At 37.2% G+C, this 1,152,051-nt stretch overlaps 5 protein-coding genes, 5 long non-coding RNA genes and 2 other non-coding genes across 38 annotated transcripts; 8 read left to right on the top strand and 4 right to left on the bottom strand.

Moving 5' to 3' along the window:
• Nucleotides 1-14,952: 14,952 nt before the first annotated feature.
• On the bottom strand, nucleotides 14,953-16,973 carry LOC104004009 (uncharacterized). The gene is made up of 3 exons (XR_008541060.2): nucleotides 16,885-16,973; nucleotides 16,190-16,311; nucleotides 14,953-15,221 (listed from the first exon to the last, which is right to left on the bottom strand). It is a non-coding gene; the product is annotated as an uncharacterized LOC104004009 (long non-coding RNA).
• Nucleotides 16,974-17,035: 62 nt separating this feature from the next.
• Nucleotides 17,036-59,315, top strand: LOC129138100 (uncharacterized). Of its 4 annotated transcripts, none has more exons than XR_008541062.2 (6): nucleotides 17,036-17,179; nucleotides 40,249-40,428; nucleotides 50,282-50,336; nucleotides 52,645-52,770; nucleotides 55,586-55,696; nucleotides 56,380-59,315. It is a non-coding gene; the product is annotated as an uncharacterized LOC129138100 (long non-coding RNA). The 4 variants fall into 4 exon arrangements; XR_008541064.2 differs by lacking the exon at nucleotides 40,249-40,428 and adding an exon at nucleotides 48,376-48,487 and having other exon boundaries at nucleotides 17,050-17,179; nucleotides 52,649-52,770; XR_008541061.2 differs by having other exon boundaries at nucleotides 17,057-17,179; nucleotides 52,649-52,770.
• Nucleotides 59,316-68,282: 8,967 nt separating this feature from the next.
• Nucleotides 68,283-72,818, top strand: LOC129138101 (uncharacterized). Its single transcript, XR_008541066.1, has 3 exons — nucleotides 68,283-68,453; nucleotides 69,663-69,791; nucleotides 72,074-72,818. It is a non-coding gene; the product is annotated as an uncharacterized LOC129138101 (long non-coding RNA).
• Nucleotides 72,819-115,557: 42,739 nt separating this feature from the next.
• Nucleotides 115,558-115,619, top strand: LOC112207117 (U7 small nuclear RNA). Its single transcript, XR_002941592.1, has one exon. It is a non-coding gene; the product is annotated as a U7 small nuclear RNA (small nuclear RNA).
• Nucleotides 115,620-326,715: 211,096 nt separating this feature from the next.
• On the top strand, nucleotides 326,716-337,328 carry LOC134807710 (uncharacterized). Of its 2 annotated transcripts, none has more exons than XR_010148822.1 (3): nucleotides 326,716-327,005; nucleotides 335,230-335,437; nucleotides 336,640-337,328. It is a non-coding gene; the product is annotated as an uncharacterized LOC134807710 (long non-coding RNA). The 2 variants fall into 2 exon arrangements; XR_010148823.1 differs by lacking the exon at nucleotides 326,716-327,005 and adding an exon at nucleotides 327,976-328,206.
• Nucleotides 337,329-358,593: 21,265 nt separating this feature from the next.
• HMCN1 (hemicentin 1) lies at nucleotides 358,594-872,701 on the top strand. Of its 9 annotated transcripts, XM_063794515.1 has the most exons (108): nucleotides 358,594-358,641; nucleotides 359,838-359,944; nucleotides 525,989-526,059; nucleotides 544,355-544,513; nucleotides 545,595-545,717; nucleotides 589,193-589,364; nucleotides 591,535-591,641; nucleotides 602,245-602,365; nucleotides 603,265-603,528; nucleotides 604,932-605,076; nucleotides 608,425-608,546; nucleotides 613,459-613,734; nucleotides 642,423-642,564; nucleotides 643,675-643,802; nucleotides 646,029-646,142; nucleotides 650,571-650,729; nucleotides 658,035-658,229; nucleotides 661,224-661,319; nucleotides 662,508-662,635; nucleotides 664,409-664,553; nucleotides 667,678-667,790; nucleotides 669,734-669,893; nucleotides 670,516-670,684; nucleotides 673,420-673,547; nucleotides 675,057-675,329; nucleotides 677,667-677,762; nucleotides 680,298-680,492; nucleotides 681,570-681,700; nucleotides 681,866-682,013; nucleotides 684,283-684,409; nucleotides 687,346-687,500; nucleotides 695,409-695,687; nucleotides 696,208-696,489; nucleotides 697,213-697,321; nucleotides 698,429-698,598; nucleotides 699,788-699,942; nucleotides 703,281-703,404; nucleotides 718,193-718,294; nucleotides 719,088-719,264; nucleotides 719,982-720,133; nucleotides 721,267-721,390; nucleotides 725,926-726,101; nucleotides 728,983-729,079; nucleotides 733,194-733,316; nucleotides 734,062-734,223; nucleotides 735,629-735,910; nucleotides 737,486-737,653; nucleotides 742,104-742,217; nucleotides 742,764-742,850; nucleotides 745,415-745,606; nucleotides 748,002-748,175; nucleotides 749,830-749,943; nucleotides 750,780-750,925; nucleotides 754,907-755,057; nucleotides 756,594-756,788; nucleotides 759,570-759,683; nucleotides 762,636-762,823; nucleotides 764,302-764,398; nucleotides 767,692-767,853; nucleotides 768,629-768,742; nucleotides 768,855-769,057; nucleotides 769,344-769,425; nucleotides 769,557-769,688; nucleotides 770,023-770,172; nucleotides 772,187-772,346; nucleotides 774,561-774,685; nucleotides 774,913-775,096; nucleotides 775,703-775,800; nucleotides 776,673-776,951; nucleotides 784,915-785,111; nucleotides 788,254-788,335; nucleotides 789,820-789,956; nucleotides 794,284-794,425; nucleotides 795,447-795,591; nucleotides 796,286-796,413; nucleotides 796,725-796,881; nucleotides 798,470-798,591; nucleotides 798,938-799,102; nucleotides 800,667-800,774; nucleotides 801,220-801,357; nucleotides 801,491-801,625; nucleotides 804,433-804,702; nucleotides 807,574-807,764; nucleotides 810,041-810,254; nucleotides 811,904-812,038; nucleotides 812,436-812,626; nucleotides 814,264-814,345; nucleotides 818,583-818,852; nucleotides 819,413-819,583; nucleotides 819,717-819,887; nucleotides 826,075-826,245; nucleotides 826,435-826,605; nucleotides 827,296-827,466; nucleotides 827,646-827,816; nucleotides 833,130-833,279; nucleotides 833,536-833,673; nucleotides 834,680-834,801; nucleotides 835,680-835,917; nucleotides 847,067-847,129; nucleotides 848,140-848,259; nucleotides 848,764-848,898; nucleotides 853,293-853,406; nucleotides 853,964-854,089; nucleotides 856,466-856,594; nucleotides 860,174-860,524; nucleotides 863,933-864,052; nucleotides 869,635-869,761; nucleotides 871,264-872,701. In XM_063794515.1, exons 4-108 carry the CDS (start codon nucleotides 544,376-544,378, stop codon nucleotides 871,628-871,630), a joined length of 16,548 nt encoding a protein of 5,515 aa, XP_063650585.1. In that variant the 5' UTR covers nucleotides 358,594-358,641; nucleotides 359,838-359,944; nucleotides 525,989-526,059; nucleotides 544,355-544,375; the 3' UTR covers nucleotides 871,631-872,701. The 9 variants fall into 9 exon arrangements, with proteins under 9 accessions (XP_063650585.1, XP_054529705.1, XP_054529709.1 ...); XM_514061.8 differs by lacking the exons at nucleotides 358,594-358,641; nucleotides 359,838-359,944 and adding an exon at nucleotides 414,672-415,350; XM_054673722.2 differs by lacking the exons at nucleotides 358,594-358,641; nucleotides 359,838-359,944; nucleotides 860,174-860,524 and adding an exon at nucleotides 414,672-415,350.
• Nucleotides 872,702-979,439: 106,738 nt separating this feature from the next.
• PRG4 (proteoglycan 4) lies at nucleotides 979,440-996,712 on the top strand. Of its 5 annotated transcripts, XM_054656709.2 has the most exons (12): nucleotides 979,440-979,562; nucleotides 982,701-982,823; nucleotides 984,203-984,322; nucleotides 986,720-986,869; nucleotides 987,406-987,534; nucleotides 988,919-991,981; nucleotides 992,646-992,723; nucleotides 993,871-994,007; nucleotides 994,277-994,433; nucleotides 995,014-995,211; nucleotides 995,608-995,733; nucleotides 996,520-996,712. In XM_054656709.2, the coding sequence occupies exons 1-12, from the start codon at nucleotides 979,487-979,489 to the stop codon at nucleotides 996,615-996,617; spliced, it is 4,455 nt and encodes a 1,484-aa protein (XP_054512684.1). In that variant the 5' UTR covers nucleotides 979,440-979,486; the 3' UTR covers nucleotides 996,618-996,712. The 5 variants fall into 5 exon arrangements, with proteins under 5 accessions (XP_054512684.1, XP_054512686.1, XP_054512690.1 ...); XM_054656711.2 differs by lacking the exon at nucleotides 982,701-982,823; XM_054656715.2 differs by lacking the exon at nucleotides 987,406-987,534.
• Nucleotides 994,662-994,765, bottom strand: LOC112207034 (U6 spliceosomal RNA). Its single transcript, XR_002941514.1, has one exon. It is a non-coding gene; the product is annotated as a U6 spliceosomal RNA (small nuclear RNA).
• Nucleotides 996,665-1,058,397, bottom strand: TPR (translocated promoter region, nuclear basket protein). 5 transcript variants are annotated; one of them, XM_009439730.5, is made up of 52 exons: nucleotides 1,058,010-1,058,397; nucleotides 1,057,329-1,057,637; nucleotides 1,055,810-1,055,914; nucleotides 1,053,420-1,053,493; nucleotides 1,050,341-1,050,437; nucleotides 1,045,785-1,045,888; nucleotides 1,045,280-1,045,444; nucleotides 1,044,731-1,044,823; nucleotides 1,044,233-1,044,313; nucleotides 1,044,066-1,044,153; nucleotides 1,043,212-1,043,352; nucleotides 1,042,724-1,042,815; nucleotides 1,042,250-1,042,447; nucleotides 1,040,980-1,041,087; nucleotides 1,039,830-1,040,056; nucleotides 1,038,738-1,038,901; nucleotides 1,038,092-1,038,225; nucleotides 1,037,867-1,038,015; nucleotides 1,036,141-1,036,303; nucleotides 1,034,436-1,034,570; nucleotides 1,033,790-1,033,930; nucleotides 1,032,683-1,032,848; nucleotides 1,029,758-1,029,924; nucleotides 1,028,599-1,028,751; nucleotides 1,028,042-1,028,158; nucleotides 1,026,844-1,027,047; nucleotides 1,026,376-1,026,560; nucleotides 1,025,796-1,025,943; nucleotides 1,023,716-1,023,853; nucleotides 1,023,492-1,023,623; nucleotides 1,022,105-1,022,235; nucleotides 1,020,494-1,020,704; nucleotides 1,019,486-1,019,629; nucleotides 1,018,969-1,019,167; nucleotides 1,017,814-1,018,019; nucleotides 1,017,544-1,017,605; nucleotides 1,016,801-1,017,009; nucleotides 1,015,594-1,015,866; nucleotides 1,014,678-1,014,844; nucleotides 1,013,982-1,014,065; nucleotides 1,009,934-1,010,134; nucleotides 1,008,945-1,009,076; nucleotides 1,008,605-1,008,695; nucleotides 1,006,524-1,006,708; nucleotides 1,005,356-1,005,424; nucleotides 1,005,152-1,005,246; nucleotides 1,003,152-1,003,258; nucleotides 1,001,573-1,001,668; nucleotides 1,001,287-1,001,443; nucleotides 1,000,312-1,000,430; nucleotides 997,467-997,562; nucleotides 996,665-996,865 (listed from the first exon to the last, which is right to left on the bottom strand). In XM_009439730.5, exons 1-52 carry the CDS (start codon nucleotides 1,058,077-1,058,079, stop codon nucleotides 996,810-996,812), a joined length of 7,338 nt encoding a protein of 2,445 aa, XP_009438005.3. In that variant the 5' UTR covers nucleotides 1,058,080-1,058,397; the 3' UTR covers nucleotides 996,665-996,809. The 5 variants fall into 5 exon arrangements, with proteins under 5 accessions (XP_009438005.3, XP_003308687.4, XP_009438013.3 ...); XM_003308639.6 differs by having other exon boundaries at nucleotides 1,014,678-1,014,826; XM_009439738.5 differs by lacking the exon at nucleotides 997,467-997,562.
• ODR4 (odr-4 GPCR localization factor homolog) lies at nucleotides 1,058,285-1,118,190 on the top strand. Of its 7 annotated transcripts, XR_010151566.1 has the most exons (16): nucleotides 1,058,285-1,058,423; nucleotides 1,062,230-1,062,347; nucleotides 1,065,178-1,065,312; nucleotides 1,068,159-1,068,254; nucleotides 1,070,607-1,070,713; nucleotides 1,071,753-1,071,789; nucleotides 1,072,875-1,073,015; nucleotides 1,073,859-1,073,954; nucleotides 1,076,108-1,076,176; nucleotides 1,080,475-1,080,603; nucleotides 1,081,116-1,081,206; nucleotides 1,087,917-1,088,102; nucleotides 1,099,388-1,099,498; nucleotides 1,106,754-1,106,928; nucleotides 1,116,836-1,116,900; nucleotides 1,117,973-1,118,190. XR_010151566.1 is itself a non-coding variant. In XM_063794440.1 (14 exons), the coding sequence occupies exons 2-14, from the start codon at nucleotides 1,062,249-1,062,251 to the stop codon at nucleotides 1,100,709-1,100,711; spliced, it is 1,365 nt and encodes a 454-aa protein (XP_063650510.1). In that variant the 5' UTR covers nucleotides 1,058,285-1,058,423; nucleotides 1,062,230-1,062,248; the 3' UTR covers nucleotides 1,100,712-1,101,218. The 7 variants fall into 7 exon arrangements, 5 of the variants coding, with proteins under 5 accessions (XP_063650510.1, XP_063650520.1, XP_063650530.1 ...); XR_010151568.1 differs by lacking the exons at nucleotides 1,106,754-1,106,928; nucleotides 1,116,836-1,116,900; nucleotides 1,117,973-1,118,190 and adding exons at nucleotides 1,093,659-1,093,741; nucleotides 1,100,644-1,100,872; XM_063794440.1 differs by lacking the exons at nucleotides 1,106,754-1,106,928; nucleotides 1,116,836-1,116,900; nucleotides 1,117,973-1,118,190 and adding an exon at nucleotides 1,100,644-1,101,218.
• A 6,988-nt stretch (nucleotides 1,118,191-1,125,178) lies between these two features.
• Nucleotides 1,125,179-1,131,110, bottom strand: PDC (phosducin). Its single transcript, XM_016934324.3, has 3 exons — nucleotides 1,131,032-1,131,110; nucleotides 1,128,039-1,128,190; nucleotides 1,125,179-1,126,119 (listed from the first exon to the last, which is right to left on the bottom strand). Exons 1-3 carry the CDS (start codon nucleotides 1,131,090-1,131,092, stop codon nucleotides 1,125,592-1,125,594), a joined length of 741 nt encoding a protein of 246 aa, XP_016789813.1. The 5' UTR covers nucleotides 1,131,093-1,131,110; the 3' UTR covers nucleotides 1,125,179-1,125,591.
• A 15,308-nt stretch (nucleotides 1,131,111-1,146,418) lies between these two features.
• On the top strand, nucleotides 1,146,419-1,150,747 carry LOC134808500 (uncharacterized). The gene is made up of 2 exons (XR_010151569.1): nucleotides 1,146,419-1,146,723; nucleotides 1,150,623-1,150,747. It is a non-coding gene; the product is annotated as an uncharacterized LOC134808500 (long non-coding RNA).
• Nucleotides 1,150,748-1,152,051: the final 1,304 nt, after the last annotated feature.

The raw sequence follows: 1,152,051 nt of genomic DNA, 5'->3' as shown, positions 1-1,152,051 counted from the left end.
GGTAGTTCCTATCCTAACCTACTGGGGCCCTTTAGACCAGGTGCCAAACTTCATTATCCACCCCACCACCTTGCCCGGGAGGGAGATCTGTGAAAGCGAAACGTGATTTAAGCTGGGATCTGGCAGCAACTTCGTGGACTCTGAAGGGCACGTGGGAAAGGTGTTTTGATTGAAGGTGAGGGATTTAGTGAGGTAAAATTATATCCAAATTAGAGTTTGGTAAAGGCTTCCAGGTTAATGTCCTGTTAAGGCTTATCCTGATTTGTGGAGGACACTTAAGCTGTCTAGACCTAACCTTGTGTTTGATCACTCACCTTAATTTGTAGACATTCTAGGAGCTCTTTGTCAATGCCTCTTACCATTTTTATCATTAACTATTTATGCTTATAGAAGCAGGAAAAATAAATTGTGGGAGCCTTCATCTGCAATAGGTTTACAACTTTTTTTCTAAAATCTTGAGGCAAGGAGACTTATTCCCCCGCCCCTTTTTTTCTCACAGATTTCTTGTATGTCTCCCTCGCCCCGCCCGCACCCCGCACCCCCGCCCCCGGACAATTAATTGTAGGAGGAAACAAGAACTAAGATGTCTATTCGAGTGATTTTTTATATCTTTCTTAAGGAGAAAAAGACTGACATTTGACACTGTGCTCTTGTTTTGTCTTGCTGATAATAACTGACAGCAATGTTTACTTTTCTTACAAATGAAACTATCAGGGTACGTACTTTTAAGCTCTTTTAATACAATGGGTTTCATCCTTCCAGTGGGAGAGTATGAATTGCCCACTCTGGGTAGACACATGACTGCTGGCCTGTTGGACACATGGTCACACTTGCTATACTCTAAATAGTGTCTTTGTGACCTGAAACAGTCAACACTTTTCTTAAAGCTACAGTGTGCCCAAACTCATTGTATTTTTGCTTTGTATGGAATTTCAAATTTACTTATTACCTTCTCTATGAATAACAGCATAACTTATGCATTCCATTTATGCCTTTCAGGGAACCTGATGGTTAATTTCTACCTCTTAAAGTAACACATTATGTTGTAAGATTTTGCTCTTAATATAGCAGTCCCCCTTATCCTTGGTTTCACTTTCCAAGATTTTGTCAACCATGGCCCAAAAATGTTACATCACTACTCTTGCATTTGGGGGGTATTATTACATAAAACGATAGTTATATGAACACAAGCACTGTCACACTGCAACAGTCTGACAACCCAGACAGCAACTGGCTAATGGCAATCTGGGCAGGGACAGAGCAGACTGTGCTCCTCAGAATGGTGCACAATTTAAAACTTATGAATCGTTTATTTCTGGAATTCGCTATTTATGTCACAATACTTATGTCATTCACCTCACTTCATCTCATCATGTAGGTATTTTATCATCTCACATCACAAGAAGGAGAAGGGTGAGTTCAGTACACTAAGATGCTTTGAGAGGGAGACCATACATAACTTTTATTACAGTACACTCTTAAAATTGTTCTATTTTATTTTATTATTATTATTTTTTGAGACAGAGCTTCTTGTCTCCCAACCAGGACTATAATGGCACAATCTCAGTTCACTGCAACCTCCGCCTCCAGGTTTCAAGCGATTCTTCTGCCTCAGCCTCCCGAGTAGCTGGGATTACAGGTGCCCGCCACCACGCCTGGCTAATTTTTGTATTTTTAGTAGAGGTAGGGTTTTGCCGTGTTGGCCAGGCTGGTCTCGAACTCCTGACCCCAGGTGATCTGCCCACCTCGGCCTCCCAAAGTGCTGGGATTACAGGCATGAGCCATGGCGCCCAGCCTGTTCTATTTTATTATTGTTGTTGTTAATATCTTACTGTGCCTAATTTATAAGTGAAACTTTATCATAGGTATGTATGTATAGGAAAAAACATAGTGCATTTAGAATTCAATACTAAGGTTTCAGGCATCCACTGAGTGTCTTGGAACACATCCACCAGGCATAAGGGGGTGGGGGTGACTACTATACTTAGGTAAGATTTATTTGGAGAGTGCTTAATAAAAATAAAAATTATGAATTTCTTGCATACCTATTTTGTGTCAGGTCCTGAGAAAGATAATCAGGAATTGGTGTCAATCTGCCATCTTTTCTTTATTCACCCTGATCCTGCTTCAGATGTTGTCTCCATCCTTAACTGACTTGTGTTTTGTTTATTCTTGATGTATTAGTTTGCTAGGGCTGCCATAACAGACTGAATGGCTTAAACAACAGAAAGTTGTCAAGCATGATGCCTTGCACCTATAAGCCCAGCTACTGGTGGTGGGGAGAGGATCACTTGAGCCCAGGAGTTCAAGACTGCAGTGAGCTATGATCGTGCCACTGCATTCAGACAACAGAGTAAGACCTTGTTTCTAAAAAAACAAAAACAAAAACCCTCCAGAAATTTGTCTTATAGTTCCGAAGGCTAGAAGTCTGAGATCAAGGTATTGTCAAGGCCCTATTCCCTCTGAAGGCTCTAGGCCACTCTCCTAACTTCTGGTAGTTCCTTGGCTTGTCAACATAACTCCAGTTTTCACATGTTCTCCCTGTCTGGGTAGCTGTTGTTTAGATTTCCCCTTTTTCTGTGGACACCAGGGTTAATTGAATTAGGGGCCCACCCTACTCCAGTATGACATCATTTTAACTAAACCTGCAACTACTGTGTTTCCAAATAAGGTCATATTTTGAGATACTGGGGATTAGGACTTTAACATACAAATGTTGAGGGAACACAGCTCAACTCATAAAACCTTAGTTCATTTCTTAAGTGTGGTCCACTGAACACATTCGTTGGAATCACCTGTGTATTCTTCCTAGAAATGCAGGTCCTTATGTGTCCACAATTCGGGGGTTCTTGGTCTCACTGACTTCAAGAATGAAGCCATGGACCCTAGCGGTGAGTGTTACAGTTCTTAAAGGCAGCATGTCCGGAGTTTGTTCCTTCTGACGTTCAGACTTGTTCGGAGTTTCTTCCTTCTGGTGCATTCATGGTCTCATTGGCTTCAGGAGTGAAGCTGCAGACCTTCGCGGTGAGTGTTACAGCTCTTAAAGGCAGTGTGGACCCAAAGAGTGAGCAGCAGCAAGATTTATTGCAATGAGTGAAAGAACAAAACCTCCACAGCATCAAAGGGGACCCCAGCGAGTTGCCACTGCTGGCTGGGCAGCCTGCTTTTATTCTCTTTTCTGGCCCCACCCACATCCTGCTGATTGGTCCATTTTACAGAGAGCCGATTGGTCCATTTTACAAAGAGCTGATTGGTCCGTTTTGACAGGATGCTGATTGGTGCGTTTACAATCCCTGATCTAGACACAAAAGTTCTCCACGTCACCACTAGATTAGCTAGATACAGAGTGTCCACACAAAGGTTCTCCAAGTCCCCACCAGAGTAGCCAGATACAGAGTGTCCATTGGTGCATTCACAAACCCTGAGCTAGACACAGGGTACTGATTGGTGTATTTACAAACCTTGAGCTAGATACAGAGTGCCCATTGGTGTATTTACAATCCCTTAGCTAGACATAAAGGTTCTCTAAGTCCCCACCAGACTCCGGAGCCCAGCTGGCTTCACCCAGTGGATCCTGAACAGGGGCACAGGTGGAGCTGCTTGTCAGTCCCGCCCCATTCACCCGCACTCCTCAGCCCTTGGGTGGTCGATGGGACTGGGCGCCGTGGAGCAGGGGGCGGCGCTCGTGGGGGAGGCTCGGGCTGCGCAGGAGCCCACGGTTGGGCGGCGGAGGCTCAGGCATGGCGGGCTGCAGTTCCCGAGCCCTGCCCCGCGGGGATGCAGCTAAGGCCCAGCGAGAAGTCGAGCACAGCAGCTGCTGGCCCAGGTGCTAAGCCCCTCACTGCCCAGGGCCGGCAGGGATGGCGGGGCGGCTGGCTGCTCCGAGTGCGGGACACGCTGAGCCCATGCCCACCCGGAACTCGCGCTGGCCCTCAAGCGCCATGGGCAGCCCCGGTTCCCGCCCGCGTCTCTCCCTCCACACCTCCCCGCAAGCTGAGGGAGCTGGCTCTGGCCTTGGCCAGCCCAGAAAGAGGCTCCCACAGTGCAGCCGCGGGCTGAAGGGCTCCTCAAGTGCTGCCAAAGTGGGAGCCCAGGCAGAGGAGGCACTGAGAGCGAGCGAGGGCTGTGAGGACTGCCAGCATGCTGTCACCTCTCACTTAGGCTTTACCTTAGACTAATGATTTTCAAAGGAAGAGAGTGGTTTTCCCCTGGGGAATATTTGGCAATCCCTGGAAACATGACTGGGGGAGACGTACTACAGGTATCTAGTGGACCTGGAATGCTGTTGAACATCCTACAAAGCACAGGACACTGTCCCACAGCAAAAAATAATTCCACCTGAAATGTCAGTCGTGCCAAGATTGAGAAACCCTGTCCTAAAATTGGTAAGTCTAGTCTCTAGGAAAGTGGCCTGGAAACCTACATTCTGACAAACACCATAGCATCTTATACCTCTACTAAAGCCTGAAAACCACTGCAAACACAAAAGCATTTTCTAGGCGTATGAACATGCTCCATTTCTCCTCAGATATTAGTCATCTCTCTTATTTATTAACCATGCTAATTATGATAAGCTGATTTTATTCAATACTGCTACTTAGCAATTCAGTTTACCAGTCATAGTCTTAATTTAAGTTGGAATCTTATTTACATTTTAAAACTTCTATGCCACATTACATTATTTTTGATCAACTGTCTGCATTTTCTGGGTGTCATTTGCCTAATGAAAAGCTGTTGCCAATTTGTGACTTGGCAAAAAAGCAATGCTTTGCCTGCCTCCTCCAGTCTGCTAGCTTCTCCTGTACTCTAAGTGACTGACTCTTCTGTCGTATATTTCTTTCATCCCTTGCAGTCAGTGCTACTGTTCTCAATTTCTTTCTCTTCTTTCCTTTTGGCACTTGAAAATATTGTTCGGGTATATTAATGGTGTCTTAAGAGCCAAAACAAGAAAATGGTAGTGTCATAAAAGTCACAAGAAGCCTAGGGAAAAATCTTGAAACGTCCATACTTACTTCCACTAAAGTAGGTCATTGGAAACTGTGTTACAATGTATAATAAATTGAGAACTTGATGCCTCTGTAAAAAAAAAAAAAAAAAAAAAAAAAAAAAAGGCTTTTAAAATTAGTATTCCCTTTCAGAGAAAATCTTCCATTTTCCAGATAAGGCTTCCATAAATACCTCATCAGAATAAGGCAAACTGTGATTATTACCAAAAAAAAAAAAAAAAAAAATTCAAGGATTTGGGCAAGGTGGTGCCTGCCTGTGTAACCCCAGCTACTAGGGATGCTGAGGCGGGAGGATCTCTTGAGCCCAGGAATTCAAGACCAGCCTGGGCAACATAGTGAGTGAGACCCCCTTTCTAAAAAATAAAAAATCCAAGGGTTATAATTCTCCAAATACATGCCTCAGAATACTTCGGTCTTGAATTATTCCTGTCGGCTATTACATTATCCAAGCAAACTTTTACTAATAACTTTTTGCTAGTTTTCTAAAGTAATTACTGTTAAAGTTTTTGAGAACAATTTTAGCCTCCTCATCCAACAACCGGGATTCCCTAATAGTTGCTCTTTCTTTCAACAGTTTCTTAGGAATTAAAACTTCTTATGTCATTCAAGCATGTATCCTGTAACACTGTATAACCTTCAAGCCTGCTCCATCTTTGGAAATGTCATATTCAGCTGTGAACTCTGATGTATAGCCTAGGCTTCAATCAAAAAACCTTATTTTTTAATCAACTTGATTGCTGAGAATGAGCAAGGCATGGAATAAGCAGCCTTTATACTAAGCTGAGTTTTTAATGTAATCACTAAATTAAATGTATAAACAAAAGTGTGGTAACATATAGCACAATCTATACAGTTCAGAAAGAGATCTTTTGTTGTGATCGCATTCAAAACTGGATACCTGGTGAATGAAAGTTACCCAATATAATTCAGTTGGACTATTCAGGAAGTAGTGCTGCAGGAAATAAAAACAAAAAGAATAATAATTCAATTGGACTAGCTAGCCAACTGTTGCCTGTGTAAACTGATCACTCAATATGAAGTCAAGAGACTACTTCAATGAAAAAAAACAGAAAGAACAGAGCGGTTGGGTTGTAAACATGAGTTCTCCTTTCTTGTATTCTTATTGTCTAAAGACGAGCAGAGTAAAGTACAAGGAGAAAATGATGTTTTGCAAGAGTTGAGTGAACTGGACTTTTTTTTTTTTTTTGAGACACGGTCTCATTCCAGTCACCTAGGCTAGAGTGCAGTGGCACAATCACAGTTCACTGCAGCCTTGACTTCCCTGTAGCTGGGACTACAGGTGCGTGCCACCATCCCCTGCTAAGTTTTGTATTTTTTCTAGAGACAGGGTTCTGCCATGTTGCCCTTGAACTCCTGAGCTCAAGCAATCTACACACCTTGGCCTCTCAAAGTGCCTGGATTATAGGGGTGAGCCAGGGCACCCGGCCTGAATTAGACTTTCTAACTATGAAAGAAAGTCACAAAGCTGTTAGCTAGAGGTTCCTGCCCCTTGAAAATAATTCCTCCCTGCTGTACTACTCCAAAATCGGTGCCATTGGGGAAAGAATTATTGAATGAAATGTTTTCTTTCTCAACCATCTCCAATATCTTACTAAAAAGAAAAATGTAAAAGGAAAACTATTGTGGCAAGATATTCTACCAACAGGCCTTATTGGGTCACTATGCCTGAGTCACCCTTGTCCCACAATAGCACTTCTCTGTTCTCAATACCTTGCTCCTGTCCTTTTAGACCCAGTTAGTACCTTTTCATTTCCAAGAAGTGGGCTGGTATAATGGAAAGAATGCTAGACTTGAGGCCTAGTCTCAAATCTTGGCTCTGTTACTCAACTACCTAAGTCAGATCTCTGGTCTTCTTGGTGATTGTTTTCTAATATTTAAAATGGGAGCAATAAAACTTATCTCACAGAAATAAAGTTGGTGCAAATGTTTACTTCTAATGGCCAAAACTGCAATTACTTTTGCACCAACCTATATATGTACTTGACATATAGTGTTATGAGTATTTGTTTACTTATTTATTTTAAGGCTTCCTCCAATTACTCCAGCATATATAGCTTTTCTTCCAAATCTATGAACCCTGACATATCATTAGTAACATTTATTTGATACTTAATCCAACGCAGGGTACTTTTATACTTACAAATTTAAGAATTAAGTGAGGCTGGGTGCAGTGGTGCACGCCTGTAATCCCAGCATTTTGGGAGGCCAAGATGGGAGGATCATGAGGTCAGGAGATCGAGACCATCCTGGCTAACACGGTGAAACCCCGTCTCTACCAAAAATACAAAAATTAGCTGGGCATGGTGGCACATGCTTATAGTCCCAGCTACTTGGGAGGCTGAGGCAGGAGAATCATTTGAACCCGGGAAGCAGAGGTTGCAGTGAGCCGAGATCATGCCACTGCACTCCAGCCTGGGCTACAGAGGGGAAAAAAAAAAAAAGAATTAAGTGATTACGATCTTTGAGTACATGGAAGCAGTCCAGACTCCTAAGTGGGCTGTGCCTCTGACCTCAGAAGTGTTGAATGAATTCATGTCCTAATCATCTGTGCCTCTTGTAGCTCTCTCTGTTGATAGGAAACTATTGTGGGAATGGAAAGGGAAACGTATTTTGCTTTGTGGTCTGTGGGGATAAAGACCATGGTTCATTTTGCATCTAGCTGTAATTTCTATCCCAGTGTTTTTGCACATAATTTTTGTCTTCTAAAAAAATAGATGAATTGAACTTTTAGAAGTGATTTTCTTTTTAATTTTTTTTTTTTTTTTTTTTGAGACAGAGTCTCGCTCTTTCACCATGCTGGAGTGCAGTGGCGTGATCTCGGCTCACTGCAACCTCTGCCTCCCAGGTTCAAGCTATTCTCCTGCCTCAACCTCCTGAGTAGCTGGGACTACAGGCACCTGCCACCACGCCCAGCTAATTTTTGTATTTTTAGTAGAGACAGGGTTTCCCCATGTTGGCCAGGATGGTCTCGATCCCCTGACCTCGTGATCCACCCGCTTTGGCCTCCCAAAGTGCTGGGATTATAGGCGTCCACCACCGTGCCCAGCCTAGAAGTGATTTTCTTTATGTCAATTGAATAGGAAATTTCCTTTTCTGCAAAGATCTAATATTTTCTTTGCTTTTAAGAGGATCCTGTAAATTTTAAAATGCTTTCTTCAAGAACTTATAGTGTCTTAAATGATTTAAGATCTACTGAATCATACAACTTTTATTAGTTTTACTCTATCTGGAATGAATTTATGGATGTCCAATTTTCATGTTAAATATAAATGAAAGAGAAATATCTTTTAGTTTATATACATTTTTTAAAGGTACCAGATTGTCTATTGGGAAATTGGCTTCATTAATTCACCACATTGTCACTACTGTATATAGAAATTTCTAGATAATCTCTTATTGGTCTCACCAAGTTTAAAGCATGATGCCCCCTCACCCAATGGAATAGTAATGTAGACATGCCTTAGGGTCTATATCAGAAAAGCCAGTTACATATAGGTTAAGAAAATCTTCAAAGATATCAAAGAACCATGGTCATTTCTTTGCCATACTATACCACTTTATACTTAAAGTGGTATAAAGAATGAAATTCAAGTTATTGAAAGGTTAGGCAAGTCAGAATGAATTGAAAGCTTTTTAGAATATTTGTTTTACAAACAAAAGGGTATAGTGCTACCTATGTTACTTCCAAATGAGCTGATAGGCTTAGAAAAAGTGTCTTGAATTCAAGTTACCATTTTAGACCATGAGGTGACACACCAAGGATGATCTGAGAAGTGCCATGGAACAAATCTAGCTCCCATTGACCTTTAAGCTGCCATACATGCTCTGGACTCCCAAACTCTAGACTTCCTCTATGTGAAAAGGAAACAAACTTTGATTTGTTTAAGTCAAAAATGGAAATGGAAATAGCCAATTTAGTGATCTCTGTCACTTTTTAAAAGTATCCTTTTTGTATCCTATTCTTTCTGTTCAATTTATTTCATTTTATAATACAGTAGCTGTTTGTATTTCCTTGAGTCCACACTGTGCATTTGAAACTAGCAAATTGCAAACATAGGTTCAGTGCTAAAGACTGGTTACTCATTCTATCAAGTTTGCAGTAAGTTGTTTGTAGGTGACTCTGATTAAAAGTCAAGACCACATGCAAAGTCTACAATCTCAAATTTTGAACTTTGCAATTTAGAAGGTTAAGCCCTACCCCACCTCTCTCTTATCTGACCGTTAATCTAGTGCCACATCATTTTTACTCTCCCAAATGGCATATTGGCCTACTTGATGGGCTATAGCAAATATTTACTGAGTGTCTGTTTTGTGTAAAGCATTGTGCTGAATACCGTGAAGTTTACAGATGTGTTGTGAAGTTTTGGATTTTTTAGAAAGTAACCAGTTTATCGAATAGGGTAGAATCTGTGGGGTACAAATGGGGAATGGGTTTATTTTTTTCTGATCTTCAAACATTCGCTGATAACTCTTTCATTCTTGACTTTTAGATAAACCTTAAGATCCCAAAAACTTTTAGTCCTTTTGGATATTTAAGGTTTATTTTCAGATAGTAAAAGAAAAACAAATACAGTTAGGTCTAAATCAAGACTTTAATCTCACATCTAATTCAAAGTTTTCCCTGGCTTCCCTTACTTCCCAAGGCTCAGGAACCCACAGTGGGCATGGGGAGTGTGATCTTTTTCTGACTTTTACTTTACTCTTTACCACATGGTAGTAAATGGCAACTCCATTTTAATCTGTCTTCTTAATTCCTGCCACTTTCTTTGCTGCTCATTTCTTTCCAGTTCCAGTGTCTTTCTTTCCATCCCAGAATATATTAAGCATTTTCCAAGAACCTTTGGATTTACTCTTCTTTCTGCTTAAAGCTTTTCCCTCCAGCTAGCGTGGCTTGCTCCCTCACTTTTAAGCCTCTGCTCAAATGTCACTTTATCAGCAAGCCCTTCCCTAACTACCCCGTCTCAGGTGGCACATGCCCACAACCATCATTTCCTTATTCTGCTTTATTTTTCTCATCTCACCATCTGATAAATTATACTTCTGTTGGGAAGCTAGGTGTCTGTTTCACCTTCTGCAGGTGCCTTCCGTCTTTATGAGGGAGGTTGGGAGATAACAAACTGTATTAGTCTGTTTTCATATAGCCATAAAGAACTGCCCAAGTCTGGGTAATTTATAAAGGAAAGAGGTTTCATTGGCTCATGGTTCAGCATGGCTCGGGAGGCCTCAGGAAGCTTTTGATCATGGGAGAAGGTGAAGAAGAAGCAAGGCACTTTCTTCACAAGGTGGCAGGAAGGAGAAGTGCCGAGTGAATCAGGAAGAGCCCCTTACGAAACCATCAGATCTTGTGAGAACTCACTATCACAAGAACAGCATGGGGGAAACCGCCCCCATGATTCTGTTGCCCCAACCTAGTCTCTCCCTTGACATGTGGGGATTATGGGAATTACAAGTCAAGATGAGATTTGGTTGGGGACAAAAAGCCTAATCATATCTCCCTTCTCCCCTCTATGAGAAGGGGTGAAAAAAGGCCAACACATTCTTTACGCTTTTGAATTCCTGTTCTCATTGACTTTGGCATATAGAATCTGGAGGTAAGAGTTTTATAAATACTAGACTGATCTGGCTTTTTATACTAAGTGGCATGGATGTGTCAGACACTTCTCTTTAAAATATGGGGATAATTGTCTCTTATTTTCAGCTTTGAGACTTAGGCTAAAATATAAACAAAACAAAACTTCATACAGCATGCTGTTAAATAAGAACCTTCTCACAAATAAAGCTAGCATGCTTTAATTGTCACAAAGAGAACACTTGAATTTGAGATAACCATGATGATGTGACAGATGGCTCCATGAATTCAGGATGTCTAATTTTTAAGAACTAGGATCTGAGGTATTTACACATCTGAAAAGCAATATAAAATTTGTTATGCAGTTACCATGGTGGAAATTTATTGTTTCTGGCTGTCTAGCATTCACTTCTCCTTCTGGGACTACAACCCTTTAGCCACAGTGAATGTTCGTTAATGGATATGTGACCAAAATTGATCCAAGTAGAATGAATCCTTGCATATTGACTGGACAGGAATCTGGGAGATATATGCCTGGTGTTGCTGGGGCCGTCACTTGGAGAGAAGCTGCCTTTGAGTAAAGAGGAAAGGGGTTGTAAGATGAAGAGAGGCCAAGGCCAAGGTACGGTGACATTGGGCCTGGATCCAGTCATGAAGTCAATGCTTAGACTTATACTTACATACGTCAATTAACTTCCTTTTTTTTTTTTAAGCCAGGTGACTTGGCTTTTCATCACTTGTAACCCAATAGTCCTGGCTTTTGTAATGCATCCCACTTCTCAACTTAAACCGTTGCCTGTGGTGCATTGTCGTCAGAACTGCTATGTTCTTGGCATATTTTCTCAAGATGGATTTATTCCAGTGAGTGCTGATAACTGAAAGAATTTATTAATGTCCCATTCTGGGATCCTCCTGGCTACTGAGAACAATAAAAAATATAGTTAATTGTTTTGACAAATTCACCAATGTTATGTTTGGATGCATAGTTATGTTTGTGATTCTGAATTTTACTGTTCTATAGATGTGGCTAAAGAAATCTTCTTATTCCTTTTCCATAGCAATCCAAAATAGCAGGTTTGGCTAGGCACAGTGGCTCACACCTATAATACTAGCACTTTGGGAGGCTGAGGTTGGTGGATCATTTGAGGTCAGGAGTTTGAGACCAGCCTGACCAACATAGTGAAACCCCGTCTCCACTAAAAATATTTTAAAAATTAGCTGGGCATGGTGACACATGCCTGTAGTCCCAGCTACTCGGGAGGCAGAGGCAGAAGAATCACTTGAACCCGGGAGATGGAGGTTGGAGTGAGCCAAGATCACGCAACTGCACTTCAGCCCGGGCAACAGAACGAGACTCTGTCTCAAAAAAAAAGCAGGTTTGCATTATTTATTTATTTATTTATTTAGAGACAGGGCCTGGCTCTGTTACCCAGGCTGGGGTGCAGTGGCAGAATCTTGGCTCACTGCATCCTCTACCACCCGGGCTCAAACCATCTTCCACCTCAGCCTCCTGAGTAGCTGGGATCACAGGTGCACACCACCATGCCCAGCTAATTTTTGTATTTTTTTTAGAGATGGGGTTTCAGCATGTTGCCCAGGCTGGTTTCCAACTCATGAACTCAAGTGATCCACCTGCCTTGGCCTCCCAAACTGCTGGGATTATGTGCCTAAGCCACTGTGCCCAGCCTACATATTTTTAGTAATCATTTTCACTAGTCTTTATAAAGTATGTGACTATCTTTATTAATGTTTTATGTTCTGATATATGTTATATACCTAACTATAAAGGTAATAAAAATGTTTTCTTCTACAGAACCCAAAGTCCTTCAACATTAAAAAGAATGTGTTCCTCCTAGTGCCTGAAACATAGTTCTCTAATAAAAAGAGTTCTAAAGTAATAGCCCAGTCAAAAGTGGTTTACGTCTTTAAGAATTCTTAGCAATGCTACTATTGGGAGAATTTTCTGGAAGAAGTCTGAAATTATCACTAATACTGTGACTTTATACATCCACCAAAGTTCTGACATTTTTTTTTGACAGTGTGCCTTTAGTCACTCTATTTCATTAAAAATATACTTGTTTTAAAGATCCTATAAATGACTATCTGCTTATGTGGGTTATAGGTCACCTCTCAACGTAGTATTTTTTTTTCAAGCAGTATTTCTTATAGGAGTCTTATTGATCACATAGTAGTTACAAGAATGTCAGATGTGATGACATATACAATCTAAACCAGACAGGCTGATTAAGAATTTACATAATGTCGGCTGGGCGCAGTGGCTCATACCTGTAATCCCAGCACTTTGGGAGGCCGACGTGGGCAGATCACCTAAGGTAGGGAGTTTGAGACCCGCCTGACTAACACAGAGAAACCTTGTCTCTACTGAAAATACAAAATTAGCCGGGTGTGGTGGTGCATGCCCGTAATCCCAGCTACTCGGGTGGCTGAGGCAGGAGAATTGCTTGAACCCGGAGGCAGAGGTTGCGGTGAGCCGAGACTGCGCCATTGCACTCAAGCCTGGGCAACAAGAGCGAAACGCCATCTCAAAACAACAATAACAAAAACAACAACAAAAAACTTACATAATGTAAAAGTATAGTCCATTTCAAAAGTGAGACATGTGGACAGACACCTGCAGCGGGGAGAGTAGGTGATGGGAATCCCTTTAATGATCAGTTGAGGGTTCATGTACAGTTATGTTGCTTTTCCCTGTTCCATTAAAGAAAATAACTTTCACTAACAGATACAGGTATTCCATACATATTCAGTAGACAGAGTAAATTATGACCTGCTACATGTATAACCTAAAGTGGTATAACTGCGATCTTTCTGTGATACTCCCATGAAAATAGTAAATAGCGAACCCCATGTAGGCAGTGGGAAGCACTGGTAGCTTATTCTAGTTTGAGCCTGGAAGATGTTTAACTCTTGACATTAATATTTGTAAAGAGCATGTTTCCTTTTGCTATGTTTTCCTCACAACTGACCTGCACTTAGAGTGGGGGATTTAAAAAAAAAATTTATTTCCATAGGTTTTTGGGGAAACAGATGATATTTGGTTACATGAGTAAGTTTTCAGTGGTGATTTGTGAGATTCTAGTGCACCCATCACCCAAGCAGTACACATCGAACCCAATTTGTAGTCTTTTATCAGAGTGGGATAATTTTGATAGTTGTTTGACCTAACAGTCATGACTGAACTACTTTTTACTAATACATTTTAGTCACATACTTAACACAAAACGTGGGTCATCTATAACTGTGATAAGAGGTAGAAAGGAATGCATCTAAATTTTAATGATTTTAATTTTTATTTTCTATAGTTTCTAATATTATCCTAAAGAATGAAAGAGATACAACTGCTTCTTCATTTACCAAAGCAGGCAGTAGTTTGAGCTCTTAGATTAGAGAAAATACAAAACAAGAAATGCCCCTCTTTTTCTGTAGGGCCTTTAAAGAAACTAGACCAAATTTATAAATTATTCAAAGTTCCTATACAGTAGTGGTGTTTTTCTGTGTAACTAATTGTCTAAAGAACAAACCAAATAAGAACTTTCTAACACTGCAAGAGCATTGCCTTTTGGTATATATTAGGAATTAGGAATCTTTAACAGCAGTTCACAGTCAGTCTCATTTTCTTATATGCCCCCATTTTCCCTGCTTTGTGCCAAGTCTTATGGCAAATGTATTTTGGAGGGGGTTGCTGGACTATTTATGCTTAGAGATCTTCTTAAGCAGATTTCTCTAGTTAGGTAAGAACCCTTCTGATAAAACGTGGCAGGTTCTATGAACCTAAAGAGAAGATTCATTGCCTCTCTGAATGCCTTTAAGTTACAGCTCCAATTGCATTTGCCTATTTGGGGGGCAGGGGGCTGGGGAAAGGAGCATTAAAAGAACTTGAAGAATTATTTCACTGGCAACATCAAATGCAAAGTATTTTATTTTTGAACTTCTAAAATTTGAAAACAAGATAGCCTAGGATAAATAATATAGTTTTCTAAAATTGAATTTGCTCATTCAGAGCTCAGTTTTTCTGCTTTAAATGCAAACGCAACTTTCTAAACTCCTAGGTGGGAACACTGCTGTTTTGATGATCTGTGATTAGATGAACTGATCAATCTCAATTGGTAACATCCCCTTTTTATCCTTCCCTCCCTCCCCCCGACTCTGGGAATGATTTAAACATTCTGGAATAGATGCATTTTGTGTGTGTGTGTTTCTAGTCTTATAATGACAGCTTCACTCCAGATGTCTCCCTAGAGGTATATACTATCACATACAGGAATTCGTCTTCATCCTTCTCACTTTCATACACTTCATAAATCAGCATGGAAATACTCACCAAGCTGTCTCTGCTCACCACTAGGAAGAGGGCTTTATTACTATCGAGCTTTAAGGGCCTTCTAATTATCTTGACGAGTTTACTCATGTTGACCTGATCAGGTACAAAATTACTTGGTTTTTCCAGGACAGGAAGCTGCTTTTCACCCCTGTGTCATTCTTTTGTCACTGGGATTTTGGTAGGATGCTGCTGTCAGATAAGTGGGACCTCCACTCTTTGTTCGAAGGAGTGACACTGCTTGAAGGTCTTCTCCAATCTCATGCCACGCAAGGCTGGACAAGGGCTATGGCCAAGCAGAGGGTCCTGTTTAATTCCTTAAGCAAATATTGATTACATGCTTATCATACACCAGGTACTGTGGTAAGGTTTTGTCCTATGGGGTCGAAGTTAGATATTGAAATATATGTCTATAATCACTGTGATATGCTGAGGGAAGATAGATTCCAAATGCTATTGGAGCCTGGAAGAAGGGCAGGTGAGCCAGTGATCAGGGAAGATTCCAGAGAAGGTGGGATTTGACCTGAGACTGAAAGATGGGTATGAGTTTACCTGGTGGATAGGGGAAGGCATTTTAGAAAGCATGTGCAAAATAGAAACAGTATATTTGAGGACTCCTAAATAGAGTATGATGGACAGGGGGTAAGAAGAAAGCAGGTTGGATGCCAAAGAAAGAGAGGTGAAGCTGGCACAGTAGTGCATGCCTGTAATCCCAGCTACTCAGGAGGCTGAGACAGGAAAATTGCTTGAGCCCAGGAGTTCCAGATCAGCCTGGGAGACATAGCAAGACCCTGTCTCTTAAAAAAAAAAAAAAAAAAAAAAAAAAAAGAAAGAAAGAAAGAAAGAAGAAGATGAACAGGGAAAAGGGTGCCTTGCTTGCAACTGTTATTCCTTAGAATTTGGATTGTCTTTTTATTATTATTAGTTTTATTTTTTAGAATCAGGCAACAACCCATTCTATGAAATAGAAAGGGCAGTCCCAGCATTTGGATTGTCTTAAAGGCAATGAGAAACTCATTAATCTAGGGAGGAATATTCTCATATTTGCTTTTTTTTTTTTTTAAGCCTTTGTGGATGGTTTTCTTAAAGAGAAGGCTGTTGACTTCTCCATATCCACAAGGGAGAGAGTAAGAGGGAAAAGATAACATGCAGGGAATGAATTGTTGCAAGAGAGAGTTCGATTAGACAAAGTAAGAACTTGACCCTGTGGGGATTAGACAGAGGTCATGAAGGGAATTGGTAGCCTTTTCAGACCTGAGGATGTTTTATAAAGGGTGGTCATCGTCTTTCACATTGTAAGTTTCGTTTCTGGTTGAGGCAAGAGGTTGGATATATTCAGACTTCCTACAGCGTGTTCTTTAGAAGAGTCATTCCATCTGTTAACAGATAACAGAAAACAAAGTTTCAGTGCTCCCCAGAAGTTTGGCTTAGGCACAACTGAATAGGCCTATCTATTTACTGCAGTATTTTTTAAAACAACATTTAATATGATAATGTAAACTATGAATATTTCAGTGAAACATTGGATTCAGGGTCCCCAAACTTGACTACAGGATCCCTTTTATATAGGGAACTTGTGGTCTTCTGTTCTAAGGAGCACTCTTGGTAAAATACTGAACCAGATACATTTGATTCTGTTACAAACTCTAAGAATCTTCCTTAGGTTCTGAAATCCTAAAAAAAATAAGATTTGGACTTACTTTTCCATAATGCTTATTCATCATGGAATTATGCTCATTCATTCAATATCTGCCTATCTGGGGCATATATAAGCTCTCAAGTCTGTTGATATTTAATAATAACTATGCAGTGACTATTTTTCAGAGTTCTGAAGGGTGGATAAGTCAGATAAAATATGAACAGATATAATGTCCACCTTAAACTCAAATCAAACTAAAATCCTAAGGGCCAACTTAGTAGAAATTTTGGGAAATAGCAGGTCTACTCACTCCAAAGAATGAAAGGAAAAGAGGGAATAGATAAACCGTCCCTTATCTCCACACCTGAAGATATTTCTTGGTACATGTCAAAACTCAGGAGGTTAGAATTCTAACGTGTATTCAAAGAGAGATGGAACTTTGGAGTCATCTAAAGAATGTTGCCATTGGGAATGTAACATTTAAGTGCCAGGAATAAGATTTGGGATCCTCAACAAACTCTAAGGCCAGTGCAGTGGCACACGCCTGTAATCCCAACTATTTGGGATGCTGAGGCAGGAGGATCGCTTGAGCCCAGGAGTTCAAGGTAAAATAGTGAGCCCTCATCTTCAAAAAAAAAAAAAAAAAAAAAACCCAAATACAAAAAACTCTCAAGAACTAGATTTTTTAGTGATTAAATCTAATCCTGGGGTTGAAAAGAGATTTTTTCTTTCTTTTCTTCTGTGCATATGCTTACCCAAGCAAATAGATTTTAATTGAGATATTTAGATGTCAATTCTAATTAGTTGTCAGTGTTGCCTGGAGTATTAGGACGAGAAGAGTTGAGACTGAACCTCAACTGAATCCATGAAACAAATGTGGCAATTGATGAGCAATATCTGCCTTATCTGGGGGAAATGTGTGAAGCTCCCCATCCTTGTAGTTTCCATCCCTTTTCTAAGTTATACTTGGAAGTATGTTAAGTTGTAAAGGGTGCTGTGAGCTGGATTGGATCAGAAACAAAAATTTGAGAAATAGAATGATTCACAAGATTTTGTCAAATCGTGCAGAATGTATATAACCCTATAGGTCTAGAAGAAACTGGTGTACAAGGGAGCCAAGTAACGTTGATTTAGATTAGAAGTGTGAACTTTGCAGAAATGTGGTACAACCCGGGACCCCATAGAAAGGAGTCCTTGACAAAGAAGTCTACAAATATCTTTTAGCACATGAAGTGTACGTCTTCAAATTTTGTATAGTGTCTGTATGAGAATTTCTGCTGGAGATTGTATAGTTGGTCTTTCTTATTCATGTTAATAACATGAATTAATTAACAAATTCTTGTTAATTAATCTGTACTTTGCCAAGCAGTACTGAAAATTCTTGATGAAGTTCTCAATATAAATAATTTTCTTTCCTTTTACAAATGGGGCCTCTGTTACCCATAGGGATCTCCCAGAGTCCCTACAACAGGTGACACTATCAAGAGGAGGTATACTAGACTGGGAATGAAGGAAGAAAACCAGTACTTGTTGTGTCGTTGTTGATCACACAGCATCCAGACAAATCCCTGCCACCATCTCCTAGTAGGGCTTGTCCTGTTGATGGGTGAGCTGCTGCCCAAGTGGAGTGGTGCACCTGGTGAGTCAGGAAGAGTTACAACTTCACACCCAGCTTGTTGTCCACATCCAATTCTGTGTCTTAGCCAAATGACATAAAAATCAACTTGAAAAAAATACAAAGTAATGTCCTTCTGGGAGTTTATTTGCAGTAGTGTCTGGTTTGTGGCTAAAATTCTGGACTTGAAATTAGGAGAGCTGAGTAGAAACAGAAATGGAAATGTCTGTGTTCCTTTCTCATTTTGACCAGGCACTGCCTCAGAACTTTTGACAGTTCAACTTTTTTGGGCCTCAGTTTCCTCATATTTGATTGGGAAGAGAGGGAGGCTGGAGGTGGAGACAATGAAGAAAGGGATTGACTATTCAATGACTTCTAGACATTTTATCTAAAGTGTTACCTGCATTTCCCCAGGCCATGCCCAATGAGCTATCAAGAACAGCAATGAGATGCTAATCCTACAGATTGGATGAAATAGAGGGAGCTAGAACCACATGCATCCTGCTCCCCACAACTTCTCCCAACTAATGCAGAAGGTTCCCAAGGTTTGTCAGACAGCGATTTGAATTTCTGTGGTCTCTCTGGCTACCTTGTGGTATTTCTGGTGCCCTGTGGCTCTTGGCATAAGCACTATAATGATGCTAGTCCTTCACCCCTCATTTGTCTGTCTGAAAACTGTGCTGGTTTGAGATGTTTCCCACAGATATCTGGGTGATGTGGCTCCATGTTTTTTACCAGCACTATTTGTAAGCCATTTCTCCCCTGACAGGGACACAGCTTCCTGAAGATTGGGCTGGGAACAATCTAACTCCATTCAAAATCACCTTTTCCTTAAGAAGACCTGTGCTTGTCATTAAATCATGTGTATAAGCTGGTGTAGACCTTTCAGTTAAGTTCCTTAGACCAATAGTCTTCAAAGTTTTTGCTCTCAAAAGCTTTAAAAGACTTGTAAAACTTAGTATCTCTTTGCAGATTTTCAAGTCAACATGAACATATTGTGTAAAGGATCTATTTTATGTTGTCAACAGACAAAATTACAACAAACAGTTTAAATAGCTCAGTTGGCTGTATTGTGGTTCTAGAATTGGGCAACACTTCATTCCATAAAATATAATAAGTGTTCTGATGAGCTGAGCAGAAGGAGTTAGCTTTGTAGGCAGAGGACGGCTGAAGAAAGCAGAAACGAAGAGAGCAAAGAGGATATTAGTCATTCCACAGCTACTTTTCTGTAAGGCAGGACAGGGAAGCAGAATAATAGAAAAAAATGTGGCTCCCATCTGTAATCCCAGCTACCCAGGAGGTTGAGGTGGGAGGATCACTTGAAGCCAAGAGTTCTAGGCTACAGCAAGCTACGATCATGCCACTGCACTCCAGCCTGCGTGACAGAGCAAGAACCCCTGTTAAAAAAAAAAAGAAAAAAGAAAAAAAGAGACAGAGAACTGATTAGTTAACATCAGGCTACTTCTTTTGTGTGTGTGTGTGTTTTTTCAAATTTACTAAGTAATGAAACAAAAGATCCAACAGTTCTTACATAGCCTTTATTTAAAAAAAGAAAAAAAGATAAATTGTCTTGAAACTACTCCTAAGTATTTTGAAAAACATTTCCTTTTAAAAGTAGCTGGCCAAGAATCCAGAAAACCTTTTCATTTTAGAGAATCTTCCTCTCTCTCTTGCTTTTCTGTTCTCTTACCTGATGTCAGTCATTTTGTTTTTCCTGGGCAGTCAGAAATCAGTTTTTACTTTGAAACTAAGACACTCATTTTTGGCTTTAAAAATTGTTAATTATATTGTTTGGTTTTGGGTACTATCTTTGGGTAAGTTGACAATTTCTAGGTTTTTTGTTAATTAAAAATTTTTAGTTTTACTACCTCTGTATCTACTTGCGTAAAAAAGGATAGTATCTAATTATATTTTAACTTACCACTTTTTAAAACTTTTAACTGTTGACATGTGTAAGGATTTAAGTAGAAGTTTTTCGTACTGATTGAAGATTTAAACTGGCTTGTTTGGAAAATCAGCTGTTACCTCTTTCTCCTGATTTCTCAGAAGGTCAAATAAATACTTAGTTTGAGTTTGGTAGAAGTGAACTTTAGTATGAGTGATCCCATTCTGATTTTTTATCTGGTCTGTTGAGGCCTGGTGCAGAAACTTAGTCCAAAACAATGGTCTCTTGTGATTTTTATTTAACAGTATTATCTTCGTGCTTTAAATACCCTTTCCTTAAAATCACAGAGTTTCAGATTTGTCTCAGGTCAGAAATTGTTCGTAGAGCAAATTATCTGCATCAAATTACACTGGCTGTTTCTGTCAGGAAAAAGTTGACTTTATTTATTTTTTTTTACTGAAAATAAATGTGATTACATGCATGTCTGTGCAACCTCACTTCTGAATGTAAGAGACACAATGTTGGGGAGGGTGGGAGAGAAAATCAGGGTAAAGGCATGGAGCCTTGCTTTGGCTTTCTTCACCTTGCCCTACCTCTCCCGAAATCTCCATTCCCTGGTCCCTCTGCTTGGTGGCCCAGAGGTGTTTACCCCTGGAGCATGCACACAGGAAGCTTAGGTCCCAGTGGGGCTTTGCCTTCCCTTTCTTTTACAAAATGGTTGCAGGGCCTTTGGTTGCGAGAAAGGATGTGGGAAAGGGAACCACAGGCCGCTGCAGACTTCTCTTCTGTAGAGCAGTGTTATGAGAGGACACGTGGGAGCTGGGGATTTGAACATTGCTTCTGTTTAAGCTACCCATGCCTGTGAACCCTTGGAAGGTCTTTATATCCCCAGAGTTATGAGTACCCCAGTTTGAAGACCACTTCTTTAGACCCCTCCACTTACTCCAGTTGAGTCTGGGATGTGCCCACGCAGATCTGATTGCAGCTCTTAGATTAGGCCTTCATGTTTGTTGAATATTTACAATGTACCAAGTGGCTTACCTTTATAAGTTTGTCTTCCTGAAGACCTTGTTACAGATAACTCAGGTAGCAGAAGACTCAGGAGCCAGAGTGGGATACTCCTAATCCCTAAATTAACTTTTGTTCCTGCCACAAAAACTTTCTTAGTTGCATAAGACATGGTCAGCTGAGCTCGTGGATTGAAAGGAGGATCTGAAAGGAAACCTCAGCGTTTGTAGACCATTTCCTGCTTGTGGTTTCCAACTTAATGAGAGAAACAGTGCCTTTTTACAGCCATATCTGTAATAGTGCCTTTTTAGGGCTGTATCTGTGCTACTGAGTCTCCCCTTGACGAAACCTTAGTCAGGCTTCTGTGACCTTGGGCAAGTCCCCCAAGTGTCCAATTTTAGCAAGAATCCTGCTGAATCAGTTTAGCCAGAATCTCCCACCTTAATATCTGATCATCCTCAAAATCTGATCAACATTCTCATCCTCCACCATCCACTACGTAACATCAGATCACCCTGACCTGCCTTCAGCAAGAATCCCATTATGTTTGTTTAACTAGAGAATCCCCTTACCCTTGATGCTTTCTCTTGGCAATTTTCCATCCACCTACTCCTGCACTGTGCTCCCTGTCTATAAATTCCCCCTTTTTCTTGTTGTACTTGGAGTTGAACCTAATCTCGTTCCCCTGATAACAAAAACCTCATTGTAATAGCGCCCGCCATCCTGCCCCGCTTGAATAGTCTTCCTTACCATCTTTAATAAGTGTCATGAATTTTTTTTTCTTTAACACTCTTGTAGGGCTTTAGATAACCTTGGAGGCAATTTCATTTACTTAGATCTGCATATTATTTTGATGTGGTAATTTATAAAACACAGACTTGGTATCTTTGTGTTGCTGTAAAGCAATACCTAAGGCAAGGTAACGTATAAAGAGGTTTATGTGGCTCACGGTGCTGCAGACAATACAAGAAGCATGGCGGCAACATTTGCTTCTGATTAGGGCCTCAAGAAACTTCCACTCATGGTGCAAGGTGAAGGGGAGCCACCATGTAGAGATAACATGGTGAGGAGGAAGCAAGAGAGAGGGAGAAGGTGCCGGGTCCTTTTCTAACAATTAGCTCTCAGGGGAACTCTTGCTGGAATTCTTGTAGTAACTGATAGAATAACTCACTACTGTGAGGATGACACCAAGCCATTTGTGAGGGATCCATCTCCATGATCCAAATACCTCCCATTAGGCCCCACTCTGACGGGGGGGATCAATTTCAGTATGAGGTTTCGAGGGTCAAACATTCAAACAATAGCACTTGGTAATTCATAAAACAATTTTCTAGTTTTTTTAATTTACTAAGTAATGGAACAAAAGAACCAGCAGTTCTTTCATAGCCTTTATTTAAAAAATTGTCTTAAAATTACTCCTAAGGATTTTGAAAATCATTTCCCTTTAAAAATAGCTGGCCAAGAATCCAGAAAAACTTTTCATTTTAGAGACTCTCCCCCCGTCTTGCTTTTCTGTTCTCTTACTTGATGTCAGTCATTTTATTTGTTTTTCCTGGGCAGTCAGAAATCAGTTTTTACTTTGAAATTAAGACATTCATTCTTTTGTCTTTAAAAAAAACGTTAATTATATTGTTTGGTTTTGGGTAATATCTTAGGTTAACTTGAAAATTTCTAGGTTTTTTTGTTAATTAAAAAGTATTAATTTTACTGCCTCTATCCACTTGCATAAAAAAGGATAGTATCTAATTACATTTTAGCTTCCCACTTTTTAAGACTTTTAACTGTTATTTTATTTTACTTTTAAAGGTGGAGTCTGTGTTGTGCGGGCTAAAGTGCAGTGGCTATTCACGGTGTGATCATAGTGCTCTATAGGTTCAAATTCCTAGGCTCAATTGATCCTCCTGCCTCAGCCTCCTGAGAAGGTGGGACTACAGACACATACTGCCATGCCTATATTTATTTTTTAACCACTTTTTAAAAATTGAAATATAACTCACATAGGATTAAACCTTTTAAAATGTACAATTTGGTGGTTTTAGTATACTGACTTTCTTTTAAGATAGCATTGTCAAAGACAAAATTTCAACAAATTTAAATGATTGAACTGGCTTTTATTGCAATTCTTGAATCAGGTGTTATCTAATCTAAAAATAGATGCTAAGCTGGGCAAGGCAGAAAAATCTGTTTTTATAAAGGTAGTTTGATCAGGAACAAGGAAACAGCATAATAAAACTCAGACTCATAGGTTAACACCAGATTACTTCAGGTTACTTTCTTTGTAAGAGTTAAAAACAGGGAATTTCCTTATGCTGGCTAAAACTGGCCTGTTTGGGAATTTGGCTATTCTCTCTCTCTCTCTCCTGATTTCTCTGAAGGTCAGATAAGCAACTTAGTTTTGATTTGGTGGCATGGAACTTTAGCATGAGTGACTCCATTTTGGTTTGGTCTGTTGGGGCCTAGTGCAGGAACTAAGCTCAAAACAATGGTCTTCCATGAATTTTGTTTAACAGCACCTAGGACTAGTGTTTAAAAGTGTGGATTTCTGCAGTAAAGTTCTTTACATATTGTAGGGGCAGAGAGAAAGCTTCCTCTTCACCCACTGAAAGTTTTCTGAAAATGAACTGACAAAAGTCAGAATAGGAGAAAAAGGCATACAAAATTCATTTGATGTGCATAGACATGGAAGCCAAACACACAGTATGAGACTCAAAGAGGGGCCAGATGGTTGAGGCTTAAATACTCTCTTCATAGGGGAGTGATGTATGAACCCAGGAGGCAGACATTATTTTGTAAATGATTCTCTCTGGAAGCTAGATGGGACAAGTTATGGGAAAGTGAGGGAAGAACTGCACAGGAACAAAGTTTGTCTTATGCAGGTAAAGTCCCCCAGGTAATTGCTAGGAACTGCCTCAGAAGAATAGATTAAAAGTCTGTCTGGGCATGGTGACAACTCCCACTGTTTTCTTTTCTCTTTGGTGGTTGAGGTTGATTTTTCCTGGTTGTTTAATGAGATTCCTAGGGAGGAGGTCTTAAGACAATTTTTGGAAAGCTGTTGGAAAGAAGCTTTCTTAGATAAGAAAATTCCTCTGGGAGTACCTCCTGGTGCTTTGGGCGGGAAGATCAGAAAGATTCAGAGGTGGGAATGTCTGACAGAGACCTCGGTTCTGAGGCTACTTCTGAGGCTTATTTCTGAGGCCTTTCCATTTTCAAAGCACTCAGCATGTCGAAGCACTATGTTTTGGGGAATCATTTTCTGTGCCCCAACAGAATGGCCTTTTCTATTCTTGAAGCACAGGTCCCATCACAGTGCCTACGGTCCTATCGTAGGTATTACTTTCCTTCAGGAAAATGTTTAAACCACACACATTCTCAATACGTAGACCCATGATTTTAGTTATTTGTTTTTTTTTTTAAAAAAAAAGCCATGGAAAAACAAAATAAAAATAAATGCCACATATCAAAACTTGGCTCTCGGTAGGTATTTACTGAATGAATGAAAGAATTGAAATGGCCACTTTTGGTTACTGAGTTGCTCTTGACAGCTTAAAGATGAAAAGCTTGAATACTTTCAGCATCCCCTTGAACATGCTGACTGGCTACCTTGGACTCTTCACCTCGTCTCCTTTGTGAAGAGAAAACAGAGCCCAGATTAGCATTACTGCCCTTACTGAAATTGCATTTGAATCTGAGTGTTGAAGATGTCATGTGATTAAATGACAGATGTCACTCATGTTTTTTTAGTCATGTTTCTATTCCACATCTATTTACAAGTTTTTAAAAATTCTTTTGCCATTGTAGACATTTCTGTTCATGGAACTTAGGCCTGCAAAAACCAAGATACTGTCATTGTGGGACCTGCCAATCCACTTTGAGAATGTGTACATGTGTATGCAATTGTTTGCTCTTTTTTTTTTTTTCCCAGGAGCCCTCTGGAGACAGAGCCCAGGGACAGTGAGGTCTTTAGTGTTTGCTGATAGATCAAGGCCATGGAATTCCATTTATAGTGTGTATTATAAGAAACTTCAGGGCAGTAGGAGCACAGCTGCCCTGAAAGAAGAAAATATTATGTATTTTGAAATAGTTTTGATATGTAGCATTTATTTTTATTTTGTTTTTCCATGGCTTTTTTTTTTAACCAAATAACTAAAATCATGGGTTTACATATTGAGAATGTGTGTGGTTTAAACATTTTCCTGAAGGAAAGTTATATCTACAATAGGACCATTCAGTTTTTGTTTTTATGTCAAGTTCAACACTGTAAACAAGTTCTATTGAAGTGAAAAACACAAACGGATCTTTCTTCCCACAGTTAAGTCCCTTTAGGACAGCCCAACCAGCTCTCAATTCCCTCTCTAGGGTGACGTGTTCTGTGAGAATCTGCAATAGCAGACAGCAGTGCCCATCATGCATCTGAGCCCCATAGCTGGAGCCAGCCACACACTCCAAGACACCAGGTATACATCCCGACCCTGACAGAGAAGTAGTCTGTAGGATGGCATTGTGCTTATAATTAATTTAAAAGTTAATAATTTAAATTTACATTTGAGAATCTGCATTTTTACTAAGCAAGCAGGCCAGGCACAGAGGCTTACACCTGTAATCTAGGAAATTTGAGAGGCTGAGGCGGGAGAATCGCTTGAGGCCACGAGTTTGTGATCAGCCCAGGTAGTATAGTAAGGCCGTGTCACTACCAAAAAAAAAAAAAAAAAAGGCCAGGTGTGGTGGCATGTGCCTATAGTGCTAGTAAATCAGAAAGCTGAGGCAGGAGAATGACTTGAGCCCAGGAGCTCACGGATGCAGTGAGCTGTGATCCCCTACTGCACTCCAGCCTTGGTGACAGAGCAAGACCCAGTCTCTTAAAAAATGTCAAGCAAAGAATTCCTATGAAACACTAGTTTTAGTGTTTTCTTCCCTCTTGCCTGGATTGTGGTCATTCTGTCCTAACTGGTGTGTCTGCCTCTGTTCTCAGGGGACTTGAACTCTAAGATTGCCAGATAAAATACAGGATGCTCTATTAAATATGAATTCGGATATACCACCAATTTTTTTAAGTATAAATTTCTCCCAAAGTATTACATGGGATGGCTACAACATTATATGAAATAAATTGTCACGAAATCCTTAAAAAATTTGTTTCACAATTAATGCTGACCACTTCCAAATCTCAGTATCCAGCCTCATCATGTGTTTTAAACTGAAAATCTCCATTGTGAAGTCTTGCAGGCAACATGTTGAAAATTTAACTCATAATTTGCCCCGCCTGTCTTCTCACTTTCAGTGATGTTGCCCCCATCCATCCAGTTCTTGAAACTGCCCTTGACCATTCCCTTTGCCCCACATCCATTAGGTGGGCCCTTTTGCTTCTCTCCCTAGTTAGTCTCAGCAGCCAGCAATACCTTTACTAAAGTTACAGCACAGTCTCTACTGCTTTCCTCTTCTGTAGGTCCTTCCTTCTAACCGAAGTGACTTCAAACTTCAGACATATGTGCATATACAGAATCAAGTTCCCTGCAAACTATACTTACCCTCACAACTTGCAGGATATTCTGATGTTGTCTAATGTTTCTTTTTTTTTTTTTTTTTAAAAAAAAAAGCTAGTTGGTAACCTCTTGCATTGATGAGGGATGGCCTGCAATTTAAAAACACTGCCTATTCCATTTTATAAAAAACAACCAGGATAGTGTCTATAAACCCTGGGCAGACCATGTCACTCTCTTGCTTAAAACCTTCAATAATTTCATACTCATTACTCTTAGCAGATGAAGTATGAGATGCTTATCATGACTTTAAAAGCCTCCCACTTGCTCTGTTCTCCCTTCCATTAGGTAGTCCTCTTAGCCAGAGAGTGCTTCTCCCTTTTCCTTAGAATTGATCTCCCACAGAGAACAAGTTCTTCAGGTCTCAATGGCATTTCTTCAGGGAGGCCTTCACGGACCTCTTAGTGGAGGGAAATCGCTTTACTGGATGTTCTTCCACACTTAGTGCTTTCATGGCAAAAAGAAAGTTCTAAAGTATTAGTGAACTGCTCAACTGCTCAAAATCCTCCCAAGGCTCTCCATTTCATTCAGACTAAAATCCAGTCTTGACGGTGGCCTACATGGTCCTACATGAGCTACTCCCATTTCTTTGACCTTGTCTTCTACTAATTTTTCTCTTTGTTTACTCTTCTGCAGCCACTGTGTCCTCCTTGTTATTCCTCAAAGGTGGCAGCACTCTCCCCTACCTCAGGACCTTGGCACCTGTTAATTCTCTGACTGGAGCCCCCGCCCCCCAATATCCATGGCAGTCTCTCATTTCTGTCACTTTCCTAAAATGTCTTCTTGTCAGTGAGGCCTTCTTTGATCCCCCTATTTAAAATAGCATCCCCCAGTCTGGCACTCCCCATTTTCTGCTCTGCTTTGTATTTATTTATTTTACTTATTTTTTTATTTTGCTTATTATCTATCTCTCTCTATTAGGATGTAGAATTTGTGATTTTTCTCTACCTTATCAATAGCCAAATCCCTAGCACCTAGAATAGTGCTTGGTTTGTAGAAGGCATTCCATAAATGTATTTGTTGTGTAAATGAATGAGTAACTACATGAATCTTGTTAGTTTTCTTATGAGAGAAAATGCCTGTTCTGTTTACAATGTATCTACCTTAGTGCCTGGCACATAAGAAGGTCTCAAAAAATAATTTTTTGATTTAAATTCATTTAAATTGCAAGTGGTAACAATGGAGAGGGAAGAGTGTGTATAACCTTAAAAATACTTCTGTTTATATTCATAGTGTTTGTAACCCTGATGTTACTACTGTGTACACAATCCTTCTTAAAAGAGAAACCTATTAGTATGATGCATTCACTTGTTTACTGGAATTAATGTTAGGCTTTTAGTGTTTGCAAACACTAAAAAACTGAAGGTGGGGGGTTATCATGTGGGAGTGTCATGGAAAAAATAATTCACCCATTTCAAAGTGGTGGCGCCTGCATAGTTCCTGTTTTGCTGTAACCATAATCAAATGGAACATGGGTTTATAGTTCCTTATTGAAAACCTTTGGGACCAGCTGTGTTCAGAATTCAGATTTCTTTTCTTCAGGTTTTAGAAGGCAGTGCATGAACTCCAATTTGTTACACACTCAGCAGACTTTAGGGTAGGGCCCTGTACTCAAACATGCCAACACTTCTGCAGCGAAAGTGTGAACAGCCACCCTAGGTGGGTAAAGGCAACAAATCGCCCACATCAGTTGCATTCAGGTTTTTCCACAACAGTGAGTTTTAGAGACAAAAGCATGGAAAACTCTCAGTTTTCAGAACTTCTGAGTTGTTTTTCTGGCTGGGAGTGTTACTGCTGAGTGGCAGTTCTCGGGGCTGCATGACCCAGAGGACTGCTGGCTTTAGGAAAGTTCCTGTTCCTGTTCTCAGTTCCAGTCCCAGTGATAGGACAGATGACACATGATTCTGATTGAATGACAACTCTGTGCCACAAAACCAATTATTTCATCTATAATAATTCAAACAAATAGATGCAAGAAGAACAAATGTCCTTTTCTAGTCAATATCTCAGACCTATAACTAGAATTTGTTCACATCATTCATTATGCAGGAACCAATGATTCTATTTGATTTGCTTACAGAGTTTGAAATTCTTAAAGCAGGGGCTCTCAAAGTTTAGTGTTTAGGCTCTAAAGCATGGGTTGACAAACTTTTTCTGTCAAGGGCCAGAAAGAAAATGTTTTAGGCTTTGTGGGCTACATATTATTGGTATATATGTGTCTTCTCAATACCTCTTCCACTGGACCACCTCCCCTCCCTGCCCGGAGGAGATTGTCTGATGGTGGAATTGTCAACATGCTCAGATAGAAACGTCAAAGGAAAATCATGTTGACATTTGGATTTATAAAGTGTTTTGTAGGAGTTACCCTTGATCACTAAGCACTCTTCTCATCCCAACAGACAATAACAATCATTTCTTGCTAGTGAGAAAATAGTTTCTCAATGAAAAGGAGATGGTTCCTGATGAAGATGGCCAGTGAGGGGCTGGGTGATGTTATAACTTCCTCTGTGGCTTCTAGATTGTTACCATTTAGATTTCCTTTGTTAGATCCATAGTAGGTAACTAAGCACAATTCTGTGTTTTTTTTCCACGTATTAAAAGTTAACTGCCAGCCTAGGATATTTGCATTAAAAGGTACTTTTTAAAATAGAAAATATTTCTGTTAAAACAACTAAATAAAGTTTACTTAGAGCAAAAGCTAACATTGTGCTATTCACTATGCTAAGCACTTTATATCCATTATTCTATTTACCCCCCACCACAACTCTGTGAAACAGGTGCTTTTAGGAAACCAAGACTTAGATCAAATAACTGGTCTGAGGTCACCTAGCTGGTGTCAAAGCTGAGCTTTCAACTCAGGTCTTGCAGAGTCAGCCCTCAGACTCTTGAATATTATAGAATATAGCCTCATAAATATATATATATGTTTTTACATGCGAAGAGGAAGGGCTTATTGGTCATGTCAGGTTTTATGTAGATGATCCTACCATGAGAAGCATTAAAAAATTGTTTTGCCTTGAGTGTAATCGATGTCATTCTTTTTGTCTCAGAATGATGGCATGAATCTTTTCTTTTTGGGGATGTTGGCTCTTTGCTTTTTAGCAAAATCTTCCAACAGATTGTTGTTGATTTCTTTAAACTGTATTTAAAAAAAGTTAGCTTGAATTTTGTCACTAGAGAAAGATATTATTTCCAAGGGAAAGTTAAAACTCCCATGACATTTTTTCATTCTAACTCATTAAGACTGTGTTAAATAAGATTTGAATCATCCCTAATATACATACAAAATTATGAAGAAATAAAAAACAATAAAGTTAAGTTAGCATCTACATTATAATTTATGATTAAAGGCTTTACATTTCTTGTTCCTTAGGTTTTCTATATCTAAAGTAGAGAAATGACACCAGTACTAATTATTTAAGTTTATTGAAGTCTTCAGGAGTCTATATTTTACCATGAGTGCATGGGTTAAAGACAATCTTTCTCATTATATCAGTGAAGGCTGTTTATTACTGGAAGAGTAATAAACATCTCTTCGGAGACCTACTCCTAAGAGAGGAGGTGAGAGATTGAATTTTAAAGATTGTACAGTGATAAATAATGCTGTTGGAGAAAGTGATGAAAGAAAAAGAAAAGACATCTGTGCCCCTTTTGCCTTTTGCACCAGATATAGGGAAAGAATTCCAGGTATCAAAACCAACAGAAAGTACTTTCAATTTTTGTTGTTGTTGTTTTTTTAGATAGTATCTTGCTCTCTGTCGCCCAGGCTGGAGTACAGTGACACAATCACCACTCACTGCAGCCTTGACCTCCTAGTTTCAAACAATTCTTCCACCTCAGCCTCCTGAGTAGCTGGGAGTACAGGCATGTGCCACTATGCCCAGCTAATTAAAAAAGATTTATTTTAGAGATGGGGGCCTCACTGTGTTGCTGAGGCTGGTCTTGAATTCCTGGGCTGAAGCCATTCTCCAACCTTGGCCTCCCAAAGAGTTGGGTTTACTGGTGTGAGTGAGCCACTGTGTCCAGCAGAAAGCACTTTGTTATAGGATATTGGGGATGATCTTTTTTAGAATAATATTCTTTTCAATAAAGGTGATTTATTCAAGTTAACTTTTTTTAACATTATACTTCTAACACATATTTTCTATAATACATTCACAGCTCCTAAAAAACTCATTGTCCGATTTCACATCTCAGTTTATGGTTGTAAAAATATGGTACTTATATATTTTATGTGATATGTTAAGCAATTTTACTTGTGAAGCTGGGAGCTAAAATGTAACTTTGGTAACTCTATTACTTCTGTTTCAAAAATGTCAGAGCTACTTAATGTTTTATATTTGGTGTCATCTTAATTTGTAGAGTACATTCTACATATATTTCCTTTTAGACTAGTTCCTATTTGTTTTTAATCAAAGACCTAGTTAAACTGTGAATAATAACTCAAGATAAAAGGCCTGGGTAAATGTTTGATGAGACTGCTCTAGGAAGGGGGATGGGTAGGAGCTGTATATCTACCTTGTCTGACCAATGCCAGGCAGATTTCTACCTAGTGGTAGCCTTTTTCCAATTTCTCTCTTTCTCTCTCCTCACTCTTTTGTTTCCTCTCTCTCCTCTTCCCTTTTCCCTCCCCATTTCTCTCCTTCAAGCATAAATTTTTTTTTTTTTTTTTTTGAGACAAGGTGTCACTCTGTCGCCCAGGTTGGAGTGCAGTGGCGTGATATTGGCTCACTGCCCAGGTTCAAGCTATTCTCCTGCCTCAGCCTCCCAAGTAGCTGGGATTACAGGTGCATACCACCATGCCCAGCTAATTTTTGTATCTTTAGTAGAGATGGGGTTTTGCCATGTTGACCAGGCTGGTGTGTCTGCCTAGTCAAGTTATCTGCCCATCTCAGCCTCTCAAAGTGCTAGGATTACAGGTGGGAGCTACAAGCATAGAAGAAAACATCATCATTCAAACTATGTAAAAGCATAGCCAATGAAAATAAACATCTCATTCCCCAGGCACTCCTTCTAACCAAGTGTTCTTTTGCAGAGGCAGCGATTTTAAGTTCTGCCAATTTCTCATTCATGATTTATCACCTCGGGGCAATATCTCCTGACTCTTTGCTGTAAAGAATGGGAAGCATTCTCATAGAACCCTGTACCTAAATTACTGTCTTTTACCTTCTTATATTTGTCAGGTCTAGCTTATTCACTTTGTCTACTGGTTGTCTCTTATGACTTTGCATAATACAGATGGCCTCTATTTTCTAACTGATTTTTAGATATAGCTATTGACTCCTTGCTATGAAAACTGAGTACATTAGCACACGTATCCATTGTTTCACTCTTTTCTAATTTTTTTAAGTTATGTTTTTATTTGTATGTTGCCATGACTTATAACATTCACATTTATAACATGCTTCATTGTCTTCTGGCATCTCTGTCAGTTACTACTTGCCCTCAGGATAAAGTCCACATTTTCTACATAGTAAATAAAATCCCAGCTACCCAGCCCCATCCTGTCTCCCCGGCCTAATATGCAGTACAAAGAGTTCTCGCTGACCTCATATATGTGTTTTCCTGGGACTTTGCACATGTTTTTAACTCTCTAGCAAATTTGTTCTCATGCTTCAAGGCCTAGATCTCATTTTCCTATGTGGTCAATCCATCCCCACATGTTCCCACTACCCTCTTTCTACCTCCATTAGGAGGCTTTACATTAAGCTGCAATTTCATGTTTATATATCTGCTGCTGCTTCTCCAGTGTGAGTATAGGAGTGTGCATTTCATTTCTGTGTCTCCAGTGTCCAAGGAAGTGTCCTCACACAGAATGAATGACTGAATGAACACAAAAATATTCTAACAAAGAGATTAACCAGCATATTTGGCGTTTTACATCTTTCGTAAATTGATTTTAATCAGCAAAATTTTCAGTGGTCTTTTTCCAGTCTGGTTTATATTTTTCTTTACTTGAATACCTTATCTACCTCCGTGGGGGAATAATTTAAGGAGAAAATAATTTCTGCCTGTATTGCTGTTAAACACTCATCTTTTCTACATTGATCCCAAAAGTGAGAAAGAAGAAGAGAAACTTATATACCAGGACATGGCTTTTTATTAATTTGTATCACTTCAGAAATTTAAATAACAATATAAAGGGAGGGTAAAGTTACTTTAAAGGATATTTGTTATCAAGTACTCTAAATGAAAACAATGTTTATTTAGAAATATGGAAATTTTTTATGAATTTATACAGGAATCTATGTCACTCAAAACATTTCACCTCCAAATACCCACTGGACATCTCTTCTCTCCTGTCAGTTACCCTGTCTCCTTTTCTTTCAATCTTCTTCCAAACTTAAAAAATATCTACATTTTATCCAACATTCTCGTGTGTGTAGCTAGACCACAGGTGTGCAAATCCTTGTCAGCCTAGACTGTAAGCAAAGTAAAACACTTTCTGAACAAATGATTGGCTCTCATTAAGATGGTATCTCACTCTAGCTGCTAAGAATAATAATGTTTGTCTTTTATTCTTTTTTGTATATTAAGTACATTTTGAAAAGAAATCACTAAATATACCTTTAAGAAGGAAATCAATTCCCAGAAATGGTATTTATTTAAAGAGATTCCTTAGAAACTTCTGTAGCTGCATGATCTATTTTGAGTAAGCATAGCATGTGGCCACAGGTTCCATTGATTTGGCACAATTTTAGTTCTCTGTTGACTGAATCAATCCACATGTTGATCTTCATCACTCCTCCCATTTCCGTTATGCTCTTAATTCCTGCTGGTGTAAAACTGATTAAAGCCAGTGGTGAAAAGCTGCCAATGAATTGAGCACCCAGAGATAACTACAATTCTGTATGTCCTGGGGCAGTATAATTTTTTAAGAAAGTATTTAGGCAATATGGGAACCACCTTGTAAAAGGCAGAATAGTGAAGTGGTGAAGACCTGGAGGCTCACTGCTTGACTTCAGATACTGGCTCTGCTGCTTCTTAGATTCATGACTGTGAGCAAGTTATATAATCTCTCTGAGCCTTTGTCCTCATCTGCCAAATGGGGAATATTAATGCAAGTTAATATGTATATTGAGCTTAGAACAGTGCCTAGTACTTTGTAAACACACAATCATTACTAGCAATTATTATTTTCTTTGTAAAGAATACATAGATATGAAAGTGAATGGTCATTTGCCTGTGGTAGTCACTATTAACCACCCAGACTATATCTTTCCAGAGCATTAAATATGTATGTAGTTTTAACAGAGTGAGCAGCAGTGCAACAGGAATGTTAATGCTACTTTAAGAATGACTTGGTTCAACCAAACCTAACTGTACAATTTACAAACAGTTTTTCAAAAGAGATTTGCTTTAAAATCCTGATTTCCGTGTTACTTCATAGTTTTTCAGTAGTGAGGAACATACTAGAAGAAAATACAAAATGATATAGTTACCCAAGGATTCATACATCAAATGTATCCAGAATTCACAAACTATCATCATGAATTCAATATTCATGACAAGAATTCTGGGCAAATAGCCAAACTATGGGGCATGTGCCCTCTTTAACTTCATATATGTGTATATTATATATTTTTAAATTGACCTTCTATGTATTCTATTTCTGGTTGTTGAGGGAAAAGCTGTTGCTTAGCAACCAGTTGTTTCCGCTTGGCTGATGTGTAAAATGGAAAACTGTGCAAATCAGAGGCAAATAATTTTGTGCATTAGGAGTGCTAAGTTACTTGTTTTAACTACTAAATTGTTTCCCAATTTGGTTTAGGGTTCCTAGTGTGGAAAAGATAAAATCCGAAGCTGTATCATGATATTTACTAATTATTTTAAAGAATACAGATTAATTAAGAATATGTAAATTAGTATATAAAAAAAGAATAATTCAGGGACTTAAAAAAGTTACTTAAGTGTTAAAGTACAAGTTAAAAGTTTCAGACAGGCCAGACATGGTAGCTCATGCCTGTAATCCCAGCACTTTGGGAGGCCAAGGCAGGTGGATCACCTGGGGTCAGGAGTTCAAGACCAGCCTGGCCAACATGGTGAAGCCCTGTCTCTACTAAAAATATAAAATTAACTGGGCATGGTGGCACATGCCTGTAGTCCTGGCTACTTGGGAGGGTGAGGCAGGAGAATTGCTTGAACCCACAAGGTGGAGGTTGCAGTGAGCCAAGATCATGCCACTACACTCCAGTCTGGGCCACAGAGCAAGACTTTGTCTCAAAAAAAAAAAAAAAAAAAAGTTTCAGGCAGAAAATATTTTTATCTTAAAGGGGAAAAAACTAAAATACACATAACAAATTCTTGAATTGTATCCAACAAAACATAGACATACACCCTATAAAACTTTTTAACATAATTTTATATATATTCATTTATTTATGTTTTTAACAAAGAGTACTTGCTAGAGAATGAGAAGTTGTATAATGATGAGAGTCTCTTGGATGTTGCTAACAAAAACTGACTAACTGAAGCTAAATAATATTTATAGGCATGAAAGATTTGGTGCCGGTGGTGGTGTGCTTAGAATTGATGGGATATTGCAGAGCCAGGTTTGGAAACAGGCTAGAACCTTGGGCGCTCAAAAATACTGCTTGAGGCCAGAGCCACAGCTGTTTCCTTGTGTCTCTCTCAAGTTTCAAAAGGCCAGGGGAGAGCATTGCCTGGCTGATTCCTCATTGCCTGCTCCTTGGCCGAGGTGAGTCAGGGGCCAGGGAGGATATGGTCCCTTCCATTTCCACGGAGACATGCATCCGTATTTACAGGACAGAACACTGCATAGGGGGTTTCCTTTCTCCAAAAGGAATTCCGGGTGCTATTAGAAAGAAAGAAATGGATGCTAGAGATGTATAGCTGGAGAGATAGATATACAGTATGGAGATATTATGTACAGTTGACCCTTGAGCATTGTAAGGGTTAGGGATGTCGATGCCCCTGCAGTCAAAAATTCTCCTATAAGTTTTGACTCCCCAAAAACTTGACTACTGCTAGCCTACCGTGGGCCTTACCAATAACAAAAACAATTGCTTAACACATTTTGTATGTTATATTATATGCTGTCATCTTACAATAAAGTAAGCTAGAGAAAAGGTTATTAAGAAAATCATAAGGAAGATAAATGTTTATGGTACCATTCTGTGTTTATTAAGTTTATGTCATCAGTTTCCAAGATGAATCCTCTGTCTGAAATGGCAGCCACTGCAGCTGCAGATTTCAAGTTACGGTACACATCAAGCAATTCAACTTCTTGTCATGTCACGACTTTCTGTTTTTTTGTTTTTTTGTTTTTTTTTTTTTTGTTTTTTTGGGACGGAGTCTTGCTCTGTCGCCCATGCTGGAGTGCAGTCATGTGATCTTGGCTCATGGCAAGCTGCACTTCCCGGCTTCATGGCGTTCTCCTGCCTCAGCCTCCCGAGTAGCTGGGACTACAGGTGCCTGCCACCACACCCGGCTAATTTTTTTTGAATCTTCAGTAGAGACGGGGTTTCACCGTGTTAGCCAGGATGGTCTTGATCTCCTGACCTCGTGATCTGCCCGCCTCGGCCTCCCAAAGTGCTGGGATTACAGGCGTGAGCCTCCGCGCCCGGCCATGTCATGACTTTCTCCGATTCTTGGGAGCACTTCCAGCATCATTGGTGGCATTTGTATGGGTCCCTTGGTGTTATTCAAGTTTGAGATATTTCACTAAGCATGGTGAAAAATAGGCAAGAACTGTGAGAGATACTTTTTACTTCAGTTCTACTGGAAAGACAAATGGCTCACGTGGAGATAATTAGCATCACACAGTGTTTTAAGCAGATACTCACAACACTTGAACTCATCGCAATAGCAACAGGAGGTGGCCACAAAATTATTACAGCAGTATAGTATTTGCTGCAGTTAATTTTGTGTAGTTATAATTGAATACTGCATTTCTATGTTTGTTTACATTTCTCTCAACTGCAAATGAGACCATGAATGGTCTGTGTGCATAAGTTTTGATAAATTTTAACTTTTCATAATACATTTTTATATATTTTGTGATGGTAGATAATCAAATAGACTAGTATCTACGTACATTTTATGCATGTATGACCTATCTAATTTTTTTCTTAATTTTTTGATATTTCTAGGCTGCACATTTTGTCTGCAAGTTTTTTCAAATTGTCGCAAATCTCCAAAAAATGTTCCAATATATTTATTGAAAAATATCTGTTGGCTGGGCACGGTGGCTCACGCCTATAATCACAGCACTTTGGGAGGCCGAGGTGAGCAGACACTTGAGTCCAGGAGTTTGAAACCAGCCTGGGCAACATAGTGAAACCCTGTCTCTACAAAAATAAAACAAAACACGAATTAGGCAGCTATGGTGGCACATACCTGTAGTCCCAGTTACTCAGGAGGCTGAGGTGGGAGGATCACTTCAGCCTGGGAGGCTGAGGCTGCAGTGAGCTGTGATCATGCCACTGCTCTCCAGCCTGGGCGACAGGGTGAGACCCTGTCTCAAAAAAAAAAAAAAAAAAAAATCTGTGTATAAGTGGACCCATGCTGTTCAAACCTGTATTGTTCAGTGGCCAACTGTATATAAAAATCTCCATTTTGGTAAATCTGTAGTGTCTACAAATCAACTCATTTGTGGCCTAATTGCTTTTTTTCTTCTCATGTTCCTCACCTCTAACATGTATATAAAAATCATCAACTTCATGTATTTACTAAATACTATAAAAATTATCATTTAGTCAGTGGTATCTAGATCTTTTTAGCCTGTGAGGTAATATGTAAGTATGGTTAGAATTTATAAAACAGTGATGTTTGCATGTTTTCATATGCAATTTGAGTTGATTTTTATGATTTGAAGCTTTATCTTTATAAGATCCCTGAATATCAAAGACATTGGGGAAATCTATAGAATCACCAAGAATTATATCAAAAATAGACCAAAGCCATGGAGTCTAACTTTTCACTCACCACAGAGCAAGCCAAAAAGTCAGTGAACCAAATCATTCCTTTTATATACTGTAAGTGGATTTTAGTTTCAAAGGAAAAAACTCATTAAATAGTGAAAGAATTTGTACCTATTTCTTATTAAAATATTTTGGCTTTCACTTACTTGGCTGTCAATGATAGTCCTTGTCATTTAACCTAAAAAAATCTTTGTCACAATTTGAATCTGCCACATGGAATATTCTGGTAGTGGCCGGTGAAAATAAATGACCAAACACCCCAAATCTTCTGTGTTAGGATACCAGGTCAGCTCCTGAAACAAAGGCCAACATAACAGTGTCAGACAAGATGGAAATTTCTTTCTTTCTCACAAAATAGTCAAGCTTAAATAGACTAGAGCTGATATGGCCATTTCATAGTGCAAGGGATCAGGCTCTTTCCATCTGGGTGCTCTGCCATTCTCAACATGAAGTTTCCATCTTGTGGTCTAATGTAGCTGCTCCTGCAACTGCCACCATCTGCATTCCAACCAGCAGGAAGAGGAGAAGGGCCAAGGGGAGGGCTCATATCCTTGCAGCTTGCATAACATGTGCCAAGTCACATGGCCACCCCTAGTTGTAACCAAAATGGAAAGTATAGCTCTTAGCTGTTGTAGACTGGTAGAGTGGAAGTTTTCTGGCATACCATTACATTACAAACTTACTACTATCTTATCGTGCTAAACCAGAAAATGTCTACTTATTAAAACACAGCAATAGCAACCCAAATGTCAATCCAAAGAAACAAACCCTAAATCAAATTAACTAACATTAGAAAATAGTGAGAAAATTCTTGTAGTGTGTATTCTGTACATATAAACTAAACTGTTGTCTTTCAGACTATCAAGGTAATACATAATATACTAAGGAAGTAATCAGGGCCAGGCGCAGTGGCTCACATCTATAATCCCAGCACTCTGGGAGGCTGAGGTGGGAGGATTACTTGAGCCCAGGAGTTCAAGACCAGCCTGGGCAGCATAGGGAGACCCTGTCTCTACAAGAAAATAAGACAATTAGCCAGGCATGGTGGCATGTGCCTGTAGTCCCAGCTACTCAGGAGGCTGAGATAAAAGGGTCACTTGAGCCCAAGAGGTCAAGGTTGCAGTGAGCCATGACTGCACCACTGCACTCCAGCCTTGGTGACAGAACAAGGCCCCGTCAAAAAAAAAGAAAAAATTAATTGACCTGCTGGCACCTCAGAGTTATCCTCTGAAAGTGGATGATTAAGGGCATCTTTAGGTGTAGTTCTGCCACTTTCAGACTCTATGTTTCACTGTCATGTTGCTGAAATTCTAGACAAGTGTTTCAAAGGGTCCTCAGAAAAACATAGGGTCTTATATCAAAAGCTTTACCAATGTACACTCCCTTTGACCCCAAAATACTATAAAAACACTACTTTTAGGAGTTTGTCCTAAGGAAAACATTGGGGATGAAGGAAATGATTCATAAAGATATTTATTGCAAAGTAGTTTGTTGCAATGAAAGATTAAAAATAATCTATATATCCTGTAAAAGGAAACTGTACATAAGTTATATCAACACAATAGAATGTCTCACTGCCATTAAAAATGATAGGTAGGCCAGATGTGGTGGTTCACGCCTGTAATCCCACCACTTTGGGAGGCTGAGGTGAGTGGATCACTTGTGATTAGGAGTTCGAGACAAGCCTGGGCAATATGACAAAACCCCATCTCTACAGAAAGATACAAAAATTAGCCTGGCATGGTGGTGTGCACCTGTAGTTGCAGCTACTTGTGGGGCAGAGGCAGGAGGATTGCTTGAGCCTGGGAGATTGAGGCTGCAGTGAGCCATGATCGCACCACTGCACTCCAGCCTGGGTGACAAAGTGAGACCCTGTCTCAAAAACAAAAAACAAAAAACAAAAACAGGTACAGAAATATTCGCTATTGACATGGAAAGATGCTCAAAATACATCATTACGTGAAATATATATATTTGAAAATAATATGATAGTATGATTCAAAGTTTATAAATTAACGCGGTGAATATTCTTTTATTTTGTTTATAATTGACGCATAATAATTGTACATGTTTATGGGGTACAATGTGATGTTTCAATACATGTATATATTGTATAATGATTAAATCAGTATTAGTTAGCATGTAGCATGTCCATCACCTCAAACCTTTATCATTTCTTTGTGGTGAAAACTTTCAAGATCCTCTTTTCCAGCTATCTTGAAATGTACAATACACTGTTTTTTTTTTGTTTTTGTTTTTGTTTTTGTTTTTGAGATGGAGTCTTGCTCAGTTGCTCAGGCTGGAGTGCAGTGGCCTGATCTTGGCTCACTGCAAGCTCTGCCTCCCGGGTTCACGCCATTCTCCTGCCTCAGCCTCCCGAGTAGCTGGGACTACAGGCGCCCGCCACCACGCCTGGCTAATTTTTTTTTTTTTTTTTTTTAGTAGAGACGGGGTTTCACCGTGTTAGCCAGGATGGTCTTGATCTCCTGACCTTGTGATCCACCCACCTCAGCCTCTCAAAGTGCTGGGATTACAGGCGTGAGCTACTGCGCCCAGCCGTACAATACACTGTTATTAGCTATGGCCACTCTACTATGTAATAGAAGATAGAACTTATTCTGCCTAACTCTAACTTTGTACCCCTTGGATGACCCCTCCTGATCTTCCCCGTCCTTCTCCCACCAAGAGAGGCAAGACCATCAAGTAGACCAGCACACTCCAAACAGATCTTTGGAAAGAAGGCATTGAGAGTGGACAGAGGGAGGATGCAGACCCTGGGGCTGAAAGGAGAGAAAGTTGGGAATCCTGCACAGGGTTGCCAAGCACTGGAACTCAACCCTGACCACAGGTGGCTCTTAGGGAAGCGGTAAGTTGAATAGGCATGGAGCAGCCCACTCTCACCATGGACCTCCAGGATCCTAGCTGTGGGAGACCCCACGACCCCGATGGATGGATATTTGAGTTGTCAGGGAGAACTGCCCAGAGAATTGGCAGAGACAGAGCTCTAGCTTGCACAAAGCCCAGAGGGTTTGGTGTGAGAACGTCTGCTCTGGAACATAGCCTTGGAGTACTCATCCCCCAAGGCTTGCCATACTCCTCTAGGTGGCTGTAAACTTTGTTAGCTGCCAGATTTGGAGACAGCAGGGCAGTCATGCCTGTGGGATAGGGTCAGTATGATCTGAACACCTTCCTGTCTGCTGGCCTCTCCTAGGGTCCAGGCCTGGACACATCCACTTGCAGCAGGCCTCAGCTGCCCTGCTGGAATGCTTGGCAGCAGCCATGTTCCCACTGGAGCACTTTTGCAGACACACCCTAGCTGGCAGACACCTACCTGCAGCCTCCCCCAGCTGCCCTACCAGTGCGCAGTCCCATTGAGACCACCACCATCCTGGCAGTGTGCATGTGTGTGGACTGCTGCCACCTCACCACTGTGCCCATGCCCATACCCTCCCTCTGTCACACCGTCCTGCTGCTGCTTACTCCCCCATGGCCTCTGCACTGCAGCACACTCTTCTGGACTCCCCCACCCCCTGCTGCCCCATCAGAGGCTTTTGCTGGCAGTCCTTGTGGGCCTATTGTTGCCAGTGGACTGGAACACTTTGGCCCTTCCAGCACAGCAATGCTTAATCTCAAGAAGCCGGAGAACAAAGCCACGGGCCGAGTCTCAGCCCCACAGGGTTAGAACATGCAGCCCAGGAGTGTTGAGCTGACCCCTGGGCCCCTAAAAGTATCCAGAAAGGAAGCCAATTGAGTAAACCCAACTTATACCAAAGTCAAACCCTCAAGGGCATCAAAAAATATCAAAGCAAAAAGCCACATTCAAGGACAGCAACTTCAAAGATTAAAAGAACATCAGCCCACACAGATGAGAAAGAACCAGCACAAGAGTTCTGGCAACTGTAACAGTCAGAGTGTCTTCTTACCTCCAAATGACCACACTAACTACCCAGATATGGTTCTTAACAAGATTGAAATGGCTGAAATGACAGACATAGAATTCAGAATCTGCATGGCAAGGAAGCTCAACAAGATACAGGAGAAAGTTGAAACCCAATCCAAGGAAACCAGTAAAATGATCCAACAGTTGAAAGATGAAACCATTTAAAAACTAAAAAATTTTTTTTAACTTTTGACTTTTTGTGGGTACATAGTAGCTATATATAATTCTGGAGTACATGAGATATTTTGATACAGGCATGCAATGCATAATAACCACATCATGGAAAATTGGGTATCTATCCGCTCAAGCATTTATCCTTTCTGTTACAAACAATCCAGTTATACTCTTAGTTATTTTTAAAATGTACAATTAAATTATTATTGACTATAGTCCCCCTGTTGTGCTATCAAATACTAGGTCTTATTCATACTGTCTATTTTTTTGTACCCATTAACCATCCCTACCTCCTCCCAGCCCTGCACTACCTCTCCCAGCCTCTGGTAACCATCCTTGTATCTTCTCTCTTCAGAAGTTCAATCATTTTGATTTTTAGATCCTGTAAATGAGAATGTGTGATGTTTGTCTTTCTGTGCCTGACTTATTTCATTAGCATAACGATCTCCAGTTCCAACCATGTTGTTGCAAATGACAGAATCTCATTCTTTTTATGACTGAATAGTACTCCATTGTGTATAAGTACCACATTTTCTTTATCCATTCATCTGTTGATGAACACCTAGGCTGCTTCCAAATGTAGCCATTTTAAGAAAGAACCAAACTGGGCTGGGCATGGTGGCTCATGCCTGTAATCCCAGCAATTTGGGAGGCTGAGGTGGGTGGAGCACCTGAGGTCAGGAGTTTGAGACCAGCCTGGCCAACATGGTAAAATCTCACCTCTGTTAAAAATACAAAAAATTAGCCAGACATGGTGGCCGGTGCCTATAATCCCAGCTGCTTGGGAGGCTGAGGCAGGAGAATTGCTTGAGCCTGGGAGTCAGAGGTTGCAGTGAGCTGAGATCATGCCATTGCACTCCAGCCTGGGCAACAAGAGCAAAACTCCGTCTAAAAAAAGAGAAAGAACCAAACTGAAGTTCTGGAAATGAAAAATTTACTACAGGAGTTTCATAATGCAATTGGAAGCATTAATAACAGACTAGACCAAGCTGAGGAAAGAATCTCAGAGTTTAAAGACCACTCTCTCAAATCAGTGCAGACAGACAAAAATAAAGAAAAAATAATTTAAAAAATGAACAAAACCTCTGAGAAATATGGGATTATGTAAAGAGGCCAAACCTATGACTCATTGGCATTCCTGAAAAGGATGGAGAGCAAGTAAGCAACTTGGAAAACATATTTGAGGATATTGTCCATGAAAATTTCCCCAATCTTGCTAGAGAGGTTGACATGCAAATTCAGGAAGTTCAGAGAACCCCTGTAAGATACTATACAAGATGACCATCTCCGAGATACATAGTCATCACATTCTGCAAGGTCAGTATGAAATAAAAAAATCTTAAAGGCAGCCAGAGAGAAGGGGCAGGTCATATACAAAGAGAACCCCATCAGATTAACAGTGGATCTTTCAGCAGAAACCTTACAAGCCAGAAGAGATTAGGGGCCTACATAGAGCATCACTAAAGCACAGAAATTCCAACCAAGAATTTCATAGCCAGCCAAACTAAGCTTAATAAGCAAAGGAGAAATGAAATCCTTTTTAGACAAACAAATGCTAAGGGAATTCATTACCATGAGACCTGCCTTACAAGAGTTTGTTAAGGGAGTGCTAAACATGGAAAGGAAAGGCTGATACCTACCACACATAAACACACTTAGGTACACAGCCCACTGACACTATAAAACAGCTATGCAATCAAGTCTACATAACAACAAGCTAACAACAAGATGATAGGATCAAATTCTTACATATCAATATTGACCTTGATTGTAAATGGACTAAACACCCAACTTAAAAGGCACAGAGTGGCAACTTGGATAAAGAAGGAAGATCTGACTGTATGCTGTCTTCAAGAGACCCATCTCATATCTGATGACTCCTATAGGTTCAAAATAAAAGGATGGAGAAAGATCTATCAAGTAAATGAAAAACAAAAAAGAGCAGGGTTGCTGTTCTTATTTCAGACAAAGCAGACTTAACCAACAATGATTAAAAAGGACAAAGAAGGGCATTACATACTGATAAAGGGTTTAATTCAACAAGAAGACTTAACTATCCTAAATATGTATGCACTCAACATTGGAGCACCCAGATTCATAAAAACAAGTTCTTAGAGACCTCTGAAGAAACTTAGATAGCCACACAATAACAGTGGGAGACTTCAACACCCCACTGACAGTGTTAGATCATTGAGGTAGAAAACTAACAAAGATATTCAGGAGCAAAACTTGACACTTGACCAACAGACCTAACAGACATCTACAGAACACTCCACCCAACAATAAGAATATACATTCTTCTCATCAGCACATACTTTAAGATGGACAATATGCTCGGCCATAAAGCAATTCCAAACAAATTTTAAAAAACCAAAATCATATCAACCACACTCTTGGGCTACAGAGCAATAAAAATAGAAATCAATACAAAGATCTCTCAAAAACCATAAATTACATGGAAATTAAACAACGTGGTCCTGAATGATTTTGAATAAAGAATGAAATTAAGACAGACATCAAAAAATTCTTTGAAACTAATGAAAACAAAGATACAGTATTACTAGAATCTTCATTTACTCAGAGATTCTAATGTAATGTTAAGAGGAAAGTTTATAGTGCTAAATTCCTATATCAAGATGTTAAAAAGATCCTCAAATTAACAAACTAACATCACACTTAGAGAGACTAGAAGAGCAAGAGCAAACCAGTCCCAAAACTAGTAGAAGAAAAGGAATAACCAAAATCAGAGCTGAACTGATTGAAATTGAGACATGAACTTGGTTTTTTGAAACAATAAACAAGATTGATAGAATACTAGCTAGATTAATAAAGAAAAAAGAGAGAAGATCCAAATAAACACAATCAGAAATAATAAAGGTGACATTACCACTGACCCCACAGAAATACAAAAAACTCTCAGAGTCTATTATGAACACCTCTATGCACACAAACTAGGAAACCTACAAGAAATGGATAAATTCCTAGAACATAAAACCTCCCAAGATTGAACCGGGAAGAAATTGAAATCCCGAACAGACAAATAATGAGTTCTGAAACTGAGTCAGTAATTAAAAACTTAACCAACCAGAACAAGCTCTAGACCAGAAGGATTCACAGCCAAATTCTACCAGATGTACAAAGAAGAGCTAGTACCAATCCTACTGAAACTACTCCAAAAAATTGAGGAGGAAGGATTCCTCCGTAACTTATTCTATGAGGCCAACATCATTCTGGCACTGAAGCCTGGCAGAGACACAATGAAAAAAGGAAACTTCAGGCCAAAATACCTTATAAATATAGATGCAAAAATCTTCAACAAAATACTAGCAAACCAAATCTAGCAGCACATCAAAAAGCTAATCCACTATGATCATGTAGGCTTTATCCCTGGGATGCAAGGTTGGTTCAACATATGCCAATCACTTTTATGTAATAAAAGTAATTCATCTCATAAACAAAACTAAAAACAAAAACCACATGATAATCTCAATAGATACGGAAAAGACTTTTTTAAAAATAAAATTCAACATACATTCATGTTAAAAACCCTCAACAAACTAGATATTGAAGGAACAATCCTCAAAATAATAAGAGCCATCTATGACAAACCCACAACCAACATCATGCTGAACAGGCAAAAGCTAGAAGTATTTCCTTTGAGAACTGAAACAAGACAAAGAATGCTGACTCTCACCACTCCTATTCAACATAGTACTGGAAGTCCTAGCCAAAGCAGTCAGGCAAGAGAAAAAAATAAAAAGCACCCAAATAGGAAGAGAGGAAGCCAAACTATCTCCTTCCACAGATGATATGATTCTATACCTAGAAAACCCCCATAGTTTCTGCCCAAAGACTCCTAGAACTAATAAACAACTTCAGTAACATTTCAGGATAGAAAATTAATGTACAGAAATCAGTAGCATTTCTTTATGCCAATAATGTCAAGCTAAGAGCCAAATCAAGAATGCAGTCCCATTCACAATAGCCACAGAAAAAAGAAAATACCTAGGAATGCAGCTAACCAGGCAGATGAAAGATCTCTACAATTAGAATCACAAAACACTCCTGAAAGAAATAAGAGATAACACAAATGGAAAAACATCGCATGCTCATGGACAGGAAGAATCAATATTGTTAAAAAGGCCACAGTGCCAGAAGCAGTGTACAGACTCAATACTATTCCTGTCAAACTACCAACATCATTTTTCATAGAATTAGAAAAAACTTCAAAAATTCACATGGAACAAAAAATGAGCCCAAATAGCCACAGCAATCCTAAGCAAAAAGAACAAAGCCAGAGAACAAAACCAAAACAGCATGGTAGTTGTACAAAAACAGACACATAAACCTATAGAACAGGTTAGAGAACCCAGAAACCAAGCTGCACAGCTACGACCATCTGATCTTCAACAAGATGACAATAACAAGCAACAGGGAAAGGACTCCCTATTCAATAAATCGTGTTGGGATAACTGGCTGGTCATATGCAGAAGATTGAATCTGGACCTATTCCTTTCACTATATGCAAAAATCAACTCCAAATGGATTAAAGACTTAAATATAAGACCTAAAACTAAAAACACTAGAAGAAAACCTAGGAAATATCATTCTGGACCTAGACCTTGGCAAAGATTTCATGATAAAGACTCTAAAAGCAATTGCAACAAAAATAAAAATTGACAAGTAGGACCTAATTAATGACCTTTTGCACAGCAAAAGAAACTATCAATACAGTAAACAGACAACCTACAGCATGGGAGAAAATATTCTCAAACTTTACATGTAACAAAGGTCAAATATCCAGAATTTATAAGGAACTTAAGCAAATCAGCAGGTAAAAAACAAACAATCCCATTTCAAAAATAGGAAAAGGACATAAACAGACACTTCTCAAAAGAAGACACACATGCAGCCAACGAACATGAAAAAATGCTCAACATCACTAATCATTGGAGAAAATGCAAATCAAAACCACAATGAAATACCATCTCATACCGGTGAAAGCTATTATTAAGCCAGAATGGCTATTATTAAAAAGTAAAAAAACAAAAAGCATGTTGATGAGGTTGCAGGAATGTAAATTAGTTTAACCACTGCGGAAAGCAGTTTGGAGATTTCTCAAAGAACTTAAAACAGAACTACCATTTGACCCAGCAATTCCATTACTGGGTATATATCCAAAAGAAAACACATTGTTCTACCAAAAAACAAAAACAAACAAACAAAAAAACAAAAACATCTAGCAACTGAAAAAATAAAGACTTTTGGAAAATTGCGATTTTTCTGGTCAAACTTCTTTGGTATGTGCCTTTCTGATCTTCTAAATGTATTTATCTACCTACCATTCTTGGTTCTTTATTACCACTCTTTTAAGAGGAATCATTTCTTTTGTTATCTTTACATTGCGTAATTAAAACCGATTGACTTATCTGGGCTTTACCTGTTTAAGCTATCAAAAGTAATAATATTTGCCTTCCTTACCAAGATTCCTGGGGATATTTCCCCTGAAAAAAAAAAAGTGTTGGATTCTTCTGTTTTTATTTTTCTGTTGTCATAGCTTCATAACAATTAATTATGTGTAAGTTTCCATTATACCTAATATAATCACAAACAGTGCATTATCTATATACACAGAGGGTTAGAAGCTCTCTATTGTGGTGTTTAGCCTCACGCTCATCCAGACAATCTAAAAGGATAACAAGGATAATGAGTTCCTCTACGCTTCACATGGATTATTAGATAGAACTTTTGACTGAAAGTGGCAGAATCTAACTTGAACTAGAGTAGGCAAAATGGCAAACATATTAGCCCATAAAATGAAACTGCTGGAGATGTGATGGTGTAAGGACTCACATCTCCCTTCTTCTCATTCTTCTCTTTATATGTTAGTCTCATTATCTGAAGACTGTTTTCCCCAAAAGGCCAACTTATTCCCAGCTGCTTCCATGAGAGGAAAGGGCTCATTTTCTCTAGAAGCCAAGGCAAAAAATCTAGGAAAGGGGCTCACCTCTGTAGGAGAGATAGGGAGGAATATGGGTTATATGCGGGTTATTGTGATTAACAGCCATCATCAGAACCACATTGCTGGAATGAGGTGTGAGGAGTTCCCCCAAAGTCGTGTGCTACAGGGTCACCAAAGAGACAACCATGACATCTCTGTGCCTTTTAACTGCAAGGAGGTTGGAGAAGATATGAAGTGCTAAACAACAGACAAAATTCTTTTGCCAATTTTACAAACATTTATCACTGCCACTCAAGAAACGAACATATAAACAAGGAATAATCTTTATCCTAAAGAATTTTATAATCCATGGAGGGATTAGAAAGTGCACAGGCAATTATGATTCAAGAGAGACTATACTAATTATCACAAAAAGCTTACAAAGGGCTCTAGAGAGTTCAGTGCCAAGGGAGAGACCTTATTAATTTGAATGGAAAAGGCTAGGCAGATGATTTGGGCTTTGGGACATTGGGATTTTGATGGGCAGAGCTGGCACTTTGAACAGTGATGAAAGGATACTCTATCTAGCTGAAACTACATGAGGAAGTCTTCTACTTGGGAGAGGTGTGCAGAGGGCATTTGGGGAGCTGCAAAGAATCTAGCTGCAAACCGAAGGTGGGGATTAAAGTTATATTATGGAGGATCTTGAATGTCAGGCTAAGGAATGTGTACTAATTATCCGGTGGTTTCTCTCACAGAAACCAATGGCTGCATTAAATGAGTCTATGGAAGATTTTTCATCTCTGGACATGTCTAATTGCAGAGCTCTAATTGGAGGAACGTGTGGCAGTATCTGAAAGGAGAAAATAGGTGCTTGCTGCTTTGTTTCTGTCAAAACCTCTGATGTTAGAATATGTACAAAAAATGGGCACAAAAAGTTGGTTACATATAGCTTAAAGTGGGAAAAATAAGCAAGAAGATAATTCTTACAGGTTCGCCAAGTGTGGCCTCAAGACCAGCAGCATTTGTCACCTGGAAGTTTGTTAATAATTCAAAATCTTGAGCCCCACCCCAGACTTACTGAGTCAGAGGCTCTGGGAGTGGAGCCCAGCAACCAGTGTTTTAACAAGCCCTTCAGACAATGTTTTTTTTTTTTTTTTTTTTTTTTTTTTTGAGACGAAGTCTTGCTCTGTCGCCCAGGCTGGAGTGCAGTGGCACAATCTCGGCTCACTGCAAGCTCCGCCTCCCGAGTTCACGCCATTCTCCTGCCTCAGCCTCCCGAGTAGCTGGGACTATAGGCGCCCACCACCACGGCCGGCTAATTTTTTTTATTTTTAATAGAGACGGGGTTTCACTGTGTTAGCCAGGATGGTCTCTATCACCTGACCTCGTGATCCGCCCACCTCGGCCCCCCAAAGTGCTGGGATTACAGGCGTGAGCCACCGCGCCAGGCCCAGAGAAGGTTAATGAATGCTAAAGTTTGCGAACCACCGTTTGATAGGCTGAAAATGGCACCTCAAAAGACAGTGCATCTGAATCCCTGGAACTTATAAAATATTATCTTATTTGGCAATAGGGTCTTTGCAGATCTGATTAAAGATCTTAAGACAAGAAATTATCCTAGATTATCTGGATGAATCCTAAATACCGGCACAAGGACCCTTTTAAGAGAGAGACAGAGGGAGATTACACACATGGAAGAGGAGGAGGCACTGTGATCACAGAGGCAGAGCCTGGAGTGACGCAGTAACAACCAAGGGATGAGGGCAGCCACCGGAAACTGGAAAAGGAAATGAATGGATTCTCCCCTACAGCATGTGGAAGGAACACAGGCGGCTTTGCTGACCTCTTGATTTCAGCCCAGTGAAACTGACTTCAAATTTCCGAATCATAGTTCTGAATTAGAACTGTGAGAAAGTGAATTTCCGTTGTTTTAAGCTATCAAGTTTGTGGCAATTTGTTACAGAAGCCACAGGAAAGGAATACACCCCTCATAAGGAATGAGGAGATATATGCTAAACTACTTAAAAATTTATTAGAGTCTTATAAGAAAATATACTTGTTATTATTTTCTAAATATCTAAAATTAGTGATCCTTTTGTAAAATTTGCCACTTCTTAAACATTTTTCCCAACACAGCTTGCCATCAAATGTTAAAGTGTAATAATTTTCATAATATTGGCATCAAACATGGCCTTTATATATCTTAATTTTCATATGACAGCACATCCCACAGGAAAGAAAATAAATTCTCTTGACAAGAGGGAAAAAAAAACAGGACATATTTTGCTTATAGGTGAGATTTGCATAGGTTAGAAAGCTGTCATAAAGCTTTTTTATGGTTAAGGAAATGTTTTGTGGGAAATAATATTGGCATTTATTTATAGGAAAATGTTTCACAATAAATATTAGAAGATAGTCTATGTATAATCTATGCTACTTGATAAAATAGTCGAGCTTTTAAAAAGAGATCTGGAACACCTGGAACTTGTAATAATTTGTCTTCTGCACAATGCTTCTCAGATCATTGTTACATATATATAGATAGCTCTATATATGAATATATAAAAGAATATGTATATAAATATGTACCCATTTAATTCTTACAACTGCATACTATATGAGATGAGCAGGTCAAGTATTTTTATTTTTCTTATATTACAGATTAAAAAATGATGCTCAAAGAAGTTAAATAACCGGCCCAAATTCACAAAAAAAGGTAGATACCAGATTTTGTATTAGAAACTACCTAAATCTCCTGACAATGCTATTTCCAGGGTTTCAGGTTTCTTCAGCTGACCTCAACTGGGCAAATTAATATTTGTGGTTAATTACACTCGGGTTTAGAGACACTGTGATCTGTTTCAACCAATTCAATAGGCATTGCTGAGCATCTATTGTGTGTCTGAAACTGTGCTAGTTCATCTAGGGGAACACAGAGAAAGTGCCAGACATATTACTGGTAGGGAGGAAATGCCTATGTAAATGAAACAAATAAGAAGGAGAAAGAATAAAACCAAATGCCTCAATCTGGGAGATTTCATGCAGAAAAACCTTGAAGAATGGATGTGATTCAGGAGGTGAAAGTTAGAAAAGCATTGCAGGAGGCAAAAGAGTGTGTTGGGGAGTGGCGGGAGTGAAACAGCATGAACAAAAGCGTAGAGATTGAAATAACAGGTGGTACCCAGAGAAAGTGAAGTGACAGCCTGAGGTGCCAGGAGCACCATGTATATGTTGGTGAGTAGGGGGAGCTGGCTTCTCAGGGCCCACCTGGCCTCAGACAGTCTCACAGCAACCAAGAATCTTTAGTATTTCCAGTGAATACACACCCTAGGAAAGTAAGGGAAAAGTAGTACTCACATGTAAAAATTAAAATGCATTTTAAAAACCTCACCTTTTGCCCAGCCCTACCATTCTTGTCCTATGGGTCCACCCTCTGGAAGCTTGTACCTCTGCTCCTGTGTTTTCTGATGGTAATAAACAGGTACAGGTGTATGTGTTTGTAAATGTATTTGAACCATGAGCCGTACATTTCCTGTTTGCAAAAGAGCTGTCTTTCTTTATGAAAATGTTTTAAGAGTTCAAGGTGAGGACACAGTCTGCAAGGAGATGGGAAATCAAAATTACGTTTACATAAAGTGACATGAATTAGGGAGAGAGGCTTAACTGGAGATAGAGGGAAGGGGAGGAAGCAGGAAGTGAAGAAGTGGGCAGAGCAGGAGGCCAGAGCCTGAGGAGAAAGGACAACTGGTCAGAAACTTCTGGGGCCAGAGTGGTAGAAAGGCTTTAGAGAACAATGATATTTTAAATTATTTTTGGTGTTTCCATGTAAAACTTCTCCATTGCTCTGAATCTTCCATAAAAGTTAGTTACACCCAGAACCTGGAATGGGTGGTATTTTGGGGAAGTACCTAAAGTGAGGTGCAGATGTGTAGGACTCAGGGCCATGTCCAGCATGGACAACAGAGTAGCAATATTTATGCAAAGGCAACATTACCCACAGACCAGATGAAGTTCTCCCTTGATGACAAAGAGAAACCCAGGCACATTGTCTTCTTTCCCCAGAGTTGCTGGAGAAAATGGGAAGCTTGTTGAGTTTTCCATTTCATATAGGATAGGGTTTCAACTAATTTCATTTGATCCATATAGGCCGTGGTGATCCCTGCATAGATCTGGGTTACCGCAGCTCATGGTCATCACTGGCAGCCATGCTTTGGTCTCCGCTTCACTGTGCTAGTCTGCCACCATGGAAAGGCCTTTCTGTTTGCTGAAAGTCACCAGGCAAGTGAGCCAGCTCCTGGAGGAGGAAGTAGAGCTAGATCAGCCAAATGTAGTCTCCAGAGAGTGACTCAAATTTGGCTTCTCTTGGCTCCAGAGTCTATTTTCTGTTTACTAAGGAATTAATCATGGTTTTCAAATTGGTCTGCCAGGACACCGGCAAGGCTGGTTAAAGCAGAGGTGCCGGGTTTGGGATTTTTCCATGCCCTGGTTGGTGATTTTCAGCAGGAAAATGAAGGGATGTGCTTCCTCCTTTATAGCTGCCCGAAAAATTATTGAAAGTCCCATAACTTATCTGATTCTGGTCACTTGTGTCAGCATAAACGCACCAGGTTTATAGCAACTGAGGTGAGATGCCTCACTTCTTTAGCATCTGAAGTGAGATGTGTCAATTCTTTTTCTTTTTTTTGTCAGCATAAAGTGAGGTGTGGATGTGAAGAACTCAGGGCCATGTCCAGCATGGGCAACAGCAATAGTAGCACTTATGCAATGGAAAGATGATCCACAGCCCAGATGAAATTAAAGCCTTTGGTGAAAAAGATAAATCCAAGTACATTGTCCTCCTTCCCCCCAACTGCTGGTTTGAGTAACACAATTTGGTGGCTATTTGAATTAATTTAATAATTGTTTCATAAATAACCAACATGTGCTAGGCTACAGAATCCCATGTTTGATTTAGCATCTAGGGAAGTCAATCAGGGTTTGGAGATACTGTGAACATATCTTTCTTTACTTTTTCTTTTTTCGAGACAGGGTCTTGTTCTGTCACCCAGGCTGGAGTGGCATGATCATGGCTCACTGCAACTTCTGCCTCCCTGGCTCCCAGCCTCAAGTGATCCTCCCACTCCAGTCCCCTGAAGCAACTGGGACCACAGGTGAGTGCCACCATGCCTGGCTAATTTTTCTTTTCTTTCTTTCTTTTTTTTTGAGATGGAGTCTTGCTCTGTTGCCAGGCTGGAGTGCAGTGGCGCTATCTCGGCTCACTGCAACCTCTGCCTCCTGGGCTCAAGTGATTCTCCTGCCTCAGCCTCCCAAGTAGCTGGGACTATAGGCGTGCACCACCACGCCCAGCTAATTTTTGTATTTTTAGTAGAGATGGGGTTTCACCATGTTGGCCAGGATGGTCTCAGTTTCTTGACCTCATGATCCACCTGCCTCAGCCTTCCAGAGTGCAATTTTTGTATTCTTTGTAGAGATGGGGTTTCACTATGTTGCCCAGGCTGGTCTCAAACTCCTAGGCCCAAGGGATATGTCTGTCTTGGCCTCCCAAAGCGCTGGGATTACAGACATGAGCCACCATGCCTAGACATATCTTTCATTCTTATAAAAGGGGCTTGAGCCTGTCTTTTTGCTAGATTCATGATAATCCTATTAGGATATGTCTTTTCAGTGTATTCATACATGAGCAATGAATCAACACAATGTCTTCTTGAGCCTGGTCTAATATCATGGGAGAAGACTTTTTAAAAGTTGAAGCATGGCTAACATGGTGAAACCCTGTCTCTACTAAAAAATACAACAAAAATTAGCCGGGTGTGGTGGCTTGCACCCGTAGTCCCAGCTACTTGGGAGGCTGAGGCAGGAGAATGGCGTGAACCCAGGAGGCGGAGCTTGTAGTGAGCTGAGATGGCACCACTGCACTCCAGCCTGGGTGATGGAGCGAGACTCCATCTCAAAAAAAAAAAAAAAAAAGAAAAAAAAGTTGAAGCAATAATTGATTTTGCTCTCATTTGTTGGATTGTTTAACGTAAGAGGTAGCTTGATTATTTTGCACTGTAACTACTTCCACAGATGTCCACACTGATCATATTTTCCCAAGGATAATTAAGAGGCTCTTGAAAATATAATAAATAATTTTTAAATGGAGAGCATGTTTTTCAATTAGCTGGAATTACTTTAAGTAATTTGTGATTTAAGTAATTTGTGATCACTATACTTTAGAATTTAATATATAGGGTGTTTAGCTTTATGGTAATAAAAACAATCTCTAGCTGGAGAAATCTGCATTAATCTCACAAAAACACTTATATTGTGAAGTAGATTCATGGAAAGAAACATGTGACGGGTCTGTCACTTCTGTTTTTAGCTTTATCAGTCTTTCAAAATAGTAAAAACAATTAGAATAATGAAACAGATTATCATATTATAACATATTGCTATTTGAGTCCTGATTAATTTTGACACCTTCAACTGCTTGTTCTATACAAATCTGCATACACAGCACTTAGGGACTAGCATTACTATGGTCTGGGTTGTGATTAGAACAGAAATAGATAGACAGACAACAATGAAACACTCTTAACTTAGTCCCCAAATCCCACTGATGCCTGAAATCCCACTGTTAATGCATGCCTCCATAGTGTTAGGCGTAGTCCTCCTCAGTAGTGTTTTGGGCATGTCCTTCAGAGAGTGAGGATGTTACCTTAAGGAACACCAACAATCAAGAAGTATGGCATACTCAATGGGCATGTTTTCAACTCTTCTGCTACTTTTTCCTTTGTGCCACTAATCTGACGCATACAATTATTGAGAAAGGGCGAAGCTAGTCAAAGTCCCTGCAGTATTTCCCACTGATGAGATATAGAAAAAAGCAACAATGGCAAATATTAGGAAAATGATTCTCAGACTCTCTATTGTATCTGGCTTATTCTAGGAGAGACCAAGACCACAGAGCAAGTGAGCGCAAAATTGACCCAGAACTTAAATTTCTGTATCTGGGATTGAGAGTTGAAGAGTTCAGGTGCCAACTACTTTGTGGTCTTTCTGAATCATGACCTTTTGTGATGACCAAGTAAAGTGAAGGTAGAATAATGTCAAAGTGAGAAGGTTCTAGGATGCATTCCTTAGAAGCTGTAAGCTGGGGTGTTTCGATCAGACTGTTTGGAAAAGCTCTTAGAGTTTCCTGCTAGAGTGGCAGTGTCCACAGAGACAATAGCAAAACAGGGTTATCCAGCTAACCAATCTTTCTAAAAATCATTTTGAAACTTAGAGTTGGAAAGGGCCAAGAGGTCATCTGCTCTACCTTCCCAGCTGCTGTCTAACATCTCATAAGTGATTATCCACTTTCTATTTGAACACCTTCCATGATACGTAGTACATTTAAATGCCCCATTTTGGTAGTAGCCTTTCTAGATATAATTACTTATGCCCCAAAGATATCTATAATCTTCTAAGAATGTACCCTTCAGTCTGGTAACCAAGTAACCTTCTCTTTCTAGCTATTAATATATGGGATTCCTCTGTTTTTATACAAAAGCACCATGTTAGATACTATAAGGAGAGAATAGGATTCAATAATATATACTAGACTTTTGACTTGAAGGACATTTCAGCCTAGTAGAGAAATTTAGACACACATACACGTTGGCTGAGAGGAATAATCAGGGAAGTTTCAGGAAAGAGATAGTATGCGGACTTAGCCTTGAAGTGTGGGTAGAATTTGGAAAGACTTTTCCAAGAGTGGCCTAGAAAATAAGCAAAGTTGTATTACCTGGGAAAATATTTCAATAAGATTCAGGTCACTTGCTTAAGAACACCATTTCCCAGAAGACAACAGTGGGGAGTTTACCATTCAAAGACCTGCTTTGGAGATGTAGATTACTGTACCCTTTGATTTTCAGAAGATGCAGTTAGTATTTCTCTTTTTCAACAAATACTGTTTTCTTACTAAACCATATTTCCTGTTCCCAGAGTAATTTTATGCTGATTGAAGAAAAGAAGTAAACAGAGTTCCAGAAAGCAACTGCAAATACTCATTTTGGAAAAGAAAACAAAACAAAAACAAGGGAGACATTTTAAAAGGTATTTTTATTCAGAAATTTTTAAAAAAGAAATAAGGAAAAAGGTGAACAACCCACAATTCGTCCTGTAGTATACAAATGGCATCTAAGAGTGAGAACCTTGGCATCCTTGAAAGCAGAGGTTTGAGGTCTGAGATGTTTTGGTTCACGTTGTACCATATGGGCTACTCACTGTGTGAATGTACACTCTTGTTCATCTCCCCCTATGCTGAGCTAGTCCAGACCTAGGTCTGCTCTGCCTCTCTGGGTTTGCTTGCTGGGCACAGACAGCAAATACATGGTCAGTGGCTAAGCTGTGGATAGAATACTGTCTCTTCACCACTGACTCACAGGATGGCAGGGCCAGCTCACTTCCCCTTCTGACGTTTTTGTTCCTTAGTGTACGGTGGGACCATAGCAGTCCTCACCGTCTTTCTTCATTCCATGGAAATAAATGTGTATATTTGTGAGTGTGCTTTGAGACAAGGATGAAAAGGAGATTAGTTTTTGTCCTCTTCAGGGAAAGCACAGAATCACTGTCCCTCCTATTACTGTTAGCACCAGCAACATTCACGGGTAATTCTATCAGGGACACACAGCAGCCTTCTGAATTAATGTTGGCTTGTTTATTGCAGAGTACAGATGAAATCCTGGGCTAACCAAGTTACGTCCCCATGTTGACTCACTTCCTTACTTTCCTCCTAGGTGCTAAAGCAACAGGACCAGTTGCCAGAGAGCTTATTTTACCTCCCCAAAACAAGGTTGGTGTTTCATCCTTGAGTTTAGTACACAGGATTGTTCTTATTCTTCTGCAGATAGAGAGGTGCACTGCTTTATGCTGCAAGTTGTCTATAAGACAAGTTTTGTGAGTATCAAATATTTGTAAGCAAATCAAATTTCTCCCCCAGTTGAAATGATTATTTCAGAAGAATTTCTTCTTTGTTTTGAATTGGACTTCTGAGTTGGACTTCTTAGCATGATAAAGAAGAAAGAGCATTAGAATAAGAAAGAAGATTAAGCTTCTTGTTTTGATTATGCCCATAATCAGCTGTGGGACCCCGGGCTAATGCATTCCAAAATCCCACTGTTCTGTGACCTTGCTATGTGGGGCATCAGCCTCCTCATCTCTAATATTTTGGATTTAAGTTAGTTGATTTTTATGGTCCCGCAATGGAATTCTTTAAACAACTCCACTAATCCATGATACTGTTGCTTTAAAAATCTTGGTTTTAGCTTTCCTCTAAGGAATTTATAGTGACAATTATCTACTTTTTTTTTCTTAAATAAAAATAGAGGTGGGGTTTTGCCATGTTGCCCAGGCTGGTCTCAAACTCTTGGGCTCAAGTGATCTGCCCACCTTGGCCTCCTAAAGTGCTGGGATGACAGGTGTGAGCCACTGTACCCGGCCAGACCATATGTCTCTAGCATTTTGATAACATTCTCTACAATCTGGGCCCTGTATAACTCCCCAGTCTTCAGACTACTACTCTCTATGCTCACTTCTTTGGCGATTTTATACTCTTTGCCAATTTAGATGCCATTTGTTTTTTCGTTTCCAGTAGATTAGTATGTCCAACCCAGATTTTGGTAAACCCTAGACTCATTCTACAGTCTGTGACATCTCCATTTGGATTTCTTCTCGGCATCTCAGACTCCATATGTCTAACCTGGAATGCCTGATCTCCATTGCCTGCTAAACCGGCTTCTCTCACGGCTCTCCCATCTCGGGGCCCAGCATCTCAGACCTTTCCCTTGCTTACACCAGACATTTTGCTGTTATCTGTACCACCTCCTTCTCGTGCAGTCTACTTGATGCCACCTAATTGGTATCCCTGGCTTCTGCCCTTGTTCTCTTAACGAATCATTTTCCAAACAGCAGCCAGAGTGATCCTTTCAAAAATGGATTCAGAAATCATGTCACTGCTCTGCCCAAAGTTCCCGAATGACTTCCCAATCACTCAGAGCACAAGCTGACGCTCGACACATCTGGGCCCCGTAAGCTTTTCATTTCTGCTCCTCCTCCTTTTGCTCACTCTGCCCCTGCCACATTGGTCTCCTGCTTTCCCGGAACTTGCCCAACATGTTCCTCCCTCAGGGCCTTCACATTTGTCATTTCCTGTCCTATGATGCTCTTCCTGCAGATATCTACAGCAGCTCCCCGCTGCTCCTTTTGCAGGTTTTTGTTCAGATGTCATCTTCCTGGTGAGCTCTTCCCTGAACAGCTTCTCACCCTCTCCACCTTGCCCCCGGGACTCCCTTTGACCTTTCTCGGATTGTTTTCCCTGTAACTCTTGCCACCACCTCATACAGGGCTTCTCAAGCTTGGCATGATTGGCATTTTGGGACAGTTCTTTGTTGCGGGCTATTATCCTGTGCCTTGCAGGATGTTTAGCAGCATCACCACCCTCGACCCACTCAATACCTGCAACTTTCCTCCCTAGGTTGTGACAGCCAGAAATGTCTCCAGACACTGCCAAATGTCTCCTGGGGGACAAAACCACCCCTGGTTGAGAATCTTTGATATAATGTAAATATGCATTTTACCTATGTATTTGTTTATTGTTTCTCCCTTCCCCACCAATAAAATATAATCTCCATGAGAACAGGAATTTTTGTGTCTATTTTCCACTGATGTAATGCAGGCACTCTGAATAGGGTATGATGCATAGTAGGTGCTCAAACAGATATTTCACTGGTGAATAAATGAAATGTGCTCTGACCTTGTTCCTCTGTGCTCATTAAGCTCTAGCCACACTGACCTTTCTTCCACCTCTCAGACATCTGAAGCTCCTTCTCACCTTTCAGTCTTTTTCTTTCAGATCTCACTCCTGGAAAGCTCTATTCGCAGGTCTCTGTTTACTTGTTACTCAGGTCCAATAACACCTGCTTAGAGAGGCTTCCCTGATCACCGTATCCTACATGACCCTCCCTGCCAGCCAGAGTCACTCTCTATATTGTTACTGTGTTTTAGTTTCTGCATTACATTTGTCTTGGAAATTATCTTGTTTACGTGGCAGGTGTGCATCTTGCTCCCTTAAATGAATGCTCCTTGACCACTCCACATTATCTGCTTTGTTTATTAACGGCAGTAATCTGAAACAGTAGTCTAAAACAGTGCAAGGTCCATCGTTGATGGGCTGATTAAATAAGTATGCCTGTCTTTTAATCAATTCAGGGTGGAAGAGAGTCTCTATAGAAAGGGTTTAAGGGCTGTGTCTGTCAAGGTCCAGTAGCAAAAAAAAAAGAAAAAAGAAAAAAAAAAGAGTCTGCTCTAGCTAATTTGAACAGAAAGGGATTAATTAGAGAATGTGGTTCACCGTCGAGAAGGCTGCAGCAACATCCTCCACAGTGAGCTTTCAGGAACCACCTTGGAAACCACACACTGACTGGGCCACCAAAGTACAGACTGCTCTTCTTTGATTGGGAGAACTACAGCCAAGCTGGGACACTGAGGGGTCAGCTGCTGGGTCTGGGACCAAATGACCACTTCTGGGAAGATCACACCTGCATGAAAAGGAGGTCAGCACTACTGGGAACTGACAAGATCAAGAGACTGGGGTAATGACTCAGTGTGGTTCTCCCCGTGTACATGTTAATAAAATGTATATCCCTTTTCTCCAATTAAAAAAAAATTCCCTAGCAAGTTGACTCAGAAGAAATAAATGAATACTCTCAAAAAACTGCGTCAGAAAAACCAGACACTTCCACTCTAGTGTTGGCTAACAGGAAGCGACAAAGCAGCGGAAGCTTATTTGTCTTATCTTCTAGCTCTCATGCCAGTACGCATGATTGGTGGAACAAAACCTCGGCTACTAGGAAGTCTGGGAGATGTGGCTTTTAGCTTTCCAGTCTCTGTAGCATGGAGGGCACATTGGGAACAGGTTAGAATGGCTGTGAGGGCTGCTAATCCACCATACATAGGATGGACAGATGATTGATTATTAGAAAGTTAATGAATCTTCAAGTTTATATTTGCCAGGCAAGAAGGTCTCAGTAAAACCAAACCAAAGAGGGCCAGGCACTATTACGAGGCTCATACCTGTAATCCCAGCACTTTGGGAGGCCGAGGTGGGCAGATCACCTGAGGTCAGGAGTTCAAGACCAGCCTGGCCAACATGGCAAAACCCTGTATCTACTAAAAATACAAAAAAAAAAAAAAAAAAAGCCAGGCATAGTGGTGGGTGCCTGTAATCCCAGCTACTCAGGAGGCTGAGGCAGGCGAATTGCTTGAATCAGGGAGCAGGAGGTTGCAGTGAGCCGAGATTGTGCCACTGCATTCCAGCGTGGATGACAGAGCGAGATTCAGTCTTAAAAAAAAAAAAAACAAATAGTCAAGAGATTCTTCACTTGATACTGATGGACAGTGTACATACAATTTCAGGAATGATTACTTTTCCCCTAAGATGCAATAGCATAAGTTTGTGACCATGAATGGCATCACCATTTCTAAAGTATCAGTCTCTGACAAACTAAACTCAATAAAGCCATGATCTGAGATCTCCTGGAGAGTGAAACTGTTTACATCTTCTATCTCTCCCAGAAAAGTACGAAATCAATCAGCCTGGGCACTGTTTTTCATAGCTGGTCATGTACATTTTTTTCCAACATAACGCAGTGGTTAAATTTAAGTCTTAAGGAGGGCTTTAATTGCACAGAAGCTGAGATTGGGAATTTTTGTATTGGCAAAAAAGAAATCCATTACTTGATTTTGTTTTTATTATTTGATATTCCTAAATGTTTACTTGTATGAATCTATTTATTATTTATTTTCATTTTTACTGGATCACATAATATAGAGTGTGTATACATATATTAGAGGGATGAAAATCTACAAGTTATTTTCATTCTTTTTTATTATTTTATTTTATTATTATTATACTTTAAGTTTTAGGGTACATGTGCACAATGTGCAGGTTTGTTACATATGTATACGTGTGCCATGTTGGTGTGCTGCACCCATTAACTCGTCATTTAGCATTAGGTATATCTCCTAATGCTATCTCTCCCCCCTCCCCCCACCCCACAACTGTCCCCGGAGTGTGATGTTCCCCTTCCTGTGTCCATGTGTTCTCATTGTTCAGTTCCCACCTATGAGTGAGAACATGCGGTGTATGGTTTTTTGTCCTTGCGATAGTTTGCTGAGAATGATGGTTTCCAGTTTCATCCATGTCCCTACAAAGGACATGAACTCTTCATTTTTTATGGCTGCATAGTATTCCATGGTGTATATGTGCCACATTTTCTTAATCCAGTCTATCATTGTTGGACATTTGGGTTGATTCCAAGTCTTTGCTATTGTGAATAGTGCCGCAGTAAACATAAGTGTGCATGTGTCTTTATAGCAGCATGATTTATAATCCTTTGGGTATATACCCAGTAATGGGATGGCTGGGTCAAATGGTATTTCTAGTTCTAGATGCCTGAGGAATCACCACACTGACTTCCACAATGGTTGAACTAGTTTACAGTCCCACCAACAGTGTGAAAGTGTTCCTATTTCTCCACATCCTCACCAGCACCTGTTGTTTCCTGACTTTTTAATGATTGCCATTCTAACTGGTGTGAGATGGTATCTCATTGTGGTTTTGATTTGCATTTCTCTGATGGCCAGTGATGGTGAGCATTTTTTCATGTGTTTTTTGGCTGCATAAATGTCTTCTTTTGAGAAGTGTCTGTTCATGTCCTTCACCCACTTTTTGATGGGGTTGTTTGTTTTTTTCTTGTAAATTTGCTTGAGTTCATTGTAGATTCTGGATATTAGCCCTTTGTCAGATGAGTAGGTTGTGAAAATTTTCTCCCATTTTGTAGGTTGCCTGTTCACTGTGATGGTAGTTTCTTTTGCTGTGCAGAAGCTCTTTAGTTTAATTAGATCCCATTTGTCAATTTTGGCTTTTGTTGCCGTTGCTTTTGGTGTTTTAGACATGAAGTCCTTGCCCATGCCTATGTCCTGAATGGTATTGCCTAGTTTTTCTTCTAGGGTTTTTATGGTTTTAGCTCTAACATGTAAGTCTTTAATCCATCTTGAATTAATTTTTGTATAAGGTGTAAGGAAGGGATCCAGTTTCAGCTTTCTACATATGGTTAGCCATTTTTCCCAGCACCATTTATTAAATAGGGAATCCTTTCCCCATTGCTTGTTTTTGTGAGGTTTGTCAAAGATCAGATAGTTGTAGATATGTGGCATTATTTCTGAGGGCTCTGTTCTGTTCCATTGATCTATATCTCTGTTTTGGTACCAGTACCAGGCTGTTTTGGTTACTGTAGCCTTGTAGTATAGTTCGAAGTCAGGTAGCGTGATGCTTCCGGCTTTGTTCTTTTGGCTCAGGATTGACTTGGCGATGAGGGCTCTTTTTTGGTTCCATATGAACTTTAAAGTAGTTTTTTCCAATTCTGTGAAGAAAGTCATTGGTAGCTTGATGGGGATGGCATTGAATCTGTAAATTACCTTGGGCAATATGGCCATTTTCACGATATTGATTCTTCCTACCCATCAGCATGGAATGTTCTTCCATTTCTTTGTATCCTCTTTTATTTCCTTGAGCAGTGGTTTGTAGTTCTCCTTGAAGAGGTCCTTCACATCCCTTGTAAGTTGGATTCCTAGGTATTTTATTCTCTTTGAAGCAACTGTGAATGGGAGTTCACTCACGATTTGGCTCTCTGTTTGTCTGTTATTGGTGTATAAGAATGCTTGTGATTTTTGTACATTGATTTTGTATCCTGAGACTTTGCTGAAGTTGCTTATCAGCTTAAGGAGATTTTGGGCTGAGACAATGGGGTTTTCTAGATATACAATCATGTCATCTGCAAAGAGGGACAATTTGACTTCCTCTTTTCCTAATTGAATACCCTTTATTTCCTTCTCCTGCCTAATTGCCCTGGCCAGAACTTCCAACACTATGTTGAATAGGAGTGGTGAGAGAGGGCATCCCTGTCTTGTGCCAGTCTTCAAGGGGAATGCTTCCAGTTTTTGCCCATTCAGTATGATATTGGCTGTGGGTTTGTCATAGATAGCTCTTATTATTTTGAAATACGTCCCATCAATACCAAATTTATTGAGAGTTTTTAGCATGAAGGGTTGTTGAATTTTGTCAAAGGCTTTTTCTGCATCTATTGAGATAATCATGTGGTTTTTGTCTTTGGCGCTGTTTATATGCTGGATTACATTTATTGATTTGCGTATATTGAACCAGCCTTGCATCCCAGGGATGAAGCCCACTTGATCATGGTGGATAAGCTTTTTGATGTGCTGCTGGATTTGGTTTGCCAGTATTTTATTGAGGATTTTTGCATCAATGTTCATCAAGGATATTGGTCTAAAATTCTCTTTTTTGGTTGTGTCTCTGCCAGGCTTTGGTATCAGGATGATGCTGGTCTCATAAAATGAGTTAGGGAGGATTCCCTCTTTTTCTATTGATTGGAATAGTTTCAGAAGGAATGGTACCAGCTCCTCCTTGTACCTCTGGTAGAATTTGGCTGTGAATCCATCTGGTCCTGGACTTTTTTCGGTTGGTAAGCTATTGATTATTGCCACAATTTCAGATCCTGTTATTGGTCTATTCAGAGATTCAACTTTTTCCTGGTTTAGTCTTGGGAGATTGTATGTGTCGAGGAATTTATCCATTTCTTCTAGATTTTCTAGTTTATTTGAGTAGAGTTGTTTGTAGTATTCTCTGATGGTAGTTTGTATTTCTGTGGGATCGGAGGTGATATCCCCTTTTTCATTTTTTATTGCGTCTATTTGATTCTTCTCTCTTTTCTTCTTTATTATTCTTGCTGGCAGTCTATCGATTTTGTTGATCTTTTCAAAAAACCAGCTGCTGGATTCATTAATTTTTTGAAGGGTTTTTTGTGTCTCTATTTCCTTCAGTTCTGCTCTGATTTTAGTTATTTCTTGCCTTCTGCTAGCTTTTGAATGTGTTTGCTCTTGCTTTTCTAGTTCTTTTAATTGTGACGTTAGGGTGTCAATTTTGGATCTTTCCTGCTTTCTCTTGTGGGCATTTAGTGCTATAAATTTCCCTCTACACACTGCTTTGAATGTGTCCCAGAGATTCTGGTATGTTGTGTCTGTTCTCGTTGGTTTCAAAGAACATCTTTATTTCTGCCTTCATTTCGTTATGTACCCAGTAGTCATTCAGGAGCAGGTTGTTCAGTTTCCATGTTGAGGGGTTTTGAGTGAGTTTTTTAATCCTGAGTTCTAGTTTGATTGCACTGTGGTCTGAGAGATAGTTTGTTATAATTTCTGTTCTTTTACATTTGCTGAGGGGTGCTTTACTTCCAACTATGTGGTCAATTTTGGAATAGGTGTAGTGTGGTGCTGAAAAAAATGTATATTCTGTTGATTTGGGGTGGAGAGTTCTGTAGATGTCTATTAGGTCCACTTGGTGCAGAGGTGAGTTCAATTCCTGGGTATCCTTGTTAACTTTGTGTCTCATTGATCTGTCTAATGTTCACAGTGGAGTGTTAAAGTCTCCCATTATTATTGTGTGGGAGTCTAAGTCTCTTTGTCGGTCACTCAGGACTTGCTTTATGAATCTGGGTGCTCCTGTATTGGGTGCATATATATTTAGGATAGTTAGCTCCTCTTGTTGAATTGATCCCTTTACCATTATGTAATGGCCTTTTTTGTCTCTTTTGATCTTTGTTGGTTTAAAGTCTGTTTTATCAGAGACTAGGATTGCAACCCCTCCCTTTTTTTGTTTTCCATTTGCTTGGTAGATCTTCCCCCACCCCTTTATTTTGAGCCTATGTGTGTCTCTGCATATGAGATGGGTTTCCTGGATACAGCACACTGATGGGTCTTGACTCTTTATCCAATTTGCCAGTCTGTGTCTTTTAATTGGAGCATTTAGCCCATTTACATTTAAAGTTAATATTGTTATGTGTGTATTTGGTCCTGTCATTATGATGTTAGCTGGTTATTTTGCTCGTTAGTTGATGCAGTTTCTTCCTAGCCTTGATGGTCTTTACACTTTGGCATGTTTTTGTAGTGGCTGGTACCGGTTGTTCCTTTCCATGTTTGGTGCTTCCTTCAGGAGCTCTTTTAGGGCAGGGCTGGTGGTGACAAAATCTCTCAGCATTTGCTTGTCTGTAAAGTATTTTATTTCTCCTTCACTTATGAAGCTTAGTTTGGCTGGATATGAAATTCTGGGTTGAAAATTCTTTTCTTTAAGAATGTTGAATATTGGCCCCCAGTCTCTTCTGGCTTGTAGAGTTTCTGCCGAGAGATCCGCTGTTAGTCTGATGGGCTTCCCTTTGTGGGTAACCCGACCTTTCTGTCTGGCTACCCTTAACATTTTTTCCTTCATTTCAAGTTTGGTGAATCTGACAATTATGTGTCTTGGAGTTGCTCTTCTTGAGGAGTATCTTTGTGGCACTCTCTGTATTTCCTGAATCTGAATGTTGGCCTGCCTTGCTAGATTGGGGAATTTCTCCTGGATAATATCCTGCAGAGTGTTTTTCAACTTGGTTCCATTCTCCCTGTCACTTTCAGGTACACCAATCAGTTGTAGATTTGGTCTTTTCACATAATCCCATATTTCTTGGAGGCTTTGTTCATTTCTTTTAATTCGTTTTTCTCTAAACTTCCCTTCTCACTTCATTTCACTCATTTCGTCTTCCATCGCTGATACCCTTTCTTCCAGTTGATTGCATCGGCTCCTGAGGCTTCTGCATTCTTCACATAGTTCTCAAGCCTTGGCTTTCAGCTCCGTCAGCTCCTTTAAGGACTTCTCTGTATTGGTTATTCTAGTTATCCATTCGTCTAATTTTTTTTCAAAGTTTTTAACTTCTTTGCCATTGGTTTGAATTTCCTCCTGTAGCTTGGAGTCGTTTGATCGTCTGAAGCCCTCTTCTCTCAGCTCATCAAAGTCATTCTCCGTCCAGCTTTGTTCCGTTGCTGGTGAGGAGCTGTGTTCCTTTAGAGGAGGAGAGGCACTCTGCTTTTTAGAGTTTCCAGTTTTTCTGCTCTGTTTTTTCCCCATCTTTGTGGTTTTATCTACTTTTGGTCTTTGATGATGGTGATGTACAGAAGGGTTTTTGGTGTGGATATCCTTTCTGTTTGTTAGTTTTCCTTCTAACAGACAGGACCCTCAGCTGCAGGTCTGTTGGAGTTTGCTAGAGGTCCACTCCAGACCCTGTTTGCCTGGGTATCAACAGCGGTGGCTGCAGAACCGTGGTGGCTGCAGAACCGTGGTGGCTGTAGGACAGCAGATCTTGGTGAACCGCAAATGCTGCTGCCTGATCATTCCTCTGGAGGTTTTGTCTCAGAGGAGTACCTAGCCGTGTGAGGTGTCAGTCTGCCCCTACTGGGGGGTGCCTCCCAGTTAGGCTGCTTGGGGGTCAAGGACGCACTTGAGGAGGCAGTCTGCCTGTTCTCAGATCTCCAGCTGTGTGCTGGGAGAACCACTGCTCTCTTCAAAGCTGTCAGACAGGGACATTTAAGTCTGCAGAGGTTACTGCTGTCTTTTTGTTTGTCTGTGCCCTGCCCCCAGAGGTGGAGCCTACAGAGGCAGGCAGGCCTCCTTGAGCTGTGGTGGGCTCCACCCAGTTTGAGCTTCCTGGCTGCTTTGTTTACCTAATCAAGCCTGGGCAATGGCAGGTGCCCCTCCCCCAGCCTTGCTGCTGCCTTGCAGTTTGATCTCAGACTGCTGTGCTAGCAATCAGTGAGACTCTGTGGGCGTAGGACCCTCTGAGCCATGTGCGGGATATAATCTCCTGGTGTGCCGTTTTTTTAAGCCCTTTGGAAAAGTGCAGTATTAGGGTGGGAGTGACCCGATTTTCCAGGTGCCGTCTGTCACCCCTTTCTTTGACTAGGAAAGGGAACTCCCTGACCCCTTGCACTTCCCAAGTGAGGCAATGCCTCACCGTGCTTCAGCTCGTGCACAGTGTGCTGCACCCACTGTCCTGCACCCACTGTCTGGCACTCCCTAGTGAGATGAACCCGGTACCTCAGATGGAAATGCAGAAATCACCCATCTTCTGCGTCACTCACGCTGAGAGCTGTAGACCGGAGCTGTTCCTATTGAGCCATCTTGGCTCCACCTCCCATTCTTTTTCATTTTTTAAGAGATGGGGTCTTGTTTTTGCCCAGGCTGGTCTTGACCTCCTGAGCTCAAACAATCCCTGCTCCTCAGCCTCCCAAGTAAAATTCGTTTTATTCTTAACCATGCATCTGTGGGCTTTTTATTTAAAAAGCCCATTGCAATTATAGATATTGTTGGTTTATCTGTTTTACATATTTAAAACCTAACTTTAAATAGAATCAATATGAAATAATAATTGGGGAGCCCCAGCTTATCAAAAAGTATAGCAATATAGAAGAACCTAAACAAAATTTTGGAATGTGCTTTTTAAGAATGTGATTTTATCAAAGTTAGGAAACTTAAAACTCTAAAACTTTTGCATTCTCCATTTTAAGCAGTTCACACTTAGAGGTAGCTTAAGGACTTCTTTCTTTCATTTTTTTTTGTTGTTGTTGTTACAGGGTCTCACTCTGTCACTCAGGCTGGAGTGCAGTGGCTCTCACTGCACTGTACACTCTCAGCTCACTGCAACCTCTGTCCCCTGGGCTCAAGTGATCCTCCAACCTCAGCCTCCCCAGTAGCTGGGAGAAACAGGTGCATGCCAACACACCTGGCTATTTTTTTGTGTGTTTTTAGTAGAGACGGGGTTTTGCCATGTTGCCCAGGTTGGTCTCGAACTCCTGAGCTGAAGCAATCTGCTCACCTTGGTCTCACAGAGTGCTGAGATTACAGGCATGAGCCACTGTGTCCGACTTCCCTTGTGAATGACTTTTTAATTAGCTACTCTTTATTGGGTACCTCCTTTGTATGAGGCCTTGAACATTTTCTCATATAATCTTCACAGCTTCCCTATGAGGCATAGATAGTATTATTTCTGTTAGGCCAACGTGGATACCAAAGCTCAGAGGAACTGCTTGTTCAAAGACATCTGGCAAGGGAAGGCAGAGCTGGGATTAAAAACTAGGGTTTGAACTCATATCTTCCCAACCTCAAAGCCTACACCTTCTTCAGCAGCCATCATAGCCCTAATGAAAAAAAAAAAAGGCCACCACCTTTTGCACCATTTATTTATTCATTTGAGCATTAATTCATTTATTCATTCATTCAGTTAGTCAGTCAGTGCTACTTGAATGCTTATTATGGGCCAGGCATGTGCCAATATTAAAATGATGAGCCATGAAAAGGGCATCATCTCAGCTTCCACAAAGTTGAGAACCTTGTTCCCTCCAGGTTAGATGCTTTTTCAGTATTTACAGATGAGGATTAGCTCCCTGCAAACACAGATAAGAATGTAGAGTGAGGGGAAAAAATGTTTTTAATATAGGAGATGAACATTTTATGAATATTTCCATGTGAAAGAACATTAAAATTGATTACTAGGCATAGGTTATGTGTTTGACTAGATTCCTTAATGACTTCAAGATGAATGAAGCACAGAAATTAATTAGTGGCTGAAACTCATGAAATCCCTGGTGGGGAAGATATAGCTGATCAGATTTTTACATGGAGTAGAAGCGAATGATAGAAATTGAGTTCCTGTTAGGAAGGACCAAGCATTTAAGACCTTGCTTAATGATATTTCTGCAGTGCTAGCAGCCTGTACGCTCTGGGCAACACTGCCAGATTCCTGAGTAAAGGTACCAACCGCAGAAGCTATCAACTACAAATGACAGAACCCATGATGTATGTCAGGACTTCAGTGCCCAGAGGGGCCAGTAGGCTGCATACCCAGTTACAGAGGGCCAGGACTATTAACAGGTAAGAATAGTCTTCATTGCTACATACACACAGTGTATTTTCTCCTATTGTTAGATCTTTCATTTTCCCCCTTGTGATAGAAACATAGATATACGGAACTTCACTTTCACCTTTACCATAAGAAAAACAATAGCCAGAGAGCAATAATGAATGGCCGATGTTCCACCTCAGTCTGGGGGGGCAGTATAAAGTGGCAGGGCCTGTGGGACCCTGGAAATAACATGACTTACCTAATGGGGCAGCTGCGACTCAGTTCCCACTTATAGTTGCCATGCAAGAGGGTCCAGTTGTGTCAGATATTTCTATTTTTAAAGAGAAGCCAGAAATCTGGATGTTTCTGTAAAATCATCAGATATTTACATATTGACAACCAATTTAAAATTAAAACAACAACAAAAGTCTTGGGCCAACCTTTTAAATAGGTGACCAACCATTCAGGTTTTCCTGGGACTGAGGGGTTACCTGGGACATGGGTCTTTCAGTGCTAAAACAAGGAGAGTCCAGGCCAAACTGGAATGGTTGGTCCTCCTAGAATGTGGAGGACAAACAAAACATCTATATGGGCCAAATAAAGTCTGCAGGTGGTCAGCCTGTGACCTCTGAGGAATAGGACAGCAAACCAGAATAGGATTGACATAGACATATTTTCTTTTCTTTATTTCATTTTATTTTTTTTGAGTTGGAGTTTCACTCTTGTCGCTCAGGCTGGAGTGCAATGGTGCAATCTCGGCTCACCGTAACCTCCTCCTCCCGGGTTCAAGTGATTCTCCTGTCTCAGCCTCCCGAGTAGCTGGGATTACAAGGGTGTGCCACCACACCTGGCTAATTTTTGTATTTTTAGTAGAGATAGGGTTTCACCATGTTGGCCAGGCTGGTCTCGAACTCCTGACCTCAGGTGATCCATCTGCCTTGGCCTCCCAAAGTGTTGGGATTACAGGTGCGAGCCACCGTGCCTGGCCACACCGACATACTTTCTTTCTTTTTTTTTTTTTTTTTTGAGATGGAGTCTTGCTCCCACATAGACATATTTTCAAAGGAATGGAAAGATATTTGATTATGAGAGACTACATATACATGGACAAAAGCACTACCAATGTACTCACTTCCACTGTCCCCATAGTCCATATCTGATAGCCACAGCTAGATTACAAACAATTGGAATGAACTGGTAACAATGCTATAAGGTTGGCTTTTTTTTTTTTTTTTCAGCTGGACTTCGACCAAGGAACACACAGGGGAGAGAGCCTTTCTTTGAAGAGTGGGAGGTAAACAGAAGCAGAGGCTAAAAAGAACAGGCCGAGTGCTCTTAAAGGTTGCACACAATCTAAGGAAATGTTGGTAAGTTATATGGAATTGTCTTGAACCAGAATTTTTTAATGTACTTAAGTTTTGTAGCTGAGGTTAAGGGTTAATTTTTCACCAGCTTTGCTTTAAAAACACAAAAAACAAAACCCAGATTTTGTGTCCATAGAATATTACTATGAGAAGGGACCTTAATCACTGTGGCAGAAGAGTTCAAACTGGCCTGTTCAGAATTGTGTAGGAGGGCACCAATAGAGTGATAAGGGAAGGTGACAGCATCTTTAAGATGCATTTCCAGCAAAAAAATGTTTCATGGGACAAAGAAAAATGATCACTAAAATCTAAATCCAACAGAAGTTATTTCATACTCTGCTTTTTGTTTATGAAATCAAATGATAATAAACTACTGAATGCTCACATTGCTGAAACTCGATGCAAATTATGTCCTTTCACTGAAGGACAGTGGAATTGAAAAAGGAAAATTCATTATCAAAAAGGCTACTAGATAGTATCTGAGCCATTTCATTTTGTCGATGCACATTTAAAAAATACCTATTACTTGCAAAACATAGCCAAAATGTTAAAAACAACCTTTCCAACCATAGTTATCCATTGACACATACTTGGCTTTATTCTTCAGTTTCAACAGCATCACTTTTTCATAACAGAATTCTCCTTGAAGTTAGAGAATAAATTCTGTAGTGAGGCTATGCTCCAGGCACATAAGGAGCAAGTAAATGCAAGGCTGACTCTTATCTTATTACACCAGCATGCTGCACCAGCCAGAGAACTTACTGGTCATATTAACAGTCACAAAGAGGTATTATTAAAGTCCAAAGACTCACCAGTTTCTTGTCTGAATAATGAGAATCTTCTTTCATTTACCTTGCTTTCTTTGGGGCCAAACATGGTTCATCTTTGACACCTGTTTGTGTAAATTCCTAGGAATCTCAACAGAGTAGGATAGAGGCAATGGCCCAATAGTGTAAATAGCATGAATGTCATACTCACAAACCACAGAGGCCAACCCAGGTTCCTTGCAAACTCTGAGAGGCTCCTAGAGACTGGAGATCAATGGAAGCTGTCTTTATTATGGGTAGAAAGCATGTAGGTGTAAGGCACTTAAATACAAGCTTGGTGAATAGCTCAGGATCAGAATGATCTGATATGAGGTACCAGCACCTAACAATGAGTTTATGGTTAAAAAAGCACACCCACACTGCCCCAGCACTTGCCATTCCCCTTCTGATTAGATCCAGGAAGGCTGCAGGATGGGAGGGATGTGTTAATTCTTTTTTTGAGACATGATCTCACTATGTTGCCCAGGCTGGAGTGCAGTGGCTATTCACAGGCATGATCATTGCACACTACAGCCCAGAACTCTTAGGCTCAAGCAGTCCTTCTGCCTCAGCCTCCTGAGTAGCTGGGACTGCAGGGTGCATACCAGTGAACCTAGCTCTAAGGGTGTGTTAATTCTTGAACCCATTTTGGGGGTTGCTGACACTGGAAAATGAGCCAACAAAACATGATTATAAAACATTGTTTTGGTGTTCAGACTAGACTCCCTGCTAGGACAAATCTCTGAGGGGCTGTTTTGGGCCCTTTATCTCAGAAATTAGTCTTAGGAATTTTGTTATTGTGTATGTGAATATGTGTGTTTAAAGTTAAAGCTCCAAACATTTATGATCTCATAAGTTCTGAGGGTCAGGAATCTGGGGGCAGCTTAGCTGGGTGGTTTTGGCCCAGGGTCTTTCATGAGGTTGCAGTCAAAGTGTCAGTCGGTGCTTCATTGTCTGAAAGCTTGACAGGGGCTCTAGGGTCCACTCTAAGACAGTGCATCTTTGGCTCAAGCTGGCTCATTCATATGGCTATTGGCTGGAGGCCTCAGCTTCTTCCATCTTGCCATCAACCTATCTGTGTGGTTGCTTGAGTGTCTTCATGGCAAGGCAACTAGCTTCCCTCAAAGTGAACAACCTAAGAGAGAAGGGAGGACTGCAATTAACATGGCTTTTTAAATTGCATTTTTGAGATTTACAGCGTCTTGGTATCACTAAGTTGCTTCATGGCTTCATGCCCCTGGCAGCCAATATAGTATTGGGGGTGATGTGGACTTTCCAAGGGTTACTCACTTGCTTTCAAAGGAAGCAAATGAGTCTGCATTGGAAGATGTGAAAGGTGGGTGATGATGTGGGCACCGCAACTAGGAGAAGCCTCCTAAATAAATGACCGTCATTCATTGCCTAATAAAGTTATAATTGTCTAACTTCTGGAAGAGAAGGATTTGACCAAATATTTAGTCCAAACCTCCCATTTTACAGATACCAGTTGAAGACATGAGAGATGAAATTCTACATAAATACCTTGGAGTATTTGTATTTAAAAGAGTCATCCTCTTTAATTAACGTCTCTTTGTAGGTAGGTTGTTATAGCACAGTATAGATAAGCAATCTCTGGACTTTCCAAGGTCATTATGAACAAAGACAAGATAGTGGCTGGCCATGAAGAAACTGGATATCTGATTCTCAGCCACCTTTGAATCATGTGAATCTGAATGCAGAAAAAGAATCAAGATCATAACACTAAGTCTCCCACACATTATTGGGATAATAAGTAGTTGGAAAGTTGTAAAGAAAGTTTCTTCTTCTAGGCCTCAAAGCTTTTAGAAAAAATGCAGGTTGAGTACTCCTTATTCTAAATGCTTGAGACCAGAAGTGTTTTGAATTCCTGATTTTTTTCAGATTTTAGGATATTTGCATTATACCAATTGAACATCCAAAATCTGAAAATCTGGAATCTGAAATGCTCCAAGGCTCCAAGGAGCATTTCCTTTGAGCATTATGTTGGCACTCAATAAGTTTTGGATTTTGGAGCATTTCAGATTTTGGATTTTCAGATTTAGGATGCTCAACTTGTAATTGAAAATATTGGGTAACTTGCTTAACCTTGCTAAGACCCATTTCTTTTTCTGTAAAATCAGGCTGATGATGGAAACCTTATTGAATTCTGATAATCAGAAATAAGCTATCCTATGTAGGTGTCCAATAAATGGTGGCTGATTTTATTATTACTATTTCAATTATATTTTTTATTCAAGGCTTTAGGCTCATAAGCAATATGTGGTTATTCCTACCTAAGAGAACATTTATCCCTTTAGTTCTCAAAACTACATTGGGGTATCTGATCTGTGTTGGTAGCAGGAGTAGGAGATTCTCCAGGTCACTGTAGCCTTGTGAGGTTGTGTTTCTCCTGAGACCACCTGGAGCAGAATTACCTAGTTATTGGTTAAAAATGCAAAGTCTTAGATCCTGCCACAGATCAACTGAGTGTATAAAAAATCGAAGTCTGAATCTATATTTTTAACAAACTATCCAAATGATTCTTATGCCCACTAAAGTTTGAAAACCTCTACATAAGGTGTTTTGGAGCCCTTATGAGTCTCACAGAGGACAAGCTAGATAAATTGATCTTAACCAGAAGTTTCTATATTTTAAAAACTTATGCATCCCCATCAATAAAATATTTTGTGTAATGTAATCCTAATGTTTATATATTTCCTTATACATTTATTTTAAAATTACATAGAAGTACCACTATGCTAATATATACATTATAAAACAAAATAGAAATTTTAAAAAGATGAGATAAAAATTCAATGTAGAAATTTTAATATTTTCTTTCCACGTTCCAGTGGATCGTATGATATATCCCTTGGAATTTGTACTCCCTACACCAGAGACCACTGGTCTAAATCAGAAGTGGGCACTATGGTTGTGTTCATTCAATCACTTATTAAGCAAACATTATAGAATTCCTTCCAAATGCTGGGCTTGTCCTAGGCTCCAAGGCCTCACTGTGGTGATCATCTCCTTCCATCATGCTGAAGTGCTGATAGCATCATCATATCATCAGGTGTAAACCCTTTGTTCTTTCTAAGTTCTGTTGGTAGGAAGGTTCAGGTTGCCTCCTCCAGGCAGTAGGAGCAGTGCTGCATCTAGTTCAAGGCTATATTCAAGGTCCAACTATAACTTAACAGAATATTTGGGTTGGGGGGAAAGTCCAAGACAGTCTTGGTATGTCACTAAGGACCTACACAATGAGGTTACAATAGATAAGTGGCCCTCACTGAACGGCCCAGAGCACCATCTTTGGGAAGGTTATGTGGCCCTGTGGAAAGAATGCTGGACTTGGTCTTGGAGGATCTGCATGTGGGTCTGGCTTCATTTCTTACTCTGTGAACTTCTGTAAATTGCTTACCCTCATTGAGTGTCTGTTTGCTGTTTTGTAGAACAAGAATGATAACATCTTTTTGCTATCATAATCAAACTCTCCTCATCTTTGATAATCACATTGAATTCCAGGTTTAATCAATCAATGAGTTTGATTATAATAGCAAACATCTTTTTGCTATCATAGTCAAACTCTCCTCATCTTTGATAATGATAGCATTGAATTCCAGGTTTAATCAATCAGCTGTCAATCACTATGGATTTATTGAATGCCTGATGGATGTTCCAAAGCATCATCAGGTAAGTACAATTCCACTTTTCCTGATTTTGCTAGAAATCAAGTTCTTATTATCCTGAAATCAACTGCTCACCTTCCATCTGTCACCTCTCCACTGCCACAAAGGTTAAGGGATGTACTTCAAAGCCTGGCTTTGCCATTTTGTCATTTAATTTCCTTAAGCCTTTGTTACCTTATCTGTAAAATGAGGATAATGATATTTACCCCTGAAATTAGTGAGAATTAAATGAGATAAATCATGTAAAATGCTTGGTACAATTGAAGCATAGTAAAAATTGAATATATTATTACTTAAATGGAAAATATGGTGAGGTTCTTTTTCGACATTTTGGCAAATACGAACTGAAACTTGATACATCTGTTTAGACCTAGATCTCACTTGGGAATTCTAAAGAACCAAGTGATTTGACCTTATATCTATTCTTTTTTAAATTTTTTTGAGACAGGGTCTTGCTCTGTTGCCCAGGCTGGAGTACAGTGGTGCGAACGTGGCTCACTGCAGCATTGATCTCCCAGGCTCAGGTGATTCTCCTGCCTCAGCCTCCTGAGTCCCTGGGATTACAGGGGCGTGCCACCACACCCGGCTACTTTTTTGTATTTTTTGTAGAGACAGGGTTTTGCCATGTTACCCAGGCTGGTCTCGAACTCCTAGGCTCAAGCAATCCACCCACCTTGGCCTTCCAAAGTAATGAGAGTACAGGCGTGAGACCTTTTATCTTTTATCTGACTAACTTTCTTATATTGGTCATTAAGAATAAAGTTCAAAGATAGGTTTTCTTAAAAAAAATTTAGTTAGGGAATTAATAATGACTTGCTTGGCAGAATGAAGTTTTTGGCTGTGTTTGAGATTGGTCTATATTTAAGAACTGCCCCCCAAATTAAGACTAAATATTTACTAGACATAAGAATAAATGGAAAAGATCTTGCTAATGTAATAAAATGTGATCATGAAGCCATGAGTTGGTAGTTTATATGTGCCACAACAAAGCTTTGATCCTGACTTTTAAATTATATAACACGAATCTTACCCTAATATTTAATAACAATGGATTTATTCTTGTTACACAAGCTATTGACATAGCTTAAATTACTCACTTAGTGATGCGTGATGTAATATACTGGCATTTCCTTCATCCTGACTTTTACAAGGAGGATTTGATTATATAGGCACATTTTAGCTGATCATAACTTACCTTCATAATAGGTCCACAGCTAAAAAAAAAAAAAAAAGACCAAAAGGCTGACCAGTATTTGTTTCGGAGTGAATTTGCATGCCATTTTCCTTAAATATCCTAAGTACAAACCTAATCTTTAAAACAAGGGCTCTCTTCTGTTGCCTGAGTTTGAAGCTAATCTTTGTTCTAATTTCTCTTTGTATCTTGCTGTGCTTTCCTAGCATTGTAGACTCATAGTGGCATACAGCATTAGAACGGGAAAGAAACTTAGAGATCTAATTCACCTCTATGACCCAGGCATGTTAGTTGATCATTTTCATCAACCTCGGGGGGAGAATACACTCAAGGTCATGATTTGCTGCTCTGCTTATGGTTTATTTCTCCCAGCAAATAATATTTGTTCAATTTCTCTGACTCCCGATTTAATTTTTTTTGTTCAGATGTATAAAAGTGTGGTAAAATCAGATTAACCTGAAACACTGTGTGCAGTTCTTTCCCTAGAACAAGACTTGATACGTGAGTGGAAACTGGTATTTCCAGTTCTCATCAATGAGGTGTGGCAAATTGTGCCATGATCTGCTATTGGAACTGGTTATATTCACCCCATGGTTGTATATTTTTAGTATTATGACTCTTCAAAATTGAGTATAAAATTGTCTACAATTTTAGTGAATATTCACATTCAGAAATCTTTTTTTTTTTGTTTTTAGATGGAGTTTAGCTCTTGTTGCCCAGGCTGGAGTGCAGTGGCACGATCTCGGCTCACTGCAACCTCCGCCTCCCAGGTTCAAATGATTCTTCTGCCTCAGCCTTCTGAGTAGCTGGGACTACAGGTGCGTGCCACCACACATAGCTAATTTTTTATTTTTAGTAGAGACGGGGTTTCATCATGTTGGCCAGGATGGTCTTGATCTCTTGACCTCATGATCCACCTGCCTCGGCCTCCCAAAGTGCTGGGATTACAGGCGTGAGCCACCACACCTGGCCTAGAAATCATATTTAAGGCACATACTATTTCTCCTTTTTTCCACAGTATGATTTAGATTAAATGTTTCTTACTGAATTAATTACACTAGAGAACCCTAACCAAATTGAGGATTTTTTATATTGTAAAAGGATTTTTGAAAGTCTAAGATCTTGATTAATAAATTAGATTCTGAGACTCAGAACTCATTATTGAACTTTAATTGAGGAAGGCCTTTAGAAATGCTAATCTGATATCCTGGGAGTTGTAAATATTGTATAGCAATAGCATATTTCATATTATTAAACAGACGACGCTATTTAGCAAAAATAAAAGTCAATAATTTAGCAAATAAAAGGCAAAGTAGATGTATGAGTGTAGCATCAGAATAATGTAAAATGGACTCCCAGAACTATCTGTGTTTACAGAGAAAAATTGTATAATGGGGATATGGATGTACCAGAAGAATGCAGCCTAGATGTTGCAATTTCAGGGTACATAATTGTGAACAAATAAATAAGCCCAGGCCGGTGCGGGGGCTCACGCCTGTAATCCCAGCACTTTGGGAGGTCGAGGCGGGCGGATCACCTGAGGTCAGGAGTTTGAGACCAGCCTGATTAATATGGTGGAACCCCGTCTTCACTAAAAATGCCAAAAAAAAAAAAAAATTAGCCGTGTGTAGTGGTGGGCGCCTGTAATCCCAGCTACTTGGGAGGCTGAGGCAGGAGAATCGCTTGAACCCGGGAGGCGGAGGTTGCAGTGAGCCGAGATCATGCCATTGCACTCCAAACTGGGCAACAAAGCGAGACTCTGTCTCAAAAAAACAAACAAACAAAAAAACAAACAAACAAAAAACCACAGAAATAAGTCCAGACCCAATGCATTATTATATATTATTAAGCAGTAGGAAGTGTGAAGAATCTTTGATTTCTAGAACTATGTAGTTTGTACCTACTTTCTTACTTCCTTAGTCACTATACTTGTTTCAACTACCAATCAACTGAAACTGCTTTCAGAGAGGTCACCAATGAATTACAATTTGCCGAACTTTCTTCTGCAAGGAAAAAATTTGACATTGAGTACTTCCTCCTGAAAATTCACTTCTTATAAATTCATATAATTTGTACTGTACTTTATAATCTCTAGCTTCCATGGTGTTGCCACTGAATAGTTTTCTGCTATTCTTATTCTTCCTTCACCCATACCATAATTAATTATTGATATCCAATATTCCATACTTGGTCCTTTTTTCTATTAATGCTACCAGAAGTTATGAACATACAATATGCATCAAATCACACATGCCCACAGCAGACGTTGTTAATTGATTTTGGCAATTTTCTCTCAATCCTGATTCTATCCTAGAATTCTAAAACATGCTTCAGGCAGCCATCAAATGATCAGAGTTTGCACATGAAAAGAAACATTTTCTCTACTCCTGTTTTACATAACTATCTTGGAAGATCTCATCTGTACTCTTGACTTTAAATTCCAAAAAGCCTACGGCTTATTTATTAGTGTATCCAACTCCTCTCATAGAGCCTGGAGAACATGGTTTGCATTGGATAAATATTTGCAGAATGAAAGCTAAAATGTTAGATTAGCTAACAATATCTAAGTGTATTTTGACTTACCTTAATAACTGAGTGCAATAAAAATTGAAATATAATGTTCACAGAGAATATAGAAAATAGCGATGTTACGATCAGTTATGTACATTTTGAAAAATGTTGTTTCTGAACAAAAATTGCTTTCTTGACAATACTTCAAAATTATTGTCGAATAAATAAACTTATGTTCTGTTCAATAATAAGAAACATCCAAGGGAGCTGTGGAGCTTGGATTAGGGATTTGAGGACTTGTTATCAGACTAGTCCAATGGGTTATTGCCTCAAAGTAGTAAATTCCAATCCAATGACCAGTGAAAATAAAATGTGCTGTTTATTCCTAGCCAAGGTTAAAGTAGTAACATATAATTTGCACTGTACTTTGTAAACTTTTGAAAGAATTATAAATCTTTCATAACTGAAGTTACAGCCTAATACTTTCCTCTGAAAATTAATAAAGTAAATAAGTCTCTAAAATGTTTACTACAATGATACTTCCAGTAAAACATGTTTATATACATAAAGTGTTACAAAATTTGAGCCTGGTTTTTATCCTTTATTGTCTCATTTTTTAGGTTATTATGCAATAGGAAAGTATTTTCCACTTTGGTAATATTGCCTAAACTTTATTTATATAGCACCTTTACCATTTTTTCCTATATTCTTAAAAATGCACAATATTACCCAGCATATAGCACCAAATAAATGTTTGTTGGCTCTTATTTCCCCCCAAAATAATAAAATAAATGCTACCTATTATAATTATATGTTATCAAAGATACTTGGCTTAAGCTGAGGGTGAGAAGTCTATGTATTTCAAGGCATCTAATAATGTGGTAGTTCCCAAGGGCCTGGTTTGAAGTTCCAGAGGTCCAAAGTGTGACCAACCAACTCATACTGCATTTAAAACTAGTGAGCATTCAATTCCAGAGTGTAACAAGAAAGTATTAATAGCAGCACAGAAATGGGGTAGAAGAGCCAAGGACAGGAAGGCCCAGGTCATTTGTAATATATTAATACTTTAGGCAAACTTTTTTTTTTTTGGTAGAAATGGGGTCTAGCTATGTTTCCCAGGCTGGTCTTGAGCCTGTCCTCAAGTGATCCTCCCACCTTAGCTTCCCAAAGTGCTGGGATTTAGTCATGAGCCACAGCGCCCAGCCAGGCAAATTTTTTCTGTAAAAGATTACTTGGTAAATATTTTGGGTTTTGTGGACTATCAAGTTTCCATTGCAACTACTCAGCTCTGCTGTTGTAGTGCAAAAGCAGCCATAGACAATACATAAATAAATGGATGTGGCTGTGTTCCAATAAAACTTTATTTATAAAAATAAGCAGTAGCCTGGATTTGTCTCAGGGGCCATAGTTTTCAGATCCCTACTCCAGTGGTGTAGTTTTGGTGCTCAATTAGTTTTCGTAACTCTACAGACTGTCTTTTCATCTTATTTTATTGTTTTATTCTCCAGTTTTATTGATTGATTGAGATGGTGTTTCACTGAATTTATGTTCTTTTAATGTTTTATGATAAAACACACACACAGGGAATTTTTCTCAGGTTGTGATTTCTTCCAGATTGGGTTTTTAATTTGCTTTTTTGTATGTCATATTCCTTTCTTATGTGCTTGTGTGTGTAGTGTTTGCCACTGTTGTATCATTAACTTTTGTCATGCTCATTTTTTTTGGTCTTTTTTTTAGAAACAAAGTCTCAAGGCTGGAGTGCAGTGGCATGATCATAGCTCACTGCAGCCTCGAACTCTTGGGCTTAAGCAATCCCCCCACCTTAGCCTCCCGAGTACATCATGGTCATTTTTTTTTCTTCTTGAGACAGGGTCTCAGTCTATCGCCTAGGCTGGAGTGCAGTGGTGCCATTAACACTCACTGCAGCCTCCACCTCCTGGGTTCAAGCAATCCGCTCAGCTCAGCCTCTTGAGTAGCTGGGACTACAGGTGTGTGCCACCATGCCTGAATAATTTTTGTATTTTTTGTAGAGATGGGGTCTCCATTTGTCACCCAGGCTGGTCTTGAACTCCTGAGTCCAAGCAATCCACCTGCCTCAGCCTCTGAAAGTACTGAGAAAACAGGTGTGAGCAGCCGCGCCCACCTCATGCTCATTTTGAATGTGCTTATTTAAATTTTCTCTGATGTAGGTGCATTCTTTTGGATGCTTTCCAACTTATATGAGATTTGTTTCTCTTCCATTTGGGGCATGGTTTGTAGGCTGCATATTGAGATTGGAACTACATGCAGTCTTTGTTGGAAGGCTCGTTTTTTATCTGAGATACTGCTAAATATTCTATACCAAAGATCCATCAAACTAGTTTGGGGTGTATTTTATTCTTGGACTGATTCTCCCAGGCCTTAGATCATTTTTCTAATTCTTCATGGAGCTCTGGAAAATGATAAGGCCTGGAGTATTTAACTCCTGATGTTGCCTATTCACTCCACTGTTTTACCTCTCCCCAAATTACTTATTTTGGGTGAGGGGAGGTATATTAGTGAGAATTTTTTGGATTTGTTTCATTCAAAATATTAATACAATATTGCTTCTGGTAATTGGGAACAGGATTAGTATACCTTCTCAATCCCTTTTATTTCTTTTGTTTGTTTGTTTGTTTGTTTAGGCATAAGTTTTGGTCCTTTCCTTGTTTGGTAATGGTGGTTTTTTTTTCTTGCTTTTCACTTATTTGCCTATTTTGTCTATCTGAGAGCAGTATAGTGTGGTGGTTAAAAACACAAGCTCTGAATTGAGACTGCTGGGAATCAAATTTCAGGCCTGCCGCTTACTAGCTATAATTTGTGTTTCAGTTTCCACATCTGTAAAATGAGGATATAATACTGTTTTTCATAAAGATATGCTATTATTAAATGAGTTAAAATGTACAAAGTCCCTAGAATAATGCCTGGCACATACTAAGTACTATTTATATTTTACTGTTTTTGTTATAGATTTTTGATTTGTCTTCTCAAATATTGGGATAAGTGATTTTGCAATTTGGTTCACCCTGCTATCCTGACCTTCTGCTATACTAATTTTTAAAACTTTACAGATATTCTTTGTTAGAAATTAAAACCTAAAAAGCTGATTAACAGACTGTATTGTAATCACTTATGAATGGTAGAAGCAGCAGAAAGGAAAAAAGGCCATATATATATATATATATATATATAATTAATAAGTAAATTGGAGAGAGTTAGCCTTGCACCTCTGTTTATAAATCAAATTAATTTATTTTCAGTTATGTGTAGCCTTGACTTATTCTGCTGCCTAGGCTTGTATGTGATGTGACTTGCTTCAGAACATGTACTTTCTACTTCGTTTTGTCTGTCTCACACCAGCCTTTTCCAAGTCCCTGTTTGTCTCACATCAACATCTCCCAAGTCCCAGAAGACCTTGTCTTTTAGCCACAAATGCCTTTTCTTATCTCCTACCACCTGGAATGATGTTGGCTTTAGAACTTTCCATTCCTTTCCATGTAAAAGAAGTGTTTGTAGTACTGGCTCTAGACGGCAGAGAGATTGATTACTGCCTGTCTATGTTTTCACTCAAAGTTTTAGGTAAAAATTTGGTCCTTCATTTAATTTGTTTGTGGGGCTTAGGGTAAAAAGATCCTATCAAAATCAGGGACATTGACCCCTTAGAAATATCTTGCCTTGTAAAGATTAATGGAACTTTTTCAATAGGTTTCACTGGGGACTTGAAATTTATGGACAGGCCTCATTTTGCATAAATTATTTGCAGTTCCTACACCTACATCCTCTCACAGGGTGAGTGTTTTTTTTTTTTAATCGTGGAATTACATTGAAATAAAATTGAAATAATTCTATTTCAATAAAATCAGCATTGTTGTATGTGATACACAATTAATTTTTTGGTAAAGTGAAGATCAAATAGAAAACTCATTTTATTTCAGTCTTTGATGAAAATATTTTTCGGCAGCATGCCACACTCCTACCTTAATATTGAACATGAGAAAATTGCCTTGAATCAACATTGACGCCAGGACTTAATCTGAAAACTAAAGAATACCTTTGATACCAGTTTGTTTTGCCCTAAAAATATCTTTTTTCCCATCAAAGAATATTTGTTTCTTGAATGTAATTAATTGAGAGTTTGATATTTTTCTCTTAGCTCATGTTTATATTCTACCACAAAATGGGGTGTGACCAAAATATTTGGTCAGTCTGAGTCACTGTGGCTCATGAGGTCAGTTACATAAGTCAAGGTCTAATATTTCCAAGTTTCTGTGTAGCCAGTCTACATGAGAATCAAATGTTGAACCAGACCTCTCAGCCCTTTCTACTTCTACCATATTTATATGAACATGACAAAAATATAAAGAATGGCGACATGCTTCTTTAAACAATTAGGCAGCATTTCAAGTGTTCAGAAATAATCCCGAAAATAATAGAACAGACTCCCCGGTTGCTACTACCCAGATGTAACACAGGATTTGAGGACTTTTAAATTCTCAAAAAATTAAGTGTAGGCCGGGAGTGGCAGCTTACACCTGTAATCCCAGCACTTTGGGAGGCCAAAGTGGGAGGATCACTTGAGCTCACAGGTTTGAGACCAGCCTGGGCAAGCTACAAAACCCCATCTCTATAAAAAAATACAAAAATTAGCTGGGTGTGGTGGTGTGTGCCTGTAGTCCCAGCTACTCTGGAGGCTGAGGTGGGAGGATTACTTGAGCCTGGGAAGCAGAGTTGCAGTGAGTCGAGATGGAGCCACTGCACTCCAGCCTGGGTGACAGAGTGAGACTGTCTTAAAAAAAAATAATAAATAAATATAAAAGGTGAAAGGTGAAGGTGCTCACTCCCCATGTTATTCTTCCCTTCTTTCTTTCCTTAGAGATCATTGTTCCGAAGATAGCACATGTATCATGTGTCCATTGTTGTGTCAAAAAGTATGGCCCCTAAAACTCAGTGACTTAAAACAACAACCGCTTATTATTGCTTATAGTCCATAGGTCAGCTGGGTGGTTCTATCGACATGAGCTAGCCTAGGCTGATCTGAGCTGTGCTTGCCCCTTTGTCTGTGGTCAATTGGCAGGTCAACTGGGTGCTGGCTTGTCTTGGTATGGCCTTAATCATATGTCTGGCGGTTAGCTGATTGCAGACTGGGCAATGGGGTTGTCTGGGCCATGCATTGCTCATCATTCAGCAGGCTAGCCCAGGCTTATTTACAAGGTAGCAGCAGCGTTCCTTGGAGGGAAAGTAGCATGGAGGAATGCAAGGCCTCTGGCAAAACATTCCATCTCCTGTGTTCTGTTGGTGAAAGCAAATCACAAAGACACCAGATTCAAGGAATGGGAAAATACACTTTGCTTTTTGATGTAAGGAGTAGTAAAGTCATATTGTAAGTGGGAGTAGGTTTCCAGGAGGGGTGGAAAATTGTGACCATTTTGTGATCTGCTGCAAAGCATATATATTTTTTCCATGTATGTGTTTTACATTTTTAGTAGATGTGTTTATGTTTATAAATAATATTTTGTATTATTATAAAATTAGCATAATTTAATACCCTATTCAATATATGCTTTTGCACATTGTTTTAAAATTCACAATTACGTTTTTGAAATGTACTGTTTTGATGAAATTCATCTCATGTAATATCTATACATTCTGTTGTTGATGAACATTTAAATTATTTCCCATTATTTTTTGCAATCACCAGCAAGTTTGCAGTGAGTATGCTTGTACACTATTTCATATGCATATATGACAGTTTCTCTAGATACACTACTTAAAATGGACCTATTGTTCTAGGATACATACATTTTCAACTTTATTGGATATTAATTGCCAAATTATTCTCCAAAGTAGTTTAGATGAGTTCACACACCCCTCCAGGGTGTATAACAGCTTAATTTCCTCTATATCTTTATGAAGTACGCTTCACATTATCAGTCTTATTTTTATTTTTTGTAGAGCCAATTGGAGAGTATCATCATTTCAATTTCATGTTAATTGAATGAGATTGAACGTATTTTCATTTGTATACTGGCCTGATAAATTTCCTCTACTGTGAATTAATTGCTTGTTCATATATTTCAACATTTAAATTTTATCTTGAATATTAAAAATATTTTCACTGAATTATCTTTATAAATTGCTAGTGGTTTAAAAATACATAAATACTAGAAATGAGGCATTATTGTGTACCATCTTTTAGATTGTGGTATATCTTTTAATTTGGTTTATTGTACTTTCTGTTATACACATACTTTAAAATATTAATATAGCAAAATATGTCAGTATTTTTCTTTATAGTTTGTGCATTTTTGTCTTGTTTTTGAAAACATTCATAGCTGGATGTCATAAATATATTCCTATATTTTCTGCTAAAGGTTGAAAGTTTTTCTTTTTATGTTTAGTTCTTCAATCTCTCTAGACTTTATCTTGTATATGAAGTAAAATAGGGATCTAATTTTATCTTTTTATCTTTTTTCAAATAGAAAGCCAGTTGTCCTGGCACAAGTTTTCAAATAGTTTTCCTTTCTCAATGATTTGTGATGCCAACATGCCATATCCCAAGTTTCTGTGTAGACATGAGTTTGTTTCTGGGCTCTTTGTTCCATTGGTCTATTTTTCCATCTCTGCACCATTGCTCTACCCATTTAATGGCTGTGGCTTTATAATAGGTTTTCTATCTGGTAGGGATAATATTCTTCTTTATTCTCCTTCAAAATTTTATCGGCTTTTTCTGGCCCTTTGCTCTTTCACATTAAATTTAGAAGTAGTTTGTCAAGTTAAAGCATGAAAAATTCCATACAAAAAGAAAAAAATAGAACAAGGTAAAGGGGATTGAGAGGGAAGGGCGTCAGGTTATGGTATTAAATAGGGTAGTGTGGATAGGTTTCATTGAAAAGTTAAGATCTGAGCAAAGACTTGTAGGAGATAAAGAAATCAGCCAGTTTTCTGGTGACATGTTTTACAGGCAGAGGGAACAATCAGTATCAAGATTCTGAGGCAGATGGGATTGAGGAAGAGCAAGTAGGCCAGAGAGACTGAAGCAGCATGAACAAGGGGAGAGGCCAAGGAGCTGAGGTCAGAGTGCTTGTGGTCAGAGTCCAGTAAGCCATGGTAGGGATGTTGGCTTTTGTTCTGTGTGAGATGGGAAGTCATTGCAGGGTTTTGAATAAAGTTGTGCTGTGGTCTGACTCAAGTTTTAAAAGAATCACTCTGGCTCCCATGTTAAGAATTGAGTGTAGGGAGTAAGAAGAAGACCAGTAATGTGGCTATTGCAATAAACCAGGGGAGGGAAGTGGTGGCTTGACCTGGGTGGCAGCAGTGTAGATGTGAAAAGTGGCTGGATTCTGGATATATTTCACAAGTTGAGTCAATAGGATTTCTGATGGATTGTTGTAGGAGTGGGGAGGAGAGCGGAGTCAAGGATTACTCCAAGGGTTTTATGAGCAACTGGAATATAGTGTTGCTATTAGCTGGTTTAGGGAAGACTGTGGGAGGAACAGTTTTAGGTAAAGATCAAAACTTGGTTTTGAGCATGCTAAGTTTGAAATACCTATCAGACATCTAAGAGATGAATCTGGAGTTTAGGGGAGAGGGGCAGGTTGGGGCTATAGATTTGGGAGTCATTAGCTTATATACCTGGTATTTAAAATGTGGAGACCAGATGAGATAATCTAGGGAGTGAGTTTAAAGAAAAGTGGTCCAAAGACTAAGCTCCTTGGTAATGATACAGAAGCGGGGAAGGGAAGTGCTGGCAAGGGAAGGGCATCGTCCCTTTAAATGATATGGAATGGGGGAAGGGCGTGGTCCCTGGCTAGGGCTCTATCCCCTGGCCTGTGCCTGTGGACCTCGGTGAGGACAGGCATTTTTGTTTTCCTGCCCAAATGTTGCATTTCCCAAGACCACCCTGGCCTGCCATGCCCCCATTCTGTGCCTATAAAAACCCCAAGATTCTAGCAGGCAAACAGACAAGCGGCTGGAAGTCGAGAGGACGCCGGGAGCACACCGCAGGCACTGGCACGCCAGCAGGCTATCGACCAGCAGAATGATGTGGAGTTTGGCAGGGCAGTCGGAGGAGAGCCTGGGCTGCTAAGCAGACCCAGGGCTTTCTGGAAATGTTATAAAACAAGTGAAGTTTGTGGTATATAAATTATCCCTCAAGTTAACAGCCTCGGCCGTTTACCAAAAAACCACACACACAACACACACACACACACACACACACACACACACACACACACACACACGACAGAAAAAGGAGGCAAAGAGATGGGGAGTAACTAGTGAAGGATCTGTGAGAAGGAGTGGCCAGAGTAAAAGGAATAAAACAGGAAATTGTGGGGTCCTGGCAAACAACTCAGTATAATTCTCATTTTTTGTTTGTCCTTCATTGTATTATTTCTCTACTATATTTTTCCCAGCTAGAAGTTGGATTGAAGAAATTAAAAAGTGTGTTACTTTCATTTTCTTGAATATGTTCTTAATCCTGGTTAACATCCTTGTTCAGACTGCTTTTCTTTTCTCTCTTTATTTAGCGAGCAAATAACTTTGAAGTTTTATGAGACAGGATTATCTCAGTCTAAACAAAACTGGTTAGTATTGGAGAAAAGAAGGAGTAATGAGAAGGGGGAAAAGGTGACTTTGAATGAAGAATCTTTGCTAAGATGAGCTCTGCAGGTACAGAAACAATAGAGGATGGAGTCATTGTGCATCTCTTCGCTCTCCTACACACCCATTCGTGATGTGTGCCCTTGTAAGCAGAGAAGCAAAATATTGCAATAGTTTACAATGACATTCAGCAAGTGCAGCAAATCCTGTGGCAATGGATTTTCCTGCTTATATGAAGCCTGAGACATGGAGGTCATGCTTTGTGAGTTTAGGAATGGGCAGAGTACAAGTCCCTGGAAGATGCCTATCTTTTAATATAAGGGCTCTGGTAGCGTTATGCAAAACAACACAGAGGTGTAGTCCCTGCCCCATGGAAGCCTTCACTTTAAAGGGTGTAGCGTGTTGCAAAATGCATGAAGTCACTACTTAGAGGTATACTTAATAAGGGAGGATGAAAGTGACGCAAATGCAGTTCTCAGGATCAGAAGAGTAACTTGCCAGCAAGCATGTATTTTAATTGTCCTTTTTTTCTTCATGCTGAGAAATTATGTAAAACTTTGAGATTCAAATACGGAAATTTGAAAATGATCTCACAATACTGAAACATAAAATTTAATAGGCGAGGAAGCAACATATCCTAGGTGGCAAAGTTAGAACAGATTCCTTCCAGTCTTCTACATCTTTGAAAAGACAATGTGAATTGGTGTTTCTTGAGGATGAAAATCAATGGATTAAAGATCTAGACCAGGAACTGGGTAAAATACCCACCTTTTGATAGATTGGAATTCAGAGCATAATTCACTTTCACTGCTACAGTAGCATGAAAGGTAATGTTTGTTTTAGTATATCTCATCCAAGAAGCTCAAAACTATCTAAAACATGTGGATTATTTGGTTACAAAAAGCATTTATTAGCTAATTCACAAATCACAGGAATGTTTTAAAAGCAATTTGATTTTATCCAGTGATCGAGTGTCACAAGTTACTTTACGGCTTTAAAGAGGACCCCTCATCAGCGAGGAGTCTGAGAGCTGGTCTCCCAGCCCCTCAGGCATGGGTCTGTCTGAGCTGGGGATGGGTTGGAAGGACTACAGGGGTTTAAAATGTTCCAAGATGTTTCTGTTGAAATGATGGTAGTTGAATAGAGTGGGTCCCTTTTGAAACATGGCGATTCCATTCTCTTCCTGTAGCTGTGGGAGGGATAATTGCAGAGTGGCAGCATGGGAACTAGCCCAGAGATAGGGCTCCTTTGTCTCCGTAAGTGAATTTCTCCTCGTGGCAAACCTAAAGGTCAAATCCTCCTCTTGTGCAGGCTGCATCTGACCACAGGTGGGTTGTCTGAGATAGTCAATAGGGTCAAGCTGCATGGAGTGGCCTGGTGGATGGATTTATTCATCCATCTATTTAAAATGTTTTAATGATTGCCATCTGTGTGCCAAGAACAGTCCTAAGAACTAAAATACAATGAGGAAAAAAACTAGATGAGGATCCTGTCCCTATTAGTAAACTCATGTAAAATTAGGACTTGTGCTAAGGACTAGAAAGCTATAAGATTCTGTGTTAGAGCAAAATGGGGTGGGGTAGAGTAGGGCATGAGCCTGTGGAATAGGCTGGCCAGTGACATAAGGGGGAAGAGACGGAGCAGAGAAGTGGCCTGTGGCCCAGCAGTTGGGTTGGCCTTGCTTAATTTTCCAGGACACATGAGGCCAGTCCTGAAGGAGAAAGAGTACAAGAAGAAGGATCACCTTTGAGAGTGGACGCTCACCCAGGGCAGCAGCAAAAGGAGCATGGGGCACAAGAAAACCAAGGTCCATACAACACAGCTAAATGCATAAATGGACAGGGGAGAAGGGAGTGCCATCATCCATGCAACCTAGCTTACAAATCCCCTAGTGGCAAAGGGGGATTTGTACAAATTTCCCCTAGTGTCAAAGGGGGATTTGTACAAATTTCCCCTAGTGTCAAAATCCCCTGGGAAGGGCAAGATTTTTTTTTTAAACATTACAAATGTTATTACATGTATATTTGAAAAAAAAAAACCCTTTAAACAATACATAGAAGTGTATGAAGCAAGGAATGGGTTTTTTTGAATACTCATTAATATTGTTTCAAGATATTAATACCATTTCAAGGATCAACAAGTCTTAACCCATTTGATACTTACAAAATGCCATATATATTTGTATTCATCCATTTTGCATTGCTGTAAAGGAATAACTGAGACTGGGCAGTTTTTAAAGAAGTAAGGAAGTTTAATTGGCTCACGGTTCTGCAGGCTGTACAGGAAGTATGGTGCCAGCATCTGCTCAGCCTCTAGTGAGTCCTCAGGAAGCTTACAATCACAGTGGAAGGCAAATGTGGAGCCAACCTATCAAATGTTGAGAGCAGAAATAAGAGAGAGGGAGGAGGCACCAGGCTCTTTTAAGCAACCAGATCTCGTGGGAACTCATAGATTGAGCACTCATTACAATGAGGACAGCACCAAGCCATTCATGAGAGATCCACCCCCATAACCCAAACACTTCACACAAGACCCACCTCCAACATTGGAGGTCACATTTCAACATTTGGAGGGGACAAAACATCCAAACCATATCAATACAACTACCCTCCCATCTCTAAATGGGCATACAAAGCAGAGAGGGATAAAGTCACTTGCCCAAGTGCACACAGAGAGTAAAAGTGGGAGTTGATATTTAAGTTCAGGCACTTTGTATTTGTAACAATTACACCATGTTGCCAATCCCCTTGTCCATTTTTGTACTCCTTGTAGGAAATATGTTAAACATACAGGTTTCTGGGTCTTACTTCTGAATCTGCATCTTTGGAGATGGGCCCCAGAAATCTATGTTTTGAACTTGATCTCCAGTAGTTTTTTTCTGTATATTCTACAGACTGGCATTGGGAAATAGAAGATAGTAAGGACAGCTTAAAAACTTTTTCAGTTAGCATGGTAAAGCCTTATTTAATGCCTGGCCATTAAGTAAATTCAGAGGTTATCTGGAAGGACATATGTCTGTGTTGTATGTGAATATACCTGTGAAAAATGCTCAGAATCAGACAACAGATAAAGACTCTGAAGACAGACATAGAGATGAAATGCCAACTTAGCCACCTGGGGCCAGAGAGATTGGTGGTCAGAACTAAAATAACACTTATATGTATATGGCATATCCTTAATTAGTTGAGATATTTGCAGCTAATTGTAGAATAAAATTGGTCTAGTAGTCTGCCTAGGGTGTAACAATAAAAAACCTCGGAATTTATTTGTTTCTCTTAACGTCACAATCGAAGAACACTGCTCAGGAATGGAAGAAATTATTGACCCATTTGGGGTCTGTAATAAGGCCTGGCTAGAAATCACTGCACAATGACACCTGGAAGGCATGGTGATAGAACTGCACAGGGCTGGTTACAACACGGCATAGAGAGATCCAAATGTTACTTCAATTTGTTCGCTCATAGTGGGTCCATGATCTGGTACTCAATTTTACCCATTTAAAAAAATCCAATTCATTGATTCACCTTGAGGTGAGCCCCTAAGGCAACAACGTAAAGTCCAAATAAAAATGTGTCCCAGAGTCTCTCTCCCTGCACAGCACTGAGTAAACACTGACACATTCTTATTTGTGAGCTATCAGTTTCTTTGGCTCCTCAAGAACCACCACCCTTCAGTTAGCCGTTTTACATTTACCATTAAAAATATTTGGTCAGTCTGAGTCACTGTGTCTGTGGTTCTGTAAGGCAATTTTTAAAAGTCAGAAGAAATGGGCAATACCTGAAATCATTTATTTAAGGAAAAGGAGTGAAAAGTTAGTGAAAGAGAAAGATGCCAAAGAGACATCCTCCATATTCATGACTGTTTTACTTTCTGTTCCTCATTTAATTCTGCATCTTTTTTATTCTTGAAATAAGCATCTAAGATTTCCTTTACATTGTCTTTTACTGTAATCCTCCCCCCACCTCCGTTTTAACTTCCAATTTTTAATTGGCTGTTATTTTTATTTATGCCTTTGGCTTGCAAAACTCTGTAACAATCAGTGCTAAACGTTGTGCTGCTTGATGACTGTTATTATTATATCCTTATCATATACTAGAAAGTGAGGCAGTTTCTTTATTTTTATTTTGGATATTATTTATTATTATTTGGATATTGTACTGTGCTTTCATCTGTGTCTTATATTTGCTTTGTCTTTTATTTTTTATCATTTGTCTCAAATTCCTTTGATGTTTCAGGCCATTCATATTCTCATCCACTCTTCTCACTTCAGTTACTTTTTGAATTACTGCGTGAGATTTCACAACCTACTCATTTTCCCTCCTCCACCGGCAGGTGTGGTAGCAGAGCAGAATTTTTCATGACAGGCTTGGTGGAATTCAGTGGAGCTTGAGTGGTGGCTCTCCTGATGGGCAGCAGCCATCTTGTGTGGTTCTTATATTCTTAGGATGTAGGCTGAGGCTATTATCTTCCCCACAGTTTACTGATGGATGCATTTGAGTGATAGAGATTAAATAGCTTTCCCAGGAATAAAACAATGAGTCAGTGATAAATGTAAGAACCAAAGGCAGAATGCTTGGCTTCTTAGCTATCCATAAATAACTTAGATGTTGGTGCACTGGCAATATTCTTCTTCTATAATAAATCTCAGATAAACATAACAAACACTCTTCTAAGCACAAATGGCAACCTTGTGATGATTCTAACACGGACTCTTGGGAGTGTTCCCTTTCTCTTCCCTCTTGCCCCCTGAAGCATACTCTTTCTCAATAGGCTCAGATGTTCAGCCCAACTGCTCTTCAGTCCAAACTCCTTTCTAAGCCAAGACCCTATGACTTTCTTTCTCTTCCCTGGTAATAAAGCAAGTCTTGGGCATCAGAGTTTCCTAAAGATTACTAAGCACTTAATGTGTTCCTGTACACTTTTTGAAGGTCTCTCTTATTACCTCTAACTTCCACATGTTTAATATCAAGTGCCTGGGGCCAGTATCAAGCCCTGGAACAATATCTCTTTGTTCTCCCTGTTTAAGCTTTCAAAATCCCACAAACTATGCCTTTCAGTTAATGTGTGTCCTAGTCAGATGCCTTGTCTCTCTCCTGGTGTAATCAGTTTGGTTATATCTGGACACTGGGTAATTCTGTGTGACAAGACAGGGGTGTTGCCTAAGGACTGGACAAGGCTTTCTCTTTAGCCATCTCACATGTGGTCTGAGAGGTTCAGTGGGAAGACCTTGGTGCTGTAAACAAAACCATCTACAACGAATGCCTAAAATCTGTGCAGTCTGATGTCATGTTGCACAATAAATGTAAACACAACACAGAAATGACTCTAATTAATATCAGCCTTCTGCAGTGAAACCATTGTGTGACTGTTTCCTCATTTTGTTAGTTTTCAAATATTCCTTTCTTCCATTTTTTTAACAATTTAACTCAATTTTAATAAAATGTTTCCCAAGCATTATTTTGACCACATACCCAAATTTAAGTTGTGAACATTGACAGTGTCCATTATATAAACACACTTGAAGTTAAGGACTTAACAATTTTCTAACATTAGCCTCTTTTCTATACTGCTTTTCACATATGTGCCCATTAACAAATGGAATGTCTGTTACATGTATTGGTTTGTGAGTGTTTCTGGAAAACCACGGTGTGTGAAGACCAATTTCCACGCCAGCATTGCATGCATCCAAATATTAATAATGCACAGAGGCACAGAATTAAAGCAGTTAAGAGAGCAGATGCAAATGCTAACATGTCTCATTTCCCTTTTTATTGGTTGTTTTGCTTGGTACTTCTTAAAACAAAAATAAGAATCTAGTTTTCAAGTATTTCTTGCCACTGTTGAGTGAACACTTTCCCCTGCTGCCCAGAAGGTCATTTCTTGTCTCCCATACAAGACTCACGTGGTAACAGGGTTAAAAGCACTCTACATTTAGGAGGCCTTGGGTATTACCAGGGAGTTCCCAGTTCATTCTTTTTAAGGTCAAACTGTAAATAAATATCATCCTAAATCCAAATATATTCAAGGTTTTTCATGCTACCAGATTCTTCTAGTGCAGTGGCTCAGAGGCTGAGCTTTGGAATTTCTCTTATGCGTTGTTTGCATTCCCTCTCTGCCACTTTCTAGTTCTCTGACCTTGACTATGTGACAGAACTTGGCTCTATGACTTACTGGCTATATATCTAAGTTTTAGCTTCCCCATCTATAAAGCGGGGATAATAATAGTACTCAGTAGGGTTACTGTGATTAAATGAGCTAAAACTGAAAAGGACTAAGTATAATCCATAATATAGTAAGTGCTCAATAAATGTTAGTGATTACTGGTAAGAATAAAACGCTAATTTCATGCTTTTCTTTATTATATGATGAGAGAAGGTGAGAAATGGCTGAATGAATTATCTGAATTGTGTGATATTTAGTTTTTTTTCCTGCAGAGGTAGCATTATGTTCTATAAATCCTCTAATGTAGTAGGTAGTATCTACTCTGAACAGGTCTCTCTGAATTAGGAGATTGGAAATGTCAGCAAATGATGTTCAAGTAGATTCAATTCTTTTTTGTGAGGGGGGTAGGGTTGGGGCAAGCATTTTCATGTGGATATAAGAGGACTTCAAACCAAAATTTAAAATCTGGCCAACCACTGCTGTTTCCCCCAGAGGTTGTGGGAGAGAAATTTTATTAGAAATTCTATTCTCTATTGTAAATATTTTTTGAGGGGCTGGCTGGGGGGAGGGGAAATTCTTCCCAGAGGTGTTTCTTTGTTTTAGAACCAGCCATGTATGTGTTGTCTTGATACCTTGTGTATATCACCTCCCAGGCCACTTCCAAAACAGGAACCAGTGGAATTTTTGATGAACAGCTAAGCTCGGGTTATTTCTGAGAGGCATGTGGAGATAGACACGAAGCTTTCTTGATGCTGCAGGAGGAACTTAAAACAAAAGTCTTGGATGCCTCGCAGAAGGCTGTGCCCTAAGCAGAGAAAGGAAATCTTTCTTCTAAATTGCACCAATTGTTTTCAATCTTCTTTTACTTTTACCTTCCCACACACTAAGTCTATCAGTTCTGCCAGTCTGATGTCTAAAAATAGTTGCTATAGGGATATTTGCGTTTGATAAAATGCCACGGGGTCCTTGAGGCTAATTGGCAGGGGGAATTATTTCATGATCAATCCTTTAGATATTTGTTCTCAATTAAATTGACCATCTTAAAGTTTTTTTAAGGGAGCATGAGCAAATGTCAAGTTCAAAGTGCTGTATAAAAGCAATAAACAGATCTGAGGTGAAGAATCTGTAGGGTTAGTGTGGTCAGAGGGACACATTCATCACCTGCCTGTGGCTATGTCTACAGACAAAGAGAGGAGAATAGCAAGGTTGCTTGGGCAGAAATGAGAGCACTGAGGGAGGTGGGGTTAACCCAGGGTCACAGAGAGCCCACGGTCAGTAGTGGAGTTGGCGTGGAACCCAGCCCCATAGGCTTAACATGGTTATGTTATTTCTGTCTCCGCTAAACTCCAGGAACTTACTAGAAGAACACAAGACATGCATACGTTAAGAACCAGAGAGCACAGTCAGTGGGTGTCACTGTGTTGCATGTGGGACACGGAAATGCAAAGCAAGGCATTGAGGAGCATGGGAGTGGCAGGGCTCATCCCAGCCAGACAAGGAAGAAGTCAGGATTGTTCTGGCCTGTCATGCTGGCACTTGTCCTGGTGTCTTTCTTGATCCACCCTTCAGGCCCCAGGTGTCCCTGTACTCTTTCCCTCCCATCCAAACCTGCTCTCAGAGAAAAGTCTCTAATTCAGGAAGCCTTCAGTTGTTGCACAACCAAGGTGTGGCCTGGCTGGTTTCCACACAGCAGAGGTACTCTGTTCTGGGAATTTAGATGGGGAAAGATTCTTAAAAGTTTCTTCTTACAAATATTTTCAAAATTAAGTCTTAATATTTTAAAAAGAAGCAATTAACAAGCAAACAAGAAGTCCCCAAATCCTCAAATGTTTACTCCATGAAATTTCCTCGGACCACTCCCCTGAGCTGTCAACCTTCTCTCTTTTTGTTGCCAGAGCTTTTTGTGTATACAGCTTTTGATATACATTATCATGTAATGACAGGGATATGTTCGGGAGATGCATCATTAGGCAATTTTGTTGTTGTGAGAACATCATAGAGTGTTCTTACACTCTATGGTAAGGACACTCTCTGGTGGAATTTGTGTGTCTAACCATAGAAAAGATTACAGTCTTATGGGACCACTGATGTATATGCAGTCCATTGTTGACCAAAACGTTGTGTGGCATGTGACCATACCTTTTTTCAAGTTCTCATCATATTTCATGCATTTATTCATTTATTTATTTATTCGAAATGGAGTTTCACTCTTGTTGCCCAGGCTGGAGTGCAATGGCACAATCTTGGCTCACTGCAACCTCCGCCTCCTGGGTTCAAGCAATTTTCCTGTCTCAGTCTCCCAAGTAGCTGGGATTACAGGCGCCCACCACCATGCCCAGCTAATTTTTGTATTTTTTTTAGTAGAGATGGGGTTTTACCATGTTGGCCAGGCTGGTCCTAAACTTCTGACCTCAGGTAATCCACCTGCTTCAGCCTCCCAACTTGCTGGGATTACAGGCGTGAGCCACCATGCCCGGCGCAATTAATTATTGATAGCTCTGTCTGTTTTGAGACAGGGACTTCCCTTTATTCATGTTTGGTATATTTTTACTTGGGTAGATGCTCAATAAACTAAAAAAGGGAAAAAAGAATCTAAAACCATTAATGCTAAGGTGCAAGCCTGGCCAACATGGTGAAACCCCCTCTCTACTAAAAATACAAAAACTTAGACAGGTGTGGTGGTGCGTGCCTTGAGATATTGCAATTTCCCCAGATAACCTAAATCTACCACAATAGGAGGGAGTTTGAGTGAATAATGGCATATCTTTATACAAAGAATTTCTAATAAGGGAAATGCATATGTTATAGTAATAAGTAGAAACAGCTGATTGAGTTTAACATAATATGTAATAATGCATAGAAAGAAGGTCTAGAAGGAAATAAACTAAACTGTTGAAATCATGATTTCTAATTGTGAGCGTTATGAATGATTTTTATTTTCACCTCCTTAATTTTCTGTATTGTTCAAAGTTTCTAGAATGAACATGTATTCATATATAACACATAAGAAAATTTGGTTTCCCCCTCAAACAGTATCTCTCAGAAAAGGAGTTGCGTTTGAGTTCTTCCAAAGTCCTTTGCACTATGGTGTGGTCGCCGACTTTTCTTGAAACACAAAGTGCTAGGTGGGTGGGGAGGACACATTAGCTTGAATTGACCCTAACAAATCATAAACTTTTAGATAATTATGTTTGTTTGCTTAAAAAAAAAGGACCATGGAGGGAGGAGGAAGAAAAGGAAAAAAAATTAAAAATAAAAATAAAGGACCAGAAAGCATTAACATAAGTTTAATGAATCCTTTATTTGGGAACAGGCCTCCAAATTAATTTGCAAGTTCTAGATGTCATTGTAAACCAGCTTTCTGAAGGTCCCTTTACCAAGCAATGCTATAAGTGATTACATTGTGACAACCATAAATATACATTTGTAGGATGAATAGAACAAAAAATTATTTTAGTGTTTTGTAAATAGTACTTGTGGCTTGGGATAAAAATGGCAATGGCAGCATCATGGTTTAAAATAAAACAAATTAGATGGAAGAGAAGATTATGTCTGGAAAACTATCAGATGCCTAAAAACATGTCTCATGAAATGGAAGACACTTGTCACTAGACACACAGATGGCAACTTTAAATCAGACACCTTCATGGGATGGAAAAGTGGAAGAATATTTCTAAATTGAATTATTTTATACAATGTGACTTTAAATATGTATACTTAATTAAATTAATAAATTAAACATTGAAATTAGATACATAACTATTTCATCTATCTTCCTAAAGGCTTATATTTGAGTTGGTCCACATTATTAAAAAAATTTTTTTCTCTTTGGGAAAGTAACCTTATGTTAGTGTTACTTTTTATTCCTGTATGATTTTATAACAAGAGCAAAATCAAAAGCACAAACTTGCTATGCCTTCCAGGGAATCTTAAAATTTAATAGGCATTATGCTTTTATGTAAGCCATTAAACTGTAATGATGAAATCCCAGGCATCAGCTAGTGGATGGGGAAGGTATTTAGGGAGACAGTCTGTTCTCCGTGCCCTTAGAATCACTAACTTAGACAAGGCCATCTGCTTAGCCCTGAGTGAGGCTGGCTTTGTCGGGGAAGATTCCATCCAGGAACATTTCTTGGAGAAGTGACTTTGGAGCTCAATTTGCAAGTAGGAAGTGGACATATTAGAAAAGAAGGAATAAAAAGACATGTGAGTGACCTACTGCTGCTTTACAAACCACCCCAAAGCTTAAAAGCTTAAAACCATAGTCATTTATTCGTTACCATTCTTTGGCTTGGCAATTTGGGCAGAGCACAGCTAGGATGGCTCATTTCTACTCTGTATCTGTTTGTAGTTGTTGATGGGTTGGCCCATCATAGATGGCCTCTGTCCGCCTGGGACCTGGGAAGAGAGTCCTGTAATGGCTGGATGGCTGGGTCTCTTTCTCCATGTGGTACCTCTCATCCTTAACAAAGGACTTGTTCACAGACAGCATTATTCAAAGAAGGCGAAAGTGGAAGCTACAGGGCCTCTGGAAGCCAAACCTTGGTAGTCATATGATGTTGCTTCTGCCATATCCTATTGCTCAAAACAAGTCACAAAATCAGCCCAGATCCCAGGGAGTGGGGAAACAGATTCTGCCTTTTGATGGGAAGAGCTTTAAATAATTCGTGGTCAGATTTATCTCAACATAGGGCATTTCCAATGGGGAGAACAACTTCTGGAAGGGAATAGAGGTAGGAATACATGAAAGTTGTAGTAGGAATTTTAGAGTCTAGCCTGATTTAAATAGAGGAGGCTTGTTGATGAGCAGCTTGAAATGAAACTGGGTATGCAGCCTAAGAGGCCCAAACACTGTAAACTTGGGACCAGGACTTTGAAGTAAGGGTTAGCAAAGCTCATTTTGGTCCCAGATCACAGCCTCAGAGTTCCTTTTAATTCATCTTCTGTATTGTACTGTATTGTATTGTATTGTATTGTATTGTAATTGTATTGTATTATTTATTGAGACGGAGTCTCACTCTGTTGCCCAGGCTGGAGTGCAGTGGTGCGATCTCGGCTAACTGCAACTTTTGCCTCCTGGGTTCAAGTGATTCTCCTGCCTCAGCCTCTCATGTAGCTGAGATTACAGGCATGCACCACCATGCCTAGCTAATTTTTTGTAGTTTTAGTAGAGACGGGGTCTCACCATGTTGCCAGCCTGGTCTCAAACTCCTGATCTCAGGTGATCTGCCTGCCTCGGCTTCCCAAAGTGCTGGGATTACAGGTGTGAGCCACGGCACCCCGCCTGTTTTTATTTTTTAAACAATTTTTGCTTTGACATCTTGGAAGACTCTGTTTCAGTAAAGTATACCATATCCAGGAATGGATTTTATCAATGCCTTTGTGGACTTTCAGAAGACAGAAGAGCACAGAGGCAGGAAAGGACAGTGGTTACGTGCCTGAACTCTGGAGCCAGACAGACCTTGGTTCAAATCCTGTCTTCGCCACTATAAAGCCACATAACATTTGGCAAGTCACATAACCTCTTTAAGCTTTGGTTTTCTCCAATGTAACATGGGACTAAAATTATACCTACTTCACAGGAATGGTTGTGAGGATAGATAGTACACTTAGAGATTTGTAAGCATTGAACATATAAGTAAGTGCTCAGTTAGTGTCACCTGTGATTATTACCTTTGGATTTTCCTTTTTCATCTGTAAAATGGGTTACTGCTGCTGGAATTCCTGGGTCTTATTCTTAAAATGGCTAATGAAATTCTACATCAAGGAATTTGAAAAGATTAAGGACTATGTCCCCTTTTGTTCTTATTGTTCCCTTAGTGTTCTTATGATCTGTATACAAAAAAGTCTGTTCCAAAGCTAATTGCTACTCTCTACTGAGAGAAGACCAACCTCACAGCAAGTTGCAGTGTTGATGTGTTAAAGAAAAAATACATTTATTATCTAATTGAATATATTATATAAGATGAATTAGGATGCTGGAATGTGCTTAGTTTTAAGCATGCACCTTTTCCCTATTTAACAAATATTTTGAAATCTCCCACTGTGTTATATGCCCTATGCCAGGTATTAGAGATATAATGATAAATGAAATCAACATTGTTGCTCTCAAGAGCTGCTTTTAATACTCTGCATTAAATAAGGTCTCAGTAAAAATATACATGATTTTTCACCCCAGGGAATATTCATGAATAGATCACTTAAGTTTTTGTTCTCAATCCTGGGCCATTGTTCATATTAACTTAATGGAAGTAATTTGATATGTTTTGGGGAATAATCACAATTATTTTATAGACAATTCTAGAGCCAATCCTAAGTCTGGTCCACCTGTCTGGCAAGTAAAGTGAAAACTCTATTGTGGTGGTGTAGAGCTTCCCTAAGTCCCTCACCTGGGGAAAAAGCCTTTTCCAAGGCTATTTACACCTCTCATAGTTTTGATAGCACAAAAACATCAAGTAAGGAAGACTTTTAACCATAGGTACATTCTTTAAAAAAATTAATATACAATAATCCACATAAAACCAATGCCTCACACACCATGTTAATTGGAACTGACATCCTCTTTTGTAGTCAGGGTTTTCACATCTCTACAAAATAAATAACTATTTACTCAATAAATAGAAAGCTTATAAGGGGGCCCAGTTTAGGTATGAGGAGACCGCAAACTTAAGCTAAGTGATAATGAAACATAAACCATTTGGTAGACTATGGAACTAGGTTCAGGAGAAACACATGCTGTGTTCCGGCTTCAGTTCTGTTGCAGGCAAGTGGCTGATACCTGACTGAGGATGCATCTTGGCCCCAGAGTGGAGGTCACGACCAGACCAAAGTGCTCTCCATCTTCATTATTCCATTCAGAGCGTCTGGACAATGCCAAGGAAGCTCCTGGCCTCTTTGCTGTCTCCAGCTATGCTAACTTCCTAAGGTTCTACTCAGAAGCATACATTTTCTCTTCCTCTCCCCTGCTCTCAATTTTCCTCTGTAACTCTCCCTTTAACCATTTCCCAAAAAAATCAATGAAGCAGTCATGTTGTCTTATGTTATATGTGTTAATTACAATCCCTAAAGAAGGAAACAAAAAGTATTGACACATAACTCATTTTGGGGCAGAAAAAAAGCAATGTTGTTTTTTTTTTTTCCGGGTATAGTGAACAGGGTAGCATCTAATCTACTGTCAATTAACTATAAACATGCTCATTCCAGCACTTTAAAACAGAATCCCTCCAGAAAACAGAAATACATTTTTAATGGAGCCACCTGTGCCTCAAGGCCCCTGAGAACTTTAACAAGGATCAGCCCATGAAAATAGTTGCCATAAGCATGTATAATAAATTAAACATGAATTTTAAATTATTCATTACCTTCCTGAGGGATTGTGATGCTGTAGGGATAATGAAAATGCAATGTTAATAAGCAATCAGTTGTAATTTTAAAAAGGAGGTGAAAAAGAAGGGTCCATCTACATTTCACTTTTGCTGAAGAATGAGTTAAAAGGACAGCTTTAAATTAGCACTAATTAATGTAAACTTGCAACGAAAGCTATTACTTTATTTTATTTTATGATTTTTATTTTTTATTTTTTGAGACAGAGTCTCACTCTGTTGCCCAGGCTGGAGTGCACTGGTGTGATCATGGCTCACTGCAACCTCAACCTCCTGGGCTCAAGGAGTTCTCCTGCCTCAGTCTCCCAGATAGCTGGGACCATAAGCACGCACCACCATGTCCAGCTAATTTTTTTATTTTTGGTAGAGATCGGGTCCATCTACATTGACCAGGCTGGTCTTGAAGTTTTGATCATCATGCCTCAGGCTTTCAAACTGTTGGGATTACAGGGATAAGCTACCATGCCCAGCCTACTTTATTTTATATTTCACTGAAATGTTATTCGTCTATATTGTCACAAATTTAATCATAAAACAGAGCTAGGAGAGAAAAATAATGATAGATACTATTTATGAGTTACTTTGATTGCACTTTTCATAAATTATCCTCACTTCAAATAGGAGGCAACCAAGTGTAGACAGGTGAACTTGCCCTTGGTCATAGGGCTAGGATTTGAACAATAGTCTGTGAGGCTAAAGCTTATGTTTTTCTCACTACATTGCTCTAGTCAAACCATATTGCCTCCTGAGGGTAGAATGATGAAGAGAAGTAGCTAAGCACTCTGTAGTCAATGTTGCTGGTTTAAATACTGGCTCTTATTCTTACTAGCTGTGTGACCTTGGATAACTAATCTAACTTCTCTCTGCTTCAATTTCTTCCTATATAAAATAGAGATAATGTGAGAATTAAATGGGACAAAGTATACACAGCAATTAAACCAATGCTTGCTATACAGCAAGTGTTCAATATGTGGTACAATTTTTGTTACTACTATTATTGTTATTACTACTGAAAGTAAACAAAAATAAAAAAGAGTGGCTTGGCTGCTTTAAATGAGAAACAGCCCTAAAGTAATGCCAGATGCTCTTGCTGGGTCTGGGAGAACAGCAGATTACTCACTCTGTTGAGTTGTCAAGCCTGGGTGATCCCTGCCTGCCGCACTCACAGTCTGCTGTTTACAGTCCCGAATGCATCCAGTGGAATGGTCCTCCCCATCTGCAGCATCTGGTGCAATGTAGGAGACCCTTCAGCTTCCTCTGGACTGTTTTTCTTTTCTGTTTATGTCCATCTTCCTTGATCAAACTCCAGAAGGCATATCCCCAATAGGTTTCTCCATTATGGAGGACCTCTTCCATATTTTATGTGCTAGGATTGTGATATTCTGTTATGGCAGCCCTAGCAGATGAATAATACAGGTAGAATGGTCCTCAGGTGGTCTGAAGCAGGAGATACGGCACTTATGGTGCTCTCTGATGAAGCCTGAGTCAATGGAGGAGCCCACAGCTGCCGGGTCACTTGGTTTCAGGTTTGTGAGAGTCAGCTGAGGGACAAGAGCTCTGGGAACTTTGAAGGCACCCTCTCGAGAAAGCGTTTTCTGTCTTAAATATTTTCCTCCACAGGTCTGAAATTGTATCAGTAGAAATTCATATGGGGGTCTTGATGCCTTCTTTAGTTTTCAGCAATCTCATGATAGAATGAGAATGTACCTGGTCACCAGGACACTGTTGATAGGCTGAGAATGTGGGGTGTGGTTTCTGGAAAAGGACTGCAGGGAAGCGGCAGTGAAGGACAGATGGGCCAGATCTTTAGGTTCTCTCCCTTCCAGCTTTGCCCAGGACCAGCCTGGATGAGCTTCTCATGGGGCTTACAGAAAGAAGGGTGTTTTGGTTCTTCCTTGAAGGTATTAATACTTACTTCTCTGAATGTGAGGCTCTGGGCTGGGGGCACAAGGCTACAGTGATTGCTTCATTGTTTGGTGGTGGAGTCTTTGAGATCCTTCTTTTGACCTTTCAGGCTCTACAACATTTTGATCAGAAGTTTTTGCTTTTTGTGTAAGGGATGTGGTGCAATTGGGGAAGGTGCTATTGGGGTTTTTAGTGTAAGGGATGTGGTGCAATTGGGGAAGGTGCTATTGGGGTTTTTAGTATAAGGGATGTGGTGCAATTGGGGAAGGTGCTATTGGGGTTTTTAGTGTAAGGGATGTGGTGCAATTGGGGAAGGAAGTGTGGAGAACAAACAAAGGAAAGCACACTGGCCGGCCATACATAATTCAGTAAAACAACACACTTCTGTCCCTGCTACTACTAAAGTACTTAAGCTCCCCAACCTTTTTTCTTTTACCTTATCTCTTTTTTGGGCCTCTAGAAGGAAAATATCCCTCTTTTTTTCTTACTACTGACTCCAGTGTGTTTATAACTTTGGTATTTTTGTTTGTCATTGTTTTGGCTTAAATGTGAATGTAAAGGAGAGTTCAACAGCAGTAAATAAAGTGCTGAGTAGCCTGTAGAAATGCTTTTGTATTTGAAGTCAGATTAAATTTGTCCTCCAGTAAGATTTCTGTCACTGCCCTCTCTCCTCTGCCTTCCTTCCACTGGATTCCTTCCCCTAGCATGGCAGGCTATCTCCACACTCTCAGGGTGCTAGCAGCTTCTTGGATTTACTCTTGACTTTTCATGAGATTGTTGGAGACTGAAAACAAAAAAAAGCCTTTAAGATCCTAAAACAAATTATAACTAAGGATATAATTTCAGACCACTGGGACACATATGGTGAGGAAGGGGACCCTCCCAATGTTTCCAATAGGTCAGTCTATAATCAACAAGAGTTCTGCACAGGAATGAAACAGAGGATGCTGAGATGGAGAAGAATCAGCATGATTGTATACGAATGAGTGGCAATAGAGATAGCTTCCTCAAAAGGAAGAAATATGCATCACACTCTGTTCTGGGTCAAATAGAATGTTACAAATTATAGGAAAGAAATGATCTAGGTAATTATTTTTATACCATTTCACTTAAAACCCTTCATTTTCTTTGAATGGTAGTCATTTGTTTTCTTTCTAGGTGGGGTGATGGAATAACCATCTGCCAATGTATGGCCCCAATGTGTAGGGAGTGGTCACACACCAGGGTGTGAAAAATGCGTATTTTTCTCAGTGTGTGGGCTCATGGATGAGAGAGAAATAGCCACTGACAACGTGGGGGAAAAGAAATACCTTGACTAAATTATATGGCATTCTTTATGATGTTGCAGTTCTTTTAAAATAACCTCAAAACTTTCCTAAAAGAAACTGAATGTATATCTGTGAAGGCTAATTAAGAATGTGAATAAACACAAAAATGACAATTTTGAAGAAAATCTTTTTGGAATCTGTACCATACTTCTTTTAGTCTCTGGCCCAAATGACAAAGATGAACTCTGTTAATACATTATGTGGGTCTATCTATTGGCAGTCAACTTGTTGGAGAGGCTGCCTGACTTGGACATAAATAATAATAGAATTGCATAAATAAGAGAATTTGCACTCTTTACATAGGAGTGCAAAGCCAAGTCTATCTTTAGGGGGATTCTAGCTAAGTAGAGTCCATTCCATATTTTTATTTAGATAATTTCCTATGTAGCTCGTCTTGGACACCATCATCAAATAAATCAGTACAGAGTAGATTGTATTTTCTCTAGAGAAACAATGTTAGAATGGAACTTTGAAACAAGTAAGTCATTGTTATGGCCAATAGTATGTTATAAAAGCAAACAAGTAGCATCCAAATAAGTAAATGTATTTTCTAAATCTTAATAAATTACATATATATAGATATATAAATATACCATATGTGGACTGTGGAAAGGATATAGATCTAAAGATACATATCAGCTGTATCTTACCAAAAATGTATTTGTTAACTAGAATTAAGCATTTTATTAAGAACTGAATTTGTTGTCCAGAAATGTAGAAAGTCCCGTTGGATGTCTTGGATCTCTTAAAAAATAACTCCAAGCAATTTTCTGCAGAAAATGACTTTTCCCCCTGTTTAATATACTCCCTGTAGCAAGCAAAAGCATTTAGATCATTTCACTGACCTCAGCACTACCCTACAGTGATACTCAGAACATGCTTGTTGTTAGGAAGATTGGTAGCAGTGTTTTGTCTACCAAAAGGGTTTATTTTAATGACATGTTACAAGATGAGTAAATGTTCATAGTACACAAAATGTGCAAATAAACAGAAGGAAGAAAAGTAATATTTCATAATTTTACATCTTCAGAGATAATTACTGGTTTTTAACATGTATGTTTCCATTTAACCCTGTAGCAACAAGTAGTTTATCTCATCGAGTATTTGTAGCATCATTTAAAATGGATGACTATTATTTCTATATAGCATACTTTATTTAACCAACCTCTGTTTCTGGACATTTCAGTTGCTTCTGTTGTTTTTGCCATTATGCCTGTAGCACCCACACCTGTGGCTTCATGGGGAGTTTGCTTCATTTAGGTACAGGGTTACAGATGGCTCTGCTGATAGCAGTTGGACTTGGGCTGCTGAGGTACCCTGGAGTTTAGATGAGAAGGAAAATCCCTCCAGCACTTTGAGAAGTACACCTTGGGGTCCATTTTGCCTGAAAGGAGGGAAGACTTGAAGGTTGATGGCAAGGAGTTTTCGGAAGTCAAGTGGGTGATGCTCTTTGAGTGGGCCCCAGGGCATGTTCCTCATGAGTGAAGACCAAAGAGCTTCTGCTGCAGAGGAGACTCAGGGGAAAGGTACACATGTTGAGCTGTCCTGTGGATGTCACTCAGCCTCCTCTGTGGCCACCCCAGTGCTTGCTCAGTGTTCTGTGAACACGGTAGGAGTCAGGGCTAGAGGCTGTGCATGTCTTCAACAACAAAATTTCCCCTTACAATGGCTGACCTGGTCATTGGCCCCACTGAACGCCAAATTTGCTGAGCAATGTCCAGTCTTGAACATTTCACATGGTACCACATACCAAATGAGGGGCAGATGGGTTAGCCACCTTTTTGGACCCCTTCTGACCAAGCAGCACCAACAATGGAATGCTGAACTGCTAGGATCCATACCACCTGTTGGAAACAACAGTAGGACTCAGTGAATGAGGGGGTCTGGCTCTCTAGAGGGAGTTATCTGTTACTCCAGAGAGCCATTCACAAAGAACTAGAGCACTGTGAAGAATCCATGGTGGGTTCCAATATTGTTTCTAGGTCTTTTGCACTAAGTGAACTGGTGAAAACTCTTGACTGGTAGGACTAAGGGAAGAGTGTTCACCATCATCTCCTGTGACTCTCCAGTCTGTCCACCTGAGTAGGAAAACCGTGTCTTGCTTTAGACCCTGGGTAACTAATTGTAGAGATGCCTCAGCCTATGCCTATGCTCTTCCTCAAAGAATGAGCTTGAAGGCTGAGAACAAGTTGGTTCCTATGGAAGGCTTTGCTTTTTTTTCCAATAAGCCCTGCATGATGCTGGCTCACTTGCACAATATTGAACTGTTCATCCAGGGAGTAGGTACAGATTCTGTGGCTTAATTTTTTTTTAAATTTTGGTAAATATATATATAACATAAAATTTATTATTTTAGCGATTTTTAAGTGTAGAGCTCTGTGGCATGAAACTGTGGGCTTCTTGCCTCTAAACTTAAGTCCATGCCTCTTCTCTACTGAAACTCCAATCTCTCCAGTGGAAGGATCATATTTCCTCCATGCGAAGATGCCATTAATTGTATAACAAAGCATATTCATAGCAATATTTTATTAAAAAAGACATTCTTGGCAAGTTTGTTTGGATGTCAGTTATAAGCCACACTCCTATTTCAGAAGTGAAAATTATGCATCATAGAATGGAGGAAATATGTGGCTTCTTTCTGTTCCATGGCAATGGCAGGAGTTTCAAAAACTGTTTCTGAGGGGAGAGTCACTTTCTGCATGGTGTACATGATGATCAAGCTGGAATCCTACACTTGGCTGGGCAGTCATAGGAGCACCACGATACTATCCAGGCAACCCCATTAGCCATCTTCCGGCTGAGGGGAGTCAAGTACTCTACCGTCTAATCTTCATTGCCTTGGTGGCTTCACATGCCTTATTCCCTTTCCATATGGTGTTGACAGAAACTGCAGAATGTGTAGACAAAGGGTAGCATAGGTGTGAGGCTGCATGAAATGAATGTTGATATTTTGAAACGAGAAAGATGGGTTCTTCCTATTAGGTGAAATTCACATTAAAGAGAAGAGCACAGGCAAGCTTGGAACTGAAAGGGAGAAGTCAGCCTGAGAGTAGGGTAGGGGAAGAGTGAAGAGCGGAGGGCCAGCTCTGTCGCCTGGCTTGGTTATGGTGGAAAAGACTGCATTTGGCAGAACACATCATCAATGACGGATTTTTCATTTTTATTTAAACTTTGGCTTATAGAAGCGATTTCCTTTTTCTTCCTCACTGGTTTCCAGCCCTGAGCCTCTACCCAGCTATCAGCAGGAGGGAGTCCCCGCACAAATGCCTGGTATTGGTGATAGATCTGTGTTAATTGTATCCATACTGTCCTACCCAGTCTTTCTTGTAATTATGGGCAAGAAATTCTAAGACAGATGGTTAGCTTTCTCCATGTGCTGTGTGACAATGGAAATGAGCAAAGCTCATGAACTGACAGGAGGCCTGAGAGGGGGCTATTGTCTCATTAGCACTCAGTTCTATCTGATTGGGTTGATGCTGCAAAGGTAATTTAATGTGTCAGAGCAAACATGTGGCAAGACCAGTACCTATGAGAGAAGCATTGCATTTTTAAAAGTCTGAAGTATGAAAGAGATTTTTTAAGTGTCTAGAAGTCAGGAAAAACTTTAGTCTCTTACACTAGATAGCACCTTGGTGACTTTACTCTCAGCTTAAGGTGCATAGACAAATTTAAACAGGACTCTCCATGTTTCCTGGAACCTAAAATTCACCAGGAAGTAATGAGCATTTACAGACAAATAATGCTTCAAGAGACCTGTGAGATAAAATACATGTTTGGATTTATGGAAAATAACAAAATATCACAACACTCTCAGAAAAAAAATTGTATTGAAGACTTAATAACCACAGAAAGAAAAACAACTAGTATTATTGAGCATCTACAATCTGCTGAAACCTTTATATACATTTCTCACTTTAACCTCAGTACAACCTTGGAGGTAGGCTTGATCTATATTTTGTAGAGTAAAATAATCAGGCTCAGAGTGTTTAAGTAACTGTCAAGGTCTGAAGCCTGGCGAGTTGTGGAACTGATGTCTGACACTTCCCATCACACCAGATACCTACTGCCTTTAGCCACACTGAGATAAAATAGAAGCAACTGAAATTCTCTAGGTTCCATCTAGCCTTGCTGCTCTAACCTCTTTCTCTCTTAAACTCCCACACTGGCCCTTTCCTATGGAATCATATGTTGACTGAACACATACTGCTTTGTGATGGGTTTCTATTTTTTAACCCATATTTGAAACTTTGTTTTTTAATGTTTTGCATGTGTATTGCTTTTCTCTTTAGTGGATGATAAGCCCCATGAGGGCACTGACTTTGATTGTTGTAGTTCCCACACCATTTTGTGAATAACTGATGCTCGATTACTACCTATTGATTTGATTTTAATTAGTGTGAAGGAGATTGTTTCTAAGCTATAGTTGATCTGATATAAAAGTCATAGTCAAGATTGTTTTGAGGTATTTAAGATACTTTTCATGGGACTTCTGATAATTGTTACACCCACAGTGTTAGTAATTCAGAGAGATTGGTGAAGAAATAAATGGATTTTTAAATTTTGAGATTAGCTATATCATTAAGGATTTCAGTGAGATATTTCATTACTTTAGCGCTTTACTGTTAAAAATCCCCATAGATATCCATCAACTTCCTTGTTATGTTTTCGTTTTTCCTTTAATCAGATCACAGTCCACCTCTACCAGGGAAACTTAGTAACTACGGAGACAACCTTATTGCTTATACCTCTGAGCTTTACCTTTCCAAATATTTCAGAAGGCTAAGACTTAACATTTTTTTATGTAGAAATATCCATCCAGGTCAAAAGGTGGCAGGCAAACAAAAGCTAATTTCATTCAGAAGATTCTGTTTTCTCTTGGCCTTGGCGCTTGTTTCCCGCTTGAGTCACTTCCCCCGAGAGGGTAACCCTGGACAGCAGACACGAGAGCCCGTGAGAATTGTCTTAATGAACAACAGAAGACATACACAAACTTTCTTTCAATTTGTGGTAGTCCTTATTTTGCATTGGAAAATATGTGTAATTCACACCACTATATTTCCCATTCTTATGCCAAATGCAATCCTGGAGGAGGCTATTGCTGGCACAAGGTCTGGAGTTTGTACTGCATTAAAGCCAGTAGCTTGTTTTTCCATCTGGGCTAGGCACAGAGTTTGCAAACTTTTTTTCTGAGTTATTCATTCCCTGGTAAATTCCAGTCTTGGGCTGCTGTAGGACATAGGCAAAGCTTTATCCCAAAAGTTGCAAATGGAATATGGCCCTTGTATAAAAGTGTTTTGCTACTGGAAGTACAACTAGTTCCACTGAGGTTTGTGTTGGCCACCTCAGGCTTGTGGGCTCAGTTCAAAGTTTTAGTTTAGTTCTGCAAGGTTTATGACTTGGCTACCTGAGGGACTGGCCCTCACGCTGTTCCTTCCTCCCAGCTGGGAAGATCTGCTAGAGCACTTGGCTAAAACTTTCCAGATATTACTTTGGAATAGTCATGATGATGGCTCAAGTGTTCTTGGAGGATGTTCACATTTGGAACTTCCTTATGTGGTCTGACGTGGCTCCAGCTGTTTTCTTTTCCTGTTAGCGGAGGTGTTTAATTACTCTGCCTTGTTTGTTGCACTAAACTGATTTAATCAAAGACCTCCCTAAGTTTGGAGACTGTATGTTAGTTTCCTGTTGCTGGTGCAACAAATCCCACAATTAAAACAACACAAATTTATTTTCTTACTGTTCAGAACGCCAAATGAATCATAAAAGGCTAAAATCAAGGAAGGTGTCAGCAAGGCTGGATCTTTCTGGAAGCTACCTGGCAGAATCTATTCCTTACCTTGGCCACTTCTGGAGGCCACCAGCAGTCCTTGGCTGCTCGCTGCTTTACTCCAATCTCTGCTTTCATGCTCACACTGCTTTCTCTTCTGCTGTAATCAAATTCCCTCTGCCTCTCTCTTAGGTCCCTGTGATTATACTTAGGGTCCTCCGAGGCAATCCAGTATAATCTTTCCATCTCAGGATCGTTAATCATATCTGCAACATCACTTTTGCCATATAAGGTAACATTTACAAGCTTCAGGGATTGGGATGTGGACATCTTGTGGGACCACTCTTCAGCCTAGTACATAGCTTGATGCATCTGAATTTGAATCCTGGCTCTAGCAATGTTTTATTCTTTCTAAGCCTTAGGTTTATCTAAATGGTGTTAATAATGTTTATCTCTCATTAGGTTGATGTAAGATTTTGATGAGTTAAGTATGTTAAGTGCTACCACCAACCAAGTACCCCCATAGGTGTTCTGTTAACTTTAATTTCCTTTTTGCTCATCTCCTTTGATAATATCTGAAAAATTAAATATTTTAGTTCGAAGGCGGTGGGTCTTTGAACTTTATAAATGGTGTAGCACAAATACAAAATACTAAAAATATGTCCAAAATGATTATCACATAGACAAAATGCTGCTTAATATCCAGTTAAGTTTCCAATGAAGTATGAAACTATAACATAATGCAACAGATAATGTATCATTGTGCTTAAAGTCATGGGTATTATAGTATGAATGTTATTAGAAGCTTATCACCTTAAATAAGGTACTGAAGATTTTCTGCTTTCAACATCTCTGATTTGTTAAAATACATCAGACCACTATATGTGTGGGGCAAAGAGTATGAAAGAGGGGGGCATATCATTCTTTAAGACATTTGTATGGTTTTTAGGTAGGTATAGAATAGATTAAAACAATGATAATTTTTTTAACAAATATTAATTGAGCCTTTTTGATATGTCATACAGTGGCCAAGATTTTGCCAATATAAATATGAAAAGCCATGGTTCCTACCCTTATCTAATGGACAGGCAGAAAATAAATGTGTAATTACTATAAATTAAGATAAGAATAGTAATGGTCTTGGTGGAAGCACAGGGGAAGGGGTGCTTAAGTCTGCTGGGAGAATTGGGTAAGTGGTGTGGAAGGGAAGTGGTGGTTCTTGAGCCAACTCTTCAGGAAGGAGAAAGCCTTTTCCAGGTGAATGTGGGGTAGGGCAACCCAGGCAAAGGAGACTGTACCTGGAAATGAATGAAGTACCAAAATATTGCATTCTCACAGAAACTTGAGTAGCTTAGCATTGCAGGAGCAGACAGGCATAGAAGAAATTTATCTTGAGAAACAACATCCCCAGCATTGAATTCAAGTTGGGTTCAAGTTCATTTTGTATAAAGAACCCCGGATAGAGTGAACAAACATCCTACAGAATGGGAGAAAAGTTTTGCAAACTATGCATCTAACAAAGGTCTAATATCCAGCATCTATAAGGAACTTAAACAAATTTACAAGAGAAAAACAAACCACTAAAAAGTTTGCAAGGGGCATGAACAGACGTTTTACAAAAGAAGACATACATTTGGCCAACACTCATATGGGAAAAAGTTCAACATCACTGATCATTAGAGAAATGCAAATCAAAACCACAATGAGATACCATCTCACACTAGTCAGAATGGCTATTATTAAAAAGTCAAAACATAACAGATGCTGGTGAGGTTGTGGAAAAAAAGGAACACTTATACACTGTTGTTGGGAGTATAAATCAATTCAACTATTGTGGAAGACAGTGTGGCGATTCCTGAAAGAGCTAAAAACAGAAATACCATTCACCCCAGCAATTCCATTACTGGGTATATACCCAATGGAATATAAATTGTTCTATTATGAACACACATGCACATGTATGTTCATTGCAGCACTATTCACAATGGCAAAGACATGGAATCAACCTAAATGCCCATCAATGGTGGGGACAGGATAAAGAAAATGTGCTACATATACACCATGGAATACTATGCAGCCATAAAAAGGAATGAGATCATATCTTTTGCAGGAACAGGGATGGAGCTGGAGGCCATTATCCTCAGCAAACTAATGCAGGAACAGAAAAGCAAATACTGCATATTCCATTTATAAGTGGGAGCTAAATGGTGACAACACATGACACATAAAGGGGAACAAAACACACTGGGGCCTATCGAAGGGTGGAGGGTGGGAGGAGGGAGATGATAAGGAAAAATAACTAATTGGCACTAGGCTTGATACCTGGAGTGATGAAATGATGTGTACAACAAACTCTAATGATGCAAGTTTACCTGTATAACAAACCTGCACATGTACCTGTATAGCAAACTTGCACATGTACCCCTGAACTTAGAAGTTAACAAATAGGGCACGGGGGCTCACGCTTGTAATCCCAGCACTTTGGGAGGCCGAGGTGGGTGGATCAGTTGAGACCAGGAGTTTGAGACCAGCCTGGCCAACATGGTGAAACCACATCTCTACTAAAAATATAAAAATTAGCTGGGCATGGTGGCATGCGCCTGTAATCCCAGCTACTCGGGAGGCTGAGGCAGGAGAATTGGTTGAACCTGGGAGGCAGAGGTTGCAGTGAGCTGAGATCACCCTACTGCACTCCAGCCTGGGCCTCAGAGCAAGACTCCATCTCAATAATAATAATAAAAAAAATTTTAAAAATCTCAGTGATCTTGCCTTTTAAAAAAAGTTAAAAAATAAGTAAATAAATATAAAAATAAAAAGCAGACTAACTTAAAAAAAAAAAAAGAATCTGGGATAGGATAACCTAACGCCCAGTTTATTTACTCAGCAAATGTTCCGTGGGCAGCTACTGTATGTGGGAAGCTCTGGGCATACAAAGCTTGAAGGAGTCAATTCTTGCCCTCAAAGTCCTTAGGGTCTGGTATAAGAGCTTCTGATTAATATCTCCAACTAGAAATGTGAAGAGTTTGCAGTTAAATTGATACTTTTAAGTGGATTGTTTTGTTTGTTTGTTTTGTTTTGTTTTTGTTTTTTACTGAACCTTGGCGAAAGTTGAAACGTGAACATTGGAGTTAAAACAGAACTTAGAACCCATTTATTTTATTACAAATGGCAGTAGAGATGGTTGTCTGCCCACTAAACATTTATACTCCCCTTCTGCAGTGAGGAATAGTTACTGGGCCGTGGCTTTCCAGCCAAGGACTGCATTTCCCAATTCACCTTACGTCAAGACAGGGACGTATGACTAGGTCTCACTAATGGAATCTGACATGCATAACTTGCTGGCTGAGGTGGTTAAAAAAATGGGTACCTTTTCTAGTTTGCCTTCTCTTGCCTTCTAGGTGGACTAAATAAAAAATAAAATGCTCCATGTTTTCAAAGGATGGTGGAGCCACAAGACAAAAGGAACTGGGTCCTTGGGTCACCACATTCAGGAAAGCCGTCAGGCAACTAGAAATACTCTCATTGGATTGATACAGGAGTGAGACATAATATCATATTGTTTTAAGCTACTAAAATTTGGGGGGTTTTGTTTGTTTCAGTACCTTATCTTATCCAAGTTATCACATGAGGAAGATTCCCTTATGCAACATACCATGCTTCCTGGGTTTGGGTCTTTATTGTCTTTATTTGTCAAGTGCTTTTACTTGACAAATGTCATTGGTAGGTACATCTCCCTTTTATTAAGCTAAAATCTGATGAAGTCCTGTTAGTTTTAGCCACTGATCTCTGGAGCAAGACCAGGAAAGAAAATGTGAGTGTGTTTGTGATATGGAGGCTTCTTTTTGTGGTGGAAGAGGCCAATTTCGGAGGCCAAGTCTAGCTCGGAACAGTGTTGCCTGGAAAGGAATTTGAGAAAACGTCACACTGAATACAGTTGTGGTTAGATGCAGAGATGGACTTGAGACAGGCTGTCTAGAAGCTCAAAGTGAGTCTATAAGGGTTGAGTAGACCCTTATGTGATGAATACCAGGAAGACTGAGGTTAACATCTAAACCCAGTAATCATCATGAGGGGTTAGATGTGTCTTTTCATGAGTTGTAGGGAGCTGTTGCTTGAAGGAATCGGAGTAGATGAGACAGGAGCAACAGAAAAAAATCTGCTCCTCTATTTATGTCCTCCATGAGCTTTATCTTCTCCAACCTAAGCAGACCTTTCTTTTTATTTCTTTTTCTAAATTTTTTATTATTATTATTTTTGAGACAGGGTCTCGCGGTATCACCCAGGCTGAAGTACAGTGGCATAATCATAGCTCACAGCAGCCTCCACTTCCTGGGCTCAGGCAATCCTCCCACCTCAGCTTCCGGAGTAGCTGGGACTACAGGTGTGCACCACCGTGCTTGGCTAATTTTTTTATTTATTGTAGAGATGGAGTCTCACTACTTTGCCTAGGTGTGTCTCAAACTCCTGGCCCCAAGCAGTCCTCCCATCTCGGCCTCCCAAAGTACTGGGATTACAGGCATGAGCTTCTGTACTCAGCCAGCAAACCTTTCTCTTGTTTTTTGTTTTTTTGTTTTAGTTTATAGACATCATAAAATTCTTTGTATTTTCTTCTGGATTCATGTTAGGTTGTATAGAATTAAATATAGCACTTCATATATGGCCAGTCTAGTATAGAGCTCAGTGAGATGATTATTCTAACATCTGAATATTATGTGCTTTGAAATAAAAGAGACTGGGGCTGACTTCTGCCACTTACAAACTGGGTGATTTTGGGTAAAATACTTCTCTGAGCCTCAATTTCTACACTTAGAAGAGAAAAAATTATGCTGAATCATATGGCGATTGCTGTGTAACAAAGCACCCTAAAATGTAATGATTTAAAAAGACATCTGTATATTACTTCCCAAGAGACTATGGGAGAGTTGGTTGATCTTGGCTGGACTCTTTTTTTTTTTTGGAGACAGCATCTCACTCTATTGCCCAGGCTGGAGTACAGTGGTGTGATCATGGCTCACTGCAGCCTCAACCTCCTGGGCTCAGGAGATCCTCCTGGATAGGTAGTATGTACCACCACACCCAATTAAGTTTTTGTAATTTTGGTAGAGACAGGGTTTCACCATGTTGGCCAGGCTGGTCTCAAATTCCTGGGCTCAAGCGATCTGTCCCCCTCAGACTCCCAAAGTTCTGGGATTACAGGTGTGAGCCACTGTGCCCAACCTGGACTTATGTATCTAAAGTCAGTAGGTTGGTGGGGGCTGGTCTGGTCTAGGATGACCTCAGCTGTCATGACTTAAGTGGTTTCTCATCTCCTCACAGGCTACTCTGGGCTTGTTTCTATGGAGATGAGCAGGGTTCCAAGAAAGGGAGGGTGGAAGCATAGGCGGCTTTGTGAGACTCATGCTCAGAAGTGGCACAACATCACTTTGGTTGCATTTTTTTTGGCCAAAGCAAATCTAGCCTAGATTGAAAAGGTGAAGATTTCATCTCTTGATGGGGGTGGAGTAGTTAAAAAATCATGTTATAATGGATGTGAATAGAGGGAGGCCATTGAAGCCGATAATGCATTTAATCTACCACAATTACCTACTTCCAAGAATTTTAATGAAAAATAAATATTATGTATAAATGATCTGATACACAGTAGGCAATCAATAAACCTAGTTTTTTCTTCCATTGCTCTCTCTTACTTCTTCTCTATTAATGAAGTCTGAAAATTTATTAATTAGTTTTCTTAGCTACTACATTATTATTATTTTGGACCTGAAATAAATCCAAATTTTTTTAATATAAATCTGTCTCTCTCATTCTATATTTATATAACATGTTATATTTTCTGTAAATTTAAGATTTAAAATTTGCTTTGTAAAATTTATTAAGTGCATAATCATGGCCCATATACTGTGAAGATGTTGTTCATGATAGTGTGGTGGTTAGGGGCACCCTCTCTGAAAACAGGCTGCCTGGGCTTTAATCCCGGCTGTGCCCTTCGCTAGCCCTCTGACCTTGGTCAAGTTACCTAACCTGCCCTCTGTAGAAAGGAAGTTATAATAGGGTTTTGTCATCTCCTATCTCCTATGACTGTTGTGAGAATGAAGTAATTTAATATTTCTGAAGCCTCTAATATTTCTGAAGCAGTGTCTGGCATGTAGGAAACTCTATGTGAGCAGTTGTTAAATATATAAGTGTTTGAATCTCCTGAGTGTTTCAATTGTTCAGCAAATTTATAATCCACTTACGTTTACTTTCACCATCTTCTGCAATGAATATTATGAGAAACTCCACATGCTTTGCAGAAATCTATTTACATGGTGTCTGGCGTTTTTGATCAACATAGCAGTCACTTAATAAAGGCAGTGAAGTTAGTTTGAAATCACTTTATGAACAGTAAAATATTTGTTATTAATATTATTATAATAATGTTACAGCTGTTTTAGAATTTATATACTAGATTTTCTGGTTTTCACTGGAAAACCCCACATGCAAAAAATTATATTATTATGTAATTATTATTAACTAATGTCCAATTTTCACAAAACATGTTTAAAAATTTTCTCTAGACATTTGTCAGGGAGTAGTCTATATTTTACAGGTTCTCATCTTTCCTCCCCTTCTGTTATTCTTTTTTTTTTGAGACAGAGTCTTACTCTGTTACCCAGGCTGGAGTGCAGTGGTGTGAACATGGCTCACTGTGGCCTCCAGCTCCCTGACTCAAGCCATCCTCTTGCCTCAGCCTCCTAAGGAATAGCTGGGACTACAGCCACACACCACCCCGCCTGGCTAATTTTTAAATTTTTTTGTAGAGATGAGGTCTCACTGTGTTGCCTAGGCTGGTCTTGAACTCCTGAGCTCAAGTGATCCTCCCACCTCGGCTTTCCAAAGTGTTGGGATTACAGGTGTGAACAACTCGCCTGGCCTGTTATTCTTTTTCTCCATGATGTTTTAACTGATTGGGATATTTGGACAATTTATTTCTTTAAAACTAGCTCAAAATTACCATACTTATGCATAATTGAATACATAATTACAATACATTGTAAGAAACAGATAAGTATAAAAAGAAAAGCAAATTAAAAGCAAACACCCAAATTTCTACTGTCCAGAGTAAACTACTATTAATATTGTTTTTTTTCTTCCCCCTCTTCCCTCTCTTCCCTCTCCCTCCCTCCCTCCCTTCCTTCCTTCTCTTCCTTCTCCCTCCCTCCCTCCCTTCCTTCCTTCTCTTCCTTCTGTTTCTTTATGGAAGAATGCTATTCATAGCATTTTATAGCTTGTTTTCACTGAACTAACTATTACCGTATTTCCACAATATCTATTCTACAACAATATTCTATAACACTCTGCCAGTATTCTACAACATCATTTTGATGGCTGTGTACAGCTCTGTTGTATGGATATAACATAATTTAATTAGCAATCCTCTATTTTGGAGCACTAGTTTTCAGTTTTTTATTATTATTACAAATGTAGCATTTTGAACACTTTTATAGGTAAAATTTTGTGCACAACCATGATTATTTCATTGGAATATATTATTTGTTGAGTCTAAAGCATAGAGCACTTTTAACCTTTTAATAAATTTGACAAACTTCAGCCCCCACAGAAATATTGTTTTGTGTGTACTCTTAGTCTTGTCTATTCTGCATTAATAATAATAAAAAAAATCCCCTGCCTTTGTTCTGGAGCATATGCATTAGTGAACTCAATGAGTGTTAGAAATCTATGTCTAATTAAAAAAATGTAGCTGGGCCCACAGGCATTACTTTGTTATAGAAAGGCTTTAATATTTTTATTATCTTAGTTAACAAAACCATTTGTGAGCCATGAGTTCTATCTGTGAAATGGATCATTAGATGGAGATTGGCTTATCATTGAGTTCTAAAGCCCTAGAAATCTTTTTGTCTCTAAAGAGGCAAAAAATAGGCTAATACTCTACTGAATACCTAAGAGACTCAGTGAGCAGTTGTGATATGATGGTATCTACCACTGATTCCTGATGTAAAATTGTTCAAGGGAAGGGAACTAACTCTTGTTAGAAGCCAGGCACTATACCCATGGGGAGAATGTTCACTGGGTGTCTGAAGCCTGGCAGCAGGTGGAACTGCAGCCAGATGGTGGCCCAGCCAGGAGAGTGAGCCAAGGCCTATGCAGTGCATGGAGAAGAACCCTAGCCCCTGCTGCACAGATTTGTGCCCATTGGCCTGGATGGAGTGGTGGGTGCAGCAGTTCCTGGCTAGAATCATCAAATGGTCATAGCAGCTGCCTGAGAAGAAACACTACCATGGTGAACCCTTCACCAAAAGAGAACCATGGTGCCCCATCCACCTGCTGCAGCCTGGCTGAGCACTGGCCATACCTGAAGTGAGAGCATTTGGACTTTTGTACCTGCTGTTCCCTTGGGCCCAATCGCCAGAGGTCAAAGGCTGAACCTGTATGACCTCAATTCTGCTTACTGTACCCAGGGACCCACCCTTAGGACTGGCAGGAAGGAGCTCCAGGCTAAAAAAGAAAAAAAAGAGAGAAACCAGGCACTGTACATACATTTACATCATGAAATCCAAACTACAGGTTTACTGAGGTTATGTATTAGCCTTTTGATTTTCAGAAAGAGAAATTGAAGCTAAGAGATTATTCCATTTGTCCGAAGTCACGTAAGGTCTAAGATGGAGTTGAGATTAAAATATAGGTCTACCTGACTCCAAACGTGTATGCCACCCAAGCTCGTTCCTGCCCTTATCATAGTGCACTATCTGATTGAACCATTAGCTCAAGAGTATTCCTTGAACACAAAGATTAAATAGGAAATGGATACGGTATTTAATAATACATGTCTACCTCTCCTGAGCTCTTAAGGCACTCAAGGTTGGAACACAGCTGTTTTGTGGCCCCTTCCTATGTTCCTAATTTAATGATGGTCAGTAAGACTCAGGAATCTGACTGCTCCAGTACTTCTTTCTTATATAGTCTCCAAATTTCTAATAACATGAATCGGCACCTACTAACCATAAATTTATAGTCCTAGAAACATTGACCTGAACAGATCACCTAATCATATCACTTCTAATTTTTAAAATGCATACCACTCTAATGGGGGAAAAATAGATATTGCCAGAATTCATTGCAAGACAAATTCTTGGATGGGACAGTAATGAGGCAGTGTCTGGTTTTCATTAAAGGTAATAAATAAATAATTCATAACCCAAACAAAAGTAGTATAGACTTTGTCATAAACATTATTACTATCCAATGCACTAATTGCCAGTGGAATATGCTTTGAGGAACGTGAAATGAGACCTTTCTTCCTACCCTATTTTAGTTTAGTTATCACTTGACTCCTTGAGAGCTTCAAATCTAATCTATTTTAAAATGGCTAGAGAAAAAAGTACATTACTCAAATGTGAAAAGTGTTGCAAGAGAAATTCATCCTGAGTTCAATCAGGAAGGGATCACTGTTTTGCTTGTTTCGTTTATGGATAATATAGTTTTATCTCCATAGAAGTTTAAATTTCATGCTCAGGATTAAAGATAGTAAAGTGCCAGCCAAACTGGTATTTTTCGAAAAGTTACATAAGATTTCACATTCAAACCTTAAACACATTATTCCTTTCTTCATTGTATTACTTAATCTGTTTTTCCTTCCTATGGAAGCTAGCTTTTGTTTTGAAATATGACATAGTAATGGACTATTGCAAAGGAAAACAAGAATAAAGAAATATGATTTTTTGGTGTTGTTTGTATGCATAAGTATAAAGTACTTATTATTGTTAAACCAAGCTTTTTGTTTTACCTGTTTGGAAAAATAAATTTCTCTGTGCCACATGGCATTCCCTGCTAGCATTTTATGGGGCCACATAGGAATGAATGGTCAATTATTTTTTGGAAGGTGGTTTGTTGTAGAGGATAAGAATTTCATGCAAACAACGTATATACAGGGTAGCATAAAATGGAATTTAATGTATAAGCAAGGATCTGACAGTGTAAAAAAATCTTGGATGCATAACCAGGAGGTCTGTGTAAACAAGAGGTGGTTGTGGGGACCGCGCTCTGAAAGGAGTTCAATCATTCTGTGACAGGAAGCAGACTTGGGAGAGGAAGAAGGAGGGATTTCACAGCTTCAGAGTGGGGACCATGGAAGTTCAACACAAAGGATGGCTCTGGATAAGTCTGTGTGATGCCCTGTCCTGGGAAAAAACCGCTGCATAGGGAGAAGCGAGTATGTGAATGAGCCTCAGGATGTGACTTTGGGAACCCCGTTAATTTTGGTGGGGAGTACACTTGGTTGAGTGCAGCCTAATTTCCATCTGGGCTCATCCTTGCTTGTCCCTTTAAGCACTATGAGGCCCAGCCAAGGATCTGTACTCTGATGGTGGAAGTGACTGGAACCAGAGACTCAGATGAGGCCACCTGGGAAACAAATGTAAGTAGAGAAATAGAAGAGAATCCAAGACTGTTCCAAAGTTCAGAGGTAGGTAGTAAAGGAGGAGTTGAAGAGGAAAAGACCAGTGAGGTAAGAGGAAAATTAGGACAGTGGGGCGACACTCTTCTGGGGAGAGAAAAGTGTTTCAGAAAGTTAAGGAGTGGTCAGTAACACTAAATGTTGCTAAGAAGTTCAGCATGACGAAGGCACAGGATGTGTCCATTGAATTTGGTAGCATGGAGGTCATTGGCGAACTCAACAAGAACATGGAAGCTTGATTGGAGTGGTTGAGATGAGACTGGGAGGTATGAAAGTGGAGACAGGAGATAGAGTTATTCTTTTGAGGTGTTTGCTATAAAGAGAAGGAAAGAAATGGGGTAATAACTAGATAGCATATTGGGTCAAGGGAGGGTGATTTTTCTAAATAGAGAAACTAGATCTGATGCAACTGATTCAGAAGCATGGGAGAAATACAGTGATATAGGACAGAGAGGATATAATTGCAAAGTAGTGGGAGAACATGGATTCAGAGATCTAAGTAGAGTAGGTGGGCTTTTTTGGAAGAAAGGACACATCTACCTTAGTAACTTCAGGAAAGAAGGTAGAAAGCAGACGCACAGAAGAAAGGAGATATATAGATTTGGTGATGAGAAGATAAGGTAACTCCATTTAAATTGCTTCTAATTTCTCAGGAAAATAGGAGGTAAGTTCAACAGCTGGGATAAGACAGAGATGTCTGAGGAAGAGAAAGAATAAAATAGCTGTCTATGAGAGCTGGAAAACAAGCACGCTGGGGAAGTGTCAGGTATCCATTTATGACTCTGAGTCATGAATTTATGGTGGAACTATTTAGTGGCATTGAGTGGTTTTCTTTAGCAAAATTCAGTTACAAGAATTTGGCCAGAGTTAAATTTAATCAGGTTTGAAGGTTTTCTGGGGAAGTCAGAAGGAGGGAAGGGGCAGAAAGTAATTAAAGGAGTTTGCATGCAAGCAGGTGTCTGGGCACAGATGGCAGTGAGGACATGAAGGTAATGGACTGGAAAAAAATGTCACCAGTGAGTGGAGAAGTGGTCAGGAGGTTGATATATACCATCCACAAGGAGGGAGATGTGAGTGAATTGTGGTCTAATGATATGAGCTGGATATTTTAAAGAAGGAGAGGCAAAAGAAAGCTTTGAAAATGGTACTAGGAGCTAGGAAGACATCAACCAGGCTCTAGGTTCATGGGTTATAAAGAAAAAAGCAACCCTTGCTTGTGGTTATAGGAAGGAAAAGGTTTCAGTTATGAAAAGAGGATGAGCACCAACTGGGAGTCCCCAGTAGCCCAGTAAAGGAGAGGATAGAGAAGGTGGGGGGAATGAATGGAGGAGTATGGGATCCAGACCGGAGGGAGATGGGTGGATGAATGATAGGGTCTTAGACTTCTGAGAGTGGTTGAGTTAAAAGGGAATAAAGCATGAGAAATTCATTTTGATGGCCTCTTCATGGAAGGCCCAGAAGTTCAGGTCTCTGTCCCATACTATAACTAGAAGGAGTGGAGAAGCTACAGATGAAAGGTGTTATATGAGCTTCCTTGGGGTTTCTGGCCTCAGCTAGAGGTCCACCAGCTAGAGGTTCTTATTGTGACTGACTAGCTGCATGCCCTTGGGCCAATTCTTGTCTGCTTTCCTCATGTATAAAATGAGTCATTTTCAGTGCTCATGTGCTATTCTCATTCTCGGAAATGGTTCTTACTTCCTTGTTAGCCTGTTGAAATCCTAGACATTCTAAGAATTATCTCAGAAGCTGTCATTAGGCTATTCTCAATGTAATCACCCAATCAACCAGAAGTGACATTTCACTTCTCAGAATCACTGTTACATTGTCTGAACCACCCTCATGACAGTTATCAACATCTTCTAACTAATAGAGTTATTTGTGTTTATCTCTCATATATGTTGAAAACACCATGAGAATAGGAGAGGTGACACATTCTTTTTGCTCATAGCAGGTGCTTGATAAGTGTCTGTCAAATGAACCAGTAAAGCATACTTCTGGATGACAAAGTAGTCATGAAGTAATGGAGACTTATTAGAAAAAAAAAGTGAAAACAATCTTGTATTTCAAATTTGCATGAGACATTTAGGTCAGTGGAAAATGTGATGTCATCAGGTCTAAGAGTTGCTTGTGTGGCTGTTGCCACAAACTTGTGTCAGTTACAGATAGAATAAATCTATTAGCAGAGAATTAATTGCTGTATGCAGATAGCTTCATGGAGTTGAAATAATTCTGCCATGTTAAGTGGAAAATAGCAGAGGAAGAAAGGAAGAGGTGAAAATTAATGTATTTGAAAGAATGTTGAAAATACAAGAACAAGTGGAAGGAAATAATATAATTCTTAGGCTTTAAAAAAAAAACATAAACGTAAATGTAGAGGCCAGGCGCAGTGGCTCACACCTGTAATCCCAGCACTTTGGGAGGCTGAGGCAGGCGGATCACCAGGTCAAGAGACTGAGACCATCCTGGCCAACATGGTGAAACCCCGTCTCTACTAAAAATACAAAAATTAGCTGGTCATGGTGGTGTGCACCTGTAGTCCCAGCTACTCAGGAGGCTGACGCAGGAGAATCGCTTGAACCTGGGAGATGGAGGTTGCAGTGAGCTGAGATGGCGCCACTGCATTCCAGCCTGGCTACAGAGTGAGACTCCACCTCAAAAAAAAAAAAAAAAAAAAAAAGTAAATGTAGAATTTGTTCTAATACTCAAGGGATGAAAAATTTCTCCAAGCTAATGATTGTCTAAAGCACATATTTCTACTGGGACATGTTTTAATTATCGGGCTGTGGAAATCATATGACATGGGTTGGAATGTGAGTTGTTCTGTCTGTTAAGTGAAGAATTTTTAGTGGCTGCATTTTTTTGAATGAAACATTGAGTCACATGATCTGACAAGAAAGAATGTACTTATGGGGTCAATGGGACAGAATACTGGACATTGGAAAATTTCCAATAGGAATAGGAAAACTCCAGTTTATGTTATATAACACCACCATCACTATTACCACTACCACCGCCATCACCTACAAAAATAGGAGCAAAAGCCTTCTGAGCACTGTGTCAGTGTCTGTTCTGCATATTTTATGTCTTGCATTAGTCAAGGTTCAACCAGAGACACAAGACCAGCAGGACATATATAAAGACATTTATTGAGAGGAATTGGCTTATGTGATTGTGGGGGCTCTGTAGGCAAGGCTGTTAGGAAGGGCAGGCTGGAACCCCGGGGCACGAGCTGAGGCTACCAGCCACAGACAGAATTTCTTCTTCCTCTGGGAAACTGCAATTTGGTTTTTAAGGGCCTTTCACCGATTGAATCAGACCTACTCAGATTATTGAGGATAACCTCTCTTACTTATAGTCAGGTTTATGTACTTTAAGCACATCTACAAAATACTCTCGCAGGAGCACTGTGATTAATGTTTGGTTGAATAACTGGAGACTGTAGCCTTGCCAAATTGACACATAAAACATGTGTTATCTCATTGAATCCTCAAAGCAACCTCTGTGAAGCAATTCACAAGAATGATGCGTGTTGGAGCAGGGGTTTGAACCTAGGTGATCTGATATGGAACCCAGGGATTGTGCACGACGCTGGAATGCACCGTGGGCAAGAAGCCAAAGCCACACATAAGTTCTCCTCTGAAACATCTCCTGGAACAGGCCCTTTGTATTTCCTAGAGAGCAATAAGTCCCTTATAACTAGGATTGGTGGCTGTTCTCAGGCTGTCATGTGGAGGATATTATCTAGCATCCTAGTTATAGTAAAAAGAACTTAAAATCATAAGTCCCTCGAAAAATTGCTAAGTGTCCTTAGTTTCATTCAAAGGGTATAAAGAAAACATGCAGTTTGTCATCCCATTCACTCCTGTCACCCCCAAGACATTGTACTAAGACCATAAATAGAAAAATTGGTATTGAGACAAGCATTGGGCTTAAATTAACACTTAGGTGATGACTATAGAGGATTTATTTTAATCTGGCTGAATTCTTTTCAGCTATAATAAGAATAAGCAGACCATCTGGTGGAAAGAGTAGAATGAAATGGAATGCAGACAGAGTTGTGAAAGGAGACGGCCATCCAGTAAGGAGCACTGGGGGTGGGCGAGGGTGGGGGTGTTGCTGTGGCTGTCTCTGGAGTATGTGTGAGTCCTGGGGGTGCTGGTGGGAGGTTAAGATGGTCTGGTGTCAGGGTAGACCCTAGGAAAGTAACAAGTCGGTGAAAGTACTGTTGGTTCTCAGCCCACAGTCTTGATGAGTCTGGGATCTGTGATCTCTGGGCTTTGGTGACCACACCTTTCTCCAGAACCCCTGATAAAATTAAATTTTATCTCAATCAGTACTTTCTCCTTCAAGGCTTCAGCTAGATACTCTGATAAACAACAAAAGCAACACAAAGTCAAACTCTTTATTCCTGTGTTGGTGAGAACCTCTACTTCCCCTACTTTGTTTTTTGTTCATTTGTTCGTTTCTGAGATGAAGCCCCGCTCTGACGCCCAGGCTGGAATCCAGTGGCGTGATCTCGGCTCACTGCAGCCTCTGCTTCCCAGTTCAAGAGATCCTCCCGCCTCAGCCTCCTGAGCAGCTGGGATTACAGGTGCCTGCCATCACGCCTGGCTAATTTTTGTATTTTTAGTAGAGACGGGGTTTCACCATGTTGGCCAGGCTGGTCTCGAACTCCTGACCTCAGGTGATCCACCCACCTCTGCCTCCCAAAGTGTTAGGATTATAGGCGTGAGCCACTGCACCAGCTGACTTCCCTTACTTTGACTTCAAGCTTCCTAGAACACTGCTCCCCACAAAAGGGAAGGAACTCTGGAGTAGGTTGAATAATAGTCCCCAAAGATATCAGATCCTAATCTCTGGGACCTGTCATTGTTACCACAAATGGAAGAAAGGTCTTTGCAGATGTGATTTAGTAAGAGATTTTTAAGATGGGGAGATTTTTCCAGATTAGGTGGGTGGGCCCCAAATCCAGTCACAAGTGTCCTTATAAGAGAGAGACAAAAGAAGATTTGACACAAACAGAAGAGAAGTCAGTGTGAACACGGAGGCAGATATTGGCTTGCAGCCACAAACCAAGGAAAGCTGGCAGCTATCAGATGCTAGAAGAGGCAGGAACAGATTCTCCCCTAGAGCCTCTGGGATGCCATAAAGGAGATTTGGGTCTAGTGATACTGATTTTGGACTTCTGGTTTCAAGAGAATAAATTACCATTGTTTTCAAGCCACCAAATTATTATTATTTGTAATACTTTGTTACAACAGCCAGAGGAAATTAATACAGCTTCCTAACTTTTTCCTCAAATGACTCCTAATATCTTGAAATTTCCATGAAGACCTTCCTGAAAAAGTAAAGGACCCCTAATAACAGTCCTTCACCTCATTCAGTGCTCTATTTACTTGACCTTCAGCAGAAAACCCACATGTTTATTGGTTTGCTATATTATATTTGCTCTTGGTTTGTTGTTATAAACTAAAAAGTGGGTGGGAAGTGTTCATTACCTTTGTGAAATACCCAGCATAGTGCTTGATAGATGCTGTTTCAATGATTAAAAAAACATGTGGAAGACTTTAAAAGGGAAAGAACAAGTTCAAAATATCTCTCCTCTTTCCTTAAGCATGAACTTGGGATCAGAATGCCTTGTTTGACCACTTGCTGAAGTAAGTTAAGGTGGTAAATGGAGAGTAAGCAAGGTTATGTTTACAGTACAGAGAGAAGAGGGATAATGTGTTCAGAGTTTTCTGATTATTGATACAATATTTCTTGTAGATAAGTGCATTTTAGCATTTTATTGCAGTATTTAGGGTTTATTTATATCTTTTTACCTATTAAGTTTATCTTTTTTTTTTTTTTTGAGACAGAGTCTCACTCTGTCTCGCAGACTGGAGTGCAGTGGTGCGATCTTGGCTCTCTGCAGCCAATGCCTCCCAGATTCAAGCGATTCTCCCACCTCAGCCTCCCAAGTAGCTGGGACTATAGGTGCATGCCACCATGCCTGGCTGATTTTTTGCATTTCTAGTAGAGACAGGGTTTCACTGTGTTGGCCAGGGTGGTGTGTTGGCCAGGGTGGTCTTGAACTCCTGACCTCAGGTGATCTGCCTGCCTTGGCCTCCCAAAGTGCTGGAATTACAGGGATGAGCCACTGAACCTGGCCTATTAAGTTTATCTTAAACTTTTGCACATGCCTTAGGATTCAGATCATTAAAACAGCTGATTTGCACACTAAAGATTTGATTAGAGTCTTAATTACCAGAGAAGGCAGGTACATTAGAATTTTAAATTTAGGATTAATTTCATCTATTTTTTAAAAAAATGCTCTAACTAGTAACATTTGTGATAATTTCGCTTTTTCTACCCTGAAATTAAATAATTTAGAAGAGAAGTAAAAAGCCAAGGAATATATGTTCAGTGGGTAAGACAATCTTAAAAACTGGTTCATTTTAACCACATCATCAAGAATTTATAATATTAAAAAATAAATCATGTATTATTTTTATCAAATCTGGCTTTGATAAAGAGCTTGGCCACATGTGTTATTCTGTCCTGAACACTTGCTTGGCACAAATTCTAAGTCTTACAGCAGGGGTCCCCAAACCCCAGGCCGCAGGCAGATACTGGTTTGTGGCCTGTTAGGAACCAGGCTGCACAGTAGGAGGTGAGCAGCCGGCAAGCAGGCATTACCGCCTGAGCTCTGCCTCCTGTCATATCAGCTGTGGCATTAGATTGTCATAGGCGCGTGACCCCTATTGTAAGGGATCTCGATTGTGCATGTGAGGGATCTAGGTTGGGAGCTCCTTATGAAAATCTAATGCTTGGTTGGAACAGTTTCATCCCAAAACCATTCCCCAGTTACCCCCATCTGTGAAAAAATTGTCTTCCACAAAACTGGTCCCTGGTGCCAAAAAGGTTGGGGAACCTCTTTCCTAAAGGAAGAGAAACACTGGTTTATTGTGCATTTAGAGTGGCTTTACCATGTTCACAAAAAGTCTTATTGAAAAGAATGTTAACTGCAACACTGTAATAGCAAAAGCTAGGAAATAGATCAAAGTATTCATTAACAGGGAACTGATGAAAGACATAAATCCATACAGTGGAACATTTCATATTCATTAAAAATGCAGTATCTATACTGATATGGGAATGATGCTTATGACATAGTTTAGAGGAGAAATGAAAGATGGAAAAAAGTATACACAGAACACAACCACTTGTGTTTTTAATTTTTAAAATTTACTTTTCTTTTTAAAATAACTTTATACTTATAAAAAGTTACATAACTAGGAAATTAACATTGATGAAATCACAAGAACTAATCCACAGACCTTTTTAGATTTTTTTTCAAAATTTTTTTCAATTGCACCACTAATGCCCTTCAGTGTACTTTAATCAGGATAGCTCCTCCAGTTCATCATCTTGCTTCTCCTTTCATGATCTTGACACGTTTGAAGACTATGCATCAGCTATTTTGTAAAATGGGACTGTCTAAGGTTTCCTCATGATTAGATACAGGTTTTGATTTTTTTTTTGGCAAGAATACCACAGAAGTGATGTTAGCTCTTCACAGTGCACATCAGGAGGCACATGATGTTGATGTGCCTTGTTGCTGGAGAGTTAACTTGATCACTTGGTTAAGGTGGTATCTGCCAGCTTTCTCTACTGTCAAGTTATTTTATTTTTCTTTTGTAATTAGCCAGCTTGGGCTGCCATATCAAAATACCATAAATTAGGTGGCTTAAACAACAAAAATCTGTTTTCTGGAGGCTGGAAGTCCAATACCAAGATCCAGCAGGGTCCAGCAGGATATCCAGAAGGGTTTGATTTCTGGTGAGGGCTCTCTTCCTGGCTTGCAGATAGCAGCCTTCTTGCTCTGTCCTCACATGGTGGAGAGAGAAGGAAAGCAAGCTCTCTGCTGTCTCTTCTTATCAGGATATTCACCCCATCATAAGGGCCTCACCTTTATAAACTCATCCAAACTTAATTACTTCCCAAAGGCCCTACCTCCAAATATCATCACACTGGGGGTTAGAGCTTTACTGTATGAATTTTGGAAGGACACAATGCTGTACATAGCAAGTGTCTTGTGGGGAGTTAACTTGAGACTATGCAAATGTCCTGTTACTCATTGTACTTTCTTATCCACTAATTTGAGCATCCATTGATGATTTTTGCCTGAAACTATTATTAATATTACTGTAGTGTTTCCATTTGTGTTTTAAAAAGTGATACACACATTTATGCCTGTATATGCATAGAATATCTTGAGAATGATACAAAGAAACTGGAAAAAGTGATTACTCTAGGGAAGGCTGTCAGTGAAGAGGGTGGCTGGATAGCCAGGGCAGGGAGACCTTTCACCCTGTGACCTCTTCATGCTGTGTGACTTTGATTATATTATTTCATTATATTACCCGAAAGCACAACTACTTGGGTTTGTGATCCAGAACTGAAGCTAGCTGGTTAATTTTATCTTTAAAATATAAATGGATTAAAATTTTACTTTTTTTACTTTTTGAAACTTGCAATAGATTTTTTTTTTTTTTTTTGAGATGGAGTCTTGCTCTGTCACCCAGGGTGGAGTGCAATGGTGTGATCGCAGCTCACTGCAAACTCTGCCTCCCGGGTTCAAGTGATTCTTGTGGCTCAGCCTCCCAAAGAGCTGGAATTACAGGTGCCAGCCACCAGGCCTGGCTAATTTTTTATTTTTAGTAGAGATGGGGTTTCACCATGTTGGCCAGGCTGGTCTGGAACTCCTGGAGTCAAGCGATCTGCCTGCCTTAGCCTCCCAAAATGCTGGGATTACAGGTGTGAGCCACTGTGCTTAGCCTTGTGATAGATTTTTTTAAGTAAGATCTGGATTGTATAATTTGTCTTTTAGCATAACCCGTCCAGGCATCACTTTGGGTAATCCCTATGAATTTCAATAAAGAGAACCTGGGTCCCAGGCTTTTTCTCCCATGTGATTTCTCATCCCTATAAAATTTAGAGCAAGATGGCTAAGAGCAAAGAGGGACAACACCCAACTCCACCTGGTAGCATCTGAGGTCCACATGCAAAGGGCTGTCCTGGGGAGAGATGGAGAGACTTAGACCCTCACGACCCTCATGGGACCTTTCTTAACTTAGTCCCTGAAAATTCTAACCCCATTCTTTCATGATTCCTTTCATAAGCAATTAACTTTCCTAAACAATCACCAAAGTAGAGAGTATTGAGCTTACAGTAAACCCCTCTTTTCTTAAAGTTTTGTTAATATCTGAAGAAACTTCAAGGTACTCCTAGAGGGCATATTTGTTTTGCAGGACAATTGTGAAAGATTAAATATGAACTCACTGTGCTAATAAGTGGAATTCTGTCTGTTCAGAAGAGAGAGGTGTACATGTTTCAGTCTATTTTTTAGAAGGTGGTGGTGGATGTGTTCCTATATATTGTTTTTTGAGGCCTTCTCTTCCAAACGCTTACAGAACAAAGGAGGAATCAGTTCTTATTTTGTATAGAGGGACACAATTCAATCCTCATGATACACCAGAGAGAGAAGCATCCTGAAACTACACATATTTTTAACATAATAAATATGTAAGTATCAGTCACCGAATTTAAGCCTATGGGTTATGTGTGGATGCTTTAAATATCACTTCAACAATAACACAAGAGATTACAGAAAATTATGCTTGTAAAAGATCCATAACAATATGAAAGCAAAGTACTAAAGGAAAGATAATATAAAACATCTTTTTACAACTCGTTTGCTTTGTAATTTCTAGTTAATGATGTCCTAGTTTTTGGCTTGACTTTCTTTTGAAATTTCCTTTATGTATTTTGTTATTTTAATTTCACGTGTACTATTCTCAGTTCTTGGGTTCATGGGAAGAAGCGAAGATTTTATGAATAAAAGTTAATATTACTGCTTCAAGTGAGCGAGCCATTATGAAAATGTTAAAATATTGTTTAACCAGAAAGTTCCTTGAATTGTAGAGGAATATATGGCCAAAGCCAGAATGTGGGTGGTAGAATATTTCCTACTATAAACCCAATGAAACCTGGAGATTAATTGTAAGTAGGTGACATAATATTCAGAAAACCTCAGCCCCTGATGTGTGATAACACTGTATTCATTGTACAGCAAAGACACTGTTTGTCTTCATTGTTATAGTTGTCAAGCAGCCTCAAAAGCAAAATTATTCATATCAATTTTGCTCATTATTTTAATAGAATGTATTATTTCATGTGAGTGAGTTTTCTAGATGAATGAAATCCACCACTTCAAGCACTGATATTTTCAGTAAGATTGTAAGTGTCTTGAGGACAGTGACCAAGAGTTATTTACTTAAAGTATGTTTCCTAGTGGAGTTTCTACAGTATTAGACACAGGTACTTAAAATATACCTTTTGACTTGGTGACATACTTTTACATACTTGATCTTTCACAGTCTCATTAAAAGCAGCAGATGTGGTTGGAAGGAATCTTAAATGCATACTTGCATATCATTATTTGTTTATATGTTTCCTTTTCTTGATAGTAAGAGTTCTGTTTAGTTTATCTCATATCCTTGACTACAATCATAATGCCAGCTCAGTGGCTCTCACTAAATGTTGAATGGCTTAGTTTGAACTGTGTGTTTTCACTTTGTCAATTATTAGTTGAATAACTTTCTGCCAGTTACTTTACTTGAGTCTCAGTTTCCTCATCTGTATAGCTGGAAAACAAACACAAAGTTATTACGAGAGTCACATGAGATGATTCCTGTGTGTACACCTAACTCAGTGTCTGGCATATAATAAGCACCCAGTAAATGTCTCCTCCCTTCCCCTCCCTTGTTTCTTTGGAGGGCAGATATTATTTTTCCTACTTTTATAGATAAAGAAATCAAGGTGTAGAAAAGTTATGTGACTTACCAAGGTTCACTTTTACATTTAGAAAAAGTACCATAATTACGCTTTGTGTTTTCTGACCTCCTCTACCCAGTGTTTTCACTATTAGGCCATGCTGTCTGGTGCTTGTTTAACAAAGTCTACATAGAGTTATTGGATTTGGGGGCTCAAGCCCAAATGAAAAAAATAGATAAGAGAACAAATTTCAGACTAAAAGATAATACAAATTTTATTAATTTATGCAACAAATATTTCTTTATTGTAGACTCAGTAAAAAGCACTAGGTTTGGTCTTATGTAAGTTTCAGAGTTAAATGTGGAAAAGTCCTTGCCTTGAAGAATCTACAAATGGTAGAAATAAAAAGACACAGACACAGAGGATTATAATCCAATGCAGTGCTTAATAGGAGCCTCATGAGCTGTGTGCTGAGGGAATTTAAGTAGTGGGAGGCGTTACTTCTAGAAGGCAGCATGTTTGGGCAGGTGTAAAGATCCCTTCTATCATAGTGGTGTAGGATCTAAGGGGACTTGAGAACTGCTCATTCTCAAGTTCTTCTGCCAGTGTTACTTATTTCTTGTTTTAGGTATTGCCATTATAGGAAAATACCTGGATTTAGATTCAAAGACAAATCTCTTTATAAAAGCAGTTGTGCAATTATTTCTGCTGCCTTATCCCTTTGTATAACAGCTGTCCTGGAAAATATTGCATTTGTTTCCCACATTTCATTACTCACTAATGACCAATAAAAGCTATAAAAGAGTTTATTGCTTTATTGATGATGATTCAGGTCAAACATGGCAGATGCTTCCTTATGCTGAATCCTCCAACAAGTATCTATTATAGGAAGATGGATGCATCAAGTTCAGTAGAATAGCGAAGAGCAGTTTGCAGCTGGCCAGGTTCCTAGCATGGAGATACTTTGCTACAGGATACTTTGCTGCAAAGTTCAGCCTTCCTTTTGAAGCAGATCTTCCTTTCTGCTCTCTTTTTACTTCTTCCTTCTTTCTTGTCCCCTTCCTTCTTCCTTCTTGCTCCTTTTTTTCTTTTTATTTCTTGTGTTCCTACTCAAGGGGAGCATACCAAAGAAACAAATAATTATTTCTTCCCTGCTGGAATTGACAATTAACTTAGGGAGCTAAAACCTGAAACAGAATGACAAGTGAACATAGGTAAGTGTAGGGTGAGGCAGCCCAACCTCTGTACTTAAGGGTGGAGAGAATTCACAGTAAGTAAATGATCCATCTAAGGTGGGGATTGCCAGTAAAGTTTCTTGAAGCCAGCTTGCTTGTTTGCTTTCCTGTCTGCTCCAAAACAAGTTACTTCAGGTTATAGTCATTGATTCCATATGCATTTTGTTTTTTATTGATATTGCATATCTGTGTTTTGGGAGGTTTGTTTTTTATTATCCAATCCAAGCTGAGTGATGCCTAGTTTTCTTATCTCATTGCCCGATGTTTATTCAGTGTTCAAACCTAAGCCCCATTGGTGATGGGCATGGCCTTTTTATCCTCCACAGCTCCTTACAACTGTGTGACCATAGCTTCCAGTGGATTACAACAGTGATGTACAGGTGATGGTGATAATAAGAGGACTTCTTTTGACTATATTCTAAATTTGACCGTATTCCAAATTAAAACTTGTTATTGGTCAAACATTACCAGGGAAGTCTTTGGGAGTGCAAAGTTATGGAACCAATATTTTCTGAGCACATGCTGTGCTGGGGATCATGCTATGCATGTTAGACAAATCTACTTGGTTGTTGCCCATGGTGACTTCAGCTTACAGATGAAGAAACTGAGGTTCACAGAGGTAAGTTAAATTACTTACAGCCATACAATTGGCACATGTTGGAGCCAGGGTTCAAACCTAGGTTGCCCGTATTTCCACATCCTTTTCCACTATACCAAAAAGCTTCCCTAAGATAGGGGCTGTGAAGGATTCCCAGATGCTGGGGATGCGACAGAATCCCAGGCATGCTGCCGCCACCAAAACCACTACCACTGCCCCTTGGGGGAAGAACTGGATTCACGGGGTCATGGATGCTCCAGGAAATGCTACACAAAAAGAGTGATATCTGTGAAGGGAGAGGCTAGGGGGAAGGGGAAGGCAAATGTGTAAAATATGTGTCTCTATCATCAGTTTTATGTTCAGCTATGAACATTCTGTTCTAAAGAAGGTTTGTGTTCCCAAAGTTACAGCTCCGTAGTAACAGTGGTCTCCCAGCCTGTCCACTTGTTTGTAGCTACTTTGGAAGGGTACTAGGTTCAGTGTGATCTCCATGAAGTTTAGGTGAATCCAGCACCAAGGTCCCTTCTGACCATCTTAGAGCAAGGACCCACTGTCTGTTTTTATCTCCTTCAACTCTTAAAGACTCTTTTTCCCTTAAGAGTCCCATTGCCTTTTCTGACGTTCAGACTTGGACAAAGCCTATTTGGTCTATCACATCTGCTTTCATAACTTTGAATATCTGTGGAAATGCACAGTAATATTGATTCCTTTCCCTAAGAATAAGAAGGCTTTAGACTCTTTATGTAAATTGTACACTACATTTCAAACCTCCACACTCAGCTTCTCAATTGTATATGAGAGGGTTAGCTTGTCTTTATATGCTAAGTCCTGGAGACTTGTCTCTAATTCACTAAAAACGTGACCTCTGTTTAACCTCAGAAGCAGAGGTATCCAAATACATTTCCCTTTCTAAATAAGATGACAATACACTCTGAGGCTTGGGTGTTTCTCAAGCGCAGCCCTAGTCTTGAATCTCCTAACTTGCCCATCCTGTACCTACCTATGAATCCAAACTGATTGGGGGACAAAGAAAGGCAATTGTAATAGAGACCATTTAGAGCAAGATACAGACATACAGGAGCTAAAGGAGGCGAGTGTGTGTGAATAGGGGATGGGGGTGAGGGAATGAACCCTCTTTACAGAAGAGTTTTGATTTTGAGGCAGCTTTTTTCTTGGGGCAGGACCAGATGTACCAGGCTGAGGCTAATGAAACTTAAGCTTTAGGCCTCTCACTTGCATGGAACTCTTCCAAGGCCCTGGGAGAGGCTCTAGAAATTCTAATCTATAATTTTTCACTTTTTTCATTAAAGGAGATTTTCTTCCTCCAAATTGTATGCTTCAGTCTCCACAAAAACCAGATCTACCCCTGCCCGGACCAACATTTTTAGAATGGTTCTCATAAACAAAGAGACCAATACCAGCTTAGCCAGTCAAGAATTAAGACTGAATTGGTTTGGTAATCCCAGCTGAAGGGTCTGCTTATGGAAAGAGGCTTCAGGCAGCCTACTTTGTTTGGACCAAAGATGCTAAATAAATTTTACGTTATGCGTCAACCCCAACCGATTGGTAGTGGCTGTGTTGAGAAAGATTCTGAAGTCAGGTCCAGGCTCATGAGAGTCATAAATAATTAGTGATGGCCACCATGAATATCTGTCTGATGTTAGACCTGATTTGAATTTGGACTCCATATCTATGGCCCAAGATGGAAGCTGCAGTGTTAGTGGAAAAAAAATAAAGCTCAAAGGGATGTCTCTTTCTGTGGTAAGTGTCTTTCAGAAAACACAAGGCAATTCTTTCTACCTGGCTTCCTGAATTATGCAAAATGTTGGGACACTTGGTTAAGAAACATTCTTCATAAGGCACATACTGAGGCTGACTAGTGACTGCTCCTTGAAGGCAGAGCTGAACAGAGAGTGTGCTAGATTTCAGGGCCTTCAGCCACTTTCTGTTTCTACCATGGGTTTGGTGGGTCACACAAAGACTTGGTGGTCACTCTTCACATATAGAGTAAGTATGTCAAATGCTATATTCTGGGATTAGCATATTTTTGGTATTCAAACAATCAAAAATCATAGTTTATTAAACAGCTAACAGGTGACAATGGGTGTATTCTCTATACTTTTCCTAAATGATGTGTGTTATGAGCTGAATTTTATGGCCCTTCAATTCACACATTGAAGTCCTGACTCCCAGTATCTTGGAATGTGACTATATTTAGAGATAGAGGCTTTAAAGAGTTAAAATGAGGTCATCAGGGTGGGCCCTAATTCAGTATGATTGGAGTCCTTATAAAAAGGGGAAATTTAGAGACAGATGCACATACACAGAGCACTCCATGTGAAGAGACGCAAGGAGAAGACGGCCAACTATAAGCCAAGGAAAGGAAGAAATGTAGACGCAGACACACATTGCGGGGAATGCTGTGTGAACATGAAGACAACTGTCTACAAATCAAGGAGCGAGGCCTTGGGAGAAAGCAATCCTGTTGACACCTAGGTCTCAGATGTCTGACCTCTAGTACTGTGAGAAAATGAATTACTATTGTTTAAGCCAGGGATCTACAGCCCCCAGGTTATGGACTGATAGTAGTCCGTGGCCTGTGAGGAACTGGGCCACACAGCAGGAGGTTAGTGGTGGGAGAGCTTCAACTGTAGTTATAGCCACTTCCCATTGTTTGCATTATTTCCTGAGCTCCGCTTCCTGTCAGATCAGCGGTGGCATTAGATTCTCATAGGAAAGCAAACCCTATTGTGAACTGCGCAGGAGAAGGATCTAGGTTGCGTGTTCCTTATGAGAATCTAATACTTGATGATCTGTTACTGTCTCCCATCACCCCCATATGGGACCATCTAGTTGCAGGAAAACAGGCTCAGGGCTCCCACTGATTCTACATTATGGTGAGTTGTATAGTTATTTCATTACATATTGCAGTGTCACAATGCAAATAAAGTGCACAATAAATGTAATGTGTCTGAATCATCCCCAAACCATCCCCATACCCCTGGGATGTGGAAAAATTGTCTTCCACGAAACCAGTCCCTGGTGCCAAAAAGCTTGGGGACTGCTGGTTTAAACCACCCAGTCTGCGGTATTTTGTTATGGTAGCCCTAGAAAACTAATACACTATGTTTGCACCATTCCTTTGGAATTTTTTTCTTATGTATACACTGTGAAGCTTTGCATATTTTCTGTTGTGTCTCATGTTTATCAAAAAGTTCTTGCCTCATATTTTCCAGTCTCTTTTTTCTTTTACCACTTAATCTCTGGGCTTAACAATGGTAATTTTTGCCACATTCCAGCCTGACTTGATGATATTTCTATTTAAACTACCAGCAAGATTTATTGAGAAGCCAATGAAAAAGAAAGACAACTCAAATTAGTTTCACTGAAGTGCACAGGAGGATATAAATAATTCTTGGTTGGAAAATCTGGTTAATGGTCCTGTCAGTCCAGAAAAACGTTGCTGGAGTGAGAACAGCAGGGGAGGCTATAGAAGTACAGGCTCATCAGGAAAGGAAGTGTTTTGATCCATATTTTGAATAACATGATTGAGTTTAGTAATACAGTATGGTTTTTTTTTCTTTCTTTCTTTTTTTTTTTTTGAGACGGAGTCTCGCTCTGTCACCCAGGCTGGAGTGCAGTGGCGCAATCTTGGCTCACTGTGCAAGCTCCACCTCCTGGGTTCACGCCATTCTCCTGCCTCAGCCTCCCGAGTAGCTGGGATTACAGGCGCCCGCCACCATGCCCGGCTAATTTTTTGTATATTTAGTAGAGATGGGGTTTCACCGTGTTAGCCAGGATGGTCTCAATCTCCTGACCTCGTGATCCACCCACGTCAGCCTCCCAAAGTGCTGGGATTACAGGCATGAGCCACCACGCCCGGCCGTAATACAGTATGTTTATTTCAGAAACAAGATGATAAATTTCAGTACTTATTTGATATGTGCTATAATCTTCTGTAGAGTTGGCAAGTGATGTGCACTGTGGCCCTCAAATGCTGGGAATCAAAAGGGAAAAAACCACATTTTGATTCTCTATAATTCCATTAACTAGAGTTCATTTGTAATCTACTCTTAGAAGAAAAATTTGCAATAACGAGAAACCAAACATATAAGGTATTTTAAAGAAATAATCAAATATCTAAGGTACGTTCTGTGATTCAGTACAAATTCAGGCCTATCTCATGTATCTTTTACATCTTTATCCAAACATCTGTTTAGTATGAATTATTGGCGAGAAGTAGGATTCTGAGGTAATGCAAAACTTCTATCATCAAAGATTGAATTAATTTGATTTTGCTCACTATATAACATTTACAAAGGTAGGGAAGTGAGCCAATTATGTGTAAGAAAGAGTTTCCACAGTAAGGGTACAAGTAAATGAAAATTCTTATTTAATTGTTGCCTAAATAGAAACTCCAATGAATAAACCTCGGCCCTTAAAAATAGAGGTATTGCTGTGGTTCTGATTTCATTAACAATAACCCTTTGATACCATTTTCCCATTTGTAAATGTTGACTTTTTGGCTTTCAAAAAATTTCTATACTTTTATTAAAGACAAAACTAGGCCGGGTGCAGTTGCTCACGCCTGTAATCCCAGTATTTTGGGAGGCCGAGGCGGGTGGATCACGAGTTCGGGAGTTCAACACCAGGCTAGCCAAGATGGTGAAACCCCATCTCTACTAAAAATACAAAAATTAGCCAGGTGTGGTGGCGGGCACCTGTAATCTCAGCTACTCGGGAGGCTGAGGCAGAGGATTGCTTGAACCTGGGAGGCGGAGGTTGCAGTGAGCCAAGGTCGCGCCACTGCACTCCAGCCTGAGCGACAGAGTGAGACTCCATCTCAAAAAAACAAAAAACAAAAAGCAAACAAACCCAAAAAAACACAATGACTATTTTTTTTTTTTTTGTCAGATGGAGCCTCCCTCTGTCTCCTAGGCTGGAGTACAGTGGTGCGATCTTGGCTCACTGCAACCTCTGCCTCCCGGGTTTGGGCAATTCTCTGTCTCAGCCTCCTGAGTAGCTGAGATTACAGGCGCCCACCACCACACCCGGCTAATTTTTGTATTTTTAAGTAGAGACAGGGTTTCACCATCTTAGCCAGGCTCGTCTTGAACTCCTAACTTCAGGTGATTCATCCACCTCAGCCTCCTAAAGTGCTGGGATTACAAGTGTGAGTCACTGTGCCTGTCTGACAATGACTTTTTTTTTTTTTTTTTTTTTTGAGACGGAGTCTTACTCTGTCTCCCAGGCTGGAGTGCAATAGCACCATGTCGGCTCACTGCAACCTCCATCTCCTGGGTGCAAGCAATTCTCCTGCCTCAGCCTCCCGAGGAGCTGAGATTACAGGCGGCCGCCACCACACCTGGCTAATTTTTATATTTTTAGTAGATACAGGGTTTCACCATGTTGGCCAGGCTGGTCTCGAACTCCTGACCTCAGGTAATCTGCCCGCCTTGGTCTCCCAAAGTGTTGGGATTACAGGCGTGAGCCACTGCACCCTGTTGACTATTTTTTAAGAAAAACTTTTCCAAAAAAATATGACTTAACCTGTGGCATCTCTTAGTCCCATGAACAGCTGGGTGGGAAGTCATCTGCAGGGGGTCTTTTCACCATGGATGCTGCAACCCCCTGGTCTGAGCCCCCATCCTCTCTTGCTTGGATAACTGCAACAGCTTCCTGCAGAGCCTCCTGTTTCTCCCCTTGATCCTCTATAGTCTGTGCTCAACACAATGGCTATACAATAATTTAAAATATATGTGCCATTTTATGCTTCTCCTTAGTTCAACCCCTGTGTGACTTCCCATCTGTCTCAGAGTGAAAGCCAAAGTCTTAACAATGGCCCACAGTGCCCTCCACAATCTGCCCTGCCCTTCTGTCCCTCACCTCCCTGGCTCAGCTCATCGCTCTCATCCCCTAGACTGCTCTACTCTGCTGCACTGACCTCCTTGCCATTCCTCAATCCTGCCAGCCCTGCTCCCTCTGCCTGGAAGGCTCTTTCTACAGTTATTTCCATGCCTCCCTCCCTCATACCTTTTGGATCTTTGCTCGAATGTCATAAGCCATCCTCTCATGGAGACCTTTTCACACCCTTTAAAATTGCTACCACCTCCCTAGCGCCCTCTCCCCAACCCCATTCCTCTTCCATTCTCATTACCGTATGACTTAACTCTCTATTTGCTTGTTTTATTGTCCTTCCTCCACTGGGATGTAAACTCCATGAAGGCAGGGATTTTAGTCTGTTTCGTTCACCTAATAGAATCTTGTCTGCTCATAGTAGGGTCAATAAATATTGGTTTAATAAACAAATGACTGATGAGGACTTTTTCCAGCAATTTATTTACCTATTTGCCAAAGGACCAGCAAAATAACTCAGAAATCTAATAATGGGTTAAGTCTCTTAATGAAACAGAATGGAACATAGTATTCCAGTGCCATCTTGCATTCTGCAGGACTTGACAGTAATGTGTAAGAGAAAAAAAGAGATAGACTGATATTTCCTTAGTCACATATCTTTCAATATATTGAGGCCATAAAAGAAATAAGTAAGCTACAAAACATTCTCTTCTAATGTAATTATATTTATTCCTTCCTTCCTTTTTTGTTTGTTTGCCTAATCACATATATTATACAAATTAATGATAGTCCGTTTAGAGATAGAACACTTTCCAGGAGTCGAAAGTAAAAATCCACTGATGTCTTTTTTGCTTTTGCTGTTGAATAATAGATTTTTAAATGAGAAAGAAGTTTAATTACTTGAGTTTTGTCATCTCCATCATCTGCTGATTACAGCTGTTCCTAGGAAGTGGATTAGAATATATTATTTTTCCTTTCTCCTAAAATCAAAATCTGACATAAAAATAGCCATTGCTAATTTGCAGACGATGATTTCAGCATTCCACCATTTTGGCTTCTAATTATTTATAGTTTTGCAGAAGAGCACTTGCTTATCTGCTCATTGACAAAGGTAAATAAAGCATTTAACTGGTGTAAAATGATGGAGTAAGGATTTACGTATGCTCTGAAAGGGGTAACCTACTTCCTCTTTTTGGATACCAAAATGTGTGATTCCTCCTTCAGATGGTGACATAGAACACCTGAGTTTCCTCACTGTGTATATTCTTTTTTTGTTGTTGTTGTTGAGATGGAGTCTCACTCTATTGCCCAGGCTGGAGTGCAGTGGCATGATCTTGGCATCCTGGCTCACTGCAACCTCCGCCTCCCATGTTTGAACTATCTTCCTGCCTCAGCCCCCCTAGTAGCTGGGATTACAGGCATGCGCCACCATGCCTGGCTAATTTTTGTATTTTTAGTGGAGATGGGGTTTTGCCATGTTGGCCAGGCTGGTCTCGAACTTCTCACCTCAGGTGATCCACCCACCTCAGCCTCCCAAAAGCTGGGATTACAGGCGTGAGCCACTGCACCCGGCCATCATTGTGTATATTCTTGATCCCTCCTCCACAACCCCAGGGTCTATCAAAAGCCTGGGTGGGAGAAGTAAGATTTAAAGACATCTAGGGAAAGGGTAGAGGAAGGCAGGGAGTATTTGTGCATTAATAATTTTTTCTCCCTAACACAAAGCATAATTTCTTACAAACTGTATTTCCCCTTTGTCTACAGCTGCCAGGAAGCTCCAAGCCATGTTTATTAATGATTATAGTAAGTAAGTTAGCACTTAAGGCTAACATATTTATTTAATTCCTCTAGATATTCATGGCTTTGCTTTCCATTTACATTTTAATTGCATTATTGTGTGTGTCTTGCTGAGCACCTTCACATTCTTTTGTAAAAGGCACAGATTATTAAAAAGATAGAATTTTATTTCTGTCCCAATGGCTTATTTGGCCCCATTCTACTTTCTTCCTACCCCAGTTCCAGCAGCCTGATAAAAATTTGTGGTAGATCCTTTCTTCCTTCCCTGCATTCCTCAGAAGAAACCGACCCTGCCAACAACTAGACCTTGAACTTTTGGAAACCAGAGTTATGCCACAATAAATGTCACCCAGTTTGTGGTACATTGTTAGAGCAGCCCTAGCAAACTAATCTACCTGGTAAGTTTTCGTTGGATGCAGAAATGATGAGTTTTTACCTTGTTGGGAACTGGATATTTTTGTATTTCTATAAATATTTTTGAGATTTGTTCTAGGGCACAGTTAAATTACTTGGAAATAGGTTGATTCTTTCCATTTTGCTTTTAAGTTTTGTTAGGTGAGAGCAGAGCAGTATTTTGTCCAGAGTTGATTTTGCCCCATTACACAGGCCGTGCCCTTCCAATCACGCTGTCTGATGCCTCATGAATTATGAAGTTTTCACTTTAGCTAGTGGGAACAAGAACTGTTTCTGGCTCTGTGTGAGCTCTAGAGATTATATTTTCTAATCGTTTTGGGGCATGGTTGTTTCCCAAACCGTAGGTAGTTTCCTGACACACATGTGCTGATCATTACTTGTTATGTGCTGCACAGACTTGAGAGGGGCTCTGCGGATTTGCAGCGTTCTCTCTTTGGTATTTTGCCTTGCAAATTCTAGCTGCTTTAGCCTTCCTGGACTCCCGGCTACATTTTCTTAACTCGTAGAAACTGCTGGTCCCCGCCGGAATGGCTTGGTTTTCTTCCAGGTGTCTCTCACATTCACTCCTCAGGTTGAGATGGGCATGTCCTCATGGTTATGACAAAGTAGCCTGATTGGAAAGAGAGGAAGCTCATTGGCCAAAGGAAGTTACATGGGTGAACCAGGAAGAATCAATATCGTGAAAATGGCCATACTGCTCAAAGTAATTTATAGATTCACTGCTATTCCCATGAAGCTACCATTGACTTTCTTCACAGAACTAGAAAAAAAACTGCTTTAAATTTCATATGGAACCAAAAAAGAGCCCATATAGCCAAGACAATCCTAAGCAAAAAGAACAAAGCTAGAGGCATCACGCTACTTGACTTCAAACTATACTACAAGGCTACAGTAACCAAAACAGCCTGGTACTGTTACCAAAACAGATATATAGACCAATGGAACAGAACAGAGACCTCAGAAATAACGCCACACATCCACAACCATCTGATCTTCGACAAACCTGACCAAAACAAGCAATGGGGAAAGGATTCCCTATTTAACAAATGGTGCTGGGAAAACTGGCTAGCCATATGCAGAAAGCTGAAACTGGACCCCTTCCTTACACCTTATACAGAAATTAACTTGAGATGGATTAAGACTTAAACATAAAACCTAAAACCATAAAAATCCTAGAAGAAAACCTAAGTAATACCATTCAGGACATAGGCATGGGCAAAGACTTCATGACTAAAACACCAAAAGCAATGGCAACAAAAGCCAAAATTGACAAATGGGACATAATTAAACTAAAGAGCTTCTGCACAGCAAAAGAAACCATCATCAGAGTGAACAGGCAACCCTCAGAATGGGAGAAAATTTTTGCAGTCTATCCATCTGACAAAGATCTAATATTCAGAATCTACAAGGAACTTAAACAAATTTATAAGAAAAACAAACAACCCCATCAAAAAGTGGGCAAAGGATATGAACAGACACTTCTCAAAAGAAGACATTTATGTGGCCAACAAACATGAAAAGAAGCTCATCATCACTGGTCATTAGAGAAATGCACATCAAAACCACAATGAGATACCATCTCACGCCAGTAGGAGTAGCAATTATTAAAAAGTCAGGAAACAACAGATGCTGGCGAGGATGCGGAGGAATAGGAACACTTTGACACTATTGGTGGGAGTGTAAATTAGTTCAACCATTATGGAAGGCAGTGTGGCTATTCCTCAAGGATCTAGAACCAGAAATACCATTTGACCCAGCAGTCCCATTACTGGGTATATACCCAAAGGATTATAAATCATTCTACTATAAAGACACATGCACACGTATGTTTATTGCAGCACTATTCACAATAGCAAAGACTTGGAATCAACCCAAGTGTCCATTAATGATAGACTGGATTAAGAAAATGTGGCACATATACACCATGGAATACTATGCAGCCATAAAAAAGAATGTCTTTTGGAAGGACATGGATGAAGCTGGAAACCATTATCCTCAGCAAACTCACACAGGAACAGAAAACCAAACATGCATGTTCTCACTCATAAGTGGGAGTTGAACAATGAGAACACATGGACACAGGGAGGGCAACATCACACACTGGGGCCTGTCAGGGGGTGGGGGCAAGCGAGGGAAAGCATTAGGACAAATACGTAATGCATGTGGGGCTTAAGACCTAGATGATGGGTTGATAGGTGCAGCAAACCACCATGGCACATGCATACCTATGTAACAAACCTGCACGTTCAGCACATGTATCCCAGAACTTAAACTAAAATTAAAAAAAAAAAGAAAATGTATTACACCATGACCAAAAAAAAAAAAAAAAGATATGGTGAAATGAAGAATTAAGATTATTATTGTAATTAATCTACACAACAAGTCTTATGATCTTTGTTACATATTGTTAAATTAGTCTTGAGAAAGAATATACAATATGACCAGCAAAATATATCTATTTTTATATACTTCTCTTTTTGCTTAGGGAAACTGGTTCTGAGACATTTGTAACATATTATTGTTTTCTAACTCTTGTGAATATATATACAGTGGAGCCTTCCATATCCTCAGAGAATTGGTTCCAGGACCGCCTATTGCCGGGATATCAAAATCCCAGGATATCAAAATCCCAGGATGTACAAGTTTCTTAGTTGGCCCTCCAGATCCACAGATGTAGAACTTGTGAATATGGATGGCTGCTGAGTGTGTGTATGTGTGTGTGTATGTATGTACATATATATAAAGTATGATTTCTTCATTGGTCATTCTTGCAAATATTCATCTGAATTCCAGAAATATTGTTACATATTTTGCTCCCAACCAGTGAAATTATATTAATGCTTTAGGAGAAATAACCAGTACTGACCTTTATTTTAATGGGAAATTTCTATGAGACAAACTCAGTTTACTTTGAAACAAGTATGATTCAGAAACAATATGGAGATTAGAATTGGACTTAGAAGTAAAGGTATTTAAAACTGCAAAAGACCTTAGAGATTATCTTGTAAATGACCTTTTATAGAACTATGTACAGGTAAGAAAGCTGGGGGATAAAGCAATTTAGTTACTTACCCAAAGTGAAAAAAACCTATCAGTGGTGCAAAGTCTGATGCATAGTATATATATATAATAAGTGCTTGTTGAGTGAAGAAATGAATCTAGGACTGGAATTAGGTCTCTTGACTATGTTTGGCACTTAATTATGTCATCATAAAAGTAAAATGTCTCCAGGACTGAACACTAGCTTAGGCTTCAGGACAGAAAGGAGTAGATTGCATCAATTTAGGGCAGCACAGACTTTCAGGGTAAAAGATTTCTTCAGTAAGAGGCTATGATAGCTTTCTGTAAACATATAAGTAAAAGAGACCTTATCATTCTCCAGAGGTATGTGGACCAATGAGTGAAGGTGTGAATGGAAGAAAATATCACACTCTAGTGTTAGCAAGGGTGATACCACTGAGGCAGCTCCCATAACCTTGGGAATGTGGCAGTTTATACTGGATTAGGGAAAAAAGTCTAAGACACTGGTGTATTTCAGGCCTGATGAATTCATCTGTGTGAATAATGAATGAATTGAATGTAAAGAAAACATATCCATTCTTAATGTGAGGAGGTAATATCACTAATATGGAATATGATGTACTTTTGTTTTATGGTTATTTTTCCTTTTATTGATATACAATAATTTACATATTTATGGGATACTGTGAGTGTTTTCTACATGCAAAGAGTGTGTAACAATCAAATCAAGGTAATTGGGGTATCCATTACCTTGAGTGAGTATCATTTTTATGTACCGGTATCATTTCCAGTCCTCTCTTCTAGTTACTTTGAAATATACATAACATTGTGGCTAAGTATAGTCACACTATCTGTTGTCAAACAGAACTTATTTCTTTATCTAACCGTATGTTTGTACTCATAACTGTTTCCAATGCTTTGTAAGCCTAGAGTACAGCCTCATCAGGAATATCAAAGCTTATCTTTTTGTAAATTATCTCCTTATCAGGTTAAGTTTTAGAGCTTTTCCTAAATGACATCTGAGAGTCTTAGGTGTATTTCAACATAAAGCAATGTGAAAGACAATCCTCAGTTGTTAATTATTGACTTCCCACAGATTAAGAAAGGTTATTACTCAGCACAGCTATTATGTTCCTGGGGACGGGTGAGATGGGGTGAGGGATTGGGTAAGGTAATAGTTATACAGAAATGAATGGCCCAGCTACCTAAGGATTGTGCTAAATCTCCTGCAGCCTTCCTTAGAATTTTATGGCTGATCAACCAGCAAAATCTGTTTTTCATCATCTGTGGGTGTTAATCATCAACAAGTATTCCTGGACGTCTGCAGCTCGCCCTGGTAGGAGTGCACCAGAAAGAACCAAGAGGGCTAGAAACTCATAGATGTGATTTGCATTATTTTGTCCACAAAGATTAAGGTTAACAGGATTTATGTCTAAAGTTTATAAAGTCATGAAGAAGCACACATGACAGTGAGCTCTCCCAGGGGCAGGAGTTTCTTGGTCTTGTTCCTACCTGAAGACTTCCCATTCACTATTTCCTCTCTGGAATATGCATGCTTGCTTCTCACTATTCAGGTCTCAGCTAAATGTCACCTCTTCAGAGAGGCCTTCCTTGATGACCTCATCTGTACTAAGTATACCCACTTCACACTCTCTCTCACACACACATCATCCTGCCTAATTTTCTTCACAGCACTTATCATTATCTGCAATTAAGTGCTTATAGCCATCCCTCAGTATCCTAGTATCTGCGGGAGATTGGTTCCGGGATCCCCCTAGGATACCAAAATCCACGATACTCAAGTCCCTCATATAAACTGGTGGAGTGCTGGCACATAACCTACACACATCCTCTGGCACACTTGCAATTATCTCTAGATTACTTATCACACCTAATACGATGTAAATATTGTGTAAATAATTGTTATACTCCATTGTTTGGGAAATAATGACAAAAAAGTCTGTGCATGATCGTTATAGATGAAACCATCCATTTTTTTTCTGAATATTTTTGATCTGAGCTTGGTTAAATCCAAGGATAAGGAACCCATAGAATTGGAGGGCTAACTGTACTTCTTTGTTGTCCATGTCTTACCCTAACATTTAAGCACAATGAGAAAAAAGACATTGTCTATCTTGCTCACTGCAGTATCTTAGAACTCAATAAGTGTTTGTTGAATGATTCAGAAGAAGAGGATAAATCTTGACATGAAAAGTTACTTTTTGTGTTCATTGGAGAAAGTACAGAAAAATCTATAGAAATTTCTGCCTGGATAGCATGAACTGGTCCACAAGCATGTGAAACATTAGTGAACGATGGTCCCATATAAGTTCACTAAAAGGCAGTAAGGATTGTAGTGGGCAGCTGTAGATGCCTTTTACAAAATGGTCTTTGTTGTTCTCTGTCAGAAAGCAGAATACTGCACAGAGTAGTTAATGCTTCGATCCAGAATTGTATTTTTAAAATTCTTTTGTATCACATTTTTATTGGTGTCCTCAGAAAGTGGACCATGTCTCTCAGTGAAAGATCGGTTAAGGGAGAGGAGACTTTAGGGTACCTGGAAGCACTTCTCTCCTCTAGTGATTCCACCCAATTGCGGTAACTCTTGTGGGGCCTCAATCAAACGACATTAATTTGACATCAGACAGTGTAAAGAAGAAGGAAAAAACAAAAAGCATGATTTCACAAGGACTAGTGTTTTTGTCCATGAAGCTGGAAGAAGTTGATAAAGGAGGCTGAAAAAAGTTCAATTTTCAGGCTGCAGCCTTGGGCATTGGAGGTCAGGAATCTTAAAGCCTGGGGTTATCGTGGACTAAAGAAAACTGCATCATCCTAAGCACTGAGAAGTGGGGGTTTGTACACTGCTCATTAGCAACATACAGTGCTTTATTAGAGCCTATTTAAAGCTGTTTTTCCTCTTAAGCCCTATGTGCTTCCTCGTTTTGGAGACCATGTTGGAACTTGAGACGCAGGAGTTGATAATGGGAGCCATAAAATCAGATAGGCATCGGACATTTGGCTGTAGATAAAACACAGCTTCTGGCAGTATGTGGATTATTTACCTCAAACTGAAATTAATTTACAAGCAGCTTTATAAATTACAAAGCAAGGAACTCTTTAGAAATCTTCTAATGAGCAGGGAGTGGTAAATGAAAAATAATACTACAGTAGGCATAATTGCTCATTTAAGATCCATAAATATCATTGATAGTGTTTTTATTTAGCAAGTTGGGTTATGGTTTTATTTTACCGAAATTAAAACAGTTCAGGCTTAACAATGCCCTCAGTTTCCTATCCTGTTTTCTCTATAATGTCTAAAGTTTCTCAACTGTAGATTTGTTTCCCCATGGAGGCATTCAGAGACTGGGGAAGTGCTCCCATGCTACAGTAGAGATAAATTCTAAGTGGGTAAACAGACAGGCTTCTCAGAAGAGCAGGAATTTAAGTTGGGTCCTGAGAAAAGGAAAGAAATTAGCATTGATTGCACACTGAGTAGGGGCTTGACACAAAAGCATAGCATGAACTTTAGACATATCTGTTTTCTCTCACAACAATACTATATGTTAGGGGGCATTATTCTGATTTTACAGGTGGAGAACTGGGAGTCATAGATGTTGAGTGACTTGATAAGGTAATATTTTCAGGGTTTGAATCAGAGATGTCTAATTGCAGAATCCTTGTTCTTCCTATTATGCCATCTCCCTTCAAATATTGCTTAACAGATAATATAAAGGAGGGGGGCAGGGATTTATAGTGGGAGAGGAAGGAGAGGGAGACATGGAAATACCATTTGACATAGAGAGAAAAGCCTGATAAAGTGGATAAAAGTAGAAAAACTCATTCATTCATTTATTGTACAAGTGTAAGTGAGCTCTCATTATATGCAATATTCTGTGCATAAGAGATACATGGTTAGGAGTTTTGAGCACATTTGGGGAATGTTAACTTTATGGCTAGAGGGCCATCAATGAGAGGATGGGAGACTGTTTAGGCAATTATGCCCTGGAAAGGTAAGAAGGTAAATTTGGGTGGCCTTGGGAGTGCAGAGAATTCCAGCTGTGTTTTAGGTTGCTTTTGGAGTTGACAAGGTCTTCTCTTGCTTTTCTGATTAAAGGTGACCAGTGGTCACCTGGGCATCTCTGGGGTATTTTGAGTGACCTTGATGCCTCTGAGTCAAACTGGGGTTGAACCACATTTTGAATTGTAGGTGGATGGGTTACCTGGGGGTGGTGAAGTTTGTCCTACTCTATTAAAAAAATCTTTTTAGGTCTTATGACTGATCAAGGGCTTAATCACTAAGTAAAGTTGCTGATAGAAAGATAAGTGTTTATCAAGAAAGCAATTGAAGAATGTTTGCAATAACATCAGTTGCTGATATCCGTTTTAGTAGTCTAACATTTCCCAGAATGATTAATAATCTTCTTTGCTTCTCTCGAACCCACTGTATTCTCTCCCTACTTCTATTATGGCACTTACCACTATTTAGCAAAATTATCTGTTTTACATGTTTGCCTCCACCACTGGATTGTTAGATCCTGAATGGCAAGGCCAGAATGGAATCACCTTTGCCACAGCTCAGCACTTGGAACATGATAGGTGCTTAATAAATATTTGTTGAGTTAGTAAAAAAATTACAAGCCTCTCAGAGACAATATATTAAGAATAGTGAATACTGCAAGAGAGTCTAAGCTTCCTTTATAACACAGTCTGCAAAGCCCTAAATGGCAAAATACATACCTTGTCTTATCAGGCAAATGCCAATGATCATCTGTAGGAGCTGATCCTGCTAGATAGTCCCCAAATGTGGAAACGCATTTGAAGCCTATCACTTAATCAGCACTGGTATGCTGGTATTGAAACGGAGAGTTCCCTGATTCCCCTTGCCGGACGTGCTACAGGGGTGTGTCATCTGCTTGGTTGCCCCACAGCTCAAACTCCTAGGGGGAGCACGCAGACAGGCAGGTACAGAGGCCGGTATGAGCGCTTTTGGGCTCCAGCCCCACAGCAGCATCTATGGGTGGATGTCTGCGAATCCTGAAGCCCAGGTGAGCATGTGTTAACAAGCTCTTTTAGATTTGCCACCTGCAGATGGCTTGTGTGTTCATCAGCTCAATGGACCCGCTACCTTATAGCAAGGACAGAGGGCCAGTGTGACAGCCTTCTGTATCCCAAGTTCTTGCCCAGTGTACCAGAAGAATTGGGTTACACGTGGGCTCAAAGGATGAGTGCAAGGTTTTATTGAGTGATAGAGGTGGCTCTCAGTGAGATGGATGGGGAACTGGAAGGCGGGGATGGAGTGGGAGGGTTGTCTTCCCCTGGAGTTGGGCCACCCAGTGGCCAGACTCTTCTCTGACCACCCCCAGCTGAACTTCCCTCAGCGTTCAGACATCCCTCCTCTTCTCTCTTTCTCTGCCACGTAGTTCCGCTGCCACTGGTCTGCTGGTCCTGACGTTCAGCTGCTTGTGTCTCGGGTTTATATAGGGGCAGGATGGGGGACATGATGGGCCAAAAGGCAACTTTTTGGGCCTGAAAACAGAAATGCCTGTCCTCACTTAGGGTCGCAGGTCTTCAGGCTTGAGGATAGGGCCTTTGCTGGGGAACTACCTTCTTCTACCCAGTATTTCCGTCTCCTGTCCGTATAAGTATGATAATATAATTTTTACTTTAAGTGGAAATTTCTGTTTCATAAAAGGATACCTATGAGCCATGGAATGGGTATTTTGGCCATTGAGCATTTCTTACAGAACACTGGAACTTCTTTTGAACTACATGCATCCACAACTTTGTAAACCAGTGAACTGAAGAAATGTACAAAGTCCTCTGATGCTGCCTCAAGAAAAATAATCTTTCTCAAAGTTCCATCCTAATTTCGTTTTTGACTCAAAAACTTATCTAAGAGAGCGGGCTACATGTATCATTTTATTATGACTAGAAATTTTGCTTGCAATTTCTGGGCATCAATCTTTTGAAAATTTACTGCCACATGTCCCAAGTATATCTCTCTCTTCAACTGGTCACAGAAGAGAATCCTCCTTTCCTCTGGAATTTGCAGGTGTACTGGAGATTTAGGTGTCACCAGCATCTCAACAAAGAAGATAAACACTTGACCCCAACCCCGAATTATTCTTAAGTAAAAATGGTTTTAGTGTCATACTAATCTAACAATGTGGACCCCTAGTCCAAATGTGTATTGTTTATGGAACAGAACCACCTGTTTACTTTCTCATCACAGTGAATCCCTACATAGATCCACTGGAAGTGACACCAAGAAAAATTAGTTTTTTCCATTTCTCCCCTGAGAATAGTCCAGAACCTGGATGACTAGGTAGTTTTGGGTAGTAATTTTGTTATTTTTTCTTACCTAAACTGTGTTACTAAACAATTAATAAATAGTAAGTATTTGCTCTTGGAAAGTACTGTACCAGGAACAAAGACAAAGACAATTCTATGTCAATCAGGTTGTTTTAAGATAATCCTCTTCTTAAGGAACTACTTACAATCTATTAGTGGAGGAGAAGGGTCATTTGAAACAGTACAGATATCACAAGCATTGACAAAGCACATATGTGAACCCTAAAAAGAGCCATAGAAATGTAAGGTTTAAGACAGGACATGATGAATTGCAAAGTTATGCCTTAAAGGAAGCGTGGGATGGGGGAAAGATGGGAAGGATATTCCCATGTGGCCATTGGTGAGGAGACAGAGAAACACAGTGGGAATGTGCTTAACAAAGTGGTGAGTTTGCTTTGTTTGATGTAAAGCACAGGCATTATCCAGACAGATTCCCTCAAAATACTAATCCGTCAGCTCCGGTCCTTCACATGCAGATTTAGTTCTATTTACTCTTCCTACATTTCCCTTATCTTTCCCCTATATTCCCACCTGGCTAATGCTTTCTCATCTCCAGATTCCATCTTAGATCTTACCTCCTTTTGCCAATATCCCTCTAACCACTAATATATAGTGGTTCTCTTGAACCATTAACCAACACTCATTTCCTTTACATTTCAAATGTCCTTCCTCCGCAACTAGATTATAAATTCTAACATTAGGCTGTGTTTTCCCAGAGTTCCAAATATACCTCTATTTGTAATGTAATTGGTCCTTTACTCATCTATGTCCCCGCAAAGACTCTAAGCAGCCTAAGGGTAGGGACCAAGTATGTTTTTTGGTTGTTTTTGACCCTAGCCCAAGAACAGTACTTGAGTCCCAGCTCAGTCACTTGCTGTTGAGCCAACTAAACAATGAATGAACAATTGAACAGACGCATCCAGCTTAAGGTGTGAGTGTTGCTAGCAGAAAGGGAATAAAGAGTCTTTACCTCTTTGGACACTTTAAAAGAAATACTGGGGACCAGAGATTATAGAAGTGAGATTGGAGAAGCGGGGAAAAAAACAATTAGAAGGTAAGAGTATGAAGATAAGGAAGAAGGAAGACTTGTGTGCTACAACCTGGTTTCCAGTCACTTGCTTTCTTAATAGTCTCATTCAGTTGATAGCTCATTTTATATCAGGCATCTCTCGTCAGTTACTTGGATACTGATAGGGATGTAAACCGTATTTAATGTCTAATACTCAAAGCATATTTATACATCGCTAATTCTTGTAGCTGAATTTCCTTCCCTCCTTCATTTTTATTCATTGATTCTCATTCACTAGTTAACTCATTAAACAAATATTTGGGGACTTACTCTATGCAAGGCTCATAAAAACTTTAGTAACTGGATATATCTTGTGAAACTAAGTAATCCCAATTTAGATGTTTAAATTTTCTCTCTTTGCAAATTCAGCCTGTGTAATTGATTTCATCCCTTACATTGACTTAGCAGGGTCTAAGGATTTTGACAGAAGGCTTGGCTGCTGTGAATATTTTAGTAATGGTAATTTCAGAAAGGCTCTTTAAAGTTTTCAATATTAGGTTACAGGGGGATTTTTACAAATCTTGATAAAATTCCTCCCCTCCCCCACCTCTTTGGCTATTACCAGGGAGTAAATGGCTGAGAACCCAAAGTACCAAAAGTTGCTTTCATATTGCACTAATCACTAACAATTTTTTGAACAGGATGAGTAAACACGAGGTGGAAAAGGAAATTTTTCTTATGCTTGTCATTTTTTGGTTCTATATTAGAGACAAAGATTTTTACTCTTAAATCCAGGCTATTTTGGATGCTTTCCTTGGCATTATACAGTGAGTATATGGGGGCTGCCACCAAACCCTGTTGTGTTCTGATTTGGTGATGTGTGAAAGGCTGCACATCAATATCCAAATAAATGACTAGAATGATTTCAGAGTTTTCTCTTTGCGGGGTTCACTGGTATTCTTCAGTAAAACATACTAAATATTATGATAGTAACATGTTACTATCATATGTTACTATAACAGTTCCCAGACCCTTGCTTTGGGAACTGGGGTATTAGCTGGGACCTAGGTACCCACTGGTAAAATCCAGTTAATGACTTTGGATGATGGGCAGTGTTTCAAATTACCAGACAAACCAAATCAGCGTAACTCAAAATAGTAGGTTACCTGTTAAGTTCAAGCACAAGGATGGAAAGGAACCTTGAGAGAGATGTTTAAGATGATTAAGTCATGCTTCATGTACTTTCCGTGGTCCTTCCTGGCCCAGCCTGGAGCATTTCCTCACATTCTTTTCTGGTTAATTCTGCTGTCTGTAGATCTCAGTTTATGAGCAACTTCTGCTGAGAAGTCTTCCCTTGCTGTCTTCTAGCGTGTCCACTGTCTATTGTAACACAAATGGCATTGTGTCGCTCCCTCTAGATCTCCTCACTTTCTTCTTTCCTTCCTTCTCTCCCCTCACCCCCTCTTCTTCCTTCTTTTCTCCTTCTCTTTTATAGACTCTTTCATTGCCGTTGAGAATCTATTAGTCTGGTTGTAGTCAGGGGGATACTGGTGACAGCAGTCATACCAATTGATTTTGCCTCCTCCTTCTAGAGGTTAACTCAGGTTCCACAGGTCTTCTTTGCCATGATAGCTAGTACATGATTCTCCTGCCATTTAAGTAATGCTAAGCAAAGAAGTTTTAAGAATATACAGATTTAATAGTCAATAAAACATATAAATCTCTCTAAATAGAATAATGGAAATATGTTAATCTCCTTTTCTTCTTTTTCACTCCTGTTGGAACTGACATCTAACTGCCAAGTAAAATCACTTTTTATTATGTTCTCATTTTGTTTGACCACATGGTGGTGGTCCCTTGGTCTCAAGTTGACCTTCCTATCTAATCTGCTTCCCTGTTCCTCTTACTACCTTTGAAAGCCCTTTTAAAATGTGTTTTCTTCCTTGCCTCTCTTCTGTCTACCCTTTGAATGATATATCAGTTAGGATTGTGTCTAGCACAATACATACTTAATAGGAAACCTTACACCAGTGCCTAATTGGTATATATTTGCATCAGGTGATCAGAAGTCGTGGGGTAATTATTTTCCACCTATCAAGGGTAGGAATGATTTGAAGCAAGAAGCAGGTGAATAGTTGCAGAAAAAGTTCTGTCTTGGCCATGTCAAATTTGAGAATCCTGTTAGATATTTCAAGGAAGCATTTAGATATATGAATTTGGAGCTTGGAGGGATATACTCTACAGACTGTGAGCAACTCTTTACATCCCTGGGCCTATCACCCAGCCTGACACAGCATAGGCACTCAATATGTATTTGATGAATGAATTTATTCAACTAATATTTATGGAGTTCTTACCTTGTGCCAGGTACTGTTCCAGGAGCTAGGGATGCAGCAGTGAACAAAACAGCAAAAATTCCTACCTTTCTGGAACTTAAAATGAATGAATAAATGAAAAATGTACCCAAAAGTGGATATTCAGAAAAAGTGTTATTTTCTCTGTCTTAAAAAGTCTTCGATAATATTAATTAAAAATGGAATTCCCCAGTTGGCTTTATTTTAAGATTAGCATCTACAGAGAAAGAGCACTTCATTATAACTCATTTTACTTCCTTTTTCCTTTTTCTAAACACATTTAAAAATTTTATTTTTTATTACAGACAAGGTCTTGCTATGCTGCTCAGGCTGGTCTCACACTCCTGGGCGTAGGTGATTCTCTCACCTCAGCCTTCCAAAGTGTTGGGATTAGAGGTGTGAGCCACCACACCTGGCCCCTCTTTCCTTTTTTAAGTTTATTTTTGTTACCTTTATGTGCCTGAGAACTATGTGTCGGTTGGAGGCACAGTAATTGTGGTAGACGGGTACTATTTACGGTTGCTTTGGAGTTGATTTCTAATTTTTCCTTGAAAAATGTTGTTAACAGGCACACTGTTTTCTCCAGCCAGTGTGAAATGGCTCAATGCCACAGGGAGAAGGTGCAAAATGTCACTTCTGAGGCTTGTCGTAAAATTTCTTGATGGATTCTTCAGGTGAAGCAAGAGGCCTTTCTCGCTGCTGTAACACTCTGTGCTGCCAAGGCTGAGAAGCTGAAAGGAAAATTCATATGCTTTGCTGGTTGGTGCCTGTGGTCTCACTACTGTACTAAATATAGTTCCAAACAAGTTTAGTGTTAGCTAATATTCAGTAAATGAAATTAGCATCTTCTGAGTTTTCAGGGAGTTTGTAACTTAGAACAACCTGGAGTGACTCTTTTTGCCCAGGAAGGTATCTATCAAATAATACAAATAAGTTTCCATGAATCATTGTTATATATTAAATATTAATGTTAACTCCCAGAACTGTTTTTGCACTAAGCCCTATGTTGGTTTTTGTTTTGTTTTGTTTTTTTTCTGGACCCAGGTTCCCAGTGATAATGAAGCCCACTAGTAGGTTAGTCATCTTTTGCCCCACCAACAATGTAGACATTTCTTGGTTCATTTTCAATTGAGATTTTCCTTTTTGATTGCCTTAGTCTAGGAAAAGACAGCTGTTCTAAATGAGATTAGCCCCCACCACTGCTGAGTTCACCAGAATTCAAAAAGGCGAATACTTAGAATTAAATTTTAAAAGGCCTGAACTTAAAAAAAAGGGGAGTTAATGTTTACTTTTTACATCTTCACATTTGAAAAAGATGTGTACCCTAATGTCTAATAAATGACTGTAAGGGAGTTTATAGATTCTGACTTGGGAAAGCTTTAGGACAACTTTCGCAAATGTGTGTTTTATGATTTAATACATACTCTCTGCTTTTTTTCCCCCTGCCCAGTGAATCCCCATTGGAATCTTTTGAGCCCCTCTACAAAAGCCTCCATAAATTAAGACTAGGAAGCTGGTTAACAGACATCATAATATGCAAAGAATTTTGCTGATGCAGCGAGCATGCCTTTCCATCTTCCAGACCACCACACAGCACCCGGCACCAGGGATGGGAAAGATGAGCTTTCCACGGGGGTTTGCTTAGGGACGACATTGTTGTCCATGGTGAAGATTTTGACTCATTTCCCATAGTTGATAGCAAATCTTTGAAAGATTTTTGGCAATAGAGGAAGAGAATCAGATTTGTCTTTTAGAAATATGACTGGAGGTTTTGGGGAGGATGATTGTGGATGGGCATGAATCTAGGAGCAGGTGAATAGTTGGGAAGCTATGGTAGAAGTGAATATTTCCCACTCCCATCCCAGCTGCCATAGCTGTTGGTGCTTTTATGTAAGGCTCCCTAGGGAGGGTCTCGAGGGGGTGTGGCCTGATCCCATGGGGTTGAGTGTTCCCTGGGGTCAGCTGGCTCTTCTCTAGGGATGAAAATTAAATTGGGAATTTGTCTTCCTATTTTAAGATTAAGTCTAATTTCGCGAAGAAAGTTAGGCTGTGATATGGTTAGGCTTTGTGTCTCCACCCAAATCTCATCTTGAATTATAATCCCCACAATCCCCACGTATCACAGGAGAGACCAGGTGGAAATAATTGAATCATGGGGGCAATTTCCCTATTCTCGTGACAGTGAGTGAGTTCTTACAGGATCTGACGGTTTTATAAGTGTTGGTAGTTCCTCCTATGTCCACTCTCCTTCCTGCCGCCATACTGAACAGTGAGTCAATTAAACCTCTTTCCTTTATAAACTACCCAGACTCCAGCAGTTCTTTATAGCAGTATGAAATCGGACTAATATAGGCTGCAAAGCTAGAAAACTAGGTTTTGCATGTACTCCATCACTATTTAAAAAATAATTAAATACAATTTTATAGTAAGTTTTATACTAATTTTTGCAACAATTAATAATTTTACTTATTTGATTCCTCCAGGAAATCCTCTCGTCAACCTATCCATCTCAACCTGTTTTTCTCTCCCCACAATGTCTCCAGTTTGGATGCTCTCAAGTCATCTGGCTTTATTTGACCATTCTTTAAAAAATGGCTTGAACTCTCATTTCTCACACTGAAAAAAACCCAGAGCTGTTTCTATCTCTGACGGAATAGGGGGTGAGTGTGTCAGTGAGTCTACCTTGCAGCCAATAGTCTACATTAATGATGTGGTTCAGACCCAGACACTGGAGCCAGATTGTCTGTGATTAAATCCTGATTCTACCACTTCCTGTGTGACTCCAGTCAGGTTATTTAACCTCTCTGTTCTTCTGTTTTCTCATCTGAAAAATAGAATAATTACTGTGTCTGCCTCTTAGGCTTGTTTCAAGGATTAAATGAGTCAAAACCTTAAGAGATTGTTAGGAGAATTGAATAAGTTAATATATATAAGATACTTAGCAGTGCCTGCCACATAATGAACATTATACAGGTGTTTATTACCATTCTTTCCATAGCTCATTTTTCCATTGTTTGCTGGCTCCTCCCTCCTGCAGCATAATCTGCTGTTGCTGCCACACCTTTTCTGCAGTTTTGCCTCATGGCAGAAACCAGCCTTCTTTCTTCATTCTCTTTTAGGTACTGCACATACAAGGCTATTGTGAGTAACAATAATAGTTAACAATAATAGCTAACGTTGACTACCAGTGTTGACCTTGTACTAAGCACTGTCGTAAGGATGTATTTTACATCTATTGGCTCATTTAGTTCTCATACAAACTCTATGAGATAAACATAGTTCTTATCTCCATTTTACAGAAGAAGAAACTGAGGTACAAAGAGGTTAAATAACTTGCCAAAAGTTTCCCAACTAGTACATGAGATAAAGCCAGGTTTTAAACCATCATTTACTTACCATTTTCCTGGCATTTGTATGTACAGAGAAGTAACTATTTTTTTCTTCTGGTGAGTGATATCGTTATATTATTCTGCTCACTTGGTGGGTCACATTTTTTGTCAATGCTGAAGAGGATGGGGCACAGAAAGAGGGAGATGGATTCTTAGTATATCATGATGAGCAGAAAGAAATGGCTTAAATATGCTGAACGCCAACTGTGTGCTTGGCATTGTGTGATGCCCTCCATTTATGTTCTCTTAGGGAATTCTCACAACCACACTCATTTATTATTATTGTTACTTTATAGGGGAGGAAACTGAATCTCAGGGAGGTAAGGACTTGCCTCTGGTTAAGATGCTCATGAGTTGTGAGGACAACCTAGAGTATGCACCTAGAGTATCACCCCTAGAGTTTGCATCTCTAGGGCATACTCTTTTCACCATATCATCTTGTATCCCTCGAAGTTAACCCCAAAGCCTTTCTGTTTTCCATGAAAACTCCATGCCCTCAATTAGTTCAAATCAGTAACTTTTTCTTTTGGTAGTCCTTTCCCCACTCTTTTAACCTCTCTGATTTAGCTCTTCTTTAAAACCACTTTAACTGACATCCACAAGTATTAAAGTGTCTACAATGTTAAACTTAGGTGGAAGTCGCTACATAGATTAAGGATGTTTATAGAAATTTTTGACTTTATTATTCAAAGGGCCATAAACATGAAGGTAGTAAGTGCCATTAAACTTTATTAATATCCATAACACTTGGTATGATAATATTACAAGATGTTAAGGCACAGTCTCTGCCCTTGAGGTGGTCACCTTGGGTAGGAGGAGTGTGTGTGTGTGTGTGTGTGTGTGTGTGTGTCTGTGTGTCTGTGTCTGTGTTGGGGGTTGGTACCATTTCTCAGGAAGTTCTCCATGAAGCATGACTATCAGGACCCTTTCTAAGTCAACTCAGAGCAGCCACCTTGTTGAGCTGCTTTGTTTGCTGTTGCAGATTGTTTTGGAAATGTGTTTTAAGTATTTCTGTCAGACAATAAAGACAGTCTGTAGGCTTGAATTGTTTTTGCAAGGCTGATTAGCTTAACTGCTCAACAATTATTATATTCATGTTAATGTCATTGGTGATGGGATGTTACTGGAGAACTCTGGATTGCCTGTCTTTAAGCCATGTACACTCCCCCACTGGGTTTTTAGAACTTGCTGGTTAGCAATGGTGAGTTTGCCAGAAGCTGATGAATTGAAGTCATTACTTTTACGTTAATGTGCTCTCAAGGTGACTTTCTTTAAGCATTTTGATTACTATGTGGAAAAAAAAGGAGTGTTGAGACAAACTGCTGTGTAACAAATTACTACAAATTTATTGGCTTAAAACCACACCCATTCATTCTCTCATAGTCCTGGAGTTCAGAAGTCTGAGCCCACTTGACTAGGCTGTCTGCTCAGGGTCTCACAAGGCCAGAATCAAAGTGTCATGAGAGATATTGCACATGAGAACTGTTTTGTCCTCTCAGATGTAGATTATATGACTGTTTTAAGGAAAATCAATATCACATGACTTGATACTCACAGCTGACCATTTAGCTGTAGAGGTTTAAGAGGATGAACATTTTGGTATTCCATCTAATTTGATGCAACTGAGTCTTAGTATTTATTCAGACAACATAATTTCTTCTCTTAACCAGCAGACCATTTTTTTCCTCTGACATTTTAGACATAGAATGGATACATTTAAGTTTGGCTTCAAGCACTGTATTGAGAGTCAGCATATCCAAAATGGACTTTCAGCTCTGCAACTTGTGCAAATGATTTCTCTTTGCCTCCATTTTTTCCCATAAAGATATCAATACTATTTTTTACTCTTTAAGTGTATTTTATTTTGCAAAATGCATGTTCAGAAGACTAGCGAGTAGTCTATAGCTTCTTGATCTTACTCTCTTTCTTCCTAAGCCCATGTTCATTTTAGATCATCACACTGGGAGAAGTATCCTCTTTGTCAGGTGGCTCTGCATGCACTATCCCTTCCTTCCATCAGTCCCTTGGTCACCTGGTGCAATAATGGCATGTAACATTTGTATTGTACTTTACAATTTGTAAAGGGAACACAACCTATTCACCATCATATTTAATTATTTCCAAAATTCTGTGAGGTAGGCATTATTTGTATTTTACAAATGGGATGAATAAGATCCAGAAAATTAAGTGACTTGTTTAAGATCACATAAGAAACAGAGCCAGGCCTGGAACTCAAGTCTTCTGCGTTTCAATCCAGTGTTGTTTCTACTATACCCCAGATAAGCCATAGGACAAGCTTGTCCAGCCCGTGGCCCACGGGCCTCAGGCAGCCCAGGACAGCTTTCATTGAGGCCCAACACAAATTCGTAAACTTTCCTAAAACGTTTTGAGATTTTTGTTGCAATTTTTATTTTTTAGTTCATCAGCTATCATTAGTGTATTTTATGTTTGGCCCAAGACAATTCTTCTTCTATTGTGGCCCAGGGAAGCCAAAAGACTGGACACCCCTGCAATAGACAACAGGACTCACAGAAAGAGACAGCAGCACGTAAAATAAATTTCAGGCTTGAGAAATGACTTCAGTTTTTGGTGATTCTCCTTTCTTGCGTTTGTTTTGGGTCAATTTTTGACCCTTTTAATTTTTCTTCTTGTTTTCCTAGAATCCAAATTAGCATATTGGCTTTGTTCTCATGACTGTCAATATTTGTCCTGGGCCACGGCCAAGGAGGAAAGTGACAGAGGGCAGAGACTATCTAGTGTCAAAAGCAGTTGCAACAGTTCCACGTTGGTCTCAGATGTTTGCAATTCTGTGTTTAGTGTTGTTGCTCACTAACAGCTGAAGTCTGAAAAGGGAAGGCATTTTATTGGAGGAATTTCTCAGGTATAGGCACTTCTCTAAGACCTAGGCCTTTGAGATTCTGCAGATTCCCTTCACAATTAGCATAAAATTTATGCACAAAATTTTCCATACAAATTAAGGAATTTACTCATCCTTAGCACTGTCTCCAAGTCCCATACCAAATTCAATTATTCATGTATTCAATAATTCCAGAAACAGGTAATTGAATAGCAATGTACAATGGTGGATAAGAGGTAAGGCTCTGAAGCCAGCCTGCCTGAGTCGAAATCCAGGCCCTGCCATATACTGGCTGGGAGACCTTGGCAAGTAAGGTCTCTCTGTGCTTCATCTATAAAATGGGGAAGATAATAGAGCCTACCTCACAGGGTTGTTATGAGGATTGATGGATTATTAAATGTGAAACACTTGGAACAGTGTCTGCCACTGTAGTATGCAAGATTCCTTAAATGCCCCTCAAAGATGTTCTCCCCTAATCCCCAGAACCTGGGAATATGATGAAACATCACGCCCCCTTGTTATGCAGGCACAATTGAGTTAAAATAGGAGATTCTCTGGGTGGGCCCAATCTAATCATACGAGCCCCTTTAAAAGCAGAGTGCTTTCTTCAGGGGCTGGTGGAGGAGGAAGTCCGGGAGTTTCCAAGTGTGAGAAGGACTTGGTGTGCCATTGCTGGCTTTGAGGAGAGGGCACCAAGTGAGAAGGAATAGACACCTTCGGAGCTGATAGACACCCCGGCTGACAGCCAGCAAGGAAATGGAGACTCAGTTCTACAGCCTCAAAGAAGTAAATTCAGCTAACAATGTGAATGAGCTTAGAAGTCGATTCTTCTCAGAACCTCCCAATAAGAGCCCAGCTGGCTGACACATTGACTTCAGCCTTGTGAGATTCTGAGCAGAAAATCCAGTCAAGTCTTCTTGGACTTCAGAACTACAGAATGGTGAGATATGACTGTGTGTTGTTTTGAGTCACTAGGCTTGTGGTAATTGGTTATACAGCAATAGAAAAGTAATAAAAAGGCCAGGCACAGCAGCTCACGCCTATAATCCTAGCATTTTGGGAGGCTGAGGAGGGCAGAATGCTTCAAGCCAGGAGTTTGAGACCAGCCTGAACAACATAGTGAGCCCTTGTCTCTAATAAAAAATAAATTAGCCCGATGTAGTGGCACACACCTGCAGTTTCAGCCACTCGGGAAGCTGAGGCAGGAGGATGGCCTGAGCCCAGGAGTTTGGGGTTACAGTGAGCTATATGATCCCCAGGAGTTTGGGGTTACAGTGAGCTATGATTGGACCACTGAACCCTAGATTGGGCAATAGAGCAAGACCCCATCTCAAAAACACAACAATAACAAAAGAAAACTAATATAGTCAGAAATAACGATTCTAATAAACATTAGCTATCATTGTTCCATTTATTATTAGACCTCTTCAGCAAATATGTCCTGCATGAGGGACTGGGGAGACAATGCTGACCCAGCGTGGTGCCAGTCCCACAAGGAGTTTCTGGTTAAGATGAGAAATCATCTCATTTTTCCTGACATCCAGGTTCTATGAAGATCAACTGTTGCTACATCTTGGACACATTTCACTTCTTTCATTGTAAATGCTCATTTTTCAGTTTCTTTCATTTTTAGCCAGTGGCTAGACCATGTTTAGCCACCAGCAGCCCCCATTTGCCTTGCGTGAGTGGGGAATAGGATTTATTGATTGTCTCCTGTGCATAACCGTTAGGCAGTCTGGGAAGCTCCTGGCATTTGTGCTGAAATATTGTAAGCCAGACAATAGAGACGTCTGTTTCTAACAAAGGATCTATATAATCCTTTATCTCTAGAATCCACCACCTGGTGTTCTCAACAGCAGTGAGCACAGAACAATTCCCAGTTTAATCAAACTGGAATACAAAACGGGCGAGGAGGGCTGCAGTGTGCCATCTCCTTGAAGTTGTTCCAAGAGAAAGGGACCCTTTGTTACAGAGACAGCTCATTTTAGAGTTCAGTGGCCCTGTGACACTTGCCCAGCTGGCAGCCCAGCAGGGACCTTCTGATACTTTCCTACACTTGAAAGCCATTTTTGGTGTGAAAAACAGTGAAACTGTCATTAAGGGCTACTTGTTGGGAGGGTCATGGGGGAAGGAGAAGAATATGGAAACAGTGCTTTAAAGAACGTGCCTGCAGCAATTCATGATTTTTATTCAAATAGCAGCTGTCTTCACTTTGTGTCTTTGTTTTCTGATAAAATTGAGGATGTTTGTCTTTGCTTTCTGATAAAATTGAGGATGTTTGTATATGTTTACTGGAGGTAGTGGTAATAACATCATTGGATTTTTTTTTAACATATAATCCATAGGTTTACCACTGAATTTTTTTTTTTAAATTTATTTTAAAGGCCCATGGATTGGAGCTGGGTTGGGAAGGGAAATTGTCCATTGCTCTAATCATTTTGAAGTACTTACTCCCTTTCTTGAACTGGAAACTGGTTCCTTCCTATAGAGATTTTTCAGGGGGAAAAAGAAGACATAAAACATTTCAAAACGTATTCTCACTTTAAAACAGATTTTATAGAAACCCAGAATTGTAGAGCCGGGAAGCTTCTCAGAGTCATCTGGTCTAACCCAGCCAAACTGCCCATGTGAACAAGAGTCTTCATGACCACATTCCCAAGGGAGACTGTCCAGCAGTTGAACAGCAAGGCATTCTACAGGACAGGAACTTGGGGTAGACAGAATTGTTTTTAAATAATCATTCTATTACTTCCTGGCTATGTGATCTTGAGAAAATTATTTGTCTTCCCTAAGCCTTGGTTTCCTTACCTTAATGGGATAATAGTGTCTAACCTTTGGCCAAATGGTGAGGATTAAAAGGAATAATCAATGTAAAGTGACTCCTAGTGATTTCCATCTAGCAATAGTTTTAAGATTTTCCATGGTATAAGTAATTACAAGAAATAACTTGGGCAGATCTAGGTCTGGTCTGAAGAGGCTGGAGGATCGGGAAGAAGGAAGGGTGTTGGAATAAGTTCCTGAACTCCAGACCCTTATGTCCAACTATCTACTTGTTATCTCCTCTCAGGTGTCTAATATGCATTTCAGACTTTACATATTCAGATCCAAGTTCCTTATCTTTCTCCCCATACCTGCTCCAAGTCTTTCCATCTCGACAGTAACTTTATCCATCCTTCCAGTTGCAATGGCCAAAATGTTGATGTTGTCGTCGCTTTTTTTTCCGTCGCTTACCTGTTCAACCTGTCAGGATATTCTATTGACTCTAGCTTCAAAATATTTCTAGAATCCAACCACCTCACACCATCTCCACTGTATCCAACTGTAGTCCAAGTCATCAACTCATCAGCGTTTTTCTTTTTTTGTTTTTGTTTTTATACGCCTGCCACTTCAGGAGCATCAGCGTTTTTCAAAGTAGGAGTTAGAATGATTCTGTTAAAATATAAGTCAGATCAAATTATATTTTGGTTCAAAACTCTCCAATAGACTCCCTATCCCACTACATACAAGTCAAAGCCCTTATAATGGTCTACAACGGTGCTACTCAAGTATGGTCTATGGACCTGTGACTGTCTGCAAGCTGTTACTAGTCTATGAGGAGATTAGAAGTTTGTGTCAAAATGTAAATCAACTAGGTCACTAGACATGCTGTTTAATTTGCCTGATGTTTTGTTCATACAAGACTTTCTCAATGAAGGAAGCAGTGCATTGATTTATTTTCTGTTGTGAACTCCTTATTTCCTTGAAATTTTATTTAGTTGAATATGTTGGTCTTTTACATTTTTAATATCTTCTGCCACTTTTAATTTTAGGATTCAACCTTCCTTCAAAAAAAATTTTTTTTTTTTTGAGATGGAGTCTTGCACTCTCGCCAAGGCTGGAGTGCAGTGGTGAGATCTCAGCTCACTGCAAGCTTCGCCTCCTGGGTTCACGCCATTCTCCTGCCTCAGCCTCCTGAGTAGCTGGGACTACAGGCGCCCACCACCACGCCTGGCTAATTTTTTGTACTTTTAGTAGAGATGGGGTTTCACCGTGTTAGCCAGGATGGTCTCGATCTCCTGATCTCGTGATCCACCTGCCTCGGCCTCCCAAAGTGCTGAGATTACAGGCGTGAGCCACCGCGCCCGGCCTCTTCAAATTTTTAATTTCCATTTTTAAACTTTTTAATTGGAATGATTTTTGATTTGCATAAAAGTTGCTGATATATCGAGTTCCTGTATACTCTTCACCCAGATTCTCTGTTACTATCCTAGAAAACCATAGTACAATTTTCAATGCTAAAAAATTAATATCAATACAATAATATCAGCTAAGCTACTGACTCTTTGGATTTCACCAGTTTTCCACCAGTGCTCTGTTTCTGTTCTATGATCCAGTTCAGGAGCCCACGTCTTGTTTACTTGTCATCTCCTTAATCTCCTGTGATGCATGACAGCTCCTCAGTCCTTCCTTGTCTTTCATGACCTTGACACTTCTGAAAAGTACTGGTCAAATATTTTGTAGAATGTCCCTCTATTTGGTTTGTCTGATGTTTTCTTGTGAGTAGATTGAGGTTCCGTATTTTTGGTAAAAAAAATTACATTGTAGCTGAAGTAATGTCAGTGATCTCAGTGCATCTAATGTGAGATTCTTGATGTCAGCATATCTTTTTTTTTTTTTTTTTTGAGATGGAGTCTTGCTCTGTCACCAGGCTGGAGTGCAATGGCGCAATCTTGGCTCACCGCAATCTCCACCTACTGAGTTCAAGAGATTCCCCTGCCTCAGCCTCCCCAGTAGCTGGGACTACAGGCACTCACCACCACACCTGGCTAATTTTTTGTATTTTAGTAGAGACAGGGTTTCACCATGCTGGCCAGGATGGTCTCGATCTCCTGAACTCGTGATCTGCCCACCTCAGTCTCCCAAAGTGCTGGGATTACAGGCTGAGCCACTGTGCCTGGCCGTCAGTGTATCTTATTACTGGTGCTGTTAGCCATGATCTCTTGGTTAGGGTGGTATCTCTTGAGTTTCTCTAGGTTACTATTTTCCCTTTTAAAATTTATAAATATCTTGGGAGAGATATTTTGAGACTTTAAAAATATCTGTTCCTCCTCAACCTTCTGCCCATTAATTTTAGCATCTAACTGTGGATCTTGCCTGCAGTAATTATTATTGCGGTATTCTAATTGCTGTTTTCTATTTCCCTATTTCTTCTATTTTCATTAACTGAAATTTTTCTGTAAGGAAAAGCTGTCTCTTCTCCCTAATTTATTTATTCACTCATTTACTTATTCAGTGTGGACTTATGGGTATTTATTTTAGTCTATGGGTTAAAATCCAATACTACTATTTGTTTTGTTGCTCAACCTGTTCCTGCTTAGGGCCTTTGACTCGTGTACCCTTTTTACATGTCCCTATCTTTAAAAAAATAAACATAAACAAAAAAAAAAACCTGAGTTTTTTTTCCTTTCTCTAATTTTACTCTAAAATATTTGAATCCTTATTGGGTAAGTGGGGAAAGATAGATGTAGGGTTGGTGAGATCTCATGGACATGAAGGCATCCTGTTGGATCTTGTGTTCCTCCAAGACTTTCTTGTAACAAAAGGAGCCTCAGCCACAGGGAAGCTGAGTATCCTGTCGTATGGCTGTTGCTGTTTAAGTCATTTGCTGTGAGCAGAGTCACAAGGCAACACTGGGAACAACAGGCCTAATGCATGTCAACTCAGTGATTTTCAAACTAATACCTAATAGGAGGGATAGGAATCCCAAATTCTCATTTCTAGCCCAGTACTATTTCTGTGTTCTTGAGAAAGCTTAAGGCTGACTGTGACACTTCTGAGGATATACCATCTGGTTGTCTCTCAGCTCTGTGGATTTTGAAACATGAGGAAAGAAAGAGGGAGTGGTAGCTTTCTCTGCCTCTGTAAACCTCATTAAAGTGATGGTTTTTGTTCCTATTGTCATTGGGGAAGGCAGTGATACTGCCAAGTAAGGAGTGGTTGATGCTTCAGACGAAATGGATGTTTGTGTTAAGAGTCTTTGTGTTAGATTGCCTTCTCGGCATCCCAGCTCTCAGCAACTCTCTTCCAGTTGTCACCTGATACATCTGGTTGAACAGCTTCTATTCCCTGTGCTCTTGTCTGTGACTAACCAGTGCTTCTCTTGTGGGATTAGTCTTCAGGATCACAGGACAGCTTGGCTTCTTCCTTCCTCAAGCAATGTGCTATTAATGCCAACCATGGGAACTTGGTGTAATGCAATACAGATACTTGAAATTGCTGAGTCACTTCACAGTGATGGTCATGTCTGTGAATGTGAGTGAGCCAAATAATGTGGAAGAAGAATGGTCTTTCAGGACATCACTAGACTTCTTAGACACTCTATTCTTTCCCACATTTAAATGTTTTCCCACATGTTAAATGTTTTGCCTTATGATGAATTCAGGTTAGGAATTTTCTGATACTAAGGGTTGAGAAAAGCAAATGAGCTATTACTCATGAGATCATATTTGTGAAAATGACTTAGATCAAATGAATTGCCCTTAAATCCTTTCTTGCTATGTAGATTCTTTTATTATTTTCTGTTCCAGCATTGTCCATAATTTGAAAGGTAAACCTAGTTGTTGAGTACTTTCAGATGGATGTGCTATCAATGTAAGCCAGTGACAAACTGTCTGAGCCTGTTTAGACCTTGTCCCACAACGAAGTCTCCCAGGCTGAGAGAAGCTCCGATGCCCATGGCAAGCAGACAGCACGAACTGCTGGAGAGGGGAGCTGCTGACTCCCTCATCTTAATGGTTTATCCTTGGTTACTCTTTTTCTAAAAAGTAGAATCCTAGACTTATTTATTCATTTACTTTTACTTTTTTGAGACAGGGTCTCGCTGTTGCCCAGGCTGGAGAGCAGTGGTGTGATCTTGGCTTACCGTAACCTCCGCCTCCTAGGCTCAAGTCATACTCCCACCTCAGCCTCCCAAGTAGCTGGGACTACAGATGTGTACCACCATGCCTGGCTAATTTTTTAATTTTTTGTAGAGATAGGGTTTTGCCATGTTGTCCAGGCTGGTCTCAAACTCCCGGGCCTCACAAAGTGCTGGGGTTACAGGTGTTCGCCACCATCCCTGGCCTGAGAATCCTAGATTTAAATCCCAGGTGTCTAGAAAAACTTATTCTTTCAAAATATAGTCCCCAATCCAGTTACTATGTGCCAGGCCCTGTGCTAATGTAGCTGTGATTACAGTCATGAACAAAATGGCTTTGTCCTCATGGGGCTTAAGGTCTACAACAGCCCTGTCCAGTAGAAATATAATGGGAGTGCATATTATAACTTAAAATGTTCTAAAAATACATTTTTAAAAGCGAAAAGAAGCAGGTAAAATTAATTTTAATAACATATTTTATTTAACAATATAGCTAAAGTATTATGACATGTAATCAGTGTAAAAGTTATTGAGATAGTTTACATTCTTTTTATTGTACTAAGTCTTCAAAATTTTGTGTGTGTTTTGCACTTATAATACATCTCAGTTTGGATTCGCTACATGTTAAGTGCTCAACAGTGTCATGTGGCTCGTGCCTACTGTACTGGGAGGTGTGGTTTACCAACATCCTACATGTAATTCCACAAGTCAATATTTAGATCCGGATGTTCAATCTTTTGGCTTCCCTGGGCCACACTGGGAGAAGAAGAATTGTCTTGGGCCATACATAAAATACACTAATGATAGCTAGTGAGCAAAAAAACAAAAAAAAGAAAAAAAACCACCTCATAATGTTTAAACAAAGTTCACAAATTTGTGTTAGGCCGCATTCAAAGCCATCCTGGGCCGTGGGTTGGACAAGCTTGATTTAGGTTATAATGGTAATACGTGCTATCAGAGAAATGGAAACTGGCGTAATAAGCAATTAGGAAGGGTTTTGGGGATACTGACAGTGAAACTTGAGGGATGAGTTGGAGTGAGGCAGGAATGAAGGAAAGTAAGAACTGTCCAGGCAAAGGGAACAGCTTTTGTGAAGTCCTTGGGTTGAAAACGAGTGAAAAGGAGGCTGGTATGCTGACCTTTGTGAGAATGGATGAACAGCTCACATTCTTCTGTGAGCAGAAGAATGATGGTACTAAGAACAGAAAGAGAGAAATCATCCAGAATAAATCTGGTTTCAGAGGAAAGATAACTTTGATTTTAATATGGCTTTCAGGCACAAAAGATATAGGAAAATGGGAGGGAGGAAGGGCTGGAGATATAGCTTTCAGGGTTGATGGAGCTGGCAAGTTAAATCTTTTAACATCTTTATGTCTGAATTCATCTTCAAGGGTCACTCATTAGGTGGGCTGGAAACCACTATGGGAAAGAGACGGGAGAGTTGGTCAAATAGATCAGGAGAGGAGGAGAGAGATGGAGAACATAAACCGTGTGCTAGAGAAGGTGACAGGTCATGAGGAAGAGATTAAACTCAGTGATGAAATCTTGGGGCCAACAGGAAAAGGAAGGGAAGTTTAAGACTAAGTGGTCAGAGCCTGGAGAAGTGGAATGGAGCGGGGATCAAGGCCAGCAGGTCAAAGGTGATTGGTGAACAGTGGCTTCCTTTAGTCGACTGCTGGCCGCATGGTGGGTGGTCGGTGGTAGGTGAGCCAGGTTTAAAGTAAAAGCAAAGAGTCTAGTAGACACTTTAAACAACTCATTTTATCAGCCTCCTCTACACACTGGCAGTTTCAGAGGAAACAACCCAGGGACTGAAGAGAGAGAGGCCATGGAAAATGGGCTGATATCTCGAAGAACAACAGAATGCCTCTAAGGCTGGAGAGAAAGCCGACTTGTCTGGGCCCTGAGAACAGCCTGCCCAGGCTGTTACCTCTCATGCTCTTACATTCTGGCAAACAAGGTGTCTGCTGCCCTTAGCAAATCCTAAAGAGACGGTGGTGATAACTGAAGTTCACTTTTCAAATGGTGAAGTGTCTCCTCTACCTACCACCAGGAGAAGCATAGGCATCCCTAGTTCACCAGGCCTCTGGCCACCAACCAGAAATTTTAAAGCTTGAACTCCATTGTGAGGCATTTAAAGCTTGCTGTGTCCATACTGAGAGCATGTGAAGAAGCCTGACTTATAAGGCCCTGGAGTTTGTGTTTTCTGCACGCTCTCCTGGAATGCTGAAACAGCAAAATGTTCTTCTCTTGGCAGCCATGAGAGAATGCAGCAGTTGGTGAGATGGGCAGTGAGCCTGCTTGAAGACCCAGTTGTGAGCTGGGCACCAACTGCAAATATTGCAATTCAAAACCAAACCAAACCAATCCATCCTACAGACCAAATGCATTTTAGCAAGGAAAAGCTGTGCTGTGTTAGAATAATGAGATGATGTTCTGTTGTGGGGTGATCCTGGTTTTTAAGGGCAGACATTTGCTCAGTGATATTTGTGGAATTGTTGATGTCTACTCTGTAAGTCTTAGCTCTGACCATCTCCGCCCCTGTGATCATTAGGAACTGAGAATGATAGGTGCATGGATAATAAGGGGGAGTGATGTAAGTGACAGAGTAATGATAAACCAAGACTGGAAGCATAACTTTTCATCCAGGCTTGTCAAAATAACTGCATGTCTACGTTTTGTTATGTTCATTACACAGTGATTGAGAGCTGTGTTAAAAGTTTTTGAAACAATGAAAACTTTTTAAAAAATTACTAAAATAAGAGAAAATATGATAAGGTCTTTTGTTGTAGGCCATTCTCCTGGATGACAGCATATTTAAGCTTGTTTGGATGGGGAGGGAGAGAGAAAAGAGAGGTGGAAACAGAGGTTGGAAAGGTGGATGGGACTAGATCGTTTAAGGCTTTGGAGGTCATGACAAGGAATTTGAATTTTATTCTAAGCATGATAAGAACCTGGGGAAATGTTTTATACAGTGAAGTGTTACAAGATCTGATTTGTGTTTTTGTAATCTTCCTTTTGCTGTTGTGGGGTATAGCAATAGCAGGTCTACAGAGAGAGTGAACTTCCCATTCTAATTCTGGCCACGTAGCTGGTGCAAGGCTTGATTCCCAAGTGACAGTGCACAGAAACAACTCACAGAGACATGAAAGGAGCCAGATAGCACTATAGTCAGGAGTTTTCACTGCCCACGTTTCTTGCTGGCTTGCTAATGCAGGCAGAATCAAAGAAAATATGTAATATAAAGGGTTCTTTGTAGTTTTGTTTAAAGGGAAGCCATGTTTAGGAGCAGGTTTGCAAAACTTGAAAATGTGATGATAAATGTCAAGTCTGACATGTTTAGGGGACTAGTGCATGTCAGCTGTGGGCTGAATAGACTCACCAAAGCAGAAGATTGATGGAAACAGAAGGCTGTCTTGCAGGTTTCCCAATACTGCTTCTTTAGGGTAACGCTTACCCTTAACAGGCATTGAAGGGGATTTGCCTCCAGAAAAACTACCTGGGATTTGAAGTCTACCCCTTTCACTCCCTACTGAGACTGACTTACTCCACCCCTGGGTCCCTCTCCCTTCATTCAGTGGATCAGCATCTACTCTCCTGTTGGCCAGGGGCTCTGTGAGGCATGGGTGCACTGTGCCCTCATGCAGTTTACCCTGCAGAGGAGAAACAGACAAATAGTCTTCCTAATAAAGGAATTTTTAGTGCAAAAATTCCTTTATTACTGAAAGGAAATTTCAGGGAACAGATTACATGCACTCCTTCTTATCTTCCTTAGTTTGGAGTCAGTTAATGATTAAGAAGCCCCTGCTTTTTCCCCTCTGCCTCGCTGAGGGAAGCCAGGATGTACTCTGGTAACCCCAAGCCTCTGCATACCCCAGCTCTTCCTCTCTGTTTCCTCCTGACTCCCACTCTCCAGAGCTGGACTACACTGGTTCTGCTAACCTGTTTCTTTCCTTCTGCTCTAGAGATTTCTGGAGAAGCAAAGTCTATTGAGGTGTGGGCCCAGATGTGTCCTTTTAGCAGCTGGGGTGGTTTTCCTTGAAGCTGCCCTAAAACCAGCCAGTTAGCAATCTCCAGCTTTTGCCCTTGGACTTTGCTGGCTCACTTTGTCTTTGCCGCAGGCACAGGCGCCCTGCCCTGCTGTGCTCAGCAGAGACCTTGGCTCTGCCTTCACATTTCTCTCCTCTAGCAAAGCTCTGAATTTCTAGTCCATTCTAGTCTGCTGGTTCTCTGTTGAACCTTGTCTCTTTGTTTTTATTGTTTCTGAGACAGAGTCTCACTCTGACACCCAGGCTGGAGTGTAGTGGCATGATCTTGGCTCACTGCAGCCTCCACCTCCTGGGTTCAAGCGATTCTCCCACCTCAGCCTCCTGAGTAGCTGGCATGATAGGTATGCACCACCACGCCCAGCTAATTTTTGTATTTTTAGTAGAGATGGAGTTTCCCCACATTGGCCAGGCTGGTCTTGAACTCCTTGAACTCCTGACTTTAGGTGATCCACTCGCCTCCACCTCCCAGAGTGCTGGGATTATAGGTGTGAGCCACAGCACCTGGCCTGAACCTCATCTCTCTTTATAAGACTTCACCACCTAACCTTCCAGACACAGGTTGGCACACTTTCCTTTTTTCATTTTTTACATCTTGAGCCTTGGGACCTGATGAATGTCTCACATGATGTCCCAAAGCATCTATATGATAAGCTTTACAACTTGAATAGATTTTGAAAATGCATCTCAATTGAAGGTCATCTTTGTGGAATTTTATTAATTAGGTTTCTTTTAAAGTTTTTCTAAGAGGTATTTTTGTTTTCAAATTTTCTCCCTCTGTGTATAATCTTCTAAGTGGTACCTGAAGCCCCCTGATTTCATTAGTCTATGTTTCCAATATCTACTGTTTTCCTTAAAGAGTATTTTGTGCTACATTTAAGGTTAAATGGCTTTATAAAAAGCACTGTGAATATTTTTAAATGTACATTTTGAACTTTGAATTGAGGTGTCAGATTTTTTACTGAAGTAATTACAGTTAAAAGTAATTTTAGCTCTATTTTTTAAAAGAGGTACACCCTAATAATTATGCCCTTGTGTGCATTAGTAAAAAAAATGATATTTCTGCTATTATAGAACAAAAGTTCATTGGAATTACCCCCTCACCCAGCATTCTGGCTTGGTTGCAAGTACATGAGGAAGGATTAAGGAAGTGGGGAAGGGTCTGTACCATGTGTGTTTCACAAGGGGAAGCACACGTATTCCTTGGATCTTGCTGGGGCTTTGGGAGCTATAATGCCTTGTCAAAACTTAGGGAGGATAACCCACTGACCATTTTTGGATTTTTTTTTCCAGTTATAGCTTCCCTTGAAGCTTAATTATATATGAACATGTAAATAGAGAAAGATTATTAAGTGGCCTACAATGAGGTCAAAGTGCTCATGGTTCTCCGCCTGCTTTTTGTCCCAGTACATGTGAATATTTCCTGGTAACAGACAATGAACCTGGTGTTCAAGCCTTTCAGGACAGAAATAGAAAAATGTTTGCGTAAAATCCAATATTCATTGGCTTTGAAGTGGTTTATTACAGATACGTCTTCTCCTTCTCTTCCCTACTCCTGCCTGAGAAAAGCAGGTGCCTTTACAGTAATACAACCCAAAGTCTTTGTGGAACTCCACTTCCGCACTTTTTGTGTCACCTTGATCTATGGCTTGTAACAGTTTATGCATCAATGGAGCCTATTATGGGAATTGTTTCTTTCCTTTAAAAAAACAACAAAGGGAATATAGTTTAAAGATAAAATCTTTTTTCTCTTTTTTCTATTTATATTCCTCCCACTTGTCACTGTTCCCATCAGAGAACTTAAACAAATTTGTACAAGTACTCCATGTTCACTGTTGAAAAATTAGAAAATACAGACTAACAAAAGAAAAAAGTTACCCCCAATCCTATCAATGGACGTGACCACTGTTAATAATTTGGTTTGTAGCAATGTTCTCTTTGGTATGCTTTGGCACACCAGCATTCTCTGAAGTCTTTATGGGAGTGCTGTCCACTGTGGACCTATGTAATGAAATTTGCTGTTACTATAACCATGGATGGAAAAAATGGTCCTGCGACAAAGTACAGAGGCATAATGAGGAAGCGGTAAGACCACAGTATCATGTTCACCTAATGTCAAGGAAAGATGGTTTCCCATCCTGTAGAACCACTTGGCTTGTGAGGACAGAGGAAATCCCTGTCCCAGCAGTAAACAATTTGGCTCAAACAGATGCGATCTGTGCAATGAAAAATGAACATTATGGGATTACTATGGGATTGCTTATTGTATTTTTTCCAGTTTTTCAATACTTTCAAGTGCGTGGCCTCACTAATAATTAAATAAATGTTAGTTGAAACAACTCAGAGCTCTACTATTGCTTATTAAATTAGAAAAAAAATAATGACAATGACAAAACCCAATGTTAATGGAGGTATGAGAAAAATACATATATTTATATGTTGCTAGTGACATTTAAATTGTTCCAATGATTCTGGAGTACAGTCTTCCCAATTATGATGAGAGCAATAAAACATTTCTTGCCCTTTCAGTTAGAATCTACATTATGGTATATAGATCGAGGAAATAAACCAAAAAAGAAAACAATTTATATAAAGATAGTTATAGTTTAAATTATGGGCAGTCAGGTAAATCATTGTCAAGAGACTCCCCTTCTATTTTATCATCCTCAGAAATGTGCTTTATCTACTTTGGAAAGCTCTTCTAAGTAATGAAGGCTTTGAATGGTGATTAAGTCTATAGCCGTAGGACAGAGGCCTCTCTTGTTTGAGTGGAAAGATATGATCAGTGACTTTCTGCACAGAATAAGCTGCTTGTGGATTTCCTTTATTCCTGCCAAATGTTCCTGTTACACAAACTGATGTTGACTGGGAAAATAATGGAATAACAGAATTAAGAGGAATATTAGAGGGCTTCTTATTTAACCGACTAGCTGAGAAAGGTACCTTCTCAAAATACATAGGCATATGTCTGGTCATTGTCTGATCAACTTATTACCTCTTGCAGCAATTTGATGGAAGCTTTATAATTTAGAAATTTCCTCCTTATAGTAAAACAAAATCAACCTGCTTGTAACTTCTACTTATTAATTCTACTTCAGCCTTCTGAGTATATATAGAATAAATCTGGTTCCCCTCTGAATATTTTTTTTCCTCCCCAGGCTGAAAAGCCTTAGTTAGCTCTTTCAGACTTGCCTCAGATGTTCAACATATGGTTATTTTTCTCTAGAAGCATACCAATTTGTGATGTTAAAGCTTTGCAGAAAGAAATAACCATAATACCCAAGGTGTGGTCTAAATACTACAGAGAAGGCCCAATAGAGTTGTCCTTGACACCACATTTTTATGAATACTAAGATCTTATTAGCTAATTATCCTTGCCATTTACTCATATCATATATGTAGACAACTGAAACCCATTAATATTTTCATTTGTATAGCAGTTTAGGTTCTTCTCTCTCCAATAGAATTGCCTATTTGAATGTAAATGCAGTTTTTAACTTATTCATATATACATATATGCATATTTACATACATACATATGTGTATATATAATCTCCTTGATGAGGAATAATTTACATAGAGTAACAGGCAGTAATCTAAAGTGCACTGCTCAGAGAATTTCTACATATGTAAACATCCATTTGACCACCACCCAGATCAATATAGAGAATTTTTCTACTACCCTAAAAGGTGGTTTCAAGTTCCTTCATAGCCAGTATCCCACGAATGTAACCACTGTTCTGATCTCTATCACTGCAGATTAATTTTGCCTGTTTTGAACTTCATATAAATAAAATTGTGCAATTCCAATTCTCATGTGTGCGTCTGTGACATTTGTTCATATAGCTAAGTGAGGCTGAAACTCACTTTTTTATTACTAAGTAGCATTCCATAGTATGAATTATACCACAATTTATTTATTCATTCAACTCTTTGACTTTTAAAAATAAAGCTACCAAGACTATTCTAGTACATGTCTTTTGGAAACAGGCACTCATATCTGGTGGTTGTATACTCAGGAGTGGAATTCCTCGGTCATGGGGTAACTATATGTTTTGCTTAGACCATACTGCCAAATAATTTTTCAAAGTGGTTGTACCATTTATATGCTTACTAGTAATGTATAGAGTTCTATTTTTCCATATCTCTAGTACTAGTTAAGTCCTTTCAATTTTAGACATTTTAAAGATGTGTATAGTGTTATTATCTCATTGCTTCAATTTGCAGTTTTCTGATGACTGGTTACTCACATAATTTTCATGTAAAATTAACTGCCTTGTTTGGCTCTATTGAATTCATTTTGGATAGTTACTTCATTATCTTATGACTTTGCTATTCCACATAGCTTCTTGTTACACACTCATTTCTTTATATGTCATTTATCCCCAAGCCCCCATAATACAAGGATAAAGACAGAACATGGTATCAAGCCCCTTTAAATTGGCATCAGTGTATTGATTGGCATTTTTGGCATTCAGCGCTGAAGTCAGCTAACTGTATGATTATCAGCTCACATTTCACTATGCTTTCAGTAAGGTTATCCGGAAATACTGAAATTTAGATCCTTCCATGACTATAGTATTCTTTTAATCTTTCAGTTTAGTTGATACTCCTATCAAAAAAATGAATAGGTTTAAGTTGGCATTCTTTGTGAAGCCAGACGGCTCCTGTTAATCATTTATTCCTTCTGTATGAGCTCAAAAATCACCCTTTTGACAACTTGTTCTTACATTTTTCCTAATGATATATCATCCATTTTATAAATGTGGGACAGCATTTGCAGCTTCTTGCTTGGAACAAAAGTATGGTTAGATTGGTTTTTTCATTTCATTGAATTGCTATGTTTAAAATTGATTATCTTTTTTATAAATGGAATTCTTCTAAAGATTTTAAGATAGCTTGCTAGTTAGCTGAATTTTACAAGTACTTTTCTTGGAGGAGGGGAATTATGAAGTCTTTTACAATGCAAATAATCATTTATTATCTCTAACTTTAAAGTTTTACTTTTGCAAATGGGAAGAATGATTGAAAATTGGATGGTAAGAAGGATTTTATAAAAGGAGATAATTCAAAACTACAAACTACTGTAGACCATTTAATAAAATTACCTTGGTCTGTTAAATAAGACCTCAATGAACTTGAAGAGGTAGAAAATAACTTTTTTTTTTTTTAAAAGAGATAGGATCTTATTAAGTGTCCAGGCTGGAGTGCAGTGGCTTTTCACAGGTACAATCATAGCAAACTGTGGCCTCAAACTCCTGGCCTCAGGGGATCCTCCCACCTCAGCCTCCTGAGTAGCTGAGACTTTTAAAGTATCTTAGGCATTAAAAGAATCTGGTCTATCCTTGAGAAGTCTAGAAGTAATAACGTAAATAGCTAAATATGGCTAAGGTTGCTTGGTTATATTGCTTTGTGATTTAAGCATGAAAATTAAAGATTTCTTGGAATATAACCAATTAACTAGAACAGCTGCTGCCCTAATTGACTGAGGATATTTTTGGTTACTATGAACCCCAAATTAGCCTTCTTTTTTTTTTTTTTTTTTTTTTTGAGACAGGGTCTCACTCTCTTGCCCAGACTGGAGTGCCGCGGCCCTATCTTGGCTCACTGAAACCTCTGCCTCCCAGGGTCAAGCGATTCTCCTGCCTCAGCCTCCTGAGTAGCTGGGATTACAGGTGCACACCACTACCGCCTGGCTAATTTTTGTGTTTTTGGTAGAGATGGGGTTTTACCATGTTGGCCAGGCTGGTCTCAAATTCTTGACCTCAAATGATCCACCCACCTTGGCCTGCAAAGTGCTGGGATTGATTACAGGCATGAGCCACTGCCTAACCTCCTTTTTTATGCTTCTTATTAAATTACCTAAATAATAGGATTTTTGAATCTAAGAGAAAACTTGGAGTTCATTAATGTTTTAAATTTACTGGTGAGGAAACCAATACCCAGTGAAACTAAATGAATTTCACCACCCAAGCACCAAGCATTGTTGTTGAAGAAGCAGATAGGCAATATTCCTGCTCTCATGAAGATCACATTTTAGTTTGAAGGGGACATGGAAAAAGCAAAACACAAATGCTTGAAGGACAAAAGTATTATATTTAGACGGTGCTAAGTGTTAGAGAGACTGGAATACATTATATTCAGTGACCAGTTCTCTTCCTGCTTTACCAAAAACTTCCTGAATGACTGTTTCAAAATAATAGAGGAACTGAATAACATAGTATTCATGGATATATTGAATGTCAAAAATGTTAATTTCTTTTCTTTCAGGCAACTTATACCCATTTGTCCTTTAAAAATTACAAATTCAGATAATATTTCCAGAATGAAGACGTATTTAAATAAAAAATATACTCCAGAAGATCAAAAAGTCTAGCCGTGTTGCCTAGGGCAAATGAATCACTTTTTTTCATCTTTGAAACTATTTGTTCCGACGTATTGATTACAGAGAATCTTTTCTTCACAGAGGGGCTTAATGAAATTAATTAGAGTATGTGACTAACCTAGTGAATATTTCTACAGCTTTTATAAGGAAGATTGAAGAGGTGTTCTCAGAGGCCTGCATTTTGATCCTAGTTTTGTAATTGAAGCTCCCTCAGTGGACACATCATCTAATTTGGTTGTGCTTCAGCTTACGCCACCAAACAGGGAAAGCATGTAACATCAAGCTCTGTATGAGACTTGAAGGAGATTTAAAAAAATACCTGAGATAGGACCCTAGCCCTCAGAAATTCCATACTCTAACTAAGAGAAGAGACAACAGTAGGCTGTGATAAAAATGCTGAACTCATGCTACAGATAAGAGGTTTGATGGCTATCCAGAGGAGAGAAGAATGCCTTTCTGCTAGAGTTGGGAAGGCTTTTTTGAGGAGGTGTGAGTTGGGCTGGACTCTAGAGGATGCACGTGCTGGAAAGGGAGTGGTGTAATTATAGCAGTACTTGTAGAAGATTTTCCAAATAAAGCTTCTGCAGGGACCAGGGGCAGAGGTCTCTAGAGTCTCCCAGTCACATAGATCTGAAGTTGGTTGGTGACTGACACACCTGAGCAGCTGGCTGAGATGAAGGTGGTGGGGTGAACCACAGAGGAGGTGGAAGATGACTCTGCAGCCTGGGTCTGGGTGACAGATGGCTTCATTCATAGGATGGAGGAAATCTGAGGAGAGAGCTGGTTTGGAGGCAAGGTGATAATTGATTTTAGATATATCAAGATGTTGCAGCAAATCGGACTCAAAATATCCATCAGTGGAAGTGAAGGTCTGGGGGCTAAAAGCGAGGTAATGGTGGAGATGGGGAATCATCTTTGTGAGCCCTGGATAGTGAGAGGAGAGGGTGTGAGAACTCTAAGGTGAAACATGGACCATGAGCTACTGGCTCCTTCCACTGGGGCATTTTTTAGTTCATCTCCCAGAGTTAAAATGATTCCTTGGCAGCTGAAGGGAGCTGACAGTTATTGACACAGTGCTCATCGCATTCAGGACTTGGTGCTGACCGTGAGCAGGATGACCTGTCTCAGGACCCACCTGTCCCCGCTACTGCTTATTGATAGATTAAAATATATAAGATATATACCTATAAATCACATGTGCTTTGTGATCCAGACCAGGGAGTATTTGAGCACAAAATGAGGGTACCATTGATAATTATGCCAGGGCAACGTGTTAACCAGGACTGCCCAGGAACTTGGGCAGTTCATCTGTAGTAACAGGAGCATATGTCAGTAAGTAGATATAGGGGCTGATGAGAAGAGAAGCTGGAGTCCCCACTTTGTTCTGAGCATGAGCGTGGTTATTCCTCCAGTGAGTTAATGTCTGCCTAGTGGTGTTGAGCTGCATGTCCTGTATAGAATTTTCAAGAAGACTTGCTGAAATCTAGTATATTAACATGAGTTTGGTACTTTCAGTGTGTCAGACATTGGAAGTCTGGGGTCTTATCTAGTTCCATGAGAATTTCCCACAAGTTACTTTTCTGAACTTTAGTTTCTTCAGATTGAGAGAGAGAGAGATAAGCTTTTCTTTTTCCTTTTTTTTTTTTTTTTTTGGTGAGGGGAGTTTACTTCTTCCCAATTTTATGCTTCCCTCATCCTGCTTCTTTAAATTCTCTGCTCCCTCACTTTTTGAATTTCCCTTGTTCAGAAGGTAAAGTTAAACAACTTTTGAAAAGTGTCCTTTCTGTTCAGTGGCAGTGCATTTTTGTTACTGCCAAATGACACCTTGCATTGGGGGAGCATTTTTACAGCTCACAAGCATTCCTATAAATTATAAGAATTATCAGAATCATCTTGACGGGCAGAAAAATATCAATTTAATGTTTTACATATGACAGTTTTGGGGCACAGAGAGGTTAAGTTACTAGCCCAAGGTCACACAGTTAGTAAGTGGTAGACCTGGGCTAAAAATCAAGGTTTGTCTCTAATACTAAGGTGACTGCTTTTCACTATAATAAATCTAATGTTATAATGGAGCCTTACACTTGAATATTAAATATGAAGGAACAGAATAAAGAAAATATCCAAAATATAATCCACAATTCTCCTTGTTAAAAAATAAATGATTTTCATTATATAAATAATAGATGAGTATATTCTTGCTTTAAAGTATTCTGATAGTACAGACAAAGCAAGTTCCCTGTCTTGCCACCCTTCATAGAGGTAACTACTGTGATCAAACTACCGTTTGATATATAATTCTCTCTTTAAAAAAGTAGTCTGTGGTGGTGGTTTTTCTCTGGTTAGAAAAGTAATATGTGGTTATTATAACAGTAAAAGGCAGAAAACAAAATCAAACACTTATTATCATCCCACACAAAGATAAAGTTAATATTTTAGTGTGTTTTCTACAATCTGTAGTCCTTTACATACACATATATTTATAATTGTATGTATTTTATGCAATTGAGATTGTAATGCATACACATTTGGCTTTTTTAAACAAAATTAACATGTCATGAACATTTTCCCATGTTAACAATTTTACAGAAAAATAGTGTTTTAATAGCAGCATATATCTTTAGTTAGAGGTAGTCCCATAATTTAGTTAATCATTTACTATATTATTAGAAATTTCCAATGTTTTTGTAACTGTAAATAATGCTGAGGTAAGTTATCCCTTTAATAAGGTGAGAATGTTTCTTATTCTAATTTTATGCATTTTCCTTTATTGACCCTATTGAGTGTTTCTGTAGGAAAAGAGACCAGGTACCATGTTAATTATTGAATCTCATCATCTGGGTAAGCGTCTCACATCTACTGAGCCATTTATGTCAAAGGAACAATGACGGGGACAATAATAATGAGCATGCATCTTTGGCTACTCATTAATGCCATCTGCTCAGTAAAACGTTAATGAGCTTACACTTTTGACCTGTGAAAGTGCTTTTAATTACAGTTCTTTTCTTTGCCTCTTTGCTTTTTGATTCTACCAAACTGCTGGATCCTTTGAACATACTGTCCATTCTTTGTAGTAGCAAATGAGCTCTCTGGCTTTGAGCTGTTTTAAACATGACAGTAGAAAAGGGGTGATTAAAAACCAAATATCTCTCTAAGCTTTGGATGTAGTGCTGAATATAAGATGAATATTGTAGAGGTTAAAAGTTCCCATTATCTACTTGATTAAGAGACAATTCACAAAATATTTGAACAATAGAATTGCTTAAGGACTACAAATGAAAACAAAAACACAAATATGATAAACTTCAATGGTAGTCGAAGAAATCAAAGTAACAACTAATATAAGATAGCTTCTTTAAAACCTATGAAATTAAGAAATTTTTTTAAGTGTATTATCCAGTTGAGTCAGAGATATAAAGAAATAAGCATTCATGAAAAGCTTATTAGCTAATGAAGATGTAAATTGATTGCATTTGGTCAATTTGGAAGTAAACATTAATGCCTTAAAATCTGCCTTCTCTTTGAGCCAGTATTTATGCTTACCAAAATGTATCCTAAAGAAATGATGACTACTATAGAACTCTGATAAAGATTTGTACAAAAATATCTATTTATGTTCTTATACTAAGAAATAGAAACAGCTTCAATATTAATTTATTCTGTTAATTATTTATTGAATGTTGCTATATGTCAAATTCCATCATACCTCAGACTTTGGGTATAACAGTCAACAAGGCATGGTTTGTCCTACCAAATACATACAGTCCAGCAGAGTACATCCATTAATGGAATTCTAGGCACCCATTAAAAATGAAGCTGCACCCTTCTTCCAGCCAAGATGGAGTAACAGAGTTTGGATTTACCATTCTTCCTGAAACAACAAAGCACCAGAGAAATGATACAAATTAATGGTTTCAGGTGTTGGACAACAGACAGTGCAGGACTGTGATCTTTGAGAGAAAGAAAATAAGACAAGTGCTAAGATTGTATTAGATTCCTATCTGCAAGAGGTTTGATAGTGAGGGTAGGGATGGTCTCTGGTCATCTTGCTGAGTGTAAGAGATGGAGACCGGAGTTTGGGGGAAGTCATGGCTTCTAAAATTTTCAGAGTGGAGTACTAAAGAAGAAGGACTCCACAAAGAGAGCACTTCGGAGATCTCTAGAGGGATCCCCTTGAGTAATGATCAGTACACATGTGAGAGGCAACCATCTAGCGTTAGGAAATAACTGCAAGAAGAAGGCAAGACAATACGTGGGTCACACAGGGTTGGGGAATATCCTTGTTTCTTAGGTCTTTCAGTGAGTACTCCTGTAGGCGATAGGTTCCTCACAACCTGGGTCCATTTGGAGAGTTATATACATTTCTCCAAACCTTATCTCCAATCCTTCAATCTCATTCCTTCCAAATATCTGAATATCTGACCAAACCGTTAGCACATTCCTGTGAACCTGTATAGATTTAACTTCAAGCCATTGATAATTACAAGCAAATTTGACAAAAGAGCTCTCAAGTTTCTACTCACAGGGAGGTTTCTCTTTCTCATAGTCCCTCAGAAGCATGCCTAAATGGGTGCTAAACATTTCAGCAAATCTTTCGGATGGTGCCAGAATATCACACAGAGCCTTCTCTAGATGCTGTTCAAAACCTTTCCATTGTAGTCCATGACTCATAGACCACTTTCCTGAAGTTGTAAGTGTGGGCTGAGGAGGTGTGGTATTAGGTCAGAAGCAGACATGCCAGAAGTATGAACCACTTGTTCGTGAAACTTATGCTTTCAGAATAAGCAAAAGTTTGTGTTTGTGCTTTGGCCCGTAGAAAAACACCTCCACTTGATAATCATATGCTACAGGGTGTACTCAGTTAATGGTGAGGCATCTGAGATAACCCATTCATGATGGTCAGCTGGTGTCCCATGACCTGGTTTTTAGTCTCTGTCAGAGTCCAGTAGCAAGGTGTTACTCACAAGAAGAATAATTACTTGCTGAAAAGGGCATGGCTTCTATGCAAAGCCCTAGGGGCTTTCACATGACCTGCTATGAGCTCTATTTAGCATCCTTATTGTTTCATTTTATATTTTAAGCACTATCTCTCCTGATGGGTCATAAAGGTTAAGTAGCAGAGCTGCTTGAGCTACGGTTCAAACCAGACAGAAAGCCCTTGATTGATTAGGGGTAGCTCTATTCAAAGTTAGCCATTTTTTAGGTCATCCAGTAAATGGACCAGAGCAGCCAGCACATACATAGGAATGTTGCCTCCCAAATCCAAATAGATCCATAAAATTGTTGGCTTCTTTTTCAGTGAGAAAAGGTTCAAAGTTAGCAACTCTACCCTCACTTTGGGGATGCTACCTCAACTTGTCCCAGATCATTAAGCTCCCAGAAACTGAAGTTACAAATCATGATATTATCTTACAATTCTTGTTCTTCTTCTTATATACATTGTATTACCAAAGAATATAGAATAATACACTTCTTTTTGTCATACAGGGGGTCAGTCAGATATGAATGGTCATCAAGGGATGCATGGACTAAATTTTAGCACAGAGCCAGGAGGTTGGCATAAGCGAGAAAGATGATGAAGATGTATTGATACCCCTCCCAGAAGGGATTTTGGTATCTGCATACTGATAAAAAGAAAAACGCATTTTCCTGATGAGTAGCTACATATCAGGAACTAGGGACTATTTTGGTTTACTTAAGCAAAGTGACTACATCTAGAATAGCAGGTACAATCAGAGTCGCCGCTTGATTAAATTTATAATCATCTACTTGTATTCTGTAAGTTCCATCTGCCTGCTGCACTGATCAAAGAGGTAAAGGAAATGAGGATGACAGATGCACCACCCCTGCATTTACAAGTCTTTGATGGTGGAAGTAGTGTTTGTCTTAACAGTAGGAGTTCAAAGAATTTTTACTTGTCCACCACAGTCCAGGGAACTAATGTGCAGATTCTGAGAAATTCTGGGCATACCTATTTCAACTATATACTCAGACCTGGTGATATAAAGATATGATAGGTTTAGGGTGACCCTAGGCATATGAGTAGGTGAACTTATCTGATACTGTAATCCTTAACTGTGAATGGTGTACCACAGGATGGGTCTCCAGGAATTAGCATGGTGTAGAGCCAATGTCAATAAAGACTCAAAGGACTGAATATTCCCATTTCTCCAATGCATAGTTGTCTTGGCAAATGGCTATAGTTCCCAAAGTTTCCATAGGAAAAGCTAGCAGGAGGATGTACAGTACTTGCTTTCATGTCATTGCAGGTTTCTTCCTCAAAGGTGCCGTTCCTTTATTTCCTATGAAGTGATTCAGATCAGAGAAGTGGATAAGGAGACTGGCTTCCTATCATAGTGGCTCAAATCAGCCCTTTGTTTCCCAGACCTAGAGTTTTTTAGTCACAGAAATCAAATATGACCTTAGTGGATGATCACTATTTCAATCTTAGGGGCCTCCTGACTCCCAAAGTGCTAGGAGTATAGGCATGAACCACCACACCAGGCCAAGAGCTCCTAAAAGTAGAAGAGGAAGGTGGAAGTCAGAGGAAGATGTGACAGTGGAAGAATGGTCAGAGATGCAACATTACTGGTTTTAAATATGGAGAAAAGAGAACTCTAACATATGGAAAAGGCAAGGAAATGAATTATTCTCTAGATCCTCCAGAAAGAAACACAGCCCTACTGACACCTTGATTTTAGGACTCTGACTCCTAGAACTGTGAGGGAATATTTGTGTTCTTTAAAATAATTTTTTTAATTTTATTTTTTGTAGAGATGGAGTCTCACTATCTTGCCCAGTCTGATTTCAAACTCCTGAGCTAAAATGATCCTCTGATCTTGGCCTCCCAAAGTGCTAGGATTACAGGTGTGAACCACCACGCCCAGCTGAATTCTTTATAGCCACAAACTTTGTGTTAATTTGTCACCACAGCATCAACAAAAAACTAAAACAGGTTCCTACTTGCAAGTACAAGAACTAAATGACTATTTTAAGTAGAAACAGTGTCTGATGCTCAGTGTCTGGTGTTGGTATCAGCAGGGTAAGCTGCACCACCATCTTCTGCAATCACTGGCCTACTGCAGCCTTCTTGTGGCTTGCCCTGCTGCTGCCAACTCGGGACACTGGGCATCAAACACTGTTGCTAGAAGTGCATCTTCTCTCGGTTCTTTCTGGAAAATGGATGTAGATGCTATCATATATCACCGTCTCCAAAAACTGATTTTGTGCAGTCTCCACTTCTATCAAAATCTAGAGTCTGTATATCTGATTGCATTGGCTTGGGTTTTATGCTTGTAAAATAGCCACAAGGGAGATTGAAAAGGTGAATATCTGGCACATTTGGCTTCTTTAATGGGACTCATTCTCTGCCTTTAAGGTGGTGAATTCCTGAAACCTGATGGTGGTTTAGATTCTGGGTTACTGAGAATAACTGTCTACCACAATGCTTACAGTCCCAGAAGAGGAGAGATTCTTTCTTTCTCCCAGGATTGGTCTGTTTCAATCTCTGAAAAGGACTCTGATTGGTCTTGCTTGGATCCTTTGCTGGCCCTGTAACAATTAATGCTTAAGGTTAGTAGGGTTCACTGACTGGCTGGTTTGGGTGGGGATCCTCGATTGATAGCCCTTTTTGGAAAGGTGTAGGTACCAAAACAAAAGTGGTTCTGTTATCAGAAGCATTAGACTGTGGATCTTACTGCAGCTAGACCCATGGATGTATAGTCAGGTGTCACTTAACAATGGGAATATGTTCTGAGAAACGTGTCATTAGGTGATTTTGTCATTACGTTAACATCATAGAATGTCCTTACACAAACCTAGATGGTGTACTAGATGCCCTACTATACACCTAGGGCATATGGTGTGGCCTACTGGTGGTAGGGTGCAAACCTGTACAGCATGTTACAGTACTGAGTTCTGTAGGCAGTTGTAACACTATGGTAAATACTTGTGTACCTAAACTATCTAAACATCGAACAGGTAATGCTATGAAAAGGAGGTTACCATGGCTACAATGTCACTAGGCCTTAAGAATTTTTCAGTTCCATTATAATTTTATGAGACCACAGTCATATGTATAGCCCATCATTGACTGAAATGGTGTTATGCAGCACATGACTGTATTAAATCCCAGATAGGCTCTTTCCTAGTTTGCAAAGTTAATTTTATTCAAATACAGCTTTAGGCCAGGTGCAGTGGCTCATGCCTATAATCCCAGAACTTTGGGAGGCTAAGGTGGGAGGATTGCTTGAGCTCAGGAATTCGAGACCAGCCTGGGCAACATGGTGAAACCCCATCTCTACAAAATATAATAATAATAATAAATAATTTAAAAATTAGCCTGGCATAGTGGCATGCTCCAATGGTCTCACCTACTTGGGAGGCTGAGGTGGGAGAATCTCCTGAGCCCAGGAAGTTGAGGTTGTAGTGAGCCATGATCACGCCACTGCACTCCAACCTGGGCGACAGAGACCCTGTCTCAAAAAAACAAGAAACAAAACAAACAAAACCAAAACAAAAGCAAGAAAACAAATACAGCTTTAGTTTACCAGAGGAGTTAAGAGTACTGGCTCTGGTGCCAGATTGCCTAGTGTATGTCCAGGTTCTGTCACTTCCTAGCTGTGAGATTTTCCTCATTTGTAAAATGGGTATGAAAACAGTACCTATTGCCCATCAATGGTGGATTAGATAAAGAAAATGCGGAACATACACATCATAGAATACGCAACCATAAAAAAGAATGAAATCATGTCCTTTCAGCAATATGGATGGAGGGGGAAGCAAACTAACACAAGAATGGAAAACCAAATACTATAAGTTGTTACTTATAAGTGGTCTACTAGAGGGGGCACATGAATTGAAAAACTACCTATTGGGTATTATGCTCACTGCCTGGTTGCAATATACCCTTGTAATAAAACTGCAGAGGTACCCCCCATATCTAAAATAAAATTTGACATTCCAAAAAAGGAAATGTAGGTTAAAAAATAGTATCTGCTTCGTAGAATAGTTGTGATTAATACATGAATTAATAACTGTAATGAGTTTAGTATATTGTCTGGTATATAATACATCATTATTTTTCCATTTATTTAATTTTTATTGTTTTAGCCCTTTCCATATATCAGTTTGATAAAATTTTAATTTAAAAGGTGAGAAATTAGACCTATTAAATGTATATTGCTTTTTCCAGACTCTAGCTGGAATAGGGTATGGGTTATAAGAGCTGTAGTTTATTTGTTTTTTTGTTTGTTTTCATTTCAGTGGGTTTTTGGGGAACAGGTGGTATTTGGTTACATGAATAAGTTCTTTAGCAGTGATTTCTGAGATTTTGTTGCACCCACTGCCCGAGCAGTGTAAACTGTACCCAATGTGTAGTCTTTTATCCTGCAGCCCTGCCCCCACCCTTTTCCCCCAAGTCCCCAAAGTCCATTTTATCATTCTTATGCCTTTGGATCCTCATAGCTTAGCTCCCACTTATGAGTGAGAACATACGATGTTTGGTTTTTGATTCCTGAGCTATGTCACTTAGAATAATGATCTCCAATTCCATCCAGGTTGCTGCAAATGCCATTATTTCATTCCTTTTTATGCTTGAGTAGTATTCCATGGTGTGTGTGTGTGTGTGTGTGTGTGTGTATATATATATATATATACATTTTCTTTATCCACTTGTTGACTGATGGGCATTCAGGCTGGTTCCGTAGTTTTGCATTTGTGAATTGTGCTGCTAAAAACATGCGTGTACAAGTATCTTTTTTGTATAATGACTTCTTTTCCTCTGGGTAGTTACCCAGTAGTGGGATTGCTGGATCAAATGGTAGTTCTACTTTTAGTTCTTTAAGAAATCCCCACACTGTTTTCCACAGTAGTTGTACTAGTCTACATTCCCACCAGCAGTGTAAAAGTGTTCCTTTTAAACCACATCCACACCAGCATCTATTATTCTTTTATTTTTCGATTATGGTCATTCTTACAGGAGTAAGGTGGTATCACATTGTGGTTTTGATTTGCACTTCACTGATCAGTAGTGATATTGGCATTTTTTCATGTTTGTTGGCCATTTGTATATCTTCTTTTGAGAATTATCTATTCATGTCCTTAGTCCACTTTTTGATGGGATTGTTTGTTATTACTAATTTTTTTGAGTTCCTTGTAGATTCTGGATATTAGTCCTTTGTCAGATGTATAGATTGTGAAGATATCCTCCTACTCTGTGGGTTGTCTGTTTACTCTGCTGATTATTTCTTTGGCTGTGCAGAAGCTTTTCAGTTTAATTAAGTCGCATATATTTATCTTTGGTTTTGTTGTGTTTGCTTTTGGGCTCGTAGTCATGAAGTCTTTGCCTAAGCCAGTGTCTAGGAGGGTTTTTCTGATGTTATCTTCTAGAATTTTAATGGTTTCAGGTCTTAGATTTAAGTCCTTTGTCCATCTGGAGTTGATTTTTTTATAAGGTGAGAGATGAGGATCCAGTTTCACTCTTCTTCTACATGTGGCTTGACGTGGCTTGCCAATTATCCCAGAACCATTTGTTGAATAGGGTGTCCTTTCCCCACTTTGTTTTTGTTTACTGTGTTGAAGACAGTTGGCAGTAAGTACTTGGCCTTATTTCTGTGTTATCTATTCTATTCCATTGGTCTATGTACCTATTTTTATACTAGTACCATGCTGTTTTGGTGACTATAGCCTTATAGTATAGTTTGAAGTCAGGTAATGTGATCCCTCCAGATTTGTTCTTTTTGCTTAGTCTTGCTTTGGCTATGCGGGCTCTTTTTTGGTTCCATATGAGTTATAGGATTGTTTTTTCTAGTTCTGTGAAGAAGGACGGTGGTATTCTGATGGGAATTGCATTGAATTTGTAGAGCACTTTGGGCAGTATGCTCGTTTTCAAAATATTGATTCTGCCCATTCATGAGCATGGATGTATTTCCATTTGTTTGTGTTGTCTATGATTTCTTTCAGCAGTGTTTTATAGTGTTCCTTGTAGACGTCTTTTGCCTCCTTGGTTAGGTATATTCCTAAGTGTTTCATTTATTTATTTATTTTGGCAGCTATTGTAAAAGGGGTTGAGTTCTTGATTTGATTCTCAGCTTGATCACTGTTTGAATATAGCAGGGCTACTGATTTGTGTACATTAATTTTGTATCCTGAAATATTGCTGAATTCATCTATCAGTTCTAGGAGCTTTCTGGAGGAGTTTGTAGGGTTTTCTAGATATATGATTATATCATTGGCAAGCAACGACGGTTTGACTTCCTCTTTACCAATTCGAATGCCCTTCATTTCTTTCTCTTGTCTGATTGCTCTGGCTAGGACTTCCAGTACCATGTTAAATAGAAGTAGTGAGAGTGGGCATCCTTGTCTTGTTCCAGTTCTCAGTGGAAATGCTTTCAACTTTTCCCCATTCAGTATTATGTTGGCTGTGGATTTGTCATAGATGGCTTTTATTACATTAAGTTATGTCCCTTCTATGCCGATTTTGCTAAGGGTTTTAATCATAAAGCAATGCTGAATTTTGTCAAATGTTTTTTTCTGCATCTATTGAGATTATCATATGATTTTTGTTTTTAATTCTGTTTATGTGGTGTATCACATTTATTGAGTTGCATATGTTAAACTAGCCCCACATCTCCAGTATGAAACTCACTTGATCATGGTGGATTATATTTTTGATATGCAGTTGGATTCCATTAGCTAGTATTTTGTTAAGGATTTTTACATCTATATTCATCAGGGATATTGGTCTGTAGTTGTCTTTTTTTGTTATGTCCTTTCATGGTTTTGGTATTAGGGTGATACTGGCTTCAAAGAGTGATTTAGGGAGGAGTCCCTCTTTCTCTATCTTTTGGAATAGTGTCAATAGAATTGGTACCAATTCTTCTTTGAATGTCTGGTAGAATTCAGTTGTGAATCCATCTGGTCCTGGACTTTTTTCGTTGGCATTTTTTTAAATTACCATTTCAGTCTCGCTGCTTGTTATTGGTCTGTTCAGAGTTTCTATTTCTTCATAGTTTAATCTTGGAGGGTTGCATATTTCCGGGAATTTATCCATCTCCTCTAGGTTTTCTAGTTGATGCATGCAAAGGTGTTCATAGTAGCCTTGAGTAATCTTTTGTATTTCTGTGAAATCAGTTGTAATATCTCCTGTTTTGTTTTTAATTGAACTTATTTGGATCTTCTCTTTTCTTCTCTTGGTTAATCTTGCTAATTGTCTATCAATTTTGTTTATCTTTTCAAAGAGCCAGCTTTTTACATTTTTTTTAAAGCTTTTGTATTTTTTATTTGTTTCCATTTCATTTAGTTCTGCTCTGATCTTTGTTATTTCTTTTCCTCTACTGAGTTTGGGTTTCGTTTATTCTTGTTTCTCTAGCTCCTTGAGGTGTGACCTTAGATTGTGTATTTGTGCTCTTTCAGACTATTTGATATAGGTATTTAAGGCTATGAACTTTCCTCTTAGCACCACCTTTGCTGTATCCCAGAAGTTTTGATTGGTTGTGTCACTATTGCCATTCAGTTCAAGGAATTTCTTAATTTCCGTCTTGATTTCATTGCTGACCCAATAGTTGTTCAGGAGCAGGTTATTTAATTTCCATGTGTTTGCATGGTTTTGAGGTGTCCTTTTGTAGTTGATTTCCAATTTTATTCCACTGTTGTCTGAGTGAATACTTGATATAATTTCAATTTTCTTAAATTTATTGAGACTTGTTTTGTGGCCTATAATGTGGCCTATCTTGGAGAATGTTCCATGTGCTGATGAATAGAATGTATATTCTGCAGTTGTTGGGTTGAATGTTGTGTAAATATCTGTTAAGTCAATTTTTTCTAGGGTATAGTTTAGTATTGTTTCTTTGTTGACTTTCTGTCTTGATGCCCTCTCTTGTGCTGTCCATGGAATATTGAGGTCCCCCACTATTATTGTGTTGCCATCTTTCTCATTTCTTAGGTCTAGTAGTAATTGTTTTATGAATTTGGAAGCTCCAGTGTTAGGTGTATATATATTTAGGATTGTGATATTTTCCTATTGAACTAGCCCTTTTATCATTACATAATGTCCCTCTTTGACTTTCTAAACTGCTGTTGCCTTCAAGTTTGTTTTGTCTGACATAAGAATAGCTACTCCTGCTCACTTTTGGTGTCCATTTGCATGAACATATACACTGCACTTTCTGACTTTATTTCCCTGATTTTCTTTTCAGGCTCTTGTTCTTAGTTTTCAAGAGAAGCCTTTTGAGTTTGGAAATTTCCATCCCCTCTCAACAAAATCTGGTTGTCAAAACTAAAAGTGGGACTAGCAAATATAATATGCAAGTTAAAACTGAATGGTAACTTCATTTTTCTTTATCTGTTCCCTGAAAGTGTTAAAAGCTCTTGTTTTTACTGGATGGGGAGTAGAAAGGCATATCTACCAGCTTAATATTTTCAGAATATTATCTCTTTTCCTTCAGCTATGCAGCAGGTAGTTGATAAATGGTAGCTAGTATTGTTATTTTATCTATATATACTTGTTCAAGTGAAACCAATAAATTATGCTTAACTTTATGTGTAAGTATTAAAGCTTCCTAATAATGTACTACAGCCTTGTTTTATTCATTCATTCATTTATCCATTCATTCACTCAACAAATATATATCGATAGCCTACTATATGCTAGGAATTACTCTAGTGTTCCATAACTCCTTCTTTAGAGTTGGGCCAAATAGGTGACACTGCTTTTCACAGTGACATTTTCTACAAAGCACCCCAGGTTCTTCAGTAACTAAATTGGATACAGCCCAAGATGGGTCAGATGCACACCAAATCCTTCTGTTAACAAATAGTTTTCAATGTAGTGTCTCAGTTCAATAAGTTAAACTGCTTCTTCTGTCCCCCACCCAGTATTAGCTAAGAAAGGAAGTGAATAATCAAGTTGTTGGGTGTAGCACTGCACCACATCTTTTTCTTTGACCAAATCTAGGCCAGCACTATTGGCAGGTTCATGGATCTCCTGTTAAGTTTCCTTCTATTTCTTTCCCAACAGTGGCCATGAACTCTGACATTGGCAATGGCAGCAGAGTTAGGGCCAATGGCAGTGACTAGTTACAATGAATCCCAGGAGAGGTGCCACTTACCTCACCGATTTATGGAATTGGATGTCATTGGTAGTATTAGTGTCTGTCTGTTACTGGGGAGAAAAGGCATTGTTCTAAGTAGCAGAATCCTGATTATATATTTTCAATCCTTTGTTTTCAATCTTTATGTAAATCATGATATGACTAGACTTTAAAGAGTTAGTGATTAGGACACTGAGAAAACAGGCAATTAGAAACACCTTTGATAACAAAGGTATATATATTATATGTAGATCATATCTACCCCAGCTAGTTAGTAATATGTAAGCTTCACATAAACTTATGTAACTTACGTAATTTAATTTTATCAGTTCTCAGTAATGATAAAAATATAACCAATTTTTCAGAGATTACATGACTTTTTTTATATGTGTGAAGGAGATTTAAAGTATTTCGCTATGTGTGAAGTGACAATTTTTCATGTGCAAAAGCAGCTTTTAGAAAGATGGCAATAGATATGTCAAGATAAAACTGAAGATGCTTGCCCATGCAGAAAAATGTCATATATGCCGAAGTTTCTTCCTATAGCTCTTTTGATCCTATTGAATCACATTTTTTTTTCTACGTGCTAAGAAAAACTGACATACGTAGCTCATCAGTTGTGACATGTCTACCATGAGGAATGTTTTCTTGGAACATGATCTCAAGTTATCTACTTCTGGGACTGTTAAGTTAAACACCTGAGAGATTCTTTGTAACCAAGAACTAAGATATTTTTGAGCTGATTCTTTATGCAGGATTTATGTTCCTAAAAAGCTGTTTTAAACTATATACTTGAAAATCTAATCATATTTTCAGTGTACTAAAGGATCATCTTGTTGAGAGGAACTCCCAAGCAAGTATCTAAAGTAAAAATCTTCTTGCTAATAACAACCCAATGTAGCTATTTTATTTTATTTTTTTTCTTAAAAGCAACACATGGCTGGGCACATTGGCTCATGCCTGTAATCCCAGCACTTTGGGAGACTGAGGCGGGTGGATCACCTGAGGTCAGGAGTTTGACACCATCCTGGCCAACATGGTGAAACCCTATCTCTATTACAAATACAAAAATTAGCTGGGTATGATGGCAGGCACCTGTAGTCCCAGCTGCTCAGGAGGCTGAGGCAGGCGAATCACTTGAACCCAGGAGGCAGAGGTTGCAGTGAGCCGAGATTGTGCCATTGCACTCCAGCCTGGGTGACAAGAGCGAAAATCCGTCTCAAAAAAAAAAAAAAAAGTGACACATATCTGCTTTATATTTCACATCAGATAAGGTATTTGAAATGCTAGTTTTTTATTTATTAATGTACAAAGTGCACAGATCTTAACTGTACAGTTTGATGGGTCTTGACAAATGTATGCGCCTATGTGATCAACATCCCAATAAAGATGTAGAATATTCCCATCAATCTGTAAAATTTCCTTATGTGCCTTTTCAGTCAATTCCTTCCCCATCTCCCAACTAATATTCTTATTTATTTTACTATAGTTTAATTTATGCTATTCTTGAACTGGCTATAAATGGCATATCTTTTACACCTGGATTCTTTTGCTCAACAGAGTGTTTTTGAAATCTTTGAGGTTCATTTAGATTTTTGTGGGTATCATTATTTCATTCTTTCTTGTTACTGCACAGTATCTCATTATATGATTATATCACTATTTAACCATTTTCCTATTAATGGACATTTTGATTATTTTCAGTTTTTAGCTATTATAAATAAAGCTGCTATGAACATTCTTATAAAAATTTTTGTGTTTTCATTTGTCCTGGGTAAATTCCTAGGAGTAGAAATATTAAATGAGTAGGTATATATGTGTGTGTGTGTGTGTGTGTGTATGTATGTGTGTGTATATACACATATATGTATGTGTATATATACGTATATATGTATGTGTGTATATATACATATATATGTATGTGTATATATACATATATGTATGTGTGTATATATACATATATATGTATGTGTATATACATATATGTGTGTGTATATATACGTATATATGTATGTATATATATGTATGTGTATATATATACGTATATATATTAGTTTATAAAGAACCAAAAAATGGTTTTCCAAAGTGGTTGCTGCATTTTCCTCACCTACCAGTGATGTATGAGTGTTCCAGTGGTTTCACATCCTTGCCAATATTCCTATTATTACTTTTAATATCTTAACCATTTGACAGGGTGTGTAGTAATTTCTCAATGTACTTCTCATTTGCATTTCACTGATGACTGATGATGTTGAGCACCTCTTCATGTGCTTCTTGGCCGTTTGTCTTGTGTATTCTCTTTTTCCTCCAGTATATCTTCAAGTTTTTCCCATTAAAAAAATAGAGTTATCTTTTTATTATTGGTTTGTGATATGTAGTTCTTTACATATTCTGGATATAAGTCTTTCATCAGATAAAGATGTCACAAATATTTTCTGTTTGTGGATTATTTATTTATGTTCTTAATGTGTTTTTGATGAACAATAGTTTTTAATTTTATTGGTTTCATTTATGCTTAGACATTTTAATCTTGTCTACAATATCTTTACTTATCCCAAGAACATAAAGATAGTATCATACATTTTCTTCTAGAAGCTTTATAGTTTTCACTTTTATGATCAATCTCTAACTTGCTTTTGATTTTACAGGCTCATAGATAGAAGGGACTTGCCTTGTCCCAGATGAGACTTTGGACTTGGACTTTAGGGTTAATTCTAGAATGAGTGAAGACTTTGGGGGACTGTAGGAAGGGCATGATTGTGTTTTGAAATGTGAGGCCATAAGATTTGGGAGGGGCCTGGGGTGGAATGGTATGGTTTGGCTGTGTCCCACCCAGTGGGAAGGAATGGAATCATGGGGTCAGTTTCTCCCATGCTATTCTTGTGATAGTAAGTTCTCGTGAGAACTGATGGTTTTATGAGGGGCTTCCCCCTTTGCTCGGCTCTCATTCTTCTCCTTCCTTCCACTGTGTGTGGTTCTGGGGATGTGTTTGCTTCCTCTTCTGCCATGATTATAGGTTTCCTGAGGCCTCCCTAGCCATGTGGAACTGTGAGTCAATTAAACCTTTTTCCTTTATAGATGGCACAGGCTCAGGTATGTTCTCATAGCAGCATGAGAATGCACTAAGATACACGATGATGCTGGCCTCATAGAATGATTTAGAGAGGAGTCCCTCTGACTCAATTTTTTGGAATAGTTTCAGTAGGAATGGTATCAGCTCTTCTTTATATCTGGTAGAATTCAGCTGTCTGGTTCAGGGCTTTTCCTGGTTGGTAGACTTTTTATTACTGATTCAATTTTGGAACTTGTTATTAATCTAGTCAGGGTTTTATTTTCTTCCTGGTTCAATCTTGGAGGGTTGTATGTTTCTAGGAATTTAATCATTTCTGGTAGGTTTTCTGGTTTGTGTGCATAGAGGTGTCCATAATAAGTCTCTGAAAGTCTTCTGTATTTTTATGGGGTCAATGATAATGTCCCCTTTGCATTTCTGATTGTGTTTATTCAGATATTCTCTTTTTTCTTTATTAATCTAGTTAGCGGTCTATCAATCTTATTTTTTCTTTCAAAGAAACAACTTCTGGTTTTGTTAATCTTTCTTTATGGTTTTTCACTACTCAATTTCATTCAGTTCAGCTCTGACTTTCATTGTTTCTTGTCTTCTCCTAGTTTTGGGATTGGTTTGCTCTTGTTTTTCTAGTTCCTCTAGGTGTGATGTTAGGTTGTTAACTTGAGATCTTTCTAACTTCTTGATGTGGGAATTTAGTGCTATAAATGTTCATCTAAACACTGCTTAGCTCTGTTCCAAAGATTCAGGTATGTTGTATCTTTGTTTTCATTAGCTTTGAAGAATTTCCTGATTCTGCTTTAATTTCATTGTTTACCAAAAAGTCATTCATGAGCAGGTTGTTTAATTTCCATATAATTATATGGTTTTGGGTAATCCTCTTAGTCTTGATTTCTGTTTTTATTGTGCTATGGTCCAAGAGTGTGGTTGGTATGGTTTTGGTTTCTTTGAATTTGCTAAGAATTGTTTTATGGCTTATTAGATTCTTTATGGATCCTTGGGATTTTGGTTGAATAAAATCATGTCATTGACAAAGACAATGTTAATTTTTTTTCTAATCTTTGTTTTTAAATTTTCTTTCCTTGCTTTATTATTAAGACTTCCAGTTCAAAGATAAAGAAAAGAGCCATTCTTACCTGATCTTTGGAGAAATGTGTCAGTCTTTCACCACTAAGTATAATGTTAGCTATGTTTTTTTTTGTTTCTGTTTTTTTTGTTTTTTTGAGACAGAGGTTCACTCTGTTGCCCAGGCTGGAGTGCAGTGGCATGATCTCGGCTCACTGCAAGTTCCACCCCCCTGGTTCACGCCATTCTCCTGCCTCAGCCTCTCAAGTAGCTGGTACTACAGGTGCCTGCCACCATGCCCGGCTAATTTTTTGTATTTTTAGTAGAGAAAGCTTTCACCGTGTTAGCCAGGATGGTCTCGATCTCCTGACCTCGTGATCTGCCAGCCTTGGCCTCCCAAAGTGGTGGGATTATAGGTGTAAGCCACCGCGCCCGGCCAGGTATGTATTTTTTTTTTTAGCTGTGTATGTCTTTCATTCATATTGAAGATATTCCCTTTCTATTTCTGGTTTTCTGAATTAATTGATTTGAATTTTGTCATTTTCTAATGCTTTTAATATGATACAGTTATTGTGAATTACATTTGATGACCTATAGTTCACATTTGACAGTTTTCTTTAAGAGAAAACAGGCTTCCAAATTGAGTTGCCTTGATAAGGTCTTGTGATTCATGGCAACGTACTGTCTCTAAGTTAAAAAAAAAAAATCTTATCATGAGTTCCTCAAATTGTTGATGTACTGATTAATGTATAACCTACTGACACTACAAAGGGTGCTGATTTATTTCTGTATTATAAAGTTTTATTGATTGTCTTGCATGCAGATATTTTAGCGTGTATATTGCATCCTGTGTCCAATGATTGTAACCTCTGTATTGTACTCTCCAGTGAAAAATAACAGTTTGATATGAGGAGTTCTCATCCTTTCTAAAGTCTCCTATAAAAGTTTTCCAATTTGTAGCAGACTTTGGAATGCTCCCAACTTTGTTGGTGTGTCTTCTCAGATCAATCCTCACATTTGGCTTCCAATAAAACTTTATCAAATTATTTCTGGCTCAACAAACTTAATTTAGGTCAACATTTTGGCATAGCTGGTGGGATTTCACAGTGACCTCCCTAGATCACCCAGCATGGCTTCCAGCATTTGTGCCGATACTAGCAATGGACCCATTGTATTCCTGAACTCAGATACCCTTGCTGGGTACTACAGATGAGCTCCTCCCAGAATCAGTAAACCTCTCGTCTTGGTGAAAGTTCTAGTTTACTGAAGCTGTTTTTTTCCTTGGCTAAGAGGTCAAAGACTCTCTCAAAATTAGAGTTACTCCCATGAATTCAAGGTAAGGGTTTTTTTTTTTTTTTTTTTTTTTTTTAGTTCTAGGCCATGGTAAAATAGGAGCTCTGTGAATTGTTTCCCTGCAGGTTTGAAGCAAGACAATCTTAGCTTTTTTTTTTTTTTTTTTTTTTTTTTTTTTTTTTTTTTTTTTTTAGCATTCTCTCTTTCTTTCTTTCTTTTTTTTGATTTCATGAGGACACTCTTGCTCTGAAGGTAAAAGACACTTCCTCTGGTTGAATGACTCTTGGGAAACAAAAAGTAACATAGGTGTCTGATGAACTGTCCATGATATATAGTAGTCTCATAGGAAAACCCCTACACTGTTAAGTTTTTGCACAGCTGGTGGGATTTGTAAAGAATGATCATAACTTTTTGCTCCGCTGGTGGGATTTATAAAGACTAATCATCTGTTTCCCATGAGCACCCTGCCACTTCTTTGGAGGTGATTTGGGAATCTGAGACACCTAAGAGACTCTATTAGGCCCATTGCATGAAACCTCTGGGAAGAACGATTCGTAACTAGCACACTTGATCCACTACATAGCTTGTCTTACTCAAAACAAATTGGAAAAAGCTGGTTTTAGAATCAGACAAGTTGAATGGGAGACTTACTTTCAGTAGCACCTAGAAGCTTCTAAAACAAATTCTGAAAAAAATGTTTTCCCCATTCAAGAAGTAAACAAAGGATATTTGAAACTATTTCTAAATTAGACAAGACTTCAGAGGCTTTCTCCTTGTTGCCTCTGAACGCTCTTCCCCATTCTATCCTGTGCCTTCATATTCTCCCTTATCTGAAATCATTCCTTTCAGCTTGTTCCTTCAACTCTCATACGTCTCAGGCAGAGATTTTTTGGAATTTCACAATGCACACATTTCCTTCTCTCAAAAGGGGAAAATGTATTTAAATTTGAAACAGAAGGAGCAAATGCAATAATTCAGAATAATAAAACCACTGAGATTATAAAAATACAGATCCAACAAATTTTCCTAAACCAGAACTAATGAGTGATATTGATAATTTATTGCAAGCTGTGCTGGATCACTTATGGTCCCAATTTTCACTCATGTTGGTGAAATATATTCAGCCATCCCCATTAAAGTGGAAGTAAAATTGATTAAACCTTTTACCCAATATCAGATAATGTTCTTTAAATGCCCTGTTGGACTTTGCAGTCATTTGGAGACGTAAAACTTCACGTCCTTTTGGAAAGCTTAAATTCTTTCTCCATGCTTTGAGATATAAATTTGCTACACTGTTTTCCCTAACACGTGGTAAGGGCTTTGGCCATGCAGGACAGATAAACTTTAACTTGTTCTGTTCTCAGAGGCAAAATTTAACTAAACTCTTCATTTAAACTAGTGAGTTTTCTCTGACTCATGACTAAAATTTTAAATTCAAAGCCAGAAAATATTTATCTGTATTTTTATGTTTACATACCTGTATTTGTATGTTGTCTGCATGGTACTAAATTGACTTATAAATAAATGAGTGCTCATAAATTAGTAAGCCCAAATATTTTCCAAGTTCACAGGACTTGAATAAATCTTTTGGTAAATAAGATTAATTTAATATTGTTGATTTAATGAAAATAGCTGTATTTTCTGAGTTATTGGCAAAACACCCAAATATTTAACTTTAATAGTCTTTCTTGAGTGAGCAGCTGATATTCACAGGCTATAAAAATGGTTAACAGGATAATAACTTGAAATGATGACTACCTTTGTCTAATATGTTAGTTCTCATAAGTAAACTAGGTAAATTGTTAAAAACAAATAAGTAAATGTAAATGGGATAAACTTCTATAAATGAATTTTTTGTGTTATTTGAAATCTCAAAAGTATGTTAAATTCAATAATAGATAATCACTAAACGTCTGGGTCATTTCCACTTAAGGTAAAAAATTGTGTTATAAGAAAACATGTTTCTAGAAATTATAAAATGCTTCTTATCTATAAAAAACTGATATGTGACAGATAATTCTAGATTTCTTGCTTCTTAGGTTCTCACTAAAATTTAAGATTACTAAGATTTAAAATTCTAATTAATATATACAACTCTTTATATAAAAAGGACCAAAAAAGTAAGATGTGTTTTTGATGAGAACATATTATCAGAAGGTATAAAAATGTGTTCTTTATTGAGAAAAGAATAATTTTGTACAATTTCGATGTTACCTAAAAATTACTTCAAAATATAGATTTAGGAAGGATACAAACAAGATTAAAAGGAACCAGTAAATAGGAGAGAGAAAAAAATATAAAGAAAGTTGTGGATATGAATCATGCTACTATAAAGACACATGCACACGTATGTTTATTGCAGCACTATTCACAATAGCAAAGACTTGGAACCAGCCCAAATGTCCACCAATGATAGACTGGATTAAGAAAATGTGGCACATATACACCACAGAATACTATGCAGCCATAAAAAATGATGAGTTCATGTCCTTTGTAGGGACATGGATGAAGCTGGAAACCATCATTCTTAGCAAACTATCACAAGGACAGAAAACCAAACATTGCATGTTCTCACTCATAGGTGGGAACTGAACAATGAGAACATTTGGACACAGGGTGGGAAACATCACACACCAGGGCCTGTCGTGGGGTTGAGGGAGGGGGAAGGAATAGCATTAGAAGAAATGTCTAATGTAAATGACGAGGTAATGGGTGCAGCACACCAACGTGTATACATATGTAACAAACCTGCACATTATGCACATGTACCCTAGAACTTAAAGTATAATAAAAAAACAAAAACAAAAAAACAAAACCAAAACAAAACAAAACAAAAAACAAAAAAACAAAAAAAAAAGTATGGATATGAAGATGACTTTTTGGTACGGAAGGTTAAAAAGTAAGGAGAATAATTTTGTATGAGAAAGAATCTTGTAAATGTTTTTCCTAAAGTAAAATGACTAGCTATTTAAGAAAGAGGAGATGTAGGATAAATTAAAAAGTCCAAGCATATTGTCAATGGTCTGAGTAAATCATGATAAGGTTTATGAAAAGAAAATTTATGAAAGAAATTTCGTGTGTGATCAAGTTGGCTATAATTATATGAAAATTATGGATGTCTTTTTGAAGATGAAGCTTTAACATTAAAAATACACAAACATAAAACTTAACGAATTTTATTCCCTATGTTATAATAACAAAGCTTTCTTGAAGTATTAATTTGCTCTTAATACAATTGCAAGAGATTTCAATTTTTAATTCTGTAATCTTTCTTTTCAAAACTTCTTTTTATCAAGATAATTTCTACATTGTCTTTATTAGGACTTTGATTACTTAGAAAAACTGAGTTTTAAAAGGATTAATGTTTTTACATTCATGTAACTTCCTGTATTGCTTTTGAAGTCGACTTGACTCTGGTTAAATGAATACCTGTTACTTTACAATGACCTGTGATTATGCTTTGATCACATGTTTTGAAACTTTGATATCATGAAGGTTTCCTCAGGATCAAAATCATTTATATTTATGGGTATGTTATTGATATAAATGTTCCAAAAATTATACAAATTCATACAAATCTGTTGTTTATAATTTTGATTGTTAAATTTTTTCTAAAATTATATTTGTATGAATATGTTATTAATGTGAATATTCTAAAGATTCTAAAGAGCATGTGAAATTTACAAAACTCTAAAGGTCCTCGTTTGATGCTGTTAGTCATGATTCTGGTTGTTTTCTTAAAATGCCGCATGTAATAGAAATAACTACATTAGTTTATCAATTAGAAACTTTCATCAGATTTTAACCATGGCTATTCTAACTTTTTGTCACCTACAGTTAATATTTTCAATTCTTCCCTAAAAATATTTGTAATCAACTAAGGTTCAAAAATGCTTTTTATTGAAAAAACTGACAAGTGCTCTTGAACACAGACTTCTGATAACTTTAAGATCAATGGACTAGAACTTTCAGAACTCTAATGAAAAACTGATGTATTCATGAAAATTGCTAACCCAAAACCAAGCAGAACAAAAATTATATAGAACTAAACTGATGGAGGACTAAAGTGATTTTTTATGATTTTTTGTTTGAAACAGGGCTGATTCTTTTTATATTTCGTTTTCCAGCATCAAAAAAAGTTTTTTTCTTTTGAGCTATTTATATTTTACAGTAATTGGGTAAAATATACTTCTATAAGCAAAACTGAAACATTTACCTTTCTCTCTCTACTTGAATTATCCAGAATCTGGAAATTATTCCTAAGCATTCTTGTTTTATGACAATGTAGTTATTTGTATAAGTTCAATAAGAATTTTTTTTTGGTAACAGGATACAGTGGAAACACTGGTTATTTTTCCAAAGCTTTAACTAGAATGTCATATTTTCAAGTAGGACAAAATTGCTTTGAGGAATTGAGATTGAAGCTAATAGACTTGGAAAAATATGGGCCTAATACTTTGTCTACACAATTTCCTTACAAGGTTTCTGACCTTGTGATAAGTAAAGAATGTTACTTTTGGACAGGTTTAGGAACCTCAAGATATGCTGGAGACCTCAAGAAGAGGGGAAGTCACCTAATCTGTGCTGGTATTACAAGCACAGTCTGATAGTGAATCCTTGGGTTGGCTACTTAGGCTCAAGAGGCTTTTAAAAGTCCAACCCAAAATCCGTTATAAAAAAAGTTACAGCAAAGCTAATTTAAAAGGAGTCTCTATGGCCAATCACTATTCTTGCTGTACTTTACACGAATAACCAAGGCAAATACAATCTGACTAAAACTTATATGGCGAACAAATTGGTCTCACTGTGATTTTTCTTTGGTAGAAAAAGGGACTGGAGAGAGAACTATCATGTTTCAGAAGAGAACTATAGTATACCTGTTATTAGACTCTAGCCCTGACTGTTGTTTTTGAGTTTTAAAAATTTGACCTTTTTTTGGACTGAATACTGGATTATCTCCTGGTTATAACATGTCTCTAAAGAAGAACCTGAAGTTGATTTTCTTCTTGGTGATTTTAGTTGGCTCCCTAATGGTATAGGCTTTCTTTTTTCCATTCTGGCATACAAATTCTCTTTTTAATTCTAATCCTTATGTGAATTTTTTGCACTATGTAAATTATTAATACTATGTATGTCTCATTGTTTTACTTCTTCCAAGAAAACAAAAATCATGAAATTCTAAAGATTAGAGATGATTCAACAAGTGAGAGCAGCTATAAATTGATATCTTATTTAGTTGGTTACACTCAGGACTAACTCCTTTATTTCGTGCTGGTCTTCAAGTTGTTATTATTATAACCATAACCATAAATATAAACATAGTTGTTATTTTCCTGGCTATTAAGTTACTCATTATTTTCATTTCTGCTTGCTTTAGATCAATGTCTAAAGCCAAAATCATGGTCACCCAGCAACTGGCAATGATTCATTATTCAGGAGAATAGCATGTAGTCTTGTGTCCATGACCTACCTTCCTAGCAATCTGCCTTACCTGCAGTAACAAGGTTCTTTGCCCCCACTGAAGGATATGACTTTCTGAGAATGAGCTTTCCTAGCACCAAAGAATGAAGCAAGTCTATCACTGTAACCTAAGCAGAGATTGATCATCAATGCTTCTATGGGAAGATTTTGGATCAAAAACGGGAAATAAAAAACAGAGGTCACTTTGACAGTTTAAAAGAAAACAGGCTTTCAAATTAATCTGCCTTGGGAAAGTCTTGTGATTCATGATGACACCTTCTTCTTGAGTAAAGAGTCTTGTCATGAGTTCCTCAAATTGTTGATGTACTGATTAATGCATAGCCTACTGACACTGAAAAGGATGCTGACTCATTTTTGAATTATACAGTTTTACTAATTGTTTTGCATGCAGACATTTTAGCCTGTACATTGCAATCTGTATCCAATGATTGTAAACCTCTATATTGCACCCTCCAATGAAAAGAAAATCCAGTATGAGGCGTCCCCCTCCCTTCTCCTAATCTCTCCTATAAAAGTCTTCCAACAGACTTCTAAACACTCTTAACTTTGATGGTGTGTTTTCTCAAGTTTATCCTCACATTTGGCTTTGAAGGAACCTGAATTAAATTATTTTTATCTGAACAGCCTTAATTTTAATTGACACATTGACTGGATATTTTTTATTTTTTATTTATTTTATTTTTTTGAGATTGGCTCTCACTCTGTCACCTGGGCTGGAGTGCAGTGGTGCAATCATGGCTCACTGCACCCTTGACCTTCCCAGGCTCAGGTGAACCTCCTACCTCAGCCTCCCAAGTAGCTTGATTACAGGCACATGCCACTACACCTGGATAATTTTTGTATTTTTTGTAGATACAGGGTTTCTCCATGTTTCCCAGACTGGTCTCAAACTCCTGGGTTTAAGCAATCTGCCTTCACTGCCTCCCGAAGTACCACGATTACAGGTGTGAGCCACCACACCTGGCCTATACACATTGATTGAGTTTTGATTGTTAAACTAATCTTGCCTTCAGAGGAAAGAGCCTACTTGTCATGATGCACTATACTCTCTATATGCTAGATTTGATTTACTAGTATTATGTTAAAGAGTTTTGTATTTTTATTCAAGAGAGTCATTTTTATATACTTTTCTTGTAATGTCCTTGTCCGGTTTTAACACCAGGTTTATCTTGTTCCCATAAAATGCACTGGGAAAGTTCCTCCTACTTTATTTTCTCAAAGAGTTTGTATAAAATTGGTATTTATTCTTCTTTAAATGTTTGATAGAAGTCATGAATGGGACCATCTTAGCCTTGATGTTTCTTTGTGGAAAAATTTAAATAAGTTAAACATCCTTAACAGTTATAGGGCTATTCATATGTTCTATTACTTCTTCACAATTTATATTATTAGTGGATTTTCTCTATTTTATTGAAATTGGCAACTTAATCAGCATAAAGTTTTTCATGATATTCCCTTATTAGTCTTTTGAGGTCTATAGGGTCTGTCGTAATGTCCCTATTCTATTCATCATATTGGTAATTTGTGAGGGTTTTTTCTCTCTTTTTTTACTTGATCAGTCTTCACAGGGTTTATCACCTTAACATTTTTTTTCAAAATCTATTTTTTAGCTCTTTTATTTTGTCCATTGCCTGTTTCTCATTTTATTGTTTTCCATTCTTTAATGTTTTCTTTTTTCTAATTAATTTAAATTAATTAGCTTTTCTTTTCCCAGCTTCTTTATTTAGAGGCTTAGATTGTTATTTATAAATCTTTCTTATTTTCTAATATAAGCATTTAAAGCTAGAAATTGCCCTCTAAGTGCAATTTTGACTGCATTCTACAAAGTTTGATTTCATTCGCATTTTGCTTGAATTATATTCTTTTGAATATATTCATTTTGCTTTGAATTATATATATAATTCAAGTGAAGCAATTTGCTTGAATTATATAGATTGCTTGTTTGACTAATAGATTATTTAGAAGTAGGTTTTTTAATTTCCGGATTCTGAGGTTTTCCATGTATCTTTTGGTAACTGATTTGTATCTTAATTCTGTTATAGTCATGGTAATATTCTGTATGATTAAGTTCTTTGAAATTCTTGAGATTTGATTTATATCTCATCACATGATCCTGCTAGATAATTGTTCCATATGCCTTTGAAAAAAGTATTTTATTCAGGGTGTTGGTTGTTCTGTTATATAAATATCAAATAGATAAAGTTGGTTGATAGCATTAAGCAAATCTTCAATATCCTTATTGATTTTCTCTATTGTATTAATGACTGAAAGAAGGATGGTTAAAAATCTCAAACTCTATGGATTTGTCTCTTTTTCTCTTTAGTTCTGTGAATTTTTGCTTCATGCAGTTTAAAGATCTGTTATTAGGTGCAAATATATTTAAGATTGCCATATATTCTTAATAAATTGACCCCTTTATCATCATGGGATGTCCCTCTTTATCTCTGTTAATATTCCTTGTCTAGAAGTCTACTTTGTCTGATATTAATATAACCACTAAGGAAATAATTGACTTTAATATACTTTCTGTTTATTTTTCTCATTTGCCAATATACTGTCTGTATTAGTTTGTTCTCACGCTGCTAATAAAAACATACCTGAGAGTGGGTAATTTATATAGGAAACAGTTTTAATTGATTCACAGTTCCATATGGCTGGGGAGGCCTCACAATCATGACTGAAGGCAAATGAAGAGCAAAGTCACATCTTACATGGCAGCAGGCAAGAGAATATGTGCAGGGGAATACCCATTTATAAAACCATCAGATCTTGTGAGACTTATCCACTACCACAAGAAGAGCATGGGAAATACCTGCCCCCATGATTTAATTACCTCCCACTGGATCCCTGCCACAACACTTGGGAATTATGGGAGCTGCAATTGAAGATGAGATTTGGGTGGGAACACAGCCAAACCATATCATTCTGCCCCGGCCCCTCCCAAATCTCATGTCCTCACATTCCAAAACCAATTATGCCTTCTCAACGGCCCCCCAAAGTCTTAACTCATTTCAGCGTTAACTCAGAAGTCCACAGTCCAAAGTCTTCTCTGAGACAAGGCAAGTCTCTTCCACCTATTAGCCTGTAAAATAAAAAGCAAGTTAGTTACTTCCTAGATACAATGGGGGTACAGGCAATGGGTAAATACATCCATTAAAATTGGAGAAATTGGCCAAAATGAAGGGACTGCAGGTGCCATGCAAGTCTGAAATCCAACAGGGCAGTCAAATCTTAAAGCTCCGAATGATCTCCTTTGACTCCACATCTCACATCTGGGTTTATGCAAGAGGTAGGTTCCCATAGTCCTGGGCAGCTCCACCTCTGTGACTTTGCAGGGTACAGCCTCCCTCCTGGCTACTTTCATGGGCTGGCATTGAATGTGTGCGGCTTTTCCAGACATAAGGTGTAAGCTGTTGGTGGATCCACCATTCTGGGGTCTGGAGGACAGTGGCCCTCTTCACTCCACCAGGCAGTGCCCCAGTGGGGACTCTGTGTGGGGGCTCCAACCCCACATTTCCCTTCTGCACTGCTGTGGCAGAGCTTCTCCCTGAGGACCCCACCTCTGCAGCAAATTTTAGCCTGGACATCCAGGCATTTCCATATACCCTCTGAAATCTAGGCAGAGGTCCCCACACTTTAATTCTTGTCTTCTGTGCATTTGCAGACTCAACACCATGTGGAAGCTGCCAAGGCTTGGGGCTTGCATACTCTGAAGCAACAGCCCAAGCTGTACCTTGGCCCATTTTTGCCAAAGCTGGAGTGGCTGGGATGCAGGGCACCAAGTACCTAGGCTGCACAGAGCAGGGGAGCCCTGGGCCTGGCCCATGAAACCATTTTTTCCTTCTAGGCCTCCGGGTCTGTGATGGGAGGGGCTGCCGTGAAGACCTCTGACATGCCCTGGAGACATTTTCCCCATTGTCTTGGCAATTAACATTTGGCTCCCTGTTATTTATGCAGGTTTCTGCTGGTGGCTAGAATTTCTCCCCAGAAAATGGGTTTTTCTTTTCTACAGTGTCATCAGGCTGCAAATTTTCCAAACTTTTATGCTCTGCTTCCTCTTGAACCCTTTGCTGCTTAGAAATTTCTTCCTCCAGATACCCTAAATCAACTCTCTCAAGTTCAAAGTTCCACAGATCTCTAGTGCAAGGACAAAATGCCACCAGTCTGTTTGCATAGCAAGAGTGACCTTTACTCTATTTCCCAAGAAGTTCCTCATCTCCATCTGAGACCACCTCAGCTTGGACTTCCATGGTCCATATCACATCAGCATTTTGGTCATAGCCATTCAATAAGTCTCTAGGAAGTTCCAAACTTTCCCACCCACATTTTCTTATCTTCTTCTGATCCCTCCAAACTGTTCCAACCTCTGCCTGTTACCCAGTTCCAAAGTCACTTTCACATTTTCGGGTATCTTTACAGCAGCACCCACTTCTGGTATCAATTTACTGTACTAGTCTGTTCTCATGCTGCTAATAAAGACATACCCAAGAGTGGGTAATTTATAAAGGAAGGAGGTTTAATTGACTCACAGTTCCACATTGCTGGGGAGGACTCACAGTCATGGCGGAAGGCAGATGAAGAGCAAAGTCATGTCTTACGTGGCGGCAGGCAGGTGTGTGCAGGGGAACTCCCCTTTATAAAACCATCAGATCTCGTGAGACCTATTCACCATCATGAGAACAGCATGGGAAATACCACCCCTCTCCCCGCCCCTGTGATTCAATGACCTCCTAGCAGGGCCCTCCGATGACACGTAGGAAATATGGGAGGTATAACCGAAGATGAGATTTGGGTGAGGACACAGCCAAACCATGTCACTGTCCCTCCTGCTGACTTTTGTCAGGTAGTGTTAAATATATTGGTGAGGCACAGGTGGAGTGACGTACTGTTGGCCATTGCAGTTTTCTTAAAATCTGGCAGTGTTGAGACCAATGCAGGCTAGCAGCAAAATTAGTTTGTTGGTTTCAGGCTATATGAATAGGATGAGTTGGCTTTGTCTACCTTTGGAAATTTTTTTGACCTTGCTTCTGCCAGGCTAGTAGAGGTATCCTTTTGCCGGAGAAAGATTAAAACAGAAGTGTTTTTCAGGTGGTGTCAGCTTGCTAAGAATTGTGAGTTTATATTTCTTCAATTGTCTTTATTTTCAATATTTTTACATAGTAAAGTTCTATGGCATCTTGATTTCAAAAGTTGGAGATTCAGTGAACTGAAAGTTCCAGTGTGGGAGCCAGGAGAATGGCGTTTGCTGTTTGTTTGAAATTTGAAATGTCTGACTTCAGGCAAGTCTTTTAAAATGTATCCTAAAGAAAACAAAGATAATGATGTTTGCCCTAACTTACAACTCATGGAATCTTATAATTGCATGTGGCCTTACAGATTATCTGCTCCCACCTGGAAATTTTATGTATAAGGAGACTGTGGTTTTGAGAGGCCAAATAACTTGCCTAAAGACATTCAGTTTGTTTATGGCAGGGCTAGAATTTGAACCTAAAGTCTTGTTACCAGTCTAATGTGATTTTTATCCAAATATGGTGAATTTAGAGAGCATTTAGAAAGACTCCAAGACTCCAAAATAATGAGTCTATACCTATACATTGGCCAATGTAAGATATTAAATGATTTAAACATTTAAAAATTGCGTACGTGAATTTCAAAAAGTAGTGTTTATCTTTTATAGCTGAGTTTAAATTCAAGAAAATATGTCAAAAGAGCCTCATAAATATTTGTCAAGTATAAAATAATCTGTTTTAAAGAAGATATCATTCCCTTTATTACTGATGTAACAATGTCAATTTTATAGCTTTCAGAAATTATAAATGTTTCATTGGATCCTCACAAACAACACTATAAAAATAATAGCTAGTATTTATTGTCTACTATGTGCCAGACATTTTTCTAAGTATTTTATGTCTATTAACCTTGTCCTTCAAACCACCTTAGTTCCTATTATCATCCTCATAAATGAGGAAACCAAGGCCCAGAGAGTTAAAGTAACTTGCTTGAGGTCACACAGCCTTCCAGAAGCAGAACTGATATCATCCCTAGAGTGGATACCTTAGTCATAGCCACTTTGCTATAGTGCCTCTCAGGTGAGCAGGGCAAAGTTTGTATAGATTGTTCTTTATCTTTCTTTTCTTCCTGCTGGAAGGTAGAGGACTGAAGACAGTCATTTTGTGCCTGGGTGGGGTCTTCAGTGGGGCCTTCTGAAGATTTTCCTTTGATCCTATGTTTTACACACTTTCTTTGCTCTCCATTGCAACCCTGTCTAAGCCACCTTGTTTGAGGTTGTGCTCTACTACGTATGCCATTTGCATATTTCTCTCAAGTTCCCCTTTCTGTTTCTTCTGTGTGTGTCCAGAAACTGGGTAGTACATGGGTTCATCTCACAATCTTTGCCTGCTAAAGTACTTCTTGCAGAATAGGGATTTTTAGCCATTTTTGTACTAGGATACCCATCTGGTTGACATTCTAATGCTTGATATACTTTCTTGGAAGCAGAGGTAAGATGCATGTGGATTACAGGCAATTCTCAGCACCTTAGGCTTTATTGACCCTCCTTTCTCTCCAACAGAAGAAATACAAGTGAGTGTGAGTGAGGGAGTTATGGGCACAGCTGTTCATCTATCCTTGTGCATAGTGAAAGTGAATCATCCTCACTACTTAGTGTTTTTAAAAAATAATCATTTACTTGTCTCAACCCTTACAATAGATTGTGTACCCTGTGTCTCAATAGTGTGCTTGGTTACAAACTGCTGCTTTGGAAAGATCTCTTAATTATGAAGTAAGATGGTTAGGTTTGGTGATTGCTAAGATTGCTTTTAGCTGTAACATTCTATGGTTTCCTCACATTGTGCCAGAAGGTCCCACATCATTGTGGTAGTGGACAACTAGGTTGCTTCTGAGAGACCTAGTGTTGTGGGTTGAATTGTGTCCCCCCACCCCAACAAAATATGTTCAAATCCTTACCACTGGTACCTGTGAATGTAATCTTACTTAGAAATAGTGTTTTACAGATGTAATCAAGTTAAGATGTGGTCATACTGGATTATGGCAGACCTTAATTCAATGACCAGTATCCTTATAAAAAGAGGGAAATTTGGACAGACACAAAGAGGGCACCATGTGACAATGGGGGCAGAGATTACAGTGATGCACCTGCAAGTCAAGGAACACCAAGAATTGCCAGCAACCACTAGAAGCTAGGAGAGAGGCATAGAGCAGATTCTCTCTCAGAACTTCTAGGAGGAGCCTCTTGATCTGCTGACCTCTTGATTTTGGACTTCCAGCTTCCAGAACTTCAAGACAATAGATTTCTGTTGTTTTAAGCCACCCAGTGTGTGGTCATTTGTTATGGCAGCCCCAGGAAACTAATACACCTTGCAAACTTCGGGTTAGTTGATCCTCACCCATGTTTAAAGTTCTGTGTTCAGACACCCCTTTCATGTGCTCTGTAACAGGACGTGGCTCTCTAGCAGGCGTGTGCATGAAAATTCGAGCTCTGGAGCATCTTCTCCTGACTTCTCCCCATGGGAAGCCTCCAGTCTTTCTGGTCTTTCTGAGGCACTTGCTTTTCAGTTTTCCTCATAGTTGATTCCCATAGATTCTTGTGACCAGCTCCTACTGTGGTCCTTCTGTGGGAATTATTTCAAACCTAGACTGGAACTGAGGAGATATTTAGGAAACAATTCCTGACTCCCTTTAGCTGATGTAATTTTAATTTATAATTTTCATGTCAGAGTGATTACCATGAAATTATTTAAAAGAAAGACATTATCCAACAGTCTCATGACAGTGTCATTTTATGCTGATGGGGTAATTTGTCCCTTTAGAAACAATTATTTCTTGAATAATTACTTTGGGTACCAAGTGACAGGCTCAGACTATTTTGGGACTCTGTGGCCTTGTCTCATGACATGCATTTACCTTGAGGATAAGGCGTGTGGCAGGTATTGCCTGTGACTCATTGCTCTTCTGCAGTTTGCTGCACTGTTCCTGTCTTTAGCAGATAGCAGCATTTGACGATGATGGCTTGGAAGAATTGCTGCCAATATGATTCTTATGTAAGACTGGCATAGAGGAATGTCCTCGTTCCTTACTAAGCGTCTTTTTGCTCAAACCAGGTTTTTTTTTTTTTTTTTTTTTGGTTGACAGCCCAGGAAATTCACTAGATGTGGGGAAATATGAGTTAGCCAAGTATTACATTTGATCATTTTATGTAAGGCTTCCAACTTGAAGCTGCCTCACTTAAATTAATAAGGGTTAAAATAAAGTTATTTTATTTATGATTCTGAAGATACAACTTTAACAAACTATATATTGATTTGTACTAAAAGGAGTAAAGAGACATGGATTATTTAAATCTATGTTAAAATATTTATGAAAACTTTCAAAATCTACAAAACCCAGTGCATTTTCAGGGTGACAACAAGTGCGCTAAAATAACATTCAATCTTCTTGATTCCACATTCCATCTTGTCCCCACCTTCTCCCAGACAAACCTACATTAAGAGTCTATTGTGTATCCCATCTCGCTTTTGGTGGCCTCTGTTCTAATGCCAAATTTTCCACAGATTCTCTGTTTCAAAACCCATAGCTAATCTCTGAGAGCCAGGTTTTCAATGTTTAAGAGCTGGAAATACTATTTTAGTAATATTGCATTTTGAATATCCAAAGTTCTATGAAGACAAGGATGATATGCCCAATGCTTACTGTGCTGAACGAAGGTGCAAATGTTCCTCTTTACCAAAGCAGTCATTTGGCTGCATAGTGACATTTCGGTCAACAACAGACTGCATATAAGGTGGTGGTCCTATAAGATTATAGTAGAGCTGAAAAATTTTTCTCACCGAGTGACATCTTGATGATCCCAATACTGTGTAAGCCTAGGCTAACGTACGTGTCTGTGTCTTAGTTTTTAACAAAAAAAGTTTTAAAAGTAATAAATAAAAATTAAAAAGTCCTAAATATGGAAAAAAAATGTATAGAGTGAGAATATAAAGAAAATATTTTTGTACCACTGACAATGGGTTTGTGTTTTAAACTAAGTGTTATTAAAACAGAGTCAAAAAGTTAAAAAATTTTAAATGTTTATAAAATAAAGTTATAGTAAGCTAAGTTTAATTTATTATTGAAGAAAGATTTTTTTTAATAAATTGAGTGTAGGCTAAGTATACCTTTTCATAAAGTCTACAATAGTATACAGTAATGTCCTAGGCCTTCACATTCACTCGCTACTCACTCACTTACCCAGAGCAACTTCCTGCAAGCTCCATTCACAGTCAGTGCCCTATACAGGTGTGCCACTTTTAATCTTTTACACTGTATTTTATTATACCTTTTATATGTTTAGATATGTTTAGGTACACAAATACTTATCATTGTGTTACAGTTGCCTGCAGTAACTGTATGGTAACAGACCATCTAGACTAGGTGTGTAGTGGGCTATATATACCCTTTGGGCTTGTGAAAATGCACTCTATGATGTTCACACAATGATGAAATGGCCTAACAATGCATTTCTCAGAACATATCCTTGTCGTTAAGTGGCACATGACTATAATTCTTATCTCCAGTTTATATGAAAAGATTAACATTCAGGTAGGTTAAATTAATTGCTCTCAAATATATAAAATAGCAGAAAAACAGGAAGATTGTTCTGTTCCAAAGGCCCCTGATTTCATATCAAGAGTTGATAGTTTGAGAACCTACTCTTAAAAGAAAAAAATTTTGGCCAAAATATTAGAATGTAATGCAAGCCTACTAATTAATAAGTTTTATTTATTTTGGCAAATACACAATTTAATTACTTTACTAGCTGTTAGCTGCAAACTGCTTAGCTCCTTTGGAGTTTTTCAAATGTGCAGAAAACCTCAGGTGGAAGAGCCCAAAGCAAAACACACCGCTTTTTCTTGATAACGGCATTTTCCAGACGTCATTTTCCCAGCTGTCAGAGTGTGATAAAAGGCTTGGGTTTAAAAACTTGACCTAAGACTTACCTGGGTGTTGCCCAGCAGAAATATGGGTTTCATTAAATTAGCAACAGATCTGAAAGCCAGAATGAAAAAGCAAGCTAATTCCCAAAGTCAGTGTTTTGTCCCCATAACCTGCAGGTGTCTGAGGACCATAGAAATCAGCTTAATGTAATTTTTCCATTTTTCTCTGCTCAGGTTCTGAGATGGCAACTGCTGGTTTCATTTGTCTGGAGATTTCATCTTTCAGAGCTGTCAAGGATTTTAGTGGCTATAAGGAGAGAACTCTGATGATAAAGTTTATTGATTCATGACTGCATTCATATAAAACACTAAATGGAATTTTGAATGGCAAGAAACATGTTTTGTACATTCAATAAATGAGAATCTGTGTATCATGAAAATGATAACACTTAGTATGATAATTTTCAGTTTATAAAGTGTTTTATTTAATTCTGACAATAATCCTGTAAGGTAGCTGAGTTGTTGAGTTATAGTAGCACTCAACGTATACCCTTCAACCCCTGCCACAAACACACAAATGTATGTTCAGTTTTCTTTCATATACAAAATATCCCATCTCCCCAAACCGTTACCCCATCTCATACTTTGTTCACTTCTAAAATTCCTGGAAAGGTGAAATGTTCCCATAACTGTCTTCAACTCATCACTACCACTCCGTGAAATCTGGTCTAATCTTTGCCATTATAGAAAATCTCACTTAGTTACTAATAACTTCCTTGTTGCTAAATCTAGTGAAGTTTCCTCTATATGTATCATTCAAAGTTCTTGGTAGTTTTGCATTCAATTGATCAGCTCCTTCTTTTCCCTATTTTTCTTTTAAGTGTTCCTTACTATGGCTTCCGTGACAATGCAGCTTTCTTCCCAGTACCGTGGCCATTCTCTCTCCAATATCTTTGTTAGCTCCTCCTTCCTTTCTTCTGGAAAATATATACAGGGCCTTGGGGGTGGGGTGAGGGGCTGGAGCAATAATTTTAGCTCTTTCTCTTCATCTTCCTCTCCCACGTTCTACAACAGCTATTCATTTTCTACCCTGTCCTCTTCCCACTCAGTTGATGACTTTTTTCAGGTCTACAGGATCTGAATCTCATGGCTTTCTATCCACAAGAAATTGCACTCCAAATACATACCCTCTTATCTCCTCTCTTCCAGTTTATGAGGAAGAGGTGTGTCTTTTCCTGTTCAAGACCAAACCTTGTTCATGATCCTATCCCCTTCTGCCCTTTCTGGGAATAGAACCTTGTTCCATTGGGTATTTCCTCTCTATAAGATATTTTTAACCTATCCTTGTTAGTTTGTTGTTTGTTTGGAGCCTCTGTACATACTCAGGTCTCTCCAATTCTTAAAAGTGATTGCCTTCACTTAGTGTTCTCTGTAAACACTATCCTATCTTTTTCTCTTTCAGCAAGGCCAAGCTTCGGCAAGGAAGAGTCTACAGATGCTCTATTTCCCCTTCTTTTAACTCTTTCTTCGATTCAGGCTTTAACGCCTGCCTAGGGGCATCTAATTGCCTCACATCAACAAGGTTGCTTAATTTCTCAGCAGGAATTGATGCTGCCCTCTACACCCTTTTTTGTTTTAGAGATTTTCACCTGTGGTTTCCATTAGCCACTCTCTCCTGGTTTCCGATTCTTTTTGCTTTGTTTCCATTTGGGCTCTCCTCCTTTCTCATTCACCAAATTGTGTTCTTTTCCTGCTTCTTCACCCCCTCGTCTTCTGTCTTCCCCTCCTCCACCATTTTTCTCTTTCCCCATTGATTCTTTCCATTCGGCTGCAAGTTTGAACCTCATTTGTATACCATGATATAAATGACAGATATTGTTCACATGCCAGACACTTCTGTAGGAGTATCGTTGGCCTTAACATCGTTGGCCTTAACTTCTTCTTTCTTGCTCATTCAGTAACATGTATTAGAAGGCAAGTGAGTGAGAATGGTTATTACAGGGGTCGCCTTGAATCAGTTTTCATTTCTGAAAATAGTAAATAACTTGGAAACTTCAGTACTTTTGCCTTTATTAGAGACAGATTACTGGAGACACATCACACAATTGATTGGAGTACCTTACTGTTTTATGACAACATGGTTGGAAAAGGCTGATATCTTAGGTCCAAAGAAATTATTAAGTTGATTTGGATTTAATGGTGATTTTATAGTTATTTTTCCTGGAGAATTTTCAACCAAAAAATTTAATTCTTTTGATCCCCCTAGACTCATTCATTTATCTGTTTACTTTTTATCTTACCAATAGGTAAAATTCTTATTCTATAAATATTCTGGTTTGGAGGTTGCTGTTCTCAAATTTCTAGAATTAAGCAATGAGAAAAATCATTTGGGTCTTTATGGTTATATACAAGAGTCTTATATTACAAAAAATAGCTTCTTCATAATATAAGAATTATAATGAGAACAAAGATATTGTCACTCATGTATTAAAGAGACCCATCCAAGGATAAAGTCCCTGGGAAAGTAAGTTTCTGGAAGCTGGAGAGAATGAACTGAAAAGAATGCCACACATACCTTGAGATACTCTGTTAAGCTATGATATCTTGAAACATGGACAGGAAAAGATTAGAGATTTATGTGAATCAGGACAGCTTAAGTCTTGTAATATTTCCTATCTAGAAGACATCTTCTCACAGTGGTTTTTAGAGTAACTTTGAATTTCATGACCTCAGTGAGTATAAAATTTGAATGGAGAGAAAATACTGTTCTCTAGAGGTTGAAAACACACATATTCTTTCTTATTATTTTTATAATCATTTGAAACAAATACTTCAGTCATGATGAACTATTAAATCTGATTTTCCTTTATTTTAAGGCTCAGAAGGCCAAAGTTTAAACTAGAAGTTGACATTGAACTGGCTCATATTTACAATTACTATCTATTTTCCCCTCTAGTGGTCCCTGTCTACTTCTATTTTTAGTTTACTTCAGCAAAACTGCTGCAACTCTGATAGCAAACATACCGCTTTATCCCAGCAACATGGATTAGAAGCTTTTTTAAAAGCAGGAACCATGGTGTATACTTCTATCCTTCAAGTGCTTTGCATACGATTGATGTGTAACAAATAATTTTGAGTTTTTGTCTCATCAATAAGTAAAACATTTATAGAAAATAGAGATGTTATTTTTTGTAAAGAAAAATAATTTATTTTCTTATTAACTAGAAACAATTTCTATCAACAGCCTAGTATAAACCAGAGATTGGCAAGCGTTTTCTTTCAATGGACAAAAATAATAAATATTTGAGGCTGTGTGGACACTGAGGTCTCTGTCGCAACCACTCAAGTCAGCTGTTGGGGCATGGAAGCAGCCACAGAAGACAGGAGATGATTAGAAACTGTGTGTGTGGCTGTGTGTCACCAATAAAGCTGTGTTTACAAAATGGTCAGGTTAGAGTCTGCCTGTAAGCTGTGGTTTGCTGATTCCTGCAATACACTTTAACACCCACCCCCGACACACATATATGTGGTGGTTTTAAAGAATGATATCATTGTATTATATTGTAAAGGTAATTTAAAACTTTGAAACAGGCTACAGAGATTACTAGATATTCCTTCCAATAGACTCTGGGGATTGTCTGTCCTAAACAACATGGATTTTCAATTGCCCCAAAGGGGACAAAAATTCGATCTGAGGGGCAGAAAAGAATCATAGCAATTATAATGGTTTGTAGCCCTCCAAAGTTCAACTCTATCCAACAAAATCCTTATATCTTAGTGTTTAATTTTGAGGGCACCAAGTAGGGGAGATTAGGTTAAGATATCCGAAAAAAATCTTCTTAGGAAGGCAATAATGAAAGAAACATTGAGAATCACTGCTATAGGGATGTGGACTTTGTCTTTCATTGGGTTATTTTTCAATTCTGTAATTTATGAATTACTGACAAATTATTGAAAATGCAAGTACTTCTTGTTTCTAGACTTTCAAATGACTTCTGTCTGTTGGAAAGACAATCTCCCTCTTCATCCCCAGGAAAAAGCCAGTTTTGTGTTCATTTGTAAATTTATTTCAACATTCATTTGCTCCATGTAAATTTCCAGTTCATTTATTTCTCCTTTGAATTGGTTGTAACATCTGCTTGTTTCCCTCATTTAATAACTAATAATGAGTTACATAGAAATTTTGACATATGTTTATTTTCTATCTCTATGAGCCTCATGGTTTTACCCACTTTAAAAATATAACAATTTCCACTGGTTTATAACAGTTCTTTTTTTACTTGAAAATACATCAAAAATCTTCCCATGTCATTATGGATTTTAAAGACTATAAATATTCCATTAAATGAATATACCACATTTTTAAAAATTTATCTTTTGTTGTTGGAAAACAATGAATCATTTTTTAATGAGCAAGAGTAAATCGCTCTCTTAACACACAAAATACGGGAAGTCATAAAATGTGCCAAAAGCCTGTTACTTAATTTTTTTTGGCATAGTGCTTGTTTGCTTTCAGTTCCACGTTGACTTTTTCGAGAACATGGGCCAGTGGACATAAAGGCCAATGCTATTTTCATGGCTCTGTTTGTTGACAGAAGGTTACAGGTGTTGCTTCTGTGAATCTACAGATCATTTTGGGAAAGCACTAAGCCCTGGCCTCACCAGAGGTACACAGGAGGTTTAGGACATTGAGTACGCTTTGTTACTTTACTTGGCTCCAGGTTCCTGGTTGAGATTCTGGTTGGCTTGCAATTAATTGCAGGAACATGGAATGTCTACCGTTTGTCTAAGCCTTCCATTTTCCTTGACAGCTCCCCCTTTCTCTTTACCTGCTCAAGTGCACTGCTGATTACTTCCAGCCCTTAATATCAATGTTTCATATTCTTTAAGCCAAAATTTTAGAAATGAATATTCTCACCTTTCATATGTCCTGATAATTCTGTGTAACTCTGTTGGTAAGCCCGCCTCTCTCTAATCCTTTCTCTCAGCATTTCCTGTTCTTTACGATTGCCAAGTGAGTGACTTTGGGTGGCAAGTGCCCATTCTTAGAATAATTTTTTAAAGTGTTTTTTTTTTTTTTTTTAGGAAACCATATAAGTAAACATTTTATGCATGGAGAGGAAGGCAAAAGATACAATAAAATAAATGCTTCAAAGTGAATATTAGTTATAAGACCAGAGTAATGAGATGTAAATGGCTTCACCCAATCTCCTGTAAGACAAGCCCGTTGTTACAAATCTGCAATGGTGGTGCTTCCAGTATATTATTCTTTCTCCTTCTGTTACCAAAAATAACAAATATAACACTTTCAAGATCAACCAGTACTTTATTAAATGATCCTAAATTAAATGCAGAAGCAAGAAAACTGATTCAGATCTTCTGGTTTTTGAAAGAGCATTACAAATTTTAACTTTTGGTAAAATCTATTTAACATTTAGGGAAGTAATCCTTTGGTAAGTGTCTGCAATTCCTTTAGTACTCTCTCTGCCTACAACAGCATTTAAATTATATATATAAATTGTATAGAGAATGAAAAAAATTCATACCCAATTCAATTATACATAAGAATCAAAGAAAGCTAAATTAAAGTAAAAAATGAGTTAATTGATAAAAAATAATTTTAAAATGCCAATGTTTAATTTTGATGAGTCCAGTAAAATCAAACCTTTTTGTGTAAATTGGTAAAAATTCATTCTGAAAGATATTTAGGAACACAGATCAGGAACCATTAAAGTGTTTATACCCTTTCTGGTTAATCCACTTCTGGACACTTAGCCTAAAACAATATTCTAAATATTGAAAAATTGTGTAAAGGTATTACTAGCAGCAGTGTTACTTGAAAACAGGAAAGAATTAGAAACAACCTAAATATCCAATTTATTATCCAGGTAATACATTGGTAACAACTAGGTAAAACAGTTTGGTCAGTCTGTGGAATCTGTGGAATATTATGCAACCATTCAAATAATGATTATAAAGATGATGTAACATCATCATATGCTTATCGAATAATAAATTTACATTTGAGTATATAATAAAATGAAATACTTATGATTTATATTATAAGATAAATATAGCATAAAGATGAAGAAAACACATAAAATCCAGATGTATTTTGGTGGTGGAATAGTTTTAAAAATTGCTTCTTTTTTTTCAAAGTTTTCTATTAGTCTCCGTGTATTAATTGTATAATGAGGGGAAAAAATCTCCAAGCTTTCCTAGTAGTTTTTGCTGCTACAAGACCTGTCACTTTCTTTTTCTTCCCCCTTCCTTTCTCCCTTCCTTTCCTCTTTTCTTTTTCTTTTTTAAGCTTATACTTTTACTTTCAGTAGAACTAAGTTTTCAGAAACTAATTTTGTTTCTGGTGTAAATTTTAATCAACTCTATCACTTCAATCCTCAATAGTTCTCAGTGAGAGAAATATAACACATTTATTTGACATTTAAGTATAACGCCATAGCCTCTCCATTCATTGTGAACCTGTACAGTTAAAAATTTGAAGACATTATGGCTTTTAAGGTTAGTGATTAAGATTGCGGGTGCATGGCCAGCCTTGATTTCCAAGAGAAACACTTCCTTTCTCTGGGTGTGAACAATATGGGATGGAGAACAGAGATTTAGAGAGCTTGCCACAGAGATGGGAATTATCTTTGACTCTGGCAAGGCTATTGGGACTCTCTTATGTATTTGGTAAGAATTTTGGAAGAGGAATGGTTCCTTGGCTCTGCTGGGGCCTCACCTTGAGACTCGGCAGCCCTCTGGCTTTCACATAGCTGGGTGAGGAGCTGAGCCAGCTCCAGTTGAACAGGAGCTAGGAGCTCACATCAGATGTGGGCAGGCATGAGCCCAAGTCCTGGGGAAGGGATAAGGGAGATGTGAGGTTGATGGAAGGTGGGCATACTGGAGAGGGTGGCATGCTAGGAGGGTATAGAGCAGAGCTGAGAACAAAGGCAAGGCCAGGGTAGAACCAAAATCCAGGGATGGAGCTTGCTCATGGAACTGAAGGTTGGACACAGACTTGAGCATAAAGCCTCATTAAAGAAAGCAAAGGCAAGAAACAGGAGCCAGGGAATGAAGCTGGGCTGAAGTTAATGGGAAGTCCGGTTTTGTAAACAGGAAAAAGGGAAGGGCAGTGCCCAGGTGGAATTGTGGGGGATGTTCTTTTCAACTCTAGCCACCTGTTGTTACTGCTCACACTCTCCAGGTGCAGAGGAGTCCATATCCAGAGTACCCTAAAGGAATTCAGTAGCTTCTGACCAAATGTCAGATGGATTCCTGGATAAACATCCTTGTCGAGACAGCACTACTGCTCTAGTATTTGTAGCCTGGACCAAGGAGTCTCCTGACTGCCATGAGGCCCTTCTCCCAAGAATTCTGGCTTACTGAGATCACAAGTTCTCTGATGTAGCTGCCCAGATAAGTGGTACAAAGTTCAAGTGCTTCTAATGCTATCATTTGTCATGTCTAACATGGATAGATTATCTAATCTTGACAGGTGGTTTTTAATTTGGGGGGGATATATGTACATATGTTGCGGGAAGTCAGGGACCCCAAAAGGAGGAACCGGCTGAAGCCATGACAGAAGAATGTGGATTGTGAAGATTTTATGGACATTTATTTGTTCCCCAAATTAATACTTTTGTAATTTCTTATGCCTGTCTTTACTGCAATCTCTAAACATAAATTGTAAAGATTTCGTGGACACTTATCACTTCCCCAATCAATATCCTTGTGATTTCCTATGCCTGTCTGCTTTAATCTCTTAATCCTGTCAGTTGAGGAGGATGTATATCGTTCCAGGACCCTGTAATAATTGCGTTAACTACAAAATTGTACAGCATGTGTAGTTGAGCAATATGAAATGTGGGCACCCTGAAAAAAGAACAGGATAACAGCAATTGTTCAGGGAATAAGAGAGATAACCTTAAACTCTGACCGCCGGTGAGCCGGGCGAAACAGAGCCATATTTCTCTTCTTTCAAAAGGAAATGGGAGAAATATCGCTGAATTCCTTTTCTCAGCACGCAAAGTCCCTGAGAAAGAGAATGCGCACCTAGGGGTAGGTCTCTGAACTGGCCCCCCTGGGGCTTACCTGTCTCTTATGGTCGAGATTGCAGAGGTGAAATAAACTCCAGTCTCCCATAGCGCTCCCAGGCTTATTAGGAAGAGGAAATTACCACCTAATAAACTTTGGTCAGACCGGTTGATCTCAAAACCCTGTCTCCTGATAAGATGTTATCAATGACAATGGTGCCCAAAACTTCATTAGCAATTTTAATTTCGCCTCCATCCTGTGGTCCTGTGATCTCCGCCCTGCCTCCACTTGCCCTTTGATATTCTATTACCCTGTTAAGTACTTGATGTCTGTCACCCACACCTATTTGTATATTCCCTCCCCTTTTGAAACTCCCTAATAAAAACTTGCTGGTTTTTGTGGCTTGTGGGGCATCACGGATCCTACCAACGTGTGATGTCTCCCCCGGATGCCCAGCTTTAAAATTTCTCTCTTTTGTACTCTGTCCCTTTATTTCTCAAGCCAGCTGATGCTTAGGAAAATAGAAAAGAACCTACGTGATTATTGGGGCAGGTCCCCCGATATACATATATGTATACACATGTATATTCCTCATTTGTAAATTTTTATAGTGTATAATTTATATCTATATAAATACTATCTATCCACATACACACATGTACATATATATATTACCTATCATTTTCTTTTAAAATTTTTCCTTTAAAATGTTACAGCCTCTGAGTTAAAATCATTTTGATAATATTTGTATTTTATACATGTTTTTTCAGCTTGTGACTAAATTTACCACATACTACAACATGCCTTGTCTCATGGAAAGTTTTCAAGGATTCTGCCATTCTGTGGGTCTTCCTAATACTGGGCTGACTTGTCAGTGAGAGAACAAGTAAGGGCTCTAACAATGCGGGAAGCCAAACAGCTGTGTTTCTCCTGCAGCCCGTGGGCCTTGGTGAGTGTGTCCCCTACACATAACTCACTTCCTTGGGCTTTTGCTGTACACCCTGCCTGCCACCAAACAGCTACTGAGTTTCTGAGTCATAGGCTAAAACTTTCTGCCATAGTTGCCTTTTGATGTGGTTTGGCTCTGTGTCCCCACCCAAATCTCATGTTGAATTGTAATCCCCAATGTTGGGGAAGGGCCTGATGGTAGGTGATTGTATCATGAGGGCAGATTTCCCCCTTGCTGTTCTTGTGATAGTGAGTTCTCATGAGATCTGATGGTTTAAAAGTGCGTGGCATTTCCGCCTTCACTCTCTGTCTCTCTTGCTTCACCATGTAAGATGTGCTTACTATCCTTTTGCCTTCCACCATGACTGTACGTTTCCTGAGACCTCGCAGCCATGCTTCCTGTACAGCTTGTGGAACTGTGAGTCAATTAAACCTATTTTCTTCATAAATTACTCAGTCTCAGCTAGTTCTTTATAGTAGTGTGAGAACGGACTAATACACATTTTAAGCCATTGGCTTATATTTCATTTATGGAGAATTCTGTAAATTAAGATGATGTAGGCATGAGTTGTAGAATTGTTACCAAAAAAGGGTCCTGATCCAGACCCCAAGAGAGGGTTCTTGGATCTCATGCAAGCAAGAATTCAGGGTGAGTCTATAGAGTAAAGTGAAAGCAAGTTTATGAAGAAAGTGGAGGAATAAAAGAATGGCTAGTCCATAGACAGGGTAGCGCTGAGGGCTGCTGGGCCCATTTTTATGGTTATTTCTTGATGATATGCTAAACAAGGAGTGGATTATTCATGCCTCCCCTTTTTAGGCCATATACTGTAACTTCCAGACTTTGCCATGGCATTTGTAAACTGTCATGGCACTGGTGGGAGTGTAGCTGTGAGGAGGACCAGAGGTCACTGTCATCACCATCTTGATTTTGGTAGGTTTTAGCCAGCTTCTTTACTGCAACTGTTGTATTAGCAAGGTCTTCTGACCTGTATCTTGTGCCGACCTCCTATCTCATCCTGTGACTTAGAATGCCGAACCATCTGGGAATGCGGCTACCCAGTAAGTCTTAGTCTTAATTTACCGAGCTCCTATTCAAGATGGTGTTGCTCTGGTTCAAATGCCTCTGACATTTCCATATAGATTTGTTTTGAATCCTGGCTCCATTGTCTGCTAGCTGAGTGACATTTTGCCGATGACATTACCCCATTGTACCTCAGTTTCCTTATTTGAAAAATAGGAATAACCATGCTGATCTATTAAAATTAAGATTATTTGAGGAATAAACAAAGTAACACTTGAAAAAATGCTTAGGACATAATAGTAACATAATAAATGATATTATCATTTTAATGGGGTTGGTTGCCCAATAAGAAGAAATGTGGGAACACTCATAGAAAAAATAACTGCTATTTAAAAGTGTGTTTCTGGTGCTGGAGATATCAGATCAGCTTGACTCAGATACTTTTCTGGGGAGAATATTCGGCTCTTTTCAGAAATGTGAATGTATATTAACAGGCATGCCTATTTATGTAGCAATATAAAAATACTTATGTAAACAAATGCTTAACAAACAAAAAGAATGTGTGATTGAATATGAAAGAATCAAATACGATCCATGCTATAGGAAAATATGGCATAAAGGTGAAGAAAGTACACGAAATAAAGATGAATTATGGCAGCAGAATAAGATTTTATTTGTCCAGACAATGGCAGCCCCTCTATGCCCTTGGTATATGAGGTTGCTGGTTGGTGCGTGTAGGGTGGGGAGAGTGAAAGCATATTTCCACAAGGTGCTAAGAAGCTTATGGGAATAAAAGTGATTGAGATCCTAATTTCTTCCCTTTTGAGGTTTAATGTTGTTAGAACATCTCTGATGGTCTGAGGCAGTCCTAGCTGAAGTCATTAGTTAGGAAAGAAGATCAGATCTCTCCCAACCAGGAAGAAACTCACTGTGGGAAATGGGACAACTAGGCTGTGCCACATGTCACAAACAAGGGTCTATGTGGTTATAGCGGAAGGCTGGTTCAGGGTTGCTCACTCACCCTTTCAAAAATTCTATAATGTAGGACTTAGTATTGACCTCATTTTTCCAGCTGTAAAACTTAGGCTTAGAGGGGTTAAGAAACCTGCCCAAAGTAAGGGTTAGGAGGCAGCTAAGAGCTAGAACTCCAGCCCCGCCTCTCCCCAGAATCCTTGTATGTCACTTCTATACTACACATGCTGTCTGAGATCATTCTCTGGTCTTTCTCTCCTCAACATTCAGTTGACAAAAATAAATAAATGCATGGGGTGGGGAGAGGGGCAGGGATAGCATTAGGAGATATACCTAATGTAAATGACGAGTTAATGGGTGCAGCACACCAACATGGCACATGCATTCATATGTAACAAACCTGCACGTTGTGCACATGTACCCTAAAACTTAAAGTATAATAAAAAAAAGAAATGCAAATTGGGGCTAAGGATTAGGACACATACTTCAGTGGGAAGGGGACTGGCAATTAGAGGAAGAGAACTTCAAGAGTTTTGAGGTTTCCCAGCCTCCTCCAGGAGGGTGATGGTTATGTGATGTAATCCACATTCTTGCCTGACTTCTGGAAATACAAAACAGGCATTTTCAAGATGATTGCCTAAGATTTAAAAATCATTCTGTGGCCATGTATACATTCTTTTTTTTTTTTTTCCTTCAATGCAAACTTGATCTTTCCGGGCCTTAATAGTCTCCTCTGTAAAATAAGAGCGTTGTGCTAAATCATTGTTAGAATTCTTTTCATGCTCTAAGGTTTGTGAGTTCAGGAATTTATAAGCTTTTTCTGGTATTTAACCTTTGGCCTTAGTTTCTTTAGTACTATGATCAAAACTAATCTCCCCAACTTAAATTTTCTGTGACAGGTAAGGAAGCCAGGACAAAGGACTTAATGAAGGTTTTGAAGCAGGAAGTATAGCAGCAAAAGGTTTTACAGCTGTGTATGAAATGGAGTTGAAAGGAAAGAACTCAGGATCTCAGAATCCAGTGGGTATAGCCAAAAAGGTTGAAGCTCAGAAATGACTTTCAGAGGGATTACATAGAAAAATAGATAAGATTTGGTCGTGCCCTTCATGTAAGCAGGCTGTAATTAGATTGGCTGGTGTGAGTTAGTGGGAAGGATTAGCCATCACAGAGGGACATTTAATGGGATGGCTGTCTGGTTCCCCCATCTCGCTGTCCCAGCCCACCCTTGGGAACTGATGTAGCTGCCGTCACCGTCCAATAACTCTACTTCCAATACTTCCAACTATGTAAAGCTTTCTTGGTCTTAGTTTTGTTGAACCAAAGAACTGTTACCAATTAAATGAGAAAAAAGTTTTTAAAAATTCACAAAAACATAGATGTGAGCAACGTTTATAGAGTAGAAGTTTCTGGTTCCCATTTGAGAGAGTAACCAATTTCTTACCTCTTCTTGCTTCTCATCTGCCCACTTCTTTCGTCTGCCTTTCTCTCCAGCTTCTCTTCCTTACCTTTTCATTCTTTCTTCCCACTCATCTGACACTTTACTGAGCACCGTGTGTAAAGGTCTGTGTTAGGTACTGTGGCCAACAGAAGATAAAGAAGGCACAGTCCCAGCATCTTATGTTGCTCTCGAGCTAGCAGCAGAGACAGACACAGACAAGTCAGTGTGGTAGCCCAGTTCACAAGACAGTCCACGCTCAGGTTTCTTTTCTTTACCTTCTCTGTGCAGCCCCATCCCCAAACCTGCTGATATTCTCTCCTCCTCCTACCTTCTAATGCCCTCTCTAAGGATTAGATGCCTAAATGGCTAATTATTTTTCCCTAAACTATGGGGGCAAGTCTCTTAACGTTCACTGTGTCATATCAAACAAGTTCCATATATATGATCACTGACCAGCCGGGACTTCCTTCTCTTTGTATTAAGACAGATTCACAGAGGGTTTAGAAAATATGAGGTTTAGCGTTTGCCTTTTAAATCGAATAATGATGGTGCTTCCAGGACTTTGTCAAGTGTGAACTGTGTGCTAGGCACATATATATTGTCTCTACTCCTTGTATTATCACTCTGCTCACCATCAATTCATAGATAATTCAGAGAGGCTAAGTAACTAGTCCAAAATAAAACACTTAGAGGTGGAATTTGAACACAAATCTAACCCTTTTTACTACATCTGTGTTTTAATGACAAAGGGCAGGTTCCATATAGTCTTTCTACTCCTCTCCAAAGAAATTCTACTTCCATGTGTGTCTGTGTTTGTGTGTGTAATCTACTCATAAGATAAAGCATATAGCACATGATAAAACTTTTAAATTTTTATTTATTTTTATTTATTTTTTTGAAACAGAGTTTCACTCTGTTGTTCAGGCTGGAGTGCGGTGACACAATCTCGGCTTACTGCAACCTCCGCCTCCTGGGTTCAATCTCTCCTGTTTCAGCCTCCCGAGTAGCTGGGATTATAGGCACCTGCCACCATGCCTGGCTAATTTTTGTATACTTAGTAGAGGTGGGGTTTCACCATCTTGGCCAGGCTGGTCTTGAATTCCTGACCTTAGGTGATCTGCCTGCCCAACCCTCCCAAAGTGCTGGGATTACAGGTGTGAGCCACCGCGCCCGGCCAACATATGATAAAACTTTCAGATACAGTTGGGTCTCTTCTAGATTAAACAATGAGTATCTGATCTGTTTTGCTATCAATTACACAAACTTTACTATGATATTCAATTAAAAGTTTAACAACTAGAAAAATTTCCTAAGTGGCATAATTTTTAAAAGTTAAAACTTTTTCCTCTTAAAAGTCAACAAATAATTGTAAAAACACATGTAGTCTCTGTGCATTAATGTTCATTGTGCAAAACATATGTGGATATACAGGCATTAACAAGAGCCAAAGGAGGCAGTTGTAAGAGCTCTTGCTGGTTGGTATTATATATAAATTCAATGTATATTCACTAGAATTATAGAAGCTCCTAGAAAAAAAATCTCACTTTAAAATTGTAAAGCTTGTGAATTTTATAGCCAATTTAGTTCAAAATATGTTAAAAAATACTAATGGAATATTAATTTGTTGTATCTTGGTATTTACTATATAATCCTTGGTGCATTAATATTTGTTATGAGAATAGTATATCAATATTGTTTCTGTTGTTACAACATAATAATCAATAGGGGGAAATTCAGTAGCAAACTGAGATGAATTTTAATAGGGTATAAGATTAATTTGTGCTTGTTCTTTCATAAAATAATTTGCATTGAATTGTTGAACCAATGCAGGCAATGTCCATATTACAACAGTACTCCCCTGGCATGAATACATGGTACATAGATATTGGTGGTGGTATTTAAACAGTGTTTTCTTTAACCTTCCTGGATGTCAACTCTTTCATCTGTCAGTACAGATTTTTTTGGGGGTCACAATAATGCCTGGCACATAGTTAACATTTACTGTGGGTTTACTATTACCATTTATTAACCCTATTTTAAGAACAGATATGGTTACTAATGTTGTCTGTTGCAATTGTGAATGAAGCTAAACCCACTACTGGTGAGAAGTATTAAACCTGTTTAAGTGTGTAGCTTCAGCTTCTTACCTAATAAAGCTTCCACCCATGAGGGAAGTTTGGGGGTGACTTTGATAACATCTGAGGAATGGAATCTTCTGACAGGAAAGAGCTGAGAGCAACATTCAGTTGTCAGTTTTCAGTTAAGCTCTTAATTTTCAACAGTTTTGCCAAACTGTGATTTCAGGGAATGTTCCTGGAGAAGAAGCATCAGTCATTCAACCAAATAAGATTTAAAAAACGCTGCAGAACACAATCTCCTTTTAGAGATTCACAATACTTATTTACATAGCAAAGGCTTAGGTGACCCAGCAGCAGGTACACTGCTGTTAGTACAGCAGGTACACTGCTGAAAAAAGGCTTAGAGATGTTGTGCAAAAAATAAGCCTATTTTAATTTAATTTCACCTAGCTTTTAACAAACTTATTTGACAATGGAACCTTTAAAATATATATATATACCACCCCTAAATAGCTTGTATATTTAGAGAAATGCCAATTTAGAGAAAAATTCAAAACTCAGCTACTTTTCTCCTTTTTCAATTCAAGGGTTTAAAACAAATGGTGCTGATGAATGGCTTTCCAAATTTACTTTCCCATACATATTTAAGTATGACAAATGCTCATCCACCATGTGGTAGGTAGTGAATTCATAAAACCTAAGAAAGGAGATCAGAAGCTATGTAAATGCCAGATATATTTCTACTTAATGCTTTTTAAAAACATTTTAATACTCTATAGCTGTGTTTATATTCCCTTGCACAATTATTATGAATTATGAAGACAACAAAGATGAATCTGGGAAAACTTATCACAGAGAAAATTCACATGTCAAGATAAATTTGCATCCCATAATCTATGCTTTGGTGTTACTAGGTCTTGGTCAAATATTGTTTAGTGCTTTGTGTTAACAGTGCTGAACATGCTCTAGAAACACTTGACTGTAGTGCACTTTACAATTTATGTTTTATAGCTAATTCTTTTCCCACAGTATATTACTTATAGGTTGCTGTGTAATAAATTACCCCCAAATGTAGCAGCTTAAACAACAAACATTTACTATCTCAGTTTTTTGTGGGTCAGAAACTGGGTGCGGCCTAGCTGGGTCCTGTGGCTCAGGGTTTCCCATAAGCCTACACCCAAGGTGCTGACCAGGGCAGTGGTTCCCTCAAAGCCCAATCAGGGGAAGATCCTCTTCTAAGCTCACTCATGTGGTTGTTGGCAGGATTTAGTTCCTTGTGACTGTTGGGCTGAGGGCCTCAGTAGCTCAGTGGCTGTTGGCTGCAGGTCTCCCTTGGTTCATTGGCACATGGGCCTCTTCACAGGGCAGCTCACAACACGGCATCTGGCTGTCATCAGTATTAACACGGTAGAAGCCCGAGTCTTTTTGTAATCTCATCTCAGAAGTGGCATCCCATCACATTCACCACAGTCTGTGTGTTAGAAGTAAGTTCCTAGGCCCAGCCCACATTTAAAGGGAGGAAATTGTACAGGGACATGAATACCAGGAACTGGGAATCGGGGGAGCTGTCCTAGAAGCTGCTCATCACACATGTTAACAATTGGTGGCACAGGGTGTTGTTCCACTAAATGGGTCTGGTACTTTGGGATATGTTGATAGTAGTCTGATTCAGAGGTTATAAATCTATGCATTGCAATCCAATAAGATATTGAACAATGAGATGGAGACAGTTGTACTTACCTCAGTTCCTACGAAGGAGAACATTGTATTTATTTGCAAATAATCTCTGGTTAGGTGGAAACAGAAGTCTAGAAGACAGGGAAGTACTTTGTATTCAGGATGATGCCACAGGATAGAGTTCACAATTCACAGCTGTGGAGCTGGTTAAGCTCTGAGTAGAGACAATTATGTCAAGATGTCCTAAAGACAGGAGCTGCTGCTGACACCTGGACCACACTGTTTTGCAATATGGAAGGTTTAAAATAACTTTGGAAGATTAGGTTTCTATTTAGACCATGGTGATCAAACTACACACTTATATTAGTTACCCATTGCTGAGAAACAAATTACTCCAAATTTAGCAGCTTAAGACAACAGACATTTTTAGCTCATGTTTTCTAGGGGTCTGAATCTGGGAGTGGCTTAGCTAGGGGATTCTGGCTCAGGGTGTCTCATGAGATTTGACTGAAGATGTTAGCCCAGGCTGCTGTCATCTGAAGGCTTGACTGGGACTGGAGGACCTGCCTCCAAGGTGGCTCGTATTGGCAGGTGGCCTCAGTTCCTCACCATGTGGGGCTCTCCATAGGACTGCTAGAGCATCCTCATGACATGTCATCTGGCTTCCTCCAGAGTGACTGATCCAAGACAAAGAAGCAAGGAGGAAGCCACAAAGTTTTCAAATCAGCATTTATAAAGTACTTCACTCTTTCCAGTCATTAATACATAAATGAGCAGATAAGTTCAGGATATTTCAGATCCAACAGGGGCATGAATTGTGTGTATACCTGATTTAAAAAAAAAAACAACAAAAACAATGGGGACAGTTTTGAAAGTGCCATCCTTCCTAAGATAATTGTTGTAGAAGAAAAAAGAAAGTGCCATCCACTAGCCAAAGTGAAGCATGTGCTAGTTTTTCTATGTTAGATTTAGTGGTAAATGTAAAAAAAAAAATCTATTTTCTTCAGTCAAATGCCTAATCAAGAATAGTTCACCATTTAATATGCTTTGTAACACTGAAGGAACCTCAAAATCAGCCAGTGTCTTTGGTTCAGAAGGTCACTGAGCTTGCCAAATTCTTTTTATTCACTGAATAAGAGTGTTTTTGAAAGCAAGCATTACACTGTGTGTGAAGAGGCAGAAGTCATACATGATTGAATAATTTGGCAGAAGAGATTTCTTGTATTTTTCACCTCTATGATCTTTGAAACAATTGCTGCGCTTGTATTTGGAGAGTGGTTGTGGCCTACAAATTTTGTTAAGTACATGCTGTCCATCAGAAACTATGGTTATTGCTTGACCATTGGAATTAAGCCATTTTCTGCTTTCAAAACACCCATAACAATTAGCTTTTAAACTTTTATCTTTTACCATTAAGTAGCCTCATATAATTATCACAGCTTTTTTTTTTTCCAAGGGAACAATTTCACAGATCTCTACCATTGTGTTATAAGGAATATAGTAAGAAGGAAAGATATTTAGTTTCCCCAACACCAAATCGGTATTAGTTAGGATTCTCTAAACAGACAGAACTAATAGCGTATGTATATAGATATACTAGAGGATATTTATTAGGAGAATTGGTTCATGCAATTATGAAAGGTGAAGAATGCCATGACAGGCCATCTGCAAGCTGGAGACCCTTGGATGCTGGTAGCATGGCTCAGTCTAAGTCCAAGGGCCTCAGAATCAGGGAAGCCGATGGTGTGACTCTCAGTCTGAAGCTAACAGACTCAGAACCCGGGCGCCACTGGTGTTAGTCCTGGAATTCAAAGGCCAGGGAGTCTGGAGTTCTGATGTCCAAGGTAGCAGAAGAAAAGTCTGTGCCAGCTCTCAGAGAGACACTAATTCACCTTCTGTTTTCTCTCCAGGCCCTCAGCCTATTGGATGATACCCACCAACACTGAGGGCCAATCTTCCCTACTTTATTCACTAGACTCACATTCTAGTCTGTGCTGGAAACACCCTCCTAGACATACCCAAAATAATGCTTTACCAGGTTTCTAAGTATTCTTGAATCCAGTCAAATTGACAAGCTAAAATTAAATCCACAAACCCACCCCTTGTCAACTTGGCGCCCATACACATCTCCTTAAACCATACTTAATTTCTAAAAGAGATAATAACGAGATAATAGTTCCACCTAACATGACGCAATATGATGTGATTGTGATTTTTAGGATTTTAGACTTTAGACTTTGGGGGGGGTGTGTGTGTGTGTGTGTGTATGTATGTGTGTGTTGAGATAGGGTCTCTGTCACCCAGGCTGGAGTGCAGTGGTGCAATCTTGGCTCACTGCAGCCTCGACTTCCTGGGCTCAAGTGATCCTCCCACCTTAGCTTCCCAAGTAGCTGGGACTACAGGCACACACCACCATGCCTGGCTAATTTTTGTATTTTTTGTAGAGATGCGGTTTTGCCATGTTGCCCAGGCTGGTCTCAAACTCCTGGACTCAAATAATCCACTGCTTCAGCCTCCCAAAGTGGTGGAATTACAGGCATGAGCCACCGCACCCAGCCAGCTTGAGAGATTTTGATCATCAAGGATTTTGATCTCAAATGCCAATAGTGTTTCCAACTAGGAAACATTTCTCCCCTTTCTCTGCAGTCCTGCCTCTAGTTTAGGTTGTAAACTCTGGGAGAAAAGGGACATGTAGATTTTCTTTGCTGCCCTAATCTTAGTGCCTAGAAGAGCACCTTACAACCTTACATGTAGTGAGTGCTCAGTAAATATTCGTTGAATTAACAAAGTGCCATTTATAGAGACAGACTGATGGATAATTAGATAAATATAACAAAAAGCTGCTGACCACAGTTTGATTTCCTTAGGCCTTTAATTACCTTGTGTTGGGATCCTGGATATATTGCTGTTGTGTCCTAGAGTCTGTTTTCAGTTGGTAAAGTGGGATATTCCAGGTTAAAAGGGGGAAAAAAACAAGTTGTGAGACTTTGGGTGGATGTGATTCTTCTTTTGGAAAGTCAGACTTTCCCAAATGCAAATTGGCTATCAGTATGTTAATATGTTCTCTAAACGTACCTATGATTTTATCAGTGATGGAAAATATTGTTAAAATATATTTGTGTTTTACAGAAACTACATTAAAAGACTTTTCCCTCAATATTTCAAGGAAAACTTTTCATCTTTATTTTGTCCTTTCTCTTCTTCTCAATGTTAGTTTTTGTATTATATGGAAATTGCTTTCTTGATTAACATTTAAAACGTCTGTCCTCTGGGGATGTCTTTATTTTGTGTTCTAGTTATTTATACCACCAAGGAACAACTTTATTTAAAAAAAGCATTTAGCTTTATCAAAAAGCAAATATTTACAAATTATTTTTCTGATGGCGTCTAGTGTTCATTTCACTTTCTTGCCTCCTTCTGTATTACAGTATACGCACACATTGAGTATTTAAAATTCCTTTATGAATTTGCAACAGAATCCCCCTGCAGCCCCCTCACTCCAGACATCTAATTAGTGTTTCCTGTCACAACAGCATATTTTTTGTTGCATAAAATTGCACACTTTTTTTTTTCTTTTTGGTACTGGAAATGGTGTTTTAACAGGGGGAAGTGCTGGATTCCAAGGACCTGTCTTCAAGGCTGGGTTCAGAGCAGCTATTCCCATAATGGTCCCTGATCAATCTTCCTTCTCATTTCTTTTTTAAGTACCAAGTCTCTTGGTAAATAATGATAGTAAAAAAAAAAAAAAAAAGGAAAAAGAAAACCACTTCTTCTACAGGAACACCACTTTCCTGGGAGTAACTGCCATGATTTATAGACTGGTGTTTGTCTGGTTAAGTTGTTTTTGCCAGTGCACACAGCAGCAAATCTTATCAGAATCTGCTTTCCTAGGCATTTCTTCCACCTCTTGATATGCAGTCATTTTCTTTCAGTAAATATTTGGACGTTCCCAAGTGAGCTCCGTCAATGATGCTTTATTTCTCAGATGGGATAACTGAGAAGCATTGTGTTCATGTGTGTGGATAGGTTGTTCTTCCCTTTTCTTTCCTCTGAAACACTTTTTAAGACATAAATCTTAAATACGGATAGGACTTGGAGGTGGTGGAGGAGGGGTGGGGGCTTCAGTCTGTCATTATGGTTTTAACCAGAGAAAAATAGTTAAGGCAGAACCTGTAGTGGAAAACCAGAGGCTGATCCAAGAAATGGCCACAGGAAAGCCTTGAGTTGGAACAGTCTCTTGCTGAGATGGCTAGTGGTATATCCGTGCAACTCTTTTTATCAGCTTTATTGAGGTACAATTGTATGCCTAAAAAATTGCACATATTTAATGTATATAATTTGTCTTGAATAAAGATTTTTATAATTTTATAGGAAAGAAGCAGCAATGACCAAAATTAAATAGACTCCTGTCCCTTTATGTCACAGAGATCTGAGAAATGAGAAAAACAGGATTGTTCTGATTTTTTTTCTCAGCTAAATTTATCTCAGAAACACAGATTAGAGTGGAACCTTTTCTAGCATGCTCTGAGGGGCTGTGGATGATCCCTGGTATGGAAGGAGTCACCGGTGTGTCTGCTGAATTGCTTCCTCGTGACCCTCTGCCTCCAGCTGTTTCCCCTTGCTCTGGTTCTCATTGCATCAGGGCCAGCATGTGCCCTCAGAGGTGGGTGGGGCGTGCTCATGGCAAGAGAAGCAAGAGCCCTTGGCTCCCAGTGGTTGATCTAAAGGACAAAACTTCTTCATTAGAAAGAACAAAATAAATGCTTCTTGGCTGAAATCTACCAGCCTAGGAGTGAAGGAAGCAAGTCAAGGGGCTAGGAAGAAGTTGGTAAAACCTAAAAGCATTAAGACATGAAAGGTCTGTAATCTGACCTCGACTTACCTGTTCAGTTGGATTTCTTGATACTCCAACAGGACTGAGATGTGAAGTTTCTGCAACAGTCCTGTGGTCTTTCACCTTTGTGCCTTTGCTTATGCTAACCCAGGTCATGCCCTCCAGGGAGCCTGCTGTGATCTGGATGTTTGCATCTCCCCCAAATTCACACACCTCTAAGATTATTGTATTAGGAGATTGGGACTTTGGGAGATGAGGGAGGGTGGAGCCCTCATGAATGAGATTAGCGCCCTTACAAATGAGGTCCAAGAGAGACCACTTGCCCTCTATCTTGTGAGGACAGCCAGAAGGTACCATCTATGAACCAGAAAGCCTTTACCAATTGCTGAATCTGCTGATGCCTTGTTCTTGGACTTTCTAGCCCACAGAGTATGAGAAATAAATTTCTGTTGTTTATAAGGTATCCAGTTTATGGCATTTTGTGATAGCAGCCCAAATGGACGGAACCTGCTCTGAATCTCCTTTGTTAGGTGTGTCCAGATTTTCTTCTTTCTTCTTCCATTAATATCCAGAGCATAACTCTATACTGTGCTGTTACATTGTCATATCATCTTTCAATGCCTGCCTCTTACTCACACAGCTCCTTGAGGGCAGGGGCTATCTGTTATTTGTGTATTCCCAGGGCTTAGGCAGCGCTGTATAGGCACTTAATGTTTGTTAAGTAAATGAATAAGACAGATCAAGAGTATGTAAACAGAAATGACCCACAAAGTAGTTGCATCTTTTGACTTTAGAGTTAGGACAAGGGCTATTATCAAGGGTGTTCTAGTGTAACCCATCCTGGGCCTAAGAATTTAAAAGAAAGTTGTCTCAGGTCTTACCATTGCCTATATCTTGTGGACTTCCAATCAGATTGAACTGAGCAAATTGTCGTACTAAGCTAATTAAGTACCAAGTTAATTGTTGTTATTTTATTTTTTCATAGCTTTTGAGTGCAATTATTTAATGTTCAGAGTGCAAATGCCAAGACCTTTGCTTCAGCAGATAAGACACTATTTACCTACTTACATAATTACATAATTTACATAATTGTTTTATTTCCACGTTGTTTGATCTATCTTCTCTCCACTCCTTTTTTTTGTTGTTTTTTTTGTTCTTTGTTTTTTGTTTTTTTGAGATGGAATCTCACTCTGCCACCATGCTGGAGTGGCACGATCTCGGCTCACTGCAGCCTCTGCCTCCTGGGTTCAAGCGATTCTCCCACTTCAGCCTCCCCAGTAGCTGGGACTACAAGTGTGCACCACCATGCCTAGCTAATTTTTTGTGTGTTTTTAATAGAGACGGGGTTTCACCATGTTGGCCAGGATGGTCTCGATCTCTTGACCTCGTGATCCACCTGCCTCAGCCTCCCAGAGTGCTGGGATTACAGGCATGAGCCACTGCGCCTGGCCTACCACCCCTTCTTTTTGCTTATGTTAGGGACTTTTCTTTAGTTCTCTTCTTACTACCTTTGTATTCTGTTTTAGAGAGTTCAAGCTATGTCTGTGGATACTAATGTTAAACTCATTTTTTCCTTTATTTTTCATAGTTCCTATGATTTTAAGATTTGATTTTGATGTAACTTTCTCTCTCTACTCTTCAATAAATCAAGTCTTCTTATCAGGCAAGAACAATGCCCCTCTTGCAGTTTCAAGTACAATATCAATATTGTATTTGAATTACATGTAATAGTAATATTGATAATTAAGTTTTGTTGAGCATTTCCTGTACACTGTCCAACTGTGTAAATAATTTACAGGTTTTAGCTCATCTAAACCCTCCTCATTAGGCTAGATGTGGTGGCTCACACCTATAATCCTAACACTTTGGGAGGCCAAGGTGGCAGGATCACTTAAGGCTAGGAGTTTGTGACCAGCCTGGGCAACCTAGTGAGACCCCCATCTCAAATAAATAAATAAATAAATAAATAAATAAAGCCTCTTCACTATGAGAGACACCAGTAAGTCTGAAACTTAGATCTACTTTTCTATACTTTTAGCAGCCTCAGTGTGGACACCTCTCAGTGCTTCCACCCCCACACCCCGAGGTGCACAGGCTCTGGGGCAGGATGGCTGAAGCACAAATCTCAGCTCTGTCAACAGCTAGCTGTGTGATCTTGGGGAAAGTTTCTCAAATTTTTGGTGTCTCGTTGCCTTCATCTATAAGATGAGATAATAACAGGACCTTGACAATTGTAATGTGTGAAAAAGTTCATATGTATGGATCAGTATATTTGTGTTCTGTGGTTGCCATAATACATTAACACAAACTGAGTGGCCTAAAACAAGAGAAATTCATTCTCTCACAGTTCTGGAGGCCAGAAGTTCTAAGCCAAGGTGTTGGCAGGGCTGCACTCTCTTCAAAGGCTCTAGAGGAAGATTCTTCCTAGCCTTATCCAGAGATGGTTCCAGATGTTCCTTGGCTTGTAGCAGCACAGGCACAATCTCTGTCTCTGTCTTCCTGTGGCCTTCTCTTCCTTCCCCACTTCTCTCTGGGTCAAATCTTCTGCCTTTCGTTTAAAAGGACATTTGTCATTAGATTTAGAGCCCACGTGGATCCACCAGAATGATCTCATCTTAAATTCCTTAATTTTTTTTTTTTTTTGAGACAGGGTCTCACTCTGTTGTCCAGGATACAGTACAGTGGTGAGATCTCAGCTTACTGCAGTGGCTGAAGTGATTCTCCAACCTCAGCCTCCCAAGTAGCTGAGACTATAGGTGTGTACCACCACATCTGCGGGGTTTCACTATGTTGCCCAAGCTAGTCTCAAACTCCTGGACTCAAGCAATCTGCCTGCCTTGGCCTCTCGAAGTGCTGGGATTACAGGTGTGAGCCACCATGCTTGGCAAAATCCTTAATGTAACAACATCTGCAAAGCCTTTTTTTTTTGTTTTCAAATAAGGTCACATTCACAGGGTCTGCTCTTCTGTAACTGCCTCATCTATAATATCTCTATGCTCATAAGCTTGGAAGTCTCAGTTAATCCTTGACTGTGTTCCTCACTGCTCTCAAGTACTTGTCTGGCAAATCTGTTGATTCTACTTTCAGACAGCTCTCTTTTCTGTGCCTACTCCTGTTAGTTCTTAGTTCAAATTCTCATTAGGATAAGAGTTATTCTTTCCTACAGTTGTTTGCATTTCCAATTTATGCTCTGCATTGCCTCTAGATATGTTTTTCTAATGTACACCCCCTGCCTAAAAATTCCAAAGGTTTTCTGTTGCACACAATTATAGTAATAATAGCCAAAACTAGCATGGGTATCTCTCCCATTTCACTAGTAGGGAAACTAAAGTTCAGAAAAGATCAAATGAGGAGCTGGGAATGGTGGCTTACGCCTGTAATCCCAGCACTTTGGGAGGCCGAGGCAGGGGGATCACTTGAAACCAGGAGTTCAAGACCAGCCTGACCAACATGGTGAAACCTGTCTCTACTAAAAATACAAAAAATTAGCCTGTCATGGTGGCGGACACCTGTAATCCCAGCCACTCAGGAGGCTGAGGCAGGAGAATTGCTTGAACCTGGCAGGCAGAGGTTGCAGTGAGCCGAGATTGCGCCACTGTACTTCAGCCTGGGCGATAGAGTGAAACTCTGTCTTGGAAAAAAAAAAAAGATTAAATGATATGTCCTCAAGATCATGTAGCTTTGTAATTAGCAGAGACTGAAATTGAGCCTAAGTCTTCTAAATTTATGCTTTGATGTCCAGGGCTTAGTTTATTACTTGAAGTATTCACACAATACTTCAAAGTCAACCTTTTCCCTTTATATTCCTGACATTCCTTGACATTGATCTGTCATTCTACCCATAACTTCCATTGTTCTACGATGATTTTATGCCTTTACATTTTGATTGTTTCTACCAGGAGGGCTGGCTCACCTCTTCATTTTTTCCTGACCCATTTTTCTGTATTTTTTTTCATGACTATGCAAGGAAAGTTCACTTACTCTGCGAAGCCTTGTCCAGGTTAGATGCTTACTCCCTCAAAGCTCTGGTGGCAACTTACACATATTCCCATTATAGCACTTCCATATCATCTTTTCATTGTTCACATGTCTTTCTACACAAACATCTCACTGATTTATATAGCCCCAGTGCTCAGCTCATCAGAGATGATCAATAAATATTTGCTGAAATATTTCAGCTAAAATTGCAGAACTAAAAGAAATTGTTCTTTTAGCTCACTAAAAATCAACTTATCAGCCATTTGAAAAAATAAGAAATGTAATTACTAAGTTAAGAGGCAGAGCTCTGAGTGGGAATATGGGAATATTGAAATCTCTGTAATAGCTCTTTTATTATAGTCAAATTAGCTTCTCACCCCTTGAACAGGTGGTGACTATTTCTAACTCTGTGCCTTTACTGAAGCCATTCTCCTCCCACAAATGTCCTCCCCACTATTCTGCAGTTTTCTAAATTCTACCCATCATCAAGGCCAAGTCCTATCTACTCCATAAAGGAGCCCTCTCTAACCTACCCGTCCCATCTCTAACTCTACTGTGCTAAGCCTCACAGTGGCAGTTTTCTGACTTTATTGGTATTGCCTGTACACCCTGTCTGTGAAGGAATAAAAGCATAGTTAAATGTTTACCTAGTAATAAAGCAAAAGTCTATATACATTATTCCATTTTTAATCTTCAAAAAGTCAAGTGCTTTGATAAGTGAACTGTGTTTTGGAGAAGTAGTACACTGATTTTTACAAAATGAAACTTTTGATAAGAGGTATATGCTATAGTTTGAATAGATATGTTCTTCCAAAATTCATGCGTTAGGACCTAATATCCAATGTGATAGTATTAAGAGGTAGGGCCCGTGGGGAAGCGATTAAGTCATGAGTGCTCCCAGTCTGTGGTGTTTTGTCATAATAGCAAGAATGGACTAAGACAGACTGTATTAGAATCTAACAGTTGTTCTGCAACATTGAGTCCTTCCTACTTCCACAGTCATGGAACTTTTAGGTGAGCATGCCACTACCTGAAATAATGACTCCATTTTCCATGCTCCATTGCAACTAGGCATGGCCATGTAACTAAGCTCTGGACCTTGAGATGCATATAGAATTGTAGTGTGGTAGCTCTGGGGGAGCCGTGATTAAAAGCTAGTGCTTATGTATACTTTGTTTTTCTCTTCATTTTTTCCTCTTGGAATATGAATGCTACCATCTTGGAAAGTGAATGAATAAATTAAAAGAAGAAGCCTGGCTGGTCTATAGTTGCCAGATTTAGCAAATAAAAACACAAGATGACCAATAAATACTTCATGGGACATACTGGTGTTGAAATGTTACTCAATGTTTATGTGGAATTCAGATCTTACTGAGTATTCTGTGTTTTATCTGGCAGCCCTAACTGGAACCCCACTATGGAATGCTATACCCACCCTAAGAAGTCTCCCAGGACTTTATACATGAGAGAACTAAACCACCATCATATTTTTCTGTTGCTTACAACCAAATAGAGTTCAACAACTTCAAAGCAGAAAAAGAGGCCAACCTATGTCTTCTCATACTAAATCTCATGAGTGTAACATGTTATCACAATGCCTCTTTGGTGAAATGACTATAGATCTGCCAAGTTCTTCAGGGTCACCAGTAATTGCAATATTTTGTATTTCATATACTCTTTCATTTTTTAAAGAACTTTCATATGTTTGAGTTTCTTTACTATTTTCAATGATCTCATTTCTTAATTTTGCAGATGAAGTTTAGAGATTTGCCTAAGTTTATTTAACTAGTAAGCAGTTGGTGTGGGGCTTGAATTTGGAACTTCTAACTCTGAGTTTGCTGGTCTTCCTGCTAGTCCACAGCTTCCCCTCTTAAATTGGTAAATTCACTAGGAATAAAATGGCAGAGAAGGTGCCTCCTGTTGTAGGGATTTATTGGAAGAAAAGAAAGGCCATGCTCTGTCTCATACCTTCAGGTACCACAGGTGCAGCATCTGAGTCCCCTAAGGCTCATGGAGAATGAGTGTGCCAGGGAAATAATGGCTTTAGCTGGGAGGGACCAGCACCTTAATTCTCTCACACTACTGCATAAAAATAGAAGTTATCGGCTGGGAGCAGTGCCTCACACCTGTAATCCCAGCACTTTGGGAGGCTGAGGTGGGCGGATCGCCTGAGGTCAGGAGTTTGAGACTAGCTTGGCCAATGTGGTGAAACCCTGTCTCTACTAAAAATGCAAAAATTAGCTGGGTGTGGTGGTGGATGCCTGTAATCCCAGCTACTCGGGAGGCTGAGGTAGGAGAATTGTTTGAACCCAGGAGATGGAGGTTGCAGTGAGCTGAGATCACACCACTGCACTCCAGCCTGGGCGACAGAGCGAGACTCCGTCTCAAAACAAAAAAAAAAAACAAAAAAAACCAAAAAAAAAAACAAAACAGAAGTTATCTTGATCATATTATTCTTACTACTTGCTGAAAGCCCTACTAACTTTTTGGTGGCTTTGAGTAAGAGTTCACTTTACCCTCCAGCAAGGAAGTCATGCGTCTATATAGAAGTTTGGATCAAAACTCTGGTTTTTCCGCCGGGCGCAGTGGCTCATGCCTGTAATCCCAGCACTATGGGAGGCCAAGGTGGGCAGATCACCTGAGTTTAGGACTTCTAGACCAGCCTGGCCAACATGGCGAAACCCCATCTCTACTAAAAATACAAAAAAGTAGCCAGGCATGGTGGTGCACACCTGTAATCCCAGCTACTTGGGAGGCTGAGACAGGAGAATTGCTTGAACTCAGGAGGTGGAGGTTGCAGTGAGCTGAGATTGCGCCACTGCATCCCAGCCTGGGCGACGGAGCGAGACTCTGTCTCAAACAAACAAAAACAAACAAAACTCTGTTTTTACAAACTGTGGTTTCTGGATAGGTGCTTTAGGGGTTCAGCAAACATTTGATTGAAATGTTGTTTTCATATTTATCTTAACCATGATATCTATGATATTAATTAGTAGGGGTAAATAATGCTAGCTGTTGTAACAAAGACCCCAAAATTAGTTGTTTAATACAAGACCAGTTTATTTCTTGCTATTCCAAACCTATTAAAGATGTTCCCGCCCTGCAGGTGGCCTGCTACATGGTCCTTCAGAAACCAAACTCCTTCCATATTACAGCCCTGTCCTCCTCTAGATCCTCAGTCCTTTCCAGCGTGGTCCAGTTGTTGAGGAAAGGGTTGGAGGGTTGCCATGGGGGGTTTGCCGGTGCCAGGTCTGGAAGTGGTGCATGTCCGTTCTACTCATACTTCACTAGCTGGAGCTCAGACAAATGACCACAGGAAGGCTGGTAAATATGGTTGAGCTGTGAACCCAGAGAGAAAAGGAGCTGATTTTTGTTAAGGACACAGCTATCTGTCTCTACTACAATTTTTAAAAATATCTTTTAACTTTTGGGGCACTACAGCTTACTACTATGTTGCCAATGTTAATAACTTGTTTCGGTGCAGATTTTGGAATTAAGCTTCTTGTTTTATTTAGTTAAAGAATATCCTAAGGTTGAAAGAAAGGCTATTACAAAAACATCTGTTACCATTTACAGTGATTTATCTGTGGCAATCACTGTCATCCTTGACAAAAGTCATTGCAAAGACAACACCAAAATAAATTATATTCTAAAACTGATGTATGTTTATAAGTCATCCATAAACTCAGATCTCATTCATCTAAAAACACTTCCGTGCTCTCAGTGACTGACTTTATAATATTTAACAGAAATGTGAACTTATAAAATAAACTTATATTAATAGAATATTTTTATCTGTTCTGGATATATTGAGGTTGCCTATAAGGTTTATCTTGAAAAGGGTTCCACTGCTTAACAAATTTAAAACAGTGATACTAAAGTCTCTTCTAGCTCTAACATTTATAATGCTTTCTATTTTTATATGCCATTGAAAGAAAGACTAACTCCTGATTGCATATAAATGGTGCAATGCAAGTTAAGTTATTTTCCTTAGTAGAAAAGTTAAGTTGCACTGGGAAAACTGTTGCATAATGTGCTTCCCCAACTTGTAACTTAAATCACTTAAATACATTATTTTAGAAATTCTCAGAGACTTGAAATCTTCTGAGGTGTCTACCAACTGATAATCCATGCAAATAATTTCCACAGCTTGTTTGATATTTGCAAGTGAAACACACTTTTGCTTGTTCGTAACTAAGCTCATCTCTCCTGCATTAACTATAATGTCAAGTTGGGGGGGGTCTCTTTAATTAAAGAGCCCCAGACCTTTCAAGGATCAGCATTGATTGTCTTCTGCTTCAGATCCCTTCTTGATTAGGTTTAAATGTCCTTTTTGGGAACTGTGGGCTCCTTTGTTGCTCCTTTAAAGGAGTAGCCCCCTGCCTACCTCACTCAGAGGCTGGTTTGGGCCTGAAATATATAACCAGACAATCGTGCTATGTATCTGATATTGCGGAGGCTAGAGGTGCTGTGGCTTTTGTTTTCAAGGTTGCAGATGGAGTTGAAAGTCATAATGCCTTTTCCCATGACTGCTGGCAGCAGCTGCAGGGTTACTAAGGGAATAGCCACAGACCACAGTGTGATGAGAGAAATAAACTCAGGTGACTCTGCCTGTCTGGCTTGTATAAAGCCTTACAGTCCTGCCTTCATTGGGGAGTCCTTGCATAGGGCCAGCCAGGCTCCTGGAACCATCACTGCCCTCTACTGGATCAGCATAGGAGTCCTTGAAGCCCAGTGGGTCCTTCTGATGAACTGGGTGTTAGCCTTTGAGCTCTGAGGAAGTGGCGACCACAGAATTTATCCTCAGTTCACCTCATGCACTTAGCCAGTGACAATGGTTTGCTTGGTTTGACATCTGCTTGTACTGAAACTAGTCATATCTGTGAGATCTGTCAGATGCGGGTTCTATTCAATTTGGTACACTTGTACAGAAAATACCATTTTGGGTTTGAAAGCAGATACATTTAGATCAGAGACATGAAAAGACAAAATGGCTTTAGAATGCTGAAAAAGGCCTTGGCAACTCTGAAATGGTGTTTTCATTTAAGGCTAATTTGTATGTCAAAGCAGATTCAGGAAAGTCCATTTGAGAAAATCCCCTTAGAAGTGACTATTATTTCTATTATGGTTCGTCTTTAATGTGCAGAACACTGTGGAGCTGGGACAGTGAGACTTGGCGGCCCATTTACTTTAGCCACCAAATGTGACTTTTTTTGTCCCCAGAATCACTTCTGTTACTTTTTCCAGAATTTCTCATCCCCTTCTACTTATTTTCAGTCTTTTTTTTGACCCACGCCTCTGTTTTATTTTTCATCCAACCCTCTGCAATGAATGACAAAAATGGAATACTGAAGGAGAAAATAACTTAAAGCTATGAAATACATGTTTGATCTACATGTTCCTTGGAGAAAGTGTGGAACATTCAGACAAGAATAAAGAGGAAGGTTAGATCACCCCGATTGCTCTCTGCACCCATCCTTCTCCACCTTGCTGAGTGCCTGGGGAAGCTGAGCTGCATCCAAAGGCCCCCTTGCCTTCGGACTTCTGCTGGAGTTTTGCCTGTGTGAGTGAAGTTGGGCCTGACTTCCTTCCTGTGGGGTTGCAGCTGGCTGTCTGTGTGCCTTGACTGAAGGGCACAGCTCTGTCCAGCAGCCCTCTCTCTAAAGGTTCAGGAAACCCTCCTTCCTCCAACCCCTTCTGGCCTAGGCTGCTAATGGGGCTGACCCTAGGAACCCGTACCATTCTTCACTCGTACCTCACATATAGTCCCTTAAGACACTCTCCTCAAATTACCCAGTATACGAGTTTTATCAGTTTTCTGCTGAAACCCAGGATGGTACAATCATAATCCCTACTTAGAGATAAATATGGGTAATCATGTTGGAGTATCTCCTTAGCTACCTTTATTTATTATCCTGTGGGATCAGATTAAATCATGAGTTACAGATGTAGCCTAATTCTGTGTGTACATCTTTATATCTTACCTTATATCTTACCCCTCCCACGTGTAATTACTTATGAGAGTGACCCCCTATTGTTAAAATCTTCCCTATCTCAAATAATGAACTTTATTGACTACATTTTGTTTCACTGTATGGATAGAACTGAATTTATTTTGGGACTCAAGAGCAACTCTGTGATCTACCTTCTGAATCCCCTCAAACTTAGTGGCTTATGTATTTATCTGCTGGTTCAACTTTGTAAGACAGAGGGTTTGACTGGCTCAGTGTGTCACACACCCCCTCTGGGGTACCCCTACTGGACAAAAGCTCAAGCTGGGTTACCTCGTGGACAATTGAGCCTCTTTATGTTCAACCTTCACTAACCTCCGTGGTTAAGTGACTTCTCCTAGTTCCCATCCTAGTAAATTGCAGAGCTGGAACTTGAACTCATGACTGCTGTCTCTAAACCCAGGGCTTATCTACTCCAAAATGTATTTGCCAACATGTAAAACTCAATCTCTACATCTAACCACAGAAACCGCAGTTGTAAGTCGCAGAAGAATGTCAATTTTTTAAAAACGTGTGTGGTTCCAAAGAAATGGGCTATCAAGCCACGAAAAGACCTGGAGAAAACGTCAGTGCATATCACCAAAAAGAACTCCACTTGCGAAGTCTACACTCTGTAGGTTTCCAACTATATGACATTCCAGAAATGGCCAAACTATGGAGACAGTAAAATGATCAGTGGTTGCCAGGGGGAGGAAGAAGAGATGAATAGGTGGAGCACAGAGGATTTTTAGGATGGTGAAACTACTCTGTATGATACTGTAATGGTGCATACATGTCATTATACATTAGCAAAAATTCACAGAATGTGCACCTCTAAGAGTGAACCCTAATATAAACTATAGTCTTTTGGTGATAATGATGTGTCAATGTAGGTTCATAATTGTCACAACTGTACCACTCTGGTGGGGGATATTGACAATGGGGAGGCTGTGCATATGTGGGGAAGGGGGTACCTCTGTACCTTCTGGGAATCTCTGTACCTTCTGCTCAGTTTTGCTGTCAACCTAAAACTGCTCTGAAAACTAAGATTTCTTCCTTTTAAAAAAATGTGTGGTTCCTTTTAAATTGGTATCCTATTAATTTCCATTGCCAACAGATTTACTGTGTTTAACTCTAGTTTTCATTTAAGAAAAAAGACTGACTTTTTTATCACAAATGTCTGCAATAAATTGACATTCCTATCACAGGGGCTTTCTCACTGGAAACCTATTTTCCTATTGTTATTTTAAAGCAGTGTCAGCATCCATCTCCTACATTCAGATAATGTGGACACATAATCAATTACCAAACATATTTAATTCAGAGGCCTACTGAAGGGTTTCACACTTGAATCTTGTAGTGAAGATATTTACGAGATTGTTTTTATTTAAAGCCCTAGAGATTTAGAGGAATAAACTAGAAGCTTAACTTGAGACTTTCAAAATCCTGAGATCTATCCAGGCATCCATCATACATGACAGAATGATTATACCACCCCCAGAACTAGGTGCTCGATGACGCACTGAGTTAATCTCTTTCTATTCCAATGTATACTACATATATCTTTTATTCAATATATTGAGTACAGAAACTTAAAGCTCAGAACTTTGACATTCTCAAGCATTAATTTCTTTTTGTTTAAACAACATAAAGAGAGAGTCTTCATTAGAGAGGATCATAATGGACATATGTGGATAGGTTTTCCTGTTGGTTGCTCAAAAAGTAAATAGCAAAAATATGTGTCTCTATGTAAACATATTTTCTGAAATTGGGTCAAAGGGATCAATGACTCGTTTGTGGTGTGTGAGTCCTGTGGATGATGTGTGTACTGACCATTCATGCTTCCAGAGCTTCCTTTCTGTTGATCAGGGATTACGGGAATGATGTTTTAGAAATTTGGTCACCCGGTTTGTAAAGTAAGGTCTTCCTGGGCAGAGTTTTGCTTTTCCCTTTGTCTTCGGAGGTAGATTTATAGGCAGCTCTTGTTATTTACACTAAAGGAAGGAGGAGAGAGAGAGATTTTATAAAATTGGATAATCCTAAAATCATTTGGGGGGTGTTAGAATTCATAGTTTATTTTTTAGATAACAGATATGTTTCCTTAATCTCATTTTCTATGGACTAATTTTAGACATGTATTCCTATTACTTGAATACACAGTGGTAAAAGGCAGCAGAGGCATTTCTGAAGCATGAAGGATCATGGGGGAAAAGAATGAGATTAAAATTTTGCTATGGATATTGCCATGTTGTTCTTACACAGTTAAATAACTTAATTCTGTGAAATTTGCTTACAGTGTTGTCTTTTAAGAAGTTATGTACTGCAAAATATATATGCATATGTAAACTTTGTTTATGTATATTTCTGTAAACATATTTTTATTCCTTTATATATAATATACTTATCTATTATATTCCTGTATATTTTATTATATGCATATCAAAATATATAATTAATAATACGTTATATATAATTAATAATATGTTATATAACATATAATTGTTATAGTCCTTCATATGTTATTATTATATGAGCTTTATAATAATATATAAAGGAATAAAATAAATAAGGTTCTGGTTCTGCCATTGATTTACTGCATGATCAGTGTGGGCTGGGAGTAGGGTGACCAACCATCCCTCCTTTGCCTAGGACTGAGAAGTTTCCAGGGATGTGGGACTTCCAGTTTTAAAGCCAGGGTGAGCTGTTCAGCTGAGCTCAAGGGAGTAGCCATGGACCAGGCAGGGGTGAGTTTTTTTGGTGGCCCAAGCCAAGTGTATATTGCAAAAATATAGTGAGCAAAATAGTGGGTCAAGAAAAGGGTCAGAGGAGAGTTAAGGGGAAAAGCTGAAGTTCACAGCCACCCAAAGTTTTAGACAATGAAGAGTGTTTCTGCATGGAGCCAAATGAAATTAGAACAAGCTGGGCCCATTCTAGGTGAATAATGAGGTATGGTTCTCCCAGGAGTTCTAGAATAGTCAGTTGGCTACTGTAAGGGTCTTCTCATTCAGTTCCCTCTGCTGCAGGGACCACCTGCTCCAGGACTTACAGAGCCAATAGAGAAAGTCAGCACTTTCCTTCAAGGGAGTAGATTATTTTCATCATATGCAAGGGATAAAGTAAACATTGGGGTTTAATAATGAACTTTTGTTTCTTATTTTCATTTTTGAAAAGTACTGAGTATTTAATCTTATGAGTCTATAGGAAAATTGGGTGGTATTACATGACACTCCAAAATGCTTTCCCTAAAAGTTACCCTCCCATGGATGAGAGTGGTCTGATGGATAGTGGTGGTCTGTGATTTTACCCTACTCTTTCTCCATGAGAAGAGAGGCTCGAGTTTCCTTCTGGATCTAAATGGGTAGAATATGTGTCCAGCCCCTACGGGGTATATTGCTTCTCTCCATCCTCTGGCAGGAGGGGTGCTACTCTGCACCATGGTATATTTACTTAGTGTACTATATACGTTAACAAATTTAAAAATGTATAAAGTGGAGATTTATGAATACAGAGAAAATAGGGGTAGGGAAAGAATGGTAAATCTAGAAGTGAATCCACAAAATGCATGCTGAAAGGTTCTGTATGGTGGATGGGCAAGGGCCCCAAGTTGGCTTTGTGCCTAGAGAAAAACATGGTCCAATAAGTGAATCAGTGTCCGTAAGATACAACAAGCCATTGCCAGAAGACAAGCTCAATGCTTCTTTGTATGAAGGCAAGAGGGAAGTTTTTCCAGTGGGTTTTCCTAAGGAGGATACTTCGAAATGTAATGAGCCACATTCTCAATAGTATCTTGACAGGCATTTCATAGAAGTGCTTCCTATAATGTTCCTCAGATAAAGGCTGATGGCATAAATTCACAGCTCAATTCAATAAAAATTCCTATCTTAAATTCTTTACAGAACAAAGTAAGGTATGAATATACACATTTTAAAAAGTCATCAAAAGATGGCAAGAACTAAATGAGACAGTCTAGGTATGAAAATCTCTGCTGGCCTGGAACCACCCAAAGACAGATTTTAGAGTATGCAGTGGAATGTCTGGATTTTCAATCCTTCAGGCAATTCTCCGTAATGGTGTTTCTAAAACAAGCTTTTGAAGTATTGAAAGCAATGAGTTTGATGGGATCCTGCCTGACACATACCTCCTGGAATTCACTCTGCTGTGTGGCTGATTATGTCCGGAACCCATTGATAATTCCTCATGTGAACGTTGGGAATGCAAGCACAGACAACACCTAAACAGAGGCCAGCCTGCCTTTTCTTGGAGGTGGGCCAAGGAATGGTTATGGGAGCGTGAAAGCTCTTCTCACAATTCTAGTTCTTCCCCAGTGCATGGAGTAATGGAAGGGCCCCAGCATTCTATACCTGTAGAACATTATGGTAAGAATTGAAGTATGCGACAAAAGTTAAATTCTTTTTGAGTTCTCTTGGTCCATGGGGAGCTGAGGTTCTTTTCTGACCGGGGCTCAGATACATCTCTTTGGCTTCATTTTAACACTGTTCTCAAAATCACCTCAGAATGGTACCTGGAACCTCCGTTTAACTCACTCCTTGGTTCTACTTTGGTTGCTCTATGACTGCCCCCACCTCCCTCACCCCCCTCCCCCACCCCCGATGCTCTGAGCAGCTTGGCCTATGTTTTCCCTTTATCTCTCTCTTTGTTTTCTTTCTTTTGGCCCACCCTCCCTCCTCCCCTCTCTTCTTTCCTTCCTTCCTTCTTATGCCTGCCTTTCCCCTGCCATAATTCATACCTAACCTCACAGGCTCTTTCAGAGCTGTTAAGTAAAATTCTATAAGTAAAAACGCTCTGTATAATTTTTTTTCACCTGCTGCTCAACCTACCTGGTGACCCAGAGCTCCAATTTCTCATAAGAATTGCCACTACCTCTCTTGATTAAATTTTCAGGTTCATATTTTTGCACAATTGTTTTTTATAAACATGCATGAACACAAATAGGATTATTTATGTGATTTATTTCAGTCAAATTACTCTGATTCCAACCAATCTGAAGACATCTCCAACTTAACCATGGTTTTGGACAAGATGCGGTGGGGTGGACAGTAAACGATGTTTTTTATTATATCCTGTCTTTGACAGATATTAGGAGACTAGACCAGTATGGAGTGAGAGGACATTGTTAGTGATTTTTTTCTTGGGATGCTTATCACATTGTACAGAATCTCATGTTGATCTTTCTAATTTTTTTTGTAATCCATGCAAGCTGTATATTTCCTTGTAAAAAATTGATATTTGGGAAAATATTTTTACCCTGAGAAGTTCCCAGAAATAGAGATTTTCTGAATCTTATGAGGTATGAGACATTTAACCAAAGAAAATTTTCAAAAACTATTTTAAATGGATGCTCCATATATATATTGTGCTTAATTTTGTCAAGAGACATAGTCTTAGGAGCACTTTTGACCAAATATCTGCTGTTCTGTTGATAACCTTGAAGCTGACCTCTTTCCTGTTAAAGAATTAACATTTGGAATTTTTATATGAATGAATAAAACTGCAATGTCACCTTCCATTTAAGCAATATTTTTCACTTCTTTGGCATTTCTAGCCAGTCTTTTTTTTTTTAATTTGTGTCCTTGAGGTAGTCATTCATTTTGGATCTTAAATATCAAGCTTTCAGCATTTGTCCTTTTAGAGACTGTGTCATGAGGCTGAACTCTAATACTTGAAAATGATTAGAGTTTGTCACTTTACAACCGTTCTGATAGTTCATCACCTGCTTGGATTTCAGCTTACTCTGTAAATTCAGGTACTTAATACCTGACTCTGAATAAAAATATTTTGAAGTGTTTTAGCAACCAAACAAATCATGCAATGAGAAAGAGGTGCAGACGACTCGCTTGTGGTTATGGTTGTCAAGGAAACCATTTCCGTATATAGTGTTTGATAACAGCCATGTTTTTTTAAAGGCCATAAAAACAAAGCTTGTCCAGAAGTATGAAGAAGAAAGCATACAATGAAATAAGCCACAGCCAACTAGAAGTTATGAGAATGCATTAGATGCAAAATGCTAGATATCAATTGATGAGATGTTTTACAACATAGAAATTAAACTCAAGAGGGATAACATGTTGAAAAGTGTGGCAGAATGGGGGTGGCAGCAAAATGCCCTTGTTGAAGCAAGGTCAAAGTCTCACTATGTTCTCAAAATATACTGTGTGCATTTTTAGAGAAATTGTTTAATTAAGCAAACAGCTTCATCTTTGCCATACACAAACTCATGGAATGGAATTTAAACAGCTTTGATAACATAATCAGTGAGAGGTTTGAATATATTGCCCAGCAATAGACTAGACTGCTAGAGCTACACAAGCTGCAGGAAATGGAGAGCTTATTTGGGGGTTTTGTCTAGTTTATACTACGTTTTGCTTTAAAAGAGAAATGAACTGTAGTGCATAGTGATGCTGAAGATCTTTATGGAGGAAAAAAGATCCTAAGATGTTGATTATGGATAAAGTCTATTTTGAAAGCTCTTTCTCAAGGTCTATACATATAGAGCAAAACCCCAAGGAGGAAAAGATGGCTGGGCATGGTGACTTATGCCTGTAATCTCATCACTTGGGGAGGCTGAGGCAGCAGATCACTTGAGGTCAGGAGCTCAAGACCAGCCTGGACAACATGTGAAACCCTGTCTCTACTAAAAAAAAAAAAAAATAGCTGGGCATGATGGTGCATGCCTATAATCCTAGCTATTCAGGAGACTGAGGCAGGAGAATCACTTGAACCTAGGAGGCGGAGTTTTCAGTGAGCGGAGACCATGCCATTGCACTCCAGCACTCCAGCCTGGGCAACAGAGTGAGACTCGGCCTCAAAAAAAAAAAAAAAAAGAAAAGAAAAGAAAAGAAAAAAGAAAAAATGATGTTGGTTTGACATTGCAGATTTTTATTCTAAAATATGGATTCCCATTCATAAAATGTGAAACATAAAGTATGAAAGATGTGGCAAAAGTGGAACTGTAAGGTGCATGATTCTATAGAGAAAAGGGGTAAATTGAGCCTACTCTGAAACTATCCAACCTACAAAAAAAGAACATGTGGTTTAAAAGATACATGATTTGACGTGTTGGAAGCCAGATGAAAGTCCAATGAAAAGACATAATTTCTGAATAGATTCTAATGTCTAAAAGAAATGATTTCATTCTTGCTTGAGCAATTTTTTCTTATTTCATAAACTATTAGGGTAATTATTTATGTAAGCAGAAAAATTGATTTTGTACTTCTCCCTTCCTTTTTCTTTGATATGTACACATAATTGCAGCATATGACATAGTAAAATTTTCACATTTGTTTCTTTACAATTTACCACAAAGGAAATGTTGTTTGGGCAGCTTATGATGTGCAAAGATAGAGCCAACTCACTACTGCCTGTTGCCTCACACTTAAGTATCATTTATTTCCAAAGATCATGAAATACTTATTTCATCCTAATGCCTCTTTCACATTATTCCATCAGTATTTTAATAGAGAATAAGAAAAGCAAAACAGAATTAATATATTTTAAGGGTAAGATGACTGACCTCAGGATGACTGATTCTCTTTTATGAGAATGCGGTAAGAAAGTAAGTGTGAAATGAATCAGAGGAGGAGAACAAGACATCACAGAATGTCCTCAGATCCCTGTGGCATTTTAGCCTGTACAAAAAAGACCTAACCCAGTGCTTCACATGTAGGTGTTTAATTTTTCCCCTTCCATTACCTCCCAGACCTTGCAACCATAATTTTCAGATTTTTTACTTTCTATCTCTTAAAGCTTCCATTTTCTAATTAGTCAATCTAAAAGCATGAGAATGACCAAAATGGTGAAAAGTCTGGAAATCATATTATATGAAAAGGGGAGCATGCATTTGAAGAACTGTCACATAGAAAAGGAATTTCACTTTTTCCGTGTGACTTTCATAGAACCAACTATGACCAGTGGGCAGTAGGTGTATCATAGTAGATATTCAAGTCCTCAGAGTTGCTAAAAATAGACTCAGCTGCTTTAAGACATAGAAAACTAGCCATTTTTTGAGGGGGCCCTTTAGGATTTTCACTGCATCAACTATCTCCAATGGCACTTTCCCTTAGGCTGGACATTCTCATGTCTCTTCCTTTAATCCAAGCTCTTCTCCTAATCTCCTTACTACCTAAGTGTGAAATAGGCACAAAGTCCTATGGATTTGATCCCCTTACTGTCTCTTGAGCCTGTCCTCTTCCTTCCATCCTACTGCCACTCCATCATAGTTCCTGTCTCCTTGAAATGTGAGCTTCCTGAGGGCATGAGTTATCTTATTTTTTATACCTAGTTAGCTAGCACGATAGCTGGTTACTCAGTAAATACATACTGAATATGTGACTTTCAACGATTTACTTTGAAATCATTTGGTTTGAGTGGCAGCCTGGTCTATTCATTCAATAAACATTTTTTGAGCATCTACTACGTGCAGTGGAGGATATCTGGATGAATAAGACAAAGAGATTTCCCCCTCAAGCTCATAGTCTAGTTGGAAGAAAAATATGTAAACGAAAATGGATTTGGCTCAGGCAATGTTATGAAAATAAATAAATACCTGATCGACTTAATTGAAGTTACAGCCTATCAGATTTCTACCATTTGGCAGGAGTTCTGCAGCCAGATCCACCAGGTGTTCTTTGAGAGGCCAAGGAGAGGGCTGGGTATCATAGGGCTAAAGGGATTGCCTTCTGGAGATGTGAGAGGACGTCCATACCTGAATGAGTGAGCCAGGCAAGATCATGAGGAAAAGCCACAGTTCTGGTTCTCACTACCAGCCTTTCGTTGCTGGGGGCCATCTTTACTTAGTTTAGAGATTCTCATGGTTTTATTTTTCTCCTCGGGCCTCATCTCTTTCCACATCAAACTCTGTTTCATATTGGTTTGCTGTCAAACTGGTTTCTTCTTAAATTTGCAGTGCATATGTAGTTTCAGAGCTTTTGATTTTTCAGTCTCCAGTTGTTTAAAGTTCAGACTTTCTGCTTGGCTTCACAAATATAGTTAGCTATTATATGATTACTTAGTTACTTATTTTCCTATTTCCAATTTTATGAATCCAGGCAAATGCATGAAATGTTAGAGATGAGAGGCTCCTCCAATGTTATATTTTCTGTTAACCAGTTCATTGAATGCCTATTCCCTCCCTGCACCAAATGTTCTAGTCAAAGTGTTCTCTGCAGCTTCAGTGAGGGTGGTTTTATGGACCACTTTGGATTTAAGAAGGGGGAAAATACATTCTTGGCTGAGTATGGCCTGTAAGACTTTTCTCTCATTACCGTAATGCTCTTCTCCCTCTAGTTATTTCTGGTTTCCAACTAATAAATGTCCCTGAGCTATAGTCCTCCTGCAACAAAATGTGATTTTATTATTCTATCTTTTTCAGCCTCCTCCTACATAAGCAGGCTTTGTATGACTATTTTAATAGAGGAAGAACATTGGGGAATTGATCTAGTGTATATGTGCATGAGACACAGAAGAATCATGGGAGAGAGATCAAGATGAAGGAATAAGAGATGTACATGAAATAAAACTTGGTCTTCTACATTTGTGACCACAAGTTTTATTTTCCTTTATTTTTGGCCTCAAATTTCCTTCCATTTAATCTCTAATTGTTCTGACATTCAGAACACCAGACATTGAAGTGAGCTTTGTCTCATGAACCTTGACTCCCGGCTCTGAGGTCTGAGTGTCTGACTCCACGTACACAGCAGGCAACCTGTGACACACCTAAGCCACATGATGCTATCACATCGCATCACAGTCAAGTGAAAAACAGGTAAAGCCTAAAGTCTGTCAGTGGAATAAAAAAATAGCCTCAGGTCACTTTCCAAAAGCATTTGACTTAAGAGGGGAAAAAAAGGCTGTATTCTGATTTTATAATCTAGCCAGTTATTCATTCACCAGAAATGTGTTCTTTTCCAGTGATGCAAGGCTTGCTTACTTTATCAAGTTATTCCATTACTGCCTTGGAATGACTGGAGGTGGGATGGAGTACTATGGAAAACAAAGCAAAAAAACATGTTTTCAGACTCTCTCCAACTCATTTAAACGTTCCATTTAGTCGAACAGGCATTTGTTTGGATATTCCTTTCCAAGTCTTGAGATCATTTAAGTGCCTATACTCTTTGGAAATTCTCCTCCATCTTTTCCTTTTCATTTAGAATTAAGTTAAATTCTACTGTCATTTATTGTTCACCCTCTGCATACCAAACTTGGCATCTCTGCTGATTTTCTGTTTCCGTAGGAATGAAACTGCCCTTGAGAAAATATCACCTTCAAACCTTATGTTCATGGAAGGCTTAGATCCCATACTTACTTAGACCTCTTGGGCTCAAGATCACATAGATTTTTTTTTTCCTCAGTAAGTAGTTCATTCTAGAGGTGGATAATATAGAATTGCATGTTTTAAATGATGAAATGTGACCAACTCCAGACTTATTAAGAAAAAATTTTGACATGGATAATCTCAAACTCAAACTGTATAATGAAAATTATGCAGAAAATTGAAGTCAGACATGAACTAATCATCTTTCTAAACTTATCCAACGCTTTCTGCTAACTCCTGATTATGTGGGAGTTGCTGATCTGTTTTTCAGATTCTCCGGGAGTCTCCTAAGGTCATGTTCTGTCCTCATGTTCATATTTCTGGGCTTAAACAGAAACTCAGGTTCCAGGCTTCTAGAACTTCCAAAGGGAGTAGGAAAAAATCCCCTGAGACCCTTGAATCACGAGACCGTGGTGAAAGCCAGCTCTACCCTGGGTCAGATTAAGTGGCAGCTAAACTGCCTGACTTTGTAAATCTTCCTGAAATCACTACTTTAACTTGGTCTGAAAATCCCCTCTAGCGTATTCTACCTGCACACGATTGTCTCTAGAATACCATTGTTAAAACAGTGAGGCAGGGCCGGGACGGCTCATCTTTATGTGGTCTACACAGAGCACCTGGCTCAGGCCTTGTATGTGTTTGTCAAATGGATGGATATTTCTTGTAGAAGAGAGGTCCTGACTTAGTTTGCCTAATTAGCTAATTAATATGAAAAGACATCACAACCGGAGAGAGTGAGGCTTGAGGAAGACATTCATGATAGGCAAATGGTAATGAAATGGAAGGAATTGTGCTGTACATTTGAATATGAGTGCAAAGAACCCCACTAGAAATACCAAATCAGGATCTTTGGAGAGTTGGGCCCAAGAATATGCATTTTCTTCAAACGCCACAGGAAATTTTGAAACACAGCTATGGCTGGAAATTATTCCAATAAAAGGAAGTTTCCTTGAGTTTAGTGCTTTCTGGATAAGTGGGAAGACAGTAGGTACTTATGAAATGCCTTCTTGATTGGATGAATAAATAAATCAGGGTCCAGGTAGAAGCTGAGTCCTTAATTACAGTTATGTCCCTGCTGCCCTCATTCTATCCAGGCCCAAACCTCTTTAGCAGCACTACCTATTCCTCAGCTATAATCTTGAGGATAAAGGGGAACCTGGGAAGAGCAATGAGAAGACAAATAAAAGCTGATGATTAAAAATAGAATCTCAGGATGCTTTGGGTTACATCTGGTCTCCCCATGCTCCCCCAAAAAAGAGGCAGATTGGCATCCCATCTCCTCCAGCCAGCTTACAGCATATGCATGATCAAAAGTAATTTATGGCTCCTTTTCAGGCTCAGCTCTGAAGCAGAGAAGCTGACATTAAAATGGTGCATGTAACAGAAATGTGGCCTTGGAGAACCCCCAGAGGAGTTCCAAATCAGATCAGCTGTCTTTCATTAATCAAAAATGGGCTGTAGTTCACTCCTCTATTTGGAACATGTCTAGCCTTCCATCAAAATGGCAGAATGGTGAGTTCATGGATAAGGGTTTAGCATAAAACTTGGTACACACTTGTTATTGCAATCTCAGACTGTAAAATGAAATGTCTTAAAGGCCCGATCAACCTCATCATTTGCAGTACCACATTTAGCATAGCTTTGTGAATTTTCTTTTATTCTTGATTGCTCCCCTCCTTCTTCCAATGCAAATGAGTGCCTGGTGCTCAGTGAGTTGTGTCCTTATGCATTTAGCTGAAATCTCCAATTATAGTCAGGACTGGGGACAGTCTTCAAGAAAAAAAAAAAACACTGGCAGAGGGGAAAACTTGACAATCACGCCATTGAGCTAAGCACCGTGGTAAGTACTCTGTAGCATAGAAATCCATTGAGATAGCCACTATTATCTCCATTTTGTAGATGAAGAAAGTGAGGTTCCAAGATGCCAAGAGATTTTCCTAAATGTATGTGTGCAATAATATAGAGTCATAGAAGGTAAAGAGGTGGAGGGGAAGGAAGGCAAAGTGGGAGGAAGTCAGCCAAAGAAGCTAGTGGAGTAGTGTTCTGGGCAGAAGAAATACTTTAGAGGGAGACAGCATTTGGGGAAATGAAATGTTGAAATTCAGGGAGAGGAGTAACAGGAGATGGGCTTCCAGACGGAAGGAGGCATTGAGAGGAAGGTGCCTCCCAAGGATCCTTGAGAGATATGTTAATGAGACTGGACTGCATTCTAGGGAAGTTATATGGTTTGGAGTGGGGAAATGACATAGCAAGATTTGTGTTTCACAAGGATTACATCGAATGCAGCGTAGAGAATAGAGGCAACATGGAGGAAAGGTGACCACTGGTTGTGGTAGCCTTGACAAATGGCAAAGCCTGGTATGGTACAGTAGTAGTGCAGAACAGAGATACACATAGGAAGTAGAATAACACAGGGTTTAGTGACAGACTCTGTGTGGGAGATAAGAAGACATGATAAGTCGTAACTGATGATGAGCATGGATCCTCAAGGAAAGACATGGTGGGAGAATGAAGTGTTGGGGTTTTCTGGAGCTTGGAACCAGTTCTTACTCTGGTTCCGTATTCTAACTTTTCTAGACTAAAAACTCCAGAAGGGTAGAAATCTTGCAGTCTAATTTCTCCCTACTCATTTGGTATGTGAAAGAACCCACAGAACAGTTGAGTTTGAAGGTCAGCTCTGTAATTTATTAACTTTGATACAGTATGAAGAAGATACTTAATGTCTATTCAGGGCCCACTACATTTTGGGCTCTAGGAAGACAACAGTGATCGAGAATGAAAAATCTTTACCTTTACAAAACTCTAGTTCGGAAGAGAGACAATAAAGAAATACAGAAACACTGGATAATTACAAACTGTGATAAATGCCATGAAAGAAATAAAAAAAAGGATGATGAGATAGAGCTAAAGAATGGTAATTAGTCAGCCACTAAGAAGCTGGGGGAAGAACATTCCAGGCAAGTGCAAAGCCTGCAAGTGTGAAAGGGTGTGGTGGGCCAAGTAACAGGAACCCCAGGCTGTGAAGAGATTAAGTTTTATTCTAAGAGCAAGAGAAGCCATTCGTGCATTTTAAGCAAAGGAAACAACAGATCCAGATTTACATTTTCATAATATCATTCTAGCTGTTGAATGGAGATCATGAATTAGAGAGAAAGTGACAAGAGAGAGACTAGCTAGGAGACTATTGCAGTTGTCCAACAAAAATTAAAGTGTCTTAAATAATAATAGTTAATGCATAGAAACTTTTTTTTATTTTGAGATGGAACCTCGCTTTGTCACCTAGGCTGGAGTGCAGTGGTGTGATCTCGGCTCACTGCAACCCCCACCTCCTGGGTTCAAGTGATTCTCCTGCCTCAGCCTCCCAAGTAGCTGGGACTGCAGGTGCCTGCTATCCTGCCCGGCTGATTTTTGTATTTTTCTAGAGACAGGGTTTTGCCATGTTGGCCAGGCTGGTCTTGAACTCCTGACCTCAGGTGATCCACCCACCTCGGCCTCCCAAAGTGCTGGGATTACAGCCGTAAACCACCACGCCCAGCCTTATAGAAACTCTTTATAGACTTGTAAGCAAATTTTCATGGATTATTTATTTGAGGCAAGTTTTGGACAAAAAACACTACAAATGTATTACCCAATTTACAATTTTCCATCATGATATTTTTAAATTTTTCATGATATAGAAATATTGAAATAATCATAGTATTAGACCATGTACCTACCACCAAAATTCTGCCATCAACCTTTTATTATTCTTGCTTTGCCACAAATGTATCCCTCTACTTATCTCTCTATCAATCCACCTTATTTTTTAATGAATTTCAAAGTAAATGCAGGCATCAATACACTTCACTTCTAAACACTTCAACATGAGTACAATTTACTAGGGTTCCATGTTTTTTATGATTTCTCTTTTTTTCTTCTGTCATCAAACATACATATTGTGTTTTTCTTTTCTTTTTTAATTATTATTATACTTTAAGTTTTAGGGTACATGTGCATAATGTGCAGGTTAGTTACATATGTATACATGTGCCATGCTGGTGTGCTGCACCAATTAACTCGTCATTTAGCATTAGGTATATCTCCTAATGCTATCCCTCCCCCCTCCTCCCACCCCACAACAGTCCCCAGAGTGTGATGTTCCCCTTCCTGTGTCCATGTGTTCTCATTGTTCAATTCCCATCTATGAGTGAGAACATGCGGTGTTTGGTTTTTTGTCCTTGCCATAGTTTACTGAGAATGATGATTGTAAATGCACAGATTTACATATACCATTCAGTGAGTTTGACAAATACATACACTCAGGTATGATCCAGTCTGTTTTACTCCTCTCCTTTGGGAACTCCAGTGACACTTTGTGAGAATTTTTCATATTGTCCCACAGGTCCCTAAGGCTCTGTCATTTTGTTGAATCTTTTTTCTCTCTGTTCTTCAGTTTGGATAATCTATTAATCTACCTTCAAATTCACATTCTTCTATCATCTCCAATCTGCTGTTAATCTCACCAAGGGATATATATATTTTTTTAATTTCAGTTTTGTGTTTTAGCTCTAGAATTTATTTTTGTTCTTTGTTATAGTTTATGTTACTCTGTCAAATTTTCCTGGTCTTTTATTTATAATAAAGATATTTTCCTTTGCTATATTGTGCATAGTTATAATAGTGACTTTAAAATCCTTGTCTGCTAATTTTAACATCTGGATCTGTAGTCTCCGTTGATTGCCTTTTCTTTCAAATATGGTTCACATTTTTCTGTTTCTTTGTACCCATGTGTATCCATTGTTTAGTTTCCACTTATAAGTAAGAACATGTGGTATCTGATTTTCTGTTTGAGTTATTTCACTTAGGATAATGGCCTCCAGCTCCAACCGTGTTGCTGCAAAAAACCATTTTATTCTTTTCTATGGCTGAGTAGTATTCCATGACGTATATGTATCACATTTTCTTTTTTTTTCTTCAACTTTTAAGTTCTGGGGTACATGTGCAGGATGTGCAGGTTTGTTACACAGGTAAACATGTGCCATGTGGTTTGCTGCACAAATAAACCCATTACCTAGGTATTAAGCCCAGCATCCATTAGCTATTCTTGCTGATGTTCTCCCTCCCCCTGCACCCCCACCAACAGGCCCCAGTGTGTGTTGTTCACCACCATGTGTCCACGTGTTCTCATCATTCAGCTCCCACGTATAAGTAAGAACATTCAGTGTTTCATTTTCTGTTCCTGTGTTAGTTTGCTAAGGATAGCAGCTTCCAGCTCCATCCATGTCCCTGCAAAGAACATGATTTTATTCCTTCTGATGGCTGCATCATATCCCATGGTGTATGTACTACATTTTCTTTATCCAATCTATCATTGATGGGCATTTGGGTTGACTCCATGTCTTTGCTATTGTGAATAGTGCTGCAATGAACATGTGCATGCATATGTCTTTATAGTAGAATGATTTATATTCCTTTGGGTATATACCCAGTAATGAGATTGCTGGGTCAAACAGTATTGTTGCCTCTAGATCTTTGAGGAATTGCCACACTGTCTTCCACAATGATTAACCTAATTTACACTCCCACCAACAGTGTAAAAGCATTCCTTTTTCTCCACAACCTCACCAGCATCTGTTGTTTCTTGACTTTTTAATAATCGCCATTCTGACTGGTGTGAGATGGTATCTCATTGCAGTTTTGATTTGCATTTATCTAATAATCAGTGATGTTGAGCTTTTTTCATGCATTTCTTGGCCACATGAATTTATTCTTTTGAGAATTGTCTGTTCATGTCCTTTGCCCACTTTTTAATGGGGTTGTTCATTTGTTTCTTGTAAATTTGTTTAAGTTCCTTGTAGACTCTGGATATCAGACCTTTGTCAGATAGATAGATTGCAAAAATTTTCTCCCATTCTGTAGGTGGTCTGTTCACTCTGATGATAGTTTCTTTTGCTGTGCAGAAGCTCTTTTGTTTAATTAGATCTCGTTTGTCAATTTTTGCTTTTGTTGCAATTGCTTTGGGCATTTTTGTCATGCAGTCTTTGCCCATGCCTATGTCCTGAATGGAATTGCCTTGATTTTCTTCTGGGATTTTATACTTTTGGGTTTTAGATTTAAGTCTTTAATCTGTCTTGAGTTATGTTGCAGGAAGTCAGGGACCCTGAACGGAGGGACCGGTTGGAGCCGCGGCAGAGGAACATAAATTGTGAAGATTTCATTTTAAAATGGACATATATCAGTTCCCAAATAATACTTTTATAATTTCTTACACCTGTCTTTATTTCAATCTCTGAACATAAATTGTGAAGATTTCATGGACATTTACCAGTTCCCAAATAATACTTTCATAATTTCTTATGCCTGTTTTTACTTCAATCTCTGAACATAAATTGTGAAGATTTCATTTTAATATGGACATTTATCAATTCCAAAATTAATACTTTTATAAGTTCTTATGCCTGTCTTTAATCTCTTATTCCTGTTATCTTCGTAAACTGAGAATGTACATCACCTCAGGACCACTCTTGTGTTAAATGTACAAATTGATTGTAAAACGTGTATTTGAACAATATGAAATCAGTGCACCTTGAAAAAGAACAGAATAACAGTGCTTTTCAGGGAACAAGGGAAGACAACCATAAGGTCTGACTGCCTGTGGGGTGAGGCAGAATAGAGCCATGTTTTTCTTCTTGCAGAGAGCGTACAAATGATGTGCAAATAGGGAAGATATTGCTACATTCTTTTCCTAGCAAGGAATATTAATAATTAAGACCCTGGGAAAGGAATGCATTCCTCAGGGGAGGTCTATAAATAGCTGCTCTGGAAGTGTCTGTCTTATGTGGTTGAGATAAGGACTGAAATACGCCCTAGTCTTCTGCAGTACCCTCAGGCTTATTAGGGTGGGGAAAATACCCCACCCTAGTAAATTTGAGGTCAGACCAGCTCTCTACTCTCGAACCCTGTTTTCTGTTGTTTAAGTTGTTTATCAAGATGATATGTGCACATCTGAACATAGACCCTTATCAGCAGTTCTGGATTTGCCCTTGTCCTGTTTCCTCAGAAGCATGTGATCTTTGTTCTCCTTTTTGCCCTTTGAAGCATGTGATCTTGTGACCTACTCCTTGTTCTTGCACCCCCTCCCCTTTCGAAATCCTTAATAAAACTTGCTGGCTTTAAGGTCAGGTGGGCATCACGGTCCTACTGATATGTGATGTTACCCCTGGAGGCCCAGCTGTAAAATTCCTCTTTTTGTATTCTTTCTCTTTATTTCTCAGCTGGCCAACACTTAAGGAAAATAGAAAGAACCTATGATGAAATATTGGGGGTGGGTTCCCCCGATAGAGTTAATCTTTGTATAAAATGTAAGGAAGGGGTCTAGTTTTAATTTTCTGTATGTGGCTAGCCAGCTCTCCTAGCACCATTTATTAAATAGGGAATCCTTTCCTCATTGCTTGTTTTTGTCAGATTTGTCAAAGATCATATGGTTGTAGGTGTGCAGTCTTATTTCTGAGTTCTCTATTCTGTTCCATTGGTCTATGTGTCTGTTTTTGTACCAGCACCTTCTGTTTTGGTTACTGAAGCCTTATAGTACAGTTTGAAGTCAGGTGGATGATGCCTTCAGCTTTGTTCTTTTTGCTTGGGATTTTCTTGGCTATTCAGGCTTTTTTTGGTTTCAGATGAATTTTAAAATAGTTTTCTCTAATTCTGTGAAGGACATCAATGGCAGTTTAATGGGAATATGATTGAATCTATTAATTACTTTGGGCAGTGTGGCCATTTTCATGATATTGATTCTTCCTATCCATGAGCATGGAATGTTTTTCCATTTGTTTGTGTCCTCTCTGATTTCCTTGAACAGTGGTTTGTAGTTCTCCTTGAAGAGGTTCTTCACTTCCCTTGTTAGTTGTATTCCTAGGCATTTTATTGTCTTTGTAGCAATTGTGAATGGGAATTCATTCATGATTTGGCTCTCTGCTTGCCTGTTGTTGGTGGATAGGAATACTAGCAATTTTTGCACATTAATTTTGTATCCTGAGACTTTGCTGAAGTTGCTTATTAGCTTAAGAGGCTTTTGGGCTGAGATTATGGGGTTTTCTAGATATAGGATCATGTCATCTGCAAACAAAGGTAATTTGACTTCCTATCTTCCTATTTGAATACCCTTTATTTCTTTCTCTTGTCTTATTGTCCTGGCCAGAACTTCCAATACTATGTTGAATAGGAGTGGTTGAAAGAGGGCATCCTTGTCTTGTGCCAGGCTTCAAGAGGACTGAGTCCAGATTTTGCCTATTCAGTATGATATTGGCTGTGGGTGTGTCATACATGGCTTTTATTATTTTCAGGTATGTTCCTTCAATACCTAGTTTATTGAGAATTTTTAACAAGAAAGGAAGTTGAAGTTTATTGAAGGCTTTTCTGTGTCTGTTGAGATAATCATGTGGTTTTTGTCTTTAGTTCTATTTATGTGATGAATCACATTTATTAATTTGTGTATGTTGAACCAACCTTGCATCCTGGGGATGAAGCCAACTTGATTGTGGTGGATAAGCTTTTCAATGTGCTGCTGGATTTGGTTTGCCAGTATTTTATTGAGGATTTTTGCATTGATGTTCATCAGGGATATTGGTCTGAAGTGTTTTTGTCATTGCTGTATCTCTGCCAGGTTTTGGTATCAGGATGATGCTTTTCTCATAGAATGAGGTAGGGAGGAGTCCCTCCTTTTCAATTGTTTGGAATAGTTTCTGTAGAAATGGTAGCAACTCTTCTTTGCACCTCTGGTAGAATTCAACTGTAAATCCATCTGGTCCTGAGCTTTTCTTGGTTGGTAAGCTATTTATTACTGCTTCAATTTTAGAACTTGTTATCGGTCCATTCAGGAATTCAGTTTCTCCCTGTTTCAGGCTTGGGAGGGTGTATGCATCCAGGAATTTATACATTTCTTCTAAATTTTCTAGTTTATGTGCATAGAAGTATTCTCTAATTGTTGTTTTTGTTTTTGTGGGGTCAGTGGTGATATCCCCCTTATCATTTCTGATTGTGTCATTTGATTCTTCTCTTTTCTTCTTTATTAGTCTAGCTAGCAATTTATCTATTTTATTAATTTTTTTTTCAAAAAAACAGTTCCTGGATTCATTGATTTTTGAAGGACTTTTGGTCTCTGTCTCCTACACTTCTGCTCTGACCTTGGTTATTCCTTGTCTTCTGCTAGCTTTGGAGTTTGTGCTTGGTTCTCTAGTTCTTTTGGTTGTAATGTTAGTTTGTTGATTTGAGATCTTTCTAGCTTTTCGATGTGGGCATTTGGTGCTATAAATTTCCCTCTTAACACTGCTTTAGCTGTATCCTACAGATTCTGGTACATTGTCTCTTTGTTCTTATTAGTTTCAAATAACCTCTTTTTTTTTCATCATGTTATTCATCATAATGGATGAATAACATACTCAGACACTGATATTCAGTGAAAGAGCATCTAGGGAGCCTGGCCGTGCACAGAAAGATTTGTGGCAGCCATGCGCCCTGACTAGCTGGCCCTGCGGGCATTTATTCAGCACAGATTTAATGACAAAGGCTTTGAGTCAACACACTTGTGGGTAATTAATCTGGTCGCCTTCCCCCAGAGAGAGCAGTCATGCACCTGTGGAAGATCAAAGGTCAGTCTTAGGACCACATAAGTAAACAAGCTATTTAGATAAACTCCCCACATTCCCTTGTTATTTGCTCTTCTGCTATCAGCTCAAGGTAAAGAGGATTAGGCTGCCTTCAGCCATATCTTTTACTGAAGCTATGCAAACCTCCCGGCCTTCTAAGAAGGTTTGTGTCTATTTCCTATAACTTTATAATTTTTCCCACCACCTTGACTTGACTGATCCCCTACATCTCCCTCTTTTCTGTATTTTTTTTTTTTTCGCATCAGGACTGGTTGTTTGAATAGTACAGTTGTGTGCAGCAACAGGTCTGTTAGGTGAGGTGGTCATTGCTCTTATTTGGGCTTTGCATTCTAGAATTAGCAAATAACATAAGACAAACATGAGTATAATTAGCAACATTCTTTTCCAACCAAGGAGTGACCCCCAGGAGTGGGGGTCTATCCAGGAGAGATGTTTTTGCATATCTTTTCACATGGTTGTTACTGAGGAACCCCACTAGGGGTATATTAATTCCTCTTGGCCAAGCAGTCATGTTGTTAGAAGCTGGGAAGGGGGTGTTCGCCTAAGTAACTGGGCTGAGAAAAGGTGGATTTAGAAGATGGGCTTAATAGAGTGTTGTAGGTACAGGTAGCAGGCAAAGTGAGAGAATAAAAATGTTAATAAAGTATAGAAGGGAACAAATTATCTGGAGTGAATGGTGTTTGTGTCTGGAGCAGGATTCGCTCAGTCTGAGTTGTCTTCTTCAGGATTCTGTCTGGGGCTTGTGCCACCCAAGGAAGCTGCATCATCTGGAGCTCTAGGTCCTGCAGGGACATTTTCTTTATTTTTGGTACTGGGTTGGGTCCTAGCCACACTATGGTAAAGTTTGATGTGTCATGCTGGAATCCAAAGAGGATGTGAGGGGGTGTGAACACAAGCATATCCTCTTTCCCACATTAGCAATTCTTTTGGATCACACCATGCATAACTGTTTACATCTTTCCATAAAACTGAGGGTTTTATGTCTTGAGAGGTTTTAGCAAAGTGCTTTTCTATAGATGATTGAAAGTTATCTTCTAAATTTTAAAAATTAAGGGTAAATAAGGCTTGTGCTAATAGTATTGCAGGGTCCTTACTCATACTCCCCATTTTTTGTTTTTTGAGCATATTTTTAAGGGTGGAGTGGGTACATTCTACTATGGCCTGCCTTTGGGGGTTATATGGGGTGCCTGTGGAATGTTGGACATTCCACATGTGACAAAATTGTTGAAATTGTGAGCTGGCATAAGCTGGACTATTATTAGTTTTAATTTTTGTGGGCCACCCCATAAATGCAAAAGTGAAAAGAATATGTTTAATGACATATGGGTGGACTCTCCAGGAAGGGCATATGCACTAATTAAGTGAGAATTGGTATCAACGGATACATGTACGTATCTAAGTTTTCCAAATTCAGGGATGTGTGTAACATCTGTTTGCCATAACTGATTAGGTTCTAGTCCTCTAGGGCTAACATCTGTAGAAGGAGGGGATGTGCCTGTGAGCTGGCAATTTGGGCATTGCAGGATAATTTATTTAGCTAGTCTCTGGTAAGTGAAAATTGTTCAGATAAGTTTCTCCAATTTTGGTGGAAGAATTGATGTGATTGGGTGGCTTGGTCAATCAGTGATGTCATAACCTGAAGATCTGCTTGATCATTGCCATAAGCTAATGGGCCAGACAGTGAGCTGAGGGGTTGAATATGTGTGATAAAAATAGGATGTGAACATTGATCTAGCAATTGCTGAAGCTGGAGAAAAAGAGCACACAGGGTGGGCTCCAGAGTGGACTTAATTAGTGCTGTTTCAAGGTTTTGGAATAAATAAACAGAGTAAGCAGAGTCACTCACAATATTGATGCACTGAGTGGAAAAAGTCTCCAAAGCCAATATTAATTAAGGCTCCACCTTAGCTCTTTGAGTGCTAGTAAACCCAGATCGAGTGAGGGAATTATGTGGTCTCCACCAGACAGCTGCTTTTCCATGTTTACCTGAACCATTAGTAAACAGCATTAAAGCATTAGGTATGGGGTAGTGAACTATTTTTGTAGGTAAACTCACAGGAGTATGAGACAAGAACTGAAGGAGTTTATCAGCAGGAAGGGTATTCTCTATTTGGCCTGTGTAATCAGAGATGTCTATTTGCAAGTCCATCAATAAGGGCAATACTGCTTTGAATTGCTTCTTACTTAAAGGAATCCTGATGCTACCAGGATCATAACCTAGCAACTGATTGCATTGTCTGTGGCCTGAATAGATTACTTTACTGATTAACTGGATGTAGGGAGAAAGTGTTTTAGTTCCAGTATGCGAGCAAAAAAAACCCATTTTAGAAAGCGCAGTCCTGGAGTCATCTGTCCTATTAACCCTGTAGGAGAGTGTTTAGTGGGAAAAATTAACAATTGAATTGAATACCATGGATCAATGCGATCTAGTTGCCTTTGAGAGATAGCTTGTTCTGTTTTTTCAATTTCCCTTTTTGCTGCAGGGGTTAAATACCTGGGAGAATCCAGGGCTGTATTGCCCTTTAAGATAGAAAACAGGCCGGGCGCGGTGGCTCACGCCTGTAATCCCAGCACTTTGGGAGGCCGAGGCGGGCGGATCACAAGGTCAGGAGATCGAGACCATCCTGGCTAACACGGTGAAACCCCGTCTCTACTAAAAATACAAAAAATTAGCTGGGCGTGGTAGCGGGCGCCTGTAGTCCCAGCTACTCGGGAGGCTGAGGCAGGAGAATGGCGTGAACCCGGGAGGCGGAGCTTGCAGTGAGCCGAGATCGCGCCACTGCACTCCAGCCTGGGCGACTGAGCGAGACTCCGTCTCAAAAAAAAAAAAAAAAAAAAAAAAAAAAAGATAGAAAACAGGTTTTGCAACTTATCTGTAGACATGTCCAAGGTGGGGTGAAGCCAGTTAATATCGCCTAGCAATTTCTGATAATCATTTAAGGTGTATAAGTTGCTAGTATTTAATTTAACCTTTTGAGGTCTTACTGACCAGAAAGTTAGTATGTATCCAAGAAATTTCCAAGGAGAAGACATCTGTACTTTTTCAGGTGCTATGATGAAACATCTTAACTGTGTATTTTTTACGACAGAGGTATATAGACTTAAAAACATTTGCTCTGTTGGGGCTGGTAGTAAAATATCATCTATGAAATGAATAACCTTGCAATCAGGAAATTCTTTTCTACTGGGGAGCAAAGCTTGATTTACATGATACTGACACATGGTAGGACTATTCAGCATTCCTTGAGGAAGCACTTGCTAATGAAATTGGCAAGCTGGCGTTTCATTATTGATAGCTGGTATTGTAAATGCAAATTTTTCTCTGTCCTGCTTTGCAAGTGGAATAGTATAAAAGCAGTCTTTTAAATTAATAACAATTATAGGCCAATCTTGAGGAATTGCTGCGGAGGCAGGAAGGCCCTGTTGAAGGGGCCCCATAGGTTGTAAATTAGCATTAATAGCATGTAAGTCATGCAAAAGTCTCCGTATACCAGACTTTTTGGGAATGACGAAAATGGGCAAATTCCAAGGGCTGTTTGATGATTCTATATGACCTGTTTTTAATTGCTCCTCAACTAAGTCATGGCCTCCTTGTAATTTCTTCCCCTTTAAAGGTTACTGTTCTACTTAAATTGGATTTTGAGAGAGCCACGTTAGGGGTAGGAGATACATAACAGTGGCCATTATTAGAAAGAGGTCTTTTAAATTCTTAAGTTTTACTTATATTTTAGCAGAGAATTATAATCTGGGATGTTGCTTGTATACAAGGAACACATGAATTTTGCTGTGGGATGCCCACGGAGCCAAAGAGCAGTGGCATGGATCCTAGGGCAGTGGTCACATTGCATTTTCCTAGGCACCGCTTTTTGTCTGTGCCACTTTTTGTCTGTGCTGCTCCCTTCCCCCACCGCTGCGTGGCTGCTGCCGGCCAGGCGGACCCTGTCGGCCTGGGGCACCACAAGCTTCCCAGCTGCTGAGCCTTTACTTCCACCCATCGCCCACTTGGCCATGCAGCTCCAGCCTCTAATGCCTTTTCTTATCTTTTTATAAACGTTAAAAGAAATGTGTTTATATACCTGATTGCCTTGTTGATCTTGCATTACTGGACAGGCTAAGAGCTCCCCTTCTAATGCTGCTTTCCTAAGATGGGGTCCCATAGCTGTAGCATATCCCTTGTCTTTTTTCCTATCAATTAGAGGAGGAGGCTCAGGCAAGACCTCCATTTCCTCTTTGTTATTTTGGCCCCAGTGATAGTGGGGCTGAGGGACAAAGAGGCGGTAAGGTAAGTGACGGTTCCTCCTCCTTCCCCATTTTAGGCTCTTCTGTGTATAATGAGACCACAGCCACCCTAACTAAAGCCCATAGCATTAAAGCTGTTACTGGGACCTGTTCCCCTTGCACATGGTGTTGTTTAAGATTTCTCCCCACTTGTTCCCAGAGCTCTACATCTAGTGTACCTTTTTCCAGGAACCATGGGTTATGGAATACAACAGTTTGCATTACATCCCTTAATTGAGCCTGAGAAACCGAGACTCCACTAGCTTTTAAGAAGTTCTTTCAATACTTTTATATACTGTTTCTGTTGAGCTGATAACTGTTGTCCCATGGTGAAACCCTAGCCTGAACAATGCCCCCACAACTTGGAAATCCCAAGCGGGCACCAATGACTTACTGACTCACTGACTGTGCCGTCCTTTTCACCCCTATTTTTGAGGGTTCCATTATGATCCTTTGTAGTTTTCCTCACATGGGGCACCACCTGCCAGGGTCTGACCCGCAGACGTAGGCTGCACGACGGAAGAATAACATACTCAGACACTGATATTCAGTGAAAGAGCGGCTGGGGGCTGGGCTGTACACAGAAAAAAGTTGTAGCAGCCGTGTGCCCCAACTAGCTGGCCCTGTGGGCATTTGTTCAGCACAGATTTGATGACAAAGACTTTGAGTCAACACACCTGTGGGTAATTAATCTGGTCACGCTCCCCGAGAGAGAGCAGTCATGCACCCGTGGAAGATCAAAGGTCAGTCTTAGAACCATATAAGTAAACAAGCTATTTAGGTAAGCTCCCCCACATTCCTTTGTTATTTGCTCTTCTGCTATCAACTCAAGATAAAGAGGATTAGGCTGCCTTCAGCCAAATCTTTTACTGAAGCTATGCAAACCTCCTGGCCTTCCAAGAAGGTTTGTGTCTATTTCTTATAACTTTATAATTTTTCCCACCACCTTGACTGATCCCCTACACAGAAGCAGGAGGACAGATGTGAAAACTGGAAGAAATTACAATTTCTCCAAGACATGGAGAGATTAGGTATGAGGGAGTGATGGAAAGGGGAGAATATAAGTGCTTTCTAGGTTTGGGGTTTGAGCAGCGGAACAAATGGTGATAAAATGTGTTGATGAAAGAGAATCTGTTCCAAGATGGCTGAATAGAAACAGCTCCAGTCTGCAGCTCCCAGCATGATCGATGCAGAGGATGGGTGATTTCTGCATTTCCAACTGAGGTACTTGGTTCATCTCATTGGGACTGGTTGGACAGTGAGTGGAGCCCACAGAGGGTGAGCCAAAGCAGAGTGGGGCATCGCCTCACCTGGGAAGCACAATGGGTCGGGGGATTTCCCTTTCCTGGCAAAGGGAAGCCGTGACAGACTGCACCTGGAAAATCGGTATACTCTGGCTCAAATACTGTGCTTTTCCCACAGTCTTAGCAACGAGCAGACTAGGAGATTCTCTCCCATGCCAGACTTGGCAGGTCCCACACCCACAGAGTCTTGCTCACTGCTAGCGCAGCAGTCTGAGATCAACCTACGAGGGTGCAGCCCTGCGAGGGGCGTCCACCATTGCTGAGGCTTGAGTAGGTAAACAAAGTGGCTGGGAAGCTTGAACTGGATGGAACCCACCACAGCTCAGCAAGGCCTACAGCCTCTATAGACTCCACCTCTGTGGGCAGGGCATAGCTGAACGAAAGGCAGCAGACAACTTCTGCAGACTTAAATGTCCCTGTCTGACAGCTCTGAAGAGAGCAGTGGTTCTCCCAGCATGGTTTGAGCTCTGATAACGGACAGACTGCCTCCTCAAGTGGGTCCCTGACTCCCATGTAGCCTAACTGGGAGACACCTCTCAGTAGGAGCCAAAAGACACCTCATACAGGCAGATGCCCCTCTGGGACGAAGCTTCCAGAGGAAGGATCAGGCAGCAATATTTGCTGTTCTGTAATATTGCTGTTCTGCAGCCTCTGCTGGTGATACCCAGGACAACAGGGTCTGGAGTGGACCTCCAGCAAACTCCAACAGACCTGAAGCTGAGGTTCCTGACTGTTAGAAGGAAAACTAACAAACAGAAAGGAATAGCATCAACACCAACAAAAAGGACATCCACATGAAAACCCCATCTGTAGGTCACCAACATCAAAGACCAAAGGTAGATAAAACCACAAAGATGGGTAGAAACCAGAGCAGAAAAGGTGAAAATTCTAAAAACCAGAGTAGCTCTTCTCCTACAAAGGATTGCAGCTCCTCGCCAGCAAAGGAACAAAGCTGGATGGAGAATGACTTTGACGAGTTGACAGAAGTAGGCTTCCGAAGGTTAGTAATAACAAACTTCTCTGAGCTAAAGGAGCACGTTCTAACCCATTGAAGCTAAAAACCTTGAAAAATGGTTAGATGAATGGCTAACTAGAATAAATGTGTATAGAAGACCTTAAATGACCTGACGGAGTTGAAAACCATGGCACGAGAACTTCGTGAGGCACACGCAAGCTTCAATAGCCAATTTGATCAAGTGAAAGAAAGGATATCAGTAATTGAAGATCAAATTAATGAAATAAAGCAAGAAGACAAGATTAGAGAAAAAAGAGTAAAAAAGAATGAAAAAAGCCTCCAAGAAATATGGGACTATGAGAAAAGACCAAATCTACATTTGATTGGTGTACCTGAAAGTGACGGAGAGAATGGAACCAAGTTGAAAAACACTCTTTAGGATATTATCCAGGAGAACTTCCCCAACCTAGCAAGGCAGGCCAACATTGAAATTCAGGAAATAGAGAGAACACCACAAAGGGACTCCTCGAGAAGAGCAACCCCAAGACACATAATTGTCAGATTCACCAAGGTTGAAATGAAGGAAAAAATGTTAAGGGCAGTCAGAAAGAAAGGTTGGGTTACCCACACAGGGAAGCCCATCAGACTAACGGCAGATCTCTCAGCAGAAACCCTACATGGCAGAAGAGATTGGGAACCAATATTCAACATTCTTAAAGAAAAGAATTTTCAACCCAGAATTTCATATCCAGCCAAACTAAGCTTCATAAGTGAAGGAGAAATAAAATCCTTTACAGACAAGCAAATGTTGAGAGATTTTGTCACCACCAGGCCTGCCTTACAAGAGATCCTGAAGGAAGCACTAAACATGGAAAGGAACAACTGGTACCAACCACTGCAAAAACATACCAAATTGTAAAGACCATTGATGCTAGGAAGCAACTGCATCAATTATGGGCAAAATAACCAGCTAACATCATAATGACAGGATCAAATTCACACATAACAATATTAACCTTAAATGTAAATGGGCTAAATGCTCCAATTAAAAGACACAGACTGGCAAATTGGATAAAGAGTCAAGACCCATCAGTGTGCTGTATTCAGGAGACCCATCTCATGTGCAGAGACACACATAGGCTCAAAATAAAGGGATGGAGGAAGATCTCCCAAGCAAATGGAAGGCAAAAAAAAGCAGGGGTTGCAATCCTAGTATCTGATAAAACAGACTTTAATCCAACAAAGATCAAAAGAAACAAAGAAGGCCATTACATAATGGTAAAGGGATCAACTCAACGAGAAGAACTAACTATCCTAAATATATATGCAACCAATACACGAGCACCCAGATTCATAAAACAAGTCTTTAGAGACCTACAAAGAGACTTAGACTCCCGCACAATAATAATGGGAGACTTTAACATCCCACTGTCAATATTAGATCAATGAGAGGGTTAACAAGGATATCCAGGACTTGAACTCAGCTCTGCACCAAGTGGACCTAATAGACATCTAGAGAACACTCCACCCCAAATCAACAAAATATACATTCTTATCAGCACCACATCGCACTTATTCTAAAATTGACCACATAGTTGGAAGTGAAGCACTCCTCGGCAAAAGTAAAAGAAATCACCACAAACTATCTCTCAGAACACAGTGCAATCAAATTAGAACTCAGGGTAAAGAAACTCACTGAAAACCACACAACTACATAGAAACTGAACAACCTACTCCTGAATGATTACTGGGTAAATAACGAAATGAAGGCAGAAATAAAGATGATCTTTGAAACCAATGAGAACAAAGACACAATGTACGAGAATCTCTGGGACACATTTAAAGCCGTGGGTAAAGGGAAATTTACAGCACTAAATGCCCACAAGAGAAAGCAGGAAAGATCTAAAATCTACACCCTAACATCACAATTAAAAGAACTAGAGAAGAAAGAGCAAACAAATTCAAAAGCTAGCAGAAAGCAAGAAATAACTAAGATCAGAGCAGAACTGAACGAGATAGAGACACGAAAAACCCTTCACAAAAATCAATGAATCCAGGAGCTGGTTTTTTGAAAAGATCAACAAAATCGATAGATCTCCAGCAAGACTAATAAAGAACAAAAGAGAGAAGAATCAAATAGATGCAATAAAAAATGATAAAGGGGATATCACCACCAATCCCACAGAAATACAAACTACAATCAGAGAATATTATAAACACCTCTATGCAAATAAACTAGAAAATCTAGAAGAAATGGATAAATTCCTGGAGACATACATCCTCCGGAGACTAAACCAGGAAGAAGTTGAATCTCTGAATAGACCAATAACAGGTTCTGAAATTGAGGCAATAATTAATAGCCTACCAACCAAAAAAAGTCCAGAACCAGATGGATTCACAGCCGAATTCTACCAGAGGTACAAAGAGGAGCTGGTACCATTCTTTCTGAAACTATTCCAATCAATAGAAAAAGAGGGAATCCTCCCTAACTCATTTTATGAGGCCAGCATCATCCTGATACCAAAGCCAGGCAGAGACACAACTAAAAAAGAGAATTTTAGACCAATATCCCTAATGAACATCAATGGGAAAATCCTCAATAAAATACGGGCAAACCAAATCCAGCAGTACATCAAAAAGCTTATCCATTACGATCAAGTCAGCTTCATCCCTGGGATGCAAGGCTGGTTCAACATATGCAAATCAATAAACATAATCCATCACATAAATAGAACCAATGACAAAAACCACATGATAATGGGTGCGGAAAAGGCCTTCAACAAAATTCTACAGCCCTTCATGCTAAAAACTCCCAATAAACTAGGTATACATGGAACATATCTCAAAATAATAAGAGCTATTTATGACAGACCCACAGCCAATATCATACTGAATGAGCAACAACTGGAAGCATTCCCTTTGAAAACTGGCACAAGACAGGGATGCCCTCTCTCACCACTCCTATTCAACATAGTGTTGGAAGTTCTGGCCAGGGCAATTAGGCAAGAGAAGGAAATAAAGGGTATTCAATTAGGAAAAGAGGAAGTCAAATTGTCCCTGTTTGCAGATGACATGATTGTATATCTAGAAAACCCCACTGTCTCAGCCCAAAATCTCCTTAAGCTGATAAGCAACTTCAGCAAAGTCTCAGGATACAAAATCAATGTACAAAAATCACAAGCATTCTTATAACAACAGACAAACAGAGAGCCAAATCATGAGTGAAGTCCCATTCACAATTGCTTCAAAGAGAATAAAATGCCTAGGAATCCAACTTACAAGGGATGTGAAGGACCTCTTCAAGGAGAACTACAAACCACTGCTCAAGGAAATAAAAGAGGATACAAAGAAATGGAAAAACATTCCATGCTCATGGGTAGGAAGAATCAATATCGTGAAAATGGCCATACTGCCCAAGGTAATTTACAGATTCAATGCCATCCCCATCAAGCTACCAATGCCTTTCTTCACAGAATTGGAAAAAACTACTTTAAAGTTCATATGGAACCAAAAAAGTGCCCGCATAGCCAAGACCATCCTAAGGCAAAAGAACAAAGCTGGAGGCATCACGCTACCTGACTTGGCTACAGTAGCTAAAACAGCATGGTGCTGGTACCAAAACAGCGATATAGACAATGGAACAGAACAGAGGCCTCAGAAATAATACCACACATCTACAACCATCTGATCTTTGACAAACTTGACAGAAATAAGAAATGGGAAAAGGATTCCATATTTAATAAATGGTGCTGGGAAAACTGGCTAGCCATATGTAGAAAGCTGAAACTGGATTCCTTCTTTACATCTTATACAAAAATTAATTCAAGATGGATTAAAGACTTAAATTTTAGACCTAAAACCATAAAAACCCTAGAAGAAAACCTAGGCAATACCATTCAGGACATAGGCATGGGCAAAGACTTCATAACTAAAACACCAAAAGCAAGGGCAACAAAAGCCAAAATAGACAAATTGGATCTAAGTAAACTAAAGAGCTTCTGCACAGCAAAAGAAACTACCATCAGAGTGAACAGGCAACCTACAGAATGGGAGAAAATTTTTGCACTCTGCCTATCTGACAAAGGACTAACATCCAGAATCTACAAAGAACTTAAGAACTTAAATTTAAAAGACAAAACCGCATCAAAAAGTGGGCAAAGATATGAACAGATACTTCTTAAAAGAAGACATTTATGCAGCCAACAGAAACATGAAAAAATGCTCATCATCACTGGTCATGAGAGAAATGCAAAACAACGAGATACCATCTCACACCAGTTAGAATGGAGATCATTAAAAAGTCAGAAACAACAGATGCTGGAGAGGATGTGGAGAAATAGGAACACTTTTACACTGTTGGTGGGAGTGTAAACTAGCTCAACCATTGTGGGAGACAGTGTGGCGATTTCTCAAGGATCTAGAACTAGAAATACCATTTGACCCAGTGATCCCATTACTGAGTTTATACCCAAAGGATTATAAATCATGCTACTATAAAGACACATGCACACGTATGATTATTGCAGCACTATTCACAATAGCAAAGATTTGGAACCAACCCAAATATCCATCAATGATAGACTGGATTAAGAAAATGTGGCACATATATACCATTGAATACTATGCAGCCATAAAAAAGGATTAGTTCATGTCCTTTGCAGGGACATGGATGAAGCTGGAAACCATCATTCTCAGCAAACTATCACAAGGACAGAAAACCGAACACCGCATGTTCACACTCATATGTGGGAATTGAACAATAGAACCCTTGGACACAGGGTGGGAAACATCAGTAGGGGACTGGGGGAAGGATAGTATCAGGAGAAGTACCTGATGTAAATGACGAGTTGATGGGTGCAGCAAACCAACATGGCGCATGTACACATATGTAACAAACCTCCACATTGTACACATGTACCCTAGAACTTAAAGTATAATAAAAAAAATTTTTTTTAATGTGTTGATGAAAACTAGAGGAACACAGATTTTATTGTTGGAGAGGATATTTTAGATCTGGTAAATTTGAGATTCTATTAGATATTCAAATGGAGTTGTTCAGTCAGCTGTCAGAAATATGAGTCTGGGGCTTGGGTTGTAGATTGGTTAGAGCTAGATACACAACGTTGGTAGTCACCAGCATATGGGTGTCCTTTAAAGCCATTGGATTGGAGGAGATAACTAGACAAAAGTACAGATAACGAAAAGCAGAAAAAATTCCGGAGGCACTCAAACACTGAGAGATTGGGTAGAATTTAGAAAAAGAAAGTAAGAAAAAGCAGCTGGTAATTCTGAAGATAAACCAGGAGAAAGTAGTGTCATGGACAACAAGAGAAGAAAGAGAAAGATTTCAGAAGAAGGTGATAATGCACCCTGCTGAAAGGTTTAGAAAGATAAGGACAGAAAAGTCTAATTTGCTATTGGATTTAGCTAAGTGGAAGTCAGTCAAGTGATAAGGTTGGAATCCAGATTGGGGTAGGTTGGAGGATGAATATTTGAATAAGGAAGTAGAAATAGCATGTTTTGAATAATTACTTAATAAGGTTTGTTGTGAGTGGGGAGCAGAGGAATGAGGAATTTTTATAAGTAGAAATTATATAATAGACAGGAAGACACTTATCAATGTTATTTATTAATAAAAACAGATTTAGCTAATTCACTGGATTGTTTTGAAAAATCAAATGATTTCTCCAAAACTGCTCTATAAACCAGAAACCTCTTTAAGAGTATTTTTAGGTATCTGATTTTTCTAGGCTTTATAATTTTTGTGGGTCTTTCTGTGTTTATCTTATACAGTAAATACATGCTGATTAAGGTCTACATGGGTTTTAACTTTTTTTGTGTAGTGTTACATAAAAATGGATGTTTAATGAATGCTTTTTCTAAATGATTTCCTTTGGAGCTTTGATTAGTCATTTTAGTCCCCTGGGCTTCAATTTTCCCATTCTGAAAATAGATGGTAAGTGATGAAGAAATGTGTTTACTGTCATAGAGAGAGGTCCAAACATATTGCTGAGTGGAAAAAGGAGTTTAAAAAACAACATATAATGTATAATTTCATTTTTATAGAACTATGTACATACATCATATTTCATATACCAATGTCTGGGAGAATTTTTTAACAAAATATCAAAATGAAATTATGTTTCTTTAAACTTAATATAAAATAGTAAAACTAAATTAAAAAAATTTAAAACCATGCAAAAATAGATAATGAGTTTTCCTCCAAGGTAGGACAAATTTTATCATTTGTAAAGGAATAAATATCAAAATCAAGGTGGCTTACTAGAAGAAAACCCTAGGTTGGTTTATTCGAGCCTGGACCCATAAAGGACCATGCTAATGAGGAAATTTCTACTATTCCTAAGTGAAGGTGGAAATCAGGCTGGATCCAGGTGTCTTTTGGTCCTGCCTTAAACTTTGTCACTTTCTATAAGCCCATCCTTCAACATAATCTATTTCCATCTATGCTTTGTTAATAGTAACAACTCTACTTCCTAACCCATTTCTATAAGCAAGTTATTTTGGCTCTGCCTTTGAATAATTTTGTCAGTTAAATCCTGATTCCTTCTTTTTATTCAGGGCTTTATCCTAAGAATGCTCAGGAATCCTGAGTCCCAGCCCAGTGTCAGTTTTGGAAGACAAATTTCCTGCCTAGCTCTGCAGCACAAATGCTGCTCTGCCAGTTTTTCTGTGGCTTTGTTCCACCTTATCTGCAGTGGCCAATGGTAGCTATCATGTCCTGGTGCCCTCTGATGCAGCCTGCCACTTGCTCAGCTGTACCTTGGCATATATCCCTCTGTTTTGCGGTTCTTTGTGATTGTCCCTTTCAGATTAGAAGTGCTTTATAATAAATTGGTAACTGTGCTTATTTGGCTGTTGAAAAGGGAGTGCTTTTAAAGAGGAAACTTAGCCCTTAAAACACATACACACACACACACACACACACACACACACACACACACACACACACACATTTAAATATTTTCCAGATTGCTTTCTTTGCTTTTAAAGGTCACCTGAAGGTGAAGTGGTTGAAGGACATTTTATTGGGCTGTTTACTCTGCATTAAATGTCCTTCCTTCTTTCTCCTTATCTAGTACAGTCCTACCTTCAAGGTCCAGCTGAAATTCCAGCCACTCTGTGAAACTTTTCTTATCACCCTGGCCTTGGAGATTTGCCCTTTCTCTGTGCTCTGGTAACACAGAATGTCTGCATTAGCTTTTTCAAACTTAGCCTATGCTGCCTGTCTGTGAAGTATAAGCTTTGTTTTCCCAATGAGACTATCAGCTTTGTTTTCCCAATGAGACCGTCACTCGTTTATAGGCTTGGAGTAAGAGTGGCTGAAATCCTATCTCCATCACTTGTGAGCTGTACGACCTTGTTCAAGCCACTTCCCATCGCTGTGCCTTAGGCTCCTTCTCTGTTCAGTGTAGTCATAGTACCTATCTTTTAGAGTTGTTGGGAAGATTAAATGAAATAATACATGCAGTGTGTTTAGTACAATGCCTGGCACATAGTTAGTGTTCAATAATTAATATATTTTATACACTTGTAATTTAACTACTATGTAGTTAAAGGAACTGGTGAAACAGTTATGAAACAGCTAATAGTCTACAGAAATAGTTTCTGCTCTGCCAAATCCAGCAGGGAGCCAGAGGGCAAGGGAGTCAATTAAAGCATAGCAAGAAATTGTTTTTGCCCCAGGGGAATTTACATTCTAGGATTTAATAACTAATTAGCCAATTATTTATTTAAATACTAATCTTTTCAGAAGTACAGGGTGCCATAAAAATGTCTGTGTCTCCCTGAAAGTCTTGGGGAGGTTCCCCCGAGGAAGTGGTAAATGAATTTAGATCTTAAAAAGGAATAGGTGTGAACAAGTTGAATGTCAGGAAGTGTATTCTTGGCAAAGAGAAGACCATGTGTGCGGACTTTGAGCTGGAGGGAAGTGTGGATAATCTGAGGACCTCAGAGACAGCCAGTGTGGCTGGAGCATGATGGCTAAATGAGAAGAGAGAGAGCTCCAAAGGAGCCAGGTTGGATTTTAGGTCTGTCATTTTCCCAGTATCTTGTAACTATACATTAAGGAGCTTATTTATACTCATTAATGATTTAGTCTATGAGGATGCTGGTTCATCTGATTCTTTTAAACAATAAAAGAAAGTTGTTTTCTGGGTATATGGTATATCGATAAGAGTCTGGTCAGGAAAACAGAAACTGCATTGGGCATTTCAACAGTGAGAATTTAATATGAGAAGTTGGTTAAACAGGACTGGAGAAATAAAAACCCAAAGAAGGGATGCTGAGGTCACAAAGAGAGAGTGACTATAAGAAGCTGCTGCCTCTCCAGATCAGAATCTTAAGCTTTGTCTGCATTGCCTCTCTCTCACACTTCCAGTCTCTCACAAAGTCCTATCTTCACAGCTCAGAGAGCTATAATGCAGAACCTTATGTGTCAGGGAGTGGAGGACAGGAGGTGCAGGCCTGGTTGCTGCCCAGCATGTGCTGGTACCTCAGGAGCTCAGAAGAGCTGGGAAGACTTCCCAGCTAGTGCTGGTACCTGTACCTCTAAGAGGGCACATTCAGGTTAGTTCTTAGAATACTAAAATAAAAGAGGAGACTGAAGCCAACTGCCCATCCCAGGATGCAGAGCTATTGCTCAGGTGATGATAGGAAGAGGAAGAAAGCAAAGAGTCTGCCATTTAACCTCCCTCTAGCGGCCACTATTGGTAGAAGCTGACAGGGAGTCAGCAGGTTAAGCTGATTTGCAGAGTCCTAGACCCAGTATCACGTAATAAAGATAGGAGGGGTAAAAAATAAGAACAATGGAGAAGGTGGATATTGATAGCTGGATATGAAGGATGACATGGTCTTGCTTTGGGTAGCATTTGACTCTCTCATTTCTGCCTTTCAACATGCAATACGTTACTTTCAAAGTCTTTGCAGAAAAAATTATTTTATTAACTCATTAACTCTTTTGAGAGTAATGAAAATGAATTATTTTGCTAAAGCAGAAACATGGAAGAAACCTTTTTGTAAGTTTTATGCCATGCCAGTCTCTGATTGGAGATATATTTATATCTATCTCTATATAGAGATAGATATTTTCACACATACAGACATATACACATATATATTTTATTTAATTTAAAAATTGTTGAAAAAGAACAAAAATTTGTAAGATCTCACTGTTGGGCTTCAAGCTGTTGGAAACTATGATACACATTCATGAAAAGGAGACTGAGGGTCATTATACAGGTTGGTTTCAGCTCCTAAGGGGTCCTGCCATCCCAGATCTGTGAACTCCAGGGAAAAGCTCTACTTTTCTACCATTTCCTTGGTGATTGATTGCAAATCCCCTGGGGTTTGGAGAATCACATATATCTTTCCTCCCAGCTTCTGCTATAGGTTTTCATTTGCTGTTGAAGTTGAGCAGGAACCACCCAGAGCTCTACCCAGAGACCTTTTTATTTTCCCCTACCCCATAGCGTGAAATATTTTTGTTGCTTAAACCACAAACAATATGTTATAAATCATTTCTCAGTATTTATAAATAAAAATATTCTTAAAAGTTACACATTGTTTAAGCACCAAGCTGACTGAATTCCAACCACAAGCAACAGATGTTTTAGTCATCCCAAGCAATTCTAACGAAGATAAAACTATGATTTTCATTTGATATTTTGGAATATTAAAAATAATTGTTGGAGTCCCCAATACTACTTTTAAGTGCCTCAGGAGACACAGACTTGGGTATAATTTTTTTCATGTGTACTATATGTGTACTAAAAGATAAATTTGCTTGGAAGACCTGTTTAGTGCAAAAGTGTGACTTTCGGCCAATTCCTCTTAATTAATGACAATGCTTCAGTTAAGTACTTTAGTTCCTTTGTATCAACTCCCATATTTCTCCAGAGAATTTGTGAAATAAGCACCTTGACTGGTGTGGAAGGAGCTTTTACTACAAATTTTTCATAAAAAAGGAACATTGAAATGCTACTTATCAAATTGGCTCATCTGTCTCAAATATTCATTTCCTAGAAATAATCCTTTGTTATTATCCGTAATAACTGAAACCTTATCGTTTTATTTCACCTGCTTTCTTTGTTTTGGTTTTCAGCATTAAAAAGCAATAATAACTTTGGCAAAAAATAATTCCTGTAGATCATTATTTTGAGGGTAGTCCTACTTGGCCTATTAGTTCCGCTGTAGTGCAATGTGTTTTGATATTGTTACTTAAATCAACACAAACCAGAATTACTGGCAGTCACAAACAAAAGTCTAATAATTCAGTGTTGAATTGTAAAGCAAAATGCATTTAAAAAATTAAGACTGCAAAGAAAGATGGAAATAACTGTATGATAAACATATAAACATGTTTATTTCTCAAAAATATGAGTTTGTTATAGATTCCTTAAAAAATTGCCTGGTTATCAATTTTTAAAAATAAATTACGCATTATTTATGTGTTTGCTTTTCTGCTGGTAACAATATTTATGTAACAAACAAAAAAATAAAAAACAAAAAAAAGAAAAACCCACAGTGCAAACATAAACCTTTGATGAGGCTTGGAATTCTTTCTACTTTTAATCTGCATAACATTTGCCTCCCCTTCATTGGCTCAATTATGGATTTGAAAGACTGATTCTCAAAAGGTAATCCTGTATGCTTTGCCTCCCAGTAGAAATTTTGCCAAACAGTGCTGGATTATGCCTTATGTTATAGAGTTGCATACTTTAACATTAATGTATAAAAAGGTAATTTTTATTAACTTAGCAAAGTAGAAACATTGACCATTGATTATGAAACATGGTTACTATTTTTAAATTAACAAACTTAAGAAAACATTAAAAGATGTTAATAAAAACCTAAGTAGCGTTTTGTACCTTCCTTGATGATCCTTAGCTGTTGTCAATCAAACTGCATCTCTAGTCTATTTTTAGTCTGGAAAGAAACTGCTTATCTTTAACTTGCCCAAAGACTCTTCTGGGGCTTTTCCACTATGCTGAAATTTTAATAACATCTCTAGATAGTTCTTCATTTCTGTTACAAGATTTAACTTCCTTATTGAGGCAATCTTTTGACTGTCTTCAGCTTCCTCAGTTATCAGTACTTAGTTCTCTTGTTAACCTAAGTTCCATGTACCTAGTCTCTTACTTTCTCCTAAATGGGGTAAAAATTCATTTTTATTCACAAAGCTACTGCTGATGGAGAGAAATTACAGGTGTGATGTACTTCTCCTCAGTAGTAGCATACCAACTTAGCAATCACATTTTCCCCCCTCAACTATGCATAAACTTACTAGCTTCATTTGCCCCTTCTTTAAAAAACAAACAAACAAAAAAACAAAACAAAACAAAACAAAACAATTTTGAGTTACTTTTCTTTTTCCTTGGCAAACTGCTCAGCTGGGTGCCTGTAAAATGAAGTGTACATCAAATACATTCCATAGCGACCCTCACATTCATGATCTAATATGGTTTATTGCTAGTGTTACCTAGACCATATACTCTAAGTTAAACATCTAAGTAATATTGAAATGTAACTTTCAAAAACACGTTAAAATTCTCTAGGGAGTCAACAAAAATGCAAAGTAATTTTAAAACAAATTCTAATATTAGAGAAAATAATAACTATGTGTAAGGGTGCTTTCTATGGCTAGCAAAAGGAAGCCCCTTATAATAGCCCTTGGTAGGCAGAGCTGTTTTGGCGGGGAGGACATAGGAAACATGGCATAAGGGCCAAGGAGACTCCTAGGACTGAAGAATCAGGAAACTGACCTCATCCCTTTTGAGTTTAACATTATTAGAACATCACTGGTAGACAGAGTTCAACTAACTTCAGCTAACTGAAGTTCGCTCCTAAGAAATGTGTAGAAGTAGTGTCCCAATCTTAACACCAGGGTTGGCGTGTTGATGGCACATATCCACAATATGTGGATATGGTAGAAGGTATTCTTTACTAAGCCAGACATATGCTTGGGATCATGTTTTAGCTGCAATGACTGAATATGTGATTATGACTTAAAACAACTGCAGCAAGGATCAGCAAGGCAATCACTGCAGCTGGACAAGCAACCATTGGGCATCTAGTGTTCAGTAACTATGTAAATGTGGTTGCTACTGAGGAATTATGCTAGCGGTCTCATTAGACCCTCTGGTTCTCTCCAGTTGGTCGTTTGGAAGTAGAAACGATCACTTGGGGCTGAATAAGCATTAAGATACTTGTTAATTAAGATAATTAACAGCAAGCAGTGGTTTCTAAAGGAAAATACTGGACTTGCTAATAAGTAATTAGTAGTATAATGGCAGTATAATCACCTTTGTATTTTGAGCTGATAAAGAAGGTCATATCGGTAACATATGTTTGAAAATGTTAATATAGTCATAATTTTCTCTGAACTTCCATAGTTAGGGCATTTATCATTTTTATTATATTAAAACTATTTTTTCAAACATCTTATCTCTCCAAATTTTGATCATTGAAGGCCATGACTTATCTTTATATCAACCCTGGCTTTCCCTCCCATTGTAGTACAGCAGAATCCCTCATGCAAAATAGAAACTAAATTAACTAAATAAGTATTAAATGATGAAATAAGATAATAAATTACAAACACTGAAAATATTTCAAAATCTGAAAATTCATTTTTTTCATAAATAGTATTTATTTTTTTCAAGAAAAAAATTTTTTTGCAGCTAAGGTTTGAGATAATTGCTATGGTGGTAAGATGCACAGAGAAATGGTTTGAGGAGACAGGTCTAGGTACAAAAGAAAAATAATATCTCAGCTGTGCATATAGAAATTCTGATTTATATTTTGAGCTTACTGTCATATCTTTTTGGAAGTCTTTTGTTCTCAGTTCTTTGATTTCCTTTTTGGTTTTGTTTGTCTTTAAATATTTTATTTTATATTATGTTAAAGTGCACCCCTATGGATTTATTGTCAATATTTAGTTTTTAAAAGTTTATATTCTACTCTTTAAAAATTCATATTCTGTTAATGAAACAAACTATGGTGTAGCAGAATTTTCATATAGTTCCATTGCAGAAATAAATTATCTTCTATTCTTTTCAATTTTGAAGAATTGTAGAGTATAAGAATAAATTCAGTAATTGATAGATATGGAGAAGAGAGTAAGGCATTTGAATGTAGCATTGCTATTAATTGTCCTCCAATATTTATTCTCCTTCTCTTAGCAATAGAACCTCTTATTTTTAGATGAGCACATTATGCTAAGAATTAACATTGTACTTCTTACCCTCATTTGCAGCCACGTGTGGCCATATGCCCAGCTTCTGGTCAGTGGAATGTAAATGAAAGTATGTAGCTTCCAGCAAGTATACCTAAAGTGTGTATGGGGTGGGTGGGGGAGGTCATGTCCTTGTTCCTCTCTTTGTCTAACAAAGGTTGGAGACATCTTGGGCAAGGAGGTGAATATGCGAATGGAAACCTAGTCTTATGCACTGTGGCACTCCAAACTAGCCCTGGACAATCTAATTCTAGGTTTTCATATGAGGAAAAACAAACTCTTAATTTGATTAGGCCATTATTTATTCTATTTCTTGCAAAAAAAAAATCCCAACTGAACTCAATTATTAGAAATTTGGAGGCTGATGTTAGTATTCTGCTCTTAAAGTGATGTTATACTTAATTCTGTAAATTGAGACTCCTTCTTGAAGATCTAAGCCTCTTGATTATCCTAGCAGATTGAGTGTTGAAGTGAAAGTCAGTGTGTAGCACTGGGTAAATTTCTAATGCTGTTATTTAAGTTTCTATATCCACAATGTAAGAAAAGAAAAACAAATGTGAAAGTGATGGTAATTATTTGACTTTTCATCTCTAAACAGAAGTGGGTTTCCTTTCAAATTATATCTGTCCCTATAATGATTCATTTGGGGTGTCAACTTGTCTGGGTTAAGGACCACTTAGAGAATTGGTAAAGCATTATTTCTGGTACATCTGTGAGAGTGTTTATGAAGGAGATTAATCTGTGTGTCAGCAGACTGAGAGGGGAAGATTTGTCCTCAGTGTGGGCGGGCACCATTCAATCAACTGGGGGCCTGAATGGAACAAAAAAGGCAGAGGAAGGGCGATTTCCTCTCTCTCTTTCCTGGAGATGGGACACTCTTCTTTGACTGTCTTTGGACATCAGAACTTCAGGTTCTCTAGCCTTTGGGCTTCAGGCCTCACACCAAAAGCTCCCCAGGTTCTTGGGTCTTCTGAGAGTCACACCATCAGCTTCCCTGGTCTGAGGCTTTCGAACTTAGACTGAGCCACTCAACTGGCACCCTGTGGTCTTTGGCTTGTAGACAGCCTGTCATGGAACTTAGACTCCATAATCATGGAAGCCAATTCGCTAATAAATCTCTCCACTCATAAATCTATCTATGTATCTATGTATCTATGTATCTATCTATCTGTCTGTCTATCTATCTATCTATCTATCTATCTATCTATCTATCCATCCTATTGATCCTGTCTCTCTGGAGATCCCTGACTAATGTAGTCCTCGGCCTCACACCACTTCAGTTGGGAGTGGTTCTTGAAGTAATCTAGGCTTTAAAATTTTCTCTGTCCTAGGGAGATATGACATTGCTTTTACTGGGATTCTCTTATAATTTAATTTAAATTCACTCACCTCAAAGCTTTCTCCAGGACTGCCATTTATTTCCTATGATCTCTGCCTCAAATAGCCATAAGCCTGGTAACCAACTAAAAAAAAGCCAGCTGTGGATGCCCCAGAGTTGCTTGAGCCAGTTTCTTCAGACTCTCTCTCCTTGTTCCCAGCATGCTCTGACTGACTGGCCTCAAGTGCTGTCTTTATAGCTGTAACATCAACTTCAGGGCTGCCACTGGCCCTTTGAATTGAATGTTCATAATTACTTTTTGTGGCTTCTTACTCTTGGCTTACCCTAAGTGATATTTACCTTGTTTTTACTTTTTACCATTCACATTATGAGTTGGCTTGAGCAAAGCTTCTCCCTCAATGTCCTGGTTATGGAAGAGACACAACAGCCATTCTGGGAAGCTGGGGATAGTAGCTGAAAGTATGGGGAATGTTTGCTATTTTGTCACAGTCTCACTTTTTCCTTTGAGAGAAGAAGACACAGCTTTCATCAGAAGGGGGGCAGTGAAATATTTTAGATAGGGGAGTGAGCTGACTTTGGGGGCCATGTGAAGGATGGAATTGAGGAGGAGGTATTTAAGAGAGTAATAACAATTAGGTGGTCTGGATGCAAGATGATAAAAACCTAAATTAAGGCACTTAGCAGTGATGACAGAGAGAATAGGAGAAATTTAAAGGGCCATTTAGAAGGTATCAGTGAAAGGACAGAGAGATTAGATGTATTGTGAAAGGAAAGGCAAAGGATCTAGAATGACCCCCAGTTTATGGTATGAGAAACCACTGTGAGCTGGTCCATTCCCTAAAATAGCAAGAGAGATAAACTAGAGTAAAATTTAGGAGGAGACAGTAGATTCAGCTTGTGATTGCCTAGTTCTAGAGCCTCTGGCCAGGCACGGTGGCTCACATCTGTAATCCCAGAACTTTTGGGAGGCTGAGGCGGTGGATCACTTGAGCTCAGGAGTTCAAAACCAGCCTGGGCAACATGGTAAAACCCCATCTTTACAAAAATACAAAAATTAGCCAGGTGTGGTGGTGCATGCCGTAGTCCCAGCTACTCTGTAGGCTGAGGTGGGAGGATCGCTTGAGCCCAAAAGGCTGCATTGCAGTGAGCAGAGATGGCATTAGTGCATTGTAGCCTGAGCAGCAGAGTGAGACCTTGTCTCAAAAAAAAAAAAAAAAAAAGAAAAAGAAAAAAAGAGCCTCTGAGCCATCTGGGTGGATATGCCTGTTAGGCACTTGAAAATACAAATCAGCAGGGAAATGAAAGTAGAAATCACCAGCAGATGGGTAGTAGTTGAAGCCAGGGAAATGAACAAGATCACTGAGGGAGAACAGAGAGGCTGAGAAGAGATGAGTTCTTGCACAAGGATAGAATCACAGAAAACATCAAATCATGAGGCAGAAGAAGAGAATCAGGGGTGGGGAGGAAGAAAGGAAAATGGTAAGAGAGGATGGAAATGCTATGAAGGGAAACAAGAGAACTGTTAGGATCTATTTTCCTTTTAGGAAAATAATTTAAGCAGCTGTGGCAGACATAATGTTGTGTTTAATAGTCTGTTTTGTTCTTTCTTCTCTCCTGGACACCAGGAGGACATTTTCCAGTCTTCCACTGCATCTAGATGGGGCCATGGGACTAAGCACTGGGCAACAGAAAGGAGGTAGAGGTGGAAGTAATGTTGTCTACTTCCAAGCAAGCCCCTACAGCGTTGTGGGTGATGTGTGTACATGTTCTCTCCTTCCCACCATGTGACTATATGGAGCCATACGGAGTCTCACTCTTGTCACCCAGGATGGAGTACAGTGGCGTGATCTCAGCTCACTTCAACCTCCATCTCCTGGGTTCAAGCAATTCTCCTGCCTCAGCCTCCCGAGTAGCTAGGACTACAGGTGCCTGCCACCACACCCGGCTAATGTTTGTATTTTTAGTAGAGACAGGGTTTCACCATATTGGCCAGGCTGTTGTCGAACTCCTGACCTCATGATCTGCCTGCCTCGGCCTCCCAAAGTGCTGGGATTACACGCGTGAGCCACCGCGCCCGGCCAGGAGAACTTTCTGTCTGGTAATATCCACATCAGACTTTACTTGAGGGAGAAGTAGGCTTGTATTGTGTTAATCTACTGAGATGTTAAGATTATTTATTATAGAAATTAACATATTTTGATTGATATAACATTGAAAAAATATTTTTAAATGGGGATTTTAAGTTGTTCTTTTGGCATTGTGGACACACTTTAAAAATGCAGCCATCCTAACAGTATGCATCTTTTAAGATATTTTATTTGCTGTTTTTTGAACCAAAGATATAAGTTTCAGGATCATTGGAATGGCATCCAAATCTTAAATTTATGTGTAAAACAGACTAATAATAGATAATGGAACAAAAGGTTAGTACATGCATACACTTAGTGCTCTTGTCCTGATTCTGTTACAGCCCGTCAAGGAGACTCACATGCCTTTTCCCGACTGGCCTTCTTGCTGCCATGAAACCCTACAGGGTAGGGCCTATAGTAAAAATCCCTAGCATCAAGGACTCTTGACATTTGTATGTGATTTCTCTGGATAGAATGTCTAAGCAGTGGCTTACTATGACAGTTGATGCTTCCTGGTCTCAGAATTATGATCCAAATATAATGTATGTACCTAGCACTAGGTGTGGTGGCTCACACTGTTCACTGCACTTTGGGAGGCCGAGGTGGAAGAATTGCTTGAGCCCAGGAGTTCAAGACCAGCCTGGGCAACATAGCAAGTGTCTTGTCTCTACTAAAAATTTAAAAATTAGCTGAGCATGGTGGCACACACTTGTGGTCTCAGCCACTTGGTAGCTGAGGCAAGAGGATTGTTTGAGCCTAGGAGGTCAAGGCTGCAGTGAGCCGTGATTGCACCACTGCACTTCAGCCTGGGTGACAGAAGTGAGACCCTCAAAACAAATGAACAAACAAAAATGTACCTGAGTATAGAAAGTAACAAGAACACACAAGGAACTTCCTCCAAGTCAGTCTCCTGGGCTACTAGAAAAGGCCCCAAAGGCAGCCTGAGGAATTCTGAGCTTCTCAGGAGGTTCTGTTCAAGAAAATACATTCAACCAAAAAAAGGAAATTAGACAACAAAATAAGTGACTGTGGGATTTTAACCCAAAGTATTAAATGGGTCCATACTAATCTAAATAAATGAATAGGATAGAAGAGAGAAACCTCCCATACAAAAGAACAAAAAACAAAAAACTCTGAATAGTTTATATAGATACTGCCTCCTCAAGGAGGTGGCACATAACTCTCCACCTCTCAAATGTGGACTATGCTTAGTGTCTTGATTCTATACAACACAGAAAGGAAAGGGAAAAATAACTTTATAACAGAGAAACCCGGCAAACACTGCCTCAGCCAGGTGTTCAAAGTTAATACCATCAGTGATAAGTCTCATACATAACATGCACCCTTGATGTGATATACCCTTATCAAAGAATGGCACTTCACCTCTGTTATCTTCCTCTCCAAAGCCATCGCCCCAGCCAAATCATAATAAAAAAAATTAGACAAAACTAATGTGAGGGGTATTCTATAAAACCTGAGCAATGCTTCTTTTTATGGTTTGCATGTTTGTGTCCCTCCAAAATTCATGTAGAAACTTAATCCCCAATGCAATAATATTAAGAAGTAGGGACTTTATGGGGACTCTGCCATCATGGAAGGAATTTGTGCCCCTACAAAAAGGATCAGGCAAGTGAGTTAGGCCCTTTTGCCCCTTCTACCATGTAGAGACACAGCAACAAGGCATCATCTTTGAAGAGGAGAAAAAGCCCTCACCAGACACTGCATCTCCTGGCACATTGATTTGGATTTCCCAGGCTCCAGAACTGTAAGTAATAAATTTCTTTTAGGAAACTAGGTTTGAGATATAAATGAACTCTGTGTACTACTTTTGCAACTATTCTCTAAACCCAAAACTATTCTAACATTTTAAAAGTTTTAAAAGTGGCTCATGCCTGTAATCCCAGCACTTTGGGAGGTGGAGGCAGGTGGATAACTTGAGGCCAGGAGTTCAGGACCAGTCTGGCTAACATAGTGAAATCCCATCTCTATTAAAAATACAAAAAATTAGCTGGGTGTGGTGGTGGGTATCTGTAGTCCCAGCTACTTGGGAGGCTGAGGCAGGAAAATTGCTTGAACCTGGGAGGTGGAGGTTGCAGTGAGCGGAGATCGTGCCACTGTACTCCAGCCTGTGGGATAGAGCGAGACCCCATCTCAAACAAACAAATGGAATTTAGAAATAACGTAAATCATTTGCTTTTCCTTGAAGAAGAAATCTAAGCATACAGTTGATAGCAAATTTATGACAATCCCCTTTACTTCTGTAAATCAGCTCTCTGAAACTCACTGGTGGACTCTTTCTTTCAAATAAATCCACATTGATCCCTCATCTTCATCTGCCTCCCTGGTCACTTTCTTGCTTACACCCCTTTCCTAATTCCATCTTCCTCAATACAAAATGTTCCCCCACCAGACATAGATCAATTGAAATGTCATTTGTCATCTGTAAATATTTTCCTTAGAGAAATGATGTCTCTTGGGCTCTTGTCCTCTGCACCACTTCTCATATTTACTGCAGTTCTGGTAGAGGACCAGATGGACATGTTAATAATTCTCAGTCCCATTAGATACATAGATAACATTGATAAATCAGCAAATTAAGAAAAAAAAAGCGAATTTATTTTGGAAAAGCTACTCTTCAACCTGGGCAATCCAGCAAGATCTCATTTCTAAAAAAAAAAAAAAATTGTTTTTAATTAGCTGGGCATGGTGGCACATGCCTGCAGTTCCAGCTACTTAGGAGGCTGAGGATTACTTGAGCCCAGGAGTTTGAGGCTGCAGTGAGCTAGGATGGTGCCGCTGCACACTTCAGCCTGAGTGACAGAGCAAGACCCCATTTCTAATTAAAAGAAAAAAGAAAGAAAAAAAAACTGCTAAATTAGTGAGGGAGGAAGTAAATATAGAACTTAACTACCATGCTTTGTATATTTAGCCCCAAATATATATTTAATTAGGAAACAGTAAATGTGAATTTTGAAGGGAATTTACTGAATATCTAATACTATACTATCAAGTTACATATTAGGAATGGCTTAAGTGACCAGCTCAACTTCATGCAGTTAATGACCAGGAGACTCATGATTATTTTATTCCTCCTCATTTTTCATGTTCTTCAAACACCAAGTTCAAATTTTTGTCGTGATGCAAGAAGGCTAAAGTCTTTGACATGGTAATGCCTCTTTCCTGACAAGTAAGAAACACAGAAAGAAAATAGCAAATGAATACACGAAAAAAAAAATCAGCCTGACCAAATATTATGTTATATCCTCTTCAATTTAATGACTTCTAATAGACACATAGAGATTCACTTTCAATAAAAGTGTTTGAATATGCAGCCTGGCAACCTGCTCAATCATCCAGTGGCTACTGCCTTATACCTTCTGGTGTCCAGAACTGTGGGACCTCTCATTTCCATCTCTCAGGTACATTCTTCATTAAATACACTGCAACCATTATTTTCATTAAATGTTTTTAGACCCACAGAAAGCTATCATCTTGTGTAATCACTCCTGTCATTATCATTTCATTCATGTAATCATGCACTTATTTGTTCAGTCATCTATACATTCATCTACAATTTGCCAGACACTGAGCAAGGTGCTGAAAATACAAACAGAGATGGCACCATTCCTGAAGTCAAGGTGCATGCTGTCTACTAATTTAAGTGTTAGCAAAAACAGCCTGACAATATTTCCTGTAAAATCTCTGTGGTCTACAGAATTTCTAATTATCTGTGCTCATTAAATATTAAACAATATTTCATGACCTATTAGGTAAAGACTGGTATGGTATCTGCAAGTAAAAACAGATGAAGAATTCTTAAAAGCTAAAGAATTCAAGAAAAGAAATATGAGTTAGACATTGTTTCCTCTTTTTATTCTAAATGTAAATGTGTATATGCATGCATGTATATGCACATAATATATTTTAATTTCCAGACATCAATTAACAGAAATTCAATATTAAAATGATTTTGTTCAAAAGAAGACATACATGCAGCCAACAAGCATACAAAAGAAAGCTCAATATTACTGAACATTAGAGAAATGCAAATCAAAACCACAATGAGATACTATCTCCTGAGTCAGAATGGCTATTATTAAAAAGTCAAAAACAACAGATGCTGGCGAGTTCGCAGAGAAAAGGGAACTCTTATACACTGCTGGTGGAAATGTAAATTAGTTCAACCATTGTGGAAAGCAGTATGATTCCTCAAAGAGCTAAAAGCAGAACTAGCATATGATCTGGCAACCTCATTACTGAGTATATACCCAGAAGAATATAAATCATTCTACCATAAAGGCGCATGCACGCAAATGTTCATTGCAGCACTATTCATAGCAAAGTCATAGAATCAACTTAAATGCTCATCAATGACAGATTAGATTTAAAAAATATATATTTATACCATGGAATACTATGCAGCCATAGAAAAGAACAAGATCATGTCTCTTGCAGGAACATGGATGGAGCTGTAGGCCATTATCCTTAGCAAACTAATGCAGGAACAGAAAACCAAGTATCACATGTTTTCACTTATAAGCGGGAGCTAAATGATAAGAACTTCTGAACACAAAGAAGGAAACAACAGACACTAGTGTCTACTTGAGAGGGGAGGGTGGGAGGAGGGAGTGAAGCAGAAAAGATAACTATTGGGTACTGGGCTTAATACCTGAGTGACGAAATAATCTGTAAGACAAACCCCTGTGACATGTGTTTACCTATGTAACAAACTTTTGCATGTATCCTTGAACCTAAAATAAAAGTTTTTAAAAAAACTGATTTTGGAACATTATCCAACCAATAATTATTTTAAACATTTTTAAGTAATAAGTTCTTCAAGTTTTCTATTTCTCTGTGACTTCCAAATTAGCCAGTGATGTTTGCAATCCTTTGTATGTCCTTTATACAGTTGTAGGATACCAGAGCCATCTGAAAGTCTAAGTCAAGCCCAGACACTTCGGCCCCTACTTACAATAGAAATCAGGACAGATTTTATCACTCAGTTACACATAAGGCATGAGACTTAATATATAGCCCAGGCTGTAGGAGTTATTAAAGAATGAAGTTATTTTGCCAACCTTACTTATACAACACAACATATAATATTTTGGCATAGATACTCTTTAACTCACTACATATTGGCTTATCTGCAAAGTCCAGTGTCAATGTGGAAATTATAAATAGTAGATCTGTTTGGCAAAGTCTCTGAGATTAATGAGTGTTATTGTCCCACAGAAGAAGAAATACCTCAAAATTATATTACAATATTCCCACAGCTCGTCAGCCTGTTCCAATGCCACATTCTGTTCATGGTTGCTTTTGGCAATTACAATTTCTTGCATAGCCTTTGGTGTTAGTTATGTTATTCAGTCAAGATATAATGAAAACACACTCATTTATTGTCAATTACTGTTCAAAGCAAGAGGCAGAAAAAATTTGGCAAAAACTTTTCAAACAAGCTCACTGTCTGAGTTAAAGTTTTTCATAATGACATTCTAGGAGAAACTCTTCACAAGAATAAAAATAGCAATTGTCAGAGTAGCTAACATTATGACACTTACTTTGCATACATCATCTCATTTAAGCCTCACAAAACACCTATGAAGTGAATAGAATTATTATCCACATTTTATGGATTAAGATTTTGAAGGCCTGAGGGATAACTTGCTTAAGTTCACATACCTAATAAATCCAATTAAAAAATGGGCAAAAGATCTGTATAGACATTTCTCCAGACAAGACACACAAATGCCAAACAGGCATATGAAAATGTGCTCAGCATCACTGATCATCAGAGAAATGCAAATCAAAAATACAATGAGGTATCATTCCACTCCAGTTAAAATGACTTAAAAGACAGGCAACAACAAATGCTGCTGAGGATGTGGAGAAAAGAGAACCATCTTGCACTGTTGGTGGAAAGGTAAACTAATATAATCGCTTTGGACAACAGTTTGGAGGTTCCTCAAAAAACTAAAAATTGAGCTACCATATGATCCAGCAATCCCGCTGCTAGGTATATACCCAAAAGAAAGGAACTCAGTATATTGAAGAGATATCTGCACTCCCATGTTTGTTGTAGCACTGTTCACAATAGCCAAGATTTGGAAGCAACCTAAGTGTCCATCAACAGATTGATGGATGAAGAAAATATGGTATGTATACACAATGGACTGTGTATAGTATTCAAACATAAAAACAAATGAGATCCTGTCATTTGCAACAACATGGATGGAACTAGAGTTCATTTTTTAAGTGAAATAAGCCAGGCACAGAAATACAAACATCACACGTGCTCACTCATTCATAGGATCTAAAAATCAAAACAATTGAACTCATGAAGATAGAGAGTAAAAGGATGGTTACCAGAGGTAGGGAAGGGTAGTGAGGGTGAGTGGGGGAGAGGTAAGGATGGTTAATGGATTAAAAAAAATAGTTAGAATGAATGAATAAGACCTAGTATTTGATAGCACAACAGAGGAACTATAGTCAATAATAATTTAATTGCACATTTAAAAATAACACAAAGGATAAATGTTTGTAACACAAAGGATAAATGCTTGAGGGGATGGAGACTCAAGTTTCCATGAAGTGATTATTATGCATTGCATGCCTGTATCAAAACATCTCATGTACCCCATAAATATAGACACCTACTATGTACCCACAAAAATTAAAAATAAAAAAAATCATGCTGCCCTTGTAACCATTAGTTTTTTAAGGGATTTATCTTTCAAAAATAATTGGCTAGATTATTGAAAAAAAAAAAGGAAAGCTTACTGCATAGTTATGGAGCAAGGATGTATGTTAATCACACTTTCAGAGTCACAAATTAGAGCTTCTCATTGGAATATCTGCTGCATTCTATTTTTAATCTTCCATTGATCATGATATAAATAACTTACATGTGTATTATAGACACAGACATATTGCATCATTCACCAGGCTTCTATGGCAATAGTTGAGGTTTTAAGCTGTGGCTCTTCTGTGTGCTAGGTTTTCTTCTTTCCTGATTTTGTTCATGATCTTCTCTTCATTTGGAACATTCTTCCTCTCTTCTCCACCTTGTTAACTCCTTATCTTTAGAAACTTGTACCACATAACTCTTCTCTCTCATCTAAAAGATCTGCTTCTTCTTTGGAAAAAAATTATCAAGGCTATCTGACCCCAACTCAAATTAATCTGTTTTTACAGCCATTTTCAGAGCAGGGATTCTCTTTTTTAGTCTAAGTAAAATTTCTCCACCTTTGATCCTCCTATCCTGCCTCTTTCACTAAAATGTTATTCATTGATTTTTCCAGTTTTCTTCTATATGTTTACTTTCTCGATTGCCTTTTCTCTTGCAGCATTTAAATGTATTCACTTCTCTCCCACCTGAAAAGAAATTTTTCTTGCTCATTTGGACTTCTCTTGTCATTGTCCTGTCATTTCCCTCTTGAAAGACACTTAATATTTAGGCTTCAATTTATTGTATGTAAGTTATTTAGGACTCTATTCGATTCCATCAATACTTATGTCTATTCTTATACCATTATCATACTGTTTTTATTAGTGTAGTGTTACAGAAAGTCTTTTTTTAGAATAAGAAATAGCATGTATTTATTTATTTTTATGGGTACATAGTAGTTGTATGTATTTATGGGGGTACGTGAGATATTTTGGCATGGTCATACAATGCATAACTATCACATCAGGGTAAAGGAGGTATCTATCTCCTCAAGCATTTATCATTTATCATTTATTTGTGTTACAAACATTCCAATTATACTCTTAGTTATTTTAAAAGTACAACAAATTACTGTTGACTGTAGCCACCCTGTTGTGCTATCAAATACTCAATCTTATTCATTCTCTATATTTTCATACTCATTAACCATACCCTCCCCACCACCCCTACACACCAACTACTCTTCTCAGCCTCTGGTTACCATCCTTCCACTCTCTATCTCCATGGGTTCAATTGTTTTGATTTTTAGATCCCTTTTCTCCACATTCTTGCCAACATTTGTTATTGCCTGTCTTTTGGGTATAAGCCATTTTAACTGGGGTGAGATGATACCTCCTTTTAGTTTTGATTGGCATTTCTCTGATGATCAATGATATTGAGCATCTTCTTATATACCCATTTACCATTTGTATGTTTGTTTGTTTGTTTTTTTTAGAAATGTCTATACAGATCTTTTGCCCATTTAAAATAAGATTATTAGATTTTTTTTCTATTGAGTTGTTTGAGCTCTGTATATATTCTGGTATGCATTCTTTGTCAGATGGCTAGTTTACAGATATGTTCTCCCATTCTGTGGGTTGCCTCTTTGTTGATTGTTTCCTTTGCTGTGCAGAAGCTTTTCAACTTGATATGATCCCATTTGTCCACTTTTGCTTTGGTTCCCTGTGCTTTGGAGGTATTACTCAAGAAAACTTTACCTTGACCAATGTCCTGGAGAGTTTCCTCAAAGCTTTCTTTTTGTATTTGTATATGACAAATACAAAATTTGTTGTATAGTTTTAGGTCTTAGATTTAAGTCTGTAATGCATTTTGATTTTATTTTGTTTGTAGCAAGAGATAGGGGTCTCATTTAATTCTGCTGCATATGAATATCAAGTTTTCCCAGCACCATTTATTGAAGAGACTGTCCTTTCCCCAATGAGTGTTCTTGAAACCTTTGTTGAAAATTAGTTCATTGTAGATGTATGGATTTATTTCTGGGTTCTCTATTCTGTTCCATTGTCTACATGTCTGTTTTTATGCCAGTGTCATGCTTTTCTGGTTACTATAGCTCTGTAGTATAATCTGAAGTCAGATAATATGATTTCTCCAGTTTTATTTTTCTTTTTGCTCAGGATGACTTTGGCTATTCAGGGTCTTTTGTGGTTCTGTATATGTTTTAGGATAATTTTTTCTATTTTTGTTATGAATGTCCTTGATATTTTTATTGTGATTGCACTGAATCTGTAGATTGCTTTGGGTAGAATAAACATGTTAACAATATCGAGTTTTCCAGTCCATGAACATGGAATATCTTCCCATTTTTTTGGTATGTCCTCTTCAATTTCTTTCATCAATATTTTATAGTTTTCATTGTAGAGATCTTTCACTGCTTTAAGTTTATTCCTAAGTATACTATTTTATTTGTAGCTATTGTAAATGGAATTACTTTCTTGATTTCTTTTTCAGATTGTTCACTATTGGCATATAGAAATGATACTGAGTTTTGTATTCTGCAACTTTATTGAATTTATTTATCAGTTCTAATAGGTTTTTTGGAGACTCTAGGTTTTTACAAATATAAGATTATATCATCTGCAAACAAAGATAATCTGACTTCTTCCTTTCCAATTTGGATTCCCTTTAATTCTTTCTCTTGTCTGATTGCTTTAGCTAGAACTTCCAGTACTACATAAAATAATAGTGGTGAAAGTGGGCATCGTTGATATGTTCCAGATCTTAGAGAAAAGGCTTTCAGTTTTCCCCCCATTCATTATAATACTAGTTGTGGGTCTGTCATATATGACTTTTATTATGTTGAAGTATGTTCCTTCTATACTCATTTTTGGAGGATTTTTATCATGAAGGGATATTTAATGTTATCAAATGCTTTTTCAATATCAATTGAAATGATCATATGGTTTATCCTTCATTCTGCTGATATGATGTATCACATTGACTGATTTGAATATGTTGAAACATTCTTGCATCTCTGGGATAAATCCCAGTTGGTCATGATGAATGATTTTTTTTTTAATGTGTTGTTAAATTTGGTTTGCTAGTATTTTGTTGAGGGTTTTTGCACCAATGTCCATCAGGGATATTGGTCTGTAGTTTTGTTTTTTGATGTGTCTTTTTCTGATCTTGGTATCAGAGTAATACTGGCCTCATAGAATGAGTTTGGGAGTATTCTCTCCTCCTCTATTTTTCAGAATAGTTTCAGTAGACTGATACTAGTTCTTTAAATATTTGATAAAAATTCAGCAGTGAAGCAAACAGGTCTGGGAAAGTCTTTATTTTACCTTTATGTTTGAAGGATTTTTTCACTGGATATGCTATCCTAGAATATAGTTTTTATTCCTTCAGCATTTTAAATATGTCATGCCACTCGTTCCTGGCCAAAAATTTTCCACTGAGAAGTCTGCTGCCAAACATATTGGAGCTCCTTTGTATGTTATTTGTTTCTTTATCTTGCTGCTTTCAGGAACCTTTCTTTATCTTTGACCTTTGGGAGTTTGATTATTAAATGCCTTGACATAGATTTCTTTGGGTTAAATCTGGTTGGTGTTCTATAATCTTCTTTTACTTGAATATTGATATCTTTCTCCAGGTTTGGAAAATATTCTGTTACTATCCCTTTAAATAAACAGTCTATCCGGATCTCTCTACCTCCTCTTCAGCATAATTCAAATAACTGTTAAATTTGCCTTTTTGAGGCTATTTTCTAGATCTTGTAGACATGCTTTATTGTTTTCTTTTTCTTTTTTTTGACCTCTTTATAGCAATTCTTTTTACCCAATATGTCATGTTTGGCTTTTAAAAAAAATTACAAGACCTATTAAAAGGAAAAAAAAAAAACAGTTTGAGGAGACAGAGCAAGCCTCAAAACCAGGCTCAGATATGGCAGGTTGTTAGAATTCTAATACCGAGAATTAAAAATAACTATAATTAACATGTTAAGGGCTCTAGTGGACAAATTAAAAAGCATGCAAGAACAGTTAGGCAATGTAAGCAAAAAGACCAAAATCTTGAGAAAGAGACAGAAATAAATGCTAGAGCTAAAAAACATTTTTAAAGAAATAAAGAATTTCTGTGATGTGTTTATTAGTAGACCGGACATAGCTGAGGAAAGAATCTCTGACCTTGAGGATTTTTCAATAGAAATCTCCAAAACTGAAAAGCAAATAGAAAAAAGACAGAACAAACAAACAGGACAAAATATCCAAGGGGTGTGGAACAACTACAGAGATGTAAATATGCGTAATGGGAATTTCAGAAGGAGAAGAAAGAGAGAATCGAACAGAAGAAATATTTGAAGCAATAATGGCTGAGAATTTTCTGAAATTAATCAGAAATAAAAACACAGACCCAGGAAGCTGAGAAAACACCAAACAGGATAAATGTCCAGAAAACTCCACCAAGGTGTATCATACTCAAAACTACAGAAAATCAAAAGTAAAGAAAAAGTCCTGAAAGAAGCCAAAGGAAAATAAGGAGCAAAATTTTCCTATTGAGGAGCAAAATAAGAATTACATGAAACTTCTCAGAAACAGAAAAGTAAGACGAGAATTGAGTAAAATGTTTAAAGTCCTCTGAGAGAAAACTCCATATACCTAGATTTCTGTATTCTGTGAAATTGTCCTTCAAAGGTGAAAGAGAAATAGTTTCTCAGACTAACAAAAATTGAGGGAATTTATTGCCAGTAAATTTGCTTTGCAAGAAATGTTAAAAGAATTTCTTTAGAGAGAAGGAAAATTGTTAGGCCAGAAACTTGAATCTACATTAAAAAAAAAAAAAAGTCAACACTTTGAGAGGCCAAGGCAGGCAGATACCTGAGATCAGGAGTTCGAGACCAGCCTGGCCAACATGGTGAAACCCCTACTAAAAATACAAAAATTAGCCAGGCGTGGGCGTGGTGGTGTGTGCCTGTAATCCCAGCTACTCGGGAGGCTGAGGCAGGAGATTTACTTGAACCTGGGAGGTGGAGGTTGCAGTGAACCGAGATCATGCCACTGCACTCCAGCCAGGGCAACAGAGCAAGACTCTGTCTCAAAAAAAAAAAAAAAATTCAAAGCTGGGCACAATGGCTCATGCCTTTAATCCCAACATTTTGAAAGGCCTAGGTAAGAGGATTGCTTCAGCCTAGGAGTTAGAGACCAGCCTGGGCAATATGGTAAAACCCTGGTCTCTGCAAAAAACAAAAAAATTTTTTGGGTGTGGTGGCACATGCCTGTAGTCCCAGCTACTCAGGAAGCTGAGGTGGGAGGATCATCTGAGCCTGGGGTGGTCAAGGCTGCAGTGAGCCATGATCAAGCCACTGTGCTCCAGCCTGAGCAACAGAGTGAGACCTTGTCTCAAAAAAAAAAAAAAGCATCAGAGAATAACTTGGCAAAAATAAAATAAAAACTTTTATTTTTCTTATTTTTAATTAATCTGACATGTAACAGTTTGCTCAAAGTAGTAATAGCAACAGTGTATTCATTATGTATAAGTGAGATGAATAACACCATTAATACAAGGGATGGGAGTGAGGAATTAAGATTATTTCATTATTATAAGGTACTTCCTCTACATGTGAAACTCTATAGTGTTATTTGAAAGTGATCTTGAATTAGCTGTGAATAAATAGATTAGTTGCCATAAATATGTATTGTAAATTCTAGGCCAACCACTAAAAAAAGTAAAAAATAAGAAAAAATGAAATTATATAAAATGCTCAATTAAAACCACAAAAAGTAGAAAAAGACTGTCAAACAAGAATAGGAACAAAGAACAAGTGCAACCAATTGAAAACAGTAACAAATATGGTAGATATTAATCTAACTATATCAATAATCACTTTGAATGTCAGAGGTCTAAATGCACCAGTTAAAATACAGAGATTGTCAGCATGGATAAAAAAAATAGGACCCTACTATATGTTGTCTACAAGGAAGCCACTTTAAATATAAAGACACATATAGACTAAAAATAAATGGATGGAGAAAGATATACCATGCTAACACTCATCAAAAGAAAGTGGGAATAGCTATATTAATTGCACACAGAGCAGATGTTCAGAGCAAAGAAAGTTATCGGGGATAAAGATGAGCATTACATAATAATAAAGGGGTCAATTATCCAAGAAGATATCACAATCCTCAATGTGTATGCACTTAACAATAGAGCATCAAAATACGTAAGGCAAGACTGATAGACTGCAAGGAGATATAAATGAATGCATTCTTACGATTGGAAATTCTAACACCCTTCTTTCAGAAATGGACATATCCAGTAGGCAAAAAAATCAGCAAGGACATAGTTGAACTCAACAGCACCACTAATCTACTAGATATAATTGACATCAACAATAGAATACACATTCTTCTCAAGCTAACATTCAACATCCACCAAGACACACCACATTCTGGGCCAAAAAAAACACACCTTAACAAACTTAAAAAAATGGAAATAATATAGTGTCTGTTCTGAGACCACAATGGAATTAAAGTAGAAATCAATAATGGAAGGATAGTTAAAAAATCCCAAAATACTTGGAGATTAAACAACCCGCTTCTAAATAGAACATGGGTCAGAGAAAAAAATCTCAAGAGAAATTTTAAAATTTATAAACAAATGAAAATGCAACATTAAAATTTGTGGAATGGAGCAAAAGCAGTGCTTAGAGGCAAATTTATGGCACTGAATGAATATATTACAAAAGAAGAAAGATCTAAAGTTAGTCCTCTACACTTTCACCTTAGGAAACTAGAAAAAAAAAAGCAAGTTAAATTCGAAGTAAACAGAAGAAAAGAAATAAAATAAATTAGAAGAGAAATTAGTAAAATTAAAAATTTGTGCAAAACATGTGAAAAAGTAAAATTATAAGGAAAACCACTGGCTGGCTGCAGTGGCTGATGCCTGTAATCCCAGCACTTTGGGAGGCCAAGGTGAGTGGATCACCTGAGGTCAGGGGTTCAAGACCAGCCTGGCCAACATGATGAAACCCGTCTCTACTAAAAATACAAAAAGTGTGGTCGTGGGCACCTGTAATCCCAGCTACTCAGGAGGCTGAGGCAGGAGAATTGCTTGAACCCAGGAGGCAGAGGTTGCAGTGAGCCAAGATTGCACCATTGCTTTCCAACCTGGGCGACGAGAATGAAACTCCATCTCAATTAAAAAAAAAAAAAAAAGAAAGAAAAGAAAATCACTGTAAGTGGTTCTTCGAAAAGATAAATAAAATTAATGAGCCTCTATCCAAGCTAACTAAGAAAAAAATAGAGAGGATACAAATTACTCATATCAGAAATGAAAGAGGTAACATCACTACAGATCCCATGGACATCAAAAAGATAATAAAGGAATACTATGAACAATCCTATGCTTACAAATTTGATAATGGATCAATTTCTTAAAAGACACAATCTGCCAAAACTCATAGAAGATTAAAACAATCTGAATAGGCATATATGTATTAAAGAAACTGAATCAATAATTAATGACCTTCCAAACAGACAGCACCAAGCTCAGATAGGTTCACAAGTGAATTCTACCAAACATTTGAGGAATAAATTATACCAGTTTCTTTCAAAAGACAAAAACAGAAGGAATACTTAGTAACTCATTTATGAGGCCAGCATTAACTTAATACCAAAACCAGGGAAAAATATTACAAGAAAACTACAGACCAATATCTCTCATGAACATAGATGCAAAAATTCTCAAAAGAATATTAGCAAATTGAATCCAACAATGTATAAAAAGAATTATACGCCATCACCAAGTGGAATTTATCTCAGGTTTGCAAGGATGGTTCAACATTTACAAATCAATTAATGTAATCCATTATGTCAATAGACTAAAAAAGAAAAATCACATAATTCTATCAATAGATGTAGAAAATGCATTTGGCAAAATCTAATATTTGTGATAAAAACTCTAGACAAACTAGGAATAGAGGGAAACTTTCTCAACTTGTTAAATAATACCCCCACCCCCTGAAAAAAACCCAGTGGAATTTATCTCGTTTGCAAGGGTGGTTCGACATTTACAAATTAATTAATGTAATCCATTATGTCAATAGGCTAAAAAAGAAAAATCACATAATTCTATCAATAGATGTAGAAAATGCATTTGGCAAAATCTACTACTCATTTGTGATAAAAACTCTAGACAAACTAGGAATAGAGGGAAACTTTCTCAACTTGTTAAATAATACCCCCAATCCCCTGGAAAAAACCCTACAGTGAACATCATACTTAATGGTGGAAACTAGATACTCTCCAATTAAGAATGGGAACAAGGCGGGGCTGTTCTCTCTTAGCACTCCTCTTCAGCATTATGCTGTAAGTTTTTGCTAATTCAATAAGACATGAAAAGGAAATAGAAGGTATGTGGATTAGAAAGGAAGAAATAAAACTGTCTTTGTTTGCAGCTGACGTGATTGTCTATGTAGAAAATCTTCAAGAATAGGCAAAAAAAAAAAATTCTGGAACTAATAAGAAATTATAGCAAGGTTGCAGGGTGTAAGATTGATATACAAAAGCCAGTTACTTTCTTATAAATTAGCAATGAACAAATGGAATTGAAATTAAAAATGTAATGCCATTTATATTGGTACCCCACAAAATAAAATACTTAGATATAAATTTAACAAAATATTTGCAAGATTTATAGTAGAAAACTACAAAACTCTGATGAAAGAAGTCAGAGAACTAAATAGATGGAGAGATATTTCATGTTCATTGATAGAAAGACTCAATGTTGTCAAGATTTCAGTTCTAGACTGGGCTCAGTGCTCATGCCTGTAATGCCACCACTTTGGGAAGCAAAGCCAAAGTGGGAGGATCACTTGAGGAGAGGGTTTGAGACAATCCTGGGCAAATAGCAAGCCTCCATTTCTACAAAAAATAAAATAACTAGCTGGGCATGGTGGCACATGCCTGTAATTGGAGCTACTCAGGAGGCTAAGACAGGAGGATAGCTTAAGCCTAAGCTATATATATATATATATATATATATATATATATATACACACACACACACATACATACATATATATGAATCTATACATCAAGTTGGGAAGAACTGGAATCTTCATATATATACACATATAGTACATACACATACTCTGTATGATACTATAATGGTATTTACATTTGTACAAACCCACAAAATGCACAACACCAATAGTGAGTGAACCCGAATGTAAACTGCAAACTTTTAGGTGATGATGGTGTTTCAGTGTAGGTTCATCAGTTGTAACAATTGTGTTACTCTGATGGGGGATGTTGGTCATAGAGGATGTATGCATCTGTCTTAGTCCATTGTGCATTGCTATAAAGAAATGTGTGTGTATATATATATGGAATCTTCATATATATGTGTGTGTATATATACACATATATGAAGATTCCATATATATATACACACACATATGTGTGTATATATGTGTGTATATATGTGTTTTGCTCTTTTGTCAGAGATCAGTTAACTATATTTATGTGGGTCAAATTCTAGGCTCTCTATTCTGTTCCACTGATCTATGTGTCTATTCTTTAGCCAAACATATACACATATATATGTGTGTATACATATACATATATACGTGTGTATACATATACATATATATGTGTGTATATATGAAGATTCCAATTCTTCCCAACTTGATCTATAGAGTCAATGCAATCCCAATCAAAATCCCAGTATGCTATTCTGTGAATATTGACAGACTGATTTTAAAGTTTATTTTAAGAGGGAAAAGGCCCAGAATAGCCAAAGAGCTACTTTAATATTCAAGAAGAATTGAAGTGGAGGACTGGCTCTACAATTTTTGAACACTTACTGTAAAGCTAGAGTAATCAAGACAATGTAGTATTGGCTAAACAATAGACACATAGATCAGTGGAATAGAATAGAGAGCCTAGAATTTGACCCACGTAAATATAGTTAACTGATCTCTGACAAAAGAGCAAAAGCAATTCAATGGAGTAAACGTAGTCTTTTCAACAAATGGTACTGAAACAACTGGACATCCACATGCAAGAAAAATGAATCTAGACACAAGCTTTACACCTTTCACAAAAACTCAGAATGAATCACAGACCTAAATGTAAAATGCACAACTAAAAAACTATTAGAAGATAACATAGGAGAAAATCTAGATGACCTTGGGGTTGGAGATGACTTTTTAGATACAAGACCAAAGGCATGATCCATGAAAGAAAGACTTGATAAGCTGGACTTCCTTAAAATTAAAAATTTCTATACTGTGAAAGACACTGTCAAGAGAATGGGAAGACAAGCCACAGATGGAGAGAAAATATTTGCAGAAAACAGCTGATAAAGGAGTGCTATCCAACACATACAAAGATCTCTTGAAACTCAAAAATAAGGAAACAAAAACTTGATCAAAAAAATACCAAAGCTGTCAACAGACACTTCACCAAAGAAGATAAATAGATGGCAAATAAGCATATGAAAAGATGCTCCGTATCATACAGTATTAGGAAAATGTGAATTAGACCAACAATGAGGTACCATATACACCTATTAGAACAGCCAAAATCTAGAACACTGAGAACACCAAATACCAGTGAAGATGTAGAGTAACAGGAACTCTCATTCTTTGCTCTTAAGAATGTAAAATGGTACAGCCACTTTGGAAGATAATTTGGCAGTCTCTTATAAAACTAAACATAGTCTTACCATATGATCCAGCAATCTTGCTCCTTGGTATTTGCCCAAAGGAGTCAAAAAACATGTCCGCATAAAAACCTGCAAAGTCTATATACCGTATGATTTCAACTGTACGGCATTCTGGAAAAGACAAAACTGTGATAACAGTAAAAAGATCAGTGGTTGCCAGGGCTTAGTGGGAGAGAGGAAGGCATGAACAGGCAGAGAACAGAGAATTTAAAAATCAGTGAAATTATTCTGTATGATACTATAATAGTATATACATTTGTCCAAACCCACAGAATGCACAACACCAAGAGTGACTGAACCCTGATGTAAACTGCAAACTTTTAGGTGATGATGGTGTGTCAGTGTAGGTTCATCAGTTGTAACAATTGTGTTACTCTGATGGGGGATGTTGGTCATAGAGGACGTATGCATCTGTCTTAGTCCGTTGTGCATTGCTATAAAGAAATACCTGAGGCTGAGTAATTTATAAAGGAAAGAGGTTTATTTGGCTCATTGTCCTGCAAACTATACAAGAAGCATGGCACCAGCATCTGCTTCTAGTGAAGGTTCAGGAAGCTTTTACTCATGGCAGAAGGCAAAAAGGGAGCAGGTGTGTCACATGGTCAGAGAGGGGGCAAGAGAGAGGAGGAGGTGCCAAGACTCCCTAACTACCAGTTCTCCTGCAAACTAATAGAGTGAGAACCCCCTTGTTACTGTGAAGAGAGTACTAAGTCATTCATGAAGGATCTTCCCCCATGACCCAAACACCTCCCACTTGGTCCATCTCCACATAGGGGTCACATTTCAGCATGAGATTTGGAGGGCCTAAGTATCCAAACCATACCAGAATTTATGGGGAGTATATGGGAAATCTCTGTACCTTCTGCTCAACTTTGCTGTGAACCTAAAACTGCTCTAAAAAATAAAGTCTACTAAAAAAACAAAAGCAAAAGTTGACCAAAACTAACTCAAGAAGATATAGAACAGCTGAGTGGTCTTATAAATATCAAAGAAATGAAATTACACACACAAATCAGTCTAGATCATTTTAAAACTCAGCTCTTTCAAATATTCCAAGAATTTCATATTTTTGGAAGATAAAAAGAAAAATCATAAAGGTATGAAATATATATACTGGTAAAAGGAACAAAGGGCTAAGGAGATATGAACCAGTAGGAATATACACCAAACAACATGTAGTTAAAATATAGAAAACAATCACAGACAGAACTGTGTGGACAAGTAGGTAAATTAACAATTATAGTTTGAGAATTTATTATACTTACCTCAGAAATTGAAAATAATATCCATAAAATAGCAAAATATAGATCTGGTGAATATCACCAAACAACTCAAGCCAATTGATATACGTCAGCCTATATATCCATCCATTATGGTCCTGGACAGTGCAACAAGACAAAAGAAATGAAAGTATAAGAAGTAAATGGAAGAGCTGAAAATACCATTGATGGCTGGGTGCGGTGGTTCACACTTGTAATCCCAACACTTTGGGAGGCCGAGATGGGCGGATCACCTGAGATCAGGAGTTTGAGACTAGCCTGGCCAACATGGGGAAACCCCATCTCTACTAAAAATACAAAAACTAGCAGGGCATGGTGGTGCATGCCTGTAATCCCAGTTACTCGGGAGACTGAGGCAAGAGAATTGCTTGAACCTGGGAGGCGGAGGTTGCAGTGAGCCGAGACCATGCCATTGCACTCCAGCCTGGGTGACAGAGCGAGACTCTCTCTCAAAAAAAGAAAAAAGAATACCATTGATTATAGATGATATACTCATTGATAGAAAAAAACTTAAATAATCCATAAACTATTCAAATTAATAAAGTTCTTCAAAGGTATTTGATACAGAATCAAATTTTAAATTAAAATATTTATCTACAATAAAAGAAATTGACTAGATAATACCAAATAAGATCACATTCATATTAGCAAAAAAAATTCTAAAAGATCTAGGAGATAATAGGATAAAGAATGCACAAGATGTTTATGGAGAATATTTTAGGAGAAATTTATTGAAAGATACAAAAGAAGATATTATAAGATAGTGAAGTGACATCATTTGTCTGGGGTAATACCCAAGGTTCATTGTCTCATGCCAAGGAAATCAAGGATGTGGACACACAATGGGAGTGAGGTTAAGAGTGGAGGTTCAATAGGCAAAAGAAAGAGAAAAGCTCTCTCCAAGTGGGTTTCCTGGTCTGCAGCGAAATACAAGGGGTTTTATAGATGAGCTTAAGAAGGAGTGTCTGATTTACATAGGGCATGAAAGATTGGTTGGACCAAATGTGCCATTTGCATAACATGTGAAAAACTGGTTAACCAGTCAATTTCTTTTATTGTAGATAAACATTTTAATTTAAAATTTGATTCTGTATCAGATACATTTAGAGAACTGGTTCGGACTAGGTGTGCCATTTGCAAAGCATGTGAAAATCTGGCCACCCCACCTTAATCTTTTATTATGCAGATGGGTTCTCTAACTGGCTGGTGCCATGTTGCCTCTTCCTTTACTGTACACGTGGTGACAAAGAAAAGGGAAAATGGAGCCTCCATGTTGAACATACCTGGCCCTCAGGTAGCCCTTCTCTATGGGCGCTGCTGCTGACATTCACCCGTGCAAGCTTCCAGCTTCCTTATCTATGTCTACAGCTCGATTTTTCAGGCTGCTCTTTGTTGGAAAAGAAGTGATTTTGGGGGTTACTTTTTGTTAAAAGGGAAGCTCTGCCAAGGGCTCTCTTACCTTCACTATCTGTCTAAATAATTTCTTTTAGCTCCTTTATCAATAGTACCATATACCATGCTCATTTATGGGGAGCTGTAGAATTTTAAAGATGATAGCTGCTTTCGAATTAAGGAATGTATTCAAAGTCTTTTTAATAAATTTCCTGATAAAATTGTTTTGGAGCTTTTGACAAATTGATTATAAAATTATACAGAAAAATAAAGGTACATGAAAAGACAAATTTACAAAAGAAGAGAAAGAGGGATACTTTATCAGATATGAGCAATCGAAAATAAAAAGTGAGGTTTGTCATAGAAATAGAAACTGCCAATGAGAGAGAAAAGGAACTCAGAATATCTCACATATTAATGTGAAGTCGGCATATGATAGAGGTGGTATCTCATCATGAGGAAAGAATAGATCATTAGTAGATGGTACTGAGGAAAACAGAATCACTAGGTGGAGAAAAATAAATTTGGATTCCTAGCTCATACCATATATGAAAATAAAGTTTAAATGAACTGAAGACCTAAAAGTGAGAGGTAAAGCTAAAATCTTATGAAGAAAATATGGAAAGATATGTTTGTGAGTTAGGATTGGAATACCTTACTTCAACAGGGTCGAAATGCACTGTAAAAGGAGAAAAACATAGCTTTGACTCTAGCACAATTAGATTTCTGTTCAACAGAGGACACCATAAAATTAAAAGATAGATGACAGACTGTGGACAGTTGCAAGTTTTAGTGGGCAAGAGCAAACTTTCCCTTTGCTCTCTGAAGGCTCCCTGAAAATCAACTGACAAAAGTCCAAGATTAATAGGAGAAAAGGCATCCAAATGTATTAATGTGCATGGGGGGGAAATCACAGAGTAATTACCCACCATGCTGTGGAGTACAGATGCTTCTATATCCTTTTTCATAGGGGAAGGGGGAGATGGGGAAATATAGACAATTCTTCTGAGGGGCAGTAAACAATTATTAGGGAGAATGAATGGACCCAAGGCAGAAATTAACTTATAAATAATTCCCTTTGGAATTTGAATGAGCCCGAGAAGCAGGCATTATCTTGTGGAAAAATCCATCCAGATCTGGTTGCATTCTTCTGTCTTTTCCACAATAGGTAAGGAGGTAAGGGTGGGGTGGAGGGTGGGGGAGAGAAGGCAGTTTGTGAGTGTGTGTGTGTGTGTGTGTGTGTGTGTGTGTGTGTGTATGAGAGAGAGAGAGAGAAACAGAGAGAGACAGAAAGAGAGAGATTTCTTGTTTTGCTTTGCTGTTGTTGTTAAGAAGCTTTCTTGGTCAGATAAGGAAATTCCAGAGAGTCTTTCCCTGTTTCCCTGTGCTGGGGGTGGGGGACCCAAGACAATTTTAAATTGATTCTGAGGCTTATTTCTGAGGCCTTTCAATTTTCAGAAGCACTCAGCATGCCCAAGTACCATGTTTTAAAGAATCATTTTCTGCACTCCAACAAATGTCTAAGAATGTCAAGGGATTATGACTATTTAGAGCAAGCTTGTCCAACCTGTGGTCCGTGGGCTGCATGTGGCCCAGGACAATTTGAATGCAGCCCAACACAAATTCATAAACTTTCCTAAAACATGAGATTTTTTGTGGTTTTTTTTTTTTTTTTTTTTTTTTTTTTAGCTCATCAGCTATTGTTGGTGTTAATGTATTTTATGTATAAGCCAAAACAATTATTCTTCCAGTGTGGCCCAGGGAAGCCAAAAGATTGGACATCCTGATCTAGAGTACATGAGCAATACCCATAAATCAATGAGAACAAGACAGAAAACAAGTAGAAAAATGGGGGAAATATATGAATTGGCAAGTCATGGAAGAGGAAACCCAAATTGTTAGCATGTGTAAAAAGAGATGAGGGCCTGGCACAGTGCCTCACACTTGAAGTACCAGCATTTTGGGAGGCCAAAATGGCAGGTCACTTGAGCCCAGGAGTTTAAGACCAGCCTGGGCAACATGGTAAAATCTCATCTCTACAAAAAACAAAAAATTAAATGGGCATGGTGGCACACACCTGTGTTCTCAGCTACTCTGGAGGCTGAGGTGGGAGGATCACTTGAGCCCAGGAGATGGAGGTTGCAGTGAGCCGAGACTGCACCACTGGCACTCCAGCCTGGGTTACAGAGTGAGAACCCGTCTCCAAAAAAAAAAAGATAGATAGATAGATAGATATAGATAGATAGATAGATAGATAGATAGATGTCAAGTTCGATAGTAGTTATGGAACCACTCTCACTGGGTTAACAAGAATTATAAGCCAGGCTTTAGGCAGAATTATAGTTAGGCATTATTCAGAGTGCACTGGTGCACTTTGACTCACTTCTCTGCGGCTGCTGAGAGTCATTTAGGATGCTGGCCACCTGGTACCTGCTCCCCCATTGTGCCTATAGATAGAATTTCTGATGCTAGAATGATAGGAGCTTCTTGCTCAAGAGCTTATGGCATTTTCAAATTCCAGCTGGTCTGAGGCCAACCAGTGTGAAGATCCCCCACCCACCCAGAAACAGACTTAGAACAAAAAATGTGGTTTCTTCATCTCCCTGTCCCAAGGTATCACTCTGAGCTTCTCGTCTAATCAGTGATTCCCACACTTCAACCCCAGTTAATACCTCTTAAAAACAACCCCAAAACTCTTGGGGAGACATAGTTGAAGTTTCCTCTGGTCTCCTCATTCAGCTGCCCTACAAGTATTAAACTCTGTCTCTGCTGTATCCCAAGTGTCTGAGTTTATTGACTCATTGCACATCGGGCAAATGAACCTATTATGGTTACAATTAGATAAATGATAATTTTAAAGTTCCTAATTTACACAGATCAGATTGACAATAAGTAGAAGGTTAGATGATACAAATGCTGGTTAAGAATACATTCTTGTCTGGGCATAGTGGCTCATGCCTGTAATCCCAGCACTTTGGGAGACCAAGGCAGGAGGATTGCTCAGCCCAGGAGTTAAAGACCAGGCTGGGCAACACAACAAGACTCTGTCTCTACAAAAAAATCAAAAGATTAGCCAGGTGTGGTGGTGCATGCCTGTGGTCCCAGCTACTAGGGAGGCTGAGGCAGGAGGCTGAGGTGGGGGATCGCTGGAGCCTGGGATGGTGAGGCTGGGTGAACTACGTTTGCACCACTGTACTCCAGCCTGGATGACAGTGTGACCTTGTCTCAAAAACAAAAGAAAAAGTAAACAACAAAAGGAATACACTTCCCAAGAGAGTCCAGACTGGCACAGCTATTTGGAAAAGCAGTCTGGCAGCATAGAGGGAAATCTGATCTGTATATACTATATATACAGATATACATTATACTAATGTTTTGTTAATGCTCAGACCTTCTATTTCAGCTCTAAAAGCTGAAATTTCTATTTTAGCTATGAAGCCTAAGCTCACTATGCTTGAGAATTCAGCCTTTTCTATGGCACCTCTGCAGTTTGAAAATCTCTGCTTTGTTTGGTCTGAGGAGAGAATTGCATCTTTGTGTCTCATTCTGAAATTTAGACATGCTGATTTATTTTTGTGGCTCATTTGGGGAGTTCATGTTTATTTCTTTTGTAATTGCCACTAAGAGACAAAGTATAAACTTTTGAAAAACTTCTAACACATCATAATGAAGAAGCATTAAACAATCATAATGAATCATAATGAAGAAGCATTAAACAAGAAGTTTAATGGCATAATATTATTTAGCAACCATACTTATTTGTGTTGGAGGACATATACACAAATGTAAACATTATCTGCTGAGTTACAACAGTACAGAAAAATATGAAACTTCTGGTGCTGTTCAGGATAAGCCATTTTTTTCTTCAAATATCCCATTATAAATTTTCTGTGCAGTTTTCTTTGCAGACAGAATTCTGTGCAAGATTTCAGATTTGAAATCCTTTAACCCTTAAAATGGAGTAAGAAAGCTATGTGGTAACTGTACCAAAATTGGGGAAGCAACTTGAGCTTCCAATTAGCTTAAATTGGAGAATTATAGCAAATTCAGAAAATAAAATGGAGACAATGGAAGAACCAGTTTTCAGTCAGAATATGATAAGTGTGATTTGGGGCATGTTGTGTTTAAGATTCCCGCAAAATATTTAAATACTGCTGTGGTTATGGTAGAGCAATTGGCTCAACAGGACAAAGTATGGAATCGAATATCTATTTGGGGGGTCATCTCTGTGGTTCACTGAGCTATTATTATATGTAAAGCAGTACTGCATATACATTAATCATCTTATAAATGGGAAACTGAGGTAAGGAAAGGTTGAATAAATTGCCTAAGATCCCAGAGTTAATATAAGGCAGAGCTGAAATTCAAACCCAAATAGTTCTTGAGATGTTATGTGGTTATCAAATAACTTTCTGGAATTAAAAAAAACGTAGCAGGTCAGAACATAGAAAGGATGTGCTTTTTAGTTTCTACCAACACACATCTTATATGTGTACTTTGCCCACTATTTATAGTGAAAGCAATTTAAGTTTTATGCCATGATGTGTTATAGTTTCAGTTGAAAGGATATTTTATTGAGCTACTAAAAGAATAAATTTGATTCAGTTGAGAAGTACAAGGGCTCCAATATAAATTCCATATAGAGTCATCCCCTGGTATCTACAACGTATTAGTCCTAGGACCCGTGAAGACACCACAATCCAAGGATGCTCATATCCCTTACATAAAATGGCATAGTACATAGTGTCACTGAACTATGGGAATTTGTTCTGAGATGCGTCCTTAGGCAATTTTGTTGTTGTGTGAATGAACATCATAGAGTATACTTACACAAATGTAGGTAGTATTTATCTACTTAAGCATATCTAAACATAGAAAAGGTACAGTAAAAATATGGTACTATAATCTTATGGGACCACCATACGATATGCGGTCTGTCCTTGATCCAAATGTTGCCATGCAGGGCTTGGCTATATTTGCATGTAACCTAACCACATCTTCCTGTGTACTTTAAATCACCTCTAGATTACATGTAATACATAATGCAGTGTAAATGCTGTATAAATAGCTGTTATGTTGTATTATTTTTACTTTATTTTATTTTTTAAGGCTACTCAAATGAAGCAGTGGGAGTGGAGAAAAAAAAAGAACTCTGTACTGGCTGTGATCAGTTAGTTGTAAACACCACTGCATTCAGGCCAGCCTATTTGTATTATTTTTAATTGATGTATTCTTATTTTTTATTGTTTTAGTTTTTAAACAATATTTTGGATCCATGGTTGGTTGAATTCGTGTAGATGGGGAACATGAGGACACAAAAGCGTCAACTGCAGTGGGTAATCTTGAAATGCATCATCAGAGAAATCTCCAACATTAGATTGCTGGGATGATGAAGGTAATTCTGCAATACAAACAATGTTTTCTCCACGCTGTTGACAACATTGGAGAAATTAACCTTCAACAATCTCACAAATTAATCAAATTTGCTGGATTTAGGTATTGGAGCCACATTAGCCTTTTAAACATGCTTTGGATAAGTGGATTCTTCTGTGATTGGCTAACAAATGCCACTCTTCCCATTTCCAATCTCTCACTAGAAATATTCTGAATACGGTGGACCCTAATATCTCACTTCTGCCTCTTTATCTAGAAGACCTCCTTCTGCCTCCACTAAGGACAGGAAACAAACCTCTTTGTACTTCAGCTTGTTGTTGTGTTTTGTTTTTGTTTTTTTAGTTTTCCCTTTCTTGGCACTCAAGCCAATTTGTTTTACCAGCACGTCAGTGAGAAGTTGAGGATCTATGTTTGAGCCAATGAATTGTCAAGAGCCCTATAGTAGCTGCACAGGATGCTCAATTTTGCTTGTTTTCAGATAGGTTACAGACCTCTCAACATACAACTCTTAGGCTGGGTGATATTTGACTAAATAGATTAGAAATCAATTTAAATATTAAATCTGTTTCAACTTTAAGAAGAGTTGTTACCAGTTGCTTTTCAGTGGATTTTTACAGTGATACTGCTGGCAATTTTTATATTTTGTTTGTAGAAATCTCATCATATCTGCCAAGGATTTGAGAATGTGTAGATCTTCAATAATTTATATTTTTTAAGATACGGGGTCTTGCTATGCTGCCCAGACTGGAGTGCCCTGGCTGTTCACAGACACAATCTTAGTGCACCACAGCTTAAATTCCTGGTCTCCAGTGATGCTCCTGCCTCAGCCTCCTAAGTAGCTGGAACTAGAGGTGTGCACCACTGTGCCCAGAGGCATTTTTAATTAAATAACATTTACAGGTAAAAGCCCAATTTAAATTATGACATAAACATTAATGGAAACTAAGATCATCCATATAATAATACAAGTCAACAGGCACAAAGGCCTCTGGCCTATATAATGGTACTTGAAAAAAAAATCCAGCTCAGTAGTTTCTATAGCATTTATGGCTGTTTATGGTTTTTCACATGTCTAATATTTCATTTTCAAAGATTCTGATAACAAATAAGAGAAGAAGTATAATTTTTTTCTTAAAGGACCCACATGCTTTACCAAAAACCTGAATTTTTTTGAATCTCTATCAGCAGTTCTAGGAAGCACAGTAATACTACTTAAATGATAGTAACGATAGTTACTTTTAACATCTCCTAAATTCTATCTTTCCAGAACAGTATGCCTGTCTCCCATATTTTCCACTTCATCACCAATGCTATTCTCCATCCTAGATGTGTAGCTATGATACTATTTTTTCTCTGTTTCACTGATTTTTAATTTGGCATGTGAAAGAAAGATAAATCTTGGGGCCCCCAAATCACTAAGCTAAAGGGAAAAGTCAAGCTGGGAACTGCTCAGGGCCAACCTGCCTGCCATTCTATTCAAAGTCACCCCTCTGCTCACTGAGATAAATGTATATCCGATTGTCTCCTTGGAGAGGCTAATCAGAAACTCAAAAGAATACAACCATTTGTCTCTTATCTACTTATCCTAGAAACCCCCTCCCCACTTCTAGTCTTCCTGCCTTTGCTTCCAGTTGTCCTGCCTTTCCAGACCAAACCAATGTTCATGTTGTATATGTTGCTTGATGCCTTATGTCTTCCTAGAATGTGTAAAACAAAACTGTGCTCTGACCACCTTGAGCACATGTTATCAGGACCTCGTGAGGCTATGTCACAGGCACACTTTTCTCAACCTTGGCAAAATAAACTTTTTAAATAAACTGAGACCTGTCTCAGATTTTCTGGGTTCACAGGCAATATTTATTTTTAATTTTTAAAATATCAATAATCTTAGTGTTTATCATTTACCTATTATGTACATAGTGCTGGAGTGGGCGGTGTGATTGAGACATGTTATCTAATTGGAGATGTGATCTGACAGACCCAAATAGGCACCCCTTTATCAACTGAAATGAAGCCTAAGGTTAAAGAAACAAAAGTTGTCTACAGGTTGACAGTTCAGGGCTTGGCTGGCATGGCAACTTCCTAAATTCTTATGGCTACAAGAGCAAACCACACTCTTGCTAAATTACCCAACAATAGGAAATATCAGCCAAATTGTCAGAGCTTTCCTAACTCTCACTTACAACCCAAACCACTCAACTCTGATTGGACAGGGGACTGGTCTTGCGAACATTCTTTTCTAATAAGCAACTGCAGCACTTAAGCCAGTTTCAGTCCATTTATAATGGCTGTGCACAAACTGTCTTTGTGTCCTATAGTTCACCTTTTGATGCAAAAAGCCAAATTCCACCTCATTTTAATGCTAAAACCCCACCAAAAGTGAACATTGGATGTATATTACATATATGTGTCCCCATTGCACGTGCTTGTCTCCTTTAGTAAATATGTTTATCTTGTTCCCTAAAGCTGCTGAGTATGTATGACTCTATTGAGTAATACAGACGCTGTGAGGCATGAAGCCCTACTTACCTGTTCCTGTTTTGAAGACAGCATTTTTGCTTCATTCTGGAGACTATCTCTTTCTGGTCTGCAAACTGACATTGTTAATAACGCTCTCCTTTCTACTATTTAGCCACTCTGGTGGTCTTTTGGAGGATAGAGAGAAGAGATATACCTGTCTTTATTAGTTAGGGTAGACTGTAACCAATAGAACCAAGGTGTTATGTCTCAAAAACAGTAGAAGTTTATTTCTCCCTTGGGTAATTGTTAAGGTTATTATTGATTATTCTGGGGTGGTAGAAGCCTTCACTCATTGTAATCATTCAGGAACCCAAGCTGCTGGAAAGCCACCATCTTCAACATGTTGCTCTGGTCTTCACTGACATCATTCAGCTTTCAGGAAGGGGGAACAACATGAAAAGATACTGCTGGGAGGTTTTATGGGCCCAGCCTGGCAGTGGCATACATTACTTCCACTTTCTTTCCATTGTAAAGAACATAATCATTTAGGTGCCTAACTGCAAGAGGGTATAGGAACCATAAAAGAAGGGAAAAATGGAGTTTGATGGACAATTAGCAGACTCTGACAAAATGTCAGAGAGGTGAAGCAATGAGAAAATAGCAGGGGGTACATGCCAAACAGAGAGGTGGAAATCATTAAAAAAAAATTAGGAGTTGAGAGAACATAGAAATCGGTATGGAATAAAGTCATTGGGAAGAGCATCACTCAGGAGATGGGACATGATGGGACAAAAGAGCATACATTGGATAAATGGATAAGAAAGGTGAGAAGTGGGGGAGGGGATGCCTTTCCCTTGTTTCTCTGTTTTTCCTCCTTTTCCTTTTTTTTAAAATTAGTCAAGTGTAGTACTGAGAAACGGGGAAAGAGTAGAACAAGGAGTTGGATCTGTAACTGACTGAATAAACAAATGAGATAACTCACTACCTTCAGACAGCTGGATCTTCCTCCTTTACAAATGGAATCGGTCTTCCCCTCACAATGTCTTTAATGCCACTGTCATAAGAAATCAGGCAACTATGTGTCTTCTATTTTTTTTTAGACAGTGTCTCACTCTGTCACCCAGGCTGGAGTGCAGAGGCACAATCATGGCTCACTGCAGCCTCGAACTCCTGGGCTCAGGTGATCCTCTCACTTCAGCCTCCTGAGTAGCTGGGACTACAGGTGCATGCCACCACATCCAACTAATATTTCTATTTTTTGTAGAGTTTGGGTTTTACCATGTTGCTTAGGCCGGCTATATCTCTTTTTGATAATGCTTTGACCACCCTACTGAAACTGCCCTAATTTCCTCTCTTTTCCTTTCTCTTTTATTAGTACACTCATGCACACACAGAAAAAGACCAACGTTGACTTGGAAAAATTTGCCTTTCATTTTTGGCATTTCTTCTCTGATCTCAACTTGACAATCTATGGCCTAATGATTAAAACACCTTAAACAACTTTCATGCATTTACATACTGGGCATGTGATATGGTTTGGCTGTGTCCCCCCGCAAGTCTCATCCTGAATCGTAGCTCCCATAATCCCCACATGTCGTGGGAGGGACCTGGTGGGAGGTAATTGAATCATGGGGGCGGGTTTCTCCTGTGCTGTTCTCCTGATAGTGAGATCTGATGGTTTTATAAAGTGTGGTTCTTGTGCACATGCTCCCTTGCCTGCAGCCATGTAAGACATACCTTTGCTCCTCCTTTGCCTTCTGCCATGATCGTGAGGCCTCTCCAGCCATGTAGAATTGTGAGTCCACGAAACCTCTTTTTCTTTACAAATTACCCAGTCTCGGGTATGTCTTTATTGGCAGTGTGAGAACAGACTAATATAGCATGTGTTAGAAACTGTGGGTACAAAGGTAAATGAAACAGAATTCTTGCTCTTGAGAAACATGAAAAAGGGAAGCTAATAGATTAATTCTTGAACATCATCTAATTTGGATCCTTACTCCAATTTTGTGTGTTTTGCAAAATAGATATTATTTTTATTATTTTGTTAATGAGGAACTTGGAAATTATAGCTTAACTGATTTCCGCAAGCTAGGCAATATTGTAGCTAGTGATGGAAATTTTTCCCTTGTCAGTGCTTTCCTGCTGCTGTTCCAACCCACTCAGCTTCTTTTTTATTTTCTCTAAATTGTTTTCTTGCATATTCCTGTTTATAGCTATTCCCAGTAACTAAAATAATATATCTCTTTAAAAAATTTTTTTATTTTATTCATAATTATTGTTAATAAAGATGAGGTCTCATGTTGCCCAGACTGGAGTGCAGTTGTATAATCATAGCTCACTGCAGTTTCAAATTCCTAGGTTCAAGTGATTCTCCTATCTGAGCCTCATGAGTGGCTAGGACTACAGGTGCACACCTTCATGCCTGACTAATTTTTTAACTTTTTGTAGAAATGCTTTGTTGCCCAGGCTGGTCTTGAGCTTCTGGCTTCAAGTAATCCTTCCACCTTGGCCTCCCAAACTGCTGGGATTACAGGCTAAAATGATATATTTCTTGCAATCAGTTGTTATTTCTGTAAATTCACTTTAACCATACATTTTCTTATATTCTCAGCTACAATATTTCTACTTTAATTATTAAAGCAAAGGAACATACACAAAACAATAAGCAAATTTTAAAGGTAAAATATGAAGAGCAGACTTCTGGAATGAAATATATATATGTGTGTGTATATATATGTGTATAAATATATATGTGTGTGTGTATATATATATATATGTATATAAAAATTATGAGCTTTGTGGGAAATTCAGGAGTTGAGAATTTAGTACAGAAACATATTCTATTGCCAAAATTATGAAGTAGGAAAATTGTCCCACTCACGTTCCCTCCAGTTCCTCATAACAGACATCCTTCCCTCCCTTCTTCCCTCCCTCCATTTATCCATCTATTCATTCATTGTTTTTCACAGCACAGTTATTGTGGATCTAGTATATGGTAGGTACTGTTGTGTGCTGAAAGTACGAAGACACAGGTTCTACCCTGGAGGGGGAAGGCAAATGAACTCAAAATTACAGAATATTCTTCAGCTGCCCAGAGTCCTTTGGCTTCAAGGCCAGGTCCAGGTCTGGATTCCCAAGACTGAAAACTTTATCCTGGACTTTTCCTTTCCCGGCCTATTTACTCTATCTGTAAGAGATAAATGATTTTCTCTCATATGGGACATGGAACTCATTATCTCAAGACATGTCACAAGCTAAAAATATAAACAAACAGCTTAACAAAAACAAAAGAATTAAGATAAATTCATGTCCGATATTCATAGTTGGCTCCAAATAAAAACTAGGACACTTTAACTTCTGAAAGTTATGGCAAGAACAACCAAGCCTTTCTATGATACTTTGGAATCACTGTCACCCGGAAAATTGAGATTGTCAATTGAAGAATGAGGAGGTTCATAAAAGGAAAGGAGAGCTTTATTTCTTATAAAGGATTGTAGCCTACAGGTAGCCATTCTGACAGGCTTGGAAGTGTAGTCTATGACAGAAACTGGTAACAGGCCCTTCAAGAAGGGAAAGTGTAAGACAGGAATTCATGCTGAATAGGGTAGCCAAACACACATACTCAATAAGGTAAAGGAGAAGTCATGAATATTTATGAAGGGAGAATATGCAAATGTGCAGTTGAGCTTCATGCTTTTTCATGAGTCACATGTTGAAAAAATGGTGGTGTTAGCATGATCTGAGGGTGCCGTTTTCAGCCCTCTGATGTCAAAAGGTGAAGCAGAAGACACAAAAACCCACACTGCACATCCTCTGTGAGTGACTCAAAACTGGTCTAGACATGGTGGTCAGTTTTTAGGAAGAGGTGCATTGTGAAACTGGTGAATTGTCATGTTGAAACTGCAAAGAGGCAGGTAGAGTCTGGTAGCAGCCTCAGATAACTGGCAGACGATGGTAAAGAAATGAGTTGTCTGTTTCTTGTTTTCTAGAGCTGGTTTCTGCTTACTCCTTGGAAAAGAATTCTGGTTAAAGATCAATAAGGAAGGGGCATGCTAAGGCATGTCTGACCTCTCATCCCATCATGGTTGGGAACTCAGTGTTTAAGGTTTCTCTGTTGTCCCCTTGGTTGAGAGGGGGTCCTTTTAGTCAGTTGGGTGTTGGGGGACAGTTTAGGATTTTGCTTTTATTTTTCAAAAGTAACAAGAGAAAGAAAGAAATGGAGAAATAAATAAGTAAACAAATGTACTTCATCAGGTTGGGCTTCCATACTAGGAAACTTAATTCACTTTTTTCTGGTTGTGACATGGTGACATTTAAAAAAAAATGCCCCTTTTAGGGGAGAAAATTATGCAAAAAGGAAAAGAATACTTTTGAGAAAAATTGGAGGGTGGTTTATTTATTATCTGAACTATGCATAGACTTGAATAATCTTTTGATTAGAGTCTTTAGTGTCCTTCAAGAAGGGAAATAGAGGGATGGAGCCAAGATGGCCGAATAGGAACAGCTCCAGTCTACAGCTCCCAGGGTGAGTGACGCAGAAGACAGGTGATTTCTGCATTTCCAACTGAGGTACCGGGTTCATCTCACTGGGGAGTGCCGGAGAGTGGGTGCAGGAGAGTGGGTGCAGCGCACCTTGCATGAGCCGAAGCAGGGTGAGGCATCGCCTCACCAGGGAAGCGCAAGGGGTCAGGGAATTCCCTTTCCTAGTCAAAGAAAGGGGTGACAGACGGCACCTAGAAAATCCGGTCACTCCCACCCTAATACTGCACTTTTCCAACGGGCTTAACAAACAGCACCCCAGGAGATTATATCCCACATCTGGCTTGGAGGTTCCTATGCCCACGGAGCCTCCCTCATTGGCTAGCACAGCAGTCTGAGATCAAACTGCAAGGCAGCAGCAAGTCTGGGGGCGGGGCGCCCGCCATTGCCAAGGCTTGAGTAGGTTAACAAAGATGCCGGGAAGCTCGAAATGGGTGGAGCCCACCACAGCTCAAGGAGGACTGCCTGCCTCTGTAGGCTCCACCTCTGGTGGCAGGGCACAAACAAAAGGCAGCAATAACCTCTGCAGACTTAAATGTCCCTGTCTGACAGCATTGAAGAGAGTAGTGGTTCTCCCAGCACGCAGCTTGAGATCTGAGAACAGGCAGACAGCCTCCTCAAGTAGGTCCCTGACCCCCAAGTAGCCTAACTGGGAGGCACACCCCAATAGGGGTGGACTGACACCTCACAAGGCCGGGTACTCCTCTGAGACAAAATTTCCAGAAGAACGATCAGGCAGCAGCATTTGCGGTTCACCAATATCCGCTGTTCTGCAGACACCACTGCTGATACCCAGGCAAACAGGGTCTGGAGTGGACCTCCAGCAAACTCCAACAGACCTGCAGCTGAGGGTCCTGACTGTTAGAAGGAAAACTAACAAACAGAAAGGACATCCACACCAAAAACCCATCTGTACATCACCATCATCAAAGACCAAAGGTAGATAAAACCACAAAGATGGGGAAAAAACAGAGCAGAAAAACCGGAAACTCTTAAAAATCAGAGCACCTCTCCTCCTCCAAAGGAATGCAGCTCCTCACCAGCAACGGAACAAAGATGGAGGGAGAATGACTTTGACAAGTTGAGAGAAGAAGGCTTCAGAAGATCAAATACTCCAAGCTAAAGGAGGAAGTTCGAACCAATGGCAAAGAAGTTAAAAACCTTGAAAAAAAACTAGATGAATGGATAACTAGAATAACCAATGCAGAGAAGTCCTTAAAGGACCTGATGGAGCTGAAAACCATGGCATGAGAACTATGCGATGAATGCACAAGCCTCAGTAGCTGATGCGATCATCTGGAAGAAAGGGTATCAGTGATGGAAGATGAAATGAATGAAATGAAGCAAGAAGAGAAGTTTAGAGAAAAAAGAATAAAAAGAAACAAACAAAGCCTCCAAGAAATATGGGACTATGTGAAAAGACCAAATCTACATCTGATTGGTGTACCTGAAAGTGACAGGGAGAATGGAACCAAGTTGGAAAACACTCTGCAGGATATTATCCAGGAGAACTTCCCCAATCTAGCAAGGCAGGCCAACATTCAAATTCAGGAAATACAGAGAATACTGCAAAGATACTCCTCGAGAAGAGCAACTCCAAGACAAATAATTGTCAGATTCACCAAAGTTGAAATGAAGGAAAAAATGTTAAGGGCAGCCAGAGAGAAAGGTCGGGTTACCCACAAAGGGAAGCCCATCAGACTAACAGCGGATCTCTCGGCAGAAACTCTACAAGCCAGAAGAGAGTGGGGGCCAATATTCAACATTCTTAAAGAAAAGAATTTTCAACCCAGAATTTCATATCCAGCCAAACTAAGCTTCATAAGTGAAGGAGAAATTAAATACTTTACAGACAAGCAAATGCTGAGAGATTTTGTCACCACCAGGGCTGCCCTAAGAGACCTCCTGAAGGAAGCACTAAACATGGAAAGGAACAACCGGTACCAGCCACTGCAAAAACATGCCAAATTGTAAAGACCATCAAGGCTAGGAAGAAACTGCATCAACTAACGAGCAAAATAACCAGCTAACATCATAATGACAGGATCAAATTCACACATAACAATACCTTAAATATAAATGGGCTAAATGCTCTAATCAAAAGGTGCAGACTGGCAAATTGGATAAAGAGTCAAGACCCATCAGTGTGCTATATTCAGGAAACCCATCTCATGTGCAGAGACACACATAGGCTCAAAATAAAGGGATGGAGGAAGATCTACCAAGCAAATGGAAAACAAAAAAAGGCAGAGGTTGCAATCCTAGTCTCTGATAAAACAGACTTTAAACCAACAAAGATCAAAAGAGACAAAGAAGGCCATTACATGATGGTAAAGGGATCAATTCAACAGGAAGAACTAACTATCCTAAATATATATGCACCCAATACAGAGCACCCAAATTCATGAAGCAAGTCCTTAGAGACCTACAAAGAGACGTAGACTCCCACACAATAATAATGGGAGACTTTAACACCCCACTGTCAACATTAGACAGATCAATGAGACAGAAAGTTAACAATGATGTCCAGGAACTGAACTCAGCTCTGCACCAAGCGGAACTAATAGACATCTACAGAACTCTGCACCCCAAATCAACAATATACATTCTTTTCAGGACCACACCACACCTATTCCAAAACTGACCACATAGTTGGAAGTAAAGCACTCCTCAGCAAATGTAAAAGAACAGAAATTATAACAACTGTCTGTCAGACCACAGTGCAATCAAACTAGAACTCAGGATTAAGAAACTCACTCAACACTGCTCAACTACATGGAAACTGAACAACCTGCTCCTGAATGACTACTGGGTACATAACGAAATGAAGGCAGAAATAAAGATGTTCTTTGAAACCAAGGAGAACAAAGACACAACATACCAGAATCTCTGGGACACATTCAAAGTAGTGTGTAGAGGGAAATTTATAGCACTAAATGCCCACAAGAGAAAGCAGGAAAGATCTAAAATTGACACCCTAACATCACAATTAAAAGAGCTAGCGAAGCAAGAGCAAACACATTCAAAAGCTAGCAGAAGGCAAGAAATAACCAAGATCAGAGCAGAACTGAAGGAAATAGAGACAGAAAAAACCCTTCAAAAAATCAATGAATCCAGGAGCTTGTTTTTTGAAAAGATCAACAAAATTGATAGACCACTAACAAGATTAATAAAGAAGAAAAGAGAGAAGAATCAAATAGATGCAATAAAAAATGACAAAGGGGATATCACCACCGATCCCACAGAAATACAAACTACCATCAGAGAACACTATAAACACCTCTATGCAAATAAACTAGAAAATCTAGAAGAAAGGGATACATTCCTGGACACATACACCCTCCCAAAACTAAACCAGGAAGAAGTTGAATCTCTGAATAGACCAATAACAGGCTCTGAAATTGAGGCAATAATTAATAGCTTGCCAACCAAAAAAAGTCCAGGACCAGACAGATTCACAGCCGAATTCTACCAGAGGTACAAGGAGGAGCTGGTACCATTCCTTCTGAAATTATTCCAGTCAATAGAAAAAGACGAAATCCTCCCTAACTCATTTTATGAAGCCAGCATCATCCTGATACCAAAGCCTGGCAGAGACACAACCAAAAAAGAGAATTTTAGACCAATATCCTTAATGAACATTGATACAAAAATCCTCCATAAAATACTGGCAAACTGAATCCTGCAGTACATCAGAAAGCTTATCCACCATGATCAATTGGGCTTCATCCCTGGGATGCAAGGCTGGTTCAACATATGCAAATCAATAAATGTAATCCAGCATATAAACAGAACCAAAGACAAAAACCACATGATTATCTCAATAGATGCAGAAAAGGCCTTTGACAAAATTCAACAACACTTCATGCTAAAAACTCTCAATAAATTGGGTATTGGTGGGACTTATCTCAAAATAATAAGAGCTATCTATGACAAACCCACAGCCAATATCATATTGAATGGACAAAAACTGGAAGCATTCCCTTTGAAAAGTGGCACAAGACAGGGATGCCCTCTCTCACCACTCCTATTCAACATAGTGTTGGAAGTTCTGGCCAGGGCAATCAGGCAGGAGAAGGAAATAAAGGGCATTCAATTAGGAAAAGAGGAAGTCAAATTGTCCCTGTTTGCAGATGACATGATTGTATATCTAGAAAACCCCATCGTCTCAGCCCAAAATCTCCTTAAGCTGATAAGCAACTTCAGCAAAGTCTCAGGTTACAAAATCAATGTGCAAAAATCACAAGCATTCTTATACACCAATAACAGACAAACAGAGAGCCAAATCATGAGTGAACTCCCATTCACAATTGCTTCAAAGAGAATAAAATACCTAGGAATCCAACTTACAAGGGACATGAAGGACCTCTTCAAGGAGAACTACAAACCACTGCTCAATGAAATAAAAGAGGATACAAAGAAATTGAAGAACATTCCATGCTCATGGGTAGGAAGAATCAATATCGTGAAAATGGCCATACTGTCCAAGGTAATTTATAGATTCAATGCCGTCCCCATCAAGCTACCAATGACTTTCTTCACAGAATTGGAAAAAAACTACTTTAAAGTTCATATGGAACCAAAAAAGAGCCTGCCCACATTGCCAAGTCAATCCTAAGCCAAAAGAACAAAGCTGGAGGCATCATGCTACCTGACTTCAAACTATACTACAAGGCTACAGTAACCAAAACAGCATGGTACTGGTACCAAAACAGAGATACAGACCAATGGAACAGAACAGAGGCCTCAGAAATAATGCCACACATCTACAACCATGTGATCTTTGACAAACCTGAGAAAAACAAGCAATGGGGAAAGGATTCCCTATTTAATAAATGGTGCTGGGAAAACTGGCTAGCCATATGTAGAAAGCTGAAACTGGATCCCTTCCTTACACGTTATACAAAAATTAATTCAAGATGGATTAAAGACTTAAACGTTAGACCTAAAACCATAAAAACCCTAGAAGAAAACCTAGGCGATACTATTCAGGACATAGGCATGGGCAAGGACTTCATGTCTAAAACACCAAAAGCAATGGCAACAAAAGCCAAAATTAACAAATGGGATCTAATTAAACTAAAGAGCTTCTGCACAGCAAAAGAAACTACCATCAGAGTGAACAGGCAACCTACAGAATGGGAGAAAATTTTTGCAATCTACTCATCTGACAAAGGGCTAATATCCAGAATCTACAATGAACTCAAACAAATTTACAGGAAACAAACAACCTCATCAAAAAGTGGGCAAGGGATATAAACAGACACTTCTCAAAAGAAGACATTTATGCAGTCAAAAAACACATGAAAAAATGCTCATCATCACTGGCCATCAGAGAAATGCACATCAAAACTGCAATGAGATACCATCTCACACCAGTTAGAATGGCGGTCATTAAAAAGTCAGGAAACAACAGGTACTGGAGAGGATGTGGAGAAATAGGAACACTTTTACACTGTTGGTGGGACTGTAAACTAGTTCAACCATTGTGGAAATCAGTGTGGTGATTCCTCAGGGATCTAGAACTAGAAATACCATTTGACCCAGGCATCCCATTACTGGGTATATACCCAAAGGATTATAAATCATGCTGCCATAAAGACACATGCACATGTATGTTTATTGCAGCACTATTCACAATAGCCAGGACTTGGAACCGACCCAAATGTCCAATAATGATAGACTGGATTAAGAAAATGTGGCACATATATGCCATGGAATACTATGCAGCCATAAAAAATGATGAGTTCATGTCCTTTGTAGGGACATGGATGAAGCTGGAAACCATCATTCTCAGCAAACTATTGCAAGGACAAAAAACCAAACACCGCGTTTTCTCAGTCATCGGTGGGAATTGAACAATGAGAACACATGGACACAGGAAGGGGAACATCACACACTGGGGACTGTTGTGGGGTGGGGGGAGGGGGGAGGGATAGCATTAGGAGATATACCTAATGCTAAATGACGAGTTAATGGGTGCAGCACACCAACATGGCACATGTATACATATGTAACAAACCTGCACGTTGTGCACATGTACCCTAAATCTTAAAGTATAATAATAATAAAATTAAAAAAAAGAAGGGAAACAACATTTGAACTAAAGCATAAAAATGAGACATATTTTAATTGATAAATCTGAATGCAAAATGATGCCAACAATGAAACCATAAAAAGATTGTGTCTTTCTAAAGCCTTAAGCTTTATAGTTGGTTGAATATTGGTCTTCTATTAGTATATTGCTGTGCTCATTTTCCCTGGGCACCTAGGTCTCTCAGCACCAGTGACTATGTTCCATTTGACTAGATTTAAAGTGCTAGTGGATAAAACTTCTGGATTCTGGGCCTGGCAGGCTATTTCTCTGATAAACATTGAAAAACATCTCTAAGTTCTTCCATCATGGTACATGTGCAAGATGTATTTCAATTTTCCATGGCATTACAACTGTAGTTGCCTGACTGGTTCTTCTTGCCCACTGCACAAACAAAACCAGTTCACTGAGACCATGGTACTGTGGTATAGAATTAATTAATTACCACAAGGCCAGCTATGCAGAAGAACTGGAGTTATCACTCAAATCAGTCTTCCTGAAGGTTCAGAGGTTAGGGTTTTGCAAGCATAGTTTGGTGGGAAGAGAACTAGGGAATGGGTACTGCTGATTGGCTGGGGATACAATTATAGAGGTGTGGAAAATAGTCTTTGTGCATTGAGTCTGTCTCTGGATGGGTGGTTGTGGGGTGGGTGGGGGCCCACAGGACAGATGAGTCATCAGTGACTAGTCCAGGTTGGGTAAGTCTGAAAAACATCTCAAAAGAGCAATCTTAGTTCTACAATAGTGATGTTACCTATAGGTGCAGCTGGGGAAGCAATGAATCTTATGACCTCTGGCCACATGACTCCTGAGCAGTAAGGGATTGTAGAAACAGCATCTACATTTTAGCAGAATTCAGGGCCCTCCCATAATCGTAATCTTGGTAGGCTTCATTAGTTTTACAAACCTCAATATAATATGATTAGCTATGGCATGGAAAATCAGTGTAATATTGGTCCATCTTATTGTAGGAACCAAGGGAAAACTTCCCCTTCACCCTCCAAGGGATCACTAATAATCAACTGACAAAAGACAGATAAGTAGGAGAAAAGGCATACGAAAGTTTGTTTTAACATGGTTAGCACTGGGGAACTTAAGGAGAAAGATTGCCTAATAACCCAATGTGGTACAGAAGCTTATATACTCTTCCATAGGGGAGGGGAGAGATGGGGAATGTAGGCAATTCCTTTGAGGGACCACAAATGATTATTAGGGAGAACAATGAACTTGTAAATGATTCTCTTTGGAATTTGAATGAGCCCTAGAGGCTGGAATTATGTTGTGAAAAAGTCCATCTCCCTGTAGTTGCATTCCTTAGTCTTCTTTTCTGAGACAGATAATGAGATTTCAGAGAAGGGAGGAAAACAATTGTACTTCTCTTAGAAAGAAGCTTTCTTGGTCAGATAAGGAAATTCCAGAGAGAGTCCCTCCCTGTGCTTGAGGCAAGGGCTGAGGGACAAGGCAAAGTTAGAGGGACCTTGATTTGCAGGCTGTGTCTAAGGCCTCTCAGCCTGTCATAGCACCAGTGTTTGGGTTATTGCTTTCTGAGCCCCAATGTTATACTCTATCCAAAGGTTTATTTTATTTTAATTTTTTATAAACTCTATGTCCAAACAACTGTAAAACTCACAACATGTGACCTAAGGGTATCATAGTGAGGTTACAGTGACCTAGTAGTCAGTGTGTAATTCCTAGGATTTAAACGGTAAGCTGTTTTCTCTGTGGAGAATGACACTATAGTACACTATTTGGGGTTATGGGCAAGCTAATAGATTTGGCAGTTCTCATTTTTTCCCCTTGGTCAAAAACTACTCAAGTTCTGAATGCAAATAAGAGATCTCAGAGCAGCCTCAAGTACTCAAAACACTGAACATGGCAGCTCTATAAAACAACAGGGTATAATGAGCTATCCTGGTTTCCAAATTGGGTCTGGGATTTTCCAAATTTTACCCCAAATACTGTCCTTTTAGCTTTAATACTCTCTGTACCAGATATATCAGAATGAGAGAATCAAGAGTAAAACAAACTTGCATTTCCCAAACAGAGAATCAATAATCTTTTTGGAAGAAAAATTTAAAGGATATCAATTATTAAAAAAAGCAAGTCTGGAAACGATGATGTGTCACTCATTATGCAAATATCGTGCTAACTCATAAGGGTGCTTTTCAGACCAGATTCTTCTACTTTCAGACAAGCCCACCATATTAGCTTCATTGCACAATATTTAATCTCTGTCCTTGAAGTTCACAAATTAACTTGCTCTGTGATTTCCTCCTTGTGATAGCCTCTGGCTGTGTTTTTACTGCCTTAACAGCTACTGGCAGGCAGCTTGTCTCCCACATTCACTACAAAGTAAACAGGAATTTGGTCCCAGGGTAATTGGCTGTTCTCCAGCATAAGAATGCAAGTTATTCATGAGCTTTGTGAGCTTGCTTCTGACTAACACAGACTGTTTTCACTAGGGAGCACAGGGACAAAAAGAGTTGTGAAGTTTTGAGTCTTCAGGATTATTCCTTTCAAGTATGTGATAACCTGTGATTCTTCTCCCCAACTATTTTCTAACCCTCCCCGATCTTTTCCACTTCCTTTCATTTCGTAGTGATTACCAGAAATTTACCAAGGAAGCTGCCATGAAATAACATGTTTCTTTTAGAAATACAACTGACTCAATAGACAGCTATGGATGTGCTGTTATTTTGGAGATACAGTAAGTTTACAGAACTTTTAAAATTAAATCTTAAGCAAAATGTGTGGTTAAATGCCAAATAGATTGGTGAGAGCCTAGGTTAACAGTAATTCAAGAAAAAAATGGAGAAAAAGACTTGCAGTTTCAAAGATAGGAGCATATATACTTTAAATTTTGAGGTGGTGAATAACAGAGTTAAAGTTTACAAAAAATTAAGAGGTTTAAACAAAAAAAAAAAAAAAAAAGCTACCCATTCATCATGGTTGGAAGAAAGTAAAAGTGAGAATTCTAAGCTCCTAAAAACAGGGGCACCTAAAAAGACTTTCCTTATTATCTTACCTGAGAGGTCCAAACTGTAAATCTAGATACCATGTTTTCTAAATTATTCTGTGAACTACACTACCCACACGACTGTAATATTTAAAATGATTGTCCAAAAATGTATTTAACAGAGACACCAACAAATGTTTGAGACTTACAAACAAGATAAATTTGTTAATTCCTTTAGTTCACTCAAAGCTGTACAATGATAAAAAAACCAAAATACTAAATATACTGTACACCCTGATTTATTTAAATTTTTATGATTACTTGCTGAAAACTTGAATGGAAAGATTTTGCTTTTTTGTAATGCAATTGTCAATGGAAAGAATTAAACTCTGTAAAATATTTGAAGAGATTTATTCTGAGCCAAATGTGAGTGACCATGGCCCGGGAGGTCCTGAGAACATGGGCCCAAGGTGGCTGGGGTGCAGCTTGGTTTTATACATTTTAGGGAGGCATGAGACATCAATCAAATACATTTAAGAAATACATTGGTTTGGTCTACAAAGGCAGAACCATTCAAAATAGGGGCTTCCAGGCTGTAGGGAAATTTAAACATTTTCTGGTTGACAATTGGTTGAGTTTGTTTAAAGACCGGGGATCAACAGAAAGGAATGTCTGGGTTGTGATAACATGTCGTAGAGACCAAAGTTTTACTATACAGATGAAGCTTTTAGCTAGCAAGCATCAGAGAAAATAGACTGTAAAATGCTTCTTATCAGACTTAAAATCTGTGTTGATGTTAATGCCGGAGAGGTATAATGAAGCCTGTTCAACCCCCACTTCCTGTCATGGCCTGAAACAGTCTCTCAGGTTAAGTTTTAAAAGTCCTAATGTGTCCGGAATTGGTGGGTTCTTGGTCTCACTGACTTCAAGAATGAAGCCGCAGACCCTTGCGGTGAGTGTTACAGTTCTTAAAGATGGTGTGTCCGGAGTTTGTTCCATCTCATCTTTGGACATGTTCGGAGTTTCTTCCTTCCGGTAGGTTCATGGTCTCGCTGGCTTCAGGAGTGAAGCTGCAGACCTTTGCGGTGAGTGTTACAGCTCTGAAGGCGGCGCGTCTGGAGTTGTCCGTTCCTCCTGTCTGGAGTTGTTCATTCCTCCCATCTGGAGTTGTTCATTCCTCCCAGTGGGTTCATGGTCTCGCTGGCCTCAGGAGTGAAGCTGCAGATCTTTGCAGTGAGTGTTACAGCTCTTAAAGGTGGTGTGTCCAGAGTTGTTCATCCCTCCTGGTGGGTTCATGGTCTTACTGGCTTCAGGGGTGAAGCTGCAGACCTTCATGGTGAGTGTTACAGCTCATAAAGGCAGTGCGGACCCAAGGAGTCAGCAGCAGCAAGATTTATTGTAAAGAGCAAAAGAACAAAGCTTCCACAGTGTGGAAGGGGACCCCAGCAGGTTGCCCCTGCTGGCTCTGGCAGCCTGCTTTTATTCCCTTATCTGGCCCCATCCACATTCTGCTGATTGGCCCATTTTACAGAGAGCTGATTGGTCCGTTTTACAGAGAGCTGATTGGTCTGTTTTGACAGGGTGCTGATTGGTACATTTACAATCTGGCTAGACACAGAGTGCTGATTGGTGCATTTACAAACCTTGAGCTAGATACAGAGTGCTGATTGGTGTATTTACATACTTTAGCTAGACATAAAAGTTCTCCAAGTCCCCACCAGATTAGCTAGATACAGAGTGCTGATTGGTGCATATACAATCCTCCAGCTAGACATAAATGTTCTCTAAGTCCCCACCCAACTCAGGAGCCCAGCTGGCTTCGCCTAGTGGATCCCATACCAGGACTGCGGGCGGAGCTGCCCGCCAGTCCCGCGCCACATGCCTGCACTCCTCAGCTCTTGGGTGGTCGATGGGCCTGGGTGCTACACAGCAGGGGGCAGTGCCCGTCGGGGAGGCTCAGGTCGCCAGGGAGCTCACTGTGGGGGGGCTCGGGCATGGCGGGCTGCAGGTCCCAAGCCCTGCCCCGCGGGGAGGTGGCTGAGGCCCGGCGAGAATTCAAGTGTGGAGCAGGCGGGCTGGCAGTGCTGGGGGACCCGGTGCCCCCTCCGCAGCTGCTGGCCCGGGAGCTAATCCCCTCACTGCCCAGGGCCGGTGGCGCCGGCCAGCCACTCCGAGTGCGGGGCCCGCCGAGCCCGCGCCCACCCCAAACTCGCGCTGGCCCGCGAGTGCTGTGTGCAGCTCTGGTTCCCTTCCATGCCTCTCCCTCCACACCTCCCAGCAAGCAGTGGGAGCCAGCTCCGGCCTTGGCCAGCCCAGAGAGGGGCTCCCACAGTGCAGCGGCAGGCTGAAGGGCTCCTCAGCGTGGCCAGAGTGGACGCTGAGGCCGAGGAGGTGCTGAGAGCAAGTGAGGGCTGCTAGCACGTTGTCACCTCTCACTAACTGAGGGGGAAGTCCATCCAGATGGTTGAGGGGTCTTAGAATTTTATTTTTGGTTTATGTAATTTATAAGTGAATCAGTTCTTTCACACTTCAGTTCCCTATCCTTGTGTGGCATCATCTCTCTTTCTTGATCATGCATCTACCTTTGGATTGGCACTTGGCAGTTTCGTGGGACTCTCTGAGTAGACACACGGAGATTTGCAAATCTGTTTTACTTAGATGTCCGAGGAGGAATATTAATTAATTTTAGCATGCCACCTGCAGCTTGTAAGCCCAGTATAGTTCACAGATCAAATGCTTGCATTCCAGCTACTGGAGCTCTAAAGTTAAGTGGTTAGGATTTTTGCCCTCAAGGAGTCCTCAGTCCAGTGGAGAATCCAGATGCACAAACAAACATTGATGATGAAATATAAGTGTAGTAAAGAGGAATGTGGCAAATTGTGTAGGGGTGAAGGGAAAGCTTCCCCTTCACTCTCAGAAGGTTCCGTGAAAAATTCAGTTCACAAAAGGCAGATTAATAGGAGAAAAAGGATACTAAAAGAAACTGTGACCAAACTTACTTGATCATAGTTTATTTGATCATAGTTTCCCATGACACAGGAGCCTTCAGAATGAAGATTCAACTCCCCAGTGGGGTACAGGAGCTTGTAAATCACCTTGAGATTACAGAAAGAACAGGAGCTTGGAGCATGGCCAAAACCAGGTTATGGTGGTAAATCAGATTTTAGTGAAGAGACAGGTTATGGGAGGGAGAGAAGGGGAGGCTTGGCTATTAAAAGTGGTCTTGGTATGGAGATAAAACCTCACAGGTAGCAGCCCTCAGAGAGAATAAATGGACAATGTTTCTTTCGGATATTTAAATGTGTCAGACTCTTGGTTAATCTTTCCTAGATCTGGATTAGGGAAGGCCTGGTTGCGTTAATGCAGATTGCTAATGATGCAAATTTCCCCCACAAAAGACAGCTTTGCAGGACCAGTTCTGTTTACTGACCCCCTGACAGCCATCCCAAAATATGTCAAAGAAATATATTTGGGGCTGAAATATTTTTATTTCCTTTAGCTGCCATGGGAGCGTGGATGAGAAAGCAATTCATCTCGAAATGGAGATTGGTAAATGTGAGCGTTAGAGAGGACGGATGTCTCAGCAGCCTTGAATCACATGTTAGGGGGGTGGAGTTTGGAAGGAGGAAGGCATTATGCTGCGAGAACACGGTACTTCTGTGGGGTGGTCAGGGGAGAGTGGCTAGAGAAAGAGGTGGACATAGTGAAGGGCCATGAGGTTTGAACTTTGGACTTCCTTCTGTAGATAGGAGTCTTCAGAGAAAGTAGCATAATCACAGCCAGGTGCCATTTGGAATTTTACGAGTGAGGCATCCAAGTGTTTGTTCAATGCTTGTAAACCAACCTCGTTGTAGGTGTGGATTCATAAACTGATTTACACACTTGGATAATGGGTTATTATGAGCCAATTATTTCTTAGAGACTGAAAAAGTTCTTAGTAACTGAAACCTTCTGCCTCAGGACATAGGAAGGGCAGGATAAAAGTAATCAGGCTTAGAATGTTTCTCACCAAGACCAGTTTGAGCAAGATTAGACATTTCAATAGTCAGATCTTTTCTCTTCAGGGCAGCTGTAGCAGCATAGCAAGACTCAGATGTGAGTGCCAGGGTCTGTTTAAAGCTTCCTCACCAGCTGTGAACTCTTTGGCAAGTCACTTCTTTGATTCTCAATTCTTCTACTATAAAATGAGGAATATAATCATACCTATTTGTTTCAGAGGTGGTTGTGAGGATTAAACAAAATTAAATGAGCTAATATAAGCATTTTTTGGATGTCATAAAGTATTGTGAAAAGTATGGGGTTATGGTTATAACTATCAAAAGTAGAAGTCTAACTGATTATAAAAATACCAATAATTATTATTATTTATTGAAGGTTTGTTTTGTGCTGGCCGTATTCTAAATTCTTTACATATGTGATCTTATAATTCTTATAGTAATCCTATAGGGGAGGTTTTTACAGAGAAGGAAACTAAGGCTTGACAAGGTTGAACAATTCATAAGCAATAGAGCCAGAAATCAGAAGTCATACTTTGCTGACTACAAGCCTGGGCTTATAATCACTACTTTTCCAATCAATCTTTTCTTTTCTTTTCTTTTCTTTTTTTTTATAGATAGGTCTTACCTATGTTGCCCAGGCTGGTCTTGAACCCTTGAGCTCAAGTGATTTTCCCACCACGGCTTCCTAAGTTGAATCAATCTTTTCAAAATGCTTGTTTTTTACTTTAAAGTTTAGGCAACTGACAAGAAATTATCAACACATCATCACTGCAGAATTACTAGGCTAAAGTTTATCGTGTTCCTTCTATCAGAACTAGGAATCTATGATAGAAAATGTGATCCCTTTTTTTTTCTTATATATGAACAAGAGCTATTATTGTTGACTACAAATAAAATATGCTCTGAGTTTTGTTGTCAAAATATGACTTGAGGAATAGTTTAATATGAAATTCATTTCTTTTTTTAGGGAGGCAAAACCACACAGTCTTTCAGATTATGTTCTCTATTATTTTGTCCTTTATTGACAAAACTGTTTAAGAAGAATAGAGCACAGAAACGCTGGAACACTGTTCCTCACCTCCTACTCCGACATCTAAAGATCCATCTTCCCTTGAAGAATGACTAAAGAGGACATAGTTTGTCACTTTCAGGTCCAAGAGATACTGAGAAAACTAAAATAGGGGCAGCTGTGTTTCCATAATGTTGTTGAGTATTCAAAAGGGCTATATAAATTGAGCTTTTACTTCAATAGTGTTGAAGTTTTAAAAAGGGGTGGACTATAATTAGTTATACATACACCATATTAGAAACCCTGAGTTGGTCTAATTATTAACAGGGTTAAATCAAACCCAGTGTCTGTATTTGTTGATGGAAACCTTGCTGCATCTCTGGGATATAATCTCAGTGGCTTTCATCCCATCTTTCTCTAAATGGGTGTCAGTGCCCTAGCAATGACCTTGGGTACTGGAATAGACTCAGGTCTCCCCATGCATGGTTTTGCTGCTAGGCAGTAGATGGCAGAATTGAGCTGGACTTTTGTGGTTGCCTTTCTTCTCACTTGCCTCCATTGGTGAAGTTGAAGTACTCTTAAGCTACTTGTTAAAATAGCTTTTTTTAAAAAAAAAAATCACAAATAATTCTATATGTCTGTTTTATTCCATTTGAATCTCATACATTGCATACCGTATAATGCTTTTTTTTAAAAAAAAAAAGCTTATAGGAACTATATTTCATTTCTTCCTCTAGTTCCAAGGTTTTCTAATCTCAAAAGGACATCACCCTCATTTTAATACTTTTTTTACCTCTGCTTTCTTGTATCCAATGTTATTAAAGCTTTCTTTTATCCTCTTCCCCATCATTTAAAAAAATTTAAAAATCAACGCTAGATTTTTTATTTTGTGTCCTTCAAATTATTCAGACAATTCTACTGGTCTTAAGACTGTAATAAAAATTCCTGTCTCCACAGTGTGGGAGAATTGTCAAAGAAGGCAGGATCCTCTTTTGGTGTAGTAGGTTGGTGCAAAAGTAATTGCGGTGTTTGCTATTTCAATGGCAACAAGGCACAATTACTTTTGCACCGACCTAATAAATGTGGGCTTTGATAAAGCTACTGTTTTAAGGGACATACAACTTGAAATCATGAAGAGGCCCTCAGGACAAAATGTAGGAGTTGATTGAGAAAGAACAAATGGAAAGTTTGTGAAAGCAGAAATCTTCAAGTCGGATATTTTGTTTAAAGATGGGAGTGTTATGGGAAAAGGCAGAAGCCATTTGACTCAACCCTATTACTGAAGGCTGAAAAGAACATATATTTTTAAAAAATCTACCATTGAAGTAGTTTAGGAAAAATGTCTGTGAGCTGCAAACCCCCAGAGGAAAAGAACTAACTGAGAGGAATACCTCTGGAAGAACATGTTGAGATGACTAGGGTACAAATTGGGCCTGAAATTCAATGTTTATTCTGGAGAGACTAGATAAACACTTAGTACTTTAGCAGTAGTAGAACTAAAAGAAGGTACTTAAATTGGCTTAGGGTAGAAGTAGACTGCAAGAGCTCAGCCTTGAATAAATTAAATTAGTCAATTGTTTTACTTACTTATACATAATATGTATCCTGTATTTCTTCATGCTAATAGATAATATGATTTTTGCAATTTATCTGCCCTATGAAACATTTTATGGAAGACCTCAGGTAGGAAGATTATTTAAGAGGAAAAAAAAGCAGAAGGTACAGATATCAAGGTGGAGACAGACAAAAAACTAGAGAGCCTTTCCTGTAAGACTGCCCAAGACTTATTTCTTCTTTTCTTTTGCCTTCCCTTCCCTTCCCTTCCTTTCCCTTCCCTTCGCTTCCCTTCCCTTCCCTTCCCTTCCCTTCCCTTCCCTTCCCTTCCTTTCCTGTCCATTCCCTTCCCTTCCCTTCCCTTCCTGTCCCTTCCCGTCCCTTCCCTTCCTCTTTCAAGACAGAACAGAGTCTTATTCTGTTACCTAGGCTGGAGTGCAGTGGCATGATCTCAGCTCACTGTAACCTCCACCTCCTGGGTTCAAGTGCTTCTCCTGCCTTAGCCTCCTGGGTAGCTGGGATTACAGGTGTGCACCACCACACTCAGTTAATTTTTTGTATTTTTTGTAGAGACAGGGTTTTACCATGTTGGCCAGGCTGGTCTTAAACTCCTGACCTCAAGTGATCAGGCTGTCTCAGCCTCCCAAATTGCTGGGATTACAGGCATGAGCCACTGTGCCCAGCCCAAGACCTATTTCTTTGCAATAATTTACACAGTAAAATCCAAGATTAACACTTGAATTATTGCAATGCCTTCCTTCCATTTTTCCTTCCTTCCTTGTTTTTTGCCCTCACTCCTTTTCTTCTTTCCTTCCTTTCTTTCCTTTCTTTCTCTCCTTCCTTTCTCTCCTCCCTCCCTTCTTTCCTTCCTCCCTTCTTACCCCTATCCTTTTCTCTTCCCTTCCCTTCCCTTTCCTTCTTTCCTTTCCCTCCTCTTTCTTTTTTTTTCCTCAAAAAAATTTAAAGAAGGTTTAGGGGCACCTATGTACTATTTAAAAAAATGATAAAGAATGTGAGGAAGAAAATGTCCATGAACACTATTTTAAATGCCATGTCTTAATATCAGTTTCCCTTGTTATTTTCCTAGCCAGTCTTTGTCAGGGAAATAGCGGTCATTTTCCTAAGCCTAAATTTAACAGACACCTGATAACTCTGTATAGTACTTGCTGATAGGAACCGAAGTAAACAAGAGTGACGCATAGCAATGTTGTCATTTCTACTCTACCGAGTCCATGTGGGTATGGAGATAGAAAGAATGTGACTTGATTGAAAAGGAATTTGTTGTTGAATGAGAGGTTAAACTATGTTCTTAACTTTTAATCCTATGTGCAAAGCCTTTTAAATAATTTGGAAATAATATTACAAAAGGAACAATTTAACCTAAGTTAGTTGTACTCTGCCATTTCTTTTTCAGAGAGAAGAATCAGTAGAGCTACATTTTCTTGGCACTCCAAAATGTGGATTTCAAAACTGTTAGTTCAGAAATTTTGAACTTTTGCTGCCCACTGGAATTATCCGGAGAGCTGCAAAAGGACACTGATGCCTGGGCTGTACCTCCCAGAGGTCCTGATTTGATCAATCCAAAGGAAGGCCTGGGCAGTAAATTTTTAAAAGTTCCACAGGTAATTCCAAGTTGGGAACCATTGGTAGCTGGAGTAGAAGACATTTATTAAGTAATGACACAAAATGAGGTTTGGGACAAACTTTGTATATCAAGTGAAGAAATTTATCCTGTAGGTAATGGTCAACCTTTGGGGTAGACAGATAAGTGCCATAATTTTGTTAGTTTTTAAAGTGGATTGACATGGGTAGCATTGAACAGCAGGCTTCAAATGTTGCCCCCACAGTTCATGATCCTGCAATTTGCAGGCTTGCTCTCATTTCTGCAGTCGCTTTCACATTTTGATTCTGTCTTCCCTCCCTTGTCTCTTAAACTCCGGTAGTCTTGTTAGTATGCCCTACTGTGGCATCTCCATCAAGCATGATTTGTTCTATTCAGGACTTTCTCTAAGTTACACCATTAAAGAAGTTTCCTAAACCTCAATAATTGTTTGATAATAAAGGTAAAGCCTTAAGTCTATTTAGTCTCTAAGTCTCTTCAGTTTTGAATATGTATATATGTGCGTGTGTATATATATATGTGTGTGTATATATAGATGTATATATATGTGTGTGTATATATGTATATATGTGTATATATGTGTGTATATATGTGTATATATGTGTGTATATGTGTATATATGTGTGTATATATGTATATATGTGTGTATATATGTGTATACATATGTGTGCGTATATATATATGCTACTCTTTTAGAAACACGTTTCTTTTTCAAATAACCTAAAACTGACTCCTTTTCAAGAAAAATACAGTGAATAGATTTTTATTTTACATTAGGAAATTTATGGTTTATAAACTGGAAAATCAAATGGCATTGATTTTATCAAATACATTACAATGAGAATCACCTTTAAAAAATAACTACTCTACTTAATTTAAGCCTCGAGAGAGTCCTCATTGCCTGGACCAGGGACTTCCTTAAGAAATATTGGTTAAATAAATGTGCCAGAAAAAATTATAAAAGTCTTTAAAATGAGCAAAAAGGGTTATTTGAGTCTATAAAGGTCTATATCTTTCCAGAGTTATTTGAGTCTATAAAGGTCTATATCTTTCATTGTTTTGGATCCATTTTACAACTCTGTAAATTGAAAAAAAACTGATAGTAATGCAAATTATTTTGTCCAATGGAAATGAAAATGAACTTCATCCATCCTGTAAAAGGCATCTCATTTGCATCTTTAATAGATGTAAATTCATTTTCAGCATTTCTGATGGCCTCACGGATCAGGAGTCTGCAAGACCACCCTCAGGCTTCATGCACTAAAAGGACTCACAGGTCTCAGAAAAAGCTGTCATACTCATGTTTGTGGTTTATTAGAGTGAAAGACTACAGATTAGAGTCAGCGAAAGGAAAAGGTGGATAGGGCAGAGTCTAGGAGAAACAGGACACAAGTTTCCAGTTGGCTTCTCCCAAAGGTGTTGTATGAACAGCACTTAATTATCTTAGCAACAATGTAACACACGTACATTTTTGCATCCTATGAATCTCATCTGAGCCTTGGTGTCCAAGGATTTTTATTGGGGTTAGTGACAAAGGCATGCAGCGGCTATGGGACAACATTAGCTACTCAGTCTCCAGCCCCCAGAGGTCAGTGTGGTTCAACAACTGATGCAGTGGGGTTCAACAACTTAGACGACAAAAACACTCCTGGCAGGCAGGAGATATCAAGAGAGCTCAGAGGTCACCTCCTGGATGTCAGCCAAGGACCAGTCCTTTTTTTTTGAATGTGCAGGGTTTGAGTAACCCAAGACTGCTGGGTTAACCTTTTTCTGGACACCTATATACATATATTTGTCTGTTCTTTGGATTCTCCATTGAACTGGGTATTGCTGTTACTGTTTTTGCCTTCCTAGTTCCTCATTAATGGGCTAAAATAAATCTTTGACACGTTTATGTTTGCATATGAGTCATGATTTTACTTTGTTTTTTTGTTTGTTTGTTTTTGTTTTTTTTTTTTTTTTTGAGGCAGGGTCTCACTCTTGGTCAGGCTGGGGGGTAGTGGTGTGCACTCATGGCTCATTGAAGCCTCGACCTCATGGGCTCAAGTGATCCTCCCCCCTCATTTTTTGATTTTTTGTAGAGAAGAGGTCTCACTATGTTGTCCAGGCTGGTCTTGAACTCTTGGGCTTAAGTGATTCTCCCTCCTTGGGCTCTTAAAGTACTGAGATTATAGGCATGTGCCACCATGCCCAGCAATTTTCCTTTTTTTCTTAAAAGTCAACCTTTAACAAATATGTGAGCATAAAAATTGCTAGTACTTTTTTTTGCTTATTTCTCCTGACTACCGCCTTTCTTTCTTCTCCCTCTCCCCCTTTCCCTTCTCCCTTTCCCCTCTTCCCCCTTCTCCCCTCCCCACCCCTCTCCTCTCCTCCCCTACCCTCCCCTTCCTCCCTCCGTCACTCCCTCCGTCCCTTCCTTCCTGCCTTGCTTTTCTTTTCTTTTTTTTCTCTCTCTCTTTCTCTCTCTCTTTCTCCTTCCTTCCTTCCTTCCTTCCTGCCTTCCTTCCTTCCATAAATGAATATATATTTACCAATTGGGGCATATGGAAATGCTGAAACTTAATGTATGGCCTTATTTCACATTTCCTTTATCAACGTGAAAAGTTATCTGTGACTAAGTGCTCTTGCATGTCTATACTGAATTATAGTTTAGAGAGGCCATTCATAGATGCTGCCTCATCTGTCTTTCCCTCTATCCTATTGAGGCAGACAGATGATGGGTTTCATTTTGCAGATAATGAAATGGAGGCTTAGAGTTATAAGTGATTTGTCCAAAGTTTCCAACTGAAAAGGAGCCAGACTTTTCTTTCTAGGTACACATACTCAGCAGCTTTCTAGTGTTTACCTGAATGTCCTGCAGACATCACAAATTTAATGTACAAAATGGAAAATTTTCTCTTTCTCTGTCCTCCTCCTCAATTTCTTTCTGCTCCAATTTTTAGTCATCTATTAAGTAGCACTTCCTACTCAGTTTCTTATGCCACAAACCTGGGAGCATTCCCTGACTACCCTTTCCTTCTCCCTTACTTCCCATATCTAATCTATCACCAAGTCATTTGGATTCTATCTTTACAATAATATCTCTACTCCATCTCCTTCTTTCCATCTCCACTGTGTCCACTGTAGTTCCAGACACCAGGTTCTTCTGCAGTTTTCCTTATTTTTTACCTTTAATTGTTACTGTACTGCAACCAGAGTGCTCTTTTACTAAAAATAAATCTCATCGTTATACTTTAAATCCTTCCATGCCACAATAACTCACAGCCTGATATGCTCAAAAGTCTGTGTGGTTTACTTCTTCAACTCTCCACCCTCATTCTGTCTACCATGTTCTAGCCCATGAACCTCTCTGTTCCTCAAACGTGCCAAGCTTGTTTCGGCTTTAAAGCCTTTGCCATGCTGTTTTCTCTGATTGAATATTCCTCCCTGCTGCTCTTCGTCACCCAGTTGCCTGGCTAACTCATGTCCATCCTTCAGTTTAAATGTCACTTCCTCAGAGAGGCTTTCCTTAAACCCTCCAATTCAGTGTAAGTACCTCCTGTCATTTTCTAATTACACCCTGTAATTTTCCTTGTGGTACTTACTATAATTGTAATTAAATATGCTTTTGTTTCATGTTCCACTAGCTCCATGAAGGCAACAATTAAGTCTGTTTTGTCCACAACAAAACAGACTTCCAATGATAGGCCCAGAAACTAGAGAGTTAGAAAACGACTTGGCCTACAGTAGGTACTCAATACATCTTTTTTGAAAGAATGAAAGCAAAGCAAATCCCAGAACTTCTCATTCCAAATTCAGGGATGTTTTCCTGATGTTATACTGCCTTTCTGAGTAGCCCTTTTCACATTTTTACTATCTCTCCTTCAGTTTTCCTTTTGTAAATTTAATTTTTTACTACCTCAAGTAAATTATAATTAACTCTTTTATCATTAATATTTTCAACTACTGTATTAACGGTTTGAAAATGACCATGCCCTGAAAGGTTGTTAAGTCAGTGAAGGATGTTTGAGGGTCTTATTTATTTATTTATTTTTAAGACGGAGTCTTGCTGTCACCCAGGCTGGAATGCAGTGGCGTGATCTTGGCTCCTTGCAACCCCCGCCTCCAGGGTTCAAGCAATTCTCCTGCCTCAGCCTCCCGAGTAGCTAGGATTAAAGGCACCCACCACCGTGCCCAGCTAATTTTTGTATTTTTAGTAGAGACAGGGTTTCACCATGTTGACAGTCTGGTCTCGAACTCCTGACCTCGTGATCCGCCCGCCTTGGCCTCCCAAAGTGCTGGGATTACAGGTGTGAGCCACCTTGGCTGGCCCCAAGGATCTTATTCTTAAGGCATTAAATACTAGTCCAATTGGACATTCCCATTTTCCATACAACCCTGTTTTCTTCCTTTATTGCCTCAATGGAGTCTACACTTTTCAAATATCTGCCAGTTGGCCTTTCCACAGGAAACAATTCCCTTCTTTTCAAATTTCTTTTAATTTGAGGTTGAAGGTGACCATTTCTCTAACCTATGCTGTATTAAAAAGCATAGATATGTAAGTGATGCAGAGAGTAGCCCCCCCACATAGAGGAGGCTTGGTAATAGTGAGAGCTACCATTTCTTAAGGAGAGGCTCTGTGACAGACATAAGGTATACATACATCATCTCCAACCCTCACAACAATCTTGGAATAGAAGTGTTATTATTTTTATTTGCATTAAGTTATTTTCTGCTATGTAACACCCACCCACTCCCCAGTTTCCAATTTAGCAGCTTAAACAACACACATTCTTAAAACTCACAGCTTCTGTGGGTCAGAAATGCAGGCCCTGCTTAGCTGGGTCCTCTGCTTCAAGGTCTCCCACAAAGCTGCACCGAAGATGTGGGCTGATGCTGCAGCCATCTCAAGGCTCAACTAGGGAAGGTCCACTTCCAAGCTTTCAGTAAATTGTATTTCCATCTTATGTGGCTGTTGGCAGACCTCAGGTCCTTACTGGCTATTGGTCAGAGACATCAGTGTGTGTGTGTGTGTGTGTGTGTGTGTGTGTGTGTGTGTGTGAGAGAGAGAGAGAGAGAGAGAGAGAGAGGCAGCACTAGATGGAAGTTACATTACTTACGTGACCTAAGCTTGCAGGTGATAGCTCATCACTTTTGCCATATTCTATTCATTAGAAGCAATGCACTAGGTCCAACCAACCCACAGCGGTAGGGAATTACACAAGGGCATGAATACCAGAAGGTATGCATTGGGAACTATCTTAGAGGCTGCCCACAACATCCTTGGACAGAAAAAAAACAAAAGAGGTGCAGATAAATTGATTAATGATGAGGCTGGAATTCAAGCCTAAATCCATCAGATCCAGACCCCTCATTCTTTCTATTGCATTTTGAAGTCTTATGATGTTCAAAAAATGATTGTTGTTGAAGATGATTCTAACATCACAAATTGATGCCATAAAATAAAACCAGGTATTTTTCATACCCATAGACTAAACTTGTAGGCCATTCATTTAATAATGGCCTACATCTGTTCTGAAGAAATACCGGGTTAGATTATCAATATAGGAGAGAAACATGGGCAACAATGCAGAGGGTGCAAGCTAAGAGTGGTGGGTGGTGTCGGGAGTGACAGACATAGCTAATGATTAATGCAGGATCATAGAAGATTGACACAGCTTCTACCCAAATAAATGGTAAATGTAGTCAGGGTTATTGGCCTAAGTAATCAAGTATCTAGTAATTCCATAGGTTCCTGCTTGGTGCAGAAATAAGTCTCCCAGGCCTAAGATTATTTCTTTCTTTCTTTCTTTCTTTTACATAATTTAAAAAATTTCTGTAGAGATGGGGTGTCACTACATTGCACAGGCTAGTCTCGAACTCCCGGGCTCAGGTGATCTTCCTGCCTTGGCCTCTCGAAGTGTTGGGATTACACGCATGAGCCACTGCACCCTACCTAAGATTATTTCATTTGTTTCTATTTTTTTCTGTTCAGCTGTTGAGTGCTGTCCATTCTGTATTTTCTGTACTCCAACTTTTCAGATGGATAATAAAGTCACCCTTGCATATTCCCCCCTTCCTTTTCTTTTAACCTGTGTTCGATTCATTCAGAACCTTTTTTTTTAACCTGTGTTCAGATTCTCTGTGTTCGATTTCTGCCTTTACTCAGGCAGAAAAAAAGGTCAATTTAAAAAGTCTTTGGGCCGGGCGTGGTGGCTCATGCCTGTAATCCCAACACTTTGGGAAGCTGAGGCGGGCCAATCACCTGAGGTCAGGAGTTCGAGACCAGCCTGGCCAATATGGTGAAACCCTGTCTCTACTGAAAATACAAAAATTAGCCAGGCATGGTGGCACATGCTTGTAATCCCATCTACTTGGGAGGCTGAGGCAGGAGAACTGCTTGAGCCTGGGAGCCGGAGGTTGCAGTGAGCCGAGATCATGCCGGTGATCTCCAGTCTGGGCGACAGAGTGAGACTCTAACTCAAAATAACAACAACAACAACAACAACAACAACAACAACAAAATGTCTTTGGGTGCTGACCACTGGAGATAACAGGGAATGACAGGGCCTATCACCATCCCTTCTGTCTCTTCTTCTGTCCCTCTGCTTCTGCACTCCCAGAGGGCTCCAGAGGAGACAGGCTGTAGCAACTGCCAGGCTCTTCTTCCTGCAGGCATTTATGGCTTGAACTCAAGATTTTCGAGGGCTTTAAATCCTAATTGTAAAGGTTATTCTTCATATCACTAAAGCTAGTGCTGAAACAAAATGGGCATAACATTGCTTGATGTCCACTAACTGGTCATTGACTGTCATGCAAAGCTGGTTGTTTTGTTATTCTTTAGAATCTGGGGATGAGAATCTGAATAGACTAGCATTTTGTAGTTCACATACTTCCTCCTAACCCTTTTTAGAGCAAAAATGAAAAAAGGGGGAAGTACATTTTTTAAATGAATAATATTCTTCTCTACATGTAAAAAAAGTTTGGGAAATATGCTATTTAGAATATATGATTCTGTCTTCTTGGCGCTTCTATGAATTAATTACAGGTCACAGAATATAACTCACTCTGCATGAAACTTAGAGAACAGCTTGGTCTTCATAATAACCCTTCCAAGGTGCTCTCTCAATGTCAAATTGCAAAGAAAGTGCTCTTATCAGATCCGTTGAATGCTTCTAGATCATAGAAATAGAAGAAAGGCCAAGGATTTTATGCTAATCTCGTGTTTAAATCTCATCTAGAAGAAATAGCTTATGTGTAAGTGAAAAAATTAGCACCTTTTCTAGATAAGCGTCAAAGTACATGAGCCCTTTGTTAGCATAAAGTCTAGGGAAACAAAATAACCATAGCCAGCTTGATGACAGGTAACCAGCCCTGTGTAATTTGGCTTTCTTTGAAATTTCCTTTTACATAAATGCTAAACAAACAAACAAACAAACAAACAAAAAACAAAAAACTCTTGGCAATTGTGCAACTGAATTGCCAGTGTCTTTCTTTCTTAGACAAGAACGACTTCTCATTCATGTGGCAGTCATGAATAAGAAGGGAATACACTCTGGTACACTTAACTCCCTTGAGGGCACTTTAGCAAATAGCTCTACAGATCATTATTAAGTTAAGTTCGCAGAACATCTTTCTCCCTCAACTCAGTAACACATTTAGTGGTATATGTGATGCAGTCAGCCGATGGTCTATGGATGTTTTACAATTCTCAGGGTTGGCCTTAATATAATTTATATCACAAAAAGTCCAGAACTTCTCTACTGACCAAAGTTTTTAGAAGACAACAGCAGCACTGTAAAAATCGTGGTGTCTGATCTTTTCATCTGGAAGGCACACATACATGTTTGTTGACAAATGAATGAGAAACGCGGCTATTGGATTAACATGGTATTTATATACTTTACTGAAACTGCCCTAATGGAATCAAATAATTTTAGAGCCAGAAGGAAGTTTAGACATATAGTCAAAAATGGTGATGTTTATGAAGAAATAATCTTTCAAAATCTCATAGTACTTAGGTGAGCCTGCCATTCTATTGAAAAGTGGTGAAGCCCAGTTGGACTCAGAAGGATTCTAGTTATGGGTACAGAAATAAATCTTGGGTGATTTAGGCAGAAGAAAAGATTGGCAACTCACAGCTCACATCTCCAGGAAGGCTAGAGAGCCAGGATCAGAAAGAAGGGATTGCTGAGCCACAGACAGCACCACATTTCACAACCAGTCCTGTGAGGTCACTGGTGTAACTCTCACAGACCTCTGGACCCTGTGGGGTAGATGATGCTGGTGGCACTGCCCCTTTTGGAGAATGAATGTGTCAGTCAAGTCTGCCTCTGCCACCAACATGATGGATTCCCCCGTGTCTCTGCTGGTCAGTGTCATGATATCCCAATTTGAAAGTTGTGGCTTATTGGGAGATCAGGTTACAAGGGGCTCAGAGAGGTGAGTATCTAGCTTTATACAGAGAGACATTCTTTAAACATATGAAGAAGGTTTAGATGATTGGAAATAAAAAAAAAAATTGATAAATGTCCAGTATACCAGGTCCCTTGTCTTGCAGTTTTCCTGAGCTTCACTTTATGGTTTTATACATAGTTCATTCAACAAAAATTTATTGAGAGGCTAGAGGGTTCTGAGAATATAACCATGAATGAGGTACTTCCTGTTCTTCAGGATCTTACGGATACTCAGCCCTGTAAAGAGATAAATCATAATAAAACTGAAAGAATGTAGTAATACAGATATGAGCCAATGGTTCAAGAAAGTAAATTCCTCCCTAATCTAGTAAATAGACTATATTCTTCCAGTTACCCAGGAAATTAAATTATTCTACAATAATTTTCTAGGTTAAATAAATTATATAGTTATTTGTCTGCTTGGTAGTAGTTTAGGAGTTCTGACACACACACACACCCTAGAGGAACAGGCATTGTATTCTTACTGAAAATAAACTTCTCATTTTCATGCCTGGTAGAATAAGCATTGTTATTTTTCTCTTCTTGTCCAATAAACATTTAACAAATGAAAATACTGGATTGTAGTGAATTTGCTTGGTTTGAAAACATAAATTTGGATTTAATTTATTCTTATCTTGAAATTTAACAATGAAGGTTAAAAGTAAACTTTCACTTTTTCTTTTCTTTCTTTCTGTACAAAGATATGTACGTAATAAAATATTCTTCAATTGTGGTCTTTGCTCAGACATATATATTAGAAATAATAAGATCAGACATGTTTTTAATACACTGAAAGGAAATACATTTTATTTGCTGAAGTCCCATGGGAAAATTGTGAAAGGAAGTTTGTTTTCAGTTCCACTGTGCACGGACCCTGTCCCGGCTTTTAAAAGCCTTTCCTGGCCGGGCGTGGTGGCTCACGCCTGTAATCCCAGCACTTTGGGAGGCCGAGGTGGGCGGATCACGAGGTCAGGAGATCGAGACCATCCTGGCTAACACGGTGAAACCCCGTCTCTACTAAAAATACAAAAAATTAGCCGAGCGTGGTGGCGGGCGCCTGTAGTCCCAGCTACTCAGGAGGCTGAGGCGGGAGAATGGCGTGAACCCGGGAGGCAGAGCTTGCAGTGACATGCCACTGTCAGCCTGGGCGACAGAGCGAGACTCCTTCTCAAAAAAAAAAAAAAAAAAAAAAAAGAAAGCCTTTCCCTCCCGCCAGGCGCCACTCTCTTGTGCTCTGTGTCCTGGGCTTGACTGCAATGGCGCAGGCTGGGGTAGCTCGAGGGCTCCTCCTCTCTGTGGTGTTTGCTGCTATTTCTTTCTTTCTTTCTTTCTTTCTTTCTTTCTTTCTTTCTTTCTTTCTTTCTTTCTTTCTTTCTTTCTTTCTTTCTTTCTTTCTCTTTCTTTCCTTCCTTCCTTCCTTCCCTCCCTCCCTCCCTCCCTCGCTCCCTCTTTCTTTCCTTTCTTTCTTTTCTTTCTTTTCTTTCTTTCTTTCTTTCTTTTCTTTCTTTTCTTTCTTTTCTTTCTTGGCAGAGTCTCGCTCTGTTGCCCAGGCTGAAGGGCAGTGGCGCGATCTCGGCTCACTGCAAGCTCCACCTCCTGGGTTCAAGTGATTCTCCTACCTCAGCATCCCGAGCGGCTGGGATTACAGGCACCAGCCACCATGTCCAGCTAATTTTTTGTATTTTCAGTAGAGACGGAGTTTCACTATGTTGGCCAGGCTGGTCTCAAATTCCTGACCTCAGGCGATCCACCCTCCTTGGCCTCCCAAAGTGCTGGAATTACAGGCGTGAGCCACCGTGCCCGGCCGTCTTCTAATAATTATAGTTACCATATACTGAATGTTTCTGACAGGTTGCTGAGCTCTTTATAATCCTCACACCAACCTTTGTAGGCAAGTATTATCAGTAGTGTTTCCATTTTACAGATTCATGAACATTATATGACTTCTTTAAAATCACACATATGTTACTGGGATTTAAATTTAGATCAGTATGATCACAGTGATGTATTTCTGTTAAGAAATAACTTCATTTCTGCAAACTCCTGTGCCTTCCCTCTAATTTGAGATTATTCATAATAACCTCTGTGTCCGTATATTTTCTTTTCTTTTCTGGGGTTTTAAGTTTCCCTCTTTTCCTTCATTCATTTTTCAGAACTCTTTTCATTCATTTGTTTCTTCTTTTACTTTATAATTTCCTTTTCTTGCTATCTGTAATAGTAAACCATGCACCAAATTTGAGGTAGCTGTGGATAGACCAATTTAGTTTTATATACAGGCAGTGGCCTGCATGTCCTGGATGCAAAAATGAATCAAAATAAAACAAACCTGCCCCCAAAAAACCCTAGCCTATGTAAAAGTATAAGAAGATAGGCTGTCTAGGGCTGTCATAACAAATTATTACAAACAGCATGGCTTAAAACAACCGAAATTTATTCCCTCACAGTTCTGGAGGCTAGCAGTTTGAAATCAAGGTATTGACAGGGCCAGGCTTCCTCTGAAGGCTCTAGGGAAGAATCTTTCTTTGCTTCTTCTTAGCTTCTTGTGGTTCCTTAGCCTCTGACGTTCCTTGGACTGTAGATGCATCAGTATCATCTTTGCCTTTGTTGTTACATGGCCCTGTGTGTGTGTCTCTGTGTTTCTTCTCCTCTTCTTGTAAGGAAATCCAAATGTAATTTGGATTAAGGGCCCACGCTGCTCCAATATGACCTCATCTTAACTTAACTAATTATATCTGCAATTACATTTATTTTCAAATAAGATCACATTCTGAGGTTCCAGGGGTTAGGACTTCAACATATCTTTTGAGGGGACACAATTCAACACGTAACAGCCTGCTACCATTTATGTTAACATTAATTTTCCTTCTTGTGATTCCTTAGAGGTTTGAGTTTGTGCTGTCATTAAAAAAAAAAGTGTGAAAAGTAGCCATAACATATAATTATATTGAGGAAAAAAGTAGGTAGGCCTTGAAAAATTATTTACTGAGCATCTAATTGTGCCTGGAGCTAGGCATTGTGGAAGATATAAGAGTAATAAAATCACACCATTGTTAGAAAAGCAAATTCTCAGGATCCAGCACAGATCAAATGACTCCGAATCCACATTTTAGCAAGAGCCTAGGCTGCAAGGATCAAAATGGCTGGGTAGCTTCACTGACTGAAGGGCAGCTGTTCTTATACTCTGTTGCACTTTAGAAGATTCATGATGGCTGGGCTGCACCCCCTTGAAAATTAAATAAAAATTTCTGGGACTGGGATCCAGGTAACAGTATTAAAAAACAAAAACAAAACCCTATATGCAGTTATAATATTGCTTCTCAAATTACAAAGCACATACAAATCACCTGGGATCTTGCTAAAATGCAGATTCTGATTCATAGGTCTGGGTGGACCCTAATAACTTGCATTTTTAACCAGTTCTCAGGTGATGCTGTTGTAATTTTATTTCTCTTGTATTCCCCACAATGTCTAGTTCCATGCACAAGTAGATGCTAATTAAATATATTTTGAAAGGTGAAATTTTCTGATTTCAGAATTAGTAAATATTTCAGATGTAAAGGAAGAAATAGGCTTCACAATGTTTAATTTGAAAGTACTTCAAAGGAAAAAAAATTTTTTTCTCAGACTTGAAGAAGGCAAAAACACTTCAAACAAAATGTCCTTTGTTTTCTCAGGATTCTCTATGAGAAAATAGACTCAATAAGAGATAACAGCTTGGGTTGTTTTTCTGTTTCTCTTACACAGTTGCTTCAAGTCTCATAATTAGGTTCCCTGGGTACAACACTCAAGAATCATTCCCAGACTGTATTAAGTTCCTGTGGAGTGATTATTTCATTACAAGCGATGTATACAGACTGATGGCTTGATAAACAATAGATCACCCAGAACTCTATTATGGTTCACACCACTAATGTATTGTTTTCTGTTTCATAGGAAATACATCCCAGATTTGTCTGAGAGATGCTGTTTAGGATAAGAATTATGTGATTTCTCAGTCCCCGATCAAAGTTTAAAGTGTTTGACTTGATTAAAAACCATTCTTCTTTAAAACAGAATCCATTGCAGACAATTTCAGATATTTGTTCTTAGACATTCTAGGAGTAAGACTATAAAACATACTATTCTGTAGATGTGGCTTATCATTCTTACTTCCCTTATCCTCTTTGCTGTAAACCTCCACACACTTTTTTTTTAAGAGACTGGGTCTTGCTGTTTTGTCCAGGCTCGTCTTGAACTCCTGGGCTCACGATATCCTCCCTCCTCAGCTTCTGGAGTAGCTGGGACTACAGGCGCATATACCACTTTGTGGTTGATTTTTTCCTATCCTCTTTTTAAAAGGTGTTTTTTACCTCTGCCTTAGAGCAAGGATGGTATAATTCATCTAGTTTTATAACAAATGCAAACCAGATACAATAATAATCTACTCAGACCTGTGTGTTCAAATGCAGTTCACACTCAGCATTGCACTAGATGTCCCTGCCCTCCATTCCTCCCTCTATTTTTCCCTCCATCCCTTGGGCATTTGTCCAAGTCCACATTATTCTATTTGATTGTCTGGGTATTGATATGTGTTATCTCTATATTCTAGGCACTGAGCCCAGGGCTAAGTATACTGTGATGAATAAAACACACCATTCCCTAAAACCTTCCTTAATTTTCTCTTTTGTTGAACTCCTCATGTACTTTTAGTGAGTACAATGACATTTAGGATTAAATTGCTCTCTAATTTTTCTCCTGTGATCTATTTTTGACTTGCTAAGTAGATCAAAGGCTTATTGAAGATTTTGCATTGGTAATATTCACAGAGAAAATGTATACCTGAACTGCTGAAGAGGCTCTGGAAAAGTATAGGAGCACCTGTCCTAACTTTTAGGGTCATGGAAGACTTAGGAGAGGACATCTAAGCTAAGTAGGATAAGTAGAATGTAATCAGGTGGAGATTGAAAGTGGGGAAAAGGCTGGCAGAGTGTAGGATCCCATTCCATATTCAAGACGTGGTTTTGCAAAGAGAAGATAAAGTATAGCATATTTAAAAGATGCGTAGGTACTTCAGAATCACCAAACACAAACTGCAAGGGGGTAGATGTGGAGAATAAGGTACACCATGAAAAATATACAGGGACGATACAAAAGAGCAAGATGAAGGGTCAACATTGTGGTATAGAAACAAAATTCCCTAAAGTAAGTTTTCTGGTTTTGTCAGTGACTTTATAGGGCTGTGAGATAGAGGAGGTCAACCCTAGTTGGAGCAGTATGCAAAGCAGAGATGGCCTTATATTGCGGAGTGCTTTGGATAGCCAGAGAGGTGGAGGGATTGACTTCAGTCTGGGAAGACCCCCTGAAAAAATGCCCAGTGGCTGGCAGTCATTTTGATGGGCTTCCTGCCTGAAACAGGGGTTTCTCCTCAAAGGTAAATGAGATACAAATTTACCCAATGGCACATCATAATAACTGAAGCAGGAAGACAAAACAGGTTCCTCAGGTCCCCACTCAACCAGCCATTTGCTAGAACACAAAATTATCTGCGTTCAAATGCCAGTTTTCTTGAGTCACTGAATATGCTTTCTTTGCCTTTTCATTATTTCTTAATAATAATCATATAGCACTGACATCATTTATATCCAAGTTTGCAGCTAAATAGATCAATTAATAAGTTGTACAAATAACGGTGTGTTCTATACTGAAATAAGTAGCAATGATCTTATCTTCAGAGTATATCATCATCTATTTGGTTCTCAAAAACATCATCATCATTATAATTACTTTATTAATTCTTTTAGCTACTGTTTTTTAAAGTTATTTTTATGTTCCAAGCACTGTGGTAAGAGACATAAGCTTTATGTAAGAGACATAAAGCTTTTCTGTATGTCTAGCCTCCCTTCCTTCTTTCAGAAATAATGTCTTTTTTTGTTTGTTTGTTTGTTTTGCTTTTAGGAGACCAGCCGTTTCTCATTCTCACTCTACGCAGTCAACTCCATGCATTCACAGTTTTACCCTTCTCTCTCTCCAGGCTTTATAGTGGTGGTAGTCATGGGAGAGCACAGGACGCAGGCCTGGCTTAGGTGGGCACACGTCCTAAAGTGGTCTGAGCCATACTGAGGCCTGCACTTTTGCTGGAGCTATTGGAAAAGAGGTCCCTGGGTATAAGAGCCACTTAAACCTGGAGCGGGCTGAGCCCACCTGGTACCATGAGAAGAAAATCTGCCAGATATTGAAGTCAACACACAAGAAAGCAGAGCCAGGAGATGGAGACAAGGCAATAGCATCCTCAATATATTAAATCCCAAAGCTGGCTGTTCCTGAAGAGAGTATGTATCTGGACCTTTCAGCTATGTGATCCAGTATATGTCTCTTTATCTTTACAAAACTACTTTGAGTTGGGCTTTTGTTCTTGGCTGCTGAAACAGGCAGAGCCATTATATGACTAAAAAGCTCCTGTTCTTAACGACCAATATCTCCAAGGATATTGGAGAAATGCTGGTGAAATAATGTGAGTAAATTTAAAAAGGAATCCCTCTTCACCTGCCCCCAAGTTTCGCGAGCTTTTTTACGGGTACGTTTTCCATAAGGAATGTGCTTACTATTGCAGATTAGCAATGTGTTAGTTTGTCCATACGAAAGCAAGTAGCACTTATTTCCTTGTGGACAAGGGCAATAATAAGACAGGAACAGCTGCTGAAGGTGCTGATGAGCTGTTCATGGATCCCCTGTGGTCCTGCTAGTACTATTTCAGTCCTAATTGGGTGATCAAGGGTTTGAGGCACCCTCTCAATACAAGCCCCAACCAAGGGAGGGTCCTAGCTCTTCTCATTTGAAAATGGTAAGCAAGCACTTCTCACTTCTAGATGGGAAGCCTGCCGATAACAAAAAATAGTTTTGCTTAAATATAGGCAGGCTTGAATTTGATGAAATGGCCCCCTCCGGTGGTTAGAGCAGCTGCTATAGTCTCCTTCCTCCTTAAGGTGGGAGACCTAAAATGAACCTTACTTAGTCTATTGCTTGTAAAGCCCACTGTTCTCTGAAATTTACTGCGTTGGTAAAATCTGCCCAACTTAGACTGCAGTGACAGCTGTATAACCACATCGTTCAAGAAATACTCAGTGTGAATGGCTTTTAAATATTGGATGGATTGCCTTACATTCTGGGAGTGTTACTTTCACCCTCCTTTATAAGGGGAAGCTCATAAAATAAGCTTCTCAGGAGTATACATTAATAAGAACAAAACAACCTTAACACAGCAGACTAATTTATCTATGTTTAATCTGTCTTGTAAAATAGCAAGATTAAAATGGAGGTACGTCACAGAAGATCAAAACATGTAGGCTCCTTGAAGTCCCTGCACATTTGGCCTAAATGCTTCCTAGCTCATTTTTAAATCAGCTGATGTAAATGAGAAGTTATTTTTAAAAAATCAGACAATCAGAGTGCCCTGTACTAGAAAGAGACGACCCGTATGTTTGCTGACCATTGTTCTAGTGCTTGCTAGGGAAAGTTACCTGGAATTAGTAATAGAAAGAAAAGAACCCATTATGGATGCTAAGGATAATTCTTCTTCTTCTCTCTCTTAAATTTCATGAGACTTAAAAGGCGATTCTACAGTTTTTGACATGATTCTTTAAAATATTTTTAGAAATATTTTATTTTATTTATTTATTTTTGAGATGGAGTCTCGCTCTGTCACCCAGGCTGGAGTGCAGTGACACGATCTTGGCTCCCTGCAATCTCCACCTCCTAGGTTCAAGCGATTCTTCTCTCTCAGCCTCCTGAGTAGCTGGGAGTACAGGCATGCATCACCATGCCTGGCTAATTTTTTATATTTTTAGTAGAGACAGGTTTCACTATGTTGGCAAGGTTGGTCTCGAAGTCCTGACCTCAAATGATCCACCCTCCTTGGCCTCCTAAAGTGCTGGGATTACAGGCATGAGCCACTGTGTCTGGCCCAGAAATATTTTAACTTAGCACTTTGGTGTCAGATTCATAGGAGCCAATGCATACAAAATTATTTATTTCATTTGAAAAATAATTCTGTAGAGGTCATTGCAATGTTGAGTTCTTGATCTTTAAATCCTTTTAAAATTTTAGATGGGCATTGCTAACGGGAGAGATACAGTTCACACCAAATAGATACCATGGATCATTCTCTTTTTAAAGTGTTCCTCTTTGAGATTCCCCACCCCACCTCCCCCCACTTTGCTGTCCCTCCATTCTCAGCAAGCATCTTAAACATTGTTTATCCCCCATCCTCTGTCTTTGGCCGTCTTCTCAATATATACCCTCCTTCTGAGTGTTCTCATCCAAACTCATGGCTGTATTTACTATCCATCACTGTAGTTTCCTAAATTAATATTGCTATTTAAAATTGAGCTGTACCCTGACCTTCAGAGCTATACATAAAATGGGCTGCCCAACATCTACTTGAATGTCCCATAAGGATTCAAATTCAGTATAGCAAAACTGAGCTTAATATATCTTCTCCCTGAATTTAGTTCCAGTTCATTTCATGGCCTCAAAACCCCGTATCTGGGAAACATACCAGAATCTTTCCTTACCTTCTTCCACAACCAACCAGTTACTATATGCTATAATATTTACCTTTTTGGCATTTCTGGTATTCGTCTTCTCGTTACCATCTTCACTGCTGTTGGCCTCATTCAGGCACTCATCTCTTACCTGGACTATTATAAGAGATTCTACTTTCAACTGAACGAACACATTGTAGCCAGAATTGCTTTTCCGAAATGCAAATCAAATCACGTTCTTCCCCATACCCCTCTTTTTTTTTTGAGACAGAGTCTCATTCTGTCAAGTGATTCTCCTGCCTTAGCCTCCCAAGTAGCTGGGATTACAGGCACACACCACCATGCCTGGCTAATTTTTGTATTTTTAGTAGAGACGGAGTTTCACCATGTTGGCCAGGCTGGTCTTAAACTCCTGACCTCAGGTGATCTGCCCGACTCGGCCTCCCAATGTGTTGGTATTAGAGGTGTGAGCCACCATGCCCAGGCTATGTTCTTCCCCTTTTAAGACACTTCAGGGTTGTTGTTGTGTGTTTTTTTTTTTTTTGTAAGCATAAATTTAAATTCCTTGATGCATCATACATGATCCTCTACATCTGGCTACTGACGACTTCTCTATATCAGTTGTCTATTGCCCTGATAACACTGTGTAACCAACAACCACAAAATCTCAAGGACATACTTAAGAAACATTTATTATTCCCTTGTCTAGGCTGGTCTGCTGTGGACTTTGCTTGATCTTGGCTGGAGTTGCTCTTATGTCTGGAGGTTGGCTGGCCTTGGCTGGTCTAGAGTGGACTTAGCTGGAATAACTGGGGCAACTTGGCTCTGCTCTATGTGTTCCTTGTCCTCTGGCTGACTAGCCTGGGCATGGTTAATGGGGATGACAGAGGTGCAAGAGAGAGCATAAGCAGAAATATACAAAGTTTCTTGAGGCCTAGGTTCAGAATTGGCACATCGTCATGTTTGCTAAGTTGTATTAGCCAAAGGAAGTCCTAAGACTGGCTCAGATTCAAGGGTTCGGGAGACAGATTCTGCCTCCAATTAGGGGAACTGCAAAGTCACATGACAATGGGTTGACTACAGGAAGTGGGGGAGAATTAGAGTTTTTATTGCACTGTCCATCATATATTTCAAGAAAGCTTCCACTTTCTTCCTTCCTCAGGACAAACAAGGAACAAAGAAACTCTCCACTGAAATTTTCAAATTTCATTACGGATAATGCAAGGAAAAGGAGAAAACGTCAAAGGAACTATAATTTCAACACCCTTGTAGAGAAAATAATGTATCTATGGAGGAAAATAAGTACAGGGTACTATGAGAAAATAAACATTAGGAGAATAGAAAAGAGACATTGGGAATTAAAAATATGATGGCAAAATAAGAAATTCAGTGAAAAGTTTGGAAGACAAAATTGAGGCATTTCCTGGAAAGCAGAACAAAAGGCCAAAAAAAAAAAAAAAAAAAAAACACACACACACAAAGAACACTAAGAAATAAAAAGTCAGTTCAAAATATTTAAATCTGATTAATAAATGTTTTAATTTCAATTTTAATTTTTTTGATACAGTTTTGCTCCTGTCGCCCAGGCTGGAGTGCAATGGCGCAATCTCAGCTCACCGCAACCTCTGCTTCCTGGGTTCAAGCGATTCTCCTGCTTCAGCCTCCCAAGTAGCTGAGATTACAGGCACCTGTCATTACACCTGGCTAATTTTTGTATTTTTTAGTAGAGACAGAGTTTCACGTTTCACCATGTTGGCCAGTCTGGTCGCAAACTCCTGACATCAGGTGATCCACCTCCCTCCACCTCCCAAAGTGCTGGGATTACAGGCATGAGCCATTGCGCACGGCCCCTGATTATAAAAGTTTTAAATAAGGAAAGGCAATTATTTAAAACATAAGAAAATGCAGATGCCCAGGGTTTGCTACTGGAGAGATCTGATTCAGAAGGTCAGTAAATTGAATTAATACATTAATTTTGTATCTTTCCTTCAGCTTCTTTGGAACACTGGATATGAAACACAGACAAAGTAGAACTTCAGAACTGATGAACTATTATTAGAAGTGGTTTGATTTGAAAATGTGGAAGTCAATTGTGGGAAGAGGGCATAAGGATGGAGATAACTATGTTTAAAACTTATTTTGAAAGTAGACAACAGCTAACATTAGTGTTCCGTGATGACGGGAAGTGGAGACAATGCAGCTGCTAAATGAGTCCCTTTAAATATTGACATGACTGACTCTAGTGCGACATGTTTAGTAGGAAGTGGGAGAGGAAGTAAAAATAGACCAAAGCAAACATTTGCTCAAGATAGACGAAGAGCAATACATCCTCTCTGTGCCCCTCCACCCGTATGAAAACATGGCCCTAAGCTTCTGACAAGTTTTTTTCTCACGCTTCTATTGTTATGGTCATGGTCATGATTTAGCACGTTCTAGTGACTTTCATATATGCTCCTCTGACCAAATTCTAGATAAATGTTTTATGTTTACATTGTCACAACTCTTCAGGAATGAAGGTTACTCTCTCCCTTCATTAGAGACCGAAAATAAATGTTCAGCAGTAGAATCTTTTTCAACATTACTTTAAAAACGCAATCTCAAGGGGTCTCAGTTTTAAAGATTATGGAATTATGTATAGACTCCTACAAAATAAATGGGAGAAGCGGAGGCAACTGCTTAGGTTCCTGAGGACAGATATTGTTTTTCTGAAAGTTTTAGTTAATTGAAGCAACAGTCAGTAAGATCTGATGCAGTTGGACGATAGCTCTGTTCTCTACTGTGTCTTTCATGCATGATGTGGACAAAAATTCCTGTAGAGAAATTGAAAAACAGAGGAATGAACAGAACATGAAAGAAGTTTCTTTTATCTCTCTTTTAATAAGTGAAAATAATGGGCTATGAAAGTTAACTCACTCAAACTATATAGGATGTTAGGCAACAATTTTTCTATGTAAAGTAACTGAATTCATTGCATCTCAGTTTCTATTGTCTGAGAAAATATTCCTAGAGGCATGTCAGGTAGGATTTGTAGAAAGATGGTAAACACTTTAAGAAGGGTCCACTTATTTCTCTCTGTCTCTTCTCACTGTGCTGAGTAGATGCATTTAGAATTAGATTGCATTAAAAATTTTTTAGTGGTAGACATTCATTGAACAAAATGATAAAAATTCTTATTCTCTACTTGACTTTCTGCTTCATTCTTATTTAAACTGCACATTTTATTTAAAACTAAGTACCTAAAAATGAACAATGTGCTGGTGAGTGTATCCGTTCTTCTGCCTAAGCACACCTTGGTAAGGAATGATAGTAATAAACCCTGAGAATATATGGGAAGTGCTGTTCTAAAATGAAATCATAAAATTTACACAAAATGACAAGCAGGCAGCTTGAAGGAGAGGGAAATGGTTCTGAAATACAGGCAGAATTCTGGCTTACATCTTGGCACTTTCAGGAGTTGCAGTATGGAAGAAAAAGCAGAGTTCATGTGAATTATTTGAATTTTGCTAACTGGGATAGGCTGGGGAAGGTGTGTCATAGTCAGATTAATAGCATAGGCTTTGAAACTTGACCAGCTTGGGTTTGAATTGTAATAGGCTCTACCTTCTAGAGCTGGTGTAAATAGTGCTTAGCACAGTGTAGCATGCAGCAAGTGCTGAATAAACGGTACCTCTATTCACAAGCGAGCAGATACCGATGTGAAGTAATCTGATGTTAACTGGTAGAGTTCTCCTGTCATCCACCCTGAGCATCTCATTTCACAGTATATGAAGTGCCATCTTAAGTTTTAATTTCTTCACATCTTAAAGCCTTTTTAATCTTCCAAAAGTCAATTTTAAAAGGCTCTGGATCTCTTCTTATCATTAGCTAGTATAAATAGAGGTCAGTTTAATTTTCTACTATGTATTTTAAATGATCAAAATGACAATTCATTTTATTAATAATTACTAAAAGTACCTATATTTTTGGAAAGTATACATCCAAGATAAGCTCATTAGGAATTAGCTTGTGTCACAGTGTTTTTCAAATTGTGTTTCACCTTATTATACTATCTATGATATCTGCTTTGTAACAAAAAGGTGCCATAATCTAATAAGGTTGAGATATGCATACCTGAAGACTCACAATGCACATCAGCATATTAAAGTTCTGAAACTATTCTACAGAAAAGAAACCTTTGCTTAACCTAGAATTTTCCAAACCAATTTGACCAGAGACTACTGTTGTTAGACAACATCTGTTAATATGCCATAGCTACATTTTGGTTTAAGACTGCATTCTAGTTTAAGAGATTATTTTCCAAACTTAATAGTTAACTGGGCAAGTCAGACTCTTTAGGAACAGAGCATAGATTAGGCACTTGTGACAAGTGGACAGCAGAGAGGATCCTAAAAGGGAAGGCAAGAGGATGACAGTGAACTCTGTCCTACATAAAAAGAGTAGAGAAGAGATTCATGCAACCATTAGTCTACTTATAGTTTAGTTACATGCTAGCCACTGACCTGTGTCTACCTCAAATCAGTGAACCTATCTGCTTCCCAGTTTTTTCTCCATCAAATGTCAGGGGGCAAGGTGAGATACCTTCTAGGGTTCCTTCTAGATCAGCTATCCTTGTCTTTAACTATTTTGTTTTGAAAAAAAGTATGGTATTTTTTACTTTGGTGGAAGTAGTGGTGGTATACATTTATGTTACCTTTATAGAGGTCTATTTGTTTTCTTTCAGGAAATCTAGACTGTCCTATACATCAGTGAAAAACTTTGATATAAAGAATTTTAGTCTTTTTTATAGTTTGAAGAATACTGCTTATTATAGCTCAAAGTTTCCATTTAAATATGTTTTATTAAAGCAAAAACTGAATTAATTTAAGTGTTTTTTAAGTAGTGGGAGTTATTTTAGGTGGACCAGATCAACTCATGATTTCATCGTTTCATCTTTTATGTCCACTTGGCTTACTGGCAAACAAATGGAATTAATCTTTAAACAATGGAAGAATTAGAAGATACCTCATGCTCAGTGGCTAACTGGAATTACTCCATAAACCAACAATTGTATTTCACTAATGTGTTCACTGTTGACTCAGGTTATCATGGTCTTGGAGAGGGATTGTTGTATTTTCACACAACCAGCCCTACATGTCAGGTGGTTAGCTTTTGTTTTGAGATGAGCTGTAGAGGATTCAGAAGCTTTAGGGACTTAATAGCCATAAAGTGGGTTGGTTGACAAAGGTGCAGAATAAAAAGAGAGATCTAGAGGGCATTACTAACTTCTGAATGAAAGGTATGCATATCACTGGATTTTTACAGTAGCAGGTGATCATGAGTTACTGTTTTTAAACTTGCTCACTTTTGCCTTACGTAAGGGAGGTATTTTGATAAAATCCATGGTTACATTGTAAAATAATTATTCATCCATTAAAGCAATTCCAATGGTACTATTTTAGACATAAAGCATACCAATACTGTTTGTAGCCAAATTTAATAATGATAGTACAAGAATTATTTTTCTACCCAAGAACTTTTTTTTTTCTCTTTTCCCTCCTTCAATTCCTGGCATGGGAGAGAGAATAATTTCTGTAAAACCGAAGTCTTTTCTCAAGACAACGTGATTATGCAGAACATTAGGTCTCCTTTTTTACCAAACAGGAAGTGCTTTGAACTTGTTGGATGATAACATGTCAGCATTTTTTTTTTATTTTTTTATTTTTTATTTTATTTTTTTTATTATACTTTAAGTTTTAGGGTACATGTGCACATTGTGCAGGTTAGTTACATATGTATACATGTGCCATGCTGGTGCGCTGCACCCACTATGAACAACTCAAGAATATGAAATTGATTTGAAGTAAAAATTATTTAATAAGTTTCATTTAATATTCATCCTTTGGAGCTGTAGTCAGCTCCAAATGAACCTAATAATCTTTAAATCTGTTAAATCACTTTAATAATCTTCATCTTTTTAATTTAATTGATGTATTTATTGTCTTTTAATATCCAGAAAGATGACCGTTTCTTACCTTGGAGAAAGGACATTAGGATTATATACCTCACTGGCTGAGTTTAGAGAAGTAGTAATTATCTTTCAGTGATAACAAGTGTATAGCTCATAATAGAAGAATTCATATTTCCTAAGATTTTTAAAGAAGTACTGCTCAATTTAGCAAAATTGTTACAGTTTTACAATTGCACCTCTTCTCTTTTTAGGTGTTAAATTGCATTTGGACTTTTATGGCTAAACAAAACAAATATTTCAAGAGGTAAGAAGGTACATGATGAACACACTTCCTTAGTTAAATGAAAATAAAGGAGTTTTAAAGAGGAAAATTGAACTAACCAAGTTGAAATAAGGTCTGAGGAAAATCTAGATCTCAGACACAAAGGAAATCTTTATCTTTTAAAAAATTCCAAAAGGCTTGCACTTATACCAAGATTTTGAGTTGAGAATAAAGGCCAAATGCAATAAATTAAAAAAAAAACCTGTTGGAAATGTTTAACGAAATGCATGGAGACATATTCTTCAATCCGGATATGAGCTTGGAAATTCAATATGAAGCTTGTATTACTAAATGTGCAATTATAAAAGGGAGGATGTGCAGTGGCCTAGAATTTTCTGTACATGGGCTTGGACTTTGGGGAATGGAAGATTTGTGTTTGAATTCATGAATTCATGAGTTTTGTCATCATGTACACATCATGTCATTTGAGCAGCCTTAGCTTCCTCATCTGCAAAGGGACAAGACTATCAATTATTGCACTGACTTTTAAGACCATTTTCACCTTATTATTTTATAATTCTATGATTTATAATGGTAGTTTTTCTCTAGATAGCATTTTTCTGAGATCCAATTGGATCCTTTGATCCTTTGAGATACAATATTTTTGCATTTAAAATAACATGTGGCATCCTTTCAATTACCTGAAGAAACAGAAAAAGGTTTATTTCAACTTTAAGAAGACTTATTTTTAATAATCCTGAAATTTTGAGACATTAACTATTACTAGACACAGACCAGATTAGGAACTGGGGCTTATTAACATTTTGCTCTTCTGAAATTTTTATCATTAAGTCATTTTTGTGAAGAAGTTTCAAATAACATGGTTAAAATTCTCAGAGAATAACAGAAATGAAAATGAGTAAGATCAACATCAAACCACCACTATCCATCCTGACAAATGCCTTATAGTTCCAAAAATTCTCACAAACTGTTTCATAGATTTGGGCCTTGATCCCATCACCATTCCAGGAAAAAACAAATACCTACGTGAAGCAAGTTGGTAACTTAGTCATAACTCTTAAGATAGCTCTTGCGTTAGGGAAGCTGAAGTGTGAAAAGACAATGAGGATTTCCTTTCATTTGGCAGGACAAATAGGATTATAGAGTAAATCCATTGAAGAGGAAGAGAAACAAGGCACCTTGACCCTGACTGAACTTCCTTGTGTGATTCCCCCCAGGGGTGAGGAGAATGAGCTGACAGATTCTCAGTAATGCAGCCAAGGATGTGAAGAGGCAGGTCCGGAGCTTGCTGGAAGGACCAACTGTGCACACTCACGTTGGCAAGGTAATGAGTGGGAAGACAATACGTGCTCCAAAGCATCAAATGGCCTTGCTGTCCCTCTAAGCTTCTTCCTCTATTATACAACATCCTAACAAGGCTTTAATGAGAACCCAAATAGCGTTTTATTTAGCTGTGAACTGTAAACCACTTGGATACACTCTCCACTGGCAAAGTAAAATAACAGTTTTTATTACACCTGTGGTATAGATAGAAGGATAATGTAGCCAAATGAAAATCTAAAACAATCGATTGTTTCTGCAGCAAGTCTTTTGCTATGATTTGCCCCAAATATGCAACTTGATGGCTTAGCTTCACTCCCTTTCCCTTCTTTGACTCATGAGATTCAAAGAGCTCTAGAATGTTAAGGAGAGTCAGAAGGAACAGGACAGGAAATAGAGCAGTAAAAAGAAGAAAAGGTGCTAGATTTTATACAACCTGGGCAATCAGGACAGAAGTTTCTAAGACTGCTTCAAATACTCTTCAAGAATCAAACTAATTAAATCAAACAATGTGAAAGGGAGGACAGTCATATTCATTCATTCATTCATTCATCATTTGTTAAGTTACTCAACAAATGAATGTTTTATCGCCCACTGTGTCCTTGCTACAGCCTAGAGGTGAACTTGTGTCCATGACTCTTTCCTTCCTCTATAAACAGGTTCAGCTCCTCATCTGCCCTCCCCCTTGGGCTCAGACACCTGAAGCACACACTTCGCTGCATGCACTGCTACCTCTGCTTATCTTCCCAGGCTGGCTTCCTGAATGCCACTGGCTCTTCTTATCAGTTCACTGAATCTTTGCTCCTACCCTTGGTTTGGGTCCCATTCTTGTCTTCGTCATCTCCTTGAACTTAACCACTAGCTGAGCAACCCCTGATGAACATGATCTTCAAAATTCTGTTTTTTACTTCTCTAACACTCTCTCACTTATGAAGGCTCTCTTTCACCATGAGGTCACACGGCTCTGGCACAGTGCTTAGCACACATTAAGCCCTTACTGTATGTTTATTGAATAAATGAATGAGTGCTTTGGAGCCTCTTTGGCTCCTTCTACCCTTTCTCTGAGCCACAGATGTCACTTCCCCTCTGCTGTCACCTACAGCAACCAGCCTGCCCCACAGACTCACTTCCTATGTACTTTCAGCTCCAGAATCCCAGCTGAGCCAAGGCCCTGGCTTTACTTTACCTGGGAGAACAGATCAGACCTCTACCCTCCCAAATAGCTGACCATTCATCTGGCAAATAATGGAACACCCTGACTGATTTCCTTGTGTTGGCTGTGTTAAAATAGCTTAATAATCTCCATGCAACAGAACTCCCTTGAGTAAATGTGAGTTTCAGACCCATCAGTGTTTGTGGCAATTATTCTGAACTGTTTTCCTTTAGCTAACCTGCTCTCATTTCTATCCTTCCCCTCACTTCCCAGATCTTACTTAGCTCAGCCTTCCAGGTACCCTTTTTTTTTTTTCCTGAAATGTTTTTTTTTTTTAATTTATTTTATTTTATTATTATTATACTTTAAGTTTTAGGGTACATATGCACAATGTGCAGGTTAGTTACATATGTATACATGCGCCATGCTGGTGAGCTGCACCCATTAACTAGTCATTTACCCTTTTAATCTGATCTCTTGGAGCTAGTGTTTGTTTCTGACCTCTGATTCCTGATTTATGGCTCCCTCTTGTGGATATTGGCTTGGGTTTGCTCCACCAATGTATTCAGCCGAATTGGTTCTGAACAGCCCCTTCCCAAGAAAGGAGAGGTTTGAATAATTATAATATAATGATATAGTAATATGATACAACAGAAGTACGGCTAAGGTATGTTACACATAAGGAAGGCCTAAGTCTGTCTGGGAGAGTCAGGTTAGCTATACAGAATTGTGAATTGGAAGGAGAAGTGGGAGGTTTCCAGGTAGACAAAAGGAAAAGATTGTTGGGTCATAGGACAATATACTTTGGTAATTAGGGTAATGGAGCCAGGAAAAAAGGGAGTCCAGGATAGGGTTCAAGCCAGGTTTCTGACTTCAGCAGCTAGGTGCCGGCCCCATATTAGAGAAGGCTGCAAGTTTAGAGTTGGTAGGTACTTATCTTGGTTTAATATGATACTTCATAGATAATGGAAATTACTACTAATACTATAAATTACTAGCCTTAAATATTCTTAAATATTTTGAACACATAGTTGAATATTTATAAGTGTCATTTACATTCAGGTAATTGATCAAAATATTATTTTGGCCACCATTAAAAGAGTTTTTCCAGTTTTTTTTTTTTTTCTGTAGACCTCCGTGGTCATCCAAAGTCATTGATCAAGATACATATTTTGGCTTTAATGTACTCTTAGAAAAATGAAACTATATATGGATGCTCTTGTATAATATAGGCTTTTAGTATTTGACCCTGTTTCATTAGTCCAAACTTATGAGATTTATTCACGTGTTCATTTCATAAGAATGTTTTCGGCTTCTTCAAGGTGCAGGCCCTGTGTAATACCATGATGGTGAAGATCATATAAAATTGGGCCTATCTAGTGCGGCTATACTGGAAAATTTGCAACAGTGATCTTCCCTTCTGCTTCGTTATGCTCTATGAATTGTTAGTAGCTTTTGCAAAGCTATTGGGCCAAATAGTAGCCCAAAGCTATTGGGCTGTGTCATCACTAAGCAAGATTTTCATAGGTTCTGAAATATTGTCACAGCAGTGGCACCAATAAAATTAAGTTCAAAATTATGGTAAAAGAGCAAAGTGAGTTAAGTGTATATTCTTTGAAAATACTCTTTATTTGATGTGAATTCTTCTTGACAGACAATGTAATTTTACTCAAAATTGAGGTAGTAATCTGCCTCAAAGAGAAAAATGCCACAAAACTAGAGCATATTATTCATCTTACCTTATCATGAGGTTGATTTGTTTATCTGTACTTAATTTTGCATTGGGAGAGGGTGAGTAGAGACCCATGTCACCTACTACTTACTTAAACCTGTCAGAATTTACAACTTTCATATCATTAGTAGAACAAATAATATGCATATATATTTTGCTTTTAACTTTTTAAAAATGGAAATAAGCCCCAGGGAAGAAACAAAAGTTGTTTTATCTTCAGTTATCTTAATATTTAACTTAAATGGGCCTAGCAACCATTTAAAATATCAATGCATTTAATTTCATTTATGAATACGGTATGTAAAATGAACACACAAATGCTAGATTACTACAGGGATACTAACTTTGTTGTTTATTTCAACTGGATCCTAAAGGGAACAATAATAAGAAAATAATTTTATGCGTGTGCGCACATGTGCATAGCCATCCTTGCATTTTCTCCTGGTCTTTCATGGAGACCCCAACGAATGAAGATAGTTGTTAATAGGGAGCATATGGTACCCAGCACAGTGTCGCTCACACAGTGGGGGACTCAACAAATATATGTTGAACCAGTGGAATTGCATCTGTCAGATCATTTTGCTTAGTAGAGAAGGCAGCTACTAAGCTTCTGTTCTGCTGAAATTAATGTTGCTTTCATTGAAATCTGATTTTCATAGCCTTTGGTTTTTCATTTGCAGAGATGATGTCCAGTGTCTATTTTTTCACCAGGCATTGTAATTGTAGCTGGTGAAAGAATGATTAGACAGACACACACAGTCCTTGCCCTTAATTGGCTGTCTCATTGGGGTGATATAGACCAACAGTGGCAAAATGATGTGATGATGGAATGAGTCAAGTGACTAGGAAAGCAAGCAGGCCACTTGAGTTCCAGAGAATGGGCCTGGGAGTAGGGACCCCAGAAAAGACTTGATGGGGGGCAGGAGTCCAAATGCATCTTGACATTTTTCTTTTCTTCCTTTTTAAAAACCTTTCGTAATGGAAATTTTCAAACATATACAAAGTAGAGAGATAATTTAACAGCTATCCTCACATAACCAATCTTGTTTTATCTATACTTCCTCACTCCCTACAACCCCTCAATAGCCTATTTTAATTAATTAATTTAAAGGAATTTATTTCCTACAGTTCTAGAGCCTAAGAAGTTCAAGGTCAAGGGGTCACATCTAATGAAAGCCTTCTTGCTGGTGGGGACTCTGCAGAGTCCTGAGGTGGTCCAAGGGGGTATCACATGGTGAGGGGACTGAGCATACTACTGTGTTAGCTCAGGTCTCCCTTCTTCCTTTTCTTTGATGAGATGAAACAGAGTCTTGCTACATTGCCCAGCCTGGACTTGAACTTCTGGGATCAAATGATCCTCCTGCCGCAGCCTCCGAGTAGCTGAGACCACAGGTGCTTGCCATAGAGCCCAGCTAAATAGACTATTTTAAATCCAATTTCATCTTATTTCATATTATTTCATCCATAAATATTTTAGTATGTATCCATAAAAGATCAAGTCTCATTTTCACAAATAATTACAATACTATTATCACCTAGAAATTAATAACAATTTCTTAATATTTTCAAATATCCAGTAAGATTCAAATTTCTTCTGTTGTTTCATAATTTTTTAAAAGGTAGTGTGCTTGAAACAAGATTTAAACAAGGCCCACACCCTACCTTTTGTTACTATCATATCAGAGTGTGTTTTGAATAGCATGAAGAACTATCCAAGGGAGTGTATGCCTTATGTAGGCAGGTGCTTATTTTGTGTTTCATTCACTGTTTCGTTATTGTTGTTGTCATGGTTGTTTACTGCTTTGGTTACTTATAACCTAGAACAGTGCTTAACACATAATAGGTGCTCAAAAATGTTTGTTGTATGAAAGGATGAATAAAAGAATGAGGTAGGGAGGCATTTCAAGCCGAGGGAGCAGTGTGAGTGTGAAGGTCTGAAGACCTGTGAGATCATAATGCATCTGCAGAACTATCCATTATATGTATGGCTGGAGCATAGAATCAAGGTGATAGTAGGACATGTGACTGAACCTAATTAGGGACCAGCTCATCCAGTGCTAAGCAGACTGATTTGGAACTTTTGAAGAATTTTCAGGAGAGGAGTGACATGATCAGATTTGCATTTTGGAAAGATTGTGGTTTCGAGTTGTGCCTGAGAGACCAGGAGATCCCTTGTAGATGGTGTCACATTCGAAACAACACCAATCAGGCAATGAAAATTAATTCAACTGAGTTTAAATGTTTATTGCAATGTCCCAAGAAAATTCCTTGCTATGTCGCCGATGCTGGAGTGCAGTGGTGCGATCTCAGCTCACTGCAACCTACAACTCCCAGGTTCAAGTGATTCTTGAGCCTCAGCCTCCTGAGTAGCTGGGACTGCAGGCACACACCACCACGACCAGATAATTTTTGTATTTTTAGTAGAGACAGGGTTTCATCATGTTGGCCAGGCTAGTCTCAAACTCCTGATATCGGGTGATCTGCCCACCTCGGCCTCCCAGACTACTGGGATTACAGGGGTGAGCCACCATTCTTGTCATAGTAAACCTCTTCAAATTTTCTCCCTGACATCTCTTTCCTGTCAAAATCTGTCCTGTGAACTTCATTCACATATGCTGTCTTGAATTCGTCACCTTTTATCCTTTGCTCATCTATTTTGTATTCCTGCTTCTGGCCAGTAGTCCTGTAATATAAATCCAGATAAACTTCAGGCTTTTTCCATTTCCTCTTGGCCCATCAGGCCAGATGGAAGTCTTCTCAGTTCCATGGGGGCAGGAAGAAAGTTATATAGTAATGTCCATTCTTTGTCACTCTTACATGATGAAAACTTCCATAGGTCCTGCAGCATCTATTTGGATGATGGTGAGATTCTGCCCAATGCTGTTCCCCAAGAGTGCAAATCTTAATTATTACAGTTGAAATTGGTCTTTCTCCTTTTTCTGCCAGAACACAGTTCTGCCACATACTTCAAAATTCCATCATCAGTGCCTTGACAATGTGTACAGTTAATTGGAATGCCAATGCCACTGTTTAAGACTCAGAATTTTGCCTGGGTGCTTCATACACAGTAGGCAGCATTCTGGGGCTTTTTGATGAATATAGGTCCTCAGTGAAAGAAACCGCTGGGTGGGAGGGGAGGCAATATGAAAAGATGTGGGGCTGGAAGCCACCAGGGAACTGCAGAAAGCTGATTTCTTGTAGAATTCAGATTTTAGAAGTGCATAAAAGTATATCCTCTTGGGATTAAATTGGAGACTGGATTGCTTTGGGTGAAATTTAGAGTAGCTAATGGTAGAATTGTGATTATACATTCCGAGCCAGTCATTTTAGATTTGTGTACATATTTTATAGTCTACTAATTTGCATAGAAGTATTGAAATCTTGATACTTTTAGAATTTCATTTAAGCAGCATAGACTTCCCAAAAGAAACCTTTATAGACCAATTATGATGGCTTTTTTCCCCCAAGTAGCTGCTGTCATACTATCTTTGCTTTTTTCCCCCAAGTAGCTGCTGTCATACTATCTTTGCTTTTATTGGATTTCTTTTGAAAGTTTATTTAGAAACACACTTCTTTTGAAAAAGCCTTGGGGAGAACCCATGTACTAAAAGTATTCTTAGTATCACTGTGAAAGACACCAAAAATGTCCTCTAATAAATTGCTAGAAGGAGGGTTTCTTTATATTTAGAATTAGGACACACTTGAATTGCTTCAATGTGATAAATTGTTAAAATGAACTTTTTGCAGCTCAGTTGAAATTTAAAAGACTTTTCTCAAATGAATGTTCAAGGAAACAGATGGGTAAAGTACTAGGAGTTTTAAAAACTTATGTTCCCATAAAATAAAAGAGAGCATGAGTTTCACTGCTTGCTTTCCACTGCCAAAAGTTCCCTTTTCCACTCTAAAAGGATATCAATATTCAAACTACTAGAAGTTACTTCTTAAATTTATGTTAATCCAGGACACAATTCATAAAAAATGATGTGAAAGAGACCAATGATAAGCCTTGTTGACATACTGAACAATTCCATCAATGAAGTAAAAATTCTAGCAGATTAATGGATTGTTAGCACCAGCTACCATCTAGTTTCTCTCATAATTTCACAGATGACCAAAGTAACTTGTACAAAGTCAGTGGCAAAGTGGACACTAGAACTTCATTCCTTCCATCTCTCAGAGCAGTGCTTTCTTTTCCTTTTTTGTGATATTATGCTTCCACATGCTTTGCTATGCTTTTCAAATAAGTGCTCAAAATATGTTAAGATTTGTCAGTTTTCAAAAGATCAGAATGTGAAAGGAGTTGCAGGACATGTCAAGGAACTTGAATTTTATCCTAAAGATGATAGGAGTTACTGATCACATTTGTATTTTAGAAAGTTTATTTTCTACACCTCACTATTCTTTGCTTGTGTAATTTATGTCTTCTCTCAATCTCTAATTCTTGTTACTTTTATATTATCTTGCAAGATAAATTATAGAATTGCCAATTGTATCATGTGGAAGTGGGTTCAGACTTCCTACATTTAGATTTTAGACATGCTTGCAGCATATGTGTATACTTATGGCTTTGAAGTTCTTTCTTCTATTGAGAAGGAAATAAATTGCAGAATGGCATATAGCTTCTGGCAAGAATACCATTTCAACTACATTTTTGGAGCAAGGATTTTTTTACCCCAAGTCTGGTACAAATTATGATTTCTAACACTGGGTTTATTTTTATAGAAAGCATAATTTATCTTAAAAACTACTGTTAACAGCCATGAAAGCTAAGGCCAAATATTAATGCACAGTGTTTCAATGACAAGCACTCTATCTTCCCAACTTTCAGTAAAATTTTGTGTAATTCATGAATAGTTTTTTCTCAGCTTTACTGAATTTACAAATAATAAATTGTGTATATTCAAGATGTACACCTTGATGTTTTTATATACATCTACATTGTGAAAATAAAGCTAATTAACATACCAATCACTTCATGTAGTTACTATTTCCTTCCTTCCTTCCCTCTCTCCCTCTTTCCCTCCCTCCCTTCCTCTCTTTTCTTTTCCCTCCCTCCCTCGCTCCCTTCCCTCCCTCCCTCCCTCCCTCTTTCTTTCTTTCTTTCTTTCTTTCTTTCTTTCTTTCTCTGTCTCTCTTCTTTTTCTTTCTTTCTTTCAAAAGTTTAATGTTGTTAGTGACGATGATGGAAAGTTGATGAGGAATTCTGGTTTAACAGATACTGGACTTTCCTGAAGTCAAGAGGTTTCATGCCAACTTTGTAAGTTAAGAAAGGTGATATCACACTTCTTCCATTGTTTTTTTCACTCTACATTGTGTTCAAATTGGCAAGCCCCAGGAAAAATATAATCATTATAATTAATCCTCCCCTATCATTTATTTTCATTGATCAAATCAATGTAAATCTGAAACTCCTAGAGCTATCTAGAATAAAACAAGCACTATGCTATGAACTTTATGTACATTCTCTTCAACAACATAGAAATACACATACTAAACTCAGTGTGTAAGAAAAAGAGAGGATTCTGTGCCAGATATCAAATATCTGCATCCAAATGCATGATAGAGGCATTAAAACTGAGGAATTTAATTCTCAACCTAGGGTATTATTGACATTTGGGCAGCACAATTCTTTTTTATGTGAGAGGTCACCCAAAGGCAGGACGTTTAGCATCTTAGACCCCTGACCACCAAGTGCCCACAGCACCCATCAATCAGCAATGTGACTCTCTCCCTCACCTCTGACATTTCCAAATGCCCACTACAGCGGTAGCTCCATCTATGTGGAGACTAGATGATAATCAGTCTCCCTTTACTCAAATTTCACTCCTAAAATAATTTAAGAGAAATTATTTTAACCTTTTTGACCAAGACAAAATTCTGGACCAACCTACTTGACTAACCAAATGAATGGAACATTTTAGGCTGCTTCATGAATGAAGGCGGCTGAGGGTTATACACACCCCACTCCCTTCCCTCCCACTAACATGAAATAGAGCAGTGCATCCGTATAGTGCTGTAACATAGCTACAATACAGCAGGAATTGCTTGGAGTGTTTATCACAATACAGATTTTAATCCAGTAGGTTTGGACCAGGGTCAGTACCTGCATTTTTACCTGCCAGTGAACAGGTGACAATTTGAATCACATTTATCTGGAGTGATTTTACAGGATCGCTCCAGATAAAAGTGATTCAAGTTGTTCCCTGTTCACTGCCTTAGAAAGTTTTTAACTCCAGGAAAACTCTGATAGACCCACTGGCAATAAAATTCCCTATAATAACAGCATGCAGAAGACAAGAAAGGTTCTCAGTAGAAGTTGAGAGAAATATTAGAGGAAGTAAAGCAGTGGTTTTGTCTTAGGTATAAGTCTTTTGAATAAAACAAGCACTATGTACAATCTCTTCAACAACATAGAAATATACATACTAAACTCAATGTATAAGAAAAAGAGAGGATTCTTTTTTTATCTTTTTAAATCAAATATCTGTATCCAAATTAATGATAGAGGCATTAAAACTGAGGAATTTAATTCTCAACCTAGAGTATTTTGACAGTGGGTCAGGGTTCAGATGTACCTGAAGGGAGAGAAAATAAACAGCCTGATCCCTTGGGAGTGGCCACAGTTTTGGGGACTTGTGTATCACCTTCAAAAGAGATGAACCATGAGAATCCTCTCACCACAGGAACAAATTGAAAGGGAGGAGTAGTGACCTTCTGAACTGTTGTGGAGAAGAAGTCCATGTTCGTGGGCACATCCTTCCCTCTGTCTCCTGGGCTCAAGCAATCCTCCTGCCTCAGTCTCCTGAGTAGGTGGGACTACAGGTGTATGCCACTATGCCTAGCTTCTGTTTTTACTGAGATTGCTTTCAATAATGAAGAGTCTAATTAGAATATATATGGCTGGGATTTATTCTCATTCTTGGCCGATCTTCTATAGAGGGAAGGCATTGTGTAAAACCAATTAAAAATGACAGCATACTTCCTGTAACAACCTCCCATAACTCCTCATTTGCAGGGATGGCAAACTTGAGGAAAGAGGTGAAATTTATCTTTAGTGTCTCGTTCTCTCTTTACCTACTCTGTATTGCACCCCTCCCTCTTCTGCCACATAGGCCTACTAAGGAAGGGTTGGATCATAATCCCAAAAAACACAATTCCAAACAGCATAATTCTGAATGTTGAAATCCCAAAAGATCAAAATCCCTAAGCAGAAGATGGTAAAATTTAATAGGGAATGTTCATGTCAATGTATATATAGAATCACAGAAGAATTTCCCAAGGAGCAGCACCATATAGAAAATGAATGTAAATGTATTCTCCAAGGAGAGCCTTAAAAGAAAAAAGCAGCTATTTATTGTGATGTCAGACTTCAAAATATAGTTAATAATCATGAAAGTTGGCTAACTCTTATGGACTATATCCATGCAATTGCCCATAATCTATTCCTGTAATTCACTTTTTCATATGTCAAGTTTTGTTTTTAATTTCTTTTTCTTGGCTGGGTGCGGTGGCTCACACCTGTAATCCCAGCACTTTGGGAGGCTGAGAGGGGGTGGATTTCTTGAGATCAGGAGTTCAAGACCAGGCTGACCAACATGGTGAAACCCTGTCTCTACCCAAAATACAAAAATTAGCAGGGCGTGGTGGCTGGCACCTGTAATCCCAGCTACTCAGGAGGCTGACACAGGAGAATCCCTTGAACCCAGGAGGTGGAGATTGCAGTGAGCCAAGATTGCATGATTGCACTCTAGCCTGGATGACAGAGTGAGACTCTGTCTCAGAAAAAAAAAAAAGAAAAAAAATTCTTTTTCTTTTTTGTTTTTTTTCTACTGTTTTAAATTGTCAGTATTATTTTTTATCATTCTATATGCTATGTATTTCATGTTCATATCATTTCCCATACTGGAGGTATAAACTGTGTAGAATTTTTTAGAGACTTCTGATTCTGATTCATTTCATGCATTTTTTTAAAAAAAAATTTGACTCCATGAAAGTGTGTTATAATGTTCACTTTGCAGATAAGTATTGTGCATGTATGTAAAAACATTGAAACTTTCTCAATAAATGAAGAGATGTCCTTTTTGTACATCTGCATTTGTGAAAGATAAAATTTTTCAAGATCTCTGATCTTTGGGCAATTGCATATGTGGTGGTGACCCATTGCAGGTTCTGACTGATCTCATCAAACAACTTACATAGTTTGTCACAGTATTGCAGATGACTGCAGTTATAAAGCTGGGAGCACAAAATTACCAACCGTAGTCATATGGTTTATACATTTCTCTTTTGACCTGTTTCTTTATGAATATGATTTGTCTGCTCATAACTGATATATCTATGTGACTGTTAGCATACCTGAGTGTTCATGCTTGCAAAAATAGTTATGTTATTATTGCCTCTCTTATTGTGTAAAGTGGCCTATGAAGTGTTTTATTTTCTCAGGGGACAGGATCTTACTCTGTCTTCCAGGCTGGAGTGCAGTGGCTCGCTCGATCATGGCTCACTGCAACCTTGACCTCCAGGGTTCAATTGATCCTCCCACCTCAACCTCCCAAGTAGCTGAGACTACAGGTACATGCCATCATGTGTGGCTAATTTTTGTATTTTTTGTAGAGATGGGGTTTTGTTATGTTGCCCAGGCTGGTCTCAAACTCCTGAACTCAAGTGACCTGCCCGCCTTGGCCTCTCAGAGTGTTGGGATTACAGTCGTGAGATACTGCACCTGGCCTGTTATTTTTTAAATATGTTTTTCAAGTAAATCCCATTTTAAAAATGTAAATAAATATCTTTGAAAGAATTAAAATTTTTTTCCAGAATTATATTTTTGGGATTTTGATTTTTAAGGATTTCAACATTTGGGATTATGACATTTGAGATGCTATCTTTCAGGATTATGATTATAATAAATTCCTCCCCAGGGAAGATCCTCAGTCCTATTTTTCCAGAGGTTTGTTCTTAGCTAGTTCTTTTCTAATCCTCATTGGTGTCTTACCTAGAAAACATTTTCCTCTGGGAAATATTTATTCAAGTGGTTCCCGAGAAATGATAAGCCTTTATCACACAAAAATGAAATATCAAATGGTGAGTTCAGACACCCATGTGAATGGATCTTTTGGGCCATCTATTTGGTAGCCTCAAAACAAAACAAAGTATCACTCTTAAGGCTGGTTGTGCGACAAAGTGCGTTTGAAATTCTCTAAATCATGTCAGAGTATGGAAGGGAACTTCAACAATTATATGATCCATCTATAGGTTTTCAGGCACATCAATATTTTGACATCTGAAAAAATGATATTTTTTTCTTTGCACAAATTTCCACTAAAGAAGGTTACAATGAATAACTAAGCTATTTCATCACAACAAAGTACAATGTACCATCATCTCTCTCTCACCTGGGCTGTAACAGTAATGTCTGAAACTGCACGGACTCTTGTTACCATTTTTGCCATTCCTTCCCCCTTTTCTTTTATACTCCCCTACACCCAGCAACCTATTTGGCACACTGAAGCCCAAGTGATCTTTTAAAAATGTGAATTAGATCATGCCAATTTTCTTCTTCAAATCCTTTGGTGGCTTCTCTTCCTTCCTAGGAAGAAGACTCCTACGGTCGACAGGACACTCCGTGATCCTGACTTAGCCATCCTTCCTCCTCACTCTCACCTCCAGCATGTCTGGTCTTCTTTAATATCTTCCAATGTGCCATCATGCTCCTGTCACTTCATGGCCTTTGCATAGCATCTGAGGACTTTTATCTGTGCTGCTCCAACACCCATTGTCCCTATGTTACTTAACCTGTATTTTTGGTCCATTGCACCTATCACTGTTTCTCTTTATTTATGTATTTGTGTGCTTATTTGATTAATGTTTGTTTTCCCAACTAGACTATAAAGCCCCATGAACTAAGGCCTTTGGGCTCTTCTACTTACCAGTATATCCCCAGTGTCACAGAAAGAGACACATAGTAAGCGCACAGTGAATATTTGCCTGATACATGCATGAACTATCCCTTTTATCAGCAAACATGTCTCATGCATTAAGTTGAACCCATTTCTAATCATTAGAAGAGATGGAGAATTGCTGTTCACTTTCTTCTAGTTCTGACTTTGCTTTGGGATGCAATATACTATTACGTTGGTGAAAATGCACAGATGTCTCATTAACAATGAAATTGGGCAGTATACATTAATTTAAATATCATCAGTTTAGTTAACAACAGGTGTTGTTAATTTTATTCTTTTTTTCAGTTGATTAGTTATTCTTTGTGTTCAAATTCTGATTTGGTGGTGACTGGAAAGCGTTAACTCCACTACTTTTTCTTCTTGCTAGAAGAAAATTGCTAGAAGAAAAAGTTTAGTTTTTTTTTTTTTTTTTTTTTTGGTGTAAATAGCAGCATAGAGAAATAAAGCAGCAAGGGACAGAATAAAGAAATAAATGTTAGAATAAACTTTAAAATGGCAATAAAGAAATGGGAATCAGGGATAGGTTTCAAGAAAGAACCAGGGATCTTATGAGAGTTATTTATTTGAAAGGACAAAGATTGTTCTTTAAGCTGTATCAATCTCTTTTCATTTAATCTAAATCCAAAACAAATACAGATTGTATTTTGACTAAACTTTCTCCCATCACTAGATCTCAGAAAGTATTGCCTACATATGACCATTTTTTCTAATACTGTCTGTAATCTTAAAAATAATAATCATTTATGAGGTACCATATGCCAAACACCTACATAGAATACTTTATTTGGTTCTCAGAGACAGATATGATTATTATTTCACATTCTAGATAAGGAAACTGTGGTTCAGGGAGGTTAAGCAATTTGCCCAGACTCATGGCTTTGGACAGATCCAGATTCAAATCCCAAGTGTTGCTGATTCTAAACCCTATGCTCCTAACTCTTTTGTCTTATTTCCTCTTTAAAATGAGATCCCAACATTTGATAAAGTTTAGGATGTTTTCCCATTTTCACAGGCAAATTACTTAGAGCAGTGGTTCTCCAAATGTAGTCTTCAGATCAGCAGAATCAGCAACACCTAGGAATTTACTAGAAATGTTAATTTTCTGACCCAACACCAAATTTACTGAATTAGAAACTGGGGGGTGAGGGTGGGATGGGTACAGCAATTTGCATTTTAAGGAGCCCTCCGTGTGATTCTGATGCATACAAAATTTGAGTACCACTACCTAGAAAAATGAAAAATTGAACAGCCCCTATTGCCATCTAAGCTAGTAACTGATCATCTGGCCCAACCATCCTACTTGCAGTCCAGGAATCACTTCTGGATAATGTTTCTCACTCTCTCAGGTTCCTCTGCAAATCAGTCATGGTGATCTGAAAGCTTCCTACACATTTTTGTTTTGAGCCGGTGTTGCTATTTTTGCACAGGCTGGGCTGGGACTCCCGATCCTCCCGCTTCAGCCTCCCCAGTAGCTGAAACTACAGGCCTGTGTCACTGCACCCGGTTCAAGGATAGATTTTTATTTGTTTGCTTTGTTTTTAGAGATAGGGTCTCTCAACGTCGCCCGGGCTATTTCTACAGATGTTGTTTTGGTTTAATATGGTGTCACATAAACTTACACTGGTTAAGTAAACAGGCAACATTTGAACTAAATTTAACTTCAATGTTTTGGTGGTCTGCAAAAGGTCATTGTGCTTCTTGGTTAACATTTTCATGTTTCTCCACTTCTGCTTTCGTCCAGAACAGGAAGCGGAAGTTCTAAACTACTGCGAAGTCCTCTCTTGGTATTTCCGGCCTCGCTGAGACCAGAAAGCAGCGGAAGGGACAAATGTTTCTTGTTAGAGTCCCAATTTGATTTCTAAATCAAGGTGTACAGGATCAAAGGTCTCTTAAGTGCAGATCCCAAACTTTGATCGTTATGTAAATAAGCAACTTGGAGCTCTCCTTCACGACTTGTAACACAGGCAGGTGACTGAGATGAGATCAATCAGAGCTGAGGAATGAGGGGAAATTCCCACCTAATAGCTGAAAGCAACAATACTTGAGTTTGTGCTTGCCTTCCCTTTCCATTTTCTAAGGTATAGGTGATCAAAACTCTTAATAAATTGAAGATTGAAGGCCTTAGAATCTGAGTAAGCTAAGAGGATATACAGTTTCCACAAATGAGTTCTTTCATTTCAATAAAAAATAACAGAGGAACTTTAAGGCATTCGTTTGCTGCCAAGAATTTCAGCTGAGGTTGTGGGTTGGGGAAGAGGGTAGTTAATTTAATTAACTTCTGTTTTATGAGCTCTTAAGATAAGTAAAGGCACCTGGAAGTAGAAGAAGCCAAGAGAAAAGATCGTACCATGTTTTCTATCTGTTATTTAGCTTAGATTTTCTGTTTCGATTGTTGTTTGTTTCTATAGGAAAGAATACTTATTGACAGTGAAAGAAAGCAAAAGAAATGGATTTTTTTAAAATAATGAAACTTCTAGATGAGCAAACCTGGAGGATAGTTTGTGAATTAAGCAAATGTGTTTGGTGTATAATCAGGGAAACTGATAAAACCCACTCATCTAAAAGGAAGGTGAGAGTTTTCGGCTGTCACCAGGGTCTAACTTGGTAAGTCAGTCCCATTACCACATACCAATGAAGTAAAAAAAAAAAGATTCATTCGGTTTAGAATCTTTAGAACCACTAGTCTGGTAGTGCTATCAGGTTAAAGGATTAGTTGTTCAATATAAACCATATATTTGGACTAAAATAATCATATTAGCCTTTGTTAAATGTACTCATGATCAAGTGAGGTAACAATAGTGTTCTCCCTACTTTAGATTTAAAACTTGACATTTCTAATATGATCGATGTCTCCACTTTGCTGTCTGACATAGTACTGCTTAAACCTTCCTCAAATACTTGTATGCCATATATGTTTCTAATCTATATAAAATAATACTGATATATAAGCACTGTGTTTTCTTCTAGCTTAAAATAATAAGTCAATTTCTTGAGGATAGGTACAACTCTAACCTTAGATAAGAAGTTCTGGATTCTAAATTGAGCCCTGCTGTGAAAACTAATCTTTGCTTTAGATCTCCACCTTGTGGTTACATGTTTAAAATGTAAATTCTTGTGATTTTATGATCCTGGCTTATAGATTCTTTCAAAAAGAAAGGTAGAATGGATGAACATTGTCTCAAAATAACTTGAGACTTATGATTGGATATTTAGAAATTTATAATTCAGATTCAGTGCACTTCAGAATGTTTTCTCTCTGAGACCCTTGTTTACCACTTTTTGTTCAACTACCTTGAAAAATTAGTTTTGGGTTTCTTAAGGATTGAAGAGACTTTCAGAGACCATCTTTTGGGTTAGTGCTAGTATAGAAGGGGCTAATAGGAGGAACCTCATTAGTGTATCTTTAGTAAACTTGAATGAAGGGAACATATGGGTTTAGAACTTACAACTTCAGAACACTGGGGAAATCTGTAAGAAATACTCCAACATTTACCTAACATCATGTGGTTTTTAAAAAAAGAAAAGAAGAAATACCCCAACATGGGATTTACCTTGGTCCAAGAAAAGAAGACAGTTTTCAACTATAACATCCTGTGACTTCATTTTCCAAGTTTCCTCATCACAATATAGAAAAGCTATATGATGTCCACTGGGTATACAGCAGTGCTCTGTGTAGCTTAAAGAACATGTAGTTCCAGCATGAAGTTCTGCAAGAGTGGGCCTGGTGTGCTGTGTGTGAATCAACTCTAGAGCTCTTTGGATTTATATAAGACTTGATTTACAGAATTTAGTTACAAAGCACAATAATATTTTATTATGTTCATTTGTTTATATATTATCTTTTTTTTTTACATTCAATAGCAAATATTGGTGACTCCACCTTAAAAACAGACTCAGAATCTAACAACTTCTTGTAATTTCCTTTCATAGCAACCAGCTTTATCTTATTAGAACATGAATCAGATTACTGTTACTCCCCTGCTTAAAAACAGGGATTTTCCGTCACTCAGAGGAAAAGCTTAAGTTCTCATGGTGGCCATCAAGACCTGCTCTAACTGGCCTGTGTTACCGCTCCAACCTCAACTCCTCTACCACCCGTCCTCCTTCTGCTGCAGCTACATGGCCTTCTCAATGGTCTTGGTACAGAAAGGCCTTTGAATTACAGCTCAGTCGGCTTGGAGTACTCTCCTTCCATACACCCACATGGTGTGCTCCCTCCCTCCTTCAGGGTTAGTCAAAACTCATACTTCTTTCTGGCCACACACCTAAAATTGCAACACTCTTCCTACACTTCCAATCCTACTTCACTACTTTACTTTCTTAGCTTTATCCCACATACTATACATTTTTCTTATGTGTTTCATGTATCATCTGCCTTCCCCCCTACCATGTAAACACCACACATAGTGATTATGCTTGTGTTTTTCACTCTTATTTCTCAGCCCTCACAAGAGTGCCTGGCTCAATAAATAAATATTTGCCAAGTGAATGACTGTCTCACCCATTACATCTTTAAGTCCCTTAGGGCCATGTATTGTTTGTTTGCGTTTCTAGCACCTAGCATAGTGCCTGGCATTTAAAAGAGTTTAAATAAATGTTTGCCAGTTAAACAAATCACTGTTGAAGTACCCTCTTAAGGACTGTCAACATATTGTAATATAAATATGGGATGATTGTATTTATTCTTACTGATTTTAAATATGTGTGCTGTCATTTAAAAATTGTAAAATTATCTTGGCTACATTTCATGTTATTTTTATTGATTTGATTATTGAGTCAGTCTTATTTGAGTACTTAAGACTGTTCATTTGAAAACTTTTTCTTTTTCTTTTTTGATGAGGTCTTGCTCTGTCACCCAGGCTGGTGGCAATGGGGCTATCATAGCTCACTGCAGCCTTGAACTCCTGGGCTCAAGTGATCCCCCTCCTTAGTCTCTCAAGTAGCTAGTACTGTAGGCACGTGCTACCACACTTGGCTAATTTTTTTGTTTTTGGTTTTGTGAAGATGGAGTCTCTCTGTGTTGCTCAGGCTGGCCTCAAACTTCTGGCCTCAAGTGAACAATCCTCCTGTCTTGGCCTTCCAAAATGCCGGGGTTATAGACACAAGCCACCAGGCCCAGCCAAAACTTCATTCTTAAATATTATCTAAGACTTCTTCCCTTTCCTTTCCTTAACACTATCTACTTGGTGATCTGAAATTTGATGTATGTAGATTTTTTTTTTCTTTTTGAGACAGGATCGTGTTCTATTGCCCATGCTGGAGGGCAGTGGCACCATCATGGCTCACTGCAGCCTTGACCTCCCAGGCTAAAGCAATCCTTCCACCTCAGCCTCCCAAGTAGCTGGTACCACAGGTGCATGCCACCTGTGGCTAATTTATTTTTTATTTTTAAATTTTTTGTAGAGATAGGGTCTCCCTATGTTACTCAGGCTGGTCTTGAACTACTGGGCTCAAGCAATCCTCCCACCTTGGTCTCCCAAAATGATGGGATTACAGGTGTTCAGCCTTTCTGTCTCTCTCTTTTATAAAAATAAATTTTATTGTATATATTTGAGGTTTATAGCATGTTATAGGATACATACAAATAGCAAAATGCTTACTATAGTGAAACAAATGAACATATCTATCATTTTACATAGTTTATTTTGTGTGTGATAAGAGCAATTAAAATCTACTTAGCAAAAATCCCAAATACCATGCAATTTAATTAACAAGAGTCTTCATGTTATATGTTAGATTTCTAGGCTTTATCCTACATATTTACTACTTTGTGTCTTTTAACCTGTATCTTCTTTTATCCCCCACTGCTGTCCTTGGTAACCACTGTTTTATTCTGTCCTATAGTTGACCTTTTTTCTTTTTTTTTTAAAAAAGGATTCCACATATAAGTGAGGTCATGCAATATTTTTCTTTCTGTGTCTGGCTTATTTCACTTAGCATAATGTCATCCAGGTCTATCAATGTTGTGGCAAATAGCAAGATATCCTTCTTTGTTAAGGCTGAATGATATTCCTCTGTGTGTGTGTGTGTGTGTGTGTATGTGTGTGTGTGTGTATGTCTGTGTGTTTGGCACATTTTCTTTTCTTTTTCTTTTTTTTTTTTTTGAGATGGAGTCTTGCTGTGTCGCCCAGGCTGGAGTGAGGTGGCACGATCTCGGCTCACGGCAACCTCTGCCTTCTGGGTTCAAGTGATTCTCCTGCTTCAGCCTCCCGAGTAGCTGGGACTACAGGCATGTGGTACATTTTCTTTATCCATTCCTCTTTAGACAGACATTTAAGTTGTTTCCAGATCATGGCTACTGTGAATAATGCTGCAAAAAACATGGATATCTTTATGAAGTGGTGACTTCATCTCCTTTGGATATATACCCAGAAGAGGGATATGGTAGTTCCATTTTTAATTTATTTAGGAACTTCTATACTGTTTTCAACAATGGCTGTACCAATCTACATTACCGATAACGCTGTACTAGGGCTCCCTTTTCTCTGCACCCTCATCGACATTTGTTATCTCTTGTCTTTTTGATAATAGCCACCTTAGTGAGTGTGAGATCATATCTCATGGTGATTTTAATTTGCATTCCCTAATGATGTTTCCCTAGTGATTAGTAATGTTGACCACCTTTTCATATACTTGTTGGCTGTTTGTATGTCTTCTCTGGAGAAATGTCTGTTCAGGTCCTTTGCCCATTTTTAAATAAGGTTATTTGTTGTTTTGCTATTGAATTGTTAGAGTTCTCTATAAACTTTGGGTATAAACCCCTCATCAGCTACGTGGTTTGCAAATATTTTTTTCCCAGTCCATAGATTGCCTTTCCATTTCGTTGTTGTTACCTAAATGGACAAATATCCTGTGTATATGGATTGAAAGAATTAATATTGTTAAAATCTTCCTACTGCCCAAAAAATATATATATAGATTTAACACAGTCCCTATCAAAATTCCAGTAGCATTCTTCTGAAATAGATAAAACAATGTTAAAATTTGCATGGAACCACAAATAATCCTGAAGAACCAAAACAATACTGAGAAAGAAAAACAAAAACTTAAAGCCACTCCACTTCCTGAATGTAAATTATATTACAAAACTATATGGTACTGGCATAAGAACAGAGACACAGACCAATGGAACGGAGAGTACAGAGTCCAGAAACAAATCTAAACATATATAGTCAATTTATTTTTAACAAGGCCTCTAAGAGGACACAATGGGGAAAGGATAATCCCATCCATAAATGGTGCTGGGAAAACTAGATTTCCACAAGCAAAAGTGTGAAATTAGAGCCTTATCTTACACTATATACAAAAATGAACTCAAAATGGATAAAAGACCTACACGTAAGACCTGAAACCATAAAACTAGAATACAACATAGGGGAAAGTTCCTTGACATTCGCCTTGGCAATGATTTTTTGAATATCACACCAAAAGCCTAGGCTACAACAGCAAAAATAAATAAATGGGATTATGTGCACTTTTTATATGCTCTTTCTTTTTTTTCTTCGCTTTGGAACTTTCCTCCCACCTCTCCTCAGACCCTAGGTTCCTATGTGTCTTCACAGTGCCTGCTGGAGGCAACTCAGTGGAAACGGAGAGCAAGCTCTGCTCCCCTAAATGATGACAGCCATAGTTTACAGCATTGTTTCTCAGACTTTCATATGCATATGAAACACCTACTGGTCTTGACAAAATGCAGATTCTGATTCAGGAGGTTGATGCGTGGGGCCTGAGACTCTGCACTGCCAATAATTCCAAGGTGATGCTGATACTGCGTTTTGGAGGGTCAGACTTGAATAGCAAGTGATAGAGGAGTCCTCTCCTCATTCTGGTTTAGCCTGTTTCTGTCTGATGCTGCTAGCCTTTGCTGACATAGTAGTCTCTGTATAGAGACTTATAGGGGGCTTTTAGGGGGTCAGTGTTCATCTTCATTTTGACATCTTTATTGCTGCCAGAGGAAAAGTTCTAAACTCTTCTCTGGGTCAGGCTGTCTGGGCATCCCCTGGTGTTCCTGCTCTTCTGCTAATCTCTGTGCACCTTCATATGAAGCCAAAGGAATGAGAGGAGTGATTCTGTGTTATATATCCTCTAAGGGCAATGGAAAACTGGGATAGAGTTGGGGTTTTCCCTGTTTTCTTCCTAGACACATCACAAAACAATCCCATCAAGCCTTGCAGATGTGGTTTCCTACTTCTGGGATCTCTTAATCTAGGAACAGATGTTAAGTAACCCTCCCTTCTTCCCCAGATTGGGAAGCAGAATGTAAAGGCAAACATGCCACATGCTTTTATGCTGAGAATGCTCTTTATTCAAGGATGGCCTCAACAAGCCTGGCTCCTGTGCCAGGATGAATGTGAACTTGTGGTCTCTACAGTCCAGGGTGGATCTTGCCAGAAAATAATGCCCATTCCTGCAGGCACCTTTAAGGATTTTCTCAGAGTTTCTTTCACTTGCCTTCTGGAAGGAAAATCTCCCACTACCTCCCCAGTAGAAGGTGGGGTTATAGCACTCTTTTCACAGACATTTGCTCCTTGAAACCGTAGATGACGATTTCTCTCAGTCTTCTTATAAGACCTGGCAGTGCCCTCACCCCATGACCTTTGCTTCCATTTGTTGCTCCTCCTTTTTCTCTTTGTTTCTCTCTGGCTTCAGCCTGGACTCAAAACTGGGTCCAAGGGGCAGGGGTGCTTCCTTGGTCCTCTTCCCCAAGAATGAAGCAATAACTCATCACCCCTTCTCTCACCTACTGATCTTTTCCTCCTTTCTCTCCATACAAGTGATGTGAGCTCTGCCCTTCTTCCTCCAATCCAGTTTCAAATGACAAAGTGCCACCACTTCCCCTGGCTCAGAACCTACATTCACTAAAATTCAAATCCTTACTATCACCACCACCACCCCATAGTCATCAGTTCTGCATCACCTACAGCCTGACTCTCCAACTGCAGTCTCACCCCAAGATTTTACATAGGTTGATGCCAGTTATGTCCTGCTCTGAAACCTTTCAATAACTTCCCCTTACCCAAATCTAAAATAAAGCCCAACTTCAAATCTACTGCTAGGATTATGCTTTCCCCTTCCCCAGCCCTCAGTCATTCCCTTTAGGGCCTCCATGACACTCCATCAAAAGAAGGTCTGGCACACAGGACAGTTGAATAAAGGGATGGATTTTTAAAGATTATGATATCAATACTCTCTGCAATTTGGTGGTGACAGGGATTATGCCAAATGCTGGTAGGAAATTGGAATGTAGAACATATGAGGTGTCTTCTACCCTCAGTTCTGGACTTAAGACTTAGACAGTATTGTGGGATGACAGGAGAGATCACATTCCATATGCTAGCACAGTTGAATAAATGAACTGGAGCAACCCAGCTCTCTCTCTTCTCATTTTCCCCTCCTCTCTCAGAGATGAGCCAGAAGATACAGCTTGTGACAGGTATGCGGGTAGAGTGGAAATGCAGATGAGAGGTTCCAGAGCTTTGCTGTAATCTATTAAAGAAGAATGTAAAGAGAGAATAGACTTCAGGTCAAAAATACTCTCTGCCTTGTCATTTGAAAGCTTTGTAGCTGTGGGCAAGTAACCAAACTTCCTGTCTTGTTTTCTTATCTGATAAATGGGGAAAATAATTTTTATCTTTCATGGTTGTTCACCAAGTATGGAAATATTAACTTAAATGCTCATGTACTTAATATCTGACTCATAGTGAGTGCTCAATAAGAGGTAAATATTCAACAAATTGTAGTATTGTCATTTTCACTACCTGTTTTTATGATTTTGAAGATTTATTTTATTCTTAAAATCTAAATGTCCTTTGGACACAATGCACTTAAGAGGGATTTTTTTTTCCCCCCTCACCAACAGTAGTAAGTTCCATAATAGAGTCAGGCATTAGAGAGTGATAAATTACTGATACACTCTTAAATGAAAATAACTATACAGTAACTAAAGCTGAAATGTTACCAATGTTAAGCTTAGAGTTATTTATTTTGGACTTTGGACAAAAGTCATAATAAACTTTTATGAATCAATTTATAAAATTGGACAATTCTTAGCTAATGTGAATTTCACATTTCTTGATATCTTAGGCTTAATGCTTAAATTTTAAAAATTGAAACTCAAATCGGCTTCTAAAAGTCCACACCACCCACATTTTTCAAGGCCTATAAACAATAATACATCATTGAATTAATATTAATACTGACATTATACAAACATTATTTTGAAACATTTATTTCAACTGAAGAGACTGTACAGTTTGCTTAGGGAACATTCTTCTTCAACAGTTCAACCCTAATCCTCTCTTATTGTCATCCTATATAATTGTCAATGAAAACATTTAGCTTAGTGACTTAAAAAAATACTATGAAAAGCCACAGACAGGTATGTAGTATTTTCCATTTGCAGCTAATAAAATATTATAAACGTATTATTAAATCTTTGTACACTCATGAAACAGAATTATTGTGACAGCCAAAATTTAATTTCAATTCTAGACAGAGTATCTTGAATTTACAAGCGAGTTGCACTGAATCAAAAAGAGTATAAACAGTTTGAAGATAGAGTTTAAAACATAATTATGCAACATTTTTTCTTCAGCTCAGAAGTCTTATCATAACTTGGCTGTAACATTGAAAACAACTACTGCTTATTGAGTGAAAACTAAATACTAGTTACCGTATCAGGCAGTTTAAATAACTTAGCCATTTAATCTTTAAAATATATGCTATAGATAGCATCTTTGTTCTCATTTTACAGATGAGGAAGCTGAGGGTCTACAAATTTAATTGATTTGCCCAAAGTTATAAGGCTTGTAAGCATCAGAGCTGGGATTCATGCGTCTAAAGCCTACTAGCAGTGTCAGTAAATGGAAAATATAGGCTAGATCTAGCTACACCTGCAACTAACTAAATATCTTTCGATTGAGTAGACAATGAAAATTAGTGCTGGAAGAGAGAATTAGTTTAAGTCTTCATTTTGTAAGAGGCAAAGTGACATGCCCAAGACCAAACAACTAGTCATTGGTAAAGCTCTAATTAAGACCCTTAAAACTTGCTTCATTTGGTGTTCTTTTTCTATTCTGTCTGTTAGACAAAAGGAGTTAGCAGCATGAGTAGATCTATCACAGGACATGGTCCTTTCTCCTTAAGTCAAATGAGTTGACCCTATGGACATCCTCTGGCAATTGTTTTCCTCACATTACTTCAGGAATATATTATTTTATGTAATGTGTCCTCTCAAAAAGCTGTCTGTAAGTCATAAAATGGAACTTGCTGGTGTCTTAGAGTTCTACTAGGCCTGCTTCTTTATTCCTTGGATAAGGATATCCTATCCGAGTGAGATGAATAGGTTTCTCTAAGGTGGCACACTACTAATAGTGCCAAAGTCTTGCTTAATGTACCACACTGCTTTAAGTATTTGTGTTGAGAAAAAGAAAAGTTTAGAGTATTAGGGGGTTTTGCTCCTTAAAAGGTCTTTTATGAATTATTTTTTACCATGGAGAATCCTTCTATGAAGAGAATAACTTTCCCTTTTATACCTTTTCTGTTCTTACTATTTTGAATCTATAGAATTCATCATATACCTCAACTTTTTTGTCCATGAAAATATGCATCATCTGACTTTGAATAAGTCACACAATAATAAATTCAGATTAGAATTGTCCACACCTTTATTTCTTCTAAATTTTGGGTATGTAAGCCTCTGATAATTCACATGACTTAATTAAGCAGAAATCTGGCTCCAAGTGTTGCCAGATGGTCACTATATGGATGAGTAAGACATTAACAAGTTGCAAAATGGGCTAAACCAACAAGCCCATTCCTTCAGAGTCCAACTTTGTTGTTTATTTCCCCTGGTGGCAGGAAAACTGGAATGAAACCGTATCTCGTATGTGTGATGCTAGCCAGACATTGTGTGCATGTGGTAACAGGAGCCTTATCTCTCAGACCATTAATAAGGATTGGAATAAGCAAAGAAAGGGAAGCCAATAGCAATTGTTAGAGTGATTTTTGAATTCATTACTAATACAGCTGTATAAGAGACTTTAGAACTTCAGCCAACTTACCTTGCTGCAGCAAGTGGCAGTTGTACTTGCTCATGCCAATGGCCTGAACACAAGAATGCTCAGGTATGAGAAAACACATAGAAAAGGCTGGTATAGGAGATTAATTAGAAAGTGATCATTCATGTTGCTAAATAATTTTTCACTTTGTAAAATATTAACTATGGTAATTATTTTTTCTACTAAGCTTTCTCAAAGCTACTAACATAATTTTAAGAAAATGAAAACCATGAGTTGCATGCAAATATAAAATAAACAAGTCAAAGATTTTATTCAGCTTATTTATTAAAGAAGGAATCAGTAAGACGTTTATGCTGGTTTCAAAAGCATTTGAGGACTTAGGCATTTATAAGCAATTTAATAAAGGAATGTCAGGATAAGATTGCTACACTGCATTAAAAAATTCTGGTTAATATCCTACAGGATACCATTACCTTTGGGATAATCTGCTCCACAAGCCAGACTTTATTTTCATTTTTACTGGACAAAAATTTATAAGTTTCGTGGTAATGTCACTATGTTTGAGACTTTTAATCAGTAGTATATAGTAAATCAAATTATATTCTCCTGGATAATCCCTTGGGAAATCCCTTGGGTAATCCCTTGGGTAAATCTTAAACCCATAAAATATTGGAAGAACTTGCAATCTACTTTTTTGTTTCTTCCTTTTTTCAATTTTGGATGCGTTTCCTTATCAGGGCATTTAATACATTTAAAAAATTAATTATGTGCTTTTTTACTAACATAGGCATTATATAAATATGTAATAACCATCTGGGGAAAATCAAATTATTAGATAAAAATAAGAGTTGTATACAGAATGACAAGTACTTAGAGGAATCCTTTGAGATGAGGTAATATGGACTGAAGCCCCCCTTGGATTTACTGCTACTATTTACTGAATGCTTACTATGTGTTGGTTGTCACATTAGGTGCTTTATAAACACTATCTCTAATGACTTTGAAAATAATTCTTTAATGATAACTGAAGAGCTGGGAGTCAGATAACTTCCTGAGGTCATACAGTTACTGAGTATAACAGCCATGGCCCAAACTCTGACTGTTGAGCTCTAAAGCTTGTGCTAACTTCTGTGCTCTGCCTCTTCTCACCATATCACTACAGGGGTAAGAATCTTACAATTTTGCATATTTAATTTTAAGCATAAATATTGACCCCTAATACTTGTTTCAGTATCAAACCTGGAGCTGATATTTAATGGAGATTTACTGATTGCTAGACACCGTGCTAGTGCCTTTCCCTAGCTCTCATATTTAATCATCCCAACAACCCCATGAGGGGGATCAAAAAGCACTATTAGTTGCAGGTTATGACAAAACACAATGACATTTAACTAAAGCACTATTTACTATATTTAAAAATTCTCCAAGTATCTTGTGTCATGTTGTATCTATAAAAGAGAGTCTCTTTCTCTCTCATAGTTTACAATTCAAGAGAGACTCTGTAAAAGTGAGAACATATTGACATACATAAAACTATGTAAACATGAAACAGAAACATAGATTAAACAGAGATGTAGATCATGTACCATTAAAAGCTTTCCTAAAACATTGTGAATGTTTCATAGAAAAAAAATGTATCAATGGTACCTTCTATCTTTTGGGAAATCATGAGCTTGCTTTATTATGATAGTGCAGAGAATAGTTGAATAATTTGGACTCTATGACTCTCAGCCCTAAATTCAGAAAGTGTAGTTATATACCCCAGTGTTTTTTATTTTTTAAAAAAACCTCTAGGCAGGAGATATTTTGGTAGGACACAAGACCACAAATTTGTCATACTATTCATATTTTATTTTCTATTTTTACTATAGTGGATAATCCCCAAATAACTATTATGGAGTTAATCTATCACCATCTCCTTCCTATATCTTTTCTGAGGGAAGGTTGGAATTAATGGATGAAGATATGTAGACATCTATGGTGTTCTGGGAAGCTGAGCACGTCTGATATAAGGCATGTGAGGTTTAAATGCATGCATGTGTTAGATATGTTGTCTAGCCTTTCTAGCCCACTAACTATAAACTACATATCTATCTTATGTATCTATTGGTGTGGAAACTTTACTGTATGGGAATTTGGAGAATCTTAGAGTCAGGTGAGATCTTTAGAGATCATCACATCCAAATGCTTTTTCGAAGAAGATATTTGTTTCACAACATTGCTGATGTACAGTTGTCCATTCAGTCATAGAGAACTAGCTATCCCTCCTTGGGCTCTTTATGACTTACAGTATATTTGTTTCCGGGAGCTGCCATAACAAATTCCCACAAACTGGGTGACTTAGAACAACAGAAATTTATTATCTCACAGTTCTGGAGGCTAGAAGTTTGAAATCAAGGTGTTGGTAGGGCCATGTTACCTTGAAAGCCTCTAGGGGAGGATCTTTCCTTGCTTCTTCAAACTTCTGATAGCCCCAGGTTTTCCCTAGTTTATGGCAGCATAACTCCAATCTCTGCCTCCCTCTCTACAGAGCGTTCTTCCTGTGTGTCTACCTCTTCACATGGTCATCTTTTCCTCTCGTAAGAACATCTGTCATATTGAATTAAGGGCCCACCCTAATGACCTCCTCTTAATTTGTTTACATCTGCAAAGATTTTATTTCCAAATAAGGTCACATTACAGGAACCACAGGTTAGGGCTGCAACATATGCTTTTGGAGGTCACAATTCAACCCATAACGCTCAGTATAACCAGAAGAGCTAAGTGGAGACTGGCTTAACCTCCTAGCCTTACATCTTTCTCTCATGCTGGATGCTTGCTGCCCTGGAACATCAGACTCCAGGTTCTTCAGCTTTTGGGACTCGGACTGGCTACCTTGGCCTATTGTGGGACCTTGTGATCATTTGGATTCAGGGCAAGGGGAGGCTGAACAAAAAAAAAGATGGCCAAATAGGAACAGCTCCAGTCTACAGCTCCCAGCATGAGTGATGCAGAAGACGGGTGATTTCTGCATTTCCATCTGAGCTACCGGGTTCATCTCACTAGGGAGTGCCAGACAGTGGGCACAGGACAGTGGGTGCAGTGTATCCTGCACGAGCCGAAACAGGGCGAGGCATTGCCTCACTCGGGAAGTGCAAGGGGTCAGGGAGTTCCCTTTCCTAGTCAAAGAAAGGGGTGACAGATGGCACCTGGAAAATCGGGTCACTCTCACCCTAATACTGCGCTTTTCCGACGGGCTTAAAAAATGGCACACCAGGAGATTATATGCCGCACATGGCTCAGAGGGTCCTACGCCCACGGAGCCTCACTGATTGCTAGCACAGCAGTCTGAGATCAAACTGCAAGGCGGCAGCGAGGCTGGGGGAGGGGTGCCCGCCATTGCCCAGGCTTGCTTAGGTAAACAAAACAGCCAGGAAGCTCGAACTGGGTGGAGCCCACCACAGCTCAAGGAGGCCTGCCTGCCTCTGTAGGCTCCACCTCTGGGGGCAGGGCACAGACAAACAAAAAGACAGCAGTAACCTCTGCAGACTTAAATGTCCCTGTCTGACAGCTTTAAAGAGAGCAGTGGTTCTCCCAGCATGCAGCTGGAGATCTGAGAACTGGCAGACTGCCTCCTCAAGTGGGTCCCTGACCCCTGGCCCCCGAGCAGCCTAACTGGGAGGCACCCCCCAGTAGGGACAGACTGACACTTCACATGGCGGGGTACTCCTCTAAGACAAAACTTCCAGAGGAACAATCAGACAGCAGCATTCACAGTTCACAAAAATCCGCTGTTCTGCAGCCACTGCTGCTGATACCCAGGCAAAGAGGGTCTGGAGTGGACCTCCAGCAAACTCCAACAGACCTGCAGCTGAGGGTCCTGTCTGTTAGAAGGAAAAGTAACAAACAGAAAGGACATCCACACCAAAAACCCATCTGTACATCACCATCATCAAAGACCAAAAGTAGATAAAACCACAAAGATGGGGAAAAAGCAGAGCAGAAAAACTGGAAACTCTAAAAAGCAGAGCACCTCTCCTCCCCCAAAGGAACGCAGTTCCTCACCAGGAACAGAACAAACCTGGACGGAGAATGACTTTGATGAGTTGAGAGAAGAAGGCTTCAGACGATCAAACTACTCCGAGCTACAGGAGGAAATTCAAACCAAAGGCAAAGAAGTTAAAAACTTTGAAAAAAATTTAGACGAATGTATAACTAGAATAACCAATATAGAGAAGTGCTTAAAGGAGCTGATGGAGCTGAAAGCCAAGGCTTGAGAACTACATGAAGAATGCAGAAGCCTCAGTAGCCGATGCAATCAACTGGAAGAAAGGGTATTAGTGATGGAAGATGAAATGAGTGAAATGAAGCGAGAAGGGAAGTTTAGAGAAAAAAGAATAAAAAGAAACGAAAAAAGCCTCCAAGAAATATGGGACTATGTGAAAAGACCAAATCTACATCTGATTGGTGTACCTGAAAGTGACGGGGAGAATGGAACCAAGTTGGAAAACACTCTGCAGGATATTATCCAGGAGAACTTCCCCAATCTAGCAAGGCAGGCCAACGTTCAGATTCAGGAAATACAGAGAACGCCACAAAGATACTCCTTGAGAAGAGCAACTCCAAGACACATAATTGTCAGATTCACCAAAGTTGAAATGAAGGAAAAAATGTTTTCCTTCATTTCAAGCCAGAGAGAAAGGTGGGATTTCTCCTTCAAGCCAGAGAGAAAGGTTGGGTTACCCTCAAAGGGAAGCCCATCAGACTAACAGCAGATCTCTCAGCAGAAACTCTACAAGCCAGAAGAGAGTGGGGGCCAATATTCAACATTCTTAAAGAAAAGAATTTTCAACCCAGAATTTCATATCCAGCCAAACTAAGCTTCATAAGTGAAGGAGAAATAAAATACTTTACAGACAAGCAAATGCTGAGAGATTTTGTCACCACCAGCCCTGCCCTAAAAGAGCTCCTGAAGGAAGCACTAAACATGAAAGGAACAACCGGTACCAGCTGCTGCAAAATCATGCCAAAATGTAAAGAACATCGAGACTAGCAAGAAACTGCATCAACTAAAGAGCAAAATAACCAGCTAACATCATAATGACAGGATCAAATTCACACATAACAATATTAACTTTAAATGTAAATGGACTAAATGCTCCAATTAAAAGACACAGACTGGCAAATTGGATAAAGAGTCAAGACCCATCAGTGTGCTTTATTCAGGAAACGCATCTCAAGTGCAGAGGCACACATAGGCTCAAAATAAAAGGATGGAGGAAGATCTACCAAGCAAATGGAAAACAAAAAAAGGCAGGGGTTGCAATCCTGGTCTCTGATAAAACCGACTTTAAACCAACAAAGATCAAAAGAGACAAAGAAGGCCATTACATAATGGTAAAGGGATCAATTCAACAAGAAGAGCTAACTATCCTAAATATATATGCACCCAATACATGAGCACCCAGATTCATAAAGCAAGTCCTTAGAGACCTACAAAGAGACTTAGACTCCCACACAATAATAATGGGAGACTTTAACACCCCACTGTCAACATTAGACAGATCAACGAGACAGAAAGTCAACAAGGATACCCAGGGATTGAACTCAGCTCTGCACCAAGCAGACCTAATAGACATCTACAGAACTCTCCACCCCAAATCAACAGAATATACATTTTTTTTCAGCACCACACTACACCTATTCCAAAATTGACCACATAGTTGGAAGTAAAGCTCTCCTCAGCAAATGTAAAAGAACAGAAATTATAACAAACTGTCTGTCAGACCACAGTGCAATGAAACTAGAACTCAGGATTAAGAAACTCACCCAAAACTGCTCCACTACATGGAAACTGAACAACCTGCTCCTGAATGACTACTGGGTACATAACGAAATGAAGGCAGAAATAAAGATGTTCTTTGAAACCAATGTGAACAAAGACACAACATACCAGAATCTCTAGGACACATTCAAAGCAGTGTGTAGAGGGAAATTTATAGCACTAAATGCCCACAAGAGAAAGCAGGAAAGATCCAAAATTGACACCCTAACATCACAACTAAAAGAGCTAGAAAAGCAAGAGCAAACACATTCAAAAGCTAGCAGAAGGCAAAAAAATAACTAAGATCAGAGCAGAACTGAAGGAAATAGAGACACAAAAAACCCTTCAAAAAATTAATGAATCTAGGAGCTGGTTTTTTGAAAGGATCAACAAAATTGATAGACTGCTAGCAAGACTAATAAAGAAAAAAAGAGAGAAGAATCAAATAGACACAATAAAAAATGATAAAGGGGATATCACCACCGATCCCACAGAAATACAAACTACCATCAGAGAATACTACAAACACCTCTATGCAAATAAACTAGAAAATCTAGAAGAAATGGATAAATTCCTCGACACATACACCCTCCCAAGACTAAACCAGGATGAAGTTGAATCTCTGAATAGACCAATAACAGGAGCTGAAATTGTGGCAATAATCAATAGCTTACCAACCAAAAAGAGTCCAGGACCAGATGGATTCACAGCCGAATTCTACCAGAGGTACAAGGAGGAACTGATACCATTCCTTCTGAAACTATTCCAATCAATAGAAAAAGAGGGAAACCTCCCTAACTCATTTTATGAGGCCAGCATCATCCTGATACCAAAGCTGGGCAGAGACACAACCAAAAAAGAGAATTTTAGACCAATATCCTTGATGAACATTGATGCAAAAATCCTCAATAAAATACTGGCAAACCAAATCCAGCAGCACATCAAAAAGCTTATCCACCATGATCAAGTGGGCTTCATCCCTGGGATGCACGGCTGGTTCAGTTTACGCAAATCAATAAATGTAATCCAGCATATAAACAGAAACAAAGACAAAAACCAAGTGATTATCTCAATAGATGCAGAAAAGGCCTTTGACAAAATTCAACAACCATTCATGCTAAAAACTCTCAATAAGTTAGGTATTGATGGGACATATCTCAAAATAATAAGAGCTATCTATGACAAACCCACAGCCAATATCATACTGAATGGGCAAAAACTGGAAGCATTCCCTTTGAAAACTGGCACAAGACAGGGATGCCCTCTCTCACCGCTCCTATTCAACATAGTGTTGGAAGTTCTGGCCAGGGCAATTAGGCAGGAGAAGGAAATAAAGGGTATTCAATTAGGAAAAGAGGAAGTCAAATTGTCCCTGTTTGCAGATGACATGATTGTATATCTAGAAAACCCCACTGTCTCAGCCCAAAATCTCCTTAAGCTGATAAGCAACTTCAGCAAAGTCTCGGGATACAAAATCAAGTACAAAAATCACAAGCATTCTTATACACCAATAACAGACAGAGAGCCAAATCATGAGTGAACTCCCATTCACAATTGCTTCAAAGAGAATAAAATACCTAGGAATCCGACTTACAAGGGACATGAAGGACCTCTTCAAGGAGAACTACAAACCACTGCTCAATGAAATAAAAGAGGATACAAAGAAATGGAAGAACATTCCATGCTCATGGGTAGGAAGAATCAATATTGTGAAAATGGCCACATTGCCCAAGGTAATTTATAGATTCAATGCTGTCCCCATCAAGCTACCAATGACTTTCTTCACAGAATTGGAAAAAACTACTTTAAAGTTCATATGGAACAAAAAAAGAGCCCGCATTGCCAAGTCAATCCTAAGCCAAAAGAACAAAGCTGGAGGCATCACGCTACCTGACTTCAAACTATACTACAAGGCTACAGTAACCAAAACAGCATGGTACTGGTACCAAAACAGAGATATAGATCAATGGAACAGAACAGAGCCCTCAGAAATAATGCTGCATATCTACAACTATCTGATCTTTGACAAACCTGTGAAAAACAAGCAATGGGGAAAGGATTCCCTCTTTAATAAATGGTGCTGGGAAAACTGGCTAGCCATATGTAGAAAGCTGAAACTGGATCCCTTCCTTACACCTTATACAAAAATTAATTCAAGATGTATTAAAGACTTAAACGTTAGACCTAAAACCATAAAAACTCTAGAAGAAAACCTAGGCATTACCATTCAGGACATAGGCATGGGCAAGAACTTCATGCCTAAAACACCAAAAGCAATGGCAACAAAAGCCAAAATAGACAAATGGGATCTAATTAAACTAAAGAGCTTCTGCACAGCAAAAGAAGCTACCATCAGAGTGAACAGGCAACCTAAAAAATGGGAGAAAATTTTCGCAACCTTCTCATCTGACAAAGGGCTAATATCCAGAATCTACAATGAACTCAAACAAATTTACAAGAAAAAAACAAACAACCCCATCAAAAAGTGGGCAAAGGACATGAACAGACACTTCTCAAAAGAAGACATTTATGCAGCCAAAAAACACATGAAAAAAATGCTCACCATCACTGGCCATCAGAGAAATGCAAATCAAAACCACAATGGGATACCATCTCACACCAGTTAGAATGGCGATCATTAAAAAGTCAGGAAACAACAGGTGCTGGAGAGGATGTGGAGAAATAGGAACACTTTTACACTGTTGGTGGGACTGTAAACTAGTTCAACCATTGTGGAAGTCAGTGTGGCGATTCCTCAGGGATCTAGAACTAGAAATACCGTTTGACCCAGCCATCCCATTACTGGGTATAAACTCAAAGGACTATGATTCATGCTGCTATAAAGACACATGCACACATATGTTTATTGCAGCACTATTCACAGTAGCAAAGACTTGGAACCAACCCAAATATCCAACAATGATAGACTGGATTAAGAAAATGTGGCATATATACACCATGGAATACTATGCAGCCATAAAAAATGATGAGTTCATGTCCTTTGTAGGGACATGGATGAAACTGGAAATCATCATTCTCAGTAAACTCTCGCAAGGACAAAAAACCAAACACTGCGTGTTCTCACTCATAGGAGGGAATTGAACAATGAGAACACATGGATACAGGAAGGGGAACATCACACTCTGGAGACTGTTGTGGGGTGGGGGGATGGGGGAGGGATAGCATTAGGAGATATACCTAATGCTAAATGACGAGTTAATGGTTGCAGCACACCAGCATGGCACATGTATACATATGTAACTAACCTGCACAATGTGCACATGTACCCTAAAACTTAAAGTATAATAAAAATAAAATTAAAGAAAAGAGCTAAGTGATTTGCCTGAATATATTTCATTACTTACGCCCTTATTCTTGGCTTTTTGGCTAAGAATCTTCCATATCTTCTCAGGCTTGAAGCCCAGCCCATCATTTTCTCTTTGTGACTTTTATCTGCCCAACCTCGTTTTGCAGGAAGATCTCAGACCCTCACAGATCAGCCATAATGCAGACCCATCTTGACTCGGCCACTCCAGGAAGCTTGTTCTGTTGTTGGATAGGTTAAATTGTTTAAAGTTTGCTTTTGTCTTTGGTCAAAATCTGAGTCACTATACTTTCCGCTCTTTGGTCTGAATTGTTTTTTTTTTCCTTGTAGTACCACAAAAACAACACATCTATTCTTAATAATAATGTCATATTTTTATAGCGCTTTAGATTGCAAAGAGATTTCACATTATCTGATTAAATCTCAACAAAAATTTCTTGTAAATTGATATGCAATAAATTGTCTGTGATATTACAATCTTTGAGCTGTGAAACTTGGAATTCCTCTCAAAGTCATCTGACTCCAGGGCTAGGTTTTTACATTGTACCTGCATTGTAGTTCTCTTCCTTACCACACTCTTTTAAACATTTGACCAAGCACTTACATAGCCTACCTTCTAGTAGTCCCATTCTCACTGACATGCCCAAGATAAATTCATACAAGTACTCCAGGTGACCTATGTTAGAATGCTCACAGTAGCACTATTCACATTAGCAAAAACCTATGACAGCCTAACAGCCCATTGACAGGAGAGTAGATGATCAACTATTGCATATTAATTCAATGAAATAGTATTTAGCAGTCAAAACTATTAAAAAACAAGGATGGATATTACAAATATAATATTAAGTGAAAAATAAGTTCCAAAAGAATACATTAAATATGATACTTTTAAAATAAAGCCAGAAAAAATTAAAATGAAAAACATACTTTTAAGCTTATATGGAGATGAGATCAAACTATACACAATGAAAGGAAGCAATAGATAATCACAGGATTCAAGATGGTGGTTACTTTAGGTTGAGTGAGACAGGAAAATGCAGTGGTGCTGACCACGTATTGGTCTTCAGTTATTATTGCTGTATAAGAAACAAACCAAAACTTAGTGCCGTAAAATAACCATTTACTTATTTTCACAGATTCACTGGGTCAGGGATGTAGACAAAGAACTATGAGGATAACTTGTGTTTGCTCCATGACATCACTGCCTCAGCTGGGAGGACTTGAAGCATGAGGCTGGTTAGAATCATCTGGAGATGTCTAGCAGTTGATGCTGGCTGATGGCTGGAATGCCTATATGTGGCTTCTCCACATAGATTTTCAGGGTGGGCTAGTTTGAGCTTCCTCACAGAATGATGGCTAGATTTTTAGAGTGAGTATCCCTGGAGAGAAAGGCAGAGGGCATGGCATCTTTATGATCTACCTAGTTGCATAGTGTTCCTTTTGCAAACTCTGTTGGTAAAGTCAGTTACAATGGTCCTTTCAGTTTCAAGAGGAGGGTACATAAGTTCCATCATTCAGTGGGTAGGCGGTCATTGTCACATTGTAAGAAGGGCATGTGGGATGGGAGTTATCTCTGTGGTCTCTGCCGGAAGCGGAAGTAAGTTATTGTCAACGTTTTGGTTTTTTGTTGGGTGGTGGGTTCATGGGATCTTACTGCATTATCGAAAATAGACATCAAACAATCATATAAAAATAAGTTAAAACATTCATGGATCAGTGATAAGAATGTGTCTTAAAGCAACTATTATGATTATTATATGTTGGTGTCCTTGAAGTACAATAGAAACTTGAAGGTTCATATTCATCTCCTTCACTTTGGATGCCCCAGCTTTCTTAAATGTTCTTCACACAATGGGCCTTTAGACCCTCTCATCATCTTGGTCTTGCTCTTCTCTAAGTTCTCCAGTTGGTCAGCAGTTCTCTTAAAGAATCACAGCAGAGGGCAAAGATGGATTACGTCCATCTATCAGTGGACTATTTGCTTTTATAATCTGTATATAATATGACTTTTAATATTAAAATTTATACTCACTTTTTAGTACTCATATCACATTATTGGCTTGTACTGAGTTATGGTCAGTTGAAAACCCCTGCATTATTTTTCAAGCCGTACCATACTATATTTTTTATACCATTGAGTCCAAATTTTCTCATCTTAAGTTTTCAGATTGTTTTCATGAGTCTCAATATAGTCATTTACATTTATCCTTGTAAAATTTCAAATGGATTATTTTCAGTTCATTTTTCTGAACTTTGACATAAATTAGAATCTCTATTTTGTTATCTAGTATATTGACTGTCCTTACCACTCTTGTAATATTCACAAATTTGATTAGCATGCTGATTATGTTTTGATCTAAGTTGATCAGGGCAGGGCAAAGAACAGAATCCTGGTGAGGTTAACCTGACATGATTTGTTTTTAGTGAATCCAGGCTCTCTTTTAAAGGGACCCAAATTTATCAACTTATTTCTCATTTCAATAGAATGTAGATGCTATATTTGCCCGGGTTTTTAGAACCTATTTAAATGGATTTCCTTCCTTCCTTCTTTCCTTCCTTCCTTCCTTCCTTCCTTCCTTCCTTCCTTCCTTCCTTCCTTCCTTTCTTCCTTCCTTCCTTCCTGTTACAGAACCTATACTAGGTACTGCTAGTCATAAAGTGAATAAGATGTAGTCTTTAATTTGAAAGATCTACTTTTGTTTCTCCTGTTCTCCACCCCTTTGAAAATCACGGCTTTGCCTATCTTTGGCCTTCTGGCACAGCTCCATTATTTCCATAAAATTGCTGACAAGGGTCAGATTTATGAATGTCATATTGAAAAAATGAGGATAGGGCGAGAGGGCAGGAAATTACCACCTTACGCAGAAAAGTCTCTATGAAGGAGATAGAATTTCAGGATGTCTTAGAACACTTGATGAATTTTGTTTAAATCTTGACTGAATTTTGTTAGATTTGACATATACAGAAGTATAGTAGAATTCAGAAAAAATTATTAACTTGTCCCAAACTGTATAGTAAATATGAACATTTTTACTGTTGCTAGAATAAATCTTAGCATGAGAGGACTATTAGCATGCAACTCACACTAAAACTAGTTTCTTTTTTAAAAAATAACCTTACTAAAATTTTCACTTGAAGTTTTATTTTGATATTCTGTATGTGCACATAATGCTAGGGTAGAAAAGCTGGAAACAGTGCCTCAGGCATTGAAAAGACAAAGTATACAAATTTTATTGTAGAACCCACCTTTTTTTTCCAAAGCAGTAACTTTTTAATGCCTAGCTGTGTTCCATTATTGTGCTAATAAATCTATAGGCATAAGAAATTGGGATTTTACTAGAAGTAAGCCAAGTGTAACTTTTTTTCCAAAACTGGGTTGCTAAAATTGTCATTTGATGATTAAGAGGGACCTCATTTTACCATTGTTAGTCTCTTCAACCAAAATGTTGCCCATAATGCTGTATGTGTGTGTGTGCATGTGTGTGTGTGTGTGTGTGTGTGTGCACATTTTACTGCCACTGCTTTACTTGTCATCCCCTTACCCCTTGCCTAACAGTTTCTGTCTTCTTTCAGGATGGAAAAGGGGGAAAAAAATAAACATTTTTCAGTTTTCTTTTGTTTCTTTTTTCTTTTCTTTTGAGACAGGGTCTTGCTCTGTCAGTCAGGCTGGAGTGTAGTGGCACAATCTCGCCTCACCGTAGCCTCTGCCTCCCAGACTCAAGCAATCCTTCCACCTCAGTCACTGGAGTAGCTGGGACCACAGGTGTGTGCCACCACACCCAGCTAATGTTTGCACTTTTTAAGATGAGATTTCACCATGTTGTCCAGGCTGGTCTCGAACTCCTGAGCTCAAGCGATCTGCCCTCCTTGGCATCCCAAAGTGCTGGGATTACAGGTGTGAGCCACCATGCTGGGCCCCGTTGTTTCTCTTCTCAGATAATTTATTATTAGCCAAATTGAAGGGGGTAAGATGCATTATTAGATTTGGGATAGCTTGAGTGACAGGGTTGTTTTCCTTAGGGCTTCTTAGAAGAGAATTCTTAGAGAGATTCTTAAGAAAAAGGAAACAGAAGTCATATAAAGAAGGTAGAAATGATCAGGTTGTAAAAATTATTACCACACATTCAAGAATATTTCTTCAGTTACTATGTAAGTTAGTCCTGGACTGACTTCTTTATCTCCAGAAAAGGTGCACTCTTAATATTATTATTTTTCTCTGTTTCTGTGGGAGAAGAGCTTGGGGAAGTGTGAGGAACACAGGCAGAGGAGGGAGAAGTGCTGAAGAAGGGGAAAGGATAAAGGCAGAGGTGGGATGCCTTGTATAATTAGAGGGAGGCTTGGGTAGGAACTTAAGTGAGATTTCTTATTAAATTATGTCATTGAAGATAATTTTGGGGAAGAGCATTAGTGATTTCGGCCAATACAATGTGCCATTTTGGTGTTGGGCATGATAAAGCAAATTCAGACTTTCTGTGACGCTATTTCTCTCTATCTGTGCTGTGCTAGAGAAGGGAGATGGACAATGGCTCTCAGCTGGCTGCTTTAATTGGCTAATGGGAAGGTGAAGTAAGAAAAGTAGTAAAGAAGGCAAATTATAATCAGTTCATTTATAAATTATTATTTATTAAAATTAAATCACTACTGTACTTTATTTTGGTCACAGCATGAGCTTATAAACTTAAAGATGACCATCGCTTCCCTAAAAGCCTCGTCTAGGAGTCCATCCATATACTTATTGTTAGTACGTGAAATATTCACTAAAATGATAATAGTGTATTTTCTATTTTATAACTTTCTTTTTTCAAGCAATTTGTCATCTGTTGCCTGCTACTATTTGTACTTCTCTTCCCCATGTTTTATTTCTACTTTATTTAGTCTTTAGCTTACCTCTAGAAGTCTTCCATTGTTGAGGTTTTTAAGATAAGAAACAATTATTCATTTATATCCACTGAAAATTGATCTAAGTGGGTACCTGTCTACAGTCAATTTTCTTTACCCCCTTTCTGAGTGAATTCATGTGAAAATCTGTTGAAAGTATGAGCCTTCTCTTCATAAGAATATACCTCTATAATTTTACATACAGTTTCAGGGGGATAAATTTCCCTTAAAGGTACAGGGATCCCAAATTAATAAGACTTTTGTAGGGGATGTGGGATGGCAAGGGTAAGAATGAATTGTATTGTTAAGGTCTACACATGTAGTTAAGGTCTAGACAGGAAAAGCAGCAGATAGGTATTGCACATCTTTGCACAGACCATTTCTTGATGGTGTGGGAGCTTCTTTAATTAAAATATGGTAGGAACAGCTGGCCACCAGCTAGCACTGGCAACACAACAAGAATGTCAATAAATGCATCACAGAAAAAAACTTACAGGCCCAGTTGTTTCTAATGGAGACTATCAGTCTGTACCCCTATAGACAAGAGCTTCAATTTTTCCATTCCAATCACACTTGCTGTAGCATCCTTAATATTGAAAATAAACTGAGAACTTTACCAGAATTGTTAAAAATACCACCATGGGCATTTAGTCTTTGTAAAACCTTGGAAAAGTAGTTAATTCTGAACAACTCACCACACGTCTTATTGTGAGTCACTGAGAAAACAAAAAAATGAACTCCACTACTCATGACTTGGTTGTCTCCTTTAACTGGTAGACCACAATCCCGTTGGCAACAGGAGAGGGCTTGCTTCCAAGATGCAACATCCAAAGTGGAGGGCAGGGAGCACTAGTGAGCATGTAATGACAGTTCCCAAGGAGAACACGGGATGCAGTGCATCCTAGGGTGGGGTCAGGAATGATCCCTGGACAAGTCAGAACTCACGGTGTCTGGTTTTATTCTCTACATTTGGCAGCTCCCTTTTTTTCCTCCCTCAGTTTCCTTAGCTTTAAGGAAAGTAGGGGCTAATGTGAGCTTGCAGTGAGAGAATATAGATCAGTGTTTTGAAATCTGTGAATCATTAATCTCATGGAAAGTGTTGTAATTTTCCACTTAATTGGAAAATGACGGTGAATAAAATAAATTCCCCTACGTCTTTTCCTAGTGTTGGTAAACTTTTCTGAAGTCAATAGAAGCTCTAAAGCAGGTGAAATATAGGAGCTTGGACGTACATATTCTTATTCTGGTGGGGGAAAAACAGGTTTGAAAATTTGAACAAATAGTGTAACTACAACAAATTCTCTTTCTTCTCAAAATGGATCTGAGCCAATTTTGTTCTGTAGTACCGATTGAAAAGAAAGAAATTAGGAATGTACCTGAAAGGAAAGGGAAGATAATTAAATGTTTCAGTACTCATTATGTGCCAGGCACATTCTCAAATACTTTACATATTTTATCTTATATAATTTGTACAACAACACAAGAAGAAAGCTACAGTTCAGAGAGATTAGGTGGCTTTCCTTTCACACAGCTGAGTATCAAAGCTAGAATTTAAATCTATCTGTCCCACTCAAAAGCATATGCTCTTCTTACCGTACCATACTGCATTCTACCCTAAGCATTTTATTGGGAAATGGGCTTAATCTAATTAAGCATGGTGACTAGAATAGACCACTTCATTTATCCACTCAATAAGCCTTCCTTAAATATGTATTATATACAGGGCACTGCTAAGTATTAGGTATACAAAGAATAAGAGAGCACTCACTGTCAAGGAGCTCAAGATCAAAGCTTCTTCTATCCATCTATATTTACTAGCAAAGAGAAACTCATTAAATAATGATAGAAGCAATTCACAAACATGATTCAAATATTTTTAATTAGCAAGGAACTTTATTCATAAAGCCTCTTAAACTGAGAGTTTATCAAATATCCTGGGATAGTCATGTCCCCAAATTTCATGCCACATCTGAGATTTTAACTGGAGTGAATTAATATACCTCAATGTTTAAAAAAAGAGAGAGAGAGAGAGGCATAATTGTCTATTATATGCTCTGACAAGGACTATTTAAATTTCAGAGCTATCTAGTTTGTAGGAGCCTGAAGAGTCTTGGAGAATTAGATGCAGATTCAATTAAATGATATTAAGATATCCCTGAATTTTAAACTGCTGTGCTATGAGACAATGCCTTTACATCATGTGGGTAGAGCTACATTTTTTAAAGTATTTATTTTGGTTGGTGCTAATGAGATATTTATCTCCATTTCCCAGACATTTTGGACTTTGTTTCAGAAGAAATTCCAAATGTTACTTACAAGAAGCAAATTCTAATCTCTTAATGTCAAAATGTACCACAAAAGAATGAGGAATAAGCTGCAAATAGCAAAACAAACACAACGCTTTTTACTTGAGGAATCTGCCAGCAGAGGGCAATATTAGTTTTCACACTCTCCTAATACCTCTACTGATTTTAAACCATTAAGTATAAAAGAGCTATTTGGTAGAAATCTTAGGCTATAAAGTATTTTTGTTTCTGGCAGATACGAGCAGGAACATAGTAGAAGCAAAGATAAAGCATGACGTTGAGTATTAGAATTCCAACATCTCTGATAAAAATTAATCTTATTTATTTTCATTGCTATGAAAACTCTAGACCTTTGCTGATTATAATTCAGCTGGAGGGTTACCATCTCTTTATGGTATTTCCCTATTCTCTAGCACACAGAAAGTTTTCAGTGACTATTCATTGAATAACTTATGAGTAAATAAATGCTGATCAAATAGATATGTGTGTATGGGGTTGGGGTGGAGGCCAAGGGTAGGATGAAAACTTCTTACACTCCCCTCTCATTTAGAATACAATCATTTCTGTGCATGGCTTCTTTGAATGTTTCAGATAGCACTTTGGAAAGTGATTTTTGGTCTTTCCAGCGATTTTAGAGTAACCTTAAATCAATGAATTTAATCACCATAGCTTGGATTAGTAAAAGATGAAAGCTCTTGCTGAACTTTCCATAGGAGAGTTCCAAATCTTACTTAATATTGGTAAGGATATTTGGCTAGACTGGATTTATGAAAAGTAAGATTAGGAAAATTAAAATATTATTTATCAAGTGCTGATTGAATTAAGCAAGCCACTTGACATAACTAAAGTCAGAAAGACTCAAACTGATTTTTTAAGGCTGAATTAAAAGGAGAGATACAATATAAATTGTGAGTCAGTATGTGTCTGCTCAGTATCTATGTATCTTATTTTCTCAATTTTGGTATGCAGTTATTATTATTATTTCACATACATAGGATGATAGCAACAATGTTGGTAGTTTGAATTAATTGGCATTATGCCAAATTTTTGTTTCAACATCTGTTAAATGCATTTCTAAATCTATACTCTGTTTCACCATATAGATAAATATTTAACATGAGGGAATGGCCTTTGGGGATGACAGAATGAGTCTTATGTTTCCAATAGTTAATTATATATTTGTTTTTAGAAACTCCACCTTAAGGCAAAAACTACAGGCCTAGTGGGAAGAAACCTTCTTCTGTGTACTCTTGATGTTTAGGTTTTTGGCCAGACTAAAAGTCACAGCAAAAGACATTTGCGGAGATGCCTTAAATATAGTACTGCAAATCCTGTACTGGGAGATATAGGATTAGCTGCAGTGTGAGTGGAAGGATTTTTCTGAAATTTGCCCATCAAATCTCGGCAAAGTTTTCCCATCAGAGTCATTTAGAGTAGCACTTTCTTTGCTCTGCTCAAGATTCCTTGCCTGGGTTAATAAGGTCAAGTTCCATAAGAAAATAACAACCTGATCTACGATCAGTAAGGCGTTCTGCTTAGGCAATTTTGGGTGGGAATGTTTGGGTTTATGCTGATGTAGGCACACTCTTGTTCCACATTGACTAACAGCTGCTAGGCAACAAGCTAGTATTGAGCTGGAGTTTGTCATCAAATGTAATCAAACTAAATGATCCACATTTTAATGACTTCAGCCTCATTAGCAAGCTCTTCTGATTAAAGCAGTTGCAATTTATTATACTAATAGATAAGTTTTTTGAAAAAAATATGAATCTCTTCTACTCCCAATGTTTCAGTAAGTTAATGCTATACTTTTGAAGCTTTGACTTAGTGGCAATAATTTGCCATGTGGCCATAAGCAACAACAGCATTATTGTTTTAGGGCACATTTCCAATGCTTATTTATGCTATGTAGTGCCTTTAGTTTGATTTCCAATAGGACTGACGGAATTTCTTTCAGATGTTTTGTCTTCTAAGTGTAAGACTTTATTCCGAGGGTAAAACACATTTATGAATGTGAAAGTTGTCAGAATCAAAATGGAGTCACTTGTGTTTTTAAAAACCCTGACAAATAGAGCCAGAGAAGCCCATGAAGGGAGGGTTCTCATGCATAAATGCCAGATTAAAAAAACTATCACAAAAGACTGCAAAAAGTTCAACCTTGCAAAAGGCCATAATAACCTTACACACATAAAAAATTCTTCCTTGAGGACATCTGCCCAGCAACTGCCTGTTCAGTCTTGGACTGGTGCTACCCTAGTTATTTATTGATCCTTGCAGCCAAGAATAATTACCTCAAAAATTATGTAATTCTCTTCATTTTTCCTTTAAAAACTTTTGTCTTCCTTTACCTCCCTGAATACACACTTATTTATTATGACATGACTATTCCCATGGCAATGCCCTATTCGCGAATAAATGTTATTTTCTTTTAGAAAGCCTCTCTCTGTTATTTAGGTTGACATAAATTTTGATGCATTATTTAATTCATTTCATTGTATAGATGACAAATAACTAATAAAAATAATTTGTATTTCTTGATATGATCATATTCATGCCTCTTTAAAAATGATTTGGTGGCTACTTTTTACAACTTATTTATTTAATTTGTATAAACTTGAACTTTAGAATAGTTTCAGGTTAACAGAAAAGTTATGAAGATAAAACAGAGTGCTACCATATATGCTACACCCAGTTTCCAGTATGGCTAACATCTTATATTGGTATGGTACATTTGTCATAACTAATGAACCAATATTAAACATTATTATCAACTAAACTCCACACTTTATTCATATTTCCTCAGCTATACCTTTTCTGTTCCAATATTCTATCCAGGATACATTACACATTAGGCTTCTCTAGATTATGACAAGAAATCTTGGGGGAATTCCTGAAAGGAAGGCCACAGATGCTATTCTCATCACATCATATCAAGAGTACATGCTATTGACATGACTTATCACTGTTGTTAAACTTGATCTTCTGGTGGAGGTGGTGTTTGACAGGTTTCTCCTCTGTAAAGTTATTTTCTACCTTTCTTTACCGTATTCTTTGGGAGCAAGACATTATGTGCAGCCCACATGTAAGGGATGGGTATTCATCCTCCATCTCATTGAGGAGGGAGTATCATATATACTATTTTGAATTCTTCTGCTTGGGAGATTTGTCTATATTTATTTATTTATTCAACTTATATCCTTATGGACTCAGGATATTTTATATTTTGAGTTTTAATTTAATATTATTTTATTTATTTTGTTGCTTAAATTGTTACAGCTTTGTTCATTGGGCATTCTTTTAACTGGCACCTGCATCTCTTTAACATATCCCACCATTGTGTGTGTGTGTGCTTTACATTTTTATTTTTTGCATTTCCTTCATTTCTGGCCACAATAAGATGCTCCTCTTATATATTCCTTTTCCCAGCCTCAGAATCTACCATTTCTCCAAGTAATCCTGGTTTGTTTTATGGGAAATTGGCATTAGAAATCAATATTTGATGTATTTTGAAGTCAAGCTGGTAAAAAGAAAAAAAATCAATATTTGGGCACTAATTGTGCTCATTGTTATTGAGATGTCATTACTTTTAGGCCACCTCAGCTGACAGAGCAAGAATATATATGTGCATTCTAATATATATACATATATCTTTAAGTATTTATTAATATGTACTCATGTTATTCTGCATTAAGTCAAACATGAGTTCATGCTGATGTGGCCAATTCTACTCCATCACCAAAGGATCACTGTAGCTTTCTGGGGACTTGCTACTTAAAAAAAAAAAATGTGTTTTTAACTCATTGTAGGCTGAAAATAAAAAGGAAAGAAAGAAAGAAGACTGGTGTTTATGATGTATTCTACTATTTCTCCAGAGCAACCTGGAATTATTTACTGCCTTTTGATTAGTATGATTTAAGTGGACCAAGTTATTTTTTAAGTAAAGGCAGAAGGCCTGGACACAGTTTATTATTATTGAAGCCAATACTTTTCTTCTTTCATTAATTGGTATGGAAAAAAACTATGTGAAAGATTGTGACCAGCTCTAGGTTTTCTGCAAACAGAACAAGAAGAAAGAGGCTTAAAGTGCATTACAAGAAATATAAGGGAAAATATTCTGATATAGAGAGTTACTGAATGCTAGAATGTAAGATAAGAGAAGAAATTAGTGACTCTTCCTTAAAATTAGGACAGATTCCTAGTTGTCTAGAATAGTAGGTGTTTTTCTGATTTTCAAAATTCTTTTTCCCCTCTGAATTCTGGGATTTTACCATTTATAATTAAAGCCTTTGCCTAGGAAAATCTCTATTTTGAAGATATAAGAAGGAGATCTGAAAAAGGAGAAAAAAAGAATAGATTATATCTACTACCCAACCCATACTCTAATATCTTTTCATATTCTTCAACATCAAGTAAATCCATGTTAGAATATTGATCTGCCCCTTTTTCAAGCACCTTGTGTTTAATGGAATCTGGTCATAGGCACTAATGGATGTTTCCTTTTCATAAACAGATGGGTGACTAGATATTCACAATTTCATACTATTTTTTTAAAAAAGCTTTTATTATATTTTTTAAACTACATTCTGCTAAATTGTCCTCACTTCTTTCATTACCTATCTGGAAGTAAGTAATGATGTTTCACCTAAACAAAATGATTTAAAACATGATTTTGGACTTAGAATGATTAGCTTTCTCTACAGAACATTTATTTTACTAGGAATATCATGTTTAGGCTAATAAAAAAATTATTTTGCATGGTGGCAATGGAGTGTATTAGAAAGAGTCCTGCAAGACCTGAGTTTTACTCCTAGCTGGCTGTACTGCATGCCATGGAAGTGATCTTGGATGAATTGCTTGTCATTCTGAGTTTAGTTTGCTCATCTTTGAGATGGTTGTAGGAATACTTATCTTACAAACAAGGTCGTTGTGAATATTAAATGTGTTCATGAATTCACTCATGTGCTAAGAATATGCTTAAAGTTGTTGTGCATGGTGATGCATGCCTAGCTATGGGAGGTAAGGGGAGTTGGGGCTGAAGTGGAAGGGTTGCTTGAGCCAAGGAGTTTGAGACCAGCCTGGGAAATATAGCAAGACCCTGCCTCTGAAAACATGTATGTATGTATGTGTGTGTGTGTGTGTGTGTGTGTGTGTGTGTATATATATACACACATATATATGTGTGTGTGTATATACATATATATGTGTATATGTATATACACATATATATGTGTGTATATACATATATATACACACATATATATGTGTACATATATACACACATATATATGTGTATATATATACATATACATGTGTATATATATACACACACATACAAAATATGCTTAAAGTACTCAGATGGCAGTTATTATGGTTATCATTATTAATCATAATGAATTCAGCAACTCATCAAAGAAACATTATTGAATTCCTACTGTATAAAAATGAATAAAATACTACGTGTTTATAAAAATGAATAAAACACAACCCTTATTTTCAAGGAGTTCATGGCATTGGAGGAAAAATATGAAATTACTTTGAATTTGTGAATAAGCGAGAAAGCTCAGAGAAATACTCATGAGCAGGAAAAGCTCATTCAAGAACAAATAATGCTTCATGGATTATTCACAAAGCAAAAAAAAAAACCAAAACTGTCTTTTTTTTCTGAAAAGATCAATATAATTATAATGTATGTATCATATTAATGATGAAACTTTGCAATATACTATAAAGTAATTGTATATTTCAAAGTTTAAAAGTTTTCAATTTTACTGTAAAGTCATAGGGAAAACATAGACTAAAGGCAAAAGAAGGAGAATAAAAGTGAAGGGGAGAAGAATGAGCTGTGAGAACAGATGAATTAACCTCTTTGTGTTAATTTCATCTTTAATTTCCTCTTCTATGAAATGGGGATCATTCTATTAACTATCTTACAGTTTTGGAATGAGAATTAAAGGTGACAGTGCATTCATGTATATAAAGCACTTAAGGCTGGGTATGGTGGCTCAAGCCTATAATTCCAGCACTTTGGGAGGCCTAGGTGGGTGGATTACTTGAGGTCAGGCATTTGAGACTGGCCTGGCTAACATGGTGAAACCCCATCTCTACTAAAAATACAAAAATCAGCTGGGCATGGTGGCATATGCCTGTAGTCCCAGCTACTTGGGAGGCTGAAGCAGGAGAATCACTTGAACCTGGGAGGTGGAGGTTGCAGTGAGCTGAGATCATGCCACTGCCCTCCAGCCTGGGCAACAGAGTGAGACTCTGTATCAAAAAAAAAAAAAATATATATATATATATATATATATATATTCCACTTAAAATAGTGCCTGGGACATGGGTACTCAGTAAATATTAGCTATTACATCTGATAAGGTGCAAGAGTGATCATCACAAGCTCAAAATATACTTCTGCACTGTCTCAAATTTTTGTGTGTGTGAGATCTTAGACAAGTCATCCTCTGGGCCTCAGTTTTCTCTCTGTATAAGGTCCTAGAGTAGAAAAACGATCTTTAAAATTTTTTCCAGCTTTTGGATTGGGGTAAAGCAGCAGAAGAGACTGGGTATGAGAGTTACTTGGGCCCTGACTTTATGGAGGTAGCAGCTGCCTGTGAGAGGAGCGGGGAGGTTTGAGAGGACATCTCAAGAAGGGTCATTGAGAATAAATTTTAATTTCTTCTGTCTTTTTTTTCAGAAAATGAAGCAGAGATATTTTTGGTTGGAGTCTTTATTCCTCATTAAGCATTCAGTTAGGGTTTACAAGACTTTCCCCAAGTATTATGAGGACAGCCTGAAGGTCTTGATCTTTATTTGGGGGTACGTACACGGGGATGGAGAGCTGAGGTCCTTGTAGAGAGGACCACAACTGATAAACAAACCAGAATCACAAGTCCTAGAAAACTAGGGCCCCAGCTGAGCCTAAAGAGTGGCTCCTTTTGGACAAGCTACCAGACTCACGTTTTCTACGTCCTCTTGGATTTGTTGTGAGCCAGTTTTCTCTTCTGAGGCAGCATACTTCCTGTTTTATGATGGGAATGTTGCCTATATAAGGAGCAAAAGACTAGGCCCTTGGTGCTTTTCCCTCTTCTGCTTGTTCCCCTCGCTGACCAAAGGCTTCCTGGCTTCATTAAAAAAAAAGTAGAAGCTGAGTATTACATTCCCCAAAGTATGCCATGAGAGTTATTCTGTGCTTTTTTTTCTCTTTAGTACCAAAGGAGAATAAGAATGTAAACATCTGTTTTATATAAACTAATTCCAGACTTAAACTTGATTAGTATAAGAGAATATTCTATGTGATTAGTTTTCCAGTTATAACATGATGGCTTTCTGTCCTTTTATTGCCTTCTTAAAGGAGAAAAGAGAAGAACAAATAATCTTTCTTTTTTTTAAGTGTCATAGAATTGCCAAGTATAACCATTATGGTTGGTGCAAAAGTACTGTACTTTAAATTCAATGGTAATAGCAAGTTACTTGCCCTGTAGAAATGTACTAAAGTAAACATAAAATAACTGTGGGCCTCATTATGTAGAGAAGAAGACATTTTGGGAAGGATCATTGAGAATAACTTCAAGCCATTTAGTGATTTGCAGGAGGCAGTTTACTACAAAGCGGTGTTTTTGCACACTGCTTTACAGCAATCATCTTCACAACCCTTATTAATTCAAAGTTTTTCTAAACTAGGCTTTATCAGGCCCTGTGTGATGAATGCTTCCAATTAAATGATCACTTAAAATATTTAACAGTAAGCACAGTCTTCTCCAGAGCAGGTAGAAGAATTTCAAGGGAGAAAACTGAATTGGAGAGAGGATTTTAGCAGTGACATTATTGGAAATGTGCTGGACTAATTAAAAAACAATGTTACCTTTCCCTTTGCCTCATTCCCCCATCCCCACCATCCAATATAACATTAATGATGAGAATCTATGTAAGGAGACTTTTGAGAATAATTTGGTGATTGTTATCATGAAACTAGAAATGTTCCATAATCTGCTACGTGTTGCTGCAAAATCTAACATTGTGTATGTAAACTTTACAAGAGGCAACTCCATTCTCTGCTTTCATTCCCTTCCTCCTAGGACTTCTAAGATCAAGGATAGATATCAGTTCCTGATAAACTGAAAAGGTCTTTTACTTTTCTCTTTTCTCCCTGTCTCTGTCCTCATGGCCTTTAAAGGGTATTTTTGGTTTGTGCTTCTTTGGAGTTACCTATGCAGCTCTTTTCATAAAAAGTGACTGAAAATTACCAAATCATGTTGATCTTGAATTCATGTCACTCCTTGCATTATCCATTACTATTATTTTAGTTCACCTCCTTGTACTTACAGCCAGAAGGGAGCTTTGCAAACAGTGAACAGCAGAGGCTCTGGAGTGAGATTGCTTGGGTTGAAGTCTTGGCTCTACTGCTTGCTATCATAGAATTTAGGCAAATTGCTTAACTCTCCAAGTCTCAGTTTCCTTAGATAAAGAATGTCAATATTTTTATTGCAACCTACTCCTATTTTTCTTCTTTTTTGCAATTTATTTCCCTTATTCCATCTCTCACACATCAAGTGGTTTTGTAAAGTATAAATCTTTTTACTCTTCAGCTTAAAGTCCTTTGGTATCTTTAGGATATAATCCAAACCTTTACAACTGGTATCAAGGCTGCTAATGATCTATGCTTGGCTCCCTTTTGTACTTTCTCCACACTTGAACCTTACCTGCAGTTCTATAAATGGGTTATGTCTCTTCACCCCCAACCCCAACTGAGGCCTGGTAAGTTTCTACATATTCTACACTTACTTAAGATGCCATACTTTCTGGAACACCTTACCTGATTTGCCTTTCCTGAGAGTGGTGCCTGCCCTATTTGCTTCCTTAGAATGCTAGGTTTAGTCTTTCAGAACATTCTTAATCTGTTTGCTCAGCCCTACAAAACTGTAAGTGCCTTGAGGGTAGGGACTGAGTTTTCTCTCTCTAGTACATAGTATAATCCCTGGCTAAATAACAGTTATTCCAGAAATTTCTTGAGGAATAAACAAGTAAATAACTGAGTACAGTTTGGGGTTAAGAGACAATAGAGGGTTCAGGTTATTCACTATGACATTTTTATGGATTTAATTGCTCTGTCAAATAAGGGGTAATATTGGATAATACCCAAGAATTACTTGGATTAGGTCAGTTTATTGGATACTTGTCATTCACCACTTCATATATTGTTATTCCTGGGCAATACTTTCACTTAAGCTTCACTGTTGTTGTTTTTTATCCCAACCTCTCCTACTCTTTTATCCCAACCCCTCCTATTCTCATCCTGGTCTGGGCCCTTTTCCTAACTCAATCATGTTCTCTTGATTTATATTCTTGGTATTCTCAGCTGACTGCTTGTCAAAGTCTACTTTCAGGGGTTCATTTATTCTAAAGTGTAAGTAAGATTTCCGTCCAGGGACTATTTTGTCCCAGAGAGCTGCATTTTAATATAAGACCAAATTTTATTGAAAAGGAATGAGAGACCCCTCCTGTGTCCCAAGTCATACATTCATCAATATATGAGACTTAAGACAAGAGATGGATTTGAGATTATGGAAGATATATGTCTATTTCTACATATATACATATCTACGTAAAAATGCCTTTTAGGTATTAAATGTTCCTTTTCTCTTTCCCAACTACGGCACCCTGTGGATTTTAAATACATTCTTAAGTGCTATCACCCACTTGATGGTAGTGAAGCTACAAAAGACCTAAAAGCAATCAACTTGATAATGTACTCTTATATTGGCTATCCTTTCTTCCTTACTTCATTACCTCTACCCCTCATACCTGTACCCTGGGGTCACACTCCAGACCATCTCTAGTCAGACTAGAAAACCCCATGATTCATAGAGTACTGGGCAGAGTATACAGAAAGGCCTTTTCTCAGTAGTGGAAATACTTAGCCATAGACTGAATACTGCTTTGGTTTCACCTAACAATTGTTAAAAGAAAGCCCTAAGAGGATCAAACTGTTTCTAAGCAACTTAATTCTGTCCCAGAATAAAGTCCTAGCATATTGATAGGAATACAGAGATATCCTTGTTATCCTAACAAGGTTAAAATTCACAGTGTCTGATAGGTAGTCAAGGATTATGAGGCTTGAAAAGATGCAAGAAAATACAATCCATAACAAGTAGGAGTACTGACCAATTGAAACTGATCCAGAACTGACACAGATATTAAAATGATCAAATGCACACATTGAAGTTGTTATAACTGTGTTCTATTTATACACTTAAAAGGAGAAAAGGAAGACATAAAAAAGATCCAAATTAAACGTCAAGAGTTGAAAACTACAATGCCTGAGATGAAAAATATATTGGATGAGGCAATTGGCAGATTGAATAGGGAGAAGTCAAGGTTAACGAACTTGAAGAAATAGTTATGGAAACTATAAAAAATGAAGCATAGTGACAAAAGAAAAAAATAATTTTTTTAAAATGAAGAGAGCATCAGTGAACTGTGGAAGAACTTTACGTAGCTTCATATATGTGTTAATTGGGGTCCCTAAAGGAAAGGAGGTTGAAGACAGAAAAAATAATGGCCCCAAATGTCCAAATTTGATGAAAACAGATGGAAGAAGTACAAGAAATATGAGGGCAGTCACATCAATGCACATCATAATCCAACTGCTCAAAAACAGTAACAATAAAAAAACTCTTAAAAACATACATGGTTTATATAGAACAAGTAAGTACAAAGATGATAGAGATTATCTTTTTATTGGAAACAATACAAGCAAGAAGACAAATGAAAGTACTGAAAGAAAAACAAAAAACCTGTCTACCTAGAATTCTTTACTCAGCCAAAAAAAAAAAAGAAAAAACTCTTTGAAAAACAAAAGTGAAATAAAAACTTTTCCAGACATACAAAAGTGAAAGAATTTGTCTCTATTCGAACTGTGTTACTGAAATTATTAAAGAAAGTCTCTTAGTGAGAAGGAAAGTGATATCAGATGGGAATCTGGATCTACACAAAGAAATGAACAGCACAAAAAATGGTAACTACCTGGGTAAATATGCTAAATTTTTCTTATTTAGATTCATTAAAAGATAACTGACTCCTTATGCAAAAAATCAATATAATGTGGGATTTAAAATATAGTAATATGCAATAAAAATGGATGACAAAAATAGTAAAAAAGTCAGGAGGGGAGAAATGAAAGTATACTAATCTAAGGTTCTTATACATGAAGTGGTATAACACTACATGAAGAAAGGCTGGTAAATTAAAGATGTATACTATAAACTGTAAAGCAACCACTAGAAGAGTTTTAGCTAATAAGCTAGCAATGGAAATAAAATGGAATCATAAAATATTCAAAAAGAAGGCAAAAAAAAAAGGAACAAAGAATAGATGGAAGAAATAGAAAACACATAGCATGGTGGCAGATTTAAACTCAACCATATCCGTAATCACATTGAGTGTAAAACATCTAAGAGCACAAATGAAAAGGCAGAGATTATTAGCCTGGATGAAAAAGCAAGACCCAATTTTAGGGTGACTACCTAAAATACACTTTAAATATAAAGAAAAAATAAGTTAAAGGTGAAAGGATAGAAAATGATACACCATTCAACACTAATCAAAAGAAAGTTGCAGTGTTAATATCAGACAAAGTATATTTTGGAACAAATAATACTACCAGGGACAATGAAGGCAACTTCATAATCATAAAGGCGTCAATTCATGTCCATTATGTCAAAAGGACATAATAATCCTATGTGCTTATGTAACTAACCACAGAGCTTCAAATACATGAAGCTAAAACTCATAGAACTGCAAGAAGAAATACACAAATCCACAATTATCGTCAGATATTTCAATACCACTCTCAAAAACTGATAGAACAAATAGGCAGAAATCAGTAAGGATATAGAAGATTGGAACATTATTAAACAACTTGACCTAATTAACATTTATAGAACATTCCACCCAACAGCATTCTTTTCAAGTGCACATGGAACATTTATAGATCATTTAATCCTTATTAGGTGGGTGCTATCATTATTCCCATTTACAGCTGAGTAAACACAGGTCTGAAAAAGTTTGGTAACCTTCTTGAAGGTCACACAGTTAAATGTCACAGCTGGGCTTTCAACCCAGGGTATCTGACCCAGAACTCTTAATCACTGGGCTCTGTGGCCTCCCTTGAGCACCTGGTATAGCTCAGGTCTCTAAGACTTAGAATGAAATCCTTTTTAAATAAACAACGGAATGGGAGACTCAAATAGCATTCTCTAAATACTGCTTGAGAAGGAAGTACCTTCCCCCTTTCCTCTCATATTCCCACTCAGCCCAAATGGCCTGTCTGCTTCCTTTAAGTGACATGACTTATAGGTATCATAAACTTGGGTTCCACAGCCGCTGGGACTGAAAGAGAAGACAGTTGTAGATTACAAAAGGTTGGTGGGAGCTAACTCTTCCTCAGGCTGCATCTCCGTTGGGTGGGCGGTCTAATATACATCCAAACAGAGATCAAGATGCCTGTTTGCCCCTCTTTAAATGCTGGGATCTGGACAACAACTCCTTTTCCAGGAAGGAAATGCGTTTTTATTAAAATGACATAAAGAATCCTTAGTTCATGGTAGACTTTCTTTGCTTATCCTCTTATCTCTGTTATTAGTACTGTAATGTATATAGCAATCACAACACGGAAAAACGTTGGCATGTCTTCCAGGGTGAGGTTTCCTTCTTGACTGGCAAGAAAATGCCATAGAGGGGAGCACCTTTCCAATGGATCTTTGGCTGAGACCTGAGGGGAGGAAATTTGAAACGGGGATATTATTCTGCCTTACTATGCTGAGCGTAGGATTCAAACTGCTCAGCAAATGTGAATCTTGATAATACAATTAAAAAATCAATTTTCTCTTTAATATGAATTTTATGTCTCACTCTTTCCCCACACCTCTCTCGCCCCTCCTCCTTGTCCTTTCTACGGGGCTTCCATCCTGTATTCACATTCCCCTCTACAGTTAATGACTACCTAGTTCTTGTCTCTCATTTCCCTCAGCAGCCCCTTTCCTCTTCCTGGGCTTCTTGCCCCTTCAGGGTTGTCCTCCCTCCCTTCCCTGCAGTCCAAGGTCTCAGAGGAGATCAAAGAGCGATAGTGTGGCTGCCTCGCAGCTGAGAGAATTTTCCAGCTCCCCCTCCTGGCTGGGCCGAGTTGTGGGCTGAGAGGCAGGAGGCTGGGCTGGGGCGTCTTGACTTCTGGGGGGAATTAGGAAACAGGTGTCTGAAGCCGCGTTGTACACAATAGAAAAAATTCCCTTTGTGCTAGTGTGGTGTCCCTCGGTTTGGGTCTTTGCCACACATTCTTGAAAGCCATTGTTTACACTAGGGTTTTGCAGGTTAGGAACGGTGCCGGTGGGAACCGAGCTGACACCGTAAGCGCTTCCCTGGGACTGAATTGACCCTACAATCAGTTGAGGGAAAAGTCACCCTCCAGGGGGTGCCTCCAGAGCAAAGGAGGGAGGACGGCAACTGGCCAATCAGGAGGCGAGGCCGAGCCAGGCTTCCCCTCGTCGCTCGTGAGCTGCAAACAGTGGAAAGTTGGGAACCTCAGTCGCTGGCCCAGGCGGAGAGCAGCGGCGGCGGCGAGGGCAGCGGGATTCGGGCCGCGGCGCCGCAGGCTCAGAGCTGCCCCCGGGGCATGGACCCGGCGCGCCGCCCGCACTCCGCCACAGGCTGTCCAGGGCCCGCGGGCAGATAGCAGTCCAGGAGGAAGCCGCATCCAGACAAAAGCTGCCGCATCCCTGCCTTGCCCAACCCCTGGAGGGATTCGAGTTTGGTGCTTGTCCCCGTCTGATTCTCAGCGCCAAACTTTTTGCTAGTTCAGAGATTCCAAGAGTCTGATGAGTTACTCTGAGAGGAAACCCTCTGCCTGTTGTTGAGGAGGACTGAGCACAGTGCTTAGGCGCTGAGGGGGAAAAAGAGGGGGAAAAAAAAGAAAATGATTTCCTGGGAAGTTGTCCATACAGTATTCCTGTTTGCTCTTCTTTATTCTTCCCTAGCTCAAGATGCGAGCCCCCAGTCAGAGATCAGAGCTGAGGAAATTCCCGAGGGGGCCTCCACGTTGGCTTTTGTGTTTGATGTGACTGGTTCTATGTATGATGATTTAGTTCAGGTGATTGAAGGGGCTTCCAAAATTTTGGAGACGTCTTTGAAAAGACCTAAGAGACCTCTTTTCAACTTTGCGTTGGTGCCTTTCCATGATCCAGGTAAGGGAAATATTTATACTTTGTCTTTGCTATGTCTCATGATTACATTATTTCTCATGCTGTGAATGAAATTGTTTGTCAGGAAGTTTCAAAACCATTTTAAAAAAATGTGCAGCTGAAAATAGTTGTAACAAAGAATTACTTGCTGGCGTCTGGGTTTGCTCATTGATACCTACTTAAGTCTCAGCCCTGGTGGAGATGGCTTGTTTAGGGAACTTGTACTGTGGTCCTCAAACCTGGAAATGTGGAGTTACGAAAAACAAAACCAAAAATCTTGGGCAACGACATCAAAATCACTTAACTCACTTAGATTTTAGAACTAAAGCATGTTTAATTACGAAGGCAGACTTGGACACGAATTTATAGCAGCGAAGCTCTAGGGGCTAACATCCAGATTGAAAGCACACTCTGAGGATAACTCTCATTTAAGAGGGGAAAAAACCTATTGTGTGAGACACAAGGAAGCCTGTAAGTAGTAACTACTAGTGGAACTGAAGACATGAAAAGAAAAGAGAGAAACCAATCATTTCTTAACTGAATCTATTCATCTTTGCACCAGGGCATCATTAGATAGGTTCACAGATGGGTATAAACATTACATCCATGTCTCCTGCGGTAGAATTGCTTGTAATTCGGAATGTCTGTGCTTTTTAAAGGTAGTTGAAGTGAAATAACTTCATTTTTGCCCTAAAGCCATAGGTTTCAGCAGCTCCACTGTAATATGATCCTATTTACTTTTTTCAGTTTCTCTTTAAAGTAGCACCTCTCTGTGAGGCTTATAGGAGCCCCCATTGCCATAGCTGAGGGTAGCCTTGCAAGGGAAGCCCTGGGGCTGGCAGTCTAATGTCCACCTGAGTTTCATTAGCACAAGTTGCTGCCCAGTTGAAGAAATGAAGCAGTGATTTCTTAACAGTCCTCCCCCACTGTTCTCCCACACTTTTCCTGCTTTTGAAATTCTCCCTTCACTAGAAGAACTTGACACAACCTCTTCACAACAAGAGTGTGATATCGGCAATCTGAAATTCTTTCCTGTGCATTTAGCAAAGGTATATAAGTTCAAATTATTGGTAGGTATTAAATATGGCAGGTTTTAACTGTTAAACGATGGCACTGGGAGAAATTTAAAGATATATAGAACTCTCGGATTTTCATGCTCTTCACATGATGAAAACAATCTGTCCTACTCTTCTGGGATATGTAATATATATATATACACGCACATACACATACATACATTACATGTATGTAATTACATATATTTGTAATTTCTACATTGGTTAAACATGAATATTATTTATATTTGAACAAAGAATTGAATGATTATTTACTGTGTTTACTGTCTTAGTAAGACACTTCATATGTTGTGATTTTCAATGTATTAAATGTCAAGATGCCAACTGTGATGCAGTTTGAGGTCTTTGTTATTTTGGAATACCTTGAATATGTTTCTTCTAGATGGTTGAGTCTGAAGTTAGCTAAAAAATGAAGTGAAATTTTCTTTTTTCTCTAACACCACGATTTGCTTTTCACCAAAGAACTCTTATGAAATTATATTGCTGTAAACAGAATACAAAAATTGCCTCAAGTTATACATGGATACAGGACTATCCTGATATTTTGAAGTGATATGAAAACTTATTGGAATGAATTGTATTGTGGTGCCCTGCCTTTCAATTGTTACCAAATGGGAGAGTTTGCTCTTTGCTGTAGTTGACTTTCCTGTAGTTTAGCAATCATGATTTAAAGTTGGGGAAACTTGACATGCTAATAACAGATGACTGAATAAGTTAGAGCTTTTCTGAATCCAGTAATATGAGAAAATGGTTAACTAATTTAAATTGGTTTCATAAACTTAATTGTGTGTATAATTCAACAGAATTATTAATTCTGTTTACATTGTGATTCAAAGTAGAAGTGGCCAAATATTCATGTTATCTAAAGCTATTTAAAATATTTTTGAAAATAAAGAGAGAAATTGAAGTTTAAACATACCGTTAACTTTAGTATTTACTTTACTAGATTGTAGTACTTTATTTGTGTGATATTTTTCCTCTGTAGGTGTGTGTGTATAATCATTAAGAGTTTTTGGCCTCTTTGTAGTTTTTTTTGTTGTTGTTTATTTATTTTTTTTTGAAACAGGGTCTCACTCTGGCACCCAGGCTGGAGTGCAGTAGCACTATCATGGCTCACTGCAGACTCAACCTCCTAGGCTCAAGCAGTCCTCTCACTTCAGCCTCCCAAGTAGCTGGGACTACAGGCACATGCCACATCTGACTAATTATTTTTTTCATAGAGACAGGGGTTCCACTATGTTGCCCAGGCTAGTCTTGAACTCCTGGCCTCAAGTGATTGTCCTGCCTTGGCCTCCCAAAGTGCTGGGATTACAGGCATGAGCATCTTGGAATGACAGGAAGGACCTTAAATGGGAATTGGCTGTCTTAGTGAGTGACGTTAGAAAAGTATATTTACTTTTTGAATCTTAGTATCCTCAACTATATAAATTGAGAGAATTCTGTGTGAATATCTCTTAAGGTCTCTTCTAATTGTGACAGTTAATGACTCTTTTACATATGGTTGTTTTCATAGTGCCTAACACATATTCCTATGGTTGGGTGACACAACCAACATGGAAAGAAATAATGTATAGAATTTAATATGATTATATTAATAATCTTGAATGTTTATAAGCCCTTTGACATCTATCGCATTTAGCTAGATGAAATAATGGATGAATTCTGGGATATATTCTATGTCTTTTGATATAAACCTTTAGATCTTTGCAGATGATTGCTTTGGAGCCCTGCATTACAGTTTGGGGCAAGGTGTGTATTTGCAGATGGAGTAAATTTAAAACACATGGAACACATAGGTAGTGGAGGCAGGATGTCTAACAAGTTGAAAATGAGATAAGACCATTCAGAATATGTGCATGTAAGAAGCACTGTGTTGAACTAGCAGCACATGTGTCTAGAGTAGGAGGAGGTACCAGAGATGAACGGGGGTCATGGAAAGGCGAGCCAACCTTTTGATTTTGATGTTAACGGTGGTTAAGATGGATTTTCCACTTTCACAATCACACTTAATGTATTTATTTTTAATGGTTTTATTGAGATGTAATCCCCTTACCATACAATTCATCCACTTAAAGTGTACAATTTGATGCTTTTCAGTATATTCACAGATAGGTGCAAATGTTGCCACAGTCCATTGTAGAACATCTTCATTACCTCAAAAACAAATCCTGCACCCTTCAGCTTTCAGTCTCCTATACCCCAATCATCTTCCCCTCAGTCCTAAGCAGCCACTAATCTATTTTTTTGCTTCTATAGATTTTTCTGTTCTGGACTTTTATACAAGTAGAATCATATTCTATAAGGTCTTTCATGACTGGCTTCTTTCACTTTAGCATAACATTTTCAAGTTTCATCCATGTTGTAGCATGTATTAGTACTTCATTCCTCTTTTTATGGCCAAATAATATTCCATTGTATGATATACCACATTTTGTTTATCTGTTAGTCCATGATGGATATACCTGGCAGTGGAATTGCTGGGTCATAGTAACTCTATGTTTAACTGTTTGAGAAACTGCCAAGCTGTTTTCCAAAGCAGCTGTACCATTTTATATTCCCACCAGCGCTGTGTGAGGGTTCCGATTTCTTCCCAACCTCCTCAATACACTACTATTACTATTATTTGAAAATTGCAAAAGTTCTTTATTATAGCACATAGATTTATAAAGCTCTTCTTACAGTTAAAATAATTCAAAAAATAGAAAGTAAACTCATTCTGGAGATTATTTTCTTTATGTAGCATACAACTTCTTTTTTTCCTTCCAACTTTCATTTTAGGTTCAGGGGCCACATGTGCAGGTTTGTTACATGGGTAAATTGTGTGTCACTGGGGTTTGGTGTACAAATGACTTCATCATCCAGGTAGTGAGCATAGTACCTGATAGTTTTTCAGTCCTCATCCTCCCCCTATCCTCTAATCTCAAGTAAGTTCCAGTGTCTGTTTGCTGCTTTGTGTACATGTGTACTCAGTGTTTAGCCCCCACTTATAAGTGAGAGCATATGGTATTTGGTTTTCTGTTCCTGCATTAATATGCTTAGGATAATAGACTCCAGCTGCATCCATGTCACTGAAAAGGACATGATTTCACTCTTTCTTATGGCTGTGTAGTATTCCATGGTGTATCTGTACCACAATTTCTTTGTCTAGTCCATCGTTGATGGGCATCTAGGTTGATTCCATGTCTTTGCTGATGCAACATGCTGTTATTGAAATTTTTGATTCTTATGTATTAATTTTTACTGTGCTTTTTACATAGCACTCAAAATATATTCCTCCCTTCCTTGAAATACAACATTGAGGAGGGCTGATCATCTCTCTTTCACTATAGCTTCTTTTATCACTCACTGTCTTATATCCCCTCCTCTCTTTAAGGCAGGTACCAGAGACAGGAGGAGAGGGAACAGGACAGTGTGTTTTAATGAGTTACTTCATAGAAAGAAAACTCTTTTTTCTTCTCTTTCACGATTGTGTCTCCACTTTCTTCCCAGGATATCTTACATGAGTCTCCATGCATTCATTCATTCACTCACCTATATGTTTCAGACCTTGCTTCACATAAAAGGGCGTAAAACAGATAAAAGCGCCTGCATTCATGGAGCTTACATTCTATTGCAGGGGTGGGGAGTGACACAGGCAAAAAAGAAAACAATTAAAATATATATGGTATTTTTGATGATGATAATTGGTATGGAGAAAATAAAAAGCAGGAAAAGGGATGGGGAGTTTGAGGTGGATTGAAGGTGTTGGAATTTTAAATTCGGTCATTAGGGAAGTCCTCAGTTGAAAAGTCACATTTGATCAAAGACTTGAAGGAGGTGAGGGAGGGAGAAATGAGGATATTTATGGAAAGAATGTTATAGGTGGAGAAACAATAAATGAAAAACTCTCCTGATAAGAGCATCCTGACATGTTCAGGGAACAGTGAAAAGACCAGAGAGTCTGGAACACAATGAGTGATAGGAAGAAGTTAGAGGGTGAAGTCAGAAATATGGTTGAGTCATTTCAGGAAAGGGCTCGTAGTCCATTATGACTTTGGCTTTTACTCTGAGTGAGATGGGTTGGCATTTTAGGGTTCCGAACATAGAAGTGACGTGATCTGGCTTATGCATCTACATAATCATTCTGTTGTTTGAGAATAGTCTGAAGCAGAACAAGGGCAGAAACAGGGAGAATAGACAGGACACTATTGTATAATTCAGATAAAAGAACATGGTATATCTTGCATGAAGTTGGTGGCTGTGGGAGGTGTGAGAAATAATTGGATTTTCTGTATATTTTGAAGATGAAACCAAAAGGATTTAATGAACTGGATGTGAGGTCTTAGAAAAATAAAGAAGACAAGACAGGTCCTGAGGATTTGGCTTGACTGATGCTATGGTTTGGATATGGTTTTTCCATGCCAAAAATTTTATGTGGAAATTTGATACCCAATGTGTCAGTGTTGGGAGGTAGGGCCTAGTAGGAAGTGTTTAGGTAGATCTCTCATGGACAGGTTAATGTCTTCCCTTGAGGGCAAGTTCTTGCTCTTGTGTGAATAGATTAATTCCTTTAAGAGTAAGTTGATTGGGCAGGGGGTGGGGGGTAGGGGGATGGGGTGGCGGGGAGCTCGGTGGCTCACACCTGTAATCCCAGCACTTTGGGAGGCTGAGGCAGACAGATTACTTGAGGTCAGGAGTTCAAGACCAGCCTGGTTAACATGGTGAAACCCCGTCTCCACTAAAAATACAAAAATTAGCCAGGCATGGTGGCACGTGCCTATAGTCTCAGCTTCTTGGGAGGCTGAGGCAGTAGAATCGCTCGAACCCTGGAGGTGGAGGTTACAGTGAGCTGAGATTGGACCATTGCACTCAAGCCTGGGCAATAGAGGAAGACTCTATCTCAAAAACAAAACAAAAACAAAAACAAAACCAAGTTGTTAAAAAGAGTCTGGCTTCCTTGGTTTTTGTCTCTTGCTTCCTCTCTTGCCATGTGATCTCTTTGCAATGCCCCACCTCCCTTCCATCATCCACTGTGAATGGAAGCAGCATGAGGCCCTCACCAGATGCAGCTGCCCAATTTTGAACTTTCCAGTCACCAGAATCATAAGCCCAATATGCCATTTTTCTTTAGAAATTACCCAGCCTAAAGCATTCTGTTATAGCTACACTGAATGGACTAAGATGAGTAAATAGAAGCATAGCATGGCCTTTCACTGAGATGGAGAAGAATGAGCAAGAAGCAGGTTTGATAAAGGGTGGTAGGATGAAGTTTTGATTTTTAGGTGTTAAAGTCTGAGATGCCTTTTGATACTCAAGTAGAGATAAGAAGATAGTTGGATATGTGAGATTTAAGTTCAAGGGGAGATGTCTTGGGATCCACAGACATACATATAGATGGTATTTAGGACAATTAGACTAAATGAGACCATTAAGGGAGACTGACTATAAATGGAGAAGAGAAGAGGTCTGAGGACCTAGCCCTGGGACTCCAGTGTTTAGCAATCAGAGAGATGAGGATGAATCAGCAAAGCAGCCCACGAAATTGAACTCAGGATAGGACGAGAAGAGTATGTTATCCTAGAAGTCAAGAAACTGTTTCAAGGAAGAACTAATTGGTCACTTAAAAGGAGGATCAAGAATTGGCTAATCAGTTTAGCAATGTGGAAGTCATTGGTGACTCAACAAGAATAGTTTCACGGAGGAGATGGGAGTGAAAGCCTGTTTGGAGAGAATTCAAAGAGAATGGGAAAAGAGGATTTGGAAATCTTTGTAATTATATTGCCATGTCCAACTACTGGAACAGTTGCTTTGTTCATGAGGCTAAAACTGAACTTAGTTTTGACAAACTATTCAACTAGTATTTTATGAAATACAAATATAAATATATTGCTGTGTCCAACTACCGGAATGGTTGCTTTGATCATAAGGCTAAAATTGAGCTTAGTTTTGATAAACGATTCAACAAGTATTTTATGAATACAAATAAAAGTAAAAAGAACATCCAGTTTGGAACAGAATACTTGTGTTCTTTTCCTTATTCTTGTCACTTCAGCAAATCTTTTAACCTTGCTCGACCCTCTGTTTCTCCATCTATAAAATTAGAGCATTGGCAGGTTATTGTCAAAGTCCATGATTTACATCATTATAATATAAAGAAAAATAAGCGACTATAAAGAGGTTCAAAGTAGCAAGGACTTGATTCATTGGGAGAAATATTGACATTATATATCTTTGTATATAAAAGTTTTCATTTTAATACAGTTCATCAGCCTTCAGTGACTTTGTATAGTTTGGTTGTATATACACAGTGGTAAGAAATTCCTCCAGGACTTTTTTTTTAGTAAAATGATTCTCTTAGAATATTTTTCTGAGCAATAGCAAGATCATTTGAAACCATAATGAATAGAAAGATTTTTACATGGAAGATATTACACATTTGGACCTTGAAAACCTGTGCACATCTATATGAACTGAAATTCAAATTGAAATGTTTTCAGTTTCAATATGTATAGGAAAAAGAGCCAAAAAGCTGTTAGTCTCTCTGTGCCTCTAGCACATCCTACAAGGAGGATTTTCATAAGCAAAATGATTGGTCTCTTATGTCCAAGAGAAATTCAGCTGAATGCAATGCACTAAAATGTAAGAGTGAGATACTTTGGACAAGGGTAACTCTTATTTCTCAGGATAATAAAATATTTCAACTTTGGTGAGTGAGTTTTATGTCACTGGATGTCTCCTGAGGATATGTAGAGGTGTTTTGCTATGCGTAACAAAGACTTTCTCTTAAAGTATAAGGACCAAAGTTTGGTAAATCAGATATTTTAAATGTGTTAGGCATGTTTCCCATTTAACAGAATCCTCTGTGACTCCCAAGAAATGATGTTTTTTCCCCCCTTGTTAATTAGTTAAGGAACAGCCTCCTACTTTATTGTTGATAAATCAGAATTTGACATTGCTTATGATTTGTTTCTGATCAAACAGACAATAACCATTCTTGATGGTCTTTATAATTCTGCTTACTCATCTTTCTCCCTGACTAGATATTAAGCTCCAAAAGACTAGTTGATTTATCTTACAGCCACACAATAGACACTCAAGAAATATTTCATGAATGAATGAATGAATGCTGGAGACAAAAACTGATAATTTCTCTGGGTATTTTTATCCTGCCTTTCATATCTATGATTTTACTTTTTAACTCACAAGTAGAGGAATACAATTCACAACATAATAATTTGCTAATTGTGCCTTTTTGGTGATAATATATCTCCCATCCAAGCTTGAATATGAAATGGAAGGCTAATTATGACCCAGATAATGCCTGACTGAGTCTTGTGTAGTGATTGAATGTTTCTAAAGCAGGTGATTTTGTTGGGGATTTAAATATAGTCTGGAATGTTTCAGCTGTATGCTGTAAGGCAGTCTGCCTACCTTCCAATTTTAACTGGATTGGCTGAAGGAGTGTTAGAACAATTAAACTGATTTCCAAGGAGCACTGTGCAACCAGAGGATCCATGTTGTAAGTGTTCTCACAAATCTACAGGGATTCTCAACCTTGGTTTTTGTGGTTTCTGATAATCCCATGAGGAGTCTTCATCACTGAGGAGAATAGGAAAAATTTAAAAATGGATATATGTCAACTATCAGATGTGATGCTATCAGTTTTTCCTACCTTAGTGATGCTATCATGGTTAAATAAAACATTATATGTGAAAGTCCTTTAAAAGTACTATAGAACAAATGGTGTTGCTGTAACTTATTTGTCTATAAACATTGAATAGATACTGGAAGGAAGGCAATTATCAAGGAAAATAGTACAACACTTATACAGTAAGACTAAAAAATTACATAGAAAAAGATTCTGCTTGATGACTTTACTGTTGTTGTTTTTTTTTGTTTTTTTTTTGTTTTTTTTTTTTTTTTTTGAGACGGAATCTCACTCTGTCTCCCAGGCTGGAGTACAGTGGCGCAATCTCGGCTCACTGCAAGCTCCGCCTCCCGGGTTCACGCCATTCTCCTGCCTCAGCCTCCCGAGTAGCTGGGACTACAGGCGCCCGCCACCACACCCGGCTAATTTTTTTTTTTTTAATTGTTAGTAGAGACGGGGTTGCACCGTGTTCGCCAGGATGGTCTCAATCTCCTGACCTTGTGATCCACCCACGTTGGCCTCCCAAAGTGCGGGATTACAGGCGTGAGCCACCATGCCTGGCCTGACTTGACTGTTAATCAACCTATAGGCAAAGGATGATTCAAACCAGTTCAGTTATATAACTACTATAATATATATTCTCATATATTCAGTGCTTCGAGAAGCATGTATGCTTTACTATATTGTTCCTTTGAGCCCTAGGCCACTGCCTCATAATTCAAAAACCAACAAGAGAATCTAAAAAGTCAAAGATAAGCCATTAGATCCACTCATTCATTCAGTTATTTAGTCTATCAATTACAGACTTCCTACCATTTGTCAGGGACTGTGTTAGGTGCTCTTGATTCAAGTCTGTGAGAAATAGGGCAAGATAAATTACAATATACTATACTATGCTACCTTTTATAGCAGAAGGAAGCATAGGGTGCTGTGCAGACCCAGAGCAGTGCACCTGATCCTGAATTAAGATGGTGGTGGTCAGCAAAGGTTTTCTGGAATAGTTGTGGCCTGGACTGAAACCTGAAGAAAGTGCATGAATAAAAGCAGTTTAATCAAACATTGAGGAGTTTGGATTTCATCCTGAAAGCTATCAGGAGCCTGGAAGGATTATAAGTAAGGAGTGACATGATTGGGTTTTTATTTTAGATCTCTATCTCCTGGATGGATTGGAACAAGGGAGTCCTGAGAGCTGGGAGATGAAATGTGAGGCCATCACAATTCAGGGGGAAACATTGAGGGGACTTGGGTGTAGAGATAAGGGGATAGATTTCTTTGCTATTAAGAATGTCCAATGGACTGAACATGGTCCTAAGAATCTAAAAAAAAAGAAATATAATTGCCTTTTGGAGGTTAAAGTTTGAAATTAGCATAGGATGGAAGAGAAAAGATACGCAAAGTTAGCTTTAAGACACAACATTACTCCCAGGCCAGTAAGTGCTGATAGTAAGCTCCTTATATGTTAACTTATCCAAGATAAAATGTCAACCGAAAGTGTAGGGAATCGGCAATGAAAAAGAGAGTCACAGAAACAGACTTAAGCAGTGTACAGCCAAGTTCTAACTAGGGTTCAGGGTGTTAGTTCATTCTATACTTGAATAAACAGCCCACGCATCAGCAGTCTTTCTAACTGTGGTGATAGACTGTTTATCCTTATAAATATGTAATGATGTCATTACATATTTGGATCATAATATTAACTCTCCTTTTTCTGGTTAAATGCTCACCAAACAGCCTCCTGAATATGTAACCTCATGCACTTTCCTTATGGGGAGAGAAGGCTGTCTGTAGTCAGACTGGCACATACATCAGGTTCACCAGGCAGTTATATTCCTCATTGTTAACTCATATTTTGGCACACTAGTCATATCCATCAGTCTCTTTTGTTTAAAATATTCTGACAGTGTCAAGTTCAAGTTTCTGAATTTGCAAGTCCAAGAGCCAGTCCTTGGTCAATGATGGTGAATTTATCAAAGTCTCTCTGTGTGGATCTGTTTGGGTGGCCTGTCTGTCTCCAGGTATCACTCCTCAACATTTCCAACTGTCAGTGTTAGTATGACTAGTGCCAAGTAGCTATTCTGTCCACTTGAAACTTACATAGATAACAACTGAAGCCATCGGAATAAATGAGATCATCCAAGGAGAGAGTGCAGACTGAGAAAAGGAAGGAGACAGGATAGAACTTAGAGAACACAGTCATTTAAAATAAGACAGAAAAAGGGAAGTTCATTATGGACTCTGGAAAAGGGAGTCCAGGAAGATAGGGAGAAAAACAGGAATGAGTAGTGTTTGGAAATCTAAAACGTTGTTAGTTTTAAGCAGGAGAAGTTGTCAACTCTGTGCATTTATAGAGTTACTGAAAATAAAGGGTAAACAATATGGAGCTCAACAGGACAGTTTTACTGGAGTTGTGAAGCTTCCATAGAAGGCTAAAATGATGAGTTAAGAAAATGGAGCTGGTGAGTACAGTATGTTTCTTTCATGAAAGAAGAGCATAGGCCCTGGAGTCTGATGTTTGGTTTGGAAGTCTGGCTCCACCAGTTACTTGCTGTGTGATCTTAAGTTCTTTGTGCTTCAGTTTCAGTATGCCCAAGAAGACAGGGCCTACTCCTAGGGCTGCCATAGCAAACTATCACAAAATGTGTGACTTAAACAATAGAAATTTATCATCTCACAGTTCTAGAGGCTGGAAGTGCAAAATCAAGATGTTGGTAGGGTAGTGAAGGCTGTGAGGACAAATCTGTTTCATGCCTGTCTCCCAACTTCTGGTGGTTTGCTGGCAATCTTTGACGTTCCTTGGCTTGTAGATACATCACCCTAATCTCTGCCTTTGTCGTCACATGGTGTTATCTTTGTGTGCTGTGTCAGATTTTCCTTTTCCTTTTTTTTTTTTGTGAGACAGTCTCTCTCTGTTGCCCAGGCTAGAGTGCAATGGTGTGATCTCAGCTCACCGCAACTTCTGCCTCCCAGGTTCTAGCGATTCTCCCTGCCTTAGCCTCCTGAGTAGCTGGGATTACAGGTGCCCGCCACCATGCCCAGCTAATTTTTTGTATTTTTAGTAGAGACAGGGTTTTGCTGTGTTGGCCAGGCTTGTCTCAAACTCCTGACCTCAGGCCATCTGCCCACCTCAGCCGCCCAAAGTGTTGGGATTACAGGTGTGAGCCACCACAACCAGCCAAATTTTCCTTTTTCGTGAGGACACCAGTCATATTGGATTAGCGGCCCACGATACTCCAATGTGGTCGCCTCTTAATTATATCTGCAATGACTATGTACAAAGAAGGTCACATTCTGAGGTGCTGGAGGATAGGACTTTAACATATGAATTTTTGGAGGACATAATTCAACTCACAGCAAATCATTTAGCAATTAACATTAAAAAACCAAAACTCTAACTCTTTTACTAGGGAAACTCAGTTTATTCTAAAATTTCTGATCAAAATGTTTGCATTAGGGACTATCATAGACTCTAAACTCTGATCTCTTTTATTGGATAGGAACAGAGTTCTCAGTGGCAGTTATGGAGAAAGGCATTAATGTTTGGGGTGCTATTTAAGTTCTCAAAATAATTCGTATTGTTAAAAACCTGTTACTTTTTTTTTTTTGAGACAGAGTTTTACTTCATCACCCAGGCTGGAGTGCAGTGGCGTGATCTCGGCTCACTGCAACCTCCACCTCCTTGGTTCAAGCAATTCTCATGCCTTAGCCTCCCAAGTAGCTGGAACTACAGGCACATGCTACCATACCTGGCTAATTTTTTGTGTTTTTGGTACAGACAGGGTTTCACCATGTTGGCCAGGCTGGTCTCGAACTCCTGACCTCAAGTGATCCACCTGCCTTGGCCTCCCAAATTGCTGGGATTATAGGCATGAGCCACCACACCCGGCCCTGTTACTTTTAAGCATGCATTTAATAAAGTCGTATTTAATCTTTTGTTGGTGATGTCGAGATATTTAATTTTGAGATGGGGAAAATTACATAGGAGCTAGGAATTCTGGGAATTATGTATGGGTTCTAAAATATTTTGACATTGTATACTCCCAGCTTTCTTTTCTTCAAAACGTTAAACACTAATTGGAGCAATTTTTCCATTAGCAGTACGTCTCTGAGAACTTCGCTTTAAGCACTGTTTTATAGCAGGTGGAAGGAATTCCTTGATGTTCTCAGGCTGTAAGGCATGCTGATTACCACCAAAAGTGTGTCAGGGTAACCTTTATGCTCTTGCCAAGTTCTGACAGGGAGAGAGTTAAGTGAGAAGCATGGGTGATGGGGAGGAGATAAATACAAGAAAGGGTACTTAAAATTTTTTTTTTTTTTTTTACAAATAGAAGGTCAAGAAAATACATTATTTCACTAAGTAATAGAGAACAAAATTTTAAAAAGATATTGTACTATCTGGAATTTCAGTTTTTAAGATTCAAAGTGAAATCTGTTATGCTTTTTGTTTAGCTCCTTAGTTTCACTTCAAAGCCTTTTACTAGGGCACACAGAAAACCTCATTTCTATTGTTTTCATATTCCCCAGAGGGTCTTCCCAGCTCTTCTTAGGTGAACATGCTCACCACCTCCTTGATCAGATCATTACACTTTTGCCTTGAAGTTTTCTCCCCAGCCACACCCTATGTTGGAATGTCCCCTATGTGCAGGACAATGTCTCACCCATAATCAAAAGATTTTCCAAAATTTCACATCTCCCAAGGAACTTTCCTGGAATATTAGAAAAGTGCCATTCTTTTTAATATTGAGATCCCTTTCTATATTTATTGTATGTTATGGACTTAATTTGTGCCTTTGATAATATTACCCTTTCTTAATCCTTCTACATAATAATGAAAATTAACAGGGGATTTGATTTATCTTGACAAAGTAAAATTTAGTAGAGTTAGAATGGCATAGGTTTTGAGTGAATGGATTCTAATATCAAATAGACTAGCATTTGATTATTAGTAAGTTACTAACTTCTCAAAGCCTTAGTTTCCTTATCATTAAAGTGAGTATCAGTAAAGTGAGAATAACAATCATACTTCCTTTGCAGAATTGTTTTAAGGCTTAGAAGAGAAAATCCATGTAAAACATTTGGTGCAAAGCCTGACACAGAGCAGGGACCCAAGAGTGTCCTATAAGGGAAATAACGCTTGACCTAGAGTCAAAACACTTGAGTACTGGCTCTGTAACTGGGCAGGTAACTAGACTCTTAGAATCTCAGTTTCTTTTTGCATAAAATAAGGATAAAACCAGTTTTGTGTACTGATAAATGTTAAATCTCTGGCTCTGGAGCTTGGGGTAGGAAGAGGGCTTTATTTGTAGCATTTGCCAGTTTATATGGTGTTGTTACTCCTCCATGGCCAATTTCAAACACCAACATGAAGCCTGGATATAGAGTTGGGAATAGATGTGTACAATCATCTCTGATTCACCACCTAAAATTCCCTCAACAAAGAAGGATATTTATGTTTCAGTGAGACTATATACTATTGGTGAAAGGACTTAGTATAATTGTCATTCACAAAATGTTAGTTTAATTGTGCTTGGAAAAGTCTATTACAAGGGTAGAGTTAGTGAGAGTAGAATTAGTTCTGTGATGGAGACAGCAGATTGAGTGTTTTCTTTTTCATGACGGTTTTGGGAAGTTTCAACATTAAATACCCAGTAAGGCCAGGCAGGCAACATCAATACAGAAGTGGAACAAGGAGAAACCTACTGCCTGCTTAAATCTTCATAGGGCATCTAATAAGTACCTCACATTTATCATCAACCCGTCCCCACCCTACATGTGTCTTCTCCCGTGTTCCCCATCTCAGTACAGCACCACATTTTCTTACTTATTTGGGACAAGGCCCTTTGAGATCTCCTGTGCTCCTCTTTTTCTTTCACACCCCGCATCTGATCCCTCCACAAGTTATTTTGGCTCTGCCTTCAAGATCATTTTAAATTTGACCAGTTCTCATCTCCCTCTACAGGTACTCCTCTAGCCTGAGCCACTTTAACTGGTCTCGCTGCTGTTCTCCCCAGTGCTGCCAGAAGGATCGTTTTAAAATGGAAGAAATGTCATTATTCCCAACTTCCCTTTCTGATGTCCTTATTCACATCACTTTAAGCATATTGGCCTCTTTATTATTTCTTACATGTCAGGCACACTTCCTCTCCAGAGCCATTGCCCTTGCAGTTCCTTCTTTCCTCAGATCCTTGATTCGCATGGCTGGCACATCATTTCATATGGCTCTTGGCTAAAAGTCACCTCCTCCGAAAAGCCTTCCCTGATTACCCACCTAACATAGTCCTGCACATGAATCTGTCTCATTAACCTGCTTTATTTTTCTTTATAGAATTTAGCACTGGTTGTCTTTAGAGATGACGTGAATTCGTTCATTTAAGTTCTATGCTCTCTTCTAAATATAAACTCCATGAGGGCAGGAACTTAATTTTCATGACTGTATTTGGTAGAGCCTCATGTAAGTTTCCTGGCATATAGAAGGCACTCAATAAAGTGAGTGCCTTCTTTTATTTAAAGAAAGAATGAATTTTTTGTCTTCTTTTTGTACTTTAAAAAGAAGTTTTAATCATTTTGTGTAGAGTTCTACCTATGTCCAAAAGATCAAACTTATTATGTTGCTCAAATATTCTCTTTATCAGTTATTGTCCAATTGATCTATCAGGATTTTTAAAAGTTATATGAAATGTTCCCATTGTAATTATGGTTTTGTTAATTTTTCTTTGTAATTCCAGTCAATTTTGGGCTTTAAGGCCATGGTGTTAGGTACATACTGGCTAAGGATTGTTTTATCTTTGTAGTGAATTGTTCATTTTATCTTTAAATATATGGCCATTTTAATCTCTAATGGTACTGTTTGCTTTTAAATGCATTTTGCTTGGCATTAATAATACTGTTCCACATCTGATTGGTATTTGTCAAATACTTTTTCCCTTCCTTTATTTTCAAACTATTTTTATAGTCAAATTTAATCCTGTTACTCTTATTGTGATTTTTAATATAGACTTATTTCTATGATCTTATTTTATGTTTTCTATTTACTGTGATTTTTGTTGATCTTCCCCCTCTTTTCCTACTGTTGAGTTTTTTTTTAAATTCTATTTCCCCCCCACCTTCCTCCTATTGGCTTAGAAATTACACATTGCATCTCTCTTTCTCTTTTAAAAATGCTTATCCTTGATTTGGTTGTCTTGAAATTAATCACTGTTTTTATACTTCTGTGTAATATAAGGACCTTAGGGGGCTTTACTCTGATCACCTTCCTCCTACTTTCTGTAGTATGGTTATTTCACTTTGTTTTTAAACACACCCAAATTAGTCATTTTGTTTACATAGTCAGTGTTTCCTTAGATTTAATTTGTTTGTTGATTTCTTTACTCATTGTTTCTTCTAGCTCCCTACTCCTTCATTTTGGATTCTTATTCCCCCACCTATGCATTCTTTACATTCTCTAGTAGTTTTTTCAGGGATGACATACAAGTAGGAAATCCTTTTGGTCTTTATTTGAGAATCTATGTATACTACCTTCATTCTTGATTAGTAGTTTAGTTAAGTATAAAATTCTATATCTAACTTAGCCCATTGAAGATAGCATTTTATTGTTTTCTGACTTTTGTTGTTGATGAAAAGTCTTCTCTTAGTCTAATTTTTGTCCCTATTTAGGTAAGCTGTGTTTTCTCTGTGGTTATTTTAAAATTATCTCTGTCTTCCTATTTCTGCAGTGCCTTATTCAGTGTCTAAGCATAGATTTGATTTTGTCTTTCCTGCCTGGAACCTGGTTTGCCTCCCCAACTCAAGGACTCAGATTTTTATTAAATTCTGGACAATTCTTGTCTTTCAGATATTTCCTCTCCTTATTGTCTGTAATCTCCCCTTCATAAAACCTTGTTAAGTGTATTTTAGATCTCATTCTCTAAGCCTTTTTTACCTTTCATATTTTCTATTTATTTTCTCTTTGCGCATTTTGGGTGATTTCCTCAAATCTTTCATACGTTTCTCTTCAGTTCTGTCCAATCTACTCTTTAAGCCATCCATTACATTTTCAATTTCAATGATCATAGCTTTTTTTTTTCCAGAAGTTTCATTTGGTTCCTTCTCAAATCTGCTTATTTTTTGTTTTTTATAGTATTCTCTATATTACTAGAGTCTCATATTGTTCTATTATTTCTACTTCTTAGAGTGGTGCAAATTCTCCCATCTATTTGGTCTGCTGACTCTCTGTCATTGTGGTTTATTTCCTTGTGTGGTTGCTAATTGCCTCCTGTCAATGCATCTTGAACAGGGAGTCTGGTGCACCTTGGCTTGTATACTACCAGTCTTTCTACAGAGGGGTTTGCATTTCCTTTTGTTGGGATTCCAAAATTAGCTTGTGGACTAATTTTTGGGCTTTGGATTCCGGTGCTATACAGCTAGTATAACCTCTATTATCTGTTATATGTTTCTGGCTTAGGGTTTCAACTTCTCTTAGGAGATTTTTTTGACAGATGGCAATCTTTCTTGACAGTTTTTTTGGGTTAGTAGGAGGAATTTTTCCTCGTTTTACTGATAGGGCTCAGCTTTATAAAAGAGTACTCTATTGTAGCTCTCTGACCAAAAAAGGCTGATACCATAAAAATCGTGCTGACATGGACATTAACACTTTAATAGTCAAATCCTATGTCAAGACTTTTGTGCTGCTGTGGTGACAGTTGAAGTTTATTTCTGTTTTGAGCTTCTTTTTTATTTTGGGTGTTGGAATATTTCCCCTTATTTTTACCACTCCATCCTAACTATTTCTTTAGAAGGAAATTCTATATTTTGCCCAGTGTTTCTGTTTTGGAGGAAGAGTGTCTTGCATGTGAACTTAGTCTGTCATGTTACTGAAAGGTCACTTCTCATATCTTCACACATTTCCTTGCCTCTATATTCTTTTCCCATGTCCAAATTTCTCCCTTTCAAAAAAAGGTCTTTCTCATAGTAAAATATTTGCTTACACAGAAAACTGTAGGCCCAGATGATTTCTCAGAAGATCTTTACCAAGTATTCAAGGAAAAATAATTATAATTGTACCGAACTACTTTCCTGGCAATAGAAAAAAGGTTATACTTCCCATTAGGCTAGCATAACCCTGGTATCAAATATCAGATATGAATACTACAAGAAAGAAAAATTATAGGTCAACTTCCTTTATAAACCTAGAGGCAAAAATTCCCAAATCAATATTAGCAAACCAATCTAGCAATATATAAAAAGGAGCAGATGTAATGACCAGGTTGTTTTTATCCCAATAATAAAAAGATAAGTTTAACACTAGAAAACAAATAATTTTACTAGTAGATAAAGAAAAAATCATATGATCATCTAAATAGTTACATAAATAGTATTTGATATAATTATATATTCATTTATTAGCAAACAAAGAAACAAGCAACTCTTACCCAACTAGGAATATACAATAACTTCTTTAATCTAAAAATAATTCCTCAAAAACTCAAAAACAGTCATCATATTTGACGGTTAAACTAAAGTTTTTCCCTTTGGAATTGCAATGAAGATAAAAAATAGCATAAAGAAAGTTTGACTCTAGTGTATCTGTGCCAATGGCTCAGTTTTCATTCCCAATATTACTTGTGACTTCTGTTTTTCTTATGATTAGTCTAGATCAGTGTTTCTATTGGGAGGAAACTGCTTTTGGTTTTGTTGATCATCTCTAATTGTTTGTTTTCTGTTTTATTAATTTGTGGCCCTATTTTTATTATTTTTAAGATTCTCCTTTGCTTAGTTTTCTTCTCTTGTTCTTTTCTAACTTTAAAATTTAAATGTTTCTTTTTACCTTTCTAATGCAGATATTTGAAACCTTTTAACTTCGTCATTTATTTTCATGAGCCACTTTAGTCCATCTTAAAGTTTTCATCTGTTGTATTTTTGTTGTCATTTGATTCTAAATACTTTGTAATTTCTACTTTAAACATTTCTTATTTAAGAGTATGGTTTTTAACAAGAATGAGATATCAGCTTACACCTGTAAGGATGGCTGCTGTCAAAAAGATGAAAGATAAGCCTTGGTAAGGATGTGGTGGATAGGGAATCCTTGTACATTGTTGGTGGGAATGTAAATTAGTATAACCATTATGGAAAACTGTGGAGATTCCTCAAAAAACTAAAAATAGAATTACCATCTGATCCAGCAGTCACACTTCTGGGTACATATCCTAAGGATTTGAAATCAGTATGTAGAAGAGATATCTGCACTCTCATGTTCATTGCAGTGTTATTCACAATAGCCAAGATATGGAATCATTCTGCATCCATGGATGGATGAATGGATAAAGAGATGTGGTATATGTGCTCTATGAAATACTATTTGGCCTTAAAAAGAAAGGAAATTTTGACATTCATGACAACATAGATGAACCCAGAAGACATTATGCTAAGTGAAATAAGGCACAGAGAGACAAATATGACATGTTTTCACTTATATGTAGAGTCGAAAACAATCAAATTCATAGGAACAGAGAGTAGAACAGTGGTCACCAGAGGCTAGGGAGTGGGAGGAATGGGAAGATGTTGGTGAAAGGATACAATGCTTCAGTTAGGAGGAATAAATAAGTATTTTTTAAAAAAAAGTCTTCAATGCTTAATAAATCAGACCATTCTAAGTTAAATTATTTGCCTTAAAAGTTGCTATTTTAATAAACCTTTGATTAAAAAAATGTGATCTTTGCTTTCCAAACATATACGTATTTTTTTTTAATTGTTGAGACTTCTTTGGCCAACCAGTTTGGTCAATTATTATTTTTTAAACATTTTGAGTGTGTTTGAAAAGTGTGGGTATCCTCTACTTGTTGGATGTATAATTCTTTATATATATTTTAGACCAAGTTGTTAATTATATTGTAAAGAGAGGTGATATCACAATAGCTAAGAAATTTGAGACCAGCCTGGGCAACATGGCTAAACTCCATCTCTTTAAAAAATACAAATTAACCAGGCGTGATGGCAGACGCCTGTAGTCCCAGCTACTTGGGAGGCTGAGGCAGGATAATTGCTTGAGCCTAGGAGACAGAGGTTGCAGTGAGCCATAATTGTGGCATCGTACTCCAGCCTGGGCAACAGAGTGAGACCCTGTCTCAAAAAAATAATAAAATAAAATAAAAAACAATAGTTAAGAACATAGGTCATGGAGTAGACTGTCTGAGTTTTAATCCTTGCTCTGCTGTCTACTAGCTCTGTAAATATGAGCATAACTTCTCTATCCTCAGTTTCTTCATGTGTGAAATGTGGATAATTATAGTACCTTCTCATAGAGTTGTTTTTATGGTTAAATTAATTAATATATAAAATGCTTAGAATAGCTCCTGGAATATATGTCTAAATTGCTATTATTCAAATCCATATTTCTCGTTATTTTTATTTTCTTGTGCTATCAGTTTGTGATAGAGATATATTGAAATCACCCACTATAATCTGTGTTTTTCTCCTTGTACTTTGGTCCATCTTTTATTCTCTATGCTGTAAAGCTATGATGTGTACATTTAAAATTATTACATCTACTTGGTATATTTATACATTTTTGTTATTGCATGGTAATATCTTTCTTAATCCAAGTGACTTTGTGGAAATTAGAAAAAGCCACACCCTGTGGGGCAGGCAGTTTGGCCTCAGGCTGATTCAGGAAGTTGTCCAGGATGGCTCAGGGATGTGTAGACCAAGCAACATCACAATCGGTCAGATCTTATCTGGAAGGCTGTCTTTCACTGGTTTTCCACCTGAGAGTGCTGCTAGGCCTCATGGCGTAGTGCTGGGATAAGGCTCCAGAACTCCTCCTTAGCCACTGGGAGACCCTTGTGAGCTGCTTGGACATTGCTATATGAAGCTGGGGAACCTGGAGAAAAAGTCTCAAGTATCACTCCATCAGCTAACTGAGGAGAACACAACTGCTCTAAAAACCACATCTGGAGTTCAGGTGTGGGCTGAAGACTGTGACAGACCAGGGCAGCCATACCTGATGAGAGTGAGAAGGGATTAGGAATTTCCATTTTTCTCTGGGATGGGGTGGGGAAGTGAGTTCCAGAAAGCTGGGAATGGGAGTAAAGGGGCTACCTATGAGTGGAGCAAAGGAGAACCAAAGTTCTTTTACCAGTGTTACAGCCTTAGAAAGCATGGGCTCTTTTTTAAATCTTTCAACTTGGGGTCTCACTATGTTGCCTAGGCTGGAGTGCAGTGGCTGTTTACAGTTGTAATCATGGTGCACTGAAGCCTCAAGTTCCTAAGCTAAAGCAGTTCTCCTGCCTCAGGAGAACTGTACTCTGTACCTGTGTACTCTGTGGGCTCTTCTAGAATATCAGATCCACAGGATGGACAAAAAGCACTCACAAATGAAGGACTGACAATGGAAATCAATAAGATAGTGTGAATGGGTTTAGAATCTGGAGAGATTCTTTAAAACAAGATTTTTTACAGGATAACCATGGTGAAATTTTGGGAGAAGAGACAGTTGTTAAAGGCTGTAGCCAGTTCGGTTTCTTACTATTCCCTTTTATGCATGTGTTTTCCAGTCAAACTGAGTGATGTCAGTTTCCTGTTCATACCTTTTCTGCCATTGTGTCTTTAAGTTCACCTTTCTCATTGTCCCAGGGAAAGACAGGAGATCAAAAAAGGGTACATGCCTTGAGTTAGGTGAACCTGGGTCTGGAACTGTTTTTTCCTAGTTATGGGATCTTGGGCAACTTGATACATTTTCTCCTAATTTGACCTCAGGGTAAAAAAAAAAAAAAAAAAAAAAGGAGGTATGATAATATCTTTCTCTATAAATTGTAGTGAAGATTAAATGATGTAATAGAAGTTGACAGACATAGCAAGTGACCAATAAATATTAATTCATTTTCCCTTTTCTCTCCTTAGGAAATATTTTCTACCAATATTCTACCAATATTTGTTTACTCATATTCTAAATGGTAGGATATTTGCACTCTTTCCTTGCCAATCTTCTAAATGGTCAAGTCAAACTGTTTTCAACACATGCACATGTAATCAAAAGTTTTGCTCCTTCTAACTTTAAAATGCACTTGGAAGTTGTCCATTTCTCTTAGTTTCTGCTATTGTCCAACGACTATCATTTTCTTTTTACTTCTATGATAACTTTCCACCTGGTCTCTGCTGCTTTTTTTCCATCCACATGATAACCATGGCAGTCTTTTAAAAATTGCATCATCTGTAAATTAGACACCTTTCAGCAGCTTCCCATAGATTTATTTTATTTTATTTTTGAGACAAAGTTTCACTCTTGTTGCCCAGGCTGGAGCACAATGGCGCAATCTCGGCTCACTGCAACCTCTGCCTCCCGGGTTCAAGCGATTCTCCTGCCTCAGCCTCCCAAGTAGCTGGGATTACAGGCGCCTGCCACCATGCCCGGCTTTTTTGTATACTTAGTGGAGACAGGGTTTCACCTTGTTGACCACGCTGGTCTTGAACTTCTGACCTCAAATAATCCACCCACCTCGGCCTCCCAAAGTGCTGGGATTACAGGCGTGAGCCACTGTGCCCAGCTATAATTTAAATAAAATATAAATTTCTTCCTATGGCTTCTGAGGGCCTGTGTGATCTGGCCGGATCGCCTCTCTCTGCCCTCTCCTTCTATCCTTCCCCTCTTCAATACATTTCATCTTCCTATGAATGCCATGTTATATGCAGCTCATTCTCCTTTCAAGACCTTGCACTTGGCTTTATTCTCTCAGCCGAGAATGTTTTTAGGTCTCAGCTCAAATGCTTGAACTTCAAAGAGATATTTCTTGGCCACTTTATCTGAAGTTGCCTCCTGCTGCCCCTAATTGTTCTCCATCAAATTACCCTATTTTAATTTATTCAAAAACAATTGTCATTATTACTCGAAGACCAATTATTATTATAATATATAAATGTATATGCTTATTTATTGTTTTCTTCCCCTAGAGTATAAGTTTCATCTATCTTAATCAACTGATATATTTCTAACTCTTTAAATAGTATCTGATACATGGGAAAATGCCAAAATATATTGGCACAATGCACGAATGAATAGTGTTTTCTTCATGTAACCTTTCAGAGTACTCCCATTGTAGGTAATTCCTCCCTCCTTGGAGTCCCCAGTGTATTTAATTTCCATTTCCTACTGTATTGTCATGTTCCTTGGATTTTGGTTATTCATAGATACTCTTATATATCCTCTACTCCACTGTAGGATGCTGGAGGGCAGAATTGAAGGCAAAGTGTTCAATAATTGGTTGAATTGATGAATCAAGTAAAAATGATTTAAAAAATCACCCTTATTTAAAATACAGATAGAAGAGGCAGTGCTGAAAATGTCTACAGTGTGACTTACCAGCACTTCTCAACACATCTTGGCAATCGTGTCATTTGGACTGTTGGAGGATATATACATTTTTCAGGATTGTCTTCAACATGCCCATGCCATTTTCTCAGCCCCATTATGTTTGTAAAATGAATTCACTCTTTATTCACTTATGCACTCAAGAAAACTGCCAGCATATGACTTTTAAAAAAATTATTTAACTTTATAGTGGAGGTCCTTTTGAAGCCGGAGGATTACAATTTCCATTCTTGATGACATTCATGATTTAAAACCTCTTCCAGGCCAGGTGTGGTGGCTCATACCTGTAATCCCAGCACTTTGGGAGGCCGAGGTGGGCGGCTTACTTGAGCTCAGGAGTTCAAGACCAGCTTGGGTGACATGGCAAAACTCTGTCTCTACAAAAAATACAAAAATTAGCTGGGTGTGGTTGCACACACCTGTAGTCCCAGCCACTTGGGAGGCTGAGGTGAGAGAATTGCTTGAGCCTGGGAGGTTGAGGCTGCAGTGAGCCTTGATCACACCACTGCATTCCAGCCTGGGCGACAGAGGGAGACCCTGTTACAAACAAATAAACAAACAAACACAAAAAACTAGAAACAAACAGAAACTCTTTTATTGTCTTCCTCCTATTCCTCCTTTTTTTCTTCTTCTTTCTTTTCCTCATATTTTTCTTCCTCTTTCCATTCTTCTTTTTCCTTTTTTAAAAATTAATTTTTGACTCAATAGTTAGAGTTAAAATTTATTAGGCATTTTCATGCAGTTTTTAAAAATTAGTTCCCATAACAAATCTGTGAAGTAGTTGTTATTTCTTCCATTTTGTAGAGGAAGATCAGAGAGGTTAAATACCTCATCCAAGACCTTCACAGGTGGTGGATTCAAACCTGGGTATGCCTGCTAATATCAGTCTAACTCTCTAGTGTTCCTTGGAACTATATTAATAGATAGAACAGAAATACTATTGAAGGTGATGGTTGAAGATTTAGAAGCACAAATTACATCTGTTCCTGAAAAGCTATAGCTGTACTAGAAGAAAAATGTAGACATATAAACATAACTTGGCTGGAACCTGTTTTTTGTGCTGTCTGTGATTATAAACACTTGAGAATGTTGTCCTTCTCCTATTTCCTTCTTGCCATATGAACACATTTTCACTGTTTTAACTATATCAGTAATATGAGTACACTGCACAGATGGGGAGAATTGTGGAAAGGTCAGTCATATGGCTGTTGAACTTTGCTTCCCTCACTGCCTTTCCTGTGGTGTTTCCTGGAATGTTAAGACAGGGACATTATCATGAATTGGTTATTCTATTAGATTCTATCCTGACCAAAGCATGAAGAGTCATAAGTAAAGGGAGTCCTTTTGCATATGTTCTGTAGATTTAGGGAGATTGAATAGAAATAATAGACTTCAAAAGAGGTGATTTTGAGCAGCTATCCTTCAAGGTCATGATGGCACCATTTTTTTTAAGTGTGTGAACAAAATTGGAAAGCTATGCGCTTATTGCAAATGCTTAAGTAATATTTTGACCTAAATTTAAATTCACTAACTTGTGAAGTTTGAAAATCATGAAATATGATTTATTCATCTTTCTATCCCTATCCTTTATCTTACTACGTGGCAATAGTAGGAATTCAATACTTTTTTTTTAATGAACTGATCAAATAACATTGTTTAGTATCTTTGATATGGACTTTTGTCTCTAACCTACAATATCATCCCATGATTTTGTTAGTGTGAAATGCTTTTCACTACATGTCATGGACAATGTAATGGGATTGTGAATATGGAAGACTCTTAAACATAAGTAATAAAGCACAGAAGAGTAAAATGATACCGAATGCACTGAATCCGGCCATTATTAATAACACCAATTGTTACTGTACTATAATGACGAGAAAATAACAAGTGATGGAATTCTAGTTGATATTCAGAAGTAATTCTTTTCTTCTTTTCTTTAGAGCTTCATAGTTGGTGAGCAAGGTCATGTTTTGGGGTATGATATTGCCAATTTCTTCACTTACTAGTGGGGATAGGATATGGACTAGATGTGAGGAAATACTTGTCCAGGTGTTAAGCTGGAACAGACATTTCTTTTGTGGAGTTAGGGTGCAAAGTTGTGTAAATAGTCCAGAAAACAAGCCAAGTCCAAACACCTAGAAGGTGTAAGAATTGAATGGTTTCATCTAGGAGCCAGTCATCAAGTTGGATAGAGAGTATTCCAACAGCCGACCCAAGTCAAAAAGTCTCAAAGGTAATGCACAGTGGAACTCAGTGAGAGAGAAGTCAGGGAGTAATTCTAGAGTAGTAGAGCCCGGGTAGTTGTGAGTGGAGAATATGTCTTACAATGGGGAGTGGGCTTCCAGGGTTACAGCAACAGTTCTTCAACATGAAAGAATTGACCGATGGTGTGGAAGCAGAGTCATTGTTTGATAATAATTCACTTTGTTTTTTTTTTAATTTATTCATTAAATATTTATTGAGTGCCTACTCTATGCCTTATACTGTATTCTGTGCACAGAATGCAACAATTAATGAGACAGACAAGGTCCTTTCCCTTATAGGGCATACAGTGTGTGGAAGGTAATGTTAAGAAAATTGGAATTATAGTATAATATTAATATGACACATCATATTATAGAATGTGGAAAATCCAGGTTTCATGGAAGAAATACTAATGGATAATGCTTGTTGAACAATTACTATGCATCAGGCACCATTCTTAGTGCTTTATATGCGTTAACAAATTTAATCCTCATGAAAACTTTACAAAGTATTACTATTATTATTTACATTTTGTGTATGAGGAAATGGAGTCCCAGGAAGGTGAAGTTTTACTGTCAGGGTCTCGTGACTAGTACATGGTGGATCCAAGATTTGAAACCAGTTCATCTCCAAAATCTGAAGTTGTAATCATTATATTCTCTTATTTTCCTTTTATTTATTAATTTCTCCACTTCCAGTAGAAAGTGGGTGTGAGGTTAGGACAAGGAGCTGGGAAAAGTTTCCCCAAGCAGACCTCTGCTTGGTATTGTAGTAAGACCTGGGGGAAGGGGCAGAGGTGTAGCTGGGGAGAATGGAGGTGGTAGTAGCAGGAATTGAGAATGGGGACAAAGGTAACATGTTCAAGACTCAAAGGCAAAAAGGAGATGGTGAAATGGGACAGCAGTCAGACACTCAAGTTGGGAGGTGGTAGAGCTTTTTCGTTGTTGTCTTTTGTTTTTGGTTGAGGTCTGAGCTTCTTCTGAGGCCCAGTGTAGATATGCTAAAGATGTTTAGACTTGTGATCTTATTAATAGTCAAATATCTGTCTCCTGAGACCCTACCTGCCCATCCCATTTTCCTTGTCACATTATTCTTTAGTTTGTATGTGTCTACAGTCAAAACCCTTTCCCCATGAGCCTGTTAACTTCAAGTGGTATTACAGTGGTATCTCAACTCGTTCACTTTTCATTTTTACTGCTGCCTGTTTACTGGTACTTTTACTGTTTATTAATTTCACCATCAAAGAGTCAGACAAGTAAAGTAAATGAAACATTGCTAAAATGACAACTGTATTTTATCTAGACTAGGAAACCATTTTGTGGTTTAGGAAGTAGATACTACGTAAAAATCAAGGTTATTATATGAAAGTGTATGAAACATGACTAAACACAACTCTGCTTTGTCTAGACAGGTAAACCATTTTGGTAGTATAGGACGTGAATACTTTGGCACAAAACAGAATTTTGGGACAATTTATCCTTGATTTCTGACCATAATTTTTAGATTAATTTTTAAGATTTTATTAATAGTAATCTAATTAATCCCCCCAGGTGCTAAATTTAAGTATGAGAGAAATAATAATGCTAAATATAGCATCATATTGTAAACTGGTATCCACCTTTAAAACTGACTTTGTACAAAGGATAAGTTTCTGGACCGTCACCCTATTTAAACAAGCTTGCAGCAGGCATTCCAGCTTTACCAGTTCAGGAACAAAAAGAATTTCCGTGTAGGATACTTTGTGCGATTTGCACTCGAGGAAAAAAAGAGGTGAAAAGTATTTTAGAACAATGATTTTCTCTGTTTCTATGAGAAGACTTACACTCTAGCCTACATTTCAATGCTGCCTGGAAAGGAATAACTGACATTGTCATTACTTTTCAAAGGGGGCTACCTTGATAGTTTTAAGATCTCCATATATTTTTTAAATGAATGGCAATCATTTGTTTCAATGAAGTTCTACTTTCAGCAAGACAAGCTTTGCTGATGTCTTGTAGAACTTTCATTTACAAATGCCTTAGTGTGTATTTGAGTGCACATCCTCTGGGTACTTGTAACTTGCATTAAGGTGCTCAAAATATGACTTGGACCCTGCTGTTATAAAATAAACTGAACAAAATTTGTGCTTGTGTTATTTTAGCTTAATCCTGAAACTTTGGCTCTGATAGTCATGGTTCCCAATAAATAAGAAAAGTGGGGAAGCCAGAAGTAGTCATGCCATCAGTCTAGTAATAGACTAATCAGAGGAGAAAGAAATTTACCCATCTTAGTGATGAAGTCAGGCAGAGAGGCTAACAAGATAGGATAGATGAATTTCAGTAGTATTGACCATAACCCAAAGATATGTAGTTAAGTGAATCAGTTTTGACACTGTCCCTGATAATAAAAGTGTCAACAATATCCTAAAGGAAAAAAACACCCTGGGGTCCTAAATTGAGAGCTTTTAGTGTGGAAGAGATTTAGATGTTGGTTAAGAGCACAAGGTCCCAGGTATTTTAACACTGATGATGTTTATGCAAAACTCAGACTTTTAAAGGAATTTTTGTTCTTTTGTCCAATGCTATTGTCCATGTCCTTCTTGCCTTCCTCAAATCACAGAAGTTTTTCCCTTGGCTAACTTATTTGTTTCTTTCTTTATACTCGCAGCTATCGTAACCGAAAGGTTAAGGAACAGGGTTAGGGGCGTGAGAAGAACGGAGATCTGTCCTCTGAGTGAGATTGTCCAGAAAAGGGCAGCATTGATTCCAGGAGCACCTGGGCCCCAAAACCCAGGACGCTGGTAAATTGATCATGCCTGGAGAGATTCTATTTTCTGCAGCAAAATGTGAGGGAGAGCTGATACCAGATCTGGGTGCAAATGCACAGAGGCACATGGCGACATTAAAGCAGACACCGGAGAACCAACACTGGGACCACCAGAGACAGGCTGACAACCACAAGGTGAACTTAGAACAAGGGAAAATTCCAAGGGTGAAGTTTGGGGTCAAGGGCTGGCAGGAATTACAGGGAAACAAAGGCAGATTTCAAAAATGAGGATTTAGTTGCTGAAAGGATCCACTTGAGGGAGGATCAAAATAAGCTGAAGTTAGAGACAAAAATGATTTTATCTAAAATGATATCTTTTACCAGTGTTTCTGTTCTTTGCTGCAAGATGGTTCCTTATATTAATTAGCTTTTGAAATAAGTTAATGGTAGCTTTTCCAGGAGCTTCACAGTACCTTTTCCTAAATGCTTGGTTAAAAATAAAGAGCTACTTCACATTTTAACACTGGCTCTGTTATCTAATACATTGTAGAAAGAAAGAAACTGATATTTCTTAAAAACAAATAGTCTGCCAGATGGTCATGTATATTATCTCATTTAACAGTTGCAATTTTGGCATGGGGCAGGTACTTTTATGTCTGTTTTACAGATTAGAAAGGTAAGGCCCTGAGAAATGCTGTAAATCACCTGAAGTCACTTACACATAGCTCTCTGTTATCCAATTACTCATGTTCTAAGTTTTATGTGCTATAACATTTCTAACATTCTTGTATTAATTAAACATTTAAATTAAATAAGACAGTCTCACATCATAGGAGGAACATGTGTATATAATTGATTGTGCAAGTTGTTTGTTCAGGTCAAAAAGAGAAAATACGTTCTAGGAGCCAGGAACTGTTAACTCTGTGATAGAGTCTGTCAAGATATAGGTCCTCATTCTTCATGGGAAGGAAGCCAGTTCCTGACTGAAAAACAAATGCGTACAATTAAGAATAGTTTACAACTCTCTTAACCAACTTGAATTAACTCATGGGATTCTATAAAATAAATTCAGGAGAGAGAAATACTTGTTAATTGACATTTTGAGAAGAGAAGCCTATGTTCTTTTCTACTTCTTTGCATGGTGAAATGGAGGGTGAAGGAGAAAAAAGATGTGCATGTTGATGGTATGTTTCAACATGACAAATAGGTTCAGTAAAGAGTTTGATAAATTCATAGCTGAAGGATCCATAACTAGTATTTCTGTAAGAAGTTAGGGTTATAGTGGTTAATATTTCAAGTGGTATTTTTAAAGCAACTACTACACTTTATATAGAATTCTTATCTGATGCTATTTTTTTAGGAAGAGTTGGATTATTGTTCTGACCCATATTGATATTTACTGTGCTCCTCAAGATTGTAGCATGGATTTTCTTTTGAGTATCACTCTGTCAGGCAGTATCCATTAATTATCCCTTTTATCATGCTTTCTGACTTATGGATCTAATATTAACTTAAAAACAGGTAATATAAATGTATACTTACTGGAACTTTATCCTTGGATGGATAAGTTTCTTCGTGGTCTCTTATTAACTTAATGAGGTGTGGCTATACTTAGTACTGACAACCTCCAGTGATCTTAACATGAATGAACCATATGAAATAAGAGCTCAAGAGTATATTTGAATAAAGTCTATATGAAATAGTAATTTGATATAAATAAATTTAATTACAGTGTTTAATTTTAATGAGAACAGATAGATCAACAACATGTAATATTTTTTAAACTTATAATGATACTTCTTAGAGGTGTCAATCTGTCACATGCTCAGACCTTTCTAAGTGACTCCTTGCCATTCATAGGCAATGCCTGAAGAGCATCCCTATGCAGCCTTACTTTCTTCTAACTCACCCTCCTGCATCCTGCTGCACCACAGCTGATTGCACGGGGAGAGTGATCTACTGCAAGGACAGTGAATTAATGGACTCAGTAATCTGTGACTTGGTGTGGTACCAAATGACAATCTGGACTAATCAGATTCCGTTTTGAGAATTTAAATTGGGAAAGATGGACATAATTAAGTATATAATGGTGATTAATCAACTCTTAAGATTGGAAAGGAATAAGCCATAGCGTAAAGACGGTCATGAGAGGCATAGTGAGTCTATTCTATTAGTGTTATGGTAAACTAAAGTTACAAAGAGGTGATACTAGAATATCTTAAAGGCATGTAAAACGGAGGAGAGAGAAAGAAGAAAGAGAGAGTTAAAGGAAGTTAGTAGTGGGAAGCCAAATTAGACATATACAAAGAAGTGTAAATACTGAAATATGATTTATTTAAGATGGGTGAGTGGTAGTAATAGTAATAGCTGATCTTGCCAAGTGCTTGCTAAGTACTGGGTACTATTTGAAGCATTTCACATCTTTTATTTCATTTAATATTCTCAGCAAAACTCTTGAGGTAAGTACCACCAGTATCCCTGTTTCACAGATTAGGTCACCAAGATGAGGAAACCAAGGCATAAGGAGGCATGATAACATGTCTGAGTTCATATATCCAGTAGATGGATAATTAGGACCAGAATCTGAGTAATTTAACTTGAGACTTCATTCTTGAACAATAATGCAGTAGGGCAATGGTTCTCAAAAGGTGGTCCCTGGACTAGCAGCATCAGCATTAACTGGGAACTTAGTATAAATGCAAGTTATCAGGCTTTACTTAAGAAACTGGATGGGGCCCAGCAATCTGTGTTCTAATCTATGTGATCCTTATTTTTGCTTAAGTTGGAGAACTCTTAAGGTAGAGCAAAGGCCAGTCTCCTGCTGTTCTGGATCTTCTTATCAATATGTGGTCCATTGTAAAAAGCTCCTCTTCTTCCTGTGGTCTGGATTGTTCAGCTACTCTTGGGGTTTTGTGTACCCATATCCTTATGACTACCTCCAGGTATTTAAGGTAGCTTGAGTTATCTTTGTGATATGCAATTAAAATATATAATTAAAACAAACATGTTAGACAACTGGAATATGTTCGCTTTAATGAAGCTTATTAAACCAAAGCAAAGTTCTATATCTGGAAACATGGTAAACCAGGATAGTCAGACCAACCCTGCCACTGAAAACAGCAAAAATGTTTTTGATGAATACCTATATAATCTGAAAAGCATGAGAATGCTGAAAAATAACAAGGAATTGACTGGCCAAAATCTCAGAAGAAAATGAGAACTCAGAGACTGGGGGAATGCTGAAGCTGCTTCTGTCTGAGGACATTAGCCAGTTGCATAACCCAGCCAACTTGAGCCCAAGGCCTACCCATGGTAGGGAGTTTAAGAGGGGACATTCTCCCTGAATAAAGCTGAGATCCCAAGGGCTAAAGCTCAGGATAATGGTGAACCAGAAGTAAACTCTTCTGGCCCTCTCAGGAAATTGCCCGAGTAGTCATTTTAGTGCTTAGCAGAAGATGGCCCCAAAATCAAACCAAATGAAATAAACAGATCTTTGAGAAGTTTTAGCCAATCACTGGTGTTCTCAAGGACTCATTGCTTAAATACACCTTACCTAGGCAGTTAAAACAGAGCTAGGTGTGGATTTAGTTTAAGGTTGTTCTGAACAGGTGGTGCTTTTGTGTGTGTGTGGTAGAAGGAAATGCTAGTCCTAAGCCTCCGAGAATTCCCAAATAGTTCCATGAATAACTTGGGCAAATCACAGTCAAATTTAAGCAAGCATACAAGGAATCTAGGAACCCAGGATAAGAACCAGCAGAAACAACCAACCACCGAAATAGAACCACACAACTTAAGGTTTCATAATTGTCAGACAGATTATAAAACAAAACCCTCTCTTTAAAGAAGTAAGGCAAGCTTCAAAATGTTTTAAGGGAATAGGAAACTAAAATCCTAGCAGATTTGAGGAAAAAATAGAATTCAGAGAAATCATTAAAAAAAAAAAGGAATTAAACCAAGGGGCTGATAACAAAGGCTTAATGTGTTTCGTGCTCTGAATAACCTTGTTTATTTTTTGATAAGAGTAGATTTTGTGAAATGTATTTTATGCAGTTAATTTTAGATTCAAATTAGTGAATAACATGCTTCAGTTAATATTTACATTCTAGATTGTCGATATATAAAGGTAATTTAAAGTACAGTAAACTTACATTAAGTTTATATTTCAGTGTCTGCATCCAACTGAGAGATTGATTTAGTGATTTGTGAGCTCTCCAATAATTGAGCAAAGGCATGATATTGATCTCAATTATCTGAATATATCATGAACACTTGTGATTTTGAGAGTAAATATTTCAGTTAAATGGTATCAGCTTTCCATTTTACTTATCAACTTCAATTAAAGTGTTTAAAGGGAATAAGTAACTTTGGAAGCAATGCAAAGATAAGACAATAGTGACAATTTTACAAGTATGCAAGTAGAAAGTTTCTGGGTTCCACTAGCATGCAGCTGATTTAACAGTAACACAATCTGTATTCCCCAGAGAATAATTTTAATGTTCAAGATTCGTAAAACTTATAACTGAGGCTTAGTGTGTGGAAAGGAGAGAAGCACTGTGTTTTAACTGTGAATAAAGGTATCTGCAAATGTTGGATATGTAATATCCAATTCATCCCTAGAGATGCTAATTATTCTTTAAGAATGTGGTAATGAGGTGAAACATACTGTTTGCCAGCAGGCATAATAGATCATATTTCATATCACTCATTTAAATCAGGGCATTAATTTTCATTACAAGATAAAGTCAGTGATAGAAACAGAGGCAAACTATGGGGAATGAAAAGTTTAGCAAGTATAGGCAATAAGCCACACAATAGTTGGCTCTTGAAATGCTGATCTCATTTACTTGCAGCCAGACTTGTTGAAAGATGGCTATCAGAAGAAAAACAAAAATCCCCTCTGTGGTGCAATATTAATGTTAATAGCCCTTAGCAAGGAAAAAACATGAAGTTCAAGTTAACTGCCATAAAGGATAATTCCTTTGAATGCGACATGAAGCCAGAGAGGGAAATATAGTTTCTACTTTTTGCATTATTATTATTCCTCACCATACATTTACTAAACACCTATCATGTCAAAATATTGAGAAAGAAGCCCACTTCGTTCAGAAAACTTACAATTGGTATAACCAAGGGCCAGGATGACTCTCATAGGTGACAGTAAGTTGGTTTCTTACATTTAATGAATATTTTCATGTTTTGATTTGCATTTTATCTTTTTCCTCCTCTGTGTATTTCAGTCATAGATTAGATGATGGGCTGGAAAAAAGTAAGAATTTTTAGAGGAGAGGGATGATTTGTTTGACAGGAAAGCATGTAAAAACAGGTGGGAGAAGGTGGCTTAATCCATTGTCATGTCCTCTGAGAAGAGAAAAAGCAGAAACAAAAGGTAGGTAAACCCCAAGACTGAATGATCAAGAGAGTGCATATCCTTATGCTGCATCTGCCACGTGAATGAATGAGTAAACAAATACACTTAAGGAATGTGTTCTACAAGTTGATGCAAAACTTAGTATATCTAAGGCATAAGGAATTTAGGGCAAGTTAATCACACACTCTCAAAGTCAAGATGGCCAGTATGGTTTGGCTGGGTGTGGCGGCTCACGCCTGTGATCCTAGCACTTTGGGAGGCCAAGGTGGGAGGATCACTTGAACACAGGAGTTCAAGACTAGCCTGGGCAACATAGTAGGACCCCGTCTCTATTTATTTAAAATTGTATTAATAATAATAATAAAAGAATGGGCCTGGAATCAGAAGACATGAAGTTAAGTATCATATCTGTTACTCACTTTTTGACCTTGAACAAAATATTTAACCTCATTAAGCCTATCTTCTAGTAGAAAAGACGAAAAGAGATATAATTTACAAAATATCTGGTACATAGCAGGTTAAAATCCTAAAAGGAATATGAAAATATTTGTTTCTACATTATATGACAATTGTATGAATTAATCAAATTTTAAATATTTGATTTGAGGGACATTTTATACAATACCTTCTTTAATATGATTTTGGCCAAGAATCCCCTTTCCAAATACTTTGGGAATAGGGAGACTTTTTGTGTTGCATTGTAAGACTTTATAATAGGCCAGGTGCAGTGGCTCACACCTGTAATCCCAGCACTTTGGAAGGCTGAGGTGAGAGGATCACTGGAGCCCAGGAGCTCAAGACCAGCCTGAGTAACATGTCAGGACTCCATCTTTAAAAAAAATGAAAAAACTAGCTGAGCATGATGGCATGCACCTGTTGCCCCAGCTACTCAGAAGGCTGAGATGGGAAGACTGCTTAAGCCCAGGAGGTCAAGGCGCAGTGAGCCATGACTGTGCCACTGCATACCAGCCTGGGTGACAGAGTGAAACCCTGTCTCAAAAAAAGAAAAAAAAGATGTTATAATATATGTTTGGATAAAAAGATAGCCTAATTGACGAGAAATATTTTGCCTATCATATAAAAAGAAAAATGGCAGGGTAGAGAAGAGTTTGGGTTGTTAAAAATGTATATGGGCAACTATATTAGTTAGCTTTTGCTGTGTAACAAATTATTCCAAAACTTAAATGGTGGTTTTTTAAGACAACCACCATTTCATATGGCTCCGGATTCTGTTAGTCAAAATTTGGGCTGAGCTCAGCTGGGCAGTTCTTTTGGTCTTGTCTGGTCTTACTGATGCCTGTGTGATAAGCTGCTGAGTCAGGTAAGCCCTGGCTCTAGGATGACCTCAGCTGGGATTACTTACTCCATTTCTTGTGGGCTCCCATCATCACAGATGCTAGCTTAGGCTTTTTTATATAGTGGCTGGCAGGGTTCTAAGAGAGCAAGGGAAGTGTGAAAACCCTCTTAAGTCTATTTGTGGAACTGGCATACCATCACTTTCACCATATTCTGTTGGTCAAAACAAGTAACATGACCAGTCCAGAGTCAAAGGGAGGGGAGACTTTGCCTCTTGATAGGAGGCAAAGTTACATTTCAGAGGGTATGCATATAGACAGTTCCAGCTATTTTTGCAATCTTCTACAGTAGGGAAGTGAGTTCTCATACATTTTATAATGCGGAGAATGAACTACAAGAGACTGATTCCACCAAACCTCAAAAACATCACCACTCTCTATAGAGAAGGGACTGAAAGGGTAATGTGAAGCTTGAAAGGAGCTGTGTTTGTGATGAATACTGAAGAGAGGAACAAACAAGGATTTAGACTTTTTCAGAGAGAGTATATATTAAAGCTATTCTTAGCAAAAAGTAAATAATTTAGCTTTTAACTTTAGATAAAGCGTTGAAGACCACAATTGGGTAGTTGCAATATAGAAAATATAAAGTGTGCTGTATAAATGTTTTTTAAAAAAGAGAAAAGGAACACATAGAGAAAAAGATCCAGATTCTATTGAAAAATACAAAGATGGCATATGGCTAGCTATGATTTTCTTGTCCTGAAGAAAAATGGAGCTTTTGTTTTATAATGCAGTATCTCCATCTTAGACTACCTAAATGCAAACAGGAGTTTCTGAGAAACCTGATCTTTTTTTTGCACTTGTAAATAGGGTGAGGGGCAGGGGAGAAGTAATGTCTCTTCAGCCCAATAAACTGTTTCTAAGTTATGGCAGTGTGAGAATATGCCTTAATCTTTTTCAGCATTTATACTTTTTACATTCCCATTACTAATATTCACTTGCTTCCTCTATGGAGCAGTCATTTAGCTGGAACTATCATTTGATTCCAGCTGACTGGGCAGGAAACAAAAATAAAATTGACATTTAAGTGCAGGGCCTTATTAAGGCAGTGTTTGTGGTCACCAGACTATTAGTTAAAGGTAGGACTGTCATGTCACACCCAGCTCATCTCCAGTGCTCGCATTAGCTTTTTTCTCTTTCTTGGGGCCTATCGCAGTTTTGTCATTATAGGTGAAAGCTGGATCCTGGGATATTCCTGGAATATGAAGCTAAATAAGAGCCTAAGGGACAGAGAGGACAGGACCATGTTGTAGCATTGTTATTCAAATCCCATTTTAGTTATAGGATTTAGCAATGTGTTATCAGGGCACTAAGTATGTCTTTTTAATGTTTAAGAGATTGGTTTTATGTGTGCTAAAAATGAGGAAGTCCTTGAAACTAGAGCATTCCAGAATACTGTACTGTATCCTTGCATCATGGCCAACAGGCTAATGCAATTAAGATTCTCTACAAAGGACAGGAGGGATCAGTAGCGTTTGGCAGATAACCACAGGTGCTGTTCACCCTGATCAAAGTAAGCTGTTAGACACTGGGGCTTTCAACATAAGCATGAAATGTAACCTGTTCATTATTTGGTGTGAAGTATGAGGAGGGATTTGGTTAGGCTCTAGGAATGCACATATGTAACAGACCCTCTAAATCATGCAGAGAGTTGGAAATTATCATCCCTTTTAATGTTTTGATTATTTGGTAGGTGTTATAGCTGACTTTTTGTTATACTGCTATTCACCTTTTGGACTTAAGCTATTTGACTGTTAAATAAACATTTATTAACATTTCCTAAGATAAATGAATTTTTCAGATGATATGGCCACTTATTAGAGATAAATACATTTAATTGACTAGATTTAGTCACTGATTGGATTTGTACCAAATTATTAAAATTTGGGACAAATATTCAAGTGAGTTCAAGTCAATCCATTTCAAGAGTACCACACCTAGAGCTGTCCTATTATGTTCCAAGCATGGTGGCAGAATCTGTTGATACAGATAGAGGTAATTCATCACCTTTAGTAGCTCATGATCTCACTATGCAGACTTACAAATAAAGCTATAATTTGATACATTACATGCTTCAATTAGTATTGTAGTTTTATAAATGACATAGTACTACAGCTGTTACAGTAATTAATTTTCTCATGGGGAGAATAGAAGTAACCAAAAATGAAATAATGCGTGAGAAGTTTGGAGGACCCAAAGAAGGATGAAGACTTGAGAGTGTGAGGCCACTCAAGGCACTGGGCTTAACACAGACAAGTTACCAATGTATGAAATGGCATGTCTTATTTGAGGAACAACAAGTAATCTAGAGTGGCTAAAGAATACAATAAGCAAGGTGGCTGGAGTTGGAGCCATAGCAGCGGGCAAGAGATAAGTCACTAAGGGCTTTATATAACAGGCTGAAGATTTTCAATTTAGTTCTGTGAGTGATGAAGAACCATAAAATAGTTTTAAGTTAGGGAGTGATTAGACCAGATTTGTCCTTTAAAAGATAACTCTCAAAACTGGAGGAAAGCCTAGGAAGCAGCAAAAAGTGAGGAAGTAACCACTGAGATATTTAGGTGACAGTGGAAATGGAGAGAAGGGAACAAATTCATGGAGTGCTTCATAGTAGTAGTGCTAGGAGTTGCTGACAATTGAACATGGGTAATGAACTTCATCTTGAACTTCATGAACTTCAACTTGATTGAAGTATCAAGATGAGTCCAGGGTTCTTAGTTTGGGCCATTGAATATCTAGACAGTTATATGTTCGTATTGGGTATTCAGAAGAAGAAATGTATTTCTGGAGGTGTGGAGTAGAAAAGAATTTTGGTTTTGGACATCATAGTGGTAACTACTGATTGCTTACCCAACATTTATTTCTTACCTTCTCTATTAAGGGAAGATGACTGTTGTAGTCCATTTGTGCTGCTATAACAACAGAATGCCACAGACTGGGTAATTTATAAACAAAAATTTTATTTTCTCACAGTTCTCAAGGCTGGGAAGTCCAAGGTCAAGGTGTTGGCATCTGGTTGGTAAGGGTCTTTCTTCTGTTTTCTCACATGGTAGAAGGTGGAAGGGCCCACAGAGATGAATGCTTCCTTACGTGGCAGAAGAGCAAAAGAGTGAGCTTTTTCTCTTAAGCTCTTTTTATAGTGGCATTAATTCATTCATGAGGGCTCTGCTTTCATGACATAAATACCTCCCCAAAAGCCCCACCTCCCAACACTGTTGCATTGGGGATTGTTTCCAGCACATGAATTTTGGGGGACACATTCAGACCACAGCAATGACCCTCATTTATATTCTAAGGATAGATCATGGTTAGTGTATGCCAGTGATTCTCCATTGGGAATGGTTTCACCCTCCAGGGGACATTTGGCATTGGCTGGAGACATTTTTGGTTATCACAAGTGGGGAAAGCTACTGGCATGTAGGATGTAGATGCCAGGCATACTGCTAAAAATACTGCAATGCATAGAATAACCCTCCACAACAAAGAATTATCTGGTTCTAAATGTCAGTACTTCAAAGACTGAAAAACTTTGATCTAAGCTAACTATGGTAATCTCATTTCATTTGCCAATCATTCATTTAGGAATGAGCATGGGGTTAATTTCACAGGACTTTTGTAAAGTTTTTCTCTTAAAGTAAGTGATACACTTATTGTTATGGATGATGTTATGTCTGCACATGACATGTAGAATTGTTGCATCTATCTTTTCATCAGCTTGAGGATGAAGCCAACATGTAGAGGAGGGCAGACCCAGGGAAAATGCAGAGAAAAGGGTTCAGGGCTTTGATGTACATTTGAACTGTGCCTGCAACCTGTTCTACCTCTTGTTACATGGGGCTATAAATCTACTTATGGTCTATGATAGAATGAGTAGAGTTTTCCTATTACTGGTAACCTAAAGCATCCTAACTGATACTGCCATGTTGAATTGCTTGGGAATGATTCAAAATGATGGTGTTAAGTAGAGTATTGAACATGTAGCATTAGAGCTTAGCAAAAAGGTTATGATTAGAGTAAGAGCTGTAAAAGATTTCATAGAGAGGTGACAGGTGCAGTTATGGAACTGGCGATCTAGTCCAATCAGAGCTTGGAGAGCAAGAAGAAAATGCAATACAATTTTACAATATAGCTCTTAAATTATGAGTGTGAGAATAAGAAAATGTAATGAAAGACTTGTTAAAAGGATTCAGAAAAGCTATGCGTGGAGCTCAGTGGGTGATATGATGTGATACAGACAACTTGCTGTCTACTGAAAAGTTGTGCTTTTTCTTCCATACTATAGAATAATTACTAGGATGTAGATGCCCAGCCAGAAACTACCTTTCCAGATCCCCTAACCTCAAGAAAGTCTAATGAAAAATAATTTGTTTTTTTAAAGCTTGGGGGAGTTGAACATATATCCTAAGCAGAAGGGGAAACAAGACTTTGTGGTAGAAGAAGAACATTGATGAAATAAATAGATGTGATTGATAGGATGGCTTTGGAATAGATGTGAAGGGCTGCATTTAAATTTACTTAAGAAGGGTATAACTTTGGAAAGGAAAAGCAACTCTAACACCAGTTTATCTACTACAGGAGGAAAGATGGGAAGAATGCACACAATATAAATAAAGAAGAGGGCAGTTAAAGGAGTTCATGGCTAACTTTTTTTTTTTTTCCCTGACAGTGTCTGTTGAGAATGAGGGACTCTGGTGCTTGATCTGAATGATAAAGGTTTACTAACTGCTTTTAGGCAATGGAGAAGAGCGGCAGAGGAGAGCTAAATAAATGAATTGCTGAGCTGTTGGAGATGAATCTCATAAATTTGTGATGGATCAAATTAGCATATATGTGTAATCCCCTGTGGAATGCACAGCGACCCTTGAAAGGAAATAGTTTTGTTAATTCGAGCTTGGAGTTTGGAAGGAAGAGTGGAATAGATTAACTGGTAAAGTAGTAACTGAAAAAAATGCTGGTGGGAATGTTGCTGAAATTGTTGAGCATCACATTGTCAGTAGAAATACATTCATATGACTTTGGAAACTTAGGGTATTGAAGAAAATATTGGGAATTAAGAATGGTTAGAATAAATCATTAGCCATCAATTTATCGTCTTTCAGGGATAAAGCTTAGGGGTGGGCGAACACTTAATTAAAATGAGAGTGATGTGGGATAAAGTATGACTGACATCAAAAGGTCAATTCTTGGATGTCTCCTGTGTCACTAATTCATGCCATTTTGAAATAGAAATGAAATTACCAAAATTCACCCACTTTGCGGATGAACAATCTGACGTTTGGAGATGCTAAGGGCAGAGTGGATTCTCAAGGTCAGGTAGATTTTTAGTGACTAAACTGAGATTATCACCTGGATATTTTTGTTCTTAGCTGAATGTCCTCTTTTTTGAGCAGCTCTAGAGTATGTGAAAGACAGAGACTTCATAAAAACTTCAAGAATAAGTAAGAAAAGAAATAAGCCAGCCCATCGTCGTGGCACACACCTGTAGTCCCAGCTACTTGGGAGACTGAACTAGGAGGATCACTTAAGCCCAGAAGTTCGAGACTGTAGTGTGCTATAATCATGCCTGTAAATAGCCACTGCACTCCTCTGGGCAACATAGTGAGACCCTGTCTCTTAAAAAAAAAAAAAAATGAATGAGTGAGTCTCTTCAATTAAACAAATATAAATGCCTTATTGAACTGGGAACTATTTTGAAAACATTTTTCTATCTATCATATTATGGAAGTTCTAGGAGGTTGGTCACATATAAACAGGCTGGCTCCTATGGTTTGGGAGGAACATACTTTGCAGGGAATCTGGATGAAAGCCAGGTAGGGCAGTTGTTTAGGAGTCAAATAACAGGGTGATAAAAAGTCACTGGAGGGAAACAAAAAGGGATTTGATGTAACTAATTGATTGTGAATGCAGCCTGAAGCATGTGAATTGGGGAAGACCTTCACAGTCCACTGACTAAGTATGTGCTTTTTAATCAAGAGGTTAGTGTTTCTGTGAGTCCTGTTTCTCTTCTGAAAGGGGCTTATTCATTGGGGGAGTTATTGGGAACATGTGTTTATTGGGCTGGGATAGGGAAAGCTTTAACATTGTTGAAAGAGGTCAGCCGTGATACTCAACCTCTGCTGTACCCTATGGTAATTGACAATGCTCTAATAGGAGCAGGCTGTATAGAAAAGTGCTGTCTCCCTTTAGGTTACATTGACTGTTCTATATGTTGAAATGTAAAGCTATGAAGTCTGAGTTTGTTTTTATATGTGACCCAAATCATGGCTCAGAGCATACGGTTTACTAGGTGATAAGCCATTGGTATTTCCTATTTATTTATTGATATTTCCTATTTTATTTATTTCCTATTTATTTTTATTAGATCTAGTTTATTATTTTCATATTTGAATTTTTTGTAAACTCTCTCCAGTTTTCTTAGAGATTTTTATGAACCTTTAAATTGTCTCTCTTGTGCACTTAATAATTGGAGAGCACAGATGTCTTTCTGCATTTTAATTAGATAGATTGTTTTTAGGGACCATATGCTATCTTCACTCCTTGCATGGAATGTTTGTTTCTGTCATTAAATTTTCCCTCTCCTGGGTAAGTGAGGAACATGCCCTTCAGGTGGTGATTAACTTTAAGTATTAACAATAATTGTATAGGGTTGTGTGTGTGTGTGTGTGTGTGTGTGTGTTCAGTCTTTAGTCAATGAAAATAGCCATATTGTAATGTGGAGTAAATACAAATCTCTTTCTTGGTAATTACATTCTTGTGACTTTCTGTGTAATAAAAAAAATATTCCTAAGGATGACGCTTACTTCATTAGGTTTCTGCTGGGGATGAATTGTTTTGAAAGCTTGGTAAAATAAATAGGGTCATTGTGAGAGTGGGAAAAATATATATGCTTTTAGCATCACAGATGCTTCATTTATTCTGGGATAACAGAAAGCATGATTACATAAAAATGCATAATATGAATGGCATGTATGTTTCCCTGTAAGTGGTTGCCTGTTTCAGATGTTTGTGTTTCTATGATCTCCTTCCTGTTGGAATATTCACTTTTTATAAGACTTTACAGATTTTCTTTCAGTAATTGCTGCTTTCATTTGATGAATTACATTTTGTTATTTATTGTTAAGAATAGAATTGCCTTTGAAAGTATGGTTTGCTCATAGCCAATTAAACCATAAATACAACAGACAGTGCAGTCATGCAGCAGATCTTACTCTTATGACTTACTGTTCAAGTGTAAAAGTGAATTCGCTAGGTCCATACAGGACAATATTTATTATTATAGTCTTACTTTGCATAATTTTCTATACCCAGGAGCTGCTACAAGTTCCAGTGCCTTTTCTGATCCTTATTTTCTGCTTTTCTCCACTGGCTAGTTATGTGATAAGGACATGGAGAGATGAGAATGAAGAGTGTAGATGGAAATTTCTTGCTGTCTCCTCTCCATCTTCCCCTGTTCGAAGGCATCAATGCAGAACATTTTATCTTCTTATACCTCTATAAGGTATCATTCAATACATTCAATAGCTCAGTCTCCAGAATCTTACAGTCTTGCTGCAAAGCAATCTCCAATTTCAAATGTTTGACACAATGTTAAAGTAGGATTGCTGGGATCTCAGTATGCACAACTGCGGTGCACTATGCTTGCTTTCTTTTTCTTTTTTTTTATTTTCTGAGATGGAGTCTCGCTCTGTCGCCAGGCCGGAGTGCAGTGGCGCGATCTCGCCTCACTGCCATCTCCACCTCCTGGCTTCAAGCGATTCTCCTGCCTCAGCCTCCTGAGTAGCTGGGACTACAGGCACACGCCACCACACCCAGCTAATTTTTGTATTTTTAGGAGAGATGGTGTTTCACCATGTTGGCAAGGATGGTCTCGATCTCTTGACCTGGTGATCCGCCCGCCTCAGCCTCCTGCTGGGATTACAGGCATGAGCCACTGCGCCTGGCCCACTGTGGTTTCTTTACATCTTATTTATGTTAGGCATAGGCAGCTCTATTATCCTCCAGCTGGTTGTGATATGGTCTAAGTGAAATCTTGCTTCCATCCTTTTTGAGGCCTATTTGCCATGCTCTTAACTGCCTTTCCAGGACTGGATATATTGGGCATTCAATATGCTTTTCTTGTCCTGACATTATGGTTACGGGGGAGAGCAGAACTTGAAAGGGGCTGTGGCTGGCTATGGCAGTGGACGGACTAATCTGTTTGCCTAAAGGCCATTGAAAACAAAATGGGCTAGGGTTTCCTCCCCTAATTGGGGAACTTTCTTACTCCCTTGACTTTCAGATCTTCCAGAGTCAAGATGAACTCCCAGAATCTTCACTGTTTTCAAAGATAATTAGCCCTAAGTGTTCACTTGCCCTGATTAATCCCAGCAGCTCTTAGTCAGTGAGGGATTCCTGACTCTTTTTAGTCAGTGAGGGACAAACTGTGGATTTTGGACATGACATATAGTTCACAGAGGTATGGGGACATCCATAGATACCCTCTGTGTGTTTCTCTATGAAGGCTTCCCATTCCCTCGGAAAATTGTGTCTTATTTTCTCTTTCATTTTTTTTTAAAATTATACTTTAAGTTCTAGGGTACATGTGCACAACATGCAGGTTTTTACATATGTATACATGTGCCATGTTGGTGTGCTGCACCCATTAACGCGTCATTTACATTAGATATATCTCCTAATGCTATCCCTCCCCCCTGCCCCCACCCCACAACAGTCCCCAGTGTGTGGTGTTCCCCTTTCTGTGTCCAAGTGTTCTCATTGTTCAATTCCCACCTATGAGTGAGAATATGCGGTGTTTGGTTTTTCCTCCTTGCGATAGTTTGCTGAGAATGATGGTTTCCAGTTTCATCCATGTCCCTACAGACGACATGGACTCATCCTTTTTTATGGCTGCATAGTATTCTGTGGTATATATGTGCCATATTTTCTTAATCCAATCTATCATTGATGGACATTTGGGTTGGTTCCAAGTCTTTGCTATTGTGAATAGTGCCGCAATGAACATACGTGTGCATGTGTCTTTATAGCAGCATGATTTATAATGCTTTGGGTATATACCCAGTAATGAGATGGCTGGGTCAAATGGTATTTCTAGTTCTAGATCCTTGAGGAATCGCCACACTGTCTTCCACAATGGTTGAACTAGTTTACACTCCCACCAACAGTGTAAAAGTGTTCCTATTTCTCCACATCCTCTCCAGCACCTGTTGTTTCCTGACTTTTTAATGACTGCCATTCCAACTGGTGTGAGATGGTATCTCATTGTGGTTTTGATTTGCATTTCTCTGATGGCCAGTGATGTTGAGCATTTTTTCATGTGTCTGTTGGTTGCATAAATGTCTTCTTTTGAGAAGTGTCTGTTCATATCCTTCGCCCACTTTTTGGTGGGGTTGTTTGTTTTTATCTTGTAAATTTGTTTGAGTTCTTTGTAGATTCTGGATATTAGCCCTTTGTCAGATGAGTAGATTGCAAAAATTTTCTCCCATTCTGTAGGTTGCCTGTTCACTCTGATGGTAGTTTCTTTTGCTGTGCAGAAGCTCTTGAGTTTAATTAGATCCCATTTGTCAATTTTGGCTTCTGTTGCCATTCCTTTTGGGGTTTTAGACATGAAGTCTTTGCCCATGCCTATGTCCTGAATGGTATTGCCTAAGTTTTCTTCTAGAGTTTTTATGGTTTTAGGTCTAACATTTAAGTCTTTAATCCATCTTGAATTAATTTTTGTATAAGGTGTAAGGAAGGGATGCAGTTTCAGCTTTCTACATATGGCTAGCCAGTTTTCCCAGGACCATTTATTAAATAGAGAATCCTTTTCCCATTTCTTGTTTTTGTCAGGTTTGTCAAAGATCAGATGGCTATAGATGTGTGGTATTATTACTGAGAGCTCTGTTCTGTTCCAGTGGCCTATATCTCTGTTTTGATACCAGTACCATGCTGTTTTGGTTACTGTAGCCTTGTAGTATAGTTTGAAGTCAGGTAGTATGATGCCTCCAGCTTTGTTCTTTTGGTTTAGGATTGTCTTGGCAATGCAGGCTCTTTTTTGGTTCCATATGAACTTTAAAGTAGTTTTTTCCAATTCTGTGAAGAAAGGCATTGGTAGCTTGATGGGGATGGCATTGAATGTATAAATTACCTTGGGCAATATGGCCATTTTCACAATATTGATTCTTCCTATCCATGAGCATGGAATGTTCTTCCATTTGTTTGTGTCCTCTTTTATTTCATTGAGAAGAGGTTTGTAGTTCTCCTTGAAGAGGTCCTTAAAATCCCTTGTAAGTTGGATTCCTAGAAATTTTATTCTCTTTGAAGCAATTGTGAATGGGAGTTCACTCATGATTTGGCTCTCTGTTTGTCTGTTATTGGTGTATAAGAATGCTTGTGATTTTTGTACATTGATTTTGTATCCTGAGACTTTGCTGAAGTTGCTTATCAGCTTAAGGAGATTTTGGGCTGAGATGATGGGGTTTTCTAAATATACAATCATGTCATCTGCAAACAGGGACAATTTGACTTCCTCTTTTCCTAATTGAATGTCCTTTATGTCTTTCTCCTGCCTAATTGCCCTGGCCAGAACTTCCAACACTATGTTGAATAGGAGAGGTGAGAGAGGGCATCCCTGTCTTGTGCCAGTTTTCAAAGGGAATGCTTCCAGTTTTTGCCCATTCAGTATGATATTGGCTGTGGGTTTGTCATAAATAGCTCTTATTATTTTGATGTACATCCCATCAATACCTAATTTATTGAGAGTTTTTAGCATGAAGGGCTGATGAATTTTGTCGAAGGCCTTTTCTGCATCTATTGAGATAATCATGTGGTTTTTGTCTTTGGTTCTGTTTATATGCTGGATTATGTTTATTTATTTTCATATGTTGAACCAGCCTTGCATCCCAGGGATGAAGCCCACTTGATCATGGTGGATAAGCTTTTTGATGTGCTGCTGGATTTGGTTTGCCAGTATTTTATTGAGGATTTTTGCATCGATGTTGATCAAGGATATTGGTCTAAAATTCTCTTTTTTTGTTGTGTCTCTGCCAGGCTTTGGTATCAGGATGATGCTGGCCTCATAAAATGAGTTAGGGAGGATTCCCTCTTTTTCTATTGATTGGAATAGTTTCAGAAGGAATGGTACCAATTCCTCCTTGTACCTCTGGTAGAATTCAGCTGTGAATCCACCTGGTTCTGGACTTTTTTTGGTTGATAGGCTATTAATTATCGCCTCAATTTCAGATCCTGTTATTGGTCTATTCAGTGATTCAACTTCTTCCTGGTTTAGTCTTGGGAGGTTGTATGTGTTCAGGAATGTATCCATTTCTTCTAGATTTTCTAGTTTATTTGCATAGAGATGTTTATTGTATTCTCTGATGGTAGTTTGTATTTCTGTGGGATCGGTGGTGATATCCCCTTTATCATTTTTTTATTGCATCTATTTGATTCTTCTCTCTTTTCTTCTTTATTAGTCTTGCTAGCAGTCTATCAGTTTTGTTGATCCTTTCAAAAAACCAGCTCCTGGATTCATTAATTTTTGAAGGGTTTTTTTTGTCTCTATCTCCTTCAGTTCTGCTCTAATCTTAATTATTTCCTGCCTTCTGCTAGCTTTTGAATGTTTTGCTCTTACTTGTCTAGTTCTTTTAATTGTGATGTTAAGGTGTCAATTTTAGATCTTTCCTGCTTTCTCTTCTGGGCATTTAGTGCTACGAATTTCCCTCTACACACTGCTTTAAATGTGTCCTGGCAATTCTGGTATGTTGTGTCTTTGTTCTCATTGGTTTCAAAGAACATCTTTATTTCTGCCTTCATTTCGTTATGTACCCAGTGGTCATTCAGGAACAGGTTGTTCAGTTTCCATGTAGTTGAGAGATTTTGAGAGAGTTTCTTAATCCTGAGTTCTTATTTGATTGCACTGTGGTCTGAGAGACAGTTTGTTATACTTTCTGTTCTTTTACATTTGCCGGGGAGTGCTTTTCTTCCAACTATGTGGTCAATTTTGGAATAAGTGCGATGTGGTGCTGAGAAGCATGTATGTTCTGTTGATTTGGGGTGGAGAGTTCTGTAGATGTCTATTAGGTCTGCTTGGTGCAGAGCCGAATTCAATTCCTGGATATCCTTGTTAACTTTCTGTCTCGTTGATCTGTCTAATGTTGACAGTGGGGTGTTAAAGTCTCCCATTATTATTGTGTGGGAGTTTAAGTCTCTTTGTAGGTCTCTAAGAACTTGTTTTATGAATCTGGTTGCTCCTGTATTGGGTGCATATATATTTAGGATAGTTAGCTCTTCTTTTTGAATTGATCCCTTTACCATTATGTAATGGCCTTCTTTGTCTCTTTTGATCTTTGTTGGTTTAAAGAAGTCTGTTTTATCAGAGACTAGGATTGCAACCCCTGCCTTTTTTTGTTTTCCATTTGCTTGGTAGATCTTCCTACATCCCTTTATTTTGAGCCTATGTATGTCTCTGCATGTGAGATGGGTTTCCTGAATAAAGCACACTGATGGGTCTTGACTCTTTATCCAATTTGCCTGTCTGTGTCTTTTAAATGGAGCATTTAGCCCACTTACATTTAAAGTTAATATTGTTATGTGTGAATGTGATCTTGTCTTTATGATGTTAGCTGGTTATTTTGCTCATTAGTTGATGCAGTTTCTTCCTAGCCTTCATGGTCTTTACAGTTTGGCATGTCTTTGCAGTGGTTGGTATCGGTTGTTTCTTTCCATGTTTAGTGCTTCCTTCAGGAGCTCTTTTAGGGGAGGCCTGGTGGTGACAAAATCTCTCAGCATTTGCTTGTCTGTAAAGTATTTAATTTCTCCTTCACTTATGAAGCTTAGTTTGGCTGGATATGAAATTCTGGGTTGAAAATTCTTTTCTTTAAGAATGTTGAATATTGGCTCCACTCTCTTCTGGCTTGTAGAGTTTCTGCTGAGAGATCCGCTGTTAGTCTGATGGGCTTCCCTTTGTGGGTAATCCCACCTTTGTCTCTGGGTGCCCTTAACATTTTTTCCTTCATTTCAACGTTGGTGAATCTGACAATTATGTGTCTTGGAGTTGCTCTTCTTGAGGAGTATCTTTGTGGCGTTCTCTGTATTTCCTGAATTTGAATGTTGGTCTGCTTTGCTAGGTTGGGGAAGTTCTCCTGGATAATATCCTGCAGGGTGTTTTACAACTTGGTTCCATTCTCCCCGTTGCTTTCAGGTACACCAATCAGACGCACATTTGGTCTTTTCATATAGTCCCATATTTCCTGGAGGCTTTGTTTGTTTATTTTTACTCTTTTTTCTCTAAACTTCTCTTCTCGATTCATTTCATTCATTTGATCTTCAATCACTGATACCCTTTTTTCCAGTTCATCGAATCGGCTACTGAAGCTTGTGCATTCGTCACGTAGTTCTCGTGCCATGGTTTTCAGCTCCATCAGGTCATTTAAGGACTTCTCTACACTGCTTATTCTAGTTACCCATTCGTCTAATCTTTTATCAAGGTTTTTAGCTTCTTTGCGATGGGTTCAAAGTTCCTCCTTTAGCTTGGAGAAGTTTGATCGTTTGAAGCCTTCTTCTGTCAACTTATCAAAGTCATTCTCCATCCAGCTTTGTTTCATTGCTGGTGAGGAGCTGCGTTTCTTTGGAGGGGGAGAGGTGCTCTGATTTTTAGAATTTTCAGTTGTTCTGCTCTGTTTTTTCCCCCCTTTGTGGTTTTATCTACCTTTGGTCTTTGATGATGGTGACGTACGGATGGGGTTTTGGTGTGGATGTCCTTTCTGTTTGTTAGTTTTCCTTCTAACAGTCAGGACCCTCAACTGCAGGTCTGTTGGAGTTTGCTGGAGGTCCACTCCAGACCCTGTTTGCCTGGGTATCAGCAGTGGAGGCTGCAGAACAGCAAATATTGCTGAACAGCAAATGTTGATGCCTGATCGTTCCTCTGGAAGCTTCGTCTCAGAGGGGTACCCGGCCATGTGAGGTGTCAGTCTGCCCCTACTGGATGATGCCTCCCAGTTAGGCTACTCAGGGGTCAGGGACCCACTTGAGGAGGCAGTCTGACCGTTCTCAGATCTCAAACTCCATGCTGGGAGAACTACTGTACCGTCTTCAAAGCTGTTAGACACGGACTTTTAAGTCTGCAGAGGTTTCTGCTGTCTTTTGTCCAGCTATGCCCTGCCCCCAGAGGTAGAGTCTACAGAGGCAGGCAGCCTCCTTTAGCTGCGGTGGGCTCCACCCAGTTCCCAGTTCGAGCTTCCAGTCCGCTTTGTTTACCTATTCAAGCCTCAGCAATGGCAGTCGCCCCTCCCCCAGCCTCGCTGCCACCTTGCAGTTCGATCTCAGACTGCTGTGCTAGCAATGAGCAAGGCTCTGTGGGCATGGGACCCTCCAAGCCAGGCACAGGATGTAATCTCCTGGTGTGCCATTTGCTAAGACCATTGGAAAAGCGCAGTATTAGGATGGGAGTGACCCAATTTTCCAGGTGCCATCTGTCACAGCTTCCCTTGGCTAGGAAAGGGAATTTCTGACCCCTTGCGCTTCCCGGGTGAGGCAATGCCTCACTCTGCCTCGGCTCACGTTTGGTGGGCTGCACCCACTGTCCTGTACCCACTGTCCGACAAGCCCCAGTGATATGAACCTGGTACCTCCAGTTGGAAATGCAGAAATCGCCTGTCTTCTGCGTCGCTCATGCTGGGAGCTGTCGACTGGAGCTGTTCCTGTTCGGCCATCTTGGAACCGCCTCCACTTTTCTCTTTTTTTTTTTTGCCTTTTTATTGCTGGAAATTAAGTGGGTTGGTTTTGATAGTTGTGCTTTTTCATCTTAGCTTTCTTCCTAGGCAGGTAAACATGAGCTAGACGGACTTGGTGGAAATTTCTGAACCTGTGACACACTGTCATGGTAGGGAGGCCTATTTATTGGGGGGTTTCTACATCCTTCCCTTGCATTGTCTGCTTATTCTCTCAGTCTACTGCTTGTCTTTATTTATTTTGTATCTTAAAAAACTAATCATGGTATCAATTACATATTGTAACATGTACAGATCTCAAGTGTATGTTTTGATGAATTTGACAAATGCGTCTACCATGTAAGCCCAGAATGTTCCCTTTATGCCCCTTCTCTGCCAATCCTACCAACATGTAGGCAGCCATTGTTCTGATATCTGTCGTGGATACATTTTGCATATAAGTGGAATCATAGAGTATGTACTCATTTGTTCCTGACTTTTTTCACTCACTTCAATGTTTTGCATGTAACAATTTCTTTTTAATTACTAATTAATATTCCATTGTATAAATATACCATAGCTTGTTTATCTATCTTCATGTTAATGAACATTCTGACTGCTTATGGCTTTGGGAATATGGATATTCTTGTACAAATCTTTTTGGGGGTGTGTTTTCATTTCTCTTGGATAAATATCTGAGAATACAGTTGCTTGGAAATAGGTAGATAGGTATTGCCCAGGCTGCTTCTTAAAGTAAATTGATGACATTAGTGGAAAATTTGGGATTTTGTCCATTCACCTCTCTTCCTGACTTCTCTGGTGTATGTAGGAGTAGGATGTGTTTGAGATAACTGTACACTTTCTAGAATCTTCACTTTCTCTTCTCTGGTGACCATTTCTTAAAAAGAAAGTGACATTAAGATTGTGACTCGTCCTTAATTTGATTGCTATATTTTTCTTGGTCAGTTTTAATCTATTTTGTTCATTTGTTAGGCTTGTGGGAAGGAAGAGTCTGTGCTCAGTTTCAAACTGCTAATTTTCCCTGGAAGTCCAATTCATAACAGACAAAATATTGAAAATTGTTTGAATAATTCAGCATCCTTCTCTTCACCCATGTTTTATATATATTTCTCAAAGCAGACATATGTTTTGAAATCAAATTTGGCTTTGTTCTGCCATCTTGTCCCAGAACTCCAGCAATTCTATTTTGAAGGCCAAATAGGAAACATTTTTCTTCAGTGTAACAAATGTAATGTGATCCTGTTTGTGGCTGATAGCAGACTCTCTGTCTTTAAAAATCAAACATGTCATTGACGTGAACAAATCCCAGGACAGTTCTGGGAAATAGTCATTTTCTTTAGTGGGATATTTTAAAAACACATATATCATGCTGCTCGCTTAGGGGACTTTGAGTGATTTTGTCATGAACTTACTCTACTTCGAAATGACATTAACTACTGGATAGAGGTGTGTTATATAAATTGGGTGACCTGGTACCTAATCTTGTCTCTGCTTATCAGCTATCACTGGCAAATCATTATTCTTTGTATGACTGAGATCCATAATCAGTAAAATACTGCATGTATATCTCAGAGAATAGAGATTAACAAAAAGATATCTGTAAGACATTGTGAGATATTTTAGAAGAAGAATGCATTGTGATTTTATAACATCATGATGATGTTGTTATTTATCAGGCTCCAAGGAGGCCTCTTTTAGTTTCCAAATCGAAGGCCCAGAAATCATTTTCCCTAACATGAGGTTTTTCCATGGAAATGCAGAAAACAGTGTTTGGAACTTACATTTACACAGTACATAGTCTTCCATGTTCTCTCTGCATGCATATTTAACCTTCTTGTTTTCCCATTAATGTTGATTATCCTTTTCTTCTGTCATTTATGTCTTTGCAGGGAGCTCACTATTTGGCCAGTAAGAAACCTGATTTTGTTTTGGGATGAAAATATATATAGGCAAAGGGAGGCTAAGCTTTGGATTAAAATTGGCATCTGGGCTTCGTTGCCTCATCTGGAGTTCTCTAGCATCTTGGCTTTCTTTGACTTCCTTGGAAATCTGTCCTATGGTTTAGACTGGGCCCAGCAGTTGCAATGGATCACTGTGCAAACCTTTACTAGCTGCAAATACCCTCTTAAAAATGTATTTAACCACAAATTTCAGTCTGCAAATTATTAATGTTAAAACTATTTGAAGAAGAACACATTTCCAGATATAAAGCCAACACGAAACTTTTACATAAATCAAATATGGCAGAACCAAATTAAAACTGTTGCATTTTCCCCAGTCTCTAGTTTTTGGGCATACTAGTGGTCTAATTTCCCATCTGTGGTTAGTGTCATCATATCGTATACTATGTGTCACCCCAATGCTACATTTGCCAACATTTCATAGGAAGACTTTTTACCTCCCATGCTTGTTAAAAATTAAATGTGCAATGATGGGACATGCTTTTTTGCCTTACTTCTGTTAACATGAGATAACTTTGTTTTTCACCATTTTCTCTTTATTTTTCTCTATTTTAATGTAATTTGATAAGCTAGAATATGTTCCTTTAAATTTGAACCTATGAGGTGAATGTGTTTATATGTGTGCATTTGTGTATGTCAGAGTGAGAAAGAGAAAATTGTATGAAGCACTATGATATGTGTGTGTGTGTGTGTGTGTGTGTGTGTGTGTGTGCATGCACGTGTGTTTTAATGAACAATTGGCCTGAAAGGCAGACAGAAAATATTTACCTTCTGGGATACCCTCTGTATCAGGAATGAGAAGAATTAGATTAAGGCTGGGGTTGATGGTGGCGGAGAATGCCCTTCATAAGCTGCTTTAAACTCTAGCTTGGCTTGGTCTTTTACTCTGGGCTGGGAGAGTGGGAATCAGCAGGCACATGCCATACTCAATCAGAGTCTGGAAAGATTGGCAGAAGCACACCCAGTGCCCAGAGACGCCAGTTGACTGAAGCTCTTGGCATGCTAAGAGTGCAAAATCCACACTGCCTGTTGTCTGAGAGCTAACAGGGAAGTATGTTGGGAAGGAAGTCACCAGTGTGGGAACAAGGAAGAGAGAAAATCATAAAAATCCTTAGCACTTTCATTGTCATTTTCTGGCTCCCCATCTTCCAGCAAGTCCTTATGCTCTTTATGACTGAAATCTTGAGGTTAACAAAGTGCTAGAATGTATTTTACCTATGTATCTCAGGGTATAAAGAGCAAATGCTGGAAATGAGAGAGGGAAGCAAACTAACATCCGTTGTGTAATTCTATGAGGCAGTTTTATTTATTTTCCCATTTTTATGATACATTTTTTCTATATTTCTATATTTATTTTTACCATATTACAGATACTAAGGTAAAGCTCAGAGAGGTCAGATAACTTAATAAAGGTCAAAAATCAGGTAGGTGATAGCTATAATTGAGGCCCAGTTGCTTAGATTCAGAATGTATGCTTGAGTTAATATATACCAAATCTTTATCTTCCACCCATCCATCCCCAGATATTGATACCCAGGCAGTAGCAGGTCTGTCTAAATTAAAAATCACTTTAGCTTGCTCTCTCCTGCAGCTCATGACCCAGCAAATTAAATTACATTTATTTTAGGCTAATAGTTTGGTGAGTTTGAAATGTATGCTATTATCTTCTATTCTGATTTTTGGTTTTGAAATACTTCAAGGATTATTTGAAAGTTTTGGCATTTCTCTTATGCCAATGCAACTGACACAAAGAGGACATAGCTTCATTTATGCATTTATTTAAGTGGCATTATAAAATTGTCAATTCAACACATCTGTACATACATATGTAAGGTGTTATGCCCAACCTTCTCCTTCTTACAAAGAAAACAAGAAAACTGAGAGATAGTAAAAATTAATATTACATTAGAATACATTATAGTTTCTTTTTATTTTTGTGGAACATGTAAAACATGTGGAACTTGAAATGGAAAAGATGTACTGTTGACAGATAAATGCAGAGATCAGCTTTTAAATAATAGACATTTTAACCTATGCATGAGGTTTGGTTGGAGTTTTGCCATGTCGTTTAAATTAGCCCCATAGCCTAGAGGGGGTTTTTACAGGAAGCCATTGTAATTTTCATCCCTTAGACACTGGCATTTTCGTGAGCTGAAGTTAAGTGTCTCAAGGGATAATGGAATATCACTGAAACATTTCCTGAGCTCGCTTGAGCTGTACCTTGGTGTGTCCACGTGTGCTCTTAGAAGAACAGAGGTTTTGTTTCATTTTGTGAGGACATGAGGTTGTCCCCAAGTGCAGTTTTTCTTTTTAATGGATTTTTTTTTCAAAATTATATTCAGAAAGAAGAGTTTAATTTATTCAGTAAAAATGTTCCATACTTAGTTTGAAGGAACGGGAATTTGATCATTATTTGCCTTCTAATACCTATGTAATAAAGTAACAAATTCAAAACATTTGACTAATCCAAGGTTTTCTGAGAAATTACAAAATAAGGTAAAGTTTTATAAGCATTTTGAGATAAAGAAATAAAAACATTTTAACTACATTTGTTTTTATTAAAATTCCCAAAGACTTGTATGTTATTTTTATAAAATTAAAATTCACATGTAGTATTTGTCACTACTTTTCCACCACTGAAATCTATAAAGCAATAAAAAAGCAGTCATAAACAATGGTACCTTACTGGGTATTAATGTGACTCGACAGACATCTATTTATGTTCCTAGCTTTGGCAGTTGGGTGAATGGATTTTCTGTTAAGAGAAGGAACAAGGATGGAAGGGAGGTGGTGTGAGGAAGTAGTGAGTTGTGTGCAGCTTGTCAAGTTTCAGGTGGTTCGTGAGCACTCACTAGGAATCACAGAGACCCTGGTGCAAGTAGGTTCAGGGAGGTTTAACATGACATGGTATTCATACCTCAGTATAGCCCAAGTAACACTGATGTGCCTCCTAATTACCATATTCTCGCTGTGATATAATGAAGAATGTTTGATTATGTTAATTAGAAAGCATGTCACACACATTGATCACTTCGTGACTTTGTATGTCAGAAATATCGTTGTAAATGTTATGCAACAAAAATACGATCATAAATTTTATCTAAATTATGCCACAGATTGTGGTAACAACCTGATGAATGACATATGACATATGAATGAAGAATGATACTTTCTCTACCACATTTCTCAGTGAAGGCCATTTCTGTGATTGTGGTTGCTGTGATTACATTAGATGTACCTTGTGATGATCTTTCTAGTGCCTCTGCCCTAGCTGTTTTCAGAGGCAGTTTTATTATCTCTTAGATACTGTGGGCTCAGGCAAAGAGCCTCTCTGCTAGTGTCAGAGATAATCTCAAAGTTTACCACTTACTGGTGCAGTCATTAACTCTATTTTTTCCCCCTATCTCTGGGCTGAAACTGCTAACAACTATAGATGCTGCCTAAATCTGTTTAAAAGAGCTTCAGTACTTGAGTGTTTGTCAGAGCCTACCTTCCCAGAAGATCTGTTCCTGTTCCATTCCTCTGAGACACTCTCCTTCAATCAGTCTTGGCTGTCACTTGCAAACAGTCTGTCCTGTCATTTGTGAAACACACAGACACACACCCTACTTAGTGCAAAGAAATAGTGTCCTGACCAAACCAAAAACAGTGAGAACAAAAACTTGCTGCTACAACTAACGAGCCCTTCAAACTATTTTAAAATATGCATCTTTTCATTGTTAAATTTATTGAAAGCACCCATTTAACCTTTCGAAATTTCCACTTCCTAATCAACCCTTCCTGTATTCCTTGTAATAAAGCTACTATTCTCCAACTGTTGCCAACAACATGCTTGTTGCCAAAGCAAACAGTGATTTTGTCAGTCTCATTTTTCTTCTCTTTTCCGTAGACTGTGATGCTACCACTGCTCTGTTCTTTCTAAAACATTGTCTTTTATGCTTGGTTTTCATATCACTGCTTTATCCTGACTAATAGAAGAAACAGGGCTTTGAGGTCAGACAGATGCAGTTGTGACTCTTACTCTCTGCATATGGGCACCTTGTTTAACTGCTGGGCTTCCAGATCATGAGGCACCAAAGGAAAAGTGGAGAGGAAAGACGTTTGATGTCACATGGCCTAGAGCAGTGTTTTTCAATGGGGCCTTGTTGGCATTTTGGGTGGAACAATTTTTCCTTATGAAGGACTCTAAGCATTGCAGGATGTTTGGCATCCCTGGCCTCCAGGCACTAATTGCTGATTGCATCCCCCATTATGCCAACCAAAAATGCCACACACATTCTCCGATGTTCTCTCCAGAGTGATACTGCCCTGGATTGAGAGGAAACTGGAGGTTATGATTAACTTTTTCTTCCAAGAGTCCTTAGCATGACATATAAGCCTTAGCTTATTTATTTATTTATTTATTTATTTATTTGTTTGTTTATTTATGAGAGACTAATGGTGTATATAAGGTTAAGCATACTTTATTTCCATTACCCATGTCACAAAATGTGCACCTCCTATATTATTCTATTTATACTTTTCCAAACTTATTTTTTTTCTTCACTTCCAGGCCTCTAACTTTATTGATGTGGAACTGTTGTACCTAAAAATTTCCTACTCATACTTTGGATTCAGCTTAGACTTAAATCTGTAGACTCCTAGGTGTCAGAGCTTCCTACTGTGGGCTCCCTTACTACCTACATTTCACATTGAAATGCACAGCTCATTTTCATGTTTATCTTTCTCGGTACACTTGAGAACAGAGATAACTAGTTTGTTCATGCCTCTTACAGTGTCTGGTACATAGTAGGCCCTCAATAAATATTTGCTGTTATGTGAATAAAATAAACTGGAAGGAAAGTATGGTAAGTTTCAGAAATATTTTTAGGTTGAAAGGAAGTAGAAAAGTTTATGTTAATTGACCATGAACATTGTAGAGTGATGTGGGTTACACTGAAAACTAAATTATTCTACTTACAAAAAAATTTGGCTGGGCACGACGGCTGACAATTGTAATCCCAGCTCTTTGGGAGGACGAGGCGGGTGGATCACTTTAGGCCGGGAGTTCGAGACCAGCCAGACCAACATGGTGAAATCCTGTCTCTACTAAAAATACAAAAAAATTAGCTGGGCATGGTGGCAGGCTTCTGTGGTCCCAGCTACTCAGGAGGTGGAGGCAGGAGAATCACTTGAACCCAGGAGGCAGAGGTTGCAGTGAGCCGAGGTTGTGCCACTGCATTCCAGCCTGGGCAACAGAGCAACTCCATCTCAAAAATAAACAAACAAACAAACAGAAGTACTCAGAAAGATTAAATCAGTCATGATTTCTTCATATATTCAAACTGGGTGATATTATTTTTAACACCTTATAAATGTGTAGGACAATCTTAAATAGCTTAAGCAAACCCATGTAAATTCTGAGCTTGCAATAGGTGATTTTTCTGTCACTTGCTCCAGGATATGCTTCACCCAGGTGTAGGCCAACAGGAAATTGAAGGTACTGGTGGGTAGATGGATTAATTTAATTAACATTCATCAAATGCCTACTATCTTCCAAGCAATGAAGTTATAGAGATAAATGAGACAATAAATCTTGCCCTCAAGAAACTCACCGTCTGGAAAAGGAAAAAGACATGAATAAATAACTATAACAAATATTCAAAAGAATATAGAGGTCACTTTAGAAGGATAACTCTGAAGGTAGTATGGTGATAAGATTGGTTATCTTACCTTGTAAGGGGCCATCACCATGCTAATAACAACAATTATTTGTACTTGAATGGACCACATAGCATTCATCAATTTTCTAGCCACAAACTGTATTCCCAATCACAGACTTATGGTAAGTGAAATATAAGGTTTTAATGGACTGACATAAATCATTCACAACTGTAAAGAAAACTGTTCAAAGCATCCTTCTAGTTTTTATTGATGGCTTATTCCTATTATCTTTTTAGTAGAAAATTGTTTTCTCAGAATGTCCAGGACAGGAGTTGTTTGAATTAATCATGTTTGGTATTTAAATATCTTAGCTCCAAAAAGACACAATGTCAAAAAATAAACTTGACCTATTCAGCCCCAGAATCTTCTTTGTGCATTTTTAAAACAAAAGTAAAAATAAAATTTTAAAATTCATTATATAGATTAAGGAATAACATTTATCATATATGATTTTTCATAGTTAAAGCTCTAAAAGTGATTATTACCTACTAAGATATAGAAATGACAGAATGGTTCCTACTGAGGAGTTTCCAGTTAGCTCACAATCGCTTCTTGGTCCTCCTTGTGACTGTACCTCACATTGGTACTTCACAGTTGAGGCTGCTGTGATATCACCTACCAATTACTGGTAGGTCTACGATCACCCCCATGTGTTACAGGAAACTATACCAAAATTATTTAAATGAAGGGATTTTAAAAATGGGTGATTATTAATATATTGTTTTATAACAATTTTCAAATTGTGACTAATAATGCAGTTTTATAGCAATGCTTTCAGTCTCTAGGCTCAAGAATAAACTATCTAGTGTATAAGAGGAGCCAGCATTTCATTGGGAAAACAACTTGTAGACAGTTACAGCTTCAACACCTTTTTTCTTGGTTTTGTGTAGATACATTTAGGTTACTTCAGTCGAAGTTAATTCTAGCATGGCTCTGATAGATTTTACAGTTCTTGACATAGTGGTACTATATTAGTTTTCTATTATTGCTGTAATAAATTACCATGAATTTAGAGGCTTTAAACAATACTAACTTATTATATTACAGTTCTAAAGGACAGAGGGTCAAATATCAAAGTACCAAAAGGGATGCTTACCATCTGGAGGCTGGAGGAGTGAATCCATGTCCTTGCCTTTCCCAGCTTTTAGATGTAACTTGCATTCCTTGGTTCTTGGTTCCTTCCTTGCTTCATGCTGGCTTCTGCTACTATTGTTAAATCTTCTCTGACTCGACCTTCTTGCCTCCCTCTTGTAAGGTCTCTTGTGATTACTTTGGTCCCATCTGAATAATCCAGGATAATCTCCTCATCTCAAGATCCTTAATTTAATCATATTGGCAAAGTCCCTTTTGCCATATAAAGTTACATATTCATAGGTTCTGGGGGTTAGGATGTGGACATCTTTGAGAGGCCATTATTCTGCCTATCATAGTTACCTTAATATGGAAGTGTCTAAATCGTTGAATTGTTTTAACTAAGATTTAAAATGCTGATTAATGTCAATAGACAATTGATATCAAATATTTAAATTCATTATTTTAAAACAGGAGATGGGAGGCATTTAAAGAGTCACCCAGGGTTTTCAGGGGGCATTTTTCAAATAATATATGCCTCCAGAGAGATTCTAATATAATTCCCTTGGAGGTAAAAGTCATACTGCTTAGTTGAGAATACTGGAATGCCATATGCAGATGAACTATATGAAGACCTAAAAAACGACTCACAGTCCAGAACCAGTGAGTTGAATTTTTACTAAGAACTATCAGAAAGTTGAGGCATTAACTGGATTTAGATATGTTATACCCATGTATTCCAAATGCTAATAATTTCTGACTTTAATGGCATTAATTTTTCACTGCCGATGCTGTTACTTGCTTTCTGGAAAACTTCTTGATAAGTAGACAGCTCTGGGAAATGTTACGATTTGTTTCAATTGTCCAGTGTTTTATCTCTATTTGATACATTCTTTTGCCATTTTGGTTTTCACCTTCTAAAAGGAAAAAAAAACTTTTAAAAAATCTTGTTGAAAATAGCAAGAACATCCTAACAAGTCTGTAACGCAGCTACACTCTCAGGCCCCAATTATGAATTTAGCTAAGTTTTATTGAATGTATACAGTACATTTGTATTTGTCAGGGTTCTCTAGAGGGACAGAACTAAGAGGATAGATTTTATATGTATATATATATATATATATATATATATATATATGAGTTTATTAAGGAGTATTAACTCATACAATCACAAGATCTCACAATAGGCCATCTGCAAGCTAAGGAATAAGGAAGCCAGTCTGAGTCCCAAAGCTGAAGAACTTGGAGTCCAAAAAAGAAAAAAAAGAAAAAAAAGAAAAAAAAAGAGAACTTGGGGTTTGATGTTCAAGGGCAGGAAGCATCCAGCACGGGAGAAAGATGTAGGCTGGGAGGCTAAGCCAGTTTAGTCTTTACACATTTTTTTTTTTTTTTTTTGCCTGCTTTATATTCTAATCAGTGCCGGCAGCTGATTAGGTGGTACCCACCCAGATTAAGTATGGGTCTGCCTTTCCCAGCCCACTGACTCAAATATTAATCTCCTTTGGTAACACCCTCACAGATACACCTAGGATCAATACTTTGCATCCTTCAATCCAATCAAGTTGACATTCAGTATTAATCATCACAACATTGATTTTAAAAAAACTTGTGATAATATTCCCAAAATATGACTTTTGTAAAAAAAAAATGAAAGTAGTGCCACTATATTTATATATTCTCTGTATATTTGGGGTAGAAATTTTTAGATTAGAACCTTAACTTTTGGAATGTTTACATCAGTTCTGGAATCGTTTACTTTCCCCGTTAAGGTCACTGTCTATTTCTGGGAGCAGTTAGAAGTCTTGGTTTTCCATTGAAGGAACTATGCATGTATGTGTTGCATTAGGAAGAAGTAAGAGTACCTAAATAAATGAACTACACACTGGCTTTCACAAAAGTTGTTCTACAACTGAGTGTCTAATAGAGTTTTAAAGGTGGAGTGGTCATAGTCGAGCTTGTGAAATTTCTTTCCCATAGTAATTGGCCACTAGCTGACGGAAGCTATAGTGCCTTTGATTTACTTGTAACTTTCTGTTGCCAACCCAAATATTTCAGTTTCCTAACTGTCCAAGAAATGTACATTTTTATCTTGTTACTTCATATAATCATTGAGTCCTAAAAAAATAGTCATTTTAAATTCTCTTCCCAAGAGAAACCTTTTTTTCCCAAGAGCTGCATGTTGAGTTGGTTGCATTACAAATCATCAATTTCTGACTGTTGAAATGACCTTCTAGTAACACATAAAATTTGGTGCCCTCATGCCAAGGACGCAACTCAAGAAATTGTGATGAGTGTTTGGGTGCCAAATTCTACTTTACTACTTCTCATAGGAATGTCCTGAGTGTGGGGATGTTTTCTGATTGTTTAAAGTTCTCAGAAAAAGACATGACCTCTGTTTACATTGATAGATCATGAAGAGGAGCACGTCTAGGATATAAAAAAGACTTTTCTAACCTCCAGAATGCTAGAAAGCAGCAGGTTAAAGAATCAAGGTCTTGGGATTTCCCTTTTAAATTGCAACACCGATTTCTTCCTCTTAGTGGATTTTAATAAAATATACTAAGTAATTTCAATGATGAAGGCCAAGTATCATGTCTCTCTTGCTCACTCTTATGTCACAAGGTCTAGCACATACTACATAGCAGATACATGCTAAAAGTTTGTTGATCAATGAAATGAATAACCTTATGGTGCCTGCTATAGCTATGCTACCTTATTATTTTTTTAATTTTATTTTACAGATTTAAGGGGTAAAGTGAAGTTTTGTTAGCACGGATATCTTATGTAGTGATAAAGCCTGGGCTATTAGTGTAACCATCACCTGAATAGTGTACATCAGCGGTCCTCAAACTTTTTGGCACCAGTGACTAGGTTTGTGGAACACAGTTTTTCCATGGACAGTGAAAGGATGCGGTTTGAGGATGAAACTGTTCTACCTTAGAACATTAGGCATTAGTTAGATTCTTATAAGGAGTGCACAACCTAGGTCCCTTCCATGCACAGTTCACGATAGGGTTCGTGCTCCTAGGAGAATCTAATTCCCTCATTGATATGACAGGAGGTAATTCTGCTCACCTCCTGCTGTGTGGCCCAGTTCCTAAGAGGCCACGGACTGGTATGGGTCCATGGTCTGGGTGTTGAGGACCCCTGGTGTACATTGTACCCATTAGGTATTTTCTCATCCCTTATCCCTGTTCCACCTTCCCACCTTTCTTAGTCTCCAGTGTCTATTATTCCACTCCCTATGTCCATGCATACACATTATTTACCTTCTGCTTATAAGTGAGAATCTGACTTTCTGTTTCTGAGTTATTTCACTTATGATAAGGGCCTACAGTTCCATCTATGTTGCCACAAAAGACATAATTTAATTCTTCTTTTATGGCTGAGTTTGTGTGTGTGTGTGTGTGTGTGTGTGTGTGTATACTCACATATATACACTTTACACATACATATGTACACACACTGCACATACATATATACACACACTGCATTTTCTTTATCTAGTCAACTATTGATGTATGCTTAGGTTGACTCCATATCTTTCCTATTGTGAATAGGGCTGCAATAAACATGAGTGCAGATACCCTTTTGATATAATGATTCCTTTTTATTTGGGAAGGTATGCAGAAGTGGGATTGCTGGATCAAACAGTAGATCTATTTTTAGTTCTTTGAAAAATCCCCATACGCTTTTCCATAGAGTTTGTACTACTTTACATTTCCACCAGTAGTGTATACATGTTTCCTTTTCTCTGCATCCTCGACAACATCTGTTATTTGTTGACTTTTTAATAATAATCATTCTTACTGGTGTAAGATGGTATCTCATTGTGGTTTTAATTTGCATTTCTCTGATGATTGGTGATGTTAAGCATCTTTTCATGTTTGTTGGCCATTTGTATGTCTTCATTTGCAAAATATATGTTCATGTCCTTTGCTCATTTTTGTTAATCGGGTTGTTTTTTTCCTGCTGAGTTGTTTGAATTCCTTGTAGATTCTGGATATTAGTCCTTTGTCAGATGCATACTTTGCAAATATTTTCTTCCGTTCTAAAAGTTGTCTCTTTGTTTTTTGGTTGGTTGTTTTTGAGACTGGGTCTTGCTCTGTTGCCCAGCATATAGTACAGAGGCACAAATCTCAGATCATTGTAACCTCAAACTTCTAGGCTTAAGCAGTCTTTCTGCCTCAGCTTTCTGATTAGCTGGGACAGGTGTGTGCTACCATATCTGGCTAATTAAAAACAATTTATTTTTGTAGAGATGCAGTCTCACTATATTGCCCAGGCTGGTCTTGAACTCCTGGCCTCAAGCAGTTCTCCTACCTTGGCCTTCTAAAGTGCTGAGATTCAAAGCTAATATTGATATGTAAGGTTTTGTTCCTGTCATAATGTTAATTGTTACCTAGTTGCTTTATAGTCTCATTTATGTAATTGCTTTATAAGACTTGTTTTATACTTTTATTTTTTTTATAATGGTGGGTATTGACCTTTAATTTCAATGTTTAGACAATGTTAGGACCAGTCTGGTGGTGATGAGTTTCTTTAGCATTTTCTTGTCTGGGAAAGACTTTACTTCTCCTTCATTTGTGAAGCCTAGTTTAGCAGAATGCAACATTCATGGCGGACAGTTTTTTTCTTTAAGAATTATGGGAATAAGACCCTAATCTCTTCTACCTCATAAAGTGTCTGCTTAGAAGTCAAGTGTTAGTCTGATAGGGTTTCCTTTATAGGCAATTAGATGCTTTTCTCTTGCTGACTTTAGGCTGATGATTGTATGTCTTGCTTAAGTACTTCTTTCAATGTATTTTCCTGAAGTTCTTTGAGCCTCTTAGATCTGGATGTCTAAATCTCTAGCAAGACTTGGGAAGTTTTCCTCAACTATTTTCTCAGATAGGTTTTACGAACTCTAGTTTTTCTTCTCCCTCAGGAATACCTCTGACTCCTAGATTTGAACATTTTACATAATCCCATGCTACTTGAAGTCTTTGTTCATTTTAACAAATTCTTTTTTTCTTTGTATTTGTTTGACTGGGTTAATTCAAAAGACCTGCCTTCAGACTCTGAGATTCTTTCTTCTACTTGTTCTAGTCTATTGTTAAAACTTTCAACTGTATTTTGTATTTCCTTCAATGAATTTTTCATTTCTAGAAGTTCTGGGGTTTTAAATATATCTATCTATCTCATTGATATATTTTTCCTTCATGTTCTAAGTTGTTCTTTTGATTTCTTTGCGTTGGTTTTCAACTTTCTCTTGGATCTCATTGAGCTTTTTGAAAATCAACTTTTGAATTCTTTATCTGATATTACAAGAATTTCATTTTGATTAGGACCTACTACTAGAGAGTTAGTGTGGTCCTTTGGGGTGTTGTAACACTTTTTCATACTTTCAGAATTATGTCTTTGGTTCCTTGTCATATGCATATACTATTTCTTATTTTGGAATTTAATTTCATTTGGATACAACTTTTTTCTTCCTTTTTAGGATGTGACTATAATATATGTTGTTTAGGGTCTTTTGGCCTTGGCTCTAAGGGTGCTTTTGGTGGCAAAGTATCTGTATAAGTTCCTTGGTTATAGATAGCCTCAGTGTGGTCACTTTCTTCAAATGCTGGTTGTAGTTGGGATATACTCTGCATGTGTGCAGGCTCATAGTCTCCTGCAGAGCTGGGTTGGTGGACGTCTCAAGAGGCTTATCTTGTTCCCAAGTGCTATGCATTTGTGTCAGCAGATTTTGTATAGAGTTGTGCAGGTCAACCTCCAGGCCAGTAGAGGAGGAAACTCTCTGGTACCTTAGGCAGTGGGCTGGTCTGTGGGATGCCCAATGGCTTGGACTCCACTCTCAGCCCCAGAGTGGGGGTGAAGTTAGTTGGAGCTAGACTAGGAAGACTTGTCCTCAGATCTCCCAATGGCAGACACAAGGACCAGCCCTGATTGTGGGGGGAGTAGGGGCAAAAATGCAAGAATGGTGTAGACTCTATGATTTCCTAGGTTATGAATACCCTTGGTGTGGTAGCTTTCTAGCTTTCTTAAATGCCCGTTGTAGTGGCAGGTAGATCAGTGAGCTCAGGGCCTGCTGAGTAGCTGGGGTGTTTAGGGGCATGCTGGTAGCTGAGGTTGCACAAAACTTGTCTCCCACCCAAGCACCATGCAGTTATGCCAGCAGATGTTATAATGGGCTGTGCAAGTGACCTCCTGGCCAGTAGGTGGCTCTTGCAAGAGAGACAGCTGTGGTAGTGCAATGGGATTTATGCTTGACCTTTAGGTGATGGGTGGGGCTATGGAACTCCCAGGAGTCCCTGTCCCATGTTCTGCCAGTGAGGTGGGTATCAGGGGCAAAACTGGATAGGGTTGGGTTGGGCATGCCCATATGTAGATTCCCCAGTGATGGGTACAAGTACCAGCCCTGATGGGGTCAGAAGGCAGTTCTCAGGCTACTGGGGCAATGTTCTAGTGTGCAACAGAGGTGCCTCTACCATGCCAAAGAGCCCACATGGAGAAAGAGGGGCGGCCCAGGCTCCACAGCCTACAAGGTGATAGTGGGACCCACTTAGCTCACATGCACTTGATCGTGGTGTCTCTCCCCTACCCTTTGCTGGTGTCCAGAAGCTTACCCTAGCTCCCAGTAATCTCAGCCAAGCAGGCTGCATTGCTTCCCTCTTTGCTTTCAGTGCTTCCCTTCACTTCTCTGTTGGATTCCAGTGTTCTCCCTTAGATGATCTAGTTGAAGTGTGAATATCTACTTACATTTTGGTTCCTCTCTGTGGAAAAGGTGAGTGCTAGCTACACCTAGTCAGTCATCTCAAACCCCTTCATCATGATCACCTTATTTTAACTATATGTTGGAAATCATCCAGTCATCTGTTTAGTCTTTAGCATTTCCAAGCTATAATTTCCCCCTCTGTAAATATGACTAATTATATTTTATATAATATTTTATTTTACAGGTTGTTTTGAAGATTAGTGATAAGCACCTAATACATAGGAAACACTTATTAAATGGTAGGAAATATTATAAATAATTATAAATGGAACAACTTCAACTTTAATTTCATGTTTAACTTGTTTTGCAAGGGAATTAGATCTTTCACTAAAAATATGTCTAAAGTATTTGAATTAACCATACCCAATTTATGAATTGTCTTAGTATTTATGAACTGTTATGCTAAAGAGAAAATAAGTGTACTTACTATAGAAAAAAATATTTGGCCATCTATGAAACATGAATATCTGATAGCATTTCTTCTGTCTTATATTTGTGGAAAATAAAAGTATTTAAAAATGTATTTATGTGTCAGCTAAGAAAGTAAACCACTGTTTTTAATAATTTTATTAAAGAAGTGTTTGTACTCTTCTTGGGTCACTACTCTACTCTGATCTTTGCAGCTTTTAAAAACCTGTACAAAGCAAAAGATGAGATGTTTTGGATACATCTAAAAACAAAACAAAACTTTGACAATGAACAAGCACAGTGCCACAACACCTGATATAACGACTGTACACAAGAGATGCTTCATTTGTTTTCAGTTAAATTGAGTAGAAAAACAAATTACTTCCTGGAAGAAAAAAAGTATATAATGCTACTACGAAAGACTTGCATAGTTAGGGTTTGCTCAATAATTCAGATTTATTCATGTTAGTGATGAGTGCCAAAACAGAAAGAAGTCGGTGGGCTAAGATATTGTCACTTGTGTGCTAAGAAAAATAAGTGCTCTGGAAAAAAATCACAGCTCAGATGATTAGATCCATCCTTCTTCCACTTATTTCATGAGATATCCAACAACTGCAGGTTGTTCTAATGGTTCAGTGCTCTAGGTTTGTAGTTTGGTCATTTGCTCCTTTATTCAACAAACACCGAGCTTCTGCAACATGCTAGGTACTCACTTGGCCCTGAGATGGTGGAAAAGCAAAACCAGATGAAGTCCCTTCTCACTTTGGCTAACAGTCTTGTGGAGAGACAAAAATTGATTAAATAGTCACATTAAACAGTTGAAAATGTAAATGTGACTTAGAGAGTATGAACTAGTTCAATGATTCAGGCAAGAATTTCCTAAGGGGAGTGAAGACTGAACTAAATGGCAAGGAGGAATAACAGTTAATAAGAGGAAAGGTAGAGGGAAGAACAATCTAGGGAACGGACAGAGAGGAAAGGTCCTATGGAATAAAAGTGTGCAAGGCAAGTAAGAGAAACTAAAAGGTGTGGAGGGAGTTAAGGATGGCTGGAGGCGTAGGTAGAAACTAGACCATGCAAGGCATTGTTGTCCATGCTTAGGAGTTTCAGTTGCATCCTATGAGCAATAGAAAGTCATTGGAAGGATTTAATTGGTAGATTATATAATCATGTTTATGTCCCAGAAAACATACTTCAGTTCCCTGTAGGGAATGCATTAGAGAGGAATTCATAGTGAATGATGGAAGAAATGTTAGGGCTCTTTACATACCCTAGGTTCTCTGATAGATAAAAAGGACTAAGGTTGTGGTTGAGGAGATGAGAAAAAGTAGAGAAGTTCAAGAGCTATTTAATGGATAAAATGGATAAGATTTAGTGATGGCTTGGGTAGGGGAGGAGTGAGGCTAGGCATGGGGTGAATCATGTCAACACCTAAGTTTTTGGATTGTGCAATTGGATAAACATAGGTACTTTTCATAGACATGGGAACCAGTAGAAAATAATCAGATTGAAGGGTAGAGGTGAAATGATAAATTTTTGTTTTGACACATCAAACTACAGATGATTTAGGGACATTTCAGTACAAATGTAGACTAGACATCTTGATATAAGAGATTCTGCGAAAGTTGCCTTAGACTAGAATCACCATTGCGTAGTTTTTAACTGAGGCCCATTGGCATGGATGAAATCACCTAGGTAAAGTGTAGTACAATGGCCTAAGAATAGGCCTTTAGGAGCTGTAGAATCCTGATTTGCCAGGTAAGGAAGAAAGAGCACGCAACTGAAAGACCCAGAATCAAGGATGAAAGAGGAAAGAGAAAACCAGGACAATGTTATATCAAGGCCACCAAGGAAAGGGTGTGTTTTAAGAATGAGAGTGGTACCAAATGCTGTTGAGAGATCATGTGAGATGGAGACTGAAAAGTGCTTATTTGACTTAGTGTCATAAAGGTAATTGACTTGACTCAGGATGGTTTTGGTGATGTGTCGGGAGAGAAGCCAGACTTAACTAAAATTGAAGCTTTGGTGGAGATGAAGAAATAGTGATCACAGATAAATATTTCGGCAAGTTGTCTGTAAGTGGGGGGAGAAAGATGGAATGATAGTGAAAGAGAATAAGGGGAACAGGGAGGTGTTCTGTTGTTTTGTTTTTGTGTTTTGTAAATTGTAGAAACTTGAAAGCTTTAAAAGCTATGGAAAAGAGGGAGTATTTGGATATATGCAGTAGAGAGATAGAACTTTCCAGAAAAATAAAGCTCCTACTGCATATTTTTTCTCTTTGGCTCCTAGAATCCGAATGCTTATTTGCACAAATCTATGCATAGAGGATTGTCAGAATTCTCTGTGAGTTTCTTGAGTCTCCCTCAAAATAACCTTCACAGAAGAAAAAGTATCTTTTTTATTAATGCCTCTACTAAAATTAGCAGAAACAAACAAAAAAAAAAAAACAAGGAGGAAATTGACTTTGGGGAGTATATATAGTAAGATAAAAAAGGGAAAGATAAGGTCCTGTAAACTTACTTTAACCTTAATAAACACCTTAAATATATAGCTTTGACATCTTTATGACTACAGTTTCATTACAAGCTTTCATCATAGTAACTTAAGTCTATAGAAGCAAAGATGAATATTTATCTGTGGAATTCAAGCAACATCTGGTCATTTGAGCAGAAAGATCCATTATTTTTTCTTCAATAGCATTTTTTCTCCCAGTCAGTTTTACTTTCCAAAACGATTTGTGGTGAGGGAAAAAAGGGAGTTGAAAAGTAAGTCTCTAACAAAAGATGTTCCTTCAACATTTAAAAAATGGACAGAAAAGGATGAGGCAGAAAGGGCACTTTTGAATAGTTAGTACCTGTTTAGGAATAGGGAAGTGAGATTAGGTAGAATTCTACTTGTTCTTAAATTTCCTTATACTTCAGATACTACTTTTCATGCTAAAAATTTCTTTTTGATTTCTGTTAAAACCTTCTTATCCTCTCCTAACAACTTGTGTAAATTTAGGTAAGCCAACCCTTCAGTTTTGTCATCTATAAAACAAAGGCATTGGAAGAGATTATATCCAAGTTGCCTTCCTGATCCAATATTCCAGGATTCAGCAAACTTTAGTCATTGCTTTTTGGCTATCACTCAATTGCTGTCTTCAGAATGCATCTTCTTGGATCCTCTAGTTATCTGTCAATAAAAATAAATTATTTGTCTTTATTTTTGAAATATTCCTCTTAGAGCCCCAGATGTGTGAATTGGTACAGAAAAGAGACATTTTTTAAATTCATCTCTTTTCATACCTTCTAAATCAACCATTACAAAGAGTTTACTAGTCAGATTTTTTTAAAATTTTCATTTAAAAATTGAAATGGCTAAAGAGGGCATTTTATATGCTCTATGTTTTCAAAGTATAATTTTAGTTTTCCAAGTTAGTAACACTAACAAATTGCAAAGTTAATAACACTAACAATTACCCATAGAGTATTACAAAAATGGTATTAACAAATCCTTAATTTGTATGTCTGCTTACTGAAACATTGACTGCTTTGCACATTATAACTGCAGTCATCATGATTCTAGTGTTTGTTGAGTTGTGGTCTGTTTGACAGTCATCTGGAATGTTTATTACCTAAACTCAAATAACTAGTTCTTTTTCTTCTAAATACCTTGAGAGTGCTTCACTGACTAAAGGAAAAGGAAGCCTGATTTACTTTAATACTACAACTTCATTTCCTGCAAGATCTCAGGAGTGATCATGGAATCCCACAACTCAGTCTTTATGAATTTTTTTAGTAGTGTGGATTTTTAAAAACAGGTTTAGGACTTTCAACTCAAAGCTTTTAGGTTTCTTTTTAAAACGAGTTCTTTTAGCACTAACTAGACCTTCTACCTCTCCTTCCAACCATTACTTCATTTTGTGTCTGTTTTTCACACCTTTAGGACATTTCTTAAATGTGTCCTTACTTTGACCTGATTCCGCAGAAATTCTTATTTATGTCTTAATTGTTTCCTGTCATGGCTGTAGTAGTTCCTTCTTTATAGTCTTCCTAAATCCCTGCTCTTTAAACTTCAGAGGGGGCTTAGAATGTTATGACGAGACTACAGATTCCTGCTGTTAGAAAGTAATGTGCTTTGTATTGAGGTAATGTTTATTGACCTAGTTTTTAAAAAAACTATACTATTTCTCTATTGACTTGTTGTAATAGTTTGGTTAGAAAAATGGATGAGATTAGCACTTGGAAGGAATTGTACACCTGACAGATTCTATTGGAAAATGTATCTTGAACCATTTTAATTAAGTTTTTAGTGGGGAAAAATTATTCTGATGGCATATTTTCCTTACATTGATGGCAGTCTTTTATTTAAGTTTCACTTACCTAACCCTAGACTGGGAGCATGAGAAAAGCTTGTGAGATACAATTGCATTTTTAAAAAATTCTAAAGACATTAAAATACTTTTCACAGTTATAAGTACAGTAGAATTTGTAACATTTTAAATTTTATTTCCAGAAATATTTTTATTGGTACTCCAACCCCCAGATATGCTTATGAAATGGACAAGTGACAGTTTTGTACCCCCATCCTCTAATTATCAAGTGCAGAGGCCAAAAAGTTCAAATATCTTCCTTCTGAAAATAGTAAAAATTTTGTCATTACATAATAACATTTAGGTAGAGATGACAATTTGGTGTGTGTGTGAAATGAAAGTGACTGACTATTTGATTGGTACTTCTGAGCTTTATGGGAATTATAGGTGACTTTTTGTCATATCTCATTATTGATAAAGGACAAAAAAGGAATACATGTATTCTATATCCCTCAAAAATATTTAGGCAAAGTTACTTTAGAGAAACATTTTAACCATGTGATCTTTTTGCAAATTTATTCTGGAAAGCAGGATTTTGCTGTAGTGTATGTGCTATTTCTCTCCTTCCCTCTCTCTGTCACTGCCTCTCTCTGCTGCGTATGTCTAACCCTGACCCATGCTGCACAAAAGGTACTTCTGAAGGTAGTGTGAGCAGCACAGCATGTCAGCCTTGTGTCCTGCTCCTATATTGGTAGAGTCAATACTTGAGCTGATTCTGGTGCAGACAAAATATGCGCTCTAATCATTACCATTTGGTACCACATTCATGGTTAGGGCATGGTTCATTTTCCATTTATTTTTTTTACATGGAGCTAAAAAAGATCCGATCATTTTTATTCCTAGGGAAAATATTCCCCATTGTGGAAGAGTCATTCTAGCTTAAGAAATTAAGAGCTGATTGTAGAGTGAATCCAAGCATGTACAAACTTGATATAATAATAATAATAATATAATAATAGGTAACTTTTATTGAGAGCTTGTTACATATTATAGTTCTAAGTTCTTTCATTTATTAACTCATTTAAATAACTCTACGAAGTAGTTCTATTTTACCCCCATTTCATAGATGAGGAAACTGTCATTAAGAGATTAAATGCCTGAACAACTAATAAGAGACAGAAATGGGATTCAAGCACACTCAGACTCTGGAGCCCACATTCTTAAGCAGTAGTCTCTACTCCTTCCAATATGTAGGGAGTGCTTTTCTCAGATTTACTTTGTATGTTTATGAGGCCTAACAGGAAGTTTTATCCAGCAACAAATGCTGGACTTGGTGGCACACATCTATAGTCTTAAGCTACTCAGGAGGCTGAGGCAGGAGGATTGCTTGAGCCCAGGAGGTCAAGGCTTCAGTTAGTTGTGATCATGCCACTTCACTGTAGCCTGGGCAACAGAGTAAGACCCTGTCTCAAAAAAAAAAGAAAAAAGACATAAGACATCACTTAAAACTCAGCAAATTATCTTGATTTTTTCTTTGTTATCTTTGATTTGATCCATTTTCGAACCAAGCATCTCTCACGTACGATGGCATTGCATCTTGCTTCTTTTACCTTTACAAACTGGTTTGCATTTTAGAAAGAGCCTTTTTGAGTTTGAAAATTAAATGTAACCCACTACAAAGTTTTGTATTGATGTATTATTATGAAAGAATTTATAAAATGCCCACTGTGTTTTTATTATATTTAATTTATTTAGTGTGGCTTAATGTAGGCATTATGTGGAGAAGGTTAAATTAGTCTTGTTATGAAAGGCTTTCCATCCTCATTTCCTGTTTTATACATTTTTTTCTTAACATTTCATTTAATGAAACAGTTGAAGTGTTTCTCAATGATTGAAAATCTATAAAATTACACCTTTGACTTTGAAATACCTTTAACTTTCAAGAATTTGGGATTATAGTAGTAATTAGTAAAAGGGATAATGTTTAAAGTTTTAGCTCCCTGTGTGTTGAAGATTATAATATAAAAAAAGCAGTTTTCTGTTAAATAAATTTCCTATTTAAACTATCTAAGAACATTCAAAACCCTGAATATGAAGACTTTTAACATTTCAGTGTGATGATTTCCTGTTGAAGATTACTTAGTCCTTGAAAAATAAAGAGTTACATTTTGGCACTGAAGAGTCAATATTCAGACTTTTTCTGTGCTGCCACTTAACTTCCCAATAATTAATTGCATGTAATATTTTGGATCAACTTAGCTGTTATACAGCCTACATAGTTCAATAGATGGGCTTCTCTTAACATGCAGAATAAATCTGATTGAGGAAAGCAAACTAGCATATTCACATGTGTACTCACAGAAATACTCAAGAACATATTCATACATATTCACATATGGTTATATGCAGTAATATACACAGGAATACACATAAACATGCACATATTAGCATACACATATATGCTCCTAGATTCATGCATACATATTTGAAAGTAAGGCTAGTTCTGGCCAAAAGGCTTCTTTTGTATTACTTTGTTTTGGTGTTAAGATTCAAAAGCTCCTTTAAAGTAAGCCTTCCAATGTTATTTATAATTTGTGAGAATAAGCCTTGCATTCTTGTCTTTAGTATCACTTCTTTCATGTTTATGAATTTTATGTCTTTATACTGGATTCTTTCTGCAAAATTCTTTTATGATAATACTTTTTTTCCTTGCAGTCTGAAAGATGAGAGATATCAAATTAAGTGGTGTAACTTTACTAATTTTCTAAAAAGTAAACATTTTGAAAATTACTATGTTCAGAAAACAAGTGACGGGAATATTCTCTTTTTGAAATATTTAAGGTATGGAACTTTCTGTTCTAATTTCTTAAGGTAGAGAGACAGTTCTGCTTCATATTGAAATTTCTAAATAAATTTTAAAATAATTAACTTAAAAGTCACACTAGCCTAGGCAATATAGTGAGATCCCTGTCTCTACAAAAAGTAAAACAAACAGACAAACAAACAAAAAACCTGTAATCCCAGCACTATGGGAGGCGAAGGTGGGTGTATCACTTGAGGCCAGGAGTTTAAGACCAGCCTGACCAATATGGCAAAACCCTGTCTTTATTAAAAATACAAAAAATTAGCCAAGTGTGGTGGTGTGCACATGTAATCCCAGTTATTTGGGGCGCTGCGGCACGAGAATCCCTTGAACCTCAGAAGCAGAGGTTGCAGATAGCTGAGATCATGCCACTGCACTCCAGCCTGGATGACAGAGTAAGACTCTGTCTCAAAAAATAAATAAATAAAAAATAAAAAGTGAAAAAATAGCTGGGCATGGTGGTGCATGCCTGTAGTCCTAACTACTCCAGAGGCTGAGGTGGGAGTATCACTTGAGCCCAGAAAGTTGAGGCTGCAGTGAGGTGTGATCATGCTACCGCACTGCAGCCTGGGCAACAGAGCAAGACCTTGATCCAAAAAAATTACTTAAAACTCAGCAAATTATCTTTAATTTGTTTTTTGTTATTGTTTTCTTATAGACTATTAAAATTATGAATGGATTTTGGTACTTAATATAGGGTTTTCTTTTTGTGGCAATAAACCTATGACTGTATTTCATATTATATTTTGATGTTTGCAATTTGATAAACTACATGGGATAAGAGAGTCCTTCAAAGTGTATTCTACTTCCTTTTCTCTTCAGGCATCTGAATGATGTAAGAGGTTAACTATTCTGTTTTCTTCGTGGCTCAATATTTCTTTCTTTGACTATTAATAATATGATGGCATTCAACATGGATCTTTGGGCAACTCTTACAGGAAGAGTCAAAAAAGTATTCAGAAGGGAAATAGCAATAGGCAGTATGTAATGGATTAGCTGTTTGGAGTGGAGAGCTATTAATTTATACCAGACCACTTGTTCAAGGTTACTTTACCCACCCTCCTTTGTGATGCAGAGCCAAAGGATCCAAATGGGTAATTACCTTTGGTCAAATTATATTTCGACTTACCTAATGATAGTATTCGGTGTAGTACTTTTCTCCCAAAGGACATATAAGCACTTTATTAACGTCTCTTTCATTCCTAACATATGTCTAAGAATGAGAAAGAGGCCAAGTATTTTCCTTCACCATAGTAAAAACCCCATTTTACAGACTGGGCTGGAGACTAAGGTCATTTTCTGGAAAACAGATTTTGGCAGTTTTCCCCAAGAATTTTAACTTTGAAATAACTCTTAATATGCTTTATTAGTAGGAATCTTTGAGATAATTTTGTAATTAATAAAATACGTTTTCTTTGTCTCCATTCCATTAACAATGAATTTGTATACACACACACACAACATACATGTGATTATATATACATCACTAGACATTCCTGGGCATTATGTATACTATAACATATAGTATGTGCATATATGTGATATATACATGTGATTACATATATATATCACTAGAAATTTCTAGGCATAATATATATATAAAATTAATATTTCTGAAATTCCTACTGTGCATCTTGTATTCAGTAAAGTGATGAAGACAGGAAAACAGTATTGACAAAAGGTGATCCTTGCCCTTTGTACAGTGGCACTCCTGGAAATAATAGTAAGTAGTATCTTAACATACTTTTTGATATATAGGTATGATATAGTATGATATAACATACTTTTTGATATATGGGATCAGTCAGGGAGGAGGTACTTCAAACGTATTTAGGTCTGGTCTACACTTACCAGATTTAGTGATTTATTTTGTCACTACTGCCACTCTGAAAGGCTTAAGATACTTTTTGAAACAATTCAAATTCTCATCACTACCTACTGGAAACTCCAAAATGTTTGTTGCAGGGTTTAGGTCATCCTTTTAGTATTATTTTTCTTTTTGGTATCAATATTTATTCTGTATTCTGAGATCTCTTTGGCCCTACTCATTAGTCTTTTTTAGTGGAATGATTAAAGGTGAGGAAATAAACACTTGAATAAACAAACCGATCATTGCCACTCTTCTCAGGAATTATTGGTAACTGCAAAATAATCTTTTAACACTTTGGTTATATCTCTACAAAACAGGAGAGAGTCAAACTTATTTAAGCCTTCATCACACTATTAAATAGAACGAGGAGGAGACATATTCTGCAATTAAATAATCCAATCTAGTCTCTTTCATCTGTCATTTTTTCCATTGATCAGTGAGTTCGTAGCTTTAATAGGGAAAATGTGTTATAGCTAAATTTAGTTTCCCTTAATGATTGGGACAATTTTGTATTTTGCATACAGACCCTGGGAAGAGATTGAAGTGAAACTTGTCAAATATAATCAATGAATATTTTAAGTTTAAAAGGAAGAAAATTCCACCCAGTAAAAAGATTCACAGATATCACATTAATGACTGAAAGTGAAACTCAGTTATAAGAAAAGCTACATGAATGTTTTGCTCTTTGAATATTTTTTCTGATTTGACAGTGAATATCTGAACATAGGTAGTTTTTCACATGACATTAAGATGAATCCAAACTGCTGCATGTAGTAAAATGGACTCGATTTAATCCCACAATCAGTTTATGTACAACATTAACTATGTTCCTAAAGAGTGACAACTAAATAAATATCAACTTTGTGTGTGTGTGTGTGTGTGTGTATCTCACATGTGCACAACACAGGAAGACCATAAATTCTTCCCATAATGATTAAAATTTATTAAGTGCCTGGAAAATAAAAGTTGTATAAAAATGTTAATCTGAAATATTAAATATGCAAGCTTATTCACAGTAAATCAGTAAATTTCATTTTTCAAAGTTCAGCTGGGTGATGGTTTTATAAAAAAATTCAGACATTTCAACATTGCTTATGGAAAACATTTGGCAATTCTGTTAGCAAAGAACAGTGTCAAAAATCTAAACATTTTTCCTTCAACATCTGCATTTGCTTATTAAAAAACAAACCCATCCCACACCCCCAATCTCTCAAACAAGTTAAGTTTGCATGAAATGTTTTTCATTTGTCCTGATATTCAATCTGAAATTTTTTGTGTATCTGAGAGTTTTAGTCTCTTTCATGTCTACATGTCCTTACATATAGGACTTAAGATAGGAGTGGTCTTACAGAATTTTGAGAAAAACGGTTGAAGAGAAAAAGTCATTGTATGCTCTCAATTTGAAAAACAAGGGCTATTAGAGGGACAGGGTAGATTCTCTTACACAGCCTCCACAAAGAAATGCGTGCCCTGCCCTCCACTGTGCTCCATTAACTGAACTTAATACATTGATATAGGGCCATGATATGTACTGTTCTCCACATCACAGTCTACTTGAAACAGGTGATTCTCATAAAAGTGTGAGGACTAGCCTGGGCAACATAGTGAGACCTCAGCTCTAAAAAAAAAAAATGAATTTTAAAGTTAGCCAGATGCAGTGTCATATGCCTGTAAGTCCCAGCTGCTTGGGAGGCGGAGGTGGGAAGGATTGCTTAGGCACAGGAAGTTGAGCTATGATCACACCATTGCACCACTGTGCTCCAGCCTGGGTGAGAGAGCAAGACCCTGTCTCTTGAAAAAGAAAAAGAAAAAAAAAAGGAGGTGTGTGGATTTGTTGGTATAAGCCATTTTTCTCATGGATCTGGTTTTTAAGCTAGGAGACTGGAAAGAAAGAAAAGGCAGTCTTATTTCTCTTTCCCTTGCTCTAAAAAAAAATACACATATGTATATACATATGCATGTGCCTTCATTGGATTGTTTTAGCAAAAAGATTAAATGAAATGCTGAACATATAACTAACCTAACTATGGACCTTCTTTCTTGACATTATTTTTGCACATTTTTCTTTTTAGTACACTTCAGATATTTTGAGATTGTCTCAATTAATGAGGTGAACTACTGTCTAGGGCATTTTCTTAAGAATTATGATGTTATAGAAAACTGGAGACAGACATTAGCAATGTTTATGAAGATAGTTTCCTTTCAACTTAAGGCAGATCCTCTCAATTAGAGTTTTAGAGTACTCAGCTTTAACTTACCCAGTCAGCTAATCTCTAAGTAGCATATAGTTTTTGAAGATGGTCAACATTAAAAGTTTGTATCCGCTTAATAGTATGTTGTTGATTTTTTTTTTAGGGCAAGATATAAGTGATTATAAAAAGGAAGCAGATTGCTTCTGTGGCCTGTCTAGGTTATTTGACTGATTTCCTATTGATAAATATCTTTTTACTAAAACACTGATTTTAGTGTTATTTTGGCATGTTTGATTGAGAAATGTAACACATTCAAATCAACGGAAAATACATACACAAGAGACTGCATCATCTTAAAAGCTACTTGACTTGAAAAAAATGAATATGATTTTGACTTATTGGACCTGTTTCTTTAACAAAAAAAGTGTCATATGAGACTTTAAGAAAAATTAAATGGATTTCTTATTTGAAATGCCTTTTAGCTTTTTCACATTCTCTGGTTATCGATTCATTATATAACATAATATTTGGGATCTGAGAAGTGAAAATTGTAAGTATGATCTGCTTCACATGTACAAAGCCCACCTCTTATGAGGTTTTAAAGGTAAATATTTAGCACAGATATTAGACTTTTGAAACAATTTATATGTTTGTACATCAAGTTAGAATAATTGAAAACTGAATAATTGACAGAAAATATTAAAAATGATTCTGGCAATTTAGTTATCCAGCAGATTGCTTTTTGGTTCTTAAATTATCTCAATATTGACACTTGCTTGGAATATACATACATATGTTTGCAAACCCCCCCACACACATTCCCCTCATTGATATGCGTCATGCTCAATAAGATGGAAATGAGACCTAATTTTTTTATGTAAGGGAGAAAATATATAGCATAAAGTTTCCAAATTTATAATACTGTTTTACAAAGATAATTATTATAAGTTTTCTCTACACATGTACATGAGTACAGTTTTCACATGTTTTCTCATGAGAGGACTTCCTGATTGCATCTGATTGAAGTGATAGTGACTACCTAAATAGATACTTGTTCAACTTTTGTTCCTCAGCTGCACTGTAAACTCCATGTCTGCCTTACTCAGTTCTGCTTTTCAGAGCCTGACATGGGACTTGGCCCCATAATAGTTGCTCAATTAATATTGTACATCAATGAATGAATAAGTATACTTACATAACTTTGGTTTGTTTATTAAAATAAGAAAATAGCTGCATGGAAACAGGGTAAATTAATGTAATCACTGAGGTTTTGTTTGACTACCTAGTTAAAATATGATAATAGAAACCAATTATATTGCCATTCCTTAAATTTGTTTGGTCATCAAAAGCAAATGGAATAGGTTGCAAACTGTATTTGCTTGAAGAGAAACAGTACGATGTCAGTGTAATTTCTATATAATTATACTTCTGGGAAAATTTTAAGCAAAATCATATTCTGATTACTCTTGTAAAATATACTGCTGTAGGAGGCTTTAGGTCATCTTTGAATAAGCATAAATTTAGTAACACTAGCCTGCAAAAGGTATATATAATATATGGATCTGTCAGTACCAGCAGGTGGAGCTGTATTCCAATGCTGAATAACATGGCCTCTATAGAGGGTTGACTTGAGGAAGAATCAAAATCCTAGTAGAAACTTTTATAAGGAATTTTACATATCATGGTATTAAGCACACATCTTAAATTCTGCATGTAATATAACCATAGTTTATAGTTTAATAGAAATTTTCTGACTTGTTTTCACTTATTTTTACTTGTGTTTGCTGTCACAGAAATAGTTACAATTTTGCTGTATTACATTTGACTTACCTTAAACGTATGCTAACAAAATACACACACCAGAAACTGGAACAGAAGTAACTGAAAAGTCAAGTTTAGACTCATCTTGGAGAAAGAATGAAAAAATAATGAGTGAATGAATAGGATATGGAGTTCACTTAAAGGCAACAGATAAATTATAGTGGGTTTTTAATGGTATTAGTTCATGTAAGCATGTTTAGCTTACATATCCCTTCTACACTTAGTATTGCATATTTCCTCTGAGTGATAGGAATTCTAAAAAGTGAAACAAAGTTTTAGATATGAATAGTCAAATTTAACCTCTTATTTGAAGAGAGATACAGAACCTAACAACTTGAAAATAGAAGAGGCCTTCACAATCGAGTCTTCTTTCTTCCCTTAAAACAATAGTTGTACAGCCCACTCTTTTGAAGCAATTGCTGATGGACGATAGTCTCTGACTTAAGTGTTTTATTCCCTTACCTTTCAAATAGATTACATTTTTTTCTGGAACATCCGTGTACTATAAAATTAAAAATTAGTGCTAGAAACAGAGTTGGTGGGATACTTCCCGATGTATACTGGTTTTCATGAGCCATTAAAATTTAATAACAGACAAACAAAGTTGAAGTCTTCTGAGAAATTACTCATACTTCTACTTAGGTATAATTAAAGATGAATATCTGCTTTCATGCTTCTTTTCTTACTAAAACAATAACTTAACCTAGTCAGTAGAAAATAAATTTCATGTTTGGTGATATTTAGTCAGTTGGCCACTGGGGAGTTACTTGGTAACGAAGACATCTATTTTATATTTCCTATTTATTGTTTCTTAGGAGGTTATCTTTTAATTATTTTATTGCACTTAATATTTATTTTATTTTTAAATTATTATTATTATTATTATTATTTTTTTGAGATGCAGTATCACTCTGTAGCCCAGGCTGGAGTGCAGTGGCTCGATCTCAGCTCACTGCAACTTCCACCTCCAGGGTTCAAGCGATTCTCCTGCCTCAGCCTCCCAAGTAGCTGGGACTACAGGCATACATCACCATGCCCAGCTAATTTTTGTATTTTTAGTAGAGATGGGGTTTCACCATGTTAGCCAAGCTGGTCTTAAACTCCTGACCTCAAGTGATCCACCCACCTCGGCCTCCCAAAGTGCTGGGATTACAGGTGTGAGCCTGGCCGAACTTTTTGTATAAGTAGAATAATTTAGGGGTTATAGAGGGTAAGAAAAATCAGTGTTCTTTGGTAAAAAAGAGAAAGTGAACAATGTCCGGTTAGACAAGAAAAACATGTTTGAAGTCAATGGCAAATACAGCTTATACTTCAGTGATTTTACATGTATAATGGTGGATCACTCAAACATACTAATTACATAATTTTGAAGAACCATATCCTGAGAATGATGTAATCAACTTTTAAAACATATTGTTTGACACAGACTGTGAGGGGTGAAGCATGGACCACTTTAATGTTTGACTAGATTTAAGTGTGATGAGAAATTTGTCATCCTAAAGTTTAGTTTTTATATAAAAAGTTCTATGTCAGTTGTTTACAAGTCAAATAAGTTACTCTTATTTTCTTTTCATTAATAGCATTGTAAGTGCTTATAATCACTTAGGATTCTTATAAGTGGCTACCATATTTTCTCATCCATGCTGCCTATAAATGTACTTAAACATAGGAAGTACTCCAGGTAGATTTGTTGAATGAAAGGATGCATTTGTATTGAATAGGAATTTTCAATTCTCCACTTCTATTATGTACATTATTTGCTGTGGGGATAATTTTGATATTTAGTGTTAAAAGCATAAGACCAAGAGTTCTAGGTCTTAATATCAACACTAGCAGTTTTGGCTGGCTATGCAACCTAGAAAAAAAAAGACCGATCTTAGTATGTTCAGCAACACATTAGTGACAATGATATGTGAGTAAGTTTCCTCTAATTTTGAAAAAACAAGTATACTAATTTATGAAAGTAAATATAACTGACAATAGTACCATTAGGCTGCTAGAATTCCTTGCTAAAATGTTTACTATATTGCTGAACATCAATTTGATTTGTTTCTTATAATTTAAAATACTGTGTACTCCATACTTGATAATGCTGTTTTTCTTTAGCAATATTGTACCCCATGAGCAATATTGCTACCCACTTAGCAATATCATACCCATTCATTGTGTAATGAATAGGCCCATGGTCAGAATCCAGGCAAGAATTCATGGACTGAGTTTGATATAGGCAAAAATTGGGACCAGTAGAGTAAGGAATTATTTTGCCTTAGCCAGAAAAATTCCATTTTGTTTCCTGTTTAAGACAGAATATGTAGCATGATCATGGAATTTCTCACTCACTATCTGGTCAGAATGGAAGATTGAGGGACTCAAAGGAAGAACAAATTATAGGCAGTTACTGACACAGATCCATCAATCCATGTGCTAAGCTGACTTTGTAAAATGGCCAGTGATATCTCCTTTTACCACACTATTGTTTGAAAAGCAGTCACTGGGTGTTGAAGTACTCAGGGACTACTCTTTGTACTTTTGGGGATGTTTGTAATATTTAAATGGAAAAGAGGCTTCCAGAATTCCATAACCATAGCTTGATCACAGCTTTCAGATCTCTTGTATGCTCATCCCATTGTGATTTCCCAATGTATATCAATATATTGGATATAGGAAAGGAGATTAGAACAATTTATTTATATCCACCATGCCCATGACAGAATAAATTTTAAATAATGATGTATAATGTTTTTATGCTAATGTCAGCTGTATCTGATTAGCAATAAAGGCAGCTTGGAACATAACATGGAAAAACCAGTGGTCTGTATTGGGTAACATCCTAGCAGAGAAAATGACTCAGAACTAATGCCCCAATGTTGGGGCTGAGGCATTTAAGTACATCTTGTTTTAGGATTTTATGGATTTGTAAGCTCCCTCAGGAGAAGTGCCTGGAATTGTATACTTCCTTGGGTCCATCTGAGGGGAAGCTGGGAGACAGAAAGAAGTGGAAAGTGGCAAGGGCTTCAACTATGATTACTGCATGGTTTGATGGCTGACCATAGCACATTCTTGATGCTGTGGCCTGGACTTCTGTTTGGTCTATTGCTTAGGCCTCTCTCCATATCCCAGTGGAAACTCCATGAGGGCAGGGGTTGCTGCTGTTGTTTTTTCTTTCCCTACCACTGTATCTTCAGTGTCTTGAGCAGTGCCTGGCACATAGTGGAAGCTCAGTAAATATTTGCAAGTAAATACTAATGAGTTTGCTTTGAGATTATTCTGTACAAGGTGCTGTAGTAGGTGTGATGGTAGAAACAGAGATGAACGAGAAACTCTTCATTCTTCAGCTCACCCAGAGTCCAGCAGGGATGACATGTTGTGTGTGCAAGAGACAAGTAGCATATCCCCAGTGGCTATAGGTCCACATGATAAATAAAGTCATTCTAACTGGGAGGGAAGTGGAACTACAGAGCTCCTTGAGGTAAGGGACAGTCATTTTGGCCTTTAAGGATGTGTGGGCAGCAATAGACAGCAGTGGAATGGGGTGCCTCCAGGTTGATGGGAGAATTGGAGCAAAGACAGGGGTGGAAACTTTGGGGCCTGAATGCATAGCAATAAGCAGAGAGATTGGGCCCAGGGCGGGGTGTGTGAGGGGACAAGTTGGAAAAAAGGCTGAAGAGAAAGGCTGAGGCCAGTTTACAGAGGGGCAGCAATGACATGATAAAGCAGTGAAGAATTTATATAGAATTAGATGTTTGTGCATGCTTAAGGATCACAAATAATGGTTAATTCTAAATTCTGAAAGTCACTGGCCACAGTTTATAGTTTTTAGCTTATTACATAGTTTCAAGAATTGTTGATTTGATTGTTTTTAGCATTAAATTTACCAAAGCCTATGAAATATCTCCAATATATTTATTAAAAGTGGGGCGAGAATGGCCCTGACTTTCATTAGTATGTGTACAGTCAGATTTTGAAACAGAAAAGAAAGACTGAGAAAAGCCTAAAAATCACCAGGCTGTGTAGAGCACAAAAAGCTGTTTCGGTTCATAGGATCTCAGAAGATAGAAGGCAATTTAGTCAGGCTTAAATACTTTTAATCCTTTACAGCTACTATGTTTTCTCTCAGATTGGTGCTTTTACCCATACTGTTTTCCTCTTTTATTCCTCCATTCCTCCACCAATTGTCCATCTCCTGCATTTGGCTAAGCCCAACTCTTTCTTCAAAACTTATATTATTTATTATTTCTTCTGGACTTCTCCAGAAGCCTTCCTTAGATTTCCCCACCTTTATGAGGCAGGACACACCTCTATCTGCACCTAGATATATTTTCTTTATATTTTTTTCACTGCAACATAATTTTCTTTGCTTTCAAGAATGGATAAATCAATCATTCCAAGCCTCACTATGGCATCCTTGAAATTGATTGCCTAAGTTGCCCCTAAATACTTCACATGACAGTGTGGGCTTATCACATAACACTTTTAATTATTAGAAAATTCTTCATTGTATTGAGTTGAAATCTGTTTGTTTCCTTCACCTATCAATTTATTTTTTTTTCCTAAATGGCATGGATGTAAGTGTTCGGAGATTATTAGCTTCTTATCACTATTTGTATGAATATTGGTTTCCAGATTAAGACACCTCAAAACTTGGTAGCCTTTCTATGGATAAACTCAATTTGGTCACTTTTTTAAAATTTGTAATTGTATATAATTTTTCAGATGTGAATTGAATAGAACTGAATTTAGTTAATTCTTACCTTCTTTGATATAATACAATATGGATTTTTATTAACCCTGAGATTTTGGGCTTTTTTTGGCAGTGATTTCACATTATTGACTGATGTAATGCGTGCAACTGGCTAAATATATTTTTCATAAGAATTAAAGTCATATGTGTCCAATAACTACACTTAGATGAATAAATGAATGACACCAGGCTACCACCATTCTGTACCTTCAAAAACTTAAGTATGGAATGTAAAACTTATCCTAAATAAATCCAGTTTTATACATTTGGAAACTTATAAATTTTTATAAACTTTCACTTGGGCTAAAATTTTTATCTCCTTGAACATAAATAGTTTAAGCAATTTTACCTTTTTTTTTTTTTTTGGCTGAAATCAAACTATCTTATGTGGTTCCTTGATCTGTTACCTGGAAGCCAGGCCTGTAATCCCAGCACTTTGGGAGGCTGAGGCGGGTGGATCACAAGGTCAGGTGTTCGAGACCAGCCTGGCCAACATGGTGAAACCCATCTCTACTAAAAATACAAAAATTTGCTGGGTGTGGTGGTGGGTGCCTGTAATTCCAGCTACTCGGGAGGCTGAAGTAGGAGAATCACTTGAAATAAGAAGGCAGAGGTTGCAGTGAGCGGAGATCGCACCACTGCACTCCAGCCTGGGCAACAAGAGTGAATCTCCATCTCAAAAAAAAAAAAAAAAAAAAAAGGACCTGCTGCTAGCTTGATGTATTTGGTTTTCATTCATATGCAACTATGTCTTTATGTCTTTTTCTAAACATTGAGGACTATTGTAGGCATTTTCTTGATTTTAAAATTAAGTTTACCAACCAAAATATGCTTTCCAGTATTTGCTACTCTTTTCCCTCTTTTGAGAAACATACTTTTTCCTATTTATCACTTTTTATTATATTTTCTCATTGTCCATGAGTTCTCTGATATTACATAAATCTGTGTCCTTCTCTATGTTTTTTTCAGGAACTAAAATATAGGTTAGTCAGAAATTAGAGAAAAATATCTCATTCAAATTGGCCAGTTATTTTTGTGGTCTTTTAAAATAATTTTGCACCTGCTTCTTTGATTACAGTAGTTTTCTTATAACTCCTTAAAGCCTTTCTTCTTCAATATTTTACTTAAAAAATTCATCACTTGTTGTTTGGAAATAATTAGAGAAAGAAACAGTCTTATAAGAAATTGCCCCAAATATTTGAAAACGTGAGGAGTCCAAAACAAATGAGGAATTTATATTGAACCACTGGGTGTTTCCATGGTGGAAAAGTCAATAAAACAATTCAATATTATGAACCCCAACCAGCATTCTGAAATGTGGTTTTATTTTCCATTTATTAATAATGTATCACGCCATATAGCATGTTTAACATGACCTGTTAAAGGCACGGCAAGTCACAGGAGAAGAAAAAGAAAGCCTAGAGAAGGTGCAGGAAATAGATAAAGTGAGTAGCAGGAAGGAAAAAAGCACAATGAAGTATGATAAGGGGGCAAAAGGTTTGGAGAACCACTGCCAATGACCCTGACAAATATGTGCATGCTATTTGCTTTTAATTGGGAACTGTCAGCAGGAGAAAGTGTCTAAATATGTTTTTCATAAGAATTAAAATGATATATGCCCAGTAAATACACATAACTACACAAAGTAATCTCTGAGGTTACTTTGTCTTTATCCTCCAAGAAACATGGATCCCAAATAGATTAGCCTTTTTCATTTCTTCTGGACCACTTCACTGAAGGATACCAACTCCATATTTGTTATACAAGGGCATTAAAGCTATCGGGTCATAGAGTATTTGAGATTGGATTTTGCTGTATCCATTTTATTACCTAAGGCATTCCTCATTCATGTTTTTTTTAAAACTGGGTCTTCAAAATAAGAAGCGGAGACAGCCCCAAATAATGTTTTTAGTTGGTAGAATAGTTCATCAATCAATCTTGCTCAAACTATTTATAATAGAAGTAAGTGAAAGACATGGTTCCTAGTGATTTTGATCTCAGATTAATCTTCCTCTGAACATAAAATTGTTTTCTTGTACTCAAATAAGGTTATACATAGTAAATTTTTAAACAGTCTAAAATATATTTAAACTTCTGGTGCATATTAGTCTTTAAAGCTTTGAGATTTAGAGGATTGATACGATTAAAATCAAGCTGAAGGCCATTCGCTAAAAGCATCTGTCATCAGAGAGTACTTTATGGGAAACAATGTCAATAGAATATGTAATATTTTAGTGGTGTATAGCAATATTTTATGTCTGCAAAGCGCTTGCCATAAACTACAAGTGAAATGGACCATCTACCTCTACTGCCTTCAGATGGATGAAGATATTTGCTTATGTAGATATTAGAACACTCATTTTAATATGTGGATTTTGAATAGAGACATTTTCTTGATGAGTTCTAATCATCTAATTTTAAACATTTAGAAATCAGACACCTTTATTGATGAAAACATTATGTACCTGTAATATATATATGTACATGTAATATATATATATCTATATATATGCTTATAAGTCACAGGATGTGCTATTGCTGTAATATATTTTGTCAACTTTAAAGCAAAAACTTAGAGATGGTTGAGATAAGTCAATAAGAGCACAAATGTCTTCATACAGATATTATTGTGTACCTTTTTGGTACATGTGCACCTCTCTGTAAAGACCACCAGTATAAAGGATTGCATTCTTTGGGTACATACATTGAGAGGAATTCTGAAGAAGTTAGCTCTAAATTTTTATTTCTCTTGTTTAAAGAGAATAATTATATGTCATTAGCTGTTGACATATGTTTGATGCAAGGGAAATGAATTGTCTTATGGGTAGAAAGGTTTAGGAAACTCATACTCGTATTCTGTCATATAATAATAGATGATGACTAAGCTTAAGGGTAGCATATTATAATCTCTACTGAGTTGCCAACAGTGATGGCCAATTTCTTATCACTAGCATGTAACTCTTGGAATTAAATCATGTAACTCTTAAAATGTAATTCATATATCACATATATGAAAGTCTGATGACAATTATACTCATGTACTTGTATACTATGTTTCAGCTCTGGTCTGGCTCTGCTTTTTTAGACTTGCTGAGAGGTATGAAGCCAGTCTTGTATCTTACTTTTTGAGCCAAGGAAGACTTTAGAGCAAGGCCTGCTCATGGTTCTCTTCCGCTTGGTCAACTTGAAAAAAGGCTCGGTAAAGCCAAGGAGAAAGCTGGCATGGGGAATTCCCTTGGCAAGCAGTGGTGACTCTGCAGGCATGAGAGATAGTGTGCCTTGCCCTGGGAAATAAAGCTATTACCTGTTGATTGCTTTGCTTTGCTGTTAAAAAAAAAAAAAAAAAAAAAGCTTTACAACAATAGAAGAACCTCAAATGAATATTGCTAAGTGAAAGAAGCCAATCTGAAAAGGCTATGTACTGTATGATTCCAACTACGTAATCTTTGGGAAAAGGGAAAACTGTGGAGACAGTGAAAAGATCAGTGGTTGCCAGGGTTTGAGAGGAATGAGCAGGTGGAACACAGAGGATTCTTGGGGCAGTGAAATTACTCCATGTGGTAATATAATGGTAGGTATATGTCACTATACATTTGTCCAAACCCATACAGTGTACAACACCAAGAGGGGGAGCCCTAAGGAAAACAATAGACTAGTTGATAATGATGTGTCAATGTAGGTTCATCAGTTGTAACAAATGTACCACTCTGGTGGGGGATGTTGATAATGGCGGAGGTTGTGGGGCGGGGTGGGCAGGAGGTACATGGGAATCTCTGTTCCTTCATCCCAGTTTTGTTCTGAACCTAAAACTTCTCTGAAAAAATAGTCTTAAAACATAAAATAAGCTTTATGTTCTCCATCTTTCCAGGAAATTGAGAGGCCCCCAAAACACCCAAACTGAGTGTTCTAGCTCCTGCCTGCCTGATCAACATTCTTATACTAACTTGAAGGGTTTGATAATGTTAATGTAAATTAAATCACCTCCTTCCTCACACAGCTACATTAAAGTACTTGATTAAGTCTACTATGACTTCTAAGAGCGCATTCTGGCTGCCAGTAAATGTTTTGAAATAAAAGGTTAAATTTAAAATTTTTTCTATTATTATTTTGTTGAATATCAATTTTAGTGAGATTCAAGGGCAAAGTAGTTGCCTGGCAGGAGTTAATGCATCCAAAGTAAGTAGTTTTGCTGAGAATATAGGTTTTCTCATTTATGACTTTATATTTTAAAAATTGATAGTGTTTTTCTCAGGAAAACATCCCTGTTATGGGCAGGAAGTATCTTATTTGACTGATAATACTTCAGATTCAGGATTTTTTGTTTGTTTATGCTCCTTTTAGAAAACTTAGAAACTATATAAAATATAAATAACAAAACAAAATTAGCAAAATTTGAACAATCTCACTGTTAAAATTTGATATATTTCACTCATCTCCTCTTTCACTCTCCCTTCCTTTCACTTATCTCACTCTTTTTTTGTTTCAAATGAAAGTTATATGGGATATTTTATATTTTACTTTTTTCAGACATTATATCATGAGTATTTCTCTAAGGAATGAATACCAATAACATTATTGGTAAAATGTCACATATGGACCCAAATTTATTTCATTAACTCCTACTGACTATTAAATGATTTATTCCCTCTAAACTGGAAATTTTGAATAGATGTGATAATTTCTCCAGAGCATTGTGTTCTTGAGAAAGATCATTTTCTGGAAAAAGATAGTTCTTTTTCATAATCACCAGCAAAATTTTAAATATTTATATGCTGATATTTTCATGAGCTTTCTGTAATATACAAGGCAAACATGTAAAACAACTGTGAAAGTGTAGGCAACATATAAAAAAATTGTTCTTTGGTGTTTAAGGTAAAGTGTAAATAATGTTAATTTCATGGTAATAAATACTGACAGATTTTTTTGTTATTTTTGATTTGGATGTCTCAATTGACTGCAAGTTTGATGTTGCCTCAGTTTACTACAGACTTCTGGCAAAGATGCTTATTTTCATGACCAGTCGGTCATGAGCTTCCCAAGTGGCCATCTCTTGGCTTTGTGGTTTTAGTGAAATCCAAGTCAGCTCCACTGAGCTGTTCACATGACTGAATGCCAGAAGATAGACATGAAATACAATATCCTGTTCTGGAAAAATAAACCACCCAAAGGACCTGTGTGTCTTTCCTTATTTCTTTTTATTTATAACTTAAGAACTAAAATTTAAACAAGAAGCAGCATTTTGAATTCAGAACTGAAACAATACAGACTTCTAGAATGAATAAATTACCTAGGTTCATAGTGCAGTCAAGTGTGTTATATTTGTGTTGCTTTTCTAATGTGCGACTATTTCTACTTTTTATTTATTTCAAACATATCTGAGCACTTTGGAACTAACAGCAAGTAGATTTTTGTTTGTTTATTTTATCACCATCATCACCATTCTATGGGGAACTGACATGGCATATTTCTGATAGAAATGGGAGTCTATTTAAAAATATTCTGTGCTTACTGTGAGACTTAGATGACAGGATATTTTTGTTAACTCACATGTCCTGAGTACTTGGCTTTATGCTTCAGCTTGTTTAATACTCTGAATAACCCTGAGAAGGTCTCTTCTAAAGATGAGGAATCTGAGGCTAGAAGAGTTTAAGTAAGTTGCCCAAATGGTTTAAGATGCTAGTAAGTGGTTAAGCAAGATTGGAGCTCAAGCTGTCTCCTTCAAAGGCTATGTGTATAACCACTAAACTTATTAACCCAGACAAAAGCAATCTCCTCTTTCTCTAAACTCTTGTGGCTTTGTTTGTACCACACGTATCTCACACAGTCTGTTTGTCATTAATTTGTTATGTTTACCTTCTGACTAAATCATAGGCTTTTTGGGGTCAGAGAATTCTCAAATTGTGTAACCCTATAAAGTACACCCTCTCTGCAAGCTACACAATGCCTTCTGATAAGATACTAATAAACACTCAGGTATTAATATCCTACGCTAAGCTCTGGTTAGATTATTGGGGTGAATGGACACTATATTTGTTGTAGGCATAACCACAATTGAAACTATGAAGACTTTTGGAGTTTTCATGGGGAAGGGGCTCACTTTTATTGCATGTCTACTATATGTATTACTTTACATACTCTGTACCATTCAATTCTAAGAAATCTGTCAGAATCTTACAGATAAAGAAACTGAGGTTCAGAGAGATTAAATAACTTGCCATAGTAACTAGCAAAACCAGAACTGGTATTCATGTTTGTTTTATTCGATAACCTGAGGTTTTTTCAAACTTTTTTATTCCATCACAGCAATATATTTATTTTGTTAAAACACTAAAATAGTATAGAAATCTTTCTGAGCAAGAGTTAACACTAAGGTTAACTCTATTATTGTGGCCAAAGATAGAGAAAGAAATAAGTGGAGCATTGATATCTAATGATTACTATAATGGCTGATGTACTCCTTAAGGAAAGAGTTTTATTGCCATCATTATATTAGATTTTAATGTAATAGAAACTAAAAACTTGTTCAGAATGTTGTTAAGACTCAATAAATACTTATTGAACATCTATGTGTTAGGAACTATGCTAGTTGTTTACACAGATATTAGCCAAACAGAAACGCTGAGGAGGGGTACTTCCAAGTGTATTTTACACAAAGCATGCACCAAAGCTGAGAGTTAAGTAACTTGTCCAAATTCACACCACTAATAATGTAGAAGTAGTATAATAGCAAAGGTCTTCACTTTAAATTCAGTGCTTTTTCTATTATGTCTGGTTTTAGTGCTATATTTAGGGGGTAACTTTTAAAAAATTTAATAAAACTTTATTTTGAAAGAAGGAATGATTTGTGCAGTGCTTTCTTTGTTTTGGATGCCAAGAAAGTATGGTAGCAAGTGCTAACTTCTATTTGTAAATGTGTCTGAAATATTGTGTGTCTGGAGTTTTTATAAATGTAGCAAGCTCAAAAAGTACATGAAATAATGATAATCAATTCTGCCCAAAACAAAGAATTTGTAATCTTACTCTCAAATTGTTTGTCACTTGAATTCTTGTCTGTTTGTCATTATATTTATGTTACATTTATTCAAAGTTTATATTTTAGGTAGGGGGTATATCAACATTCTTCATCTTTGTCAAATTCATTGGAAGGCAAATTTATAGTAGTGTTTGGTCAGTTGCTTAGGGGACAAAACCAAACAGCATATTGATTGTGTTATGTTGGGCTTTGTGGTTTTACAGCTTAGGAAGTCCAGTTCTTGTTTAATAGCATGCAACCATTTCTGTTCTAAAAGGTTTTTCTCTTACATATTACTAGTGGTTTAAAAAAGTATTTGGAGGAGACGAAAGAAATTTAGATTCCAAAACAAAGAAATAATACAATCTAATCAGGGATTATTTTGTTTCTATAAAAATTAAATGTTTAAAAGTTATCTTGGGAGAATGAGGATTTATTTGAGTGGGGTTCAGAGTAAAGACAAATCTGGGCTGTGCTATTCATTTGTAAAATGAAGATAATACCCAACTTGCAGGGCTATTTTGAGGCATATACAATAAAGTAGTTTTATGTGTGTTTACAATGCCAGACACAAAGTAGATGGTTATTATTGTTTCCTTGTATTTCCAACTCAATTCCTGAATATATAAAACACGGATTTTGAGGATATTCGATTAAGACAAAAATTAAAGAATTTAGGATAGAATGTCTGATTTGAATGTGGTAGTTTAAAGTCACATTATCACCTCATCTTCGCAGAAATTATCCAAAGCAACAAGGTAAATGAAAAACAGAAATTTAAACAACCATATTTGGTGATGCTAAAAGACTGCTAAACTCCAGATCCTCCCAAAGGAGGAATGTCTTCCCAAGGCAGTAGACGTTGTAGATTAGGATGAGGAGATGGAAAACAGTGGAGGCAGTGCAACAGCTGTGCAGCTACGAGACAGCCATTTATGAAGATGAGGGATACACACTGAGATGCAATTTCTGAGCTCCATTATTATAACAGGACAAACTAGGTGCACCAACTTTCTCAGACCCAGTTGGTTCTGAGCAGTAAAAATGATGGGTCAAACACATGAAAACATAGATCAGTCTTCATTGGTTGAGCAAACAGCCAGTCTTCATTGCAGTAGAGAAAGGATAGTTTACATTAAGAAAACCATCTCAACTACCATGTCCATTGATTGAGGAAGTGTAAAAAGGAAATAAATACACAATCAAAATCCTACATCATAGGAAAAATTGCTGTTAGCCTGGAATATGTCTCCATTCCCTTCACCACATGAACTTCCAACAAATAGCTGGTACAGAAAAAACTCACCAGTTTCAACACTATATGATACAAAAAAGGATTAGCCTAAGATCTTTTTTTAAAAAATTGCTTGGGAGGCCAAGGTGGGCAGATCACGAGGTCAGAAGATTGAGACCATCCTGGCTGACACAGTGAAACCTTGTCTCTACTAAAAATACAAAAAATTGGCTGGGCGTGGTAGTGCCTGTAGTCCCAGCTACTCGGGAGGCTGAGGCAGGAGAATGGCATGAACCCGGGAGGCAGAGCTTGCAGTGAGCCGAGATCATGCCACTGCACTCCAGCCTGGGCGACAGAGCAAGACTCCATCTCAAAAAAAAAAAAAAAGAAAGAAAAAAAAAGAAAAAAAAATTGCAAGAAAAATATGAGGAAATGAAGAGGGAAACCAAAAGCTCAGGAGAAAATAATAGCTAAACAAAACAAAGTAGTGTGCCATGAAAAAGATGAAAATTGTTACTGAACATTGTGCTATAAATTTAAAAATAAAGTAAAACAAAACTTTAAAGAAATAAGTGTGTTTATGAAGGATGAATGCCAATAAAAAATAAAAGAACTCAGAGAAGAGATGGTAGGTGAACAGTGGTCTCAAAGAAATGGACAGGAAAAATAAAACCACCGCAGAAATCAAGGAAAAGTTGGCAGGAGCACAAGAAAAAATAAACACTGCTGAAATATAGCAAAGACCTTGAGAGAGGATGAATATGAGGAAAGTGAGCAAAATGAAAGAGAAATTTAAGAGTTTTAAAAGATTAGACAGAAAATGGTAGGTAGCTATAGAAGACAGGCAAAGGAAATCAAGCATGCACATTTTTGGAGTCACGAATAAAAATGAAAATTATATCACAAAATATTTAAAGATATAAATTAAGATAATTTCCCTAAGTTAAGGAAGACTTGAATTTACCTGTTGAAAGGCATACTAAATGCAATGGAAATTGTCCCAGTGCCATAAACATAAAAACATAAAAACATATCCAAGTAAAATTCAGAGATAATGAAAGACCCCCTTGGGTGGCCAAGAAGAATGTCTCTTGTAGGAGAAATAGATTAATGTGATCTTGAACTACTTTAGAACACACTGAATGCTAGAAAATAATGGAGCAAAATCTATGTGTTGAGTGTGACTCAAGAATTTTATAACCAGCAAAAATGTTGTTCAAATACAGAGGCAATAGCAAACAATTTTGAACACGCACAACTTAGGGAATATTGCTTACATGAAATATCAGGACATTTTTAGAAGAAAAAGTAAGCAAGAGGTGTCTAAAAAGTATACAACAAAAATACTAACCATGAGCATTGGATTTATGCAATTCTTTGACTAAGACTAAAATATGGGGGTTAGGGTAACAGAACAGACTGTAATGCAAATCGTACTGACAATAAAAGTAATAAGCCTTATAAAAATGGAGAAAACAGGGAAAGAAAGTGGAAGCATAGTAAATACATGTATTTTAAATGCAAATTAAAAATAAGTGAGGGTCATGGTCTTGATGTTAAACAAAACAAAAATAACACTTTATAAAGATTGAGACATTCACAGTGAAAATATAGCAGTGAAATGTATCTATGTACTAACAACATCAACATTCATAGAACAAAACAATAACAGAAGATATAGAAACATATTAGAGTAAGAGACTTGAATTTTCTTCCATAGTTGATGACAGATCAAGAAGACAGAAATATCTACATCTATAGAAGACCTGGTTAATATAATTAATACACATCTAACTGATGTATAGAACATTGTTTCCTGAAAACACAATACTTCTTTTCAAGTAGCCATGGAGTGTTAACAAGAGTCAATCATATACAGTACCACAAGGAAAAGTGCACTCATCACAATGAAATAAAACTAGAAATTAATAACAAGGGAGGTAAATTTTTTAAAAACTTCATCAAATTTAAAAATCTCTCTTAAACTCATGTCAAACAGGAAACCCAACCTAAATTTTTTAAAATTTAGAAAACAAAGGTAACATAAACACAACAAATCAGAATCTATGGGATATAGATAAAACTCTCAGAAGAAAAGTATACCCTTAGTACTCTGAGTAGTGAATTAGGAAGTAAGAAGAAAACAACAAAATTAACCTATGCAAAGCAAAATGAAGTAATAAAGCAGAAATAGATGAATTAGAGATAAAAAGAAGTACTTCTTCTTTGGGAAACTAAACTATTAGTTAATAAAATAAAATGTACAGTACACAAATACACCATGTAAAAAAGGATCATAAGGAAACTATCTTGAAATGCTGAAAATTTAGTCATAAAAGATTTTGTTTACTAAACTCAAGGTGAACAACTTGAAAAATTGAATAAGATGGTTAAATTTCTTGAGAGAGATGATTTTCTAAAAGACTCCAAAGCATACAGAAAATGCAATTGAAGCCTGGGCATGGTGGCTCACACCTGTAACCCCAGTACTTTGTTTCATTTTTTTTTCTAAAAAAAAAAAAAAGGGGGGGGATACATGTACAGAACGTGCAGGTTTGTTATATGGTATACATGCGCCATGGTGGTTTGCTGCACCTATTGACCTGTCTGTCCTCTAAGTTCACTCCCCTCACCCCTTACCCCCCAACAGGCTGTGGTGTGTGTCATTCCCCGCTCTGTGTCCATTTGTTCTCAATGTTCAACTCCCACTTATGAATAAGAAAATTCGGTGTTTGGTTTTCTATTCCTGTGTTAGTTTGCTAAGGATGATGGCTTGTAGTTTCATCCATGTCCCTGCAAAGGACATGATCTCATTCCTTTTTATGGCTGCATAGTATTCCATGGTGTATATGTGCCACATTTTCTTTATCCAGTCTATCATTGGTGGGCATTTGGGTTGATTCCATGTATTTGTTATTGTAAATAGTGCTGCAATAAACATGTATGTGCATGTGTATAGTCGAATGATTTATAATCTGTTGGGTATCTACTCAGTAATGGGATTGCTGGGTCAAATGGTATTTCTGGTTCTAGATCCTTGAGGAATCACCATACTGTCTTCCACAGTGATTGAACACTCCCACCAACAGTGTAAAAGCATTCCTATTTCTCCACAGCCTTGCCAGAATCTATTGTTTCCTGACTTTTTAATAATGACCATTCTGACTGGCGTGAGATGGTATCTCATTGTGGTTTTGATTTGCATTTATCTGATGATTAGTGATGTTGAGCTTTTTTTCATGTATTTTTTGGCTGCATAAATGTCTTCTTTGAAGAAGTGTCTATTCATATCCTTTGCCCACTTTTTGATAGAGTTGTTTGTTTTTTTCTTGTAAATATGTTTAAGTTCCTTGTAAATCCTGGATATTAGACCTTTGTCAGATGGGTAGATTGCAAAAATTTTCTCTCATTCTGTAGATTACCTGTTCACTCTGATGATAGTTTCTTTTGCTTTGCAGAAGCTCTTTAGTTTAATTAGATACCATTTGTCAATTTTGGCTTTAGTTGCAATTGCTTTTGGCGTTTTTGTCATGAAGCCTTTGCCAGTGCCATATGTCCTGAATGGTTTTGCCTAGGTTTTCTTCTAGGGTTTTTATGGTTTTGGGTTTTACATTGAAGTTTTTAATCCATCTTGAGTTAATTTTTGTATAAGGTGTAAGGAAGGGGTTCAATTTCAGTTTTCTGCATATGGCTAGGCAGTTTTCCCAGCACCATTTACTGAATAGGAGATCCTTTCCACATTGCTTGTTCTTGTCCGGCTTGCCGAAGAGCAGATGGTTGTAGATGTGTGGTGTTATCTCTGTTCTGCTCCATTGGTCTATATGTCTGTTTTGGTACCACTACCATGCTATTTTATGTAACCCCAGCACTTTGGGAGGCTGGGCAGATCACTTGAGCCCAGGAGTTCGAGACCACACTGGGTCACATGGCAAGACCCTGTCTCTACAAAAAAATACAAAAATTAGCCAGGCGTGGTGGTGTGTGCCTGTAGTCTGAGCTACTGAGGAGGCTGAGGTGGAAGGATCTATTGAGCTGGGAAGGTGGAGGTTGCAGTGAACTGAGATCATGCCACTGCACTCCAGCCTGGGTGACAGAGCAAAACTCCAATTCAAAAGAAAAAAAAAATAGTGGCTATATTAACTGAAAAAAACAAAACATAAATCTATGCCCCCACTATCATCAAAAGCACAAAGCCCTGATGATTTTATAAGGGAATTTTACCAAAACTTCAAAAACTTGATAATGTTAATAACATTTAAACTCTTTCAGGGAACAGGTAAATGATGTGAGCATGATATTGACATCAAAATTTAATAACATTTTCAAAGAAAACTTTAGATCTTTCATATTCATGTTCATGCAAATAATTATAAAAATCCTAAGTAAAATGTTGCCAAACAATTTAGCACATGTTAAAAGAATAAACATCCTGATTAAAGGTGTTTATTTCAGGGGCATGATGATAGGTCAATCAAAGGAAATTATTAACATATCTAAGGGAACAGCACATGATTATATTAATATATATAAAGACATTTAACAAAATTAGTGTTAAGGCTTGATTTAATTTAAATAAAAACCCCAAATCTATTAACAGGGAATAGATATATATTTTCATAACCTGATAAAATGTATCTGTTTCAATCTCAAATCCAGTATCATCCTTAGTGGGGAAACACTAGAAGCACTTGATAATTTTAGGAACAAAACAGTAATTCCACTATCATTACATTAAGCATTGTTCAGGAGTACTAGCCAATGCAATTAGATAAAAGAAAGAAATTAGAGATATAAAAGTAGAAAAACATTTACAGTTTCTATGATTGTGTATCTGAAAAGCTGAAAAGTCTTAGAAACAGTAAAAAATTCAGTAGAGTTGTGAATGAAAAAATATTTTAAAATCAATAGCTTTTATATATACAAAAATACAACCATTCAGAACATATAATAGAAGAAATACCCCAATTCAAAACATCTACAAGAAAGATAAAATAACTAGCCATAAGTTTACCAAGAAATGTGCAAACATACACGGGAAAAAAATAAAACCTTAAAAGAAATAAAAAACCTTCTAAGATTTCCCCCAAAATATTACAATAATTGGAATGATACACTATAGAAAGCCTCAACATCTTGTCAGTTTCTCCTAATTGATTGTATAAATTTAATGTGACATCCACAAAAGTACAGACAGGATATTTTTGGATATAGATAGGCTGATCTAAAGTTGATATGGGCTGGGCATGGTGGCTCACGCCTATAATTCCAGCACTTTGGGAGGCTGAGGCAGGTGGATCTCTTGAGGTCGGAAGTTCGAGACCAGCCTGGCCAACATGGTGAAACCCCCTCTCTACTAAAAATACAAAAATTAGCTGGGCGTGGTGGCGCATGCTTGTATTCCCAGCTACTTGGGGAGCTGATGTGGGAGAATCGCTGGAACCCGGGAGGCAGAGGCTGCAGTAAGCCGAGATCACACCACTGCACTCCAGCCTGGGAGACAGTGAGACTCTCTCAAAAAAACAAAAAATAAAAAGATAAAGTTGATATGGAAAAATAATAAGCATGAATGGCCAGAAAAATTTAGCAAAAGGGGAGTAATGATGTGGGACTAGTTTTACTAGATATTAAAACATATTATTAAGCCTCAATTATTAAGACAATTTGGTTCTGAGCATGAAGGTAAAGATTAGTGGATTAGTTTATAGAATACATACGTGAATCATAGTGGTTTGTAATGTCAATGGAAAAAATGGGTTTTTCCATAAATAATGAGGAGCCAACTAGGTAGCCATCTGGAAAAAAAGAGGTTCCATACCTTATGCCTTAGACTAGGATAAATTCCAAATGCATCATACATGTAAATGTACATCATAAACCATAAATATACTTGAAGACATCATGAGAGAATTCTATACAACTTTAGAGGGAAGAAGGCTTTCTCAACTGTGATAAAAATCAGGACCACAAGAAAAAGATTAATAAAGTTTACTTACTACCTAAAAGAAAGCTATTTCTGCATGGCCAAAATTGCTATAAGAAACATCAAACTGGAGGAAAGTTTTTGCAACTTACATTACAGACAAAATCTAATTTATTTAATTTATAATGAGCTTCTACAAATAGGCACAAAATAACCAACAACCCAGTAAAAGTGGATGGAGACTGTAGACATTCATTTTATACAAGAGAAAGTCAATAGATATCTTCCATTGTTACAGTAAGCACCCCCTCTTCTCATTATTTCTGTCTTAATAGCCTTCTTATTTCTATAGTAGCATTTATTTCAACTTGTTATTTTGTCTCTTTGCTTTACCTGTTTTATTCTTCATTTTCTCTCTAAGATTGTGAATTTATTGGAGAAAAGGATTATGTCTTTTTCTTCCACAGTTGTGCCAAGCACAGTGCTGTCAAATACGAGGCATCTGATAATGTTCGATTCTATTCCAGGTTGTTCTCTTCCTCCACCAGAAAAATACCTTCTAAATAGTGTTCCTTATCACTTCTATCAAACATATTCAGCTTTTTTATACTAAACTGTATAGATGGGCAGACATTTACATAATTAAGAAGACATCATATAAATTTACCAAGTAACTGGGCTATATACAATGTGAACTGTCTAATTAGGCTTTAAATAGTCAACTTCAAGTACAGGGCATGATTAGCTAGCAGGGACTTAAAAATTATAAAAAAGTGTCAGAAGTAGTGTGTTTGCCAGTGAAGATGTTACATTTTTTTAGTTGATTTTTTGGCAGAGTCTTCATTAATAACTTCTTCAGAGTTTTGAACTCAATTTCAATTGCTTTGAATTTTCTTCATTCTTTTATCTGTCTCTTTGATTTTTATGATTAAATACCATGATGAGATTCATAGGCAGCATTAGAGATAATATATGAATGACTTCAAAAGTTCTATTAATGTCTATTATTTCTCTCATACTTTTTAGGATTAAGTACCATAATTATAATATTTTAAGGATTTTATATTACTTAGTAGTTTCTTTTTCTTAATTGTTTTTTCCTGACAGCCATACTCTTTTCCAGTTTCTTCAGATATCACATTTTTCATTTCCTTAATTATTACTTAAATGTTAGCCTCTTCTAAAGTTGGTTATTTATGTATCTGTGTATTTCTTATTATACACACATATACATAAACACATTTATATTTTCTGTTTTGCAAATTAAACTACAGATTTTTGAACACAGAGACTGCACTTTATAAATTGCTATAGTGACTATTTTAAAGTAGTGATTTCTGTATATTGTTCAAAATTGTCTCTTTCTATAACTTCACTGTCATTAAACAGTGAGTGTCACTGTCTAAGTTCTGGAGATTCAAAATGTCACAGTTGCTATCATCGGAGTAGTTTATAATCTAGTTTGGGAGAATGCATAAGTGAATGTAGCTATCTACTGTTGCATAAAAAATTATTCCAAAACTTAGTGCTATTTAATAAAATAAACATTTATTATTTGCCAGTTTTTATGGGCCAGGAGCCCTAGCACTACTGAGCTGGGTCCTCTGGCTCAGAGTCTCTTTCAAGTCTATAATTAAAATACTGATTGGACCTTGTGGTCCTTGCAAAACTTGACTGAAAAAGGATCCACTTCCAAGCTACTCACATGGTTGTTGGCAGGATTGAGTTCCTCTTGAGCTATTGGACTGAGGGCCTCAGGTACATGTTGGCCGCCCTCAGTTTCTTGTTATATGGGTCTCCATAGGGTAACAGGATAGCTCACATGGCTGGTTCACATGACTGGTTTTCATCAGAGAGCAAGAGAGGGTATGCAAGAATGCAAGACAGAAACTATGGTCTCTTTATAATTTAATCTTGGTAGTGACATCTCATCATCTTTGCTCTATTCTTTTTTTAGAAGCAGGGCATTAGGTCCAGCCTACAGCCAAGAGGAGGGGATTACACAAGAGTATGAATACCAGGACGTGGGGATAATTGCAGGCCATTTTAGAGGATGCTTACCACATTTGATAAATACTGAACAGACAGCTAAGACATATCCTTAAGATAAATCAGTTGAGTGAGCTCTAATTCAGAAGAGTGAGACATTCAGGAGGCTTTCCCAAAACAAATTGAGACCCAAGTTGAATCTTGAAGTAAGATGTGATAAGTAAATGGGGAAAATAGCCTCTTATATGGAAAAAATATAAATAAAAATGTAGAGATGGGCATTTTTCTAGATTATGTTGGAAACAGTGACAGGTAACATAACTTGACAGTATTATTTTCATCTCCCTTTCAGTGTCTGCTAATTGTTATGAATGGGTATCTGTAAAACACAGGTCAATTACTGCATTTTGGTTTGAGTACAGATCATACAACAAAGAAACAATCTCTGCCTTTTAGAATTCAGGTTTTAAAGAGAAGACTTGATAATAATCAGTTAAGAAGAATGTGCTTCAGAGTGAGGAGGAGAAGCATGGGAATTGGGAGTCAGAGGTATTGAAACCCTGTGTGTGATATCAGTTGGTATGGGTGCACTGATCACAGTGATACCAGAGAATGCCACAGAATGTCTCTTGTTTCTCCTCTGTAGTTTTTGGAAAGTTTTGGATATGTGCCACAGCTCATTGGTATTTGTGTAGAGACACTTGCCTCTGTCTGCAATTGCCGCAGTGCATTGGTGACTTGTAAGGGGAGGGGGTGGGATGGCTCAAATGTGGATGCTTTCCTATTATCAAGTATCAGCATGATATATGTATTCTGTCTTGGGCTGAAATGCCTTTGGAGAAGATTCAGACTGGAACAAAATAATTAACTTCATTGACCTTACAGAGACTAGGATAATTTCTAAATCTAGGATGCTTTCAGTTACCAACTAAAGTGAAGACTCTGAACTTCTTCATATTAGAAGTATTTAAATTTAAAATGGGCATTTACATTGATGATCCAGTATTATTTTCAGTATTTACAATTATATTGGATATTTCATATTTTAAATATTTCTTCTATGAAGAGAAAAAAAGCAAGACAGACATTTGTATATAAATAGGCATACATAATTGCAACAGTATATATAGAAAATATAAATAATATACAGAAAAAAAGAACCAAAATTGGGCTGTGGTAGATTTCAGTGTTAGAAGTCTGAACAGTGTTTCATTTCACTCAGTGAAAAGGAATTCTTTGTATATTCAATAAAGACTAACAGTAGGAAGATGACATTGCTAAGACTTGTGCACTTAAAAGAGATGAAAGCTTGAAGTGAGAGGATTGAAAAAGAATACCATATCCTGACAATGACTGTTTTGATTAGACTCGAAATACTTAAAATATTTCACCTCACAACATTAACAGATAATGTCTTAAATTAATGCTTTCCTTGTTATCTTGCTTAATGCTCAGAAATATTTCTGTGCTCTTTTTCCAGAGACCATTATAAACAAATTAATAACCACACAGCCAAAATGCATGAACACAACATCAAGCTTGTATGTGATCAGGTGAAATTCCTCTTTTTTTTCTTAGATTATAAAACAGTACAATAAGTTGAAATTTTTGAAAAATAAAAAATACTCATTCTATTTGTTCCAAACATTAATTTTTACTCTCGTGTTACCTTTCAGCACTTGTCCTTATGCACATGTGTCTTTGCAAATAATTGCAATTAATTATATATACAATTCTGTGTTTTGCCTTTTTATTTATTATATAATAAACATTGGCTTATTTTTCTCCATGGAACAATAATTTAATTGATTCCTAATATTATTTAGAAAATTATATGTTTTTAACAATTTCTCCATTTTGACTTTATTGATATTCTAAAAATGTTCATGTCCTTTTATTTCCAGTGAATTATAACAAAGAGCGAAATGACTTTATCATAAGGTACTTTTGTTTAGACCTTTATTTTAGGTTCAGGGGTACATGTGCAGGTTTGTTTTTAGGTAAATGGCATGTAGTGGGTGTACAGATTATTTCATCACCCAGGTGATAAGCATAGTACCCAACAGGTAGTTTTTCAATCCTCACCCTCTTCCCACCCTCCACCTTCAAGTAGACCTGGTGTCTATTCTTACCTTCTTGCTGTCCATATGTATTCAATGTTTAGCTCCCACTTGTAAGTGAGAACATTCAGTGCTTGGTTTCTGTTCCTGTGTTAGTTTGCTTAGGCTAATGGCCTCTAGCTCCATCCATGTTGCTGTAAAACCATGATCTTGTCCTTTTTTATGACTGCATGGTATTCTATGGTGTATATTCCATGGTGTGTGTGTGTGTGTGTGTGTGTGTGTATAAAATATATATATAAATATATATGTATGTGTCACATTTTCTTTATCCGGTCTACTGTTGATGGGCATTTAGGTTGATTCCATGTCTTGGCAATTGTGAATAGTGCTGTGATGAACACATATGTATCACAAAATACTTTTAAGACTTGTAATACATGTAACTGTAATAAATTTCACAGATGTTGTAACCATTCACAATCTTACCAACAGTACAAATATTCCAGGTTTATCATGACACTAGTTTGAGTAATAATCTTTCAAAAAAGTTTTCTTTCTTACACAGTATACTTCAAAATTTGCTGAAGTTTGCATCTCTTTCACTATGACTAAATGTGAGCTTTGCTCCCGTTGTTTTTTTGCTATCTTTTTTTAGAGTTTTCCTTTCATGTAGTGTTTGGTATTTTATTTTTTTCTTATGAAGTTGAAGAATCTCTTCAGATATCATAGGTTTTAATCTATTTTAATTGTTCATAAAAATTTATGTATTTCAGATTTTAATTTTTATTTATTTTTGCTATATTTATTTCTGTCAGTATTTTCCTTTGTGATCTCTTATATTGCTTTGAAAAGTAGAATGTTATTTTTATATCGATCTGATATATATTCTTTTATATAAACATGGTTTTTCTCTCTTCATTAAAAAAAAAAAAACTCTTAGATTTTTCAGTAGAGAGTACTATTTAACCCAATGTCATGATAAACCTGGAACAAACATACTATTTTAGGATAATACAGTAAATGGTTCCTATTTTAATATTCCTTAATCTGCTTTGTATTTGTCTTTTCTGGTTAGCTGTAGGCACCATCTGGGATCAGCCAGGAAACAGGAAACAGGAATTGTGTAATTTGAGTGAATTTACATACCAGTCAAATGCTCTGATATTTGCATTTTAAAACTAGCATTGCACACGATGAGGGATAGTAAAATTCTTGCTAGTAAGTTAAGCCAGACTTCAGAGAGCTGGCATCTAGAAGAGAAGATCCTCCAGGCATGGAGACTGAGAGGGAGGTCCCTGGGCATCTGGATACTTCTTAGGCAAATACAGACCCACGTGGGCATCAGAAGGTTCTTCCTCACGATATAGGTTGTGCTTCACCTCTAGGTAGCCTGGTTTGCCAGATTCCCCTTCCTACCAGCACAAGCCCCAGGCTTTGTGCTCTTGGCAGGTCCATTTGAAGCAGACCTCCCCTCTTTCCATGGGCCAGCCACCACAACTCTTGACAGACAGGCGACCCCCAGGGATCTGTAAGTCTCAGCGCTGAGGTGTGCTTGGTAGCTGGGTTGCAAGTGCATGTAAAGCTTGCCCCACTGAGACTTGGCCTCTGGCCTCTACTAGTGTGTTGTGGTGCTGCCAGCCTGGAGAGGGGTTTACCACCTCCATGCCCCACTCAAAGATGGTGCTGGGCATTATACCCCCCAGTCTCAACCTTTCTTGTTCCCATATACAGGTTCCTATTGGGGAACCTGTAGGAGCAGAGATGGGGCTACTGAGTTGGGCCTGGGCATCTAGGAGTGGGAGAGCAGGTAGCAGAGAATCTTGTGGTGGTGGGAGGTGGGAACATGCATGAGCCAAGGTCAATCATCCCATTGAACTTCACTTACAAAACACAAATCCAAAAGAAAAAAAATATTTCCCTACAGTGACTGCAAAGCATTAGACCCCAAGGTGAAGAACTGTTGAGAGCAGGACCTTGTCATAAATCCATGCATCTGGCTCTTAAATTTGTAAGACACACCCAGATATTTCTGACTTTTGTAGCTGAGATTCCTTTCTTTAAGTGTATTTGTTTGCTTGTACTTCTGACAATTTGAACTCTGCTAAGTATGTATACTGCCTGTTTGTTGAATGAATTGAAGCAAGTATTTAGGGAATACACATATTATATACACACAGACATCTATCATACTTTTAGCAGTGTCTCTGATTCCCCTATTTTGTGAATAAAATGTTTGCTTCATAAATATGGTTTTGTTTTCTCTGAAAACATAGTCAAAGTGCTGCATACATTTGTTTGGTTGTTGTGGAAACAATCAAAGCTGAAGTTAAGTCTATTCTCCCAACATGTGGAAATTTCAACAATGTTTAATGATTCCTTTCTAAGGACTTGCAAGCAGACTTTTCTCTTCTTCATCAACATTTTACCTCTTCCTTTATAATTTTTATTTTCTTTATCCCTAACTAATGACTAGATTTATTTTGAAAAATATTAATGTTAAGGAACTGCCTAAGAGCAATTAAAACTTTGAAATGAATTACAGTATTCTTATCCTAAAATTTAAAACACATATCCCAATAAGAATTATTTCAGTTCCAAAATATTCTTGAAGATGGTATTTATTTTCTTTTTGTTTGCTTTCAGGGTACCTTGAGAACGTTGGAAAGCTTGTTAATTAAATCTTATTAAATAGCATGACTTAAAATGTATCTTCTCTTGTATCTCTGATTATGCCTTATCAGTGCATAGATGTATTTTAATGTTAAAAATGTCATCTTACATTTAGGATTACATGTAAAGCTGAGAGTCTGAACTTTGTTGGCCATAAAAATCCCATGACTGTTTTTTGCAAGAGGGCTTTCTGCTGCTCTGGCCAAAGTCATCTAAGCAATAACATCCTACTCTATATACCTCAAAGCCCTGTGTTCATTATTAAGGAGTTCTTCTTTGCTTCTTGTTCTAAATATCTGTGTAACATTGCTGAATTTATGTCAACAATTTTTTCTACATCTCATTCAGCAGTACATGAAGTGAAATGATCCATGCATTATACATATACTATGTGCAATTTTGTTCAATGCATATATTTAAAGTTATACCCCTTATTGTTAAGTGGATAATCTCTTTGGAAGTGGAACAGAATGCTATTTAAGCCATATTAGATAATATGCTGTGCATGAATTCATCACTGATTTTATAAAATACACAAAATACATCACTTTATTGTCAAAACAATCATAAGGGCCTTTAAGTGGTCCTGAAAATTACCTGTTCTAATATGAATAGGAATGTACTCAACTAAATGAATCCTGAAATATACTTGACATTAGCTCAGCTCAAAGTCAGGAAACAGTTCTGCATTTGTTGATTAGATGCAGATCATATAAAAATGGTGCTGGACAGCAACATTATAAATGAGTAAGGATGGAGAAATATGGAACGCATGTATTGTAGATAAACTGAAAACAGTAAAAGTAGATATAATAATCTGATTTTTTGCAGTATCCTAAAGCAGAAAACATAATTTATTAATTTTTTAATTCAGAAAACATCCCCAATCCTTTGAATATGTATATTTATACTAACATCTTTGCATATAAAGGACATTATAATTGATTTGTCTTATATTAAGTGACTAAGAGGAGAATTTTTAGAAAGTGGGAGGGACATGTTGACTTTCAGCTCATGAATGGCATTTTGAGGAGGCCACTTCCCAATGCCTAGGATTTCTTTGTTCTTTTGTCACCCTCTATTAATTTGGTGTTCGCTTCATATCCCAACTCATACCCTGGATGCCTTCATGGTGCATTTTCTTACAGCTCATGGATCTCACTGTCCTCTTTGGACACAGAAAATTTACTGTCTTCATGTATCTGTACTACTTGGCTCTTCTCAGATGCTGGTTTAGCTTTCTTTTAACTTTCCATAGCTTGCTGTTTTTTAAGTTTTCAACTGTGGTAGAGCCTCTGATTTATATATTTCTTAGCTTCTTCTATAATGCCTTGAAAATATTGATTAGTTTATAATGCAGCTCAGGGGGTTCTTGTTTTAGCTTTTCATATATTTATTCATGTATAACTATCAATATAAAGTTAAGAACAATATATTTTTAAAAAGAACAAAGAAATTGGGAAAATTGCTATTATATTATGTGTAGGCAGTGTTTAGACCCCAGAAGGCAGCAGTAAATATTCCTCTCATTATCAAGGAACCACTTTGAGTAAAGAAAAACTACAAGTAGCAGAAATCTGTAAGTGGAAAGGAAAAAGGAAGTGAGAGGCTGGATATTGATCTTGCCAAATGAAGCAGTGAAAGAAAATATTACATTGTGAATTTTTTTCCATTATTTTCTTAAGTACAACCCAGCAAGTCAGATTAAGAGAACAATGGTTGAGATGCTGGAAATAAATCCAACCCATCTGATAAATCCCTAGGAAATGGGAAATAATAAAATTACTGAAAAGAGAAAAGAGTTCCTTAGAGTTTCAGACATTATTTTTTTCAAAATAAAAAATGGTTTCTGAAGCAAAAAAAATTGTTTATTTTTGTATAATACATGTTGCCTTACTGTTTTTTAAAAAATAAGTTATATATGAAAAATTGTATCAGTTTTCTGTATCAACTTTACTTGATTAAAGTGAATAAACCATTTTGGTTACATAGGAAACTGAAAATTGTTTCCATTGATTAATCAGTGTCGTCACTGATCTTTAGCATGGTCTTTAGCTATAGCATTGAGGCTCTGTGATGTAGTGATAAAGCAAGAAATAAAGAATCTGAAGGCCTAGGTTTAATCTTCTTTCTTTTTATTTTCCTTCTCCTTCCTCCTATATTCAAACACTTACTGGAAATCTGAATGTATACTGAGGCAGTTAATCCTCTCAAGGTGCTGACAGTCAAGTGAGGTATGATTAAAGCAATCAGGTAATCATAGTATCATATGGTAGATGCTGGCTATCATGTTGCTGGCACTTGGTATTGTGGTAGCCGTTAAAGAGGCTGGGCCACTTTGGCTAATCACTTAAGCTTCTATTGTCTATATAATTATGTCTATCCTACCTACCCTATGAGGTTGTTATAAGGCTTAAAGTGGATCAGCATGTGTTATAGAGTATTGTGAATTATAAAAGTTCTTGCAAATATAGGTAGTGATATGTAATAACCTTTTTGATACAAGATGTGAATACCTTGTGAACTGGATATATAGAACTTAAAAGGAAATCAGTATGAATAAATAACTTTTGTTTTAACCAATTTGAAATCCAGAACTTTCACATCCTTTTTGAAATCTCCCTTGGTTCTTTCTGGAAAAAAAGTCTGTATCAATTAGTGCTTTTACGCTACTTTTTCCACACTTTTATTTCTGCCCTTACTACATAGTACTATAGTTGTGTATCTACATTTTTATCTCACTAGACTGGTGAGACTTTGAGGACAGGGTCCATGTTCATTCATCTTTATATTACCAGTGGCAACTGCAAATAGTAGGTGTTCAACATATTTTCGTTAAATAGATTTGAGAGGCAATTTTCTAGCGAAGTTGCTTTGTATGGTTGATTATAGTATTTACAAGGCAAGAGGGATATTCAGTCTATTAAAAAATATCCACCCAGCCAGCCTGGGCAACATAGTAAGACTCTGTCTCCAAAAAATGTGAAAAAAATTAGCCAGGCATGGTGGCTTATACCTGTGGTTGCAGCTACTTGGGAGGCTGAGGCAGGAGGATTGCTTGAGCATTGGGAGGTCGAGGCCACAGTGAGCTGTGATCATGCCATTGCACTGCAGCCTGGGCAACATAATGAGACCCTGTCTCAACAAAAAATAAAAAAATTGGCTGGGCATGATAGCTCATACCTGTGGTCCCAGCTACTTGGGAGGCTGAGACAGGAGGATCACTTGATCCTTGGGAGGTCAAGGCTGCAGTAAGCTATGACAGTGCCACTGCACTCCAGCCTGGGTGACAGAGCAAGACCCTGTCTTAAAAAAAAAAAAAAACTTTAAAAATATCTAGGCATGTGACAACAAAGCATGCTGGGTACTGTGTGCATCAAATTAAAATTCTGGACTCCAAAGAAGCTCATCCTGCCCATAGTTCAGAGGAAAGGAGAAGGATGTTAGTCTTCTCCTTTCACAGAATGGAGATGTTGGAAAACAGGGAAAGTTAGCGAGCTGCATAGGTCACTCAGCATAAAATATGTTAGCGGTTATCTTCACCTCTTTCTTCACTACCAAAGTTTTTCAATTTCATTGTCTCTGGACCTCAAATTTTCTTGTCTGTAGGATAAGGGGATTGAACCAAACAATCTTTAATGCCCTTTCTAGCTCTATACTTATATTTGAGATTGATGGTTATTTTCTTTTTTATGGGTGAGTTTTCTTTGTAAACAACTAGATAAAATAAACTGAATAACGTAGGAATGATCTCTGCATTTTGTTAAATATGCAGCTTTATTCGTCCCACTTTCTGTTATAACAATGTTATCAGGACGACAGTAAAGCAAATTAGAGAAAAGCAAAACATTAACAAAGATAAGGTTTAAATCAGGCCTTATAGACTGACAGGTACGTGGGCAGGAGAAAGAAAAGGGGGACAGTGATGGGAATGGTAAGGAAGTGCAATAGCTTCAAAGTTTGAAGTTTGTAGTGAGCGCCTGGATTACCTTTGAGAGTTCCCATTTAATTCTATAAGCACTGGAGACCATGTTCAGGCAGGAAGAGAGGACAAAGTTGTACCTGCTGAATGTCATCAAAGGCTTGGCAGGGGATGAAACCAGCATGAGTGAAAAGGAAGAAAAGAGGAAATTGCTAATGACACAGCTGGCACAGGGCTCTGTTATGCAAAAAGAAAGACTGGAATGGAAGCAAGTTCTGAAAGGGAGGAGGGCTGATTTTGCCAAATAGTCATATCATTCAATTAAAATGAATTGGAAAAGATGCTTACAGCTGGAGGGATAGGGCAGCTGGGCAAGCTATTACCTCTCCTGAGTATTTCTCATAACTGATAAAGATTTATCTCAGCTGTCCAGTTATGGCTTGCAAAAATGTTTATTAATGAGCTTTAAGAAAGATTTCCTATCTTTGTTGAAAACAGGTGTATATTTGAGAGTCTCTGGTTAATTGAAATGAAGGCTTATCGGTCCTCTTATTTTAATAGCATCCCTTGATCCCCACTCTTGAAGAGCAGGCATATATTCAGAGATATTTTTTATTACTATAGGGAATGTCCTTGCATGTTTACACTCTTTATTATTATATAATTGTTTTTTTCTAGTATTCTTTGTATTTCTTTCTACTTCTTGAGTTTTAAATTCTTGGATTATTTCAGTATTATGCAATGTGGGAACATAGAAGCTTGGCTTGACAATGCTACTGACAATTTATATGTCAGGGTGTAACTGCCTGGCATATTCTTTGCTGTTTTGCATTCCTTTGCAAAGTATGCCTTTGTTTAGTCTTGAGGGAGTAGGCTTCTCCCATTTTCCATATACTTGGGACATGGTTAATGACGGTTCTGCTTTGTATGGAATGCAGATGTTTGCATTTTCACAGTTTCTCCAATTGCTTCTCCACTCCTTTTGCAAACTGCAAAGTGTCTAATCTATAGTGAAGGATTGAGGCATTTTTTCCTGTTATTTCTAAGAAAAAGTACATGGGTTATGGCAGACAAATTGTACCTCCTTTCCAATTTGTCTCATTTATTTTTAAAATACTACAGTCTGTTTTTGTACCATATGTAGCTTGTTATGGAAGATTTGGCTAATTAATTATTATTCTTTGGAGTTATAAGCTCTTTTTGAGCAGTATGCCTTTAAAGCTAGAAAACATTTTGTAAAAGCTAAATGTTAAGTATCTTTATAATTTTGCATTGTAGTTGCACATTATAGTTTTGAATGAGTCTATATCATCATTACATAAGATAGGAAGCTTTTCATCCACCATGAGAATTTAAGATGATATATCTAAGCACATGGTACCCAGATGAATGTTAATACCATTACTTAAATACATGGATTCTCTCTGGGGAAATAATTGATACCCATAAATGGCCACTTTTAGTTTATCTATTTTAAGAGTTGATTTATTTTTTAAAGAGAAGAAGCTCTGAGGATTGAAATATTTACTAGGGACATGCTGGATCCAACCAAAAATACAAATATATATGTATATACAGATTTCCAAGTTAAGCCATGATATCTGGGATCCTTTTATTCACCTGACTTATGATCTAAGTCTTGGCTCTCCAGGGAAGGCAGTGGCCCCACCTTTTCCTATTGGAAGAAGTGATTTTGTGTAGTACATCTGGGCGGTTGTGAGGATGGCCACAGCCCTGAAGGTAGTTATGGTCAAAGCCAGCTTAGGAGAATGGCGATAGGCAGGCTCAGCCACCCCAGCCATGAGAAAAAAAGTTATAGGGACTATTTCCTGCACTGTTAATGTCCTTGCAACTATACATCTCCAAATTCTTTTTCTTTCTTTTCTTTTCTTTTTTTTTTGAGATGGAGTCTCACTGTCTCCCAGGCTGTAGTGCAGTGGCATGAACTCGGCTCACTGCAACCTCCACCTCCTGGGTTCAAGCAATTCTCCTGTCTCAGCCTCCTGAGTAGCTGGGACTACAGGCATGTGCCACCATGCCTGGCTAATTTTTTTGTATCTTTTATTAGAGACGGGGTTTCACCATGTTGGTCAGGCTGGTCTCGAACTCCTGACCTCAAATGATCTGCCCGCCTTGGACTCCCAAAGTGCTGAGATTACAGGCGTGAGCCACCGCATCTGGCCACATCTCTAAATTCTTAAAAACCTATGAGATAGGCAGTGAATGTTCACATTTTTCTTATTTTGTTTAGCACCAAACTTTTTATTTTGAATGAGTTAAGACTTACAGAAAAGTTGCAAACAAATTTACACTTTAAAGTTGGGCAAACTGAATTATAGACGAATAAGTGATTCATCTAAATTCTAACAAAGTGGTGCTTAATAAATATTTACTGACGAGAATAAGAAAGAACTGGAACTGTGCTCTCCTGATTCTTTGTCCTGTGACTATTTTACTCCTCCTTGCATTTCTTATGGTTAAAAATTCACTCTTTTAGATATGCATACTTTACAGTAAATTATAAGTTATTCTCTGGTAGCTACAAATTGAGAAAGAGTGTTTGGTATTTTACTATTTCTTATTAATAAGTAACCATGTACTGCAAGGTGAAAAGACATCTATAAACACAAGAAAGTCTTTAATGCCATTGATTACTGTTTATTGACCTATGTTATTTTTATCTTCACAGAAATTGGCCCAGTGACAATTACCACAGATCCCAAGAAATTTCAATATGAACTCAGAGAACTGTATGTTCAGGTGAGTGCTTGCTTTCAGTGTTCTCTTGGGGGAATGGAAAATCATGAGCCTTTGGCTGATTTTCTTTATTTTTTAAATCTAAAAGACATAGTTGTTGGCTTTTTAAGGGACCCAATAATTGCCACATCCCCCAGCCCTCGACCTGAGTCTGGAATGAATTGAACAATAGATACAGAAATAGGACAGATGGGGTTTGAAATATCACCAGTTAGTTACTACCTATGGCTGGTTTACACTATCACGGCAGAGTTGAGTAGTTGTGGCAGATTGGTCCATTAAGGAAAAAGTTTGCTGACCCCTGCTCTAGATAAGTCTTTTTGCTTAGAAATATAAGGAACAGTTAATAATCCTTTTCCCCTAAAATTAATGGCATAACTAAGGTAATTTTGATATTCTATGCTGCTATAAGTCAGCCATATGAAATGTTTGACTGTACATATAACTTGGTTATTAGAGAAGATGAATCACATTGGTTTAAATGTTATTCTGAAAACAGAACTTAGAGATAAAGTTGCTATGCATCTTCTTCTGGTGCTGAATTTATTCATTTAAAAAATGTGCTTTTCCAAGGCTGTTTCACTATACTACCTTCTATGGTCCCTGCCTCCGTTATCCTCAGACTTTTTGGCCACTTTCCATCATTCATCTTGGCGATCGGTACCTGCCTCATTGGCTGCCTTTCCTCCCCAGGACTGCCATTATTCTGAGTGACTTCAACATTTATGAGAATGACCTAGTCAGAATAGTCCCTTTTCAGTTCCTTGACCTACAAGTTATCTTCAATGACCTTTTCTTTACTCTCTCTTAGTCATCTATTTCCACAAACATCCGCTAGAGCTTGTTATCATCTGTTTCCTCTCTTAGATAATTCAGACATCTTAATCAACAATTACCTGTGCACTGAGCGGGTTGGTGCAACTTTTTACACTACAACCACTCCCTTACCCTCAGCAAGCACTCCAGTCCACTGACCCCTACACTGTCTCCCAGGCCATCAGATTTTTTATTTTTCACTTCTTCTAATCTAGCTTAGAGTTTTTTTTATCATTTGAACACTGCTTTTTCTCCTTTGTCCATTGCCTTTCTGTTCAAAAGGCATAACTCATTCCTGAATGACCTCAACTGTCTGCATTATTCATGCTTATCCACGAGTGGCCAAATGTGGTTGAAGTTTCACCACATGACACTTTGAGTCTCTGGTGAATTCATAGCCACCTAACTCAAATGGACTCTTAATACTCCCATGATGTTACTATGTTTCTTTGATCAATAAAATCTTCCTTTCTTCTCAATGACAATTCCAAATCTTATTCACTCTCCTTTAACCTATATCTCACCACCCTTTTACTACTGGTTATTTCAGCAGATGATCTACTCAGAGCAAGTGACCTCATTTTCACACACAGTCACAAACAAATGAAGCCCTCTGCTTCCTCATATGTAACATATAACCCATTTCCATCCAGCACCTATCCTATCCTTATTCACTTGATCTCAATTCCTTGGCTTTCTTGGGATTTTAACACTATCAAACTGTTTCTCTCAACTGTTAAAGAGTTCCTATTGAGGCTGGGCACAGTAGCTCATGCCTGTAATCCCAGTGCTGCTTTGGGAGGCAAAGGCAGGAGGATCATTTGAGGCCAGGGGTTTGAGACCAGCCTGGGCACATAGTGAGACCCTGTCTCTAAAAAAGAAAAAAAAATTCAGCCAGGCATGGTGGTGCATGCCTGTAGTCCCAGCTACTTGGAAATGTGAGGGTGGAGGATCACTTGAGCCCAGGAGTTCGAGGCTACAATGAGCTATTATGATACTACTACACTACAGTGTGGGTGACAGAGTGAGACCCTGTCTCCAAAAGAAAGCAAAAAAAAAGTTTTCATTGTTTTTTAAATATGTATGTTCAAGTCTCAAAAACATACAAACAAATCCCAACAAACAAAACCATAAAAAACAAAACAAAATAAACAACAAAAAATTTCAGTATTTTTCTCAAGTTCTCTTACAAATAATTTCTATTCTCTCAATTCCCTCAATGCCAACCGCATTGTCTATGTTCACTGCTATCATTTCCTTACTCCCATTTCTGCCATTCACTCTTCAATCTATTTCAATCTAGTTCTCATTCCTCCCACTGTATCAAAGTAGCATTAGCTAGTGACCAGTGATATCCATTTTGCTAAATGCAATGGAAATGTTCCAGTCCTCATCATACTGAATAGACATCTCTGTAGTCTTTGACAACATTGGACTCTCCCTCCTGCTTGACACACTTTGTTCCCTCATCCATGTTTCATTTTTTAATCTCATTTTTCCTACTCAACTTCTTAGGAAACTTCATTTCCTTCCACTTGGCCATTGAATATTGGTGTTCCTCAAGGTTTTGAAACTGGCTCCTTTGCGTTTTCTCATTTTCTATCCTCTCCTTAGGTAAAATCATCCATACCATGTAAATATGCTTTAGCCTTGACCTCTTTCCTGAGGAACAGACCCTCTTTTCAGTCCTTGGATGTCACAATGGCCTTCTAAAATGAAATTCATGAATGTTCTTTTTCCAGTACCCTAAATGTGGTCCTTAATCCTTGGCTTTTGTCTCCTCCTTGTTACCTTTGTGAATGATGTTATAGTATTCTGGTTCCCCAGCCAAATATCTGGATACTTCCTTAATACACCCTGCACTTTTACCCCTTATAGTCAGTCCAACTGTTAGTAAGTGTTGTTTGTAACTTTCTAAATACCTTTTAAATCAATTGACTCCTCTCCATTTCTTTTGACACCATCTGAGTCCCAATTACCATATCTTTAGTCTAAACAAATGCAGAAAATCTTCTAAGGGATTTTCTTGCATTTATTCTTGCTTCTATTTTCCAGGCCTAGCTTCTCTACTCTGCAGACAAAGGGATCTCAGAATACAGCTCTGAAAGTTTCTGCCTTGTACCATATCTACTTGACTCTTTACCCACACCTCATCAAATTCTTCCTGTGGTTCTGGGTTCTGAGTGATCTAAGACCTTCCTACCTTTCATTCCCATCTAGTGCCACTCTTTCTCCTAGGCTCTGTACTCTGCTGCAGAGGCCCTGCATAGAGCTTCCCCATATCTGTATCCCCACCCATCTCCTCAGGGCATTTTTGCACATGCTGTTCTTGCACAGAGAGTTCCTGTCTTTCAGTCTGCCCTCATTTCCACACTCCCTTAACCTGGTTTAAAATCCTGTATTCAAAGTCTCATCTTAAATAATACCACTTCCTCAGAGAATCCTGCCCTATTTTCTTGGCTGGGTCATTTCTCACTACCTTTCTCTGTCATAAAGCAGTTGGGAGTTCACATTGAAGGACTGCATATAATTTAGCTTATTAAATACCCCAGTAAAAGGACTGGCATATAGAACATGCTCACTTTTTAATAAATGAATGAATGGATGAATATACCAGAATATGCAGATTAACAGAGTCCAAATCAGAGTTTGAAGTATAATACTGTCATCGATTCACTGTTGGATAAATGACTTAATTCGGATCTGCACATAGTAATGAGCATAATTGAGGCATAGGGTGTGAAACTGGAAGTTTGGCATTCCAAATGTGTATTCAAGGGTGATTCTATTTTGTCCATGTCTCCATTTGTAAATTATATACTAAATTGAATTGTATTTGATAAATATGTAAATAGATTTATATAATTATCTCTTGACTATTTTTCTCTGTTACTGAATTTTTTTTGACATTTTTTTTCACCAACAGTCTTCCATTTCCTTTCTCTTATACCACGGCATTTTTTCAGTCATTATTTTGCTACTTATTTACTATTTGCTTTTCTCTGCCTCAATATAGCAAAAATTCTTTGCCACTTTGGATGTCCAAATTCTCTGAAAAAAAATTTCCTTAGAAACTTGTATTATATTCATGGATCTTGGAAATTAGAAACTGCATTGTTCTGGTTGTTTAAATGCTTTCATGTACCCTTATTGCACTGAGTTCCTGAGGACAAGAGCCCTGTAGCTCGTATTAACCTGTGCTTCATCTGGAAGATAAACCAGTGTCTGCAGTAGAGTAGACTTTCAATAGCTGTTGAATAAATGAGTGCCATTTGAAGTGGCTTCTTTTAAAAATGTACATTTAACAGTAAAACTGTATCAAATATTATTTAAACTTTACTTGATGGTACAGAAAATACCCAAAAAACCTAACCATCAGTTTTTATTGCCTTATAGAGAATCAGATGGGCCAAGTAATGGGGATTTCTAGCAGATAGAATGTTAGGAAGGCATTTATTGTATTCATTTTTTTTCCTCCGTGAGAATACATTCTTATATTCTTGAAAATCTGGCCAGAATGAAAATACCTACATTGTCAATGAGACTTGGCACAGGCTTCCTGATTGTCTGCCTATCCCCTTCTTTTGTTCTGAAGGATCTATAGGGAGTGCCCTGATCCTCCTTGCTCTGTTTGACTCCAGGGTGAAGGATCCTGATTCCTGACTCATACTCTATGACTGCCTCTGCAGAGGCCTCCCTCCACCCTCTGGAATTGAATATGATACAGACACTCTATAAGATTATATAATTTTACCTTTGTTCAAAAAAATAATTTTTTTTTCTTTCTCCCATGCAGTAAAAGCTGGGGTCTATTTCTCTGTAGGTTTCCCCTGGACAGGCTTTATCTTATGGGATTTTCTTCCCCCCCCCCCCCTTTTTTGCACTTTCATGGGATCCAAAAGGATGCTTAATTAGAACAACCAGCAAGGGGAAAAAATCAAATACTTACTTTTTCCCTTCATTCAACATTAGGCATTGTTACAGGCATTGGGAATACCACAGAAGTGTTTTTACTTTCAAAGTTTCTAGTGAATTATTCTGTCTTAAATCAGTGACAAAAAATTTAAAGGTTAAACATGAAAAGTCTAGTCTACATCATCACTTAACACTAAACTAAAGGATATATTTTGTTCAGTGTTTACTTATAGAATACTTTATTATTTCATTAATCAGTTTGAGATACCTCACAAGTTTCTTAAAATTTTAGTATGAGATACAAAATTTTGTTTTATGTATGATTTTCAAACCCTTCTTCAGTTCCCTTTCTGCCATTTTTAGTAACTCCCACAAAATCACTGATATCAAAAGCAGCAAGTATTGTTATCCTATTAAACTAACTTGAACTTTAAAGAAAGAAAACCTTTAAAAATATTCCTTTCATATTTAAATTGGTTTTGAAAACAATGAGAAGTAAATTCAGTTTGAAGTGCATTAATCATCCATTAACATTAGAGCAGGCTTGGCTATTTTTCTTCTAGAGATATGGAATTAACTTGAGAAAAAGCAATCTAAAATTTTCCAGGAAAAAAATTAGCAAAAAATTATTACACTTAATTTATTAAATTTATACCATTAATTTCATTTTCCTTTATCCTCTTTCATCTGGAATACAGAGAAGTAACTTGAAAACAACTGTGCTTTCTCTCTGGGGAAAAGAAGGAAAGACAAATGACAACAAATGGTATTCAAATCACACAGAGCTTTGGAAATTAATATCCTCGTAAATATGCAGTGCAAAGCCTTGCTTTGGGACACATTCTTTATAAGAAACTATAAAGCTTGTTGATTTTTAGAAAACGGTATTGGCAGTGATATGCTTTCAAGCCTTTTATCCAAATGTTTTAAAGAACAGAAAGTATATTAGTCAAACATTCAAAGTGTAAACACACACCCCCCCAACACACAGACATACACACAACCCCTCAAAACACCAAGTTATTTCTACAATAATGAGATTACAATGCCAACTTTTGTATAAATTGTTGATCCCCCAAATCAAAAGCTTCACACATAATTTAAGTTTCCTTAGTAAAGTGTTTTAATAAAATTGACTTTTTAAAAAAGTAGGAATATGATTAAAAATATCTGGAAAAACATTGTCACATAGCAACATGATAGAGTTATGAAGATGATAGGGTGAGGTCCAGGAGAATAAATGGGTTTAAACTTCAGCAGGTTAAGGTTAGGGGAAAAAGAATGTTTTCTATAGAAGAACAGTTGATAGAATTAACTGTCTAAGGAGAATATGAAATACCCTCAGATAGGCGAAGACTGCTAAAAAGAGGAGAACAAGATAATGATGATTTTAGAAGAATAATTTACTATACCAATTTGGTGTATACATTTTATCTAATTTCTAGTTTTTTAAAAAAATGCTATTGTATAAAACTGTAACTTTAATTTCTAGATATATAGAGAATTCTTCCATATGAATTTAAAAAAAACATATATGGCTAGACAAATGAAGAAAGCAAATACATTTTAAAAATAAACCAAAAAAGGAAAGAAAAGGCATTATATGTCATCATGGACATAGATATAATGTAGAGCTATCAGAGGTTTGATTTTCATTTTTGGACATGATTAGACATGATTCAACTTAGAAAAGCAGTTTTAATTTCCATTTAAGTTTTCATAATATGCATTTGCTTACAAATATCCTACACACACACACACACACACACACACACCCACACACACACTTTAAAGGAGGACTGGCTTGTATTTAATTTAGGGAAGAAATTATGATAAGGCATTTAACTCATAGTATGCATAAACCTTCAAGCAGAACAGTGGCCCAAAGTACAGGCTCAATAAATGTTATCTATTGCTACTACTAGCTCTAGTACTCCAAAGTTCTTTTAAGGGAAATAATCCCCAAATATTTATGTCGTAAATGAGCAACAGTTTTGGAATATGTGCCTTGCAAAAGGTTTTGCAAGTGTTTTAAAATCATTTTCTCAATTTATACTCACATAAATATTACTATTTCTTTTTATAAATGAGGAATCTCAAGCTTTTTGATATTAGGTAACATGTCTTACACAGGTCACAAAAATAGCAAGTAGCAAAGCTGGTCTCAAAACAAGGTATTTAATGCCAAAGCCAGTTTCCTTTATTGCTTCGCTACTTTCCTTCTAAATATCTGTTTAAATAACGTTATTGATCTAATCAAGTTAACATATTTATTTATATAATTTGTATGTTACTTCAAAGTAGGAAAGTAAAGAATTAAAGACAGATGTATGTCTAGGGCTGATCTCATCCTCAACAAAATGAATTTTTTTCTCAAATATTTTTACTTCATTCCTATCTCCAATCACTTTGAGTAACTGGCCCACCAAAAATTACCAAGTAGCAAATGACAAAGTTAATAATAAAATCACTGGCTTTCCTCAGCAAATGTTCTTGGTACTAAGTATGATAAGCTTATTTAAACTCATGCACACTTTGGGGAGAAACAAGAACAAAATATGTTTAAGATATTGAAAGGTACTATATCTACCGTAGGTAGTGTTTTGATTTTTATGTTTAGTGTTGAAATTTCTTTGGGCCTGAATGAAGCATCTATTAAAACTTTAGTTTGCAGTTTGAGTTTTCTATTAGAGTTTCTGCTAGAGTAAAGAATTCTCTGAGGGACAAACCATCCTACATCCCCAGAGAACAAGGAATAGAGACTGCGACAAGACAGTGGAGGACAGGAATGGGAATGTTTGACCCTTTTTTAGGCATCCATTTAGGTACCCTATCCAGAAGCAAATACGTTGTTGATATTGTAATGATCTTTTGTGTAAACTTCAAAGGACAAAGAATATTGAAGGCTATTTTGACTGTTGGATTACTTTTTCAAAATGGAATATACAGGTGATTAGAGTGGGGTGGATATTATAATGGGAAATTTCTTGAATTTCTTTTCAAAGTGTGCATCTATGGGAATATCCTTAAGGGTAAATACATGAGTCATTGCGTGGCAAATATTGCAGATTCCTGTGGCCAAATAACATTTAAGAGAAAGAATACACTAAACTATGATGCCTGGATTCAATCCATATGTGCTGCTTAGGCAACCAACAGATTGTTCTATTCCCCACAATAAGTACTAAATCTGATTTTGTTAGTTTTTAGGTGATGGTAAGGATGGAGATCAAAACAGTTTCCTTGGGAGAATTGTCCTTGATCTACAGACAGGATTCCTAGAGAAAACTATAAATCTCATTTTTTCAGAGTTGCTAGCAGCTGCAGCTAAAAAACAAACTCATTTTCAGTGAAATGGACATAAAGGAAAATTAGAATTTTTTCTCTATCCAAACTGGGTAGGAGCAGTTAGTTCTCAGAAAGCATCTTTTTTTATTCCTAGACCTTAAAAAAAATTCAGGAGAATTGTGGAGTCCTAGTATTGGAATTGATTTTGAATATCACTTGTCCAGTCACCCCGTCAGATGTTGGAATCCCTTCCAGCAACCTGTCAGTACCCCAGACCTGAGTAACACTAGTTAAAGATTTGATAGCACTGGATTTTGTCACCAGATGATACCTGGGGGACTCCTCTGGAGCAATGTCTGGGGAGCTTCTTTTAATGCTGGAGGCTGATATCAGCTTTCTTTGGCAGGCATATTACATTATTGAATACTGATTCTGTCATCAGCTAAGTCCCTCAGGTTTCCTTACATAAATGTTTAAACTAGGTATCTATCCTTTTATATTCATGGTGATTTTTTAAAATCCTGATTTATTTGCTCTATCATATATGTAGTCATCGCCTTTAAGATCTTATTTCATCATTTTTTAAATGACTACTAAAAACAATGTAAAATTTGCGTATCTCAAACTTTCTTATAATGTGATGTCTTTGTAAATCATAATGATTTTATTAGTAAAAATGCATTTTTCCATTTTGCCAAGAGAGGAAATTACACAAGCAGTATAAATATATTTTTACCACATTAAATAATCACAGCATTCCAATCTTCATTAACTAGCTAATAACAAAGATAATACCAAATGTGCTAGACGGCATGCAGAATCCATATGTGAGTGTTGGAGCAGAAGGAAGAGAGAAATTTCTATGGCTAGGTAGAGTCTTGACTAGCAGAGAGGAAAAACAGAGAAGGATCATAAGAGAGGAAGAACTGGGAGCAAGAAGGTCTGCTCAGAGCAAGTATAGGTATGGTGAATGCTTCCTCCTTGAATAAGCAAACGATGATTGGCTAGTAAGACCTTCTTAGACCCTGTCCCTGCCCCCTCTGGCTCTTGCTCCCTAAGCAAACAAGGGAACCACTTGTTAGGTGGGACCAGGAATCCATTCCAACCAGGGCAATGGCAGTGTCTTAATTTTGAAGGTCACAATAAAAAGATACCGAATCCTTGAAGAGGGTAAGAAAGAATTCTCTAAGAAGCTGAGAAGAGGATGGTTACTGAAGGGTGACTGAGAATACTGAGATATAATTTGTTAGTTTCCCATTTTTGCCTACGGTTAACCCTGCCTGCTTCTTCTTTTTATTCTTGGTTGTCTCCATCCTATTTCCCTCTTCAAAGGACCACTTACTGTCCATTATAACTCATGTGAATTATGAAACTTTTGATTTTTTTTAATGTATTAGGCACAACATTTTCTAATTTGCTAATCAAGATATTGAGTGCCTGGTACATAGTGCAGTTTTTATAAATATTTTATTTGAAGCAAACTGAACCTTCTCCAAAGACCCAACAAAACATGTCCCCTGAAGACCCACCTAAGCTCTACTAGCTCCCTTGAAAGAAGGTCCAACGAGTTGAAAGATCAGTTGCCGATGAGTTAAATCCTTACCAGTGACAGGTGATAATCTGAAAGCATGGACATTGTTGTAATTGTTACCTTTACTGTGCCTGGAATTGTGGTCAGCAGTTCTTTGATGCTTTAATTTGGATTTCACCTTCTTTGAGCTTGTTTGGTGATCAGTGAATGTGTAGCAAAGAGCAGCATAGTTTGACTGTCTGGGATGTAACATCTTTTATTTAGATTTTGGAGATTTGAGGTTTGGGCTCTGCAATATTCTGATTGTCTCTCAGTACATCCCTGCAATATATTCTACAAGTAATAAAAGCCAGCACATGTCACTGACGAACTCTGTAATTATTCTAATTTGTTTTATATTTGCTTCGATGCAACTTTAAATTTGATTCAATGTAATTTAATGGTTTTCACATGTACATCCTGTTTTCTTGGTAAAAGAATTGCACAACTGTATTTTAAGAAAGAGAGCTGAGAGTTGTAAAATTTTGTTCAGCTTTAGACTAGGCGTGGTGGATCACGCCTGTAATCCCAGCACTTTGGGAGGTTGAGGTGGGTGGATCATCTGAGTTCACGAGTTTGAGACCAGCCTGGCCAACCTGGTGAAACGCTGTCTCTACTAAAAATACAAAAATTAGCCAGGCATGGTGGCAGGCACCTGTAATCCCAGCTACTCGGGAGGCTGAGGCAGGAGAATCTCTTGAGCACCGAGGTGGAGTTGCAGTGAGTGAGATCGCGCCACTGCACTCCAGCCTGGGCGACAGAGCTAGACCCTGTCTCAAAAAAAAAAAAAAAAAAAAAGAAATTTTTTTTTGTTCAGCTTGAAACTGAGTTGCATACCTAAATTTTATAGGTAAGGGACAGATTACACAAATAAGACATTTCACACATGGGTGTTCCCTGTGAAAAGGATGTAGTCTGACTTTGAAACTAAGCGCAAACTCTAGTAGGTTATACTCATGTTAGAATAAGGGTAAATATTGTAATGCCAATAAGAATTATTTTGAACTTAGTCATGAGTCTATAAAAAAGTTTCAATTTTTATTGCTTAGACTTAGGCATCTGGAAAACAACTGATATAAAAACGAGTTCAATGAAAAGACGAGAATAGAAGAATTGAAATAGGTTGACTAGAAGATAAATGATAAGGCATGGGAGCATGCTTGCTCTGAGATTAACATTCTTGGGTCTCTCTGGTCCATCATTTGATGTAGATTTTCCCATTAGGATTCGAACAGGGACTTCATTTTTTTTCCAACTCCTCTCACAGTTTAAAGTTTCAGTTTATTCCAGTGCCGTTCCTACACTGTCTTGTATTTAGAAAAGACAGCAAGATAATCTGTGTTTTACTACTCCCTTGAATGATAAGATTTCTATTCATTCTTATTTAATCTTGTTTTCCAGGAATTCATTTTGTAAACATAATTATCACCATAACTCTGAAGTTACAGTTTTTTAAAAATATTTTTTATTCCAGGAGCAACATTTACTGTGAAAGCTCACATGCTTCTGTTTTTCTTAGTACACGTTTTTCTATCTGAAAGGTCTTTGGCAATTTAGTAAATTGTAGGCATCAGTAGAATTATAAAGATAAAATGTCAATCAAAATATTGAGCAGGACTGTGCATACTGATACTAATTATCTATATTTCAGGGTTCAAATAAAAGCACAGGTTAACAAACTCAGACCCTTTCTAAAATGTATTTAGGGAGCTAATTCTATGCATTATACAGTTCATCTCCATTATACCTTTCATTTGTGTGTGTGTGTGTGTGTGTGTGTGTGTGCATGTTTCTGTGGTTTTAGGCAATATATTTACATAGCCATGTTGGTTTTATCATGTTGATTATTCATCCTGACTGTATGCCAGGACAGAGAGGGGTGTGGGGGAGAGATCAAACATAGGGGGAGTTAGCTTTGTACCCTTGTACTTTTAGAAGGTTTAGTTCTGTAATTGTATTACTCGAAATGGGATGGGCTAGGCTTAAGTCAAGCTCAGGCTGAGTATGTTAAGTGTACCTCAAATATATCAAGATTGCTTTGCAAAATCTTTCACCCATGTACTCACTAGTCATTTATCCATTCATTCATCAAACAACAATGGAACACCTACTAAGTACTTCAAAAAACAGAGATCTAGTAGGAGGAAATATAAATTATAATACATCTTACTGAATACCACAAAAGAAGAATAAACAATATTCTGTAGGTATCTAGAAGAATGGAATTTTCTTCCTCTGATTATACAGTGTCTCTGAAAGCTACTTGCTTATAGTCACAGAAGTTCAAGAGGTAATAAAATGCCTCACAGGAGTTTGCATGAATTTTCAGGCCAGGCATAATTAAGTTCAAATCTCTGCTTTTTCACTTACTAGTTGTGTGACCCTGAGAAAGGATTTTCAAAAGTTAGTACTCCATCAATAAAACATGTTAAAAGTGGTACTTACCTTATCCATTGATGTAAAGAATAAATAACATAGTGTTTGTGACAATACTCTCTCAGCACTTGGCTCAGAGTAGACATTTATTGAATTAACACAGGTAAAGTGTCTTATTACCGAGAAAAGTACTGATTAAATCAAGAAGACCTTTTATAGATTTAAGTTCTTCAGTTGTAAGCTCTTCCATCATAAATGTTTATGGATTATGATTTTACATTTCTTCTATTTGGTATTCAGGTCAAAATGAAACTGCTGCAGACGTTTAAAGGATTTATTTATTTATTTATTTATTTATTTATTTATTTTTTGAGACAGGGTCTTACTCTGTAGCCCAGGCTGGAGTGCAGTGGCATAATCATGGTTCACTGCAGTCTCCACTTACCCAGAGCCTTCTGAGTAGCTGGGACCACGTGCCAGCTATATGCCACCACACCCAGCTAATTTTTTTTTTTTTTTTTTTTTTTTTAGAGACGGGGATTTCCTCTGTTGCACAGGCTGGTCTTAAGCTCCTGGGCATAAGAGATCTGCCCTCTTTGGCCTTCCAAACTGCTGAGATTACAGATATGAGCCACCATGCCTGGCCAGCAGTAATTTTTTTTTTCTTAAGTTTGGAAATAAAACTTACAAGAGTTTGTTCTTATAGTTTCAGTCACATTTCCATTACTTCCAATTTTTAAATCAGCTGACACAAATCAACCTACAGTCTCTGACTTTGTGAGGCTTATTTATAAAAATGAACAATTTTAGCAATGCTTCTGCAGCCTAGTCCTGTTCTGCCAAAGCTAAACTTAAAGATCAGAAAGTCCGTTGATGATTTGAGAGAAACACTATAAAGAAACCAGTGGGTTAAAGATGTGTGTGTGTGTGTGTGTGTGTATGTATACATATATGATAAAGTTTGATATATGTGTGTGTATATATATAATCCTTGTTTATAAACTTTGTGTGTGTGTGTGTGTGTGTGTATAAGCAAAGGGAATAATTTGTAGATTTTTGGAGTAAGTTGTACCTTGATTCTTGATCCTTAGTAAATTAAAGCAATTTAAATTTTGCCTCTAATAACTTCTGCCAGGAAAGAAAGTTCATGAAAGACTTAATCAAAGCAACAACCTTACAATTAACAGTCTAAAATTAAGTCTACATAAGTCAATCAAATGTATCATTCTAAAGTAGTGCTGTCCAACAAATAATGTGAACTATGTATGTAATTTCAAAAGAAGTTGAAATTAATTTCAATAATCTATTTACTTAACTGAATATATCCAAAATATTTTGATATGTTATCAATATAAAAATTAGCATTGCTTTAGTTTTTTAATTTAAATTTTAATTAAAATAAAATTTGAAAATTCAGTTTCTCATTTTCACTAGCCACATTTCAAGTGCTTAATAGCCACATGAGGCCAGGTAGTGGCTACTGTGTTAGTGCAGAGGTAAAGCATTTCTTCCATAGATCATTTTATTTATTATTATTATTATTATTTTGAAATGGAGTCTCGCTGGGAGTCACCCAGTCTAGAGTGTAGTGGTGCGATCTCGACTCACTGCAACCTCCGCCTCCTGGGTTCAAGCAATTCTCCTGCCTCAGCCTCCTGAGTAGCTGGGACTAGGCGCATGTTGCCATGCCTGGCTAATTTTTTTTTTAAATTTTTTATTTTAGTAGAGACAGGGCACCATGTTGCCCAGCCTGGTCGCGAACTCCTGAGCTCAGGCAGTCTGTGTGCCTCAGCCTCCCAAAGTGCTGGGATTACAGGTGTGAGCCACCGCACCCAGCCTCATAGATCATTTTAATGGCCACTTGTGATTTAAAATTATTAGAAAACCGAACTGAAATATCAGATAGAGAGCTTTTATAACAAGATAATACTGTATGTTAACTTCTTTTGGAAAAAGAATAAACTTATTTTTCTTTTCAGGACCTTCTATCCACAATGAGATAAACACATAGCTTTATTAAGATATGAATTATTAGTTAACATTTACTTTTAATTTTCAGTTAGCTAGAAGCAGAAAGGTAATAATTTAAATATACTGTATTATTTTTTGAAGAATTTTATTCCTGAGAACACTTATAATCAATATGATTACAATATAATCTGTGTTTGCAGATTATATTGCAAATGTGAAATTTGGGGCAGAATAGTCATTTTTATTATAAAGACTGCACTGATTTCCATAGCAGGAAAAATATAATTAAGCTGCATAGAGCACTCCTAAAGGATATATAAGCACATCCAGTCTTGGCTTCTGACATGTGTGAGTCAAAGTGTTTCTTTTTTAAACATTTATTTATTTTTTTAAGAGATAGCTTGCTATGTTGCCCAGGCTGGATGGGAATTCCTGGTTTCAAAGGATCCTCCCACCTCAGCCCCCCAAGTAGCTGGGACAACAGGCATGCGCTACCATGCCTGGCTTAAAATGTTCTCTTTTTACTTGACATTCTCCAATTTTCCTGGCTGCTTTGAGACTTTTTGTTAGTTCTTTCATAAAAGTCAAATAATTCATTTTAGAGTATATGATATTATAAAAGTCCAAGAAATAAAAGGATATTTGTGAAATTCTCTGTGGAGTTTTAGTTGTGTCAGCTCACCAAACTCTTTCCTTTGATTATTAACCAATATTAAGCCTCATATACATAAAGCTCCAATGTTTCACAAAGTGGCTTTTTTTTTTTCCAGGAAAATAAGGTGGTTCTAATACTTACAGAAAAGGTTGTTGACCATCTTGATTTTATTAATATGTGGTTAAACTGCTTTATTCAAATTTATAGGCTGAAAAATGTTTGTAGTCTTAGAGACCCTATTTCAGTACATGCTTTTTTTAGGGCTGCATTCAATTTTAGGTTGAGCTTGAAGTTCCTGGGAGATTCCAATGGGATTAATTCATCTGGAGTCCTTTCAAGGATTCTAGTGGTCTCTACAGTCTACTCCTGGGTAATGTTTCAGGATTCCTAGGGAAGTAGGCATCTATAGGTCCTCTTAGGGCAAATTTATACCCAAGTCAAACGGCTCAGAGAGGATCTCTCACTCAATAACTGGACAAGGTTTATCATTCCTTCTATTCCTAATATGTGCCTTTAGATATTTCTTAGCTGTCCTCATGTTTGGCCCATAGACAGAAAACTTCTCCTAGTGTGTTGGTACGCACATGACAATTAGTAAAAGACATTTAATCTCTCCTTAGAATTATACTACCATGGAGTTGTATTGTGTACTTGACCATTCAACAAATGCTTGTAGAATGGATAAATTATATTGTGGTTCACACTCAGGTGCACAGTGTCATGCGCAGTTGAGGAATGTTTTTCTCTAAGCTTCTGAATATACAATAGGAATTTAAATTTTTTTGAGCATCCCAGAATATCCATTACAGATTATACAAAATTGGCTGCAAGTAAAGATTATTTCTATCCAATATACCAACATTACTAACATGTCTGTCTATTTCCCACTTTCCTATTACATAAATTTTCATTCAAGGTCATTGTTGCACATGATAACCCTCCAAATAACTGTTATGCAAAGGAAATATGTTAAGTACCACTAAAGTGTAAAGCATAGTAGAATACATCTGAAGAGTGAGTAAGCACATTTGACTGGAAACAAAGCTTTAAAGAGGGGAAGGCATATTATCTCAACCATTGTGAGATAGTAGTTTAATCTGAAAAATATTTACTCAGTGATTAAGCCAGCATTGTGCTATGAACTGAGGATTCAAGGACTCAGCAAAGCACAGTTCCTTGCCATCAATGAGCTTATACAATAATGGAAGAATTTAGACATGCATATTTTGTTGAGAAGTGTTTAATGGTAGAGCTAGAACAGTAGAAAGACTACTTGAATGCAAATTGTTATGGCATTAAGGTGTGAAGCAAGGGGAACATTAAAAATTCCCTATTTTAATATTAAACATTTATAATATTAAAAATTCTATAAAAAAAGAATCTCAGCTTAAAGGGAGCAATTTGTGGAGAAGGAGCAACAGGAGATAGAAAGATAGAAAGATTATTTGATCCAACACAAGTAGTGAAATATTTTAAGTAGGAACGTGATGTATATAGCTCTTTACTGCAGGCAAAATAAAGTTAAGTGGAAGGAAAAGCAGAAAATCAGATAGGAGTTTGTACATGTAATAAAATTAGTGATAAGAAAAGTGACTAGTGGGAAGTGAAGAGAAAGGGAAGGGACAGATTTATGGAAGTCGAATGAATGACCACTGATTAGATGAAAGAAGAAGGAGGAGTCAAAAATGACTCAGGTTTTGAAACTAAATATCTATGCAGATAGCATGGTTAACAAAAATAGGGCTGACACAGCAGAAATTATGAGTTCTGTTTTAAATGCACTAAATTGGAGAGGCATATAGAACACCCAGGAATAGAGGTCTAACAAGAAATTGAAAATGTAAAATTAGAACTTGAGAGATAAGTATGGTCAAAAGATACAAATATACAAGTTGTTGAGAGTGGTGTTATTTGTTAAACTAAATGCCTCAAAAATGCATATAAGTGATAGGAGGTAGGAGATAAGTTCTGCAAAAAGAGTAAGGACTGCTAACTCGATAAAATTTTGGGGAATCTATGGCTGGTATATTTTCCAAAGTGAAGATCAGGTTACTACATCTTCTAGCCCCATGCAATTAAGAAAGTGACTTAATATTTAATGAGTCTTTCAGTTTTAGAGTCAATTTTTAACAGCTGATGCTCTGTTTCAACCTATTTAACAAATAATGCTCAAAGGCTGTAAGTTTTTATCGGGATCCAGTACAAGAAAAGATTCTCCACTTCATCCAGGCTAGCTACATTGTAAACTATTCTAATACTTGGTTCTTATGACCCTGATTAGATCTATGGTGTTCACGGTATCTGTATCAGAATATGAGACTGTTGGAGCCTGCTGAAAGACCCAATAGGAAAATCAAATAGGATTTCCAGAGTTTAATGATAAAGCCTTACTCCTTTCATGAATAACTATTTTCTTTCTGAGAAAGAGCTCTTACTTGTTGCACTCTGCTGCCATAAAGCCCACATGATCCCAAGCTGCCCTGCTTTTTATGTGATTGCTTATTCTAGGCCCTGACCTCCTTCAGGACAAGATATTTTAGCTTATTTGTTGTTGGATGCCCAAATCTCAGCAGGGTGTTCAGCAATTATGTATTAATTGCTCAAATTATATTGATCAAAGGTCCATTCCCTTGGCCCTATAGTTATTGCTATCAGTTTGTCTGTTTGTCTATCTACCATTTATAATGGAGAAGTAAAATTTGAAAGAGCACTAATATTTCAACAGCAGTGAAATGGTTGACTAAAGTATGGAATATAGACATAATAGAATGTTATGCCATTATTCAAACCTGTGGTTTTAAACAATGCTGATGACATGGAAACAAACAGGATATAATTCTGAATCTAAAATATAATGTATAAAAGTATAAATACAGCAAACTCACAATTTCATGTACCAATCCACACAATTATGAAGGAAACAAATGTGACAAGAATTGCTCTGAGGGTGGGAACAGTTTTTGTTTAGGAAAACATATTTAGCCTATTCAAGTAGAAAATAAAACAGAGATTATAGGTTAATAGGAAAAATGAAACAGAGAGTGAAAAGAATGACAGACAGAATGCATTTTATGTCAGATAGTCAGGGAAAGTTTCTCTGGCAGGTATGAAGTGAGCAGAAGTTTGAAGGAGTATGGAGACATGCCATGCTGGAATGATTTAGCAACGAGTGTGATGGAGTAGGGAGATCACCTTGATTAGTTCCCAGGTGAGTAGTTAGCCTTAGCCATGGGTGCATAGCCATGAGTGCAAGCAAGTGCTTCATGATTAAGGCAGGCATCTGGCTGCTTCTGCAGATAGGTTAACAGGTATTGTGGTGGGAGCTTATGAACATTCTCTTCTGATTGCTTCTGTCTTCTCAATACAATAAGCAAGGTCATCAAATAAGAATGAGAAAAAGTAAGAGAAGAGGGGGTATATGAGATCATCGTGTAAGAGAGGGCAGAGTGAATAGACATTTAATTTTAAAAATATATAGCTATTATTTTGTGTGTTTTGGGTGAATTTCTAACTTATCCTTAAGTACACATTTTTCTAGTTCATATCACTTTACATATCTTCCATCCCTTCTTGAACAAAGTGCCAAACTGACAGAAAATAAAAAGGAAAACTTGCTCGTTCTAAAACTCCCAAAGCACCTTGTTATAACCAAAATATTCAATTGTTTTTGCTGATGACGTAATTGAATTTTTCTCTCCACTCAACAGGGTGGTGGTGATTGCCCAGAAATGAGTATCGGAGCTATAAAAATTGCCTTGGAAATTTCTCTTCCTGGTTCTTTCATCTATGTTTTCACTGATGCTCGGTCCAAAGATTACCGGCTCACCCATGAGGTGCTGCAACTTATCCAACAGAAACAGTCACAAGTGAGTAAGAATCAACCCCAAACGTCTCTGTCTAAATGCAGTATGTAAGAGATTGCCTGTCCTCTTTGACTCTTCCATGTGTGGTCAATAACAATAATTATAACTATCTATCCACATGTATGTTCTCCAGTATGTATATGTCATCTGATTTAAACATATTAAACATATATGTGATATTTATACATACCATATGAATGTCTTGGTTTTCAGTATGGAGAAGACATGATTGGGGATTAATTAAGGTACTTGTTATCATCTTTTCCTTATAACTGACAAAACACAGGCCTAACCAAAAAAGGCTTATATTCCAATGTTATCTCCGATGTGGAATCACGCCTGAGTCAGAGTTATTCATTGTATCAGCTATTGCTGCATGACAAACTTTTCAAACACTCAATGGTCTAAAACAATAAGCATTTATTTCTCACATGTTCACAGAGCTCAGTTGATCTAGGCCAGGCTTGCTCACTGGTGTGTCTAGGGAATAGTGTGGGTTTTGCTTATCTAAGTTTGACTGTCAGGAGAACTGGCTTTGCCTCATAGTTGTCTTACCCTCTTTTTGAGACCAGTAAGTTAGTTTAGGCATGTCCTTCTCATGGCCATGGCAGAAACACTTGAGAGCAAATGGAAATACACAAGCCCTCTTGGGTCTCAGCCCAGAACTTGTAGAATGACATTTTTGCCTCATGCTATTGGCCAAAGGAAGTCACATGGACAAGCTTAGATTCACAGATGACAAAATAAGCTCTACCTCTTTTATAAGAAGAATTCAGAATCTTTTGACTGAGTGATACAGGGAGGGGTGAGGAATTGAGGCCATTCTCTGATCTAGCATAGTCATGGTCTCACTTCTACTTCTACAGCTTTTAGCCTACACTTCCAAAATATAAATCACTATGTTCCTATCTGGGTTCACTATTAAACAGAGTATAAAGTCAATAATTATATAAGCATATACACACACACACACACTCTCACATATTCTACTTGCCCAGTAATGTAACACAATAGGTAGTCAATACACGTATTTTTTTATTTCTGGAAACCCTCTATACTGTTTCTTTTTTTTTTTTAATCATAGGTGGTATTTGTTCTGACTGGAGATTGTGATGACAGGACCCATATTGGATATAAAGTCTATGAAGAAATTGCCTCTACAAGTTCTGGTCAAGTGTTCCATCTGGACAAAAAACAAGTTAATGAGGTCAGTTTAATAAAGGGAGTCTACTTTATTACCAGCTGCCTTATCAAAATCAGTTAGGCCAGCCTAATTACGACAGATTTGATTTCAAAAACAATTTTAACCAAAAGGTATAACTCCAAGGCCACGGTTCAATAAAGGCATTGAATAATGTGAAGTAATATAGGTATATTTATTTAATGTTAATTTTTAGATTGTATTACTTATAGCAACAAACTGCTAAATTTAATTGAATTTAACTGTTTAATTTTATTGGAATCAAAAATTTTTGTAGTTGTTCAGTAAGGTCAATTTGTGTTTTTGATGAATAACTTTCATATAACTATTAAAATGAGGCTAAACTGGTTACTGAAGTAGAATGCGAAAAAGTTAATTATTGAGCAAAATTCTGATGAGGTTTGGTTTCTAAGATTAAAAGTAAAAAACTGTGACTAACTAGTAACTATGTAGTTATCAAAAAACTGATAGTATTTATAAATTATATTGTAAGAAAATTTAGTATTTTCTTAAAAAGTCCTTTAGATAGGTTTGTCATAATTTTTTTTTTTTTTTTTTTTTTTGAGGTGAAGTCTCGCTCTGTCACCTAGGCTGGAGTGCAGTGGCACAATCTCAGCTCACTGCGAGCTCTGCCTCCTGGGTTCATGCCATTCTCCTGCCTCAGCCTCCCGAGTAGCTGGGACTACAGGCACCCACCACCACGCCCGGCTAATTTTTTTTGTATTTTTAGTAGAGACAGGGTTTCACCATGTTAGCCGGGATGATCTCGATCTCCTGACCTCGTGATCCGCCCGCCTCGGCCTCCCAAAGTGCTGGGATTACAGGCATGAGCCACCGCGTCTGGCCCATAATTTCTTCTTTGTCCATTTTGCTGTCTTTCCTTGGCCTCACTCATAATGACGTTTTTTTAAACCTGTTTATGTATTTGACTCTCATTTAAGTTTCTAGGAACATACCAATACAAAGATAAGGGTTTTTTAAAATTTATTTTTATTTTTTGTTTAGTCCTTTTTTTTTTTAAGTTCTGGGGTACATGTGCAGGATATGCAGGTTTGTTACATAGGTAAATGTGTGCCATGGCATAATTCATATTTGATTCATGTGGTCACTGTATCTCTACAAGTTCTATTAATTTCATGACAGACTCCTTTGTGTCTTAAATGAAATGGTTCAGTAGTTCTCTTATAGCTAAAGAGTTCTTATTATATCAAGGTGGAACTAATAGGACATTACAAATTTCTAGAGCAAAGAATCTAGCGAAAAAATTTTTTAATCAACATATTGAAATAGATTTATAAAATTAATCTTAAAAATGTATTCTTGGAAGAAACAGTTTTAGAGAGGGTTATGGCTTAGGTTTATATTGTGTGCACTCTAGTGACTCAGAAATTCCTGGGAAGGGTCTGATGACTACACAGGGAGCCCTCAACAGTTAATTTGCCTCAATGTTTGCACGAGAATTTGGGAACCTGGGAAAAAAGGGATTGGGGAACAGTGCAGGACTCTCTCAGACACTGGGTTCCTTGTCCTATCTCATACACTGTACTTGAACCTAAAGAAGGAAAAACTGCTTATAGAAATTGTCTTCAACCTGGAATTCTGTAAGACTCTAGGGTACAGTGAGCAGCATTAAGTGGGACTTAAGTGAGGAAGAATAGCATTCTCTCTTACATCAGCTTGTATATCACTTGCTTAGAGTTTTGTGAGTTTCTGGGTGGGAGGCGGTGGTGGTGTGCAGTGCACAGAGATAGAGTGTTGGGGCCAGTATGCTGAATATGCCATGCCTAGTGGACATGGTCATTCCCAGCAGAAGTATTACAGAAGAGGCAAGAAGACACATGGCTGGCACCTAAGCTTTTGAAAGAATAGTTGCTCAATGGGACCTGTTTGTGAGCAGTCAGACACCACTTAGAGATTCCCAAAACAGGCTGAGCGCAGTGGCTCACGCCTGTAATCACAGCACTTTGGGAGGCCGCAGCAGGTGGATCACAAGGTCAGGAGTTCGAGACCAGCCTGGCCAACATGGTGAAAACCCGTCTCTACTAAAAATACAAAAATTAGCTGGGCATGGTGGCACGTACCCATAGTCCCAGCTACTCGGGAGGCTGAGGCAGGAGAATCACTTGAACCCGGGAGGTGGAGGTTGCAGTGAGCTGAGACCACACCACCGCACTCCAGCCTGGGCAACTGAGTGAGACTCCATCTAAAAAAAAAAAAATTCCAAAACAAATGGGGTTAAATTTAAGGAGAACCATAGGACTTTATTAGTAGTGGGTTTCAGAGCCAGAAAAACAACAACAACAACAACAACAAAAGTGTGTCCTGGGAATGTGACTCCATTTATATCCACATACCCAAGGAAAATTGAGTTACAAAAAACTGAAATAATATAGTGCCTTAAATGGAGAAACTAAGCCCTATAGAGAAACTATAAGCCCTAGAGCGTTTATTAAATGGCATGTGATATTGTTTCGCTGTGTCTCCCCCCACTGCCCCCCAATCAGTTCTCATTTTACACTGTAGTTCCCATAATCCCCACATGTCATTGGAGGGACCTAATCGGAGGTAATTAGATTATGGGGGCAGTTCCCCCATGCTTTTCTCATGATAGTGAGTGAGTTCTCACAAGATCTGATGGTTTTATAAGGGGCCTTTCCCTGCTTCACTCAGCCCTTCTCTCTCCTGCCACTGTGTGAAGAAGGATGTGTTCCCTCCCCCTTCCATCATGATTATAAGTTTTCTGAGGCCTCCCCAACCATGCAGAACTGTGAGTCAATTAAGCCTCTTTCATTTATTAATTACCCAGTCTCCGGCAATTCTTTATAGCTGCATGAGAAAGCACTAATACAGCATGATATTATACATAATTTTTATAGTTCTAATAATTTTTAATAATTCTGACAATTACCAGATAATTTGTAAGAAGAATACTTTATAAAAATTTGATGTAAATTCAGAAAATTTTATAAATATGGATATATTACAGAAACTTAACCCACTGGCTTGTTGTTAGTGTTTCTCTCCTGGATCATCAACTGATATTCTAATCTTTAAATTTAGCTATTGCAGAATAGCACTAGAGAGAAGCATTGCTAAAGTTGTCCATTTTTATAAACTAGAGTTTGATGCCAACAATAGGGCTGAGGCTTTATTTATCTATCCATCATAGCAATTCTAACCACCTCACCAATTGTTGCAGGAAAGGATGTTTCACTTACTTTGGGCTAATGAGACCAAAGGAATTTTAGCTAGGAGTATTTTGGATTAAGTCAACAATCAAACCCATCCTACTGCTAAACCTCCAGAGTTCAGGAAATTATCTTTTTGTTCAAGCCAATTTGAGTTGAGTATTCAGTTACCTTAAAGTAAATGCATCTTAAATGATAAAACTTGTATATTTCTTTGTGACATGGGATCTGTGAGTCCCAGTTTCCCTGTTTGTAAAATGGAGATAATAGAATTATCCTTTTCAGAAATTTGCTCTGAGGTTAAGTGAGATAATGCACTTAAATGTTCCACACAAGGTCTGGCACAGAGTAGTGCCCAATAAATATTAACTAGTGTTATTATAACACTGGTAGTGTTGGTATTATGCTTTTAAAGTGGGGAAAACTGTGCCATCATGTTTGCTAGAAATTAGATGTCTGATTGTTACTTGGAAATAAATCTGAGTAGAAGAATCCAGGAAGAGGCTGGACAGTTTTCTTTTTTCACTGCGTGTGAAAAAAAAATATTGTGAAGCTCCTACTGGAACTGTACAAGTCAATATATTCCTTAAAGAAAGCTACCACCACAGAAGATTTTATTAATAGGAAGCATTGTGACAGTGTTAAAATTGGATTTGCAAAATTTTTGGCATGTAATTTAGTCATTTCTTTTTTCTCACTGTTCCAAATTATTCTATTATGTAAACATTACAAACTCTAGGGAAAATAGATGCTATACTGGTGTCTTCACATTTAATAGACACAAGAACTTCAAGGAAGCCGCACATGCACTGAGTCCTTTCATTTTACTCAAGACTCTTCATCTACTGTTTCTAAAGGAAAGTGTAGTGTTATATTTTACTCTCTTAACCTATTTAATCAGTTTCTTAACCTGGGGGATATATTTTATATAAACTCACTCTTGAATTAAAGTGAAGTTTTTACTGCGTTCTGTTTTTTTCTTTTTTTTAAAAAAACAATGATTAAGTAGAAGATCTAGGACTGTTTCATCTTTATTTAACATAAAAGGGAAACCAAAGTGAAGAAATTATTTGGCCAAGCATCAGTGGTCTATAAATCACTGTATGGTATTACATTTTGGAAACACAATTTACAATACATCTCAAGGATGTCCTTAATTCACCTTTGAATACAGACAAGGAACTAAACTATTGCAGTATTATTCCTTTATTTATATGCTGGATGGGTTGTCAGTTGATTTAATTAATGCTTCCTTTTGGTGTAAGAAAAAGTCCAAGTTGGAAATCTCAAAGTTTCTCACAGATGCTATATCCCTGTGTCAAAGAAGCTAACACAAAAGATCACTGTTATTTAGATAATTTGCTTGTCCTGAGCTTCCCTATCCTTTTTCCCACCTCCCCCAACTCATATCCTGTAACATTCCCTTCCCTCGAAAAAAACTTACCAGCCTGTTGTATTGGTCCGATTCTAATAGATGTTTCCATTACAATAAAAACATTTCTTTTTTATTTTTTAAATTTTTGTGGGTGCATAGTAGGTGTATGTATTTATGGGGTTCATGAGATATTTTGATACAGGCATGCAATATGAAATAAGCACATTATGGACAGTGGGGTAGCCATCCTCTCAAGCATGTATCTTTGAGTTACAAACAACCTAATTACACTCTTTAAGTTATTTTCAAATGTACAATTAAGCAATAAATAGCATTTTGATAAATAATTACTTCTGTAATTCTCTCTTACAGAGGCAGGGTATCAGTAACCGAAGCTCTGTAACAATAGAACCAGGGGAATATGTGCCCAACCCCTTCGTATTTCCTGGTGCCTTTCATTTTCCCAAATCCAACTGGAAGCTAGGGAACCAAGGAGCCCTGTTGAGGTGTTCCATAAAAGTCAGCATCCCTGGCCGCGGTCACGTCTGTAATCCCAGCACTTTGGGAGGCCAAGGTGGGCGGATCACAAGGTCAAGAGATCGAGACCATCCTGATCAACATGGTAAAATCCTGTCTCTACTAAAATACAAAAATTAGCTGGGCATGGTGGCGCACGCCTGTAGTCCCAGCTACTCAGGAGGCTGAGGCAAGAGAATCGCTTGAGCCTGGGAGGCAGAAGTTGCAGTGAGCCAAGATCGTGCCACTGCACTCCAGCCTGGGCAACAGAGGGAGACTCCGTCTCAAAAAAAAAAAAAAACAAAAAAAAAAACAGTCAGCATCCCAGGGTGCAAAGCCAGATGGAAATGAGTATTAGAAAATGAAGCTGGAGGGGTAAACAGAAAAGATTCAGCACAAGCAGTATTGTGTGGTAGTTAAGACTAACGCTCTGGGACCATGGCTCATATCCCAGCCATGTGACCTCAGATATTTTCTGTGTGTCAGTTTCCTTATCTGTAAAATGGAGAGAATGATAGTTTCTACCTCATAGTGTTGTTGGGTTTAGAACATATCAATAAATATTAACTGCTATTATTTTTATTTAGTGATACATGCTAGTCAAAATGTTCTAGTGACCGTTTTTGGTTTTCTAATAGGCAGAGGAGAGTTGAGCTTACTAGGTATTTCAAAGGAAATAAACTGAACCCAGGAAAATAAAGTGACAATTTTGCAACACATCCATGAAAAATTCAAATCCTGGCAATGAAAAGCCTCATAGATTAGAGATTACTGGACTTATTTCTCTTGCTAGTTTTTTCCCTGAGTTCAATACTTTTAAAAAAAAACTGTAAACTTTGCTGGAGTATGAATCTGGCACAGCCTCTTCCCGCTATTTTGGCTAATGGCCATTTAGGACTAGACTTTAGACCATGAGCTTTCTGCGTATGGGCTCAATGATGAGACTCTGAAAATTGGGGTTTTGGACAGTTAGTGCTCTAAAATTAGGAATCTGCCATTTTGTTTTTCCCCATTCCTGAGTTTCACTCCAGAAATTATTTCAAAAACAAAACCTTACTGCTGACCTTGAAAATAAGTAGAAACGGGTGTTTCCTCTGAAATTTGAAAATGTATCAGGGACAACTATAATGTTCTAGAGAGCTACAGGAAATGTGTGAAAACAATGTGTAAATATTTCCACTTATCCCTTCTTTGAATTCACCTGTGGAAAATGGAATGGAGATGTTCAGAGCCGATTCTTTAAAATAAATGTAGGTCTCCACATCCACAAACACAGCAGAAAAGGAATGCATACCTGAACTGTAGTTTCAATGCAATGCTTTCTTTCTCTTTTTTTTGTGCTAAGATTGACATGTTGTCTGTATGAGTATGTGCTAGGAATGCTAATGTTCCAGTCACATAGTTACCTTTTCACTTCCAGGCACCTGGGAGTGCTTATAGGTCAGGAATATGCTTAAATGAAGCCATGTGTACTTTCCATTTGTTTAGATAAAACAAAAAATGAAGTCCTTAATTTATTGCTTAAAAAATTATCTTTGTCTGTAGGCTTCTGAGCATGTGAACAGTTCTCATAATGACATTTAAAGAGTACATAGTACATAATATTTCTCATAAATGTTGGGGGGAGAGGATGGATGGAGATGACTGCTCTCAACAGAATATCATTTAGAAAAAATATACCAAAAGTCAAGCAGAGCTCTCCTGCAGTCTGAAACAGCAGGGAATGAGACCAGATACGGGATGGGAAGTGGGGAATACATGATTTAAAAGGATAAGCCCTGCAAAATGAGAGTGCCTGTCTTTCATTTCATGATTTTGTATATGGGCTCTGGGAACTGTTTGAAGCACTAGTTATAAACTGCAGCAATAGATTCTGTAATGTGCAGTGGGATCATCTCTACACAACAGAACTCATTGCCTGTGAAATGTAAGTTTCAGTATGAAAGTATTATCCCATAAGACAATCATGGCATCTGATCCCTAGTATAAAATTCAGAAAACAGAATGGACATCACTCATTAAAACTTCTTCCTAAAATACCAAAAAAGCACAGAAGACCTATATCTAAGGACAAAGAAGCTTATATAATGCTTCAAGGAATATTTCTTAGAAAAGAAAGAAATGTTACTTAAGGGTAAACACTAGCCAATAAGTTGCATGCTTTCAACAGGACCAAATGAAATAGAAAAAGAAATAAACCTATTTATTTAGCTGACTCCATTTTGATTAGAAGCTAAATAAAATATCAAGTGTGACTATGAGATGTTAGAGATAACTGAATCAGTCAATTACCTGCATTGCTAATTCTGGGTTTGTAAAAATCTTAACTACCAAAAAGTTACTGTGTCAACCTCAAAGTCTTTGAAAAACTCATTAAAAATCCACACTGTCTTGAAAGCGAGTACCTATTCTCCTCATTTGGTCTTTATTTTTACTGGAGTTGTGGTGGAAACTAAAGATTTGAATTGAGAAAAATTGTCCCAGATGCTTGATATTTAAAACCGAAACAACTAGTTAGCCTTTGAAATTGCTGACCATGATCTCTTGAAGTTTACCCATTGGGAACTGCAAAGGAACACAAGGGAACATGCAAAAAATCAGCAATGATGAGACAAATAAAATTCTGTTGAGCAGTTTTCACACAGCCTCAACAATTTGGATATTTCCTTTCATATTTTATATATTTAATTTTAAGATATTCCTTTTAAAGCTTTTTTTGTTAAAAAGCACCTGTGATTGAATAATAAGCAACTAACTCTCACAGAAAATAGAAAAATGCAAAAGGTTTGTTATTACATCTTTTCTGCAGAACAAGAATTGCCTGCTGCCCTTACATTTATGTAATTGAGAGGAAAACACAATAGTATTATTTCTTTAATAATGATAATTGAATAATTTGGGCCAAGGTAATTGGCTGTTGTTAATCTCTAGACATAGAAGATCTTATATAATTGTCTAACTTACTTTTCATAATTACCTACCCAGGAACTCCATTACGTAATTTCTATCTATCTGAAAGAAAAAGTTATAACTTTTGTGCTAAACACAGCAGGTACATATTATTTTAAAGTAGAAAAGCCTTGGCTATTATCTCTAGAAGAAATAATTGTATCAATTAAAGATAATTTAAACCTTTGGAAAAAACATATAAATATTGTTTCTTTAAGTAGTTTAAACCATTTAGTATACAAAGTATGAAGAAAACTGAAGGTCTTATTTTAAATATTTCTGTATATTATGAACCAATGGATGGCTTTGAAAACAGTGAGCTTATCTAATGAAGCAGTAAGCAGTTCCATGAAAATATTAAGTTGCAAATGCCATTTAAATACCAAACACATATCATGATTTATCGTTGCTTGCATTTGGTTCAACCTAAAAATATTCATCAAGGACCATCTAATTTTGGCTTCTGATTCTGCAATAGCAAAGGGGAGATGAAAGAGTTAAGAGTCAAAGTAAAGGAAATTTTATTTGAGAAATTTCCTTATGACCCAGGATAAATAAATGGAAACAGAGTCCATGCTTCATATATTTTCCAGGTTTCCTTATGCATTCCAAGAGTGAATTAACTGTAACAGGGTTATAAAAGCAAAATCTTTTGAGAGATGGTATGAGCTACTTTTGAGAGCTCCCTTGTAATATTTTGGTCATGATTTGGCTTTGTGACAAAAATTACAAATGGTTTTCTCTTTCTTGCTGCAGACCCCGGAAGAAAAATGTACTTTAAAGTCATATACCACATAATTTAAACAGCTTTGGTATAAGTGACTGAATGAAGAGAAAGGAAAAAAAATTCAGAATTCTAGTCATAATTTTAAATAGACACAAGAAATTTATTTACTTTAAAATATGATTGTTGGGTTATTTCATTAAATTCTTTTTATTATGAACTTAGGAAAAAGACACATGATATAGTTAAATCATTTAAAATTTGAATATCAATATCATCTGTAAAAAAGGAGAAAGTCTTCAGGAACTAGTGAATGCATTTGTGAAAATTTGGCCATTATTTATTCAAATAATATTTATTAAATTAACAAATTAATGCAATAATATTATAATGAATACAATAAATTTAAATAATAAATAAAAACAAGTAAGTAAAATTATTAATTTGAACAATGTTTCTTAAAAGTATATGTCTGGTAAGATTGCAGTTTAAAAATATATTCATTTACATTTATGTATGCATATTTCTAGACAAATGAAAAAGTCATACCTAAAAATGTTGATAATGGCAATCACTGGATGGTATGATTATGGATAATTTTAATATTTTTTCTTTTACGTCTTATCTTATTGTTTACTGTGTAGGTATTGTTTTTAAAATAAAGGAAAATAGTGAAGCCATTTCCACTAACAGAAAAAATTTCAAACACACCTCATATACTCATGTTACAGGTTTATAAGCAAGACTCTATGCTATGAGCTATGAGGATGTAAGAACAAATCAGACATAGATATGATGTCTCAAGATGCCAGATTTTGGAATCTCTGAGGAGAGGGATCAAGTCTCCCCTGTCCAGAAGCAAAATCATGAACCAAACTCTACTTTCGTTTTGCTTCTTCCTTAAGTACAGGCCTTCTCTTCTTCACTCAATTAGAACTGTTCTCTTCATATATTACAATGACTGTTGCCTCAGTCTTCATTTCCTTGTGTAAAATTTGACACTATGGATCATTTTGCTTTTTTGAAATCCTCTTGCCCTGAGCATCTGTGATATGATGTTCTCCCCTGACAGATCTCTATTCCTTCTCTGCCTCCTTTACTTTACTTTACTTCTCTTATCCCAAATGTATTTCCCAATTTTGGCTAGCCTCTGTACTTACTCTATCTCTTGATATTATGATTCAGTTATTTCTTTTTTTCTGGTCATAACTCCTTTCCTTAAGTCATCTAGTTATCTACTTAAATGCCTCTTTCTCCTGATAGCATTATTTAAAAGAACACCCCTCATTTTCTGTCCTATTCACATTATCCTACTTTATTTTTTAATTACTTTTATGGGGGCACGTGTACAGGTTTGTTACCTGGATATGTTGTGTAATGGTGAGGTTTGGGTTTCTAGTGTACCTAACACCCGAATAGTGAACATATACCCAGTAGGTAATTTTTCAACCCTCGCCACCACCCTCCCCACATTTTGTAGTCCTCAGTGTCTATTATTCCCCTCAGTATGTTCATGTACACCTATTGTTTAGTTCCCACTTGCAACTGAGAACATGCAGTATTTGATTTTCTGTTTTTGAGTTATTTCATTTAAGATAATGGCCTCCAGCTCCCTCCACGTTGCTGCAGATGACATGATTTCACTCTTTTTTTATAGCAGAATAGTATTCTATAGTGTATATACACCACATTTTCTTTATTCAGTCATCCATTGATGAACACTTTGGTTTATTCCATGACTTTTTTCAGTAGTGCTATGATAAACATAGAATTGCAGGTGTCTTTTTTGGTATAACAATTTTTTTCCTTTGGGTAGATATCCAGTAGTGGGTTTGCTGGGTCAAATGGTAGTACTGTTTTTAGTTCTCTGCAATATTTCTATATTGTTTTCTGTAGAAGTTGTGCTAATTTACATTCCCACAAACAGTGTGTAAGCGTTCTCTTTTCTCTGCATCTTTGCCAACATCTGCTCTTTTTTGACTTTTTAGTAATAGCCATTCTGACTGGTCAGAAATGGGATCTCATTTTGGTTTTCGTTCACATTTCTCTGATGATTAGTGATGATGAACATTTTTTTCATATGTTTGTTGGCCATTTGTATATCTTTGGAGAACTATCTGTTCATATCCTTTGTCCACATTTTAATGTGCCCACTTTTTTTTTCTTCTTGTTGAGTTGTTTGAGTTATTTCTAGAATCTGGATGTTAGTCCTTTGTCAGATGTAAAATTTACAAATATTTTCTCCCTTTCTATTGGTTTTCTTGTTTACTCCACTAGTTATTTCTTTTGCTCTGCAGGAGGTATTTTGTTTAAGTCCCATTTATCTATTTTTGGATTTTTACATTTGCTTTTGAGATCTTAGTCATAAATTCTTTGCCTAGATCAAGGTTTAGAAGAGCTTTTCCTAAGTTTGCTTCTAGAATTTTTATAGTTTCAGGTCTTACATTTAAGTATTTAACCCATCTTGAGTTGATTTTTGTATATTGTAAGAGATACAAAGGGTCTAATTTCATTTTTCTGCATATGGCTATCCAATTTTCCCAGGACTATTACTAAATATTTATTTATTTAATAACAGTCCTGGAAAGAGCATTTATTAAATAGAGTATCCTCTCTCCATTGTATATTTTTGTTGACTTTGTTGAAGATCAGTTGGCTGGGAGTATGTGGCTTAATTTCTGGATTCTCCATTCTATTTCACTGATCTATGTGTCTTTTTTTTTTTTTTTTTTTACCAGTACCATGCTTGCCTTGTTGTATAATTTGAAGTCAGGTAATGTGATGCCTCTAGTTTTGTTCTTTTTGTTTAGGATTACTTTGGCTATAGGGCTCTTTTTTGGTTCAATATTAATTTCAGGATTTTTTTTCTAATTCTGTGAAAAACAACATTGGTAGTTAGATAGAAATTACATTGAATCTGCATATTGCTTTGGGCATTATGGGCATTTTAACAATATTGATTCTTCTAATCCACGAGCACAGGATGATTTTTGATTTGTTTATGTCATCTATAATTTCTTTCATCAGTGTTTGGTAATTCTTCTTGTAGAAATATTTCACCTCCTTGGTTAAATATATTCTTAGGTATTTTACTTTTTTTGTATGGCTATTTTTTCCCTATTTTTTTGACTTTTATTTTAGGTTCAGAGGTACATGTGCAGGTTTGTATAAGCAAATTTGTGTCACAGGGTTTTGGTATACAGATTATTTTGTCACCTAGGTACTAAACATAGTATCTGATAGTTATTTTTCCTAATCCTCTCCCTGCTCACTCCCTCCTCCCTCAAGTAGGCCCTACTGTCTGTTGTTCTCCTCTTTGTCCCCATTGGTTCTCATTATTTAGCTCCCACTTATAAGTCAGAACATTCAGTATTTGTTTTTCTGTTGAATGGCTATTGTAAATGAGATTGCATTCTTCATTTGGTTCTCAGCTTTAATGTTATTGATGAATGGAAATGCTACTGATTTTTGTACATTGATTTCATATTCTGAAATCTTGAAACTTCACTGATGTTGCTTATCAAGTCTAGGAGTCTTTAGAGTTTTCTAGGTATAAGATTATGTGATCAGCAAACAGATGTAATTTCACTTCTTTTCTAATTTGGATGCTTTTCATTTTTTAATCTTCACTGATTGTTCTGGCTAGGACTTTCAGTACTATGTTGAATAGGAGTGGTGAGTGGGCATCCTTATCTTGTTCCAGTTCTTAGTGGGAATGCTTTCAACTTTCCCCCATTCAGTATGATGTTACCTGTGGGTCTGTTGCATATGGCTTTTGTTATTTTGAGGTATGTTCCTTTGATGCCTAGTTTGTTGAGGGCTTTTACCATGAAGGGATTTAGGGTTTTGTCAAATGCTTTTTCTGCATCTGTGAGATGATCACATGGTTTTTGTTTTTAATTCTGTTTGTTTATGTATTTAGTGATTTATGGATGTTGAACCACCCTTGCATCCCTGGAATAAGACCCACCTGATTGTGATGTATTATCTTTTTGGTGTGCTGGTAGATTTGATTTGCTAATATTTTGTAGAGGATTTTGGGGTCTATATTCAACACCATTATCGACTTCATTTTTACAGTACTTCTCTCTATCTAATATTATGTTACATATCCTTTGTCTTTGCCTAAAGCAGTGTTTGACATTTGGCATGTACTCAGTTAATAGTTATTAACTGAATGTTTTGAATGAATGGATCTTACTGCTTTCTTTTTTACTCTGTGCGGATGATGTCCAAGTCTTCAGCCCTGACTGCTTCTTCAGCCATCATCCTATATTCAGACTGTCCTTTGGTCATCTTGATCTGACTGTTCTCCCAACACCTGTAAGATAGAAGCTCCTCATTGGACATGTTCTTCCTTAATACTCCTCTTTGCTCTTGATATTAGCACACTTCTTGCAGTTATCCAGGCTCAAGTGGCCTGAGTCATCCTCTCTTTGTTTGCTGTCCACATTTAGTTAGTTGGTAAAATGCTTTCCATTCTATTTTCATAATTGCCTTCCCAGTCAACCAATCCCTTCCTTGCCTAGTATCTTGCTTAGTCTCTGACCATATGGCCTTTTGTTTTGCTTGAGACAGGGTCTTACTCTGTTGCACAGGCTAGAGTGCAGTGTTGTGATCACTGCTCACTGCAGCCTCAACCTTCCAGGCCCAAGCAATTCTCCCACCTCAGCCTCCCGAGTAGTTAGGATTACAGGTGTGCACCACCATGCCCAGCTAATTTTTAATTTTTTTGTAGAGAGGGGGTCTTTCTATGTTGCCCAGGCTGGTTTCAAACTCTTGGGTTCAAGCAATCCTTCCACCTTGGCCTCCCATATTGCCGGGATTAGAGGTGTGAATCACCTCGCCTGACTCATGTGATCCTTTGACTGTCTCTTTACCATTATCTTATTTATTTATATTTTTACTATTAAGTCACTCATTCACACATTTATTTATTTATTCATTCCATAACATTGTTGAGGCCTACTTACTATGTGTTAGACTTTAAGGATTCAATATTGAGCAAAAGTAGATTAGGGCAGGTTCTTATGGAGCAAAAGTGTTTTAGAGGAGCATCTGAGTAAAGAGGCTGGAGGATTTGCAGATTGTTGTGAGAAAGTAAGACGTCTGGAGCAAACCCAGTTGATGGCAAGTTCATTGGTTGGCCTTGGGAATGTATGGGCGAAATGGAGCAGTGAGGAGGGTTACAAGAGTTGAGGAGGTCATTGAGAGGTCAGCGAGTTGGATAGGCCATCTATCTGAATGTGGAATTCACACTGTAGTGACAGTAAGACTTGCTATGGAGAGAAAGTGAGCCAGGTAACAAAGTCTTCAATAAATGAGGAAATAGTGGTGAGGCAGCAATAAAGAGAGATGGTACAAGTCTCAAAGGAGCAGAGCTGTATCCATTGTGAAGCAGGCAGGAGTGGGGAATGAAAAGGCTGCCCTGGGTTCAATCTCTAAGGTATATGGGGTGCAGGATAATGAATAACTTTCATCAAATAGAGTTGTTGGAGATGAGACTAGTCTAGATGAGGGATATATTTTCCTTGGGGTTAGGAAGTATCTTGAGTTTCCAGTAAAGATTTGGCATAAGGAGTCCAACATTGGAATGGACATTTTGGAAGTCACAGTGAAGACTTTGGTCTAGAAGAATCCATAAAAGCTCAGATTGATGGAAAAAAAGCATAGAACATAAAGCAAAAGTACAAAAAGGAGATGATAATTGCAGGTAATTCCATACTAGGGGATGGCCAAATTTAATGTAGATGTGAATCATGGTAGGCCCAGTTATAATGTCTTTTGTTTGTCTGTTTGTTTTAACTTTCACTGACATATCATGCTTTTTCCTCTGATACTTTGAATGGGCTCTTCCTTAATCCTGGAAAACTTTCCAGCCTCTGTTGCAATAGCCAACCACCAACTAAATTTGAGAAAGTTGCCTGACCTTTGTCCTTCTCTCTTCATATCATCATGTTGTATAATAATAACAATGCATTTGCTGTTCTAGGCTGTAAACTCCACAAGAGAAAGACCTGCTTCTGTCTTTAATTTTTAATATTTCTGCTGCCTACCAGAGTGCCAGGCATACAGTAGATTTCTAGATACATAATATTTGTTGAATGAATGTTTGAAGGGATGAAATAGGGGAAAGAAGTTGGGATTTGGACCAGAAGAGTCTGGAGTAAAATCTCAGCTCTACTGCTATGTGTTAGTTATAATAGCCCCCATGTAAATGGAAGAAGAAAGGAGTTGTCTTTCTGATAGCTTTATCATGTGCAGGGTGGCCTTGTATCCAAATATAATGACATCCACCCCTCGAGGGAGGGAGCACGCAGGTGAGCATGTGCAGGAGCCAGAGCGAGTGCTTTTGGGCACCAGCAGGAGCAAAATCTTTGCGGCAGCATCCAGCCAGTGGTGTCTGCGACTCCCAAAGTCCCAGAAGGCATGTTACACTGCTCTTTTAGCTCTGCTGTTGGCAGATGGCTTGAATGTTAACAGCTCAGTGGGCCCTATGCCATTTTGCATGAGGTGGCTGCCTCTCTGCCAGTGAGGGCAAAGGACCAGTGTGACAGCCTTTTGTATTTGCACTCATGGCTCCAGAGCTCTTGTTTGGCATCCAGGAAAAATGAGGTTGCATGAACGAAATGAAGGATGGTAAATGTGGGGGATTTTATTGCTGGTGAAAGTAGCTCTCAGTGGGAAGGGGAGCAGAAAAGGGGATGGAGTAGGAAGGCAATCTTCCCCTGAAGTCCAGCCATCTCTGGTCAAATTCTTCTCCAAAGTTACACTGTCAAGCTGTCCCTCTAAAGTCAAGCTGCTGCTCTCTGACGTCCAGGCATAGTCCCCAGTATCCAGCTTCTTCTTCTCTCTGCCAGCTGAGTCTGGGGTCTTTATAGGCACAGGATGGGGTGGGGTGGAGCCATGGGTGGTTTAGGAAAGGACAACATTCCAGTGGGAAAACAGGGATATAAGTTCTCACTTTGGGCTGTGGTTTCAGGCTTTTTGGCTTGGGATTTTTGCTGGGGACCTACCCTTTTCTGCCTAGAATTTCTCTGCCTCCTGCCCCTATCACAGTGTCCATCATTTTTATTAGAAATGTAGAATAAGACATAATGCTGAACATATGAATTTAGACAAAGTCTGTTATGAATTCAGTCTGCAATATTAAACAGAATAAAGTTCATTTTCAGGTGAGGCTTCGAAAGTAAGCTCAGTAGAAATAGCCAGTTTTTATAAAATAAAAACTCATTTGTACTCACATCCAAACTTGTTCTGAATATTTTTGCAGCTTCAAAAGTATTTTGAGAAGTCTCTTAGTGTTTTCTCTTTTTGGATTTTCCCTGTACTTCCTCTTTTAGATGGGGCCTGGAAAGTTGAAGTTCTGAATTTCATAAGATATTTTTTTCTTTTAGAAATGTCTACCCTAAACAGATGTAAAAAGGACTAACATCCAAATGGAAAACTATTCATTTCCTATTTGAAGATCTATCAGAGTTAATGACTTTTTTTGAGAAAATTACATTTATTTTTGTTTTAGAAGATTAGTATATAAGAGTTATTTTAAAGGGCACATAAACTTATGGGGCTAGCTGCACTGACCATAGTAGACTTTACAGATACTCATTGATTTATATGCAGTCATGGAATGAAGCAATGCTAATGAAACTCTCATGGAGCATTCACAGCTTATTGTTGCCTACCTGATAGAATATTGAGGAAATTAATGTGTTGTCAAAGAAATTAATGTTTTTTTTTTTCAGTTTTAATGTTATTCTTTGATTTTGCAGCTAAGTGGTTTTAAACAGAGCTCTACAGAGTTTGTTTAGGGTAGATCTTGGAACAGTTTGGCTTTTACCTGTTTTACATTTCTTTTCTGTGTACCATTTGATTTGACAAAAGTATCCTGTTTTTTTAAAAAAGTTTGAAAAGCATTGATATGGGTAATTGCCACAAAAAAATGAAATTGTTTGGAATTCATTTATGTAAAGCTATAAGCCTGGAAGTCACCATTTTCCCACTTCAGAAATTATAATATAAACAATGATAAAAATAATACTTAGCTTTTATGATGGAAATAGCAAGTGAAGTATATTTTATGAATTTTTTTCATTTGATGCCATGACCTTGGGCTTTCAACCATGAGAAATAATTATTTATAATGTATTCAACTCTTCAAAGATTATAAGAAGACAATTTTTGCTCATATTTGACAAAAATCAAGGCCTAAAAATGTATACTTTATTTATAGCTGGTGAGGGAGAGCATTTACAAAGATGGCAAAAGGTAGAGTCCTCCATCATAGCTGACTCTTGAATTCTTGTGCCTACGTGAATCTATCTTTTCTTTCATCATACTGTCTTATTTCTCTGATCTCTATTATAGTGCCAGATTGTGAGCTCCTAAGGGCAGGGAGGACAAGGGTTTTGCTTTAAATGCTTGTAGTAATTTACCCTAAAGTAATGTTCAATTACTATGCTTTTGAACAATGAAAAGAATGAGTGAGTGAATACAATATATACATATATATGTGTTTGTGTGTCTTTCACTTCATTATGAACACAAAGAAAGCATTCTTATGACATTTATCTTTGTATTCTTGTTGATATAAATCGGATTTCAATATATGCTAAAATACTCACAAAATACTTTCTACCAGTATTATTTGGCTGCATGAACTAAAATGCAAAATGCATTCATATTAAGTGTGCATTTTGACAAATGTATATGCTTATGTATTCCACTACAATTATGATACAGAACATTTCAACCACCCTTAAAACTTCCCTTATGCCCCCTTTCACTCACTTCTGTTCCCTGTCATTCAGGCTGTTGACCACTGATTTGTTTTCCTTCAGTTGATTGGTTTAGTCTTTTAAAAAATTTCATATAAATGGAAATTTTTGGTCTAGATTTTTAAATTGAGTATCATGTTTTTGAAATTTACCCAAGTTATTGTGTGTATCATTAGTTCGTTCCATTTTACTTAGCGCATCTGATTTTATGCATATACCACAATTTGTTTATACCACAATTTGTTTGTTGTTGGATATTGGAATTGTTTCTAGTGCTTATTTATTTTGGATAAAGCTCCTATGAACATTGCTGTATGGTTTCTTGTGCATTTTCAATTTCTAAAATTTAGTCATTCTAATGTATTTTAATTTCATTGTGGTTTTAATTTGGATTCCCCTCATAATTAATGTTGTTAGTTGCTAGTTCTATCATTTCTGTCACTTGAGGGTTTGTTAATCAATTAATAGATATAGGTCATGATTTTTTTTTTCTTTTTAGTATGTCTAGTGATTTTGGATTGTAGACTAGATATTAGTTATTGTTGAGTATTGGATTTTGTTGTGTTCATTTAAAAATCATTGGACTTTATATGACAGGGAGTGGGTTACTTGTAGATTTGGTTGATCCTTTGAGGCTTTTTAGAAAGTTCTTATAGAATGAGTTTTAAAAAATACCTTTATTCCATGGATAATTTAGTTCTACTTATAAGATGTGGCCCTTTTGTGGCCTCCTCTAATTTCACCATGTATTCAATGAGGTCTCATTATTTCAATGAGGCTGAAAAGAACTCATGTAATTACTGGTCCTGTGTGAACTCTAGGAATTTTTATCTTATTTATCTCATGTAATTTTTCCTTTGTAGAAAGTGGTTCTCTCTTAACCTCATGGGGCTTACCTTTTGCATGCACAGATTGTTATTTAGACAAAGAATCAAAAGGCTCCTTATGCAGATATCTGGACGCTCTTGTCTTCATAGCTCCCTTTTATCTATAATTCTGCTCTTAAAAATCTAACTGCTTCAGCTTCCCCCAACTCAGATTTCTGTCTTTTTAACTCAATTATATTTCCAGGCTGGAAATTGCCTCCAGCTAGAAATCCTGAACTCATCTCACTTTTTTGTCATCTCTCAAGGGTAACAATCCTATTCTCTGTTATGTCTAAAAAAAGTTACTTTCTGTATTTTGCCTAATGGCTTTAGTTATTTGTAGGAGGGTAGTTTCTAACTTGGCAGTCCCTCATGAAACAAAATTGATTTGAATGTGTCTGAAACAGGTTACTAAGTCAATTTACCTGTTTGGGAAAGCTGATCACACTTTGCGAGGAATATTTTATAGAGGACCCATGGGGGACTGAAGAAGAAAAGTGCAAAGAGCATGATATCTCAAAATCAGAGCAGTTGTACTTTATTACGTTATATATTGATTATTCTGAAAAAATGGCTTAAAGAATGGCATTGGTCATATCAAAGGATTGAACATTATTGATTTTGGAGACAAAAATATGATTGTTTTGTATAAACTGGTAAAATAGTATAGTTACAAATAACAGAAGACGTATACTCTTAAAATGTTATCAAGTTGAGCATTAATAATTAAAAAGAAAAATCACATTACTATATCTTTTGGAAAGGTTTATAATGCCATCCTTGGACATGCCTTCATTTTATGTTTTTTTTTGGTAGTGGTCCTTGTTTGTCATGAGAACTGTGAAAAGTTGGAGAATTTCAGAGGAGCAAAAGTTATTAAAGGAATTAAGAATTCAGTATATTAGAAACAAATTATTCATTATTCTTAAGAATGAAGATACATTACTAAGTTACTTCATAAAGATACTGTACAGGAAAGATATCTCCACAAACTCATACGAGGAAGTACAAGAATAGCTAGTTTGCTCATATAAAGGCATACAGACATAAAGACCATGATTATATGGTTTTTGAAAATCATTAGGCAATATTTATGTCCATTGAGAGTTATAGTTGAAGCAGAGAACTGAATAATATGATCCCATTATTTTATGAAATTATCATGTTACATAGGTAAATATTATTTCCTTATTACCTGTGTTAAAAATTACTTTAGTGACAAATTTCCTGACTTTTTTTTTTTCCTTTTCTCTAAACCACTAGTATGATTGCACTACATGTCACTATAGTAAGGGAGTATGTTTCTATATTCAGTCCTCTAAATTAGGTTTCTTAAGGTATAGGCTTACTGCTTATTGCTGTGTTACTAAGATTTATAAACATCACTGTATGTCTATAACTAGGTGAATCAGAAGATTTTGGAGAAGTAGATAATTTGATTTCCCAGTGCCAGACACATTATCTCATTTAATTATCTACCCTGAATAAAGGAGGGATAGTGGCCAGTCATCTACCCTGCAATTCATAACACTTCCAAGGAAAAATTTATTCCAATTGTCTTTTCTGCTATGCCAGTAATACTGTGCTTTTCATAGTATTATGGCTCAAAGGAATGATTCCATGGCATGCATATGATACCAAATTTAATTTAAAAGTAGTCTCTTTACAATTTTGTAGTCATTCTATAAGGATTCACCAATTGGAAATCTACCTTTTTAAATTAAAAAAAGTGTCTAAATGCTTATTGTGTCCCTGAGATTCTGTCTAAAGACAGATAAGCATCATTTACATAACTCAGTGATGAAGACTACAGATTTTGTACCATCTCTCTCTCTTTTTTCTGCTGTGGTTACAGTGTTCTTCCAATAGAACATGCAGGGCTCAGAGCTTCAAATACTTATAGCCTTTTTACTGCGTGTTCTATTGGAAGAAAAAAAAAAGAGATGAGGGGAGTGGGTGGAAACAGAGAAACAGAGAGACAGCAGAAAGAAAAGCCCAATTGTGTACATGCTGAATGACTAATAGTCATGTATAATTTAAATGAAGTAAACATCCAACATACATAGTTAAGTAGATAAATACCTAAGAGATTCTTTGGTTAGGTGTTTAAGAAACTTTTAGGTCCTATGAAACTTGAAAATAAAGCTAGAATGCATCTCCTTTGAAAAGGTTGAGGATACTTGTTTCTCATTATAAGTCTTTTTAATTCATCTCTTACTTGCACAAACTGTATTTATAGATAAAAATATATATTCAAATTTTCTCATCTTAAATCAAATGTTTAATGCAAAAGAAAAAGCATGTAGTTTTTTTTTCTTAGAAAATTGTGTTTACCACATCAAATTTAGTTTTACATATGGAATGTATCATAAAGATATATTATGGAAAATTTTATTTAATGCACTCCAATGTCAGCTCTCTTGCCCAAGTCTTCATCACTTCACACCTGGATTACTGCAATAATTTATTCTTTCTTGACTTCTACTTTTCCCTACCCAATCCAGTAAGATAAGCTTCCTCAAATATCACTTTCATCACGCCTTGCCCCTGTTCTAAAAACCGATTCTACTGCCAGTTGAATGGTGTCCAAATAGTTTTTGTTGGAATTGCAGCCCTTCTAAAATCTGGCCTCACCTTGCCATCCAAATGTATCTCCAGGTATTTCCTAATACTCCATTCCCCACTCTAATTAGGCTAGCTTTTTTTTCTGCCCACACACATGTTGGGTACTTTGCTGCCTCGGCACTTCTGCTTCCTTAACCTGAAATAACCTCACTTTTTAGCTTTTAACTTCTTTCCTTTCCGTCTTTCAAGGGCCATCTTTTGTCCCTCTTAATATATAAATCCTGCAAGTGTCCACCTGCCATGTGTACACTTTCCTAGTCTGACTTCCTAGTAAGTAAGTCTGCAGTACTTACTATTTCTTCAGAAAATATGTTATGACACATTTTCTCATCCATACTAAGCAGCATTTTTTAAACAGTGAAATAATTCAATAGCTCTTAAATGAAATTTATTTATTTATTTATTTATTTATTTATTTATTTTTATTATTATACTTTAAGTTTTAGGGTACATGTGCACATTGTGCAGGTTAGTTACATACGTATACATGTGCCATGCTGGTGTGCTGCACCCAATAACTCCTCATCTAGCATTAGGTATATCTCCCAATGCTATCCCTCCCCCCTCCCCCCACCCCACCACAGTCCCCAGAGTGTCATGTTCCCCTTCCTGTGTCCATGTGATCTCATTGTTCAATTCCCACCTATGAGTGAGAACATGAGGTGTTTGGTTTTTTGTTCTTGCGATAGTTTACTGAGAATGATGATTTCCAATTTCATCCATGTCCCTACAAAGGACATGAACTCATCATTTTTTATGGCTGCATAGTATTCCATGGTGTATATGTGCCACATTTTCTTAATCCAGTCTATCATTGTTGGACATTTGGGTTGGTTCCAAGTCTTTGCTATTGTGAATAATGCTGCAATAAACATACGTGTGCATGTGTCTTTATAGCAGCATGATTTATAGTCCTTTGGGTATATACCCAGTAATGGGATGGCTGGGTCAAATGGTATTTCCAGTTCTAGATCCCTGAGGAATCGCCACACTGACTTCCACAATGGTTAAACTAGTTTACAGTCCCACCAACAGTGTAAAAGTGTTCCTATTTCTCCACATCCTCTCCAGCACCTGTTGTTTCCTGACTTTTTAATGATCGCCATTCTAACTGGTGTGAGATGGTATCTCATTGTGGTTTTGATTTGCATTTCACTGATGGCCAGTGATGGTGAGCATTTTTTCATGTGTTTTTTGGCTGCATAAATGTCTTCTTTTGAGAAGTGTCTGTTCATGTTCTTCGCCCACTTTTTGATGGGGTTGTTTGTTATTTTCTTGTAAATTTGTTAGAGTTCATTGTAGATTCTGGATATTAGCCCTTTGTCAGATGAGTAGGTTGCGAAAATTTTCTCCCATTTTGTAGGTTGCCTGTTCACTCTGATGGTAGTTTCTTTTGCTGTGCAGAAGCTCTTTAGTTTAATTAGATCCCATTTGTCAATTTTGTCTTTTGTTGCCATTGCTTTTGGTGTTTTAGACATGAAGTCCTTGCCCATGCGTATGTCCTGAATGGTAATGCCTAGGTTTTCTTCTAGGGTTTTTATGGTTTTAGGTCTAACGTTTAAGTCTTTAATCCATCTTGAATTGATTTTTGTATAAGGTGTAAGGAAGGGATCCAGTTTCAGCTTTCTACATATGGCTAGCCAGTTTTCCCAGCACCATTTATGAAAGAGGGAATCCTTTCCCCATTGCTTGCTTTTCTCAGGTTTGTCAAAGATCAGATAGTTGTAGATATGCGGCATTATTTCTGAGGGCTCTGTTCTGTTCCATTGATCTATATCTCTGTTTTGGTACCAGTACCATGCTGTTTTGGTTACTGTAGCCTTGTAGTATAGTTTGAAGTCAGGTAGCATGATGCCTCCAGCTTTGTTCTTTTGGCTTAGGATTGACTTGGCGATGCAGGCTCTTTTTTGGTTCCATATGAACTTTAAAGTAGTTTTTTCCAATTCTGTGAAGAAAGGCATTGGTAGCTTGATGGGGATGGCATTGAATCTGTTACCTTGGGCAGTATGGCCATTTTCACGATATTGATTCTTCCTACCCATGAGCATGGAATGTTCTTTCATTTGTTTGTATCCGCTTTTATTTCCTTGAGCAGCGGTTTGTAGTTTTCCTTGAAGAGGTCCTTCACATCCCTTGTAAGTTGCATTCCTAGGTATTTTATTCTGTTTGAAGCAATTGTGAATGGGACTTCACTCATGATTTGGCTCTCTGTTTGTCTGTTGTTGGTGTATAGGAGTGCTTGTGATTTTTGCACATTGATTTTGTATCCTGAGACTTTGCTGAAGTTGCTTATCAGCTTAAGGAGATTTTGGGCTGAGACGATGGGGTTTTCTAGATATACAATCATATCATCTGCAAACAGGGACAATTTGACTTCCTCTTTTCCTAATTGAATACCCTTTATTTCCTTCTCCTGCCTGAACTTCCAACACTATGTTGAATAGGAGTGGTGAGAGAGGGCATCCCTGTCTTGTGCCAGTATTCAAAGGGAATACTTCCAGTTTTTGCCCATTCAGTATGATATTGGCTGTGGGTTTGTCATAGATAGCTCCTATTATTTTGAAATATGTCCCATCAATACCTAATTTATTGAGAGTTTTTAGCATGAAGCATTGTTGAATTTTGTCAAAGGCCTTTTCTGCATCTATTGAGATAATCATGTGGTTTTTGGTTTTGGCTCTGTTTATATGCTGGATTACATTTATTGATTTGCGTATATTGAACCAGCCTTGCATCCCAGGGATGAAGCCCACTTGATCATGGTGGATAAGCTTTTTGATGTGCTGCTGGATTCGGTTTGCCAGTATTTTATTGAGGATTTTTGCATCAATGTTCATCAAGGATATTGGTCTAAAATTCTCTTTTTTGGTTGTGTCTCTGCCCGGCTTTGGTATCAGAATGATGCTGGTCTCATAAAATGAGTTAGGGAGGATTCCCTCTTTTTCTATTGATTGGAATAGTTTCAGAAGGAATGGTACCAGTTCCTCCTTGTACCTCTGGTAGAATTCGGCTGTGAATCCATCTGGTCCTGGACTTTTTTTGGTTGGTAAGCTATTGATTATTGCCACAATTTCAGATCCTGTTATTGGTCTATTCAGAGATTCAACTTCTTCCTGGTTTAGTCTTGGGAGAGTGTATGTGTCAAGGAATTTATCCATTTCTTCTAGATTTTCTAGTTTATTAGCTTAGAGGTGTTTGTAGTATTCTCTGATGGTAGTTTGTATTTCTGTGGGATCGGTGGTGACATCCCCTTTATCATTTTTTATTGCATCTATTTGATTCTTCTCTCTTTTTTTCTTTATTAGTCTTGCTAGCGGTCTATCAATTTTGTTGATCCTTTCAAAAAACCAGCTCCTGGATTCATTAATTTTTTGAAAGGTTTTTTGTGTCTCTATTTCCTTCAGTTCTGCTCTGATTTTAGTTATTTCTTGCCTTCTGCTAGCTTTTGAATGGGTTTGCTCTTGCTTTTCTGGTTCTTTTAATTGTGATGTTAGGGTGTCCATTTTGGATCTTTCCTGCTTTCTCTTGTGGGCATTTAGTGCTATAAATTTCCCTCTACACACTGCTTTGAATGCGTCCCAGAGATTCTGGTATGTTGTGTCTTTGTTCTCATTGGTTTCAAAGAACATCTTTATTTCTGCCTTGATTTCGTTATGTACCCAGTAGTCATTCAGGAGCAGGTTGTTCAGTTTCCATGTAGTTGAGGGGTTTTGAGTGAGATTCTTAATCCTGAGTTCTAGTTTGATTGCCTGTGTTCTGAGAGATAGTTTGTTATAATTTCTGTTCTTTTACATTTGCTGAGGAGAGCTTTACTTCCAACTATGTGGTCAATTTTGGAATAGGTGTGGTGTGGTGCTGAAAAAAATGTATATTCTGTTGATTTGGGGTGGAGAGTTCTGTAGATGTCTATTAGGTCCACTTGGTGCAGAGCTGAGTTCAATTCCTGGGTATCCTTGCTGACTTTCTGTCTTGTTGATCTGTCTAATGTTGACAGTGGGGTGTTAAAGTCTCCCATTATTAATTTGTGGGAGTCTAAGTCTCTTTGTAGGTCACTCAGGACTTGCTTTATGAATCTGGGTGCTCCTGTATTGGGTGCATATATATTTAGGATAGTTAGCTCTTCTTGTTGAATTGATCCCTTTACCATTATGTAATGGCCTTCTTTGTCTCTTTTGATCTTTGTTGTTTTAAAGTCTTTTATCAGAGACTAGGATTGCAAGCCCTGCCTTTTTTTGTTTTCCATTTGCTTGGTAGATCTTCCTCCATCCCTTTATTTTGAGCCTATGTGTTTCTCTGCACGTGAGATGGGTTTCCTGAATACAGCACACTGATGGGTCTTGACTCTTTATCCAATTTGCCAGTCTGTGTCTTTTAATTGGAGCATTTAGTCCATTTACATTTAAAGTTAATAGTGTTATGTGTGAATTTGATCCTGTCATTATGATGTTAGCTGGTTATTTTGCTCGTTAGTTGATGCAGTTTCTTCGTAGTCTCGATGGTCTTTACATTTTGGCATGATTTTGCAGCGGCTGGTACCGGTTGTTCCTTTCCATGTTTAGCGCTTCCTTCAGGAGCTCTTTTAGGGCAGGCCTGGTGGTGACAAAATCTCTCAGCATTTGCTTGTCTGTAAAGTATTTTATTTCTCCTTCACTTATGAAGCTTAGTTTGGCTGGATATGAAATTCTGGGTTGAAAATTCTTTTCTTTAAGAATGTTGAATATTGGCCCCCACTGTCTTCTGGCTTGTAGGGTTTCTGCCCGAGAGATCCGCTGTTAGTCTGATGGGCTTCCCTTTGAGGGTAACCCGACCTTTCTCTCTGGCTGCCCTTAACATTTTTTCCTTCATTTCAACTTTGGTGAATCTGACAATTATGTGTCTTGGAGTTGCTCTTCTCGAGGAGTATCTTTGTGGCGTTCTCTGTATTTCCTGAATCTGAACGTTGGCCTGCCTTGCTAGATTGGGGAAATTCTCCTGGATAATATCCTGCAGAGTGTTTTCCAACTTGGTTCCATTCTCCCCGTCACTTTTAGGTACACCAATCAGATGTAGATTTGGTCTTTTCACATAGTCCCATATTTCTTGGAGGCTTTGCTCGTTTCTTTTTATTCTTTTTTCTCTAAACTTTCCTTCTCGCTTCATTTCATTCATTTCATCTTCCATTGCTGATACCCTTTCTTCCAGTTGATCGCATCAGCTCCTGAGGCTTCTGCATTCTTCACGTAGTTCTCGAGCCTTGGTTTTCAGCTCCATCAGCTCCTTTAAGCACTTCTCTGTATTGGTTATTCTAGTTATACATTCTTCTAAATTTTTTTTAAAGTTTTCAACTTCTTTGCCTTCGGTTTGAATGTCCTCCTGTAGCTCAGAGTAATTTGATCGTCTGAAGCCTTCTTCTCTCAGCTCGTCAAAGTCATTCTCCATCCAGCTTTGTTCCGTTGCTGGTGAGGAGCTGCCTTCCTTTGGAGGAGGAGAGGCGCTCTGCTTTTTAGAGTTTCCAGTTTTTCTGTTCTGTTTTTTCCCCATCTTTGTGGTTTTATCTACTTTTGGTCTTTGATGATGGTGATGTACAGATGGGTTTTTGGTGTGGATGTCCTTTCTGTCTGTTAGTTTTCCTTCTAACAGACAGGACCCTCAGCTGCAGGTCTGTTGGAGTACCCAGCAGTGTGAGGTGTCAGTGTGCCCCTGCTGGAGGGTGCCTCCCAGTTAGGCTGCTTGGGGGTCGGGGGTCAGGGACCCACTTGAGGAGGCAGTCTGCCCATTCTCAGATCTCCAGCTGCCTACTGGGAGAACCACTGCTCTCTTCAAAGCTGTCAGACAGGGACATTTAAGTCTGCAGAGGTTACTGCTGTCTTTTTGTTTGTCTGTGCCCTGCCCCCAGAGGTGGAGCCTACAGAGGCATGAAGGCCTCCTTGAGCTGTGGTGGGCTCCACCCAGTTCGAGCTTCCAGGCTGCTTTGTTTACCTAAGCAAGCCTGGTCAATGGCAGGCGCCCCTCCCCCAGCCTCGCTGCCGCCTTGCAGTTTGATCTCAGACTGCTGTGCTAGCAATCAGCGAGACTCCGTGGGGTAGGACCCTTGGAGCCAGGTGCGGGATATAATCTCGTGGTGCGCCGTTTTTTAAGCCCATCGGAAAAGCGCAGTATTCGGGTGGGAGTGACCCGATTTTCCAGGTGCCGTCCGTCACCCCTTTCTTTGATTAGGAAAGGGAACTCCCTGACCCCTTGCACTTCCCGAGTGAGGCAATGCCTCGCCCTGCTTCAGCTCGCGCACGGTGCCTGCACCCAGTGACCTGCGCCCACTGTCTGGCACTCCCTAGTGAGATGAACCCAGTACATCAGATGGAAATGCAGAAATCATCCGTCTTCTGCGTTGCTCAGGCTGGGAGCTGTAGACTGGAGCTATTCCTATTCGGCCATCTTGGCTCCTCCACTTGGGGAGACTTAAAAGCCTGAAATTTATTTTACAATCAGTGGCGTATTATATAGGTTGATTGGAAGTGTTTTTCCTTTCTAACTGGCAGAGAAAATAATTGTGCATTTTAAAATTTATGGTGTTTTAAGAGTTGGAAAATCAGTGTGTACTGTATTAACATATTTATATTAACAATTAATATTACAATTATTTATTGTTTCCTAATCGTTTCCCGAGCGTGTGGTATATTGCCCAGCATCATTGTAAATTTTGCTACCACGGAAACGTTTTTTTTCCATCTTACTCCCTTAGAATACACTACAGCATCAGATATGTACTTGAGCTTCTTTGATTCAATTAGTGAAACTATTTTAATTAAATTAAACTTGACAAATATAAAAAACATGCTTGGTTAGAAAAGTGCTTTTATGAATTATTGTTATTTTTCTTTTATTTTAAACTTTTCATTGAAGAATTATATACATACAGAAAAGTGCACATAAGCATACAGCTTAATACATTTTCACAAACTCAACATATCCTGGATAGCTAGCACTCAGACTGAGAAACAGTACATTACCAGGACTCCATAAAACCGTCCTTCATACTGTCTTCTGGTCACATGGTTTATCATTATACTGGCATCAAAAAACATAGATTACAAAAAGTTAGCCAGGCGTAGTGGCGGGCGCCTGTAGTCCCAGCTACTCTGGAGGCTGAGGCAGGAGAATGGCGTGAACCCGGGAGGCGGAGCTTGCAGTGAGCCGAGATCGTGACACTGCACTCCAGCCTGGGCTACAGAGCGAGACTCCGTGTCAAAAAAAACAAAAACAAAAACAAAAAACAAAACAAAACAAAACAAAACAACCCAGAAAAAAACAACAAAAATAACATAGATTAATTTGGCAAGTTGTGTCCTTCGTATAAATGAAATCATACAGTACACTTCAGTTGCTGGCTTCTTTTGTTCAACATTAAGTTTGTGAGATTCAGCCACATCATTGCTTATAGTTGTAGATGGTTCATTCTCATTGATGTATAGTATTCTATTTTATGAATATACCACAGTCTATTTCTCCATTCCACTGTTGATATATACATGGGTAATTTCCAGTTTTGGTCTAATGCAAATAGCATTGTTCAGAACATTCTAGGACATTTCATTTGTTATACAAATGTACTAATTTTTCTTGGATCTGTATCTAGAAGTGGGAAAGATGGATCACTGGGCATGATTGTTCATCCTTAGCAGATGCCATGTAACCTTTTTCCAAAGTTGTTTCCATTTATATTCCCCTCACCAATGCATAAGAATCCTGTCTGTTCTACCTCTGCACCAACATTTGGTGTTTTCTGTCTTTTTCATTTTAGCCATTCTAGTAGATGTGTATCGTATGATTATTTTATTTATTTATTTTGTATAGGTTTAGAAAAGCTTCCAACAAAGATTTTGGATTTTCTTTGAGAAATATGGTGACAATTATAGAAGACAAGTACTTTAGATTGAGCTATAGGATTCACATGAAAATAATTACTGAAGCTGTTACCATTACTCATTTTTGTTTTTTTTCCTGACACGGTAGTTTGGGTAGTTTCTGGCAATATCTTTCTGTTGATATTTAACTACAATTACTTTTAGCTTTGTGGAAATCTACTGACCATTTTATTTAGTCTCCAGAGTTATCGATTTGGCTTTCCTAACTTCTGAGTCACAGAATTAGTTATGTGAATTCCTGGGAGTTGGGGGTGACTTAACATTTTGTTGATTACTTCCTTAGATTAATATTATTTGTTATTTTTTGTTTACACATATTTACAGTTAATACTAGCATTGTTTACTGGAAAATAAAGTTAGAAATAAAACATTTGAGCCTCACCGATGCTGCAACTATCTATTTGTAAATATATGTTGCAAGTAAAAGCCATGGTTTAAAATCTTTGCATTAAATCCCTAATGAATTAATAGTTCTTAGTGATTTTTTGTATGTTCCAAGATATTTTGTGGGTTTTGAGTATTAGATAATTATCCTATACTTCCATTTCTTTATCCTGTGATTGCTGAGAGCAATACTGTGGTCATTTTTCTTGGCGATATTCTTTCCTACTCAGGAATGTTCAGGCCAAGACATTTGGTCTCTTACTGAATCATAAAGCTGTATTTCTTAATTGTTCTAAAATTAAAGGTGCTGACTTCAGTATATTTAATTCCAGAAGTTTGTACAGAGTGTGTGGCTAATTACAATAATAATTTATTATGACTCAGAAATGAGAAAGGACTATTCCCTTCTGTCTGTCACAATGTTTCATTTACAAAACAAGCAAGGCCTTAGAAAATCACCAAGGGATCAGTGCAGGTTTATGTAACCATGATGAATTTCCAAATATTTCTTTTGTGATGTGGAAACTCAAAGTGCTGAGTACAACCAGGCAGTGATGGAGTGCATGTTAAGAGCCTCATACTGAATGAGCATGTGTAAGACCTTTCTTACATTGTCATTGGGTAAAGAATACATAGTGTTAGGATTTCCCTTTTTGCTTGGTAAGCAAGACACTGATTAATTCATAACTTATAAATTGCTACATTTGGTTTGTTCCCTAACTCCAACCTTAAATATGTTGTTATAGTCTCATTTAATTTTTTTTTTTTTTTTGAGATGGAGTCTCTCTGTCGCGCAGGCTGGAGTGCAGTGGCGCAATCTCGGCTCACTGCAAGCTCTGCCTCCCGGGTTCACACCATTCTCCTGCTTCAGCCTCTTGAGTAGCTGGGACTACAGGCGCCCGCCACCATGCCCGGCTAACTTTTTTATATTTTTAGTAGAGACAGGGTTTCACGGTGTTAGCCAGGATGGTCTCAATCTCCTGACCTTTTGATCTGCCTCCCTCGGCCTCCCAAAGTGCTGGGATTATAGGCATGAGCCACCGCGCCCGGCCAGTCTCATTTAATAATTCCAAAATATGTTTTAGGACATGAACTCTTTTTAATGTCTTTTGCATTCCCAAATGTCTACTAGATGGGTGAATACATAGTATTAATAAGTATGTATTGAAATAAGAAGGGTAAACATTATATGTATAGTATAATAAACCTGTGTGTAAGAACACACAAAAACTCACACGTGTACACCCATATACATATGGAAAGAAAGACCAAAATATTGAAGATAATTATTTGCAGGTAGTACAATAATGTGTTATTTTTCTATGATTCTTTATTTTACATGTTTACATAGAATTTATTACTGTTATGATAAAACATTTTAATACAAAATTTGAAAATGAAAAGGTAATATAAAATAATGTATTTCATTTGTGCTAAGCAGAGAAACAGAAAGATCCTTGGAACGGATGCCTCAAAACTTTGGTCAAGCTGAATCTCAGTGTTAGATAATCATAGAGGAACTGGCATTCTCCTAATTGTTCTAATATATACATGGGTCTAATAGTCATGAATAGAATAGTTTTGCAAACCTCTGTTGTGAAGGAATACAAAATGAACGAGTGTACCTGCTATTTGATTTGTAGGTATACTATAACTTAAGAGTTTTCTTCTCAATAGTTTTTAAAAAATATGATCATCCATAATCAGTTATAACATTTTGGCTGAAGTAAATTTCAAATATACCTTGATGGTGTTTTAATTTTCTCTTTTCCTTTAATTGGCAAAGTATTGATTTTTTAAGGTGATGCCTCTTGAACCAACTTTCCTTTTGTAATTCTGGTCATAGTTAAATGGCATCATCATTCCTTTTGCTTCTCAAGCTAGGAAGCTGAGTCATTCTAGACTTTTTCTTCTTTTTCTGTCTCGGTTTAAATTGCTACCTAGGGAACACTGAATCTAAGCTATCATTGGAATCTATTTTCTCTTCTTCATTTCCACTGTCATTGTTTCTTTACTACTTTTCTTTATTTTACACCTATTCTAAGTGCCACATTATTGATCATTTATTTATTTTTTGCCTGTTCTAGCTGCCACATTACTGATCATTCTGCTTCCAGCCTTTCCCTCCCAATCCCTCCACCACATTCTTCCAGTAGAATCCTTCTTAAATACAAACTTGATGTAACATCCTGTCTCTGAACTCCTTCAGTGACTTCCATAGATCTTCAGGGTAAGATCTGCCATCCAGCACAGCATGTGAGGACTGCCACATACTTGCAAGTTCTCCCTACCCTCATCACTTACAACTGTACACACACACCAGCTATGACACACTTTAGTATCTTTTCTGATATGGCTTATTATATTGCCTTCGAACATGTTATTTCTTCTGTCCCAGATGTTCTCCCTCTGCTCATCCGTTTGCATCCTGCTCATCCTTCAATTTTCAATCTCAAGTATGCCTGGTCACCTTTCCAGATAAACCAGATTTGACCATCTTCTTTGCCTTTACACCTGACATACATTTTCTATTATGTATTTATATGTCTTCCCCACTAGACCATAAACCCCTAAAATAGTTTAGCCACTCTTGATCCCGAAGGATGTTCTCTCTCCTATTGTTAGCTAGCTTTTAAGAGATAAGGTCCCCTCTCGTGATATTTAACTCATCTGCTCCCCTCTAGACTGAATGTTTGCATTTACTGTTCCTTGTTATGCATGTTAAAGATTGCAGGAAACTAATTACCTATCCACCCCACCCACTTTTCCAGTTGATCCTATAAAATGGAGGAAATAAGCAGAATATTTTCAATAAGGATTATAATAGTATTAATGGCAAAACTGAATTTTTTCAGTTTTGAAAGGATCTTCTGTTTCACGCCTTATTTCATATTTACCCAACAACACTCAGACATTGGCACTGAAGCTGGAAAGTGGTGGACCTCCCACTGTGGAGGGAGCTTTCACCTATGGGCGTAATACAGAGAACAGGACTTGGATGGGGCTGGGATGCTAAAAGTTAATTAGGTCCTAATGAGAGACAGAGACAAAATCACTGTGGGGAGTGACTCTTCTCCTGGTTAATCGGGGGCAATAGATTCACTAAGGTTAGTCACTTCACTACCCACAGGAAGGAGCAAGTCAGGAAGTTGAGAGAGAGTCCTGAACTGTTCACTCCATTACTTCCAGAGTCAGGAGATCAGAACCCTGTCTATTGTCTGAAAAAGAATGAAGTCTTGGAAATTTGCTAACAGCAAAAGTAACAATGCCAATTAAACTGTAAGCAGACTTTTTTTTTTAACTAGAAAGATAGCGATTTTAATAGAAGTACCACCTACATCAAGGGAGATGGGTCCTAGCTCGTAGGTGTATTGGTAGATGGTCAGGGTCTCAATGAACCCTGGTCCTAATAGCACAGAATGCTTTTGTAGATCCTGCATCCAAGCAACAAATCCTAGATTTCAGCTCAGGAAGGAACTCAGAAGCAAGTATTCTGATGACAAGAAGGTCCACGGAGCCTGCTCTGGAGAGGTATACATATCTAGTTTAGTTCATTTTAGAGATTTTGTAGAACCTAATGCCAGTTACTTTAAATGGCCCTTGTTCATTTACTCAACAGTTAAGTCTAAAAATGTGATTGTGTCTACAGCTACTGAAAAGTGAAGAAGATACTGAAACTCACTATTGACTGGTCTTCAGACAGCTAAAAAAAAAAAAAATCAGACATTGATGATTGCCATTTGATTGGTGTGGTAAATGGGTTGCAATCAATGTGTGATCCAAGAATGGAGGTGAATGGAGATTGAGTGAAGGCAACAAAACTTAAGCTTCAGGGCCCTTCTTTTGTGTGGACCCCTTCCAAGTCTCTAAAAAGGGTAATAAAATGTGTTTACAGAGTTACAAATTGAGGGGGAATTTTGCAGAAGTAAGATATTTAAGCTATGATAGACCATTATCTCCTTCAACTTCAACTTCTCCTCTAGTACGTGTTCCTTAGTGTCCAGTGACACTGGGGCGATCTTCGCTATTTTTTTGGAACCAAATTTCTATCAGTACTATAAACACAAGCATAGCTATGGGTGAAGTTGAAAGTTTTGAAGCTTCCTGGAAAAGAATAAAAATTATCTTTCTGTTATTTCTGTAGAGAATATTACAATTTTTTTGTCATAGTAATAGACATTCAAAGATTATATAACCAAAAATGCAGCGAAAAAAATGCCATAGACTCTTGTCAGATGTTAACAAAATTGTTCTTAATTTCTAGATTTTGTGAAATTTGCAGTATTTGTCGACTTTTAACAATTTGAAATTTATGTAAACTATTTTCTCACTTGAGGTAACTCTTTATAATTTCGTATTTCTTAAGGACTTCCCAATTATGTAACCTTGAGGCTCTCACAACCCAGATCTGTCACTGAATAGAAGGTATTTTGGAGAACATTTATGTTCTGTTATCTTTTGCTGAGACTTCTCTCTGTTGCCCTCCAGTTGGAGATACAGAACAGTTCTCCTGTTCACAAACACTGTTTAGCATTGGTAAAACAGAGAGGAGATGTTATCCTAGTTTCTAATGGCAAATCCCAAATGAATGTGTGTTCTAATTTGGCACTGTAAGTTACTATAGGCAGGCAACATACTTTGTCACCTTTGTGTATCTAGCACAGAACCCACTATTTGGTGAGACCATACTTAAATGTTCATTGACTTAATATGAAACCCCTTTACAGGCCATACATCTATCTCATTCTTGAGTTGTTAATGTATTGTGATAATTAGATTTAAAATAAATAGAAACAATATTTTTTTCAAAGACCCTAACAAGCCTATGGGTTGGATGCTTTTTTCTTTTCCTTTTTTTCTCCTCTCTTCCTCAACATGTTGAAAATGTCCTCCTGCCTCTGTTTCTTCTTTACTTTTCAAACTCTCCCTTTTCCAGGCATCTAGATTACCTTTTGGTATGCTGATGAATCTGACTTTCTCTGATTTAATCCATTGCTTTCATTTACTTCCAAAATTTGGATTCTTGCTTTACTTTTTTCTTTTCCCATAGGATTTCTAAGATTTGTACAGTTGTTTCCAACTACCATCTCTGGAGTGATGATTTAGTTGTGAGAGCTATAAAGTTTTGCTGTAATTTATTAAAGATGTCTGGCAACTGCTGAATATTCACCTATATTATTGCTAATGTTACCAGTAAAATCCAGGTTGTTATATAAATTGAAATGTCCTTTATAAAGATGAGAGGGGATCTGGAAAGAGTTAGTGTTAGTGAGATTTTTGTGCGTGGTGCCAGATTTTAAAAGCCATATAATGTTGCATTTTTACCATCTCTATAAAGTATTTCCCAATAATTTTAGTCCACATAGATGGCTCATCTTTTAGACTGCCTAAAACATATATTGCCACTAGTATTTATGCCTCATGGAACATCTGAAATGATTGGACCTTTGGAATCCTCCAATTTATCTGCACATCCAATGCACTATTATATGCTCTATTATATGACATTTGAATGTATACTTCCTAAAGCTCCTTGTTTTTGAAGAGATTATTAGTATATTAGGAGGCTATTTGGAAATACAGAGAATATGATGAGATCTTGAGAACTTCACTTTAGGATCAAGACATAATCAGAGTAGAGATATACAAAAGGTTCCTTTTATTGTCCAAAGGGCCCAGAAATTGATGAAACTTGCCTAAAACTTGATTGAATATGTTAAAGTATCTAAAGAGTATGTCAATCAAAATGAGTGCAAACCAACAGGAAAGCATAAGAACAGTTAAGTCATGAAGGTAAATGTTGGTAGTTCCCATCCAACTTCTGTCTGAAAGTGAGGGAGCCTCAACCAGCACTTCTATTGGGAAATTAATTTAATAAAGAAAATTCTATTAAATGTTTAATGCATCTAAATCACTTCATCTATATTATTTCTAAACCCAATAAGCACATGACAGGACAAGGGATTTATATTCTAAATGGGGGTTGCACCTTAAGCCAGGACATAATTTGTTAATTGCATAGTCACAATTATACTTAAAATCTGTTGAATCACCCTTAAATTATTACAACCTAGGCCCTTAACAGCACAAAATCTAAAAATGTATTTGTTTCCTTCTCTCCCCAACTCTCTCTCTTTCTTCTTCCCTTCCTTATTTCCTTCTTTTTTCTTTCTTTTTCTGGGCCAGTTGGAACTGAAGTTTCTTTCAAAGGTAGAAATGAGGGGTGATGGACATACAAAGCAATTCACCCCATGTTATAATGTTACAATGGTTAAGGGAATAAGATTTAGAGTCCTGTGCCTTTTTTGAGTTTTATACTTACTAGAAATCTGTAAGTTACTGAAAACGTAAATATTAATATTTATAAAATATAGAAAAAATAGAATGAGGTAAAATTTGTAACATTCTTAGCATGGAGCTTAGCATGTAAGTGCTGTTTAAATGGTAGCCATCAAAACAATGATCCAGTTATGCTTTAGTTTCCAGCATAACTTTGCCTCCAGAAGCCAATGGGTTAGTCAATGATTCTTCCTCACTGACATTAAAAGCCTTTTGGGTTCAATACATGTGTATCTGTACCAAAGAATAAGTTCTCCCCAAAATAGACCTAATCCCAGTTGAAATTAAGTGCCTAAACCTAAAAACCAGATCCTAGACTGTACTAAATTGTTCTTTGAAATGAGGTCTATATTTTGAGGTCTTTTGGGAAGGATTTTTCTAACCTTTATATATGCTAAAAGGGACTAATAGGATTTCTACATGTCAAGTATAAACCAGATAATTTTGTATTTTTACATCCTTCCAGTATATGTTGGGGGTGGGAAGAGCAGATTAGAACATATAAACATCTACTTTTCTTAGTCATTAAAAATTAAAAATTATTCTAGTACTCTGTAATACTTAGCTCATAGTTTCTTCTTCTCTTAATTTTTTATTTAATAACTATAAAAACACTTGGAAGGAGCCTATATCCATTTATGAATTGAGGAATCCTTTGCAGTGTGAATTATTTCACATTCTAACTTATCTATTTTAAATAAGATATTCAGATACTTTTTTTATATAAATTTTTTTTGTTTAGTAATGTAAAAGACTGTTTTATGGAAGAGAGGATACCTCTGTAAAGTTGTTTTCTAAACTGTCCCTCCCATCTCCCTATGAAAATCTGGCCAAACTATGACCCTTCCTCCCATGTACTATGTCTCTATCTATCTATCTATGTATCTATCTATCTATCTATCTGTTTATCTATCTATCTGTTTATCTATCTATCTGTTTATCTATCTATCTAATTTTGCAAATGATTTTAGAGATTTCATAGATGACCCTGAAGCTATTCATGGAGTCCAGATTCACCATTTCAAATATATGTGCAATAGTGTTTTATGTAACTACTATACCTGAATACCTTATTAAATGTGTGAGTGTGTATGCATATATGGATAGGTAAATAAATAAAGGGTATGGATGAGGAGAAAGAGTCAGGGCTAGTAACCTGTAATATCAATAATGCTTACGTGCCTCCCTAACTAGGGGTTGTTTTTGTTACTCGTAGCCTAAGTGTGGTTTGAAGTTTTTCATGCTTTCCAGGTAGCCAGCGATAAGACCATAACTGGCATATATGTATTTATATACATATGTCTACATGTATGTGTGTATGCATATGAATGTATGTATCTATGTATTTTTATAACTTTTTCCTTTTAAAACTAGAAAGTTTCAATGGAAGAACTGAACTCACTGAGATTTGGCCATTCTAAAATAGGTATTTAGTAGAAGAAAAAAAAAAACATGTGAAACAATCAAGCAAAAAACCCAAGCAAACAAAAAAAAGATTCAGTGAGAGACATGAATGATAAAAGTTAATTTTCTGTATTTGTATTATTTTAAATAAAACATATTTTTCTGGCAAGCTAAATTTCTTCTCTCATTTGTAACACATTGAAATTGTGACACAATAATTTTATAAAGATAAATTAATGAAATATACCTTGACACTTTAAAATAACTAGCAGGAATGATTTCACTGTTCATAAATGTCTAAAGTGTGCTTTTATTTTTTTCGGCTGTTGTGTATTATAAAACTTTGATCATGTAGAAGGTGTGGAAGTTTTACACGAGTTTTGGGTGCCCATTGAGTTGAAATTGAGAGTTCCTCTTTTCACTAATCCCCTCTAGAGTCCCCACTGAGCCCAAATTTTCTAAGCCATTCCAATTTCTAAGCTCCTCCAGAGAATAGTTTATCCTCTATATAAACTGAGTAAAATTTTAGTTCCAGCAGAAAGTCTGTTTTTTTTTTTTAAATCCTGTAAATTATTTCTTATTTTGCCTACCTTTAGCATGAGCATTTATGGCTATACAACACATCACCAGCCACACTTGTTTATGAGCACTTACTATTGTTAAAACTCACTGTAGAATTTTCTAAATTAAATAGGCACACAACACCCAAAGAGTAATATAAATGGGTATTATCAGGGGAAGACCCTCTCAAAAAGTCTCAAGTGGTGATATCTCTTGGTGGATTTGCTAAATCTGCCAACCATGACACTGGATTTGTCAGCCTCTGAGTGGATCCATCCTCAGGAATAGACTTGAACTAACCAAACTTAGAGGAGTGCTGTATAAAATCTGAATGCCAGCTCATTCATCTACCATGAGAAATCGAATTGCTTGCAAGTCTAGAACACTTGTGTTGGCACAAATGATACATTTCCTCTCTATAGGCACACGTACAAAGAGCAAATCATCATCTGAAATTTGCCAGCATCAGGACAAGGGGAGACTTGCTCCCAGGCTCTTTTCTGAGCCATTATATATTGATGTTTAAGTTTATTTTCACGGGATGATGTATATCTTCCTTTGTCTTAGTTCTTGTGGACAGGGCCTGCAAGGGGATTCATGGCTTTAAATTCCATTAGATCAGTGACCTGAATCTTTCAAATGAACGACAGATTCAAATCTCTGAGTTCCTCCTTCATATTCCCACCTGGGTGCTCAATAAATGCTTAGCGACTTCTAAGCAAAATTGGAAGCATAGGCTCTATGCTATACTGCAGGATAGGAATGAATTTGAACCCAGAGAGATAGGATCTCCTGGTTATCCAGAGGGGAATCTCTCTTAGCCAGGTTGGAGGTTTGTAAAGCCTGCCATTGCTATAACGTAGGGTTTACTACAAAATGATTATCTTGGAAATGTGGCAAATCTTTTTCATATCAAATACCATATAGATTTAAAGGCTTTAATATTTTTATATAGTGTAACTCTTAACAATTTGGTGCCAAAATAGTGATAAAAATATACAGCTAATCTATTCATTATGTTTGGCATGCCATTTCATTTTAAAAACACCTGCATTAAATTTTTGGTTTTCACTAGATATTATTTCAGATTCACTCTTGAAAACTGTCATTTTTTTCCTAATGCTAACTCAGAAAATAGAAAGTGAAAGACAAGATTATGGGATCAACAGGCAAATGCTGCCTTCTTATTATTTGTATGTCTTATGAACTTTGGCATGTATCACTCATTTTTATTTATCTGTAAAATGGAAATAATTGTAGCTATGTACCTATGCAAATGGCAGTTGTGAAGATCAATATAAGACTTTAAGAAGTATCCATCATCTAATAAGCACTACTGTGTGCTTGCAGGTGTTAGTGTCAATTTTACACAGTTTTTTTTCTAGATCAGGCTTCACTTACCAGATGGATGCATTTACACCTAATCAACTTTCTACCATTACTGAGCTTGAAAAATCTCTATCCAGTGTGACTGAGAAAAATGCATGCATTTTTGCATTTCTTAAAAACTGGCTTAATTCTGTGAAATTTTCCTTTGCATTTGAAAATCCTAAGCTAACCAACTAAATAAAATAAAAATTAAATACAATGTGATGCTCACATTTAAAACCATGCATACAAGTTTGAACTCTATTCAGCTTCAATGCAGAAAATTCAGTGCTGAGAAAGGATTGTGTCACAATTGCACATGGACAAAATACTGTCTTTTAGCACACATTTAACTCCAGGGAAAGACCTGATATAAAATTCTTCCCTCCCTCCCATTTTCTCTCTCTCTTGTCCTTTTCTTTCTTCTTTTATCTCTCCCTCCCACACAAATTTAATCAGGAATCTTCTATATTTCATATACTGTATTAGGTTCAGGGACGATAGTAGTGAACAAATCAGCTATGGTGTCTGCCCTCATAGAACTTACAATTTAGAAGGAAAGTCGGATAAAAAATAACAACAGCAACCACAAAAATACTAATAAAGGCATAATTGCAAACTGTATTGAACACCTCACCATACTTCCCCTTTCTTGCCAGGAGGACAAAGGATGTCCTGGGGAAATTCATTTGGATGTAATGCATTACATAAGAAATGCTCTTCCAAACAAAGCTATTCTTCAAGTTCTGTTCATGAATATGTATGTAAAAATTGACTTCACTTCTATTCCTAATGTCTTATCATTCATAATAATGTGTGATGGTTTTTTGCTTTAAAACTATAGTTGTATCTTATTTTAGAGTTGAGTAGATATATGGACTATTTTTAAGCATTGGTTATAGCATGGGCTGCAAAATCTTTATGAGACTATACAAGGGAATTATGTAAAAATATAACTATTGAGCCAGAATCCAACTTGTTAGAGTTTTAAAGGTACAAGAACTCTCAAATATCAGTTTCCTCATCTATCAAATTAAGGAGATGGATTAGATGGTCTCAGAGGCCCTTTGTAGATATAAACTGTTACAAATTGTCAGAGAACCATTTTTATATTAAAACATTTAATGTACTATATAAACAGTTATCTAGGGATTTAAAAAGCTTTTGTGTTGATAAAAATGCATAATTTGTAGGCTTTCACATTATTCTAGTTTTATTCTTTTTTCTTTATAATAGAAGATCATTTCTAATCTCATGAGAACTTTTCTTATAGTTAGACAATTACAGATTTTTAATTTTCTTGTATCTGGAACCCTGAGAAGCCAGAAACTGCACTTATGGTACATTCTGTAGCTTGCAGTGATCTACTTTTATTCACATATTGGTAGTATCTGTATTTTCTAATACAACGAGTTGCATCTGTTTTCAATTTGATTTTTCTTATAAGTGGATAAAAAAAGTGATTTGAGACTCTTGACAGAAGTCTGCACTATGTCTTTCCCAACAAGTAATATTATGATACATGGTAATCCCTTTGTGAAAGCCTCATAAATGTTGATGAATTGGAAGCAGTATTAAGAGTAAACCAAAGCCCACTTATATTCTGTACCATTTGAACACACTTGCTTCACAAAAATGCAACCAAATTAGGAAGACTTCCATTTTCCTATGAATACTCAAGACTTGGAGACTTCCATGTGTAACTAACAGACAACAAGATAGCTTTCCAACAATATATCATAACCTCTCTGCATTGGTTTTGAAGGAAGGATATATTTGTAGAGCCACCCAGACATAGACTATAAATTTAATGAAGGATGTATGTAAAAAATGACTTCCATCTTTATTAATGCCATTTCATTTCATTATTAAACTTGAAACGTCTCACAATTCTTGCTGGTACTTGTTTTCTAATGTTTTTTTTTCTTCTTTTCTATTGAGAATCATTTATGACCAGATTATGTGTGTTGTCCTTAAAACAGATATTCTGTCCATTTGTTTACTTTCTCTCCTTTGCCCTCTTCAGTCTCCATATCAGGCATTATCCTCAAAATTATTTATTATCAGTTAAATTTATAAAATGCTTTCTGAGGCCCAACAACAATCCTTTCTATTTTTTTTTTTTTTTTTTTTTTTTAGTTAGGCAGACTCTTACAGCCATGTTTTATGTTGACATAAAAATGTCAACACTCTGATTATTAAAGTATGTGTTCTATATATGGTCAATGTTAGTTACAGTCAGTCTGGTCTGTAGTCATATGGATGGATTTGATAAGCCGAGTGATCCATATCCTTCTCTTCAAGCATGATAGATCATTAAGAACCCATTTTTCAAAAATGGCATCTGCTTCTTTAAACAAATATGTTTTATTTCATATGTAAAATTCCATGTGCTTTGTAAGGTTAAATTTTGAGGAAATACATCGTTTGATTTATGGGGCAATTAGTTGTATTAAATTTTGTTTTTTTGCTCAATTCATCCGTGATGACACTACAAATTTTTCTTTGTAAAACATCATTTCAGTGTGTCACTCCTCTGCTTGAAGCCCTTTAGTCATTTTCATTGGGATCTCTAGGAAGAAATCCAAATGTCATAGCCTGACTTTATGACCATCCATTGTCTGGTCCTGACACAGGCTTCCAGCCTCATCTTCTTCTTTTTTATCTGAGCACTTCGCTGCAGCCAGATGTAGTCACTCATGTTCTCAACATATTTGGAGTACTTCTGTCTCTGTCTCAGTGTTCTTACTCAGATTCTCTCTTCTGTCTGGTTTGAATTTGCCTCTTTTTTTATTTACAGAAAACATTTCTGTCTTTCATAGTCAGATTACTTTACTTTGCCTGTGAAGCCATTGCTGAAACACTTCAGTAATGGCTGAAACAACTAGGGAAAGAGAAGGGAATTTAGCTGGGGAGGGAGAAAACTAAGATCGTGTAAGTATGTGGACTGTGAAAATACTGTGATGTGGCATTACTGTGTGGAAGTACTGTGAAGGCATTTTACATACATTTTTTCAACAGCATTTCTTGTATTATGAATTTCTTTTATTTATTAAGAACATCAGTATTATTACCATTATGACCAATTTCATTGACATTAGTATATACCCACCTTTATTATGTGTAGAGCAAAACACTTTGTTTTGGATGCACAAAGAAATAGGAGATATGGTTTTTGATACTGGAGCAAGGACAGGAATTTTTATGAAAAATATAAGAAATGCAAAAACATTCAGTAAATCTGAGTCCTAATGACTGAAAGTGTGGTCATCATTACTTAGTACCTGGAAAACCATCTTGAACAAAAACATTTATTTTATGATAAATGTGATTGTTTCATATTGTTATGTGACAATAAGTCTTAGATGCTTCCCTTATCCTTAGGGGGAAAGAAACAGAAAAAAAAAAGGGGATACTTTTCACAGAAAATAAAAATGTTGCACAGTATTTATTGCTTGGTTACTTGAAAAGTGACCACTTACACCTAAATTTCAAAAAATGTTTTTGTTTATCATTAATAGCTTGACTATAGCTTAATATCCAGCTCTGTTCAGTGTCTTATGCCTCATTACAAAAGAAAATTTTCATGGTGATATGCAGTCTTAAAAGATACGTAAACCAGAGAAAGATGAGGTGATCAAAGGTTATCATGACTAAAATTGTAAGATCATCCAAGGAGTACCTGCCCAGACATGCACCATTTGTCTAAAGGGAAATTATCTTTGTTAGTGCAGAAACTTTCTATGGATTCAAAGTTTTTCTTGTTCACAATGAGGCATTAACACCTTTTTAAAACCCAATTTCTTAATGATTTTTAAAGACTGTTTTTCAAGAATACACTACTTGGTATTAAATTCTAACCTGAAATATTTTTCTATTCTCTTTAATGCAATGCTTTTCCCATTATATTGTTACTTATTCACTTTATTACAAAAATGACTCTTTTAGTGACATTGCAATTATTTTTCTATAATTAGTATGCTGTAATATATTATAATATACTATATATAATTATAATATAGTATAATACAATAATTAATATGCCCCATTTACTGAAATTGGATTTGATAATTTGCTAAGTGGGTTTCTTTTACAAATTGCATCTGGAAGAATAAAATCTGGAAAGAAAGAATGGAAGAAGAAGGGATTGCACATGTTAGCACTATTATGTTTTTAAATAAGTTCTTATCTCTTGAGACAGCGAACTGTCAATAATATCTCTGCATGTCTCCCCCTCACTGGTTTTGTACACTATAGTCTCATTTTAAATGTATTATTCAAGATAGAAAACTTGAAATTTGAACATGGGTTAAACCAGCATTTTGTTTCGAATGTACACTAACCAGAATTAGAAAGAGTCCTATCTTCAGTAATGACCGAAATAAATTTCACACCAGTCCAGGATGTGCCGGAGTCATTTGATCACCCAAAGGACCTGAAACAGCAATGATATAAACTGTGAATTTTTTCTGATATCACTTACACTTCTCTTTCTCTCTTATAGGTATTAAAATGGGTAGAAGAAGCAGTACAGGCCTCCAAAGTTCACCTCTTATCCACAGATCATTTGGAACAGGCTGTAAATACTTGGAGAATTCCTTTTGATCCCAGCCTGAAAGAGGTCACTGTGTCTTTGAGTGGGCCTTCTCCAATGATTGAAATTCGCAGTCCTTTAGGTGAGATATATCAAACATCACATAGTAAAATACAAAATACATAGAGGGTAAAATACTTTTCACACACTTGTTTTTGTCAAGTTAATGCCAACTTCATGAATAAATTCAATAAATTCAGAAGTGGCTAAGGAAGGTGTTTAAAAAATGTAACATTTTGAAAGTGCTAACTATTGTTGAATTAACATGAGATTCAAAAAGGTAAAACTTCTCATATTTAAAGAGGTCAGATGTAGTAAACTAATTATATTTAAATGATCCAAAATAAAAATATTTAAATAAAACCTGAAACTTTATATGAGGAGATATTTTACAGTAACTTACTCTGTCAAATTCAGTATTTTACATTATTTTTAAATGGCTCACACCAAATAACTCTTAAAATAACTAATTTTCCACTCTATCATTTTCTTGATAAATTTTAATTTTACAGAAGATATTTGTTAAAAACCAAATTTATATTCTTAGTAAAGGGAACTTTTAATAATTCACTTTGCCTCTTAAGTATATTTTATAACCATATGATTTGTTTGGTACCATTGCTAGTTGATAACTACAATAAGATTTACATCAAATAACAATCTAGTAAAGACAGAAATCTTTAATCGTTTCTTAACATTTTCATTTAGAAATATTTTTTACCTAATATTTGCAAAATAGTTATATTTCCACTGTGGCTTTAGTTGCATTTTCTTCTCTATATTTATAAATGGGGAAGGGGATAACTGGTTTTCTTACTTAAATAACTAATTTCCAAAAGAAAACAACCTATGAGATTGTTCTCAGAGGCCACAAACACATTGAAATTTACAAGACAAATACAACGTCTTTCTCAAGACTTACACAAGTTTGATCTTATAAATGGATTTTCCTGTTGAAGTAGCATTCTACTGCAATAACATCCATGTTACCAAGGAAAGACTTGTGTTTTCTACTACCTGGAGACTCAGAGTACCTGTACCCATTGCATTATGTTTCTACTACTTTAAAAAGTCATTGGGCATACAATGATTGTAAAACTTTTGATTCAAATATAGGATGCTTATAACTTATTTCTTTCTTCCTTCTTTTTTTTTTTTTTTTTTTTTGACATGGAGTCTTGCTCTGTCACCCAGGCTGAAGTGCAGTAGCATGACCTCAGCTCATTGCAACCTCTCCCTCCTGGGTTCAAACGATTCTCCTGCCTCAGCCTCCTGAGTAGCAGGGATTACAGGTGCGCACCACCACGCCTGGCTAATTTTTGTATTTTTAGTAGAGACGGGGTTTCACCATGTTGGTCAGGCTGGTTTTGAACTTCTGACCTTGTGATCTGTCCACCTCGGCCTCCCAAAGTGTTGGGATTACAGGCATGAGCCACCGTGCCTGGCCTAACTTATTTCTTTATATAACTGGAGAAGTAGTCCATGGGAAAGTCAAGAGTGAAGTGAAAAACTGAACTGTGGCTTAATTCCAAATTTGCTTTTCCTCTTTTCTAAGTTCCAACTATTAGACACTTTAGATAAATGTCAGGTCAGTAGGCAATGGTATCATGCTACTTCATTGCACTGCCTCTTTTAATTATTCCTATGACAGATAAAAGCCTTCTCCTGTGCTTCATGGGAAACCGGTTAAGGTTTTACACTTTGTGTAAAGATAGGCCCAGGGCTCTCATGTTAGTAATACTTTGAGTGTTCTCTAGAAAGACATTTATTCTGGTTTGCTGTGTTTTCCATCTATTTAATCTAAATCTCTCTAGTGACTCTGCGTAACATTTTTGGTAGCCATAGTAATTACTATCTAGGCTGGCTTCGGAAATATGATTACAGTCTGCTAATTGTTATTCTCATTTGATGATCAAGTCAGCATAACAAATAGTAATCCATTATTTCATAAGGTTTCCAATGCCTGGACACCTTAAAATTAAGTATATTTTAGAAATAAATAAAATAATGTTTTGAGCTATGGGTATAAGTGTCAATCAGGTCATAAGATACTGGAAATTGAATGTGTTTTATTTTAGCCACAGAACAGAAAATAAAGGCTCTTTGGGTTAGTTTGCAGCACACTTTGGTAAAAAATGTGCCAGTGTTATTTGAAATTTGATCATGCTCTTAGTTTTATGTAGTGTTAAATTAGCTAATATACATAGCTGAGAGAAGGATTGTGCTTGTTACCTTTATGTTCTGTCTTTCAGGGAAGCTGATAAAAAAGGGATTTGGCCTGCATGAGCTATTAAATATCCATAACTCTGCCAAAGTAGTGAATGTGAAAGAGCCAGAGGCTGGAATGTGGACAGTGAAGGTACGGTTATTTCACAAAGTTTGTTTATTATTTTATTTTGAAGTTGGCATTTTTCATGAAGTATACACAATGGTTTTTTTAAACATGCACTCTTGCTATCATGGAGAGTGCTTGTAATAAAAAGCAATGTACATAGGTGTTTGTAGGAGGTGTCTTGATCACATGAATTTGGTAGTTTTCAGTTTGAGGACCATGAATGTCATCATTGCCACACGATACACTTACAATTCTCAGATAGTTTTCCTATCATCAAATCTGTAGATTTATTTTATTATCTACTTCATGCTTACAAAATAATCAGAGATTGAGCCAACACAGAATAACGGTTAGAGCCATAGGCTCTGTTGTGAAACTGCCTGGGTTTGAATCTTAACACCACGCCTTAACAGCTGCACTGCCTGGGGAACAGAACTTCTCTGTGCATGGCTTTCCTTCTCTGTCATGTGGAGATGATAGTCACAGTCCTTTACTTTACAGAATTGGGCTGAGAATTAAATTAATATGATACACCTGAAATAGTATCATTTCTGTTTCAAAGTAAGCATTCAAGTGCTGTGTTGGCTTTTTTTATTTGGTGGATTTCTATTCATTTTCTTCTTTAGCACAACGTGGTATTTGTATCCTAAACTTATCTTAAGTGGTATATATTTCCTCTAAGAAAGCATTGTATTTTGGCAGTATGGAGGAAAAAATATACACTCAAAATTCAAGATACCATAAATCGGAGATCTAGTTCTGCTGCAGATTTTGTGTGTGTCCCACTGTGGCAGATGCCCTGAGTGACTTGCCCATATTTCTCAGGCTTTTCAGTGTACTTCCCAATCTAGTATCTGCATTTCTGTGTCTTGGAGGTTTTTTCCTAGAACAGGAAAAGGTTGTTTGGCTAAGGAATTAACACCCCTCGGGAGCAGCTATTAGCACCTGAAGGAACACACTCCAGGTGTCCGCTGTGGGAACAGGCTTAAAACACACCCTTTGTGGGCCTCTTCCCATTCCTGTATTATCTCCTCTCTTCCTATTAGCATTCCTTCCAGCTGTCAAATAAACAACTTGCTCTAGAATCTTTCTGGGAGAACTCAAATGAAGATATCCTGTACATTGTTTACTCTTTCATTGTCTGTTTCCTTACATAAAAAATGGAATTAATGGGATCATAATTCAAATTATAGAGCTGCTGTGAAAATATGTGGAGTTGATATACCGTAGAAATTCAAAGAGCCATTTTTCATGCCAGTCAGTTTTTTTTTTTAAAGAATAACTCCATTAATGTCCCCAGTTTAAAGAATGAATGTTTACCTTGTAACTCCATTCAAATCCTAAGATACTAGTTTTTTATTCTCAGAACTCTAAGCCCTGTAGGAAAAATAGAAACTCTTGCGTAGATTATTTCAAGGTGGATAATAAAAGGGCATAGGTGAAAAGGCATGTGAAAGAAAATCTGGTAATTTCTTAATGAATGGGCCAGAAATGGCCCTTCCTGCCTGTTTTTTTCCACCCAGTTCCTTGCACATAATGCCTGGTATTTATTGAGTGTATTAGATTGACGAGTTGTTTTGCTGCTACAATATTTTAAATAAATGTGGCCAAATTTTGTGTAATGGTTATTTTGACTAACTTGCCAAAAATATCACTAGCATTGAGTCTGACTTTTTGTGACCACAGTAGGAAGGAATTAGAGGAAGTGTCGAGTCTCTTCATCCCTCAAATACTTTAATTTAAGCGTGACTTAGCCAGCGGTGTCTTGAGCTAGCAAGTCCACTGGAGTAATTTTTTCTTGCTTTCTGAATATTGACCTTAAGTAGTCCATTATTGACTGTGAAATACGTGCACGTGAGGCCATTCTTCCATGTTAGTAGCAAGTTATTGTGCAGTACTTGTACCTATTTCCAGGTGATTTGGACTGGTACCAGTGGTATTTCTTCTAGTAAAACTCTTGCCCAGAGGAGGGATATTGCATGACTGTTATTTTACCTTGTGCCTCACACAAATATTCATTCAGTCATGCATTCAATAAACATTTACTGACTGCTCTTGGCCATGTTCTGTGCTACTTACTTAATGGACATTACGCACATTTTAATTGATAATTAGAACAGAGAAGTAATGAGGATTAGTTCTATGAGTGAGCAGAGCCTTTGATCAGGTGATGAGGTGATGAGAACTCTGTTTAGACAAGTCTCTAAGCTCAGTCTCCTATAATTAAGGGAACAATAAAAAGTCACAGTATCTATTATTATTTTATCTTAAATGTTTATCTAGCCCTCACCAAAAGAGCCTCCAGCTCTGATTTACAGCATTTCTAGTGTAGGATTAGTGCTAACAACAACTAAACAAAGAATAAGCATTATAATGAAACTTAAACATAACAAACTTATTTTGCTTCTATATGAAATACCAAAAGAATGTATCAGGTTGATACAAAGGAAATTGAACTGAATCTGATGACATAAAATATTGCTGTTGACTTTGGATTTCCCTTTTGGATGTCTAATGAATGAAAATGTTTTACATGTGCACTTTCTCAAGATGAGAAATGTCTGAGATTAGATAGTGTTTCCCTGGTGCTATCTCCCATGCACTGGACTATCTGGAAAAGGTCTGCTCTATCACTGAAATTAATAGTGGCTTTTTGAATGTTTCACATAACAGTTTTTATCCCAAATATGGAGAACGATCTATCTATTACTTAACTTTACCTTGAGGCTCAAGGACCACCCAATTGAGCCTCAAGCCAATCTTTCTAGTTATCTTCTATCACTTGTCTTTACATTCTTGTCAAATATAATTTTGTACTGTCTCTCTCCCCCCACCACATTCTCTTACCCCACGCTTTCTTTCAAGCTGTTCCTTCCCCTTATAATGCCTTTTCTTGCATTCTGACTTATAACTATCCCACAAAGTTCAGCTCAAATGACAAAACTTTCATCAAACTTTGTCAGATTTTTTTTTCCCTAAAATGTTCTTTTCTCTCTGGCTTTCTATTAAATTTTTCTGCACTTCCCTTTTGGATTAATTTCTCCCTTATATCATTTTTATTTCTGTACATATTTTCTCTGTCTCTTTTTCTATAGACCAGATTTTGCCACTAGTATATGCCACAGTGCCTGAGAAAGAACTATATAAATATTTATGAATAAAAATTAATACATTTATTCTGAGGATATCCAGGGAAGCAGGCAGAAGAACTGGTTTTCTTAGTCTATAGTGGAGGTGCTAGCATGGAACACTAATACGTTTACGATTTAAAATGATAAGAGAGTGGCAGTTTCTTTTCTTCTGTGATTTTTCTGGTCAGTACTTTACTGTTCCATCTTAGGGCACTTTCACTAAGCAGAGATAAAGAGTCAACTCATTTGTATAATTCACATAAGTACTCAAATGTTTTAGGTTTCCTCTGATGCAGGTAAAGCACATTAAAAAGAAGTAACTGGAAATAACATAAAGTTTTATTAAAAACAGAAGAGAAGATTGTTTTATGCTCCTAAATTTCCATTTGTAGGAAAGCTACAGATCATGGATCTTATTTCTGAGAAGCAATATGATTTTTCCATTCAGCAACTAATATAGAGTATTTGAATGTAACCACAGAAACTCTTGAGCCAAATTTTGTCCTCTGCTTTTTAAAGGAAACTCCCTGCAAAGACATTAAATAATTGTCAGCACCCAATGGGTTTAGGTGGTACAAATGTTTATATTAGTCTAGGATTATCAGTGTGATCATTTAATTTAACATATCCCCTGGGGTATGTTTCTATTAAGTACATTTGGATAAACTGTCTTTAGATAATCTCCCAAGTACAGAAGGGTGTGTACCCAACCACATGATTATACTGGGATTCTGAGACTAGTAGAAATATTTTGGTTTTGGATAGTTATGTTGGTAGCCAGAGCCTACTAATGCCTTTTCTACTGGGTAAGGATATTTTAAAAATCATACTCCAGTGGCATAAGCTTGTTTAGGAATCATAATTAAATCAACCTTGAGTCTAAAAGGACCACACATGAAGATTATTATGCTGGCCTCCTATTAGTCTTTCCTGGTGACTCTTATGAATAAGCCTGTAGTCTATACAAAGTGTGTTAAGTAAATAGATTAGGTGTAGCATTAATGTTTTGGGTCAGTGGCATGTTTGATAATAGATTTTTCCTGGAAAATTTTCCAGTTTTTTGGCCTTCCAATATCGGACTGTCAACCAAATAGAATGCTTCCTTTATAAAAAAGATATGTGTACACTTAGGTACACATGCACATTTTTATGTATATGTGTGTGCATATGCATGTGTGCATATGTGTGTGTGTGTGTGTGTATTTAAGTAGAATTTATGTTTTGGATAAATTTCCTTATCACACATTTCTCCAAATGCATAATGCCCAACAAAATAATGGTATTTAAATCTAGCTTCCATGATTGTGTCTTTAACACAATGCCTAGCTCACAGTAGGTTCTTAATAAATATTTTATTGAAACCATCTATTCTTTAATTTGTAAAGAATTCAAAACTTAAGAGCAAATACTTTGAAAAGAGGTCGACATCTATTTGAATTCAAGATTCATTACTTAATGTCTTTTTGTTCATGGAGAAATTACTTAACCTCTCTAAGTCTGAGGAAAGTGGGAGAAAATAGTGGCTACCCAATATTGTCATGGTTAAATGAGATATTGGTAAAGTGCTTCAGCAGTTTCTGACACATGAATTAGTTGTTACTAAAAATGTTGACACATGAATGCTGACACAGGTTAATTAGTTGTTCTCTTGAATACATGTAAATCATACATTGTATCTTTACTTTCTTTTAATGCATATACACTTGAATTTTTCTTTGGTTTTTGTGTTTGTCTTACTTTGGGCACATTTACTATTTTATAAAACATTGAAACTCTGTTGGAGAGAGAAAAACCATCTCTATCAATCAAATTTTAATTCAATTTATAAAAGATAAGGTTTCATATTTAGTGCTAGGAGGCATTCTCCCTGGCTTAATACAAGAAGGTTAATTCCTCACTAATGTTCTGTGTTCCATGAGGTCTGGTAGAGTATTCTGCTTCACAGTCACTCAGGAACCCAAGCTGATGGAGGCTCTGCCATAATTTAGAACATGCAGCATCTTCAGTCACTTAATGAGGAAAAAACCTGGAGGATGTGGCATTGAATAAATAAAAAGAAATTTGTGTTACTTCTGTCTCATCCCAGAAGTGACACATTTCACTCCCTTATTACCCAGTAGGCAAGCTGTTATCGTGGCCTAGTGGTATACTAGAGCTAGCTCATAATGACTCATGGAGAGTCAATGATACATTTCTCTTCCTAGCTCTGTGTTCAGCAACATCATGTTGGGAGCTAGGAATCAGCTATGATGGGAATATTTACACCACAGAAATTGAAAAACGCCAAAAATTAGGGTTTTTTTTTGTTAGAGGGGAATTTATTAGCACCCCACTGACCTGACTTTCCTAACTGAAAGGGTACTCAGAAACATAGAATGGCAAAGAAATAGTTGGAGAATGTTATTGTTTTCTATGCCATAGGGTGCAAATCTACCTAGAAATTATGTTATTCTAAAATACCATGCACAGAGTTAGGTACCTGAGAAAGACGTTGAACTTGGAAAAATTGCCATTTAAGTTGCTGTCTACACCTAGGTAAATATCATTTTTTTGAACCTCTGTTTCTTTGTAGTGCCATAAAATTATCTTTGGACATAATAGGGTTTTAAGAGATAACGTGTGAACATACTTAGCATAATGCATCTAGAAACATTTAGTGAATTCTTGATGAGTATAGCATTAGCTGGTCTGAGGAATATCTAAGAAAAAACATCAACACTAGGCATGTGGATGGCTTTCATGTCATTTATTAAACCTACAAAACCTACACTTATCACGTGCCAGCTGAGTGACATTCTGTGGGTGATGAATATGAAATAGTTACTGCCTTGAAGGGACTTTCAATGTAGGCAGGCATTTAACAGGCCTTCTTCGCCTTTAAACTAAGAAGTAAATCCATCTGCAGTAGAGCTGACCAGGAAGATCTAAGCTGAGATCTCAGAGGAGCAAGTAATTTTCCGCTGGAGCTCTCCATGGTGCTTGTTCAATTGTCCTTCAGCCTGTCCTGCTTCTTCATTCTTGGTAGTCTCACTCCAATTGAGAAACCTAGACTCTGGTTCACTCTGCTCCTTCTTTTCCCTTACTGCATTGTAGGTCAAGGCTACCTATTTACAACTTTAGGATACCAATATATTATCTCTGTATTAGGGTTCTCCAGAGGACAGAAATAATAGGATATATACATATATGAAAGGGAGTTTATTAGGAAGAATTGGCTCACACAATCTCAAGTCAAAGTCCCACAATAGGCCATCTGCAAGCTGGGGAAGAAAGAAGCCGGTAGTGACTCAGTCCAAGTCCAAAACCCTCAAAAGCAGAGAAGCCGACAGTGAAGCCTTGAGTCTGTGGCCAAAGGCCCGAGAGCCCCTGGCAAACCACTGGTGTAAGTCCAAGAGTCCAAAGGCCGAAGAACCTGTAGTCTGTTGTCCAAGGGCAGGAGGAATGGAAGAAAGCATCCATCATGGGAGAAAGATGAAATCCAGAAGACTCAGCAAGCCAGCTTATCCCAACTTCTTCCACCTGCTTTGTTCTAATCGTGCTGGCAGCCAGTTAGATAGTGCCCACCCACATTGAGGGGGGTCTTCCTCCCCCAGCTCACTGACTCAAATATCAGTCTCCTTTGGCAACACCCTCACAGATGCACCCAGAAGGAATACTTTACCAGCTATCTAGGTATCCTTCAATCCAATCAAGCTGATACCTAATTTTAACTATCACTAGTATAACCTCATCTTTGCCAAACCGTGACCTTACCTCACATCTGCTCACACTGCAGCAGCCTGTGTATTCCTGACTCAGACCCCTTCACAACTTAATGAACGTGATACTACTCACTCAGAGGAGTAACGTGGCTCATTATGTATGTTTAGAAATTTTATGAATAAATTGACTTTGAAACACAACTCTTCCTAGCTCAGATAAATCCTGTTCAACATCTAATATCTAGAAAGTTTCCTGTTATTCTCTGAGACTGAATGCTGCTGCTAGATTTCCCTCTTCTTATCTACAGAAGCCATGAGGTTAGGGTAACTCTGCAGGAGTAATACTTCAAGACATTCTGTGGTGGAAAGGTGCTTTTTGTAGCCATATTCTAATTTTAATATAACCCACAGGTTGAATCTAGATGATAAAAAAGACCAAATAGAAAGACATTAAGATAGTAATTTTGGCCTCACTAATTTTAGGACATATATATATATATATAATTTTATTACATTTATAAAAAATTTATTAAAATGGCTAACATAATTTGGAAGAGAAGGGAAGGGAAAGAAATATGGCTGGACCTCCTCTTTGCTTGACTCAGTTACAGAATTAGCTTAATTTTCTTTGCCCCTCCAAGACCTTGGTGTCATTTGGTTCTCCTCTAACCCCATCAGGTTCATAACTCATGAGACTCCAAAGTCTTCTCCCAGCACTCCTGCAGTTTCCTAAAAGCTTTCTTGCTTATGTTCTCATTGCCTTCTGATTATTAGTGTTGATTATACCTTTTTGTACTTTGATGCAGGGCAAAACTCAGCCCCTTCAAAATATCACAAGAAATCTATCAATAGCAAGCATTCCGTGAATTTGGTAGATTTACTCGTAGATTTGGGGGCTATGTCAGAAAGCACCTTGTGCTTTTCCTGCTCTTTCCTTGGCCACCACCCCCTTGCCTCCCCAGTACATTTCTCTGCTTCTTTCCTCTGGATAGTCCCAGAAGTTCCATATAACTCTCCTCCTATTGTGTAAAGCAGTTCAGCATATTTCAACATTTACCCTCAAACCAGCATAATTAAATTCATTGAGATCATCATGAGAAACGCGTGGGGTAGCTGTAGAGTTTGGTTTCTGGAGCTTCACCGAGTTCAGACTCCAGCTTTGCCACCTGCTGTATCTGTTACTTTGAGCAAGTCACTTAACCTCTCTTATCCATGAAGTGAAGATGGTAATAATACTCTCTCACAGGGACTTTTGTGAGGATTAAAAGTGAGAATTTGTATAAAAAATTAAGCTTTATATATAGTGTGCATTTTGTGCACATTAGTGCTTTTTTCTCCTCCCTTTTCCATTTATTGGTGGGTTATACCCTCATTATACACAAAACCTGTTTGTTTCTATTACACTAATATTTTTTAAAGGGAGCTTAGACAAGAAAGAGGTGAAAACAATAGCTTACTTTAATAGATATCAAACTATTGGCACTTTCTCATGAAGAAATTTATGTGGTGTTTAGTGTTCCTAAAATACTGTTCAAGTATTAGAATTCTTTTCAGAGAATAATTAAATAATGATAAATGCATGAATTAACATCAGAGGCTATTTTAATACTAAGCTATTTTAAAAACTTTAAATTAGCTCATTTTTTTTCTTTTTATTGTATATTTAAACCACAATGTTAGTTTATTTGGGATGTCCTTTGTTTCCGTTACCCTGGTTAGCCCAGAGTTGGATTAATTGCATATAAAAATGGACTCACTTGAAGATATCTTTTATTTACAAACACTTAAATTCATTGAAGACATTTCTACTGTCTACAGTATAGTATAGACACATGAAATTAAGATATTTTGTTATTTATTACTCTTCATATTTTAGCAGAGCAAAATACTCTTCATATTTCCTCAGAGAATAGTAAACCTATATTCTTATTTTGCATACTTTATTACTTGGTGTGGTCTTTGAAGGATCAAAGTTAATTTATATTACATTAATTTTATATAATTTATAAGGGGCTCCCTCTTCATCAAATCTACTTTAACGTGTTATTTAGTAATAGACATTAACATATTTTCAAACACTTGTATAATTTCTGTTTTTTTTCACTCAGCTATTAAGTACCACGTTTTTGAAAACCACCTTTGTTAGTTGATTTATGCACAGAACACTTGGCAGATGATTAGCACTTGATAGCAGTCATTTGGCAAATTACGTGTCATATTTGCCCTTAGTAACCTCAACAGCTGTTTCATCATAAGGGACTTTCTGAGGAGCAAGGCAACTAACAGTGATATATGATGTTAGTGAAAAAATAAAAATTAACTCATTGTAATATCAAGCATTCTGATTGACTTACATGAAATTAGGAGGTGATAGTGTCTTCACTAAAGCTCTACATTATCTAAAGAAATTGACATTAGAATTACCAAAGTTTTATACAACCCTACAGGAAATCCCTGATTTAAAATTGAGTCATGATCCATAGTTTCCTTTTTAAATTTATTATGTGGAAGTCATAACACATATTCATTGACAAATAATGGGATAAGGGTGGTACTAAGATCCCTACACTTACACATATAATCTTTTGTAACCTGTATGCAAATGAGCCATAGTAACTAGCTGCATCATTTATGCTAAGAATATAGCAACAGCTTTCATGATGATGGGTTTTTTTCTTCTTTCTCCCTTTCATTTTACTACCCTTTGAGTTCTTGAGATTCTGCTCAATGAGGAAGAAACATGGTAGCAACAGGGACAGATCTTCTCTTCCTTCTTCTCCACATTGCTAAATAACAAGGAGTTGCAGTGATTCAGGGAATATTGCGTAGTTTGCACAGCTCTGGAAGTGGCCCACTGGTAACTATGGTGTGTGAATTCATCTGGCTGTCCACCAGATTAAAATGTATATACACAAATATGGCTGTCTACCAGATTAAAATTTATATATATATACTTCCAGTGTATTCTGTCATTGCTATAATACCTCAATATGTGCCTTCTCAGTGTTGAGTTTGAAATTGATAATCGGTACATTAGAGTTGTGTGAATTTTTTCTTTCACTCCCATCTCCTACTTCTACTTAAATGCTGGAATTATGTGGTCATTTTATTTTGAGACAGAATCTTGGTAATCTATGTAATAAAATAATGGTGAACTCTTGTTCATAAGTCTTAGGTGGTTTTTGAAATGCAAATTCCTAGACTGCCCTGACCTAATATTCAGATTCAGTAAATCTAGGCTGGAGATAAGGACTTTGCATTTTTAATAAATGCTGAGTACCTTTGCTAGAACACTGCTGAGCTGAGGATGCCAGGTTGCCAAAATCTGAAAATGGTCAGCTCTATTGCTTGCACTGGCTGCAATGTCCTAGAGGCAAAGAAGAAATAAATATTTTCTAGAATTGAACCTGGATGTATTTGTGGAAGAAGGTTTCAATATTTGCTGAACATCTACTATGTTAACAATAGTGACCAAAACAAAGATCCATACCCTCATGGAGCTTTTACAGATTTATTTCCAGCCCATTCACTAGTGACTAAACCCTTACATCTTTTATCATTAGGCATGAAACATATTACTGAATTGTTTTTTAGAGCTGTCCCCATGGGGTATGTATTATGAAACTTGCATTTAAAATATAGAATCATAGTTATGTTGAGAACATCAGATCAGAGCCTCAGTTTTTGGACATCGATCCTAATTAAATATTGTGCAGTTTCCCATACTGGCGAGGGTTGCATATGACCAGCATACTGGATCAACTGCTGACCAGGTTTGTCATTAAACATTTTCAGACCTCAAGCAGTGGAAGGCACTCTGTTCGCATTACTGGCCTCAGTACTATTGATTTCCGAGCTGGCTTTTCTCGAAAGCCCACCCTGGACTTCAAAAAAACAGTCAGCAGACCAGTGCAAGGTTTGTATGTGCATATTATTTAAATTGACATAATAGATATCCAAATGAAAAATATTTCTCAGACTGTCTATAATTTTATAATTTTGTAGTATTCAATAAAATTGAGAAGCATAGCTTTAAATGTGACTGTTCTCTTGGCCTAATCACTTTCTCAAAGTATAATCCCAAGACCACTGATATAAAAATCACTCAGGATGCTTGTTAAAAATTAAGATTCCTGGACCCCACTCCAGATCTCCTGAATTAGAACCATGGAAGGTAGGGCCCAGGAATATGTACTTTAGTGAGCACCTCAGTTTATTCTTACACTTACTAAATTTTGAGAATTACTAACCCAGATCTTGAGATTTTTTTCCTTACCGAAATCTATAAATTACCTATTGTCAAGGTAAAATGTGTGTAGATAGCTGAAAAATTAAACACGTCACATATCATTGTATTTCAAAGATAAAATTATTGATTTTTAAACCTTGTGCTCTTATTTTATTCATACATTGAGATTTATAGTATTCTAGCTGAAAAGAAGCTTAACTATAATGTAACAGTTAAAATTTGGGGGAGGTTATTGTTCATTTATTTTTATTGCTGCATTTTCTGGAAAGATACAAAATAATTTATCTTTAAAGTATTCATGTGATCAAACATATAACAATTTTCACAATTCTAATTTTTTTTACTTGTAAGCATAGTTAAAATACTATAAAAATTATTTCTTAGGATTTCCTAAGTTTCTCTGGTCATGCATAAACTGTCTTTTATGTAGAAACAATTCTGCAACTGATCCAGAAATTGTAGGCATCCTTATGGTACTCATATATTATTATCATGCAAATACTTATTTGATATATAACTTCAATTGCCTGTTTCTTGTAAATGATAACAAAATCTTTCTCTTGTAGGAATACCTACCTATGTACTGCTCAATACTTCTGGAATTTCCACTCCAGCTAGAATAGATCTTCTTGAACTTTTGAGTATCTCAGGAAGTTCTCTTAAGACTATTCCTGTTAAATATTACCCAGATCGAAAACCTTATGGCATATGGAATATTTCTGACTTTGTACCACCAAATGAAGCTTTCTTTCTCAAAGTAACAGGCTATGATAAAGATGATTACCTCTTCCAGAGAGTATCAAGTGTTTCCTTTTCTAATATTGTCCCAGGTGAGACATCATTTTATTCAACATTGAAATATTGACAGTTTAAGAGGGTGATGTTGACCCATAGGTAAATAACGGACTATCAAATAAAAAATAGTGTCTTCATATTATTACTGCATCACCAAATTGATGGACATTTACATGTACGGTAACACAGTTTTTCTTAGCTGTTAAATAGCACATCCAAAGTTTCATGTTAAGTCTCACTGATTGCAGATCTGAGAATTTTGATTAGTCAGTTTAAGAGCTGGAACTGGAAAATTCTGGTACTATCTTTTCCCCTAAAAAAGCCAGGCAGATATATTTGCTTAAACTGTCTAAATTGGCTAAATGTTTATATACAATTGTCAGAAACTTTCTGCTCCATAGATGGTAGTTCATAGTAAACAACAGGTGATCACTGCCTTTATTTGTCTAGTTGATTAGTTAGCTAGTTAATTGTACATTTGCTACTGTGTAGAGAGGAGATTACAGATGAGATATTATTTGGAAGCATCAGGTAGCATTTCAGCTTAGCTGTACTTGAGCTATTTTTCAAGGCTCATGACCGAACTCTGACCCAATCTTTTGTTTTTTTTCTTTTCTTTCTTTTTTTTTTTTTTTTGAGATGGAGTCTCGCTCTGTTGCCCAGGCTGGAGTGCAGTGGCGCGATCTCGGCTCACTGCAAGCTCCGCCTCCCGGGTTCACGTCATTCTCCTGCCTCAGCCTCCCGAGTAGCTGGGACTACAGGCGCCCGCCACCTCGCCCAGCTAATGGACTGATAAAGATACAGGATTGTTTATAAAATTTTATAGTACTATTAGTGCTGTTAGGTGGAGGGACGAAAATTTATCATTTATACATAAGATAGTGATTTGGGAAATTGAGGAACAATTCTATAGCTATTGTTGAATAGTTGTAGAGTGGTAAGAATAGAACCAACCTCAATATTTCCTCATATACGATATTCAAATTTGGCTTAGCCCCTAATTTGAATGTTACAAAATCTGATGGATTCCTAAAAGTCATTTTTTACATTTATTTTGGAAAAACAATTTGATTCTGAGATACGTGGGTTCTTAAGTTTTTGAAATAAAAACATATTCTAAAATTGATATATTATTGCTTATTTGGTAGTATTTTTTCTATCTTGGTGGTACAAAAAAATACTATGTCTTAAAAACTATGATGTCTTAGATTCAATGAATACTGTAGTAAGGGGCCCATAAAGATATCCAGAAATCAACCAGTTTTGAACAAATAAAGATAGAAAAAGTAATTTTTGGTGATCTGGGTTAATTGGAATGCAGAGGATTTACTGGAATAATTTAAGTATAAAGATTTTGAATGGATTAAGAGGCAGTACTTAACACCATTGTGACCTTCTTGCTTAAGTTTTTTGTTTTTGTTTTTGTTTTTTTTCCTAGATGCTCCCAAAGTTACGATGCCTGAGAAAACCCCAGGATACTATCTGCAGCCGGGCCAAATTCCCTGCTCTGTTGACAGTCTTTTGCCCTTTACCTTGAGCTTTGTCAGAAATGGAGTTACACTTGGAGTAGACCAGTATTTGAAGTAGGTACATGTTTCTGTCAGTAATAAAATTCAGCATTTAACATGTAAATATAGACTATTATTGCAATGTACTTTTTCACTGAAAATTCTCACTTGCTACATAGTCTGGAATATAGCAGTGAACTAAATGGACACAAATCTGTGCCGTTGTGGAGCTTATATTGTCATAGATGGAGACAGTAAACAGAAGCTAAATATAATAATATAATAAATGCTTGAACATATTCAAATGTTGACTCATGTGTTATAGAATCTGAATGTTTTTTAATTTGTGGGTCTGTTGTTAAGACAAATACAGAATTATGAAAATGATGTTAAGTACAAAATCTTGAAAGGAGACCTTGCAAATGAGAGGTCCTGAAACTTTAGCTTTATTGGCTTCATGGTAAAAGTGTTTCTGAATCTGATTTAAAGTGTTATGATAAGTGAACCTGGTAAGTGTAGAGTGGGTTAGTTGGGTTGAATAATGCTGGTAGGTGGAGTGGATGTAGCATTGGCCAATTTGAAATCCTAAAATTCAGAGTAAGGGGCATTGGAGCAAAGACATAAAGATGCCAAGAAAGATGATCAAAAAGGTATCCAGAGAAGCGTATTCAAACACCAGGAAGAGCAAGTGCAAATGCATGAAGGCTGGAGTGGACTGGGCATGTGGGAAAGACAGACAGGAGGAGGCCAGTATGGCTGAAGCCCATTGAGCCAGGAGGAGAAGGGGAGCAGAGAAGGTCAGAGAGGCATGGTGTGTGCTGCAGGTGGGTGACAGGTGGGTCACAGCAGATGTCGCACCTGCATATAACAATCAGCAGGAGTAGGCTAGAGGCACCAACTTTTCCTTGTGAAGTTGGGTAACTTTTTTAGGCAAATGCAAGTAATTTCATGATAAAAACTAAGTAAACCTTGAAAACTGGAGAAAAATGATTTCTGGAAAGTGTTGCCTTTTAACTTACTGTGAAACAAACAACATTTTGGGAAAATGTCTGGGAATTATTGTTTTATCAGACTTGTATACTGTTAATTCAATATCAACATAACTTCCATAAGATGTTAAATGTTTGACAGTCTCAGCTTATACAATCGCTTTATGGGGAGTCATTTTAATCAAAAATTTATGGCAGGAATATTCATCATAACTAGGACATTTTCTACTCTTAAAGATTAAACTGTATTATTTCCTGCCCCTTACATAGTATATCTTAATGATTTATTTAGCTGTGTATTTAATAACCAGCAACATAATTGACTGGGATATAAAATGATGAAGCTACATAACTAGCTGGTGAAATCAAATAATTCTGTTTTATGTTTAAACAGTAACATTTTTCAAAGACACTTGAGATTCTTTAGAAACATTAATTCATTAATTCCACACAATTCCTGGGAGGTAAGCCATGAGAATTCTTTTTCTCATTTTTCCAGCTCTGTGGCCCAGAGATATGACATGCTTTGCTGACATGTATTAAGCTCTTTGGATGTGACAAGTTAGAGACAAAATTAGGCATGAGTGATGATAGACTGATACCCTAATCCTGATTCACTCTCATGTCCCTGCCCTAGATTTCCTAATAACATGGAACATGTGACTTAATGTTTGTTTATGTCAGTCACTTTGGTCACCAGGGGATGTAAGAGAGAATCCGTTTGCATTAGCAGCAGGGTGCATTTTTATTTGACGTGTTCTTTTCTGTATTCCAAAGTCTACCCTTCAAAACTTTTTTTATTATGTCCACATAGTGCTTAATGTCAACTGAGAAGGCTCCATGAAAAAGAGAATTATTTTCATGTAACATTTCATCATCAAGAAAGGAACAAGTATAACTGTAAAGAACATTCTTCAAGCATTTAGTAAACTGGTTGTATGTCTTTGGACAAATTACTTGTCCTTTCTGTATCTCAACTTTCTCATTTTTAAAAAGGGATTTAGAACTCAAAGAATCATCAGTTTCTGTTCTAAAATTTCCATCCATCTGTTTTTGATGAATTCTAATGTATACTCAGCTTTTAAGTAGGCACTGAAGAAAACACCAAAGATGTACGTATTCCAAACCCCTACCTTGCTGAAACTTACCAGTTTTGTAGATGATGACATTTACAAGTTTGTGCTTAGTATACTCCTGTTAAGCATCGAAGATACAGCTTACATGATCAGTGTGGTATGGAGTCAAGCAGTATTCTGCTTTTATTCTGAAAGTGACAAGAAGAACCACTGGCATGTAGTGCCTACAGAATTGAAAGGAAGCAATGTTTAACTAAAGTGAATTTTCTCAGCTACTAAAACATATGGATCAATGACCTTGCTTTGTTTCTCACTTTCCTAAGGCACAGAAACCCGTTTTAACTTTTTCTTACAAACCCTAGTTGTACCAAATACGAGTTAAGAGCTCAGTAAGTTCTTCATGGTTTTTTGATGATAAGTATGGTGTGTTTGGATGGGGAGCGATCTGGAGATATCACCATAAGGTATTATATTTTATACCACTTTCAGAATTCAGTGGTAAGTCTTTTGACTGCAGTGGGCTTTTTACCTTGTCTATATCTTGATTTTTTTAAGGTTATAAGTAGCTATAGATGATACGGGAGAAAAATTATGAAAACATTTTTGACATTTCAGCCACACTTTAAAACAGGATAATGCCTATTTTTGTAGATCATTGAGCTCTTTGAAACAGATTAAATATCTATTACTAAGATACTTCCGGAAAATGAGAAATAATTTGAACAGTGTTAGCGGACAAATAATAAATATTTATTAAATGAATGAATAAATAATATAGTAGAGGGATTTTTTTAACCTACATGATAGAGTTTAACTATAAAACTGATCATTTGTTTTCATTTCTCATTGTGTATGTAGGTTGAACAATATATGGCCTTATATCTTATCTAAGTGGAGCTTATCTAAAAGAAAGTTAAGGAGAATTTATCTTCTTAGAATCAAAAAGTAGATTTCCTACCGTCAAATTTGTATATTGCCTAATTAAATTGCTTTGTCTAAGATTCCTACTGACATGACCAAAAACTGGAAAAAATAAAAGCAGAGAGGATTAATGAGTATTTCTTTGCCAGCTCTGTTATCTTATATTTTGACATAGCTAGAAAATATTTCTCTAAATAAATTTTCAATCTCTATAACTATTGTTTATGTTGTGTCTTTTGCTCAGAGTAGAAAAGCCTCATTTTCTAGTAAAATATAAATGGTGTGTCATTTTAAGTTAAAAAGAACTCTGCAGTTTTATCAATTTATTTTCTTTACATTGTTCTTTTGAATGAACCTTCAAAAGAAATAGTGAATCATTGCTTTCAACTTGGTCTTATTTTATAGTAACTAAAAGTTTTCCATTTTCTTACCTCCAGAGAATCTGCCAGTGTGAACTTAGATATTGAAAAGGTCATTTTGTCTGACGAAGGTTTCTATGAATGCATTGCTGTCAGCAGTGCAGGTACTGGACGGGCACAGACATTTTTTGACGTATCAGGTAATTACCACTAATTTCTTTGCAGTTGCCCAAGTATTAATGCAGCTATGGAAATGGGATGTTTGTTAACCAGTTTGTGTTTATACAATTGTCTTTGTGATTATTTTATTATTGTCTATCTCTCCACTGAATTGAGAACTCAAATCCTGTCCTCACCATGTATCAGATACATGACTCTCCTTGGGCTAATTGTTTAAGAACTCAATGCCTTGGTTTCCTAACTATAAAAAAAAAAAGCATAATAACAAGAACCGTCTCATGGGGAAACTGTGAGGATTAAATGATATGTAATATATGCAAGGCACTTAGAAGAGAGCCTGCCACATAGAAGCACTTAATAGACATTAGTGATTATTATTATTGTTATTATCATTATTGTCAGGGATTAATGAATAGTTTTTGAAATGATCATATAGCATTTTCCCGTGAGAAAATAAAGTTCAAGTGAAGGATCTATTCTAATCAATACAAGGTTAAATGTTCCCTTTTCCTCTTCCATATTCATCATGAGCAGAGCACTTTTATGAATACATTCTGACATTTAAATTGAAGATAATAATGAAAATGATTACATTCTAAGAACACAGGACCTCAGTGGCTACAATATTTGCACTAAGATGGGCAGAAGTAATGCTAATTATTTTACATTCAGATAGTATGTTTTCTATGAATAGATGGGAGATATAGTTCATATTATTTTATATACATTAAAGTGAAAAAAATAATTTTTCCTCTCACGTAATTTTCAGGGGAAAAAAGACTACCATTTATAATCAATGATCAGGATTAAGCCATTTACTCAGCATTCATTCTATAATTGGAAACTTTGTTTTGGCTGAATGATTTTCTACCTGCCTTGTGGACTAGTGTTGCTATGTGTTTAACTGTAACCTATTCTGACCTATATATTGCTGCTGTTGAATTTACTACAATGCCTATATTGCTTTTAGTGCTGGTGTGCATTTTCTTCAGACAATTTAAGACAAAGGAAGTTTATAATTATAGGTATATCATATATTTAGAAGTCTAGGATTTGTTGTTCACTATCAGTAAGTTCAAGGTGAACCTTAAAGCAGAAGCATGCAAGTCAGACAAGCATGTTCTTGCAGTTAAACTATTTGTATTCTCTTACTGCTAGAAAAATAAAGTTTGTCTTCTGAAACAATTTAGCAAGTTGACATACATCACAAACTATTCATTTTTTCATGTCCAGTAATTATGAAAAGCATTGGAGTCATGTCAACATTCCTCAGCTTCTGGGAAAACAAACACTTGAACACTTGAGTATTTTTCCCAGCAATACTTTTTAGGAGAAGGACAACAGGGAAAGAGGTTTGAGTGAGTTGATTCAGACATCTTGCATAAATAACTGGGAAGTGCCAGGAAGAACTTGTGAACTGACTGTCATGAATTGGGCTTGACGGTGTCAGGAACTTCCATATGTATATTCTACACATGCCCTTCTAGTAGCCATCTGTGATCTGTGCCAGCCAGGCAATGGAATAACTAGGAAATTGTACTGTGCCCAAGCTGATTTTCAGGAACTGTTTTCCACTCAGTCAATTTAAAAAGAATATGGTGGAAATGGTGATGGCAAGGGCAATGACTATAACAGCAGAAGTCACAAGTGAGTGCCCCTTTGAACTTGAAAGAGTGGACCTTTTTTTTCTGGGTTAGCTGTTGCCTAGTACACCAGCCTTTAAGCTCCACTCACTTCTGAATTTCCCTTAGCCTAGGCTGAGGTCCCAGCTCAGCCACCCCACTGTAACTACTTATCAGCACACTGGAATCAGGTGCAAATTCACAGGATAATTAGATCTTATATTTTTTAAAGGGATATTAGGAAATAAAGCATTATTTAATACTAATATTCTCATGCCATTATGGATATTATTTTATTTTATAAAGTCAAGGAACACCCAAGAGCAGTTTAAAGAAAAGCCCAAGTTCTACCAATATGTCACCTCAATTTTTGCCAGCACTTTTTTTCTAGTTGACATGTTTGAGGACTTTTGGTTCAATTGAAATGTTGGTTATTGGGTTATTGATTGTTTTAAATGCACAACAGGTGTAGAAATCATTGTTCTTCTCTTTTATTGAATATAAACACATAGAATCTAATGAATAAAACTGCAGAAGCATGAAAAACTTATTCTTTTCATTACATTTGGTAGTTTAGTTTGATACTAAGTTATATTAATTATCTGTACTGAATTGTTTTACTAACACAATGACTTTCACCCAATACACACACACACACACACACACACACACACACACACACACACAGAGTACTAAAATTCTGAGTTTAGGTAAAATTCTGAAGAGAGAAAACTTGTCAAGGGCATGTCAGTGACAGGAAACCTTAAATTATAATTACAGAATATTCTTTTAGAAGGCTAAGATTTGGAAATAATCTTACACCACCTTATCATTTGATAGCTAAAGAAACAGAACCCAGAGAAAGCAAGTGACCCATTTATGATCAAATGGGTAGATATGTAGTAAGATGTAGATTCCTGGCCTCCTGATTCTCAGTCTCATGGTCTTTACTTAATGTCCCAAGCCTATGCTTGTCATCTTTCCTCCCTCATTATTGAGGTTTCCTTTCTGCTACCCTAATCCTAGCCTGCTTTCACTCAGGAATGGCTGCCCTTTGTACTCCTAGAACAAGTTATTTCTGATAATCTGTAATCTTGGCCTCCTTCACAAACTGCTGTAATTCTCCCGCATCACTCCCCTATTCCTACCAAATTTATTCACATATGCCTAAATATTTCAATGTGTATAATATTTATTGTCTTGAGGTATTTATGCAGTGGTGGTGTCGTATGCCATTATTTCAAATCTCATCCGCTCATGTATGTTAGTAGAAAGTTGGCATGTACTTATTTGAATTTATATTTGAAGAGGAACTAGAATCTGGGGTGGAGTTTGCATGCAAGAGGGTTTTTGGAGAGTTCTCTAGGGAAAAGCACCTGTAAGGGGGTGAAGGAAGTGGAAGAAGAGGAACTGTGCTACAGCTGCAGTAAGGGCCTACAGGCAGCTCTGGAGCTGGGAGGGCCCTGAATTGAGCCAGGAGAGCTGGGTCTTTCTTCCTTCATTAAGAAGTAATTGGATGTGGGCAGCACTGGAAAGGGGGGTCTAACCTTCAGCATGTTTGTTTCATAGGGATCTGAGAGCTAGAAGGAGTCTTTATGATAAAGTAATCATCTTATTTTTCAGATAGAAAAACTGAACTATTAATTTCACTAAATTGGCTTATCTAAAGTCACACAACTAATTAGGGGTAGAACTAGGTGGCCTATTATTACCAAATTTAGCAAATTAAAAATACAGGATGCCCAGTTAAATTTGAATATCACATATGTGTGACCCAAAAATTGCACGAGGCATATTTGTACTAAAATATTATTGTATTTGTATCTTAAATTCAGATTTAACAAAGTGTCCTGCATTTTACCTGTGAACCCTAGCCAGACTCCAATCAAAGCTTCCTTTGCCTGTGTTCTTTCCAATGGATTCACTAGCTATTTTCATAAGATATTTTGAAAAAAATAACAAAATAATTAAACATTATTTTTATAACTTAAAATAGCATATACTACTTAGAAATAGTTTGGAAAACAATGATAAATATAACAAAATATGGAAAACACATATATTATATCACTCAAAGATAACCACTGTGGTTTTGGTATATCTGTTTCCAGTCTTCATTCTAGGCTTATGATATTAATCTGTACCCATGTATAGTTTTAAATAGCACAGGGATAAAGTTTGATCTTGAGTATTTGACACACTTTCACATTAAACTAAAACAGACACATGAATTTCTAGCTAGCATAGATCACTGCAGTTTTTATTGTTGCATTATTTATAATGTATTGCTACAGGAGATCATTTTAAAGCATTTGAGCAGAGAGAGCTTTGGAGAGAGAATTTAGATTCACTCTCAAAACTAACTAGAGCTAACACAGGAACAGAAAACCAAACACCTCATGTTTTCACTCGTAAGTGGGAATTGAACAATGAGAACACGTGGACATAGGGAGGGGAACATCACACACCAGGGCCTGTTGTGGGGTGGGGGGTGAGGGGAGGGAACTTAGAGGACAGGTCAATAGGTGCAGCAAACCACCATGGCACACGTATACCTATGTGACAAACCTGCACGTTCTGCACAGGTACCCCAGAATTTAAAGTAAAATAATAAAAAGAACCAACTAACTAGAGAAACATGTGATTCTCTGCAGAAATGTTGGTTAAATATTTAATTAGTAATTGGCCTTTGACCATATCTGAAACACATGTGTCACTCAATGCCTTTTGTGTATATGGCTCTATGTGTACAATTTTATTAATGGTCTGTTCCTACTGTTCACCTGAACTTCATAAATCAAACTGTTCCCCATTTCTGCTTGAACATTTATCTTACTCTTCTGTTGTCCTGTGTTTCGTTAATGAGACTGTAACCCCCCTTAAAGATGATACTGTCATTTTCATGTCTACTATCCTTTGTGTGCTATTTTCTTTACAACGCTAAATACATATTTTTAAAATCTAAAAGTTCGCAAATGCTACTTTCATCAATAAAAACTTTGCCTCATTTCACAATCCTCAGTCAGTCAAGTTATACTCTTTTGCCATGCCTCTTTGACTCTCATGTCTATAATTTATAGATTTGGCTTGAGTATCCTTTGGTATGTAAATGTGTACTACTTTCTAAAGCATCTTTTAAGTGGTAATTTTGAGGGGGCTCATAGACATATGCATTAATTGAGTAAGTTCTGTTGCACTGCATCTTTCCTACTGGATGTTCAGTACATACTTATTCAGTTTTTAAACCACATCTGTAAGTGAGCAAAATGGCTTTTAGGTCTCTTGATTTGAATTTTTTGATTTCACACAGAGCCCCCTCCAGTCATCCAAGTGCCTAACAATGTTACAGTCACTCCTGGAGAGAGAGCAGTTTTAACATGTCTCATCATCAGTGCGGTGGATTACAATCTAACCTGGCAGAGGAATGACAGAGATGTCAGACTGGCAGAGCCAGCGAGAATTAGGACCTTGGCTAATCTGTCATTGGAGCTAACGAGTGTGAAATTCAACGATGCTGGAGAGTATCATTGTATGGTTTCTAGTGAAGGTGGATCATCAGCCGCTTCAGTTTTCCTCACGGTGCAAGGTACAGTGCTTTGGTAACTTACGAATTATGACATCTTTCTGTCCTCTATTTTTAAAATTTTTGTCCTCCCAAGTTGGCTATCTGAGAGTGAGAGTATCTACCCAAATAATTATGGTTTTAAGTGATAGAATGCTTAACATACTCAGTGGTCTACGGCCAACAAAACTGGAAACTAAAATGTCACTAACAAATAGGTAACTTTAATACAATCACAGCTAATCGTAGTTGAAGATGTTTATTTTAAAACAATATAAAAATTGTCTCTGGATAAATAAATAGTTTTAAATTCTTTAATCCATCTTGTGGATTTTTAAAAAAATACTAATTTTATTAATAATTGGTCAAAAAACAATTTCTTCCCAATTTAAGTACTGTATTTTTGCATACATAACTAACTTGCCTTTTATTGTTCAATTGTTTAGTAATCTCTCACTAATACCTTTAAAATAAAGGTTTAAGATGCTTCTCATCTTGGTGAAATTTTATTGAAACATAAGCAGAGTTGTTTTTAACCTTATTTGTCTTACACACACACATACACACGCGAGTGCCTATTGAAAATAAACTAATTGTGAGCCAATTTTGAATTATGTATACATTGACTACTGTATGTTCCAATAGTTGAAAACAAGTTTATGAGCAATGTGGTTAATGGCTACTAAATATATATTGTTCAGGACCATGAAATGACGATCAGAAACCACTCCAAAGTTTCTCTTTCAGTGGAAACATATTTGGCTTCTAAATGTCTAAAGACCAGCAGGGAGTCTTAATGTAATGAACAAATTACTGTTGGCGGTTTTTCACTGTTAAGCTAAAAGGTTCAGTTGCTGCCTCAGCAGAATATTTTATTTCAGTTCCTTGATGTGGGAGACTGATTGCATCAGAATTGGGTCTAGCTATTTGATTGTGGTATTAGAAACAACTTTATAACATGCCTGAAGTAACATTCTCAGGTAACTTTTTAGCAAGGTTACCTAAGAAAATGACCATTCAGTTTCAAGGCTAAATCTTAGAATGTTATTAATGACAGAAAAGCGAAACTACCATGAGAATTAACAAAATGGTTGACATCTGATTATAGTTTTCTCCTTGGTAGTTGAAATATATGCTGCAATCAGAATGTGTGTCTTTTGTTAGTTGATCTGGGGAGTCGTCTAGGGAAATGTTGCTTTTGTAAATGATTCACCACATTTCCACATCAAACTGCCTAGATAATATGAGTCGATCCAAGTTCTAGCAACTTGGGTTACTAGAACTCTGGAACTATTTTACCAAACTGATTGTTTCAGATAAAATAAGTGCTAATGGACTTCTGAAATTTGAACTTGGTTCTTTATTTGAAGTCCCTTAGAATGAGATTGTAAAATAAAATCAGAGCCTTCCTTGTTTCTCCACGTTAACGTTATAGTCCATAATTTTTCTATTTAGTGCATTAGAGCAGTGATTCTCAAACTTCCGTGAGTAAAGAATTACCCAAGGACTTTTTTAAAAATGCAGAGTTCTAACACCACATCAAGAGATTCTGTTTCCATAGGTCTAGTGTGTGGCCTGGGAATCTGCATTTTAACAGATTTCTCAAGTAGTTCCATGGACATTTTCTGAAAACAGCATATACATCCATCCTGCAGAATGAACCATATGATCTAGAAATGTATATCTTTAAGGGAAGCTCTTGACTCTCTTCTTGCTGGTAAAATAAAGCCATTATTATCCAACAATTTTAAAAAGTGCTGAGGTAGGATGTTATATAATACACAAAACATAAATAAAAAAAATGACAGTACATTATTACTGGGTAATCTGTACTAGTGGTGTAAATCTGTCTAGAGGTGTTGTTTTATGGCCTGTCTAGTTGGCCTTGAGTTTGAAGGGCCAATTTTGATGATAACGGATATTTCAAAAATCTAACAAAAATATAGTCTAGAATTGATAATACTGCTTAGTAACAATAACAGACTTTTGCAAATTGTGGCTATCTAAATGTATTATTTTATGGTTGAATGTACTATTGAAAAGCTATGGGTATTTGATGAAGTAAACTGCCATACCTAGAGGTAAAGTTTATGATAATATGAGAAATGATAAACTGTTGAGATTAAAGCTTACATTACAAATTAATTTCACTTTAATGCAGTTAAATCTTTTTAAAATCAGAAATAACAAATAGTTTTAGAAAACTTAAAAGACAAAATAATACTTGGATTGAATACATACTTTAGGAATAGTTTTCTTGTTTAAAGGGGAATCAGTAGCTTAATTCACAGCCTCATTTATATTGTTATGCTTCCACTGGTATGTTTGGGAACTAGTTCTATCTGGAATACTTTTAAGAGTTAAAAATCTAGATTTTACAAGTTTTTTGTAGTAATTTTACAAAATATAATTAGCAAGAATTTTCTTCTTTAAGATAGTATATGTCTAATATTGCAGCCCTTCTTTACCTGACAACAAATTATATATAAAGACTTCAAAAAGACAAAGCTAAAGAATAGTAAAAACTAGCAGCAATTAACAGCAGCAAAAATCCTAGGAGGAATTTTATATGTATTACATATAAATATTTTTTATTATGTAAATATGTATATAGAATATTTATGTATATTTTAAGATCACTGGAATGAAAATCTTGACAGTGCTCCATCCTTTTTCTGTTCACATGAAAGTAGGAAATATCTTTGTCCCTGTTTCGTAGTTTGCTCCAAAAAGAAAATGTTACTCTTTGAAGAAGCCAGAATGCTATTTTCTCATACTCATTAATAGCTCTAACTATCCAAATTAGGAAACTAGCAGGACAGAAAATGAACAGGCAACCTGGTTCCAGATAGAAAATTGTAACCTTGGATATATGTAACCTGGGATGTATGTTTCCCACCAATGAAAATATTTGAAAGCAAGAGAAACATCGATATGAGTGTCAGTTAGAAATTTTAGAAACAGATGGTAGCAGAGGGGAGCATCACATCTCAGCCAAAAGAGCTCCATAGATGAGGACTGGGCAAGGAGCCATGTACATCAGACTCTCACTCAGCTGCAGAGCTGAAAAGGGGGTTCAGCTCCTCCAGAACAGAAGCAGAGTGAGAATGAAGTCAAGTCCATCCAAACACTTTGTTAAAAGACACTAGTTTTGGATGAGTGTCACCTCATTTGAAGATGAATAAACAGAAAACTATCAAAATAAATAAAACAGTGGAGGGAAAATGAAGCATTGGACTTAAGTAGAAATACTGAGGAACAAAACAAGGCGGTCAGGGAATACTTAGAAGAAATGGATGCTTTGACAGCAGCTTATTCTAGAGACTAGGGGAAAAAATATTTGGTCTGCCCATTGTCTTTCAAAAAGACTTCAATTCTTTTAGATGACAGTGTATATTCATATGGTGTCTTAGTCTGTTTTTTGCTGCCATAACAATACCTGAGACTGGGTAATTTATAATGAACAGAAATTTATTGGCTCACAGTGCTGAAGGCTGGGAAGTCCAAGATCAAGACTGGGGCATCTAGTGAAGGCCTTCCTCCTGCATCAGCACATGGTGGAAGGCAGAAAGACAAAGAGAGTAAGAGAGCAAATCTACTCCTGTGAGCTTTTTTTATAAGGGTATTAATGTTTTCATGTGGACAGAGACCTAAACATCTCCCATGAGGCCTCATCTCCCAACGCTGTTGCATTGGAGATTAAGTTTTCAGCACACAAATTCAGGGAGACACATTCAAACCATAACATAAGGCAAGAACTGGCTAAGACAAAAGGACAATAATAAGTGGAATGGGCTGGACGCAGTGGCTCACGCCTGTAATCCCAGCACTTTGGGAGGCCGAGATGGGCAGATCGTGAGGTCAGGAGATTGAGACCATCCTGGCTAACATGGTGAAACCCTATCTCAACTAAAAATACCAAAAATTAGCCAGGCTTGGTGGCACACATCTGTAGTCCCAGCTACTTGGGAGGCTGAGGCAGGAGAATTGCTTGAACTTGGGAGGTGGAGGTTGCTGTGAGTCGAGATCGCACCTCTGCATTCCTGGGCAACAGAGCGAGACTCCATCTCAATAATAATAATAATAATAGTAATAGTAATAATAATAAGTGGAATGGAAGAAGTCAGAAAAGATTTGATTTTAAAAATGCAATATTTTAGTGCAAATATGTAATAGAGGCAGTAAAGAGGAGAATTTATACTATATAAAAAATCATGGATGTGGTGCATAAATTTGAGAAGTCTTTCAGAATATTGAAAATAACTAACAGTTGAATAATATGATTTTTTAAGTGGAAATTAGAAACGGAAGATTAATCTAAAATTTATAGGAGTTTAGGAAACACAGACGATTGAAACTAAAGAAATAGTCCAAGATATAATTGAAGAAAACTGTTCTAGGGAGAAAAAGTTGTCTTGAGTGAATAGATTAACCAAGGTAAATGAAGGGAGAACTTCATCTAGACACATCCTGGCTGAATTTGATATTACTAGTAGGAAGAATCTGCTCATTCCCCATAAGCATATGACTAAACCCATTGTAAACAGAAAGATAAAATCAGATTTGTGTCTGACTTCTTATGCTAAAAGTTAGAAGATAATTGCAGTGGATATTTGTTATAGTTTTGCTTTTAGGGTCTGAATACTTTCCCTAATTTGTGGAGGAATTATTTATTATCTTGGTGGGAAGCAGAAAACAAGTGAGGTCAGATAATTCATTTTCCTTATTCCCTAGATCTCATGACCCACAGCCAGCCACTCATATGCTCCCAGTGGGACTTGGACTCTTGCCAAGACCACGAACACTTAAAAAATTCCAATTTTTGGCAGCATCATTGAATTTAGAGTCCAACAGCAGAAGCAAATGTCCCAGTGGCCCTTCACCATCACTTTAACAGACTGATGTTGGCTGTGTTCTCAGCGGTCTAGCCATACCATTTCTACCTGATATCCAGTTTCCTTTTGATTCTGTACCTCAAAAAAAATTTTCCCAATGAATTCCTTTTCTGCTTAAGTCAGCCAGCCTGGTTTCTGTTGTTTGCAATTGAGAATTCCAACTGACACAATAATAAGAAAGATGCAAGTAGTTTTGAAAAAAAAAGGAATCCAAGAATTTAATCTAGTTAAGTTGTCTTTCCTATGAAAAGCCATCAAAAGGACATTCTCAAATATTCAAGGGTTCAGGAAAAATACCAAACATATAGCTTTCTTAAAATGATTTATTAAAAATGCAACTTAACTGCTTGAAGTAGATCTTAAAAAGGAAAAACAAAAAAATCAAAATTGGAGAGGCCATGGTATGAAGAACTGGTGAACTTCCCTCAGTGGCTATTATCAGGCTCATTACCAACTCATCAAAAAAGCTTTGGGAAGCAAAGCTAACCTCAGAAACTATGGCCGTTTGAATCAGCCACACTGATGAGCATGTGAGAATGTGAATGAATTGATATGCTTACTTCATTATGAGAATTCCTTACCACGAGGATAATGGTACAATTAGACACAGGAAATTCCCCAGGAAAGGAATCCCTTCAAGCAGGGTTTACCACAAGACTCAGAAGTCCCACTATGCAAACAAACAAATGGAAGCCAACACTGCTATGCTAGGAGAAAAAAGATGTCTAGATTGATATATACAAAACGTGTACATGATTGTTTGGGGGCAGCAGAACTATAAGTGACTTTTTGACTTGTAGTTTTTTTGTTTTTTCTTTTTTAAGATCAAATTCAGGCAGTTAATTTTCATTTTTCATAAATCATTTCATACTTTTCTGTACTTGAAAAATTACTTAAATGGATTATTTTTAAACCTTATGTAAATAGGATTTAAATTTTCTTAAATACTCATGTTAATTTTATTAGAGGGTTGAATTATGTATGAGTAATTTCTTCTCTTTGTTTTCTAGATATTGAGAATGTGCCTTATCACTTTCATATTTAAAATAATTGAAAAAATAAAAGACAGTTTAAAAATAAGAAATAACTAAGAACACAAATTAACAAATAATGCCTCTCAAAAAGAAAAGCAACAGCACTTAAGATAAAAATAGATTTTAGGTCAATTTATAAGAAGAAACATCTCCTATCTGCTTTATATAAATGGAAGTATAGATTATAAAGTAAGGATCTAGTGATATATTCCCTTAAATATTAAAAAGTTGAGTTCTAAAAAGTTTATTTTAGAGAAAATAATTCTTCCCAAGGTTTATTTGTAGGCAGCTCTAGTTCTGTTAGGTATAAAAATATGACAACAGTTTCACCACTGCATGTTGAGTGGTGTAAGCTCTTTTCAGTAGAGTGGTAAAAGTGCTTTTTTAGTACAAATAACTGAGGTATGGTATCAGCTTATGCCACAAAATTATTGCTTTTTAAAATGACTTAAAGCTTATTTAAATATATTATCTTAACAGTAAGAGAAACTAACATTTTATGTAAACATAAAATAAGATGATACTCAGCATGCTGTGGTGGCATCTCTTACTAACTTTAGCTTTCATGTATTAATACTTTGATTTTCTTTGTCATGTTCCATTCACTTATTAAAAAAAAACTGTCATGACTAAGTTTTCTTCTCCCATGAATAATCTATGAACTGCTTCACCTCTAGAGATGGACCTATTTTAACTTGCTTGTGCAGGATATGTTTTAATTCTGGTTACTAATGAGCTAGTCTCTCTGAGTTGCTGTTTTCATATGTAGAAAAAAATAGACCTTCTTTCCCTTTGGCTGTTTTCTTCCATCTTTGTGCAAACTTGGCCTTTGCCTTCAAAGAATATTATAGCACACTCCCAAATTATGATTGGGGCAGAACTTAACTTTAATAAAATTCTATTGACAGAGAAGTTTACTTTTGAGAAGGCTGGCTAATGTGATTTATTTCCTACAGTTGCTAGTCATCTAGAAGCTTCTTTAATCAAGCTACATATTTTTCTTCTCTGAACACTTTTTTTTTTTTTTTGAGACAGAGTCTCGGTCTTGTTGCCCAGGCTGGAGTGCAATGGCACAATCTTGGCTCACCCCAGCCTCTACCTCCCAGGTTCAAGCTATTCTCCTGCCTCAGCCTCCTCAGTAGCTGGGATTACAGGCATGTGCCACCATGTCAGCTAATTTTGTATTTTTAGTAGAGACAGGGTTTCTCCATGTTGGTCAGGCTAGTCTCAAACTCCCGACCTCAGGTGATCTGCCTGCCTTGGCCTCCCAAGGTGTGTATTTTTAGTAGAGACGGGGTTTCACCATGCTGGCCAGGCTCATCTCGAGCTCCTGACCTCATGATCTGCCCGCCTCGGCCTCCCAAAGTGCTGAGATTACAGGTGTGAGTCACTGCACCTGGCCCTCTGAATACTTTTTAAAGAGGATGAGATGTATTTAAAAATGGTAAGTTCATGGAATTTACTTTAAGACCATTAGTGTTGAGATGACCTCGCTTGGTCTTCAGAATGGATTACTTATAACTATTCCACTTGTTGGGAAGTTTATCGCATATCTATAACATGTCAGAAGTTATTCTACATATTTTAAAAATCTATGTGGTACTTAACAAGCATCCACCACATGGAGTTATTTCTAAATTAAAAAGTGTCATAAAGCAGTCAAACTTAAAATGTTAAGTTAGAACATCTGACTGTACAAACATTCATATTTGAAAGCTTAAAGATCTGGAATTTTGTAGGACTGTGTTACAGAGTAAGTCCTTTAAATTCTTTCTGAACCAAAATGAGGTCTATGAAAAGGAATAAATGCAAAATTTCAATTGATAACTAAATTAGATTTTCTTGTAGGAAAAATTTGGTATTCACATAATTTCTCTGCCAAATGTAATCTACTGTCTCCATGGTTAGAGGCAAGTTTCTGTTATAAAACATTCCAATTTCATACAATAAAATATATGAATGAATATCATGTTTCAGTTACTTTTGCCTTTCATCCAAGGAATCTATGTACTATAAAGATGTTAGAGAACTTTAATTTTAGATGAAAAGAGTGATCTCTCTAAAACTTAAAGAAGAGAAATATTAAAGTATCTTTAAATAGAACTCATAAGGAAAGACTAAAGAATTAGACTTATTTTGATTATAAAAGACAAAAAAGGACTGGGTGCGGTGGCTCATGCCTGTAATCTCAGCACTTTGGGAGGCAAGATGGGCAGATCATTTGAGGTCAGGAGTTCGAGACCAGCCTGACAACATGGTGAAACTCCATCTCTACTAAAAATACAAAAATTAGCCAGGCGTGGTGGCACATGCCTGTAATCCCAGCTACTCGGGAGGATGAGGCGGGAGAATCACTTAAACCCGGGAGGCGGAGGTTGTAGTGAGCCGAGATCACGCCACTGCACTCCAGCCTGGGCCACAGAGTGAGACTCCATCTCAAAAAAAAAAAAAAAAAAATCAAAAAAGAAAAAAGGATATGAATGACTTAATAAGTAATTCAAGTATATAAGAAAATTATTATAAAAAAGTGATACACTGTGGACATTTTAATTTTCAGCAAAAACAGACCATGTGAATATGTGTATTCAGCCAAGTCTGATGGCTTTAAGTGAGCTAGTGGAAAAGATGTCTAGGTGTTGGAGAGGTTAAATGATAGAATGCAGTAGCAGGGAAAACGATACTCCTTTCTCAATGCATTGACTGCTGGGAAGAGAGGTCTAATAGGCAGTTAGCAAACATATCAACCCACTGAATTATTTAAAGAAAGCTACCAACTAACTTTTTTAAAATTTTGGGAGTTCATATCATACTTTACTTCATCTAATCCTCACAGACGGCTGTTATTTACGATGGTCAATTTCAATTTACAGCGCTTCTAAATGTGTAAATTTTTTTTTCCACACCAACAACCAAATCTCCAACTCTCTAGGCCCCAACTGGGTGTCCATCAATTTAATTCAAATCAGAAATCAACTCATTTAGCATGAGACCCCACAGGTTAAGGGCTTAATCCCACAAAACTGCACCTACTTTAAATGCCAAACACAAGCCCTGGGCTTCCTATACTTCTGATCAAGCAGGTATAAATCAAGGGTTCCCATAACCACTTATTCCGGTTCAATAATTTGCTAGAATGGCTGACAGAACTCAAGAGGCATTTTATTTACTTTTTTTTTTTTTTTTTTTTAATAAAGGATACTGCAAGAGGGGGGAAAAAAGCTGTTTTTCCCTCTACTCACATACCACTCAATACAACATTTCTGACATAGGATGTTTGCCAGTTTATTAATGAGGATATCATAAAGGACACAGAGAAGCAGCCAGAGGAAGAGATACATAAGACAGGGTCTTGGAAGGATCTGGATGGCAGGAGCTTCTGTCCCCATGGAGTTGGGTTGTGCTACTCTCCTGGCACTTAAGTAAAGTGTTTCCCTGAGCTCTGAGAGCCACTCTACAAATTGATTGAACCTGACAAGGCGGTTGTGGGAACTCTTGATTTACAGCTGGTTGGTCAGAAGTACAGGTGACAAACTATGACTTATGATTGGTATGTGAAATGGAGGCACTTCGCTCCTTGTGGGACTGAGCCCTTAACCTTTGGGATCTGATGCTATCTCCAGGTTGATAGTGTCAGAACTGAATTAAATTAGAAGATACACAACCGTTGTCTGCTGTAGAGTTGCTTGGTGTGTAAGGAAATACCCCCATACATCTGGTGTCAGAAATATTCTGTTGAGTGGTATTAGAGTAGAGGGAAAAAATAATTTTTTCCTTTCTTGTAGATATGACTCAGGTACAGTCAAATGGAAGTCGTGCATTGTACAAAGTATACGGGAGGTGGGCAGCATGGAACTTTCATGCCCTCTTCAGCCACTATACCCTCCCAGCACCTCAATGTGTTCAACAGCCCAGAAGCTCTCTGAAGCCCACAGTTTAGTGTTTTTATAGAAGTTCCATTATGTAGGTAGGATTAAATCATTGGCCATTTGGTTATTAACTCAATCTCTAGCTTCAGTATTCTACCCAGAGGTGAGGGCATGGGGATGAAATTTCCAACCCTGTAACCCTTCATCTTTCTGGTGACCAGCACCCATCCTAATGCTATCTAAGAACCCGCCATCCCCCAGTCATTTATTAGCATACAAAAAGACACTCATCACTCAGGAGATTCCAAGGGTTTTAGGAACTCTGCAAGGAATCAGGACAAAGACCAGATATATGTTTTTTATATCACAAGATCACATTATTGCCCCAAGGAAATAGAATCTCTGAAGGATTAGCGACTTTTCCTAGGTTACAAAGCCAGCAAGTGGCAGAGTACATATCTGAGCTAGTTATTTCCATTATTCTGCATTGTATACAGAAGTTTCTAGATATGCTATTAACAGCTCTAAAGAACAGGTAGATAAAGGAAAGTGGAAAAAAAAAAAGAAATGAAGGGTTCTTGGGTATTAACAGATAAGTGAGAGTACTTACCAAAAACCCTATGTTCTCGCTTATAAGTGCAAGCTAAGCTGTGAGTACACAAAGACATACAGAAGGATAAGATTGACTTTGAAGACTCAGAAGGGAGAAGGTAGGAGAGAGGCTAGGGATAAAAACACTCAGGTAATGGGTGCACTAAAATCTCAGAATTTACCACTGTATAATTCATCCATGTAACAGAGATCCACTTGTACCCCAAAAAATATTGAAGTAAAACTTAATTAAAAAAAATAGAAAAGGTGCAAAGTGGATGCAAGTCCCTATCTTGTGAGTAAAGAAGATGGAAATGACAGCATTGTGTGTAATCACAGCTCAATTTTAATTCCCTACCACTCTTACTCCTCCTTTCTCTAGAGCTTTAGAGAATGGACCAGGTATATGGCAACAGTTTGGTGAATCCTTTGACTTAAATTGTGGTAGAGTAGCTGCTAAGGAGAGTTCTGGAGGAGAGGGACCTGTAAATATGCTACCCAAACAAGCATGCAGAGAAAATATAAGATGACTAGACAGTATACTCCATTAAGTCAGAGCTAGATTTTATTCAGTTTTGTGTCTTCAGTGTGTAACGTAATACTTAGTACCCAATATTGCATGCAGTGCATGTCTGTGGGAAGACAATGAGAAGCAGAGTGTTTAGGCGTAAGAACTTTTGCAAGTATGGAAGCTATATATGTCCTAATGTGTACTAAAAATTTTTGGTTCAAATTTCCCCGAAACATTGTTTAATATTTTTTGTGTTGTTATTTTATAAATTAATTGTCCAACTAAGAAATAAATTATATTACTAAAGATTAGATATTTGTTGTATATAATAACATAAATAACTTGTTATTTTTAATATATGATGAAGGGGCTATGATATTTGACTATTATAAATAAAAATCGAATTAGAGCTAATATTACAAAGGAGGAATATTTATTTACTGCATCTGAAGAAAGGTGTGATATGTCAGAAACATTTGGTTGATGAGAATGCAAAACTGGTAGATAAGGATTATGACAATGAGATCTTTATTTATGCTATGCCCCTAGGCACTACCTCATTCATACTATGTAGTAGGAATATATTTTTTCCATAATAACAAAACAAATAGTGAAACACATGAAGTACCTTGATTACAAACCCTTGCTAGAAAAGGTTAGAGCTGGTGTCTTATTTGTTCATTTGTTTATACATTTATTTATTCACAAAAAAAATTGTCAGGCTTTGTGCTTCTTGCTGATGATATAAATGAGGAGAAAACAACATCCATCTCCTCAAAAAGCCTATAAAGTAATAAAGGAAATTAGACAACAACACAAATAAATATTTACAATACGATGTTATAAGAGCCATATTAGGGTGCTACTGGAGCTTTTAATTCTGTCTCAGAGTGATGAGTAGAGATTGAGAAGGGCTTTGCAGAGGTGATTATGCCTCAGGTATCCACTAGAAGATGACTAAAAGGTAGAAGTCTTTGCTAGGAAGAAGTCAGGACAGTCTGTTCAGATGGAGAAAACTACACGTGCAAAGCAACAAAAGAATGAGAACACAGAAACATGGGCTTGCTAAGAGTGGAGGATCCAGCAGAACAGTGAGATCCAAACCCATGATGATGTGATTTTCTTTTCGCTCTTGTCTTTAGTAGTCTTTTGATATAGAATTGGAGGAATCATTTGGTTTTGTGGTTTTGTGGAATTGGTTCAGCAAAAAGACAGGGTAACTTGAAAAAATAGTGATTGCAGTTATGCTCTGGGAGATTTAGGCTGGATGAAAAAGGAAGAAAAGGCTAAAAGCATGGTCTGATACACTGGAATAAAAAAGGAAGTTCAAAGTGGTGACCATGATGAAGTTGAAGGAAGAAGTGTGGGAGTCAGGGAATGACAGCTGGAAGGATGGGAGATTGTGAACCTCAGACTGAACTTCCAAGGCAAGCGTTCTTCCAGCTACATTATGGTTGCTTCCCTGATAGATACTAAGGTAGCAAATAAATTTATCTATCAACATACATTAAAGGCTAGATTTTTTAGTCTTTCCTTCAAGAAGTGCTGTGTAGATCCACTTTCATATGATTTTGATTCTGTGACTTTTACATATTTATGTGAAGTTATCCCTTTTTTGAGCACTATAACCAACTTTTGATAGGCAAAATATGTTGCTGTTATTCAGTCTGTATTAGGAGACACATGTACATATGTGTAAAACTTCAGAAGTCTCCTTCTAATATGCCAGGAAGTAATGGTGCTAATTATGATTTGCCACTCTTTTCTAAGCCAAATGGGAAGGCAAGTCTAAACTTTGCCTTTCTGTCTTATTTGAAAATTCTGTGATTTTGGGAAATTGTTATAAATCAGATGCAGTAAAGAAAAGGCCGTGTGATAATCAGTGCTTGTCATCATTTAGTTGAAAGTTTTCTAAGTGAGAAAAAACAAGACTTCTTAAAATTTCATTCTTCCTATCAACCATATTTTTTGTCTTCACCTGTTTTGGCTAATTACCCAAAGAAGCTGCTAAGTTCACGACTTTTTTGTTAAGGAAAGAAAAAATAGTATTAAGTGGAAACATTGTTGACATACACAATTTTGTACTAAGAGTTACTGAAAATGGACAATAAGGAGGCAAACCTTTGCCATGTATATATACATCCTTACAACCTATACTGGGGAAACAGAAACTAGATTCTTAAGAAAAGAAATCTTGATGCATATTTGCCATTAAGGGTCTGTCATTAAAATCTAATCTAGCACTTATTTATCATTAATATCCCTGAAACTGTTGCTCTTCTCTTATTAACTGAATTTTATAACCATAATGGTGTTCGAAATGTGGAATTCTTTTTTGTTGGCAGGGGTTGTGGGGGGTGGGTAAATCCAGCATATAACTGCCAAGATAGATTTTGCGTAGTTCTTTGCTTGGGTGTTTTGTTGCCAATGGCCCACCTACTGGTAAGGCAATTATCAATCTTCCCTCTGAGATTTAATAGACCTTTGTAGTTTAGGGTTGTCCAATAGGACTTTCTGCAATGATGGAATTATTTTCCATCTGTACTGCTCGTGTGGCAGCTGCTAACTACGTTTCACAATTGAACACTTGAAATATGGCTAGTGTACCCAAGGAACTCATTTGGAATTTGATTTATACATTTGAATTTAAGTAAACCTATGTGGATACAGATGTGGCTACCATATTGGACAGTACAGCTCTAGTCTTCTATACAAAGAAGAAAGGCAGAAATAACAAGAGAAGAAGTTTTAGGAAACTTACTGCAACTGCCACATTGATAAACCATGATCATAATTTACTTAATTATTGCCACTCAGAAATAACTCCACCATTTTGAAGAGGTGGTTCTCGTATTCCTATTGATGAGATATCATTTGGAAATGTTGCATCTGATTCCATTTGGGATTTCAGTGGCCCTTGCTTCCTTCCCAACGCAACTGATATTTTGTTGTTTATTTTGGTTTGTTTGGTTGATTGGTTTTAGTTTTCATTTTTTTCTCTTTGGAAGAAATCCCTGGCCACTTAAGAGGAACTCTTTAGTAGGCATGTGAAAAGTTAAAAATGTTTAAATGTATTTATTGCCATTTACGCTAGTTAAAAATTACAGAAAAGTTATGTGAACAAGCACATTTGTCCATTGTAAATCATTCTTAGTGAGATTTTGTATTTTTCATTGTGCTAGTTTCACGTGGAAAAGTTAGCACTAGAACTTGCTGGACTTACCTCCCTAATCAGAAATGAAAATGCATTTGAAAACAATGTCAATGTTTTAAATAAGCTGATTGACCTAAATCAGTAGGCACACTGTTAGGATGGGATATAGCTGCTAATTACAATTATCAGCAGGCTCAATGATAGTCATTATGTAACTTTTTGAAGTTAACTTTTTCTATAGGAAATATAGATACTTAGAAGGATCAGAGATCCTGTAAAACACATTTACAGGCTATACAACTCAATAGAAATTAGTTCCCTTAATTAAATTCGAATGTTCTTTCAGTTTCTCATGTAGCATTGCTTGATGTTAGAGCATTGGACATTTTCAGGAATATATTACCCATTTCATGTGTGTCCATGTGAACAGACCACCAAACAGGCTTTGTGTGAGCAACATGGCTGTTTATTTCACCTGGGTGCAGGTGGGCTGAGTCCAAAAAAAGAGTCAGAGAAGGGAGATAGGGGTGGGGCCATTTTATAGGATTTGGGTAGGTAAAGGAAAATTACAGGTCAAAGGAGGGTTGTTCTCTGGTGAGCAGGAGTGGGGGGTCGCAAGGTGCTCAGTGGGGGTGCTTTTTGAGCCAGGATGAGCCAGGAAAAGGACTTTCACAAGGTAATGTCATCACTTAAGGCAAGGACCGGCCATTTACACTTCTTTTGTGGTGGAATGTCATCAGTTAAGGTGGGGCAGGGCATATTCACTTCTTTTGTGATTCTTCAGTTACTTCAGGCCATCTGGGCGTATATACTTGGAAGTCACAGGGGATGCGATGGCTTGGCTTGAGCTCAGAGGCCTGACATTCCTGCCTTTTTATATTAATAAGAAAAATAAAACAAAATAGTGTTGAAGTGTTGGGGCGGTGAAAATTTTTGGGGGGTGGTATGGAGAGAGAATGGGCGATGTTTCTCAGGGCTGCTTCAAGCGGGATTAGGGGCGGCGTGGGAACCTAGAGTGGGAGAGATTAAGCTGAAGGGAGGTCTTGTGGTAAGGGGTGATATTGTGGGGTTGTTAGAAGAAACATTTGTCGTATAGAATGATTGGTGATGGCCTGGATATGGTTTTGGATGAATTGAGAAACTAAATGGAATAACAGAAGGAGAAAAACAGGTATAAAAGGTCTAAGAATTGGGATGACACAGGATATCTGATTAGAGAGTGCCTAAGGAGATTCAGCATAGTCCTGCCAGCAAAGATTATTTATTTACTTCAAGAGTTTAGAGTGGCAGTTTGGGGATAGCACCAGGAGATATCAGCTGTGATGGCTTGGAAAAACAGTGTAAACCGGCAGTGTAAACAAGAGCAGGGCGTGTATGAGTAGTTGAGAATGGTGAATATGAGTATGACTAGACAGAAGATAGTAGGGATGACAAGTTTTTTTGGGCACAGTCTAAGTTGGTCTGGTGTCTGGAATGAGACTGGGGCCTAATAAAAAGGAGCGTCTATACAGGAGCTCAAATGGGCTGTACCCTGTAGCATTCCGAGAACAGGCCTGAATTCTCAGAAGGGAAAGTGGTAAAAGTATTGTCCAGTCCTTTTTAAGTTGGTGGCTGAGCTTGGTGAGGTGTGTTTTTAAAAGACCTTTAGTCCATTCTACTTTTCTTGAAGACGGAGGACCGTAAGGGATATAAAGGTTTCACTGAATACTAAGAGCCTGAAACACTGCTTGGCTGATTTGACTAATAAAGGCTCATCTCTTATCAGACTGTATTGAGGTGGGAAGGCTAAACTGAGGAATTATGTCTGACAGAACAGAAGAAATGACTGTGGTGGCCTTCTCAGACCCTGTAGGAAAGGCCTCTACCTATCCAGTGAAAGTATCTGCCTAGACGAAGAGGTATTTTAGTTATCTGACTCGGCATGTTGAGTAAAGCTAATTTGCCAGTCCTGGGTGGGGCAAATCCTGGAGCTTGATGTGTAGGGAAGGGAGGGGGCCTGAATAATTCCTGAGGAGTAGTAGAATAGCAGATGGAACACTGAGAAGTTATTTCCTTGAGGATAGATTTCCACGATGGAAAGGAAATGAGAGGTTCTGAGAGGCGGGCTAGTGGCTTGTACTATAGCATAGCCTGCCTTTGCTGGTGTGTGGCGATTAGGCCTGGTGGAACCGCCATCAATAAATCAAGCGTGATCAGGGTGAGGAACAGGAAAGAAGGAAATTTGGGGAAATGGGGTGAATGTCAGGTGGATCAGAGAGATACAGTCATGGGGGTCAGGTGTGGTATCGGGAATAATGTGGGAGGCCGGATTGAAGTCTGGGTCAGGAACAACAGTAATTGTGGGAGACTCAACAAAGAGTGAGTATAGCTGAAGGAGCCGGGAAGCAGAAAGTATATGTCAGGTATGAGAAAGAAAATAGATTTTGGAAGTTATGAGAACTGTAGAGAGTTAGTTGAGCATAGTTTGTGATTTTGAGAGCCTCTAAAAGTATTAAAGCAGCGGCAGCCGCTGCACGGAGACATGAGGGCTAGGCTAGAACAGTAAGGTCAAGTTGTTTGGACAGAAAGGCTACAGGGTGTGGTCCTGGCTCTTGTGTAAGAATTCTGACCGCACTAACCATGCCTAGGAAGGAAAGGAGTTGTTTTGTAGAAGGTGCTGGGGTTTGAGAGATCAGTCGGATACGATTGGCAGGGAGAGCACGTGTGTTTTTATGAGAATTATGCCGAGATAGGTAACAGATGAGGAAGAAATTTGGGCTTGATTAAAGTAATGCGGGCTGCCTGTGAAGCTTTGCGGCAGTACAGCCTAGGTCATTTGCTGAGCTTGATGGGTGTCAGGGTCAGTCCAAGTGAAAGCAAAGAGGGGCTGGGATTAAGGGTGCAAAGGAATAGTAAAGAAAGCATGTTTGAGATCTAGAACAGAATAATAGGTTGTAGAGGCAGGTATTGAGGATAGGAGAGTATATGGGTTTGGCACCACGGGGTGGATAGGCAAAACAATTTGGTTGATAAGGCGCAGATCCTGAACTAACTTGTAAGGCTTGTCTGGTTTTAGGACAGGTAAAATGGGGGAATTGTAAGGAGAGTTTATAGGCTTTAAAAGGCCATGCTGTAGCAGGCGAGTGATAACAGGCTTTAATCTTTTTAAAGCGTGCTGCGGGATGGGATATTGGTGTTGAGTGGGGTAAGGGTGATTAGGTTTTAATGAGATGGTAAGGGGTGCAGGATCGGTCACTAAGGAGGGAGTAGAGGTATCTTATACTTGTGGATTAAGGTGGGGGGATACAAGAGGAGGACGCAAAGGAGGCTTTGGATTGGGAAGAAGGGCGGCAATGAGATACAGCTGTAGTCCAGGAATAGTCAGGGAAGCAGATAATTTAGTTAAAGTGTCTCAGCCTAATAAGGGAACTGGGCAGGTGGGGATAACTAAAAAGGAGTGCTTAAAAGAGTATTGTCCAAGTTGGCACCACAGCTGGGGAGTTTTAAGAGGTTTAGAAGCCTGGCCGTCAATACCCACAACAGTTATGGAGGCAAGGGAAACGGGCCCTTGAAAAGAAGGTAATGTGGAGTGGGTATCCTCTGTATTGATTAAGAAGGGGATGGGCTTACCTTCCACTGTGAGAGTTACCCGAAGCTCAGTGTCTGTGATGGTCTAGGGGGCTTCCGAGGCGATCGGGCAGTGTCAGTCTTCAGCCGCTAAGCCGAGAAGATCTGGGAAGGAGTCAGAGAGCCTTGGGCCAGAGTTCCAGGGGCTCTGGGAGTGGCTGCCGGGTGAGTTGAACAGTCCGATTTTCAGTGGGGTCCCACACAGATGGGACGCGGCTTAGGAGAAATCCTGGGCTGCGGGCATTCCTTGGCCCAGTGGCCAGATTTCCGGCACGTGTAGCAAGCTCCTGGGGGAGGAGGTTCTGGAGGAAGGCCTGGCCGCTGCGGTTCAGGCGTTTGGAAGTTCTTGTGTGCTGGAGATGTGGCTGGAGTTTGTCTCACAGTGGAGGCAAGGAATTGCAACTTTTTTCTATTATTGTACACCTTGAAGGCGAGGTTAATTAAATCCTGTTGTGGGGTTTGAGGGCTGGAATTTAATTTTTGGAGTTTTATTTAATGTCGGGAGCAGATTGGGTAATAAAATGTATTTTGAGAATAAGACGGCCTTTTGACCTTTTAGGGTCTAGGGCTGTAAAGTGTCTCGGGGTTGCTGCCAAACAGGTCATGAACTAGGCTGGATTTTTATATTTGATGAAAAAGAGCCTAAACGCTATCTGACTTGGGATAAAGAAAAAGGAGCATTAACCTTGACTATGCCTTTAGCTCCAGCCACCTTTTTAAGGGTAAATTGCTGGGCAGGAGGGGGAGGGCTAGTCATGGAACGAAACTGTAAGCCGGACCAGGTGTGAGGAGGGGAGGTGATAAAAAGATTATAGGGTGGAGGAGCAGAGGCTGAGGAAGAATTGGGACCTAGCTTGGCCTGGCGAGGAGAAGCCTGGGGGAGGAAGGGAGAGGTCAGATGGGTCAGTAGAAAAGGAAGATTAGAAAGACTCAGCGACGCTTGGGATTGGTACTAAGGGGACAGGCGGGAGGGAAAGAAGGAAGATTTGGGACGAGTTGCACTGGGCACAGAGACTAGGAAGGGACTGATGTGTAAAAGAATGCCTGGACGTCAGGCACCTCAGACCATTTGCCCATTTTATGACAAGAATTATTTAGATCTTGTAGGATGGAAAAATTTTAAGTGCCATTTTCCAGCTATTTGGAACTACTGTCGAGTTTGTATTGAGGTCAAGCGGCATTGCAGAAGAAAATAAGACACTTAGATTTTAGGTCAGGTGAGAGTTGAAGAGGTTTTAAGTTCTTAAGAATACAGGCTAAGGGAGAAGAAGGAGGAATGGAAGGTGGAAGCTTGCCCATAGTGAAGGAGGCAAGCCCAGAGAAAAGAGTAGAGACACGGAGAAGGGGTAGGGGTTTCTTGCCCTCCAGAAAAGCAGAGAAAGGGTTGGGGCACAGAAATAAGGAATTGGGGCACAGAGATAAGAGGTTGGGGTGCAGAAATAAGGGATTGGGGCACAGAGATAAGAGGTTGGGGTGCTGAAATAAGGGATTGGGGCACAGAGATAAGAGGTTGGGGTGTGGAAATAAGGGATTGGGGCACAGGGATAAGAGGTCAGGGTGTGGAAATAAGGGATTGGGGGTTCTTGCCCCCCTAGAAAAGCGGGACTTGCCTCTAAGGGTGAAGGAGAAGGGGTTGAGGGGTACTTGCCCCTCCCCCAGAAAAGCGGGACTTGCCACTAAGGGTGAAGGAGAAGGGGTTGAGGGGTACTTGCTCCTCCCCCAGAAAAGCAGAGAAGGGATAGAGACAAGGAGAGAAGGGATTGGGGTACTTGCCCTTTCCCCAGAAAAGCAGAGAAGGGGTAGAGAGAAGGGGTTGGGGTACTTGCCCCTTCCCCAGAAAAGCAGGACTTGCTGCTAAGGGTGAAGGACCAAGGCAGGCGTCCCTGCGTGGTCTGACACTGTTGAAACATGGGTGAATGATCAGAGAGGCGTCGCTGCAATGATTAAACACCAAGGGAAGGCTGCCTTCCCAGTCCATGACTGGCACTGGAGTTTTGGGTCCACGGATAAAACGTGTCTCCTTTGTCTCTACCAGAAAATACCAGAAAATGAAAGGAATTGAAATTAAGAGAATGGAGAGATTGAAGTGTGGCACCAAGATTGAAAGGAGAAAGAGGGTGAGGGATAGTGAGGGAGGTTGGAGAAGAGAGTAAAAAGAGGCCGCTTACCGGATTTGAAATTGGTGAGATGTTTCTTGGGCTGGTCGGTCTGAGGACCTGAGGTCGTAGGTGGATCTTTCTCACAGAGCAAAGAGCAGGAGGACGGGGGATTGATCTCCCAAGGGAGGTGCCCCGATCTGAGTCATGGCACCAAATTTCATGCGTGTCCGTGTGAAGAGACCACCAAACAGGCTTTGTGTGAGCAACATGGCTGTTTATTTCACCTGGGTGCAGGTGGGCTGAGTCCAAAAAGAGAGGCAGAGAAGGGAGATAGGGGTGGGGCCATTTTATAGGATTTGGGTAGGTAAAGGAAAATTACAGTCAAAGGGGGGTTGTTCTCTGGTGGGCAGGAGTGGGGGTCGCAAGGTGCTCAGTGGGGGTGCTTTTTGAGCCAGGATGAGCCAGGAAAAGGACTTTCACAAGGTAATGTCATCACTTAAGGCAAGGACCGGCCATTTACACTTCTTTTGTGGTGGAATGTCATCAGTTAAGGTGGGGCAGGGCATATTCACTTCTTTTGTGATTCTTCAGTTACTTCAGGCCATCTGGGCATATATACTTGCAAGTCACAGGGGATGCGATGGCTTGGCTTGGGCTCAGAGGCCTGACAACCCATAATGAAAAATATATTTGTGAACATAATAACAGTTCCTATTATTTTTCAGAAATATAAATTAATTTGGTGGTTTGGTTGAATGTGGGTTTTAACTGTCTCCAAATTAGAGTACTTAGGTTTCGTTGTGAGAACTCAAGTAAGAAAAAAACTTAACAGTAAATATTAATCAATGGAGTATCTTTCTTCTCCTGAGTACTATCAATTCCTTATTGCATAAACATATCACTAGGAACACTGAGAGAAGCTTGAGAATTTTCCACCACAGAGATCAATAGGCAGCTGTGAGATGCTTTTTTCCAAAAGGTAATGCCTTTTTAAACAATAATCAACAACTGTTGATCCTCTAGATTCCTTTTGAGCACAAATCCTTTTAAAGGGAAAATAAAAACATCTAAAAATGTATGACCCCACTTAAAAAAATACTGACCGCTATGGAAATAAAAATCCTTGGGTTGCTGATTTGTTAATTGCTTCTTGGGGTAATGAAAGAGCCCTAGACTGGCAGTCAGGGCACTTAGGATCTCTTTTCAGTAATCATACCTTACTTCTCTCTCTCTATTCTCTTTTCCCCGGACCACACCTAACAATATATCAATTTTTTAAAAATGGAATTTCTTATGCCCTCTTTATTTATGGACACATATGTCCATAATGGGAGATGTTTTCTTTGGACTGATGCTTGAATCAGTGGGTGCTTGGCATTGCTGATAGGGATCAGTGTAAATGAGCTATTGTAAAATTTAGAGTTCAGTGGAACTATCCCCCAGGTAATAGTATTTTTAGATTAAGGTCCCTTCCCCTTTTTCTATGCATGGTTAGGTCAATATTTCTCTGTCTCTCATATCACTCCTTTCCTCCTCATAGCCACTGACACCATGCTCATCCAACTCAAACTAAGCTATTAGAATCCTCTTTTTATGGACTTACTTTCTTTTAGAATGGGGACTTTCTTCCCCCATTCCAATCCATCTTCCACTGGGCAACCAAGTGAATTTTCCCTAAATATTGTTTTAACTGTTCATTCATTGAAAACCTTTTTGTGCTTTTCTAATTACCCCAGAATAAAATTTACACTCCTCTGTCCACAAACTAACTCCTACACAATTCTTTTAACGTTTAATCCTGAATTGTATCCTCATAAAGCAATGCATAGAGAAAAAAAAGAAATAAAAATTTTTCCTTTCAATATGTGAGTACTATGTATCTTCAGAGAATAAGGTAGCCATACATCTTTTCTTTATGCATGTTTCCTTAAATGGGTAACTGAATATTTCAACTTGCTATTGATATTAAGCCTCTATGTGTAACTAATTCTGAATTATAGGTAGACAAGTTATCAGATTAATTCTTTCATATCATAAAATATTATTGATGCTGCTAATTTTATAGTCATACTACTGTTAGGCAGGTAATTTTGGGTATCTATGAGTTTTGAATTTTCTCAGTAATGAATTTCCCAAAAGAATGGATAGGTGTTGCTCTTGTCCTGTCTTTGGCTGCCAGAGCTGAACTTTTGATGGCCACGGAACATTTTCTCTGTCAGCCTCTATGTCCATTACACCTTCAAAGGTGTGCTGTTTCCTACTGCTTTGACCCTAGCCCTTGTTTCATTACTTTTCATCCTTCCGTGATTTGTCCCAACTCCAGTTTACATTACTTGAGTCACAGAGGCATCCTCACTGCCTCCAAATGTCTTCATTCTAGTTCTTTATCCCTATCTAAATTCTACCTATAATGTGAAGCATCTCATAAACCACTGCCTTTCTGATATTGGTCTCTTTGTTCGGTTATCCTCTAGAACTTATTTTTGCCACACAATTTTGCACTTAATCACGTGTTTAGTCATTATTAATCATATTATATATACACTGTGAGATACTTATTGTCTATTAGAGATACAGGAAAAGTCAAAGTGTATCTTTCCCATTTCATATACCGAACTTCACTTCTGACATCAGATATGTGGGATTTTTTTTTCCCCCTTACACCAAGCAGTTCTCCAGCAGACACCAGCCGGGTGATCCTCCAATTCAATTCTGAAACTATCTAGATCCCACAGATTGAAGGCTCCATCCTGCAAGATGGTCCACCCACTTCTGATGCCAATTGCAAACTGTAGGTTGTGATCTGTGCTTCTGACTGGCTATAAATCAGGGTTTCTACAACCCCCTCCTGGAGTTTGATTAATTTGCTAGAGTGGCTCACAGAACCCAGGGACACACTTTACTTTTACTCATTTATTATAAAGGATATTACAAAGAATACAGATGAACAGCCATAGGGTGAGGTATGGTAGAAGTGGCACAGAGCTTCACACCATCCTCCAGGAACCTCTATGTGTTCAGCTATTCTCTGCATGTTTAGCTATTTCAGAAGCTCTCTGAACCCTGGCTTTTTTTTTGGTTTTGGTTTTTATGGAGATGTCCTTCTGTAGACATGATTGATTACATCACGGGCCATCAGTGATCATCGCTGCCTTCATCTCCTCTCCCTTCCCTGGATTTTGAGGGTGGGGTTGAAAGTTCCATCCTGCCTTGATCTTTCTGGTGAATTAGCCCCATCCTGAAGCCCTCTGGGGACCCCCAGTCACCAATCATCTTATTAGCATGCAAAAGAAACTTTTATCACTACTGAGATTCCAAGGATTTTAGTAGCTGTATGTCAGGAAATGGGACAAAGACAAAATATATATTTCAGAATATCACATTGTCATTTTTTAAACCCATAGTGCCTTGCACAGAGGGAAAAACATAATTGCACCCAATAGATGTATAATTCCTTAATTGCTGAATAAACCTCAGTGTAACAATAACACTATAGGGAAGTCTGGGTCATTACCCTTATCTATCATGTTTCCATGTTAACTTCAATGGGTTATTTGAATCACATCAGCAGTTAGAAATGTCATTATGTAAGTACTTTCTTTTCCAGTTCCAGCACAAGCCAGCATATTACTGCTTGCATTTAAAATCATATTTTAGAACAAAATCTGGTAAATATCTCATGAAAAATTTATAGTTGTTATATTTAAAGTATTGTTTATATTATTCACCCCAATTTAGAAACAAAATGTGAGTGACTTTTACAAAATTTTACAAAATAGGCTAAAGCAATTTGTCACTGTTGAGTTGATACAGTGGCTGCTTAATTTGCAAATGCTTATACTGCTTCTGAGTAAAGGTTACATAAGTGTGGGAGAGAAGGGGACATTTTTATGTATATAGTAGGAGTTTAAGGTTTTGTTTAAGATTGTTTTCCTGTTTATCTGACAACAGAAATAGTTTTCTGTTGATTCCACTAGTTGTTCCCTTATGAGGAGGATTTTTAAGGCTGGAGATCAACCCAGGAGTCCTTGTTCAATCTGAGCATATTCAGTGTGTAGCTGACATCTCCTGCATAATCACATGTTGTGACATGGAAATCAAAGTGCCAGACAAAGCCTCCTTTTCTCCTTGATGTTTTTCTGTACAAACATTAGAAGTATTAATTTGTCTTCTATGGTATCAGGAAAGGGTGGATGTCTGTCATTAATTAGGCCACGTCACCAGAGAGAATATTGCAAAAAAAAAGGAAATATTTCTCAAGATGGTTGATGAAGTCAGTATTTAATGATGAGAATTACTTCACTAAGTATGAAAATAATATTATAACCACATGCTCATTATATTATAACTCTTTTTAACATGTGCCACGTGACATGGTAAGTAGCATGCTTTTTCCATCAGTAAAACAGAGGGAAAAAATCTAATTTTATCTATTTTATTGAAATTTCTAGTAAATTTTAAGTATCTAGAAACATTTCAGATTTCAGAAGAATTAAATAAGATATAACAAATATTGTTTATAAATAGGGTATATAATCTTTTTTTTGAGAAAGGGTCTCGTTCACACCCAAACTGGAGTGCAGTCATGCAATCTTGGCTCACTGCAACCTTTGACTCACTGCAACCTTTGGCTCACTGCAACCTCTGCCTCCTGGGCCCAGGTGATCCTCCCACCTCAGTCTTCCAACAGGCATGCACCCTGCTGGGACAACAGGCATGCACCACCACACCAGGCTAATTTTTCTATTTTTAGTAGAGACGGGTTTTTGCCCTGTTACCCAGACTGGTCTTGAACTCCTGGGTTCAAGTGATCCTCCTGCCTTGGCCTCCGAAAATGCTGGGATTACAAGCGTGAGCCACCACGTACAGACTGAAATAGGATATATAATCTAAATGACGTATGTAAGTGTGAGGATTGTGATCAAATTTCATTTGTAAATGTCTAGATAGTACATATGCACAGATGTATTTTAAATGCTATAACTTTATTTGGTCATTCTTTGTCACACGTTGCTATATAGAGGAATACTGCTAATAATAGCAAAAGTTACATCGTGCCTACTACATGCCAGGCATTGTTCTAAGTGTTTTATGTATATTAACCTGGCTAGTCCATAATAATGCTATGAGGTAGGTACTATTATTTCCCATTAAGGTATAGACAGACAACATGGAGCAAGAAATGTCTGCATTTGAATTCCAGCTCCACCTTTGAGTGACTAGGCAAATTATTTAACCATTTTGAGCCATAGTTTATTTGTAAAATGGCAGTAACACTTGCTACATAGTATTATTGTGGAAAATAAATGATGGGTCTAGAGTTAGATACCCGGCATGTAATAGGCACTGACGGAAGGAAAGCACCACTTTCCTATTTCAATGAACTGACTACTAGAAAGAGATTTAGTGCCTAATTTTACATAATATACTTTATAGTGTCTGTGAGATCTTTGAAGGCATAAAGTGTCTGAAACATTGTCGGTACTCAGTAAATGTTTGTTGGCTGAAAAAATGAAAACACACAGAAATTTGCCCAAGTACTCTAAATATACCAGTGGTGACAAATATTGCTAATTGTGACTTAGGTAATTAAATCATTTGCATTATCTAATTAATTTGTTGGTGGTAATTAAATAACCTTGAAGAAAAAGTCCTTAGGTATTTTCTCTGAGAAATTTCCTACCAGAAGCTTAAGAGCAACAAATCAGACCCAGCTGACAGGAAATGTGTCTCCTGAGCTTGAAGATAGTGTTGGCAGTTTCCAAGAGAGTTAGGTGAGACTTTTTCTTCCCTAGTTTTTGTAGGCAGTGAGATGGCTGTTTTCATGGCCACTTACACTTCATTTTTGCTAATCTGACCATTAATAGTGTATTAAGATACCCAATTCTTAAAGTAGTATTGGTTTTTATTTTATATTTATATTTAATTCTTCTAAATTATTGATAGGAAATTACAAAAACATGTATTTCGCTTTTGTTATAATTAAATAAAAAGCAAATTAATACCTTGCCCCCTAATAGAGTGCTGTGTTCCCATTGCTTTGGCTAGCAAAAGCAAGTTGTTCTTGATGATGATGGTGTTGGTTGCTCATGGTGGTCGTGGTGGTGATGATAATGGTGATAATGATGATGGTGGTGATATGAGATTGGAAATCTCAAGTACAAATGGATTACTTCTCTCCAAAGCCTAAAATTGAACTCCGGACTTCTAAATCCAACATTAGTACTATTTTTTTTTTCCCTTAACTGGATGGGGTTTTACATTGCAAATAAAGAGATGTAGACTCAGTTTGTTAGTTGGCAAATGATGTTACTTCATTGATGGAGTTGAACTGTGGTTCTTTAATTCCATGTTCTTGCTCCATTGAAACTACTTCATTAAAATGAGGAGGTTTTTCTAGGAATTAAAAAATTAGCAGTTGAAATAACTTAGTGAAATCTATTATATCATTATTTAACCCGATTAAAGTCTAATTCATTTTGACCATTTTCATTCAACTGTTATTTGGTAGAAATCTAATTTTGCTCCTCTGTATTTGTTCATGTTCTTTCTAAGTATCTTATCAGCAAGAATATTCTTTTTTTTTTGAGACGGAGTTTTGCTCTTGTTCTCCAGGCTGGAGCGCAGTGGCGTGATCTTGGCTCACTGCAACCTCTGCCTCCCAGGTTCAAGCAATTCTCCTGCCTCAGCCTCCCAAGTAGCTGGGATTACAGGCATGCACCGCCACGCCCAGCTAATTTTTGTATTTTTAGTAGAGACAGAGTTTCTCCATGTTGGTCAGGATGGTCTCAAACTCCCGACCTCAGTTGATCTGCCCGCCTCAGCCTCCCAAAGTGTTGGGATTACAGGCGTGAACCACCATGCCCAGCAATCAGCAGGAATATTCTAAGGGAATGGTAAATTTCTCACCTCCTGTGGGATGATGTCATCCCATCTGTGTGTTGCACACAGACTTATTTCATGACCCTGAGTAGCACCCTATGTCCAGGCTGTATTTGCTCAATGACCTCTTAGCTCTCTGCATCCTGATTTGGGTAACTGACTTATTTTTACTTTGATATCTGAAATACAGAGCCTACCAGTGGGATTCTTGCTGGGAGAGATGCCAGGCCATTTCTGGCAGACTACATTGGAAGACACCAAGTTTGGACAAAAATTCTGAGAGTTGCTTGAATCTTTGCAGCAATTCCATGTCAATAGCTAGACACGAGAAGCATTTTATTTTAGGAAGATGGGACTGAATAAATGTGTGTTTCAGTAAATTCCAAAGAGAAAGAACTGTTCATTTTTTTTCCCTCTTATCCCCTGAAGATTATCTGCATCATCCCTACAGCATGTGTAGTCCTTCAGAATTTCAGAATTGATGGACTCCAGATGGAATCACAATTTGAACTTACTGGCCATATTCAGTCTGCCCTTGACCTCACACATTTCTCTAGCCCTATGCTCACCAACAAGAATCCGTGGAATAATGAGGCTATCAACGAAGTTCATGGACCGGAAAAAATCCTTTAAACATTAACTTCAAAGACTAGACCATAATTTGAAAAACACAATGTAAACAGGAAAAAAAGGGGAGGGGGACAATTGTAAGCTGCTAGCAATTAGGCACTAATTAGCTTCCTTCAGTTGTGTAGCTGCTGCCGCCCAGCAGTACCATTTGTATCTCTCACATGTATAGATTCCCCAAGCTGTTGGTTTCTCAGTGAAACTAAGCCACAATTTGCAGACTAACTTACAGGAAAGATATATCATAAATATATTCACATCTAACTGGCTAACTGAATTTCTCAATTTTATTTATAGTAAAAACCAAATTAAATGGAAAGCAGACAGCATGCCTGTTAGGTTCATCTGTGTGTCCCTGCAAGTTAGCACAGTGCCTGGCACATAATAATTATGCAAAAAGCAGATGTCATTGAATGAATTTATTTATTTTTGTTAATACTCATGAAAGCTGTCTGTTTCAAACACTGGAAATTAATTTACTTTTGTTTACCTTATTAAGTGGTGGATATTTACATTAGGAGCTACTTAATATCTCTTTGATGGTACCTTCTTTGAAGATTAATTCTTATTGTGTAGTAATATAGATGTAAAACATGTAATCTATTAAAACAAATATATCAACATCCCAGAATTATCTCAGAGAATTGTTTTCTTTTTGATGATAAATTCCTGATTTAGTGTTCCATTTTCAAAAGTCTTTTTCCTGCCATAGAAGTGTAATGAAAGAGAAAGTTTGAATAAGTGATTTTTTTTTAAGTTGAGGTCCTGTGCATGCACGGACGTGAGTCAAATGACCAGTGTAGCAGGATCTTGGGAGGGACAGGCAGACATTACAATTCAGAGCCAGGTTACAGTTTAGGAAACTGCATTCCATCAAAAGTTTTAAGTGTCTTTTATATACAAGCCACTGCAATGATATGCAAGGGATGTTAAATGCTATAGAATATAATCGAATATGGAATGAGTACATGGTTTCTTATCATAACAAAGTTATGATCAAATAAATAAAAAGAGAAAGATCAGGTTGAACAAAGCAGACAGCATAGTCAGGACAAGCTGTGGCTCCAATCCTACATTCGTTGTCTAGAAAGAGCCAAAAACTGTATTTAGAGACTTTGCCTGGGAACAGGTTTATAGGGAAGTGTCAGATTAGTGGCATAAACTGTAGGTCAGCTGGTGGAAGCAAGCCAGCAAGGGGCTTCATGGTAACCAGTGGAAACACAAAAATATAACATCGGGATCAAATTCATTTAACTTTCAAAGAGAGTTTACTTCCCTTGTTTTCATTACCATTGGTTTCTTTCCTGCCATATCTGTGATGGGGTTCATCCATAGAGGAAGGCAATAAAGATGTGGTGGTGAGAAACCTACAAAACTGCTAACATAGGAAGCTTCTAACATCAAGATAAATTGGCATTTTTCTACATACGTATATTTTTATTTGCAGAACCACCCAAAGTCACTGTGATGCCCAAGAATCAGTCTTTCACAGGAGGGTCTGAGGTCTCCGTCATGTGTTCTGCAACAGGTTATCCCAAACCAAAGATTGCCTGGACCGTTAATGATATGTTTATCGTGGGTTCACACAGGTACTGGGTTTGTATCATGTTTTTGTTTTTATTGAGTGAGAAAAATTGATGAGACTTCTGGACCAAACTAATATGACCAAATCCCTAATATTAAGGGAGGTTTGACCACAATACTTAGCTTTACATTTTCTAAACAGGCTATGAATGTCAAAAATAATATAAATGATGACTTTATAAAGTTTGAGGTTATTGAGTCTTGAATTCAATAGCTGGGACCAAGTGCTTCCCAGTACTTTGAGCTGTAAATGTAGCACCAATCAGTTAATTTAACTTTAGTAATTGAAACGAGGGTAATAAATTTTCTGTGAGGTAAAATAACATAGAGTTTCAACAAATCTATTAAAGACATTGTCCTGGATTTAACAGAAGAGAGAGGTTGAGAACAGACCAGTAGCTCTAATTAAAATGTGTTCAGACATTCTTTGTCATTACTTCCATTTTTGCCAAACTACAGTGGGAAGTATTTTATTTCACTGGGTGCTTTTTAAAAGCATTGAATCCACTCATGCTCCTACAGTATAATAAACACGTGGAATATAAACAACAAAGTATCCAGCCATGGGGCTTCCATTACTCTGGGTTTGGCAGTGAAGAAGTCATAGGTATGATCCAGCCAGTTGAGCCAGATTCTATTCCTAGACTCCTTACAGACTCACTGTGTGACATGAGACATTACATCTCTAAGGTTTTCATTGTGAAGAACCATTTACTATAGCAATTCACCACATGGAGCAAGATTGCCTGGGTGCAAATTCCAGTTCTTCCATTTACTAACTCTGGCTTTGGGTGAGTTATGTAACCTCTTTGCTCACCTGTAAAACAGAGATATTAATAGTATTTAACTCACTAGGGTGTTAGGAAAATTTTTAGATTAAAATAAATGTAAAGTTTCTAGAGCAGCAGCTGGTATGTAGTCAATATTGGATACATGATATTATTATTATTATTGCATTTCTGCTTATAAAATAATGATGGTAACCATTTCTGCAATCAACACCAAAAATGTAACTCTACAACGTTTGAAAATATTTTAAAAGAAAGCACTATATCATCTTGATATTACTATTGTGGCATTTTCAATTTTATATTCTTTTTGTTTTTTATTCATAGGTATAGGATGACCTCAGATGGCACCTTATTTATCAAAAATGCAGCTCCCAAAGATGCAGGGATCTATGGTTGCCTAGCAAGTAATTCAGCTGGAACAGATAAACAGAATTCTACTCTCAGATACATTGGTAAGTATAATCACTTTAAAAGGCAATTAAAATAGGATGAATATCACATCAAGCAATGCAAAAGTACTTTTTTGAAATATTAATATTAGTAATGCATACATGGTATTATACTTTATTATTCATTTCACACACTGATTGAAGCAAATATTATAACCAATTTAAGTTAAAAGTTCATAGAGTGAAAAGCTTCATTAGTCAACAGAAATCAAGGAAGCTTCCAGGTTATGGAATAATTTCATATTGTCCACAAAGTTCTATTTTTCCACTGTTCATCTGTTCTCTGCAATATTTTACTTTTAAATTAATAAATTCTATTTCCTTTCTAGCTTAACTTCCATTTTATAATTTCTACTTATATTAAAAACTGTATATAATATAATTTTTACTTTTTATCTTCAATTTCCCCCTCCAAACTTAAACATTTATTGGAAGCGTACTTCATGAAAATTATTCTACAGAATATTTCTATTTAATTTTGTCTTTCTTAGTCAAATAAAGGATAAAGGTATCATATACTCAGATCCAGGTTATAAATTGTGAATAATCAATGGCTGGCAGTCCACCCTTTCATTCATTCTTATTCAGTCTCATTCACAGTAAGATAATGAAACTGTCAGTAGAGAAGAAAGGATTCAAAAGAGATAATAAAGATAGAGAATTGTACTTGAAGGTATAGGTGAGGGAGAGAACCAAAATGTCACAAGTATTGAATTGAGAGCCTGGAAAGAAGTGGTCTCATTTATAGAAATAAATAAGGCACATGGTGAACACCTTTAGAGGGAAAGTGGGCTCAGATTTGGAGATAATTGAATTAAAAATGTTCACAGAATACCACAGTGTAGAGGGAAAAACAGTTGGGAACGCGAAATAAGTGACTGAAACCAAATTCTACTTCCATTGTGAAAACAAATTTTGGTTCATTCACATAGAAGCCGTAACATTAAACACATTTATTTTAACTTATTAAGCACCTCTAGAGATGCAGCATGCACAATGCTGTGCTGGAGACTGTGGAGTGTAACATTTTAAACACGTGTGTCATGTAGCCTTTACTTTTCAAGAATTTACATAATGGGGGTGGATATATACGGAAATATAACAAGGCAGACAGACAAGTACTACAGTGGGAGGTTGGCAGAGGGGAAGACTAATTCAGACGGAGGAATTAGCAGAGATTTCTCAAAGGAGACAGGATTTAGGCTCAGTCTGGAGGAATGAGTGGGATTTGAAAGGTTGTGGCAAAGGGCATTTTACAAAGAGGAAATAGCTTTAGGAAAGGCAAAGAAGACAGGAGAGTAAAAGTCTGTTGTGTTTTGGGCTATCAGTGAAGCTCTGTACCTTGTGATAAGTGAGGAACTGTAACAGGGTAAGGTTAAAAAAAAAGCTATGCACCCATTTATAATTTTTGAAAGATTCTATGGAATTTTGAAAGCAGTAGGAATCACTGAAGGTATTCTAGCAGAGAAATTACATGATCTGTGAGAAGTTACCTTAGCTTTGTTTAAAAATACCTCAGCTGAAGCTAGGAAGTCCTAAAATATCTCGTTAAGAGAAAATGTTTGAGTAAACTGAACCGTTGGGCAAGCAAGTGAAGCAAACGGAGTGAAGAACAGAAATTTAGAGAATGTCTATATTTAGCATCACAGGGAAAAGAAGGGTCAAAACCAGGAGACTCTACTTTTTGTAAATGCAAATTTTAGGCTTGGACTGCAAATATCTTCCTGTAGTTAGACATGAATATCATTAAAATGACGTAGAAAATGTTAACAAATTCATCTACGGTTGTATCATCCTCAAGTCTTAATTTAGCTGTCAGTCTTACCATTATCCCTCTTTTGACTATATTTTTCTTAGAATTATTCCTCTCTCTGTTCTTTTAGTATTGTTTCTCTAAGATGTATTCTGATTTCTAAGATGTTTCTTTCCTTGTATAACTCTTTTTCATAAAGAACTTTCAATTAGTTTCCTAAATTTTTTGGAGTTTATGATAATTATTTTTTGTTTTAGTCATTATTTTTTTCCTGATATCATTTCTTTGACCTTGATAAATGATTTTTTTATCACATACACCTATGTGCATGTGCATTACAAGAGTTTCTTTCGGTTTATAAATATTGAAATGGCCACAAGCACATAAATTTTTAAATTGGTTCATTTAGTAAACATAAACAAAATCCATCTTGTCTTGTGCTAAATGTTGACTCTTTGCGTTTTTGCTTTTTTCAGAAGCCCCTAAGTTGATGGTAGTTCAGAGTGAGCTCTTGGTTGCCCTTGGGGATATAACCGTTATGGAATGCAAAACCTCTGGTATTCCTCCACCTCAAGTTAAATGGTTCAAAGGTACATTTCTTCAGTATGTTTGTGTCTGGTTCACTTAGTTTTGTTTTTTTTTTTTTAAATGATTTGTTAAAACTTTGTTTTGGTGTGTGACTTAGCAGCCCCATAAAATGTGTTTATGATCTCACTGGAGACAATAGTTCAAAATTCTCAACTCTGAATTTCAGGATTTGACATCTGGTATGGATTACAGGACTGTAAAAATCAAAGCAGGAAAAGTTCGCCTTTGCTAATCCAGCTGAACATTCTCTTTGTTAGTTTAGGATTGTTTCCTGAAGAAAATTGTCCAAGAATACTCAGTTAACGTTTAAAATAGCTCCACTGATTTTAGTTCACTTTTCTTAGAGATGATGGCTCTCACTATTAAAAAGTTTTCTAGATTCACAAGGATACTTTCTATAAAGTGTTCAAATAAAGATACACATTGAAGCTTACAGATAGTTGAAAGACAAATTATTTATTGATAGGTCAGCTACATCATACATGGTAAATGCTTGTCTCAACTATAGAAATTATCTTTCTATATTTGTGTCATAAAGATTCCACCTCTGTGATTCCATAATAAAATAACAGTTATATGCCACTTGTCCTTGGTGAGATACACTTGGATTCTGGTTCCCGCTCAGATGCTGACAGTAGATATCTGTGTAAAAAGCCCTGCTTCTGCTTCTGTTTCAGTTCTTCCAGTTACGGGAAAAAGAAAAAAAATCCTGCAAACACCCTAACTGGGAGGTTGCTAGGATTATTGAGATGCTGTTTGCAAAATACTTTTAAATCTTCAGATGAAAAGTGTTAAATAGTACAAAGCACTATTGTTATGATTCTGTTTGTTAAATCACAAACATTTCCATAGCAACAGGTTGATGTCATAATCACAAAATTAGGAATTCACCTCAAGTTCAAACTCTTAGGGAACATGAGGTGAAAAAGAAAGGCTTTATGTAGAAAATAAATAGTTTTAAATAATATAAATCAAAAGCAAGGTGGAAACTAGGAAGTAATGCCATTTTCCTGGTTGTCCATACTGAAAGATTTTTAGTCTGCATGTTTTCTCTGATAAGAAAGCATTTCTGAGTTTGCTCCTTAATCAGGTTTATGTTGGTTAACATAAGCTAATTTTACTTTCTTAAAATACTTAAATTTTTGAATTGCCAAAGAAATCAGTACCAATTTCAAATTTACATCATAATTAAATATATCAAGAAAATATGTTATAGACAGTATTTCTTTATTTTAAATGTCATTCAATAGTTTATCATGAAAATAAAAATGCAAAAAAGTAATGGAAATGCCAACTTCTATATATGTGTATATAGCAGAGTCTCACAAACAGTCTTTTATTCCCCCAAACTGGGACTGTGCTCCTTAATCAATTAGTCTTCATGCCCATCTTAAACCCAGAAATAGCTTGGAAACTAAAAGAGGAAATAGGGAACTAGGTACCCACTACATGAGAGATTCTAGAATTTACTCTCTGTTTCTTATCTCAACTATAGATATTACCACTCAGTGGGTTCAATAATCTATCATTTTGCTGTCCAAGTTATGAACCAACAGAGATAGAATATGGGCATTTGATACATTGTAAGATGTGTTCCCTGGGTTCATCAATAATAGGCAGAGCTGCCCTGACCTCCAGGATCAGGTCAACTAACATACCCTCCCAAGTTACAGGCAGACAATTTATGCATAAACAGAGTAGAGTTAGGACCACCAAGAGCAAATCTAGGGGACAAACTCCTGTGAATGCAAACTGGCCTCAAAATGGAGGGGGTTAGGAGCAGGTGGGCTTTCCAGTCCCACCTCTGCTGAGGACAAGACACCAGGAAGGCTGGGAAAATGCTACCTTATGGAAACCATAGGGGTGAGGAGGAAGAGTTCCTGCCTTCACCATAAGAATATCTTTTTCCTCATACCTTCCTTGAGGTGATTCTGATTGAATAAAGTAGGTGTTTGAAAGAAAAAAATGAACAAACTGTATTCCATTCAGACCATCAGAGAAAAGGAATTCCATAAGCACAAATGCTCTCTTAAATTTTAGATCTTTTATTTTTAGAAATGAGCAATACAAAATGGGTTCAAAGGAGAATCAAAACACTATTGAAATCTTATAAAAAGAATATGTATGGTAAAATATTAAAGAAATTAGATTTATTCATTTAGATCTGTTGTTCCTAAAATGTGGTTTGGAGACTCTAGGGGTTCCCACAATTCTTTCAGGGGATTCATGAGATCAAAATTATTTTCATAATAATACTAAGATGTTGCCTTTTTCATTCTTATTATCTCAAAAGTGAATAATGGAGTTTCTGGAGGCTATGTGATGTGTGATGTCCAATAGAGTCAGTGGAGAAGCAAATATGAGCATTCAGCTGTCTTGTATTACACTACATTAGAGATTATAGAGATTTGCAAAAATGTGAAACACTGCCACTCTTCTCACTAAATTTCTCATGTTTTGAAAATACAATTTTAAAAATACAATATGTTCATTATGCTAAAATGTCATGCATTTATTAAAAATAAGTGAATGCATGTTTTTAATTACTCAGTTTTATTTCTAAAATTATATACATATATATATATATATAAAACAAATAAACGTAATCCACATAAAAATTCACCAGGGTCCCCATTAATTTTTAACAGTACAGTTAAGAAGTTTTTAAACAAACATTTTTGATAACTACTTATCAATTATTTGAAAAGATCTTATGCCAGAGATAATGATCTCTCTGTTAGTCTTTATATCCACAGAGGCCAGATTGAATTTAAACTGTAGCAAAAAGAGAACTCTCCTCAATGGTAATGACTGTAAACCCCAGGATATATTGTCAGTAAAGTTTATATATTTTACTATGTATAACATTCTTCTAGTCTTACCTAACATTAAAAGTAAATAGTCACTATTTTACTTCCATCTGAAAGGTTCTGTATTTATAGCTTCTCAATAATTTGATGAGTAACTTTTCAGTAGAAATCAAGAAAGGAGAATCTATCAAAATGTGATTAAAACAGAAACTTAATTGAACTAGTTTTTTCCAATTTATATTTTGTTTCATGACTGCTATTCTTTAAACATTTTTATTTTGATAGAAAGCTACTAGCAAAAAAGTCTTTATTTTATCCTGTTAATGTCCTCTGACATTTACAGAAGAAATATAAAGGGAAAGTGAATTCCAAAAATCTAAATGCATTTTAGTCCAAACATTTTAATACTTGATGAACAGTGAGGTCAGATTGCATCCTCCTGTGGTGTGAGGAAAGTTTATGTCAACATCATCTGCTTTTATTTATAAAAATTTCTCAGAGGCATATCGACACAGCTTTAGTTACTGCTCTCATTTTCACGTGGTATGTAGTAGCAAGTTTAAAAGCATGATTGAGGTTTTAAATATTGGAATGCTGAAAAATACTTCATTTTAGGCACTGACAGTTGGTTGCTGATGTAATTTTTTTCTCAAATTTAGAGCTCTTGTGACCTCCTTGCCTTTGAAAATTATATAAACAGAAAGAGAATTGTCCATTTGTTGCCCCGAGTCTGTTGGCTGTTGCTGTTTGCAGTCTCCTAGAGAATTTTAGTACTAGCTCCTGAGTTGTGTTTGCTTCTTAGAAGCTAAGACAGTTACTTCCATGGTCCTCATTCCAAGGTCAGATGGCTGGTGTATGACATTTTGGAGAATACCTTTTCAGGCTTGACATCTGGGAATGCTATGAAACTCTAAGAACAATGGCCCTCAAGATTCCTGGAAATTTAAAAAATCCTGACATGTTTGATGTCACCCTTTACAAAAACAAACAAAAAAGATGTGGACACTGAGCTGGCATTAAACATCCAGTACTATGTACAGTACTATGTACTTTTTTATGATAGTGGTCATCCTGATTAATTCTATTCTTTGGAAAGGAGATGCCCTGGAGGAGGAGGAGGGGAAGCATAAGGAAAAGCCTAACCTAAATCATAGCTTTGTTGAGACATCTTCTGCCTTCAAATAAAAGTCATTCTTGGGAAATTCAAGGCACTGGTCATTAGCAGAAATAAAATTCCTCTGGTCTCTCAAACATCTACTGAGTAACCAAATGCATCCTGCCACAAAGATGGTAGAAACTTCCTTTCAACCTTCATTTCCCCACTCCCTTGTTACCTAAGCTTTGGTTGTGACTGCCAGGCTTTCCCGGTTCCCCAAGGTAGCTTCGAAGAGCTCCTCCTTTTTTATTTAGTTACACATACAGATATAAATAGAAAATATTCATACACAGTTTATTACAGGTCTGGATTTTAGACTGTAGAAAGTGTCTATGTTGTGCCAAACACTTGTGTTTAAAAACTTTGCAATCAACTTTATTTGGAAGTTTTGAAATTAAACCAATAGCTGCATAAACAATTTTAATACTTTAGTGTTTAATGTTCTCCCCTTTGTTTTGACTTAGGAGATCTTGAGTTGAGGCCCTCAACATTCCTCATTATTGACCCTCTCTTGGGACTTTTGAAGATTCAAGAAACACAAGATCTGGATGCTGGCGATTATACCTGTGTAGCCATCAATGAGGCTGGAAGAGCAACTGGCAAGATAACTCTGGATGTTGGCTGTAAGCCTCCAGATCTTATAGGCCAATTTGTTTAGAAATTGATATGTTATTTTTCATGTTGAATAACCTTGAAATGGTTTGGGAGAATTATTCATCAGAATGGCAAAATTAGAGGGTGCATTTCAGATTAATAGAATAACAGTAGTTAGCATTTACTAGGTGCTTTCTTTCTTTTTTTTTTTTTTGATACGGAGTCTCACTCTGTCACCCAGGCTGGAGTGCAGTAGTGCTATCTCGGCTCACTGCAACCTCTGCACCCCATGTTCGTGCAATTCTCCTGCCTCAGCCTCCTGAGTAGCTGGGATTGCAGGCGCCTGCCACCATGCCCAGCTATTTTTTTGTATTTTTAGTAGAGGCGGGGTTTCACCATGTTGACCAGGCTGGTCTTGAACTCCTGACCTCGTGATTCCCACCCACCTCAGCCTCCCAAAGTGCTGGGATTACAGCCATGAGCCACCACACTGGGCCACTTTCTAGGTACCGTTCGCTGTGTCAAAAAATTTATATGGAAAGATCCTAAAATTATCTCCTTTTTATAGATAAGGAAACTGAGGCTTATAAAGGCTAAGCAACTTGATCAGAGTTACAGAGTTAGGGAGGTGCAGAACCTGGATATTTGAACTCAAGTTGCTGTTTCCCTACAAAGAGTCATCCATTCTGCCACCGAATTTCTAAGTATCAATATCTGGAGGCCAGAAATTATACTTTGGCCCAAGATCATAATTTGAAGATATTGATGACAGCAAAGGTATCAGATTGTGCTTTTACTTTAAAAAATTCAATAGCAATTACTCTTCAGTGTATGAAATAAAGTACTACAAAAAATGTCAATCATAAAATGAAGATACAGTGTATGCAAGACAACCATATGTAGGTTACTCAAGAAGTTTGGTCCTCCCTTTTTTGTCTACCTCATGTCTCTTTTAAAAAATAAATCTCTTCACGTTGTAGTCAAACATAAAACAGAGTTCAGTTTGTATGAAATAGAACCTGGCGTTTAATTTTTAAGATAATTTAATATTTGTGTCACTTAGAACTTATAAAATATGACATTGCATTCAATTGTCCTCTATTTTCACTTGTATATGATGATATTCATGCCAGACTGTTTTTTTTAAAGCAAAAGTTAGAACTGTAAAGAAAATGCTTTTTATTTTTCTTAGAATATAGTAACACAAAACATTTTAGTTCTACTGTTTTAAGTCTTTAAATGAAAATTATGTCCTCCTAACTTGATATTTGTTTCATGTAAGCTAAATTTTTGCTTTCTGGGATCTTTTATGATCCCCTTGTCCCTGAATTGTCTGGTGAACACTCTGCATTCTTGGTGATTATGCCCTTGGGGGAGAATCAACAAAGCTGGAAATGACCACAAAGACCACTATAGAATCTGTCTAGGACACTGTAACACGTGTTTGAACCATGACTAAACTCTGTGGTTATTAAGAGAAATGCCTTGAAAATAAGATTGGAACCTCTGGGTGGAGGGTAGCTCTGAATCTACTAGCAAGCAAGATGTAAAACACAGTAATGCTTTTAGAAATGTAAGGCCCAAATAAAGAGGGTCACTACATAGAGAATTCTTGTTTACAATAAATATACTGAGTACAACATTGTAATCCTCAACATTTTCTAGTTCTCCTTCTACCTCCTTCCTGCACAGATATTTTATGTTTACTCAACATTCTTTTAGACTTGTCTAGCTCTAGAGGAAGAGAGAAACAGTCTCAGTAATTTTTCCCAGCAAAAAGGTAATTGCACCCTCAGTCCCCTCAAAGTTTGTAGAAATCCTAAGAATCTTTTGCACATGCTTCTTTGCTTACTTGCTGCCTTCTTGATAATCCCTTTTAGCTACTGGAATTTCCAGATTCCTTCTTCCATCCAGTGATACACCATATAAGGGTTCACACTATCTGTGTTGGGGTGACTTACATTGGATTAGGAAACAACCTAACAAATGTTTCATATTTATGCTTTATTTCTTGAACAGAAGTGAATTTTATTTTATCTTCACTTATACTCAAGATCTTCATTCTCTGTGACCCTTTCTAAAACAATGGCTTTTCAACTTTTATTCTAGTAATTGTCCTGACAGAACCATCAACATAAGCCAGATTATTTGTTTATTGTAACCTTGACCATTGTTCACAATTGCCAAATAACTTAGTATTAAAGTCAGTACCATTCATGTTTCTGTTATGCATTAACTATTTCCATATTCGCTGTTAGATCTTTCTCATTGTAGCTCACAATGTTAGGAGTTGCTTCATTTTTGAGGTTTGCTTGTCACTGATGCTACTGTGGCTACTTACCTAGTGCCTGGTATTCTCATTTGCCTTGTTTTGTGATACCAGTACATATATTCTTTGACCTTGTGCTTGTTTTGTTGAATAACAAAGGTTGAACAGACCTTGTCTGTTCACATCACACTATTGTTACATATTCTAGCAGATGTAATATGTAAATGCTAAGAACCATGCAAATCACAGTTGTAGTGATAATTATAGTTATCACTATTAGGTTTAAAGGTAAACACACATCAAATCAAAACTTTCCCCAGAACTTATGTAGTGGTTAAGTAAATGGTGGACTCTGACAGAGAATGGGTTTTCTGCCTAAACTTTCCTCATCTATAAAATAATGATCTAAGTGGTACCTACCTCACTGGTTGGTTGTAAAGATAAAACGAGACATCATCATAACGTACACCCAGCATATCAGCTGTTACTGTTGTTCCTCTAAAGCTGTTTAATGAAACATATATCATGTAAATGAATATTAACTTCACAAATTAAGTGGTCATTTTGATTCTTTGAACCTTGAAAAATCATATGGAAATGCCTATATAATAGCAGCTTAGTATTTAAGATTAAGCATTGGGATTTTAATGTGAAAGTCACCATTTCAGCTTAACTTTTTAAAGAAAGGGCTTGAGACAAGTTAAGTACTAAGCTTAGTAGTGCATAAAATTGTTCATTTGAGTTCCAAAACTATTGGGCATAAATTTAAGTAGCTTATGACTTAGGAAGAAAAGCATGCTTTTATCCATATCGTTTAGCTATTTGAGCTTTCAGATTGTTTTTGTGGGCATATTACTTCATATCAACAATACTAGATCAAAAAATTATGAAAAGGCTATTTAATACGATTTTGAGTTCTAGCTTCTTGTAGTGAGTGCCCTTTTTCCTATTACTTATTATCATGGCTTTAAATTATGGACATTTCAGGTCAACAGGGAAAGTTACCAATGATTTTTATCCTTTGTAAAAAGGGATAGTGGACTGTGAAGTCATTTGGAAGGAAAGAGGACTGGCTACATCAAACAAAAAGTTGGCTTGGCAGTGATTTTATTTGTAGCATTCCATACCACACAGGGTTTGAGTCTTAGACTGTGGTTTCATGCTTTGCGGTTTGGTGGAACCAAAACAATGTGTCCAGTCATTTTAGGAAAGAAAATCTCTGACTAAAATAATGCAAGAGTCACCACATGGAGTATATATATATTTAATTTTCCCTAAGGGAACTAGAATAATTTTATGGAATAATTTTTGCAGCAAGATGGTCAATCTGTTTGTGATTTTTATATTTGCAGAATAATGTGTGTACACAGCCATATCTATATGTAAGTTACAGCAAAGTTATACTGTGGCATTAACCCTGTGCAGATCTCAAGATGCTTGCAAACAAATACTTAGGATCTCAGAGGATCAAACATCATCCTAACAGACTCTGTGAAGAAGCCAAAATTGAAATTAACCATAGATACATTAAACTAACCACAGAAATTAACCATAGACTTATTAAACTCCAGTTGAGATTTAATAAGTTAACTCTATAATATGTTTAATGAGAGTTTATATCTCAGTGATTATTATATACTAAATGATTAATAAGATCATCTCTTTTAACAACATGAGATAGGAAATGTTATTATGCCTTTTTTGTTCATGGGGATATTTTAACTGGAGGAGGTAAAATAATTTTCTCAAGCTTAGAGTTGCCATTTGAAGCCACTTAGTGTGCTCTTCACCTCTCTAAGCAAACAGCCTCCTCTGTAGAAGCACCATGCACCGTACTACACTCACTGCTGTTCTTCTTCCCCATAGTTTCATTAATGTATTTACCATCTACTCACTGTAATTCACTTGGAGTTCATGTTGGCTACATTCAGGAGTAGGAAGTATTTAAAAAGCTTCTTGGCTGTATTAGGAGTTGCTTCATTTTTGAGGTTTGCTTGTCATTGATGCTGCCTTGGCTGCTTACCTAGTGCCTGGTATTCTCATTTGCCTTGTTTTGTGATACCAGTACATATATTCTTTGACCTTGTGCTTGTTTTGTGCATAATGCTGTTCTCAAAGCTGCTTTACAATGGATGACTTCTCCTGTCTTAATTGAGTTGTGTTGGTACAGATTGAGGTTTGTTTATCCTTTTTAATTCCAGTTTGTTCTTGGCTTTCTTAGTTCTGAAAATTGAAATCTGCCTTCATTTTCACTGATGCCTGTGTTGTAATGTGTCAGTAAACTGGGTATTCTTCCAAGCAGTTGGTTGATTCCAGGCTTCTGCATATCTTTGTGCTGTTCTGGAATTTGTTTTCTGTCCATCACCGCATTTACCTGCCCATACTCTGAGCCTAACATATCCAGAAACTTTTAAACTTAACTTCCATTTTTCAGAACAGCCATCTGCTTTAGAATAAATGATTTCCATTTATCCAGAGAAAAGTAACTAGGTCTTAGAGACTTCGTGTATTCGTCCGTTCTCACATTGCTATAAAGAAATTCCAAAGACTGGGTAATTTGTGAAGAAAAGAGATTTAATTGGCTCACCGTTCTGCAGGCTCTACAGAAAGCATGGCTAGGGAGGACTCAGGAAACTTATAATCATGGCAGAAGGCAAAAGGGAAGCAGGCACATCTTACATGGCCAGAGCAGAAGGAAGAGAGCAAAGGGGGAGGTGCTACACACTTTTAAATCACCAGATCTCGTGAGAATTCACTCACTATCCCAAGAACAGCAAGGGGGCAATCTGCCCCTATGATCCAATCACCTCCCACCAGGCCCCTCCTCCAAAATTGGGGATTACGATTCAACATGAGATTTGGGCAGGGACACAGATCCAAAACGTATCACTTAGAATAAGCAAGCTATGAGCTATTCTATTAACTATGTTTAAATATGTTTAAAATATGTTTATTTTGCCTATTATTTTTATAAGTCAAATTTCCATATAGATGGATTAAGAAAAATCTAAACACTGATACACGATTTATTTATAAAAACATATTGTTCAATTGTGGTATTTAACCTAATTTAATTTTGTTTAGGTTCAATAAATAAATAAGAGGGCTTCTGAAATTGCCACGTGAAAGTTCAATGTACTGGGTCAAGGTTGCTGTACACACTTATGCACCAGACACACACACACACGCACACACACACACTGCGTTATTACTGAAGTGTTGTCATACTGATTTCAAAAATTCATTGACAAATATCCAGTGGCCATGAATAATGCCCAAAGTACTATGTTAGCTGCTGTAAAAGATAAAAATATGGTTACAAATATAAACTCTCTAGGAAATAAAAAACAAATGTAGTCTAACAACAGGTTGAATGTGGTGATTGCTATGAGAATGGTAGAGAGTGAGTTCTCTGAAACTTTAGAGAGGGAAGAAATCATGCTCATCTCAACTGGTAAGAGATGGCATCATAGAGGAGGGGCCTTTTAAACCAGATTAAAGATTGCCAATATTTCAACAGCCAGAGATCAATAACAGACATTACATTTGTGGGAGATGGTAATAACAAGGTACTGATATGAGAAAGGTCAGTCCTTGCTTGGAGAAGAACAAGGGATGCTGATTGCCCAGGTAGTAACATTTATAAAGGGAAATAATAGGAGATGAGGCTGCAAAGTTGGAGGAGGCTCTTTAACCTATGCTAAAAAAGCATTAATGCTGCTTGAGAGACAACTGTACATCAAACTCCAGAATTCCCATGGGAAGAAAAGTGATCTCTGTAGGAATATTTATGAGCCTGCTAACTAGTGTGACTATGAGCAGTTGTGAGAACCCATAGAAAAGGGGAAGTTAATATAATCACAAAGAATGGTGACTCCAAAGTTGAATTGACTTGGCTTTTAAGCCTGCTTCCATAATTCAACTCCATGTGACACTTAGCAAATTAACTATCTGTGTTTCAGTTTCTTCATCTATAAAATCAGAGTAATAACAATACCTACCCCATAGAGATATTGTGAAGATTAAATGAGGTAATAATTGACAGCACTTAACACAACCTCTGACTCTGTAAGTGGTAATTATCATTTCTAACCAAGATTTAACCTTGACTTTATCAAGGAGCCTTCCCTAGGGTACACCTCTTAGAGTCCTATATGAGCAGGTTTCATCCATTGCCTCCAAAAGTACCCTGTGTATTTCTCCTTGCCTGGTGTCTCATCACCCATAAGTTTCCAGGATGTATTGAGAGCCTCATCTGTTTGAACTTGCTGACAGTATCCTCCCTAAACAGGATTCCTATGTTTTCCAAGATGTGCCTCTGATGTATTTCTATGTCTTCCTCCCTGATCTCTGTGGTTACCTGAATTACGTGGATATCTGTGGCCTCTTATCTATAATTTTTATAGTTTCTGAATCATTTCTTAATTCTGTCTAAGATATTAAACTCTTCCTATTCTCTTTTTATCAAATACTACATTCTGTTACTTTGATTCATATTATTTATTCTAATATTTAAATTTCTCTAATTCAAAAATGTGAAAGGTATGAGAAGCAAGAATATGACATTGAACAAGGATATAATTTAGGAGTAGTGTTAGCTTGTTATATAGTGATTATAGAACAATGAACTCTGGTATAAATTAATTTAAAAATTCAACCAAAGGAGTAAGTTACGGAAAGTGTCAAAAATATCTTATTATAAAGCCAACTTATTTATAAGATAGTCTTAAAGTTTGAGCAATTTGACATAAACTAAAATTGAAAACAAATTTTTAGAATGAAAGATTCTCTTTATTTAAGGTGATTATAATTTGAAGTCCCATGCTTTTTATCATCTATCACCTTAAGGAAATGGTTGGGCTTCTAAGTGTCTCTCTTCATTTATAAAGCAAAAAAGAAACACCCACTGTTTTTACCTAAGAGAGGAATATCAACGGGGTAAATTTACAATATAATATGAACAATAATTCAAATTCAATGATTTGACAGTTTAATATTTAAGTTTATGTTTAATATGCCTGTATAATATACCAATGACTTATTTGTTGTTTGTAATGTCTTCCAGCACCTCCAGTTTTCATACAAGAACCTGCTGACGTGTCTATGGAAATTGGCTCAAATGTGACATTACCTTGTTATGTTCAGGGTTATCCAGAACCAACAGTCAAATGGCGAAGATTAGACAACATGCCAATTTTCTCAAGACCTTTTTCAGTTAGTTCCATCAGCCAACTAAGAACAGGAGCTCTCTTTATTTTAAGTAGGTTGAAGGAAATATATTTTGTACAAATATGTACTTTTATGTTATATATTTATGTTTTATACAGAGGTATTGCTATTTAAAATAGTATATTAATCTTGCCAACACATTTTATGTTCATTGCATTTTACTTTGAATTAGTACTGGCATTTTATATTCGGGAATTGTCATAAATGAGTTATATTTTATTCAAATGTATGTCATTAATTTATCATAAGGGCTTATGAAACAATATGACTTCTTCATATCTTACCATTTCTTATTGCAAATAGAGTCATCTGAGCCTTTACATAGATAAGTGGTCACATTACCTTGATTCTTGTAACAATTGTTGTATAGAAAGATAAAATATTACTATTAGTTAACTTTATTTATTTTGTCAAACAGTACATAACAACATAGGGATGCCTTGGAATCTCCTTTATTAAAAGCTGTATCCACCTGAAGCAAAAGATCCCTGCCACCCCCACAAAAGTCAAATACTTTCTTATCTAAAAATTTTATAAGCTATTCAGTATTCAGATATTTGGAAGCACCTTCTATTTTTTCAAATAATGCTAAGAATAATTGCATGGTGTTACCAGAGGAGGAAAAGCATTTAGATAATTAATTGCATTTTTAAAAATAATGGGATGTTTGGGGTATTTTATAGAAAGCTTTCAATCAGTTACTGCTAAGTTAATTATTTTAATTATTTTTATTTTTATATTTTGGGTGGGTACGGGTTCTCATTCTGTTGCTCAGGCTGGAGTGCAGTGGCATGAACTTGGCTCACTGCAAACTCCACCTCACAGGTTCAAGCAATTGTCCTGCTTCAGCCTCCTGAGTAGCTGGGATTACAGGTATGAACCACCATACCCAGCTAATTTTTGTATTTTTGGTAGAGATAGGGTTTTACCATGTTGGCCAGGCTGGTCTCGAATTCTTGACCTCAAATGATCCACCCACATCGTCTTCCCAAAGTACTGGGATTACTGTCATGAACCACCATGCCTGGCCCAAGTTTATTAACAATATTAAATATACATTGGCCACTTAAACTTTCAGATATAAATTAAATTGTCTAATAACAAGTGCTTCAGTGTTCAGCTCTGTGGTGAGCTCTGTGGTGGACAGAGTCAGATATAGGGTCCCTCATTGAGGTAGTTTGCAGTCCATTCTCTGAGTGGATGCCCATAAAAGGAGCTACTGGGAAGTACACATCAGATTGGGTCAGATTGTGCATGACTTGAATGTCCAGGTGAAAAAATGGATTTGATGAGCTAGAAGTTAGAGAGCCCCATTCCAAGTTTGATAGGCAGGAAAAGGTAGATGAAAGTACTGTTTCAGAACAACACCGCTACTTCCTACAAGATAGGAAGAGAGATGAGAGAAAGGGAACATTGAAAAGCTCAAGGAGTGATGATGAGAAACAACCCAGATGTTGATAAAAAGTGAGACCTGAAAACAAATTGATTAGAGGAGACAAAAGGAAGAATAAAAGAGCTCAATATCTTGAGCAACAGTTGCCTAATTGTCAAAATTAAATTGTCTGGAAGGAAATTAGTAATTAGAAACTTGGTTCTCATAGTATGTTGTATTTCTACACAAATTAGCCCAAGAATTCGTAATATGAAAAATATCCCAGTTAGAACTAATGTATGATTTATTAATGGGGTGGTTTGCTGAATTTTTATTTCCAAATGAATGTTTGCTCTTTAGAGTAGATGCTACCTTAATTTACCAGATGCAGTTCTACAATTAGATGCATATGGTTAGCAGAGGAGTAGAAACTTTGTCATGGTTCTTTATCTCAGATAGTATGGGACTATTGATGCTGGAAAGCTGCACTTTTCTCTGTTCAAATCTTATCAATAGATTAAACTGCTCATTTTGGTTCATATATTTACAAGATTATACCCATTCCCCTATTTAAAATCCTCTCCTTCCTTCCTGATTGCTCACAAGACAAAACCATACTCTTGAGAATGTACCAGCCCACCTCTTCAACTTCAGTCTCCTGACTATCCCCACGCAACCTATAACTCAGTAGTCCCCATCCTCATGGCTCCAATACCCTCTTTAATTACAAATATTTTGTAATATCATTTTATTATCTTGAAAAATTCTATATATTTGATCTAACTACATAATAAAAATTATTTTAATATCTAACACATACAAATGAAAAATGAGGGAAAGTAATTTATACTAAAATAATGCATATTTCAATATGTAAATACTCTGGCATTGTCTACAGAATATGAAGATACATTTATGTGGCATCATTATGAACTCAATAGCTCAAATGCAGACTCATGCAGGAGTATAGGATTGATGACTCAAAAACTCCAAGCTGGTGAAGTGATTTTCTAAGATGATGTGCAATTATTACTAAAGTTCTGTCTTTCTTCTGCACATACAGAATTAGGTTGCAGACTCATGTAGTTACAAACAAAGTTATGAAATACACACATTTCAGTGGGAGCTTCAAAGTCGTGCTGGACTTGGGATAATTGTTTCTTTGCGAATCTGCCCCATGTTTCACCTCTCTAGTTTTTACCCACTGAATGCCAGCAGACTTCCCCAGTCATTGCATCAACTAAAAAATCTCCCCTGCAAACTTCTAACAGGGTGGTGGTGCAGAGCCCATTGATGGTGCAGCTTTCCATTCTTTGTACAGGCCATGATTTTTCTAGTCATGCTCTTGCCTTTGTAACCGATTAGATTTGGACTGCCCGTCCTCTATTCTACTCACTCAGATATTACCTCAGTGTGAATCCTTCTCCAATTGCCTTTCATGCAGTCACTTCTGTCTCTGCTTCCAGAGCTCACTGTCTGGAACTCTTTGTTAGCACTTATTTCACTGTGGTGTGATGGCTGGTTTCTGTGTATGTCCCTTCTTCAACCAGAAGGCAGTGCACACTTTCCATGCACAGATCTCAGCACTGTTTCTGGCACATAGTTAATGCTCCATAGATGGTATTGGATGAGTAAATGAGTTCTTCCTTTTAGACTTATGGGCAAGTGATAAAGGAACCTATATTTGTGAAGCTGAAAACCAGTTTGGAAAGATCCAGTCAGAGACAACAGTAACAGTGACCGGACTTGGTAAGATCAATTGAATGTCTACATACCATGGTCTTCAAAGTCATCAGACTTCTTTTACTATGTCATCTCTTGCCTGTGCCACTTAAAAAAAAACAAAAGATAAATGACTAATTACTAGACCAGCCTTCCCTTCCCTGCCACACTTCATATTTCTTAGAATGTTAGTGCTGGAAATAACCTTAGAGATTATCTGCTCCAAAATGAAGGGCAATTTAAATAAATTGTTTCAAATCTAAATATGAATACACACATGCACACACACACACACACACACACATTAGAGTTGTGGTCTTTTCTGATTCCTTTTTTACATTTGTTATTTTAGTCAACATGGAATTATTTTTGTGTATGATAGGTAAAAATATAATATCATTTATTTCCAAGTAAGACATTTGATGCAATATCTATTATTGAATATTCTCTTCCCACTGACTAAAATACCCATTTGATCATGTAGTAAGTTTATGTCCCCATGTCTATTCCTTAGAATTCTATTTCTGAAATAGTACTGCATTGCTTAAATTATTATAGCATTTAATATGATTTTTATATCTGTCAGTACATGTTTCTCATTAATACCCTTTTATGCAGTTTTTAAAATATGTCTTCATTAGTCTACATACACGTTTTCCAAGTAAAATCTCTTGGGGATTTTACTTTATGTTAAATTTATTCATTAATTTTTAGAGAAGGGCATATTTACAATACTCCTTTACCATTCCATCTAAGAGAGTCAACCTCATATTATTTGCTTGAGCTATTACAACAGCATCCTTATTGATCCCATTTCTTCCAGTGTACTTACAGTTTTCAGATTAATATTTCCCCAGAAAATGATCCTGATGATTACACTTTTCCACTTATAAATGCTTTCAGTTACTCTCCATTTGTCTACTGAATACATTGCAAATATCTTGGCTTGACATTTCAGGCCTTCCATGCCATAAGCATTCTTTTTTACCTTGTTTACTACTGCAGTAATGTATTACCTGTCCTTTTGCATTCCCCCTACTTAGAAGGAGACTTTAATTTTTACTTTCAAAATCATACCCATTTTCATGTAAATATTTTGTTTCTGAAAACTCAAACTTTCATAGCAAAACTAACAGTCTTTGGGGCCTGTGAAGTGGCTTACCTTTCTTTTGGGTGAAATAGAGTTGAAAGTACCTGTGCTCTCTCTTGATTTAGTTGCTCCACTTATTGGAATCAGCCCTTCAGTGGCCAATGTTATTGAAGGACAGCAGCTTACTTTGCCCTGTACTCTGTTAGCTGGAAATCCCATTCCAGAACGTCGGTGGATTAAGAATTCAGCTATGGTAAGAACATTTTAAATGCATGCATTCACATTCTTTTGTGAATTTTCTTTTCTTTTTTTTTTTTTTCTTTGAGACAGTTTCATTCTGTCGCCTAGGCTGGAGTGCAGTGGTGGGATCTAGGCTCACCGCAACCTCTGCCTCCCAGGTTCAAGGGATTCTCATGCCTCAGCCTCCAGAGTAGCAGGATTACAGGTGACCACCACCATGCCCAGCTAATTTTTGTATTTTTTAGCAGAGATGGGGTTTCACCACGTTTGCCAGGCTGGTCTCAAACTCCTGACCTCAAGTGATCTATCCACCTCGGCCTCTCAAAGTGCTGGGATTACAGGTGTGAACCACCACACCTGGCCCACATTCCTAATTTTCTTGAGTAAGAAGTAATGTATTCCAATCACCAAAAGTATCGATTTGATAAATATACAAAAATATGTTTTTATAAGTATATCAAAGCTTTTCTTTATTATTGACATATTTTTGTTATTCATATTATTTTGGCATTAATAAAATGGAGAAATAGTGTTGTAATTTTCATAATTTTATATTAAATTCAGTGTCACTAGTGAACTTTTTTCAGAATATAGAAGAACCGAAGCAAATATTGTTATTTTCATAGTACTTAAATATTTTTGTGCTCTTCTTTGTAGTACATTGTTAAACGTTAATATTCCCATAAAATTCTTCCATTTTATATATCAATCTTTATTATTATTAACTTTAAACATATCTCTCATTATGAACTATATAAAAATGTAGATATATATTGTCATTGTTTTTCAGTGTAAAATTTTTTTTATGAAAGGATGTGAAAAATGTTTACAGTTCTATGAAATTTTTTCTGTAAATAAGCTATCTATGGCAATAAGTTTTCTTCTGGCTCAGAGCATTTTTCTTTCCATTTTCCAGAATGTTGAGACTCACTCTCTTCTTGAAGTACTGATTAGAAGTGAATATGCTGAACCCAGGAGGTGGAGGTTGCAGTGAGCCGAGATCGCGCCACTGTACTCCAGCCTGGGTGACAGAGCAAGACTCCGTCTCAAAAAATAAATAAAAAATAAAAAATAAGTGAATTGACTCATCTAAGAAAATGTAAAATTTCGCATTTGCATAAAAACCTGAGAAAAATTAGCAAACGTCACTTAAAAATAAATGTCCTTGTAGAATGATAGTATTTGAGCACACAAGTATCTTATATGCAGTGTGGATGGATGATACAGATTTAGAGGTGATCATTCTTAACTGAAAATATTACCAGCCCTCCCTGACACAATTCATATGTCACATATTGTCCACTAATATTTGCATCTGTTACCTAACAAGAGTGGGTGTTGAGGTTAAGTCCTTCTCCCTTGGCATGAGTAAGTGCCTATGTGCCAAAATAAAAATATCAAATGGCTTGCTAGTGGTAATAAGGCCTTCTTGGAAAAGAACAGTTTAAGCCAAAAGTAAATATTATAGTGAAATTTGGGGTTTGAGTGATGACAAAATTTACAGGAACATTAAACAAGTGATGTCTATATCTTTCTTTTTTTAGCTTGTGCTTAACTCTCTGATAAATATTAATAGGTATAATATTTGGAGGTATATCAGGATTAAATTGTACAATCACACTCTAGGTAACATTTATGCTCATTGCTCTTCACTTAAGGACATTAGAATATTTTGTTTATAGACTTTTAGTAACCCAGTTGGGAAAAAAAGAGAAAGCAGATTCATTTTTGACTCTCACAAATCCTTTCTTTTTAAATAAAAATTACCTTTTTTTTTTCCTTTAAGTTGCTCCAAAATCCTTACATCACTGTGCGCAGTGATGGGAGCCTCCATATTGAAAGAGTTCAGCTTCAGGATGGTGGTGAATATACTTGTGTGGCCAGTAACGTTGCTGGGACCAATAACAAAACTACCTCTGTGGTTGTGCATGGTAAGAGACACACCCAATGTTATTGTTTCCAAACTGTGTTCAAAGTAGTTGTTCTTATATTTTAATCAAATAACTCTGTTCCTCTAATTACAATTAGATATCTCTCTTAATTGTTATTTCTTATTTCTTGAACAATATCTACATTGTTAATGTTGTTTCCAGATTTCCCTTTTTTATGTACACAAAAAGACATTCTTGGGAGTCACCAGCTGAGTCTGGCCAAGGGCTTTTGTAAGTGGTTTCTTAATTGTTAAAAAAGTGACCTTGGCTCTCAAAGAATTATGTTTAAAAATACATTTTAATTTCGGACAAGCTGAACTCATTATACCCTCCAGATTGCCTTTTCTTTTTGGATTGTGCAACCAGCATGTCCTTACTAATGACCCCTTTGTGCTTGAGCTAGAAATGACCTAAGCTTTTCTAAAGGTCACCTCATGTGCTCCAAACAATCTTCTTGCATGTTAAATAACTTAAAGGTCACAAATAAGAAAATCCAGAAGCAATCTTTTTCCATTCGTGACTAACAGTAACCAGCTTTTTACATCTCAATAATTGACAGCTTCATAGATTAAGAAATTGTCATAACTTTTTAATATACTTTTTAAAGACTCTGCAACATTGCTTTTTTAAAAAAAACAAAAAAAAAACCATTGCATTAAAAATAGCTTTGTGTTCAGAGCTGAATATCTGAGGGAAGAAAGTACTACAAAATACTTATTTTTAGTAGTTGATTTATTCTTTATTTAGAGTGTGAATTGGAGAGTCCAGTAGTTTTCCAATTTTGTTTGGTCTATTGACAATATCACTGAATGCAGACCATTTTCTTTTGTTATGTCTGCCTCTCTTAAACAGCCTCTTCCACCTTTCTCAGTTTTACGTTAAATATCCACCACATCACCTTAGATATTCTTGGAGAAATATTATTTTGAAGAAATACTAAAGCAACACTAAATTAGTTATAACCTAGAGGAATAAATGCATACTGACAGATTGGATATGGTTGTGTAACTATTTTTCAAGAAGACCAGACCATAGATTTCTTGAACAGGGCTTATAGACTAGTTTGAGAATCTAGTATAGGAGTGCCCTCATGTTATCTCTCTTTGACTTCTAGTGACTGCCTAGAATATTGTGTTGGATAGGATTCTGAGGCTGAATTTTCACTTGGGTGAAAAAAATGACAGGATTAATTATGATGTCTTTCCTATCAGAGGGGCGAGGATACAGACAAACGAATGATATGGTGTATTGTGATGCAAGAAGTTTTAATATTAAAAATTAAGAGATCATTTCGCAACATTCATTTGTCCATTTTAGTCCAAAATGAGTAACTAATTTAGTCAATGGAGTTAAAAAATTAGTGCAGCCATTTGGCATTAACTAAATCTTGCAGACATTTAGCAGATGGATGTGATGCAGCCTAGCAGCTCTCTATATCTCTGTATTTACGTTAATTAGCAGTGCTGTTCCTTCATCATTCTGTGTCTCCATTTTTAAGAATACTCATTAAAGGCTGTCAATCCAATTCTTAAAATAATGAATGAATACAAGTATAAATGTAAATTAAAATGACAAAACAGTTTAATTGTCATATTGGTTTATATAGATTGACAATCTGAAAAGAAACTTCTCTTCCACACCCAAATGTCATTAGATTTCAAAACTGTTGCCTAAATTTGCCACTTTTCTTTATTGCTGTCAAACTCAGTATGTTTGTATCAAAATGGCTTATTCCATGTTGCCACAAATTGACAGCATAGTTGAAAGATGAATATTCCATGATGATTCTGAAAATTAAATTTCTTGCTTTAGAGAGTAGCCTGGCATTGTTGTTTAGGGCTGGGGATTTGCTGCCAATTCTTTAAGAATAAATTATCTAAAGAGTAAACTCAGCCATAGGAAAATATGAGTATGTAGCATATCTAATCTAAGCCTTCCAAGGAATTTTTTTGCACTGAGGTTTCTGGTGTCTCTAGTTCTAAAAAACTTCTCCAGAGTAGTTATGATAATCCTTGAAAAATCTGATTTTAAGGAAGAGAAATGATGAGTGATTGAGCTCCCGGGAGCAGTTCCAGTCTCATCTTTCCAGAAGATGGAAAGGAAACGCCTGCTATAGATTGGGCTTTTATTGTCTTCTTCTCACTATGTTAGGAACTTTCATATATGCAAGCTTCTTTAATCAAAATCACCACCATTTTGAGAACATCGAGTATTGATGATTTCTGTTTGTGAGAGTTGGTTCTGATTATGATTTACACAGAATGGAGGGATTAACCTTCCTTTTCCTTTTGCTTCTACTCATGTTAATTCTTCAGTTGCTTTCTAAAGTCAAAGGTGTTATTCTTCTTACTGAAAAATATTGACTTAGAATCCTTTTAGTCTTTTAAATGTAAAAGACTTGGCTGGGCGTGGTGGCTTATGCCTGTAATCCCAGCACTTTGGGAGGCTGTGGCAGGAGGATTGCGTGAGCCCAGGAGTTCAAGACCAGCCTGGGTAACAGAGCAAGACCCTGTCTCAAAAAGTATATATATATATTAATTAATTAATTAAATAAATTAAATAAAATAAAAAAATTAACTCTTAAGATTTGAGTTTTACCAATGAATTCTTCTTAACAAAACAAATCTTTTTATCTAGGTTAAATGTAGTAACTCACAAAGTGATTCCTGAGTATAGATAGATATTTAATATGTAGTGGTTAAACAGCCCATTTCTCTGGATGTAGGCTTATGTCAGCTTATTGCAGCTTAATGAATAAAGGATAGTGATTGCAGACATGCATTAAATGTGTAGCTCTTAGAGTGCAATTCTGTCTTGGGTTTCCAGCAAAAAAGAAAATGAATTTTCTTCAGTCCTCTCTTATTTTTGTTAGGAAAGTCAGCTTATTAGACATCACTTACTACTTGATTTTAAGTTTTTATTTCATTTTTCAGATCATAACTACTTTATTGTCTTTGTTTAACACACTCTTTTACAGAGATTATCCTACATTTTTATCAGAAAATGTTAAATAATTGCTCATTTTTACAAACATTGATGTTGTAATGAAAATGTTCAACTTTAAGTAGATGATTTTAAATGGAAGAACAGGTGCTCAGATTCTAAATCCTACTTACCTTTTCAGTTCTGCCAACCATTCAGCATGGGCAGCAGATACTCAGTACAATTGAAGGCATTCCAGTAACTTTACCATGCAAAGCAAGTGGAATTCCCAAACCATCTGTCATCTGGTCCAAGGTAAATGATACATCTAGTTATATTTCCTGAAGAGCAGAGTGTGAAGTTCACCTGCAAGTTATCCCCAGTCTTGAGCAGGAGGCTCAGGAGTGGGGCATGGAAAGAAGATAAGTTAATAAAGGATTTCCTATGTGGCTGGACAGATGTGCTAGGAACCCTCCAAGAAACCATATAGATGCACCTCAGAAGGCTCCCTCGGAGGGACAGGAAGTTGTGTATTTATGCATGACATATTCCCTCCACTCCCCAGAGAAGCTTACACTGCTGTACTTGCTGGCTGTGGCCTTCTGGGGCTTTGGATAAAGCCCTGGTCCAAAAAAAAAAAAAAAAAAAACTTAAGTGCAAGAAGGATGACCCTGGTGGCGCATGTGGAGCTGACCACTAGAGCTGCGCTGAAATTAAGAGGGAAGAGGGCTTAGGGATGTGGCTCGGGGTAAAAAAGGAACTGCTATGAGATGTAAAGTGCTTAGAAAAGTTCCCGGCACACAGGTTATGCTATGGACGTGTTCACTGTAATGTTGCTAATACCATTCAAGTCTCAAGTAGGTGATTTCACTAAAGGCCTTTTAAGGTTCCTTCTAAATGATATGACTGCATGGATTTTCCTGTTTATAAAGTTCTATGGTATAGTCACAAATTCTATGTATGACTAAAAATTGTAAGACACATACACAAACTAATTTATTCCCCTCTATATCCCTGTCATGTTGTTCAGCTTTTACTTGTATTCTTGCAGTAAAGAAAAGCCCATTTCCTGAGGAAGTCCTTTCATCCTTGAACAGCCACAAAGATGGCACATTTTCTGTAAATGAATTTGAACCCAGCAAATACAAAGTAATGACATGCTAATGAAGTATGGCATTTTTATAATTAGCACTACTAGTGTTTTGCCATACCATCTAGTTTTATCTATCTAAAAATCTCTGAAATATGGAGAAGTTGGTGTTGACATTTGTAAATAAATTAAAAAGTTAGCTTTTTAAAAAAATTATTCTGGACAGAAAAGTCACAGAAGTGAAGCTAATCCCTGAACTGCACTGTAACTAGCACTGAGTAGAAGTTTAATGCATTTTAAGGAAAATGTAAAAGTGAAATATTTCCAGGTTGATCTTTGTGCTGTGGCCAAGCACAGAGTAGTTAAGAACTTGGGCTCTAGAGCCTCGCCGCTGGATTTCAACCCCAGCTCTACCACTGATGGGCTTTGTGATCTTGGGCAAATTACTCTACTCCCCTCTCCCATGCTTTGATACTCTAAACTGCAAAATGAGGGTTGTGGTAGTTGCTACTCGTAAGATTGTTGTGAGTGTTAAAATTGTTAATTCAGGTAAAGTGCTCGAAACAGAGTCTGGCATAGCATAAGCATTCACTGTACCATCCTTATCATTACTGTTCTCTGCCTTCTTAAGTAGCTCTGGAATGAAGATGACATGATTTGGTATGGAGAAATATCACTTTTAGTACTTTTTTTTTTTTTTTTTTTTGAGATGGAGTCTCGCTCTGTCACACAGGCTAGAGTGCAGTGGCATGATCTTGGCTCACTGCAAGTTCCACTTCCCGGGTTCACGCCATTATCCTGCCTCAGCCTCCCGAGTAGCTGGGACTACAGGTGCCTGCCACCTCGCCCGGCTAATTTTTTGTGTTTTTAGTAGGGACGGGGTTTCACTGTGGTCTCGATCTCCTGACCTTGTGATCTGCCCGCCTTGGCCTCCCAAAGTGCTGGGATTACAGGTGTGAGCCACCGCACCTGGCCCACTTTTAGTACTTTTATTTGTCTAATTTTTCTCATAAATAACTTTTTTCAAGTTAGCATTTTAAAATTTACTCTATTCCCCTCTTGGAGATGTTTTTTTCTCTCTATTCCTCTTCCAGAAATTGTCACTCTTTTATAATCTTAAAACAAACAAACAAACAAAAAACCCTTTGCTTTTCGCCGTGTTTTGCAGAAAGGAGAGCTGATTTCAACCAGCGGTGCTAAGTTTTCAGCAGGGGCTGATGGCAGTCTGTATGTGGTGTCACCTGGAGGAGAGGAGAGTGGAGAGTATGTCTGCACTGCCACCAATGCAGCCGGCTACGCCAAAAGGAAAGTGCAGCTAACAGTCTATGGTGAGAGCTGGTGGAGGAATGGTTTTTATTGACATTGTCTATCTGTGCCAAAACTCACAGTTCTTTCCCCAATACTGTTACCAGATGCATGTACCCCTAAAGTGAACTGCTCCCCCAAGTTTCTATTTTTTTTTTTTTTTTACAGAAATGCATTTTTTACTGCCAACCAAAATCACTTCTACTTAGATTCTGATTTTAAGGAATGCAATTGTATAGTCTTTCGGAAAAATTTTATGGTGTTTTCCCAAGAAGTATGCTTATTGCACCCAACCCTCTTCAGTAACACCAGTTAGTTAACACTCCTAGCAAAGCCAAACCTCAGCTATGTCTTGGGTAGGAGTCTGCCTTGAGGGTTTACTTTTACAGATGTTAGACTCTGAGAGGGCATTGCAGCTGATCTCTTCATTGTGTTCTAAAAGGAATTACTGACTAGAGAAAGTTTTTCGTCATTTCTCTTTTAGTTCTCACAATAAATGTATTAATGGAAAGTTTTAGCTTATGTCCTGAATAGCATCTTTTTATAAATTACTTAAGAACATTAGTAGTCCACATTTTAATGTAAATTAAACTGTGCTTTGTTTTCAATATACTATTTCCCTTCCAAAACATGTGTTTATTTTAGTAAGGCCCAGAGTGTTTGGAGATCAACGAGGACTGTCCCAGGATAAGCCTGTTGAGATCTCCGTCCTTGCAGGGGAAGAGGTAACACTTCCATGTGAAGTGAAGAGCTTACCTCCACCCATAATTACTTGGGCCAAAGAAACCCAGCTCATCTCACCGTTCTCTCCAAGGTAGGAGATCTGGGATGAATTGCAACACATGAAAACATAATCAACCTCTTGGGACAGATGGCCATGCCTATTCAGGTTATCAAACATCTCAAAAAATCACCTTTAAAATTGAGATAATTCACATGTACATCTGAGTCTACAGGAAGTATTTATAACACTGAATCATGCTTCTGACATCTTTAATGTCAGAAATGCTAACATTCAGCTTTGCCATAATTTTTCCCTGGTGCATTTTATAAGGTAGTTATTAAAATGGAGCAGAATTGTATGAGATTCCTGTTAGTCCAATGTGTAAGCACACATAGAATTCCATTAATCCCATAAGAGCAATAAAATACAATAGGCACACTCTAATGTCTAGGATTTGGCTTTCATTGGATGATTTTGTAAGTCTTCTTGCTTAAACCCTTATACAAATATGAGCACATTGAGACAATATACTGTATTTGATAGGCTGAGTGACATAAGAAGAAGAATGCTGGAGCTTTAAAAGCACAACCTTTGTTGCCAACCAGCTATAAGTTTAAATTTATCTCTTACACTTAAACTTTGCCTGAAACCTTTGGCAATTTTTAAGGGGTCTCTCTGAACCTCATATTTCCTATTTATAAAATGGGGATGATACTTACCTGAGAGAATTATGTAAGATAATGTACATTTCACATTCACTGTCTCTAGTTCTTGGTTACTATTTTAACCCAACATCAAGGCAAAAGTTACTGGTGAAATAAGAATTAGTCACTAGACTATAATTAACTTTCTGTTAGAATCATTGATATATAATTATGAAGATATAAATTCATGCTAGTGTCATTTCCCTACTGCCAGTGAAGGAAAAAAATAAAGAAGGACTTTATATAATTTTACTATTTGTTTGAAAAAAATATTTGTTTTGAATGTTTTTTAGTAAAAAATTACAGTAATACAGATCAGAAAGTTTTATTGTTCCCTTCCACAGTCACAGTTTCTCCTCCCTCTTCCCAGGGGCAAACACTGCCACGAGCTTGGTATGCATTCTACACATACATCCTTAAACAATGTAGATTACTGTTTTCTGTGTTTTCAATTTTGTTTTGTGTGTCTGTTTTCAATTTGCCATTGTAACAAATGGTATATTATTATTTTGTTACTTGCCTTATTAAGTCAACATTTATCCACTGTTATACATAGGGATTCCATTTATTCATTTTAACTGCTACATGCATATTCTACATTTTATTTTTTCATTCCTTTATTTATGGACATTCTGGTTTGTTTACTCTTTTTTTAAAAAAAAAAAAGGCTTTTCAGTGAATAGCTTTGTATATTTCTCTTTGTATACTCATGCATGACTTTCTTTAGGACCTATATACAGAGCTACAATTCCTGGTCAAAGCAAACTCCTGCTTCCAGCTTTATAGGCATTGCTAAATTGCTTTCCAAAGGGACAGTATTGATTGTCCATCCACCAACAGAATATAAGTGTACCTGTTTCCATGTTCTAATTAGTGCATGGTATTGACTGACTGAGGAATTTTTGCCAATTGATGGGTGTAAAATGGTATCTTGTAATTGTTTTAATTTTCATGTGATTAACTTCAAGTGAACTGAGAACACTTTTACGTGTTTGTTGGCCATTTGTGGTATTGGTGAATAACCTGTAAATCTGTTGCACAGTTTTCTGGTGACTTGTCTTTCTCTTATTGAATGTAGAAATTTGGTCTTTATTTTTGATAATAATCTTTTGTCTTTTATATGTGTTGAAAATATCTTCTCTCAGTCTATTTCTGTGGTGTCAAGTTTATGTGTGGTGTCTTTTGTTGTACAGAAGGTTTCAGTTTTTAAGGAGCACAGTGTATTAATCTGTTCTTTTTCAGATGTGCACTTTTTGTATCTTAACATGAAGAAAATTATAAACATAACCTTCAATGTTTAATTCTAATATTTTAAGTTTTCTTTTTCACATTTTGGACTTCAATCTATCTGAATTTTAAATTTTGTAAATAATATCAGGTAGTGCTCTAATTTTATATCTTTATTTTTCCATTTGGAGAGCCAGTTGCCCGACATCACTTTGAATAGTCAATACTTTCCTTACTTTTTGTAATATCACCTCTGATGTTACATATTACATGTTGAGTTTTCAAATATGCTTAGGTCTTTCTGGAGGACTCTGTCCTTAACTATTTATTCATTTGCATGTCTCTGGGCCAATAGCACTCTTCATTTGACTTAGCTGTATAAGAAATCTTGGTACTAGGTAGGTCTACCTAGCCTCCCCTATCCTTTAAAACTATTTTAACACAATGCAATAACATTTTTATATGTAGGTCTGGCTCACCCAGCTGCATTATTACTTGATAGGAGGAATGTATTCAACTATTTTTGAGAACATGTATGTCTTCTTTTTCCTTTACTTTAACATTGTAGAAAATAATAATAAAACCTTCAAAATAAATTCAAAGTTAACTCAAATATACATTTGCTTTATAGAGCAGAAAGAAGCACAATTATTTGGGAATTTCAGACCATTAAGATTTAAAAGTAAAATAAAACTGTTTTATGTTTGCAGGAAAATCATACACAAGATAATTATGAAAAGTCCTGGCTTTTAAGGTGTATAGATGTACATTGCAGATGGGAAAATGGTTTAAAAAACTACTTGCAGAGTAGTAATTTCATACTGAAGTGTAGCTGCATAGGGGATATTTAAATTCTCCTCTTCCATGGTCTACTATATGGTTTCTTTCTTTTAGACACACATTCCTCCCTTCTGGTTCAATGAAGATCACTGAAACCCGCACTTCAGATAGTGGGATGTATCTTTGTGTTGCCACAAATATTGCTGGGAATGTGACTCAGGCTGTCAAATTAAATGTCCATGGTGAGTCTTGAAATGAGAACATATGACAACCCTGTGGACTGGCCACACAAAAACCCATAATCCTAGTTTATTTGACAGTTAATTTCCAAATTGTATATAGAGTGATTAAAGAAAAAAATTCTCTAAAATCTGAGACTTGTGATTTTCTTTCGTTTACTCTGAAAAGTCTTCCTGCTATTTATAAACAATCTTCTGTTTCTTCCTTTATCAAATAAACTATGTTAAATTTTTGGATCTCAATTTTTCTAACGGTCAACAGTCACTTATTGCTATTATTGTTGATATACAGTAGGAAAAAATGTGTTTAAGCTGGTAGCATTTTATAGAAGCTAATACAAATTTCAAATAATAATTTATTAGTATTTAAATGATAATTTTCAATATTTAAAGATCTCAGCAACTGAAAAAATTCTGTTTCCTAGGACTCTTTGACTACAACTCCCTAGTTAGTTTGCTTTATTCCTCCAATCCACATAGTCCATCCAGTTCTTCATTCATTCAACACACTGAGTGCATACTCTACACCAGGCATTGTTTAGATGAAAGATATTCAAATATCAGAAGAAATTAGCTGAGATAGGATTGATCTGATTTAACTCTCAGATGAATCACCACAATTGTGTCCCCATTGATTATGTGGTGTGAAGTCATACCAGAGTTCTGTCATTTACTAGCTCTAGGGCATCAGGCATATTCACTAACCTTTCTTATTTTTAGTTTTCTCTTTCATAAAATGATGATAATATTATCATAAACTATATAAGGTTGTTAGTGACAACCTTTAGAAAGTGTTCATTAAATATTAAGTTAAAGAAAAAAAACATAGAAATTGTGCTTTTTAAGGATGTATGGTACATTAATTATAATTATGTCCTTGTGGCTCAACTTGATTCTACGGTGCACAATGCAAGTATGTGGAAATCAGGAATCGTTTGCTGGTGTTTTGATAAACTACTGCATTTAAATTTCTGAAGGAAGTCGATAAAAGGAAGAGATAGAGGCTCTTTGTGGTTTTCTCATCTGAAATTAGCAAAAGATTTCATGAGAAACTTTTCTTATTGTTTCACTGATCCTTCTACAAAGAGAACAGAAACTGAGTACATGGAGAGAAATGCTTTTTGTCCCTTATATTATAGAAATTAACTGGATTGCCTTTTAAGAGAGTTTTTAAGCTAAAATTATTTACAAAATTAAAAGAAGCCTAACATTTTAAAATGCTTGCTGTTCCTCAAGTTTGGAACTAAGAGTTTTATATTTATTATTTCCTGTTATCCTTGCAGTGTACCAGCATTACAGGCTATTTTCCCTGGATTATCAAGGAAACAGGCCTCAGGAAGTTTACTGACTTGTCCTAGATCACCTAGCTAGTGAATGATCCGAGCCTAGGTCCAAATTCTGAAATTATTTCCCTTTTCCATGGCTGCCTGTTGATAAGGAGCTCTCGTTTAAAGTGAGTAAAGAAAGGAATTTGTGAAAGTTGGATTATTAATACCCAATTATTATTTCTAGTTCCTCCAAAGATACAGCGTGGACCTAAACATCTCAAAGTCCAAGTTGGTCAAAGAGTGGATATTCCATGTAATGCTCAAGGGACTCCTCTTCCTGTAATCACCTGGTCCAAAGGTGGAAGCACTATGCTGGTTGATGGAGAGCACCATGTTAGCAATCCAGACGGAACTTTAAGCATCGACCAAGCCACGCCCTCAGATGCTGGCATATATACATGTGTTGCTACTAACATAGCAGGCACTGATGAAACAGAGATAACGCTACATGTCCAAGGTGATTCTTGACACAGGAAAATATATGTATGTAGGGTGGGGAGTGAGAGAAAAGCCCTAGAGCTAAATAGATTATCTTCGATAATCTTAAATGACTTCAGAAAGAGTTCTATATAACTTTTGTGACTCTTTAACTTTGAAAGAACCATTCCCAAAAGAAATGAAACATACCATTTCTAAACCTGCATCAATTTTTGTATGTTTACTTTTGAAGCAAAGTTGCCATGGATCATGTAGAAAACAGAAACAATCCTAGATGATGCCGCACCCAATGTTTTTGGTTTGGGAGACATTGCGGGAAGAGTGAGTTGGAGTAGGTTGTCACCTCACAGTGCTGGGGTGCACTCAAAATAGAGCCCTAGGAAATCTAGGTCCGCTACTTCTCTATTAATACTGTATTTGCTTTGAAGATTTAAAGATCAATGTTTATTTCTTCAAGCAACAAATACTGATCGAGCTCTTGCCAGGCATCCATCATGTTTAGGCGGTGATGAGAAAGTAGTGACAAAGGCAAAACCCCTGCTTTCATGAGCTGTTCTAGTGTGAGTAGACAGAAAACAGGCAAACAAACAAGAAATACGATTGTGAAAAGTGCTTTGTGGGAAATTAAAATATGGCAATGGTCCTGAGAGTTGCCTATGTTAGATTAGACTATCAAGCAGGACTTCTCTGAGAAGGTGATCTTTAGAGTGAGATCCTCTGGACTGGAAAGAACCGGCCACATGAAAATCAGGGGGAAGAGCATTCTTGTCAGAGGGAATACTAGTACAAAGACAAGAAGAAAAGATAAGCAGGTATGGTATTTAGCACAGTATTAGATAGTTCTTAGCGCTGTACTGAGTATTAGTATTAATTAGTACTACTACTGTTCTAAGTATTAGTACAGTACTAAGGTACCTGGCCCATTGTAGTTTTGTTGGATGGTTGGCTAGGACACTAATGGAGAAGTTTTCCTGTTCATTCCACAAACTTTATTGCATATTCATGTTTATAGTTGAATGGGACAGATAATAATTCATGAAATAATCTCATGACTATGTAATTAGACATTGGTTATGCCCTCATGAAATGGTGGAAAACTCTATATGAGCTTTTAACAGAAAGACAAACCACACAAGGCCTCCCTTGGGGTAGGGACATGTCAGTTGAGATTTGAAGGGTAGGTAGAAGTGAGGGGCAGCCCTTCCAAGATAATGTGGAGAGAACTTTCCAGGAGAAGGACATAGAATATGAAGAGAAGAGCATGTAATATTTTGGAGACACTGGAATCAGTCATCAATCAGTGAAGGCCAGCTGGCTGCATTCCAGACTGAGGGCTGACTAATATGTGATGAAGCTGGAGATGTGGTCATGGGTCAGGTTATCCAAGACCTAGGAAACCAGACTAATGAAGTTAGACTTTATTCTAAATGCAATAAGAAGACTTTAAGAAGTTATCGTTGGGAAAGTGATGTGGCTGATTTCCAGTTTTAAAAGTCACTCTTTTGGGAGGGAATCATTCGGCTAGAGAAGACAAGGGAAACTGGTATAGACTATTGTAGTAGCCCAGGTAAAAGATGATGGTAGTTAGAATGAGGAAAAGAAGGGAATGGGCTAAAAAATAAATAGGAAAGGAAATACTCGGGACATGGTGACGGATTGGATATGAGAGTGAAGGAGATAGAGTTCTCAAGAATAACTCCCAAATTTCTTTATGAAATGAATGGATGATGGAGCTGTTCAGAGACATGGGATGCACTGACAGGGGGCACTTAGGAAAGAACAGGTCTGAAACTTTATCTTATAGACAAAATGAGTACAAGTAATGATTTGAATTAGATAAGTCAATGATGAGATTTGTGTTTCAGAGAGAGTATTCTGGGGACTGTGCAGAATATCAATCTAAAGGGGAACATGTTTGAGAAAAGGATCCCCATAAGAAGTCTATTGGAATAGCCTGGTAAGAGAAAATAAGGGTTGGAAATAAGCAATGGTCTTAAGCATAGAGAGGAAGACACAGATATGTGAACATATGTGGTACTATGTGACTGGATATGGAGGTCAAGCTTAAGGGAGAAAGAAAAATGACTGGGTGGACCACAGTGCCTTCACTGAGGGAATAAGGGAACAGAACAGGATTGTGGGAAGCATAAAATAATGAATTTTGTTTGGAGAATTTTGAGTTTAAGGCACTGGGTGACGTCTAGGTAGAAATGTTTGGCAACTGGAAATAGGAATCATATTTAAAAGAAGAATCAGCAGAGATAGCAACTCATCAGTGCAGGTAGTTAATTGTGCCTTAGGAGAGTTTGAAATTGCTCAAAGAAAGCCTGTGATAATGCATTTATTTTCCTAATAGAACCACCCACAGTGGAAGATCTAGAACCTCCATATAACACTCCTTTCCAAGAAAGAGTGGCCAATCAACGCATTGCATTTCCATGTCCTGCAAAAGGTATGTAATACTGAAAGATATAGGCATTGGCATAATGTTATATGGCTTCAGAATGCTATATTGAATCCAAATTGTCATCCTTATAAAATTCTACATCAATCCTTGGTAGAACATTTGAGCATAATAGAAACTAACCCATTTTTCAGAAAACAGCTCTTTGAATAAGTATTTTTTTTCCTTGCAGGTATTTTATTTATTTCAATGTAAAGACTTTCCATTCTTCAAACTTGCCTAGTCTCACATGTTTTCCAGTTCAGATCCTTCCTGCTACTTCTTATTTCATTCTTTTTTTTTTTTGGCAGGTTTTGTCTTTACAATGTGATAGCTGGAGCTATTCAAAATATTCCAGATTTATCTCAACCAGGCAGAGGTATAATTAGGACTATTCCTTTGTTTGTTCTGGACACTTCTAAAAACCTCTTTTCCTAAATCTACTCTCAACTGGTAATTCTAGGGCCAGCTTGTAAATTGTCACTTGGAGGTTTATTCAAGCCCTTCCTTTCCTTGAATTTCTGGGCTTTCTATCCTACCATGTTTTCTGCCAGGAGATTGATATTATTTCTCCTCAGGGGAATGTGAAAAGGACTGTCACTTTCACCCTAACTCTGCCAAGTAGGTAATTAAGAACATCCTCTCTTTCAAGTGTGTATTCATCAGCAGTGATTTAAAGCAGGTTTGCAGCAGTTCTGGCAAAGTCCAAGCAGTAGTCTTTCCATAACCTCCTGAGTGCCTCCAGGTGGCTGGTACCATTTGTGCCCCCCACATGTGCCTTTTAGTAGTTGTTCCTGGGCAGCAGCAACTGAAGGCCCTCATGGCTGTCTCTGTTTCTGTGGCAAGCTTTTCAATCTCAGCAGCAGCTGCCATGATTACTTTATTTTCTACCTATATTAAAACAAAAATGTCTTTAACAAGCTTTTCAGATACCTAAAGAATTAACAATAACTATTCCAAGAGTCACTGAGAATTAGGGAGGTGAAGCCTGGAAGGAGGCCTTCTTTAGAAGGGTTTAAGCTCAGGGAAGTACCATGAGTGTTCACTCCCACTGGACCCGCTGGTGGCAGTGTTGCTTCTTGTTCCCCACTGGATTCCTGACTCCCAAGCTAATTTCTTGTTTTGACTTCCCTTTTCCACCTAGAAAAACATCTCTTCCTTACTTCCTCATTTTCACCTGGAATATAATGCTTGAATTCATTTAAAGTTACTAGACATCGTTTTCATTATCTTTTACTATGATTTTCATCTTGCTCATGGTTGTTCTATCATTTAAAAATTAAAGACAATGCAATTTCTTTCTTTTGTTTGTTCATTTACATTTTTATTAACTCAACAAGTATTAATGAAGTAGTCTGATTAAAGTTCATAAAGGAATGACTGAGATGTAAGGAGATGATTACAGCCTCCTTTTTTCTTGACAACATGGACAGGCAACTAGAGTCTATCAGTTTAACCTTTTTGTTCTCATCAGTCAACATTATACTATGAGCACAATTAAATAGGTCAATCTTTAATTTTTTTCCATAAATATAACTTTCATAGTCACTGTTTAAGCCTTTAACTCAATTTAAGTGTAGCTTCAATGACATATTCTACATATTTCTGCTATTCTTTTATATATATATCCTGGGTTATATGTTCGTCTTTTAATATTTTACTGTCATTTAATACAAGATTATTAACAATGTCTTATGTAATCATGTAATTTTTATTTAATGTTTTTTATTATTATTATAGAGATTAAATAATTTTTTTAATGCTTAGAATAATACCTGGCAAAATGTTTGCTAAATAAATACATTGTTAGTATAGATTTAATGTTTACTTATTTCCAATATTCCTTTTGATTCTATTATACACTCAAAGATTGTTGTATCATTTTTTTTCTCCAAGAGTACATCATTTCCATTCATTCTGTTAGTCATAAATGAATCCAGGAAAGCTATTTGTCTCACTACTTTCTCAACTACCATTTCAAGCATTGAGCTATTATCCTTTGTTTAACAGAATCAGATCTCCAAAAGATGCATGAACAGTAGAGTTTCCTCATCTTTGCAATATCAGGCCTTTTTAAAAAAGGGAATTATAAAACATCGTGTCTCCACATCATTAGATACACTCTATTTGGTTGGCAGTCTTCATGTTGTATTTCTGTGATGGTGTCTTCTTTTTGCTCTGTCTTTATTTCTTCCTAAAACTCTCCCCACATCCAGTCCGTAGGATTAATATAGTTCCTGCCCCGCCAACAAATCACTGTGAACTCACTAGGAAAATGCTTTACTTACTATCATCTGAATGTTTAGATAAAAACAACTTTGTTTAAACTTTACCATAGGTCTCTTAAGACCCACCGGGATTTAGAGGCATTAACTAACATAATCTTCATATTTCCATGCCAGGAGAAATATCTTGAAAGTAGCATAGGACCTAAGGTTATAAATTATTGTCATAATAAAAACTTTATTTCTCTTTGATATATTTGATATTTAATAATTTCTGTTTTTGTTGTAAAATATCACAAGACTTTAATTTCTTATTTAGGTACCCCTAAACCAACCATCAAATGGTTACACAATGGTAGAGAGTTGACAGGCAGAGAGCCTGGCATTTCTATCTTGGAAGATGACACATTGCTGGTTATTGCTTCTGTTACACCCTATGACAATGGGGAGTACATCTGTGTGGCAGTCAATGAAGCTGGAACCACAGAAAGAAAATATAACCTCAAAGTCCATGGTAAATGTAGCTAAAATCATGTAACTGACTGTGTTTGCCAGTCTCCAGTTCTTAAATGTTTAAATTATTCTCTCAGTGTAGTATCATTTAATATTAATGTGAATAGCAGTATTACCAAACAGAAATCTGGTGGTATGATTGCATTTATTATTTGATTTAAACTTTCATGTAATTTTTTACTGTGACTTTACATCATTCAAAATTCAAATGGTAGAAAAAGATACATAGTAAAAAGTCTCCTGACCCTGTGCTGAGCCATCTACTTATCCTCTATTTGGGATAAAGGAAAGTTATCAGCGTGTAGGGGTGTGTGTGTGTGTGTGTGTATGTGTGTGTATGTGTGTGTGTGTATGTGTGTGTGTGTGTGTGTGTATGTATGTATCTTCCCGGAGATATTTTATGAATATAGAAAGAAATACAATGTTTTATCCTCTTTTTATTTATAAAACATACACATATAATAGAACATTATATTCACATTTTTCACCTTCTCTGTCTCACTAAACAATCTATCTTGGATTTTATTTAATGTTCCTAACTGTATAGCATCTCATTGTGTAGATACACAACGATTTATTTAACCTTCCTCTGTTAATGATGAGTGTGTAGATTATTAACTGTTGTTTTTATTAACTTTAAATGAAAATACTGTATATATGCCATTTTGCAAAAGTGAAAGCGTATATATATTTTAAAATTTGATGAATATTGGTTTCTTTAGACACTGGGCAATATTCACCCTCATCAACAAAGTAGTGAGTCTCATGTGACTTAATTAAGACCCCATAAGCTTATATTTTGAGTAATATGTGAAATAAAAGTAGATTCTCCCTTAAGCTTATCCCAAATTTTATCCTAAATTTAAAACCTTGAAATAATAAAAATCCAATAAGGGTTGTTATTATAAATACATTAGTCAAAACTTTTTAATTTTATAACAAAGCATATGCTTAAATATGTCTAGCTTTTCTAGCCATCAAATATTTCAGAATTTGCTGTATAAAGGCCCTTATAAAGAAACTCTATAAATAATATTTATTATGAAACTAGCTAGCTATGACTCCTCTCTTTTTGCAGTTCCTCCAGTAATTAAAGATAAAGAACAAGTTACAAATGTGTCGGTGTTGTTAAATCAGCTGACCAATCTCTTCTGTGAAGTGGAAGGCACTCCATCTCCCATCATTATGTGGTATAAAGATAATGTCCAGGTAAATAGAGTCATCCAAATACGTGTAATTCCTTGCCTCTGCATCTGAAGTAGGTTGTTCAGATGTTCATTTCTTACTACTAATAATATAAACATTCTACTTCAATTTTTAATTATGCATTTTTATTAGGATTGGAAATAACACTGACCATTTTGGCCCTTAAAGGTGACTGAAAGCAGCACTATTCAGATTGTGAACAATGGGAAGATACTGAAGCTCTTCAAAGCCACTCCAGAGGATGCAGGAAGATATTCCTGCAAAGCAATTAATATTGCAGGCACTTCTCAGAAGTACTTTAACATTGATGTGCTAGGTAAGAAATACATCCTTTTAAAAAACTACAATTCAGAAGCATTTCTTACCTAAAATAGAGCTGACTATATGAAAAAGTAAAGAGAAAAAGATAAATTGACAGAAAAACTATAGTTTCATTCTATTATTTTTGTCCTTATTATTTGTTAACCAGAACCATATGATATAGAAATTTTAAAGGGTTTCATTATTTATAATACAGAGATGCCTTTGAATCATATATACAGTAGTATCAAATACTCAAAAGTGGTACTGCTATCTTGTGTAAAATAAGAAATTATTACTCTTGTCAATTTCTCCAGTTAAGTAGGCAGGACATTCTTTGGGAAGTGGCTATAACAGGGTGATACAGAATATATTACATTCATGCTGTGCACATCCTGAAGCTGCTAGGCTGTACTTGAACTGGAAAAGGTAGTAAATCCACTTTCCCCTGCATTCTAGTTAACTCTTGTAACTAAGTCAGTCCTGATTCTAATTAAGTAGGTAGCAGCTGTAATAAATTAGGATGTAAGACATTTTAATGGTAATCATAAATTTAAAATTTTATAATTCTAGTTTGTGAAATTATATTTGCCATTTAAAATTCACTTTGTGATAAAATGACGTTCTCCCTTTTCAATATTTTGCTCCTTACAATGGGCACATAATTTGTAAGTCTTGAGTAGAAGTGAGTGGAGGAATGATACTGCATAAAAATTATATTCATAAACTGCTGTAACATAAAAATAATTCCTCCCATTAGGCTTCTCAAAGCCTGAAATTTTTCTTCCACAAAATCACCATTATTATATTTAAGTATGAGTTATAAAAACAAATTACGAAATCATTGTTATCATGAGTCTTGTTGACATTATTTCTCCTGGTACTTGTCTGCTCCCTTGACTGAATTCCACCTGTGTGCTGATGACTCCCAATTTTTTATCTCCAGTTCAGACTTCTTCCCTGAGCCTAGGGATATATAGCTAATTTTCTCCATAGTATCATGACTTGAATACCTTAGTTTTATATCAAACAAAAAGGTCCCAGTGAAAGCCAGTTCTGGTTGCCTTCATTGATCCCCAGTCTAGGGACTGGTACCTCCATCCACTCACTTGGTTATTCCAGAATCTCCAGGTTCTCACTACTACATTCTCCCCAACGTTTCAAATCTACATGTTTCCTGTTATGTCTACTTCCTAATTCTTTGGTGATCTACTTCTTTTCATCCTTCTGTGAAAGTCTATCATATTCATGAGCTGAATTAATGTAATAGCCTAAGGGCTCACCTGAATCCACTTTTTGCTACTGTAATCCATTCTTCACTTAGGAGTGTGTGGTCTTAAAACACAAATATGATTACATCCCACTCCTCCCCTAATGAAATCCTTTAGTGGCTGGTCATTTTTCTGAGGATGAAGACCAAGCACTTTAACGTGGTGTGAAGGGGGACGACTAGACAGGGAAGTATCCAGAAGCTCTTTAATAAGCTTGATAATTCTGAGAATAAAAACTAGCACATTCTTTTTCATGTTATATTGCATACCAAATTTACCATCTTAGTTGTTTAAAAGACAAAGGTAATATATTTCAAGTAGCACCACAGTATATGTAGAATTTGAACGTTATAAGAGTGATGTTAATTGTCATTCATTATCCAAAATGTATAGCAGTAGCAAATTACATTTGCATCACTGATCACTTACATTCTAAACTACTTTTGCATATGAGTTTAATACACCCAAAAATGAACCCTATACTGTCATAATTCTTGAAGGTAATTGTCTTGCTAGCAAATATTTTATAAATATGTTTCTACATTTAAATTTAACATTTGGGTACACAGAAATGATATGAAAAAGTATTGTTGTGTGGTATTTTATTTTTGACATTATTTTTGACATTAAGATCTTGTTGAAATACTATAGAAATAATTGACTGCTTTCTAACCCCATGCCTGCTCTTTTTTTTTTTTTTTTTTTTTTTTTTTTTTGAGACGGAGTCTCGCTCTGTCGCCCAGGCTGGAGTGCAGTGGCGCGATCTTGGCTCACTGCAAGCTCCGCCTCCCGGGTTCACGCCATTCTCCTGCCTCAGCCTCCCGAGTAGCTGGGACTACAGGCGCCCGCTACCACGCCCGGCTAATTTTTTGTATTTTTAGTAGAGACGGGGTTTCACCGTGTTAGCCAGGATGGTCTCGATCTCCTGACCTCGTGATCCGCCCGCCTCGGCCTCCCAATGCCTGCTCTTTTTGCTGAGTAACAGAGTTTCATAATACACTGTCTTTGTTCAAGTTCCACCCACCATAATAGGTACCAACTTCCCAAATGAAGTCTCAGTTGTCCTCAACCGTGACGTCGCCCTTGAATGCCAGGTCAAAGGCACTCCCTTTCCTGATATTCATTGGTTCAAAGATGGCAAGTGAGTATCTTTTCTGTATTTGTTGCAAGGTTTCAATGATAGGAAAAAGATGTGAAAAATGCATGTGGATTTTCTCCCTCTTAATTATTTTATTACATAGAATATTATTAAATGAGCATACAGGAAAAACAATATTGCTCAAAAGCTAGTCTGAAAGTCTTGTAATTTTTTCATTCTTTTGAATTCAAAGCTCCCTATGAATGTTGGGAATTCATTTTAGAAATATAGAGGAACTCAAATTTAATATACGCTAAATATCCTCTGTCTAAAGACAGTGAAAAATATAAGATCTAAACATGAGATGATTTTCTGTTTACATTGAACTGTCTTATTAAAAAGGAAAATATGTTTATGACAGCAAGATGAATACTAAGCTAGTTCTGTGTATGGGCAAAAAGGAACTACAGATATTTCTCCAACTCCAGATCTCAAGGACTGCTGAGGTGTGCCTACATCGAAATGGCTGCAGTGGTCTGTATTGGTTGTGAGAATTTATTTCTCAAATGGTGGTTACAGTTTGTGTATTATAGTTTCTGGGAACAGATATCTAAGGCCTAAGTAGAAAATAGTCAAGATTTGTGGTATATAAAATAAAAGATTGTATTCAAGCTTTTTATAAATCACTAATAAATACAAACAGCAAAATAGAAAATATGTGGAGGATATGAACAGGCAGTTAAAATATACTAAGGCAATAAACATATTAAAAGATACCATCAATAATTTGATGAATAATAAAGTTTTGTTATTTACAGCTCATATAGGCAAAAAAGCAAAGGTTTGAAATTATCAAATGTTGACTAGAGTATGGGAAACCAAGATACAGTGCTCTGATGGGGAGGATGTAAATTAGTACCTTAAAAGGCAACTTGTTGATATCTATTAAAATCTGATGCACATACACTGCGATGCAGTATCCAGGAGATAGTCATGCATATCCACAGAGAGGCTTGTACATTGATATTTACTGCAACACTGTGATGGCAAAGATGGGAAGGCTGGCTAAAACCCAACATTGGGAGAATAGGTAGATACTTTACAGCATAATCATATTATGGAACACTGCTCACCAATTAAAAAGAATAAGATCAAGTTATGTGTACCAAAAATATCTCCATACCTGTTATAGAGTGAAAGAAAAGCAGAACAATAACCTGACACCACTGATATATTAAAACTTTAGATATCTTTGGGAGTATATTTATAAACATTTTTGTTTATAAATGTTTATAAACAATTTTTTAATTGTTTAAATTGTCTATAAATGTTTATAAACAATTTTTTAATTGTTTAAATTGTTTATAAAGGTTTATAAACAATTTTTTGATTAAATTGTTTATAAATGTTCATAAACAATTTTTTAATTGTTTAAATTGTTTATAAATGTAAAACAAAAACAAAAATGTGTATAATTTTGTTAAAAACAAAAATGTTCATAAATGTAAAAAACATGGAAGAATACAAATCAGGCTGATAAAGAGAAGAAGTCTGGAAAGCAGACTCACATTAGGGGCCACAGACCAAGGATACTTTTTCTCATCATAATGCTTACTTTTTTGTTTAAAATTTTATGTTACTTGCACAATTGACAATCAATAAAAGTTTCAAAGTTACTTAAATTCGAGCAGCATATTATCAATTATTTCTTTAAAAACTTAAAATGTGGCCAGGCACTGTGGCTCACGCCTGTAATCCCAGCACTTTGGGAGGCCAAGGCGAGCAGATCACCTGAGGTCAAGAGTTCAAGACCAGCTTGGCCAACATGGTGAAACTCCGTCTCTACTAAAAATATAAAAATTAGCCGTGCGTGGTGGCAGGTGCCTGTAATTCCAGCTACTTGGGAGGCCGAGGCAGGAGAATCGCTTGAACCCAGGAGGCAGAGGTTGCAGTGAGCTGAAATAGCACCATTGCACTCCAGCCTGGGCAACAAGAGTGAGACTTCATCTCAAAAAAAAAAAAAAACCTTAAAACGCACTAAATGAAGCTACTTTATTCTCTTAACTTTTGAGAGCTATATACAAAGTGTCATACTAAGAAATAGTAAAATATGCTACCATAGGAAGTGAAATGTTTTCTGTTTAATTTCGTAGTCTTACTAGTGTATTATGAATATGGCAATGCATCTAATTATTCATTATGTGGCTAAGTCATTGCAACTTTTAAAAAACTAGCTATGGATATTCCTGAAAAAAGATTTATGGACTGTAAAGGTATGAGCCTTAGGATATCATAGACTTTAACAACCAAATTTTAAAATAAAACTACTGCCAATTACATAAACTGAGCATTTTATAGTAGTCAGTAAATGACTCTGTATAGTAGAAAAAGACTTCCTTGACAGTCATATACGAGCTTCTTTTGACATAAATATCTTTCAATATTTATGATTATGTAAGCATTTGTATTTATTACAATACTTATTTTTAGAGAAGTTGGTATGATTATTGCCTTTAGTAAAAATAACCATTCATGATATTGTGAATACTCTTCTAGATATTATAATGATATTATTTAAAAATAATATTATTTGGTCCAAAATCTATACTGTAATATTTAAAACTCTTAATTTTTCTTTTCCAGATAATGGTAGAATTTTAGCTATGCAAACCAAAAAATTTTTAAAAAGCTGAAAAAAGAATAAGAATGGATGAATGAATAAAACAAATAATGACACTACTGGATTTCTATTAATATTATTATATAATTTAAGTTTGAAATGGAGGAACTTTTCATCTCAAAGAGATATTTATGATTACCTAACTTCTGTTAGTAAAGTGGTTTAAAACTTTTATTCTTGGAGTGCTAATCATATCATTTTATTTTTTAAATTAACTTTTACTTGTATTTTTCACCTGTACTAATGATTTTTGTTGTGATAAATAAGAAATGTGAAAAACTGAAAATAGACCCATGGAATAAAATTGTATTTTTTCTAGGCCTTTATTTTTGGGCGATCCTAATGTTGAACTTCTAGACAGAGGACAAGTCTTACATTTAAAGAATGCACGGAGAAATGACAAGGGGCGCTACCAATGTACTGTGTCTAATGCAGCTGGCAAACAAGCCAAGGATATAAAACTGACTATCTATAGTAAGTGCGATTTTCTTATGCTTTTTATTGTCAGCTCTCATTATAAGTTGACAAGCAGGGTTTACTGGTAACTACACTCTTATTTCATACTGAATAATTTGGAATACTACATACTTAAAGAGAAGAAGGAGCTTATCTTCATGTGTTTTAAAAGGCTAGAATATTGGATCAAATTTTAATGCCTTTTTTCATTAAATATGATTGTCTTCAAAAGATCTAGTGATTTTTATATAATCTCACTTAGACAGAGCAAGAATTTCCTCATTGGTTAGTATATACACAAACCAAATGTCTATATCTTTGAAAGGAACAAAACAAACTTTAAAAATTATAGAGATTTATGAAATAGAATGAAGTTGATGATATGCAGACAATTCAGTTATTCTATTTAAATTCCATCGTGGCCATTATCCTGACCATGTGATTATCTTTTAAATGCCTTATGTGTTTGTGCTACTGTTTTCTCCCAGCTATGTCCCCACCAAATATATGTAGCTCTTATTTTCCGTAACATTATCAGCCTCTTCTGAGGAACGTGATTGCCAAATTCATTTTAATTTTTACCAGTGGAGCCATAGGTAGGCACATGAATATTATGTTTCCAGCACAAAGATTTATACAATAGAAAGGAATAGAACTCAATAGACCTGTAGTGCTCACTGCACTATCTTCTGTCTTTCCATGGTGTATGATGCTCAAGGAAAGTTTAGACACCTCTTAGAATGTCACCTTCTCATAGGATCTTCCCAGTAAAAGCAGTCACCTACTTACTCTCTTGTTTTCACAGCACACATCACTATCTGATATTTGATTGCTTAATTATAGGTTTATTTACTTATGATCTATTTCTTTCCCAGGAATTTAAACTTGATAAGAGTAGGCTTTTGTTTTGCATGTTCCCTACTTTAATGTCTGATACATAGCAAGTCTCAAGAAATATTTGCTAAATGAATGAATGGTCTAGTGTTACACTGTCTAATATGGTAGTCACTAGCCATGTGAGGCTATTGAGCACTTGAAATGTAGCTAGTCCAAACTAAGATGCACTGTTATATAAACTACATACCAGATATCAAAAGCTTAATATGAAAAATGTAATATATCTAATAATAACTTTACATTGATTATATCCAAAATATTATTTTGGATATATTGGGCAAAGTAAAATGTATTATTAGAATTAATTTCCTCTGTTTCTTTCCATATTTTTTAATGTGGCTACCAGAAAATTTAAAATTACATATGTGAGTTTGCATTGGATTTCTATTGAACAACACTGGTTGAGTAATTAATAAGAGTTTGTGTTGAGGCCCAACCACTGCCACTGACTAGCTTTGTGACTGTGGATAAATTTCCTAAACCCTCTGGGCTTCAGTTTTCTCAGCCTTAAAATGGGGATAATAATAGCACCTATGCAGTAGTGTTATTGTGAAGATCAAATGCTAGATACTTTACGTGGATTATTGAGCTTATAGTAAGAGCCCAATAAATGTTATTCATTTATCGTTATCTAATTAGTGATTGTATCATCTTAAAACTTAATGTACATATAGAATCTAGCTTGATTTCTATGTAATTTAATTGCTTTCCAAATCTCCCTTTTTAAATGTTACTGTCTTTATGTAAAGTTCAAATAGCTTTCTTGAATCAAAGAAATTATATTTAATACAGGCTTTTAAATCATTTATATCTATAAATAAAAGCCTTTGGAAGAAATTAGTCATGAAAAGACATGTTCTCTAAAAAAGAATAACATTGCTGAAAGATTAACTATACAAGCATCCAAGTTAAACAGAAGTGCTATTGGTACCATTGGCTTCCCACCAGAGCCAGACTTTTAAACAATAGGTGCAATATTTTTCCCAAGCTGTTGAGTAGTCTTCTCTGCACTATTGTATTTTTGCCAGGATCTGTGATGAATACATTTTGGTGATTCAATAAGACTCTTATTTCCATGGGACTTGGGTTCTTTCATTTTAGATCCTCTTGTTCACTCTGTATGATGCCCCCAGGCACCCAGAAAAGAGGGCTCTATAATGATTAAACCTTCTGAGATTGTCTGAGATAAAAGGCATTGTCATGTAGCAAAGTTTTGAATATTATAATTCAGGAAATAGTGTCATTTCCTCTTTAGCAATGCTCGCCTGCATCCCTTAGGCTTAAATTTATTTCACTTGTGAAAATGCTTTTGTTCTTAAAATGAAAAAAAAAAGTAAAACAGGTATCATGCTTTGGCTAACTGTGAAGAATACATATGTAGATTTCAGATTGAGAGTGTGTTTCATACTACACTTGATTCATTCCTTTTCCTTACTCACTGATATGAGAATGAAGCAGGTGGGTTGATACACTTACAAGGTATAAATGAACATTGTGCCTGAATAAGGAAAGAAACTGAGACAAAATACAAGAGAAAAATAAAAGAGATGGAGGATAAAAAAGAAAAAGAAGAATGTCAAACAGGGAAAAAAGTAAATGAAGTTTTAATATCCTATCGGGAGATTGTGCAGATTTACTAGTAGTTCTGAGGCAAAGATTTGTAAACTGTGGTCCACAGATGAGTTTTGGAGGTTTGAGAGCTTCCCTAAGTCAGCAATCCCCAACCATTTTGGCACCAGGGTCGGTTTTGTGGAACGAAACTGTTCCACTGCACATCATCAGGCATTAGTTGGATTCTCACGAGAAGCCAGCAAAATAGAGTTCGCGCTCCTATGAGAATCTGATGCCCTCGTTGAGATGACAGGAGACAGAGCTCAGGTGGTAATGCTTGCTCGTCCGTCACCTCCTGCTGCAGGGCCCAGTTCCTAACAGGCCATGGATCCGAACCCTTCCATGGCCCAGGGGTTGGGAACTCCTGCCCTAAATTGCATAAAAGTCTTGAGGGGTGTGCGTGTCTGTGTGTGTGTCTGTGTCTGTGTGTATGTATGTGTGTGTGGGGGATACATGGGTGTATGTATACATGCATATATATGTACAGTTTAATGAGCAGTGTATTCATAATTTTTATTTGTATTCCCTTCCCCCAAATGGAAGTATAGTTCTCTGGCAAATATGTATGAATTAAAATGAAAGAGGAAGTGAAATATTTATGTATTTGTCAAATTTAAGCAGTGGATGCTATGTTATTACACCATCAATTGCAATTATTCTTTGAGTAATTTTTCTCATTTTCGTAAATACAAACTTTTAAAGTAGATCCTTCCTGATACAAATGGTATCCTTTCTAAAGAATTCACGAAATATGTGGATTTGTTTGAACCTGTGTTCTTGGTTTCATTAATATATTATCCAACTGGTTAGGCTAGCCAGCGATTTATGCAATTTGAGCCAAAGTTTGATAGGCATTTATAGATTAACATATGATATAAATAATCTCAGTCAAAATTAAAATTTAAAGCATAAGTAAAATGCTCTTTCTTAGGATTTCAAAATAGTAGCTTGAATTTGTGTTAATGAATTACCGATAGCAGGACTTGGCAAACCTTTTTTATAAAGGGCAATATAGTAAATATTTTAGGCTTTGCAGACCATTAGGCAAAATAAAGGAGATAATATAGATACTTATAAAATAAGAAAGAAACAAATTTCTACAAAATTGTTTGTTTGTGAAATTCCATTTATTTGATAGTTTTTTTAAATTATAAACTTTTTGTAATACAAGTCTACTAATGAGAAAAATAGAGTTATTTTGTGGGGAAACATTTGAAGTTAATATTCTCTATCATCAAAATCGATTGCAAATGTTCATCTGCTACTGGTTTTTTGTTTTTGTTTTTGTTTTTGCTTTTCCCCTGAGAGGGAGTCTCGCTGTCACCCAGGCTGGAGGGCAGTGGAGTGATCTCAGCTCACTGCAACCTCTGCCTCTTGGGTTCAAGTGATTCTCCTGCCTCAGCTTTCCGAGTAGCTGGGATTACAGGTGCCCACTACCATGCCCAGGTAATTTTTTGTATTTTTATTAGAGATAGCATTTCACTGTATTAGCCAGGATGGTCTCGAACTCCTGACCTCGTGATCCGCCCACCTCAGCCTGCCAAGTGCTGGGATTACAGGCATGAGCCATCGCGCCCAGCCTACTGGTGATTTTTAATGCGATTTTACCTATTTCGTCTTTGAAAATGTTTCTTCATACAGCTAAGTACTGCCTAGTACTGATATCATTTCACAGGCATATTATTTTAATTGTGCATATTCATTGCTTGGAAGGCATTACAGAATGTTGTTATATTATTCTCTTGATATTTGACTGCCAATTAATAAATTCTAGGTGAAGGTTAGGTGGAAAGCCCTCACTTTCAAAGATAACTAAATTTTGAATGTGAAAATTTTCTTTGCATTTGCCCCAAGGTGTGACACACTGCTAACACTGTAATTTGAGCTCAGAATATATATCCACTGCAAATTTGTGGAGGAATCTAGATCTCACTTTTCGCTTGAACTTTTGACAGCATGGAGAATGCATAAAGCTGCTTGACATTACTTGTGACTAAAACAACACAATGACTACCATGGTATATAGTTTGCATATAGGTACTTTTTTGGTCTGGTAATTTGGGGTTGGACTCATTTTGAAACACTATGAAGTTTACAGCAAAACTAATTTCCAAAAGCATTCAGTATTCAATAAGAGTGTTTAAGAATGATTCTTTTCATTCAGAAAGAAGTTCAGTCTCAGCCCTGAGCTCAAAAAAAGTACGATGAAACTTCATCACCACTAACGCATTGACCTGCTGTGTGGTAAGGCCAGTCAGGATATTCAGTTCGACTTCTGACAAAAAGTCATAGAACTGATGATGTTTAACTATATGAGAGCAAACAAAATACACCATTTAACACTACTGGTTCAATGACACCTGAATCTTTTACACAAAGTGCTTGCTGGCGAATAATACAATGAAAAAACATAGTTTTTTTTTTTAACACTTTACATTGTAATAAGCTTTGTAAACTTGTCTAAGCCTTTTTTTTTTTTTTGCTTCAATGTATATTTTTACCAACATCAATTGTAACAAATCTTAAAAGATTCTGCTTCAGGTTATAATAAATTAGTGTTTTTTTCAAATTTTCTGAAAATATTTTTGACTGTAGTTGTTTCACAGACGGCTCTTAAGAGGCTAATCCTTCAGGTTTTTTTTTTTTTTTTTTTTTTTTTTTTTTTTGTGCTTTCATTGGTTCCTCAAATAAACAAGAACAGGTGAGCAGTGTCAGTAACAGTAACATCTGTCAACTTGTCAAAAGTCAGGAATACTATTGAGGAAAAAGTTGTCTTAAAAAAAGATTGACTATCGATGTTGCTCCCAGTGTTCTCAGCTCTTCAAGCAATTATTCTCACTGAAAGGCTAAGAATCCTTAACACATTTATTTTCTTTAGACCCGTTTCTTTTGCCTCTGAGATCATATCTGATTTAATTAAATCACCATTGGTAAATGGCTTTCCTTGGTTGGCTAACAAATGAGCCTCTCAGAAATTTAGTTTGGTTGTAGCCTTATTTTGGCTTTTTATTTTTGTGAAGAAATTTGCTATGATAAAACATTTAATTTTATGTTTTCTAATTTTTCAAACTGTTGATTTTTAAAAATTGGGAATATTGTGGTGGCTGCTTAGTCTAGTGTTTATTAGAACAGGTATAGTGTTATAAAATAAACACAGTATTTTGCCCTTTAATTTGGTAACAAAATACTCCACACTGTGCTGTGTCTTTAAAAATTAGATATTTCACCATTTTTTTCTTGTTCTGACATGAGGAGTATTCACTGGTGATGAAATTAAATAAAATATCACAGTATGGTGATATGCATAGCATAAAAATGCTATCAAGTTGTTACTATGCCACCAAAATTTACAGTAAGCTGAACAGAGGTAGCAGCAATGAGAATACCGTATTTGGTTTTTGCTTTAACTCTTTACTCTGCTACTGTTGAGTAAAAGCCGTAGACAATATATAAATGAATGAATGTGACTGTATCCCAACAAAACTCTATTGACACTAAAGTTTGAGTTTCATATAATTTTTACATGTCACAAAATGTTATTATTTTGATTTTTGTCAACAATTAAGAAATATAAAAGCCATTTTTAGCTTAGCATCTCCTGGCCTGTGGGCCACAGTTGATTGATGCTGATATTTATAGTAAGCCTCCTGAGAGAAAAATGATTCTATCGTCGAATTCACCTCAAAGTATAGTAGATCTTGCCTTAAGTTATGTGTGAGAAAAATATGTGTACATAAATGTTTGTCAGTATGGACTAGTTCTAAGAATGATTACCAGAAAATATTAAGGTACACCACTCAGCATCCAGATCTTGTTTTCTAATATCCTTTTCCATTAAAAGGGACCAGGCTCCTTGGAGAAATGGTTAAGTCTGGAGCTGGGGCAGGGAATACACAGGATGATGCTGGAGCATGTAGTAAGGCCGTAAGTAAGGAAGTGAGTGCAAACAATAAAACAAAACAAAATAAAATAATAAAATAAAATAGTGAGGGTATATTGAAGGGACTTAAGAGCCAGTTGAAAGACCTCCCAATAGCCAAAACTGGATAAGTAATGTAGTACTGGATGTAACCCAAGGCATTTAAGTTTCTATGAGTCCATATTGATATAAATAAGTGATTGACTCAATAAATAAAATGAAAAGAAGAGACACATCTTCCATAGAGAAGAATTATAAATAAATTATGTAGGTAGTCCCCACTCATAGAAGTAGAACATAATTCCTTACTCCATTTCTATGGGCTGGAATAAGGACTGCCTTCAAAGGAAAGGGGAAGAAAAAGAGTAACTTTACAGTGGAGAAATATGGCAAACACTACCTTAGCCGGGTTACCAAAGGTACATGCTATCAGCATAACTTAGCACAGGTCTCAGTGATAAGTCATGTTGATAGCATGTACGTTTGGTAGCATGTGATGAAAATAGCACTTTACCTGTATGGGCTGCCTCTCAAAATCCATAATCCTAGCTTAACCATGAGAAAAACATTCTATCAAATATTCTATTCTAAAACTTAAAAGTTTGTAAGATTATATTGATACTTATATAGATTATATTGATACTTAAAAGTTTATAAGATTATATATATATGTATTTTATTATACTTTAAGTTCTAGGGTACATGTGCACATTGTGCAGGTTAGTTACATATGTATACATGTGCCATGCTGGTTATAAGATTATATTGATACTCAAATTCATACACATGCCATTTGATTTTTTTAAAATTGTTGCAATGATAGCATGATCCTGGAATGACCATATTTAGAATTTGCAGCAGAGACTGAGTGACTTGAGTTGTTTTCCTAGCAGCACAGCCCTTATGTAGTGTGAGAGGCCAGACTTGTGGTTGCTGAATTGTAGGAGATATTCATATAGACAATTGGATGAGTAAAGTTGAGTGAATGGAGTCTTGGCAGTCCCCACCTCCCCCGCAAAAAAAGAAAAAAATAGCAAGAAGCAAAAATGAAGACTCTGCAGCTATTATGAATAGCTGGTTCTGAAAACACTTAGACCTTTAGTATTGGGGAGAGGGCATACAGTTGTACCACATGTGACATTTTTGCTCCCTTGGCCTGATTTGAAACTTGCTGTGTCTCCTTTGAGTGGGGTTTTATTTTGTTTTGCTTTGTTGGTTAAACATAACTATCTTAGTTATTCTACTATGATCTTGAACCTAAATGACTCCCTGAAATGGAATCTGTGACTTTCTGTTTTTACTGAAATCTGAAACCCAAAAGGGGAATGATAAAGATGGTTTTGACAATAGAGGAAACTCATTATCAGGAGATAAACCACAGACTTCCTAATTGTCTTTAATTTACTTTAAATGCATTGTTTAAACATCTATAGCATTTAAGATTTTGAGGAAGATGCTGAAACTTAGATGACTTGTTTTTGTTCTGAAATCCTTTGTAGTTCCACCTAGTATTAAAGGAGGAAATGTCACCACAGACATATCAGTATTGATCAACAGCCTTATTAAACTGGAATGTGAAACACGGGGACTTCCAATGCCTGCCATTACTTGGTATAAGGATGGGCAGCCAATCATGTCCAGCTCACAAGCACTTTATATTGATAAAGGACAATATCTTCATATTCCTCGAGCACAGGTCTCTGATTCAGCAACATATACGTGTCATGTAGCCAATGTTGTTGGAACTGCTGAAAAATCATTCCATGTGGATGTCTATGGTGAGGAACAACATATGCTTTAATTATATACCTTTCTACCTATGCTTTCTAATAGGCAAATATCGAATTTATTCACTAATAATCCTTGGTGGGTTTGTCTTTTTCAATATGCATGGATAGGAATTGGAAGAATTTGTTCCATGATTTGGAAGAATATTTTTAAAACCTAAGGTTAGCAAGAAGGTGTCCATTCATTCAACTAACCTTTGTCATGGCACTTGGAGCATCTAGACAATTTGGCTATTACTGAAAAGGCAAAGTAGTTGTTGGGACAAAAATCATTCCCTACTATTTGTCCTTTATAAGCCAGAAAGTCCAGAGTTTCCAGAATAATTAGGACAGTTACAGTTTAGCTGAACCAAGAAATTCTTTCCTCAATAGCTTAGAGGGAGACAGGCATATAGGTAGATTTTAATGGTCAAACTTTATGAGGAAAAACAAAAGCTCTTCTTTATTTCATTAGAATGTATTTTGTGACCACACAAATAATTGCCTGAAATATTGCCATGTTTCTCCCTAGTTCCTCCAATGATTGAAGGCAACTTGGCCATGCCTTTGAATAAGCAAGTAGTTATTGCTCATTCTCTGACACTGGAGTGCAAAGCTGCTGGAAACCCTTCTCCCATTCTCACCTGGTTGAAAGATGGTGTACCTGTGAAAGCTAATGACAATATCCGCATAGAAGCTGGTGGGAAGAAACTCGAAATCCTGAATGCCCAAGAAATTGATCGAGGACAGTACATATGCGTGGCTACCAGTGTGGCAGGAGAAAAGGAAATCAAATATGAAGTTGATGTCTTGGGTAAATAAGGATGCCACTTCCTGGGTTCTCAGACTCATAGCAAAACCTGATTAGTTTGTTAAATACTTTTTTGTTCATGCAATAATAAAACAATCTAAAAGAATGTATAGTCCTCTGTGCAACTGTGGATTGCACATTACCAAGGGGTGGATTTGTCACCAGAGTCTCAGGTTCTAGAATCTTACATAAATCTTCCACTGATTTTGATAAGTATACTTGATATTTGCAAGTGCATAGATACATTTTTACGTCTATGACAATGTCTAATCGCAATGAGCAACAACATGGTCTTTTGTCATAAGCATTGTGCCAGATAACAGGAAACTCAGTCTCTGGGCCTTGGAAAGTCATCTTACCTTGAAACTCAGTATCTTTATCTATAAATTGAAGGCTTTTGAATAGATGCCCAATTTGGGGGGTTTCTTTCTCTTGTGCTTATGAAAATAAACAATATAAAATATGAATCAACTTTATATTCACCTGGCATCAGTGGCACCATAGTACTAGATGGAGGAATAGGTATGATATGTTAAAAGTATGTTTATTGATCCTGACAAGGGTTTATTGTAAAATGTATTTACAATGCATTTCAAGTCCCCTTCATGTATCAAACCACTATGATACCTATCAATCTTCTGAACTGCTATGTATTATTGCTTCATATGATGGTGTGTTTTTTGTTGTATACATTTCTTTGCATGTTACATTCCTGTTGTTTTCTAGTGCCACCAGCTATAGAAGGAGGAGATGAAACATCTTACTTCATTGTGATGGTTAATAACTTACTGGAGCTAGATTGTCATGTGACAGGCTCTCCCCCACCAACTATCATGTAAGGGTTTTGGTATGTCTTCTAAATACCTCCTGCTTTTTGTTTTGAGTGTTTTAGAGCTATCTTGAAAGCTGTTCTGTATCATTAAAAAGGATTGTATGAAATTGTATTCTTTATATTCCTCTTTTAAAAGACATGCTCTATATACAAGGCAATGTCTACTTGATAGTCCAAAGGCACCTAAATTTGCTCAATTAGAGGAATTCCATTGTATGGACTTAGAAATTACAAATTTTGAGGAATTCCATTGTATGGTATAGAAATTACATATTTAATTCACAGAGACAGTCTATTAAGCAGCATTGTCAGACTTTCCTGAGGTACTGAAATGTTTAACAGACTACTAAATAAAAAGGAGTATACCAGACATAGTAGGTAAATAGAGAAAGTTAACATGAGTATGTGTTTACCAATTTTTTTCTTCTTCTTTAATTTTCAAAGCATGTATTGAATATTTAGCTTTTGTTTCCAAGTCACTATGGGATATGCAGAGGAAGAGTTAGTCAGTGAAGGAAATGAGATAGGTTCACACATGATTATAAAACTAACTGGAATGTGAAATTCAGAAATGTAAAAATATGCTATATGATTTCAAAGTTTTGTCTATAGTTGTTTTAAGATTGTGTATGTTTTGCTGGTTATTATTTAAACATTGAAGAGAGTAATATTTAGGAGCACTTGTCTCTTTTCTAATTAATTTTTCTAATTTTTAATTTTTTTGGTACATAGTGGGTGTATATATTTATGGGTTACATGAGATATTTTTATTCAGGTATGCATGCGTAATAATCATGTCATGGTAAATGGGATATCCATCACCTCAAGCATTTATCCTTTGTATTACAAACAATCCAATACTTCTCCCTTTTTTGTAGCCTAAAATTAGTAGAAGAATAAAGAACTCAACCCATAATTATTGGGTTCCAACAATATGCCAGCTCTGCGTTAGGCCGGGTTTCCTTTTTGCTTCTCTTTTTCATTTACAATTTATTTTACAGAGTAAGCAACTAGGAAATTGGACAAATATACAATAGAAACTTTATATATCTTCTAGGATATGATTTACTTAAAATATTTATCCAGACTTCCTTTTGCCTTTTTCTATAGGTGGCTGAAGGATGGCCAGTTAATTGATGAAAGGGATGGATTCAAGATTTTATTAAATGGACGCAAACTGGTTATTGCTCAGGCTCAAGTGTCAGACACAGGCCTTTATTGGTGCATGGCAGCAAATACTGCTGGAGACCACAAGAAGGAATTTGAAGTGACTGTTCATGGTATGCTGAAGAAGGGACAGGAACTTTGCATCTTAAATTAATTTATGCATTGTTTTATTATCTAACTCAGATTGTAGCTCAATAATGTGAATAAATCCTGAGTTGTGGAAGGTAGTGTAAAGGATGTGAATTTCAGTTGTATGCCAGAATTTTTAGTTACTTTATTGACCCAGAGACTCAACCAAGATGTATCATGTAAATACATGTAGACAGTAGCCAAAATAACTCTGGGAAATAAATAAATAAATAAATGTAGACAGAATTTAAACGTTAGGAATTGTGTTCTACATAGAATGCCAAGGTCTGAGGAATTAGACCAAATAAGATAGAAGAGGCATGGAGCAAGTTCCAAGTAAAGGGGTTATGTAAGCGTTTAAGGGTTTAGCCAAAACAAGAGGGATGGTGAATACAGTAGTTTCCAGAAATGGTGGCTAAAGATGTAATTGAAGGATCTGAGGGACATAAGTACATTCACAAAACTGGCACATTAGGATTATAACCATTACTCTAACGACAGAAGCAACCCTCTGCCAGGGTATTATGTGTCTCACTTGCTGGCAGAACTTGGGAAGGGAGGACTGGAACGAGAAACTGGAGAGCCACTTGGAAACCACAAGGAGTATCTATGAATGTCAACTTTATTCTCCCTCTGTCTCTGCAGACTGCTGTTTTCTTGATTTTTAGTCCCATGTCCTGTGATGGAATATAGATAACCCTGTTTTTCAGTCTCAGTCACAATTCCTGAGGGAGGAAATCTGGCAGTCCCAGTTTAAATAAAGTTACCACTCCACATTCAATCAGCCTTGCAGGGGACAGAGTCATGCAGTATAAATATGGCTAGAAATCCACCTTGACTTAATGAAGTAGTTCTAGAGAAAGGGAGGGTCATTATAGATTAGTAAAACACACCAAAAGATATAAGCCAAATATACAAGTGGATTACGGTAGCCATAAATACAATTTACTTATTCTTTGGAGATTTAAAAATCCATAGTTAAGAAGTAACTAATCTATAAACTTGCTAAAAAATTATAAATTAAATGCACATGATGAAAGTATTTCATTGTTAAAATAGGGATTTGCTTTTTTTTTTTTCTAAATTTTAAGGTTTCAGGTTCTTGCATACATATTTTTAAGTTCGACCCCACTGATTATGGTTTCATTCCCTCTCCCCCTTCCTTAAATATAGTTCCTCCAACAATCAAGTCCTCAGGCCTTTCTGAGAGAGTTGTGGTAAAATACAAGCCTGTCGCCTTGCAGTGCATAGCCAATGGGATTCCAAATCCTTCCATTACATGGTTAAAAGATGACCAGCCTGTGAACACTGCCCAAGGAAACCTTAAAGTAAGTGTAAATATTACTCAGCCTAAACTGGGAAAGCTACATATATCTTCCTGGAAATATCAAATTATTCTTTCTTAACTGTAGATTTTCCTGTTGGACAGATTTTGCAGAAAATTTATTAAAAATAATATGCATTTTTCTTAGAGTTTTTAAGAATTTAACAATATTTAGATTTGAAGAATGGAATTAAAGACTAACTTTAACAATGATACTGATTTGAAGATAGTGATCATTATTTATATTATTTTGATTTATGCCTAATTTAGCTGTTAAAAATACTGGTGTCTCACAGATGAATGATGTTCATCAGTAATAAGCCAAAAATGTTCACCATTGAGTAAAATTAAGATACAGTCATATTTACATAAATGTAGGTAACATAAGTCTTGAAAAATATTTTTAAGAATTAGTTTATAAGCTTCAAGAGGGCAAAGACTCAATTTAAAAAAAATTGAAAAGTTCACTTTTTTATCGTTCATAGTGAGTATAGTCCCTGGCATATAACTGTATCTCAGTACATAGTTGTTAAATTAGTAGATTGGTGATAGATAGATAGATAGATAGATAGATAGATAGATGATAGATTTCAAATCTGGATAATCTAAAGGATACATTTGAAATCAGAATTAATAGATTTTGCTAATAGGATCAAGTTAATTGACTAATGTGGGCTTGAATTTTACTTGTGAGTTCCCTAATGAGAGATATGTTACGTTCCTTTTTTAGTAGACGTGGTGGATATCTGTTAATTTTTAATTCCTATTCCAAATCCAATGGAAATAATCTCACATCTTTGTGCAAGTGAAAGATTCAGTTTTTAGCCTTCAGCCATAGTGAAGGTAAACAATTATTTACCTGGGAGACAGATATTTATTATATTATCATACAAAAGTAGGATTGCAAACCGTAATGAATGATGCTAAGAGAAAACCTAGAGGTGTAAGAACATATAATGAGAAAAGCAAAGCCTTCTAGAATGAGGAAAATTTATGGGAAAAGCCCTGATTAGAGTTCAGAAGACTCCATAGAAGTTAAATGGGTGAATTAATGGAAGAGAACGGAGTAGAGTGGTTCAAGAATATGTGCATGGGCAAATAAAGCAAAGGTGATCATGGCACATCTTGAGAACCAGAAAGCCAGCCAGTGGGCTGAGGAAGAGACCAAGGGAGAGGTGGTATTAAAGATTGGAGACTAGGTAGGAGGCACTTAAGTAAGGTTGATGATTTTATTTTTACTTTAAGGTAATGAGAGACCTTTGAAGAGTTTTAAGAGAGGAGTAACATGATCAGGTTTGCATTTTAAGTAGTCATCCAGACCCATTCCAAAGAATAAATTGGAGGAGCCAATAATAGATATGTAGAAACCAATTAGAACCTAGTTACATTTGTCTAGGAGAGAGAAAAGATAGAAATTTAGACTCATATGTTGGCCATGCAGATGAGGATACTTGGATAGATTGGTGAGGTATTTATTAGTTAAATCACTGGGGGTTGAGGAAAGACTCTTTATGAAAAGTGAAGGAGAGGGATGTGGCAAGGAAGACTCCTAGGATTCCAGCGTACACAACTGCATGGCTAGTGTTGCCATACAGTGACATAAGAGACTGGAGAGGGACAAGTTTGAGGTGAGAAAACTGATTTGAGTTTTAGATTTTGGGGGGTTAAGGTGACTATGAGATCAACTAGTGGAGATGTCAGTAGATCATTGAGTATATGGTCTTGGAGCTCAAAGGAGAGTTCTGGCTGGACATATTGGCACATCAACAATATTTGAAACCATGGGCATGGATGAGTTAATCCAAGGAGAGAGTAAAGGGTAAGACGAAAAAGAAGAGAGGACTGACCTAGTTCGATCTTTTAAAATTATGGCATTTAAAGACCATGTAATATAATAGTCCAGACATGAATATAAATGTATGAATGTGTTGCTTAACATGTTTATAACAGTATGAATGGAGAATAGGTTAAGTGGGAGTTTACATGGGAGAGTTTGGAGAGATCATTTGGGGTCAGAATGTGGTGAGCCTGGAGGGCTGTGCTGAGTTCAGATTTCATTCTGGGAAAGGTGGAGAGCCATGAATGAAATTTGATGGGAAATTGGTTAAAGGATCAAATTCGAATTTTAAACAAATTATTCTGGCAACAATATGCAAGATAGATTAACAGCTGGGGAGGTTGGAGACACTGGAACATCAGTTAAGAAGCTATTATAATCCCACAGTGGCTGTGGAAATGGAAAACAGGGGATCTGAGAAACATATAGTGATATAATTAATAGGATTCAAAGTAGGTTCCAAAACCTAGATCACTGGAAACATAGTGGGTGCCATTAAACAAGACTGGGAACATGCAATCAGAAGTAGACTTTAGAAATACAAGGGAAAATATATGAGCTTAATTTTGTGCAAGTGGATTTGATGTTACATTTGATGTACTACCTGTCGAGCAGATTGCTGGAAGGACACATGTAGAGCTCAGGAGAGAAAGTGAGGCTATCCTGTAAATTTAGGATGCATTAGAGTTTTTCATTGATGCCATGAGTTTGGATAAAAACTATCAGACAGCTATGTTCCTTGGGTGTGGAACAGGAAGAGGAAGCAGATTCTGAAAAGTAATCTCCTAAGAAAGTCAGAGAATTAGAACTGAGGGAATGCTTATCTTTAACACCCAGAAAGTAGAGAGTTTCAAGGAGTTGGTAGTCAACCACACCAAATGCTATAGATGGTAGAGGAGAGTATGAGCTTACTACCTAGGCTGGTGGATATTGTGACTGGAAGTTACTAGTAACCTCCGAATAGTATGTTTCAAAGAATAACCTCTGAATCACCAGTTTCAAAATGGCAGAGGCCAGTTGCAGTAGGTTTAAGAGGGAAATTGTGAAAAATAGGAAGAAATTTATCTGCATTCTCATAATTCATATTTTATAATTTTATTGTTTTTCTGGTTCCCATGATCATTTAATAAAAAGTCATTGTTTTAAAACTATGAATTTTTATATAAATGTGGCCAGGTTTTTTTTCAAATAGCTTAAATTTTCGTCACATACTTCATAGTTCAGTGCTAAAGTCTTTTATTCAGTATGACTATACCAGTAAGCTGGCCTTATGTTATTTTATTTTGTGTTTTCCAATGAATAAGAAAAGGCTTTTCAATCAAACTAGTCTATTGTCTTGTTCATGATGATGTGAACTCGCTCTAGTCTATCAAGGGTTTATTAAGATATTGGCATGAAAATATTGTTAGATATTATAAATTTAAATGAATTTTTCTGTCTCAGTGAATATTTTCAAATCCAAGTATGAAATACAAAAATCCTCTGTGCGTTCTGCTCCCAATTAGATACAGTCTTCTGGTCGAGTTCTACAAATTGCCAAAACCCTGTTGGAAGATGCTGGCAGATACACATGTGTGGCTACCAACGCAGCTGGAGAAACACAACAGCACATTGAACTGCATGTTCATGGTAATGTAATTTCTACACCTTAACAAAAGAATATTTGTATCACTTTTTAAAAACATAGTGGGCTCATTTTTATTGAATTACAGTATAAAAGAAACAGGTGTTTATTTTATTAGTCTGTATAAAAAAAACCTAGGGTTTTTTTTTTTTTTTTTACATTATTGTAATTTTCATTGCTCGTGTTAGGATCTTCTGTTTTCAGGTTGTCAAACAGGATATACTGGAGCTCATAATTAAATACACCATCCTGTGTTTTAAGTTAACTGTATTCTGTTAACTTATAGCTTTCTACAGATAACTTTTGTTGAAAAGACAGAAGTTGACAGCATTGTTTCTTAATCTTGTCTGCGTTTTTCTTGCCTGCCTATAAGAAGGATTTCGTGAGTAGAAGCCATCTTTGGCTCAGGATTTTCTCCAATGTGCTGTAATAAAAAGTCTGGGTGGCCACAGAGCACCTCAATAAAATCATAGCTTCACAGTAAACTTGAAAGACTACATAACCTTGAATATACCACTTCAGATCTCTGGAGGCTCATCAGAAAAGGCCAATAATTAGAGGGTTGGACTTTCCTAATTTAGCCAGAATATTTGCAGAAAACTGTTCAAGATTTTCATGTACACGTTATTCATTTTCTCTAATTCACATGATTTCTTCTTCAGCCTTTTATTAATTTATTCATTCATATATTCACTTCACATTTACCAAGCAATTAAACCTAGAATAATGTCCTAGCACCTAGCTTAATTCCAGGTATATAGTAGGCAGTCAAAAATATTTAACAAATAAAAGAGTAAATAGTAGGTGAATGAAAAAGTTTTCATTGGATATTAAATTCTTCTAATTTGCTTCTTCGTACATTTTCTTCCATTTGAATAAACTGGTTAAAAAGATTCAAATCATCAGTTTCCTAAATGTTTCCAATATATCAATTTATTCTTTTCCCAGTCCCTGAAATATGAACACCTAACTTAGGGATGTCTACATACATACCATAACATACGTAAACCATGTGGGTCCTTATTCTTTCACTGGATCGTTAGTTGGGAGACGAATATCTGAATGTAACCATTTTGCAATTGGCTGACAATGCTAGTGGGGTTAGGGGACAGGCTGACCCTGCTCTACTGTAAGGTGCCTTGCATTTGCCTCGTTCCCCATAAGGCCTTTATCTCTTCCTAGTGCTCTTTACAGCTGTCTCCAGCATCTGCTTAGACTTACACTTCCATCTAAGAGTATGCTGGGGGGGATTCTCTCTTCTTTCTTATTTCCCTATCCTGAGGCTCCTTCTCTTCTCCTTCTGCAAGCTATTTGCCTTCCCTCTCCCATCAAGTTCAGTTCTTGTCTGGTCTCTGTTACTGGCTAAGAGGAAACAGTGAAGTGGGATACAATGCCATGATACAATCATCTTAGGCGCTTAGGAGTCAGGCCAACTTTGGTTTAAATTCTATGCTAAACATGATGTATGTTACCTTGAGTAAACTACTTAATTTCTATGAGTATCTGACTTCCATAGTGATTTTGGGGTTCAGAGATAATAGGTATAAAACATCTCCCACTTCATAGACACTAAATAAATGGTAGCAGCTAACTTTGCTAACTTCTACTTCCTGAGGTGTTTTTAAAAAGAAGGATGTTTTGTTCTCTAGACTATTTTTAAAATACTTAAATGAATGCTCTATAACAGCAGCCCCCAACCTTTTTGGCACCAGGGACCAGTTTCTTGGAAGACAATTTTCCCACAGACTAGGGAGAGGGATGGTTTCAGGATTATTCAAGTCCATGACATTTATTGTGCACTTTATTTCTATTATTATTACATTGTAATATATAATGGTATAATTATACAACTCACCATAATGTAGAATCAGTGGAAGCCCTGAGCTTGTTTTTCTGCAACTAGACGGTCCCATCTGGGGGTAATGGGAAACAGTGACAGATCATCAGGCATTATATTCTCGTAATGAACATGCAACCCAGATCCTTTGCATGCACAGTTCACAATAGGGTTCGTACTCCTAGGAGAATCTACTGCTGCTGCTGATCTGATAGGAGGCAGCGCTCAGGTGGTAATGCTTGCTCTCCTGCCACTCACCTCCTGCTGTGTGGCCCAGTTCCTAACCCGCCATCAACTGGTATCAGTCTGTGGCCCAGGGTTGGGGACCCCTGCTGTATAATAAAGAATAGAGTGTATGTCTCCAGTCCTGGAAGTATCTGCCTAGAACAGATGCTCTAAAATTTCAGTATTCTTAAAAGACATGTGAGTTACATATTAAACATACAGCTTCCTGGGCCTAGTCCCAGATCTCCTGAAACAGCACCTCTAATGTAGGTAGTCTGTGAGCCCGTGTTTGGAAAAACATTGGCCTAGATACTAAAGACTGGCCTAAAGACTTGCCAGTGTAGTCAGGACTGACTGAAAACCAGAGTCTGTGAGAGAAATCAAGTATCCCATCAAATAAAGAGCAACAACAGAAGAGAAAAAGCATAATTGATACCTAAGAAGGCACAAGTCTCTAAACTTGAATATTATAGCAAAATGTTGGTTGACGGGAGATGCAATTAGGGTGCACCTCTACATGGAAAATCATCAAAGAGAAGGGGGCAGACTGGTAAACATATGGGTTAATGTGAAATGAAAGAGAAGCAGAAGGTTAGTCATTTTAAGAGCTTATTAAAAATTGCTCAATCAGAGGGAGAATATAAAACTATCTTCCTGATACAAATCACAGGATAAAAGTAAGGTGTAGTAGTAGGTTAAAACATTTCAACTAATATGATCATGACTTGTGTACATAACAGTTCATCTCCCTGAAGGGAGAATAAATGATGAAGTGCACTTCTAATCTGATACTAATTGTGATCAGCCTGGAAGAAGCAGTTGGCTGAGTGCATGTGATGGGAATCTAGAAATCTAGACAGAAAACTGGCATTTCACTTTGACATTCATGACAATAACATCACATTGGACACATAAGTCTCCAAACCTGACTCTGTCCTCTTCAATACTTGCATTTATAACTTTACTGATAATTGGAGATGTTAAAAAATGTAGGAATTTCTAAGAGACTGGTTGATGATAGACTTCAAAAAGACCTCAGTGGTTAAAATGACAAGTTAATGTGGAAAACTATATAAGAATAGGATGTGAAAAGCATGGCTTAAAAGACACCATGCATTGAAATACTTGAGTATTTGAATTTGGATTTGGTTTGTTCCAATTACTGTAGGTATGAGAATTTAGTTTCATAAAAAAGTTAATCAAACTTAGCAGTCAATAGCAGAAGTTACAGTATAAGGAACAAGAGAGGAACTAGCCCAATTAATACTGTTGCTCTTTGAATGCTCCCAAAGTATTGCATACAATTCTTGTTCTATGTATTAAAAAGGGCATTGCAAAACCCATGGGGAAGCAATCCTCATTTAATTAGGTTCAGTTATTAATTTATCAACCAACCCTGTAGTTACTTTTGAAGTCAGGATTTTTTGTTTTTATTTTTGTTTTTAGAGACAAAATCTCACTCTGTCACCCAAGTTGGAGTGCAGTGGCACGGTCATGACTCATTACAGCCCGGATCTCCCTAGGCTCAGGTGATCTTCCCACCTCAGCCTCCCTAGTAGGGAGGACCACAAGCAAATGCCACCATGCCTGGCTAATGTTTGTACTTTTTGTAGAGATGGGATTTCACCATGTTGCCCAGGCTGGTCTTGAACTCCTGGGCTCAAGACATCTGCTGACCTCGGCCTCCCAAAGTGTTGGGATTACAGGTGTGAGCCACCATGCCCAGCCCAGGTTTTTTTTTTAATCCCAATCTTTATTGATGGATAACACATTCAGCAAATGTGCATTTACTACAGTTGTCATCCAGAAATGTCTGATCCTAAAATATTCAGTGTTTCAATTGTTTAATGTTTTCCTTTCTTATATAAATATCTTAGATGCTACCATTCTTCTTAATCATAGCAAAGGCTGTTTCTCAAAGCTGTAGTAAGGGTGCCTGGTCTCCTGGACTAGGAGACCACGTCATGATCAAGAGAAGAGGAACATTCTCATGGGGTTTTCCAGGGTGGGGAGTTCTGTCATTTATAAAGGGCAGGAGCCCTCAGTAGGTGGTCTTTTTGATCATCAAAGTTTAATAATTCTGGAAGTTTTTATTCCCTAGACCAAACTATGAAATTACATCTAAACCTCAGATATTTGCCAAGTGCGACAGATGTTTCCACAAACAAATGATTATTTGGAGTCTAATAGCCCAAGCATTCATTTTATCTGCACACAATTATTTCCCAGGAAAAAAATTAACCAAGGTGAAACACCCAGAAAAAGTAAAATATTGTGGCTTCAAATTTACTTTTTTATATTGCCAATTAATAACTGCAGGATAAAAACGTACATTCCTCATCTGTAAAATGGGAAGGATAGAGAGAGTACCCCACAGTTATGGAGGCTGTGTGAGGATTAAATGAAAGACTACATGTGAAAATCTTAGCCTGGTGCCTGGCTCCTAGTCAGCATCTGTAAATGACAGCATAAAGGCTGTCTGGCAAAACACATATTTGATTTCTGGCCCTTCTCACTGCACCATTTTGATAAATATCTGTAAAGTCCCTCCTGCCTTTGCTCTTGGCCAGGAACTCTCTTGGGTCTGTATTAGTTGTCTGGTAAAAACATTAGTAGAGCACCCCTTATTTTTATTTTATTTTTTGAAAAGTATTTGCTTGGCTAACAGCTGCTAACACCCACTCAAAAATGGTTCCTCTGTCGTTTTCTGTGTTTTGTTTAATAGCTCAAATGTGGCTTAAAGGAGACTCGGGAATGTTGCAGGGAACCTTTTTCTTTTTTCATGGGTAACTTCAGTTCAGGACTCTAAGATTTTCTTGGTATAGATTAATTTATTCCTCCCTATTTCACAATTTCACTAGATAGAGAATATTAACTCACCAAAATTACATTTAGATTGCTTATGGACTACCTGTAATTTAACCAGGATTTGAAAGACTCTATTCATGACCTGCGTGATTGAAGTAATAGGCAAAATCTAGCACACAATGTGTCAAGAAGAAGGTATTCTGGTTTTGGCATGATATGTACATGCAGCTTTTGGAAAAAGGAAAAAAAACCCAGCAAATTGAATGGAATTCAACCTTCTTCTTGGAGAATGCAGGCATCTTATTATTAAAATGTGATCATAAAATATTGTTACTTTATTGCTGCTCTATCTAGAACAATGTTCTCCTAAATTTCAAGACTGCATTTCAATGCTAGAAGGGAGCAATGGAATTTATATTTGTATTTACTTTTAAACTCAAAATGAGAAAGAAATCAGGCTTTTAAAATATTTTTGTATGGACTTACATTGGAGCCTTTCTGGTGTTTGAGGCATTGAACCCATTACGTGCTTTGCAGGCAGGATTATAATTATTTGGCAAACAATCCCCCCAAGATTCAGTGGGTTTCTGGTCCACTTGTTTGTCAAATACCATGTACTAGTAACTATACCCAAAGAGCTTCTCTGTACAAGGCCTTTAGTCATTAGCTTTCCTCTTTTAGTTACTGAGTTATGTTTTGACATTTCTAAAGCATATTTTTTTTTTTTTTTTTTTTTGAGACAGAGTCTCGCACTGTTGCCTGGGCTGGAGTACAATGTTGCGATCTTGGCTCACTGCAACTTCCGCCTCCCAGGTTCAAGCCATTCTCCTGCCTCAGCCTGCTGAGTAGCTGGGGTTACAGGCACCTGCCACCACTCCTGGCTAATTTTTTTGTCTTTTTAGTAGAGACGGGGTTTCACTATGTTGGCCAGGCTGATCTCGAACTCCTCACCTCGTGATCTGTGATCCGTCCGCCTCAGCCTCCCAAAGTCCTGGGATTATAGGGGCGAGCCACTCTGCCTGGCCTAAAGCATATGTTTTATATGGAAACTACCTTGAGGACATCTGAAACAATTAGCTAAGATAACATCTTCATATTTGCTAAGTCTGGCTGTGAAGACTTAATAGAAGTCTTTTAGAAAAAAAAATGCTTAGCAATAATTTTTATCTCTAACTCTTTGGAGTAGAAAAGCAATTGGCTTATTTTTTTTCAACCTTCTGAGGCTATAAATTAAAATTATGTTGAAATACAGTGAGCATCAAATCAGACTATCTGATTTATTATGAGATCTTTGTAGGTCAGTTATGGGTGCTTCTTGATCCCAATTGTTTCTTGAGTTGAACGTTAAAAATTCTGAGCTTGTTATTCACAAAGAGATCACACATATAATTCACATAATAGAAGATTCATCCTTTTAGAGTGTACAATTCAGTCAATTTCAGTAGTTTATATCTTTCTAAGATTGTTTTTGTTTTATCTAGGTTATCTAATTTGTTGGCATACAACTGTTTGTAATCTTCTCCTACAGTTTTTTTTTTTATTTCTGTAAGATTGCTGGTAATGACCCCTTTTTCATTTCTGATTATAGTAATTAGGTCTTCTCGCTTTTGTTTGTCTTAGTGTAGCTGAAGTCTTTTTCATTTTGTTGATTTTTCCAAGAGCCAGCTTTTGGTTTTGTTAATTTTCTCTACTGTTTTTCTCTTCTCTATTTAATTTGTATATACTCTAATTTTTTTTCGTTTTTTCCTTTTGCTTGCTTTGGATAGAGTTTTCTCTTCTTTTTTTCTGATTTCTTAAGGTAGAATGTTAGGTTATTGATTTGAGATCTTATTTTTTAATATGGATGCTTGCAGCTACAAATCAGTCTAAGCTCTTCTTTATGTGCATCCCACAAGTTTTGGCATGTTTTTGTTTTTCATTCCTCTCAAAATATTATCTGTCATGTGATTTCTTCTCTGACCAATAGTTATTTAGGACTGTGTTACTTCATTTTCACGTATTTGTGAAGTTCCCAAATTTTCTTTCATTATTGGTTCCTAAATTTCATTGTGCTGGAGAACATACACTGTAAGGTTATAGTCCTTTTAAATGTATCAAGAGTTGTCTTATAGTCTTATATATAGTCTATCTTTGAGACTATGACATGTGCACTTGAGAAGAATGTGTTTTCTGGTGGAGTAGTCTATGTGTGCCAGTTGCGTTATAGGTTGTGCAAGCCTTCTATCTTTTTATTGATTTTCTGTGTAGTTGTTGTATCCACAATTGAAAGTGGGATATCGAAGTCTCTTAACTTTTATAGTTGTATTGTCTATTTCTCCCTTTGAGTTTGTCAATTTTTGTTCCATGTATATTGGGGATCTGTTATTATGTACGTATGTATTTATAATTGGTATATCCTGATGAATTAACCTTTTGTATTTTTTTTAAAGTCCTACATTGTTGCCAGTAACAGTTTTTCTTGAAGTCTATTTTGTGTGATGTTAGTGTAGCCCCTGCAGTTCTTTTTCCATTACTGTTTGCATCATATATTGTTTTTCATCTTTTTACTTTCAATGTATTTGTCTTTGAATCTAAAGTGTGCTATTATAGGCAACATACAGTTGAATTTTTAAAAAACTCCATTCTGCCAATCTCTGCCTTTTGATTGGAGTATTTAATCCATTTACATTTAATTTAACTACTGATGTGGTAGAGTTTATGTCTGTCATTGGTTATATATTTTAATATTTATTATGTCATTTTTTGTTTTTCTCTTTCTCCATTGCTGACATTTTCTTGGGTGCCATTTTATTGCCCTTATTGCTTCTTTTACATTTTTTGAGTTCTATTTTTAGTAGTTTTCCTCAGTATTATAATTAGAATCTTAATAATTATAGTATTTGGATATTTCAACAGTATACAAAAATTTTGTTCTTAATTAGCTCTCTTTTTCCCCTCTTTTGTGCTATTATTGTTAAATGAATTACATTTTTTAAAGTGCCCATTACTGCTTTATATTATCATCTTTTAAATCAGTAGGAGAAAAAATGAGTTATGAGCAAAATATACAGTTTTTACATCTTACATATTTATCTATGTAGTTACCTCTACCAGTGAACTTTATTCTTTTGTGTGTATTAGAATTACTGTTTCATTTCAACCTGAAGAACTCCTTTTAGAATTCCTCGTAGAACAGGGGTCTAGCAATGAATTCTTCCTAGAATTCATTGCTTTCCATTTTCATTCTTCTAGAAATATCTTAATTTCTTCTTTAATTTTAAAAGACAGATTTTCTGGATATGAAATTCTTGGTTAGTAGTCATTTTCTTTCAGCACTTTGAGTATGTCATCCTACTACCTTCTGGCCTTTGTCTTTTTTGATACGAAATTGGCTGTTGTTTGTACTGAGGATCTTTGTACATAAGTCACTTCTCTTTTACTGCTTTCAAGATTGTTTCTTAGTTGTTGGTTTTAAACAGTTTGGTTTTGATGTCTTGGTGGGGATTTCTTTGAGTTTATCTAACTTAGAATTTTTTAAACTTCTTAGATATATAGATTGATGCTTTTCTTCAAATTTGGGAACATTTCAGTTATTACTTTTTAAGGCATTCTTTCTGTACCTTTCTCCTTCTCCTCTCCTCTGGTACTCCTGTTGCGTTTGATGGTGTTTCCACAAGTCTTAGAGGCTCTATTCACTTTCTTTATTCTTTTTTCTTTGATCCTAAAATTGGATTATCAATTGACCAATCTTCAAATTTGTTGATTTGTTTCTTCTTCCACCTTCCAGCTTTCTTCTTCCAGGTGTTGAGTTTTTATTACACTTTAGAATTTTCATTTGGCTTTTAAAAGTAATTTCTGTCTCTTGATGAACATCTATATTTAGTGATAATTCAGCTACTTTTCTTTGGTTCTTTATAGATGGTTTCCTGTAATTCTTGGAACATTCAGTCATCCCTCAATATCCACAGGGGATTGATTCTAGGACCCCACATGGATACCAAGATTTGTTGATGTTCAAGTTCCTTATATAAAATTATACAGTATTTGTTACAAAAAAAAAACCAAAAATAAATAAATGGGATGAATTAAACTAAAAACCTTATGCATAGCAAAAGAAATAATCAGCAGAGTTAACAGACAACCCACAGAGTGGGAGAAAATATTAGCAAACTGTGCATCTGGCAAAGGACCAATATCCAGAATTTACAAGGAACTCAAACAGATCAGCAAGAAAAAAAAATAATCCCATCAAAAAGTGGGCAAAGGATGTGAATAGACAATTCTCAAAGATATACAAGCAGCCAACCTAATATATGAAAAAAAACTCAACATCATTCATCATCAGGGAAAAGCAAATTGAAACCACAATGAGATACCACCTTACTCCTGCAAGAGTGGCTGATATGGTTTGGCTGTGTACCCACCCAAATCTCACCTTGAGTCATAGTTCCCATAATATCTATGTGTTGTGGGAGGGACCCATTGGGAGGTAATTGAATCGTGGGAGTAAGTTCTCATGAGATCTGATGGTCTTATAAGGGGCTTTTCCCCACCTTTGCTCTGCACTACTCCTTGCTGCTACTATGTGAAGAAGAATGTGTTTGCTTCCCCTTCGGCCATGATTATGTTTCCTGAGGCCTCCCCAGCCATGCTGAACTGTGAGTCAATTAAACCTCTTTCCTTTATAAATTACCCAGTCTTGGGTATGTCTTTATTAGCAGCATGAGAACGAACTAACACAATGGCCATAAGTAAAAAGAAAAAAAAAGATGTGGTGTGGATGTGCTGAAAGGGAACACTTTAACACTGCTGGTGGGAATGTAAATTAGTACAACCACTATGGAGAACAGTATGAAGATTCCTTAAGGAACCAAAAGTAGAACTACCATTCAACCCAGCAATCTCACTACTGGGTATTTACCCAAAAGAAAAGAAGTAGTTATATGAAAAAGACACATGCACATGCATGTTTACAACAGCACAATTCGCAATTGCAAAGATATGGAACCAACCTAAGTGTCCATCAACCAATGAGTGGATAAAGAAAATGTGATACACACACACACACACACACACACACACACACACACACATCCACACACCATGGAATACTACTCAACCATAAAAAGGAATGAAATAATGTCTTTTGCAGCAACTTGGATGGAGCTGGAGGCCAGTATTCTAAGTGAAGTAACCCAGGAATGGAAAACCAAACATCGTATGTTCTCACTTTTAAGTAGGAGCTAAGCCATGAGGATGCAAAGGCATAAGAATGATATAATGCACTTTGGGGATTCAGGGGGAAGTGTGATGAGGGATGAGGGATAAAAGACTACATATTGGGTACAGCATATACTGTTCGAGTGATGGGTGTACTAAAATCTCAAATCACCACTGAAGAACTTATCCATGTAACCAAAACCACCTGTATCCCAAAAACTATTGAGATAAACATTAACATAAATTGTATAGCAGTTGTATATAGCACATCCTCTTGTATAGTTTAATCTCTCTAAATTACTTAATTCCCAAAACAATGTGGATGCTATGTAATTAATAGTTATACTACATTTTTATTTGTATTAATTTTTATTGTTGTATTGTTATTTTTTATTAAAAAAAATTTCCCATCCGTGGTTGATTGACACTGCAGATAGAGAGGGCCAATTGTATTTAAAATAGCTGATTTAAAGTTTTTGTCTAGTAAATACAATATCTAGTTTCTAGGTTTCCTGATGGACAGTTTCTATTATGCTTCTTTCTCTATGCATGAGCCATGCTATCTTGTTTCTTAGAATATGTGATTTTTGTTGAAAAAGTAGATATTTTAAATAACATAATTTGGCAACTCTGGAAATCATATCCTTCTCTCCTCATGGTTTTTATTGTCATTTTTTTTTTGTTGCTGGTTTTCATTGTTGTGTCTTGATTCATTAGTGAGTAGACAGAATACTGGCATCCTGCCAAATTTTCATATCCTAATCCTTGAACTTATTAATATGTTAGGTTACATCATAAAGGGGAATTAAGGTTGTTAATCATTTGACCTTTAAGTAGGAAGATAATCTCTAATTATCTGGATGAACCCAATGTAATCATAAGGATTATTAAATGTGGGAAAGGGAAGCAGCATATCAGAGTGATATAATGTGAGAAGAATGTTCCACACACTTCCTCACATGCCCTGCCTGTTGCTGGCTTTGAAGATAGAGGAAATGGCCTCTAGAAGTTGGAAAAGTCAAGGGAACAGATTCTTCTCTAGAGCCTCCAGAAGGGAATTCAGCTCTGCTGACACCTTAATATTAACTCAGTCAGGCCATGTTGGACTTCTGACCTATAAAACTATAAGATAAATTTGTATTGTTTAAGCTACCAAGTTTGAGGTAATTTGTTTCAGAAGCATAAGGAAACTTTTCTATATAAATTCTATGAAGTCTGTTTTTATAGACTTTAAAATACCCCTGGGGAAAAGGTTTGCACTGACAGAACAATTGAATCTGGTTAAATAAAGTCAAATCTTGCAAACAGGGATTTTCATGGAAAGGCCAGACAGGTCAAATAATGACAGTTCTCTCAGAATGGTACTTTCAGGTCGCTCGAAACCTATTGTTCTTCCTTCAGTGTCTGCTAGGCTGCTTTTTTCACTGCGATTATTGGACTATTTGTTTTCAAGTTTGAGCTGGAGAGAGGGTGACAGGGCTAGGTCAGTTAAAATGCCTCAAAACTCACTGTTCTTAATGAAATTTAGCTATTTATTTTTAATAAATACTTTTTGGATTTTTGCAAGTCTTTGGTTAATTTCCCAAGTTCTGAAAAGGTTGATTTTGACAATGTTTCCAACATTTTTGTTTCTTTAGTGGAGGAGTAGATTTTTTGAGTCCTTATTCTGGCATTCTTGCTGACATCCAATCTTTCTTTCTTTAAGTTCTCTAGTGAAGTGAGAAATTGCCAACCCATTCCATAGCTCTTGTATTTCTTATTCCCATCATAGTGTTTTATTGCAGCAGCGACATAGTCTGTCAAATTCTTCAATGAGCACTTCAGTCCAGAAGGCTTCAAGTATTTAAAAAGCTGTTTTGAAGGAATGTGCCATGGACTGATTATTCTTCCTTTTTTTCTTTTCCAGTTGGAAAAGTTAGATAGCTATATTTATAAGTCTTGTGTCCTTAAATATTGTGTTGATAATAGAATTCAGTGCAGAAAACAGAAACATTCTAGGCATTTCAAACAGGTAGGGTTAATACACGGAATTAAATGAATACAAAAGCAGTTTTAAGAGTGAAGGAGGGGTGGTTCTAGGATGAGTCTTTAGGAACAACTCCCAGGACAAAAAAGATTTGACCCAAAGGACATCTACTTCTGAAAACAGACTTTATTTTAGACTTTTCAAAAATCAACTTTGAGTTTTATTATCTTCTTTGATTTTGTTTGTTTTCTGCTTTTATTTTTATTATTTATTTCTAGCCTGTTTTGGTTTATTGTATTGGTCTTCTTCTAAATTCTGGGTTGAGTGCTTAGGAATTTTTTTTCATTATTTCTTTGTTTTTATATATGTTAATTATGGATTTCGATTTTCTTTAAGTACTGTACTGCTTTAGTGACATCCTATAGGTTTTAATATTAATCAATTTCACTTTATTTTTCTAAACTTATATTCTTATCTTGATTTCATCTTTAATGAGATTTTTCCCATGTAGATAGCTTTATATTTTCATTGTTGATTTATATTTTATAGCTTTATTAAATTGTGATTATAAAATACTTTATTGGCATTTCATGGGCTAATATCTCATTTTGAAAACATTCCACTGTCATTTGAAAAACATATATATTCTTTGGTAATTACAAATCCCCAAACACACACATACACATATGCATACACAATCTGCATGGGTACTTTTATTTTTCATATTCTTTATAACTGTATTTTTTGTTTCACTACACAGCCAATTTCTGAGGAGGACATATTAAAATATGCCACTTTTAGAGTTTTTGAATTTTTCTTGCTTTTTAACAATTTTTGCTTTGTTATTCAATGCATAAGGTATTGTCATTATAAAGTATTATTCATGAATATAAATCATGTTGTTTTGTCATGTTTAATAATTTTTGCTTTGTATAGTTGTCAGAAATCGATGTCAAATTATTGTATATCTTTGTCCTGCTCCTTATTGTAACATTTTTGTGGGTTTTTATTTGTGCTCCTTATCCACTTAGATATTTTAATTAAAAATAGTTTTAACCCATTGTATTAGTCCATGTTCATGCTGCCGATAAAGACATACCCAAGACTGGGCAATTTAGAAAAGAAAGAGGTTTAATGGACTCACAGTTACACATAGCTGGGGAGGCCTCACAATCATGGCAGAAGGCAAAAGGCACATCTCACATGGTGGCAGACAAGGAAGAGAATGAGAGCCAAGGCAATCTGATGGATCTAAAACCATCAGATCCCATGAGACTTATTCACTATCATGAGAACAGTATGGAGGAAACCGCTCCCATGATTCAATTATCTACCAATGGGTCCCTCCCAGCTATGATTCAAGATGAGATTTGGGTGGGGACATAGCCAAACCATATCACCCATACAAGTATTTTTTCTTTTTTTTTTTTTTTTTGAGGTGGAGTTTCGCTCTTGTTACCCAGGCTGGAGTGCAATGGCACGATCTCAGCTCACTGCAACCTCCACCTCCCAAGTTGAAGCGATTCTCCTGTCTCACCCTCCCGAGTAGCTGGGATTACAGGTGTCCATCACTACGTCCATCTAATTTTTTGTATTTTTAGTAGAGATGGGATTTCACCATGTTGGCCAGGCTGGTCTCGAACTCCTGACCTTGTGATTTGCCTGCCTCAACCTCCCAAAGTGCTGGGATTACAGGTGTGAGCTACCACACCCGGCCACCCATACAAGTATTAACACGTCAGAAAGTCACTATTTTAAGTGTCAAAAAGCACTATTAAACAATGAAATGAACTCAGTCATATTTATATATTTAATTTTATTTCTGCCATCTTACTTATTTCTACTATTTTTTCTTGTTTTCTTTCCTTCTTTCCCCCTTTCCTGTTTTTGGTAGATTAATGGATTGATGGATTTATTGATTGTATGTGGGTTGAGGGTCTGTAGTGCATTGAGTTAGTTAAATGTAACAAATCCTTAAAATGTGTTTTTTTTTCTGTCAACTTCAGATACTAATTTACAACATCTTTTTCAAACAAGACAGAACCGTTAGTTCACTTGTAATTTTTTAATCCTGGATGTCTCTCACACTCCTTGAGATATTGTTGAAAACATGGCATTAATGTTCCAAGTTATTTCTTTTATATTATGCCTCTCGGACTTTATGAATTCCTACTTTCCAAGTACATTAAATAACAGATCAGCATTATCAGTAATTACTTAAAGTTGAAAACGTACTTTTCTGTTTTATTTTGTGAATAACTTAAGTCTAAATTTTATATCAAAGGAAAAAAACTGCCAAAAACCACACAAAAGTTATTCTATTTTTTTCTGAAATAGCTTAAGACAGTGCTGTCCAAAGATAAAGTAAGATATTTTGAGATGTTGATTTCTTCTTCACTGAAAGAGTTCAAATTTAGTAGACTAATTACTTCTTGGTAAAGATAATTACTTACAAATCAATCAGATTAAGTAAAATAAAAAATGTTTCTTTAACTTTTTTTACTCCTCTACTAATCTATATTATTCTAAGGATTTTCCTATCTGGACACAGAGAAATGTGTGATCCAGAAAACTTATTTAGATTTTTTAAAATCCTGTTCTTCAGTCTATTTAATAGTTTACTTTTATTCCAAATAGGTCAGTGTATATATGTGAAAAAAAGAAGAGAGGAAGAAAAATTATGATTTTAATTGAGCAAACAATTTCAGCTTAAATATTCTACTTATAAGAAATAATTATCTGTTTGGGCCTCTTGCAGAACCACCTAGTCTGGAAGATGCTGGAAAAATGCTGAATGAGACTGTGTTGGTGAGCAACCCTGTACAGCTTGAGTGTAAGGCAGCTGGAAATCCTGTGCCTGGTACATTTACTTTTGAACTCTGTAACTTAATATTTTAAGATTTCTGGGAATAACTGAAATTGGTTTTGAGCATAATATACTAATTACTAGTAAAGAACAGGTTATAGAATACATTTCATGGGTGAAACATTGGTAAGAATATTATTAGATAACATTTTTGAATTTTTATTGCCTTTAACTAACTGCATGAAACAATTTATTTAAACAATGTAGAAATATATGAATACCTTAATTATCTTATTGTCAATATTGTGGCCACAAGGCCCACGTGGTGGTTTATATCCATCTATGCTGAAACTTTTTTTTAACTTAAAAGTATCTTAATGAAGCTAGATAAAATTGTCATTCTAATGAGACTACAACTTTGTTTTGTATATTCCCACCACTGGCAGATTATTCATATGAATCAGTAACAACATAAATCTTTGAGGCCAATAGTGTGGATGGTATTTGGTTTGATTAGACATGTAGCCAAAATTTTATGGATGAGAGGAAACATACAACAAAAAATAGATAGGTTGAAAGTTTGCTATTAAATAATACTGATATATTAGAGATAGTAAAGAATATCTTTCTTCTAAATTCATTTTCAGGACTCACCGACTTGGATCTTGGTGTTTTTCTAAGGGTTACCTTCTCTTAAAAATCAAAGCTAAAGAGATGATTATGTAAACAGATTAAATTCAAATAATAAGTATAAGAATAAAGTAATAGTGACTTAGCTAACATCCAACTTAGTATATTTAATTTAAAAAATTTTTACATAGATCATCTTCTTCCCTTCTTCTTTCAGTTATTACATGGTACAAAGATAATCGTCTACTCTCAGGTTCCACCAGCATGACTTTCTTGAACAGAGGACAGATCATTGATATTGAAAGTGCCCAGATCTCAGATGCTGGCATATATAAATGCGTGGCCATCAACTCAGCTGGAGCTACAGAGTTATTTTACAGTCTGCAAGTTCATGGTTAGTGCCACTTCACCTAGATTCATTCTGGGGTAAAGAAGCATTCAAAATGATTAAGTGCTTCTATAAAATTCTTGTGTAAGTTTTTAACAGAATGTGTTATTGTCATCTTTATGTAAGGGCACAGTGTTCTAAAACTTATAAATGTGCTTATTCCTGATTCCTATTAAAATGCTCAATTTCCACATGCTGTTGACTTAAGTTTGCTTTCAATTAGTTGTTGAAATAGTCATTGATACTGTTAGCTAACGACAAAAAACACTGCTTATAAATGCTCTCTGAAAGAATCATAGGTATTAACGAAATGTTTTTGAGTGATTATCTCTAATAATGCTTTTAAGACGAGTTGGTAGTTAACATACTACAGTGGATGCAGTGAAGGGGGTACACACTTGTGTTCATGTGCACACACACACACACACACACGCCTAGAAATCAATAAATAAAATTCCACTCTGGCATAAAAAACTGATTTTTTAAACAAACTGGCAAAACTTGTTTTTCCTCATCTGTGAAATGGAGAAATTGATACTTGCTCGTTTATCTCACAGGATGGCTGTGATTAGATCTTAAATAAGAGATGTGAAAGAACTTACCAAAAAACAAGCAAACCCTCCAATAAGAACATAATATTGTAGACATTAGATGTAGTTTTCATCATTTGAGATCACAAATCCTGTGATATTAACGTGTCTTACTTTCATTTGTTTTTTTCAGTGGCCCCATCAATTTCTGGCAGCAATAACATGGTGGCAGTGGTGGTTAATAACCCTGTGAGGTTAGAATGTGAAGCCAGAGGTATTCCTGCCCCAAGTCTGACCTGGTTGAAAGATGGGAGTCCTGTTTCTAGTTTTTCTAATGGATTACAGGTACCTTCATTAATTTCTTTGGTGACATTTACCACCTGATTATTCAGTACAGGAAGTACACACAGGTAAAACTGTTGAAGAGATTTAGAGAACAAGGATTAACAGATGCTATTTTTTAAATACACATATGCAACCATAAACACCATGGACACATAACTGGGGTCCCCAAACAATTCATTAAAAGCTCACTGTTTCTAAGAGTTCCCTTATCTTACTTTTAGGTGTTATATTTTGACCATTTGTTTTGGATATTTGTTGTTTTCTACCTGCCCCACTCCACTTTCTGCTACTACCACAATAGATACTTTACACAAAGAAATGTTAATAAGAAAATAGGAATTTTCTGGTAGAATTTAGGTTTAAATGTCTTGAAATAGTAATGAATCAGAGACTACACAGAGCATATATACTTCTACAAAAACATCAAGTAATATAGTAAGAAAAAATATAATTAAAACATCATGAGAAATAAAATTTGAGTCCTAGAAAAATTTTAAATGCATTATACTGTGTCAAAATTAAAAATATAGAAATGCGTATATACCTAATATAAAGTTTAATTTTATCTTGCCTAACAGAAAGCATAGTTCTCCTAACATTATACTTCTTCAGGTTTTCTTGCAAATCTAATGTTTTCAAAATTTGGGATCATAGAAGATCCAGAGTTAATGTCAATATTTTAGAAATACAACTGAATACATGGGATAAAGGATAATCAAGGTAGCTTATTAATTAATTTGGCTACTACTTTGTTGTTAATTTTAGCGTCTTACCTTTTTACCCAAAGAAAAATTAGAAAGAGAATTAGCATTTATTCTCACTCATGTTTCTCCCCTGGCATCTTTCTCTCTCTTTGTAGTGAGTATGGATGAAAGTTGACTTTCATTTGATGCTGTATGTAAAGACTTATTTTCAGTAGTCATTACCAAATTTAATTCCAGCCTCTTAACATCCTTCCACTGAGAAGATGAAAAGGGTATTATATGATGTTTGCCTACTTAAAAATGTCCAAGGGAAAATCTTCCTAAAAGGCAAATGTCAACTGATAAGCCTCAAAAAAATAAGAGAAAAAATCTATTACACCTACCATTCTCAGAGACATATTGGTTATTTAGCGTTCTTACCATTGATAGGTTCTCTCTGGTGGTCGAATCCTAGCATTGACCAGTGCACAAATCAGCGACACAGGAAGGTACACCTGCGTGGCAGTGAATGCTGCTGGAGAAAAGCAAAGGGACATTGACCTCCGAGTATATGGTGAGACATTTTAGTAATTAATTCTCTTCTGGTAGAGATATGTTTGGGTCCTAAAATCATTGAGAAAGTTAAGGGAAGTTGTTGACAATAAAGAACAATGAACCTTAGAAATGATATTACAGGATCACTTCAAATCAAATTCTCTTTCTGCCTTATATCTGACTTTGGATGATTTTCCTTTTTTAAAGTTCTGAGAAAGTAAAATGCACACATCCAGCATGTAGGGTGTTGGTTTTATAGAGTACTCTGAAAACCATGACTGGATAGCAGCTCTGCCATTTAGAAGAGATAATCTTCTCATCACTGAAGCAAGTATCTGTTCAAGTAGCTCTCTTCATTCATTCTACTCAAAGCCATGATTTTATTACTTTCTAACTATTTGTAATCAGCATATTTGTGATCAATACTATGTGAATTAAAGGCTCTTTGAGAAGCAAAAAGTTACACTCAATATAAATTTAGGCAAAATTTACGTTTTTGCCCACTCTCAATGCCGCTCACAATGCTCACAAAAGGGAATGCCCGATCCCATCACAGAAGAGCCCCAGAAGAAAGTTGGGGCCTCTTGATCTCCATTTATATATTATGCTTTTCAGCCCACATTCCAGTATACCTTTACATTCAGAACTCTTTTAGACTTTTTTCTGTGGTTTATTTGCATTATATTCCTTAGTTCTTGGAATAAATTATTTCTTTTATGACCTCTTGAAGAGTTTCTGTTTAATGCAGAATGCAAGCCTTCTCCTTAAAGTCCTACCTCACTTCCAAATAATTTATTCTTTTCTGAAATACATTACCTTTTTAAAAATTTTTACCTCCAGACAATGTGGACCATGTTGTCTTCTCTTATAAGTTTGCCAATGTAAATGTATTGATCACAAATAACATATATTGTTATATAATTTTTTAGTAAAAAGACCCCTTGTTACAACATGGATATCGTACATATCTAATGAAAGTAAAAGTTTTAGTTGGCATCGGTACACTAGCAAAGGGTTCTCTATGTTCCCTTTCTTTTCTGTTGCTCCTGCAATTGACATGAGTTCACATTCAGCCTCCAGATTTGCTTAGGTGTCTGAGGTAACAGATAGGTCTATAATGCCCAACCCCAGGAATTTTAACTTCCTCCCTGAATTGAGCCGCTTTTATGCTTTATGAAGAACTGGAAAGTTTCTATTCTAAAATATCCTTTGAGACTGATTCATCAATCAATCTAAGTATGTAACACAATAGTTCTTCAGTCATTAGGAAGCAAGTAGAGGGGTGACATTGGTATTGACTGGGTTTTAGTCACCACAGAAATCTGAGATGGACTCCTTACATTTCTACACTGGCTAGCGTCAAGGGTGAACCTGGGAGATGATAAAAGAGTTGATATTTTCCAGGAATTACAGAAACATGCATCACTGTTCCTTATCATTTGCTAAGATACTTCTATACTACTTTCTTAGGCTGAAAATCAGGATCTTTCTCTGAAATAAAGGTCAAATGGCTAGCTGATATATATGTTTTGGAATGTTTATATATGTTTAACCATTGAAATATACATGCAGCAAGCTGCTGAAAAAGTGTAAGATTAAAACAGGTTTTTAATCTAAAATCAGTTTCCAATCTGTATTCACTATTATTATTATTTGCATAAATTATATTTTTATATTTGTAGTAGTAACCTTGGTGATGTGTGTCTAATTAGAGCCTAATGAATGTTAATTCCCAGAGATAAATCACCTTCAGATTTACATTGTGGGGTACGCTGTTGGGGGGTGGAATAGGGGAAGTAGATAGTAGGCAAAATAGCTTTTCCTACAATTATGAGTAGTTCATTAACATTTTTCTCCCTGGTATAATTCAGAGTATGTTTTGCCATACCCTGAGATATTGAAACAAGAGAATTGAGTTTTTAAAGATTTGGATTCATGTAGTACCTTTTCTTTAAACTTAAGCTCAGACAACTTTCCTGGAGATCACACATTCTTCAGCTTCCCAGCGACGACAACCCTATGGCAACTCTGATTTTAGTAATTAAATTTAACAAACATAATATTTAGGATGAGAAACAGGTCCAGAACACATCCCTTCCTAAGCAACATAACCACAAAGCAAAATAGGGATAATATCTTAGGAAGCTGAGGATCTAAAGGGTAGAACTCTTGTTCTCTTCTCAGACTAAACAAAAAGTTGGAAATGAGAGACAGGACAGAAAAAAAAATACATGTTTTGGTAATATATATCCTTGGCTATAATTAGATTTGCTTCAATTTTTGTCCCTTAAACAAATACTCCATTGTTTTTGCATTTTTTCCTCTCATTTAAAAAATCTGGTTTCCTTTTGAACTTGATTCAACTCATTTAATGTAAAAAAAGTAACTGAAGGAAAATATATTTGGAAATGAATTAGCATTCTGTAGTCTTGAATTGCTTCTGACTTTCACTTCTGCAGTCATAATGAACTCATGCTCTTTTGTAGATTCTACAAATAATCTAAGACAAACATTTTTATACAGTTATGGTTCGCCAAACTTTACCTAAAATTATTTCCAAGCTGTGAAATCAGCTATTCTATTTTGGGCTTCCTGAGTGCTAGGACTTGTGAATCTGTTTTCATGGCATCTTTAGAAAGTGGCACTAATTAGGCCAGTTGCAGTGGCTCATGCCTATAATCCCAGCACTTTGGGAGGCCGAGGTGGGTGGATCGCCTGAGGTCAGGAGTTTGAGACCAGCCTGGCCAACATGGTGAAACCCTGTCTCTACTAAAAATACAACAGCAACAAAAAAATTAGCCAGGCGTGGTGGCACATGCCTGTAATCCCAGCTACCTGGGAGGCTGAGACAGAAGAATTGCTTGAACCTGGGAGGCAAAGGTTGCAGTGAGCCGAGATCATGCCATTGCACTCCAGCCTGAGCAACAAGAGCGAAACTTCTTCTCAAAAAAGAAAAAGGAAAGAAAGTGGCACTAATTGTGCTCACTTTGCTATTTTTATAGTAGTTTTAGTCTCAGGATAATCATGTATCTTTTATGGAATGTGTTACACATCGAAAATAATGTCAGTGTTTTCTGTTTCTCACAGATTACTTTAACCTTATCGAGAGCCAGCTGTCTGTGTGTACTACTAAATTTAGCAGAAGGAACGAAGGAACATCATGAATCTCTGCACAAATGCTCCATTGGTCAATCTCAGCCATTGTGCAGTGTGTTTCTTCCTTTAGCATCAATTTCTTTGAGTTTAACATAAGTCCTGCACCCCAAAACAGTGCATGAAAGTGCTCTTTGGTTCATACCCTTTCCCTCTGTAGCAGACATGGTAACAGAGAAACCTCATGGTTACGGAGGCACAATACTACTACTGTAGTCAAAGTCTGTTGCCTTCATTATCTTGCCACATGCTGGTGGAGTATCAAGCCTGAAACAATGGCTGATAGACTATAATAATATTTTTACCACAAAAATCTTGTTTCTACCAGAACATTTTAGTACAACTTAACCTTTTCTTGTAACTAAAAAAATGCTACAAATATGGCAAAATTTCTACAGCCCTGCATAGTGATGGGGTTTCGTGAAAAATGGCCAAGGAAATTCCCCTCTGTGCTTTATTGGAGTGTAACAGGCTCAATTTCATCATTAGTTTGTGTTTCTGAATTATTATACATACAGGCCTGAAAGAGTCCTTGAGAAGTTATGGAGCCCACCCTCTCATTCTTGGCAGGACTGTACCTAAACCATCTAAGATAAATGATTGTTTACTCTATTCTTTAATACACCCAAGGGAAAGAGATTCCTTAAACTTTTCAGAAAACACATTTCAGCATCTAACAAGCCTTATATAGCCAGGGAATCCTAATTTTAATCTCATTAAAATTTCTACTCATTCCTCTTCTTATGTAATTGTGAGTACGTTGTACAGCTGGTCATTGAATTGATTTGTTCTTTAGAAAGTTGACAAAGCATCATGGAAAACCAAAATGAACACTAAACTGCAAGTCAGAAGGTTCCTAGCTTTACAATCAATTAGTCATATTATTTTGCACAAGGTATTATCTGACACCAATTTTATGTTTTGCACGCTGCGAGATGGGACTGGATGAGCTCTATGATATTCTCCAACTATTTTTTAATGTTGCCTCTGTGACTATGACATTTATTTCTTTTGCAAAAATTACAAATAAATATTGAATGCGTATTCACTCTTAGCTTATTATTGTTTCTAAAATATTTCATGAGTGATTTGTTATCTTGAAAACCGTAAGCAGTAACATCTAGTTCTAGAAGTTTCTTAATTGGGCACTTGATGAGAACTTCCCGTTCTAAAAGTTTTTTAAATAAGAAGTTAGTGAGAAATATTTTTCAACGAGAATACATTAATTAGTGATTTATTAGGACTTGAACCAAGTGATGCAAAGAGGGTATGTTAGAATGATTGTGATCCTATATCTTCAAAAGAACCAATAAAGGTATTCAGTATATGTCCTGATAATTGATGAATGTAAACAGTGTGCTGGCCTGTTTTATCCTGAAAGAAAACCCATCTTTCATGTAGTTCCGCCAAATATTATGGGAGAAGAACAGAATGTCTCTGTCCTCATTAGCCAAGCTGTGGAATTACTATGTCAAAGTGATGCTATTCCCCCACCTACTCTTACTTGGTTAAAAGACGGCCACCCCTTGCTGAAGAAACCAGGCCTCAGTATATCTGAAAATGGAAGTGTGTTAAAGGTAAGGATATGGACTCATTTATTTTACCTTATGTTAAGTTCATGGTTTTGGTATTACCCTATTTAGCGTGACTGTCTTTTATAAGTGTTGGACTAATTTTCTCTTACAAAATTCTAGGAACCCTTTTATTGATGAGGTTTGTAATATTTTAAAATTTTTTGTTTAGTGAGATTTAAGTATTTGTCATCCGTATCCAGAAATGATCCCAAAAAAATGCTTACAGGAAAATATCATAGAAATAATCCAAGGTGTGCCTCACCTTCAGTCTTCCAGCCAATCACCAAGTGACCATTTTAGGTGCTCTGGACAAAGATGCAAAAAAGTCATGGTGACTCACACCTGTGATCCCAACACTTTGGGAGGCCAAGGTGGGCGGACCACTTGAGGTCAGGAGTTCGAGACCAGCCCAGCCAACATGGTGAAACCCTGTCTCTACTAAAAACACAAAAATTAGCCTGACGTGGTGACATGCACCGGTAATCCCAGCTACTTGGGAGACTGAGGAAAGAGAACTGCCTGAACCCGGGAGGTGGAGGTTGCAGTGAGCCAAGATCACACCACTGCACTCCAGCCTGGGTGACAGAGCAAGACTGTCTCAAACAACAAAAAAAAATGCAAAAGAGCATGACACTCTTCATGTCCTTGATGTCTTCCAGTCTCATGTAAATACATAACAAATTAACAATTTAGTTGAAAAATGCAATGAGTACTGTAAGTCTGAGTCAATTACCAACTGGATGGTACAGATAACACATTTTGGGGGGTGGCAAAAGGCGAGGTTCTGGTTGCCAGGATTAGTGTTGAAAGACTAGTGTTTTAACGGTAGATGAGATAAAAAGCAAGGGAAGCAAGTCAGCTAGTTTGGCTGGAACAGATAATTTAACAAAGTGAATGTTTGGAAATAATGTTGAAAAGGTTGATTTGAATGAAATACAGTGTGACATTGAAAGTCATCCTAAGGAATTCGGATTCAGGAGGACAGAAGACCGCCGAATGTTTATAACACTCTCATAATAACCCAACGGAGAAATCAAAAGATCAGGTAAGTAATCTGCCCACAGTTACTGAAAGACAGAAATTGGATTAGAACACCGGGACTATGGCTTCAGAACCCATGCTACTAACCACCACATAGCCTCTTGCTAAAGGAATGTTTATTACTGATAAACAAAGAGAGTCTTGAGAAATAGATGACAGGCAGTAAGCTGGGCAGCTTACCCAAGGAAGACAGAAGCATGGGTGTGAGTGAAAGGGAGCATGAAGGAGTATGTTATGGGCAAAGGATGGAGATCTTAGGAATTATGATTCTATAATAATGGAGCTGGGTGAGAAAGAAAAGACCAGAATCACTGCTGAATGAAAGAGGGATGAGCTAATTGAACTACACATGAAAAAAGAAGAAGAAGAAGAAGAAAAGGCATTGCCTATTCTCAGGGGCAGAGCCCAGCATTCTAGAAAGCATCTGGTAAAGTTCTCAAACCTTAACTCTGACCAAATGACAGAGGGATACAATTGCATGAATGCAAATCTCAGTGAGTACAGAAGTTCGTCACGTTGAGGGGTTTAGGGAGAAGATCAGAGGAATGAAAACTTTTATGGAACGCAATCCTAATTAGTCAGTTAAAAGTATCTTACCTATGTACTACCATTCACACACATCTCTAACAAAATCAAGTAATAGAATCTTACCATTTTGTTTTGCCTGGTACACACTAGGTGCTCAATAAATATTAATCCCTCCTCTCTATTATTCCCTCCCCAACTCTTTCTATGAGACATGCAGGCCTGTGCATACTGACTTTAAGAACTTGGAACCCTAGATCTGAGTGAGCCTGCCACGAATTTGTGACTCTGAGCAAAGATCTTTTAATTGATTGAGTTTCCTTATCTGTAAAATGAGAAGGTTGGATTTTATGTCCTCTTTCAAGCCTAATATTCTTTGGTTCTCCATGTGTGCTTTTAGCTAATTCCAGCTCTATTGTTCACACCAATTGATTAATAAGTGTTTATTGACTGGCTTCTATGTACCCCTGCTAAGCTAAGTGCTTCAAATGATCACTCTAACTTCAGTGATCATTGAATGTTTTAGAAATTATTGATTGCAAACTTAGTTGGCAATAAGTCCCATACTGCTTGTTATATCTTTTGTATTATCTTGTGTTATTACTTAAATATTATTTATTAAATTCTTTTTTATGTTCACATCCTTTATATTCTCAACTGGATTGCAAACTTAAATCAGAAACCATATGTGACATTATATCTCTTTATATCTCCTACCTACAGTACCTAGCACAAGGGTTGTAATAACTGCAGATGGTCAATGGATGAATCAGCATTGATGCAAGTTGTACATAAATACATGAAAAATATTTACTGATACTAATTCATCTGCCAAGCACCAAACTGGGTACTAGAAGAATGAGGCTAATGTAATATAATACTTAGCTTAAAGAAGCTTACAAACCTAGCACGGGAGAAAGATATATGTAATATTATTGGTCTCAAGAATAAGGCTGTTATTTTACTGGACAGTTTCCTAGATGTATAAGGATTTCATATTTTAAAGTCTTAAATGACTTTATCAGAACTTGTACCTTTTCGTTATTTTTTTCTGAATTGTATTTAAAAGACTGTTCTAGACCCTCAACCCCTAATATAAACCAGATTAAAATAAGGTATGGCATAGATGAAAATGGTTGAATCTTGTTGTGTTGAAACTGGGTGATGGGTATATAGCCATTTATATTGCTATTTTGTCTATTTTTTATATGGATGTGAATCTTCAGAATAAAAATAAGAAATAGATCACAAATAGTATTAATTAAAAAAACCCAAGTGAAATAGAAAGTGTGATTTCAAAGGATGATTTTGTTTTCAGATTGAAGATGCTCAGGTTCAAGACACTGGTCGTTACACTTGTGAAGCAACAAATGTTGCTGGAAAAACTGAAAAAAACTATAATGTCAACATTTGGGGTAAGTGTAATCAGCTCTTGAAAGCAAATAATGCAGCTGTGGTTTTTGTGTCACTTAAAATGACATTCATCCATGTAACTAAAACTGATTATAATAGGTAGATGAACAACAATTAGTACATTTACATGGTGCTGAACTGTCCTGGGTATCAGTTCATATAACTACTTTGAGAGTAACTCTAGATGAACTTTCTTGTAACTTAGATGTTGAAGGATTCTCCTCATCTGCCTGAGTAATAATGTGCCCTTTGTCTTCCACAGCCAGCATCTCGTAATGATTGGGCCTTCTCTAGTAACTACTGGTGGGTTCGTCAATGGAAAGAAAATAAGCCAAAAGGCCAAATTATATATGTGAACTGTGTGTGTGTATGTGAGAGAAAGAACATGGGCGCTTGCGTGGTGGGAGATAGGATTACTATGATAATCAGGGAGAAAAGCTATTCTAAGTTGAAATTTTACCATTTGTTACTAATTAAGGTAATTCTCATAAATAGTCACAACTTGAGTCTCAGCTGTGGCTATCAGCTAAAAAGCATTCCCATTTCCAGTATACTCACCTGTATTTCACATACTTTAAAAAACTCATTTATAACTTATTCACGCATGTGGTGGGAGATGGGATTACTATAATAACCAGGGAGAAAAGTTATACTCAGTTGAAATTTTACCATTTGTTACTAATTAAGATAATTCTTATAGTCACAACTTTTGCCTCAGCTGTGGCTATCAGCTGAAAAGCATTCCTATTTCCAGTACATTCACCTGTAATTTACATACTTTAAAAAACTTATAACTTAATAAGCCCTCTTCATTTTGATTGTATTTGTTTAAACTTTTTAATTATTGAGATTATAAGCTGAATTTACCTATGATTTATAGTTTATTCACATATTTTTAAATAAAAATAAAACTAGATGAAATAACTTTGTTCCAATGGAGAACAAATACTTTTTAAAATTTTGAAAGCATGCACTGATGTAGAAAATGACTTATTAATAAATGACTATCATTTTTTAAAAATCCTTCAGGCAGGTTATGAGAAATGCTATTATACACCCTGTAAAAATTTACTATTAAATAGTAAAAGTTACTATATGGTAAATTTATATTCATTACATACTACTTATATGTCATTAACTTCTGTTCCTGCCTCTTTTCACCCATTTTCCCTCTCCACTTTCCCTTCCCTTCCGTCCTCATTTCTTTCAGATGGGAAAAATATTTATTATTTATATCTAGTTCATTTATTTAATAATTTATTTAATATTTATATCTAGTTCCCAATATGGACAAGACACTAGGCTAAGTGTTATCAAGTAAAGATGAGAAAAAAAAGAGAGAAAAAAGAAAAATTAGGAGTGATGATCAATTAGAAACTGAGGTGAAGAATTCCTTTTTCATATGCAATATTTGAGGTACCTGTGGACTATGTGAAGCTGTCCTCCCTGCAACCAGAAATACAAGCTTATCATTTAGGTGAAATAAGAGTTAAAAACATAAGGTTGCAATGAAATCACTTGGAGAAGGTAAAAGGAATGTATACAGAAGAGTACGCGATAGGATGGCTCTCAGGTGTACCATATAAGAAGAGAGCTAGTAAAAGAGACTCTAGATAAGAAACTGAGAAGGAAGAGCCTAAGAGGTCAGAGGAAAACCCAGTAAAAAAAATGTGCCATGGAAACTAACGACAGTGTTGTTCTCAGAAGAAAACAATGAGTAAGTTTGATATGGATGAATGGATGGGTGAATGAGTAATATTACATATTGCAGAAAAGTCAAATTAGTCATAAACTAAAAAACATACTTTACAAATATGCAGACCAGTACCTCTTAAAGAAAAGCAGTGTAATAGTGGAAAGCAGAATGCAGTAGATATAAGAATGAATGATAAGGGAAAAAGTTGAGACATCAAAGATAGATTGACTTAAAAAATACTTACATTATGCTTCCATCTTCTAGGCGCTATGCCATGTGTGGACATAGAGCAATTAGTGAGAAAGACAATGATGTTGTTCTCACAGAACTTATAGTTGGCTGGTGGAGAAATATCTTTAAATAGTCAAAATTAAAATTAAACCTCCTAAGAGCTATCATAGGTGGTTATGTAGAAAAGCATATGAGACACGTTTAACTGAGCCCTTAAGGATGAATAGGCATTAACTCTGTGAAGAGGGTAAAAGCAATGCAAAGCCCTGGAGAACACTGTCTGTATTCAATGAGCTTAATATCATTCACTCTGGAGCCTAGTGTGATGCAAGGAGAGAGAGGAGATGGTAGATAAAAAGGTAAAAATAGGCATATTGAAGAAGGCCTCTTAAATCAATTTAAAAAGTATAGATTTGATTCTAAAGGTGATAGAATAAACTAAAGGGATTTAAAGAAGGACCGGATGCTCAGGTCTGTATTTTAGAAGAAAGCAGACATATTTAATAAGTTGAATCAACATGATTAAGTTGATTAGATTAAGAGGTGTGGAAACAAGAAGGGTAAAGGAGGGATGTCTGTGTCCTTCCCTCGGAGAAGGAACAAAGAGGGTTGAGTTCAGTTTTGGACAAGTCAAGTTTGACAATGCTTCTAAGGCAACCAACTTTAGATGTTAAGTAGTTAGTTGGATATTAAAGTCTAGACCTCAGAGAGGGTCTCCATTACAGATATAGCTTTTCAAGTATTTGTATTAATGGAAGCCATGGGGGTAGAGAAGGGTAGAGTTTAGAATGGAGATCATAAATTTATAGTAGTGGCAATCTATGTAATTGTGTCATTTTCTTCTGGAACTTTCAGTTTGTGGTATCAGTGACAAACAGAGTAAACTGTAGGACCCATCCAGAGTAAGGGTATTGACAAATAAGAAGGCAAAAGGTATAAGGTAGTTGAGAATATTGACAAATATTGATTATGAAATCTAAGCTGAGTAGAGAAGTCAGTAAACAGAAGAATAGGCAGCTGGATAGGGGGACTTCTGAGAAGTGAAAGCACTTGAGATTCAATTAAGTCAATGGGAATTGACTTGAGAATTGGGAATAATTAAGTGAGAGCAAAAAGAACAGAGAAGTTGTCAGAGGCCTAAACTTATAAACTTACAGGAGAAATGTTCTAGATGATGGGAAGGCCTATGGTATGGCTTCTGATGGAAAATGGGATGGGTAGATCAATAACTGAGTAGACAGAGTATTTAGACTGGTTATACATGTGGATGCTGGGTTCATACAGAATGATGGCAGGGCTTAGTATGAAAAGTGTAAGAACACATATCAAACTCTTCAGTGAATAAAGGAAGAATGACAGGCTTACAGATGGTAAAAAAAGAGAGAGAGAGAGAGAGAGAGAAATAAATTGGTTATATGAGCCTCAAAGGAATAGAGGCTTTTACATGGGATGGTTGAACAATGACTGGAAGCCACACTAGGGGTGGAGGAGGATTCTCCCACTCCTCAACTCTCAGGATCTTGGAAGAACAAGCCGTCTACCAGCTGACAGTCCTGCAGCCAAGGAAGTGTCCTTAAGGAGAGTTCAGCCAGCATCTGCAGACTCCAGCGCCTTTGAGAAAATCATGGGTAGTCAGTATTCACTTTGAAGGTTCCAGAGAGAAGCTGTAGGCCAGTAGAGAAGCAGACTGTGCAATCTGAAATATGCAGTATGTCCTTTGTTTAGATGAAACCCCTTGCCTCTGTTCTTTAGTATATGTTGTATGCCTTATGTTTCCAGTTCTGTTCACTATTTGAGATATCAAAGCTAGCTAGGCAACAGTGACTGGGCTAAGTTTAAACTTGGTAGGTACTTTAGCTTTTTGATGCAAGGTGTCTAAATATCTTGCATCAAATATACATTTTTCTAATAGCTATATGAGCTAATATATTTTATAAGTTATAATAAAGTAGCTTCTTTTTATGCCATTCTGAATATTTTGATAAATTTATATCTGTTTACATGGGAAGTCTGCTATTAGCTATTTATGCTACATCTTACAGGTGATTTTTAATTTGATGTTGATGTCAACCTCATATGACAATTTCTTCCTTATGTCATTTGAGTAGAAGCCTTTTATCTTACATGTAAACTGTTAGGAGAATTCTATATGAAATGAGTGGAAAAATCATATTTTTATTTTTTTCTAGTCCCCCCAAATATTGGTGGTTCTGATGAACTTACTCAACTTACAGTCATTGAAGGGAATCTCATTAGTCTGTTGTGTGAATCAAGTGGTATTCCACCCCCAAATCTCATTTGGAAGAAGAAAGGTCAGTTTTCATCCTTGAAATTTATAAAATTAAAGAAAATATAAGATGGATATTGATTTTGTTTGATAAATGTGTTAGATTATAAACAAATTTTCCTGGGGTTTGCATACTAAATGCTAGACAGCAAAATTGCTTTATATTAAATGTGCAACATGTGATACTTCTACACTTCCCAGCTGAAATTTTTTATTTTTAAGACTCTTAACTCCTCCCTGGAAAAAAATAATTTTCTGCATTAATTGATTATTTTTTACTCAAATACATTATAGGGCAGCTATAAACATCGAGAATCCATCATTCAGAAACTATATTTTCTTCTTTAAAATGAGTTTTAAACTTCCTGGGTGATTGGTTCAGTCATACCCCAAACCTCAGCATCACACAATAGATCTACGTAATAAACCTGCACTTGTGCCTCCTGAATATAAAATAAAAGTTGATATTAAAAAGTAACATTTTTCTGTTTGTGACAGTTTTCAATGTACATTAAGACTGAATTCTGTGTTTGACCAGATTTTCAATTTATCAACAACTCCTTAAGCCCACTAAGTGGCAGAAAGATCATTTAAATTTTCAGTTCATTTAAATATTACGCTCCTTCATTTTACGCACTAGGGCAGGATTATTTTACAGTGTCATTTGCCTTTTATATACTTGAACTGAGTAAACAAGTATCATACTTGGCAATGTATACAAAATGCTTTACAAATCTGCCTCATATTCTGCCATTTGGACTTCTTTGCAGGCTCTCCAGTGCTGACTGATTCCATGGGGCGAGTTAGAATTTTATCTGGGGGCAGGCAATTACAAATTTCAGTTGCTGAAAAGTCTGATGCAGCACTCTATTCATGTGTGGCGTCGAATGTTGCTGGGACTGCAAAGAAAGAATACAATCTGCAAGTTTACAGTAAGTTGTTGATTAGCCAGGCTTTGGCAAAATGTTCTCTTAAATCTTTTCATCCTTCTCATTTACTTTTAAAAATATCTTTAATGTTCATTCAAAATGGTATGGTTGTAACTATCATATGACACACACATTTAAATTGTGCTGACATAACTGGAGAGCAATTACTTCCTTCTGGCTGTTATTCGGCATTACAGCTGTCCACTCTGCATTAGCTCACCAATGACAGACACATCAATGTGGCTGTAATGTGTTGGGGACAGATAGTGGACACGTGGAGGGGGAAGGGGGAGCATTTTAACATAGGGGATATTTACAATATGTAAAAACATTTTATTTTAAAGAATATTTTACTCCTATAAGATCTTAGAGTGCTTAAGATAGTTATATACTCATTTAATCTTCACATGAGCTGTTATATAAGACAAAACTGTCGCCTCCATTTTGTGTATGTGGAAATTTAAGCTCCAAGAGGTTTTGTTGGTTGAACAAGGTCGCGTGGCTTGTGTGTGGTAGGACTGGCACTAGGACATTGGATTACTGACACTGGCCTACTTTTCTTCCCACACACATATGTATTAGAATTGATCTAATTTTTGTTCCTAGAATCAGTGACACGTGAATTCAGCTTCAAGTAACAGAATAACTGGTTGTCAGTGGCTTAACCAAGTAAAAGTTTGTGTTCTCACATAATGAGAAAGTAGAGGTTAGCACTGGTCACTGGAGTTGGTCAGCAGCTTAATTGTATCAGCATAGGAGCTCTGGCATTCTACTGGTCCCTCCTTCATCGTCTCAAGATGGTAGCTGTTATTGTGGTATCAATTCCACATGGAAGGCAAGAGTAAGGGAAAGGGCTGGTATCTTTCCCTTTTATTAGGAGAGCAAAAAATTTTCCCCAAAATCCCCAGCAGACCTCTGTGTAGGTTTTATACACCTAAATTCATTCATGTGGTTACCCCAGTTTTCCAACAAGACTGAGAAACCATCTCAGTTTTTCCAACTCATATTGTAAAAGGGAGAAGGGATAAAGGAGTTAGTAACAGACATTGGGTTGTAAGCTAGGCTACTATATCTATTTTAAATGAGTATTAGGAAGACTTATGTAAGGCAGGGCTACAAGTGATAAGTTCAAATATTTGTATAGCTTCTCAAAAGTGGGAAGTTAGTGAACACAGCAATCTTTACTTACTGTGTCAATAGCTTCATTTTAGGTATGAACCCACTTAACACATTGGAGAAGAATTCCGCCTCTCAGCATAACATCATGTCTGTTAGTCCTGGGTCTTTTCTTTAGTTATTTATATTTTAACATCAAAATATATTTAAGTTTGGCTGATGAAAATTCCTATGTAAGACTTGAAGCAAACATTTCCTCTTTTGTTTCTTTTTATCTTCCTCCAACCCTCAGTTAGACCAACCATAACCAACAGTGGCAGCCACCCTACTGAAATTATTGTGACCCGAGGGAAGAGTATCTCCTTGGAGTGTGAGGTGCAGGGTATTCCACCACCAACAGTGACCTGGATGAAAGATGGCCGCCCCTTGATCAAGGCAAAGGGAGTAGAAATACTGGATGAAGGTCACATCCTTCAGCTGAAGAACATTCATGTATCTGACACAGGCCGTTATGTGTGTGTTGCTGTGAATGTAGCAGGAATGACTGACAAAAAATATGACTTAAGTGTCCATGGTAAGTAGAAAGAGGCTCAATATGTCCATTCACTGGCTAATGTAATCTAGCATCCTGGATGGGAGATATAGGCCTCAAGTACTGAAAGTCATTTATTTATAACCCATCATTTTAAACATATATACCTTTTCCCCAGGTCAGTCTCATCATTTATCCTTCTATGCCTGACCTCACATTATTTACCTTGCTGAAATAAGCACATATTAGATATTCTTTAAGGAAAGCACACAGTAAAGTAGAAAATTGTTGTCTTCAAATGCTTTTGGTCCAATGCTATCCCAAGTAAAATCTGTTTTTTATGTTTTCCAAATTTGCTGACTTAACTGGGCTTGTATAAACGTAAGTTCCTTAGAATTTACTGACTCATCATCAGTTGAGCATGAGTTATACTGAAGTCAGCTTTAATATTCTAATTCTAATTAATAAGTCATAAATGTCAATAAGAATAGACCAAACATACACATACACAGGGACAATGACTTAGATGTGTACAATTTGAACTATAATTTTTATAGCTATAGAAACAATGGTAAATTTAATGGACACAAATCTTGTAATTTCAACTCAGTTAAGACATGCATGAAGCTCAGTGTTAATATCTTGCAGTTTGCAGCCAACATGTGTGCCAAAGCTATAGGAATCACAACACAAAAGGGAAGATGAATTAATCTTAAGTTCTTTTTGTTGGATTACTCTTAATTTTTAGAATTAGATGATTGATTTTTTAGGAAATCTTTTCCTATAAGTAGGTTATGAATCCATATTACAAATTTGCAAGAAAAGATGAGTGATTCATATTCACAGTAGCAAAGACATAGAATCAGCCTAGGTGCTGATTAATAAATGGTGGATTGGATAAAGAAAATGTGGTACATATGCACCACGGAATACTACACAGCCAAAACTCATGTCCTTTGCAGCAACATGAATGCAGTTAGAGACTGTAATCATAAGTGAATTAATGCAGGAATGGAAAATCAGATGCCTCATGTTCTCACTTATAAGTGGGAACTAAACATTGGGTACTCAAAGACATAAAGATGGCAACAGTAGACACTGGGGACTACTGAAGGGGAAGGAGAAAAGGAGGCAGGAGTTCAAAAACTAACTCTTGGGTTCTATGCTTACCACCTACATGACAGGATCAATCATACTCCAAGCCTCAGCATCACAGAATATACCCATGTAACAAACCTGCACATGAATCCCCTTAATCTAAGATGAAAGTTGAAATTGCATTTTAAAAAAAGGGGGTGAGTGACTCATACAAAATCACTCACCACTATTGGAATAACAATATGAAAATAATTTACTGCTAAGATTGAGGAAGAAGTGACATTTTTACTTCCAGGAATGTCACACACACACACACACACACACACACACACACACACAGACACACACACACAGCTGGTTGTTGTGATTGCTTATTTTGCTTACTATTAATCAGAAAATGGAAGTCTTGTTAACATACACTGTTTAGGATTTGATGTTTGTTATACAACATCAGGTATATCAAATGTATATCAGGCAACTAATATTTCCATTCCCTGTTTGTTTTATTTTGTCTTACAGCTCCTCCAAGCATCATAGGAAACCACAGGTCACCTGAAAATATTAGTGTGGTAGAAAAGAACTCAGTATCTTTGACTTGTGAAGCTTCTGGAATTCCCCTGCCTTCCATAACCTGGTTCAAAGATGGGTGGCCTGTCAGCCTTAGCAATTCTGTGAGGATTCTTTCAGGTATTAGAAATTCTGGTAGCCTTATAATCTTGTTAGCTTCATATGGCTACAATTTCTCCTTAATTTCAAATTGCTCAGTGTTTTTGTTGTTTTGTTTTTTAACCTACTGCTTACTGTAATATTCACTAATCATATTAAGAAAAAATATTTAAAAGGATGTAAGAAACTATATGAAAATGAGAAATCTCCAAATATCTCTAGACCCCTTTAAAAAACAAATCTTGGCACTTGCTGATTACGTCAGTCATGGAGATGTCAAAGCATTCATGCTACAGTGAGCATCCACCAATTTGAAAATAATTGTAGGAAGTGCTGAAATTGAATTCAAATTCTACAGTGAATCCTAGTATATAAAATACTTCTATAACCAAATATTAATATTTCAATGTATTCCTGACTAATCTCAATGATGTTTACATTTCTAAAATGGGTAGTTTCCTGTGAGCTAAGACTTTATTTTCAAGAGATATTGGTCATATTCCTCATATAATTTTGTGGGAAAATCTAAATAGCTTGTCATTTGTGGATCAATATAAGCGTAGAGAGAGGCAAGCTGCAGAAATCTGCACTTGGCCCATTTTAGTAATGACTTGGTTACAGACTAAGATAATCTTGCCAAGTTTTTGGTTAATAAAAAGCTTAGATACTTAGAAAAATACCTAATGTGTGATTGAAGGCATCAAAATTCAAACACACCTCATGCTGGAGCTTTTGGGTTAAAGCTAACAAGATGAAGGTTAAGTAAGGCTCATGATGGCCCTCTATATAATTATCTGATTATGCTAGTTTATGATCTCTTTGCACTTACGGTCAAACCAGTGATGAACTTATGGTGAAGTATAGCTTCAGAACTCTTAATATGAAAAGATGTCTGATTTGTGTTAGTTTCTCAGTATGCATTAATACAATGTGATTATCAAGACAACAAATGTAATATTTTGCCACATCAATAAACTATATTTTCTCCAATAAGAAAAGCAAGAGATCGTGTGCACTATAAACTTAGCAGAACTTATTAGAAAGACAAGAAGAGAGGCTTAATGACAGTATTTGCAAAGGAAAATAACTATGATGGGAAATTATCACATAATGATTAATATGTCTGTATTTAACCTGGAAAAATAAATCTTGTGGTGTATTTGGTATATAATCCAAAGTAAATTTAAATATTTGAAGAGCCATGGTGTAGAAAGGATTATGTTGTTTTTTTCTAGTTCCAGAGGTTAAAAGTAATGTCAGTATATGGAAGATTCTAGGGATAGATTTGTGTCTGAATATAAACAACTTAAAAGATTATTTAGCTTGCTTAAAATCAAGATGAGCTACTTTAAGTGGCAGTAAGCTCCCTTCACCTAAATGTGCTCAAAGTTTACATTACCACTACTGAAGGCATATTCAGAAAAGATTTTTTCCTAGTGCTGGAATTAGGTCTAAAAAACCTAAGTTCCCCCTGTTTCTTCCCGATCTTGGTTTATAACTGATAGGAGCTTGAGGAAGAATGTACATTACCATTAACCACATTTATTGTCTATAATACTCACTATATTTATGACCTCAGACTAGTTACTTAACTTTGTTAACTTCAGTTTGATCACTTGTAAAGTGATAATAATAGTATTTGCCTCAGGGTTTTTGTAAGGATGAAATGAGATATCTAAAACAGTTAACACAGCACTTGCTTCTATGGTAAGCATCAAACACCTGTTTCTTGTTATTGTCATAGACAACCTGGTAAAAGGTTTGTGGTCTCCCTGTCCTGGGAAACTTTCCTATGTCCTTACTATGATGTTTTTACTTTGACAGGACTCTCAGTCTCTGTTGATCTTAAGAAATACATACTAATGACAAAGATTGTATTAAAATGTGGTTACCAAAGCCTAAACACATTATCTTCTTGGCTTGAAATTATATTCATCTTTCTGGCTTTTTAAAAAATGTTCACTTGCTAAGAAAGTAGGGACTCTTATTAAATATAGTAAGTGCAGCAGAGCTCCTGGAAGTGAAAAAGGCAAGCTAAAGTGATGTGCTCTAGCTTGTTACAAATTTACAGAAGTGGTGTTTTGGTTTTATTTATCTTTGTTGTGCCTGACTAGCAGCTGGAGATCCCTGAGTGAACACATGATAAGTATTTCACCTTGTGGTGCTGCCAAAGGAGTTATTCAGTTTTACAGTCTGAACATGTTGTGTTGTGCAATAGATAAATGAGAATCAAATGAATGGCATATGTCTTGCTTGGTCTTCAGTCTCCTGTACATGCCTATTTCATTAATATTAGTCCTCCTGAGAATTTAAGCATAGCTTTTCTAAAAGCAGTACTTTGGTGAAGACCCTATCATTGTTATGAAGTTATCTGCCAGAAACAGATAACAGTTATAAAAATTTAATAGGTACAGGAAACGTCTCCATATAAGTATAATTTACTGTCAGAACCCATTTTTGGTTTTCACTGGATTAAGCGAGAAGTCCATGAAAAAAGAGAAAAGGAGAATCGTGAAACTTATGAGGTTGACGTTTGTAGAGCCAGCAGTGATTCATAAAAGTTGTATTGCTTTAATACCTCTCAACTGGAATCGTATTATGATCTCACTAATCTGAAGTGGCAGTGAGCGCTTGAATCCTTCCCTAATTGACATAAGTTTTTAAAGCATTTTTACTTTTTAAGTAAACAAAATTTCTGTTTACTTAAATTCAATTGGGAAAAAAAGGCTAAATTCAGGTAATTAGCTTTGTTTGTCTAAATAAGATACTACTAAGTTCACCTTTCAGTGGGTTTAGGGTGGGAAGGTTGCTTATAGAAAAAGTTCAATGTCAGCTTGTGTTTACATAAACAGAAAACAGATAGAATACCCCTGGGAAACCAGACCCAGGTGAACATTTACATGAAAATTTCATGTTAACCATTATACTGTTTTTAATTCAAATTCAGGGTGCTAAGCAAAAATATACCAGCTAGAAAATTATTACAAAATCCAGTAAATGACCTACTTTTTTGTTGGACCTTACTCCTCAAATGGTGCCCAGGACTTTGTTCTCTCAGTGTCTCTTAGTTCTCTGCAGGTTTTGTTTCATCTCATTTGTTGGCTCCTCTGCTTTTATCTTTAAATAGAGTTCTCCTCCAAATTACACCCCCAGTAGATTAGAGTTTCACTTTCAGTCTACATACATTTCTTGGATGAACATTTCTTCAAACAAAATGTTACATAGATGTTCAAAATACAAAAAGAAGCAAAAGCAGTGTATCACTAGTGCATGAAGTGACCCCATAACATTCTATGTAATGTAGGATTCCATGAAGCTTAATTGAAAGCTGGTAGTCTTCATTCTCCTATCTTCCTTATATTAGGTTGGTGCAAAAGTAATTGTGGTTTTTGCCATTGAAAGTAATGGTAATATATTGATGTCACCCAAATCTGGGTGTCTGGGCTGGTTGTCTTTCTGATATTCCCATATTACATGTTCAATGGAAAACTAGGACTCTTTTCCTAACCATCTGATCACAGGTGTCTTTCTAAGCACAAATCAGATCATAAGCCCCGTTTGTTTATACACTCCATAGTCTTTAGTGAGTGCAATAAAATCTAAATTCCTTAGCATAGCATTCATGGGCCCATGCAATCTGGCCATACTCCATCTAGCCTCATCTCTTACCATTTTCTCCACCTGCTCTGCTTTTGATACCACTTCTCACACCTACTTTCTACCTCTATCTATCTCTTCATTCATACTCCACTCACAATAGCATCTGTATTAGTCTGTTTTCACACTACTGTAAAGAAATACTCGAGATTGGGTAATTTATAAAGGAGAGAGGTTTAATTGACTTACATTCTGCATGTCTGGGGAGGCCTCAGGAAACTTAAAATTATGGCAGAAGGGGAAGCAGGCACCTTCTTCACAAGGCGGCAGAAGAGAGAGTATGTGAAGGAAGACCTGTCAAACGCTTATGAAACCATCAGATCTTATGGCAACTCACTCACTATCATGAGAACAGCATGTGGGAAACCATTCCCATGATCAGGTCACCTCCACCAGGTCCCTCCCTTGACCTCCCACCAGGTCCCTCACCAGGGGATTATGGGGATTACAATTCGAGATGAGGTTTGGATGGGGACACAGAGCCAAACTCAATCAGCATCTCTCAACTCGTGTTAAAATATACTTATCTTTTAAGATCATATTCAAACATCACCTTCTCTGTGAAACAACATTTCTTGCTTGCTGTCACCTAACATTATATTTATTTTTTTATCTATTGAACTAGAAGATTTTTCTGAACTATTTTGTTTTATATAAGTTTAAAATGTGATTTTTTAAAAAGCTTAACATAAATTCATTTTAAGGGCCTCTAAAGCATACTGATTAAATTTTTACCTACATTGAGCATCACTTGGATGGCTTATAAAGTTTCATTTTTCTTTTTAAGTCATCTTAAAAAGATTTGCTTCTGCAGGAGGCAGGATGCTACGGCTGATGCAGACCACAGTGGAAGATGCTGGCCAATATACTTGTGTTGTAAGGAATGCAGCTGGTGAAGAAAGAAAAATCTTTGGGCTTTCAGTATTAGGTACTTATATAGTTTGCAATATCTAGAAGAAACTTAAATTGCCTTAAATCCTGGAAGCAGAGTTAAAATTTATTTACCACTTGATCTCATACCTGTGTTATTTAGACCCTGGACTGTGACTCTTGGCAAGAATTCAATATTAGAATTGTTTGGAGGTAATCAGGCAATTGTTTGGGGGAATTAAAATGCCTGTTTTAATTCACAATTGCTCAACAATATTCTGAGAGGCTGAATGACTTGTTTAATGTGAATACATATTAGAGTTATAGTGGAAGAAATAAAAGTCAAATAAATGTTCTTGGTGATTTGTTGACATTTTTATGCAGACTTAATGATTTACATTACAATAAAATTCATTATAATTGGATTTATCACTTTAAAAGTAGACTTGATCAAAATAATATTATGATATTCTAGCAATCAAATAATGAATGTGGATTGGGGGATTTGTTTTGGAGGTTATAGCTTAATAAAACCATACATAAATATCTATAAAATAGCAGCTTTGCTGTTAAGAGCTGTTATTTTGTTGTGTTTTTTTTTTAGTACCACCTCATATTGTGGGTGAAAATACATTGGAAGATGTGAAGGTGAAAGAGAAACAGAGTGTTACGCTGACTTGTGAAGTGACAGGTATGGGCTCAGCTCTCAGACTTTTGGTGCTCCCCCCACTCACTGATAGTCATTGCCTCCACTATATATCTTAAAAAATTTTTATATATTTAGGGGGTACAAGTACAGTTTTGTTACATGGATATATTGAGTACTGGTGAAGTCTCAGTGATGGTAAACATTACCCAAGTAGTGTACATTTTACTTATTAGGTAATTTCTCATCTCTCAGTCCCTCTCCCACCCTCCCACCCTTCCTAGTCCCCAAGGTCTATTATTTCACTCTCTATGTCCATTTGTACACATTACTTAGCTCCCATTTATAAGTTAGAACATACGATATTTGACTTTCTGAGTTATTTCACTTAAGATAAAGGCCTCCGGTTCCATTCATATTGCTGCAAAAGATATGATTTCATTCTTTTTATGGATAGGTAGTATTCCATGGAATGTGTGTGTGTGTGTGTGTGTGCATATATATATATATATATATCTCACATTTTCATTATCCAACCTCTGTTAATGGACACTTAGGTTGATTCCATATCTTTGCTATTATGAATAGTGCTCCGGTAAACATACTAATGCAGGTATCTTTTTGTTATGACTTATTTTCCTTTGGGTAGATATTGAGTCCCACTATATATTAACCAGTTGAGGAAAAGTTCAGCTACTATAATTGGCATTTGAAATTAAATTCTAGTCCAGTATAGCTGGTAGAAATGTAGGAGGAAACCTTTCAAATTCTGTGGAGACAAAAAGGAAATACCAAAAAGAAAAGAAGGAAGAAAGAGGGAGTGGGGAGGGAGAAAGGAAGGGAGGGAGGGAGGGACGGAGGGAGAGAAGGAAGGAAGGAAGGAAGGAAGTCTTTTCTTTCAATTCAATAAATCATTCTCTTTTGAAAAATTATTCTGCTTCTACTTACATGTATGTTTATCTTGCCCTACCTTTTTAAATTTTTGTTTCCTTCCCTGTGTTTGTGCCTTCCTTTTCTTTTCCTTTTTTTCTTAAATTTCATTTCAAAGAAATAGGAGTTTTGGTGAAAGAATGGCATTATTTTGTAGTGGGGATTTCCAAGAACAATATTGTTACCTTTTGTTAGCATGTTTGAATATTACAGAGGGAATATAGAGTAGGAAAAATAAAAATTCTAAAACCAGTTTCACCATCTTTACCAGTAAATTGATTTCTTGCATATAATCAAAATAAACACATCTCTAAGAGGATATTTTCAAGGCTGTCTTTTTATTGTAGATGGCCTTGCAGTTTTAAAGTAAGAATGAAAGTGGCCCATAACATTTTATGGAAAGTCAGAGTTTTAAGGAAGATTCAATGAGTTTCTTATTTCATTGTTTGTCTGCCTTATGTGAGCAATAAATTCAAATAAGCAGAGGGGGGAATGTTTCTATTTTAAGAAAGGCAGATATAAACAGTGTGATATATACTATTAACCTATTAATAATTTTTTTCTAGAAATAATATAGTAATTTACAACAGTTGCATAGACAAGCATTACCTACATTTTATAAAATCCTCTCTTCAAGCTAGTATATCATCCTAGCCCTCTTTCCTAACATGACTTGCTTTTATGGTTTTAAATTTTTTTTAAGTATTTGAATAATTTAAAACTTAATATTTAACATAGATCTCATTTGAAAATAAAAATACAGGATCTCTTCCTAGAGGCTGTAAATATTAAAGAATAATTAATATATTTTTACCTCTATTGATCTGTTCAATATTCTGCCATCTATCTATGATAGAATCCTGGTATAGACTCAAAATATCTGCATGTTGAATTAATTAAAGGTTTTGCTTTTTTACAGCTTTTTGTCAAAAATATAAAATCTTTTAGAAAATTTTTCTGCGAGGCCAGGCAGTAAAATTTACGGTGGCTCACGCCTGTAATCCCAGCACTTTGGGAGGCCGAGGCAGGCAGATCACAAGGTCAGGAGATCAAGACCATCCTGGCTAACACGGTGAAACCCCGTCTCTACTAAAAATACAAAAAAATTAGCCGGATGTGGTAGCAAGCACCTGTAGTCCCAGCTACTTGGGAGGCTGAGGCAGGAGAATGGAGTGAACCCGGGAGGTAGAGCTTGCAGTGAGCCGAGATCACACCACTGCACTCCAGCCTGGGTGACAGAGTGAGACTTCATCTCAAAAAAAAAAAAGAAAGAAAGTATATGAATACAAAGCTGTTCATGAATAATAGTTTTAATAAAAATGAATGCTGCATTATTTAAAAACTGTACTATCAAAATACTTAGTTGTAATAGTCTAAAAAATAGTATAAATTTAGTTATTTAGTTAAACATGAAGGTCAATTTAGAATCATTTTACTTATAGATGAACACTAACCTACATTTGAAAATGATTTATAATCTATGCATATTTTTAAAGTCAACATAACCATTATTATTATAAAATAAGTTAGCTTGCATAGTTATTTTTAAATGAATGATTACTGCAGTGTTTTAGACATGGGATATGTAGGAAGGCAAATGAGTGAAAACCTCCTCTTTCAAAGTTTATCCATTGTATACATGTAATTATTAACTGACTCTCAGAAATGGATTTTTACAGGGAATCCAGTGCCAGAAATTACATGGCACAAAGATGGGCAGCCCCTCCAAGAAGATGAAGCCCATCACATTATATCTGGTGGCCGTTTTCTTCAAATTACCAATGTCCAGGTGCCACACACTGGAAGATATACATGTTTGGCTTCCAGTCCAGCTGGCGACAAGAGCAGGAGCTTCAGTCTTAATGTATTTGGTAGGTGTGGGCTTTTCTTCATATCTTAAAGAATCTGACATGACTGTAGGCTAAATTTTCTTTTCTTTTTCTGTTCAAGTAATGTTTCCGTCGTAGAATTTCATCATGTAAGGAGGACCAGTGCTTGTGTACGTTTACTATTTTTCCTGAATTAATTTATAAATTAATTTATGACATATGGAATACCTACTATGTTCTAGGCACAGTGTTTTGTGCTAGGGACACAACTCTGAATAAGATAGACTAATCAGTAGTAAAGGATAAAGATATATTGGTCAAAGAGAAGCAGGTAAACAGTGATTGGGTCTCAACCTGAGATATTCTATCCTTTTTTTTGTGAGACTTAGCCATTATTGGAAATTGGCCATATTATAGTCTTTGTGGACTAAGAGTGATGAAATAACTGTCTGTTGGTATGTTCAGTTCTGGCTTATGTCTCAGGAAAGACATTAAAATAGATTTTTAACTTGTGCTCACTTTTTGAAATTTCTACCCCCTAAATTTATTGTATTAGATTCCTAATATCATATAATTCTACTAAAATCAACTGACCTATATGTGAGTATGAAAATTTGTATAGTTGTTTGTTTTTATAGTTATTGGTTATACCATTTAAGGAGTACAAAGATACCACCATAGATAGAAACTTCTCATATTGAACACAGCCCTCAAGGAGCTGATAGTCTAATTGAGTAGGGGAGATATATGTGCAAGAAAAATTACATCAAAATACCAGATACTGTATAAGTGTCAATATTGTATTGTGTGTAAGTGTATAAATTGAAACTTATAAATGTCATAAGTGTATAAGTGTATAAATTGACATACAGTATCTGGTATTATATATATGTTCATTCATTCATTCACTCATTCATTGAAGACTGAGGGATCTAGATCTGAATCAAAGCCCTTTCCCACCAACTTCATAAAGTAGAGGCTATTTAAGTGCATGTGTTTGCAACTTCCAATCTACCCGGCCAAAAGTCAGTGCCTTTACCCTTTCTTTTCTCAGAGGATAACTTATCCTTCTTGTTCAGTTACTCCTTGCACTTACACCCTTGACCCTGTATCTTTCCACCATCTGCCTTACTTGCAGCTTCACCGTCTACTGTCTCCACCACTTCATATTTTAACCATGCCCAGATATATATACTTGCTGTCCTACTGAAAACAGGCTCTGTCTGACACTACTCTGGCAAGCACTTCCCTTTTTCTAGGTCCAGCAAATATCTTGCAGTCCCAATTTTAATGTTTTGTACATTTTGATCTCTTTTTTCCTTCACAATGCTCTTTCCCAGTTATCCTCACATATCTTTGTTTGCTCCCTTTCTCTGCCCTTTATGGAAGCTTGAGCCACCTCTTAAACACTGGGTTCCCTAGTGTTCTGTCCTTACTTCACTGCTTGTGTTACTCTACATATTCTCTTCAAGTAATACAATTCATTCCCAGATGTTTAATTATCTTCTATACACAAGAAACTCTTAAAAATGTATACCTGTAACCCAGATCTTTCTTGCAAGGTTCGAATTCCTATATAGAATTGCTTGTCGGGCATTTCCACCTGAAATTCCCATAAGCACTTAAAATACAAGATATTCAGAATTGAACAAACTATTTTCCCTTCCTAAATGAGCAAATCTTTCTACATTTTATATTTTTATGTTGCTTCTCTGCAGTTTAGGTTCCCAAGCAAGCAAACTGGAAGTTATATTTGACTTCAGTTTCCTTTAGCCCCCCAGTTTCCATAATCAAGTCCTGTCAGTAATGCCCTAAATCTTTCTTTACTTGCTCCTTCCACTTTATACCTTCCTTTAATGCTCTGGTTCAGTTCCTCGTTATATTTTATAAAACAAATGTACCTGTCTCAGCTATCCTTGCTTCCAATATTGATCCACTTGAGTTCATCCTCCCGATATACCCTGCTTGCCCCTCATTGCTTACAATTTAATACTACCATGCTCCCAACATGTTCCCTCTTACTAGTCTCTGCTTTCACCTGCTAACTACCACTGATCGTTTAAGGCTCACTTTAAATCCTCTTCCTTTAAGAGGCCTTCTCTAATGAGACCCTTCACACTACACACCTCAAACTGGACTGAATGCTAACTCATTTCCAAAAAACCTCCATTTACCTTGCACCAGCATTCCCATTATTGCCCTTACTACATTGTGGTTTTTTTATGTGTTATGGTTCCTTTTTATGTGTCATCTCCTCCATTACCCTATGAGTTTTTTGAGGGATCACTCTTTTGTGTAAAATAATAATAATAATAATAATAATTTGTTTTCTGTAACTGCTAGGGAATGAAATTATACAAATATAATGGAAATTTAGAAATGCACAAATATACAAATTTCTACATATATTTCCTCAACAAATTTTCATCTTTTTCAGTATCTCCTACAATTGCTGGTGTAGGTAGTGATGGCAACCCTGAAGATGTCACTGTCATCCTTAACAGCCCCACATCTTTGGTCTGTGAAGCTTATTCATATCCTCCAGCTACCATCACCTGGTTTAAGGATGGCACTCCTTTAGAATCTAACCGAAATATTCGTATTCTTCCAGGTAATTCATTTGCTTCAGATGTCCAAGATGCATCTGCGTCATCTACTATTCTAGAAAAGCAGAATCATTGGTTACTTTTTATAAAAACACCAATGTTTTGTTGGTTGTGTTATGTTCTGTGCAGCCTGGTTCCTAATAGGCCACAGGCTGGTCCCAGTCCATGGCTCAGGGATTGGGACCCCTGCTGTAAAGTACTGAAAATTACTTTTTAAAAGATCAGAAGAATACCCAAATTAAAAGGCAAATAAATAAATGCCACAATGTAATTAACTGCTAAAATATATTATAATATGAATGCCAAAAAGGGTAGAAATTCATTCCTGATTAAATATTAACTCTCCTTCAAAGTTTAATTCAAGGTGAGAGAGTTTGTTCCTCTTTACTGCATGGAAATATATAATGCAAATAAAAAGAAAAAGGATTATTTCTGGCTTTAAGAGACTGACAGTCTTATATTGAGAAGAGGTAATATGTACAAAGAGTTGATTAAGAATATGAATCTGTGAAAAATCATGGATTCTGAATAGTCAGGGGGTATGATAAATAGGGAGTGAGTTTTATAAGAATTCAAATGAAGAAGCTGGGTGCGGTGGCTCACGCCTGTAATCCTAGCACTTTGGGAGGCTGAGGCGGGCAGATCATGAGGTCAGGAGATTGAGACCATCCTGGCTAACACAGTGAAACCCTGTCCCTACTAAAAAAATACAAAAAATTAGCTGGGCGTGGTGGCACATGCCTGTAGTCCCAGCTACTCGGGAGGCTGAGGCAGGAGAATCACTTGAACCTAGGAGGCAGAGGTTGCAGTAAGCCAAGATCGTGCCACTGCACTCCAGCCTGGGCAACAGAGCAAGACTCGGTCTCAAAAAAAAAAAAAAAAAAAAAAGACTTCAAATGAAGAAATGGGCACTGTAGGCTGAAGTGGTCAGAAAAAGCTTTGTTGCTTAGTCAGAACTTGGATGAGACTTTAATGAACGTTCTAGAATTTAGTTGATTGGCAATGAGTTAGGAGAGGTTTCAGTTCCATCAGGGTAACCTGTGTGGGAAAAGTATAAAGTGAGAATGGCCTACCTCTGTGCAATAGAATTCTCACCCACTACCCGAAACTTGAGTGGAAATATTGTGTGTATGTATGTTGGCAGAGGGGCAGGAAATAAGTTCAGCAAGAAAAGCTGGAGTCATGTTTTGAATGCCTGAATTAAGAATTAAGAGTTTTTACTTTATATGTTGGTCAATTGAGAACGATTGAAGATATTTAAGAAGGATAGGACCAAAATAAAAACTTTGCTTCAGCACAATTAATTTCTCCTGTAGGCTAGGTAGATAAGAGGAAAAGATGATTAAGGCAGAAACCTATTTATGAAGAGGATGAAAGACCTTATGAAGGATCTTAGCTAGAGTGGTATACAAAGGCATGGCAGGTCTGAATGAGCATGAGAGTCATCACCACAGAGCACCACTGGGGACTCAGCAGCTGTCCTCAGATACCATGCAATCCCCATCAGTATTGCAGTTTATCTTATATCATATGTCTATCACAGAATTGTCATATGTAAAAAGAAATATGTTAACAAGAAGACATAAACCCCTGATAGCCTGTGTGTACTCCACTGTCACTGTGATTTTAGAGACTCTTTGATGTCCCATGATTTTACAGGAGGCAGAACTCTGCAGATCCTCAATGCACAGGAGGACAATGCTGGAAGATACTCTTGTGTAGCCACGAATGAGGCTGGAGAAATGATAAAGCACTATGAAGTGAAGGTGTACAGTAAGTTCTGAAAGAATACTATGTTTCATAGCTTCCCCAATTTTTCTAACTTTTTCAATCCTGTTTTTCATTATGGGTTCATAATTATTTATACTCATCATTAAAGACTTGTTTGTGCAGCTTACTTTATTAAGGATGGAAGTTGAATTAAGCATTGTGTCTATGGCCTCAATTGCTTCAAGATGTGAAGAGCCTACTAAATCTGCTCATTACTCTCTTGTTGGAGACTTTGTCAGTGGCATTTCCTTAAGTTTCTCTGTTTTTCCTTCTGAATTACCCTCTGGGTTGAGATGTAGTACTTTCATGTACAAAACTGTCGTTAGATGCATATGTTCTAATCAACAGCCCAAGATGAGGTCATTAGTGACTTTGAGCTATTCCAATGTACATTGACCTATAAATAAAAAGCAAAGCTAACACTGCCATTAATGGGACTCATATTTCAGAATTTTGCTTTTGTGTTTGTAAAGGAAGAGTATCTTTCTGATTATCTTTTGTTCTTTGACTTGGTACCCTTAATGACCAATAAGATACATTTTAAGGATCATGTTCAGACTATGTCTGTGGACCTGGAACAAATGAAGCTAACTGTTCTGTAAAGGACATTAGCTTTATTGGCAGTATCACATGATAAAGGGAGAAAGAGATTTCCTGTTCCATCTTGTATTTGAACACTCTTTCGTAAGATGTTAACTTAGATACTTAATGAAAGGTCAGCATAGAATGCCTCTGTTATTTCCTTGTTTTCTTGATAAGTAATCCTCAGTGTGATTTCTGTGGTATTCCATGTATTGAAAATAACCAATGTCTAACTCTTTAATATTTATTTTATGCAGTTCCACCCATAATCAATAAAGGGGACCTTTGGGGGCCAGGTCTTTCCCCTAAAGAAGTGAAGATCAAAGTAAACAACACTCTGACCTTGGAATGTGAAGCGTATGCAATTCCTTCTGCCTCCCTCAGCTGGTACAAGGATGGACAGGCCAGTCACAACTTTTTTCATTTGCTGATGATTTCTTAAAGACTAAAATGGTCAATTGAAAAGAAATAATAAAATAGACACAAGTGACTCAGAGAATCAATGTGATCTTAAAACTAGCAAATGCCATGCTCCTAGAATCTAAAACTTAAAAAAAAAAATCCAACCAACCTGAACGATGTTCAACAATTTTAGCATTATTCCATCGCTGGAAAGTTTGCATAATTATTTTGTAATTGTATTTGTATATTAGCAGTTAATTAACATAAAATTGTAATTGTATATTAGCAGTTGTCTATGAAAATCTGGCCACCCTCCCACTGGAGAAGTTAGGGAAACAGTTCTTTTCATTTTTTTGCTGTTGTTATTTTGCAGTTTTACAGAATAAGTAAACCAGGTAAAGAAGCAACACATAAATGTTGCTATCCCGGGTTAGAATGACAGGTATAACATGGGTACTAAATTTACTAAAGTTACTCAGATATTCTTTAAGTATCTTTAACTCTTTTACAAAAGGTAATGTTTTAAAATATTCCAAGATAAAGACAAAAAGCTAAAAAAGATGATGAAGGGCCCAGTACAGTTAACTGGGAACAGAGAAACTTTAAATAAGAGACAGATCCTTCAATTCTGTGATCTGATTTTCAGACCACATATCCATATTTCTCATTCAACTTATGTTCTTCCATGCATGTTTTAAAAGACATATGTGCTGTTGATCTTAGACCAAAATAGATTTTTAAGCAGCTGTTAACACCGTACTTAATACAGATGTGAAACGGCTAAGCTGCTGTTTGTCCTGTTTTACACATAATCAACCAAATAGTCAAATTCCAGTTGTAGAAGTTCAGATCATAATCATGATTTAAGATGCAGGAAAGATATAGCTTTATTTTTTCAGATTTCAGATGGATTTTGCAATATTGGCAGCTAGAAAAAAAGTCATCTTATAAAATAAGCAAGTTTCATCTGGAAGCCATTGCAAAAGGGAAAATATAGAATTCCCACCATGCTCTGTTTATAGTTTCTTTTCTGACTACAAGCACACTTCATAGTACAATATCAATTCTTTATGAGTTTACTTGGAAACAAATAATCCCTTTCTCCTTTGAAATATTTTAATCTTTTCTAAAGTTGTTTCATTCCTTATAGTTACCACATATGCTCACATGTACATGAACACATACACACACTAAAAACTGGGTAAAGACTAAAAGTGCACAGGAAATGAGGCGTTTTTGTCTTATTTTTGAAAATTTCATTATAAGTTGTTAAATTGCAGCTTCAAGTTCAGGCTTTGAAATTGACCCAATTATGATGCTTTACACTGCTAGGTGTTTTAGGGTTTGCAATTGGTCTCCTAGAATGTGAACAAAAACGTACTATTTTAAAATTTATTTTCCATATTCATTCTCCTGTTATTTCAGTCTTCAGATGAGCAACACTAAAGTGAAGTAGTGTTTTCAAGAAAAGAAACACAAAACATATTGACAGACATTAAAAACTGGACAAAGTATTGGCCACAATAAGTTTTGATAGAATCTTGAGTTTTATTTATTCATACCCTGAAGTTTTTCTTTTAGCAAAAAAAGTTAAATTATGCTACTTTTATATAAGTGATACAATGTTAATAATGATTAATTGCATTCTGAATTATTTGTTGAACATCTACTATTTGTCAGACACTGTTTTAAATGCAGGGAATACAGCTGTGAAAGAAACAGACACAAATTTCTACTCATGTGAAGTTTAGGAAGGCAAAACTAAACCAAACCAATAAGACATAATGTGTCAGGTGGGGCAGGTATCATGGAGAAAACTCAATATGAGAGAAGGAAACCAAGGGTGGAGAGTGTGATTTCTTACTTAGGGAAGACCTCACTGATAAGGTGACATTTAAACAGAAACCCAAAGTGAAGGAAGCAGACATAAAATAATAGAGGGCAAAATATTCCAAAGTAAAGAGCACAGCAAGGGCAAAGGCCCTGAGGCATTTGGGCTGAAGTGCAGTGACAGATGGGAACAGAAAATGTGAGCAGAAGACTAATGGAGAGCCAGACTATGCTGCCCCTTGTGCCAGTTGGCCTTTATTCTGACGGAAAGCTGACTGGGAAATTTTGAACACAAGAATGACATGACACAATCTGACTTAAGGTTTTAAGCAGATTGCATTTCTTTCTGTACTTGGAGAATAAAGAAAAGGTCCAGCTATGAAGTTATTGCAATGGTTATGGCAATTGCATCTCCACCAAAAGGGCAATGGTTGTTGCTTGGACCAAGGTGGTAGCAGGAGGTGTGGGATGTGTAGGAAGGAGATCAAATATAGGTTCAAGATAAGTGAGAGTAAATAGAGAAGAGGTCTAAGGATTAAGCCTCAGGGTACTCCTGTATTTAAAGGTTGGGGAGCAGGGAGCGTAGTGTCCCAAAAGATAAGTGAAAAAGGTACTTCAAAATGAACACAAGTTAAACTCTGTTAAATGATACTGATCAGGTAAAATAAGTACTTAGAAGTTACCAGCATGAATGTCATTGGTGACCTTGGCAAAGAATTTTTGATCAAGAAGAAACAGTGAAAGTCTGATTGGAACATATCAAGAAATGATGGAAGGAAAAAACTGAAGGAAAGTAATTGGAGTCCACAAGTATAGAAAATATTTTTAAGTCATTTGGCAACAAATGTAGAAATGTAGAGGTGGGCTGCAGCAAGAGAGGTTTTTGTTTTTGTTTTTTTAGGTTGAAATCATCCAGTGGAAAGAAATAAGTTAATGATGATGTAGGTGAGAGAAACACAGTTGCTGGAGGGATGCCCTTGACCAGCAAATTCTCAGAATGGGCAGAAACTGATTTTAACCAGTTAGGGTTTTGCCAGGGGAGTAAAATAAAGGGAGAGGAGGCAAAAGAGTTGAGAGTTTTATACAAGAAACAATTATCATGACAGATCTTCTCTGGGTAAGAAGGGAATAGAAGTCAGGAGGAGACTGAGTGGCAGTGAAAATATTGCAAGGTCAATGGATTGTGGGGCTCCCATGGGATGAAAAAAAAAACACTTAAAATTAGTAATAATAGAAAACTAGGAAGTGATAGTCACCAAATGAGAGCTTGAAACTGAGATTATGAAGGAGCATAGTTATTGGTAATTATAAGGTCTAGGTATGACTCCTATTTAGTGGATGAGAAAGGGTGAGGGACAAGAAAATTAAAAGAAGGAGATCAAGGAGCTAAGAGAACACAGCATTGGATGATTATCTTTGTGGGCATTGAAATCACCAAGAGTTATGAGAAGAGTATCATTAGAAGGAATGATAGTGAGCCCGGAGCTAAAATTTTCAATGAATGAGGGGGAATTTAGTATAAATGAAAATGTTGAGAAGATGGGAAATATTCTATTAGCTATAGGCAACGTTACTGATAAAACACCATAATACGAATATATGTAAGTTAATATCCTATTTTATAGTAATAATTTCAATAAAACATCATAATATAAATATCTTTAGGTTAAAATTTTTTATTTATAAAGTAATGATGTTTCTGAATGAACAAAAGTAATTTAGATCAAATCAGATTATACTAATGTGCTCAATCTTTCATAAAGAAATTCTAACATTTTCTACAAAATTATAAAAGACATGCTTTTTAAATATTACATGAGATCAGTGAAAAAAATTTTTCCAACATGAATAAATTAATATGGTAACTAAGAACACATATTTATCATAAAAATGTATAAATGCATCATGCACAAATGCCTCGTACAAATGTAAACTGTAACAGCAGCAATTTCAATAAATAAAAATTTGATTAGTCAAAAACAATGAGTTTAATCAAAGTAAATCAATTATTTTGATTAAACTATTGTCATGAATGTTTTGCATACAATTTTATTTTCATTTATTTAAAAAATCACAGAAACTATCAACTGCATGGCCTCTTAGAGGATTCATTATAGCACTTAATGCTAACATTGTTATAATTGAATCACAGCCCCTTAAATCCGATGATCATGTTAATATTGCTGCGAATGGACACACACTTCAAATAAAGGAGGCTCAAATATCAGACACCGGACGATATACTTGTGTAGCATCTAACATTGCAGGTGAAGATGAGTTGGATTTTGATGTGAATATTCAAGGTAATACTAATTGCTTATTGTATATAATGTAATTTATATGATCTTTCAAAGTAAAAGAAAAGAGATTTGACTTATTTTAAACAGTGTTTTTTTCTGTTGACAATAATATAAATTCATGATTGAAAATTTAGACTCGAGAATTAAAGAAGGAAATAATCCCATCATTCAGGATTGCCTCTGTTATTTTTATGTGTTTCCTTCTGATATTTTAAAATGTATACTTCTACAAAGTTGAGGTCACACAATATAGATTTCTCTGTTGCATTAGCATTCCCTTAACTTTATATCATGAAGTTTTAAAAACAGCATTTACATGAAAGGCAGGAAAGTAGTACAGTACAGAATTCAGAGTAATAAAAAATTACCTGTCCACTACTGGGCATATTATCTGGGTGATGAAATAATGTGTACACCAAACCCCCAAAACATGCAATTTACTCATGTAACAAACCAGCACATGTACCCCATAAACATAAAATGAAAGTTGGAATAAATAAATAAATAAATGTAAAAATAAAAACAAGCAAACAACATAACAAAACAGACTTGGAATTGAATGATGATTATGGCTTTTAAAAGCTTTGTGACTTAGTAAAGTTACCTAAATTTTAAGATTGTTTCCTCATTTGTAACATGACTGTCTTGTAGAATTGCAGTGAATACTAAATGAGATAAAGTATATAAAGCTCCTAGCAAAATGATTGAGAAATGATACCTGCCATTATTGTTGTTTATATTGTTACTCTTGATGTTGCTAACTATTCGACATGATTTTTAATAATTATGTCTGTTTCACCAGTTGAATATCCAAAAAATATTTATTTAACCAGACTTCTATTGTTGAATGTCTGGGTTGTTTCTAAGCTTTCACCACTCATAAATAATGCTACACTGAACATCTTTATACATAAAACTTTGGTACATCTTTGATTTTTCATAATTTTCTAAGGGTGGAAATTTTAGGTTAAATGTACTTTTTTCTGTGATAAATTTTATGTTATGCACTCTTTTAATGCTTTTGATGTGCAGGCAAATTGCCTTTCATAAAGTTCATACTTGTCCCCAGAAAAGTATGAAAATGTCCTATTATTTTTGTTAATGGAATTTTTAATCCTGATTGCATAATTTCTTTAGCCTTCTTAGTAAGCCAAATCACTGTGAAATGCTCTCAATTGAACCAGTATTTTTTAATGGTTTCTCAAAATTAGTCTTTCCTGCTGTGTATCATTTAGCAATGCTCCTTCCTGAGAGTGAGCCCCTTTATTGTCTAAGTGCCAGAGCCCTTTAACGGGGAGAGCAAAGCATAAACACAGCATTCTGAGCCTCATATTTCTTGTTCTTCCACTTGACAACCAGCTCCGACTTTCGTCTACTACTTTTTTGGCTAAGGGCTAGAGTTGGTGGTGGCGTCAGTACTTGAAATTATTTCCACATTGTCTAATCTATTGCTTTTACAAATCACTCTGGTGAAAACACAGCCAAGATCTTTGTTTAAGCATTTATATGTGACCAACATTTAATGCCTTTCCTCCATAGTTCCTCCAAGTTTTCAGAAACTCTGGGAAATAGGAAACATGCTAGATACCGGCAGGAATGGTGAAGCCAAAGATGTGATCATCAACAATCCCATTTCTCTTTACTGTGAGACAAATGCTGCTCCCCCTCCTACACTGACATGGTACAAAGATGGCCACCCTCTGACCTCAAGTGATAAAGTATTGATTTTGCCAGGTAAAGATTGATACCAACAGGGTGAAAAGCTGACTCTCTGCCAAATGTGTTTCCTCTCATGTATTAGACGAATTGAATTGGTTGGGTCTCTGGCTAAGTAATTTAACTGGCAGTTAGACTGCTGAATGCCACTGGCATCCACGTAGCTTCAATCTAGAAGAGTCTTGCTTGAGAATTAGACAATAGGAGAAAATAGCTTAGTAAACTTTTCAGATCTACTACGCATCACTCTATCAACACAAAGTCCTTTGGCTTCCTTGTGCCTCCATTTCTCTTTTAGTGCAATAAGATAATCAGTTTGGTTTATATATATTATTAACATAAATGCTAATATATATTTACAGATCATTACTGCTCAGTTTATTAAATGCACTTATCATAAATAGGGAAGATTATTAGTTTCAAATATTTAAATTGTTATCTGGTTTATTGATTGCAAAGATGTTTAAACTGTTATGGAATAATATTTTCAAGGCTTCTATTTAATTTTAACAAGCATTCAGATATACAGGGCTTAAGCAATGGGGAAAGGATTCCCTATTTAATAAATGGTGCTGGGAAAACTGGCTAGCCATATGTAGAAAGCTGAAACTGGATCCCTTCCTTACACCTTATACAAAAATCAATTCAAGATGGATTAAAGATTTAAACGTTAGACCTAAAACCATAAAAACCCTAGAAGAAAACCTAGGCATTACCATTCAGGACATAGGCGTGGGCAAGGACTTCATGTCTAAAACACCAAAAGCAATGGCAACAAAAGCCAAAATTGACAAATGAGATCTAATTAAACTAAAGAGCTTCTGCACAGCAAAAGAAACTACCATCAGAGTGAATAGGCAACCTACAACATGGGAGAAAATTTTCGCAACCTACTCATCTGACAAAGGGCTAATATCCAGAATCTACAGTGAACTCAAACAAATTTACAAGAAAAAAACAAACATCCCCATCAAAAAGTGGGCGAAGGACATGAACAGGCACTTCTCAAAAGAAGACATTTATGCAGCCAAAAAACACATGAAAAAATGCTCATCATCACTGGCCATCAGAGAAATGCAAATCAAAACCACTATGAGATATCATCTCACCCCAGTTAGAATGGCAATCATTAAAAAGTCAGGAAACAACAGGTGCTGGAGAGGATGTGGAGAAATAGGAACACTTTTACACTGTTGGTGGGACTGTAAACTAGTTCAACCATTGTGGAAGTCAGTGTGGCGATTCCTCAGGGATCTAGAACTAGAAATACCATTTGACCCAGCCATCCCATTACTGGGTATATACCCAAATGACTATAAATCATGCTGCTATAAAGACACATGCACACGTATGTTTATTGCGGCATTATTCACAATAGCAAAGACTTGGAACCAAGCCAAATGTCCAACAATGATAGACTGGATTAAGAAAATGTGGCACATATACACCATGGAATACTATGCAGCCATAAAAAATGATGAGTTCATATCCTTTGTAGGGACATGGATGAAATTGGAAACCATCATTCTCAGTAAACTATCGCAAGAACAAAAAACCAAACACCGCATATTCTCACTCATAGGTGGGAATTGAACAATGAGATCACATGGACACAGGAAAGGGAATATCATACTCTGGGGACTGTGGTGGGGAGGGGGGAGGGGGGAGGGATAGCATTGGGAGATATACCTAATGCTAGATGACGAGTTAGTGGGTGCAGCGCACCAGCATGGCACATGTATACGTATGTAACTAACCTGCACAATGTGCACATGTACCCTAAAACTTAAAGTATAAAAAAAAAAAAAAAAAAAGAAACAGATATACAGGGCTTATCAAAATTCATCAGATTGTACACTTAAGGTCAGTGCAGTAAGTAATTGAATGTAAATTTGACCCCAATTAAATAAAAGAGTATCCTGAAAATAAAAATGAAAAGAGACTAAGTAGATAGGGTAACTCTGTCTAATATGTGATCCTAAATTAGATCTGGGTTTGGGGAAAATGGCTATAAAAAAACATTATTGCAACAATAATGAAATTTGATTATGGACTGTGGATTCAATAGTAGTTTTGTTTTGATTTTAAATTTTCTGTTTTTAATCATTGTAACACGGTTATATAAGGGATTATCCTTGTTATGAAATATGGATTTATGAGTATTTTAGGGGTGAAAGGGCACCATGTCTCCAACTTACTCTTCAATGGTTCAGAAAAAGATTATATACATATGGCAGAGAGAGATAAGGCAAATGGAGTGAAATATAAATAATTAGTGAACATGAGTAAAAGTCTTTATATAATTATTGCAACTTTTCTCTAAATTTGAAATTATATCTACATGATGTTTAAAAATATACAGCTATCCTCATAAGAATGTATGTAAAATAGTACACTTTATACTTTTACATCCTTGGATATTGCTTTCTCAAACAAGTACTTGCAGCAAATGGTGTAAACTTCTATTAAAAGTGTTCAAAACTATAAAAGCAAGGAGTCACTATATAGTAACATTCCCTAGGAAATATGATGAAGCACATAGAGTAGCAGTCCCCCTTCTAGGAAAATCTACATGAGCTATTCATTTCTCAGGAGTTCCGATTCATATGTTGGCTCACTTTTTAATAATGCAGTGTTTGTTGTAAAAGTGGTATCTGAGATTAAAACTGAACCATTGGATGAAACAGGAACCTTGAAAGAAAATGTAAGGCAGTCATTAGACCTGAAAATTTGTATCTGTTTATGGCTTGTGTTCACTCTAAGATTAGAGGAGTAAACATAGTGGGATATTATTTTCAGGAGGGCGAGTGTTGCAGATTCCTCGGGCTAAAGTAGAAGATGCTGGGAGATACACATGTGTGGCTGTGAATGAGGCTGGAGAAGATTCCCTTCAGTATGATGTCCGTGTACTCGGTGAGTTTTTCTTTTGTTTATTGTTCATTCTTTTATTGAAAAGTATTTTTGAGGAACTAATGTTTGCAGGATGTTACACTAAGCGCTTTTGAGACTATAAAGATAACCAGAAACTGATAGTTCTCCCAAGGAGGTAATTATCTTCTACAAATTGACAGCACATTAGTCAGGACTCTTGAAGTATTAAGAAACAAACTGACTTAAATGAAAACAAACAAAAAAAAGAATTCATTGACTTATGAATCAGAAAAGTCCCAAAATAGAGCTGGCTACAGTCATGTCTGACTTCTGTGGTTCAAATGAGGTCAACCAGACTTTACCTCTCTCGACTCTGCTTTTCTTTATTAATGTCACTCTCAGGGAGGGGGATCCCCTTGGATAGCAAGGTGGCCTCTAGCAGCTCTAGGCTTGCATCCTCCTAGTTCCACATTCAGATGAAAGTTTTTTCTCCTAGTATTTACAATTGAAGCCCTAGAATTGAATTTCCGTGGTTTTAATTGGCCAAGTGTGAATCACGTATCCATCCAGAGCCAATCACAGACAGCAAGAGGTTGCAATGTTCTAATTGATAAGGTCTAGTTCATATGTCCAACCTTGAACCAAATCACCATCTGAATGCATGAACAGAGAGTTGAAGAAGTATTTTTCCTGTAAGGGAAAAGATAAGTGACATAACAATTAACATAGATTTTAAAGTTCATGAGAGAGTTACAAGGAAAAGAGATGAGATGACAATTAAAAAATCAATGCTGACATTGTCAAGGACAGTGAAGGAATATCTTGGACCACCTGGCTTAACTTGACCTTGTCAGGTTCACAACTACGCCATATGTCCTGCCTGAGATCAGGTTCGAACCCCAGCTCTAGTTGTGTTTAGCAGCTCTCTCATCAGCAGCTCTCTCACACTAGCTCTCTTACACTGTCCCCCTTTATCTTGGCTTTTTGCTCTGCCTCTGTGGCTCCTCTCAGCAGCTGGCTCCCATGCATAGCTCTATGGCTGGCCTGCAAGGCCAGCTCTCTCTTGCAGTGTTAGCAGCTTAACTCTTTCTCTCTGGGGACGAGCTGGTTCCTGCCTGCCTTAAAGGAGCCTGGCTCTCCCTTACAGTGGTCAGTAGTATTACTCTCTCTCTCTGGGCACACGCAAGCCATGTCAAGCCATGCTATGCCATGCCAAACTGAGCCCCGTGCACAGTGTCGCAGAGCAGTTATACCTTCTACAGACAATAGTGGCTCAGAGCCAAGTATGAACTTACACAAACAGGTTATATAACAAGTAGAGTTGTGTGCCTGCGCATCAATCCCACTGAGTCATGCAGGCCTGGATGTCTGCCTCTGCCTATTCCTTGACCAAACACATCCATGTACCTTACAGACCTAAATTTGGAAAGAGTTTAATTTAGGGTGAGTAGAAGGAGTTGATAATATAGGTAGGGAAAGACTGCGATTCAGTGAAATTGAAATGAAACTATGGGATTGGATGGTCAAGGGTAGATGTTCATGCCTCAGGCTGTTATTTTCAATTAGGAAGTCTGCAAGCAAGTTGGAGATGAGTTTAGAAGGTGGAACAAAGCAAGAAAATTAACTGGTCCCCAAATTCTGAGTTAGGGCTGTTTCATGTCTGCTGCTCACCTCCCAGGTGCAGGGAGGGCCACTGAGAACAATTCTGAGTGGTGTAACCCACTAGTAGGGTGTGGCAGCTGGAGCAGGTGGAAGCAAAGAGCTGAGGTGGCAGCCTCTGCATGTCAGTGCCTGAATCTCCTAGCCCTCCTAATGCTTCAGCCCTTGATTGGTTTTCTTGATGTTGGGTGGTGATAGTCTCATTTAATCTAAAACTCAAGTTTATTATTTAGTAATCTGCAGTTCAAATTATACATTTTATATTATCTGAAGTATAATAAAATCAATCACGTAGCTTTGAATGTGAAAGTACGCATTCAAAATAACATTGAAATTCTATTGTGTGCTTTGTGGCATTGAGTATTTTCTTTACAAACTTTCAGTTTAGTTGTTGGAAACCCAGATACCACAAGATAGCATCTACATCAACTTGCAGTCTTTACTGATTGCTAAAGATAAGGTATATTTTTAAAGTGGGGGGAAAATAAGCTTTCAAAACAAAAATGATTATTTTAAAAATCAATTTCTACATTTACCAAAGCAGTCAACATGTGTTCCTAGTTCATTTAACATTTTCATTTTTAAAATTCTATGGGTAACGTGATTTTTCATAACTAATGTGTAGCTGGATTCTATAGTATTGTTTTCAACAAGAATGAACACATGTAGAAAAATCTAGAGTGGGACTTCTCAAACTTTACATACGTAAAGATCACCTGAAGAGCTTGTTAAGACACAGATTTATTGGCCCCTTCTCAGAGATGCCTATTGAAATTAGTTGGGGCCCAAGAATTTGCATTTTTAACCAAGCTCGCAGATGATGCTGATGCTGATACCACTGGTGCTGAGGCTGGGAAACACACTTTGAATCACCCAGGCAATTCCATTCCAAATAAGGCCAAATCTGAACATTTCAATTACACTTTAAAAGGTGTAATTTTTCTGTCCCCTCTGGATGACCATATAGACTTAAATATCTATTTATACAGATGCTTCTTATATGTCTGCTTGAAAACTCAGAAGGCATAGTGGGAGGGGCTGAGAGAGAAGTAAAAGATATATTGGAGAAGAATTGAGATTGGGCTAAAGGGGAGTGATACTATCTGAGGGATTAGTCTAGCATAAGTGAAGAGAGGGAAGAGAATAAAGCCAAATTCAAATACTGTTTTCACCACCCCAATTTATTAGTATAAAATGTTACCTGGGGATCATAGTTTCTCCTTCAAGTTTTGCTTCTCTATTATTATCCCAAAGTTTTTAAAGCTGTCAGAAAATTAGCATGATTTAGAAAAGACTGTTGCCCGTTTTTCTCCCTTTGTTGCAATCCTTTGTTAGTGCCGCCAATTATCAAGGGAGCAAATAGTGATCTCCCCGAAGAGGTCACCGTGCTGGTGAACAAGAGTGCACTGATAGAGTGTTTATCCAGTGGCAGCCCAGCACCAAGGAATTCCTGGCAGAAAGATGGACAGCCCTTGCTAGAAGATGACCATCATAAATTTCTATCTAATGGACGAATTCTGCAGGTAAAAGTAAAGATCTAATTTTAAAAGAGCTATTTGACTTTGTACTTTGTAATAATTGTTTTTGACTTTTAAAAATAATTTTTATTAGCTTGTAAATATTATGTTTGTAAAAATAACCAACCATCAAAGGTATATAAAATAAAATTCTTCTTCCTCATTCTATTCCCACTACCAGAGGTTACCACTGTTGATAGTTTTGTGTGGATTTTTCCAGAAATGTCCTACACACACATACACACACACCTCAATTGACTACAATATGGCCTTTGTGATAAAAATTGTATTATAAAGAAATCATTATTGCAGTCCTTTCCATTATATATTTCTGTTGGTAAAATTCTAAATGGTAGGAAGTTCCCTATATATTTAAATTTGTATGTAGGCAAAAGGGTGATAATAATAAAAATTATGAAAATCACATACATATCCTGGATTGTTGTTTACCAATGGTGTGTCCATATTCTTCTTTTCACATGTCCTGAAAGAAAGGCACTTGTAGAAATAATACCAATTCTTTTGTTAGGATACAATTTGATAAATTACTTCTTGAGCAAAATAAATAATATTCTATTGGCTCAAGAATCCAAGCATAACCTTCAGTGTATCCAACATAGGACATATCTCATGGAATTCCTTATTCAAAAGAGAATGAGGTTTATTACTTATAAATAACCTTAAATTTTCAAAGTATCTTCTAAATATTGTGACTATTTCTATGTGATAATCATATAACCTCTACCAAAATACTTCAATGGTTCTGTGTCCAAGTCCAAAAGATATATAGTTGGATAGAAATTTCTATGTAATAAAATGAAGAAAACATAATTGTTATATTAGCTGCATAAAACAAACCACTCCAAAACTTAATGACTTGAAACAGTAAGCATTTATTTAGCTCACAAGCCTGCTGGTTTGCTAGATGATTCTTCCGGATGTGGCCTTGGCTGGGATCGCGCACATATCTGGGGCCTAAGTTGCAATAAACTGTGATGATTCCTCCCCAAGTGATCTCTACCCTCCAGCAGGCTAACCCTGGCTTCCTCACATGGTGCTGGCAGGGTTCCAAAAGCGTGAGCACGAGTGAACAGGCTTCAGTTTTGAAATGGCAGTCACTTCCATCACGCTCTGTTGACCAAAGCCAGTCACAAGACCAACACAAATTCTACTTCCTGATGGGAGGGGTGTCAAAGTCACAATGCCAGAGGCAGAGAGAGAGAAATGGGAGAATAATTTGGGACACTTTTTTTCTAGTCAACATACCACAAATATGTATAGAATTACCTCTCCTGATTAAAAATCTTAGTAAATATTTATTTGATTTACCTAATAAAAGCTAGCACCAGCACTAGTATGTACAACATTTTTTTCTATCTGGTATTAAATAGAAATAATATATATTATTTATTCTAAAAAATAGACAAATATGACAAGTTGCTTTATTCAAAATTTTATTTGGAATTTCTTCATTTTTCCCTTAGATTCTGAATACTCAAATAACAGATATCGGCAGGTATGTGTGTGTTGCTGAGAACACAGCTGGGAGTGCCAAAAAATATTTTAACCTCAATGTTCATGGTAAGAGCTCAGTTCCAAAACCATCTGTTAGGGTATGCTTGGAAAAGCAGAAAATTTCTGTTTTAGATTATGTAGGCTTATTTTGTATTTTTTAACTTAAACAATGTGAGGAGCCTATACTCATTCAATCCCCTCTCTTCTTTCTTTCCACGATGGCTAGTAGGATTTATAAAGCATAAAACTTCCAGGAACACAGTTTTTATATTACTTCAGTCTCTCAAGAGAAAATAACTACTCCTGCATATTTGAAAGGAAAATCAGAATTTAAAATATTAATGATTACAAGTTTATGAAGTTAGAAGCAAATACAGGTCTCCTACTCATAAAAATCTATCCACTAGTCATGATTGGAATTGGTTTCTGTCCTTAAGTGCAGAATTCGTGTTGAGCTATGTCCTCTAGTAACTAAGATACTCCCTGGAGAAGAAAAAGTCACTTTGTGGAGTTAAATAATTCCTTTAAAACCACCAGCACACCTAATTCATTCATCAAACTCTTTTAAATACATGCTAGACACTCCATAAATACCCCTTTTTGCTAAAAAAAAAAAAAAAAAAAAAAAAAAAGTAGTTGAATATCTGCTGCAAAAGAGTAGTTTTATTTTGTGAGATGCTGGTGCTTCCAGAATATTAAATTGGAAATGGTGGATAATCATTATAAAAGATCTCCTTTACATACATAATACACACATAAAATTCTAGCTCATTTTGGAAGTAACTGAAATTTGAAATGTCATGAAAAATTTCTGCCTTCGAAAGGACTTTTATGTAGTATGATAAATATTCTTCTTTGGTGTGATATGTAGTGAGTATTGGTATCTAGCAGTATTTGGTGTTTGTGTAATAGATATTTAAAACACTTTTATCTTTTTAATTCCAGTACTTAGCACAGTGAGTAACACACTGTAGATGCTTAATAAGTGTCTTTGCAGTTTTTTGAGTGGATAAATCTAACCAGAGCAGGAACGCATGTGTTATGAATTCTCAGGAAGAATGAATTAATTAAACAAACATAATCATTGTGAAAGCACACATTCTAATCTGTAAAGTGCAGTAAATATTGGAAAATAAAATACTGATTAGTTTTCCTGATTGCTCAAGGCAAAATTCATTTTTCCTTCTCTACGTCAGAAAAGGATCTTGTAAATACCCCAATTGTAGCAGTTCCATATGTTGCCTTGTGTTATCTTCATATATCTGTATCTTTGCCTCTATCCCATAACTTTATTGTAAGTGCTCTAGACAAATGGCCATATCTTACTTATCTTGGTCTCCCTAAACCTAGAATGGTGTCTATAGTTTTGGTAGTTGCTAAATAAATGTTTTCTGCATGTTTATTATATTTTCTTCATAATCGTTGCCTCTTTGCAATGTACAGTAGAAACACCTGAAGTGGGACAGTGACTTGTGAGGAAGTAATCACTAGTGTTTTACCAATAAGGACTGTAGTTCAGAAATGTGTTTCTTCTTTCACCAGTTAATGATATCTTGAGCTCCTGACTACAATCAGGAACTCATTACTTAAATATTAGAAAATTCATTTGAGGGGAAATAATGTAAATTATTTTCATGTAAAACAATACCATTTGTTAGCTCCCTCTACAACTATGCTTGCTTCTTTTGTACTCCTTCAGTCTGTTGGCATCTTAGGTTTTAGTTCTTTTCACTTTCCTTCATGGCCAGCTTAATTTTTATGGAACAGCATTTCAGTCACTTCTCTTAGCCCATATCTTCTCATCACTCTTGCTCAGTAAAAGCTGAGCAACATATAACATATGTTATATGTCCTTGTTGCATATAACAACAAGGACAACAAACTGACTGCTTGAAACCTACCAGGTGCTGTGCCAAATGTTTTATATAGGTTATTTCGCTTCATTATCTCAGTAACCATATGTGCTTGCTACCATTTTATGCCTCCCCTGGAGGTGAAAAAGGCAAGGTTCGGTGAGATTAAGTAACATGCTCAAAGTTACACAGCTTGCAAATGCTGCACCAGGATTTTAATGTAGGCAGTTTATTCCATAAGTTTTATACCTGCTTCTCTCTAATGCCTCTCACTAAATTCCACATCTGTACGCTACCTGCACTTAGGTAGCTCACCATGGCTGAAGGAAATCTTGAAGGCAGGAATATTGATGTCATCATAAATTCATAGTACCAGCTTGAACTGAGCCCTCCATGCTGATTGCGACTTGTCGTTTTGTCTCCACACTATAGTGATTCTCTTAAACCTTCACACCCTCCTCAAAAATATCAAGTGGCCACTGTCTTGGTCTGCTCAGGCTGCTTTAACACGACCAGAGACTGTGTGGCTTAAAGAACAGAAATTTATTTTCCCAAAGTTCTGGTGGCCGGAAAGTCCAAGATCAAGGTGCTGGCAGGGTTTGGTGTCTGGAGAAGGCTGTCCACCTGGCTTGCAGGCACCTGCTTTGTCTTCACATGGCCTGACATAGCCTTTCTTCTGAGCATGCTTGGTGAGAGAGAGCCAGTTCTCTGGTGGCTCTTATTAAGGACACTAATCCTAAGGAATCATTTGACCTTAATTGCTTCCTTGAAAGCCTCATCTTCAAATACAGCCACACTGGGACTTAGGGCTTCAACATATGAATTTGCGGGGACAGAAACATTCAGTTCATAACAGCGCCCTCTCACTTTCTCTCAGTAAATATTAACACTTTCACCTTCTCTTTTGCAGGGAAAAGAGAAAGCATATTCTAGAAATCCACCTCAAATTCCTACCATCAAATTGAGAGTACTGACCACATCTGTTCCTGCCATTTCTTTCTTCCTTCTTGTTAAAATAAGAGAAATGCATTGCTCTACCTTCCAAAGGCCAAAGTCTAACCTGACTCTAGATCCCTGCCCCATTATCTCCTAAAAAATCTCCTCCTGTCTCTTTAATATTGAAATTCTCACTATTATCTCCTTCTCTACAACACTTAAGTAAACATAAAATATTAACAAGATTATTCAAATATACTTAATAAAAAGCACATTAGGTCTCCTTTGTACATTGACAAAATCATCTTAGGAATTGTCGACTATGTTTTACAAATAAAATGCAGAATAATTCTGCCTCTGAAAATTCTAGTGCTCTCTTTCAATTGGGAAAAATAAACTCCAACGTGAGTTTGATGAAGGCATTAGGGAATTGTAAGACAGACAGCTAGATAATGAACAGAATCGTTAACTCAGTCCTTTAGCAGAGTACAGTGGTTGGATTTATATTTAGTAAATGGGAATATATGTTGATAACACCTGCTTTCACTTTTAATATATTTACTATTATAGTTCCTCCAAGTGTCATTGGTCCTAAATCTGAAAATCTTACCGTCGTGGTGAACAATTTCATCTCTTTGACCTGTGAGGTCTCTGGTTTTCCACCTCCTGACCTCAGCTGGCTCAAGAATGAACAGCCCATCAAACTGAACACAAATACTCTCATTGTGCCTGGTAAGGAACTTCTTATTATAAAGCAGGCAAAATTTTCTCATCTTTATTTTAATACAAATGGCATTTCAAATTAGTGTATTTCCAAACTTTTGTCGTGCTTCATTTATTTATTCACAGTAAATGCCTCTCTTTGCCCATTTGTGGTCATTAAGGTAAGATTTTGTAGACTTCTCTGATTTTAGTGGGAATGTACAAATAACAAGGTCTCTTTCAAGAAATGATAAAATTTAGAAAGAGAACAGCTTAGAACGGCCTAGTAATACCAAGTGGTAGATGGCAAATAGTACTTTCATTGGCTACATCTGCTGGTTGTTTTTAATCCTAAAGTTCTGTAAGGATAGATGATAGACATAGATAGATAGATAGGTAGATAGATAGATTGATAGATAGATAGATAGATAGATAGATAGATAGATAGATAGATAGATTAGACACCTCAGCATTGTGGGAAATCTAAACCCAGAAAACACTTAATATATTTTGACCATAGTACAATTACTATTTGCTCACCAGAGCCTGTATCAAACAGTTTTACTGTCCATGTTTGGATGCTGGAGAGAAAAATTCTATGAATCTCTTCCTTTATAAGGAACTAGGTGAGTAATAAAGGAAAGATCAAAGAAAACTGATCCAATTATTTTATTTTAAATAGGAAGGCTTCTCTATAAATTTTACTCTAAGGGGAAAGATAAATGTTGCTATTTATCTGATTGGTAAAATAGTTGTTAGAACAATCTGTATACCACTCCACAATTTGCATTCTATTTACCTACAGGTGGTCGAACTCTACAGATTATTCGGGCCAAGGTATCAGATGGTGGTGAATACACTTGTATAGCTATCAATCAAGCTGGCGAAAGCAAGAAAAAGTTTTCCCTGACTGTTTATGGTTCGTTTTTACTCTCTTCATAAAATTCTTTTATTTTAAAACTGGTATTCAATATTTTCTATCTGAGCACCTTAATGAAAAAAAAAATCCTTCTGTTATTTTCTTCCCTCAGTGCCCCCGAGCATTAAAGACCATGACAGTGAATCTCTTTCTGTAGTTAATGTAAGAGAGGGAACTTCTGTGTCTTTGGAGTGTGAGTCGAACGCTGTCCCACCTCCAGTCATCACTTGGTATAAGAATGGGCGGATGATAACAGAGTCTACTCATGTGGAGATTTTAGCTGATGGACAAATGCTACACATTAAGAAAGCTGAGGTGCATCTTTTATTCTTGTTTGAGTGTCATGACACCTTGGTGGGGCGGTGGAAAAGATGCTTGGAAGTTGCATATTCCCTTTTACTACAGTGAAAAATGATTTTCATTAAAAAAATACATAGCCAATGCCATTGACTATTTTTATAAAAAATAGCAAGATTGCAGAAGGCAATTAGAACTGGGGCATTGAGCATACAGATGACTGATGATTTAATCTAAACTCGAACAGTATGATTGGTCATCTATAACTTAATGGAGCACATACAATAGTATCTTTTTCTTTTAGGTATCTGACACAGGCCAGTATGTATGTAGAGCTATAAATGTAGCAGGACGGGATGATAAAAATTTCCACCTCAATGTATATGGTGAGCATTTGCCTCTAATACAACTCTTTTTCCCCCAGATATGCAAATGAAAAAAGTGTTCCAAATTAGCTTAATGAGGACAAATGATTTTCTTCTGTTTGTTTGTTTGTTTGTTTGTTTGTTTTTTACAGTGCCACCCAGTATTGAAGGACCTGAAAGAGAAGTGATTGTGGAGACGATCAGCAATCCTGTGACATTAACATGTGATGCCACTGGGATCCCACCTCCCACGATAGCATGGTTAAAGAACCACAAGCGCATAGGTAAGGCAACCATGCATTTGTGTGTGTGTGTGTGTGTGTTTTTTTTCTCTTGCTCTTAATTCACTAGACTTTTAAACTAGCACATTTTAAGTACCATGCTCATAGGGGTGTTTAGTTCAAGAAGGCTAACACACTGAAATACAGATTTACAAAATAGACTCATTGTAAAATGATTAGTCATTTTATAAAGAATTTTTTCTTTTTTAAAAAAGAAAATGGAGAACTTTTAAGAAATACATTTATCACGTAAAGTAAGACATTTTATCATGAATTTTAGAGATGTTAAAGTTTAAAGGTTTTTTTATGTTTTATTGTGCTTTGTTTCTACCTCTAGAAAATTCTGACTCACTGGAAGTTCATATTTTGTCTGGTGGTAGCAAACTCCAGATTGCCCGGTCTCAGCTTTCAGATAGTGGAAACTATACATGTATTGCTTCAAATATGGAGGGAAAAGCCCAGAAATATTACTTTCTTTCAATTCAAGGTATGTATTGTCCACTATGATCTATCTTCAATTTCTTTGTTATTCCATTTATAGTACAAAATAATCTACATTTAAAGGTATCAGTAGTAATTGATTCAACATATCTTTAGATCATCAAAAACTATCATCAGTTTTCTGTCTTATATTTACCAGTAGATTCTGTTTTCATGGAAATGGACATAAATGTGGAAAAAAGAATAGCGGAAATTTGGTAATCTCTACTTTTTCCAATTTTCCATTTCCACTTCCATTATTATCTTTCTATAGTATATATCTATGGAGTTATACTTATTTTAAACTGGTATAATTCATTTTGATGGTAAGCCTATAGATCTGTTCTTACTTGTATAGATAAGATTTAATTCACAAAGAAGTTGTACTATGATCTGACCGCAGGTAGATTAGGTAAATTTTAATGAATGATGAATCTTATACTATTTTAAGATGATAATAAAGAGCAATTCATCAAATATTTAATTAATGCCTACTATGTTCCAACATAGTATTAAGCATTGCAGGGACAACTTGTTTTCTTTTGATTTTCAGTAAACCTCTGATTATTACATTTGGCTCAGTATTGAAACTGAAATGAAAGTCTAACTTGAAACTAAGTTGAAATACTTTTTCTTCCAATCTTATAGTTATTAGGGAAAGAATTTCTCATAAATTATGAATTCTACTATGAATATTACGTATCTGTTGTGTGCTCTGCTAAAGCTAACTCCAAAAAAATACAATTAGAAGAATTAAGTTCACAGGTATCAATGGTCTCTCTGTGATGATTAGTGATGCTTTGGGATTTCAGAAGCTGAAGGAAAAACAGCTAGTCAGAGATTCAATGTCAGAAGTAGCATATTGAATTATTTCTAATGCATTAATAATAACAGATGCTAATCATGAGATATGTTGTAGGACTAAACATTTTACCAGATTTTTATGTACTTTATTATGTCTTAGAACTAGAAATAGTATATGCATATAGGACCTAGTCCAGTGCTTGTCATATATTAGATACTCATTATAGGATGTCTCTTATTACTAATGTTCTTATTGACTCAACTTCTTTAGTACTCTAAATTGTGCAAAAGTGGTAAAATTATTATTTTCTGAATGACTAAAATTAGATTTATAGAGCTTATTCAGTGATGTGCTGGTAAATGTTTAAGAATTTTCTCTCCAGACAAAAAGACCATGATTCGTAGCCAATTGTTTGCCAGTCTCCATGGTGTAAATATTCCCACCATGATCTAATATATACAAGATTTCAACCTACCAAAGGGATGTTACTGAACATGGAGTGGGGAAAACATGTACAAAATTGGCTTTTGCGACCTGGTGTGAACTACCTTCTGCACATCACTATGATCATATAGAATAGGAATTCAAACATGTTTATATCTGATACCATTGGCAGTATTTTTATTACGCAATATTTCTCCGTGAAATCAAAGTGGAAACCAAAGATGGCTAGAAAAAGAGAATAGAAACTATTGGCTCTTCTGAACTACAACAAACCTATCCATTGTTCAAAATAAATAATAATTAAATTGAATAATGGAGAAAGAAATAACCAACTTAGATAATTTCCTCAGACCTTTATGCCAAGTTTTTATAAGACAGAGTCTATAAGTCTAGTGAATTAAGAGCAAAAGAAAAACACAAAAAATGCACGCTGCCTTACCTATGTGCTTGTGGTTCTTTAACTGTACTATCCATTGAGGATTTAATCTAAGAGTGATTTAATTTGGCCAGAAAGGGTGATCATGAGGTAGCTCTATCACTAGCCCCTATGACTAAATAATTATATCAACTTACAAATACACCAGAAATATTGAAGTTTTCCTTTATCTTTGTCATTTAAAAGTAATTCATGAAGATAACAATAGTTTGACCTTGAATCATAATCTACAAAGAATATGAACTAGAAATGTCATATTGTTTTATGACTCTGTTACATTTATTAGAATTTATATCCTGTGTCTTGTTAATGAAATTCCTAATTATTTCTCCAAAGTTCCTCCAAGTGTTGCTGGTGCTGAAATTCCAAGTGATGTCAGTGTCCTTCTAGGAGAAAATGTTGAGCTGGTCTGCAATGCAAATGGCATTCCTACTCCACTTATTCAATGGCTTAAAGATGGAAAGCCCATAGCTAGTGGTGAAACAGAAAGAATCCGGTATGTTTAAAAATAATCTTTCCATTATAAATTGTAAGGCCTTCTACAATGCTTTATGCTTCAAATTTCACATGAATAATAATACCGAATTCCATCCCATTGGAACTTAGCTATCATTATATTCACAAAGAAACAAAAAACTTTTTTTTGAGAACTGGACATAGACATTCTTGTTAGAGAGTCACTCAGAATTGTGTATGTTTCTTATCCGTTAACTCTGTAATGTTAATTAACTCATTAACTTTAACTAACTTTAACTCATTAACTGTAATGTTAACTGTTGGTGATTTTATTCTTGTAATTTCAGAATGATCATACTAAAGCCCATGCCATAAAAATAATTAGTTCTTTCCTGCAAATGCCAAACCAACTTTATCTCACAAATAATTCATCAATAATTCTAGATATGATTTTGTATGCTGAAACCACCAAACTGTGTACATGCTATACTAATTGGCTCCTTTTGAGAAAAGATACAATAATGTCATAACTGTTATAGTGGTTTGTTCAGATGCCATTTTCAGCTGACACTTGTTACCCATGCAACAAACCACATAGAGATGGGCATGCTATCCTGATTGGCTTATTTTGAGAAAAGATACAATAATGTCATAACTCTCATAATGGTTTGTCCAAATCCCATTTTCAGCTGGCACTTGCTACGCATGCCACAAACCACATAGAGATGGAATAATAATGTGGTAAAGACCTCATACTACTTTCAACAACAAATTCCTTTGGAAGGACAATCTGGAATTTGATATTATACTAGATTACTTCATCACAAAATCCCATTACCTATACATACCAGATTAATTATATGCATAAGTAGGCATTAACTACATGTATTGTAAACTTTAACATTTTGGACCAATATGTAAATTTAAGGGTTTGGAGTATATTTTCTGGTCAATAAATTGAACATATATATAACTTAAAGAGACAAATGTTATTTTCTTTGTATTCATTGTGTATTAAAATTTCTAGTCTTTCAGAGGATACATTTTAAGTTTTATTTCTCTAGTATGAACATTTTTGAGTAAATAACAAGTATTATTTTTGTTCAATCAGCTGGTATTTGCCATATTCCAGACCAAGTACTACATATTTGATGGTACCTAAAGATTTTATATGGGCTATAGAGATAAGATCTTTTATATATGATATCTTTTATATAAGATAGTATCCGTAGCTAGGAATTTGGAGTCTATCATTCCTTCTCCTACATTAACATTCTAAATTTACTTATCCTTTTATCTTTATTATTCATTCCATAATATGTATAGATTTGTAGGTAGTACAGTTTGTCAGTCAACTACAATAGTTTTTCCAAAGTCAATATACTACCTTTGTTTGATCATGGCAACTTGCTTTTTGCTTATTAATTTAATTAAACTCATGGAATTAAAAAAATTTTATTTTGAAAAAGAAAAAATACAACTGTATCCCAGATAATAATATAGCTCTCAATAAACATTTAATAACAAGATATAATAGAAATGGAGCTTTTACTTTTGACACAGGGTAATTCTAATGAAACCACTATTGTATAAGTAACTGTAGATGGCAATTTAATCTCTACAAAAAACACAGGAAATTTTGATTTGTAATTAATGGTGTGTGAGGACAACCAATAATGAAATAATCTTAGCTTAGAGATCTTTAATGATCTCATTGTATATTTATCTTTTACTATTATGTAATTCAAAGGAAAAGCTCTATTTAGCAATTTGTAGAAAAAAAATGTTTGCAAAATATAGCCACATGATACCAAATTGTTGTCACAATTTAAATGATCCTATTGTGTTTTTTATTAAGGTATTAAGTTGTTTATAACTATATTAAGTTGCTTATAGCTAGATTTTTATGTGTAATTTTTTCAGTTTCTCATTGTAACAGTCTTCAATTTTCATGACAGAATTTTGTATAACATGCATTTCATTCAAACCTTATATGGATAACTAAGAATATAGTATTCTATCTCAGAGAAAATCATGTCTTTGCCTATGATTTGAATAGAGAAGTATTCCTGATTTTGTTCATTTCCTTTTTTTCTTATAAGGAGGTGGTAGATATAAGACTCGCTACTGTAGAATTTCAGTTGGTTGCTTGAATTTTCCATCACTTTCAGTAACTGATTTTAATAGGCTTTCATATACTTAGTGAAATAGATTCAATCTCATCTCAGCCCCTCTGTTATGATCTTTTCCATAGAGTGAGTGCAAATGGCAGCACATTAAACATTTATGGAGCTCTTACATCTGACACGGGGAAATACACATGTGTTGCTACTAATCCCGCTGGAGAAGAAGACCGAATTTTTAACTTGAATGTCTATGGTAAATATGAAATATCCCCCTCTTTTGATGATGCTGCCTTAAGAATCTACCAGTAGAAGTGAAGGCCCAGCAGCAGGTGTCTGGAGCATTTAGTTTTAAATTTGATGCCACCACTATTACCTTTTGGGCTACAATTTTGAAATGAGAGCAATTGTAGTAGAAATTATTTGAACTAGTAATACATAATACATCCCTCTTCCCTCTCTCTCACTTTCTGCACGACATAGTTACACCTACAATTGGGGGTAATAAAGATGAAGCAGAGAAACTAATGACTTTAGTGGATACTTCAATAAATATTGAATGCAGAGCCACAGGGACGCCTCCACCACAGATAAACTGGCTGAAGAATGGACTTCCTCTGCCTCTCTCCTCCCATATCCGGTTACTGGCAGCAGGACAAGTTATCAGGTCAGCTTTTATTGTGTCTGATTTCCTAAACAGATGAAGTAACTGTGATTGTAGACTTTTCCTTCATTTAAACAGTGTTGAAGAAATGTTTTTTTCTAAGCCTTTACAGTTTTTTTCCCTTTAAGTATATTTTTAGTAGAGGAAGGACAACAAATATACAGTTGAAATGATTTTTTATCCTTATTTAAGTGCTTTCATTTTTTAGTAAATGTGTAAAATGGTCTTTTATAGACGGGTTTGTTATCACATATGTATTTCCAGGAATTACTGTTTTAGCTAAAACTTTATGTGGCAAGGTAGTAGGAAGATGCCTACTATGATAATGTGATTTTCATGTTAGCAGCATTCTCTATTAATATATATTTGAAAAATATTCACCTCTTAAATTGTGCTATATTTTCAGTGGTTTATTGTCACTGCCTAATCAGCTTTGTAGAATAAATTGCATTTGAGGCCCCTATATTTTGTGATGGATGGCTATAAGCTTCATAATTAAAATTTCCCAACATAAATCACCACCTATAGCCTATTTATAAATCATAATTATTTTATGTGTACTTGTTGCATGGGAGTAAGTGATGAAATGTGGATCAAATTGTTTCTCAGGATTGTGAGAGCTCAGGTGTCTGATGTCGCTGTGTATACTTGTGTGGCCTCCAACAGAGCTGGGGTGGATAATAAGCATTACAATCTTCAAGTGTTTGGTATGTGTCACAGAAATGACCCTATTACTTTACTATGTCAAGTATTAAGCAACAGACTTATCTTTAGAAACTGACTTCCTCAGAAATTTAGAAATCAGATTTTATCAAAAAGGATTAGTGAAATAGGATCTTACTGACTAGAGAATGTATTTTCTTCCAAGGGGTCCATATTATTGGACCATATTGTCTGTTTATCAAAATACTCTACTGATCTAGAAATTTGCGCTAAATCAAATGTAATTTTTAAAAATAGCATTTCAATCCAGACACAAGACCAGTCTTTTCATGTAAAGAAAAAGTCAAAACTTTTCTAACAATATTAGCAGCTTGTTTAGAGTATTCAAACTATGAATGGATGCATGTGCATATATACATTTGTGTATGCGTATATATGGAGAGAACTCAATACCTTCCATTTCGGAAATATTGAAGTTTGCTGATCCACATTTCTCAATCCCCAAGGACACCTCAGTTAAGTAACGCTTTATTATAATCTACAAATGACTTACTCTATAACTTGATATTCTTTATACTGTATATAGTAGTTAAAAGAATACTACTAAAACTATTATATACATTACAACAAGTTAAAGGGATAGACTGAAGAAGTTGAAAAATCACCAAAATTTAAAACACATTGTGTGTTCTGTAAGAAAACAATTTTTAAGTTTCATTGCTAATATTTGGAAGATTAATAATTAGCATTCCTAATAGATATTTTTATTGTAAAGTCCTTAGTTATTATACACAATTTTAAAGTATATATTTTTATCAACCACAGAAACATTATAGAATTATTCAAATGTTTTAATTTAAATTGATCTCAAATTACAATAGACATCCAAATTTTGCCCATGTTGTTTTCTATGTAGCACCACCAAATATGGACAATTCAATGAGGACAGAGGAAATCACAGTTCTCAAAGGCAGTTCCACCTCTATGGCATGCATTACTGATGGAACCCCAGCTCCCAGTATGGCCTGGCTTAGAGATGGCCAGCCTCTGGGGCTTGATGCCCATCTGACAGTCAGCACCCATGGAATGGTCCTGCAGCTCCTCAAAGCAGAGACTGAAGATTCGGGAAAGTACACCTGCATTGCCTCAAATGAAGCTGGAGAAGTCAGCAAGCACTTTATCCTCAAGGTCCTAGGTATGTAAACATTGTGGTAAATGTAGAATAAGTGGAAAGTAAGTGATAGTGAATGTTTAGTAAATAAGTATAGTTCTGAGAATCAGTTGCTGTGAGAGAATTTTTTTAAAAATTTTTATTGCATTTTTATTTTTTTTATAATTCACCTTGGCTTACTCTCATCTGAAGCATGTTGAATTTAAATTGTGTTTTTTATCTCTCTGAAAAGATGAAAACTCCAGCTTGTAAAACATTACTCATTGATAAAATCTTATAACCAATTGAGAAGTAGCTTTTTAAACTTTTGCCAAGAATTGAAAACACATCCGATTATAGAAATTTGATGAAAAAGCATAATAGGTATACTATGATATGTTATCCCCGTCTTTAAATGATCCAGTCTATAGATTATAGCTGGAATAATCATTTCAAATAGTCTAGTTCTATTTATTCTTGTGTGCATTTAAAGTAAATACTTAAAATATGTATTCCAATGTTCTAAATGCAACAGTTTAAAGAGAAAACACTTCTTTTCCTTGACGTAAAAAATGCTAACCTTGGAAGAGAAAGGAAGATAATGAAATGAAGTATTTCAATAACCAAGAGCTTTTGGCGTTTTGCTTGTTTTTCTCACTGTGAAGTAAGTGAGACCCCATGCTCCTTACATAGCAGAAAATACACCCTATAGAAAAGAGCAAAAATAATTTTGGCAAGAGTCTTGGTTAGGTAGAAGTTAGCATATGTTTCAGAGTGTGTTATAATCCTTCTCAGAGCACCTATTAAAATTTATTCATGTAACCCTAAAATTCTGCTTCATCCCTAGTTAAGCTTTATGAGGGCAGATGTCTTCTTACTTATTCCTGCATTCCCAGTGCTTAGCATGACATTTAATACACTAGAGACTATTAATGTGTTATTTGTTGGATTAAACTGAACCAAACTAGTTACTTTCCAGGTAGATTAAAGGGAGTTTCTTCTGTAGAGGGAAGCAGAACCGTATCTAAATAAATGAAGTATGGTTCTCTGGAGTAGATGTGACTTCCACAGAATGGAGGCCGGTAGTAAAGGAAGTTCTCCAGGACATTTAGGGGCAAAAGAAAACTACAACCCAATATCCCTTATCAACATAGTTGCAAAAATGCTCAACAAAATACTAGCAAACCAAATTCGACAGTATATTGAAAAGATCATTTACTCTGATCAAGCGGGTTGCATTCCAGGGATGCAAGGATGTTTTAACATACACACTCAATAAATGTGATACATCACGTTAACAGATAGGACAAAAATCATATGATCATTTCAGTAGATGCGAAAAAAGCATTTGATGAAATTCAACATTCCTTCATGAGAAAAACCCTCAACAAATTAGGGATAGAAGATACATACCTCAACACAATAAAGACTATTTATGATAAATCCACAGCTAACATCACACTAAACAGGAAAAAGTTGAAAGCCTTTCCTACAAGGTCTAGCAGAAGATAAGGATGCCCACTTTCTCTACTTCTATTAGACATAGTATTGAAGTCCTAGCTAGAGCAACAGGCAAAAAAATAAAAGACATCCAAATTCGAAAGGAGGAAGTCAAATGTTCTGTTTGCAGACAGCATAATCTTATATATAGAAAACCTCTAAAGACTCCACCAGAAAACTCTCAGAAATGATAAACAAATTCAGTAAAGTTGTGACTTAAAAATCACCCTACGAAAATCAGTAGCATTTCTCTTTGCCAACAGCAAATTATCTGAAAAAGAAATCAAGAAAATAATCTCATTTACTGTCAGCCCTGCATATCCATCGGTTCCACGTCTGTGGATTCAAACAACTGCATATCAAAAATATAATATTCATTGGATGTGGAATCTGCAGATACCGAGGGCCAACTGTGTATCCATGGGTTTCTCAAGGCCTACTGCCGGGCTTGAGCATCTGCAGATTTTGGTATTCACAGAGGGTCTGGAACCAATCCTCTGCAGATACTGAGGTACAATAGCTATCCAAAAAAAAAAAAAAAAAAAAAGATATGTAAGAATAAATTTAAACATCAGTGAAAGAAATGGAAAGGAAACAAATAAATGGAAAGATATTTCATGTTTATGGATTGGAAGAATTAATACTATTAAAATGGCTATACTCCCAAAACAATCAGATTCAATGCAATTTCTATGAAAATACCATTGGCATTCTTCACTGAATTAGAAAAAAAAAATCTAAAATTTGTATGGAACCACAAAAGACTCCAAATAACCAAAGCAATCTTGAGTAAAAAGAACAAAGCTGAAGACAGCAGACTACCTGACTTAAAAATACTACAAAGCTGTATTAATCAAAACAGCATGCTATTGGCATAAAAACAGACACATAGACCAATTGAACAGAATAAGGAGCTCAGAAATAAATTCATGCATCTACAGCCACCTGGTTTTTGACAAAGGTCCCAAGAACACATACTGGGGAAAGGATAGTCTCTTCAATAAATGGTGCTGGGAAAATTGGGATGTCCACATGCAGAAATATGAAACTAGACCTCTATCTTTCACTGTATACAAAAATCAACTCAAAATGGATTAAAGAGTTAAATGTAAGATCCCAAACTACGAAACTACTAGATGAAAACACAGAGGAAACACTTCATGATATTGGACTAGGCAAGGATTTTTCTGGATAAGACCTCAAAAGCATGGGCAACAAAAGCAAAAATAGACAAATGGTATTATATCAAACAAAAAGCTTCTGCACAGCTAAGGAAACATTCAACAAAGTGAAGAGACAACCTACAGAATGGGAGAAAATATTTCAAACTATACCTCTAAGGGGTTAATATCCAATATATATAAAGAACTTAATAGCAAAAAAACAAAGAGCACAATTTTAAAATGGACAAAAACCTTAACAGACATTTCTCAAAAGATGACATGTAAATGGCCAAGAGGTATATGAAAAAAGCCTCAACATTACTAATCATCAAACAAAGGCAAATCAAAACCACAATGAGATATCACCTCACTCTAGTGAGGATGGGTATGACCAAAAAGATAAGAGATAACAAGAGTCGGCAAGGATGTGGAGAAAAGGGAACACTTGCACACTGTTGGTGGGATTGTAAGTTAATATAGCCATTATGAAAACAGATAGAGGTTCCTAAAAAAATTAAAAATAGAACTATCATATGGTTCAGAAATCCCACTACTGGATATATATCCAAAGGAAATGAAATCAGTATGTCAAATAAATCCATGTTTATCACAGCACTATTCACAACAGACAAGATATGTAATCAATCTAAATGTTCAACAATGGATGAATGAATAAAGACAATGTAGTAGATATACACAATGCAGTACTATTCAGCCATAAAAAAGAATGAAATTCTGTCATTTATGACAACATGGATGAACCTGGAGAACATTAAACTATGTGAAATTAGCCAGGCACAGAAAGAAAATACCACATGATTTCATTCATGTGAAATTTTAAAAAGTTGATCTCATAGAAGTAGTGAATAGGACAGTGGTTACCAAAGACAAGGGAGACGGGGAGTAGGTCAGTGGGTACAAAGTTACAATTAGAAAGGAAGAATGAGTTCTGGTGTTCTATTGCACAGTAGGGTGACTATAGTTAATAATATACTATTGTATATCTCAGAGTAGCTAGTAGAGAGGAATTTCAATGCTTTCACCACAAAGAACCGATAAATGTTTGAAGTGATGGAAATGCTAATTACCCTGATTTGATAATTACACAATGTATACATGTATGGAAACATCACATTGTACTCCCTAAAGATGCATAATAATTATGTGTCAGTGAGAAAAAAAAGAAAAACTGTGTGTCTGGGAGGTGCAGGGTGGGGTTGGGTAGCAAATTCCTGTACATCAATTCACAGAACATGAGGAGTAAGAGGAGATGACATAATGTGATCCTGTACATTCATTATTCACATATCAAGTATTAATTATTGAATATACGTTATGTGACAGGTATGTTTCTAGCCATCATTTAACTATAATTATGAACATGTGTGGTGTGGCAAACATGCAAATACATCACTAAGAAAGATATGATCTCAGCCCTCAACTTCCTGCATCTGTGGAAGACACAGATACTAAAGAAGTAATTACTTTTCAGTGTAATGAGGATTATATGGATAAAACAACATTCTGTGGGATGGTAGATTTCAGATTCGATCTCCTCAAGCATAAATCTGAGCCCTGAAGAGTAGGACTGTAGAGATGAGTGGGGAATTTTATATACATTTCTCACCTGGAGGTAATACAATTTGAATTGTCAATTTGCACTCCCTGAAACTGAGTGTAAGAGGAAGAGTAGCAAGAGACAAGACAAGAACTATATATGGGCAGAGGCCAAACTATGCAAAGCTCTGAGAACTTTGAGGAAGTTTGGACCTCATTACCAAGGCAATGGAAGAATCTTAAGGAGAAATATTTTACAGCCAGATTTCGTTTCCAAAAAATCCCTCTGACAGAGTGACAGAGTGAAAAATGAATTGAAGAGGCTGCTGTATTCATACAGCCTGTAAATGCAGGGGCCTGGTCTAGCATGTGGCAGGGGGAGGGGGAGAGGGGGGAGAAAGAACTCAGGAGCAGAATCACAGACTGGTGCATTTCTGGATGAAGAAAATGAAGGAGAAAAACAACAATGATATTCTTAGTGGAATTCTTAAAGAACAGCCTGCCTTTTATAAAGTTGAAGAGTTTATAAGAATAATAATTTCTCAAAACAGATTTGAAAACTGGCTTAGAAGAAAGATGAGAAGTTTTAGCATTTCAGCATATGTTGAAAATTAATTCCATTAAACTCTGAAAAGTTCTTCACTTGAAGCAGTGCTACCACTCAGAATGCAAACATCTTAACTTGGGGAAATATTCTTTATTTAATTCTATCCATGTGGTGGGAGGTATCATGGTATAGTGGTTCTGAAAAGTCCAGTGTGGCTAGACCACTGAAAACAAGGGACAGCATATTACAAAATAGGGGGTTTTCATAGGGCCAGGTCATAGAGCACTTTTTTGACCACATTAAGAAGTCTGCTTTTTATCCTGTAACAATGAGAAATCATTCAAAGTTCTAAAAATGGAATAACAAATAGAACTACAGTTTGAGAAGAGCACTCTGGCTATAAAATGCAAGGCTACTTGGACCAGGACAAGAATGGATTCCGAGAGACCAGTATAAGGAATTGTGTTTGGCTGTGAATTACAGAGTTGAAATATGGTGGGTTAAACACAGTACTTTTGTTTTTCTCACTGGGATGGCTGGAGGTAGGTAGTTGTTGGATTGGTTCAGCAGTTCAAATATTTTCAGTTCTTTTGAACCTTTACAACATGGTTGTTTGGTGATCAATGCAGTATCTGCTCACCCCTAGCATAACTAGATGCTGTTCTAGATGCAACAACAGAGCAGGAAACTAGGAAGGGCAAAGTGTTGCCCCTTTAGAAAAGAATTAAGACTTTCTTACAAGCCCCACAAAACCACATCCACCTACATCTCATTGGTCAGAATTGTCATATACCACTCCATCCACTCCATCTACTCTCTGCTAAAGAGGCTAGGAAATGTAATTTGTTTAGCACATTGACAATCCCAACAAAATTTGAGTCTGTTAATCAGAAAGAAATCAGTAATTTTGGGTAGGCACCTACAACTAGGAAGAAAAAAAAAAACATTAAGTAAATGGTATTGTAGCTCAAATTAGAGTGAGGGAGATGAGAGAAAAATGTGTATTCTGGAAATAAGTACAGTGGAAGTATTAGGACTTGGCTGTAGATTGGGACACAAGGGAGTGATGAGGAAGGTATCAAGGATGACTCTTAGTTTCTGGCTTATGTGACTAATTGGTAAATTCATCACTTAGATGCAGAGAATACTGGAAAAAAACAAGTTTTGAGAAATAAGGCAATAGGTTCAGTCTGAATACATGTTGAGTTTTAAGTGATTTTCAAACATCCAAATGGAGATGTTTATTTGATAATTGCATTTATGAATCTGGAGCTCAGAAGAGAGTCTAGGCTGGAAATATAAACTCTGGAGTTATTGGAGTATAGACAACTCTTACTCTGCCCGAAGTACAAGACATATGGACAAAACACAGAGTAAAATAGTTCACAATCACTTAACACAGGTAAGATCTGGACAGTCTGGGGTTTGAACTACTCAAGAGCATGTTAATACTGTTACTGCTGCTACTATTTTAAATCCAGTGATTATAAACTTTGGGGTGGGGGCAGTGAGCATGCCTTATTAATCTTTGTATTCATGGTGATTGACATATACTAAATAACCGAGAAGTAAGAGGAGTAAATAATTGACTATGGCAAACCAGGAATTAGATAAGTGTTTTGAGTAGTACAAACAACATGATACGAAAATGAAAAAGCATAGACATTTTATAATTAGTTCAGAGAATCAAGAAATGATTTATAGTTTTCACAAATGAGCTTGAGGACAATATAACCTTGATGGTACTTGGGCATTCTCAGTTGCGGGACTATGAGGAGCAAGAAAGGCCTAAGATTGTTGAGAGATTTGAAGTCTAGGTTACATATAAGTATGTTAAAATTAAATAATGACAAAGATAGATCTAGACCATATTGTGGAAGTCTTGGAAATCATGATGAGTTTTTATTTAATCCAGTAAGCAACATGGAGCCACTAAAATCTTTTAAGCAGAAAATCTTAGATTAATATTAAACTGCACTTCAGAAAATGTATTTTGACAGCAATATGTAAGATAGATAGAAGTAAAAAGAGGTCATGTGGGACAGTGGTGTAGAAATGCTGACTTCATTATAATCTGAGAAGGAGAACTGACTTAGTATATTATCTTTCTCCAGAAGGAAAACAGAGACTAACAGATGGTAGAAATTTTAGGAAGCAGATTTTAATAATACCAACAGTTGCAGTAAACACTGTAGTAGTAATAACTTTTTTAAAACCTTTAATTGTAAAATAGATACAGAAACACACAAAAAAGTATATAATGTATCTCACTGATGCCACACACCGATCCTATTAGGTAAATAATGTTGGTATCCCCATTTTAGAGATTTGCTCAAATCCATGAAACTAATAATTGTTGACACCAGCATTACAACTCAGACTCCAGATCTTCTGCTATGAGTCACTGTTCTAAACTATGTGCCTTATTAAAGAAAAAAGAAAGAAAAACAAACCTGCTAACCCCTGGCGCTGTCCAACAGCTATTTTGGCTGCCTTGTCAAATAGTAAGCTGGAAACTTGAACTATGAAATTGTCATAGAAAATGAGAATGGTCATCATAAGGGGAATGTGTTTTAAAGGAATTACCAAAGTTGGGAGTAGTTAGACTAAAGAACCTTAATGTTTCTTCCCAGTGTTTAGATTGTTTGACCTTCTCTTGAGAAAGGTAATTTTAGAAGTATAAGTAACAAAGGAGGAAGTTACTCCCATCCAGACATAACAAATGTGTTTTATACAGAAATTATCTCCAAACGTAACTATTTTTTCTTCTGCTTAGTCATTGTTTCCTCTCAAAGTTCTGCATGGAAAAGATGATAGCAAAATTCCACACTATTCACGCATTGTTTTTGTAGAAACTATTGGTATTTAAAGATATAAAAACATAATAATATGCTAAGTCCCTCTAAAAAAAGAAAGTGGTACAAGCTGTGTTTGGTTTTTATTGTTTTCAAATCTTTCAGTCAAGTGAGACTGTTCTAATTAACTGAGTTTGAACTGTTGTTCTATAATTACATGGTAATGAATTGCCATTTACTTCATTATCTCTTACAGGCATGATCCATCCCTTTTGAAAGTGTGTCAATAAGAAGTGGTAATGACATCTAGGAATTACTTCACTTTCCTTGTTCTAATCAATTTTTATCATGTGAATGTGAATTTATGTTGGATTTTCAAGTTTTTCTAACGAGCAGTATTTTATGAAATTGTGGGTTTATTATTATTTTTGATTCCCTTTAAATAGAACCACCTCACATTAATGGATCTGAAGAACATGAAGAGATATCAGTAATTGTTAATAACCCACTTGAACTTACCTGCATTGCTTCTGGAATCCCAGCCCCTAAAATGACCTGGATGAAAGATGGCCGGCCCCTTCCACAGACGGATCAAGTGCAAACTCTAGGAGGAGGAGAGGTTCTTCGAATTTCTACTGCTCAGGTAAGTGTCAAAGTTCATAGAATTATTTTAGGTTAGGTCAAACTTCTCACTTGCTAATATATGAGATTTGTTAAATTATGTCTTTGAATCCTTATATATCACAGATCTGTGTAACTGGAGCAGGATGGATTAGTCCTATGATATGCATGATTGGGTAACTTGATTAAAAGGAAGACAAAGCAGTATCATATTAAACTCCAAAGAAAGCAAGATACCTTTCCATTAACTTTTGCAAGTTTTCACAGTGCTATAAGTGTTAGTATATTTCCCAAAGTTCTTAATTTATACTATGTAGCCCTTAATGGAACTGGCAAAAAGCAATCCAACATGCATATATATAAGGTTTCAAAGAGCACTTTTGATCTCCAAAATGAACTAGCAGATATGGAAGTCTGAAGAGACACAATTTTTCAAATAATGATCAGTTTAATAAAATTGACTTGGTTTAGTTTATGCTTAAGAAAACTGATCTGAAATGTGAATATATTAAAAGAGAAGTATGTCTGGGATGTCTTATTGTAGCAATCTTCTATTCTACTAGTAAAGGCAAACCTTATGTTACAATTATTCTCCATCTGAGCCCTAATGCCATCATTTATAAACTGGGGATAAAAGTAATAATCATGCCTCATTCATACACTGAGGGATTTAAAGAAATAATCCAACATGATGTGCTTAGACTGGTGCCACAGGCATGTAGTAAATGCTTTCAAAAAAAGACTTACATAGGATTGTTGCATTTTTCACTGAGAATGGAAGAAAGGGAACTGGAAGAAAAGAGCTAAGAGTTATAAACTCTCTACTATGTCCTGTTGTGTTCATCTCTGTGCTATCTCTCCCACCCATTCCCCTCATGGCAACTCTGTGAGGCAATGTGTCTACCCCACAAATCCAAAATCAGGTGCAGAGAGATTAAGTACTTATCTGCCAAGTACTCATTGCTGCTCAGTGATGGAGCTAGGCCTCAATCCTTAGTCTGATTCAGAAGCCTAGCCAGTGCATCTCAGCACAGTGCATTTCTAGCATCTTCGAGTGCATACCTTCCATTCCCCTTTTTTCTCTCCATTTCAAACATTACAGTAACTTAGAGTCAGGTTAAACTAAAACCATGTATTGAATCAAAACTCTTGAATGATATAATTTCAAGAAACAAAAAGTAGGCAAAAGAATTTGTGACATTAGGAATAGCATGGAGACAGAAAAGTATGTGGAATAGAATCATGAATATAAAAAAAATGACAAATAAAGCTTGAAAGGGAAGTTAAGGCCATTACTGTAGGTCTTAAAGGCAAGAACAAAAAGTGGAGTTATAAGAAAACAAGATGAAGGTGTCATAGAGTGTTAAATGATGGCCAGATTTACCGTGTGTTCTAGCTATTGTGGAGAATCCATAAGACCTAGGATATGTGACATGTGTCAGCCTTCAAGAAGTTTCTAGATGTCTAGGGGAGAAAAATGACTGTATACATAAGATACAATTAGATATGAGTCAATAATAGAACCATTAAAAACAATATGGAAGTGGAAAATTAAATATCATCAAGCCCCCAAACTGATTTTGGTTACTCTGCTCCTCTGTTTTCATAGCAATTTGTATATACTTCTGTAGTAACACTTACTGCATTATATTTTGCTTATCTCAACTCTGTTTTTTCGTGTATTTATCTGCAACATCTACTTATGCCTGGTACATTATGGATGTAGATGCTTCGCAAATTGCGAATTGTGTGGTATAGACAAGAGTTTCCTAAAACATCTTTTATCAAACACTAGTTCTGTAATTTATCCCAAGAGGGGAGGGGACCACTCTATGACTAATAGATTTGGAAAACTTTATATACTGTACCCTCCTTTTCTTTGTGAGCCATAATGCATGTCCACCTCTGCAAAATCTTCCTCTAAAGATACATGCTTAACTATAATTTTTCTAACATTCTATTAGTAAAACAAGACTTTAGAAACTAACTACAGGTGATGTCTGTGGGTAGCCAGAAGGGCAGAAGTTGTCAGGAAATATTTTGTGGAAAAGGGAACATTTAAGAATGGTCCTGAATGATGGTTCAAGTTTGGCTGAGTCCAGACAAGTGAGGGGGATGATATCAATTGTGAATGAACAGAGTTGGGAGAGAAGAGTTAGTTTTAGAGATTTTAAAGATATGATGAGAAATTCAGAAATTATTCTTAGGAAATGGCACATCATTTTAAAATTCTTAATTGAATAACGATGTAAGTGTTGTTCTTCTAAAATTATATGTAAGTATTTTTCCAAACATTCTAGTCTCAATGTTTTTGAAAGGAGTTTTTGCAGCCTACCAAAAAGTGTTTCCATAACCTCTAAAGTCAGTTTGAATGTAAGAGTTTTTAAAATGCCAATATTCTGGGAATGTTCAAGTAGTAAAATAAATGAGAACAGGATTTTTCTATTTTTCCAAAATACATTTTTTGCAGTAGTAAGAGCATCTGTTTTCCAGAGTACCCTCTACATGTACACGATCATGGGTTGTGTCTACACAATGTCAAACATATGAATGAACATTAACTTTCCATGGAAACCATGCTTGGCGATTTTTAAAGTAATGATTTTGGTTTTAGTTAGATGATTATAGATCCTGCTGTCAGTCTGACCCTATTTCTCATATTACATAATATAACTGTTTTGTTTCACCATGTATATAAAAGGTAGAGTCAAGATGAGATATTATGTGTTTGATTTTAATAACCAGATATTTTATTTATCTGTTTACTTATTTAACATCTTATTTTCTTGAGAAAGGCTCCGTTTTAACTTTTCAGTCTGCAATTTAAACCCATGAATATTTGTTTCTTCAATGAACATTGAGGATATAGCCTATCACATATGGTTCTAGGTCCTATATATATCTGCCTTTTTAGATATCATTAAATATACTTAACGTACAAACATTCTTAAATCGATACCAAAATCCTGTTAAAACATAGGTTTGCATATAATGTAGATACCAAACAATGCTTTCTATCAGAGTGCTAATCATAGTGTTAAACAGTTGGCTTTAATTATCTTGCTTTTGGTGTGGGGTTATTTACATTCATTCTAATGGATATTTATTTTAATAACAAAAGCTAACATGTTAACATTATGTAATTCATTATTTGGGTTTTGTAGGTGGAGGATACAGGAAGATATACATGTCTGGCATCCAGTCCTGCAGGAGATGATGATAAGGAATATCTAGTGAGAGTGCATGGTAAATTTGACAAAATTTCCTACAGTCTATCATACACACACCTAATTAGAAAACCCTGGGACAGCACCACAGCACATCACAGGATATGTTTATAAGTTAGGGAATATATATTTTGCAAATCTGATTCTTTTTTTTTTGAGACGGAGTCTCGCTCTGTCGCCCAGGCTGGAGTGCAGTGGCACTATCTCGGCTCACTGTAAGCTCCACCTCCTGGGTTCACGCCATTCTCCTGCCTCAGCCTCCTGAGTAGCTGGGACTACAGGTGCCCGCCACCACGCCCGGCTAATTTTTTGTATTTTTGGTAGAGACAGGGTGCAAATCTGATTCTTATATTTGACTAATCAAATGCTGTTGGGGGGCAGTTCATGGATTGTTTTTGAGTTATTTGATTAGTTTCTGCATTAATAATTTGTATTCATTGGTTTAAAATAATAGAATATAAACTATGATGAAGAAAATTTAAAAATCCAGAATCTCATCACACAAAGACTTTTTTGCATATAAATGTTTTGTCACAAAAATATGATGATAGAAAATGCATGTTTATATAGTGTACCTATAGAATTTAACTTGCTTTTATCTCAATGGTTTGGTGAACATTTTCATGTCAAGAAATACATTTTAAAAACATTTTTAGTGACTGTATAGTATCCCATTTTACTCCATATTTTTGGAGGTTTAGGCTATTTCTATATTTTTACCAATATAAACAGCCCTGCTATGGATAACTTTGCATGCACATGTTAGCCCATTCCCTTTATTTTGAGAAATTTCTGTAAGTGCACTTGCTTGGTTACACACACACACACACACATATACAAACACACTCACTCTTCTAAGGATTTTGAAACTAATTGTCAAATTACTTCCTAGAAGAGTTGGGCCAGTTAGACTCGTCCAATTGCTTTTGACATTGAAATAGGAATTATTCTTTATGGGGAGGAATAATTAAAAAACTAACAGAAGATCTTTGGTTCATTCTCATAGCCTAAATGACTAGGCAGCGCAAACTGTCTGGGATTTAAGTGCCCCCATCATCCCACATACAAATTAATTGACATGTAAATTGTGTAAAAAAAAAAAAAGTCACATGAAAAATACATTCTGTATATTATGATGGGCACTCCCTGATTTAGTAATTTTTAAATCTTACGTTCAGAGAAAATTACTACCAAGTGTATAACCCGGACAACGGATCCCTTCTTTGTGCCTCCATTTCTTTACTATCAAATGGTGAAAATAATGCAATTATATTACTTCTATCATGCATGTAGTTGTTGGAAGGATTTCTTTACTTAGTGTACATGAAATTGCTAAATAAGGTTAAAAAAAACACTTCCCACTGTTTGTAATTATCTAGGCTATAAATTAAATGAGTAATGTTTTAGTTTTATGCCTCTTATTATTTCATATAGCAGAACCAACATTTTTTGGATACCTATGATAATACAGATTGCTTTTGTTGTGTTTGTTCTCACACCCAGTACCTCCTAATATTGCTGGAACTGATGAGCCCCAGGATATCACTGTGTTACGGAACAGACAAGTGACATTGGAATGCAAGTCAGATGCAGTGCCCCCACCTGTAATTACTTGGCTCAGAAATGGAGAACGGTTACAGGTAAATTTTTTGATAAGCTCCACAAATTCCTTTTTGAGATTAAAAAAGTTAAAAAATCAGCTCTAGGGCCTTTGCTGGGTACACAAAACCAACTAACATCAGGCTACTAATTATTCAACATTGCAGCAGTAAGCACAGGGTTTTTAAATTAGCTTTATTATTTGCTTTATTATTTGCCTTTGCTGGGGTAGTTAATAGTTGGTCATGGGTCAAAGAAAGGTATCTAGATTCATGATGCTCTGGAAATTTGCCAAAGTATGTATTTCCTAGCGCCCATGCATTAAAGTTTGATTTGAAATACTCAGCTATTTCTTAAGAGAGAAGAAACCATCAAAGTCTCAAAATAACTGCCATGTCTCTAGGGAGAATGCTTCTTTTACTGAATTTCCCTTGTCTAAGCTTGGTCCTTACAAGTGACCCCAAAGATACCAGGCATCTGAGACTGGAATCCGTGAAGAACCAGTTACTGGCTGTCTAAAGCTTGCCATACTTATATGATACCTACCTGCTGTCATAGAGCGTCAAAGGCCAGGATCCTCAGCAGCCTTTTAGAGACCACTGAAAGCTTTGACTTTGAATGTTTTGGATTATCCTCATTATTTTTTTCTTCTTCATTCTTCCTCATCCTCTTATTGTAACCTACACTTTGTTTCTAGTAGTTAATTATAAAAAGGAGATTATGTCCCCTAACACCTAAGACATAAAGACTACCACCACCACCAAACCACACAAACACCAAACATGGAGAGGCCAGGTTCTGAGAGTTACTAACATGCTAAATCATCATGCATATCACTTAACCCTCCAGTACTTCAGTTTCTCTATTTATGGTGTGCCTACTAGAATGCCAGGTGCTATGATTGCTACTGAAAATAGGCTTTACCTCAAAGAGCTCACACACTATCTGAGAAGACAGGTTAGTCAAAGATTATAGAATGAACGCCACTAATAAATTGTATATTAGAAGGATGTGTAGAAACAGAGATGAGAAGCAAATAACCCAGACTAAAGGGTAAGGAACAGCCCATGGAAGCCTCTTAGAAAAGATGAGCTCAGTTTTAAAGGATCAGTATATACTGGGTGAGGCCGGAGAAGAAAGTGATTCCAATCACAGGTAATGGCATGTACAAAGCTATTACAGGAAAAGGAAGGCTGCTGGTCTGAGAACTGCAAGTAGCTTGGTATACCTGAAATAGAACCTGGTTAAAATCTTTGATGGTTCCCCATAGATTTCAGGATTCTGGTTAAATCACTCAACTTAGCTCACAAGCCCTTTCATGCTCTGACTTTGCCTCCATAGTCTGATCTCCCATGTGTGCATTTCACTCCAGACCATTAGGTGTAAAGGTAAAAACTGAGTGAATGTTGATGATGGAGAAGTCTAGGTTGATCCCAGGTTGACCAAGTGATGTCAATCCTAGGAAAGGGTAAGTTCACTTGTGATGAAAAATGAAAAAAAGGTGAGTTCAGGTTTAGACATTTTGAATTTGAATTACCTGTATTTTCCAAGAGGAGACTGTAGAAATCATTTTAAAATATTGGCCCGTATTTCATCAAAAAAGGCTTTGGTTTCATGGTCCATATTTACTTTAAAAAAAAAGCAGCCTTTGATGTAATCATCACGGTATAATCTCTTGTTGAAGTCATAAGTTTGTAGGAGGTTGACTAGAAAGCAGAGTATGAGAGTCCCAGTTAAGTGAAAATAAAGCTTTAGGCAATGGTAACAATTATGAGGTGAGCATAGGAAAAAAAGAAGATGCATGAGACTGAGAAGGAGGACTCAGAAATAGGATTAAAAGTAGGAGACACCGGTGTACTAAAAGCCAAGGAAAAGTGGAGGGGGCGGTGGTTAACAAAGGCCACAGAAGGTACAAATAAAGTTGTATCCATTAGCTTTGGCAATACGTATAGGTAATTAAAGACCTGAGGAATGGTTCTTCAAAGAGTGATCAAAGTAGAAGGCAGGTTACAGTCGTTTGGGAAGTTAATCGAAGAAGAGGAAGTAGAAACAAGCATGAACTGTTCTTTAAAGATTTCTGTATGTGTATTTGCTGAAAGAAAGAGATTGAAGACAGAGGAGAGAGAAAAAGCAGTTTATAGGACACGTTATGTTGGATAGGGGAGGTATGAGACCCAGGACACAGTTGAATAGGTTAACCTTGTCCAGAAGGGTCATCCATTTTCTGCAGAGATGGGGAAATAGAAAAGAAGGTCGTATTCATACCCAAGGTGGGAGGAGGGGAGGACTGCAGGTGTGGGGCTTTAATTTTCTCAGTGGAACAGGAAGTGAGATTATCAGCTAAGAATGAGGTTCTATCAGGAGACAAGTCAAATTTGGAAGAATTATAGGTGGTCTACGGAAGAAAAACCAGAGAGAATTCTTTTTCGTTTTTTTTTTTGTTTGTTTTTTTTTTTTGAGACGGAGTCTCGCTCTGTCGCCCAGGCTGGCATGCAGTGGCGCGATCTCGGCTCACTGCAAGCTCCGCCTCCTGGGTTCACGCCATTCTCCTGCCTCAGCCTCCCAAGTAGCTGGGACTACAGGCACCCACCACCACGCCCGGCTACTTTTTTGTATTTTTTAATAGAGACGGGGTTTCACCATGTTAGCCAGGACGGTCTCGATCTCCTAACCTCGTGATCCACCCGCCTCAGCCTCCCAAAGTGCTGGGATTACAGGCGTGAGCCACTGTGCCCGGCCAAAACCAGAGAAAATTCTAATGAGACTTAATAAGTTAGCAGAAAGTACTGATATTCATGGAAGAAAAACATTATAAGAATCACTCTGAGCCAGGTGTGGTGGTTCGTGCTGTAATCCCAGCACTTTGGAAGGCCAAGGCAGGAGGATTGCTTAAGGACAAGGGTTCAAGACCAGCCTGGGCAACATAGCAAGACCCCACCTGAATTAAAAAAAAAGTTAGCTGGGCATGGTGGCACACATCTGTAGTTGTAGCTACTGAGGAGACTGATGTGGGAGGATTGCTTGAGCCCAGGATTTTGAGATTAGAGTAAACTACGATAGCACCACTACTGCGGCATGGGTGACAGAATAAGAATCTGTCTCTTAAGAAAAAAAAAATCACTCTGAAAGTTTTTATTAGCCTAAAACTCTGCTATACCAATATAAAAGTTAAAAAATAAAATATTTTTTATAGAACTTACTATACATACTTAAGAAATCACTTATTCTCATCAAAGGTAACATAATTTTATCACTAATAGCCCCAATAGAAATGAAAGGAATAGAGAAAATGTGTAAACTTTTAAAATAAATGGACCTGAACTGCATATTTTACTTTGAACAATGTTTTCTTAGAAAGATATATGTATCTGGGACCAAGCTCATACGGTAGAGAAATCTTATTTGGGCTATTCCTGAAATGCTTCATCTTAGGTACAATGAGAGAATATCAATCTTTGATGCTATCTGGAATTTTTTAATAACTATGATCATATATTTTATCCTTAAATTACTTGTTTATATATGTAGCTCTCCAATTAGACTTAATAGCAGAGATTAGGTTTCATTGTGCTCTATTTTCATAATTTTTGTCTATGCCTAGTTACAAAATAAATTCTTAAGAAATATTTGTGGTGGTTTATTTGCTTATTTTTTTTAAATGTTAGAGTACAATGTTTTCCTCTAAGTTAACCAAAGTTAGTCAGCAACCTTTCAGTTGTAAGTGACAGAATTCAAATTCAAACCAACTTAAATGAAAAGGAAAAACACAAAGGAAATTTATTGGCTACAATAATTGGTGAATTTCCAGAGGCTCTAACTCTATAATGAGGCATCTGTCCTTTCTCTGAATGAACTCTATTTGCATTGCCTTAGATTCAGGACAGCCTGTTTCCACATGATAAGACTGCCACTAGGCTTAGGTCATCCTCACAACCTGTGATTCTAGGAAAAAGGGCACACCCTTTCCCCGACACTCCCAGCAGAGTCTAGAGGAGGACTCTGGTAGGCCTGATTGAGTCACCTGCCCATTCTTGAATGGATCATTATTGTCAGAGCAATTGGGCATACTGCCTCTGCCTTTGACTTAACATCACTCATTAAAACAGTTCCCAGGGATTTTTGATACGACGAAAATGGTGGAGGAGCAGACAAAGCATACTGACAGAGAGCTGCTCCTTTGACTTAACGTTACTCATTAAAACAGTTCCCAGGGATTTTTGATACTACGAAAATGGTGGAGGAGCAGACAAAGCATGCTGACAGACAGCAGGTCCACAGTTCACTATACTTACTTTTGATGCTGTGAAATAATATTTATTCTCTTTTCCTGACATTTTAACGGTAAATTTCTTTACTTGCTGAATCCAGGCAACACCTCGAGTGCGAATCCTATCTGGAGGGAGATACTTGCAAATCAACAATGCTGACCTAGGTGATACAGCCAATTATACCTGTGTTGCCAGCAACATTGCAGGAAAGACTACAAGAGAATTTATTCTCACTGTAAATGGTAAGAAAAGGTATTCATTATTCCACAATTTAAAAATCTGACCAAGGGCATTCAAAGAGATGATAGCTTTTTCTTATGAGCATACTAAATGAAGCCTTGTGCTTATCTTACTGCTTTTGAAAAAGGCAACGTGGAGTATTTGTATTATATCTATACTGCAAATTAACTCAATTTCCAAAAAACATAACTAGAGATATTTTACTCTATCTTAGAGAATATGTCCAATTGTTGTTAGCATATCATGATGTTTTCTGTCATTCAGAATCAGAACCATTGAGGAAGTCAATACACTAAATCACTGGATGACAAATGGCCCATCATTTAGTTCACCTTTATTGATGGTGGCTTGAGAGTACATATGTGCCAGAGACTGTCATAGGACTGTAATCTTATTAAGTATAATAGCTGAATGCCAACATTTAGGAAGATAACATAGACTTTTCCTCGAAACAATCTATTGGATATTTAATATATAAAATTTTACAGAATATTGGGTGACCCAAACAACTAATATCTCTAATACTAAAATTAAAATTCAGGCTGTCTATTCCCATATGAACTCAATGATCAATAAAATGCATGCTCGGAGAATTACATGATTAATCACAGATGTGCTTTTTGTTAAAACAGCCCACTTTCTGTTCTTCATTTAAAGTGAAGCTGTTCCACTGTTAACATTCTCTGACCATTATTTGGCCAAAGAGAAATAAGAAATATCGTCTTTAATTTGCATCAGACTAGAGCTGAGTTTCATTTAAGCCTCTCTCACAGTAAGCCAGATTTCATACACCATATTAGGGATTTAAAATTCCCCTCCCTATCTACCCTTTATTTTTAAACACAAAGTATCTTGAGTAAGACTTTAGGAATTAAACCTCAATTCTACTTATACTAACCTAGATTCGTGTAGACAAAGCTATACATTTGACTCGAAGCTCATCTTATATTACATCTTCAGGGTCTTCATGCAGGCTGTATTATTTAGTCTCACTGAATTTTTTCATGTGTATCTCTTGTTCAGTTCCTCCAAACATAAAGGGGGGCCCCCAGAGTCTTGTAATTCTTTTAAATAAATCAACTGTATTGGAATGCATCGCTGAAGGTGTGCCAACTCCAAGGATAACATGGAGAAAGGATGGAGCTGTTCTAGCTGGGAATCATGCAAGGTAACCATACTGGAAAATTTAAAAATGCTATAAGACCTGAAATACAAATTCTTAATTTTTTTTCCTAGTGCACTATTTTGGTCTCATTATGTTTAGAATCAGCATTTCATCTTAATATGAGAATCAAAATTTAGTATTTTATTATTTTTCTGAGACAGAGTCTTGCTCTGTTGCCCAGGCTGGAGTGCAGTGGCATGATCTTGGCTCATTGCAACCTCCACCTCCTGGGTTCAATTGATTCTCCTGCCTCAGCCTCCCAAGTAAGCTAAGATTAAAGGCGCACGCCAGCACGCCCAGCTAATTTTTTGTATTTTTAGTAGAGATGGGGTTTCACCAGGTTGGCCAGGCTGGTCTCGAACTCCTGACCTCAGGTGATCCGCCCACCTCAGCCTTCCACAGTGCCGGGATTACAGGCTTGAGCCTTCACTCCAGGCCCAAATTTAGTATTTTAAAAGCATAATCCCTAAGGCTTATGTCTACATAATGATTATAATCCATTAAAGATCACAAGCCCATCTGTTACGCACCTTTGCATCGTAGCCTTTTCTTCCACCAAGGGTATTGTAAACATGTGTCATCTGAAACAGGAAAAAAACTGAATGGATTTCACCAAGTGTTTAAGATTTCCTCAGTCAAAACATGAACAATCAAAAAAGGCTGATTCAGAAGACTTCACTTGTGATTTCTCTTGTAGATATTCCATCTTGGAAAATGGATTCCTTCATATTCAATCAGCACATGTCACTGACACTGGACGGTATTTGTGTATGGCCACCAATGCTGCTGGAACAGATCGCAGGCGAATAGATTTACAGGTCCATGGTAAATATCCTTTTATAGACAACATCCAGTCTCTGTGTCAAATGCTCTTTGATAGCCTAAACTAGTGAGGTCATAAAGATCTTGACATTGAAGGCTAGTTAAGCAATTTACATTATGTTATGAATAGTCAAGCCCCAAGTTTTCTCCTTAGTATAGTTAATATCATCACAGCACTATTAAAATTTGCAGAGCCTTGTTTGCTCATAACTATGGGCAAATTAATAATGACTAATTTCTGTTCAGTAGAAATATTTCAAATGGCACGCTATTTGCTGACTGTGTTTCCTTCTTATTTGGTGACATTGTCTTAGTTCCTCCATCTATTGCTCCGGGTCCTACCAACATGACTGTAATAGTAAATGTTCAAACTACTCTGGCTTGTGAGGCTACTGGGATACCAAAACCATCAATCAATTGGAGAAAAAATGGGCATCTTCTTAATGTGGATCAAAATCAGAACTCATACAGGTAAGGATAATTTAAAACTCCTACCAACTATTTACAAACAGTTTGTAATGAATCAACATTTTAATTCTATCAGTGGGGTCAGCAAATATATAGACTATAACAAATTAGCTAGCATATAGAGGGTTTTTTTCCTTAATATGGACTTAGTTTTTCAGCCTAAAATATTTTTCTGAATTATAGGTCATCTTTTCCATACATAAACCCTGTGGATGAATGTCAGTGATTATATATAGGATTAGATTTATATCCTGCCTTATTTGTTTAGTACCTTTTGGACTTTTATAAAGGCAAAGGATAAAAACATCATTTTATATAAAAGAAAAACTATTCTGTAAAAATAAATACAATCTTTAGTTGTAGAATAAAAGTCAAATTTTATACCTTAAAATACAATTTAGATATTGGCAGAATGTGTAGGGAGGAAAAACAGCATTTTCTCCATTTTTTTTTTTTTGCTTTTTTCCAAGCTTTAATACCATAGCTCATAATATGGCAATATCTATTTTTCGAAGGCTAAACTTTAAATCACTAAGAATTTCTGATGTTTAGGTGAGCATCATTTTTTGTATCTCACCTGAGCTATCAGATCATTACTCTGTCAAACATTTGCCATAGAGCTAAAAACAAATGCTCTTTTATGTCCACTTTAACAAAAATCAATTCCAATACATCAGGAAATATAAAACTAGGAGTGCCGCAGTTGAAATTCTATCATGTCTCTTTTTCACCCTTTTAATCTTTTGGCATTGGGAGGTTCAGTGACTTGAAAGTATACACTGTATGGAAAATGTGCCATGCTTTTGAATAAAAAGGTGTGTCAAATATGTTTTATTAATGTTTTTATTAAATCATTTCTATCATGCAGTGTGAAATCAAATAGATATTCTAATTTAGATTTACTTTAAATCATGTATGTGTATTTACTAAACCTCCTAAAATGTGAAGTGTTCTAGATTTTAGTTTTGAATATATATACACACATACACACACTTGTTCAAAAGTAAATATATATATATATATATATATATATACTTTTTTTGAAATAGATATTGCCATATTATCTACAAGGTAGCCACACATTTAAGGAGACATGCAAATTACATAAAGGGGTGAGACACACAGACTTGTCACTAGCCATCTGTCAATGGAAATAAACAAATATCAACCTGCTAGGTTATTGTGAAATTTAAAGATAATTTATGCAAAGCATTTAAGATGGTGCCTGGAGTGTATTTGATGCCCAGTAAACAGTGGCTGTTATCAGTGTTCTCATTGTACTGTATTTCTCCTAGGAGAGCCAGGTTGATCATAATATAAGCATTTAGAGAATGTAAGATTCCCTCTTCAGACAATCCTTCCAACGATTACTTCCTGTAAATATTATATCAAGTTTGAGGCTCTAGAAAGCCACTGCCATACAAACATAAACTCTAATGCATAAAGTTGGCCTCAGGGACATGATGTTAATTTTAACATGAGGGAAGAGTACTGTTTTCATCAATTTACAACATGGTACCATGTTAAACTAGCTGGGAAAATTTATGAAAACCTACATATAGTATCTCATGCTTTGAAATCTGTCTTCTAGGCTCCTTTCTTCAGGTTCACTAGTAATTATTTCCCCTTCTGTGGATGACACTGCAACCTATGAATGTACTGTGACAAATGGTGCTGGAGATGATAAAAGAACTGTGGATCTCACTGTCCAAGGTAGAATTGGCTTGGAACATGGATTGAAACATGATAATGCTATCACTTTGTCATTCCACTACTTTACAAAAGGGATCCCTTTTCTTTCCTTTTTTTTTAAACATTTATTTTAAGTTCAGGGGTACATATGCAGGTTTGTTATATGGGTAAACTAGTGTCATGGGGGTTTGTTGTACAAATTACTTCATCACCCAGGTATTAACCCAGAAATAAAAGGAGGAATCCCTTTTCTACTTACCTAACTTTCACTTTCAGAGCAAAAAGAAGATGTATGATAAGTCTTTGGAAATCTTTAAGGGTTGGAAATGTGTAGTTTTTTCCCTTTTTGTTGTTATTGTTGTTTTAGTTCCACCTTCCATAGCTGATGAGCCTACAGATTTCCTAGTAACCAAACATGCCCCAGCAGTAATTACCTGCACTGCTTCGGGAGTTCCATTTCCCTCAATTCACTGGACCAAAAATGGTATAAGACTGCTTCCCAGGGGAGATGGCTATAGAATTCTGTCCTCAGGTAAGACCAAGCTCAGTGATTTCACATCTATTGATTGTATTAGTTATTGATGCATATTCTTACCTGGACTTCGTTGCACCAGAATAAAAGAATAAAACATGCATTCTTGAACTTAAAAATCTGGAAAACAGATTGTTAAAACATATTTTTAACATAGGAAGGGGTTCTAGGGAATAGAGGAGAAAAAAATAAGTCTGGAAACAAAATAACAATATCTAAGACTGATCTGAATATAATAAACATGATCACCGGTATTTATGTGCATATTTACCAAACCTAAGTTTTAACAAATTCTCGAGTTACCTGTGAATGAATCACACTTATTTCATTGGCAAAATAGAATGTCTCTTCATTTATCGAACATTCAGTGCCTAAGACAGGATATATACTCTACTAAGATTCTGAGACTGTATAACTAAAACAGGGTTCTAGGTTTCAAGGTTTTTAAAATTGAGTATGTAAGACTGAGTGAGTAGCGAGTTCTATGAAGGAAAATTTTTTATAGTGGTAGTAACCCTCATTTATACAATTTATAGTATTGAAGAAAAAAAATCACCTAAAGTATATGTGATTCACGTTGGTGTTTCTAAAACTTATCCTACACTGGGGAAACACAATAGAGATAAAGTAGCAACTAATATCCTGGGACTTTAAGAGTATGTGCATATTATTCTAAGAGAATTTGTGTATTTCCTCAATAGAAGGGTAATAGTGGAAAATGTGTTCCCAGGATGCAACTTGGCTTTCAAGACAAATTATTTTGACTATGGATTGGTAGCAATTCAAATCATAAAAGATTTTAAAATAAAGTATTAGGCTAAGAAAACAATTTAGAACTTTCTCAAAATATTAAACCCAGCAACTTCATTGCTAGGTATTTACCCAAAAGAAATGAAAACATTTGTCTACACAAAGGCTTATATGCAAATCTTCATACAGCATCATTCACAATAGCCAAAAAGTGGAAACAATTCAAATGTCCATCAGCTGATAAATGGATAAATAAAATGTGGTATATCCATGCAATGGAATTCTGTTTGGCAATAAAAAGGAACAAAATATTGACAAATGCTATAGCAGATGAACATCAAAAACATTATGCTCATAGTGAAAGAAGTCAGACACCAAGGACCACATACTGGATGATTCAGTTTATATGAAGTGTTCAGAAAAGGCAAATCTGTAGAATCAGAAAGCAGATTAGTGGTGGGCTAAGGCCAGGGTTGTGAGTGGGGAATGACTGTAAATGAGCACCAGGGTTCTTTTGGGGGTGATGGAAATATTCTAAAATTAGATTGTGGTGATGTTTGCATAACTCTAAGTATACTAAAAATCATTGAATTGCGCATTTAAATGAGTGATTCTTATGATATGTAAATTATGCCTCAATAAAGCTGTTAGTAATAATTTAAGTACTGTGCTAGGCACTTCAGGGGATACAAGTATGAATATAAGCCAAGCACCACCATGCTAGTTGCAGAAAACACACAAAAGAGAGTCAAATTTTATTGAACTAAAAAAACTGAGATGCAGTATATATTAAAACATTTTTTTTCCTTTTTAGGAGCAATTGAAATACTTGCCACCCAATTAAACCATGCTGGAATATACACTTGTGTTGCTAGGAATGCAGCTGGCTCTGCACATCGACACGTGACCCTTCATGTTCATGGTATAGAAGGCTATTTACTTATTCAAAGTTCGCTGGGTTTGGGGAGGTTTTTTAGTCATATTTATTCTGAAAGGTGGTAGGTACTGTCTAGAGCTATGAACCATAGTAATATCTTGGGGATATGAAAGCCTGGTAGATATTTTTAATAGGCTAAAAAAGGCACACAAATGGCAAACCACTCAAAGTAACTCCAAAATAATTTTTCTTCTTGGCTTTTTATAATCTGTTCCTGACTCTAGTCTTCCAGTGGGGTTCTTCTAATGGAAACTGGCTACTGTAGCAAGACTCAAAGAATGCAGTGTGGCCAACATTCACTTTCCTCTTGGGCAATCAAATCACTAATATTTTAGAATTATGAATTTGGGTATTTTTAAGCTCATTACTACAATAGACATGGTTTATTAACTAGTGCTATTACTTCTTTTTGTTGATTGGTTTTTTATAGAGCCTCCAGTCATTCAGCCCCAACCAAGTGAACTACACGTCATTCTGAACAATCCTATTTTATTACCATGTGAAGCAACAGGGACACCCAGTCCTTTCATTACTTGGCAAAAAGAAGGCATCAATGTTAACACTTCAGGTACCTACCACTGTTTTTCTATCAAGAAAATCATAGCACATCAGTGTTTTATAATTCGAATCAGCATGATTGTTTTTAATGAACAGGCTTTTTTTTTTTTTTTCCCCACTCTGCTTTTGTAACTATGTTGTAGGCAGAAACCATGCAGTTCTTCCTAGTGGCGGCTTACAGATCTCCAGAGCTGTCCGAGAGGATGCTGGCACTTACATGTGTGTGGCCCAGAACCCCGCTGGTACAGCCTTGGGCAAAATCAAGTTAAATGTCCAAGGTACCTAAATAATTCATCTCTGTTTTCAATTCAAAGATGTTTGTAACAATGTCTACCAAATATTTATATATCTAAAATGATTATGCTGCTGTTCCCCCATAGTTCTCGACATTCTTAGTTTGCATTATCCTATTGGTTTTTCTATCACTTTTATGAAGAAAGTTTAATGTATTTTATTTTGTTGGCCATTGTTTGTATAAGAAAACACAGGCATCTAATCCTATTTTGAACTTCTATGAACCTCTGTTTGATACTCCATTTCATTATAGCATATGTATAATGTGATTGTTAAAACCATTCTCTCTACAATACTACCTTGGATACATTACAAAACACTGGATTATAACGTTCCACTTAAAAAAATCATAATCGCAGTTAAACCAACTTGATGGAAAAAATTATTCTAAAGAGAAAGCAGGGTATTTTTGTGTTTTCAAATTTAACTGATGTTTTCTTGATAGAATTTTTATATCTTGCATGCACTGCTTTTGCAAATTAGAGGTGACCCAGAAATAGATTTCAAGCTACTAAATTTGAATTAGCTTAAATGTCTTATACTGTAATTTTCCTATGGTAGATTCATGAATATAGTAAACCTCACTTTCCTGCATATTATAAATCTAATTTGTCTGTATTTTTCAACATTTATTCAACATTAATAACTGGAAATACATTGAACATTACAGACATGATCCTTCTCTTATGGTGTTTATACACGGATGGAGAAGGAAAATCTTAAACTACCAGATAGATGAAATAATGATAAATTCTGATGTATGCTATATAGAGGAAAAGCAAAAGACTGAGACAGAGAAGAATAATGGGAATATGTGGGGACCACTTTAGAAAATGGTTAGGATAGGTTTCTCTGAGGAAGTAATATTTTAGGTGACCCCTGAATGATGAGCTAGGATAAGCCATGGGCAGGTTGGTGGAGTGTCCAAAGGAGAGAGGACAGCATGTACAGTGACCCCAAGTCAAGAAAGAGTGAGAAAAGAAAGTATGGCAGTGTGGCTAGATGGCGGTGAGCAAGCCCAAGGCAAGCAAAACATAAGGGAGATCAGAAAAGTAGGCAGGGCCCATGCATGGATGGCCTGATGTACCCTAGGATATGTAGATTTTATTCTCTGTGCAAATAAATCTTTTGAAGGGCTTATCCAGGACTCTCATTTGGTTTTAGGAAGACCCCTCCTGCAGCTCTAGGTAATGGTTTAGAGAAAGGGGCAGGACTGGAGTCGTAGTGTGTTATTGTCCAAGAGTGGAGATGGGAGCACGAATTGCAGAAGCGAATGAGAAAACTGATGGATTTATGTTGTTTATGGAGGTGTAATTGTTAGGATTTCTGATGAATTGGTAGGTTAGGAATAGAAAATTCGTGAAGCTTCCTGGGCTTCAGACTTAAGCTAGTGAGTAGATGATAGTGCCATGTTGGAACGCAAGGGGAAGAACTGGGTTGGGAAGAAGGAAACCGTGATTTCTGTTTAATTTTATTAAATATGGGAAACTATTAGAAATCCTAGTGGAGATGTCAAGTAGAGAGTTGAATATAGATGAATTTGGAGCTCATGGGAGAAGTATAGTCAAAGATAAAAATTTGGAAATAATCAGCGTTAAACCCACAAGACTGGATAAGATCACTAAGGAAAGAGAATGTGTACAGAAAAGATTGGCGAGGACAAAGTCCTGGGGCTGTGCATTGTTTCAAGGTCTGAGAAAGGAAAATAATACAATGGAGAGGGCAGGGATATCGTTGGAAAACTTAATGAAGGCTAGGGAAGGTTAGTGTTTCAAGGAGAGAGTGAACAGCTTTGTTAAATGCAGTTGAGTCAAGTAGGATAAGGACCCAAAAGTATTCATTGGTTTCAGCAACACAGAGGTTGTAGAAAAGAACATTTTTAGATTTGAGGAGTTGTTTCTTCATGAAATGATTGAAATTATTGACATGAGAGAAATTAAGGGACAAAGAAACACATTAAACGACCAAAAGCATTTCAACATTCCAAAAGCAACCGGAGATAATTGCTTCCTCAGAGGCATGAAAAATTCTGAATAGACTGTCTTCTTGTGGATACAAATGTAATGGTAAGCACAAATTCAACCAAATAATTTTGTTGCTATAAATAATCTTAATACGATTATCAGTTATTTCATATGCCTTTTTCTAGTGATGCATTACAACTGAATAGAATATCCAGGCTAATACCTAAGTGGTGATCAGCCTATTGTAAACACTTGGAAAGGAAATCCTTATTATAAGCTCTTTTATAGGTTTCCAAATAAGTGGGAAGAGTTTTACCTATGTAATTATTTTCCATGATCTATTTATGTATTCATTAGTTCAAATAATCCTTTATTAAATGTAGCCACTGTATATGTGTATTCTAAGCTCTATGGAAATACGTAAGTAAAAGTATCCGAGCAGTTGAATATTTTCCAAAACCTGGCGTTCATTTTGGAAGTTTAAATACCTAAAGTGAATCACATAATTTATGTAAGTTAAAGAAAATACTTTTGTTGATACAGCTTAAATTTTCTAGACATGCATGCCCTCATGAATACATATTTATCTCCTCATTTAAAATCGACTATCACTTAACATTTATGGGTTAGCTAGGGACTAGTTTTCTGAAGTGCGCCCAAATAATTTTTTGTTCCCATGAAAAAATGTAGTGCTCCTTTTCTAATGATATGGTGAAGTCAGGATTTTGTTTCTTATCAATGTTTGCTAGAGCAGTACTGTAGTATGTAATTTGCGCACTCATGCTTCTAAGATAAAGTTTGAACTTTATATTTTTTGTATCTTTTAGTTCCTCCAGTCATTAACCCTCATCTAAAGGAATATGTTATTGCTGTGGACAAGCCCATCACGTTATCCTGTGAAGCAGATGGCCTCCCTCCGCCTGACATTACATGGCATAAAGATGGGCGTGCAATTGTGGAATCTATCCGCCAGCGCGTCCTCAGCTCTGGCTCTCTGCAAATAGCATTTGTCCAGCCTGGTGATGCTGGTCATTACACGTGCATGGCAGCCAATGTAGCAGGATCAAGCAGCACAAGCACCAAGCTCACCGTCCATGGTAGGTTGTTTAACATGAATTATTTTAGTCTGCTGCACTACCATGGCAAAGAGAAAAGGCTACCAAGAGCCAATCTGATGGAAGTCAAAAACCCTTAAACTCAGTAATCCAAAGTGTGTGTGGGGGTGTGGTGTGTAGGTGCACTTCAAGTCTGTTTTCTGTAGGCTGTGTTTCTGTGCGTTTGTGCACATAGGTGTGTGAGAGAGAAAGACAGATTTTATTAATATTGCCAGGATTTTTAATGTGTTGCTAGTACCCTCACATATTGTGATTAGTTGGCTTATGAGGAGTCCGTTTGTGTTTTGTGACTTTTCTGCTTTACTTCTCAAACTTCAAGTCATCTTGGTTCAAATGAATCATCATATGACCTACATTGTATGATGTGACTCTAATGAGAATTAGGAGATCTATTTGACTCATTATATTAAAGTGGCAAAATATTACATGTATATTTTCATAACAGAAAAATATCTTTGTATTAAGACAACAAAATATTGAAAAATCAGCATTGAAATATTTTTAGTTTTTATTATATATTTTGACTAAGGATAGAATCCACGTTAATATCAGTGGTGGGAAACAATACCAGATTAAACTGCTTCCAGCCTCTATTTTCAGAGGTAATTATTATAATGAGGAGTTTCTGCCTTTTCATTTTTCAGAAATTTGTGAAAGCTGTTTTATTTTTCAAGTGTATTTTAATTTTCTGTAACTTCATAGTAACAGAGACAATTTTGAGTGGAAACATTTTCGGTTGAATAATTTAGCCAAAATTAAAAATCATCATTTATGAGTTTTCCAAATAACTCCCCTGCTTTCAGTTACTGTAATTAAACTAATCAATATACACTATCCATTTGCCTTCAAATAAATAATACTCCTTCTTCTCAAATGTCTGTAGAAAATTTACCAAAATTGACCATATACTAAACAAAGAAATTGTTAGTAAGTTTCAAAAAGATAGACCATAATTTCTACCCACCATGCAACAAAGCTAGAAATTTGTAATGAACTTTGAAAACCCCAAACCCAGACAACTTTAAACACTCTTCCAGCCAAAAAGTAGGTCAAAGAATATTTTTCTATTTTCACATTATTTAGAAAATACACATGCACACGTATGTTTATTGCGGCATTATTCACAATAGCAAAGACTTGGAACCAACCCAAATGTCCAACAATGATAGACTGGATTAAGAAAATGTGGCACATATACACCATGGAATACTATGCAGCCATAAAAAATGATGAGTTCATGTCCTTTGTAGGGACATGGATGAAATTGGAAACCATCATTCTCAGTAAACTATCGCAAGAACAAAAAACCAAACACCGCATATTCTCACTCATAGGTGGGAATTGAACAATGAGATCACATGGACACAGGAAGGGGAATTTCACACTATGGGGACTGTGGTGGGGAGGGGGGAGTGGGGAGGGATAGCATTGGGAGATATACCTAATGCTAGATGACGAGTTAGTGGGTGCAGCGCACCAGCATGGCACATGTATACATATGTAACTAACCTGCACAATGTGCACATGTACCCTAAAACTTAAAGTATAATTAAAAAAAAGATAAAAAAAAGAAAATAAAGACATGACATATCAAAATGTACAGTGTGTGCTCAAAGCTAAAATCAATATAAAGTCATAGCAATAATTCTTTCATTTTGAAAAAGAAAGAACTGAAGTAAATACATTAATGCTGCAAGTTTGTATCCCCTAACAAAAGACAAATAGCAACCCAAGGAAATCAGGATAAAGAAGATAATGAAAATAGAGCAAGAATTAATTAAAAATGAGTATTTACGATGTACCATTGAGCAAAATCAATTTTTGTGTTTTCCAAGTTATCTATGTTTGTATCTATAATTATTTATATAATGTTTGTATATTTAATCATATAATCATAAAGGACAAAAAATTAACTATTTTAACTGAAAACAGTTAATTTAACTGAAAGTAGCTAATTAACGTTTATATAGCAATTTTATTTTTGCTAAGGCCAACTCTTCTCTTTTCACTCGTTAAAATGTCATTAAGATGGGTCCGCTTCTGATTTGTTTGAATAATTCCAAATTCATTGTTTTGGGAAGGGAGTGTATTTTTACTTTTGAACCGAGAATTCTTAATACTTTTTGTCTTTTCTTTAGAAGTAACTATCTTAGTTCTAAGTCCAATCGAGTATTTTTTATTACACTAAAATATTCAGTTCATCTCTATATTGCCCAAATTCTAGTTTAAAAAAATTTGAGTCACAGGAAGTATTTGGTACTATACTGTGCAGTTATAAAGTCACTCTGAAAATTTCCTCTGACAGTATGAAAACTGAATTAAGTGTCTTGATCTGGTTTACTTGTATTCATTGTAACATGTGAAATACTGCAATAAGTATTTTTTTTCTACAGCACTTTGTGATATTCAATATTGGGTGAGTGTTTTATAGTATTTTATGGTGACTATTATTAGTTCATCCTCATAATATACAGCAGTTATGCAACCATAGAAGCATTTTTTCGTTTTGTTGTTGGTTTGTTTTACTTCACTGCAGTAAATAGAAGTAACTTAAAGACGGAAAAGTCAGGGAAGCCAAATAAAATCTAAAGATCTTCTACCCAGTTCTGTCATTTGCTCAGAAACCAAACGTAAATATATTCAGTAAGTTCAATTACATTAGGATTCTTGCTAGCACCAAAAATACTGATTTCTTTCATAGCAGGAAGCAAATCAATATCTTAATAGATTTTCATTTTTAGTATTTCTAGCAAAATTACCCTGAAAAGAGTTTTTTATGTGTTAATTTTTATTGTGAATAAAGACATTATTGAACTCAGCTTCCTGGATGACTCTTTTTTAAACTCTTCATAGTACCACCCAGGATCAGAAGTACAGAAGGACACTACACGGTCAATGAGAATTCACAAGCCATTCTTCCATGCGTAGCTGATGGAATCCCCACACCAGCAATTAACTGGAAAAAAGACAATGTTCTTTTAGCTAACTTGTTAGGAAAATACACTGCTGAACCATATGGAGAACTCATTTTAGAAAATGTTGTGGTAAGTTTAATGGACATGAACAGATACATTAAGCCAGATTGTAAATTTGCCATCATACTTTTAGTAATTTAGCATGGAAGTATATTCTTTAATAATTAAAAAAATATTCTTGTAAAATCAGGTCACAAAATTAATTTTACACATATTTCATGTCCCTTGAATGAGAATAATATTTAACAGATGATAGGAACTCATAAATGCCCTCCTTCTAAAATTATTTTGTGTTTGTGGAAATATGTGTTTATCAGGAAAAATTTTAAGTGCCAGTGCAATATTCTGTGCTCTTAACCTTATTTGGCAATGATAAGTATCTAGAGTAAATAATTGTAATTTTTATGCTGTATTTTCAATTCTTTAGTGCTTCAAGGGGAAAAATGTTAAACTTTTTTAAAAAAGGAAAAAAGTCTATGTGTCTCAATGCAATCAGAAGCAGTCATTAATATTCACCATAAATATTCATATATATTCATATTTGAATATTCCTATTCAAATATTCAACAAATATTTATTGAACACCTTCTCTGCAACAAGCACTGGTTTAGGCACTGGGAATACATCAGGGAACAAAAGAATCAAAGATCTTTGCCCTCATGGAGTTTATATCTAGAGGAAGGAGACAATAAAAATGAAAAATAATAATGTCAGAAGAAAATAAAATAAGTCAGAAGAAAAAAGTGGCATGAAAAATAAGAGGGGTAAAGAGTGTCAGGAGTTGGAGCAGTGAAGGTTACAGTTGTAAATAGGGTAGTCAGAGTAAATTCTCTTTGGGAAGGTGACATTTGAGCAAAACTTGAAGGAAGTGAAATAGCCAAGCAAATATTGGAGGAGCAGACCAGGGGGAAAAACAAAAATAGGTAGAGCAAAGAACTTGAGGTGGAAACATGTCCAGTGTATTTGAAAAACAGGAAGCCAGTGAAAGCAAAGCAAAGAATGAAAGGAGAAAGACGTCAGTGACAAATGGAGGCCAAATCATGTCGGGTCTTACAGGTCATTGTAACAATTTTGCCTTTTACTCTAAGTCAGAATCCACTGCAGGTTTTTGAGCAGGTGAGCAATCTTATATGCCTTACATTTACATTGGCTGTTGTGATGAGAATCAGAGGTAGGGAGACAAGGACAGGAGCAGTGAGACCTGTTGGGAAGACTCTCTGGAGGCAGATGAGAAATGATAGAACTCAAAGCAGGATGTTAGCAGAGAAGAGGTAAGAAGTAAGACTCTGCATATACTTTGAAGCTAGCATTTTCTGATAGATTGCAAGTAGGGTGTGAGGAAAAAAAATAAGAATGACTCAAATGTTTGAGACTGAAGGCATGAACAATTGGAAGGGTGAAATAGCCATCAGCCGAGACAGTGAAGGATACAGGTGGTACAGGAAGGGGCCATTGAGAGGAATTGGGAGCTCAGTTTTGGGGCATGAATGTGAGACATATCTTAGGCATCAGAGCAAAGAGTTAGAATAAGAAGTTCAATAGACTTTGAGTTTGTAAGAAAGTATCAGTATTTGGGTTGGAGATACTGATAGGCATCAGCATATAGTTGATATTTAAAGCTATAGCACTGTATGAGATCACCAAAAAATTGAGTACAGATATAGAAGAAAAGAGGAGCAGAGGTTGAGCCTTCTCACTTGCCAACATTAAAATGTTAATGTTGAGGAGAAGCCCCGAAAAAGGTTGGAGAAGCAGCAACCAGTGAGATAGGAGGGAAAATAGGCGAGCATATTGTCCTGGAAACCATGTAAAGGTGGTTTCGCATAGAAAGGACTCATAATTGTGTCAGATGCTACAAATGCATCAAGAAAGATGCGTGATGAGAGCTGGCCATTAAATTTAGCAAGTGAGACCTCAGAATTCTAGGTAATAGTGCCCTTTCTCTTACCATTTCCTCTGATAGTTTTGTTGATCCTTGGTACCGCCTTAGAGAGCCAACTATGCTGTCAAGATGCTGTCAGCTTTTGGGATTATTTGCTCTTTATTTGTGCAATGCAGAGCAGCAATACACTTGATATCTAGCAAACCACAGAATCTACAGTTTTCTGAAATCTTACCACTGTAAAATGATTATTGTTCTGAAAGGTATGGGCTTATGTTTAAACTTCTATACATTTTAAATTATGTTATGCAAAAGCTAACCTGATGGTTAAGACTAAAAGATGGAAATTTAAATTGTCTTTGGATAAGAGAGTTTCTTGAGGGTCTAGCTATGCAATTTGATGTATTTTATGTACTATGATGGATGATTATGAAATTTTAAATGTTACTTTTTTTAATTTTAGCTGGAGGATTCTGGCTTCTATACCTGTGTTGCTAACAATGCTGCAGGTGAAGATACACACACTGTCAGCCTGACTGTGCATGTTCTCCCCACTTTTACTGAACTTCCTGGAGACGTGTCATTAAATAAAGGAGAACAGCTACGATTAAGCTGTAAAGCTACTGGTATTCCATTGCCCAAATTAACATGGACCTTCAATAACAATATTATTCCAGGTTGGTCATTTAATTCTCAAGAAGTGAATAAATACACCTATGTAGAACTCTAGACGAAGCTCTGTTTCCTCCAGCTGTGAAAATTGAAAAGTAACAAGAATTGATTGCTTTAAATTCTGTAAAATGTGTGCCTCTGCTTGGATTTTACCCTCTACCCAATATATATGTTTTGTTCCTTCTTTTGGAAGCATAAGTTGATCACAGGGCCATATATTGCAGGTTATAAGTAGCTTTTTTAACCTAAATATAATTCCCCTTACCCCATGAGAAGGCAGTATGTTTATATAGGCGCCTAAACTTATCCCAGCTGGACCCCCTTCATCACTGATCAATAGATTAAGATGGCCGCTGTTGGAGTCCTAAAGATTCACTTAATTTTACAGAGAAGAATTCTACTTCTCGCTGTTTGCCTCAACCTCTATTATAGTGTAGATTAATTTATGTAGAAAATTTCTAGTCACTGTGTATACTACAAGTTAAGGTCGTGTCTGGAACCCAGGAGCACCCATCCCTGGGTGAACAAATATCTACCTATTTGTTAGACTTTGTCATCAGCATAAAGACTGTCAATACTGAGAAATTGTTCTATCCCAAAATTGAGTTCTGAAGTATTACACTGTTAGCATTTACTAAGTGTCTTGCTAGAAAAGTAGTAATAAGCTTGAGAGTTTTTTTCTATTATAAAGAGTTATGTTAATGACTGGAATTTATCAACTGCATTACCTTAATAACAACAATACATCTCACTAAGAAAAAACAGACACTAAAAAATCTAATCTATATTGTTTTCTAAAAGTGCAGTACTAATGTTTTCTGAAAGTGCAGTAATGTAAATGTACTTTTAAAGCTTAATTTTCCACTTAATATTCAGCAGTAAAAGATTTAAAAAAAACTTGAATGAGGAGAGCATGCAAGGTAAACATACGTATTTAGATATGGACTGGTTTAGTCAGAATTTTATTTTGTCTTAGTTGTTTTAGGATTAGCATATTTACCTTATATTTTCTTCTAAATGTTATATGGTATTTATAAGATAAATTTTATAAATATTACTATCATAAATTTTTAAATAAAATATATGCCTTTGTAAATATTTATATAATCACCATTTATGATTTATAGAGAAGTTTAAATTATTACAAATTTGACTATGTTGTTGTTATTACCTAAGTAGCATACGTTTTCATAATTTTCCCCTTTGACCTGCCAAGTCAGTTGAATTATAAGCTGAAAAGGTTTTCATGTATTTGATGTAAATTGTTTGGGAGGAAAAGTGGTAATGAGATAAATGAAATGGAAAATGTAATATTTCTGAATGAAAGATTTTTGAAACTCAGACAGACTACGAGCCAGCTTTAAGCAACGCATTTAAATGAAAGGTTTACTTTAAACCTAAAATAATTTTTAAAAGATGTTTGTTTTCATCCTCTTTTCCTGTTCCTTCTGCTGTTTTTTGTTCTTCAAACAAGTGTCTATAGACATAGTAAATAGCTCAGATGAAGAAATATGGAAAAGGCTCTCTTCTCCAGTGTCATCTCTTTGGTTCAATTGCTGACCAACTCATAAATCTAATGTGCAAAATACTGAGCTGTCGTGAAATTTTTCCTAGGTTACTGAGAGGCACTTGTGTTGTTTCTTGTTTCCCTCAGCCCACTTTGACAGTGTGAATGGACACAGTGAACTTGTTATTGAAAGAGTGTCAAAAGAGGATTCAGGTACTTATGTGTGCACCGCAGAGAACAGCGTTGGCTTTGTGAAGGCAATTGGATTTGTTTATGTGAAAGGTAGGGAAAAGTGCTCCATTTTTAATTTATAATGCATTCATAATGAATAGTTCAAGTTTTGCTTATTTTATAGTAATAAAATATAACTTCAAGTTTTTAATCCACTCAGTCCTATTTCACAGATGTACAAATTCATGAGAAAAAAATTATGAACATTCAACTCAAAAGTAGATAAGAAGAGATCATTTCACACACAGTGGAATCATCCCCTTAGAATATTGAAATTGACAAAATTATCTGGTGATTTAGCATGAAGAGTTGATTCTGGAAATTTCATGAGGTTTTAAGGTGGCTTTACTCCCCTCTTTACTAAATTATTTTTCCAAATAGGTCAAAGATCACAAAGAAATTATCAGCACTTACTTTTACTTTGTACCTGTCTTATGTTGTTTTCCAGAACCTCCAGTCTTCAAAGGTGATTATCCTTCTAACTGGATTGAACCACTTGGTGGGAATGCAATCCTGAATTGTGAGGTGAAAGGAGATCCCACCCCAACCATCCAGTGGAACAGAAAGGGAGTGGATATTGAAATTAGCCACAGAATCCGGCAACTGGGCAATGGCTCCCTGGCCATCTATGGCACTGTTGTAAGTCACACCAGAATGATTGATGCACCTTTAAACCCCCACAGCCAATACCCCTCTGTGAGTGCCATAGATAAGAAACATTTCTCTTACATTCCTATTTAAATCATAAAATCTGAATCAAATAACTCCTTTTAAAAAACTGAAACAAGGATTGAAATAGATATTTTAGCCCTTTCAAATAAGTGTAGTGAGATAATGTGGCTGCCTTGTTCCTTATCATTGACTTACTAATTAACATTTGGAGATAACTTTCTCAGATCTGTTTTAGGACAAGGAAATTGAAGAATTACAAACACAGTTACATATAAATTATAGAGTAGATTTCATAGTAAGCTGATAACTATATTAGGCCTTTCCAAAGTTCAGTAATTCAGAAAATGAGTGGTGCTTTGGTTTATTATTCTAATTTTGGGGTCAAATTACCCCAAAGTGAAATATTTTATCCAAAAATGTCTCAACTAGAATACACATTAATTTGTTAAATCACATTTGGTGAGACCACTTATGTGCTGTCATTGTTTAAGTAATTGAAATAATTAAAATATACTATCTAATTACCCAATCCAGTGGACCAGTCTTAGTCTTTTAGTCTCATTGATTTTACTTCAACATTAGATATCATTTGTTGATTGTTCCTTCTGTTATGAAATTATTTCTACTTTATGTGCCATAATACTAATATGGCTCAGCCTTCTTCATTACCACTTTTCCCTTTTCCTCTATTACTATTTCTGAAGTCCTTGGTACTTCTAATACCAATGTTAATACTAATTTTTTTCATCATGCAATTTAAAATTCCTAAAACTGTAGTATCTCCAATGCTGAAACTCTTCCAAGTTCCATTTCCAGCTGTTGACTAGGAACTTCCATTTGGATAATACACCGAAACCTCAAATTAAACATCTAAACCAACATTTATTTTTCCTTCTCCCAATCTACTACCTGCAAATCAGTTCCCCTTTATTGACTTACTGTTTGCTAAGGAGACCTGAATTCTTCCATTCACAAGACCTTCAGCGAAATCTGTGCCTCTAGTCACCAAATTGAAATTTATTTAGTGCAGTCCTACATAAATTTACACACAGAGACACATACATATATGTATATAATGTGACCTACAATCTGTGATTTATTAGTATAAGTAAATTAGTTTTTCACTTTCTCTCCTAAATTTCAAACGCTCTAGACAAAGGTCCAGCTGAATGTAGTTTTAATAATCCCCATTAGAAAGGACTCAGTATTTGTTAATTTGTCCTGATTATTTTAATGCTTTTTAAGATATCTGTAAGTATAGCATTAGTATTTTTCTTTAGTAAGATAATTCCAGATAGATGATCATAAAATAATGTAATTTTTGCTTTGGTTTCTTACCAGTTAGTATTCCTGGAGATCAATGATAGGCTATTTTGAGAAAGTTTAGGCTTGGAATTTGTTTTCTCCCTTCCCCCTCCTCTTTCTCTTCCTCCTCCTCCCTCCTTTAAATCTATTTAAGAGGTTAGACATATGTCGGTTTTCTTATTTCCATTAAAATTCCTTCTCAAAAATGAAATTTCAAATAAACTAGCATCATGGTGAAAAAAGTGATTGCCCTGCTCTGTAGGCTCATATTTTTGTAAAAACGCTGCTTATTTCCATAGAATGAAGATGCCGGTGACTATACATGTGTAGCTACCAATGAAGCTGGGGTGGTGGAGCGCAGCATGAGTCTGACTCTGCAAAGTAAGTTGCTTAATGAAACTAATTAAACACTTGATTTAGGAAATATTACCTAATAAAGAGTATTTATTTTCTTTAACTCTATAGCAAGTTCATTAGTGGTAGCTCTCAGAGTGTGTCTAATTTAGTTTTCTGCTGCTGATGGAGCAGTTGTCATCAAACATAAATCTGATAACACAAAGATACTTTTCTCTATTTTATCTAACATATATAGTATAAGATTGCAATTGATTGGTGGCAGAGCTTTTTTTTTTTAATTATACTTTAAGTTTTAGGGTACATGTGCACAACATGCAGGTTAGTTACATATGTATACATGTGCCATGTTGGTGTGCTGCACCCATTAACTCGTCATTTAACATTAGGTATATCTCCAAATGCTATACCTCCCCCCACCCCCCACAACAGGCCCTGGTGTGTGATGTTCCCCTTCCTGTGTCCATGTTCTCATTGTTCAGTTCCCACCTATGAGTGAGAACACGCGGTGTTTGGGTTTTTCTCCTTGTGATAGTTTGCTGAGAATGATGGTTTCCAGCTTCATCCATGTCCCTACAAAGGACATGAACTCATCGTTTTTTATAGCTGCATAGTATTCCATGGTGTATATGTGCCACGTTTTCTTAATCCAGTCTATCATTGTTGGACATTTGGGTTGGTTCCAAGTTTTGAATACTAGTTCAACCATTGTGGAAGTCAGTGTGGCGACTCCTGGGGATCTAGAACTAGAAATACCATTTAACCCAGCAATCCCATTACTGGGTATATACCCAAAAGATTTATAATCTTTTTAATTACAACATATTCAATGGAGTGCCCCTTCTTACAATTCACCACAGTTATTTCAACATGCTTAAAAAGATTGCCATTTATGGCACTTTAAGATATTTATTAAAAATAAAGACTAATGTAAAGGAGCTCAAAAGTGCTCCAGCTTGATGGCTGTCATCTTTCATGAAATAACTAAACATTCTGGGTGAGATTCTCATGCTCATCAGGAAGCCCTTCAGTAAGAGTCATCGGAAAACAGAGCATCCATAATTGGATAAACATAAAATAATCCAATGACCCACTGGAGAGTTTACAGAACCACTTAAGGGGCTGACCCAAAGACAATGTCATTGGGTTGAGAATTTAAGCAAGTCAAGTCATTTTGTGACTAGGCTCAGTATTTAACAGGGTGAGTTTACATTTTCTTCATCACTATTGAGAGATGCTCTAGATTAGTTAGCTGTTTGCCAAACTATATAATTCTGTAAGACTCAAATAGATGGATAGACATTTAATAAGTATCTAATACAATGTTTCACTAAAGAACATATCTATCAAATGATAACATGGGATGTCATTAGGAAAAAATAGAGTTCTATGTTCAAACAAATCTGAGAAAAATGAGTTAAACAGAGTTCTTTTATTTATTAAATATATAAAGAACAGTTACTATGTGCTCAGCCCTTCTTAGGCATACCAAATTTCTTTACTGCAGATTTTCCAGAAATGTTAATATGTTGGTGTGAATTATGGCTCAACAAGGAGAGAATATAATATGCCACATTTTCCAAATAAATGTTGAGTGAACGTAGGTAGGACACTACACAATCCACTGACCCAGTTTAAAAAAAGCTACATTAGAGCAGCTCATCTGCACATATTGACAATAAATTCATTTTAGTAAGTGAGGCATATTAAATAGTCAAAAATATAATTTGGTTCAAATTAGGATTAAAGTACCAGAAGCGATATTTTTATTTAAAGTGTTCATATTTATTATGTGAATGATGAAATTAATTCAATTGAAGTATGTACATATGGAATTTTATTGTATTAATTTATAGCTTTATATGCAATTGGGAATGTTCAAGTATGGTATCTAAATTAAGGTTCTGAGTTTATTTGATAATTTAGCCATTTTAATACGAGCAGACAAGCTTATTTAGTCATGTTGTCACTTAGTGTTGAGGGATAAACCTGAGGTATTTACTTTATGCAGCAACAGTTTATTGAATACATAATGTAATCAGGAAACTAGGAGAGAAATAAAAGCACTGGCCCTGAAAGTTTCTAGAGTGAGGTTAATATAAACATCAGTTAGAAGGCATTGTGTAGGGTGATGAGCATAAGTCAGAGTAATGCTTTATATGACACTTGCTAAGAGAGTCAAACCTCACATGAAGGAATTACTTTTTTAAAAGACAACATGTCACGGATACCTTTGCAGAAAAAAACTAACATATTAATATTACAACAAAACACATTTTTGTTCTATTTTTGTCTTATTTGTATTCTATTTATTCTAGATACACTTCTCAGTCTAAAATATGCAGCCACCACCTTGAATTATCTATTACCTCTCACTGAACAAATCATTCTGCCTTTCAGTTCAATGTCACTAAAACACTGCTCTCATCCCATCATGCTCCTTCTCAAGAATGTATATGCTGCCCCCTTTGCTTTCTTATTTAAATGAAAACCTTTCTTATTTTAGTATTTGAACCAATGTTCACAACCCTGTATGCTGTTACTCTTCAGGGTGAACCATCCTTTCTATTCTGTTCATTGTCTTGAAAAAGAAAAAGAACTAACTCCATCTCCATGTTGTGTCTTTCTCTCCAAGTGTTCTCCCCTCTCCTCTCTGTTCAAATAACCTTACTTATTTTTGAAAATCCAGTTCAACTCTTCTTCCCAATGAAGTCTGTCATATTCTATCATCTGTCTTGGCACTGTAGACCAATATAGACGTAAACATTCTGCCAGCAGTTGCATGCAGTTCCTTTTACAATCTTTCCAAGGACTTTACTTCAGCCATTGTCATTCACTATAGACACTGTTAATATCTCCCTCCTTCCTTTTTGGTTACCAGAATACCATTTTTGTCCTGATTTTCTTCCTACCTCAGTGATTCGTTCTGAGTATCTTTATAAGCTTGTCTTCTGTCCATCTCTTAAATAATGCTGTTGCAATGCAATGGTTTCTGTCTTTGGCCCTCTTCTCATTTTAGACTCTCTTCTGAAGCAATCTTATTCACGATGAAAGACTCACACATATATATTTCTTGCTCATCTTTATTCTGAGCTCTAGATATGAATATCCCTGTCATGTAGACATCGCTATATGAATGTCTTAGAGATACCTCAAGTTCAACAGTCCTAAATGGATGCAAATTATCATTCCTTACTCCCTATCCACAAATCTGTTCTTCCTGTTGTGTGCTATTGCATTGCCCAAATATACCATATTGTCCAAATCAAAACCCTGTAGTCATGAGTTCTTCCCTTTAACCCATACCAATCCGTAACAAAGTTCTATCATTTCTACTTTCTTAATAATTCTTGGATATGTCTTCCTTTTCCCCTCCATTTCCAGTGGCATGCTTTTGTTTGATCTATTATTACTATGGTTTATGCTCCCATATTACTACACGTTAGTTCCATAGGTATGCTATAGCACAAGTCTGTCTTATCAGTGGACTGTGAGCTCCTTGAGACTAGAAAGAATATCTTTTCTCTATATGCTCTCAGCATCCACCACAATGCCTGGCAAATAGCAGGCTTTCAGTACATGTTTATTGAATAAATGATGGCCAGTGGTAAAAGAACGAGTTAATTAGCCAGGCGTGGTGGCGGGTGCCTGTAATCCCAGCTACTCAGGAGGCTGAGGCCGGAGAATTGCTTGAACCCTGGAGGGAGATGTTGCAGTGAGCCGAGATCGTGCCACTGCACTCCAGCCTGGGTGACAAAGGGAGACTCTGGCTCAAAAAAAAAGAATGAGTTAATGACTCTTTACCTCAAAAATGATCAAAAGAAAAAAGTGAATGTTCACCATATAAAACACAGACAAAAATAATAGTAACTAAGAGCACTGTGTGCTTACCTTGTTCAAAAGTTGTAGTCACATCCTCTTGTTGAGTCTAACAGGAATCCTCTGAAGTAGGCACCATTTTTAAGGACATGGGGCTCAGAGAGGTAGTAAGGAGCAGACACAGAATTTGAATCCAGGAAACATGACTCTAGAGCCCATGCTCTAGGCTAATCTCAGGAATTTTAAATTTTTGACATTTACTAAATAAAAAAGAATTATGAAAATTGTATCAATGGCAATTATAATCTATAATCTTAGTTGGGAAGCAACAGTGTTTTATAAACAAATCAATCACTTTTTTCAAAATAATGTTGCCATATAATACATGATAAAAAAAATGCTGTAACTCCACAAAAACTGAGACACTATGTGCTTTTTTCCGTAGGTCCTCCTATTATCACTCTTGAGCCAGTGGAAACTGTTATTAATGCTGGTGGCAAAATCATATTGAATTGTCAGGCAACTGGAGAGCCTCAACCAACCATTACATGGTCCCGTCAAGGGCACTCTATTTCCTGGGATGACCGGGTTAACGTGTTGTCCAACAACTCATTATATATTGCTGATGCTCAGAAAGAAGATACCTCTGAATTTGAATGTGTTGCTCGAAACTTAATGGGTTCTGTCCTTGTCAGAGTGCCAGTCATAGTCCAGGGTGAGTGTGATCAGAGGAATATTCATAGTAAACAGTACCTGGGGTGACTCAAATCATGGAAATTATTAAGCACTTTAGTCCAAGTCTCCTGTCACCTTAACATACTTTTAGATGATGGGGAGAGGACAAAATCATCAAAATTTACAGATTGAAGGGCCTAAACCAACACAGATTAGAGCTTTAAAATGCCAAGGTTTTAATTTAAAATCCCAAACTAGATTTTTGATTCACAACTAAATCTATTCTTAGAAATCAGTGTATATGTTTTGCTGCAAAGAATGACTTATGTCCAAAAGGTGAACAGTTTGTAAACTTGTTGGTCTCTAACTCTTCCAGCAGCCATGTGCAAGTGAGTGAGGATTCGATCTGAGAAGAAACTTTGGGTAACTGAAGTTCTTCTCTCTCTCTTGGATTTTAATTTTCCTTAAAGGAGAGCTTCCATAAGCTATTTCTCAGCAACTATATATTTAGCTCTGTAACCCGTGCATATCTTAAATGAAATCTCCTTTACAATGTTTTATTTGCAAAAGCTTAGACAAAGTACAATGTTTTATTTGCAGTTCATGGTGGATTTTCCCAGTGGTCTGCATGGAGAGCCTGCAGTGTCACCTGTGGAAAAGGCATCCAAAAGAGGAGTCGTCTGTGCAACCAGCCCCTTCCAGCCAATGGTGGGAAGCCCTGCCAAGGTTCAGATTTGGAAATGCGAAACTGTCAAAATAAGCCTTGTCCAGGTACACCTCCTTATTTAACTGATAGGCATGTGTTTAATAGACCTTCATTTCTGTCTTCTACCTATGGATTGCCCCAGTGTAAGTATTCCCAATTGAAATATACCTGATGGTGTAATGGTTCACCTTTGTATAGTGGATGGTAGCTGGTCGGAATGGAGTCTTTGGGAAGAATGCACAAGGAGCTGTGGACGCGGCAACCGAACCAGGACCAGGACTTGCAATAATCCATCAGTTCAGCATGGTGGGCGGCCATGTGAAGGGAATGCTGTGGAAATAATTATGTGCAACATTAGGCCTTGCCCAGGTGAGAAACCACCAATAATGCTAAGATAAACAAAACTTTTCTATCTTAACTCCTATGAAAGAATTACATTTGCCTTTTCTTCTTCATTGTAAAAAGATGTTATGGCCTCTACCCTTGAGAATATGTTCATTCACTATATTCTTAGTTCTCTTTCATGGATAAACTTGTAAAGGTATGGCATTCATTGATGTTAAGCAAAATACCTGCTTTAATTGAACTTGAAGAAAGGGTCCAAACTGGAGTGTATTTCTCAATCATGTAAAGAAAACATAAGTATTTACAAGGTCATAAAGTAACATCTAATCCAGCCATCCATTTCGAGGTGAGAAAAATGAACCCTAGAGAGGTTAAAGACTTGCCCAGAAACACACAACTGGTGAGGGGTAAATACGAATCGCTGTCATTCACTAAATACTTGCCACATAATAGGAACCATGCTAGGTGCTTTATATTGTTAATATTGTGTATTGTTATTGATTTTGTGTTTTAGCACTCTTTCCAATTAAAGTGACAAATCAAACAAGTCCAAGTAGAAAATTTTCAGGTATAATTGAATCCAAGGATTTGGACAGTGCTTTTACTAGCATGTTTTCCATCTCTCATATCTACTTTCCTCTCTTTGGCTTTATTCTCTATTAAACTCTTTCCATGTGGTGGAAACAATGGCTGCTGACAGCTACTGGCTCACAGGGGCCTTATAATCTAAGTGAGGCCTCAGAGAAAAAGAGTTCCCTTGTCTCTCAGAATTCATATCAGTCTCTGGAAAGGAACCCTGTTTGCTTTTGTTCAGGTCACATGTTTACCCCTGAACTCAAGTGAGTCCAAGAGAAGGGTATTTTAATAGCCATCTTGGGTGAACTGTCTACCTAGTGTAAAGAGTGTTGAGAAAGAAATCATGCAAAGTAGAGGAGCTGTTCATTTATTCATTCATTCATCCAACAAATATTTTCTGAGCACTTACTTTGTCATCAAGACACTGTTCTAGTTGCTAGAGTTAAAATAATAAACAATATCTTTCCAGTTTTTATCAACATACCCAAAAAACTCAGAGACTTGAAATGATGGAGTACAACTTGGAGAGATATCTTAGCTGAAATGATCAGAAAAAGAAATAACGGACAAACCAAAAAGGGACAGGTATTCACAACATTGGGTATTGCATCGTATTGTGCAGATGAGGAAAGATTTAGAAAATAATGTGCAGTAATTCACTAAGGATAGACAGCTAATAAAAAATGAATCAAAGTTTTGAACTCAGGTTGATCTAATTATGAAGCTTATTTAAATTGTAGGTATCTGGATTTGCAATTCGGAACTTTGATTACATTACAAAAACGAAGTACTGTCCTGACATCTTAAAATAAACGAGAAGCCATTTATTTTAGTCTTAAAGAATTTAAAAGCTGGTTGTAATAACATTATGTTTTAAATTTAAAAGAGCAGGAAATACTTGATTGAGCAATTTTGTGTAATTTGTCATCTATAATAACTATATAATAACTAAATGATATTTGTAAATATCCTAAAATAAAAGCCAGTTTTTTCTTTTCATGTTGAGTAACTATTCGCCTACTACTGTCTGTTTGGTTACTTACTGTTGTTTTGTTCACTATTCTATTGGCTTGTTTTTTTTTTTTAAAAGGCTTTCTCTAGTTATTTCCCCCAGTCCCTAAACCAACTGAATTTAGCTATTGTTTGAGCATAATATCGGTGGTGTCCTAGAGCCATTCAATGAAAGCATGTATTTCTTCCCAATAAGAGCATGTATGAAAATTTAGTGATACCACATTGGTAGGTAAATATCAGCTGTAGTAGGAGTATCTATACCACAAAAATTAGCGATGCTACAAGTTTTCCTCCTCACCCCTAGAGAGCTGGTTGTTAAATATTTCTCAGCTCACCACTGCAAAATCGGCAGCCAGCCTAAGACAGCCTTTCTCATCCAGGAAGTATGTGAAAATCTCGGGGGCAGAAGATACTTGGCTTTAGTACAATTCATTTCTGACAATGTTGAACTTAAAAAAGAGTTGCAAGAAGAGTACAGATAATTTCTATGTAACACTATCTAGGTGAAACTTTGTGTATTTCCTGAAACAAGGACATTCTCTTTCATGAACATAGTACAGTGATCAAAATTGGGAAATTTAACATTGATACTACTATTATCTAATTTCATTATCTAATCTTGTTATCTAATCCACAGGCCATGTTTGGATTTTGCCAGTTGTCCCAGTAATATCTTTATAACTCTTTTTCTCCCATTTCAAGATCCGATCCACGATCACACTTGTACTTATTTGTTGTGTCCCTTTAGTCTCTTTTAATTGGAAAATTTTCTCAGTCTCTTTTTCTTTCATGAACTTGATATTTTTTAATATACAGGCCAAGTATTTTAGAGAAGACAATTCAATTTGGATTTGTCTAACATCTCCTCATGATTACATGTAGGTTTTGCATTTTGGCAGGAACACCACAGAAATGATTTTGTGTCCTTCTCCATGCATCGTTTCAAAAGGCACATAATGTCAGTTTGTCCCATACTGGTGGTGTTAACTTTCTTCACTTGTTTAAGGTAGTGTCTGTCATTGTATAGTTACTATTTTTACTTCTATTATTAATAAGTATTTTGTAGGGAAACTTAGAGTCTCTATAAACATCTTATGAACCTTTCACCCACTAGTTTTAGCATCCATTTCTGATTTCTGCTTGAATCAGTTATTACTATGATTTTTGCAAAATAGCTATTTTCTAACTCCATCATTATCTTCCATATCTATTACTGACCTCTGTCAAGAACTTTCTCATTTCTTTACTTTGTGATTTATATCAATCAGGACTCAGGTATTATTCAATGGTTTATCACAGTGGAACCTAACCTTTTTGGCACCAGGGACTGGTTTTGTGGAAGACAATTTTTCTACAGATCGAGGGTTGGGGGGATGGCTTCAGGATGACTCAAGCACATTACATTTATTGTGGATTTTATATATAATGAAATAATTATATAACTCACCATAATGTAGACTCAGTGGAAGCCCTGAGCATGTTTTCCTACAACTAGAAGGTCCTTTCTGGCATTGATGGGGGACAGTGACAGATCATCAGGCATTAGATTCTCATAAGGAGCACACAACATAGATCCCTCGCATGCACAGTTCACAATAGGGTTCGCACTCCTATGAGAATCTAATGCCACTGCTGATCTGACAGGAGACGGAGTTCGTGGTAATGTTAGCAATGGGGAGTAGCTGTAAATACAGATGAAGCTTTGCTCACTTGCCAAGCGATCCGTGGCCCATGGGATTGAGGACCCCTGGTTTATCATACACTGTCATTATTTATCATCATGTTCACATTATCCTAGAATAGGTTAGTGGAGGCAGGCTTGTCTGGGCTGGCTTCAGTGTTGAGATGTCCTCATGATTCTTTGAGTACTTCCTTACTTTCTGGTGCAAATAGTTACTTCAAACTTATTTTGTACTTTCCCTGCCCCAGTTAGAAGAGTGTTTTTAAACTGCAAATCTTTTTTAAGATTGATATCTTCGGTGATGGCCTGTCCTGACAATTGAGAATCATTGTCATTAAAATCCATATATAGCTACAGATTAAAGAATGACCATTTTTTCAAGTGTCTGTCTGAAAACTGTTGAGAACTTTGAGCAAAGCCATCATAGCTCCTAGCTTACACTTATGTAGGATTTACTATGTGTCCTGTACTGTTCCTAGCACTTTTCTTCTACGAACTCATTACTGCTCACCTCAACTCTAATAAATTATCTTTTATTATTTGCATATTGCAGATGATGAAACTAGGCACACAGCAGCCAAGTGACTTGTCAGGATTGCATGGCCTGTAAGGGCAGAATAGTTATTCAAGCCCAGAGTGTCTGCCTGGAGACCCATTCCTAGCATTGTGCTCCTCTACCCTGCCATAATTAAAACTGCAACATAGTGTAACAAATTCAGTTATAATATTTTGCATGTTTCTTACCTACTTAATCCCTCTGTAGTTTTTTAATATTTTAACTTTCATTTTAGTTTCAGAGGTATATGTTCAGGTTTGTTATATAGGTAAACTTATGACTCAGGGGTTTGATGTACAGATTATTTTGTCACCTGGATACTAAGCATAGTATCCAAATTTATTTTTCTAAACCTCTTCCTCCTTCCACCCTCCTCCCTCAAGTAGGCCCCAGTGTTTGTTGTTCCCCTCTTTCTGTCCATGTGTTCTCATTATTTAGCTCCCATTTATAAGTGAGAACATGCAGTATTTGGTTTTCTGTTCCTGAGTTAGTTAGTTTGCTAAGGATACTGGCCTCTAGTTCCATCCCTGTTCCTGCAAAGGATGGGACCTCATTCTTTTTTATGGCTGCATAGTATTCCATGGTATGTATGGTACCACATTTTCTTTATCCAGTCTACTGTTGTTGGGTGTTTTGGTTGCTTCTGTCTTTACTATTGTAAATAGTGCTTAATGAACACACAGGTGCATATGTCTTTATGTAGAACAATTTATATTGCTCTGGGCATATACCCAATAGTGGGATTGCAGGGTCAAATGGTAGTTGTGTTTTTAGTTCTTGTTTTTTTGCATCATCTAGATAGCATGATGTTTTATGCCAACTCCAGTTTATATTATCATTCTTCCTTTTTTCTTGCTATCATTCCATTCTTATAAAAGAAACACTTGAACTCTACAACATTTTGTATCTTGAAGTCCAATTCTAGTTAGGATTTTCCATATTGATTAAAAAATAAAAATAAAAAAGTCTTTAGCTGAAAACCTGTATTTATATGTAGTAGAAATGACACAGAAATGAATAAATGTTACCCAATTGTTAACCCTCCAATTAAAAATGCATCTATATTAAATGGCATTATATTGTAAGAGGCTGAGGCTTTTGTTAACCAACAGCCTTGAAAATAAAATGTATTAAAATAATTGGAACTTCAGAATTTTTGAAATCATACAGTCAATATTTGAGGGCTATGAGCATCCACAGCCTGAATTAATACAGAAGTAGTTTTGAATATCTGCCATATATTTAAAGGCTTTCTTCTTTCCTCTGAGGTTTAGCCAAATACTTTTTAGTGCAAATTCTTGTTGGCTAAAATAGATTTGTGTGACTATGTTTTTGTCTACAAAGCACAAGGATAATTAGTCAACTCAGTCAGAAACCCATTAACTATAAGAAACTGAAACATGCATTTAAAAATATTTTTCTAACCAAAGCAGACAAATGATAATTTCATTACATGGTTTTCAACTTGTTCTGGAGAATATTTACACTCAGCCTTTGAGGCTCTTATTTCTGCTCATATTTTGATTAAACCAGGTGACCAAAAGATGTACTTTATGAGCTCCATATCTAGCAAGTTCCCTGAAAACAAAAATATGACCTGGTATTCACTTGTATATAAGGAAAGCCATAATGTTGAATCTCAGCCCAGGTACCTGGTAAAACATAAGGTTGTTTCATTCTTGTGGTCCAATGATGTAATGTGTTAGTTGCCAAAGGAAGGCCTTAATATCACTCCTTGGAAACTACTAGTCAGCTTTTTATGTTGTTTAGGAAGCAGGTTAGTATGTTATTCAGAACTTTAATTCATGAACACACGTAATGGAAAAAGTTTTCCCAAGAATTACAGCTGTGCAAATCATCATGTTGTTGAAAGATCCAAGTACATATGTAGATATGAAGCTGAATCAGGCTTAAGGATGTGGTCTTGCTGTCTAGGGTCCAAATTATCTTTGTGGAAATATTTGTATTGTCTATAACCACATCTCAATCTGTTATACAGCCTTGTTCCCAAGCTCCCAGTTATTTTCACTTTCTCCAGAGCAAAGAACACAGACAAATACTTAGCTAAGGGCTTAAACACTCAGACTGTATTTATATATGGTAGTTTGAGTAAATTTAATTGTAATAAAATAGCTCCTTTGGGTGATTTTAAACATTTATCTTGGCATCAGGTAAGCCTTCTGAATTTCCCTATAGACACAAATTCCTCTGAAAATCTAACCAGAAGGAGAAAGATCAACATTTGTTATGTTTCATTTGGTTCAGTTTCAATTCTCTTAGATTGGGGGCTAATTATCTCATTACTGAGTAAATTTATTTATATAATTTTGGCTTTAAACAAGCACGGTTCTGTGACTTGAAACTGTCTTTTGGGGTGTTTGCAGTTCATGGAGCATGGAGCGCTTGGCAGCCTTGGGGAACATGCAGCGAAAGTTGTGGGAAAGGTACTCAGACAAGAGCAAGACTTTGTAATAACCCACCACCAGCGTTTGGTGGGTCCTACTGTGATGGAGCAGAAACACAGATGCAAGTTTGCAATGAAAGACATTGTCCAAGTAAGAGAAATACACTGTTTATACCTTAATAAATTAACATCTACGTATCTTATCTAGGTAGTATGTCAGCAAGAATCTATCCCATTCTAACTGTGCCCACAGGAACATCTCTCAAACTAACAATGCCCAGAGTGTAACACGATGGTTCCTAGGTAGTAAGAAAGCATGTACCTTTTTCCCTTATTCCAGTTCATGGCAAGTGGGCGACTTGGGCTAGTTGGAGTGCCTGTTCTGTGTCATGTGGAGGAGGTGCCAGACAGAGAACAAGGGACTGCTCCGACCCTGTGCCCCAGTATGGAGGAAGGAAATGCGAAGGGAGTGATGTCCAGAGTGATTTTTGCAACAGTGACCCTTGCCCAAGTGAGTGTTGGAAATAGTCAACGTTATACTTTCATAAAGTTTCATTATGATTGTAATTCCTTAAAGTTGCAATATTCTGTTACTTGGTTCTTCAACCTTTGGTTTAGGATGTCAGAATGTTGTAAGGTTGCTGTCATGTCTGTATAATACCCTAGATGTCTTCGATTCATAGGGGCAGGAGCTGTGTCCTATTTCACTTGCTCTATATAGGACTAGCCCCAGAGTATAAGAATGAGACCACCCCTGCATGCTAACTCTTCATGATGCTTACAGTTCTTTTATGAAGACAAGCAGGCAGCTCTCTGCCTTAGTGCAGTCATCAACCTGGATTTTTAGACCCTTGCAGCAACTTGATATCTGGAAATCTGAGTTACATTGTATCCTGAAGTTTACAGCCTTGGCTTATCAAAAGCAGAGATCCTGTCTCATTTATACCCTCCAGCTCCTGTAATATTTTAAGACTCAACAAATGTATGTTAAATTGAATCACACAAATACAGGAATGCATACTCAGTTTCTAGTAAAAACCGAAGCTAAACTATCTTCCTTTGGAAGTTGCCTATTTATAGACTTGTATGTTTTGTTTTAGGTGCTGAGACTTTTTTTTTTATACTTTTTGGATGAATGTCATTGTTGACCACTTCTCATTTTAGGGGCTCTGTTTTCATCTCAGATTATTCTGTCTTGTAGCCCATGGTAACTGGAGTCCTTGGAGTGGCTGGGGAACATGCAGCCGGACGTGTAACGGAGGGCAGATGCGGCGGTACCGCACATGTGATAACCCTCCTCCCTCCAATGGGGGAAGAGCTTGTGGGGGACCAGACTCCCAGATCCAGAGGTGCAACACTGACATGTGTCCTGGTGAGCCTCTTGATTTCTGGCAGTTGAATAAGTAAAGCGTTTCATTTAGTGCTCATTGTAGCAGGCCTATTGCTTCAGACCTTAAAATGAAAGTTGTATAGGCAGGGGCACCCCAAGTATAGATTTTGAAGATTTTGAAGCCAATTTCTTAACAGTGACCATTCCATTCTTGTTCACAGTGGATGGAAGTTGGGGAAGCTGGCATAGTTGGAGCCAGTGCTCTGCCTCCTGTGGAGGAGGTGAAAAGACTCGGAAGCGGCTGTGCGACCACCCTGTGCCAATTAAAGGTGGCCGTCCCTGTCCCGGAGACACTACTCAGGTGACCAGGTGCAATGTACAAGCATGTCCAGGTAAGCAACTAAATTTGACTTTGGTAGCACATTTACAGCCTTTGTGCAAATTAGAGAAAGGTGCCACAAATTACAAAACAATGCCAACCCTGAGAGGAGGAATTAGAAAAAAAAAAAAAAGTGCTTTCTTGCTCCTAATTGGTACAGTTCTGTATCAATCCAAGGCTGGGTTCTAGCCTCTGCTTTCTCCCTTCCAGGCTTCCTGGTAAAAGGATATAGTCCTGGCATTGACAGGAAAAAGGGTGAGGCAGAGTGGGGAAAAATGGGCTGAGACTCCAGACTGAAGGTAAGGTGGGGCAGTGGCTAAATATCTAAAGAAAGCTACAATTGGAGGCTGTTCATCTGTGGATGGGAATTTGAAGGACATGAGCGTGGGAAGTAAAATAAGAATCAGTTCAGTCTGAGGAGAAAGAATAAGAGGAGTTCAGTTATCAAGTTCAGCCTGAGTCATGCATTGCATCTAGCAAGTGATATAAAAATTCAGAAGTCTATAACTCATGGGTCTTAGAATTTGCTGGGATTCCAAGAAATGGTAGCTAATACCTTGTCTCAGAAGGCAGGCTTCTAAAGGTTGTAAGAAGACCAACAATAACGGTTTTATATTGTTGAAGTGTCAAGATATCAATTAGACTCTCCAAAGCTTTAAGGTTTTCTTAGAAATAAAATGTTCCTGAAAAATCAAGATCATTTGACAGAGTGAGAGAGATTTACATTTAAAAACATATAGGACCTAGACAAGCTAAAGGAAGTTGATAGTCTACTACCATCAACAACTGTTGAACATTATCGACTAATTAACAAGGACTTTGAGGCTCCAACTTTGAGGCATGGTGTCAGCTTCAGTTGATGCACTTTGTAGCTCAGCCTCTGGTAGTAGCAGGGCCCCAGTGGCATCAGGAAGTCCAAATAGGTTGACAGTTTGGGTTGCAGAGTCTGGCAGAGGATTTCAGGGATCCCAGCCAGGTATTCAGAACGAGGAGTCTTTTGAGCACTGGGACTCAAGTCCCTCTGTGAGACTAGAGAACCAGGGTCAAAATGTCAGCGATGACCCAGAGAGCTAAGTAAATTAGTGGTCCTGATACTCCTCTTTCTCCCTGCTTAGGACTAAGGATAAGAACCAAAATGGCCTACCGGGCCTTGACTGGCTCTCTACTTTCCTGCATCATCTTGCAGCATGGCTTCCATTACTCTCTACGCTTTCTACTGCTTTTGCCCTCTCAGATGTGGCAAGCCACTACCCACAAAAGAGTGACACATACTCTGTCCCCTACCCAGAAAGCCCTTCTGCCCTCCCTGGCTTAGTTAAGACTTTAAGGTTCTTCTTTATTTTTACTTCCTTCTCAAACTTCCCTAAATAGTAGATAGTAGTGCATTCCAACCTTACATTTATTTGTGGGATTTAGATTGTTTTTCTCCCCAATTCAGACATAAGCTCTATGAAGGCAGGCTTCATGTCTTTTTTTTTTTTTCTCACCATTTTTTTTCTTTAATTCGTGGCAAACAAATGAATGTAGTACAGACCATGAAGGCTGAATCATCATGAAAAAATGTTTTCTCTCAGTATTAATAATAAAAGTAATGTAAATTAAAATGGTAAAGTACTTACTGATTTTTCTGAGGCTGAATGCAATTGTATTTCTCTCCAATATATAATACAAGCATACCTCAGAGATATTGCAGATTCAGTTCTAGACCACCACAAGGAAGTGAATATTGCAATAGAGCAAGTCACATGAATGTTTTGGTGCATATAGGAGTTATGTTTACACTATTCTGTAGTACTATTAAGTATCCAACAGCATCATGTCTAAAAAACAATGCACATACCTTAATTTTAAAATACTTTACTGCTAAAAAATGCTAATGATTATCTGAGCCTTCAGCAAGTCAGTCTTTTAGCTGGCAGAGGGTCTTGCCTTGATGTTGATGGCTGCTGACTGATCAGGATGGTGGATGCGGAAGGTTAGGGTGGCTGTGGCAATTTCTTAAAATAAGACAAGAATGACATTTGCCACATCAATTGATTCTTCCTTTCATGAATTATTTCTCTGTAGTGGACAATGCTGTTAAATAGCACTTTACCCACAGTAAAACTTTCAAAATTTGGGTCAATCCTCTCAAATCCTGCCACTGCTTTATCAACTAAGTTTATGTAATATTTTAAGTCCTTTGTCGTCGTTTTAACAATGTTCACAGCATCTTCATCAGGAGTAGATTCCATATCAAACAACCATTTTCTTTGTTCATCTGTAAGAAGCAACTCCCCATTCATTCAAGTTTTATCATAAGATTGTAGCAATTCAGTCCCATCTTTAGGATATACTTCTAATTCTCTTGCTCTTTTAACCACTTCTGTAGTTACTTCCTCCACTGAAGTCTGGAACCTTCAAAGTCATCTATGATGGGGGGAATCAACTTCCAATATCCTGTTAATGTTGATATTTTGACCTCCTTCCACAGACGTTCTTAATGGAATCTAGAACTATGAATTCATCCCAGAAGGTTTTCAATTTACTTTGCCCAGATCCATCAAAGGAATCACTATGGTAGCTATAGCCTTAGAAAATATTTCTTTCTGTTTTTTTTTTGTTTGAGACAGAGTCTCATTCTGTCACCCAGGCTCAAATGCAGTGGCGTGATCTCAGCTCACTGCAACCTCTGGCTCCAGGGTTCAAGCGATTCTCCTGTCTCAGCCTCCAAGTGATTACAAGTGCCCACCACCATGCCCAGCTAATTTTTTGTATTTTTTTTTAGTAGAGACAGGGTTTCCCCATGTTGGCCAGGCTGGTCTTGAACTCCTGTCCTCAAGTGAGCTACCGGCACCTGACCTAGAAAATTTATTTCTTAAATAATAAGTCCTGAAAGTCAGAATTACTCTTTGATCCATGGCTGCAGAATGGATGCTGTATTAGACATGAAAGCAACATTTATCTCCTTGTACATCTCCATTAGACCTCTGCGGTGAATATTCACATGTCAATGGGCAGTAATACTTTGAAAGGAATCTTTTTTTTTTTTTTTTCCTGCGCGTTAGGTCTCAAAAATAGGCCTAAAACATTAAGTAAACCATGCTATAAACAGATGTGCTGTCATCCAGGCTTTGTTGTTTCATTTATAGCACAGAGGCAGAGTAGATTTAGCACAATTCTTATGGGCCCTAGGATTTTCACAATGAGCATTGACCTCAACTTAAAGTCACCAACTGCATAAGTCCTTAACAAGACAGTCAGTTTGTTCTTTGGATCTTTGAAGCCAGGCATTGATTTTACTTCTCTAGCTATGAAATTCCTAGCCAGCATCTTCTTCCAATAGAAGGCTGTTTTGTCTACATTGAAAATCTGTTGTTTAGTGTAGCCACCTTTATCAGTGACTTAGCTACCTCTGGATAATTTGCTCCAGTTTCTACATCAGCATGTGCTGTTCTACCTTGCACTTTTATGTTACTTAAATGGCTTCTGTCCTTAAGCCTCTTGTCTTCTGCAGCTTCCTCATCTACCTCAAGCTTTGTGGAACTAAAGAGAGTTAGGGCCTTACTCTGGATTGGGCTTTGGCTTAAGGGAACATTGTGGCTGGTTTGATCTTTTATTCAAACCACTCAGATTTTCTCCATATAAAAAATAAGGTTGTTTCACTTTCTTATTTGTGTGTTCACTGGAGTAGCACTTTTAATTTTCTTCAAGACTTCTCCCTTTGCATTCACAACTTGGCTAACTCTTTGATGCAAGAGGCCTAGCTTTTGGCCTACATCAATTTTCTACATGCCTGCCTCTCTAAGCTTAACCATTTCCAGCTTTTGATTTAAAGTGAGAGACATGAGACTCTTTCTTTCACTTGAACACTTAGAGACCATTGTAGGGTGAACAATTGGCCTAGTTTCAATATTGTGTCTCAGCGAATAGGGAGGCTCGAGGAGAGGAAGAGAGTCAAGGGAATAACTGGTGGTCGATGGAGCAGCCAGAACACACAAAACGTTGATTAAGTTCACCATCTCATATGGGCACGGTTCATGAAACCCCAAAACAATTACAATAGTAACATCCAAGATCACTGATCACAGAACACCCTAAGAGATAATAATAATAATGAAAAAGTTTGAAATATTGCAAGAATTACCAAAATGTGACACAGGAACACAAAGTGAGCAAAGGCTGTTGCAAAAATGGCACCGGTAGACTTTCTCATCACACGGTTGCCACAAGCCTTCAATTTGTAAAAAAAAAAAAACGCAGTGTCTGCAAAGAGCAACAAAGCAAAGTATGATAAAACTAAATATGCTTGTACATAACAGTATCTGAAATTCCTAGTGATTGCTTTAAAATGTATTAAAATACATCAGATAATGAATATTTAATGGATTTGACTATCAGCTACTTCCCAGTATGTTGCCTTCTCTTGTCAAAGCATGAAATTCATTTTGAAAAACATTCATTAACCACCTATTCTGTGCTAGTCACCAATAATTTTGTTGAACAATAGAAAGAAGGCATGAAATTAATGTTGAGGCCCTTTTTTAAAAATTTATAATTGTTTTGCAACCAGATTACCTTGGTATGAATTTTATAGCACTGGCAAAAGCACAATCTCTCTGAAGTTAAGCATCTTCCAATATATTTGTAATATGAAGAACTTGATAAACCCTCACTCTAAAACCCAAGACTGAACAATGTCCTTAGATAATCCACGTTTACATTGGCAGTGGCCTAGAAGCTGTTTTGTTGATGAAGTCTCTCCTTTTCCTGGATGTTCTCATGAAGGAGGCAATAAATAAAAGAACATAGGGTTTGATGCCAAGCAGATCCACATTCAGATCCTCATTCCACCACTTTCTAGCAACGTAATAATGAGAAAGTTGCTTAATTTCTACAAACTTATTTTTCTAGTCTGCAAACTGTCACTATTTAAAGCTACCTTATAGAATTGTTGATAGGATTAAAACGGTTAACACATACTAGATGTTTACCATCATGCATGACATGCTCAATAAACTCTCATTGTCATCACCACCACCAACATATTCTTTCTTTTTAGTTTGGGGACTGGACACTGATTGTATTCTTTGGCTTATGAAATATTAATAACACTATGATGTGCACAGATTAGAAGGATCTTAGATTTATGGGGGATGATGGGTGTTATGTGAAAGTAGAATGTTTTAAAAGCTTATTTATTTCACTATTAAATTCAGATGTCATATGACCTTTTTGATGTTTGAGAAAAGATTTGTAGCATCTCTGAATACTGGCCCTCTTTTCTCCCATGTAATGTTGATGAAATTGCATCCTTATCCAGGAATGTTTTTTTTTCCCCCAATAGGTGGGCCCCAGCGAGCCAGAGGAAGTGTTATTGGAAATATTAATGATGTTGAATTTGGAATTGCTTTCCTTAATGCCACAATAACTGATAGCCCTAACTCTGATACTAGAATAATACGTGCCAAAATTACCAATGTACCTCATAGTCTTGGTAAGTCTTTGCCTTAAGCCTCTTTTTAAAAACTTATATATTATTCTTCATCTTATTACTTCCATTAAAGTTCTAGAGAATGCTACCACTAACTCATAAGTATGGTAAGCTTTTAAACAAACATACATGAGGTACTGGTATTTGTTTCTGGTATTCAACATTATTTAGAATTCATCCTTGTGAATAATATGCTATGAAGACAATAAAATAGACTAAAAATTTTGCTATCACCTTATTTATCCTTTTTTTTCTTTAGGTTCAGCAATGAGAAAGATAGTTTCTATTCTAAATCCCATTTATTGGACAACAGCAAAGGAAATAGGAGAAGCAGTCAATGGCTTTACCCTCACCAATGCAGTCTTCAAAAGAGAAACTCAAGTGGAATTTGCAACTGGTTAGTGTCAGCTGAATTTAATATTCTATTACTATAAAAAGTGCCATGAAGATAGGTGATTAAGAAAAATACCTGTTCCCACATAGAATAATTTGCAACTTTTTACGCAATCTTATAAGTGATATAAAAGCAACTTCATATTTTTCTGTAAACTTGTACTAACATAAGATCATAAGAGGTCATGTGTTCTCAAGCAGTCATTTTATACCCTAAAAGTTTTTCTCCTCTCCTCTTTTCTTCTTTTTAAAAATATTTTCTCTTTAAATCCATAGAGAGGATATTAAAGACCAAACAAAGAAGGAAAATGAGTTACTGTTATTAATTAAAGACCTTCTTTGTCTTTAAACCAAGATCCAATTAGGATACTTTATAGCAATTCTTTATGAAAAAGATAGAAACAAAGCAAACCTAAAGGCTTTTCCCTCATCCCTAGTCTTAAGGAGTATGGGTTAGCCATTCATAACCCTTTCCATGTACATACGGATGTTTAGAGAGCTCCATTTCAAGCCTCTTCACAGTTGGTCAGCCTCAATAGCAGTGACCTTTAAGGAAGAGGGGCTTGAGGACGGCTTATCTTTAATCAACATTTAATCAGTGGAGAAGACAATTGGTTCTATTCATGGGCATCCACTTACTCAGATGTCCTTTGTTACTTTTTGAAGCATCAGAAAGAACAAAGCACTGTGGCCAGACTAGTGGTTTTTGCCAGTCACAGACAATTCATTTTTATAAGAGTGCTTTGTTATTGCCTGTGAATTTAAAGTATGAAATTCGTGTAACCGTTTGCCACATTTTTGCTACATAAAAAGAAATGTGAAAAGAAACTGAATTCAATAAACCTAACTCTTTAATTGGGAGGTTAAGTGCTATTTCAGTTCTCATCATCTATACTTATTCAAGTTTGAACTCAAATAGCATAGCTGAACTGGTATGTAAGGTAAATCTGCTCTGTGCTTACAGAAACCATATTTTTTTGCTGTCAAAATGAATGTCTTGTAATTCCCAGGAGAAATCTTGCAGATGAGTCATATTGCCCGGGGCTTGGATTCCGATGGTGCTTTGCTGCTAGATATCGTTGTGAGTGGCTATGTCCTACAGCTTCAGTCACCTGCTGAAGTCACTGTAAAGGTAAAATGCCAGGATAACTTGTCTTTGCTGCTTATTAGAGTAATGATGAGTGAAAGGTCCATAGAATGAGCACAGATAACTTGTTCACTCTGTGGGGGAAAATGTCCAAACTACCAAGGCTATAAATAACTATCTGATCTTTGTTTAAAAATCTTCAGGGACAAGTTTTTACAAACTCTCTTAATGGTTTTACCACCCTCCCTATCAGGACCAAGATCAAATACTTGATGTAAGGCATTTGTTTAATTTTCTTTAGACAAAGAGGATAGTAATTCTTGCATAAACGTTTTTGTGTATCATCCATAAAATATTTCAGAAATTAAAGGATAACAATCGCCCTTTCACGTCTTTGTTTATTCATGACCTACAACTTTGAGTCTCTTATTAAACTGAAATTTATGACAGCAAAATTATGAAACAACTATGTTATAATTAAAGGGTTCAAACTTTATGTTATTTCCTGAACACTACTGTACAATTATTATACAAGTTTTATTAGCCCCTATACATTTTCTCATGAAGGAGGCAATAAATAAAAGAACATAGGGTTTGATGCCAAGCAGATCCAAATTCAGATCCTCGTTCCGCCACTTTGTACCAATGTAATGATGAGAAAGTTGCTTAATTTCTACAAACTTATTTTTCTAGTCTGCAAACTATGGCAATTTAAAGCTACCTTATAGCTTTAAGGTATTAAAGCTATAGGTATTAAATTAGGATTAAAAGTTAACACATATTAAATGTTTACCATCATGCATGATGCGTGTTTTTTAGCTCCTAATCCTTTTTCCCCCCTCATTCTGCATTTCATAGTCCCCTTAAGGGAAAAAAATTAGTATGAGCCATATTGATCTTCAAATCCACATTGTTCTCCTTAGGATTACACAGAGGACTACATTCAAACAGGTCCTGGGCAGCTGTATGCCTACTCAACCCGGCTGTTCACCATTGATGGCATCAGCATCCCATACACATGGAACCATACCGTTTTCTATGATCAGGCACAGGGAAGAATGCCTTTCTTGGTTGAAACACTTCATGCATCCTCTGTGGAATCTGACTATAACCAGATAGAAGAGACACTGGGTTTTAAAATTCATGCTTCAATATCCAAAGGTAATTTGATAAAAGAAAATCCATATCTTTATGCCATCCAGTCTAAAGGGTTAAAAAAATTCAAAATAAGGACATTGAGGCCTACATCTAACATGATATCAGGTTTTTCATGTGTGTTGTCTATGCCTTTTTGTTAAGTAAAGCCCTATGGAAAAGCCAACCCAATTGGAGTTCTACTACATTTACTTTACTAATATACTTCTTCATACTACACAGTGGGGTTGCTGTTGTTCTATTCCATATGTGCAGAGAGGGTTAAAAACATATAATGTGGCGGGGCGTGGTGCCTCATGCCTGTAATCCCAGCACTTTGGGAGGCCGAGGCAGGTGAATCACCTGAGGTCAGGAGTTTCAGACCAGCCTGGCCAACATGGTAATACAAAAATTAGCCAGTCATGGGGGCGGGTGCCTGTAGTCCCAGCTACTGTGGAGGCTGAGGCAGGAGAATTGCTTGAACCCAGGAGGCAGAGGTTGCAGTGAGCCGAGATCACACCACTGCACTCCAGCCTGTACAACAAAGAGCAAAACTCCATCTCCAAGCAAAGAAAAACATACAATGTGTCCAAATGCTTTTTATTCAAATAATAAAGTCCATTTGTTATTGTTTTGAATTTTCTGTTTGTCAAGAAATTTTTTAAATTCCTGAAACATAATACAAAGCTGTGTCTTAACCTAAACTAGTCAAAAAGAATGTCTGTATTTTAAAAGCAGCTTTTTAAAACTGTGCAGCAATAATCAGGATTCCAACTGTAATTTCTTGTTCCTGGAAGTTATAATTTTTTAACTGCTTTTCATTTTCCAAGCATGGTTCTGCAACCCTTGATCTAAGTAGTCCATCTATGCTATGTGGTTCTTTGATGTGTCTGTCTCCTGAGATTCCCTTTTCAGTCATAAGAGCCACCACGGCAATTAACATTCCATATTCTGTGGGGTTTTAATGCTGGGATGATTCTTGCATGTAGTCCTGTTAGACATTAAATGTTTACGTGACTTTAGCTTTGAACTTTAGGCTCCCATGGGTTCACTTAAAAGGATTCACATTGACCTTGTCAATGTGTTTTGCTGTGCCAGCTTTCCTAAAATAGAGCCAAGTAAATTTTAAACTTCACCATTTTATCATGTTTAGCAGATATGCTAAAAATTTATTTGCAGTGTTTACTCTTGCTTCCATCAATCATGCTTATGACTGTTTCCTTCAACTTGTATCAGAACTGCTTCATAAAATTTGAGATCATAGTAATCTGGAAGTACAAGCACACATTTTTTGAGGTAATCACAGATTCACGAAGTCTCATAGCCAGTGACACCCATAGCCCATCTCCTCCACCCACACCATTGCCACCACTACCTTTTACTATTGCCATGCATGCCATGCCACTTGAACAAAAGAAACGAGCTGCCAGAATGAGGAGTTACATTTTCTTTCCCTAATTATGCCTGCTTTTCAAATCTAACTTCTGTTTCTACTTTTTTCAGTACTCCATCTAATTTAAAAAAAAGATAACTGGGCACAAATAAGAGAATTTCTACCATCTGGAACTAGATGAATTAAAATGATTTCTGAAAAGTCATGTTCACTTTCTACCTAATCGTGTACATTTTCCAAGCCTAAAACTGCTTAAAGATCTTTGTGCCGTCTTTAAGTGTGTTTGTTGGGGGATCTGGGTCCCACAATATAAAGAAACACACTGTATGACCTTTAAGGCCCCTTACTATCCTTGGACACTGTGATTCTATGAATCACATCTGATGTATGTGTCATGGTTCTTGTCAATTTTAAGAATTGTGTACTTGCAATTTGTTTTTGAGCAACCATTAGGGGGCAAGCTTGCATTCCTGGTAGCTTAACTAGCAAATTATGTTCTGTCTAGACTAGAGCTAAGTATGGTTGCAGTGAAATTAGAATCTTCTGGAGAGCTTGATGAAAGTTCAGATTTCTGGGCACAAAGATTTTTGGTTTAGCAAGTCCACGGTAGGGTCTGGGAGTTTGTATTTTTAACACAGACCCTAAATGATTCTAATATATCTGGTCTGCACTCTTGCTTTTGGAAAGTACTGGTCAAGAAAACTCACTAATATAAGTCAGTCTCATTAAAATATTTTTATATCTTTAAAACCTAACTTATTTTTAAAATTAATTATAAAGTATATATTTTACAAATGAATCAGTGTATCAGAAATTATGCAGGAATATATAAATTTAACTACAGATACATTTTTTACAACTTCTTCATGGGAAGGAAAAAAAGTGAAATGAGAAGGTAAAATATGCACCAAGAAAAAATATTTGCATCACAAGTTATTGACAACCACGATTAACCTTAATACATACAAAGGCGCTTCAAAATCAGAAAGAGGCAAATACCCTCAGTAGAAAAATGCATAAGGGAAATTCACAAAAGAGTAAATAATGACAAATGTGAAGAAACTGTTTACCCTCATTAGTAAGCAAGAAAATGCAAATTAATGAGTTATTTTCTGACTATAACAAGGGTGACGACTGCCTAGTATTACAGAGGTATGGGGAAGTGAACACCCTTACACACTGCTGGCAGGGGGATAAATTGGTTCAACATTTCTGGAAGGCAGTGTGTCTCCAATAGCCTTTCAAATGTTCATATCTTTTCAGTTATCTCATTTTGGGAGTCTGTCCTATGAAAATCACAGAAATAGCCAAAGATGAATGCTTAGGAAGTTTTAGCCACTGTTATTTATAATAGAAAAATATTAAATATCCTCAAAGTAGGAAATAAATATGTAAGTTATGGCACAGCTATATAATAATAACTTAATCACTGTAATAGGAAATATTTAGCTCATTTATTCATTTAACAAATATTTGTTGAGTGCCTACTGTGTACTAAACATTGTTCTAGGTGTTGACAGCATCACTGTAAACAAGTAACAAAGGGGAATGTTCATGACAATAATAACTGAAAAGTACTGTATGAACCAAACGTGGGTTGCGCACCCGTGGGTGATTATAAGAAAATCTTTACACCCATTAAAAACACAGATACCCAGGTCTCTTTCTTGGCAATTCTAGCAGAAATGGGAACAAGGGAACCTATATTTTTAATAGGATTTTCAAATGATTTTTATAATTAGTCAAGCTTGGCAATTATCAGTCTGTATATCCTAAATTTAATTTCTAAGTATGTATTCATAAAATTGACTGGAAGGAAAAACATCAAAATCTCAGCAGTAGTTTGTTCCATTTGACAAGACTACCAGAATTTTATACTTTTCAAGATTTCTATTACTGTCATACATTATAAGCAAATATTTTTTATTGCCTTTTACTATCTTGAAATAAAAATTGTAACATAATTCAAAGTAACACACTTTATAATATGAAAATCAATAAAAGGAAAATAACTCATAATAACATTACACATTTTAATATGAAAATCTTTGGACAGAAAGAAGTAGTTGTATACTCAAACATATACTGAATCCTAGTATGATTATTTTGGGAACATTAAGCAACTCTTTTTTTTTTTTATTATACTTTAAATTTTAGGGTACATGTGCACAATGTGCAGGTTAGTTACATATGTATACATGTGACATGCTGGTGCGCTGCACCCACTAACCCCCCCACCCCAAAACAGTCCCCAGAGTGTGATGTTCCCCTTCCTGTGTCCATGTGTTCTCATTGTTCAATTCCCACCTATGAGTGAGAATATGTGGTGTTTGGTTTTTTGTTCTTGCGATAGTTTACTGAGAATGATGATTTCCAATTTCAACCATGTCCCTACAGAGGACATGAACTCATCGTTTTTTATGGCTGCATAGTATTCCATGGTGTATATGTGCCACATTTTCTTAATCCAGTCTATCATTGTTGGACATTTGGGTTGGTTCCAAGTCTTTGCTATTGTGAATAGTGCTGCAATAAACATACGTGTGCATGTGTCTTTATAGCAGCATCATTTATAGTCCTTTGGGTATATACCCAGTAATGGGATGGCTGGATCAAACGGTATTTCTAGTTCTAGATCCCTGAGGAATTGCCACACTGACTTCCACAATGGCTGAACTAGTTTACAGTCCCAGCAACAGTGTAAAAGTGTTCCTATTTCTCCACATCCTCTCCGGCACCTGTTGTTTCCTGACTTTTTCATGATTGCCATTCTAACTGGTGTGAGATGATATCTCATTGTGGTTTTGATTTGCATTTCTTTGATGGCCAGTGATGGTGAGCATTTTTTCATGTGTTTTTTGGCTGCATAAATGTCTTCTTTTGAGAAGTGTCTGTTCATGTCCTTCACCCACTTTTTGATGGGGTTGTTTGTTTTTTCTTGTAAATTTGTTTGAGTTCATTGTAGATTGTGGATATTAGCCCATTGTCAGATGAGTAGGTTGCAAAAATTTTCTCCCATTTTGTAGGTTGCCTGTTCACTCATGGTAGTTTCTTTTGCTGTGCAGAAGCTCTTTAGCTTAATTAGATCCCATTTGTCAATTTTGGCTTTTGTTGCCATTGTTTTTGGTGTTTTAGACATGAAGTCCTTGCCTGTGCCTATGTCCTGAATGGTAATGCCTAGGTTTTCTTCTAGGGTTTTTATGGTTTTAGGTCTAACGTTTAAGTCTTCAATCCATCTTGAATTGATTTTTGTATAAGGTGTAAGGAAGGGATCCAGTTTCAGCTTTCTCCATATGGCTAGCCAGTTTTCCCAGCACCGTTTATTAAATAGGGAGTCCTTTCCCCATTGCTTGTTTCTGTGAGGTTTGTCAAAGATCAGATAGTTGTAGATACGTGGCATTATTTCTGGGGGCTCTGTTCTGTTCCATTGATCTATATCTCTGTTTTGGTACCAGTACCATGCTGTTTTGGTTACTGTAGCCTTGTAGTATAGTTTGAAGTCAGGTAGCCTGATGCCTCCAGCTTTGTTCTTTTGGCTTAGGATTGAGGTGGCAATGTGGGCTCTTTTTTGGTTCCATATGAACTTTAAAGTAGTTTTTTCCAATTCTGTGAAGAAAGTCATTGGTAGCTTGATGGAGATGGCATCAAATCTATAAATTACCTTGGACAGTATGGCCATTTTCACGATATTGATTCTTCCTACCCATGAGCATGGAATGTTATTCCATTTGTTTGTATCCTCTTTTATTTCCTTGAGCAGTGGTTTGTAGTTCTCCTTGAAGAGGTCCTTCACATCCCTTGTAAGTTGGATTCCTAGGTATTTTATTCTCTTTGAAGTAATTGTGAATGGGAGTTCACTCATGATTTGGCTCTCTGTTTGTCTGTTATTGGTGTGCTTGTGATTTTTGTACATTAAATTTTGTATCCTGAGACTTTGCTGAAGTTGCTTATCAGCTTAAGGAGATTTTGGGCTGAGACAATGGGGTTTTCTAGATATACAATCATGTCATCTGCAAACAGGGACAATTTGACTTCCTCTTTTCCTAATTGAATACCCTTTATTTCCTTCTCCTGCCTAATTGCCCTGGCCAGAACTTCCAACACTATGTTGAACAGGAGTGGTGAGAGAGGGCATCTCTGTCTTCCGCCAGTTTTCAAAGGGAATGCTTCCAGTTTTTGCCCATTCAGTGTGGTATTGGCTGTGGGTTTGTCATAGATAGCTCTTATTATTTTGAGATATGTCCCATCAATACCTAACTTATTGAGAGTTTTTAGCATGAAGGGTTGTTGAATTTTGTCAAAGGCCTTTTCTGCATCTATTGAGATAATCATGTGGTTTTTGTCTTTGGTTCTGTTTATATGCTAGATTACATTTATTGATTTGCGTATATTGAACCAGCCTTGCATCCCAGGGATGAAGCCCACTTGATCATGGTGGATAAGCTTTTTGATGCGCTTGCTGGATTCGGTTTGCCAGTATTTTATTGAGGATTTTTGCATCAATGTTCATCAAGGATATTGGTCTAAAATGCTCTTTTTTGGTTGTGTCTCTGCCTGGCTTTGGTATCAGGGTGATGCTGGCCTCATAAAATGAGTTAGGGAGGATTCCCTCTTTTTCTATTGATTGGAATAGTTTCAGAAGGAATGGTACCAGTTCCTCCTTGTACCTCTGGTAGAATTCAGCTCTGAATCCATCTGGTCCTGGACTCTTTTTGGTTGGTAAGCTATTGATTATTGCCACAATTTCAGATCCTGTTATTGGTCTATTCAGAGATTCAACTTCTTCCTGGTTTAGTCTTGGGAGAGTGTATGTGTCGAGGAATTTATCCATTTCTTCTAGATTTTCTAGTTTATTTGCATAGAGGTGTTTGTAGTATTCTCTGATGGTAGTTTGTATTTCTGTGGGATCGGTGGTGATATGCCCTTTATCATTTTTTATTGCATCTATTTGATTCTTCTCTCTTTCTTTATTAGTCTTGCTAACAGTCTATCAATTTTGTTGATCCTTTCAAAAAACCAGCTCCTGGATTCATTAATTTTTTGAAGGTTTTTTTTGTGTCTCTATTTCCTTCAGTTCTGCTCTGATTTTAGTTATTTCTTGCCTTCTGCTAGCTTTTGAATGTGTTTGCTCTTGCTTTTCTAGTTCTTTTAATTGTGATGTTAGGGTGTCAATTTTGGATCTTTCCTGCTTTCTCTTGTGGGCATTTAGTGCTATAAATTTCCATCTACACACTGCTTTGTATGTGTCCCAGAGATTCTGTTATGTTGTGTCTTTGTTCTCGTTGGTTTCAAAGAACATCTTTATTTCTGCCTTGATTTCGTTATGTACCCAGTAGTCATTCAGGAGCAGGTTGTTCAGTTTCCATGTAGTTAAGCAGTTTTGAGTGAGTTTCTTAATCCTGAGTTCTAGTTTGATTGCACTGTGGTCTGAGAGATAGTTTGTTATAATTTCTGTTCTTTTACATTTGCTGAGGAGATCTTTACTTCCAAGTATGTGGTCAATTTTGGAATAGGTGTGGTGTGGTGCTGAAAAAAATGTATATTCTGTTGATTTGGGGTGGAGAGTTCTGTAGATGTCTATTAGGTCCGCTTGGTGCAGAGCTGAGTTCAATTCCTGGGTATCCTTGTTGACTTTCTGTCTCGTTGATCTGTCTAATGTTGACAGTGGGGTGTTAAAGTCTCCCATTATTAATGTGTGGGAGTCTAAGTCTCTTTGTAGGTCACTCAGGACTTGCTTTATGAATCTGGGTGCTCCTGTATTGGGTGCATATATATTTAGGATAGTTAGCTCTTCTTGTTGAATTGATCCCTTTACCATTATGTAATGGCCTTCTTTGTCTCTTTTGATCTTTGTTGGTTTAAAGTCTGTTTTATCAGAGACTAGGATTGCAACCCCTGCCTTTTTTTGTTTTCCATTTGCTTGGTAGATCTTCCTACATCCCTTTATTTTGAGCCTATGTGTGTCTCTGCACGTGAGATGGGTTTCCTGAATACAGCACACTGATGGGTCTTGTCTCTTTATCCAATTTGCCAGTCTGTGTCTTTTAATTGGAGCATTTAGTCCATTTACATTTAAAGTTAATATTGTTATGTGTGAATTTGAACCCGTCATTATGATGTTAGCTGGTTATTTTGCTCGTTAGTTGATGCAGTTTCTTCCTAGTCTTGATGGTCTTTACATTTTGGCATGATTTTGCAGCAGCTGGTACCAGTTGTTCCTTTCCATGTTTAGTGCTTCCTTCAGGAGCTCTTTTAGGGCAGGCCTGGTGGTGACAAAATCTCTCAGCATTTGCTTGTCTGTAAAGTGTTTTATTTCTCCTTCACTTATGAAGCTTAGTTTGGCTGGATATGAAATTCTGGGTTGAAAATTCTTTCCTTTAAGAATGTTGAATATTGGCTCCCACTCTCTTCTGGCTTGTAGAGTTTCTGCCGAGAGATCAGCTGTTAGTCTGATGGGCTTCCCTTTGTGGGTAACCCAACCTTTCTCTCTGGCTGCCCTTAACATTTTTTCCTTCATTTCAACTTTGGTGAATCTGACAATTATGTGTCTTGGGGTTGCTCTTCTCAAGGAGTATCTTTGTGGCGCTGTCTGTATTTCCTGAATCTGAATATTGGCCTGCCTTGCTAGATTGGGGAAGTTCTCCTGGATAATATCCTGCAGAGTGTTTTCCAACTTGGTTCCATTCTCCCCATCACTTTCAGGTACACCAATCAGATGTAGATTTGGTCTTTACACATAGTCCCATATTTCTTGGAGGCTTTGTTCATTTCTTTTTATTCTTTTTTCTCTAAACTTCCCTTCTCGCTTCATTTCATTCATTTCATCTTCTATCGCTGATGTCCTTTCTTCCAGTTGATCACATCGGCTCCTGAGGCTTCTGCATTCTTCACATAGTTCTCGAGCCTTGGCTTTCAGCTCCATCAGCTCCTTTAAGCACTTCTCTGTATTGGTTATTCTAGTTATACATTCGTCTACATTTTTTTCAAAGTTTTTAACTTCTTTGCCTTTGGTTTGAATTTCCTCCTGTAGCTCGTAGTTTGATCGTCTGAAGCCTTCTTCTCTCAACTCATCAAAGTCATTCTCTGTCCAGCTTTGTTCCATTGCTGGTGAGGAACTGCGATCCTTTGGAGGAGGAGAGGTGCTCTGCTTTTTAGAGTTTCCAGTTTTTCTGCTCTGTTTTTTCCCCATCTTTGTGGTTTTATCTACTTTTGGTCTTTGATGATGGTGATGTACAGATGGGTTTTTGGTGTGGGTGTCCTTTCTGTTTGTTAGTTTTCCTTCTAACAGACAGGACCCTCAGCTGCAGGTCTGTTGGAGTTTGCTAGAGGTCCACTCCAGACCCTGTTTGCCTGGGTATCAGAAGCGGTGTCTGCAGAACAGGGGTTTTTCGTGAACCACGAATGCTGCTGTCTGATCGTTCCTCTGGAAGTTTTGTCTCAGAGGAGTACCCGGCCCTGTGAGGTGTCAGTCTGCCCCTACTGGGGGCTGCCTCCCAGTTAGGCTGCTCAGGGGTCAGGGGTCAGGGGCCCACTTGAGGAGGCAGTCTGCCCATTCTTAGATCTCCAGCTGCGTGCTGGGAGAACCACTGCTCTCTTCAAAGCTGTCAGACAGGGACATTTAAGTCTGCAGAGGTTATTGCTGTCTTTTTGTTTGTCTGTGCCCTGCCCCCAGAGGTGGAGCCTACAGAGGCAGGCAGGCCTCCTTGAGCTGTGGTGGGCTCCACCCAGTTCGAGCTTCCAGGCTGCTTTGTTTACCTAAGCAAGCCTGGGCAATGGTGGGCACCCCTCCCCCAGCCTCGCTGCCACCTTGCAGTTTGATCTCAGACTGCTGTGCTAGCAATCAGTGAGACTCAGTGGGCGTAGGACCCTCTGAGCCAGGTGCAGGATATAATCTCCTGGTGCACCGTTGTTTAAGCCTGTCAGAAAAGCACAGTATTTGGGTGGGAGTGACCCGATTTTCCAGGTGCCATCAGTTACCCCTTTCTTTGACTAGGAATGGGAACTCCCTGACCTCTTGCGCTTCCCGAGTGAGGCAATGCCTCACCCTGCTTCGGCTCGTGCACAGTGCGCGCACCCACTGACCCGCGCCCACTGTGTGGCACTCCCTAGTGAGATGAATCCAGTACCTCAGATGGAAATGAGGAAATCATCCGTCTTCTGCCTTGCTCACGCTGGGAGCTGTAGACCGGAGCTGTTCCTATTCGGCCATCTTGGCTCCTCCCCCCAATTAAGCAACTCTTAGTAATGTTCTGAATGTAACAGTCCAATCAGCCACCAATTTATATGAAAATTGCATTCCTAGAAAATTCACTATATATTTAAATCATGAAAAATGCTTAATATACGGCAGACACATTCAAAGCTTAGATAATTATAGATTTCTTACTTTCATGAAAGTCTTGCAAGGCAAGGGACAAATCACCATCTTGCAAGACTGTCTCACACATGGCAATATTGTAAAACCTGCCACGAGTCCTGTCCCACTCACTGAATTTTAGTAGTCTTATTATGACAACCAAAGTATCTCCCAAAAAACTTCCCAAATTCCACCTATTAGATGATAGCTCCCCTATTTATAACCAAAAACCTAACACTACTATCAGATAATAACTATGTTTACATGACATATTTTTTCCACAATTATGTCCCCAGCAGTGTCCCACACAACATAACTGGTTGGATTAAAGAATGTATCAACAAATAACTAAGTGGAAACTAAATAGTGACACACACACAGCAACCGTGCAATGATCACTTAGCAATATGCCCTAGATGTTTCTGTCCCATCTATCCTAGTACCACCCCCCTGCATGAGCAGGAAGACTTGGATGCTTTCAGGAAAGAGGTTTCTTAACTAACCTGCTCTTGTTAGCTTTTTTGTTTCTGACATCTAACTAACTTAAATCTTTTTTTTTTTTTTTTTTTTTTTTGAGACAGAGTCTCGCTCTGTTGCCCAGGCTGGAGTGCAGTGATGCAATCTCGGCTCACTACAAGCTCCGCCTCCCGGGTTCACGCCATTCTCCTGCCTCAGTCTCCTGAGTAGCTGGGACTACAGGCACCTGCCACCACACCCGGCTAATTTTTTGTATTTTTAGTAGAGACAGACGGGGTTTCACCATGTTAGGCAGGATGGTCTCGATCTCCTGACCTTGTGATCCGCCCGCCTCGGCCTCCCAAAGTGCTGGGATTACAGGCATGAGCCACCACGCCCGGCTAACTTAAATTTTTTCCATCACAATATACCTGTTTCCTCTTATTTTGACTAGATGAAAAGGAAAACACTTGGTCACATGTGGGGGATTTTGACCCAAATGCTCAATAGTGCTAATGGGGGAGATCCACAAAAGGAGGGAGCTTCTTCACAGAGTTTCTATTTTTCATGGGCACAAATTATTTTAAGTTGCTTGAAAACAGCATTTCTCATTTTAGAGTAAAACCGGATAGTAATGGCTGGAAGAACAGGACTTTGCCCATGGTTATGCCTGGCATATACATTTATCTTGGACCCTTTTTAGTTATCACATAATTTTTTTATTGATGTAAATAACTTACACACAAAACCTGTTTCCAGTGGCAGCTTGTCAACAATCTCTGGACTGTGATTCATGTACTTCTTGGTTTAGAAACAGGAAAAGTTTTCCATGCCTGCTTATTTTCACCTATTGCATTTTTGCATCATGTGTTTCATCTTTGGCATATCTTCCCAGGGAAGATGGTACTGGAAAGAAGCCAGGGGCAACTATTCCAATAAGCCAGTTAACTTTGCTTTCCTCTCTGTGGTAGGAGATCGCAGTAATCAGTGCCCCTCCGGGTTTACCTTAGACTCAGTTGGACCTTTTTGTGCTGGTAAGTACAGAGATAAATAAAGGGCTTTCTTTTAATGTAAATGTCAATATTGGATAGCATTTAATGGGTATCTATTGCCCTTTCACTAGGTATTTAATCTTCACAACAGTTCTGTAAACATCCCATTTGACAGCTAAGGAAATTGAGATGTAGAAAAGTCAAACTATGGAAAACCACTCAGCATCAAGTGGCAGAGCTACATTTGAATTTAAGTTAATTCCAAAGCCCATGTTCTCTGAATTTGGCCACAGCCAACTGTGTCAGAGATAGTGACTAAGTATAGATGTGGAGTGAGCAGACAGACAACACTATACTTTATCTGGTGGCTTGATTGCCGTGGGTGTGAGAGAGCCACAACATCAAGTCACCTAACCCTAGAATTAATCAGAGGACAGGCAGGATTGTGGACTTATGACTAATGATTAAACCAATTTTATCCCACCAAAGTACCAGCACAAGAGAGGTACAGATAACTGCTAAATAAATGGCTTGAGGAGCTTACATTTACATACACAGTGCTTTTCTTTCATTGGTAGGCAATGTAATATAGTCTTGTGATAAAGAGGTGGTCTTTCAACTGCCCAGGCACAAATCACAGCCCTGCCAGTAATGACTTGTATGACCTTAAGCAATTTATGTAACTTCTTTTTTCCTCAGTTTTGTCCTGCAAAATGAGGATAGTAATAAAAATACTTATCTCCTAGGAATTCTGTGATGAAAGAGTTAAAGCAGGTAAAAGGCATTTAGAGCACAGTAGATGATAAATATATTTTAGCTATTATCGTTGTTGTTTTAGGATATAATCTAACCATCTATTCACTATCAAGGATAACTCAGATGCCTCAAATTATTTTTATTCAGTGAATTCATTTTGTGGCACTTTAAGCATTTTCTATTATATTTGATTCAACTTCTTGGCCTCTATAAGCAATTATTTTTACTGGCTTTAATAACTCCCAGAAAGTAAGGATTTTACATACTGATTTGGGCCTTTTTGTTTCTTCTTTAAGATGAGGATGAATGTGCAGCAGGGAATCCCTGCTCCCATACCTGCCACAATGCCATGGGGACTTACTACTGCTCCTGCCCTAAAGGCCTCACCATAGCTGCAGATGGAAGAACTTGTCAAGGTATTCACAAATCTAATACACACATTTAAGCAGTGGGTCAAGGATTTCTTTGACCTAGAGAAAGTATGATAGACCCATTATCTTCTTTCCTACTACTTCTGCCCACACCTTGGCAACAAACAAAGAAGGTTTCCACTGGGCTGAGAAAGTAAGAAAGCGGGAACACTGTTCATGCACTGCCTGCATGTGGGGCACTCTCAAGGCAGGAATGCCTGGAGCATCTCACTCAAGATCTCAGAAAGGAGAAGTAACTTCTTAAAAGCCACCTAATTTATAAGTGGTCTGATTAATCTGTCAGTCTATGAAGATATTAATCACACTGTGCTGCTGTGAGTTTGTCAGCTATTTAGCCCACCTGATGTGACTCAACCAAAAACTTTAGTCCTTCTTGTTCTTTTATAGTTTCAAGTGTCCTTCACTGCTTTTTGTATCCCTATTTCACCGCAGGTTCTTGGGCTGGGTGTTCTTCAGCTCACCTCAGTTGAATGATTCCCTCTGTTGCAGATATTGATGAGTGTGCTTTGGGTAGGCATACCTGCCACGCTGGTCAGGACTGTGACAATACGATTGGATCTTATCGCTGTGTGGTCCGTTGTGGAAGTGGCTTTCGAAGAACCTCTGATGGGCTGAGTTGTCAAGGTATAAAAATGGAGGCCTTTTCTTTATGTTCATGACAGTAAGAATTAGACACACCTTTTGACTCCTCAAAAGTTAACTGTCTCAGAAACTCCAAGAGGAAGGGACCACATAAAAGGGAGAGAATGAGGAGATATCCAGCAAGTGGGACTCCTGTCTCTCCAGAGGACTTAAACTTCATTTTATATGTTTTATAAGTTGAGCTTCTTCATAAGCTCTTATTCAGATATATTCCACAGCTATTTTAAATATGTATAGCACAGTGGTTTTGAGTGACCATTTGCCTGTTACCATTTGATTGAGATCATACTGCACAGTCCAATAAAATCTATTTCATAAAATTCCATTGTGTAAGACTGCCAGAATGTTTGTTGAATGATGTTTTTGATAGGCTATTTTTTAGAACAGTTTTAGGTTCACAGCAAAATTGAGTAGAAAGTACATAGATTCCCATATAACCCCTTCCCTCCACACACACAGCCTTCCTCACTATCAATATCCCACACCAGGGCGGTACATTTGTTACAGTCAATAAACCTACACTGACACATCATTATCACTCAGAGTCTAGCTTAGATTAAGCTTCTCTTGGTGTTGCACATTCTATGGGTTTGCAAAAATTTATAGCAACATGTATCCGCCATGATAGTGTGGTACAGAATAGTTTCATTGCCCTCAACATTCTCTGTTCTTCACCGAATCATTTCTGTTTCCTCCAACCTCTGGCAAACACTGATCTTGTTACTGTCTTTGTGGTTTTTCCTTTTCCAGAATGTCATATAGTTGGAATCATACAATTGTGCAGACTTTTTAGATTGCCTTCTTTCACTTAGTAACATTTAAGTTTCCTCCACCCCTTTTCATGGCTTGATAGTTCATTTCTTTTAATTGCTCAATAATAAATATTCCATTATCTAAATAGAACAGTTTATCTACCTAGTGAAGGACATCTCAGTTGCCTCCAAGTTTAGGCAAATATAAACAAAGCTGCTATCAGGATTTTTCATAGAGGAAAAGACAGTGGATCCAAAACTGAATGTCTATCAATAAATGAAGCATGGTACATCTACACCCATGAACCATTGTGCATCCATGAGAAAAATCCAGATGTAGGAAGGTATGTATAATTTTGCAGAAAAGAGTATGTAACTGGAAACAATGAAAGAAAAAAGGAAATGGATCTATATATTTAGGTGGAGATATTTATGTGGCTGCAGAAGAAATATATTATTATTCATACTAGATAGTTAATGTTGTTTGCCTTTGGTGGGCAACAAAGGTAAAAAGGGAGAAGGGAGCCCAACCAAAAGAGGAAGAGGAAGAAAAAAAAATTGCACTAAGAAAAATCTTTTAAAAGTATGTGATCACAGCCAGGTGCAGTGGCTGACAAATGTAATCCCAGCTACTTGGGAGGCTGAGGCAGGAGAATCGCTTGAACCCAGGAGGCTGAAGTTGCAGTGAGCTGAGATCATGCCATTGCAGTCCAGCCTGGTGACAGAGACTCTGTTTCAAAAAAAAAAAAAAGTATATGATCACATCTGTGTTTATGTAAGTTAACACATTGTAGATTTTGAGAGGTTAAATTAAAAGATGTCAAATAGAAAACAAGTACACAATAAGAGACATTGGCAATCTGGAATGTAAGGTGAGGAAGTGAAGAGCCCAACTATGGTGATTTTTCTTTTGAAGGGTTTGGAATATAGCAAGACAGAAGTGGCAGGAACTGGAGATGAGTATAGACCTGAGAGAGGGATTTGGTTATGAGAGGAAAATTTTGATTATATCTACAGGTTTATTGGAAAGAAGACTATAAGAAGGAAGGACTTTTTTTTTTTTATTATACTTTAAGTCCTGGGATACATGTGCAGAAAGTGCAGGTTTGTTACATAGCAATACACGTACCATGGTGGTTTGCTGCACCCATCAACCCGTCACCTACATTAGGTATTTCTCCTAATGCTATCCCTCCCCTAACACCCCCCAATCCCTCAACAGGCCCTGGTGCATGATATTCCCCTCCCTGTGTCCATGTGTTCTCATTGTTCAACTCCCACTTAGGAGAGAGAACATGCAGTGTTTGGTTTTCTGTTCCTGTGTTAGTTTGCCAAGAATTATGGTTTCCAGCTTCATCCATGTCCCTGCAAAGGACATGAACTTATCCTTTTTATGGCTGCATAGTATTCCATGGTGTATATGTGCCACATTTTATGTGAAGGACCTCTTCAAGGAGAACTACAAACCACTGCTCAAGGAAATAAGAGAGGACACAAACATTCCATGCTCATGGATAAGAAGAATCAATATTGTGAAAATGGCCATACTTCCCAATTTAATTTATAGATTCAATGCTATCCCCATCAAGCTACCAATGCCTTTCTTCACAGAATTAGAAAAAACTACTTTAAATTTTATGTGGAACCAAAAAAGAGCCCGTATAGCCAAGACAATCCTAAGCAAAAAGAACAAAGCTGGAGGCATCACGCTACCTGACTTCAAACTATATCACAAGGCTACAGTAACAAACAGCATGGTAACTGGTACCAGAATAGATATATAGAGAAATGGAACAGAACAGAGGCCTCAGAAATAACACGACATCTACAACCATCTGATCTTTGACAAACCTGACACAAGCAATGGGGAAAGGATTCCCTATCTAATAAATGGTGAGAAAACTGGCTAGCCATATGCAGAAAACTAAAACTGGACACCTTCCTTACACCTTATACAAAAATTAACTCAAGATGGGTTAAAGACTTAAATGTAAGACCTAAAACCATAAAAACCCTAGAAGAAAACCTAGACAACACCATTCAGGACACAGGCATAGGCAAAGACTTCATGACTAAGACACCAAAAGCAATGGCAACAAAAGTCGAAATTGACAATGCGATCTAATTAAACTAAAGAGCTTCTGCACAGCAAAAGAAACTATCAGAGTGAACAGGCAACCTACAAAATGGGAGAAAATTTTTGCAATCTATCCACCTGACAAAGGGCTAATATCCAGAATCTACAAGGAACTTAAATTTACAAGGAAAAAAAACCCATCAAAAAGTGGGCAAAGGATATGAACAGACACTTCTCAAAAGAAGACATTTATGCAGCCAACAAACATATGAAAAAAAAGCTCATCATCACTGATCATTAGAGAAATGCAAATCAAAACCACAATGAGATACCATCTTACGCAAGTTAGAATGGCAATCATTAAAAAGTCAGGAAACAACAAGATGCTGGAGAGGAGGTGGAGAAACAACAAGATGCTGGAGAGGAGGTGGAGTGTTTCATTGACATAGTTATGTGTCATTAGCAGTTGTCTACTTTTAAGAGTATTGAAGGGAGATACCCTCTCCAGCAATTAATTCTATCAAGTATTTGGCAGGTGGAATGTTTTACATTGTTGGTGGGTGTATAAATTAGTTCAATCATTGTGGAAGACAGTGTGGCGATTGCTCAAGGATCTAGAACCAGAAACACCATTTGACCCACCAGTCCCATTACTGGGTATATATTCAAAGGATTATAAATCATTCTACTATAAAGACACGTGCACACGTATGTTTATTGAAGCACTATTCACAATAGTAAAGACATAGAACCAACCCAAATGCCCATCAGTGATAGACTGGAAGGACTTTTAAAATGCATAGGAGGAGGGAATGATTGATGGACCACAGTCCTCATCTTGGTGAGGAAGGGTAAGATGGGCTGCAGAGCTCAAAAGCTCAAACAGGGGGACTTTTCTTCAGTGAGAGAAGAGGGCTTTCTTCCTCCAGGACTGGAGGAAAGGAAAGTAAAGGAAAGAAGGTACAAACCACAGGCAAGTCCCCAAGAGTTTGAGGAGTTCATGCCTGCACACTGTTTTTGTTACACTATGACCCAGATGGTGTTTGGGAAGTACAATGTGGCAGTGACTGCAAATGTAGAGAAATGCTGATGTTGATGCAGTCAGGCACAGGGTGATAAAGACTTGCACCAAGCTAGTAGCAGCAAGAAAGGGGAAGAGAGGACAATTGCAAAAGACCTTAGTGTTGTTGGAGTTTTTTCCTCTGTCTTCAGCATCCCAGTCTGTCAGTAACATTCCAGGACTGGAACTTCCGAGAAACAGGAGTGAGAGCCATATGGCAAAATACTTAAAGTAGAAGAATGTTTCATTGACATAGTTATGTGTCATTAGCAGTTGTCTACTTTTAAGAGTATTGAAGGGAGATACCCTCTCCAACAATTAATTCTATCAAGTATTTGGCAGATCACATGAGTGCAATATATTGGATAGGTTTTAGAGACGATCTTAAACATGGTAATGATCAAGATCATTAAAATGTTAAACATTTGGGATAAATTAATTCAGGTTTCCTAATAGCATATAATTAAAGTTTTGTTTTATTTAACAGATATTAATGAATGTCAAGAATCCAGCCCCTGTCACCAGCGCTGTTTCAATGCCATAGGAAGTTTCCATTGTGGATGTGAACCTGGGTATCAACTCAAAGGCAGAAAATGCATGGGTAAGAAAAGGGCTTTGAATTTAAAGGAATGACACCTCTATAACTTCTTAATGATGTCTGATCTAAATGCATACACTGTGTCTTGGTACTGGTTCCTATATAGGACATCAAGCATGCAGCATGTATGCAATCCATGCAAAACCAAAATGACAAAAAATGCTATGTTTTATGAGTTTCTTTTTCTAATTACATACCCATTCTTCATAACATTTCCTGTAATTTTTTTGCAAAAGTATATCTATACATATAAATATATGTATGTACATATATATGTATACAAATGAAGTTAGTGTATATAAATTTTATTTTTCTAAGAGGAGAAAATGGTTGGTATGGCTACCTGCTCTGTAAAACAATATTTTCTGTTTGTTTTTTATTTTTATTATATTTTAAAGTGTGTTACATACATTGTTGAATTTAAGCACTTTAATCTTACACAATGATTATGCAATGAATATATATATAAATAATATCCCTAAAATCCAAAAGTATGATTTCTCTGGAAAAGTTGAATAAATAATTTTCTTAATCTACATTACCTTTGTTCTTTTATCAAGATGTGAACGAGTGTAGACAAAATGTATGCAGACCAGATCAGCACTGTAAGAACACCCGTGGTGGCTATAAGTGCATTGATCTTTGTCCAAATGGAATGACCAAGGCAGAAAATGGAACCTGTATTGGTGAGTGTCTGGCTGTTTCCGTGACTGAGATCAGTTTACCATCAACAAGTCAAGTAAGGCATTAGAAGTGATTAGAGTAAATTTAAGCTAACAAGGAAATCTTTCTTTTTCCATAAGTACTCCCAACTTCTAGGATAATTGAGCTCCAGGTCCCAGGGTCATGGCTGTACCCGGAAATGGAAGCTCACTATGAAAACTTATGACCATTTCGAGCTCCCTTCAATTAAACATTTGGTTTACATAGTTTAATATCCACAAGCATTAATATTATCTCACATGATTTCTAATAGAAATTTAGCATATATGTTAAGAATTTCTTGGGGGAAAGAAAAATTATGTCTGTAGAGATTAAAATTCAAAATATAATTATTTTGGAGATGTATATTCCTTAAATATGAAATCCATGACCAGACAAATAAAATAAATAATTTGCCCAAAATTTACGCTTTGCCTGTCTAGTCTACATCAATGACCAGACACAAAGGTACATTATAGTTCTCCCTACATTTGTTCTGTGTATGTCTAGGCTGTACCAGCCTGGTTAGCAGAGCTAGCAACTGCAGGATTTACAAAAATAAAAGAGAGATACCATTCCCATTCTCATTCCTGCTAAAAAACACAGGAGAAAGAAATAATTTATGGGTTAAATTGGCCTACTCCACTATACCCCCTCCCCGCAAAAAAGCAAAGACCTATAATATGAGGAGAATGAAACACCATAAAGAGGAACAAATAAAATTCTACAGGAATACCCAAGAGAGTGACTGTATCCAGTAGGAGTCACTATGAAGGAGGTCATGGAAATGATCACATTTAAATATAGGTTGGGTTGTTACTAGATGGAGATGACAGAAAAAGGAAAGCAAGAAAGCCTTGTATAAGGGAGAAAGAGCTGAACTTAGGCATAAAGTGTTAAAATTCATTGTTCCTTCTTGACAGCTATCTAACCTTGGACAAGTCTTATGATTACACAGAAATTTGATTTTAAGTTTCTCATTGTAAAAATAGCACAGTTTTTCTTTTAAAAAATCAATTATAAAATATTAATAAAATTATCGTATCTTGGATTTGTTTCAGAACAATATGATAGGAGTGGGGGATAGATATAGATGAAGGAATATTGGCCGTTTGCTGATAGTTGTTAAGTTCATGGTGGTTTAGTATAATTTAAAAAAACAACAACTGGTGATGGGAGTTGAAGTATCAGATTTCAAAGACTTGTTTCAGCTCTTACACTATAGATATAGGTCAATACTTTCCTTACCATTTAAGAGTAGCAGCCAACTCGGTCAGGAGTTTGAGACCAGCCTGGCCAGCATGGTGGAACCTCATCTCTACTAAAAATACAAAAATTAGCTGGGCATGGTGGCGCATGCCTATAGTCCCAGCTACTCTGGGGGCTGAGGTGGGAGGATCGTTTGAACCCAGCAGGCAGAGGTTGCAGTAAGCTAAGATCATGCCACTGCACTCCAGCCTGGATGACAGAGCGAGACTCCATCTCAAAAAAAAAAAAAAAGAAAAAAGAAAAAAAAAAAAAGTAGCAGCCAACTCAGAGCATCATGTACAGTTACATGCAACTGTAAATATTTTTCAGAATATTGGCCCTAATTATGTATAAGCTTAACTAGACATGAGTTGAAAGATCAGAAACTTTTTAAGAAGCTACAGCAAAAATCTAGCTAAGTGGGAATGGAAATGTGGAGATATGTGGTTTTGATTGAAGGAAATAGAACTACCCAATCTTGGCAACTGAGAGAATAAGTTAAAGATGACTGACCATTGTACTTTGTATATAGCAAATGTTCAAACTAATATTATTACTAGAAACTCTTTTAAAAGAAATGCTTTTCCATAGCAGGAATACAGAACATAATTTATCATTTAAAGCTTGATGGACTTGAAACACAGGCCTGCTGTTATCACAAATAGGGGAGTAAGGTTAAGGCATTGAGGGTGTGCTGGGTTTGAACTAGTGGTAAAACAAAGAGAGATGGGGATGTCCAGCTAGCAGCTAGAAACATGGGACTGTAGATCAGAAGCAATGTAGCACTATTGCTCTCAATCTGCCTAAACTCTAATCACTTGTATAAATAAGATGGCAAAAGGAGGAAGGGATATAGAGAAGGAGAAAAAAAGAAATCTGTGAATAAAACTCTCTCCATAATAGGGAGCAGGAGGAGGAAAAGCAGCCATTTAATAAGTGGCAGAGCTGGGACTTGAACCCAGGTTTTCTGATTCCAAGTTGTAAGCTGGTATGATCTCAACCACTTGGTGAGAAATGCAACCTTCGGCAATTCTACAGAATGCTGACTTTAAATACAATGACTTTGGGTTTGAAAGAGGAAATGTTACTTCTTATTGCCTCCATGTCTGTAGATATTGATGAATGTAAAGATGGGACCCATCAGTGCAGATATAACCAGATATGTGAGAATACAAGAGGCAGCTATCGTTGTGTATGCCCAAGAGGTTATCGGTCTCAAGGAGTTGGAAGACCCTGCATGGGTAAGTAAATAGGAACTTGTTGAGCAATAAAGCTACTGATGTAGTTACCTAGCCTTACCAACTCGCTTAGGGCCACTTTCTCTATCCTCAAATGGTCTCTTGTTACAATAATAAGGTATGTGAATTGATTTACGTCATTCAACACAATTTGGATACTTCTTCAGAGACTTTATATTGAGCTCAATTTACACTGACGTTTCAAGTAATAATAATCACTTACTCTGTGCTTGCTATACACCACACATATCAAAGTGAGGTTCTGATATAATTGCCATCACAACTTAATTATCAAGATTATCTCATTGATTATATCTCTATGTACATGACATAAATGTTTGCATAGATACATTTTATTTGAGCATGAAGTATATTTGTATGTAGTATGAAAGTTTAGGTGTGAGGTATTAAAATAGGGACACACAATTTAAATAAATGGATAATTACTTTATCATATATTTAATGCTTACTGTGTGCTGTTCCCTTTGCTAAAAATATCTCATTTCTCCCCAGTTGCCTGTTTGTTTTCATCTTAGTTATATTTGAATATGAAGGCAAATAGAAAATATCTGTAAGATAACCACATACTTTTGGTAAAAATTAATGCATTTATAATCAAGAAACTGATCTATCAAATTGTAGTCTTCCTTAGAATATTCAATTGCACTAAAATAATGTTGTGGGCTTTTAAATACTAGCTTCTGGGTTTCATGCTATGCTTTTCAAATTGGTTGCCTTCTTGTCTACTTAATGATTATTTATAGCAAATTCTCCCAAAAAGACTTAGCTCTGTCTTTGTGCAATCCCTAGCATAGTATTTTGTATGTACCAAATGTTCAAACTAATACCATTACTAGAAACTCTTTTAAAAGAAAATGCTTTTTAATAACAGGAATACAGAGCATCATTTTAGTCTTCTATTTAGATATTATCATTTATATATAGTTTAACATCTTGATCAGCCATAACTGTGACTTTTCAGAATGAAATAGTTGTATTTATTCACCAATTTGGCCACCAGCTGGATCTCAGACATTGTGCTAGGGAATAAAACAAGGAAGAATGCAGAACCATTGCCTCAATAAAAAATGGCTGGGCACTGTGCTTCACGCCTGTAATCCCAGCTACTCAGCAGGCTGAGACAAGACAATCTCTTGATGTGGAGGTTGCAGTGAGCCGAGATTGCATCACTGCACTCCAGCCTGGACAATAAGAGTGAAACTATGTCTCAAAAAAAAAAAAAAAAAAAAACAAAGAAAAGAAAGAAAGAAAGAAAAGAGTTTAAGAAACTGTCTCAAAAAAAGAGAAAGGAGTTAAAGTATTAATTTTTACCTACTAAAATAGTTTTTAAAGCAAAATTTACTATTTTATTCTACCTTCCTGTATTGTTTTCTTTCATGCCACTGTGGTAATGAATTAAACAATTTGGTTTTCATTCCCTTTTCCAATTTATAGGAAGAATTGCAAGTACAGATTCCATGTGTTGACCTAACAATAGAAAGAAAATAACTTTTTAAAATTTTATGTGTTTGGTGAGTTTATATCTTAGTAAGAACTGATTCTATGTCCTTGTTTCCTTGATTTTAATCTGTTGGGGGAAAATGTGCTTGGCTCGTTCATTAATTCAAAATTATTAATTCAGAAAATAAAATTTTAAAGTCTGTAGTTTTGCCAGTATTCCTACCTCTAAAACTTATAATGGTATGGAAGATTAGAGACACTAGTTACCAATATTATAACTAAATACAAACTAGAGATGTGATTTCATTTCTGCTTCTGCTGATAGAATTAAGATCTACATTAGCTTTTGAACTCTGGTTTTCGTGTATTTAAGACTACATATTCCCATATGATCTTTTTTGTTTCTACTGTTCACGGCTTGATTTGGCACATGATATCAAACCCATTCCTTCATTAATTCAACAAATGTTTATTGAGCACCTACTTTGTGTTGGATGATGTTCTAGGTTGTGGGAATACATCGCTAAACAGGGCAGACCAGGTCTCTGTCCTCGTGGAGTTTACCTTCCAGGGAGAGAAAGAAGAATCACAAAACAAATATACAATTTCAGATAGTGATAAGCACTTTAAGGAAACATAAAACAGGAGAAAGAGAGACCCAGATTGGGGTGGTAGCACTGTGATCCAGGCAGCCTCTCTGAGAGACTGGACAAAAGGAAAGAGCAGGCCACGTGTGGTGGCTCACGCCTGTAATCCCAGCACTTTGGGAGGTCAAGGCAGGTGGATCACAAGGTCAGGAGATCAAGACCATCCTGGCTAACACAGTGAAACCCTGTCTCTGTCAAAAATATAAAAAAGATTAGCTGGGCGTGGTGGCACACGCCTGTAGTTCCAGCTACTTGGGAGGCTGAGACAGGAGAATCCCTTGAACCCAGGAGGCAGGGGTTGCAGTGGGCCGAGATCATGCCACTGCACTCCAGCCTGGGCAACAGAGCAACTCCATCTCAAAAAAAAAAAAAAAAAAAAGAGAGAGCAGCCACGATGGGAAGGTCTGAGCGAGTGTATTTCAGGCTGAGGAGAAGCCAGGGCAATGTCATTCAGAAAAGAATGCACTGACCATAATCAAGGAAGAACCAAGGGGTCAGGCTGTTGGAGCAAAGGTAGGCAGAGGGTAAGGAGGATAAAGAGCCCATAATAAAGAATGTGATGGGAAAACATGAAAGGTCTTGGGCAGACAAGCAATATGATATGGTTTACATTTGGAAAAGATCACTCTGGCTGCTATGTGGAGAATTAGGAGGGCAAAGATGCTTGCAGAAAGACCAAGTCATTTAAATAAAAATTTTAAACATAAAAGTAGTTACTTTTTAAAAATTACATGTGGACATATTAGAAAGCTTCCAACATTGTAAACCAGTAGAAAAATCTGAATTCCATCTGAAATATTTGTCAAAAGAGAAAAAACAAGAGAGAAATTTCCCAAATGTACACGTATGATTGTATTAAGAGGTACTATCTTGAGACTTTTTTATAAGTGAAGTTTGATGAAAACTATATTCATTTGTGATTCCACACTCTCTTGTACCTTTTTTTTTTCCAGAGGAAGATACACACATTTTAACAATTTAAGATGTCTCTGCCTAGTTGAACTAAGAAAGCTTAGTATAGTATTTCTAAGATTTAAAATCTTAATGTTACTCTTAGAATTACACGTAAAAATGTATACCAAAGTAGCTTAAACTGATCAAGGAGACAAGGCTGAAAACAGAGCTCCCTAGGTCTTAAGGCCATCATAAGTGAGTCAAAGGGGTATGAATTTACAGAACTAGTGTGTCTTGTTTTCTGAGCCACTTGCTTCAATGTGAATGTTCAAATAAAATGTGTGCATATAATATAGTATTTAGGGGGAGATTTGCAGAATCTGTCCTATGTTCATAACTGAATGATTAAAGCTTTCTCAAAAGTTCACAACAGTTGAGGAGAAATTACTGTATGCCTGGCTTTGGAGGGTAACAATGTCTTCAGTTTGTTTCACAGACTCATTCTTTATTCCTGTGTTTTGTGTGTGTATGTATGTGTCTTTTTTTTTTCTCTCTTTTTTATATCATGGCATACGAGCAGACATTAATGAATGTGAACAAGTGCCTAAACCTTGTGCACATCAGTGCTCCAACACCCCCGGCAGCTTCAAGTGTATCTGTCCACCAGGACAACATTTATTAGGGGACGGGAAATCTTGCGCTGGATTGGAGAGGCTGCCAAATTATGGCACTCAATACAGTAGCTATAACCTTGCACGGTTCTCCCCTGTGAGAAACAACTATCAACCTCAACAGCATTACAGACAGTACTCACATCTCTACAGCTCCTACTCAGAGTATAGAAACAGCAGAACATCTCTCTCCAGGACTAGAAGGACTATTAGGAAAACTTGCCCTGAAGGCTCTGAGGCAAGCCATGACACATGTATAGGTAAATGTCAGCCATATTACATTTCCTTTCTGTGGGCTCTCTTACTGATCAGAGTCAAAGTATGTGTACAGCACCTGTGATTGTTTGAGTGCAGTGAACTACATCTGATCTCAAGTTCGGAATGACTCAAAATTTCAAGACATTTATTTTGGCACCTAAAACTATTACAGACTTGAGTCAAGTGAATTATGGATTTACATGTGGGCATTCTAATAATTTATTGTGTTATAGTAAGTTTCTTTTTGGTCACCCTGAAGGTGTTACTAAACTTAATACTAAATAGAAATAAATTTCAGTGGCATCCAGAATATAGTTTATTTAAAAGAGGATGTAAATATTGCCACATAACGTAATGCCATCAGATTATGGCCACATCGGATTGATGGAAAAGCAGTGGTTTAAAAGTGAAAGTTTCAGCTTCTCGGTCGACTGCTTGTTCTGTATAACAACCAACATCCCATTGACTGTTGCTCCACAGTCCTCGTGGAATTGCTGTTTGATTATTGTGTATGTTTGTATGTCACTGAAAAGATAATATGAGTTGGGACAAAATTAAGTCGCTTCTATCACTCTGAAATATGTGCTTGCAGTATCTTTATCTAAATTCACAAGTCTATAATTTCATTTGTTTGCAAAAGTGAAGTATAATTTCCAACTTAAGAATTGAGACCTTGTTTTCAGTCAAGTTGCAAACATTACCATCTGTCACTCATTTAACTCAATTTTCTGTGAACATCTACAATTAGCATGTCATTGACCTACTCAAGGGGAATTAGCAAGCAGGAATTAGTTTTACTATTTGTTAGCTGGAAAAAATAAGCAAAGAAAGAACATAGGGGGGAAGTAAAGAGGGAGGGAAGAAACAAATTCTGTTTAAATTCAAAGCCCACTATGCCAGCCTCATTTTCTTACATTTATGGAAAGCGTTCTACACTTTGCTTACTCTCTTAACTATGCTTTTTGCTAAACATTTTTTAAACATTTCTTCTCCTTCTATCTTCATTTTTTTTTGTTTCTTTTTCTACCCTTGCCCAAGCCCTGTTACTGCATTATTATCTTCTCAGATGGACTTCTTGGTCAACCTTAGGTGGATTCATCTTCCCATACCATCTCTACTCAGTTGGACCCTCAGTCCCTCTGGACACTCAAACTTTACCCTTTGCTTTTTAGGTTCATATTTTTTCCAGCACTTTTCTGTCTTTTTTACCCTGATGTACCTGCAGCTTAATATAAGGGATATGGAAACTTCTCCCTTGTGATTAGCTTACCAGAATTGTTGACGGTGCTCATTTCTTCTACCACCAAACATTAATGCATTAACAATTCTCTACATTTTGTCCCATGTGGTCAAATACTGTTTAATTGCTAAATATGTGGACTCCAGTATTCTTGCTAGTATATTAAACAACACTGTCAATCTGCTACAAACTGTTCTGAGTTTTGGGAAATTTTATGCCCACAATTTTGATCTGACTCTTCATTAAAGTTGTTCACTATTCTCTTATTGACAGAATTAACATCTCATATTTTGTCTTTCAAAGTTTCTTCCAAATAGTCATCCCCACTAGAGGGTTTTCACAGCCTAGGTAATAGGTTACCATCCCATTCTTAACCTTCATTTTAGACAAGCACTTTCTTTTGTTCTACCCTTTACTTTCCTGCCCAAAAATCTGTGTTATGAAAAATAAATTAAGCCACACCCTCCACACTATACACCATTAGCTGGTTTCTTCCAAATTATCAGAAGGTCCAAGTTATTTTAAGAAAGCTTCCTGATTAATAACCCACTTCTCCACTTCTTCATCACTATCTATGGCTGCAGTTTCATCATAGTAGAGTCTTATAAATGTTTTCTGTCTTCCGCTTATGTTAAACCAATGTTATGTTATCACAATCGTCTTCCTCAGACAGTCATCTGCTATTTGAGGCAGCCACTATTTCACAGTAAGGGTCAATCTTGGAGAATCTAAAGTAAAAATTTATAGCTAGTCCATTACTGGATATTTAAGTTTCTTTGGGGGCAATTCATAGGCTTAAACATTTCTTAAAATATGGTATTTTATAGTATTGGGACTAATGAAGAAATATACAGTAAGACTGCCTACAGCTTTGGTATTACACAACAAGACCAACTTGCAATAAGCACCAAATGCTTTTAATGAACTATCTGGGACAGACAAGTTATAAAAGATTCAAATTAACACTATGAAATCTTGTTAGACTTGGGCTGAAGTTTAGTTTTTGAAGAAATTGATTCCAAAGCATAACAGGAAAAATGACCATTGCATTGCTTCTGAATGCAGCAATCACACTTGGGGGTAGCGTAAAATTCATGCTTGGGAAAGCTCTGTGCTAACAACTTGGAGTTCAACATCATTTACATTTCTGTTATTTTAGGTTAAAGCTGATTTTAAAGGAAAGAAGTAAAAACTCACGCAAGTCATAGAATCAACACTTTGGTTAACTAGTCTTCCACTGGTTGGTGTATGCTCAGAGACTATGAGCAAATTTTAATTTTAGTTAAAGCAAAACACCACTGGGACAAGAAATCTTCAGCCTCCCAAATCACATACTTTATCCTTAAAGCAAATATCAATTAATTTTGAATTATCATCTATTCTCACCCTCCTTTTTTTGCCATTTTCATGGCTTTGTTTAATAATAGCAGATAGCCCTTTATAGACTACTTTCCCACATATTACTGTATATGAACCTTTCAACAAAACTGTGAAGTAGGGCAGATGGTCTCAAGTGTCCCTTTTAACAGAAGAATAAATGAGATCTTGAGAAAAGTTAAATGGCCTGCCAAAGGTAACACAACTATATATGTATGTACTTGTGATTAGTACGTTTGGATTGTATAAAAAAAGAGTATTTTTGTCACAAAAATAAAAAACATTTCCATGTGATATCTGTGTATGGGAAAGCTATGCATGAGTGGGGCTGCAGGGAGAGAGAAAGAGAGCCAAAGTTTAAATACAATAAAAACAAATAGTCCTTTTTGCAAGTAATCTCAACAGGAATATTGTATTTCAGGTAATTTCTACTATTCCTTAAAGAGTTTCATATTTTGGTGGTTTAGGATCCTGTCTACATTTGTTTCCTCTGTCATGTCACTCTTACTTAAGTAATATAAAAATTGACCCGTTTGGGACTTCAGCATATATGTGCTTACACAAAGAAATGTCCATAATTTGTAATATAGTACTGTGTATATAGTACTATATTCAGTATTTTTATAACATAAAAGTATCTTCATAGAAAATAGCTCTGAGCATTTTTTAACACGAGTATAAAATCACCAAGAAGTTTTTCTAATGTATATCAACAACTTGATGAGAGTTGGCTCTGTCACAGTGTCTGCTTTTTTCTTGTGTAGTGATAACTCTCTGTCTTCTTCCTGAACAGATATTGATGAATGTGAAAATACAGATGCCTGCCAGCATGAGTGTAAGAATACCTTTGGAAGTTATCAGTGCATCTGCCCACCTGGCTATCAACTCACACACAATGGAAAGACATGCCAAGGTGAGAAAACATTGGGATGTTTATTGTTGCAAACTTGACTAAAAACCAACAGAGAGTGTGAGAAGTTTTTTTTGAATAATCATTCTCCTAGTGGCTTCCCCTTCTTACCCATTCCCGTGGGTCAGAATTATGTTCAGACATTGCTTTTGCAAGCAGGAGAAGCAATGGGAGAGGAAGCAAGCAAAGAAAATAGCTGAGAAACATTTTTGGTATGGTCTTACTAGAAGGAGCAAGAATGCCTAAGCCAGTTCATATTATATATTTTTAAAACTTAATGGGAATAGATCTCTTCAAACTTTTTTACAATTCCACCAAAATGGAAGTGAAAAATGAGAAGGTTACTCAGTAAATTTACTTCAGTGTTAGATATTATTTTATATGTTGTCCCTCTTATTAAACTTATTTTTAAAGTGATCAGTTTGGTAGTCAATTAAATGATTCATTCATTTGTTGAGTCTACATTGATGTGGAACAATTATGTGCTAGCATTGCAGGATTTAAACAGATAAATAAGATAGAGTCTTCCCCTTTAAGAGTTTACAGTCTAGTGGAGACAGACATGTAAATAAAACAAACAAAATATAGCTCATTGGTTTTATAACAGAGTTTTGGGCAAGATATAGCAATGACAAAGAATAAAACATCAATCTCAGTGGTTCCCTTTTTACACAAAAATGTGAAAGGAGCATTGTAATTTGGTAAAGTTGATTATATTGCAACATGTACTTATATTAAGGAGAAATAAGAACTTGTATAGCTCCTTAAAATCTTCTAAGAAACCCTTGAATTTTGTAGACAAAATCTAGGAGTATTATGTGGGTCTTAATAAGCTTTTGAATTGTATTAATTTGTGTCATGGAAAATTATATCCTTTTGTAAAGTATAGCAAATAAAAGCTCCAAAAGAGTGCTTTATCAGCAGCAATCAAATTTAGATTGAATTTTTTTCTCTTTATGGGATTCACAAAAGACTCGCTGCAATGCAGCTTATGGAAAATGGGTTCCAGGAGGCAAAACCAAGATGGACAATGGCTTCACCCTAGTTACCGTGAACACTGCCACCTCATCCCACACCACCCTACCCCACCCATTCACTCATTCACACTCCCTGAGGGCCCCCACTGGGTCATGTGGGCCGGAGATGAAACATGAAGTTGAGTAATAACTTTCGCTTTGGGCCATCAGTCACCAAATATTTCTTAAGAACCTACCCCATGCAGAGAGTTTTACTCAGATTTAAAGTACTGGAATAATTTATTTAATCATATTGTTACCTTTTTCCAAAGCAACTGTTATTTCACTTTAATCAGCAGTATAAATATGTCAAGGGCAATAATTTGCACCCATTCTAATGGGCACCCATTAGATAATTTGTACCCATTCTAAAACTAATTATCAGAGTGATTATGTGAGCCTTAATGTCCTAGAATAATCAAGAGCAGAGGTAGGACTTGACCTCAGATCTATATGTCTAGAATAGTCCTTTGTCTCCTGGGATGCTGTGAGCACCAGGAACATTGCACTGAGGCAGCAGGATGGGGTGAGGGCACTTTGTCCAGATATTACCACTTTTCCCCAGTTCTTCAACCCAAGAGTCTTCCTGAAGGAGTGGCGATGCCCACACTAAAACCACACCCCCTCCAGGTACCCCAGGCACCAAGGAAGGCAACAGGGCAGATACCGAAGCATTTGGAATAACCACTCAAAACACACAACCCCTTAGCCAGATTTTATTCTCATTAGAGAATTTTTCTCCCTTTCTAAATTGTGCCAGTTTATTTTTTTAATTGCCTTTGTCACTCATTTAGTTCAAAACGTTCTTCAGCTTTCAGTTGTGCTACAGAGAGTGGAAAATGACGTGGACAAATCAGAAACAGGTGTCACTTGAAATGTCTGCAATTTAAATGGGTTACATATTTTTGTGGTTTTAAAAAGACTTGAGAGAAAACAATTATGCCTTTTTCTTTGCCCTGAAGAATAACTTGCATTCTTTTTATAGTTTTAGAAAGTGTTTGAGGCATTTATAAGGAACCAAAGACTGCTTTTTATTTGCATATGATTTTTTGAAAGATTTAGAAATTACTGATACAAACGTCAATAATAAAAGGGAAATTAAAGTGAATTTGACATTGAACAAGGACAGACACTCTAGTCAAAAGTGAAAGTCACTAGACTGCAAAATAAACAAAAAGCATGACCAATCAAGAATTGCCTAAGACGCAGAGAGGAGAAACTAAAGGACCCTTATGCTAATTTTATGCACCACTAATCTACTTCTAAAAATTTGGAAACATTCTATGAGCACTGCATTTAAAATAAGTGCTCTTCTTCATCCGTGTTTTAAAAATGCAATGCATGTTTATCAAGAATCTAAATTACTTATATTTTCTATAAGACAGATGTTTCAAGTATGTTTATCCTAAATTTTTTAGTATTCAGAAGCACTTGGTTAAATACATTCATATGTTCTAAAGCTGTTAATATAAAAATTTTCAGCTCATTTTGGGATTCTTTTCTTGTAGCAATATTTATGTTACAAAATACTTTCATTTCAATCATAATATTCTTATATTTAATAGAAACCAGACATCACATCATCCATGAACAGAAGACAACACAATTTCTACTTCTTTTTCTGTCTTCTTTTTTTTAAGAATAGTGAGTAGAGTAAATGAGTAGAGTGAGTGGATTCCTAGAGAGAATGCTTCACCCTGAGGAGAGGGTAATAGACCAGAGACGGAAGAGGGCCACCTGCCCAGCACCTCAGTACTTAGGAAGGCTTTTCAATAGAAAGTGTATATTTCTATATTAGATTCTGATATTTCTTTATAGATTCATATTTACCCAATGAAAATATAAGGTAACTACTAAATAACAACTTACTATGCACACTGATGTGCGTCCACCTTCTAGTCTCCACACCACCACTATCATGGACCCCTGCAGCCCACTGGCTTCATGTTTCTGCAAGAGTTCATGATGAAAATAAGATAAAATGTGGACAATGAATATGAAGAGAAATTTTTTTAATGCGAGAAGGAAGATAAGGCTAATTGAATTTCACATTTTTCTAGAAGGCTTTTCAAGTCACTGAGACAATCTTATTTTGTCAAGGAGATTAAGCCCTCCTGGCTGATAAAATCATAATTAGAAATTTTTTCACAGAGGCAGTAGGCAAGACTTCACTGAAAAAGTTTGTCCACACTGTGTTTCATTCCTGTAGGAAAGCTAATCCTAGTATAATACTAGTAATAGCATATTACATCATTGTCAGCACATATAACTAACTAAAAAGTTATTTACTCCATATCATTCTAACCCAGTATCTTTTTACTTTGTGGAGACTGTTATTGTTTTAAATAAATACTTACATTGTCTGTGGTTTCCTTAGAAAATGTTTGGATCCAAATCTAAAATGCTTATTTTTGTATCAAGTCCCAATATAAATACCATTATCCAACTACCAAATTATGTACTACTGTACAATGACATCGTAGTAACACTGTTCTTAGCACAGCTTCCATGATAGAAGTGCATTTGACCATCAGGACCCACCTGTGGAGAACCAATTTACTCCATTTAATTGTCATTTTTCCCTCTTGTATCTCAGGACCAATGCTATATGCAGCCAATTGACTTAGACTTTGAAAACCTTATACTTTACTCATACTTTAAAAAATTAACCACTAAAGTTTCTTATAAGTTGAAATAGTTGCAAAGGATGTGAATTCTGGCATTGTTATACAGATTGTTATGTTAATGTGCTCAAGCTTTAAATATATTTTCATGAAAACTTCAGAGCTTCAGATTTAACTCCCTCGGTTAAGGGAGGATGGCCACTATATAATTTGAAAGTCTGTATTCATTGTCAAATTAATCAGATCTACTGTCAGAAAAAGTCTAAGGTGATTTTTCTGTTCAAACAAAAATGTTAGTAGGTGTCCCCATGACAACCAACCCACTTCTGAAATCTAATTTAAAATAGAGAGCTAATGGGAGGCCGAGGTGGGTGGATCACCAAAGGTCAGGGGTTCAAGACCAGCCTGGCCAACATGGTGAAACCTCCTCTCTACTAAAAATACAAAAATTAGCCAGGCATGGTGACGCATGCCTGTAGTCCCAGCTACTCTGGAAGCTGAGGCAGGAGAATCACTTGAGCCCAGGAGGCGGAGCTTGCAATGAGCTGAGATTGCACCACTACACTCCAGCTTGGGCGACAGAGTGAGACTCCGTCTCAAAAAATAAAATGAAATAGAGAGCTAAGACCATTGGTTTGTGGCCATGATAAAATAAGGCCTGCCAGCCACCTCTATCAGTCTTTATTACCAATATTCTTACTCTCTGTTTATCCTCTGAGATTAGTTGCAATCTGTCTTTGTAAATCAGAAGGTTGGAAACAGGGAGACGGGAATAGAGACCTCCAGGCCATGAGATGTTCTCAGGCAAATTGACTTTAGAGAGGAGAATTACAGAAAATGAGAATATGGGAATTGATTCCCTGAAATATTCGCCTGCATTCATACTGCTAGAAAACATTTGTGTATCACCAGGGGAATGAGGATGCCCCAGTATGAAAACCATTGCTCTAAAATACCATTCTTACATTTGGGATCTTAAAATTCCTTAAGAATTGTGTTGAACTCCATGGACCCTCTTTCTTGAAAATCCAACCATCAATCAATCTCACATTCTCTGTCTCTGTCTCACACACACACACACACACACGCACGTAGACATTTTCATTCACAGATCCCCTGATGCTCAAAAATAAACCCCAAATTAAGAGTGGTGGCTCAAAAACACTTTCAGGAAGCACTTAAGTGTGTTTCTACTTAACTTAGTGTAGAAAACAACCAAATAAACAGTATTTCATTTGCGTATTTTCCCCATACCATTAGCCTAAGGAGAGCATCCCACTACCATAACAACAGAGGATAGACTCAACACAGTCCAGATCAAGGTGAACTGCTCCATTCGATCAGCTTACATTGTGGTGCCTGGGCCACTCATTTGATCCTGCTTTGTTTGTCTCTCTCCTCAAGATCTGACTAGCCTGTACCATCTCTCCTGAATTTATAACTTGACTCCTTAGATATGAAAATATCTAAGACCCTATTTTCCACTCAACAATTTGACATTATAAAACAAAACACTCGGCAAGGATCACTCACATTTTAAGGAGATTCTTCACTTTGCAAAAAATATTCACAAATATCCTTTAAATTTTGGCTTGTTCATAGTGCATTTAAAATATTTCTTGCTTTATAAAACTCAAATGCAAGGTATTCCCCAAATATAAAAAGCACCAGAGAGCTCTTAATATCTCCCCATCACTTTTAAAGCTCTCATTTTTTTAAATGTCCTTTCACATAAAGAAATATGTGCTCGAGGCAACCTGGGAAATAACCCCGCCAGGTGTCATGATCCCCATTTTGTGGTTAAAGAAGCTTAGGTATGACTAAGTTCATTCATGGGAGGAGAAGGCTAGCCCTCCACATTCTAGTCACACATCCACAGTGCCTGCTCTGGTGGCCTTCTCTCACCCTCACTGCTGATGCTGCATGTTCCCTGTGCTGTCCCTAGATATCGATGAATGTCTGGAGCAGAATGTGCACTGTGGACCCAATCGCATGTGCTTCAACATGAGAGGAAGCTACCAGTGCATCGATACACCCTGTCCACCCAACTACCAACGTGATCCTGTTTCAGGGTATGTCTTGCCTTCTCATCCCAGACATGCTTTTGAAAATCCTTCCTCCCACTCCTTGACCAACATAAACTTTGTCTCTTGTCATGTGTAACTCACAGGAAGTCACTAACTCCAGGAAGATGTGGGGTTACAGTAAGTATTCTCTTCAATGAATGGGCAAGAAATGAGCTCATCCTGCAGCAGCCACTGCCACCCAAGCTCACTCTTGGCTGCCAGTGTTGCCTGGAGCAGTCTTCCCAGAATATAACATGTAACATGGTGGGTTCTGCCTCAGCAGCAAGTGTTTGATGGAGTGATAGAGCCTGCCTTTCTTTAAAGTTTTTCATTTCTGTTGTGTTGCCTCAGGGTGGTAAGGGCTCTGCACACTTAGAGCCCACCATGAAGCATCTTTTCTGTTGCTTCACTGACTCACCGCTCCTTGAGAACGGAGATGAGTGAGGAATGAGTCAGTTGTCTGCCCGTTCATACATCATCTTGCTTACATTTCCTTCTGTCTGAAACAGGCTTTTCTGCATTCTGAATAAACTACCATTCTGTTTTCTCTCTCCCCTTCCAGAAATGTTGTACTCTATCCAGGTACCGAGTTAACAGAGTGATTGAAAACAAGTGATAATATTCCTCTTGGATAGGCCCTGCTAATAGGAAGGTGTTTCTGAAACCTTATACTGGCTGGAGCTCACTTTGTTTTCCTCTTGGTAATGCTTACCAAGTTACTGCAGCATAGTCAAGTGTGGACTGCCCAGAATCCACCAAAAACCTATCTGCAATTGGTCTGATGGGACATGGAATAGGAAGGAGAAAATTGAAAATACAGACTTAACAAAACCTCTAAAAATACTATTACTGAAGAATCCTATCTTCATAAAATGGTTCTCTGTGCATTTTTTTCCCTTCTTTATTACCATCGGTTTCTGGCAAACAATTTAAAAGTCATCATGACTCAAAAAGCAGTCAGTGTGCACTCTGGTAAAAGAAAATAAAGCTTTTTAATCTACAATAATGTGAACGACAATTACAAAAGAAGTACCTCTTTCTCACCAGAAATCCTAATTGACCTTTTATTATTTTTAGAAAAAATGTCAATATATTTTGTTTCACCTTTTAAACAGTGTTAGGATACTATATAATTAAAAAGTAGCTTGTATTCCTCTTTAAGAAGTACTTGTTTCCAATATATATGCAGAAGCTCTTGTTTCCAAAACTGACTTTTCATTTTAAAGAAAATACTCTTGTGGCATTCATACTTACTTCAATGGCTCAGACACTTCTGCTTTTAATGGAGCTGCAAGATACATATTTGACTTCACACCAGCATCTTCTCCTAGTCATCTGGTGTCTGGTTTGAGTTAGTGACACAGAAGACGACTGAGTCTTACCGCTTTTACAGCCAGGCTGCCTCCTGCATGCAGTGCCTAAAAGTTGTCATGGATCATGATCACCTATATCATGCCTCCTCCTGCTTCCAGATAACTATGTGTATTTGATATGTTTGTTGTCCTTAGGTTCTGCCTCAAGAACTGTCCACCCAATGATTTGGAATGTGCCTTGAGCCCATATGCCTTGGAATACAAACTCGTCTCCCTCCCATTTGGAATAGCCACCAATCAAGATTTAATCCGGCTGGTTGCATACACACAGGATGGAGTGATGCATCCCAGGACAACTTTCCTCATGGTAGATGAGGAACAGACTGTTCCTTTTGCCTTGAGGGATGAAAACCTGAAAGGAGTGGTGTATACAACACGACCACTACGAGAAGCAGAGACCTACCGCATGAGGGTCCGAGCCTCATCCTACAGTGCCAATGGGACCATTGAATATCAGACCACATTCATAGTTTATATAGCTGTGTCCGCCTATCCATACTAAGGAACTCTCCAAAGCCTATTCCACATATTTAAACCGCATTAATCATGGCAATCAAGCCCCCTTCCAGATTACTGTCTCTTGAACAGTTGCAATCTTGGCAACTTGAAAATGGTGCTACACTCTGTTTTGTGTGCCTTCCTTGGTAGTTCTGAGGTATTTTCATGATCCCACCATGGTCATATCTTGAAGTATGGTCTAGAAAATTCCCTTATTATTTTATTTATTACACTGGAGCAGTTACTTCCCAAAGATTATTCTGAACATCTAACAGGACATATCAGTGATGGTTTACAGTAGTGTAGTACCTAAGATCATTTTCCTGAAAGCCAAACCAAACAACGAAAAACAAAAACAACTAATTCAGAATCAAATAGAGTTTTTGAGCATTTGACTATTTTTAGAATCATAAAATTAGTTACTAAGTATTTTGATCAAAGCTTATAAAATAACTTACGGAGATTTTTGTAAGTATTGATACATTATAATAGGACTTGCCTATTTTCATTTTTAAGAAGAAAAACACCACTCATTTTTTAAAATATAGTACAGCTACTATAAGGCTTGTTTGATCCCAAATGGTGCTTATCTTGATTGAACATTCAGAACAAGGATATTATTTTCAGTGATTTTGTGAGATCAGCTGAACCACTTATGATAATAATAATAAAAAAGATCGCTTTGCCCTCACGACAGTTGTACATGGCATGGAACTTTTAACATTTTAATATAAACTTTCATCCAGTTAGCTTCATAACTTTTACGTTCCAGAATTTTGTTTATTTTCCTGTCAATGAAAGCAATTTTTAAAGATACCAGTGGGACAGGTTTGGTTTTTTAAAAATCTCATGTGTTCAAATTAACATAAATATTACACGTCAATACACTGTACATGCTGGTAATAGACTCTAAGCAATTGCCAAGATGTATTCTATTTTTATGAAGTGTATATATATTACCTTAGTGTGCATTTTCTATATAATATCTTGATGGACTCTTTTATAAAATTATTTTATAAAAAACAATGTTACACTAAAATCAGCCTAAATAAATTTTCACAACTTTGTTTCATAACCTTTTGAAGAACCTAAAATTCGTTTCCTTGCAGCTAAAACAGGGATTAAATTTAAAGTCATACACATAAACAGACACACAATCATGAGATCCCTTGAGAGAGAGGTAGTATTACTCACATTGTACAGTCAGGATCCTAGGACAGAGGTAACTTATGTAACTTCCTTAAGACAGGACAGCTAGTGAGTGGCAGAAATGTCCTACCTTCCCTGTCATGACTCCCACTGCATGAGTTTTTTCATCTACCTAAACAGCATTTTTTATATCTTATCTCAAGTGAATTCATCTTGTGTGATATTAAACTAGTGAAGGCCTAATTGTGACCTATGATTGAAGGATTTTTAACCTAGAAACACGTTATTCAAAGAAACGTGGAAAAAAATATCCACTCCATAGTCCAGCTGTCAGGCAGGTGATTGACTAAATCAGTGTTTACCAAAGACTGTTCTACAGAATACTAGTCTAGTGCAGGTGTTTTTAGTCACAAGCATTCTATGATCAAACAAGTTTGAAAAATACTGCATAACATATCCTCCTATTAAAGATTATCTATCAACACTAACAAAGAAACTTTTAGAAGTTCAGCAGTGAACAGGATGAATTTATTCAAGCCAACATTTTCTGAAAGATTTAATCCCAAATCTTTTTTCCCTAATACATTATCTCACTGAACACTTGGGGAAATGCTGATGTAATACAGTCAAGACGTCTGCTTCATGCCTAAATCCTTAGAAAGGACATTTTTATAACTAAGCACTTTGGTAAACAACTCCAACACCTGACCCTGATCATTGAGCTTCTTTCCAAAATTAAACCACATTAGTTTTGCTCATTTCCTCTGTCCAATATTCTACAAGCATAGAAATTGATAGGACAGTGACCAGACACGAGCTACTGCATAGTCATTAGTAGGAACAAACTTCTGGTTACTACAGTATTTGATTTGGAAATTCCTATTTGGGGAGCCAGAAGATCCAGCCAGAGTCTTGACTTTAACCAAGTACTTCTGACAACATTTCCTTGAAATTTATCTTAAGCATGCCAGTGGCTGAGCAGAGGTAGGCAATGAGATCAATCACCAACCCTGAAAGTTCCCTTAGGATACACGGCAGGGTGGGGAAACCCTCCTTCATGACATCTAGCAGAGCTGCGAGGAGCAAACCTCCATCTTGTATATTGCTATGACAGTCCTCTGAGCCTGCAAATTCCACAGATACCCTAGATAGGATGACTAGCAGAAAGGGGAAGGTCTCCAAAGGAAGGAAACTAAGAGAGCAAATGAGAGATCTAATGGGTAATCTTTGACTCACATACATTCAATCCCTTATACGCCAAATGAAGTCTACCTACAGTATAATTACTTAATCTGATATTAACCTAAACAGAAGTGTGATCTACACCAACAGTCAACAAACTTTTTTCTATGAAGATACAGACAGTAAATATCTTAGGCCCTTTAAGCCATGTGGTCTCTGTGGCTACTACTCAAGTCTGCTGTTTAGCATGAGAGCAGCCGTGGATGGCACATAAACATGTGCTCCAGTAACACTTTATTTACAAAATCTGGCTGGATTTAGCCTGCAGGTCATAGTTTACCTCTGATCTACAAACTGGGTATAAATCTTTTTATCATTCACAACAGCCCAATCTGAGCTCAGAGCACACATGATAGTCAAGGCTCTGACCAGTTTTGTAGTAGGCTGCTGGCCTCAGCACGTGCAAGCCTTCCACATCTCTAAAACCTGTTCTCATGCTTTACATTAACCCACCTGCAGACTTAGCTGTTAGGCTGGCAGTCATATCCAAGCCCCACTCTCCCTTCATAAATGCACACATGCACACAGGAGCATGCTTTTCAGGGTAGGATAACAGCACATTTACCAGAACTTACCATTTCACATTTCAGTTCATCTGAGTGAGCCAGGTAGGCCAAAGATTGACACTCCTAAAATACAGACCCATTTGTCCAGCTGGTTACCTGACATTTTCACTTGGCTCCTTAACTAACTCACTCAGACTTACACATCCAGCATATGGTTGATCCAAACCCCAACCACATATCTCCTGCTCTCTAGCAGCTGTCTAGTTGCAGTGGGCATGTGACTCCATTCTGTCCAATAAGATGTAAGCAGAAATCGCTTTAAAAGGGGTAGTCTTTGTGGCATACCAGTTTGGCCTGTGTTTTTCAATCTTTCCATACTCAGAATGTGGACAGAGATTTGCCAAGCATCTTGCAACAATGGGGCAACCACCCTGAGGATGAGAAGGGAGGAAGGGAGGAAGGGAGGGAGGGAGGGAGGGGAGGAGGAGGGGAGGGAGAAGGGAAGGAGAAAGGAGGGGGAGGGGAGAGGATGGGGGAGGGGGTGCTGAAACCTTTTATATGACTTTGTTGAACCACTCTGCAGCACTGGAATAACTACCTCAGGACTTGTAATCGTTTGAGTCTAAAATCTCCTTACTTATTTAAACAATTATTTGTTGGACTGTCTCTATTTACAGCTGAATACCTGAATGCCTACCAAATGATCCTCCAAACCTTTTCCTACCCTAGTCTTTCCTAACTATATTAATTATACTACCATTCATCTAATCACCCCCACTGAAGCCCTGGGATTCACTAACTTCTCACCACCTAAATGTACACATTCAGTCCATCAAAATAGAAGTCTCCGTCTCCCTTGCTACCATCCTAGGCATACCATTGTCACATGATGCACTCCTACCCAAGTTCCTCCGCCACTCCTGCTCTGCTGTACTCCATTTTCTACAAGACTGGTCTTTTAAAAACACCTATCAGATCACATCACTCCATCAATAACTCTCCATTCTTCTTTCCTTTTATAACCTAAATGTGTTAGATGATCTAGTTTCTCCCTACTATGTCAGCTTAGGTAAGCTGGAACTACATTTCCTGTCTCTGAAAGTTTCAGAGCATAGGCCACATGAGACATGTAGCATGAGATTTGAAAAGTATAAGTGAAGCTGCAGCCACATTGCTTTTACACTTGGAAAGTCACTGCAGGGGTACCAGGTACTGTTGCAAGTCATGGACCCCATCATTATCTGCTAGCTCCTCTCGGTGGATCAGGACAATGGTGGCCCCACAGCCATTCTACTTCCCACTGGATCCTTCATCTTCTACAATCCCTGAGCTAGATGTGTGTCTACACCTGTAACAAAGAACCCCAGCTTTTCCTGCATGAGACCTACATCATTGAAGTTGGAAAATTAAAGATGGTGAAAGATTGCTATGGACAGAATTGTCTCCCCCCGATGTATACGTAGAAGACCTAACCCTCAATGTGACTGCATTTGGAGATAAGGCCTAAGGAGTACCTAAGGTTAAATGAGGTCATAAGGGTGGGTAGGATTAGTGCCCTTATAAGAAGAGACACCAGAGATCTCTCTCTCTCTCATGTGATGACACAGTGAAAAGGCAGCCACCTGCAAGCCAGAAAGAGTGCTCACCAGAAACCAAACCCTGCCAGACCTTGACTTGGGCTTCCCAGCCTCCAGACCTGTGAGAAAATACATTTCTGCTGCATAAGCTGCGCAGTCACTTGTACTTTGTGATGGCAGCTGAGCTGACTCATACAGAGACCAGCACAGGTTCTAGTCCATCATGGGTTCTATCCATGTTTGTGGGTTTCAGTTCCTCTCATGGATTATTTTAGTGAAAATGGAGAGCACAATAGGGTTCCCTGCTTGCTTCTAAGTGCACTGAAGAAAGAAAATAATGAGCTCAGGGCTTTATTCCCAACACAAAAGGGAAATGAAGTAGAATGGTGACCCAAAAGAAATCTTTATCTCTTATAACTGCAGGGCTAAGGTTTCCAAACACACACATACACACACACACACACACACACACACACACACACACACACACACAAACTAATCCTGAGAGTGGCTGAATTACAATGCAAGTTAAATTCCCAGCCCCATGATGCCTCTTATGATAAAGTTATGATAAACAATGGATTGAAAAAGAAGTATGGCCCTAAAATTTGGGATGGAGACATATAAGATTCTGATGAGGCTGGAAACCTTGAACTCCAAATTTGATATGTTTTCCTTGCCAACAGCTTTCCCTCTTCTCTGAATTTAGTCTTCCTTGCCTAAATAACCTGTAATGGCCTCTCATGAGGTCTGTTGCAAAAGACAGATGATCCTCTCTGGAACTGTCCCCATTACCCCTTATTGCTCCTAGACCTACAGCCAGACTCATGTCTGTGGAATCCAATAACAAAAAAGAAACAAAGCATATATTTTATATATCTTTTTCATTTTACTTTTCTAGTTATTTGTATTATATTCTATGAAAGTAACCATCTATAATAGACTACAACTTAAAAAAAAAACAGATTGGAACTTAAAAAAAATTACCAAAGGTAATTTGAAAAACATTGCATGGCACAACACCACAAACTAAAGATTATAAGCCAGTATTTCACAGAGAGGGAAGCTGAAGCTCAGAGATTAGATAACTAGCTGCAGAGTCATCATCACTAGTAGGAGATGCAGAGTTAAGATTTGGACCAAAGTCCATCTGACTACAAAACCTAACACTTGCCAATACTCTGAATAAGGAAACTCCTCTTAATCTGTTCAGAAACATCTGCTTACTTCCAACCATTACCACTGAAGTATGAAGGTGACCATACTGCTCAGCTTGGTGCTTCGTCAAAGTGCCTTCAAGTCCTCAGGTCTCCCAATACACTGGGACATCAGCTCTGAAGATTAGTGTGGTTGCAGATATTACTTATCCTTCAGAACCAACTGTTGGAGTTCAGCTATGCATACTCTAGGGGTTTGGTCTAACATTTTGTTAACAGTTTCTGAATTCCTCTGATGAATCTGAAGGAATGAGATGTGATGTCAAAAAAAGTTTTTAGCACTCCACCTTCTCTGTGCAGGAGGTTGAGGTTTTACAGTCATGATTAAGTCAACTGAAATCACAGAGAAAGACCGACAATTAGTTGGTTATTTATCCGGAAGTTCTCAAGACCTGAGTCACTGTAGCCCTCACAAACAATCACCTGCAGTGGCTCCCCTTATCCAGGGTAATCCCAGATTTCCCCATAACTGGACCCCAGCTTACCTTTTCAGTATTTATGTCATAATAATTCTGTTGTATGTACCCTGTTTTCCATGTAATGATACCACACATTTTCCATAATCCAGGTTTTCTTCTATTTTTACATGTTAGAATGTTCTCCTTTCCAGTTCCACATACTCATTTCTCGCCATCTTCAAAGCCCCATTTAATGCCACATCTTCCATAGAGTCTTCCCTAATCTTTTAAACAAAAGGTCTCTCTTCCATCTCTTAAGTCAGTCTATCTCTGTACCTCTCATTTGGCACTTCTTACCTTCTGCTTTGTATTATGGTTGCTTGGCACATGCATTTTCTTGTCTACTAGACAGCAAGAGCCTTGAATCCAGTTCATCCATTATCCTGCACTGCTCTTAGCACGGAGCATTCTAACTAATATTTACCCCACACACTAAGTGCAAGGATGACTGACTAATCAGTGGATTAAGAAACCCAAACTTTATCATGATTGATATGGTTTGGCTCTGTGTTCCCACCCATATCTCACCTTGAATTTTAGTAATTCCTACATGTCAAGGGCAGGACCAGGTGGAAATAATTGAATCATGGGTGTGGTTCCCCCATGCTGTTCTCACGATAGAGAATTCGTTCTCACAGGATCTCATGGTTTTGTAAGGGGCTTCCCCCTTTGCTCGGCTTTCATTCTGTCTCTTGCCACCCTGTGAAGAGGTGCCTTCCACCACGATTGTAAGTCTCCTGAGGCCTACCCAACAATGTGGAACTGAGAGTTTATTAAACTTCTTTCCTTTATAAATTACCCAATCTCAGGTATTTCTTCATAGCAACTTGAGAACGGACTAATACAATGATCAAAGCAATCCGTAGGTTCAATCGCTCATCCATTTATTTATTCAAGAAGTATAGACTGAATGTCTACTATGTGCTGGGCTCACCGATAAACATGAGAAATCCAAACATTTAAAGATATTTATAGCCCAGTGAGAATTCATATGTAAAAATAAACAATTATAAATTATTATAGTAATTACAATAAAAGTCAGTACAAAGTACAATGGAAAGATAGAGAACAGAGTCCTAAGTCCACCTGAGAGAAGCAGAAAAGAGTCCACATTTCAGAGAGTAAGGAGGACAAAAGGACGTAAGACACACCCTTTCCTTTAAGAAAATTTCTCAGAAATTCCCACACAATATTGTTATTTATATTTCATGAGCAAGAACTTAATAGATAGAAGAAAAGCAAAGAAAGATAGTTTTTTGGTTGAACTCCATGCTCTGTTCTATGAAGAAGAAAAGACAACTAGGAATCTGCTACAAGGTGCTGCAAGAACTGGAAATGGGTACCAGAAAGAGGGGGAAGGGGTTCCTTCTTCCCAAACTGTGAAAGAATGGGGAGATGTTTGATGACAGAGGAAACACTGGGTCTATCTGTTTTGTTTTTAATATAAGAAAGAGCCAAAGGCTATAGGGTGATTAAAGATAAAGGAAAGAGAGAGTAGAGCAATATTCTAAAAGACATGAAAAGATTTTACTCTAAAGCATAGAAAGGGGGATGATAGATGAACAAGATGAGTTGACTTAGTCTTCTAGGGCTGCCATAACAAAATACCACAGACTGGGTGGCTTAGACAACAACATTTATTTACTCACAGTTCTGGAGGCTGGAAGTCCTAGATCAAGGTGTTGGCAGGTTTGGTTTTTCCTGAGATCTTGCTCCTTGGCTTACAATGGCCGCCTTCTCACTGTCTTCCTATGGCCTCTCTGTGCCCCCACATCTCTGATGTCTCTTCCTCTTCTACAGGGACACCAGTCTTACTCACGTAGGACCACACCCTTATGACTGCATTTAACTTTTATTACCTCCTTAAAGGCCCTATCCCCAAATAACCTCACTTTGGAAGCAGGGCTTCGACAGATGAATTTTGGGAGGACACAATTCAGTCCATCACAGGAGTAAATGGCAGAAAGAACATAAGTATAGGTGAAGTGGAGGTTGGTTGTCAAGATTGTGAGCAAAATAAAGCCATATGCTGAGGGTTTGAGAGATTAGGATGGGGTAAATTTTTGTGATAGCTCCTATGGAAAACAGAAGATGGAGCGAATTAGAAACATCTAAAGGATGACTTAGCAGAGACAGAGGTCCAGCTGACACTGAAAAATCAAACATTTCTGGCTCCAATGCATTCATGTGACTCTCAGTATTCAATCAGTACCCAATGGCCTGCATGAAAACACAAAAGAAAACAAAAGCATAGATAAGTTGATGCAGAACTAAAGATTTGCAGGATTTGAGAGAGGAGAGACACTGCCAAACTCAAGTAAGGATGTATGGAATGACAATTGTGCTACAAATAAATATATCTGTCACTATGAAGACAAGAAGTTAAGGGAGTTCATATTAGTTCACACTAGATGGTCTTTATCTTTTCTGTGAAATAGAGGTCAAAACAAAGGTAGCAATTTGAAATTGGGGGTTTGAGAAGAAGAATTAAGTTGTGAAACCACAGGTAAGAAGAGTCAGAAAAAGACTTCACAAGGCATCTGTACTAAAATTGGCAAATGTTGCTAAGAGAATAATAAAGATCAGATAACTTGAATATTTACTGACAATGGCATGTATAAGTCTATACAGAGTGGAGAATGTACGTGGTTCAGTTTGTCCATAATCCAAACTTCTGAGTAGGTAAAGTGCAGGGAAGTTGGGACGATGGAGTTGATGATGCTACTTAGAGTCATGTCTGAAAAAATGGATGGTGGATTCTAGGCCAGCAACAACTAAAACCAAGAAATGAATAACAGACCAAAAAAGCAAACATTAAAGGCCTGAAGACACATTCATTTACCCATTGTAAAACTCTTTTCTTTTTAACAGATTTAATTGGGTGTATAATTTTAAAACCATGTATTTTTCATCTTAAGTATAAAATGCAATGTTTGGTAAAATTTACAGAGTTGTACAACTATCACCACAATCTAATTTTAGAGTGTTTCCATGACTCCAAAAAGATCCATCATGTTCATTTGCAGTCATTCCCTAATTTTATCTCTAATCCTAGACAACCACAAGTCTATTTTCCATCTCTATATAGACTTTCCTTTTCTGGACTTTTCATATAAATGCAATCATAAAATATATGGTCTTTTATGTCTGGCTATTTCCATTTAGCAGAACATTCTTGACGTTTATCCATGTTATATTTTTTTCTTTATTGCTGAATTGTGTTCCATTGTGTGGCTACATTATTTTAAAAATTTTTTATTTTAATATTTTGTAGAACTAGGGTCTCACTGTGTTGCCAGGCTGGTCTTGAACTCCTGGCCTCAACTGGTCCTCCCACCTTGGCCTCCCAAGTGCTGGCATTACAGGCGTGAGCCACTGCATCCAGCGATATAAGACTCTTATTTATCCATCCTCAGCTGATCAACATTCGAGGGTTTTTTCCATTTTGAGCTATTATAGATAATCCTGCTACAAAAAAATTTATGTGTAAGCTTTTGTGTGGACATGTTTTATTCCCTCTTGCATAGATACTTGGCAGTAAAATTGCTGGGTCCCTTGGTAAATCTATGTTTACATTTGTATGAATTTCCCGATCTGTTTTTCAAAGTGGCTGTACTATTTACATTCTCATCAATAATATATGAGAGTTCCAGTTTCTCCACATGCTCACCAATACTTATTGTCTCTCTTTTTTTTATTATAGCTATTCTAGTAGGTATAGAGTAGTATCTCGTTTTAATTTGCATTTCTCTAATGACTAATAATGTTGAGTATCTTTTTATGTGCTATTGGCCATTGGGATATCTTCTCTGGGGAGATGTCTATTCAATTTGCCCATTTCAAGCTGTGTTGTCTGTCTTCTTTTTGTTGTTTTGTAAGAATTATTTATATATTCTAGATCCAGGTTCTTTATCAGATAACTGATTTGTCAAAATGCTTTTCCAGTTGTGGCTTATCTTTTCATTTTCTTAATTGTGTCTTTTGAAGTACAGAGGTTTTCATTTTTAAGTCCATTTTATCAATGTTTTCTTTAATGGATTGTGCATTTGGTGTTCTAGCTAAGAAATCTTTGTCTTAACACAAGGTCACAAAGATTTTCTCTTATGTTTTCTTATTAAAGTTATAGCATTTTAAGGCCAGGCGCAGTGGCTCGCCCCTGTAATCCCAGCACTTTGGGAGGTCGAGGGGGGTGGATCACGAGGTCAGGAGATCAAGACCATCCTGGCTAACATGGTGAAACCCTGTCTCTACTAAAAATACAAAAAATTAGCCGGGCATGGTGGTAGGCACCTGTAGTCCCAGCTACTCGGGAGGCTGAGGCAGGAGAACGGCATGAACCCAGGAGGCGGAGCTTGCAGTGAGCTGAGATTACGCCACTGCACTCCAGCCTGGGCGACAGAGCGAGACTGTCTCCAAAAAAAAAAAAAAAAAAAAAAAAATTTATAGCATTTAGCTCCTATATTTAAGTTTATGATACTCTTTTTTTTTTGGGGGGGGGGACTGAGTCTCACTCTGTTGCCCAGGCTGGACTGCAGTGGCATGATCTCGGCTCACCACAACCTCTGCCTCCCAGGTTCAAGTGATTCTCCTGCCTCAGCCTCCCGATTCTGATACATTTCTATTTAACTTTTGTGTACAATGTAGGGGAAAGAGATAAATTCATCATATTGACCATGTACATCCAATTGCCCCAGCATTATTTTGGAAAAGTCTATTTTTTCCCATTGAATTGCCTTGGCACTTTTGTTAAAAATCAATTGACTATAAATTGATTACTGTAACTTTAGAATAAGTTTTGTAATTAGAAAAGGTAGTCCTCTAACTTTGTTTTTTCTTTTTCAAAAATATTTTGGCTACACTGTGTCCCTTGCATCTCCATAAAAATTTTAGGGTTTTATCAATTTCTGCAAAAGGGCTTGTGGTAATTTGATAGAAATTTCATCCAATCTGTAGATCAATTTGGGAAAATAAATACTATTTTTGAATCACACAAAAATGGATGACTGGCCATGGTGGCTCAGCATTTTAGGAGACTAAGGCAAGAGGATCCCTTGAGCCCAGGAGTTCAAGACCAGAGTGGGCAACACAGTGAAATGACACCCTGTCTTTACACACACACAAAATTGTTTTTTAATTAGCTGAGCATGGTGGTGTGCACCTGTGGTCCCAACTACTCACGAGGCTGAGTGGGGAGGATCACTTGAGCGCAAGAGTTTGAGGCTATCATGAACCATGATATGCCATTGCACTCCAGCCTGGGCAATGGAGCAAGACCCTTTCTTGAAGAACAAAAGAGAACAAGAATAAGAACGAAAAAGAACAAGAACAAAAAAGAACAAGAACAAAAACAAAGAATGGAGGAGGAAAATGGTTGCAAGCAAAGGTTCCGAAGTCAGGTGATCTGAATTCACAAGTAGCTACACTTTCTAACAACATAATCTTAGGCAAATTAATCTCTGTAAACCTGTCTAAACCTCAGTTTCCTTCTTTTTAAAATAGGCATATTAATATAATAATATCAGCTTTTACTTCAGAATCAAAAGATTTATTTTCTACTCAGTCCTTAGGACAGTGCTGTTATTATTATATTATCATTTTTTTATTCTGTGCCAGGAACTATGTAGGCTTTAGAGACAAAAAAGAGTTACAAGTTGAAGAATTCTCTATGAAACAGTAGGATTGCCCTGGGTCCCATGTTTTTGTTGTTCTAGGCAAGTGAGGGATAAGCAAGTAGCCTTGGTGTTGATGGGGACAGGGAAGATGATTCTAATAGAAAGACATGTGGACAGGAGGAAGGACTGACTCTACCAGCTACCTTTAAAAAAGCAAACAAAACATGGCTTTCTATTCATTCAACCAACACACAAATTCCCTACTTAGTATTTGTAAGTAAAAGATGAAAGAGGTGGCTTATTCTCTCATATTCCTCTCTTGTTGAGGGTTTTCTCTTTAAAACTGGTGTTCATTTTCACTTAATTTCACAGAGTAATAAAGAATCCAAAGATAGATGGGAGGAAGGTGGTATTTGACTCATGTTCCAAGGAGAAGCCCTGTGTTTTAGCCACTCTAAGAATGTTCCTGATGGTAATAATACACTTTGATCCAGTGGAATGATTGCTTTCTCTCCAGACATTCTGCAGCGGACAATGGGACACACAGAAAGTCTTTAGTTCCTACATGATTTTCTGTTGGTAGGGGGCTGTTCTTGTGTACTGAGTCCCTTTGTTCTTGTTCTATTGGTTTGCAGGCTCCCAGAATGTCTGATTTTCAAGCTTCTAATCTACCATGTCCTGCTATTTCCAGTTGCCTCTGCCTCTGAGTCAGACAGCAGGAAGGAGACAAGCTCATCACACTCTGGCCTGGGCTCCCAAACAAAATGGTTCCATGTGCGGAGGCAGTGCCTGACATGTCCCTTTGGCCACCAGTGGTTCCAGCTCTGTAGGAACACTGAAAGAATGTATCAACAGACTTTCCCAGGTATCTAAAACACATTTTCAAAATGTCAAGTGACCCCTGATGACCAGCCTGCTGATTAACTGCAGCCTTCCAGGGGTCTTTGGACAGGACACACTGAGGCCAAATTTTCAGAGTGTAATCGCCTCTCCTGAGTCAGAAATCTCACTGCCAAGTTGGAGCAGGCCGTACAACATGTAACTGGTCAAAGCGATTGCCGTTTCCCAATCACCATGCTCTGCCAAGACTCTGTTTCAGATTTTCTACTCAGGGGAACAGCCTGGGAATTTGGAAGTCCTTCACAGTGGTTTCTGGATGAGTTCCTCCCTCCCCACGTCTACCATCTCAGCCCTCACGTTGGCCTTCACCACCTTTGCTGCATCAGCTGGCTTCCACCTTTGTCAATTCTCCCTCCTTTTGTGCCAACCTATGCTCAGCAACATAATCATCTATTAGGATTTGTCTATCTTTCTTGGGACCTTTAGTGATACTTGCTAGTGATGTGCAGAAGATATTAAGCCAGTAACCAAGATCCTCAGCCAACTATCTGCCACCCAATCACAATCAGTTTACATGGAGAAATATACAAAGTTTAGACAAATACATGCTTTTTATTGCTAGCTCAGTGTTTTGCCCCAATTAATAATACAAGTTTTTCTTGAACTGGCATGCCTTCTGCTTATACTGTGGGTAGAACCAGGGTCCTTACCAAAATCAGACTAAGGGATATTTAGGCTCCTTTTTCCTGGCCCTTTGCAGGGAAATGTGCCTCTCACAGTTTCACTGGACTATAGAATTCAGGAGCAATTGTGAGTCTCAGGGGAGAAAGCTTAAAGAAAGAACACACCAGATAGAAACACAAACTGTTAATCTTTAGCTCATCCCATTAAATGTACCACCGCTTAGCACCAAGACCCATTAAATCCTTATACTTGACCAACCATATGAGCAATCCCCTTTCTTCAAGGGTAAATTGGGGGTCAGAAGAGGTAAAGCCCCTTAGAAATTCTCAAATATGAGAGATCCAAGTAGAAGAGTAAATAAGATTTACAGAAGAGTTGATGGTCAAGGAAACCAATTGGTAATCAAATTAGAATAGGCACATGAACACATAACCAAAGCTTATAGCTTACAAGACGACTTAGCATCAGAATTAAAGAAACCATTTGGAGTCAGTGTATTCACAAAGTATAAAGGTGAGTACAAAACCAGACAACCAGAGAAAATGAAGAAACCACATTCCAGAAGTTCAGAAAAATGCCCAAGGTCCAAAATCTAGGGAAATAGCTAATATCTAGGGTTGATATGAAAAATCATCAGTATGGGCTTTGAGCGTGTCTACTGATTCTCTATTTGCTCAGTAATCCACCTCTCCTTCTAAAGATCTACATACATATTACCTCCAGGCTAGTTTATATCCCAATCCATTGTTTCTTAGCACCCTTCAACCATTCTTAGCTATCTTTCTCATCTCCCACAGCTGGAATTCCCACTCTACTTCCTTCTAACAAATGGAGTGTCTTTCTCCTTTCAAGCTTTACTCAAAACTTATTCTTCTAGGAACATGTACCAGTACAAAACCAGGCAGTGAGAAAGTTATTGGTAAAGCCCTTGGCCCAAGGATGGCAGTGAATGGCCCTTTTCTCCCTCTGGTCCTTCTTTTGTTTCTTTGTTCTAAGTCATCTCTACAGCCCAGGCCAGGTGGCTTCACACTGTCCTACAACATGCCAGGCATCCATGGAAAGGTCACTTCTGACATGAAAGCTTATGATTTTTGGAAAGTTTTCAGTCTCTGTCTACAAGTGAGTTGAGCTCCGACCCTGGCATGGAGAGTGTTCTGCCCTGTACTATCTAGATAAATAATTTTCCTTGGAACCTTGAGATAACCAAAGGTGCCCATGAATTATTTTAGGGAGTGAGGCTAAGTGGATGGGCCTTGGGACCCACTACCCACTTCAATGGGAACAATTTAAAACTTGTTTTCTGTGTTGAGGATATGTATATAATGTCAGTTAAAAATAATGTTGGACATCCCTTTAAAAAGATTGAAAACTACTTTCTTCAATCAGACATTTATATTTTCACATGTTAATAGAAAAGGCCCATGCAAATACTGGAAATGTGTGTACTGTTGAATTCTCATTCAACGTGAATATATTCTTCTATGCCAAAAGCCTGATAGAAGAAGCCTTTAAAATATACATGTTGCTTATAAAAATATATTTTAATATTTAGCTGAGGTATCATCTCTTCTTGTCTCTCTTGAATCCTATCCCCAGTCCCAATTAGATCAGGTTCCTCTTCTCCATATTCACACAGGACTATATACTTATCAGCAGTTATATTAGTCTGCTAGGGCTGCCATACAGACTGGGTGCCTTAAACAACAGAAATTGACTTTCTTACAGTTCTGGAGGCTGAAAGTCCAAGATCATTATGCAAAGCAGGTTTACTTTCTCCTGAGGCCTCTCTCTTTGGCTTGCAAAGGGTTTTTGTACACACATGTCCCTGAGGTCTCTGTGTGTGTCCAAAATCTTCCATCTTATAAGGACACCAGTCAGACTGAATTAAGGCTTGCCCTAATGACCTTGTTTTTAACTTAATCACTTCTTTAAAGGCCCTATCTCCAAATACAGTTCCATTCTGATATATTGGCATTAGGGGTTCAATATATGAGTTATTTAGGGACACAATTCAGTCCACAACAACAGTGTATGGTAACTGTTGACATGTTTCCTCCAAGTCCATACCAATGCATTTGTTAGTAATATATCTTCTGTGCTTACAGGAGTGGCACAGTGCCTGGCATATAGTAGGCCTGAACAAATGTTTGATAATCTAGGAGTGAATATGCATATGTCTAATACAGTGGGGGTCACTGAGGAGAGTTTTATTGATGTGCCTGGCTTTACATAGGAAAAAAAAAACCTTCTATGTTGAGTATTAAAGACACTTGAAAGTTGCTCAGAAGCTCTTCATGTTGGAATCTGTGAATCCACATCAAAGATCTCTAAAGTTGTCACTAGTGAAATTTAAAATGCTGATTGACTACCATGCTACAATTATGTTCATTTAACACTTTCATGCTCATGGACGTGTGGACTGCAGTATTAGAACTGGTTAAAGAGTTAACAATTGAAAGGAACAGGCAGGAGCTTGGGAGGACAGAGTAAGACTAAAATAAAAAATTAATGAGGAAAGGAAGAGTGGCTACTAAATGGATCAGCTGTTTTGTTGCCTAGGAGATAAAGTGAGAGTGAAGAAATTGGACCTGTACATAGAAACATCGGGATGGCAAACAAAAAGTTCAGTCAATTTTCCCTCACTCCCTGGTGTCTGAAGAGCATTTGGAAGAGTGGCTGAAGGCTTCATCTTTCTCCTGTGGTCATGGTTGGGCCTCTCAGACCCTTGACTCCCAATAAGTCCAGGGCCTGAAAAAACAGTGATTTACTAGCACCAGATGACCATAGCTGCTAACAGATCAAGATTTTGTTGTATCCTGTGGTATTTCCAACATATGGACAATGGTATTAGGAGCATCAGTAAAAGATATGTAATGAGACATGTGCTTGTCTGGGTGTTTTGCACATCTGAATATTTATCACTGCATGTGTGGCCATGCTGGACACAGATCTACAACAGAAGTAGAATTCTACCAGAACGAACTCCGCAAGGCATCCTATCCTTTTTGTATAGAGAAACTGGGGAGGGTGGGGGGAGAGGCAGGGGGAAGAATGTAACATGTGCCAAAGAAATGAAACAGCTTCCCAGATTCACAGCAGTAAATTAGCATGTAAAAAGAAGTGCCATGGGCCCAGTAAGGAAAGAACAGGATGGGATGTTTCACAGGCATGGTTTTCATCTTCTCCTCCTTTGAAAGCTAAACTTTTTATGTGGTATCTTTGAGGGTTCGTGGTTTGGAAATTTAAGCCTTTTTGCATTTACCCTGAGAATACTGGTGGTGCTTGCGGCTGCAGCATTTACCCTGAGATAACTTTGCCACGAAATATCTCACTTTTACTATTATTTTTGCATCACTCTAGTATATCAACTTTGGAAGCAAAAGACATCATTCTATTCATAGCATTCCATTTCTAGTAGTGGTATTCCCATTTACAAAATACAGTAATTCTCAATTGCTGAAAATGTCTGATCCTAGAAAATGTAACATTCCTATGCATATTAACGTGGTTCTTGAACAGTTGTTGGCCAAAGATTTTGTAGGAATCCGATTTTTCCAAAATAGACAAGTCTGATGATCCAAATGATTCTGATGTTAGTTCTCTTTAGAACAAGAACAGTTTTTATATTTTATTTTCACATTGAAAATCAGTCAGATTTCCTTCGGCCTCAAAGAGCATGTTTATGTAAAATTAAATGAGTGCTGGCAGCAAGCTGCATCTTTTTTTTTCTAAACAGGATTAAGGGGCATTGTCTAAGTGACTGGAATACTCAATATAGGAGAGGGTAAAAAAGATGAAGTATAATTACTCTGTGGTGGCAGTATTACATACCTACAAACAGGACCACTCTAGCTCACCTCAGCATAGCCTTCTTTCCCACACCACGATACTGTGTGATAAGTGATATAATACGGAAAAGAACCAGCAAGTAGGGCATGTTCAGGGGCACTACTCCAGGACTAAAAGGCCCTGGGGAATGTGGCAGCCAAGCGAAAACCTGAATCATAATAATATTAGCTAACTCTTATTGAGCCAGACACAATTCTACACGACTTACATATATTACCCAAATTAGTTACCGCATGCTTGAAAACCCCTTGATGTAGATACTGTAATTTATCCCCAATAAATAAATAGAGGCATAAAAAGTGAGGTAATCTGCACAAACATAATATGGATAGTAAATGGCAGAGCCTGGATGTAGAACCAGGTTACCCGGGGCTCTTAACCTCTGTGCCCCACAGTGCAATGAATGGCTGAGTGTTATCCAGGCGGCAAGAAAGGGGAAGGGGCAGGAAACACATCAGTGGGGAAAAGTCATTCTCCACAGAGACCATTAGATTCAGAGGTGAGTGAGCAGTTCCATATGGCTAGAAGCCTGGAGAATAGAGCAGACACAAAAATATGAAGCTTCCCGTAAATTCTTTTAGGAAGTTATGACTTTATTCCAGAGTAATGTGAAACAGCATTTGTTTTGCGAGAAGCTGAAAGGCTGAACTCAGTGACACCCACTCTAGGAAGTTAGTCCTTATCCTAAATTGAGGATTGTTATAGGAAATTTAGGAATGGATTGTTTATGATAGAGTTCATTTGTTTTCTTTAAGGCAATATGAGCAAATGCCCTTCTCTTAGATGGTGGGGTCTGATGAGTTTCAGCCTTAGCAAGGGGTTCAGGAGACCAGAGGTGGCCTTCCTAGAACCAGAAAATCAGGACTGACTGGCTCAAAATGTAATTCCCTTGGGAAATTGAGGTTGCTTAACCATTGCTTCTCACACAAAGCCTGAACCTGGCCATTGAAAGGCCAACATGGTCCATACTACAACTGAACATGAAGGTTTGTCTTCATACGAATTCTCATTCCTGGTCTGAGATCAAAGGTACCAACATCGCTCTGGTGGAAGAATTGCAGTAGGAAATAGAGCACTTGGCAGCATTCAGAATGCCATTACACTAGGCAGGCAAAGTTCCCAAGTACTTGTTATTAAGTAAGATTAAAAGCGAGGATACAACTTGCTAAATTGACACTATCAAGATAAATGGTGTTCTATCTTTCTTGCAATTTTTTATTTCACTTTGAAATAAAGTACAACTCAAATTATCTGATGATTGCACCCTAGGAAAATGTTTCCAAAAAAAAAGAAAAGAAAGATAAGTAGCTTTATTCCCAGGTAGCACAAAAACCAGCTTTCATTCAAAGCAGATGAGAAAGACAATGAACAAGAAGTAATGGTTCTCTGTATCCGTTCAGCTTCCTGCCTGCAGGATACTGTTCCACAGACTAAAGGTAAAAACAAAGAGACACTTTAATCTTTCTCACACCCTGGGAGCTTTGATCCCATAAGCTGATTTTTCAGTACTAATTGTTATATCTGGATTCTGAACAAATGAAACTGAGCCTTCCCAGCCTCTAGTTCGAAGAGGCCCAGGCATCTGTCCTCAGTTGACACACACCCAGCTAAAACATTGCAGCTTGGCTGGCCTTTTGTCATTGCTCTCTTGACAGCAAAATAACTATCATCTGGCTTGGTTGGATCAAAGAAGGACATGCATTTGAGGCGGGGCTGTTCCTTTACAGAATAACACTTCGTTATTATTACCTCTTTGGCGACATGATATGGAAATTAAAAATAAGCATCTTTTGATATGCAGCAGAAACAATCACCAGACCTGCAGACTGAACTTGACTTTTTGCCTAGCAGTCTCTTTGAAAAGAAACTGCTGCTTCTACAGTTCTTCCATCTTTTAGTGGTTGCTTCAGATGTTGGGTTTAAACCAACCTTGAAGTATGAGTCACAAACAACAAGACAGAGGGACTGTTGGTATGTCTACTCCAGTAGGGAAATGAGGATGCACTACAGTTTATTTGCAGGTCCTAATGTGCCAAACAGTAGAGCTTGTTTCAGCCTGTCCTAATCTCTGCCCCTAATCAAAGGCCCCCACATCAGAATTGTTGGTTACTCTAGTTTGTCACACATGTTATTAGTTTTCAAGCTGGAAAGTGTGGAGATGATTGTACATATGAGGAAGCTGAGGTCCAGAAAGCAGGAGTGATAACTTTAAAGTCTGACCAAGTACTTAGGTCCCATCTCAGGCTCTGTGCCACTTAAGAAAGCATGTCCTAATTAATTCATTTTTGGTTACACTTGTCAATTTTAAATTTTACCTTGGGTCACCTGAGTATGGATGGATAACAGAAATATTCCTACTCATAAAAATAAACGTGGGAAAGAGTTTGGAGGTGGTAGAAGTTATAGAGGCAGACATATGGTATAGACTAGAATAAGAAATAGACCACACAATATAGAACAGAATAAGATAATGAAAGGATAAAGAAAAAGAAGAAAGAAGGTGTCATTATGGGTTGAATTACATCCCCCAAAAGACATGTTGAAGTCCTAACTGCTAGTAGCTATGAATATAACCTTATTTGGAAATAGGGTCTTTGCAGACATAATCAAGTTAAAATGAAGTCATGAGGGTGGGCCCTAATCTGAATCTGACTGATGTCCTTAGAAGACACACAGGGAACGTGCCGAGTGATGACAGAGGCCGGGATTGGAGTGATGCCGCTGCAAGCCTAAAAACATCAAGGATTGATGGCCACACCAGAAGCTAAGAAAAGGCAGGGAAGGAGTCTCACCAGTAGGTTTCAGAAGGAGCATGTCCCTGCTGACACCTTGATTTTGGACTTCAGGACTTCAGAACCATGGGAGAATAAATTTGTTGTTTTAAGCCATGCAGTTTGTGGTACTTAGTTATGGCAGCACTAGGAAACTAATACAGGGTCAGAAGGAGAAACCTGAACCTGAGATCACCCAACTATACCCCGATGTGAAGCAGAATTAAGATACTTCACCAGTTGGCTCAAAGGCTAACATTTTCAGAATTTTTTTCACCCTTCAGAAAATCAAAGCAATCTTTACTTGTGCTTCATTTTCCAGCACCACTCTACTTTTTGTTGTTGTTGTTTTTAACAGAGCTCTCTGAAGCTAACTTGATTTCATTTGCCGGTTCTGTGAGTAGTCCAGAATTTAATCTGTCCCATCCTAGAGACTTGAGCTCATTTAGGACAGCCAGGTAAACTCAACCATCTTCACGCTGTCATTTAGTCTTAACAATGTTCCATCTTCTTCAACCGGAAGTTCATTCTTCCCAATAGGCAGAACTGAAACCAGTTAGGATTTGGAGAAGTCCTACCTCCCTGTGTCTATTGTAGTGGACTTCTGTTAGGTTTTGGAAAACACACAACTCTCCACCTATGTTGTGGGGCATCCCGCATTGTGCAAGACATTGCTGATACATGACACCTCATCCACTCCCTCCTCCCGAAAGTCAAAGGGAAGAGAACCCACTGCTTGACATTTTCCTGCCTGGAAACTTGCAAAGGGCACAAGGGACACAAAGCAACCCAAAGGTGAAGGGCTGGTCAGGGACGCACTCTCTTTGTGCTTTGGCAACAGCTGCCTCCCGGCCACGCTGTTCTGCTAAGGGAGTGATTATTATATTTCCTCTTTCTTTCTTCTGATTTTTCTCCAATATACATAGTTCTTAATAAAAATTTCCTATACATATCTTTCTAATACACCTTTCTCACCTGAGAATGATTTCTAGATGTGGACTTGCTGGGTCAAAAATAACTCCTGAGGTTTCAGAGATGTATTAACAAATTGCTCTGAGGACACAATTACACTCCCAAGTAGAAACCACTTAATTTTGCCAACTTCATAATAAATTTTTACTCTGATAAAATTATAAGCTATATATTTTTATTGTAAATCTACCTATTTGTAAATCTACCCATAAACTAGAAACCAGACACATAATTTGGAAGGCCATGTATTTCTTATTAGTTCTCCATAAAACCAATTCATATCAGTTTTTTTGTTTTTTTCCTTTTTGAGGTGGAGTTTTGCTCTTGTCACCCAGGCTGGAGCACAATGGTGTGATCTCGGCCCACTGCAACTTCTGCCTCCCAGATTCAAGTGATTCTCCCGTCTCACCCTCCCAAGTAGCTGGGATTATAGGCACATACCACTACGCTCGGCTAATTTTTGTATTTTTAGTAGAGACGGAGTTTCATCACATGGGTCAGGCTGATCTCGAACTCCTGACCTGAGGTGATCCACCCACCTCGGCCTCCCAAAATGTTGGGATTACAGGCATGAGCCACTGCGCCTGGCAAAAATTGTGTCTTCATGAAAAAATGCACATCATCACTGGCCATCAGAGAAATGCAAATCAAAACCACAATGAGATACCATCTCACACCAGTTAGAATGGCGATCATTAAAAAGTCAGGAAGCAACAGGTGCTGGAGAGGATGTGGAGAAATAGGAACACTTTTACATTGTTGGTGGGAGTGTAAACTAGTTCAACCATTGTGGAAGACAGTGTGGCAATTCCTCAAGGATCTAGAAATAGAAATACCATTTGACCCATTTGGCCCAGCCATCCTATTACTGGGTATATAGCCAAAGGATTATAAATCATGCTGCTATAAAGACACATGCACACGTATGTTTATTGCAGCACTATTCACAATAGCAAAGACTTGGAACCAACCCAGATGTCCAACAATGATAGACTGGATTAAGAAAATGTGGCACATATACACCATGGAATACTATGCAGCTATAAAGAAGGATGAGTTCACGTTCTTTGTAGGGACATGGATGAAGCTAGAAACCATCATTCTGAACAAACTATAGTAAGGACAGAAAACCAAACATTGTATGTTCTCACTCATAGGTGGGAATTAATAATGAGAACACTTGGACACAGGGTGGGGAACATCACACATGGGGGCCTGTTGTGGGGTGGGGGGAGGAGGGAAGGATAGCATTAGGAGAAATCCCTAATGTAAATGATGAGTTAATGGGGCAGCACACCAACATGGCACATGTATACATATATAACAAACCTGCACAGAGTGCACATGTACCCTAGAACTTAAAGTGCAATTTAAAAAATAAATAAATAAAAATAAAAATTACGTCTTATTTGCCATCATGCCCTAGTAACTGTACAACATCTAACACACAGTTAGGTACATAATAAATATTGAAATAAATGAATTTGAATTGATGTCTGATGAGAAACCGGTTTTGAAAACCAATAACTTTACAGAGAATGTTATCAGTATTTTTTTTTTCAAAATAGAAACTTCCTTAGTAATAGGACAAACAATTCAAGGAAGCAGGATTTCGCATCCTTGAATTATACTTCCAAGATTTTGCCAAACAATTTATTTTTTAATCTTTACTTTTGAATGAGTGATTTATTGACAAAGTACAAACAAAACAGCAAACACCAATATAGAAGTGAAAGGAGAACTCCCCATGCCTAGGCCTGAATCCTCCGTTTTCCTTTCCAGAGGCAAGCGCTATTACAGCCAAACAACATTTTTCAATGGTATCAATTCACTACGAAGCATTTTCAAAATTCCATCAATCAACAAACACCATTCCTATAGATAAAGGCATGCTTTGCAAAGTTTTCTGCAAGTGCTCTTTCTGCCCTTGGATGAGGATGTAGCTCCATGATGATGAATGTCACCTGGAGATCAACATCATTTCCCACACTACCCTTGTGAAAGGAGCAAACATCTGTGGAATGTCTGTCTGGCCTTCTCAAAGCAAGCATGAGAGCATGCTTGTGTGTTCCAAGGGTGACATCCACTGGTGTACAATTATAACTGCAGGTAGCAGGCCTTCCAAGATCTTCAGATGAGAAATCCTTAACTCAAATGCTGTAACAGACACAGTGATTCTCAGACATTCGTCCATTACTCCTGACTTTCTAAACACAGTAGCCAGCCTTACCTATTTCGGATCACAGAAGAGAAGGTTGAATTGTTCTGCATCAGCCATAAAGATGTGCCTCTGGACAGTCATTCATCCATTTGTCTCACAAGTAATATTGAGAATGAACCAGATACATGCCAGTTACTGAACACCTCACACAGTATTAGGAACAATGATGAAAAAAAAGCACAGTCCTACCCTCAAGGGCATTTTCAAATTTGAAAGAGAGGTGAAACATACACAGGTAACTATTGGATATGGCAGGACATGGCAACTTCTGCACTCACGTGTGCATGAATTTTGCCTTGATTTGTTATTTCATCTAGTCTTCACAACAATTTTTAAATATTGAAAATGTTACCATATTTCCAGCAGAATTAACAGGTAGAAAAACCAAGGTTCAGAGAGATTAAGTGGCATGTCTATGGTTACACAGCAATAAATGTCTGATTCCAATTTGGCATGATTCCAAAATCCAGACTTCCAGCACCACCTGGTGCAATCCACCAGCTTAGCTCATAGAGCAAAGGCAATCCCAATCTTTTCCAGGGTTTCTAGCCTGCATCTTATGTTTTAAAAGGGTATCTTTATCACAGATTCAGTAGAGAATTTGTATTCCAATAAAACTACTATCAGAGATAGAGTAAGATTATAAATATATAGGAAATCTTGAAAGTCAAACTCGGTAGAGCATTCACTCTCTATATTCAGATTCTCAAGTTTTCTGCCAGCTCCCCTGAACAGAAGACTTATTATATCAATATAGGTCCTTAAGCTGGGCAACATGGCAAAACCCCATCTCTACAAAAAATACAAAAATTATCCAGACATATAATTAGGTCCTTAGATATATATGCCACCTCGCCCAGCTAAGATATATAGGTCCTTAGTTTGTAACTCTTGTGAGTCAAACATTTCTAGAGAAAGAAAATCTGGCTTATACACTTGGGCACCAAAACATACCAGTTGTATCAATCATGATTTGATCAGAGAAGGAAAACCTCTGGGAAGTCACGTATGTAATAGAAGATTATCACAAAGATTTGATCTCACACAATTGTGAGAGCTGGTCAGATAGTTGACTTTCTGCTGTTATTTTCACATTTATTACTGTGCCTGAGGTCAGCAAGGAAGACATCCAGGAAGGAAAGATAGTTGTGAGGTGAGGGAGAGCAATGACAAACTGGAACCAAGAGGACAGGCTGGAACCTGTATTGGCCCCTTATGGCCTCCCAGTCTCCAACTTCAATGATGCTAGTAACCTACAGGAGGAGGGGTGCTCTTTATAATGGGGCTAAACATGCACTTGGCCCGGGAGAAGCAGCAGCTGGGAGTGGTCCAGTGGGAACCGGAGGTGCCCAGCTGCTGTCCATGACAATAGCATGAACCAGCAGACCCTGGACCATGTGTGCACCCTGCACCAATTATCTCAATGTAAAAATCATATGGCCCTGGCTATTTTTACCTTTCAAACTGTATGCAAAGTATCTCCTATGACCCACACTAACCTGGAATTATGCAGTGAAAGAAATTCTGGGAAATGTAGCTCCAACTTAAATACATCAACATGAGACAAAGCAAAACACATTATACATGCAGAATTATTTTGCTGGTGTTTTATTTAAATGTGAATTATTTCTTTCTCTAAACCACAGATAAAGCCCATTTTTGCCTATTTGGCTAAATTAATATATCAATTATTTTCTAATGGCCAGATAATAACAAAGAAAATAGGTTCTTAGTCATGAGACATAATCACATGAACACTTAGTTTTACCCAAGGAAGGTATCTTGCAGGGAGAAAATAAATGGAAAATGGACATAAAATCCATATGCATTCTGAGAAAACCCCAAATTCTTCACTAATCTCAACATGTGCTTGAATTCCTCCTATACCTCTATGCTCTCATACCCAGGAAGCAAGGATCATTTTAGCCAGAGCAGCAGGAGACCAGTGCTGGAGGCCTAGGCTTCTCTTCATTCAACCATTGACATGAGATTCTGTCAGCTCATGACGTGATGAAGCTGGAATCTGAGGTTACACCTTCCAATTATACATTGCATAGCTGTATACTTGGTAACCATGAGGAAGGCTTCCCACTCGCCCCTCTTTGGCATTATTGAAGTAACCACCACAGCCAATGATCCTGGAGGCTTACAGAAGTTCTTCAAGGAGACACTCCTCATCAGGATTTCAGATAGGACAGGACTCTAACAGCAGTGGAATGAATGCATCTCTGGTCATAACAACACAGCCTTTCACATTCAACCATTTCCAGACCCTCTTCTGGAGAGTTGGTAGGTTAAATACCAACTCTTAATTGATTAATCAAAAGCAGCTTAATTCTTATTTAAAAAATGTGATTTTAGCATAGAATTAAATACTAGCTACAATCTTCTGGTCTGAATACTCAATCTAAAATCTGGGTCTACTTTCTATTATATTCAATTCATAATGTCAGTTTTGAGAATAAATCACATGACAGATCAAAAATATACTGTCAACCGTTTGCAAATATATGACTATTTATGAAAATGGGATATCATACTTTTTAGTAATCTATGCTTAAACAGGCAGGAAACCTATGAGTAGCAAAGGAATAACAATGCTAAATCTCATCATATACTTTGAACTCTATGTTTGTGAATTATCATGACTTGATTAGGTTGATAGCATCCTTGTCTCTGGGGTGCTCCAAGTTGAAACACTGAATATTTGACCCTATAAGCTAATTATGATTGCTTTGGAATCTGATCAAAGTATTGAGCTTGTTACTTTTAGAATACATAGTAATTTGTGCACAATGTATGAGATTAAATATTTTTTGTTCCACATTGAAAACAATTACTGGTGGAAAGTAAATTATTAAAAATAGGTCACTGTATTGCATAAGAAGGTTCATATTAATGGGTTACTAAATACCAGAATGCTGATCATAAAAGAACAAGGCATTGCTATATTTGTCCAGGGGAAATTTCCGTGCAGTAAGTTCATGCTTATGTGACAAACAAAGCAGCCTTCCAATTGAAGTCAAAATAATTTTTTAAAAATATATATTGCATGCATAACACTAAAGCATCAATCCAAATTCATGTCTAAATGTCTAAAAGGCATTTAGAGTTTGGGGACTCACACAATAATAAAGGCCTGAAATAAATGGCCACCCAATCCCAAAGATAATCATCTGAGAGAAAGCCTAGTAAAAATGATATTGTGTATCCTTGATGAACATTGATGCAAAAATCCTCATTAAAATACGGCAAACCGAATCCAGCAGCGCATCAAAAAGTTTATCCACCATGATCAAGTGGGCCTCATCCCTAGGATGCAAGGCTGGTTCAACATATGAAAATCAATAAATGTAATCCAGCATATAAACAGAACCAAAGACAAAAACCACATGATTATCTCAGATGCAGAAAAAGCCTTTGACAAAATTCAACAACCCTTCATGCTAAAAACTCTCAATAAATTAGATATTGATGGGACTTATCTCAAAATAATAAGAGCTATCTATGACAAACCCACAGCCAATATCATACTGAACGGACAAAAACTGGAAGCATTCCCTTTGAATACTGGCACAAGACAGGGATGCCCTCTCTCACCACTCCTATTCAACATAGTGTTGGAAGTTCTGGCCAGGGCAATTAGGCAGGAGAAGGAAATACAGGGCATTCAATTAGGAAAAGAGGAAGTCAAATTGTCCCTGTTTGCAGATGACATGATTGTATATCTAGAAAACCCCATCGTCTCAGCCCGAAATCTCCTCAAGCTGATAAGCAACTTCAGCAAAGTCTCAGGATACAAAATCAATGTGCAAAAATCACAAGCATTCTTATATACGAATAACAGACAAACACAGAGCCAAATCATGAGTGAAGTCCCATTCACAATTGCTTCAAAGAGAATAAAATACCTAGGAATCCAACTTACAAGGGATGTGAAGGACCTCTTCAAGGAGAACTACAAACCACTGCTCAATGAAATGAAAGAGGATACAAACAAATGGAAGAACATTCCATGCTCATGGGTAGGAAGAATCAATATCATGAAAATGGCCATACTGCCCAAGGTAATTTATAGATTCGATGCCATCCCCATCAAGCTACCAATGACTTTCTTCACAGAATTGGAAAAAACTACTTTAAAGTTCATATGGAACCAAAAAAGAGCCCACATTGCCAAGTCAATCCTAAGCCAAACGAACAAAGCTGGAGGCATCATGCTACCTGACTTCAAACTATACTAAAAGGCTACAGTAACCACAACAGCATGGTACTGGTACCAAAACAGAGATATAGACCAATGGAACAGAACAGAGCCCTCAGAAATAATGCTGCATATCTACAACTATCTGATCTTTGACAAACCTGACAAAAACAAGCAATGGGGAAAGGATTCCCTCCTTAATAAATGGTGCTGGGAAAACTGGCCAGCCATATGTAGAAAGCTGAAACTGCATCCCTTCCTTACACCTTATACAAAAATTAATTCAAGATGGATTAAAGACTTAAATGTTAGACCTAAAACCATAAAAACTCTAGAAGAAAACCTAGGCAATACCATTCAGGACATAGGCATGGGCAAGGACTTCATGTCTAAAACACCAAAAGCAATGCCAACAAAAGACAAAATTGACAAATGGGATCTAATTAAACTAAAGAGCTTCTGCACAGCAAAAGAAACTACCATCACAGTGAACAGGCAATCTACAGAATGGGAGAAAATTTTTGCAACCTACTCATCTGACAAAGGGCTAATATCCAGAATCTACAATGAACTCAAACAAATTTACAAGAAAAAAACAAACAACCCCATCAAAAAGTGGGCAAAGGATATGAACAGACACTTCTCAAAAGAAGACATTTATGCAGCCAAAAAACACATGAAAAAATGCTCATCATCACTGGCCATCAGAGAAATGCAAATCAAAACCACAATGAGATACCATCTCACACCAGTTAGAATGGCAATCATTAAAAAGTCAGGAAACAACAGGTGCCGGAGAGGATGTGGAGAAATAGGAACACTTTTACACTGTTGGTGAGACTGTAAACTAGTTCAACCATTGTGGAAGACAGTGTGGCGATTCCTCAGGGATCTAGAACTAGAAATACCATTTGACCCAGCCATCCCATTACTGGGTATATACCCAAAGGATTATAAATCATGCTGCTATAAAGACACATGCACACATATGTTTATTGCAGCACTATTCACAATAGCAAAGACTTGGAACCAACCCAAATGTCCAACAATGATAGACTGGATTAAGAAAATGTGGCACATATACACCATGGAATACTATGCAGCCATAAGAAATGATGAGTTCATGTTCTTTGCAGGGACATGGATGAAGCTGGAAACCATCATTCTCAGCAAACTATCGCAAGGACAAAAAACCAAACACTGCACGTTCTCACTCATAGGTGGGAACTGAACAATGAGAACACATGGACACAGGAAGGAGAACATCACACACCGGGGCCTGTTGTGGGGTTGCGGGAGCGGGAAGGGATAGCATTAGGAGATATACCTAATGCTAAATGACGAGTTAATGGGTGCAGCACAACAACATGGCACATGTATACATATGTAACTAACCTGCACGTTGTGCACATGTACACTAAAACTTAAAGTATAATAATAATAAAAGTTAAAAAAATGATATTGTGGAAGATTCAACATTAAAAAGAGGTAATATACATACGTTATAGGGGTCTTTGTAGATGTATTTAACTGGTGGGTGCCTTATTCAACCTTGAGAGGTTGAATACAAAATTGTTCACAAATAGCACAGAGCTGAACAGAGTCCTATTCCTTATATCTACTGGGAAAGATCTGTACCAACAGGACTTTCCTCTGACATGCTCAACAGGATACAGCCATGTTCACATTTAGATCACAATTTATATTCTTGAAAGAGGAAGTGATACTCATTGAGTGCCTAGTCTAAGCCAAGTGCCCAGTTTTATATTTCTCATGACTTTCTTATAGTAAGTTTTATTTATCATTATCTCTATTTACTTGTTAGGAAGTTGAAATTCAAAGAGCTGAACTGTCTTAGAGCTGATGTATGGAAGAGCTGGCCTGGAACCCACATCTTTCTGACTCTAGACCTACATACTCTCTGTGGGGCACCATTTTGCTCTTAATAGCAACACTGTACCACCCACTGGCCTTGGCTCTGCCCAGGTGTTCACTTGGCCAGAGCCCTTTGATGCCAGCTGTCTGCTGTGGAACCTAGCTCAAGTCCCCTGGAGACTGTGGAATCCCCAGAACTCTGTCACGTTGCCCAGAGCCTTTTATTATTATTATTTTTTAATCCAGGGGGTGGGGGGAATTCATGCCAAATTTCCCTCATAAACACTCCTGTTCTCAAAGCTGCTAGAATACCTCGCAGAATCTCTTCTATGGTACTTTTAAAAAAATAAAAACAAAAATACAAGGAGCCATGTCACACACTTCCCCAGAGATAAGGAAGACTGCAGCTGGCTCCCTCTTCAAAGGGAGCAAAGGAAAGGGAAAAATACTAAGAAAAAAGTCTATCTTGCCACCAAAGTGTTGAATTTTGCAGTTCAACAAGTGCAGTGACCTGCTCAACTTTGCTATTTAGGACAACCACTTTAGCTACAGGATGGAGACTAGGGTGGGTACAAAACAAATACAAGGAAGTCAGCCAGCAGGTCCTTGCAGTAATCCAGGTGAGAGCAGATAGAATGGCAACTGCTTATAAGGTTATAATGAACAGCAGCACTGGAGGTGGAAAAACAGCAAATATACTCAAAAGGTAAAACCTAAAGACGTATTTAACATGAATTAAAGTTTTCCAAAGCCGTTCTCCCATACCAGCCATTGAAAAGCAATATTCTTGTTCTTTGTGAATTTAAAAAAGAATCCAGACTTAGTAAGAAGAGATTTATTCAAGAAGGATTCTTCAAAGGGAAGAGGCTATTGCTAGAAGGGATGGGGGATTTTTGAATAAGGAGAGAGCTGTTACCACAGATCTGCAAGAGTCTCAAGAATTAGATGAGGGGGTTTTCTTTCACAGGGAGTTGTACACAGACTAGAAAAAAACTGGGTGTGGGGAAGTGGGATAAATGGGGGCATGGTCAGACAGTGGACCAGAGAATGTTTACCCTAAGGCTGACTTATTCTTAGCAGGGGTGATATGCTGGGCTGCGTGGGACAATGTTCAGGAAACTGGGAGGAGGAGAGAAAGAATAAACCAAAGTGTGGTTAACAGTCATTTCCATCTCATTGACCAGTAATGACAAGCAGTTCGGCTAATTATGAGGGAAAGAATGAGGATTTGGAAAATCTGTGTCTGGCCTTGTCATGGGTAAACAAGGAAAGTGTCCCCGAGTCTTATCTAGGTCATATGAGGAAGGGTGGTTTCTGCAGTAAGCCTTTTTCCCTAACATGTGGGGTGAGAGGATATTTCCTCATCTTCACTGCTTTTCAGGATCAGTTAACTTCGTCTTTTCTCAGGCTGGCTGCTAACCCATCAAAGCAGTTAGTTGGGGTGTGGGGACAAGGGTAAATACCCTGGCTCAAGAATTAGACATAGGCTCTTAGGCCTGGGCTCTGAACTGCCAGCATTGGACAGTCCTACTGGGTTATGCCATTGCCTTTTCAGATAGCCTCTCTTAAATGCACATATTTTTGGAAAATGAACAAAAAACTGTTGATAGCTTTAATGGGACACCAGAAAGGAAAAAAAGCTAATGTTTTCACAATATCTACTTTGAGCTAAGCACATTAATTGTATTCATTTGTTTTTTCATTCATGCAAAAATATTTAATGACCCTCAATTGTGTGCCAGGTGCTCTCCTGCACCATAAGGATTCAGCCACAAAACAAACAACAAAAAAATCCTACCCTCTTGGATCCATCAGCCTAGTGGGGGAGGTAGTTAAACAAGTACATAATACATACATTGTATAATTTCTTTCCATAATGAAGGCTATGAAGAAAACAGAAATTAGGCTAAAGAGATAGTGAAGGGTGAGTGTTCCTTGTTTTATAAAGCGAAGTCCAAGAAGGCCACTGCAAGGAGAAATTTAACAGACACCTAAATGGGGGGGAAAGAGGAAGCCATGCAAAGACATAAGGAGGAATATTCCACGCAAAGCAGTGGGCATGTGCAAAAGCCCTGAGGCAACAAGCAGCTGAGCAATTTGAGGGAGAGAGAGAAGACCAGTATGGCTAGAGCAGAGCCCCATAGGGAAATGGGGAAAGAGAGACAGAATTAGAACAAAAGCATTTTTTCTCTTTTTTTCTGTATTTCTGTCATGTCTTTTAATCTTCACAATTACCCATTTTTACCTATGGGGAGAAAAACCTGAGATTCAGAAAGGCTTTGTGGACTTCTCAGGGTCACACAGCTAATAAGGGCAGAACTGCAATCTGATTGCAGGTCAGTCTAATCATCGCCAACTGGAAAGGACATAAAAAAGGCAGGTAGAGCACACCAGAGCAATTTTACCAACTTTACCTCCTTGCCTAAGCCTGGCTGGCCCAGTCTTGTCTCAGGGTAGTCAACGTGCATTGTAATTTGACTACAGCTTGGGCTATTGAACTCAATTTTTTAGAGTCTATACCACTTTTAAGATGCAAGCATTGACAGCAGAACTTCTAGCACCATTTGTGCCTCTGCAGGAGTCCGTTCTGGCTCCTTGGGGCTAGCTTGAAGCACAACAGTAAAAAGGGAATAACCCCTTGGGATTAAGATAGCAGATAGGAGGCAGGACTGGCTTGCAGCTCCCACTCAGACAGACAGAGCAGCGTGGAGACTTACATTATGAACTTTTGTTCCAAGGACTATGCCAGGAACATATCAGAAAATCTGAGAGAATCCACAGACCCTTTGAAGAAACTTGATCACCACTGCAGACTCCCTGAGAGGCTGAAAAACTGAGTCGGCTTGCTTTATCAGTGGGGAGGCTCATGGTCTGGGGCAACTTCTCAGCCCTGGTCACCAGAGGCCTGGAAATAGACTCGGTGCTGTTGGTGGGGGCACCGTGGGAGTAACACTGGCCTTTAGGACTGCGGGCTGCATGGGAGTAGGGTGAGGCCTATGACTGCTGGCTTTCCTTCACTTCCATGGGGACCTGTATGACTCAGCAGAGGCAGCCATAATGCCCCTGGGAACATAACTCTGTTGGCCTGGGAACCACACTCCCATCCCCCACAGCAGCCCCAGCAAGCCCCACTCAAGGAGAGGCTGAGCCCAGAAATACCCATCCCTGCACCCAACCTGTAGTTCTTTCTCTACCCGCCTTGGTAGCCAAAGACAAAGGTCATAATCTCTTGGGAGCTCTATGGCCCTGCTCACCACACCTGAGAAATCTGAATACTTAACCAGGTGACCCTAGGGCAAGTTTGCATTCTTCCTATAGTACCACAGCTGATGAGCTCTTGAAAGCACCACCTCCTGGCTGGAGGCCAACCAACACAAAACCAGTGCATTAAACAAAAACACAACCAAGGACCCTAAGGGAGTCCAGTTCACTCCTCTGCTACCTCCACCAGAGTAGGTGTTGGTATCCACAGCTGAAAGATCTGAAGACAGATCACATCAGAGCACTCTTCGCAAATACTCCCTAGTGCCACCCCAGAGCCCAGTAGCCCTGCTGGGAGAGATTTCTCTTCTCAGGAACAGCAATTATTCTTATGTTTGGACGTTTAACAGTCCCAAATTTCTTAGAGGCGTTGTTCATTTTTTAAAATTTTTTGTCTTGAATAGATTGGGTTAATTTGAAAGCCTTGTCTTCAAGCTCTGAAGTTCTTTCTTCTGCTTGTTCGATTCTTTGATTCTATTGTTGAGACTTTCCAGTGCATTTTGCATTTCTGTAATTGGGTCCTTGAATTTCCAGAAGTTGTGATTGTTTTTTATTTATGCTATCTATTTCACTGAAGGGGAAAGTTCATAGCATTAAATGCCTACATTGAAAAGTTTGAAAGAGCACAAATAGACAATCTAAGGTCACACCTTACAGAACTGGAGAAACAAGGACAATCCAAACCCAAACCCAGCAGAAGAAAAGAAAAAACAAAAGATCAGACAGAACTAAATGAAATTGGAACCAAAAAAAAAAGAAAGATAAATGAAACCGAAAGCTAGTTCTTTGAAAAGATAAATAAAATTGATAGACCATTGGCAAGACTAACCAAGAAAAGAGGAAGAGAAGATCCAAATAAGCTCAATTAGAAATGAAATGGGAGACATTACAACTGATTTCACAGAAACACAAAGATTATTCAAGGCTACTATGAACATCTTTACATGCAAAAACTAGAAAACCTAGACGGGATGGATAAATTCCTAGAAATATACAAGCCTCCTAGATTAAACCAGGAAGATATAGAAACTCTGAACACACCAATAACAAGCAACAAGATTGAAATGGTAATTTAAAAAAAATTGCTAACCAAAAAAAAAAGCCTAGGAGTCTAGGACCAGACAGATTCACAGCTGAATTCTATCAGACATTCAAAGAAGAATTGGTACCAATCCTATTGACACTATTCCAAAAGATAGAGAACGAGGGGCCTCTGTCCTGTAACATCTTTCTGGAGATCACAGAAGCCACTATAGTATGGAAAACCCCAATCCAAAGGCTAACTTTGGGTAAGTGGTGTGGTCCAGTAACATCTTTCTGGTGAACCCTGAAGGGACAATACTGAAGAAACCCCCCAATCCAAAGGAAATAGACTCCAGCACTGATTGGCCAACTTTGGGTAAGTGGTGAGGTACTCAGGTAAAGGATGGGGTTGGGTTAGAGGCCCAATTCAGGGGAGTCAGAGTCTCTCCTACGACAGGGTAGGTTAAAGGCCCCTTACTAAAAGGGAAGGACGCTTGACCGACCTTGGATTAGAGGCCCAACTTAGAAGGGTTAGAGTCCCTTCTAAGATTTAGGGGATTAGAAGCCCCTCTCAGTAAAGTCTCTTTCAGCTAAAAACGGGTGTGGCACTATGGGATGTTAACTGCTATTCTCCAGGTTTGGCACTATGGGATGTTAACTGCTATTCTCTTTGGAATAATCTGCCTTGCACTCTTTGCTGACGGCTACGGGTTACAGGATTAAGCAAGTACAGGATCGTGGGACATGGCAAGCTTTTTCCTCCCCAAAAAGCGAAACTTGAGAGCTAATGAGACTACTGGAAAAGATCCCTTCGGTACCTACAAGCAGCCGCCTGAACGTTTCAGTGTCACTGCAATGGATGGGTCTTTCTCTGGCCTCCCTGAGCGCCTTGCCTTCCCCACCCTGCCTCAGGCAATGCCTCTCTCTCTCTCTCTCTCTCTCTCTCTCTCTCTCGGCAGACTGGTTGAACAAATGGTAAAAATCACTGTTTATCTCCTCTGTGAAGTTTTGATTAGTGGGAAAAAGGATTTGTGAGGCTAGTCTTCTTAAGCTGTAGCAAATCTAGTGTGCTGTGTATCTTCATGTATTGTTCTGTCATAATGAGGAGTACCTCAGGATAAAATGAATGCCTAGGACCCCATAGACCTGCTGTTCAAGATGGCCAAGCAAACTGGTCAGTTATAAATTTTGCTGCAGGTCCCTAAAAAAACTGGATGAGGTTTCCTTCTTGTATTGTATGTCCTTGGGAGCTTAACCTTGTAGCCTCGTGGCTGTGCTTTCTCTTTTCACAATGGCAGCCCAGGTTCAGGGTACAATTCCTGGCTTAGAAAATAAGTCCTTTATCTTCTATGTATTTATATGTGTTGTGTGTGTAATGTTTACATACGAAAGGCCTTTACTTAATTGGCTTAATAATAAATCAAATACTTTGTCAGAAAAGTAAAAAGTATAATGCCTTTTCTTTAGTTCATGTGACTTAAGTAATCTTTAGGAAATAAAGACAGTTTAAAAGATTATTGGTAAAATGAAAATTGTTTCAAAAATGTAAACATTTGTTCTAAATTATGCAGGTCAGATTAAGTTTGCTAAATGCTTTAAGGTCATAAACTGCTTCCTTGATGTTTGAAAATTGTTCAGCTTACCTACTTTGGAGCATTAGATCCTAGATAAGGCTGGGGGACATATGGAATTAGCCCTGCCCCCTAGCTATGTAAAGAAGGTTTTAAAGAAAAGAGATTTTATATAAGAAAGGATCTTGTATGATAGATTCTTGTCCTAAAGTAAAATGACTGGTTGTTCAAAAAAAAAAAAAAAAAAGGGGGGGGGGATGTTTAGGAGAAGTCAGAAAGTCCAAGCATGGTCTATGTAAGTTGTGAAAGAATTTATGACAGGGAAGTTATGCAAGAAATGTACGATTTAAAGATGATTAGGCCTCCTAAATGCTTCATAAAATGCCACTATAACTCTTACTGTACAACTTGCCTGCTTTACAGCTAAGGCCTGGGACATGTGGAGTTAGACATTGGAAAGAGTTAGACCTTATCTGCATTTCTGTCTGGGTGTAAGCTCCATACCTAGTACATAATTAAAATCCTGAACTTAGCAACTTTTACTTTTGGTGAAAACCTTAGTAAGAGTTAACAGTGTAACATGTGTTTGAGACTACTAAAAAAAAAAAAAAAAAGAAAGAAAAAAGTTTTACACACAAGGCACAAGGCATGTAAGGACAGTAGAATGTGCTTTTGGTAAAAGATAAGAAAGCATGGGAATTGGGAATGTGGATTTCTTGCCTAAGTGTAGAGATTTAAAGGATTAAGTTAAATAGAATAAAGCTGAAGGTTTAAGCAAGTTGTGGAAAGTTTCTAAAAAAATTTTTTGTAAAAGAAATTCTGCACATAACATATTGGCTAAAGTTAAATGGACATTATTCAGTTTTTTTTCTAAAGTACACACTGGAATAAAAGTATAACAGGCTTTTCTTACAGCAAAAACCTGCTTATGATCTGCTCTTTAACAAAAAATTGTAAAGGGTTATAAAGGTTTATAAGAATCTTACCTTATGGTCAAACTGATTAAGACTAAATACATTTGTCTATAGGGTTTAAGAATTGGGTTTATAACATTAATAGTGCACAAATGCAGCAGTGACATTTGGCTTATTTGGCATAAAAATCATACATGGAGCATTGTCAGATATGAAATGGTGTTTTTCTTTGGGCTGTATTTGTATAAATGTGTTATTGGTATGTGTTCCAAAATTATAAAAACTCTGATAGTTCTGATATGCCTCAGTATATGTCATCAGTAATAATTATAATTGTTGTGTTAAATTATTGTGTGCCACAGAGGTAACTAAATTTCTTTGTCAATCATGTTTTTGACTGTGGTTGTCCTAAGATGTTTTGTCATCCACAGACAATTGTTGTCTTGTTTGAATCCACTTTGAAAGGTGGTTTATAATCAGCTATAGGACTTGAACAGGTGTTCTTAAATATAGATTTCTGATAACTTTGGAGACTGTGACATCAGACTAGGGGAAGCCACTTTCAGAACTCTCAGAGAGAGCTGTAATGTTTATGAATATCAAACGGAAGTTAACTGCATGGACTAAACCAAAGAAGTCTAAAGTAATCTTTTTAACTTTGCTTAAAATGTTCCTGACCCTTTGTTTTGTTTTTCAGAGTTAAGAAAACTTTTAAGCTATTTACAGCTTGTAGCAATTAAGTATACTCCTGTAAACAAATTTTGGAGCATATTTGTTTCTCCCTACCCAATTTCACTAGAATTTGGGAACTATTTGTATTAACTTATAGCAATATAGTTATTTGCATAAGTGCAGTATTTTTTTTTTTTTTTTTTTGTAACAGGACACAATTGGAAAAACTGGGTATTTTACCAAGGCTTTGACTGGAATGGTGTGTTTTCCTTTAAGAAATCAAACTTGACTTGTAAAGCCAATAAAAGCCCCTTGGGAAATGCCTCATACCTGTCTACACAGTCTGGGTATAAGGTTTCTGACCCGTAGTAAGTAAATAATGCCACTTTCTATCAGGCCCAGAAGCCCCAAGTTGTCTTGGAACCTCAAGAGGAGAAGAATTTACTCAACTCAGATATTTCAGGGTACAAACCCAAGGCTGGGCTCAGCTTTAAAAAAAAGTCTTATTTGAGATTCCTTATGGAACAGAGTTCCACACCAAAACCAATTTAAAAAGCTTACATGGCAAATAATTATTCTTGCTGCACTTTATACAAATAATTAGGCAAAGTATAATAAAGCAAATTGGTCTTACCGTAATTTTTCTTTAGTAAAAATGGAAAACTGGAGAAATATGTTTCAAGAACTATGGCACACTTATTATTAAATTCTAGTCTCAGTTGTTTTTTAAGTTTGTTTCTGCATTTTAGACTAGCCTTGCTTCTTCCTGTGAACTAACCATGATCTCTGACTGCTGCTCAGAAGAAACAAGAGAAATGGGTAATGTAAAAATCTGAATCAATATTCTAATTCTGGACACACTGCAATCAGCTAGTGACCCCATTATCAGCTTGGTTCCCACAGTTGCCCAGTTCATGGAAAGCTTTCTAATTTAGTTTACTTGGAATAAGTTTACTTATTTTGCTTTACTGTTGTGGAATATATTGCTGTTGTATTGTACTCTTTGTGTAGCAATGCAGGATAAGCTTACTGTTTTCTTAAACTGAACACTTATTATTCTTCCAGATATCACCCTTTGCTGAAACTTGGAGTTATGAATGGCCCTCACCATACAGATGCTTTCTGACTGAGCTTCTCTCTACCCTGAACACAAGAAACCCTCATAGTTCGGCAGGAATATCATCGCTCCTATTCAGCCTGAAGAAGTTACAGGAGATGAATCTTCATCCTTCTGCAACTCTTAGGATTAAGGGTTCTTTTATAAAAAGGGAGAGGGGAAATGTCAGAAGCGTGTGAACAGAGCAACTCTGTCTTGAATAGGGGCTAGGTAAAATGAGGCTGAGACCTGCTAGGCTGCATTCCCAAATAGCTAAAACCTTCTAAGTCACAGGATAAGATAGGAGGTCAGCACAAGATACAGGTCATAAAGACCTTGCTGATAAAACAGGTTGCAGTAAAGAAGCCACTAAAACCCACCAAAACCAAGATGGTGATGATAGTTTTGCTACACTCCCACCAGTGCCATGACAGTTTACAAGTGCCGTGGCAACATCAGGAAGTTACTCTATATGGTCTAAAAAGGGGAGGCATGAATAATTCCCCCCTTGTTTAGCATAGCATCAAGAAATAATCATAAAAATGGGCAACCAGCAGCTCTGTCTATGGAGTAGCCATTCTTTTATTCCTCTACCTTCTTAATAAACTTGCTTTCACTTTACTCTATGGACTCGCCCTGAATTCTTTCTTATGTGAGATCCAAGAACCCTCTTTTGGGAACTGGATCGAGACCCCTTTCCTGTAATACTCATAGTAGCATCCTATGGGTATTACTAACCATTCTACCACTGAGAAAGCTAAGACTCTGGCAGTTACATTTACCCAGGTGACACCGCTAGTAAGTGGTGAGCTAAGACTGAAACTCAGGTTTGCCTGACTTGCCCACATCGTGCTTCTTTCCATGTCAATAGATGCTTACATTGCAAACATGCATTCCCTCCTTGCCAACAAATTATGCAGCTATTTATCAAAGAAAATGCAGTCAAGAATGTGAAAGAAATCACTGAGTTTGCTTTTAAAACACTCCATGTATTTCCATTAAGTCATTTGCTGCTAAAGGATCCTTGCAGTGGTCAAAGTTGGAGAACATTGGGTCTGTTTCCATTTCTCTGGATGCTTCAACAGAAACTAATGATTTCAAACATCTTTGACCAGTAAGCTCATCAAGGACGACTCTGAAGCTCATTGCCTCTAGGTATTCTGTTGCAAGGAAGAATGGTGTCCCCAGTAAGAATCCTACTGGAAACCTAGACTGGGTTTGTTCTGTAATAACTTGTTGTTTGACACAGCGGATGTTGCGGAGCCCAGAGAAGATGAAAATCCTTGGGATTTGGGTGTGTTCAGAAAAACATTTGCAGCAGAGCGTAGTAAAGAAACCAAATCTGGCTGAGTGAGATTGTCTCAGCTTATGTCATTGGGTTGGGTCCGACCATGGGCCGACGCCTGTCACTGGCTCACCAGTGTTTTGGGTTTCCAATCCCTGAATGCCTCAAGACAGTAAAAATTCTGTGGAAAAAAATAGAAACTCTCTTGGTGCTTCACTGTACAAAGAACAAAAGAGGAACATTAAGAAGGGCCAGAAATTCATGTCTCCTCCAAAGAAAACCAAAATATGCCTCAACATTCAGAATGTATTACCTCACTATAGCCTTACAAAACAAACATTAAGCTACATGGGGCAACGAGGGGATGGAAAACAAGGTGGATGTACTTCTCTAGAGAGGGACATAATTGTCCTTATTAAATAATTGCTACCTGGTTGTTTCCATACAGCTAAAGAAAATTTATACATGACCAACAGGACTCTTCCCCCATAGAGGAATAAAGAACGATTAAAACCTCTCTAATCGGCATTTCAACATTCTCTTTTTATAGCTTTTCAAACAATGTGTGACAAAATCTTAGAAACTTGACACAGAGAATGAAAGTGTCTTGGGTTTAGGACAAACCAGCATCTAAATTCTGACTCTGACATTAAGCTGTTGCTCCTTGGACAGACAAGCTCATCTCTCTGCTCCTCGGTTTCTGCTCATGTAAAATAGTGAATAGGATACCTGCTGTGAGGATTTTTATGAAGGAGTAAAAAAATAATTAGGTAAAATTGTCAGGCACAGATCCAAGAACATAATAGGTACTGTGCCAGATAATTTCTAAAAACTTTTATATGCTCATAATCAATTGAAAAGTAAAAGCAAGTAATCATGTTTTTCTTTTTCTGACACCATCAATTTGATGTATTTTCAGCCAACTGGAGAAATTGTCCAGTTGTTTGAAATGATGAGATTCAGCAGTTGCTTTGGCATCATTCTGACTCAGTCTTTTACTTTGTCTACATTCTTCCTTGATGCTTCTTTAAAGGTTAAGTAAAACTAAGATAATTATTCTTCAAAATCAACTCAGCCTTTTAATCACTCTGTCCACAGTTTTCCTCAATGCTGCTGCTTTAGAGGTTAATTAAAAATAAGAATTATTCTTCAAAATTCCTTCTAGATACATTTCTGTACTTTTTAACACCCATGGCTTTGGCCACATCCTAGAGGGAGTTTCTGGACATCTTTAAAGTAAGGTGCTGTTTAACAACCCCATCTTCCATCCCATCCCCTTTGTTGCCAAGTTATAACTCAAGACAGTCTCGTACCCTGGTATAGCTGTATTTCCTCACAGCCCTGACAGGATTGAAGTATGTTACTGCAGAGCTAGTATACCAGCTACTTTACAGAATCCTGTTTTCAGCCTCGCAGAAAAAAAAAGAACTGATGAAAAGCCTCAGAAAACTGAGAGTGACATATCACACAGGATAGCAAAAGTTAGCTCGTTACAGATTTCACATCCATGAGTCTAATATTTTTGGAAAGCTGCTGTGGTAGGCAGAGCAATGGCCTTGCAAAGATGCTCATGTCCTAATCCCTGGAACCTGTGAATATGTTCTTTATGTGGCAAAAGGAACTTTGCAGAGGTGATTAAGGATCATGAGATTGGGAGATTACCCTGGGTGATTCAGGTGGGTTCACTGTAATCACAAGGTCCTTATGAGGGAGATGGGTCAGAAGCAGGAACTGGAAGATGAAATACTGGTGGCTTAGAAGATAGAGGGGCTGTGAGCAAAGGAATGCAGAGGGCTTCTAGAAGCTGGAAAAGACAAGGGACAGATGCTCCCCTAGAGCCTTCAGAAGGTGTGCACACCTGGTAACACCTTGATTTTACCCAGGTGAAACCCATTTCAGACTTCTTACCTCCAGAACTGTAATATAATAAATTTGTATTGTTTTAAGGCACTAAGTTTGTGGTAATTTGTTGCAGCACCAAAGGAAACTAATGCAGCCACTAAATTTTATATTTTCAGCTTCATATTTGTTTTGAAGTAATGATGTCTATATAGGGTTGCCAAACATAAAAAATAGAAATGTCAGGCAGTCAGTTCAAATTTCAGATAAGCAGCCTGGGTGTGGTGGCTTATGTCTGTAATCCCAGCACTTTGGGAGGCCAAGGCAGGAGAATTGCTTAAGGCCAGGAGTTTGAGACCAGCCTGGGTAATACAGTGAGACCCTACCTCTACAAAAAATAAAAATTAGCTGGGCATGGTGGCACATGCCTGTACTCCCAGCTACTCAAGAGGCTGAGGCAGGAGAATGGTTTGAGCCCAGAAAGTTGGGTCACGATCAGGCCACTGCACTCTATCCTAGGTTATAGAGTGAGACTCTGTCTCTAAAAAGTAAAAGAAAAAAATAAATAGAATAAATTTGAGATAAGTAAGAAATATTTACTGTGGACCAGGCAATATTTGCAACATACTAAAAATGTAATCATTATTAAACCTATAGTTCATTTAACTGAGCATCCTGTATTTTATCTTGCAACTTCAGGTCTGTAAATCAATCATCTTCTGGGGAAAGAATACTTTTCTGTCTTAAGCCTACTTTTTTCAAGTTTTGAGATTTCAATTCACCTTGAACTATCATGTGAATATTTAAAAAGCCAAACTTCATCTTACCTAGTTACTATAGGCTTGGGTTGTATGTTTTTTCCATGTTTTAATAATAAATTTCTAATTATATCCACATGGAAAACACCTGGTGCCTAACACCTGATCCTTTGATCATGGCCTATCTCTTGGTCTTCCAGGAAAACACTTTCTGGTGTGAAGTGTACATGGGAGAGGGAAACTAGAACTGAAATGCGTGAAGAACAGACTGGTTTTGTAACTTACAAGAATATAGTGTGCTCTCTGTGTTTTCATTACAAGGCATGTCTCTATTTGAATGTCTCAAACCTCAAACAGATTCAAAATTTAGCTTATCATCTGTTTCCTACCTTTCCCATATCTACCTCCTTTTCTCCCTATTTTAGGGAATGACATCGCCATCTACCAATTTACCCAAGCTGTTCTGCCTTCCCTATCTTGCCTTACTCCTGCCTTTAGCCATGAGAAGAACATGCTACTGGTCCAAGAATGATGAGATACACAAACAGCAGATCCATATCCAACCTGTAGCACAGAGCCAAGCCCAGCCTGGATCAGACAACCCCTCTCAGCCTACCTGTCAACGTGGAATAGAGAAAAGTCAGTGTGACATGCCACTGACATTTTGTGGTTGTTTGCTGGGAAGCAGAAGCTAAAACATTCTCTAAATCAGATTTAATCTTCCTTCCCTCTGAGTCAGGAAAAGTCAAACTGAGTCATTATTGCTATTACCTTTGCAAAGCTCTTAGGAGTTTTATATGTCATGTCCAGAGCATTAGGGAAGTCCCTTTGGTGATCAGTCTACATATGTCACTGCTGGTAAATAATTTTTCATGAAAGCATGGTCCCCCAATGGCAGATGACTTCACTGCTCCAATGCCAAATTTGTATACTAGAATCTTTTTTAAGGTTGAAAGCCTGACTCCCAGGGTCTGGCTTCCCTAGGAATGGCAGAGATAGGCTAGCTATTCTCTAATCCCATTCCTCTTCTTCCTGGACACAAAGACTATTCTCCACAGCCTCTGTTAGAGTTACATGTAACCATATGTATTAGGGTTCTCCAGAGAAACAGACCAATAGAAGACTATACCTAAGGAGATTTATTGTAAGGAATTGACTCACATAATTATGAAGACTGGTAGGCCAACAAACTGCTGTAGAACCAGGAAGAGTCAACAACCCAGGTCAAAAACCACAAGGCTGGGAGAGCCAATGTTTCAGTTCAAAGGCTGGCAGGCAGGAGAATTCTCTCTCAGTAAGGGGAGGGTCAGTCATTCATTCTATTCAGGCCTTCAGCTGACTGAAAGACACACACACACACACACACACACACACTATGGAGGACAATCTGCTTTACTAAGTCTACCCACTTAAATGTTAATCTCATCCAAACCGTCTTCATAGAAACATCCAGAATGATGTCTGACCAGATACCTAGGCATCCTGTGGCCCAGTCAAGTTGACACATAAAATTAATCATCATACCATATAACTGAATTCCAGCCAATGCAATGTAGGTAAAAGTGAGACATAGCAGTTTCAGGCTTGGCTGGTAGAAATCCCCATATGACCCTCCATGCTCTCAACCCACCTACTGGCTGGATGCAGGTGGGTATGCTGCTTTGTTAGGTATGTGTTGAAGACAGTACATCCATGGGATGGAAAGAGCCTAGAGCCCTCAAATCACCACTTTCTGGACATCTTAGATGCTAAGAACAAACTCCTATGATGATGTTCGACTCATTTTACATTTAGAGTTTGTTACAGCAGCTAGCATTATCTTAACTAACATGCCAGGAATCATGACTTCATCTTTTAATTTTTCTCTCGCTGCACCATCTTGAGTTTTTCCACGTGAATTCTGTTTTCTACTTTTTGTTTAATTACATGGCTGAGGTATATTCCTGTAGTATCTCTCCTTTATCTCAGTAGTTCCCAATCCAGAAAAAAAAATGCTTTAGCTGAAAATCCATAAATTTCACTCTGTACTTACTGTTGGTGTAATGTGTACAATTTCATATATGCCCTGATACTAAGCCACCCAGTCTTACTCTATGTAGCATTCACACATGATCTTGTTTATCTTTATTGTTTTTGCTTCCTTGCAAATATTGTGGAATTTTGTGGAACCTCAACAATATTTTCTATCTATTGGTATATGTTTATGGAAATCCAAAGGATGCACTACCCTTCTAAAAATAAACACCTGTTTTTTAATTTAAATTTTAGATTTAAGGGCTACATTGTTATAAGGTTATATTGCATGATGCTGAGCTTTGGGCCTCTATTGATCCCATCACCAAGATAATAAACATAGTACCCAATAGGAAGTTTTTCAGCCCTTGCTCCACCCCTCTTGTTTTGGAATCCTCAGTGTCTATTGTTTCCATCTTTATGTCCATGTATATAAACATTTATTTTTAACAATACACTTAGTCACTTTTTATAAAACAGCATTGAATGGGTTATAAGAACAATTGTTTCCAGCCCCACTTTCCTCATCCCTTGGTTCATCTCCCCTTCAAACTACTTTTAACTTTTTCTAAGTTTTATAGTAATTATCTCAAACATGCCTACACTTCTATTCCCTGATTTATCAGTTTTAGACACTATCTGTATTTCTGTTATAAGGATATGACCTTTTTGTTTTTTACATCAAGCCCAAACTCCTTTTGCCATGTATCCAATGTAATTTTATCATTTGTATTTATGTTGCTATTTTACTTATACGTCGTTCACCTAAAAGCCAAGAAGTTTATTATGATTACACATACTTTCTTATAGAGCCTTTTTTGAGAAGGCCTTTTGTGTCTTGTAATACGTTCCTGATAATAATGCTCAATTTTCTCAAATGTTTCATCATATCAGATATTCGAACCTGCTCCTTTTCTGAAAAATACCTCTCAAGAGCACTCCATTTTCCTGCTCTTGTCTGGGTTGAAAGGCTGATGCCTACCCAACTGCTACAAACTTCAGCACACATCCCTGGAACAGGCTTTCTGACCTTCCTGATGTGGTAACCTTGGCAAGCAGATAGCACAGTTAAGCGGAATGTCTTCTCTGCCAAGCAGTGGGTAAGAACAACCCCATTCCACATCTTCCTGATGAAGACTGAGTACTCCCTGATTTTTAAGAAATAGTTCCTGTTGGGAAAGATTCAGTGGAAGAAATAAACTGCTAAATGGCTATAAAAATAATTCCTAAGAATGTGCAAGCAATTTTGAAAGGAATGATCAGAGAACAAAAATCTTTGGGGAAAATATTAGATTGCATGTTACCAAATCACTGGTTGCCATCTATTTCTGTATATTCAACACAATCTATATATGTTGATATACCAAAGACTACTCACTGATCATTAAATAAGGTCTTTCTGAAAAGAAGACTACCATTCCTAGTCACTCTCATAGCTAAGCGTTTCCATGTGTCTGACTCTAGGCAATTGAATAAGGGAAGAAGTGATATATGCCACTTCCAGCATTGGCCAGAAAAGCTTCCATGATATCTTCCATGTTCTTTTCTGTTTCTAGCTGGATGGGAATGAATACAGCCCTCAGGGGAGCCTTGGAAGTCAAGTGATAAAGTGGTTGAAGTCATAAGATGGGAAAAAGCCAAGTACATGGGTCCCAGTTTCAAAAAATTTTGTTTGACCAGTAGGATGACCAAGTTGTCCTGGTTTACCCAGAACTTCCCCAGTCTTAACACTGAAAATCTTGTATTCCAGGATCCCCCTCCATTCTGGGCAACCCAGGATGGTTGGTTACTTCATCTACCAGGAATTGCAATAGTGTGTTCATAAGCTAGAAATAAGTTTTATTATAAGCCACTGAGATTTGGGGACTCATTTGTTACAGCAGCTAGTGTTCCTTTGACTAGTACCAACATGTCCACATGTAGGGCAGTGTTTCACATTTAGCAATTTGAAACAAAGGAAAGAAGATATGTAACATACTTATGAGATTTCATGTCTGAAATTTTGATGCACTTTGTGTTTTTGCTGAATCATGATTCTGATGTTGTGCCAACACAGGGTGTTCATGAGTTAGAGTCTTAACTAGGACTTTGAATTTATTCTAATAGCTGTTCTGTATTTATAGAAAATCAGTTATATATATACTTTTAAACCTTAGCCTGATATCTACTCTATTTTTCATATCTAGGATATGTTAATATTCCAAGTATCCTTTCTCCTCCTCCCAATATATACATAAATATGTGCACAGTCACATGCATACATACGGCTGTAAACATATAGTATCTGGGGTGTCTGTTCATCCTAGCTGCTTCTTATCTATTCACAAAATGCAAATGCTTGAGCCTATACCTGTGGCAACAGCAGGTTTTCTACAAAGCCAGTCCATCACCCTCTAGGCTCCTATCTCCAGGGATTCCACAAATGCTTAAAAGAGTGTGAAAGACAGAAATCAGTCCTTCTTAGATCTCTCTTGATATACGCAATGATGGCAGAGGGTCACCGGTTTTTATTAGAAATTAGCCTTTGTGAATCACATCTTAAAATTTAGAAAGCCATGGAAAGCCCCCAACCCTGATAAAAGCCACAGCCATTGGAATAGCATAGTCATCTACAGAAGCCAATCTCTTTATGGTAGGCTACCCACAACCCAGTATTATGCTCAGTGGAGGGGCTCCCAGCCAAGCTGGCCAGGATCCTATGTTGAAAGTTCTTTATTTCCAGTTTCCCTATAAAGTTGTGGAAACTCTGGCTGTGGTAGATCCAGGATATATGACAGCAATGGAGTTGCCTTTTCATAACACATAAGGCAATCCAGCATGGATGGAAGATGCCGGAAAGAAAAATATTTTACTCACCAGCAAAGCCGTTCACATATTTTGAGTCTAGAGCCCAATGGTAAAAACAGAATCCTATGCCTCAGCTGCTGCTGTGAGTACCAGGACAGAGCTCTCTTCCCATGATGCTTTAGGAAAAGAATATCTCCAGCATTATGGACCTTTTCTCATTATTGGATCTGAGTACTCACTCTTGATATAGCCCCTATCAATGAGTTCACTTAGACAGTTCACCTACACAGCCTGAACATAACACTCCAGGAGAACTGGTTGGCATTAGATGTAACGTTTGCTACCCCTCAGAGTTGAACTACCAAATTTTAATAAATCCTCAAAACACAAGAGCCCTCAGAACTAAGGGAGTTATGCTCAGCGATTCCAAGGTGACTTCTGTCCTGCCCTACTCTAGTGGAGACCTCTAGTCCCACCACCTACAACTACATATAGAGAATATGGAAACATGAACATGATCTGTCTGCTTGGGCAGAAAACATATGAGAAGTGTTGAGAATGCATGATGATTATTACAAAAGGCACTGTTTGTTTTGTATATGGGTTCTTGGTTTGTATGAAGCACCTCAACCTTTCGTGAAAGTGAAAATTCAAGACAAACAGTTCCATTGAGACATCTACCTACTTTTGAGCAGGGTTGAAAGAACAACAGAATTGAACCACTCTAAGTGAAGAAGCAGAGTGTGTGAGGTCTAGGCAGAAGCAAGACAAGAGGAGTTCCGGAGGAGAAAAGTGTGTGACTCATTGGGCAGGCATCACATCTCTTATTCCTGACACCCTCTCACCCTAGGGTTGGGTGAGTCATTCCCAATGAGGAGATATACAAGCAACTCCCAGAAGAAGCCTCCATGAAATGACTCCTCAGGTCCCAGATGTCCTCCAGAGCAACAGAACCTATGAGTGGCTAAGGTCAACAGAAAGCAACAATGGACCCCAATAATCTGCACGTGATGTTGAGGGTTCCTTAAGAAGGGCAGATAGAAAAAGGCAGAAACAAGACTATCTTCAACCAAGTTGCATAGAAAAGTCTATAACTTCTGATATTCTTCAGACATTTGAGCTGAGTACCTGGAGGTGAAAGTCAAATAGAGGGAATCATTTGAAAGCATGAGCTCCAGAACCGCACAGACTGGGCTCAAATTCCAGCCCATCCCTTACTTCCTCTGTGCTCTGGGCAAGTTCCTTGATCTTCATGTAGAAGGAATCTTAATTCCTTCATCTGTAAAATGAGAATAATAGTTCCTAAACTCATAAGACCAATTTTGAGGGTTAAAAGGTAGTACATTCAAATAACTTAGAGTTCATGACACATAGTAAGTCCTCATTACATTATCAGCTACTATATCATCATCATCATCATCATGAGGCCACTATGTGCAATGGCATCTATTTCCCAGCTTTCTGGGCCAGGAAGTTTACACAGCTTAAAAGGAAACAAGATGCTCAAGCCTGTAATCCCAGCACTTTGGGAGGCCGAGGCAGGTGGATCACGAGGTCAGGAGATTGAGACCATCCTGGCTAACACAATGAAACCCCGTCTCTACTAAAAATACAAAAAATTAGCTGGGCGTGGTGGCAGGTGCCTGTAGTCCCAGCTACTTGAGAGGCTGAGGCAGGTGGATCACGAGGTCAGGAGATCGAGACCATCCTGGCTAACACAATGAAACCCCGTCTCTACTAAAAATACAAAAAATTAGCTGGGCGTGGTGGCAGGTGCCTGTAGTCCCAGCTACTTGAGAGGCTGAGGCAGGAGAATGGCATGAACCCCGGAGGTGGAGCTTGCAGTGAGCCGAGATCACACCACGGCACTCCAGCCTGGGCAACAGAGCGAGACTCCGTCTAAAAAAAAAAAAAAAGGAAACAAGATGAACTGATTGAGACCTAGAAGACGGCTCACAAACTCAGGTCATCCTTAGCATGGGCCTGTACAACCACAGCACGAGGAAGACGTGAACACTTAGATTAGCAGCAATGGCAGGCAGGACATTCATCTCATTCACAGGCAATGTGTGACTGACAAACAGGTGAGTCAATGTGTGTGGCAGGAGGGAACAAAATGAGTTGTGATACAAATGGAGAAGTGGAGGGGGGAAGGGTAGACAGCCAAACAAGAGGCAGGCAAGAAGTAGAAAGGAACACAGAAACTCATCTGGGCTCTGGACTCAACTGTGATATTCCACTGATATTTTTAACATATAGTAAGTCCTCATTCCCTATCAGCGACTATATATCATCATCATCAACCATTGACTTCCAGCATTTTCCTCCTGCGACTCCTTCCCAGGGTCCTATTAAATATTTTCATAACTACCTTGCTGTTAGACTCATCCTAAATACAAGGCAAGTCAATAACTCTACCCATTCTTTGTGTGATATATGTATTGTAATAAGGAATGTTATTAAAGGAATAACATCCTTCATGACCCAGAGACGTTCCCCAGCATCTACAAATTACACCACGCTCTATGAGCTCCTGCAAGAGTCTTGTTTGGCAAAACAAAAATCACAGGATACAAGCTCATGTGTAATTTTTAAATCATCTTCCTCTTCAGTAATAAAGTACAAGATGTTCCTCAATGTGCTGACATCCTCTAGATGACCATGGAGATCATGGAAGGAGTGAAAGAGGGAGCTTGAATTTTCCACAAAATTAAAATTCATTAAAATTCATTAAGGTTGTTAAGCTAAGAAATCATACAGGGATAAGGGATGCCTTCTTGATGGAAGTCCTTGTTTCAAATATTCAATAAAATGCTAACCTTATTTTCCCTATGCTTTATGAAATTTTTTTTACAATTTGATTTTAAAAAAAGAAAAAACAGAAAGTGTAAGTTATCTAAGTACAGATGAGGGGAATGGCTTTTTCCTTCATATTTACCTTCATGAATAGGTGGCTATATGTTTTTGTTATTGTCCTATAAGAAGTGAATTATATATGTCTCTGAGCTGTTACTCTAAAAGAAAAAAAAAACATTCTTCAAGTGTAGGGCCAAAGACACTAACAGTTTTCACCACCAACAACCCAACCACTGATTTATTTAATATAATTAAGGCTTCAGTTACCCAGTAAGAGCCAAAGAACATTTGCTTTCCTCTAAAATGCCTCTTCTATGATCCCAAGAGGTCCACAGGGTCTCCCAGAAATATGTTTTTTCTCCATAGCCAAGTATTTTGCCACATGTTTGTTATGATTGGCTGAGCCTGTGGTGACCACTATTTAATTAGGGCAAGATTGAACCTCCTCAGAGAAGATGTGTCTCATGTTTTCAAGATCTGGCCATCTGAGAGTGCCCTCACACATACAAACCAAGGAAGCCACAATTCTTTTAGTGAAACAGATTTCTCTTCATGTAAGGAGTGGACAATGTTAATATTCTCAAGTAATATATTGGTACAAATAATTTCAAAACTCAGGACATCTGTTTTTGAAAATAAAAAAATGTATTTTTTACTATTATATTTCTGTGTATTTTCAGATGACAAGATTTCGTCATGGGTACATTTAACTATGACTTCTAGTTCAAGACATTTGATAAAAATGTGTCAAATTAAATAACTCATAATTTTCATCCTAATGTGAATTCCCTCCAGGCATATTTTTATAATTGTCTCCATTTAAAAAAAGTTTCCTCAGAATTGTTTTCTTTGCCTTGCATTCTATTTTATACCTTTTCATAAATGAGGAAGGTATATTGTATGCCCTCCTCCTATAATTCTTGTGTTATATGTAGCAGAATTATAACAAAACTATCATCCTCAAAATTACACTAGAAGTATTTTTTGCCATGAATAATAATTATTATACACTATATAATAATATAGTGCTTCCTCTGAGACAGGCACTATTTGTTGTTTTTTTTGTTTTTTTGTTTTGGGATATGGGATCTGTCACCCAGATTGGAGTGCAGTGGCACCATTATGGCATACTACAGCCTTGAACTCATGGGTTCAAGTGATCCTCCCACCTCAGCCTCTCTCCCAAGTAGCTGGGACTACAAGTGTGCACCATCATGCCTAGCTAATTTGGTGGGGTTTTTTTGTTTGTTTGTTTTGGTAGATGGGTCAAGTGTGGGTCTCATTATGTTGGCACAGGTTGGTTTTGAACTCCTGGAGTCAAGTGACCTACCTGCTTCAGCCTCCCAAAGTGCTGGGATTACAGGCATGAGCCACCATGTCCTACTCTGGCACTATTCTAAGTGCTTTTTATCAGTTTATTTAATACTCAAAAGAGCCCTGTGGAAAGGCTACTACAATGATCTCCCCTTTTCAGATGGGGGGCTTGAGGCACAGAGGAGTTACATAACAACACACACCAGTCACACAGCTAATAAGCAGCAGAGCCAGTTTTCAAACACAGTAGCACTCAGGGACCCATTCTCTTATCACCAAGCTGGGCCACCTGTCTGAACTTGTATCACTTTACACTATTGCCACAAAGAGATTTCAAAAATACCAAAATGATCTTGTCACATCTCTGTGGACAGACCTCCGATACCTCCCACTGTTCCAAATGTCCATGCCTTATACATTTTACACATTTACCTCATTGTATGGAATTTATGTTTGTATAACTCCACATAATAAATTTTTTTATTTTTGTGAACTATAATACGACTTGTTAGGTGTTTGTGCAATAAAAGAGCAGACGGACCGTGCTGAAGGACCAGTCAGATCCTGCTAGCTGGACCCCACAGTGAGGTGAGCAGCTACAGGGGAACAACCATGGGAATAAGGGAGTTGAGTCGGGTTCCACCGAGAAGCAAATACATTTATTCTAAAGGCCAAATGAATTATTTGGTTGGAAAAAATTAAGAAAATGCTATAATGGTGTAATATTGGGTACCTCAATGTACTTAACAATTGCCCCTCTCTCACGCACTGCAAAACATGGAAAGAATGTTAGAAATTAAATATTCTACACCCTCAGTTTACAGACAAAGAAATACAGGCCCATAGAGATGAAGTGACTTGTCTAGTTTCATCCACTCCCTAGAAGCAAGGCCAGGTCTAGCATCCCTTTCTCCTGACCTCCTTCCAGTTCTCTTTCTCTGGTTATCACACAAGTACTTTTCAATCTGCTCTGCCCATCTGAAACTGTACCTCTTGTTTTCCTGCTTAACTTCAACTAAATGAGATTTGGTTTCATCAAGCATCTACCACCACCTCAGGCTTTTTAAAACTGGAATTTAGGGAGGGGTCATCAGTATTTTTTGTTTTTTTACATTTTTAAAGAAAATTTCAAGTATATTCAGAAGTAGAATATAGTTTAACATTTAATTGTAAAGGATCATCCCATTTCCTCAACTATTAACTCTTGGACAGTCTTGCTTTATCTCTACCCCAGATTACTCCTTCTCCTACTTTCAGATGTTTAAGCAAATTCCAGACATCATATTATTTCATCTGTAAATAGTATGAATCTCTAAAAAGTAGGGTTTGTTAAAAAACTAAACCACAATATCATTATCACACCTAAAAATATTAACCCTAATTTCTTAATATTCCAAGATGTCCAATCGGTGTTCAAATTTCCCTGATTAGCTATTTTTTTAGGGAAAGATCTAAATAAGGTCTATACCTTGTGATTGGTGGATATATTTTTTCAGTTGCTTTTAATTTATAGGTTCCCCCATTATCATTCTATCTTTTAATTCTTTTTTGAAAAAACCAGGTGGTTGTCCTGCAGAGTTTCCTAGTCTGGATTTTGCTGACTACATCCCTATGATATTCAACATGTTTCTCTGTCCCCTATATTTCCTTTCTACACATCAGAAATTAGATAAATAACTTGATTTAGATTAAACTTTAAGCCTCTACAAGAATATTTCATAGGTGATGGTGCATATATGTCTGGATATCTCTTTGTGTGATGCTAGCTACTAATAACCGTTACCTAGATCTACTAATTCACCTGGGCTGGCAAAATGGTAAGATGCTAATTATCTAGTTTCTTCCACAATCATTAGCTGGGATACTTTTATAAAGAAACATTTCTCTTTATTAACTGTGTGGTTACCTTGAGGAATATTTCATACAGAAAGGGCAATATAAGTAGATCAATACTCCTTTCCCTTTATTCGCTCCCTTCAAATAAAGTTATTCTGCAAACTACTTCTAAAAGTGATCTTTAAGTTTTGTTTTGTCTTTTGGTATTATGAGCTTCAGGACATAAACATTTTATGTGCTTTAATATATTGCAACTATAATTCTATTGATAGATTGCACCATTTTGGCCAGGTGTACCATCTTCAGGTCGGTTTGGGCTTCTTTTTGATATGACCCTAGTAGTATTTGATAGTAGTACTATCTTGCTTTCCAAAGTCATAAGACATCTTATCTTGTACATTTTCTGCCCCAGAGCTGGAATCAACCATTTTTCAAGAAACTTTGGTAACTTTTAAAGGAAAAGTAAATTTAGAAGCCTTTTAGCACTACAGGTGTTTAATATTACTGTGTTAGTTAATCTTTCAGGACTTTTCAGTGAACAGAACTACATGACACTTCTCTTTAACATAAAGCACATCATGAATTTATATTTTTAACTCCAGTCAAGTTAGGACTACAAGGTATTTCACTTAAATCTTATGTTTTATTATTCCATTGAAAGAAAAATTCTCATTCTAATCAATACCAAAATATATAACCCATTAAGTTTATCCCGCAATTACATACACCCCCATCTATAACAATACCAACACGACCAACAATAGATTATTGATTTTTTTTTTTTTTTTTTGGTGACAGAGTCTGTATCACCCAGGCTGGAGTGCAGTGGCATGATCTCGGCTCACTGCAACCTCCGCCTCCTGGGTTCAAGCAATTCTAGTGCCTCAGCCTCCTGAGTAGCTGCAATTACAGACGTGCACCATCACACCTGACTAATTTTTGTATTTTTAGTAGAGACAGGGTTTCACCATGTTGGCCAAGTTTGTCTCAAACACCTGGCCTCAAGTGATCTGCCTATCTTGGCCTCCTAAAGTGCTGGGATTACAGGCATGGGCCACTGCACCTGGCCGATTACTGAATATGTTTTAAGATATCCTTGCAATTATTTTTGTTCTCAGAGTATATCACACAGTGTATCCACAGACAAACTGCTGTGCTATGAAGTTATCTGAAATATTCTTTCCCAGTTTGGTTATACCACTTACTCAATATACAATATTCAATTGTTTTAATTTGCTTTCATATTTAGGAATTTTTAATTTATGTTAATAAGTATATAAAATATTTGTCTAAGTGTAAATCTACTCAACAAAGTAGTCACATAAATTAAGTGTTAACATAATATATACACCACATATATAGACCACATATAAATCACATATATGTTTTCATAGTTCATTTTTGGAAAAAAAAATAAGCAAAAATGAGAAAGTACAAGCAAAAATGGCTTAAAGAAGACAGGAAGTTTTCTCTCATGTAAAAGTGCATAAATGACCTGGCACAGTTACTCTGTTCCACAGAGTCCTCAGGGAACCAGCTTTTTCAAGCTCATTGCTGTGACATTCTACTACAGGGAGTTCTTATGTTCATGGCCTAAGATGGTATTATCCATGTTCCAAGCAGCAAAGTAGATGAAAAATTGAAGTGTCAAAGAGTACACATCAACAACCTCTTAAAGATTTCTGTGCAAATGCTACATGACGCTTCAACATCTATCCCACTGACCAGAACAAAGTACCGTAGCCACACTCACTGCAAAGAAAAACGTATCTTTACTTTGACCATGTTCCAGCTTAAAAAATTAATGATTATGGAAAAACGAGAGAAAGCAAGTAGCAATTTCTACCACGGCTTCTCCTACCTCAAATGGTTATTGTATAGCTCAAATTTTCATAAACTGTAAATTATTGAATGTGAAATATTAACTGCTCTGCTTCTAATAAATACAAATTTAGAAAACTTAAATAAAGGCTTACTATAATTTTGATAAAGTTCTTCTTGAAAGTATGCCTTAAAAAAATCACTCCAATAATGAGAATTTCATAGAGAAGAACTTTCTTGTCTTAGTCCATTTTCACACTGCTATAAAAATACTACCCGAGAGTGGGTAGTTTATAAAGGAAAAAAGTTTAACTTACTCACAGTTCCACATGGCCGGGGAAGCCTCAGGAAACTTGACATAATGGTGGAAGGTGAAAGGGAGGCAAGCACCTTCTTTACAAGTGGCAGGAGAGAGAAATGAACGCAGGAGGAAATACCAAACACTTATAAAACCATCAGATCTCGTGGGAACTCACTATCAAGAGAGCAGCATGGGGGAAACCCGCTGCATGATTCAATCACCTCCACCTGGTCTCTCCCTTGACACGTGGGGATTATGGGGATTATAATTCAAGATGAGATTCGGGTGGGAATACAAAGCCAAACCATATCAATACGCTCCTGGGCCCTCCCAAATTTCATGTCCCTTTCACATTTCAGAAATCAATCATGCCATCCCAACAGCCCCCAAAGTCTTAATTCACTCCAGCATTAACCCCAAAGTCCAAGTACAAAGTCTCATCTGAGACAAGGCAAGTAGGAGCCTTCTATGTAGGAGCCTTCTATGTAGGAGCCTGTAAAATCAAAATCAAGTTAGTTACTTCCTAGATACAATGGGGACACAGGCATTGGGTAAATGTTACCATTCCAAATGGGAGAAATTAGCCAAAACAAAGGGGCTACAAGTCCCATGTAAGTCCAAAATCCATCTGGGCAGCCATTAAATCTTAAAGTTCCAAAACATCCCTTTTGACTCCTTGTCTCACATCCAGGTCACATTGATGCAAGAGATGGGCTCCTACAGCTTTGGGCAGCTCCACCCTGTGGCTTTGCAGGGTACAGCTCCACTCCCCGCTGCTTTCACCGGCTGGCGTTGAGCGTCTGTGGCTTTTCCAGGCACACGGTGCAAGCTGTCTGTGGATCTACCAATCTGGGGTCTGGAGGACAGTGGCCCTCTTCTCACAGCTCCACTTGGCAGTGCCCCAGTGGGGCCTCTGTGTGGGGGTTCTGACCCCACATTTCCCTTCTGCACTGCCCTAGTGAGGCAAGAGAATAGGGTTTGAAGGAAGGGAACTTAAGGCTAATACTTGGTGAATCAAGGAAAAACACCAAGGTCTGGGGGCAGGGAATCTCGTTCCAATTTTTGCTGACTTCCCAAAGCTGGATCAAAAGGAAAACACCTGGGTCTGGCGGCAGGCAATCTAAAGCCAATTAACACAAACTTCCTAAGGCTAAACCAAAAGGAAAAACCCATCTCCCCACACCTGAGTAACAAAGGATCAAAGGCTACTCTCCCTACAGCCCTCCCCTTCCACCAAGTCTCAGATGGAAAGGGAAAGTGCCTTGGATTGGCCACAGGTGAAATTCATCTCAGCCTTTAATTAGCCACAGACCAAAGCCTTCATCCAGATAGGGGGAAGCTGACAAGAACCTCAGAGTACTTAAAGCCCAGAAAACTTTGTAACTGGGCCCTTGAGCTGCTTGATCAGGCCCGTTCCCATTCTGTGGAGTGCTTTCTCACTTTAGTAAATTCCTGTTTTTGCTGTTTCATTCCTGTGTTTCACTCCTTTGTTACTTTGTGCATTTTGTTCAATTCTTTGTTCAAAATGCCAAGGACCTGGACAACATGTTGTCAAGACCCTCCACCGGTAACACTAGCAGAGGTTCTCCATGAGGTCTCTACTCCTGCAGCAAACTTTGCCTGGTCATTCAGACAATTCCATACATCCTCTGAAATCGAGGTAGAGGTTCCAAAACCTTAATTCGTGACTTCTGGGCACTGGCAGGCCCAACACCACATGGAAGCTGTCAAGGCTTGGGGCTTGCACCCCCTGAAGCAATGGCCTGAGCTGTACGTTGGCCCTTTTTAGCCACAGTTGGAGCTGGCCACCAAGCTTGGATGCAGGGCACCAAGTCCTGAGGCTGCACACAGCACGGGGCCCTGGGCCTGGCCTACAAAATCATTTTTCCCTCCTAGGCCTTTGGGCCTGCGGTGGGAGGGGCTGCCATGAAGGTCTCTGACATGCCCTGGAGACATTTTCTCCATTGTCTTGATTCCTGGTTACTTATGTAAAATTCTGCAGCCAGCTTGAATTCTCCTTAGAAAATAGCTTTTCTTTTCTATGACATGATCAGGCTGCAAATTTTCCAAACTTTTACATTCTGTCACCTCTTGAACACTTTGCTGCTTAGAAATTTCTTCTGTGAGACACCCTAAATCATCTCTCTCAAGATCAAAGTTCCACAGATCTCTAGGGCACGGCAAAATGCTGCCAGTTTCTTTGCTAAAACATAGTAAGGGTGACCTTTACTCCAGTTCCCAAGAAATTCCTCATCTCCATCTGAGACCACCTCAGCCTGGATTTCATTGACCATATCTCTATCAGGATTTTATTCATAGCCATTCAACAAGTATCTAGGAAGTTCCAAACTTTCCCACATTTTCCTGTCTTCTTCTGAGCCCTCCAAACTGTTCCAACCTCTGACTGTTACCCAGTTCCAAAGTCGCTTCCACATTTTAGGGTATCTTTATAGCAGTACCCCACTCTCCATGATACCAATTAACTGTATTAGTCCGTTTTCACAGTGCTATAAAGATACTATCTAAGACTGGGTAATTTATAAAGAAAAAAGGTTTGACTCATAGTTCCACATGGCTGGGGAGGCCTCAGGAAACTTACAATCATGACAAAAGGTGAAAGGGAGGCAGGCACCTTCTTCTCAAGGCAGCAGGAGAGAGAAATGAATGCAGGAGGAACTACCAAACATTTGTAAAACCTTCAGCTCTCATGAGAACTCACTTACTATCATGATAACAGCATGAAAGAAATGGCCTCCATGATCCAATTATCTCCACCTGGTCTCTCCCTTGACATGTGGAGATTATGGAGATTATAATTCAAGATGAGATTTGGGTGAGGACACAAAGCCTAACCATATCATTTATTAAACCTAGAGCGTATATGAACAAAAAGTTCAACAAATATTATATTCAGTAGTGAAACGTTACAAGCATTCCTTTCAAATTCAGGAATATGTCAAGAATGCCACTATTATCACATCTATTTAACATTGTATTGTAAGTTCTGTTCAGCTCAAGAAGGCAATTAAAAGGAAAAAAACTGTGTAAGGATTATAAAGAAGAAAACAAAAGACAGACATATCACCTGTTATTATTCACAGGTGATACGATAGCATAGAAAACCAGAAGGATATACAAACTAGAATTAATAAGAAAGTTTATCAAAGTTGCTAAATATGATATCGATAGGCAAAATTTCATGGAAATTCTATGCACTAGTCATAATAAGAACATTCTATTAAAAAAGTACTATGTGTGATGGTGTGATAAAACATTTTAAATGGTCCATTTTCAAGGCATGATAAATCTAAGTACTGGCAGCCAGCCTGCAAATGTAACAAACCACATGGCTCATGCAGCTAGAAGATCACAATAAGTGAACAGAATGTAGAGTAGGGATCAGCCCATAAAAGGGAAGAAAGTTTTGTTGTTGGGAAATTGAAATTTCAGCATGGAAGGAGGCTGGGGTATAACCTTATAAGGGGGATAAAGAAACTTAGGAGACATCCGGGAAGATTGTAACCCCATAGTACTCAACCAATGAGGAACTGGGGGAGGGACTTGCATGCTAGGAGATAAATTACCTGTTGTGACTGCCCTGGGTGTGCCTGCCTACCAAACACCCAATCTTGCAAGACCGCTATTAAAAGTCTCACTTTCACTGTTCTTCGTGCCTCTAAGTCCATTCTTTGTGTTTGAATGGGTGAGCATGCTTCTCACAATGGTATGCCATCTCTACCCTTTTTTGTCTTGCATTATAATTCTGGATATGGAGTATGTAAATATTTCTTCTTTGCCAGCTGGAATAATGTTAGAATTTGTCAGTATTGGACACTAGTGGGACACTGCAAGGCACAACAGAAGAAAGAGCTTCTCTTCCTGTTTTTGGTGTGCCTTCATTCTTTTCCTACAGTGTGGTTGTCAATGATGTGCAAAAGACTCAGTGGTCATCTTTCAACAAGTTTGGCTGGGCTCCAAGGAAGCCAATTCCTTGCCAGTGATGTGTGGCAGATGCAGGGTGGCACACTCACCAGCAAATTCCATTTGCACCTTAACAAATGGGTTCCTGTTTAAAAGATATCTTCAAATTTTAGCCAGATGAGAAAACACTTATTATATAATTTTATGTGAGGGAAAAAGAAAATTCTATAAACATTAATATCTCAATGTGTCTTAAAAGCCTTAAAAATTAATCTCCTTCAGTGCTAATTCATCTTTTAAGGATCTATTGGAAAGCATATGACATTCACTTTTAGATTTCTAGAAGAAATATATCAAATTATTAATAGTGATTATCTCTGGATACAAACATTACAGAGACCACCATTTCATTCTTTGCACTTTTCTGTACATTTCAAAATCTCACCTAATCAATAATGTATTAGTCCATTTTCACACTGCTGATAAAGACATACTTGAGACTGGGCAACTTACAAAACAAATTGGTTTAATTGAACTTACAGTTCCAAGTGGTTAGGGAATCCTCACAATCATGGTGGAAGGCAAGGAGGAGCAAGTCACATCTTACATGGATGGCAGCAGGCAAAGAGAGAGAGCTTGTGCAGGGGAATTCTTCTTTTTAAAACCATCAGATCTTGTGAGACTTATTCACTATCATGAGAACAGCAAGGGAAAGACTTGCCCCCATAATTCAATTACCTCCCATTGGGTCCTTCCCACAACAGATGTGAGTTCAAGATGAGATTTGGGTGGGGACACAGCCAAACCATATCATACTGCCCCTGGCCCCTCCCAAATCTCATGTCCTCATATTTCAAAACCAATCATGTCTTCCCAACAGTCCCCCAATCTTAACTCATTGCAAAATTTACTCAAAAGTCAAGAGTCCAAAATCTTATCTGAGACAAGGCAAGTCCTTTTTGCCTATGAGCTTGTAAAATCAAAAGCAAGTTAGTTATTTCCCAGACACAATGGGGGTACAGGCATTGGATAAATACAGCCATCGGAAATGGGAGAAATTGGCCAAAACAAAGGGGCTACAGGCCCCATGCAAGTTCAAAATCCAGCAGGTCAGTCAAATCTTAAAACTCCAAAATTATCTCCTTTGACTCCATGTCTCACATCCAGGTCATGCTGATGCAAGAGCTGGGTTTCCATTGTTTTGGGAAGCTCCACTCCTGTGGCTTTGCAGAGTACAGCTGTCCCTCCTGGCTGCTTTCATGGGCTGGCATTGAGTGTCTGTGGCTTTTCCAGGAGCACAGTGCAATCTGCTGGTGAATTTACCATTCTGAGGTCTGGAGGATGGCAGCCCTCTTCTCACAGCTCCACTAGGTTGTGCCCCAGTAGGGACTCTGTATGGGAGCACCAAACCCACATTTCCCTTCTGCACTGCCCTAGCAGAGGTTCTCCATGAGGGTCCCACCCCTGAAGCAAACTTCTGCCTGGGCATCCAGGCATTTCCATACATCTTCTGAAATTTAGACTAAGGTTCCATAACCTCAATTCTTGACTTCTGTGCACCCTCAGGCTCAACACCACGTGGAAGCTGCCAAGGCTTGGGTCTTCTACACTCTGAAGCAACAGCCTGAGTTGTACCTTGGACCCTTTTAGTCATGGCTGGAGCAGCTGGGATGCAGGGCACCAAGTCCCTAGACTGCACACAGCAGAGAGACTCTGGGCTCAGCCCATGAAACCACTTTTTTCTCACAGGCCTCCAGGCCTGTGATGGGAGGGGCTGTTGTGAAGACCTCTGGCATGTCCTGGAGACATTTTCCCCATTGTCTTGGTGATTAACATTCAGCTCCTCGTTACTTATGCAAATTTCTGCAGCCAGCTAGGATTTCTCCTCAGAAAATGGGATTTTCTTTTTTATTGCATTGTCAGGCTGCAAATTTTTCAAACTCTTATGCTCTGTTTCCTTTTTAAAACTGAATGCCTTTAACAGCACCCAAGTCACATCCTGAATGCTTTGCTGCTTAGAAATTTCTTCCACCAGCTTCCCTAAATCATCTCTCTCAAGTTCAAAATTCCACAAATCTCTAGGACAGGAGCAAAATGCTGCCAGTCTCTTTGCTAAAACACAGCAAGCATCACCTTTGCTCCAGTTCCCAACAATTTCCTCATCTCCATATGACACCACCTCAGCCTGGATTTCATTGTTCATATCACTATCAGCATTTTGTTCAAAGCCATTTAACAAGTCTCTAGGAAGTTCGAAACTTTGACACATTATTCTGTCTTCTTCTGAGCCCTCCAGGCTGTTCTGACCTCTGCCTGTTATCCAGTTCCAAAGTTGCTTCCACATTTTTGGGTATCTTTTCAGCAGCAACACACTCCTGGTACAAATTTACAGTATTAGTCTGTTTTCATGCTGCTGATAAAGACATATCAGAGACTGGGCAATTTACAAAAGGAAGAGGTTTAATTGAACTTACAGTTCCACATGGTGGGGGGAGCTTCACAATCATTGTGGAAAGCAAGGAGGAGCAAGTCACATCTTACATGGATGGCAGCAGGCAGAGAGAGAGAGCTTGTGCAGGTGAATTCCTCTTTTTAAACCCATCAGATCTCATGAGACTTATTCACTATCATGAGAACAGCAAGGGAAAGACTTGCCCACATGATTCAATTACCTCCCACCAGGTCCCTCCCCACAACACATGGGAATTCAAGATAGATTTGGGTGAGGAACACAGCCAAACCATATCAAACAATAAGAAAACAATCCAATTTTAAAATGGGCCAAAGACCTTAACAGATACTTTACCAAAGAAGATATGCAGATAGCAAATAAGCATATGAACAAATACTGTACATTGTAGCTATCAGAGAAATGCAAATTAAAACAAGATACCACTACACATCTATTAGAATGGCCAAAATTGACAACACCAGATGCTGACAAGGCCATAGAATAACAGGAACTCTCTTTCATTGCTGGTGGGAATACAAAATGGTAGAGTCACTTTAAAAGACAGTATGAGAGTTTCTTTCAAAACTAAGCAATGAAAAGAAATGAAGTATCAAGCCATAAAAAGAAGTAGAGGAACCCTGAAAGAAGTAATATTACTAAGTGAAATAAACCAATCTGAAAAGGTTATATAATGTATGATTCTAGCTATATGACATTCTGGAAAAGGCAAAACTATGGAGACAGTGAAAAGATTAGTGGTTGCCAGGGGTTACAGGAGAGGAAGGAATGATTAGGAGGAGCACAGACAATTCTTAAGGCAGTGAAACTCCTCTGTATGATACTCTCATGGTGGATACATGCACAAACCCAAGATGAAACCGGAATGTAAATTGTGGACTCTCGGTGATAATGATGTATCAATGTTCATCAGTTGTAGCTAATGGTGGGGATTTGATATTGGTGGGGATGCTATGCATCTGTGGGGGAAGGGAGTGTAAGTATAGAAGAAGTCTCTGTACTTTCTTTACAATTTTGCTGGGAACCTAGAACTGCCCCTAAAAATAGTATATTGAAAGAAAATATCACCAAAGACAATGAATATTTTATACAAAAATATTTAAAATATTATTAAAGTTTTTATTAAATCATTCGATAAATATGCATTTAATACCTACTCTGTCTAGACTCTGTCTAGTCCTGAGGATTTGTTTATAATCAGGACTGAAAAGATCCCCACTCCCTCAGAGCTTACATTTAAGGAGAGCAGACAGAAAATAAACAAGAAAAGCCCTGCTGGTTTGAATGTGGGGCTGTGACAGGAAGACAGGATTCAAGATGATCTGAGCTACTGAGGCTATGATGTCATTTACTGAAGACAAAAGTGTTTAAGTGTGTCAAATGCATTGACAGGGTATGGGGCAAGTAATACAGGTAAAATACATGTATGAAGGGAAAGTGTCAGAGGAACTGATATATGGCTAAAATACACTGTGAAAAGTCAACTCACCATTTATCTCCAAGCCATGAAAAAAGGAAAATGTTCATTATGAAATTTTTGGTTTAATGTGTTAAGCATTATTTACCAGAGAAAAGATCTTTTAATAGTGAAGGATTTCCTGATCCTATAGTTCTTTGCAGCTTCAGGTTTGAATTTATTAACTTGCCAGAGATGCTGAAATAGGTGTGGAAGCTTTTGCAAAACATCTTATACTATATCTTAAATTCATTTCACTATTTGTATACAATTTTAAAAAGGGTTCCAAGCCTCTTCTGATTACAATCATTGACTATACCTGGATGATGGATTAACCATCAAAAATCGACATTTTGCTTTGAAGTTGAATGAGAGAATACTTCAATCTAGGAAATAAGAGGTCATCTTCAAATGTTTTAATCTCACACAGCTCAAACTTTTCTTTGTTAGTTATTTGTAGATTCATATAATGCTATTGAATGACAACCTATAGTATTATGGCTTATCAATATCAAGAAGGCAAAGTATATTTATACCCTCATATACCTGAGGAAACAACCTGCACTCCTTAAATTCAAGTAGAGAACATTTTAAATAACATTTTATGTGGCAAAGTCATAGGAGGCTGTCTACAGTGTGCTTCCTGTTATCTTCTCCCCTCTTCTTCTGATGCCTTTCCCCATCTCCACCTGGTTTATTCTTTTTTTTATTTTATTTTATTTTATTTTTGAGACAAGGTCTTGCTTTTTCACCCACACTGGAGTGCAACCAGCTCACTGCAACCTCTATCTCCCGGGTTCAAGCGATTCTCCTGCCTCACCCTCCCAAGTAGCTAGGATTACATGCACCCGCCACCACGCCCGGCTAATTTTTGTACTTTTAGTAGACACAGGGTTTCACCTTCTGTCTTCTACAATATCAACCTTGAAATTGTTTTTCCTCAATGCCCTTTATAATCCTATTTTCTCAACTGCCTAGTATATACGTCTGCTACAATACCAAGACCCCAAATATTTTGGTTCCCAAATCGCACACCGTATGTTGTCATATCCATAGGAGTGTTCCCTGTGCTTCCTTCTCTCATAGCTGCATCAAACATGTTTACTTACCTATGTCAAAGAATTATTGATTATTGATATTCAAGGCACTGTGGTAGGGACAGGAGAGTCAGGGATAAAGAAAATAGTCTCTATCTGAAGACCCCTTGAGGAATTAAAGCTTTTATAGCTAATACTCAATGTTTTTTAATTACATGAATAAATACATTTATTTGGAAACTAAATAGAATCACTGTAATCACAGAGTTACTCGTAAAAACTGAACTTTGGTGATTATAAGACTGCCAGAATCACTTACTGTTTGTTCTAGCCAATACCTGGAGATTTGGCCTCTGTTTCCCCATCTCTGTGGGAGAGCAGGAGCCACATTTCAACAAGTGCCAGTTAGCAAACCCGATGGGTTTCACATGCACCAACCCCCCTTCCCACTTACTGTAATTGTTCACTTCCCTAATTCTGCTCAACCCCTGACATTCCCTGTCCCTATTCCCTCATTCTTTCTTTAAAATACCCAATCACCTCTGCACACATCGGAATGGAGCTGGGCTCTTTCCCCAACACTCAGTGGTTATTGAATAAAATCTATATTCACTGCTTTAATGTCCAGCTGTGTTTATTTTTGACAGTGGTTCAATATAAAAATCATGAGGGTCCTTACAAGAACAGAGAGGCAGGAAGGTCAAAGAACAGATGTGATGACTGAAGCAGAGGTCAGAGTGGATGCAGCCAGGAGGTGAGGAATGTAGGCAGCTCTAGAAACTGGAAAAGGCATGGAAAGTTTTCTCCCCCAGAGCCTGAAGAGGGAACTCAACCCTGCAGACACCTTGATGTTCGCCCTAGAAGATCCATTTCTGACCTCTGACCTTCAAAACGTCAATTTACTAAGATAATAAATTTGCATTATTTTAAGCCAATAAATTTGTGGTAATTTGTTACAACAGCAATAGGAAACTAACACACCATCCATGCTACATGATTAGCTCAACAAAAATATCATATAACCACCCACAAGACAAGATTAAATTGGGCATCTCTGTGGACTTTGGTGACCATGGAAGACCATGAACATGTAGCAGAGTGGCATCAACTTTTTTTTAAAAGAATATGTCTTCGAGCAGATCCATGATTCAAAATCAAATACCTTTCTTTGGGAACGTGTAATACACATTAAATGCTAGAGCCCTTACAAAAGACTGAGTAGACCTTCTTGCCAAGCATTTAAAAGTGTTAAATCATGATCACTTTCCACAGCACTTTTAACCAGCCTTATTCATCTTTACTGAACTTCATTCATTTCACAGTTTTTAAAGGAAAAATTTTGGCTATAGGATAATGCACTCAATTAGCTCTGCTCATAGGAACAGAATAACACAATTACATACTGTAAAACCACTACCAGCCTCTTATGAAACCTTCAAAAATTTGCTCATATTTGCTTGGTGTGCTTACCCCGAAGGGAAACAATGATGGGCTATTCTCCCAGAAACAGTGTAGAAATCAGGCAGGTAGAGGTCAGCAATTACATGTTGCCTCTATGTGGAGACCAGATGTGATTTCTATTTGGTAAATTAAGTTTCTCTCTCTGGAGTTTAGAGTGACTAAAGACGGTTCAATTTCAAACTGCTTTTTATTGTTGTTTCTTTGTCTTTAATCCCAGGAGGCAAAAATATAACCAATTTCACCCCAGTTTCTTTCCTATTTTTTAACTTACTGTTTTGATAGCTTCCCATAGTTAATGTCTTTCTTAATATTACGTAAAATATGCCTCTGTTCCAAGCTTCCCCAGTCATTAAGATGGCTCTTAACATTCCCGTTAATATGATATTTCTCTAATGTCCTTAACTGTATACTTTATAATCTCTAATAGTAATACCAGTTTCTCACAAAGCCGTTTCCCCGAGGCACGCTTAATATAATCAGATTGGGCCCATTTGTATTCTGCTGCATTTTTGCCTTCCACATCTAAGGAAATAACTGGAAAATCACTTATATTCAGGGCACTTCCTGATGTTGGTCTAGGTTCAGGGATATTAACAATTCAAACTGCATGAACACTTGCAGTAAGGGAAATGGAAATTATATTTTTCTGGGAACTCATGTTTTGTCACCATTAAATCATACTATGAAATGATTTCAGGTTGGAAAGATTCCATTTCTGCTACGTTGGCTTCACAGCTTCAACTGGGCAGTTTCCTTCTAACTATAAACATCCTTTAGCTTAGTTTAAATTTAAATTAATTTCAGCGGGAAAGCAGGTAAAGAAAAATATTATGTTAAACTGCAAGTTTGGAAGAGACTCTGTTGTTATGTCCCTTTGCAGATTTTGTAATGGCAAAATTGTATTGACTCTGCAAACAACTCTCCTTTTTAACAGATGTGCATGATACACATGGTTTAGGAAAGGAAACCAATTACGGTCTCAGATCCATTGGTAATGAAGTAATGTCTCCAAATTACCATTGACACTCTACCTTCTTTGATGACAAGTCTTACAAAGGCAAAGGCTAAATGAATAAATCTATTACTTCAGTGTGTGGAGGGTTATAACCGGTATTTCCCCTTATGAGGGTCTTAATCTTTGATTAATTAAAGAAGACCCAGTAGGAGAAAACAGAACTGGACAACTTAATTGTGAAGCATTGGGCTGCAACAGTAAGTTTCTAGTAAACTCTGCCTTTAAAGAAATGCAAACTATTCTTCTAGAAAGGAAAATTAGTTTGGTTATCCATCATGGTTTGGAAGAGTGAGGTATTGGCTAACAACTTATTTCCACTAATAAAGAATGTATAAATATGCCATATCCAGATAGCTAATTTTATGCAAGAACTTTAAAGGTAATAAAATATAATTCATTTATAAAAATTATGTATGGTATGGACTTGTGCTTGTAGAAATGGCAGACCAAGTTTCCCACTGAAGACAACTAGAAAAGCTGGAGATTTTTTTTTTAAACTGCTTGATGGAATTACAGAGCTAAAAATATATGAAGAAGTACTGAGCCAAAAGCCCAGAGAGGACCACTTTTCCCTTGGAGATGTTTGCCAATCCTGGACGGTTCCCATGTCAATCCCAGAGGAGGAGTCTGAGGGGTTGAACAGGGCTTTTAATATATATATATATATATATATATATATATATATATATATATTTATTATACTTTAAGTTCTAGGGTACATGTGCACAACGTGCAGGTTTGTTACATATGTATACATGTGCCATGTTGGTGTGCTGCACCCAGTAACTCGTCATTTAACATTAGGTGTATCTCCAAATGCTGTCCCTCCCCCCTCCCCCAGCCCCACAACAGACCCCGGTGTGTGATGTTTCCCTTCCTGTGTCCATGTGTTCTCATTGTTCAATTCCCACCTATGAGTGAGAACACGCAGTATTTGGTTTTTTGTCCTTGCGATAGTTTGCTGAGAATGATGGTTTCCAGGTTCACCCATGTCCCTACAAAGGACATGAACTCATCATTTCTTATGGCTGCATAGTATTCCATGGTGTATATGTGCCACATTTTCTTAATCCAGTCCATCATTGTTGGACATTTGGGTTGGTTCCAAGTCTTTGCTATTGTGAATAGTGCTGCAATAAACATACGTGTGCATGTGTCTTTATAACAGCATGATTTATAATCCTTTGGGTATATACCCAGTAATGGGATGGCTGGGTCAAATGGTATTTCTAGTTCTAGATCCCTGAGGAATTGCCACACTGACTCCCACAATGGTTGAACTAGTTTACAGTCCCACCAACAGTGTAAAAGTGTTCCTATTTCTCCACATCCTCTCCAGCACCTGTTGTTTCCTGACTTTTTAATGATCGCCATTTTAACTGGTGTGCGATGGTATCTCATTGTGGTTTTGATTTGCATTTCTCTGATGGCCAGTAATGATGAGCATTTTTTCATGTGTCTTTTGGCTGCACAAATATCTTCTTTTGAGAAGTGTCTGTTCATATCCTTCACCCACTTTTTGATGGGGTTGTTTTTTTCTCGTAAATTTGTTTGAGTTCATTGTAGATTCTGGATATTAGTCCTTTGTCAGATGAGTAGATTGCAAAAATTTTCTCCCATTCTGTAGGCTGCCTGTTCACTGTGATGGTAGTTTCTTTTGCTGTGCAGAAGCTCTTTAGTTTAATTAGATCCCATTTGTCAATTTTGGCTTTTGTTGCCATTGCTTTTTGTGTTTTAGACATGAAGTCCTTGCCCATGCCTGTGTCCTGAATGGTATTGCCTAGGTTTTCTTCTAGGGTTTTTATGGTTTTAGGTCTAACATGTATGTCTTTAATCCATCTTGAATTAATTTTTGTATAAGCTATAAGGAAGGGATCCAGTTTCAGCTTTCTACATATGGCTAGCCAGTTTTCCCAGCACCATTTATTAAAGAGGGAATCCTTTCCCCATTTCTTGTTTTTGTCAGGTTTGTCAAAGATCAGACGGTTGTAGATATGTGGCAGTATTTCTGAGGGTTCTGTTCTGTTCCATTGGTCTATATCTCTGTTTTGGTACCAGTACCATGCTGTTTTGGTTACTGTAGCATTGTAGTATAGTTTGAAGTCAGGTAGCATGATGCCTCCAGCTTTGTTCTTTTGGCTTAGGGTTGACTTGGCAATGCAGGCTCTTTTTTGGTTCCAAATGAACTTTAGTTTTTTCCAATTCTGCAAAGAAAGTCATTGCATTGGTAGCTTGATGGGGATGGCATTGAATCTACAAATTACCTTGGGCAGTATGGCCATTTTCACGATATTGATTCTTCCTACCCATAAGCATGGAATGTTCTTCCTTTTGTTTGTATCCTCTTTTTATTTTATTGAGCAGTGGTTTGTAGTTCTCCTTGAAGAGGTCCTTCACATCCCTTGTAAGTTGTATTCCTAGGTATTTTATTCTCTTTGAAGCAATTGTGAATGGGAGTTCACTCATGATTTGGCTCTGTTTGTCTGTTATTGGTGTATAAGAATGCTTGTGATTTTTGCACATTGATTTTGTATCCTGAGACTTTGCTGAAGTTGCTTATCAGCTTAAGGAGATTTTTGGGCTGAGACAATGAGGTTTTCTAGATGTACAATCATGTCATCTGCAAACAGGGACAATTTGACTTCCTCTTTTCCTAATTGAATACCCTTTATTTCCTTCTCCTGCCTGAGTGCCCTGGCCAGAACTTCCAACACTATGTTGAATAGGAGTGGTGAGAGAGGGCATCCCTGTCTTGTGCCAGTTTTCAAAGGGAATGCTTCCAGTTTTTGCCCATTCAGTATGGTATTGGCTGTGGGTTTGTCATAAATAGCTCTTATTATTTTGAGATACATCCCATCAATACCTAATTTATTGAGAGTTTTTAGCATCAAGGGCCGTTGAATTTTGTCAAAGGACTTTTCTGCATCTATTGAGATAATCATGTGGTTTTTGTCTTTGGTTCTGTTTATATGCTGGATTACCTTTATTGATTTGTGTATGTTGAACCAGCCTTGCATCACAGGGATGAAGCCCACTTGATCATGGTGGAAAAGCTTTTTGATGTGCTGCTGGATTTGGTTTGCCAATATTTTATTGAGGATTTTTGCATCGATGTTCATCAGGGATATTGGTCTAAAATTCTCTTTTTTTGTTGTGTCTCTGCCAGGCTTTGGTATCAGGATGATGCTGCCCTCATAAAATGAGTTAGGGAGGATTCCCTCTTTTTCTATTGATTGGAATAGTTTCAGAAGGAATGGTACCAGCTCCTCCTTGTACCTCTGGTAGAATTCGGCTGTGAATCTGTCTGGTCCTGGACCTTTTTTGGTTGGTAAGCTATTAATTATTGCCTCAATTTCAGAGCCTGTTATTGGTCTATTAAGAGATTCAACTTCTTCCTGGTTTAGTCTTGGCAGGGTGTATGTGTCCAGGAATTTATCCATTACTTCTAGATTTTCTAGTTTATTTGCATAGAGGTGTTTATAGTATTCTCTGATGGTAGTTTGTATTTCTGTGGGATCAGTGGTGATATCCCCTTTATCATCTTTTATTGCATCTCTTTGATTCTTCCCTCTTTTCTTCTTTATTAGTCTTGCTCACAGTCTATGAATCTTGTTGATCTTTTCAAAAAACCAGCTCCTGGAGTCATTGATTTTTTGAAGGGTTTTTTGTGTCTCTATCTCCTTCAGTTCTGCTCTGATCTTAGTTATTTCTTGCCTTCTGCTGGCTTTTGAATGTGTTTGCTCTTGCTTCTCTAGTTCTTTTAATTGTGCTGTTAGGGTGTCAATTTAGGTCTTTCCTGCTTTCTCTTGTGGGCATTTAGTGCTATAAATTTCCCTCTACACACTGCTTTGAATGTGTCCCAGAGATTCTGGTATGTTGTGTCTTTGTTCTCGTTGGTTTCAAAGAACATCTTTATTTCTGCCTTCATTTCATTATGTACCCAGTAATCATTCAGGAGCAGGTTGTTCAGTTTCCATGTAGTTGAGCCATTTTGAGTGAGCTTCTTAATCCTGAGTTCTAGTTTGATTGCACTGTGGTCTGAGAGACAATTTGTTATAATTTCTGTTCTTTTACATTTGCCGGGGAGTGCTTTACTTCCAACTATGTGGTCAATTTTGGAATAGGTGTGTTGTGGTGCTGAGAAGAATGTATATTCTGTTGATTTGGGGTGGAGAGTTCTGTAGATGTCCATTAGGTCCACTTGGTGCAGAGGTGAATTCAATTCCTGGATATCCTTGTTAACTTTCTGTCTCATTTATCTGTCTAATGTTGACAGTGGGGTGTTAAAGTCTCCCATTATTATTGTGTGGGAGTCTAAGTCTCTTTGTAGGTCTCTAAGGACTTGCTTTATGAATCTGGGTGCTCCTGTATTGGGTGCATATATATTTCGGATAGTTAGCTCTTCTTGTTGAATTGATCCCTTTACCATTATGTAATGGCCTTCTTTGTCTCTTTTGATCTTTGTTGGTTTAAAGTCTGTTTTATCAGAGACTAGGATTGCAAGCCCTGCCTTTTTTTGCTTTCCATTTGCTTGGTAGATCTTCCTCCATCCCTTTATTTTGAGCCTATGTGTGTCTCTATACATGAGATGGGTTTCCTGAATACAGCACACTGATGGGTCTTGACTCTTTATCCAGTATGCCCGTCTGTGTCTTTCAATTGGAGCATTTAGCCCATTTACATTTCAGGTCAGGTTAATATTGTTTTGTGTGATTTTGATCCTGTCATTGTGATGTTAGCTGGTTATTTTGCTCGTTCATTGATGCGGTTTCTTCCTAGCATCAATGGTCTTTACAATTTCGCATGTTTTTGCAGTGGCTGGTACTGGTTGTTCCTTTCCATGTTTAATGCTTCCTTCAGGAGCTCTTTTAGGGCAGGCCTGGTGGTGATAAAAATCTCTCAGCATTTGCTTGTCTGTAAAGGATTTTATTTCTCCTTCACTTATGAAGCTAAGTTTCGCTGGATATGAAATTCTGGATTCAAAATTCTTTTCTTTAAGAACTTTGAATATTGGCCCCCACTCTCTTCTGGCTTGTAGAGTTTCTGCCAAGAGATCAGCTGTTAGTCTGATGGGCTTCCCTTTGTGGGTAACCTGACCTTTCTCTATGGCTGCCCTTAACATTTTCTCCTTCATTTCAACTTTGGTGAATCTGACAATTATGTGTCTTGGAATTGCTCTTCTCAAGGAGTATCTTTGTGGCGTTCTCTGTTTTTCCTGAATTTGAATGTTGGCCTGCCTTGCTAGGTTGGGGAAGTTCTCCTGGATAATATCCTAAAGAGTGTTTTCCAACTTGGTTCCATTCTCCCTGTCACTTTCAGGTACACCAATCAGATGTAGATTTGGTCTTTTCACATAGTCCCATATTTCTTGGAGGCTTTGTTTGTTTCTTTTTATTCTTTTTTCTCTAAACTTCTCTTCTTGCTTCATTTCATTCATTTCATCTTCCATCGCTGATACCCTTTCTTCCAGTTGATCGCATCATCTACTGAGGCTTGTGCATTCGTCACATAGTTCTCATGCCATGGTTTTCAGCTCCATCAGGTCATTTAAGGACTTCTCTACATTGGTTATTCTAGTTAGCTATTCATCTAATCTCTTTTTCAAGATTTTTAACTTCTTTGCGATGGGTTTGAACTTCCTCCTTTAGCTAGGAGAAGTTTGATTGTCTGAAGCCTTCTTCTCTCAACTTGTCAAAGTCATTCTCTATCCAGCTTTTTTCCGTTGCTGGTGAGGAGCTGCGTTCCTTTGGAGGAGGAGAGGTGGTCTGATTTTTAGAATTTTCAGTTTTTCTGTTCTGTTTTTTCCCCATCTTTGTGGTTTTATCTACCTTTGGTCTTTGATGATGGTGACATACAGATGGGTTTTTGGTGTGGATGTCCTTTCTGTTTGTTAGTTTTCCTTCTAACAGTCAGGACCCTCAGCTGCAGGTCTGTTGGAGTTTGCTGGAGGTCCACTCCAGACCCTGTTTTCCTGGGTATCAGCAGCAGAGGCTGCAGGGTATCAGCAGCAGAGGCTGCAGAACAGTGAATATTGGTGAACTGCAAATGTTGCTGTCTGATCATTCCTCTGTTTCCTCTCAGAGGGGTACCCGGCCATGTGAGGTGTCAGTCTGCCCCTACTAGGGGGTGCCTCCCAGTTAGGTTACTTGGGGGTCAGGGACCCACTTGAGGAGGCAGTCTGTCCGTTCTCAGATCTCAAACTCCATGCTGGGAGAGCCACTACTCTCTTCAAATCTGTCAGACAGGGACATTTAAGTCTGCAGAGGTTTCTGCTGCCTTTTGTTCAGCTATGCCCTGCCCCCAGAGGTGGAGTCTACAGAGGCAGGCAGGCCTCCTTGAGCTGTGGTGGGCTCCACCCAGTTCAAGCTTCCTGGCTGCTTTGTTTATCTACTCAAGCCTCAGCAATGGAGGACGCCCCTCCCCCAGCCTTGCTGCCACCTTGCAGTTCGATCTCAGACTGCTGTGCTAGCAATGAACGAGTCTCCGTGGGCATGGGACCCTCCAAGCCATGCACAGGATATAATCTCCTGGTGTGCCATTTGCTAAGACCATTGGAAAAGCACAGTATTAGGGTGGGAGTTACCTGATTTTCCAGGTGCCGTCTGTCACAGCTTTGCTTGGCTATGAAAGAGAATTCCCTGACCCCTTGTGCTTCCCAGGTGAGGCGATGCCTTGCCCTGCTTCAGCTCACGCTCAGTGTGCTGCACCCACTGTCCTGCACCCACTGTCTGACAAGCCCCAGTGAGATGAACCTGATACCTCAGTTGGAAAGGCAGAAATCACCCATCTTCTGCGTTGCTCACACTGGGAGCTGTAGACTGGAGCTGTTCCTATTCGGCCATCTTGGTGAACAGTGCTTTTAAAAGAGTCACAGGGTTTGAAGAATAGAAATGAGATCCAGAACTTGCTAAAAGAGTGTCCAATGAAGCTTCTTTCTTTGGTTTCAGACAGTGTTGCCTCCTAGGAGCAGAGTGAACTGGAAGTGGATGGCCCTCACAGAAACTGAAGCTCAGCTTCAAATTAGTTCAATGCGTAAAGTTGGAACAATACGAAGAAGCCAGACGAAAGTAAATGTAAATCCACTCTAGAAGATTACATCTTCCTGGAACTCCAATTGTTTCTGTAATTTTGCAAATTCAAAGTCTGGCATAATAATAATAATAATAATAATAATAATAATAATAATAATAATAAACAGTTCCATGAAAGGACCACCCAACGTGAATGAAAACTAGCAGAAAAAAAAAAAAAAACAGTCCTGTAGGGGACTCAGATAGTGGTGTTATCAGACACGGATTCAGTACGTGCTGAAAAAGAAACAAAAGACTTTGATCTCTGGAGCTATGCAGGTGAGAAAGGGACAGGATTACTGGAATATCAAACTGCTGCTTCTAGATACAAGCCAACCCAGAACATGTCTCCTCTTCCCTAGTCCCTCTTTAGAACCACTCGGCATAAACCCAAACATTAGAGGAAGCCCCTCCCTTCTACCCCAGGCTAAAAGCTCTATGATTCCTTCCAGGTGCATTCCCTCTTTCTGGCAGCAAACTAAACAAATAAGCCTAATTTTAACTACAAGTGCATTTCTTGTAGTCTTTGTCTAGGGGTTTTGGCCCAATTCAGTGAAAGAGTTACAATCATTTTTCTCCATAAGGGATAGGTGGGAAGAGAGAGAGAGAAAAAGCTGTAAATTCTAGATGATAATTACCATCAATTTAAACAATGCAAGATTTAAGTGACAAACTATTAGGACTAAATGACATAAGTGGCCCTGCAGTACCATGTGGCTCCTGCTTCATTTCTTTCCAACTCTGGGGGCCAAACCACACCAAAAATCATTCATTTTCTTGAATGTCCTTCTCTTGATACTTAAAGTGTGGAATGTGAACCAGCGACATCAGTATCACTTGTAAGCAGATTCCACATCAGATTCATTGCCTGTTAATAAGATCCCCCCAGACAATTCTTATGCACACTAAAGTGTGAGAAGCGCTACCCTGCACAACTCTGCATCTTAGGAACATTGCAAATGCTCTTTCCTTTTCTAGGAAACAGTTATCTTGCCCACCTCCCTTCACCTTATTAATTTCTCAACTCAAATATTTCAACTAAAACTCAAACTTCCCTGACATTTTAAACTATAACAGGAGCCTCACATGCATACTCTTTGAGCACCTGTACTGTTTTGTCATAGCATTTGCCACAGACCATTTTTAAACACGGACTTGTATGACTATGTATTTAATGTCTGGCTCCTCCAGTTCATAAAGTTCTTAAGGGACCATGACTTTTTTGTTCACTTTGGTTTCTAGTGCACAAAGCCTAGATTACAGTAGGCATTCAGTATGTTTTAGTAGAATGAAAAAATATATTAGAAAGTCTGATCTACATGGCATCCTTCTATTGATTATTAAAAGGACTCATCATTATAACTCACACCTGGCTTCGATTATATAGTTAATTCATATGACAAAATAATTTAATCTGCAAAAAATGTCCTCTATTATTCATTATCCTAAACAGGTTTCTGTTTGATTTTGTTTTCAGATATAATAGTGATTTTTCAATCCTAATGAATTTTTTTCTTTTTTTTCTGAGAGGGAGTTTGCTCAGCCCAGGCCAGAGTGCAGTGTCACAATCTCGGCTCACTGTAACCTCCGCCTCCTGGGTTCAAGTGATTCTCCTGCTTCAGCCTCCAGAGTGGCTGGGGTTACAGGCACCCACCACTATGCCTGGCTAATTTTTGTACTTTTAGTAGAAATGGGGTTTTGCCTTTTTGACCAGACTGGTCTCGAAGTCCTGGCCTCAGGTGATCCGCCCACCTCAACATCCCACAAGTACTGGGATTACAGGCGTGAGCCACCACGCGCAGTCCTGATAAACTTTAGAATCACCTGAAGCTTTAAAATATTCCAGTGCCTGGGCTTCATCCTCAGAGATTCTGATTTCATCAGCCCAGCCACTGATGAAAATGTTACCCTCAGCACTCAATTGGACAAGACTTCAAAATTAACAGAAAATAATAGAAAGTAATGTTACCTTTCAGTATTCAATACATTATAAAGCAGTAATAAAGGCAAAATTTGTCTTAAGCTAAAGTTGCTAAATTACTACCTAAAAATGATGAAGTCAAAAAGAATTATATAAAATGTCAAGAATCAGTCTTGCATTGCCTATTGTACAAAATCTGAAAAGTTATTTCCTATATTGTGTCTAATTGTCTAGTTTTGAGAGTGAGAGGGCTAGTTCAGCATCAAATATTCCCTTCTGCCGGAAAGCAGACGTCTCACTATTATTTTGTTTCAGGAGTATCTTTTTATATAGCACATAGAAAAATTTAGCTTTTATTTTGTTTGTTTTTTAATAATCACCTAAGAATCTCTCTGTTTTACAATGGGTGAGTGTAACTCATTTATACTTACCATTTTTATTGCTATATTTGGATTTGGTCTTGACATTTTAATATTTGGCTTTCTACTGACTACAATTTTTTTTCCTGTTTACCTATCTCCTGTCATTTGTTGAATTGTTCAGATTTTCTTTGTTCCATTTTCTTTTTTTTCTTTCCTTTTTTTATTATTATTATACTTTTAGGTTCTGGGGTACAAGTGCAGAACGTGCAGGTTAGTTACATAGGTATACAAATGCCATGGTGGTTTGCTGCACCCATCAACCCGTCACCTACATTAGGTATTTTTCCTAATGTTATCCCTCCCCTAGCCCCCCACTCCCCTGACAGGTCCCAGTGTGTGATGTTCCCCTCCCTGTGTCCATGTGTTCTCATTGTTCAACTCCCACTTATGAGTGAGAACATGTGGTGTTTGGTTTTCTGCTCTTGTGTTAGTTTGCTGAGAATGATGGTTTCCAGCTTCATCCATGTCCCTGCAAAGGACATGAACTCATCCTTTTTTATTGCTGCATAGTATTCCATGGTGTATATATGCCACATTTTCTTAATACAGTCTATTATTGATGGGCATTTGGGTTGGTTCCAAGTCTTTGCTATTGTGAATAGTGCCACAGTAAATACATGTGTATGGTTTAGAATTCATACATTCTATCTTTATTCTTCCATAAGTCAACCTTAAATTTTAACACAAATACTTAAAGCTATTGTATTAGTTTCCTACTGTTGCTATAACAAATTACCGAAAACTTTACAGCTTAAAACAACAGAGCACTATTATAGTTCTGGAGGTCAGAAGTCCAAAATGCCTTGGCAAGGCTGTTTTACTTCTGGAGAACATAATGCATGTTCCTGCTTTTTCTAACTTCCTATTAGCTTCCCACGTTCTTTAGCTCATGGTCCCACGTCACTCTGACTTCTCTGCATCTGTTGTCACATCTCCTCTCTTTCCTTTCTTTATTAATCCTTCTTATATGGAACCTTTGGATAGCATTGTGCTTACCTGGATAATACAGGAAAACCTTTCAATGTCAATATTCTTAAATTAATCACACCTTAAAAATATTTTTGCCATATAAGGTAATATATTTATGGGTTTGTGGGATTCAGATGTAGACATCTTTAAGCAGTCATTATTCAACCTAAAGTTTATTTCTAAAGAGGCATATCTTGCCTTTAAGCAATATAGAAATCTTAATACTTTCCTCCATTCACAAACACTTCAAAGCCACCAACCTCTCATATTGGTATTTCAATTTTTCCCAAATTTTTACTTAAAAATGTGTTTATACTTAGGGTTTGTTTACAACTAATATTATGTTTATTGATTTCTTTGCTTACATTGTTCTTTGCAACTTACTTATTCCTCTAGAATTTTTGAATTTGGATTTCTTTAATACGGCATATCTCATAGTAATTGATTTAGAGAGGGTATCCTAAATGTCTGAGTCTTTGCTTAAATGAAAACCTCTTTATTTTGCACTCACAGTTGAAGGATAATTTTGCACTCACAGTTGAAGGATAATTGGTTAGAATTTTATCTTTAGGGATATTCCCCAAAAACTTTTGAGATTATCCACTGTCATCTTAGATAGTTCTGATTTAATTTTCTTTTTCATTCCTTTGTAGTAAATCTGTTTTTACCTCTCTCAAAACTTTAAGTAAGGTTTTTCCCCATAATTTATATGTGTGGTGTTTTAATTAATAGAATTTTTTAGCAACTAGTTGACCCTTTTCATGTGTTAAATCATGTTTTTCTTTAATTCTGGGAATGTTTTATACTTCACACAATATATAAAAATATACAAAAATTAACTCTAAATGGAACAGCCACCTTAATATAAGAGCTAAAAATATAAAACTCTTAAAGGAAAACATAGGAATAAATCTTCACTAACTTGGATTTGGTTATAAATTCTTAGACATGATACCAAAAGCATGAGCAACAAAAGAAAAAAAGATAAATTGGAATTCATCAAACTCAAAAACTTTCATGCATCAAAGGATATTATCAAGAAAGTTAAAAGAAAACCTACTATATATATATATATATATTTGCAAATCGTATCTGATGAAGGCCTAGTATCCAGAATATATAAAGAACTCTTACATTTCAACAACAAAAAGCCAAACAACCCAATTTTTAAAATGAGCATAGGGCTTGAATAAACATTTCTCCATAAAAGATATACAAGTGGCCAACAAACACATAAAAAGATGCTCAGGAGCACTAGTTGTTAGGAAAACAAAAATTGAAACCACAATAAGCCCCACTTCACATCCACTAGGATGACTATGATTTAAAAATAGAAAATAACAAGTGTTGATGAGGATGTAGGAAATTGGAACACATACATAGATGGTGGGAATGCAAAATAGTTCAGACTCTGTACAAAACAGTTTGGCAGTTTTTTAAAAGTTAAACATATAATTACTATATGACCCTGCAATTCCACTCCTTAGTATATATCCTCCCAAACAATGAAATCCAGTGTTCAAACAAGTACATGCACACACATGTTCATAGCAGCACTACTCACAATATGCAAAATGTAGGAATAACAAAATGACTCAAATTCCATCAAGGCATAAATGAATAAACAAATTGTAATATACAATGGAAGATCATTCAAAAATGAAGTACTGATACATGCTCCAATGTGGATAAACTTCAAAACCATGTTAAGTGAAAGGAATCAGACACAAAAGATCACATATTGTATAACTTCAGTCCTATGAAACATCTAGCATAGAGACATCCACGGAGACAGAATGCAGATTGGTGGTTGCCAGGAGCTGAGGAAAGCGGGAGTGAGAAGAAACTGCTTAATTGGTAAGAGCTTTTGTTTTGGACTAATCGAAATGTTCTGGAACTAAATAGAGGTGTTGGTCACACAACATTGTTAATGTACTAAATGCCACTTAATTGCTCACTTTAATTGTTTAATTTTACGTTATGTGAATTTTACTTTAATAAACAAAATTTACCTGGTGACTGACTTCTACTTTCATTTCTGGACAAGATGGAGTAGACATAATTTCCCCTTTCCTCCCATTAAATATACAGCTAACAACCCTGGAAGTTACTTATTAAACAAACATGAGAAGACTCCAAATGGTGGAAGAAGAAAGTCAGACTGTCTAGGGACATTAGGGCGTGAGAAGCAACACGGGAGTATATTTCCTAAGTTTTCATTTTGCTTCATACGTCTTGGATGGGGTGATAGAGATGGAGATGCCAGCAACTTGGAAATCCCAACAGCTACAGACAACAACAACAACAACAACAACAATAAAACAGCTTTCTCTCTCTAGCCAAAGGATTAGGAAAGGGGCAGCCTAGCAAGACAAACTATTTGACGATAATTGCCCTACACCTGTCAAACATGGTGGAAAAAAAAAATGCAATCCCACCCCACCCACGTCAACAAAGGCTGAACAGGGAATCTAGATTCCACCCGCAACCAGCAGTAAAGACAGATCCCTCCTCTCCATGTTGCTGTGGTATCAGAGGACGACTAGTACAGGGTCAGGACTTTCACTACTGTGCTTTGTCATTGGAGACCATGTGGGGTGCAGGGATGAGATAGTCCTGTCCTTCTCAGCCAGGTAATGTCAGTAAAAGCCTAGTTGGGCTGGAACACCCAACCCCACTAAGCTAAGAGGAGGAACACCTTCCCACCCTGTATGTCAGTGGAGACTGAGTGGGGAATCTGTACTTCCACCTCCATCTAGCAATGATGAAATAGCATTCCCTTCCCTCCACTAAAGCAGCATCAAATAATACTTGCTTTAAAAAAAAAAAAAAAAAAAAAAAAAAGGCCGGGCGCAGGGGCTCACGCCTGTAATCCCAGCACTTTGGGAGGCCGAGGCGGGCAGATCATGAGGTCAGGAGATCCAGACCATCCTGGCTAACACAGTGAACCCCCGTCTCTACTAAAAATACAAAAAATTAGCTGGGCGTGGTGGCGGGCGCCTGTAGTCCCAGCTACTCGGGAGGCTGAGGCAGAATGGCATGAACCCGGGAGGCGGAGCTTGCAGTGAGCCGAGATCGCGCCACTGCACTCCGGCCTGGGCGAAAGAGCGAGACTCCGTCTCAAAAAAAAAAAAAAAAAAAAAACAAAAACACAACAACGGCCAGGCGCGGTGGCTCGTGTCTGTAATCTTAGCACTCTAGCACTTTGGGAGGCCGAGGCGGGTGTATCACCTGAGGTCAAGAGTTCGGGACCAGCCTGGCCAACGTGGTGAAACCCCGTCTCTACTAAAAATACAAAAATTAGCCAGGCGTGGTGGCGTGCGCCTGTGATCCCAACTACTCGGGAGGCTGAGGCAGGAGGATTTATTATGCTGAGATGATAGAATAATAGATGGAATAATAGGTGGAAGAGATAGTTTCACTCTTTTGCCCAGGCCAGAGTGAAGTGGCTCGATCTCGGCGGAGGTCGCAGTGAGCCGAAATCGCACCACTTCCCTCCAGCCTGAGTGAAAGAGCGAAATTCCGTCTAAAAAAAACGAGAGAGAGAGAAAAGAACAATGATTTCAGTAAGCTCTAGAGTCTCTGAATAGAATATCAAAGCGTCCAGGCTTCAAACAAAAATCACCTGTCATTGAAAGAACCAGGAAAATCTTGACTTGAGTCAATAGACACCAAAACCAAGATGACATTTATGTTAGGTTAGGATTTTCTGAGAAGGTTTTTGTGGTAGTCAAATGAAGAACCAAATGAAAATTTTAGAACTGTAAAATACAAGAACCTCAAAGCAAAACAAACAAAAACAAAACAAAACAAAAACCTAATGGATGAGCTCAACAACAGAATGGAAGGAGTAGAGAAAAGAACCAGCAAACTTGAAAACAGAACAATAGAAATGACCCAATCTTAATAGAGAAAATACACTGACGAAAGTGAACAGGGTCTTAGGGACCTGCGGTTCTATAACAAAAGATCTAACATTTATGTCACAGAGTTCAAGAAGGAGAGAAGAAAGAGAAAGGGCCTGAAAAGTTATTTAAGGAAATAATGCCTGAAATTTTCCCAAATTTGAAGACAGACAGAAACCCTCAGATTCAAGAATCTGAGTGAACCCCAAAGAGAATAAACAAAGATAACATAGTAGAACCTCTTCAGCACCTAGGTCTTGGTGAAGAGTTATTAGACTTGAAACCAAAAGCATGTTTCATAAAATAAATAATTTGATAAATTGGATTTCATCAAAATTTAAAATGTTTACTCTTTGAAAGATCCTATTAAGATGATGAAAAACAAGCTACAGACTAGGAAAAAAATCTGTAAAACTTGTATCCTACAAAAGACTTGTATTTAGAATATAAATGAACTTAAAATGCAACAGCAAAAAAACTTATTAGAAAGTAGACAAAATACGTGAAGACACAACTGATTGAAGAGTATATACATATAACAAGCACATGGAAAGATGTTCAACCTTATTACTCATTAGAGAAGTATAAATTATGACCACAATGAGTTATTAGTATACACCTATCATAAAAGCCAATATAAAAAAAATAGTGACAACACCAAATGTTCATAAAAATGCAGAGAAACCAGATCACTCATACATTATTGGTGGGAATCTAAATGGTGCCACCACTCTGAAAAATAGTTTGGCAGTTTCTTTAAAAAACTGAACATACACTTACCATGTAACTCAGCAATCATGCTTCTGGATATTTATTCCAGAGAAATTGAAACATGATCACACAAAACCTTTATTGCATATTTATTTGTAATCATCAAAAATTCAGATAACTCAGATGTACTTCCACAGGTGAATGGTCAAATAAACTGTGGTACAGCCATACTATGGAATACTATGCAGCAATAAAAATGAATGAACTATTGACATGCAGAGCAACCTCTCTGGCTCTCCAGGGAATTATGCTGAGTAGGAAAAAAAGTCAATCTCAAAGAGTCACACACTACATGATTCATTTAGACAACATCCTTAAAATGACAAAATTATAGGGGCCAGGCGCGGTGGCCTGTAATCCCAGCACTTTTGGAGGCTGAGGCGCATGGATCACGAGGTCAGGAGATCGAGACCATCTTGGCTAACACGGTGAAACCCTGTCTCTACTAAAAATACAAAAAAATTAGCTGGGCGTGGTGGCGGGCGCCTGTAGTCCCAGCTACTCTGGAGGCTGAGGCAGGAGAATGGTGTGAACCTGGGAGGTGGAGCTTGCAGTGAACCAAGATCTCGCCACTGCACTTCAGCCTGGGTGAGAAAGCGAGACTCCATCTCAAAAATAAAAAATAAAAATAAAATGACAAAATTTTAGGGTGGAGATCAAATTAGTGGTAAGTAATGGTAGGGAAGAGGAAGATGGGTGTGACTATAAGAAAGTGTAGCATGAGAGAGTTACAGTTGTCCCTTGATTTCTGTGGAGGACTGGTTCCAGGACCCCTGTGGATATCAAAATTTGTAATATTCAAGCCCCTTATGTAAAATGACCTACTATTTGCATATAACCTATGTACATCTACCTGTATACTCTAAATCATCTCTAGGTTACTTATAATACCTAATACAATGTAAATGCTAAATGTAAATAGTTTTTATACTATATTGTTTAGGGAATAATGACAAGGAAAAAAGTCTCTGCATGTTTAATACACATTTTTTCAAACTTTTTTTAGATTTTTAAGTCTTTTTAATTTTATTTTTATTTTTTAAATTTGTGGGTACATTGTAGGTATATATATTTATGGGATACTTGAGAGTTTTTGATACAGGCATGTAATAAGTAATAATCGCTTCATGAAAAATGGGGTATCCATTCCCTCAAGCATTTATCCTTTGTGTTACAATCCATTTATACTCTTATTTTTAAATGTACAATTAAATTTTTATTGACTACAGTCATCTTGTTGTGCTATGAAATACTAGGTCTTCTTCATTCTACCTATTTTCCAAATATTTTTTATCAGCAGTTGGTTGAATCCATGAATGCAGAACCCATAGATGTAGAGGGCTGACTGTATTTGGGATTATGAAATATTTATGTATCTTGATTGTGACAGTGGTTATGCAAAATCTACATGTATGATAAAAAGACATGGAACTATAGACACATTGTTCCAATGTTAATTTCCTGGTTTTGATAATGTACTATAGTTATATAACTATAAGTTACATTAAAAGTAACTATAGTACATTAGATGAAGGGTGCACAGGGGAAAGTTAGATGAAGGAAAATTAGATGAAGGGTGCACAGGCCTCATTGTACTATCTTTGTAACTTCCTCTGAATGTAATTATTGCAAAAAAGTGATGACTATAATTTGACAGTCATTTAAGTTGGAGAAGTTAGTCATACTCTCTAATGACTTTTGCATAGCCCTCTGGGGGATTTGATTGAAATTTGAATGAATTGCCACTAGATGACACCATTGATTGCATAAATAAACCACCAGACTATTCCCTAAACATCTGAAATTTACTTAAGCCTCTATTGTTTTCAAAAATGTGATTTTAAAAAATGTAAAATATGAGATTTATAATCAGACAAAATTTTACTCTCTGTTGATATTAGAAATATTATTTAACTGTCCTAAGCCTCACTTTAACTATGTCTAAGAACTTATAGGGGTGTGTGGGTGTGCGCGCGTGCATTTATCGATCTCACTAAAAACCATTTTTAAGAAAAATCCTCTAACTTTTTTTAGTGAGATCAGATACTACCTTGCAGGTGCTAAGTTTTCTTTGTTGCTATAATAGAAGATGGGGAATGGTGGTATTATCACTAAAGAACTCTGAGAGCGAGCTGAGCTATGAATCCTTAGTTAAGTACCAAACCTAGTTACAAATTAACTTTAGATCAAATGTATCTGCACAGATCTTCACTATTTGCTTGTATTGATCATTTTTTACATTTGTTTTTCAGTATTTTACAATGTTTTGACATCTTAAAACCTTGCTGACCACAGAGACTGTCCCATCCAGCGATAGCCAGTTTTCAGAGACAGCAAAGGACTCACTGGGCGTGTCTTTCAAATGCAAACCAACCAATCTTGGGTACTAGGCAATTAGAGACCACTCCTACAGCCCCAAACCCTATGTGTCTCAGAGTGCTTTCAGGCCAAGTGGCCCTACATGATGAAGTGATAAATGCATTTCAACCTCAGAAATTTTGCACTTGTTACCTTTTCCGTCTCTTCTCAGATGTCTATGACATCTACTTCCTCACTTTATGCAAGTCTCCCAAATGTCACTAGAGATGTCTTCCCTGAGCCACACTATCATATATAGCAGCCCCTTCATCCCTCCTTTCTTCCTAGTGCTTGTATCACATTGTCACACATTTTTTCTTATTTTATTATCTTCTTGCCTCATTATATTAGTTTGCTAGGGCTTCCATTGAAAAAAATGCAGCCAGGTGCAGTGGCTCACGCCTGTATTCCCAGCACTTTGGGAGGCTGAGGCGGGTGAATCACCTGAGGTCAGGAGTTCAAGACCAGCCTGGCCAACATGGTGAAACCCCATCTGTACTAAAAAATACAAAAATTAGCCAGGTGTGGTGGCGTATTCCTGTAATCCCAGCTACCTGGGAGGCTGAGGCAGGAGAGTTGCTGGAACCCGGGAGGCGGAGGTTGCAGTGAGCCGAAATCCAGCCATTGTACTCCAGCCTGGCTTGACAACAGTGAGACTCTGTCTCAAAAAAAAAAAAAAAAAAAGCAACACACTGAGTGGCTTAAACAACAGAAGTTTATTTTCTCACACTTCTGAAGTCTGGAAGCCCAAGATCAAGGTGTTGTCAGGTTTAGTTTCTTGGGAAGCTTCTCTTTTGGCTTGTAAATGACCACATTCTGTGGCCTTACATGGCCAAACCTCAGTGTGTGTTGTCTGTGTCCTAATCTCCTCTTCTTACAAGGACACCAGTCATATTAAATCAGGGCTTACCCACATGACCTAATTTTACTTTAATTACCTCTTTAAAGGCCCTATCTCCAAACACAATCACATGTTTCCAGGCATATAGTACATGCTCAATAAATACCAGTTCTAAGACTCCCAAGTCTGGTGTGGAGACTGAGGACATCCCAAAATATGACTATAGGACACCAGAATACTCCACCACAAAATATGCCTTTTGAGCATGTTTTGAGCTGCTTAGTCGGAGACACTGCAGACACAGAAGTAGCTCTGAAAACCCATCCTTTTATACAAGAAATTTACATCTATAAAGGAAATCTACATCAGTAAAAGTATCTGTATCAGGAAGAGGGCTGCTCTGAGACAACTTTATTACCTGACTTTTAATCTGCATAACAAGACAACATTTATTCACCATGCATTTCCTTACCTCATCCTTCTGAAACTTATTTCCACCGCCCACCAGAAGCCCCAAGTCCCAGTTCCTTTCTGTATGTAATTCAGGATGCTATATAAGCTTAAATCATCTATTTTCACAGGACTGCTCTGTGTATGCATTTAATTAAACACGCATACACACAGGAGTTTTTCTTCTGCTAATTTGTGTAGCTTTTTCTCCTGCTAATTTTTGTAGCTTTTTCTCCTGCTAATTTGTGTAGTGGCAATTTAATTTACAGCCCAGCCAAAGAACCTAGAAAGGTGGAGGGAAGACATTTTTCTCTCCTACACTAGCAGGCCAGTTTCTGTTATCCTCTGCTGGTGTCTAAAATCTCTAAGCAAAACATGACTCTTTGAAACCCTTAGCAGCTTAATATTAAAATTTTGATGGCTTTTCAATAAATTTGTATAATTAGACTAATTTTTATAATTCTCATATTTTTAAAGGGCAGAACATATCAAAACACAGGGTGGTTGTCAGTGAAATTTATAAATTTATGGAAGAGTTACAACCTTAATTAAATTTTTATATTGCCTTTACTTTCTGCCAGTAAAAACCAAAACATCTGGGTTTTGGCCTGTTCTTATGAAAACAAGTCTTTTTTTTAACATAAAATAAGTATAAATTAACACTAATATTATGGTTTCTTATCATGTAGGTAGAGTTATAACAAAGTTGTTCCACGATATCAACATAAAAATATAGGATTTATATTTACCTCTTCCTTGTCAATGAGTAAGAAATACAGCCTGTAATCCCAGCACTTTGGGAGGCCGAGGTGGGCAGATCAAGAGGTCAAGTAATGGAGACTATCCTGGCCAACATGGTGAAACCCCATCTCTACTAAAAATACAAAAAAAAATTTGGCCAGGCATGGTGGCGCTCGCCTATAGTCCCAGCTACTCAAGAGGCTGAGGCAGGAGAATCACTCGAACCCAGGAGGTGGAGGTTGCAGCGAGCCCAGATCACACCACTGCACTCCAGCCTGGTGACAGAGTGAGACTCTGTCTCAAAAAAAAAAAAAATACCAGAAATACAACCAACACTGTAGAGCAGCAAGCAGAAGATAGGCATTCTAATCAGGGCCTTAGGAATTGCAATTTGAGAGACACAAATCTAGCAAGCAGCTAAATCGTGTTCTACCCAGGCAAGGTAAGGCAGGGCTTTTAACAACTATTGTAAGTTCATACATCTGGAGGGTCTATGATTGATGATGGCTGGTTATCAGCTTAGGATGTCTCTAGTTGAAGATCGATTTAGTTTTGTGTAGCTGTTTCTCCAGGATGTCAGTGATTGGGCCCAGTAGAAATAGCTCAAATCAAATGCAGCTGGTTTTATAATTTGGCCCATTTAAACAGGTCAAATTCCATCTGGGTGTGTATGTGACTGAGATCCAACTCCTCATGCCCTCCCAGCTCCATTTTAGCAACTCTGACATAATCATCTCCATTTTCAATTTTCTTTTCACATCCTCATGACTAGATTGTACTGTACATTGAAAAGTTATATTTTCAGTCATAAGATTTTGCCATCTCCTTTATTCAAAACATATGTACACCAAAAAGGTGAAATGAGGGCCTAATTTATACTCAGAGCAAAATGTGATTCACAATTCTACAGCCCAGAAAAGTTTTGAAAAATTAAAGGCTTTTTTAAAAAATCTATAAGATATGACCTGGGAAGTACTTCTGGAATGGCAGGATAAGAAGCTCTGCAAATCAGACCCTCCACAAAAGTTATGAAAATATTGGCAAAAAATGTTAAAAAAAGTTAAAAATCTAACTTTCAGAACTCTACAAATTAACCAAAGGCTTGCAACAATACAAGGGGCACTTATGAAGAATTGTTATACCTCCACGACAAAAAGAGAAATAACTCAATTTTCTAAATGAGTGAATGGTTTGAATAAATATTTCTCCAAAGAAGATATAGAAATGACTAATAATGAAAAAAATTCAACAATCACTAGCCATCAGGGAAATAAAAAGACCACAATTAAACACTACTTCAAAGTCACAAGGATGGTTATAATAAAAGAGATGAACAAGGACAAGTATTGGCAAGGATGAGAAGAAATTGGAACCATCATGCTGGTGGGAATGGAAAGTGGTGCAGCTGTTTTGGAAAAAAAGTTTTCCAGTTCCTAAAAAATACTTAAACAGGGTTGCCACAAGACCCAGAAATTCCACTCTTAGGTATATTCCACTATTAGGTATATATATATATATGTATATATATCTCTTAGGTATAATTCCACGTGTGTGATATATATACTTGTCCACTCTATATGTTCACACAAAACTTGTCCACTCTTATGTGTATAGCTACGTGTTTACACAGAAACTTGTGGCTGGGCGCGGTGGCTCACGCCTGTAATCCCAGCACTTTGGGAGGCCAAAGCGGGCAGATCACAAGGTCAGGAGATCAAGACCATCCTGCCCAACATGGTGAAACCTGTCTCTACTAAAAATACAAAAATTAGCTGGGTGTAGTGGTGCATGCCTGTAATCCCAGCTACTCAGGAGGCTGAGGCAGGAGAATTGCTTGAACCAGGGAGTTGGAGGTTGCAGTGAGCCGAGATCGCACCACTGCACGCCAGCCTGGTGACAGAGCAAGACTCCGTCTCAAAAGCAAACAAACAAGCAAACAAACAAACGACTTGTACCTACTGGTTCATAGCAGCATTATTCCTAATAACTAAAAGGTGAAGAACCCAAATGTTCATTGATTGATGAATGGATAAACAAAATGTAATATAGCCATAAAATGGAATATTATCCAGCAACATAGAATAATGAAATACGGATATGTATTACTACATAGATGAACCTGGAAAACATTATGCTAAGCAAAAGGCGGCAGACACAAAGGGCCAATATTGTATGATTCCATTTATATGAAGTGTCCAAAATAGGTGAATCCACAGAGACAGAAAGATTAGTGGCTACCAGGAGCCAGGAGGAAAGAGAAATAGAGCACGATGGATACAATCTAAAATTAGATAGTGGTGATGGTTGCACAGTTCTGTGAGTATACTAAAGACTTCTGAATTGTACATTTTAAAAGAGTGATTTTATGGAATATGAGTTAAATCTCAATAAAGCTATTTCTAAACATTAAAGAAAAAATATGACTTGAACTTATTTGGTAGCAAAATGTGACCATTATAAAACTGTTGTCTTTATTTATGCCACTTAGTGTGACTACGTGTATCTTTTTCTGTAGAAATGTTAATTCATTTCTTTATCAGGTGCTATCCTGGACCCTGCTGGAAATGTTATATATATTGCAAAATGTGTTTACTGTTTATCGTTCCAAAATGGTAGAAATTCTGAATTCTTAATTTTGAAACACATCTGGTTCCAGGAGTTTTTGAATAACAGATATGTACCAGGATTGTTACTGATAATCACTAGCATAATACTAAATGCTGAACTTCAATTTTGGTTTCCTTCTTGTGCCCCAAGACCAAGGAGAACAGATCCATGTTTAATGAAAAGGCAAGTTTGATATTAGTTGGCCTGAAAGCACTCCTTAGATATTTATAGCAAATAGAGAATATTTATACACATATATTTGATTTAAAATTGGTTTGTAAACCAGGTTTGGTACTTAATTCACTGGATTCACAGCTCTCAGAGCTCTTTTTTTTTCTTCTTTTTCTTTCTTTCTTTCTTTCTTTCTTTCTTTCTTTCTTTCTTTCTCTTTTTCTTTCTTTCTTTCTTCCTTTCTTTCTTTGTTCTTTCTTTCTTTTTTTTTTTTTTTTTGAGACAGAGTCTCACTCTGTTGCCCAGGCTGGAGTGCAGTGGCGCAATCTCGCCTCACTGCAACCTCTGCCTCCCGGGTTCAAGCGATTCTCCTGCCTCAGCCTCCCAAATAGCTAGGATTACAGGCACCTGCCATCATGCCTGGCTAATTTTTGTATCTTTAGTAAAGACAGGGTTTCACCATGTTGGCCAGGTTGGTCTCGAACTCCTGACCTCAGGTGATCCACCCGCCTTGGCCTCCCAAAGTGCTAGGATTACAGGCATGAGCCACCGCGCCCGGCCCTCAGAGCTCTTTATTGATATTTCCACCATCTCTTATCTTCATGGCCACAGAGAAACTTTAGCACCTCTAAGAAGTGCCTAGAAGTTAGTTTTTTTCCCCAGGACCAAAAATTTTAATGAAAAACAAAAAACAAATCCAAACACCTGTAGAGCGAGTACCTTCTAATGCAAAGAATCCCTGCCATAATCTGTAAGAAGACCGATTCTCTTAATGAATCACCAATGGGATGGAATCTGAAATTGTAAAATACTGTAAGTCAATGTTTCTTATTTGTTGGAAACCCAGATGTTGTCATATTATAGACACAATGGTATAATAACACAACCTGTAGGTCCCTGGCAGAATTGCAATAGATCATTAGTAATTCTTTGAATTCTGAAAATACTAGATGGAGGTTTAACAACAGCAAAAAATTCCAGTGAGCTGAGACCTATTTTTAATTTGCCTCTTACTGGAAATTGAAAGATATAAAAGACCCCTAAGGACATATTTAAACCAAAATGGTTTGGGTACCCTGTACCTAGGCTGGTGGTCCCCAAAATAGTCCCTGGACCAGCATCATCAGCATCATCTGAGTACTTGTTAGAAATGCAAATTCTGCGCCCCATCACAAACCTGCTGAATTGGAAACTACAGAGTGGGGTAGAACAGCAATTCCTCTTTAAACAAGCCTTGCAAGTGATTCTGATGCCTGCTAATGTTTGAGAACTACTGGCCTGTGCAAATGTCCCAACATATTATAAGACACATTTGGAAAATATTTTACGTAACACTCCCCATTCAGAAAGTCATGCTATACGTTAACTCATATTAAAGGCTCCGAGTAGATCTGCAGTAAAGGAAACTGATGAAAGCGTAGGAATTTGGAAGAACGAAAGCAGGACATTACAGTGCCCCCAGGGCAGTTTGTTGCTTTCCTAGAGATATAGTAACTTCAGTATGCAGAGACCAAATTTGTTTTTCCTTTAAGCAGTGCAGTAAAAATTGTTTTTAATGATTATTTGTGTTCTCTTTTTGATTTGCTAGGCAGCTATTGGTCTTTATGTAGGGCATATCTGCCTGCCTCCAATGGGGTATGGTAAACTGTTCTTGTCCCCAGAGGGACCCCAGATGGCTTGGCAACCTTTTCCTGTGGGAGGGCATGATTTTAGACTGCTGTCTTCCATAAAAGAAAAATCAGGGATGTGAGTCCAACCAGAAACAAGTTGTAAAGACTCAGAAGCTGACACAGATGGGGCTCATTAGCAATATTCTTAAAGAGCCAAAAGAAGCCAAGAATAGAACATTCTCTTGTTCTCTCCCATTCTTTGTATGATATTCTCTTCTTGTTGTATATTAGATTCACCTTTTGCCCTTTAAACATCTGTTTAAGTGAAGAAAGCAATTTAAGATAGAAGATTATGATGATCATTATACCGCCTTTTCTAAAAACAAACAAATTTACTCCTTCACCCCAGGCTTGAAACCTCGGTCTCAAATTGACCTTGAAGAAGTCAGCAGTCATGTTCATTATTGTCACCATAAGTGCACTAAATTAAGCAAACAATTCTACTGTCTATTCTCAGCAATTGTGTAGATCAAGTTATACATTTTGAGCACTCCCCTTATTCTTATTTCCATCATATATTTCTACTTAGTTTCTTCTTTGCACCAACCTTCTCTCTTATTCTAATTTACATTATACTTTTAATTTTGAGTTTCTTACCATGTTGCTATGAATTTTATAGAAACAATCTATAAATAAAATTAATTCATATTCTCTTCTTCATTCTTATATATAAATAATACATTCTGGTTTTTTTCCTTTAGCATCCTTCATGACTTAGCAAATATTTTTTGAGCATCCACTATGTCTGCCCTATGGAAGGTGCCATGGATATATAAAATTATGTCACTTTAACCTCCTCAAATCTGGAACAGTTTGAACAAGAAGTAAATAATGAAAGTCATGGATTGTAACCCATTTATTAAAATAAGAGTCCATGAATAAATAAATAAGTAAATAAGAAAACTCCTCAGTAGAATTCCACCTGACAGATGTAGAAAGAATAAGAAAATTAAATGCTACTGGGCCAGGCGCGGTGGCTCATGCCTGTAATCCTAGTACTTTGGGAGGTCTAGGCAGGTTGATCACGAGGTCAGGAGTTCAAGACCAGCCTGGCCAACATGGTGAAACCCTGTCTCTACTAAAAATACAAAAAAAGTAGCCAGACGTGATGGTGGGCACCTGTAATCCCAGCTACTCGGGAGGCTGAGGCAGGAAAATTGCTTGAACCTGGGAGGCAGAGGTTGCAGTGAGCTGAGATTGCGCCACTGCACTCCAGCCTGCATGACAGAGCAAGACTCCATCTCGGAAAAATAAAAGAGAAGAAGAAAATTAAAAGCTACTGTCTTTCAAGCACCATAGTAATAATTGTGTTAGGTGGAGATCACCAATGGATGCTGCCATTAGAGGATGAAAGTGTGATGAGAAACAAAATATTTGTATAGTCTTAAATTATCTCCCCAAAAGATATTTACTAGTTGCAGAGGAAAATAAATAGTAACTTTACAGTGAAGAAACCTGGCAGATACCACGTTAGCCAAGTGATCAAATTGGTAAAATGTGCCTCCTGATATGATATACTGAGAAGAATACAACATCATTTCCGTAGTATTTTTATCAAAAATGCATAGCCTGAATTTGATCACAAGGAAAAATCAGACAAACCTAAACATAGGAAAATTCTACAAAATAACTGGCCAATAATCTTCAAAACTGTCAATGTCATTAAAGACAAAATAATTGAAGAGCTTTTCTAAAAAGGAGGATAAGTAAATCTAATGTCTAAATGCAATATATGTTACTGGATTTGATCCCGGGCCAGAAAAAGGACATTAGCCAAGCCATTAATGAAATTTGAAATAAAGTCTCTAAAATACATACAGTACTATATTATAACAATAATAATTTCTTGATTTTGAAAAGTGTAGTGGTGTAAGATGTTAGCATTTAGGAAATCTGGGTGAAAGATATATTTGAAATCTTTGTACCTTTTTGTAACTTTTGGTAAGTCTGAAATTATTTTCAGTGAAAAGTTAAAATGATATTTTTATAGTAGTTCCCTTTTAATTTATACTCCTCTTTCCATATGCTCTTTGAGTTATATGAATATACATTTTTTCCTAAATAGAACTTTTCATTTTTAATCCAAAAATGTAAATCATAATCACTTTAATTTTTTTCTATATTGCATCCACATGCCAAAAAAAAAAGGAAAGAAAAAAGTTTGCCATTATTATAGTTAATGAGCATCCCCTAAGCCAGAACAGAATTCTGTGGGTAAAATACAGCATATATTCCATTTACTGATGTATTTTAATACATAAGATATAAATTTTAAGTGAAAGTCAATGGCAGCATCAAAGAGACAAGATGTCATTAAAAAGAAGTAAATTTAGACTGGAGCAGAAAAGCAGGTGGATGGGGCTGTTTCAGCTACTTAGTTTGATGATGGTGGCAGATGCATTCATTTAATCATTCAACAAACACCTAAGCACTGAGGCCTGAGAGATAACAGGAGCAGACAAGGCTTGAGCACTGTTCTCGTGAAGCTCTTCGGGGTGTGTGTGTGTGCGTGCGTGCGTGTGCTGGGAGTGGTGGAGGGTAGGGGTACACTAGGAATAAAGTGCAATGACTGGAATACATTGGCATAGGGACACTTGGAGGAGGACATGGATGAAGCAACTAACCAGATGGCTTCCAGGTGGAAAGGATATCTAGGCAGAGGCTGGGAAGGTCAAAACTGCTAAACGTATTTCTTTGAATCCTCTCAGAGCACCACTTCCTTCATGCCAATCAGTTGCCTCCTTGAATCTCTGTTCAGTTAACAAGCGGTGGAGTAAGTAGGACAGATCTTTAGCAGCTGTGAGAAGGGAAACAATATGTACAAAGAAAATTCCAATTGAGAAAGAGCAGGGACAATTGAAGAAACTTTAAAAGGTTCAGCATAGCCAGTATAAATTGGGAAGGGAGAGTGGAAAAAGGTGAAGCTGTAGGGTAAACAAATGCCAGAACATGAAGGATCTTATGTTCTGTACTGAGATATTAGATATTATTTTGAGCACAAAGGGGCATGACTCCTTATAGATAATTTTTATTCAGTGTATGAATCTTTAGTGGTTTGCAGTTTAGTTTTTGGGCTCACTATCACAGCAACTGCCTTCTCACTACGCTGCCCTAAGGATAATAGAGATCATCCCAAGCTTGCTGAATCCTACAGAAACCTGAGATGATTAGATCTGTCCCAAGATGGAGTGCAGAGGAGACTTGCTTGCAGAAGATTCTTCTGCTTGGAATACCAGCACTTGAAGACTGTCTTCAGGTTTCTTTCCCCTCCTGTTGGAAATGGGCTCTGCTTCTGTGTCCAGGGATTGTGACAAGTAAATATCCTCTATATCTTTACAAAAATAATGGTGGAAATGGTACTTTAAAAAAAATGTAATACCACGTGGAATAGTATCATTGAAACTGCTCGTCACATTTTAAGGTTTCCAAAACGGGGAAGTTGAGGATCAGTTTCAGATAACTAAGCTACTCACAGCTTGATGTAAGGGGATTTTCCACTCAGCAGCCTCTTTTTACCAAGTGCCACAGGCACTTCATAAAATTACTCACCAGAGATGGGAATGTTTTTCTATTTTATCTCAAGGGTGTACTCCAGAAGAAAATTCAATTTGTGTTTTACTAGTTTTGTAAGATTTCTGTTTTAGTCAGGCTATGCTAACTGCCATTTAAGAAAAAAATAACTCCTCTCATATTTTTAATACACAATTAAAGTTTATTTATGCTTCATGGCACAGTCCAAAGCAGGGAAGAGGAGAGGGGAGCCTCTGGTTGATGGTCATCCATGGATCCAGACTTCTCCCATGAAGTGGCTCTGCCATCATCTAGGGCACTGGAGTCCTCCACTTCATCTAAAATAAAAGGGGTGTACATCACTTCTGCCCACAATCCATTACACAATCATGTGGGTCCCCCCCCCCAATTATATAGAATGCTGGTAAATGCAATCCAACTGTGTGCCCAGGACAAAGAGAACACAAGTTTTCTCTTCCTCAATTTCCATGCTAAAACTTAAACTAACAGATGCTACATTTTAAATTTATTTCAGTGATGTTTCTGTGACAGTTGTTTCCTTACTCTTTCCTCCCCAGGTTTGTTTGTAGGCTATCATTTGGATATTGATTGGAGATTGTCCTAATTTTTACATTCATATCATTAACATTTTTAATCTACTTGCTGTCTTAGTCAATTTGAGATGTTATAACAAAGTACTGTATATTGGGTGGCATATAAACAATAGAAATTTATTTCTCACAGCTCTGGAAGCTGGAAGTTTCCAGTGAGGGTGCCAGTAGAGTTGGCCTCTGGTGAGGGACCTCTTCCAAGCTGCAGACTGCTGACTTCTTTTTGTATCTTTAGATGGTGGGAGCAGGGGTAGAGAACTCTCTGAGGTCTCTTTTCCTTAGTGGGCACACTAATCCCATTCATAAGAGCTCCACCATCACAACCTAAATTACCTCCAAAGGCCCCAGCTCCCAATACCATTATATTGGGAGTTAGGATTTCAGCATATGAATTTGGAGGGGGGACATGAACATTGAATCCATTATATTTGCTTTCTCAAAAACCACTGTTGGTACAAATTTTATATGACAGACAAGAAGATGAGTGGTATTAATAAAACCTATCTGAACATATCTCCTACGTCTATTTTATTTCCTCCCAGAGAATTTATTTTATTGAAGCATTTGAATTACACACTACTTTATAGAGCAATTATGTGACTCAAGAGACTCTTATTAGATCTAAGCCATAAATTGAGTTTTAAACTTTACAGTGGCCAATATGAATAGTTAAGTGTTATTTTATCATATATACATCCTAATTATTTATCATTATAATCACTGTCATAAAATATTTGGGTCAGCTATGGAGAATGGAGGAGAGAACCAGTGAGTTAGCGGGTGTTCCTGAAAAACAACAACAAAAATCCCCTTTGTACTTCTTCAGAAATTGTCACAAAAGTTAAAAAACATAAAAATGTTGTATTTACAGATTACAATTATTGTTTAAAAACATTGAAGGTGCTCAGCTTTATTCACATCAAGGTTTGATCCGGGGGTTGGATGGGGTAGAGGGGCAAGTAGAGAGAATCTATTTGAGATTGAGATTCTGTGATATTTTATGATATACCAGTGAACTGTTATGATTCCAACCTGGATCTTTCCTTCTCTACCATTTTCTATGACAGAATGCCATACTCTTCCATATGATAATCTGTTAAGTCTCTGAAGATAGTCATTTTACCATGAAATTTGACGGCACACCAAATAACTCTTCAACTCATGTAATTAAAAGAACACCAATAATAAAAGCTAACTTTTGCTGAGTATATATTATGCAGCTAGTATTCTTCTAAGTGCTTTAGATGCATTAACCTGTGTGGATCATTACAACATCCTTCCACAATAGGTATTCTTGGCCAGAGTGGCTACATAATTTACCTAGGTTCACATAGCTAGTGATTGACAGAGCCTACACTTGAGTTACTTTGTTATATGATTTTCCATATAATAGTCTTTTTACCCACAGGAGAAATTTTCAACAGCTTTCAAAGTTTATGATAGTCCACCAATTAGATTATGAATTCACATTTTCCCATTAGTCCATGGTATATCAAAATGCCTTTTTAAAGCTTGTGTGGAACAAGACAAATGCCTCGTGTTATTCTGTTGATTTTTACTAAATATGCTGAAATATTAGGTATCATACAGTATATTTAAATTTATACACTGTTCTATTGTATCTGGATTTGCCTCCAAACTTTATATTCCTGTGCCCTATTTTATGATGATATAAGTAATAGTCTAGTAGTCAAGAAACTACTCACATCTACTAAATCTCTGCTTAATGTTGAATTGGTCCAAAGCAAGGCATGGCTCCCTTTCCCAGAGTTTAAAATCAAGATGTGAAGCCTAGCTTAGGCTTCATGATAAAGGTTGAAGCTATGATAAAGGTTGATGCAATTGCAGTTATGAGTTTCCATGCTATTTTTTAAAATATATTTTTCTCATCCTTAATCAGATAATTTTTTTAATATCTAAAAAAGAAAAGGAAAAGTATTAAAAAATTCAGATTACATATGAGAAAAAATAGCCCCAGTCCTGAGCTGGGGCAGAAGTTTTAGAACTGACCTGATTAGCCAGCTGTTCCTCCTAAGCTGGAAGGGTGGCCCTTGCAGGGTGTCGGATTGAACGTCTTGTAGATGGCGCGCCACCTGGTCAGGCCTCGGTGTGTGCTCACTTCCTTGTCCTGTACCCTTTGGTCCCATTTCTATCCCAAGGTAACTACCAGATTTAACATTTCCATTCATGACTGTTACTCCTGGACTATAAAAGGGGCGGGATTGTCCCCTTTACTGCAACCTGCCACCCTGGGGAGGAATTGCCTTCCTAGATCCAAGTCTCCGAGTGCTGATTCCTTCTTTCCTTCCTTAATCCTCCCTCACCGATCTTTCCTTTTTCTTCTGTTCTACAATTCCTTGTTGGTACTTTCCTTCTAAAGCTAAGAGTTCTGGAATTGGCTGCTTTTAGGCAAAATATACATTTCTACAGCTATTTTTCTGAGATTCTCCTTAGGGTTCCCCCATATAATTTCCATACTCCCACTGTCTTTGGTTTTAGTAGGATTTGGTCAATAACCTCACATAGGCTGGTCAGTCCGCCAGACTCCTAGGGCGAGCCCATCAGGTTGTTACAGCACGGTCAGCAACAGCTGCAAATAATTAGCACTCACAACTTCTATAAAGAAATCTTCCGAAGGAGGGAATGGGTTGGTGGGTTGCCAGTGGCAGGAAGCCTGGACTAGCCATTAGGTCACTCGATTAGTCTTTGATTCATAGGTTTGCTTCCTGTAAGAGGCTTGAAAAAATCAGTGTTGAGCCTAACTTTCCTTGATGCAGTAAAGCAGAAAAGAGATGTCCAGGTGAAATTCTAGGAGCAAAGGGAGAGGGAGAGTGGCTCAAGTCAGAAGATAGAAATTGACCTTTTACTTAAAAGTTGTTGTGCTTTGTTGACTAATTTCCCATCAGTGATTCACTCCGGCCATTAGATGTTATTCCAGTTTATAACAGCGCATCACTTATAAGAATCACCATCAAGGAAGGAAGAACTGGCTATAATCCATGAACAACAAATAGCCATCTTCATCTTTTTTCCCCTTGTAAACAGCTTTCCTATATTTTAAAACTTTCACTTGCTGTTAGAATTGTTTTCTTTATATTATGCCTAAATATTGCTTTATTCAATGACAAAGCAAAATATAAGCAAAAAACCAAATGCTATCTCTCCTGTCCTTAGATACCTCAACCCAGGATTCTAGAATTGCCTCATGGGACAGACCAAGAATCAGCCCAGACAGATTGCACCTGACAGAGGCCATGGAGAGATGGCAGGGATCTGCCCCATAGGCCTCCGTGTCAGTTTCCCAGTCAGAGATGTTCTGTCAACTGTCAAACATTTTGATTACCTCCGGTTATTCCTTAATTATTAGGGACACTTATACTTTCAGCCCATACCCTCCTTGTGACTGTCAGCCTCTGAAAGCAGCTCTGACAATATTTCTGTTTCTATATTTTACACATAAGATGTAATGTCATTATTTAGTATCCTTAGCGATAAAGGATTAGAGTCACCCATATGTAGTTTCTAGTTTTGCCCAGTGTCAATCATGACCCAATATGTATATAGCAAAAAGAATCTTCTTTTTAATTTCTATAACCACCATAACAAAGCCATTGAAATCAAAAGCTTTTGTAAATTTATAGGATTTACTAAAGATTGTGTAAAGAACAGGGAAAGGAGTTATATTTCACACCACACAGCACATATCTTAATAAATCTCCATTGCTGTTTACCTAAGTTCCCTCTTCAGGCTTACCATCATTCTATCCAAGATCCCTTCCTCCCTCTCTCTCCTTTCCTTCCAGCCCACCACTCCCTCCCTCTGCTTCCTCCTACCTTTCTTTATTGTGCAGAATCTCTGGGTGCTGGCCACCTTCTACTTAACTGAGAAATTATTAAAATCTTGTTTCACTAAAATCAGTCTTTCTCCTGAAAGGCAAGATGAGGGCAAAATGAATTGTTGCTTTCAAAAAAATAACATTTTATCTAGATCATTACATTGCATAATACATAGTTTCTTTACTTTCCTGTGTTAAACTAATTTTTTAGATCCAAAAGCAGAACCACAAAGTAGTTCAATTGATTTCCAAAAAACCTTAGACAATCCCAATTATAGTCTTACATCAATATAAATTACTCTACTTTTTTCCTTTCTGACATTCCTGCCTGCCTCTACCAGGTATAAGATAGTTGGTTATGTGCAAGCTGTGTCATCTATTTACATCACGACTTATTTTTTTTGGCCTTTCATTTATCTTCTCCTTAAGGCCTCCACATTCCTCTTCTGCAAGAAGCATGGAAGAGATAAAGGGTGTTGGGGAAAAAATTAGTTTTTGGCTACTCTCCTAAACTTTGACCTCCTGTGTTCTTCTGCTAGCATTCATATCTATAGCAATGTGCTTCAAGATTAAAAAAACAAACTAGAGGGCCAGGTGCGGTGAACCCACGCCTGTGATCCCAGCACTTTGGGAGGCCTAGACGGGCGAATCACGAGGTCTCCTGGCCACCCCGGATAACACGGTGAAACCCTGTCTCTACTAAAAATACAAAAAATTAGCCGGGCGTGGTGGCGGGCGCCTGTAGTCCCAGCTACTCGGGAGGCTGAGGCAGGAGAATGGCTTGAACCCGGGAGGCGGAGCTTGCAGTGAGCCGAGATGGCGCCACTGCTCTCCAGCCTGGGAGACAGAGCGAGACTCTGTCTCGAAAAAAAAAAAAAAAAAAAAAAAAAAAACAGAAAAAACGATAAAAGTAAAGAGCAGTTCCTGTTTTCAGTGCTTTGGCGGGCTGATCATAACTTTTCTCAGTTCTGAGAAGTCATTTGTTTCCCAGCACTGTTTCTTACCTTGCTGGGTTTTTCAGCCTACACAGGCCACATCCATCAGTTCAGTCTCGTGCCTATTAATGCATGCTGTCCGGAAGAAGAAGCAGTATGTGTTTCTAAGCACCAAATTCATTTTTAGGAGAAAAAGAATTTTTAATGGCAATCCTACAGTTTCATTAAATTCAATCTGATATTTTATCAAACACTTATGTGCCAAGTCCTCTACTAAGTGCTGGGGATACAACATATCCTTGCCTTTGATGAATTTACAATCTAAACTGCAAGATAATTTGTTGATACTTATCAAGAATTATGAAGATGTTCCCACTCCTAAGAATTTATTTTAAAGGTAAAATACAATACAAGCTGCATGAAAAAAAGGAATTTATTGAAGCATTAGTCATTACCAAAAACCTAGAAACAATTTGTATGGAGGTCAATAACAGAATGATAGTTAAGTAAAGATCAAAATACCATACCATCATTTAGAATAATAATTGTGAAGATAAAACAGAAAGATTGACTCTAATAATATACACCACTGCTATTTGCAAAGTTCAATTTTATTATGAAGGCGTTCTCATTTTTATACCTCATTTGTTAATATATCTCATTTTTTGTGGTTAGAAAAATTTAGGACAAATATTCCCTAAAAAGTATAATATATAGGGTCGAGGAGTTTGAAGAAACTGGGGCAAAGAGAGGCTATTTCTTTTAAGTAAACCAGAATTATACTTGATCACTGAACAAGGAGAGTCCATAATATACCATGAACAGATTTGGGAGAACAGTTAATTAGAGGCTGCATGGAAGTAAAAGTTTTCTTTGGGACACAAAGTTTATGCAGCTGGAGTTCAGGCTATGACTGCTTTGGAAGACCTCCAAAAATGCAAAAAAGCACAAGTTACCTGTGTAATTTCTATGTAGAATTCCCATTATCTTTGATAGAAGAGAAAAAGCTAAATGTACATTTTTATTACAAAAAAGCCAGAAATGTCTTATAATAGAGAATTCGCTCAATAAAATTAAATTATGGTATCTCAACTACATGGAGAATTCTGCAGTAATTATCATAACACTTATGAAGAAAACATAAACATGTTGGCTAATTGAATAGTAAGTTGATAGTAAACAATAAAAAATATAAATTATTGATCTTGAATATGTTTATGCAATTTTAATTGCATAAGGACTAATTTAATTGCATAAGGACTAATTAATGGCATAAGGACTAAATCTGGAAGAGAATAGGTAAGAATGTAAATAGTGTGTTAGGATGGTAAAATTATAGGTGAGTGCTTTTCTTGTATTAAAATATTTTTATAATTAAATACAAAAGAAAATTAGAGGCTTAGAGTTACTTGCCATATTCTACTGAATTCATCATAATAACAAGCCATCTATGAGGCAGGAAGACTTCTTTTAAACTGAGGATAAATTTAAGTTTCCAAAGCTTCTTTGGATCCTTATAGTAATTTGATGTTGGAACTTGCAGTATAATCTTAAAAGGAATCTACTGCATAGTTTTTAGACTCATGTAGGCTGGGATCCTACTGCTGCCATTTTCACAGAAAAAGCTACTGAAATTTTGATGCTCAGTTTCTTATTTGTAATATGAGGATAATAATAAAATCTACCTCACTGTTTTTCCTTATTTTTATTTTGTTTATGTTTGTTTTGCTTTAATCAGAATAAATGTCTGGCACCTAGCTGATACTTAATAAATGTTGATGGTTTGTGGAGGTGTTGTCCAAAGCCTGGTATAGGACTCCTCAAGGCATAGCTGTGACCCTGAGTTTGCCTCTGTAAAGAACAAAGCTTTCTACTATATTACTCTGAGGAGGACTTGGAGGAACAAAGGGTCTGGTCTCTATCAGTGCCCCTCCCATAAATATTTTCTTTGCACAAACAGCAGAATACAAATAAAAGGATAAATAGGTAGCCATTTATTCTGTGTCTGCTCTCCATCCCCTCATGAATCTTGAGGTCTAAGTTACACATACAATGAACCCAAGTGCTTGTCAATACCAAAGCCCTTTTCCCCAGTCCAAGGGACAGGCAGAGCAAGTGCTAATATTACCAGTGACATTTATTCGTTAATTCATTCAAGAACATTTATTGAGCTACCAGAGATATAGAGATACTCTGGAGTCTTGTTTCATAAGCAATCAACCAAAAGAAAGGAGGAAATGTTGAATTTTAATCTTCTGATTGAGTTTTCTGTATCAAGCTTAACATAAGCTCCATGGAGACAATTGTTGCAAATGTCCTGCTTCTTAATCCTTTTGATAGAAATTAGCTGCCATCATGGGGAAAGGGATTTTAAATGGATTATTATGCAATACTATGCAATCAGCCAATACTGCATTATACTCAATATCTTTAAAGAGCCTGGTGTTCCTGCTTTGGAATGACTCAATGAAATGTCTTCTACAATGTCTCTTGGGAGACTTCCCTCTTATCCCACCTATCTATGGGTCCTTCAACCATACCCAGGCTTTGCTCCCACTCTCTGAATTTCCCAATTATGAAGTATTTGTCATACTGAGTTATAGCACCCCAATTCACCTTCACTCACTCATGTTGGAAATTACTCATGTTGTTGGCTACTGGAAAATAAGACAGTAATGTTCCTGTCTGAGCTGTCACATAGTATGCTTCCTTGACATCTGGAACCCAAGTGATGCGGACTTGAATGATCACAATACTGCAGCAATTTGGATTAGAAATCAGACATATGATGGCAAAGTGGCCGTTAGAAGAAAGACAGTAAACCTAAGTTTATCACGTATGAGAAGAAGCCATGCTAGCTGTGAAAAAGCTACAAAATGTAATCATTCTGAAATCTTAAGAAGCTTACAGCATAGTGAGAAAGATGGATATTGATAAGAGTGAGATGCCGTTTTAGAGATGCAAATAGTTACATAGGAGCACAAAGAAGGAAATTACTAACCGTGGATATTATAGCACGTGGGTCATTGAGTTGGTTAAAATCATGGGCTTTGGAGTCAGACAAGGGTTGGGTTAAGATACTAACTTTATCATTTATTGGCTTTTTAGCTTTTTAATCTTGAACACATTATTTATCTTTTCTATGCCTCAGATAATCTCAAATGTCAAATGGGATGAATAATAATAACTATTATGTCATAAGATTACTGTGAGGCTCAGCCGGGCACGGTGGCTCACGCCTGTAATCTCAGCACTTTGGGAGGCCAAGGGAGGTGGATTACAAGGTCAACATGGTGAAACCCCATCTCTACTAAAAATACAAAAATTAGCTGGGCGTGGTGGCGGGTGGCTGTAGTCCCAGCTGCTCCGGAGGCTGAGGCAGGACAATTGCTTGAACCCGGGAGGCAGAGGTCGCAGTGAGCCAAGATCACGCCACTGCACTCCACCCTGGTGACAGAGTGAGACTCCGTCTCAACAACAACAACAAAAAAATTACTGTGAGGCCCAATAAAGTCATACATTTATGCCATGTAACAAAATAAACACTCAACACATGTTTTCTATTATTATTAGGTTACTAAAATGGCCCATTAGTAAAAGGCTATACTAGAATGATTTTAAGGTTACTTTTTATCTCACAAAGCCCTGTTTTGGAGGAAGAAAAAGCCACATTATCAGGAACTAAAGAACAAGTAGGTAAGAAGAATGAAAAAGTGGAGCTATATTATTTTTTCTCTTATTGTCACCTTTGGCTACTGTCCCAGTTTTTAGCCGTAGGAGCCTTTAGATTCCAGATTATATGTCATTCATCTGCAAAGAATTCCTTGGGTAGAGTTGGCACTTCCTCATCTATGTTTCCATAACAGTTTGTGTGCAGCTTTAGAATCATAATCAACCATAACAATAACACCTGTAATTTATTCTGTATATGTCACTAATGTTCAATATAATTCTCTGATGTTTTATGCATCTCTACAATGCCAAATAATTGGAATTATTGCTCCCACTTTCCAGATAAGGAGACTGAGGCCTAGATAATTCAAGAGAATTGTATTAAGCCATCAGGTAGACAATTTTGTAGCGGAGATTTGAACAATGTTCTGACCCACTCCAAAGCCCAGCTCTAGCTGCTCACCACACTGCCTACTCCTTGCACATGACATTTGAACTATTTGTTTCTGGCTACCTGAATAGTCCAAGAAATGCTAGGGACCAGAGATTCTTTCTTGCACATATATGTATCACTAGAAATTGATACTAGGTTTGGTGTGTAGTGACCACTATTTGATAATTTCCCCTCAATAGAATGAATGAACAAATTGGATGAACTTTTATTCTTAGAAAATTCAGTAGAGAAAATTCTTTATTCATGCACATCCGGGTTTATGCATTAAAATGGCCTTAGTATGAATCTGGATATAAGATTGTTGATCTTATATCAAGCAGTCTTGCTAAATTCACTCAGTAGTTTTTATAGCTTTTAGATTCTTTAGGATTTTAAAGCTACATACACAATTATGTCATCTGCAAATAAAGATAGTTTACCTCTCCCTCTCGAATGCCAGTAATTTATTACTGATAGGTCATTTAGCTCATTTTGTTTATTGTTGCAGAGAATACAAATCAAATATTAGAATAATTCCTTTAAATGTTTAGAAATTTCCTATGATCTCTATGTTAGGATAATGTCTAAAAAGACCTAAAATTAGTGTTGTTCAAATAAAATAGAAATGTATTTCTTTTTCTGAAAGTTTCTGACTAGTGCAGAGAGTGAGAGAGCATCTGGATTCCACCAAGAATACTATTCCCTAGGCTGCTAGCCTTGTCTGCATGATCAAAGCTTGTCTCTGATGACCCCTTTCCATTCTGCAAGAAGCAGGAAAAAGAGAAAGTCCAGACCAAGCAATTTCCTGTTAGAAAAATGAATGTGAGTTGCCCATATTACTTCTATTCCTATTTTACCAGAGAGAACACAGTTGTATGGTCACAACTACCTGAAGGAGAAGGTGGGAAATATAATCTCTAGCTGGGCAGCTAGAAAAAGTTAGAAAAGATTGGGATCAATGATCATCCTGCCACAATCTCCAAAAGCAAATCTAATAATACTTTCACTGATCTAATAGTCATACTTTTGAGCAAACCTGCAGAAAATAAAAAAGCCACATTACTTTCTAATATGTGAAAATGCCTGAACAGAATGGGCAGGAGTAGTCCCTAAGTCCTACTCTCTAGTTCATGTGAGAGGAGGGGAGTTATTTCACATCTAGAGCACACTAACTTAGCATTGTGAGCAACATTAAGGCAATAAAGAACAAGCTCACATCTATGGTTTTCCCCTGGCGTGCTTCAGTTTTTCCTAGGCTGCTGCTGGAGGAAATGAAACACATCAAAGATGTGGAAAGGTGGAGGGGTGCCACTAGGTGCAGACACTCTGGCTACAGGGCAAAGTGACAGCTAATGGGCAGGCATGGAGACAAAGTATAAAAGCACCACAGTCTAGGATAATCTAGCACAGGGAAAATGTCCCTAAACTTGCTTGAGTGTTCTCTAAGGCATCACTGTACTGCTGCCAAGCATAAAACTGATGTTCATGAGGTTGAACCCTGTGAAAATCATCCCTAGAAGAGGTCTCTAGGATTCAATATTGTGTATATCCTCTCCATGTCTCTTTACTCTCCGCATTTCCCACACATCAAAAACCAATTCTGGAATAACTTTTATCCCAATTAAATGAGATTTAAGTGAACATTAAGAAAATACCTTTAACAGAAGGGAAATCTTAAAGGAGGAACCTATAAACGAACGGGATGATTGCAGTGTGTGATCAACAAGGAAGGTTAAGTGGATCAATATTCACAGAATGGAGTATGTAGCACAGTTTATAAAAATCTATTTAATAGGCCAGGCGTGGTGGCTCACACCTGGAATCCCAGCTACTCGGGAGGCTGAGGCAGGAGAATTGCTTGAACCCAGGAGGCAGAGGTTGCAATGAGCCCATATCACGCCACTGCATTCCAGCCTGGGTGACAAGAATGAAACTCCATCTCAAAAAAAAAAAAAAAAGAACAAGTGGATATTAATCAATTCAAGAATTTTATTTGCCATCACCATTATGAGATTAATACAAAGGAGGAAAATGATAGTGCATATAGTTCAAAAGGCAATGATTAGAAAACAATTTATATCTTATTTAAAAATATGTATCTCTGGGTATATTTGTATCTGATTTGGACATTCCCAATAGTCCAAAGAAATAATAAAGCAACACTGTAGAGGTCTTACTTGGAAAACTTACAAAGCTTGTAGCTTCCCCGCTGTTGGCCTCAGTAGAGCTAAGAATTAACAGAATTCTGTCTAATGTTCAACTCCATACACGATCTTTTGTGTGTCTATTGTGTATTGATTTCAAGTAGCAAAAGGCATCTTTAGCCAGCTTCAGCTCCAAAAGGGGAACTTGCCATAAAGATACAGAGCAAGAAGTTGGGTCTAAAAAACAGAGTAACCAAGACTTAGAAAGTTATCAGAAATTTCTCTCTCTGCGTGGTTGCTTCATATTTATGAATCTTTTCACTCTGAAGGACTTTCTCTACTCCTTTAGACCATGGGCAGAAATGTACACATTATTGGTCTACATAGACAGACAAATTTGTAATCTCTGAACTATAATTTCAAATTTCCAGGAGAAGAAAACATATTGGCTCGGGTTGTTCAAGTTCCAATTCCTAATCCTATCGGCTGTGGCTGATGTGGGAAGATAACATATATAACCAGAGCTAAAAGGAAAATAGCCCGATAGAAAGAGAAGTAGTTCCCAGAAAAGGGGGATTATTTAGAGATGAGCAGATAGCCTCGAAATTGTCTTTACATATTTAGTCCTGTGAAATAAGCACTGTGGAAAGAAAATAGATGCTTATAATTCTAGTCTTAAAAAAGTCACAATCTCACAAACCTATGTATACATGTAGAGTAAAGGAGTAAAATTTAGTATAATGATTACAAATTAAGTGATGGTTTTGATCAAAAGGGAGCTGGATGTAGTGGAAACATGACGGAACTTAAAATGCAAAGACATGGGTTCAAATCCTGGTTCTGGCCTCTAGTCTTTATAGATCCTTGGATGGGTCACACATTCTTCATTTGTGGGTCTTCATCTTCTTATTTGTAAATGTGGATGATTATATTTAACTTTAAGACATTTTGTGAGAATTAAATGCAGTACCTACCAAATGAGTAGTAGACAGCAGAATCCAGCCTACAACCATGTGGTTCACTGAACATGTTTTCTTTTTTTTTCTTTTCTTTTTTTTTTTTTTGAGACTGAGTTTTGCTCTTGTTGCCCAAGCTCGTGTGCAGTGGCGTGATCTCAGCTCACTGCAACCTCTGCCTCCCAGGTTCAAGCGATTCTCCTGCCTTAGCCTCCCGAGTAACTGGAATTACAGGCGCCTGCCACCACACCCGGCTAATTTTTTGCATTTTTAGTAGAGAGGGAGTTTCACCATGTTGGTCAGGCTGGTCTCAAACTCCTGACCTCAGGTGATCTGCCCACCTCAGCCTCCCAAAGTGCTGGGATTGCAGGGGTGAGCCACTGCACCCGGCGTGAGCATGTTTTAAACATATAACATTGGTGAAACAACTGGGCTGTATGTTGGCAATAGACTAACATATAGGTGTTGGTTGTCCTTCGGGAAATCATAGTCTGTTGGGGGTGTGAGACAGATGAAGAGATACTTTTAGTAAAACGTAGTACAATTGTTGACTATAATTCTAGATGTGATTGGAATTTGATCTGGAAAGTTTTCAGGGAGGTGCTAGGACATGAGCGAAGCCTTATGTTGGTGGGTAAGATTTTACACCGATACATTCCGTATGAAAATGGGGTAAAGCCTTGGACTGAGCTGACTTAGCTCTGCAATGGTAATGGTTCACATTTTCATTGTGGGAAGGAAACAAAATTAGTAATTTAAAAGACCTTTTCCAAACATGCTTATCTTAAAGGAAGGATCTAAGGAAAATATCAATACAGTTTTTAAGCAGGTTTTTAAAATAATAAAGGAAGCTAGAAAATCCAGTGTCAATAATCTACCTGTAGGTAACTGAGAGCATGTTTTCTGTGCTCAGAGAAAATGAAACTACTCAAGAAATGTATATTTGATATAATGGTATAAGTATATAAAATGTATGCCACAAGCTAACACTAGGTAAATTTCAAAGCTACCTTTGCTAGATTTAACTGGAAAGCAGAAGAAATAAATGATACCAGTATGTGAATATTTTAAAGTTGCTGCTTCAATATACTAGTCAAAGTCTGCCAGAGCTATTTACCATCTCAGGACAATTTGTTCACTTCACTTAGAAATTAGAAATGTGCTCTGGCCAATACATCTAAATTTATTTTGTGGTAGTCATTTTGCTTAATGGAAGTGTTTTCCAGATGTTGCCTAAGTCTAGTCGTCTGGGCCCTTTTCCAATAAATGAGGAAAGTTTGATTTCATAGGTTGTCACTGTTGATTTTGTCTAACCTTTGGACTAATTGGTTCATCCCACTGTATTTGCACTGATATATAAGACTCCCAGGACGTGGGATAAACTCATCTATCCTTTAAGGGTAAGTGTCAAAGTTAACTTGCTTCATAGAATTAAATGTGTTTTCATTAGAGGTGTTTGAAAAAAATGTGTAAAGATAGTAGTTGGAAATTTTTGAAAAGGATTATGTTTATGCAATACACCTGTTGGAAGCCTCTGAATTTATATTGAGAATTAAGAAAAAGTTGGAACAGTAACTCCATGATGCTTATTAAATTACATTTCTGTGACACAGGTTATTATTTTCCTTAAGATAAAATTTTAACCTTGCACTGTTAAGTACATGCCATACTTTGGCTAGAGTTTTAAGATAAGTCTATTCTATGTTGGAGATTTCTTAAGTATTAAAACTGTCAATAACGTGGCTGAGGGTGACTTGATTTGTTCTGCATAAGATTAAGTCTAATGGCCAAATATTTTCTATAAAATTAAAGCTGATTTAAAGTCTTGTTTCAAGAATGGGATGGTTTTATTATTAAGTTACATTTTTAAAGTTACTGAAATGTGTATAATGCAAGCCTAAGTTAGTGGTGAGATGAAAGAGCAGTTTTCTGATACTTTTATTTTATTTTCAGCAAGGGTACCTACGGTACCTGAAAACAACGATGGCATGGAAAACACTTCCAATTTACCTGTTGTTGCTGCTGTCTGTTTTCGTGATTCAGCAAGTTTCATCTCAAGGTAGCTTAACCATCGAACATACTTTTATTTAACAACTATTGCTAATCATTCAGTCTTGATTTTTATAACAACGGAAATATATTTCTAAAAATTTATATTTGCTTGAGTTTAATATACGGTACAACCTTAAAATAATATATAACATGTAGCCTGTTTGTAAGTGCTTTGGAATTCTCATCTTTTTCTCCTTTTGAGAGTTTTGAGCTTGTGTAAAGAATAATTTTGGTACTTGTTATTTCTATGGTTCTCTCGAAAGTTTAAAAAGTGCAGACAGTTCATCATAAAATTATGCTGGAGCTATATAGTATCATAAAAATAACTAAAAAAGAACAATATTTAGATAACATGTAATTTTTGCCTATATGTTGAACAATTTGTTTTTTAAAATCAAATAAATTATTGATAAATAACTTATTTTGGCATCATTTAGACATAGATACCATATTATAATAAACTATAGTGTTTCAAATGGCATTTTATTAGTCTTGAAAATGTTCTCTTTTTCTTACAAGAACTATTTATCCAGATATGGACATATACAGATGTGACTGTCATTTTGTGTTATAACATTAAACTTTTCACAGTTCTCCCAAAACAGGTCCTGGATGAATAGTTCTTGTTACTCATTTTTGGAGACTGTTAAAGTACATTCAGTGAAATCACATTAGTAAAAGATGCTAGCATGCCATCTAGGGACATTAATAGTAACAATGCCAAGCTTTGGATTTTTCTTTTCTTTTCTTTTCCTTTTGTTCCCCTTTGATAAGCAAAATCTGAGAGAATAAAAATCAAGATTCATGACAGTTATGATGAAATTATGTTTCTAAAGTAAACATTTCCAGTAAAATACGAGATTCTTATGAAACCTGAACATGAGTGGTAACTGTCTGCATAGGCATAAGTTGCAGAATTGTTTAGATAAGAAAAGACAGGAAAACACATGAAAGCAAATGTGAATATTCAATAAGAATGATGACTACTCCAGTATCTCCAGACCCTTCGGCTTTCTCGTAACAATGTGACAAGGTTCACAACACTGGGGGCACTTTCTAAACTGCCTTTTCCTCTGTAATACAATTGGTTGTTCACTAAAACAGTGTTACTTTAATTTTAATTGTCATTAAATAAATCAAATTAAAATTAATGAGGCTGGGTGTGGTGGCTCACACCTGTAATCCCAGCATTCTGGGAGGCCTAGGGAGACAGATCACCTGAGGTCTGGAGTTCAAGAGCAGCCTGGGCAACATGGCAAAATCTTGTCTCTATACAAAATACAAAAAAATTAGCCAGGTGTGGTAGCGTGTGCCTGTAATCCCAGCTATTCAGAGGCTGAGGCAAGAGGATATCTTGAATCCAGGAGGTGGAGGTTGCAGTGAGCTGAGCTTGCATCATGGCACTCCAGCCTGGGCAACAGAGTGAGACTCTGTCTCAAAAATAAATAAATAAATAAATAAATAAAATTAATGGTTACAATTAATAGCAATAAAAGTAGGACAGACACCTAATCTATGAAAGTAAGCTTTTCCTGTAGGGATGATTTCCTCTTTTTTTTTTTTTTTTTTTGAGACTGGGTCTTGCTTTGTCTCCCAGTCTGGAGTGCAGTGGCACAATCTTGGCTCACTGCAACCTCCACCTACCGGGTTCAAGCGATTCTCCTGTCTCAGCCTCCCGAGTAGCTGGGATTACAGGCCCCTGCCACCATGCCCGGTTAATTTTTGTATTTTTAGTAAAGACAGGTTTTCACCATGTTGGCCAGGCTGGTCTCACCTGACCTCAGGTGATCCGCCCGCCTCAGCCTCCCAAAGTGCTGGAATTACAGATGATTTCTTATTTCAGAAATCTGCCAACTATAAAAGAACAATCTCTTGATACTGTCTTGTCTGCTTCTCTTGCTTTCTCAACCTCTTCTCATTCTCTTTTTTCTTTATATATAATATATGTATTTATATACATACACTATATATACATTTTTGTATGCATTATGCACTCATGTACGCAAAAAGTTCTGAAAGTTGTCCTACAATTTACTGTTTTATTTTCATATTCAGACTTTGGCATTCCTGGACTCTATTCTTTTAAGATTTGTTTTCAGTGTGTTTCAACATTCCTTTGTGGATTTAGGACAGTGCACCTGCCAATTTCTATTCCAGAGATGGATTCCATTGTCACATTTCTGCAGTCATTTCTCAGGAAGGGTTTTAAGGTGGTGTTTTCCAAATGACTTTAAAAAATATTTGAGAATGAGTATGCTTTTGTTATTGTTTGCTTATTTGTTGCCTGGAAAACCTCTGTTCATGACCTTTATAGTTATGCCCAGTTATTTTAAGGGTTCTCACTTTAGCAGTGGTTGTAAGCATCTGGCTCCCCTGACATTTTAAAAATCCAGTTATCCCCACCAATTAAGGAAGAAAAAGCTCAGTAAAGTTTATGCTGGTGCAACCAGCGTGCTTTAAACTTATCCTCAGGAATGGGAGGCAAAGCGACAGGTGGAAACATCTCAGGCTTAAAATAAGATATATCAGAGTTCAAATTCTGGATGGATTGTTTACTTAAGGTGACCATAAAATGTATTATCTAAATTAGGACAATTATAAGGGTAAAAGAGTTCACTACAAATAATTGGGAGGTATTAATTAACCTATGATGCCAATATACTGGAACTATTAACTAGTCGTGTGAGCAAGTTGTCAAAATTTCTGTGTTTCAGCTTTCTTATCTCTAAAAAAGGGCTACTAAATCCTGGAAACATTTTCATAAGCATTAGAGATAATGTATGACTCAGCACCTGGCATAGAGAAGCTCAATAAATGGCAACTGCTAATCATCAAAACCACAGATCGGTAGTAGCTGTAGCTGCCACCTCTTCCTTAGGAGTATCATCCTCTTTAGGCAAAGCCATTACTTTGCCTGGTTTTCAAAAATGTGTTTATCATCTCAGTCTAGTGAAGAATAAAGTGACATAATTGAGATCACCTAAGACATCAGCCAAATATCAGCTGGGCCTATTACTGACATCATTCCAACACCTTCTCGATCAATAAAATTCTCTCTCACCAAGTGGCTTTGTCCCCCTCGTTAGATTGCTCCCTTTCTATAAAGTGGTTTGGCCATATTTACGCCAGTATTGTATAATTTTAGATTTATCAAGCTGTGCAGGGAGATGTGGGGAAGGGTATTCTAGAGATGCCACCTGCAACTGTGATTATAACTGTCAACACTACATGGAGTGCTGCCCTGATTTCAAGAGAGTCTGCACTGCGGGTAAGTCCTGAGAGCGGGTGTCTCCTCTGTCAAGCAACACTGCGAGTCTGTGAGTCCCCCCTTGCACCCTCGTGCAGTGCTGTGAGACTGAGCCTCCCCTTGCACCCGCTTGCAGTGCTGTTTTCCCACTGTATCACTTCCTTTGCTTAAGTGACTTTCCTTCACTTGCATAAATGTTGCAGCGCATTGTACCTAAGGATGGTGTCAAAGCTTGTGATTATTGGGGAGGGTAAGGGGAGCCTGGAAGTCTGTCACTTGCACAAGGTTATTGACTAGTTCCAAGTAAAATGTCTTATTTTAAATAGAGAAGATACTGTGAGTCAGGAGTCATTAAGTAAATAGTAAGGAGTAATTATTTACAATCAGAGATGTCCTCGACTAGTAATGAGGACTTTCAATAGTTTCATCAAAAGAATACATGAGCATGGAATAATCTTGTCTACCATTGGACTTTCTGATGTTAACACATTTGTAAATTACCTGGAAAAGACACTTTAAAGATAAAGTGCTAGTGTTTAATGATGAATTTCAGTTAAAATTTGAAGGTCTGAATTTTAAATTATGAGTGGTGTTTCACTTGAATATATTTTGGGCCATTTTATTATTAACACAGAAACATTTCCTATTCAATTTAAGAAAATTGTAATTAAAGTTATTTGAAAGGTGTATTTGCTTCAGAATTTGAATGTGAAGTTGAGGAATATATTGTACAATTTATGTATTGGATAGGTAATTATTTCAAATAAGCCTTGGTAAGCCCCTGTTAACTCTAACAAAGGCTTTTTAAATTTTCATTTTTTAAATGAGTAGTCCTCCCTAACATAGTCCACACTGTAAGATTAGGCTGAAAGCTTTCAACTATACACCTTCCCCAGTTTGTCATAATAAGGGCCTCTGCATTACAAATGATTTTTAAGCCTCAAAAATGACCCATTTATGTGGAATATATATACATATATATTTATATGGAATATATTGCTGAGATCTGTACATTCAATTACTGTGAATCCATTACAAAGCAGTGTGTGAAGAGGAGAAGATTGAAGAGATTTCATATGAAGCCTATCTCACTATTTAGACATTTCCCGATTTTTCTTTGTCCATACATGTAAATAACTCGGGCAGCATCGGGATGTCTCTTGGAGTCTGGAAGGGCAAGAGGAGTTGCCCTCAGTCACCATATTTCTTTTTTGACTTGGGCTGTCTCGATCTGGGATACCATCTAATTTTTCCTGGATGATGTACTCCAAATTTCAAATAAAAGACTTAGAAATGAACTTTTGGAAACCTAGTCAAGTCTAAGGTGGGAAATGGCTGTCAAATACGTGGGCCTGGCTTCACAATGAATAATCTGTAACTTCTTGTTTTGCTCTGGGTAGAGCTTTCCTGTAAAGGCCGCTGCTTTGAGTCCTTCGAGAGAGGGAGGGAGTGTGACTGCGATGCCCAATGTAAGAAGTATGACAAGTGCTGTCCTGATTATGAGAGTTTCTGTGCAGAAGGTAAGCATCAAAGTACCAACCAATGCTTCTCAGTACAGCCAGATCTGTGCACCTACCTTAGCATCACTGATAATGTCTAACACGCAGTCCATCTTAGGCCTTGATTTTACTAACATATAAGCTATTTCATAATAATTTTGTTTTGTGGAGATGAATTAAAGAAGAAAAGCGCCTTCCAATAGCAGAACCCCCAGGCTCAGCCAGGCTCCAAGAGTACAAGATGTTGCCAGAGGGCGAACATAGAAGATAAGGCTGAATGTACATGTCTTTTTTTTCTTCAGATATGGTTCAATTTCAGGTTAAATCAACAGTAATCAACTCACTTGATGATTTCTTGTCTCACCCTTGCTGACTTCACGAAGTCAACTATCCTTTGAGCTATCTGTGCTTTTGGCCTCAGTGTTTGAGTATATATTTAAGGACACAAGCAACACTTTCAGCTTCCCTAAACAAGTAAATTTATGAATTAGTTTAAGCCATTAAATTTATAGGCAAATCTACCTAACACGTTGTTAACTGTCATGTTCCTTCCCATTTCTGCAGTCTCCTCAGCAGTCTCTATTCCAATACATGTGCATGGTAAAGTCAATAACAAGGGATATTCCCATCTTAAAATCATCTTCTCTATTTATAGGTCTTGAAGGACTACTCTAGAGTATAACAAAAGGCTCCAGATTTTACAGAAAAAGATTTTTAAAATATACTGGAATACTGGATTACTTTCTTTTACCAAATGGTTGTTCTTAAATTCTACTTTGTTAAAACAAGAATATTTGTGGAGGTCAAAGTGAAAATAAGCTTTGCTTGCATAATCAATCTTATCATTTTATTTAAACAAGCCTGCACTTCCTGCTTCTTTAGAACAGTGAAGAAAGATTGGAAAACTGCTAATCAGCAGAATTGAGAGATGTTTCTTAACCGTTCAATGTTTTCATGGGAAAACATTCCAAAAATAATGAAGACAACACCCTTGTAATAAAAAACTCAGAGCTCACCCTTCCTGCAGCTTTTAGCAGGCCCCATGATGAGTGACACATAATTTACTCATTACCCTAATTGTTTTGGCTGTGAGACAAGAAAGCTAAGAATTTGTTTTGGGCAGAGGATGTGTAGGGAGTGAAGATGGTTAGAAAGTGATGAGACATTGAGAGAACATTTTGATAAAGATAACACTTTATGTTATGAAATATTTGGTCAGATTACCTAAAGTTTAGGTAGAACTCTGAAAAAAAATGATGAAGGCAATGCGGGCCAACTTTCTTTACAGAATTCATAAGATAGTCAGCGTCCCAACTTAAAATAATAAAACCACTCAGAACCTCAATACTTCATTTTTTAAGTATAATAACCAAACTATCTTGAGATTCACCACTTAGTTGTTTCAGTATAGATACTACTTACAGGTGTCTATATATCTAAAAATCATAACATTTCAAGAATTGAAGGAATCCCAGCCATCCAAGTGCCTCTGAATGTGAAAGAGAAAACAGAGTCCAAGAGGTTAACCGTTTTGGCCAAGAACATTAGCTAGTACATGGCAGATCTGTTTCTCAAATTGAGATACTTGATGTTTTTGCTGGGTAGGAGGAGAAACAAGAAGGACAGTGGCCAGTTCACAGAGACTATAGCAGTAGGGTTCTGGGGCGATGTTGCGGGGAGCAGCATGATTTATCACAACCCTTCTGTACCCAGAGAGTCCCCAAAGCTGTTTTCTTATCCTTCGTTAGTCCCTCTTGTTGTTCCTAAAAAAAAAAAAAAAAAAAGTTCCATGTTTTCTCTTCTAGACTGAGAAGCGGAAAAGGGAAGGGGACTAAAAGGTTAAAAAGATACACACCAAACCATTAACAGTTGTATCTTTGGGAAGGGCAGGGCATTTTGAGGAAAAGCACAATGTGAAGGTGTGAACTTTTCACAAGAATATTCATGTCGAACTTTTGTAATTAAAAAAAGAACAAAAGGCAAATTGGCATCATTTAATTGAAATGAATATTAAAACAGAAAAAAATGAATACTAAAACAGAAAAAAAATTCTGAAGGCAAAGACCTTCAGAAATCATCTTGAATAAACATCTTAGTTTGTAGACAAGAAGATGAAGTTCAAGATAATTATTTGCCTAAGGTCACAATGGTAGAGGCTCGCAGGCCTAGGACTGGAATTTAGGTCTTCTGATTCCTGAGACTTTGCTCCCTGTCATAACTTACAACAATTTGAGAACCAGTATTTTATAGCAATGCATCCTTAGAGTTAAATGGAGTCATTTGTGTTGAGCTGGAGCCTGCCTGCACTGGCTGTCACCAGCATCTACTCTTGAAGCTAGACGCATCCGTGCTTTTCACAGTTAGAGCTGCTGATGAACATAAACAAGATGTTAACTGACTTGTCTTGCTTGGCCTCAGTGCATAATCCCACATCACCACCATCTTCAAAGAAAGCACCTCCACCTTCAGGAGCATCTCAAACCATCAAATCAACAACCAAACGTTCACCCAAACCACCAAACAAGAAGAAGACTAAGAAAGTTATAGAATCAGAGGAAATAACAGAAGGTAGGAAGATGACAGATATAATCAAAGGAGCTTTCTTAGATGAAGTAACTTGTAGGTGACTGCTTATCTAAGCCCATTCTCAGAGAACAGGGTAATCTTAGGAATCATGAGGCTCATTACACTCGAAGGTTTTAGACTTTGCTTTTAAGTAAAGTTTAAGACAAAGTATAAACTCTCAGCTCTTTCTGTATTTACCAAACCCAGCATGAGTCTGGGTTAAAACAAATCAGAAGGGACAAATCTTACTATAAAAAACAAAAACCACCCCATGATTTTCTTTGCAGAATAATTTGATTCTGTGTTTTGGAGGATATGGGAAAGTTGAGAGATACTAGTAATACTGCTAGTATCTCTGATAAGCCCAGGTGCCTTGCTTTTAACTGACAGATTAAAAGGCAATTGGTCATATTACTAATAAAAGCCAAATCCAGATACTTGTAGACTAGTAAATAGCACTTCTTGCTGTGTTTAGACTGGTAGTTCTTTTTTGTTTTAAATCACAGTTGGTGTGATCAAACTTTCTATTTGATTTATAGAACATTCTGTTTCTGAAAATCAAGAGTCCTCCTCCTCCTCCTCCTCTTCCTCTTCTTCTTCAACAATTCGGAAAATCAAGTCTTCCAAAAATTCAGCTGCTAATAGAGAATTACAGAAGAAACTCAAAGGTTTGAGCATTGATAAAGATCAAAGACTGTATCAATGCCATATTAACAATGATTATATTTAAAAGTAATGCGTGTTGGTAGAATGAGGACATCTTAATATGGGGGGGATATAACTTTATAAATATTATCTTAGAAAGTACCAAATGAATACTTCCTACAGGAAATTAGTGCCAAGCGGCTAAGAAGCCACTCTAAAAGCAAAGGATAAGAAGATGCTGTAGCAGGACTGTGGAACCAGAAGATGGCACCAGAGATGATTATTGATGGCTTTCTACTGTCATTCTTGTTTACTTGACATCATTTTGCTGCTTCTCCTTCATTTCCTTGCATTTTCATTTTCCCTTCCCCAGCTTTATTTTAACAAACATTTATATACTATTGTTCTAAGTGTTTTACAAGTATTAACTCATTAAATTCTTACAAACCTCTATGGAAAAAATATTATCCATATTTTACAAATCCTCTTTATTTTCCTAGTAACTTATATATTATATCTGGCTGACTTTTCCTCTAGTAGAGACTGTGCTACAGAATAGGCTATTATTGCCTGAAAAGAGATTTCCTTTGCTGTTTATTATTTCCTGAAGTTCTGGTTCTAAATATATATTCTCTTTCTCCAGGAAATACTGGATTTTTGGATAAGGGAGTTTTAAAGAACTCTAAGTGGTTGTGATTTCCTCCGAAGCATTCGCTCTAAATAAATAGCCAGACATTTAATCTTTTAGTCACCCAGAAAATCGTGCAGGAAGCCACCCTTGGGCTTTGTAGTTCACATGTGGGGCAGCTGCTATGGGAAAGCCTTGATAAATACTGTCTTTTTCTGCCCATCACACCCTAAGCTCCTCCTTATGTCCCCTGGGACTTGCAAGTTTAGCTGCGCAGAAGAAAAGGAGTGGCTAATAGCCCTATGTATGGGAACAAGGCTCAGCAGGGACTGTGGGGGTGACTGGGGCAGATTGCTCAGAGGTAGCTGTAGAGGCCTCTGAGATAATTGGTGCAGCAAGATGGTAGTACTCCAGGAGGAAGGAAGGGACACTGGGCACTGAAGAATAAGAGTACAAAAAGTAGGGGGTAAAGAACATTAATATAAACAGATGAATTAGTGTTATTTATCGTGCTGGTAATTTTGAACTTGCCACTGACTTCCATGTATTAATTGTATAGAGTTTTATTTGTGCTTTTTCATCCCTCATCTCATTTATTCCCTAAAACAGCCCAATAAGATAGGCTGAGTATTTGCCATTTTACAGCAAATTAAAGGACATAGTAGAGGTTAGCAATTTGCTTAGAAACACACAACTAGTCAATGATAAAGATGGGATCTTTATGTCACTATTAAAGAAAAAAATATTCTAAAATAACAAGATGTATATTTTTTCTCCAGTAAAAGATAACAAGAAGAACAGAACTAAAAAGAAAACTACCCCCAAACCACTAGTTGTAGATGAAGCTGGAAGTGGATTGGACAATGGTGACTTCAAGGTCACAACTCCTGACACGTCTACCACCCAACACAATAAAGTCACCACATCTCCCAAGATCACAACAGCAAAACCAATAAATCCCAGACCCAGTCTTCCACCTAATTCTGATACATCTAAAGAGACGTCTTTGACAGTGAATAAAGAGACAACAGTTGAAACTAAAGAAACTACTACAACAAATAAACAGACTTCAACTGATGGAAAAGAGAAGACTACTTCAGCTAAAGAGACACAAAGTATAGAGAAAACATCTGCTAAAGATTTAGCACCCACATCTAAAGTGCTGGCTAAACCTACACCCAAACCTGAAACTACAACCAAAGGCCCTGCTCTCACCACTCCCAAGGAGCCCACGCCCACCACTCCCAAGGAGCCTGCATCTACCACGCCCAAAGAGCCCACAGCCACCACCATCAAGTCTGCACCCACCACCCCCAAGGAGCCTGCACCCACCACCCCCAAGGAGCCTGCACCCACCACTCCCAAGGAGCCTGCACCCACCACCACCAAGTCTGCACCCACCACTCCCATGGAGCCTGCACCCACCACTCCCAAGGAGCCTGCACCCACCACCACCAAGTCTGCACCCACCACTCCCATGGAGCCTGCACCCACCACCCCCAAGAAGCCTGCCCCAACTACCCCCAAGGAGCCTGCACCCACCACTCCCAAGGAGCCTGCACCCACCACTCCCAAGGAGCCTGCACCCACCACCACCAAGGAGCCTGCACCCACCACTCCCAAGGAGCCTGCACCCACCACCACCAAGTCTGCACCCACCACTCCCAAGGAGCCTGCACCCACCACCCCCAAGAAGCCTGTCCCAACTACCCCCAAGGAGCCTGCACCCACCACTCCCAAGGAGCCTGCACCCACCACCACCAAGTCTGCACCCACCACCACCAAGGAGCCTGCACCCACCACTACCAAGTCTGCACCCACCACTCCCAAAGAGCCTGCACCCACCGCCCCCAAGAAGCCTGCCCCAACTACCCCCAAGGAGCCTGCACCCACCACTCCCAAGGAGCCTGCACCCACCACCACCAAGTCTGCACCCACCACTCCCAAGGAGCCTTCACCCACCACCACCAAGGAGCCTGCACCCACCACTCCCAAGGAGCCTGCACCCACCACCCCCAAGAAGCCTGCCCCAACTACCCCCAAGGAGACTGCACCCACCACTCCCAAGGAACCTGCACCCACCACCACCAAGAAGCCTGCACCCACCACTCCCAAAGAGCCTGCCCCAACTACCCCCAAGGAGACTGCACCCACCACCCCCGAGAAGCTCACACCCACCACCCCCGAGAAGCTCGCACCCACCACCCCCGAGGAGCCCGCACCCACCACCCCTGAGGAGCCTGCACCCACCACCCCTGAGGAGCCCGCACCCACCACCCTTGAGGAGCCCACACCCACCACCCCTGAGGAGCCCGCTCCCACCACTCCCAAGACAGCAGCTCCCAACACCCCTAAGGAGCCTGCTCCAACTACCCCTAAGGAGCCTGCTCCAACTACCCCTAAGGAGACTGCTCCAACTACCCCTAAAGGGACTGCTCCAACTACCCTCAAGGAACCTGCACCCACTACTCCCAAGAAGCCTGCCCCCAAGGAGCTTGCACCCACCACCACCAAGGAGCCCACATCCACCACCTCTGACAAGCCCGCTCCAACTACCCCTAAGGAGACTGCTCCAACTACCCCTGAGGAGACTGCTCCAACTACCCCTGAGGAGACTGCTCCAACTACCCCTAAGGGGACTGCTCCAACTACCCCTAAGGGGACTGCTCCAACTACCCCTAAGGGGACTGCTCCAACTACCCCTAAGGGGACTGCTCCAACTACCCCTAAGGAGACTGCTTCAACTACCCCTAAGGGGACTGCTCCAACTACCCTCAAGGAACCTGCACCCACTACTCCCAAGAAGCCTGCCCCCAAGGAGCTTGCACCCACCACCACCAAGAAGCCCACATCTACCACCTCTGACAAGCCTGCTCCAACTATACCTAAGGAGACTGCTCCAACTATCCCCAAGGAGCCTGCACCCACTACCCCCAAGAAGCCTCCTCCAACTACTCCTGAGACACCTCCTCCTACCACTTCAGAGGTCTCTACTCCAACTACCACCAAGGAGCCTACCACTATCCACAAAAGCCCTGATGAATCAACTCCTGAGCTTTCTGCAGAACCCACACCAAAAGCTCTTGAAAACAGTCCCAAGGAACCTGGTGTACCTACAACTAAGACTCCTGCAGCAACTAAACCTGAAATGACTACAACAGCTAAAGACAAGACAACAGAAAGAGACTTACGTACTACACCTGAAACTACAACTGCTGCACCTAAGATGACAAAAGAGACAGCAACTACAACAGAAAAAACTACCGAATCCAAAATAACAACTACAACCACACAAGTAACATCTACCACAACTCAAGATACCACACCATTCAAAATTACTACTCTTAAAACAACTACTCTTGCACCCAAAGTAACTACTACAACAAAAAAGACAATTACTACCACTGAGATTATGAACAAACCTGAAGAAACAGCTAAACCAAAAGACAGAGCTACTAATTCTAAAGTGACAACTCCTAAACCTCAAAAGCCAACCAAAGCACCCAAAAAACCCACTTCTACCAAAAAGCCAAAAACAATGCCTAGAGTGAGAAAACCAAAGACGACACCAACTCCCCGCAAGATGACATCAACAATGCCAGAATTGAACCCTACCTCAAGAGTAGCAGAAGCCATGCTCCAAACCACCACCAGACCTAACCAAACTCCAAACTCCAAACTAGTTGAAGTAAATCCAAAGAGTGAAGATGCAGGTGGTGCTGAAGGAGAAACACTTCATATGCTTCTCAGGCCCCATGTGTTCATGCCTGAAGTTACTCCTGACATGGATTACTTACCGAGAGTACCCAATCAAGGCATTATCATCAATCCCATGCTTTTCGGTATTAAAAATCAGTTATTTTCATTTTTAAAGCTGGTAATGTTAGTTTACATCTATCTGAACCAGAATGCCTTAGTTTAGTATCACTCAACTGAGCTATATTACCTGACCTTGTTAGCTTGTGAAGTTTTACAGCTTCCCTGTAGGTAAGCAGAGATGTAATTATAGTAAGCTTTTTCATTCTCTAGAAAATTAAGTAATAATGTAGGGCTGGGAATTTAGCATATGTGTGTCTGTGAGCAGCAGAGATGGTATATAGAAAGTCAAAAAAATTTAGTTCGGAGTCTATTCTTAAAAGTACAATGCAAAGCAAAAATCTGTAGTATCATTTTCCAAACTAACCCAAAGGGAGGGCAATCAGAACTGAAAGATGCAATTTCACATTGAGTTCATACATCCAAAAAATGTCTAGTTTACATGAAAATCAAGGTAACCTGGTCCATTCCAATTCATAATAATTTATTTCATATAATACTTTTGAAGAGTATCATCTTTAAGTAAAATGGAATTATCAAGTATATAACTATGCAAACAGGTCAAACTGTGTCCTTCAAGATCTTAGAAAAGGTAAACAGGAAATAGAACCATGTGGAAAGACTTGAAAAGAACATACAGACTTTTCTCATTCTGTTCTATATTTGTTTTGTTTTTGTTAATTTGTTTAGATGAGACCAATATATGCAATGGTAAGCCAGTAGATGGACTGACTACTTTGCGCAATGGGACATTAGTTGCATTCCGAGGTGAGCTATGTACACATTTATTTTTCTTCTCATCATTCTGTTTTGGCATTTATGAGAACGAAAGCCGTGGAAGAGTGCTAGTTTGGGTTGTTTTCTGGAGGGGAATCTGACTGATAAGCACACCTCACAGGAGAATCCGAGAGTAATAACAGAAATATTGGATTAAGAAAATTAGACAAAGTAACAAAACAAAACCAAGACCCTGAACTGATACTACTGAGGTTTTTTCCTACTGTTAAGATTTAAAAAGTAGTTCAATTTTTTTTTTGGGGGGGGGTAGTTAAAATTTAAAAAATAAAATAAAATAAAATTTTAATTTCATACCAAATGAAATGACACCAGCATGCATATTCGCTGCTTTATTTGAAAATAACATCTCAATTGTGATGTGTTCAAGTGTTACACTCTCTGTCGGAGAGTAACAGAAGAAAAGTTATTTCATGTTAATTCTCTGCTGTACTCTGCTAGTCCAGTCTTGACACATATTTAGATTAAATCTGAAAGCAATTCCTTTTCGTACAGTAGAGGCTAAAGAGATGTTAGTCATTAAATTATAATTCCTTAGTTCTAAGAGATAAAGAAATTGAGATCTAAAGAGATAGTGACTGTAAGTCACAAAGCCAAAAGGCTTTTTTGAGACCGGATCTCCCTCTGTCACCCAGGCTGGAGTAGAGTGGCGCAATTACGGCTCAATGCAGGCTCGATCTCCTGGGCCCAAGTGATCCTCCCATCTCAGCCACCTGAGTAGCTGGGACTACAGGTGTGCACCACCATGCCTGGCTAATTTTTTTTTTTTGTAGAGACAGGGTTTTGTCATGGTGTCCACGCTGGTCTCAAACTCCTGGGCCCAAGCCATCTACCTGCCTTGACCTCCCAAAGTGCTGGATTACAGGTGTGAGCCACTGCACCTGGCCCAACCAATAGGCTCTTTCTAAAGAAACTAGAAAACTAAAGTATCTCAAAGGTTATGCTAAATTTCGGACTTGGGAAATACCTGCTCTCAGAAATGTTCAAATACTACCTTTTGTATCTGACTAAACTTCCAGTCATACAATGCATAAGAAAACTACATTTTTTTTCATTTTGGTTTCTTTTGTGATAGGTTTAGCATTCAGCTTGTAGGCTGATGTCTTTCCTTAAATTTTAGGTCATTATTTCTGGATGCTAAGTCCATTCAGTCCACCATCTCCAGCTCGCAGAATTACTGAAGTTTGGGGTATTCCTTCCCCCATTGATACTGTTTTTACTAGGTGCAACTGTGAAGGAAAAACTTTCTTCTTTAAGGTAACACAAATATCTTTGTGAGAGAAATTTAATAATAATTTGTAACTGCATTATTTATTACAACATATATTGCCTTAACCTCCAATATGTGTCCTTTTAAATACTCTGTCATCAAAATTTAATCATAATTCAACAGTTTGATAACAGTAATGGTCAAAATTCAACTGTTTAACTAAGTTAACACGTTCTCTCTATACTTAAATCTAGAAAGGAGTTCCAAATCTTTTTTCCCAAAGCTGATAACATAATTTTCTCTTTTAAATTATCAGGATTCTCAGTACTGGCGTTTTACCAATGATATAAAAGATGCAGGGTACCCCAAACCAATTTTCAAAGGATTTGGAGGACTAACTGGACAAATAGTGGCAGCGCTTTCAACAGCTAAATACAAGAACTGGCCTGAATCTGTGTATTTTTTCAAGAGAGGTATGTGTTACATAATTGACAAGATTACAAAACTTTTAAAGAATTACACTCAGCATTTTCATTTATTATTGACTTTACTGTCAAAAGATATCTTTAATGGCTGAAATCAAATATTTTCAGTGAAAAAAATCAATATTGAGGGTAGTATTCTTATTGCCCTCAATTTTTATTTTCATTTCTTCACAGGCGAGTCACAATTCATTTGAGTTTTCAGGTCACTGATAGAATGTCATTTACTTTCGCTTCACAAATGTGCATGTCATCCTTGCACAAGGGCCATGCTAATCTCTGTATCATTCCAGTTTTAGTATATGTGCTGCCAAACTGAGCACTTGTCACTTTCAATTGAAATTAAATATATAACTATGTAATTTGCTGCATCTATTCATTCAACAAGTATTTCAGAGTTTAATAATTATTTTTATAATACCCTTGACTAATAGCCATTATTAATATCAATATATTATATGAAAAATGAGAACAAAACTGTTTCCTATACATTGTAAAAGTTGTTTTCCACCTTTTCTGAGGGTATTAAAATTAATTTTCATTTTCCATGTGATATTCTAATACATAACAGGTGGCAGCATTCAGCAGTATATTTATAAACAGGAACCTGTACAGAAGTGCCCTGGAAGAAGGCCTGCTCTAAATTATCCAGTGTATGGAGAAACGACACAGGTTAGGAGACGTCGCTTTGAACGTGCTATAGGACCTTCTCAAACACACACCATCAGAATTCATTATTCACCTGCCAGACTGGCTTATCAAGACAAAGGTAACATTTTTATTGTGTTAAAAAAATCCTTAAACATAAGTAGATGTAATACAGTTTCTTATACAGTAAGGCTTATGAAATATGGATACTGATCAAACAGCCCTAATAATTTAAGCTTACTGATGAAAAACTCATCCACTTGCCTTAGTGAATAACCAAAGACCAATACTTTCTTTTTCCTTGTGGGTAAGGAAAGCAGTTTGTTCAGGTTTGTTAGTTATAACCAATACTATTTATCAAGTACTTCTTACCAAGAACATTATATACCAGTCTATAACCCTCAATAGTTCTACATCAGAGGGCTAAAACTGAGATTAAAACTCAGATGTCTGGCTCTTTCCAAGATAGTACATTGCCTTTTAATCTGGTATCTTTTATTAAACATGCCACTTACAGGTGTCCTTCATAATGAAGTTAAAGTGAGTATACTGTGGAGAGGACTTCCAAATGTGGTTACCTCAGCTATATCACTGCCCAACATCAGAAAACCTGACGGCTATGATTACTATGCCTTTTCTAAAGGTAAGGTATTAACTAATAGTTTCCCAAGGAGGTGATATCATTTGTGAAAATATGAAGATAAAGTAAAAATGCTGGCTGCAATGATGACTCAATGTGAGAAGTTACACTACGATACTTATTCTAATTGCTGTGGAAAAGAGTTAAGACTTTTGCTTTAATTTCAATTAAAATGATGGCACTGCAACTCAATTCTGCTCTAACCTTCACGAGATTACGATAAAACATCCAGTTACTAGAGTAAACTTGCTACTGACGATAGTATTTTACTTCTATCATTTGTGGCATTTAACAGATACCTTGTTTGGCACAAGGTTATAATGATTTGCATCACTGCAGAGTCTGTAAGATCAGAAAGAAGTTCCTGAGAAACTAATTTTATTAATTAAATTATATTACTCAGGATGCTTTTCTTTGAAATGCCCAGAAATCTAAGTTATTCTGCCTGTAATTTCATAATATGAATGACATTGGCATGTATTTTTTAAAAGGAATAACCCCAAGTAAATTATTTTTCAAACTTGGTTACCCTTTAATGTTTACTTCATAAAGGAGAGCTGAACCTGATTTTACAAAAAGATGGTGAAATGTCAATCTTTTGAAACATCAAAAAAGCTGAAAAGTCTAGGCAATTGTTTTTCTTTTTGTTATAAAGTTCAAATTAATTAGTAAAAACATCTCTATTAAAATGATAAACATTGTCTTTGAGCGTAATAGTCAACATAAGTTATTTTTTAGTTTGGGCATTGTTTTCTTTTTAACTAAAAAAATGTTTTCTCTTCCATTTAGATCAATACTATAACATTGATGTGCCTAGTAGAACAGCAAGAGCAATTACTACTCGTTCTGGGCAGACCTTATCCAAAGTCTGGTACAACTGTCCTTAGACTGATGAGCAAAGGAGGAGTCAACTAATGAAGAAAAGAATAATAAATTTTGACACTGAAAAACATTTTATTAATAAAGAATATTGACATGAGTATACCAGTTTATATATAAAAATGTTTTTAAACTTGACAATCATTACACTAAAACAGATTTGATAATCTTATTCACAGTTGTTATTGTTTACAGACCATTTAATTAATATTTCCTCTATTTATTCCTCCTCTCCCTCCCATTGCATGGCTCACACCTGTAAAAGAAAAAAGAATCAAATTGAATATATCTTTTAAGAATTCAAAACTAGTGTATTCACTTACCCTAGTTCATTATAAAAAATATCTAGGCATTGTGGATATAAAACTGTTGGGTATTCTACAACTTCAATGGAAATTATTACAAGCAGATTAATCCCTCTTTTTGTGACACAAGTACAATCTAAAAGTTATATTGGAAAACATGGAAATATTAAAATTTTACACTTTTATTAGCTAAAACATAATCACAAAGCTTTATCGTGTTGTATAAAACATTAACAATATAATGGCAATAGGTAGAGATACAACAAATGAATATAACACTATAACACTTCATATTTTCCAAATCTTAATTTGGATTTAAGGAAGAAATCAATAAATATAAAATATAAGCACATATTTATTATATATCTAAGGTATACAAATCTGTCTACATGAAGTTTACAGATTGGTAAATATCACCTGCTCAACATGTAATTATTTAATAAAACTTTGGAACATTAAAAAAATAAATTGGAGGCTTAAGGATTAGAAAACTTGTTCCATTTATTACTATTCCACATTCTATCATGTAATCCAGTTATGTCAGAAATTCACCTCTCTGTCTGTTAAACTGACGACCACGGACACCTTGTCTCAATGTTGTCTGAAGTCTTACTCGTCTGAAAGGCTTTGGTTGACTACTACTAGTATCTAAGAAAAACATTAAAAGAAAAGCAAGTGAAAAAATGAGAAAGTATTTATAATGATACAAACTAATTACTAAATGAATGAATGAATAAGATGCAGACTTGTTCATTTGATTTCAATTCTTTTTTTCAAACAATGAGGAACATTTAACAAACCAAAAAAGGGTAAATGGTTAAACAACAAAAAAAGCAGCACTTTGGGAGGCTAAGGTGGGAGGATCACTTGAGCTCAGGAGTTCGAGACCAGCCTGGGCAACACAGCGAGACCCTGTTTCTACAAAATTATAAAACAATTAGCTGGGCATGGTGGAACATGCCTACAGTCCCAGTTACTCAGGAGGCTGAGGCTAGAGGATCACTTGAGCCCGGGTGAGGTTGAGGCTGCAGTGAGCCATGATCAAGCTAACAGTACTCCAGGGAGACAGGTGAGATCCTGCCTCAAAAAACACCCAAAAAACCAGGCAGACCGAGGCCCTGTCTCAAAAAAAAAAAAAAAAACCAAAAAAAAAAAAAAAAAAAACCAGAAGTGCTTGACTTCTTTTCATTCATTCACTTATATTAATAAATATTTACTTGTTGACTACCCATGTATCGAACATACCGCCAGGTGCTGAGAAATACAACAGAAAACAAAATATCAAGTCCCTCAGCAAACAGCCTACAACAGAACACAAATTATATCTGATTCTTTTTCAGACACCCCAAATGCAATCATTAGCAAATCATGAATGCTCAAATTTAAATATATATCCCAAATCTGACAACTTCTCACAATCCTAACTCTACTATCTCACCTAAGCCATCACTATCTTTTCCTGACTTACTGCAGTAGCCTCCAAAGTTTCTCGTTTCTGTCCATTATTCATTTTTAATCTCTTCTGTACACAGCAGCCAAACTGATCAGATCATGTCATGTCATTATTCTGTGTGAAGCCCTCCAATAGCTTCTGGTATCCATGACAGCCAAGGCAATTACAATGATCTACTCGATCTATCCTCTCCCGCCTCTTAACGTATCTCCTGCTACTCTCTGTTCTCACTCACTGTGCTCCAGCCACAGTGGCCTCCTTGTTGACCCTGAACACAAGCAGACACACTGCTGCCTTACGGACTTGGCATCTATTAATATTCTCTTTGATCTAGTATGCTCTTCATTAAGTAACTGCACAGCTTTGATCCCTTTCTTCTTTCAGATCTTAAATGTCACCTTCTCTTAGTGATGCTTCCTATGAAACTGCCTGCTACACTGTCAAATATTTGTCGACCAAATGAATACTCAGATGGGGGAAGTACAGTTTTACATTATCAAATAAATTTAAAGACATCGTAATTTCATATTATACTTTAAAGGAAACAACAACCATATTTTCTCATACAAGCTCTGATAAGATATAATAAGTGCTAATTCTATTGAGGAAAGCCAATTTTTATGGGACATCAAAATATAACTGGGGGCACAAAACTTCAGTAATCATTAATATGATTGTTAGACATTTTTTTAAGCCTTACTGCGTATGAAATGGTTCTGTAATTTACATACATTATTTTAAATCCTGATTGCAAGATTAGTTATGAGTATCCATATTACATAATGTATAGAAATTTAAAGTTACCAGATATGAAACGGTAGATATTAGGGATATTAACCAATAGGCTGATGTGTCACATCAAAGCAGCTGAGAATCAGGGGAAGAGATTTTGGGATAGCAAAGTTCTGTGATTTAAAAAAGTAATAAATAACTGAGCAGGTCTGCCATAAAATCTGAAGGTTCCATGGCAGAGTTTGAGAATTACCACTGTAAACAATTAAAAATTAAAATAATCAGACTGAATGACCAAGTACTGTATATCCTTAATAATAAAGGTAATTCTCTGTCTAAAAATTTGAGATAGATGAGCTAGTATAGTGTATTGTTTAAGAGTGGGGTCTCTGGAGCCAGACTTCTTCAGTGTAATCGTTGCTTGTCCGTTACTTATTAGCTATTTGACTTTGAAGAGGTTATTCACCCTTTCTGTGCCTCAGCTTCCATATCTATAAAATGTGGATGAATATCTACTGCACTGAGTTGTGAGAATCAAATAAGTAAATATAAGTAAAGGGCTCAGAATACTACATGATACACAGTTAAGTGTTCAGTAAATGCTAACTGTTATTCTAAAAAATAACTTCTATTACAGGAATAATACATAGCTTTTTTTCAAAATAACTTCAAAAATTTGAAAAGCCGAACTCTGAAACTGTTTACATCAGTAAATTTCAAACAATTTTTTTAAGCAACTGAGCTCTTACCCCTTAACTCTCCACATCAAATCTCATGTAGAACCCCAATATGTAGAACAAATAAAAATGGAGCTGCTGTGGTTCAAACAGAGGCAAGAGGCCTGGAGTGCCCTAGCACTCCTTAGCCTCCCTCCCAGTATACCCATCCACTACAACCCCTGTAGCACCTCTAAAAGACCCAAGAGCTCTACAAAACATATGTTGACAACCAATAGTCTAGATGAAACATGAGTGAACTATTCTTTTGGGATGGATCCACCATGTCCATATTTCTTATTATTGATGTCAGAATATTCTTAGAATAATTATTTCAATATAAACCAAGTTCCTTTTAATAATAAAATTTCTCTTTTAAATAAAGCATTTTAAAATACAGGAAAAAAGGATTATGAATTTGTTACTAATAAAGCAGTGTTTTCACAAACAAGTTTGATGTATAAAAACTGTATTGCAGTCAAGGGCAGGGACTCACCTACAGATGAGCTAGAAGGAGGATCCTGGCTGGTAGAGGGGAGATCTGACTCATCAGATGCTTGAACCGGCTCTTCTTCCTGCTGGCTATCAATTTCTAGGCCTGCTTCTGAACTAATACTAAGGAAAAGAAAAATGAGAAAATACAAAACTGATCCTACAGTCAATCGTAAATTATATCCACTCTTTTAAATCTATTTTATCACTTAAGTAATCCAGAGCTCCCTTAAACAAAAAATTATAGACTGATTTGGTTACCATATATATTTTTCAAAGGAGCAGGGGGGAAAAGAGCTCAAATTGTTTTTTCCTCATTCCTTTTCTCACTATGACATGTTCCAATTTTAGTTTATGATTTTCCTCTTCTTATGTTTCCTTTTTCCTTTTGACAAGGATGTTCACATTCTTGACACTCATAAGAAATATATGGTCCAGATTTTGATAAATCTCAAAACAACATTTTAGGAAAGCACAGTACTATAAAAAGTTCACAACAGTCACACTACTAAATAGTATACCAGTAACCAAACCACGGGCTCTAGCCCAGATGAGATAGGCTATGGGTATGTAAAATTCCTGGCTCAGTGGCTACATCCATCTTTCTCTCTTCCATTCAAGACACAAATGAGGGAGACAGTACAAGAATAACATGAATCTGCTCCAGTTTAAGTCATGTGAAAACTTCAGTACAAAATGACTACAAAAATTAGCCAGGCATGGTGGCGGGTGCCTGTAATCCCAGCTACTTGGGAGGCTGAGGCAGAAAATTGCTTGAACCCAGGAGGCGGAGGCTGCACTGAGCCGAGATCACGCCACTGCACTCCAGCTTGGGCGACAGAGCAAGACTCTGTCTCAAAACAAAACAAAACAAAACAAAACAAAACACAACTTTGCAGATTGTTTCTTGGCTAAAGGAAAACAAATGTACAAGTCTGTTGAGACTAAAGCAAGCAAAAACAACAAAATAAACTTTTACCCTTCAGATTCTGCCTCCACAAATACTTCATCTCCATCATCACCTGTTGCTGTTTCATTTGTTGTAGATAAAGTGCCAGTGGATGTAGTCACCATTGGAACAGATTGAGAGGCATGTTCCGAAGCATCAGAGGTGGTGCTCTCAGTAAATACGGTCACTTTAAAAAGACAACACAAGAAAAAGAACTTTAAAACTTTGTGGTTTATCACATTTTTAGCCAGAAGATACTTCATAGGTTTTCATTTTACCAATAAAACAGAACCTACTATCTGCCTTTGATCCCTACCTGGGGCTGCTACTTGTAGTGGAGTAGTGGGAACACTTCGGCCACCTGACTCTTCTTCATGAGCTAGGAACAGGGGTGTTTCGTACATTCCTAAACCTAAAGACAATTCTGAATATTAATGAATGACTGAAAAAAACATAAAATTATCAACAAGTCAGGGATCTGAAAGAAAAATATTAATTATTGGAGATATACAACTTTACTAAAGTCCACGATTTAATTATTCCATCAAGCAAAAATCCATCTCTCAAACTTTTATTTTTTATTTTATTTTAGAGACAGGGTCTCATTCTGTCACCCAAGTTAAGAGTGCAGTGACACCACCATAGCTCACTGTAGCCTCAAACTCCTGGGCTCAAGTGATCCTCCCACCTCAGCTTCCCAAGGAGCTAGGGCTACCAACATAGACCCAGCTAATTATTTTTCATTTTTGTAGAGACAAGGGTCAGTCTTGTTATGTTGTCAAGGCTGCACCTGAACTCCTGGCCTCAAGTGATCCTCCTGCCTTGGCCCTCCAAAGTTCTGGGATTACAAGTGTGAGCCACTGCACCTGGCCTCAAAATTTTAAATACAACTTAAAGACATCCTTTAAACTTTCTAATGCTAAAGTACCCTTAAAACATTCGCTAAAATGCTCTTAAGAGTTTCATACAAGCTAATTTTATTGAGTATCCAACTATGGATGTTAATTACAAAGTAATTAACAAAGTAATTACCAAGGTTACTAAGCTTAAAATGTTGGCATTCCAATTTAAGCCTAGATGCCCAAGTCTAGGAAATTGTATTAACATACAAAGTCACAAAATCACATAACATTTTAAATTTACAAAGTCAACTTACAATTTCATATAAGAAGAGGACTTCAGTGTTAGAACTAATATCCTAAACAAGCAGATGTTACATTACATGACTTTTATGACGGCTAAAGATTGAGCTTATTGTAATAGTAGTATGCATTCTCTATTCATTTACCAAGTGCCAGACAGCTTCCCAGAAATAAAGAGGGTAATATGAATTCCAACTGAGGATTAAAAGGTAATCAATTCCACAAATAGCATAATTCATATGTGGAAAACTAGCTAATTCTACTACTTAATGTAGTGGCCATTTTATTCCACATATTTTGATCTTTTATTTTTGTTTTTTTAAGTAATGTTAATACAAAAAATATAACTAGCCTTATACATTTAATTAGAAATGTTACAAGTGTCAAACTGTAAACAGAAAACATGCTGCATTCCTTCCAACAACTTTAAAATGGCTAGTAGTACCTGTATTTATTGGTTCAACACATATTCCTGAATACTTAAACTACGTGTATGACATTACACCAGGAGCCAGAAGAGATACTAATGTAAAAGCTAATCCTTATGCTCAAAGAAATTAGAACTTTGTTGGAAAGATAAGATGTAAGGCAGTGCTTAATAAGTATACTACAGCATTAAAAAAAAATAAATTAGCAAACAATATCAATTTTTAAAATATTCATATTTGCTCTTTTTTCCCCCTTAAATCACATCTTAATAGTTTATTACCAAATACATACAAATTCAGGGGATCTAAAGGTTTAACTATTTACCTCCTTGAGAAGCAAGCTGGCCAAGATCAGAGTGACTAGAACTTGTTTGTGGCATATCTTCAGGTGGCCCAAACCGGAATCTAGGGACACCAGCAACCTGTGGCGAACTAAATGGACAAAAACTAATTTAAGATGAAATTTAAAGTTAACCTATTTAAACCACAATGGTGAAAAAAATATAGGAAGAAGGAAGAATGAACATCAACAAACTGGGAAGGAAACAGATTGAAAATAAAGTCTATTTATTTTAAAGGGTTTCTTACTTATAAAAATCCTTTTATACTATCAGCTGTCAATGAATTTGGTAATAAGAATAACCTGTGATTTATATGTAAATAATTTTCAGCTCTTCTGAACTATGCCTCACATTTCTTGAATGTCTCAGATATCCTCACATAGATAAATTGAAAGCAACACAAACTCAACATAAAACATAACAAAAAGAGTTAGAATGAAGTCATGAGACAAAGTTTTATCTTAGTTTTCATTTAGTCATAGAAAAATCAAGTCACCTGTCTAGCTTATTAAGAGTTCACTAGCTAGCTCCCAAGGTTTAGGAAAATTCTAATATTAGATAGCTAAAAACTTGCTTTCTTTGTTATCCTAATAACACTATCATTTATCTTTCTGCCTATAATTCGGGACATAAAACTTAGCATTATTTAACTCTGCCTATCTTTCCTTAGCTAGTGAGCTATTAATGTCTTTAGGAAACATGGAGTTCAGGAAGTGGTGACTTCTAGAGGCACAGGGGTAGTGACATTTATTTGAGTGAAAATGCTGTTGATTGCTGGTACTCAGAATTCTGCATGTTTATTGGAGTGAGTCTCTTCCTGAGTGCTGCCTTTCAGAAGGAAGGAGCTGAAATTGATTGGTTGGTTTGTAAAAATGTGTTAGCCAAGGTAAATTGTGGCTAACTGAGCAAGTTTAAAACTGGTTCTAACTGCCACATGTTACATCTACAGAAAAATCAACCTTTCCCCAAGTTTGTAGAAATTTTTAAATTCTGATCTTCAAATACATCCTGTTAAGCAACTAATACCTTAGCCACGAATAAATGTGTATACTTTCACACGGAGAGCCTTTCAACCATTTAAGAGGAGTGGTATAGCACAACACTTAGCATAGCCTCTACAGCCAGACTAACTGGTTTGAAACTAAAAACTGCAACTTCCTTGCTGTCTGACCTCTGGCAAATTTGTTAACATGTCTGTGCTTCAGTATACTATAAGATGACAACATTAATAATGTCTACTCTCATAAATTATGAGAATTAAATAAACTAATGCATGAAAATGCTCAATAAATGCTAGCTATTCTTTCCCAAGACTGAATTCAATATCATCCGCGTTAAATCATCTCATATTCTTTCTCATTAGTTGTTGAAATAAATTACTTCTTCATTTGTATTAACAAAGCCTACTGCTTATTCCTCTATTATCCTTCTACATTGTTTACATTACAGTTAGTTGCTCATTTGCTTAGCTTTCACAAGAATACTATAAATTATGATCACTGTAATTACCAACACTTAACAACTATAAAGCAATTTATCATGTGTCAGGTAACATCTTAAACATGTTAACACAAATTAACTGATTCACTTAATTCTTACAACTTATGCAACAGAAATTATTCTATTGTTATTCCCATTTTTTAAATTAAGGTGCTCATGAACAGAGAACCTAAGGAACTTGCTACCGCTAGTAAACAGTAGAGTTAGCTTTCAAACACAGGCATTCTAACTCTAGAGGCCATGTTCTTAAACATTCTTATATTGTCTTTAACTTCAAAATTCTTGGTAGAAGTAACTGTATGTCATTCACCTCTGTATAATTTTCCCCAACAATACATCCTCAACTGACCTACCCCAAGTACTTATTAGTACATAGTAGAGAGGGACTCAACAAACAATGAGTTAACCAAATGATAAACAAACTAACAGAGAAAGACTAAAAGTTTTATTAGTTATAAAATATGTTTCTCTTTCATTAACTTACTGAATTGCTTCAGCAAATCCATCAGTACGATGTGGCACCACAAGAGTTGGAGTACTTGGAACTGTTCTGTCTTCATCATCAAAAAAATGCTGTTGCTAAAACAAAGATAGAAAACAGAGTTAACAAACAAAACACCACACATATGGACTATATAAATATCTGCTCAAGAAATGAATTACTTTTACATAATGGGTAAGTACTTACCATGCCACCTATTCCTGGAGTCAACTGAAGGCCACGTCCTACAGACTGCCTTCGGGTCATCTGAATTCTCTGCGTGTCAAGATAAAGGAATTACATTTGCTTTAAGAAATGAGGCAATGAAACAAACACCAAATATCAACAGATACAGCTTATTACGCTGCCAACAAAATAGTTAGCAGACAGGTAATTAGGACATTTTCCCAGGAAAACCTGCCAAGAAATCACTTTTGTCAATGACAAATTTTTAACTATAGTCTATAATATTAACCAATAAAAATCATTCTATTAACCAACAGACCAATTATTAACCAATACTTAAAACAGATCTATGATACCATCTTGTATGTAAACAAATTTAATTCCTATTTCCTTAGTTGGAAGTGTTAGCAAGTATTCTTTTGGAGTTCAAACAGCAGTATTGTTTTTTAAACTGTTTTCCAGTTAAGATAATTCTAAATGGATAGATTGGATATATTTTTGTAGCCTCCATACAGGATCCTTTAAGACTTTATATTTTCCCATCATGAAGTTATTTTCACTAGTGGTATTTCAGTAGAATCTATATTTGACAGTGTTTACACATACTATTTTATAGGGAAAAACTTAAGCTAAATTAATAAAACTTTTGTACTTTTCCTACTCTTTTTCCAAGTGCTTCTGATTAAGAGATGCCCGACCCTACTACATGCTAAATATAAGGGGTCATACATACCTTCATTAAACTTAAAAGTTAAAATATGTGATTACCAAGAAATGAGAAAAAATATTCTTCTGTTAAGTACAACAGAAATTCCTTTATCTTTTATAAATACGTGCACTGTAGAGAAAGAAACCTTCAAATCAGATAATGGTGAGCTGCTAAAATGTACTTTAATTAAAACCCAAGAAAATCTTTTTCTTTTCTCACTTGAGAAATAACAATTTTATTTGCTATGACTATAACCATTTCAATGTATGCACAACTTTTAGTAACACTTGCCTTTCTAAACATCCCTCAGAGATTAGTTTTAGTTCAAAGAATTTTATAAAAATATGCCAAAATACCAAAAAGTTCATGGGATTGCTAATTTAAAAAAACCGAGAGAGAGAGAGAAATACATAATGGAAAGGGAGAAAAGCCAAGATTTTTTTCAAGTTCATTTTTCATAATGACCAGTACTTTTAATACCTGAACTGGTGGTCCCAACTCCTGAGGTGGGGCATGAATGGTCAGTCTTGGGGGAAGTGGATGTGGTGGGCGTCTCGGTGACTGAGGTGCTCGAGGGGCCTGTCTTTCAGATGCTGATGATGGCTGTTGTTCTCTAGAAACCTCCTGAGAAAAAGAAGATTCTGCAGCACCTGTATTTCCTTCACCTGTAGGAAAAGAGAAATTTACTTTTGATCTGCTAAATTTACCACAAAAAAACTTGGACAATCCCTAGAAGTATAAATCTTGCCAACAGGAATGTTCACCGCACGAATATTTTCAGAAGTAAAGTACTGAGGTGTGATGGAAGCAAATGTGGGTTTTACACCCAGAGATAATGGGATGTGTACTTATTCGCTGTGTGGCTTTGGGCAAGTCCCTTAACCTCTTTGAGTCTATTTTTTGGTTGGTTAATAGAGCAAATGTAACCTCCAAGTATGGTGTTTCTAAAATGGTTTTTCTAAAGATTTCAGATAATGAACATAAAGCTCTTAGCTCGACCTATGATAAACATTTAAAACACTAAAATTAAAGTAAACATTTAATAAAATAAAATAAAAATAAAATTAACATTTAATAAATTTGGATTAATTTTAATAAAGTAGACAAATTACCTAAAGGTTAGACCATTAGAGAATCAGTGTAACAATCAAATAGGATAAAGACAGAGGAAAAGCCCTACAACTACATTTTAATCTTTTGGTTTTCCTGAATTTTGAATTTTAACAAATGTCTCTCAAATGTCTGGGTATTCTTCTACATACACTGTAGCAACAAAAGAAGCCATCTTCTACTATGAGAAGTTGAACAGGATGTCACAGAATTTCATAGTTTAAAAGTCTGAGGTCTAGATTCAGATCCTTGCTCTAATACTTGAGCTACTTAGCTACTTAGTAAGCTATGTGACACCTCAAGTCACTTTACTTCTGCGATTCAGATTCTTCATTGATACCTAAACCTTATTAAGTTTACTACAAGAATTAAACAATTCAATACAAGTGTAGTTGCTTGAAATGTACTCAAATCCATCCATTAATTTTGTTCAGGGCACTAGGCCTATTTTTGCTTGGTTGCAAAAATAAAAATAAAAATAAATAGGAAAAAGAAAGAAGGAAGGAAGGAAGGGAGGGAGACCTAGAGCAGCAAAAATTCCTCCCTCTATATTTCAACTACGTGATACACAAAAAATGTTTCTTAACCTACAAATTGTTTATAAATGTAAATTTTTGTTCAAAGTATATCAATTTCTCATCTCCCTTTAAAAGTAAGAATAGTATTACCTATTATATGGCTTAATATTCATTAATGTATTTTTCTCTTAAAAAATTTAAAAGTTTTAATTTTTGTCTGTTCTTTAGTTAAAATGAGAATATATCTTGCCCTTTTAAATACCCAGGCCTCTACAGAAACCCAGATACAGTATTTTCCCATTAGTCTAAACAGCTAAGGTTTTACTATGTCAACACTAATGATTTCGGCTTAGTATCAGTTGTTAGTTATCTATTACCAGATAATCACTAATTATTTAATACACATTTCAAAATAAAATTATTTTCTACGACTTCCATACTCTTTTAATGCCCACAACTTTTCAGTGGACCTCCAGGACTTATCCAAGATTTAACAAAATATATGCTATATTGATCCAAAAATCTTTTATTCATTGGAAAAGCAGACCATACTGCAAAGCTCCAATAGCCCCAAATCTTGAAGCATGCAGCTTGATTAGACTGACCTCCTCTGGTTGTGAACTGCTGTTACAAGTAGTCCCTAATTTAATTTTTCCTCTTAATGGCAGCATATAGCATTTATAATACCATAAGGGTTACAAAATGTTTGCATCTTACAGCAGCCCAATGAGGCAGAAAAGAGTATAATGACAGCACCTAACAATCATAAATATAGTAGACTTTTTATGAGAGCACAACAGTCACAAAGCTAGAACAGGGGCCAATCTCTTTTTACCAATTCAATAAATAAATTTATATATTATAATTAAGTGCAATTCTAGTTTAGAAGATACCAGAGATATTCAATTCAAAAAAGGCTAATAAAAATCTCACCACTGTTTTGAGAATCAGCAGCTCTCTGATTACCTTCACCTCCACCCATACTTTCTTCTGTTTCTGTACCTGGATCAGTCCCATCACCACCCTAAAAACAAAATGTGGTAACATAATGCTCAAATAAAATAAATATGTTAAAAAAACCGGACAGAATAATTAACCAAACCAAACCACAACAAAAACAAATAAGTAACCATAACAACAAAAAACAAAACAAATGAACAAAACAACCAAAGGTTTTAGTGAATTTCATAAGCCTTTCTATATCCTTGGAAAACAGCAAGTGAAAGAAAGCTCATAGAAAGAACTATGAATGGTTAAAATTCTAGCCAGTTACCTCAGCATCATCAGCTTCATAACCATCATTGCCATCGGCACTACCAGTTCCTTCATTACTATCTTCACCCTCATCTCCCATCCCTGTGTCATCTTCATCATCATCATCATCTTCCTCATCCTCTTCATAATCCTAGTAGAAAGTTCCCCAGGCATAAATAAAAGTTTAGAATATGGCCCACATGCTCTGCATGTCTAGATACCACACTTACAAATTTAAGTGACTCATTAATCAGAAGATAGGAATTGTCCTGAGAGTTGTATGGGATTAGTACAGCAGCACCAAATACCACAACTGTGATACTTACTGGAATTAGTGCAATAATGATCAATTCTGAATTCTAACTGTTTGCATGAGATTGCTCAAAGATAATATAGACCTCAGGTGTCAGCAAAATATCAAGTGGTCCAGTTTAATTCTAAATTTAAACAGGTAGAGTTGAAGAAAATGATAAAATTACACTGTATCAGGAGCTATTTAAAAAATGTTTATTAATCTAAAATAAGAAGCTGTCAATATAGGATTAAACCCCAAAATAAAACAAACAATTTGACCTTATATATATAAAATACACTTTATATATAAAAAAATGACAAAAATGAACTATGGGGCTCCAAGAGGAAACAAAAACAATTCTTGTTTCTTCTTTTTATCTCCGGAAACCATAGCACTTACATTTAAAGCCATACAGTCACTTATCAATAAGACTTAAAATTAGGTCTAACTGATAACAAATCCTAAAAGACTCATCAATCGTCAAAAAAACAAAATGAAACAAAACGTTAAAAATGGGCATTCCATCACTGGCTCTACACTAATTTTCATTATAAAATGTTGATTTCTGAACTAATTAAGATAGAAGAAAAACAATATAATCTATTTAAGCTGACTGGGAACCAGAATTTACAGCCAATGCATTAGTATCCCAAGGATTTGAGCACTTTCATCCAATAGTTTAAAAACACTAGATGATTTCAAATCAAATTTACCTCATGTTCTCCATCATTTTCATCATCATCCTCTTCTTCATCATCACTGTCAATTACAATGACATCATCTCCTTTGCCTTGACCATCCTGGGATGAAGTTGTTGTCTGCTGATCTGATTGAAGTGGTCCAAGATCTATTTGTAGAGACTGAGAGGTTTCTTCACTGTCTTCCATAGGTGTATAATCTCCCTGGGTAACTCCCTTTAAAAATAAAAAAGATAAAAAAGAATTAAGAGCCCTATAAACATACCTAAAACTATATGTGAGGTATTATTATAGGTCAAAGTAAAGAATAATGAGTACTTATGGACTAGCAGCATTTAATTTAATTTAATATTTTTTTTTTTGAGACAGTCTCGCTCTTGTCACCCTGGCTGGAGTGCAATGGTGCTATCTCAGCTCACTGAAACCTCCGCCCCACTGGGTTCAAGCGACTCTCCTGCCTCAGCCTCCTGAGTAGCTGGGACTATAGGCACCACCCCACCAAGTCTGGCTAATTTTTTGTATTTTTATTAGAGACAGGGTTTCACCATGTTGGCCAGGCTGGTCTCGAACTCCTGACTTCAAGTGATCTCCCACCTTGGCCTCTCAGAGTACTCAGATTACAGGTGTGAGCTACCTCAGCCAGCTACATTTAATTTTAAAAATGGCATTTCAAGTATTTTTGAAGAAAGAAGATGAACCTTTGAGTTTCCTTAATGTCTTCCTATAGAAGAATTATCATAAATCTTATTGGTTAATACTCCAATAAGAAAAAGAGAAAAAAATATAAACAAATATTTGTGCATTCAAAACTACTAGTGTGATATCGCGTATCAGTGCTGTGAGACAGGAATATGTCATGTAATTTTAAATTTTTTAGTAGCCACTTAAAAACAGGTGATTAATAATATACTTAACCAATATATCCAAAATATTATTTCAACATGTAATCAATGTAAAAATTATTAACCAGATATTTCACATTTTAAAATTTCTATTAAGTCTTCAAAAATCTGATGTATATTTTATATTTGTATCAATTTGGACAGCCATATTTCACTTGCTCAATGGCCAGGGCAGTTAGTGCACAATACAGCTGCAGACCAAAGTCAGAAAAGAAAAAAAAAATACTCATGGGTCTGCAATGTTTAAAGAGAAGGTTTTCCCAAACTAGAACTAATTTGGAAATGCAGTGAATAAATAAGCTATTACCACTGTCTTTTTACAAAGAAAAGCACTGAATACATAAGTTATTATCATTGTCTTTTTACAAAGAACTTCTTCCCTCCTCAAAATTCCAATTATTCCAAGCCTTCAAATCAAAATAAATATATCAGATACTAAACAATTCTTTGCTCAATCTATTTCCACAATTCTATTTTGTTAACTACTGAAATAAACTATTATTTTAACTTCATTTATAATATTTACTATCAAAAGTTAAATGTCTTTTTGGCTTAAGCACTCACTAAAATCAATTTTTTATACAAGCTAGCAACAATATCTTTTAAACTAAGACATTCATAAAAAATTACATATGCCGTAATGGAAAAAATGAGTAAGTCATGGTATAATTTTAAAAGTGCCTCAAAGTGACATGCTTATTTCAGAAAAAGCAACACTTGAAAAGAACATCTGCTTCACTGTCAGAAAATCAGAAAAATGAACTGTTACACATTCAGTAGACAATGCTAGAGGGGTGGAATAAAAATCCAAATGGTATTTTGGAGTCACAGACAATTTTGCTAATTTCAAGAAAAAGCTTTTGCAGAAGATTTCAGTATAATTTAACCAAGTCTGACAAGAAGGCAGAAAATCTTATTATTTTCAAATTGTTATGTTCTTCAGAAACAATGCTCTCTGAAGGATAGATGAAAAAGATATCATTTATAGTACGCTCTGAATAAGTTATTTAAAATGCTTGGGTCCAGAAGTGTTTCAGATTTTGGATTTTTTAGGATTCTGGAATATTTGCATATCCATAATGAGATAGCTATAAGATGCAAGCATAAATGCAAAATTCACTTATGTTTCATATACAAAGGTGTATACACACAGCCTGAAGTTTATACACACAGCCTGAAGTTAATCTGACACAATATTTTTAATAGTGTTGTGTATAAAATGAAGTTCTAACTGTTTTGACTGTGGCCCATCACATGAGGTCAGGTGTGGAACATTACACACGTGGCTTGCAATGTTGGCACCTAAAAAGTTTTGAATTTTCAAATTAGGGATGTTCAACCTGTACTACATAATCATCTGAAGATTCAGTTTAGTGTTTTCAGTCAAAGAAAGCTGGTAAAATTAACTTACAAAATTAACGCAGCTAAGAAACTAAAATTTACTTGCGATATGGCTATTTATGGTTAGCTTGAGACAATTCCTTAATTTTACATGATAAAATAATTATAGCATAAGATGATCCAGAAAGTTTATACAGAGAAAAGTACTGTTTCAAGCTTAGGACAGTTGAAAACTACACAGCCTGGGTTTGAATCTGAGCTCCAATGCTATGTGAACTTCGGTACACTACTTTATCTGGGTATCAGTTTCTGTAACTATGAGGTATAATGAAGATTAAATTAGTTAATAAATAAAAATTTCTTAGATCAACATTTGGCATATAGTAGTGAGTTCTGTGTTAAATATTGATATTTAATTACTATCATATATTGTGATTTGAGAGACCAAAATAGATGCCATTTTCTCAACTAAGACAAACCCTAAGGTTAAGGAAACAAAAGTTACCCGTAGGTCAAGGGTTCAGGGTCTGTCTGGCATGGTAAATTTCTAAATTCGTATGGTTACAATAAAAAAAATAAGCCTTTGCTAAACTCCTCTAACTGGAGCTATCGGGCAAGTTATCAGACTCCTATCTCTGATTTACAATCCAGACCACTACAACTCTGACTGTAGAGAGCACTTGCAAGCAACTGCAGACACCTTAAGCTAGTTTCAACCTGCTTAAAGAGGCTGCGCACAAACTGTCTTTGTGTCCTGTAGTTCACCTTTTGTTCACTCTTCACGTAAAGAGCCAAATTCCAGCTGATTTTCATGCTAAAACGCTGCCCCAAAGTGAACATGGGATGTATATTATATATATTTACCTACTGTTTATATGCTCAGTTCCCCTCATAAATATGCATAGTGTTTCCCCAAAACCTGCTGAATATGTATGACTCTATTGTGTAATAAGGACCCTGTGAGGCATAAAACCACACCTGTCCCTGCCCTGTGTGAAGACAGAACACCTTTGGTCCATGCTGGAGACTATTTCTTCCTCATGAGCAAAATGATATCACTAATAAAGCTCTCCTTTCTATTAAACACTATTTAGCCACCCTGGGGGTCTTCTTGATGACAATATGAATTCTCATTTTGTGGGACAGAAGGAAGAAAGGAAAGTAATAATATTCTGAGTGCCTAATATGTGGCAGGTACTACTTTAGGTATTTTACAATCTTAAAAATTATATTTTTTGACAAGTGAGACAATGCAGGGAATTAATGATATGCTTACAGTCACAAAGCTTCCTAGTGGTGGAGCTAGGAATGACACCTCATGCTTTGTAACTTCAGGGTCTATATTCTCTCCGCCAGTAAAACTGCTCTAGGGGAACCTCAATGAGAGATCAAAAAATGAAGAGGTGTATAAATGCATTTCCTTTTATGGATTACTTTAATTCTGTAAGGGAAATAATACAGGGGAGTAAGAGAGAACCAGCAAATGGGGCACTATAAATTAACTCAAGATGCAACCAGCACTCTTGTATTTCATGTAATTAAAATAGTGAAAAATCTTGGCTCACAACTCTAAAAAATCTGGAAATCTGTGCTATATATGAAGAAAAACATTTCTTTAATATAAGTTTAGAAGGCAGTACACTATACTCATAGGAGTAAAAGAAAGCAGACTCTGCAATGATTAATTCTAGTAGTATTTCATTACATATAATAAGAACAAGTTAAAAAAAAAAAAAAGACCAAATAATGTTTCAATTTGTCAAAGCTAATTTCATTCACGAAAAGCAACGGTTTGCTACTTTAGGTATGTTTTTACTTACTTCTCCAATGGAATCTTGAGAATCCTGGTTGTATACCTGAGTCTCTACCTCTCCATCAGTACTTTCTTCTGCCATAACTTCTTCCTGTATCATAATACACTAATATATTAACCATATCAGTGTAGTAGATGAAGGTTACCTGTTTTTGTTAGTTCTCTCATTTGAAAAAACCCTTCAAATCTATGTTTTATGAAACTATAGAAAAATAAAAAAATTTATTTAAAAATTATAATCACATTCCTCCTCAGTATACACAAAGTAAGGTTTATGAACATTAATACATGCTAATACAATTAATTTAGTAGCCTTAATGTTTGATTTGAAACCTGCTTCATTACAATTTAATCTTAACAACAAAAAGGAATATAATTTTGGCTAATCTTAGAAAAAGATAGCAGGTAACAGTTTATGTCCATGAGACTTAGAAACTTCGAGATGAAATTCAACTTATGTTTTTATGACTGAGCTTTTTTATTGAAATAGAAACAAATTCAATTAAAGATATGCAAGAATATAAAACACTGTTGGTAATAATAACCTGGGTTGTCAGTGGAATCTTTGTAGAAAGTTCAATAAAAGTGTTTTCCAGATAATACATTTTGGCCCCAAAAGGTTAATTTTCTTTAGGCTATAACTGAAAAGAGTACCTTAACTCTACTGGTAAAAATTAAAATACACAGAAAGAACTTTACGCACCTCAGTTCCTACAGGTGTAACACTTTTCAACTTCTTTGGAAGAGGCATTTCCACTGTATCATCAGAGACTTGGTCTGATGCTTCTATGGTGCTATCCTCTTCCTCTTCACGTGTACGCTTTGGCAAAGAAGAACTGGGGGTAGCCGAAACTTTGAAATTATATAAATCTTGAATTAGAGCGTGATAATAACTCAATTTAGATAAAGATAGTTTACCCAATATGGTCACTTAACTAAAGGAGAACACAGTAAACATTTAATTGTACAGATTACTAAAATACAATCAATCAACTCCTAGATCAATGTCCATCAACTAATTTGTTTCTGCTAAGCTATGGGTAAACAAAGAGCAACTTATGCTCTGAGTCAATGTTTTTATACCAACCCAAGCTTTGCTTAATAAAGCCAGCCAATTTTTACAATATATCTGATTCACTGAGATTGTACTACTATGTTGTTATCTACAAAGTTTACATGGGACCTTCTATAAAACTCAGGACTCCTTGAATAAGAAAAAATGTACACTGTATGTAAATCAGTATATAGTCTTATCTTAGGTGTCTTTTAGTCCTCAGGACTTCTGTTAAATTATATACAATATGTTTTGCATTAATATGTAAGACCAGTAAAAAAAAAACTGGAGGGGGAGAATCATCTTAATGACAAACAACTGATTTAAAATAGTCATATTCAGTAGTAAACATGAAATAAAATGTTAGTAATATATTCATTCATTCTAATTCCTGGTAGAAAGCATGTATGCACAAAGAATACTTGTGATACGTATTATATCCAAGATATTATAATTGCGTAGGTCTATTCTAACTTCATTTGTACAAAGAATACTCAAGATATATATACTCAAGATCTTATAAATGCATAGGTCTACTCTGACTTCATTTTAAAATTAATTTTACCTGTGCCAAATACTGCTGTGGAAGTAGAAGGCCGCTCAACTGGTGAACTCTGAACAACCTCTACTATGTTTGAAGATAACTCTTGATTGGCAGGCTCAATCTGAGGATGACTCTGTTGAGTGGGTTGCACAAAAGCTGTAGCCTGTGTTTGTTGCTGAACAGTTAAAATAGGTTGAGAGATAGAAGGCTGGACATTAGGACTAGTAGAACGAACAGATCCACTTGTGCTTCCAAAAACTGGAACATGTTCCACAGGCCCTTCTGACTGCATAGCTGAAAAATAATTATAATGCTGAATATAAGCCTTCTACTTTTATCAAAGCTGAAATTATCCTTCCTATTCTGTGGTACATGTCACCTTTCACACAGATTTGGCACTTGGTAGACAAATACATTGTAGGTAAAGGTAATGTATTATGCATTTTTATATTCCCTATGTAATTGATATGGTAGCATGCAATAAAATGTTGCCTGAATTAAATAAATATCTGGAACTGATTTTGCATCTATTCATTCAAATTACTGTTGAATAAAATTAATGAAATTAAGCTCAAAGTAAAATTAGAATTTTTCATTAAGCATCATTTAGTTTTTAATTGATATAACAGATAGTAAATTTAATTAGTAATATATTTAGTTTATTGGATGTAGCTGAAATAAAACATTCTCTACTTTCACAGCACAGAAATACTTGAATAATTTACTGAATTCTAACATTTGTCAAGATAAGAATCTAAGGAAATATGCAGGTAGCAAAGTTTTACTGAACACCTACTGTGGAGTTAGGTAAAGGGATTAAACAATAAGAAGCCGAAATTTTTGCCCTTGAGGAGCTCAATGTAGTGGAGTAAAAAGCATGTATACCACAGAATAAAATACAAAGTTGTAATTGCTATAATGAATAACAAGAGTGTCATGGGAAAAAATTGAAGAAAGCAATGAAATGGTCAGTTTCAGTGAGAAAGCAATGTTGGGTTGAGCCAGTAATTCAGTATGATTTTCCAAAGTGGATTTCATATATTCTTTGTCATTACAAGTGAAAATTTTGGTCCTAGAAGTATGTCCTTCAAATATTAAACACCCATTTTTACAATGACGTGACTTCAGCTGTAGTGGATGCTTCATTTGTCTTTGAAATTACTGTCATCTTCTCATAATAAATCTAAATAAGCAATCAGTCTCATCAGATCTGTATTATTTTACTAACCTTCCTGTGATTCCACTTGTGTAGTGGGCATCACTGTAGCTGTTGGGGTAGTAGTGGGATTTGTAACAGTTGCAGGTGTAACCATTGGGCGGATACTAGCCCTGGGTGTTGACTTATTTCCAGCCATAGCTGCAGCTGTCACTTTACTTGGAGTAGACACAACAGGAGTTGGCTTGATATTGGCTGTTGGTGGGTCTGATGTGCTGGCACTTATAGAGGAGAAAATGGAAGAATAATTAATAACAAATTATTATGCAAATGCTTTTAAAAACACAGTGAGTATAGGTCTCCATTTTTTTGTTCACTAAATATTTCAGAGCCTTATTAAAGCTGTTTTGAATTTAAGCATTAAAAACTACACAGGGAATGCTCCAGAGTGGTGCATCCTGACAATGTAACATGTATCTAGCTGTTGAATTGCTGAACCCAAGTCTCAGCCCAGCATTTTCTATCTGTCATCATGTAACATCACGGGGAAAATCAGTAGCAGCCTAACTTAGAAACCAATTGTAAACTAAAAGATGAGAGACGTTTTCTCTGTCACAAAGCTTCATCTGATAGGACTGAAAGTATGGTGAAAACAAGCTGGCAAATACATGATACAGTTCTGCAGAGAAAACAACTCTTTAGTGTATGTTTTTACAATAGAATCCACAGATTTCTTTTTCCTAAACAGAAAGATCACTAGATATTCCCTGAGCTTTAAAAGAAAAATAACAGACTATGAAATAACTAAAACTCACATTCCTCTTTCACCAGAAGCTGGAGTTGTTTTCAATGTGATCTGTCTCTGCTGTTCAGGGACCTATAAAGAGAAAGCTCTTGATTGTTGTTCCTAGCCCACAAGAGTCCACTAAAAATGCCACAAAAAAATTGTCATTATTGTTAATTCTCTCCGCATATATTGAATTTTAGCCAAAATTCACTGACAAAGGCTCCTATATCACCAAGCACTTTCAAGTAAAATGTACAAAGAAAAACAATTTGTTACTTAAGCAGAATTAGCTAATCACCTTATTAGAAGGTTCTTGAGGCTCATCTCTCTGCTCAAGGTGTCTCTCTTGATGCTCCCTGAGTTCTCTTTCCAAGCGACTAATTCGACCTTCATATTGGGACTTTAGTGCAGTAATGCGAACATCCAATTCATCTTTCTGCTGATCTAAGGCTCCATTCCTTTGTTTAAGCTCCTCATTTTCTTTAGTTAGCTGATCTTTTACACCTAAAGAAGTAACCAGGTGATTATATTAATATTATAATCAAACATTTAAAATAGCATTTATGCACTTAATTGGCACATGGTCACATCAGATTCTACTACTATAACATCTACATTAGTTATGATACATCATACATCTCAATGAGCAAAGTTCTAAGTACATTCATGTTTTAACTTATTACTAGAATATAAAATATACTTATTCCAACATAAAAATTTACTTTTTCCTAACTAAAATCTCAAAAAGCTAAAGATCCTAGTTAACAGAAGCCCGTTTATATTTCAATGTATCATGCAATTCATTACTACGAATTGCAAAATTTTTATTTCATATAATCTACAGCACTGTTTAAAAATAATTCAAGAACTTTTAAAATCAAGTAAGTTGTTAGGACACTGTCTTAGAGATCATTTTAAAAAAATGCCTGTAACAAAATCCAACTGATTTGACATTTTATTTAACTACTCAGCAGACTGATAGGCAAGGCTGAATAAAGCCCTGAGCCTTGAAGAACTAGGTTCTTCATAAATTTGACATGATACTCTCCCTGAAAAGCTAGAGGGGCCCTCCACCAAACGAGGCACAAAAAAATCCCTGGGCTGGTAAAGATCTTTATGCAGTCTACATAAGGTTTCTAGACATGGTCTGGGCTCAAAGGATCTCTGTCACAAGACAGAATTGTTATCCATGAAAGCAGAAGGATAGCAGTATTCCATTATCTACTGCCAGCCAACAATTGAGAAAAATTTCATCATATCAAGGATATCCTCATCACTTGAAAATTAGGATTGCTCTTTGTGTCCAACTAATTATTCCTAATATTTAAAGCACACATACACACACAAACACCCTTCATAAGTAGATACCTTTTATTTCTATTCCATTTAGTTTTAAGCCTGCAACACATAATCAACTTTCACTACCAAGTTCAAACTTTAAACAGATATTTACCAGCTAAGTGTGCAATTTTTGACTTTGCTGCTACAATAGCCTTTCTGGTTTTTTCTTCCTTTTCAGTTATCTGTTGTCGGAGCTGCTCCTCCTGTGTGGTTCTATCTTGAAGATCCTGACGAAGTCGTGAAAGTTCAGACTGAAGTTGCACAGTCTGTTCCTGGAGATTTCTTGCTTCTGTCTCTTTTTCAGATAATGTCTTTAAAGGAAAACAAAGTATTCACCATGGAATTCAATCATTTCAATATAAACTGTATGTGGTAGCAACTTAAAGTATAACTTATTAATTTGCTTTTTAAAAGATTAAATGGAAGTATAAGTATAAAAATGGTGGTCAGACCAACTAAATGCACACTTGAAGATGATTGGGTACTACTTACATACATGAGCCATTCAAAGTAAAAAGAATAAAATGTATCCATTCCCACATGGTAAGAGAAAGTGTCAGTAGTTAACACATATTTCTTTAGGTGTATAACAGGAAAGAATTAGGAACAGACTGTTCTCACACTCATACCTTCTGCAGATTCTCTACTTGACTCTCGAGTGATTTTGATTTTGTTTCAGCTTGGTTGAGCGTTTCTTTGAGTTCCTGCATTTCCTGGACTGAAACATGCTGCTCCTGATGGTCTCCAGAGGACTGAGCCGATGTCTCCATAACCTAAGACAACAAACAGTAATAATACACTCACATATTTATATTCAGTAATTCCATTTCTGCAAGTTTGTCTAAGAAAATAGTCACAGCTTTGCAAAGAAATTTTATCCCTGAAGGTATTCAAAACAGAATTTTCTATGAAACAACTGTAATCTCCAAAAATGGGGAACTAGTTATGGTTTTCCACATAACTGAATACTAAACAGCTAATCAAAATGATGCATTACAGTTGAATTTTCAACACTTAACTGTATTTTCATGATAATGAATCAAGTGAAAAAAGTATACAAAAGAATATAAGCATATAATATTATTTCTTTGGAAAAACGTCGCTTACATGTATGAAAAGGGATACTAATGTACTAATAGTGGCTAAAACAAAGGGGTAGTAATTGTGAATTTTTTTTCTTTATATTTATTTTCTAATCCAACATGAAATAAATACATAATTCTCAACATACAAATTCCTTACCTTCAGGAATTAAAAACAATATTTAGATTCAAAATATAACAAAGATTTCTGAATTTTGATAGGTGGTTAACATAAACAATTTATTTAAAACTATACAAAACCAGATTAGTCACCATTTTTTAATATACACAATTCTAATTAGCAATGAGTTATAAGAACATAGCTTTGAAAATGGAGAGTATTTGAAAGGTGAAGACTGAACTATCTAGTATTTACCAAAATTTGTGAGTTTATAATGCATTTTCAGACATATTAAAGAACTAATCTTAAATAAAGATATACATGCTTACACGAGTTTGGTATCTAAAAGCTAGTAATATTCAAAATTACAAAGAAATAAGATTTCATAACATTCATCCTAATTTTTTTTTGTAAGATAAGTTTCTTCAAAATACCTTATCCTGTTGTGCTTTAAGTTCTTCATATTGAGTCTTGTACCTACGTCCAATTTTCTTAACTTGAGTAATAGTTTTGACTTTTTCTTGGATATCAATTATTTTGGCATCTAAGTCCTTCTGGATGGTTTCCTTTTCGGTTCTTACTTTATTTAGATCTTCCTTCAGACTCTGAATTAAGTTCTGGTTGTTAGTCAAAGATGCATTTGATCTTTAAAAAATGAAGGAAAGAAGAAAGATTAAATATATGAGACATTTTTCAAAGTTTGAAGTCCAATGTAACTTTATGTTATACTGCTTTAATAACATTTTTTTTTGAAAATCCTAAAAAATACCCATATACTTCAAAGGTAAGACCTTACGAATTTACAGCCCTTCGGCAAGATCTTATTACATAGGTTTACATGCACATTTTAGAGATGAGAAAAACAGAGCTACCAATGGTCAAGTAACATGCGCAATTTTACAAACTAAAATCAAGTGATGGTACCCAGATTTTAATTCAGACTTGCTTTAAGAGCAAAACCTACCCTCTTCCTACTGCACTGAGTATTGTCAAATTTTTTCTGTAAAAGGGCCGGATAGAATGTTATGCTTTGCAAGCCACAAAGTCTTTGCTGTATTTTTCTTAAACAATGCTTTAAAAATATAAAAATCATTCTTAGCTTATAGGCTGTACAAAACCAAATCATGGGCCACATTTGGTCTATGGGCTACAGTTTGCCAACCCCTGTACTATATCCTGAAGTGAACTTGAAATCAGATGGCCTGAATTAAGAGTATGGGTTAATTCTGAACTGAACTTGAAATCAGATGGCCTGAATTAGGTAGTCAATCTTTTTGAATCTTAGGCTCCTCATTTTTAAGATTAAAATATAACTCTCCTACTTAACATGCTAGATGATTGCTATAAAGAGAATGTACGTATATATATCACAAAAATTTGTAAGTTGTAAAGCAATATATAAGTGGGACCATGATATGGACAAATTACACTAAAGCTTACAAAAGGTAAACCAGAAACATTAATTTTAATGTTTAATTTCTTAATTTTAAAGGGGCAATACTTTGCTATTAGTTCATGTGAGAAAAAATTAGACTTACAAGCTTCCCTTGGCCAGGCATGATGGCTCATGCCTATAATCCCAGCGCTTAGGGAGGCAGAAGTGGTAGGACAGCTTGAGCCCAGGAGTTTGAGACCAGCCTGGGCAACAGAGGGAAACACTGTTCTCCACAAAAAGGAACACAAAAGCCAAAGTAATAAAACCCACTTCCCTTATAGAGTCACAAATATAAGCTAACCAAAAGAAAAAAAAACCTCCTTGTAAGTTTTTGATAGCTGTAAATTTAGCTTCAGACTTCTACTGAGTAGCTCTTTAAAAAATAAAATATAGAGAAATAATTATGAGGATAGTCTAATATATATTTTATATACAAAGGCATAATATTAAATCACTGCTTGACTCTACAAAGTAGATGGAAGTCAGATATAGGTGCTCTAGCACTTTCCGTTCTTTCTAAAACCAGGAGGCAGGCACTTGGGGAGTCACATAAATAAGTAAAATAAACTTCTTTTATATTATATATGATTTAAGGCTTCTTTCCATATACCTTGCAATTTCAGCTTTAAGTCTACCAATTTCTTCTGTCAATTGTTGAATACGCTTAGTATGAACTTCCTTTTCAGAAAGGAGCTTCCGATATTCTTCTGTATCTGGATCTTTCTGTTGACTTACTAGATGCTAGAACAACAAAAATGCATACTTGATTTTTGTAGGTTTTATGAAACAAATGTGCTATAATAAAATGGCAGAATATCTGATTATGTTTACATTAGGTGTCCTGCATGTAAAGTAATCAAGCATGGAACTACAAGATACTAAGATCAAACTAAGCTTTGGCTTGTTTGGCTAAGAAGTCTACCCACAATACAAGAGGAAAAAAAAATAAAATGTCATTAAATGCTCATTATTTTTTCATATTTGTGAATAAACATTTCATATTAGTTACAAAGAAGCCAAATAAAGGGATCTGAAGAATCAAAACTTTCAATATTAAGTACCTAATTTCATTGAAGTGACATTTACAAGAAAAAAAATATAGACAATGCATTACAAGTTAAACACACAAACCTTCTGTAGATGCCAGGTAATGTCCCTCACATTTGTTAAATTTTTATCACACAAAAGGTGATAAGGGAAAACTAAAGCTCCAAGAGGTTAAGAAACTCTCTCAAGTCATATAAATAATACATGCAAGGCAGATTTCTAACCTTTTGTTTGAATAAAGGGCTGGAGTTTCGAACCACAGTATGTTACATGGTTTCATCTCCCTAAAAACGTTCCAGTGAACAAGTCTTTTTAAAGTGCTTCAATAAATTCAATAAATTATACAGATTCCTATTTTGCTTTTTTTTTTTTGAGACAGGGTCTCCCTCTCTCACCCAGGCTAGCAAGCAGTGGCATGATCACAACTCACTGCAGCTTCGACCTCCTGGGCTCAAGTAATCCTCTGACCTCAGCCTCCCAAGTAGATGGGACTACAGGCATGTACCACCATGCCCAGCTAATTTTTAATTTTTTGTAGAGTTGGAGTCTCACTACATTGCCCAGGCTGGTCTCAAACTTCTGGGCTCAAGCAATCCTCCCATCTTGGCTTCAGAAAGTGCTGGGATTACAGGCACGAGCCACCATGTCTGGCCTCAGATTTCTATTTTCATGTATAAAAATATTTTAGAGATAAAATGAAAGGCTAAAACTTTAAAATTATGGAAAATAACTGCTTTTTAGAAATATATATAATATAACCAAAATTTTTCATAAATTGGGTTATAAGTTTAACATCTGTCACGTATTCACATGTATTAATAACATAATAGACTTTCACTAATAAACACAGTAATTTTCACTAATTCCTCAAATATTTTTATTCCCCTAAGTTTCCCCTATTATTAAAAACACGTGTTTCCATGTTTTGGAAGAGTTTTAACTGCATTTACCTGGTTACGTGCTTTCCAACGTTTGACATCCTCTTCTAACAGCTTCTTCTCTGCCTGCAACATACCGCTTTTCTCACTCAGCTCAGCATTTGCTTCTTGTAAGGGTAAAATATCTAACTCCAGTTTCCTCACCTGAAAATCATGCCAATATTTAACAACAAATGTAAAAATTCATTTATTATTAAAAACAACATGCTTCCACTCTTGATAACCAAGCAACAAACCTTTGCTTGCATTTGCTGTAGATCCTGTTCTAGTCTCTCCTTTTCTTCTCTTAGCATTTTATTGGTCTCCATAACTACATTCATTGTTTCAGTTTTCTTCATCAGTTCTTCATGCTGAGCCATTGTTTTTGCAGTTACCTAAACATTTCAAATAAATATACATACCAACATCTAACAATAGTTGAAAGTCTACCTGTTCCTATGAGCTCAAATCCTCCCTATGACAAAATAAAGAGGATTTAAGTTTCAACTTTTAGAACTAAAATTTTTGAAAGTTCACGTTTACTTTTCTGTGAGGCATGCTAACTGCAGACTTTAAACAAATACAAGAATTACAAAGACAAAAGTGAAAAGATGCTACAAATCCCACCAACAAAGTATTAACATTAGGTAAAAACATTAATCCAAATCTCTATTTACCTTTCTGTATCTTTTTTTCCTTGCTGCACTAAATTTATTAGTTCTAAAATGTTATTCTAATCCTCAGTTTATTCCCTCTTGTTCAGAAATCTCTCTTCATTTTGATCCATTGTTTCATCACTTTGGCTATGAGAAATTTTACTGAATTATCTGTGAAGAATTTCTTCCTTCTCATAGGTTATAATTATCCATCTTCTGCACTTGGTATTACTTTCTTCCCCCACTATTTTTAAAGCTATAGCATATTTCATGGTTGCCATGCTACACTGTTCATGCTTAGACAGACATTACATTACTATTATAATTTTTTTTTTTTTTTTTGAGATGGAGTCTCGCTCTGTCGCCCAGACTGGAGTCCAGTGGTGTGATCTCGGCTCACTGCAAGCTCCGCCTCCCGGATTTACGCCATTCTCCTGCCTCAGCCTCCCGAGTAGCTGGGACTACAGGTGCCTGCCACCACCATGCCCAGCTAATTTTTTTGTATTTTTAGTAGAGACGGGGTTTCACCGTGTTAGCCAGGATGGTCTCAATCTCCTAACCTCATGATCCACCCGCCTTGGCCTCCCAAAGTGCTGGGATTACAGGCATGAGCCACCATGCCCGGCCCATTATATTATTTTTTATATAATCTATGTTACTTGTTGACTCTTTTCTTCCTGTATTTAAGAGTTGGTTTCCCCCTATGAACTTGTTCGTAGGCGGGCATTTTCTAGTATTTACTTTCTATAGCCCAAAGGAATAAAAAATGAAGTGGAAAAGACTGAAACAATATGCAGTCTTTGTTAGAGACTCTGATTCTGTCCCTTTTCCTCCAAGTATTAACTCTATTGAACTGGAGGCTCTATTATTTCCATGGTGAGATACATTTGAATTAAACAGGATATAATTCTGGAACCTTTAGCTTTTGCTGAACACATAAATCCCATAAAATTCATTATTTACTTTTCCCTGTTCAATGGTTTCTTCTTAACAGTCATTTTGACTACTCATCAGTTAAAAGAAGATAAATGTTTTAAGATCTTAATTTCCTTCCTTCTAGAGGTGGGGGTATATTACTGTAGCTCCTAAGAATGAAGTAACTCAACAATAAGCTTTGGGTGGTAGTGTGGGGTAAGGAGTCAAGCTTGTGTTATTATCATCCATTTCACTACCACAGCTTCTTTTCCTTTGGTTGTTAGTTTTTACTACTTTTTGCTCCTTGGGTGAGAAAGATATTCTGTAGCAGTTTAAATCACTTTATCCTAGAATGACTATCCACACGTATAATCCATAACTATAATAAATTAAGATAGCTGGAATTTATTAAGCACCCACTACATACCAGACATGCTTCTAAATGCTTCATGTGCACAAACTCAATTAATCCTCATTATTATCCAAATATTACAGATGAAGAAACTAAGAGCAGGGAAGTTAAACAATGTACCGAAGGCCACAGCTAACGGTATGAAGCTAGAATCTGAAACCAGGCAGTTTGGTTACAGAGCCTTTACTTTTAAGCACTATACTATATTAGTGTTTAACAAATGCTTAATGAATTTACAAGTTTAGAAGAATGCTTACTTCAAGTTAAATTTTACATTACGTTAAATGGTAGAGATATAAATGAGTGCTTCTCTTTTGATTTAACAAGTGCTTTCTTAAAGCTCAATATACCTACCTGGACTTTCTCCCTTTCAGCATTTAGACTATCTTGCAGTTCCTGCAGCTCTCTTTCTAAAAGTTCAACCCTTTGTCGATAACGCAGACTCTCAACCTGAGCCACCTCAAACCTAGTTTCAGCAATTTCTTTTTCTCGTCGTATAAATCTACAAAAATACAGATATTAAAATTTTATGTGAATTTTAAAAAGCCAACATTTCAAAACGTAGGTAATTTGGTAAGATGACAAAAATCATTGACTTTAATAACTATTACACATTTTCATTAATAATAAATAATAATGGGAGATGTATTTCTATTTTCTTTTATAGACACTGGCTTTAGAATGTTTATCTCTAAAATGATCTGAAAGGCATTTAGTTTTTCAAGAGAAAACTGCTCTAGTTCTTACTATCAGATTCAACTTTAAAGTCACTTGTTTAATATGTGTAAATGTTAAAAGTTATGAGTTCTTTGACAAATATAAGAATGAACTTTATATCAAAATCGTGTATAATCTCCTTCTCTAATTTATGCATTTGTAGTTTCATTTCATAGTTGTTATACCACAGAAATGAAGCAGTAAGAACATGATTTACCTGAGAATTTCCAAAATTTGTTCCTGAGATTTTCCTTCTTCACTGAGAGATACATTCAGTGGACCTTGTACACCTTCCTTCACAGAGGCAACGACCTTGTCACTTAATTTTTCGATCTGATCATGAAGTAATCTGTTTTGTTTCTCCAGATCTTCACAGCGACATACACATTTGGAAACTTCATCCTGCAAGCCAAGAGTCTATCAGAATAGCAGATTTTCCAATGCACATTTAAAAAAAACAACTTGGCCAGGCGCGGTGGCTAATGCCTGTAATCCCGACTACTTGGGAGGCTGAGGCAGGAGAATTGCTTGAACCCGGGAGGTGGAGACTGCAGTGACCCAATGTCACGCCATTGCACTCCAGCATGGGTGACAGAGCGAGGCTCCATCTCAAAACATTATAAAATAAATAAAAAAACAACTCTTTCAATTCGACAGAACATTCTATTCAGATTTACAATAATACCTTTAACATTCTCTCTCTTTCCTCCCAAGATGCTTTACACTCCAACAACTGTGATTCTGCTTTCTGTGTTGTTTCTTCCAAATGCTGACGGACTGATGCCATTTTTGAAACCTGCTCCTTCGCAGCTTGTAGAGCTTCAACATCAGCAGCATGCAGCATCAATTCTCTCTCATACTTATTCTGAGCTTCCACAGCTATTTTAGCCTATAAGAAATTATTACCCAATTGATAACAAAGATTAAAAATCCATAAAACTAGTTAGCACTTGTCCAAAGATACACATTGGACTTTTTAAATAATAAAAGTAAAGACAATCTAAATGTAGCAAAATAAGAAAATAATTAAAAGTTAATGCTTTAGTTACTTAATATTATAAAACTGTCAGAAATGAAGCTTAGAAGACTGTAGCAATTTGGACAAACTTTTTGATATAAGAAGCTAAACATAACTCAGCTATATAAGTACTAAATTATAGATCCATTGATTTTAATGAAATTTACTTTGAAGCATTTCTTCCCTGTATTACATTTTAAAATAGCAATATACACGTTACATATATATAGGCAATAAAGAATAGTAAGCAAATGAATAGCTATTAACATGACACCCAACTTAAAATAAGAACATTACCAATATGCTCAAATGTACTCCTATCCCATCCTACCATTTTAGTAACTCTGAATCCTGAATTGTTTTATCATTTCCTGTTCATAAAAAAATTATTAAAAGCTTCAATACTTTGTGCACATACATACATACACTCAAAATAATGACACTTTTTTAACATTTTATAAATAGTATATAGATATCTGCACAAACTTGGTAATGCATTAACAATGTTATCAAGAGGTTCTTGTTTTGTTAGCAAAGGTTGCCTCTAATCAACTGTATCTATAATTTTATAATCAGATCTAGTGAAGGACAATAGTAAAATAATTTTTGCAAATGAGAGCCAAGTACAAATTTTAGTCTCCTAGTCCTGTTTTTATTTTCCCATTGTCAAGATTGCTTTGTTAATGAATATTGCCCTATGTTTTAGCCTTCATCTATACTTTTCAATTTGTCTTGTCTAAGTTCCACAAAAGTGGAAATTACCTTGAATTTTTGTAAGGTCCACCAGTTCTCATAATGCATACATATACTTCAAGAATCATTCTCTAGAATCAAAGTTCATTTCTCAATGATTGGCTATACTTACTTGTTCCTGACAGTCACGTCTGGCTTGCTGCTCATTACTTAAAGCTGTGCTTGCTCTCTGAAGAGCTTCTTGTACTTCATTCTGAACACTAGAAAGTGTTTTCTTCAATTCAGATAACTAAACAGAAAGAACAAGATTAAAACCAAAATTAATTGCAAACTTACTTAGAAAATACTGTATTGTAATGTTACTAAATTGAAGTCTCATTTTTTAAGATCCAATTAGCCCAAAAAACTGCTGCTAAATTTAAAATGTTTACACCCTGATATAATCAGTTTTGCAACTCCATATCCATTCCCTAACATTTGCATAAGTCAAGTCTCAGGTAGGGGCTTTTAAAAAGAACCACTGATACCTATTTCTGTAAAGTAGTCTAAAAATTTCAATGGGAAATGTATATAGAGGTATAGAAAACAGTAAAACATAAAACTAAAATTTTGCCTATGTGTTCAATAAATTTCTGTTGAGATGAACTAAATGGCAACTAATGACTTAGTTAAAAGAATTCAAATCCTTACAAGTTAAAAAAAAAAAATTAATATGGTTAACCTATTTACCTGTTGTTCCATGCTCTCTATGGCTCTTCTTTTATCATCCTGAAGTTCTTGTTTTTCCTTCTCTACTTCCATCAACTTCTTTTCCAACTGTGTCTGAAATTCAGCTGACTCTTTTAAACGAACTTCAATATTCTTACGCACTTCTTCTGTCACCTTTACCATATTACAAACAGTAGGATATAAAAATTACACACATTTAAAGACATACAATTATTTTCTCCAAATCAAAACTAATTTGAGAAGTAATAAAATTAATGTTTGTTGTATATTAAAAAAAGAATCCATCGAAGGTGATTAGAAGATTCAACAACAAGCAAAAACACCATATAAATCTACAAGCATTTACCATTCAACTTGGCTACTGGCCATTTTTCTCTTTTGAAATGAAATTTCCAATCTCTCATTTCTCCCTCAATCCTCATATCCACTTGCCAAATCCATCTATTCTACAAACGAAAGGTATTTTCCTCACACATTTTGATTTATTTACAATGATGTCAACCACAAAAGGATCTTTTAAAATTGAAGCCCTAGACTATTGCTACAGCCTTCAAAATTAACACTGTATCTTCCAATCTACCACATTAATTTTCTAACCAAAAAAAAGAAGAAAAATCTGATTATGACATGTTAAAAAAATCAATGGCTCTTAATAAACCTACAGAACATAATTTAACATGATATTCAAAACCTTTCACATTTGATTATCAACTACATTTATAACTGTATCCCCTCACTACTCACTTTACAAATTGTCATCTTCTGAAGCCTTTCTACCATGGCTGAGGGTTCCCATTACGTAAAATACCTTTCTACTCTATTTTTCTATACAGATACCTTCACATTCAAGGCTTTGCCTGCACAAATGCCATCTCTCTGGTGAAGGCATGCATACCCAGAAGACAAATAACAATCCTTACCTCTCAGTCTCCTCAACATTTGATCTGGACCATTCCTACAGCAAGGATAACCTCCTTGCTTCATGAATTTTGTGTGTTTTTGTTTTATCTGGCTTATGAGACTCAAGTACTTTCACAAGGTTAAAGGCAATGACCCTGGTCTAATTCATACGAATGCCTTACAAAGCAGTCCTCTAGTTACTAAAAACAAAGTTAACAAATGTGTTGAGATTGAATTCTGAATTCAGAATTATACATACCTGTTTTTCCTTGTTCAGAGATTCTTCTAAACTAGTAACCATTGCTTGATATTGTTCCACATTGCTCGTACTTGTTTTGAGTCTCTCCTTTAAGTCATTCACCTGCTCTTCTGTCTGTCTTAGCTGACTCACAAGATCATCCACATCTTCTTTGTTGCTAGGCTGACCTAAAAGACATAACAGCTCTGTTAAAATTAACATTTTCAATAGTATTAGAGATGACTGTTATAAAGAGCTTATGAAATTAGCATTAAGGTTCAAATACAGATATATTTAGAAAGTATATTTCAATCCATGCCGAATACCAAAATAAAAGCAGGTACTTTGTTATGTTACTTCCTCAAAAACAAAAAAATTCAAATATTAATATTTTAAATCTGTTACAAAAATTAAGAAAAGGATATTCAAAAGAGAACAATCAAATATTTCCACTAAACTGAGTTAGCTATATGAAGAAATGACAGAATTCTTAATTTATTAAATGTTATGGGAAGTCAGGGACCCCGAATGGAGGGACCAGCTGGAGCCGTGGCAGAGGAACATAAATTGTGAGGATTTCATCTTAATATGGACATTTATCAGTTCTCAAATAATACTTTTATAATTTCTTATGCCTGTCTTTAATCTGTTAATCCTATTATCTTCCTAAATTGAGGATGTATGTCACCTCAAGACCACTGTGATAACTGTTAACTGTACAAATTGATTGTAAAATGTGTGTTTGAACAATATGAAATCAGTGCACCTTGAAAAAGAACAGAATAATAGCAATTTTTATGGAACAAGGGAAGACAACCATAAGGTCTGACTGCCTGTGGGGCTGGGAAAAAAAAGAGCCATATTTTTCTTCTTGCAGAGGGCCTATAAACGGACGTGCAAGTAGGAGAGATATCGCTAAATTCTTTTCCTAGCAAGGAATATTAATACCCTGGGAAAAGAATGCGTCCCTGGGGGGAGGTCTATGAACAGCCGCTCTGGGAATGTCTGTCTTGTGCAGTTGAGATAAGGACTGAGATAAGCCCTGGTCTCCTGCAGAACCCTCAGGCTTACTAGGGTTGGGAAAACTCAGCCCTGGTAAATTTGTGGTCAGACCGGTTCTCTGCTCTGGAACCCTGTTTTCTGTTGTTTAAGATGTTTATCAAGATAATACATGCAGGGCTGAACACAGACCCTTATCAGTGGTTCTGCTTTTGCCCTTTGCCCTGTGATCTTTGTTAGATCCTTATCAGTGGTTCTGCTTTTGCTCTTTGAAGCATGTGATCTTTGTACCTACTCTCTGTTCTTACACTACCTCCCCTTTTAAAACCCTTAATAAAAACTTGCTGGTCTGAGACTCAGGCCGGCATCATGGTCCTAGATATGTGATGTCACCCCTGGCAGCCCAGCTGTAAAATTCCTCTCTTTGTACTGTCTCTATTTCTCAGCCAGCCGACACTCATAGAAAATAGAAAGAACCTACGCTGAAAGATTGGGGGTGTGTTCTCCCAATAATTAAACATTATTTACTCTAAAACACTAAATCTTAAATCTAAAATTTAGCCCAATTTTTATTGTAAGTACATCAAATAGGCAGAAAACTGTGAATTGGAAAGAATGTTTTATCACATGATATCAACAGGAAAGTATATAATTATCTACTAGATAATTATACACCCATTATTTATATGGATCAGATATTTATGTGTCTGTATATATGGACAGATACAGAGAGATGCTTCTCTACTCCCAGTGGGGTCACATCCCGATAAACTCATCATAATTTGAAACTATCATGAGTTGAAAACGCATTTAATATACCTAACTCACTGAACACCATAGTTTAGCTTATAGCTTAGCCTAGACTACCTTAAATGTGCTCAGAACACTTACATTAGCCTACAGTTGGGCAAAATCATCTAACACAAAGCCTATTTTATAATGAAGTGTTGAGTATTGCATGTAATTTACTGAACAAATACTGTACTGAAGTAGTTTCTACTGAATGTGTACTGCTTTTACACCATAGGTTGAAAAACTGTGTAAATCAGAAAGTCTGCACACAATTATTAGTTATTTATTTCCCTTGTGTTAAGAAATAAAACTGGCTGGGCGCTGGGGCTTACGCCTGTAATCCCAGCACTTTGGGAGGCCGAGGCGGGCAGAGCACAAGGTCAGGAGATTGAGACCATCCTGGCTAACATGGAGAAACCCCGTCTCTACTAAAAAAAAAAATACAAAAAATGAGCTGTGCGTTGTGGCGGCCGCCTGTAGTCCCAGCTACTCGGGAGGCTAAGGCAGGAGAATGGTGTGAACCTGGAAGGCGGAGCTTGCAGCGAGCCGAGATCGTGCCACTGCACTCCAACCTGGGCAAAAGTGCGAGACTCTCTCTCAAAAAAAAAAAAAAAAAACAAAATAAAACCATATAGAAAGATTATTAAGACACAAATGCTTCAAACTTGAAAGATGTATTTAAAAAGGGAAGCAAAATCTATGAAACAAATCTTTTATCTGAGGCTACTAACGAGCAAATATTGGGAATACTGCTTTAAAGGAGATCACAAATCAACTCATTCTTTAAGAGAAACTTATTCTTGCAGATTTGGTAAGCAACCTTATTTCCAAGGGGCCCAGGTTAAAAAATCAAATAACCCTCTTCAGAAAGAATAATTTTTAAAGTATCAATAAATAGTTTCAAGAATTAGAAAGCTGGGTACATACCTTGATCAAATGCCAAGCCGAACTATTCTGAATCTTTTAAGACAGCAAATTTACTAGTTTAGGCCCAAAATTGAGTACCACTATATAAAGAAAAAGTTGGGTTTTTTTTTTGTTTGTTTCATTTTACTAGCATTCACAAAGAATTAGGCTATTTACTGACAGGATATATTATAATCCCAAGAAGTACTTGTTTATTTACAATTATATTGGTCTACTTATTTTATTTACCTTTACCAGTTCTCTGTGAAGACTGAGAAGCAAGTTGGACTTCCATATTACTGAGGTGCTGTTTCAATGTGGCAATTTCTTTTTGAGCATTTTTTAATAGTTCTTTTGTGTTAAGATGAAGATTTGTCTCTGTATCCAGTTGTCTCTTTGTATCTAAAAGTTGAACCTATAAAATACATTAATCTTATAACATTCTTTAGGTTCCTAAGTAACTAAAGGTTCAAACTATCTTTTCATAGACCTTTGGAGCTCGGCCAAGAGAGTAACAGAAAACAGATTTACCGTCACACCTGAAACAGCCAAAAAAAACCAGACAAAACACATGAAACAACTGAGATCCTGAGACAGAAAACCAAAGAGGTGAACCTTAGATTGCCTTGGTTTACTGATTTAAAAGTTTCCAGGCTATGACACAGGGAAGAGGAAATGAGGCAGAGCCCAGGAGACTCTCTGAATTGAGAACACAGATCTGAGAGTCCAGGGAGACCAAAGTAGCTCAAATTTGTAAAACAGAATATAAGACAGCAGAGTTGCACACACAGAGTACCCTGGAGCTCTACAGAGGGTCCTCCTTAAATATTCATCAGAGTAGCGATCGCTGCAAATATATAAGGAGCTTACCCCAGACAGGGGAAGAATTGTCCAAAGGAATTAAGAGTGAAGAATACCTATCACTCAAAGAAAGTCAAGAATAATGCCTGTTCTGCAGCCAGACTAAAAAAACCCCACAATTGCAATGGACACTGGCACTAATACTCATGAAAGTATTGGCCTCAGTTCCAGAATGCACACTGCTCTGGGCCCACCTAATACATCATAAAAGGCAAAAGTCAAAAGAATCAAATCATTTTAAATTAACTTTACTGCATCTCAGAATAAAGCTCAAGAAGATTTAAAGGAATACAAAAATACTCAGCACCCAACATGGTAAAACTCACAATATATGGCACCCAATAAAAAAATTACTGGGTATAGAGTGAGGCAAGAAAAACTTAGTAACAAAGTTTTTCAAAATCATGCTTCATCTTGGATGGCAGACTGTCCACACACCAGATTAATTACTGAACATAAACACACTACAGAAATTCAGAACTCTGATGGACTCACATCTAGATTTCTAGTAAGTGTATGCCTTTGTTCCACCTCATTTTCCAACTTCTTCTTTAGATGAGAGATCTCATGTTCCAGTTTTTCTATCTGGCTACTAAGCCTTTGTTTGGTTTCTGTTTCAGATCGCTCCAGTATTCCCTAAAGCAAAGAAAAGATTTTTGGTTATGCTTAAGAAAAAGGCAATACAAAAAAATAAAAATTGAAGGCAAGAAAGAATTACAGTATTACAACCCATTTCTACATGAAGCAGCTAAAATCTACAGTATTTATCAAGAAAGTATTCTGGTATTTTTCATATTAAAACATCTATTATACATGAAAGAGATGGAATATATTAAAATCGTCATTCAGATTTCCCAAAGTTTTAAAGAAAATAAAAACCAAAGAATTAATCTTATAAATAGTAAAACTGCACAGGACACTGTAAATATACCTGAGGACTTACCAATGTATGGTTTCAATCAATTCTCTTTCAATATTTTATTTAAAATATTTAAATGTCTTAATAAACTGCAAAATTCAATGATCATAATGGATGACAAAAGTGATGGATAAATTTTCTAATTAAGGAAATTGAGAGGATAAAAAAAATCTAAATTTAACTTTTATACATTTTTTCTACATAGGCTTTTTATTTGGTTACCTGAATTGTTTGCAGATTAGTTAGCAGTAAGTTTTGCCCCCTTTGTTCAGCTAACAAAGACTCTCTTTGCTGAGAAAGACGAACTTCAGACAATTTAAGCATTTCCTTTTCCTTCTTCAAATTTTCTGCTCTTACCTAAACATAAGTAGAAATGAAATAAAAAAAGCTGAAAAACATGGTGTCAAGTGTATTAAGATTATAAAATTAAAATGATTCATACATCACTACTTTTTTTTAATGCTCTTAGGGACTATACCTCCTCATTGTATAAGGAAATACAAAACAGTTTCATGTGCTAAAATACGAAGCAAAAATTATTGGGGATCATCAATGAAAAAATCTTTCAATTACAAATACTTATGGTTCCTTGCTCTAACAATCCAGTTTAAAAAATAACAGCAAGAAAAATTTAATATGTGAGAAGAAGAAAGCAGAATTGCATGACTGCTGTAATCATTCATACCTGACTACTATTAAATTATGTAACTTTTAGAATCCAAGCCGGTTTCAAAGTACCTGTTTAAAAGTGATGATTGATCTATTTAAAGTTTCTCCCTCCCCTCAACCCCAAGAGTCTGAGTCTCAAGGGGACCAGGGAGAGTGTTTTGAAAGCTCAAAGTACTCATATTTACACACAAGTACTCATATTTACACACAGATTCATATAAATGATCAATGATAAAATTCACTCTACCAGTTTGAAAAAGTGCTGCTGTCCACTCCTCACAATGGAGTTGGAGCAAGATAAAAATAAAGAATAGAGCCTTATAAGAGCATTATAAGACATGGGTTCAAGTCCTAACCAACCCATCTCTCATGACTGTCCCAAAATAGGCAAATTATACATTAGCTCTTGAGTCTGTTTTACACAGGTAAAATGGGGGACAACTATACCTAGCTTACAAGTAATGATCAAAGACAGAAGAGATAACTGAATAACAAAGAAAACTATATAAAAAATTTATCATCACAAAACTATTTAAAGTAATAATTTCAAATGGACATTTATATTCAAGTTAAAATTCAGAAATATAAATTCAATGCAATGTAATTTTTATATTGCTTTTTATTACAGATGAGCAAGAATGAATAACATATTCGTCTGGCCAGGCACGGTGGCTCATGCCTGTAATCCCAGCACTTTGGGAGGCTAAGGCGGGCGAATCACGAGGTCAGTAGATCGAGACCATCCTGGCTAACACAGTGAAACCCCATCTCTACTAAAAATACAAAACATTAGCCAGGTGTGGTGGTGGGCGCCTGTAGTCCCAGCTACTCAGGAGGTTGAGGCAGGAGAATGGCGTAAACCCGGGAGGCGGAGCTTGCAGTGAGCCAATATCGTGCCACTGCACTCCAGCCTGGGCGACAGAGTGAGACTCTGTCTCAAGAAAAAAAAAACAAGAAAAAAAAAAAAAAATCTTTGTTAGAACCAAACACTGACCTACAAATTTATTTTGAAATGCAAGACTTGCGAGTATATCTTAGCCCAGCAGAAAAACAAATTCCTTTCCCTCTTCTCTCTTAATAGAAACAATCACCCCACTAACGCACACTGGCTATTTGCAAACTATGTATTAATTACTTGGCGTAACCTCCAAACTTCTTAAATACCTAAGTCCTATCAGTGAGTAAAATTCAAAGTAAAAACTAAAGAAATGTCAAATGCAACTTATAATGCAAGTTGGACAAGGGATATTGGACTCACTTCTGCGACAGCTAGCTTCTCATTTGCTCCTCTCAAATCTTGAGTCATCGTATTGATAATCTGTTCTTGCTTTTGAGTTGTGGCAGTGAGTTTCTGATTTCTCTCATGAAGTGATGTTATTTCTCGACGATATCCTTCAACATTATCTTGCAGCATTTCATAACTGGTATGAAAAAAGTAATTCTACAAGTAACTGAAATGATATCCTAGCTTAATCCCTTGAAGAAATTTCACAATAGCTTAACCCATTTCCCCAAATGCCCTGAGAATATTGTCTCTAATCCTAATGTAACATCATATATATTTCTGTTAAGTTGAATTCTGCTTAGAAATAACTCCAGGAACAGTTTTTCTATTTTATTTTCACACTGAAAATCTGTCAGATTTGCCTCAACCTCAAACAGCATGCTTATGTAAAATTAAATGAGTGCTGGCAGCAAGCTGCACTTTTTTTTTCTAAATGGGAAAGGGGTTAATTTTATGATTTATGAAGAAGTGGCTTGTGTAATAAGGTAAAACCTTCATTCTTTTTTCCCAATTCCAAATGTAGTGGTTCAAGTTCTAAGTAAGCAAAGTATTTCATGCTAAGTAACTTTTTAATCTTATTTTTAAAAAATCAATTATATTTAAAATAATGACAATGCAATATTGATAACACCAGACACCCACTACAATGCAGTATGCAAATTAAGTTATTATACAGGGTTAGTGATGGATTTTTGCTAATCCTTTTTTCTTCTATAATCCTCAGTTTTATTTTCTTATGTGCTTGAAAGCTTACATAATGGCTGGCTAGAGTTATCAACAGAGAAAAAAGAAGTGCTTTAATTGGGGTTGCTGAACTATTAGATGTATAGGGGTAACTGCCTGCAATATATCCTGCCTGCTATAAAACAGAAACAGTTTTATCATGTACTATATAAAAATAAATGTTGTCCTAACAAACTAAACTAACAAGCATTCAATGAATTTAATAACAAATAATCATGAAATATTTATTATTTCTTTGGATGTGACCAAGAAAATTAATTCTCCTAAAACTACATAGCACTTGCTTCTCTTCTACCTAGAATAGAAAAGGTGGAATAAAATTTGCTCTCATTTCTCTCATCATCTGGTGCATTTTTAAAAGAATTAAGTCCTACCGAAACAAGTCCTTTAATCTTAGGAAGGTAAACTACCAACATTCCTCACATGAACTTCAACTTATTTTTATTTTATTTTATTTTATTTTTTTGAGACAGAATGTCACTCTCTCGCCCAGACTGGAGTGCAGTGGCCCCAATCTTGGCTCACCGCAACCACTGCCTCCTGGGCTCAAGTGATTCTCCTGCCTCAGCCTCCTGAGTAGCTGGGATTACAAGCATGCACCACTGCCGCTCAGCTAATTTTTGTATTTTTAGTAGAGATGGGGTTTCACCATGGTGGCCAGGCTGGTCTTGAATTCCTGCCCTCAAATGACCCACCTGCCTCGGCTTCCCAAAGTGCTGGGATTACAGGCGTGAGCCGCTGCGCCTGGCCTCAACTTATTAAACAAGCTAAACCCTTAGCACTGCCTAGAGAATCATTAATCAATATGAAAAAAATGAACTACCAGAGGTTCTCATTCTGGAACACGGTTCACAAAAAAAGCAACACTATTGCAAATTAGCTCTTGAATTTAAATGATTTGAATTGTAAAGTATAACATTTAGACTTAATTAATTTGAAACAAAAGAAAACTTACCGTTTAGAAGCAAAATCTAGCTGGGTAGAAATTTTGGTATTTTGTGATCGCAAATCTGTAACTTGTTCTTGAAGTTTCTCAAGCTGCTCATTTTGTATTTTTTCATTTTCTGCTTTTTCTTTTTTGTAGTTCTCAAAAATTTCCTGCAACTAAATATTGGAGATTATGAGAAGGTAACACTGTGTTCTCTAAAAACCTAACCCAGGACAAAGGTGTGATCTTTACCTGTTTAAGGGCAGCCTTAGCCTCTATAGCCTCTGTTGATTCAATAACAGGTACTGGAGCAGGAGTGGAAACAGTCTGTGATGTACTTGGACGTTTTGGAGTTGATGCAAGAGAAATATCATCTAAGCTTGAAGCTTCAGGAAAGTAAAGACTAATAAAATGCTTTGTTGGCTTTCATAAATCAGCTTTAACGCTTCTTTGCAAATACACTATTACCAAATAAACAAGCTAAACTTATTGAAATGAAACAATAAGATTATAGGAGTTTTTAAATAAGGAATCTACTAAACAATGTATTAAGATTTTTTGATGGTTATTAGAGATAATTCAGTATTTATGGGTTAAAACATAATCCATATTTATGTTTTATTAAAACATATCTGTTTTGGTCATTAAAACATAACCAAAATAAATACTGTAATTCATTGATTCTGAGATGCACCTTTTTCAACAATAGAAAGCATTTCTTTTTAGCAATACATAAAATAATGGTATGTTTTACAGTTGATGGGATGTTATAAGTAATTATATATGGTAGTCAAATTTGAAGCTACCATCATTAGAGTGGCTATTGCTTATGTTGCAAAATTAATCCCTTAATATACATTTCTAAATTATTCCTTAAAATAACTTTATAAAAACCTACCATGTAATGGAATGGCAACTCCTGTTGTTTGTGACAATAAAATACGGTACATATCACGCTGACGAACTATGGAATCAACAAGCTGCATTTGATGCTGTCGTGATTTGCGGAGTTGTTCTAGTTCAGTAAGGGCACTCTCAAGTTTGAGCTGAAGCTCAGTGATTCTGTAGAAAAAGTTGGCCTAATTCACAGGACTGAACTGAGAGTTAACTGATTGTAATTTCTACTGTAATTAACCAAGCATCTTTGCCTACCATTAATCATACCATTTTTGTCTCTCTCATCCTTTTTTCTCACGCTGAGTACTTTATGAACTACTTTTTAAATCCCCACCACACAGGACTCAGGTACTTATACTTACCAATGCAATCTGAAAAATCTGTTTGTAAAAATTAAATCAGTTCCACTCACTCCAAACTCTAGTCTTCTTGCTTTCTTAGCCATTCTTCCTCTTCTAGAAGACATTATACATGTATTTTGAAAAAACCTCTGACTAATTCTTACATAGGTTCTCCAGGTTCTCCATGAAGCCGGTCTGCTCCCTGAAATCTAGGACTGGTCCTCTACCTCTATGATCCCACAGATAGGCACTAATCACAGTGAATGCAAATTGTCTACTTGCCTATTTTATTATCTATTTATTACATCTGTCTTAGAGTAGAAATTTTTTGTTTGGTATTGTTGCTCAATTCTTTTCTCCCTATATCACTATATCCCAAGTATCTAGCACTGTTAGGAACACATAGATTTTTTTTGCGGGCAACAGGGTCTTACTCTGTCGTCCCACTTAGAGTGCTGTGCATGATCATGCTTCACTGCAGCCTCAAACTCCTGGGTTCAAGTGATCCTCCCACCTCAGCCTGTCTCCTGAGTAGCTGGGACTATAGACATGTGCCACCACACCCAGCTAATTTTTTACTTTTTTTTGAGACATGGTCTCACTATGTCGTCCAGGCTGGTCTCGACCTCCTGGGCTCAAATGATACCCCATTTAGGCCTCCCAAGACGTTGGGATTACAGGCATGAGACACTGAGCCTAGCTGAGGTTTTCATAAATGTTTGCTCAACAAGCTGAGGTATGTGACTGCTTACTTGGATGAAGTTGTTTCTTGTTCTTCTCTTTCTCTGGTTTCCCCAAGCTCTCTAAGGGCCACTAAGAGACGTTGATTTTGTTGTTGAAGCTCTTCAATATTTCTGTAAGATACTAGATGCTGTGATATTACCTCAGATGAACTACTTATATCAGCAGAGCTTACTTCCTCATCACGAATTACGTGGTTACCCCTTGCTTCTTCAAGTTCCATCAAAAGCACTCTAATCTAAAAACAAAGTTTTAATATGTTATAAAATAGTATTAGTTACAATTCTGGAAAAGTTTAGAATGAAAGTTTTCAAATTAAAACATTACTTATAAAACCTTCAACTTGTACTGCCTCAAATTATCTTTAAAAACAAAGCATCCTTAGATATTAAAATCTAAACAATCAAATTTTAATAGAATAAAATTACTTTTAAGTATGTATTGAAGGCTATTACTTATTACAAAGTAGCCAAATTACAATTCCCAAAACATGGCTCCAGTTTTGTAAAACAGTGATCACATAAAACCCACAGAGACAAATATCTATTTTTTTGTGTGTGCTTTTGTATATATGATAGGGCAGAGCATGAAAAACAGACATTTAAACAAAAAGCATATATATAATGCCATTCAAGTGAAATTTTTACATTTGTGCATTGCATGGATGTACACACACACATATTAGGGTAAAATATATGAATGAGACATTAATTTATTGATTTGCTTGTTAAGTGTCAGAATAATGCATACAGTCCAATTTTATTTCAGTAAAATCAAATAATTCTTACATATGTTTATATATGCTCATGTATATACACATACAGAGAAGGATGTGAAAAAAATACACAACTGTGTTAACTTAGCTACACTTTGGGACTTCAGAGGGTAGAGGGGTAGAAATTGGAGAAAGCTTTTATTTATCTTTGAATTATTTCTTCATTTATTACAACCAACACGTATAATTTAAAAATTTATCAAACATTTGAAAAAAGGGAGGGGCTATGAAAAGAAACAATGGGGGTACAACTCTGCTCGAGTACTAATCCTAATTAATTAGAATTTCATACATGGTAGTTCTATCTTAGATACCTTCAAACAGATTCAAAGATTACTGGGCAGTCAGGTTTTTAAAAGTAGGAAAACAAACAAAAAAATTCTAACCTGTTGTGAAAGATCTTTTACTTGTATTTCCATTCTTCGATTATCTCTCTCAAGTACAGATGATTGCTTGTTGGCTTTATCAGTGTCCTCCTGCAATCGCTGAATCTCCTTTAAAATGTAAATTCAAGTGAAAATTTTGTACTTCCTTCTAGGATTTATATAAGTAATAAAGACATACAATACTCAAACACCACCAGTAATCAACTTATACACTAAATAAAATCCTACATAATATTGTAGCCACTAAAAAAGAAGTTTTGTATAAATTTGAACATGTTATTTCTCATTCAGACAATAACAAGCTTCAGGTAAAACCCTCACTTTCAACAGAGAGAAAAATTCAAGGAAGATCTAATTGGACCCAAGGGCTCTCTTGCAAACTACACTGCTGGTAAAAAAGTCAATATTCTCAGGCAGGTGGGACTGCTAGACTTCACTTGATGAAGAAGAAAAAAACCAGCTGATATAATAAAGTACTTGGATTTAAACTGACTTCTAAATTATAACAGCAACAGAGATTTAATTTTGAAATAGGGATATATTTATATTCTTTTCCAACAAAAGGGAAACAATTTATCAGTTTAGAAGAGTAGATATAAATTCATTTAGCTGAATTTCCTCCATAAAACTTGTTCAAGAAATCTTGACAATTTCCCTCAGTAATGTTAATAGTTGTACCATAAGGCAAAACATTCAGAGTATAACCTCTTTTTCAATCAGTATCTCTTAAAAAGAAAAAATATTTATGAATTTCATTAACACTTCTAATAAGCAAATGAGCAATAACAAAATAATGCATATAGAGACACGCTAAATTGTGAAATGGTATAAAAAAGGAGTTCTACCTACGGTCAAACAATATTATTATTTCTAGGCAGGCTATTACAACTGTCTGATAAAGAATGATTATGCCAAATAGGAGAGTTTTATTACACAGAGATTATTTTAATTTGAAGAGCAGTTTTAGGAGATTTGGCTATTATTCTCTAGTTGCGAATCCTAAGGAAAACATAGCAAATGCATTAAAAAAAGGTTAAAATGCTTTCACAATTTTATATAAAAATTGTGAAATACATAAAAATTGCTAAATAAAGGTATGACGTTTTGTGATCAGCAGTGTTTAATAACATAATGATAACTTTCAAAACGTGTTTATTGAAAATCGTATTTAGATCTTTCTGACTCAATCACCTTAAGAAAAAAAAAATACCTCGTAAATCATTTCTCATTTGTATTGTTACCACAGCTAAATTTTAGGAATGGAACCAACCTTCATAGCTTGTTCAAGCTTAACAGATAAACTTGCTACAGCTTTCTGTGCACGTTCATATTCCTCACGCTGGCGTTTCAAAATTGGTGCTTTGGCTTCCACTTCTTTCACTATTTCATCTAGGTACTTATTAATTCTTTTGTTCTCTAGTTTCTCCAAAAGCAACTGATCCTGAGTTTCCACATAAGCATTATAGAGCTGAAAGTAGACGAAGGGTTGTTTCAAATCTAACCATAACAACGCAAATATTTAGTTGATCTAGTTTCATAATAAACATTCTTTAACAGTAACACAAAATGGCAATGTTTACTATATGTTAGTTACACAGAACTAGGAACCAAAGAAAGCCTTTCCTAGAATGATCCATTAATTATAAGATGATTAAAAATAAGTTTTGGGAGAATTAAATTTTGAAGAGATTTGTATACATTTGCTGAAGAAAAAGAATTTAACAACATTTAATACCATTCTTACCTCAGTTAGTTTCATCCCAGGTTTCACTATCTTAGCTACAGCTGCTGCAGTAGGAGACATGGCTGCAAGCTCTTCTTCAGACAATATGGCTCCTGTGCCAACAAATACACATCTAGTATAATTTGTAAAATTCCAAACTAAAAGCCATTAATAATTTTTCAAGGTGACATGTACTGTACATTATATAGTAATTCCTATAAAAATTTTAAATACATGACATCAAAAAGTCATGTAACACATCTAATTCTAAAAAATCATGCAATAACCTGGGAATTTACAAGACTGTGTGTGATCAAATGGTATTTATATGCCCGATTCTGTAAAGATACAGATAAGAGTATTAATTTTAAAACAAATTCTATTAATATAACTCGATGGAGTTTCCTACATCACAGCATGACAGATAAATACTATTACTGAAATTAAATGACTTTTATGTAGGAAAGCTGTAGTATTTCAAGTCACTAACAAGCATCTATTAGCCATACCTTTACGTTTTGTGGCAGAAAGAAGGTCATTTGCATTCTCTAATTCCTTCTCCAATTTCCCTATTTTCTCAAGCATTTCTTTTTCCATTTGATCTTTGGATTGCTCCACCTCTAGAAGATGATCTTGTATTGCTTTGTTGGCTAAAAACCAATTTTAAAGACCAAATATTCAAACATACAGTTAAAATTTTAGTTTACAAAATGCAACAGATCAGTCACTTCTCCCCTCAGCAGATAATATTAAATTTCTAGAGAGGCTTCAGCTGACAGTATCTATTGAAAGTTCTTGCTCTACTTATAATTTTGGAATTGTCTTGGCCTGGTGTTTCTCCTTTTGATGTCTCTTACCCACAAAGAAAATAAAGAAATACAAAAGGTAACAAGTGGTTCTAGGTATATCTTTGATTTCGATTTTGATCTTTAATCCTAAGTAAAGGAAATTATTGGAAAAGACCATAAATATAATACATTGAAAAAAGCAAAAATTTGAGGAAATAAAAGACTTTACAAAATGCAAATAAAGAGGATGTCTTATTTATAAAGTAAGAGTATTCAAACATAATCAGAGTAAATGTTTCAAAAAAGAAAACTTTCTCATTAGAAATCAGCAAATTATACAAGATTATTAGATAAAAAACAAAACCCCCTGCTGTCTGTATTTTCAAAAATATATAAACTTACATTTGCTTAAGATATAATTCTGAATTTCCTAATCCAAAGTTCTTTCTTCTGTACCTAATTCCGTCCCAAATAAAGTCTAACACCTAAATCCAATTATCTATACAAAACAAGGGTAAAAAGAAAAAAAAGAGTACAATAACAAAAATAATGTTCCCATAACTGAAAACACTTACCTTCACCAGCTTCTTTCAAAAGTTTGTGTAGTTCCTCCACTGCCCGGGTTAGTTCATTGCTCTTTGCTTCTGAGTCATCAGCGGCACTCTAAAAGTTAATCTTAAAAAGTTACCTAACAGTCAACAATGCAACATTTAGATACTAATATGTGTGGTGGGATATTTACCTTGTACAAATTAGAAAGTTTTATGTGGGCATTTAATTCATTGTGGAATTTCTCTTCCATACTGGCCTGTTGTTCCTTGGCCTGAAAAAAATAGCCCAATTATAGCAGTCTACTTTGAACTAAATTTAGAATGCTTATCAAATGACAAGATGAAAAATTCCATTTTTGTAAAGTAAGAGCTAAATCTAAAACACTCAAATTCAAATCAGTCTTCATGACAAAGATAAATTAAGGATAAAATATTACTGATATTTTAAATTCAAAGTAAAATATTAAACAATAAAATTAACCCATACTCATTTTTTAGATAGTATTTTCAATATAACATATAATTGCTATTTCGGATTCTATTTTAGCCTAGCCACAGCATATGGAAGGAGGACTCTCACTGTTTTATGGGGCCAAGGACAGATTAAAAAATGACATCATTTTGTGAAATAATAGCTTCGTAAGTGCTTTAATATTTTGTAAAAAAGACATTTTAATGGTCATATATACCTCTTTTAATTTGGTCAACAGATCCTCCACATGCTTTTGAAGATGTTCATTTGATGTTTTTAAGCCATTCATTTGTTCTTCCAGTCTAGAAACCTAAAAACAAAAAATAGAGCAGGGGGAAAGGATGTCATATTAACTGAAATTACTCTGACATGAGGTTTATGCTGCTAAGGAAAAGCTAAGTAACTCCCCCTCCCCACCTGAAAAAGCAATTAAAATATGCATATTTAAGAAAACTAAGAATAACTGCTCACAGAACAATGTTTAGATTTAGCTCACAAAAACTTACCACCACTTCTTAAACAAACACATATTTTAGGAAAGATATATCGTAAGACAGTAGATACTAACCAGATTTGACAAAGAATCTTAAATTCTTTATGTAAACGCAATTGGTTGATTTTTTACGCCAAATGTAATGCATTATTCACATTTAACCACTAATCTTACAACTAATCAGGTACACACTACTGAATACATATTTAATAAACTGACACACAAATGTAAGTTATACTCAACATGAAGAAAAACACAATTTTACTAACTTACCTCCTCTTTTTTATTTTCAAGATTACATTTAAGCTCTAGAATCTCATTCCCTTTTTCTCTTCCAAGAGCCAGAAGTTCATCAGTTTTGGTTTTCAACTCTGTATTCAGCCATGTATTCTGACTATGTAGCAATTCCTTTTCTTGCTCCAAGCGTTTTTCTCGATACTAAAGAAATCCAAGAAAATAACACGTACAGTTAAAGATGATATATGATTATTCAAAAGATTTTGTCTGTAGCTAAGGGACACAAGCAGAATTTTATTTCAAAACAGAAATTAAGTATTTGCATAGATTCTTAACTAGAAAACATTAAGAACTGTAACAAACTTAAATTTCAAACAAGCAAAACAGATGAACTAGAATTGTCCTAATGCTTAATTTTCTGACATTAAAAACAAAACAAAATGCAGCTTTTAATTACTTTATTGCCTATATTTGAAATTTAATTTAGGTGAGTTTTAATAAAAAGCTATAGTTTATGCATTAGGAATCATCTGGTACTTGCCTTAACAGAAACATCAGAAGCTTGAAGTTCATCCAATTTTAACTGAAGTTCACCCTTTGTTGTATTGCTTTCTTTAAGTTTTTCATTCAGACGTTTAACATCCTCTAGAATGGTGAAGAGAATTAAAAAATAATAACTAATTAACACTCAGGGGAACCAAATATCAAAAATATATTTCTAGGAATATAAACCTTTAATACAAAGTATGCACAGCTGGCCCTTGAATAACACAGATAGGAACCATGCAGATTCACTTCCACTCATATTTTCTTCAATAAATATAGTGGAATTTTTTCCCAAAAACTTACAATTTGAAAAACTCAGAGACCACAGACCAATCCGGGCAGCCCAGAAATGGGAACAAACTAAGAAAAAGCTACTGTAAGTGCATAATATGTACTAATATGTAGATATTAGTGTATTTTATCATTTACTACCATTAAAATATGCACAAATCTATGATACAAACTTAAAAAATTTATCAGAACTTATGCACACAAACACTACACAACCCTATCTGCAATCAAGAGAAATATAAGCAAATATAAATATGCTTTATTAAGCCATAACTGCATAAAATTAACTGTAATACATACTGTATTACTGTAATACTTTCATAGCCACCTCCTGATACTACTGCAGTAAGCTCAAGTGTTTTGAGTGTCTGTATAGAATGCTGTGTGACTCTATTGTGAGCAGTTTCTCTCTTCAGTAAATTGCATAATGCAGAAAATAGTAATCTTTTGAAGTTTTTGCATATTTGTCATTGTGTTTAGTGCAATACCATAAAACTTGAAATCTTTTGAAGTTTTTGCATATTTGTCATTGTGTTTAGTACAATACCATAAACCTTGAATAACAACATGGGATCCATAAGAAGTGCCACTAGTGATGTTGGAAGTACTTCTTCTAAGAAGCAGGGAAATATCACGACAATATTTTAAAGAGTTGAATTGCTTGATATGTACCACAGATTGAGGACTGCAGCTATGGTTACCCACCATTTCAAGACAAATGAATCCAGTATATGGACCGTTGTTTAAAAAAAAAAAAAAGAAATAAAAAGAAAATTCGTAAAGCCATCACTGCAGCTACTCCAGCAAGCATAAAAAAGTGCATTTCTGCAAAATACCTTCCTATCTCGCATTGAAAATGCAGCTTTTATGGGGTGCAGGATTGCTATCACATACCTATAGACTCTAATATGATTCGAGGTAAAGCAAAGTTATTATACGACAACTAAAAGCAAAAGGAAGGTGACAGATCTAAAGCTGGAGAATTTAATGCCAGTAAAGGATGGTTTGATAATTTTAGAAAGGTTTGACTTAAAAAAATGCCAACAAAACTGAAGAAGCAGGTGCTGTCAACCAAGAAACAGCAGATGCTGCTAAGAAAATCATTGAGAAAGGTTATATGCCTGCACCAGGTTTTTAATGCAGATAGAAGTGTACTATTCTGGAAAAAACAATGCCACAAAAGATATTTATTAGTAAGAAAGAGAAGGGAGCACCAGGATTAGGGCAGCAAGGGATAGGCTAACTCTACCGTATTGAGCAAATGCAGTCAGGTTTATGATAAGGACTGCCCTTATTTATAAAGCTTTTAACCCCAGGGCCCAAAGGAAAAAGATAAACACCAGCTGCCTGTCTTCTGGTTACACAAGAAGAAGACCTGGACAATGACAGACCCCCTTCTCTGAATTGGTTCCACTCATGCTTTGTCCCTAAAGTCAGAAAGTACCTTGCTAGTAAAGGGGCTGCCCTTTTTTGTTTTTTTTTTTTGGAGACAGTCTCGCTCTATCCCCCTAGCTGGAGTGTAGTGGCATTATCTTGGCTCACTGCAACCTCTGTCTCCCTGGTTCATGTGATTCTCATGACTCAGCCTCCTGAGTAGCTGGGATTACAGGCGCATACCACCACGCCCAGCTAATTTTTGTATTTTTAGTAGAGATGGGGTTTTGCCATGTTGACCAGGCTAGTCTCGAACTCCTGACCTCAGGTGATCTACCTGCCTCGGCCTCCCAAAGTGCTGGGATTATAGGCATGAGCCACCATACCTGGCCAACGGGCTGCCTTTAAAGTTCTTTTGATTTTAGACACTGTCCCTGGCCACCCAGAACCCAGGAGTTCAACATGGAAGGTGTCAAAGCAGTCTACTTGCTCCCAAACATGTTTCTAATTCAGCCTTTAGATCAGGGGTCATAAGGACCTTTACAGCTCAATAGAGATGATACTTTGTGAAAAGAAAATGTCAACACTGTGGAAGAGAACCCCAACAGAGAAAATATCATGAAAGTTTTAAAGGATAACACATTGAAGAGGCCATCCCTTCTTTTTCATTACAGAAAAAGTTATGAAAGCCATCAAGGCTGAAATAATAAATTCCTGTTGGAGGAAACTGTCCAGATGTTGTGCATGATGTCACAAAATTTGTAACAGAGCCAATCAAAGAAATCATGAAAGAGATTGTGGATATGGCAAAAAAGGTGGGATGAAGGGTTTCAAGATACGGACCTTGGAGAAATCCAAGAGCTAATAGCCACCATATCAGAGAAATTAACAGAAGATGACTGGATGGAGATGAGTGCTTCCAAACCAGTGCCAGACGATGTGGAAAAAGAATGTAGAACTAGCAGTGTCAGAAAACATATTGGTAACAGACTATCTGGTGGAAGGGTTCTGATTACCCAAGACTGCTTTTGATTTCTTTTATGACATGGATCCTTCTCTTACATGGGCACTGAAACTATAGCAAACGGTGGAAGGAAGATTGGTAATGTATAGAAACATTTTTAGAGAAATGAAAAAGCAAGTCAGACAGAAATTAGGCTGTATTTCGTAAAGTTACATTGAGTGTGCCTCCCTCTCCTGCCTCCCCTTCTACCTCTGCCACCTGACCCAGCAAGACCAACCCCTTTTCTTCAGCCTAGGTAATGTAAAGACAAGGAGGATGAAGATGGTTGTGATGATCCACTTCCATTTAATGAACAGTAAACGTATTTTCTCTTCCTTATGATTTTCTTAACATTTTTTTCTCTAGCTTACTTTATTGAAGGAGCACAGTATATAATACAGATCACAGACAAAACGTATGACAATCTACTGTGTATGTTATTGGTAAGGCTTCTAGTTAACAGCAGTAGTTAAGTTTTTGGGGAGTCAAAAGTTACACATAAATTTTCAACTGTGGGGGGAATCAGCAACCCTAACCACTGTGTTGTTTAAGGGTCAACTGTAGTTCTCAACTCTCTTATTTTAACTTGTTTCTGCCATAGTTAATTACAAATTCAATTTCTACAAATAGATGACAAAAAATTGAAATTTGTGTATCCAAACTTGTGAATTATCCAAATTTATTTTAAATACAGTGTCTTAAGCGAAATATTCAACGTTAACCTTAATTTTCCTGATATATATCCAAAGATCTATTAAAATTTTATAAATAATCATTAAGCTAAAAAGCAATGATAAATATAAAAACCTACTCAATATAGAATATACATTTTTAAAAAACTATCTATTAAATATCTAGATTTTATGAATTCCTTTAGTTGTAACTACCACTTGTTGATCAACACACTCAAGTATTTTGAAGGAACTCTTGTTGAGACTGGGAAAGTATACTTAACTAATGGAATATTATTGTATAATGATATAAATATCTGAAAATCCTTTCTTTTACAGAAATAAAAAAATTTCAAAAACCATTAAAAAAAAAAAGAACCCAAAAAACTTTTTTTTTTTTTTTTTTTTTTTGATACGGAGTCTGGCTCTGTCGCCCAGGCTGGAGTGCAGTGACGCAATCTTGGCTCACTACAACCTCCGCCTCCTGGGTTTAAGCAATTCTCTGCCTCAGCCTCCAAAGTAGCTGGGATTACAGGTGCGTGCCACCATGACTGGCTAATTTCTGTTATTTTTAGTAGAGACGGGGTTTCACCATCTTGGCCAGGCTGCTCTTGGACTCCTGACCTCATGATCCACCCACCTCAGCCTCCCAAAGTGCTGGGATTACAGGCGTCAGCCACCGTGCCCGGGCACCAAAGGAAACTTCTTACCATTAACTGCTTCAGAGTCAAGTTCACCTGACTACATCAGCTGTATTATATACTACAGTCTATGTTTATGTATTTTATGTCTCTGCCTCCTTCAGTCTGTTTATAAATATGGGCTGAGTATATGTTCTTATATTGAATGCTTATTATATAGCAAGGATGTCCATATGAAATAAAGAACAGTAGTTCAGCCTTTGCAAATATTTAAAGTGCTTCCAATTTGATATTATGTATAGCATTGTAGTGAAAATCTTTGCATGTAAAATCTGGTCCAAATTACTACTTCTTTGAGATGTTCTTCATTTGTGCACTTTCTAGACACTTCTTTAAACACTTGATAATGATTTAAAGATAAATGAGTAGGAGAAATAATAGAATATGACAACTCTATACTCAACCATAACAAAAAAATATCAGCAACAGAAATGGGCTGAGCACTAACTCCTAGCACTAACTGAAGAAAAATAAAGGAATGGAGCTAAAAGCTACAAGCACTTCTTCATACCTGTTAAGTATTCAAGTTCTTGAGATAGTCTCTCATTGGTTCTAATTAAGTCTCTTTTCTCAGCTTCTAATTCTTCCTTTGTTCTTGTAAATTGGCTCTGTCATATAAAGAAGTAATAAGTAAGAAAATCAAGTAGAGCAATACAGGAAAGCGAACATAGAATTGTCACTTTAGTTAACATCAGCTGTAGCGTAAATGACTGGCTTTCTCTTATAACTTACACATCAAAGTTAAAAAATACCCGTAATTCCAATGTTTCTATTTAAATTTTGGATTTTTAAAACATTTTTACTAGGCTTATGAAAATTTTTCTCATATCTCTTTTAATCACATGTAAATGTCCTAATAACTTAGAATATCACTGTATTTACACCTTAGTTCAAATTATTTTTCAAGAAAGATTCCTAAAAATTGAATTACTTAAAACTTTTAATATATTTTGTCAGCCAGGTGCAGTGGCTCATGCCTGTAATCACAGCACTTTGGGAAATGAAGCTGGGCCGATCATTTGAGTCTAGGAGTTCAAGACCAGCTTGGGCAACACAGCGAAACCCAGTCTCTACAAGTAGAAAAAAACAGCCAGACATGGTGGCACATGCCTGCGGTCCCACCTACTCAGGAATCTGAGGTGGGATGATCATTTGAGCCCGGGAGGCAGAGGTTGCAGTGAGCCAAGACTGCATCACTGCACTCTAGCCTGAGTGACAGAGTGAGACCCTGTCTCAAAAACAAAAAACTTGCCAAACTGCTTCCCAGCAAAACAATGGCAATCTACATGTTTTTGAGTTAGAAATATCTATCTCAAGCTACCTATGCCAGAACTGTAGGTTGCCTTTTAATATTCTTGTTTCCTGTGTAGAAGCTTTTTAGTTTGATGCAGTTCTGTTTATTTCTTTTTGCAGCTTGAACTACTGATGTGATCCAAACAATCACTACCAAGGCCAATGTCAAGAACCTTTCCCCTATGTTCACTTCTCTGAGTTTTATGGCTTCAGGTCTTACATTTAGATCTTTCATCCATCTTGGCTTGATTTCGGTATATGATGTAAGCAACACAAACATCCAACATTCATTTCTTCAAATGTGGAAATCCAGTCTTCTCAACACCATTAATGAGGAGACGATCACAACTCCATTGTGTCTTCTTGGCACCCTTGTTGAAATTAGTTGACCATATGTTTGGATTTATTTCTAGGCTCTCTATTCTATTCCATTGGTCACTTTTCTCTTTTTATGTCAGTACTGTACTATTTGGATTACTATAGTTTTATAACTGTTTTCTAAATCATGAAGTATGATGCCTCCAACTTTTTCTTGCTCAGTACTGCTTTGGTTATTATTCAGGATTTTTAAAACTGATTCCATCAGAATTTCAGAATTTTTTTTTTTCTATTTCTGTGAAGAATGCCTTTGGAATTCTGACAGGATTGGGCTGAATCTTTATACCACTTTATAGTGTGGATGGACATTTTAGCAATATGAATTCTTCTTATCTATGAGTATGGTATATCTTTCCCATTATTTGCATCTTCAATTTCTTTCGTTAATGTTATATTATTTTCAGTATATGAATCTTTCACCTCCCAGGTTAAATTTATTCCTGTTTTTTGATGGTACTCTAATGAAATCTTTTCTTAATTTCTTTTTCAGCTAAGTCATTGTTTGTGTATAGAAATGCTACTAGATTTTTTAATATTGATTTTGTATCCTTCAATTGTATAAATTCACTTATTAGCTCTGACAGGTTTTTGTGGAATCTTTCAGGTTTTCTACATATAGGATCATATAATCTATAAGTAAAGATAATTTTATTTCTTCCTTTCCAATTTGGGTGCATTTTATTTCCTTTTCTTGTCTGATTGCTCTTGCTGGTACTTCCAGTACTATACTGAATACAAGTGGTGAGTGGGCATCCCAGCCTTGCATTGGATCTTAGTGAAAAAGCTTTCAGTTTCTTTTTTTCAGCCACCAAGCAGTTAAATAAATTCTATTACTTTTTAAGTCACTTCATAGTTTTTTTTTTCTGAAAAATTTTATGTGACTGTGTGCACACTATTTTCCTCGGTTACAGATCCATAGTTTTTACAAGATTTATAAAGATTTTGGGACAGCTCTGCTTCTTTCCAAAAGATTAAGAACCTCCGTATTGGGTTTTATTTCTGGACTGCCTTTTATTCTCTGTACTGATTTTTATATCAGCATTGTAATATCTTAATAACCATACTTTATAAAACTTGAATATGTGGCTATGCAAGTACTTAATTTAAATTGATACTTCCTTTTTTTAGAAGCATCCTAGCTATTACTATGTTTTTTTCCCCAATCATCTTTAGAACTACATTAACAAGTTTCTGGCTATCTGACTTGGACTTAAGAGTCAAAATGTATTACCAACACATTAATTTGGAAAACATTTCCATCCAGAAATTTGCAATATCTTCATTTATAAAGGTATATTCTCACAGTTTTCAGAGAAGTATTTGAGTTTTCTTGGGTATTGAGTCATTCTTCATATAAATACATTTCTTACAAAGCCTTTCTAGGTATACTACGAGGCTTTTTGTGCCTATTCAGATTCTGGAAGTAAATTTTTTTTTCCCTTCAGAAATGTGAAGCAATTATCTTTCAACACCAAATAAAATGCAAATTTTAAAAAAGCAATGGCAAAAGTATAAGATTGTATCTGGTTAAAAAATAATTGCGTGCAACCACTTTAATTAACAAATTTGTCAGCAATCCCTGTGATCATATTCAAACTGTCATTCTTATAAAACTACCCTAAGGAAATGACTACCAATGTGGATTCACCCAAATTCCCAACTGTATCACATTTGATATAATACCTGGACTACAGTAAGCATTCAATAGATAATTTCTGTTGAATAAAAGAGATGTCCAATCTATCAATAAAACATAGATCCAATTAAGGAATTTATATATACATATTTTTGTTAGTAGCTTCCCCTAATAGGACATCAGTTACATCTTCCCATTGACTAATAACTGATAAACAATCAGAATAGAATGTCCCTTCAAGTAACATGTCTACAATGAGCTTATTCAAAGAAATATCTCTTACCTGAATGGCAATATTGCGATCCTGAGCAATTTCAAGTTCTTTGTTTTTCTCAGTTAGTGCCTTCCGTTGATTGTCTGGATAAAAGGAATTTTATGAATACATACACATTTGCTTAAAACTTGCAATGAGTGTTTTTATGCAACTGCCAACCTTACACATTTTAATAAATGAAAAAACAGAAGCCCAGAAAGACTGCATTGTACATCACATTCCAAATTCATGAATGCATTCAAAATTTACTGTGTTCTAGACCAAAATTTTAAATATGCTATCCTGTCTCCAAATCAAATGTATAATAATCCTAGCCAACATTTATGGGGAAAGTCACATGCAATTAGTAATTCCTTTATTTTTCAATGCCATCTTCTAAGTCAACATATATCATAAGAAACAGTGAACTGTACTTAGCAGTAAGAAAATGGAGTTAAAAAGACAGGATCAAGAGAGAAAAAGCATTTAAACTATATAACATGTATATAGTGCAAATCACAATAATGAATATTTGCAATTCCTATCATTTATCACTCTAAATAGAGCCTTTAAAGAAAAAACATTATGCTTGATAAGGCACTTATCAATCTCTCAATTGCCACTCAAAATGGGCTCTTTTCCCTTACATGCAGTTTCTCTTCTAAACACAGGCTAACTAGAAAAAATATAATTTTTAAAATTTTTCCAAAAATATACATTTTGAAACTGTATTTCACTAAAATACATATGTTGGCAATTTAATAAGCAAATACATTTTAATTAATTCTAATCTTAACTTCTATTTAAAGAGGACCATTAAAGCAAAAAAACCCCATTAAATGTGTCTAAATTTTCTATTTTGTTTTAATATTATTTACTGCTTTCCAGACTTACTGATCCAGAGTATATAAATACACGCACACACGCACACACATTAACTGTATACCACAGGAAAGTATCTGACGTATCTGTAGGTTCATCCCTTTTTCTCTTCTCCCAGATCTCGTAAAAGCTGTATTCACAGTCATTTTTCTCAAATTCTTCAGCACTACTACTAAACAGATCTTTTTATTATGCCTAGGCAAAACTACATAGATAATGAACCAGATCTAGCTATATATGCTCCATCACACATGTATGCATATACATTATGTTCTTAAAATGAGGTGTACCAAAAGTAGCTGAAAAAAGTTATAACCTACATAGTTGATGGTCATGGACCCATTAAGAAGGAAAGCTGCAATTTTAATCATTTCTTTGATTACGAACTTCCTGTGTTCCTTCTCCATCAATCAAATTAAAATTGAACTATATTGAGTATCAATTAATTATACGAGCCAGACACAGTGGCAATCCCAGCACTTTGGGAGGCCGAGGCGGGAGAATCGCTCGAGGCCAGGAGTTCAAGACCAGCCTGGCCAACATGGCGAACCACTGTATCTACTAAAAATACAAAAATTAGCTGGGCCTGGTGGTACATGCCTGTAATTCCAGCTACTCAGGAGGCTGAGGCACAAGAATCACTTGAACCCAAGAGGCAGAGGTTGCAGAGAGCCAAGATTGCACCACTGCACTCCAGCCTGGGCAACACAGTGAGACTCTGTCTCCAAAAAGAAGGAAAAAAAAAATTAATTACGCCTTCATAGAGATCTTTCCTAATGTTCTGGTGTTTGCTTTCTTAAATCAGAAGTAGTCTACAGCCAGACCACCCTGAAGGCACCCCATCTCGTCTGATCTCGGAAGCTAAGCAGGGTGGGGCCTGGTCAGAACTTGGATGGGAAAAGCAAAGCACAAGACATATCATCCTCCTAAGAAATGTCAGGATCTTTAACATCTTGTGAACTTTCTAAAACTTAATGATGTAAGAAAACTAAGAAAGAGATTAGCTATCAATCTTTTATAGGAACTAGGCCTTAAAGGGGAAATATCCTGAGATTCATAGATATTTATAAAAATTATTAAAAAATGGAGTTAAAACATAAATATAATGAAATCAATAGGCTTCGATTCTTCAACTTAAAAACAAGCCACTCTCTACTTTAGTTGCATAATGCTTTCACCTTTTTAAAAAGATTTCAAGAACGCTTATCTCATTTGATTTACAAAGCTGTCTAGGTAGACAGACATGTGGGTCTAACCATTTTATAAACAATAATCAGATACTGTTAAGATTTACATGTGGCAAAAGCAATTTTAATAGCAAAATCAGAATAAGAATCCAGGCCTCCTGACCATTAAATTCTGTGTTCTTACAAAATCTTTACCACTAAGTGAAAAATCAAAATATCACCATAATAAAAACCAATGATGCTTAATCAATATTTTCATGTTTAGTAAGTAAATGTTTCCAAAGTATATAAAGGAGTATCTGAAGATTTCGATACTCCGAGAACACTTATAAAGATGCATTAAATACTTACTGAGTTTCTCTAGCTCAAGCCGCAAGCTTTGACACTCTCGGGTTTCATTCACAAGTCTCTCCTGACTGTGGGACAACCTCTTTTCTATTTCAAAATACTGTTGTTCTACAGCAGACAAGCAAAAAACAAAAAAACAAAATCAAACACATGTACATACATTGTGAATACTGTTATTTATTTCTAATAACCTTGATTTTAAAACTTAAGATACAGTATTAGAATTGCGCTCCACGTAAGAGAATCTGAGTAAAGATAAATAGACTGAGCACTGAAAAGGACTTAAAGCATTTCCAAACGACTTACATGACAAAAAATAAAAAATAAAAATAAGGCCTAAAAGGGGCTTTACAAATCAATGTCTTCAAGGCAGGTAACCTCATTTATCTTAGTATTTTCTCCAGACATCAGTAAACTGCTTAATAAATAAAGTATTTATTAAACGAGAAAAAATTGTTTAGACAAAAAAAACTGCTTTGTTTTAAAAGACTTCTTTTATAGTAGTCAAGATATTACCTGAAAGCATAAAACTACTAAATTTATGTAAAAGTAAATGTGTAAACTTTCCAAGGGAAGGGATTGAATATCATGTTCAGCATAGTATCAGGAACATGTAAGACATTCAATATTTATGGTGCAAATTAATAAATAGAATGCAATGTACTATACTCAGCTCTGGGATCAGAGAACTAATTTTCAAGGTCAATTCTGCTTGACAGTTACACTTTTTTTGAAGTAAAAACTTGTTCAGAATTTCCAGTCAACTTAGCAAGAACAGTATGAACCTCCCCAAACAAATGGTAAACCAAAACACATTAACAGGAAGTTTGTATTTTACTAATGGTAATGACTATATTCTTCATATTTTTTTCAAGGATGTTCAAGCCATTATTGTCAGTAACTTTCTTACTTAAAGGCCTACTTTAGGTAATTACAAGAAAATTTTAATGTTTTCTATCAAACTCCAACTTTTTAAGAGAAATCAAAATATATTAAATTTATGTACTGCACATTCACTGTGTTTCCAGCGCTCTTATGCACCTAATATTCATTTTTGTAAACATCTGATTCGTTCTGGAGCCACGGGACGACGCACACACTAAGAACAAGTGCACAGAGTGGTCAATTTGGCAAAGGCCTAGAATGCAGGTGCCTAGAAAATAGGGCGGAGCCACTATCAGTTGAAGTGCAACAAAACATATAAGGTACTCTAGGCTTAGAGAGATGGGTTCGCAGACTCTATCAAGTCTGTTTCCCGTCTGCCGGACGAAGGAAAATAAGCGTCCCTGTATGAGCCTACCCTAACTACAAAGAAAATGCTACTAAACTTAGATTCAGATTTTTTTTTCAAAGGCTTCTTATCAAACTGTAAGCAGCAGGAAAGCGAAGGCTCAGGATATCCACAGAGCCCAGGAAGTGAGGTTAACAGAGCGGTACCCAGTGCCAACTTGATGGGGGAAGACCAGACCCAAAGGGCGGGAGTCGAGCCCAAAACCAAGGACGGAAAGAGCATCTCACTTACCGCTCTCCACCTTAAATTTCTCATGCCGCCCCTTCAGGCCATCGATCTCGGATTGCTGATCAGCAAGGAACTTTTCAAGTTTGTTCTGGACAGACTTGGGCAGCTTGTTCAGCTCCGTGCGCTCCAGGACTTGCTGCAACACCGCCGCCATGTCGGTGGGGCCAGGGACCCCAGTGGCAGCGGCCGACGGGGTAGAAGCGGAGAAGAAAGGCGAAGACCAGCAGGACCCAGACGCCTGGGCCGCCGCCTCTATCACCTCGCTCGGTGGCTCGCGCGCGCCCGCCCGCCGGAGACTCCCACGGCGGGACCCTGGGAAATCGAGTCCACCCTCAGCGGCAGCGTTTCAGCAACAGCACCTCACCGCCCGCGACCGAAGTGCGCGCGCAGCCGTTGGAAGCTACGAACCCTGGGAACCCGAGCTCAGAGGCTATCCCTGATCCTCTTGCGCACTCAATTTTCCGGCTTCCAGCTCCACCCACTTCAGGCCTTATAGGGCTCTGGGAAATGTAGTGTTTTTCTCATTCCCTTCCGGGAGCCCAATCCTGCACCGCCCTTTCAGCTTCCGTTTTTCTCCCCGCTCCCCTGGCTCTCCTATCTCGGCCCCGTAACCGCTGTCCGCACGGTGGCGCCACATACGTACTCGTCACCCCTTGGCCCTCCCTGAAGAGCTGGAGACCTTACCGTCAAAGCCCCGGGATGCCATGGATCGTCCTCGTTGGCGGCTTCTGGACACTGAGCCACTAGAGGGCATCGGTCCCGGTAGGGCCGGACGGCAGGCTCCGGGCTACCGCCACGCTCTCTATGGCGCCCAGAAGGGGGCGGGGTGGCGACCGCAGTCGCTTTGGCTGAGGCTCTGCGGGGAAGGGAGGGGGGCTTTACGTCATCAATCTGCGCCACCTGACTCCCAAGACCCTGGCTTTGGAGTGGGAAGTGAGGTGTGGGAAGTAGGTCGCTTTCTGATGAATTCAGTGGCAGTGAATTGAGACCTGAGGGAATCTGGCCCCTAGAGGCTGGTACTTGCGCCCGAAACCCCCATCTCCGGCGGAGAGACCGTCCGAGGTAATTGTCTGCCACGAGTGCACATTCTGAAAACAGGTAAGTCAGCCTAAGTGTAGTGTGTGTGTGTGTGTGTGTGTGTGTGTGTGTGTGTGCGCGCTCTCTTTTCAAGAGAAAAAGGAAGGGACAGTGTTGGAAACATATGGACAGTCACTCCGGCACACACTTCTGACGAACTTACCTTGTGTGAAACGGCGTACCTAAATGGTTTTTGGTGGTGGGAAGGTGGTACTGAGTGATTCAGTACCCGGGAATTTAAGGACCCGGGTTAATTCTTCAGGAGGAGAATTAAAAGAAACCGGTAGCACTTTGAGTGTAGCCTATGTTTTAAATTTTTCGTTGCAGAAACTGTTACCTAACATTATATTGTTTTTAAAATTGAAAACTGTTGTAACTGAAGTTTTTAAACACATTGTTAATTTCTACAGTAACAGAACTTGTATGGTTCCAGATCATAATTCTGTAATTTTAAAGCTCAATCCGTAGATTGTTTCGTGTTTACTATTATGAAAGAATTTGTTAAATTATTCATTGTAAATAATGCATTCCCAGTGTCGTCTCTCTGCAGTTCCCACAGTCGTGGGCCTTCTGTGAATTGGTGATTTAGTTCTTATATGAAATTTATTCTTTTTCTCTAGTTCCTACTCTTGAATCATGTCGTGAAGCCGTCTGAGAAATCTAAATGGAAGCATTTTATGATATTTTGTAATAACTAAGGAAAAATAAATCAGCAGCGGAGCTTAAGGTTGATTTTTCCCCAAAAATATTTTTTAGATAAGCATTGTAATTAAAGTTGCTGGTATATGAAGTATTATGCTATGTCCTAAGCCCACAGTATTATCATACTGTTGATCTGTCATTTGGGAAATGTAGATTTTTCTGTACTTAGATTCACAGAATCCTAAAATTAGATAGGTTTTCAGATCTGCTAGGATTCAAATGCTTTATTTTATAGATTAGGAAACCAGAGCCCAGAAAGGTTGAGTTGTGTCAGTCACAGTGCTTGCACCACAAAGGCTTTGGCTGATATACAACATTTCTGGAAAATTATGACCCTATAAGGCAAAATACAGTTGTCCCTTGGTATCCGTGGGGCATTGGTTCCAGGACCCTCTCACCTGCCCACCCCATGGATATGAAATCCATGGATGCTCCAGTTCCTTATATTAAATGGTGTAGCATTTGCATATCTTAAATCATCTCTAAGTTACTTATAATACCTAATACAATGTAAATGCTATAGTTGTTATATTGTTTAGGGAATAGTGACAAGAAAAAACATCTTTAATGATACAGATGTAATCATGCTTTAAAAAAATAATTTTTCAATCTGTGGTTGGTTGAATACATGGAAGTGGAAACCACAGATGTGGAAAGCTGACTATATACATTTTTAGTACTGCCTTTTATAAAGTATGGTTGACTACATTTAAAAATTTTGAAAGAGCACTAAAGAAAAACTTATCTGACATTCAATCAGATTTCATAATTGAATAGATTTTCATCTCCCTATTACATTCAGTTTCTTACACATTAATATGGCTACTAGGTGACACCCTAGAAGAAATAAGGTTAAAAGGTTAAATATAACTTTAGAATTACTTGTATTTGTTGCAAGAATTAAGAATTATTAGACCAGAAGGAAAAGGAGTATAATATGATGTAGAGGAAAGTAGATACATAGAATTGCATACCTTAAGGCATTACTAAAAGGTAAAAGCCCTTAACTTCACAGAAGCAACAGTGATATTTAGACAAGCATTCCTAGACTTAGTCTCTAAAAAATGATATGCAAATCTGATTCACGTCTATTGTTGTCAAAAAAGAGCTAGGAAGGCCAGGCATGGTGGCTCACACCTGTAATCCCAGCACTTTGGGAGGCCAAGGCAGGCAGATCACACGGTCAGGAGATCGAGACCATCCTGGCTAACACTGTGAAACCCCGTCTCTACTAAAAATACAAAAAATTAGCCGAGTGTGGTGGTGGGTGCCTGTAGTCCCAGCTACCTGGGAGGCTAAGGCAGGAGAATGGCGTGAACCTGGGAGGCAGAGCTTACATTGAGCCGAGATCGCGCCACTGCACTCCAGCCTGGGCAACAGAGCAAGACTCCATCTCAAAAAACAAAAAAAAAGAGCCAGGAAGAAATTAATGTATTTTGAGACAAAACTGAACAAGCTCATTGAAACAATAAGGAAACAGCCTCCAGTAGGACATTTCAAACTTGAATCCATTCTCTGGGCTTTAGTTTTAAAATGCAAAACCGTCTTGTGACTGACAGTTTACTGGTATCAGATATACCATCCCAGCATATCTCTGGTAGCCTTAACTTTGTGGTACTGAATAAGATTCACATTTTTAACAGAATCCAAATGATGATGATTCCTAAATTGCAGTGTTCAAAATACTGTAACTGTGTTCCTGCAGTCTCTGTTTGTTTTATAGCTCTTTTGGATATCATCTCTTTTACATTTTCATCCTCACTGATTATGAACTCCTTGATTTAATCATTCATTATATTGCCTAGCTCTTTTATTCAATATCTTTGGTTTTAAGCTATAGAAATGCAAATCAAAGGAGCATAAGCCAATAGAGGGAATGAATATACTGACTTCCATCCACAAACCAGAGAGAAAACAGAGTAAGAGCTACCCTTAGTAATGATTTAATTGAAGGACTGGTTACGATTCCTCATTATGAGCGTGGGGTTGAAAAACATGGATTCTAGAGCCAGAGTGTCTGAATTTAAGTCCCTCCTTTGCCACGTACCCAGCTTTGTCACTTTGGCAAGTTATTTAATCAACTTCTCTCATTTCAGTTTCTTCATCTATAAAATGAGGATTATAATAATGGTACCCACTTCCTGGGGTTTTATGAATTATTAATGTTACATGGAAAGTACTTACAATAATGCGTTGTACAAAGTAGAAGCTATGTAAGTGTTGTTATTGTATTGCTATTTATCCACTTAACTCTTACTGTAGTATGTATTGCTCAAGGACAGAGATTGTGTTGCTCATCTTTGTGTTATCCCACTTAGCATAGTTTCTAAGCAAATAGTATAGTTCTTTCATATATGCTTATCAAGTAAATGAATTTGATTCTACCTCCTAATGAACTATTCAGAAATTCATGTTTACGATTTTAGCAATGAGAACACCAAGACTTAGCAATAGATTATCAAAGATAATACAACTAGGGAGTAGATCTAAAATAAGAAATCTGGTGTGTTGGCTGGGCACGGTGGCTCACCCCTGTAATCCCAGCACTTAGGAGGCCGAGGCGGGCGGATCACCTGAGGTCAGGAGTTCGAGACCAGCCTGGCCAACATGGTGAAACCCCGTCTCTACTAAAAACACAAAAATTAGCCGGGCATGGTCGTGGGCCCCTGTAACCCCAGCTACTCAGGAGGCTGAGGCAGGAGAATCGCTTGAACCTGGGAGGCAGAGGTTACAGTGTGCCGAGATTGCGCCACTGCACTCCAGCCTGGGTGACGAGCAAAACTCCATCTCAAAAAAAAAAAAAAAAAAAAAAGAAATCTGGTGTGTTGCTTACTAGTTTAGTATCCTCTTATCCTCTCCCTTATCCCAGGTATGAGTAAAAGGTTTGATCTCTCATGTCAACTCTGGTTGATTTGTGGTTGTTTCCTGCTGCACTGTATTGAGAAGAACTCTGGAACTGCATCTGAACTTTGCAAGAAGGAATACACTATGTAATAAGCATTTGCTGCAAGGCATGAGATAGCCTCAGGATAGTATCACTTCTCTTGCTAAACTACTCCCATGATAAAGACATTGCAAATGATATTTTACCTAAAAATGCTGTATCTTTTCTCCTTGTGATATAGGAGATTTTAGTTCCTAAAAATGGGAAGAACCTACATTGTAGAAGAGACTGTTGGCCAGTATCTTTCAAACATAAATCTCCAAGGAAAGGCTTTTGTCTCTGGCCTTTTAATAGGACAGGTATGTATCTTTTACTCTGCATTTATTACTAAATAATTACTCTGTAATTTATTTTAAAAATTACTTGTTGATTTAAAGTTAAAAGATGCTATTTAATAATAAACTCAAGATTGGGGGATGGAAGAAGAAATGTGGAAGAAGTAACTTTAAAGTAGGTCTTTGAGGAAACATGGAGAAGTAGACAAACCTAGCCCAATTTTGCTCATCACAACACCTTCCCCTTTGACCATGTAAACGTAATTTATAATATGGAAACTTCAGAATTAGAATGTTTATTGACCAGATTTTTCACATTTTGTTGTCTTTCCAAAGTGTTTTGTATTCCCTTCTAATCTTTTTAATATCTGGTTGTCCAATTCTTTACAAAAGAAGCTTTTGAAAATTTTATTCCTATTCTAATTTGTGTTGTCTTATATCAGACTTATGGCAACAGTGGTCATATTTTTGTTATAAACTATAGTACCCATCTTACTGAATTTTTTGTTGTTGTTGTTGGATCAATAGGGAGGGAGAGGGATTGGGAAAAATTTGGAAATTAGACAAATTCTAATTTCCTCTTAGAGCTGAGTCTTAAAAACACAAAATGGAACAGAGATTCAGATACTTATTTTAAAACCCATGCCACTGATTTCTTATGAGTGAAGGAAGAACGTGTTAATCGGCAGGAGGGACCGATCAGTAGTACAAAGCCAAAAAAAAAAAAAAAAAAAAGGAGAGTCACACAGGCAAGCTGACTGTGTCCATCCAAACACGGGAGAGTGCACTTTGGCCCAAGGACTTGATTTTGAGGCCTACTAGCCAATAAAGCTCTTATTGGGACAATTTTCTTTCTAGATATCTTAGCCTGATGCCTTAGAATCTTCAAATTACGTAATTAACTTTCCTTATTCTGATTCTATCCATATTCCCAAGCTACTTTCTTTTATAATTTGATGCCCCATGTTATCTACTTATAAAGAATACACTGTCCAGAGGACTCAAGTGTTCAGATGCCTTCATGACATTTTAGTTTTCTACATCATTCTGAATAAACTTAATCAATGTCAGTCTAGCCATGAAAGACAGGCTCATTTTCAGAATTTTTACAAATCAGATTTCTTAATTTGCAAGACAGAGGGCAGATCTACATGGTTCAACCAGGTAGCACCACTCTGTGAGGCCTCTCATTAGACAGCCAGACTGCCTCTCTTGAGAACAGTGTGAATTTCTTTTTAATTCAGTTGTAATGTGGTGCTCTTTTTGTTAGGAGTTTTCTATTTAAGTTTTTTTCTTTCTCTTTGTTTAAAATATTTAAGAGAAGAAGAGTCTTAGAGAAAGATGTGATCAGTAGAGATAAAAAGTCAGGGAGAAAGACCCTCTTCTAAATTTGTCTTAACTGGATAAAGGTTGTTTCTAAAGCTCAGGCAAACTGCCATCTTACAAATGAGTGTCTCATAATTTAAGGCCTTCCTTCTATCTCTTTTTATGCTCTAGTATGTATTGCTCACGGACAGAGCCATTCATTCCTTTCAGTATTCTACGTGCTTTTTCTTCCAGAGTTCATTACTTTTTCCTCTCCTTCCTCTTAAGCTTGCCTGTTTCCTGGTCTCTGTCAGTTTCTTTTTCTTTTCAAAGTTATACATTTTATGAAGAAAAGAGGAGCCTTCTTAACTGAGACCTACTTTCTTTTCCTGTGTTTATTTGAATGTAACTTCCTGAAAATAACCTGTAGGAATAGTTACTCTTATTTTCTATCCCAAGATGATACTAATGATCAGAGTTTCAGGTCATGTGTGGGGATGATACAATGCTAACTTGCATTAGCAGTGTTATTTTCACTCTTTTTTTATAGGAAACTTTCACTCTAGTGAAACTGAGCTATTAAATGTTCCCCTACATTTATTTTTAGATCTCCCAACTTTGGTTACTACTTAACTGATATTACAGCTGAAGAACAGATTGGGTGTGGTGGCTCATGCCTGTAATCCCAGTGCCTTGGGTGGCTGAGGTGGGAGGATTGCTTGAAGCTCAGAGTTTGACCTAGCCTGGGCAACATAGCAAGACTCTGTCTCTACAAAAAAGTAAAAAAAAAAAAAAAAAAAGCCAGGCGTTATGGCTGATTGTTTGAGCCTGTAGTCCTAGCTACTTGGGAGACTACTTGGGGGGTGGATTGCTTGAGCCCAGGAGTGCAAGGTTGCAGTGAGCTATGATCACACCACTGCACTCCAGCCTGGGCATTAGAGCAAGACCCTGTCTCTAAATAAATAAATAAATACACACACACACAAAGAACAAAAAACAAAACAAAACAAAAACTTGAGGAACATAGAATCTGTATCACTTTAAATTGTGTCCCAAATCCCCTTTGTTATTCTGTGGAAATGTATGTGGAAGTTCCCTACTGTCATCATTTCAGTTAAAATAAGACACAAAAGGTCATTTGTTGTTTAATTTTACTAATATTTTCCAATCTGTTCATTTATAACTTATAAAACAAATATAACTAGAAAACTGAATAAGCATATTACTTTTTAGTTAATGTAATTCATTCACTCATCCAGTAAACCATTTTTAGGGACCACTCCATGATTTACATTTGAGTTGTCCAAATAAATAAGAAGCTGATATTAAATACATTAAAAGATAAACAACGTGAGGGAAAGGTTGTAAGGCCATCCTTGAAAATTAGCTTCCCTTTAGCTTCCTCTATAATGTGGGTATTAATGATTTAACCTGTTACAAATATCACTCAGTTTTTGCATGTCATAAAAGCTAAGGAATTCAGGTATCACTCTAATTAGATTGAGGAATCAGATATCACTCTAACAAGCTTTTTAATTTGTTTTTGAAGTGTTCGTCACAAAAGGATTATGTGATTCTTGCCACTAGAACGCCACCCAAAGAGGAGCAAAGTGAGAACCTCAAACATCCCAAAGCTAAGTTGGATAACTTGGATGAAGAATGGGCCACAGAACATGCCTGCCAGGTTATCTTGTTTTTTGTTTATATGTTTAAGTTTTATTTCAAAAAAGAGCTAGAATCAAGAAGATTTAGTGAATGAGTAGAGAGAAGAGACATAGGGAGAAAGTAGCTAAAGATGACTGAGATTTTTAGTCTGGGTGTCTAGGAGGATAGTGTTGGCATTACATGAGGAAGAAACAGATTTGGGATGGGTGAGTGGGAATAATGACTAAATTAATTCACTTACAAGTATTTATTGAATGAATTATATATCATCAAATAAATAATGTTAGAATAAGGTAAAAATAGAATTATTTCCTTTTCTGGGGTTGGGGGTGAGGGGAGGGAACTTAGAGGACAGGTCAATAGGTGCAGCAAGCCACCATGGCACACGTATACCTATGTGACAGACCTGCACATTCTGCGTTTTTGTTTGTTTGTTTTAAGAAAAAGAATTTTCTTTAATAAATAAAAGATTTATTTCATTTTCCAATCAACTTTAAATCTTTAAATCTTTTAAACTCAAACGTGTTTCTGTGTATGTAGATATATATATATATATATATATATATATATATATATACATGGACATATATTTGTGTCTGTGTATGTGTTTGATTATGGAGCAGTGTGTAGTTATATTAAAAAATAAAATAAAATCTTGCCTGTAATCCCAGCACTTTGGGAGGCCAAGGTGGGTGGATGACCTGAGGTCAGGAGTTCAAGACCAGCCTGGCCAACATGGTGAAACCCTGTCTCTATTAAAAATATGAAAAATTAGCCAGGTGTGGTGGCAGGTGCCTGTAATCCCAGCTACTTGGGAGGCTGAGGCAGGAGAATTGCTTGAACCTGGGAGGCGGAGGTTGCAATTAGCCAAGATTGCACCATTGCACTCCAGCCTGGGCAACAAAGCGAGACTCTGTCTCAACAAAACAAAACGAAGAAATCCAATATTTAATTATTATTATTTTAGTCTGTTTGGGTTGCTACTAAGGAATACCTAATACTGAGTAATTTATAAAGAAAAAAAGGCCTGTTTGGCTCATGATTCTGCTGGCCGCAAGATTGAGCATCTGGTGAAAGCCTCAGGCTGCTTCTGTTCATGTCAGAAGGCAAATTGGAGCTGGTGTGTAAAGATCACCGGGCCAGAGAGGAAGCAAGGAGTTGGGAGGTGCCAGGCTTTTTTTTTTTTAACAACCAGCTCTCCTAGGAACAAATATAGCGAGAACTCATTCACTGCTCTGAGGATGGAACCAAGCCATTAATGAGGGATCTGCCCCATGACCCAAACACCTTCCATTAGGCCCCACTTGGGTTCACATTTCAACATGGTGTTTAAGGGGACAAACATGGCAACTATCTTCTGAAGAAAATATTAAGTAATGTAAAGTTAAATTCCCAATGGTTTGTAAATAACTTTCTACTCTAATTTTGCTTTTGGTCTCTCATAAAATTGTATATGACACACACACAAACACACACACACACAAATATTAATGAATTTATATAGTAAATTAGCTTAACCTTTTACCTCTAGAAAGAAAAGGTTAATTTTACTTTTTCCCCTTTCTTGCTCTCACCTCCATCTCCTAAAAACTGGTTACTTTTTTGTGTTGGTGATTTTGAAAAGATATGCAGGCTCCTTATGCTAAATATGAAAACTTTATTTGTCAGAATTGTGCTACTATAGTAAATAGAATTTATTAAATCAGAGGAAAACACCGGCAGACATAGTGCAAGTAGATTAAGGATTAGAGCATGGTACCTAATTTTCTAAGACTCTACTCTGATTGATTGCTTGTACATTAAGTAATCAAAAGCTAACCAAAACACTCTAATCTCTGAGTGTAGATCATAGAAAAAAATCCATGTGGTATTAAGAACTAGCCACAATCATGTGAAGGGAAATACAGATAGGGAGATATCATGGTAGTATGTATCAAAAACCTTAAAAATATGTATAACTTCTTAAACCAGTTATCCACCTCAAGGGATTTGTCCTAAACAAATAATTCTATGAATGCAGAAAGATATACTAGGATTTTTAATCAATATTATTTTAAGGTAAAATTAGATATAGCATAGATGCCCAATATCAGTAAGTGGGCTTAAAAATTTGAGGTTAATCTATGCAATAGAAAATAATGGATTTTCAAGTCAGACTCCCTCTGTTCAAATTCCAGATCTGGTATGCTGCTAAAAATAGGGATACAAAGGTAGAATTACTTATTCCCTTAAGGAGCTCCCTGACCAACTAGTAGCGTTCACAGATAACTATGATATAAGACTGTGTGATAAAATCCATGGGAAAACTACACCAAAGCCCTGTCGGAGTTCAGAGATCAAAAGATCAGAGAAGGCAGCTTCCTCAAGCTGCCTTTGAAGTATCCAGTAGGGTTGAGACACGTAGAAATATAAGAAAAAGTCAGTTTCGGCCTAGGGAACACCCTGAGTAAAGACACAGAGTTAGAAAGCCTAGGATGTGTATGGAAAACAGTTTATAGCCTCATTTGACACTACTTTTCAAGTAGTTTTTGACAAATATTTGAATTACTTGAGGAAAAGTAGTGTCAAATGAGGGTATAACATCAGATTGACCAGATCCTAGAAAGTCTGAAATATCAATCTAAAATAAAACTTCATTTTATTTAGCTGATGGTGGAACACCATTGAAAAAATATTTCAGTCTTTGATCTCCTGAGAAAAGGGTTTATTTATTGATGTAGCTAAAGGATATTGTTATCAGATAGTTTTATTTATAAAGTAGTTTTAAGGTAAAAAGCTAAGGATACGCTAAGCAGACAGTTTCTCAAACAGAAAGGATTGCATATAATGCCAATTTATTAGCTAATAATATATTTCTATTTTTAGGTATCCAGAATGCTACCAGGGGGACTTTTAGTTCTTGGAGTATTTATTATTACTACTTTAGAACTGGCAAATGATTTTCAAAATGCCCTGCGTAGAGTAAGTTTGATATATCGAAAATTCTTAAATCAGTTATATGTAATTTTTATTGATTATGAGTATGTATAATGATTCTAGGCATATTTACATTTGTTTTCCATAATTCTTTTTGTTTGGGTTACATTGAAAAAGCTTTTGTCACTCAATTGCTTGGATATCTTGAGTATAAAAAATGTTTATATTTTTAAAAACTACACATTTTATTTATTATTTTTTCCATGGGTAATTTTATTCTTTATTTAGTACACTACCCAAACCAGGGCTATCATCAGCCCATATGGCATTTCATACAAATCTGAAAAAGCTATTCTTTCCTCAAGTTAAAAAGTTAAATTATTTACTTCTCAATAATAACCATGACTAATGACAGTAATTCCATGTAAATTATGCAAGCAAATAATTCATTGTAAAATATTGAAAAATTCAAATGATTAATTATAATAAGAACTCAAAGTCACTTGGATCTAATAATTTGTTGTAAAAAAGGCATCTTTGTGGAAGTAATTCTTTTTGACAGAAAAACTACATATTTTAAAATAATCTTTATTTTAGAGGTAATTTCTGACTATTAGGAAACAAATTATAACGCTTTAACAGTTTTTCTTATGCAATAGCAGTATTCTGTCACACCTTCCATTTAGTACCTAGTGATTACTGTAACATGAAATTAATAGGTGCTGAAATTCTTTACCTTCTTCTCAATTCTCCCGAGATCCTGAGAGTAAAACATAAACAATCAGATTATTCCTGGACACAGTATCTATCAGAAATCTCCTGTGTTTTTTGCTTAATTGCTGCACCAGAGAATTGGGTAACATAGTGTAAAAGTAAATATGAAGGTCCACATGCTGTTTTCCCTTAAACCCAAACCTAAGGTAGATTCTGTGTAGCCAGCTCTCTTAGCATTCAGGATCCGCATGAACTTTTTGAAGGGTATTTCATACCCCAAAAGAGGGGGAACCTTAAAATCTTGAGACATACAAAACCCAACCCCAACAGTATCCCAGAAAAACATTTTTTAGGTAAAAAATACGCAGCTGAGAACTTCAGATGTTACAGATTTTTTCAGTCTTGTAACCTGTCCTGTCAGATGTCCCAGCCTCAAGCCTTTGATATTTGCACCTAAGGGAGTAAGGGAAGAAAATGGAGATATTCTCCTCCCTGCTAAATTGTTTAACCCTCTGCCAATTTTTCCATCTTAAATAAATTTACCTTGTTTACAATTGTTCATTCCCTTTGGCATTTTGAAATTTAACCGAAATCTATGCGTATTTAATATTAATAGCATCGATTGTGCAACCTTTTGTGCCTGGTGCTGAATTGAGGGGGTTGAATGTGGGCCCAGTGCTAGAGAGATACAGCCAGGCCCACTTTCCTTGCTTTTGTATGTTTTGTTCCTAAAAAGTATATAAAACTTTAGGAATGCTTTATCTCTGACATTACGGAGTTTCAATTATCTAATTGTTTCCACTGGCTACATTGACAAACACTACAAGAAACAGCCTTATAAAATTTGTCAGTGTCACCCATTATTGTTAAGGACTTTATTCATCATATTACATTAATATTGTGTTTCCGGAAGAATTTCTTTTTATATTATGAGGAAGGTTGTGCCTCCTCTGATGATTGTTTTTAGCTTCCAGACCATGTGAATTAGGTTACAGATTAGATTTCTCTCTGCACATTATTGTTAGAAAGCTTAGACCGAAATGTATTACCACCCCTTACATCAAGTATGCATTTTTGTAATTCTTATTTCTGACACAAATTTATCTCACTATTCTACTTTAACTTTCAATTTGTTATTACTGTATTTTATATGTTGTTATATATTGCCTTAAGTCTTGCGTGATGTTTAAATAAGAAATGCTAAATGGGTGACATGCTTGATTTCTTTAGTTAAAATCACTTGTCATTTCTCATTCTAATTAAAGTCTCTTTTCTATAGTTTATATAAATTCTAGTTGCCCCAAATTAATTTTTCGTGTCCAGTTAATCTCTAATGATAGTGAATTACATTTTTTTATTTAAACCCAATTTTTCTGTAACTTCCTAAAAGGAATTCAAAAAGGTTAGTAATTAGCTCCAGTCTTTAATTTGAAGAAAAGAAAAATTAATGGTGACACACACCTGTAGTCCCAGTTACTTGGGAAGCTGAGGTGAGAGAATCACTTGAGCCCAGGTGTTCAAGGCCAGCTTGAGCAACACAGTGAGACCCCTTCTCCAATAAATAAAGAATCATGGAATTTTAAAGCTAAATGAGAGTTGGGGACATTATAATTGCCTATTTCAACACTCACCTTTTTTTTTTTCATTTTGCATTCAATTAGTATGTATTTTTCTCTCTTTCAGCTAATGTTTGCTGTGGAAAAGTCTATAAATAGAAAGAGATTGTGGAATTTCACAGAGGAGGAAGTCTCAGAACGAGTGACACTTCACATTTGTGCTTCTACAAAAAAGTATCTTTTGTTCAGTTTATGGTTTAAAAGTACAAAGTACCAAAATAATATTCTTGCAAGGTTTTTTCACTATTTATTTAAATCATCATTTAAAAAATAGGCATAGTTTTGTAAGATTTTTCTGTAAATAACATGGAATTAGAGCCACCAATAATAATAATAGCAATAATGGTTGTTAATCATGTCCCAAGGTCATAAAAAGCTTGAGATCTGTAATATGAAAGACTCAGGATTCTGAATTTTTTACCAGCTATCTGCCCCTGTACATCCAAGCACAGCAGATTCCCTACAGAGATAAATGCCTAACTGATGGCTTAGGCAAAGTAATGTTTTTATTATGTTAAAGTTTTCACCTCCAGTTTCTATAGATAAGGATGTACAATTCAAAGCACAGGTGCACAGAGCTGGATGGTATAGGACATCGGAGAAATTCTTATGTCTTTGGCTAAGATGAAATGACACTAAAAGCCAGTTACACAGCCTCTTAGCAGGGCAAGAGTACCTCCCAAGCAAGGGTCAGCCTCACCAAAGGAGTGACACGATCCATGGACTTCCAAAGACAGGATTTTAAAAGTGACCATTCCTGCAGAAGCAGGGCTTTTTTTTTTTTTAACAACAACAAAAAAATCTTTAGTATTTAACTGCAAAGTTTCATATACAAGCCCTTTAATCCAATAAATAGTCTCAGGTTTTACCTCATATAAAACAGTGGTACTTTTTGTTATGGAGAGTGTATATTTGAGCAAAATCTCACGAGTGCTTTGATTCTATTTATTGCAATTAGCGGGATTCATAAAAGGTAGGAAATGATTTTCAAGCACCGCAAGTACTATAGTGATAGCAGTTTGTATGTATGATTATATATACACATATGTATACCTATGCACACATGTACATATATGTACGCATATCTTTAAAGTGTTATGATTTTGTAAGAACTTTTGGATGCGTGCATTTTTTAGTTTATTTTTTGATAGTTTATATTCTTTTAGTTACCAATAATGCCTTTTTTGGTTATTTCTGTCCTTAATTAGTGAAGAATATTTTGTCGAACTTATGATATCCATGATCCAAAGGTAAGAAATTTACTCTTTAAAGATTTTTCTGTGTCACAAAGTATTTTCAATCAAAATTCAGCTTTTATTTAGTTTTAATAATTTCCATTGCCATCACTTCCTATTGATGTCTACAAACAACTGTAATTTTTATTTTGAAATATGATTAATTTTATTATAGATAAGGAAAACTTTTTTGTGTGTGACAGGGTCTCACTCTTTTGCCCAAGCTAGAGTGTAGTGATGCAGTCATAGCTCACTGCAGCCTCCACCTCTTGGGCTCGAGGGATCCTCCCACCTCAGCCTCCTGAGTAGCTGAGACTATAGATGTGCACCACTGCACCTGGCTAATCTTTTTTTTTTTTGTTTTTTGTTTTTTTTGATAGAGATAGGGTTTCACCATGTTACTTATGTTTGTCTTGAACTTCTGGGCTCAAGTGATCTGCCTGCCTTCGCCTCCCAAAGTGCTGAGATTACGGGCTTGAGCCACCACGGCCAGCCAACTTTTTAAAAAATTGTTAAAATATCTTTGTTAATCTCCTCCTACCTTGTTTGTGTATTTAGTTTTATATTTGAGAGGCTGGTAGTAAAAGTGACTGAGGACTTTTGGTAGCTGCACTGCCTATTAAACAAGCTATGTGTATTCAGCAAAACCCAGATTAGCACTTTGCTAATCCATCTAAAAGGGTTGTGAAAAAGTAACTTTGCAGTGTCATTAGCAAGGATGGGACAGAAAGGAGAATGCCTGCCACCTAGGAGTTGCTCAGTGATTATTTGCTTCACATCAGAATCTTCAGTATTGATACTGTTGAAGCTAGAGGATCAAAGGACCTTTCAGAATTCTAAACATGGAAATTTCTGATTCTTTTTCTGCCTACCATTGGGAGGAGAAGTATTGCCAAGGATGTATTGAAGAGTACTGAACTTAACACATGCTTTATTTTGTGTTTAGTTCAACCTATAGTCTTTTGATCAAGGGTTTAGCTATATATGTTAGATATCAGTTTGTATGCGTTATTTAGGTTGTATATTTAATAATGTTTTGTTGATCCGTGTATTTTATCTAGACTACATCATAGTTATTTTTCTCCCTTCTCCACTGCTAGAGTTCAGCAAGACCAGCAGATTGGAAGTATCAAAGTGGATTATCATCCTCATGGCTTTCTTTAGAGTGTACAGTTCACATTAATATTCACATCCCACTTTCTGCTACTTCTGTCAGCTATACTCTGGAGAAAAATACAAAGGTACCAGGGTAAAATGAATTTTCTTCAGTGATTGCTGAGTGAACAATCTGCTTTTATTCTGCTTACATGTGTCATTCATTTTACAATCCTCAAAAATTACATTCTGCTTATAATGTTGTTATGTGAGTAACTTATTACCGCAGCCAAATTAGAAATTTTTAGAAATTTTTAGAAGTGGAACAATGTCATAATACTAGTATATTCAGTTTAATAATAACTAATAATTTAGTTATTAGACTAAATATACTAGTACTTATTATGTGCTGATTAAGTAGTATTATGTGCTTTGTCATTAAACTAAATATACCAGTATTCATTAATTAACATGTAAAATGTAATTAATGTAAGAAGCTATACTGTTTGGACTTTTAGCTTTCTCTTAGTACTTAGGTTTTTTTGTCTTCCTTTTTCCAGTTCTTTTTTGTATTTCTATACCATTCTTTTATTTTTATCTTATTTTTCTTCATTTTTCCCATTGAAGATGTCAAATAGAGCTTTTTTTTTATTTTTTAGACTTATTTGATGCTTTTTTCTCACTTTTTTTTATGGTAATGGGCATTAAATTTTATTTAACTGGTCATGTACTTAATAACCTCCTGAGTCTGTGACATAAATGTTATTCTGGGATAAAGATCAGAAAATAACTAATTATTAAATATAATAAGGTATCAAGAATGGGGGTATACTTTTTTTTTTAATTTGTGAAACTAGATTTAAATGCTGTGGTAATGAGATTTAGGGATTTTAATATTTCAATTTATTAGGTGGAACAAAGTAGATTATAGGAAGTTTAATTGAGATGGCATTGTATCTGAAAGATTTCCATGTTGTGTTTCTGTTAAGAATGGACTTACACGCTGGGCCAAGGAAATAGAAAATGGTGTTTATTTGATTAATGGACAAGTTAAAGATGAAGATTGTGACCTATTAGAAGGACAGGTAAGTTAAGAGAAAATCATCTTATTAAATTGTTAGTGCTTAAGGAAAAATAAAAGATGACTTATTTTTAGTCCTTGCCTACAAGAAAACTGATTTCATCTACCTCTCATTTCTGATTTCTTTCAAAGTAAAAGGCAAATGTTTTTCGTAGAAAAACAACCTCATTAAAAAGTAGGCAGAGGATATGAACAGACACTTTTCAAAAGAAGACATACATGCAGCCAAGAATCGTATGAAAAAAAGCTCAGCATTACTATTGTTAGAGAAACGCAAATGAAAACCACAATGAGATACCATCTCACACCAGTCAGAATCGCTGTTATTAAAAAGTCAAAAAATAACAGATGCTGACAAGGCTGCAGAGAAAAAGGAATGCTTATAAACCGTTGGTGGGAGTATAAATAAGTTCAACCATTGTGGAAGGCAGTGTGTTGATTCCTCAAAGACCTGAAAACAGAGATACCATTTGAGCCAGCAATCCTATTACTGGCTGTACACTCAAAGGAATATAAATTGTTTTATTGTAAAGATACATGCATGCATTACGTTCATTGCAGCACTATTCACAATAGCAAAGACATGGAATCAACCTAAATGCCCATCAGTGATAGACTGGATAATGAAAATGTGGTACATATACACCATGGAATACTGTGCAGCCATAAAAACAGAACAAGATCATGTCCTTTGCAGGAACATGGATGGAGCTGGAGGCCATTATCCTTAGAAAACTAATGCAGGGGCCAGACATGGTGGCTTATGTCTGTAATCCCAGCACTTTGGGGGGCCGAGGTGGGTGGGTCACTTGAGGTCAGGAGTTTGAGACCAGCCTGGTCAACATGGTGAAACCCTGTGTCTACTAAAAATACAAAAGTTAGCTGGGCATTGGTGGCAGGTGCCTGTAATCGCAGCTACTTGGGAGGCAGGGGCCAGGCGTGGTGGCTCATGCCTGTAATCCCAGCACTTTGAGGGGCCAAGGTGAGCAGATCACTTGAGGTCAGGAGTTCAAGACCAGCCTGGTCAGCATGGTGAAACCCTGTCTCTACTAAAAATAACAAAAGTTAGCTGGGTGTGGTGGCAGGTACCTGTAATCACAAGCTACTCGGGGTGCTGAGGCAGAAGAATGGCTTGAACCTGGGAGGTGGAGGTTGCATTGAGCTGAGATTGTGCCACTGCACTCCAGCCTTTGGCTACAGAGTAAGACTCCATTTCAAAATAAAAGAAAAGGAAAAGAAGAAAACTAACAGAGGAACAGAAAACCAAATACCATATGTTCTGACTTATAAGTGGGAGCCAAAGGATGAAAACACATGGACACATAGAGGGGAAAAACACACACTAAAAGGAGGGAGAAGGAGAGGATCAGGAAAAACAAATAATGGGTACTAGGTTTAATACCTGGGTGATGAAATAATCCATATATCAAACCCCCATGACTGAAGTTTATCTGTGTAACAAATCTGCACATGTACTCATGAACTTAAAAGTTAAAAAATAAGTCCAGGAAAAAAAAGAAAATGATGTAATTGGAATCCTGAAACTTTACAGGAGTGTCATCTGAATTTCATCTGATTTCCAAATTGTAAACTGCTGACCTGCAACCAAAGGCCACATGTTGTTCTGCCCTGATGGCAGTTCAAAAGCTATGGCCATTTTATAAAAGAGGTTTATAGAGGCTTCTAAAATAGCTTTGACCTGAAGGAAGCGGAATTTTTGTGATCTCTCCCTTTTTAAAGCAGGGATCAGCAAACTTTATGTGAAGAGAAAAATGCTACATATTTAGATTTCACAGGCTGTATTTTTATCTCTACTGTGTAGCATGAAAGCAGCTACAGGAGATACGTAAGTGAATGATCCTGGTTGCATACCGGTAAAACTTTATTTACAAAGATGAGTGGCAATGTAGGTATTTGCCCACAGGCAGTGGTTTGCCAGTTGTTGCTTTAGAGGAATGAAAGTATGGAATTAATTGTTTTAAAGAGTGTACATTGATACAGAATACATAAAGTAATATCTATATAAAAAGCTAAATTAAAATAATTAAAAGACTTGTTTTTTTCTAAGTTACTTAGTATATGTACAATAGTTTATAAGTTGTCTTTTATGTTTTACAGGCTTCACAATTTGGCTTTTTAACTTTTGTGTTTTTTCAGAAAAAATCTTCTAGAGGAAATACTCAAGCAGCTAGTCATTCTTTTGATGTCAGAGTGCTAACGCAGTTGGTAAATATTTTAAAATAACACTTAAAACATTTATTAGCATAACCATAATGAAACTGTTTCTGTTTTTATTTTTCTCATTAGAGAATAAAAGGATTTTAGAGCTGTAAGAGACTATATGAAATGGCTGGTTATAGGAAGGTTATTCCCAAGAAACATCATTTTAATAAAACCTGTTTGGGTTTTTTGCCTCAAGGATATTAAAATTTTAACATCAATAGATAGCAGTTTAAAAAAATATGTACACATACATGCATACATATACATGTATGTATGTGTACATATTTTGGGTTGTAGCTTTTATAGTTAAAGTTGCAATTTTAACAACTTAAAAGATGTGTATACAGAGGTGCAAAGAGTTGTCATATGCTTATTTTGAAGTAGATTAATTAGATTTATACCCCCTGATTTGATAAAAATCACAAAGTATTAGTTAGCAAGTTTTATATTTATGTGTGGTTGCTTTAATTTACACGTCTTTTCGAAAATTTAAAAGTTGGATATCTTAAAGAATAAAAAGTTAAAGCCACTAATTATTCCTAAAAATACATACCTTTGATTTTAATCCTACTTGAAATTATCCTAAAGAACAGACAAGGGTATAAAATAGCACACGCGTGTTTGTAGGAAACTTTATTTCAATATTATACTGGATTTTGAAACAGAAATACTCTCAGGACTTGTGTTTTTTTGAACTGAATAGAATAGAATTAAAAGCAATTTGGCATTTGAGGATGTTTTAGTTTCTTCTTTTTCTGTGTGTAGCAATAGAGCATTAGTAAATTGTCTTTGGGCATATGCCACTCAATGTGAGTTCTCAATTTCATTTTTCAATACCTTAGAGGTATTTTAGTCTCTGATTTTCTACTTTGTCTTGATTTTAGAAGTGTCCTTTGTTTTGAGGCTGGCTATTCCACTACTTATGTGCTCTTCACTAGTTAGGCTTACTTCATGGTTTATTAAACAATTTGGTTAAGATTATTTTATTAGTAGTATAAAATTGTAGTCGGGAGATGTATAGAGTGTGGGAATATAGAGAGATGAGTGGAAGATAATCTCATGAGATAATTTATTGTAGTAGTAATATTATTGTTATTTTTGAGACGGAGTCTCGCTCTGTCTCCCAGGCTGGAGTGCAGTGGTGCGATCTCGGCTCACTGCAAGCTCTGCCTCCTGGGTTCACGCCATTCTCCTGCCTCAGCCTCCTGAGTAGCTGGGACTACAGGCGCCTGCCACCACACCTGGCTAATTTTTTGTATTTTTAGTAGAGACAGGGTTTCACTGTGTTAGCCAGGGTGGTCTCAATCTCCTGACCATGTGATCCGCCCGCCTTGGCCTCCCAAAGTGCTGGGATTACAGGCGTGAGCCACCGCGCCTGGCCAGGTGTAGTAATAAAATTATATAGTATAATATATTTTTGGCAGTCACTCCACCAATCACCTAACTGGAAATTTTGGAGTGACTAATATACAGTAAGTAGTCAGTAAGTATTTATTGCCACTTTTCTCCCAGTTAAGTCATATTGATTCCTTATTTGTAGTATTAAGCTTTTCTTTTATTTTCCATGCAGTCCTGCTGTCATTAGCCTTACAACAGTATTATTTTACCTAAACTAGCACAATAACCCTTAACTGGTCTCTCTTCATCTATACATTCTTGTCCAAAGTGATTGTTTCTCTAAATCCCTTCTACTTTTGTTAGTATATCTCTTGAAATACTTTCCATTTATCTACTCTATCCTGTTTATACACTCAGATGATCATTTCTGAATCATAGTTTATGTTCAGTTATTAATTTTTTTCAAGAAGTATTTATTGAGTTTGTACAACAGCCGGACACTGATTATGGTACTCTCCTTGCTCAAAATTTCTTAAGTGTTCTGTACTGACTAGTTAGAGAAATCCAACTCAGGGTTCTTCATAGCCTCAGCATACCTTTTTGTTCTTATTTTCTACCTCTTATTTTCTAGATGTATGCTTGCCATACCTTTAAAACTCTGTATTTCCTGAACTATGTATCATGTCTTTGCTCTTTTCTCTGTCACCCAAACTGTCAAAATCCTATCTGTACATTAAGATCTAGCCCAAATGCCACTACTTGTGTAAGATTTCATTTGGTTCCCATAGAAATGGGGATCTTCTCTTTTTCAAATGCCATGTCAGCATCACAGAAGTTCCCTCACCTATAGGCTGTTTGTCAGCCAGGTTATTCCTAAGTCCAAATAACCAAGAGGAGTTTACATTTGTAGACCCCAACTGGTTTACATTTCCACCTAAAAGGAATGAGTCAGACCTTACATTCTTTAAAACTTTTCCTGGCTGAGCATGGTAGCTCATGCCTGTAATCCCAGCACTTTGGGAGGCCTAGGCAGGGTGATCGCTTGAGCCTAGGAGTTCAAGATGAGTCTGAGCAACAAGTGAAACCCTGTCTCTACAAAAAAATACAAAAATTAGCTGGGGGTGATGGTGTGCGCCTGTAGTCCCAGCTACTTGGGAGGCGAAGGTGGGAGGATCGATTGAGCCTAGGAGCTTCAGGCTGCAGTGAGCTCTGATAGCATCACTGTGCTCTAGGCTGGATGACAGAACAAGACCCTGCCTCAAACAAAACAAAATAAAACTAACCAACCAACGAAAAAATACCTCTTTTCTTTAATATGTGTGTGTATAGTCTTTAATAGTCTAGTCTATTTTGGATAACAATGCCGTAATTGTAGATAGATAGATAGATAGATAGATAGATAGATAGATAGATGTATATACACACATACACATGTATTTACATATACTAATATATAAATGTGTTATATGTTAAAAATATATAAATTATATGTTAAATATGTAAAATAGGGCATTCTTTTTAGAGTAGTTTTGTCTACAATAAAAATTTATGGAGTAGGTAGGGGAAGCCTGTTACTCCTCCTCCAACCCCACCTTATTGATGTATCAATGAACTCTACATGTGTCATATGGGAGCTTATTCCAGACATTGTATCAGCATCGTCACACTGCTGCTTGGTTTGATGATAGCCATTTTTGAATGGACCCAGGACCTTTGGAGCTGTGTGGTCTGTGGCCAATTTTTTGTCAACAAGTCCTTGACCATCTTAAAGTTTAAATTGTTTAACAACACCTAGAAGATTTACATTGCCTTAGACATTGCTTGAATTACACTAGACATCAAATAATGCTCTTTCAGTAGCTATGCATGTAAGTATTCTACTCTTCATTATTTTTCCGCATTTATTCCTGATTGCATAAGCACATAGGCACAAAGCACTTTTCACAAGTTGTATGATTTGACTTTTGTTCTTCAGAATTGATTTGGTTGTTGAATGACTTATATTCCAAGTGTTCTTAGAACATAAATTACTTCCTTACCATTTCCATTTTTTGGTTATTTTTTTAAATCATTATTTTTTGTTTCCATTGTTATTATAGGCCTCTATTACAGGTTGAGTGTGCCTTATTTGAAATGCTTAGGACCAGAAGTGTTTTGGGTTTGGGATTTTTTTTAGATTTTGTAATATTTGCAGAATACATACCAGTTGAGCATCTCTAATCCAAAAATCTAAAATCTTATATGCTCTAATTACCTTTTCCTTTGAGCATCACATTGGTGCTCAATAAGTTTTGGATCTTGGAGCATTCAGGATTTTCAGATTAGGGATGCTCAACCTGTAGTACTTTAACTGTTTCGATACTGTCCTTGTTTTTGGCACTTATAAAGATGATGGGGTTGAAAATATATGTGAAACACCTGAAAACCGAACAAGAGCACTGGCATTCCTTAGACTAAAGAGGATGGGACTAGTCTATGAAAGTTTTTGGTTGAAAGTGTGTAAATATATGTGTCTGTGCATTGCTTGTACTTTTACCATAGTTATCACATCCCACTTTGTATTTGTTATTGTGAACTTATTTTGCATTGCACAACTTACATCTACTACATCATATCTTCTTTGTATATCTTTTAATCATCACAGTACTGATGTGAATAATTTGCAAATAATATATTTTTAGGAGCATATCGAGTGAATATTGAACCATTTTAGATGGTTATGTTAGAAAAATTTAGATGTAGTTGTGTTTAATTTCAGTATACCTTAAAAATGCCTGGAAAATAATATATAACTTATAAAAACAAATATGAAGGCCTTTAAATAATTTGCGGAGAATAATTTCAAATGCTTGGCTCAGTCAAATCTTTCTTCTCTCTTCATAAAATCGCTAATATAATGTTTAAATATTTCCTGTAGTTAATCATTGTTGGTTATTAGAACTTAAACAGATTTTGTCTTTCAGCTCCTGAATTCAGACCACAGATCCACAGCCACAGTCCAGATATGTAGCGGTTCTGTAAACCTTAAGGGTGCTGTGAAATGCAGAGCTTATATCCACAGCAGTAAACCCAAAGTTAAAGATGCTGTGCAGGTACAAAAAGGAATAACTAGCATATGGAACCATGTTAACTATTAACGAAAACCTAAAATTTTACCGTTTTTTAATCTTATATTTTGTAATTATTAATTTTATTTTAACTGATAATGGCCTATTGTGCAGTCCAAATGTACCATATAATTGGTGTCAAGATTTTCATATGTAGAGTATCTATTTTGTGCCTTTTTAAAAATGATGACTATACAAGTTTAGTAAGTGTTCCACTGTTATACATATTAGTATCTAATTTGGAACACTGCAATTATTTTTTTAGATGTGAAATTTTATTCATTTATCTGTTTTTAACTATTTAGATAAATTTATCATTAAACTATAAATTTGTTAATAAGTGTGCTAAATAAGTGGAAATAAAACATTGAATGATGTATCAGTTATTTAGTGGGCATGATTGTACTGGAAAGCAAATTATGTTTTTTTGTTAGTTAAATATTGTAAATCTAAAGTATTTTATTTCTTACTGTGTTTTTGTGTGTTTTTCCCTGTAGGCAGTAAAGAGGGATATATTGAACACAGTTGCTGATCGTTGTGAAATACTATTTGAGGATCTGCTTTTGAATGAAATTCCAGAAAAAAAAGTTATGAGTATAAAATAAGTACTTTTTTGCGTATCTTCAACTGATATAGTAATAAGATATCAAGATATAGCAGATACGTCATCTTTTATAGCTACCTATCCATATTTTCAAGCAGTATATCATCTTTTATTATTGGATGAAAATTTTTCAGTTGCTACCCAGATTTTTTTTTTTTTTTTTAGACAGAGTCTCGCTGTGTTGCCCAGGCTGGGGTGCAGTGGCACAGTCATGGCTCACCTGCAGCCTCAGCCTCTTGGGCTCAAGCAGTCCTCCTACCTCAGCCTCCCTAGTAGGTGGGCCTGCAGGCACATGCCATGATGCCTTGCTAATTTTTGGTATTGTTTTTCTAGAGACAGGGTTTTGCCATGTTGCCCAGGCTAGTCTCAAACTCCTGAACTCAAGTGATCCACTGTCCTTGGCTTCCTGAAGTGCTGGGATTACAGGTGTGAGCCACCATGCTTGGCTCTAGAAAAATGTTTTAGAACACTTTATCAAATTTAGCAAATTTGTCAACAATTAAGAATTTCAGGGAGGATTTTTTAAAAAATTAATTCCAAGTGAACTTCTCCTGCCAGAATGAGTAAACTTTGTTGACATTTTAAAGTTAATATTTTTTGTTGATATCTATGAGTATTTTAAATAATTTAGCCATAATCAAAATATTATTAGTGTTAAATACTATATAATAGCTCCTTTAGTAGGTACTATTTATATAAACTACACTAGTTTATATGCTTCTCAGCTATTACTCTAACAGACTTCATTAGGTTTAAAAAAGGCTAAGTTATAGTATCTTACCCATTAATAACGATTGCAACTTTTGGGAAACATAACAATTTATACCATCGCAGTAATCTGTATTAAAAAATTTTTTTAATCGAAAGCAAGTTAAAATATTGAGTACACTTTTTAAAGCTACATCATCATCTCCCCATTCTTATTATTCTGATGTTAGTGGATTTGCAATTCACATTTAGATATGTACATAATTGAAACATTCATATTAGCTTCGGGTTCCAGCAATTCTCCTGCCTCAGCCTCCCAAGTAGCTGAGATTACAGGTGCCCACCACCACGCCTGGCTAATTTTTGTATTTTTAGTAGAGACAGGGTTTCACCATGTTGGCCAGGCTGGGCTCGAACTCCTGACCTCAGGTGATCCACCCACCTCGGCCTCCCAAAGTGCTGGGATTATAGGCATGAGCCACCAGGCCCAGCCCACATTAGCTTTTGAAGGGAATATTTTTATGTTCATAGGAAAAAAAGCATAGCTCCTCTATATAACCAACTTCTTTTAGTACTACTGATAGCTAGTATGTTAAGTTTGATGGACTAATTGTAATCTTTTTTTTTTATATTCCTAGTATGCTGGATTCTATGATTGGCAGATTTAACATTTATCCTTCTCGTAATTCACAACCCTAAAGTTCCATTTACTAATAATTTATAATTTTGCTGGAACATGAATTTGAATCTTACACGCAACAATTGGATTGAGAGTTTTGGGAGGGCAGTATGTGGGACCTGTTCACATAGTCCATCAGTCTAGCAGCCCCATCTCAGTGTGGCTTTGTTTTTGCAATTTGACTTTGAGTTTGTGGTAACTCCTGTGGTGTAAATCATTGCTTCAGTTTCTGAGCAACAGTGTATATTATAGCTGCATTGCAGGTTTCAGGATTTGCAGGGTATGGGGATGTATCCACCATTATTGTTAAAGATTTACCTTAGCAGACACATTAGTATACTCTTCTATTTAAAAATCCTTTATAAAAGTGGTATTATGTGGCTATCCTGGTATTCTTTCATATTGTTAGTACTTTGAAATTTTTGCTGATGTTCAATTAGTAAAATTAATGGCCCCTAACAGCAGTTGTATTGTTTGTATGTTAAACTTGATACATTTAGAAGTTAATGTTAAAGCCTAATCCTAAATTTTTAAAAGGTGAAAAAGTTTTTACTGGCAATTGGGTGCCCTTGGGACCTGTGTGAAGAGCATAGACTGTAGTTTGGTGGAAAGAGCAAAGACTTTGAAGTTCTCGGATTCTGTGTGTATTCTGCTCCTAGCAGAGTGACCTCAGGCAAATGACTTTATAGGCATCGTCCGTCTTTCTGTCTGTCTGTCTTTCTTTCTCTCTTTCTTTCTTTCTCTCTCTCTCTCCTTCCTTCCTTCCTCTCTTTCTCTTTCTTTCTCCTTCCTTCTTCATCCCATCTTGTCCCTTCCCTCCTCTTCCCTCCCCTCCCTTCCCTCCCTTCCCTCCCTTCCTCCCTCTCTTTCTATGATCACATAGTTTTTGACATTCTTTTGGTGTGATGTATCACATTATTAATTTTTGTATGTTGGATCATCCTTGAATCTCTAGAGTAAACCCCACTTGATTACGATGTATTATCTTTTTGATGTACTGTTGCATTTGGTTTGCTAGTATTTTGTTGAGGATTTTTGTGTCTATGTTCATCAGGGATATTGTCATGTAGTTTTCTTTTTTGTGTGTCTTTGTTTGTTTTTGGTATTAAAGTTATGCTGATCTCATAGAATGAGTTAAGAGTTCTCTGTGCTTCATTTTTTTGTAATAGTTTGAGAATAATTGGTATTATTTCTTTTTTAAAGATTCAGTAGAATTCATTGGTAAAACCATCCAGTCTTGGAGTTTTCTTTGGAGATTTTTCATTACTGATTCAATCGTGATTTTTTATCAGTCTGTTCAGGTTTTCTATTTCTTCTTGTTTTCTGTCTTTTTTTCTCTCTCTCTTTTTCTTTCTTCTTCCTTTCTTTCTGCGAAGACAAGTTCTCTGGTTCTGTGTCTATTCTGCTGCTAGCAGAGTAACCTCAGACAAATAACTTTATAGGCATCCTATTCTCTTTCTTTCTTTCTTTCTTTCCTTTCTTTCTTTCTCTCTTCTTTTCCCTCCCTCCTTCCCTTCCTTTCTTCCTTTGTTTCTTTCCTTCTCTCTCCTCTTCTCTCCTCTCCTCTTCCTCTCTACTTCCTCTCCTTTCCTTTTCCTTTTCTCTCTCCTTCCTTCCTTCCTTCCTTCCTTTCTTCCTTCTTTTTTTTAATGAGAGGGTCTCTCTCTGTCACCCAGCCTGGAATGCAATAATGCAGTTGTAGCTCACTGCAGCCTTGAACTCTTGGTCCTAAGTGATCCTCCTGCCTCAGCCTCCTGAGTAGCTGGGACTACAGGCAAGGGCCACCATGCCTGGCTAATTTTTGTTTTTTTAACTTTTTTGTAGAGACAAGAGTCTTTGCTATGTTGGCCAGGCTGTAGTCCTGTGGCTGTGCACAGGTATGATCATAGCTAAATACAGCTTTGAACTCCTGGCTGTAAGGGATCCTCCTCCCTCAGCCTCCCAGGTAGCTGGGACTCCAGGCGCACAGCAGTATGCCTGAGTAATCTTTTAATTTTTACCTTTTTGTAGAGATGGGGCTTTGTTATGTTGTCCAGGTGGTCTCAAACTTCTGGCCCCAAGCAGTCCTCCCAAAGCACTGGGAATTATAGGCACGAGCCACTATCAATGGCCCCATTTTCTTATATATAAAATAGGAATTATGGTACCTACTTTTTGAGGCTGCAAGATTAAATGAGATGATGTTTGTAAGGCCCCTAATAAAATTGGTGTAAGCCAAGCCCTCATCAGGTGGTATTGATACCATGTTGGAGGTGATGGAGAACAACTTATGTTAATTGTCTTTAAAATGCCTTAACTTCAATTTTTGGGAAATTTAGTATATTTCAAACAGAAATAAGATGTAAATATATATTCAACACTTTAGTAACAGGATAATTATTCCAACAACATATTAGTTGATCTTAGGTATCAAGATAAAAGAATACATTGTAAGTGTGATAATATAAATAAATGTAAATTCTTTAAAAAAATTTTTTTAATTTTTAACTTTTGTGGATACATAGTAGGTATATATATATATTTATGAGGTATATGAGATGTTTTGTTACAATCGTGATATAAAATAATCATCATGGAGAATGAGTTATCCATCCCCTCAAGCATAAATAAATGTAAATTCTGATGTTGAATTTATACACCAAATTGTTAGATTTTAGATTTTGTCCTCATTTTACTTAGCTTATTTTTCTTATATACTGGTAAGATCTTATAGATGCTGTAATATAGTAAAATATAGAATGTATGCCATAAAATTAACCTGAATTAGAGTATTTTTGCATGCATGAGGAAGTCTGTTAAGGACATAATTACTTTATATATCTGATCTCTAAACTAAACCTAGGCTTTTAATTTTGGCTATCCAGATAAAAGAACTTAGTATTTCAATGTCAGTTTAAAAAAAAAAAACAAACTCCAATTAATCCTTGCACTTGTTGTGATCTTCCTCTTTGATTCCTCTTAAGATACAGCCTAAGCCTTCTTCACTGTTATAAGTCTTCATTTGATCCTGCTCAACTTACTCTCATAGATGACCTACTCATTGTGAAAATGGAGGTCATCAGTTATGAAACCTCTTACCTTTGTCCATCCCCACATCAGTATCCTCTGTACCACTCCACTGTCTTCCCAGAACATTTGTAATCCTCTTTGCCTGTGCCCATGATTCCACTCTCTGAATGGCACTTATCCTATCCCTTTATGCAGATGTCCTCTTATCCTTTAAGCTTCAGCTGTGCTATCACCTATTCTAAAAAAAATTCTATAAAAAATACATAAATAACTTAAAAGTTTCAGTACTACTCTGATACCAGCTAGGACATTTAACCAATAGAAACCCAATTCTTATTATATTGGCTTAATTTTAAAATTTTTTTATTTGTTTTGACTTTATTCAGATAATGTTGAACTAGATACTATGACATGAGGATATTCCTAAAGGATTCTGCTTTGGAGTGCTTTTTGAGATGTGTCTTTTCCAAAAGACTTCTCCTCCCATTTAAACCTCAGACCAACAGAAAACGAGTCTTACTTAAATACTAAATTGCTAATTTAACTTCTTAATTTGAAAGTTGTAGTGCTTTTTCTTTTTAATGAGTAATTTAAATTTATTGGAACCAGTTATTTAACATTTGATTTTTTTAGCTTGTTATTTTTCAGATAGACCAAGAATTGATGTAGTTTGAAATGGTTTTAAAATTTTGCATGCCAATTGCACATGCACATTAGAGTCATTTTTGAGTTTTTACTTAATCTGTTTCAAGTAACTGTGGCCCAAAATAAAATAATATAGTCCTAATTTCAATGTGTGGACAATTTTCATGCTACAGTACAAATTGCAGTAATATTCTTCTACAGCTAGGAGGCAGTCTGGTCAAAGAGTAAAATTTCTCTCCCAGTTCTCATGTGCAGACAAGATAATACACAGAATCTGGAAGGAACACGTAGTTTAAGCCATTGCATTTCCTGTGACACTTAAGGCATTGTTCGTCATCTTCTGTTTGTAATTATGTAAAGTTACCACTAGTTTCTTGAGAACGAAGTTTAGGTTACTATTAAAGTAAGCCCTAGTTTTCTACTTGATCTTTACATTAGTAACTTTTTAATCATATCTGTTGCTGAAAGAGGTCATTCTTTTCACAAAATTTCTATCTTTCTGATAGTTCATAAGGATCGTAGCATTTAACTAAAAAGTAATTATATATTTACATGCAACAGTGACTATGTTAGAAATTAGGGGAAATAATATATTCCAGTTTGTAAGTATTCACAGAAGAATGAGATATTTGTTATTTATTTAGATTTATTTTTTTCTAAAAATGATTTAAGGCTTTTTACAAAGAAGCATAAGTAAACAAGTGAAAATAAATATTAGTAATAAAGAGTCAAAGGGAAGGTAAAAAAAGAAAGCAAAATGGAGTTGGTAGTGAGATAGGTACACAAAACTGTATGTATGACTAGATGTCCTAAACATGCTTGATATAGGAAGGGGGCTACATCTAGTAAGATTAAATTCATGGGGAGATTAATACAAAAATGTATTCTATCAGATCCTGTGCACTAGATGTAAGGCGGCCAGTAATTTGGCTCCAAACTTGGATGAAGAAGAGAAAAACCAACTATAAAATGTACAGTGCCTATGAGGTTAAAACAGACAAGAAGGACAATAGTTTCTGACATCAAGGACAAAATTGTCTCTTGAGTGTTCTTCATAGGACAGTGGGTCGTATAAGAATGTGTAATCAACATCTTTACATTGAAGGCAATGATAAGTTTATTTTATTTTTATTTTTATTTTGAGATGGAGTCTTGCTCTGTTGCCCAGGCTGGAGTGCAGTGGTGCGATCTTGGCTCACTGCAACCTCCACCTCCAGGTTCAAGAAATTCTCCTGTCTCAGCCTCCTGAGTAGCTGGGATTACAGGCACCTGCCACCATGCCTGACTAATTTTTGTATTTTTAGTAGAAACGGGGTTTCACCATGTTGGCCACGTTGGTCTCCAACTCCTGACCTCAAGTGATCTGCCCACCTCAGCCTCCCAAAGTGCTGGGATTGCAGGCATGAGCCATCGCGCCTGGAGATAAGTTTATTTTTCATAGGAGTATCATTTAGGTTCCTTGCAAAGACCAGGGGTTTTGAGGTAAAGCAGAATTTGGTAAGAGCACTTTCGTGCCAGATCAACCAGAAAATGAAAAAATATTGACCTTTTAAGCTTTATTTCTATTAGTTTTTGTATGTACTTCTAAAATATGTATCACTGATACCAGTGACAAACCTATCTAAATATTGATAATATTTCTTTTCCTTTTAGATTCTGAAAAAGAGTTCCACGTCCTCCCTTATCGAGTCTTTGTTCCCCTTCCTGGATCCACTGTAATGTTGTGTGATTATAAATTTGACGATGAGTCAGCTGAAGAAATCAGGGACCATTTTATGGAGATGTTGGATCACACAATTCAAATAGAAGATTTGGAAATTGCAGAGGAAACAAACACAGGTCATTATATGATGCTATTTAAGAACCTGGTTAGATTACAGCTAAGATTTTACCTATGAGATGTCTAGTTTAAATATCATGTCTTTAGATTTTTTTTAAAGCTAGTTCTGTTTGACACTTCGAAATATTAACTGAGACATTTTAAAATACATGTTTAATTTCTACATGTCTAGACATACAGTGAGTATTTCCTGGGAAATTGTACCAAAATTTAAGATACTAAGGTATTTTTCAAGCTTAGCAAGTAGATCTTAATAAAACAAGTTCAGGATTAAGTAGGTAAAATTACAAAGCTTTAAGGTATTTCTTTCAATATAAAAGTTTTCTCAAAACTCATTATCTCACTTGGTAAAGCATCATGTCAGAACAGAAGGTTTTAAAACACTAATTTATTAAACATTTTCTCCATATTATTTGCCGTTTTTTTTCATATACCTTTCATGTAATTGGGATACTAAGCCAAAATGGGCAGTTCCAGAAATTAGATGTCTTTTATAGAGCATAGATTTGCTTTACTATCCAGGTTTTGTAACACATTTTTTTTTCCCTAGCCATCACTTTCACATTTGACTTTATACTTTGGAAGACTGTTTTGGTTTTTTTGCTTTCTTTTTGTTTCTAGTGAGTTCAGGGTATGAAAACATGTCTATAAATAAATATGTAAGTTCCTTTTCTGATTTCTTAGTTATTCTTTGCATAGTTAATTCTCCCTTCAGGAATAGGGTGTTTGATTCAGAGTGTGCTTGAGATTATAGTGAGTCAAGTAAGTATTTGATTGGGGAACTTCAGATCTATAGTAAACTGCCTCAAGTTAGTTGCAAACCACCCTTTAGTTTTTCAGCAATACCAGATCGTGATGTAGAGCAATAATAAGCTTGTTTCAGTGGGGAAAATAAAATATTCTAAATTGCCCAATGCCTGATGTTAAAATAAAGAAGAACTACTTTCTAATCCCATGAAAACTAATATTTTTAAAGATACAACTCTAGCATAGTTCCATGAAAACTAATATTTCTAAAGATATAACTGTAGCAGATGGAAAGTATCTGCTTTTTGAAAGTAGACTGGTAAAAATGTTTACTGCTTTCCAAAATTTATTTTCCTTGGTTAGTGACTGCATTATCTCTGCCAACGAAACTTAGGATCATGAGGACAGGGATTTTTGTTTGTTTTGTTCACTTCTCTGTCGTTAAGGCCTAGCAATAGTTCTTGAGCCATTCTGTTGTTGAATAGATCTTATAATGTTGGTAGGATCATTCAAATTGACCTAATTTAACCTCTTAATACTGAAAACTACATCCCTAGCAGATGGGGATTCAGATTCTATTCTTCTTTATTCTAAATACCAATCTGCCTCCCTGTAACCTATTCTTTCAGTAATATGCAGCAATAAAACATGAGTACCACTTCCTCACTGAGACCATGCTTTAAATTTGAGAGCAACTATTATGTTCTAAACATTTCAAAGCCGTATATTCTCACCTACCTTAAGCTGTTCATTTTATTACAGTTTCCAGACCACATTTTTTTCTTACCACCTTGTTTGCTTTCCGGTAGATTAGGAATTTTTAACCTGTGGGGTTCAAAACCTTTGGTGTCAGAGCTGAACTTTTAGAAGGTCCACAAACCACTTGAAAGTAATTGTATGATTTTTTTTCTGAACAAAAGGTCTATCGCTTTCAAACAGTTTAAAAATTACTTCTTAAATATACTCTGGTTTGCCTTCCTTGAAATATGTTACCCTGACGAAGCTAATGCTCTAAAAATAATATAGCCATTATTTATATATCTGCCAGGCACAGTTTTAAGAGTCTTACAAATACTAAATTATCATTCCTTATAACAACCCTGTGATGTAAATAACATTATTAATCCTATTTTCCAGATGAGAGAATTAAGGCTCAGAAAGGCCAGGTAACTTTTCAAAGTTACATTGCTCGTAATGGTGGAGCTGGAATTTAAACTTAGGCAGTTTGGTTTTAGAGTCTGTGCTTCTTTTCTAAAAATTTTATTTTACTGCCTTTGTGTAGGAGCTAAATAATGAAGTATAGTATGATTATTTTCCATGATATAGATACGTATTTTAGCCTGGCATTCTTCATTCCATCCCTTTAAACATTTTCAAGTGTAAATGGATGATGTTACATTATCTTGGTTTAATTTCATCTAGATTATGTCAATATAATTTCTCATTTGTTGGCTGGAATCTTGGATCTCATTATTTATATTTATATAAACATATAAACAATATATAATGTTTATATATAATATAAACATATACATACATAAACATGTAATATAAACAATTTGTGTATGTATGTAAACATAAAAATGTTTATATATGTGAACATGTTTTTATGTTTATATGAATATGTTTATAAAATATATAATATAAACAATATACAAAAATGTATTGTTTTCTTATAAAAATATAAAATATATCATGTTTATATATAATTTTTCGAATTATTTGTCACATTCTTGTGCATCTCACATTCTTAAACTAAGAATGACTAAGGGTAGCACTGTATGCAAAACTTGCCCCATTCACAAGTTACTTTAAAAGTCAGATATAAAAGAATAGGAAGAGAGAGTCATTTCATCTAGGTTTTTAAAATAATTCTTAAAAATATTTCTGTCTTAAGTATTTTTAACTCATTTAATTTCATGTTGTATGTTAAACACAAGTATATAGACTAGTTTAAGACTGTTTTATTCAGTTCTTTTTAAGTTAATATTTTAACAAACAGTTAATAACAGGTTTATATTCTTTCTTTACATTGCTAAGACATTAAAAAAAATTAACTTGGGCAACATGGTGAAACCCTGTCTCTACAATAAAAATACAAAAATTAGCTGTAGAGGTTTCAATGGGCCGTGTTTACACCACTGCCGTTCAGCCTGGGTGACAGAGTAGGACCCTGTCTCAAAAAAAAAAAAAAAAAATTAAGTAGCTTCAACCACTGTAATGTATTCCTAAGAGGTAACTATGGCAACCTGGCATGACAGCATCCCAAAACCAAAACTAAAACCCAATAAATTCAAATTCTCATGAAACCGTTACATGTGCATTTCAGCAAACATCTGTTGAAAGAGCAAAAAGGGCCTTTGCCTCTCTTGCTTACTGTTGTGTTTCTAGCACTTTACTAAGAGCTTAGCCTTAGCATGTCATAGGTATTCAGTAGATATTTGTTGACTGAATAAATTCTTTATTTTGTCCTGTGGATTAGAGTCCAAAGAACAACAAAATGCTGATTCTGTCTTCAAGGAGCTAAGTAGATTTTTGTTTGTTTGTTTTTTGAGACGGAGTCTCGCTCTGTCTCCCAAGCTGGATTGCAATGTTGTATTCTCAGCTCACTGCAACCTCTGCCTCCCGGGTTCAAGCTATTCTCCTGCCTCAGCCTCCTGAGTAGCTGGGATTACAGGTGCGTGCCACCAAGCCCAGCTAATTTTTGTATTGTTAATAGAGATGGAGTTTCAGCATGTTGGTCAGGCTGTTCTCTAACTCCTGACCTTGTGATCCGCCCGCCTCGGCCTCCCAAAGTGCTGGGATTACAGGTGTTAGTCACCAAGGCCAGCCAATAGAGTTTTTTAAAAAAATGTCTGTGTAGATACTATGTTTTTACTAACTTCAGACTAGTTCAGACTAGGTAAACTCCTTCACTAAACTTTCTTGTAGTTCCCTCTTCTATGCTGTTCTTCTATAATACTTTACATACTTGTAATTACTTAAATCATTAATTGCATATTTAATGTTGATCTTTCACATTAGACTATAAGATTTTTGAGAGTAAGTAGAGTATTTATTTATCTGTACCTAAAACATGGTAGGTGTTCCTAATTATTTGCTACTGATTCATAAATACTGAATAAATGATTCTTAGGAAACTACAGCACTTCTTGTTTTCACATTTATTTCATACTTGAGAAATTATTAGCTTATGCCTGTACAGACAAGGTTTTAAAGATTTGTGTAGTATAGTATACTGAACATGTTGAGGGTTTAAAAAGTCTATAATATTCATAGCTGTATGGCTCAGTAGTTCAGAACATTTTCAGGAGTTTTGAACATTTAAGTCATGAAATTATGTCTTTTATATGAAAATATGTAGCACTAGTTGTTGCCCCAGAAATTTTAATCTAGTTTACAGCATTTAGTATGTCTCTTTATCAGATGTTTATTAAGCTTATGCTCTGTTCAAGACAATATAATAGATATGAATCAATAACTTGATTCCTTTCCTTTAGAAGCCTAGAGGAAAGTTAGAATGTATATGCGTGATTAGTTATGCAGAGAATGTAGTAAGGTCCTAAGAGTACCTAAGAACTCCATCAAGATTAGTGATCAGAATTTTAGGGTCTCCAGTGATTTGGTTAATAATTTAATCAGAAAAAAGTCTCTATTATAGGCATTAGCAGTAATCTATAATATACAGTAACAAAGTTTTAGCATTCCTGTATTAAAATTTTAGTGGGCTGGGCACGGTGGCTCACGCCTGTAGTCCCAGCACTTTGGGAGGCCAAGGCGGGTGGATCACCTGAGGTCGGGAGTTCAAGACCAGCCTGACCAACATGGAGAAACCCCGTCTCTACTAAAAATACAAAGTTAGCCAGGCGTGGTGAGGCATGCCTGTAAACCCAGCTACTCGGGAGGTGGAGGCAGGAGAATCACTTGAACCCGGAAGGCGGAGGTTGTGGTGAGCCAAGATCATGCCATTGCACTCCAGCCTGGGCAACAAGAGCGAAACTCTGTCTCAAAAAAAAAAAAAAAAGAGTTAGTAAATTATTTCCCTTTTTTTATTCTTTATTATAATGTTGAGTATCCCTAATCTGAAAATCTAAAATCTGAAATGCTCCAAAATTTGAACCTTTTTGAGCACCGATATGATGCTTAAAGGAAATGTTCATTAGAGCATTTCAGATTTTGGATTCTTGGGTTAGGAATGCTAAGCTGGTGTACTGCAAGTATTTCAGAATTTAAAAAAATCTGAAATCTGAAACACTTACGATCCCAAGCATTTTGGACGAGGAATACTCAACCTGTACTACTTCTATGTTTCACTTCAACTGAAAGGTCACTGAAAGCACACACCAGTTTTATAAATTGATGCTCTGTAATATACAGTGTATGATCCTACTTGTATTGAAAGTTTCATAGTTTTGAATGATGTTTGCTTTTGCAAATAAATAAAAGTTTTAATTTTAGCCTCAAAACAATATACTTTTTATCCATTATTGTCAGATATAAATGCTATTCTCTAATGAATTGTTTTTATTTATATATATAGTAAATATATTTTAATCCTCTTTCTTGGGTTCCCTCAGTAAGCTTTATCATTAGCATTATTTGTACCTTGTGAAATATTAGCTTGAACCAGTAAATATGAAATACCTTAAAATAACGTAAAAATCTTAGATAATATATAAATATTAATACATATGTCTGATTTGTGGATTTTAACTTTCATAAACCTTTAATATTAAAACTTAGTTATATGTTTCACACTGTATTTAAAAATTATTTACTGTCTATATTTCTCTTTTTTATGCTGACAGTCTAGTATAGAGATGGATTAACAGTAGGAAGAGTTTAATATTACAAGAACAAAGGAAGCAAAACAGCAATTTGGAAAGTTTAGGTGTGTATACTTACATGTATGCCATATTAAACTCATGGTTTCTAGATGATATTACACATTTTTCTAATATTGTATAATGTATTGAAGATACTTCAGTATGGTAGGTATGATCCTTTCAGGACTCTGCCCTGTTTTTGAAACTTACATGGATCTCAAGTGAGTGACTGAGTGAGTGAGTGATGTCTGTTCTTGGCTGCCTATTATGTATTAGGATTCTACAGATAAAATATGTAGTCCTGACTCTCAAGAAGCCCACAGTGCAATGGGAAATACAAAGAAATGAGTTATTTCAAAACAAGGTGGCCCATGTGCTGTAATATGCTGATCCCTGGTTTTATTATTAATATCTAATTATTTGAAATTATTAATTACTGAAACCACTAATAATTCTATAACAAGAATAAACAGAGAAGAGTCAGAACTCTTAGCAGAGGCACTGTCTCTGTAAGGGATTCAGGGAAAGCTTCTTAGAGCAGGTGACATTTGAGTTCGTTTTGAAGGATGAATACAAATAAAAGTAGCTTTTTAGGAATTGAACACTGGTATGAGATGTATTACAACCAAGAATATGACTTACCTAGAAGTATAAGTTTCATCAAGCATTTGTTAAATTGGAAGGAATGATATAGTAATTCTGCATATTTATTATAAAGAACACATTCCTAAATAATAGAATAAAAACATACATTTTAATAGAAAAATTAAGTGCTTTTACATAAACATCCTATTTTTTTTAGAATTATGTGCACTTATTCACTCATTTACTCATTTATTCATTTACTCAAAGATAGTAGATGCCATAATTTTACGAAGATAATGTCCAGGAGTCCAGGCCTGCCACTTAAAACTAATCTTAAAGAAGTCCCCTCTGAGTCCTAGATTCTCTTGTGGTTGATGTGAGAATTTGGTAAAACTGTTAGGGAAAATGCTTTCTAAACAGAAAGAGATATATAAATGGAGGATGATATTAACACATTATTAGGCTTTTAAATACTGAACCTCTGACTTGTAATGAAAAATATTAATGTTAAAGTATGAAAATGTCTTATAATATGTATAAGTTTTCCTAAATATTTGAAATTAGAGTTTCCATATAAAATAAACCATAAGAAAGTGGAGCTCAAATGTTCAAATTCAAAAATTGGAATCAATTACTACGCATTTAGGAACATTAAATTTGCTATAAACATATTGCTTTGTCTTCTAAGTATTTAACATTAGAGGTTGAATATCCCTAATCTGAAAGTCTGAAATACAAAATGCTCCAAAATTAGAAACTTTTTGAGCACCAACATGATGCTCAAAGGAAATATACTCATTAGAACATTTTGGGTTTTGGATTTCAGATTAGGGATGCTCAACAAGTAAGTATAATGCAAATAATCCAAAATTTGAAAAAAAAATCATTTCAGGTAAAGGATGCTCAACTTGTATGATTTACCTGATTATTACTTATTTCTGTTCTATAGTATAGTTGCCCAAGTAGTTGCTATGTTTAAAATACATATTTGCCAAGTAAGTATCTTAAAATAACATACTTTTAAATGACTTAAGAGATGAAGAACAGTTTGTTTGTCAAAATGACTCGCTTGAGGTGAGGGATAACTATGGCTTTAAAATTTCTTAGCTGTGTTAGTCATCTCCTAGTAGATGTTAACTTGATAATTTCAATGTACTTTTATCAACAGTACCATCTAAAAAAATTTGAAGTCATACCTTTAAAATCTGGTGAACCTCATCTTTGCCAATATCAGAGCTGAGATTAATTTTTGTCATTTGGTTAAACATTGACAATTATAAAGGAAAAATGAGTAATACTGAAGATATAATTTTATGGCTACATCGCTGACTATAATGATATAGTAATTTAGGAATTAGGGATAGGAAGAACACAGGCTACTAAGAAGTTCAAGTCTTAACATTTCATTTTAAGCTTCTAAATAGTTCTGCCTACCTATCAGCAGCTTGGAATGAAATCTGAACACGTCTGCAACTTTTGCATGCATTCACAGCCCTTGTTTTCTCTCTCTTTTTGACAGCTGCTCAAGAATACTCTTAACATGATCAGTTTTCGATTTGTCTGAATTTAAAATGACTTGGTTTTAAGGAATGGTTGAGATCTAATGTTCTATTGAATCACTGTGTTATTTGCATTTAAATTTCTTGTAATATATTAAAATATTGGTGAAATAACACAGTGCCTGAGATTTGGTTTAAAAATCCTACAAGCCCCCACCAAAAACAAACAGACAAATAAATTGCTGTGATAAGGCCTTATTCATTATTGAAAAACATTCTGCTTTAGTAAAATTATCTCAAATTTGTATCAAACCTCATGATTTTGTATGACAGATTTAAAAATGGAAATAGGGCAATGGAATGTCTTTTATGAAAGTAAATTATTTGCTCAGAGTACGATCTTCTAGAGCATGATCTTCATATGTAATAATTCAATATTAAATATATAAGTAATATATTATGACAACTAAAACAATTTTGTTTTTTTATATGCAAGTATTCAAGTAATAAATTTCCTATAGCAAACAGGTATAATTCATACCATCCATTATTTTTGTTTGTTATCTGATATAAGGATTTTATTGGCCCAAATATGGGGAAAAAAAACAAAAACCTTTTTTTTTTTTTTTTTTGAGACAGTCTTGCTCTGTTGCCCAGGCTGGAGTGCACTGGCACTATCTTGGCTCATGCAAGCTCTGCCTCCTGGGTTCATGCCATTCTCCTGCGTCAGCCTCCTGAGTAGCTGGGACTACAGGTGCCTGCCACCATACCCGGCTAATTTTTTTGTATTTTTAGTAGAGACGGGGTTTCACCATGTTAGCCAGGATGATCTCGATCTCCTGACCTCGTGACCTGCCCGCCTCGGCCTCCCAAAGTGCTGGGATTACAAGCGTGAGCCACTACGTCCGGCCAAAAAATACCTTTTTAACAGAGATATTTGCTCATAGAAGAGCCGAAGTTTGTTTTTGTTTTTATTTGATGTAAAATTGTATGAGCCATTCAATTTTTAGACCTATGGACTGAAGTTGGAAGAAATTTTAAATTACTGAGCTAATATAGTCTAGAACTGAAGTATTATAGCCCTTGAGAAAACTACAAACTGGAAATATAGAAGACTAGATATTCCTAGAGACAGTTCATAAGAATTTGTTGTTCTTTGTGACTGGTTTGATGTGAGAATAGAAAAAAAAAGGGGGGAGGTTTTTTTTGTTGTTTGTTTTTAAAGTATTTTAGTTATATGCTAGAAGAAGAAAAAGAAAAAAGAATAGTGGTGCCCTTATTTCTAATAAGATAGTTACTAGGAATTGTTTATGAAAATCATAAACTTTTCTTTGTGAGAAATTAATGAGAAGTAGGTAATTTTTTTTCTTTTTCATCCATTTTAGTATCATATATACCTATTTCAGTAAGTTTATATGTCATTCTTTTGAGCTTGTGCTGCCATATTAGGGTGCAAAGATGTCTATAAGAACATTGTAAATTCAACAATAGGCTATTTTACTTTAAATTTAAACAGTAATATTTACTATCTCTCTTGAGTTCTCTCTCTCTTTTTTGGGGGGGTGAGGGTAAATAAACAGATAAATCTAAAGTAGTTGCTTTCATAATCTATTCCCTGGAGTTCTATAGAGTAGCATTCTAATGTCACCTCTAGGATGGAAGAAAGAAGCTGGTCTGACTCCAGGAGTCCTCCCTCCCAGCTTCAGCCTGGGTAGCATACTTTCATCTTTTTTACACACTGGGAATTTCTGTCAGATTTTCTTTGTTTTCATAGGATTCTTCAGTCCTAGGGGAAAAAAACAGAAAACTATTAGCCTGTGTGGTCTCTGAGGATGCTATCAGTTCACACACTTTCATTCAGCATTAAATAAATTCGGATAGGCCAACCTGCATAAATTGCTGTCCGCATAATGAAGTAGAAAGAGAACTTGTGTCCAAATCATCAGTCAAATGCCTGTGATGGTCAAAATGCACTTTAACCTCCCAGGTTATGTTTTCCATTTGTAAAATGCGATGATGTCCTTGCCTTGCTTACCATTCTGAGTTGTTTCAAGGTCAAATTTTTGATCATAGTTTCAATTTCAAGTTGGATCCAGAGTCAGCAAACTTTTTTTTGTACAAATAAATATTTTAGGCTTTGTGAGCCGCATAAGGTCTTTTTCACATTTTTTTTTTACAGTCTTTTAAAAATATGAAAAACAGATTTTTAGTTTAAGAGCTTTTACAAAAATAGGTCATGAGCCAGAGGCCCATGTACTGCAACGTGCTGGTCAGTGGTTTTATTATTAATATCTAATTATTTGAAATTATTAATTGCTAAAACCACCAATAATGATATAAATTAGACTGGGCATGGTGGCTCACACCTGTAATCCCAGCACTTTGGGAGGCCGAGGCAGGCAGATCACTTATAGTCAGGAGTCCGAGACCAGCCTGGCCAACATGGTGAAATCCCATCTCAACTAAAAATACAAAAATTAGGCCAGGTGTGATGGCTCATGGCTATAATCCCAGCACTTTGGGAGGCCAAGGTGGGCAGATTACCTGATGTCAGGAGTTGGGGACCAGCCTGGCCAACATGGCAAAACCCCATCTTTACTAAAAATACAAAAGTTAGTCGGGCATAGTGGTGCACCCCTGTAGTCTCAGCTACTCGGGAGGCTGAGGCGGGAGAATTGCTTGAACCTGGAAGGTGGAGGTTGCAGTGAGCTGAGATCACGCCATTGCACTCCAGCCTAGGCAACAGAGCAAGACTCTGTCTCAAATAATTAAATTAAATTAAATTTAAATGCAAAAATTAGCCAGGTGTGGTGGCAGGCAGCTGTAATCCCAGCTACTCAGGAGGTTGAGGCAGGAGAATCACTTGAACCTGGGAGGCAGAGGTTGCAGTGAGCTGAGATCATGCCACCGCACTCCAGCCTGGGTGACAGAGTAGGATTCTGTCTCAAAAAAAAAAAAAAAAAAGTAAATTAATCTCAAGAGCGAAGTTTACTCTGCTATGAATTTTGGTATAAATTTATCTCTACTACTATATAGTAAACAAATTATTATTATTGTTACTTTTTTTTGAGACAGAGTCTCGCTCTTTCACCCAGGCTGGAGTGCAGTGGTGCAATCTCGGCTCACTGTAACCTCCGTCTCCTGGGTTCAAGCAGTTCTCCTGCCTCAGCCTCCCAAGTAGCTGGGACTACAGGTGCACGCCACCATGCCCGTCTAATTTTTTGTATTTTAGTAGAGACGGGGTTTCACTGTGTTGCCCAGGCTGGTCTTGAACTCCTGAGCTCAGGCACTCTGCCTGCCTCAGCCTCCCAAAGTGCTGGGATTACAGGCGTCAGCCACCATGCCTGGCCAACAAATTACAATTTTTGAAAGTCATTCAGAACTGGCTGTGTGGCCCTCTGGTTTAGTTCAATGATAAAGCTACATTGTTTTGAAAACTGTTAATTTGACGTATATTCTATTAAATTTAATTCACCTACAATTGATAATGAACAAATTCAGTATGTTATATAAAAAACAAGTAGAAAATGGTGATGATCGTATAGTTTTTTATAATGTTCTTTAAAGCTCAGTTTCATGTGTTAATCCTTATTTTATGTGGAATTTATTATTATTATACCCTTTCAGCTTGTATGAGTTCTTCTATGAATAGTCAAGCTTCATTGGACAACACAGATGATGAACAACCAAAACAACCAATTAAAACTACAATGTTATTGAAAATTCAGCAAAACATAGGTATTTAATTTTACTTCTTTTATAACACTGAAAACATATTTAGATTTGAGTTTTCTTGTTACTTTAAGATCTTTGTATTTCATTTCTCTTTCTTAAGATTGCTAGACTTAACAGTATTTATTGGGTATTATGGAAAGTACCAGGCCCTAGAGATAGGAAGATTTATAATTCATACATTGTTATCTAAGTGCCCTCAAAGATGACACATCCTATTAATTTTTAAAACGTTCTTAAAAGAAAAAGCTGCAGAGTTTTGGGAATCAGTTAATATAGTAGGGCTAATGTTTTACAAACGGGTGTTCTTAGAATTACTATTGCAGGAGATTTTGATAGGTGTTCTATGACAAACAACATCAAATTCAAGTCAGGAATTTTATAATGTATTTTTATATTTTAAAGGCTCTAAGAATTACTTTAACAGTTTTCAGACTTTTTGAACAAGGAACATGCAGACTATTGTTTAGTGGAGTAACAATTTGAGAAATACTAAGTTTTAAGACTTCTGACTGAGAGTTAGGAGCCAGAAGATTTAATTGTAGTTCTTGTCATTCATTAGATAAATTTAATTAATTTTTTTGTACGTGTGTGTGTGTCTGTCTGTCTGTCTGGACTACTATGATCATTTTCTTTCTTTAGCTTACTATAATCAGGAAAAAATAAAAGTTACAACTTAGATGTACTAATTATTAGATTTTATAATGGTCGAACATGGACTTCTGCAGTTTTCAATAGCTACACAAGTTACACAAGTGGCTTTATATTATAATGATTGAGAACTACTGCCTACCGGAGCTGCCGTTTTCTTTTAACCTACGCAGCATAAGACAGCTGGTATGCCAATATAAATATTTATATAAGCCCTTTAAAGTGTTTGTTATTTTTTCTCTTAGATACGTCTCAGTGCACATGTGTGCAAGAGAGATACTTTGTCCAACATTTGAAATCTAGTTTTTCAACTAATTGCTGTATTTTTCTCTAAGATGTTGCTGCCTTTTAGTATATACATATGTATGTCTATGTATGATTGTGTGTTTGTGTATTGTTTTTTAGGCCCATCAGTTACCCACATTTCAGAGCCTAGGATTAGTTTGGCCTTTCTTTTGCTCATTCCATTTTCATTTGTTCTGTGTTTGTTTTACTTTTAGGTGTGATTGCAGCATTTACAGTTGCAGTCCTTGCTGCGGGTATCTCCTTTCATTACTTCAGTGATTAGGGTGAGGCACAAAGAGTTTCTTGATCATCCAGAGAACATTGACAGACAATTATGAATAATAAAGATGTTAACAATCCATCTGTATTTAAAACACTAGCAGCCAGATCTGCTGCCATGATGCCTATTTGGTGTGTTTCTGATTAAAATGAAATCACAAGCTGCCTTGTTTAGCCTGCTTTACATTGTAGGTGGCCCGCATTTCCAGAAATAACGTTATGCATCTAGATGGAAGCTGCATGTAACAAATCATTATTATCTATTTTTAAAAGCTTCAAAATGATGGGATATGATCATAGATTTTAGTCTTACTAATCTGAATCACATATTAATCAGGACATTAAAAACTTGAACAGAGGCATGATGGCTCACACGTATAATCCTAATGCTTTGAGAGGCTGAGGTAGGAGCATCACCTGGGGCTGGGAGGGAGTTGGAGACCAGCCTGGATGACATAATGAGATTCTGTCTCTACTGGAAAAAAAAAAATTAGCTGGACATGGTGGCAATCAGCTCTAGTCCCAACTACTTGGAGGCTGAAGCAGGAAGATCACGTGAGCCCAGGAGTTTGAGGCTGCAGCGAGCTATGATCACACCACTGTACTCCAGCCTGGGTGACAAAATGAGACCTTGTCTCTAAAATACATAAGTAAATTTAAAAAAAAAGGAATAATAATTTGAACAGTGAATGTTGATGTAACATCTTAATAATAGAGCACCAGAAAAATTTCTACCAAATGAGACAACAACTTTAGGATAAGTTCATCCTCTAGGAGCTTTCTAATGTGCACTCAGTTCCTGTATACTGTGTGTTTTGTTCTGATAAAGGGGTAGGGAACCTTTCCAGAGAAGTCCCATTAGTAAGAAATGACATAAAATACGTGCTTTCTCAGGTTACTGTATAACTGTTTTAATATATTTAATATATAAAATTAAGACTTTTGCTTCCAGCAAGTATGTTAGACTAGATATTATAAAACAACTAGATCCTGAATAAAATCTGCTTTTGAATAGGTTCACTGGAAGTAGGAGAATTTTCAAGAACCATACTTCTACATTTCCTCTGCCACAAAAAATGAACGCATTTTAAGTTAGGAGTCATGAATACTGACCATACAAGTGGATTATGGTTGTCTGGATGGCAGATACCAATAGCAACATTGTCATATGCAGTTTGCCTCAAATCAGAAACAAGAAGACATCGGAATCTGAGATGCTGCCCTAGAGAGGACAGTTAAAGAAGGTTCAGTGGTCCTCAGTTTGCAGTGCTCTAGCTCCTGGCAGAAGCAAGAGGGAAACATTCCTAATTTAGTTCCAAGATTCCTACAGATTATTATCAAGTAGTATTATTTTATGACTAGAGATCACAGGCACAAGTTGAAACAAACTAACATGACAAGAAAGCTATAGAAAAAATAAACATTGAACTCAGTTCTTCAAGGTTTCATCACCAACATAAGGAATGAAGTTGGAACCACAGGCAGATCTGAAAAAGAACCAAATAGAACTCTTAGAAATGAGAAATATTTATTGAAATAAGAAAAAAGCCCTCAGACATGTTGAATATTTTATTAGACTCAGCTGAAGAGACAAGTGAACTAAACTATAAGCTGGATCTAAAGAAATTACCCAGTGAGCAGTGAGGAGAAACAAGGAGCTAGAAAACATTGGAAAGTTAAGAGAGTTCGAGGGAAGAATTATAAAGACTAGGAGTCCTAGAAAGAGAAAATTTAGAGAATAAAGGAGAGGCAGTACTTGAAAGATAACACAATTTTACAAATTTGTTGGAAAAACATGAATTCATAAATTCAGGAAGCACAATATATACCAAACATATATTTAAATAAAATCCAGGCCTAGACTCAAGGTATTGTAAATGACAAGATACCAAATACAAGATTTTAAAAGCAACCATGGGGAGAAAAAGATCAGTGAAGGCAAGACAGTCAAATACTTAGTAGGCTTCCTAACAGCAACAATGTACCCAAAAGAGGGTAGAATTCTGAGAAAAACTATTAGCTTAGAATTTGCAACAAGCGAAACTGAAACAAACAGATGCTCAGATGAAAAACAGATGTTATCCTCAGCACAACTTCAGTAGAGACTACAAAAGGATGATCTTCAAGAAGGGAAATGATTCTAAAAGGATTATCTGAAATTGAAAAACTAGTAAGCAAATAAATGATAAACAAGTAAATTTAAACTGTTGTTTGTATAAAACAATTATAATGAAAAGTGTTTATAAGAAATTGTAAACAAATGTAAAACTAAATAAACATTGTTATGCAACATTAATGTGGAATTTTTAAATAAGGATATAATTGTAAAATTGGATAATAGCTGCTGGCTGGCAGAAGGGTGATTGGAATTAGAGTGGTCTGGGGTTCTTTTATTCAGAAAACTGGTTAAGATACTGTTTAACCTTAAAATTGACTATGTTATAATAAATATGTGTAGTCAAGAGTTCAAGGGTAACTGCCACAACAATAGATAGGGGATTGGCCAGGCACGGTGGCTCACACCTATAATCAGCACTTTTGGAGGCTGAGGCAGGCAGATCACTTGGGGTCAGGAGTTCCAGACCAGCCTGGCCAACATGGTGAAATCCCGTTCTACCAAAATACACAAAAATTAGCTGCGTGTGATGGCATGCGCCTGTAATCCTAGCTACTCTGGAGGCTGAGATGGGAGAATCACTTGAACCGGGGAGGCGAAGGTTGCAGTGAGGTGAGATTGCACCACTGCACTCCAGCCTGGGTGACAGAGTGAGACTCTATCTCAAAAAAAAAAAAAAAAAAAGATGATGAATCATTCCAAAGGAAAAGAAATTTATTTAAAATACAGAATAGGTATGCAATAACCTAGTACAAATAAAGAAAGAAATTATGGAGGTGGGTGGGGGGTGAAGTTAGAAAGTAAGATAATAACAAGTCTAATATTAAAATGAATATGAATAGACAATTACCCAATTAAATGATAGCATTGGTCAGATTTTTTAAAAAACCCAACTAGGCTGTTTAAAATAAAACACCTAAAATATTAGACATGGGGAGGTTGAAAGTTAAAAAAAAAATTTTTTTTAATGAAGTAGGTAAATACTAAAAACTTGTGTAGCTTTAGTGATATTAAATCACAATAATTAAATTTATGATATTAAAGATTGAGAAGGCCATTAAAAATAAAGGATCAATTTACTAGGTCTATATAATAATTTTCAGTGTGCATTCACCATATGAAATGGCCCCAAAATGTATGAACTGAAGCAACAATAGGGCTGAAGCAACAAAATGAGCAATAATGGGAGATTTCAACAACTAATTAATGATAAAGAATTAGTGAAAGCATTTAATGTAATTAATACTGATTCAATAAACATTTAGAATAATGTATTAAACAGTTAAAGAATATTTTTCTTAAGCATTGTATATTAGCAAAACTGGACCCTGTATTTTAAGCATGAAGCAAGTCACAAAACATATCAAATAATTGGTATTAAATGGATAATCAGAAGCAAGTAGAGGTCAGTAATAAAGGTTAAATTTTTTTAAATATTACATTTACATGTTTAGATCTTCACAGAGGAGAAAAAGAAATACTTAAAGCCTAGTTACAAGTAATATATATTTTTAAATTGGGTATTGTAGCTGAAACAGCACTTTGAGGGAAATGGCTTTAAATGCTTAAGGGAAAAGACTAAATGTGCAACTTAGAAAAACAATAGCGAAAGCAATGTAGAAGCAAGGAAATACAGGAAAGGGAATAAATCAATGAATTAGAAACTGATAAAGAATTATATGTTAAAGTTGTTATCATGACAAACAGCAAAACGCATAATTGAACAAGATGAAACGGGACACAAAGATTGAAAAAGGGGTCCAAATCCCTTGATAAAGCTGGGATGAAAAGGTGACTACCAGGAACATCTTAATGCTAATGTATTTGAAAACTTAGACAAAATAGACCAAACTCTAGAAAACTGCAATTTATTTAAATTGGCTCAGGAAGAAATAGAAAAGCTGAATATACTTATTCATAGGTTGAATAGTAAACAATAATTAACTTTTTGACAAGACCTGGCACAGGTCTTTCAAGGGGGGTAAAATTCTAACATTTTATACAAGCTCTTTCAAAAATAGCTAATGAGGGAATACTTGCCAGCATATTGTGTGAGGTTGATATAACTTACTGATATTAAATCAGAGACATTCAGTAGGAGAAAAGAAAATTACAGGCTGATAGCACTTACTAACACTTGTAAAGTCAAAAGCACTATTAATAAACTTTGACATATTAAAACAGTGCATCATGACTAAGTTGTATACTTTAAAAATCAGGAACACAAGGGTGGCTATTATCACCACTACTTGTGCTTTTTTTTTTTTTTTTTTTTTTTTTTAGATGGAGTCTCGCTCTGTCACCCAGGTTGGAGTGCAGTTGCGTGATCTCGGCTCACTGCGGTCTCCATCTCCCAGGTTCAAGCAATTCTCTTGCCTCAACCTCCCGAGTAGCTGGGATTACAGGTGCCCACCACCACGCCCGGCTAATTTTTATATTTTTAGTAGAGACAGGGTTTCACCAAGATGTCCAGGCTGGTCTTGAACTCCTGACCTGAGGTGATCTGCCTGCCTCGGCCTCCTAAAGTGCTGGGATTACAGGTGTGAGCCACTGCACCCGGCCACCACTTCTATTTATCATTGTCCTGTAGAAAAATAAGCAAATGACAGACCAGATATTTTCAGAGGATATGGCTGAACACATGAAAAGAAGTTTTACCTTGTAAGTGATTGGCTAATTAAAACCATAATTAATAACATTTTACATTCAATAGATTGAAAAATTAAGGAATACAACAATACCAATAAAGATGATGTGCCTCAGTCTTTCACACTGCAGATAGGATTTTGAACTGATAGACTCTGAGCTCAGAAAGCAATTTGGCACTATCTCTTAGAGTTAAGAATTCACGTACACTAACCATTCTACCTCTACATAAATGCCTTAGAGAAATTCTTGGATATGTGTACCTCAAGAGTACACATGTGAGAATGCTTGTGGCAGCCCTGTTTTTAATCACTCAAATGTCCGTTGACAACAAAAAACAAATAACGGGTTTTGTAATTTTATTCAGCAGGGAGAATGACCTACATACAACAACCCAGAGTAATCTTAAAAATGATAAAGCAAGTCTCAGAAGTCTACATACAGTATGCTACAGTTTTATAAAGCTATAAAAGAAACCTAAACTGTATTATGTAGGAATATGTATATTTGTGATAAAACTTTTTCTTTTAAAGGAGTCATAAAACTCAGGATAGTGGCAAGGTGTAACACATGAATACATAAAACAATATTAGTGATACTTTCGTTCTTGAGTAATGGGTTTCTTGATCTTCATTTCATTTACTTAATGGCACTAACATAAATTTTGGGTGGGGTTGTCTGTTACTAACAAACTACCCTCAAACTTAATTAGCTTAAAATAACAACCATTTCACTTGCCTCAATGCTGTGAGTTGATAGGAATCAGCTGGGTGGTTTTGCGCCACATAATGGTGACTTTAGCTGCAGTTATCTAGGGGCTGGATTGGGCTTGAAACATCTGAGATACTCATGCACATGATTGGCAGTTAATGGTGGCTATCAGCTGCGAATTCAGCTGCCACATCTCAGTTTATGTGTCTTCTCCATGGGACTTGGAGTTCTTCCAGTCGTGGTGGCTGGGCTTGCTATCATTTATGGCTGGGATCCAAGAAGCAGCATCCCAAGTATAAGCATTTCAAGAAGAGGAAAGTAGAAGCTAAGTCCTTTTGGGGCCTTAGCTTGGAAATCCCAGAACATTATTTTCACCACATTGTATTGGTCAAAGTAATCTACAGGGTCAGCCTAGATTAAAGAAAGAAAAAAAAAAAACCCTTTTTGATGGGAAGGGGTCATGCATACACGAGCAAGAAAGAAATTGATGGCAGAAATCTTTGGTAGTTACAATGTACCCCCTGGTCATAGTAATTTGTGTTCCTGATGGAAAATTATTTCACTACCTCCTAGGAAACCTTAAAGTCTCATCTCAATATGACATCAAGTTCAAGCTCAAGACCCAGAATCTCATGATCTAAACCAGTTTCAGTAACATATGAGGCACCTTTACTACAGTTTCCCTCAATCCGAAGATGTGTGAAACTAAAGACAAGTTTTCTTTCCCATATTCACCCAGCCTACGATGGTGAGTCAGGCAATATACACTCTTGTTTAAAAAAGAGGAAAAATGAGAGGTACATAGCAGTGAATGGTTCATAGCAATTCTGAACTCCAATTGGGCATGTCTAATTCCTTATGACTCTGGGAGCACAGAATGTATGTCAATTAGGGCCTAATTCTACCTGAGAGTGGTTCTCAACTCTTGGCTCTTCCCTGTAAGATCTTGACTTTGCTCTCAGTCATTCTTTTCCATGACTTTTCCATTAGAAAATCCATACTCATCTCTTCAAGACAGGCCTGTCTCTAATTTGAACTCAGAGGATGTTGAGGAACAGCACCCTTAACTACCTTAGATACTCATTATTGAGCAAAGTAATCTACAAAATGTGCTCATAAGATTCTTAGAAGTCTTTTTGTCTAGCTAAGAGGTCTATGAGGCACTGGCTTAAATATTTCTGAAACCTTAAAGGATATTACAGATGCACCGTTGATCCTAAATTATCCTAATTCTATGGTTTACTAACAATTCTTGATTTGATCTTTGCCATAAGGTGATTTCTTCCTTGAGAACCTCTTGCTGGCTGGAAAAGATGTTCTACACACTTTAAATATTCTATAAATTTTGCTCCAAAACTGAACAGTTTCTTAGTTTATTTCTCTCTTCTCCTATTTGATGATAGGCAGCTAGAAGTAGTCAGGTGGCATTTTCCATGTTTGCCTGGAAGTCTCCTTGGATAGATTCACAAATTTATTAGGTTATGTTTTCCCTTTAGCAATTGCCATGAGCTTATTAGTTCTACCTTTCACATTACTGCAAATGAAAGTGTTGCCTTTCTGTTTTCTCATTGATCTTCTAGCCACCACTGTCTGCATTTCCTGTTTAATTCCAAAGTTGAGGCTACGTAAGTTTTGGGTTTGACCAAGTGGCACCCTATTTCTAGATACCAGTTTCTATTGCAGTTATCTTTTGCTCCACAACAAACAACCTCAAAACTTAGTGGCTTAAAGCAACCATTTTGTTAACTCATGACTCTTTGTATAGAAGGAACTTAGCTGACTCAGTTGGGTGGCCCTGCTCCACGTGATGCTGTGTGGGGTATTCAATTATCTAAAGGCTGTGATATCCAAGACAGTTCATCCACATGGTTGACAGTTTATCTGGTTTTCCTTCACATGACTTTTCCAAAGAGTTTGGCTTCCCACAGCATGGTGATTGAATTCCAAAAGGGAGTGTTCCAAGATTCAGTGTTCAGAGATGAAAGATGTGGAAACTGTTCATCCTCTCAAGGCCTGGTCTTCTCAGAAGTTCCAGAATGTCACTCTTTGCATTCTACTGGTCAAAGCAAACACAGATCCAGTCCAGTTTCCACAGGAGAGGAAAAAGAAGCCCATATCTCATTGGGGAAGTGGCATGTGCTTGTAGAGAGAGAAAGAATTGATGGCAGTCATTACTGGAGATTTGTAACTACACATTTTTAGTATATGTCAAAAAAAGAAGATTGAAAATATAATCATACCTCAGAGATATTGTGGGCTGGGTCCCAGACAACCAAAACTAAGCTGATATCATAATCAAGTCACAAATTTTTTTTGTTTTCCCAGTGCATATAAAATTATTTTTATACTGTAGTCTAGTAAGTGCACAATAGCAGTATGTCTAAATAACAATGTATATACCTTAATTTAAAAATACTTTGCTGCTAAAAAAAAAGTGGCAATCCTCTGACCTTTCAGCCATAATCTTTTTGACCTTCAGTCATAATCTTCATAACCTTCAGTCATAATCTTTTTGATGGTGGAAGGTTTTGTCTTGATGTTGATGGCTGTTGACTGATTAGGGTGGTGGTTGCTGAAGGTTGGGGTGGCCATGGCAATTTCTTGAAAGACAATGACATTTGCCACATCAATTGACTCTTCTTTTCATGAAAGATTTTTCTGTAGCAGGTGATGCCATTTGATAGCATTTTACCCACAGTAAAACTTTCAGAATTGGAGTCAGTCCCCTCAAACCCTATGGCTTCTTTTTCAACTAAGTTTGTGTGACATTCTGAATCCTTTGTTGTCATTTCAACAGTGTTCACAGCATCTTTGCCAGGAGTAGATTCTATCTCCAGAAGCCACTTTATTTGCTCATCCTTAAGAAACAACTCCTCATTCATTCAAGTTTTATCATGATATCGCACCAATTTAGTCACATCTTTAGGCTCCACTTCTAATTCTAGTTCTTTTGCTAATTCTACCACATCTGTAATTACTTCTTCCACTGAAGTCTTGAGCCCCTCAGTCATTCATGAGGGTTGGAATAAAATTCTTCCAAACTCCTGTTAATGTTGATATTTTGACCTGCTTCCATGAGTCACAAATGTTCTTAATGACATGTAGAATGATTAAGCTTTTCCAAAGTATTTTCAATTTAGTTTGTCCAGATCCATCAGAGGAATCACTATCTTTGGCAGCTATCACCTTACAAAATGTATTTCTTAAATAATAAAAGTTGAAAGTCAGAACTACTTCTTGATCCATGGTCTGAAGAATAGATGTTGTATTTGTAGGTATGAAACAAATGTTAATCTCTGCATATCTCCATAAGAGCTCTTGCAATAATATTTTGAAAGGAATCGTTTTCTGAGCATTAAGTTTCAACAGTGGGCTTAAAATATTCAGTAAAACATGAGGAAAGTAGACGTGCTGTCATCCAAGCTTTACTTTTCATTGGTAGAGCATGGACAGAGTAGATTTTGCATAATCCTTAAGCGCCCTAGGATTTTTGGAATGGCAAAGGAGCTTTGGCTTCAACTTAAAGTCACCAGGTGCATTGGCCCCTAAAACAAGAGTCCGTCTGTCCTTTGAAGCTTTGAAGTCAGGCATTGACTTCTCCTCTCTAGCTATGAAAGTAGATGGGATCTTCTTCCAATAGAAGACTGTTTAATCTACATTGAAAATCTATTGTTTAGCCACCTTCATTGGTTATCTTACATAGATCTTCTGGATAACTTGCTGCAGCTTCTACATCAGTACTTGCTGTTTCACCTTGTACTTTTATGTTATTGAGATAGCTTCTCTCCTTAAACCCCATGAACCAACCTCTGCTAGCTTCAAACTTCTTCTGCTTCCTCACCTCTCTTAGTCTTCACAGAATTAAAGAGAGTTAGGGCCTTGCTCTGGACTAGGCTTTGTCTTAAGGGAATGTTGTGGCTGGTTTGATCTATCTAAACCGCTCAGACTTTCTCCATATAAGCAATAAGGCTATTTCACTTATTCATATGTTCACTGGAGTAGCACTTTTAATTTCTTTCAAGAACTTTTCCTTTGCACTCACAACTTGGCTGTTTGTTGCAAGAGGCTTAGCTTTCAGCCCGTCTTGTCTTTCGACATGCCTTCCTCATTTAGCTTAATCATTTCTAGCTTTTGGTTTAAAGTGAGAGACATATACCTCTTTCTTTCACTTGGACACTTACAGGCCATTGTAGGGTTATCAACTGGCCTAATAATAATAATATTGTGTTTCAGAGAATAGGGATAGGGAGAAAGACAGGGAAATGACTGATTGGTTGAGTAATCAGAACACACACAATTTTATCAATTAAGTTTGCCATCTTATATGGGCATGGTTCATGGAACCCCAAAACAATTATAATAGTGACATCAAAGTCACTGATTACAGATCACTGTAACAGATATAATAAGGCTGGGCATGGTGGCTCATTCCTATAATCCGAGCACTTTGGCGAGTAAATCACTTGAGCCTGGGAGTTCAAGACCACTCTAGGCAACGTGATGAAATCTTGTCTCTACAAAAAGAAAAACAACACCACCAAACAAAAATTAACTGGTTGTGGTTGGCACATGCCTGTAGTCCCAGCTACTTGGGAGACTGAAGTGGGAAGACCACCTAAGCCTGGGAGGCCGAGGCTGCAGTGAGCCATGATTGTGCAACTGCATTCCAGCCTGAGTGCACACACTGAGCCTGGGTGACACACTGAGACTCTGTCTCAAGAAAAAAAAAAGACAATGAAAATGAAGAAGTTTGAAATATTACAAGAGTTACCAATATGTGATACATAGAAAATGAGCATATACTGTTGGAAAAATTACGATAGACTTGCTTGATGCAGGGTTGTAAAAACTTTCTACTTGTAAAAAATGAGGTATATGTGAAGTGCAATAAAGCCAACTACAATAAAATAAGATATGCATGTTTAGGAGAAAGAACAGACAAAAGAGTTCCCTAAAGAAATAGTTACTACAAAAAAAATCCACATATGACCCTTAATCGCAGTCTGTCTTTTACTATAGTGCCTCTGTCTTCCTCTTTTTCACTGTGACAATTCTGGGGACAAATAAAATGTCTTTTCTTTTACCTACCCCTACAATCCTCAATAGTCAATAGGTTCATGACTATATCACCAACATAGCTAGGAATAATCAAGCCCTATTATAATATAATGTCATTATGTTTGCTGACTCTTACCTAAAAGATTTGTCTAAATATAAATTAACCAATGCATAATAAATACCTGGTAAGTTGTTCTTGATTTCTGATTTTAACCTAATAAATAATTATGTTGGAAATATCAAGTCTGTTAATGAATATTAATCAAAGGTGGTCAATGAGGTCTCACAAAATTTATAACATTTTATTAAAAGGTAAATTAATATGTTAATAGGTATTGATTGTTAGTTGTTAAGAACAAAGGATGAAAGTAGAGTTAGAAGTTACAGTTGTTTGTTTTTGCCATTTTGAAAGTGTTTCAGTTTCATTATTTCATTGGATTTTTATAACAGTTTTGTATTGTATGTAGGGAAAAGATTTGTTAGATTCAAATTGTATTAATATAATAGAAATAGACTTTGATTATTATTCATAAGGACACATAGAGTAGATATTTGGGTAAATAACTATTATCTTTGTCTTAATAATCAGAAGTAGATTATTTCTTCTTTTTTCATCTTTGTAAAAATATAGGTATTTTATTTACTTAACACCATTAAATGAAGCTAGATTTTGTACTGTACTATGGAACTTCTGATCCCAGAAGAGCACTGTACAAAAATCCTTAATTAAAAAGGCTTGGTATTTTAGAAAACTATCCTTTATTCAACTTGCTCAGTTTGTTGAGGAGATTTTTTGTTTACAGAATGGTGAAGAGGAACTTAATGATAGAGATGAAGGTAGTTTAATCAGGTCTTAGATTCTATTTTAGGCAAATCCAATTTAGTTGTAGAAACACCAGATGCCTACCCCCATGATTAAAATTCTGAACTTCAATAAGCTAAGATGTTAGACTGCAATTTCTGTGTTTAACAAAAATAACTGACATAATTTTAATATTTTTTTCTGTGCTTTCAAGTTAGCACTATTAAAATATTTTCTAGTTTTTAATTATAAGTAGTTAATAATTATGGAGAATTGAGTTATATTCCTAGATCTGCCAAAAGAAAAATAATAAAACCTTGTGAAGTCAGTTAATTCCTTTGATCTTTAAGTGGGAACAAATTCTAACATTACACTAACTCTCAATAAATAGTGCTTTACAGTTTACAAAGTACTTTCATTTCTATGTCACCCTCCCTCCCTTTTTTTTTTTGTTTTAATAATTCAGAAACAGGTTCAGGAAAGTCATTTTCTAAGCCTAAATATTACTGTGCATATACAGATTAAGGGGAAACATACTGATGAAAGGGAATAATTAAGTGTGTAGAAACAAGATAGATGACTGTACACAACTAAGAAAACATAAACATAAGATTTTTGGAATGTTGGAGAGGATACACCTTAAAGCACAGGTGGCTCTTGGCCTTTAGAGAAGGAACACCTCTTCTAGCATAATAGCTCAGAGGGGGAAGAAAATAGGTGTAAATATATACGGACTTGTAGGTGTGCTGGTGAAAAGTTGAAGATAATCTCATCTGATGCCTCAGATTTCTATAAAATTGTCAAGGTCATCTTCCAAGAGTGAAGGATGATGAAAATAAAGATTCGTAAGAAGTATTGCAAAGAATGGGATATCAAGTGGCCAAAGAAAAATCGTGGAATTGCCAGAGAGTGGTAAAAATCCTTCTGAGGTTAGTAATCACAAATGATTAAGTTGTGTATTTTTCCCCCAGCAATCTTTGTCTTCTCGGATTCAAGAATAGAAAAAAATGAAGAGCAATATTTGGGAGGCTTATCTAATAGACAGATGAGTTGAAATTAAAAAAGGTCATAGAAATTTAGTTTAATGATGGCCACAAAACTTAAGCAGAAAGGTAGAGTAATTAGAAGGTCAATATTTGTCAGTTGCAAGGATGGAAAAAAAGTGATACATACAAATAGCATGACCCTAAAAGATATGTAGTATTTTTACGGAAGCCAGTGAGAAGAATAATCTGGGGTAAGGGATAGTGTCACTAATGATATTTGAATTCTGAAATAATACAAAATCACCATTTGCAAGCTTAAAGAGAAAGTCTACCCTCTTTGAAGAGGCAGATTTCAGTAATGGCAAAGATGTGGAAGGAATTCTTGCATAAAAGGTTGAAAATAGAGGGAAATTCTGATTTTAGAGAGCAAGGAAGTACAGACTTTCATGGGAATGGTGTAGTAGAGTATTAAGGTGAAGGGCAAGCTGGGAGTGGGCAGGAAGTAGGGAGTGGGAAAAGTTGGTAGGGGGCTTATGTTTTAGATACTGATTGTGATTAATGCAAGATTAAGAATCATGGTGGGTTCAGTTTCATAGTTTTTGAGGATGTTAGATTCTGGTTCTAATAAAGAATTTGTCTCATTCAGCCTAAGTGAGTAATTACCGCAGTTGGAACAAGTTTTGGTAGCTTCCCATATATGGCTTGGAGGTGGGAGGGGACCTAGGTATTGATGCCAGCAACTAAAGACATCAAGGCTACAGTAGGAACATAACCTATAGCTACAAACTGTGAGCTTTATATAACCAACCTTATATTCCAGGTAGAAATCCAACTTGATCATGTTTTATCTTTTACATACACTGTTGGATTTGACTTGCTAATATTTTATTTAAATTTTTTGTTTCCATACTTGTGGTAATATTAGCCTGTAATTTTCCCTTCTCATACTGCCCTTGTCCAGTTTTGGTACAAAGATTATACGAGTTTAATAAAATGAGTTGATAATTATTCTCCTTTTCTGTTCTCTGAAAAAGCCTGTGTAAAATAATGTTTCTTTTCAGATTGATAGAATTAACTTATAAATACATCTAGGCCCTGTGTTGTTTTGGGGGGTAATATTTTGTTAACTACTGTTCTGGTTTCTTTGCTGGTTACAGGGCTATTCAGACTTTCTATTTGTCTTAAATCAATTCTGGTAAATTATATTTTTCTAGAAATCTTTTTTTTTGTTTTCAAATTTGTTGACATTAAGTTGCTCATAATATTTTATATCATTTTTATCTCAGCTCTATCTAAGCATGTGTTTTAAAAAATTTTTTTAATGTTGTTTATTTATGCTTTTCTCATAGCCACCACACCCCCTGCAGTGAATCTGGCAGATTTTTTTTTTTTTGAGACGGAGTCTCACTCTGTCACCCAGGCTAGAGTGCAATGGTGTGGTCTCGGCTCACTGCAACCTCCACTTCCTGGGTTCAAACAATTCTCCTGCCTCAGCCTCCTGAGTAGCTGGGACTACAGGCGCATGGCAACACACCAGACTAATTTTTGTATTTTTAGTAGAGATGGGGTTTCACCATGTTGGTCAGGCTGGTCTCGAACTCCTGACCTCAAGATCCATCTGCCTCAGCCTCCCAAAGTGCTGGGATTACAGGTGTGAGCTACCGCACCCGGCCAGATTTTTAAAAATCATTAGAGAACCAATTTTTGGCATGTGAATTCTATCTATAAAATTTATATTAATTTATGCAGGTACTTATTTCCTTATGTTTCTACTTTGTGGGTTTGCTTTATTTTCTTAGTTGGAAACTCAGGCCATTTGTTTTAAGTCTTCTGTTGTAATTTATGTTTTTAATAGTAATATTTTCTTGATATTCCAAAGTTTTGATATAAAATACTTATTTTTTTTTAAGTTTTAAGAATTTCAGATTTCCAGTATAATTTATTCCTTGACACAGAAGTTATTTAGATGTATGTGTATTTATTATTAATAGCAAATGCCTATTTGTTATTAATGTCTACTTAATTGCATTGTGGTCCTAAAGAGTAATTTGTCTTACAGTATACTAGTTCATTATTAACTTTTGAAAATGTTCCTTGTGTGTTGGAGGCGGAAAAGTGGCTACTTTACTAATTATTAGTTACAATGCTTTATTTTTATTATTTTATTATTATTATTTTGAGACAGAGTCTCACTCTGTGGCCCAGACTGGAGTGCACTGGTGTGATCTCAGCTCACTGCAACCTCTGCCGCTCGGGTTCAAGCGATTCTCCTGCCTCAGCCTTCCAAGTAGCTGGGATTACAGGTGCCCGCCACCACGCCTGGCTAATTTTTGTATTTTCAGTAGAGACGGGTTTCGCCATGTTGCCAGGCTGGTCTTGAACTCCTGACCTCAGGTGATCCACCCACCTTGGCCTCCCAAAGTGCTGGGATTATAGGCATGAGCCACTGCGCCTGGCCAGTTGCAGTGTTTTTAATATGTCCTTTAGAACAAGCTTGTTAATTCTGTGGTTAATATCTACATAGATACTAATTTTTTGTTACGCGATCTAGCAAAGGTTGAAAGAACTGCACTGAAATTTCTGATGGTGGATTGCCACTTCTTTCCTGTAGTCTGTCAGTTTTTACTATGTATATTCTGTGACATTTTATTAGCCATATATATGTTTAAAATTTTTAGATTATCCTAGTGGTACTGTACCATTTTATAGTTATGTAATAATGTAAGTAATATTATATTATGCATATAAGATATATTTCTATATCTAATAATGCTTTTTCTCTTTAAATGTATTTGTCTGATATTAATTGATACTTGCTTAAAGAATTGTATTTGCTAGATATAGTTTTTCCATCATTTTACATCTTGCTTTTCTGTATCCTTATGTTTTGAATGTATCTCTTTTGAATAGCCAATACCTGGGTTTAAAAAATGTCTAATTAGACAATATATACCTCATAACTGTTAAATTGAAATCATTTATGGTTTTTGTTACTATTATTATGTTTGGAATGATTGCCTCTTTAAATTCTTACTCTGGAACTGGAAAGAATGGTAAAATAACTCTGGTTTCAAATAGAAACTCCTTGCTGCTCCTTCAGGGAAAGCCAAATGGAGGTTTAAAAGTCCTTTCCATTTCCCTACCAAAACAAAAGCAACAAAAAAGAAAATTAAAAATCCTCATTCTCTGGAAATGCTTGAAGAAGGGAAAAAATAAATTGGAGAGACAATGATTGGCAAAAATGACATCTTTATTTATTTTTAATAAAAGATAAATGTAATGTAGAGCCGTGGCCTTATTCTTCTAAACTTCTGTGGGACTTACACAGTTTATTATGTAAGTCTCTGTAATTCAAGTTACCCAGAAAGTTCAATTTCATGTGTGATTATTATTGCCTATTGAAAGTGCATCTGATTTGTTATAACAGGAACCCTGTAGGGGAAATAATTGTATGTTGTTAGCAATGAATATATGTAAACCTTTAAAAATGAATTAATGTTTTTGATATAGCATGTTTAAATCAAGCTAGTCTGTGTTCAATTATTGGAAGCAGGGAGTGAACGCTCTAAGAAATAAAATAACCTAGGGTGAAACACCTTATTTTATGAAAAACTAATTTTTAGGAGCATTTTCTTTTATACTATGTAAAAAAATCCCTGAAAGATGAACAGACTTTGACAGCTGTTATAGGTGAGAGCCTCAAGTAAAGATAAAATTAAATGTTTTCCTTAAATGCTATTGCCCAAATAATGAATATCCATAATTGAAAACTGAGGTTACCTTATACTTTGCTTTGTTCTCTCTGCCAGAGTCCTACCCACTGTATTAGTTGTTAGAGTTGTGGAACTTAACTGAAGCTTTCTCTGGATTCCAGGTAACTTTGTTCTTTTGTTTTTGTTTTTTTCCTGCAGAATCGATATATGGGCCTGAAATATATTAAGGTAGATCTTCTAATCTTAGATAATCCTGAATTTTTTTGTTAATGCATTCTTTGCATTGATGATTGACAGTAAGAAGTATGCTATGATATGAAAAGCACAGGAACCAGGGATGGGAGGCCCAAGGTTAAATTCAACCTCTATATCTTCCTGGCTGCATAACCTGGACTAGTCAGCTAACCACAAACACTTCAATTTTGTCATCCTTGAGGAGGACATATTGAAAACATTGTTCTACCTACCTCATAGAGCAATTGTGTCTCGTAGTTCTTCCAGTGAGATAATGTATGTGAAATAATTATGTAACATAACACATCATAAAAATGTTGGCTATATTTGGTGTAACAAAGCTATTCCACAGCATGGATTATACTGTCTTTACATCAATTCTTTAGTAATTATGAACATACATAGTATTTGACTTTTATATATGTTTCAGGAATGCAATATCTAACTTATTCATGAGGTACTTTATTTTCATAGCAAGGCATATAAACAAGTACCTATGACAAATGTATTTGTTCTTAAATGATTTTTCAAAATTCTGTTATTAAAAGCACAGGAGTTACTGCAGTAGCACCTATCTTGAAAAGTCAAGTTAAAATGATTATTGTTTGTGTATATATATATATGTGTGTGTGTGTGTGTGTGTATTGTGTGTGTAATTTTTTCAAATCAATTGTTGTAAAAGATAACTGTTTTGTCATAGAGCCTGCATATTTTTATCTAAATATATGTTCGTACCATTTTAGTCATTATACTCTTTTCACGTTTTAAACTTCCAGTTAGAGACCAAACTTTTGAAAATTCACTAGAGAAATGCTGCTGTTGAGTTTACTTTCTTCTGAAAGAATATCTTTTCCTGTAATGGGAGGTACAATATTTCTGTACAGAGCTACTTCACTCCCACAAGTCATAGGTCATCAAGAAGAGCATCTACATCCCCAAATGTTTCAGAGTGTAAGTCAAAAACTCTTACAATTCCACTTCTTTTCATGTGTCTCGTAGATGTTTTAAGAATATTTTCAGCTGCATGGCTTGACAGCCTTGGGATTCCCTCACACATTCACAGTCTTTTTTGGATCAGTCTGATGTGAGCATGAAAACTGGGAGTTGTGGAGCCCACTTAGGAAATGATTGCAATTGTCCAGGAGACAGATGATGGTAATTAAGTTTCCATCAGCCTGGAACTCAGGGGACAGAAGATACATATTCTGTATGTAGAGGTAAGCAGTTCTTTCCTGGGGATGATTTTTACCTTCCAGAGGACACTCGGCAATGTCTGAGGATAGTTTTAGTTGTTGCAACTGAGGGAGGGATGCTAATAGTATCTACTGGTTAGAGGCCAGGAATGCTGCTAAACATACTATAATGCACAAGACAACTCCCCACAGCAAAGAATTATCTGGTCCAAAATGTAAACAGTGGTGATTTTCAGAAGCCTCGGTGTAGATGGTACCTGAAGTCGTCAGAGGGAATAACAGCATCTGAAGTGTGAGGGAGGAGACTAATCCAGAAAAACACCAATAGACAAGGAGCATGCATGTCCCCAGTCACAGAAGCAGAGAAGAATCTGTAGAGTGGTATTATGAAAACCAAAGTGAGGAAAGAATTTCAATTTGGGATTGGTAATCAGCATTCAATGTAGCCGAAAGTTAAGTAAGATGAGGACTGTTGAGTCTAACAGGCTTGGTGGTTAGGTGGTGTATTGGATATTCTCCATTTGCTTCTTAAAATTCACGTTCTATCTTTCTCCATCCTGTTTTATCCCTAGAGAAGGTTGACTTAACAGACTTCATCAACAGGGTTCTCTTGTCCTCTGGCTTTCAGCTGGATTCTGACAATGAAAGGTCCTGAAAAGAGATAGAAGAGCACGAGGAGAGTGCAAGTTGTTTTTCCCTGAAGCTCTGTCCCTGCTGGGCCACAGAGTGACAGGGGCAGTGTTTCTCTTCCAAAAGCTAAAGCTCCTGTTGGGCAGCTTTTTCCTATAGCTGCAGGTCTCACTGGTTTCTTGCCCCCTCCAGGCCCGTGGGTAGGAGTCACTTTCACCTGTTAATAGGTGGTGCTTCACTATCTTTTGTTAGTTTCCTGCCTAGACCCTTGTAAACAGTCTTTTTTTTTTATTATACTTTAAGTTTTAGGGTACATGGTGCACAATCTGCAGGTTAGTCACATATGTATACATGTGCCATGTTGGTGTGCTGTACCCATTAACTCGTCATTTAACATTAGGTATATCTCCTAATGCTATCCCTTCCCCCTCCCGCCACCCCACAACAGGCCCTGGTGTGTGATGTTCCCCTTACTGTGTCCATGTGTTCTCATTGTTCAGTTCCCACCTATGAGTGAGAATATGTGGTGTTTGGTTTTTTTTCCTTGCGATAGTTTCCTGAGAATGATGGTTTCCAGCTTCATCCATGTCCCTACAAAGGACATGAACTCATCATTTTTTATGGTTGCATAGTATTCCATAGTGTATATGTGCCACATTTTCTTAATCCAGTCTATCATTGTTGGACATTTGGATTGGTTCCAAGTCTTTGCTATTGTGAATAGTGCCGCAATAAACATACGTGTGCAAATAGTCTTCTTTAAACTCCCTTCAATCATACCTTTTCTGTTTGTGCTGTTTCCTTCCAGGGACGTGCCTGACACAGAGGTCATTGCTGATCTGTATCAGAACCACTTTCAGTGGAATAGTTGAGGCAGATAGGTGGAAAAATAAACGGAAAGAAAGGAAGAAGATTAAATACATTGAATTTTTGTTTGTTTGTTTTTGCAAGGAGTTTTGGGAATGAAGAAGAGAAGGAAAATACTGGAGACAATAGGTAGTAATAATTTGGAAGAACCAAGACAAGTTTTTAAATAAGAGATAGAAAGTTGTTTTTAGGTTGTGAATAAAAAACATGGAGGGGATAGAACTGTAACATGACTAAAAAAGAAATTTGAATGTATTATAATCCAATTAAAAGCACAGATGACAATATTAGTCTCACATAGAAACACATCTTTGAGAACAATAAAATGGAAAATAGATGAGTTAATAGATGTGGGGTAAGAAATTAGGGAAGTTCATGCCTGGTGGGCTCAGTGTCTACTGGGATGTTGAAAGAAGGTCGTTTAAGGATTTAGGAGAGGGAGACTGAGGAGAATAATGAAGGTTTGGAATAGCTGCTGTGGGAAACGGAAGAGGGATCTGTTTGCAGAACAAGCTATGGACCCCAGTTGAAGAGCACTGATTGGTTGATATATGTATGAAATTTTGAGGAAGATACAATTTTGTTGAGTAGGACTTACCAGCTAGTAGTTAGGAAAAGAGAGATCAGATGGTTGAAATGATTGGAAGTTTGGGGATTTAAATGATAAGTGCTTTGGAAGAATAAAGGGATAAAAATGGGGGAAGTGCCAGCAGCAAGGTGATTGATGACATCTGTCAAGTGTTTAGGCTGCACAGGAAGGATAGAAACAGGGAAAGTGGAGAAAGGCAGTGTCAAACAGGCAAGGCTGAGAAATTGCAGGTCTTAAACAACGTGTGGTTTGGTAGAAAAGAATTGAGAGGGCCGGGTGCGGTGGCTCGAGCTTGTAATCTCAGCACTTTGGGAGGCTGAGGCGGGTGGATCACTTGAGGTCAGGAGTTCGAGACCAGCCTGGCCAACATGGTGAAACTCCATCTCTACTAAAAAAGTTAGCCAGGCTTGGTGGCAGGCGCCTGTACCCCAGCTACTCAGGAGGCTGAGGCAGGAGAATCGCTTGAACTTGGGAGGCGGAGGTTGCAGTGAGCTGAGATCATACCATCATTGCACTCCAGCCCAGACGACAGTGCGAGACTCCGTCTCAAAGAAAAAAAGAAAAAAGAAAAGAAAAAAATGAATTGAGAGAACTGGAAGGGTAGATGACTATCATCAGAGAATGGTATATTGAAATTGAAGGGAAGTTGGCAGTAAAAGTAAAAGGAAGAACTGCATGCCAGAATATGTTAGCTAATCAGAGGGGCATGAGTGGATGACAGTTTCTTCACTGAAATCCAGTATAAGCTGGGTTCCAGAATATAAGATCTCAACATTAATAAATAAGTAAAATTAAAATGTCACTATATCTTTTAATTTAAGAAATGTGTGCTCCCCTCTTAGACTGTAAATCTGTTGAAAAGAATGATTATATTATACATTTTCATCATCTCTTCTATTATTTAACATAATTCCTTGTATGTATTAGACACTCAGACATTTGTAGAATGTTTGAAAGGGAACAAAAATATATAAAATTTGTATCATGAGATAATGTATTAGATATATTTGAATAGATAAGTATACGATTAAATTTTATTCTATAATACATTCAGTATAAAACTTCAAAATGAATTTCTTATTTATGTGCTAAACTTTATTTTGTTTTCAGACTTAATTTAATTTGCTTATTGTGGTATCTACAGTCATTCTGAAATGGCAGTTTTTTGGGACTTCTCTCTTTCAATTCACATACATGAAAGTTTGAATAAGTTTCTAATACAGAGAAATGTGAGTGGTGTGTTTAGCATAGATTAATTGAATCCCAACTTCTTAATAAATTAACTTTTATTTACATAAGCAGATCCCTAAAATCGTATATCTGTGTACTGTACGCACCATTTTACTTCATGTATATCTATTAATAATAATGAAAACTAACATTTGAGTAATGTCAGTGTCAGGTACTGCTCTAGTTTACATAATTTACTCATTTTTCCCCTCACAACAACCCAATGAACATGTGCTATTATTTTTCTTATTTTACAGATGAGGAAACAGTAGAGAGGTTAACTAATTTGCCCAAAGTCACGAAATCAGTGAATGAATTAAAACTTAGGAGATCTGGTGTTCAAGATACTAACCACCATTACAGTATAGACACATGGATACAAATGCCGATGCGTTTATCTTTGATTGCTTGTTTGATGTTTGTTTTCTTTACCTTAAGATCTCTGAGATCAAGGACACTGGCTGTTAAATGGCATCTTATCAATAAGTATGTTGTGAACAAATAAATGAATGAGCTTCTGACTTTACAGGACAATTTTGCTATTTCCTCCAAAGTTTCCTATTAGTTTACAGCTAACACTCTTGGCTTTTCCTTCAAGTCCATTCCAGTTATTATTTGGGTGATTTGTTATGAGACATGTTATGACATTTTAAGCCTTTACATTTAAAACATCATTCTTTTGCTGAGACAATAATGATCTCTTCTTCTCCTCCTCCTCCTGCCAAAAGAATTGCAGATTAAGTGTTTACACGAGGGCAGTTTGTAATCCAGTATTTCTGCAGCAGCAGGCTTCAAATATTCTAGGCAAATCCTGCTTTTTGTTCAACTCTTCCTGATGAGTGTTGTGATTAAAGCTTCACCTTGGCATCCATTAGTCATCGAGTGCTTACTTTGAGAATGGTTGCTATCATCATTTACTCTCTAAACAGGTGCCACCTAGTTACTTTTGTTTTGGCAATTATGGGTTAAATACATTCCTGAGCCTAGTCCTGCTTAAGCTTGCTAGTTCTCTATTTTAAATTAAGGCACAGTAGGTTATTTCTTTCAAGAGTAAAGGTTTCTTTAAGTAGGAATCTTTCAAATTACTCATTTTTACTCATTTTGATTCTTGTTTTCTGTAGATGAGTCTTTCACTGTTCAGCCTTGCTTTACTGTGCCTGGCTGACAAAACTGCATTACATCGCAGTTAACAATGGCTAATGATTAAAAATAACATATTTTATTCTTAAAATATTGCTCTCTTTTAAGATGCTTATTTGACTATTCTTCGTTACTGCCTTGCTACCATTCTTCTAAGTATTTACTTTCAGTCCATGGAATTAATGTCAATTTATAAAGAGTTGTTCCACTGAGGAGTTTTTGAATTATAAATATATTATGCAAGGATCCTGTTTTTTGCTACAGTTTTTTAGGTCCGGTAATTCCTTAGCAAAGAACTCTGTATGGGATTAATACATTTGTTAGCAATTACTTGGTAGGAGAAAACATGTTGAACTATTACTTTAAAGCTACTTATTTTATATATAATTACCCTGAATGTCTCCTTTCTAGCACTTTTTCTCCATGTGATATGCCTGTTGTTCATCAAGTTAGAAATAGTCCATGGGGCAATTAAAATTACTTTCCCAATTGATAAAGAAAAATAGAGGATGGAATTTTAGATTCATGAGCAAAAACACTCAGTACCTATTGGAGTGACCATATGTTAGGGAGTAGTCACAGTCAGGAGTTCTATCTCACCCACTTTTGTTTCACCAAAATCTAGTACAATCGCAGACCTTCTTCCCCTCCACTGCCACACCATTTGCTTCCTCCTTTCTTCCCTTCCTGCAATTGAGACATAGGATTTTAGAGTCTAGGACAGAGATAAAACTGGAGATGTGAATTTGAGAGTGGCCTTAATATAAATGGTAGTTAAGATTATGAACTGGAGGACGTTACCTGGGGTGTTTAGAGGATAAATCAGCAAAGGAAACTTGGAAGGAATAGTCAGTGGAATAGAAGGCAAACAAGCACTGAGTTTTCAAATCAGCCAAAGAAGTGACTTAAAAAGGGTAAGAGGCCAGGTGCCATGGCTCACGCCTGTAATCCCAGCACTTTGGGAGGCTGAGACAGGTGGATCACTTGAGGTCAGGGGTTCGAAACCACCCTGGCCAACATGGTGAAACCCCGTCTCTACTAAAAATGCAAAAATTAGCCAGGGGTGGTAGCGCATGCCAGTAGTCCCAGCTACTCCCAGGCAAATCACTCAAACCTGGGAGGCGGAGGTTGCAGTGAACCAAGATTGCACCATTGCACTCCAGCCTGGGCTACAGAGTGAGACTCCATCTCAAAAAAAAAAAAAAGAAAAAGAAAAAGAAAAAGAAAAAAAAAAAAACAGGGTGGGTTGTGGTGTAGAAAATAGTCAACTATGACACGTGTTTTTAAGAGGGAGAAAAAAAAATAAGGAATGAGAATTGGCTATTAAGTTTGACTCTAAGTACTTGGAACAAAGGCCTGCTTGGAGTGAGATGAAAAAAAAAATTGGAAGTGAGGAATAAAGATGGTGACTTTAGATACCTCTTTTGAGAGACACAATTGTAAAGGAAAGCAGAGAAGTGAGTGATAGCTGGAAAATTTAAGTTATAGGTGGGCGTATTTTAAACAGTGGGCAATTTAAAAATTCACATGTAAGCCAATATAAATAATACAACATAGAGAAGGAAGAAAGAGATGATGCAGAGAGGGGAGTCGTAATTGCAGGAGAAATAATTACTATGTGGATAAAAAGAGTAGGATTCACAGCACAGTTTGATCAGTTGGCATTAGATAGAATGGATACTTCTTCCATCATGACATCAGCAGAAACAGTGTTTACTTCAGCTGTCCACTTTAGATCTGGTGATGGAAAGATGAAGTAGGTCTCATCTGATATCTTCTGTTTTCTCAATGAAGTATGAGTAAGATGAAATGTTTGAAGTGGAGGAAAGTGATATAAAAGGCTTATGGAAAGGAGACAAGCTATAACAATAGTCATTTAGGAGAGTGAAAAGTAGACTTTGTGGCAAATGTCTGATTTCAACATTAGGCTGCCACAGGAAATTGTGCAAACCTGCTTTAAACAGATTTCTCACAGGGAGCCCCTTTTTGGGTACTTATCAAGTACCATATCTTTAATTGCAGGCCATATTATGTCAGCACCATTATTTCTCTACTGTGATTCAGACACCTAGGAATTTCTTTTATCTTGCTCTTCATCTCATTGTTCATTTAAAGACATTTAAACATATTTTATTTTTCACTTCCACGTTTTTGTGTTGGAGGAGAGACTTCCAAATGTTTTCAAGGGAAATAAAAGTAGAACTTACACTACACTTCTCTGATTCTCTGTTTTACTATTTATAAAATGGGAGTAATACTATCTATGTACAGATTTGTGGTTAAGAATTAGAGATGATATGTATAAAATACTGGCCCATAATAGGCAATCAACAAATGAATATTGTAATTTTATTACCACTAAATATTATTCTTACACCCAGAGAATAAAAACATATTGCTTCCTTTTTTAAATACAACTTTAACTTGGCACAGTGTTTCTAAGTTTCTTATGCATTAATTTGGTTGGAATATAAGATATTTTACTGAATGATATTTTGTATTTTGGGCTTTATAATGTTTTTAGGGTCTTGGTAATGTAATGCTTGAGAAAGAATAGACTTCAAATAGAAAATTTATTTCCTCATGAGATTTCATTTTTATTACACAAAGAAAATTATAATGAATAATGTAATTTGAAAAGTCCAAATAATAACAGTGAGGAGGGAAAATGGAGTAAAAAAGACAAAACATAACTTGAAAGGGATTTTTGAAAAATGTCATAATATTATCCACATCCTCTTTGTCTACTAATAATGTTGCTGAAGACAGCTCTGTTTTGTAGTCAAGCATTGTATCAATTTGAGTAACTAATACTAAGAAATGCTAATAACTCGATTGTTGCATCAATCATTTTTGTCAAATTAGCATAGCCATGCCCATACTCTGTGTTCACTAAAGCAATATAGATACTACCAAAACCATCATCCAATACCTAAAGGATAAACATGAGATATTGACATAGTGAATCTTCATTCAACATCTTCTTCTTCTATTTTGGTATGCTCTAGGGCATGTACCTCTCTTTCAGGTAGTAACCCATATTCATTTAGGAAAGACTCCACATCCCCAGCAAAAAATTCTTCAGCAAACTGTTCAGCAACACTAATAAAATTGCTTATGAGTTCCCCACCTTTATAGATGAGCAGTGTAGGAAGTACATCTAAGGAAAAGCGGTCCCCAGCACCTGTATTGGAAGCTTTTATTTTACAAAACTTAACTATAGGGTATTCTGCTGCAAGGCATGTTAAACTACTGTTTAGAGCATCACAACCCTTAATACCATCTTCATAAATGTGAACAACAATTGTGGTGATCTTCAGTTCCTTTTCAATTGTTTCTAGGAATTGCTCTCCAGTTTCCAGCTCATACACAAACCCGTATCTAGGCCCAAAACTCAGCTTCTGGTGCATATCCTGCATACACTGTCTACGGTATTTACGAAGGCAGTTTTCATCCTCTTTCTCTTTATGGATTAGTTCATATTCTTGAATGCTCATCTGAGAATAAAGAAATGATAGAAATTATTAAGTCAGAAGTTTTATTCCTTAGATATACCAAGCCCATTCTCAACCGAAGGAGTGTACTTTTGCTCTTTTTTTTCTGCCTGGACCACCTACCTTTCACTCCTGATGTGCCTTTCTCTTTCACTTCATTGAAGCTTTTGTTTAAATGTCACCTTCCTTGATTACTTTACCTAAAAAGGTCCCCATCTCACACTCTCCATCTTTATGCTGGTTTATTTTCTTTATAGCAACAAACACTATTATATCTTATAACTTACTGATTTTTTTGAATATCCAAAAAATTCAAGTAAGACAGCTTTTCCTACTATTTGGAGTTCATCAGATCATCCAAGAGGTTAATTTTTGGACCAGCAGCATCAGCGTCACTTGGGAACTTCTAGGAAATGCAAATATTTGGGCACCACCCTAGGTTTACTGAATTAGAACCTATAAGAGTGAGGCTAAGTAATCCATATTTTAACAAGCCCTCCAGGGTATTATTATTCACTAGTTTGGGCTGAAGTAAGAAAAAGCCCAAATTCCATTTTCTAAGATAGCTACTTTTCATTGCAGTTGGAATAAAACGTCACCTGCAGGGCCTTTCATAATAGCTACTCCATTATTAATGTATTTAACAGAATATTAAGCACCTATTCCCCCAACCAAAAAAGAAAAAAAGGTATAAAGGAACAATGGGGCATAGTGTGATTAATAGATGTGGAGCAGCTCAGAACCATGGATTTTTAAAGTAGAGGAGAATCGAGAACACGTGAAACTAATGTTTATGAAAAACATACCAGGTGTTGGGTACTTCACGTAGATTATGTTATCTAATCCTTACAGATAACCTCTGAGGTAGGTACTATTAGTGTCATTTTACAGAAGACACTGAGATTTAAGTTAAGTAAAAGTTTATGATGCTTTCATTACTTCTTTCTTTTGCTTCTGTTTCTTATATTTGTTTCCCTAATGTCCTCATTCTTTTCCTTATCATATTTTTTTCTGTTTTAAGATTACTGTCCCAGGATGGGTATGGGAGCTCATGCCTGTAATCCCAGCACTTTGGCAGGCCAAGGAAGGTGGATTGTTTGAGCCCAGGAGAACAGACTGGGCAACATAGTGAAACTCCATCTCTACAAAAAATGGTGGCACATGCCTGTAGTCCCAGCTGCTTGGGAGGCTGTGGCAGGAGAATCGCTTGAACCCAGGAGGTAGGGGTTGCAGTGAGCCAAGATTGCGCCACTGCACTCCAGCTGGGGTGACAGAATGAGACTCTGTCTCAAAATGATAATAGTAATAATAATAATAATATTGTCCCAATTTAGTTTTAATCCTAAAAATTTCCAATGTTTCATATAATTTTTAAGTTGTTGCTATAGTTCTGTTAATTTAACAGATCAAACCACACAAATTTGACTTGAAGATGTATTTGAGCATTTATATGAAAACTTGTTTCATTCACATATTCAGGCATATGGATATGTAAGCGTTCAGATACATTTCCAAAGTTTAACCTTAGCATAAAATTTTTAATAGTGATTATGTGTTACATTTGTGTAGTATTTTACATGTTTCAAAATAGTTTTACATTTATTTTTTCTTTACATGTTTTCAAAACAAGTGGAGCAGGTTTGTTACAATTCCCCAGATGGAATTCTCTGTATGTTGCTTTCTCATATTGTGAAACTATCTCTAGGTCAGCTCATGTATTCGTAACGAATTCTTTTCATAACTGTACCTGTTCTTAGTATAGAATGCCACAATAGGTGTTCACTTCATTTCCATTTTTTTTTGCCAGCGTAAGCAATATTGTAATGAATATATTTTGTAATAGTCTAAAGTGATTCTCTAGATTGATTTAGATTAGAAAACACATTGTAAATTATTTATTACTGCTTTTTGTATTATCTTACCTTTCTGCTGACTCGTTCCTTTGAATCTTTGCCATTCCTACTCTGAGGAGAAGACATTTGCCTGAGAATCTCCTTCTTGCTAGGTGGAATTGAATCACTGTCTTGACTCTCTAATTTAAACTTTCTCCAATCATTTATTACTCCTTTGGGTCCTGGAATGAAATTAAAAATAAATTGTTTTCCTTTTTATTTTCAAAAGGACTATTGGCATAATTGAAATTTGTATAAGTATTGTCATGGAATAAACTTATTGTCTCCTGCATCAGAAACAAACATCTTGTTTGGACTAGAAATTTCTGACTGCCCTGCTCATAAAAATATGCTCCGACATTAATCTTGTTAAATGGGTTTTGGTAAAGGATATTTCGGAAACATTTGTACTAATGAAAATATAAATTATGCACTTTGAACTACTGGCAAAATGTTGGGGTTAATATATTTTAAAATTAGAGTCCTGATAGGATACTAGAATTTTGGAAAAAATAGCACTTTTATTACCTAAGAAAAAAACTTCAGCAACAAACTAAAATTGGCATTACAGTATTAATAAAGGAAACTGGGAATGTTGGGGAAACAAAATAACAATAGTATATAAAAAACAACTGGTGAGCAGGGGGCCTGACCTCAACAAAACTAAAATGGCTTTAGGAAAATTATTACGAGAACATCCCATTCTTCTAAGATTCTAGGCATATTTTGCAAACATAGAAAGAATAGGATTGGCAGATTTTTTTTTTTTTGAGATGGAGTCTTGCTCTGTTGCCCAGGCTGAAGTGTAGGGGCGTGATTTTGGCTCACCACAACCTCCACTTCCTGGGTTCAAGTGATTCTCCTGCCTCAGTCTCCCGAGTAGCTGGGACTATAGGCGCAAGCCACCACGCCTGGCTGATTTTTGTATTTTTAGTAGAGATGGGATTTCACTATGTTGGCCAGGCTGGTCTTGAACTGCTGACCTCAAGTAATCTGCCCACCTCAGCCTCCCAGAGTGCTGGGATTACAAGTGTGAGCCACTGTGCCCGGCCAGATTGGCAGATTTAAGTAAAACTAATTAAATGAAGGATGATTCAACTGGAATTCTGATATTCAGTTGACCTGATGACTAACAACATTATTCATTTAAGAAAGTCTTAAATTCTTTAAAACAAGGAATATTAAACTGACTATCCTTCACTAAAGCTTAGCTATATCTATACCTTTAATGTCCATATTCTATATCGTATTCTATATGTGGATGTATTCCTTCTTTCTCCTCTATATTGCCTAATAATTTTTGTTTTATATATGATATATATTTAATATAAATTTGTTATGAATGTGTTTATATTATATGCAGGCAATCAAAGCTTTTTGTTTTCACATACAGTGTTCATATCAATATTTTAGATATGTTTTATGCATATGCAAAATATACATGTGTGTATGTTTGTTTAAAAAAGAGAATCCATTTTGTTCGTGTTTTCTACAGATGGTGGTGTATTATCTGCATTTTTCCTTACCTTGTTTTTTCTGGTTCATACTATATCTTGGAGATTTTTTCAGTATACACACATGAAGAGGTTCTTCCTTATTTAGAAAATTGAGGCATGGTGTTCCATTGTGTAGATATACATAATTGACTTAAACTGTTTCATCGTGATCTACATTGTTGTTTCCAGTTTTTTCTATGACATATGATGCTGAGTGAAGAATCTTGTGCATACATTTTTAACACTCTGTGCAGGTATAGTTATGGTTATATAAGTAAAATTCCCTGGTCAAAGGGCATATACATTACTAATTTTGATATTGCTAGGTTGCCTGTACAGAGATTGTACCAATTTACACTGCTATCAGCAATGTATGAGGGTGCCAAAAATGTGTTATTAAACTTACTTGCTTTCACTATAGTTTTTTGTGTTACTTTTTTCTGTTTCTTTTTTTCCCCATGAATAGTCTGTCCTATCTTTTGCTCATTGTTCTATTTGGTAATTGGTTTCTTTTCTTATCGATTTGTAGAAGCTCTTAATATATATTAGGAAACTGACACTGTCAACTGAGTTGCAAATGTTTTTCCCCAATTTGTTAAATGCTTTTTGACTTTTGTTCCTGGTGACCTTTACCAGACAGCAGATATTTCCTTCCTTTTTTTCCCTGTCTCCCACTTTCCCTCCATCCCTTCATCCATCCATCCTTCCTTCCTTTTTATAAATGAATTTACCAACCTTTTCTTCAATGGTCTTTTTGTTGTTGTTTTTGTTTTTGTCATAATTAGGAAGGTATTCCTCACATTGCTATTATAAAATAAATCTCCACACATTTTGGCTGGTACTCTTGTGAATTCTTTCAAACTTCTGGCTAAATTTAATGGCTCAATCCAAATTAAAAGAGAGAGGAAATTACCATTCAAATAAGATTCAGTAGAGTTAAATGTGAATTTTAAAATTTAAGTCATGATATTTAAATTTTAAGCTCTTAGGAGTGGCATATAGATAGCCAAACATAATTTAACAGATTAAGAAAACAGACTCTGGATGAAATGAAGTGTTAGGTTTTCTGGAGGAATACTGAAATTTATTTATTCAAAACATTAAAGGGAATATCTTATCATTCCCTTTATGTTATTAGATGGAAAAAATGAAATTAAAGGCCATTTATTTACCTTTTGGTCTAATCTTGTTTACAATGAAAGTTCATACTGAGGGTGGGGTACAATCAGGAGAGAGGAAAGTGGCTTAATTACAGTGTAGATAAGAGGTCCTGTGATAGCTGGTCAGCAAGAAATTACCAGTAATTGGTGTTTTTTTTTTTTTTTACTCTTTGACATCTAAATAAAACGGTTAGGAATTATTTGATTTCAAAAATTAATTTGCCCGCTCAAATATTTTTTAGATTAGCATAACAATTTATATAAAGATATTACTTAAAGTACATACTGAATAGTATCAATAAGAACATTAGATATTGCCATATTTAATTTTAATTTAATAATTATTTTTTCTTCTAGCTTTGCTTGCCTGTATGTGTGGCCTGTCCTTCAAAGTCTTCCTCCAAACTTTGGCTTTTGGCTTCTTCCATTTTAGGGATTGGATTTGATATAATCTATAGGAGGAACAAAGAAATAATAATGACACAAGAATTCCAGGATGTACATACATATATATAGAGATAAATATATAGGTATATGCATATTTATAGTCTCCTGCTGCCAGATTCCATAAGTAGGCTAAGGATAATCACTCAGTGGTAAAGTATTTAGAATGTTTCTGTCCACAATGTAAAAGGACATTAATTTAACATGTGTTATTAAAGATGTCTGAACTTAAGGATTTTATATAATTCATCATTTGTCTTTTCTTAACTCAAGCCTTCCAGTTAAGTCTATGTGGTTAGTGAACATTATTTATTACTGATTTTCCTAATTTCCTAATATTATGTGAAATTTGAATATATGACGTAATATATGTTACTTATTTCATATAATAAAAATTAAATTAATAATTATATACTTGCTATGAACACTATGTGTCAGGCATTGTTTAAATTATTTTATGTGTCAAAACTCATTTAATTCTCACATAGCCATATGTGGTAGGAACAATTGTTAATGACATGTTGTAACCAAGGAAGCTGAAGGGCAGGGAGTTTAAGTTACTTGCCCAAGATCATACAATAAGTGGTGGAGCAAAGATTTGAACCTACATTTTCTGACTTTGGAGCCAACTCTTAATCATTACACTATTATGGAAATTAACATTCTATAATAGAGTCATTTTTCTCAGTATGATTTGGCAAATCAAATCTTTGAATTGGCATTAAAGAATGATGGTCTAAGGAACACTATTCAATAGCATCTCTCCATACCATGGGACAAGTTTTCATGACAACAGTACCCACCAAGCAAATGAAAATAGCCAGTAGGTAAGCCTATAGTATTTTTTTTTAAGTTTTTTGAGAGAGGGTCTAACTCTGTCTCCCAGGCTTCATTCAGTGCGATGGTGCTATTTTAGCTCACTGCAGCCTCAAACTTCTGGGCTCAAGTGACCTTACCACGTCAGTCTCCTGAGCGGCGGGGACTACAGGTGTGTGTTTGCGCCACCACGCCCTGCTAATTTTTTTTTTTTTTTTTTGGTATGTTGCCCAGGCTAGTGTTGAACTTCTGGCCTCAAGTGATCCTCCCATCTTGGCCTCTCAAAATGCTGGGATTATAGGAGTCAGCCACCACACCCTGCCAGTTTATAGTATTTTTGACAGGCTAAAATAGAAAATCACTAAAAGCACTTGGATTTTTATTCATACGAAACTCCTTGGTGCCCGCATGTAGAATCTATTCTTTCATTCTATCTGGTTCACACTCATATCAAATCTATTTCCTTTTTTAGCTTTGGACTATCCAGAAAACTCAATTATTATACATACTAACATATTCCCTCAGGGGTCCATATAGTTGTGATTTTCCTGAAGTTTTCAAGTCAGGGAGGATATACTAATCGTAGATAAACTATCTTACTTTTATACTTTATTCTTTCACTTTTTTTGCTTTGCCTCCTTCTTTTGAAGTCAGTTTTAGGCACTATATCGCACAGTTTATACTTTGAAACTCATCTTAGTTTTCTATTGATTACACTTCAATCCTGCATTTGGTCTGTGTGGTGCTTTCCCAAGGCTCAGGGTGGTAACACAGAACTCTTTCTTGATTTCTCTTTTGCCTTTACCTTTGGTCTCAACACTTGGACTGGTCCTGTAATTTTGTTTCTCTTTTTGCAATCCCTATCCAGAATCACTGGAGGTCAAATGTCTTTGCCAATTTGAGTTTTTCCACTTGAACAAGAAAAGACTGTCAAGGGAAAGCCAATCAATTTCACAATGTTTAGGTAAGTATAAATGTAATAAAGAATATTACATTTGAATGGATTTAGTAATTAAAAAGCATAATGGAAAATGGAAAGTAAAAACTGCTGTACAGAAAAGCCATCTTATTAGTGTAATTATTTATGAATAAATTTTGCATCTCAAAAGAGATGAAAATTTTTACTTCGAAAGAAAACTACAAAACAAAGAAATGGAAATTTATTTGATAATTTCAATAACTTTTCAGTTCCCAGAAAAATAGAGACTCAATCCAGTCTCTTTACTTTTTAAGACTGGATTGTTAATTTGGGGTAGCTACTATTCTCAGTAAATATACATAAGTTCAAGAAAATCTAAAAATAATTTTATTTCAGATGCTGAAGATACAGGGCACAGCTTCCTTCTTGAATTGCTTGTTGTTTACCTAGTTGACAATCTACTGGGAAAAAGAAATTCCTTTTCCAGAAAAGGTTTTCACCAATTTCAAGGAATCCTTTAATGAAAAGATAATCCAGTTACTTAGGACAAAATGTATTTGTTGATTGGATTAATATATGTTGAGAATAGACTATATGCTAGGCATTTTCCTGGGCTCTGAATTACATGAAGAACAAAACTCTTCCAGTATGGTGCTCACTAATACTAAGACTTAAATCAACTGGGTTGCCTGTTTAAGTAAAGGACAGAGTCCATCCTTATCTAATGCCTCCATTTGAGTTAGAGTACAAGGATTGGCAAAAATTGCTACTGTTTACTGCCAGGGAAGCAATGAACAGATTGAAAGAAAAATATTAAGACATGAGTGTGTTTGTTTGCACTGCTTAAAGCACCTAGAGGAAGACACAAGTAGAATATTATGAGCCATTAATAGATTTCATCTACCTTCCTATTAATTTATCCTGTCACCAACTCACTCTGGGGTTTTCTGATTATCCCAAAATCTTATCTTTTTCAAAATGTACACATTAGCATCATACAATTAATTTTTTTTTTGTCTTTTTTAGACAGAATCTCACTCTGTTGCCCAGGCTGGAGTGCAGTGGCATAATCTCCCCTCACTGCAACCTCTGCCTCCCAGGTTCAAGAATTCTTGTGCCTCAGCCTTCCAACTAGCTGGGATTACAGGCATCGGCCACCACACCTGGCTAATTTTTGTATTTTTAGTAGAGATGGGGTTTCACCATGTTGTCCAGGCTGGTCTCGATCGCCTGACCACAAGTGAACCGCCTGCCTTGGCCTCCCAAAAGTGCTGGGATTACAGGCATAAGCCACCATGCCCAGCTGGTACAAGTAATTTAATTGAAATATTTGCAAGGTGCTTCAATCTCGGCACATAATAACTGCTCTATGAGTCTGTTAGATAAAATAAAAATACATCTTTTACATATGTGTATGCAATATATCAGTCATTTAAAAAATATAAACATTTGATTTACAATGCTATTATTTCGTGGTTAAAAGATTTCATGTCTACTTTAGGCTAAAACATTTAAAATGACAATAGGATTATTACAGGGCTTTGGGTAAGCACATCTTTGTGTGATTGGAAATTGGTAATAAAGTAAGGCAAGAAGGCAGAAGGTAAAAATCTTGCCTTCACCAAGATTTACTTTGGTTCAAATGAATTATTTTCCACATCACATAATTATGAAAATCTGTGATTTTGTACTTTTTTATTTTAAATAGTTATAATACTGTTTCAATGAAAACCTGTGTTAAGTAAAAATTGTATATGGATCCTTTGACAGAATAATGTGCATTTAAAAGAATTTTATCACCCTCTTTGAAAGTAATAGTAAAAGCTAATATTGGTGAGAAATACAGCTTAAAATAGAATTTTACCAAGTTAGGGTTTTATTTTCCTCTTAATTTAGGATTTTAATAATTTTAAATAGTACCTTATATAGGATAACACTTCTCAAACCTTGTCCTCAAAATTCTAACACCTCCCAACTATGGTTTAGTAATTACCAAGAAATAAAATGATTCAAATATAAATGGTCCTGCGTGTTGTTCCTGTTTCATATATGATAGCGATGATCTAGAATACAAAGGAAGTGAGTAAAATTTTTAAGCATTAGTTTTAAAAGACTCTTTTAAAAAAACAAATCTACCCCTAAACATTTCATTATCATCATTATCATTGGCACATGACAATTGTTAGTCACTTCAAACCTGTTTAATCAGAATATCCAGTTTTAAATTAACTTGTATATTCTCAGTATTGCTTAAGAAGAGCTTAGCTTTCAAGACTAGCTATTGTAGTTTATTGGTAGATTTTCAAATAGTTGGGATTATCTAATCACTGTATGATATAGACTGACTTCTCTCCTAGCATCCACAACAACTTATAGCATTTATTTTTACGTGTTTTGCTCCACTATTGTAAATTCTTTGAGGATGGAGGCAATTTTTTACTTGTTGTTGTACCTCTTATAATCGTTTCATACATTGTAAATACTTCATAAATGACAGTGGCAAATTTTAAAGAACCTACTATGTGCGGGGTACTCTAGATACTATTTTTAATCCACACAAAACTATTATCCTTGTTTTTCAGAGGTGAATTGTAGACTCTGAGAGACTGAGTGATTTGCCAGAGCTCACAAAGGTAGTATAGAGCCAGGTTTCAAATCTCTGACTCTCAAATCTCCAAAATTTCTATTTTTTCCATTACGCCATTCCACTTCAATAAAATGCTTAATGAATGAATGTGTTAACCAAAGAAGCCGACCTAATTTTTTTGTATATGCATTAAAACCAAGATGAGGAAATGGAAAGCAATAAATCACCATGTTTCTAAATTCCTTGAGACAGTACTTATTTGAATGATATATTTTCGCTTTGGATTAAACCTCATTAGTTTATACTGAATGTAATAGAAGAGTCTGTTTATTTCTTTCTTTTCTTTCTTTCTTTTCTTTTCTTTTCTTTTTTTTTTTGGAGACAGAGTCTTGCTCTGTAGCCCAGGCTGGAGTACAGTGGTGCGATCTTACTCACTGCTACTTCTGCCTCCCGGGTCCCTGTTCAAGCAATTCTCCTGCCTCAGCCTCCCACGTAGCTGGGATTACAGGCACACGCCACTATGCCCAGCTAATTTTTGTATTTTTAGTAGACACGGGGTTTCACCATGTTGGCCAGGCTGGTCTTGAACTCCTGACCTTGCGATCCACCCGCTTCAGCCTCCCAAAGTGGCTGGGATTACAGTCGTGAGCCACCGCACCTGGCCTATTTCATGTTAATGGAATTAATTTTAACTGACTAATAACCACTCTGGAAGGTCAGTATAAAAGACCTGCTGTTGGTTTTTGACAATCATATGAATTCACTGAGAACTTATCATCAGTCCTGCATCTCTCGGTCATTTGTAAAAGCAAGTGTAATATGCAGTATGCATCAATTATACATAAAAGTAAAGCTAGGAAATGTTCTTAATAGAACTACTCTTACATGTGGCCAAATTATGGAAACATTACACTGTGAGCTTTGTGTGGAGATTTATATTGTAAAGTGATATATTTCACTCATGGATTCATATCAACCAATAAAAAAATTAATCCTATATTCCAAACAATAGTATTTGATTTTTAAAATGTATTTGAAGTTACAATTCTACAGATTCAGGGATTTTTAAGATCAATTTCTAAAATAAGTCTATTTGTTTCTTAAGCTTTTTATGATCTAGCCCAAGTTTTGTATAAAATCTCAGTGTGTGGCTTATGTTTGAAAACTAACACTTCATTCTCTCAAACTTTCTGCCACTCTTCTATTTGTCAGAAGTCATAGATAAACACAGTTGCTAGGTACCTTTGTCTGCTTGGGCTGCTATAACGAAATATAGACTGTGTGGCTTAAAAAACAGAAGTTAATTTTCTCATAGTTCCAGAGGCTAAAAGTCTCAGATCAAGATCTAGTAAGGCTGGTTTCTGGTGCCGGCCTTCTTCCTGGCTTGCAGATGGCTGCCTTCTCACTGTGTCCTCACATGACAGAGGGTGGGTTAGCTCCCCGGTGTCTTTTCTTGTAATTCTATGGGATCACAGCCATACCCTTTGACCTCATTTAACTTTAATTTCTTCTACAAAGCCCCTATTTCTAAATACTGTCATATTTGGGGTTAGGGGCTCAATGTATGAATTTTGAGGGAATATATTTCAGTTCATAGCTCCTGGTTCTGACTTTTGCAAAGAATGACTTTACACCGATGCTGTCCACTATTTCTCTGTCTCCATAGCCTGCCTTTTCTTTAATTTCTAAAGCTTTGAGCCTCTGGATTTTTCAGGGTTCCCCACCTACCCTTTAAAATTGCAGTTAGGGAAATGAGGCATACCTAAAATTAACTCTTTCATTTTTTTTTGACTATTCACTAGTTCTTTCCATGCCTGTGGACCCCCAATCCTGGGATGCCACAGAAGAGCCCACAAAAATATAGGCCAGTGGCCGGGCGCAGTGGCTCACGCCTGTAATCCCAGCCCTTTGGGAGGCCGAGGCGGGCGGATCACGAGGTCAGGAGATCGAGACCATCCTGGCTAACACGGTGAAACCCTGTCTCTACTAAAAAAAAAAAAAAAAAAAAAAATTAGCCGGGCGTGGTGGTGGGCGCCTGTAGTTCCAGCTACTCGGGAGGCTGAGGCAGGAGAATGGCGTAGACCTGGGAGGCGGAGTTTGCAGTGAGCCGAGATTGCGCCACTGCACTCCAGCCTGGGCAACAGAGCGCGACTCCGTCTCAAAAAAAAAAAAAAAAAAAAAAAAAAAAATATATATATATATATATATATATATGCATGCCAGTATTCCTCTGCATGTTAGGCAATACAAATGCCAGTTATTTATTTGGCCAGTTACTGGCTTGTTTTGATGTTAAGGAAAATAATAGTATTCTATACTAACTGCAGTAAAATTAAGGGTATTGCTCTAAAAAAGTAAATCAGAAAAGTGGTACACAGATTTAGTATACAGCATATATACTCACTTTAGTCCAGGTCAGATCAAGTAACTAGTAGAACATCTAAAAAATATATCACATGCAATGTTTTCCACACAGAGAAAAAATATTTTTAGCATTTCAATAACTGTTATTATCCCTAGCAAACTAAAAGGTTGATGCTCAGTAGAAACAATAGATTTTATTTAGAAGGGCTGAGGTTCAGGTAAATGTATCCTTATTCCTTTTTTCTTTTTGCAAATTATGATGAAAGGTTTTCACAGTCTTATTCTCATACTGGTTTCCCCAAGTACAAAGTAAAGACATTAAGCAGCCAAACATTAAATTATCTATTTACCTATAGCATACCTGACATCTTTCCATGGATGTACAAAACGCAGAAAATATAGAGCATTGAAGTAGCTCCAATGTAAAATTTTCAGAGTAAGATTGTTTTTTGTTTTGTTAAATTTAAAATAAACAATCTTTTTTCTTTCATTTACATGAAAGCATATATTCATATTCCCTTTTGGAAACACATAGAATAAGAAACTGTTTCAGAGAAAGTGCTGCACTAAAAAGGCATTGTAATGACTGAACATGATTAAACATGGGATAAAAATAGCAGACTGGAAATCAAGTATGGAAGTGAAATGCCTCTTAAATCAACTGACATGAAATTTAGTAAGTTATCTATCTTGAAGGCACTACCTGGCACATACTATGCTTTGAGATGGCTAAAACTAAGAAAAACTGCTAAGTGGGCAAAATTGACAGACATTCTGCTTCATTCTATTGCTAGAAATCTACATTTGGTATCTTGATCTGTGCCCCACGGAGTGTCACACTGTGTTCTAGTCACCCTTGCAGGGCTTTATGTCCTACTTTTCTCTACCTCTAACCATACATCTCCTTAGGCCTCTGCTTTCCTGTTTTCTAAGGTGACTGTGAGCTAATCTGATCAACTAAGCTAAGCTAATATGCTCACCAATACAGATACATTAATATGAAGTGTTTTAACCCCTTCCAAGACTATCTTCCCCAATGTCATATTGGACTCTATAGAAAGCAGTTGTGCCTTTCCTTTCTTGTTAAAATAAATTATCAGTGGTGAGAATTTCATATCAGATAGGTTTGACAACACCATGTCAGATCATGAAAGTATTACTGGGCTTGTGGAGACTTTCAGTGTCTCCACAAGAGACACACTGGGGATTTTATGCCTCATAACAATTAATTTCTTGAATTAATTGGAATTGGAAAATGGGAATGATTATTTAATTTGAATGTAGCATACTTGTTTTCCAGTGAATTGTCTTCCCTACCCATGCTTTTGCGGATCATAGGTGATTTTCTGTTTGATTTTCCTTTTTGCATTTATGTTGTAATGCTTTATATATCTTTTCTGAATTTCAGTTCTCTAATGGAGTAAGACAAAACTTAGGATTTTTGTTGCCACCTTCAGTTATGTTAGTTGTTAATTTGGGGATAGGTCAATTTTTACATTTTGTGGTATCATAATAAGAGTTTTCTTTAAAATTAAATTTTGGGACACATGAGTGGAATACAGGACACATGGTCCTCAAAATGGCTATAACAAATTAGAAAATTGTTGGAAGTCAGCAAATGTTTGTTTTCTTTCTTTTAAATACAAAACATTCATGTTGATGCTGTTGAAAATTTTCCTTACTTTATGCCTGACTTCCCCCCACTCCCAGTATCTAGATAAAGTTCATAAGAACTTTGATAGAAAAACTATGATAGAAATTTTGATATAAGACACTATAGAACTGATGTAATATTTTCTGTTTCTACCCTACTCAAATAGTTTTGCTTTTTCAACAAATGGGACTGGGCAGGGGAGTTGTAGGGAGCCTTTTAAACAATTAGTATGTCAGGAATGCATAGCAAGTATCAATTTCCTATCTGTTATCCTGTATCATCAGTAAAAAAAATTTACTCTGGAAATATGAGCTTTAAAAGTCATAACTGAATTCTTGTTCCTAGTGAAAAGACATCCACCTATCCAAGTTTGCTATTACGACATACAGATATTCTTTTACTTGTTCTGGAGAAAATAGAATTTTAGAAATTCATAACAGCCATCTTTTTTAAAGTATCTCTTTATCTTGTAAATATACATATTCCTGTACATATTGTTTGAATTCCATTACAGACATTATTATGAATGGTTCATATATATTTTGATAATGACTTATATAATATCACATCCACTTATAAACATAGTATTTGGGCAGAAATTGTCATGATGAATGAGATGATCTCTAAAGTTTTTTCTAGCTTTAATATTAGGTGATTCTAAGTAGCACGTACAATGGACAATATGTGTGTGTATATATATATATTTAAAATGGATTCTATAGTTAGAAGCTATTTTTGCAGTTAATAAAAATACTCCATTGCAAATCAATTACTGCACTTATTTTCATGATGCAAACTGTAAGGTTTATTAGTAATAATAATAACCTCCATGGAAACAAAATAGAAAAAAAAAACCAATTGAAAGAAAATTTTCACCGAATTTAAGAAATATCAGCAAACTCTCAGTGTTCTTTTCTTTTAAAAACATTATTTCTGTTTCATTAAATTGCTAAAGTAACCTTTCAAAACAAACATTATTTCTACTTTAAAAATTAAAAACCACCAACAAACCACCGCCACAACAACATACTACTAAGGAAAAGCCTCAAAACATGCCTTAGCGCTGGATGAATACAGCAGTCCTCACTTATCTGAGGTTTTTCTTTCTGTGATTTCAGTTACCCTTGGTCAACCTTGGTCCAAAAATATTAGATGAAAAATCCCAGAGATAAAAAATTTGCAAGTTTTAGATTTGCAGTGTACTGAGTAGCTTGATGAAATCTCACACTATCCTGCTCTCTCTGGCCTGGAACATGAAACATCTCTTTGTATACCATATCCACACCATATGCATTACTGTCTTGGTTATCAGATTGACTATTGCCGTGCTTGTGTTCAAGTAACCCTTATTTACTTCATAAGGTCCCAAAGCGCAAGTGTTGTGATGCTAGCATATGGTTATAAAGGTTCTATTTTATTATTAGTGATTATTGTTAACCTCTGACTGTGTCTAATTTATAAATTAAACTTTATCACAGGTATGTATGTTCAGGAAAACAACATAGTATACACACAAGGTTCAGTTCTATCTATGGTTTTAGGCATCCAGTGGGGGTCCTGGAACATATCCCCCTTGGATAAGGGGCAACTACCGCACTCTTTTTCCAACTTGGGAGCCAGATCTTCACACATAAAGTGCGAGGACTCATCATTTATTCCCTTCAGTTCTCCCTTCACTCAAAGGAAATTTAAAATTGCAAAATGAATTCTCCAGTCATGGTCTTATTTTAACAGTCTAGAATATCAGGCTCAAAATTGCGTTGTTTACTCTGAATCTGTATTAGTGAAGATGACTGGTGGAAATCACTGAAAGAGAGAAGGATACGCTGTATTTAATTGTCTTTATAGTAGATAATTCAAAACTTTATGTACTTTGAACTATTTTACATTAACACAATAATATATAAACAGTGAATCACCATTCTTTCCCCTAAGGTAAAATTTTTAAAATTATATTATCAAAAGGACTACTTGTGGACTCACAGTTTGGATCTCTGTGCCTGGTGTCCTTGTTGAGTGGGTGAGAATCCCTGTCTACTGAACTCGTCTTGAACTTCAATAGGTTTAAGCTCAGATTTAAAATCTCCAGATATTGATGACCCTTGCAGAAATAGCTCTGAACAAGTAATAGGATTGACAGAATTAGCAAGGCCAGTTCATTAATAATAAGGCAAAACCAAACAAAGAGTAGTCAGTTTATATTTTACAGAACACATTGAATAGATGAGAGACAGAGGTCATTATGAGTACTATTTATCGCAATAACATGAGTTGTATTCATTAGTCCCATAATCATCTACTGAGCACCTACTCTGTGTGAAACAAGCAGTAGCTAGGCACTAGGGTACAAAGACAAATAAACCCTATTTCCTATATCATGAGGCTTGCAGTCTAGTGGGGGAGACAGGTAAGTAAAAAGATAATCACAATGAAGTGCTATGATTACTACAACATTGGGAGGAATAAGAGAGATACTATGATTTTCATCTTCTCTTACTACAGGCTTTTAATACAATTTTTTCAGATGGGCTGTCTTTACAGATCTATTTGCTTTCTGGATTCTAGTTTTATTGGCATTTTCTCCTTTTCACTTCTCTTCATTGTTTCTGGTTTTTACCATTAAAAATTCCTTTCCTGCTGTTTTTTAATGGAGTTTTGAGATGTAGGGGAAGTAGATGCATGTGTTTAATCTTCCATCTTTTCCTAACATCTTTCATCCTCACAGCCAAATTCTCATCTAACTTTGCCAAAGTAGGAGATTTAATTTACTCTAAGCTTAAAACTGGAAATTTTTAATTAGCAAGAGGACAAAATTTTTAATATTAATGGCAATTAAAATGAACACATTTAGATTTTTAAATTATAAGGTTTAGTCATATGTAGCTTCACCCAGAAACTTTAAGTGGATCTTAATGCAATTTAAACAGTGATAGTGTCTAAATAAATTTTAATAGTTATGTTTTATTATACTAAATTAATTTGTCATTTATTTACTCTTTGTTAGTAAGAGGGAAACCTGTCACATTTCAGAACTTTGTTTGCTTATATATTTTTTATTGTAGAATTTGATTTCAAGAATAGAGAAGAGTACATAAAATTTACAATATTTAAGAGAGTCACAACCATAAATATTTTCACAGAGATTCTTCCAGAAATCAAAGTATTTTCTAAATTAACTTTGATTTTCATCCTTAAATCAAATTTTTACCTCCCATTTAGCAGGTTTCATGTTCCAGTTTGTGTGCTATACATATGCTTTTCAACAGAGTTTCTCAGGGCAATTCACTTTCAGTTTTTATGAACTGAGTGTTTTCTCTCTAGCTAAAGAATCTAGAATGTAGTCAGGTGCAATACAAATGTAACTTAAAAGATGCCTTCTGATGGCAAATGTGAAGAAATTTAATATTTCAGTTTGATGATAAAAAATGTCATAGTGCTTTTAACATTCAAAAAATATGTTTTAAGTTACTGTCAAATATAGCTTGGTACTCATATGTTCAAATATGTAATATAGGCACAAGCATAGAGACTTACGGTAAAAAAAAAATTACTATAGCAATTCCTATCCTACCCCCACCTTCCCAACACAGACATTTCCATAATTTGCTTTTTATTTTGTGCTATCTCTGGCACCTGTTCACTGGAGGGATTTGGGGTCTTTACGGACATCACACACTTGCCTACAATTTGGACAAGCATATTTGATCTAATTGCTTCAATTATGAATTGAGTAATTTTTGTAGATCATGAAAACTTGTCAAGAGTCAAAGCCCAAAAGGTCATTATTTCACACATATGATTCTTGATTGATGTAAAAACATTTAAAAGTATTAGAATTATATGTTGATATAGTGTTTAGATTTTTATATATGATTTTACATCCAATTTTAAGAATACTAAATACTTTACAAGGCACAAACATTATAAACCAGCTGAAAATATCTTAGAAAACAGAAATAAAAATATTAATAATTAGGACACTTTCTGAGTGCTCATCATGCCAGGTCAGGTACTAATTGTTTACTTCGCATAATCTTTACAACAATCCCCTGAGGTAGGTCAAGTATAATTTTATAGATGAGGAGACAGCCTTGGATAAGTTTTATAACTTATCTAACTGATGCATTTATTCCCCAATATTAGTGGAATGCCTACTGTGTGAAAGCACTCTTCTGTGGACAAGGTACTTCTATATACAGCAGCAAGAAAACAGTTTTTATGTTTCAAATATTGACATTATGTCCATGCAGACCCCAGCATTCGAATTCAGGTATGACTTAATTCCATGGTCCACACTATTAACCAGTAAAGTCTCCTGTTTAGGGCAGATTAAATTACCTGCTCTAAAAAGATGAAATTACAGAATTTTCTTTAAACCCTAAACAGCCTTCAGTGGAGATTCTTCTGGTTCCAAGGCTGTCATACATATCTACTTGCTCTTTTTTTTTTTTTTTCTTTTTGAGCGTGAGAAAGTTAATTGTAAGGACAGAATTGAAAGAAAAGCATGAATTCCTTAGGAGTTCAAGGACAGCTATACACTCTAGTCCTAGGAGAATGGAATGTCAGCTCAAAATCTTGGAGGATACAATACTGGCATAAACACCTTAGCAGCTGGGAGGGGTCTGTTGATCTTCCCAGTAGGGCTCAAACACCAAGATTGTGGCTTTCCATCCCACTAACCACATGCACTGCCTGCCCCCAACCCTGCTCCTCCCGCCGTGGCTGATCTTCTGTCACTAGTTAATACTCTTCCTAAGGCCTTCCATATCACCTTTACTTTACAGCCTGTGCTTCCTCAATATATATTTTCTTATTTGTTCTGTTTTCCATAACCCCCCTCATGGCCTTGACTCTACTCAAGACACCTATCTATAGAAGTTTTTTAAGCCTCCCATCTATTGATAACAGCTTGGCTATTTCCATGTTTCCAAATGAGTATTCTGGGAGAATATGATTTGTTTAGCCAAAACCATTTTGCTTCATTATGCCATTGGCATAATTTGGCCAAGGTCACACCCTTGGTCTAATCAGCTTTAGCCAGATGGCAAGGTTAGTGATCTACATAGGGCTCCCTTTCAGTAGGGGCTGGGGAACTTTTAGTAATAAAGGGTGTAAATGAAGCAGGCGCTGTGGCAGACATCGTTTTTACTAAAAATAAACCTTTCCTTACTTTGAACTTGAAAACATGTCCCTCAGTCTTCAAATAGCAGAATTAAATTTAGAGCTGGAAGGGCATGTTTGGAAACAAGACCATACTGCTGAAAAGACTTACCAGAATGAGATAGTCCTGTAATTTCTTCTGTTTAGGATTTTATTTCCCTTTTCCAATATATGTTCTACTCTTGTCTGAATTTTATTCTTCTTGGTTGAGAAGAGGAAAGCAAGGTAAGAATTCCAGTTTCTCTTTCTCTTAGCAATTTATTACTCATGTAAAGAAGAGACATATCTTCCTTCATTGTCTTCTTACTATATGCATAATTTAAAATCTTTTCAAACATATTTTTGAAACCTATTTTACTTTGGATTATAGTATTCTTAATTTTATTTTATCATATTTGATTGCATACCCTTTTTTCTACCTTTTTATAGTATCCTTTAACAAATCATCTGGGCATTCACTGAGATGTTACACCATCAGCCACTTTATCTTTCTCCTTTCCTAAAAATATGTGGAGATAGTTATTGTCAGAATTTTATTATCTCCTGATGTTATTTATTTTAGAGAGTCTTTGGCAAAAGAATATGTAACTTTTTTTTTTTAAGAGAAGGGATCTCATTATGTTACCCAGGCTGGCCTTGAACTGCTGGGGTCAAGTAACTCTCCTGCCTCAGCCTCCCAAGTGGCTGGGATTACAGGCACCTGCCTTCTGTAATGCTTATTGCCTTCTATATATCTGTAGCACTTATTCTTCTATAGTCAGCCTTCCTTTTCTTTTCTTTTTGTAGCTTAAGTCCCTTAGTTGCTTCCTTTTGAAGGTTTACAACACATCCTTGTTACTGGCTGGTTATTTTTTTGCTGGACAGAATTAACTCTGGAGTAGCAATTTAATGTTTTATCGTCCATCTTTTGAAAAATATTGTCAAAAGATGGAGGATAGAGCATTATCCTCCATCGTCAAGAAATTTTTATTTGTACTGAAGGAAGCTTCCATGATAGTCCATTTGGTTTCACTAGATACAAAGGAATACCTGAGGCTGGGCAATTTATAAAGAAAAGAGGTTTATTTGGCTCATGGTTCTGCAAACTGTACAAGAAGCATGGCATCAGTAACTGCTTCTGGTGAGGCCTCAGGAAGCTTTTATTAATGACAGAAGGCAAAGGGGAGCTTGTGTGTCACATGGTGAAAGTGGGGCAAGAGAGACAGGAGGGAGGTCCCAGACTTTTTAACAACCAGATCTCATGTGAACTCCTTACTGCTGGGAGGGCACCAAGCCATTCAGGAGGGATCTGCTCCCATGACCTAAACACCTCCCAGTAAGGCCCCACCTCCAACTTTGGGGATCACATTTCTTTCTTTTTCTTTTCTTTTCTTTCTTTCTTTCTTTTTTTTTTTTTTTTTGACAGACTCTTGCTCTGTCATCTAGGGTGGAGTGCAGTGGTGCAATTCCAGCTCACTGCAAACTCTGCCTCCCAGATTCAAGCAATTCTTCTGCCTAAGCCTCCCAAGTAGCTGGGATTACAGACCTGCACCACCATGCCTGGCTAATTTTTGCATTTTTAGTAGAGATGAGGTTTCACCTTTTTGACCAGGCTGTTCTCAAACTCCTGACCTCAAGTAATCTTCCCACCTTGGCCTCCCAAAGTGCTGGGATTATAGGCATGAGCCATCGCACCCGGCCCACATATTCTTTTTTAAAAATCTGAGCATGTTTCAATTTTACTCCACATATTTTGCTATCTTCACAGGGAATGCATCCCAAATGCAACAAATAATATGGTTTTCACATTCCATTATGCATATTTTTGCAGAAAATGAATGTTATTCTCAGAAGAGAACTCAAAAAGGATTTCTATGAAGTCTCTGGCAGAAAACCGAGAAATTTACAAATGCAAGTGGTATTTTCATTTTCCTCTTTTAAAGACCACGATGTAACATGAGAAAACAAAATACCAGAAGTGAAAGGCTGACTCCACTAAAGATGTTCAATAATGAGATTTGATTTTTTTAAAAACACATCTTTTATGGGCTTTCAGGGCATGGAAACAAGATCAAGAAAGGTGTTTTTCTGGAGACTTTCCAATCAAAGCAATGAAGATTTAAAGTGGAATAAAAGGTAAATGGAAAAAAATACAGTAAGATATGAAAAGATGATTCCTTGAAAGACATCAGAAACCAAGCCAGAAGAAGAGCAGTGGTAAAGATTCACAGGAATTAAGAAAGTTTGAAATAACTGGGAAGTGGTTTTAAATAAAGATATGAATGATTCAAAACTCAGGGAAAAATGGTAATAAAAGAATAAAACAGGCCGGGCGCAGTTGCTCACGCCTGTAATCCCAGCACTTTGGGAGGCTGAGGCGGGCGGATCACGAGGTCAGGAGATCGAGACCATCCTGGCTAACACGGTGAAAACCCGTCTCTACTAAAAATACAAAAAATTAGCCGGGTGCGGTGGCGGGCGCCTGTAGTCCCAGGTACTCGGGAAGCTGAAGTGGGAGAATTGTCTGAACCCGGGAGGCGGAGGTTGCAGTGAGCTGAGATTACGCCACTGCAGTCCAGCCCGGGTGACAGAGTGAGACTCCATCTCAAAAAAAAAAAAAAAAAAAAAAAAAAAAAAGGGGGGGGGGTTGATTTTGCCAAATTTACCTTTTAATTTGTATGAGTTCAAACATCTAATCAGAAGTATAGACAACTTAGCGAAATTTTCTACGACGTGTATGGCACCAGATATTTAAAATCTCCTAACTATTATTTTGACTGGTATGCAGTACATCACATGACCATAAAATTGTCTAAGGAAATAATCAATGCTGCATTGCTTAACTATTGCTTAATTTGTTTCACTTACATTTTCTACTTTTTTTTTTTTTAAAGAAATAAAGAGATAGAGACAGGACATTATCTTAAGTGAAACAAGCCGGGTACAGAAAGACAAATATTGCATATTCTTACCCATAAATGGGAACTAAAAAAGTTTATCTCATGGCAGTAGAGAATGGAATGCTAGTTCACAGAGGCTGGGAAGGGGTAGGATATGAAGAGAAATTGGTTAATGAGTTCAAAACTAGAGTTAGACAGAAGGAATAAGTTTTGATAGCACTGTAGGGTGACTACTGTTAATAATGATAGATTATCTAGAAGAGATGTGAAATGTTCCCAACAGAAAGAAATGATAAATATTCAAGTAGATGCATATCCTAAATACCATGATTTGATCATTAAACATTGTATGCATGTATTGAAATATCACATGTACCTCATAAATATGTATAATTATTCTGTATCAATAAAAAATAAAAACCCAACTGTTAGAGCTAACAAATATATTTAATGGTATTGCAGGATAAAAATCAACATACGAAAATAAATTGTGTCTCTATACACTAACAGTGAACTATGTTAAAGGGAATTAGAGAAAACAATCTCATTTACAATTGCATCAAAAAGAATAAAATACTTAACAACTTAATAGATAAAAGACTCAGATCCTGAAAACTACAAGACATTACTGAAAATAAATTGTAAAGACATCCCATTTTCCTAGAGTGGAAGATTTAATAATGTTAAAATTTTAATACCACCTAAACCAATCTACAGGTTGTATTTAATCCTTATCAATAATCTAATTTTTTATATAAATAGGAAAAACAATCCTAAAATTCACAAAGGACCCCAAATACCCTAAACTGTCTTTAGAAAGAACAAAACTGTAGGCATAACACTTCCTGATTTCAAAGTTGGTTGCAAAGCTACAGTAATTAACGTAGTATGGTACCCACATAAAGACAGACACGTATAGCAATGCAACAGAATAAAGGGTCCAGAAATAATCCCACACATATATGGTCAACTGATTTATAACAAGGATGCCAAGAACCCATGATGGGGAAAGAACAGTTTTTTTCAACAAAATGGTGTTGGGAAACTGGATTCCACATGTAAAAGAATGAAATGAGACCTTTATCTTACACTGTATACAAAATCAACTCAAAATGGATTAAAGACTTAAATATAAAACATGAAACTGTAAAAATCCTAGAAGAAAACAGGAGAAAACTTTGTAACATTAGTCTTGGCAATGATTTCTTGGATATGTCACCAAAAGCACAGGCAACAAAAGTGAAAATAGACGAATGATACTATATCAAACTAAAAAGTTTCTGCAAGCAAAGGAAACATTTAACGTAATGAAAAGCCAGCCCATGAAGTGGAAGAAAATATTTGCAGGCCACTTATCTAATTAGGGGTCAATATCTAAAATATATAAGGAACTCCTTCAACTCAATAGCAAAAAGCACATAACCTTATTAAAAAGTTGAAACCTTTGCAGAGCAGTAGTAAATTGAAAAAATAAAAACTGGACAAAGGATTTGAATAGACATTTCTTCAAGCAAGACATACAAATGGCCAATAAGTATATGAAAAGATGCTGAACATTACTCATTATCTGGGAAGTGCAAATCAAAACCACTTTAAGATATCACTTTATATCTGTTAGGATGGCCATTATAAAGAAAAAACCAATGTCTCTTGTAAATACCATACAGGTGTGTACTGTCTATTCTATACAAATTGCTAATGTCTCTCTTTTAATTGGATAATTTAGTCCATGTACATTTGTTTTGATGTCTGATAGATTTAACACCTATCATTTTATTTTGTGTTTTAATTTTTTAATGACATTTATATGATTGAATTTTTGCCTTCCTCTCTTATTACCAAACTTCCTTTTGATTGATTATATTTTCTTTAATCCCTTTACATTCCTTCTTCTATTTGGAAGACATTCATTATTAAAAAATATCTTTCAATGAAATATATTCAAAAAGTGCACATATCATGAGCTCATTGAATTTTCATATTTCACTGCCAGTCACCATTTGTCTTTCTCTGAGAGTAATCATTATTCTAACTTCTAACACCATATAGTCTATAATATGTATATTATATATAAAACATATCTACATACATAGATAGCTCTTAAACATAAGGAAATATGTTCAGTTTTACTCATAATATGAGAAATGAGAATATGAGAAAGTAAAATTATACTGATACCATTCCTGGCTTATCAGATAAGCAAAAATTCAAAAATCTTGGCAACATATTCTGCTGGCAAGATGTGAGATAGCACTTTCGTACACTCCTGGTAGGAATAAAAATTGGTATAAAACTTATAGAGGAAAATTTGACATTATCTAACAAAATTACGTATGTTATTACCTTTTGACCTAACAATTCCACTTCTGAGTATTTACCCTGAAAATATATCTCTAACTATATGAAAATGTATATGCACATATTTATTTATTGAAGCATTGTTTATAATTTTACAATATTGGGAACAACCTAAATGTCCATCCATAGGAGGTTGGTTAAATTAACTATGGTACATCCATAGAATGAAGTACTATGGAAGTTTAAAAGAAAAAAATCTCTAAGGCTGATATGAAGTGATTTGCAGAATATGTTGTTAAGTCGGAAAAGCAAAGTTAAATTGTATGAAGTATATATAGCATGCTATCTTTTGGGTAAGAGAGAGAAGGAGATACAAGAAAATATACATATATCTGTTTATTTTTGCAAAAAGAAACGCAGGAATGAAAAACCCAGAAACCAATAAGATTGGTTACCTACTAGAAGTGAGTGAGAATCAAGAGTTGAGAATGAGATAGTGATGCCTCCCCAAGTATAATTTTTCATAGAGTTTTAACTTTTGTAATCTTGCTAATATTTTACATACTCAAACTAAACCCACAAAATAAATCTAATAAAAATCAGAGGAATCTAAAATGGAATACAGACAGAAACAAGTGAAACTATTTCAAACAAAAATACAACCACATTGAAGATGGGAGCAATGGACCCAGGTTATCTTTTGATATAGTATTTTGGAAACTTAACCTAGGAATAAAGACCAAAAGAACTATACACAAGTACTGAACTTTAATAAGTAGCACTGTTGTTTTTGATGTTGTAAGTTAGTAATATGTTACTGCTTTACGTGTTTTTAAGGATTGGGCAACAAATAAATTGAGTGTAAAAGAAGTCTGATTCCTCATTGTTGACAGGAAGACAGCCATGGATTGGGAAAAGATTAGAGTGAATCCTGTGATGTTGGATTGGGATTGAAGATATCGGTATGAATTCACAGCTTGTTCTATCTACCTGCCTGTCAGCTATCTGACTATCTCTCTGTTTATCTATCATCTATCTGTCTATCATCTATTGAACCTATCTATCCACCCATCTATCTATCCCTGTCATCTACCTATGTATGTGTGTACATTTCCCAGCTCTGTGCACTAAGAGGGCCCAAAACAATGATACTCCAGTAGTAGCGAGTATACTTAGTACCAAAATCTTGATTTCTAAATAATGTCTTCACTAAAATAAATCAAGGCATGTTGGGAAAGAAACTAGCTAGGGCTGGAACAGAAAAGTACAAAATGAGCCTAAGATACAATCTTATGCCAAAAATTAAAGCATGCTAAAAAAATCATGGAGATGTATCAGAAGGATGCAGGAACCAGCTTGAAAGGGCTCCACTGGCCAAATCTGGAAAAATTTGAGCATCAAAATTACAATAATGATGGATTTAATCTATAGAATAAAGTAAGGACTTATGAGTATATACTGATATAAATAAATGGGGGAAAAGGAAAATCCCATCTTTATAGTAAAATGCCAACCAAGATGTAGAAGGAATAAAGAGTTAAAAGATGACTATTAGGTAACCATCATGGTAATATTTCATTCAGGTAAGAATTATTAATGGATGCTAAACCTATTGTGTGGCAGTTTGATGAGGAGCAGGATATTTATATAGCCTCAAGTTATTTCCCCACAAATTATGTATAAATTACAAAGGGAAAAAAATCAAATTTACAGTGGAAAAACCTGATAGAAACCATCTAATGACATGAGCAGTTAAAAATCACCAACAATGAGATGAACTGACATCATGTGCATTCTGATTCTGAAAAAGGCACAGCACAGCTTCTGTGATATTCTTACCAAAAATATGTAGTCTGAATTTAATCATGAGGAAATATCAGACAAAAACAAAATTGAGGGGCATTCTACAAAGTAACTGGCCTTCTATGGGGAAGGTTGTGAAAGACAGAAAAAGAACTATTTCAGATTAAGGAGATTAAAGAGACATGGCAGCTAAATGCAATATATGATCCTGGATTACAGGATTCTGGATTACAATAGTTCTTGGGTTTTAAGGACATTATTAAGACAATTAGTGAATGTTCTTACTCTTAGGAAATACACACTAAAGTATTTAGAGATAATGGGGCACCACATCTACAAATTTACTCTCTAATGATTCTGGCTAAGGAAAAAAATGTGTAAAAATACACATTTAAATTTTTTGTGACTTTTAAATTAGAAATAATTTTAAACATACCAAAAAGTTACAAGGATAATACATGGA

The sequence above is a fragment of the Pan troglodytes genome, chromosome 1, assembly GCF_028858775.2.
Source record: "Pan troglodytes isolate AG18354 chromosome 1, NHGRI_mPanTro3-v2.0_pri, whole genome shotgun sequence".
Lineage (NCBI taxonomy): Eukaryota > Metazoa > Chordata > Mammalia > Primates > Hominidae > Pan > Pan troglodytes.
Note: the sequence above shows the minus strand (reverse complement) of the source record. Positions and strands in the feature narration are given on the sequence as shown.

Bases quoted from the DNA above. Each gene is read 5' to 3' on its own strand.
- ODR4 (XM_063794440.1), top strand. From the start codon at position 1,062,249: ATGGGAAGAACCTACATTGTAGAAGAGACTGTTGGCCAGTATCTTTCA. The intron at 1,065,313-1,068,158 runs GTTATCTTGTTT...TTCTATTTTTAG, and splicing joins CCACAGAACATGCCTGCCAG to GTATCCAGAATGCTACCAGG. The intron at 1,081,207-1,087,916 runs TTATGAGTATAA...TTTTCCTTTTAG, and splicing joins TGAAATTCCAGAAAAAAAAG to ATTCTGAAAAAGAGTTCCAC.
- PRG4 (XM_054656709.2), top strand. From the start codon at position 979,487: ATGGCATGGAAAACACTTCCAATTTACCTGTTGTTGCTGCTGTCTGTT. The intron at 991,982-992,645 runs GTATTAAAAATC...TAATTTGTTTAG, and splicing joins CATCAATCCCATGCTTTTCG to ATGAGACCAATATATGCAAT. The intron at 992,724-993,870 runs GTGAGCTATGTA...CTTAAATTTTAG, and splicing joins GACATTAGTTGCATTCCGAG to GTCATTATTTCTGGATGCTA.
- TPR (XM_009439730.5), bottom strand. From the start codon at position 1,058,079: ATGCCCTCTAGTGGCTCAGTGTCCAGAAGCCGCCAACGAGGACGATCC. The intron at 1,045,445-1,045,784 runs GCAAGTACCAGA...GGATTTCTTTAG, and splicing joins CTTCTGATGTTTCTGTTAAG to TATCGAGAAAAACGCTTGGA. The intron at 1,038,016-1,038,091 runs GTAAAGATCACA...TCCAATATTTAG, and splicing joins CTAAGGCTGCCCTTAAACAG to TTGCAGGAAATTTTTGAGAA.
- HMCN1 (XM_514061.8), top strand. From the start codon at position 415,083: ATGATTTCCTGGGAAGTTGTCCATACAGTATTCCTGTTTGCTCTTCTT. The intron at 643,803-646,028 runs GTAAGTATAATC...TGCTTTTTTCAG, and splicing joins TTCTACTCTCAGATACATTG to AAGCCCCTAAGTTGATGGTA. The intron at 826,246-826,434 runs GTAAGAGAAATA...CCCTTATTCCAG, and splicing joins CAATGAAAGACATTGTCCAA to TTCATGGCAAGTGGGCGACT.
- PDC (XM_016934324.3), bottom strand. From the start codon at position 1,131,092: ATGGAAGAAGCCAAAAGCCAAAGTTTGGAGGAAGACTTTGAAGGACAG. The intron at 1,128,191-1,131,031 runs GCAAGCAAAGCT...ATTTCATTCCAG, and splicing joins AGGACAGGCCACACATACAG to GACCCAAAGGAGTAATAAAT. The intron at 1,126,120-1,128,038 runs GTAAGATAATAC...CTTTATTCTCAG, and splicing joins AGGAACGAGTCAGCAGAAAG to ATGAGCATTCAAGAATATGA.